This window comes from Nycticebus coucang, chromosome 1, assembly GCF_027406575.1.
Source record: "Nycticebus coucang isolate mNycCou1 chromosome 1, mNycCou1.pri, whole genome shotgun sequence".
Classification (NCBI taxonomy): domain Eukaryota; kingdom Metazoa; phylum Chordata; class Mammalia; order Primates; family Lorisidae; genus Nycticebus; species Nycticebus coucang.
The window spans coordinates 14,588,787-15,550,486 of record NC_069780.1 but is presented as its reverse complement, the minus strand read 5'-3'; the positions used below and the strand labels follow the sequence as shown (position 1 = coordinate 15,550,486).

The window sequence follows — 961,700 nt, the reverse complement described above, 5'->3', positions numbered from 1 at the left end:
GTTTTGCTGAGAGGGACATGGTAACGTCATTTTACTGCTCTACTAGAAAATGCAACTGTGGAGGGGCAGAGAGGGCTTTGAATGGGTGACAGGTGCTTATACAGCCATGGTTGGTCTGGCAAGCATTGTTTCCCAACTTCCAAACAGCAGGAAGGATTCCTCTAATAGCCATACAGCAGTTATGGTTATAGAGATTCAGGGCAGAGGACAGAGTCAGTCAAGGCACGTCTGGTAAAATGCCATCTCGCCGTTTTTCCCCTGTAAGAGCACAGGAGACCCATATCTAAGGATCTGGCAAGGTAGCAGGGGGCTTGAGACGGGCACTTTCTGGGGCAGCTTCAGAGTTCCTATGTCAAACATCTCACGAAGCACAACTGAACAGTGCAGAGAAGAACTGAAAGAAGCAGTTCAAAGGGTCTGGGTGATTCTACTATGTTTCAGAAACTACGCAGATCTATTGGCGCAAATAGCACAGACACAGTATTTCTTTAAATTTTAATAACTCATATATATTTATATATATTTATACTTCTGCTTCTCTTCATTTCTTCAGCAAAAAGGGAAATAAAAATATTGATCTAGAAAATAAGCTGATGATAACACAATGCCAAAAATAGCTCATGTTAAGTGCAAGAGGTGAAGCTTGAAAGCAAGCTGAATTGCAACAACATACGGATTTAACCTTTTAAATACAAGACTTGCAATAAAATAATTCTTGCAATAAGCTTCTCATTTTTAGTTAACTTTTTAAAAACTACTCTCTATACACATCTCCAGTTGTAACACTTGACAGTAGCATGATGGGGCATGATATAACTTTGGTACACATTGCAGATAAGGATGATTCATGTTTCTGTAACTGATAGGCCTTCACCAATAAGAGCTCTGTACAGCCAGGTGACCAGCCACCTGGTCCCACGTGACACCCCACCAGAATCCCAGCGTTCTTCCCAAAGCCATGGGAGACAGCCGGGGGGAGCGGGCTCACTGGATCCATATCGTGTTCCCTCTCTCGGTTCTCCTGGGCTCCACTGTCAGCTCCCCAAACGTGGAGAAGAACTGCTCCATTTCCTTCTGCAGCATGTCGTTTCTTTTCTCTGCATCTTCTTTTGCGCGCTCAGCATTTCGCATTTTGATTTCTATCATCGTAAACTTCTTCCTCTCTTGATCTAGTTCATCGTGGAGGCTCATCATTTCTGTTTCCAAAGTCAAGTTTCGTTGTTCTAAGCTAAAAGGATGGGGAGGAGGGTAAGAGATAGAGTGATTTTATTGACTTGAATGCAAGAGGGAAGCAAACATTTTCTAAACTCTCTACAGTGCTTAGGAACTTGGAATAAAGCACTTTACAACAGTACGTCCGACTATTTGATTTGTGTGAAAGCTACCATTTTGGTAATTAGGCCCCAAACCTTCTCGGGAAGCCCGAGTCATTCTTTAATCGTGAATGAACAAAGGGGGCGCCAGAAGCCAGAGACCCATGCCCCCATGCCCTGCAGCACAGAAGGGGAGCAGCAGGAGGCAGCCCAACCCAGAAAGCTGAACATCACATGTAAACTTGACCTTACTAGATGAAAGGGGGAAAGTCTTATAAAGTTAGAAGAAACAGGGCAACCTCATTTGTTTTCTATCAAAGGAAAAATACTGATAGAGAAATGACATTGTTGGCATAAGTCCACTGTCAAGAGCAGGCTTTTCTGGAATAGATAGAATCTCAGAACTAAAAATAGATCTACCATTTGACCCTGCAATCTTGCTACTGGGGGTTTGCCCAAAGGAAAAAAAAGACATTTTATCATAAAGACACCTGCATTCAAATATTTACACTAGCACAATTCATAATCACAAAGTCATGGAAACAACCCAGGTGCCTTTCATGAGAGGATTAATAAATTGTGGCAAATATATGCTATGAAATAGTACTCAGTCATAAAAGAGATAGCAATCTTATATCTATTTTAATAACTTGGATGGAACTGGAGACCCTTCTCCTAAATGAAGTATCACAAGAGTAGAAAAATAAACATCACATGTACTGTGGACTAAATGGGAGTGGGTAGAGCTGCACCTTAATGCTCAGGTGAAAAGAATGCAGTCAAGGTCGAGTTTGGGGGAGGAGGAGGGGGGGGATGGGGAAATTCCCACATACTGGGTATACGGCACAATTCCTGGGCCAAGGACACAACTACAACTCAGACTTTAACCTTACAAAAGCAAGCCATGTAACAAAATCACATGTACCCCGTCTTATAAAAGAGTACCAAAAGTATCCAGCTAACATTGGCAAAAGAAGTAAAGATTACTGTATTATATAAGCACTCCAAATGATATTTTGCAAAAAATGGAGCCTGTCCAAGTAGCCAACTGTTCCCAACTCTCACAGCTTTCTAAGTCACTAGTGTATCTTAGGATATAGGTGCTTTATAACACTATAAATTGATAGCTATATTCTTCTGGATAATTGTAGAGTTATAAGTAGCTTCTTTTAAAAGAGGTGTGTGTTTTTTTCATAACCACAAAGATAAAAAATATATACACATTGTTCAAATAAAGGAGTACTAAATGCTTATTTATTATAACATGTACTTTGGTAACAACTTGCTTTTTTATTTCTTCTATGCTAAGATAAAGTCCCATGGGGCTCATTCAGGATACCATAAAATTAAAATCTGAAAGGTTAAGGTGGGAGTAGCTCTCAGAAATCTGACTATTTTCATAAAAATTTTAAAATCTCAATCATTTTCATGTTTTGACAAAATGTGCCCCATATGTTGATATTTCACTCAAGTAATGATACTTTAAAATGAATCTAAACTCCCTTTGGAAGGAACTAGAACTTTTTTTTTTTTTGCAGTTTTTTGGCCGGGGCTGGGTTTGAACGCACCTCCCCTGGCATATGGGGCTGGCATCCTACTCCGTTGAGCCACAGGTGCCACCCAGGAACTAGAACTTAACATGCTTATCCCTACAGAGTTTAGAAGGCTATTTGAAACCTATATTTACATTTTTATAAGAGTCTGGTACTGTGCTGGTTGGCACCTAGAATTATTCTAGAACATATTCTCTTTGTTTCCTAAACCATTTCAGAGCCAAAACTATTGGAAGAAACTGAATCTTAAATACTAGAAAGAAAACTCTCACAAAACAGTAGTATTGATACATTTTATGTACCAGGAACTTGCATGAAACTTCCAGGAATCTAAAGGACCGAATTAAATATGAAGGACTCCTCCCTAATACAAACACATAAAAATGCTGGAAAAATATATGAGAAATATATTTTAAGAATATTTAATTAAGGTTAATACAAATAAAATAAAGTAGCTTTAGGTATCAGAATCAAGGAATAAACTGAAATATGAAAATAGTCAGCAGAAGCACACCAGGGTAGATGGCCCCGAGGCTGGGGACAGAAGCAGGGGTCTCTAGGATAAGAGAGGCAGAAAAGTACAAGTGATTCATCTGAGTCTTAAAACATCAAGTGTCCTTATAACATGACTAAAAAGTCTGTAGTCATAGGGTTGGGGAAGTGGCAGAACTGAATCAGCAGAAGAGAGACTGTAAACCACAAAACAGGCCTGAGAAAAATTACCCAGAAAACCTCATAAAATGATAATGGTAAAAATTTAATGTGCAAAGGAGAAGTTAGCAGAGACAGAGGACAGATTAGGAAGGTTCAATATGTTTCATTGAGGGTTCTAGAAAGGAAAGATTGAGAGAGTGAAGAAGAAGAAATAGACAAAAAGGGTGATAGATAAAAATGTTCCAGAATTGAAAAAATACATTTTTGGATCAAATAATAAAATGAAGTTTAAAGGTTAAAGGATGGAAAAGATATATTAGGAAGTTACTGATCAAAAGAAAGATGGTATAGTGATATTAATATCAGAAAAAACTAAACTTTCAGGAAAAAAACATTACTATAATTCAGATGACCATTACTTAGTAATAAAAAGAACAATCCATTAGAGAGATAGAAATAATTCTGTGCTCTTATTCAACTACCAGCAAAGCCTCAAGTTATTCAATAAAATATAACATAATTATAAGAAGCAGTAGATAAGCCTAGAATAATGTTAGGAGATTTTAGAATATTTTCCCCAAATTGTAGATCAATGTGATAAAATTCAGGAGGATGGCAGAATATTTGAACCATTTGATCAACAGACTTATCTGTTGGTTGCATATAAAATCCCAACCTCAAAATAAGATAATAATTTTAGTAGGCCAAATAAATGGTATTATAGAAATGAATTTCTCTGACCACAATACAAATTTGTTAAGAAAATAAAGTTAGAAACCAATTTGGAGAGGCAAAGAAAGAACACCTCTTTTATGGTTATAAACTAAAGAACATATATCTCATTGACTGGTAATTCAACAAAGTAAAATATTATTTATCATCCATCTATCTATCTATCTATTTATCTATCTATCATCTGTCTATCCATCCATTCATTCTTAATACTTGTGGGGTAGAGTTAAAAAGGAATTTAAAGAAAAATGTGTAAGTCTAAAGAGGAATGACCAGAAATTACCTAAATAAACACTTGTATTTCTTGTCTTTGTATTAAACCTCTTGTATTTCTGAGCTTTGGCCAGTGGCACTCCCCTACCCTCCCCCTCTGCAGACCTCTCTCTTGGCCTAACATGAGGATAAGAACACTACAGCGAAATGGCCCACTGAGACGACACTCTATTGGAAAGTTCTTTTATTTTTATCAAAGTCTTTCAAACACTTGATAGATCTCAAGTCATACGTACAGCACCAATATCCTCAGAAATGAATATATACATCTGCAGCAGGAGAGGGGTAACTTTTTTCTCTCCTCCTCCTCGGAGTTTAACATGTTATCTCCTGCCTCCAAAGATAAGGTTCCCAAGTGCTAAGTGCATATTTATCATCACGCATTGGCAGCAGTTCAGAATTCCACTAGCTATTGATTCCAAAAACTACATTCAGCAAGAAGAGTCGCCTTTTAAGGTGATGACCTGAATTTGTTCTTATTTAAACCTCCTGCCACTCAGCATTAGTGAAACCACGTTTCCATTCAGTGAAACTTACTACAAATACTTTCCAGGGAGGTTAACTGCTCAATTTCATTTCTAAGTAGTGTTTCTGTTTGTATTTACTTTGCCACAGCTTCTGAAAGTATGCTACCTTTGGCTTGATAATTTATCAATAGACAGGAAGTATAGTAAGCTAATGCAAAGCCAGCTTTATATATATAAACAGAAACCGTGGAGATTGAACTCTGGAAAAAGTTGAATCAGGACAATCTGTCGAGGCTCCTCGTAAATCACGCAGCGCGAGGTCCCCCATATCACATGACTTGACTGGGACAAAGACCAGGACAGGGGCTGCTTCCACCCTGGCCATCTTATGAGAAGATGCAGAATGATAAAAGTAAGGTTTTAACGTGGCTGATTCTTTATAAATCATATTCTTCGTTCCCCAGATAGGCTCCAGTTTCCCTATGTGAATACACTCCATGTTACCTTCTTCTCAGAAACCTCCTTTGAGTCCGTTCTCAGAGTAAAAGTCAAAGCTGAAATGACCCCAAGTCCCCATGTCACCTGGTACCCCTCCCCTCTCTGAGCTCATCTGAATCCTTAGGGCCTGGAACTGAGCCTGGCGGAGAGAAGATACTCTCTGAGCATTCAAGGATGCATTCAAGGTTTGAGAGAACCAAAAGTGAGGGTCTGTTTACTTCTACAACTTTTTTCTTTTTGCCTTAATTCCATCCTTTTTTAATCAGTGAAAACTAACAGGGTCCTTCTGCCCATCCATTTCCTCACTTCTCCTGTCCTTCCAGCCCTTTCATAAAAATCTACATATTTAATGACAACCGAAGATAACATTATTGGGTACCTATTCTTTGCCAGGGACAGTTCTCAAACACTTCTTATGTGCCCTTGAGGTAGATACTACCAGTATTTAAATTTTTCACATTGGAAAACTGAAGCTTACAGAGATTGAGCTAACTTCCCCAAAGTCCCACAGTACACGAGTGGTGAAGGGAAGACTTGAACTTGGTTGTCTCTGACTTTGGAGCTGGCGTGTTTAACCCTGTGTGTGATCCCGTCCCAAAGGAGGAGGAGGCTACTGCGCCCTGTCTGGCAGTTACGACCTCCAGATTTTCCTCACCTCTTTATCCTGGACTCGTACTCTATCTTCTGTTTGGTCATTTCCTGTTTCAGGCTGGAAACAAGACTGTGCAGTGCACTGTGGTTGCTGGTGTTGTTGCCAACAAATGTCTCACTGTTGTCACTGCTGCTGGTGGCACGACTACTCCGACCTCCCACACTCCTACGGTCACTTTTGTTTTCATAGTCCCCAGGGTGGGAAAGGTCATCCTGCGGAGGCCCATCCAAAACAGGGTCCTCGAAGTTCCCACCATAAAAGTCTTGCTCTGGGCAGGTGGTGGTGGAAGAGCGGCAAGAGTTGGAGTTCTCAGGGAGGGAGATTTCACAGGAGGAGGTGGACCAGGTGGCACTGTCCACACTCTGTTTGTCATCAAGGTTCATCATGGAGAACTGCTGATGGACATTGTCATAGGTGGAAAGTCTATTGTGCTGGCCCGACTCTCCAGACTGCTCTTTCTGCTTGTTATCCCTTAGGGTCACATAGCCATTTGGCAGCCAGGTCATGCTTCGACCATGACCTGGGTTCCCCAGAGTGTCAGTGTTCAAAACACCCACACGCGTTGTTCCATTCTGTACACTGTGGGTGCCCATTTTGGTACCAGACCCCTTCAGTGAAGAGGTCCTTCTGGCCTGTAAGCTCCCATTGGGGGTGGTTTGGGTTTTCTCAAAACCTTCTGCGTTACTGCTGCTGAATGACCCATTGGTGACTATCCCACTACCCTTATTGAAGGCTGGGTTCTTTTTGACCATGAGTGGGGGACTCCTAGAGACATCCAGCTTGTGAACACTGTTCCTTGGGCTGCTGGTTTTGCTGCTTGATAGAGCTGTGGGTGAACCATTGTCCATGCTGCTTCTCTGAGGTGACTCGGACTTATCCCATGAGCACCTCCTACCAGGGCTGTCCTTGGTATTGTTGTTCTCCTTGTTCTGTAACTGGCCCATCGTGGTTTTCTTTTGAATTTCATTGTTGTTACTCACTCCATCTTGGGACTTGCCCTGTAGTTCTGCATCTTTAGGGAAGAGGCGATCATGTTTGCTGATCATCACTGACATCAACTGCTGGACCACCACGGTGCCTAGAATTGCACAGAAAGCAAAGTAGTGTGACTGAGACAGTTTTGATTGATTTCCTATTTTGGGTATGACTCTTAAAAAACATTTAGGTGAACATTCATCATTATCGTTAGCATTGCCAAACTGTATTCTTAAAGATAACAGGAATAGAAGCTAAAATTTCTCAAACATCTATTCTATGCCACAGAACTGTGCCAAGCATTTTCCTTTTGCAGTTTACTTGGATTTTGAAAGAAATATATGCATATATACTGTCATTATCACTGTATTATAATAAAGTAACTTGACTAAGGTCACAATGTTATTAAGGGGCAACCCTAGAGTTATCTAGTTCTAGGACCAGACTCTCAAGCATTATACAACATTTATTATAAGTTTGACACATAAGTATGAGAAATCTTTCTTAGGAGGAGGTCACTGTAACCTTTCATTTGACAATCACCTCAAACCATCAAGATACATCAGTGGCACCTTTAAAAAAGACACCATACAGGCTGTGTATGACAAATACAGCAAGGCAACAAAGTTCCATATGACTTCCACTCCTCACTGAAAAGCATCGGGACATTTTAAGTGAGATTAGCCAGAATGATGGAGTGTGGACCTACAAAAATCCTCTGCCATAAAAGCAACTAGTCAAAATTTTCAGAATCAACATTTTTAGAACTCTGAAAACTAGCTAATGGCTTGAAGCAATCCACAGAATATTTATTCAAGAAAATGGCTGCTCTCAGTAAGAGCAGTGAATTTTGCAGTGTATTAACCTGTCCTAGGCTCATTCTCCTCTTCTCACATTGCAGTAAACTTGACAAACAAAAGCTCACAATCACAGTGAAAATCAGCACTCTTTCAGCCACTGGAATGGGCAGAGCAGGGTTAGAACTCCTTCACAATTCAATTTTCAAACAATTATCATGATTTGACTTGCTCAGTATGAACAGTTTTTTCCCCCAGGGCCATTTGTTAAAAAACAATGAGCAGCACTTATACTTAATATCATCAATGCCCAAAACAATGGATAACAGTTGGGATGAACAATAGGCTAACCAAAATCTGGGTGATGAGATTTCCAAAGAAATGCTCTGATATATTCCTGGGAATCTAGAAGACAACATTTACATTTAGGATTGTGTGTATACTCAGGAGTGTGTATGTGCTCCGGAAAGAACTGAGAAGTCCCTAAGTTCTCACCTGTGCTAAACTTAAGGCTTTGCACAAGCAAAAACTAAAGTTTAAGAAAGAGCTGTAAACTGCCTGGCAGTTTACAGGTTAGCTGAGGGTTAAAGGTTTGGCTCTACATATACACAAAGCCACTTGGTTAAGACTGGAAGACTTACTGGCATTAGGCACTTTAGGAAATCTCTAGCTAATCATTAGTTGGTCATGAGGTAGACCAAACAAAAACTTGAATGACCACACATAAATAAAAATAAACACTTTATAGAATTTGTTCAGAAACTAAACAAAACCACATAGAAAACACAAACCCTAAGAAGGAGGTGGGGACGAGGGAGGAGAATCTGAAATGCATAGTTTCTACATATCATTAAAAATTTTTGTTTCTAGTCCTTACCCTAAACATTGCTATTGTTGTTAAAATTTAAGACTTTTTAATTTTGTGAAGGCAAAAAGTGGAAACCTAATAAACACATATATATGTAAAAAAAAAAAAAAAAAGTGCAGCTTTCAACCAAAATTACCAGACATGAAAAGTATAAGGTAAGTACAGCTCCCCTATACAGGCAAAACTGACTCTGAAGAAGCCTAGACATTGTACTCACTAGTAAGAGGTTAAAATCAGCTATTTTAAATGTGTCCAGGTAACTAAAAGGAAATCACGTCTAAAAAAAAAACAAAGTGAGAACAATGTCTCACCAAATAGAGACTAGCAATAAAAAGACAGAAAGTATAAAAAATAATCAAACATATTCTTGAGTTGAATAACAATAACTGAAATGAAAAATTCAGTAGAGGGGATCAAGAGCAGATTTGATCAGAGAGATCAAAGAATCTTTTGATTAGGGTCAATTATGGTTACAAAGGAAGAAGCATTAACAGAGCCTCAGAAATCTGTGGGGTACCATGAAGCATACTGGCATAAGGATAATGGTAGTCCCAAAAGGAGAGGAGAAAGAGAAATGAACAGAAAGAATATCTGAAGAAAGACAGGTGGTAACTGGAAACTTTCAGTTGATCAAATACCTGAAAAACATCCAGGAAGCTCAACAAATTCCAAGCAAAGTAAATGTAAAGAGATCTACGGCTAGATACATTGTAGCCAAATTGCTTAAGCAGAAGACAAAGAGAGTATCTTAAAAGCATTAAGAGAAAAGTGACTCATGTACCAGGGACACTCAATAAGGCTAACGGCCTATTTCTCATCAGAAACCAGGAAGGCTAGAAAGCAATGCAATGAAGTTTTCAAAATTTAAAATATGGAGGAGAAATTGAGAAATTCTCAGAAAAACCAAAACCAAGATAATTTGTCTGACTGTTCTATAAGAACTATAAAAGCTTTGGGGAATTTTTTTTTTTTTTTGCTGGGGCTAGGTTTGAACCCGCCACCTCCAGCATATGGGACCGGCACCTTACTCCTTGAGCCACAGGCACCACCTACTTCAGGGAATTTTAAACAAAGAAGACCTTCAAGAAAGAAAACGATTCTTTTACACAGATGAAAATACTATGATTCCTATTTGATTCTCATATTTTTACTATTCACTGTAAAATATGTATTATAAATCTATGTTTTGGGTAGTTCCAAACAATAAAAGTAACTCAGATAATAGCAAAGAGAAAAACTGAACTACTATGTAAAGCAGCAATTCAAAAACTCAAGTGATTTATCAGCTTTGATGGCATATCAACTAAAATCTCAAAATATATTCATGTATTCCTTTTTGATATAATAAGTGGGGCTCCCATCCTGTAAAACGGGCTGTAACAAGTAGGCTTCTATCCCCAACTTGGGGCCTCCAATCCAATAAGAATGTTATTCAGTATTAATTTTATTGAAGTATCTGCAATAAAGCAGAATGAGTTAATGAAAACTTTACTCATCTTTCCTTTGACTTGAACTATCGCAATTTGTTAAATGTGTCTATATGCTGACAAGTGATCCTAAGAATAGCCCTTGATAAATAAATACAGGGAATAAACTTAAATTTTAATTAGTAAATGTACTTTCTTTATAAAATACTTAAACATGAGGCCTGGCAAAGAAGATGATGAGGAGGGCTTTTGGCAATGTGGACTTCCACGCAAACAGCTACTTGTTGACAGGCCATCAGGGAGTAGTGTGAGGTCACTTTCTAACATCAGGCAGCATCATATAATTCAAAATCAAATTTTGAATAAGAAAAATATTATATTTACCTATCTTCTACATACTATTTCTGTGATGAAACAAAACTTATAATATATGTAGATCAAGTATCTGCATGTGCCAGGTCTTCTATCAGAAGAATGTTGCCTAAATTTCAATGTTCATACAAACTAGCTGGAGATCCTGTTAAAAGGCAGATTCTAATTCAGTAGGAATTAGGTGGAACACGAGATTCTGGATTTCTAACCAGGTTCCAAATGATACCAACAATAACAGAGTAGTAGCGCTGTCATCATCTGGAAATTTCAAATTTTCAGTACGCACTGCAGACAGAAATCAGAATTTGCATCTTAACAATATCCCAACATGATTCCTATATGTGTGTTAGAGTTTGAAAAACACTGTGGTTGATGAAAATATCTCAATATCTCACTTATATCTTCCAAATTAAGTTTCTCAGAATTCTAAAAGACAGGACCTAACAGTTTTTCAGATGAGAAAATTAAACATCAGAAAGGTTAAGTTGTTCGTTCAGGCCGTACAGAGGATGCGACTGGAGTGAAATTGATTACTCAGTCTTCTTCTTTCCCATTATATATTTGCCCACCTATATTTCAGCTGCTGGAATTTAAAATTGTAGTAGTAATAAGTAAACTTGGGATAGGAAACTAAGAAAAAGACTGGTCTATGAATCATCACCAGCTATTACAGAGTGGTGGCAGAAAAAACTGAATGAAATTAATTGTACCATGTATCCGACTTTTCTCTTTCAGTAGCCTCTAAATTTGTCATCCTATCTTCAATGTATGAATCAGTGAATCTAATAAAAATATTTCAAAGCAGTTAAGATAACACTCTCATTATTATGTACTATGTTTGCAAACACTCTGTACTATTTGCCCAAATGACAGACATGTATTTTCAAAGGTTTGTGGCTTCCATTAATATATGATTCTGCCTAGTATTCTGGGAAAATGGACCTTTTTCCCCCATCGCTGGACTATTAACATTTGATGCATCATTACTTCCCATCATAGCTATGGACTGTGTGGGGGCATTTAATTAATTGAAGAGTGACATCCCCAGGTTCTCCACAAGTTTGTGAACAGCCATGCCAAAGTGTACCTCCACAATTACACAGTGAGTGCCAGGGCTCTAGAGATTTAGAACTGTCTTTCTAGTATCTTGGCAAAATTTGATTTCATCTAGTTTCTGGGATAATAAATGGCAATCATCCCTTGTAAAGGGACTTCCCTTGAATTTTTATAGCCATTTAGGAGACTAGCATGGTAGTAATGATGATATGTATACTCATTATCATTTTTTTTCTTTTTTATTCCCTCTCTCTGTCATTTTCTTTCTTAGAATGCCAGTGAAGAACATTAAGCCCAAACAATGAGGTCAGAGTGGTTATAATCACCCAACCGTTCAGAGATCCAAGTGGATACTGGAGCCTCATCGTGCTAATGACCCAGCAATTCCTCCCTGGCTCATATACATTTACACAGTCGGATCCAAATATTATATTATAGGCACTTTTCTTTATAAGCATTGGCTAAGAATTCAATTATTCTTTAAAGATACTTAAGTCTTTAAAAATATGATATCAGTTCCCTCCGTCTAGGACTGGACATGGACTCTATTTTCTGGACCTAAGCAGGCTCGTAAACAATTTTGATCAATGTTCTATCTAGGCTACCACTCCTCAGGGAGGGTGGAACATCCAAAACATGACCACATTCCTGCACAATGGCAGTTTTAAACATTAACTTCTGCCCACAGGCCTTTGGTGCCAATGGCTGTGACATATTTTAGACATACGTTCCATTTCCCCAAATCCCCCTGCCTGCAGAAAAGGAGAGGTGATTAGAAAATGTAAATAAACCCCTAGATGAGGGCCAAAAGCAGCAACCTACTTGGGCCCCCTCTGCAGCACCGGAGGTTCTCTTTTTTTCTTTCCTTTATCTATAAAAAAAAAAAAAATTCTTTTGCTTACTCATGGTTTGTGAATTCATTCTTTGATTCCTGAGACTTAGGACCCAGAAATTCCAGTAACGATAATATATAAATGTGTGTATACACATACACACGTATACACATATATGAGCAGTGTTCTACGCAATATAACTTCAATTTGGAATTTTTGGAATGAATAACCCTGTATATATGTGCATATGTCATCCTGCATGTCTGAAGATAAACGTAAGCTATGTGAGTTTTGACAAGTGTATACGGTCCTGAAAATATTACGTAATAATAATCTGGAGAAGTTCCCTTGTGCCCCTTTGAAGTCAATCACCTATACCCACCTCTGGCATGGCCTCCACTGATTACCTTTATGTCTCTGTAGTTCTGCCTTTTCTAGAATGTTGTATAAATGAAATTATACAGTGTGTAGCCTTTTATGACTAGGTCTTTTTCACTTAGCATAGTATTTTTTATATTTATCCACATTGTTACATGTATCAGTAGTTCATTCTTTTCATGTCTGAGTAGCATTCTATTCTACAAATGTGCCAGATTTATTTATCTGTTCACTAGTTGATGGAGAATTGGTCTGTTTTCAGTTTGGGGCTATGAATAAAGGAGATAGGATGACGAGACAAGTCTTGAGTATACATAAGAAGTTGGACAATGACATTCATGAACTCATCCTAGAAAAAGTGCTACATACATCATTGCTGAACATCACTAAGGTCACCTTTGAGGTATTTCCTTAGGGAAGCTAGGCACCAATGCCAAAACGTAGTCTATCCTTCAAAGCAATTTTGGAAGTCTTCTTCTGGAATGGTCATCAGAACAAGGAGGAAGCAATGGGGCTCTGATGGCCTGAACACACCCAATCCCTGATGTACCCACAGGTATTCACTGCAAATGCAAAGGGCTAATTTATGAACAGTGGGTAAAATTGGGAAGGATTATACCTAGTCCAACAGAGGCCCCAATAGAGATGGCCAGTGGTACAGCCTGAAGGAGGTAGAGTCGTCCAGCCCCTAAGAACTGTCAACACTGACAAGCCAGAACTGTCTGTAGACAGGGCTCCATGTGGAGGGGAAACTGCTGAGTGAGGAATCCAAATTATGCAGGGTAGGACACTAGAGATTAAAGAAATGGAAGGACTAGTTAAAACCAAGGAGGGACAGGAAGCCAGGACATCTCCGAGAGCAAGACACCATAGTTTTGAGTCCTCTGTGAAAAGGCAGATTGAGATCTGTAGGTCAGAAAAGCTCCCCTGAATGGATGTCTTACACACACATGGCTTTGTGACAACATGACATTTGGAAAATTCACTGAGAGTTATCCCAGTCTTCCAAATGACACATTAATTCTATGGTGTCAAAGATATGTTCATTAATATCTACACTGATCTCACCAGAAAAGTGGTTAAGAATTAGGAAGCTGTCAAGCTTAAGGTGTTGAATACAACGTGTTTACATGCAAGTCCAAATTTTATCAACAGCAACCACTTCTGACAACGGTATTTCTTGAAGTGAAACTTTAATTTAGTTCATTTTTAGTGTCTGCTAAATACTCAAGTCCGACTGACCATAGTTTGTCAGTTGTTCTTTCAATTAAAAATGGAATTTTTAATAAGCAGCAAGTATACTTGCAACTCAGATAATAACAAAAATCTTCCCTATTATATTCCTAAATGATCAGTTAGTCTCACTGTGCAGAAAACAATGGCGCTATTAATGGGCACAGGTAAGAAAGGTGTCCAAGCACCGAGGTGTGCTGGTTATACACAGAAGATGTAGTTCATGGAGAAAAATAATACAAAATGTAGTTCATGAAAAAAAATAATTCCGTAAAAAAAAAAAAAAAAAAAAAATTCCGTTTTGTAATTCAGAAAAAAAGAATTCCTTCATGTTTCAATGCACAAATAAATAAGCAACACTCTTCTATAAAGGATCAAATTTCTTTACCTTTTGAAATCAGTCATATAAAATCAAAATTAATGCATAGATATTAACTTAAAATTCAAATGCTATTAAAGTTCTATAGGACTTATAAAATGATCTCAATTTATCTCACTTCTTGAAAAACATTTTCAGATGATTTGTGGAAGTTCCACTTATTCCTGTGATGCTACCGGGGAGGCATTTAGTAAATTTTGTTTTTCTTAAAGACAAGATTTTACATTTGAAGAACTTGAGTTACTAAATGTAATTGGCACAGATTCAGTTACGTCCTTGATTTTTTCAGAGTAGAATAGATTCTAGCCAATCTATAATCAACCTAGAATCAACCTGTTGATTCATCTTTTTATGAGGATATAAAATAATTATTTACTTACCCTCCATGATAGTCAAAGGATCTTCCACTTTGGGTCGCAGAATATTAGGACCAAAGACCGTTGCCAAGTTCTGCACGCTCATTTTGTTGACTCCCGAATAGGACTGCACTTCATCCAAGAACCTGTTAGGTGTAAGCATATAATCGAAACTCAAATTTGTCAGTGGTGGAAAGTAGATCACTGGGGAGTTTATAAACTGGAGTATGTTCAAAAATGATTATGGGGACAAAATTATTTGTATAGTCAAGCATCTTTCAGTGAAATGTAAAAAAAAACATATTGCAATTTAAAAAGGATCAAACTTCAGGGCTCTTATAAAAATCCTGTTCCAGCCTGGCTTGGTTTCCTCTGTCAAGCAAAGAAACAAGGGTGTTTGGACAATACTATCATAGACTCAAGAGTCAAGAATGTGGATTCCCTTCTAATCCTTAAAATATTAAATTTATAGACATATTCAATTAGGGAACAGTATATAAGATCACTAGTACAATCCTTTATTTTCGAGAGGAGGAATCCATTCTGTTTGTGCAGTAATTTGTGAGCTTCCAATTTATATAGTTAAAAATGTGATCAAACATAATGGAAATTAAAATATTTCTACTGATAGAAAAAATTACAAGCATAAACTGTTTCAATTTATTAGATGCTAAAGACTAACAGGCGTAAAATAGCAGGAGAGATTGCTTTTGTAATCTTTCAGCCTTTTTTCATTCCCCACCTCCTCTTCCTTTCTATAAGAGCCTCTATTATTTATTGCTTACTAATGACGCCAATGAGATAAAATGATGGAAAACAGAAGTCATATATTCAAATGGTACTATTATGTGTCAGTCGTGGCGCTAATTTATTAAATTCTCAAAGGATCTCTGTGACATAGGTACTACTATTGCCTCCATTTTACAGATGAGACTCCTGAGGCACTAGAGAAGTTTAGGATCTTTTCAAAGGACACAGAGTTAATAAGTGGCAGAACTCAGGTTTAAACCCCGTCAGTCTGGCCATTAACTATGATTCTACACCAGGGCTTTTAAAAACGATGCCCATTTCCAGATGCTGAATACTGTTATGTAACCTCAAATATAGTAACACTGAAACAAAAAGTCAGAAACTATAATTTGTTATTTGAAATACCTGAAGTTAAAAGTTTGCTTAAGTTTTTGGAGAGAAGTTAAATATTTCTTTTGTAGATGCAAAGACTTGAAATATACTTCTCACACAAGCCTTTTAAGGCCTTTTACTTAAGGGGAACGTAACCTTTTTCTTTAATAATTTCAAAATCTTGGGATTAAAGCCTTATTTATGTATAAGTCTATTCTGACAGTTACACAATCTCTTGCTTTTTCAAACACGAGAACTCAAGGTCTTATGTCCTTCTAAGTATAACCATCACCAAAAAAACTTACGGTGGGAGGTTTTAGAATTCCCACTCAGCCACTTTGACAATGAACTCTACCATGTCCTGCATTAGTCTTAACTTCATAGTTCCTAGTTTGCTCACCACTTACCTAATCATGACACCAAAAGCCTACATAAATATAATGCACTGTACTGAGTTAAAAATTTCAATTTTATTTTAGAATAGACTGGAAAGTTATCATTTACGAAACCTTGACGTGACTTGTACTGCCAATTCGCAACCTCTATTTAAATCCAGTGTAAGTTTCAATTTTACATCTTTGGTTTCTCAAACAGGGGCACAGACCTGGCACATCCCTTCCCAGGTCTTGAGGTACATATGGGAACTGACAGAGAGCTTTATCAAGGCACAGGTATTGTTTCAACATGATTCAATTACCAATGTCTTTCCCTGAGTCTTAGGTGAGAGAGAAATGGAAATAATATTTATTAAACACTTACTATATACTAATCATTTAAAAATACAATTCCGTTTTTAAAACAACTATGTGAAATATGTGTTTTCACTGCCATTTCACCTGTTAGGGCCCTGAGACTCAGAAAGAATACAATTAAGCAATTTTAGTGCTTGGAGAACTGTTTAAGGTCATCTTGTCCAACCTGTGAATTTTATAGAGGCCAATAGCAGAGCTCAGAGCAAGTAAGTGATTTTACACATTGTTAAACATAAATTAGTGTCAGGCTAAATACAATCTTGTTTTGTTTAGTTCTGTCTGGGTACATTTCTTACCTGCAAATGTACTTGAGGAGGTTGTAATTGACCACTGGCAAACTCTTCACCTGCTTTGCTAATTCCTTAACACCCTGAGGACAAAGAAGAAAATAAATGTTATTTTTCTGTGTGTTGGCCTTGGAATTAAGGCAAGTGGGAAATGGCCATATAGTTTTTTTGTGAATTAGTTTCACATACTGTCCTGTCATTAACACACACCACCATCATTGTGAGCATTTAAGAACACTTAGAAAGATATTCAAGCATTTTAAATATCTCCCTAAGTACTATTTATAGACAAACAGATTTAAGTGAAGTTGTTTATCATTTTTAACTTTCGACTGACAAAGGAAGATAGACTCATTTATAATAACGTAATTTGAAATAGGAAATTAGTCGTGATGTGGCAGGGGTCTCTCCCATTTTTAGTATGCCCAGAACTCAGAAAAACATTTGTCTATTGACAAATGAGTCCCTCAAGATTACTCATGTCTAGGATCTATCGTTTAAGGAAGGAGGATGGTTGGAAAGCCTGATCTTTCTGAAAATTTCACAAGGGACTAATCTCTGCAGTTCTTCTCATTGTAGAACTCCCTTTAAGATGTAAATGTCTCCCAAAGGCCATTTGGTCTCTGTAAATGTCCAAATAATAAATATTTTAGGCTTTCTGGGACATATAGTCTCTGTCTCTGACATACACTCACCTCTTCCATTGTCATGCAAAAGTAACCACAGGCGATATTAGGTAACAAAAGGAGTAAGGTTTCATTTACAAACATAAGCAGCATTTTAGACATGAGTGCTAAAAACATCTAGCAGCAGAAAGAATGGTCTTTCAACAAATGACACTGGGACAACTGGTTATCTACATGCAAAGTAATGAAGTGGGTCCCTTCATACAATAAACAACAGTGAACTCAGATCACAGATCTACGTGTAAGAGTTGAAGATATAAAAGCTTGAGAAGAGGGCGGCGCCTGTGGCTCAGTGAGCAGGGCGCCGGCCCCATATACTGAGGATGGCGGGTTCAAACCCAGCCCGGGCCAAACTGCAACAAAAAAATCGCCGGGCGTTGTGGCGGGCGCCTGTAGTCCCAGCTACTTGGGAGGCTAAGGCAGGAGAATCGCCTAAGCCCAGGAGTTGGAGGTTGCTGTGAGCTGTGTGACGCCACAACACTCTACCGAGGGCAATAAAGTGAAACTCTGTCTCTACAAAAAAAAAAAAAAAAAAAAAGCTTGAGAAGAAAATATAGAAATGTTGTGCTTCACAGGACAACCACAGGAAAATGAAAAGACAACCTGCAGAATGGGAACAAATATTTGCAAATCATAAATCTGATAAAGGACTTGTAAGTAAACTATATGAACTCTTTTAACTCATTTATAGGATGACACGCCAATTAAAATGGGAAATGAACTTAATTGATATTTTCCAAAGAAAATACACTAATAGTCCAAAGTGTATGAAAAGACATTCATTGTTCACTATCAGGGAAACGGCATTCAATCTCAATTATATATCACTCCACACACACTGGGGTGGCTACGATTAAAAAAAAATAGATAACAAGTGCTGGCAAAGATATGAAGAAATTGGAGCCTGTCCACATTGCTGGTAGAAGTTAAAAAATGATGGAACCTTTCTGGAAATACTGAGTTACATATGGCTTAGTATAATTAAACTCTACCTTTTAGGTATATGTGCAAGAAAAATAAAAACATACGTTCATGCACAAGTTTGTGCATGGTTATTCATAACAGCATCGTTAATAAAGCAAACAATGGAAACGAAACAATTGTTCTGTTTGATTAATGAAATATCATTTGGAAATAAAAGGAATGAAATAATGATACTTGGTACAACATGGAAGAATCTTGAAAACAGTGAAAGAAGTCACTCACAAAAATATATGCATTAAATGATTCCATTTATATGAAATGGATCAGCAAACTACAGGGTCAGGAAACAGAATAGTAGCTGCCAAGAGCTAGGCAAAGAGGAACCCAACAGAGGTCTGGATTTGTTTTGAGGTAATGAAAATGTTACAATTATTCTGATATTAGATTTCGGTGAACTTTCAGAAAAACTAAAAAGTACCAAGCTATATACTCTAAATGAGTGATTATACGGTATATAAATTATATCTCAAAAAAGTTCTTTGAAAAACAGACTGTAGGTAGGATTTGGTACCCGGGTCATTGTTGGAGGTCATTTGAGGGGGTCACACAATGAAAAGGAGATGATGAAGCAAGGCACCCACTTTTTATGTAACGTGAGGCACCACATTCAGCCACTCGGAGGGAAGTGACAAAAGGGGCTGATTGCATGTACTCCACCATATTCTTCTTTTCAATCAAAGAGGGGATCAAAAACAGGACTTGAGGTGTGTATGGAAAGTCAAGTCGTGTGTGATGCCAATCCACAGGACAGTGGAAAACAGGACAGAGCAAAAGGAAATTTACAAATTAAAGACTAAGAACACTGGCAAAAAACTCAACCAAAAGCACATTTGGAAAGACATTCAGCCACTTACTGCTTCTTCTTCCTTGCTGAGCAGTTTGGCACATGACAGGAAATCTTCATACTTCGCATAAGGAATAACTGGCTCTGGAAGTTCTCGGAGATACAACTTAAGAAGCGACGCCACTGTGTGTACATCCGTGTTGCTGTGGAGACAGAAGCGTGAAGATATTCTTTAGAGCGAACTTTGTACAATGTTATTTATTTTTTTCATCAAATATACATCTAAGAGACAGAATTCTATCCAAGCTGGTGACTGAGTTAGTCAATCCAGTTTCCAGGGAGCACCCGTGTCACACCTGTTAAATAGACCAGCACAGGTGGGGGGAGAAGGGCATAGACAAATACTGAGTCCTCAATGTGGTTTTAAAGTATTTTTCTTTTGTGTGTACTTGATGGTAAGCAAAATGTTAACTTTGGAGAACAACAAGAATATATCAGACCTTAATACATACGGTAATGCAATTTCAAAAAATACCAAATCTACATATCTGCATGGATATGGGCATTCAGTGTTGGAATTAATGACTTCTGAATCTTTACTTTATCTCTCAATGTTGGACTCATTTCTGAGAAGACAGGTGACTGGTTACAGATCCTTGTAGCTTACTAGGACAGCCTGCAACTTTTAAAGCAAAGCTTATTTTGAAGATGATTGATTCTCAACATAATAGCTTGTCTAAAATTCTAAGATAGTTGGGAGTCCTTAGAGTCTTCTAGAAAATAAACAATGAAAACTTAACACATTTTCATACAACTTGCATTATTTATTTTTATCCTCTGCTGAACATCAGAGTGGCAGGATAAATGACTGAAATATGTGTTTACATTTTGTTCTCCGTATTCCCTTACTCCCTGTTTATCCAAGAAGCTGCACAGTAAAGACAAGAAGAGCGTTCTCAGGGGGGAGATTTTGTTTTTGTATTTCAACGGAGAAGAAACAGAAGCCTGAAAGGTCTTTGAATTCCCATGAATCAGGAGGAGTGCTGCTAAGCAAGTTAGGGAATTCTTTAAGTGGTGAGACCACACACCTCATTCCCCTGCGGCTTGAGGTGACACGTCCTCAGAAATGTATGTCTTGAGACGTTAGGATGCAGGTCTTCCCGCATCAGTGAATATTTTGTCATTTCAATGGTGGCATGGAATATAATTTACAAAATTATGTGAACTTAGACAATGGACTTCTCAGTTCTCAATCTGGGGCTCACAGGTTGATTTCATTGAGTGCTTACTGCACACAAACTCTGTACCAGGAATTACAGAAAATACAGGAGCTTGAACCTGTGCAGTTGTAAAAAGAAATATATTATTACAGCCTGTTCAAAACTTGTAATCTAGTAGGGGCAGCAGAAATTAAGCTGATAATAATTGATACAAGCCTGTAATTACAAAGTGTGGTGAATGGTAATAAGGAAAATTATTGAACGGTATCTAATTCTGAGAGGACTAATCTAGGGTTTGGAGGGCTTTGCTGTGGAAATGATGCTTTTGCCCAAATCTGAAAGGTATATAAGGGCAGAAGAAGGCATTTATAATTAAAGCAAGGGAGGAAAACAGAGCCTAACACAAGAGGAGACCTTGTGTCCTGAAGAACTGACAAGCAGAGTGAGAGTAAATATGGTCTGAGCAGTAGGCAACATCCTCACGGATCCTAAAAATTCATCAACTTCTGGGCAAGGGCTGAGGTTTTCCATTCTGACACTGGAGTCCAGAACAGGCATATTGTCAGCTATTTTGTAGACACTAAAATGATAGAGGTGAACTGATAGAACTTATTTTAACTAATTAAACATATTCTTTGATAATTAAATAGTTTTTCTTTTTAAAGTTCTGAACTAATAGACAATATATGAACACAGAAGAGGTCTTCTTAAAGTCTCATAAAGGAAAGAACAATCATGTTTTCAAGACATTTTGAAAACTGCAACCAATGTCAATTCCTAAAAATAATTTCTATTTTTTTTAAAGATGTATCTAAAATATAGTCCCATGCTAAGACAATAGAGACACTAGTTTTTTCTTTTTGTTGTTTGATTGTTTGTTTTCTGGTAAATCAGTTTATTTCACACATATCCGACCCTTTTTGTTTTGCTTGCTTTAAGGTAAAGTATCTGATCCTTGAAGGCACAGGCACTAGTAGTAACAAAACCATAGCTTGGGGTAGACGTGTGGTGCAAATATTCCAACAGTTTCCACCTTTTGAGCCCACTCTAATCCAATCCACCCCTACGACTGGGGTGGGTTTGTTTGTCTTCACAGTCAACAACAATTCTGTTAGTTATAAGTAACTACAGAGAAAGAAGAATATGAAAATAAAATGTAAAATAAATAAGTGTATATTTCAATATACACAGTAGGTTATGTATGTGTATAATTTGTAGGGCTATCTACATAGGAAATATCAACTTTTATGAATAAGTGCATTAAATAAATGAGACAATAAGAAACATATTTAACAGAAAATCTGCTTTAGAGTTTCATGGGTGAACTATTCCTTACAGTCTCCCCAAGAGAGTGTTTTTCAGGTAACTGGCTTACTTCCCATATTATTTCGCTTATGAAGAGAAGCTTTTCACGAGCTGTAGTACTGAGAACGTTTGAACACTAGATGGCGGGATTGCAAAGTTAGACAATGGGACACAAAAATTGTGAAGGATGAGGGCTGCAGAATCATTCTTCCTTTACCAGCAATGTTCTTAGCACCAAAGCTGCTGTAATGTTCCAGGAATAGAAATATTTGAGCTATGAATCAAGGTAAGAAAGATGGAGTGAGATGATTATTTTATTCCTTCCCCGAGGTAGTAAGCACATTAACTTTCTAGCATTGTAGTATATAAGCACACAGTTAATTTTATGGAAATAATGAAGAAAAAAAATGACCAAATAGATTTTCTTTCTTTTTTTTTTCCCAATTAACAAAGCTTATTAAATTTTGCTTAAAGGCTAAATCTTAAAAACGGTATTAGTCCTTTTGGGGGCTTTATCGGGCTTTGACTGGCATTCTCATTTTTGGCTTTGTCCTTTTCCCTTGTATGGAAGAAAACAATCCCTTCAGGACAGACCCCAACATGTTTTCTCAGTTCTGATTCACCTCAAGAGGCTCAGTTTGTCCTAATTGCCAATAAGCTACTTATCTCAATGGGGAAGGCTATTGTTTCTCTGAAAATCTCTGTATTTACTCTACAAAATAACAATCTTATGAATCTAACTCCTGGTGTCTCTTATAGAAGAGATACTACTTTTTAAAATGAATGTCTCTTTCAATATGTGCAACCAATTAATTAGATACCAATATCTAATACAATAGTATCAACTGCCCAAACTACCTAGAAGAACTCTCTTTGCCTCAGAATAAGTCATATCTCTCAGTCTTCAACAAAGTGAAGTAAATTGACTGAATTGTGGCAAAAGTCTATGCATAGTGGAGGAAAAAAATCCCTCAGATGGTTAACAGGTAATAGCAACACTCTACACACACGAGGCTCTCACCGCAGGCCATTTGGGGGTACCTGAATAGGAAACTGCATGACAAGAATTCCTTTTGGCTAATCACTGAGCTATGAGGTGCTTTAGAGTCATGTTCTTTTGGTAAAAATGGCCCAAGGAAGCCTCCGTAGGAATTCCCAACTCAGTATGTAAACAAACTGAAAGCCTAATTTAGGAACAAATAGTTGAGCCTCAGCCAATCACAGACTGCTCAAATTACGTCCAAATGAGACAGATCCAAGCTTAACCAATTGAGCTATCTCTGATATCTCCCTTCCATTTTCCATACAATACTTCCTGTTTTCTGACCTTCAGTAGAACCTGCACACTGGTAGGATAGAGCATTCTGAACCATTTTGGATCCAGACTGCTGTCCAATTCTAGAATTACAAATAAAATAAAGTCAACGAAAATCTGCAAAATTAGATTGTGGCAATTTTATCTTTTGACAGGTAGAATTCAAAAATATTGGCCAATGTAATGTGATTATACAAATTCAAGTCTCTTTCACTTACCTGTTGATGGAATCTTTTCAAAACTTAACATCAATAACCATGAACATTTTATTCAGTGTAGAAAAAAGGCAGAGAGAGACAGACCCAAAGATCTTGAAAGAGCTATCAGCCTAGGTGGAGGAGTTCCGTAGCACATCCCTTAAATGATCAGCATACGGGTTTTGTTTTCAGCTTATATTGTACTTGGACTTTACTTCTAAATCCTATTTTCTCCTATGTAATGATTTTTTATTTCAAACTTAAAGGAAGAGGTCTGCCTTTATTTTATATTCTCATGGGTCTTCTTTTGATAATTCTGGGATCCACCATTCACTCTCCAAGTAGTTCCTGAATGCCCGTGATGTGTGCAGCCCATCCTATATGCTCTGTGAAACAGAAATGACAAACATAGGCCCCTATTTCCTCCTTTGTATGAAAAGAAAAACACAGGCCTTTTTTTCCTCCTTTAAAACTATATCTCTAACTGACCACCATTGACACTTTTCCATTCCATTCCTCATTTTTTTTTTTTTGCTTCCTAATACTTTCCATGATATTCAAACTGACGAGTCCCTACGAACTATGTGATCTTAAGAATATTCTTTATACTTTCTGAAGTTAGCTGTCCTACTTATAATCTACATATAAGATAGGCCTCCTCCTAATCTGAATAGAAATAAGAGAGTCTCACAAGGATCCCTCCTTGCTCCTCCTCTAACCCCCATCCTCCTTTCTTAATAAACATACTCACGCACACTGATAAAGCCAAATGCCACCATGATTACAAGTCTAATACCACACAGACAAAACCTTGTGATGTTTAAGCCTCAAAATTAGAAATGGGAATTTCTCACATACTATGCACAGAACACAATATAATCCCTTGATTTAGCTGAGTAGAATGAATTTTCAATGCACCCACAGGAAGTTATTAAAGATATTGTGAACTTATCTACAAGAAGCACAATGAGAAGACTTAAAATTCACTTAGAAATAAAAAACAATAACGTCATATCCATCAGACACCCATGAGAACATATATGAGACTGAAAACATTCAGCAGTTCTACTAAGATGAAGACTGCCACCAAACTATCTTGCTTCTGCGATATTTTCTGTGTCCATTGAGTTCACCAAGACACAGAAAAGCAAATCCAAAGGTGTTAAGCAACTCCAAGCCACACTAAACATCTCTTTAAAAATTTTGGTTCTGTCCAAGCTTAATTTTTTTACGTGTCTATCAAAACCGGCACAGTTTTTGGTAATGACATTTAAATTTGGTTAAACTGTTATAGCTTATTGAAAAGTTACATGAGTGTCACCACTGAATTATATACAAAACCAAAAAGACTATTTCTCCTCCAGGCAAAGTCGTGGACTACATTGAACTAGTACTTGTCCCAATACAGTTCTCATGATTTACAAGTAGTGATGGCAGAAACTGCATGATGACTCCAGCTATGGACTGACTTGCCCTCTCCTCTAGCCTTTCACTGAAGCTCTATCTTCTAATGTGATGGTATTTGAAGATGAGGCCTTTGGATGGTAACTTGAGGAAGATGAGGTCATGAGGGTAGGGACCTGGTCCGATGGGATTTGTACCCTTATAAAAAGAAACACTGAAAAGCTTGCTCTCTCTCCTTTTCTTTGTACATGTGCTGTTTGAGAAGACAGTCATCTGTAAGCTACAAAGAAAGCCTTTACCAGAACCTGACCAGGCTTCACCCTGAACAGTGAGATGAGAAATTTCTGTTATTTAAGTTACTAGTCTGTTGCATTTTGTTATGGCAGTTTCAGCTAACTAACGCAACTCCCAAATCTACATTTGATGAGCTTGCCTGCAAAATTTCTTAATCATCAGTACTGTCTGAGTGCTAGGTAATTAAATCTTAGCAGAAAACCAGAAACATGCTTTCTGTTAGTGTGAATCTGTGGAAACATTGTCCACATAAATTAGCCTGATATAAATAAACGAATTCTCTATCTTGGTTGTACACTGAAAGTATCTAGTAAGCTTTTCAAAATATCAACAATTTGATTTTATACATTTTGATATAATTAACCTGGGTTGAAACTTGGGCATTGAGTTTTTATTCCCAGGTGAAGCCAAGGTTAAGAAACGCTGAATGGTGCATGCATCTGCAGAAGAAAACTTCCAAAGAAAAGAGCAAGTTCCTATGTGTAATTGTCACAAGTTAAAATCTGAACACTTTAACCGCCCATGGGATGTTATTTGATGTATTACTTTTTGAAGTTGAATTGAATTACAGTAGCACGGTGTGGTATGACGTTCACTCAAAAGGTGGCACTAATCAAATGAGTGCTACCATCACTATGCACAGGCACAAACAAAATAGTCTTTTCTCTTAAAATGCGTATATATATTTTTGGCACCCTCTGTGTGGGGTGTATGTGTGTATTTGGGTCATCATGAAATTTTGAGATATAAAATATGCACAGACAGAAACAAATTAAGCCCTGCCAGCAAGACTGATAAACCAAGCAAGTTTAAACTTGCACAAGTGAATCAGACAGGATACTGCTGACTACATTTCTTGGAAGTTAAATAATGGACCATAAAAACCTTGATAGTATCCATGCACAGTAGAACTTTCAGAGCTGACCATCTCCCTACACTGACCATCTCCTCAAGTTGACCTAATTTTCATAGATCAGACATTCACCACATGTATGTATCAGTGTGGTAGGCACAGTTCCTTATGTTGACCAGTTTCTTCCAGTCCCTTGGGTGGTGACTTACAGAGGTTCTACTGTATGTATATTTTTATAAATGTGTCCCCAACAATGATGCTATTATATGTGATCCATTTCTTTCCTTCCATAATCATCACAGGTGTAGAAAAAGGTGATTATCTAATTCTGGGAAGACTAGTGAAAAACACAAACATTCTGTTCCAGAAAATTTATTTTCTTTTGATAAAACCAATAAAGTATAAAACAAACTTTTGTGCCTTACGCTAGAGACAAGTAAATAGAGGCCTAGGTTGAATCTTCAATTCACAGTGCCAGAGGAAAATTAAAAGGATTGAGCCAATGTAATGAGTTACACCAAAATCATTCAAGTCTGTGCAAAACTCATCCCTTTTATGAATAGTTAATAGTCTTTTATTCCCACATGAAAAAAAATAAATATATATCAATGTATAATATATAAACATATATATTTTTGAGACAGAGTCTCATTCCATCACTCTGGGTAGAGTGCCATGATGTCATCAAAGCTCACAACAACCTCAAAATCTTGGGCTCATGAGTTCCTCTTGCCTTGGCCTCCAGAATGACTGGGACTACAGAGATGCACCACCATGCCTGACTAGTGTTTCTATTTTTAGTAGACATGAGGTCTTGTTCTTGTTCAAACTAGTCTTGAACTCCTGAGATCAAATAATCCACCCACATCAACATCCCAGAGTGTTAGGATTACGGGTATAGGCATGGCCACCATACCCAGCCCAACATGATGGTATTCTCAAAGTATTCTCAAGTTGTGGCCTCAATAATACTGTTGTGGTTTATTAATATGTACGCATAAATAAAGAGAGAAGGAAAAAAGCTTTAAAAGAGTCTAATTATGTTTTTATTGTGGCTTTCAAATTAAAATGCTGTAATGCTCTTTTTAGAAGGGCTACTCTATCATCCATATATATAAATGTTTACTATATCAGTGTTTTCTATTGGACCATTTTTAAAGAAGGATCAGAGTAAAGAAAAAGTGATGAACCAATTTTTTTTTTTTTGAGAAGAAGCAAGCTTTTTGTTTTGTTTTTTGTTTGCTTTGATGTTATTATTTTGTTATAAATCATAATATAGTTTGTTTGGGGGTAATGATGCATCCATATTCATGAGAACATTTCAGAGGTAGAAAAAAAATAGTGGTACTGGTCCTAATTTAGAACTGTGACATTTATGAAAGTATAAAACCATCAATAAGATTATGACTTACTTTGCAGGCATTTTGTCTTAGTTGACAAAAATGACATTCTCACGGAATTTTAGAAGTTATTTTGAAACATGGTAATTTTTAAGTAGAAGAAAAGAAATAATAAAAATCAGAGACAAAATAAATAAAATTCAAACAAAAAATAAATACATCGAGATTAACAAAACAAAAAGCTGCTTTTGAAAAGATAAACAAAATCGACATACCTTCAGTCAGACTAAGAAAAAAGGAGAGAAGACCCAAATAAATAAAAGCAGAGTTGAAAAAAGAGACATTATAATTGACACTGCAGAAATTCAAAGTATCATTAGTGACCACAGCGAGCAACTGGAAATTCCAATACCCTGGAAAACCTAGAAGGTATGGATGAATTCCTAGACACATACAATCTACCAAGACTCAACCAGGGAGAAATGCAAAACCTGAATAAGGCAATAAAAGGTAATGAGGTAGTATCAATAATTATCTTGATTTGATTAATTTACATTGTATGCCTATATGTAACTATTATGCACCCACAATAATGAAAAATAAAAAAAGGTTATCAAATCTTGTCATAACATCATACCTCTAAGAACTGCATTTAAAAATAGGAACATTAGGCAGCGCCTGTGGCTCAGTGAGTAGGGCGCAGACCCCATATACTGAGAGTGGAAGGTTCGAACCTGGTCCTGCCGAACTGCAACAACAAAAAATAGCCGGGCCTTGTGGCAGGTGCCTGTAGTCCCAGCTACTCGGGAGGCTGAGGCAAGAGAATAGCCTAAGCCCAAGAGCTGAAGGTTGCTGTGAGCTGTGATGGCACAACACTCTACCGAGGGTGACAAAGTAAGACTAAAAAAAAAAAAGGAACATTAAGAGTTACCACAGCAAATAGTTGTTCAGGCTTCAGTGAGCTGGATCCTCTCTTGACTTCAGGGAATCATTTAGGGTGCTGAAAACAGGTAGCCAGTGAACCACCTACACATTCAGGGTTTGCCTTAGGCAAACTTTTAGACCTCTGCTCTTGACTTTCCCACCCTTTAGAGATGCAAACTTCTCCCTTTCACTAATTAATCTACATGCCCTCAAACTACCACTTGCTTTTTTCATTTTCTTCCATCAAGCCCTGCCCTTACATCTTTTATTCACACTGTGATACTAAGGTTCCATAATACTAAGGTTCCATAATTGTAGTAACTATACACATGGCTATTGAACTCTCCACCATTTAAGTTTTACATGGTTCAAAGCATAAAGGTACAGGGATGTACCATTCAGGTGTCCTGAAATTTCATGCTTTTTTCAGCAGATAGAAAATACTGCATTTTACACATCAAATCTATATCTGAGAAAACAATTTCTCTTTCACAGTACCATGGGACATGCTGGGCTAGTGAAAACTAATGTGTTGCTCCCAATACCATGAGGCTGAGTCTCCTTCTCCTTGTTTCTTATGAGAGAATGGAGGAACATCGCTTCTAATGAGCAATGCTCCTCTACCCCACACTCTTGTAGCCAATAGTCCAGCTAGAATTTCCCAAGTTATGCTTTTACGACCATGCATATAAGAATTATCTAGGGATTTGTTTAAAATGCAGATTATGTCAGCTGTGGTGGGAGCACTCTGGGAGGCCAAGGCAGGTGGATTACTTGAGCCCAGGAGTTGGAAGAACAGCCTGAGCAAGGCTGAGACCCCATCTCTACTAAAAATAAAAAACTAACCAGGTCTTGTGGTGGGGCCTGTAGTCCCAGCTACTTGGGAGGCTGAGGCAGGAGGATCTCTTGAGCCTAAGAGTTTGAGGTTGCTGTGAGCTACGATGCCATGCACCTCTATCCAGGGTGACAGATTGAGACTCTGTCTCAAAAAAAAAGATAAAATAAAATAAAATGAAATATGCAGATTAGTTGGCATTTCCCAACCTTTTATATCAGAGTAAGAGTGGTAAAATCTGGGTATCTGTACCTTAAGATATTCCTTTAATTCATTCTTATGTAAACTAATATTTGAGAATCTCTACTGTGTTCATAGAACTCCCAGCTTTCAAGTTCATTTTTCATAACTTAGATCAGTAATACCCAAAGCTAGATTGGTTCCCAGAGGATTAAATTAAAATACATTTGGCTCTTCTGTCTTCTAAACTTGAGACTTTTATTTTTATTTTTTCATTTTATCTCTGTAGATCTGCAGTTTGTTTGGTCACCAAAACAAATTTAAAAAATAAATGAAAAGGAGGGGGGAGAAGGAGGGCCTGGGGAAGCCAAACCGAGTGTGTGTGTGGGCAGCTGGGGTACCTCCGACAGCACCTGTTTTATGGGATTCTTGGACAGAATGTGCAAAATCCCAGGCTTCCTGAAGCCACTGTCCTTGCTCTTGACCACTGTGTTGTAAGTGCATAGTTATTCTGTTGCCCAGCAATCAAGGCTCTGACCATAACACCCACACTGCCATTCTTGACCCTACCTTCCCAACTCTTCCAAGATGTGTCTACTCTGAACAGCTGATACCATCTGGAAAGCTTTGGAAACAAAATAACTCTGAGTTTCTAGTCAGATTTTACACATTTTATACTTCATTTCTGTGTCCCTAAAAGTGAGAATCTTAAGATTTAATTGTTATATTTTAATTTATTTTCATTCTCAAGTATTTACTGTTCTGCCCGCTGTGGGTCTCCCCCATATCCAGCTATGACCGGCTTCTTGTCAAGTCTAAACTTAAACTTACGTCTCCAGGAGGCAGATGTGTATCTTCTCCACTCCACTCAGTAACGCATTACTGTTCACAGGTCACGGTCACTGCTCTTCGAGATTATTTATATATGTACTGTGTGGTGTTTATCTGCCCACTATTGGTAATCCCTAGAACATTGTCTTACACAGAGGAAACCCATGAGAATTATTCATTGAATGAATGAATGAGGTAGATTGTTTCCAAAGATGATTGTTAATAATTTCTCCCGTACCTGCATATCCATGCCTCTACTTATATCAAGAAAAAGAGTTGATTTTCTATCCCTTTTAATCTGAGCTGACCCTGTGATTTTTCCTTTGACTAATAGCTGCCCATGGTTGTAAAGCTGTGCCAATCCTGGGCTTAGCCTTCGATGGGTCTTCCGCTCTTGCTATCTTTGAGTCGAGAGTTGCAACAAATAACTAAAGCAGCGGTTCTCAACTTGTAGGTCGCGACCCCTTTGTAACAATGAAAATACATCCTGCATATCAGATATTTACATTACGATTCCTAATATTAGCAAAATTACAATTATGAAGTAGCAACGAAAATAATTTTATGGTTGGGGGTCACCACACCATGAGGAACTGTATTGAAGGGTCGCGGCATTAGGAAGCATTAGGAAGGTTGAGACCCACTGAACTAAAGGAAGAAGTTCTGAAGGATACAAGACTACAAGTGAGAGTCTCAATCAGCCACCAGCTATTCTAGCCAGTCCAGCTTGGGAACCAGACTTGTGAGCACATCTCCTGTGGACCCCACAGTCAATGAGATAAAGCCTCTCTGCGAAACACTGACCAGAGGCAGAGTCTGAACAAGTTGTAAACCAAAGAGTTTGATGTGGTTTGCTGTGCAGCAATAGATACCTAAAATAATCATTGGTATAAGAAATTGGATGCTACTGCACCAAAAATCTAAAATATATGGTGTTGGTATTGGAAGTAGGAAGAGCCTTGACAGCCAGGGAGGAAACGATTACTAAGAGGTAGAAGAGTGAAGAAACTGCTACTGGATGCTACAGAAAGGTAAATCTGTGCCAAACAGTGCTGGAAAAATTAACATGAGTATCAGCTGCAGTAACTTGGAACACGAAAAAACATTCCTGATGAACCTGTGGCCCTGCGTAAGGTTTTCAGGCCAAATGTTGATTGCACTGAATTGACATCTTTTATTTGTATGTGATAAGCTAGGACAAAGAACAGATGAACTGAAGGAATTGTTCCATTTTGAAGAAGAATTTAGAGAAATTACAACAGTCCTAGGACAGAATTTCTAGCTGGTAAGAAATAGCCATTTTGTTTTTAAAGGTAAAATCCAGGGTGCTGCCAGTAAAATATTAAAGTTAAAAACCAAGTGATGGGCATGACCAGAAAACCCCTTGTTAAGAATTCTGAAAGCATTGAGGTTTCTCCATACTTCCTTCCAGAAAGGTTGGACTAGTTTGCAGTCCCACCAGCAGTGTAGAAGTGTTCCCTTCTCTCCACATCCACACCAGCATCTGCAGTTTTGAGATTTTGTGATGTGGGCCATTCTCACTGGGGTTAGATGATATCTCAGGGTGGTTTTGATTTGCATTTCTCTGATAGGGATGATGAACATTTTTTCATATGTTTGTTAGCCATTCGTCTGTCATCTTTAGAGAAGGTTCTATTCATGTCTCTTGCCCATTGATATATAGGATTGTTGGCTTTTTTCATGTGGATTAATTTGAGTTCTCTATAGATCCTAGTTATCAAGCTTTTGTCTGATTCAAAATATGCAAATATCCTTTCCCATTGTGTAGGAAAAAAATCCTTTTATCATAAGGACACTTATACTAGACTGTTTATTGCAGCTCAATTTACAATTGCCAAAATGTGGAAACAGCCTAAATGCCCACCAACCCAGGAATGGATTAACAAGCTGTGGTATATGTATACCATGGAATACTATTCAGCTATTTAAAAAAATGGAGACTTTACATCCTTCGTATTAACCTGGATGGAAGTGGAAGACATTATTCTTAGTAAAGCATCACAAGAATGGAGAAGCATGAATCCTATGTACTCAATTTTGATATGAGGACAATTAATGACAATTAAGGTAATGGGGAACAGAAAGGAAAAGCAGAGAGAGGGAAGGAGGGAGAGGGGTGGGGCCTTGGTTTGTGCCACACCTTCTGGGGGCAAGACATGATTGCAAGAGGGACTTTACCTAACAAATGCAATCAGTGTAACCTGGCTTATTGTACCCTCAATGAATCCCCAACAATAAAATAAAAAAAAGAGGGACAAAAAAAAAAAAAAAAGAATTCTGAAAGCAACTCACAGTCTTTGGCCATAGAATCTCCTGTTACATTTTCTTCAGTTGTTTATTGATGCATTTTACACACGCAAAAAGCATACATTTTACAAACATGATAATTAGGATCACATTTATACAAAGACTGGGCACTATTTCACTGTCAGTTATTAACTTGATTTGGAGATAATTGGGCACATCTGTTCTTATAGAAATCCTAAACATAAAACAGCCCTCCATTCCCATGTCTCAGCAAAGATATGTTTTAAGAACCAAATTGGAAATACCTATGGAAAAATAAACTTAATAAATATGCTTTGTTATAATCTCATCTGTACATGAGGGCTTTCCAGAAAATATCCATGGCTGTATATTTAGGCTATATATAAATATTTCAAAAGGGCCCTGAAACTTATTATTGTCTCATGAAGTTCATTGTACATGGTTCTATTTATCCCATAACACAAAATTACATTAGGAGAATCCTAATGATAAATTTATTTCTAATTTTGGTATTAAAAATGCACATTTTTCCCAGATAAATCATTTTTTACATGTTGTGGATAGGTCTGAACTATATTACTGCTTACCTGGTTTTTCTTTTTCAAACTATAGGATAAGACACGCTTCTCCAGAGCGGATGGCTCCCTTACCAAAAAGTATCCCTGCAGTCTTGAAATCTGTTCTCTGGTCCTAGTTTTAATTCATTTCTTTACCTCTATATTTAATTTCTTTATCTCAGAGAGAATCTATAAGTTGTTATAACCTGTTTGTAATACTTTTTGTAAAAGGGAAGAGTTTTAATAAATTGATTGATCCTGATTTATTTTTCCATTTGTCATTATGTAATTAGAATTTTTCTAAAATTTCAAGAACTATAATATTTTGTTTTATGAACATAGCACTGTTTAATTAATCATGCTCACTACTGGAGATAATGGATTGGTATTGTTTTTTACTATTATAAAAATTATAATAACTTTGTACTTAAGTTTTTCTCCATACATCCTTTTTTTTGGGGGGGGGGATTAGAATTTCTTGCTTAAAGCCTTAAATCCATTACCACATTGCTTTAGAAAGACTGTAACAATTTGTACTCTCACTGTTTAAGGGTGCCACTTAAACATACCTTGCCAGCAATGAGCATGGTCATTATTCAAGACATTGTTAATATGACTAATAAAAGGGCACTACATGATTTAATACACATATTTTTATTACTAGTAAGAGCCCACATTCTCAATGGCATCTTTTTATTTCATATCATCTTTACAAGTACCTTTATGCCTACCTGTTAGTAGAATTGTTCTACTGTTAGTAGAATAATAATTCTACCTGTTAGTAGAATTAGCTAATTCTACACTTAAAGAGAAATAACACTTACTAGGTAGGTACCATGGTCTGAATGTTTGTGACCCCCAAACTTCTATGTTGAAGGCTGATCACCAATGTGATCCTATGTGGAATGGGGGGAGGGAGGTCTTTGGGAGGTGATTAGATCATGTGGGCTATGCCCTTACGAAAGAGACCCCAAGGAACTACCTTGTCCCTTCAACCATCTGAGAAGACAGAGGGAAGGTGCCACATCTGACCAGAGAACAAGCCCTCCATAGACATGGTTCTGCTGGTGCCTTGATCTTGGTCTTTCCAGCCTCCAGAACTGTGAGAAATAAGTTTTTGCTGTTCATAGGCCACCCAGTTTATGGGATTTTGTCATAGCAGCCCAAATGGACTGAGAGAGTAGACAATTTTAAATTTTCAAGTATCAAGATGATTCTTACACACAAAGTCCAATGCCAAGAATCTCTTCTATGTAAATAATCCAAAAATAGAACATATTTATACAAATGTCTATCTACTACAATGGTATTTGCAATAGTGAAAAAGTCATAATATAAATGTCTGACAATATTGAAATGATCATGAATAATATGCCTACTGAGTGAAATAGTAGATATTAAAAATGGTGCTTATAGAAATTGTTGATGATAAAATGTTAAGTTAAAATATGTAAAATTATTAATGATAAAATGTTAAGTTAAAATACGTTGAAATATAAGGACATTTTCAACTATTATATAGAAAAATTTCTACTATATAGTGTTTAATAATGTTAAGAATAAAAGTTTTTTGTGCTAAATTTTTTAAAGTAAAGAGGAAGAAATAATTGACAAAATTAACTGTGATGAACTCTTAACTATGGACTAGAGTTATCAATCTTTTTTATTTTCTTCTCTGAAAACTTCCACTAATTTTTGAGTATCACCATGGCACACTTCTCCTTGTTGCCCTGAAAATTTATTCTAGATTGAGGTAGAGCTATATTTTAAAATGTAATGCTTTTATTATTATCAAAACAGTTATTTTTTTATTGGGGATTCATTGAGGGTACAAGGTATGTCACACACTGAGACCCCATCCCCCCCTTAAAAACAGTTATTTTTAATGACATGGCCAATATCCCAACTTCTATTTATCAATACTTTTAATATCCCTCAACTGAAAGGATTCAAGAAACAAGAGAAGATTCCCATTTTACCAGCTCACTTCTTTCAGTGCAAAAGTTTAATATGGTTTTAATTCAGTACCACAGGAAAAGAAGAAATAAGAATGTTTTGTGTTTTTTTTGTAGAGACAGAGTCTCACTTTATGGCCCTCGGTAGAGTGCCATGGCCTCACACAGCTCACAGCAACCTCCAACTCTTGGGCTTAAGCGATTCTCTTGCCTCAGCCTCCCGAGTAGCTGGGACTACAGGCGCCCGCCACAACGCCCGGCTATTTTTTGGTTGCAGTTCAGCCGGGGCTGGGTTTGAACCCGCCACCCTCGGTATATGGGGCCGGCGCCTTACCGACTGAGCCACAGGCACCGCCCGAAATAGGAATGTTTTAAGATGAAAAAAAACTATGGAAGACAAAGATATCTAAAGTGCCAAGTTTTTGACTTTGCAGCCTAATAAAAACAATCCAAACTTATGTGAACAAATAATCCATGTTCAATCTAAAATGTCACCACATCAATCCAGGCTGTGCCACCTTACCTCCCTGCGTCCTGTCAGGTCACTGCTTCTCTCAATGAAGATGGCTAATAAAATTGGACATGTACCTGTCGAATGAGGGCTTCTCTCCACAGTCGAAGGCATCCTGCAGCTCCTTCACAAGATTAGCCTGGCCGGGCAGTCGAAAGAGACCCTCTTCTTTCAGCCCCCTCTGTCGGATGAAGTCCACGCATTGCTCCACTAACATCGGAGCCGGACGGGTCCCATATCTCTTCTCGTAATGGACAGTGTCTTCCAGTTTCTGTCCGAAAATGCCTGGAAAAATAAAGGATTAAAGTCAATTTCAGAACTTTATCTCATCCCACCTTGTTGTGTTCTTTAAAACTCATTATAACAGAAAAACAAAGATAGGAATGCTAACAAGGCCTTAACATTTGGTATTTTGCAATATTATAGAATCATATCCATTGTATACATTTCTTCACACGATAGGCGTTTACCTTGCGCTGTCCCTTTCCCCTGTATTCTATGTTTTGCCCAAAACCAAAAGAGAAATACTGAGCTTGAGATATCCACCTTGAAATTAGAAACATTATAATAAGTGTAAGGAGTTTAGGGTTTTCATTTTTTTTTTTTTTTCCCTTCTGGGAAAGCAATTATTTTCAAAACCTTAAAAGCAAAAAGATTCCAGAGACAATAGTTCAATTCTACTTTTGTTACAGTTTTATATTTAGCTCTAATTTGCATTTAGTTTAAATTCTGTTCATTTCTTTTCCCCTTTTGTTTTCAATCAAATTGTGATGCTATCTATGATTGTAATCAAGATTATAAAGCAGAAAAAGAAAGCCTGAATTTTCTTCCGTATAAAATCCTTCAGATAATAATTGTTCTCTAAAACCTGAAGCCATTAACTTATTTGGAAGGGAAAAGTTAAAATTACAAAGCAGTGCATGCTAAAAACTAAAAGTGGAGAGCTGGGGTCACGGTGGTCTGCATTGGAAGAGAGAGTATTTTATGATGTACATTCTCTAGAATTGGGGGCACATGTAGCAATAGAAAGCAAGTCAAATTTTAGTTTTATTAATGATTTTAAAATACCTATCAACCACATATCCCTTGGTTTGGTATAAGGGGCTGAACACCACCTGTATTCCATCTTTGGTACCCCATGGATTAAAAGACAACTCTTCTAAAATATACTATTAAGTGGTAGCTTGGCAAAAACGATGAGAAAAGGGGAAAAAAAACAGCTAATGCGAATATGATGCCAATGTTACCAGATGGAATGAATATCACTAAATGTTTTAATGGTCTGATGAGTTTCATTAAAGGGGAAGAAAAATAAGCATGTTCCATGTTGAAATTATGTAAGACTCCAGAATGTTTGGCAAATTATTTAACAGCCATTAAGTTAAGGATTTGATAATAACAACAGATGCTTTGCCTTCCCACCTGTAAAATTATTTATGAATTCAGTAGTGCAAAACCATCACATCACATGCAATAAAGACTTGCTACCAAAGAGAATGTTCTTAGCCCAGGGAGAAAGGAGAATAGCACCTAATAAAACTATTCTACACCTGGTATCAAACCTAGCACTAATGGAGTTCATATTTTTTAAGGAAATACAGTTGAGTGACCTACTATCAATATACAAGTGCAGAGAAAAAAAGATTAGAAAATGGCATTTTCTAAGGGCAGTGAAGATTAGAGAAGTTAACACATCTATTTAGCTTTGTTTGTAGACTTTAAATCCTGAGTTCTTTGATAATGGTGTATCAAACATTATTAGCTAACTCAGCAGACATTCATGCATCTATTTTCTCTTGGCATCTCTGGTTTATAATTCAGAAAATTAAATACTTTTCCCACTTCCCTTGCAGTGGGGTGGCCGTATGACATAGCTCTGGCCAAGAAGTCTTCTGGAACCTTTAGGAAGACTTGATTTCTTGATGAAAGAAAAGACAGCTGCAATCATAAACCGCTCCTTTTTCCAGTCTTAAAACATAGGAATGATGTTGGTCCTGATAATAGTCATTTTTTGACCATTAGGCAGCAATGACAAGAGAAGATCTAAAAGATGAACAAACGTGCTGAGGCTGAGATCCTCGAACTAATACTGATCCGATGCCAGCAGAACCTTTATTGAGCTGGTTTTCAATGTCAGAAAAATACGTTGACGTGTGTTTAAGCTACTGTTAGTTGGGTTTTCTGTTACTTGTAGCAAAATAACATTGTAACCCATTCAGTAGTGATAATGATTTTGAAGATATTCTAGTATTTTAACAGTTAGGCCGAAAACGGGTTATGATTGAAAATTATCGACTCCTTTTCTGTGGAATTCTTTGAAAACAAACATGATATTTGCCTGTGATGTTTGGATTCTATCCTGTCAAAATTACGTAAATAGTCTTTCAAAAGGCAGTTATAAAAATAATAGATGGACATTTGAGAATAAATGTTATTGTGATCTGTGATTTTTCACTTTAGGTTTTTGCTTTGGATTGATAAATTCATTACCTAACTGCTCTCTCTAAATCCAGAGAAAAATCTACTGAAGATATTCCAATTCAACTTCTATGTCTGCTACAAATGATACAAGTGACAATCCAACTTCCAAGATTTGGTTTTATACAATAATGGAAAGCAGTCAAACCTTTTTTCTTATAATTCTTAGGATTTCTTTTTTGCCAACAACTCAAGAATGTGGTGAAGGAATGGATGTGTTAAGATGTTGACTCTGGTTCCCTATTTATTTTCTTGCACAGGCAGTCTTGCTTCCTAAGTAAATTCTTTTTTTTTTTTTTTTTTTGTAGAGACAGAGTCTCACTTTATGGCCCTCGGTAGAGTGCTGTGGCCTCACACAGCTCACAGCAACCTCCAACTCCTGGGCTGAGGCGATTCTCTTGCCTCAGCCTCCCGAGCAGCTGGGACTACAGGCGCCCGCCACAACGCCCGGCTAAGTAAATTCTTATCATAAGCAAAAATCTCTAATTTATTAAGTGTACAGTGTACATTAAATCTCTGACAAATGGGCGGCGCCTGTGGCTCAGTGAGTAGGGCGCCAGCCCCATATGCCGAGGGTGGCGGGTTCAAACCCAGCCCCGGCCAAACTGCAACAAAAAAATAGCCGGGCGTTGTGGCGGGCGCTTGTAGTCCCAGCTACTCGGGAGGCTGAGGCAAGAGAATTGCGTAAGCCCAAGAGTTAGAGGTTGCTGTGAGCCATGTGACACCACGGCACCCTACCTGAGCGTGGTACAGTGAGACTCCGTCTCTACAAAAAAAAAAAAAAAAAAAAAATCTCTGACAAATATTTTTTCATCTTTATAAGAAATATATAAAGTAGCTATCACTCTCCCTATTTATAACTGAGGAAACTGATTAAACAATCTGTCTAAGGTTAGTTAAATAAAGCAGATTAATTCACCTTTAAAATCTTTGCTCATTCTTGAATTAAAAAAAATTACTTTGTCATTTAATCTTAATTATCATGAGGCCTCCTCATTTCCTAGTTATTCAAAATATGAGTAAATTCTAAAACTGAGTAAAATAATGTATACTTTTTGTGCTTTAAAACATGACAACAGGTAAGCATGCTTACATGGGTAGGTGTATTACAAGCAGTTTAGCTGCTCATTTAAAACTCACAGCACCCTGGCAGGTAGGGCCACCACTACTCCCATTTTAGTGATGAGGAGCTCAAAGAACAGATATGCTACGTAACTTGCTGCATGTCACACAGGTATGTAAATGGTGGAGTAAGATCTGTTCATGCCTGAGGGATTTCATAGCCACTCTGTATCAATGACACAGCACTGTAGTAATGTATATAATGGCTAAAAATGGTTATGGAGAAAGACACATAACCATTTGTCTAACACATACTACTTGTTAGCTTTCTGACCTCCATTCCTCCCATCACACTAGATGGGGTGATGTATGAGAGAAAATTTAAGTTGGGGGGATGTCAGAAGAAAAAGGAGAAGAGAAAACTCTGGCACTTCCAGGAAGCAATGATGACCCCCCCCCCAATAATTCCCTTGATGTAAAGATGTCTGTTTAGCAACCCAACATGTAAGAAAGTCAAAGTGTGTACACAATATGTAAAAATGATTAGAAATTCCTGTGGAAAATGAGTTTTCTGCTGTGGAACTGGTCTTGCAAAGAATTAGTAAAGAATTATAACAGATGCATACTCCTGCTTCTATAGCATGGAAAACAGAGTGTGCCAAATGTCCCAGGCTTACCATGCAGGTGTGGATTAACCTCCCACGTAAGAAAACTCTTTGTAAGGGAAGTAATTGATAGGGGGAAAATTATTTAAAAAGAAATCATTTATTTGAAATTGTCTTGGAGGAAGCAGGGAGACTTTGAATAGCAAAATTAACAAAAAACCCACAAAGGTCATAGGCTACCCCCAACCAGCAGCATGAAGAGAGAACATACTGATGAGTAGATTATTAACAAGAATATTCCCTGGGGTGTGGGTTGTGTAAACAGTCCCAGCTATGTCCATTTAAATTCCCAGAATTTCTAGGTGACAAGGGTATTTCATGCTTACTTCCTCTGAAAGTACATGGACGGTGTCATAAAACATTCCCCAGGGCGTGACTTCTCACTGGACCAGTAAGTAAATCACACAGGTGGATTTATTACACCTGTAGGAGGCTGTTCCAAGTGGAGGGAGTGAGAGAGACAGTGCACATCCTCAGGGTTGCTGAGGGTTCTCCTTTACACGTGATTTGTACGTTCAACAGCTAGAGGCTGCCTGTGCAGGGAGTGAGTGTAATTAGATAAAATACACTCAAATTCTATTTTTCCTAAAAGTGAATAAACAAATGCTAAGCCAAACCTGCGTGGACTCTATGGCCTATAACTATTTGTTCTCTTTGCTTCTTGGTTCCCAGTTAAGTGTAACTCTGGTTCCATTTCACTATTTTCTCTCCACTTGTTAACTTTTTGAAATTTGACCTCTGACCTAGTCATTCCATTAAAATGGGTTTTTCTACAGTCAACAGCTTCCTAGTTGCCAAATCATGAGCAGGCACATTTTTTGGTATTAATTTATGCCTCACTCCCTTTACAACCATTAGTCTCATTCTCTTCCTGACACCGCCCATGGCACTGATTCTTGTCTCTCTGAATGCCCTTCCCAATCTCTTTCTAGACTCTGCTGCCTACCACGCCCTTCCCATGAGTTCTGTGGCAATCGGGGTTCTGTCCTCAGTCCTATTTTTACTTTACTTGATTCAGTTTCTGTGCCGGACTCTTTCTGATCTCACTGCGTCTCAATCGTTCTCAGATTTAAATCTCAATCTGGGCGATTGCTAACACCCAGCACTGGCTTTCCAAGTGCCTATTAGACTCCTCAACATGGAGACTCAAAGCATCCCCAGACTCGCAATGTCTAAAACTAGCAATGTCTTCTTTTCTGCAAAGTCTGTTCTACCTCCTAAAATCCTGGTTTGGTTATCAGTACCAGCTGACGCCCTCCATCGCTGAAGTGCCATCAGGGAGTCAGACTACATTCCTCCGTTCTTCATGCCACTCACTCACTGACCACAACGGTCCCCTGGAAACCCCTCGCCACTACATTAGATCACATCCTCACTATTTTCTTTCATGACTTTTGAAAGAGCAGCGTTCCTAATCCAGGCAAGAAAGAGCAGCGTTCCTAATCCAGGCAAGTGTCGCCATGGTGATCTTCATAATATTTCAATTGCACACACCACTCTTCTGCTTCCTGTCCTCCAATGCTGCCCTCCAGCCTGTCTTGGCAACTAAACTCCTTTTCATGAAATAAAGTCCCCAAAGTCTGACCTCTGCCTCTTCACGCACCATCCAACCAACAAATCCACTCTTGTTTCTGCTACTATCTCATAAACGACTTGCTCCCAAACTACATTGAACTGGGTATTATTTCCTAAACATCATATGACTTCCCATGTCTCCAGGCCTCCTTCCAGAAAATAGGGCCTGCCTTCATAAGTCAGCCCGAGAAACCATATCCTGTAGATTCAACTTGTCTCCTGTGTGAAGTCTTCATGACAGTCCCTCCATATCAGCCCTAGACCTGAAGCTTGGTACATTTTTATCTTTGATTCCTTAACAGTTTGCTTTGTAATTATTCATTTAGATGCCTATCTGTACTACAGCAGTCCTTTACTAGTCAAAAAACGACTGTACTTTTATTTATGATGATCATTATAAATAATAATGGGAAACAGATGCATATTATAAATCTAGCCTATGAACTTCAGACAGGTTTAGGTGAATTTCTCTAAGTCCCACAGACCCAAGGACTAAATTAGGGTTGGTCCCAGGTGTAAAGGACTTTAAAGCTCACGCTCTATTCTACCACAGGCAAGCCCTCTTGTTTATATCCCTGGGAATTATATCAAGATGAGTGAGGCAGGAGTGCTCCACAAACATCTATGTAATAAATTCATGCATAAAAACAAAACATTTCCCTGATCATAGAAAATAAATGAATAATTCCACAGGAGAAATTTGCTTTGAATTGTCCTTCTGCTGGCTGCAACTCTGCCAACAGGATAACTCCTGGTGTCACCCGAATTGTAAGAATTTTCAATTAAAAATGAACAGTCACATATGGCAAATGAACAAATCAAAATACAGGGTGGCCATAAGGTTCCTGTGTGGCCACCTGTAGAAAACATCCAGGTTAGTATAGATCTAAGAAACAAAGCCAGCCAAAGCTGACTTCAGTCTATCACCAGCTTTCCAAGTAGCCAAAAAATCATTACATGCATAGTAGCTTCTTTTTGGAAAAATAAAATTCTGTAAATGTGATTACAATATATGCAATATACAATGAATTTTAAAGAGAATGTTGGTCTTATATATTATTGCTCTATAAACATTCCATTCCTATTCATTATTGCCTATAGTCTAGCAGGAGAAGATAGAAATACTGTACTTCACTAGTTTGTAACTAGTTTAGAATCTCCAATTGGATACATCTATCACCATTATCCACTTGGGGAAGAAATATCTACATGCATGTACCTGTGTATAAAGCACTTCAAGGTGACTGTGCAGGTGTGCTTTCCAGGAGGCAGCACGCATAAAACATAAGGACTGTAGAGTAAGGAGCATAACTGGGGGACAGAGAAGGCTCGAGGATGAAATGAAAGCCAGTGGTGCCGTGAAGGGAGGGTAAAGTTTGGGTACACAATGGAGAAGACAGCTCCACAGCAGAGGGGGCAGAGCAACCACAAGCAAAGAGGCAGTGCAGGACATGTGTCTAGGGAGGAAGAATGGCAGAGTCTTGGGTATTAGGGGCTTTATCCTTAGGGAATATTTGGAATTGGTTGGAGGGCTTTACACAACACAGGGCTTCTTTCCATGGGCAACAGGAGCTCATATAAAGTTTTTGAATGTGGAATGTTGCTAAACAGTACTGTTTCTGTTCTGGGAAATGCTCTATAAGACAGGTTGTGTATTTTAGAAATTTGTGATGAGTGTTTGAGGTGAACAGAGGTGAGGCTGCCTTGAATAGCCACTACTTAGGTTAAAGTAAATTTCATGCATGAAGCAATTAAGAGCACAGAGAACTAAGGGCAGAAAAATGGAAACATAGCTGAAAGTATATGAAGAAGTAAGAAGCAATGGATCATGACTAATAAGGGGTTGCTGTGTAGGGAAAGCCCCTCGCGAATCCATGATGACTTATCTCCAAGAAAAGTGCAACTCCGAAAAGAAAAGAAAAGAAAAAGTCAGCTTAAAAATTGCCTTTGGTATCCTGGAATCCCAACCATCAGGCCGTCTAGCCTATGACCACCAGAACCATGTCCTCAGATCCAACGCGTTACACATTGCCAGGAAACCAAAGGATCAGTTATGTGCCTGATATCAGTCACACACAGGTAAAACAAAGGTGTAGTTTCATAATTAACAGGGTAAAGAATTCGTTGTAATCTTTATAGTACCAGCACTTGCACCCTAAGCTCCACAATCCCCAGCTTCCTGCCTAAGGGAAGTTTCTTGGTTCCTAGATTTTTAAAACACTGGGAAAACATTTTCAGTGACCTTAATTAGTACCTCAAAGCAAGGGAGATAAAGAGGGCAGTAAAGGACAGCAGAGGTCTGGGAGAGAAAGGCACCTTGACAGGCAGGTGAGTGTTAGGCACACAGCATGCAAGCTCTCATACCACCAGTCCTCTGGAAACTTCTACTCAGCTCCACTTGGTTCCGATGGCACTTCCAACACTGCTAGAGACAAACCCAGCGTGGCCCCTCTGCTGTTGGCCTACTTATGACAACAGTAAAAAATATGCTTCACATCAGCGGTTTTTACTTCTGGGCATTCTTCCTGGCTTCACACATTCTCCTTCTTGCTTTCCTTGAAATGACCTAAGCCGGTGCTCACCGACAGGCGTGGGAAGGCAGAAACCCAGGTCCCCACTTCTTGAAACACTGGAGCGCCCAGGAGATTAAATAAAGTACAGAAACCCCTTCCTCTGGAGGTGGTATGGTTTGGGAACCCCACACTGAGAGAGAAGCTCATTCTTTTCAGGGGCAGACCTTCAGTAGAGACACACAGCCCCAGTGCTGAGTGCAGCCTGCAGCAGGCAGCTGCAGAGTGGGGCCGCACGGCCCCTGTGCTCCAGGGCCCCACTGCAGACCTGCAGTCACATCACCAGCGCACAGGACAGCCTGGTGTGCAGCCGGCAGAGAAGAGGGAAGGGGACCCAAAGCTGCTGAATGCCTGCTGCACCTCCTCTCCTTTCTGGATCTGACAGAAGCCGGCATACAGCCGTGGAAGTGAAAAATCTCTTAATCCTCGATGCCAACACTGAGCATTCCTCAAACTACTAGGGCTTTGCAGAGAAAAAGACAATTTAAAAATAGCCCCAAGGAGAAGATAGATGGAAGTTATTCCCTACCCCTGGGGTTGCCATTTGCCAGCATGCAGGAATTTTCTCCCCAGGCACTGCCCCCCACCCCTTGGTATTTAAGGAGAAAGGGAAGAAGGTCAGGAAGGGCAGCCTGTCCTGGGACAGAGTCCTGCAGAGGTGCTTGACTCCACTGTTGCAGGGGGGAAGGTGGAAAAAGTAAAAATCACATTCTTGTCTTTCAAAGATGAATTCACAATCCCCCACATCTCATGTTACAAATGAACAGCAAGAACCCTGAAAAGTAGCATTTGTTTAGGAACAATTTTATTGCAGAGGGGTGGGGGAACAGAAGAAGGAAATGTTCTTTAAGGAATTAGTCCCTGAGCCCTTTTCAGTTTCTGCCATTGTCAATTTCTTTACCCACAATGCAGTTCTTCAGTATTTACAAAGTCCCTATAGATCAGTAAAAATGAGGCATGTAATCCATCTCTTATTTAATACTCTTTGCGGTTACGATAGGAATGTAAATTAATACATGATTGATTTGCTGATAACACATGACAATGGTCATAGCCAGGTCTTAACTACTCAAAGGGAACAAGGAACAAGGGTTTTCTTCAAAAAGTTTCCACAACATTTTGTGATTTTTTATTTTTCTTATTTTCCTTTCTTCCCATTTTTTTTTTTTTTTGTTACTAAATAAGAAAGGTTAATTAATAGGTGGCAGATCACAGAAAAAAGGGATCCCGGACCAGGCCTAGATGTCATTTCACTCATCTTCTAGTTATAATTACTTAATTTCTATTTAAACAGTCATTCCACTTAATTGTTCTTATTGTAAAGCAAAAAATATTTTGATACATAAACCTTTTCTCAAAACACTTCATTTTACTATGCTGTGTCCTTTATCACCTTCAAAGTAAACACATTGGGAAACGTCTTAGCTCTGTGTATTGATGATAAACTGTTAACCTTTTTTCTACCTTCTGTTCCCGACAGTTCTTATTTTTGGCCCCTTTCCATGCTATGTTATGACACATGTGGAAAGTCAAGGTGACTCCTACTTCTAGCATCACAGACAGCCAGAGCCAGAACCATGATGGGACTACAGACAGGCATGTGCCCAGGACCCACTTCAAGGGGTCGGAACATGCCTGCTAGATCCGGTCAGGGAAGGGCCCAGGAAGGGCCTGGGAAAGCGCTGGCCCCCTCCTCTGAGGACGGTCAGCCTGGCGCACCTGGCTCCCATCTGTCAAGGTGAGACCTGTAAGACCACCATCCTCTGAGCCCCATCTACTCGGCCTATGCACAGACAATAACGAACAGGTAAAAATGAACCTTGCAAAGTAAGTACAGACAAGCAAGTCACTCTTGTACAGTCCTAAACTCGGGGTTTCCAGACTCCCAGTTTATCTGATCTGAGCATAAACTGCTCTTAAACCACTGGAGATATATCTATATTTATAAAAAGGACATTACTGCAATCTACCTACCTTTCCGAAAACTAAAACACCGTTTGATTCTTCTGTATGTAGTTTTAGGGATGAAAGGAGTCGAGGCTAAGGCACCTGAGGGGCGGCCCCCCGCACTGCGGTCTTCGGGCTTCATACAGGCCCCAAGTTTGGAGCCGGCTCTGGCTTCCTTTAAAACCTGCCTCTGAGCAGAGCCCCACGGCCACCGCGTCTCATGCTTGTTAAAATGTTAGGCTGGAAGTGCTGATTCCTACAACGCCAAGGTTTTGACCCTCCAGGTCCTGGCTTAGGGATAAGTTACCACCTCTTATTTATTCCTTTTTGGCAAAAAAAAAAAAAAAAAAAAAAGGCCCCACAACACTTTGCTTTCCTCTTGCCTAGTCCTGGGAGTTTTTGAGGTTTTTAAGTTTCTGAAGACCTTCGAAAATATCACAGGAAAACTGCAGCTAGCAAGCTACATCTCCCAAACAGCAGGAATTGGCTTTTGTATTATTATCGTTATTAAGACAATAACAGCTTCTTCTCAGCTGGACAGAGATTCGTCTGGAAAGGTCAGCACATAGCCCTACGCAAGAGGAAGGAGGAACAGTGACAGAAAAGGTTCCTGAGGAATGCGTCGAGGCTGCCCTTGCCGGCTGCTTCCATCTGAGCACGGGGGAGGCGCACAGCGGCAGCTTCTCCAGAAAGCATTGCACAGCCGGATCGATTTCTCTTCAAGGACTCCCCCGCTCCTTGTACTGCACTCCTCATCCTTTGATGTTCTCGGCGGGCTCTTCCCTTTCCCAGGCTGTCTTCAAACTCCCTAGGGAACCACGGCGTCAGGCCAGTGGAGCGCGCGTTCCAGGAGAGGCCGCGGGCGCGCGGGGAGGCGCCTCTCCCGGGCTCTGCCTCCCGGTTCTCACCGAGCGCTGGGCGGGGAGCTGGCGGGGCTGCGGCTGCTGCTCACCGAGGCCGTGGCTGCCGCCGCCTCCGGGGCCGCCGGTCACGGGCAGCAGGTGCAGTCACAATAGTCTGCGGGGAGGGGGGAGCGGCCCCTCTGCGGGGCCAACGCGCTGCCGTTTCTTTTGACTTTGCGGTGACTTCCCAGCTCTTTCCTTGCGTAGCACGTTTATGGCTGGCTCAGCCCCTTCAGAAATCACAGGCACCAAACCTCCCCAGGGGGTAAACATTCTGCCCCCCCCCATACCTGCACTTACTCTCTTCCTATACATTTACTGTTTTCCCCAGATCCTTTAGAAACTGAATCCATTTGTGACAGTTAATGTGCTTATCTTCAAAACGTATTTATATTTTGCATCTATGTGTGTGTATGTGTATCTCTATAAAATAGAAACATAATTTTAAACGCAGTGGCAAACAGCCTGCAGGTGTAAGGCAAACCACGTGCGTGACCTTGGTGGGGCGCGCGTGTGTTTACGTGCGGGTACATTTCTCTGGTTACGTTTGCAAACCGATTCTGCTTTCAGCGTTCTCCCATAATGTTGCCTGTGCCCTATCCACCCCACCAACCCTCTCAGTCCGGCTCACTGAACAATGTGCTTGCTGGGTTAATCATTCACCCACCTGGCTGCTCCATGAACAGATTTGGAATGCTAGTGCTTTAACCCCAACTGACCCCAGGCCTCAGCAGGAGCTACACAGAACCAGGAGGGGTGTACAAGGTCCTCCCTTAAAAACATCTTTAACTAGCACGCCTAGATAGGTAATGTTTTATTGCTGAAAGGTTATTATTAATTAATTTTGCCTTACAGTTCAATTTTTTGTTTTACTTTCTGTGTCACAGCATGCTACTAAAATAATAAAGGCAGAGCCAGTGCTGAGCTCAGAAGCACTTTACCCAGCTGAATAATTCACTGACCTGGGTGCTGGTGTGCAGGGAACACTTGTCATTACAGGATTTTGGTGTTGGGAAGTTAGAATGGTTTTGTCCAGTTTTCTTATGGGAAGTACAACTACACGTTCTGGGTTGAACCCCGTTGGTCTGTGTCTAAGGCAAGACCTCATTGCCTCTTAGTTAACCTGTTTGTCCATATGCCAGTCATTCCTCATAAGGGCTATTCACAAATTGTATTTTTACTGCCTTGCTGGGTCGCTGAACCAACTCTCTTCATTAGAAGACAGAAACACCTGAACCTGATTGTGTGAGTAGCTGAAGTTAAGCCAAGCACTCAGATCTAAAGAACAATTCCTGAATAATCATCCTTCTCAGATCCTTGGCTAGACACTTACATAAATCTTGCTTCAAAAACATATGAAAAATAACCCAGAGTAAAAATAAACAAAAAAGGAAGGAAGAAAGGAAAGATGGAAAGAAGGAAGGAAGACTAAACTTTTCCTCCGTGAAATAAATGTTTTGAAATCTGAATTTGGGGGTTTGACTTGTAAGCAGGAACCCAGGGTATCTCTCACGATTAAGAGGGAAGTAACTGTTTATGGTTGGCTTAAGCAGATAATACGAAGTCAAGATGTCCAGATTCAATACTGAACTTTGTATTAGGCTAAGGAGATAGAAAGGAATGTCTACTTTTCACATTTCCATAGGTTCCCTACCGCCATTTGAATATTTGTTATAATCCACTTTAGTAAAAGAAAAGACATTTAATTCCAAAGCCCTACCTTTCATGACTTTCATTTAACAGTTTTTAATTTCTAGAAGACTGAAGAGCTAGCGAGCTCCTCAGGTGTCCCCTATATTTTAATCAAACGTTCATTATTGTGACGGCAGAGAGGGAATATTCTGCATATATGTGCAACCTGAGCAAGGATGAGCGTACGTGCCACATGAAGAACTGCAGTGTTTTTTGTTTTTTTTTTTTTTGAGACCTTAACTTATCTTTTTTTTTTTTTATTGTTGGGGATTCATTGAGGGTACAATAAGCCAGTTACACTGATTGCAATTGTTAGGTAAAGTCCCTCTTGCAATCATGTCTTGCCCCCATAAAGTGTGACACACACTAAGGCCCCACCCTCCTAACACAGATTATGAAATTGATACAATGAAATGCCATCTTTATAACGGATACATTCAAAATACATCGGAAGGTGGTACGCTTTAATTGATAAATCAGGGCGATGAATCACCTTCTCTTCTAAATGTCTTTACAGATGCCATCTAATCAAGTGGCTTTTATTTAGGATTAATAAGGTCTGGATTCCATAACTAAGATAGGAAGAGAAAATGCATTTGCTCAGGAAAGGCAGTTATGGCAATTCAGATTTTATTTAAACAGACTTACTGAGATATCACTCAGAATCTAAACTCACCCGTTTAAAGTGTACAATTCAATGGCTTTTTGTTATATTCAAATAAGTACAATCATCATCAGTCAATTCGTGTACATTTTTATCTTCTCCAAAAGAAATCCCCTACCTTTTGGCTATCACTCTGCTGTCCCCTCATCCTCCCACCCCAGCCCTGAGTAACCACTAATCTACTTTCTGTCTCTACAGATTTCTCTATTCTACACTTTCTTATGAATGGAATCATAATATGTGATCCATTGTAACTGGCTTCTTCCACTTCGCATAATGCTGTCAGCTTCATTCACGTTGCGGCACATACGGTCCTTCACCCCTGTTTATGGCTGAGTAATAATCCATTCTACGGACATACCACATTCCGTTCACCCATCTATCTGTTGATGGACATTTGAGTTGTTTCTTTTTTTTATTTCACTTGCTTTATAGTGTCAATTCAGCTATTTTTGAAGGACTCAAAATATTATATACATTTTAATTTTTGTTTGTTTAAAACCTTTACTTTTCTTATAAGGAAGACCATATTGTCAAGAAGGCGTAGACTGACAATCATACGTTACTGCACAGTAGATGTGACAGACTGCCTCACTGAGCTGTAACACAGGGGGAAGATAAGGGGTTCTTCCTGGTTCTGGTACTCACACTGCAACACTTAGTAAATTTTTCTTTCTCCCTGTGTCTTAATGATTCAATCCACAAAATGGGGGAGAGGGTAAATTACAATGGTAGTTTAAAAATATTCCCAATCAGTGGAAAACTTATTTCCCATGAATTGTTAAGAGGAATCTTAATATACAGTATAAGTAAAAAGGGTTTTCAGTAATATACATTTATTACTTACAACTAAAATTTATAACATATCTTTAATATTCAATCAATAAGCATTGAATTCACACATATTAATAGAAACATTTGAAGCCCTTGATTATAGGTGACAGTGGCGATCTTTTATACAGGCCAACATCCAGTTGAGTAATGCATTCCATATTAACTTAAAAAAATTCTGATAATTAAATTTCTTCAATTAAAGGGGAATATTTTAAAAGCTTGCCTTGCAATCTCATAACACTCTCCCATTAGACAATGAAGTAAGGAGATGTATTCTTTGAAGCATTATTTCTATAAAGAGTGCTACATACTAAAATCCATCTCTTTAAAAGTAAATATGAGTCCAGTGTTTGTAAAATCCTTGAAGTACATCTCATGGGATAAAGTATACAGACTCATTGCTAGAATGTCCCTTCCAGATTCATGAAGTTGAAGATTCACATTTACAACTTGCCCAGGGCTGAGATGTCTGAACTGGTGGCTCTGCCTATGGCCACTGATTTGGAGAAGCTAATTGGATCTTAATTCATTTTTCTTGAGGAAATAATAGAAGAAGAGGAAAGTGAGGGAAAAAACACACTTGATGGAAATAATTTCTCAACAACAATACTTTTTTTTAGCAGACATTAAGGAGTCTCCTGAACTCAAGAGACCCAGAAATCTATGACAGAGGAGAGAAGAGGGGTTTTATAATCAACAGGGACTTTGAAAAGATACATCTTTAGGTCTCCCCCAAATCCCTGACCTTGGAAGTTCTGGCAAACCTCTACAGACTGAGTATGTGTCTCTCAAGTACGGTAGTCCCCCTGATGCACAGGGAACATGTTCCAAGACCCCCGGGGGATCCCTGAAGCCTCGGGTAGTATTGAAGCTTACATATACTATGTTTTTCCTGTACATGCACACCTATGATAAAGTTTAATTTATAAATTAAGCTTGCTAAGAGATTCACTCAGACCACAGTTGCCTGGGGTAACTAAAACCATGGATAAGGAAGGAATCCTTACTGTCGAAATATAAGGAATCTCCTGGTAAGGCACTGACTGAAGTGGGGATCTCAGCCTCTGGGGCATTTTTTAATAAACAGTTTACATAGTAGCTAACTCGCCATTTAAAATTACGGATAGGGTATGTGGTCATCCAAACTAGAACACTGTGAGAATCAAAGGTAGCATAATCAATAATTAGCCTGGAACAACAGCGGGAAACCAGAGTGTTACCAGGTAAACTGAAATAAATAGTCACTTTACTTATTCATTTATTTTAGATGCTACTAAAAACCAATTTTACAAACATGTATCTAGAAAAATATCTAGTAAATCTAGTAAAATATCAGTATGTCTTCGGTGAATTTTTACTATTTTAATTTTAACCTAGCTTTTTAAACTAAGCTTTCAAAATTATTCTAAAAAGTAAAATGGTTGGTTAGCCTAAGAAGCTATCTGATACATTTATGGGAAAAAAACTCATTTTCTCAGTTCAGGTGCTGACGGTACATAAAAGAGTATATAAAATAAATATGAGAATTATAATTGGCTTATGAAATGTGAATTTGATTTAATAAAATTTATTTTCACTATACCAACATAAAACATTTAGGCTTTACATTTCTGGAAATACACTTTGGTTGTAGGTAAATATTATTGGGCCCTTAATCTTTGGTTCCATTTACTAAAATTTTTCTTTAAATGACTTTTCTGTTTATATTATTCTATTATATTTCTTAATAGACCAAGACCCTACTTTTGTCTTTTCATCCTCTGTTTAATTCTATTCTTTTTAGATTATTCTTAATCTGGTACATTCTTGACACAATATTAATTAACTACACTATTTAATAATTTACTATCAAATCTATACACTCATAACTGATCCAAAACATTTTTTTTTTTTTTTTTACTCCAATAATCATTCACTACTCAGCCAGAGGTTTGGTGTTCCTCTTTGATACTACTGAAGATCTGGGGGAGGGGATCCCTTCCAGAGCTACTAGCCAATTTTTTTTTTGCTTCATTTCTAGATGTTCTTAATTAATCTGCATGTATAGTATGCTGCCTGACAGTTTACTAACTGTTGTTAGTAAAATGGAAAAATCCAAAACTACAAGAAAAACATCATGCATTTTTATAATTCAACATATTCATGGAAGAAGCATGGTTATTAATAAAATGGGATCTCAATTAAACTTAGATACGTGTCTAACAACAATGTTGGACAATTTACTATTTATTTTAACAATCATCCTTTCAGCATAGGAGGCAATATAAGTAACATCAGCTGGGGGAAAAGGATGAACAGGTTTGGTAAAATATACTCACCTCCTCCGAAAGGTCCCCATATGACCCGGCGGATGGACTTCACCCAGTCTTCCATATCATTCTGGGTGCTCGCCATGAGGAGGTAGCTCTCATGATTAGCTGTCATCCGATCTCGATCGCCGCCTGTATAAACACAGTAACACATTTAGCCTAAGATTCATCCAAAGAGTCTTCATCGTCGCCTCCAAGGGAATCCCCAAAACACAGACTGTGCCTAATGCACCCACCCCTAGGTTCTACTCAATGAATTGGAAATATTTACCATCATTTCTAAATGAAGAAAAAAAATCTGCTTAAAAAGGAAAGGCTCTGATATTTCCAAGAGAAAGCTGGAGAACAGATATCATTCCTCAAACAAAGCCTGGGTTTTTTGTCCTAGCAACATCTACTGGCCCTGCATTAACTCATAATCCAGTCTATTCACATGGAGCTGCTGAATAGGGAGAAATAGCAGAAACAAAATGCAAGACGGAGAAGGCGGAAAAGTGTTCCCCACAGCTCGGGTTTTCATCTGAACAAGCCCTGAACGGTCTGAGCATGGCTTCCTGCACACACAGCAAAGCCACCAGGACGTCATGGCTGAGTGTGGGAGTTCTAGGGAACACTAAAGAACCACATGCAACACTTTCCAGTCAGAGTTCCTCATCTGTGCCTCTGATTTGGAAGAGAAAACTACAGGAGGGCAAACAGAGAGCAGGGAGGGACGATGACACATGCCTGGCCGGCCACAAAGGCCAAGTCTGCAGCCCAGACGGCCCAGGCACAGGAGATGAGCTTTGGAAACCTGGCGGTGTCTCCATGCTAAACACTGACGGTTTCTCTAATGCTTTTTTCCCAAAGAACAAGTCATACACTTTAAAACCTTTATAATCTCTAATATTAACTTGGAAGTGCTGGACTTCCAAAGCATATAATTTAATTTCTTAGAAGTCTTTGACAGTGCATTTGAGTTTCCCTGGTGATTTCACTTTCCCACTTGCAAAACAAGGATAACAATATCTGACCTTGAAACAGGTCTCAAGGCAGGGTTTTGTTATTCCTTTTATGTTTAAAAGAGTATTCCTGAAGACAAGTAGCAGCAACTTCACTTTTTGCCTTATTTGAAAATGATTAGTTTTGCTCGCAGAAGAAATAATTAAGAAAATGGTATAGTACGTATTTAACTACTATAAATTATACTATAAACTACTACATATATAAATTCTGATAATAGGCTAATGCATTTTATACTTATTTATAAGGTGCTCAAATATCCATCAACATTTAATTTTCATTAAGTGTTGTAAACTTGATGCCTTGGGTTGAATTAATTCATATCCAAGTGTTTCGTTTGATTAAGACATTGTTTGTGTGTTGTAAGTAGATCTAAATACATTTATGAGGAGTTTGTAGGATCTAATTTAAAGCTGACATCATCACTGTCCATTTTTCACACTCAGTTTAATTCACACATAGCTCTGAAGCTATACACATTGGAGTTTGCAATCTCTGCATTCTATGTAAATGTCTTAGGTCAGGAAGGACAACTATTTTATCAATGATATAAATGTATGGAACAGGTGAAAGGTCAGAGAAGTGCAATAACTTTAAGTCATCTAGTTGAGCATCTAGAATTGGTGCTTTACATTTTAAAACAATTAGATGAGAGTGGGGGAGGAGGGTCAAAAGATCACATCAAATAGATTGCCTAATGTTGACAAACCTCTTCAATAAACAAAACTAGCTTTTTTTAGTTATGGAAAGCATTTCACTATTGAGGAAACAATAACACCTGCAGGTCTACCTAAGATCAGTCATCACTTTAAGCAACTTGTATCTAAAAAAGCTTAAGTTTAGGAGTCAAAGGAACCAGGGGAGAATCACAATTCTATCTTATATTAGCTGCTTTGACTTCTAGGGAATTATATGACTTTTGGAAGCTAAGGCTCATTAATCATATACATAGTCAATTTTTGTGAGCATTAAAAAAAATAGAGTAGGTAAAAATACAAGTATTGGGCGGCGCCTGTGGCTTAATGGAGTAGGGTGCTGGCCCCATATGCCGGAGGTGGTGGGTTCAAACCCAGCCCCGGCCAAAAAACTGCAAAAAAAAAAAAAAAAAAACGAGTATTGCATTAGGCAAAAATAGAATCTTCGTAAATATTAATTCCATCTCATTTATCTGCCTCCCATTCTTAGGAATACAGAAAAGACACATTACATTAAATTGACCTCAGAGATATTATGTCTAATAAATGCTTGGGAACAATTAGTCAATAGTAACAGAAATTTAAAAAAATGTTATTGTCCTTTGATATATATGCATAATACTGTACGTTAGAATATACACTGCACATGAGTATACACACACACCACACAACATGCATACACATAGCCGTGTGACTTGTATAAACAGCAGAAGTAACTAAACGGCAAAATAAAAAGATCCTTCCTTTGGCATGGCACAGTACTAAAAATTAATTATATCTTCCAATCCACTTATGACACAGTGCTGAGCAAAGAAATTATCACTTTGAAATCAGAATATAATAATTGTTGTCCTTGCCTGAAAGATAGCTAGCAATTCAGACAGCAATATCCTGCCGTGTCACTCCCAGGCCTCCAATGAGAGGGAGTGACAGCCATGACAGTCTGCGGCAAAGCAAAAAGAGAATGATAAGCACATCGGCCATTATCCCCTGGCTTTTCCTCTGCTTCTTCATCTCTGCCGACGGCACTGTGCGTCTGACCCTGAGTCTCATTTAGACTGCCAATCACAGCCATGAAATCACGGCCGTGAACTTCACCCACACGGACAGGTCTTGGTTTCTCAGTTAGTAGCAAGAGAAGAGGGAAAGATTTAGAAAAACATTTTCTATGAGTCTTGGTGGAAATACAGATCATTAAGAGTGTGACTAAAACAATTATATAGATTTAGATAGATATCAACTAGATCCTCTGTATTAAAAACAGGTGATTTCTAACTGAAAATGTCATCTATTCTAATGCATAACCTCTCAGTGCTAACAGCCTGGAACTGTGCCTCGCAATTGAAGGAGCTCAAAAATAGAAAAGTATGATTTGATAAATGAGTAAATTCAGAATTTTGGCTTTCAACCATGCAGATCAATTTTAACTCTCTTTGTTAGCCCTTCATGGGACTTAATGCCCCATTTAACCATTTTCAAATCAAAAATTCTTTCAAAAGGTGAAATTTTAGAAAGCAATGTTGAGATCTAGCTGCCACTGGGCTGAGAATTTCAGAGTCATTGTCAGTCCATATATAATACAAGCATGTGTGTATTAGATCATATTATACTATACATATCAGTAAACATCTATGTTCTTCATTTCTGCTTGAACTTAAGTATCTATGCAGTTTATTTTTTATATAGTACTTTAAATTGTAGTGTAGTTAGTACATTTTAAAGGTCGCACACAATGCGCTGGTAAGTTTTATACAACTTTTAAACATTAAATTCTGATGATAGCAATGCTTTAGTGCTACTGTTAACGCTTCAAGCGTTTACAATTTTGTTAACTAAGTAGTTCACATCATTGAATTTTACTTATTTATATGTAATTATAAGTATTTGTACATTTCATTGAGATCTGCACAATTGCATTTGCTATGAATTTTGCTTTACTAGAAATGAAAGAGATTCCATGAAATAAATGCTTGATGTAATAAATTTTTGCAAAAATGAAAAGTTAAAGTAAGAAAAGCTTAACGCATTTAATAGACTAAGAGATGCTTGATCGAAGTATATAGTGTTAAAAATATCTATATAAAGAAAAGGAACAGTTAATTCCCTCCCCAAATTTAAATATCCATTAACCATATGAAAACTTTAACACTCCTAATAAATTATAAAATAATAAATCAAAAGATGACATTTTGATTCAACGATTTGCAAAAAATTCTTACTTTCTAAGAGAAATATTGGAAATGGCATACCAAGGAATACATGCTCATCGCTTATAGGAGAATGGATAATACTCCTTATAACTTGCCTGTCAAACAGGATTTTGAAGTTTATTATTATGAGTTTTTATTACCCAAAAGTAAATACATACATTTTATATAGGTTATGATCTCAATTTTTATGTTGGTAAAAAGTCAGAAAAATAAGATACTAGATTGAAATATGTGATGATTTTAACAAGCGTTATCTCTAAATTCTGGGATTGGGAATTTTTTTTCTCTCCTCCTGTACTTTTCTGTATTTTTCAGATGTCCAATCATGTGTTGTTTCATAAACACCTATTATTCCAGATGCTCGACTATGTATCATTTTGTTATCAGGAAAAGGTAATTACTATAAAAAACAAATGATAAGAATAGATATATTTTTTGAGACAGAGTCTCACTATGTCATTCTTGGTAGAGTGCTGTGGCATCACAGCTCACAGCAACCTCCAACTCTTGGGCATAAGCAATTCTCTTGCTTCAGCCTCCCAAGTAGCTGAGACTACAGGCACCCCCCACAACACCTGGCTATTTTGTTGTTGTAGTTGTCATTGTTGTTTGGCAGGCCCAGCCTGGGCTCTAACCCACCACCTTTGGTGTATGTGGCTGGTGTCCTAGCTGCTGAGCTCCAGGCGCCAAGCCAAATGATAGGAATTTTAAGGTCATGAAGGCACTAAATAATAAAATGCCGAAGCGAGCTAGGAGATAATTATCACTAGCCTTACTCAGTGCTGCTGAAGATTGCTTACTCTGAATTCTCATTAATTTACCTACAACCTCTTCTCTTTCCTCAGACACTGATCACCAAGTGCATTCTGAAGGGGAGATTTGGGACAGGTGACCTGCCTTGCTCAAAGTGCAGACTACCCCACGTAACTAGGACCTTCTCTGTAACAACAGGGACTGTTACTATGATGTGTACTACTATTCTAAATATTATACCTTAGGAAACAATTTTATGAAACTTGCTATGTGGAAAAGTCTAAAAACAGTCACCAAAGTAGACTTTCGCTATTTTTTTTTTGTGAGGAAAATAATTCTAAGTTGTCAATAAAATTGTGAATGAACCAAAAAGAAGAACAATTTCTCAGACATGATGTATTTACGTGTGCATCATACCCAGTTAACAAACGTTTAAAGATATATGGTGAATTATTTGTTTATATTTAAATTTAAAACAAGCTATACAAAGGAAACTTCAGTCACATACATCAGAGTTAGTTTCCAAGGCATGTTCACAGTATAATCCTCGGGGTATTTCTGTGAGCACCTCAGCTGCTATTAATAATTTCAAGAGTGAAATGTTTCCTCATTCCCAATTGCAAATCAGGTCACACCAGACTATTGTACTATCCATTTTATTACAGGTTACAGAAAAGTATTTTAATGGTCTAAGTAAATAATTTTCAACCATATAACTGCAAGCTGTTAGTTTTCTTTTAAGCTTTAATTTGCTTCTTTATTGGTAGTAAAATCCTAATGACAAATTGCAAGATTTGAAGTAAATTCTAAAGTATATCAACGGAAAATCACTGGAAGAGAAAAATATTTCTTCTCTTTGATGGAGACTGACATTTGGGAAACAACCAAAGTTATGTGAAGCACAAACAATACCTGATAGGCTGCTGTGGATATTGCCACTTCTTACTGGACAACAACAACGCTAAGAAAATAGCGTGTAATTCACAAAATAAAGGCAGAGAACAAATGAGCCTCACATTCAATATTATGTTTTCATCGATAGATATTTTGTTATCAGAAAATTGAGTTTTGATATGATTTTCTAATTGATTTTTCCCAAGTATTGTCCCCCAAAGATTAATCTCAAAAATATCAGAAGTACATTTTATCAACAAAAAGTTATGCTAAATAAATAATAATAATGAAATAGTCAAATATTTTAAAATCCCTAAACCATAAAATGAGAATTAATTAAGGTTCCAGTGGCAATAACTATAGTTCCATTTGTAGTCAGTACCACAGAACAAACATAACCAAATGTTACCTTGCACTGTCATAAAATTAACTTTATAATACATTTTAAAATTTTGACATTTTATAATAGTATTTTACGTATTTCTTATACCACCTACTAGGTCATAACCTTTTGTAAGAAGGAATCATTATTATACAGGTAGCTTCTGTTCAAGCTCCAAGTGTCTGTAAATGAATACTTGTCAACCAATTACAGCTTGATTGGCATTTAGTAATTATGATAGGTTGCTAAGAATGAAGTTCAGAAATGATTTGTTGAAGTCTGTCTCCTTGGCTACAGATGTGGAAGGAACTGACTTGAAATTTCTATATTGTACAAGGTATTTTCCAACTTGGCTCTTCTCAAATATGAGTATAAAAATGTTGGAATGTGAACATTAGCGCAAAAGTGCTGCCTTGATCACATTGCAACTACAAGTATGTGCTTACAAAAAAGTATTGAAAAGTGGGTAAGAGCTGGGTCATGGAGACCAGACTCTCTGTGTTCAAAATAATCATTTACTAGCTGTGCAATCCATCATCTTTAACTGAGTGTAAAGGTAACACCTTCATCGTAGCATTATTATGAATTAATTAAACGAACAATACCATAAAATACTTTGAACAGTGCTTGGGATATAGGATTCTCTGCTATTGTTATTATTGGCATGTGTAATAATTTCGATATGAAATTTTTTCAATTGTTTATAAATTGAATCCTTTAAAATGCAGCTTACTTGAGGACAAATATTATCCTGAATATATTTGTAAAGAAAAATCCTTTAATGAGAAAGCAATTGCTGATTTATTTTTCAAGAAAATAATAATTTTCGTATGTGTCATGTTTTCACAAGTGAAACTGTATTATGTTCACTTTTCAAGTGATTAATAAAAATTTAAAAATCTCAAATAGGTTGTTTATATTTCCACTAATTTTCATATTTCTTGGACTCATTCTTTCAAAAAACCTGCTATTTGTAGTGAGAATGTCAAAGATAAGAATGATGCAATTTATTGTGTTTTGAATATCTGTTTCCTGATTGTACTGGGATGTCAAAAAAGATATCAATTTAAATCCAACAATATATTTTGACTTTCACTTTTGTCAGAAGTTCAGAATTTAGTCACTTCCTCCCCAGCATCTAATTAGATTTTCATGATTGAAACTTCTGAAAAATAAAGATAAAACATTTTGTTGGCAGAGCCAAAGTTTCTAGAATTTATGCCTGCATCTAATTTAGCTTCATTCAGGTTAGAAGAGCAATAAATTCAAAATGTCTGATTGATATTATTAATAGATAATGGTAAGTACAACGGATGGCAGTTATACTATATATTCAGATCAATATTACTCCAACAGGAATGATAGAGACCAGTGTCACAAGAGAAAGCAAATCCTCATGCAATCATCTATGATTTGTAGCAAATAGAATACCATTCATAGTCAAAGAAGCAAGGTAAGGAGTTTGTTGACTTGTATCAATGTAAAATTAAAACATTTTTCTATCAAGAGGCCCCTTAATTACAAATGATGACTTATTAAGGAAAATTGGTGAGACATATAGGAATTCCTAATGGTCTTGGAAGTTAAAAATAAGAAACTCCCAAGAACTTGACAATGAGAGAAATGCTCCTTCATAGGAAGAAGTGTGGATTTCTACTGAACTTTATACTCCCCATAAACATGGTGATAAAACCTCCATTGCAATGTTTGTCAAAGTGTGATGAAAGCTTTAGTGTTATATATCAGAGAGGACAGAAACCAGCCTTCTGGAACTCACTAGAAATGGGAATTCTTGTTCCCCAGACTAATTAAATTGAAATTCAAGGGGACCCAGCAATCGGAGCTTTGCCTCTCAGGTGATTCTCATGCATCATGCAGTTTGAGAACCAGTATTAGTGTAAAAGAATTTGCTGTTGCACATAGAGGCTATGCATTTTAGAATCCATGTATTTCAACCACCCTCATCCTATTAGCATGTATCCATCTTATTCTTTCAGTGACAGCCATTCAGCCAGAAAGTACTAAACTGGAAAGCTATGGATCATATAACTTATCTAATTGCTTATTTGCATTGCAAATGATTAACACTGGGCAACTAGTTTTGCAAGGACATGCCATTCAAGTCGGGATTAGTGGGTCTGGCAAATTTCTGAGCCTCCTGCCTTAAAGATACCTTATTTTTAACAAGGCAAACTTTAAGGTGTTTCTTTTTGCATTTGAATGCAGAATCTTATATCTCTTTCCTCGATGCCCAGAGTTTGATTTGTTAAACAGAACATTGAATTTGGAGAGATATGCCACTTTCAAAGCTCTAGATTAAAATGTTGAAATCCATTCTTAAAATTCCCTCACATCTCAACTTTATTAGTTTTTGAATGTTATAAATCTGCAAGATTAGTAATATCAGTTGGGAACTGCAGGATGATCTACAGTTTACAAATTACTTTCATACCAATTGGTTCCCCCATTTAGTTTTTACAGTAACCCTGGGAGGCAAAGCCAAACATTCATTCATTTATTCAACATCGTAACTGAACACCTGTTGTGCCTGTCACTACTCTAGGTCCTGTGGACACAGCGGTGAACACGAGTTCAGAGGCGAGATCTGGACTGAACACCTGGACTTGGAAGTGACCGTTGTAATGACATTTAAAGACAGAGACATGAATGTTGTCCCCAGGGAATACTGTAGCTAAGATGAAGAAAATTTTAGTAAGGTAAGAAGAAAAATGGGACAGCCTGGTGGAAAAGTGTTAAGAGTGTCAAATGCTTTTGAGAAGTCCAGAAAAAATGAGGACAGAGGACAGACAAGCAGGTGAGGGGAAATGGAGCGTGTAGAAATGGGGTTTAGGCCTCACGAGAGCACTTTCACTCCTCCAGAGCAGTACAAATGGACTTCTGAGTGGAATGTACTCAAAAGATTACGGAGTGGAGCAAACAGAAAAGGGAATTCCAGTATAACGGAGCAGAGAAATGAGGAGATTAATGGTTGGGTGGGGTGGGGGTGAGTTGTGAGAAGGGGGTTGAAGATGAGGAATATCACACCATGTTTCTATGTTTATGGGAATCATTGACTGGAGAGGGCAAAACACCGGTAATGTGTAAGAAAGAAGGTTTCCAGACTCATCTATATTTCTTCAAAGCTATGCACAAAATTTCTCACTCTCCTCAGAATCTTTAACAAGGTTTGACAATGAATATAATTGTAACAATCTCACCCCAAAGTGTTCTGCTTTAAAAATGTATAAGATATCTAGTAAGAGAATCATTGAAGGAAACTCAAATAGCATTGAGCAATTGTTTCTTCACGGCTCTGCCTGGGAGCAAAATAAAGAAGGAAAGAGGTTAAATTCCTAAATCACGTTTAAAGTTAAATTTTACTATTTTTATTTAAATATAATTGAATTGGGACAATCTTCTTGATAAAGTATCTCTTCGTGTTAATTGCTACAAACACTAATGATCCAGTTTTACATGGAAGCACTTTAGAGAAGGTGTTTGGGTATATATGAAAGAACTGATATTTTAAAGCAAAATACTATGATAAATAATTCAAAATTAAACTATCACAATGAGCAAAAGGCCAGTGATTATTATAATAGTATAAAATTAAGAAAAATTATGATTTCAGTCTCAATTTTGTTCTCTTAAGTGATTAAAATTAGCTTTGCAATCAGAACAGCTTAATTATCTGTTCTTGCTTTGTTCCCCATAGTATATGTCTGGATTTTTTAGATTTCATGAGCTCTGGTGTCTATGTTTGGGAGGCCAGGGTGTAGCATCTGTCTTAAGGGGTCTGGAATGTGAACACAGCCATTTACCAAAAAAGCACACTGCCTAACAGTGCCCATAACATAGTATGTTGCAAATCTAATGTGCAGACAAATACGGCATTGGGGGATTGTTATCACTTATATTGGTAAAGGAACTTGGGGATGTTTTCCTATCTCATTCGATAGAAACATATTTCAAACTAACTCTATGATTTCATCAGACGTGAGCTATTCCCTCAATGTCCGTTGAAAACACTGTGACCCTGTTAATTCTTCGACCTACGAATGGAGTTAGGCGTCTCACTCAATGTCTCATTGTACTGCGCGTAATTCCAATGACCTACCTGAGTCCTGGGGCTACAAGGTCACATGTTGTTCCCAAACTGATCACAGACGTGCCTCTAAAGGATTCTATTCTGTATCTTCTTCTTCATACAAATGCTTGTGTACTAATTTTAGTCCAGCAAACAGGTAAAAACTTGAAATCCATCCTTAAAAGTACAACTTCCACTGACTATTGTCCGGTGGTAGGGAACAAATTTATGGTGTCATAAGTTTAAAAATTATAAAAACTGAAAAACTATTTTAAAAGAACAATTATAAAGCTGAAAAGTCTTAAAATATTTCAGGAACTCCTTTCTACCTCGCAAAATAATATGCAACTACTTCCGAACCCTTAAAAAAAATAGTGACTGTCTACCAAAGTAAAGCGAAGCATCTGCTTGGGGCAACAAGCTCTTCAAAGCTTTCATAATGGTCTCGTTAAAAATGTGGTATAATCTTTAAAAAAGTCACCTAGCTTTTACCCAAACTTCAGAAAATCTAAACCAAAGCTTCTTAAATTTAAAGAGAAACAAAGGCCTTTCACACTGCATTTATTTATTTATTTATTTTTGTCTAGTACAAATAACAAATTCTTAGAATTCCTAAAGCTCCACAATTTTCTAGATACCTGCAGTAAATTAAAATTTGGTCTTTCCTGCTGACAGATTGATGCTATGTGTCTCATAATTTTAAATTGAAAAGCCATCAGTCAATTCAACCCAGCCTGCCATCATTAGTGAACATATAATGGACACCCATGGATTTATGGAGTAGTGTTAGACTTCAGTAAACCAGTCACAATTTGGGGGCATCTTATCTGATTAATATATAAGTGCCAAGCTAAATTCACTAACTTCTGAATACAGATGGACAGTTTGACAGGCATTATTGCTGCAATAAAGGCATGATTCCTTAGATAAAATTCTCATCACCAAATGAGAAGTAATCGAATATTTTCTTCAAATACAATGTACGAAAGCCACCAAAGAGGTTAATACATGCAAATAGGTGCTATTTTCCTGATCTGATCTGGGGACAGGGAAGGGGACATGCATCTATATATACGCCCATACCACAATATTAAAAAAAAAAAAGACAATTCACAGAAAGCCAGATATTTCAGATATTTACTGAAAAAGAATGTTTTGTCATTGAAAGCAAGATTAAGTCAAGGCTGCTGAACTTCGCCTTGGAGGAAACCACAAACACTGCAAAGTCAGGAAACTCAGTTTCTAAGGACAGAAAGGCCTGAGCCTACTCAGAAGACCTGGAGGAGGCAGACAGAAAAATCCTTTAACCCAGAAACCATCTCTGGTAGTACAATTGTATGGATATTTACTGACAGCACTTCTTTTTTTTTTTTTTTTATTAAATCATAGCTGTGTACATTAATATGATCATGGGGCACCATACACTTGGTTCATAGATCGTTTGACACATTTTCATCACGCTAGTTAACATAGCTTTCATAGCATTTTCTTAGTTATTTTGCTAAGACCTTTACATTCCACATTTACTAGGGACAGCACTTCTTGAACTTGAAGAATGATACGGTTCTGTTCCTTACTTGCTGTTCTTGAATACACCCACAAGCTTGAACTAAAATAGTTTATGGAAACCTATTTAGGAAAAATCTCTTGATGGTTTATAATATACTTAGCACTGAATTTAATCTGTATTCATAAGTATTTTCTAAAACATTATCAAAGGGGGCTTTTTATCAGCTAAAGCCCCCTCAATATTACCTGTATTTATTCCCCTGACTCCCTCGTTCTGGGCTTTGTCTAATGGATTCCTCTGTACCTTGATCAAAAGTTGCTACTCCTTTTTACGAGAGGTTTCCACACAGCATTCTGCTTCAGAGTCTCACTAAGAAATCCTCTTAGATTAAAAAACCTCCTTTACTATTATTGGAGCAATTATTATTTTATTTTACAATCATTTGTGATTCCCCTACACCCCACTCACGCTTTTGTAAGTAATTCCTTTGTATAGAAACTCCTCTGCAAATGATCCTACTTGGAGTATGTCACGTGGTTCAGTTGTTTGGGTAAGGGATACAAACGTCTCTTTCAAATTTCAACATGTTCATCATTCCTCAAAGCCTAGATAGCTAGCAACTTCAGTGCCAGGGAAGAGCATCATCATCTTACTAGTTTAATGCTAGACTTTCTTAAATTTCATATACTTTCAGGACTTCCAAGGCTGTGGAGAGTATGGAAATAATTTATATTTTCTATTTACCAGGGCGTTAGGATATTATGAAGGAGATAAACCATGAAATGAGGAAAAATGATCAAGCAAATAGGAGCTGAAGATAGTCAGGAACAATCATTTGTGATACAGAGAGTCTGAAGTATCCTTTGTTAAGAATGCAAGAAATAAAGGGTGACTTATGCCATCAGGGAGGGCATACTGAAAGCAAAGGCCCTTGGAAAGTGTTTTGATAAGTAGTCCCAAAGTTGAAGTGGTGGTGTACTTGGGGCTCGGTGCACTGGGGACCTGGCTCAGAGGTCTCTTTTGCATTGAGGTCTCTTTTTGTGTATTGAGTTGGTTTTCATCTGCTCTGGATTTCTTCCTGCTTACATCAAAGCGTGCTGAGAGGTATCCCTCATCCCCAGCCCCACCAAAAGAATTTTCTTTCTCTCCTTTCCCCTGAGCCTTCCTTTGCTCTCCTGTACATTGCCACTTTCCCCAAACTCATTGTTGACAAATAACTGCTCCATTTTTACAGGATCCCTGAGATACAGCAGTAAGACAGTAAGGAAGCAGCACTTTAGATGAGTTCATTTTGAGCAACACTGTATGGCAGGCAATGAGCTAATTAAGAGTATACATCCATAACTCTTACTAAATAACAGTATGCATCCATAACTCTTAATTAGTTCATTGCCTGCCATACAGCGTTGCTGGAACAGATTCTTCTTAGTAAAGTATCTTAAAAATGGAAAAAAAGTATCCAATGTACTCAATACTATTATGAAACCAATATATAAAGACACACTCATACAAATGATAAAACACAAATATAGTCTAGTAAGGGGGAGGAATGAGGATGGAGGGGGAGGGGAAGAGGAAGAGGAAGGATGATTGGTGGGAGAAGGAAGGGCATTTGGTAGGATCTCACCTTACGTGCACAATGCAAGGGTATATTTCAAAATAACTGAGAGTAAATTTTAAGGGTCTTGCCATAAAAAAAAAAAAGTGTGAGTGAGGTGATGGTGATGTTAATCAGTTTGATTTAAGCATTTCACATTGTAAATTACATTATACCCCATAAATGTATACAGTTGTGATTTTAATTAAAAATGAATTTGAAACATGAGAACAAAAGAGTATGGATGCCATGGTGATGAAGACACAATTCTTGTCCACAAATAGTTTGCTGTCTACTGGGGGAAATAAACAAGTATATGAATCTCTAATTTCCAATTCCAGTAAGTTGAGGGCTATTCTGGGTAAGTGCAGCATTACACACACAGACACAAACACATGGAAACAGATGCTCACACACATGCACATCTTTGCTAGTAATCATGTGTCAGGAATTCATTTGAAGACGGGCTAACTGAAGACAGAAAATGTACAATGTTGAAATCATTCAAGAAACCAATTTCAAAAAGAGGACAAAGTGTGTGATCACTGATAAAGATCAAGGTAATACTGCTTTTCATCAAGGCATGTCTACTTAGGTTTCATAAAGTGGCCGAGTTGAAAAAATATATTTAAATTTTAAATAAATGTAAAATTTTTAATAAAATGAACCATTTTTTTTGCTATCCATTCTTAGGTTGCAGCTATGGGAATGGCAAAGGATGGGTTGGCCACAGGAGGGCTTTTCTTTCTATTGGGACCTAGGAAGATATTAACACCAAGACACCAATTTGTATTAACAAATACAAAGGGAGAAAGTAGCAACTTGAAAGTCCAATATGGGATCTCAGGTTTCAGTCAAGGCGGAGTCTTTATATCAAAACTGGGTATCTGAGATATGGGAGCAAGCAAGATTTCATGCAAATCAGATTGAATTTTCTACTGGTTTTGCTTCTAATGAAAAGGAATCAGTCAGTTCCTTTCATATTCAGTCTCCATTTTTTAACAACATGTGCTCTCCTTCTAGAACTTAAACTTTTTCCCTTTTCAAAATAGAAGTAATGAAAATGGGCCTGATGTGGTGGCTCACACCTGTAATCCTAGGACTCTGTGAGGCCCAGGTGAGAGGATAACTTGAGATCAAGAGCTTGAGATCAGCTTGAGCAAGAGCAAGACCCTATCTCTACAAAGAAACAGAAAAATTAGCTGGGTGTGGTGGCATGTACCTGTAGTCACACCTACTCAGGAGGCTGAGAAAGGAGGATCACGGGAGCCCAGGAGTTTGAGGTTGCTGTGAGCTATGATGATGCCAAAAAAAGAAGAAAATATTTTCATGATTTATAAAGAATAGAGTATGTAAGCTGAATGAGCCTTATACATGGACATGAGCTCTTGTTTAAATACAGAAGATCACTATTTTTTCCCTCTTATCCCTCTTTTCATGATGGAATTTTGGCCATGAATCAATCTATTATTGTTTCCAATGACACTGACAACTGTAATGACCAACATCTCATGCACTAAAAACATGTCAAAAACTAGTAATGATGAAACTTGGAGACCTATTATTTACTTACTTGAAATATGGGGTCCATATAGTGGCTTTTTTCCACTATAACTTTTTTAATCTTTTGGTTTTTAGCTTATGCTAGTTTGTGGAACCAAGGCTAATCATACAACAGTTAAGGAGTATCTAAATACTCAGTAATTGAAATAACTAATTTTTAATAGCCTATGCAAGAAACAAGTTAATATAGAAATCCACAAAAAACAGAGTATCAAAATAAAGGTAGGCTCACCATTACTGATTTTTTTCTTTGGCTTTTAGCTCCAACATTACTGCACTTATCCTGGCCCTGTTAGTTTGAATATTACCACCCCAACCAGCCATTTCTGTGCCCCATATCTGCCAAGTGAACACATCACCCCCTGCCAGATGACAAGGTGTTATCTGACGACAGGCAACAACCGGGAGTGACGTGAGCAGCTTCCGTAGAGTGATGGGTTTTATTAGCCCCAGAAAATCTATAATGTGTATTTTGTATGGTGCATGGCTGCCATAATTCTGAAATATTTGTGGTCAGTTTTCGTTATCTTTCATTGGAAGAGTGGAAATGAAAAAAAAAAAGAACTGCCTGCATATTCTTTCTATATCATGAGGATCCTGTGTGTAATAACCCAGCTCTTCCACTAAGCATTGTCTGCGGCCTCCAGCATCCGGTTAAATATAGCTTAGCAGTGACCTCAGTGCCAAGACCAAATGAGCTGATGGCTTTATTTTGGCTCCTTCTTGGCAGATGTCCAGGGTATAAATTGGTACCCAAGTGACAGGGCCATGAAACCAACCGAGGTGAATCCAATGTGAAAAATAACCCATGGACACAATTTCAGGTCATCTACCTACTTGATGCCAGGCACATGAAGGTTTCCTTTGCTGTGCTTCCCTATGTATGCAGTTGGGAGGGAACCAACTGCTTCTGACAGTCCTGCTGTCATTACAATGTCTCACAATTTGAGGTAAGGGGCTCTGTGCATGCATTAGGAAGAAGACACAAAAACAAGATCATGTGCAGTGTGAGCTCAGGGAGCAGATGCTTCTTCGGGGGATACACAAGCCAGAGGCCCCATTTTTCAGTTACTCGTGAACATTTCCAGCGAGGCTTACCAAGTGAACTGCACGGTGGTATTTTCTAGAGGGAAGAAAGAATAGGAACAAAAGGGGGAGAGATGGATAAAGGAAGAAAAATGGGGAATGTGAGTAGATGGTGTGACTATAGCTGCAGAATGTAGAAGTTAATTATCAACTTTTTTTAATTACTCTAAAGGACAGGTTGCCTTTTCTGTAGGAGTAAGATGGGGAGGGAATCTCTTCTACGTAAATGAGATAATGTAGATAATGTGCCTCGTTTAGTGACTCGCCCCTAGGACCCCCAAAATGACAGCAAATCACCCTCACCCTTCTTTCTTTTCTTTTCAGTAAGGTAAAACTACTGATGCTTTGCCTTCCTTTAAAAAAAAGGAAAAAAAGAAAAACAAAAAAACAAAGAAACTCCACCACCACATTTGTAGTCCTAGAAAACTGCATTCTCTCTTAGAATTGTGACCTTTATCAATCTCCATACCCAGAACTGTTCTAATATTTTTTCTCAACAGAAGGAAGAAGCAAATTAAATATAATTCGAACTGCTTCAGGCATATTAAATTAAATAAAAGGGCAAGTAACTAATATTGAAAAGCCTTCTGTCCCCTGAGCATAATTTTAGGTTTGGTTCTACAATTATAGGCAACAATCAAGCTTTTGTAATTTGCTTTCTCCACCTTTGTTTTTTTTTTTTTTTGGTTTTGTGATGCAAAAAGATCACATCCTAACAAAATGCATTTACTTGTGAATTTTAATCATTTTAATTCAGCGGATATTTAATAATAATGTGACAAGAACACTTCTAATAACTCAGCTTCACAGAATATTATTACTTTTAGGGAACTGCCAACTAAATTACTGAAATGAATCACTTATTTTGAAAATTTTGGCTTTCTTGCAAATTATTTAATGCAAGGAATATATAAACTACAGAAAAGTAGTATGAATCTTTAGTAGTTCATTTTTGGATGCCATGTTAGGCAACAGAAATATTTTATTCATAGATGTAAACAAAGAAAAATAAAACTCAATTTTGGAAAGTTGCATGATTTCAAAGGCATTACAGTGCATTAAAATCAGTACTAATGTAAATAATTTAAATCTTGCCGAACTTTACTTAGTAGCAATATCGAAGGACATTTTGGGGAAAATATGTTTCTTGGTCTAGTTAGAGATGCCATGTGAAAAAAAAAAGTTATCCAGAATCAAATATAACTGAAAAATTATAGGTTATAACAAGTTAAATATTAAGACTCTGCCAGACTTCTCAGAGTTTTAAAATTTAGAAATATTCTATAAAATTCCAAGAAGAAACAATATACACAGGATCTTTTATGTATTTCACAAGGAAAACTTTTCTTTGCAAATCATCTCAATAGACTTGTGTTATGTGGAATAGACTGTGGGAAACACTGATTTTTATGCCAGTCACTGTACTCTGATGCCCAGAGTACAAATAAAAATCAACTGGGGGAAGGCTGTAAACAATCGGGGGGTCCCTGGGTACAATTCAGATTAAGTGATCCCAAATCTCTAAGGGCACAGCTTAGAAAGTCTCATTATTTATTTATTTTATTATTATAATTATTATTATTATTTTTGCAGTTTTTGGCCCGGGCCTGGTTTGAACCCACCACCTCTGGCATATGGGGCCTGCTCCCTACTCCTTTGAGCCACAGGCGCTGCCCTCAAATTCACATTTTTTAAAAAGCTCTACTGTCATTTTAAGTTTTAAATGCTTTTATTTTTTTTTTTTTTTTTTTTTTTTTTTTGTAGAGACAGAGTCTCACTTTATGGCCCTCGGTAGAGTGCCGTGGCCTCACACGGCTCACAGCAACCTCCAACTCCTGGGCTTATGCGATTCTCTTGCCTCAGCCTCCCGAGCAGCTGGGACTACAGGCGCCCGCCACAACGCCCGGCTATTTTTTTGGTTGCAGTTTGGCCGGGGCCGGGTTTGAACCCGCCACCCTCGGTATATGGGGCCAGCGCCTTACCGACTGAGCCACAGGCGCCGCCCGTTTGTTTTGTTTTTTAAAGAATACTTTAAACTACAAACAGTTTTAAGTTTTAAAGTTGTCCATTGTGGCAGGTTTGTACAACTAACATTGGAAATGTTAAAGTATTTCTTTATACGCTTAATTCAGTATAATTTTTATAGTGATCAAACTAAGCCATCGATGTCATTACATTCTGGGAAGAAAATACCAAAGTATGCCTGCTGAATAATATGAGAACTCTGGAGAGAACACTCTTAAGGTTTTTTAAGAAAAGCAAAAAAAAAAAATTAAGATGTCAGTTTTAAGTCATAACAGCTAAGCTTCAGTAAAATAAAATCTAATGCAAATCAATGCTCTTAGCATTGCCACTGGTCCAGCTATATATCACAAATATAAGATAAAATATCCTATATTTTGAAATATTTTCATATTTTAGATGTTTTGACTAAAGATCAAAGTGTTCACTTAAGTAGAAAAATTCTTCGACTTTGCTCTCTTCTCATGATGGAGTATAGAAGTGTATAAAATTTATCATTTGAGAAGAAATTAAACACAGTTAATTTGAGCTTGTCAATACTTCAGAAGGAGAAATGTCTTCCAGTAAATCCTCAGTTTCGTCCTAATTTATTTCTACAGCATACGCGAAAAATAACCTATTTTTTTGGGAAAATACATAAAGAAAACTAGAGTGTGGGTGAGAACTGTTAAACCCTTGACCAAACTCCAGAACAGTTTCATCTAGAACAGTGGTTCTCAACCAGTGGGTTGCGACCCCTTTTTAACAGGAAAAATACATTGCGGCATTAGGAAGGTTGAGAACCACTGATCTAGAAAGTTTTAAGTTTTCACCAAATTTTAAAACTCTGGTCACACCATGTGGCTTTGCTTGCCTTCTGTTTTAGACAGTACTGGAAGGCTCTTGATCCAGCCCAAGGCGAACATGTCACAATAAGGACAAGCCATAATTACCCAGACCACGATTACCAGACAATGAAAGTTTTATTTTCTTCTCTCAGTCAACCTTAAAAACGAGTGGGCAGTTAAAAGCTGGAAGGTCATTTGAGATGGAGAACTATGGTCTTGTATCAATTTACATTGAAATTGAGAAATATGAAGGCACTGGGTCCACTCAAAGTGGCGATTTGGAAACAAAACTTCCTGGGAAAGAAAATATCTAAATTAGACAAACCTGTAGGCTATAGTTAACCCTGTGCCCTGAGTTTTACTGAAATTTTAAACATCCTCAGGGGTCTCTACCACAATGGCAATGCCATTCAATGGCATATTAAATTATCCCTGAAGAATAAGGTTCAGTCAATACAGTCCAAATCCCGTTTATAGTTTGGTATATAGATGGCCAAGTAAAGCTACCAGAAACACTTACTTTCTATTTGGCAAGTGAATTATTCATGGGATGCAAGCTAAATATTCTTAGAGGATCAGTAAGTACTACAATAAAGATAGTAAAGCACTTGGTAAGTTATGTGGCTGAAGAGGTTCCCCGTGTATAATTTCAAGTTCTTTGATGAGTAAATAAAATGTAACTCTCAAAAGGTAAAGTATAACCTAACATTTATTGACCCACTCAAGTTCTTAAAATGTTGTTATGTCTAAGATTATTAAGAGTCCTACAGCTCTAGTATATGGTAGGTAATTGTAATGTAAGGAATAACATTTCTTAGAGTTTTAAAGCTCCTATCAATTATTTTTTGTTTCTTTGGCTTCCATAATGGATCTGGACAGGAAAAAAAAGTCACCATAACTTTCTTTACTACTTCTCCTTCAGTACAAGGGACTTTCAGCCAGTTAGGAGGAAGGCAGGTCTCTATAACATATAAATTTTGATTAGTTTACAACTCAGGTTAGTAAATCATTTATTTTTCTTATTTTCTAATATATTTTAATCCCCCCAAAGCATGACCTTCTTAGAAGAAGTGAAGTAAGATAACTGTTTCTGAAAAGATTCTTTTTGGCCAAAAGGAAATAAGGGGATTGCTTTAGAAAATTAAGGTACACATAAATAAAAAAGGGTTAGCCTTGCCCTTCAGAACATGGACGCTTTTGCAATGGAGAGGGCATATTGTGAATGTAAACAAAAGAGAAAAGTGATCTTTATTGAACACTCGCAATATGCCAAGCGTTTCCTCCTCTTAACTATTCAGGATGGATCTGGCAGTGTTGGCCAATCACTTAATCTGGGGAGGACCAGAATACACAGCAAGTGCGAGTACCATGAATTTACATGAAAAGCTAAGTAATGTGCAGGATTTAAAGCTGCCTTTCCTGTGGGTCATTTTTAATACCTATACTTTCTTCAGATAGAAGAGTGTTCTTGAGACGCTCCAAAGTCAAGGGATTCTCCCAGAAACTAGAAATATTGAGACTGGGTTTCCAGGGCTGATGCCTTTCTATTAAACAAAATCAATTTTCCAGATTCCACTCCTATTTAAACTCCATACTAGTGATTGTGCACTTGCAATGGCAGAAAAGACCAAGTTCCTTTAGAAAGTCAAACTCGTATAATCTCTAGGATACCCTCACGGCCACACAAGTGAAGCCATCCTGATCATTACATCTGGACTGGCAGATGTTCAATTAATTGGGTCCACTTAACAGTGTGGTTAAAGTGTGGAACTATGAAGTGACACACACATAATGTAGATATTTTATATCCATTTAAAACATTGAAAAACATATGCATTGGCCAATTTTGATGTGAGACCAAGCTCTTTGAGTCACTCTCATAATTTATCACCTGTAATCTCCTAACAATAATAACAATAAAAAAAAGACATCCATAAAGTAAGGTGAGCTCAGAGCCCTTCTATATGGCTCTGATTTGTTTCTAAAGTCAAGTTTATTGAGGTATTATTTTTAATTCAATAGTTACTGTTGCTTGCCCACACCTAATTTAATACTTCTTTTATGTCAGTCCCGTGTAGCAAAGCATCAAACTAGTTTTCATTGAAACATTAATATTTGCTTTGCATCCTTATTTGAACCCTTCATGCTTTGTATACAACAGAATATTAGTATTTATAAAGTGAGTTTTTCAATTTTCCCAAGGGTATTAAAGAAAGTGAATACTTCAGATCAAATTAAAAGTAGGAATTGCTAGTGTATACAGATTTAGCCAACGTTTTTGACTGAATAACATTTTACAGTTCTTTTTTTTTTTTTTTTATCAGTTTCTGGCTGGGACTGGGTTTGAACCTGCCACCTCCAGTATATGGGGACAGTGCCCTACTCCTTTGAGCCACAGGCACCGCCCCATTTTACAGTTCTTAAAATGCTGATGTACCTTGTATATAACTCAAGGGGAGTATAATATCATACATTTACCAAGTTTATTTCCTTTGGCAACTCATTATTTTCTGGATTGCCTACTCACATCTTTATTAACAAAAAATAATTAAAGCATACAAAAAATTGACTGTGGAGAGAAGGGGGAAGTCCTTAGCTGACAGCAAATTATACTTCTGTGACTGAGAGAAAAGAAGGAAAGGACAAGTGTTGTAAAGCAGTGGTTCTCAACCTTCCTTAGGCCATGACCCTTTAATATAGTTCCTCATGTTGTGGTGACTCCTAACCATACTAGCAACGAAAATAATTTTATGGTTGGGGGTCACCACAACATGAGGAACTGTATTAAAGAGTCGCAGCATTGGGGAGGTTGAGAACCACTGTTGTAAAGGGACACATCGGGTATTCAGAGTGGTTGAGTTGGAGAAGCCAAAAGAAAATCGGACCTGAAAAAAATTAAGTTGTGCAACCTCCCTTGACATGTGTTGTTATATTAATTTCTCCCATTACCATAAAGAATCTGTCATCATATGGAAAAGAAAGAAATATTTGTAATAAGAACATGTAAATATATAAATTGGCAGGCAGACATTGTCAAACATCTGTTATGAATAACTATATCAAATTTTTCATTCAATCATTTCTGTGATTACTTCAATTTTACTTTGCACCACAGGCTAACAGCGTAAGCATTTTAATACACACATTCTTTTTGGTCTTCTGGTTTCTTTAGTCATTTTAATGTTAATCACTTTGATACTGTAGAACCCAGTAGATATTACTCCACTAATATCCTTATGATCTTATTCTATGAGTATCTTTATCATATGAGGTTCATCACAATTTTTGTATCATCTTGATGAATACAAACTACTTTCGAATGGCATTATATATTACAGTGAAGATACTACAATATCCATGGACATTTGTGGATTTTAAGCAGCATTGGAAAGAAGTTAGACTTAAACATGTATGGATTGGTGTAGATTTAATTTACTGGGAGTTGACCATATGGAATCTCAGAACACATTTTGTTTCCAGAGCTTATTTTTTTGGCTACATAGTATCAATCCCATTTCTTTATCACTGAATTCAATGTTAATTTCTATTACCTATTACAATAATTTCTCTATCTTATTTTTCCTTGGTAATTTTATTTCTGCATAATAGAAATATCACACAATAAGAAAGGAAAATAAGTAGTGACCTCTGGAAGTATGTGAATAAAGTAACAGTAGCACCTGGAAGATCCTGCTAGACATTGCTTGCAGCACAAAGTCATTTACTGATTAACTGACCTTGTCCTGAAAGCAAGAGAGGTAAAATTTTATAAGATTTTGTTCCCTTTTTGTTTGAACCCTATAAATGCATTTTGAGCTACCTATCTCATGGAGATCTTTTTATTTCCCCACAGAGATTTTTCTTCATAAAATAGAGATTTCCCCAAAGTAAGCAGAGCAGTTTGTATCTTAAACATATTACTGATAAGCTTATGTTCTTAAAATTCCCAGAAAATGTATCTGATTAATTTTTTTTAAAGGTAGGATTTAACATAGTTATACCTTTAGCTGTTAGAAAACACATACATGTATTAAATCCCACAACTCTGAACGAAATAACTCTTTACGTTTGGATGTTTGTATTTTCTTCAGAGAAATTGTAAACCAAAAAGATCCCAGTGCTGCCAGCTATTTTACTATCGTGGTTCAATAGTTTGTTGAAAGTATGTCAGTCTTTATTCATGTTAGAGCCTGACATTCTTTCCTTTTTTAAATTGTAAAGAAAATGTACCCTATACTAACTCTGTTCAGACTGGGCACCTCATCAGTCTGGCCTGAAGTCCTCTCAAATTGATGAAGTGTGGATCCAAATCCATGCGTGAGAGGATGTGTGAGCCGCATTTAGGCACGGAGTTGCTAGTGAGCTATCCAAAGAGCAGAAGAAGAAAACACTGTGGTTGGTATGCAAGAGACTCACATCCAAGTTTTATCCCCTAGTCCTGTTTCCAGCATTTGCATACTGCTGGAAGTTGCTGAAATGCCTTTGAACTTAACTTCTCCATGTGTGAGATGCAGATGGTTCTTTTTCTACTGGCTATTCTTCAAACAAGAAGGTAAGAGTTGGCTTAATGACAACAATAAGGCATTTCAAGGGAGCTAGTAACAATTTAACATATTAGAAGCAGTTTCTTTCTGAGACTTTTCCTAATACCCCATGACACACACAGACACAAAATAAGAGAAAAGTCCTTACCGAAAGAATGTCGAGGTAAATTCCTCCAGGACACATGTTGGAGCCCCGCTGTGTCCTTGCCCTTCACTCAGACCACAGTGACACAACTACAGATGTCTGCTCACACACCACACGTACCTCTCCTTACCCCTCCAGCCAGAACGTTCCCTTCCTTCCCTCACTTGACTCTGTTTTTACAGTGTCTGCTCACCCAATCGAAAAATGAAAGGAGGGAAATTGGAAAAACACAGGAAGAATCAGTAAACAATGGGAACAGCCAGAAATAAAGACTAAGGAAGATAAGAGAAAGGATAAGACAGAGAGAAAGAAATCAAGGAGTCTGAAAGGCAGGAAGAGGAGAGACGGGGCACAGAAAAGAGGAGGTGCGGCCTCTGTGCTAACCTGGGTTGACAGCCATATTGATGCTCTGTGAATTTTTCTTTTCTTGGCCAGGGTTGGGTTTGAACCTGCCACCTCTGGCATATGGGGCCGGCGCCCTACTCCTTTGAGCCACAGGCGCCGCCCCCTCTGTGAATTTTTTGTGTCCATTTCTTACATATTTGAATAGTTGTAAATTATCTGACTTGGACCAGAAAGTTAGCTGCTTCTTTTTACTAAGGAATAATAACAATAACAAAAATTCCTTGGTTAATCTCTTAGGGGTCACATTTATCACTCTGATTAATAATCTCCATGTGAAGGAAATTTAGCACATTTATATTCTTTTCAAACAGGGAAGAAACAGGGAAAGCCAAACGCAATCCCTTTGTGTGCAGGGTGTGGAGTGATTTTTTTCCCTCACATTTGCCTTTTGAATAAGTATTTCCTTGCAGTGGGTGGTGCCTCTGCGTGACCGGTCAGTGTTCACAGCAGTGTTCACATGGCAATGGCTGGGATTGATCTGATGTGTCATCTTGCAGCCCTTTTGAAGGAAGACTCATTCCGTAGGAAAGACAGTGAGACGTCCCAGCCTGCCCGTGGGAATGGGGAACTGCTGAGAAGGAAAGAAGGCTTGCCTGGCCACCGGGTGCAACGTCTTTCATTCACATGGTCCTCAGTGGGGTGGACACGCAATGCCCAGGGTGAAAGGGTTGCAATAAAGACAGGATGGATTCAAAGAGAAATTTTTAACTAAGCTCCATGAAAACTGTAGACTTCAAAGACCTACAGTTTATAGCCAGTGCTCATGGGGTGCAAAGTATTTGCTCTACTAATAGACCATGATGGGTCATGTGAAGAACATAATGCCTTGAGTAGCAATCCAGAACAATTTCTATTCAGTAGAGAAATGGACAGAACATCACTTTTATATGACATTCAGCAGAAATTTCCAGAGCAGAAGCAATGATGGTTGTACATCTGGGATTTGAGAGGACAATTGAAGAGCCAGCTTGAAATACCACTGGGCATGCGCAGCAGAGGGAGGCAGTAAAGAGGCGAAAAATGTCTTGGGATCCAGATTCAGCCCCCTCTCTCCCAAATAAACAAACACATGTTTTTTGCTATGCAAATGAAACGTCAACAGGGATCCATCACCCTCTTCTAAACACAGCACATTCTACTTGGGAGCCACTTCTGCAAAGAAATTCTACAGCAACACAAGTAGAGTCTTGAGGAGGTTGGAATTCCCAGCAGAGGGTGCGTGCTCCGGGAGAGGTGAGCCTCAAAACGAGAGAAATGCTATTTTCTTGATAGGAGATGGCTACAAGGGAAATAGATGGCTGCTTTTCACGACTGGGAGAATGTTTTTTTGAAAACACACATGTAGCTATAAGAAAGTGATTAAGAACAAATAATAAACATAAACTTCACAGACTGCAAAATGGTGTTAGCTACCGAAAACCAACAAAAACACTTCTTTGGCAATTGCATCATTTCATTAAAACTTAGAAATTTGACTTAAATACCCCACCAAATATTCTATTTGTTTAGCTAAACCTGTTGTTAACAGGTATGTGTTTACTTAGGAGTGGGGGCCCTTTCTAGTCTTGTGGTTTTATTTCAATAACGTAATTATTCCTACGCATTAAGTCACAGAAGCCATTAACTTTACTGCAAAGCAGCCTCTACCCTGGAATTAACACAACTGATCATCAACGACTGTGAGATCAATAAACAACTTCTGAAAGAAAGAAATGACCTATAAATCTTTTAGACAGGTTTTGGGATCTGTCATTAAATTTCCATACGATCAGGCAAGCAGTCTAGAAACAATATCAAAATGCTAAGAAATAACATGTGAAAGGTCTTACTGAATCTGCATTTTTCCTCCTTTCTCTTCTATGTTCCAGTTGAACAAAGCTCACTCCAAAAACTCTTCAGACCCTGAATCACCTCTGATTACCGAAAAGTCAGAGAACAAAATCAGACTGGATTTATGCCAATGTATTCAAAATCAGAAATATGAATTCTACCCGAAAGCATGATTAATGTAGATCATTTCACATCTATAGTTGCAAAATACCAGAACTCTCACCTCCAAAAGAGATTTTCTCAGGAAAACAAACACCAAAGATGCATGGAGCGAATTCCACGTTCAGTGATACCTGTGTCATTCATGAGTGCCTGAGGCGGCAGCCCAGGTCAATCCGTGTTGGGATAAATGCCGTGAACATGAGAAAACGGTCATAGCAGAGACACAGTCCCACGGGCTGTCCCAGCTCTGTTCTAAGCTTTGTGTAAAATTCCCTTTGGCTAGCTACCTAAAGGATTCTCCCCTATATTTTGATTCCTTTAGTGATTCTCTGTTTTGTCTCCTCCCTGCTAAATGTTTTAATGAACAATTCCAAGTCTGGTCATTAGTTGTCATTAAATTCCTAAGTGATTTATATTACCTAGAGTTGACAAAGGAAAATCAACAAATTTTCCACCGCCGATGGTGTCTGACCTGGGTGAGCATGCTGTGCCTTCAAAGACCAAAGGAAGAATTAAGTCGCAGAGGAGGAGAAGGAAAGGATTGGACGATAGTGGAATTCTTTTCTTGGATGCCTCCCCATTTCTCTGGCTGTTTTTTCCTCACTCTTCCCATTTGTCCCATCCACCTCTACTTTCTCCAGGAACAGTGACCCTCTTCTTGTGTGAACCCCTTTCTGAGGAATCTCATTTGCTCCTATAAGCCTGGCCATTACCCTGGTGTGATGGCTCCTAATTTGACACCTTGACCCCTCAATCCCTCTTGCCATCTAGATGTACTACGTTAACTTCAAACACGGAAGATCCCCAAATAAGAATCACCATTTTTACCCCAAAATCTGCATTTTCACTTGTCCTTTTTTTTTTTTTTTGAGACAGTCTCATTATATCACCTTGGGTAGAGTGCCAGGGCATCACAGCTCACAGCAACCTCAAACTCTTGGGCTTAAGCAATTCTCTTGCCTCAGCCTCCCATGTAGCTGCAACTACAGGCACTGGCCAACAATGCCCGGCTATTTTTTTGTTGCAGTTGTCATTGTTGTTTAGCTGGCCCAGGCTGCGTTTGAACCTGTCAGCTTTGGTGTATGCGCCTGGCGCTGTAACCACTGCACTACGTATGGATGCCGAGCTTTCACTTGTCCTTTTAAATCTTGTTTGGAAGTTACTCTAGTAAATCTAGAGTGACTGTAGAAATCTTAACTTCCTCCTGGGGTCCCCAGACCTAATCTGTCACCTAGGCCTATCCATGTTACCTCTGCAGTCTCTCTCCTGTTCACGCCTCCTCAAACTGACCTGCACTGCCTTAGATCAGGCCATCGTTATCTCTTACCCAGATCACCCCAGCTGCCTCCCCGCGGTGCCCTGCCTCTGACATCTTCCATCGGAAATTACACTGATCCCACATATACTTGTCAAAGTCATATTTATTGGTATCTACCCAGCTCCAGGAATTTAGAAATAAATAAAACAAAGTCTCTGTCCTAATTGATTTGATTTGCTATTGTCAAAGATTAAATTTGATAATTTTTCTGCTTAAAAATATTTGATAGCAATTCATCATCAAAGAATAAGATTCTCAGTTCCAGTGGCACACAAAGCCCTTTACAAACCCAGCTTTGAAGGTATTTCCAGTCCTATTATCAATGGCAACCTCACTTTCTCACCCTGATTTATAGGCAGTCTATTTCAGCTGCCATTGCCAGAACATGTTTTATTTATATATTCCCTCCTGCTCTTCTTCATTTCCTTGTAAAATTTCTTTTTTTTTCCTTGTAAAATTTCTATTTGCCTTAAGACATAGCTTGAGATGTTCACTTTCTGCCAAGTTTTCCTCACTGTCCTAGCCATGCTGAATTATTCTTCTGGCCGTCGGCTCCTGCTTCTATCACCATATTCACAGACTATTACAATTCTTTGCTTGCTTCTTGTTTTCCTACCAGGCTGTCGGTTCCTTAATTGTAAGAATAATGACACAGTCATCTCTGTATCCCCAGCTCCAAGCAAAAATTCTGCCACCATATGAACTCAGTATGGATTTGTGTAGTCAAGAAAAAAGGAAAAAGAGATAAAGAAAAGAAGGAACAGGAAGTCTTCGGGGTTGAAAGTATTGGTAATAAAAATGTTCACGATCTCAGTAAATGCTAAGGATTAGGGGTCATTGTTAACTGACCACTAAGAGGAAACACAGGGGTCCTCAAGTGACCTTTCACCGGGCCGGTGATTCATTTGCTTAGGGGTGGCTTCCCACAGCAGGGAATCTTGCCTTTTCTACAGTCCTGACAACACTAAGCAAAAGAAACTATAAGGACATATATCACTCACTAGAAAAATGAAAATTGCAACCTCCCTTTCAGCACATGGCTTTAGAAATAAGAGAAAAAAGAGGAGGAGATCCGAGGAGGAGGAGGAGAAGGAGGGAGAAAGGAGGAGGAGAAAAAGAGGCAATAAAAAAAGAATAAAATGGCAATAAAAGTCTCGGAGGGTCAGTATAAGAGTCTGTCAACACTAGAGGATTTACGGACAGATGAGGTGTTTGGCGGGGTTAAGAAATATTGTGCGGCCGCTGCTCCTGCTACTATCAGCTGTAAATGATAGAAATAGCGGGAAGCATGGCATTATTTATTGAAGAGGGCATTTTTACTGCAGTGTGAACTTCAAGAGTATTAATGTCCAGGGCTTTAGCAAATGAGCGACTCGGTGTTTTTTCTCTCGGCCTTCTATCCGTTTTGCTCTGTAAACACCAGTGGACAAGCAACTAAAGAGTCACAGGAAGAAGATGTGTGGCCATCCAAGTTCCTCTGACGTTTCAAACCCAGAACCACCTGTGTACTGTTATACACGGCCAAGCCTCACAGACCCAGAATAAAAGGTGTTTTGGTTTTAATTTCATGACGTCTTCTATTAAAAAAGAAATAATGAAAGCTCATTTATATTGAGGATTCTCCCTAAATACATGATTTTATCTACAGATATTAACACTAATCACAATTTCTCTAATTAGAAAGGCTTATAAAATTATAGCTTATCCGCATTTAACAGACAGGTGACACTTGCAGTAAATAAAAGAATCCCACCTGTCTCCATCTTGCAGGTTACTGCTGATGTAAACACCTTCCAGCAGGAATGGAACCTAAGCTCCTGAAAGTGTTACTCTATGTCTGGGCAGAATTTACACTTGGTTTAATTAAAAGGTTTGACATTTTATTGGATGAATGGGACAGTCATCCTCTTGAAATGATTGCCAGTAAGTTTAAAAGAGAGTTTTAATTTTTTTTTTTTTCTTTTTATAGAGACAGAGTCTCTCACTGTACCGCCTTCGGGTAGAGTGCCGTGGCATCACACAGCTCACAGCAACCTCTAACTCTTGGGCTTACGCGATTCTCCTGCCTCAGCCTCTCGAACAGCTGGGACTACAGGCGCCCGCCACAACGCCCGGCTATTGAGAGTTTTAATTTTTTTGACTGATGAAACAATTGCTGCTCTGAGCAATTAGTTCAATGCAATAAAATTCCACTGAAGCTGTAAAAATCACTCCTGTACAGATGGAACTTTCTTATAGCAGGAGTTACTGAAAACATGACAAAGAAATTCTAAGGAGGCCTCAGAAGTATAAGGTCACCAAAAGAAAAATTCATTTTATTATATTCAGGGGGGAACAATTTGAAAACACTATGCCAATTTTAAAATTAAGAACAAGATGCATAACTTTTTTCTACATGAAATAATAAAACATGGGTAGCTTATCTTGTGGCGATATAAAGAAGAGGTGAAAGATGGGAATAGTAGAAAGTAGCGAGACTAGGTAGATGGTTTACGTGAAGAAAGTGGGGGTTGGTGCTTCCACTGGGCCCCAGATAAAATCAAATACTAAAAATCTGTAGAAAAGAGAATATCTCATAAATGAAGCACCATTCATAAGAGTTAACATGCATTATGTGATCCACAGAAGACAATCATTTCTATATGACACAGGATAGTCTTTCTTTGCAAAATCTGATATTTGTCAATTACTTAAATGGCAAGATATATTCTGTTCTCTCTTACTGGTAAAATATATCCAATGAGAAATAAATATTGGTAATCAATTACAAAACATTTTGAAACAGAATTATCTTATGTATGATCTTACTGTTGAAAGAACAGACCATCTTCAGATCCTTCCTCCAATAGTTAAAATCGAAATTCACCTAAGCATCCACTTAGGAAACTTGAAGTAGGACGTGGCAGAGGAAAAGATGGAAATGTCAGCGGAGAAACTTTTTTGTGTTAAGGCAATTTAGCATTTTTAACTTAAAGGCACTTAAAATAATGCTGCATTCTTACAACTGTAAGCATAAAGCACATAGAAATAGACTATATTGCCATGGCCTGGTGTTTTGGAGATCGTCTTCTAACCTACACAGTAGTAAGATATTTGTTCGACCTCTTTCTTAGCCTCTCACAGCGTATTCTATTTCTCTATTACTTTAAGAATGGATTTGATTTGATGTCTATAGGTTTATTAAATTTCGGCATACCTGTTTTAACTCTAAACAAACATACTTAAAATATCATTAATGAACCTTGGATCAGAGAAACATTTTGCAGGTCTTGAACTAAAGAATCTTAGCATTCTAATCAGCATAACTAACTAAACATTAAAGCCTTCCTTTTTAAATTAAGAGGTGCTACATGGACACTTGATAATATTAATGAAAATCAGTTATCTGAAATCATCACCTTTCATCACACTGGTTACTGTGCCAAGACACTTACATTCCTCATTTACCAAGTTTCACATGTACCCTTATAAGATGTGTCAAACGGTCTGTGAAGCTAGTGAATGATGCCCCATGATCATATCAATGTACACAGCTATGATTTAATAAAAAAAAATAAAAATTAAAAAAAAAACAAAAAACAAAATCATCACCATAGCAAACAAATCAATTTGCAACATTCTGTCCTCTTCTAGTCCTTAGTCCTTTTCATATACAGATATGACAAATGAATTTTTTCTTTTTTTTGAGACAGAATCTCACTATGTCGCTCTGGGTAGAGTGCTGTGGCGTCACAGCAACCTCAAACTCCTGGGCTCAAATGATTCTCTTGTCTCAATGCCTGGCTATGTTTTTGTTGTTGTATTTGTAGTTGTCATTGTTGTTTAGCAGGCCTGGGCCGGGTTTGAACCCGCCAGCCCCAGTGCATGTGGCTGGCACCCTAACCACTGAGCTATGGGTGCCGAGGTGACAAATGATTTCTTGAATAATGAATGGTATCAGAATATGCTCTTGATATTTTAAAAATTGCAAGGAAATGATAAATGCTTGAGGTGATGAACACCCCAACTACTCTTATTTGATTAATATGCACTGTATGCCTGTATAAAAACATCATATGAACTCTATAAATACACATAACTATTATGTACCCATAATAACTAAAAATAAAAAGTTTTTTGAAATTGCATTTGCCAAACACATATAATTATTTAAGTAAGTGTATTATTAACACTGATACCAATGTTAGTATCTGGTTAATGGTAAGATCAAAGCAAAAGAAAAATCTCAACAGTTTACATATAATGAAACCTATTTTTATCTCTGTAATGACCCATAATAAATTCTACGTCAGAATAAATATACTTCCCACATGAATCACCCCTTGTTTAAACATTATCTTAAATCAGGATATAAATGAGCTATTATCTTTATATTTGTGTGATGTATAGGTTAATTTAGGCTTCTTAATTTGTAAATCTTAGAGGAAAAATGGATATGACGGAGGCTCAATATTTTGGTTGCTTTATGACATTATTTCAATGTATAATATATTCAATTTAAAATCAAAGAAGCTATTCATCTAATACTTTCGAAGTTCTAGGAATGTGTCATTTTTAATGTGCCATTTAGAAAATAAACATCAAATGGCTTTCATTCCCTCTCTCTCTATCAGTTTAGGTGGTATAAACTCAAGACTCTTTATGCAGTAATTCAGAAATAGCACAAAGTCTCCCTCTAACATGACAAGGCTTAACAAGTTCAGGATCATCTTCTGGTGCACAGATGGTTCATCTATGAACTACTCGCTTTTATGTGGTTATGAGAATGTTAATCTGGAGTCAAGATAAAGATGGAAAATGGACAGTATACTGTACCCATGGGGCAGCTCACTGTTGTACATAAACCAGTTCAGCCACTCAAGTTATACGTTCTATTCCACTTGTTAAAATTGTTGCATGATTGTCTTGTGAATTTTATATATTACAGAGAATAACTTATGTTGTCAGGTAATAGACATTGATAATAATTAAACTTTTACTAAACACATGGTTTGCTAAAGATTATCTTGGGCTCTTAGATAATGAATTACTTCTGAGTTCAGCCATTGCTAAATTAAAGATAAATCTGAACGTGATGCCTTAAAGATGTTTTGAAATAGCATAAGATGCTATTTCAAAATTCTCTCTATCACTAGAATAGTGATGTTATGACTTTGATTAATGTTTATCTTTCATATATCAGAAACAAGTGCAACAATAAAATTGATGACACTTCAATTCAAATGTCACTGTGTGGGACTGCTATTCTAGACAGCTCAAAACTAATCCAGATTCTGACTTTTTTTAGTTATAAAAGATAATCAATAAAATATTGACCAAAATTATCATTTACCTCTAACTCCAGCTTCAATAATTGAATTAAAAGTTCAGATATTAAGAGAAAGGATTGTTGTACTAGCCATAACAACACATGGCTTTAGTTTTCCATATGAGTTCACACATGAGACCTTAGCAAATAAACGAAACTCTGAAAAGAACTACTGTTTTCCTAACTTGCTAGAGATAACTCGAAAAATATAAATACACATAAAAAATTCAGTGCTGCTATTTATTTAAAAATACAAGGCATATAGTATACGATCAAATATCTCTTTTATACTTCAAATTCTTAAATTTCAGAGACACTGAATTATCTTTCAAAATGATAACCTTATTTACAAACAAAGCATACAGTCACACAGGTATAAAGATAATAGCTCATTTGTATCTTGATATAAGATAATATTTAAACAAGGGTGACTGACATGGGCTATATATTGCATTCTCTGAGAAAACGGATAAAACTCCTCAACTAAGTACTAATAGATATTCACAGGTTTCAGTAGAAAGTGTGCTATGAAGTAGAACTTAGAAAATTGGCCCTTAGTTGAAAAGCACAATTGAAAAATAGTACACATATTTAAAAACCTATAAGTAGACACCATATTTCCAGAAGCAAATACAACCCTAAATTAGGATATCTACATAGATTAAAAGGCTAGGTAGGTATCATGTTTTAAAAAACTACAATCAAGCCCATACACACAAATAGTAAACTTTCCAAAAAGGGATCATGATGAATCCACTATGTACCAAAAAGATTCCTAGAATGTTTCCCTAAACATGCATTAGCCAATAATGAATAAATCTGAACACTAGGGAAAGGCTATTTGCCTTAAATTGGAAAAGTACTCTTTAGTCTCAAATTTCCTCCTATTTGCTTCTATATGCTGATTTTCTGATCCCTCTTGGAATTTCTTTGCATTTCCTAATAGACATAAAACATCTTCATAATTTAAAAAATTCATATACAATCCTGTAGAATGTGGCAAACTCCAGAGATTACATTTATACACACCATCTATTTGTGGAATGTAGCAGATACTAAATTGTCATAATAAGAGTTAAAATAATTTTAGCTGGTGTAAAAATTTCTTTCTGCATTCAACCCCCTAATTCCAACCCAAAGAGTTATTAAAGCTGCTGAGTATTTCTGGAAGTAAGGGAAAAAATATACCAATAACTTTACCTTCCATGTTTTCTAGAAGAAAGCCAAACATTCCACAACTTGATAGTTTCAGACTCAATCTTCCTTGATTCTAGGTGTGTTTGCTGGAAGTGGGAAAGAGGCTGGTGGAGGTTAGTTCACAGGCCCCAGAGGAAAGCCAACCAGACTGGTGGCTTGAGGCCCTCACACCCACCTTTCCTTTTATCAGGGCAGGGTGAGAGACCAGTGATCACCCATAATACTTCTGTAACTCCCCCTTAACAAATGTTTAGAAAGCCAGTCTTGACAGAAACTGATTACAGGGATAAAAAATCACACCCCCTTGTCCCCTCGCAACAAAGGGCTAAACAATGAGATTAAAAGACAGGCTTTGAAGTGGTTTACTGTCCCCTTAATCTTTAAAGTCAAAGTAGGCAACAAGTTTTTTCCCTCATTAACTTCGGCATCTTATTTAAAAGGACTGGAGTCTTATAAGATCAGATAGTTCCTAAAGGTTTGAGCAAAAATTCTTTGAAAAACAGGTTATATTAAATAAATTGGAATTACCAATTCACTAAGTAATGCTTGTAGCAGTTGACAGAGTTCATGAAACGTGCACCATGTACAGTGTTATCATCAGTTACGATTTAACCAACAGATTCTTACACAAAACTTAAGTACTTTTTACTGTTTGTGAGAACACATGTTATAAATAGAGCTTTCATACATTTGCCCACAAATCACTACGGAGCTTTAAGTGGACAATTTTTTTTTTGTTGTGGTTTAAATTTCTAGTTTATATGTAAAGAAATTGAGGCACATTTTCACTAAATATGCATGAAAATCTATAGGTCAACACATAAGGAAACCAGAACAATCAGCCTGAGTGTATTTGACAATCACAAAAGATTGAAATGGAGGAAAGGGTAAGAATTGCACGGCTGCTCAGTTTGTGCTACATTTTTTGTGTGTTTGTTTGTGTGTCTGAACTTTTCTCTCTGTGCGCATATCCTTTCTCTAGATACTCTCCCCTCCCAGTCATGGTTCTTCCCTTTCCCTGGACATAGTTTGCTCAGGCTTTGCCACTGGCCCTCTCTGTGTATTGGCGTATTATCTTTGCTGCCCCAGTGTAACGCCCCAGCACATGTATCCTGGTACCTGCGCCACCAGAACCAGATGATTCTTTGGCTCCTAAATAAGTCCGCTGTTTGTCTTTCGTTCTTTGCTCCTGGCATTCTTCCTAGCTGCAACAGTCTCCTAATATAGCACCCTCAGCCTAAGTCGCATATCAAAATCATTAAGAAAGGAAAGGAACTACAATATATTGTATTTTACAAGCAACTCAGATGATCCAGTTGATTCCAACTTTCATCCAGGGTTAAAACTTACAAAAACCTATCACTATTCTCCCCACCTATTCAAGCTCTGTTGACAGATTCTTTAAGTCAGAGCTTTCATACACTTGGCCTCAAATCACCGTGGACAAAGATTATCTTTTGGTTTAAATCTCTACTTTATAGGTAAAGAAATTGAGGCATAGCACGTTTTTCACTAAACATGAAAAACTGTCCCCTTAATCTTTAAAGTCAAAGTAGGCAACAAGTTTTGCCTAGTAGGCATGAACATCTATAGGCCAACGCATAAGGAAATCAGAACCCTTCCATATTTTGATGCCCTCTTTTTGCAAATTTCCAATGATCCGTACCAAATCTTTCAATATAGTTAGATTTCTCCTACCTTTCCTGCTCAATGATAAGCTTAGAAGAGGACAGGTTGGGCAACTGCCCTCATTGCCCTGCCTTTAAATCCCTTTGTTCCCTGAAACTATCTCTGCTGACATGCTCAACCCAGACCAGTCAAACACAGAGCAGTGAGCACTGAAATGTCCCCAGTGTCTTTTCTCACCCGTCTGGGTCAGTCCAGCAGCATCTTTCTCCCTCTCCCAGATCGCAGCTCCAGGGCAATAAACTGTGTACTGGGTAGTCCCAAGCTGTCCCTTGCCCAACACACTGGTCTCCAATCTGCTCTGGGCAAATTCTGCCTAGTTCCAGTTTGGGTCTCCCCGCACACTCTAGTTTTACTGTGGGATCTCAATTGAATCACTTTGGTTTGGATAATCATACATAAACACCAGTACTGTCCCTGTCCCTTTACATTCTCTGTTGCTACGCCTAAGAGGAACTCCCTACGTTGTTTTATAAAACCCTTTGCTAAATGTTCCCTGAATCTCTTGGCCATGTGGACTCTGTCCTGGGGTGGACTTTCTAAGCTGGTGATCAGCTGGGCAGCCTGCCTCCAGGCCTGTGTGCCAGGAGTTATTCCAGGTCCCATATCTAACCTCACTTACCCAATGTGTTTTGGCTTTCAGATTTTGCCAGGCGTTTAACTTGAGCCTGAACATAGATAGAAACTACATCTTCCTTAACCCTTGTTGTGACATTGCACAAAATGCCTGGCACACAATAAGGGCTCAAACTACGCTGTGTACATTTTTTTAAAGGATAAAAAAGATAACCTTACACATTTTTTGAATTACAGTTTCCTTCTTTAAGATTTCTTTCCTTCCTCTTCCTGTTCCAGTTCAAATTTTTCAAAATTAAGAATAAAAAAAAAAATAGAAGAACCATTAGAATAGAAGAAGAACCACAAAGATGATTGTGTTCATCTTCCTCATTTTGTGGAGCAGAAACCAGAGGACCAAAAGGACCGAATAACTGGCCATGGTCCTGCAACAGGTCAGTAGCAAAACTGGAAAGTAGATCTCTTAACTTCTAATGCTGTTGTCTTAACGTTGTCTAAGAGGGTCTTCAACTGAACACAGAATCATAGAATGAATGGAAAAGGGAAGAAAAATGCTGATTACGCACCTCTCAGAGACTAAAACTTCATTTATATTATGTCTTCTAATTCTCACAGTAACCAAAACTATGATAGTGATAATGGTTACACATTTTAAAGGAGAGGAAACTGAGAATGAATAAACTTAAATTTTGTTCCTAAACTTACACACCTAACAAATCATACACACAGATTAGGGATCCAAATCTGTTTAGGTCCAAAGAGCATGGCTTCTCCACTGCTAACCCAATTACAGAGCTGGAAAGACAGTAACTGCATTTATACAAGCCCTGAAATAGGCACTTCCAATTTTTAATCCCCCCCTCCCCAATTCCCAAGGCCAATGTAAAAAGTTTCTTTTAACAAAGGATTTTCTTTTACCAAAGGATCAGGTGACATTACTGGATGAGTCCCTAGGAGACACTGTTCAAGTTTTTTACTCCCTGTGAATAACCTCCAATTTACTTTATCCACAGCAATGTCACTAATTTATTATTTATGCATTAATCATTTATTTTTATGTTTTCCTCACTAGATATAAAATCCACTAGAGAGGGGACTGTGGGGAGCAAAGGGGCCGCAGGTGGGTGTTGGTTCCCATTGTATCATCTGCAGAGCCTGAAGGCAGAGCTTCCAGGAGAGGATGGGCAGCTGGAGTTGCAGCCGATTCCAGGGCCCTTAGGATACCCAGATCTGTGGTTTGTTTTCCAAGTGGTAAATACAAGCTTGGCCTTTGGAAGGCGGGACAAGTTATTGACTTGCATCGTTAGGTCTGATCTGACCCAATTGACAATTTCTTGACATGACCATCTGTCTGGGAAATGAGGTAGTCTAAAAATGTTAAATCAAAGTTTCAGAAAGAAACATTTCATCAGTTTTAAATGGCAGTCCATTCCAAGCAGCTTCATGAAACCGCTGCTCCTTCCTGCTCGGGATGTCAATCACCCCTTTGTCCAGCGTTTCGGCACTGGACATGCCACTTGCCTGTGGGTCCGTGGCTGTCCTGGTGAGCAGACAGACTGTCAAGGTATCACAATGATTGCAGTCCAGTAATCCTTATTTTACCTAATAATGGTCCCAGAGAGGTGGCAATTTGGACATGCCACAGAGAAGCTTAAAGTGCTTCCTTTAAGTCGAAAGGTGGATGTTCTCACTCTTGACTTAATAGGGAAAGAAAAAAAAAAACACATGCCGAGGTTGCTAAGATCTGTGGTGAGAATGAATCTTCTATCTGTGAATTTAGGAAGGAAAATTCGTGTTAGTTTTACTGTTGCACCTCAGACTGTAAAAGTGACAGCCACGGTATATGATAAGTGCTTAGTAAAGATGGAAAAGGCATTAAATTTGTGGGTGGAAGACATGAACAGAAAACGTTTCAGTTGACAGCAATATATTTCTACCAGAAAGCACTGAGCCTAAGGGAGGGAAGGGAGGCCCTGAAATTAGTGACACCTAGTCATTTTTTGCAAGTAAGGGCTGGTTACACAGATTCAGGAATACAGGTCAATAGTAGCCTAACGCTATGTCACAAAGCCTACTTCATTCGTCTGGCTCCGTCTCATCACGGAGGCACCGTATCACCTCTCAGCATCAGTGGAAGAAAGGTGAGTGTCATAGAGGATGAAATGTTGAGACAGAGAAATATGCTCACATAATTTTTCTTAAAGTATATTATGATTGTTCTGCTTTATTATTCTTTATTATTAATCTATTACTGTGCCTGATTTATGAATTAAACTCTATCATAGGTATGTATGCATAGGAAAAACAGTATATATAAGTCCTGATACTAAATATGGCTTTAGGTGTCTGTTGGGGGTCTTGAACTGTATCCCCGTGGAGAAGAAGGGGAGCCCACTCTATAAACCTGCTTCCCCAACAAATCATTTAGTTATGCATGTGCTTTACAGTTTTGGTTAGTATTCTTAGCACAAATACCATTTTATGTCATTTTTGTCAATTGCTGCTATAATTATAATTAATGTTTGTATTTGAAGAAAACCATCATTATTTTGCACGATTCATCGTTTCGCAAGATAAAAAGCATAATTTCATCTAAGCAATGCCACTCAGGACTTTAAGGGGATAGAAAAGCAGCAAAACAATTGTTGCCCTGGAAGTCTGTATTTTGTTTTCACTTTCGAAAGTGATGTTAATTTCCCTAATGTGATCTGTAAAGTAAAATTTTCCAGGTCAACATCACTTAATTGCATTTATATATAAGAAATATACAATATAACAGCTAGGTGGTGATTACAGCAAATCTTCAGACCACATAAAGGTGGGCAAAGTGTTGTACAGAAATGAACTGTATTTTATTCAAAAAAAAAAAAAAACCCAAAGAGTAATTTTCACAAATCATACAGTATACCTGATACGTTCATGGAAGGTGATTTTGCTGAATAGAAGTACATAGAACAAAATCATGATGGTGAAATTTCATGCAAAAAAAGGGCAAATAAGATATTTTCCTTCTTAATTCACATAGTATGTACCCGCAAATATGTATATTGTATATATACACAAGCTTAATACAGTATATTCTATTACTTAATGTTCTCTCTCAAAGTAAGATTCCAGCTCCCTCTTGCGCAGGCTTTGCAATATTTCAATGGGCGTGGAAACGTTTGGTAGTGTACTTGGCTCAGTTGCTCAGTGGAGATTGACTATCGTGTCAACTTTTCATTCCACGTTTTTACAAAGTTCCTTCAAAGCCTTCACAAAGGTGACATCTTAAATCACACAGCTTGGACAAAGGAGAAAAATTCAAGGTTGTTGAGAAAATGGCCATAATGTGAGAGAAAAGTTATACAGGAGATGGGGGGGAAACTTTACAATTGCTATTTTATTAACCGCTTAAGGGACATAACTGGAGGAGCTTCAAGAATAGCAAGGTGCTCTAAGATGACAGATATTTTAGACAATGAAACAAATGGATCATGCAAGGGGTAGCTCTTTAAAAATGTTTTAGTAAGTTGTGGTCTGTTAGGCTAAGGTAGTTTTTGTTATTATTTTGATTGTTGCTTAGAAATAACGTTAATTTTCTTTCCCATTGTGTTTTTGATGCTTTAAGATTCTTTTAAAAGATCATTTTGAAGCATTTTAAGTTGGAAGCTGAATATAGTGTGTAATACACTGGTGTGAATATTCTTTAATAAAGATTTCAGGAAGACTTGGTATCTAATTATTTAAAAAATGTAGCATTACAGCTGTACAACTCACATTTGTGTATACTATAGAAGGTATAGTTAGCCAATTTTTAAAAAATTAAAATTAATGTCAATTGTTATTACTACTGATATCTTTCAAGATAGAAAAGAAAACTTCTTTGGTAAATCTCCTATTGATAAACAATAGTAATAGTAATTCACGGTAATTAACCTACATCAATTGATGAAAGTCAATCCAGGCTCAAATAACATTTTTAGGTGATCTTGAAGTGGCATTAAACTATATGTGTGTGTGCACGTGTGTATGTGTGTTTGTACATAGACACAGAGGGTACCAAAATGTATTTTGTGTTATATTTTAATAAAGCATTATAATTTTTTTTCACTGTTTAAGGAATTTTTACTAAAGCAAGAATTTTATAATCCAAATTACATTTCGTTGCTCAGTTATCAACTCTGTTACTTAAAACAGAACTGACATTCTGAGCTATTCCACAGTAAAGAATTACAAAATTAAAGAAAGGAATGCTTGAAATTTTTGTACTTTGCCGAAAATTCTTTTTCCCAGGGTCTATAAAACATTCATTTGTTTTGATATTTTACTATTTTTTTTTTTAAATCAGTAAGTAATCTAGGACTAGCATTTTATCTGCTAGACCTGGCATTTGCTTGGTACATAAGGTTCAAAGTTTCCTTTCTTTTTTTGATTTATTTTATATTTTGCAATTTCTTTTTTCCACAATATTTAAGTTTTTCGATGTTTAGATATTTTTCTTCGGTGAAGCACAAGTTTCTTTTCGTGGTCCCTGATCAATTTTGAACAGTTGGAATACCAGTGGCACTGTTAACTGCTTTCTGGGCAGCCTCTTTAGCTGGGTGGGCTGGTAGTACAGCTACTGCTTCATCAACCTTAGAACGGAGAGACTCTGGAGATTCAAGCATATGAAGAAGTTCTGAATTATCAATCTCCAACAACATGCCAGTGATTTTACCAGCAAGAGTAGGGCGCATGGCTTGAATATGAGGAAATAGCCGTTCACCCAACATTTGCTTTTGCTCTTGAGGGGGGGGCAACACGGAAGCAGTCAAGTTCCTGACCTTGTACATGAACAGCAGGCTGTTGCATTAAGATGTTGCTGAGGATTGTGGACTCCGGCAGCGTATTTGTACTGTGGAATGGTGTGAATAGCAGGAGTAGCTGCAGCAGCAGCAGCCGCAGGACGTGGACCCACTGTCTGTGTTGATGTGTCAGCAGGACGCTGTGTTGACATGACTCGTGGAACCTGTGAAGAAGCTGGTCTCATAGTACTGAGTGGTGGTCTAGGAGCGGCTGGGCAGATAGCACCTGGCATAGTTTGGAATGGATGAGGTCTGGCACCCTGAGCAGGCCAGCGAGGACTTGGTCTGAGTTGAGCAATTTGGCTAGGAGGATAGTATGCAGCACAGTTCTGAGTCTGTGGGATAGCTGCCATGGAGTAACCTGAAGGAGGTGCTGGCTGGTAGGGGTTGATTACGGGATTGGGCACAGCTCGTACACTTGCCATTCTCTGCATATACTGGTTAGTGAGGTGAGCCTGGCGCTCTTCTTTGCACTGTGCTAAAGCTACACACGATGGCTTGGTGGCCACGATTCTACCGTTCATTTCTGTAACTGCTTTAGTGGCTTCTTCTGGGGAGGAGAAACATACAAAACCAAAGCCTTTGCTGCGACCACCCTCCATCATAACCTTTGCATGAGTGATTGTACCAAATGGAGAAAACTCTTTCTGGAGACGTTCATCATCAATACCATCATCAAGATTTTTCACATAAAGGTTAACACCCTGGCATCTTGCTGGTGATCCTATCTTGCTTCATCGGTTCAAATTTGCACTTAAGTTCTGTCTGAGGTTCCACTTTTTTCTGAGCTTGACCAACAGATTTGTTTTCCATTGAGCTCTTTTCCATTCATCTCATCCACAGCTTTCTGTGCATCTTTCGAAGTTTACAAATCCAAATCCTTCGGATTTTCCACTTTCATCGGTCATTACTTTCATACTTAAGGCAGGTCCAAACTTGCCAAAGAGATCCTTAAGGAGCTCATCATCCTAAAGTATTATAATTTTAATACATTTTTTCCTTTATTAAAATGTGTATACTTTTTTTGATACTCTTTATATATGATCTTATAATCATGGTTTTAATATCATGTCCTAAAGACTTGGTATTTCTGATCACACACGATCTATTTGTTTCATTACCTAAAATATCTGTTATCATAGAGCACCTGGCTATTCTTGAAGTTCCTTCAGTTAGTTACATGTTCTGAAAATTTTCTATAATCACTACCTCATTGTATAATAAATGTATTATATACGAGCATCTCTCTCTCTCTCTATATATATATATGCATAACTAAAAGCTAAAATAAGCTTCTTTTTTTTTTTTTTTTTTTTTGTAGAGACAGAGTCTCACTTTATGGCCCTCGGTAGAGTGCCGTGGCATCACACAGCTCACAGCAACCTCCAACTCCTGGGCTTAAGCGATTCTCTTGCCTCAGCCTCCCGAGTAGCTGGGACTACAGGCGCCCGCCACAATGCCCGGCTATTTTTTGGTTGCAGTTTGGCCAGGGCCAGGTTTGAACCCATCACCCTCGGTATATGGGGCCGGCGCCTTACCGACTGAGCCACAGGTGCTGCCCTAAAATAAGCTTCTTTCAGCACTTGTTGAAATAACAAGCTTGTTAGATACAAGGAACATTCAGCTAGATATTGAAAACATATCAATATTTTTTTCTTTCATTATGAGAGCATTCCATGTTCCATTTTAAATAGCTGCAAAGTATAGGGCTACTTCTTAAACCATCTTAATAATAAATAAAGAGTACCAAACTCTGAGGTATTCACTAAGTTGATACTTAATAATGTAATTCTCAATTTTTGGAACTGCATGTTCTATATATTACCTTCTGTTCATGAACCATAATCTTTCTTTTACATAAATTAACTTAACTCCATATGATTGGGCAAGTTTGATAAGTTTTCTTGAACAGTTTGTAAAACACTAGTAGGCCTTTATTAAATACAAAACTATTTAAACAATTTGTCCCTACTTTATTATATTTTAAATAGGCAAAAATGTGCTATTATATTCTTACATTTTTATTTCAAAGTAATGCTTCAAAATGAATAATTATACTCACCATTCATTTTTGCTTTTTCTATACTACCCTGTACAGAATAAAAAAATACACAGTGGGAACGACAATTAATGTTATTTCTAAGCAAACAAAATAATAATGAAAAACTATTAGTTGGAGGCTAATAGAATACAACTTACTAAAAACATTTTTAAAGAGTAACACAGATGGTAAAGAAGAAAAAAAAAAAAAAGAGTAACACAGACATAAGAAAACAAAAAGAGGATAGCCAGATAGATGCGTAGATAGACAGAGATAAATATAGCCAGGATAGAGAAATGACATCTATCACTGAAGATGTACATGACAGCCCAATGTAATGATAATGTAGAAGAGGACAAAATATCCAGTATCAAAAAACCAAAAAGTCAACCTCAGTCTGTTATCTTTTTATCGATACAAGAAAGGTCCAAAGAACACTGGTACAGTAGACCAATAGTAAATAGCTATTTTTTTAAGTAGTGCCAGAAGACCTATAAACCACGCTTATTATGAAGTGTTAAAACAGGGCACTGATTGGAAGACCCTGCAACGTGGTTGAAGGCCAAGTAGGACTGACGCTCTATGTGTTCCGCGGCCTTAGGGCCCATCGTCTCCATAGAGGGGCGTGCTCAGCAGAGCAGTGAGTAAGATACTCCACTGGGCACTGGAAGAAAGTGTGATTTTATATTATTTTCATGGAAGAGATACAATACTATAAATGTTTAAAATGTGACTGGCACTTAAACTGCGTGCGTACATCAGATAGTCAGGTTTGGCTTCTTGAGGATGGAGGCCCTGGAGGGAAAAGTAGAACTTTCCTAAAGCAAAGGACCTTACAATTTTATTTGTGCTTTGAGCTTATTGAATACATATCTGTGGGCACCTGATTTATGTCTGTCCATAAAGAAATGCATTATAACATTCAATTTTAAGAAAGTAGCCCTCATGTAAGGGACAAATGGTATAAAGATTCCATCCAAAATATTAGAGGTAAAGATGGTGCTGCTAATTCAAGCCCAAGCTAATGCCATGTGGTAGATTACGAGATAATCTATCAGGCCTATCCGTCAAAAAAATGTTGTGAAAAATAATATCATGTATTAAATGTATCTCTTTTTTTTAAATTATCAGAATTTTTCCCCTACTACTCACAACTAAAATTACCATTTTAAAAATACAATCTCTTCTGTTCCATGTTTCTTCACATGATCTTCCACACGGTGCCTGATAAAGAGGGGGATGGGCTCAGTACGTGTATCAGTCACTTGGGTTCACTCGTGAATTTTCCCCAGATGTTAATGTTTTGAAGCAGTCATGGACAAGCTTTCTCACAATCAAGGAGAAAGCTTAGCAATATTCGAAAACCTTAAGAATGAAGCTGAAAATTTATAAAAGTGCCTTTTTGTGTGTTTGTTTTTGCAGCAGTGGCTATTTAGGAATTTTGAGAATCACTCAGCTTTCTAACAGGTTAAGCTACAGGGGACTTGTAGAAATTGCAAAGACATGCCCCCCTCACTGAAAACAATGAGTTAATGAAGTGAGCACCTGGGATCAGATTTTAAATTCTGATGGAAGCTGTGTCTATTCGGAGCAGAGTGCCTTCCACACCTCCATATCCAAGGACATGTGTATATACGCCCAGGATTCAAGGCTGCAAAAGACTGGCTGACGATTATGCAAGATGCCAGTGCCCACTGAGATTTAACTGCTAATATTTGCTTAGATTGTCTTAATTCTACGGGAAAACTTAAGCCCTAATATTTTTATTAACTAATTTTTCAAGATACAGAGTTTTTCAGGAAGCCATCCATAGCATAACAGCACAAGTCCCTAATTTAATTAGCCAGTCTTACAAAGTATGTTTTGCATGACATATAATAAACACAAATTAATAAAACATATACAAAAGACATATTTTTATTGGGGTGCATGGTAAATTTGTGGATTTTTAATTGAAAAGGATCAATTAAAAATCACAATTAAAAATGTTTTGAGGTCTCTAGTCTGATCTATATTAATCTGAGGGGAAAGGAGTGAATAGAAGCCGACATCAACCTCAGTGTGGAAAATTAAAGTGAGGAACTCTCAGAGGGTCAGGGGACAGAAACACAAGATGGACCTACTGAAATGGGAATGCGTGAAATGATGTCTCTCGAAATGGGATGCCTGGAAATAAAAGCCAGGCAGACCTCAGCCGTGCAGCAGGATGGGGCTGCTCATTCTGAACATTGTGAACACCCCAGCAATACTTATCATGTTACATCTAGTCAGTTTTCCTGCCTGCCAGTATGAGCTTCTGGGATGGGGTGCCATGTCTTAATCAGCTTTGTAAATCCTCTGCACTTGGCCAAAGCCCCTGTATGCAGTAAACAATCCTGAGCATTTGCTGAATGACAAAAAGTGACTTATGACAAAAGATGTCAGCTCACTTGGAAAGGAAACAGAAAGAAAAGCAAGAAAAGAGAGAAGAGAATTAGCACTCACCAAGAGGCCATGACGTGTCAGAAGGAGAGCCAGGCACTTAACTACTCTGAATTATTCTGACAGCTGCCCTATGTGGTACATACTCCCATTTACAGAGAGAAAGCTAAAGTTAGGAAAAATTGATTTAGTCATCCAAAATTAACACAGCTAGCAAGTAGCTAGGCTACAATTACAAATCTCTTCTAACCTGAACGTTCATATTCTGGGCTTTTTCTTGCTGCCAGTAAAGAGGAGAAATTTGTGGAGGGTAGCTACAATCGTACGCTGACTTTTTGTGCATATTACTGATGCCAGCCACAGGATTCTTCAGTGTCAGCAATATTACGGTTAACTATGACTCCCCATTAGGAAGAAAAATTGGTCGTTAATAACTTATTTCTTGCCTTATAGTTAAATTTCAATGGATTCATTTTAGATTAAGATATATCTTAGAATCTAGAGTAATTTCTGAATGTATTTATTGATTAATTTTTGTCTCCTTAATATAAAGAACGTGTATAAGACTTATGGGATTAAAATGCACTTGGGTAAGATACAAAGTTTCCTAAGTTCAAGGTCACTAGACTATAATCAAAATACAACCTGTCAGATAAAGACAAATAGCCACTGCCTGTTGGAAGTATGTGAGTAAATAATTCATGAATATTTTTATAGTTCTTTCCGTGGGTACTTTGGTAATTTAGAATTAATATGTGGTGCACACTAGATCTTGCTTAAATGTCTAATTTAAAGAGCAAATACACTTTAAAAAATGTTGGCTATAGTCATTATTTTTTAATGAAAACAGTTTCTTCTTATCCTTAGCATACTGATGTCATCCAATAATTAGGAGTCTTTAGGAGAGGAAAACACACCGATAATATAATGTGGCTCTTTGTTGGTGAGAAGAAGGGTCAAAGCGCCTTCAAAGGGGAACTGATTATGAAACAAACAGAGCTTAAGCTTCAAGGCCCTTCGGTTGCCTGGGCTTCTTGGTCCTAGAGGCGCTATGTGAATGTGCTCACCGTCACATATTTTAGCCACAGTCTAGTAAGCTTGGGTGTTCCATTCCAATTTACCAATCATCACATTTTTTCTTGGGTCAGGTAAATCTCACTGTTAGTATTTTGGTATCCAGATAATAGGAAATTGCATTGGGGATACATTTCAGAAATGTATATTTCTGAAAAGAAATATACAGTACATACCTAATGTAAGGAAAGGCTGAATGATCTTTTTAATTCTTTTTGTAGAATGTGACATTATAAAACAGTTGTCAAAGAGTTGATCAAAGAGTAGGTAGCCATTTAAGATAGGAAAGAAGGTGCACTGGGCATTTTATAAATAACACTCTGCTATAGTTCTGGATTTTGTAACATCTGTGGGTATTTGCCAGGTTTCATAAATTTTTAATTTGTTGTGAAAAATTTTTTATTCTAAAGCAATAGTTGATTTTTTATTTGTAATGTTGTATTCTTTCTCCTACATAAGACTCCTAGATTATACAAGCTTTAGGCCTCTCCAAACCTAGAGCCTTCCTACCTGTGGAGAGTAATATAACACACCTGTATGGGTTAAAACCCACATTCTTTATAATAGATAAGAAAATCCATACCCTTTCTCCCAACCTGAAATTATTGAAGAGATCCTATTCAAGGAGAGAATAAATGAGGATAACCTGTTTAATCCCATATCTACTTGGTAATACCATCTCTTATTTCTTTCTTTCTTTTTTTTTTTTACCATCTCTTATTTCAACATTACCTTGGTCAGCAAACAGAATACAATTGTACCACTTAGTGGGTACTATTCAGTACGAGGAAACTGAAGTAAGCTGAAGGAAATAGTAAACAATAAAACAGAATACATTGCTACCTTTATAGCAAAGGAGGTATTATTCCTTTCTTGCCTACCCCAACCTCCACTTCCTGATATGCCTGAAAAATTTTTCCTCTGTACATATAAAACATCAAATGAAAGAAATCTAAAGTCTTCATGAAAAATCATGTCTTATTAAACAGTATAGCAGGGTTTAAATATTCTCGGAGCACTATATAAGACTTATAGACAACTGTCCCCATGCACAAAACACCTGCCATCTCCAAGCACTTGTATGTTCATATCACCCTCTAATAAATAAGTTATGGAAAAGACGAGTCTCCGCTAATCAGTGGATGTAATTCTAAAAAGATAAACCCATCAGCACGGAGGCATTGTGAACAGTCAGGGCGATACACAGCCAGGTGCACAGATCAGAGCTCTCCCAGATAAGTGATGAAAGGTCAGCCGAGCACACCGAGCTTATGTTTCTTCCTTGAAAGCAAAACTAACAACTGAGGTCAATCTGCTTCATAGCCCTGCCTAATGAATGGGTTCTCCTGCTTAAATTCCACCTTTGAAAGAAAACATAGCATAGGCATATAACAAGATTTTGTAATAAGAAAGGTAGTGGTTTCCTATCTCTAGACACAATCGGTTGGCAATTTTAAGGTTAGGGAAAGAGAAAAAAAGGTAAATTACATATAGCATATGATTATATAAATAGTGAGGGCACTTCCACTGCTCTCCTGTAATACTGATATTACTGCTAATGATAGTGATAGCTAATTGCTAATATTTATTAACTATTTTCTGTGTGTTATCCAGGAAGAGCTTTACTTGTGTTAACTCAACCCACACACCTTAGTTATTTATCATGTTATTGTCAGCCCCATTTTACAGATGATGAAATTAAGGTAAGAAATGTCAAGAAACTAGTCACAAGCACAAAGCCACAGTACTGGTAGAGAAGGGATTTAAATCCAGGAAGTTCGAGCTGGAACATATTCTTCTTAGTAAAGTGTCTCAAGAATGGAAGAAAAAGTACCCAATGTACTCACCCTTATTATGAAACTAATTTAGGACTTTCACATGAAAGCTATAATCCAGTTACAACCTAAGAATAGGGGGAAGGGGGAAAGGGAGGGGAAGGAGGGGGGAGGTAGGTGAAGGGAGGAGGATTGATGGGATTACACCTGTGGTGCATCTTACAAGGGTATATGTGAATCTTAGTAAATGTGGAATGTAAAGGTCTTAGCAAAATAACTAAGAAAATGCCAGGAAGGCTATGTTAACTAGTGTGATGAAAATGTGTCAAACAGTCTATGAACCAAGTGTAAGGTGTGCCCCATGATCATACTAATGTACACAGCTATGATTTAATAAAAAAAATAAAATAAAATTGGATTTTCTTTGAAAAAAAAAAAAATAAAGCCAGGCAGTGCGGATCCCACCCTTCACTTTTAAGCCACATGTGTATCATAAGCCGACCCCAGGACTGTTCTAAAGAATTCCAGTTGCAAATTATCTACCCTGATTCCTTGAATCCTTAATAAAAATTCCCTGCCTCAACAACTGTTCTATATTGATCTGGATAAGGGCATAGGAGACAACACATAACTGTTTGTTGCTCAAACTGTTTCAGCTTCATCTATTGGGCTGACGACTGTGTGATTCTTGCCTCGGTCCTACAATCAGACATTCCTGCAAGAAGCCCTGACCCAGTTTTTTGGAGAGGGGTATCAGAAACCAAGATCTGGGTGCTCAGTGTAAGGCTGAGTTTTTAAAAATGTATTCTTTAGAATTTTTCATTGTCTTTCTTAACATTAAAGGTAAGTGCTATTTCAGCTCTGCACAGCTAACACACCTCCCACAGAAATTACTTCCTTTCCTTCCCTTTTAGGATTCCTATTTCATAATGGTCTCTGTTTTCTTTTTTCCTCATGGTTTATGGAAGAAATGAAGATGCCATACAGCTCGGGTTTTCTGATTACAAGAATATCAAGATTAAGACAAATCACAACATAAAAAACCAACTTCTTCCTGCCCATCTAAAGTTTAATCACCCTTTCCATGGCCATGCCAGGCTGTACATGTCCAGGTAGAATGTCACCTTTGGGAAGAAACTGTCTTCTGCTCCCACATATCCAAATATTGGACACACACACACACACACACACACACTCACTATCATAAGGCAGTAACAACTTAGATGGTCTAAAGTCTTATGTTTAATTTCTTTGTAATGCTTTTGGACCATCTAGCATATTATTGCCTGTTAATAGTATTGAGGCTTGAAAGTTGAGTATAAAAAGGTTTCTAAAAAAGAAGAGGAGGCAAAACTTCTAGGCACTATCTTATTTTCATATTTGCCTCTAAAAAAACTCATTTATTGAGCAAGATCAATGATCTGTACTATTTTGAGAAAAAGAGCATGTCGCAGAAAAGTAAAAGAGATTAAAAAAACCAAAATCATGTTTATTATTGCTTATTCCCAGACCAACTATAGTTCTGGCACCATTTTCCACCCCTGGCAGACTACAAAGCCAAATATTTTCAACATTAGTTATGTGGCTAATGGACATAATTCTGATGTTCTTTGAATTCTTACATTGGGTTTCCATGCAGTAAAATCCATGAAAATAAGGCCCCACTCTTATCATACATGTTGAAGATGAAGCACACGACATATAAATAGCCCAGAGGAACCAGCAAACTCCATCCCGTCAATTCTGCATCATAGTCCTAGACGGCACGGGCCGTCTTGCGAGGCTTGGACCGTAATTGGGCACCTTTGCTTACAGGGCCATGACCCCACATGAGGGGGGAGATGGACGTGATACATGGAATTATTCTCTCAGGACGGCAGAGTTTATCCATTTCAGATGCAGTCACATTCTCAAGATGTTATAATGCGTTATTTATTTTTAAGACATTTTAGTGAAAAATTTCAGCCAGAGCTATTCTATTTCTATAACACAGAATAAGGAAAATCAAACAAAGAAGAAAATTCCATAAATTCCCCTCCCCGACTGGCCTGGATTTCTGGACACTTCTTACCGCTTTTATTCGCTGCAGATGAGCCTGGCTCGTGGAGACACCTCTGAAAGATTCTTTCTTCTCTCTCATACTATCATCTAATTCTCCTTAGAGTTCAGATAATTGCCTGTCCATCCTACATTTGGCCTCAAGATCTTGGTATGATGTCTTTGCCAAGCCAGATGAGATTAATTCTGTTTTTCTTAGAACGTACTGAATTCAAGATAAATCCATACAAACTCTTATATGGTTAATTCAATTCTCTTACATGACTGTACTGTTTTCTTTGGCAGGACTATACTAAAGTCCTCTTGAAAGTTCCTGACCACTATTTGAATTTTTATTCAAGGACTAATAAGCTGTTTCCTCACAGATGTCCCCCTCATCCCCCAAGTGCATCACATACACTCAATATGACAACGTGAGGTTTTTATTTAATTAATGCTAACAATTATTGAAGTCCAGGAATACACAGGGTACTTTTCTAGGCATTGAGAAAGCAAAATAATAGAAGACAAACTCGTGATAATGAGTAGTAGCCCTGAGGAGCATAATCGGTGTTCTAAAGCAGTGCTTCTTCATTTAATACTCACTTCATTTAATACTCACTTCATTTAATACTCACTTCATTTAATACTCACTGAGCCCCAGCTATCACCAGGCACAAGGCTAAGTGCTGGAATACAAAGAAAACAAGTAGATTTTACCCTTGACTTTATTGAGCTTGCATTCTAGTATCAAATAATTAAATAAATGATATATAATTAGAGATTGCGGTAGGTGCCACAAAGGAAATAAACAGGGCTCTGGGACGGAAAATAATGGACTGGGAGCTTTCCCTATTTAGGGTAGTTAGTGAGGGTCTCTCAGGTTTCAGCTGAGATCTGAGAAGGAAGGAGTCCTCCAGCCAAGAAAAATAGGCCTATGGGGAGGAAAAGGCACTAGCACAGTAAAGGGCTCAAGTCAAAAAAAATCCTGGGGTTGGTGTAGGAATCCCTGGAGGCCAGTGTGGTCATCCATAATATGACGCAGGGAGAGAGGTCCAGGATGAGGTTAGAGACAGACCGTGTCATGCTGTGTCCACAGCTGGAGTAAGCAATGCACACAACTCCAAGCAGGGAAGGGACAGGGTCTGATTTGTGTTTGTTTGTTGTATCAATGGCTGCTGTGTTATGAGGAATGTATTTGAGTGAGAGAGAGAGACATTTCAGGAGACTACTGCAATTCTCCAAATATGGTGGCTTGTGCCACAGCGATACCAATAAACAGAAAGAAAAGTTGAAAGATGTGAGATAAATTTTGGGAGTAGAACTGATTGGACTTGTGAATAAATTGAATATGAGGGATGAAGAAAAGATGGGACTTATCAAGTATTGGATGGATGGTGTTACCACTTACTGAGACAGAAAAGGCAGCAAAGTGTTCTTGGTGTTCGGGGAATGCACACCAAGTTGCACTTTGGAGCACTTAGGCTGCAGGCACATGTTGGCCATGAGTTGGATATCTGAGTCTGCAAGGGAAAGGGCTGGGGCAGGCATTCACAACAGAAGGTAAGCCCTCACAGAGGAGCTGAAACTCTTCCCGGGTGTTCCAGGAAGAGGAGGACTAAGAGAATTAGAGAAAGGAGAGAAGGACTCCAGGTACTTAGAATGATGAACCTACCGAATTGTGGAAATATGAATAATAAGCTTGGCTGTAATAGAGATTTCTCCTAGGCATGTATTGAAAGAAAAAATGTTAGTGGTATAAGGGTCACATTGAGTCAATTTTTAAATTCAAGTTTATGAGTTTTTTTTTCCTTTAAATTTAGGAAGCCATTGGTGTAACTGAGGACAGATGAGGAGAGGGGGCCTTGTGTCAGAGATGTGTGTTATCAGAACGACTATGTATAAGGACTGGAGGGAGGAAAACCTTAGCCTAACGTGGGGATGTTCCAGGGCATCATTTCAGTAATAATGGTGTGAATGGATGAATGTTTGAGTTAACAAAGTTGTCACAGAATACAAAGGAAGAGAAGAATAAAGTGACATAAAAAAGAAAACATCAAAAATGTTTGGTGCTTGAGATGCAGGGGAAGGAATGGGAGGGAATAATTTGGCAAGTGTCACTCATACGTCTTGTCTTCCTTTACCATATAGGCAGTTGGACAATTAAGTTTTCAAACTCATCCTTGAAAAAGTGCTCATACCATATTGCTGAACATCACTACGATCACAGAAGACCAAGGGCCATGAGTACTTTGAGGGCGACCACAGAGATATTCAGCCATGAGGTAAGTAGCACGTTTTCCAGGATGAGTCTGCAAACTTAATTGCCAGACATCGTACACCAGTAACATGGCTGAGCCGTGCACACCATGTGAGTCTTGCTTCATGCCTCGTTTCCTCCAGAATGGCAGGCACGGATCCACACAGCAATCATGGTAGACACAAAGGCAAAGCTGGGGACTGCCGGGTCAAAGAAGTTCCCCATAGAAATAAGGAGCGATGAAGGGTAAGACACTTCTGCAAAGCCTGTGCTTTGACCAACGAAATAAAAGCGCGATAAAAGGAGTCACACAGCTTGCCCAGCAGGTGTATAGCATTGACTCTTTGGTTTGCCTCATTAGGCCTTCTCTTATAAGGTAAGAGGATGATCACCATCCTAACAAACATCATAAAGTGTACAAAATAAACAAGCAATGGGAAAGACAAAATCACCAGCAAGATCTGGCTGGACGGGGCAGGTTAATAGTTGCTTCATGTTTAATTTTGGCATATGTTTGTTCTTGTCATGTTGTTAAAACAGTATCTGACCTTATGTAATGATTCTTTTCCTTTCTGTGCCCTGGTTTTATCACATATATAAGGAAATCATCTGATCTAGGGGAGTGGGAGAGACTGTGTGTGTGTGTGTGTGCGTGCGCACACGCGCGTGGAATCATGAAGGGTATTCTTTTATTTATTTATTTATTTATTTATTTATTTTTATTGTTGGGGATTCATTGAGGGTACAATAAGCCAGTTACACTGATTACAATTGTTAGGTAAAGTCCCTCTTGCAATCATGTCTTGCCCCCATAAAGTGTGACACACACTATGAAGGGTATTCTTATAAGGAACTGAGAAAATATAGACCAATAACACAGATAAAGCACTGATAAAAAGAGAATCTGAGAAATCCTGAATTAAACACAATGCATTCCCCCAAAGCATTTTATTCAAAATATCAGTAAGAAAATATTTGATAATATTAAGAAGCAACCCACTCATAAACATGATGAGGAAGAAGTGTGACCCTCATGATTCACTCTGATAACTAATGAAAAGATAAGACGGTTGCCAGCAATTGCCTTCCGCAGTGCCACCTTCATTCCACGGTGATGGACAAATGATTTTGTGCTGCACCCAGGGTACACGATTAAGTCCTCTCCTAATCATTCATCACTTTATGGCTGTCTTGTCCTCAAGAACTTTATTTTTAATGCATACTTTCCTTCAGTAATTGGTGCTTCATTCAAAGCGAAGCCATCTATTCTAAGCTAGCCTTGGGTTTCACAGAGACACAGGCAGTAAAAGCTTCTGGCCCTTCCCAACTATCACGCTGGTGATTCCTCCATAATGAAGGCTGCAATAAATGGCCGAAGGGCTCTCCCTGGCTAAGGAGGCTGATAGGTCTAATATTAAACCCTAATGAAAAGATGTCACAGAAATACCGTGTGTACTTAATATTTAGTCTTTGGAGAGTCTATCTCTGTAATTTGCGGTTCCTCTTGGCATCGTCCGTGTTTTATCCGGCTTATAAATCCATGGGCCTTCTCGGGGCTTCATATTTCAACAAGTCACCCTGCTTCCTCCATCTCTCCACACACTTGCTTTTTATATTCTCCATAAATAGTACCTCGCCGCGTAATTCATCTTCCATGCCTCATTCATTCTAAATATAAGCGTCTTGGCTCTGTTTCTGCCATATTAAAATACTTCCCATGGCAAGCTCATGTTTAAAAAGAAAATCAATTGTTCTGATTCATTGGACGTAAGCTTCTGGGTGTTTTTATAATTTATCGTTCATTCTCAGGTCAATATGATACCAACATTAAATATTAAAGGCTGCTCAGGGCAAAATCCTTATCACAAAGCTTTGCCCTGTTAATATCAGGAAGAATGCTTGAATTTCTTTTAAATGCTAGCTCTAAGACATGATTTACCGTTTTGAAATAGCGGTAAAGGATACGCGCCACCCTGGAGACTCAATGATAACTGCAGGAGTTCGGAGGGAAAGGTTGTCATCTGTCGCTATCATTTTGCCTCATTAGCAGGCTTTGGCTCTTAAGTGAAACTTAGGCTTGGAGCTCCAGACCACATAAGGTTGGAAGAATCTGTCAGTAAAAACAGTCCATGCACCTAAACTCTGATGGTGGTGACAGCCCCAAAACATCCCTCTCCACCTTAGCTCTGTCTATAAGCACCGGCTTGTAGATAAGCACAGACCTAAGTCTCACTTTAAAAATCTGAAGAAAAAAGACACATGTGGTTTAGTTATGAGGGAAAATTCAGCAGTTGTCCGCAAAGATCACTGTGAATCTAAGCAACTGAGGCTTCTTACCAAAATATGGTGGCACTCCTGGAGGATGTTATTTCTTTTTTCAACGTTTCAGATTGGGTACAAACGATTAGTAACATTGTTTGCATTTGTTCAGTTCAGTTCAAGTTGTAGTTGAGCCCTTCAGCTACGTTGTGCCTATTAGGTGAGACCTTAAAAATCCTCCTTCCTCTTCCATCTCCCAGCACCTCTCGCCCCTCCCCCTACTTGATATAGTTGTGTTTTTCTCTCATGTGGGTGTGTGATTGTTCATCCACTGGCTTCATATTAGTACCAAGTACACTGGATACTTACTTCTCCATTCTTGTGATACTTTACTGAGGAGAATGTTTTCCAAATCCATCCAGGTAAATACAAAAGATATCAAGTCTCCAGCTTGTTTATGGCTACATAGTGTTCCATATCATACATATACCACAATTTACTAACACATTTGTGACTTGATGGGCACTTGAGGATGTTATTTTCACATGCCAAGATTTTTCTATCACCATTTTCTATCTTTTCTCCATAAGCGAACATCATTTAAGTAGATCTGTTTAAATTAGTGGGGCGTGTCATATACAATTAACATCTAATAAATGTTTCTTGAATGTTACATGAATGAACAACATATTGAAGAAAGGCATGTGTCTGTTTTATTAATATTTATTCTCTATTTCTTTTTCACAACTCGTATAGTAAGGAAGAACTTATTTTGGGGTAGGTGTTAAAGAAAAGTTTAAGAGTAGTATTTGTCCCACTTAAAGTTCTTGATTATAAGCCAAAGAGATTTTAAAAATGGCAACTTAAGCAAGAGAATTGTTAGATTATGTCATGGGCTCAGAATTAAAAGAAGGCTCCAGACCAGACTTCAAAACTTCAGAAGATTAGAAAAGTACTAATAATTAAAAATAAAAAGCCAGAATCCAGAAGCCAAATAACCAGTCTACCACAATAATGAGCCGACACCTGTTGGTTCCCTTGTAGCCATTGTTGAAGTGCAGCTCCCAAGCTTTCTTTTTATTCTTATCTTACAACTAGCAGGGACCACTGAATTGGTCAAAATAAACCCATGTGCCTGTCTTTTGTCTTTACCGTCTCTCTTGGGCTGAAGGAGCAAGGATCTAGTGATTTTTGCTTCTTTAAAAGGAGGTACAAGGGGTGGCACCTGTGGCTCAAAGGAGTAGGGGGCTGGCCCCATATACCAGAGGTGGAGGGTTCAAACCCGGCCATGGCCAAAAACTGCAAAAATAAATAAATAATGATAATAAAAATAAAAATAAGGGCGGTGCCTGTATCTCAGTCGGTAGGGTGCTGGCCCCATATACCAAGGGTGGCGGGTTCAAACCTGGCCCCGGCCAAATTGCAACCAAAAAATAGCCCGGTGTTGTGGCGGGCGCCTGTAGTCCCAGCTACTCGGGAGGCTGAGGCAAGAGAATCGCTTAAGCCCAGGAGTTGGAGGTTGCTGTGAGCTGGGTGAGGCCACGGCACTCTACCGAGGGCCATAAAGTGAGACTCTGTCTCTACAAAAAAAAATAATAAAAATAAATAAATAAATAAAAATAAAAATAAATAAAAAATATAAAGAGGTAAGAGGTACAACATGGAATTTTTCTATCATCACATAGTAAGAACTTCCTTTCTTTCTCTGTTTCCTTTATTTTTTTTGATGCAGAGTCTCACTTTGTCACCCTTGGTAGAGTACCATAGCCTTACAGCTCACAGCAACTTCAAACTCTTGGGCTCAAGTAATTCTCATGCCTCAGCCTCCAGGGTAGATGTGATTACAGGCACCTGCCACAATGTCCAGCTATTTTTTTTTTTTTTTTTTAAGAGAAGGTGTCTTGCTCTTGCTCAGACTGGTTTTGAACTCCTCAGCTCAAGCAATCCACCCACCCTCAGCCTTCCAGAGTGCTAAGATTACAGACATGAGCCACAGCAGCACCTGCCCAGGAATTTTCTTGTCACCCAAACTGCACAGAGATCCTTTGGGGATCCATTGGGGAATAGTAAATAGATACAGGCAAACAAAAAAAATTATATCTGTATATATAAAATAATCAAGCTCAATGATTCAATTGAATAAGAAACCTGTATTTTCTTATTCTTCAATCAATCAACTAGGAGTCAGAAAAGGTATGTATTTGATATATTGTTATGTTTCAGAGAAGGGTTTTATTTGGATACTCTTTTCCTAGGAATCTCACTTGCTATATTATGCATTTACTTCTGTATGCATGATAAGCTTTCTTTCTTGTAGTTTATAAAATGTAAATAAATATTTATGAAAGCACCCGTGTTCTGTTTTCCTCATAGTCTTGAAACACCTAGGAAGTTTGTGCTTGCTAATAGTTTGGCTCATTACCGTGAGCAGTAAGTTTGTAAAGAGCAGAGACTTTGCTTTGTTGATGTCTGAATCTTTAATGTCTAGAACAGAGCTAAGCACAAATGTGTAGTAAGTCCTTGTTGAATGCTGATTTCTTAAAGGTGTATATTCCCAGATGCTCATAGAGACATTGCTTCCAACGGCAACAACAAAAATCATATCAATGTATCCCCCAATGAGAAAATAAGGAATACATTTTGCTTTATGTCCTAGATCTATGAGATGTGTATGGTATGTTAGGTTAAAGAAAGTGAGCTGCCAAAGAAGTAAAATATATTCATATTTTGTCAAAATATTATGTGCATACCTAAAAGTAGTTATGGAACAATGTACTAAGATGTTAAGAGAGTTTATAACTAAGGGAAAGTCTGGAAAGGAAGAACTACAAAAGTACTTTTACTTTTTATTTTAAATAACTTCCTTTTAAAAACTCTCTTATTACATAATTGTAACATGTGTATTGTTCAAAGCAAGAAAGTTGTGATAAGGAAAACCAAAGTTTTAAAATAATGTATGTACTTTCAGATCTTCATCTCTGTAATTTTTTTTTGATAAAATGAGAACATTCTATATTTACAAATTTTCTGATAAATGATATACATTTTCATCCCATAAAATACATAAATTGATAATTTAGAACTCATCAAAATTAAAACTTTATTTTTAGAAAGACACTGTTAAGGGCGGTGCCTGTGGCTCAGAGGAGTAGGGTACCGACCCCATATGCCGGAGGTGGCAGGTTCAAACTCAACCCCGGCCAAAAAAACTGCAAAAAAAAAAAAAGACACTATTAAGTAAACAAAAAATCAAGTTCCATATTGGGAGAAAATACTTGCAATATATATACCTATCTGGCAAAGGACTTCTACCCCATTATATATAAGGTACCCTTATAAGTACTCTTGCCACAAAATAATAGGAAGATAACATGCCCTTTAAAAGAGATGGGCAAAGTCTTTGAACACTTGACAAAAGAAAATATATGAAAGCCCAAAATGTTCCTAAACAGGTATCTACATCATTAGTCAAGCAAATGAAACCCACCATGAAATACCACCAGGCCCTCATTAGAATAGCTAAAATTACAGAGATTGACAATAACAAGTGGTGTCAAGGTTGTAAAGCTACTGGGACTCTTATACACACCAGTGAGTATTTAACATGGTACAAATTATTTGGAAAACAGATGGTCATTTCCTCATAAAGTTGAACACTCAGTCTGCACATGAATGTTCATAGCAGCCTTATTCATAATAGCCCAAACTTTTCAATTAAAATTATTATTATTATATTATCTTGAGGCAGTGTCCCAAACTGTCACCTGAGCAGAGTGCCATGACGTCATCATAGCTCACAGCAACTTCCAGCTCTTGGACTTAAGTGATCTTCTTGCCTCAGTTTTTTTATTATGAGTGGAGATGGGGTCTCGCTCTTGCTCAGGCTGGTTTTGAACTCGTGAGCTCAAGCAATCTACCTACCTCAGCCTCCCAGAGTGTAGGATTATAGGTGTGAGCCACTGAGTCTGGCCCTCAGTTAAAATTTTTTAAAACATGTTAAAAGTCAAAGGAGACAATCTACAACATCCAGAGGCCTACACCCAAAACCTGGCTAAGGGACGTCTCAGCATCCTGCACTGATGCAAGGGAATGCAAATATCTGGGGAGTCTCAGATGCTTTCTTTACAGACCATTAGCTTGTCTGTGAAATTAAGCTGAGACCTTTTGGTTCTCTATTTAATTACTCTTACTCTACTTTTTCCTGTCTACTCCATTTCTATTCGGTTCCAGCATTTTAAATTTAGACTTTATGTAGTTTAGGGAAGAAAAGCTTGGATGTAGAATTTGAAGAATTTGTTTGCCTGTTGGCTCAGCAGCGGTTCTCAAATTGTGGGTCATAACCCCTTTGGGGGTCGAACAACCCTTTCACCGGGGTCGCCTAAGACCATCCTGCTTATCAGATATTTACATTATGATTCATAACAGTAGCAAAATTACAGTTATGAAGTAGCAACGAAAATAATTTTATGGGTGGGGTGTCACCACAACATGAGGAACTGTATTAAAGGTTCACAGCATTAGGAAGGTTGAGAACCACTGGCTTAGAGTTTCTCCTATACACACAAATAATGTCTAACCATATTGGGCTAGTCATTTAATCCCAACCAACTTACAGGGTTATTGTGACTATTAAATGAGAAAACTAGATTCCAAAATGGAATGTGTTCCGCTAATACTCAGTATTAGCTGCAGTTTTCAGGAGTGATGGTGGCAGGTTTGACAGCTAGTCACACAAAGAGATGACACCTGGTCACTTGGGACTTCTTCAAACAAAGTGGACATAAACTTAGGGCCCTGAAAAGTAACAAGGGCCTGTAAATAGCCCTTTATTTTTAGGACAACTTCAGCACCAAGTGTAGTTTTCTTTTGGAAATGCTGCCGGTAAGGTGCTGGGACTAATGACAGACATAGTTGTGTATCTATTCCTCTAGTATGAGGTCATCCATGAAAATACCACATCAAGTGGCAGTGCTCCAGGGGTCAAGAGGGCCACATGAGATGTCTCAGTTCACGACCAGCTGGGAGTGCACACCAGTTCCACTCGAGGCCTGGCCTGACGTAGGAGACACAGTCACTACACTGTGAGGCCTCTGGGCCTTTTGGAATAAAGGAAGGGAGAGGAATGAAGGGAGCAAGGGAGAGATTTAGGAAATTTTGGAACTTTCCATAAGGAGCTTCAGGATGTAGTGATATTGATTTATAACCCATTTAATTTATAAATATGATAGGAAAGGAGGGAAAGGGGAATAAATAACCGTTTCAGAAAACAAGTAGATAATTTACTAGTCTTAGAACTTGGCTCCTTACCATTTTCTTTCTGTGAATTTACAGTGTCTGACAATCCAACAGCATCATTAGCTAAAAAAGGCTTTGAGCCTGAATGTCGTCAGGTAAGACTTCATTCTGCTGATGGAGATTGATTTTCTAATGCCTCGATCCCATTAGTTCAAAATATTTTCTTCCAAGTATATTTAAAATGTTGCATAGTTATAATTAAAATTATATATAGCCTCTGAGATTTCTATTCATATGCATGAAATTTTTGTAGCAGTCATCATTTCATGTAGTTGTTCCCCTTTAATACAGGGAATTTAAAGACATGAGTTTAAATACACAGTAAAGGTACTTTATATCTCATATGATAAAATTTACAAATGAGAGACGGTTCTTTTTGTCAGCTAATATATTTCTTCTTTTTTTCATTGTTAAATCATATTGCAATTTATGCAATCAAGAAGTGCAATGTGCTGGTTTCATATACAATCGGAAATATTCTCATCAAACTGTACAATGTAGCCTTCATGGCATTTTTCTTAGTTATTGTATGTAGATACTTGTATTCTGCATTTAGTAAGTTTCACCTGTACCCATTCTAAGATGCACCCTAGGTGTGGCCCCGCCCACTACCCTCCCTCTACCCTAACCTCCCCCCTTCCTTCCCCTTTCTTGGCCCTTTCCCCATATTCTTGTGCTATAGTTGGGTTATAGCCTTCATGTGAAAGCCATAAATTAGTTTCATAGTAGGGTTGAGTATATTGGATACTTTTTCTTCCATTCCTGAGATAATTTGCTAAGAAGAATATGTTCCAGCTCCATCCATGTAAACATGAAAAAGGTAAAGTCTCCATCTTTCTTTAAGGCTGCACAATATTCCATGGTATACATGCACCACAATTTGCTAGTCCATTCATGGGTTGATGGGCACTTGGGCTTCTTCCAAGACTTAGCAATTATGAATTGGGCTGCAATAAACATTCTGGTACAGATGTCTTTGTTATACTGTGATTTTTGGTCTTCTGGGTATAAACCTAGTAAAGGAATTATAGGACAGAATGGCAGGTCTATTTTTAGATCTCTAAGTGTTCTCCAAACATCCTTCCAAAAGGAACGTATTAGTGTGCATTCCCACCAGCAGTGTAGAAGTGTTCCCTTTTCTCCACATCCACACCAACATCTCTGGTTTTGGGATTTTGTTATGTGAGCTACTCTTGCTAGAGTTATCTCAAAGTAGTTTTGATTTGCATTTCTCTGATGATTAAGGATGATGAGCCTTTTTTCATGTGTCTGTAGATCATACATCTGTCTTCTTTAGAGAAGTTTCACTTCAAGTCCTTTGCCCACCCTGAGATGGGATCACTTGTTCTTTTCTTACTAATACGTTTGAATTCTCTGGTTATTAAACCTTTATCAGAGGTATAACCTGCAAATATTTTCTCCCATTCTGAGGGCTGTCTGCTTGATTTACTTACTATGTTATTGGCTGTGCAGAAGCTTTTTAGTTTGATCAGGTCCCGGTAATGTATTTTTAATACTGCTTCAATTGCCTGGGGAGTCCTCCTCTAAAAAATTCAACCAGGCCGATTCCTTCAAGAGTTTTCCCTGCACTTTCTTCAAGCATTTTTATCATTTCACATCTTAAGTTTAAATCTTTTATCCAGTGAGAATCTGTCTTAGTTAATGGTGAAAGGTGTGGGTCCAGTTTCAGTCTTTTACAGATCGCCAGCCAGTTCACCCAGCACCATTTGTTAAATAGGGAATCTTTTCCCCACTGAATGTTTTTAATTGGCTTGTCAAAGATCAAATAATGGTAAGTAGCTGGGTTCATCTCTTGGTTCTCTATTCTGTTCCAGACATCTACTTCTCTGTTTTTGTGCCAGGACCATGCTGTTTTGATCACTAGTGATTTATAGTACAGTCTCAGGTCTGGTAGTGTAATTCCTCCTGCTTTGTTTTTATTTCTGAGTAATGTCTTGGTTATTCAAGTTTTTTTCTGATTCCATATAAAACGAAGTATTATTTTTTCAAGATCTTTAAAATATGACAATGGAGCTATAATAGGAATTGCATTAAAATTATATATTGCTTTGGGTAGTATAGACATTTTAACAATGTTGATTCTTCCCAGCCATGAGCATGGTATGTTTTTCCATTTGTTAACATCTTCAGCTATTTCTTTTGTTAAAGTTTCATAGTTCTCTTTATAGAGATCTTTCATGTCCTTTGTTAGGTATACTCCCAAATATTTCATCTTCAGCTACTGTGAAAGGAATAGAATCCTTGACTGTTTTTTCGGCTTGGTGATTGTTGGTATATATAAAGGCTACAGATTTATGGGTGTTGATTTTGTAGCCTGAGACATTGCTGTATTCCTTGATCACTTCTAAAAGTTTATAGTAGAATCCCTAGTGTTTTCCAGGTATACGATCATATCATCTGCGAAGAGTGAAAGTTTAATCTCTTCTGACCCAATGTGGGTACCCTTGATCGCCTTTTCTTCCCTAATTGCAATGGCTAAAACTTCCATTACAATGTTAAAGAGCAATGGAGACAATGGGCAACCTTGCCTGTTCCTGATCTAAGTGTAAATGATTTCAATTTAACTCTATTCAATACGATATTGGCTGTGGGTTTGCTGTAGATGGCCTCTATTAGTTTAAGAAATGTCCCTTCTATACCAATTTTCTTAAGTGTTCTGATCATGAAGGGATCCTGGATATTATCGAAAGCTTTTTCTGTGTCAATTGAGAGAATCATATGGTCTTTATTTTTTAGTTTGTTTATGTGCTGAATTACATTTATAGATTTATGTATATTTAACCAGCCTTGAGACCCTGGGATAAATCCCGCTTGGTCATGGTGTATAATTTTTTTGATGTGTTGTTGGATTCTGTTTGTTAGGATCTTATTGAGTATTTTAGCATCAATATTCTTTAGTGATATTGGTCTATAATTTTCTTTTCTTGTTGGGGCCTTCCCTGGTTTAGGGATCAAGGTGATGTTTGCTTGGTAGAATGTGTTGGGTAGTATTCCTTCTTTTTCTATATTTTGGAAGAGGTTTAATAATATAGGTACTAGTTCTTCTTTAAAGGTTTGGTAGAATTCTGATGTAAAGCCATCTGGTCCTGGGCTTTTCCTTTTTAGGGAGATTTTGTATAGTTGATGCTATTTGAGAACTTGATTTAGGCCTATTCAACATTTCCACTTCATTCTGGCTAAGTCTTGGTAGGTGGTATACTTCCAAGTATTGGTCAATTTCTTTCAGATTTCATATTTCTGAGAGTACGGTTTCTTGTAATGTTCATTAAGGATTGTTTGAATTTCTGAGGGGTCTGTTGTTATTTCATCTTTACCATTTCTGATTGATGAAATTAGAGATTTTACTTTTTCCTGGTTAGGTTGGCCAAAGGTTTATCTATTTTATTGATCTTTTCAAAAAACCAACTTTTGGATTTATTGATCTGTTGTAGAATTCTTTTGTTTTCAATTTCATTTAACTGTGCTCTGATTTTGGTTATTTCTTCTCCTCTGCTGGATTTGGGGTTAGAATGTTCTTCCTTCTCCAGTTGCTTGAGATGTCCCATTAAATTATTAACTTCCTCTCTTTTCGTTTTCTTGAGGAAGCCTTACAGTGCTATAAATTTCCCTCTTAGGATTGCCTTTGCAGTATCCCAAAGGTTCTGATAATTCATGTCTTCATTGTTGTTTTGTTCCAAAAATTTGGTGATTTCCTTCTTAATCTCATCTATAACCCATCTATTCTTCTGCATAAGGTTACTTAGCTTCCATGTTTTTGTATGGGTATGCAGATTCCTGTTGTTATTGAGTACAACTTTTATTCTGTGATGGTCTGAGAAGATGCAAGGAATAATTTCCATTTTTTAAAATTTGCTGAGGTTAGATTTGTGGCCTAGGATGTGGTCAATTTTGGAGTATGTTCCGTGGGCTGATGAGAAGAATGTGTATTCAGTTTTGTTGGGATGAAATGTTCTGTAGATGTCTGTTAAGTCCAGATGTTGAATGGTTAAGTTTAAATCTAAAATTTCTTTGCTTAGCTTCTTTTTGGAAGATCTATCCAGCACTGCTAAAGGGGTGTTAAAATCTCCAACTACAGGGTATATCTCTGACGCAGGTTTAATAACCTTTGAATCCACAGAGAACTCAAACGCATCAGCAAGAAAAAAACAAGGGATGCCATCGCAGGCTGGGCAAGGGATTTGAAGAGAAACTTCTCTGAAGAAGACAGGCGCATGGCCTTCAGACATATGAAAAAATGCTCATCATCTTTAATCATAAGAGAAATGCAAATCAAAACTACTTTGAGATATCATCTAACTCCAGTGAGACTAGCCTATATCACAAAATCTCAAGACCAGAGATGTTGGCATGGATGTGGAGAAAAGGGAACACTTCTGCACTGCTGGTGGGAATGCAAATTAATACATTCCTTTTGGAAAGATATATAGAGAACACTCAGAGATCTAAAAATAGATCTGCCATTCAATCCTGTAATTCCTCTGCTGGGCATATACCCAGAAGACCAAAAATCACAACATAACAAAGATATTTGTACCAGAATGTTTATTGCAGCCCAATTCATAATAGCTAAGTCATGGAAAAAGCCCAAGTGCCCATCGATCCACAAATGGATTAATAAATTGTGGTGTATGTATACCATGGAATATTATGCAGCCTTAAAGAAAGATGGAGACTTTACCTCTTTCATGTTTACATGGATGGAGGTGGAACATATTCTTCTTAGTAAAGTATCTCAAGAGTGGAAGAAAATGTACCCAATGTACTCAGCCCTACTATGAAACCAATTTGGGGCTCTCACACAAAAGCTATATCCCAGTTACAACCTAACAATAGGGGGAAGTGGGAAAGGGAGGGGAGGGAGGGAGGTGGTGGGTAGAGGGAGGGGGATTGGTGGGATCATACCTGTGGTGCATCTTACAGGGGTATTTGCAAAACTTGGTAAATGTAGGATGTAAATGTTTTGGCACAGTAACTGAGATAATGCCAGGAAGGCTATGTTAACCATTGTGATGAAAATGTGTCAAATGGTCTATGAAGCGAGTGTATGATGCCCCATGATCATATCAATGTATACAGTTATGATTTAAGAAAAAAATAAAATATTAAAAAAACAATCTCCAGCTACTATGGAACTGGAGGAAATCAAATTGCTCATGTCTGTTAGAGTTTCTCTTATAAATTGAGGTGCATTCTGATTGGGTGCATAAATATTAATAATTGAAATCTCATCATATTGAGTATTACCTTTAATAAATATGAAGTGTCCATCCTTATCCTTCCTTATTTTGGTTGGTTTAAAGCCTATTGCATCTGTGAGTAGGATTGCAATGCCTGCTTTTTTCTGCTTTCCGTTTGCCTGGAATATAGATGACCATCCCTTCACCTTGAGTCTATATTTGTCTTTTAATGTAAGATGAGATTCTTGTATGTAGCAGATATCTGGCTTGAGTTTTTGTATCCAGTCAGCCAACCTGTGCCTCCTTAGAGGATAATTTAAACCATTCACATTAATTGAGAAGATTAATAAGCCTTTCGAGAGTCTAGTGGACATTTTTAAGCCTTTCGTGACTGTGGAAGTTGGAATTTGATCAAAATTTTCTGGGTGGGTTTACTTTTGTGGTGGAAGATTGCACTGGTCTTTATGGAGGATAGTTCTGAGAATATTCTGGAGAGCTGGTTTAGTTATGGCAAATTTCTTCAACATGTGAATGTCATTGAAGTATTTAATTTCTCCATCATAAATGAAACTCAGTTTAGCTGGGTACAGGATCCTGGGTTGAAAGTTATTTTGTTTTAGGGGATTAAAAGTCGATGACCATCCTCTTCTAGCTTAAAAGGTTTCAGCAGAGAGATCTGTAGTTATTCTAATATTCCTCCCCTTGTAGGTGATGGTTTTCTTTTGTCTGGCAGCTTTCAGAATTTTCTCCTTCATATTAACTTTAGTGAAATTGATTATGATGTGTCTGGGGGATGTCTTATTCAGGTTGAGTCATGCTGGAGTCCTGAAACCGTCTACTATCTGAATTTCAGAATCTCTTGGCAAGTCTGGAAAGTTCTCTTTCATAATCTCATGGAGAAGAGACTCTGTGCCTTGTGAAGATACTTCATCACTTTCGGGGATCCCTACAAGATGAATATTGGTTTTCTTCAAGTTATCCCAGTGCTCTCTGAGAAAGTGATCTGTTTTTGCCCTCCATTTATCTTCCTCCTTGGGAGTTTGGGAGCATTTGAAAACTTTGTCTTCAATGTCAGAAATCCTTTCTTCTGCTTGCTCCATTCTGTTATTGTGGGATTCTACTTGTTTCTCAGATGTTTGAGGGCTGCAACTTCTTGTCTCAATGTGTTAAAATCTTTGGTCATTTGGTCTTTGAATTTGTTGAATTCTTGAGATATCTTTTGTGTTACTGCTTGGAATTCTAATTCAATCTTATTTGCTATCCAGATTCTGAATTCGATCTGACATCTCAGCTGTTTGTGCATGGGATCTTGTGCTGTGTCTACCCCATTGATTCTTGGGGGAGTCAATCTACTCTGATTATTCATATTGCCAGAGATTTTCCATTGATTTTGCCTCATGATTGTTTTTCACCATTGCCTCAGCTGTCCTCAGTGTTGGGGAGGTGTCTCTCCAAGATTAGACCCCAGCGGGATCACTCTATTGTTGCTGGATCTTTGTAGGGAGTGACCCTGTGTATCTCCTCTGGGGCTAGAGTTCTGGTTGTGGGAGCAGCTCTGGAGTGTGACACACCTGGATCCAGCAACAAGGTGGGGGGTGGTGCACATGGTTCTGGGAGTGCCTGGCACCCAGTGACTTTGGCACAGAGAGCTCAAGGCTCCAGCAGTCTCTGGCCAGGAGAAGGGCTCCATGCAGAGGCAGGGAGGGCTCCAGGCAGGCACGCAGCTACCGGAGTACCTGGCCAGATGAGGGGCCGGTGTGGAGGCAGGGAGAGTAGAGGAGGGAGGACGCGGGGTTGCGCGGCTCCTAGAGTTCCTGGTCAGGGCTTGTGGATGCCCAGTGGGCCCGGGTGGGTCGCAGCATAGCTCTTACCCAGGTCTGGGCACGCGGCAATCGTGAGTTGCGTCCAGCTCTTAGGGAGGTCCAGGCGGGTGGTGGGGGCGGGGGGGAAGGGGATTGCAGGTCACGGGGCAGCTGTTTCGGAGGTCTGGGTGGGTGCCTCTCATGGATTACAGGGCAGCTCTTCTGGAGGTCTGGGCGGGTGCCAATTGTGGGTCCCAGTGCAGCTCTTCTGGAGGTCTGGGCGGGTGGCAATCACGGGTCACAGCACAGCTCTTCTGGAGGTCTGGGCGGGTGCAGATGGCAGGTAGCGGTGCAGCTCTTCAGCTAATATATTTCTGAATTTGTTTACAGAAATAGCAGATTTGCCTCATTGTAGAGGTGTGGGGAAATGGGAGAGAAGTTCTAGAACACAGATTAGACTATGAGCTCTCATTTATTAGTCTGTGTTAGTCTGCATTACACAGGCTGAGACTCACTGGCTATGAGTTTAATTCACCTGGAAAGCAAACATCATTCTTTTGTAGCATCGGGACACAGTAAACTGCTAAACTCACAACCTGGGGGATGGGTGACAGTGTCCTTGGCAGTGTTACCCTCCAAATGCCACTGCATCCTAACACCTAATCTCTACCGTTGCGGCAAGATGATTACACATTTGGCCACTGAGACTATGTGGGCCCTGATCATTGATCTGCCCCACTCCCCAGAGGTCTAGGCAAACTGGTCTGCCTGCAGATCCTCAGCAGGCCAGGCACGTCCACTTCTAAACCTTTATGTCTGTGGTTTTCTCTGCCTGCAAAGCTCATTGCAGAATGGACTCCCTTAGGCCTTTGCTTAAAATTTACATCAGAGGAGTCTGTTTTGATCATCCTGCATAAAATAGTAGCTTCCTTCACACACTTTTTTTCTGTCTCCTTTACTCTGCTGTATCTGTTTTTACAAGCCCTACTGCCTGAAATATTTTACATTTACTTTATTAAGCATCGTTAATACATACATTACACTGGCATTAAATTATTCTGCCTAGCATGTAAGGTTATTGAAGGCAAGGGCTTTATCAGTTTAATTCACTGCTATATTCCCAGAACTGAGAATAATACCTATCACATGATACAGATCAACAGATATTTGTTAAATGAACCAAAACAAAAAAGTGAACCAAGCAAATTTTCTGGCAGTTAAAAAAAAATCAAAGGATATTTTAAACCTTCTTATTAGAGACCCATTGCAAAACATGAAGTGAACAGGAAAATCTAGGTACTGAGTATTAGACTGTCACAAAAATCTACCAGTTTGAATTCTTTGCACATACTGCAGAAAGTTTTAGTAAAACTATGTTGTCCAGAAATTCCCATCATAGTCCATAAAAACTCTATTCCCTTGAAATTCCCCCCCTCGTTTATAGCGCTAACTGGTACCCAAAGGCTCTGAGAGGAACATGGGCATTTAGATGGCATTGGCTAAAGTATAGTTTCCCCTTTGTAAGAGTTGAACTATAAGCTGGCAGTGAAATTACACATCTTGCTCTGATATCTCATTCTTGAACATAAATAATGAATAATTCCAAAGTTGGTCCATGACTACAGAGAAAATACCATATACCTATACTACAGAAAATAAGTGGCAAATCTGTTTCCTGATTGCTTTCCTAATTAAGAAGCCTATAATCAATTTTTTAAGATCCCTATGGCATGGTGGTGACAACAGTATTGTAATCCTGACAAATTATCTTTCCCCAGAGTTGAGAGAAACTTGGTTAATAACCACTACACAGCGTCTGAAAATGACCCCATTATCATTAGGTGGGATTAATCGATTGTTTTGTAGTTATTCCAATAAGAAATTTACAGTGTTGACTTCAGAAATACACTTCCCTAATCCTGATTGATGCGTCAGTTCTGTTGGGTTATTTGACTTACTTTACAGCAATTGCTGTAAAGATATTAAAGTAGTATCTCTCACAAAACTGTCTTTAATCAAAAAATCTAACGTATAGAATACAGAACTCCCAAGTTCTTTACCACAATGAAAACAGCAATGGCTGAAGATAAGATGTCTGTGAAGAGGCAGCTGTTTTCTTTTTTTGCCTTACAGCCACATTGATAACACCACTATTAAAAATGACATAATAAATAGAAAGATTATGGTTTTCCTTTAATTACCAATAATTCTTTAATCCTCTTAGTAGCTAAATAAACTGTTCTCTAGATTTTCTAGTAACTTTGAAATTTTTACTATTTAGAAAAAGTGAATCCTAGTGTAATCCCCTCGATACCCACCAATAGTAGCTATTACTCTTTTAGTTTTCTTAGCTCTAGTAACAAGGTGGAAGTTTCCAATCCACAATTTAGAATACATTTTTTTTTTTTTTTTTGTAGAGACACAGTCTCACTTTATGGCCCTCAGTAGAGTGCCATGGCTTCAAACAGCTCACAGAAACCTCCAACTCCTAGGCTTAAGCGATTCTCTTGCCTCATTTTTAATTTAACGTACACAGTTGTGTTGATTACTTATTTCTGAGCAAATGGCGGAGGTGATGATTAATAACACTGGTAGTCTTAAGTGTGTGTAAGCAAAATTTGTACTAAAAGAAGGACTATAAGGCAGAGAAAAATCTTTGGAGAGCTGACACACACCCTGTATTTAAATCCCACACTGCACAGATATACAAAAATGATCTCATGTATCTATAGATTGGGAGTAAAACAGACTTAAGTTAGAACAGGGCTCACCTCCTCACTAGCTATGTGATTCTGTACAAGCTGTTTAATCTCGATTGGTCTCTGTTTTATAATCTTTAAAATAGGACTACAGCAACTACATCCAGGATTGTTGTGAATAAGATCCTTTAAGTAAAGACATACCACAAAACTGGTTGTCAACTTTGTGTGTGTAATTGTTGCTATATATATTGGGTAAAATCATAATTACAGTTGAAAATTATTATATTGCTGAAGATAAATTTTCCAAGAAAATTAAAATAGTGCTTCTTTATTGTTCAGACACTGTTCAGGGTCTGACTAGGAAAAGGAGGGAAAAACATACTGTCTACAGTGACAGATGCTGCCTTATTGCTGCAAGGTTAACGCTGGAGGGCTAAGTCCTTAAAAGTAAAAAACAGCGCTGAAACAACTGATACCAGACTAGTATTTTCCAACCTCTCACTCAGTGATACCCCAGGGAAACTGCTGCCATGGAAAAGGACATTTGTGAGGATGAATTTGCCTTGGTTCCACTGACCCCACTCCAGTCCCCAACACCCATGCCTCACATACCTCCACCTGCAATACCTTATCTCTCCTAAGATACCTGTGGTTATCATTGCCCTACATTACAATTGGACCAAAAAATGAACTCAAAAAAAAAAAAAAAAAAAGAAGAAGAAGAAGAATGAGGTACACCAAGAATTTCATGATATTGAATACAATTTCCTAGACTTTCACCACCAAGTAAATTATCTGAACAGAAAGTATAGGTATCATTGCAATTTGCATGGGACATATTCAAATCATTATTTAGGAAGGGTGCAATCTATTCTTTGATCTACTGCCTTGGGTAAATACAGAATTTGACCACTTTTTTAGTTATGAAAACAAGATTTATTATGTGTTTGAGGGTATGTACGGGTACTAACACTTGCTGACACTGGTGAATAGAAGGTAGAGCAGGAATGTTTTCATTTAATTCTCCAATCTCAGAACATCACCACAAAGCAGTCAAAATTGATACTCTGTAATTTAGGTAGGAAGTTGTAGACATCCTCTCAACAGACGCATGTATTTATTATGGCTTATCAATCACATGAGTGCTGGAAGACGCTGAGTGCTGGAAGACGCTGTGGAGGGCGGTTCAGCCAGGGACCTGGCCCTCCACTAGGAGATTCTACTGGACAGTCCACATATATTTATTGTTGGGTGCCAGTGTTTTCTCATTAAGTTTTCTTCCTTTTAAAATCCTAAATCCACTTTTTAAAAATTTCCTTGGTATGTTATGCTGTATAACAATTTGTTAATAATACCAATACTACTAATAATAGCAATGACAATAAAGACTTTGAATAATCTAGTCTAGGGAGGAGCTTATAAGCACTGAAGTTATCTCATTTAATCTTTAGATAAGGAAAGTAAGCATTTAGCGTCCATTGTTATATTTTCATAAGCAACAAAACGCTAAAAACATGTAATTAAGTTATGTTTTAGAAATTTGTGTCATATTGTATTTAATCTATATTCCATGAAAATATGTCTCAGTCATAAAATTTTATACATTTAGCTAAACATAATTAATTCTCTATATCTTTGGGATCCTGTCAACATCAATAATATATTGTGAAGAAAATAACATATGGCCAGTGGTTTTACAATATTTTATTATATAGTTAATGGTTTCAATTTCCAACAAGTTTTCCAATTTTTATTTATTTTTCTGCAAATAAATGGATGGCTTAGGTATTTCATAGCACTCATTTTTGATGAAATTATATTTTCACAATGGTAAAATATAATTTCCCAATGGTACAATATGATTTTATGTGATACTGATTTATTGACACATTGCAATCTTCACAACTTAATACAATATACTTTCATAGACATTTATTAGAGGTGTCATTAGGCTTGAGTAATATGAGAGAAAGTTATTTGAAGATCAAATCCCTACAAGAGCTACAGACCTTTCATATAAATTAATCTCCCTATCCCTGTAGCACATCTTAATGTGCTAAGTTCAATAAAGACATACCTTATGAGCATACACAGCCCTCTGCTCCACCCTGCCACTCCCCCCACCTCATTTCTTCTCTAGGAACACAAAACAATGTAGAAATACTTGTACTCTGAAAATAATTGAATTTCACTCTAAGAACAGTTGTGTATTTTTCAGTCCAATAACATTGCAATATTTCCTGTTATATTTAATCTATTAATTCTGCAGACTAAAGGAATAAAGCTTTTTAAGGAAAATTTCCTCCCACTATTGAAGAAAATCACAGATAAGAAGTTGATAACTAAGAATCAACTTTTAAATGAGTAAACGTTCTATAAAATGTCTACCCAGTAATATATACAAATGTATATTTGTAAGCAATTATTTTCAAATATAAAATCATTTATAAAAGCTTTGATTTCTTTTCTTATTTTTATAAAGATTCTAAATTCATATTTATTCCATCAGTTGGAATAAATGGTTAAGCAGTATTGGTGTTCATTGGTTTTATATAATAGCTGTCTTATACAATAGCTAAGAAAAGTGAATATTATTCAGAGAATAATTAGAAACCAAATTTTCCTTCTGATCTGTAGTAAGTTAAAAAACATAAATTCCAAATTTATGAATTATGATCAAATTTTTCTTATCATACATTTCCTTTGCCTGCTATTAATCTTGAGTTTGGATATTGGGCCTGTCACTTACCAGATGGTTAATCTTTCCTTATTTGTAAATCACAGATAATTAAAGAACTTAAAACTAGAATGCGGGTCTCCTGGCTCATGGTCCAGTTTTTCATTCTGTTCATTTATTTTTGTGTTATCAGACATATAGAGGCAATAAAAGAACTATCTAAGGATGCGGCATTTTGACCACAGTATTATCCTAAGTAGAAATCAATCTAATCTTTTAAAAACATAGAGGCAACCATTATAATAGAACTTGTATATTCTAAAATAATATGGAAATAGTGACTTCATATAACTTTTTTGGTTTTTACTACTAACTCCAGCTGGTCCATGGTACCTGCAGCATCAACAGTGGTCAGCGGTACAGCCTTGCAATCAGCATCTCATTACTACCTGTGGCTTCCTGGCCAGGTAATGTGGGTCATTACAAAAGGTTTGAGATACACAAAAATCAAGAAATGTAAAATCTGCACAGACTTACATACTTGACCTCGGTAAGCCACAGTCTCCTACATCTACATCAGGCTATTGACATCACCCTACCATCAATATGGGAGGATCAAATGACACAACTTCCACGATGCTCTTGGCACAGAACAGCCATTCAGTCAATCTGAGCTCCCTTCCTCTTCCCCTCATGCCAGCTGGCTGGCAGACCACTTGAAACAAAAAAAGGAAGCTATGTTCTCCTTTTTCCAGACAGCTGGTAATCCAGACATCACAGGCGTTCTACAATGTTGACTAATGTTTGCCACAGCTGACGTGTTTATAATATGCCCTTCCCGTTCCCCCAATGGGCTGAATTCATGACCATGAGATAATTGTTTTCTTTATTGCTCTGCATTTTATGAGACCAGATTGAAGTAATGTGGCAGTTTTGTGATGTTTGCTACACTCCGTGGACCTTGAGGACTTCATTTATTGTCTTGTAATAACAATAATAAAACTGTTTTACACTGTTCAGTCCTCACCACAGTCCTGTGTTGCTTATGTACTACTCCTTTCTGTTTGTAGATGAGGCCAGTAGGTAAGACAGAGTCAGTAATTTGGCCGGCCACACCTGGGTAGAAAGCGGCAGAGTCAGGATTTCAATCACAGAATGAAAGAGAAAGCCCACCTGACACATAAAGTGAACACAGGCCTTACCCAGCCATCTCCCTTCCTCTGCACTCACGTGAAGGGTCAGGGGGTGCCCCAGGATACATCATCCAACACTGGATTATATTCATTATGCATTTATTTTTTAAAAAATCTTGAAATTCTCTCTTGAGTAGTAAATATACACCCCTTTTCATATCGCTCAAGTACAGCACATAGAAATTACAAGTTCAACAGGCAACATCTCTTTTAGTATATCTAAAATACTCAACAGCTTGAAAGGTATATACTTTCTCTCTTTTGTCTCTCTTACCTAAGGAGAATGTTCCAAGTAAGCGCGCTTGTGTGTGCTTACAACAGTGCCTGGTACTTACTGAGAGCTGTATTTATTTATTTTTGCTGTTGGTATTTTAATTTTCAAAACTACTTGCCTAACTGACACTTCTCAGACCAATCGTACAGACTGCAGTGAGCATTCTGCTGATGCCTCGGTCTGTACAATACTGCTGAATAAATATATTCCCCAAATGTGTTTAATGCACAGGTGCACTTGGGTGAGGCAAGAGGAATGAATACTCAGCCCTGTTTCAACTAGACAAAATTGGATTTTACTGGCTTTATGTATTTTGGACCCGTTTGCCCAATTTCACTTGAAGAAAAGATTCTATTAAAAGCAAACAAAAATAAACAGACAAGCAAAACTAGCGCTATAGTAAAAGGCAATGATAATGCTGATGGATTTCTGAAGCATACGCAGGTTTATGCGAGCCAGGAACTATTCTAACTAATTTTTCACTATTATCCTAGGACATAAGTTCTATTATTCCCATTTCAAAGATGAGGAAACTAAAGAGATTGAATGACTTTTTCCAGGGCTCAGTGGAGAATCAAGCTGGAACCAGTGGCAAGACAGTCCAGCTCCTAAACCTGGGCTCTGCAGCTTCTGGATGGTGAAGAAAGTTCCTCTTAACACATTTCAGATATTTTCCAGTCACTATCTATGAGATCTAAACTTGAATCAGAAAAATCAATTTAAGCTTTCTTGCCTAACAATATGACCTGAAAGTCATCTGCCCAATAGATAAACAAAATAGAATTATAAAAAGTGACTCTGAAAAAGTCTCAACGCAGCTAACCAGAAACAGCCTGCTGAGCAGTTATTATAGATCCCGTTCATGAAATGATAATAGAGCAAAAGTAAAAAAATAAAATAGCATTCTTAGTGGCTTCTCCACTAGGTGCTGTAGCAGTTGCTTTAATGTCTCCATTTGTATGGTCTTTGTGTCACTTCAGTGGCCAAATCCAAACAAAAAAGACGAAAGTTGAAGAAGACATCTGCAATGATCATCAGTGTCACATTTTATAAATTGATCAATGCCGTCTAACTGCCTACCTGGCAGACCACTCATCAGCTCGCACCCTTCAGTTAAGGGACTTGGGTACACAGATGATTTCGTGTTGATCAGGGAATGCCAAGGCAACCGAAGGGCTATTACCATCAAGCTATGTCACAATGTCATGATACTAAATAAAATTAATTTGATTTATGAAAGTTCTAGTTCAACAATGTTGACCCACCCCAGGTAGGCAGGTCTTTGCCTCTGTAAGTCTTCACACTTCACAGGCTTCCTCTCAATATACAGCACTAAGCTATCAAGGCCACGCCTGGCAAACACTCCAAACCTTGGATCCTCAGCAGTTAGAAGCGAGAAACAAAGCATCAGGAACCAATAGTATGGACTGAGACGTGATGCCTGTGGGACAGGCCTACTATGTGACACCTGTGGGACAGGTCTACTACAGAGCTCCGCACACAAGGCCACCTGGTTCCCAGGCCCTGTGTGGCTCCGGGCCTGTGTTCTCTCGGAAACTTGTCTTTTCTTCATAGCTTTTACGTGCACAAGCTCAGCAATGAAAGAAATGCATTTGAAATGCAGATAAGAAAAATGATTCTTATGTCCCTTGGGTAATTACGAACTTGGCACTCTTAATTTTTTTTAAATCAAAGTTTACTTAAGTTTATTCTACCCTTTTTTAAAATTCTGTTCTCTCCAACTACAAACAGACCACTGAGTTTCTTAAGAGAGGCACCTTGTAGCTTCCAAGTTAACTCCAATTAAAAGCATTTATATTGCATCTGCTTGATCAAAAGAGTGAAATTATTTTATTCTTAAAAGTTTTAGATTGAGATGAGATATGAGTACGTGGCATGCTTTGTCCACAGTGACAAAGAGGCATCATGTGAACATAACAACTGTTATCAGGATTCAAGCTTGGGTAAATACAAAGTCAGACAATTAAGTTCATGAACTTGTCCTAGAAAAAGTGCTACATGCCTCCTTGCTGAATGTCACTACAGTCGCCCTTGAACTACTTCTGCTGACAGCTATGTGTGGATGCCAGTGCACAGTCCACCCTTTAAAGCACTTTTTCTAGGATGTCATATGATAACAGCTCTGATGCCAATCCTTAAAAAGAGTTCTGAAATTGCTTTGAAGGAGACAGTAGTGAAATTCAGCAATGACGTTTGTAGCACTTTTTCTAGGATGAGTTCATGAACTTAATTGTCTGACCTAGTAACATTAGTAAAAGGTAAGAAAATGGAGCATTAAGGGCGGCATCTGTGGCTCAAAGAAGTAGGGTGCTGGCCCCATATACCGAAGGTGATGGGTTCAAACCCAGCCCCGGCCAAAAGCTGCAAAAAAAAAAAAAAAATAATAATAATAATAATAAAATAAAAATAAAAATAAAAATAAAAACAAGAAAATGGAGCATTAAAAAGTCTCTATCCGGGCGGCGCCTGTGGCTCAGTCAGTAAGGCGCCGGCCCCATATACTGAGGGTGGCGGGTTCAAACCCAGCCCCGGTTTAACTGCAACCAAAAAATAGCCGGGCGTTGTGGCGGGCGCCTGTAGTCCCAGCTACTCAGGAGGCTGAGGCAGGAGAATCGCTTGTGCCCAGGAGTTGGAGGTTGCTGTGAGCTGTATGATGCCACGGCACTCTACCGAGGGCCATAAAGTGAAACTCTGTCTCTAAAAAAAAAAAGTCTCTATCCTCTGATATGTAAATTTTAATCAATATATACACTTTCCTCTTTGAGAAAGGTACTTTGAAGCCAGGACTATGTTAAGCAATACATATTTATAAACTATTACTTTTTTAAAGATAATTTATTAAAATTATTTTGTTTTTTTTCTGTTTTATTATGATTCTCAAAAGCTACACTTTTGGTTCACAGCAATTGTTTCCCCTTCCCTCTCTGGAATGACGCAGGTGGCAAACATGATTAGGCCCCATCTGAGGTGGTTAGTTATTCCTGAGAACGTCATGAGCAACCTCAGGTTGGGACAACCGCCTTACAACTTTTATTAGAACCTAGCATAGATTGGCCAGAGTAATGACAACAAGTAAAGGTAAGCTTAGTGTCGCCGGAGCTGGAAGCGAGGAGAGGAAGAACAGGCAATGCCCACGTTGGGTCCTCCACGTGCATAAAGGGGGGAGCACGTTCAGTGGGGCAGGGTGAGGGGACAGAAGGAGTTGTGGGGGGAAGATGGGGTGTGGGAATTGTTTCCTGGAAATGTGTCTCAAATATATCACTTAAAGGATGCAGTTTCAGAAACAAGGGGGAAGGGTGGGACATCTCCAGTATTAACTGTCTGTGCAATAGAAGAGTTTTAAAAACACATTTGAAAGCCGTTATTTTGGTCTCTGAAAGATATATGTGGAGTGACTACATGTCCCTCTGGAGAGGCGATGTCCATAGTGGTCGTGCGCATAGGCTCTGAAATCAGATTTGAAATTCGACTCTGCTTGGTGCTGCAATCTATTTAATCTCTCTCTCTTAACTTCCTCCTCCAGTTGCCCCATGTCACTTGCATTAAAAGTGCTTAAGTCTGTAAAGCACTTAGGAGAGTGGCTGGCACACAGGATCAAAACGTGTTCTCTATTCTTTGTAGACATTACATGAACCCAATAAAGAATGTTAGCAAAAAGGAGGATCCAAATAGTTAATGCCACTGCTAGTGTTAGAGCAGGAGACTGAGAGACAGGGCAGAGACTGGACACAGGGGCTTGAAGATCAGGTGCGGGTGTTAAAATAACTCTCATGCAGCCGCTAACTAGCCAGGCTGATGACCACAGTTGAGAAGTGGCTTCCACCAGGTTTTGAGCTGTCTCTGCCTCCCTTTATAAACCTTGGCTAATCATAATATCATTTACCTTGAGGTTTTAAAATTGTTCTGCCATTGAAATCACCATGACAGTTCTGAGACAACCATATAAAGTATGAAAATGAGAGGCAAACCAATTCTAGAAATTACTACCCAAATTCTTAGTAAAAGCCAACCCCTGGGCCTTGAATTTTCCCCCCTTAATTAGTAAAACTACAAAAGATCTAAAGCCATGTCAGCCCAGGGCAGCTACTCTTTTTCCAAGCCTGTCCGCTCTCTTCTGCTCATAATAAAAAGCTGTCACTTGCTTGGCTTATGTGATGCATCCTGAATTCTTTTCTCATGGATCATCAAGAGCTTGGAATAACCTCTAGTTGAAGTCCAGTGCATTTTTAAAGCATGTTTTTACTACTTAATACATAGATAAAGCCAGCAGATCAGAAATAATCACATGTAGGTCTTGAAAGAAAATGGTACAAAGATGATCAAGAGTTCTCTAGTGTCCAGTTACAAAGGTTCATCTGTGGATAATCAATAACACAGATGATCCACAACACAGCAGTTTAATAGAGTCAGAATGCAGCCATGTTGTATACTTTATGATACTCTGGATTTTTAAGGGAACAGACTCCTCTGGAGTGAATTTTACTTCTGTGAATAATCATGCGTCACTTCAAGTCCCTATCGCCATGAGAACTGTGACCTCAGCGTTCTCTTGGGAAGCTACATTTGTTCCCTTGCTATTATAAGCATTTGCCCACTACGACATTAGGGCAAAGTTTAGTTCTGCCTCTTTTATTTTAAAGTTTTCTCTTTCCATTTGCCTTCGTGTAATGTACACCCTACAACCACAAAGTCTGGATAAATTACGTTTGTAGAGAAGCACAAAGACAGGAAAGGTGGGAATTAGTCGAGCTAGAGGGCAACGCATGTTAACAATCCCTTAAAAATCAGGTTATAAACTCAAATGGCTTTTCTCTATTACTGGGGAAAGTTTTTTTTCCCTTGATGAACCTTATTCCAGAATCAAATCATATGATTGAGTTAGCAACACGGACTTAAATTGTAGATCAGATTGGCAGAAAATAAACATCCACAGGCAAGGCCAAGTGCAGGAAAAGAACGTGAGCTACCTCTGCACATCTGAGGACCCACCGAGTTCACTCCAGAGAGACTATCTGCAGAAAGAAGAATGTGTGTTCTGGTGTGTGCAACTTAGTTACAACAGCTTTAGGAAAGTAATAACAGATATTATATTAACGATCTTCCCTGACACTTGGTGCACCACTGAACTTGGTACAATGTGAGGACTATGAAGACAACATCCCATAAACAGCTGAAGTCACAGCACAAAGGCGTAGGTCATGTTCTTCAGGTTTGCCTAAGATGAAAGCTTGGCTCCACCCTACTGTCACTGCAGTTGTCAATGACGACACTGCCAAATTTGAATCCTATAATTCATTCAAAATTGATCTTGTCTACAAATCCTCACTCATTCCGTCTCCTCATGCCCAACGCACTTTATCAGCAGCCATGCCAATTGCTTTTATTTTTAGAAACATTTCCTACACTGAATGAAAGTTTAAAAAAGAAACTTTAATAATTAAGTTTTAATAATTAAGTTTGTGATGAATACAGCCAGAGAAAAACAAACACACAAAGATTTACATGTGAGAGTGTAAGCAAGGAGGTACACGAATTTCACTCACTAGCTATGAGATGGATTGCTACAAACCAGAATCACAGCAAACGTATGTCAAATATGCTCCTCATTGAAAATAGCATATGTCTTACAAGGTATTTGCTTTCACTTTAAAAGAGTAAAAGACTTCCTTATGAGATCCATGGAAGTCAAGGTGTGAAGTTTTTGATTTTTGATGCTTAACCATTACGCTCCATTGGAATGTGGTTCATCCTATTATTTTTTTGTGCTCTTAACGTTATTAACTGGGGAATCACTTTCTTGGGAGTGTTTCAAAAATGTTCAAGTGTTTGGGTTTTCAAGTAAATGGAGAAGTTACTGGCATTTTATGGCAAGGTTTGGGGAAACAAAATATCCTGCAAAACAGAGGGCTATAAATATTTGTCATTTACCAAATGCCAAAAGCTACTCCAGGGTGAGGGTCTCATTTCATCTTGACATTTAAGATTAATGGTCTTTGCAGTTTGGACCCTCCATACACCCTTTGACTTCTAGGAACCATGCTGACTTTACAGAGCTCCTTCTCTATGAAGTGACAGGTGTGTTCATTTCCGTTGCTTGTCCAAAGAACACCGGTTTCTCTCTTTCCTTTAAGACAGTGATAAAGAACTGTGTGATCAACATGCCTGTTCTTCTTGGTTCAATGTCTTATTTAAAAGTGGGGAAGAGAGTTGAATGTTATAGATTCATCCAACCAATACAAAGTCCTTCAGAAGGAAATCTTGGAGGTATTTCAAATATTCTTTTACTCAATCTTCCTTCACCCTTACTGTTCCCATCTCTTTATTTCCTTTACCCGTTTGCTTATCAAACATGAACAAACATCTGCTGTGAGTAAAATATTGTGTTAGGCCCCAAGGAAGGGGCCTCCCATTGTGTATCACACACAATCGTAATGCCATCTCTATTCTGTGATAGTCAAATTGATGTTATTTTATTTGTTGTTCATTTGCTTCTTATTCTCTCAATAACATGCCCTCAACTCTTCCTTCCTCTTGAGCTAGAAAAACCCTCTCCTCCGCAAAATCACTGTCATCCTATTTGCTAAATGGAAGTATTTAGCATTTTGATTATTAGCATTTTGATTATTTCTCCTGCTATAGAGAAATCCACATGTACATATTTTATCACTAAAACTAACAACATGCTATTTATGTTATTATTCTATAATAATATTATAGAAGTGAAAACTGAGGCTTAAAAAGGTTAAATAACTTGTCCATCATCAAAAAACTTGTTCACGAAATTTAAAACAGGTCTAGCCAATCTGAGAACCTGTGTTTTTAACTCCCACAAAATATCTCTGATAGTTAAAATCACCTTTGTGAGACTTCCAGCAAACTTTAGATGCACTACTTAAAAAGTTAGCATAGACACATTTGGCCTTCACTCTCAGCACCTGGATGAAATTAATCATGATTGTTTTAGCAAACTGATCATACTTTCCAAGTTTCTATTAATAATGAAGTTTCAGAGTTTAAAAACTTTCTGGGTTTCTTAGCTAATACAGATCCACAAAGCAGAAATTCCAAATATAACTGGGTAGTCCTCTGTGATTTTTCAATGCCTGCAGGCTTTTGAAGTTCTGTAGATTTGCCTTAATCTGTTGCTAGAACACTGCACATTGCTCTAAACAACCTGCCAGTCTGAGAAACTTAGCGTGAATGACACACGTGTTTCTTTTATCTAGGTCAGAGGACAGTGTGAACTGGTAAGGGAGTTTATGGGAGGTGAGGAATTCTGGGATAAAGAAATTAACTGGAGGAAGTGAAAAAGAAAAAAAGAACTCAGAGACCCTAAAGACAACCTTTCAACTGAAGCCCTCTCGTTCTCCACCAACGCACACACACAGCTGCTGGAATCAGTTCAGTCTAGTCTGATAGCAACTCAGAAGGGCCAGGACACAGTTGACAGTGTGTCACACCACGATCACACTAGTGGAAATCACAGAAACCCACAGATAACAGAGAGAGCAATGCCACTTGAAGCCTTTGGAATCAGGAAAGTTGAGAGTAAGACATTGGTCTACATTTTTCTCTTAACACTTGTCCGAGCCAAAAACATAGGGATAGGCTTTGTTAGTAAAAAAGAAATGAGTGATTTGCATTTAGACGTCTTTGCTTTCCTTCTTCTTAGAAGCTTAGAAGTTTGAAAGACATAGAGAATGCTGGGGAGATGGTACATGTGGCACCTTCCTTCTGCTACGGTAACTGCTGTGATTGCCACCCCAACGCAGGTCCCCTCAAGAGGCAGGGTGCCATTTCTGCCTTGCTCATAACTGCTTAGTGACACGGTAGGTATAGCATCTACCCTGGACAGTGCACACAGCAGAGCCTTCTAGCATGCTGATGCATACCATATTTTATCTCTAAACCTTCAGCTCTTTTGGAATTTATTTTGGTATCAGAGATAAATGGTTTTTTTCTAAATAGCAACCTAGTTGTGCTTATACCCAACACCTCTTATTGACTCACTCATTCCCCATTGTTTTGAAGTTCCACATTTATTATACATGACATTCCAGTGGGAAATTTTAATAACCTGAAAGGAGAAACTAAATAGGGAAAGTAAAAAATAAATCCAGTTTATCCACTGAAACACCATAGATGCACGCTCTCTCTCCTTTCTTTTAAAAAAAAAAAATATATATATGGAAAGGAGAAATACAAGGGGAAAAGCCATTTCTTTTTATTTTTTTTTTACATCTTTCCTTTTATTATGGGCTGTTTTCAGCAGATGTAATCTATTCTTAAGTTAATTATTCTATTCTGTTTAAAAGTTCTTTGATACCTGTGTACAATGTTGCTTACTGGAGAAGTAGGGACAGTCTGAATGACAATTTTGCCAGTTCAGCTGAAAACTGAATTGCTACTCCATTTACATATTTTATGTTTGCCTGTGAAGCCTTTTAAGTGATACGAGATTCAGCTTTTGTTTGAGCAAAATAATGATCATATTTTACTATTGTTTTCTGAATTTCTTTATTAGGAAAATAAAACTAAAAAAAAAATAAAGGCCCTCAGGGAATTTGTAGAAAATTCTGCCAATAAGTTTGGTTGATGTATTCATTTATTTGTTCATTTAACAATTATTTATTGAATAACTATGAAGACAATTTCAACCAAAGGTGAATGGTGAACCTGCAAAGAGATAATTCCTTTAATACTCCTGACCTAATTTAGGGTTTTACTAGCACTCTAATGTGGAAGCACTGATTGTTAGTCGTTAAGTCAAACAATACAGAGTTGTACAGGGAAAGTAAATGTACCAAATTCATTCAGTAGGGCAGATTTGTTTCTTTTCAACTCTTTTTTTTTTGGCTTAAATGTAGAAAACAAAACAAATTTAAAAAATCTTTCTGGCGTTTACTAAGAGAGGTATTTGAACAGAAGGGGGACATTTAGTTTCAAGGAAGTGTTGTCCATAATGGACTAACCAGATGAATAGCACCTTTGGGAAACTGATGCTAAGTAGTATTCCTATTTGGGTGTGTTGATCTGTATTCATTATGCCTTTTTATTTTCTGTATTTCTAATGCTTTGACATCTGGAGCCTTGAGACCTTGAAGACACTGCCATCCTAGGGCTAGCCAACACCAAGAGATAGTGACCAACTTGGGAGAGTGCCTTTCATACAGAAACCAACTAGCCCAGAGCACATTTCCCAGCCACCTCCTCCATCAGACTCTCAGGCTCTGGGCCTCGCACCATCCACCTACCTACTTACCTCAGGGGCCTAGTTCTAAAAAACTAGGGATAGGGTCTATACCCCAGAGCCCACTGGGATCACTCAGCCAGGCAAACTTCAGCCTGCTTACTCTGCCTTGTGGTTCCATCAGGTGGAGACCACAGAAGGCTCTGGCCCATGTTTTTCTCTGGTTCCTCTGCTTCCTGACTGACCCTGATGGTTCCCTACATGGCCCTGCAAGACCTGGGCTGCCCCTCTCTTCTTGGGAACTTGGGAGTGACGGTCTTTTCAATGGCAATCTCTCCTGACCTACTGGGCTCACCATACCTGAATAATAACAAAACCTATATTTTTAAACATAGTTCTTATGTGAACTTTGACAGAAAAGGAGACATTTCTTTCTAGATATAAAATAATCCTTCCAAACACATTGGCATGTTCTGATATAACTTATCAGACAAATAAAATTCCATTCTATAAAAGAAAAAGGGTTGGAGAAAGGATAGCCTATGATGTTTTATACTTTATAATCAAAATATTTAAAGTATGCTGATTTTTAAAATATTCCACTACATAAATGTCTTAATTTATTGATTTTAATATATCAGATTAGAGTTCTTGGAAATTCTCTTCAAGGTTTAATATGCCTATATCAGGAAATGTTGTGATAATTTCTTTTTGATGGTTCCTTGCCCATTAGAAATAGTTGGAAGTTGTAATGACATTTGATTATTTATATGGATATTAATAAGAATTTGGGGGCTAGTAAAATATAAAGAGTTTATATTTAGTTGTTTATTAGCATTTTTAAAATGTTATTTGTTGTGTATGGTGACAGGGTAGCTACTAAGGGGAATCTGAGTACACAGTGGGATCGGGTTCAAAGCTATCCATAGTAGAAATAACATAAATGTTTAAAAAACAGGAATTGTATTGGCAGTACTAATATGTATTTGATATAACAACTTTGGTGGGTATCTCCTATAGCAACCAGACTCTATCCATTCTATTTCTGTATAAACATTCTAGGTTCAAGATAAATTGAACAGACTTGCCAGAAATGGTTATAGTCCATGTCTCCAAGGAAGAACCACCTGTAGCCGTCTGCTCCCATTCCAGCTTCTAGGCCTGTGCAGCCTGGGGCCCCACTAAGGAGCCCAACGTCTGTCAGAACACCGTGGCCTCAGAGGAACATCTCCAGAGGAATCATCATATCACACACCCTGCCCTCCATGTTTCTTCTCTCCAAACAACCTAGGCCTATTTTAAGGAATCTAGAAGAAATAGTTAAATGTTCTGAGAATGCTCCTTACTTTGTCCGAGTTTATACGACTTTGGGAAGAGTTAGTAGGCAAAGTAGACCTCAGGGGCTAAGGTAAAGAGACGTAAAAGCTACTGGTGGTGCTTTACACCACCCCTGGATACTACAAATCGTATTTCATCTCAATTTAACAAAACTCTTTGTAAAAGTATGGCTATGTCAGTATGCGTAAACAATTGTTGATGTAGATTTCCAAGCTTAGCTAGACTAGAAGGACAAAAAACATGAGGAGCAGAAATGGGAGGCACAGGAGACTCAGCCATGGCTTCCCTGGTAGCCACTTATCCATCCTTCCTACTAAAATGCCCCCTTGTTCCACTCAGAGAGTGAGCAGTCATCTCCTGATTCAGAGTGGGTAGGTCTTTCCCCAGTCCACAGAGATAAATCATAACTGCTGTCTTAACGGAGATTAAAGATTGAGTGTCGGTTAAAAGAAAGGTGTAGTAATTGGAACTTGGCAAGTTTAAAGTCCCAGAATAAAAAAGTGTAAGGCTGAAAACAGGAAGAGGGGCAGAAAGGATACGAAGTGTTAAGAAGTTGAAATATTTCAGAAAATTAGCGATATTTATCAAATATATAAGGAAAGGCTAATCTTTTCCCCTTAACGCAGAGGCCTTCATTGCAGAGAAGTAAATGTGTTTGAACAGACTGTCATGCTCTTTCAGGTCAGTCCCTATAATCTCTAAACCTTCTTAAACCTCTTTGCATGTTGCGGTGAGCTAGTTATCTAAAGAGTAAACACAGACACTCTTCTTGGCTTTTCTTCACTGTTTACATTGATTATGGTTCATCAAATAGGACATTAACTTTCCAGTCTTTTTGCATGGAAGATGACCAGGGGTGCACACAGATGCCACATCTGAATATGCTGGACTATAAACGTCATGGAGATAGGAACAGTCTCGTGTTTGTCACACAGTGAATCGCCGTCTTTCCATCCTGGTGATTAAGTCATGTTAATCACTTTTAAAGAAGTAGCCAGATTTACATCATGGCAGGACGATTTAGTACGTTTCTCATATGGAAATGTGGCTTATTGATCCTTTGTACACCTCGAGTTCCACATCTTTGAACTGTAACTATTGTTCTTACAGAGAAAGCATGGCTACATCACTTTCAGGTGTTTTTCTGCTGACATTCCACAGTTTTCTCACAGAGTCTGAAAGCAAAAAACTGTGAAGAGAGTGGACAAGGAACTTAGCAGTTAACATGGAGATAAAAAAGAGAGGACACTCCAGTTTAGAGTATTAGAATCTTCTTTTCACACTGAGATTCACTAGTGGGATGAATAATTTTGATATTGTATGTTACTTGTTGATTGCTTTGAATAACTTTATGTTCACTGACTTTGATTTTATCATTTTTAATATTTTTGTTCTCTGAATTTTAATAAAATTTATTCTACTTTATTAGTTTTCAAAGTCCGCTGCAAGGGAGACTGATTTTAAATAAAATTTTAAAATGCCCTTTCTTCTTTTAATTGTCTGCATCTCAGCAAGATAATTAAAGTTAATTAAGACCTACAAGGACATTAGCAGGTTGACAACATATTTTATTATGAGCTTTCATTCCTGGCTCCATGTCTGCTGAGTCTGAATTTCCTTAAGTATTCTACTGTTCTTTCATTAGACATAAAAATTTGAGCAGCTGGAGTACTTTTTAGTATTCTTTTTAAATTACTCATCATTTTAAAGTACCTTTCCTTCATTTTTACAATAGATAAATATTCTAGCTTTTTCTTACCTGACTTACATACAAAAAAATACCCATACCTTTCCCCTTTTAGAATATGTGTTTTATGAATACTAATCCCTGGATATATATTTACATACAACAAGACAATGTAAACATTGCTTCTATCTTTATATTTTTTATGAGTCTACTGAAGGAGCTGACATATAAAATTGGTTCATGATTAATGCCTGTTTACCCAAGAGCATGGTTTTGATTCCTGCTGCACATACTCATCGTGAATAAGGTACTGTGTCCCACACGCTTTCATCAGCTTACCCCGTAGTTTTTCTGTCTCTGTGTACACAGAATGTGAAGTTACCAAACTCGAATATGCTGATAACAAAGGCTTTGTAGGTTGATTAAATTAAATATTAGTACAGCAAGAGATAACAAGTATTATTTTGTTTTCTTTTGGTTCTCAAATAGACTTTAAAAAAATCTTTCTCTCTCTCTCACTTGCACACACACACACACAAGGGGCCAGGTAGAAGTTTTCATTCTGATAAGCAAATACACAGAAAACTCCCACTACTATTGTCATCAGCTCGGACCCCAAGGCATTCTATTCTCTCAAAAGTTTCAGCCACTAAAACATGGGTGAAGCAAAAAATACACCAAAGCAAATACTCAAGAAGATAGTAACTTATATTTATATCTGAAGTAGTTTCCATATGTCTCCATATTAGCTAGCACTAGAATTCTGTCTATAAAAACAGCTGTATTATTTGGCAGCAGAAATTAATGAAAGAATCCGAGAAAACAGGACTAGAATAATCACATTTCAGAGTGGAAGGACAGCACCATGTCCAATCTGTTGTGGCGATTTGGCCAGCCTGGGGAGCAGGATGGATCATGACAGAGAAGGAGGGAGCAAATAAAACCACACAGTCTACGTCCTGCATTTGCGCTGATATAAAAATATATCCAAATCATCAAACACAATCAACAGTGGTACCTAGTCTGTCTCCAAATTAAGGGAAAATCATCACCCCGCTCTCACCTGGCACAAACACACACTTCAGTGGTCAGGGACAGACGCAGGCTGCGCTTGCAGGCTGGGAGACAGGGCAGCTGCTCTGCCCTGAGCCGCTCAGGCACAGTCAGCCGACTCAGGAGCCACTGGGTGTGCTCACTGCAGTTTCTCCCATGACTCCATCACCCAGGAATGGAAACCACCGGCTGGCTCCCCAGCACGCGCAGCGCCCTAGCCACTGAGCCCAGGTGAAAATGCTGAGCCCTGCAAGGTCACGGCAAGGTGACCACAAGCAGAAGGGGGGTGTGGGGAAGAGGACGGCCTGTTAGGAAAAGACCCTAAAGTTCAGACACCTTGCTTTTCAAGAGATTCTGAACTCCATAAATCAGAGCTGGGACAGTAAGAGGTCACAGAAGCCCTAAATCTGAGAGCTCCGTACGGCAGCAAACCAATCAGCTAACTTGGGCATTTGCTCTGTCCCCTCTCATCCCGCCCCCCGCCTCTCTCTCTCTCTCTCTCTCTCACACACACACACACACACACACACAGAGGCATGTTCAGTGCAGCTATTCTAATCTCCCAAACATCCTTCTCAGGCCAAAAAGTTTGTGTTTACCTTTTCCCTGTAACAGGACTTAAAGAAGGGTCTTAGAAAATTGAAGTATTTGCCAAAATCAAAATTATTCTTTTAAGAGCAAAATGAGTTCTGGTCCATAAACTAACTCATGTTAATAAGGCCTTGCATTTTGTGTATACACCAGAATAACACAGCCAGCCCCCATATTTAAAAAAATAGTGAAGATGTATTTATTTCACAGCTGACTGATAGATCAATTACAATTTCTCATAAAATTCCTATCGTGTTTTTTTAAGATTAGTCTTGACTTAAGCACATTTTAATTTTTTTTTTTTTTTTTTTTTTAATTTTTTTATTAAATCATAAGTGTATACAATGATATGATTATGGGGCATCATACACTCACTTCATAAACCATTTGACACATTTTTATCCCAGTGGTTAACATAGCCTTTCCGGCGTTATCTCAGTTACTGTGCCAAAACATTTATATTCTACATTTACCAAGTTTCGCAAATACCCCTGTAATATGCACCACAGGTGTGATCCCACCGATTCCCCTCCCTCTACCCACCCCCCCCTTTCCCACTTCCCCCTATTGTTAAGTTGTAGTTGGGTTATAGCTTTCATGTGAGAGTCCCAAATTAGTTTCATAGTAGGGCTGTGTACATTGGATATTTTTTCTTCCATTCTTGGGATACTTTACTAAGAAGAATATGTTCCAGCTCCATCCATGTAAACATGAAAGAGGTAAAGTCTCCATCTTTCTTTAAGGCTGCATAGTATTCCATGGTATACATATACCACAATTTATTAATCCATTCGTGGATCGATGGGCACTTCGGCTTTTTCCATGACTTAGCAATTATGAATTGGGCTGCAATAAACATTCTGGTACAAATATCTTTGTTATGTTGTGATTTTTGGTCTTCTGGGTATATGCCCAGCAGAGGAATTACAGGATTGAATGGCAGATCTATTTTTAGATCTCTGAGTGTTCTCCATATATCCCTCCAAAAGGAATGTATTAATTTGCATTCCCACCAGCAGTGCAGAAGTGTTCCCTTTTCTCCGCATCCACGCCAACATCTCTGGTCTTGAGATTTTGTGATATAGGCTAGTCTCATTGGAGTTAGATGATATCTCAAAGTAGTTTTGATTTGCATTTCTCTGATGATTAAAGATGATGAGCATTTTTTCATATGTCTGAAGGCCGTGCGCCTGTCTTCTTCAGAGAAGTTTCTCTTCAAATCCCTTGCCCAGCCTGCGATGGGATCCCTTGTTTTTTTCTTGCTGATGCGTTTGAGTTCTCTGTGGATTCTGGTTATTAAACCTTTGTCAGAGTTATACCCTGCAAATATCTTCTCCCATTCTGAGGGCTGTCTGCTTGCTCTGCTTACTGTGTTCTTAGCTGTGCAGAAGCTTTTTAGTTTGATCAAGTCCCAGTAGTGTATTTTTGAAGCTGCTTCAATTGCCCGGGGGGTTCTCCTCATGAAATACTCACCCAGACCAATTTCTTCAAGGGTTTTCCCTGCATTCTCCTCTAGTATTTTTATAGTTTCATGTCTTAAGTTTAAATCTTTAATCCAATGAGAGTCTATCTTCGTTAATGGTGAAAGGTGTGGGTCTAATTTCAGTCTTCTGCAGGTTGCCAGCCAGTTCACCCAGCACCATTTGTTAAATAGGGAATCTTTTCCCCACTGAATGTTTTTAATTGGCTTGTCAAAAATCAAATAGCGGTAAGTAGCTGGATTCATCTCTTGGTTCTCTATTCTATTCCAGATATCTACTTCTCTGTTTTTGTGCCAATACCATGCTGTTTTGATCACTATCGATTTGTAGTAAAGTCTGAGGTCTGGTAGTGTGATTCCTCCTGTTTTGTTTTTATTTCTGAGTAATGTCTTGGCTATTCGAGGTTTTTTCTGATTCCATATAAAACGAAGTAATGTTTTTTCAAGATCTTTAAAATATGACAGTGGAGCTTTAATAGGGAGTGCGTTGAAAGTATATATTGCTTTGGGTAGTATGGACATTTTGATAATGTTGATTCTTCCTAGCCATGAGCATGGTATGTTTTTCCATTTGTTAACATTTTCAGCTATTTCTTTTCTTAGAGTTTCATAGTTCTCTTTATAGAGATCTTTCACGTCTTTTGTTAGGTAAATTCCCAAATATTTCATCTTCTTTGGCACTACTGTGAATGGGATAGAGTCCTTAACTGCTTTTTCAATTTGACTGTTGTTGGTGTATATAAAGGCTACCGATTTATGAATGTTGATTTTGTAACCTGAGACGCTGCTGTATTCCTTGATCACTTCTAGGAGTTTTGTAGTAGAGTCCCTAGTGTTTTCCAGATACACAATCATATCATCTGCGAAGAGCGAGAGTTTGATCTCTTCTGACCCTATATGGATACCCTTGATCGCCTTTTCTTCCCTAATTGCGGTGGCTAAAACTTCCATTACAATGTTGAAAAGCAATGGAGACAATGGGCAGCCTTGTCTGGTTCCTGATCTGAGTGGAAATGATTCCAATTTAACTCCATTCAATATGATATTGGCTGTGGGTTTGCTGTAGATAGCCTCTATCAGTTTAAGAAAAGTCCCTTCTAGGCCAATTTTCTTGAGTGTTCTGATCATGAAGGGATGCTGGATATTATCAAAAGCTTTTTCTGCATCAATTGAGAGAATCATATGGTCTTTGTTTTTTAATTTGTTTATGTGCTGAATTACATTTATAGATTTACGTATATTGAACCAGCCTTGAGACCCTGGGATAAAACCAACTTGGTCATGATGTATAATTTGTTTGATGTGTTGCTGGATTCTGTTTGTTAGGATCTTGTTGAATATTTTTGCATCTATATTCATTAGTGATATTGGTCTATAATTTTCTTTTCTTGTTGGGTCTTTTCCTGGTTTGGGGATCAGGGTGATATTTGCTTCATAGAACGTGTTGGGTAGTCTTCCTTCTTTTTCTACATTTTGGAACAGGTTGAGTAATATAGGTACTAATTCCTCTTTAAAGGTTTGGTAGAATTCTGACGTGAAACCATCTGGTCCCGGGCTTTTCTTTTTAGGGAGGTTTTGTATAGTTGATGCTATTTCTGAACTTGTTATGGGTCTGTTCAACATTTCCACTTGATTCTGGTTAAGTCTTGGAAGGTGGCGTGCTTCCAAGTACCGGTCTATTTCCTTCAGATTTTCATATTTCTGAGAATAAAGTTTCTTGTAATATTCATTAAGGATTTTTTGGATTTCTGATGAGTCTGTGGTTATTTTGTCTTTGTTGTTTCTGATTGATGATATTAGAGATTTTACTCTTTTTTTCCTGATTAGGTTGGCCAGAGGTTTATCTATTTTATTGACCTTTTCAAAAAACCAGCTTTTTGATTTATTGATCTGTTGTATTATTCTTTTGTTTTCAATTTCATTTAATTCTGCTCTAATTTTGGTTATTTCTTTTCTTCTACTGGGTTTGGGGTTGGAATGTTCTTCCTTTTCCAGTTGCGTGAGATGTCCCATTAAGTTGTTAACTTCCTCTCTTTCCGTTCTCTTGAGGAAGGCTTGCAGTGCTATAAATTTCCCTCTTAGAACTGCCTTTGCAGTGTCCCAGAGGTTCTGATAGCTTGTGTCTTCATTGTCATTTTGTTCCAAAAAATTGGTGATTTCTTTCTTAATCTCATCTCTGACCCAGCTATCATTCAGCATAAGGTTATTTAACTTCCATGTTTTTGTATGGGTATGCAGATTCCTGTTGTTACTCAATTCAAGTTTTATTCCATGATGGTCCGAGAAGATGCATGGAATAATTTCTATTCCTTTAAATTTACTGAGGTTAGACTTGTGACCTAAAATGTGATCAATTTTGGAGTAAGTTCCGTGGGCTGATGAGAAGTATGTGTATTCAGTTTTGTTGGGATGAAATGTTCTGTAGATGTCTGCTAAATCTAAATACTGGATGGTTAGGTTTAAATCTAAGATTTCTTTGCTCAGCTTCTTTCTGGAGGATCGATCCAACACTGCCAAGGGAGTGTTGAAATCTCCAACGATTATGGAGCTGGAGGAAATCAAGTTACTCATGTCTGTTAGAGTTTCTCTTATAAATTGAGGTGCATTCTGGTTGGGTGCATAGATATTAATAATTGAGATCTCGTCATATTGAGTATTACCCTTAACAAATATGAAGTGACCATTCTTGTCCTTCCTTACTTTTGATGGTTTAAAGCCTACTGTATCTGCAAATAAAATTGCAACACCTGCTTTTTTCTGATTACCATTTGCCTGAAATATGGATGACCATCCTTTCACCCTGAGTCTGTATTTGTCTTTTAAGTTGAGATGTGACTCTTGTATGCAACAAATATCTGGCTTAAGTTTTTGTATCCAGTCAGCTAACCTATGCCTCTTTAGAGGACAGTTTAAGCCATTCACATTGATGGAGAGTAAGGATAAGTCTGGTGGAATTTTGGGTATCGAGTTTTTCAAAGGTCCAGTGGACATTTTTAATCCTTTCGCCAGTGTGGAAGTTGGAGTTTGATCCGAAGTTTCTGAGTGAGTTTACTTTTGTGGTATAGGATTGGGTTGGTCATTGTGGAGGATAGGTCTGAGAACATCCTGAAGAGCTGGTTTACTTATGGCAAATTTTTTCAACATATGAATGTCATTGAAGTATTTAATTTCTCCATCATAGATGAAACTCAGTTTAGCTGGATACAAGATCCTGGGTTGAAAGTTTTTTTGCTTTAGGAGATTAAAAGTTGATGACCAGCCTCTTCTTGCTTGAAAAGTTTCAGCAGAGAGATCTGCAGTTATTCTAATATTCTTACCTTTGTACGTTATAGTTTTCTTTCGCCGGGCTGCTTTGAGAATCTTCTCTTTCATGTTAACTTTAGTGAAGCTAATTATGATATGTCTGGGAGATGTCTTTTTGGGGTTGAATCGTGCTGGGGTTCTGAAGCTGTCTGCTATCTGAATTTCAGATTCTCTAGGCATGTCTGGAAAATTTTCTTTCATAATTTCATGTAGAAGGGCCTCTGTGCCCTTGGCTGCCACATCATCAGCCTCCGAAATTCCTATAACCCTTATGTTATGTTTTTTCGAATTATCTGAGAGCTCTCTGAGTGAGTGATCCGTTTTTGCTCTCCATTTCTCTTCCTCTTTGAGAGATTGGGAGCGTTCGAAGACTTTATCTTCAATGTCAGAAATCCTTTCTTCTGCTTGCTCCATTCTGTTACTGAGGGATTCTACTGTATTTTTCATATCTTTGAGGGCTGTAAGTTCTTGTTTCAGTGTGTCTAAGTCTTTGGTGGTTTTGTCTTTAAATTCGTTAAATTCTTGAGACAACTTTTGAATTTCTCCTCGAATTCCTAATTCCATTTTATTAATCTTGTCTACAAACCAAATTCTGAATTCGACTTCTGACATCTCAGCCAGTTGTTTATGAATGGGATCTTCAATCACATCTGCCGTATCTTTTCTTGGGGGGGTTGATCTATTCTGGTTATTCATGTTACCAGAGTTTTTCCGCTGATTCCGCCCCATGGTTTACTCCCTTTGGTTTTTCCCCTGGGGTTTTATCGAGGGCCCGTATAGTGTTGTGGCCTGAGAAACTGGGGCCCTGTCTGGTGTGGTGGAGCAAAGTGGTTCTGTCTTGTTTTCAGCTGGTTTCTGTTCGATCCTATTGCAACTTCTACTCTGGCTTGAAGTCTCAGCTGTGTGAAAAAATCAGCAATTAAGTCACCCCGCCTGCCCACCTCTGGCCCCAGTTGGAAAAGGAGAATCAAACCTTCCTACAATCGCACACCCAGGGCACCACCTGAAAAGTCCTCAGTCTATTAGCCCAGTTCAAAAGGTCCGAATCAACTGTCTCAATCGGCACTTGTCTCAGGTGGAAGGGTTCAAGAGGTCTCTGGGAACTGGATCACAGGGGCCTGGTGACTCCTCTGAGACAGCTCACCCCAGTGCAGCGTGGAATCAGGAGGAACCACCCCGCAAACAGAGCAGTCTGGGAAGGTTGACGTCTCCTTCCCCACTTTGCCCCTCCGTCGGACCCAGTCACTGGTATCTCTGCAGATGGCTAACCCAGTTGCCTGCAGTGAACAGACACTCCAGGGGTTTGCACCTGCCTGAATCGCGAGGAAGTCTGCCAGGCCCCCGCAGACTGCCGCTATCTAGCAGGAGGAGATGGGGCCTGACATCTTTGAGTGTTTGATGCAGGTGATGGGAAGGAGGTGTTCACTCAGGCTTAGCCCCGTCCCTGATGGATGCTGCTAACAGAACAGAACAGAACAGACAACTTTGTGAGGTTCTGTCTCTGTTCCTGTCATCGCCTACAGGAGACGGGCTGTTTTGAGTTCAAACGTCTTTGCTGCTGGAGAATTGCGTCTGAACACCTCTCTGGGTCGGCCCCGCCCTGGAGGCTTCTGGGTTTGTGAGCCGTGACACCGGTGGCCTCCTCTGGTTGCCCAGGGAGACAGGGGGTGTGGCCTCAGAATATCCAGAAGTGAGCGTTCTGCCGTTAAAGAAAAAACGGCTGTTGATCTACCTCCAGGGAACTGCTGCTCTGGTGTGGGCACTCAGGCGACCCTTTTCTCCTCTGTCCCGCGCCCCAGAGTCAGCACTGAGCGGCTGCAGTTTGTGCTGGGTCCACACCCCTTAAGAGATCCCCCAAGAATCAGAACTCTTGGGGGATGGGCCCCCAGACCCGGATTGGGAGTGGGGCGGGGGGAAGCTAGAGTTTCATTCAGTTTCACGCAATACTACGGTCCGGGGAGGGCTCCTGCACTGCACCGCAGGGAAGTGCCGCCAAGGCTTGATTTCCCCTCAGCGGAGTGCCCTCTCCTTGCTCACGTGTCCCAGAGTCAGCGCTGACCTGACGCAGCTCAGGCACTGTGCACTCCCCTCGAGAAATCACCCAAGGAGCCGAACTCCGGAGGGATAGGCCCTCAGACCCCGAGTGAGAGTAGGGGCTCTCAGCTCTCAGCGGGGAGGCCAGAGTCTTATTCAGTCTTGTGCCCGGGGAGGGCTCCTGCACTGCACCGCAGGGAAGTGCCGCCAAGGCTTGATTTCCCCTCAGCGGAGTGCCCTCTCCTCGCTCACGTATCCCAGAGTCAGCGCTGACCTGACGCAGCTCAGGCACTGTGCACTCCCCTCGAGAAATCACCCAAGGAGCCGAACTCCTGGGGGATAGGCCCTCAGACCCCGAGTGAGAGTAGGGGTTCTCAGCTCTCAGCGGGGAGGCCAGAGTCTTATTCAGTCTTGGGCCCCGTATGCCCGGGGAGGGTTGGTGCACTGCACCGCAGGGAAGTGCCGCGAGGCGTGACTCCCCCTCAGCCCGGTGCCCTCTCCTCACTCGCGGGCCTCAGAGTCAATGCTACCAGTCGCAACTCGGGGACTGTCCACTCCCCTTGAGAAATCACCCAAGGATCCGAAGTCCTGGGGGACAGGCCTCCAGACCTCAGTGGGCGGGAGGGGAGCGCCGGGGATTCAGGGTTGCCGGCAAAGGATTCCCAAAGTTTTATTCAGCCCTATGTCCGGCAGGAGAACGCCACGGCACCCCAGTAGGGGAGGTAGGTCCAGTTTTTAGAAGGTCTTTCCCGTGGAGTGTAGTGGGAGGGCCTTTAATTTCTGCCCGCTTGTTAAATTGTGGGGCTCCAGAGCCGGTCTCATGGGGGAGGGGGACTCCCGTCCGCTTGGTGGTGGATTTTGTACCTTTTGTTTGCGTCCTTGTGATCACAACTTGCCTCAGCGGTGTTGATGTGCGTTCTTCAGCCTTCTCTCTTGGTGAGGCTCAAGTCCACCAGGATACTTACTAAATTCCTGTCCCTTAACTCTCCTTCTGGACGGGAGCCTTTGTTGAAAGCTGGCTTCAGTCCGCCATCTTGTCTCCCTCCACCTGATTTTCTTCGCACATTTTAATTTTTGAGGTCTTCTAGAAGGCATTTCTTGTCTAAAATATAATTCCTATGCCTGTATATATTCGAGATAGATATAAACATGTTTATAAATGTTTGCTTGAAGAATCTCTCAGTTTTTATTTCTCATATTCTAATGCTCTTCTCAGAAAGGGAGAGAAAATAATTTTTAAGCTTTCAGGTACCTTATGGAATGTTATTTCTTCTTAGTTATATATATTTTCTTATAGGCAGTAATTATTTACTGTATTTTAGATCAATCACGTGAACAAGAATTTTTTCTCCCCCTTTAGACACTTTTTCTTCCTCCTCCAACCACCACCATTCACTAACAATTTATCCAATCTCTCAGCCATCAGTTTTGTAATCTATAAAACAGAAATTTGTTGGGAGTATTTGCTTTGTGTACTTTCTTGGCCGATGGCGTGAGTGTGAAAGGGGACAAAGTGTAGCACAGCATCCTTTCCACATGCAGAGCGCTGGAAAAATGCACTGCGTTCCCTCCTCCCCGTGCCCAAGACAGTCCTGGGACTAGTGAATTACTTTATGTTTTCAGGGAGGTCTCCTTGAGCTTCAAGGAAAGTACTTGTTTCAAGTGGGCTATAAATAGAGTCCACGGTTTTATTGGACTGCTGTCCTCTCTGTGGCAGAGCTTGATGGCAGCCACCACATGGCCAGAGGCAGGCAGTTGTGAGCCACATGAGCTGTGTCTAGTTTCTGAGGCAGAAACAGACCTGTTAAAACTCGGATAGAAAATGTTCATGTCCACGGCTGGTCTCCTGTTCGCCCTGTGTCCGTCCTAGCGTACTCCTGTGTTTCAGGGGAAGGGGGTTAATGAAGGGGAAAGTTCACAGCTGAGTTAATTCAGTAACAAATGCATCTGGGCATTCATGCTAATTTCCCTACAATTACTTAAGCATTGTTGGGAGAGAGAAAGAGAGAGAGACAGGTGCAGAGAACACTAAGGAACTAATAATCTGACCACCTGTGTGATGAGACCTACAGGACTGGGTTTATTTTTAGAATAGTCCTATGTGGTAGCTGTTACTATTCTCATTTCATATATGAGAATAATTAGCTTGCACACAGTTAATAAGTCAGCAGTGGAGTTATAATTACGATGAAAGTTTACACGATCTAGTGTCCCTCATTCAGAGTAAATTAGTTAACTTGTAACTTTCTCATTAAGAGAAAGGAAACAATACTGGGTTATTATACAGTGAGAGTAGGGAAGGCAAGAATGCAAACGACCAAGGAAAGTTCTTGAGGGTATTTATCAGGCAAGTTAACTTTTGTATGAAGAGTCCAGAGATTCTTAGAAAAATATATTTTGATTTTTTTAAAAAAAGCTTTTTGATAATTGTCCCAATACTTCCTTTTTTTTTTTTTTTAAATTGGGTCCTGCCTGTCTTTGAATTGAAGAAGCAAGTTCAGAGGTCTTTATCTAAAAGTAGAATACGACTATTTTTCAACAAACACTTACTGCACTAGTTTATTGTATTTGCTTAAATTACCAGACCCTTTGGAATTCCCCTAAGAAAGCGAGGCAGTCCCTTGACCTTAGATGTAGCAGAAGGCTTTTTCAACATCCAACTGTAGTTTGGAATCTGGTATAATAATTTCTGAGGATGATAATAAAACAGCAGGTTCTTTCTACCAATTTTTTTTGGAAAGTAAAGAAGAAGCCTGAACTGCAGCCCTACCCTGCATATATTTCTGTTCTACCCTCGAAGTGTCCAAAGTGTTTAAAGGGTGTCTGTGAGTCAGCATCCCAGTTCATACCAAATCCTCAACGCAGGGCAAGATGTTCTTGCTTCTGTCCCCCTTTTCCTGATTTGGGGAATTTGCTTTTGAGAGTATCACTGTCTGCTTATACTTTGCCTCTGCTTTAAAAACTAACTCCCATCTGCAAAATATGCAAAATTTCCTCCTCATTTTCCTCAAATCTAGCCTTAGACAACTATACTTTTGACAGTCTTACCTATAGTATCAATTTGTTATTTTTGGGGATTTTTATTAAATAGAGAAATAATAATTTTTAACACCTGACCCACTAAACTAATAATAGTCAAAATAAATAGTGCCAAAAAAGAACAAGGACAGATACTTTTGTCTCAAATTGTCCCAAGCTAAATTCCAAATGAAAAACACAAAACACTACAGCATCCTAAGTAACCAGTCAATCCATATGAAAGAGGTCAGAAGCCGTAAGCTATTTGGTGTTTACCCGATTGCAACTTTAGCTTGAAATACTAGTTTCGAAGCTCACCACTACAACTCGCTTATTCCTGTGGCATAATATTTAGCCAAAGAGCAAGTTTTGATAAAAGTTAATAAATTATAAAGTCTATAGTGACATATGTGACACATGGCAAAGCGAAAAGGCTGCTTCCTTATTCCAAAACCAATTTCATTTCTCAATGACTAGAATGAGAAAACAACTACAATCAGAATGAATTCTTTTAAAACTCAGAAACTATTGCAGTGATATTTCAACAAAATAAAATCTACTGGCAAAGCTTTCATTAGTTCAGATATCTCAATTCAGAAATTTGAAAATAGAAACACAAGTTTTGGTACTTTCCTCAAATTATCAGGTTGCCCTACTAAGGTACTTTGTTTTCAAACACCACCCCTCGTATTTGCCTACCTGTAACGACCACCGCAGAAAATAAGAGCATATCCCTTCTTTTTTTTCCTTTCTTTGCCTCGGAACCTTCATTTTCTTCCCCTCTTGGACTTTGAAATCCTGATTTCAGAATCAAATACTGAAAAGAAACTTGTGATGTAGTTCAAAGGCATGAAGACGAAAACATCCCAAGAATGGGTCAACGTTCACAATCAGGGAAGGAAAGAAATGACACGTTCTGATTTTCCATTTGGTTCTGGCTACCTTGCCCAAGGAGGAGACTTTCCAGAGGTCCCCTAGTGGCAGATATTTCACCCAGATATTCATGGGGGTCTGGCCTGAAATGATTAGAATCTCCACTTGGGATGAAGCTGGACTCACAGATGAACCGGAAGGGTTTTTTTCTAACTAGAGAAGTAACGAGAGTGAGTTTTAATACATTGTTCCCCGATGTCCCTTCCACTGGACTCCTTTTCTTAGGCCTTAGAAACCACTCCACATGATTCCCAGGATCCCTGGAGAGCAAAAACTGTTGAGACCCTGAAAGTCATTTAGGCAAATTGAGAGTAAGCTTTTATGTTTCAACCTTTTCCTGTGGATGTTGAAAGACAATCTCTATGAAGTCTCTTCACCTATTATTCTAGAGAACGTGATATACAGTTAAAACTGTGAAACTGAGCAGTTCCTGACCAGTCATAATTTACTGTGTTTTTAAACATAATTTTGATTTTTGCTGGATGGTAACTTTTCTCTAGCTCAGAAAGATGTATCTCTTAATGCCTTTTCTACTCTAAGGAGTGAAGAATAACTGTTCTGGTTTTATTCAAAGCTTTCTGAAATAAATTTCAGAAAAAGAAAGAAATGAAACCCTGGAGATTATCCCTTTGTGAACACAGAGAAGGGAACTCCTTAAATCTATTTTAAAATGTACAATCAGGGTCATTGGATGTAATTGAAATCTTTGTAAAAATGCAGCCTTGTAGTATAATTGCTTCCCCCACACCCTCAGCAGGTGACTTGCAGGACGCTTTCAGGATCCGAGCAGCTGGAGCTGGGTGACAACAGCATCAGCTGCTGTCCCAGCAGGGACACATAGGAACGTGGCTGCTCTTGTTTCTACCAAGTGGATTCTTGAGGGTAAAACCTTCAAAAGCTTCAGTGTCAATCCTCCTAGCTCTTAAATATATATGGTATACCGTATTACAATCATAACTGAAATTAGAAGACTACGTTAGGACTTTTTAAAATGATACTTTATGATATGTTTCTGAGTAAAGCATCTTATAAAATAGTGGGTACGATATGATGTAAATTTTATGATATTAAATAGCATAGAATGGAAACTATGCATTTTTTTTTGTTGTTGTTGTTGAGACAGGGTCCCACCCTATGCCCCTGAGCAGAGTGCAGTGGGCGTGGTAGCTCACCACAACCTCAGACTCGGGCTGCGGGCACCCCGCTGCCTCAGCCTCCGGAAGCCGCTGGGATTACAGGCGCTGACCGTGGCGCCCGGCTGGGTTTTTCCATTTTTTTCACGAGTCGGGGTCTCACTGTCGCTCAGGCGAGTCTCGAACTCCTGAGCTCAAGCGATTCTCCCTCCTCAGCCTCCCACAGGGCTGGGATTACAGGCGTGAGCCACCGCGCCCGGCGGAAACTATGCATTTTAATGTTAATAGTTTTATCTCCAGGTAGTGAATTATAGCGAATTTATTTTCTTCTTGACCTTTTGGCATTTTCTAAATATTCTGCAATGCCCATTACTACAATACAGTTGAAAGAAAGAAAGAGAGGGAGGGAGAGGAAGAAGGAAAGAGGAAGAAAAGCAGGCAGAAGGGAAGGAGACTTTAGTTATGACGTGGGGATTATTTTTGAAGAAATGGTTTTTGGAAAAGCTAATTTGTCATGCTTATAATCTCTGCAAGTGGAAAAATTCAGTCTTCAGATACGTTACTGTCATTACTGTCACCATCTGCATTAAAAATATTTGTCAGCACATATAACAGAATTTTAGATGCTACAGTATAATAATGTAAGGAAAATACAGAGCAGTTGGGTCTCATTAATTTTTAGAATATAAAACAGAGACACAGAGAAAATGACAGCTGTGTGTGTGTAAGAATGAGTGTAAACTCAAATATAAGGAGACTAGATACGGTACAAATATAAATAGCATGCTATACATCCATGAATGCTACATAATCATAGCCTTGGGGTAACTGCTTACTTCTAAAAAGGGAATGGTGAACTAACAATGCATACATACTCGAGAAAATTTATTGTCTTCTAAAAAATGATGTTGTATTAGCACATATTTCAGGGAGATTGCTTCTGTAATGGCAACATAAATTTGTTTCCGGGTGAGCAGAGTGTGTAGAGGAGAGATTAGTTTGTCGCTATTACTTGAACCTTATTTGCACTTTTGTTTGTGATATTTGTATCTTTCTGACATAACTAGCAACTAGCTGGTAGTGAACTCAGGATAACAAAATAAATAAATAGAGAAACAAACACCAGCATGTTAACTAAATGGCAAACTTAGGTCCTTAATGTAAATATTTCTTGGAATTGAAGACTTGAGCACAAAAATCTTAGCCCCCTTAGTGCATCTGAACTCACCTTCAAATCCGTTCACCTGCTACTGGTTTGTTGAGATAACATTTCAGGCACTAAAAAATGGCAAGGGCAAATCTATATCGATTGAGAATTTTACTTTGCTAACTGTAATTTATAGCTATTGTAAGGACCAAGTTAACTCCATTTTGTTAAAACTAACTTCACCTTGTCCCTCAGTCTTCATTTTGCAGCTGCATACCAAAGGCGTTAGGCAACCTGCTCCCTCCCCCGCCCCCCGTCCTTGCCCATGATCCACACCCTTGCACAACGTCTGCTCCTAGGGATAACATATACTCATCCAGACACCCAAGGACAAGTGCTCAGTCCCCTAGACCCCCCCCCCCATCAACTTGCCCCAGCGGCTAACCTCACCCCCTCCCTTTTTTCCTTTCTGTACCCTTAAAAACCTCCCTTCTTTTCAAGATCGGGGCTTCTCTGCTCTCCTGCTGCGCCAGGACCAGAAAGCCCAGGCTCAAGCTTGTAAATAAACAACCTCTTGCTTTTGCATCGGACTTGGTCTTGGGGTGATTTTTGTGGGGAATCCCGCGACTTGGGGGGATGTTTCCTTTTTAAATTGAAAATAATTTTTTAAAGATGAATATAAATAGAATAAGCTTTCTTAGCTGGCCAATGCTATGTTTCAAAGGGATGAGATTTGCTCTTTTAATAAAAAGTCGATCTTTTGTTCTTCCAGAGGCTCATGAATATAAAAGTGTGAATGTCCAATAAATTCTCTTAAACAAAATAGTAAATACTTGGTTTGGTCTGTAACTAAACAAATGCATGTGTTTGCATTATTTCTTCTCTTTAACTGGGATAACGTTGTATTTCCAGTTATTTTGGGAAGCTGAATAACATGTGAATATGCTTAAATTTAATTTTATTTTTTGTCACCTGCAGTTGAGTGCCATGGCATCTTAGCTCACAGCAACCTCAAACTCTTAGTTTTAAGTGATTTTCTTGCTTCAGCCTGCAAGTAGCTGGGGACTCCAGGCACCTGCCACAACTCCTGACTATTTTTAGAGACAGGGTCTTGTCTGGGTAAGGCTGGTCTTGAACTTGTCAGCTCAGGCAATCCACTTGCCTTGGCATCCCAGAGTGCTAAGATTACAGGCATGAGCCACTGTACCCGACCTTAAATTTAACTTTTATGGAATGAGCTAATATTATTCTACTAAATCTCATCTTGGTTGGTAATAAAAGTAATTGAAAAAATAAAATTTATACATTTTAAATTATAATATTTTCTAATTTAAAATTGAAATTAATTTAGATTAATATCTAAATTATAACTAATTTATAATTTTAAATTACAAAAATAATAGTAAAAGATTTAATAGTGAAAGATTTGCTTTATGGATTATATTCTATCATGAAAAAAGACAACAGTAATTTTTAACTTAATCCACACAAAGGAATAATCACACCCTGTCTCCTGTTCAAAATTTAGGTATTATGAGAAAATGCTTCTGTTTAGATTTAAAGACCTTAATATTAAAGAAATTATACCTACAGCCTCGTCATCTCTGCAGTGAGTGTGCCCATCTTTCTATCTACAACATATACCTGAGTACATGTGAGTAGAGTTGTATACTGATAGATGTGTATATATTCTGATCTTTGTTCATGTACAGCTCTTACGTGCAAATCGTGCACATATACATTTTGGTTTACTATTTCATTTAGAATAGTAAACTTAGCTAAAGTAAACTTTAGCTTAGCGGTTAGGGCACCAGCCACACACACCAGGGCTGGCAGGTTCAAACTCCAGCCTGGGCCTGCTAAATAACAATGACAACTATGACAAAAAACAGCTGGGTGTTGTGGCAGATGCCTGTAATCCCAGCTACTTAGGAGGCTGAGGCGCAAGAGAATGGCTTAAGCCCATGAGTTTGAGGTTGCTGGGATCCTGTGATGCCATGGCACTCTGTGGAGGGTGACATAGTGAGATTTTATCTCAAAGAAAAAAAAAAAAAGAATATTTTATAAGTATTTTCACTTGTATTTCCAATCTTCAGATGAGATATTGTAAAGCATGTTGTAAATTATAAGATAGATAAAGAGTTATCACGTTGTTATATTCAATGCCTGCCTAGTACTTTTTGAATGTATATAATACAATGTCTTTATACATTTCCCTATTTGGGGACCCAACTTTAATCATTTCTAGTTTTTCTTTTTCTTTTTCCTTTTAGGAAAAGTATGTTATTATACCATTAAGAAGACTTTTTTCCTATAAATTCCTTTTCCAAAGCCTTCTTTTAGGACAAATTTGTAGAGAACTGATTACTGGGTCAAAAAGTCTGATTTGTACTGCGAGTATTGTCCAGGTAGAAAAAACTGGCTACATTAGTTTACATTTCTTTGTGAGATGGAGAATGAATATGTAAGCACATTTACAATTATTTGTTATAAATTCTGTCAGATACTATATATATACAATATAATAATTTCCATGTCCTACTGGTCCAAGTTTGTGCTAATTATATATTTATGCTTATTTTTATCCCTAAAATAGTGACTACCATTTATCCTCATGGAACAGATAGATCTTGATGCCAATGTTCTCATGAATGTCAATTTCATTTATACATGATGATAAGTTCTAAAGGACTACTTGTACATTCTAATTATTTACCAACACATATATGTCACCTTTTCGAAAAAACGCATTATAGTTTATTTGATAAATTATTTTATGTATGGATCCTTTGAAGGTTTCCAAGCACATCTTGTAATATAAACCGTTTTCTTTAAAAATTAATAATAGAAGACCACAGTCACTGTTTCCACGTTGAAATTCATAAATCATTTATTCAGTGTAGGAGGCATGTTAATATTATTTACATTTTACATTTTATACACATTAATAGTGATTAAAAATTGTTATTTTGATACTTGTTGCTCAGTATGCTCACCTTATCCTCATTATTTAAGCTAGAAAACCCAGACTACATTACCACAATGAAAAAAGGTTAGCAGTCACATGGAAACTTGCTATCCCAAGTTGCATTTAGTTTAACTATGTGAAAGAGCACTTTTGGGGAATTATTTTCAATGCTGGGCAAGATTTAAGTTCTATAAGCTTATAATAAAATATATAAAAAACAAGAATGCTAGCCTATTTTGAAGGACATGAAATCTGCCTATTGGGAGCAACTTTCTTAACACTTATATACATTTGAACACAGTATGTGTATATACATTTTTTTTATTTTATTTTTTACTCACTTTTCTACTTCCTACCATTGCAAATTTTGACAAGGGAAATTGGAGAAATAAGGAAAACCTGAATACCACTGAGAATCATCAGCAAAAAAGTGGAAAAAAAACAGTGGAATGGGAATGAGCTGGATTCTGCCACTTCCCACTCGAGCGATCTAGGAAAACACCTCCCTCTCTGTTTCAATTTCCTTCACTGTCAAATTAGATTCTACTCAGATGTTGGACATGGAAATGACATGTAAATGGAGAATCTACAGAGCTGCCAGTATATGAGAATCTCCACTAAATTTTGTGAATTTGGCATTACATTGAATTTTTGAAAATGAACTCTATAAATTTTACTACTAGGCAATTCTAAATAATAGCACACTATAAAGACAGACGGCCTTCAGCTCATACCAATATTTATTCATAAAGCAAAGGATAGAGGAATGATGCCTTAAATATGAATTCACAAGCATTTTCACACAGCTTTCACAGCCATACTACTTTTCCAAGTGGCTAATTTGTGGTCCTCATAATACATCTTCTGATAACTACCCCTCCATAAGCTCTGTGACATTGCCCATTAAAAAAAAAATCCTCTATAATGGCAAGCAATCTGTTGTGAAGAGAGTTGCTGTGACATCTTGCAGGAAAAGGGAAGACAGGAATAAACAAGTGGGCACAGGCAATTGTGGGGACAATAAACATCTCTGCTCACAACAGGGAATCGATAAATGTTAACTGGCTACAGAAGAAAACCAAAGGAAGAACAATTTCACTGGGGAGGAAAAACTCCCACCGCAGGGAAGAAACTTAAAAGTAGAGCCTCATTTCTTTCCAATGAAAAGATACATTGTCTAAGACCAGTTTTCAGTTTCTCACCAAAGTTCTGACTATTTTGGTCAGTAATATTAAAAGCAGAGAGACGCACTTAAAGGGACCAGTGGAGACAAATGGAGGCTCTTTTGATGATAAAGCCAGTCACTCCTGCTGTGATCTTGAACATCTTTCTTGATTTACACGGTCTCAAATTAGGCTACAATGGTCAAGAGAATAAAAAGAAGCTATGTGACATCAGCAGTTTTGAAAAGAAAAGCTTTGACTTTTTCATCACTTTCATGAAAGAAGAAAAAACTATTATGGACCAATAACTTAGTATAATTGTTCTCCTTGCATAGATAAGAGAAAGGAGGTTTATGAAAATTCAGTATCACTATCACAATATCGGTATAATCCAGTAAATGACCGCTATTGTAGTATTTTCTCAGCTCAATTCTAAAGAGGAACAGGGACTTGGATTTTAAAAGTCAAGATGGTGAGAATACCAGATACAGATCATGCTCACTTAAAAATTCCATCAAAACAAAGCGACAGAAACCAAAAACAGATCCTAACCCAGACCCCAGGATGTGAGGCACAGGGCTGAAATTCTGCATTAAATACCTCAGTAAAATTCTTTACCTTAAAAGGATTATTGTAACTGTACTCTTCATACTTGGTTTTTATAATATAACCAGATGTGAACTCTAAATCCTGACAAAATAAATTGAGTGATACATGACACTGTTCTACTATTATTTATCAAATAAACAGTAAGTTTTCATACATTGTACAATGTCTTCTAACTTGAATTCAGTACTTAATTTTCATTTATGGATACTATGGCCACAGAACACTGGATACCTATATGCAGAAAAACAAAATTGAACTCTTATCTCATACCATATACAAAATTCAACTCGAACTGGATTACGGATTTAAACATAAGGCTGGAAACAGTAAGACTACTAGAAAAAAACATAGAAAGGTTTTTGCCGTTGGTTTGGGCAATAATATTTTGGAGATAGCCTCCACAGCACAGTCAACAAAGGCAAAATAGACAAATGGGATTGCATCAAACTAAAATGTTTGTTTACAGCAAAGGAAACAGTCAACAGAGTGAAGAGATAAACTACAGAATAGGAGAAAATTTTCCAAAGCATTCATTTGACAAAGACTTATTACCCAAAATATATAAGAAACTCAACTCAATAGGAAGAAAACATGACCCAATTAACAGGTGGGCAAAGGGCCTGAAAAGACATTTCTCAAAAAAAGACATGCAGATGGCCAACAGATACATGAAAAGGTACTCAATATCACTAAAATTATCAGAGAAATACAAATCAAAACCAGACAAAAAAATAACAAATGTTGGGGAAGATGTGGAGAAAAGAGAAACTTCTATACTGAGATAATGTAAATTGGTATGGCCATTATAGAAACTAGCATGGAGGTTCTTACCAAAAACTAAAAATATAACTATCAAATGATCCAGCACCTCACTTCCAGGTATACTATAGCCAAAGGAAATGAAATCAGCATCTTGAAGAGACACTGGTATTTATTACAACATTATTACAATACCTAAGATGTGACATCAATCTTAGTGTTCACTGATGGGTGAATGTATAAAGAAAATGAGATAGACGTAAACATGCACAATGGAACAGTGTTCAGTCTTAAAAGGAAGGAAATTTTGTCACTTGTGACAATCTGAATGAAGCGGGAGGACATTATGCTGAGTAAAATAAAGCCAAACACAGGAAGGCAGACACTGCAGGATCTCACTAATACAAGGACAACCAGAAAACAGAGACTAGACTGGTGGTTTCCCAGGGCCGGGAGTGGGGAAAATGAGATCATGGTTAAAGGGGGCAAAGTATAAATTATTTTCTTTCTTTGGAAATTAATGGATGGTACAAAAAATAATCTTAAATTCAAGACGTCATTTGCAGAGTTATTGAAACCCCCAGAAACCTATGCTTGAAACGCACCTTATAAACAGTCAGATTTGGTTTGATTGGCTATTAGTGCCCAGTAATCACGCCTATGAAGGAGGTACAAGAGTGACTTTTTGGAAAGGTGACAAATTCTCACTTGCTTGGAGATCTGATACTTAATTGCAAACACACTTATTACAAAGGTAGAAAATACTAATCATGTCATCAGCTTTTATTTCTCTATACATATATATTGTTGACAGAAAAGTAATATGACCATATTTGGAAAAGATGCAAAAATTGATTTTGCATATAGCATATATATTAATTTTTCTTTGCACCTTCCTGATGATGAACTTATCCATAGAATAACAAACTATGTGAAGATTTTCTCCAATCTGCAAAACTTGCTTTTCATTGGGATTGAATCTCATCATCAAAATTTTCAATTTGTGCTCTATTATTGGTACAATAAAATGATAAACATTTAAATCATAGCATCAGAAAAGTGAAGTTTCAGGTAAAATCTACCTAGCAATTTGTTATGAGGATGAAGTAGCATGCATGTAAGAGGCAGTGGAGATGTGAGGTAACAGCAGCCCCTGTTTGCACCCCCCTCATCCCCTGGGCTGGGAAGCTCACTGCCCCGACTTAGACGCTGTTTCTATCTGAACTCATCAGAAGCTGAATTCGAAGTTCCAGGGTGAACTCATCCTTAGGATAAAACAGAGGGAGGAGCCATCTGCTAATGTTGAGGTAAGCTTTAAAATGTACATGATTTAAAAATTCTATTCAAATATTTCATAGCAATTTGACATCTTGAGACAAAGCTTTAGACTTACACTATTACATTTCTAGAGATCATTTCAAATGCTGCCATTTTTAATAGCTATTATAGTAAAATTCTCACTGAACACATGAAAATCATAGGACTTTAGCATGAGAAAAGATGCCAGTAGCTATGGAGTTCAAGTCTTTATCTTGTTATTAAATTAAAAATACTAATTGAATTATATTTTTCCTGTGAACTAGAGCTGACCCTGAACGTCTGAAGAGAAATCTTTCAGTCCTTTCATGCATATGAATATGTTTGCATAAATACTATATGTAAAGAGCTTTTAGTTCACTCATGAAAAGTTAAACCACCAAGTACATGTTTTGATTAATGGGCGTGGTGCCTTCATACTATCTCCTTTGTTTTAATAACTTTAATAACATTTGGCTGTTAGTGACAATTCCTCACATTTCTTGTGAGCATTTGTTGTGATCATTTTATAGCTCTAAAATTAAAAAAAGGAAATGAAACTGTAAAAATCTATTTTTGTTTGATTGTGGTTAGAAACGAAGTGTTGATTGATGTTAAGCCAGCTTGTGATAATTAAACAATTTAACTTTTCCACTAAAACTATTTATTATGTTCTGAAAGCAGGAGGCCAGTAGAATAGATGAGATAATAAAAGTTTTTCTCTATAATACCATTGCAAAATTCAGTGGTGCAAAGGAGGTCCAGAATATGAAACTGAGGCACCAAACATCTAGATGCTTACGTAAGACCACTCTGCCATGTTAAGTGGTAAAACCATACATAGTAATACAGGTGGTCTTCTCCAGAACCCCCGCTTCTGATGACTGCATTATGCTATATTAGGAAACATATTCATGCGTATACACTGTAATTTGCTTAAATTAAGATCAAGAACAAAATGGATAGTGTATTATTAGAACCATGGCCTTATGGGGCTTTACCATTACTCAAGACACTATCTCTGTTATTGCACATGTGAAACAGTACTAAGGTTAAGGGCATTTCTCAAAGTCACACAGCTTTTTTGAGCTGAAAATGAAAGATGAAGAAGATATTGTCTAATGGAATTGGTAGCTCACTGATATGAAAAGCAAGGCAGAAATATTTAACAAGGAAGCTTCAGTAATGTCTTCCATTTCTTGAGCACTGATTATGTTCCAATGACTTGAATCTATTTTTATTATCTCCCAACACCCCTGATAAAATCTCATTTTATAATTTTATGGTGGAATGTTACAAATGAGGAAAATTGAGTTTCAGGGTTTTAAGGGGCTTGCCCCAAATTACATGCCAGGCAGGTGATGAATCAGGATTTGACAATAAAAACGATGAGCTTCTAAATACACCTCTGGAGGACTTCGGTTTATATTTCCATGGTGGGGGTGGAATATAGGGAAATAAGTGCAAGAGGAATGAAGCCTTTAATTAGGCACACAGGTTCCTGGCTCCTGGCCATCTAGCCTTGGTATCTGCTCCCACCATGAATGGCTGATGCCCTTGTACCATGCATCACTCCTCTGATCCGGAACCTGTCCAATCCACTAAGCTTCCTTTATCTTCTAATATTGCCTCACTAGAATGTTCTGTGAGCCAGAAATTCACAAAACAGTAAAACGTGTTAGAACTAAGCACTAAAGGTCCTGAAGTAGATTCTATATCTGAAAAAAAACAAGGAGTAGGTGCTAATGAATGTTAAATAAACTTTTCATGTATAAACATATAATATTTAACTGCATCATAACATTTGGAACTAACTGTGTCTTGAAGAGAATCAAGTAATTTCCTGTCTTATCTAGAATACCTATTTGATTAATCGTATGAATAATTCATTTAATGACTCTTCCATTAATGCCTTGAAATATGAATGTCTACATAATGAAACAGATGTGTTTATTTTTTAAAAAATTATACAATAAAATTTTTATCCTTACCTCTATTCAACTGGAAGAGTTAATTTGTTTTTTAATTGAAACTCATTTTAGTGCCTAATACAGAAACCCAGAAATTGTTAACAAAGTTGACAAGGGTGGCTAGATACACATTAAGAAGTGTTTATGGTGGTGGGGTGGGGTGGCTCATGCCTGTAATTCTAGCACTATGGGAGGCCAGGGAGGGTGGATCATGTGAACTCAGGAGCTTATGATCAGTCTGAGCAATATCGAGACCCCTGTCTGTATTAAAAATAGGAAAACTAGCTGGGCATGGTAGTGGGCGCCTATAGTCCCAACTACTAAGGAGGCTGAGGCAAGAGAAGCATTTAAGCCCAAGAGTTTGAGGTTGCTGTGACCTATGACATCATGGCACTCTACCCAGGGTGATAGAGTGAGATTCTGTCTCAATAAACAAACAAATAAATGAATGAATAAATAAAGTTTATAGTGATGACTAGAGAAAATGTCTTTGATCCTGACTATATTTATATTAAGAGAAAATCTTTTTGTCCTTAACCAATTGACCCAGACGCTGGCACTTCTCTTTGTTTACCAAAACCTTCAACAGAGTATGGATAATGATTTTCTACACAAGTTTATAACAGCTACTTACCTTAAATCTTGTGAAAGTTGGGAGGAACTGTATAAATGATTCTCCAGCGCCCCTTTCTATGACCTCTGGGAAGACACAGTCTCCAGTTCATATGTAAAGAGCTTGGTTTTTTGTTCATAATCTTCTAGAATCCCTACCTTCTCTCATGAAAGAAAAGGTATATATTTTTTCTGTTTTAATGAGTTGCCACTTCTTTTGGGTCTTTTTCTTTCATAATTGAAGCAGATAATTACTACCACACGGACATTTAGATGGCAGAACAGGAATGTAAGTTACCATTTAAAATGTCAAAATAGGCCTGAAAGCGCTGTTACTCCAGGGCTAAGTTCCTTTCATTCTAGACTCTGGATAATCTCACTTGATCTTGATTCTCTCTGACGATTGTTAGAATACCATTTTTAAGAACAGAAGCAGAGAAGATATGGAGGGGAGGTAACACCTTAGAATGTCTAGAAATCCAGCTTTCAGATCACCGCTCCCTGGGACACAGGCTAAGGGAGGCTGGCAACTGTACTGATAGCATAATTCTTTCTTAATCTGAAGACATTGAAATAAAATATGTCTGCCTCAGACAAACAGAGAAGTATTGAAGAAAATAAATGACTTTCATTCACAAGGAACCAAAGAAAGGTTAAAGTTTCAGAATGATCAGAGCAGTTTAAATGAAGATAATTTACCAAGAAGTACGGCTGGGATTTGAAAAGGTAACACCTGCCTAGAAACTAAGTTAGAATGGCAAAGTCTAAGCCTGCCCACTTATAACCCCTAGGACAGTGGTTCTTGAACTCCCTAATGCTGCAGCTCTTTAATACGGTTTCTGTGGGTCGCAACCCACAGGTTGAGAACCGCTGCACTAGGACTTAACATTGAGAATACTGATTTATATTGATGCCTGCTACACAATTTTCTTAAAAGAACAACAATGAAATAAAAAGTAAATTTTCAGAATTGGGAGAAAAATATAGGAATATTTTTCCAATAACATCTGGTCTCTTTCATGACAAGAAGCACCAAGAAGCCATGACAAGTCAATAAAAATGTGTTTTGGGGTGAGTTAGCAGAAAAATTTCTTCCACTCCCAACAGGTCAACATTGTGTTTACAAAGGCTTAGGGAGGGGAACATTGTTTGGGGGAAAGGATAGATAGAGATAATGAGAGCTGCTTAGAGGGATAGAGACCAAAGTTGCTGACCTCAGGGTAGGAAAACATACTCTCCAAGACTGGGAAGTCATGGAAGCTTTGGCAGTTACCTGGATTGGTAGCTCTTGAAGGACTCCATGGAGATCACAGGACCTGAAGGAGAACTGTAGCTACCACGTCCCTGGAGGCAGCCTCTAAAGCCCTGGGCTCCAAGGTTGGATATAGGCCCAAAGCCCCAAGTGGTCTTGGCAAAAAACAGACACTCTGTGACCTGGGCATTAATCATTTCAGCCTGGTATGGGCTGAAGACCTGCAAATCCTTTCTATGAAACTGTAACACAACCCCAATTCTTCAGGGTGGGAAAAACAAGGCCAGGAGGGACCATAATGAGTGAGATTGAATTTTTACTGGTGACTGGATTTCAGGCTTTGATTTAAGATAATTAGACAAACAATGGAAGTGTTGGCATCAGATGAGTAGTGGGGAAAAACATTATACTGTTATAGGTACACAATTTTATAAATACAAAAGGTTTTCTAACTTAAGACACTACCATTAGTTGGAAATATCTTTGTGAAAATGGGTGCTTTTGATTTGGTTACAGAGGTAAATAGAGTCATTTTAGAACAATATAGGTCTTCCATTAAGTTATAAAGTGTATTACTTTTTTTGCTTTTTTCTTTATCATTGAAAAAATGCAAGGTTTATTCAGGTTAGTGTATTTCCCAGAATGGGGGGAAAAAGCCATATTTTTAGACAATAATAAGCTTTTTTCATAATTACCTAGTTTCTGAATTACATTACTATTCTCATTTTATTGTAGTTTGGCCAGGGCCCTACCCACTAAGCCATAGGGGCCTCCCCCCATCCTCATTTTACACATGGAAAATTAAAACTAGAAATTATTCAAGTGAATTTATGAAATGATAATAATTTATTGCGAGAACTAGTAAAAATGTTTCCTAACTCCCAATTTTGTGCTCATTTATCAGATCATGGAGGATTATGTAGCAACGTTCTCCTCCTAAATTCCTATTCCAACCCCAAATTAAAAAAATGATCATGTCATTGGGAACAACTGTTACCCAGCATGTCATGTCCATCTGTCATATTAGGACTATTTCCTAAAGCCCTGTCTTAGAAGTAGAACTTATAACTTTAGACCAAGTAATTCATAATTGTCAAATACTACTGCCAAGCCACATATTTTTCAGCAGTGACCCTGCTGCACAACTAAGGTACAGTGAACTTCAGTGCTAGAAAGCATTGCTTCCTTACTGAGAAGCGTGTGGTAGGAGTTCCTTAAATGTACCTGCTCTTAGACTCTATTTAGCCCCCCCTCCCTACCCCGTCCACACACACATCTCTCGGGCCTTAGATCAGTGGAAGCCAAGATTAGTGACTTGCAACTGATTTAATTTTTCACTCCTTTAGGTCAGGAGTGCAGACATACCATTGGGAACCATTAGACTGAACCAAATTGGAACAAGTTAAATTTTCTAAATTCAAAGTTCATGTTTCCTGAAAAACTTTAAAAACCTGGTATGAAAGGGATTCAATGCTGCAAATACAAGAAACAAGTAAAACAGTGTCTGAAGCAGAGACGCTTATCCCGGGATCCGCACCTGCTGGGAGTCTAGGAAGCTTTAATGAAAGCACATCCAAAATTCTGAGATAATGTTCACAAGTGAATTTTTCTAGGGAAACCATCTGACTTTGTATTAAACTCCCATAAACATTTGTTAGGAACAACAGCCAAGGGTTTAGATGCTGCTGGGTTCTGGATGACCTCTTCTTGAGGCTCAAAGTTGATCAACGCCATTCTTTGCGGAGCATGAAAAGTTAATGAGTGCTAATGGGGCTTTAGAGAAAGGGCAAAGGAAAAATCCAAAACTCAGATTAAATTTACATTTTAATGCTGCGGCACACCTGAGCAAATCACCAAGTCTTTGCTAATGAAAAAGAGCCCGGCCACATCAGCAGCATCATTTGTGATTAAGGCGAAATTTTAATATAATCCCTAATGAACACAGCTGAGGAGACAATTTTACATCTTTTCTATTCCAGCTGGTGCCATTTTATCAGAGTTTCACTCCTTGGTATATTCAGTTAATTAAAGTCCTTACTGTTTGTTAATGGCAGATTTGCGCAGCAAAAATGACTCTGGAACAGATGTTGGTAAATTTATCAAAGCGGCTGGATAATGGTCCTGACTGCGCTCTGAAGGACTATTTCATTTTCACCCACACTGACTCCTATAGGCTCTAAATATCACCTTTGCCTTTACTGCTTTTAAAAAGGAGGGATGGAAAGATTCTTGGTCAAAGTCATCTACTTTGAAAGGAAAAATCAGTAGCAAGGGCATTCCAGAGACAGTTTCAAATACAAAAGTATCACGATGATGTAGTTTTATGTGACTCCTTTATAAGCCTCACCACAGGCTCCCTAATCAACCTGCATTCATGTTTGCTATAAATTAGCAGCTCTAATAAACTTTTACCTCATACCTTTGTTCTTGTTTTGTCAGCATATACACACAACGAAAATGACAGCCTACTATAATCAAGATTAAAGGAAAATAAATAGTAAGAAGCCATTGATTAACACACACACATTTACAAAAAACAAACAAACAAAAAAAAAAAAACAGTTATAGTGGGGTACCTTGTCCTACCTCCAAAGCTCCATGGATGTTTGAACTGAAAATTGCAGTGCAGCTGGGAGTTCTGTGTGTGTTTGAATATTGCCTGTTCTTTGGCAATTTCAGAACACTACATATCTAATGACTGCAAGAAGAGAAAAACCCACGAAAAGGGTAGAATAGAAAGCTTTCATTGGAATAAAAGAAAATAAAATGTTTTGAAAAATATGAAGCCTTGTCAAATGAAACCTCTTTTTAAAATTAATTAATTGAGGTCTCTCAGAAATGCATCAATTTGCAATACAATATGAAAGGACAAACTCATCTGTATCTGCTCTACCAGTTTGATTTACATTTCTGAGCCGCCTGTCCCAAATCTATTTCTTTGAAATAAGCCACATTCATTCACTTACTGTTCGGTAGTATTGCTGTGCTCTCTTAAAAAGATAATAGTGCTCTGCTTTTTAGTGATTCATAAAAATCTTGTTTTATATATAAGATCAGATAATTACGTTCTCAAACCCATCCTAGAAAAAGTGCTCCCTACCCCGTTTCTGAATATTACTACGGTCACCTTCAAAGTACTCCCCGTGGGAAGATAAGACCAAAGCCAGCACCTAGTCCACCCTTCAAACCACTTTTTCCAGGATGAGTTTAACAACTTAATTGCCAGATCTTATGAGTGACAGTTCTGGCTGTCATGCCAGAAAAAGAGTTTCAAAATTACTCCGAAAGGTGGAGAAGGGGCTAGCATCAGTGCATAGCTTCCCAAGAGGAGTATTTTAAAGGTGACTAGAATGATATTCAGCAATGTGCTATGTAGCACTTGTTCTGTTTTTTATTTTTAATTTCAGATTAATATGAAGTACAAATGATTAGGTTACATTGTTTGTGTTTCTACGGTAAAGCTCAAGTTATAGCTGAGCCCTCCCGTTTGATCCAACAATCCTATTACCAGGTAGCACTTTTTCTAGGATGAGTTCATGAATTTAATTGTCCAACCTTGTAAAATTTTATACCTAAATTATACATAAAATACTGTATTTTGGTGTACATTTATTGCAGTGATTGTGACTGCTGATACAAGTATAGGACCTATTATAAAGATGAGAAAGAGCTGTAGCAAACAGACACTAAATTATTTTCCAAAGGTATGGGGCTGCACAACAATTGGACCTCTAGTTGCTTCTATACCAAGTTTTTCTGTCATAAAGCTCACCATAATGAATTTTATAAAACTTTAAAGATTTTCCTAAATCAAATAGTATATAGAGTTACATTCCATAAAATGTTGTCAAAATAATTTGTGCGTTTATAAAAATACTTTCTTCCTGGGATTGGAAATGGAGTGTTTTACATTTATTTCCAATGACAGTATGTTTCACAACCATTAGGCGCCTCGGACTCTAATAAAAATATGCAAACAGCCTTGGCACACTGTGTTCAAAGCTACTTTTTGTAAAGCTTACAGTAGGAGGCACAGTAAACTACACAGGAAAGAGGTGCAAACTGCCTCAACTTCAGTAACTAACCTGGGCCAATGACAGGGATATTGTGACGACATATTTAGAAGCAGAAGAATCCCAACATCTAAAAAGTTCTTAGGGCCAATTATGCTTCAAGCCACGAAACACAGGAAAATAGAGGCAAATACAATAGCCCTTGGAAGGGACCCATCTTAGACAATAAACAAGTTAAGTACTTTTTTAGTGAAGGAAAATATTACTAGTACGAAGCACACTTTTCAATAGAAATGAATTTCCTAATATTTAGAAAACTCTGGTACATTGAAACCCCTACCTCCACAGCAGGTACTATGTATTCCATCTCTATGAGAGGTACTTTGTATATTTGAACTCACACAAAGGCCTCAGTCAAGCAGAGAATCCAGACCTGGTGTGTTATCTGGGCCACGCTGAAGTTCAGCATGAATATAACTACAGAGTATGGTGTGAAGAACTCCATGCTGAACTTCTACTGTGTTTCGAAGATATATATATAATTTGTCTTCTTCTCTTTTTTTTTTTTTGGTTCTTGGCCGGGGCTGGGTTTGAACCCGCCACCTCTGGCATATGGGACCGGCACCCTACTCCTTGAGCCACAGCCGCCGCCCTGTATAATTTGTCTTCATCTTTGGGAATAATTTTTTTATAATTATTATCATTTTTCAAAGGTAAAAAAAAGAAAAAGATATTCACGGGTGTTAAGCAACTTCCTTAAGCTTTACTAAAGAGTCAGAAATTCCAAAGCAAGTCCATCCAACTTAGAACTCCTGAACCTTTTGGTTCCACTGCGCTGCCTACTGAGACTATCTTGACTTCTCATACAAATTATTCTTTAAATCGGATGTTAACTACTTTAAATCTGATTGTCTGGATTCCTTCCCTTTAAAACTGAAGTACTCTTATTCTTTTTTTTCTTTTTTTACATTTATAAGAAGGGCTTCGCTGGACAAGAGCCTGTTCAAATCTTAAGTTGAACACAAGTGTTTTCTCACATTAAGGGTAGCGCAGTTAGGTGGGGAGGAGTACCTAATAAGTTATTTCTTAAATCATAGCTCCTCTGGATTTAAAACAGAACTAGGGAATGAACGGGGAGACAACTATCTTTGCAGAGAAATTTTAAATAGGGGGTATTTATAAATATTATTTTAATTGATCTTCCCAACAACCCTTGGAGATGCCTCCTTGAGAGAGCTGTCTCATTTCCCAACGGGGAACCCAGGCGGTCCTTTTGTGTGAATTGGAGTTGCTGCCTACACAAGCACATGGCTGGATCCACGGGGAACAACTGCATGATTTTCAAATGATTTCTACGTACAGAGAAATGTAACAGTTCCAAAGGTTCTCTTTGTTTACTCCTAGTTTACTTAGAGAATATCAAGACATTTTTTCATCTGCTTAAAGGAAAGATCCTATAAACATCCATATTTCATCTTTTACTTAGAAAGAAAATTCCCCAGGGGAGAGCAATTATTTGACACATGGATGAGAAGCCTCACCGTATATAACTACACGGAAATCTTCTTATATAAATAATTAGAGCTAGACTCGATAATTTTTCAAACATTCAAAATATAGTTATTAATATTTTTCTCATTTAGCATTTCCCAATCATCTGACACAAAGCAATATTTGTGGGCACAGACTTTCCTCTTAATCTGGAGGGTATTACAACCAGAAGGTATGAGTAGAGAGTACAATAGAGGTTTAGAACATGTATCACCTGATTAGACTGCTATTTTTAATGCAATTTAAAACTGCTGTACTGAACAACAAAAAAAGAGAAAGAAAAAAATGAAAATCTATAAAATTGCAGATAAATAAAAGGGCCGAGACACAGCCATCCGTGTTTCCAAGTTGAGGCTGTACTTACTGTGCTCATCTAACAGCTTATGTCCTGTGGAAATTCTGTGTTATTTAACAAGGAAAAGGGATACTTTAATTTGAATAATTTCTTAATAGAAATTGTCTTTTTCCTTATTGAGAATTTTTAACCGGAAATACTAAGCAAACTGCAGATACTCATCTTGTGAGTATCACGGAAATAATCTGCCTGTGTCATAATGTTCTTGCATGACGTCTACGGGAAGTATTACAATTCTTTTTTTTTTTTTTTGTAGAGACAGAGTCTCACTTTATGGCCCTCGGTAGAGTGCCGTGGCCTCACACAGCTCACAGCAACCTCCAACTCCTGGGCTTAAGCGATTCTCCTGCCTCAGCCTCCCGAGTAGCTGGGACTACAGGCGCCCGCCACAACGCCCGGCTATTTTTTGGTTGCAGTTTGGCCGGGGCCAGGTTTGAACGCGCCACCCTTGGTATATGGGGCCGGCGCCTTACCGACTGAGCCACAGGCACCGCCCGTATTACAATTCTTTTAATACCTAACATTCAAAAGATTGTAAGTATTGTTTACATACTTTTTGTAAGTATTGTTTCAATGTAGCCCGTTTCAGCTGCAATTGTGACAGTTTTTTGATGTTACTTTATGAAACAACTAACACATATTCTGATAGTTACATTTTATCATTCAAAAGTTTCCTTTCAAACACATTTTTTCTTCTACCATCTGTCTCTTTTCTTCTTTCTCTTCTTCCTCCCCTTCCTGCCTTGTTTTTCTTCTCTCTCTCCTCCTCCTCCTTGTAATTCCTACCTATGTCCTGCAATGGTTCGAGATGTCACTTTTTACCATTTGGGATCTACTTCATTCACTCTGGAATCTCTCTTCTGCTTGGCTCTATCTGAACAATTCTACTGTCACGTTAGAGCAAAGAGCTGGTGGGAACTCAGCCCCCAAACACTAGCACAGTGGCTCTCAAACTTGATTTAATGTCATAGTAACACGGGGAACTTTCTGTTCACATTTCTAAAATTTTGAGATAATTTTAGAGTTATGGAGGAGCTGTAAGGTAGCACAACAGAGTTCTTGTGTGCCCCTCGGCTTCCCCTCATGTTAGTATTCCATATCACTTTTGTACACTTACCAAGATTAAGCCATGAGTCTTGTTATAATCGTATAAACGGTACCACAGAAATTATTCAGATTTGACCAGCTTTTTACCTTCCGTGTTCCAGGATCCAATCCAAGATCACACGTTGCATTTAGTTTTTATGTCTCATTAGTCTTCTCCAGCCTGTAATGATTTCTCTCTTTCCTTGTCTTTCATGCCTATGCCACTTTCAAGGATGAGTAGTGTGTGGTTTGGTAGAATGCCCCTACACTTGAGTTTTTGTGGTGCATTATTAGGAATGACGCAGAGGGGTGTGCTCTCTCCATGGATAACTCAAGAGGTGAATGATGTCAACATGTATTACTGATAATATTAATTTTGATCACTTGTCTAAGTGGTACTGCTAGGATTCTCCATTGTAAAGCTGGTACTTTTACCTTTATGGTTTCTAAATATTTGAGAGGATATACTTTCAGACTATGCAAATATGTTAATTCTTATTCAGACTATGTGCACCAATTTTAGCATTCATAGATTTTCCTGAAGGAATTATTATTGTAGTGTTCTTAGGGTAATTTCTATATTTCTTATTCTTCAGATATTAGTTAATTGGAATTTTCTGGAAGAAAGAGGCTTCACTTCTACCTCATTTTTGACATTCAGTAATTTAATATATCAGTATAGACTCATAGAATTTTATTTTACTTTTTAGGTTATAATCCAATACTTTATTTCTTTGCTTTTTAAGGTTGGTTTGTATGTCCTTCTACATGCCATGGTCTTTTTCATTTTTTTTAAAGTAAATTTTTATACTCTGACACACAAGATGGTCTAGGATTTCTTCCCTGAAAACAATGAACTCTGTGAGGAGCCCACTAAGTTATGCTTACTGAAAAATGAAAATAGACAAATAGGGTATATGTATACCATGGAATACTATTCAGCCATTAAAAAAATGGAGATTTTGTAGCATTTGTATTAACCTGGATGGAGGTGGAATACATTATTCTTGGTGCAGCATCACAGGAATGGAGAAGCTGGAATCCTACGCATTCAACTTTGATATGAGGACAATTAATGACAAGGTGGGGCATGGGGGAAGGGGAGAGCAGACAGAGAGAGAAGGAGGGAGGAGTGAGAGAAAGGAAAAGAAAATAGTGACTAATTCTCACATAAATTGGATTTAATTTTGACCAAAGTACATTACTTGAACATTAATTTTTAATTCAGCTTGTTAATGTTGTTTAGAATATTGCATCCTCATTTATAAGTGAAGTATGTTTGTAATTTCCCTTTACAATAACATATTTTTTCCAATTTTAATATCAGATGTATACAGATGAAGTAGAATAATTTTAAAGTATTTCTTTTTCTATTGTCTATAAGATTTGGCATGATCTGTTTTTTAAAATTATCTTTTATTTTTATTTATAAATATTGTCTATTTTTTGAGACTTTGGAAAAAATAATAATAATAAGTTAACTGATGACTCCATACTGAACCTCAGAGTCAAAGCATTCTATGATAGACATACTCTTATCTGACAATGTGAATGTTAGATTTTTTGCATTATTATTATTATTGCTCAATATTTTGTTGCAGCAATCATCTGATTTCTTTTCTGAATGTATTTATCTTTGTTCTTTATGAGGTTTTTGTTTCTAGTCCTTATCTTACACATTGTTATTGTTATTAAATTTTAAGCCTTTTTAATTTCGTGAAGGCAAAAAGTGGAAACCAAATAAACACATGTGTATGTATAGAGAAAAAAAAGAGAAAAGAAAATAGGCAAGTAGCCAATAAGCATATTAAAAAATGTTCATTGTCAATAATCATCAGGGAATAAATTAAAACCATGAGTATCACCTTATATCAGTTACAATGGCTTTTATTAAAAACTCAAAAAACAGTAGATGCTGGTGTGGATGTAGAGAGAAAGGAAAATTCTACACGGCTGGTGGGACTGCAAATTAATACAACCTCTATAGATTATATTATGGAGATTCCACAAAAAACTAAAAACAGACCTACCATTTAATCCAGCAATCCTATTCCTGGGTATTTACCCAAAGGAAAAGAAGTCTTTTATCAAAAAGACACCTGCATTCAAATGTTTATTGCAATAAAATGCACAATTGCAAAGATGTGGAATCAACCCTGGGGCTCAACAATTCAAGAGTGGATTAACAAAATGTGGTATAATATATCCCATAGTGTACTACTCAGCCATAAAAAGAAATGATATAACATCTTTGCAGCAATTTGGATGGAACTGGAGACCATTATACTACATGACCTGTCTAAAGAAGGGAAAAATACACCACATGTATCCCCTATTAAATTGGAACCAACCAATGAGCTCACACGTGCACAGAGGGAAGTAAAACTCAATGGAAATCAAGTGGGGGAGATAGCGTGAGAGAAGAGGGCCGGGCGAAAACCTAACAGGTACAATGACCACTATCTGGGTAATGGGCACCTTATAACCCTGACACAAGCATAAATGAAAGCAATCCGTGTAACCAAAAACAGTAGTACTCCCCTAATACTTGCAGAAGTACCACTGGCACCTTGCTAAACTCTCGCGACATAGAAGGTGCTCGAGAGACACCGCAGTCCAAAGGGCATTTTGCTTCCTGGGTCCTCCGCTGGCCTTGCAGGCTCCTGCAGCACATGGTTTCAGCAGCATCCAGCATCCAGCCCCTCCAGCATACACGTGGCGTCTGGAACTAAGCCAGGTAGCCAAGTACTCACAGCTTCGCAACATCAGCGTCTGCCACTGGCCAGAACAAATGGTGGCCAGCAGCTTCCTCCCTCTCCGCTTCCTACCTCCACGCCACTGGCAGTTTCAGGGCAGAGAGCCTCCAGGGAGACACCTCCCCATGAATTTTTCTGGTACACAGAAGGAAGACTTCCAGGAACTTCTATGGGCAGAAGGCCCCAGTGACATCTGGGCTGTCAGAGAGCAGGGCCATCCCTCCTACGGAGAGGGCTGACCGCAGCTGGGGGGTGGGCTCTGCTCTGGGGGCTCCGCCTCCCCTGCAGGGGTGCTGGCTGCTCCTGGCATCTGCCGCTCTATACTCTTTAGAATTCGTTTTACTTCTTACTAACCAATTCCTTGATGCTCCAATCCCCTGTTACAGTTAATAATTTTTGATACTAAACTTTCTCTGTTCAAATTACTATGTGGTTTCTTTCTCCTGATTGGGCCCAGATTGATACACTGTGCCGGAGGCTGAGCTTTACTTGGACTTCTCAATTTGACGATCTAATAAATTCCAGTTTTTTGCTGATGTTGGCTAGACCGAGTTTTTTATGACTGGAATTAGAAAAGTTCTGATACAACCAAGTTCTGTTATATTAATAGGAAGGCTAATATGGAGAAAATTATCTTACAAAACCCTATAAATGTGTTTTTTAATTTTTAAAAATTAAACTCTACTAACACAAATTAAAATGCTAGCAACCTTTTCTTTAGCCACCTAGGAATTGTATCATAGTGATAGCTTGGAATTTTCTCTAAATTATATAAATGTATAAAAGTAAATTATAAACAACTTTGATTTAAGAATTTATAAGGAGGGCCACGGTTCTTGCAGTAAACCTTACTACATCCTGGGAAGAACCTTTCTCCTAGGGAGTCCTAAGAATTCTCTGATGGTAAAACAGTGTAATCAGGTAAATCTTAAACAGTTAATGCACTTATATTGAACCAGAGACTCTCCAAGATGAACACATGTGAAAAGGTGAAGGCAAATTTAATGTAAGACACAGATATGGTAAGTTGAGTTTCCTTAAGAAAAAAAATGACAAATTATTTTTAGTTTTGGTTTTGTGGTTTTATTATTACTATATGTGTATATAGAAGTTTGTTCTTAGATGATTTGTTTTTACCATGCTACATTACTTAACATTTCTCCTATTTTAGGAATAGCCATAAATTATATTTTCAAATTAACAATGCAACATACACAAAATCTGGAAGGGTCCTCAAAGATACTGTCTAGGTTAGAAAATAACATAGACTCAAATAGGCTTATTTCAGATTCTGATTGCCAAAAAACAACCAACAAACAAAAAATAAAAGACTACTATAATTTGGACATAGACATTTAATAATTGTTACTTACACATTTCCAATTAAGATGACAACAAACAGAAATATTCTAGGTAAAATCTGCCATAAAGTCCGATGAAGAAATTGTTAAAGAGTTATTGACTAAAACCTGAACAAGCAGAGGGTCAAGGATGATTTGTCTGAATCTACAACCCGTAGTCTTTCCAACCAACCACACTGGTTTTCAGTGAGAGAACAGGATGGGAAGAGAAAAATAAAGCCAGCACAGGGAGAATGACGAGAAAAGATGTCTTGCCTTTGGGAAGTATCATGGATTCTTTTTAAGAACTTTGTATACATTTCTGTGTTGATGTCCACATCAATTCTGAGACAGATGCTAAAAATGCTAAAGTATGAAAAACTGTTACCCTGAATGGAGGAAATGCAATGGTCTGGGGTTATATTCTTCTGTTTAACCGGTAGGGCTTCCTTGCAGTGGAATACTACCTACTACCTTTGAAAAGGAGCTTCCGCTGATTCAGCACTGTTCCCCACTCAGTCTCACTCAGGCTGCTGTTTGAGGGGTAACCCCCGAGGTTATTTCGCTGTTATTTCATCAGCTGCAGACAACATAAACCCAAAGAGCAGAGCTGAAACAGAGCACTGCAGTGAGGACAGGCTCAGCGCTACTCAAAACAGCACACAATCCAGTTTTTCTAAGAAGGTCAGCATAGTGCTTAAATAAGAGAATTTGCAATAACACGTTGAAGATGAAAGCATATTTTAAAAGCATCATATACTACTGTTATAGTTAAGGATTATTCTTCCTAGCTTTGACTATATTGTTGACTTTATAACATTACAAAAAGGGTACTAAAAACATCAATGAAATAATCTTCAGGAGCAGATAATATGTCTATTTCAGGCTGGGCACTGTGGCTCACTCCTGTAATCCCAGCACTTGGAAGGCTGAGATGGGTAGATTACTTGAGCTCAGGAGTTCAAGGCTAGCCTGAACAAGAGTGAGACTCTGTCTCTAGAAATAGCTGGGCATTGTGTTGGGTGCCTGTAGTTTCAGCTACTGGGGATGCTGAGGCAAGGGGTTAGCTTGAGTCCAAGAGTTTGAAGTTGCTGTGAGCTACGATGCCATAGCGCTCTACCCAGGCCAACAGAGGGAGACACTGTCAAAAAAAAAAAAATCTCTATTTCACTTCACCACTTTATTATTTCAATAGAATTCAGGTATCTTCTCTACAGATGTAAACTGCATTGCAAGTATAAAGGCCTTACACAGCTACCCCCAGCATTCTCATCTCTCAAAAACAGCAGAAATTGTAACAGAAAACAGATATATCTGTTGAAAACATAGTACAAAGGATTTTCCTCCACAAAGTTCCAGAATGTATGGTTTTATGCTTTCTAGGATATATATTTAGATGGTTTGATTAAGATGCTGGATGTGCCTTTTACCCAAGCATGAGAAATACTGTTCTCTAGAAAAAATAGCAAGAGTTGTATAATAAATCCTTTCTAGTCATTGCTTATACTATTAAATAAATCACAGAAATTTTCTTCTCAGGTGGAAACCTCAATAAATCCTCTTATTCATAGCCCTATCATTTTGCTGTTTCCTTTTCTTATATTTTCTGGTTTACAGTGCATCATAAATTCATAATTTCTCAAAAAGAAGGCATTGATTGTTGTGCACATGTGTTTTAAGTAACACCTAGTGTGCCATAAATAATGGATAAATCCTGAAGACAACGCACTTAGGGGCTAGTCATAGTCTCTTTTCCATGTATATATAAGAGCATTCTGTTTTTGTGACAGGAAATACTCTATTCTCATTCCCTCACATATTTTATCTGAAATCTTAAAAAGGGTATATACAAATGTTTTAAAACTTTTAAGACATGTTTAAAAATAAAATGTGATGGCAGAATTTGCCAAGTGCCATAAATAGAACCAAAAGAGGAGGGATCATCTTATCCTTTGAGTATTCTGTGGGAAATGAGGTTTAAAACTTTTACTACCCCCACATTTATTTGCTGAAGTATGTTTTGGGGAATTTAGGAACCAATATTTAGAACCACCTCCAGAAATCCAAGCATACACCTTTAAGAAAAAATCTTTACGGACAGAAGATGAGCGATTCGGAGTAATGCTGCAAGTTTCTTGAAATACACATTTTAGAAATATTTCAGACTCAAATGTGGGTGTTAAACTTACTATCCAGTAAATTTAAAGCAAATAAATTCTGTACTATCCCATGTTCTTACAAGTGGAGGGTAATGAATGGGGCACAGCTGTAATGTTTATAACCTCCTGCTGACACCAGTGTCATTTTTAAAAAACTTAGGAGTGTTATATAATAGGAAGCTGAGTCTGTTTCTTTCATGTCTGTCAACTCTCTATCTATCTCATTGTCTCTAATTTATGATGCCAGAAAAAAATATTACCCTATTTCAACAAGAATTTCTTCAATAGTGAGAAACAATGGGGTCCCTGCATATGGTGACATTTTTGAGAATAATTAAATAATGACAAGGAGTTAAAACAAGAGCAAATATTAGTGGGTGGGTGCAATTTGCTGATGGACTTCAGTGGTGCATGACAAAGAGGCCTGACAGAGCTTCACATTGTGCTACAATAAATCAACTTGATGATCTTGGATTCTAAAACAGGAAATATCCTAGCTCACTGGGATGGGGCATTTCCTGAGAAAATAAAGCCAAATTAAAATAGTGAGTAGAGAGGGGGGATAATCAAGGAGAGAAATTGCTTGAGCTAGGGAAGGAGAGTTTTTTTAGAAAAGGAAAAGGAGGGGCCATAGGCTAGACTTCAGTTAAAAAAAAGTTGTTTTGAGGGTTCAGATAGATTTGGGGGATAATCGCAAGAAATGAATATTAAGAGATACTGTGATATGTCAAGTGTTGGAACATACTGAAATGAACTTCAATGACTTCATCGGATTTTTTTTTAAAAAAAAATTGTGGTTATTAGGCCATGTTTTTTAAAGCAATCTGTGCTATGAGTAAACTGTGTGGCCTGGCTTTTACACACATCACATACATTACTCCTCTGTCCTCTAAGACCCTGGTTTTAGAACCGTCCTTCAAGATCAACATATACTGAATTCTCTTACTCCGACAATCATGTTTTATCTGAAATATGTTTTTTTTTTTTTTTGCAGTTTTTGGCCAGGGCTGGGTTTGAACCTGCCACCTCTGGCATATGGGGCCTGTGCTCTACTCCTTTGAGCCACGGCACAGCCCTGAAATATGGTTTTTAAAATCTAAAGATTTTTATTGGAGTAGAACATTCTATTTTCCGATATTTGTATTTTTAATTATAAGATTGCTTCAAGTTCATTTACCAAAAAAAAAGCAGCTTGAAATGTTAAGAGGAAAAGTAGAATCTCCATCTCTTTTATTCCTGTTCTCAATTTTGACATGTCCTCATTACTGACAGCTTTGCTGTATTTTTCTGATTGTTACATATACATGAACATGCCTTTTTGAGTATCATTTTTTAGCTCCTTGTAACTCAAACCTGACCCTGCAATTGAACTAACAAGCACAATTCTTTTCTTTTCAGCAGGCTCTTGAGCTTCCTTAAGGAACAAACAATATGCAAATTACACGTTATTGATAACCTCCACCTCTTCCTGGGAAATACTCATTTTCTATCAAAACACTTGAAATGTTTTCTTCTCATAATGTTTGCATTTTGTACAAGGTATTCTAAATCATGCTGTACTAACAAAAAATTCCATAACAAAGACTGTTTCTGACTTGCCCAATGTGGGTGAGTAGGACCTCAACTCATCATAGTCACCCAAGCACCCCAATATGTGCTTTCTTGACCCCAGCACAGTGAGAAGGGCACTTGGGGGACCCCCCAACAGGGACACCCAACACTTCTACCTGGAAGCGAGAACATCACTTCTATTTGTCATTGGCCAAAGCAAGTTACACAACACCTAATTTCAAAGGAGAGGAGAACTGTAGTTCTCTTATGTTCCATAGAAGTGAAAATAGTTGGTGAACAAAATTCATGCCTATCTCAGGATGTTAACACATGTGATTTCTTTTCTGGGGGGCCACTTCTCAAATCTTATGCACTTATGGAGAGCAATATCTGGCATTCATGCCTCTTTCTTTACTGTTAAGTGTGCCTCCCACTCTAAATATGTTACAACAGCAAAATTTACAACAATGAACACACTGATGATAGGTCATTATGAAAATTTCAAAGGCTGCAGAGATTCTTAAAATATGGACATTTAGTTCTAATCCTACCTGCTTTTTCAGACAATTGCCCTTATACTTTATTCATAAAGTCTTTCCTTTCTATTTTTCCTTATTCCTTTGTGGGTTAAAGGGGTAAGCATACAACAGAATTTTGACCAGCACTGTTTTCTCAATATACTGCCTAAGCCTGCTATTCAATTCTTACAGACCTTAGTAATAACAAGTGTTTACTGACTAATGGTTAAATGCTTAATGTGTTTATTTTTAGACCAGGTTTTCATTTTTTCCAATGTAGTTCATGTAGAGCAAAATCATATGTGAAACAGTTACACTAAACTTGGCTGAAAACAAAGGCTATGACTACAGTGCCTGGAAGAATGCTTATTCAATATTCCCCAGACTAACATATTTCTTAGTAGAGACCAGAACATATACTGTAGCCATGGAAAATCTGGGGAAGTGGAGTGCTTGAAAATACCATTTATACTACATCAAACTGGAGCCTACTTCAGCAATGTATAATAAATCTCTCCCATATGTGATGACTACTTGTTGCCCAGCTTCCAATTCTAAAAGAGAGACTGTAAATATCCCAAACTCCTTTTTAACCACAACCAAGAGCATGCAGCTGTCTTAATATTTGTGGTTGAAAGAACAGTTCTTTAAAAAATTAGGAGAGAAAAAAAAATTAGGAGAGATATTTCACACTGGGAAGAGCAAAAGGATACAATCTTATATTTCAGGTATAAATTTGAAACATTTTCCTATCTCAGAATGGGTCTAAATTTCAGCCAAAAATAAATGGCTCTTAAAATTGCAGATACAGTAAAACTAAAGACAGCCAAAACACAGTCTTGAATTCTGAATTGTATCCTAAAATTTTCGATGTTATGGCCAAGGATGTAATTATGGGGACCATTTTCATAGCTTCAAGCGGAATGGGGCAAAAGGAATGGTTTGTGCTGCTATAGGAGCAGTAGAAGGCAGTCTGGGAGACGCAGCACGGCCAGTGAATTGTCGAATTTCCCAAGGCATTTAGATGATTTGAATCAGTGCTTCTCAGAGTGTGATCCTGGACCACCTGCTTATAATCACCTGGCGTTCTGTTAAAATGTAAATTCTGGGGCCTCATACCAGATTACCTGATGGGCATAGGCCCCAGAAATCTGCAATTTAAATTCTTCAGGTGATGTTTGCACCTAATTAAAAAAATATAATATGCATGTATTTATTGAGAGAGGAAAAGAGAAAAAGATATTTAAAATCAGGGCATTGGAAGACAGGCCAAAAACCTGGGCAATGAGTGATATAATATTCTAACTTAGATCTTAAAGCAAAGAGATCTAAGAATCTGGCAGTCTTAGAAGAGCTACTACAATACTCATGGTTGAACAGGGTATTTCAAGGGAATTCCGATAAATGCTTGACATTATCTCTCAGGGACGGCTGGTCATAATCTCCAGCAACAGTAACTACAGGAATGCAACAGAATGGTTGGCATTAACTTCCCGATTTTCCTAAGAACTTCCAGTAGCCTGGCAGGAACATCGAAAGCCCGAAAGACACCCAGGCCTGCAGAATACCTGGCTTTCTCTGACCTCCAGGGGTCACCTGTGGTCAGCTCCTCCCGCCTTTCTCTGACCTCCAGGGGTCACCTGTAATCAGATCCTCTAGTGTCTTTCGGTCCTCACTGTTCACTTAGTTTGGCCCCACACTCCACAGGATCATATTTTTAGTTCTTTCAAGTTGATTTTTTCTTTTTTCTTTTTTGGTGTCTGTCTTCTTAGTTCTTATCTTATATCTAATACTCATTTGCTCAATGAGCCTGTATCTTGCTTATCATTTCACTCTTAAAGAGTCCTCTCCCTGAACTCCAGCCAATATGCTAAGTGATTTCCCTAAAAAAAAAAAAAAAAAACGAAGAAGAAGAAAAACCTGTTTGGCCTGTTTAGCACTGCCTATTCTTTGATTTTTTCAGGGACTCCAGGCCATCTCTGGACACGCACTTCCTTGCCCCTTGATGTGTTCACCAACCCAGAAGTTCTTTAAGTCCCACTTTCTAGGGTTTTTGTAAATGTTCAGTTACATAGGCAGGATTGATTACATTATTTACCATTTGTCATTATCTAAACCAGTGGTTCTCAACCTTCCTAATGTCATGACACTTTAATACAGTTCCTCATGTTGTGACCCCCAACCATAAAATTATTTTCATAATTGTAATTTTTGCTACTGTTATGAATCGTAAGGTAAATATCTGATATTAGGTGACCCCCACGAGAGGGTCATTCGACCCCCAAAGGGGTCGTGACCCACAGGCTGATAACTGCTGATCTAAACCGTCAGCCTTTTTCTCCTCTTTGAACTTTCAGCCCCAACCCTCTAATCATGCCTGGGTCTTTCTGGAGACCAGACCTATGCTCATGCTATGTAGGGGCCCCAGTGACCAGTTATCTCTCTGATATGCAAAAGACACTTTTATGACTGCAGAGATTTCAAGAGTCTTAGGAGTTGTGTCTCAGGAATAGGAAACAACGACCAAAAACAGTATAATCTGCATAGTTTACCTTCACCCCTCCTTAAGTTGACCTAATTTTCATAGACGGGACGTGCACCACATGTACGTACCAGTACAGTAGGCCCAGCTCCTTATGGTGACCACCTCTGTATGTTGACCAATCTGTCACAGCCCCTTGAGTGGTTGACTTACAGCAGTTCTACTGTATATATGTCTTATGAGGTCACACCCTCAAGAAACCCTAAGTGCTTTTTCCCTTTCTGTCTCCATCCCTATGGAGCCCACAAATTGGAGCAGATGTTACTTTTTGGGCAGCTTAGCTATGCTTGTGAACTTGGGTAAAGATCACTCATTACCAGAATGGGTTTATTTACAAGGTGCTTTTAGCCAAGCAACAATCCTTTTACCAGTAATTTACCAAACTGTCAGCATTTGCTTTGTGTCACTTAAGATAACATTGGTAAGGAGTCAAAGATAATAATGTTTGTGATCCTTAGAGATCAGAATTTAGATGAAATGTCAACTAAGATCTGAAGCCCTATTAAGCTGTCTAGAGGGGAGATTCCTATGTAAGATTACTTTTTTCCTTCCTAATCCTCTCACCTCTATGCTCAGTACCTAATCAGGTCAAATCTTATGCTTTTTCTGGCCTTGAAATCCCTCCAACTTCAAAGAAAAACAAGTACACTTTAGACTTTTGATAAGATTATAAATCATTATTTCTACAGGATTAAAAAGCATTATTTCTAAAGCAGGGTTTTCTATAGCCAAATATACAGCTAAAAATAATTGGTTTAAGTTAAAATATGATTTATGCAGAAGGAATGGGTATTGGTTTACAAAAATAGGCATATATGATGTAACTTTCTTGTTCTTGTATACTGCCTTCCAGGTGGCTAAACTTAACCTTGGTTAATCTAAGGCCCCCGCTTTCCTTGGTATCACCTGATGTCAGGGACACACAGGGTTCTGTGTCTGGGGTGGGGAAGGGTGGGAATCTGATGCATGTTCACTATTCTCTGCACACACAGGTATCTCTGAGATTCTGGCTTCCTCAACCCGGCCTGTTCCTGGACCTAAGTCCACAGACCCTGTGATGGCTGTGGGCTTCCTTAGATCTGGCTCTCTCCTTGTTCCTTCTGTCCCCTTCCTGGCCATACTGAGGTCCTGGGGATACCTGGAAGGCTGTTTTAGGCATGTCTGCTTAGAAGCCCATTTCTAAGGATCTGCCACTATGCAGAACACTAAAAAACTATTTGAGTTTTGTAGTTTCCATGCACTCGACACAGAAAATGATTCACATATTCCTCCACTCTTAGATTTTCCCAGTCTTATCTGGATCCATTCTGACCCTGATGTACGCAGCTCACAGGTAGGTGATGTGGCAGAACATGGAACCTTAACTCAGAATCCCACCATCCCACAAGGAGCTGAGGTCTCTTCCTCTCCTTTGGCTCCACTACCATGAGAATCATTATCTGCTTTTAGGGATGGGATAAAGAGATCTGTTTTATTTGGTTGTTATCCTTGTTGTTATAGTTTAAACTTTGAACTCCAAGGCCTTACTGGGTTAGCTTTTTGAAACTCGAAGGCTGTTGTAAACAAAAATATCCAAAATACTTTTTCTGAATTATCCCTTTCCTTAGGCAATATGTGTCACGAAATAAATGGGATTTGAGCTAAGGAGGTAGGTCATGAGTTAACATCTCAAAATATTTCTCAAGCATCAGCATTTAGTCTAAGTCTCCATCATGTGAAGAGACTGCCGAGATGTCCACAAGTGGTGAAGAATCTAAGATAAACAATGTTTAATGAATCACCTGAATGGTCATTTGCTTTATTGTGAAATCTGAGTAACTATGAAATAAATTAAATAGACAGCAAAAGCCTGAAATATTTTACCCAAAGAAAGAAAAGGAAGCTCCTCTTGCCTATGCCTCTTAACCTCCCAGTTGACTACGCAAATGTCTACGGGGACAGGCTGGCCAAGCCTTCCACACACCGTCGTGTGGAAATGCCCCAGACAGGACGGGTGCTCCTTCGTCACATAAAGACTGGAGCAATACTGGACCCCCAAATTTGGAATTCCTGTGTCAAGTGCTGTGCTAAGCCCTAGGCATCCAAAGATGTAAGACAAAGCCCCCACCCTCAAATAGCTGACAGTCGAGCTGAACTAGGGAAATGGACCAGTCAGTAAGAAATTACAAAGCAAAGTGCTGGAAGTCACAGCACAGTGCTGTTGGAGCCCAACAGTAGGGATACAGCCAGTGAGAGCATCTCAGAAGAGGCAATGACTCCCATAAAGACAAGACCTAGGAACAGTCCCCTCCCCTGAACAACCACCTGCGTGTGGCACATAGCACAAAGGGGATATAACAGAGAAATGCTGAAGCCAGGTGTCTCTGCGAAAGTGGGCAGAGGTGGTGACCAACTTGAGGGGAAGGAGGGAGGGAAACATTAGACACTCACGCTTACCAAGCTAATGATCCCAGACCATTTCTCCCACTATCTGTATATGCGTGTGTTCACAAGAAACACAGTATTTCCTATCAGAAAACTACCATAACATAACACTAATACTTTGTGATCACACCTGTGGTGCATATTACAGGGGTATTTGCGAAACTTGGTAAATGTAGAATATAAATGTTTTGGCACAGTAACTGAGATAACGCCGGAAAGGCTATGTTAACCACTGGGATAAAAATGTGTCAAATGGTTTATGAAGTGAGTGTATGATGCCCCATAATCATATCATTGTATACACTTATGATTTAATAAAAAAATTAAAAAAAAAAAAAAATACTTTGTGAAAGGGACAAGTATATTTCTGACACCAAGATTGACTTGACTTTAAAGAATACTGTAGAGCATTGAGAGCTGCACTTCGGGATGATTCATAAATATTTCATTATTTTATTTTTTATGTATGCCACTATTTCCTATTTTAAGAGCTAAAGAAGTTCAAAGTCCAGAAAACATTGGCTACCCCCACCAAGAAGCAGCTCTTATGATGGAAAAAGAGGAGGGATCTCTAAGATACGCACTGGATTCCAACTATTCCTGCCGATGCTGTGTGATGGATGCTCAGGTTTACTTCTGCTGTGAGTTTGAGGCTATGTAATGCAATCAATATTGCAAGAAGTTGCCAGTATGACTGCAAGGGTTTTAAGAGGAAATGCATTCTAGACTTGTTATATGATTGTTGATAAGTTACTTAGTTTGGATTGTTCATTCAAAATGTGTGGGGGCTTAATTACAAGATCTGCAACTTCTTTATTGTATGATGCATGCAGCTTCTATTTATGCTTATGTAATTAATGAGCTGATTAAGGAAATGAAATAAGCCACGGAACCCTTTGATGTTAAGAAAGAGCCTAAGTCCTCTGCCAGAAATGACTGTAAGGAAAAGCAGTTTACCTACCCAAGAGCACAGGCGTATGTCTCTACGGAAAAATTAATGTATGACCCTAGGATAAAATTATAGCGAAATAATATTCTTAGCCTAAGACAGAAGACACTTAGTCAATACTCTGATGCATGTCTTCTTAAATTTGACTATGGCAATAATGGATTCTTAAATTCAGAACAAGGAAAATAGTGTGCAAATCAGACACCCTGGTGTCAAACAACTTGGGGTAGGATTCTGGTTACTCTCCTTGGTTGTTTTGTGACTCTAAGATTAAGTCATAAAAAATCAATGAAGAAAACTATACGTAAACATTGAATAAAGGTAAGTGTTTATTTGCATTATGTAGTTTATAATTTTTAAAAAGAAGAAACAGTTATTCTTTCATTTTTTTCCTTTCTTTAAAAAAATAGGAAGTGTATTTGTCTCTAAATAAAATATAAGACTCACTTACCTCTGTTTCATCACCACCTACAATTGAGCCAAGGTCATTGGCATGACCTGAATTTAACTCTAATGTTGATCTCTTCAAAAAACAAACTGAATTTAAAGAATAAATCACCCTCTTTAGGATAACTTAGAGACCATTTTTCAAAAAGTCCAGTAGAAATAAAATGTCTTTTGAGTGCTGAATGAACCTTGCATGGAAAATGCACAGCATGCTGTGGCTGGCACCTAGAAGGTTTTGATACCGGTTAACCACTATTGATACCGTGTGTCAAGTGAGAAAACTGAGGCCTAGTAAGGCTAAGTAAGTCATAGAGGATGACACGTGAAAATGCACCAACGCTGGCCTCAAATTCTGAAATGCAAGTCCATAGCCCTTGCTCTTGTCCATTGACTAAGAACTCACTGAAAAAATCTGGGGAATATCTCTATGTAGCTTTACCTACATGTCTTTCTCTGTCTAGACCTAGACAGATAGACAGACAGATAGGCAGACAGACAGATAATCATCTTTAAACTGCGAGATGTGCAGGAATGAATTGGGTGGGAAGAAGGACTGAAGAAGACACAGTGAGGAGACAGCAGCCTAACGAGAAAGAATTAAATTATTGGGGAGTGGGACACAATTATAAGAAGGACTCTACCTAAAAAATGCAAACATTATAACCGAATTCTTTGTGTCCTAACCTGAAACAATAAAAAAAAGGAAAGAAATAATTAAATTCTGAGCAAGACATTGACCATGGGGATAAAGAACAATAAAAAAAAAAAAAAGGCAAGAATATAGTTTCTAAAATTCTACAATAATTGGCACCTCGTTGTATAAAATGCAGAGGGGGAGATAAAAGATGAAGGGGCAGTGGGAGTGAAGGAGGGACATGGAGCACCAGGGCCCAGAGCCAGTGTTGTGTAAGAGACTCCAACCTGCTGGGCAATTGCCTGAGGCTCTGCAGGCTGAGTCAGGGGTGGAGACGCTGCTGAAGATGCTGAAACTGCTGCTGCAAGAGCTGTGCATCCAGACCTTTGTCACAACCCACACAAAGATCCAGATTGGGCTTTAAGTTGAAGCCATAGGATTGGATAAAATTTTCAGAAAAGAAATACCAAGGAAAAAACAAAACAAACACACTCAAGTCAAGAAGGTGGGAAGAAGAATGCAGCCCTCTAAAGAGAGGGAAGAAAAAGGAAGAGCTCTGGGCTAGCGCAAGATCCTGAACATCAGGAAACTGGACTCTTTCAAAAAGAGCTTGACAGTAAGCAGGATAAATGGCAGAAAGAGCAGATGCCGACATCGACAAAAGTCTGCTGGATGTACCCGTTAATTCAGCCATCATGAGCAGCATCTAAGAGGACAGGTCTATATTGTGGTAGAAATAAACACCAAACTGCAGAGGGGTGTGGAGTTAGAGGGAAGCAAGGAAGCACAGACAAAACATAAAATGCTTTCTTGGCACCAGGAAGAGAGAATGTGGTAAAAAATTGGGAGTGTATTTGTTTGTTTAGTGTAGCAGAGGCCTGAGCATCAGTTGTACACTGAGGAAAAGCAAAGGCACAAGTTAAAGGACAAAATTTAGGCAGCAAGTCTTGGTTCCATCTTCATAAATATTTTGTTTAAAAGTTCTATAAACACCAGTGGCCCAGGAAATGCTTTAGCAAGTACTCATTAACGAAATGACAGCTATTTTAGAATGTTCCCATAGCTATTACATGTTTATCACTCCTGGAGTATTAAAGACTCCTGGCAAGGGCTCATGACTGCTTCCTTTAGTATGAGAACCCTTCCATTCCCTGGGGGTTTTCAGAGAATCAGGCACATGGCTGATCTCTTACTCAGACAGAAGGAAATCACATGTTCGTTTCCTGTCTCTAAACACATTCTGTACCTCACCATTACCTTTATTGCTTAAATATAGAAATTAGACTGATAGTTTGGAAGCCAAGGCTCTAGTTGAGTAATATTTCTTGACTTAGTTCCCAACCCTGCAGAAAAAGGATGAAGATTTGTTTATTTCTAAGCCATTATAGTTGTAAAGTAATCAAATGAGCAAATATCACATAATATATAAGAATGCTGAGCCTAATTTCATTCACAAAAGAATGCCCTGAAAAAATGCAGATCCCCAACACTGGAAGACACAACCTGTCGTGTACAGTGGAGCCACAGAATGCAGCTATAAATGGTTTTCTCCCAAAAGTGGTCAAAATGATATACACAGAGTTCTCACAATACTTACAGCAAAATAAACAAAACCAAAAAAAGGGTAAAGGAAAACAATTGATAACGTTTCTTGTCCTCAACTCTACTTGGAGAATTATTATTGACTATAGACACCCAGTGTTTTTTCTTCCTGGCAATTTATAGCTCCAAGTCGTTGTTTGCTAAAGGCAATTTCATATTTGTCAAATGGCACTGCCTAATTAAGTGTTCGTGTTTTTTTAAGCATGACCCAGCAATAAACTGAGTAACTAATATTCAAGGAATAAAACAGGATGGAGAACACAGCAGTTTTGTCATCATTTTATTGGTGAATGCCCTTTTGCACTTAAGGTTGAAAAGTAATATTCACTCAACCAAACAGTTACCACATAAGGGTACAAAAAGAGTCTTATTCTTTGAACATATCACCTGTTCAATTGTTCAGAAGCACCAATTTAGTACATTAAACAAAAGCCGTTGTATAAGGAAATAAATGAGTCCGTTTATGCATCTTTTCTTTTCTGAGGTTGTAACTGAAAATGAACTGTGGATTTTTATAAGAAGCAATTATAAAAATCTCTCTCTTTTTTTTTTTTTTTTTTTTTTGCAGTTTTGACTGGGGCCAGGCTTGAACCCACCACCCCTGGTATATGGGGACGGCACCCTACTCCTTGAGCCACAGGCGCCACCCTCTCTGCTTCTCTTTAATAACTTTGGAAATCTCAATAGCTTCTCTCCCCGTCCACACCTATAGCGTTAAGATTGGCAGCTCCTTGGAAACTATAAATCTTGCACACTGAAATTTAGTTCATAAGGAATTGAATTTTGAGGCTTCTGGAGGATTCTTACAAGGTTGTGCTAAGAAGGACCTTATAAGGGGGTATCCGGGAACACTAACATTCCAGTAGTTTCTTCCCCTTTCAATTTAAAAATAAATTATCTTTCTAAACTTACGTCTTCCTAAGTATGTATTCAAAATGACATTGACTTTTCAGGAATTTGAAGTTGAGCTCTTATGGTACTAAAGTTCTCACTGTAAAATATATATCCTTTAATATGTTAAGTATCTTATTTAGGTATGAACATGGAAATTAAATTTCGATGAAAATGACTCACTCAGGTGAAGAAGAGTGTATTGCACTGTCTTAAAATAGTATATTTTCAATTCCAAAAGGCTGTGTTTCATCTGGAATAACATTTTATTTTAAAATGTCATGCTATTTAACTGAAAGATGTAGGGAGCAAAAATAAGCAAAATTTCTGGACAATTTTTACAGAAAGTTTCTAAATATATGAATACTCCAAATTCACTATTACAGACAAAAGGCTGTCCATCATTCATTGTTTAAAACAAAAGTTTGTCATATACACCACAAGATATTTCAACACTCAGGAAAAATTTCCACAGTGACCATGTAAAACTTGTATTTAAAAAAAATTAAACATAAAAGAGCCTCTAACACAATAAAGGCCTCACAATGTAATTCTGAATTAAGTTGTATGGTCAGGTAATTAACAAAAGACTCTCTAATTAAAGTTGGGATTTAGAATTGCTCTGGACTCAGTTTGTAGCTTACTGTATCTATCTAATATATCCAGTTTTAATGACTACAACTGGATTAATTATAAAAGTGGAATTAATAAAAATGAATACCATCATTATCAAGATCATTGAGAAATTAATGATTCTTTTTACTCTGAAACACACAACATAAAAATACTAGAAGATAGGAAAATTCAGACCATCGTATGTTCTACTGCTAAATTCAATATACGTGATTTATCAAAGAACTTGCAAGTAAGTTACAATGCAGTTCCAGAAATCAAAAAATCATTGAGAAAATTAGCCTTGCCTTATTCATTTTAGAGCATAATCACATAAAAGAACTGCACAAACTAGAAGATGAATTTTTTTCCTTTTCTCTCTTTCTGTAAAGCATTATTATGCTATTTTCCCAGCTTTGTATGCATGTGAACAACACGTGTGTGAATGGGGCTAAAACAAAATACTTACACTTGATTAACATTAGATCTGCCACTTGAGATTTGGTTAGTCACTGATTCCTTGACACATACCTCCAGTAACTTTATAAAAAGAAGAACAAACAGCACTTTCTGTTTAAGATGCAGTAACCCATTACTTATTCCAGAATCACTTCCATGGCAACCTCTACTACAGAACACAACTAGCAACTTGGACACAAGTCATAACTCTCCTGAATGCCCAAAATAGATGCTGCTGCGTCCGTGCCCTTTGGCAGATGGACCTTTCTCACTAGAGAATCTCTTGGGCCCTTGGATAACTGATTGTCTCTTATTCCACATATAATGTTTTAAAAATCTGTTTTTTTTTCTTGTTCACAGAACAAAAAAAAAGTAATTATAAAGGGGTGCTTCAGCTTAAAGAGAATGACTAGAGATATGCAAACCACCTACATCAATAAATTAGAGAAGTCGCTCTTCTCTGACAGAGAAGGTAGACACAGAGAAAAATGATGTCCTATAAGACAATTCAAGAATTCAAAACAAAGAGGCGATTCTATGACCTGAGAAGTAATAGCTTTACACACCACAGGGTAGAACCCCAAAGTCTGACTGCATTTCAGAGTAATCCTGTAGTGTATATCCATGGTGACAATGCCGAGTAATTCTCAAAACTGAACTGCATTTGGTATCCCCCCCATAGAGATCACAGTATACAGTGGATCTCAGTACAAGAATTATCCAGAAATAACTAAATTCCTTCAAAACCTTTTGGAGTTTCCCGTGGTAGATTTGTAAAGCAGCTCTCTGGAATATTTACATACGTTGAAGCCCTTCATTATCTCTACTGTGTGTTTACTGGACAGCACCAAAAATCACAGATGAGCTGGCCAGGCCCCTGGGGAACAGGCACCCCTCGCATGACAGGTTCACCCCGGGTCCTTTCTGCCCACTTCACTAACTCTCGTGCTCTGGCAGCCCCTCGCTCAGGGCCTTAAAATCTTACTGTACACATCACTCTTTTAAGGAACGTTACTCTTTTAAGGTGAATGAGCTAAACTAGGATAAACTTCATTTAAACAAAAAGCAGGTTTACCATTTTTTTTAAATAAATGAGCAGGAGGGGAAGGAAGGATTAAAACAAACGGTTAGATATAGATGCAAACTGTATATTTTCCAAGCCAGATCTGCCAAGCTGTGAGGAGGGTGGTGGGGCTCTGCTGACTGAGTTGAAGTGCCTGGACTTGCCCTGTTGGGGTCTGCTGGTTGGACTGGCCCTACATTGGGTCTGCCCTTGAAGATGGAGATGCATTTACCTTCCTCTCTCCCCTCAGTCAAGAACATTCTGCACATTCTGTAATGTTAAAGCATTTCCCTCTTTATCCAACACAAACACTAAAACGTGAAAACCACACACAACAAGAGACAACCAAGAAACAGAGGTAAACTAAACTTTAAGATAAAAACACCACCACCACCACCATTTGGTTCCTGAAAACAAAACAAAACACAATCTTAATAGCTTCAAATAGCAACAGCAAACAAAAATAGGGCTAAAAAGCTAAACATGTTATAAAGAGTACATTTTCTCTCAAAACAGAGGTGAAGAGGGAGGACAAAAAAAGGTCAAATGACCATGGAACACTTGTCCCCAAAACAAATGAACCCTGAAGATTTCAGTAAGTGAAAAACAGTACCTTATAAGTAACTGGTCTTGGCTACGCACAGCTGTTCCCAGTGCCGACTCCCGTTTAACTATCTACTGCCTTTAGTTTAAAGTTAATTCTGTTGGCAAAAAAGTACAGAGCTTGTCTGGAAAATGCTGTTTGGACATAAATGATTCCCTTCCAAGTGATAGGAGCTACGTTTAAGTTTTCTTGTAGAGAAGGATCTAAATCCTTCCTGCCGCTAATTTTCGTTCTCCTTCCTCTCAGACTTAGTCAGTATCCTCCTATCCCATATATTGAAGAGAGAGACAGGAGGGGGTGGGGGGGGAGACAGCGCACCGAGGAAATATACCTTAAATAATGTAGTATTTGAGCATTTAGAAAAAATACTCAGAAAAAAAATCAAACACACGCACAGACACAAAGAAGAAATAAGAACTGTAGAAAACTCATCAGGACCTTAAATATAGTTTAACCCAATACCCTCATTTTATAGATGAAGAAACTGAAACCCAGAGAAAATATGATTTCCATCAAGTCATTTACACAGCTGGCTAGTGCCACAGTGAATAGATAACTAGTGCCTTTTCCACTGAACTGGCAGACCTGAGAAGAAATGGCTTGCCTTTCTTTCCCTCACATCCTTGTGTCAAATTCAAAGGATTTGGCAGGGAGCAGTAACATAATTAGGATGTGAGAACTATCTCACAGAAAATACTTCCCTTGGGTCCCAAATCCTTAATATTTTAAGTTTTCCTATAAGGCGGTATTCCTGTGTATACTTTCCTTTGCCAATTTTCCTGAATATTTTTATGATTCAGGAGTTGCCATTCTTCAGGGGATGCTAACATCCATTAGTCCTTGCGGAGGAGGCATGAGGGATGCCTGAGGGAGGGATGGCATGGTGACAGGTGTCAGAGTAAGTCTTCTACCCAGCATCACTGGCACCATTACATGGCCCTTGAACTAGAAATCTCCACTTCCAAGTTGCCAAAATGTTTTATTTTTTCACCACACACGTAAGTTAATTTTTTGACTATTGATTACACACACACTCTGTTAAATAAAATAGAGAAGCAACAGAATACTTTTTATCTGGTATCTTTCACCTATTTTCCACTTAGACACGAATTAGTTCCTTGTAATTGATGTGATGATGTCCGTATAATTTAAGATCTTTTTCCCTTCTGAAATGTATTCATTCATTAACTCATTTACTTATTTAACAAGTATTTATCAAGCATTTATAAAATCTATCTCAATTCTTTCCGTGGGAGGGGTGGGGGGCAGTAAGTAAAAAGCAATAGCTTCTTTAGAAAAGTGGGTGATGTTCAAACAAAATCAAAGGGTTTGGATGGGAAGGAAGGCCAATTTTCTATAGCTATTTTTGTACCCAATCTCACACCTCAAACACGCGTCCCTAATTTATTTACATACTAGCCAATGATTTGGCCCAATCTCAACAACATCTTGCCTAGGTCAGACGAGCCAAAATACGAAGTGGCTCCACCTGAAATCACTTGGGTCACTACTAATCTTCCTATTTGATCTGGCTCCTTAAATATTAAAGCAAAATCTACTTCACACCCTGCAATTCAAAGACACGATGAGCAAATGCTCAGCTCATTCAAAACCCATTTTCAAATTGTGACCCATTCTTTAACTCAGAAACCAACTATTTGGTTTCGATATTTCTCATGTACTTTTAAGATATCTCTTCTTCTCCTGGTCTTTGGCAGAAAGCAATGCACTTCAGACCAGACATATCTTCCAAAATGTGGAGAAATTAATGGGTATGATATCAATTTTCCAACCCTGACAAGTGACTAAATTTTAGAAAATGAAACTTTATGCTTTTTCAGACAACAGCAAGAACCTATTCTCTGCTTATTTTCAATGAATTGTGTCTAGTTGAGCTCTGTGCAAAGGGTAAGTCCCAAAGACATCAACATGCATATTTACAGATAGCACTCATGTGTCATTGGACACACAGACACGTATTACTTAAGTTTGCTAAAAAATATTCCCTATTTTCTTTCTACTTCTTACGCTTTATATTTGATGTTGACCATTTTGTCTTTAGTCTATTAGAAGGAGCAGGAAGGAAATATGAGTAAAACTCATGTGTGTATTAATGACTGCCATGAGAATCACAATGAGACAGCAATTACTGCCTTAAATCAATGACTAATATGAAAACACTCTGGGAGATAAACAGGCCGTGAGGAGACGTGGAAATGCACGTGGAGGGGGTTAGGATGATTCAGCACAGCTGAGTGGCTGCAGGAAGGACAGAGGTGTGAAGAGAAGTCACAGGCAAGCAGACTGTTTAGAGCAGGAGTGGGCTGAGCCACAGACAATAGATTACAGGGATTTCATTCAGCAACCAGAGTCTGTCAAAATAAGTTAAGCAAAGAGGGAACTAGCAATTTTCCCGAGCAGTGCCAAGTCACAGGAAATAGGCCTTCAGACCTAGTTTGTAATCCCATGGCATGGTTTCCTCTACCCCTTGGAAAGGAAGCATGTGCAGCCAATATATGAATTCAACACAAATCTAAAATAGTCCAACATTTCACAACCACTTTCTTTTCTTTTTCTTTTTTTTACAACCATTTTCAAAAATTTTTGTTCCTCTATATTTAGGTCCTTTGGATAAGCTCCCTGCTGCCCTGCTCTGGGAATGCTCTGAATTTCAGAAGCCGAGAGCAGTCGAGGGGGGAAGAGTTGACTGTGCACTGAAGGCTGGCCCTGGTGTTGAATTTCTCTGGTGGGAGACAGTACTCCGAGCAGAGGTGAACTCCAGGGCAGGCAGTATTAACACAGGCAAGGCCGTGGGGATCCTCTGACTCTTCACCTCCTCCTCTCAGTTTTCGGGTTTATAGTAACTCTAGAAGGCTTTTACTGGAGAATCCCAGAGAGCTCTGTGGGGATAGCACCAAAGGGTGGTGACTGCACCAACAGCCACTGGAGTACAATATTCTATGCTTGGGAGGAGATTGCAAGCATGGAAGTTTTGAACAGTTCCAAGGAACTGATACATATAAAATCTTAAACCAAATCAAGCCTGTGCTTACTTTGCGGCCCATCTCTCTCCTCCCAGGACATTCCCTTTGCGGCAGCCAGGAGGCATCATTCCTCTGTTCATTCCCACTACATTTCTCACCTGTCCCATGGTTCCCCTGCTTTGCACCACCCAGTGGTTTCCTATCATCACTCTACTTCCTTCCCTCAGCTGGTCTTCGCTTATTCTCTTGCTTCGTATCATCCAATGCTCTCTATCCTTGCTCCATCCTTGCAATAGTTCCCATTGCTCTCAGTATAAATCCAAATGCCTCCTGGGTACTAAGCGATTTAGCTACCGTTTATCTTTCTAACTAAATTTCCTAACCTGCTATTTCATCGTCTAGAATGTTGCGTCCCTCCCTCATATTTTCACCTGACTCTCTTTCTCAAAGGCTACCTCCTCAGGAAAAAGATTCCCTGACCACTCTAGATAACCATTCTCTCACCCCCTTGTACTGTCTACCTCATGTTCCTGTTTTAATTTCCATGCGCTCTCTACTATACAAAATTATCGTTTGTTGTTTTTTATTTATCCATTCATTTGAATGGCTGTCAATTGAAATATGCATATTGTACCTTTTCTAGAAAAAATTTTATCAATTAGAAATATATCAGGAGATATAAATAAGATCAGGAACGTAAACTTTAGGCTTTTAAAATCACATTATTCTTGATGTTCAGAACAGAATCTAGTATAAAATAGGCAATGGATGGATATTTCTTCAATGAATTAATTATATTTCCTGAAAGAGCTGCTACTCTTAAGTCCATAAACATTTAACATAAGTACATAAGGATGAAGGCAAAGACTAATACTTTTTTGCAATTGACTTAACATTGCAAATTTCCCTCTGGTTTAGTTGCTAGCAATCACAGGACACAAGCAGAGACCCCCAGCTGGGCTCTAGTAGTTGTATCTATATAACTCGAAGTGTTTGAACTTTATTAACCCAAAGGCCAGGCATGTTTTTGACTTGCCAGAATATCCTCTATGGATGTGTGCTCCTGGGTATGTGATTACATTTGCTAGCGGTCTTCAGAGCCTCCAATGTCTTCTTCATTTCCTGAAACTCTAGTTTCTCTTATTGAAACAGCAGATATCCTAGAGCTAATTCTGTCCTTTCCAGGTGGTTTTAAGAAGCTGCCCTCACCTGCCAACTCTTCAGGAGTAAAAGCTAAATCTTTGCACTTGCAACATATGTTTTCTAAATGAAAAGAGGGATACCAAATAATTTTGGAGAAGTGAGCTCGCAGGTGATTTAATCTCCCACCTCTCCACCTCTGACCGTGAGATCTCTGCTCTCCAGTGAGCTGTAAATTAGATTTCTCTCCTGTCTCCTGTCCTACTGCTCCCTAATTATCTGTTCTAGCGAGTCAGCCTCTCTGGGTCCTGGAGCTCAAGACGCAGTGTGGGAAAGTATGACTGACTCAGAACACTCCAGGTCTAGCCACATCAGACAGGTGACTGTGCGACGGCAAGACAGAGAAATGAGGATTCTTTGTGAGAAAGAAAATGGCTTTCTCACGAGTGCCACAGTAACCCTGCTCCCTGGACACCCAGGGGGAGGAAATTCCTTGCCTGGGAGCACTGGTGTCACTCAGAGGAAAAGGACTTTACTTAAAGTCATGAAAACAAAAATTACTCTTTTCTTACGGTATTGACTGTATATTAATCTAAGTACACAAAAGGCATTTTTTTAGTCAATGCATCAAGCTACAAATATTTATGGAGTGCCTCTATGGACAAGGCCATGTGCTCAGTTGTGAAATTTGTGTAATTGTTTTTTGTTATCTCATGCACGATAATATTTGTTTATCCAGAATACAGATCTCCTCAGGAAAATACGGCAAAATTTCCTTCCTGTCTTAAATTTATAGAAGCCCCTATCTAATGATTCCATTTAACGTGCTTGGATACAAAGAAAGAGGCAAAATTCTTCCTCAGAAAACTTACTTCTTGGAGGTGGGAGATGTTTACAGACTTTTGCAGAAATAAGCTCTGGGTTACTGGAAACTATCAAAGTCGCATGGAAGTAACCAAAGAAGGTTTCCTTGAGATGAAATCAAAATGCAGTCTGAATGCAGAGGAGAAAGGGAAGATTAACATTCCTGATAGGAGACAGGGCACACTTGGGTCACTTCAAGTAGTTCTCCAGAGCTGGAATGCAGAACCAAAGACTGACAGGGAAAGTATGCAGAAGGGAATCCAGGTGCCCAAGAGGCTGGTTTTTATCCAGAAGGCAATGGGTAGCCGTGGAAGGATTTTAAATAGGAGATATTAAATGGGGGATATTTTGTTTTTAGAATGCTATGTGGAGAGAGAATTCAGGGGCAGGTGGTCAGAAGGACTACTTAGGACTTTTCTACGCTCAAAGAAGACATCGTGATAGTTTGAAATTAGGCAGGAGGAACAGAGAGATAGAGATGATTTCCGAAGATACTTTAAAATGTCCACAGGTAGGAAAATGTGAGAAAGGCAAACTTACTTTCAAAATAGCTATTAAAATTATTACAGAATGTATCCAGTATTAGAACTGGATGAAACTAGTATTTGGTACATCTTAAGAGACGTTTTTCATGAATTCTCTATTTATACTTGAGGGAAATGAGACATATAACTTGAAAGAGTGAAGGCAAAATTGGAATTCATGCTCATCTGCCTGCAAAGTTCATATTCTTCACACTCAATTGCCTGTGTCTTTGAGGGCCGCATATGTTTTGGAGATGTTTTAAAACTCAGACAGTGGGTGATGAGACTTGAAGACATTGTTGGGAATATAATTTGGCAATATCTTAAGGGATTTTGTTGGCAGAACTGTTAAGGTTTCCGAGGCATCAGCATGTTCAGATTTGGGAGTCAATACACAAACAATTGTATTTCCATGGTTTCTATGAAACTACGTGGTTAGCTACCCTACAAAACACAAATCCTTCATCAAATTCCTCTTGATAATCTAATTATTGTTAAGCCTGGAGGACTATTCATACACTATACTAGGCCAGTCAGTGGAAACCAGAATGAAAGTGGACTTGGCAGATACTCTAGTTCAATCAAGTCAAATATTGAGTTTTGAGTTACATGGAGTTTGAAGGATAATACAATTTCAATGAATTCAAGAAGGCAGGAGGTAAAACTGTGACATTGAAAAAAGAAAGGGGCAGACACAGCTCAACCAGGAGAAAATGCTGAGATTTGCCTTAAAGTTGGAGAAGGAACATTCCTTCTGTCACATGTTTTATACTCATTATGGATGGGATAACACTACACTGTCCACACATTGGCTCTTTGAGAAGAAAAAGAGGAACTATTGTTAATTCAATTAGATTGCAGATAAAAAGCATGATTCTTACAGGTAAACATGGATGTATGTCACCTTACTTATGAAGACTGGTGTTAATGCTGACCTTCAAATGATGACAGCATCAAGAATGAGGTCATAGTCTTAGAGTAACTAACTCCTAAAGTAAGATAAGACATGAAAAGTTGAGGATTCTTATATAACATGAACAAGGGGCTCAATACTCAATAAAAAAGGTCATAGCAATGGAATGACAGTAGAACCTTTACAAGTTGACCACCCAGGGGACTGTAACAAACACAGGGAGGTGGTCAACATAAGGAACCAGGCTTAGTTCCTAAGTCATGCTAAGTATCACTGTACTGATATGTCCATCTGGCATATGTCTGGTCTATGAAAATTAGGTCAACTTAAGGGGGTAGTCAGTGTAGAGAAGTGGTCAGCTATGGAGATTCCTCTGTATGTGTGATATTATATTAATTATTTCAGTCTATAGTTCATTTCATTGAAAAATTATACTGATCAATAAAAAATGATGATGCTTCTTTATTATTAAATAGTCACAGGTAACAGGTTTTGATGGTTAATTTGATGTGTCAACTTGACAGGGCTAAGGGATGCTCAGGGTAGCTTGTAAATCATTATTTTGGGTTAGTTGGTGACAGTGTCTCCAGAAGAGATTATCCTTAGAATTAGTAGACTGAGTAACAGATGTACAGCGTCCAGTCTCCCATATAAAATAATGCAGATGCATAAACAATTTGCCTATAAAATTAAAAGATGTTGTACCACATGGGTATCCCCCAAGCTATTTTTTTTTTTTTTTTTTTTTTGTAGAGACAGAGTCTCACTTTATGGCCCTCGGTAGAGTGCTGTGGCATCACACAGCTCACAGCAACCTCCAACTCCTGGGCTTAAGCGATTCTCTTGCCTCAGCCTCCCGAGTAGCTGAGACTACAGGCGCCCGCCACAACACCCGGCTATTTTTTGGTTGCAGTTTGGCCGGGGCCGGGTTTGAACCCGCCACCCTCGGTATATGGGGCCGGCGCCTTACTGGCTGAGCCACAGGCGCCGCCCCCCCCAAGCTATTTTAATTATTGAAAAATAAACACAGGTTTTATATCTTCACTACATTTAATGTAAGCATTAGTGAGTCAATGTTAATAAACACAAACTGAATCAGATCTCAATCCACTCTCATGCTGCATTATTTCTGAGGTGAGGACATTCTTCCATACATGGCAAGCTTCCTCACGAGGCTAGACAAAAGGGAGAATGGACACAGCATGGAAAGCAAAGGGATTCCCAGGGCAGACAGGAGAAATTAGCCCAAATTAATTAGGATTCCAACCCCGGTACTGTCAGTAACTAGCAGTGTGACCTTGGACAAAACAGTCCACTTCCCAGGAGCTTAGTGTTCTCCGATATAAAATAGGGAGATTTAGTAAGATTATTCTGAAGTTCCTTTCAGATGTGGATTATCTGAGATAATTATTTCCCATATGTTTTAAATTTGCTTAAGGTTTATTTATCTCTGAGAATTGGGAGGCTATCTGTTGTATCATAAAGAAATTAAAACATCTAGTTTTTGATAAAAATAACTCTAATGGTAACAATAATAATGATTTTTAAGACTCCCAAGAATACAAACATAGGCAATAAGAAGACATTTAATTTTTTTAGTATATAATGGGAAGACTATTAGAATTTTCCTAGGGGAAAAAAAGCACCAGATATAAAATGTCAAACCACATTGTATTTAATAATTTTTAAATATTAAGCTTATCTGGGCTTCCCAAACACACTGAGGATGAAGCTTACTGAATTTATACAGAGGAAAGACGATGTAAAGTTAATTCCCTAAACAGTCATTTTCACAGTAAGAGTGAATTTGCAAGACAGAATGTTCAAAATAAATACAGAAGGCACCTCAACTACTTGTCTGTCTTCCTGGTCCGTATTCTTTGAAAGTTTCTAGACACACAAGCATGGTATGAAAATAAATTGCCCATTAGCGCTGGGCTATTAAACCAACCCCCAAGTTTCAATACAACGAAATATAAGGAAGCTGGAATTTCTCTTTCTTCATATTATTTTGATTCCTTTTCAACCCAGAAGTAACATACATAAGTATGTAAGTACATAATGTAACATTTAAAATTCCTACCCTCTAAAACCCCTATAATACTACTCTTAAGGATTGGCCACTATCAATAGTTTACCATGCATCCATCCAGACAGCTACCTATCTCTACCCATATAAGTGCATACTTATGCACATACAGATGTGTATCCAAAAACTCACTTGTGAAAAATGATCTTCCTCTATTTCAACTTTTGCCAGTTATTCAATCTGTTGACTATCAGAGATAAGCAAACAAATGAAACAATAAATGTGTCTTCTTTTCCCATTGTAAAATCTCTCTCCTTCATCCTTAAACCATTTGACTTCATATACGATTTATCAAGTGGCTAAGAAGAGTAGGTGCAGTGGCATCTTACAGGGAGTCAAGTGCAGCAAAATGAGTACCTAATAAAAGTTTACTGATTTGAATGAATGGACAATCACAGCAATGACCCTGATCTCATCAACGCAGGAGAAGCTGACAGCTAATAATTACATGTGAATTGCCTTTCCTGACATTCATTCATCACTCTTTTTGTCAAGTGTTCAAGAAATACCACTTAATCATTGATTTTCAAAGGATATGACTATTTTGGACATGAATACTGCATTTTTCATCATTATATGATGATGAAACAATAAATAGTCTAACTTGAAAAGATCTCCCTCTTTCACTGCAAATTGGGCTCTGCAGGCTCATTGTGTTAATCAATGCTTCGTAGGGTCTATTAATGTCAGTATTTTTATTGAATTTACAATGCCTGATATTAAGAAACACTAATCTGTTTTCTGCCAGTATGATGCTTAGCTTCAGTCAGAGACCATAGAGGGAAGAAGGAAAGTTTTTCCTTCCCTCTACCAGTGAACTCACCTTCAGTTGTGTCTTTCTTGATTCTAATTTATTTGTTAGATTTATAAAGAGAATTCCGCAGTGTTTCCTCAATTCAGAGCTTTTTTCTTCTGTTTTATCACTCTATCTTTGAGCTCATGAACACTCACTCTATGCTTTCCTTAAATTCTTATACTACATATAATACATAGCTCTGGGTACTTATGAAAGACTTTAGATGTACACATCGCTTTTATTCAATCTTAGATTATTTTTAAAAATGTATTTGCCAGGTTACTCATATCTGTTTTCATCTCCTTTATTTTCAACTATTTCTTTCTTATTGTTAACATTCTGCTATAGCACGTTTTCCAGCTGTCATGCCAATTCATTTCACTTTGCTCATAGTTAACACAGCAGCCACATCTAAACAGCCCATTTTCTCTGAAACTAAGGGTGACTCTCTTGACACCCTTCCCACCCTGTAAGAGAACTGTTTATCTTTTCTTCAAACCAAAGATGATTCTGCAGAAGTTGGTATATTTCTTTGGCTGTATGCTCAGACTATCTTGAGATTTTTCAAACCGAGAGCAATTCTTTTTCTCAACAGCCATTTCCAAAAGGCTGTTATAAACAAATGTTAGTGATGCAAGCATTGTAGCATTATATATACAAACACATACCATATTCCCAAGTTCACACATTAAAGGATCATTTGCCAGACAGAAACAAGGATAACAGAGTTTAACTCCAACCAAAAATGTCATAGTTTGGTAAGAGCCTCTCTTTCTCTTTATAATCATACTTGACACTTGTTAACAACAGCTAGCAAAAATATACTATTACTCTGACAAAAATATGCTCCTGAAACATAAAAACAGATGTTTTCTTAAATAACTTCTCTCTCTCTCTCTCTCATTGATATGCCAAACAGGTGTCACTTTTCTTCTTCCTCCCTCCTAGGTACTCAGGTTGGTTTTGTTGTTGTTCTCAGGATGCTTTGTTCAAGTTTTCATTGCTTTTGGTCATATAAACAAGTCTTCTTTTTCTTCCACAAGAGCTCCATAAACCAAGCTGTAATCTTAGGGTATGTGAGAAAGGTAATGAAGTTTTCACATATGGATGTGGGAGGTATATGTGTGTCTCTATCTGTGTGTATATATGTGCAGTATGGTCACATAGCACATACATAATAAACAGTGCATCTAAAATATAAAAATTGGTCAGTTGGGAGCAGTGAAACTTAGAGAAAAATTTAAGTTTATTGAAAACCAAAACATTAAAATTTTATCACCTGAGGACTTGATCTAGTAAGGGTAAATGCATACCATTTACAACCACAATCATATGTTCTGATAAAATGCAATTAGGTGATTTTGTCATTGGGTGAACTTACACAAACCTACATGGTATATAACCTAGTCCACACCTAGGCTACATGGTATAGCCTATTGTTCCAAAGCTATTAACCTATACAGCTTGTTACTGTGCCAAATACCATAGGCAATTTTAAGGCACTATTAAGTACTTGTATATCTAAACATACCTAAACACAGAAAAATATAGTACTATAATCTCACGGGACCACCATCTTGAATTTGGTTCATGATTGACCAAAATATCATTATGTGGCATGTGACTGTATTGTCAAACACTAAAATTATGAGAAATATTTTGTTTGACTTTCAGAAGCAATGAAAGGTAGGTGGACCCAGTGTATGAGGTCTGACAAGTTTGTGAATTTGCCACCATGCACTTAAATTGGCAGCACTGTACAAACAACTCAGTAAGGTTTCATAATCTGGACATATCTGTGTCTCACAGTTGAACTCAGTGATGTATGGTGTTATCTTGCTGAGTGATGTTCCTTATTGTTGTTAATGTGTTTTTATGTGCTGTTGCAAGGATGTCGGGGCCTAAATTAGAGCAATGAACAAACATTAAATTTCTTGTTAAACTTGGCAAGAGGGGAAGTTAAATCAGAGACATGTTAGTCCAAGTTTATGGGGATAATGCCATGAAGAAAATGGCAGTGTACAAATGGATTAAAGATTTTTGAGGGGAGAGAATGTGTCATGGATAAAGAGAGGCCAGGGAAGCCAGTAATGAGCAGAACTGATGAAACATTGTGAAAATTGGCTTAATTATTGGTCAACATAGTCAGCTGACTGTGAGAAGCATAGCAGACCAAATAAATATTGATAGAGAAACAGTTAGAAAAATCTTAACTGAAAATCTTGACAAACAATTCATGGCTCTTGCATCACAACAAAGCACAGCTCACACAGCACTGTCTGTGAGGGAGTTTTTAGCCAATAAATAAATAACTATATTGGAACACCCTCCACTTACCTGATCTGGCCCCCAGTGACTTTTTTCTTCACATGAAGATAAAGGAAATATTGAAGGGAGGACAATTTGATGACATTCAGAACATCTCGGGTCATATGAAGACAGCTCTGACGGCCATTCCAAAAAAAGAGTTCCAAAATTGCTTTAAAGAATGTACTAGGCACTGGGATTAGTGCATGGTCTCCCTAGGGGAGTACTTCAAAGGTGACTGTAGTGACATTCAGCATTATTTCTAAGATGAGTTTGTGAATTAATTATCAGATCTTATAATTTACTATTCTAAAGCTAGAGCTAATAAATGACCCTGGTGATTTATGTCTAGTGGGAAGTACTTGGCAAAAAAGGGAAATTGTTTACTTTCTTTTATTTATGCCTTTATCTCAGATGTTTCTTCTATTTTTCACACTCCATGGTTTTGTTTCTTTATTTTTTTCCAAAAATTCTTTTTCTTCTTTTGTAGATTCACAGTCTTACTGTGTTTCCCTCTAGAGTGGAATGGTATGATCATAGTTCACTGTAGCCTCAACCTCCTGGACTCAAACAGTCCTCCCACCTCAGCCTCCTGAGTAGCTAGGACTACAGGCTCACACCACTATGCCTGGCTAATTATTTTTTACTTTTTGTGGAGATGAAGTCTCACTAAGTTGCCCAAACTAGTCTCAGGGGATCCTGACCTCTTGACCTCAGGGGATCCTCCCACTTAAGCTTCACAAAGTGCTAGAATTACAGGCCATGAGCCACCATGCCCATCCTTTGTTTTTTATTGTTCACTATCTTTAGTCTCCAAGGAACAAATGTACATTCTGCCAACAGACATGGTGCCATGTTAGTTTTTAACATGCATAAGAATCACACAGGGACCTACTTTTAAAAAGTAGATTATGATTCTGGCTCTGGGATGGAATAGATATCTAAGAATGTGAATTTCTAAACAAATTCTTAGCTGATGCTGCTAGTCAAAGGCCTACATCTTGAGTGATAAGGATATAAGCACTGCAGACCTAAAAAATAGTTAGTTCAAATTTAAGGACCTAGAAGTGCTGGGATGGCCAAGGAATAGGAGTTCTTTCAGTATGTTAAATCATACTCCAGACTTCTACCCCAGTACAGAAAATTCCAAACTCTTCTTCTAACATTTTCATTATTCTCTCCTTCCCTATCTTTGTTTCTGTCTATTTCTCTGATTCCTATCCCCCATATCCATTTCCTTCTTCTATATGTAAAAGGACAACTGAATCACAATATTCAGGATTAGAAAATAAGGATGGTATTCTGATGACTTTTCTTCCCTGGGCTTTAAATATTTTGATCTTGCATCATCTTGTTGTTAATACTTTTGGTTGAAAACAGATTGTGAAGTACAAAAATGTCTGACTAATGGTAAACTGCAGTGTGTAAACAGTTTTAATGAGTGCACAACATAATTCATAAGGGTTGAAATAAAATAAATTCATACTGGCAAAGGAAAAAAAAAATACACAAAAGCAAGCACCACCCAAAATTTAAAAAAAAAAAAAAGTACTGCAATGAAACACAAATTTATTTCTGCTCTGCTCTCAGCTTTCAGCACTGAAGAACTGTGCTGTATGTTGGATTTTATAATTTAAAATGAATGTCTATGACAGATTTAAAACAAATGGTTTTCCATCTGAGGAGCTGGTTTCCCTCTTTGAAACCTAGAATTAGAGAGTAGTTCTTATGTGACAAGCATCCATCTTCATGACCTTAACTATCTTCCCTAGTTATTTTATTGTTTTTTGTCCTTCTGAAACTGAAAATTACTATTAATTTTTTTATTTAATTATATTATTTCCTAATATATCAGAAGCTTTCTCCTAAAGAGTAGCATATACTCATAGCCCTTTGATTTTTAAACTACTACTGTGCTTGGAAACCTAAAAGAATATATAAATATTTTTTCATGCTGAAGAATTTTTCCATCTCTCAAAATATCTTTTTTATGCATTAGCCTTAATCACTCAATCCATTTTTTCTAGTGCTTAGATGCTAGACATTAATTATTCACTCTGAATCCACAGATATCACTTATATGTTCTAAAATTACTTCAGAAAGCAATCAAAACAAAAGAAAACCTTTTAATTCCACTCACAGATGTATTATTAAATTCCACTGACTCCACAATCCAAGCCACATGTCATAAATGGTATTATTCTCAAGTTAGGCTCACCAAATTAAGTTAAAGTGCACAATTTTATTGCTTAAGGTTGCTTTGGTATTTGTGGTCTTTTCTGGTTCCTTACAAAGTGTGGAACTATTTTTCCTAGATCTGTGAAAAATAACATTGGTATTTTAATGGGTATTGCATTGAATCTGCAGATCATACTGGGTAGTATGGATATTTTAACGGTGTTGATTCCTCTGATTCATGACCATGATATGTTTTTCCATCTGTTTACGTCCTGTGCAATTTCCTTCCTTGGTGTTATGTAGTTCTATTTCTAGTTATCTTTCACCTCCTTAGTTAAATATATTCCTATGCATTTTATTTTATGAGTCTTTGATTTAATTGAGGAGGCATCACTTGGAGAGACTTTATGCTATACTGAAATCTACAGTAATCAAAACAGCATGGTACTGGTACAAAAACAGACATAGACTTATGGATCAAAACAGAGAACCCAGATATAAAGACATCCTCAGATGGCTATCTGATCTTTGACAAAGAGAAAAAAACCTACACTGGGGAAAAGAATCCCTATTCAATAAGGTGCTGGGAAAATTAGACAGCCAGGTGTAGAAGACTGAAACAGAACCTGCACCTCTCACTGCCCACATGTCACTTTATGACGAATAAGACTTTAACACATGAAACTATAAGAATTCTAAAAGAAAATGTTGGGAAAATCTTATAGATATTGGCTTTAACGAAGAATTATGAAAAAGACACCAAAGGCAATCACAGCAACAATTAACAAATGGTATTTGATTAAACTAAAAAGCTTCTGTACAGCCAAAGAAACAATCAGAAAACGAATAGACGGCCTATGGAGTAGGAGAGAATATTTGCATGCTATGTACATCTGATAAAGGATTGATACCAGAATCTGTACAGAACTAAAACAAATCAATAAGAAAACACTGAACAATTCCATTAGAAAGGGGACAAAAAACAAGAACCTGAGCTTTTCAAAAGAAGACAGACTATGGGCCAATAAACATGGGATAAAATGTTCAACATCTTTAAGTATCAGAGAAATGCAAATCGAAACCACAAAGAGATATCATCTAACTCTGTGAGAATGGATTTTATCAAAAAGTACCCTTCTTTCCACATCCATGCCAGGACCTGTTGTTTTAGGACTTATAATTGAGCTATTTGTATTCTCAAATACTTTTGTTGGGACTGCAAAATAGCACAACCTCTGTGGAAAACCATATGATGACCTCAGAGAACTTACTATACCTACCATTTGATTCAGAAATCCAACTTCTGGGTATATACCCAAAGGAAAAAGGTCATTGTATAGAAAGGACACTCGGATTCAAATGTTAATAGTAGTACAACTCACAATCGCAAAGACTTGGAAACAACCTGAGTGCCCACCAATACAGGAATGGAGTAATAAAATGTTGGTATTATGCATATTATAGAATGCTACTGAGCCATGAAAAAGGAGACTAATACTATTTGTAAATAACTTGGATGGAAATGGAGACCATTCTTCTTAGTGAAGTACTGCAAGAATGGAAAAGCAAAGTCCACTACGAAGTTGGAACTAATTGATCAACATCCATGTGCACAGATGGTTGTAAAACTCAACGGAAACCAAGCAGGTGACAGGAGTGTATTCACACCTAATGGGTACAATGCACACTGTTTTGGACACAGGCATACCAATAACTTTGACTCAAACTGTTCATGTAATGAAAATGACTGTATCCCCACATTATTCTGAAAAAAAAAAAAAAAAAGCAAAATTTTAACCAATGGCTACCTTTCACTAAACACCTCTTTTCCTAGTGTATATGGTGTAATTAACTTAGGGGCTGGCTTTCATTTAAATATTAGCTTCAAGAATTAAAACTTCAGGTTTGATTTTTATGTTAAGGCATTTATTCAAAAGGCAAAACAAATGTTCTTTTTCTATTGCATGGAAGGATATACAGATAAATGAGTCAAAAGTAAGACAATTTGGGCCAATAGTCAAAATTTCTAGGTCTTCTCCATGGTAACATATTCCTTTCACAGGGCCATGAGTAAGTGTGCTCATTTGTTTAAACATAAACACATGTAGAAGTATAAGCTTTTAAACTGGAAAACGCTAATGAGGCATGGTATAACGAGAGATCCTTGAGAATCACAATAACTGAAAAGAATATCTACTTATGCCATACCAAAATTGCTAATATAAAATGCCTCTATCCTTACGAGCACTCAGAAAACATTTTTTCACTTAAAACTCTTTTGTTCACAGAAACAGAGCAAAAGTAGGAAAATGTCCTTGGTTTCTCCTCGGTGTTTGCTGCTGGTTAAAAAAAAAAAAAAATACACCCACAAGATTTAAAAGAAAAACAATTACTTTGGGGGCTTGGATAAAAGGGGAAGAAAAGTACCTCCTTTTTCTGTAAACAACTCAACACTAACGAAATCTTAGATCTTGCTTCTCAATCAATACCAAGCTCAGTAGTTAAAAGAGCTGCATCAGACCTGTGTTTTATCTGGTTAATGATATCAATAAAGGTTATCTCTACAAAGAATGAAAAGGTCACTGAACAAATTGCAGTGACTCCATCACATTATTGTTGCTTGGGAATGCATTTTATTGATTGTTTAAGTATTCCTGGGTAGAATCTCCTTCCTAAGAGGAAGGAGAACAGCAGTACAATACTGCCACACTGAAGCAGATGGACAAGGTCTTCAGCATAGCTCTTTATGATAATGATTTAAAAATAAAGTGTGAAGCAGCAAAAAATAAAGAAAAATTGGAGAAATGAAAATTTGGCTTTTAGATTACTTAGCGTTAAAAAAAAAACTGTAAATAAACTCTTCAAGAAATGTTCAATGTTGCTAGTAAACTCCCTGGGACTCAGCATAACATGTAGTGCTACATTCTATAGACATATTTTTTTTTAATTTGCAAATATGCTTCCTTACAGATCGTAAAGTATATTAGGAGAGACAGAAAATTAACATCAAAAATAAAATGTGATATGTATACTGATATGGAAAATATAAGATGCTGACTACTGGATTTTATGGACAATACTAGCAAAAATATCAAGCCTGTTTATTGCTGTTTTTGCATTTTGTAAAAACCTGTAGTGCAGAATACTCTAGTTCTCTTATTTTGCCTGGTAAGAGAGCATACATTTGTAATTACTTAGGTAGAATTTACTAAGTATGTCACAGACTGCTGGAAAATTAAAGATTGTCACTCCGCTAAAGAAATATTTCAGGAGAGTAAAAGAGAAGTATTTAAAACATGTTCACCCCTACAGTGCATCTTAAAAGGGTACATGTGAAACATACTAAATGTAGAATATAAATGTCTTAATACAATAACTAAGAAAATGCCACAAAGGCTATGTTAACCAGTTTGATGAAAATATTTCAAATTGGATATAAAACCAGCACATTGTACCCCATGACTGCATTAATGTACAACAGCTATGATTTAATTTAAAAAAAAAAAAAATGTTCACGCTTCAAAAATAAATAATAGCATTGTCCATAGCTCAGTGGGTAGGGTGTCAGCCACACATACCAAGGCTAGCAGGTTCTAACCCAGCCCAGGCTAGCTAAAATCAACAGCGACAACTGCAACAAAAAAAAAATAGCTGAGTGTTGTGGAGGGCACCTGTAGTTCCAGCTACTTGGGAGGCTGAGGCAAGAGAATTGCTTAAGCCTAAGAGTTTGCAGTTGCTGTGAACTGTGACGCCACAATACTCTACCAATGGCATAGTGAGACTCTGTCTCAAAAAAAATAAATAAAAAATAAAATAAAATAAAATAAAATGAATGAATAAAGAGACAAACCAATAAATAAACGAATATGAAATTTTGAACACTTCCCTTTGCCTCTTGGAGGCTCCAGGCTCCTTAATGCTCTTTCTGGTTAGTGGTTTTATTTGGAACCTCACATCCAAGCCTCTCCCTTAATCCACCCCATCTATTCTCTTGCCATTGGTAGGTGTACCCTGCCTAATAGGCTTCAGGTATTCCAGTGGCACAGCAGTACCAGGCTGGATCTAATGGTTTCTCTGCAAGTTGCCAAACTAATGTGATAAATCACCTGAAAAATTAAAGAAAGAGCTGTTTTTGTAAGGGGCCCAGCCATTCTGGGCCATGATTTGCATCATTCTTGCAAATAATGTTAAATGGGATACAATTCTGGTTTGCTGCATTAGTTTCCCTTTAGCGGAACATATTCTTCTTAGTAAAGTATCTCAAGAATGGAAGAAAAAGTATCCTTGGGCGGCGCCTGTGGCTCAAGGAGTAGGGCGCCGGTCCCATATGCCGGAGGTGGCAGGTTCAAACCTAGCCCTGGCCAAAAAAAAAAAAAAAAAAAGATAAAAAAAAAAAGAATGGAAGAAAAAGTATCCAATGTACTCAGTACTATTATGAAACCAATATGTAATCACCCACACTTTCATATGAAAGATAAAACACAACTATAGTCCAGGATGAAGGAGGGAAGAGGAGGGGGAGGGAAGGGAAGAAGGTGGGTGGAAGGAGGGTAATTGGTGGGACCTCACCTATGGTGTATATTGCAAGAGTACGTGTCAAATCTATTAAGAGTAGAGTATAAGTCTTAACACAATAATTAAGTAAGTGAGGTGAAGGCTATGTTAACCAGTTTGATGTAAGCTTTCCAAATTGTATATAAAATCAGCACATTGTACCACATAAATGCATTAATGTATATAATTATGATTTAATTTAAAAAATATAAGAAAGTAATGTCCTGGCCATCGTAGCAGAATATGAGTGATTTATCACAAATGATTGACATGTTGTCTACTTTTTCAAAGTTAAATTAAAAACATCAAATCATTCCACTTGGATTATTAGCTTCCTGTAACTACAAAATATGACAGCATGGCAGTGGATATACAGGGTGGCCTTAAGTTCATGTGCAATTTAAAATAGTGTGCGATTTAAAATTGCACATAAACTTTATGGCCACCCTGTATATTCAAAATACTGATATGTTTGGAAGATGGAAAAATGGTAATTAAAAATATTTTATTTTAAGTATTAATAGGAAAGTGGTCAGTTCCCAAGAAGACAAACTATTATATCATTAAACATGGACTTGAAAAAAAATCATAGATTCTCCAAGTTTTATACTCTGTCACTTTGTTTTTACTTTTTTTAAATTAAATCATAGACACATAGTTCATGTATACATTAATGCATTTATGGGGTACAATGTGCTGATTTCACATAGAATTAGGAATGCTTACATCACACTGGTTAAATATATACCTCATCTCGTTTACTTAATTATTGTGTTAAGACGCTTATACTCTATACTAATAGATCCGACATGTACCCTTAAAGATGATGATGATACCCTCGGATCTATTAGTATAGAGTATAAACATCTTAACACAATAATTAAGTGTGATCTATTAAAAATTAATAATTAAGTGTGATCTATCTAATAGGTGTGATCACACAATAATTAAGTGTGATCTATCTAAATAGGTGTGATCCCACCATTCACCCTTCCTCGATCTGACCTCCCCCTTACCTCCCATACCATCCTTTTCCCTCCTTCATCTTGGGCCATAGTTGTGATCTATTCTTCATATGAAAGTGCGAGTGATTGTAAATTAGTTTCATAATAGTACTGAGTAAATGGGATATTTTTTCTTCCATTCTTGAGATACTTTACTAAGTAGGATATGTTCCAGCTCCATCCATGTAAACATAAAAGAGGTAAAGCCTCCATCTTTTTTAAGGCTGTATAATATTCCATAGTGTGTGTGTGTGTATATGTGTGTGTATATATATATATATATATATATATATATATATCACAATTTATTAATCCATTCATGGGTTGATGGGCACTTGGGCTTCTTCCATGACTTGGCTATTATGAATTGAGCTGTAATAAACAATCTGGTGCAAATATCTTTGTTATAAAATTATTTTTGTTCTTTTGTATATACACCTACCCTGTTTTTCCGAAAATAAGACATCCTCTGAAAATAAGACCTACTTACAGGAAAGATACGACATCCCCTGAAAATAAGACCTAGCGCATCTTTGGGAACACACCTTAAAATAAGACATGTCTTATTTTTGGGGAAACAGGGTATTAGAGGAATTGCAAGATCGAACAGCAGGTCTACTTTTAGATCCCTGAGTATTCTCCTTACTTCTTTTAAAAAGGAATGTATTAGCTTGCCCTCCCAACTAGCAGTGCAGAAGTGTTCCCCTTTCTCCACATCCATGCTAACAACTGTAGTTTTGGGATTTTGTTATCTGAGCCACTCTTACTGGAGTTAGATGATATCTCAAAGTGGTTTTGATTTGCATTTCTCTGATGATTAAAGATGATGATGATAGGTGCCATGTGCCTATCATCTTCAGAGAAGCTTATGTTCAAGTCCCTTGCTCACAATGAAATGGGATTACTTGTTCTTTTCTTATTAATAAGTTTGAGTTCTCTGTGCATTCTGGTTATCAACCCTTTGTTGGAAGCATACGCTGCAAATATCCTCTCTCATTCTGAGGGCTGTCTGCTTGCTTTACTTACTGTGTTCTTGGCTGTGCAGAAGCTTCTTAGTTTGATCAGATCCCAGTAATGCATTTTTGGTGTTGCTTCAATTTGCCAGAAGGTCTTGCAAATAAGATTAACAGAATGGAGGTAAAGTTGGAATTAGAAATTCAAGGAGCAATTCAAAAGTTGTATCAAGAATTCAATGCATTCAATGACAAAATCACCAAAGATTTTGACACATTGAGGCAAGAACTTTTAGCCCTCAAAGATAGGGGAAATATAGTAGAATCCCTCAGTAACAGAATGGAGCAGGCAGAAGAAAGGATCTGACATTGAAGACAAAGCTTTTGAATGCTCCCAAATGCTCCAAGAGAAAGAGAAATGGAGAGCAAAAACAGATCATTCCTGAGAGGATTGTGGGACCACCCCAAAAGAGCAAACATTCGCCTTATAGGAATCCCTGAAGGAGAAGAGGATGGTCCAAGAAGCACAGATACTCTACTCCAAGAGACAATTGAGGAAAACTTCCCAAGCATGGCAAGAGATACTGAAATTCAGATAGCAGACAGTTTCAGAACCCCAGCATGACTCAACCCAAATAAAGTATCTTCTAGACACATTGTAATTAACTTTGCCAAAGTTAGTATGAAGGAGAAATCCTGCAAGCCGCCAGATGTAAGAAAATCATAATCTACAAAGGGAAGAATATTAGAATGACTGCAGAGCTCTCTGCTGAAACTTTTCAAGTCACAAGAGGATGGTCATTGACCTGCAATCTCCTATTTTTACTTTGTTAAAAAGCATTTCTGAATTTGTTGCTCTTCACATTATACTAGCTCCACAGTGACACAGAGTAACTCTCTTTATTTTGGGCGCATATGATTTTTTGCATCAGTGTAATGGGAAATGGCTTCCCTCCTTTCTGGTGGGCCGTCTGTTGGAGAAGCTTTTGGCCATCATGGAAGGCAGTGGGGACTGGAAATTCAAGCTTCAGAGTCAGGTAGACTTGGAAGAATCTCAGCTTATTCATTGGGCAAATTTTGTACAGGGGGTAAAAATTTTACATGACCTTGGGCAAATTTTTTAACATTTTGTTCCCCCTAGGTCTTCTAATTTTTAAAATAGAGATAATATCCATCTCCCTGATTTAATCAATAATTTAGACAAAATATGCAAGTTGCAGAACACAGTCACCTTTTTTTTTTTTTTGTAGAGACAGAGTCTTACTTTATGGCCCTTGGTAGAGTGCCGTGGCCTGACACAGCTCACAGCAACCTCCAACTTCTGGGCTTAAGCGATTCTCTTGCCTCAGCCTCCCGAGTAGCTGGGACTACAGGCGCCCGCCACAACGCTCGGCTATTTTTTTTGGTTGCAGTTTGGCCGGGGCCGGGTTTGAACCCGCCACCCTCGGTATATGGGGCCGGCGCCTTACCGACTGAGCCACAGGCGCTGCCCACACAGTCACCTTTTTAAAAAGCCACAGTTTTATTAATAATATTGTTAATTTATGATAGATTCAGTACAGAATAGCTCAAGAAAATTGGAAGGCTGGCAGAGGCCAGATGTTTCCTCTCTCCTAGATTCCCTTTTGACTGATTTCATTTCTTCTCATTCGCTAAAAGGGATAATTTTCTGGACAGAAGAAAAATTAAATGTTAATGTGTAAATGATACAGCACTTTACAGTTTTGGTTTTCGTTAATTAAAGTGAATCAAATTTCTTAATGATATGAATAATCATTCTGCATTATAGTTTAGTATTTGAAAACTCTTATGAGTAAATCATTCTTTCTTAAATAGTGTTCTCTATTCACCTACAACCGTATGACACCTCACATGAAAAACTGAGCTTAAACAGAATAACCAAAGACATGTCCACTGCTGGGATGTATTTATAATTGCCAGTGGTGCAATTTTACCATGGACACTGGCCAACTGGCTGAGTTCTTGAAAAGACAATATAAAGGCTGTGAGACATAAACAGGAACTTTGGGGAAGAAACAAAATAGCACTGTTGATCATAATACAGCCGTTACTATGGACTCAGTGCTCCTTCTCCCTGAAAACACCTTCAAACCATTTGCTGATTTGCTGAAAGTCATGCTCTCCCCAGCGAGGAAAAACAAAACAAAACAAAACAAAAACAGCATCTAGGAGGTTCAAACCTTAGCAGTGCTAAGGTGAAGTCACCTCCCTGCCAGCCCCTTGAGGTGTCCTCTGCTGCTGAAACTCTCACCTTCCTTACCTCCCACACAGAGAATAAACAACATATATTTTTGGCATTTTTTTTTTATTAACCTGAAACTCCACCCTACTGTCATGCTGTGTTCATTTTCATTTGACTTGTGCCTCAAGACCATGTTACCTTCGTTTCCTTAAAACAAACAAACAAAAAAATCCTTTCTCAGTCTATCCAAGTTTCCAATATATTTTTCTGGGGTTTCCTTGGAGCCCCTTCTCTCAGTTTTTTCTTTCCCCTTCCCTTGATTGCAACTTCCAGGTTGGAGGAACCTACAGGAGAATCCACTCACATGGACAAAAGTAAAGATTCCTACGCTCTGCCCAGGGGGCTCTCGCAGGCAGAAGAAAGAGAGCAAGAGAACAGTGGTAGCTAAGAATGGGAGAAGAGGGCACGCTCAGTTCCTCAGCGCCCCCGCAAGGCCTGGAGAAATCTCCCTAGAAGGATCACGGCCTTACTGGTGAGATTGGAGTGCATATTTCTTTAATTATGAAAAACACGTGGAATAACAAGAGAGAAACAAATCCAGCTATCTCCAAGCTTTTGTTATCTGAAGCAGTATTTGGGGAGGTAATTGTGGCTGGTACACCACCATAAAAGAATGAGAACTTATCCCTCCTACAGTAATCAGACTCATGCTTTCCTCATTACCATGTTTCATTTTTCCTGATGACAGTGTAATGCCTACGGGGGCCTCATTACTATTTTCCATATTTTTGCTTTGAATTATTGAGAAGGTCTAGTAAGACTGATCCATGATGGAAAACAGGCAGAGGCAGGTAGTTGAGAAATGTTTTTCACAGAGCAATTGGAACATAACAGATATGCATCTGTTAATATTGGAAAGCAGAAAATATGCATGAGGCGCAGTTGGCCTGTTCAATTTGTTAACTATGTGGGGCAGGTCCAATGTCTCCTGAATGCGATTTCTAAGAATGGCCAAAGTGATGGGCTTGAACTCTTCCACACTCTGTTCTTCTGGGCACTGGGGACTTCTGTTCTTCTTGCCTCTCATTATCATAGCAATTAACAGTCCAAACAACATCATATGGCAATGATTTAATTGGCTTCAGGTCTTGTTCCAAAGGTAAGCGTCACAGGCTTGTTGGTCCTATTCCCTACTTTTCCTGTTTGGAAGCAGATTACTCAAATGGCTAAAATAAAATGTCATTTCTGTTGCCAGATGGGAAACGTAATCCAACACTTAGAGGAAAACTTATGTAGAAAATTCTAAGTTTCTTAAATCTGGCATATAAAAGTCCATTGCAATAAAAAAGAATGGCACTTCATACGGTTGGAATATTTCAAATAAGGGACAGAAAGCAAAATTCCTAAGTTGGTCAGTCATAAAATATTTTCAAAACTTCGATGTGTAATACTAGAGTAAATCTCAGGCTAATCAGCATATAGGGAGCTTTGGATACCATTTTATCAGTATTACAGAATATTAAAATAATGTAATCTTGAACCAGTTAAAGTTGACTTGACTTCAGTTAGTCCAAAGATTGAATTTTGGTTTTTATTATTTGGAATTGAAATCAGATGCCTCCTATTGAAATAACACTATGGTATTTAAATCCAAAAATAAATTGAATTAAATATGTTAACATATAATTCAGTAAGTTCAATTTTTTAATAATTTAATGTTTAATTTAATAATTAAACATTTTAACATTTTACTTTTAATAATGTTTAAGAATTTAATGTTTAAATGACACCAAAACCCCACTGTTATCTGTAATATTTAGGAGCTCTCAGTGAACAAGATACATTTTCCTCTTTAACTCTTCCTGTCTCCATTCCTGCATCAACTACTGAACCTTGAAAATGGAAATAGATTGATTGCCTTTGTCCATATCCTAGCTGGTTGCAACACTTAAGGTTTTGAAGAGAAACCTTTCCTTTGATTCCAAGAATTGATAAAGCATGTTTTAAAATGTTCACATTAACAACCAGCTTCTTCCTTCTTTAATGTGTATTTCACTTCTTCCCACTGTCTCACATTCCTATTGCTCCTGCCCGGGTCACAGATACTCCCTGAGACCCAGGGAATTCCATCCACTTCCTAATCTGTTTTTGCCTCCAATCTCAGCCCCAGTCCTGCAGGCAGAGAACTATCATCAAGTGCAATTCTGGTCATGCAGCTCTGTTCAGACACCTGCCAAAAATGACCAGCAGATCAATTTCAAACTCCTTAACACCCTGCATAAAGCCTTTTATAACCTGACTTTAACCTTTTCGCCAATATTAGAGCAATCAGTCTGTTTTCACCAGTCAAGATAGGATTGATTATTCTGTTCCCTGTTGCTAAAAAGTTATTTCTATAACTTTGCTTATAAAAATCCTACTCATATTTTGAAAACTGGCTCAAAGGCCATTTTCTCCATTATACCCACCCCACTTCTCTGGGAGAAAATAATTTTCCCTCTCTCTGGGTTCCACTAACATTTGGTTATATGTTTTTCTTACAGTCCTTCTTAAATCCTTCCTCCTAAAGTTATTAGTATATAATTTTACCTTTTGTGATTCTAATATTAGAATTCCCTATATGATACATAGAGAAAAACTGAGGTTGAGATTAATATTTTTCTAGCAGTATTTAGGCTAAAAGCAAGAGTATGTTATAGTCATCCTCCTTGGGCCTTTGATAGTGAATTTTGGTATTAAAGTGCAGGTTTTTTTCTGTTAATTGTAAATTAGGTTGTATACTTCATGTTGTCCTGTTACATATTCAAAGAAATACATAACAAAGGAAAAGATAATACAATAATGTTCATAACATTGTGAACCAGCAACACCTAAGCTTCTCTGTTCCTCAAAGGGTCCAGGGGTGACCCGTGCACCATTTTCCTTGGCAGCCCATAGTGTTCCGTGTTTCTTGCCTTTGATGCTCTCAGCGTGGTGCATGACGATTCAAACCACTGTTCCCTTCTGTCTCCATTGTGCCCTGGCAACCTTCCACCCAATAACATCTCATTAAGTGGACATCTCTCACCGTCCCCAGTGTGCCACACGCAATGAGGTGTCAGGCTCCTCTCTCCCAGCACGAAACTGCAGAACAAGACACAACCCCCTGCCTAAATTTCCTCGGGTGACTGTATCAGAAGACAGTGTGACCGATGACATTCCTGCAGACAGACAACCCACACAGAGTGGGAGGACTCGAGCTCTTCAGGCGCTGGGGATGAGCGTCCCTCATCACCCCCACTGTCTTCACGCCAACCCCTTGTCTATTAGACAGGCCTCACTGCTGTTTGCTGTGTCCTGTGGCCGCCTGCTCCAACATCTGCTTACACCCAGCTTGATTCCTGGCACGGGCACACAGGATGGGTCCCTCTGAGCACCCTCACCCGTGCAGGCGGACAGGTGTCTGCAGGCAGCGTGGCTCGTGAGTTCCACTGCGCGACAGACTGCTTTCATAACACGGGTGGGGTTACATTTGTCTTTCATTGAAATTTTGCTGAAACATACATACTCCCATGCACAGAGTACTGATGCCATAGTATTTTTAACTGAAGTAACAGGAAGGAAACTTTGAAAAGGCATTAGGCTGTTTTTATTTTTCAAAGCACATAATACATTCCAGTAAATTCCTAAATTGGTTCCAATGACCCCTTGCTGCCCTCTAGTGAGCGTCTGCTGTGTCCTCTAACATTCCAATCTGGAAAAAACGCAGACCTGGGGGAAAGGAGATGATGGTTCAACCCAAATGTGTCATGATTGATTCATTCTAGGCTCTGAAAGGTTATTTTAGCTGGAGAAATGCTGAGTTCCAAAAATTTCCAGACAAATGTGCCGCTTTGGTCCGAAAATAAACACAAACACACACACACAAAAAAACCTTTGAAATATAGTTAACATTTCTGAGGGCCCCACTAATACCCTGAAATGAATTCACTCCTTCACCATTGCTATAAAATTAGAGCCAGTTCAGCCACCGAGCAGAGCATTTCCTTCTATCCTAGTCGCAATTCCAACCCCTGCGGCCAAGATGGGGCTTTGGAATTCTATTGCAGTTCAATAAGCCAGCTCCTGGGCCCCAGGGGTCATCAAAATACGCTCAACTGCACAAGCTAAAATGCCTGGCCAGACCAAGCAAACGGACAAATGGTAGCAAAAGGTTTGGTACTAATTTAGGTGTGATTTATGAGAATTTTTCTCTCTAAACGGTATGAAGACTTTCTCAACTCAAAAGGTATTGAAAACTTTCAAGTCATAAAAAAAAAAAAGATAACCAAGAAAGAGCTCATTCAGAACCAGAGATATTTGTTCAAACCCTCTTATTTTTTACTACAAAAGTCTTTTTCTTACGATTTTTGGAAAAGAAGAACTAGATTCTATTCTGAAGGTTCTTTTCCAATGACTATAAGAGAATAGTAGTTACTAAACACTAAATTATATCATAATCAGAAAGTTTAGTGATTTGGAATTTCAGTGTTCTGAATTCAGGTATAAAACGTCAATGTTCTAATTTTTAAAAGGTAGATGTGGATAACGATGTCCAGTTCTTAAAAATACATGTTTTTTTGACTAACTGTATAGAACGCCTTACGTATGTGCAATTATTTTGTATGTACCTGGAACTTTTAGTTTAATCAGTTTATTTATTAGCTATTACGGAAAAAGTTCATGGATGTGGCTATACTGTGTCATCAGTTATCCATCATTATCTTGAACATCATTACATTTTTTAGAGGTTTATCTTTTACTAAAAGGGGCCGTGACCACTACTCAACCCAGTGTTTCCAATCACAACCAATATGAGAGAATGGGGGCTTCCCACAGGACTAAGCTCCCCTCCCCAGGTCAGTAGCTGAAGCAGTGACGCCACAGCAAAGAATATTTTCACTTTCCAATAAAGTTAAGGAAAAAAGCATGCCATTCAATCATGGAAGAATTCAGGGTTGTGAAAGCAACGTATTGCTGTTATTTCGTGTATTGCGCTATGTAAACTACCACACAAACTTGGATATGCTACATTTTGATGTCTAACATCAGACACACTTCAAAATACATTTCACTGAGATAAGGAATGGACTTTTCCACCACAATCGACCTCCACATAGTTATTAGGCTCCTGCACAGTAACCAAGTTAGCATAAAGAGAGAACTGTCCCCGTAAGGGCATTTAGGTAATAAACAAGAAACAAGAGTTATATTTTATGATTCTAGGAAAAATACATAATAAACAGCCTCATGGAAAATTGCAGTGGGAGAATTACCTCCCAGTATTTTCCTGTCCAAATTTATGCAATGTGTTCCTTTGTTTATTTGTTCAGAACCTATATAGTGTTTCTGACTCAGAGACGATCTTTGTCCTCAGAAAAATTACAGAACTTAAAATAGAGGCATTCCATACCAAGCCCTTACATTTGACTAGCACTTTATAGCTACAGAGATTCTTCACACAAGTCATCTGATCTGATTCTTGCAACCACCATGGGGAGCAGCAGACAGGACAGAAATAATCATCCCAGTTTTATCAACTTGTAAACAGAAGAACCAAAAAAATTAAGTGACTGGCTCAGTGTCGCATGATTAACAAATGCTTTAGCCAGGGCTAAATTCAGGTCTTCTGTTCTAAGTTCATGCCCTTTCCAGTATTTCTGGCTGTTTGCAGCATTTGGCAGACTTTAAAGTTTTTGCCAATTGTTTTTCTTTGCCTTGTAAATTCTCAGGAGTCAAACATAGACATTACCTTTTCACTGGGAGTTAAAATTTCATGTCTATCCACCTGGGAAGTACTAAATTCTTCATGAATTCACCAAATTTTAATTGGGACTTTTAAAATTGTGTCATCTGCCATATGTGTCTTGCTCTTTCCTCTGAGGACTATTCAATCTGCGCTTTCCCTAAGAAGATGCTGAGAACCTAAGTATCACTGAAGTTATTCTGAAAAGGACATGCATGAGAAAAAAATCTGCTGTGTTCTGTCAATGAAATTGATAATATGAGAGTTCAGTACGTAGAAGACATAGCGGCCTTCTCATAGTCATTGCAGCACCATTCACAGTAGCCACGGTAAGAAATCAGCTCACGTGTTCATCAGTGAATGAAATGCTTAAAGAAAATGTCGTGGATACGCACAATGGAATATTATTCAGACATAAAAAATAAAATCCCATGATTTGCAGGAACCTGGATGGAACCAGAGGTCATGATATTAAGTCAAATAAACCAGCCACGGAAAGAGAGATATTTCACGTTCTCATTCATACGTGAGAGCTTAAAAAGAGAGGACCTCATGGAGACGGAGGGTGGAATGGTGGTTACCAGAGGCTGGGAAGACAAGCAGAGTGTGCGGAGTAAAGAAAAGTTGTATAAAACAATAGCTAGATAGAAGTTCTAGTACTCAGTAGTGCAGTCAGGAAACTGTAGTTAACAACAATGTATTGGGTATTTCAAAATTGTCAGTAAGGAAGAATTGCAACGTTCCTAACACAAGAAGAGATAAATGTCTGAGGTGACAGACATCCCAATTACCCCAAATTCATCATAGCACATTGTGCACAGGTATCAAAATACCACATATACTCCAAAAATATATGTAACTATTATATATCAATAGAATTCAATTAAATATATTTTAATAAGAAAGATTGCATAATAAGCACAATTCTTTTTTTTTATTAAATCATAGCTGTGTACATGAATGCAATCATGGGGTCCAATTTCTGGTTTTATATACCATTTGAAATACTTTCATCAAACTGGTTAACATAGCCTTCACGGCATTTTCTTAGTTATTGTGTTCAGACATTTATACTCTACAGTTAGTAAATTCAACATGTACCCTTGTCAAATGCACCGTAGGTGTGGTCCCACCAATTACTATCTCCCCACCCATCCTCCCCCCTCCCCTCTCTCTCCTGTTTCCCCTTCTTCTTGGGCTATAGTTGAGTTATAGCTTTCATATGAATGCTATAAATTGGTTTCATAGTAGGGTTGAGTACATTGGATACTTTTTCTTCCATTCCTGAGATACTTTGCTAAGAAGAATATGTTTCAGCTCCATCCATGTAAACATGAAAGAGGTAAAGTCTCCATCTTTCTTTAAGGCTGCATAATATTCCATGGTGTACATGTACCACAATTTGCCAGTCCATTCATGGGTCGATGGGCACTTGGGCTTCTTCCATGATTTAGCAATTATGAATTGGGCTGCAATAAACATTCTGGTGCAAATATCTTTGTTATAAAGTGATTTTTGGTCTTCTGGACATAGACCTAGTAGAGGAACTGAAAGATCAAATGACAGGTCTATTTTTAGATCCCTAAGTGATCTCCAAACATCTTTCCCAAAGGAACATATTAGTTTGCATTCCCACCAGCAGTGCAGTGCTTCTTGGCAGTTTATTAATTTCTGTTTTTATGGTCCTGTTCATGTACTTTATCCTGTCCAAGCTTTGAACCCTGTAAGTTACATATAGTGTCCAGGTGATACCCAAAGCTTTAGCTATTATTTGCACTATTTTTGTTATAAATGCTAGCCCATTGTCAAATTTAAACCAGACTGGCAGCCTAAACCATGGGACAATTTCTCTGGGCAATTCTTTTACTACTTTAGGAGTTCTTTTTATCCTGGTAGGGAAGGCTTTTATCTATTCCAAGTCTGATAGACCATCACCAGCAAGTACTTGTTCCCTCTAAACCTGGGCATTTCAGAAAAGTCTACCTGGAAGTTCTCGAAAGGCGTTGCTCCATACAATTGGATTCCTGGGGGCACCATCAGTCCTTGGTATGCGTTGAACTGGTTGCAGGTGACACACTGTAAACTGACAATGTTGGCCAGGGCTTCCAGGTGGGAGATGTAGAAGTACCAGCCCAGCATCTTTATTAAATACTCCTGTCACCACGGTGGCTCCGAGAACCTGGGGGACTGCCACTTGTCCACCTGGCATCTTTATCCATTCTCTCTCCATTTCCTGGCTCCTCTGTTTCCTTCTCTTCCTGGGAGTAGATAGGTGAGAGCTCCAGAATTCATGGGATGAGGGGAGCCACTCGTGACACCTGGTACGGTTTGGATGCAGCCCTTTTTGCCTCAGTACTGACCCATTTCTAAAAAACATTATTGCTTGGATAGAAGAATGACCATTGAACTATAAATAAGCCAGAAAAGGGAACATTCCCCTTTTTGGAATCAGTTTAACAGACAAGTATTTAAGGAAGTCCTCAGCCAGTAAATAAAGGCTTTCAAATTGCTCTACTTGAAATTCTAGCTTCCAAGCATTATTCTGAAACACACGCCATTTCCAAGGCTAGTTTGCTACCCTCACATTAAGAGAGAGGTTTCTTAGCAATTGGAGCCAAGGCAGGTCCTTTTATAGTTTGATCTGTGCATGCGGCTTTGAAATGAAGGCCCTGTAAAATGACGGCCGAGCTATCTGAGATCTGTAAATGCATATTTGAGTCCCAGCCCCTTCCTAAAGTGTACGTCCTCTGGAAAGCAGTGACATTTCTAATGGTCCCACTATGTTCATAACTTGGAATAAGAAATATAGAAAATACAACCCCACAGTTATTGAAACAAGTTCCTATCTCTGTATACAACTTAAATCTGTGTTTTTCATTCTGTAATGGGCTTCCTAATCAGTGAAACAATAGCTTCGAAAGACACTTTCTCTTCTACACCAATGACAGAGGACACATTATCTCTTCACTCTCTCATCCTTTTGTTACCATTTAAAAAACCTTTCCTAAATAAAACATCGACTAGATCACTAAAAACGGTTCAGTTCCTGTTCCTGAAAAAGAGTATTTTAGTCAGTGCTGTGAAAATACACACTGTCTCCTTCCTGGTAATACAAATCTTCTATCATCCTGAAATTCTGATGGTGCTTGGTAGCAAGTATCTCTAGTGGCACATCAATATAGAGAATTGTAAATCAAACTTAACATTTGTTTAGGGCCTCCTTTGTGCCAGGTAAGGTGTTAGGCACATTACACATATTCCTCTCTTGTAACACATGTAAGTACAATGTCTCTCTTCTCATCATAAGAAAATGATGTGCCTTCTGAGTGAAGATTTTTTTAAAAGGGAGTAATGCTTCCTGGTAGGCATAGAATGTTTTGCAAGTGCTGGATAATAATATACAGACAAGTTGTACTGCTCATCCACTGGGCTCCCTGATCGAGCCTCAAACAGGACTTCTCTAGCCACTGTGGTGACAGACTTTAAGACCCTTCCCTACACCACTGGTCTGTAAAGGAGAAGTGAGCACTGACTGGGTGACTAAAGCAGCTCGGGCGCTTTAGTCCAAACATGTGTTAAGGCTTGTATGGTTGTGGCCCAGAGAGGCACAGTCTTCCTTGCCATATCCCGGTAGTTTGGAGATACAGAACATCAAAGTGAGGTTCGGTTTACTCAAGCAAGAATTCAAAGTCAAATACCGTGCTAGGGAGGGGCGTGAACATTATCTCATTTGATTTTTAGAGTACATATTATTTTTATTCATTATTTAAGTCAAACTAGATCATGTAATGATTTACCTAAGGCCATTTAGAGCCGACTAGGAGTCCAGGTCCATCGTTTCTCCTGTCTCCTATTCAGCTGCCCGATTCCTACAATGGTGCCTGGGTGTCAGGAGGAGTGGGAAGGTGGCTGCCTGGGAACATTCCTTAACAGAAACACGAGTTTGTTAATAGACAACCATAATTGTTTTCTATTATGATAACAATCCACATAGTTTTCTCATTTTATCCAGCAGAGCTTAGCATCCAAGACATTTCCTGGTCTGTTTCAACAGCTGTTAGAAATCAAAAACAAACAAACAAACAAAGTTGAGCTGGTTCTAACTGGGTTATAGCTTTCATAGAAAGCCATAAATTAGTTTCACAGTAGGGCTGATACTTTTTCTTCCATTCTTGAGATACTTTACTAAGAAGAATATGTTCTAGCTCCATCCATGTAAACATGAAAGAGGTAAAGCCTCCATCTTTCTTTAAGGCGACCAGGAAGGCTATGTTAACCAGTGTGATGAAAATATGTCAAACTGTTTATAAAACCAGTGTAAGGTGCCCCATGATCGCATTAATGTACACAGCTATGATTTAATAATAATAATAAAAAAAAGTTGAGATGAGAGCATTGGAGAGAAATTTGGCCAGTTATGTTACACTGTAGAAAACTGCCAATATTTGATCCAATTGGCTCCACAAACCCCAGAATTTCTTATGTATATCCTAATATATAAATTTAATACATATACACATAATACATGAGCTAGTTACTGTGCCAAGATATATTTATGAAAGATTGCACTTTTGTTTGCAATAGCAAAGGATGTAAACCTAAATATCTATTAAGAGCTAGATAAAAAAATTATTATCTTGCATCTACACAATGGAAGACTATAACCATTAAAATGAATAAAGTACATTGGATACTTTTTCTTCCATTCTTGAGATACTTTACTAAGAAGAGTATGTTCCAGCTCCATGAAACCAATATATACTCACCCACATTTTCATACGAATGACAAAACACAACTATAGTCCAGAATGAAGGAGAGATGAGGAGGGAGAGGAGGTGGGGGGAGGCCGGGAGGAGGGAGGATAATTGGTGGGACCTCACCTATTGTGCACAATGCAAGAGTACATGTCAAAACTATTAAGAGTAGAGTCTAAATGTCTTAACATAACAAATAAGTAAGTGAGGTGAAAGGTATGTTAACCGGTTTGATGTAAGCATTCCAAATTGTATATAAAATCAGCACGTTGTACCCCATAAATGCATTAATAAAAAAATAAATGATTGTTATTAAGAAAAAATAAAATTAATAAAGTAAACCTATATATGCTTATATAAAAAGCTATCTAAAATAAATTTAATGGAAAAAACAGGATACAGGAGGGCGGTGCCTGTGGCTCAAGGACTAGGGTGCCAGCCCCATATACTGGAGGAGGCAGGTTCAAACCCAGCCCTGACAAAAAACTGCAAAAAAAAAAAAAAAAAAAAAAAAAAAAAAGCATATATAACAAGAACAATATATACAATAAATCACAAGTGAATGTGTATAAAGGAATCATATTTATATACAAATAAACACATAATAATATTTGCACACACACGTATGTGTATATAAATCCAAGCAGGAAGATTAATGATTTGAAGTTGATAACTCAGTAAAAACTTATGTTTTCATGTATTCTCTTGTATTATTTGATCTCTTAATGATTTTTGTAGTATTTTTTTCAATGATCATAAAAGGGGAAGCAAATACCCTTTGAAAGCCACAACAAAACTGTGTAGAAAAAAAGAGAGGTCTCTGAGACTTCTGCCCTGCAGTGGGAGAGGAAAGGAGAAAAATTGTAAGTGGAAGAAACAAGGAGTGGAGACAGAAAGTGATGAGAGAAGCCAAGTTAACGTCTGGGTGGAAGTCATGCTAAAATTAAGAATCTAGCATGGCAAGGTCACAGGCCGTTTTGATCCTCTCCATGTCCTGGGTCTCCACTGCTCCATGCTGGAGGGCCTTTGTCCTGGCTATAGAACCACAGCAGGTGAATTGAAATTTAGTAATGCCTGATTTCACTGTCCCACAAAAGAGACTGTCTGATCACTCATGTTTCAATCCTCTGATTTATGTTAGTGGAAAGAAAACATTGTACTTCTCACTGGCAGACTCTTACATATTAACTGGTAGTTTATATATTTGCTTATTTTTTTTTTGTTTTCTCAGAAGTTCCAGAAGAGTTGAGACTTCATCTAGCTTAACACTCTCTCCTTAGTGTCTAGAACAGTGCCAGGCACATACCAGAGAGAGATGGATGTGTCTGTGTGTGGTCAGGGATGGATCCGCAGATAAGACAGGGATCTTAGCCTGCTGCCGCTGCTGCCTCAGAGACCACAGAAAGGAAGCTCTGAACGCACCTTTCCTGAAAACTCACAGTACAGACTATAACTAAAACTACATTTCTGGGGAACATAGTTTTCAAATAACAATAATAAAGAATGGATAATCTGACAAGATTATAGGAAAATAGAGTAGTTTTGAAAAATCTTTAGTGTGTGGTTCCCAGATTTCGATAGCAATTAGTGACAGCGGTTCAGACACATAGTGGGCCAGTCAGCTCCTTGTTTACACCCTTGTTTTCCCTTTTTGGGGTAGGATGGAATGAGACTCTTCCAAGGACATAACAATGTGGTATGACATCACCGGCACAGGAAATATTTTCTGAATTTCAAACAATAACTAGCAAGCAACAATTTGAACGTAAAACTTCGGAAAACTAGAAGCTGCTTATAGAGCAAGAATTAAAAGAATCCCTGAAATCTATACTTAGAAAATGATGCAAAAACATACTAGGTCTATGTTCCTGCTGCAAGTCCCTATCCCAGCACCACAGCTATTTAACCACCATCAAGCATTTCCTTCATGTTGGGCTGCAGTCCTTTTCCTGCAGATTTGGGATAGGTGCTAAGAGAAAGCTACTCAGTAATTCCACGTGACTAGAGGTGTAGCATCTTTAGAGCTGTGTTCTGTCACATCAAAGGGCAGAAAGTCAGCCTAATGAAAGAGAAGGATGATATGGCTATGCTGGGATACATGAGGACAAGAGCTAGAAATAAATACGAGGTTTGGCAATTAAGTTTGCAAACTTGCCACCTTGAACAGCTGTGCTCTTAGCATGTGGAAGTGTCTTCTGAGCAGCATTCATTATTGTTGCTGTGTGTTTTTGTGTAAACACAACAGAGCATGAATTAGAGCAACAAACAAACATTAAATTTTGTGTTGAACTTGGAAAGAGAGGAAATGAAATCAGGGACATGTTAGTCCAAGTTTATAGAGATAATTCCATGAAGAAAAAGGCAGTGTACAAATGGATTAAGTGTTTACTGAGGAGAGAGCAAGTATCACTCATGAAAGGAGGTCAGAACTGATGAAAATATTGCAAAACTTCATCAAATTGTGCTATGAGGAGCACAGCAGACCAAGTAACATTGATAGAGAAACAGTTAGAAAAATCATAACTGAAAATTTGGGCATGAGAAAGGTGTGTGCAGAGATGGTCTTAGAGGAGTTCACAGATAGACAAAAGCAAAAGAGGGTCAACAGAGACCGTTTGGAGAGGTAAGATGATGTGATGTTTTGGGCTGTGTTATCACTAGTAACGAAACATGGATGTTTCAATATGACCTTGAAACAACATGTCAAAGCGCACAATGGAAGTCAGACAATTCTCCAAGACCAAAAAGTTCCATCAGTCCAAATCAAGGGTCAAAATGATGTTGCTAACTTTTTTTGATATCAGAAGGATTATTCATTATGAATTTGTACCAATTGGACAGTTAGCCAAGTTTACTACTGGGAAGCGCTGAAAAGGCTAGATGAAAAAGTTAAATGAAAATGACCTATACTTTTGACCAACAACTCATGGCTGCTACATCACAACAATGCACCAGCTCACACAGCACTGTCTGTGAGAGAGGTTTCAGCCGATAAACAAATAAATGTATTGGAACATCCTCACCACTTAGCAGATCTGGTCCCCAATGACTTTCTCTTTCCCTGAAGATAAGGGAAGTATTGAAAGGAAGACATTTTGATGACATTCAGGACATCATGGATAATATACTGACAGCTCTGATGGTCATTCTAGAAAAAGAGCTCCAAAATTGCTTTGAAGGGTGGACTAGGCCCTGGCATTGGGCATTTGAAGCTGATCATAATGATATTCAGCAAAGAGGTGTGTAACACTTTTTCTAGGATGAGTCCGTTAACTTAATTGTCCAACTTCAGACTACTTGGGAGACTCTCAATTGAAGTATTCTTGCTTATTTCAAGACTTATCATCAAGTTGTACTTGAGTTCTGGGGAAAAGCCTTGGAATTCTTATATTATTTATCTATTTGTAATATTCTTGCCTCTTGTTTAAACTAAGATGAGTTGCATTCTGCTACTTAGAACCAACTTCCTTATGAAGGTTAAGAGTTGAATACTTGATCTCTCCATAACCCACATATGAACATTAGCAACTTTTCATAAATGCCACTTACAATAGTAATATAAAAGCAAATGCTTATTTAGGATTTATATAGTTGCCATTTAATTTTTACAACTGAGCCACAGAGAGCTTTAGTACCTGCCAAAGCTCCACAATAGAAGACAATACACAGTTATGAACCCATTAAGAATAAAACCCATCTGATTCTACTCTTAAGCAGCAGGCAATAGTGCCCTTTTGCATCATATTTGGGAGATAAAAGGTATTTCTTTCTCTAGACATTTTAATTTTTATGTAAGTCTTTTCCCAAAGTTGCCATATATTGCATCACCTGACTGTCAGTTTCTTACTGTCTCTGACACGCCTCTATTATACAATTGTAAAAATACCTGCATTTCATTTAAACATCCACATTTTTAGACATTCATTTCGTCGGGCACACATGTTGTTTCTAATTTTTCGTTTTGTTATCAGGAACGATTGATTTTAATCTGTAAGTGCTTCCTCTATTACAAATAAAGAAGTGTCTCTGTGTTTCAGTCTTGAGCACATTCACCAGTTTTTACAGACAGAACGGCCTTTCTGGCACTTGCTCAAGCATGTAAATGGCTGGTTTTAAATGGACCCTAACCTGCAAGGAAGACCTCAAATGTGGGTCTTTCTTTAATCCCAGCACAGCATGGGTATGAGAAAAGGAGTTACGCATTTCTACTGGATCACAGAATAAATATCTTTTAATAATTACATATACTGTACACCAGCAGAAACAAAACTCATGTAACTCTCTTGGTGTATTTTACTTTTATAGCTGGGAATCATGCCTAGAGGTGGGGGGAGGCCCAGGTTGCCTACTGGTTTTACAGATGTCAACGCCAGACACATCTGAGGTCTTCTTTCAGGTTAGGGTTCATTTATATGCTTGGGCAAGTGCCTGCCCTGTAGGGATCCTGTAGAGGGCAGTATTGCTGTGTATTTTGTACATACTGACTAAAACTATTTTCACACAATCCAGGCAGGAATGGAAATAGGCTATGAGGTTAAAAGTCTAGTTGGTTTTTAAAGGATACCTGGTTTATTACTCTTATTTTTAAATTCACTCACAATATTTTAATACATTCCCCCGCACCAATCCTTTTCATTTATTCACAGCACCATTTGTATAGACTGCTCTATCTTAAGGATTATATTCTTTAAAACTTAAAAATTATTCTACTTCTGGCACTATAAGACATTCCACTCTGGGTTATTTTAATGTCACATTGTAGGTGGTTTTCTTTTTTGTATTTGTGTGTTTTCTTTTATGTTTGGTACTTTTCTGCAAAATAGAAATTTTTTAAAATCTGCCACGATTGCCTCTCAAACAAGGTATTTCAAAAGCTATAATGGATTCTTTCTACTATGGAAATATTTTAATATTGCCACATCTTTAGACATAATTAAAATCCAAACTGATAAGAGATTTTAAAAGCCAAAAATGAACGAGTTTATATCAAATAGATTTGCTCACGTTGCTCTAGGCATTTCCTTAAAAGTAAAAGAAAAAATGTTTCTAATGCTATTCATAATGGTTTTAAATAAAAGAAAGAAATAGCTACACTTATATGCACTTGTACTGACTGGTAATGAGGAGCAAGCTATGGCTAGTCACACACAAACAAGGACCCTGAAGTCCTGTATCCATGGTTTCTCATTAAAACAAGCCAATCAAACAACCCAAGTGTCTCCACTATCCAGGCGTGTTGTTAGGGGACACACAGAGATATAAAATGTACCCTCTGTCTGCAAGGAACTCACAATGTATTGCGAGGTTAGGATATGAAATGAATGTAAAAAGAGGGCTGAATTTTACAGAGAAAAAATAATCAAATACAAGAGCTATTACAAAATAAAAAAAGCATCTCTTGAAATTAAGTGGTTCAGGGATTGGTTATCGTGAGGTGTACTGGAGAAAGGATTGAATATAAAAGATGGATAAATTTGTAAAGAAACAGAAAATGAGGAGCACAATCATTCATGAAGAATCAATCATGAACTCAAAAGAAGGAGGCCTCCATCGCATGACTCTAATACATGCATCCCTAAATGATCCTCAACAGAACAGCAGATCTCCAGCCCAGCCTTCCCATTGCAGGAAATCAGGCTTCCCATCACCAGGGAAGGATTTATCCCTGATTCCCTGCCTCTCCTTCCCACCTGAGAAAAGTACACAGTGAAAAACCTTGCGTTAATGTACACAGCTATGATTTAATTAAAAAAAAAAGAAAGAAAGGAAATAAAAACCAGGTATCTACATTCTGGCTTTCCCTATCTTGCCTTTAACTAACCTGGAAATCTCTAGAACTGCAAGAGATCAAAACAACCCAACAAAAAGGACTTGACTTTAACCTACATGCAAGTGCCTTTAACACATAACAGTGTTCATTTGCCAACATGCCCTTTTCTCAGTAGACTAGATAATCAGTCTGCAAGGGAGGAGACTGGGTTTGAAATCACAATATCCAGCATCCTACTGTGGAACCAGGCTCAGCATTAGGATGACCTGCAGAACCTGAAAAGGTACAGATTCTGTCCTCTAATGCAACCCAACCAGTGGGAACTCTACCTCCAACACACTCCTCTAGGACTCTGCTTCACACAAAGAGCATTTTTTTTTATGTTTCATATTTAACTTTGGTACTCTGTGCCTGATCAGATTATCAGAAGATTGTTCATGAGGGCAGGGACTATTTTTCACTCACTTTCTACGTTCTTCACACTGGGTAGTGTGCAAGCAGGGACAGGAGACATCACTGTCGAATTTATAAGCTTCTCCCGTTTCACCTTTGCCTGGGCAGCAATTTATCCATAGCTGAGGATGACAAGCACTTTAAATACAAAAGCATCTTGCTTTAACCTCACATTCATATTTAAACATTGCTTAAAATTAACAGTGGAGATTAATGGGATTAGATTAAGGGCCATAAGGCTTCTGAAAATGGAGGGCACATTTGGACTTGTTTAGCTTCATGATGGTGCCTTGCATATGATATTCTGTACCACCTGGCTAATTCTCTCTAATTACCAGGGTACCTATTAAGAATTCTCTGAAATAGGGCTTAATAAATGGTATGCATGGAGAAAGATATATATATATATATATATATTTTTTTTTTTTTTTTTTTTTTTGCAGTTTTCGGCTGGGGCTGGGTTTGTTTGAACCTGCCACTTCTGGCATATGGGACCAGCGCCCTACTCCTTTGAGCCACAGGTGCCGCCTGAGAAAGATATATTTTTAAAAGATGTGAGAACCATTAAAAAGAAAAAAAGCAGCACTAAAGAATGGAAAATATCTCTGAACCCATATGAAAGATGTTTCAACACACACATGACCCTTTTGTTACCAGTTGTTCTGGAAACCTGTCAGTCAGGAACAGCTACGCGCAAATGCACAAATGCACGGTTTGCCGCCAAATACGTATAGTGGGTGGAGGGTTTAGGAGAAACCTCAGTGTATCTGTATCTCAGCCTCAAACAATCTCTCACTCTCTCTGTCTTGGGGATAACATTGGGATAACATGTAATAACCGGTATGTTACAGATACATTCTCATTAGATCTTTGCTCTCAGAGTACTAATTTTTTACTCTCATATAGGAAATTCTATTCACTCATTTTGTGATTTTGGCCTTATATCTTTCTTGCACATATAGAGTAAAGGCATGTCCAAAATTAAAAACAGAATTATGAAAATTCATCTATTTAGGGGCCATGGGATTTGAAGTCAAGCGAAAAAACTATTCCCAGCAACATAAGCCAGATCCCTTGCCTTTCCAGGATGGAAGCTTAATGCCAGATATGTTTTAACTGTGGTATTACCGGTAACGTACTCTGGGGTCTTACAAAATGAAAAGCATTTTCCAAGTGGAAATGGCTTCTAGTTTTTTTCCCATGAATACTTGGACATAGTTGAATTCATATGTGATAATCAAAACAAACACAATGTAACCACTGGAAACAGATACGTGTACAAATGGATGAATGAATTCCTTGAAAGAGATGCTTTTCTTTCTTTTTTTATTTGTTTATTTGTTTATTTTATTTTTTTTATTAAATCATAGCTGTGTACATTAGTATGATCATGGGGCACCATACACTTGGTTCATAGACCGTTTGACACATTTTCATCACACTAGTTAACATAGCCTTCCTGGCATTTTCTTAGTTATTTTGCTAAGACCTTTTACATTCCACATTTACTAAGATTCACATATTACCCTAGGACCTTCACATGAAAGGTAAAACCCAGTTACAACCTAAGAATAGGGAGATGGGGGAAAGGGAGGGGAGGGAGGAGGGAGGTGGGTGGAGAAAGAGATGCTTTTCTTAAAAAAATTCATTGAGGATGAAAACCACCTAACAAACAATTCAGTGCCTCTTAGGACCTACCATAAGTACCTCCTGGGATTTAAGGGCTAGAAAAGATCCCAGAAATTACATAATCAATTAGTTTTCAGCCTTGATGTCATGTTGTTATGTTATGAGCTATGTCGTAGCCTAGTCATTGCTAATTAATGATAATTAAAGTAGTGACATTTGTACGAGATTGTCATCGTTTATGATTAAAGTTGATTTAAAGTTACTTTCACTCAAGTTTGGGGGTGAATGAGGGAACCAGGGGATAATTACAGTCTTTGAGATCTTGTGCTAAATTATAGCAACTCTCATCTGGCAAAAGTAGCAGAAGGAAAAAAGATTGAGAACCTCTACTCCAGTGTAGCAGTAAGGCTTCTTTTCTCTGTGTGTTTTATTTCTCTGGCTCCTTCAAATGCTTGAGCTGGAGTCCCTTTCTCTCAATTTCACCTCCAAAGTCCCAGAGTCCTGCTGTATCTTCTTCACGGCATAGATACATTCTAGCTCCCATTTTAAGCTTCATGTTTTTGGGGTGGACAGGTTTGTTGTTGTTTGTTTAGTCAGGTAGCCATATATGCCAATTTCAATGGCATTGTTTTCTTTTTGCTTTAAATTATGCTCCAGTGGATGTGAATTGTAAAAGCATTTATCGTTGCTTAGAGATTCAGATTCTTTGCTTTTAACTGAGATCCTTTCCATCATTTTAAATAGTTTAGATGGCACATGTGAAATTTTAAGCATTACTTGCCCACAAAATAGCTACATTTTAACGAGTTTACACAATACAGTCAAGGTCACGAAAATCATTATCTGTTGCTTATAATCTACGTGCGAAGTGGCACTGAGATGTAATGAAAGTGAAGACATTGTTGTTGCTCCCTAAGAAATGCATCAGCTAGCCAGTGCTACTAAGAAATGACCTGGAAACAATCAAAATGAAGAATATACAAACACTAGATAAAAGCACAGATTCTGGATTCACACAAATCACGAAACAGGCTTATCACCAACCTCAGTCTCCACATCTACAAGTTGGACCTAATCAAAGAACACACCCTAATGACAGAATTGTGAAAATTTACCTAGTACCTTCTTGCCTGCTGTAGATATCAATACATTAACTCAATATGAACTGAAACTTATACTACCTGTATTAATCTATATACCTACATATATGGTACACACACATGTTCTTCCCCTCGCCTGTGCTTAAATAGTAATTTGGTGATTCTGCTGTGCACTCCATTCAGGAATGCAGGTCACCTGTTCCATTCAAATAGTGAATCTTGAGCTTCACAAAAGCTTTACGAAAACCCATTCTTTTTCTTAATTGTCCTCTTCTCCCAGTCCCTTCTGCTCTTCCTCCTTTCCTCCCACTTTCCATGTTTCATGATAAGAAAAAGATATCATCGATTTCTCAGCTCAGCGACTGCCTATCTTCTTTGGAGAAGACAGACTTTTGGACCAGCTACCAGTTACTCCTCAAAGGTTGAGGACAGCTGCCAACTCTGCGCCCCAAACAGTGGCAGACGGCATCTTCCCCACGGACCTTCATAGAGTCACAGGCGTCTGGCCTGGGTGAATGTTCCAGCTCCTCCATGGCCGCTCTATTCCAGTCCACTCCATTTTTCCTTCCCTCTCCAAGGCTGGCAAACAGAACACAGGCTTTTAATCACTGTCACTCTTTCCGTAATCCCTTCAACAGAGAAGAGAGTTTCTAAAGAGTAGATCTTTTTATCTGGTTTGGCCTTTGAACTACATAATGGGAGCACATGGAGTCCTGTCAGCCACCCTGTGACATGTGACTACAACACAAAACATCAAGGAAATGCCTGCAAAGACACTGTTTCCTCAGGAATCTTTTTTTTCCTCTCCTATACTTATGGAACAGAGCTGTGATTGTGTACCATTCTGCACCCTAATATCAGTGGACTCCGAAACAAATTTAGTTTCCCTCTCAACTCTGAGCCAGTTTCCACACTGTTGCCCTCCCTCCAGTGCAAAAGAAAACGGCTCACATCCAGGTAACTGAGATAGTGAGTTCTTCTGCTCACTATGCTTACAATTAACCACCAGCTACGTGGCAGTCCTGCCTGCCCCCAAGCCATGCACATGCCCAGTTGCACCAAAGTGAGTCTAAAAAATAAGGAATACAACAGTCATCCTCAGAACGCAAGAAGTTTTCACATTTAATGATACCACTCTCAAACTATTTACATCAAAAGATGTTTCTGAAAATGAAAACAAAAGCCCTGTTTATCTTTTAAACCTCTCCCTATTCTTTGCTGAATCTGCATCATTTCATAAGAGATCACCACAGACAGGCTCTAAGACGTTCCCATCTTTTCCCTAATGAGAGGCATTCCAGGACCATCTCCAGTGAGATCCTGACAATAAAGCCTTCGTGGTCTTTTCCTGTTACCTCATGTCTAGAGGGGCATAACTCTCCACCTCTCTGGTGCTGAGGGTAGGAAAAAACCTTCCTGTCTTGGTTTTTCAGCTCTTTCTGAAAGAATATCAAGATGGTGATGTAAAAAGGACCCTGCCTCTTTCATTTTACTAGCTGGTGAAGCTTATTTCTTTGGAAATAAACATAATAGTAGCCCCTTCCTCACAGCATTGTTAGTTAAAGAATCCAAGAATAAGGAACAGAAGAAATTCTCAGAGACTTACCTGTTCCTGTTACTCTTTTGTGTCTAGGTGACCTGTGTTTCTGGGATAGTGTAGGACTATGGAGAAGCTTCTAGAGGGTAGCACTGTGTTCTAAAATTTCCTCTGAACTGATGGGGACAGGTAGTGAGGTAGAGGTCTGTTTTATAGAGTAAGCCATAGGTTGAAAAAACATGCCAAGAATGACACCGTCTTTCACTCAGTAGGACAGAAGATGAGAGATGAGAAAGAAGGATGATAAGAATGTAGGCTTCATATTGATTAATATTTTATTATGCCAACCATGAGCTACCACATATAATGGTGAATAAAACAGATAAAAAGCAGTTAATTTACAATCAAAGTTCTGTGATAGATTTGAACAAATGATTGATAAAGAATATCAGATTGAGGTAGTTACTTGCAATAGGCTGGTGTCCTCTGAGAAAACATTTAAATTGATATTTGAATGATTAGAAATAACCAGAGAAAAAGAGACATGAGCATTAAAAGGAGGGAGTCCAAAATGCACAAAAGTCTTCCATCTGGAAAGTCTTGGGACACTCATGAACTGCAGAGCAAGCCAGTGCGGCTGGACCATGGACAGCAGGAGGCGATGGGACAATGGGATCTCCCAGGCTGTGAATTTGGATCATATGCCACATGTGGTGGGAAGCTGCTAAAGGCTCCACATAGCCAATGACGGGGTTTAGTTCATTTTAAAATTATCTTTCTAGAATTTCAGAGGAAAATGAATTTCAGAAGGGTAAAGTGAAGAAATCTATGAGAGAAATGATGTGGCTTTACATGAAAAGGAAGAAATAAGAAATGGAGAAAAAAAAAAAAACAGAGTGGAGGTATTGAGTGTCCATAAAGTTTTATGTGCAATTAAAAATAGTGTGCAATTTAAAGCTGCACATGAACTTTATGGACACCCTGTATATTTCAGAAGCAGAATCCGCATCATAGGTTAATGCATTGAATGTTAAGTATGAGCAAGCCAGGATGCAAGGATGATGCTCTGAGTTACATCAAGCCCTGAGATCTTTATTTAATTAAGCGCACACTGGCCACCTGGAGAAGGAAATGTGTAGAGGAGGTTTGGGCAGACTCAACTGATCAAGGTCTGGAGCAGCAGGGAGGCAGGCAGGAGAAGAGCCAGGTTCTCCTGCCTAAACTCGGAACAGAGCAGTGGCCACAGGAAGAAAATCAGTCAACACAGCAAGTCACACGCAGCTTAGTCTCTAAATGCCCCTTTTGAGTGCGGCCATTTGGAATTCTTCTATGGGGAGAGACCTAATTTACTGGCAGTGAGCTTTTACCCAGTACATGGACATTTTGTCTACACTCTACCCAACCAATAGTCCCTGTACCTTAACACCCTGAGTCAGATCATCTTGTGAAGATCACCAGCACTCCCTCAGGGCACGGAGGAGGAGATGCTTGGGCCAGGCTCTGAACCATGGCTGCAGCCCGGGTTCCTGCCTGGGTCCCATACGCCTATAGTACAGCGTGCAGCTACACTTTGTGACCGAGGAGCAGCTCTTTGGGCCAGGGCAGTTCTGTTTGCCCAACCTATAAACTCCGCGGCTAGAGGTGTACCCGGGCATGGCAGGGGAGGAAGCGGACTTCACGGTGACTGATGGAACAATAATTTCATGATTTCAATATAGCTTTCCAAGAAGACGTTTAATGAAACTGAACTGAGACTTTCACGGGACTATTGAGGGCGGAGACAAGATGGCTGACTGAAGCCGCTTTCCACAGAAGCTCCCGTCCAGAAGGAGACTTAAAGGACAGAAATTTAGCAAGTAACCTGGTGGATTAGAGCTGCACCAAGAAAGAAGGTTGAAGAACACACATCAACCCAGCTGAGGTCAGCTGCGACCCCAAGGATACAAACAAAAGCTGAGACTTCAACCCAGAGTAACTGTTTCACTAGGGTCAGACAGAGACCAGCTGAAAACAAGACAGAACCACTTAGCCCCACCACACCAAACAGGTCCCCAGTTTCTCAGGCCATAGCACTGTACAGGTCCTCGACAAAGCTCCAGGGGAAAAATCAAACGGTATAAAACAATCATGGGGCGAAATCAGCAGAAAAACTCTGGTAACATGAATAACCAGAATAGATCAACCCCTCCAAGAAAAGATATGGCAGATGTAACTGAAGATCCCATTCATAAACAGCTGGCTGAGATGTCAGAAATCGAATTCAGAATTTGGACTGCAAACAAGATTAATACAATGGAGGAAAATTTGGAATTAGAAATTCGAGGAGAAATTCAAAAGTTGTTTCAAGAATTTAACGAATTTAAAGACAAAACCACCAAAGATTTTGACACACTGAAGCAAGAATTTGCAACCCTCAAAGATCTGAAAAATACAGTAGAATCCCTCAGTAACAGAGTGGATCAAGCAGAAGAAAGGATTTCTGACATTGAAGACAAAGCCTTTGAACGCTCCCAAACTCTCAAAGCAAAAATGGATCATTCTCTCAGAGAGCTCTGGGATAATTCAAAGAAGGCTAATATCTGCCTCATTGGAATACCTGAAAGTGATGAAGCAGCCTCACAAGGCACAGAGGCCCTTCTCCATGAAATTATGAAAGAGAATTTTCCAGACATGCCAAGAGATTCTGAAATTCAGATAGCAGACAGTTTCAGAACCCCACACGACTCAACCTGAATAAGATATCCCCCAGGCATATCATAATTAACTTCACTAAAGTTAATATGAAGGAGAAAATTCTGAAAACAGCCAGATGTAAGAAATCCATTACCTACAAAGGGAAGAATATTAGAATGACTGTAGATCTCTCTGCTGAAACTTTTCAAGCCAGAAGAGGGTGGTCATCAACTTTTATCTCCTAAAGCAAAATAACTTTCAACCCCGGATCCTGCATCCAGCTAAACTCATTTTAATTAATGATGGAGAAATTAAATACTTTAATGACATTCATATGTTGAAGAAATTTGCCATAATCAAACCAGCTCTTCAGGATATTCTCAGAGCTATCCTCCATAATGACCAGCCCAATCCTCTACCACAAAAGTAAACTCACTCAGAAACTTTTGATCAAACTCCAACTTCCACAGTGGAGAAAGGATTAAAAATGTCTACTGGCCTTTCGAAAAACTCGATAACCAAAATTTTACCAGACTTATCAATATTCTCCATTAATGTCCTCTAAAGAGTCACAGATTAGCTGACTGGATAAAAAAACTCAGGCCAGATATTTGCTGCATACAGGAGTCACATCTTACCTTAAAAGATAAATATAGACTCAGGGTGAAAGGATGGTTGTCCATATTTCAGGCAAATGGCAATCAGAAAAAAGCAGGTGTTGCAATTCTATTTGCAGATACAATAGGCTTTCAACCAACAAAAGTAAGGATGGATAAGAATGGTCACTTCATATTTGTTAAGGGTAATACTCAATATGATGAGATTTCAATTATTAATATTTATGCACCAAACCAGAATGCACCTCTATTTATAAGAGAAACTCTAACAGACATGAGCAACTTGATTTCCTCCAGCTTCATAATAGTCGGAGATTTCAACACTCCTCTGGCAGTGTTGGATAGATCCTCCAATAAGAAGCTGAGCAAAGAAATTTTAGATTTAAACCTAACCATCCAACATTTGGATTTAGCAGACATCTACAGGGCATTTCATCCCAACAAAACTGAATACACATACTTCTCATCAGCCCACGGAACATACTCTAAAATCGATCACATCTTAGGTCACAAGTCTAACCTCAGTAAATTTAATGAAATAGAAATTATTCCTTGCATCTTCTCAGACCACCATGGAATAAAAGTTGAACTCAGTAACAACAGGAATCTGCATACTCATACAAAAACATGGAAGTTACATAACCTTATGCTGAATGATAGCTGGGTCAGAGATGCGATTAAGAAGGAAATCGCCAAACTTTTGGAACAAAACAACAATGAAGACACAAATTATCAGAACCTCTGGGATACTGCAAAGGCAGTCCTAAGAGGGAAATTTATAGCACTGCAAGCCTTCCTCAAGAGAACAGAAAGAAAGGAAGTTAACAACTTAATGGGACATCTCAAGCAACTGGAAAAGGAAGAACATTCCAACCCCAAACCCAGTAGAAGAAAAGAAATAACCAAAATTAGAGCAGAATTAAATGAAATTGAAAACAAAAGAATTATACGACAGATCAATAAATCAAAATGTTGTTTTTTTGAAAAGGTCAATAAAATAAACAAACCTTTGGCTAACCTAACCAGAAAAAAAAAGAGTAAAATCTCTAATCTCCTCAATCAGAAACAACAAAGACGGAATAACAACAGACTCCTCAGAAATTCAAAAAACCTTAATGAATATTACAAGAAACTTTATTCTCAGAAATATGAAAATCTGAAGGAAATTGACTAATACTTGGAAGCACGTCACCTTCTAAGACTTAGCCAGAATGAAGTGGAAATGTTGAACAGGCCCATATCAAGATCTGAAATAGCATCAACCATACAAAATCCCTCTAAAAAGAAAAGCCCAGGACCAGATGGCTTCACATCAGAATTCTACCAAACCTTTAAAGAGGAACTCAACCTGTTCCAAAATGTAGAAAAAGAAGGAAGACTACCCAACATGTTCTATGAAGCAAACATCACCCTGATCCCCAAACCAGGAAAAGACCCAACAAGAAAAGAAAATTATAGACCAATATCACTAATGAATATAGATGCAAAAATACTCAACAAGATCCTAACAAACAGAATCCAGCAACACATCAAACAAATTATACATCATGACCAGTCGGTTTTATCCCAGGATCTCAAGGCTGGTTCAATATACATAAATCTATAAATGTAATCCAGCACATAAACAAACTAAAAAACAAAGACCACATGATTCTCTCAATTGATGCAGAAAAAGCTTTTGATAATATCCAGCATCCCTTCATGATCAGAACACTTAAGAAAATTGGTAAAAAAGGGACATTTCTTAAACTGATAGAGGCCATCTACAGCAAACCCACAGCCAATATCATATCGAATGGAGTTAAATTGAAATCATTTCCACTCACATCAGGAACCAGACAAGGCTGCCCATTGTCACCCCTGCTCTTTAACATTGTAATGGAAGTTTTAGCCATCGCAATTAGGGAAGAAAAGGCGATCAAGGGTATCCATATAGGGTCAGAAGTGATCAAAGTTTCACTCTTCACAGATGATATGATTGTATATCTGGAAAACACCAGGGGATTCTACTATAAAACTCTTAGAAGTGATCAAGGAATAGAGCAGCATCTCAGGTTACAGAATCAACATTCATAAATCGGTAGCCTTTATATATACCAACAATAGTCAAGCTGAAAAAACAGTTAAGGCCTCTATTACATTCACAGTAGTGCCAAAGAAGATGAAATATTTGAGAGTTTATCTAACAAAGGATGAGAAAGATCTCTATAAAGAGAACTATGAAACTCTAAGAAAAGAAATAGCTGAAAATGTTAACAAATGGAAAAACATACCATGCTCATGGCTGGGAAGAATCAACATTGTTAAAATGTCCATACTACCCAAAGCAAATATAATTTTAATGCAATCCCTATAAAAGCTCCACTGTCATACTTTAAAGATCTTGAAAAAAAAATACTTTGTTTTATATGGAATCAGAAAAAAACTCAAATAGCCAAGACATTACTCAGAAATAAAAACAAAGCAGGAGGAATCACGCTACCAGACCTCAGACTATACTATAAATTGATAGTGATCAAAACAGCATAGTACTGGCACAAAAACAGAGAAGTAGATGTCTGGAACAGGATAGACAACCAAGAAATGAATCCAGCTACTTACTGTTATTTGATCTTTGATAAGCCAATTAAAAACATTCAGTGGGGAAAGATTCCCTATTTAACAAATGGTGCTGGGTGAAGTGGCTGGCAACCTGCAGAAGACTGAAACTGGACCCACATCTTTCACCATTAACTAAGATAGACTCTCACTGGATTAAAGATTTAAACATAAGACATGAAACTATAAAAATACTAGAAGAGAGAGCAGGGAAAACCCTTGAAGAAATCGGTCTGTGTGAGTATTTTATGAGGAGGGGACCCCCTGGGCAACTGAATCAGCTTCAAAAATACACTACTGGGATCTGATTAAACTAAAAAGCTTCTGCACAGCCAAGAACACAGTAAGTAAAGCAAGCAAACAGCCCTCAGAATGGGAGAAGATATTTGCAGGTTATGTCTCCGACAAAGGTTTAATAACCAGAATCCACAGAGAACTCAAACATATAAGCAAGAAAAGAACAAGTGATCCCATCGCAGGCTGGGCAAGGGACTTGAAGAGAAACTTCTCTGAAGAAGACAGGTGCATGGCCTACAGACATATGAAAAAATGCTCATCATCTTTAATCATCAGAGAAATGCAAATCAAAACAGCTTTGAGATATCATCTAACTCCAGTAAGATTAGCCCATATCACAAAATCCCAAGACCAGAGATGTTGGCCTGGATGTGGAGAAAAGGGAACACTTCTACACTGCTGGTGGGAATGCAAATTAATACTTTCCTTTTGGAAAGATGTTTGGAGAAACAATTAGAGATCTAAAAATAGATCTGCCATTCAATCCTATAACTCTTCTACTAGGCATATACCCAGAAGACCAAATATCACATCATAACAAAGATATTTGTACCAGAATGTTTATTGCAGCCCAATTTATAATTGCTAAGTCATGGAAAAAGCCCAAGTGCCCATCGATCCATGAATGGATCAATAAATTGTGGTATACGTACACCATGGAATATTATGCAGCCTTAAAGAAAGATGGAGACTTTACCTCTTTCATGTTTACATGGATGGAGGTGGAACATATTCTTCTTAGTAAAGTATCTCAAGAATGGAAGAAAAAGTATCCAATGTACTCAGCCCTGTTATGAAACTAATTTATGGCTTTCACATGAAAGCTATAACCCAGTTATAACCTAAGAATAGGGGGAAGGGGGAAAGGGGGTGAGGGAGGGGGGAGAATGGACGGAGGGAGAGTGATTGGTGGGATTACACCTGTGGTGCATCTTACAAGGGTACATGTGAAACTTAGTAAATGTAGAATATAAATGTCTTAACACAATAACTAAGTAAATGCCAGAAAGGCTATGTTAACCAGTGTGATGAAAATGTGTCAAACGGTCTATAAAACCAGTGTATGGGGCCCCATGATCGCATTAATGTACGCAGCTATGATTTAATAATAATAAAAAAATAAAATAAATGTCCCTTTTATTCTCAGGCCCTCAATCACATCACAAGGCAATCTGGTGTCCCCAGGCTAAGGCTTGGGTATCCTCCCTGGGGCTAAAGTAAAGAGCAGGTGGCAGAACAGAGAATTATTAAAAGTTAAAGAATGAGTCTTTTTTAAGGAACACACCAGGTCTTGCGTCAAGTGCAGCTGACTCAACCCTAGGAGGGAAAATAACCTCAAAACTTCACATATAAAAAATGACGACAGGATAACCTAAGAGGAAAAAAATGACTGTATTCAACACATGGTGCTGGGACAACCAGATATCCAAGTGCAGAAGAATTGAAGCTGGACGCCTTCCTCACACCATACACAAAAAATAAACTCACAGTGAGTCACGGACATAAATGTAAAACTCTGAGACAAAAACATGGGAATAAACCTTCATGAGCTTGATTTAGGCTACACCATCTTAGATATGATACAAAATGATCAAGAAAAAAACACAGACAAATTGTATTTCATCAAAATACATAAACTATACTAGGAAGACAGTAGTCCTGCTACTTAAACGGACCAAATCAAGAAAATTTAATATTGATGTAATTAAAGAGAATATAAAAGAGGGAGAAGACTGCTCAACTAGGAATTTGGGAATTTATGTGACGTTGGCCCTGATAACCTCTCTGTGATCCTTGTCCTTCACTTGTAAAATGAACAATATTATCTTTGAGGTTCCTTGCAGTTTCTACAAAATCGGAAAAAAGGCATTTACTAATTTATATTTTCATATACTTTTAAATTTATTTAGGAGGTATAAGTGTTGCTTTAGTACATGGATATATACAGCAGTGAGGTATGGGCCTTGGTGTATCCATCACCCAAATAGTGCAAATTGCATTCAACAGGTAAATTTTCATCCCTCAGGCTGCTCCCACCCTCCCACATTTGCAGTCTCCAAAGTCTATGATTCCACTCTATATGATCATGCATACCCACATTTTAGCTCCCACTTACAAGTGAGAACATTTTCCATTCCTGAATTACTTCACTTAGGATAATGGCCTCCAGTTCCATCCAAGTGGCCGCAAAAGACATTTCATTCTTTTTTTTTTTTTTATGCCTGATTAGAATTCCCTGGTACATATATATACACGTGCACCCCCTCCCACACACACACACACACACTTTTTTTTTATCCACTTATCAGTTGGTGGTATATTTTCATGTATTGTACAATGTTCTTTTTGCTTTAATTTCAGATTCAAATTGATTTCTTCAAAAGTCATTCATGTTCAGAATAGACTGATAAAGAGGCTAATAGCAAATCACACAAACACTAGTGAACACAGTCTCTTAATGAACTTAAATCTGTCATCTGGGGAATATAAATAAAGCCACAACCATCCCTCCCTTCATTATAAAAACACTTTAAAACAGTCTGGAGTCCACATGAATGAACAAAACTTACAAAGCCTTGAACAACAAAGGCTCTTACTAATCTGGATTCCAAATCCCTCATAATTGGAAATAGTATGTAAGTTTTCCTACTGCAGTTTTATCCACATCTAAAAATACAGATGTTCATCTCTCATTGAGGATTTTGGTCTATAATGTCTGCAATGTGATCCAGAAGAATGAAGCTGGACGCCTTCCTTACACCACACATAAAATATATGTGACAACTATTAAGAAAGCCCCAAAAGCTATTCCTTCTTGGTAGTTTTAATGTAATAGAAAACTTTAACCGTAATTTGGAACATGCTTTGAGTTTAAATAGTCTTTTCAAATACAGAATATAGTGTTCACATTATAAAGAAACTTATTAATTTTAATTCTTGTTGAGATGCTGAGAAAATAATTATATCCCCAATTTGATTTCGTTATTTGCAGTTAAAGATAAACTCTGATTTTCTTAGGTGAATCTTACAGTCCTATTTAAAAGCAATTTTCGGTATCTATTTAACTAAGGAATCCTAAAAATTTATTTAGCTGAGAAGGTCTGGCTCTAATTGCTAATTGCCTGAGAGATAATATTGTGCTTGCTGGAGCTCCAGCCCAGCTTGGCAGCCACGTTATTCTCTTGGAGATCAGTCTCCTACAGATGGAAGTCCAGCAGTAAGTGTGAGCCATGTCCTCCTACCATTGCAGACCCTTAAAGATGACCTTTAAAGTATAATTTCTTCACATTGTTGGTGGGTGCCAAGATTCTATGCTTTTTCACATTTTCAAGTAAGTAAGTTGAAGGTGAGTATGAATTTGAAAATGCCATGGAAGGTAGTGTATGTAAAAGCTTCAAAATTCTAATAGGTGGGAAAGTGCCATATTATCATCTCCTTGCTGCTCCCAATTATTTTCAGCAGCAAGAGCCTGGCCATATTGCACTTGGAAGGGGATGGTATTTTCAGCCTTGGTTAATATACTGAGCCATTGTGCCTGGCTTTTTCTGTGTAATTAAGTCAGTGACCATTAGGTAGAACATGCAACTAGTCCGTTATTTCCCATGGATAATTAGCTCCATCAGTAGCCTCAGTAATGGCCTTGAGGTTTTGTGCTCCAGACAACAAGTGAAATGGCACTGCTGTCTGCCAGGAAGTGCAGGAGGGGACATTCACCTCAAAGGAAGTATCAATCAGACCCGCTAGGGTTAACGACGACTTGCTAAGCAGAATGGGTGAATTTAACCTTGGGTACCATTTCAAACCAAAGAAAGGAGTTATTTATGGCTTAGGCCTGTAGCTCCAACAATTCAAGAAAGAAGAGAACATAGTCACTCAAAACCAACCCTTTTTTAACACCACCACACAGATCATCTTATTCTTTTCCTGTGGTATACTTTCACATCAATTGGTTTTCACATATCAGCCAGGAAAAAAACAATAGGGAAGGATATAACTACAACTTATCATTGGATTTAAATACATTGGAAATAATGAGGTGTCCATTAAAGAACGGTGAGTTGAAGACAAGTTAGAGACACATCTGATGATAGACTAGTGCAGTGGTTCTCAACCTTCCTAATGCCCCGACCCTTTAATATAGTTCCCGTGGGTCGCACCCCACAGGTTGAAAACCGCTGGACTAGTGGGATAATTTATACCAATTTATACAGATCACAATCCTCTTTGGGGTGATACCAGTCTGTGGACATTCACATATACTGTCTCATCTGGTAATTTTATGGGATAGTGTTCATTTTACTGGTGAGGAAATGAATGTCATAGGAGGTAGAGGGCTTAAGAGATATAGCAGAACAAGAGTTGCTTCTCTATTGTCTACTAATTCTGTAAGTGCTGAATTGATTAAAAAATGGACTTGATCGGTGTTTCCCAGGGTGTTCAGTGGAACTCTCAGTGATGATCTTTGGGATAATAAACAATGGCTTCTCAAGGATAAGAACTTGGTTCATGATACCTGGCTGATTTCTTTCTAAATGTCTGATAAATGAAACTTTAACTTTGTGTTGAATTATAGAATTAATGTAGCACTCAAGGTTGGAATCCCATTACCCATTTCTATATTATACTGACTTCTTATGTTTATTTATTTCCTTCCTGCCTTCCTTCATTCAACAAATATTTGTTAAATGATTACAACATGCCAGGCAGTTTATGCTAGAAATAAGATGATGAGCAAAACAGAATATTGATTCTCATGAAAGTTACACTCTTGTTGTGGAGATGGCCATTATTTATATAGGAAAAATGGCAAGAAGCACAGATCCTGGGCCTTCAAAGTAGGCTAAGATATGCTGGGATCAGACATAGGTTTCCCTAAAGAAGCAGCAATTGAGGTACCATCTGAGGGATAAGTAGGAATTATCATCTGGGATGTCAGGGATCCATCTAAGGGATAAATAGGATGTAGGACTGATGGGGAGAAACCAATCTACAAAGAAGGAACAGCCTATGTAAAGGTTGCACACCCAGCATGATACACATGACCTTTGGGAAAATAAAAGAACAGCAGTGTGGTTAGAGTTCAGAAAGGAATGGAGAAGAGCAAAATACTTTCCAGGTAGTCTATATAGGTCTCAGGGGCTGTGATAAAACTTTTAAAAATAAGAGGTGTCTTCATCAGATATGAACATCAAAAATGTCACTCTGCATACGAGAATTCTCTGTATTTTCTGCATAACTGTTGTAATACAAGGAAGGAGGACCAACGGGCTGATATGAGTAGTTTTGTGTATTCAGTATTGGGAAATTAGGGAAATACCCATAACAGCATGTTAACAATAAGGTTATGTGTGGGGGAGAGGGTTATCAAAAATAAAATACAAAATAAATCCACTACTTAAATAATAATTGATTCATATCCATTATATTTAATGTGGAATGAGTTATTGGCCTTTCAGTGAAAGAGCCCCTTGTGACAAATCACAGCCCAGAGCTTAGAGCCAAATAGCCCCCAAGCACAGTTGTGTCATTATCTCCACTGTGATTCCTGCAGCAAGTGACACATCGGAGATGACTCATGAGAAAGACAACATGACTGGTACTGAAGAAACGAACCCTGAGTAATGTCGGGCCCTGCACTGATTTCCCGGAAGCCTTCCTGGCCTGTCCTGATACCCCTTTCCTCTCTTCCCCTGAAGGACAAGGTGGTAATTCACTACAGAGGCCTGGGCAACTGAACACGATATACCACAGCTCCCCGCGATGCCTGGCCCTGACCAGACACAAGGTAGTAATATTGAAAGCACGAGTGTTCCACTTTTAGAAGGAAGTTTCATTTCCAAATAAAATTAGACTTGATTTAAAAGGAATAAGATTAAAAAAAAAAAAAAAACAAAGATAGTAACAACAACACAAAGGCTAAAAGTCCAATCTATTTCCTTTAGTGAAACAAAGCAAAACGCTAGGAATAAAATTAACAAGGATTCTAAATCTAAGGTCAATTTTCAGAAAAGAGTAGCTAGATATTAAATATTTGTTCTTTCCCTGGGCATCCGCCATTTTCATTTCACATGTTGTTTGTTAATAATTTGGGTTTGCTAAATCTTTCAGCTTTTTCACAATTTATGGAAGAAGTAGCTGGGGATCTGGATTGTGTTGTGGTGCATATACAGCATCTTTGATGGAGCTCAAACACTCCATGACAAACTCCATTAACCATGTATGAATCTAAGAAATGGTTAATGCGGGCGGCACCTGTGGCTCAGTGAGTAGGGCGCCAGCCCCATATGCCCAGCCCCGGCCAAACTGCAACAAAAAAATAGCCGGGCGTTGTGGCGGGCGCCTGTAGTCCCAGCTGCTCGGGAGGCTGAGGCAAGAGAATCGCGTAAGCCCAGGAGTTAAGAGGTTGCTGTGAGCCGTGTGAGGCCATGGCACTCTACCCGAGGGCGGTACAGTGAGACTCTGTCTCTACAAAAAAAAAAAAAAAAGAAATGGTTAATGCAATTTGACTACAGTATACAAGTTTGAATTTGGGTCTATTACTCCTATGTTTGGAATATAACCTTTGGTTAGGATTTGGCTGTGTATTTTCACAAATTTAGCTGATTACCTGTGTGACAGCAGCCTGATGTCTGAATGGCTACTAGGTTCCCTGAGAGAGAGAGGAGAAAGGCCTTGTGAAAAAGAGAAGCCTCTAGGTGACTAGTTAGGTCTCATTCTTTCTTATTTCAATAATGGGCTGAGTTATGTTTACCCATACATATGTGGAAGTCCTTATGCCTATTTCTCCAGAATGGGACCCTTCTTGGACAGGGTCTTAACAGAGATAATTAAGTTAAAATGAGGTCATGAGGGTGGGCTCTAATCACTATGAGTGGTTTATATAAAGAAAGATCACAACACAGAAGGATGCAGAGGGAAGAGCAGATGAAGACATAGGGAGAAGGTGGCCACTTCCAAGCCAAGAAGAAAGACCTCAGAAAAACGCAGCCCTGTAGACACCTTGACCTTGGACTTCTAACCTACAGAACTCTAAGAAAACAAATTCTTGCTGTTTAAGCCACTCAGGCTGTAGTACTTTGTTACAGCAGTTCTAGAAAACTAATAAACACTCTAAAGTAGTGGTTCTCAACCTTCCAATGCCTCCTAATGCTGTGACCCTTTAATACAGTTCCTCCTCTTGTGGTGACCCCCAACCATAAAATTATTTTCATTGCCACTTCATAACTGTAATTTTGCTACTGTTATGAATCATAATGTAAATATCTGATGTGCAGGATGTATTTTCATTGCTACAAAGGGGTCACAACCCACAGGTTGAGAACTGCTGCTCTAGAGACTATTATTACCTGCTCCCCTTTCTTGTCACAGACAAACAAAATGCTATTTAGTAGTGCTAACCAAGTAGAAGTTCATGGGAAAACTTCACTTCACCGTAACAGTCCAGTGACTGGCCTAGAGAGTCGGTGAGGCCTGCTGGATGCACAGACAGTTGCTGCAACTTGAATACAGTACATGAGTTCACATTTAGGTTTATTACTTTTATGTTTGAAATACAAGCTTTTGATTAGGATTTAGCTGTGTATTTTCACAAAATCAGCTTATTGCCTGTGTGCTAGCAGCCTGGTGTCTGAACGTCTATTTGTTTCCCTAAGACCCAGGACTGCTCCAAGCTGGCTCTATAAAAGGGATGACCAAACAGCCATTTCCCCTGGAAAGCCTGAATCAGCAGGACACACTTGTGAGTTACACCACCTGTCCTTTGAGCATACCCGCTTCTTACTGTAACCTCCCTTTCAGGTACAAGGGGCACTTGTGCTGTTCCTTTCTTGTCTCAGAACCTCCTTCATGCCTTTGCAAATATTTTTTCACCCTGAAATTCTTAACTCCATAATTATCTAATCAAAATCCTGTCATTTCTTTAAATTCCGGCCACGGACTCCCTGGGAAGACTTTCCTGATTACTCTAGTACACACTGACATTGTTTCCTAAATTCCTACAACCTTTACAATCCCATGTAAGACAGCTGAGTCTCTGGGTCACCACTTGTTTATACATGGCTGTATCCAATGGCTCCAAAATGTCTCTTACTTTTTCACTAAGCTTTACCCTGGGTCAGGCAGAGTGCTGAGAGCTCCTCCCAATTTTATCTCCTTCCATCCTCACCATAACATAATGAGGGAATGTGCACATTTCACATTTCCTAAGAGAAAACTGCGCTTTTGAGAACCTAAGCAACTGGTTCAAAGGACAGAGCTGGGATTTAATCCATGTCCTGTCCGATGGAGAACTCTCCGCTCTCTCTCCCCTGCCTTTGCTGGCCTCCAGGGCGTCTTTGACAGATTTCCTTTCACCCTCATTTTAGCCTAGCATGCTTCCCTGAGGTGTCTCTCCTCCTGTAATAGAAGACAGTCTCTCCTCTTTCTCTATTCTAACATATGTAAAACAAACAGCTTTGTATTTGCAAAGCATTTAGCAATGTACTTGAGTATCCTTGGGGTTTTATACATTTTAGATGGCTTTACCTCAAGGTGCCAGTTTTCTCATTTAGGGTGTAGAGATTGCAGCAGGTGGGACCATTTTTGGAGAATCCAAGACCTCTCGGGAATGTCTAATGGAGGCCTCTGTAGGACTGAAGTAATGGGGCTGTGAAGATGGACAGTTTTTAAGAAATGCAGCATTCAAAATGTAGACAGGACCAAAAGAGCCCTCAGTATAACAGGCAATAAAGATAGCACGCATTTTAAAGCTAGGAAATCTGACGGGCCCAGGGATATGTTGTTGGGCTGTAGGTGGTCCTTAGGGCTTTACTTTTTGAAACACTCACGATATCTTCATCTCAGTTTCTATTACAAAAAGAAAAGATAAAGGAGCAAGCCTTTCTTGGTTCCCTGGGAGCTGGCACAGGACCCAGGGACATGGCAGCTTTATCTTTGCTGAGAGCTTCCTTCCCACTCTATTATCAGCAGCCATGGGGCTGCACACTCGTTTTCCTCCTCCAATGTGCCTTATCCTATGAAGTATGACTTCCTTTCCTCATCCCCACATAATTCCTAACACACTGGTTGTTCTCTCCACCAGCCATCAACTCACCTGAACACACTCTTTTCCTAATTCGAGGAGGCCCTACCACAAGACTGCTGGGGGGAAAAACTATTTGTAATAACACCAACAGCCTGAGAAAGCATAATGAAACCTGCCGCCAAGAACAAAGTGGGGGGCAAAAGTAAACTCACTCAGAAACTTCGGATCAAACTCCAATTTCCACACTGGCGAAAGGATTAAAAATGCCCACTGGACTTTTGAAAAACTCGATACCCAAAACTTCACCAGACTTATCAATATTCTCCATTAATGTAAACGGCTTAAACTGTCCTCTAAAGAGGCATAGGTTAGCTGACTGGATACAAAAACTCAGGCCAGATATCTGTTGCATACAAGAGTCACATCTTAACCTAAAAGACAAATACAGACTCAGGGTGAAAGAATGGTCATCCATATTTCAGGCAAATGGTAATCAGAAAAAAGCAGGTGTTGCAATTTTATTTGCAGATACAATAGGCTTTAAAACAACAAAAGTAAGGAAGGACAAGAATGGGCACTTCATATTTGTTAAGGGTAATACTCAATATGATGAGATCTCAATTATTAATATCTATGCACCCAACCAGAATGCACCTCAATTTATAAGAGAAACTCTAACACACATGAGCAACTTGATTTCCTCCAGCTCCATAATCGTCGGAGATTTCAACACTCCTCTGGCAGTGTTGGATCGATCCTCCAACAAGAAGCTGAGCAAAGAAATCTTAGATTTAAACCTAACCATCCAACATTTGGATTTAGCAGACATCTACAGAACATTTCATCCCAACAAAACTGAATACACATACTTCTCACCAGCCCCTGGAACTTACTCCAAAATCGATCACATCTTAGGTCACAAGTCTAACCTCAGTAAATTAAAAGGAATAGAAATTATTCCATGCATCTTCTTGGACCACCATGGAATAAAACTTGAGCTGAGTAACAACAGGAATCTGCATACTCATACAAAAACATGGAAGTTAAATAACCTTATGCTGAATGATAGCTGGGTCACAGATGAGATTAAGAAAGAAATCGCCTTGGGCAGCGCCTGTGGCTCAGTCGGTAAGGCGCCGGCCCCATATACCGAGGGTGGCGGGTTCAAACCCGGCCCCGGCTGAACTGCAAACCAAAAAATAGCTGGGCATTGTGGTGGGCGCCTGTAGTCCCAGCTACTTGGGAGGCTGAGGCAAGAGAATCACTTCAGCCCAGGAGTTGGAGGTTGCTGTGAGCTGTGTGATGCCATGGCACTCTACTGAGGGCGATAAAGTGAGACTCTGTCTCTACAAAAAAAAAAAAAAAAGAAAGAAATCGCCAATTTCTTGGAACAAAACAACAGTGAAGACACGAACTATCAGAACCTCTGGGACACTGCAAAGGCAGTTCTAAGAGGGAAATTTATAGCACTGCAAGCCTTCCTCAAGAGAACGGAAAGAGAGGAAGTTAACAACTTAATGGGACATCTCAAGCAACTGGAAAAGGAAGAATATTCCAACCCCAAACCCAGTAGAAGAAAAGAAATAACCAGAATTAGAGCAGAATTAAATGAAATTGAAAACAAAAGAATAATACAACAGATCAATAAATCAAAAAGCTGGTTTTTCGAAAAGGTCAATAAAATAGATAAACCTTTGGTCAACCTAATCAGGAAAAAAAAGAGTAAAATCTCTAATCTCATCATCAGAAACAACAAAGACGAAATAACAACAGACTCCTCAGAAATCCAAAAAATCCTTAATGAATATTACAAGAAACTTTATTCTCAGAAATATGAAAATCTGAAGGAAATTGACCAATAATTGGAAGCACGTCACCTTCCAAGACTTAGCCAGAATCAAATTGAAATGTTGAACAGGCCCATATCAAGTTCGGAAATAGCATCAACCATACAAAACCTCCCTAAAAAGAAAAGCCTGGGACCAGATGGTTTCACGTCTGAATTCTACCAAACCTTTAAAGAGGAATTAGTACCTATATTACTTAACCTGTTCCAAAGGTATAAAAAGAAGGAAGACTACACAACACGTTCTATGAAGCAAACATCATCCTGATCCCCAAACCAGGGAAAGACCCAACAAGAAAAGAAAATTATAGACCGATATCACTAATGAATATAGATGCAAAAATACTCAACAAGATCCTAACAAACAGAATCCAGCAACACATCAAACAAATTATACATCATGACCAGTCAGTTTTATCCCAGGATCTCAAGGCTGGTTCAATATACATAAATCTATAAATGTAATCCAGCACATAAACAAACTAAAAAACAAAGACCATATGATTCTCTCAATCGATGCAGAAAAAGCTTTTGATAATATCCAGTATCCCTTCATGATCAGAACACTTAATAAAATTGGTATAGAAGGGACATTTCTTAAACTGAAAGAGACCATCTACAGCAAACCCACAGCCAATATCATATTGAATGGAGTTAAATTGGAATCATTTCCACTCAGATCAGGAACCAGACAAGGCTGCCCATTGTTTCCATTGCTTTTCAACATTGTAATGGAAGTTTTAGCCATCACAATTAGGGAAGAAAAGGCGATCAAGGGTATCCATATTGGGTCAGAAGAGATCAAACTTTCACTCTTCGCGGATGATATGATAGTACTAGGGACTCTACTACAAAACTCTTAGAAGTGATCAAGGAATACAGCAGCGTCTCAGGTTACAAAATCAACATTCCTAGATCGGTAGCCTTTATATATACCAACAACAGTCAAGTTGAAAAAACAGTTAAGGACTCTATCCCATTCACAGTAGTGCCAAAGAAGATGAAATATTTGGGAGTTTATCTAACAAAGGACGTGAAAGATCTCTATAAAGAGAACTATGAAACTCTAAGAAAAGAAATAGCTGAAAATATTAACAAATGGAAAAACATACCATGCTCATGGTTGGGAAGAATCAACATAGTTAAAATGTCTATACTACCCAAAGCAATATATAATTTCAATGCAATCCCTATTAAAGCTCCACTGTCATACTTTAAAGATCTGGAAAAAACAATACTTTGTTTTATATGGAATCAGAAAAAACCTCGAAGAGCCAAGACATTACTCAGAAATAAAAACAAAGCAGGAGGAATTACGCTACCAGACCTCAGACTATACTACAAATCAATAGTGATCAAAACAGCATGGTATTGTCACAAAAACAGAGAGGTAGATGTCTGGAATAGAATAGAGAATCAAGAGATGAATCCAGCTACTTACTGTTATTTAATCTTTGACAAGCCAATTAAAAACATTCAGTGGGGAAAAGATTCCCTATTTAACAAATGATGCTGGGTGAACTGGCTGGCAATCTGTAAAAGACTGAAAGTGGACCCACACCTTTCACCATTAACTAAGATAGACTTTCACTGGATCAAAGATTTAAACTTAAGACATGAAACTATAAAAATACTAGAGGAGAGGGCAGGGAAAACCCTTGAAGAAATCGGGATGGGTGAGTATTTTATGAGGAGGACCCCCTGGGCAATTGAAGCAGCTTCAAAAATACACTACTAGGACTTGATCAAACTAAAAAGCTTCTGCACAGCCAAGAACACAGTAAGTAATGCAAGCAAACAGCCCTCAGAATGGGAGAAGATATTTGCAGGTTATGTCTCCGACAAAGGTTTAATAACCAGAATCCACAGAGAACTCAATCGCATTAGCAAGAATAGAACAAGGGATCCCATCGCAGGCTGGGCAAGGGATTTGAAGAGAAACTTCTCTGAAGAAGACAGGCGTGCGGCCTTCAGACATATGAAAAAATGCTCATCATCTTTAATCATCAGAGAAATGCAAATCAAAACTACTTTGAGATACCATCTAACTCCAGTGAGACTAGCCTATATCACAAAATCCCAAGACCAGAGATGTTGGCGTGGATGTGGAGAAAAGGGAACACTTTTGCACTGCTGGTGGGAATGCAAATTAATACATTCCTTTTGGAAAGAGATATGGAGAACACTTAGAGATCTAAAAATAGATCTGCCATTCAATCCTGTAATTCCTCTACTGGGCATATACCCAGAAGATCAAAAAGCACATCATAACAAAGATATTTGTACCAGAATGTTTATTGCAGCTCAATTCATAATTGCTAAGTCATGGAAGAAGCCCAAGTGCCCACTGATCCACGAATGGATTAATAAATTGTGGTACATGTACACCATGGAATATTATTCAGCCTTAAAGAAAGATGGAGACTTTACCTCTTTCATGTTTACATGGATGGAGCTGGAACATATTCTTCTTAGTAAAGTATCTCAAGAATGGAAGAAAAAGTACCCAATGTACTCAGCCCTACTATGAGACTAATTTAGGGTTTTCACATGAAAGCTATAACCCAGTTACAACCTAAGAATAGGGGGAAGGGGGAAAGGGAGGGGAGGGCGGGGGGAGGTGGGTAGAGGGAAGGGGATTGGTGGGATTACACCAGCGGTGCATCTTACAAGGGTATACGTGAAACTTGGTAAATGGTCTGTGAAGCTAGTGAATGATGTCCCATGATCATATCAATGTACACAGCTATGATTTAATAATAAAAAAAAAAGAACAATGTGGGGGGATCCCACATATTCTGGCAAGTCACTGTTCATAGATGGCTTCTGTCATCACAGTAATGACAGTACTACTGGCTGTAGCATTAATGAAGTCCCCAAGGATGAGGCAATGGGGACTGCCTTTTGAAGAGTACAGAGTCGGAGAAGTTAATGAACTTCTCTGGTCTCCAGTCCTGGGGAAAGGCATGATAGACAGTCAGGTTAGATAATTCAAGGCTGGATAGTCATTCTAATTTTGACTAAACCCATGCAGTCACTCCACAGAAGATAAAGCTGCGATGTAGTTCATTTACTAATTCAATAAACATGCATAGACTACAAGACGGCACTCTGCTGGGCGTTAGGGATCTAAGGTGTCTGTTCTCAGGAGCTTCCAACTAACGGAGAAGAAAAAGAATACAGACAACGTGAGGAATGCAGAGTTTACTGATGTTTAAACCCATAATCTCATTTTTCTTTCCCTCCTTTTTTCTCTTAACTCTTGAATATTTAGCTCCTATGAGATCTTGATAATAAATACGTCCCTATTCTTACTGGTATCAGAAGGCTGTCACGTGGGGGTTCTGTGTGTTCACATGAGTGTGAAGCCTGGGTTTAGCTCTTATTAAAATGTGAATTAAAACCTGACATATAACAAAACGAGGACCTGAAATATGTAAAAAATATATATGAATATTATAGGAGCGTTTCTCATGCTGGTGCTAAAAGAAAACTGGTGGTGTTAGGGGCAGGAAGATGTTGACTGATCCCTGGTGGGGGAAATAAACTAGCCCTCTGAGAAGATAAGCCTAAGTTTGTTTGCTTTATTTATACACAATGTATTGTCATTTTTTGTGAAATACTTAGAGCTTTAAGATGATAATGTACGTTGTAAAAAGAGTTTAGAAAATACTTCAAACTTATTTGATCTTGCAAAGGATGCTTCTATCTCAGAATATTTATGAATAGCTCCTGAACTTGTGTGGAGTCAACGAAGTATGGGAAATGTTTTTCATGCTAGGCACACTCAATCTCCTATTAATAGTATTCATAAAGTCACTCAAGGGATTTCATTTCTGGTCAGAACCTAGAATTCTAAATGAGTTAAGACAATGTTTCGAAGAGAGAATTTCTGTTTAAGTCACTAACACTTTTTCGGATCATCATGATTTTAGAGAAAAAAAAGTGTGTGTGTGTATTATTCAGAGATGGAACTTCTAAATAAAAATGTTGGCAAATAGTTCCTGAATCATGATTCTGAGGCAGTGGGTAATGCCATGGCCTGGGGAGCCAGGCTGTCTCAGAGGTCTAATTCTGGCTCTTGTGGCACCAGTGGGGATTAGTGATTTATATTAGTATCTGCAGTCTCCTTTTCATAGGTTTGCTTTTAAATCTAGCCCTGGGGTCAGCAAGCTATGGCCCATGAGCCAAATCAGGCCCACTGTCTAAGTTTTATATAGTTTAATCATTAAAAAAATCAAAAGAAGAATAATTTTCTTGATATTTGAAAATTATGTGACATTGACATTTCAGTCTCTATAAATTAAGTTTTATTGGCATATAGCCATACCCATTTGCTTAAACTACCACAGTAGAGTTGAGCAGTTGTAACCCTATGGCCTAAAAAGCCTAAAATATTTACTCTTCAGTCCTTTGCAGAATAGGCTTGCTGGCCCCTGATCTAGCATATAATGATGGTGAATGGATCAACCTGTGTACAGCCACAGTAAGAAAACACTTCTCATACAAACAGTGTACATCACATCAGAGGACCATACGCTGACACTTTCAGTCGTTCCATAAATGCCCCAAAATGCCTGTTGGTTGAAATGGCATTAGTCAGAATTTCAAAGGATTAAAAACATTTTAAAAATGCTCTTGGTACCATGTCAATCACTTTATTCAAGTGTAAATTTTAAAGTATTTTACGTAGGAAGCAAAAATTCTAAAACCTTTTTTAAAATAAAAGAATACATAGTAGCTAAAACATGCTGATTTTTACCAATGCAGTTATTTAACTCATGCTCAGAACTACTTGTGTATATAGAGCTGTATTTTCACACTATAAATAACTCCTACTCACATTATCTAAATGATTTGCACACATTAAAATTAAGCCAAAAAACAAAAAAAAACCAACAACCCCCCCAAAAAAGTCAGGGCTGCCTACAGACTTACGCAGACAAAAAAAGAGATCGTCACAGCTGACTGCATGGATTTTTCCTCACGTACTAAAACAAAATGGGAAGAAAGGTTAAAATAAAGGGAATGTAGAATTGAATGGCTGAACAGCATATTTACCTGTGAACAAAGAAAATGACCAATTTTTATGCTAAAGTGCCATTATAATATCCCTATATTTTCATATGAAGTAGATGCTAACTGCTGGCTTACAGTTTTAAATGTTAAGAATTTTAAATCCAATGACATTGTATGTTCAACTCAGAGTCACAAATGCAGACAAGGATGGTAAACTTTCTTTCCGTGTGTGACTTCATGATCTCAAAAAGTAAAATTTTTTTTCTGTCCCAGACACCCATGAATATCTTTCAGAACAATTTATGTCTCAGTTGGCCTATTACACAAAACAGCTGTGTGGACCATCTAAGTAGATTCAAGTTCTGATACATGAAACATTTTACAGCCTCCAGACCCAGGAAATGTTCTATCCAGGAAAAGTTCTTTGGTAAATGCATGAAATAGGTCTGTGGAATTACACAATCACAGAAGCAGGAGAAAGAACAACGGAATCAGAGAGGCCAAAGTCTAAAACTAATAAGCATGCCGGGTAATTTCAAATAACAGAGCCTAATTTGTCATGTTGATGCCCGCGGGTACATGGATGAAGTACACGGAAGTACAGGAACACGGAGATGAACACATAAACACAGAGGCAGAGACGGACATGGACGAAGAAACATAATTAAGTCTGGTCCAAAATAAACCATTATCTTAATCTATGGGCCATGACTGTGTGGTAGGGAGTCTGTGTAGCTTTTGAAGGCGTGTGCAATTTTGGTTAAGTATATGTGTTTTTCTGGCAAAGAGATCTTTAAATCATTAATTAGATGCCTTAAGCATCCATGTCCTCTAACTTCTCACTTAACTGCTAGGAAATACTTCTGGAAAATAATTGGAATGGAAATTTTGCAGAAGGAATATATAATTGAGCCTCCTGAAAATAATTAGCATAGGCATGGCTAGAGGGGAGGAAAATAACACCTTGATCTTTTCTGCAGGGCTGAATTTTATTTCTAGGCAGAGGAAAATCAATTTGTCCCTCAAAATTTCTCTTATTCTCTCTGTTTCCATAGCTACCTCTTCATTTCTCATCTTCTTTTCTTCCCTGCTTACCTCTTTTTTTCTTTCCCTGGGTAAGAGACAGGCTAGAAAGCCTCCCTAGTCTTAGTTATATTGATTTTGGGCACTGGACCAGATGGGGCTTTGAGGGCCTGGAATATTGACAATTGCTCTTGAAACTCAGAATAAGAATTTTCCTGGATGAGGGACTGTGTCCCAGCATATGATTAATATCAGGTGTGTTGGTTGGTAGCTAGAGAGTAAGTGGTAACTTGGCTGGTATGCGGCGGGAGTTTGTGAAGACGCTGAGAACAATTTCAGCAACGTGTGTCCTGTTAGGAACAGAACTGGACCCCAGACTATGACGGTTTTCTGCTGGAAAAACACTGCACATGCAGAATCCTCCCCTGCTACGGTTATTCACACGTAAGTAAGACCCCCACTGCCAAGGGTGATTTTCCGCACGCTTTTTTCATGACGGTTTAGTTTAGCCACAGAACATGCTTTCTAAAGAATTGCAAGGGGCATCTTTAATCAGTGCCTATTTGCATTCTATGTATTTTATTATTCACAATTGCAAATAAGTGAAAATGTCTACTCCTACCTCAAGCACTGAAGCTTTCATCTTTAGTGGACAAGCTGAAAAAAGATATCACTGTATCCATTTCAGTTAAAAAATAAGAACTTCATATATTCATATTCATACTCTTAAAATAGGCTCTAACCTCTAATACTCTAATAGCCCATTTTTAGGTCATATATATATTTTATTTTAACCTCCTGGTACACTACCTGCAAATGAGTGATGTATAATTATATATGTGTATATGTTATGTGTATATAAATATATACACACATTACAAACACAGCTACAGCATTAGCTTTTCAACCTTGATCAAATTAATTCTCTTTGCCTCAGATTCTTAATCTATAGAATGGATAGCACAGGGATAATGATACTGCCTGCCTCACAGAGGTGTTATGAGAATTAAATTAAGGAATACACACACGAAATACTGCCTGGCAAAGGGAGCTCTACAGACTGATGTGCACGTGGCCCCTCATGGAAATTGTGCCCCACAGCAATGGGGAGCTGATTCTCCTGAGTTTATCTGTCTCCCCCTCTCTCAGTTAGTGACTCCCTGATGCCAGGAAACAAAGGCCCAGCCGCGCAGTTTGGAGCAACCTTGAGGGACATCCCAGCCTCAGTGTCCCCCATCAGGTCGGCTCAGACCTCAGTCACCATGGCATTCACGATGGGCAGCTTCTCTGGCCCCACTGAAACTTCCCCTCTCCCTCACAGACGAAAGATCTCCAGAAAGCATGCCCTCATGAGCCTTCTAACACAGCTCTCCAGCAGGGTATGTTCCTTAGGTACTCAATCTAAAATTATAGATGGACAGAAATAAAGAGTTTCGTCCTCACTCTTCTGGAATTGCTGCTAAGATCCGAACCCCTCAAAGAAGGGCTAAAAATCCGCATTTGAAGTTGAAAAGCCCAATGACAGTTATGCCTCACCACTTACCTTCAGGGCCTACTTAGAGAAAGCATTTCAGAGAAAAACAAAACTGCCTCTGACTATTACAAGAAAAAGACTAGAAAAGAGGAAGTGTCTCTTGGAGACAGAAATGTTCAAGATAAACACTGCTTTTTTGTGTATGGGGGGGGGGACTAGGATTTCTCCCCCCAGCAAAACAAGCCGGGCAAGTACAAGTGCATTGTCTGTAAAATTTGATGTACGCTGCAACGGGCACCGCTCCTCCTCTAAGTGGGGGACTTGTCTTTGCTTCGAAGCTTGGCAGGCCACTGACTTTGCTGAGGAGTAAGCTGATGGCCCACAGAGAGAAGGGCAGGACGAGGGAGCCAGCAACAGTGAAGCAGTCTGCATTTATTTCCTTTGCAAGGCAACCCAGGGCACATGAGTTTCCTGATTACTGAATTGCCTTTGAGCCCTTTGGTTGTATCCCATTCAACGGGACCATCCCCAAGCTGGGACATTCCTACCATGTGAAGTGGGTTTCCAATTTCAGGGACACTGAAAAATCCACAAAGGTACCTCCTTAAAGAGCCAGCCCTTGGAGAGGAACACATGTATAAATGCCCAGTCAGCTTGAAAGGGCTACATTCCAGCAACAGCATCTGCGAAGGAAGACTTCTGCCTGCTTCCATCCTTCTCTGGGGGTCTTCATCGGAGAGGGAGGCAGAGAAGTGGGAAAGGAAAGCTTGCAAGGAGTCTCCCTCCACATCGGCCACTACAGCCACAAAGAGGGCTTCGCTGGATCAGGGGAAGGAAAAGTCCAACTAAAGGGGAAAGAGGCCTCAACAGAGCAAAGTGGGGCAGTTTCACAGGATCGAGATTCTTCCATGAACCGGGCAAACACACGCAGCCAATAAGTATTTGTTTAGTACCATGGTGTTACTGTACCAGGTGTGGAGGGTATAGTAACCAGAAACAAATACGTGGCTCCTTATTACAATGTTTGGAGTGACAATCGTCCTGTCTCTTCTTGCCAGGCTCTGTCTCTGTATCTTTTTTCTTTTTTTTGCTGTCAGAGACTGTTCCCCTAAGAACGTTAAAGCATCATGATTCTGTTAATCACTCTGTTCATCTTTTTTAACATCACAAGGAAAACTTGACCAGAACACATTTTGAGAAGCAAAGAGGCTAACCGCATTTTCTTCCTTTAAGGATTGTATATTACAGAGCCGCCAACATTCCTTTCTCAACTGCATTTCCCAAAAGCTTAGCACTTGGCCATAAAAGTTCACTCCAGCCTAAAATTTGGCATGTGTGACACAGAAGTCTTCAAATTTGCCAATTTGGCTGACATCTTTTTGAATAGCAAGTAGGGAAATAGGAAAAAAATTGGAGTGAAATGCTATAAATCATACCATTATTTGGAGAGATTATTCATTTCATGGGATAATGAAGCTACAAGAAATTAAGCCCAAAATATGTTTGATTTTTTTTTAGATCAGTTTTTACAAAAGCCTAAAATCTAGAGATATGATACTATATAAAAAATGTAAATAAGTAATATAAAGATCTGAGATTCTCAATTCTGTTCATTATTGTTTTTCCATAATTTCACATGATTATTCCTTTGTTTTATAAGATACTTGAGATTAAAAAGAAAGCAAAAACAAAACAAAAAATTCCCACCTATGTTTAGATATATATGAATAAAGGATAAAGATATAAAGCATTCTAGATGACCTGTATCCTTAGATACACACACACAGATGTATATGTGTTCATATAACACTAGACTAAAAGTCTGCCTAGAAAATATCCAGCCATGTAATCTGAACAATAGAGATACACGTGGTTGGACACTTTCCCGGCAGCTCTCAGATATGGATGAGAGCTTACTGGAGACTTTTTGAAAGCATTATGGGTAGATGAGATTAAGAAATGTAATCTTCTATTGATTGATATATTTTAGGTAGTTAAGCTTGAGGTACTTTCCCACAAAGACAGAGACTTCTTGGATCTGTAAGCATCATTTTTATGATAGGATTTAAGAAGTGGCAGTTACCAGAACTCCACAGAGAAAGTCAGTGCAAAGTAAGTGTGCTGTGATGGTCTGCTGCCAGACAGGTCCGTAGATAATTCTCTACAAGGCACAACCATATTTCTGCAATCCTTCCTGCCTCCTATGAGATCCGCATAAGAAGAAGCAGCTATAATCTCCTAGAGTCCCTGTTAAACTGTTACACAATTGGGAAAACTGGAAAATATTATCTGGTCATTTCCACTTGCAAATATAAACCAAGTGTCATGCTATCCCTAAACAATTCTGATTTTGAAAAAACAATGATGAAAATCATGTGCTCCAGATCACCACATGATTATACAAGTTCAGAAAAGCATTTGCCTGGAGCTGCCATCCTGATGTCAGGGACACACCAACTTGGCCCCAGAGACCAAGATTAATGACCTAAACACTGAATTCTCAATCTAGTCATGTGTATTTTCCCAGCTCTCTCTACAAACAAGTTTTTAGCCTATTTCTTTTCACACTTCCTGAGAAAATTCAGAATTATAAAATCTAATTTAGAAGTGACTATGTAAGTTACACACTTATTAATAATTCAGGGAGCATCCTTTCAAATAAACTATGGGCATACTGCGCTTACCTCCAAAATTACAGAAGCAAGTTTAAATTTCTTTCAAAACGATTTTTTTGAAAAGGCAACCTTCAGATTCCACCTTACATACTTTTTTTTTTTTTTTTGTGGTTTTTTGGCCGGGGCTTGGTTTGAACCCACCACCTCCGGCATGTGGGACTGGCGCCCTGCTCCTTGAGCCACAGGCACCACCTTACATACTTTTAAACTTCTTAAACTTTACTCATCAAAAGCCATTATGTCATATGCAGTGCATACGAGATGTCTGCCCTAGAACAGAGGCACGTTGGAGAAGAGGTTTCATCCATTCAAGCTGGTCTTGAATACACAGCTCTCCCTAAAACAGCATTGACAATATCCATCCATATTACATCAGAACTTCTTCACCAAAAGATGCAATCTCTTCGCAGCTAGCTGACTGAATGAAAACGGAGACTTCCAGTATTCCTGGAGATAAAGAGTTATATTCATCCGTTTAAAATCACGCTATATACGATCCAGGATGCACTGATGTTTGGATGTTTGAGAATAAATAGGAAAAGAAATTTCCTCTACTGAGACTTCAAAGACTTTGCAACATCTGGAATCTGATTTTATACAGGGTATTCCAGTGAGAAGTAAGAATAAAAGGGTTTTAATGGGGCAAACAAGATTCAGGTTTCTTTCAATATGTTCTCCCTGGGGGGAAACAAATAACACAGTGCATCTGACTAACCTTTCTGCACTTCAGCTGCATTAATTAACATTTAGTCATGGATTCCATCGTGAGCCAGATGAACTCAGTGCTACAGCTGCTTTCATTGAAGGGAAAAAATATGAGTTCACATTTCAGATTCCCAGCATTTGTAAATCTGAGAAAAATGTATGTTATTGACTGCCTTTGTGCCAGCATTATTGATAAGAATGAGCTATGATTTAATAAAAATAAAATACAGAAAAATAAAGAAATACATAGTACTCTCTTGCTCAAATAAATTCACACCCACCCTATTCTATGATTAAATCAATATCAATATTACATAAACTGGGTCGGCCAGAGCCAATTCTATAAAAATCACATTCTTACCTCCCTTTTTCTTATATCAAAGGATAAGAAAAGGCTGAAGAACTGATCAAAGAAGTAGATCACTGCCTTGGAGAAACTGTTGCTGGGTTAGTAAAAAATTTAAGTCAAGATCAGGTACAATAAGAATGGTACAGATGACGGGAAAAATGAACAGCTGTTGGTAAGTTTCACTGCAGAGTCTGACGACGTGGCACAGCCACACTCAACTGCACAAGCCAAACATGTGGAAGTAGTTGTTTGGGAGCAAAGTTGAGGTACAGAACTGTAATACTTGGCAAGCCATTGAAAGAGGGCATTTGTTTTGTTTTTCTGTCAATGGACCCTTTAAGAGGCAGGTTTGTGAAAAAATGTCAGTGCCTGAGCTGGGAAGAGCATTCTACCTATAACATCTAGTCACATTTTGTGTCACAAGACCATTGTAAAATCAAATTTTTCTCTAATAGTCTCTTACAAATTCTACGTCATGACTTCCCGTCAACTCTGGAGTCTTGTGGACGAATGGAAATCCAACAGCCGTGTGGTCATGCGTACACGAGCATTCACTTATACCAGCGTACATACCAGGAGTCACTATCTGTGTAAATGCTAACTAAATTTGATAGTTGCCTTCTTGAATTATTGTTCTCAGCCATGACTCAAGAAGAATGAACTAGGTCTAATCTGTCTTTACTTTTACCAACATGGAGTTGACAATAAAATATCCTACCTGGAACGACTTCAAAAAGGAATTTCCCTGGGTTTTCTTCATTGCAGGGATGTTCAAGGACTTTATTTCCAGGCAGAAAAATAGTGCCCTGTGAACACAAATGGGCAAATCATCCACATTATCAGATAGCAAACCTCACAGATCATCACTATCATCATCATCATCATCATCATCGTGAATACCCAAGGTATGTCTGTAATCCGGCATTTGCATCAGACTCCTTTATGTTCCCAATAATCAAAAATCATGTACCAGAATCATATTTATTCAATCCTGAACAAATATTTATTGAGCATCTCATATACCTAAAACACTACATTAGCTGCTAGATTTTTTTTAAGTACCATTTCTAAAAATACATTTGGTGTGTTAGAAATTTTACTGAGAATTCTAACAACATCATATTTAGTTACTAGAGTAACTTTATGAGGTAGGTATTATTTCTCCCACTTTATAGCTGTGAAAATAAGGCAGTGACATTAATTAAATGTTCAGCAAAGTTGTGATGAGATTTCTCTTGGTTATCCATTTTCTTCTCTACATGTTGGATTTCTCTCCTTTTAGTGAAACATTGACGCTACTACTAAAACATATTTAGGTCTATCCCATTAAAAAATTACTTTAACTCCACCTTCCCTTTCAGCTATCCTCTTTTCATTTTCCTTGGCTAGCAAAGAGTTGTCTACACTGAATCTGTTTCCTTACACGTGTCCCGCTACTGCCTGGTTTATGTACCCAGAATTCTACTTTCATGACTCTCACAGTCTGCGTGCTTGAAATGAGCAACTCCAATTAACTTGACCTTCCAGAAGCATTCATCACTATTGACTACTCTTTCTTGAAGCACTTCTTTGAGTTCTTGGTTTTCTCCAGGTTTTTGCCTCACTTCTCTGATTGCTGAGTCTCTTTTGCTGACTCTAATCGATCTTTAAATATTTGAGTTTTTCCAAGATTTAACCAACGATTCCCTCTATTCTGGCTCTTTTTCCAGCCCATGACTTCAGTAACCAATTACAAGACAATGACTATCAAATCAGTGTTTCTAACCCAAGGTTCTCTGAGCTCCAGACTTTTACATCCAAGAGCTTATTTGACATTCCTACTAAGATATCTCAAAGACATACTAAACTCAACTTAGTGAAATCAAAATACAAGTAAATCTGGTCCTTAGTCTGCATTCTCTAACTCAGTGACTGGCGCCATCTTCCATACAGTTGCAAAAATCGGAAATGCAGGAATCATTATCTCTGTTACATGCATATTTCTCCTGTTACTACCCTCTAGTTAAAAAGCAACCATTATTTCTTGCCTGGAATGTTTCAAATGCTCTTTCACTGAATTCTCCAGAAAAACCTTAGAATATGTCAACCCATTTTTTTTTTCTTTACAGCACTCAGAGTAATCTTCAGAAACAGAAATTTGCATTGCAACTTTCCTATTTAAAAAAAAAATCTGTGACAGCTTTCATTTTTTTCTAGGATAAAGGTCTGGGTGGTCTAGCACCATTCATATCTCTAACCTATTTTTTCCATTGTTACATTTTTGTTGCTTTCTGTGGCTTTGTATTGTCTAGCAAATTGCCCTTCTATAAAGGGCATCCTGCTCCTATCTAACGCAGGACAACATTATTTCCCTGGTTATTTTATACCATTCTTACGAATGACTACATCTAAGATATACTTGCATAAATTCCTGAATTTATCCAGGAATGATGTACCACTGTACATAATTATGTTTTTTGTAAGGTTATTTGATTAATGTATATCTCCCTCATTAATTCATAAGGAAACAAAGATAATATGTGTTTTGATATTTTATTTACCACCAACGTCTAACATTTTTTCTGGCATATAATTAATGCTAAAAATGTATATTTTTTGAGTGAATGAGTACTATTAGTGCTGGAAAGACAGCATGCAAAACCAAGCAAGCTGGAGTCAAAACCCAGGCTTTTGCCTACAATATTGCACATTTTTTTTCACACCTCAAAACAATATGTATTTAGCTAATATAGTTTACCATTCATTGAACATCCTACCTGGTTTGGCACAGAAAATTATAGTTATCAACTAGTTCCCCCCTTCTGGGCTTACAGACATAAAGCAAGGTATTCCCTAGCTAAAACCTAAGGAATTACAGGTTAGAAGTATCCCTCTCACTCCACATTTTCCCAAGTCAGGTGATGGAGGTACTCCTTGGTTTTTCTCCTCCAAGAAATACATTTTTCTGATGTTCATCATATCTAGATTCCTCTGGCCTATGAATCCCATTTTGTTCATTGGTATCTTAATAATAATTGTTTTTAATTTACTAAATACTTTGAAGATTTTCATCATAATTAAGACCTTTTATTACCCCCAGAGGCTTAATCTCTATGGTTTTTATATTAAGTGGTAAAATCAATGGCTTCCATTAAGATTTTATTCTATTTACTGAAAGGACTTTGTGAAGTAATTTCAAATTATGATTTATTTTAGAACGCAGCATCTAACCTTCCAGATATACATCAGATATACATAGTATTCACATGTTTGTGTGACTCCTGTTTAATTCTATACCTTCGGGCTCTACTTAAGATCTTAAACTGTATGTGTGCCATATAAGTTGAATTCAAGTCTCTCTCCTGCATAAACAAAGCCTTGATGAAATCCCAGATGACCTCAGTTGGTAATTAAAAGACACCAGGTCATGCTGCCCTTTGCTGTCTTTTTATATATGTGAAAAAGCTGCTTCTACCTAAAGTTATCGTTTTCATTTTCAAATCTGACATTATACAAGTTTTATATTTTGACAGTTTTCCAAACAAGCTGTGATGTAAAAATAATAGTTTAAACATCCATAGATGAGTTTAAGGCAGGATATACTGTAACAGACAAACATGTACTGTGGTCAATTTGATAAGTCATTCAATACAGTAAAGTAAAATCATTTAATGGAAACAACTATCTTGATCGCCTTGCATAGAAATTATGTAAAGTCCACAACTAAGGGAAATGTCTTAATTGTGATAGTTATTTTCAAAGTACTTAGCAATGTCAGAAAATGCAGGTAAACAAGCAGAAACCTCTAATGTACCCACTGCAGTTAACCCATATGAATACTTCATCTATCTGTTCATATATTTACATATTTTTGTATATGAACAAATAACATATATAAAAATATGTAAACTAATTTTTATAAAAATAGTAATCAAAATAAAAAGGCAACTTCAAAATTTAAGAGTCATATATTTTTATTGTGCCCATGTAATAGTCTACATCATCTTTAAAAGTCGAATTGAATAATACTTGCTTGAATAGTCATACTTTTACATCTTCTATTGCTGTAAAGTGTTTATGCATTTTTCTAATGTTACTGCAAAGACTTTTAATGAACATTCATGGAGCTAAGTCTTTGAGCTCTCTTTCTTACCCTATTCCTTTAGAGCAAATAACCTAGGAGAGGAATTAGTCCTCTAGAATCATGCACTGTTCAATGAATTTGTTTAATTCTTAGAGAGTTGCTATACACTAGCCAACTGAAGAAGCAACTGACTAATAAGGAAGTATTAATTGGAGTGCCCTCTCTAACTTAGAAGTAATTTATCGACATCCACCATGCCAGCTACACACTAGCTGTCCAGAAAGTATCCAGCGGTCTATGTCTCTATTTTTCATAGTAATGGCTGAATACTTTCCAGACAGCCCTAGTAATTTCTATAATTATCTCAGGTGATATGAGGTATGTGAAAGAAATAAACTCTTCCTCTCAACACAAGAATAACACGGTGCATAACTGTACAACAAGTAAGTGCCAAAGTATGTAGAAAAACAAGTAAATGCAATAAAAGTTTAGGAAAAGTATCATAAGGCCAAGCTGGTTAGTTAGGAAAGATAATATAAAGCAAATGGTTGTTAAAGGAAGATAGGTTTTTAAGATTTAATGAGCTAGGAGAAATCTTTCAAAGTGCAGGAAATAACATCAACAAAATCAGAAATTAGAGCCATATGTGCAGAGCACACTAGAATAAGCTAAAGATCCATGTGGAGAAATAATTAGGAAGTGCAGATTGTGGGTTACATATGTTGAGGATGTGCTCTGGGAAATCTAAGCCGAGGCGGGAGATGTTGCACTTGATACCCGTAACAACCGAGAGCCAGTACGTGTTCCCCAGCAAAGCAGATGGAGATTTAAGAACCCCAGACTCCTAACAGTTTGTTGTCATAAAGCAATTAATTTGACACAAGATGGTAAAGTCAAGACTTACACAAAGACGCCAGCAGTAGAAATGGCATGCACTTGCATTTGAGATGGATTAGTGGGGACATAGTTTTAAGAAAAATAAACAGGTCATAGGTTAAATAGGAAAAAAAGAAGAGGAGTAAAAAATGGACTTTAGTTTTTCCCTTTTTATCTAGGAAAAAGGTGATGCCTCTTGTTAGACATGGGAGTCAGGAAGATTCAAGCTCTGCTAGGCCCATAGACTAAGCCCAAAGTAAGCAACATTTGTGCATTTTCTGTAAGCCCAAAGTGGGTGATGTTTGTTCATTTTCTGTTTATACCTATGCTGGACATCTTCTCTTTGTTCCTGCAGACCTCTCCACCCCTCACTCTACTCTGTACCCTAAGAGAGTCATCTCTATGAATCACACAAACCGGGCTCACTTGATCTCTGTCTTCAAGTTGGGTTTGTGAGGGCACAATAAGAAGCCAGAAGACTACCCAAAAGGTACTTCAAAATACTTATTTCCCTGTCTCCCTCTATGCTAGGCAGCAACCTGGTTGTAGTTGCGCCAGGTCCCATCTCAGTCTACACACCTGAAGTTACAGGCTTCCCCATGTTCCAGTACAACCGAGTGGTAATGGGTTCTGCCGTATTTTCCAACCCAGAGTGTTGCCCCAGCCACTGCTTTTCATTAACCCTCCCAAAGTTTAATAAATGGTTTCTTTCTCACACACTCTTCAATGATCCTTCTAGGGTGCAGCTTTTAATTTCTTGCTAGAATACTAAGTGACAAAAGAGCCAGGGTGCAAATGTCGTAAGTTTTCTGAGTAAGGGCATGATCACTGCATGATGTGTGCTTCATTGCAGATTTCAGAAGATAAGAAAGAAGGAAGTCTATCTGCTCTTTTAGATACGAGGTCAGCACATTTGGCAGTATTTATATAACAATAATCAATCAGCATACTCATGGAATTATACTTATTTTTATTCCTGATAGGGAATATCTTTTTTATATCAAATCTTTAAAACTTCAACATAGCTTACTAGAATAAACAAAATCTTTTATAGTTTGACAACTAAGAGTCAGCAAAAGCCACATAATTCAGAACCACACCAGAAGTTTCCTTTCAGCTAAAACTGCTATAAAAAAGAAAGTTCATCTCTAGTTAGTATTTAAACCACAGGAGATTGAGGTAAGGTTGGAGACTGTTGAAAAGAGACATGCAGATCTTGTTCTCTGGAATTTGGCTTACAAAAAGCATTTTTATGCAGTTTTAGAAATACAATGATGTGGTCTTTTTTCTAGCATAAAAATGATCACAAGAAACAAGGCAAATTTTCAGTTTGACAGGATATGTGTATTTTGAGGAGACTACACAGAGTTTTGAAAATGAGATAAAGGTGAAATAAATATTATTCAACAGTTTTTATTAAACTGCTGTAAGTTCATTCGATTTTGTTCGTTCAACAAATGAATGAACTAATTCATTCAACAAATATTTATTAAACCACACCTAGGCCCTTTCTGGGGCACAGGGAGTATAATGATGAGAAAGGCCAATAAAGTCTTTGTACTCCTGTACCTAAGAGTTACTTGGAGAAGGCAGAAAGTTCAAAAAAGTATTACATACGAAGCCCCATTATGAAAGGAAACAGGATACTGTACACTTACGAAAGATATTAATTGTATCCACAAGTGTTCTGGCTGCCGACAATCTCCTGATAACAATGAAGTTTGTGGGTAAGTATATCTGTTCTGGAGTCAACCCCCCTAGCATAGGGTTCCCATTCTCACACCTGTCAGCCATGGTACTTCAGGCAAAATACTATTTCTTAGGTTTTTTTCATCCTTAAAATGGGATGAAAATACAATCTACTTCATCACGTTATTACAAACTAATACAGCGAAGTTTGTAGAAAAATGCCTGGTAAACAGTATTTATTATTTTAATATTTAATTTTTTTTCTAATATCCCAGAAGCCTCAAAGGCATTTGGGGTTCACATTTTGCTAATCCCCCAATACAAAAATGATTGTAATAAAGGTTCAATATATATGTGCTATTAATACATATAGCTGAGTAATGCAAAGATAAACTAGAATACTTAAAGCCAGTTTTCACTATCATGTTTGCAAAGCTGGACTAACCAAAAGAAGTAAATCTCTGCTTAGCAATCATCATAATAAATAGCACAGCATTTGATGCTGATATGGATGATTGCTAACATTTCTTGACTATTACTTTGTTAAACACTTTGCTAAACCAATGACCAAGGGACACGAGTACTTCTGATTTTATAAATGAGAAATATAAAGCTCTAGCAGAACCAGGCTGAGACTCTGGCACAGTGGATTCCTAATACATATTTTCTGAACAAAAAAAAGTGAAGGAATGAACACAAGTTGCTTTAAGGATTTTACCTTTAGTTACTAACTCAATTTATGTTCCTATGTCTAATAAGTGGCTGCTATTAAATAAATCTAAAGAAGTTCTACAGATAACTTCTATAGTTATCAAGCTTCTTCTTATCACTGGTCTCTGTGGAAGCATAACCATCTCATTCTAGCTACACTGGGGTCACTTCTGTTTGTCAATATGTTTTGATTCATTGCAGAATGGAGAAATTCCTTGATTGAGGTAGTAAAAGGGGAGATAGTTTGGAAATGAGATAAAGAAAGACCTTATACTTCTAAAGCTAAAATTCTAGAATCACAGTCTCAAAATTGGTAGAGGCCTAGAGTTACTTTTCTCAACATTTATCTCGTAGATGAATTCCTCTGCAATCCTACAGGCATTCAGTATTGGTCTAAACATCTCACTGCCTTTCTTAAGGTATCCTTTGTCATTTTTGAAAGACTAAAATTAGGAGAAAAATATAAACCAGATGTTGGCACAAAACCCATCCACTAACCATTTCCACTCCACGTTCTTCCATTTGGAGTGAAATCCCTTTCCCACCCTGAATGGTAATGACGGACATCTACTGAGGTTACGTGAACCAGCACTGTCCAGTTACAGAAGTTAATGCTGAAGAATGCATAAGCTGAGTTGCACGTAGCTGGTGCAGTGCAGAGATTTGATACGATTCTGGAAAGTCCCAGCACCACTTCCTCAACCGGATAACAGAAATCCACAGAATGATATGTTGGCTCACTCGGTCTTTTACTCAAAAACATAGATTTAGTATGCATTGTGTGTTGAGGATGCCAAAATGCTTAGGGAAAAGTAGAAATGTTAATATCTAGGTCAGGTTAGAGATAATTTTTATTATGCAAAATTTCTCTATTTAAAAACTTTCTTTAAAAACAATGAGCACTTGTTACTTGTGTACTGAAAATATATATGTATTTTTTTTTTGATTTTTTTTTTTGTAGAGAGAGAGTCTCACTTTATGGCCCTCGGTAGAGTGCCGTGGCCTCACACAGCTCACAGCAACCTCCAACTCCTGGGCTTAAGCGATTCTCTTGCCTCTGCCTCCCAAGTAGCTGGGACTACAGGCGCCCGCCACAACGCCCGGCTATTTTTTTTGGTTGCAGTTTGGCCGGGGCCGGGTTTGAACCCGCCACCCTCGGTATATGGGGCCGGCGCCCTACGGACTGAGCCACAGGCGCCGCCCTATATGTATGTTTTTAAATGACAGGAAAAAGCAGGGTTGGATGAAGGACTTCTGGAACCTTAACTTTAGGTTTCTGTCTTGCAGTAAGCAGTATGTGAGACAGTCCTAGAAAATGTCTAAACACAAGATAATTTACTAATTATCACCTTTAGTCACCCAAGGCATCAGGTTCTAATCCCTAGAAACTGTAAATGCTCCTTTTCAGGAAAAAGGGACTGTTCAGATGTGATCAATTAAGGAATGTGACGAATTATTCTGGATCTTCTGGGTAAACTCTAAATCTAATCCCAAATGCCCTTACAGCAGACAACCACAAGAAGCTGGGAGAGGAAAGGGAAAGATTTTCCCTCAGAGCCTTGGAAGAGATTCTGGCCTTTCTTAACACCTTGATTTTGGACTTTGAACCGTGTGAAAATAAATTTCTTTTGTTTTAAGCCACCAAGTTTGTGGTAATCTTTTGCAGCAGCTTAGAGACACTAAAATATAAAGAGCCTTTGAAACAAATCTTCCAAAGATTCCCTGGAGAGCAGCCTGTAAACAGCAGAGGTTTTAAAATTAGGCTTCCCTAAATTCTCGAAGACTGGTAAATGTTGCCTACTTTTTAATGAGCCAGTCATTTGGGGGAGAAGAATCCACAGTGTGCAAGGCATTCAGAGAGGTGCCAGCCAAAGGAAGTCCCTTCTTACCCACCCCTCTCTCTCAACAGAGAAAACTATTAAACCATTCTCACATTCATGTCCTTGAACCAGAGGGCGTCTGTGGCAACGTCAAGAGTCCTTATTAGGAGAGAACCGATCTTGACTGCTAATCCTTCTCCTATTTATTAGGACCTTGTATTCAGTGTCCATGAATACATGTGATTTTACAACTTCTGTTATTTCTCAACTAGGGAAAAAAATGTTAGCTCCTCAGGGTGTGGTTAATGTCAAAGGTGTGAAGTAAAGTCTATGGCAATAGGAGAAAAAGGAAAAAAGAAGGGGAGGGAGGTTGGGAGCACCATCATTTTATTATGAAACAGAAATGTGAAGAACAAAACAGTTATTACTATGTAGTATTCATTACAGAAAAATGTAAGACCCTAAAGAGAAGGGTCCAATAAGCCATTATCAATGGACTGGAAAATTGATGAGAAAATAGTCTCACATAAGCTCTTATTTTAATTAACTAATAAGCCCTTTGTGTGTTTAAAAAATTAGAAGGAATGGACCTAAAATTAACCTCGGAAGAAACAATATAATAGCAAAGCTTATACCAAAATAATCTGACATGCTAAATAGAATGATCTTGCTAATTTTTTCATAACTAAGTAAAATTATTTTATAATTAAATAACTTTCCACATAATTGAATCTTGAAATTGGAAAGGTTAAAAGAGAGTTAAATACATTTTCGATGTGAAGAAAGAAACTTAGGACTTAATCACCCAGATGCTTTTCACACTCTGAATTGATGTTTCTAAAAATCAATTCATTTCTCAGTGTATCGTTTTCCCTATAGAAATCTTTTCGCCTCCTTAGTTCAATCTATGCCTAGGTGTTATATTTTCTTTGTTTCTACTGTGAAAGGTATTGCATCTTTGATTTGATACTTAGCTTGACTGCTGTTGGCACATGTGAAAGCTACTGATTTGTGTACATTGACTTTGTAACCTGCATTTATTTATCTATCCCAAGAGTCTCTTGGTTGAGTTTTCCTTTGGGTTTTTCCAGATGTAAGATCATATCATCAGCAAAGAGTGATAGTTTGATCTCGTCTTTCTCTTGCTCAATTGTTGTAACAAGGACTCCCAGGACTGAATTGAATAGAAGTGGTGAAAAGTGGGCAACCTGTCTAGTTCCAGTTATAAGTGGAAATGCTTTCAATTTTTCCCCATTCAGTGTGACACAGGATATAGGATTGTTGTATACGACCTTTATAATTTGCAGTATGTCCCAGTTTTGTTGGGTTTTCTTATCAAGAAAGGGTGCTGAATTTTGTCAAGTGCTTTTTCTGGGTTGATTGAAAGGATCATACAGATTTTGTTTTTCTTCTATTTATGTGGTGGGTTACACTCATAGGTTTGCATATATTGAACTAACCCTGCATCTCTGGGATAAAGGACACTTGGTTGTGGTGATTTTTTTTTTGAGGTGCTGCTGAATTGGGATTGCTAAAATTTTATTGAAAATTTTTGCATCTATATTCATAAGAAATATTAATCTGCAATTTTTTTTTTAGTTGTGTCCTTTCCTGACTTTGGTATCAAGGTAATATTGGCTTCAGAGAATGAGTTGGGGGTTGAGGAATTTCTTTTCTTCTCAGTGTTATGGAATAATTTCTGCAGTATACATACAACTTCCTCTTTGTAGGTTTGGCAAAATTCAGGTGCAAAACCATCTGGCCCAGGACTTTCTTTCATTGGAAGATTTTTTTGATACTGCTTCAGTATTGTTGCTTGATACTGGTATGTTTAGGACTTCTATTTCTTCCTGACTGAGCCTCCAGAGGTTGTGTGTTTCCAAGAATTTATCTATTACTTCCACATTTTCAAGTATAGGCAAAGAAATTTCTATGGAATTCTAGGGTGATGTTTTATATATGCAGGATATGAGTTGTGACTTCTCTTTAATTTTTAATTGAGTTTGTTAGACTTTTTCTTTTCTGCTTTGAGTTAATCAGGTAAGAAGCTTTTCAATTTTGTTTATCTTTTCAAAGAACCAATTTTTTATTCATTAATCTTCTGGATAGTTATTTTGTTTCCAATTTCATTTAGTTCTGCTTAGATCTTGGTTATTTCTTTTTTTTATTTCAGATTGATATGGGGGTACAAATGATTAGGTTCTATTGGTTTGTGTTTCTAAGGTAAAGTTCAAGTTGTAGTTGAGCCCCCATCCAGGTGTGCTGTATACCCTTACATTGTGCATACTAGGTGAGAGCTTACCCATTTGAATATACTTGTGTTTTTCTCTCCTATGGGAGTGTAGGTGCTTTTCTATTAGTTTCATATTAGTATTGAGTACATGAGATACTTGCTTTTCCAATCCTGTGAAATTTTTCTTCTGCTGTGTTTGGGTTGATTTGCTCTTCCCTTTCCAATTCCTTGAGATGATTCATTACATTGTTGACTTGCGATCTTTCTCTGTCTTTTGGATGTGGGTGTTCAAGGCTATGAGTTTTCCTCTTAGGATAGTTTTGGATATATCCCACAGATTTAGATACCTTGTGTATCTATTATTATTTTGTTTTTTGATTTCCATCTTAATCTCTTCATTGACTCCACTATCATTCAGCAGTGGGTTGTTTAGTTTCCAGAAGTCTGTGTAGGGAGGAGCGTTTCTGTTGGCATTGATTTCTGCTTTTATTTCATTGTGGTTGAGAAGATACATAGTATAATTTGTATTATTATTTTTTTTTAATATTTTGGGCCATGTTTTTGTGGCCTAGGATGTGATCTATCTTAGTTAATGTTCCACCTGCTGATGAGAAGAATGTATATTCAGTCCTTTGGGGGTATAATGCTCTGTAAAGGTCCATTAGGCCCATTTGTTCAAGAGTTCTGTTTATGTCCATTGTTTCTTTTTTTATTTTCTGTTTAGAGGATCTGTACAGTTCCATGAGTGGGGTACTGAAGTCTCTGGCAATTAAGGTGCTGCTGTTTATTATTTTGTTTAGTTTGAGTAAGGTTTAGTTTAAGAATCTGGGTGTTCCAGGGTTGAGTGCATAAATATTTATGATTGTTATATATTCTTGTTGGATTGTTTCCTTCACCATTATATAGTGACCATCTTTGTCTTTCTTCTTTTGTTGAAATTGCAAAGGATATAAACAGATGGAAAAACATATAATACTCATGGGTCAGTAGAGTCAACATCGTTAAAATAGCTATACTACCCAAAGTGATTTAAATATTCAACATAATGCCCATTATAATTCTTATGTCATTTTTGGAAGATATAGGAAAAAACAGTTCTATGCTTCTTATGGAACCAGAAAAGATCCTGAATAGCTAATGCAAGCTTATATAATACGAAAAAATAAGAAGACATCACTCTACCAGATTTCAAACTATAATACAAGGCTATAGTATCCAAAATAGCCTTAAAAAGCACAAAAGCAGACACACAGACCTATGGATCAGAATTGAAATCCCAGAGATAAACCATCTTCATTATCTCATCTGATCTTTGATAAAGCAGACAAAAATACAGAATATGGTAAAGAATCCCTAATCAATAAATTCTGCTGGGGAAATTGAATAGCCACATGTAAAAGACAGAACCAGGATCTGTATCTCTCGACGCTGATAATATTTAATTCATGTATAAGAGTCTTAAACCTAAGACATGAAACTATAATAATTTTAGAAGATAATGTTAAAAAACTCTTACAGATATCAGCCTAGGGAAAGAATTTATGAAGAAGACCTCGAAAGCAATTGCAGCAACAACACAAACAAACAAAAGGGACCAGATCAAATAAAAAAGTTTCTGCATCCTCAAGGACACAATTAATAGAGTAAATAAACAACCTACAGAATGGGCAATATATTTTTATGCTGTACATCTGACAAAGGGCTGGCAAACTTGGCAAGAGTAGCCTCCATGGAGTGCTGGGAAGGCAAGCCCAAATCCAGGGTGGCAGAAAGAATCATCTCAGATGGAAAGTGGAGACACTTATTATCCATAACTCTAAAAATACGTTTTGATGCGAAGGGGATCAGATAAAAGGGTTAGTAGCTAAAGAAGGATCCAGAGGCACAGTGCTTGTGTTTTGTTTTATTTTGTTTTAGGAGAGGATATAATGGATTATATTTATTTGATGCTGAGAATAGTTTAGTAAAAAGAGCAACAATAATGCAGGAATAATTATTTGAGAACTCTATATAATTTTTCCACTGGACTTTCTAAGCCAGTTCTAGGAATTCCTTATACTTGTGAGGGTCTATTTCTAAGCTCTTTATTTTGTACAATTGTTCAACTTGTCTATCCCTGAACCATTACTAGACTATAAATGCCCTAATTATTACATGTTCTTATAATTATTATTACATATCCTTGTTTTGTTCTTTTCATCAGAAATATCCTATTTTTGGTCCTTTCCATTTCCATATAAAGTAAGAACCTATTTGTCAACACTTCCCTCCAAGATAACCTGATGGAATATTTATTGGCACTGCATTGAATCTATAGATCAATTTCCTTTCCTACAATATTAAACCTCCTATATAGTAATAGACTCTTCATAGGGTTAAGACTTATAATTGATAAACAATCTATTTCTATTAATTTAGGGTCTTTTCATGTCTTTAACAAATAATTATAATTAGTATATTTTTGGATACATACATGCATATGTATGCAGTATATACAAATTCGCATATATATACTCAAATTTGTATTTATATATACATATATATTTATATATATTTACATACATTTTATAGTGTATATTTTAATACACTATATCTTGAAAGCTTTTTAGAGTGGTATTAAAATGGCTTTAACTATTTACTGCTAGTGAATACACATGTATATAGATTTTATTTACAACAATCTTTCTACTCTTTGGTCAATGAAATATTTTGTAGACACAGATGATGTCTGTAATTAATACCAGTTGTGTATATTCCTGTCCAATCCCTACACATTTTCTCTCTTTTGTTCATCAATGTGTGCTGACAGGACCCATTAATAAAATACTGAATTGATGATAGTAAATTTTCTTTCTTTCTTTTTTTTTTTTTTGTAGAGACAGAGTCTCTTTATGGCCCTTGGTAGAGTGCCGTGGCCTCACACAGCTCACAGCAATCTCCAACTCCTGGGCTTAAGGGATTCTCTTGCCTCAGCCTCCTGAGTAGCTGGGACTACAGGCACCCGCCACAATGCCCGGCTATTTTTTGGTTGCAGTTTGGCCGGGGCCAGGTTTGAACCCACCACCCTCGGTACATGGGGCCGGCGCCCTACCGACTGAGCCACAGGCGCCGCCCACTTTCTTTTTTTTTTACAGTTTTTGACCAGGGCCAGGTTTGAACCCACCACCTCTGGTGTATGGGGCTGGCGCCTTACTCCTTTGAGCCACATGTTCATTAGAGTTTCTTTTCTGAAGGATATAACTTAGGTCCCACACGGATTTCCAAAGGGCAGAAACTATATTGTAAATATAGTTAACTTAGTTCTAATATTAAAGGATATTAATAAGGGCAGAAACTATATTGTAAATATTCTTAACTTAGTTCTAATATTGAAGGATATGCTTTCAATATGTCATTATTAATTATGATAATGGCTAGAGGGTTTTATAAGACACTGTATTCTTTATCATTTTTAGGGGTCCACCTTCTAGTCCTTGTTTATTAAGAATTTTTTGTCTTAATATCATGAATGAATATTATTTTATACAAAACCCTTTGTTTTGTATCTGTGGAGGTAATCATACGATGTTTCTCTTATAACCTGTTATATTAAAAATTATCCTTAAATCTTCAGTGAGGCAGAGCCTATCCTGTGTTCCTGCCCTACATTTCCTTCCTGGGACACTGTAAGATTTCCTTTTTCAGCCACTTTTGTATGTAGGTGCAATCCTACGACTGAGTTCTGTACTAAGAAAGATAGGCAGGTAATGCTCCTGAAGGCAGGTGAGCCCTCAGAATGTCATAATTTCTGAAAACCTCAAGAAGAGAGCTATATTTTATTTTTCTATCCCCAGTTGTTAGGAAGGTACCAGGAAGATAGAGGGTACAGATAAAATTTTATTGAATGGCTGATTGAATGAAGCCACCTAATCTTTTGGTAGGGTTCAGTATCTATAATATAGAAATAATTGTAATACAGTACATGCTTAGCTAGCACAGACTGATCAGGACATTAAAATTAAATATGATGTGGAATTTATATACTATAAGACCCTATAGAAAAGGTAATTTTATTTTGTTCTTTTATTCTCCCAAGAGAATCATTTTTGTCTAATAATAATAGATATTGAAAGCTAAAATTGGCTTTCCCAGGTGAACTGAACTCTCTTTTATCAGAAGAATTCAAATAAGACCTAAAAAAACAAACAAAAAACCCTGGTGGGGTTTTCAGGAAGGAGAGTCGGGAGAGTGTGCCCTTTCACTTCCTGACATGTGCCATCCGAATTTAAGGCACGTGATATAAGAAAGCAAGAAAGCGAATATGTTAAGGGTCCATTCAAATTGTTTTTAGTAGACTAATATAGCACAGTAGATAAGAGGATAGGCTTGACATTCTGACAAACTCATTTTAAACTCTGACTTTCCCATCTTAAATATATGACTTTGACAACATTTTTCATAAACATTTTGTTTCTTCATTAGTAAAATGTATCTAAAAAATAAAAGAGGATCATTTTGAGGTTTAAATAAAATAATGTGTGTGAAAGTGCTTACTTAGCGTAGTTAGGGGTAAGTAAATAATGGCCATTATTAACACCATTTTTCTTTTAAGTCTAGTTCAGTAAGTCATTGGTACAGAACAGAGTTTTAGCACTCCATAAATATTATCCATTATTATCATTATTGATATTTACAGTCTAAGTATTTCAATATATGTTGGAAAAGTGATCACAATATGCATATATAGTGTTACTCAAAGTAACTTATGCTGAATAAGGGGAATAAATGAGGCCTGAGAAAGATACTGTTTGACATATCTGTGAGTTTTCAGGTTCATCTTGCAGGGAGCTTTTCTTTGACAAATTAGGAAATGAAAACCAGCAAGACTCCGCCTGAGAGCTAGTGAGAGTGCTGAACGGCAATTTCTTCAGCTCCCTCAGATCGCTATGTCCCCTACGAATAACAGGCAGGTGGTGATCACACAAAAAGAAGTCTATTATTTCTTTTCCTTTCTAAAAAAGAAATATGCAATTAACAAGTAATTTAGGACATAAACCAGACACTCTGTGAGTACTCGGAACTCAGGGTACAATAGTCCTCCCGGCCTGCTTTTCACTCCAGGTTAAGATAATCAACTTTCATTCTTGTGCCAAAGACATCAGTGACCTATTTTTTTGGATAGGACAATAAATGTTCCAACTTTAATAATGTTCATTAGAGTTTCTTTTCTGAAGGATATAACTTAGGTCCCACACGGATTTCCAAAGGGCAGAAACTATTTTGAACCATTTCTATTTCTAATGAAAAATAAAAAATACCTGCAGGGATCACTGCTTGTTCCCTATTGGTTCATCCTGCACTTTCTGAGGATCTAAAATCTACAATAAAAATCAAATTGTGTTTTATGATTATTACAACCATCAAAGTGTTAATGAAAAAATATTATTGGAAATATTTTGCTAGACATGGTGAAAATGAAAATTAAATTACTATCTCTTAAATAATCAAAATAAAATACTAATTCAGGAAGCACAAAGAAGAGTTCTAAATTTCTCTAATGAGAAACATAAAGCACAAAAAGATCCTCTATATTTCTGGATTTTTACCCCAAACACTGATAAAAATATTTTCTTGCATGGGTGTACAGCAATGATACTAGGAAAGAAATACTATAAACAAAATAAGATGTTCAATAATATATCTCAAAAATATATCTTCTTTTTGAAGAGCATGTATTTCAGTGAAATGTGTTTTGTGTCTAGTGAAAATCTATTTTGACTAGATTTTTAAAGTATATTAATGATTGTTAGTCAAAGAAGACTTGATTTAAAAGTGGGCTCTATGCTAAAATTCTTTATTATGACATGATTTTAGTAAGCAAGTGGAATTTGACATTAGTTGTTATTCTTACCTAGTGTTTTCACTTTATATTCAGTCTTTTTTGTTTAATAATCAAAATACACTTTACTTGCCTTTAAAATATTGACTGCCCAGTGATTCAATGGATACACGGATTTGAGGTCCATCAAGGAAAAAGAACATGAATTTCTTTAATGACTTTATAGCCGCACATCACACAGATGTAAAGCTGGAAAGTGGTTTGCAGTTGCTCGTCCGTCTTTCTACAAAACATCACGTTCTATGTTCATCTACCTTCTATTGAACTCATCAGTGAAAAGGACTTTACTATCTTTTGAGGAAGTTCATTTCATAGGGTACCTTCTCATCCTTTCCAAATTCTGTTTCATTCCAAACTGAAGTCTTGTTTTTGAGAGTCTCTGTGCCTCCTCCCCCACAGCCATTGGGTGAGAATATCCTCTGGCTCCTGACATCTCTGAACATAGCTACTATGTCCACACTGAAGTCTTCTCTCCTTCCCTTCTTTATATTTTGTTCATCCGTCCAGAAAAATTGTCTCCACTCACTTAATCGCCCAGGTATTCCTTTCTAAATCCATGACTGTTTGTCACCAGGTCATGTCAAATAGAGGGTAAGAGGATGAATTCGAGGGTCAGACTATCTTTATTCACAGATAAGCTCTTCCCTTTGTTAGGCACAATTTGGGGCAAATTCCTGGCCTTCTTTTTGCCTCATTTTCTTCATTTGTAAGATACAGATAATCCTTCGAAGAGACTCATATGTCTGTTGACAGCTGAGTATAATACCTGCCCATTGTAAATACACCAAAAAAATGTTGATTTCTAAAAATATTGGACTATAACCTACTATATCTAGAAAATGTGATTTAATCAAAAAGGTCTAAATTTTACTAACATTGCCAGGTGCCTGATTACATGGCTGCTGCTCATAGCTCATGTGGTCACTTTTCATATGAAACTATATATGCATGCAAGTGATAGTTTTATTTATTTATTTATTTTTTACGTTTTTGCAGTTTTTGGCCAGGGCCGGGTTTGAACCCACCACCTCCAGTATATTGGTCCAGCACCCTACTCCTTTCCGTCACAGGCGCCACCCCGCAAGTGATAGTTTTATATTCATTCAAGTGATTATTTAACCTAAGTGCCTTTATTTCTTTTCATATTATATTCTTTATTAATTTTTCTTGTTGAGTCAAGAAATTAAATTTTGGGCTAAAGTATAGTTTCTGTCACTTATGTAAATTCCTATAGCTCACAAAGAATTTTAAAATAAATTTTACTTAAACTTGGTGTAAAACTCATGTTTTACTACATTTACAATTTATACTTGTATTATTTTATATCCTTTAATTTGGGCTATATCTTACACACGATGGCAGATTGTCATTTAAATTAGTGTGTTATTCTCCTTAGTAATACTTAAAATAACTGTATGTCTTACAGTTGATGTGATCTCATGTTGATTAAATACAGTTTAAAGCGATAACTAGGTATATTAATCATATGAAAGCAACTCAATCTAAAGCAAACTCTTCTCTTCTACATCTTTCTAAGTAACTGCATTCTTCTTACATTTACCCACCCTCTGAACTTTTAAAATTTATTGGTTATCTCCCCTTGTCAATCAATCAAGTTACTTTATGATTCTTCCTTACTTTTCTTTTTATTTTAAATATTTTATCTAGCACTCTGGGAAACCAAGGCAGGAGGATTGCTTGAGCTCAGGAATTTGAGACCAGCTGAGAAAGAATGAGACCCCCATCTCTACTAAAAAATGAAAACATAGCTTGTTCATACTTTCAAAATATTTACTAAGCCCTACTGTATGCCAGATAAAGTATTGAAGATAATACTGCCTAACATACAAAGGACAAAATAAAAGGTAACAAACATAAAGCAGATCTTGTCCGTAGGGTTTAACTGATAATGAGTAGAGACATAAATATATCATATAATGTCACGTCTAAAGTTCCAAATATAACAATATTTTTAAATAACTGAAGACAAAACTGGAGTATTATAGTGTTTAGTCTCCGTACAGGTCACAGCATATGACCTTCTACACAGTAAATATACAGTACACTCCCAACCTGTTAATGGTCCATTTGGCAAATGTTCCATTTAGCTACCACCCACCTTCACCTATCACTGCCTTATTTTCTCTTATTTTTCTTACAGCCTCATTTCCAAAGCTATGTTATAAAGTAATTTCCTCACAGTCATCAATAAATTTTAACTCCTAAATAAGGGTTTTGATGCTACCAATTTAGCATATTCTCATAAGTGTTTTTTACAACCCGAACTTGGTAAAAGTCTCATATTTTATTATTTATAATTTGTATTTTTCTCTTTCTAAGGAGAAGGAGAAGTGCTTTTACTGAATCAAAGGCTGGAAGCTACAACAGTGGAAAGAAGATATTTTAAAATTCAGCATTAAAAACTTACATTCAGATATATCTGTAGTGGGTTTACTAATTATCACCGACAAACTGAAACAACCTAAGTGCCCTCCAGCCAATGAATGGATAAACTACGGTGCAGCCACATAATTAAATACTACTCAGCATTAAGAAAGCAAATAGCTACTGGTAATACACAGTAGTATGAGTGAATTTCAGGTGCATTATCTTTGATGAAAGACACCGGCCTCAAAGGCAATATCGTTTATGAATTGCCTATATATGACATGCTGGACAATACAAAACTATAGAGATATAAAAAAAATCCCTGTTGTTACCAGGGAAGGAGTGGGGAGGGGAATGACTGAATATGAAGGCTTACAGGGGGCTTTGAGAATCCGGTGACATAACTGTCTTAAAACTGGATTGTGGTGGCCATTACCTGACTGTATGTAAATTATACCTTCATAAACCCGCCTTTTAAAAAGTGCCATGTGATTGATGGTCTGGGGAGTTGGGTGATGTTTCAGTCTGTTCAGTTATTATAAAAAATACCATAGACATAGTGTCTTTTCATAACAAATTTATTTCTCATCGTTCTGGAGGCTGGGAAGTATAAGAGTGAGGTGCCAGCGGGTTCAGTGTCCGGCGAGGGCTGTCTTTCTGGATGGCGGTCTCACATGGCAGTAGGGAAAAAGGGTCTCTCTGGGGCCTCTTTTATAAGGGCACAAATCTTGTTCTTAAGGGCATAACCTTTATGACCTAGTCACCCACTCTCTAATACTACCATCTTCGGGTCAGGATTTCAACATGTGAATTTGGAGTGTGGGACACACACATTAGAATATAGCAAAGTGCTCCCGGTGCTGCCAGCTCCATCAGACTGCAATACTTTATCCCGGCTCATCTGCCGTCTCATCCCACCTGCCCTGAACACTGTCTCCAGGTATCCTCTGCACACATCGCCCCGGGCAGGCTGATCGACTCTCTGCCTGTGAACCAACCCTGTGTATTTCTCCAAACAGAAGTACCCAAGTCCTGTTTTCCTCTTGATTCCCATCTGCAGTATGTTCAAAGTGGAGTCATGTGCGTGATACATTTGTAAAAGCCTCTCCATGGTACCTGTCATGCTCCAGGCACAGAAGAGAGTGATGCCTTTCACATCTGTAGAATGAGTAGCTGAATAAATGGGTAAAAAGTGACTTGAATGAATTTCTTACATAATGATGGTCTTGGTGACCAGGCACCTTTTATTTTAATTATTCTACTTCCACTGCCTTGATAGGACCTGTCTTCAACCTAACTTAAAAATCAAATTTCCTTCTTTACCATCTTCCTTTTTTAATAAAGAGTGACCCAGATGTCTAAGTTATAATCTTGCTAGGATCCTTAACTTCTTCTTTATTCAGTTTTCTCTTTCCTGTCCCGATACACAGGCTTCTCTTCTCTAATCCTTCCCACGTGTGACCTCTCCATTCAGAGTGACATCGGTGAGTCTCACTGGCAGCTTCTGACATACAGCTCTGTCCACCTCTGCTCATGCTCACCTGCCTAGAAGGTCTCCTTCATCACTGTTTTCAGCACATCTTCACTTTTTTAAAAATACATTTTATTGTTTGAGATTCATTGAGGGTACAAAGAATTAGATTACATTGATTCCATTTGTTAGATAAAGTCCCTCTTATAATTGTGTCCTGCTCCGAAGAGGTGTGCCATACACCATGACCTCCCCATGTCCCTCTCCCCTCCCCTCTCCCTCATTCCCCTACTCCACCCCTTGTATTAGCTCATCTACTACCTTCATGTTAGAATTGAGTACACTGGATTCTTGCTTGTCCATTCTCGTGACGCTTTACTAAGAAGAATATGTTCCACCTCCATCCAGGTTAATGCAAAAGTCTCCATCTCTTTGAATGGCTGAATAGTATTCCATGGTATACATATAGCACAGCTTGTTAATCCATTCCTGGGTTGGTAGGCATTTAGGCTGTTTCCACATTGTAAATTGTAAATTGAGCTGCAATAAACATTTTAGTGCAAATGTATTTATGATAAAAGGATTTTTTTTTCCTTTTGGGTAGATGCCTAGTAATGAGATTGAAGGATCAAATGGGAGATCTAACTTGAGTTCTTTGAGGATTCTCCAAACTTTCTTGCAAAAAGGTTGTAGTAGTCTGCAGTCCCACCAGCAATGTAAAAGTGTTCCCTTCGCTCCACATTCACACCAGCATCTGCAGTTTTGAGACTGTGATATGGGCCATTCTCACAGGGGTTAGATGATATCTCAGGATGATTTTAATTTGCATTTCTCTAACAATTAGGAATAATGAGCATTTTTTTTCATATGTTTGTTAGCCATTTGTCTGTCTTCTTTAGAGAAGGTTCTATTCATCTCTCTTGCCCATTGATATAAGAGATTGTTGGCTTTTTTCATGTTGATTAATTTGAGTTCTTAGTAGATCCTAGTTATCAAGCTTTTGTCCGATTAAAGTATGCAAATGTCCTTTCCCATTGTGCAGGTTGTCTATTAGCTTTGGTTGTTATCTCCATAGCTGTACAGAAGGTTTTCAGTCTAACTAAATCCCATTTGTTTATTTTTTTGTTGTAATTGCCATGGAAGTCTTCTTCATTAAGTCTTTCCCCAGGCCGATATCTTAAAGTTTTCCCCACACTATATTCCAGGATTTTTATTGTTTCATGCCTTAGATTTAAATCTTTTATCCATCTTGAGTCAATTTTTTAAGTGGTGAGAAGTATGGGTCCAGTTTCAGTCTTTTTACATGTGGTTTTCTAGTTCTCCTGACACCATTTATTGAACAGGGATTCTTTTCCCCAGTGTATATTCTCATTTGGTTTGTCAAACATCAGGTGGGCGTAAGATGTTAGTTTCATCTCATGGCTTCCTAGTTGGTTCCAAATGTCAATATCTCTGTTTTTGTGCCAATACCATGCCATTTTGATCACTCTGGTCTTGTAGTATAGCCTAAAGTCTGGTAGGGAGTTAATCCTGGCTTTGCTTTTATTACTGAGAATTACCTTGGTTCTGTAGGGATTTTTCTGCTTCGGCTCTGCAGGGATTTTATGCTTCCATACAAAACGAAGAATCATTTTTTCCAAATCTTGAAAGTATGATGATGGTATTTTAATGGGGATTGAATTGAATCTGTAGATTGCTTTGGGAAGTATACACATTTTGACAATGTTGATTCTTCCCAGCCACGAGCATGTTATGTTCTTCCATTAGTTAATGTCTTCTGCTATTTCTTTTCTTAGGGTTTCGTAATTTTCTTTGTAGAGGTCCTTCATCTCTTTTGTTAGGTATATTCCTAGGTATTTCAGGAGACTTACTGTATTTTTTGATGTCTACATGGAGTCTTGGGGTTGAGTCTTTGGGGTTCTCTAAGTATAAGATCATATTGTTGGCAAAGAATGAGAGTTTGCCTCCTCTGCCCTCATTTGGATGCCCTTTATTTCCTTCTCTTTCCTGATTGTATTGGCTAGAACTTCCTGCCCTATGTTGAATAGTAGTGATAATAGAGGACAACCTTGTCTGGTTCCGGTTCTAAGTGGAAAAGCTTTCAGTTTTACTCCATTTAGTATAATATTAGCTGTGGGATTTGTCATAGATGGCTTCAATCAGTTTAAAAAATGTGCCACCTATGCCTACATTCTTCAGTGTTCTAATTAGAAAAGGATGCTTAATTTCATTGAATGTTTTTTCTGCATCTATTGAAAGGATCATATGGTCTTTGTTTTAGCTTCTGTTGATATGGTGAATTACATTTATGGACTTGCATATGTTAAACCAACCTTGCATCTCTGGGATGAAACTTGCTTGATTATGATGAATGATTTTTTTTTAATGTGCAGCTGTAATCTATTGGCTCGGACTTTATTGAGAATTTTTGCATCTATATTCATTAGTGAAATGGTCTGAAGATCTCCCTTTTTAGTTGGGTCTTTTCCTAGTTTTGGTATCAGGGTGATGTTTGCTTTATGGAATGTGTTGGGGAAGATTCCTTTCTTCTCAATTTTTTTGGAATAATTTCTGTAGTATGAGTATAAGCTCTTCTTTGAAGGTTTGACAGAATTCTCGTGTGAAGCCATCTGAACCAGGGCACTTTTTTGTTGGGAGATTTTTTATTGTCACATCTTCACTTTTTAGCCAGAAAGCTTGCTTTTAGGGTTACTTATATAATACAACAAGTTAAATTTTCTGTTTATGCTTACTCACAGGGTGTGAATGAATCTGGGTGTGTGTGGGATTGTAGATACTAGATCTTCAATACAAAAATGTGAAAACCAACGTCAATCAAAGTAAGCAATATCTATATTTTCACAATAGTAAAAGGTAAGGTCAAAAAAGAAAAAAAAACCAAAGGTTATAAAATAGCTATTTTATAATAGACTATCTATAATAGATAGTCTATCTATAATAGTTGATATCTATTTACTATGGTGCTAAAATGTAACCTAAAAATCATTTTAAGGTATGCATCACTCTAATTTTAGGAAAATTGCACCTATATAAATATAATTACATTTGCTTCTCTTAGCCACAGAAAACAGAGTAGATATTTTTTGAAAATCTGTTTCACTTCTACATTTTGTTCTGCCTTTCCACCAAAACATAAGAGTATACTTCCCTTTTTAACTTCCTCCCCTTCCTTATCTTATCTATATATTTACATATACTACAGTCATAAAGAGAGAAGCTTTATTACATATGGGTGTGTATATTCGATATGTTATAACCAGAAAGAAAGGGAAAAAGAAAACATTCACAGGCTGACCAGAATGAAATAGAGATGAAATAACCTTTCAGAAGGAAAAACATGTATCATGGGGTTGGTGGGCTTTTGGGTAGTCATCTTTAGAGTGAGGAACTGAGTCCAAATTTCTAGTTATTTTTTTCTTTCAGACAAGATATGAAGGACGTGTGATCTGACCACACTGCAGATGGTTTAGATGATCAGCATTCAAAAAGGGATTTTATTGAATCCATTTGCCATATGTTCTCATTCAGCCAGAGCCTCTATTTCATTATACAAATACATATAGTACACACACGTTTATGTACGTATCTCGGTGTCATTAATCTATAGTTTGTGCTTATGCGAGCATTTGCCAGGTTCCTGGACATCTGCAGGACCACCCAAGCAATTCTAAATCTTAAAAATAAAAAATTGGAATCAACCCAAATCTGGCCAGATAAGACATGAAATATAAGGATAGACTTTAATTTTTATGATAGCTGTTCAAAATTCTTGCTTTTTTTTTTTGTTATTTATTTTATAGTAGGATGCAATAGTAAATGCATAAGGCACAGCTGTTTTGAAAGATGCAAACAACAAAAACAATAATAAAAAGGTTGTAGGGGCCTATTAGACATTGAATACAAAAGATAGACAATATGGTCAGGAGGTTAAAGAGTGTTTAAGCCTGGTGGGACTGTATGCAAGAAAAAATATAGGTAACTGATAGAAGCAGATAAAAAAGGACGTGGTTACTGTTTAATCTCCTCTTACATAAAATCTTACTTTAAAAAATTTATAATTATCATGACAGATGAATGAAACATGCAAAAGTTCCTCTCTTTATTTCTTACAGTGAAATATTTCTTCAAGGTTAGCTTATTAATTAATTTGGGGGGGACCTTCAAAGAATAAAATATTGTAAATAATGTCTGCATCCAAAAATATATAACAATATGAAATAAAAAGAGATAAATATTTTATTTTCTTGTGCCTACTGGAACAGAGAATTTAATAAACATACCTTCTATGTCTCAAAAACAGTGTGAATTTCCATTTTCCCCCCCCATGGTGGTAACTTAAATGTGGAAGGTTTACTTCACATCAAACGCAGAATAATAAAAGGTTTTTGGTTTTCTTTTTTAGTGGAATCAGTGTAAGTTTACATTGCAAATCAGACTCTTATCCTTAATTTGATATTCTTATAGACTATTTCCCCCTGGATATCTGACTAATAAACATAAACAGATCTAAACTCTTGATCTTACCTCCCCAACCATTGTCACTACCACCAACTAACCTGCTTCCCCTGTAACTTTTTCTATGTCGATTGATGACAATTTTGTCTTTCAGGATGTTCAGCCAGAAATCTTGAAGTTCCTTCTCTCTTGAATGCCGCCTTTTATGCCACACCTTTGCATGAGCAACTCCTCTTGGTGTTATGTTCAAAGTAGTTCCACAATTGGCCACTTAACCATACCTACTTTACGATCACTTTAGAAAAATAAAAATCATTTCTAGGTCTGAATTTTAAACTCCCAATTCATTTTGCATAAGCCAGTGTTTTCTTAAAATTATCAATTTTTGGTGGATAAAGATATCCTTTTCATCTTGCTAACTTAATAGTTTTGTTTTTATTCTTTCAATAATACTTATTAAGTGCCTGCTTTGGGCCAGGTGCTATTCTGTACCTATGCCTAGTTACTTGGGATATATCAGTGAATGAAGTCAAGATCCAAGTCCTAGAAGATGTTACACTTTATGAGACAGACAATAAACAACACACAAAAGAAGGATATGAGGTAGTATCTCAGATGGTAATGACTATCAAGAAAAGACAAACAGAGTAGAATAAGTCCGATCAGGAATTATGGGATGTGGGGAAGGTATCAGGTGACAATACTAAATAGTGTGGTTAGGATATGCCACTTTGCAAAGTAAGATTTTTAATAGTTATTTGTCAGCCTTACTCCTTTCTGCTTATCTAGAAAGAGGATTAACAAAGAAATGCCAAGAATAAAATGACATATTCTGCTGTAGACTCTGATTCGCTTCGTTCTCCACACCAAAGGATCTTGTTCAAAAAAGGGAAAGCAACATATGGATGGGACAAGGAGTCCCATTACATTTATTACGTTTATTGACAATGAGTATTATTGAGTTGTGAGCTAAGTTGAAAGAATTTGATGTCACTGAGCCATTTTCAGCAAACTAAAGATCTTTAGTGTAAAATCTAAAATGTATAAAAAGGCACTCAACTTACCTTAAAGTAACACAAAATCATTACAGGAATCACAAGTGGAAACAAAAATACGTTGACAACAGGAAGGAGAGAAACCATGAGTCTGAAATGATTGAGATAAACCATTCTGCTCACTGGTTGTGGATTTCTCCAATACACATCTACCTTTCCCTCATTCTAATGGTAATAATATTATATATTTTCTTCCTATGACGTAAGTCACCAATCTGAATATTAGATAGTAATAAAAGCTGATGGTGACGCAGAAGAAATAAGCAAGCCCAATAAGTATTTGCTTTTAGATATTTAAAAATAAGGCATTTTGGAACTTGATTTCAATAAAAAGTGTTTTGTCTCCAGATGAGACCTGGTACTCCCAACAGTTCACATATTTTATAAAATCTGGAAAAGTTAGCTTATCTCCCAATACTACGTTACTTTTTATTTGTGTATAACTAAACATAGATAAGAAGGAATATGCCTTAAATTATTTGTAACATTGTCAATATATATATTCTTTCAGGAAATTAAATTCAAGTTGTACCATATCAGTACATCTCCTGTATAGAATTGTATTTGCTTCTGAGTGCCATATGTATTAGGGATGAGAGTAGGTTAAACACTGCACAGTATATTATACTAATTAATTTGCTCCCTTTCAAATCCAGCTGATTAAGAGGAAATTAAATGAATTTGCGCTAATGAATATTAACTAACAGTGGTTAATTTGCAAACATTCATCTCTAATTTATTTTACTTACTACTGTTATAACTCATCAAATGATTTGGGAGTGATTTACTTGGCTTCAGAGTTTAACAGATTAATTTCAATATTTCAGGGTCAGTGACAATCAAATTGAGGTACAAATCGTCACTAATAATCACACTTGCTATGACAATGGGATTTTCAGCTCAGAATAAAAGGTTGCCAGTTTATAGACACCTCACACAAGAATTTAATTTTTTTCCACATTTCCGGTACAATTGAACAGTCTGATTATACTAAGTTTCAATTTTTAATCTCTCTCAAGTAGACAAATGAGCCAGAAATTAGCTAAACCCTTTCTATACCCATGCAATGGACAAACATCTTAGGTGAACTTCACCTTTACTAGAGCTCTAGTAAAATATGGACCATGGACTTTAGACACGGCGGACAACTTGCACAGTCATGAACACCATCATTTGCTTTTTTATGTAGAGATGGAAAATGCAGGAACCAAAACATTCTTTTGCTTTACTTTCCATTAAGAACTTCCAGTAGAAAGGAAGTGTGGGGTTTGAATTCTTTACCAAATTCCGAAATGAAAAACCTGAAGGTTTGGGCTAAGACATGCCTTGAAGTATCATGCATAGCATTTTACCTTCGTTTTCACTGTCGTCTCAGCTGCCGCATTTGTGTGTAATTATTCCCTTTCATACTTATATAAAACCAGATTCCTCAGTGTATCATATGTGGGGCTGATCTGCTACTTGGATTTTATTTAAGCCAAGAATCATAACTGAACAAAAATAACAAGATGAGGATCCATCCACAAAATTAAGAAAGGAAAGAAAACTCATTAATATTTAATGTACTTGTCAACATGCTCTTTCTTTGTAGCTTGAAAGCTAACCTGAAAATATATACAGTTATGTAAATAGATGTATGTGTGCACATATGTATTTGTCATGTAAAACACACAGACACACGGAGTGTGAGGGACACAGGGAAAGAAAGAGACATACACAGTTTCTTCCAAGGCAAGACATTTTTTTGCCACATATGCCCCAGTACAAATATTTTATAGAGTCACAGATTTTTATATAGTACAAATATTTTATATTTCATGGATTACGAAAATCAATACTACCAGTACTACTAATAATCTATAATAACAATATTAAAACTTTCATTCATTCATTCACTCAGAAAGTAATTAAATTGCTCTGAGTGCCTAGAACACCATGATGAATAAGACAGGGAACGCACCTATTCCTCTAAATCTTATTCTTGGCCTATGATAAGTGGTGAGTTTCCAACATGTGCCATTGCCAGCCTGATTCCAAATCCCCCATTCTTCCAGCACCATCTGGTTGATCTCCAAGTCCCTCCTGCCTTAGCATCCAGTGAGTCCTTCCAACTGGAGCAGCCCATAGTTTCCCAGAATTTAAAGGAAAACAAATGTATAAATGAAGAGATAAACCAAGTACAAACTCAGTCTAATCTGTTTTCCAAACTAAACTCTCTCTGCAAAACTTCAAAACTTCTGACTGATTTCTCCTAAACAAAAATGTCTAGAAGTTGATATGTGTACGGTCCTTACCCTTCCATCCCCGGTCAATGCCGGCCAGCGGAGCGCCTGCTGGAGAGACAGAGGTTAATGGGAATATGTGTCCATTGGGCAAGGGCTCTTTTACTTGCTTTCTAGCAGAAGCCTTCCTGAAAGTATTTTTAATCACTATATCTGTCGGCTAAATGTCAGAAGCAGAGAAAACCTATTAACTAAAACATTATAGTCATTGTGATTAAAAATCTTATGCTTTTCTATTGAAGTATTTTTTCCTCTAGTGAAGACTTTTAATTTATGATCCTAAGAAATAAATGTATGTTCATATTTCACAAGTATATTTGCATTTCGCAAGTTTTTTTTTTTTATTCAATAAGCAATCAAACTTAGGGACTTGTTTAATGCAAGCAGGGCATTCCTCACAAAGAGAAAGCGTCTTTCTCTCACAGCCCTATAGCTTACAAATATTGCTACAAGGTATTCTGAATACCCTTTCCAATATCAGACCTCCCTGGAATTTAATTTAGAAGATTTCATTAAAAGTCACATTGATACAAATAGTTACCAAGGGCTCAATTTTCTTGTTAAACACCTCTTTGCCATAATTTACTTGGAAAGAATACAAATACAGTTTCTGAGTTTATGTCTAGTTGTTACCTTGATAAGGTTTGGTAATAGAGTGTATTAACACACTAAGTATAATATGTTCAGATTATAACCCCATGGTGCCATTTTCTCCAGATTCGTTTTTTTCTTTATAGTATTATGTGGTATATTAAATACGAGTGTAAAGTCATTGACACTCTTCCCATCAAGATAGGGGGTGTTTCACTTTGCCCTTAAATAGGGATAGGCTCTGAGATAGCTCTGAATCTGTACCAATTTCTGTATCTCTCTTGGGACCCTCTCTGGGAGTCCCGATCCTCCAGGGAAAATTACCAGCTCTCCTGGGAAAGCTATGCTGAATAGAACACGTGCAGGTGCTCTGATCAACAGTTGAGACAGAGTCCAGTTATATGCACCAAAACACCAGACGTGTGAGTGAAATTGTCTTAGACCCTCCAAGACCAGACCCCACCCACCAATGAATCCATTATCAGTTCACCGAGTGACCTCAGTTGCTGCCAGTTGGAGTAGCATTGCTCCGTCAAACTCTGCTTCTATTTTTCACCCAGAAAATTGTGAGATATAATAAAGCAACTGTTGTTTTAAGCCTCTGCATTTGGGGCTATTTTGCTATGAAGTAATATATTAACAGAGACTTAAAGCAGGACCAGCTATTGTAACCAAAACCTAAAACAGGTAGCACTGACTTTGGGACCAAGTGGTTAGTAGAAAGACGAAAAGGCTTTGAGGAGACTTCTGTGGAGGGCAGTGGACAGCAAGGAAATCAGAGCTGGTGTAAAGACGATCTCAGTTACATGGTGGCAGAGTGTGTGTTTAGCAGTACTGCAATGCTGACAAATGGAAACATATACCTAATAAACCAGGCGGTTGGCTATGATTTTCAAGCAGAGTATTGAATGTGGCACCTGTTTTCTTTTATTTGCATAAGATAATGTATCAGTAGAAAAAGATAAAAAGATAAGCTGAAAAGGAAATGCTGAAAACAAAAATTTAGAGTAAATATGAAAGGCAAGACACAAGTCTCATAATAAAACTGTTCTCTGATCTTCAGTTTCTCTGAACAACAAAAAATCACAAAATAAGAAATTACCTCGGGTAAAATAGCATATCCAGGACACTGCCAGTCAAGCAGAACACATCCGAAGATTGTAGCTGTAAGCTGTCCTCCTGAGACCTCACAGAGCTTTGAGTGTGTGCCCAGTGGAGCTTGTGAGAATCACAAGGATGTGACTCTCAGACCCTCTCTTCTTAAGAATACAGGCTCTGGGGTGGCACCTGTGGCTCAAAGGAGTAGAGCACTGGCCCCATATGCTGGAGGTAGCGGGTTCAAACCCAGCCCTGGCCAAAAACTGCCAAAAAAAGAATACAGGCTCTAAGACTCTCAAGGATTTTCTTTTTAGATGTTATCAACCCCCTCCAAAAACAGTCTTCTAAGAAACTTCAGAGTGTTATCTTAAGCATTCTGACTTTTAATCAAAAGTACATAGAAGGACCTACCTCAGAAAGAAATGTAAGTAGGGCTTTTGTTTAAGAGTTGATTTGTGATATGCTAGACTGGAGATCCACAGAGTTTTAAAAGAAATTATATCAGTTTGGACAGAAAGGGATAGCTAGCAGCACCAAGTGAAATGAGACCAGGCCATTTCTCATTTCAAAAAATGAATGAATCAGAAGCAATGCTATAAAGATATTACATAATATGGCATCTTTGTCTGTGGAGGAAATAAAAATTAAAATATACTATGTTTCATCACTAATCCTCAGGGAAATATAAACCAAACAATGAAATATTACCTCCCAACTATTAGGGGGAGCACCACCAAAATTAAAAAAATATAAACTAACAAGTGTTGTCAAGGATGAGGAGAAACTGGAAACTTTGTGCACTATTGGTGGAATATAAAATGGTAGCAGTTATAGAAACGGTTTGGAGGTTCCTTGAAAAATTAAAAACAGAACTACATTTGATCTAGGGATCACACTTCTGGGGATTTACCCAACCAATTTGAAGGCAGGATTTTCAAGAGATGTTTATATTCTCATTTTTACTATAGATATATGTGTAACAGCTATCAGGTAGAAACAACCTAAATGTCCATCAGCAGATGAATGGATAAATGAAATGTAGTGTGTACATGTAATATAGTATTATTCAGTCTTTAAAAAGAAGGAAACTCCTATGATACAATATGAATGAACCTAGGAACCATGCGAAGTGAACTAAGCCAGCCACAGAGGACAAATGCTGTGGAGTTTCACTCACAGGAGGTAACGAAAGTGGTCAAACTCAGAGACTCGGAAAGTAGAACTGTGGTTACCCGGGGCTGGGAGGTGAAAGGCAGAGATGCTATTCAATGGCTAGAAATTTTAGCCATGGAAATGAGAAAGTTCTAGACATCTGCTGTGCAACAGTACGTATATAGTTAGTAATGCAGCACCGTACATTTAAAAATTTCTTAAGAGGGTAGATCTCATGTTATGCAGCTTTTATCCAATAAAATAAACAATGAAAATACAGTATATTTTAAAATCACAAAGTGCGACGAGTTTAGAAGTTAAAATAATCTAGGGCAGCTAATCTAGCAGAAGCCGTGTTTTTATCACAAGTTAGCTCAAATACTTTTTTAAATAAGTAGGTGAGTTAGTAGTGAAATGGGCCATGAAACAATTAGAAGATAATGGTCAAAATCTTTGTAGAGACCCAAGTATAAAGAAGGGTTTATAAGAGTAGTTTTCTTGGCAGCGCCTGTGGCTCAAAGGAGTAGGGCGCCGGCCCCATATGCTGGAGGTGGTGGGTTCAAACCCAGGCCCAGCCAAAAACTGCAAAAAAAAAAAAAAGGGAGTAGTTTTCTCTGTATTGATAGCTGTGTTTACCTTTGTGAACAAGGACAGAATGTCATCATACCGTACTATTTCAATGTGCAAGGAAATTTAGGGAAGCCTGTGCTGGTGGATGGGAAGGTTGCTGGTGGAAATAATACATGTTTTTCCCTGCCATGTTTCTCAGAATACCCCAGGTCATCTGTAAGAACTGCCTTTTTTATTGCAGAATCTCAGCGCCACTTATTTACCACTTTCTCTCTCTCTTTTCGCATACACACACTCACCTCAACACACACAGAAGCACATACACACAAACACATGCAGAAATACACACACCCTAACACACACGCACACAGGGTTGGAGAAAAGGAATGAGGGCGGTGGGGAGTAGAGGGTTTGGTTCAGGTCAAGATTAGGACTCCTATCGAAGGATCATCATAGGCATGGAAATCTATAATTTTCCTTTATTTCTTAGAATGTACAAGGCAGACTAGGGAGAAACATCACTTCTGGCAACAGGAGATTTGTAAGCAAACATGTATTATGTGTCTTTGAAAGCGCATATTATATTGGAACAGCATGCAATACATTAGCTACCCTAGTGAAAGTCAGAAATAATACCACTCCTCAGAGGAAAGTTCTCTCTGCACTGACTCCTCTACTTAAAGTCCATTTCCGTTAAGATAACCAGTTGTGGTTTTCATAGTGCCTGCTTCCGCAGGTCTGTCAAGAGGAAGTGAACGTGCTTTGCAAGCAAGGTTCAAAGAGCTGCACAAAGTGCAGAATTATCTTTCTCTTGATTATTTAACCCCGATGTTTCACATTCCTTGAAGGCAGATCCCTGAATTCTCTCTCTGGATAGCTAAACGAATGAGTCTGCATTTCCACATCATTTCTCTTCTTGCTGACTCCCCAAACAATCTGTGTGGCCTGCACATTGCCCGTGTGAGAGGGCTGCGGGGGCTGGGAGAGTCAGGACGCTGCCTTTGCATTCCCTCGGGTAATTCTATAGGGCTGTATGGTGAAACTTCATGCTCTGTTCTGCAAAAAGGCACAAGTCTGGGACAACCCAAACCACCAGCTGTTCTCATCCAAGTAAGATACTATAAGTTTCTCTGGTGACAGAGTAGATGGCAAACTATTTTTAAATTAGAGCGCTCTGTTGGCATAACTGTGAGACCACCCAATATAAACAATCAAGGATGCTTGTCTGTAGCTTATTTTGATTTCTGTATTTTTTTTTTTTACCTTTAAAAGTACTTTTTAAAAAATTTTAATGTAGTGGCAGTGAATCGCTGCTACCATTACTCACAGGATATCCTCCAGATGAACTTGGTCAAACCTTCCAGAAATAGGTCTTATTTTAGGGGAGAGTGTAACACAGAGTTTAAGGGCCTAGATTTGAATCAAATGGACTGATTTGAATTAGGCTGTAGACTAGGTCTTGGCCTTGGGCAAGTGTCTTAACTTTGCCCGAATTTCTTCATCTATAAAGTAGGATAACAGTAGTACCTTTATTCTAGGGGTATTTAAAGAACTAAAATGTACAGGGTGTCCATAAAATCCATGTGAAATTACATGAACTTTATGGACACCCTGTGTACTCCATATAAATTATTTTGAACAGAACCCAGCACATAGTAAGGGCTCAATAAATCTTAGCTATAATATTTATTTTATTTTTCTTTACCCTTTATAAGAAAGCACATTGCTATTGAATTGAATGTGCCATGAAGATCAAAATAAACAATATGAATAATAGATACGGGTTAACAGGGCTGCTCTATACTTTTACCCAGTGTGGACAGTTCAATTTTCTACATGAAGGCCCTGTAAGAACTGTTACCTGTTGTTGTTTTCCATGTAGGGCCTGAATACACAGATTTTTCTGAATCATCACATTTAATGTTTTCTACATATAAATTCTCTGGCCTCTTTCCTAGAAAAATAGGGCACTCTCCTGGAATGAGTCTTCAAATTTCCAGATGCATTCACAGAACTCAATGTGGTGATTGTCTCCTATTGACAAGACAGGACTGGTTCCAACGTTCCAAACAGGAAGGAGCCCTGGGAGGGCAGTGGAGAGCTGGATGTCACATGAGTTTGCAAAGGCTTTTTTGAACTTACATCATGTTTAATTGTATCAAATGATGTTCATTATGTGGTTAGGTTTGTGGTGCTCCTTGGAGGAAGGACTATGGAGAAAAATTACTGGCATCAGAAACAAAACCAGAAATCTGTTCATTTGAGACCTCAAATTAGACCTGAGTCACGGCACTGTCCAGTTGCTCATGCTGGAGTCAGCTGGACTGGTTTGCTTATTATAGCACAATACATACATTCTTATTTAATCTTATTGTTTCATTAAAAAAAAATTGGGAAGGGACATGCTCAGAAAGCAAGACTTGATAAGAGTTACAAGATCATTTTAGTTTCAAGTCTTAAGATTGAAGTAGGAGTTTGCATGTTTGAAGGCTAGCTGTTGAATTTAGAGAAAATTCTATAATAATTCTAATGTAAAAGCCCTGATGTATTCATGCAAGATGAATTCTTAGATTCCAGGACCATCCTTTAAATAAGATGTGCTCTAAAAATCTTCTCTGTAATATTTGTCACTTTATCTTTAGAAAATAATTAGGGAAATAAGAAGGGAGGCTTATCACAGAGATTTTTTTGTTCTTCTTAGAGGGGACTGTTAGGCTGCAGGGAGCCTGTGTTACTCATAATGCAGGGATTTCATGATATATGTGGTGTGATGTAATCCATTAAAGTGGGAAACGACGGGAAGACAGCCATGCCCATGGACCTGGCTTCAGAATATTTCAGTTTTTCTTTTTTATTTCACTTCTGCTACTTACTATCTGTGAGACCCTGAGTGAGTCACTTTACCTCTCTGAATATCAATTTTACTCTGAGACATGTAAAGACATTTATTCACACACTCAGATGCTATGTGAGTCTACAGCGGGAGTAGGAGGTTGCATGTTGAAATAAAGAATCCACAGCCCCTTTGTCTCTGGGTGCCATCAAAATTTAAATGAGAGAAGATATATGAAACTTCTTTGGTACATTTTGACTCTCAGGGTCAATTTAGTGGCATTTCCAGATCTGTAGGTCACTTTGCAAGTATCGCATTCCGTGAAAGGTCAATTAAACATTGAGTGACAGGGCTTTTTAAAAACTTTTCTTACTACCGTTCCATTTCAGCTAAATTTGATGATTTTTTGTTTTAAAATGAGAATTGTTCAAGGACATAAAGAAAAGCCTCTGGATTTTGGTATTTTTTTTTTGTCAATGGGATTATTTAAACAGAGGGCAGAAAGTCACTTGGTACTGATCACACCAATCAGACTCACAGTGTTAAAGGTAGCTATGACTGGATACTACCAGCATTGATGGTGTCATTTTCCAGAGCTTCCTTACTGTCTGACCGCTAGGCCACATTTTGGCCCTAGAGGGACACATTCATCTCCTTAAAGGAGTGTAGGAGGAGAGAGGAAAAACTCCAAATCCATGGCAAAGAAGTTCAAAAGCTTCAGACCACAAATAAGACAGAAAGCCCCATAGGATAGAACTGAAATATTTCCTCTCATCTACACTTTATTTATATTTTCAAATTCATTAAAAGGGAATATAACTTTAGAAGGCAGGTGGGGGAGAGGAGAATCAAAGAAAATAAGCCAAAGAGACAGACACTGCTGAGACTCTCAGATGAAGCCTCTGTATTCAACCACCTCTGAGCACGGTTCTTCAGGTGCGTTCGTCAGGAAAGCAAGTGGTAGCATTTCCCACTCCATAGCAGTGTGGGGGAGGACTGGCAGAGCAGGGAATTGCAGGGAGCATGGAGGGGCAGTTAAATCCTCATGTGTCCCAAAGGAAGGCACTAGAATTAGCTGAGAGCAGAGAGGGAGTGATAGTTGGGTATAATCAACTATAACCATTGAAAAATCAATGGATGAGGGCCAGAGACCAGTGAGACCAGGACCGTCATCTTAGCAGATACAAACAGGCACAGGTGATTTTTCTAAAGAAATAACTTATGGTGGTTGCTAAAGAAAACCAGAATATTTTACTCCATAATATACTTTTTTGCCTTGAGAAGACGGTTCAGAGGGCCTGCAAACAAAAGTATCCCCGCAAAACTCTCTTTTGTGAAGGAGATACACATCTGTAGAGGAAATAAAGTGGAGTAGACAGACACAAACAGGGTTTCTCTGAAGCCTTCCCTGTCCCAATCTAGGGAAGATTAAGAATCACAAAATCCCAAAACCAGAGACGTTGGCGTGGATGTGGAGAAAAGGGAACACTTCTACACTGCTGGTAAACTAATACATTCTTTTTGGAAAGATGTTTGGAGAACATTTGGGGATCTAGAAATAGATCTGCCATTTGATTCTACAATCCTTCTACTAGGTATATATCCAGAAAACCAAAAATCACATTATAACAAAGATATTTGTACCAGAATGTTCATTGCAGCCCAATTCATAATAGCCAAGTCATGGAAGAAGCCCAAGTGCCCATCAATCCACAAATGGATTAATAAATTGTGGTATATGTACACCATGGAATATTATGCAGCCTTTTAAAAGATGGAGACTTTACCTCTTTCATGTTTACATGGATGGAGCTGGAACATATTCTTCTTAGTAAAGTATCTCAAGAATGGAAGAAAAAGCATCCAATGTACTCAGCCCTACTATGAAACCAAGCTAGAACCCAATCATAGCCCAAGAATACGGGGAAAGGGGATAGGGAGGGGAGGGGATTGGGGAGGATGAGTGGAGGGAGGGTAATCGGTGGGACCACACCTACGGTGCATCTTACAAGGGTTCATGTGAAACTTACTAAATGTAGAATACAAATGTCTTAACACAATAACTAAGAAAATGCCTGAAGTCTATGTTAACCTGTTTGATGAAAATATTTCCAATTGTATATAAAACCAGTACATTGTACCCCATGATTGCATTAATGTACACAGGTATGATTTAATAAAAAATAAAATAAAAAAATAAAAACAGAAAATTGAACCTTTAAAGGTCTGACAGAAATACTCCCCATCTATTCTCTCCTTGGTCTGCTGTCTATGAAGTTTCATCTTCATAGTAGTAAGACTGGCTTGGCTGTCCAGGTTTCTCCTCCTCCCCGCTCCTATAACCTAACGTGTCTGACTACCACCATCTGTTTGCCCACTCTCCAAGTCCCCCTTTCATTCTGTAACAACCTCAGGATAGTGGATCACATCAACCATCTCACTTTTCTTTGAGTTCTTTTATCACTCCTGTGCATGCTAATAAGTTTATAACCTTTACCTGCCTTTTGTCTGTTGGGTTTTTTGTTTGTTTGTTTTGTTTTTGTTTTAGTTTTGCTTTTTCCCTTGACTCTCCATGGGGTGAAGAAAAAGTTATTTTCTATCCCCTGTTACGCCAACACAAACAACTGGCTTCCTCTGCAGATGCTACAGTGTAGTGGGCCCCGGAAGGTGTGCCCCGGAAGGTGATGCCCTTATGGAGATGAGCAAGGAAGATCTGTTTTGCTCATAAATCTGAAAATGACCAGGAATTGTCTGAATCATACTTCTATCATCAGTTAGTACAGGAATGGTCAAATCGATATGAATTATATAAAAATGTAGTTTTATTTTGCACTGTCTTTGTATTCTGGTAAGTTGATACTTATTTTATGGTTCAGTTTGATCCTGACTCTATAGAATTATAGTCTGAACAGGTGAGTGTAAGCATTCCAGTATTAATTACACTTCTCCAAATGCCTTTGTTACCGGTGGTAGTTTTAATGTTTTGTTTGTCTGAATATCATCACATACTCCTTTTAAACTCTTCTGGAAAGTACTATAAAAGAAAACCAATTTGGTCACTGAACCCAGAACTCTTGTTGATAATGTTGAACTTTGGTATTGCTTTTTATATGCAAATACCCTTTAATTTGTTTTTCAAAAAGGTAAATTAGGACATTAAAATAGGTAAAGAAAAGACAGTCTACAAAATGGATAATCAATACATACTACCAACAGTTGATTCATGTTCATTTTTCCTTTTTTCTTTTTATTGGTTTGGGGTTTTTTGAGACAGACTCTCTCTGTTGCCCTGGGTAGAGTGCAGTGGCATTGTCATAGCTCACAGCAACCTCAAACTCCTGGGTTCAAGTGATCCTTTTATCTCAGCCTCTCATGTAGCTGGGACTGCAGGTGCCCGCTACCACATCCAGCTAAAATATACATATTTTTAAGAGTGCGGTGGCGTCATAGGTCACAGCAACCTCCAGATCTTGGGCTTAGGCAATTCTCTTGCCTCAGCCTCCCGAGTCCAGCTAATTTTTAAAATTATTTGTAGAGACAGTGTCTCCACCTTATAGCCTCAAGTGATCCTCCTGCTTCAGCCTCCCAAAGTGCTAAGATTATAGGTGTGAACCTTTGCATTTGGTCCTGATGTTCATTTTTCTGACACTTGATGTTAAGAGTTTTGCTGACTTAAACAGACTACATGTGTACCCCAAGGCATTACTTGTTATTGGCCCCCAAACCTGGACTTCATTCCTCTTATAAGATCAGTATGAAAATAACTGAAAAAACGATCAAGGGTATTTTACCATTCAAATATTATCAGAGGACTCATAACAGTTCACGGCTAAACACTTACTTTGTTACCCAGAGCAACTGCAGCAGCAGTGAATACAACCTCAGTGGCCTGCCAGCTCCAAAGGCTATCCGGAAAATTTATTCTGAACACAAAATGCGCTCCTTAAGCCCACTGTTCCCTGCTGTCACTGTAAGGGTAGTAGGGAGGTACAGGCTGTGTGTCCAACTAGGTTGGGTGGCAAACTTAAATCCCTTCCTCCCCCAAACATGCAGGGAAGATGTGGGTTGTCTGCCAAGGTCAGGACTACAAGATAAAATCTCTGTATATAAATATGCTTACAATAAAAATGGCAGATTAAAAGGTCGTCAAAATGTTTTGAGGAGGGAGAAGAAGCCGAAGCAGAAGGAAAAGCAGCGACTCCCACGTGTGCGTGTGTAACTAACGACCTCTATGCAACCAGCGCCCCTGGATCCCAGGGACATCCATGCTGCTTCGGGGCAGCGCTTCGTGTAATAAATCCTGCACACGACCATTGCACCCTCTGAACCGAGTGCCCCGCTCTGCCCTGGTGTGTCCTTCCACCCTGTGTGACCACGGCCTCCCTTCTGCTGGCTTCAGGGAGGCAGTGGCTCTGTTTGCTGCTTTTGTGTGCCGCTGCTTTTCAAGTCCCGCTGGCACCTGTGTCATTTAATGACATTGGAATATGCGAATCCTTTCCTCAGCTGTGCTACTGCTCTTCAAAACAACTACTTCCTTTAACAGAAGTGAAGGGCAGTGCGTTTGGAGAGTGAGAATTGCTCTCTTTGTCACAGCAAGACGTTCAAAAGATGAGCAGGCCTTGCTCAGCCCCTCCGGCTCTGCACCCGTCTTCGCAGAAGCCTCTTCCTTGCTCTCTACAACTGTAGACCTAGGATGTGCCTCACGCATTTCAACAGTGGGGCCTCCGGAGCCACCAGATAACAGCCAGAGAACCGAGACAAACAGCTAGGTTTCTCCCATCCTTATACACTGCTCTTTTCCTGTTTTCCTGGAGCTCTGAGTCTCCTCTTGTCCCTAGAACTCAAACTCCAAAGGAGCTGCAGAGGTGAATACGATTTCTGGAGAAGCCTGCTGAACAGGTGCTGCCAAATTAAAAGATCACCGTCGCCCCATTTAGAGAGTTTGGTGAAACGATCTCTCCGAGTCCCTGGAACACACACAGCAGCGCAAAGCAAAATGTCAGCATTAATGGGAGACGGCTTTTTGTTGAAAGCAGAACCGTTCATTAAAACCTTAAACAGGTGGCAGGTTTGGCAGCCCACTGTGTGTATGCTACAGACAGATTTATTATGCCTTTCATTTTTAAAATATTTATGCAGAAACAGACTCAGGGAGATAAATTATCTTGTTCACAAGAGCATTCTGTGATAACTGCCATATCAATCAAATTATGCAATGAAAACTTACCGTCAATTTTATTATCATCATCAATTATTTATAACTTAGGAAAGTCTTTCCATTACCTCTCTGTTTAATTTCGGTGTCTTCCGATGAACAATGGAAGACAGAGCCAGGAAATGGGGACCATACACAAGCTGTCATTCCAGCAGCTGAGTTTCAGGGTAGGAGTCAGATGTGCATTTTAAAGCAAACATAATAACCTGTGAATAGCACTGGCTCTAACCATCCCTGGCGATGACTCTGGGTTAATCGGAGCCTGCAAATATCAGATGAATGTCCAAACACTGAGGTAGATTTGTTTTGTCAAATGAGTTGAGCCGCAGGCCAACTGAAGCCCAACACGATGGCCAATAAAGCAAAGGACACACTTCAATCACCACTGCGTCCTTCACATGACCACAGTGACTCCAGACGCTTCATGTAATTATGGTTCAAGAGCTGGAACTTTCTGCTGGTGGAGCCCCCATCTCATGAAGGCTGGTCTCACCAACTCTAAATATTACAAGAAATGTTTGGCTGGAAGGATAACCGGAAATGGTTCTCTCATCATGAGGTCCTTCCTGGGACTGGTCAGGTTCTTCTGGATAGGGCAGGACACAAGGTTTTTATAAGCATTAGCCATTATGCCATTCTGCTAGCTACTTTCTAGTCATTCTAACCTTCTAAGGCCACTTTCCCCAACTGCAGAGTACAGCCTGTATCTCCTTACATGATCAGAAGCACACTTTCTGATAGAAAGTACTCAGGGAAGACTAGAAAGGGCAGATGATACCTCTTGAATACCATAGACACTTGCCTGACTTCCGCCAGGGGAACCTTGATTACATCCACTGTAGTCACAGCTAAGTATCTCAGGGACACATGAATCTTGGTATTTTTTTCAACTAGCTTCCCCCTTATACAATTTCCCTCATCTGTCACTACATGCAATCTTTCCATTTTTACTACTGCCAGGGAAGAAGACTTACCAACCTTTATGTGAGGTTTTTTTTTTCCTCACCAGAGCTGCCCTCTCCTTCTTTATTATAAACTACATCACTATCTTTCTTCAGAATACTGCCAAAGAATAAACTTCAGGAAGAAGTTTTAGTTTTACCCTCTGATTACATATTGTCATGGTTGCCATCTTAGCACCTGTGAATCGACCTGTCCAGCTCTAATTGCCCAGATGTAATTGTCTGCGGCTATTTCGAGCTCTGTTTTTGTCTCCAACATCCAAAAGGACTTCTCAAATAATACCAAAAAGCTGACCACAGGCAGATTTGTCAGGTCAATTCAAGATAGTAAGAATCATGGAATGCAAATAATTAGTTCAAGGCTTATGGGATTAATTTTGGAATATCCTAAATGAAAATATTATGCAGACTGACACATTCTTACATGACAAAGAAAGGTGCCACTCTAACTCATGGACGGTTACTTTCTCCTGTGTTAGACTGAGTTCTAATCCTTGCTGTTTCTCTGGTTACTAACTATGTGATGGGGTAGGTCCCTTGTGGTCATACAAGTGGGTCAGCTTCTTAATCTGTAAGATGTAGAAAACAACATTTGCTGTGGCAACTACAAAGAGATGGTGACTTAGATAAGGTACATATCCATTTACTAATGTATCAAATATAAAGGGCAATTTAATATTATTGTTATCATATATCAAAGGTATTTTGTATTATTCTGAGATAAGTGATGACATAATTCATACATTCTCCTTAAAAAGATGAGTATATCTTTGACAGCAGAAGATAAATAAATAGTCTAATAGTAAGAGGGACTATTCAGCAAGATGGGTTGAATTTGCTTCTTTAATCTTTTTTAACTAGTCTGGCAGTAAGAGATATAAACACCATTATTTCTTCTATGACAATAATTCTCAAAATGTGATCCCTGATGCTGTGACATCAATAGCATCCAGGAGAGCTGTGAGAAATACAGATTACTGGGTCCCACCCAGGACCTACCGAACCAGCCCTCCAGGTGGTTCTGATGAATGGTAAAGATTGAGAACCACTGCCTGGAACAGTATACTGGGGTTTAGTCCCACATGCCACTAATTTGTTGGGTCAGTCTAGAGCTCAGGCTAGGATATGACATCATGAGATTTTGCATATTATTAATCACACCACTTTATCCCAGATGCTTCATTGGTGCAGATTTCTTATGATGTTATTTCCATTAAATATAAGCTATGCAACAAAATATATAATTTTGTAAACCTTTCTTTGTAGGTCTTTTTCCTATAAGTAAATGCACATGTTTCAGAAAAAAGTGCTTTGCCAGAAAATCAGATTTGGAGGTTCCCAAAATACAACTCTACAGTTATAAGGGGAAAGGCTCTGACTTTTTGTGACTGAATGCAGTAACCAGATTTTAGCCATCCCATCTCAGAATGCCGCCAGGAAAGTCATGCTTAGCTGTCCTCACTGGTAAAGTAAAATAGTGATATTAGAATGATCTCTAAGCTCTTTTCCAGCCATCCGGATCTAAATCTGAGACTTCTCTTTCACTTTTCACTCACATCCTGACACTTACATGTGTAGAATAGAGCAGGTGGTATAAAGGAAAGGCCAGAGAGAAAATCTGAATGAGAAACGGAGGAATAAAAAACAGTACATAGACAATTTTATTTTCAAACCATGAAGTGTTTGAAATGATATCATAAAAGTAACTAAAATTTAGCCGTCCAGTGAATATGTAAGAGTTTCAATTATACAATAAACTGTGTTCATCTTTTAAAAGACACCTGTATATATGTGAGTGCAGATGTTTTGAGAACTTCCTGTGCTTTGAAGAAAAGAGGCAGAGAACTATCCCAAACAAAGGCAGCCCGAGGGTAGAGCTGCATGAAAGTATCTTCGAATTCAGACCACTGAAGAGAGATGCCCTTGACCACAGGGAAGGGCTGGGAGCAGCTCAGCTGCTATAGATTTTGTACAAGCTCATCCTTACCTTGCTACGGAAAGCCTTTTCTCCTGCTGTATCTTTCAAAAGGGTGCCACGTCCACTGGCTAGCTTTCTAAAGGTCAAATGCACACTTCTCTAAGTTCAGAAAAAAAGAACTGAGTTGAATATGTACAGAATATCCAGCGCTCTCGGAGAAGGGATGCCGTGCATTCAATGTATTACTAAAGATATTGTGCTATTACACCATCGTGGTGGCAGAACATCAGACTAACAGACATGAAGAAAGTAAGGAGTCAGCACTGCAGATACTTAATCACAAAAAGAAAGACAGCCAGCCTTTGAGAATACATGAATCAGTGTTTTTCATGTCTTTTTTCCAAGTATTTTCAAATAAATTTACACCTCCTCCTCCCCCCCCAACCCCTGTCCTCATCCTGATTGATACTCGGCATCGAATGTTTCCTAACATGGAGAAACCCACACAGCTGGCTTCTCCCTGTACCATCAGTACCAAACTGGAACCAGGAATACCCCTGGCTTTTTTGTTTGGCAATGAAACCTGCTGCTACACCAGAGCAGTTGCTGCCACGCTTTGCCTGCTGGTACAGAGGAGTAACCAAGCTGGCCGTGGGACAGTTCTGCCTTCACTCGACAACCAGGATTAATGCATGCAACTCCAACCAAAGGTGGGCTGGGTAGCAAGAGGGTACTCAGATACTCCATTGTGACATCTGCGTGTTACATATCCTGTGTCTTGACTGGGAACAGAGTTAAGAAGTCCTAAAGAGTTGAGAAACCATTTGTACGCTCCCAAAGGACAGCTGGACTAATAGGAAACATGAGTTCAAAGGAAATTCGTAAGTAAGAGAGGTTTGTAGTCAGATATTGAAAGGCCTCATCTGGCCACAACATGGGTTGATTAAACGTCTTCCCCCCGGTTCAATCCACCTCCACTCAGATTTGCTCCCATTACTCCTTCTCGATGGACACGACTAAGCATTTTTAAGAGAAATTCAATCCACATGGTCTCTGATTCATCTGTACACATAAAGCACAACAGAAGGACTCTGGATGTGCAAAGTTTTCTGAGCCTATTTCCTCTTTAGAAACAGAAAATTGTTCTGTGTTCATATTCAGCTCATTTGTCTCTCCATGCATTAAGGTTTCACTCGAAAGCTTGGGGCCCCCCGGGACGGAATACATTGAAATTTAATTCCGCTCCTCAAATGGAGAAAAAGCACCCACTCACTTCAGACCCTGGGTCCTTTGAGGTTTTCCCACTTGGAGATTTTTCTGAATCTGTTCAGTGGTGCATTTGTAGCACACTGCTTTTTAGCAGAGGGATTGTTAGCAGGTGTCTGTTTTTGCGGGCGATCCTAGCCTTCTCAACTATACTTTCCCAATCTCAGAAGTCAATGTAAAAAAAGTTCTACAGAAAGCTCTGCTCTCAAGCACATAAATATACTAGGCACATCGAGGTGTTTTTGGAGACTCCAGAGGAAAAAGATGTGTATTCTTAACAGAAATGGAAGCCCTGTACTCACAGCTCAGAGATGAAAGGTTGTAGCAAAAGCCCCTCTGTACTTAACCTATTGGCTTCCTCACCCACAATCTTCGTTAACTCACCTCTATTCACTCACGCTTCCTTTACTTTACACACACATCTATTTTTGCATTCGAAAAATATTTATTTCACTGCCTACTTTCAGTCAATTATGGGAATATGGAAATTTAATTTTAGTTTTGATTTATTGGAAGGAAAAGATTCTAACAAATGTAATAGGATGATTTCTATAATGGATGTATGAACAAAATATAGAGGAAATACAGGGGGGAAAGACAACAGAGTTCTTGCTAGAAGTGTGGAAAGGCTTAGAGCAAGGAAATCTTTCCAGCTTTTTCAAGGTGGATGATTCAAGATAAGGGCAGACTAGGTAATATGGAGTGTAAAGGCACCGGGGCATAAAAGAAAAATGTGTTTCCCAGACTGAACAGAGTTCAATATTGATGAAGTAAAAATACAAAGTGTCGTTTGTCATCTGAGAATGGCCAAGGTAGGAGCCCAGTAATGAAGGGCTCTGGATGTCACACAAAGCAATGTAGATTTTATTTTGTAGCATAGTTGTTCTTAACTGAGTTGTGCCCATTGGAATGATCTAATCCAGTGGTTCTCAACCTTCTTACTGCTGCGGCCCTTTAATACAGTTCCTGTGGGTCACGACCCACAGGTTGAGAACCACTGATCTAATTCTTTTTTTTTTCCAAGCACATACCTGGGCCCCACCCAACTCAAGGGATTTCAATTTTATAAGTCTTGGGTAGAGACTTGCAACAATATTTTCTTAAACATTCATGGTCCATGTCCCTTTTTAAGAACTGCTTTAGGCTCGTAAGGACCACTGAAGTATTCTAAGCATAGAAAAGCCATAATCAGCTCAACTCCTGGTAGGTTCCTTTGCGGGAAATGTGAAGAAAATTTTGTAAGTAATAAAAGTACCGGAAGTGGTTTAAGAGGCAGCACAAATTTTCTGGCAAGAACAAATGGAATCCTAAGTCAGACCATGTTGAGGCAAGGCAAGTTGAGTTAGAAAGAGATAATAGAAAGTAGGTTAAAAAAAAACAACAAAAAAACTGGTAACCTAAAATTCTGCCCCTTCCCTCTTTTCTAGTTTGGTGACACCATTGTCCAAGAGACAGGAGAAGAAGAGAGAGGAGAGAAGAAAGTAGAGTTCAAGTTCTCATCTGTTTAGTTGATTGGGTTCAGGATATAAATTATGTAGGAGACTGAGAAGGTATTAATTTCATATGCCCTAGAGGTTTCTCTTCTGTTTGCTGCACTGGTGGTTTGACAGTGGTTTTATTTGAATTGGCTAATGCAGCACTTATTAAGATTTCACAGTTCCATACACTATGGGAAAGCTGCAAGTCTAACAATTTATTTCAAGTAAATGGCAAACATAGTTGCTCTGCCCTCCCCTAAAGACTGGGAAGATGTGAAGCGGGCAATCTCAGAGAATTTTCCTCACCTCCCAATTTTCTTTCCTCTTTTTGCTGGCACCACTGGGCACTGTGGCCCATATTCAGCTTCTTTTTGCAGCCAAACAAGCCTTGGCAGTTTATTGGACAGAAAAATGGCAAAGTAAAATACTATTGAAGTAGGAAAAAACCTTCTTGAGGTAGAATCAGAGGTTGCAGCCACCCCAGCCCACAGCCTTGCTCTCCTCCCCCACTTTTCTTTTTAATTTCAAATTAATATGAGGATATGAGTTTTTAAGTTACATTTACATTGTTCTCACTTACAAGGTAAAGTTCAAGTTGTAGAAGAGCCCCTCACCCAGGGACCATGCTGAACAACCTCGTATTATGCATATTAGGTGAGATCCCACCAAATGTCCTCCCGTCTCCAACCAATTGCTCTCCCCCTTCCCCTCTCCCGCCTCACCCCTTCCCTTTGCTAGATTACTTTGTGTTTATTGTTCACATAAGTGTGTAATTGTTTATATATTTGTTTCATATTACTATTGAGTACATAAGATTTTTTTTTTCCATTCTTGAGATACTTTACTAAGAAGAATGCGTTTCAACTCCATCCAGGTAAACACAAAAGATGTAAAGTCTCCATATTTTTTATGGCTGAATAGTGTTCCATACGTATACTAATCCACTCATGGGTTGATGGGCATTTGGGTTGCTTCCATGACTTAGCAATCATAAATTGGACTGCAGGGGCTTGGCGCCTATAGCTCAGTGAGTAGGGCACCAGCCATATAAACTGAAGGTGGCAGGTTCGAGCCCAGCCAGGACCTGCTAAACAACGAAAACTGCAACCAAAAAATAGCTGGGTGTTGTGGCGGGTGCCTGTAGTCCCAACTACTTGGGAGGCTGAGGCAAGAGAATAGCTTAAGCCCAAGAGTTTGAGGTTACTGTGAGCTGTGATGCCATGGCACTCTACCAAGGGCAACATAGCGAGACTGTCTAAAAATAAATAAATAAAAATAAAGAAATTGGATTGCAGAAAATAGTCTGGTGCAAATGTCTCTGTGGTCAAATGATTTTTGTTCTTCTGGAACAAATATATATATATATTATTTTATTTTATATATTTTTTTTATTTTATATATATATCGTATATATACATACGATAGTAATTTATTTCTAGTAATGGGATTGCGGGATCAAATGGAAGGTTAACTTTCAGTTCTTTGAGAATTCTCCATACGTCTTCCCATAAAGGTATTAGTTTGCAATCCCACCCGCAGTGCAGAAATGTCCCCTCTCTCCATATCCCATCAGCGTCTGCAGTTTGGGGACTTTGTGATGTGGGCTAATATCACTGGAGTTAGGTATGTCACAGAGTGGTTTTGATTTCCATTTCTCTGATTATTAAACACGATGAGCATTTTTTTCATGTGTTTTTGGCCATTAAACTGCCATCTTCAGAGAAATTTCTGTTCAAATCTTTTTCCCACGTAGAAATGGGGTTGTTTGCTCTTTTCTTATTGATTAATTTGGGTTCTCTATAAATTCTAATTATCAGACCTTGTCAGGTTCATAACATGCAGAAATCTTCTCTCATTCTGAAAGCTATATGCTTTGTTTGTGGTAGCCTTAGCTGCACAGAAGCTTTTTAGCTTGATCAAATCCCAGCTATTTATTTTTGGTGTTACTACAATTGCCAGAGAGCTCTTCCTCATAAAATATTTTCCCAGGCCAGTATGTCAAGCCTTTTCCCCACACTGTCTGCTATAATTTTTACTGTTTCATGTCATAAATTAAAATCTTTTATACAGCGAGAATCAATTTTTGTCAATAGTGAGAAATGTGGGTCCAGCTTCAGTCTTCTACATGTGGCTAGCCAGTTCTCTCAGCACCATTTGTTTAATAGGGATTCTCTTCCCCAGTGCATGCTTTTGTTAGGCTTATCAAAGATCAAATGATTATATATGGCTGGTTCATCTCTAGATTCTCTATTCTATTCCATAGACCTACATCTCTATTTTTGTGCCAGTACCATGCTATTTTGATCACTATAGACTTGTAGTAAAACCTGAAGTCTACTCATGTGATGCCTGCAGATTTGTTTTTATTTCTAAGAATTTTATTGTCTATTCAGGTTTTTTTCTGGTTTCATATAAAGTGAAGTACTATTTTTCCAAGTTCTTTAAAGTATGACATTGGTGCTTTGATGGGGATTGTATTAAATCTGTAGATTTCTTTGGGTAATATGGATATTTTAACAATGTTAACTCTTCCCAACCACAACCATGGTATGTTCTTCCATTTGTTAACAACATCTGCTATTTCTTTTCTCAGGGTTTCATAGTTCTCATTATAGAGATCTTTCATATCCTTTGTTAGATATATTCCCAGGTATTTCATCTTCTTTGGCACTACTGTAGAAGGAATAGAGCCCTCGCCATCTCAATCAGGCAAGAGAAGGAAATCAAGGGACTTCAGATGGGGACAGAGGAGGTCAACCTCTTGTTCTTTGTGGATGACATGATCTTATACCTGGAAAACCCCCGAGACTCAACTACAAAGCTATCAGAAGTGATGGAAGAATACAGCAGTGCCTTGGGATACAAAATCAATACCCACAAATCAGTAGCCTTCATATATGCTGACAATAGGCAAGCTGAGAATAAAATCTCCACCCACTTTTCTTAGCTTTCTTCTGGAGTTAATGCTGAGCTGCTGGGGCTGGTACTGAAGCCCAGATGACACATGTTCCTAAGTGGAGTATTTAGGCTCCCAACATGGTGGCTTTATTTTTCTTGAACTATTGCAAACATGTATACCTTTTATTTGGCTTTCTTAACAAAATCCCTGTGTGGACAAGTAGATGTCCTAAATTATCTTCCTATAATTATCTTCTTTGAAAAGTTCATTCCACTGAAATATATATGGGAATGAAACTTCTCTCATGTTTCACATAGACGTCTGTGTTTTACATGTTTGAAAGTACAGGGCTAAGGCAGTCTACCTTTTTACCTATTTATCCATTTTTTAAACAAATTGTATATATACAAGTATATTTGTGTGTTTGTGTACACATGTATTATGTGTCTACACACACACTTATATTTATTGATAGTAATTTATTCTTCATTTTCTTTTCAACTGCACTTCCTGCTATTGAACACTGTCTCTGTGTTTTACTTCCAAACATGATGACCAGTAAAAAGTGACTGCTCTAGAGAAGTTAGAATGGACCTATTCACCTACTGTCATATCCCATTCACCAAATTATGTGTGCTATGATTTATTTTAAAACAGGTGTGTTGCCACAATGTGTTCAAAATATGTTCCTGACACCTAATCCATTCTTGTGGAGCAGTGCAGAGTCATACTGGCATCATGCTGCGTCTCTAAACAACTTGCCTCCAGAGGGAAGACTGAAGTTTGAGGCAGTTGCTCCCTTGGCACCAGTGTAACAGGTGAATTTTGAAAGCTCAGCATTCCTGAATTTTTCCACCCAACAGTGAATAAGGAGCACAGTCACTGAGCTAAAAGCTCTGACCCCCCTTACCCCCCCCCCAAGGATACTGGAGCAATTCCTACCCCTCAGTGATGAGATGGAAACTCAGAGAATCACAAGAAAGCCACAAAATAGAAAGGTTAGAAATCCTACCTGTTGCCCTAGATTCTAAAATCCACCCACTTATAGCACTGACCTGGGTTCAGACTGCCCTCTCCTTGATCACTGGCCTGGCGACGGGCCTCCTTTACTTGGCCTTCTACCTTCCTGCTTTTCTCCAAACCTAGAGCCAGAGCAATGCCTCTGATGTGCACACCCAGCATTTTAGTTTACAGCTTATAACCCTTCTGTGATCCCCTGTGGTCCTCTGGATCAAGTTCCACCTCTTTAAAGTAGACTGACTGACAAGGTCCCTCCTGAAGAAACTACCTTCCTACACTTTTATCTCCTAAGCCCCTCCTCTCATATTCAGGCAGAGCATGATATTTGAAATCCCAGGATCTTTGTAAGGAAAGTACCCCCTTCTCTTTTTTTTTTTTTTCTTTCTTTTTTTTTTTATTGTTGGGGATTCATTGAGGGTACAATAAGCTCTTTGTCTAGCTAGAGTAGACATCTTTTGCTGTCAGAGTAGAGGTTATTTCTTCTATCAAGGTGTCCCACCAGCCATTCTCTGTGCTGCCACACAACCTGTGCTTGTTGGTATTTATGTTAAAACTTTGAAAATGCACCATAATCATCCATCAGCTTTCCGTGCTCACTTTCATTTTCCCAACCAGTTCCTTGTGGGTCAAATCTGTTTTATTTTCCTAGTAGCCCTTGCAGCTAGCTTGGTGCCTGCACACAGTATGTTCTCAATTTCTAGCTAATAAACAGGTAGATAATAAAAGAAACAAAATTGTTCACTATTTTCTGTTTTGCTTTAATGGTCTTTAATCTGATGACAGAGAAAATTACAAAGTATAAGTCTGGTGAAAGCCCATGAGCAAAGCATCAGGGTAAAGCAGCTAAAACCCTGAGAAGATGGGTCAAGTGTGGTTTCATGAGCAACTCACAGTCTAGCTCTGGTTCCTTCTCACCATCAGGCTAACTTTCAGAGAGTACCACAAAGCTGGGGCACTCTGGGGAACTCAAAAAGAATCTCAATCAACACTTAAGTAAGTGAGTAATTTTTCCATATTTAAAAAAAAGTTAAGATTTATATTACTCAATCACTTAATAAAAATGTTGTATTTGTTTATCTACCCTTGCTACAGATAATTGTTTTGTGTTCCAGGCTCTTTAACCTCAGTTTAAGTGTATATCCTTTTCCTTGTTTCTTGACATAGATGAGAAAAAATGGCAAATAAACAATTGTTATAAACCTCAAGAGTCTCAGACAAATCAATGGGTAATTTAAGGAACTCTTCTCTCAAATAGATTTTTACTTGGCTTTTATAAAAACCTTTGATTCTTTGTGACAGTAGTTAATAAAAACACAAATATTTATTAGTTTAAGGATGTGCTGAATTGTAGTTTGTGGATATTAGAGGAAGGACAGAGAATAAATGATAAAGTTAGGCAGATCCTATACATTTGATAAATTAAGTCAAACTTTAATGTATCTTGAAGCTTTTGAAAATTGGCAAATCTGGAACAACAAAATAATTAAGGACCATATGATAACAAACACACTGTAATAAATATGAATCTATCAGCTATTTCCTTTTCAACACCTAGGGGAAGAAATAAACCAAAAGAATACTAGAAATTGGGTTCCCCTGCTCTTTCTGTGGCTCCTTGGATTCATCCCCCAATTACTCCATTTCAGTTAACTAAGCTACTTTCTCTGTTTGCTGATTATTAACCAGTCAGAATCTGTGTTTTGTATGTCTGATAGTAATTGTTGACACATTCAATTTCAGAAGGGAAAACACTCACACATCTATTTTGTTAGAAAACACGTTTATAGCAAAATCTGAGTATGTTCCTGGTGACTTTTCTAGGTTTGTAATGTACATCAATCATCCTTCCAATATTCCTGATCAAATGTCTAGATTTAGATTTCTTAGGAAGAAATAAGAAAACAGAAGCCACGTGTATCAGAGCATTTGTCTGTGACTGTTTCTGAAGTTTTAATGAAAGGAGTATAAGTGAAGATGAACCGAAACTCTCAGAATACCAAGGGGGCTAGATATTGAAACTCTAAAAGTAACAGAAAGTTATATTTACCAGCAGCTCTCTGAAGAATCCCTGTCTACAGATCTTCTTTTAAATTAATTCAGCCAAGTCTTCCCGTCTCCTTGAGTCTTACTATTCGACTGCTGCAGCCCTGAACATCTGGGTTATTGAGACCAGCAGCCAAACTGACCCTTCTGACTGTTTAGAAGGGTCAGTTATCCTTCTAACCCTTATCCTTACATGGAAGATACATTTTGAAGCTACTTTAGAACCAGTATTTTAAGAAAAAAAAAACTTTGAATTTTGGAAATAAAATTTGATAAATACTGAGCAGCGTTAACTAACTAGTGATAATTAATTCAGTCCTTAGCGTGTACATTTTCCTTGCTTTCTGGCTGGCAGGCAGGACTAATGTATTTACTGATTATCTTCCTCCCCTATAAGAGGGAATGTGTGTAGGGAGGGAAAGAGAGAGGCAGTCACAACTTAGAAGTTAATTAAGAAACCCAACTTAAGGCACTCAACTGCAAAGTTAAAAGACTTTTAAACCTTAGGTTAAGCACATTCCATTTTCCCCCCACATAACCCGCCAAGCTTGGCTGAGAAGTAATAAGACCAAGTCCCCTAGCAACACGTCACACTGCTCTGGGAGCTAAATGTTCAGCTGCAAGCATTCTGGATTTAAAGGGACCTATTTAGAGAACTAATGGAAAGAAAGCCACTGTTTTTAGGGACGGCCTCATAAGGACATTGTAAGCTATTAGAAATGCCACCTAGAGAATGCATGGTCTGTAGTGCCAGTCCTGGATTCAAAATAGCAAGAGAATGAAAAGGGGAAAGACTTCTGACATAATCTGTCCTTTCCCAGATGACTTGAGTCTTCTTCTAGTGTGAGGATTTCCTCTTCCTAAAAATCAGACTGAGCAAGGAGGTAAAAGAACTATAATATAGTAGGAAACATATTAATTCTAACCTTGGTCGTTCTTTAGTCATATAATGTGTTTATCAGATGAGGAGACAGAATTTTCTATTTCTATGACTTGAATTACACCTTTTCAAATAATGTAACTGAACTAGGGTGGAGGACATTAACACAGACTCCGTCTTCCTGCTTTTTCTTACATATGTGAAACTCTGGACCCTGTGTGAATACTTCAGCACTGTTGACATTTGGGGGCAGATGATCCTTGTTGTAGAGAACTGTCCTGTATGCATAGAGGGATATTAACAACACCACCGGCTTCTGTCCACTGGGCACCCGTGGTGTCCTCCCGAGCTGTGACAACCCAGGCCTTGTCTCCAGATACTGTTAAATCTTCCCTGGGAGAAAAAATAACCCCCATTAATGAACCACCTGCTCTTGCTCACATCCCACATGAATCTCTCAGCAAATCCTACTGGCTCTGCATCAGAACATACTGAAAATACAAGCACTTCTCACACCTTGACCAAGCTGCTATCATCCAAACCAGATTACTTCAAGAACCCCCAACTTCTCACTTACTTCTGCCCTCAGCAACCTGAATTCTATTCCTAACACATCAGCCGAACATACTATTACAGTGTCACAAACTTCTCTGCACAAAACCTTCCAAAGGATTTTATCTCACAAGGTTAAAAGTCAAAGTTCTTACAATGGCTGATGAAGGCATCTGTGATGCCATTTCATTCTACTCCAATCCCAAGGCCTCCTTGTTCCCCCTGGTGTGCTTCAGACAAGCTCCTGCCTCAGGGCCTTGGTACCTGCTGCCTTTGCTGACTGGAAGGCTCACTCCCTTAAGTCTTGCCTCAAATGTCACCCCCTCATTGACTCTGTCCCTAGACAACTGTGTTTAAAATGGCACTTTCCCCCACCCCCAATCTCCATATCTTTCCCTGGTTTATTTTTCTCCAACTTACTTATCATCTCATTCAATCATTTACTTATTTTGGTCTAGTTCTTGGCACATTATATTGAATGATTCTCAACAAAAATTATTTCAGTGAATGACCTCTCCAGGATTATTTTTGGGACTCTCAAGATGACCTTTTGGGGCTTTGCAAAATGACTTTATTTACCTTTGGTTCTTTTATTTGGGAAAATGTAAATATTTTATCTTATTAGTATATTGTATTTTCAAACTTTTGAAACTATTTTGAGGTTTCAAGTAACTTTTCTTATAGTGTCCCTAAATTAGACAGAGTGTTACAAATTATCATCTTAACACTCACAGAAGTACAAGAAAATTCTGTATTTTCTTATCATCTTTTAAGTAAAATTAAAGAATTATTTGACAAAAATTCATCTAGGCATAATGGAACCTTAAAAAATTGTGGACATAATCTAGAGCTCTGACATTTTATTACTTTATCCAACCTATATCAATTTTAAACTCAACTATACGCAAAGGGTAATATTCGATTTGTCAAATAATTCCTCTATCCCCCATTTTTTTGGTCTGCACAACCCCAGTTGACTGCAGTGCTAATGAGACTCATCTAACTTAGGCCAATTCCCTCCCTGTTAATTCTTTTTGTAAATCAAAATAACCTCCAAGAAAATGCCCTGTATTTTCTTGAATGTTAAGTATACTTGAGAATAGTTTACTTTTTCATTTAGTTTATCTATTAAGGAATTTATTTTTAATTAATTATGCCCCTTCTTTTCCTTTGTGGATGTTGAATAAGAGAGGCTGGAGGGCCTGAATTTCTTAGCTGACTGCTTGGGTAGGGTGAGCTTGTCTTTCCTAAGCATGCTTCCAACACTGTACCCACATGGCCTGCTGAAAGGAGCTCTAAGATTCAGGCAGCCGTAGAGAAAACATGGCTTCAGTGATTCCCCACGGCCCATCAGGTGACTACACTGTGTAAGAAAACGCTAATATTGATGACTATGAAGGTGGCCCTGGGAAAAACACTCTTATAGTACTGGACTTCATTCAGTCTTATATAATAAGATATTTTTATATTCAGATGCAATACAAAGCAAGCATTTTTTGAGCACTTACTGTGTATTTGATCCTATAATCAGAGAAGAATTTTAGTAAAGATTTAGATGTCAAATTATATTCATAAAATGGTTTCTACTTTATCCCACAAACAAGGTAATAATGTCAGTTTTCCATCAGAGCAATTTTCTAACAAAAGTTAGCAACAACAACAAAAAAATCTTTCCAAGAAGCCTTTTTAATTGGTTTCAATATCAAGAATTCTGTGAGTGCCAAATTTGTTTCAGCATTTCCCATCTAATATATTTCAAAGACTAATCAACTATGTGTTCCTTTAAATTTAACAATTTTGCATTGCTTACTGAAAAAAAAAAGAAGAATGGCAGGAGGGAGGTCCCAGAGTCCCAATATGATGGCTTTAACTGGTGTCATTATTGAAAATGTAGTTTATAGACACTCCACAAAAGATCAGTGGAGAGGGAAGAAGTTTATTCCTTCTTTCATAAGAGATATTCAAAAAATCTTGACAAATGACCAATGAAAATGCAATTGTAAATGAAGAATAATTGGAGCTGTGACATTTCATAAAATTTCTACTGTGTAGTTATTATCCACTCCTACAGTATTTGCACATTGCCAACCAAATGAGAATTTTATTCCCTTGCAAAAGTACCTGGAAGATGAAGTCATTAATTTGCCTAATACTCTGTCTGCATAGGAGAGCAAGCTGACACAGTTTTCTAAAGTCCCTTCCATACCCCTTTAGAGACAGATTAAAAGTTTCATTGCTGACAAGATATTAAAGATTTTATGTTAATTTCACCACACAAGTTCTGAGAAGGGTTAAAAGAGAAAGGTTTTGCTCCTTTCCTTGGGAAAAATACCCTTCTTACATCTCATGAAACTAAAAAGGAACAACGTAGACCTTTTAGAATACATTGCCTTTCATCCAAGGGTTTCAGGGCACTCGACAGATAGCACATTATTAAAACACAGTTGTGAATAGGCTCCAAGAAATGCTTCTCCCAATTTTACAGCCACATAAGTTGAGAGATGGAGAAATTTTGCTACAGCCCAGAAAGGAAAAATTAAAAGGCTAAGAAGAAAACATAATCTAGCAATTCTCATGTCTAAGAGTAATGAGAATAAAATAAAAACAAGATAAACAGGTTTTCCTTGTTAACATTCAATAGAAAGTGGTTCCATAATACCATTTTAATGATAGCTTTCTACTGTTTATGTACTTTTTGATGTTAACTCTATTTTTTCACTATCTACATAAGCTGCTGAAAACTTTTCTATCAATCCACACTCCTCTGGCCAAGAATAGTCTTAGGAATTCTGAAAGGAGAAAGGTCACCAGTACGGTCAGTGAAGCCACTACAGGGTGAAACTCAGATCATAACCACGGTGAAACATGGCCATTATCATCATGCTTACATTCTTAACAAGTTGATTACTTAAAAATAAACTTTATTAACTTACTCACGTGAGATACACTGATTCTAAAATGCTATCATATTTGAATTTAAAATATTTTACTTTATTTTTCAGGTCTTTTATATGTCAAAGAATTTTAAAATTAAAATATTTCAAGCAAAAATAAGAATTCTCACTTTCTTAAAATGTCAGTTAAAGCGTCACATTTTACTTTCAAATTCAGTGGCACAAATTGTTTCTTATTTTAATTTTGTAAGTTTTTAAATATATTTCTGAATTGTCTTTTTAAAGAAAAGTTGGTAGTTCTGGGTTTATAGCTAACACCTTCTTTTACTAAAAGTAAATAATTTACAAAAATATACTTTGACCTAAGAATATGGGGTTACAAATTACCATACATGTTGGCATAGCTGTAGACAAATTTTAAAACTGCAATTTGTAACTTGAACTTGTTCGGCAGTTAAGGAAGCAGCATTTTTATTCTATTGCAAACAACCCAACAAAAGGTAACTTATCAGCTGTTGGGTAAAACTGCTCTATTTTATCCTGATAAAAAAACTTCAAATAGGGCAGCAGCTGTGGCTCAAAGGAGTAGGGTGCCAGTCCCATATACCGGAGGTGGTGGGTTCAAAAACAGCCCCTGCCAAAAAAAACTGCAAAAAAAAAAACTTAAAAATTTTTTTTCAAATATACAGTACATTTACTCTTTCAGGGCACCATCTAAGCAAACTTTTATTTTAAAACTGAAGTGTCTATGACCAAGAATTATGCTTAAGTATTTCCTTTGGCAGTTACTAAACCAGATAAGTTGCTAAAATTAATAAGAATTAAAATTCCATTCAGCTCATTTCATATAAAAAGTATTTTCCAGCAGCGAAGTCCCATAGAACACTACTCAATAATAATACTGAGATATTATAATTTGCATAATACAGGTAAATGCTCACCAGGTACAAGAGCATTCACGGAAAATAGTTATGGAACTGAGGGCATTTACCAGCATATGTGCCTGAGTGGAGACAGCATTGGCCAAAGGTCATATAAGTAGCCTTGTTCAGATACTACGTTGGAGCAGAGACTGTCAGATACTCACACAAGCCTTCACAGAGCTACCAAAAGGTTGTATTTTTATCTTTAGTGAAAAATATCCAAACTATAAGAAATATTTGAAAATAAGAATTTTAAGTTACAAACTCTTTTGTGGCAATAAATGAGAGGAAAAACTTTAAAAATATTATATAGAACAATAGCTAAGTTTGTATATATTGAATTTATTTACTATCTACTCTGCATGAAGTACAGTTCATACAAGTTTTTCTAATATTCAAACTTGTATCTGCTAATCCTCAGTTACTAATTCTAAGAACTATACAAAGCACACACATACATGTACCCCTATTTATATCCTGTTATGTCTGTGTTGTAATTCTGACTACAGGATAATGTATCTTTTTGAAATGTTAGTACCTATAATAAGATTCTGTAGCCAAGCGCTTCCCGACCCTCCCATTCCCATTCTGTGGGATACGTGAATAGGTGTCCATCGAGTACATAAATGGGTTCAGATTTTCTATTTTCAAAATATAAATAAAATATTTGCTTTTTTCATGAGTGCATACTATGTAATATCACGTGTAAGTAAGATCATTGGATGTAGCATGAGAGAGACTTCTCTCTAACTGATCGTGGTCATGGTTTTCTCATATATAAAATGGGGTAAGAAGATCTACATTGAAGGACTGTTTTATCCATCCTAAAAAAAAAAAAAATGTGTTATGCATTGAATTTTGTCCACCCCAAATTTATATGTTGAAACCCTAACCCGCAATGTGACTGTATTTGGATATTGAACTTTTAAGGAGGCATTTAAGGCTAAGTGGGGTCATATGTATAGGGCCTGAGTACAATATGACTTTGTGTTTATAAAGATGCTGGGAATGTGTCCACAGAGAAAAGCCACATGAGGACAGTGACAAGGCAGCCATCTGTAAACGAAGGAAAGAGGCCTTAGAAGGACCCGACCCTGCCAGCACCTTGACTTTGGACTTCCAGCATCCAGAATTATGAAAAATAAATGTCTGCTGTTTGAACCATGGAGTCTGTAAGATTTTGCTAGCAGACTAGTGCAATATGTTTAAATGACTAGCACATGTTCTACATACTCTAGTACCAAAAATACTAGATCTACATCTATTATATTATAACTATTATTCTTAATAAAATAAGGAATGGGAGGACGTGTACAAAGCCAGTTACAGCAGTGGAAGCAGAGGTAGTGAGAATAAGATGGGGTCCGTCAGGCTGGGGCAGACAGGAGGCACTGCTGGTCTGGTCGCCTCCTGTCTCTCTGCTGTTTCGTAAATTTAGCTCCTACTCTAAAGATGTCCACGTTTGAATTAGAAATGTTATAACAGATTGTCACTGAGTTGTGCTGGTTATTATTTAAAATAATGGTTATTGTAATAACTTTTGAATTGGAAATGTAGTAACAGATTGTCACTGAGTTGTACTGATCATCATTTAAAATAAGGGTTACTATGATCTTTACTGTGAACCATTATGTATAAACTATAATTTTAGAAGTGGAAAAACAGAACAGTATCGGAAAGACTAGTCTTGTGGTTCTCCAGAATCCTGGCCTTCGGGCAAATGAAGTTTGATGGACCTATACCCATCTCTGCATTTTGGCTGACAGTGACAGATGGCTGGACCCTCTTGGCCTGGTAACAGCAAAAGTGTCCAACAGAAGATTCTGCCATGATGGAAAGAGTCTATAACCTGTGCTGCCCAATAGGGTAGCCATAAGGCACGTGTGGCCATTGAGTATTTGAAACTTGTCTAGTGCAACTGGAGAACTGGATTCCTATTTTAATTTAATTTAAATAACTACATATAGCTGGTGGGTACTATATTAGATGGTACAAGTCTAGCACATTTACAGCCTAGTCAAGCTATTTTCATCATGTTTCGTTTTTTTATTGCATAATACAATTGAGAAAGACTAATTAGAATAAAAAAATTCTTCAATGACTATCATTAGTCATAATCAGAAAATATAAAATAACCTCCCCATGCAGAACAATGATGTATTCTTATTTCATTCCATTTCTGTGTAATAAAAGATCAGAGCGATTTTTCAATATCAGATTCTTCCTTGTCATTTGGACATAACTAACCTTGTCTTGAAGTTTCAGGTTTATCATTATAAAATATCTTTTGGGAAAAGATTATTTTACTAACATACATTAACTAACAGATTTGTGTGTCTCAAGAGCTCTTGCCATCTTGAAGCAAAATAAAAATTCAAGGAAAAACAACCCTGAAACATAAAGTAACAAGGAAAATAACTCTTATGGCCAACCCCCCAAAAGAGACAAAAATCTTTGATTAAAATCATCACATAAACATTTTGGTTCTTTCAAAGTTCCTCCCTTAGCCAGCTAGCCCATGCAATCCAGTGATTTGTGTGACAATTACCTTCGGTCATGGAAGCGCACCATAAATGCCACCCTTAGTTGCCACTGCTCCCGGATCTACAGAAACTGTATCCAGGAAACATCTTACTTTTCCTTGTATTATATTATTGATTGGAGGAAAGGGGACTTATCACTCATGTCTGTAAGTATTGGTTCTAGAAGGACTCAGACAGTTCTTACTACACAGTGTAAAATTTCTTCTTTATTTCCCTCATCCTTAAAACTTCTGCAGATGTGAGAACAAGTCAGTTTTGCTACCCTGTTAAAATGTTTGTCTTAATCAAAATTCTAGGAACAAATCACACATAAAACAGGTATGCTAATATTAATGTCCCATAACTTATGTTCTAGTAATGGGTTTACTTCTCAAGGAATTCCCTTTTTTTTTTTTTTTTTTTCTGAGACAGAGTCTCACTACGTCTTTACCCTTGGTAGAGTCCTGTGGCTTCACAGCTCACAACAATCTCAAACTCTTGGGCTTAGTGATTCTCTTGCCTCAGCCTCCCAAGGAGCTGGGACTACAGGCGCCCGCCACATGCCTGGCTATTTTTTTTTTTTGTTGTTGTTGTTGTTGTTATTTAAGCAGGCCCAGGCCAGGTTTGAACCTGCCAGCTGGAATTTCATTAACAAATGGAGTTTCATACTCTGAATTGTACCCTATTTCATAGGCTGAATCAGTAAAGTAACATCGTGGAACAACAACATAAAGGAAATACTCCTAATAGTTAACACTATTTTCGTGTAAGTGGTGTCATCACTATTACTTTTGCCGAAGTAATATTTCACTGAAGGTATCACAGCGTGAACAAGTCACAATCATCTAGTCACCCATCAACTTATTATTAAATGAGTATTAAATGTAGTGAACTTTTCAACATCTGTAACATGAACATCTGTCATCATGGTTTTTTTTTTTTTATTGTAATACAGCATTCAGCATAAAGTCATGTTTTGCTTTAACACTGAAAAATACTTGTTGAAGTGGGCAAGGAATACAAAAGGTTAGCTTCATCACTATTTTAAAATTCTTAAATATAAACTGTGCTAAGAAATAAACTTCCTGAGAAAAACCTTAAATCGTTCACTAGAAGAATTTTTTGAGTGATTTTCCTATCTCTAAGCCCAGCTGTTCATATTGTATCTAGTTTTGAAAGATCAAAACAATCCTTTAAAAAATCAGACCTTCTTTAGTATGTACTGATTTCTCATTAATCTTAGAGCACTATCAGTAACAGAAAATCATTAATTTAATCAAATGTATGTCCTTGATGGGGAATACACCCGCATGTAGTCAACAAATTATAAAATTATAAGGATGAAAAATAACGTAAGATCGCTTAGGAGCTAAGCTCAACTACGTGTTACTGTGTTCACAGTTTAAAGACTAGAAACGGCATTCAAAATAAAACATTGGTAATCATGAGGAATTTTTAAAGGCACTTTTAAAATTGTTAAATATTGTTTTCATAACTATTAAAAAGTAAACTGAATTCCCAATGGCATGATTTTTCCATTCAGGTGAACATTGTAAAGGACATTTTGAGAAAACCCTGAGAGTTTGTTTGATCTCTGTGTGTCCCTTCTGTCTAATATCCTAACGCAGCCCCACAGGGGGCCTGCCACAAACCCATCTACATCATCTACATTGTTTCTAGCCCCAAATCTATGCTACCTATCAAGCCACTTCTTTGCTTAAAACCCTTGAATATCTTTCCACTGTATTTAAAGAAGACTCAAACTCCTTCCAGACACAGACAGACCCAATATGACCTCAGGCCTGTCTGTCTCTCTGTTCTCCTTTCCTGCCCCTCTACCTCTTGGTCACTAAGCTCCAACTTCACTAAGCTTTTGACACCTCAGGGCCTTTACCTACCCTGTCCCTTTTACCTGGAACTTTTTCCCACACAGGCTTTCTTGAAAGGGCAGCTTGAGCTTATCCTTTGGGTTGCCAATGGCCACTCTAGCTAAAGTCAGTCCAAAGAAGTAGGTTAGCCTAGAACCACATGCTTCTTAAGTGGATTCTCTAAGGAAATGCATAGCTGCAGGCTAATTGCCAATACCCAATTTGTACCTGAGTAAGGAGCCAGATCTGGGAATACCTATGTCTGCTAGCAGAAAGGACCTCCTTGAGGACGGGGTCCATTACTGTTTTCAGTATTCAGCTTCTCAGTTGAGTCCTACCTCTTTCTTGACATCTTCTCTGACACGTGGCTTGCCTCCTTAGCTAGCTTATAAATATATAAAGTGAAGGGACTACTGTTTACCATTGTCTATTTCCATAATGCATGCTGGATAGCATAACAGCAATTATTATATCACTGTATTATAATAACAGCAAGGTCTTATACAGGAGCCAAAACTCTTCCACGTATTTGATGTCTATTAACTCATTAAATGATAGGAGAATTAGTTACACAAACTCATTAAGACAAGCATTTTCATTATCCTCTTTGTATAAATAAAAAAATTGGTAGCTCAGAGAGATCAGTGGTCAAGGTCATTTGACTCGTGGTGAAGCTAGGTCTCAAGCCCAAGCAGTCTGCTATTCACAACAATGCTAAATAAACACTCAGTCTGGAAAGAATGAAATAATTTATGATAATTTATTTGAGGCAATAATCATTTCTTCTGTTAATTTTGTATACACATCATTAGACTGATTTTTCTAAGACTTTGCCTGAAATCTGGCTTCTCAGATCTAAAATCTGTCATAACTTTTGCTTTGTTGGTAGTAACATTTCTTTTTTTTTTTTTTTTTGTAACTAAAAGAGAGATTTCTTTTTTTTTATTGTTGGGGATTCATTGAGGGTACAATAAGCCAGGTTACAATGATTGCAATTGTTAGGTAAAGTCCCTCTTGCAATCATGTCTTGCCCCCATAAAGTGTGACACACACCAAGGCCCCACCCCCCTCCCTCCTTCCCTCTTTCTGTTTCCCCCCCCATAACCATAATTGTCATTAATTGTCCTCATATCAAAATTGAGTACATAGGATTCATGCTTCTCCATTCTTGTGATGCTTTACTAAGAATAATGTCTTCCACGTCCATCCAGGTTAATACGAAGGATGTAAAGTCTCCATTTTTTTTAATGGCTGAATAGTATTCCATGGTATACATATACCACAGCTCGTTAATCCATTCCTGGGTTGAAGGGCATTTAGGCTGTTTCCACATTTTGGCGATTGTAAATTGAGCTGCAATAAACAGTCTAGTGCAAGTGTCCTTATGATAAAAGGATTTCTTTCCTTCTGGGTAGATGCCCAGTAATGGGATTGCAGGATCAAATGGGAGGTCTAGCTTGAGTGCTTGAGGTTTCTCCATACTTCCTTCCAGAAAGGTTGTACTAGTTTGCAATCCCACCAGCAGTGTAAAAGTGTTCCTTTCTCTCCACATCCACGCCAGCATCTGCAGTTTTGAGATTTTGTGATGTGGGCCATTCTCACTGGGGTTAGATGATATCGCAGGGTTGTTTTGATTTGCATTTCTCTAATATATAGAGATGATGAACATTTTTTCATGTTTGTTAGCCATTCATCTGTCATCTTTAGAGAAAGTTCTATTCATGTCTCTTGCCCATTGATATAAGGGATTGTTGGCTTTTTTCATGTGGATTAATTTGAGTTCTCTATAGATCCTAGTTATCAAGCTTTTGTCTGATTGAAAATATGCAAATATCCTTTCCCATTGTGTAGGTTGTCTCTTTGCTTTGGTTATTGTCTCCTTAGCTGTACAGAAGCTTTTCAGTTTAATGAAGTCCCATTTGTTTATTTTTGTTGTTGTTGCAATTGCCATGGCAGTCTTCTTCATGAAGTCTTTCCTCAGGCCAATATCTTCCAGTGTTTTTCCTATGCTTTCTTGGAGGATTTTTATTGTTTCATGCCTTAAGTTTAAGTCCTTTATCCATCTTGAATCAATTTTTGTGAGTGGGGAAAGGTGTGGGTCCAGTTTTAGTCTTTTACATGTAGACATCCAGTTCTCCCAACACCATTTATTGAATAGGGAGTCTTTCCCCCAAGGTATATTCTTGTTTGGTTTATCAAAGATTAGGTGGTTGTAAAATGTTAGTTTCATTTCTTGGTTTTCAATTCAATTCCAAGTGTCTATGTCTCTGTTTTTGTGCCAGTACCATGCTGTCTTGAGCACTATGGCTTTGTAGTACAGACTAAAATCTGGTATGCTGATGCCCCCAGCTTTATTTTTGTTACAGAGAACTGCCTTAGCTATACGGGGTTTTTTCTGGTTCCATACAAAACGCAGAATCATTTTTTCCAAATCTTGAAAGTACGATGTTGGTATTTTGATAGGAATGGCATTGAATAGGTAGATTGTTTTGGGAAGTATAGACATTTTAACAATGTTGATTCTTCCCATCCATGAGCATGGTATGTTCTTCCATTTGTTAATATCCTCTGCTATTTCCTTTCTGAGGATTTCATTGTTTCTTAAGGCTCAATTTAGGGAGAAAAATATGGATTCTTTTATCCCAAATCACTGCTGGATAGTATTTATGCAATTACTATATACTTCTTATATTGGCACTGCATATATGAAAAGTATGATGTACTTTGTATAAGTAAGAACCACAGGGGTTAGTGTGGCATGAAGAATTCAAAGTTTGGACCCAGAAAGTCCGGGTCTATGTCCTCATTTCTCCATCGCTACCTACATGACCTCAATGGCTGCCTTGATATCCTCACGCCTCAATAATTTTTTCATCTGTAAAAAGAGGAAAATAATGCCCAACAATTAAAGGCATTATGAAGCTTAATAAATACCAAAAATACAGGAAAATTATTAAGTAGTAACACCGAGCACATGCAGGATTTCCCATGGGACCGAGCTGTGGTCCACACTTACTTTTCTGCTACTCCAGTGAATGATAAGCAAACGAGGAAGATGAGCATTTATTTCTGGTTTTATTAAACTGATTTAGTTTCACAATTAACAAATAGCAAATTTCGAGAATAAGTCTCAACAGCTGTATGGATCAGACATGTTGACAGACCATGAAATGAGTCAATGGCTTCTTAATGGTGAATGAAAGGAACTGTTTATCCAGTGACAAGCACTTTATAAGATTTGAAATGCTGGAGGGATACCAAGTCACTTAGCCAGAGGAATGTGGTAGTGGCATAAACAGTGCTTAAGTCTGAGTTGGTTTGTGCCATTTATAGCTCTGAAAATCTCATCTCACTACTGAACACCCCTGACATTGCTTCTTTAGTGCCGCAATGGATACACACATCACCCCTTATAAATATTAAATGGGATAGTGTATTTACCATGCTTAACATGCTGAGTGTAACATGTGCCTGGTTTAAATGCCGACTCTGACATGTGAACTGAGACAGCTAAAAACCGGGATTCAGCTACTGAACTATAAGCATTCTGTAACTAAGGAATTGGATTGTTCTCAGTAGGTAGAGGCATAGTCAGGGACTAAATGTTCAGTAAATACTGTGGAATTAAAGTTCATCACACAGAAAGGCCTTTCTATGACGCCAGCCAATTACCTATTTCCCCTGTAGCCATTTTTGGCATTTTGCTCTCAGAAATAGAATACAAACTTTAATACATACATTCACACACGAGTGCATGCATACTCACACACATACACATTTACAAATGCAATTTAACCTCGAATTCTCAAAGTACATATGTGATGTGATGGCAAAGTAAACTCCTTTTAGGAAGATTAATTTCTTTTCTTTTTTTTTTTATCGTTGGGGATTCACTGAGGATACAAGAAACCAGGTTACACTGATTGCATTTGTTAGGTAAAGTCCCTCTTACAATTGTGTCTTGCCCCCAAAAGTTGTGGCACACACCAAGATCTCACCCCCCTCCCTCCTTCCCTCCAGGAAGATTAATTTCTAATATGTAATTGTTTTAAATGCAAAGTTGTTTTTTTTTTTTTGACACAGAGTCTTGCTCTGCTGCTCAGGCTAGAGTGCAGGGCATCATCATAGCTCACTGCAACCTCAAACTCCTAGGCTTAAGTAATCCTCCTACCTCAGCCTCCTGAGTACCTGGCACCATGGGCACATTCCACCATTCCTGGCTAATTTTTCTAATTTTGTAGAGATGGGGTACTGTTTGTGTTCAGGCTGGTCTTAAACTCCTGGCCTGAAGCAATCCCCTAAGTTTGACCGTGACTGCCAGGATTACAGGTTGAGCCACTATACTTGGTCACAAAGTTCTTAATAAATTCTATTTTAGGGTATTTAACTGGGACTATTGTGTTTTATATAAGGGGATTAAATGGGAGACATTGGGAAGCTCCCCAAGGAGCTTAATAATACTTAAGTTACGGTAGGCAAATATGACATTTCCACAAAGAAAAATAAAGTTAATTTTTTAAAGCAACTAAAGTATAATAGGCCAATAGGAATTTCATAAACTGAGACATTTTTTATTTCTTTCTACATACATCACAAACTATCTCCTGACTGGAAAAAAAAGTTCTATTAAAAACTTACAGGAAATAACAGTTTTCACTTGTGTGAAATATTTAGTTAGATGATCTCTGATAATAAATGGAAATGTTGTATCTTTGACCTTGATCACTTTAGGGTTGTCTTTTCCATCATCCACTGGTGTTGCATGGGGTGAAGCTAGTGAACCTACTTGCAAAACTTCAGTGTATGATACATATTTAAATATCTCTGTCATCTGTGTTCTTAACAAACATGCACCACAATTTTTTTATATCTGTAAATCTTTCCATTTGTTCTCAAACTAGTTTGATGTAAGTGATGTGCCTAACCACCTCAAATTCAGTGCAAAATGTATTAAAATAATTTTTATAACTATAATTCACTATCTAAGAATAATATTTACTATTCAGTAAAATGTCAGAGTAGCAAAGATAAAGAAAATACTTCATCTCAGGACTTGTTGGCAGAACTTCTGTAAGAAACAACTAATGAAAATTACCTCGCCTATCTCCCAACAGGGCATGGGATCAGCAGTTCCTACCTTTAGGACAACTGGGTTGAGGTTTTGGTTCTGCTGATAATCTGTAAATGCAAACTAATTGCTTCCAATAAGGATGAACAAGTCAGCATGAAGCATGTTTGGTTGACTACCCTAGCTGACTTACCTACGTATTATGCACTTCCTCAATCAAAATACTCAAACAACAGTTACTTTTTTAAGAATGGAGCAAGTAGAAAAATAAAAGTCCTTCCCTTTTCTTCTTTCTTTCTTTTTTTTTTTTTTAAGACAGAGTTTCACTCCGTCACCCGGGGTAGAATGCCATGGTGTCATCATAGCTCACAGTAACCTCAAACTCTTGGGCTTAAGCAATCCTCTTGCCTCAGTTTCTATTTTTAATAGAGATGGAGCTCTACTTTTGCTCAGGCTGATCTCACACTCCTGAGTTCAAGCAATCCACCCTCCTCGGCCTCCCAGAGTGTTAGGAGTACAGCATGAGCCACCCGCTTGACCTTCCTTCCCTTCTAAAGCTTACATTCTAGATGTGGAAAGCAGACATGAAAAAATAAGGAAAATATAGTATAGCAAAAGACAGAAAGTTCCATGGCCAAAAAATAAGCAAAAGTGGACAAGGAATGTAGTTACGGGAAGAGTTATAATTTTTAAAAGACTGCTCTGATCATATTCACTAAGATGACATTCCAGCAGAGACAATGCATCACCAAGGTAACAACACCACTGTCATAGTAGAGAAACCTCTTATTATGAACTGCAGTATAGTTACTATGATTATAACTCAATTTTACATTGATTCTTATCTTTATTCTTTGAGGTATTAACTTATTAATATTATTATGTAAAAACATATATATGACAAGTGTTTAAATAACCTGTTCAACATCAATTCCAGGTCATCTGAATCCCAGAACTGCACATTTGTTAGTCTCAGGACACCGAGGTATTAGGTGCCAAACCAGCTGAATGATCCCAAAAGGAAAGACCGAGAAATGTTAGACAATTTTGCCTAATACGCTATTTTGCTATGACTGCTATCATATTATGCAAAATAGACATACTTCACAAAATATTCATCATAACAATCAAATCCAATTCCAGTTATATCTTACCCTGCAAACCAACTTTGGGCCTCTAGACGTTAACTGGATTGCATGTCTTTCCCCTTCATCTACTAGAAAATGTCCTCAAATTTAAGGTTTGATCTCTAATCCTACCACCACCTGACTCCTTCCCAGTTCTTCAATTCCAATTAGAATTAATCTCTCCCATCTTTATACTTTCAACCCAATTGTTTGACTTACCTGATGCTTATGTATGTTTCCTGCTAAGTTAGAATATTGACGTGGATGGTCAATGTCTTTTTCAAGCTCTCATGCCTCATTAAGGTGAACACTAGACTTTACTAATGGGATATTCTTAACAAATGTTGGTTGAATTGAAACCAAAATCATATTTAAGGTGAACTCTTTAAAAAATATAGCAAACACCATCATTTCCCCAACTAGACTCTAAACTACACTAGGGCCAGATTACTATACTTAGTTACCTTGTATTCTTTTCAGATATTAACTCAGTAAGCACAGGAGAGAAATACATCAGAAAGTACAGAAATTTCATATTTAATTATTATAAACTAGTCAAATGGCAGCATTTAGACTTCGTTTATAAAATGCAGGCCTACAAATACAATCTATCCCTGGCATGGTGCCTCTTCGAAAGAAAAAAATGACTGTTAACCTAAAGAGAAAAACAGATTGTGGCTCTAAGATGAACTAACGTAGAAAATAATGCTATAGACTTCTTCCAAATTCCTATTAGGAAAAAGATGGTGAAATTGAACAAAATGTAGGTAGTTACAATGTGTTGTGTTTTTTACATTTGAATGACTTTGCATAAACTCAGTGGAAGCCTTGGAAAATATCTGAGTCATGCAATAGAACTAAGATCTATGATGTGACATATATTGGATCAATAATCAAGCATTAAGATGTTCTTCTATTATATGGGTTCATAATACATTTTTTCTTTTTTTTATTATTAAATAATAACTGTATACATTGATATGATCATGGGGCATCATACACTCGCTTCATAAACCATTTGACACATTTTTATCACAGTGGTTAACATAGCCTTTCCGGCGTTATCTCAGTTACTGTGCCAAAACATTTACATTCTACATTTACCAAGTTTCGCAAATACCCCTGTAATATGCACCACAGGTGTGATCCCACCGATCCCCCTCCCTCTACCCACCCACCCCTTTCCCACTTCCCCCTATTGTTAAGTTGTAGCTGGGTTATACCTTTCATGTGAGAGTCCCAAATTAGTTTCATAGTAGGGCTGTGTACATTGGGTACTTTTTCTTCCATTCTTGGGATACTTTACTAAGAAGAATATGTTCCAGCTCCATCCATGTAAACATGAAAGAGGTAAAGTCTCCATCATTCTTTAAGGCTGCATAGTATTCCATGGTATACATATACCACAATTTATTAATCCATTCGTGGATCGATGGGCACTTGGGCTTTTTCCATGACTTAGCTATTATGAATTGGGCTGCAATAAACATTCTGGTACAAATATCTTTGTTATGTTGTGATTTTTGGTCTTCTGGGTATATGCCCAGCAGAGGAATTACAGGATTGAATGGCAGATCTATTTTTAGATCTCTGAGTGTTCTCCATATATCTTTCCAAAAGGAATGTATTAATTTGCATTCCCACCAGCAGTGCAGAAGTGTTCCCTTTTCTCCGCATCCACGTCAACATCTCTGGTCTTGAGATTTTGTGATATAGGCTAGTCTCATTGGAGTTAGATGATATCTCAAAGTAGTTTTGATTTGCATTTCTCTGATGATTAAAGATGATGAGCATTTTTTCATATGTCTGAAGGCCGTGCGTCTGTCTTCTTCAGAGAAGTTTCTCTTCAAATCCCTTGCCCAGCCTGCGATGGGATCCCTTGTTTTTTTCTTCTTCTTGCTGATGCGTTTGAGTTCTCTGTGGATTCTGGTTATTAAACCTTTGTCAGAGATATACCCTGTAAGTATCTTCTCCCATTCTGAGGGCTGTCTGCTTGCTCTGCTTACTGTGTTCTTAGCTGTGCAGAAGCTTTTTAGTTTGATCAAGTCCCAGTAGTGTATTTTTAAAGCTGCTTCAATTGCCCGGGGGGTTCTCCTCATGAAATACTCACCCAGACCAATTTCTTCAAGGGTTTTCCCTGCATTCTCCTCTAGTATTTTTATAGTTTCATGTCTTAAGTTTAAATCTTTAATCCAATGAGAGTCTATCTTAGTAATGGTGAAAGGTGTGGGTCCAATTTCAGTCTTCTGCAGGTTGCCAGCCAGTTCACCCAGCACCATTTGTTAAATAGGGAATCTTTTCCCCACTGAATGTTTTTAATTGGCTTGTCAAAAATCAAATAGCGGTAAGTAGCTGGATTCATCTCTTGGTTCTCTATTCTGTTCCAGATATCTACTTCTCTGTTTTTGTGCCAATACCATGCTGTTTTGATCACTATCGATTTGTAGTAAAGTCTGAGGTCTGGTAGTGTGATTCCTCCTGTTTTGTTTTTATTTCTGAGTAATGTCTTGGCTATTCGAGGTTTTTTTCTGATTCCATACAAAACGAAGTAAAGTTTTTTCAAGATCTTTAAAATATGACAGTGGAGCTTTAATAGGGAGTGCGTTGAAATTATATATTGCTTTGGGTAGTATGGACATTTTGATAATGTTGATTCTTCCCAGCCATAAGCATGGTATGTTTTTCCATTTGTTAACATTTTCAGCTATTTCTTTTCTTAGAGTTTCATAGTTCTCTTTATAGAGATCTTTCACGTCTTTTGTTAGGTAAATTCCCAAATATTTCATCTTCTTTGGCACTACTGTGAATGGGATAGAGTCCTTAACTGCTTTTTCAATTTGACTGTTGTTGGTGTATATAAAGGCTACCGATTTATGAATGTTGATTTTGTAACCTGAGACGCTGCTGTATTCCTTGATCACTTCTAGGAGTTTTGTAGTAGAGTCCCTAGTGTTTTCCAGATACACAATCATATCATCTGCGAAGAGCGAGAGTTTGATCTCTTCTGACCCTATATGGATACCCTTGATCGCCTTTTCTTCCCTAATTGCGGTGGCTAAAACTTCCATTACAATGTTGAAAAGCAATGGAGACAATGGGCAGCCTTGTCTGGTTCCTGATCTGAGTGGAAATGATTCCAATTTAACTCCATTCAATATGATATTGGCTGTGGGTTTGCTGTAGATAGCCTCTATCAGTTTAAGAAAAGTCCCTTCTAGACCAATTTTCTTGAGTGTTCTGATCATGAAGGGATGCTGGATATTATCAAAAGCTTTTTCTGCATCAATTGAGAGAATCATATGGTCTTTGTTTTTTAATTTGTTTATGTGCTGAATTACATTTATAGATTTACGTATATTGAACCAGCCTTGAGACCCTAGGATAAAACCAACTTGGTCATGATGTATAATTTGTTTGATGTGTTGCTGGATTCTGTTTGTTAGGATCTTGTTGAATATTTTTGCATCTATATTCATTAGTGATATGGGTCTATAATTTTCTTTTCTTGTTGGGTCTTTTCCTGGTTTGGGGATCAGGGTGATGTTTGCTTTATAGAACGTGTTGGGTAGTCTTCCTTCTTTTTCTACATTTTGGAACAGGTTGAGTAATATAGGTACTAATTCCTCTTTAAAGGTTTGGTAGAATTCTGACGTGAAACCATCTGGTCCAGGGCTTTTCTTTTTAGGGAGGTTTTGTATAGTTGATGCTATTTCTGAACTTGATATGGGTCTGTTTAACATTTCCACTTGATTCTGGTTAAGTCTTGGAAGGTGGCGTGCTTCCAAGTATCGGTCTATTTCCTTCAGATTTTCATATTTCTGAGAATAAAGTTTCTTGTAATATTGATTAAGGATTTTTTGGATTTCTGATGAGTCTGTGGTTATTTCGTCTTTGTTGTTTCTGATTGATGATATTAGAGATTTTACTCTTTTTTTCCTGATTAGGTTGGCCAAAGGTTTATCTATTTTATTGACCTTTTCAAAAAACCAGCTTTTTGATTTATTGATCTGTTGTATTATTCTTTTGTTTTCAATTTCATTTAATTATGCTCTAATTTTGGTTATTTCTTTTCTTCTACTGAGTTTGGGGTTGGAATGTTCTTCCTTTTCCAGTTGCGTGAGATGTCCCATTAAGTTGTTAACTTCCTCTCTTTCCGTTCTCTTGAGGAAGGCTTGCAGTGCTATAAATTTCCCTCTTAGAACTGCCTTTGCAGTGTCCCAGAGGTTCTGATAGTTTGAGTCTTCATTGTCGTTTTGTTCCAAAAAATTGGCGATTTCTTTCTTAATCTCATCTCTGACCCAGCTATCATTCAGCATAAGGTTATTTAACTTCCATGTTTTTGTATGGGTATGCAGATTCCTGTTGTTACTCAATTCAAGTTTTATTCCATGATGGTCCGAGAAGATGCATGGAATAATTTCTATTCCTTTAAATTTACTGAGGTTAGACTTGTGACCTAAAATGTGGTCAATTTTGGAGTAAGTTCCGTGGGCTGATGAGAAGTATGTGTATTCAGTTTTGTTGGGATGAAATGTTCTGTAGATGTCTGCTAAATCTAAATATTGGATGGTTAGGTTTAAATCTAAGATTTCTTTGCTCAGCTTCTTGCTGGAGGATTGATCCAACACTGCCAAGGGAGTGTTGAAATCTCCGACGATTATGGAGCTGGAGGAAATCAAGTTACTCATGTCTGTTAGAGTTTCTCTTATAAATTGAGGTGCATTCTGGTTGGGTGCATAGATATTAATAATTGAGATCTCATCATATTGAGTATTACCCTTAACAAATATGAAGTGACCATTCTTGTCCTTCCTTACTTTTGATGGTTTAAAGTCTACTGTATCTGCAAATAAAATTGCAACACCTGCTTTTTTCTGATTACCATTTGCCTGAAATATGGATGACCATCCTTTCACCCTGAGTCTGTATTTGTCTTTTAAGTTGAGATGTGACTCTTGTATGCAACAAATATCTGGCTTGAGTTTTTGTATCCAGTCAGCTAACCTATGCCTCTTTAGAGGACAGTTTAAGCCATTCACATTGATGGAGAGTATTGATAAGTCTGGTGGAATTTTGGGTATCGAGTTTTTCAAAGGTCCAGTGGACATTTTTAATCCTTTCGCCAGTGTGGAAGTTGGAGTTTGATCCGAAGTTTCTGAGTGAGTTTACTTTTGTGGTATAGGATTGGGTTGGTCATTGTGGAGGACAGGTCTGAGAACATCCTGAAGAGCTGGTTTACTTATGGCAAATTTTTTCAACATATGAATGTCATTGAAGTATTTAATTTCTCCATCATAGATGAAACTCAGTTTAGCTGGATACAAGATCCTGGGTTGAAAATTTTTTTGCTTGAGGAGATTAAAAGTTGATGACCAGCCTCTTCTGGCTTGACAAGTTTCAGCAGAGAGATCTGCAGTTATTCTAATATTCTTATCTTTGTACGTTATAGTTTTCTTTCGCCGGGCTGCTTTGAGAATCTTCTCTTTCATGTTAACTTTAGTGAAGCTAATTATGATATGTCTGGGGGATGACTTTTTGGGGTTGAATCGTGCTGGGGTTCTGAAGCTGTCTGCTATCTGAATTTCAGATTCTCTAGGCATATCTGGAAAATTTTCTTTCATAATTTCATGCAGAAGGGCCTCTGTGCCCTCGGAGGCGACTTCATCGTTCTCAGAAATTCCTATAATCCTTATGTTGCTTTTTTTCGAATTATCTGAGAGTTCTCTGAGTGAGTGATCCATTTTTGCTCTCCATTTCTCTTCCTCTTTGAGAGATTGGGAGCGTTCTAAGACTTTATCTTCAATGTCAGAAATCCTTTCTTCTGCTTGCTCCATTCTGTTACTGAGGGATTCTACTGTATTTTTCATATCTTTGAGGGCTGTAAGTTCTTGCTTCAGTGTGTCTAAGTTTTTGGTGGTTTTGTCTTTAAATTCGTTAAATTCTTGAGACAATTTTTGAATTTCTCCTCGAATTCCTAATTCCATTTTATTAATCTTGTCTGCAATCCAAATTCTGAATTCGATTTCTGACATCTCAGCCAGTTGTTTATGAATGGGATCTTCAATCACATCTGCCGTATCTTTTCTTGGGGGGGTTGATCTATTCTGGTTATTCATGTTACCAGAGTTTTTCCGCTGATTCCACCCCATGGTTATTTTACTCCCTTTGGTTTTTCCCCTGGGGTTTTATCGAGGGCCCGTACAGTGTTGTGGCCTGAGAAACTGGGGCCCTGTCTGGTGTGGTGGAGCAAAGTGGTTCTGTCTTGTTTTCAGCTGGTTTCTGTTCGATCCTATTGCAACTTCTACTCTGGCTTGAAGTCTCAGCTGTGTGGAAAAATCAGCAATTAAGTCACCCTGCCTGCCCACCTCTGGCCCCAGTTGGAAAAGGAGAATCAAACCTTCCTACAATTGCACACCCAGGGCACCGCCTGAAAAGTCCTCAGTCTATTAGCCCAGTTCAAAAGGTCCAAATCAACTATCTCAATCGGCACTTGTCTCGGATGGGAGAGTTCAAGAGGTCTCTGGGAACTGGATCACAGGGGCCTGGTAACTCCTTTGACACGGCTCACCCCAGTGCAGCGTGGAGTCAGGAGGAGCCACCCAGCAAACAGAGCAGTCTAGGAAGGTTGACGTCTCCTTCCCCCCTTTGCCCCTCCGTCGGACCCAGTCACTTTTATCTCTGCAGATGGCTAACCCAATTGCCTGCAGTGAACAGACACTCCAGGAGTTTGCACCTGCCTGAATCGCAAGGAAGTCTGCCAGGCCCCCGCAGACTGCCGCTATCTAGCAGGAGGAGATGGGCCCTGACATCTTTGAGTGTTTGATGCAGGTGATGGGAAGGAGGTGTTCACTCAGGCTTAGCCCCGTCCCTGATGGATGCTGCTAACAGAACAGAACAGAACAGACAACTTTGCGGGGTTCTGTCTCTGTTCCTGTTGAAATCGCCTACAGAAGACAGGCTGTTTTGAGTTTCCCGGGTTTGTGAGCAGTGTCAGGAAATCCCCCGCTCACCAGTGGCCTCCTCTGGTTGCCCAGGGAGACAGGGGGTGTGGCCTCAGAATATCCAGAAGTGAGCGTTCTGCCGTTAAAGAAAAAACGGCTGTTGATCTACCTCCAGGGAACTGCTGCTCTGGTGTGGGCACTCAGCCGACCCTTTTCTCCTCTGTCTCGTGCCCCAGAGTCAGCACTGAGCAGCCGCAGTTTGTGCTGGGTCCACACCCCTCAAGAGATCCCCCAAGAATCAGAACTCTTGGGGGATGGGCCCCCAAACCCCGATTGGGAGTGGGGGGGGAAAGCTAGAGTTTCATTCAGTTTTACGCAACACTACGGCCCGGGGAGGGCTCCTGCACTGCACCGCAGGGAAGTGCCACCAAGGCTTGATTTCCCCTCAGCAGCGTGCCCTCTCCTCGCTCACGTGTCCCAGAGTCAGCGATGACCTTATGCAGCTCAGGCACTGTGCACTCCCCTCGAGAAATCACCCAAGGATCCGAACTCCTGGGGGATGGGCCCTGAGACCCCGAGTGAGAGTAGGGGCTCTCAGCTCTCAGCGGGGAAGCTAGAGTCTTATTCAGTCTTGTGCCCCATAATGTTGCCCGGGGAGGGTTGGTGCACTGCACCACAGGGAAGTGCCGCGAGGCGTGACTCCCCCTCAGCCCGGTGCCCTCTCCTCGCTCGCGCGCCTCAGAGTCAATGCTGACCAGTCGCAACTCGGGGACTGTCCACTCCCCTTGAGAAATCACCCAAGGATCCGAACTCCTGGGGGACAGGCCTCCGACCTCAGTGGGTGGGAGGGGAGCACCGGAAGGGTTGCAGGCGAAGGATTCCCAAAGTTTTATTCAGTTTTATGCCTGGCAGGAGAACACCACGACACCCCAGTAGGGGAGGTAGGTCCAGTTTTAGAAGGTCTCTCCCGTGGAGTGTAGTGGGAGAGCCTTTAATTTCTGCCCGCTTGTTTAATTGTGGGGCTCTTGAGCCGGTCTCATGGGGGAGGGGGACTCCCGTCTGCTTGGTGGTAGATTTTGTACATTTTGTTTGCGTCCTTGTGATCACAACTTGCCTCAGCGGTGTTGATGTGTGTTCTTCAACCTTCTCTCTTGGTGAGGCTCAAGTCCACCAGGATACTTGCTAAATTCCTGTCCCTTAACTCTCCTTCTGGATGGGAGCCTCTGTTGAAAGCTGGCTTCAGTCCGCCATCTTGTCTCCCTCCTCCTCATAATACATTTTGAATTAGGCTGATCATTTCAATTGCATTTAAAATCTACTGTATATAAATTCTTCAAAAAACTCTAAACTGGATGATTAGTTTCTTCTTTTGGGTCTCTAAATACACTTTATAGAGAATGTTTTTATGAGAAATGCTTATTGGCAGTCAAATTTTCTTTCCAACATGTACTTCTTTTCAGGGTCAAAATGAAATGTACTAAGCAAGGCACTAAGCCCCAGGCAGAGCATTCAGGTTTGATGTCTACTTCCCAGTGGTGAGTAGCATACGCACCCACTTTTTACCAAGCCACTACTACCTCACACAAAGACTTCCTGCTCAGATAAGATTTCCAAGTAAGATAAATCTTCATATTTTTCTAACTGCAGTATTATTTCTTTCTAGCCCAAAACATCCTCCCTGCTCCTCTTGATTATCATGTAGATTTTATCATTTTTAGCTACAAAGCAATAGAGTAAGTATTGCATCCAATAATAATTTTTTAATTCAAAGAGCCTAAAACAAGAGACAGAGAGAGAATCTAGGAACAAATACCATTACCAAAATCACCTTCAGTCCTATTTACCCAGAAAATTTACACTAAAATTTACACTGCAGTGTTTGAATTAAATATGGCAATGAAAAAAGCATGAAAACAATTTTGTTATATAGAAATTTTGATTAGGCATTTCTTTTAAATGACAAACTTGCTCCTTGTTATTAAACTGGGATTTTTATCTTAAGCTACAATCCGAAAGAAAACAAGCACTACAGTGTTAAAATAAACAGATGTTCACTGATCATAACCAAAATTTGTCCAAGAGAAATATGTTCAGATGCGACGTTATTATCTAGGCTACTCTTTTACTTCTAATGGTGGATTTTTTTTTTTTTTAAGTAACAGAGCACTTTCATGACTATCATTATGAGACCCAATCTTTACAGAAAGTGTAAGAAATGAGTAACTCGTTCCTTTAACACCGTCTGTGTTTTTCCAAACAGTAATAGCACATAAGGTCCTATTTATCAAACTGAACCCTGACAATTTAATGAGATTTTGCCAGATCTTGCAACATCTATATATAATTATCATAAAACTAAAATGAATACCACATACAGGAGGACCACAGTATTTCTTCAAAGAAAAGTTAACTTACAAAAGAACAAGTGTGCATATATGTTATTTAAAAGCTTATATTGTTTATCTATGAGATTCCATACACGTGTTATTATCATTCATTAGTATTTCTTGAGCTCCATCTTATCCTTGAAATCCCAACAATTATTTTAATATCAAATAAGGATCAATATAAGAACCAATTTTATTAGCTTCATCACCTAGAATGATGTCTAGAGAATAAATTTCCTATAGAAATGAGTTATATGTTTGATAAATGATCCTTTAAATAAACACACCATCATCATCATTATCAGAGAACTATATGCTTTTAGAGTGAGAAGAGGTCAGATGTAAGCTGATATTATCCTTTTTTTCCCCAAATACAGTCATTAAATGACTTGTTCAACCCCATGCAGCTAATTAGTGAGGAAGTCATACTTAGATCTCAGTCTTAAACTTAATATAATTTTACTTCATTTTATTAAATATAGTTAAGTATAATTTTATTTTATTAAATATAGTTAACTTCTTCCAAGGTAATAATCATATTAATAACTGCTGATCATCAAGTAATTCTTATGAGTGAATCCCTATTTTAAGATCTCACTCATTTTATCTTCACAAAACAAATGTTAGGTAAATATTCTGTTTTACAGATGAGGAAAGTGAAACAGCAAAGTTTTTTTTTTTTTTTTTTTATAGAGACAGAGTTTCACTTTGTCGCCCTGGGTAGGGTGCTATGGTGTCACACAGATCAAAGCAACCTCCAACTCCTGGGCTTAGGAGATTCTCTTGCCTCAGCCTCCCGAGTAGCTGGGACTACAGGCACCTGCCACAATGCCCAGCCATTTTTCCTTTTTTGTTGCAGTTTGGCCGGGGTCGGGTTCCAACCCGCCACCCTTGGTATATGGGGCTGGTGCCCTACCCACTGAGCCACCACCTGACAGCAAAGGTGTTTTTTAGGTTAATTGCCCTTCGCATAACTTGTAAGACCAGTGTGAGGTGACACTATTTCTACGGAAGATAGGGTTGTAATTGAATTAGAAGATACCCATTTGGTGTCTGCTACAGAACTGAATGCTGGCCTGGTCACATTTGGTCACAAAAGTCTTCTGTGTTGATTGTGTAGTGCAGTGAAAGAAAAGGGGAAAAAAAGCACTTTCAATGTGTTTTCTCTACTAAAAAATTAAGTCATCAGCACGCACACACAAACATATAAAATTAAAATCGTGAGCTTGGGTAGCAATAAACACTGAGAATGAACAAAGAATGAAAGAGTGCCAAAGGCTTATTTACAAGTTCCTCAAATATTATGTTACAGGAGGTTCAACAGGTTGAGGAAAAAAGGGAAAATTAGCAAAGGAGTGTCAGAGAAATGAGAGAGGAAAACCAAGAGATTATATGACCTGAACATCAAGATATGAAAACATATCAAGAATAAGAAATTTATCAATTGTGTCAAATTCTGCTCACAGTTCTAGTAATATGAGGAATGAAAAATTTCTATAGGAATTAGCATCAGGGAGGAACCGGTCACCTTGACCATCAGTAGAATGATAACATGTAGAGATGAGAAAAAGTAGATTCTAGTAGTAAGTATTATGTTCTAATTATTCTCATTACTAATAATAATTTGTATTTCTCCTTACCAGTTTTTGGACTTACAGAGGAAAAGATCATACCTAATTTATGTTAGTATTCTTTGGACCTCATAAACAGTTTCTGATCAATATTGAATGTTCAATATCTTTTGTTCAATTGATAAATAAAAATATTTATATGTAAGATAGTTCATTTTAATTTTAAATCAATATAAAAGTACATATAGTTTGGTTACACTGTTTGCATTTGTTAGGTAAAGTCAAAGTTGTGATTGAGCTCTTCACCCAAGAGGTGTGCCCTATACCCCTACATTGTACCCATTAGGTGAGAGTTTACCACACCCTCCCTCCATCCTCCCTCTTGCATTTAAATGTGTTTTTCTCTCAGCCTGAACAGAACCTTCTCCCAAGAAGACAGATGAATGGCTAACAAACACATGAAAAAAAATCTCATAGCCCCTAATCATCAGGGAAATGCATATCAAAACCACCTTGAGATATCACCTAACCCCAGCAAGAATAGCTCACATCACAAAGTCCCCAAACTGCAGATGATGGCATGGGTGCAAAGAAAATGGAACATTTTTACACAGCTGGGGCGATTGCAAACTAATACAGGCTTTTTGGAAAGAAGTCTGGAGAATCTGCAAAGAGCTAAAAATCGACCTTCCATTTGATCCCACAATCCCATTACTAGGTATCTACACAGAAGAAAAAAAAGAGATGATTTTACCACAAAGACTTTTGCACTCAAATGCTTACAGCAGTTCAATTCATAATCATAAAGATGCAAGACATAGTTTTTTCTTTGGTGTAACTTAACAGACATCTGAGAGAAACAGAAGTCTTGTTAAGACCAAACTGTTACAGCTGTTCAGAAAAAAGAATAATCTTTGATGCTGATGGTCAATTAAAGTATAACAGGATTTGAGTAGGACCTTAGAGATCTATGCCGATGTAGACATAAGTCCTGCTCACTCTCAAAGACTGTTTGTACCATCACTTTACACTTAATGACAATAATACCTCTTTATTATTTATTTTTTTCATTATTTTATTTTTATTTTTATTTATCTATTTATTTATTTTTATTTATTTATTTATTTATTTTTTCACCATACTTGGACTTCACTGCTTTTTATTTTTTATTTATTTATTTATTTTTTATTAAATCATAGCTGTGTACATTAATGCAATCATGGGGCACCATACACTGGGTATTTGTTTGTTTGTTTGTTCGTTTGTTTGTTTTTTGCAGTTTTGGCCGGGGCTTGGTATGAACCCGCCACCTCTGGCATATGGGGTCAGCGCTCTACTCCTTTGACATATTTTTCATCACACTGGTTAATATAGCCTTCCTGGCATTTTTTTTAGTTATTGTGTTGAGACATGTACATTCTACATTTAATAAGTTTCACAGGTACCCTTGTAACATGCACCATAGGTGTGGTCCCACCAATATACCCTCCTTCCATCCATCCTCGCCCCACCCAACCCCTTCCTCTCCCTCTTCCCCATATTCTTAGATTATAATTGGGTTATAGCTTTCATATGAAACCCAATTTTCATATGAAAGCTATAACTTTGTTTCATAGTAGGGCTGAGTACATTGGATATTTTTTCTTACATTCTTGAGATACTTTACTAAGAAGAATATGTTCCAGCTCCATCCATGTAAACATGAAAGAGGTAAAGATGTTTGGAGAACACTTAGAGATCTAAAAATAGATCTGCCATTCGATCCTACAATTCCTCTACTAGGTATATACCCAGAAGACCAAAAATCACATCATAACAAAGATATTTGCACCAGATTGTCTCTTGCAGCCCAATTCATAATTGCTAAGTCATGGAAAAAGCCCAAGTGCCCATTGATTCATGAATGGATTAATAAATTGTGGTATATGTACACCATGGAATATTATGCAGCCTTAAAGAAAGATGGAGACTTTATTTTTTTTTTTAAAGAACCAGAGGCAGTGGAAGAGGAGACAAAGGAAAGAAAAAAGAGGAAGAAGAGAAAGAGGAAAAAGAAGGAGGAGGAGAAGGAGAAGAACTAGTAGTAGGTGTATATCAACTTACTTTGTCAAGATTTTGTTTTCTTCATGAAAATGCAATGTAGTCCAGGATGTAGCAGAAATCAAAAAGACAAGTAAGACTGACCTTCACCTCTTAGTTTTACCTCAACAACCAGATATGGAATATGTTCTGGGATGAAATGTGTTCCACTCAAAACTAATTTTATCTCAAAGTCCTAACTCCCAGAACCTCAGAATGTGATAATATTTGGAGATAGGGTCTTCACAGAGATGATTAAGTGAAAGCAAGGTCATAAGATGGGCCTTCATCCATGATGAATATCATCTTTATGAGAAGACGCAATCAGGACTCGGAGACAGAGGGAAAACACCAGAAGGAGGTCCAAGGAGAGGAAGTCCCCTAGAAGCCAAGGAGAAACGCACACAGCAGATTTTCTTTCCTATCTCTTAAAGGGAATCAGCCCTGACAACCTTGATCTTGGACGTCTCATCTTCATAACTGTGAGAAAATTAATTTCTATTGTTTAAACCACACAGTCTGTGGTACTTCCTTACAGCATCTTTTGCAAACTAACACAGAATATAAGCTAAAATGTTTCGTGTTTTCCATTAATCTGCAATGAAATGATGTAGAAAATGGGAAGAGTCCCCGAGAGCACGGATGGTAAACTAGGAATTTATTAAATTTCTTTTGAGTTTGAGTTTGTCAAGTGATTTGTTTGCTTGAGTGCTGCATTATTAATTAAGCTTGTATCCAACTATAGGAACAAAAATGCTGTCTATAATTTAATCAATATAAATAATCTTTACGGTATCCTTCAAATGTTATGCTGCTCTATTTAATTTAGTGCCAAATAATTAAATCCTGGCTATATTTACCATCCAAAGAGATAAATGCATTCATAGATGTAGTGACAGAATTAAAAGAGGTGACAATCCCATATTAAATAATCATTAGTCTTTTAATTTAGTCAAAGAAAGAACTAATCACTAGTAGATTATAAATTCTCTGAGGGCAAAGACCCATTGATTTTGAAAAGTAGTATGAAACCTAAGATGGTCAACAAAATGTTTGTTAAGCAAACATAAAAGTACACAATAAAAACTCTTACAGTCAATATTAAAATCTTAAGGTAGGATGTTTTGAATTACAGGCATTCATACTATTTGGGTATGGCCAAACCAACAGATGAAGTGATGACTGCCACTGAAAAGACAGTTTGTCATACTCACCGATACCAATAGGAGGGGGTAGGCCAGGCCACAAGGGACCACTGAGGAAGGCTGGGGTTGGTCAGGAGACAGAGGGACTGGGATGGAGACAGCAGGTAGAACTGTGGGCAAGAGTCTCTACTGTGATTTCCACAGGAAGGAATGAGAGGGGAAGGAAAAATAGATTTAGAATTCATTAGTTTGAGTAATTTCAGCGGGTTCTGGGACACGGTTCTATCACTGGTAGTCTGGTACCTGGCCCTGGGATAATGACCCAAGAGGATAAGCACCAGATAAAGGAGGTGGTTGAGGGTGGGGACTCTGGAACGGTTTGTTTGCATTTGAAAGGCATGTTCCAGGGCAGTCCCCTTCTGTCCTTGGGGACTGGCTCACCCAGGGAGGTGCTGACCCTTCAGGAGCTGTAAGGCATCTGATGTGAAACCATCAGAAAACAAAATTAAAAGACCTGGTCAATACACACAAATTGTTTTATTTTCTAGTATTTTACCATTTTAGACTAACAAACGGAGCAGTATTTCTGATTTATTTCAGACCCTGACCAAGGTATATTAGCCACATTTTACCTTTTTTTATTTTTTCTTTTTATTAAATCATAGCTGTGTACATTAATGCAATCATGGGGCACCATATACTAGTTTTATAGACCGTTTGACACATTTTCATCACACTGGTTAACATAGCCTTCATGGCATTTTCTTAGTTATTGAGTTAAGACATTTATATTCTACATTTACTAAGTTTCACATGTACCCTTGTAAGATGCACCACAGGTGTAATCCCACCAATCACCCTCCCTCCGCCCATCCTCACCTCTCCCCACCCTCCCTCTCCCCCTTCCCCATATTCTTAGGTTACACTGGGTTATAGCTTTCATATGAAGGCTATAAATTAGTTTCATAGTAGGGCTGAGTACATTGGATACTTTTTCTTTCATTCTTGAGATACTTTACTAAGAAGAATATGTTCCAGCTCCATCCATGTAAACATGAAAGAGGTAAAGTCTCCATCTTTCTTTAAGGCTGCATAATATTCCAAGGTGTACATATACCACAATTTATTAATCCATTTGTGGATCGATGGGCACTTGGGCTTTTTCCATGACTTAGCAATTATGAATTGGGCTGCAATAGACATTCTGGTACAAATATCTTTGTTATGATGTGATTTTTGGTCTTCTGGGTATATGCCTAGTAGAGGAATTATAGGATTGAATGGTATATCTATTTTTAGATCTCTAAGTGTTCTCCAAGCATCTTTCCAAACGGAATGTATTCGTTTGCATTCCCACCAGCAGTGTAGAAGTGTTCCCTTTTCTCCACATCCATGCCAACATTTCTGGTCTTGAAATTTTGTGATATGGGCTAATTTTACTGCAGTTAGATGATAATCTCAAAGTAGTTTTGATTTGCATTTCTCCGATGATTAAGGATGATGAGCGTTCTTTCATATGTGTGTAGGCCATGCACCTGTCTTCTTCAGAGAAGTTTCTCTTCAAGTCCCTTGCCCAGCCTGCAATGGGATCACTTGTTCTTGTCTTGCTTATACGTTTGACTTCTCTGTGGATTCTGGTTATTAAACCTTTGTCGGAGACATAACCTGAAAATATCTTCTCCCATTCTGAGGGCTGTTTGCTTGATTTACTTAGTATGTTCTTGGCTGTGCAGAAGCTTTTTAGTTTGATCAGGTCCCAGTAGTGTATTTTTGAAGCTGCTTCAATTGCCCAGGGGGTGCTCCTCCTAAAATACTTGCCCAGACCGATTTCTTCAAGGGTTTTCCCTGCACTCTCTTCTAGTATTTTTATAGTTTCATGTCTTAAGTTTAAATTTTTAATCCAGTGAGAGTCTATCTTAGTTAATGGTGAAAGGTGTGTGTCCAGTTTCAGTTCTTCTACTGAAGACTGAAAGGTTGCCAGCCAGTTCACCCAGCACCATTTGTTAAATAGGGAATCTTTTCCCCACTGAATGTTTTTAATTGGCTTGTCAAAGATCAAATAACTGTAAGTAACTGGGTTCATCTCTTGGTTCTCTATTCTGTTCCATACATCTACCTCTCAGTTTTTGTGCCGGTACCATGCTGTTTTGATCACTATTGATTTATAGTATAGTCTGAGGTCTGGTAGCACAATTCCTCCTGCTTTGTTTTTATTTCTGAGTAATGTCTTGGCTATTCAAGGTTTTTTCTGGTTCCATATAAAACGAAGTATTATTTTTTCAAGATCTTTAAAGTATGATAGTGGAGCTTTAATAGGGATTGCATTAAAATTGTATATTGCTTTGGGTAGTACGGACATTTTAACAATGTTGATTCTTCCCAGCCATGAGCATGCTATGTTTTTCCATTTGTTAACATTTTCAGCTATTTCTTTTCTTAGAGTTTCATAATTCCTTTTATAGAGATCTTTTACGTCCTTTGTTAGATAAACTCCCAAATATTTCATCTTCTTTGGCACTACTGTGAATGGAATAGAGTCCTTAACTGTTTTTCAGCTTGACTATTATTGGTATATATAAAGGCTACTGATTTATGAATGTTGATTTTGTAACCTGAGATGCTGCTGTATTCCTTGATCACTTCTAAGAGTTTTGTAGTAGAATCCCTGGTGTTTTCCAGGTATACAATTATATCATCTCCGAAGAGCAAAAGTTTGATCTCTTCTAACCCTATATGGATACCCTTGATCGCCTTTTCTTCCCTAATTGTGGGAAATGTAAAACTTCCATTACAATGTTAAAGAATAGTAGAGACAATGGGCAGCCTTGTCTGGTTCCTGATCTGAGTGGAAATGATTTCTATTTAACTCCATTCAATACGATATTCACTGTGGGTTTTTTTGTAGATGGCCTCTATCAGTTTAAGAAATATCCCTTCTATACCAATTTTCTTAAGTGTTCTGATCATGAAGGAATGCTGGATATTATCAAAAGCTTTTTCTGCATCAACTGAGAGAATCATATGTTCTTTGTTTTTTGTTTATGTGCTGAATTATACTTATAGATTTACGTATATTGAACCAGCCTTGAGACTCTGGGATAAAACCAACTTGGTCATGATGTATAATTTGTTTGATGTGTTGCTGGATTCTGTTTGTTAGGATCTCGTTGAATATTTTTGCAAATATATTCATTAGTGATATTGGTCTATAATTTTCTTTTCTTGTTGGGTCTTTTCCTGGTTTGGGGATCAGGTTGATGTTTGCTTCATAGAACTTACCTGAGGTGCCTCTGCTTCCATAGCCCCTGGGTGATGTTTAAAAACTAATGTAATGCTCGGGCTAACACTTGCTACTTGTATACAGGCTCAGAAAATGCACTGAGATTCTAGAATTTACTGAAATAGAAACTAGTACTTAATTATCAGTAGTCAAATTCTATTGAAGCTACAGAGTGAGAAATAGGTTATAACTAGACTGTGATTAAGGATAACAGTGGATGTATCTTTTTCTCAATTCCATGGGCTACATTCCCCCTTTCTGGATGACCCTGGGACAATTTGGGAAATAATCAATAAGATTAGAAATTCACAGCATTGAATCACAAAAATAGGTGCCTATTTCATTATATATATATTAGAAGCAACTATCTAAAAACATTCTTTTTACTTTCACTCTTTAGCTCCATGACCATGTAAAGTAACAGAAGACCTAAGGAAGCAGTGGTATTAAGTGTCTGAAAGTTAGCACCACGGGAATGTGTCAATGCCTAAAGAAGTGAGGCAAAAGCCTTTAACTTACCAAGATTTGGATCACTAGTCTCTCCTTAAGAGAATTATTATCTTCAAAACTTCATTTACAAAAAAAGAGTTTTCAATGGTAAAAATTAAAGGGCCAGAGGATGCCCATATCTGCCTATGATCCTATTCTCTACTAAGTAAATGTAAACTAAACTTCAAATTAAAGGGAAAAAAAGCTTCCAGATCCAGCTTGACAAGGTGCCCCCACATTGTGGAGGTGCACACACATACCCAGACGCAACATCAGAATTCATTTTAATAGGAGAGAGAGGGAATGGATCAAGAATACACAATCATGAGGTTTTCTCTATATCTAAAATAAACCACTATCATTTATAGGATCTCTTTCTGTAATCCTTGGAGGGTTTTGGAAAAGTCACATGTCAGTTGAATAATGCATCCCTTTAGTCTTTCAAGTAATGCCAAAGTTGTTAAGCAAGAAGAAGATTAAATCACACCAGGCTCTTCTCTAAATTCACTAGAACAGCTGAACTAAAACCACTAAGTCAGGCAGAATCTCACTCAGAAGAATCTGTATCATGTAACACATACAAGTCTAATGAGTATCATTTTTCATTTTTGAGACAGAATCTTACTCTGTCACCCTGGGTAGAGTCCTGTAGCATCACAACTCACAGCAACCTCTCTGGCTCAAGTGATCCTCCTGCCTCAGCCTCCCAGGTAGCTGGGATTATAGGCACCTGCCACAACGCCTGGCTATTTTTAGTAGAGACGCAGTCTCACTCTTGCTCAGGCTGGTCTGGAACTCCTGAGCGCAAGCAAACCTTGGCCTCCCAGAGTGCTAGGATTACAGATGTGAGCCATCATGCCAAGCCTAATAAGTATCCTTAAATATAGTATTTGGATCTAAGATAAAGTACCAGAAGACTGGAGTCAAATTATTTCTCTAGCTATCAGCACACCAGTCCTTCTTAAATCAGGGCAAAGCTGTAGTCATGGACATACCAGACCATCATGATAGGTGGGATGGGGGTGGGGATGAGGCAAGTTATTACAAAGCTCTGCCACACCCCTGGACTACCTTCATGCTGGCTACTGAGGATACAGACTGGGACAAAATGTGGTGTGACTAAGGTGGTGAATGGTTTGAGAGAAGCTTCTGCTCAGGAGATTAAGCATAGGGAGCCTAGATTGTATAAGGTCTAAGAATAAAAATGCAAACCGTAATCCTGGTTCTTAGCAATTGTCTCCCATGTTAATGAATGTTCTCTTTTTTAAAGAACAACCTCAAATATCTCTTTGATCTAAATTAGCTCTGTCCAACAGAAATATGATGTAAGCCAAATATTTAATTTAAAATTATCTATTAGCTACACCAATAAGAGTAAAAAGAAACAGATAAAATTAATTTTTAACAATACATTTTATTTAATTCAATAGATCCAAAACATTCTCATTTCAACATGATTTTATGTTAAAAATACTAATGAGATATATTACATTCTTTCTTCGTACGAAGTTTTTGAAATCGAGTATCTTTTACTTGTAGAGCATGTCTCAATTCAAAGTATGTGGTCACATTTCGAGTCCTAATTAGTTATGTGTGGCTAAAAGCTACAACATCCAGATGTTGAAATCTATTATTGAGGAAAACTTAGAAGACAAATACTGTATATATTTAGAAAAACAGTGCAGCTGAATGAATATGTAGTAATATATCAATTAACCTAAAATTTCTATTCTTTCTTATCTCCTCCAACCTCTTTATTTGCTGCCAAAATTTGGAAATATAGAGATCAGAAATTTGACATAAAAGATCTCTGGACTATAACGTTGGCTTTAACATTGACTCAGATCAGTTTCTTTGGATTTGAACTATAATTTAAGTTACATCCACACTATCTAGAGAGATGATCCAGGGAAACTCACCTCAGTTTTAGATACCTTATGAGTGTATAGAAATTCACAGTTATATCCTAACGACTGTACAGAACTTCTATGTAACACTGGCTATCTTTGCAACCCAATATTTAATTTTTCCAGTTGCACTTGACTCCAGATTCAATATTGTTTATATATCTAACTGAGCAGGATGCTAGTTAGATATGCTCATGAATCTGACATTTTGGGGGCCTTATAAGAATATGATGCATTTATTCCTTATTCAAAAAGTTATCTACTAAATGCAAGACAGTGGGAGTATAAATTGTGCCTCTAGGAGATTACGGTTTGGTTTGTAGAAATATAACACATCAAATTAGTGGATATGATTAGTGCAAAAAGTGGTATTAAAAAGAGAGAGAGATGAATTGGACTTGGATTTGTCAGGAAAGACTTCATGGAAATTCAAACTTGCAAAGGGTCATAAGGATGGGGAGTTTAGATTGGCAATTCCAAAAGAGAGGAATAAAATCGAGTCTCTCCATTTCATTTCCAGAGGGTAGTGATAAGAATGGTCCAATTTAATTAGCAATGTGTTGTCAATGGTTAAAAGTGATAGCCAGCATTATTGTGTGTGTGACAGAGAGAAAAAAGGAGACAGAGACAGAGAAAGGGACAAAGACAGAGAGAGAAAGTGACAGAGACAGTGAGATTCACAACAAGCCCCCTATGAGATAAGTCCTATCAATATTCCTGTTTTATAGGTAAGGAAACTGAAATGCTTAGAGGTTAAATAACAACGGTCTACAGAGCAGGAAGATACATGATGATTTGGACTTGGGTACTCTGAATTTGAAGTAATAGTAGAATATTCAAGTGTTAGGGGACTGGGTAATAAGAACATCCACATACGGTTGGAACTAGGTGCATTATCATGGGAAGTTCACTCAATTCACTGTAGGAAAACGTCTAAAGAGAAGAATGGTGAAAGCCAAACTTATGCCCTGGGAGATAATCAAAGTTGGAGAAATAATCTGAGAAAACAGTAAAGAGAGATGATGCATGAAAAAACCAAGAAAGTGCAACATTGTGGAAGGCAAGGAAAGAAGAGCGATGGGCAGTCATGTAGAGTGACGTAGGAAGATCAAGGAGAATAAGGTAAGAAAGACCCATGGAAACTGCTTAGAAGAAAATGTGTACAAAGGTTTACTTTTTTCCATGAAATTTTGAAACTTTGAGCTAGTCTGCTTCTAGAACAAATACAATGGCAATATTTAAAGGAAAACTTTTTAGTGAGCTCTTGTCTTAAGCAGGTATCTTATTAGTACCTATAAAAAGGTGCAAAATGAATATGGACTTAGAAAAATCCCATGACAAAATTTGTTTTAAAAAGCAGAAATCTGATTTAAAACAAAGTTAACACTCTGTGCTCTCAAACTGGGCTGCTTTGGATCTCCTGAAGGATTTGCAATGAAGGCCACACCATTTTGTTGTCTAGTAGTCAATTGACCACCCAAGCAAAGGACTGTAACAAACTGGTCAAGATGTGGAGGTGGTAAATACAAGGAACTAGGCCTACTGTACTGCTATGCACATGTGGTGCGTGGCCAGTCTATGAAAATTAGTCAACTTAAGGAGGTGGTCAATGCAGGGAGGTGGTCAACGACAGACGTTCTATTGTATTTTTGTTTCCTTTAGATGCTAAAGGAAGATTGAGGAAAATAAAGTAAGTAAAACCTATGGAATCTATTTGGAAGGATATGGGAATTCAACAGAATTTGAAGGTATTTTTCAGGGCAGTAAAATACGACAGGCAAAGAAAATGAGCCTCAGATACTCTGGTGGGGGACAACAAAGGAGAGAAGTGTAATAAAAGCCAAAGAAATAGCAACACTCCTACGAGCTTTCACTCACAAACTAGTTCACCAGACAATGATCTGGCGTTGGGAAAAGTATACATTTTAAGCTAGAAAAATCATCTTCCACAGTGAAGAACCAATAAGTTGGCTTTGGAAATGGAAGAGGGTGAAAGGTGCCTTGAAATGAAGAGAGATCCAATGATAAACAAATACACTGATTGCTGAATACTGGACAGGTTTCATTGTGGTTTGACACCGTGTACTTTATAGTAGGTAAAGTCTTCATGGTTCTCCATTTACCCCAAAATGTTCTGAATCCAAAGGAGAAATGGAAGAAGTATCTGGTGATTTATTTTTTTTTCTCTTTTTTCTTTTTTTATTGTTAAATCATAGCTGTGTACATTAGTGCAATTACCTGTACCCATTCTAAGACGTACCATAGATGTGGCCCCACCCATTACCTTCCTCCCACCAAAACCTCCCCCCTCCCTTCCCCTTCCTTGGCCCTTTCCCCATAGTCTTATGCTTTAGTTGGGTTATAGTCTTCATGTGAAAGCTATAATTTAGCTTCATAATAGGGCTGAGTACATTGGATACTTTTTCTTTTTTTTTTTTTTCTTTTTTTTTTAATTTTTTTATTAAATCATAACTGTATACAATGATATGATTATGGGGCATCATACACTCACTTCATAAACCATTTGACACATTTTTATCACAGTGGTTAACATAGCCTTTCCAGCGTTATCTCAGTTACTGTGCCAAAACATTTACATTCTACATTTACCAAGTTTCGCAAATACCCCTGTAATATGCACCACAGGTGTGATCCCACTGATTCCCCTCCCTCTACCCACTCCCCCCCCTTTCCCACTTCCCCCTATTGTTAAGTTGTAGCTGGGTTATAGCTTTCATGTGAGAGTCCCAAATTAGTTTCATAGTAGGGCTGTGTACATTGGGTATTTTTTCTTCCATTCTTGGGATACTTTACTAAGAAGAATATGTTCCAGCTCCATCCATGTAAACATGAAAGAGGTAAAGTCTCCATCTTTCTTTAAGGCTGCATAGTATTCCATGGTATACATGTACCACAATTTGCTAGTCCATTCGTGGGTTGATGGGCACTTGGGCTTCTTCCATGAGTTAGCAATTATGAATTGGGCTGCAATAAACATTCTGGTACAGATGTCTTTGTATATTGTGACTTTTGGTCTTCTGGGTATAAACCTAGTAAAGGAATTATAGGATCGAATGGCAGGTCTATTTTGAGGTCTCTAAGTATTCTCCAAACATCCTTCCAGAAGGAACATATTAGTGGGCATTCCCACCAGCAGTGTAGAAATGTGCCCTTTCCTCCACATCCACACCAACATTTCTGGTTTTGGGATTTTGTTATGTGGGCTACTCTTACTGGGGTTAGGTGATATCTCAGAGTAGTTTTGATTTGCATTTCTCTGATGATTAAGGATGCTGAGCTTTTTTTCATGTGTTTGTAGATTGTGCGTTGGTCTTCTTTAGAGAAGTTTCTCTTCAGACACGAGATGGTGTCACGTGTTCTTTTCTTGTTAATACGTTTGAGTTCTCTGTGGATTCTGGTTATTAGACCTTTATCGGAGGTATAACCTGCAAATATTTTCTCCCATTCTGAGGGCTGTCTGCTTGCTTTGCTCACTATGTTCTTGGCTGTGCAGAAGCTTTTTAGTTTGATCAGGCCCAGTAGTGTATTTTTGATACTGCTTCAATTGCCTGGGGAGTCCTCCTCATAAAATATTCACCCAGGCCGATTCCTTCAAGAGTTTTTCCTGCACTTTCTTCAAGTATTTTTATAGTTTCATGTCTTAAGTTTAAATCTTTTATCTAGTGAGAGTCTATCTTAGTTAATGGTGAAAGGTGTGGGTCCAGTTTCAATCTTCTACAGGTTGCCAGCCAGTTTACCCAGCACCATTTGTTAAAAAAATAGAAATTATTCCTTGCATCTTCTCAGACCATCATGGAATAAAAGTTGAACTAAATAACAACAGGAACCTGCATACCCATACAAAAACATGGAAGCTAAACAACCTTATGCTGAAGGATACATGGGTTATAGATGAGATTAAGAAGGAAATCACCATATTTTTGGAACAAAACAACAATCAAGACACAAATTACCAGAACCTCTGGGATACTGCAAAGGCAGTCCTAAGAGGGAAATTTATAGTACTGCAAGCCTTCCTCAAGAAAACGGAAAGAGAGGAAGTCAATAACTTAATGGAACATCTCAAGCAACTGGAGAAAGAAGAACACTTCAACCCCAAATGCAGTAGAAGAAAAGAAATAACCAAAATCATAGCAGAATTAAATGAAATTGAAAACAAAAGAATTATACAACAGATCAATAAATCCAAAAGTTGGTTTTTTGAAAAGATCAATAAAATAGATAAACCTTTGGCCAACCTAACCAGGAAACAAAGAGTAAAATCTCTAATTTCATCAATCAGAAATGGTAATGATGAAATAACAACAGACCCCTCAGAAATTCAAAAAATCCTTAACAAATACTACAAGAAACTCTACTCTCACAAATATGAAAATCTGAAAGAAATCGACCAATACCTGGAAGCATGCCACCTACCAAGACTTAGCCAGAATGAAGTGGAAATGTTGAACAGGCCTATATCAACTTCTGAAATAGCATAAACTATATAAAATCTCCCTAAAAAGAAAAGCCCAGGACCAGATGGCTTTATGTCAGAATTCTACCAAACATTTAAAGAAGAACTAGTACCTAAACTACTAAACCTCTTCCAAAATATAGAAAAAGAAGGAATATTACCTAGCACATTCTACGAAGCAAACATCACCTTGATCCCCAAACCAGGGTAAGCCCAACAAGAAAAGAAAATTACAGACCAATATCACTAATGAATATAGATGCTAAAATACTCAGTAAGATCCTAACAAACAGAATCCAACAACACATCAAAAAAATTATACACCATGACCAAGTCGGATTTATCCCAGGGTCTCAAGGCTGGTTCAATATACGTAAATCTATAAATGTAATTCAACACATAACCAAACTTAAAAATAAAGACCATATGATTCTTTCAATTGATGCAGAAAAAGCTTTTAATAATATCCAGCATCCCTTCATGATCAGAGCACTTAAGAAAATTGGTATAGAAGGGACATTTCTTAAACTAATAGAGGCCATCTACAGCAAACCCACAGCCAATATCGGATTGAATGGAGTTAAATTGAAATCGTTTCCACTTAGATCAGGAACCAGGCAAGGTTGCCCATTGTCTCCATTGCTCTTTAACATTGTCATGGAAGTTTTAGCCATTGCAATTAGGGAAGAAAAGGTGATCAAGGGTATCCACATAGGGTCAGAAGAGATCAAACTTTCACTCTTCACAGATGATATGATCGTATTTCTAGAAAACACTAGGGATTCTACTACAAAACTTTTAGACGTGATCAAGGAATATAGCAAAGTCTCAGGCTACAAAATCAACACCCATAAATCTGTATCCTATATATATACCAACAATAACCAAGCCGAACAAACAGTTAAGGACTCTATTTCTTTCACAGTAGTGCCAAAGAAGATGAAATATTTGGGAGTATACCTAACAAAGGACGTGAAAGATCTCTACAAAGAGAACTATGAAACTCTATGAAAAGAAATAGCTGAAGATGTTAACAGATGGAAAAACATACCATGCTCATGGCTGGGAAGAATCAACATTGTTAAAATATCCATACTGCCCAAAGCAATATATAATTTTAATGCAATTCTATTAAAGCTCCATTGTCATACTTTAAAGATCTTGAAAAAATAATACTTCGTTTTATATGGAATCAGCAAAAACCTCGAATAGCCAAAACATTACTGAGCAATAAAAACAAAGCAGGAGGAATCACGCTACCAGACCTGAGACTGTACTATAAATCGATAGTGATCAAAACAGCATGGTACTGGCACAAAAGCAGAGAAGTAGATGTCTGGAACAGAATAGAGAACCAAGAGATGGATCCAGCTACTTACCGTTATTTGATCTTTGACAAGCCAATTAAAAACATTCAGTGGGGAAGAATCTGGTGATTTAGAAGGATGTTAGTTAAGTGTAGTTTATGTGAAAAAACGTTCATGAAAGAAAAATCAGACACTGCTCTGCGTAGCAGGACAACATATAGCTGACAACAAATGATGATTTGAAAGACTATTTTTAAACTAAATGTAGGTGGGATTCTCCACCTGATCTGAGGGTGTATACACCTAAATATTCAGGGATGTCTGGCTAGCCCTTTAGGTTGGATAAAGCGTGGGTTATATCTATTGGAAGGATAAAGAACGAGGAAGAAATGAAAAAGAATTAATCATAAGAAAAAAGAATATCTTTTCTTAAAAAAATAAAGTAGACAAGCATCAAAGGGTAGTAATAATTTTAAATACCTTAAGGGTCTGTCACTGAAGAAGGGCTTTGGTCCATCCATTCAAACCTGAGATATGAGGCAAAGGGAGAGGTGAGAGGGAACGTAAAGGACTTGGCGTCAGAGGAAGTCTCATCGACAACAGGAGCATCTTAGGAACAGAGGTTAAATCCAACACTGCTGGGGATCAGAAGTGATATTTTTTGCTAAAGCAAGAAGGAATAGCATTTTTTATATGTATCTGAAAGGATGAAAGCAGAGAGGAACGCAAGGGCAGAAGAAATGAATATCTTCTCTGGAGACCCACAGGCCACACCTTACTGAACACACAGTAGGCCTCTCCTGAGAAAGGCCACCGATATTTGGACAATTGGAAAATGCTCAAGTTCCTAAAAATGAAGAGAAAGCTGACCCAGAAAATCCAAATATTTTTGGTTATCATGATTTTTAACTTGCTTCCACGGTAAAATTAAAAATGGTGTAGATAAGGATTACTAGTGATAAGTAGAGTCAGAAAAAGATTATTAAATGGAGTCACTCTATGGAACATATAGCATCTCGAGCTCATAAATTCTTGAAGCAAAAATGCTAATACTAACTTAGGATATCGTTTTATTTCCCTGTCGCATATTATACACATCAATATATAATTCTCATTGCTTGAAAGGGGGCCAAACTATTTGTGTGAGGTTTTTTTTTACCCTTTAGTTACATTAGATTGCTAATCACTACTTGCAAAACATCAGTTGCCTAATTGCATTTGAGTATAATGTCAAGCCATTTAAATAGAAGAAATTATGAAAACTGTAATCAGTATCTTCGGAAGGGGGAGTACTCCTGCAGCATGTGGCTGGGGGAAACAATCAAGGACATATGTAGGTTGAAAATCAAAGCAATATTTACTTGGAAAAAGAAAAGCAGGCTGGTTCGTGTTGTTCTACACACAGCAGAGGCATCAGCCTGTGCAGCCCACCTAAAACCCAGAGCTTCCCTTTGAGAGGAGAATACAGGCTCCCAAAACATTTTAGGACACATAAAGGAATTGTACCTATTCTGAAAGTATCTCTTTTGAAATATCAGTTCATAATTGGTAATTAAAGTGAACAAAAACTAAAGTCTTAATATAAAATTGTCTTCTAGTTTCCTTGATCTTGGTGGGTGGGAAGGGTATAAGGTAAAAGCTAAGGTACCCAAGGATGGTAAACATCACTCTGTCAAAGAATTTCTTGGCAAGAAATTGTGTATTTTACATACGGCAAAACAAATTGAGAGGTCAGTTCAAGGAACAATCTTCATTAAAATTTTACAACTTGCAGATGCCTGGAATTAAAAGAAACTGCCCAATTTAAACACATGATAGTGCAGCTCTCCACTAATGGAAGATACTGAATAAATACTTGATGAGCAAAAGGGTAGACTCCGTGCTGTTGTCAAAAATCATTTGCATTAGGTAACTTTCTAACTATCCTGATATAATCCAGGAAAGTAAAATGCCACACAAAGCACAGGCCTTCTTTATGTGTAATTTATAATTAGACTAACAGATAATAATGTAAAAGATACACATCAAGAAGGAAAGAGGGTCAGAGAGACAGCTGGAGATACCAGACAGTGAGAAAAGCAAAGGAAAACACAGACAGCCATCCAGATAAACTGTTAACAAGAGAGATGCCAAGATTTCCATACAGGCAGCCTGGTAACACTATAAGTACACATATACTAAGCATTTTAATAGCTGGGCTTCGCCAGGAGCTAGACAACAGTGTGCTCATTATTATTTTTCCCTTGAGGCAACATACATATAAAAGAAAAAAAATGTTATCCATTGGAAGAAAACCCAAAGGAAACAAAGATTTAATGAGCCTAATATATTCTAAGTAAATAATACTGTTCCTGGGGTAATTAGCATCCTAGAACATCTGTTATCTCACAAGGGAAAACAAAATCTAATTTTAACTTCTGATATTCTAAAACATTTATATATAAACCTGTAAATGACACCCTCATCCCATGAAGAAACAGACAGCACAAGATAATTGCAATTGCAAAGCTAAATGGAACTTGGAGAGGCAAGCATTTTATCAGACCTGTCATTAGATATTAATTAGCTATTAGTTCATGCAGGTGTGGAGACTAGGTTGCCTATTTATTAACAGAAAATCAAATTTTAAATCTCCACTGTTCATACGTAATATGAAAGGCTTAACCCATACAGAGGCCATGAGGATATTTTTTGTATTTACTTTAAAATCTGTATAATCTATTTTATATTCTGTTATTATGTCAAATCATGTGAAATGGGGTTCTGAAGCCTTATCCCACAATAATTCTTGTGAAATGGGGTTCTGAAGCCTTGTCCCACAAAAATGCCTCCTTCTCCAATCACATCTCTTAATTCTTTTACCAACAGAACAAAGGTAGTTCTTGGGAGCAACATATGTTCCCAGTTTCCAAGTTATGTGACACACAGCTTAGAACAAGAAGAATTTTCTCTCAAGGAAGATCAGGCTTGATGAGTGGTAGAAACTGCTAGTAGTCTATCAATATATATTTCTCAATTTTTAAACCGTAAGATAAGCCAACTTTTATATGCACACAAGGCTATATAAGAGATCAGAGAGCACGTGGTAAGTAAACAAAAATAGATGAATCCTAAGCTGAAAAAGTTCAGGAAAGGAATAGAAGAAAAAAATGAAAACACCAGAGAAAGACAAAATTAGAAAGAGTTAAGTGAGCTGGAAAAGGATAGATATGGAAATCAGACAAAGGAAAACACTGTATTTTAAAATATAAGTCCAAGGAAAGTTCCATAAACAAAGGAAGAATTGGATCTCTGAGTACAAAAGATACTTTCAGAATTGTTTCATGCTAAGATGTATCCCAGCAGTTACATTATTTTATATTTTTGTAAATAAAAAATTCTTTCAACAGTCCGGCAGAAAAGTGAAATCATTTTTAAGGGGTCAAAATCAGTCTAACCTTAGTTTATCTCAATATTCAACATAGGAAGATAGTAAAAAAAATGGTAACAAAGACCTCTACATAAAAGAAGACACAAAAATTTCCATTCACTGAAACTGTTCTTCGCTAGAATAAGTGCTTAAACAAACAAAATCAATGAATATTATTATGAGATCCCATTGAAGAAGTGACTTAAGTAATAATTTTTGCCAAATGGGAAAATATGGAAAAATTATAGCAAATGATTACAAGTAAACAATGAATCTATTTGATTAAAACATATGTGGGGATTAAGGTTATAGAACTTTATACAAATGCTATACATCCTGACAATGCTAACAAAATGGATAAGAAATAAACAGAGAAGCTGGAGAAGTTTTAAGAGTTAAATTTACTTTTCTCTTAGAGCTTGTTGAACAAATATGTAATTCAATGATGACTAATTGGAGAAGTTTAAGTTTATTTAACAACATAAATATACACATTAAAATAATCCAATATTATCAACTAAATTGGGTGTAGAAAGGAAGAGTAGTGAGAGATGTGGGCTAACAAGCACCACTTCTTTTAGAGAGTAAATAGATACTGTGTAAACAAGACAGAATTAAAGATTTTATATAAATTTCTAGCATAAAAATACCTCTTTGAGTAAAATTTTCCATATTAGCAGAAGAAATACACACAAAACAAGGGGAACACAAATGCATTCAGCAAAATATTGAAAAATATATTCCATACAAATTTAAGGTATATTGTAAAAGAACGTGACAGATTTACCACCTCAATCATATTATATTGTAAATGGATTAAACTCAATTATTATATATTTAAAAGCAAACAAATTGGAAAATCAAGTCAAACTCAATATATGTTTTGAAAAACACTCAAAAATTAGCTACGTGAAGCCTAAATATATTTCAAAAGAGTAAATTCAACACAAACAATACTTTCTGATAACCATGTGATAACACCAGAAGTTAAGAAGAAAATGAGAAAAAAAAGCCCAAAAATTAGAAACTAGAAATAAATTAACTTTTTGTTCAAAATTCCACAAATAAAAGATAAAACTGAAACACAAATTTTTGAGTATGTAGAAAAATATCACTTTTAAAAGCTTTAGCTAGCAAAACTCATGGGAGATCCTGAACAGAAACTGGAAGGATATTATTACCTAAAATACTCATTTTGAGCTAATGAAATTAAAATAAATAAATACATATAAAGAACTTTGGAAAAGAACGTCATAAAACCCAGGGAAAGCCAAATTGAGGAACTAATAAAAATATGAGCTAGAATAAATAAATCAGAAAAACAGAAAATCTATTAGAAATCACTATTGAAAATGCCAATAAAACAATAAATCATTAGCTAAAGTCAAAATGAAATTATTCATAAATCACTTTGTAAAAACACATTTCAAAACATGGATTAGGTGATTAATAAGATATTATAATTTATTAACCATCACCAGAAAGGATACAAAATCAAAACTACTCAATTTATACAGGAAATATGCTATTCCGAAAGTAGTACTTTGTGGCTATACAGGGAATTCTACCAAGCCTTCAAAGACCAGATTGATTTCAATGTTCTTTAAAGTATTCTAGAGTACTAGTTTTCAAACTTTAGCATAAATAAAAATCATTTGAAGAGACTATTTAAAAAACACAGATTAGTGATCTCAGCCCTAGAAATTCCAATACAGTAGGTTTCGAATCAAGTCATAAATTAGTATTTCGAACAAGTTTCTAGAGCAGTGGCTCTCGACAGGTATACATGTTGCCCACCAGGGGACATTTGCCAATGTCTGGAGACTTTTTTTTTAAAATCCTAGCAACTTCATAGTGGGTCCCAATGGCATCTAAAAGTAAAAGGCCAGAGACTTTGCTAAACATCCATGAACAGAACAGACTCCCCCACAACAAAGAATTATGCAGCCTAAAATGTTAATAGTGTTGAAGTTCTAGTGACACTGATTCTGCTGGTCTCCAGAATCCGATCTGAGTAGCACTGAACAGGAGTTGGGAAATTTTTCCCTAATGAGTTAGCAAATATTTTGAGCTTATAGGTCACATACAGTCTCTGTTGCATATTCTTTATTTTTACAACTGTTAAAAATATACAAACCATTCTTAGCTACTAGCCTTACCAAAACAGATCCTATACTGAATAATAGGAATACAAATTTGCCATGGAATAAAAATAAAAATTCTCTAAGAGCATAATAAAATACATCTTTCTTAGTCTTAAAACTAATCATCAAAATTAATGACAAATTCTAGAATAATTTGGAATAATTAAAGAATAATAATAATAAATAAGGAATAATCAAAGAATATTCACTTTAACTACTATACTATGATGGGTTCACACTTTTTTGTATTGATACCCAATGTAATTATACAAAATATTAATCTTCTAAAGGTTGTCAAGCAGAAGTACTGTAAAAACTAGCTAGATGATCAACAACATATCTATTTTTGACTTTTCTTGGGTACATATATTAATAACATTTCCCAATACACAGGGCCATGTTACTGAGTTTTATAAGCAGAGCATGGGCAGAAGACGTTAGGTACGCCAATTTGAAGTCTGTCTGATAAAGAAATTCCAAGTGATCCAAGTGAGGCTGGTTCCTTTTTATCATGCCTGCCAGCTGGATACTGAGAATAAACTGGAGAACTCTGAGGGCCTAGAACAGGAATTGGCAAACTACGTCTTATGGCCCAAACCTGCCCCATAGTCTACTGTAAATTAGGTTTTTCTACACAAAGCCATGTTTATTATTCATTTACAGATTGCCTGACCAATTTTCAAATTACACTGGTTGTGCAAGTACAGTAAAAACTGTGTAGTTGGAAAAACATTAAAACCTGAAAAAATTAATATTTTTCCCTGCACTGAAATAACATTTGACAACTTTTACACCAAGATGACAAAAATAGAAGACAGAAGAAAGCTATACCCCTTAATTACTTCTTTAATAAGCAAGGAGTAATTATGATAGGCATCCCTCCATCATAATGTATTGGATATATTACGAAATGAAACTTTATTTTTAAAGCCACTGAGATTTAGTGTTTATTTCAGCAGTTACTTAGTACTGATACATTAGGAAGGTAAAAATTATGAGCAGAGATGATTGACAGCCTGTAATATCCAAGAGAAACAATACAAAAAAAAAAACTGTGAAAAATTAAAAGAGAATATATTAAGGTTTCTGGGCACAAAATTAGTTACAAGAACCAATAGCATCTCTCCATATATAAATAATTGACAGTAATCGTTAAGAAAAAAAAGACCCTACCTCCAAAAAACTGCAACAAAACTGACAAATACCTAAAGCAAATTTAAAATGAAATCAATAACATCTATATGTAAAAACTTTAAAATATTAAGTGGCAATACCAAAAGAGACTGGAACATATCATATCTTGATTAGAATACTTAAATTATAAAGATATTAATTTCTACTAAATTAATCCTGAATTTTAATTTCTTTCCAATAAAAAGAGTAATGGATTTTGTTTCCTAACTAGACAAGCTAATGTTAAACCTTATTCAGAAATATCAACACGTAAATGTAACCAGAATTTATACCTCACTCCTTACATCAAAATAAATGCAAAATAGATCAAGGAATTTAAAGTGAAAAAAGAAAACATAAAAGAACTAAAAGAAAAAAAAATTAGAGAGAGACTTGTTTAAATGATCTTAGCATGTGGAAGACCTTCCTAAGAATGATTCAAAACCCAGAAATCCATTAAAAAAATAAAATATTTAAAATATTAAAATTTCAACTTTGTAAAACCCCACCAATGTCCATTCCTCTTTTTTCAAATATGTGTGTGTGTGTACATATACATGTGGGTGTGATAAATAGTATAAGTCCTGTGTGTGTGTGTGTGTGTGTGTGTATACATATACATGTGGGTGTGATAAATAGTATAAGTCCTGTCAAAGAAAAACAACAAGCTGGAAAAAGGATTAGCAATGTGCATCACAGACAAAGGCTACGTTTTTAATATGTTTAAAAGCTCCTAGAAACCAATAAGACTAATATTCTCTAGAAAGCTCATCCAACCTATAAACACAGAAAAATATACTTAATATTACTTATAATAATGAAATGTAAAATATCCTTTCACCAGATTATCAAAAATCAAAAAGTTTTATAATGTACTACAATGTCAAAATGTACAATGTTAAAAAGGGTATGAATGAAAATATATTCATCTAGTTGGCACCCATGGACTCAGGCGTCAGGCTGGCTCCTGGAGACACAGGCTCCAAGACCCCTCCACACAGCCAGCCTCTACATCAGCCCACTTGAAGATTCCAGCTGCAAGCCCGTCACAGATTCCAACAGTTGGCCTGAACAATATTTCTAGATGAGTAGACTGGTAAAGGGGTTTTCCCTCTAAAAGCTATCTGTAAAGACTGAGAAACGCAGCTACTTTCTTCAAATTCACAGACACCACAGGGGTCATGGATAATCATGGAAATATGACACCTTTAAACAAAATAAAATAAAATAAAGGAACCGTCACCAACCCTAAAGAAATGAAAATACACAAATTGTCTGACAAGGAATTCAAAATAGTAGTCATAAAAATGGTCAGTGAGCTACAAGGGAAATGCACATACCAGGAAAATAACATGTGAACAAGGTGAAAACTTCAACAAAACAGAAACCAAAAAGAAGAACCTTGTGCGCTGTTGGTGGGAATGTAAATTAGCACAGCCATTAAGGAAAAGAGTATGAAGGTTCCTCAAAAACTAAAAATAGAACTATCATATGACCCAGCAATCCCTCTGCTGGATACATACCCAAAGGAAACGAAATGAGTATCTAAGAGATATCTGTCCTCCCATGTTCACTGCAGCATTCTTCTCAAGGCCAAGATATGGAATCAATCTAAGTGTCCACCAACAGAATGAATAAAGAAAACAGGGTGAATATATGCAATGGAAAATTATTCAGAGTTAAAAAGAAAGAAGTCCTGACATTTGCCACAATGTGGATGAACCTGGAGATCATTATACAAGTGAAATAAGCCAAGTACAGCAGAACCTATGCTCAGTTATATACATGAAGTATAGAAGCTGAAGTGATGGAAGTAGACAGGAGCTGCCAAGGGTTGGGTGATGAGGGAAATGAGGAAATGTTGTTCAAAGGGAACAAAATTTCACTTAGACAGAATAAGTGAGATCTGGAGATCTAATGTGCAACATGGTGACTGCAGTTAATGATACCATATCTTATATTTGAAACCTGCTTGCTGAGTAAGTAGATTTTAAATGTTCTCAGCAAACACACACACACACACAAAACCTAAACTATGTGAGGTGACAGATGTATTAATTAGTTTTATAGGGGTAATCATTTCATAATGGATATATATACATATCAAAATATCACAATGTACACCTTCAATATATACAATTTTTACTTCTCATCTACACAGCAATAAAATGGGGGGAAAGGATTCTCTTAGAAATTGCCAGTGGCAGTGTGAATGAGTAAAATTGCCACAGGAGACAATTTAGAAATATCTACCACAATTAAAAATTACTTTTCACTCTTAGGAATTTATCTCATTGATATGTTACACATCATCTGTCATAGCAGAATATTGAAAAATTTAAATGCCCTCCATAGATGCTAATTAAATAAATTAGGGCACATTGATCCATATATATAAAATATATACATATATACACATACACATATATAAATACAAATATGCAAATATACAAATTCAAAGACTTTCTTTACTGGAAATTAAACAATGAAGATTAAAATCTTTATAAAAAACAAGAAAAATACATGTCCATATTTGAATATGCACTGAAATCTCTAGAAGGATATGAAGAAAAGTAGTCACAGGGTTTATTACTAGGAGGGCAACTGGTGGCTGAAGAACACAGGTAGGAGGGATATATTTCACTGCATACTCCATTAAACATTTAAAATGTTACTTAAAAATGTTAAATATATCTACGTTCTTACATATTTATAAATATATCTGTGTATCTATATATAGATTTGCATATGAATATATAGATATGTTTGCCATCTCTATAACCCACATATGGGTTTATACATGGATTAAAATATTTTAACGTTTAGATATATTTAATAGTTATAAATATATATTTAACATAGATAATTAACATGGATATATAAATACTAAACAGACACATAAGAAGGGTTGTGCTTTCCTACCACTCATTGGCTCTGTAAATAAATGCAAAGGTTTATCTCTTATAATCTGGGATTTAGAGAAAAAAAGTCTCTACAAGAGAGCAAAGATTCAAATACACAAAGGAAAGAGCCTTTGGAGAACGAGGATTAAAGAACAAAAATACATACATGGAAAAATACAAACTAATATCTAATATAAAACCTATTTTTCTAGACATCATATTACAGTTTACACAAAGTCATGACCAACAAGAGAAATATATTCAAATACAGAGAGGCCTTGATACACTAGAAATGTCTCAAATATTATAACATTATAAATAACACACTCAATAAGATTACCAAACTCTTACTGCTAATGTTTTCTCTCAAAGGTCAGACGTTGCACAAACAAAGGAAAGCTAGAATTGACAAATTGTTTGCAATCATAGACTATGCTTTACTTAACTGCCTGTCAGTCATTTTGATCACAATATTTACTACTTGGAAATTCCAAGAAAGCTACTGAACAGATAACTCCAAATCCTTTATTTTAAATATACTTCTGAAGTCCTGGATTAATATAGTTTCAGGCCTTTGGTTTTCTGCCTGGAAAATGAAATGAAGAAACCAATGATGCAGAAAAGGCATAAAGGTCTGTTTATTAAAACTCTAATATTTTCCAGGTGCCTAATTGGGTTTGAGGCAGATACAGTAGAATCTCCATAAGTTGATCACCCAAGGGACTGTAAGAAACAGGTCAACATCTCTGGTCTTGAGATTTTGTGATATAGGCTAGTCTCATTGGAGTTAGATGATATCTCAAAGTAGTTTTGATTTGCATTTCTCTGATGATTAAAGATGATGAGCATTTTTTCATATGTCTGAAGGCCTTGCGCCTGTCTTCTTCAGAGAAGTTTCTCTTCAAATCCCTTGCCCAGCCTGTGATGGGATCCCTTGTTTTTTTCTTGCTGATGCGTTTGAGTTTCTGTGGATTCTGGTTATTAAACCCTTGTCAGAGATATACCCTGTAAGTATCTTCTCCCATTCTGAGGGCTGTCTGCTTGCTCTGCTTACTGTGTTCTTAGCTGTGCAGAAGCTTTTTAGTTTGATCAAGTCCCAGTAGTGTATTTTTGAAGCTGATGTTGGCGTGGATGCGGAGAAAAGGGAACACTTCTGCACTGCTGGTGGGAATGCAAATTAATACATTCCTTTTGGAAAGATATATGGAGAACACTCAGAGATCTAAAAATAGATCTGCCATTCAATCCTGTAATTCCTCTGCTGGGCATATACCCAGAAGACCAAAAATCACAACACAACAAAGATATTTGTACCAGAATGTTTATTGCAGCCCAATTCATAATAGCTAAGTCATGGAAAAAGCCCAAGTGCCCATCAATCCACAAATGGATTAATAAATTGTGGTATATGTATACCATGGAATACTATGCAGCCTTAAAGAAAGAGGGAGACTTTACCTCTTTCATGTTTACATGGATGGAGCTGGAACATATTCTTCTTAGTAAAGTATCCCAAGAATGGAAGAAAAAATACCCAATGTACACAGCCCTACTATGAAACTAATTTGAGACTCTCACATGAAAGCTATAACCCAGCTACAACTTAACAATAGGAGGAAGTGGGAAGGGGGGGTGGGTAGAGGGAGGGGGATCGGTGGGATCACACCTGTGGTGCATCTTACAGGGGTATTTGCGAAACTTGGTAAATGTAGAATGTAAATGTTTTGGCACAGTAACTGAGATAACGCCAGAAAGGCTATGTTAACCACTGTGATAAAAATGTGTCAAATGGTTTATGAAACGAGTGTATGATGCCCCATGATCATATCAATGTATACAGTTATGATTTAATAAAAAAAAAAAAGAAAGAAACAGGTCAACATACAGAGGTAGTCAATACAAGGAACTGTACTACTACTGTTCAGATGTGGTGCATATCCGGTCTACGAAAATTAGGTCAACTTATGGAGGCAGTCAGTGTAGGGAGATGGTCAGTATGGGTGTCCTACTGTAATTAAAATATGTGCCCTTTCAGCATCAGAGAACTACAAATACACAAAGAAGCTAAACTTTGTTCAAAACCAGCCACAGGTGCCATCTTGTAATAAACACAATAATATTTATATTCAGTGGTTAACACCTGAGCTAATCCGAAATCCTAGCACAGCCAGGGCCAACTGAATTTTGATTTCCTGTTTTCAAGGAAAGAATTCATTTAGGTTTTTACTCAGCAGTTTACTAGACCACGTACCTTTCACACTGATCAGTTCTGCAGCACGTGAATTCACTCTCAAAGACCCACACATACTGTGCTATGTTAAATAACCTCTTCCCCCAGAACAAGTGCGACCACATACAGCCTACAGTCAGTCAATCTAATCACGTGCCTCCTAATAATTGTCTATGAATAGTTGATGCTCCAGTTCCATAAACAAGTCTTATACCTTCCTTTCTCCAACATGTTTCCTCCCCCACCCCCACCCCCCAGAATGACTAATTATTGCCTTCCCTATCAAAATTCTATCATCTTCCCTCTGTGGGATCTTGTGATCAAAATATCTGAAGTGACAGCACTCTTTGTAACCACACAATTTTATTGGTCATTCTATTATAAGAAAGCATAGACTTTTTAAAAAATCAAAAAAAGTAAAGAAGCATAGATAGCTTCCTAACATATTTTTTTACTTCCAAATATTACGGGGATGCAAATGTTTTAGCTCACATGTACCATCATTTATATTCATTCTTATTTTACTTTTCCTATTATAGTTCCCTTGAGTAAGGGATCACACATTATTAAACTCCGTATCCCCTACGAATACTTAATTTTTTAATTTAAAGTAGCTCAACTCTTGGTGGAAGATTTTCTGCATCCATATAAATCATGTCATAGTTCTAGCTGATTACTAATTAAGATGGTTAAAATCACAGAGCTGAGTTCAGCAGTCTTTTAGATCCAACCTAATCAATGAGAGAAAATATGGTTAATAATTTAAAATATTTTTAATATCTTCCTTTAGGACTCTAGATTTGTTAAAACTTTTAAAAGATAACAAATGTAAGGTTTAAACTAGTCATTGTGTAGGATATCATGTTGTTTTCTGTATCCCTGGGGCAATTCCTCCAGACGTGAAACCTGACCTCTTTCCCTGCTAAGCAATGCATATTTTAGACATTTATTATAATTTAATTCTCACAACCTCAGGAGACAGGCACCCTTTGTACACATAAGGAAACTGAACATAGAGAAGTTACAGACATGTACAAAGTCACACAGCAAGTCAGTGAGACAAATAAGATGCCGTCTCCCTATCTTTCATTACTTTTTTTCAGTGGAGTAAAGAAAAGACTTAGGTATAAGATTAACTTCCATTTTCTTCCTTTTTTTAAGGCAGGTTCTTGCCCAGGCTAACGTGCAATGGCACATAACTAACTCTCTGCAACCTCGAATTCCTGGGTTCAAGCGATTCTCCTGCCTTGGCTTCCTGAGACAGCAAGACAACAGGTGCACACCATCACACCAAGCCAGTGTGGGAACTGTTTTACAAATGGTGACAACAGTTATTTACTGATTTGCCTCAGTTTCATTATTATAATACAATGGTATTTTTTTGCCATCGAGGGTTTCTAAAGGAAAGGGTTGCATGCTTCTGAACAAAATTAGAGAATGAAAATCCAGACTTCTTATTCTAACTGTAAGCTCGGTCCATTGGTCCTTTCCATCTTCACCTTCTTTTGCTTTTCTTATCCAGTGAGGATAAGCTGGTTATAAAGGACACAAGCAAGACATACTGATTGGTGCTTTTTTAAATTCTATGGCACATGTTTAATTTTTTACATTAAAATGTGGGGAAATTATAATAGAAAACATGGCATTTAGAAGAAACAGTATATATGTGGAGACCTAAAGATCTGAATGCCGTTTCTGGATTTGCTATTTACTCAAATAATTAGTTAACTCTCCTGAGTCTTAGCTTTCTTGTTTGTAAAATGAAGAGAATAATATACATCTCACGGCAGAGATGCGAGGATGACACGAGAGATCAAATATGTAAACCGCCTTTTTCAAGGCCAGCACATAGAAGACAATCCATACATTAAGACAGTCTTATTGCCTGAAGAGGATTGTATTACTTTCCCTGATTCCTTACTCTCTCAACGTACATTGTTGATGCCGTGAGACTTTGAGTACGTCCTCCTGTCTCTTGACCTTACACCAATGGGATGTTAGCAGGCCTGATCTAGAGGGTTGACATGTGTTTATATTTCCCTCATGGGCTTCTACAATTACCATGAGAATAGCAAGCCCCAAGTAGCTCAGGGTCCACGGTAGTGAAAAGCCAAGGGGAACAGGCTTGGCCTCAACCTGCAGCTTATGGTCCGGTCCAGCCAGGCCCAGCCAGTCTTCATCAGTGAAAGTCCAATTTAAATCAAGAATTAATTTTGATTGTTATAAGACACTGAGTTTTGTGGTGGTTTTTATGCACTACTGTTGCAGAAGTGATAAAGAAACTGGGGCAGATAATTGATGTACTGCTATGCCAAAAACCTAATACAGGTAGCACTGCTTTTGGATCAGGTGGTAAATGACAATGAAACTGTTACGTGAGGCTAGAAAAATAAGGATACGTTTTATGTAGTAGTAGAAAAAAATGTTGCCTGTGATTATTTGGAGACATAAAATCTACCTAATGAACTTGTGAATTAAGGCAAGCAGGTTTCTGGCTTGTGTATTTAAAAAAAAAAAAAAAGATCCAGTAGGCTTCTGCTAATTAGATTTGGTAAGGTTCTACAAAAAACACATAAGCTCAGCCAAGAGCTGAATGGCGTGCAAACAGAATCCAGAAAATCTGGGCTTTGCTGGGCAAAAAAATAAAATTGTTTCTCAGTTCTAGTCTTGCCAGTCAGTAAAGAATCATCAAATTAGGGATTTACCTGAGGGAAAAATATCAAACCATGTATACATAGTATACATATGTAATTATCTACCACAATGACTCACACCTAGGAGGAGTTTAACACATTTAAGATATGCCCTCATATTATGTAACAGGACCGGTGTCATGTAGCAGATTACATATCAGTTAAAATTAATGAATTAGATCCTAAATGCATCAACCTGGATAAAATTCAACAATATAATGCTGAGTGACAAAAGTAAATGGCAAAAGACATCCTAAACTATGATATTTATTAAACTTTCAAAACAAACTTGGTACTCGTTGCTTATGGATATACATGCATGTAAAAATGTGCTAAGGCAAACATTACACACACCAACTTCAGAATAGTAGTTAATTCTAACATGAAAAGGAAGGGAAGGGATGAGGCTTTAGCTGTACCTGAAACATTTTATTGCTTTACAAAAATACCATATAAAAATATTAATATTTTATAATGTTTATTGTGGTTAATGTTTATTAACCACAAAATGTTAATATTGTTAAATATTAACCTAGATGGTAGGTTCATGGACATCTTTGAAACTGTTTGACTTTTCTACATTTTTTAAATATTCATTATTATTTATAGCTTTCCTATGAAAAGGGAAAGCTTTCATATGAAAGCTTTCCTATGAAAGCTATAAATTAGTTTCATAGTAAGGCTGAGTACATTGGATACTTTTTCTTCCGTTCTTGAGATACTTTGCTAAGAAGAATATGTTCCAGCTCCATCCATGCAAACATGAAAGAGGCAAAGTCCCCATCTTTCTTTAAGTCTGCATAATATTCCATGGTGTATATATACAATTTATTGATCCATTCGTGGGTAGATGGGCACTTGGGCTTCTTCCATGACTTAGAAATTATGAATTAGGCTGCAATAAACATTCTGGTACAAATATCTTTGTCATAGTGTGATTTTTGGTCTTCTGGATATAGACCTAGTAGAGGAATTGTAGGATCAAATGGCAGGTTTATTTTTAGTTCTCTAAGTCGGGAGGGGAGGGAGAAGGATAGGTAGAGGGAGGGTAATTGGCGGGACCACACCTACAGCGCATCTTACAAGGGTACATGTGAAATTTACTAAATGTAGAATATAAATGTCTTAACACAATAACTAAGAAAATGCCATGAAGGCTATGTTAACCAATTTGATGAAAATATTTCCAATTGTATATAAAACCACCACATTGTATCCCATAACTGCATTAATGTACACAGCTATGATTTAACAAAATAAATAAATATATAAATATTCATAATTAAAACTAAGAATAATACCAAGTGGAAAAGAACAAAAAGCTTTCCTTTTAATGCACAGCTTCATGCTAGGTACTCTTGGGTGAAAAGAAGATAATATTTAAATACTAAATCATATATTTTGCTTCTTGGATCATTTTGCTGTACAGTGGTCTTAAATGTATGTGTGTAATATAGTGAAAGAGAGCTGGGTTGATCCATGTATTTGCCTGACCAGCCACCAAAAAAGAAAAATAACTCTAATTATTTACACAGTTATTTGTTAAAGAGTTCCTCGCCAGTGCACGCAATCAATTACAACATGCCCACTCTTAACTATAACAGAACCTGGAGAAAAGCACAGGTGAGGCGGGCGATTGTAATTAAATATCTGGATGAAGAAGGAAAATGCATGTCTGTCACATAAATCCAGGCAGGAGTTTGAAAACAAGCAAGTTGTATTCACATTTTTCCTGCTTTTCCTGTCAAGTTTCAACACATATGCAGTATTTTATCCTGTTTGCCACAGATTCAAAGGATCCTCTTAATTTTCCATCACACTCTGAGTTTTCTGCAAAACACTCATGTCCCAGAATTATTTTCCTTAGGAGGGTTCATTGTAAAAGGAAGGGCTTGGGTCACGGTTATAGGGGGAGGTGGTGGGGACGGGGGCTACTAAAACTGCTCAGATAATGAGTTACTACTGATTTCTGTAGTACTGACCAATAGATCCAAATTTTTCTATAAGCTGAACATCTTTTAAAGGAAAGGAGCTAAACATGATTTCTAATGCCCTAAAAATGCACACAAGTTTTAGAGCTATCATTTTCCTTGGGTGGATAATAGTCTGGGGAGCCAGTGGAAAGGCGTGCTTTATTACTATGCACTGACTGTCGTTTACCCAGCACTATGACAAATGTGTTCCATAGATATTAGTTTATCCATACAAAAGCTTTAGATTAGTCTTTTTTATTTGAAAATTTATTGTCCAAGTTCCTACACTCGCTAGGTCACATTGGAAAGGAAAGCCTGTTCTAATACAAAATATTCACTTATACACTGAACTATAACGTCGGCCTTCCTTCAATTATTCTCCTCAGCTGAACATGTAGCAGAAGCATATAACTGCAATTATGACTTGTTTTATATTGGATTAAATACATTTATTTGTATAACTCTATAATTTCGGGTAAATTCCAAAACAACTTGTGTTCTATTATTTACTATAACATCTAAGTTCTTGTCCATCTCTAAAAATAGCCAGGCATTGTGGTGGGCGCCTGTAGCTCCACCTACTTGGGAGGCTGAGCAAGAGAATCACTTGAGCCCAAGAATTTGAGGTTGCTGTGACGCCACAGCACTTTACCAAGGGTTACAAAGTGAGACTGTGTCTCAAAAAAAAAAAAAAGTGGTTAAGTAACAAGTTGAAGGTCATACAGGTAGTAGGTGAAGAGCCAGGGTTTAAACCTAGGCAACCTGGCTCCAGAGTCCATCTCTTGACACTGGGCCATCTTTCTAACTAAAGAAAATCCTCAGTTTTGATGGTATTAATGGCTTCATATTAAAAACATTAATTGGGTACTATTGATCAGGCACTATATTAAGCATGGGACCACAGAGATGAACGCTATTGCTTATACATAAATTATAAACACAGTAAGGTCTCCCTGAGAGAAGGCGATCCTGTCAGCCTGGGAACTATCTGGCTGCTGCTCTAACCGTAACCCTCCACTATTGCCTCTACTGACAAGAATAGAGATGCATTAGGTACTTAGCATCCTTTAAATCTGATACTGACGTGTCTTATGTGTGTCCTACAGTGTTACTTATCACAACAGCCTCCTTCCCCACCTGTTTTGTTCTTTCTCTCCCTTCCTCTCTTCTTCCTTCCTCCTTTAATTCAATTCATATTTTTAAGTGTCCCCTTGAACAAGATGCTTTCCATTCATTCATTTCAAACAACACAACAGACTCTATGTTAAAGGTAATAGGAGTCTTAAGTAGACTCTATCTGTGAAGACTTCAGAAATTTTCATGCCATCCTCCGCTTTCCCCCGCCTCTGGCATATTTTATAGCTTCCAGTTTATATCTGCAGACCAACAGACAGGAAGAGGCTCACCTGTGTAAACATCAAGCCCCAGAGACTTTGGTTGGTCCAGAGCCAGCACCAGGCCTCAGACACCTCACATTCTGTCTCATTGGAGCCCCAGGAACACCTGAGGGAAAGCCCGGGACTAAGGGACTGAACTCGCAAAATTTGGCACAGTGTAGCTCCAGCTCCAGCACCTGGGCTAAATGAGGAAGCATCAAAATTAATGTGTGACAGTTTTCAGAAACTTTTCTTTTCCTTCCTTATAATTTAAAATTCATCCCAGAGTGGCTACAGCTATGACGCATGTGCATATAGACAAACCAACGGAGAAATATCTGGAAAAGATTAAAATAGAATTTATGAATGATATGAGGGAAGGGATACAGAAGTGATTGCTGCATAACATTTTAGTGACATTGGGTGGCCTGATACCAGTGAACCATCAGATTGTCTTCTTTTTCTTTGTCTCGCTCTCTCTGTTTTTTTTTTTTTTTTTTGGTCAATTCTTAATTTTATGGAAACTCTTTATGGCTTCAATAAAATAGACTTGTAGGGATTTGATGTGGAACACACAGCTGTCTGGAGGAATGTTGTAATCTATATTTTATCAATTCCACTTAGGCAGAATGGAAATTATCTGACCATTCTGGCCCTAAGAGATACTCTACTATTCTCATCCCATCTATTTATAATGTCTAATTCATGTCCAAAGAGAGAATGACCTCAGCGAGAGGGATGTCAACTCAGGCGTTCTCTTACCAAAGGCAAATAAAACTCCAGAGAACTACAGACACGCTTCTACATTTGCAAAGCCAAAACTACTTCTAACAACCCAGGAAGGAAGGAATTTATCATTGCTATTTCTAATATCCTTTAATAAGAAGGTATTTGTCATTGCTATTTCTCATATCCTTCAATACTTTTCTTGAGTGTCAGCTGATCAGTGTTTCTCTGTATTTGTTCATAAAACAAAAATTATCTCCCCTCTGCCCTCCAGCCCTTCTTATCCCTCTACTGGTTGAAATGTTCACCACAGCACTTAGCTCTATCTAGCACAGAATGTATTTATGTATTTACATAATATCAGTCTTACTTAACTAGAGTAAGAAGAGTGACCTCATTTTGTTCTTGGTCTATCCCTAGGGCTCGGTATAGTGATATCAGGTAGTTTGTACTTAGTCAATACTTGTCGAGTAACTAAATGACAGGTAAATGGGTGAATATAAATACTCACAAGAATGAAACTGGTTCAAGGCATAAAGCTAATTGGTGGCAGAACCTAGACTCACACTTGGATCTTAAAAAGTCTTCCTCTTGGACGGCGCCTGTGGCTCAGTTGGTAGGGCGCCGGCCCCATATACCGAGGGTGGCGGGTTCAAACCCCGCCCCACCCAAACTGCAACCAAAAAATAGCGGGGCGTTGTGGTGGGCGCCTGTAGTCCCAGCTGCTCGGGAGGCTGAGGCAAGAGAATCGCTTAAGCCCAGGAGTTGGAGGTTGCTGTGAGCTGTGTGATGCCATGGCACTCTACTGAGGGCCATAAAGTGAGACTCTGTCTCTACAAAAATAAAAAATAAAAAAAAGTCTTCCTCTTATCATTTTTCTATAAAAATTCTAAATGCTCCTTTAGGTCTGGAGCACCAAGGACTGAAGCTATCATATAAGATGTTTGGCACACAGTAGGTACTTGACAAATTTTGTTGCATCTGAATCTGAATAACTGAGACTACTATTCAGCACATAAATGTTACCATTTTCCACTTGCCTGAAAGAACTCGAGTGAGAGGAGGGAAAATGCAGATGGTTCCTGAGGAGGTTCTAAGGAAATCTGCAAAGATTCGCTACTTTAAATTAATAAAATATAATTCTTGAATGAATCTGTCCCAATCCCCATACACATTTTTATTTATTTATTTATTTTTTAATTTTCCTTTTTTTTTTTTTTTTTCCGTAGAGACAGAGTCTCACGGTACCGCCCTCCGGTAGAGTGCCGTGGCCTCACACAGCTCACAGCAACCTCTAACTCCTGGGCTTACGTGTGAGCTGTAAGAGTTGCCTCAGCCTCCCGAGCAGCTGGGACTACAGGCGCCCGCCACAATGCCCGGCTATTTTTTTGTTGCAGTTTGGCCGGGGCTGGGTTTGAACCCGCCACCCTCGGCATATGGGGCCAGCGCCCCACTCACTGAGCCACAGGCGCCACCCCTCATACACATTTTAATTACTGCACACACCTCCAACCCTATCCTCCCTCTTAACTTTTTCAGGGTGAGATTTATTTTTTGTTGATGCTAAACTTAGGACATGCTCTTTGTAGAAATTTAGAAATGCACAGAAAAACAGAAGAAAACTGAAATCTCTGGTATGTGATTTTACTGATTAGAAAAAGCATAGCTATAAACATACCTATGTATATCTTCTAATTTCCACTAAATGCATATATGTAATATATTTTAAATATTTGGGATTTTAGTGTACATACTATACAGCACTGCCTTTTAAAAATCTAACAATAACTCATAGGCATTTTCCATTTTCATTGAATATTCTTTTTTTTTTTGGTAGAGACAGAGTTTCACTTTATGGCCCTCGGTAGAGTGCCGTGGCATCACACAGCTCACAGCAACCTCCAACTCCTGGGCTTAGGCGATTCTCCTGCCTCAGCCTCCCGAGTAGCTGGGACTACAGGCGCCCACCACAACGCCCGGCTATTTTTTGTTGTTGTTGCAGTTTTGGCCGGGGCTGGGTTTGAACCCGCCACCCTCGGCATATGGGGCCAGCGCCCTGCTCACTGAGCCACAGATATTCTTACAACATGACTTTAAATGACTACGTAACAACTCTTGTATGAATGCAACATAATTTGTTTCTCCAAATATGGAGACATTTTCTTGTTCCTGATTATTTGCATATAAACAAAATCATATAAATGTCATGTAAGAAGATATTTGTAAACTTCTCTATTTCCTTATAACAAATGTCCTTTTGTGGAATTGTTAGGTCAAAGAGTACAGATAGTTTAAACTTTTGAGGTACATAGTGGGCCTTCCATCTGGAATGATTATATTAGATTAAACTCTCTTTAACAATATGTTTCCCTGAAATCGTGACAATGTATTATATGTATATGTGTATATATATATATATATATATACACATATATGTGTATCTTTTCTAACTTGATAATAAAAATCATCTCTCACTTTTTGTAACTTTATTTTGTGATAAAACAATATGAAATGATGGGTTACAAAAACCGTGGAAAATCTAGACATGAAGAAGAATAAAATAAAAATCGCTCATACTGTAATACACACAAAAAGCACTGTTAAAGCTTCAGAGTGAATACCTTCAGCTTTGATTCTTTGTTTATATGTGTAAATCCTCATAGTCATACATCTAAATACAATTAAAAATTTTAAGTGAAATTATACATATATATTTTAAATATATGTATATATTTATAAATTATAAATATATTTACAAATATCAGGAACATTTTCCCCTTCTTAGTTATCCATGTGCTATTTATTGTTCCAATATACAGATAAAATTTATCTCACTAAGTCACCTATTGCTGGTTAGGAACAGTGATTCCTATTATGTCACTTCAAATTTATTTATTATTAATAAAAGAAATTTTCAAATGTTTATGGACCCTGGGTAATTCTTTAGTGATTTGTCTCATCCAGATTTTTTTGAAAGATAAAACCATAGTTTTCTTCCAAGTATTAGGCATCTGGAGGTGTCTATGGCAGGCAGGGTGAATAACAAGGCAAGGAGGCGCATCTCATTTCAACACGAGAGGGCAACATCCTTGGCCATAGACATCCCTGTTCAAAGCCTCTCATTCAGGCAGAGTGAGTTATCCAAGCCTATTATTGGAAAACAGGAAATCTCTAGTTCCAGGTCAGTTTTGACATCATCAGATTTTGCAGTCTAAGGCAACGTCTTGTTCTACAAAGTGCCTTTTGCTCAAAGAATGTGATACTAACCTCCCTTATCTGGAGCTGCACAGACGCATACCACCTTTTCAGACTCCTTAAAAATGCTGGGGAAGGTGAATAAGTATCCTTTTTGCTCAATGTACTCAGGCAATAAGAAGAGATGCTTTATACTGTTGAAATGAAAGTCTAAACTTTGAAGATAAAACTTGTATCAGTACTTAACAGATTCAGAGAGACTAGTCAATCATCCTCTAACAACTAAACCTTGTAAAACAAAAATTGCTCCTCTTACAGTGTTCTGTTTCCAAGAGGGCAGGACCCACAGTCTTCTGGTCACACTGGCTACAAACCCCATTTCATACTCACCCGGTCTAATCCATCCTTGGATGTGTTTGTTGCCTTTGATTCTTTCCATAGTACTGAGTCGATCCACTTTTTGTCATCTCAGACTGTTCACCTCTTTGGTTTAACACAGCTCCCCCATTTCCAGGCTTCTGCAACCTTCCCCAATATTTTCATAGCCTCCTTATAAGCTCCTCTCCATCTGCAGACAGGCCAGGCTGTGTTTAGAGTCTCCTGCCACAGGACCTTCTTACACACGGGTCCCTCTGCTTGAACACTCCCCACTGCTGCCACAGTTCACCTGTCACCCCAGCTGCCCAAGTTTACAGCCTATTCACTGACACTGAGCCCAAATATCCTTCCCTTAATGAACACGTCCTCAACTTCCCAGGCCAGCTCAGGCCAGATTCTCTACTCAGCGTAATCTCAGCCTCAGGACTTTCTCTGTCTTAGCACAGCTGCCTTCCACAACCAGATACTTATTTATATCTATTTCCAACACCAAATTACCAGCCCTGTTAGTGCAGTGCAGATACACTAATGAGCCGCTGTGTATCCACAGCACATGGAACTTTGCCAGAAATATGAGGAAACTGAAATTTATACATGAATGAATGAATGCCTACGACTTTTGCTCCCTTATTCACATCAAGTTTCCTTATATATGTCACACTCTCACTGTACTACTGATGACTGCTTTGGTTTCAGTTTCACCACTGTCTGAGAACTCAGAGGTCAACTAACATTCTGACCATCTGAAAGGCCTTAACTGATTTCCTTTCTCTTATTCAGAAACATGCATGTGTATGTTTTAAACATGCATACATATGTAACTATGGATTAAAAATAAAGATATTTATGAACAGTATTTAAATGATCTTTACAAAGATGCTTTGAAAAATATAAGGAAGATTTTTATATCTAAAATATTGTTAAAGGATAAAGTTACGAAGCTAAGATATGGAGGAAGGTATCAGGGATGATAAGTGATTAAACCTAAGCTATGACTTTCAGCAGCAAATAGGCACCCACCCAAAGGAAGAACAGTCCCTACACAGAGAGTTTCCAAGGTCAAACACTTCCTCATGCACTTAAGTATTCAGCACTTGAAATAAATAACCTTTATCAAAGACAATTTATCGTGTGATTTTCTTATCCTCCAAATTAATAGGGGATGGAAGGGTATGCTAATTAAGTAAAATTGTAATTTTAGTTTCTTCTGAAAATGGAAAGCCTGAGTTTGTTTCCAAACTGACTAATTGAGTTTATTTCCTCACAGCATCAGGAGGTAGAACAAAATTAATGGGCTAGTACATTTTAAAAATCAGCATTTTTTTGCTTACAAATGTCACCGAAGGTAGGTTTTGATTAGCTTGAAATATAAAATAATCACTAACACATGAGACATTAAAATAGAAGGGGTTTGATGCAGTGGAGTAATAATGATTGATCAATGATAATTTTCTCAATGTCCTTTTGAAATGAACATTTCAAGTTTTCTGTCTACCATTCAATTATGAGACCTAATCTGAAAGTGCCTTTCATCAAGAACTGAGGAATTTGGATGAGGACACCAAGAGAAAAACATCCCAAACTTGCCATGGCAGGAAGAGAGAGACCACTGTTTGACTCCCAACCCAGTTGAATTAAAACCACTGAGAATTTAGTATGAGACAAACATCACGCAATGTCAGACTTATTTGTGTACTACTGTTCTACATGCTTTCCTTCTTCATCTCTTTTTTTTTTTTTTTTTTTTGTAGAGACAGAGTCTCACTGTACCGCCCTCGGGTAGAGTGCCGTGGCCTCACACGGCTCACAGCAACCTCTAACTCCTGGGCTTACGCGATCCTCTTGCCTCAGCCTCCCGAGCAGCTGGGACTACAGGTGCCCGCCACAACGCCTGGCTATTTTTTGTTGCAGTTTGGCCGGGGCTGGGTTTGAACCCGCCACCCTCAGCATATGGGGCTGCCACCCTACTCACTGAACCACAGGTGCCGCCCCATTCTTCATCTCTTAATTTAGAATCAGATAAATATAATAATTTGAACATAGAAAGTATGTGAGCTGCCTGACTGAAAATGATGGTACTGTGATGAACGGCGGGCAAGGGATAACAAATTCATTACATTTTTGTGTGAAAATAGGTCTACTGAGCAGTAGTGACAGTGCTACAGCTTCTTCCCCAAATAGGATTATGTTTTATTGATTTTTTCCAATTAGTCAACTTGTCTGAGTAAAACAAAATAGTTGGTGGGAGAGCGATTAATCACTCTGTGAGCCTTGAAGTCACCTTGTCTCTCCTGCCACCCAAATCTGCCCTTGAACTTCAGTGTTTTATTTTCAGAAATGTGGAGATTCATTACATTACAAACTGTGTGGTCCTTTGCTTCTTTGATTATCACATCTTGCCTAGGAAATTACGTGAGATATATTTTTCTCTTGAAATGCTACTTCCTTTTTCATGTTCCATGCAGAGTTTTATCTGTACCATGGTTTACTTTGATCAATTAAACAACAAAAAAAAAAAGACGAAACTCTGGAAATGACAAGATAAACATCCCTCTAACTGCTCTACCACACAAAAAGACTCTGGCTGTCTTCCCAAAGTCTTTGAAAAATCCCAAGCCTTTGAGCGCTATTAACTGAACCTTGCTCTCTCTCCTTCCTATGCAAGTAATAATTCTAATGGCTGCAGTTGAACCAATTTTGCCTCCTAGGAACTTTCTAAGCTCTCCTCTTGGGAAACTGGATTTGTATACTAATATTTTGTTGCCAGCAAAGGAGAGCTTACTGGATGTTTATGGTCTGTTGATTTCTCATAGCTTTAGAGGATCTGTGAACTCTTGAAATGGCTTTTCCAAATGGTCATAAGAAAAAAATTATTTCCGTTTCTATTTAGCTTCTTGATAAGATATACTACAAAATATTTCAATTAATTGATTTAACGTGTTTAAATAAATCAGTCCACATAGAAAATGCCAAAATTCAGTATTTTCTGGCTCAAAACCCAAGTATTTTCAACCTTATCAGTTGCATACTATGAAAACAACTCTATACTACAGTGATTTTCAAGTGGGTAAATATGGAACTGTCCAGAGAGATTTTTGGTTAGTACAAGTGGGTTTGTTATAGCATATAATGGGTAGAGGGCAGGGATCCTGCCAGTGACCTCCACTGCTCAAGACAGACACACAACAAGGAATTGCCAAGACTTTGTCAAAAATGCTGAGACTAAAAAGCCTTCTTTAATATAAATTAAGTTAAAGAAGAGGTTTAAATAGAAGTTGTTCCATATAATAATAAGCAAATAGTTTTCTACTGACTGGATTTTGATATATTAGAAATAGCGAGGTTTATTTCCACACGTTCATTCATTCATTCAGTAAATATTTCTTGAGCACCTATTAAGCACTAAGCAATGTAAGTTCCTAGGGATATAACTTTGCACAGAACAGGTATAAGCTCCCTTCTATGGCAGTTGCATTTCAATTGAAAGATGGAAAGCAGTACAATAATAAAAATATAAACTAGTGAGTGGCAACAAGATACTCTTTAAGAATGTTAAGAAGAATGAATAAAATTAAAATATTCAACATGTCATTAAAATACTTCAGTGTTTGAACAAAATGAGTATAGCTTTTTGTGCTACAAAAGCCACCCTAAGATCATATTTGAATTTTATTCATCCCTTACCAATTATCTTTATGGAAAAGAAAATCTGATTTAAAAATCCATTTTTTACATTCTTTTAGCAAAAGATGACCAGAATGCAAAATTCAAAAGCTTTTTCAAGGCATGCATCAATTTGAATACATTGCCCTGGAAATGTTTTTGAAAACGTTTTTGTGGGAGTTGCTAACAGAGCTGAATAAGTACAGTGTATTCTGTGTGCCTTGGACAGCATATTGATGGAAGCCACATCATGAAATAGAAGCAGGGCAAGGTCTTCAAGTGAGTAGCTTAGCACAGAAATGCTTGGACTATGAAAATACTTTGCCATATGTGATTTAGCCACCCTGTAGGATTTTAGCTTTCCAAAAGAAGATGTGATTTCTCTAAGGCACTATAATACAAACCTTATTCTATAGAAAAATTGAATAGCTTCTAGATCTTTTTCTTTGGTAGATGAAGGCCTCATCTTCTTTCTCCTCACCTGGAGAACACAATGGGCTTTATAACAGGTATCCCAGCTCTTTTCATGCTTTACTGAAGCCCATTTCTCTGCAATATACACAGTGAATTATTTAAATATAAATCAGATCGTATCACTCCCTTTCATAAAACTCTTCAATACAATTTTCCACTATCTGCTAGGGGGAAAATATCCTTAATAAGGACCTGAATTATCTGGCCCTTGCCTGTAGCTGCCAACTCTTCTCCAGCTCCTCTCACTGCAGTGAATCTGCTATAGACACACTGACCTCCTTTTGGTGCCCATACACAAGAACCTCTTTTCTATCCCAAGGCCTTTGCACCTGTTGCCCCCTTCTCCAACCCTGGACCTCTGTGTCTGGAGGAAATCTACCACCCCATTCCCTAATTCTCTATGTCAGCGCACACTGTTTTATTTCTTTTCAAAGGATGGCTTTTCAAGTATATGGCTTGTAACTATATACTTATTTGTGAAATGCTATGTTGGCCTCCTTTATGTTTTTATACCCCCCGCCAGCTCCCTCTTCTAATCATCTCTCCACAGAAAGATGCTGATCCCCTCCTCTGTATACTCCACCCTCTTCCTCTCTGCTAGAGGCCCAGTAAACCATGTAGTGTATTATCCAAAGAGGCAGTCACTGGCCCTAAGTGCCTATTGAGCACTTGAAAAGAGACTCATTGAATTGAGCTTTGCTTTAAGTATAGAATACACACAGATTTTTAAGTTGGTACAGAAAGAAAATGTAATATATCTCAATAAGAATTTTTATGTTGATTACCTATTGAAATTATAGTATTTTGGATATATTGAGTTAAGCAAAATATATTAATAAAATTAATTTTACCTATTCATTTTATTCTTCTCAGGCTCCTGGAAACTACGTTGTGTATATATATATATATATATATATATATATATATATATATATATATACATACATATATATATCAGACAGCTCAATGTACATTTTGTTTTTGTTTGCAATTAATCATTTGCCTTGAAAAATATGGTAAAAAATAATTCCTAAAATTCCTTCAAATTTTAATATCTAAGTTCCTGTAAGTCTTAGATCATATAACCCTATTGAAACTGTATGGCAGCCAACACTACCATTCAATCTCAAGGAATCATCACATATGGGTAGTACAATGATGAGCTACTGAGAAAGATTAAACTATAGTTTGGCCAAGAAATTGAAACATACACACACACACATACTCATAGGTCTGCCAGAAAACACTCATGTGATTTGGGACAGAATTATTTATCTTTTTGAACCTCAGTTTCCTTATAAAGGAACTGACAGAGGGGTGTTAAGAGAAATGAAAATTAGCCACCTTAAATCTGATATGTCTAAATATAAATAATTAGAATGGTCTATAATTATAATATTTATATATTCTATATATAGAATGTGAGAGTAGATCATAATTAAGCCTAATAAATTCAGACTCTTGTGATATCTCACGATTTTGCATCCTTTTGTTAATGAGACAGAACACAGCTAAGATTTAACTTCATTTTTTAAAAGAAATAAAGGTGCTTCTAAAATAAAAAAAGATGAATTTACATCAAATCCATCTTTTGAGAAATCATGCAGTTTCTGTATTTCTTGCTTTATACTGTGGCGACATAATGAATCAGACTTCTTGTGGTATACTAGACTTTAACGTATCCATCCTTTAGGATAGTTTGAAATAAATCTCTAAGTTAAAATGAAGGATGAAAGGTGCTTTTGATAATAACCCAAATGTCATCTCAATGGTGACAGTATCATAGCCTGTCATAATCACAGGTTTACAAATCCTCAGATATCTTCACTGATATATTTACCGGGGAATTTGCTTTTATTTTCATCTGTTACATCCCACTTACTATAGGCTAGCTGAAACAATATTCTAAAAGTTAATTTCATATATTCTTTAAGGTTTTCAACTTTTCAACCTGTTGAGGCAACCATTCCAAATGGAAATGATTGAATCATTTATGATAGAAGCTATAACAGATAAAATATCACATTAAATATTAAGCAAACACGTATGAAGTATCTTCCACATACCAGCGTCTACACAGAGAAAGGCATGGTGCCTGCCACAAAGGAGCACAAAGTTTATGTTTTCCAAGAGATTCCATATAAAATATCTTGTAAGACCTTTCTGGTACTCACATGACAGAGGATAAAAGACCAAAACAGAGACAGAATTCGGGGACAGGTAATGTTTTTCTTTGCACCTTATTCCCTGCTGATTGCAGCAATTTCTAACTGCTTCCCCACTTACTCCCTCCATGTACCACTTTACTAAAGAGCTTGGTTTTCTCCAGTAACCTAGTAACTCTAAACATATATTTAGTTATTGGCCTATTGACACATTGGAAAGGTATTCGGTGATATCTGATTAAGAGGAGGAGAATTGGGGTGGCACCTGTGGCTCAGTGGGTTGGGTGCCGGCCCCATATACTGAGGGTGGTGGGTTCAAACCTGGCCCCAGCCAAACTGCAAAAAAAAAAAAGAGGAGACTTAGTTTTTCTAACTCCCTTTAAATGAAAAAAGAAAAATCAATAAACGTATCTTTTATGTTTCTAATTAGAAATTAATGCCAATAAAATGTTATATCTTAAGACTGGTAAAAGAATATTATTTCCTAAGCTTGATTTCTAGCATGCAATTTATTCATGGAAGGAAGATGTATCTACCAAAAAATATACGTTCAAATGCTAACGGTAACAATGAAAAGTTAATTCTTTGCTATGAAGAAAAAACTGAGTACAATGCATGAGTCTGCTAGCCATTGTTCCTTTAACGTGGATATCTTTTTTCATATAAATGATGGGTTTATATATTGCGAAAGTAATTTTATTTCAAAAGTTACTTAAAATTAAAATACCTAATTATAATACCCAATTAAAGAACAGAATAAAAGATAAACATCTTGAATATGTCAAAAGCAGTCATGGTAAACTTGACATTGGATTCCACAGTCCATACTACTAACCATGTAACTTCTTTTTCATTTTTTTTCTCCCTCAGAACACTTAGGGCAAATGATGGATACTATGTTGAATTGATTTACATATAAATTTCATTCCATTCGTATTTCAGAAGACTACTAAGGATTTCAGCCTTTGAATTTACCATTTTCTGGTTGTCTCAAAACTGAGACAAGTAAGATTACGGGAGGAAAATGCAGATAGGATTTGAACAGCCTTCCCCATAGCCACAGGCATCTTAAGCTAAACCATAAAAGAGAATCGCTGAACCCCGGAAAAGGCTCCATATCTTTGCTCTTCTCTTAGCTCATCTACTACTTACCCAGATATCACTAGGACAGCAATATTTTCTATGGAAGACAACGCCAGACTGGCAAATGCCCACACATAACTTGATTTTGAACAACAGCTGTATCATGAGGCTCAGGACCTTGATGACTGACCTCTTTGGCTGCCCACTCTCTACTTGGTGTTTGACCTTCAATGCTGGCACGAATTGTAAAAGCACAAAAGACAGCCAAGTATGTAAGTATCAGAACCCTTGATATAAAACAGAACTTACAAAACAACATCACAGTTTTCTTCAAAGAAAATTAAAGTGCATTTCTAGGAATTATTTGCTTTCTACTAATCACATCCCATTTTCTCTATACCCCCAGAAAGCTTTGCTGGGTCACCAGTGATAATATAAGGAAAGTTGAGTTTTCATTGCAAAGTTATATTGACTTTTAACTTGGGAAGTGCCGTCATCTCCCTGATGGAAAAGGTCACACATATACTAGGCACTGGCAAGCAGAACAAGTGAGGGAAGGGGACAGGGTCTGTCCTTATCAATAAATCAGGCCGAGGCACCTTTTATGCTGTCTTTCAGATCATCATTGCTAGGATAACCCCAACATTCTGCTAATGACTATAGTATGACCAATCAAATTAAGCCAGTCACACAGTGATTCTCTAGCATTCATTACCAGACCCCTGGGGAAGTGAATATAGTTCATATCATTCATGTTGGTTGAATTCTCATGGTTGCACCAGTCTTTGAAATGTTTCTGCTTCCATCACTTCGGTCTCTCTGAAACCATCTCGCGAGGCTCATGTTCATTTCCCCTCTCTTGTCTGACCCTCTTTCATTAATTTGTATCTTTGCATCCATCCTGGTTATTCAACAGCAACTTTCCAGTGTGCTCCCCAAAGTCTTTTTTCATAATTCCACAGAAAAAAAGGACAAAACTGATTTTCTAATTCAGCAGAAGTATTTTGCATTTGTAAGCAAATACTACCACTGAAATGCAGTGAGAAAGTTAAATCATGAATCCCCATCCAAGTTGGCTTGGCTTAGTTCTTTAAAGGAAATGTGCCACCTTGCCTCACTCCCGTGAGATAATGATAAACACCCTGACTTGTTTACAGTTGAGTGCTTTAGGTCATCACTTCTAGGTACAAAATGAACTGGGCACAGAAAAAACAGAATGTCCCTTGAGTTTGCGACGAGATGCTCATCTCTGGAGAGCTCTTTTGCTATTTCATCTCTGAATGGAAAGGAACTTCTCAAGGCCTTATATGTTCCATCATCCTGATAAAGGAGTTAGTTTCTTGTCATGTTTGGGTTATTAGTTTAATATATATTGAATTATTGGATTAGAAGGACGTTTTGACCTTCACAAAGTCTTCTCAATTCACAAGCCACATTATTTCTCTAAGCCTAGAGAAAAATGAGGTGGGCTGTGGTGAGCACGGAGGCAAAGGACAGATTACGGAGAAAGGAAGAGAGCGCCGCTGTTCTATCGGACGGTAGACAGGCTCACAGTGTGTGTTGCCTGGGTCTCCTCTACCCCAACTTACTCTACTAAATGGCCTCTACTTCTCTTCATGTGGACAACTTTAAGATTAAATTTTGAGCTCCTCTTAGTCCCTTTTTCACATCTTGTATATAGTCAGAGGAATTTTAAGCAATATATATTTTCATGTTATTTTCTTTTTAAATTTAGACACATTGGGAATGGGCTGGCAAAAGAATATAGGTGACTTTTGTGAAGCTACAAAAGACTCCTTGTGCCACACGCTGTAGAGAGAATGGGCCACTATTACTGTCTGACGAGCTCTTGGTGTTTTCATTCTTGGATTCAGAAGAGACGGAAGCAAATAGAAGTTCCTTTCCTTTCATGGTGATTAGGGAGCCAATTCAGTGGCAATGGACTCTAACACAGTACTAGCAGAGAGCATCCTCTCCACCTCCAACTTTAACCCATGTTTGTGGACGCCTGGAATGCTGTGTTGAGATGGATTGCAAAGATCTTTGCTAGTGGGGAAGGAGTGCTGAGATGGAGTAGGCGGGTCGGCTTAGGAGGGAAGGGGCAGCAGGAGCCACGTCCGACAAACCCACCTAAGGTCAAGGTTAGATTATGTGTTAGGCCAGAGGTTTTTACACTTGCTTCTTCTTCTGCCACATAATTGGTAGTTAAAGTAATAATAACACAAGATTGTTATTAGTGGTGGTGGTGGTGGCTGCTTGGGAATGTATGTCAGTATTATTATCAAACATTTACTGACTATTTTCTGTCTCCCAGATACCATGCTAAGTATCCTACATGTAGCAAGCAGTTCATTTAATGCTCATAAGAATCCTTTGACACACTTGTGACTTAAAATTGATTCTCAGAACGTTAGCTGCAATTCCATCCCTTTCCTTTCCAAAGAAGGAAACGTTAGCATGCAAGTGACTATTATGCGGTAATCCTGAACCCCTGCAAATTATAAAAATAAATCTTTCTCAACCTTTAATATTTTTCCTAATGACTTGTGACTCTCTGTGCCTTGTGACTAATGAGTAATTATGACATGAGAGCATGTTGACGCTGAAGCTGAGCAATCCAGTGTTGTATTTCACCTTCTTGTTTCCCAGACTCACTACCTAATTCCAAACTGGATGTCATGAAAATATGTATTTTTCATAAAAATGGAAAGCAAATGAGAATTGGTAGAAGTTCAATTACCAATCTCCCAATACTGCTAGAAAACAATCAATTCAAAATGCAGATCTTATAGTTAATGGTGCTGCATAGGAAAGGTGTTAAAAACCATTTTTGGCCATCCTTCCATTTTGCAAATGTGAAAATGAAGACCAATGGTTTTCATATTTGTCTATTTTTAGACAATGGTTAAATGGTTTTATTTGTCTATTTTTAATTTGTTCTACTACACATTTCTAAGAATGATGGCAAATTTGTTTTAAACAGTAAGAATGTTTATGTTAAATTTTAAGTAAATGTATCTTTAAGTCCACTTAAAAGTTCACTGATGGGCTTGGCGCCTGTAGTACAGTGGTTATGGCATCAGCCACATACACCGAGGCTGGCAGGTTTGAACCCAGCCCAGGTCAGCTAAACAACAATGACAACTGCAACAACAACAAAAAATAGCCAGGAATTGTGGCAGGCACCTGTAGTCCCAGCTACTTGGGAGGCTGAGGCAAGAGAATTGCTTGAGCCCAAGAGTTTGAGGTTGCTGTGAGCTGTGACGCCACAGCACTCTTATCGAGGGTGACATAGTGAGACTCTGTCTCCAAAAAAAAAAGTTCACTTATTGATAAAATTTTTAGTAAGTTTCCAGAAATGAAATCAGATCTAGTAAGTTCTTTAGGAAGACAAGCATTGTAGACAACAGGTACACGAATGTTTATTTTAAATAAAGATTAAAGAAAGGAAGCAAGAGAGGAAGGGAGGAAGAAAGGAAGTTAGTTTTCCCATTACAAACAAATTAAAATCTCATTTATATTAAATAATCATTTTCTAAACATTAGCATCTTGGCATTGCCAATTCACTGTCTTGCAATTGCACATTAAGGGCTACTTTCAGAGCTTCCCTTCTAATACAAGAGATAATCTAAATTAACACGTAAAATGCACATGATAGTAATTAGTCAGACACAAAATGTGACAGAGTATGAAAATTTACAAAAAGGGCTTTGAAGAATATCAGACCTAACTTCCAGAATTGCAATTAAGAGGGAAACGTGTAAAATAAAAATCCACATTCTATTTTTTTAACTCTTGAATCTACGTTGAAAGCATTAAAATATAAAATTTTATATTTATTTATATAAATATATTTTTTATTTATATAAATATATTTTATATTTATAAAATATAAAATTTTATATATATTTAGCAAAGTACTTTGATACTGAATACTCCAGCCAGAGATCTCTCTAGCTATACCCCCAGAAGAATAATTAATCTCAGAAGAAAGGATCAAAGAATAGCTTGATATTGGGAAGCAAAGGAAACGAAAGATGCATTTCTGACTGGAGGTATCAGAAGATGTTAACAGGAACCAGAATCATTATCTAGGAAGTTTCAGACATGATCCCAAAATGGTCATTATCATGATTATGTGATTAAAAAGATGTTCTTAAAATATGAAACATAAAAAATAAAAGTTGCCTTCCCGGGCAAGCTTAACAGTGTTACCATTTCCTAGCCTCTCCAATGCATTTTGTATTTGTTTTTGGTTTGTGTGTGTGTCAGAAAACTATAAGAAGATGTGCAATGTTAATAAAAGATATGTTTCAAAGATAATCAAAACTTTAAACTAGAAACAATGTTAGCTATCATGACCCAATGCAATCTTCTATTTTGTTTTAAGATAAAGATAAAGATAATCCTTTAAATGAGGATCCAGAGTCATTACTGGCAAGTTTCATTTTATTTATTTATTTATTTATTTTGCAGTTTTTGGCCAGGGCTGGGTTTGAACCCACCACCTCCAGCATATGGGGCCAGTGCCCTACTCCTTTGAGCCACAGGTGCCACCCAACTGGTAAGTTTTAGATGGCAGAGTTAGGACTGAAATCTGCAGCTAGGATGCCAACCCCTGCTAGATCACAATTCCACTAGTTATCAGACATAATTTATTTAACATGTAAAGGCCCAAGAAGCTTCACTCTGCTGAACTAAAGGAGGTGGTGGAATTCACAGAAATTCTCTTCATTATATGCCAATGTCTCTGAAGCCCAGTACAATTTCCTGTATAAAGTCGTCTTTCGCTGCAAGCTTCACCTTGCAGATGATTTACCCTTAAGAATATCACTTGATGGCCTGGAGAGGGATGACAACTTCTTATGCCTCTCCATTTTGAATCAGTTCAACATTAGATTAGAAACTTCATGAGTCCAAATGAGTGGCTAGCTATTCAGGACAAAATCTTCAGCAATCACTACTGTTACACACCTTCCCAGGGATATTAGGAACTTTGCACTCATAACATAGAAGGTTAACATTTCTGTAGCATCAGAAATGACATAAAGATTTTAATTACTCATTTAAAACTATCTCAGAAGCAAAAGTATAGAGCCATGGTCTTGAATAGTGCATACTCCCCTATAATGAATTTCTTATCATCACTGCACTTTGAAGAATCAGCTGTTCACCTTGAACACCCACTTAAAATTCTTCTCAGTCAATAGGCACGAATTGAGTACATGCTGTGTGATAGCGCTGTGCTCTATGCACTGTACAGGTCACAGTAAGGTGGGAGAGATGACAGTAACTCCACATTACAAGTGCTATCAAACAGACATTTATAGGACTCTATGGGAAGTGATAAGATAAAGGTGCTAATTTCCAGCCCCATCACCCAGGCTAGGAGGAGAATGAAGAAGGGAAGCGTGGAAGAGCGGAGGGACAGGAAGCATGTTTTTATTTGCTCTTTAAAAAAAAAAAACCAAAAAAACCCAAAAAGCTGTTACATTAAAAGGTGGCACAGGCATTTAGCAAGCCTGTAAGATTACCATCATCCAGTGATAGTGCCACCATCACTATAGGATTAAAAAGCCACAAGAAGCTTTCGTGTATAGTCCCATGTGAGCACGTATATCACCGAGGCTCCAGCTGGTGGAGAAAAGCAACCCTGTCTGTTTGTTGGGCTGCAGGCGTGTCCAAGATCACGTCAGGAAAGACTGAGAAATCCCTCACTGATGAAGTTACCAGTGTCCAGGCCTGTCTTCCCAGCACTCTTGGCCCAGGACAGCCTTACTTCTCCTCACTTGATATCTTCCTCACTCTTTAGATCCTGGGTGAAGTGTAACCATCCCTTCCTTATCTAAACAGATGCACCCACCATCACTACCACCACTGAATCATTCCTGTTTGTCTTCATAGCACCTTCCTTTTCTTGTTAAATGGCAATCTCGCCCATCAGAATTGAGCTTCTCAAGCAGAGACTTGTTTCACATCAAGCACAATATCTGGCACCTATCGTGTGTATAAATCTATTCATGATTAAATAGAGAAGGAAGGAAAGATGGGAAGAATGGAGAGGAAAAGAAGACTTGGTTTTATTAATTCTGAGAGATCAATGGAACTGTACTTATTTCATCTGTTAAAATGCAATTTCATTATGTCACTATTTGTCAAATTTTACTAATAAGTATGCTTTTGAAGGAAAACCTTCTCACCAGCTCTTAAGGTAAACTTAAAATATTTTTATGATAATGAAATAATGTATCAACATAAAACCCATACCAATTTACAAGCCTATAACTAAAAAAATAAAATGAAATAAAATTTAAATTATCAACATTCATGTGATCTGCTAAATGATGTTTTTTTTTAAATGATTGTCATCACACCATAAATTACCCACTGATTACTACAACACGGGGGCATCTGATGTCACAATTTTCCTGACACGTATCTCTATGTCAGCTCTAGGACCCCTCTGTTCAGACAGTACTATATGGTGAATTCATTTTACCTTCACTTAAAGGGAATGTAACATTTTCTGAATTAATTATACCTCAGTTCTTCTATTGGGTCAATTAAGAAATATCACTTGGGGGTTAATGTGGCAAGAGAGACAGACAAAAGTGTAACTATTAAAAACATGAATAACATAAATAGTTTAAAAATTGCTATGAGCACCTTAACAAATTCTGATAAAGAAGTCTCCAATCTCCCATCTTGAGAAAAAAAAGCATCCTGGATTGTGGCCTGGTTCTTGGGCTTCATTCCTATAGTGGAAGACCTAGATTTGAAACTCTCTTCAAAATACGAGCACTTTTCAGTTATTTTGTTTATCTAAGCAACCCTCAACTTGATTACGAATAATAATCCCTGCATAAAACATGTACCATTTTCTGACTCTCATTTTCCTCTTGTACCATATGATGGATTTGGAACTGTTGGTATCCAAACTCCATTCAGTTTGAGATATAGGGATTGGCATGCTAATAAAATGGTGTTATAATTGAATGTCTAAGACTTTCAATCAGCAAATCACCTGTCACTATGAAACTGTATATAAACAAGACCCCAACACTTTATTATTGATTCAGGTTTGGGCCCAAAGTTCCTGAATAGATCACTAGTAAGACCACTAGTGATCTTCCTGACAAAGGAAGACCCCTTTTCCCTATACGGGCTAAGTGTAAGTGGCCCTGGACCACAGCATCTTGCTTCCTCTATTCATTCCAGACCCAAATGCAAGCCTCAGTTCTAGTCCTTATCACTCCACTGGGATGCCTCACCCAGAAGCTGATCTAAATTAGTATGAGCAAGGATGTGTGTCTGTGTGTGTGTGTGTCTGTGTGTGTGTGTCTGTGTGTGTGAGAGAGAGAGCTAGAGAGAGCTGGAGAGAGTAAGAGAGTAAGAGCCTTCCTCTGGGCCATCCCAGAGAAGGGCCAGTGGCCCCCAATCAGTTGCTGAGAGATAGAATGAAGGGAGTAAAAACGAGCGAGATCTCAGATACAGAAAGAGACATGGAAGTCAGAGAGATTCAGAGTCAGAAATTGTCTCTTCACAAAGGGATCAGACCCAAATCTTTTATATGTTGGGCCAAGACTAGATGCAAAGGATAAAGAGATAATGGGATCCCTTCCCTTCCCTTCCCTTCCCTCTCTTTGTGAAAAGAGGGAAAAAGAGGCTAAAGTGTGGGCATGCTCTGATTGCACTCCTAAAGTATCACCGTAAACCATCACTAACACAATGGCCAGGAACAGAGCCCCACGGCCCACCCTGCCCAAGTAGAAACTCTGGCTCCTGGGGATGAAAGAAGGGAAAGGGAAGGGAAAGGGAATATCTTTAATCTATTCAATTCCATGAAATAATAAAAACTACTCATTCATGGTCAGAAATGGGTAAATTATCCTCCAACATCATCACACCAGCAGGTATGCAAGCCTCAGCCTCCGTGTCTTCTAAATTCATACCCATAAAATGGAAATACACTTTAAAAGAAGGCTGCTGCTGTGGATTCTTCTAGGCTTCTTGCTAAGACTCCACCCAGAGATACCTTTGAGAGGAATCCACAAAAGTAGTGAAGAGGTGGGTCTGAGAGCCACACTTTCCCCAGGTCTCTGTCCCCTGGTCAAGAAGACAAATTGGCCATGGCAAATTTCCTAATTAGGAAATCCCATTTTATGGCATTAAGTCACAGTCATTAGCCATTGCTCTGTGACAGAAACAGCATAAATCACATTCACTTTTGCCCATGAATCCTCTTCATTGCAGGAGTTCATCAAGGCAGCCATAAACAAAGCTCAGCTTTTATGTGAGGTGGTGTTGATGGATCCGAGCAGTGTAAAGTGAAGCAAGCTGAGGTGGGCACCACCTGCCAATTCCTACAGAGCTCGTCGAGGTTTGTTTCACGGACAACTGCAAAAGGTGAGCCTTAGGTAGAGAGAGATGCACCTTAGCAGGCTCTGCGTCCCATCTTGAACACACTCCTTGGGTATACTTTCCAAACAGCCAAGAATGGTCTAAGGAAAGGCCAAAACTGCCTTCCAGAATCTCTCAGCAGAAACTGAGTTATTCACATAATTCCAAGAACCCCCAGGATGTGTCTAAATTGTCATCATTTCAGAAAACTTCACAGTTCTTCAGCCAGAACATAGCAAGCTCTATTCCTATATATTAAACCAGCTATCAAATTTATTCTTTTTTCTCTTCTATTTGATAAATGAATCTACTCAAAAACCTTTTAACACTAGTTGGCTCGTGCCCACCTCCATAGAACATTTCATTTTTCTTTCCTGGCTTTCTTCTTATGTTATTTTTTCCCACTGTTGAGCCCAGTTTTGCTAATTGCTAACCTTGGGATATAGATTTTTTTTTAACCCTCGAGTCTAGTCTCCCAATCTACAAAAAAGTCTAAAGCATCAAGTGTTACTGTGAACATAATGGAATAATAGTTTAAATGGAGTACGGAGCACATAAAACATAACAGTTCATAATAAACATTTACTCCCCTGTGTCTGACTGGAAAGTCATCGTGGAGTGAAGCATTACCTCTTAAAATGGGTCTTCAATTTTTATTAGATGGGACAATTTTTAATTGCCACTCTAAGGAAGTATATTGAGTTAGTTATATTCTAAAGTAAGAAATCTTATTGTTATTTTAATATCTCAGACCAGTGCTATTGCTAGTATTTCTCACAAGAGAAAATCTGACAGATACCAAGACCGGAAGCCTAGGGAAGTATCAACTGCGTGGCCTGCCACACTGTGGAAGTCCTCCGGGTAACCCTGCACAACCCTGTTTCCCAAGTCAGAATATAAGTAAAAAGAACAGGTCAGAAACCAAAATGCAATTTCTATTGAAGCAGCTGGGGAGAGGCATATAAACGTGAAAAGACAACAAATTTTGCTTTCATAATTTATTTTTGGATCAAATCAAATTATGAGATTCAAAATATCTTAAAATAATGTTGAAACATTTCAATTCAGGCTTTTTAATTCAAGGCTATTTTCCCTCAGAAATAGTAAGTGTGTAATACCAACAGTTGAAAGATTAATACCAAATATTTAAATCAATCCCTATAGTAAACTTTCTGGATAGTGACACAAAGACCATCTCAATCTCTGCAGGCACACCTCAGTACCCATAATTTGCTGAAAAATAAATTTATAGATAACAATTTCAACCAGTACACTACCGCCTAATGTTTTAAAATCCAGCCAGGTTTTCTATCGCCTGAGTTTTACATCTTACAGTTTTGGATGGAAAGGGCAACCTCTTTGTATCTTTCAAATATTCTCAAGTAATTTTAAAGAGTAAAAAAAAGATAATGAACGCTGTCTTTTTATCACAATTGCAGGTTAAAAGGTGATAAAGAAGCAGTTTTGAAAACATGAACTATTTTATTGTTGGATTGAGGGTACAAAGAATTCGGTTACACTGATTGCATTTGTTAGGTAAAGTCCGTCTTCTAATTATGTTCCATCTTGAAGAAGTGTGCCATACACCAGGACACCCCACCCCCTACTCCCCTCTCCTCACTTCCTTATTCCCCTCCCCCCTTATATTAGCTCATCTACTGCCTTCATATTAGAATTGAGTACATTGGATTAGTGCTGCTTCTCCATTCTTGTGATGCTTTACTAAAAAGAATGTCTTCTAATTCCATCCAGGTTAATATAAAAGATGTAAAGTCTCACCACAAATTATTTTAGATAACAAATTCATTTGTGTCAATATTTGTTACAATGATGAAAATTATTTTTTCCAAAGATTTGTGCTTAAATATTCCAAAGAAAATGTGGAACATTTATGAAACCTTTGTATAGGTTGAAAATGAAAATATTGCTCATTTACCCCCACGAGACGCTAAAGGTACTGTCTCTTTCCAAAATAACTATGGACACTGTGATGCAAATGTGATAGGCAACTGCAGGGATATGGGAAATAGTTAAAAGTATTAGCTCACTGAAATAAATATGATAGCTTAACTTGTAAGAAGCAGGACATTTGCAGGTCTAAGCAAAATTTATAGAAATCTGGGATTGAAAAGCAACTCTGCTGCAACTTGAACTTTACCTTGGAAATGAAAATAATGTAACCTAAACATTTGTAGCCTCATATTAGTCTGGAATTGAGAGAGAGAGAGATAGAGGGAAAGAAAGAAAGAAAAAGCAAGGAAGGAAGGAGAGAGAGAGAGAGGGAAAGAAAAAAGAAAGGAAGAAAGGAGAGAAGGAAGGAAGGGAGGGAGGGAGGGAAGGAAGGAAGGGAGGGAGGGAGGGAGGGACAGACGGACTAGTGTAAGATAGCATCTCATTCATGAAAAAATAAAGTTCATAATTCAGGAGTGCCATTGGCTCCTGAACTACAACACGCATTATATATAAAAACAAATAAACACAAATTGACATGTAGGAAATCTCCTTTAAAATCTAGAAAAAATATAAGTATTAAATCTTTGCATAAAAAATAAAACAGGAAAAAGTTTCAAAATAGATACAATAACGTGGTACTACAAATCTGTCTGAAAATTGTTATTAGAATCTTACTGCCGATGTTTTCTGCCTTCCCTAGAGAAGGTTATGAATGCTAAATAACACCATTAAACTAGAGCTACACTGTTTTACTCAAATAATCAGTGCATGCTTCGAGCCAGGGCAGCACCGAGCATATTCAACCCTAAGTAGAATCTAGGTCACTGAGTTCTTATCTAAAGATTCAGTTCTTTATCCTACATCCGTGTTTAAATTTCCCAAGATTGTCCACAAGGTAGACCAATTAGGAGATGTGCATCCATTTATCTGCACTAATTTTTTTCTAAATGTTAGTGAGGAATAATGTATCATTTAATCATGTGTGATCCCACAGCTAGAAAAAATATGGTTAAGTAGGAATCCAGGCTCACCAAGATGACATAAGGATTCTGCTAATTAATGAAGCTGATTCTATTAAGCTCTTCTAGTGACTATGACCCTAATAGGAACAATATGTCAAAAGAGCAAAAATTACTTTGTCATAAGCTTAAATACATGTAACATTAATGATAAATTTTACTACTTTAATATTTTAAGATATTAAATATCATATATGTGTATGGCAAGGTACCTGGCTCCTAAATGGAATAAAATATAGTTTCACCTTAACAATTAGACACATGAAAAGATGTTAACAACTGTAGAATAATTACTTAATGAAAGAATGGTAGTCCCACTTATCTGGGTGAATAAAATGTATGTACATTTGATTTATGAGCTGTAGTTTTAAAAATGCAAAAGTATGATGTAAGTTTTTGTAATAGGATGGTAAGCAGGATTTATCCTATTGTGCTGGATAAGTTTTTGGAATCTAAAAGCAAAAATAAAGAGGTGCTAAGTGCCGTACAATTCTAGGGGACAACAGAATAGAATCCAACCCAGTCAGATGCCCCTGTGGCCAGAACCACCATGTGCCCTCTCCCTTCCTGCTAAGGGAAAAAAAGTTAGAGTAGAAACCATTACTGCCTCAAGTCAAGGGCCATGGAACTCTGGGGCAGTCACAGGCAAATGGGAAGACTGGTAACTCAGGCCTGTCTGTTCTGTGCTTAAACTGCTCTACACCTATCCTAAGTATCCTGAGCCTACAATGCTACACTTGTCATGGCAACCAAGCACGGTTTTCTAACGAGTTCATATGAGATCATGGAAGGTGAGTCCCCTGGTGATGACACTCTAGCAGCAAGCATCTGTGGGGTTCACTTCCCATTCCAAGAGCTGAAAGGTGAAAAAAGAGGACAAGATACAGCCTCTTCTCCACCATCAGCAGTGCAGATGCTCATCAATAGCCACGAATTATCAGAAAAGCAGGTGTAATCAACATGTTGTAGAGCCCTACAGAGATGGGCTCTGAGGCAAGATGCTTCTGCTGTTCCCCTCACCGCTCCTCAGTATCAGTCTTTAAAGTGAGGAACGATTTGCAAACCCATGATATTCTTTCTCTCTCTCTCTCTCTCTCTCTCACTCTCTTTCTCTCTCTCTCTCTCTCTCACACACACACACACACACATACACACACACAAGGTGTAGAGACACACAGATGAGATTTAATTCAAATGTCTTCAGTTTTAAATCAAATTGAAATTTAAAAATGACTAGCACAGTTCCTCAAAAGGTTAAACATTCAGATACTGTTGGACTCCACAACTCGACTCCTAAGTGTATACTCAAGAGAAATGAAAACATCTGGCCACCCAAAACCTTGTACATGAAATTTCAGAGCAGTATTATGCATAATAAACAAAACTGTAAAAGAACAACAAATGTCCATTGACTGACAAACAGATGAAGAGAGCGTGTGCTTGTAGTCAACAGGACACCACTGGGCAGAACAGAACCCAGGCACTGAGATGTGCTAAAGCGCGGGGAACCTTGAAAACGCTACGTTAACGGAAAGAAACCAAATGCAGAGAGTGAGAATAATTAATTTTCTTTACATCTGGAGTTGCTCCCTTGTGCATAAAAAGTGATCAAAACATTTTAAAATTATAATTTATGTACTTTACCACTGATAGTCACTGAAGAAGTAAATGTAAGGCAATAGCTCTAAAAAACAGAGAAGCAGCTGGGTATTAGCTGGGTAAAGCTAAAGGGGGAGCACAGGAAGATGGAGTACCCAGAAGAAACTTAGAACGAATAACAAATGATTGGGGAAGTTCTCATTTATCAAGAGGAGAAAGGTGACCTTTTAAAACACATTGCTGCAAACACCAAAAATGTAAATATTCAAATTGCATTTTCTCCCGTTCCTTTTATCCTCCCTAAATTCTCCTCTTAACTAGTTGGGACAATGGAAAATTGCCTAAGTCTGTGTAAATGAGATAGTCCACGTATGGACTATATGGTTCAATATATTTAATTGCATCCCAAATACAAAAGCCTTCAGTCAATATGAGTAAACCTCAGAGTTGAACTCAAGGGATTTAAGTCCAGCAGTTCTCCCTCCAAATTAGTCAAGAGGAAGAGATACTGTACATGGAACCAGAAATCCAGGGGAGCCTGTTTCTGGGGTAGCCAGTTTCACAAGGAGAACCTTTCAGTCTCCTTAGCTGTCACCATCACCATTTTGATAAGCTCTGAAAGAGCCCAAATTTAAACAAAGAGAAGAAGCCTACCACAAAGGTGAGCGCTGTTTTTCTGAGAATCTTTCCACGTGGGTACAAAGTCTGACATCACAGGTCACAAGTGAAATAAGCTATCTTTTGCTCTAACATTAGCAAGACCAATAACAAGAACATTCTTGTAAATCTTACATACCCTGATCATCCATTATTCTATTCATTATGCAATTAATAATATATATATTATAGATGCTAATGTTCAAACTGCGCTGATAGTGTATCCTTGATGGTCACAGATACTAGAAATGAATGATGATGATGATGACAGTCATCAATAACTAATATTTGTTAAGTGTTTAGTATGCAGGACTGTGTGAGCATTCTCAAAATATCACTTCATATAATGTGAACAGCTAATCCGTGAGATTAATGTTATTACGACTCATATTTTACAGATGAGAATAGTGACTGTTAGTAACTCAGTCAAGGTCTGAACACAGGCGGTCTGATTCCAGAAAATGGACGTAACACAACTGGGCTCAGCTGCTTCTCAGAGAAATGCTCATACCAGACAAAACCAATTCTATGGAATATTAAGAGCACAAAACTTGCCTCACACACTGCCCATCAACCTCTTTTTGTCCAAGACACCTTCTGCCCTTTTCTAGCCAGAAATCCCCGCCAGCGGCAAAGGATTTTCTTGGCTCTTCTCCCCACATCAGCAGTGACCTGAGGAGCTCTTCCCCGATTCCTGCTTGCACAGTGACGGATGATGAAGGCCAGGTGCTTCTCTGCAGCGTACTTGCTTTTTCACAATTTTTCCAGAGATTATTATTATAACATAGTCTATTATGGGAGTTGCAGGACTGTTGTAGGTCTTTACGGATATGTTAGGCATTTGGGGCTCCTTCACCATGTACTTACTATACATAGAGTCAGCCCTCTTTTAACTGTCTCAGTTTATATCTAATACACTAAGAAAACAGGCACATTAAAAACCGGATAAGGTCTTAAGATAAGAGCTACTATAAAATCTTTAACACTGCTTACTGGACTTGCACGCTTGTCTTTTTTTTCTCAGTATGAAAATACTTGAGCATTATCAATTTGCCAACAATTGACTAAAGGGCCATGGGCTATGTGTTTTCTTCATAATATATACCACCCCGACAGCCATACGTACTATACATCACGTTTATATTTTCTAGAGTATAATTTAAGACCTGTAGGCACATTAGAAATCTATAAATACATGTAAACTTAAAGCAATAACCAAATGAATGAGTGAATAGTATGACTATTTGAAAAAATAAATTCTCTTTAGTCATACTAATAATATAAAATTAGCTAACATCTATTTTATGCTTATTATCTGCCACTGCTCTCTAAAGTAGTTTATATAAGTTATCTCATGTAATCTTCATAATAATGTTATGAGGTATTTACTATTCGGATCTCATTGAACAAATACAGTTGAAGCTTAAACTAGCTAACTCATTTGCCCAATTGTATCTTTTTTTTTTGCAGTTTTTGGCCAGGGCTGGGTTTGTACCCACCACCTCCGGCATATGGGGCCGGCACCTACTCCTTTGAGCCACAGGCGCCACCCATGCCCAATTGTATCTTAATGAGTAACTAAATGAGTCAAGATTCAATCCAATTTCACTCAAAAGTGTCTTTAATCTGAAAAAAAATAGTATTATGCCTATATCACTTTATAGAGTAAACAGCAAATGCCCAATTGTATCTTAATTAGTAACTAAATGAGTCAAGATTCAATCCAATTTCACTCAAAAGTGTCTTTAATCTGAAAAAAAATAGTATTATGCCTATATCACTTTATAGAGGTAAACAACAAAAATTATTTAACCAATAAGAATAAAATAACATTTTATATTTATACTTTGTATCGCCTGGTATAATCATTTCTAGGAAAAGCTCTAAATGTTTAGTAAAGCTGTAAAATTTCTCAAAGTGTATGATGACACACAATACTATCTTCTGTGCTTTTAAAATACCAAAAGATTTGTATCCTACATACAAAGTCAGTTTTAGATTTGATGATGAAATATCCAAGTTCCAATGTTTCTAATATTATTTTAATTACTTCACTGGAGCTTTGGTTTCTTCTGGCTCATATATTTTAACAGAGGACAGAAACTTAGAGATGTCTAGATTTCATTAACTAATGAGTTTCATTAAATATATAAAATTAGAGCCTACCCTTAAATCGGCAATCAATTCTTGCCCAGTTAGTCAGCCCTCAGGTTCTAATTCCCTCAAAACTGCTTTGTTCTCTAAGTTAAAAAAAAAGTCCATTGTGATCTAATGTAATGTTGGCTACATCATGGACAGAAAAAACCCACCCCATACAACTGGATCGATATCTGTTGTAGAAAGTCTAGACTAGATTAATTGGGTTGGTGCCTATTTGAATTCCAGTCATTTTTATCAGGAGTCTCAGACTGGCTTCTAAAAATCAGTCGTCTCTTGTGTCAAATTCTAGCATGTGGGTACATGAAACGTGTTCACCAGGATGTCGAACTTGAGGCCCAGCTTTTAGTGAAGTATAATATGCTTCATGATGGAAGTAAAACAGATGGGTCCAGAAAAGCATTAGGATCTATCACTGGAATTATTTAACAAACCCTGCATGACTTATTGTTTTTCAGATAACTGTAATATTTATACTTCCTCTCTGAATCAGTTACTACCTCCATGTTACAATATTGAAAATTCAGTCCACAGTCATGTATCATGATCAGTGATGAAAAATGACAGAAAAGATATTGTCACGAATCAGTTTAAATCTGTTTTAAAACATAATACCTATTCAAAAAGTGGCAGGGGTGCCCAGTATAGGGGAAAAATTCTTTTTTATGGATTCTTCTGTACAGTATGATTTTTAATTTTTCCCTCCATATGTGAATGTGACTTTATTTGTAAAATAAAAAATTAAAATAGAAAAATTCACTTAAAAATGGAAAAGTAATAACACTATAAAACTTTTAGAGTAGAGACCTATGAATGCCAACAATTATTAATATATTAATTTATTGTCACAATTACAATTACCTACATTATTCAATTTTCTGTGTTTTTTTCATAGAAACAATCAAAATTAACTTTATTTTTTATATCTGTTCTGAATAAAATCTGTATCTATAAAAGTGCAAACAATTAACTTTATTTTTTATATCTTTTCTGAATAAAATCTGTATCTACAAAAGTGCAAAACAATTGTAGCCAATGTTTTCTACAGAAAGTTTTGTCCTAGACGAACTAATGGTTTTCTTTCTTCCCACTTTTTAAAACTTAAAATGTATTAAGAATACTTAGCATGATTTATTTTAAATATGAAAAAGTTATATTTTGAGTCGGACTCTAATATACTGTCAGGAACCTTGGCTAAGGGCTGGATAATTTTTGTTTACAAATCAGGTACTATCCCCACAGAAAGAACTGAGAGACACTTTTGCCTTTTCCCCAAAATGAAAATATAAGAAAAGTGGCAGAAACTTTCTAAGTCCTCAAAGTTCTGCATGTTGTTGAATATTTGGAAGACAAGGTGCAATCTGAATAAGAACATGAAAAGTCAATATTAAGTTCAGATAATTAAGGACATTGTAGAATAGAGCAGAGAATTAAAAGTGCCAGGCTCTAGGGACAGAGTAATCTGGACAAAAGCCAAGAATCACTGCTGACCATGAATACTGAAAACAGTACTCACTAAACACAGCACACTGTCCCAACCCTAAGTCATATGTTAGCAGTGATAAGATTAAGGCAAGACAGAAGTGCAGTAAACGGGACTTAGATGAGGATTTTGAAGTAGTCCTCGTCAATATATAGGAAGATCAAGGCCATTCTTCTGTTGGAGGTACTGAGGTTGAAAATAAGCAACTAAGATGAGGGTTAATGAGAGAGCAAAAGACCCAGCAGAAGGATCACGGAGCTGAGTTTTAGCTCCTCACAGGCCACTCATTAACACTGTCCCTTTGATCACTACATGCATACACACAGTCACATACATGTACTTATAAACACGCACACTATTCAACTACAAAACCATGGCTCTTCTGACAATCAAATTTTTTTCCAACGTTAACATTTGTGAAGATGCTTAATTATTCTTTATGCAGGTGCTTAGTTCAGTAAATGTTATTCTATAAAGTATCACTACAGGGTTTATTTGAAGTGCATTAAACGCATTAAATTTTTTTTAAACAGCATTATGATTTTGATATATGAAGTTAAGAATAACCACTTCTACTCACAGTGCCTGGCCCCGGACCTGTCACTGCATGGCTGTAGATGTCATTTCCTGACTCACTCACTAACCCATCTGAAACAAGAATCTACTAATTGAAATTAATTTGTCGATTCATAGGACAATAGAGGGTGTCTTAAAATTACTAAATGTCCTCTCATACAGAAATTGCCAGTTTTTTCTTTTTTTTTTTTCTTTCTTTTTTGCAGTTTTTGGCCGGGGCTGTGTTTGAACCTGCCACCTCCAGCATATGGGGTTGGCACCCTACTCCTTTGAGCCACAGGTGCCGCCCAGAAATTGCCAGTTTTTAATCTGATTTTGTGTGATGTGTTTAAACAATTAGTGTAAAAGATTCAAATTAAAAAGAATGATGTTAAAATTTCTAGTATTTGAATCACAGTGAAAGGTGATTTTAAAAAATGATAACTCAAATTTATTTACCCCAAATTTTAACTCCTTTATTAATAGCAACTCTTTAACAATATGTAGAAAGAAAGATTCAAAACCTTTTTTGAGAGGATGGCAATGGTCTATGTTTGGTTTGTAAAAGAATTAGTGTCTTATTATCAATACAACTCTATTTTGTTCATTGTAGTTGCTGAAAGTAGCATACTAATAGAAAAATGCTATTTGTCTTAGAAATATTACAAATTAAAATTTTTTTCATTTTGAAATAGACTCTTGTTTGAATTAATCATAATTTTTTGCCTTTTTATTTATATTTCTAATTTTTTATCAAAATAACTACATCGTATCAAATACTGCTTGTGAAAGATCATACGGAAGAGTATAGCCCAAACAATATGATTATATTCTTTTCAGATAGTTTCAGATGAGCTCCTCACACTGGGATTCACGTATACATTTCTGACATCTGCGTACTCTAAAATTTGAGAAACTGTGGCCTCAGGCTTAATTCACCATATCTTACCTTCAATACTGGAAGATATTCTGAACTCACGGAAGAGTCGCATTTGTTTGGTCTGCTTTCAATTCTCTGTACTCACGTAGCTCCTGAATCCTGTTTCTCCCCTAAGGCCTGCTGAGGTCCTGCATCATGCTTAATTAATCATTTAATTTGTACCCATTCTGGTTACCAATCTAGTCCATGCCAGAATAGGAGCCTGTGAGGTCAAACATTGAATTTTATTCATATTTCTATTTTATTCAATGTGTTCCTTCGTATCAAAGTCCCCATATTATATCTTCCTATTCTACATTTTTTCATATTAACCTGATCCCTTTCTCTATGTTTACTAAAAATGGTTTTATGTTCAAGATAATACCTTACCTATTACATAGTATAAACATGACGTGATGAGAGAAGCACCAGAGAGGGTAAGATGAGAGACAAAGACCCTCCAACTTTGCCTCTGATCTTTATATGATTTTATGATCTTGGTCATGCCACTTCATAACTCTAAGTAACAATTTCTTCATCTGTAATAATAATTCCCATAATTCCCACTAGTTTGCAATGACTAATGAAATAATTAGATATGAAAATGCCCTGCAAATTCCATGATACCAAAGTCTTGGGCTGAAGAGGAAATAGCTTCAAGAACATACTGTTATGGCTGTTTATATAAATTAATCTAAAGTGTTTCTTCTCTTATTTCTTTGTCCTAGAGATGCACATGAAGGAAAAACACAGAGGTGATGTGCCTCCTTTCATCAACTGATAAGCAATGAGCCCAGCTGAGAAAGCTGTTGCAGCTACAAAAATGCAGATGGAGATTTTTCTTCTCTCTCATTGCAGCCTTGGGACTTGTGGCTGAGAATGGAAGTAAATAAACAAATAAAGAAGTGCTAAGGAACCACAAAGAAACAGAGACCATTCCCAGAGGAATACATTACATATGCAGGTTGGATGCATCAATGTTGCTCAGTTTAGCATTCATGTCTGTATTTTATGTACGTTAAGGTGGAGGGAAGCCTCAGAGAATTGACACTGAAGATGTCTCAGAAATTACTGAAAGCTGTGATTATACTCCTAATTCAAATCTGTGCTTTCATTTTATTCCCAAGGAAAAGAAAAATGTTTTGGCCACAATCTATCCTCCAGCAGATGTCCATTAACAATTTCTCACAAAGTTAGCCAGAGGGACTCATTCTGTTCTAGTTTAGCAAAGGCTACAGTTAATATAAGACAAGTATAATCTGCCTCTTGGCCTCAGTTAGCAAGTTCATCATCTCCACATCAAAGCCAACAATAGGAAAAGTGTGAAAGATACCTACAAACCGAAGGAGACCAAGGACTTCCCTTTGACCTCAGTCTCCATCAGTTTCTAGCAACTTCCTCTCCTCCTTGGATCTCTCCACCCCACAGTGCTTCTCATTTTCTCCTACTCACCAAGGGCTTGGTTTCATCTTCATCTTTGAAATAATGCAGCTGATCCCCCTTGAGCACAAACCAGCGGGTATGCCAAGTCTTGACAAAGCCTCCTTGCTTTCTCAGCCACCCACACTTGATGGCATTTTGCCTCCCTTGGCTTTGCTGGGAGCTCTCCCTGGAGTCATTGTTCTCCTCCATTATCAAACAGAAGGACTTTCCTAGTTAGCAAACAGAAAAAGAAATAATAAGGTGCTCTGTTATACTCAGTTCCCTCCCTCTTAAGCCACTTTTATCCTTTAAAGGGGTGGGGGGAACATGGGATCAGGGGTGGAAAATGTTTATTAACTCACTGGTCAAATTTCTAGATGCAAACCACAAACCTGCCCAGAGGAAACTTGGAGAGAACTTGTTGTACCTCCTGCCCTCTTAAACGAGCTCAGCAGCTGGGGGATAATAACTCTTTTTTCCTAAGTTGAACTAAAGAATGGGAAAGCTCTAGAGGTAATGAGTTAAGAAGAAATTTTTTTCAAACAAACTAAAACAACCAACAAAAACATAATTCTCAAGAATACTTCCTCCCTTCCTCCGTGTCCACTGTGCACTGACTGGGACGCTGCCCTGCTGCCTGCGGTTACCTGAGCAAGCCTCAGCCTGACACATGTTCTAGTTTAACAGGACTTGGTGGAAGACATTTGTTTTACATATGTGAACATTTCTCAAGATGTCTCTACCCTCCTTCCCTCAGAGCATCCCCCTGAGAGCTTCTTGGCTGGTTAGGATTTAGTAAAGCTGAAAAAGTTTAGGAAAAAACAAACAAAAATAAACCCTGTTTGGCCAGCTGAGTTTTCTTTTTTCTACATTCACCTTCAATCTCCAGGAGGGAGTGGTGTGCCCCAAGCCATGACATGATGAGAAACATTATTTATTTATTTATTTATTTATTTATTTATTTATTTATTTATTGTTGTGGATTCATTGAGGGTACAATAAGCCAGGTTACACTGATTGCAATTGTTAGGTAAAGTCCCTCTTGCAATCATGTGCTGCCCCCATAAAGTGTGACACACACCAAGGCCCCACCCCCCTCCCTCCTTCCCTCTTTCTGTTTCCCCCCCTCATAACCTTAATTGTCATTAATTGTCCTCATATCAAAATTGAGTACATAGGATTCATGCTTCTCCATTCTTGTGATGCTTTACTAAGAATAATGTCTTCCACTTCCATCCAGGTTAATACAAAGGATGTAAAGTCTCCATTTTTTTTAATGGCTGAATAGTATTTCATGGTATACATATACCACAGCTTGGTAATCCATTCCTGGGTTGGTGGGCATTTAGGCTGTTTCCACATTTTGGCGATTGTAAATTGAGCTGCAATAAACAGTCTAGTACAAGTGTCCTTACGATAAAAGGATTTTTTTCCTTCTGGGTAGATGCCCATTAATGGGATTGCAGGATCAAATGGGAGGTCTAGCTTGAGTGCTTTGAGGTTTCTCCATACTTCTTTCCAGAAAGGTTGTACTAGTTTGCAGTCCCACCAGCAGTGTAAAAGTGTTCCCTTCTCTCCACATGCACGCCAGCATCTGCAGTTTTGAGATTTTGTGATGTGGGCCATTCTCACTGGGGTTAGATGATATCTCAGGGTTGTTTTGATTTGCGTTTCTCTAATATATAGAGATGATGAATATTTTTTCATGTGTTTGTTAGTCATTCATCTGTCATCTTTAGAGAAAGTTCTATTCATGTCTCTTGCCCATTGATATATGGGAATGACAAGAAACATTTTAAGGTTATGTGTGAAGGAGTACAAGGCCGTGCACCCACACACGGAGCAAGAGAACACAGAAAAGATGAATCAGCAGGTGAAATGCTAAACCCCCCAGTAAGAACATGGGAGGGGGATTTCTGGGAGAGCCAGGGACGGGACACAGGGTTAAGAATTAAGAAGAATTTTCCTATCCCAAAAACTTCTTGCAAATTCTTTAATGAGAATATAAAGCTACAGATCAACTAACAAAACATAGACAACCCCTCCTCAGGCACATGCATGCACAGAGCCCCTACTTTACTATTTCTGACTGATTTCAGAAGACAAGCTTTCTGTCTGGTCTTTATTTTAACAACTAATTTTTCAATCAATTTGCTTGTACATGATTCTACTTAAAATTCCATGGAGTTCCAGTGCAGGCCACATGGGGCCAGGCAGCCATCTCTGTGCCCCAACGGCCCCCAGCCGGACTACCCAGAGGGGCTGGCTCTCCCTAAGGAGAAGGGCAAACGAGGAAAGCCAACAGCTGTCCCTTCCCAGATCCACAGGGTTCCTGCTCCTCTTCTGGACCTCTAGAGAATTTCAAGGCAATCTTGGAAGCAGTATTTCAGCATGTCCAAAGACAACTTCATACCTATACGACATAATAGAAAAGGTCAGAAAATACTAAGCAAATAGAAGTGTAGAGTGTATTACTAAGCAAGATGAACATCTCTGGAAGCAGCTGTGGAAGCCCTAGTTCTGCAGATGTATCTAATGACTTCAAGGAACTTTGGACAAAACTCAAAGAGTATCATGGTAAAGAAGTAAAGGTTTATAAGTGAAGGTAAGCAAACTGAAAAAGGAATGAATTTTAGATGCACAAAGACTAGATAAGTTCTTCACCAAAAATCAACAGCTGAGAGAGCAACAGAAAGTTCTTTATGAAACTATTCAAGTTTTAGAAGATCATTTAAGAGCAGGATCATGTGATTGCCGTGCAGCAACTGAAGAACTTATGTGGAGAAAACAGCAAGAGTTTGAAAACATCCAGAATCTTAAACTTATTACAGAGCTTATGAATGAAAAGAATACACTACAGAAAGAAAATAAAAGGCTTTCTGAGCAATTATAGCAGAAAATTAAGAATGATCAACAGTCTCACACAACTGATCTTGAACATGAGGAAAATGTTATTCCAGATTCACCAATAACATCCTTCTCGTTTTTTTGGCAGTACCTGGGTACAAAGAAAGGAGAACCTCCGTGTATGATACATAGAACAAATGCATACTAAATCGGAGCACTCTGCGTGTGCAAATGAACTGAGAAAAGTTTCCAAGGCATCAACTCGTCCACAACATAACTCTAATGAAAATGAAATTCTAGTAACTGACACTTGTGATCAAAGTTGACCTCCAACAGCTAAAACACATGGGGCAAGCAGTTATCCTACTGATAAGTCACCTTTCAATTCAGCTGTAGTTGTTGCTGAAACACATGGGCTTAGAGTTCAAGAAAAATCTAAATGTCAAAGTCCCATGAGCCCTCTGGGCGATGACCTCTACTACTGTTGGTAAGATCACAAGAAACGGCCTTTTGAGGAATCTACAAGAAATATTGAAGATAGTTTAAGATTTTCATATTCTACTTCAAAATTTCCTCTTCAAGAATTGACTACTCGGGTGTCATCTCCTATATATTTAGAGCTACCTCTAAGGTGAAAAGTAGTTTAGGTTTGTATACAAGTTTGTCACACACACACCCCTTCTCTTTTAGAAACTGGGAAGAAAAAATGTCTGAAAACTGCATATTTTACCAACACTTCTATTTCTAGATCAGAGAAAGCTAGATCAAAATCTGATGATAGTAAGTACCCCTTTCACACGTCATAGTCTTGGGTCTGATGTGAACAGATCATTAGCCAGTCATCTTCTAATAAATAAAAATATGAGCAAACCAACAGATGGATGGGGGTACTGTTCACAGTGAAGATGCTACAACTGGTAAACATTTGGAGGCCCTGAAATAGTTGGGAGGCAGAACGTCCAAAAGGAAGAAAACTGAAGAAGACATAAGCTGCCTCCAAGCCTCTTTTGACAAAGAAAATGCTTTTCCTTTTCCAATGGATGATCAATTTTCCATGAATGGGGACTGCATAATGAATAAACCTCTGGATCTGTCTGATCAACTTTCAGCTGTTCAGTGTCAAGGAAAAGCCAAGGAAGTGAGACTTCTAAAAACAGACTTAGGCAAGTGACTCTTTATGAGACTTGGAAGCCCACTGCCAGAGGTTCTTCCTCAAGTTGTAAGGCCTTGAGTGGGACCTGCATGTTCTCCAGTGATTCCCCAGAGGAGTCCCAAATGTAGGAGTGCCTCATCCTCCAGCCTGTTAGTAAATTCATTCCAGACAATAAACCACCATTACAAATAAAAGAAGAAAATCCTGTCTTCACATCCCTCTACATCCATGTGAAAGCTTGGAGACAGAGAATCTTTTTGATGACATGAAGGGTACTGGTTCTTATGAGCCAATAAAAATAAAAACCAGGATGTGAACTCACATCAGTTCTTCATTTAAATCCATGTTGAATTGCTAAAGCAAAGTCTCTACAAAATGCCCAAGATACATCCTTTGAAAATATCCAGTGGAATATAGATCTAGGAGCAGAACTTTCTCAGTATAAAATGGGTATTACTGTAACAAATGCAAAGGATGGCAGTCAGTCAAGATTCAGAGAAGCGACAGTGGACAAGGACTGTACATTTGTTAGTGAAGCAACAGCAGAAGGGAGAGACAAGTCCGAATGAAGAAAGGAAAATGAATGATAGCTTGGAAAATACGTTTGATCAGTCAACACATGAAGAATATGAATCCTGTTTTTTGAGAAGATAACGTCCAGCAGAAAGCATTTGTGGAGCCATATTTTAAACATGATGAAAGAGAGACTAGCTTACAACATTTTCCTCATATTGAGGTGGTTCATAAAAAAGAGGACAGAAGAAAATTGCTTGGGCACAAATGTAAGGAATGTGAAATTTATTATGCAGCTATGCCAGCAGAAGAAAGGGAAAAGAAGTTGGCTTCCTGTTCAAGACACCGATTCCTCTACATTCCACCCAACACAGTGGAGAATTTGGGAGAAGTTGGTTTTCCTTCCACTTAGACTTACAGGCAGAGATGTTGCATTAAGGAAGATCTTGAGCCTTGTCCTAGTCCAAAAAGACAGAAGAAGAACGCAGAAGACATAAGTGTTGAAGCAAAAATAGGATAGAAGACAGTTTTCTCCTTTGTAGTTTTTATAGTTGAAGTTGGTACTAACCACTGATTTTTTGATCTTCTGTAAATTGATTTATAAATCAGTTTTCCATTGAAAAGGTTTCTAAATGGTATTTGCCCATCACACAACTATTTAAAATGTGGATGTGTTTGATGTATTTCTTGCTTTTGTGCCTGTGAAACAATAAGGTGCTTTCATTTTGCACTCTAACTTAAGAGTTATTTACTTGATTTGTTGATACCTACTACGGTTTTGAAAACTAAAAAAGAAAATTCCATGAAGTTTTGATTGTCAGCCCTTCATTAGTTGTTTCTTCCTTGAAGGTCAAACCTTTCCTTATTGGGCCTTGAGGTCTTTGAATTTCGTCCTGCCATCCCAGTTGCAGAGAGGAGGCAACCGTCTTCTCAGCAGAATTACCTCTTTCATGCATGCGAGTCTGTCATCATCCTTGCTTTAATATTCATCTCTTTAAACTACTTTTAAGCTTTAAGTAGGTCACTTTACTATTATCTGTTTCCTTCAGTATCCATACTTTTTCCTTTTCTTACTGGAATGCCCTTCTAATTATTAGGCTCCCCATCTTTTGATACAAAATCTCTTGAGACTTTCTTTGCCCCATGGGGCATTCCCATGGCAATCACTACTTATAACTGATTACTGCAGAAAACATTTTCCCTCACGTGTGTGCCTGTGTGTATGCCCCATGATTCAGGTTTGTTATGCCCTTAGGGCAGGACCTTTCATCTCTTTTCTCTAAATGAGTGGAGTATAAATGAATGTTATAATATAATTTAGATAAGTATGCTTATGTAGACCACCCAAAATAATCTCCCTCATCCTGTTCCCTGGTATTTAAATTGTTCAAATCTACATGACTTTTTATTTTATTACTGCCTATTTATTCTTTGACCAAACGACTTATAAAATTAAATAAGATCTTAAACATGCCCACACAAACAAGCATACTTGAATCTAGAACGTATTGCAAGACAAATTCTTTCGGGATCTTCTTTTTTTTTAATCTTTCCTCTCAAATGTATGTTTTCTATTAAGTTATTAATTTTAAAAAATTTCCTCTAAAATGAATCAAGGTAATTAGTAACTTATGGTCAATAATACAAAAAATATAAGCAGCAAAATTCCCCTTCTGTCTACCATGAAAGCCTTAGTGAAAGACGTGTGTACATTAGAACGTGGTTTATGATCCTTCTTCCATGTGTTGCTTCTAAGTCTGGCTGAATCAACTGACAGCAATGTCCACCAAACTAGCTCTAATGGCTACATTTTCACAACTCCAGAAAAATCAGAGCATGCTTTAATAACACTAGTTATAACAATTTATTAAAACAGAGCTGAAAACAGATTTATCACATATCTAAAAGATTGCCGCAACTATTCTTGGATCAGTAAAACTAAATTTTACTAAAATAACCATAATTTTTCTAAAGAAGTCTTGATTCTGGAGAAATTAAATGGTTCAAATTCCACCCTTTATCTTTAAATTGTGGCTGCTGAACCAGATCATTTCTAACTAGGGTCCCTGAAAGACTCTGAAATCTATCACCTCTGTAAGACTTCAAATATCCTTAACACTCAGTACAATGTCAGGCATACAGTAAAACTCAATCAATGTTTGATGAATTAATCAATGTTGCAGTAGGTTTCATGCTGGGTGTCTAAAGTGAACATGAACTCCCTCTGAAACTTAATCCTCCCTCAAACTTGATCTTAGTAAAGAACACCATGATATACTCAAGCAGATAACAACAACAACAACAATAACAAAAAACCATAGGAAAGTGCTCATTTGATTCTTAACTCTCCCTCACCCTGAATATCAAATCAACCCACAAGATAATCCATCCAAAACATATCTCAAATCTGTCCAGTTGGTTTCATCTCCATCGTGACCCTCAGTGTACCATTATCCTTTGTAAATACACAGGCACACGCTCACACACACTTCATTCTCCAAAAGCAACCAAAGTGAGCTTTAAAAATTCAAATCAGATAATGACTCTCTACACTTGAACAAAAATTTGGCTTTCCATTGTACTTATTTCAAAATCCAGAGTCTCACCATGGGCAGTAAAGTTCTGAATCACCTGGCACCTGTTTACCACTCTAACCTAATCTCAGCCCACTGCCTCCCCAATCCCACAGGCCTGGCCCAGCCCACCATCACACACACACATCCCTAACAGAATCTTTCTCCTTTCAGCTCTGGAAATACCCAAGCTTCTTCTAATCTGGAGTCTAGATACTTACTGTTCTTTTCCTAGAATATTCTGCCTCAGGCTCTTCTTATAGTTAATCCCTTTTCTTCTAAGTTTCAGCTTAAAAATATATCTCCTCCTCGGATTTGTCTTCCCTAAACATCCGGTAAACTGATCTGTCTCTTGTTATTCTCTCACCCCACCATGAGACCTTAACTTTCATGAGGTCAAGGACATGATTTTCCTACTATAAATGCCTTTAGCAATGTTTACTTAGTACTCAGCCAACATTGGTTGAATCAACAAATAAAGCTGTGTAACAATCACAATAGAAATTCCTACAAAGAATGTTTTGAAGTGTTACTTTTAATTTCCATTTATTGCCTTAAAGAAGATTGTGTACTTGAAGAACCTGAATTATTTCCTTTGACAGAGGAGACTTCAATTAGCATGAAAATCATTTTTAAAACAATATCAAAATCATCACACTTGAATGAACCTGAAACTGCGCTTTGTGGCTATATATATAATTTACATTTTTCAGCCTTTGCAGGAAATACACATAACCAATTATGGTTTAGACTAAGAAAAATATAGTTTATTCACTCAAATTCTCAGAGAATGATCTCACTGAATCTCTACCAGGAAAATACTTTCACAGAAGTCAAGCCTTGGTAGCTGGGTAGGACATATAATTACAAAATAGAGCTATCAATGTTATTAGCAAATCAACAGAACAATAATGTAAATACACAGTTACTCCAAACTAAAACAAAAACAGAATTGAGAAATAACTGTCTTCTCATCAATCTTAGGAAGAAGCCTTAATGAAAACTACTGTACCATGCCCTAACTAGAGCGTTCCCAACATTTAACGGGCTTGTAGTTTTGAATTATTTCCCAAAGGTAAAAATTGATTTCTACATCTACTCATATGTTCCTCTTTTGAAACCAGATGGACTAAGAACACAACAGTATAACACGGTACAATCAGAGATTGACTTAATGCTCCTAAAGGAATTTTCTAAAAGTCAGAGAGCACACACATAGGTATTTAGACAGGTGACCTCATTTCAACAAAGAGCACACAGACATGCATAGAAACAATGATGTGTATAAATAGAATGCCATACGGCATAAAGGTGCAGCATATTTCACAGTACCTTAGTCCTGTGTTCAGCAAACAAGGGAGAATGGGATAGAAGGAATGAGCTAGGGCCAAAGAAAAGGGGGAGAGGAAACAAATAGCACAGGCCCTTCCCCCACAGTGCCTACGCCCTACACAATGAATGTTGCTGCCGCAGCAAGGGGGAAGGGGCAGAAATGCATCCCCCACCTCCTGGGCCTCTGGTGGGGCGTGTGAGTAGCTCACTGTGCAAACGTGATCCCGTATTTTGAGTACAAACAAATTACTCCAGTCATTCAATCAAAAAAAGAAAATAATCACCTTTTCTATTGCTAGAGGCAAAAAAAGCCTGAAACAAAACTGGCAATTTTGGTAAAATGCTGCAATTTATGGGGCTTTCAAGAGTAATTCTGTACGCACCCAATTGTCACCTTTTGTGTTGATATTAGAACCTAACTCCTCTGAAAGATGCTATTTCACTGCACACAGCATATAACTAAAGAGAGCCAATATTTATTCTGCTCTTTCTTCTAAGCAAAACACTTTTTTTACAGCTATGGCTAACATGCTGGTTTGTCAAGCAGTGGGACATTTGATTGAGCCGTGTGTCTACATGCCAGCATACGTGCTTTCCCTACATAATGGCTCACTGTACAAAAATGTACATAAGGAATGGGACAGGATGTGCATGTGTACACGTGTGTACATGCATGTGCATACATGTTACGGGCGCACATGCCTATGTGCAGGTGGATGGGGGTGTGGGTACACCTAAATTGTGTGTGTTCTGTCCAGAGAAGAAAATCCTGAAAGCCAAAATATCTTGGTGGGAAAGGATAGGGTCTCACTCTGTTGCCTGCGGTAGATGAGTAGCTGGCACCACCATGCCCAGCTAATTTTTTTTTTTATAGAGATGGGGTGACTTGGCTGGTCTTGAGCTCCTGGATTCATGTGATCCTCTTGCCTCAGCCTCTCAAAGTGCTAGGGTCACAGGCATAAGCCACCACACATTGTACTTTTTTAACTGTAGACTAAGTACTATGGCTCTGGAAGCCATGTAAGCCTATGCCTGGAAAACTGAATTCTTTGATTAAGCAAAGAACATACAAGAGTTTTACCATACAGTGTTCACTAAACAACCTGACTGTGCTATTATTACAATCTATAAATTATAGATTTATTTGTATTATTTCCCAGAACATTTCTTTAATAACTATAACTGTGTATCCAGTTTGGAACTTAAAATCTTTTAATAATGGAAACATTTAAATGATTTCAGGATAAAATAACATGACAAGTATTATTTCACATGAGTCATTCATACCTCACTTGATTTAAACTGCCTAGCTTTCTACTTTGGCTCAGCTGTGAACATTAAATGCGAATAGAATATTGAATCCCATCAATTCTCTCCATCTCCATCCTCCAACTCCACCTTCTGGATTCTCCCTGATAAGTCCATCTCTCCTAACCCTCACTACCTAGAGCAGAAGTTGGTGACCCATATGGAATCATCTTACCTGTTTTTATAGACTGAATGTTTCTATGCCTACCAAATGTATATGTTGAAGCCCTAAACCCATGCTGATAGTATCTGGAGATGGTGCCTTTGGGAGGTAATTAAGATTAGACGAGATCATGAGGGTGCAGCCCTGATCTGATGAGATTAGTTCCCTTAAAAGTGGAGATGCCAGAGAACTTAGTGTCTCTTTTTCTATACCTGCACAAAAAAAGAGGTCGTGTGAGCACACAGCAATATGGTGGCCACCCACAAGCCAAGAGAAGAAGATTCAGAATGAATTCACCTTTCCAGCTCCTTGATATTGGACTTCCCAGCCTCCAGAACTGTGAGAAATGAATATCTATTCTTTAAGCCATCCAGTCTATGGTATTCTGCTATGTAGCCTGAGCACAATAAGACACCTGCAAACGTACCCACCCACCACAGTGTCTGAAGGCTGGCTGGAGGACTGTCCTCCCTGGAAGGGGGTCTTCTGGGAGACTCCCTTACACCAGTGCCTCCCACAGACATTAGCCAATGATTGACTGCAAGAGAGTTACAAAAGGCAGTCTCTGTGGCTTATGGGAAACTAACTTTGTGTTACAATTTGTGCTTCAGAGCTTCCCCAGTTAATTAGACAAAAGCTAATTTGTCCTTAACCTTATTCTCCTGTCCCAGCCTCCTCCTCTAACTCCTAATAAATTACTAAAGCAACAATTCATACATTGAGCTCCATCATCTGGCCTTACACTATCCCACATTACAATTGCCTCATCTTGCCTCACCCTCACTTCTTTTCCTAATCTCACCTCTAGTAACAATAATTCAACACTGAATTGACTGTGAAAGAATGGTGAGGCCTTAGTGAGGCCTACTGTTGGCTTCATGTTTCTGCCCACTTTCCACGTCCCCATCAGACTCTTCCTAATGCTCAACTTCTCAGGTCTGGGGAAGCCAGGAACACAATGAGGGTGAATTTGTCAGCATAATCTCCTAGTTTAGGTAAGGTTGGCTGAGGAGGGATACTATGAGGGAGTGGAGATATGAATGGTAGGAACACAAGTAGAAAATGCAAGCCCAGGTGGTGGTAGAGAAGAGCGATAAGAGGAGAGGAAACCGTATTTCCATCATGGAAGTCTAAACTTCCATGTTCTGCCTGTGTCAGATATTATGTGGCTATGTAACTCAGCCCCAAATAAAATCACATAACACGCGCACACACACATTCACAGGAAGATAAGTGTAATAGGAGAGAGAAATACCTTTAGAATTTACTGAGTACATACTCTGCACAAACCCCTGTAAAAATCCAGGCCTGCCATACCTCTTTCCTTGATTACTATAATAACCTCTGTTCACTCCATGATTCCATTCCAGGTTCTTTCTATAGCAGCAGAATTTTCTTTGAAAATGTCCATCAGAGGCTGAGCATAGTAGGTGATGCCTGTAATCCTACCACCCTGGTCAGCCAAGGCGGGTGGATTGCCCTGAGCTCACAGGTTCAAGACCAGCCTGAGCAAAAGCAAGACCCCTGTCTCTAAAAATAGGTGGGTGTTGTGGCAGGCACCTGTAGTCGCAGCTACTTGAGAGGCTGACATAAGAGAATCACTTGAGCCCAAGAGTTGGAGGTTGTTGTGAGCTATGACGCACAGCACTCTACCAAGGGTGAGAAAGTGAGACTCTGTCTCAAAAAAAAAAAAGAAAAGAAAAGAAAAAAGAAAATGTCAATCAGGTCATGTTACTACTATGCTAAAACTCTCCAACAATTAACCACCACTCCAGTGGTGCAATAGGTTAGCATGTGGTACTTATACGATTAACCACCACTTACACTCAGAGTTTCAGAATTAAATCCAACTTATTTGTCACGTCCTAGAAAGTTCAAGATGATCCCTGCCTACCATTCCCAGAAGGCTGCCCTCACATCTTTCAATGGCCAACTTGCCATTATTTGAGTCTCTGTTCAAATGCCACCTTATCACAGAAGCTCCCTATAGCCACCCTGCTAGTGCCATCATCTTCCCTCATCACACTCTTCAATGTCTGTCACACTACGCTGTTGCTTTCCACAGCACACAGGAATCTCTGTTTTGTTTTGTTTGTTTTTCATTTGTTTATGTCTCTCCCTTTGATAGATTGATGCACAGTTATGTGTTAAATGTGTGAACACCTCCTAAGGCATAAAACTATCCAAAGCATAAAACCATAAAATGTTAAAAATAGATCACACTAAAGATCGACACAAGATCTTGGATAGTTAGAAGGATTTATAGAAGGCTTTGCAAAAAAAAAAAAAAATACATAACAAAAAAATTTTTAAGAATTAGCTCTTAGTAGCTTGCTGTAACCACTAACCGAAGAAAACTGATGAGTGAAAAAAGCATTTCACTTTTTTCACCCCCCGCTCTGCACCATACCACCTCTTTTCCTGAAGACTAAATCAAACAGTAGTGCCTAAAACAGAATCAGTGCCCTAGGTCCAATATCACAAAAAATTGAATGGAGGTTGTTTTAGCACTGAGATAAAGTCCAGAAGCCTCGATCTGTTTGGAGGAAGCTTTTGAATTTCTTAAGTACCTTGAAAGATCCATGGATGTTCCTACTTGGTTTTCCCAGGGCGTTGAACTTCATGGTCAACTTCTACTCATCCTTCAGGCTTGTACAATGGCTTCGCTGGTGCCTCTGCTACCCCTACTCTGGAGGCTCCCCATGCATGTGTCCCCGTGTCATCCTGGCAGAATCTTCACTACATGTAGGCTGCATGTTTATCTATTTTCTGTTTGCCACACCATCACTCCTTGAGAGTATGGACCTCCTTTCTAACACAATAACTGGCATATAGTGAATACTCAACAATTCGCTAAGTTAATGGTAAATGAATGAATAAATGAGTAAATGCTTCAGTCTTTCTATTTCAGCCTTTGGGGTCTACTAGCATTAACCTCAGACAACTGGGTGAGGTAGCTTTGGGAGTCTGAGATGGGAGGATTGTTTGAGATCAGGAATTAGAGATAAGCTTGGATAACAAGTGAGATCCTGTCTCCACACAAAAATAAAATAAATAAATAATCTGGGCATGGTGGCACATGCCTGAAGTCATGGCTATTTGGAAGGCTAAGGCAGGATGATTGATTGAACCCAAGAGTTAGAGGCTGCTATGATCTATAATTGTGGCAATGCACCCCGGCCTGGACAACAAAGCAAGACTCTGTCTCTAAAAAAGAGAAAAATCTAAGAATTGACCCCACATGCCTCAAAAATCCCTAGAGTACCATGCGAAAATCCTAAAACTGTTGCCATTACTAGATACCACGTGAAGACATCATGCCAAATTCGTCCATCTAAATCCAACCCAAATTTAGTGGCTTAATGCCACCAAAGGTCAGGGGCTGACCTTCAGAAACTGTTAACCCAGTGGTTCTCAACCTTCCTAATGCCACAATCCTTTAATACAGTTCCTCATGCTGTAGTGACCCCCCACCCATAAACTTATTTTTGTTGCTACTTCATAACTGTAATTTTGCTACTGTTATGAATTGTAATGTAAACATCTGATAAGCAGGACAGTCTTAGGCAACCCCTGTGAAAGGGTCATTCGATCCCCAAAGGGGTCATGACCCATAGGTAGAGAACTGCTGCATTAAGCAAAGTAAATTGCCACTTGTCTCACTGGACTCTACCCTTACTCATGGTCTGAGCTAAAAATTTTTTTTAAATTTCTTTTTTAAAACAAATAGCAAAATGTGAAGAAAAACAATGAGAACTGAATAAAGTATAAAGTTATAAATACAAAGTTGAAAATAGTCACCAGAATGACCTATGTGGAAGAACTTCAAAAGTGGTAATTTTGTAAATGTACAGTTATTCTCTGGAGGAAACTTCAGAAAATTCCATTGTTTGATTAAATTGTCCAAAACATCAGAAAATAGACAATAGTAGAAAACTATGTGTATGTTGGCCTGGATCATCAAGCTACATTTTACATTTTAAGCTTCAATATTTCCATATTCATTTAATAAGAAATCAGGATGACTTAATAGAATGAATCATTAAAAAAGAAACTTCTAAGAATTCACTTTGTTTTTATCATCTGTTTAATGCTTCTTTCTTTATAGAGACATTCTTTTCCCTCTTAAGAAGGTTTTAATTCAAGTAGAGAGATAATATTTTAATATTTTAATATTTACTTAGAAGTGTTCCTCATCATCACAAAACTATCTGAAGGATAAGTAAAAAGGAAAACCATTAGAATTCCCAATGCTGGAACATAAGTAGAAACAAAAATAAAATCAAAACAAATACTATACCATTGATTGAGATTAGCAAAGAATTGACAGATACATGGCAATCACCATATTGTTGCAGACTCAAGGCAGACATTATTAGCCGATCACCTAGATAGACCCCTCTTAACAGAGCAGTCTAGGCAATCACCACCAGTCCCGTGTGAAAAGGAGAGGAAGCCCCTTTGTTACTTCAATTCTATAAGCAAACCAAGAACCAAAGATATACATCACATATCAAATAGAAATTCAAGTGTTCTCCCAAAATGAATTCTATTCAAAATGAGAAAAGAAGAGAAAATCAACTTCTTTTAATGGAAAGAATTATTAGTTTTATGAAAACTCAAAGTTACAACTATCGCTGGGTCATATGGCCCCAGGGAAACAAAGAAAACAAACCTGAAACAGGGAAAGGGGAATAGGAGTTAGATGTCCCTTATTCTATATTAATTGAGACTAGATCTTCAGAGTAGGATCAGATGCTTTACTTATAAAGAACTCCATTTCTAAGCTTTTATGTGTCTCTTCCCTGTCCCATCCATTAGTAAAATTTTGTTTTTCAAGGATGTCTCAAAGAAAAGAGTCTTGGAGTCAGAGGGCTGGGGCAATGTGGCCCAGGATACAAAATATTGATTAGACAGGAGGAGTATGTTAGAGGTCTGAGGTATAACAAGGTGACTATAACAATGAAAATTGCTAAGATAGTAGATTTTAAGTCTTCTCAACACAACCATAAGTATGTGAGGTAATAATATATGTTAGTTAGCTCAACGCAGCCCAGGATGTATACTTATTTCAAGACATTTTATATACAATAAATATACACAAGTTTTAATTGTCAATTAAAATTAATTTCATAAAGAGGATTTCCACACCGAATCTGAAAAGTAAATGGGATACCTAGAAAGACAGCTTAGGCTCAGCAGGGAGAGCCTGTCTCAGCTGGTCTTCCTCTCATTATGGTGGAAATAACCTCTGTGCCTATCATTTATAGGGCCCCTATAGCCCTATCCCCAACGGCCATATTTTTAAGCTTAGATAAAAGCTTTTCTGAAACACTACTTTTAATATCAGTGAGTTCTTTAGTGAGTCCAACCTAGGAAAACCAAATGTTGTCAATTACATTATCATTTCAAGCCCCTCTAGGGAGCCAGCTTTTTATTCCACCACACTTCAAAGAGAATACTTTATAAGTAGGCAACTTTGAGAGAAATAGTCATTTGTCAGTGAACTCTCAGGGTTTTCTGCTCTAAATGAAAGCCCTCAGTTACTTAATGATTTCTAATGAGGTCTACTTCTTCTTTGACAATTAATCCTGTGGGTTGAAGATCATCAAACTTGCTTTCAAAGCCCAGGAAAATTACAAAGCTCTTTAAGTGGATAAATCTTGTCCTAATCACTGAACCACAGTTGCTCTCCCACTGGTTTTATTATATTGGTACTGACAATAGAAGTTTCCATTGGAAATCTCAGGAAGGTGAGAGAAGATTTTGTCAAGGTGAAAGTAACGGCATCATTCCCATTGTGGTGGATTTTAAAGTGTTAAACTGTGATCTTTCATGAGGTGAAATTATTCTCCTATCATTTGAACACATATTAATTAGTACTTCAAAATATCTGATTAATTCACACTTTAGTGTTAAATAAGCTAAATAAAACATGGCTTTCCTGCACCTGCATACATTTAATTAGCAGTTCAGTGAAAGATAAATCTTATACATGGAAAAAATTTGTAAAAATAGGAAGCTTGATGGGACATATGTCATTTGGAGTACCCAAGAGCCTATCTCTAAGGAACTCTCCTCCCTCACGCCATGTTCTAGTTGGTGCCACCATCCCACTGCTAAAGAGATAGGCCTGGACTTGGTTACTCACAGGATCTGAGCTCCTTAGCAATAGTGACTGGCCAAAAAAATGCACTTGTGACTTACGTAGTGCCAAGCTTAGACTGCTGAGAGGATGAGCATCTGAGGTTGGCAGCAGCCACCTTCTCTGCCCCACAGAACAAAGCTACCTGCAAAGTGAAGCTATGCAGAGAAAAGCAGATAGGAGAGAGGAATGGGAGAGAGCCCAGGAATATTCATCTCAGCTCTAGCTCCCAAAGTCCTGGTCCTTGTGTGTCTTCCTTTGATCCTCTGAAATACATCTTATTCTTCCCAGCAAGGTGAACAAATAAATTTCTTTCACTTAATATGATATGAGCCGGTTCTAATCATGTGCTATACAAAAGAGTCTTTATTAATACTGACTTGAGAAAAAAAACCTTCTTTAAATATGATCTATGTTTAAAACACATAAAGCTTCTTCTACATTGTATCATACACAAAAATTAATTCAAGATGTATATTAAACCTAAATTTAAAAGGTAAGCCTGGAAGAAACAAAGAGAACAAATTTGTAATCTGCAAGAAGGAAGTGATTTATTCAGAAAGGATAAAGAAAGTAATAACACACAAAAAAGCATAATGTAGTCTTCATTAAAAGTCACAATCTCTGCTCACCAAAAGATATCATTTAGAAATTAAATAGGCAAGGGAGGTGGAGCAAGATGGCGGCCGAGTAACAGCTTCCTTGAATTTGGGCACCGTGAGTCTGTGGAGCTAGAACTCCAGGCATCTCTGGCTGGTGGGATCTGCCTATCATCACCCCTGTGAGGAATACAGGGAGTCAGCGAGAGACTTCTGGACCCCAAGAGGAGGACTAAAACAGTGGAAAAACGGCAAGTGGTCGCGTGTGTTCAATCCCTCTAAACCCACCCGCAACTGTAAGTTCAGTAGCAGCGAGACTGCAAACCAGAAAGGCCTTACCTGTGAACTGTTTTGGTGTCTTTGGACGTGGCACTCAGTTGAACTGCCCTGGGGAGAGCCTGAGCGGGAGTGCAGAGAACTTTGGCCGCTGTCTAGGGCCCCAGTCTGAGCTGCTGAGCCAGACGGAGCTAATGGTGTTTGGCTGTGGGTCACAGGGAGCCATTGTGAGCGATCTGCCCCTCAGGGTCACAGAGCTAGAATTGGGTGGGAGCTGCTAACCCAGCGACCCAGTAGCCTAAGGGTGGGGTCTGAGCCTCCTTGCAGCCCTAACCCTCAGGGGTAGAGTGAGACCGGTTTTGGCACACAGGGTAAGTGGATAGCCACTTCAGCAGTGATTCCAGCGACAAGCACTTTCCTGGGAAAGCTTCTGCTCAGCAAGTTTACAAGTAAATGCCTTGTAAGTGGGCTGAAGAGAGATATAGGGTGTCTACCTGCTGGGGTTTGAGAAATCAGCAGCCTCCAGTTGTATCAGAACTGTGATTAACATCTCATACCCCAGAAGACCACGTGTTGTCCAGACAATATTCAATAACATACATACTGCTTTGTTTTTGGTTGTGTTTTTTTTTGGTTTGGTTGTTTTTTTTTAGTTTATTTTGATGTTGTTGATGTTGTTTTGTTTTTTAATTTCAACCTTTTCCATACAGATGCTTTTTCTTTCTCAATTTTTCTAGTTTAATTATAATTTCCCATTGCTGCCTTTTTCAACAACTAGAACTTCATTTCTGCTAGTGTTTCTACTGCTATTATTTGGTTTTTCACCCAATTTTACCCATAAAGTTTTCTGTTTGCTTGTTTTGGTTTGATTTGTAGCATTTTTGTCTTTCCTTTCTACTTGGTCGAGGTGGGGTACTGTGTCTGATCAGGTTAGCAAAAAGCTGCTGACCTCAAGGGAACCACCCAACTGGGCACCCCCAGAAGGTGGGGTTTTTTTAAGGTTGTGTCAAAGTACCCTACTGTACGCCTATATTGTTCTGTCTCCCTATTTCTGTGCCTCTCTTCTTTTTTTTTTCAATTTGAAAGCAGTCACTGTTTATTAACTGACCAGATTACAAAAACAATCAGGGCAGATACCTTAGTTCATTCTTCTAATAAGCCTATTGATTTGATCTTCCCTATTACCAGCATCTCCACCTTCTACAAAGTGGGTTGTTTTTTTCTTCATCCCTCCCCGTGGAGATGATAACTTAAAGGGCCACAAGAAGTTATTTGCTTCTTTGAAGCGTTTTCCAACAGTATAGATCTCATGAATCAGATCCTCCATGCAGATGATGCCATATTTACCAAGAGATCGTGCAATCAAACTGTTATCAGTCAACGCAATTCGTTTCTTATTGATTTTGCCATAACCACGCTTGTAGATTAGCTCATTTACTGACTTCAGATTTGGGTACCCCCATGCAATATACGGTTCTACAATCCTCAGCATGTTAATGGAAGCCTTGTTCAGCTTAACAAAAGTTCCATTGAAGATCTGGCGAAGGCGAAGAAGCTGCAACACTTTTCGGACCTTTGGACTCGCACCATTGATACCTCTGATCCTGATGACAAATGCCAATTTTGGTTCTGCAGGTACATAGAAGTTGCCAGCTTTTCTTGCCATCCTAGCCATCCGAACCTCAGTTCTGTACATCTGCCTATATTCTTTATGATAATGCTTAGCTTTTTCATAGATAACCTTCCTCCTTGCCTTTCGAAGCATCTTTTGGGCACACTTCTTTCTCAGACGCTTGATCTTCAGCTCTGCAAAATTCTTTCGCTTTTTCTTAAGGGTTTCTGGCACAACAGGAACCTTCTTTTTATTCTCTTCAACAGCCGCCATGGTTCCAGCTGGAAAAAGAGGAAGTGCCTCTCTTCTTTTTGTCAATATTCCTTTTACGCACCCCCTCTCCTTTCTCTATTTTTCTTTTTTTTTCTTATCACGTGGTCTTCCTTTCTTTCATCCCTTTTTTACTCTTCAACCTTCTCACCCTTCTGGTCCCGTAACCCTTAGTCCACAGGCACGAGAACTTAAAGAGCAAGAGGAAGTGAAAGGAAAATTAGGGCAAGGAAACAGATAAAAGAAATCACTCATGAGGAAGAATCAGCAGAAAACTCCAGGCAACATGAAGAACCAGTCCAGAACAACCCCACCAAGGGACCATGAGGTAGCTACTGCAAGAGGATTCCACCTATAAAGAAATGTTAGGAATGACAGAAAGGGAATTTAGAATACACATGTTGAAAACAATGAAACAAATGATGGAAACAATGAAGGAAACTGCTAATAAAGTGGAAAATAACCAAAAGGAAATCCAAACACAGAATGAAATAAGAGATGAACGATATGAAGAATATAAAAAGGATATAGCAGAGCTGAAGGAACTGAAACAGTCAATTAGGGAACTTAAAGATGCAATGGAAAGTATCAGCAACAGGTTAGACCATGCAGAAGAAAGAATTTCAGAGGTAGAAGACAAAGTTTTTGAGATAACTCAGATAGTAAAAGAGGCAGAAAAGAAGAGAGAGAAAGCAGAACGTTCACTGTCAGAATTATGGGACTTTATGAAGCGTTCCAACATACGAGTTATAGGAATTCCAGAAGGGGAAGAAGCATGCCCCAGAGGAATGGAAGCCATACTAGAGAATATTATAAAAGAAAATTTCCTAAATATCACCAAAGATTCTGACACACTACTTTCAGAGGGATATCGGATCCCAGGTCACCTCAACTCTAACCGAGCTTCTCCAAGACACATTGTGATGAACCTGTCCAAAGTCAAGACAAAAGAAAAGATTCTGCAAGCTGCCAGGAGTAAGCGCCAGTTGACCTACAGGGGCAAATCCATCAAAGTGACTGCAGACTTCTCTAATGAAACTTTCCAAGGAAGAACACAATGGTCATCTAGCTTTAATCTACTTAAACAGAACAATTTCCAACCCAGAATTCTGTACCCTGCTAAGCTAAGCTTAAAAATTGACAGAGAAATCAAATCATTTACGGATATAAAAACATTGAGGAAATTCGCCACAACAAGACCAGCTCTACAGGAAATACTTCAACCTGTTCTGCACACTGACCACCACAATGGATCAGCAGCAAAGTAACAACTCAGAAATTAAAGGACAGAACCTAACCTCCACACTGATGCAAAAGATAAAACTAAGCAATGGACTCTCACCAAATAAGATGAATAGATACTACCACACTTATCAATTATCTCAATAAATGTTAATGGCTTGACTTCCCCACAGAAGAGACATAGATTGGCTGACTGGATTAAAAAACACAAGCCATCCATTTGCTGTCTGCAAGAAACATACCTGGCTTCAAAAGACAAATTAAAGCTCTGAGTCAAGGGTTGGAAGACAATTTTTCAGGCAAATGGAATTCAGAAGAAAAGAGGACTTGCAATCTTATTTTCAGATACATGTGGATTTAAAGCAACTAAAGTCAAAAAAGACAAAGATGGTCACTTTATATTGGTCAAGGGAAAAATTCAACAAGAAGACATTTCAATTCTAAATATTTATGCACCCAATTTAAATGCTCCCAGATTCTTGAAACAGACCATACTCAGTCTGAGCAATATGGTATCTAATAATACCATAATAACAGGGGACTTTAACACTCCTCTTACAGAGCTGGACAGATCCTCTAAACAGAAATTAAACAAAGATATAAGAGATTTAAATGAGACCCTAGAACAACTGTGCTTGATAGACGTATATAATAGAACACTCCACCCCAAAGATAAAGAATATACATTCCTCTCATCACCGCATGGGACATTCTCCAAAATTGATCATATCCTGGGACACAAAACAAATATCAACAGAATCAAAAGAATTGAAATTTTACCTTGTATCTTCTCAGACCATAAGGCACTAAAGGTGGCACTCAACTCTAACAAAAACGCTCGACCCCACACAAAGTCATGGAAATTAAACAATCTTCTGTTGAATAACAGATGGGTGAAGGAAGAAATAAAACAGGAAATCATTAACTTCCTTGAGCATAACAACAATGAAGACACAAGCTACCAAAACCTGTGGGAGGGCGGCGCCTGTGGCTCAGTCGGTAAGGCGCTGGCCCCATATACCAAGGGTGGCGGGTTCGAGCGCGCCCCGGCCAAACTGCAACCAAAAAATAGCCGGGCGTTGTGCCGGGCGCCTGTAGTCCCAGCTACTCGGGAGGCTGAGGCAAGAGAATCGCTTAAGCCCAGGAGTTGGAGGTTGCTGTGAGCTGTGTGAGGCCACGGCACTCTACAGAGGGCCAAAAAGTGAGACTCTGTCTCTACAAAAAAAAAAAAAAAAACCTGTGGGATACTGCAAAAGCAGTTTTGAGAGGAAAATTCATTGCTTTAGATGCCTACATTCGAAAAACAGAAAGAGAGCGCATCAACAATCTCACAAGAGATCTTATGGAACTGGAAAAAGAAGAACAATCTAAGCCTAAACTCAGTAGAAGAAAAGAAATATCCAAAATCAAATCAGAGATCAATGAAATTGAAAACACAAGAATCATTCAGAAAATTAATGAAACAAGGAGTTGGTTTTTTGAAAAAATAAATAAAATAGATAAACCATTGGCCAGACTAATGAGAAATAGAAAAGTAAAATCTCTAGTAACCTCAATCAGAAATGATAAACGGGAAATAATGACTGATCCCACAGAGATACAAGAGATCATCTCTGAATACTACCAGAAACTCTATGTTCACAAATTTGACAATGTGAAGGAAATGAATCAATATTTGGAATCACACCCTCTCCCTAGACGCAGCCAGGAAGAAATAGAGCTCCTGAACAGACCAATTACAAGCACTGAGATCAAAGAAACAATAAAAAAGCTTCCAACCAAAAAATGCCCTGGTCCAGATGGCTTCACTCCAGAATTCTATCAAAACTTCAAGGAAGAGCTTATTCCTGTACTGCAGAAATTATTCCAAAAAATTGAGGAAGAAGGAATCTTCCCCAACACATTCTATGAAGCAAACATTACCCTGATACCAAAACCAGGAAAAGACCCAAACAAAAAGGAGAATTTCAGACCATCTCACTCATGAATATAGATGGAAAAATTCTCAACAAAATCCTAGCCAATAGATTACAGCTTATCATCAAAAAAGTCATTCATCATGATCAAGTAGGCTTCATCCCAGGGATGCAAGGCTGGTTTAACATACGCAAGTCCATAAACGTTATCCACCATATTAACAGAGGCAAAAATAAAGATCACATGATCCTCTCAATAGATGCAGAAAAAGCATTTGATAAAATCCAGCATCCTTTTCTAATTAGAACACTGAAGAGTATAGGCATAGGTGGCACATTTCTAAAACTGATTGAAGCTATCTATGACAAACCCACAGCCAAGATTTTACTGAATGGAGTAAAACTGAAAGCTTTTCCTCTTAGAACTGGAACCAGACAAGGTTGTCCTCTGTCACCTTTACTATTCAACGTAGTGCTGGAAGTTCTAGCCAATACAATTAGGCAAGACAAGGAAATAAAGGGAATCCAAATGGGAGCAGAGGAGGTCAAACTCTCCCTCTTTGCTGATGACATGATCTTATACTTACAGAACCCCAAAGACTCAACCACAAGACTCCTAGAAGTCATCCAAAAATACAGTAATGTTTCAGGATATAAAATCAATGTCCACAAGTCAGTAGCCTTTCTATACATCAATAACAGTCAAGATGAGAAGCTAATTAAGGACACAACTCCCTTCACTATAGTTTCAAAGAAAATGAAATACCTAGGAATATACCTAACGAAGGAGGTGAAGGACCTCTATAAAGAAAACTATGAAATCCTCAGAAAGGAAATAGCAGAGGATATTAACAAATGGAAGAACATACCATGCTCATGGACGGGAAGAATCAACATTGTTAAAATGTCTATACTTCCCAAAGCAATCTACCTATTCAATGCCATTCCTATCAAAATACCAACATCGTACTTTCAAGATTTGGAAAAAATGATTCTGCGTTTTGTATGGAACCGGAAAAAACCCCGTATAGCTAAGGCAGTTCTTAGTAATAAAAATAAAGCTGGGGGCATCAGCATACCAGATTTTAGTGTGTACTACAAAGTCATAGTGCTCAAGACAGCATGGTACTGGCACAAAAACAGAGACATAGACACTTGGAATCGAATTGAAAAGCAAGAAATGAAACTAACATCTTACAACCACCTAATCTTTGATAAACCAAACAAGAACTTACCTTGGGGGAAAGACTCCCTATTCAATAAATGGTGTTGGGAGAACTGGATGTCTACATGTAAAAGACTAAAACTGGACCCACACCTTTCCCCACTCACAAAAATTGATTCAAAATGGATAAAGGACTTAAATTTAAGGCATGAAACAATAAAAATCCTCAAAGAAAGCAGAGGAAAAACACTGGAAGATATTGGCCTGGGGAAAGACTTCATGAAGAAGACTGCCATGGCAATTGCAACAACAACAAAAATAAATAAATGGGACTTCATTAAACTGAAAAGCTTCTGTACAGCTAAGGAGACAATAACCAAAGCAAAGAGACAACCTACACAATGGGAAAGGATATTTGCGTATTTTCAATCAGACAAAAGCTTGATAACTAGGATCTATAGAGAACTCAAATTAATCCACATGAAAAAAGCCAACAATCCCATATATCAATGGGCGAGAGACATGAATAGAACCTTCTCTAAAGATGACAGACGAATGGCTAACAAACACATGAGAAAATGTTCATCATCTCTATATATTAGAGAAATGCAAATCAAAACAACCCTGAGACATCATCTAACCCCAGTGAGAATGGCCCACATCACAAAAATCTCAAAACTGCAGATGCTGGCGTGCATGTGGAGAGAAGGGAACACTTTTGCACTGCTGGTGGGACTGCAAACTAGTACAACCTTTCTGGAAGGAAGTATGGAGAAACCTCAAAGCACTCAACCTAGACCTCCCATTTGATCCTGCAATCCCATTACTGGGCATCTACCCAGAAGGAAAAAAATCCTTTTATCATAAGGACACTTGTACTAGACTGTTTATTGCAGCTCAATTTACAATCGCCAAAATGTGGAAACAGCCTAAATGCCCTTCAACCCAGGAATGGATTAACGAGCTGTGGTATATGTATACCATGGAATACTATTCAGCCATTAAAAAAAATGGAGACTTTACATCCTTTGTATTAACCTGGATGGAAGTGGAAGACATTATTCTTAGGAAAGCATCACAAGAATGGAGAAGCATGAATCCTATGTACTCAATTTTGATACGAGGACAATTAATGACAATTAAGGTTATGGGGGGGAAGCAGAAAGAGGGATGGAGAGAGGGGGGTGGGGCCTTGGTGTGTGTCACACTTTATTGGGGCAGGACATGATTGCAAGAGGGACTTTACCTAACAAATGCAATCAGTGTAACCTGGCTTATTGTACCCTCAATGAATCCCCAACAATAAAAAAAAAAAAAAGAAATTACATAGGCAAGAGCGGCACCTCTGGCTCAAAGGAGTAGGGTGCTGGCCCCATATACCAGAGGTGGCGGGTTCAAACCCAGCCCCGGCCAAAAACAAAAACTGCAAAAACAAACAAACAAACAAAAAAATCTTAACCCTCAATGAATCCCCAACAATACAAAAAAAGAAAGAAAGAAATTATATATGCAAGACAGAGATTGTTGAGAAATAGTTTCAGAGCATAAATCTATCAAAATACTTATATCCATGGCATTGAAAGTTCTACAACTTATAATAAAAAGACAACTTAGAAAATGGAAGATTTTAAAGAGCATTTCACAAAAGAAGATACACAAATGTTCAATAATCTCTTGAAAAAGTCTTAGCATCATTAGACATCAGAGAAAAACATGAAAACCACAATGAGGTACTGTCACAACACATTTGAATGGTTAGAATTTTTTTTATTTTGTAGAGACAGAGTCTCACTTTATGGCCCTCGGTAGAGTGCCATGGCCTCACACAGCTCACAGCAACCTCCAACTCCTGGGCTTAAGCGATTCTCTTGCCTCAGCCTCCCGAGTAGCTGGGACTACAGGCATCCGCCACAAGGCCCGGCTATTTTTTGGTTGCAGTTTGGGCGGGGCCGGGTTTGAACCCGCCACCGTCGGTATATGGGGCCGGCGCCTTACCGACTGAGCCATAGGCACTGCCCGAATGGTTAGAATTTTAAAAGACGGACAATACCAAATGTTGGTGAGGGCACGAAACAACTTTTCATACGTTCCTGGTGGAAATGTAAATGGTACAACCACGTTGATAAAAGGTTTGTCAATTTCTTATAAAATTAAACATATTCCTGCCTATGACTTAGCAATTTTAATCCTTCATGTTAAACCAAGAAAAATGGAACCCATATATTATCAAGACTTGCATAAAAATGTTATAGTAATTTTACTCATATTAGCTCCAAACTTGAAATAACTAAAAAGATACCCATCAACAAGTGAATAAACAAACTGCACCATAATCATACAGTGGAAAACTTCTTAGCAATCAAAAGAAACAAACGATAAATATAATATCATGGATAAATCCCATAGGCATTAAAATGAGTGAAAGAAGCCAGATCCAAAATTCCATTTATATGAAATTTCAGAGCAGACAAAACTAGCCTACAGTGATAGTGATAGCTATAAAAAAAAAATGGCTATTCTTGAGGAGGTAGATATTGAGGAGAAAGGGGGACCAAGAATGTTATAAAGTGATGGAAATATTTTGTATCTTGAAGATACACGAGATACATGGGTATAGACATTTGCCTAAACTCATAAACTTTACTCTTAAGAACCGTACAAAAATTATGTTGCTCTAGCATATTTCATTCTAAAACAACCTATTAATATTGAGTTCTTGTTAGTAGGTTTGCTTTTATTACTATGATATGGGGTAGCAATTCTGAAATTGTCTTCTGTTATCAAATAAAGTTAGCAAATAAACACATAATATGAACATCAAGGAAGCCAGGCTTCTTACTGCTGGAAAAGGGAACGATAAATGTAAACAAGGGGAGACAATGCATTGTTGGGTTTGAGAAGGAAATTGGAGGTGTCAGTATCAACTCATGGTTTTTCATAGATTGACACATAAATATAGGAACAGACACAGACATATACTTACTAATGCTCCTTGCTGAGAGGACCTAGAAGGAAAGATATACCCGAAGCAATGAGTGTCTTAATCTTGACTTCTAAATACTATCATTCACTTCTCAATGGAATCATGCTACCTGGATAAAAAGGTGAGTCCAGGGCTTGGACAAAGAAGGCACAAAATGATCCCACAACACTGTGCTAGCAAATCAGGAAAGACTCAAGAATGACAGTGAAATATAAAAAAATAAAAAACACAATACACTATTTTTTAAAACGAAAACAATGCTTACATACACAAATCTGTTATATAGGGAATATTAACAATTATCTTCTCTTAAGTATTGCCATAAAGTTTCTTTATTTCTAAGCAGATGTAAAAAATAATAGCATTTTCCTTCTAATCTTAAAATTGCAAAATTCTAGTTATTAAAATGACAGTATCATTTAGCCTTGTATATATTGATAATGTGAAACCAAATTAAAAAGTTAAAGAGTTGCTGCATATTTAAAAAAAAAAAACTAGCATGAAATGACTTTCACTGGCTAAATCTGGGCCAATCGAACATATAAATAAATAATAATGGTAATGGATGGTACTGATAGAGTAAAGCAATACATGAGTTTGATTAAATAAATAAATAAAAGATGGGGAAAATGATTCCTTTCAAAAAAAGTCACTGTTAAATATGGAAGGAATAATGAAGTTACAAATTAGTAATGGATACAGAATTGGTCAGTAAAAGTTTGATGGGAAATGTTATTTATATAATCTCAAAATGAATCTCCACAAATTAATAATTACATGAATAACAGTACATGGGTAAAACAGTAACTTTACTATACAGAAACCTGGCAGACATAACGTGACCAAAGCATACAGTGCCATTATTGGAATACACTGACATCGTGGACCTCCTGAGGCGATGTGCTGAGAAGGACATAATGTCACTTCTATCGTATTCTTGCCAAAATGCGTGTCCTTTAATCCAGGGGGATCATTAGATAAATCCAAACTGAGACACATACTACAAAATAACTGTCTGTACTTTCTAAAACTCTCAAGGTCAAGAAAGACAGAGAAAGGTGAGAGATGAGAGATTGTTCCAGATGAAAATATGCTAAAGAGAAGAATGGAACACAATGCCTGACCCTGACTTCCGTTCTGAGCCAGAAAGAAAATGGCAAAGAGGATGCTATTGGGAAAATTGATAAAATTTGAATATAAATTATAAAATAGATAATATTATATTAATGTTGCATTTTCTTTACTAGATCATTTGATAACTGCAGTTATGCCAAAGAGCATACCTGTTCTTAGCCTCTCATAAATTCCATGTACTGATAAAACCCTTAAAAACCGTGATGCTCCTTCTGTATATAGGATGCAAGAGGCTAAAGTGATGGACTCGGGAGATAAACCTTGCATGTACTGGAGAGGGGACATGAATGACATTTTCTTTTTACTCTGGATCCTGAAATGTTTTTTGCTTTTCCCATCAAACTACACTGCTCGCCCTTCAACCATCAACACTGCAGTAACTTTCACTTCCCTAGGAACAAATAAAGGCATAAGGAAACAGAGAGTGGGCACTTGAATATTTATTATATCATAGCTTCACAAAGTGACAAAAATGTACATGACAAAAAGACCATTGAGGAAATATTCTAACAGTATTTTCTTTTCATAGAGCTGCTTTAGGATTTTGAGAACTTAAACATAAAGACATTCCACAAAGGGTCACTTATCAAAAATCCAGTATTAGCACACTTTAAACTAAAACCTTAGAGAGAAAATAAAAATAAAACACATTTTAAGGACTGTATGGAAAAAAGCCTGCTTACTAACACTGTTATGAAATGTAAGACTCACATCAAACAAATATGAAGTCTAGTGATGTTTCATATAACAGGTAGCCAATTCCAACTAATTACGGAAGAAAAATCATACTATCAAAATTATCATAAATATTCAGGCTTGATTTGAGATTCAGAAGCCATTGAGAACCTTTTAATAATATAAAATAAGTTAGCAATACTTTTATCACTATAAAGTGTCATAACCCAGATGCAATGATCTGTTTCCCTTTCTGAACTGTATCAGCCACCGATGATACCATTCTTCCTGCTCCCATAGCTAGAACATCCCTTTAGTCTTCCTTCCCATTCCTCCATCCTACTCAGCTTTGTCCTCTTCTCGATGCCACCCCCTTGCTTCACATAGCTGTTAACTCCCAACACGTATTTCATATAGTCCAAAACCTTCAACAGCTGCCAAATGCACAGCCTATCATGTTCGAAATTCGTCGTATTTGAAGATGTCATAATTTGGCCCAATGTGCCTCTGTCATGTATTGCTCATGACCCCCAGTAAGCACCCTCTGAAGCATTCATCCAAACCTGTCCACTGCATTTCACCCAGACATCTACAGCTCATTCTTACCTCTTCCTTCTTCGAACTTACTACAGTAAACTCATCAGCAAAATAAGTCACCATCATCATCATCGTTATTATCAAGAGCAAATGTAAAACATGACTTACTATGTACCAGGCAGCGCTGTGCTTTATGAATTTCAACTCATATAATCCTCACAATAACCTTGTGAAACAGATGGCTGTTAATATTGCCCTTACTTTACAGAGGGTCAAAGAAGTCAAGTGCCTCATACAAGTTCATGCAGCTCTTAAATAATGGAGCCAGAATTCAAACCAAGCAATTGGGTTCCAAATTAACAAATTAATACAATGTATTCATTGTCAGAAATATAATTAGTCATTAATTATTTCATATATACTACTTTCATCTCTTTAATAAAATAATAATGTTACAGTGAATATTTTATTTCTTTGAGGGGTCCCTCTTAACACTGGACATAGAGTCAGCCCCAAGTACAAATGTATGTAAGAGATAACATGTCATTTAAATATTTAATCTGAAAAAAGTAAATATGAAAGGCAAAAATTCAAGCATTATGATTTGTCAAAATGTGCAAAAATAGATTTCCTACCCCAAAAAGTCATTTGAAACAGATCTGGCATATGGCAAAAGAACTGAGAAGATAGAAGATAGAGAACTGAGAAGAACTGAGAAGAGCTAAGAAGAACTGAGAAGATACAAGATAGAGAACCGAGAAGAGCTGAGAAGATAGAAGATAGAGAACTGAGAAGAGCTGAGAAGATAGAAGATAGAGAACTGAGAAGAGCTGAGAAGAACTGAGAAGATAGAAGATAGAGAACTGAGAAGAGCTGAGAAGATAGAAGATAGAGAACTGAGAAGAGCTGAGAAGAACTGAGAAGATAGAAGATAGAGAACTGAGAAGAGCTGAGAAGATAGAAGATAGAGAACTGAGAAGAGCTGAGAAGAACTGAGAAGATAGAAGATAGAGAACTGAGAAGAGCTGAGAAGATAGAAGATAGAGAACTGAGAAGAGCTGAGAAGATAGAAGATAGAGAACTGAGAAGAGCTGAGAAGATAGAAGACAGAGAACTGAGAAGAGCTGAGAAGATAGAAGATAGAGAACTGAGAAGAGCTGAGAAGATAGAAGATAGAAGGTAGAAAACTGAGAAGAGCTGAGAAGATAGAAGATAGAGAACTGAGAAGAGCTGAGAAGATAGAAGATAGAGAACTGAGAAGAGCTGAGAAGATAGAAGATAGAGAACTGAGAAGAGCTGAGAAGATAGAAGATAGAGAACTGAGAAGAGCTGAGAAGATAGAAGATAGAGAACTGAGAAGAGCTGAGAAGATAGAAGATAGAGAACTGAGAAGAGCTGAGAAGATAGAAGGTAGAGAACTGAGAAGAGCTGAGAAGATAGAAGACAGAGAACTGAGAAGAGCTGAGAAGATAGAAGATAGAGAACTGAGAAGAGCTGAGAAGATAGAAGATAGAGAACTGAGAAGAGCTGAGAAGACAGAAGATAGAAGGTAGAGAACTGAGAAGAGCTGAGAAGAACTGAGAAGGTAGCATTCACACCGGCATGAATGCTTCAGGGGGTGCTTACTGGGAGTCATGAGCCATACATGAGAGAGACCAGAGTGTGCATTGGGAGGTAACACCACAGCTTTCTGCTTGGGACAAAGACCAGATTCCAAAATTGTCTTTGAAGCTATATTTGCCAGACATGCACATGTACTAAAATTATAGGTCTCGCCCTGGCTAAGGCTGGTCTCTAACTTGTGAGCTCAAGTAATCCACTGGCCATGGCCTCCCAAGTGCTGGGATTATAGGCATGGGCCACCATGCCTGGCCATTGGAGCTAACAATGAATTTGTGAAATAATATGTATGAATCTCAAAAACACTACATTAAGTTAAAGAAGCCAAACACGAAAGCATATAGACTGTTGTCAAGAATTTTGAATCTGAGAGTTTACTTAATATGCAAGTTAATAAAGTTCATTAGATGCTAGCAGAAGACACAGATTCTTGGGTCAAGAAACAAAGGACTCTGTGACTCATATCAAGGGGGATCAGCTAGACTATCACACCGGCATAAATACTCGTTCGTATTACAGGCGAGAAATCTGGAGTTATGGCAACCTATGTCTATTATAATGGACAGTAGGCCTGATTAATCTTTGCACCAGAGGGACACAATAATTTTAGTAAGCTGCAAAACATACCTGCCCTTTTCCCAGGACTAAGAAATTTTTAGTTGCTAAGGCTATTCACTATACAAACACTGTGAAAAATAGTTCTAACCAAAGCAGTCAGTGGCCCTGCTCATACAACAGGCAGAATCATGTAAGACTCACAGAGCATTGTTTCCTAATAACTATATGTTCTCATTCATATGACATTCTGAAACAGGCAAAACTAGTCTATAATGGGAAAAAATCAGAATAATTGCATGGAGGCAGAGTGACTACAAAGAGTCATAAGGGAAATTTCTGGATGAAAGAAATATTTTATATTTTGTACAGGGTCATAGTTACAAGGTTATATAGATGTTTGTCAAAATTCGTCAAACTGTACACTTGAAAATGTACATAAATTATACAGGTATATAAAAAGAAAAATGTGCCACTCATAACTCCTAGATTATGACTACCTCAAAGGCAAGGATTTTGTCATATTCATCTATCTTGTGAATATAGAGAAGAAATTACCCAATTTGAGTTTTCTTAGGTACTCACCAGACCGGTCACACTAATATATCAATAATGTATAAAATGAGCCTCCGAAAATGTTTTGCCCTGTGTTTATTTGAAATGACATTCTATTAGGTCTTTTACATTTTTATTTGATTGTGTGTATGTATATATCAAGGATCTGTAACAAATTTCTATTTTAAATAATAAATTATTTTGACGCAGGCTAATCTCAACAATGTCAACAATACATCAGACCTGGGCTTTCTTTGAATAAGTTTGAATGACTATTTCTAAGCTTCCCAACTCCTAACATGCAAACCACTCTGTAGGGGCAAAACTGCAATAATCAAAATATTTCACCTCAGTGTTACACTGGCTGCTAATGGCCAGACAGTACTGCAGTTATAGCAAAGCATACTCAGGGATGCCAGAAGTTCATCACAATCCTTAAGAAAGTTGTCTATAATTTTGTGAATGCTTACAGGTAAACATAGGCAAAAGAAGAATTTAAAAATGCAAATAAGCAATACATTTTCCAGATACCAGAAAGCATCTTGCTCTTACCCTACAGAATACTTACAAAATTCTGCAGCAGACAATGATTCCTCCCAGGAATCTGCTATTTCTGTATGGATTTTTAAACATGCATTCTGTTTTTGATCACATCTCTTCTTACAAGTATTCTGTCTTTCTACTGCTTAAAATATAGACTTTCTTCCTTGGACCAGAGTCAATAATCAAAATAGGAAAAGAAAGAATGTTTTGAGTATAAATGGCTGAGCCCAAGAGGGTTGGCCTTGCATCAATAGTCAATGTGCTTTTCTCTAATTGTGTCTTAAGCCTGAACCTTATCTTACCAACCAGATGGAAACCTTCTCTAGGTCAAGGATTATGTCTTATAATTCCTCATGCACAGCCCAGAATTGAACAGAAGCAGGTGCTCAATGTGTGAGTGTCCACTGATGAAATCTGAAGGATAAAGAGACTATTTTTCAAAATGGTAGAATACAGAGCATCTAATATAGTGTAGTACTCAGCAGAGATGACTTTCATGCTCTAGATTATTTCCTCTTTGGGCAAATTGAAATAATGATGAGGATCTTTCTACGAAATGTGCTTGGAATCCCCAGATCTCCCACACTGTTCATCGTAGAAATGCAATACATTCTTGTGACTTTGCCTATTAATTTTTGATAAAGCACTGTATTAAATTCATTATGATCTGAAATATCGCTAAGATATATTTCTATTACTACATATCAATAAATATTCGTACACATAGAGGTCAGAGTGTGTGTGTGTGTTTACGTTACAAAAGGCACTATCCTTCGAATCACTCAAATGGTAATTTATAATTGACGATTTTACCAAAGGCAATTCTTCCTCACTCTTCCCCCATTTTCCTCAAAACCTATAGTTAAGTTCATGAACTTTATCTCTTATATAGAAAGATTGCTTGTCATAGACACTATTCACATATTTAGCAAAACTGTAATTTTTGGCCTGTGGACACCAAGATTCCTTTCTAATTAGAGTCTCCTCACATTGTGCTTACTGATCAAATCACTCAAACAGGCATTTATTGTAACTAGATAGATGTATTGGTTTGAGTTTGAAGAGTAATACAAAGAAATATAACTTTTGGGGGGAAAGACTTGAAAGTAAAATATAAGCAACTATTCAGGATAACTGGTAAAGAGAATAAAAATAGTATATTTTAATCACAATTGCAATATACTTTCAGTGATATCTAATTACTTCTAATTAGATAGAAGATTCTTCTAATTAGAGGAAGAAAAAAGAAAAAGAATCCACAGACAACATACACCATCTATACTTGGTATGTTTGTATAGCCTAATCCTCATGCTTCTACTAGGGATGGAAATATTGAAATCCTGCCCATCTAGAGCTAAGATTTCTGTCTGGGCACTTGGGTCATCAGGAAACAGCAACTATGCTCCCAGGCAGGGCAAAGCAGCTGCTGGCCCCCTGAGGTTTGTATTCATGACACCATATTTCTTTATTCTAGAGCAACTGCCACGAATATGGTTTTGTATTCATCGGTGTGGTCTTTCTACTAATAATGGAGTAGATCCTAAACTCTCTGAGTATCACCACATCCTCCTTTGTACTGGAGTAAGCGTTATATCACTTCAACTGAAGCAGCACCTGCCACATAAAAGGCCGTCAGTAAACACTGTCAAATTTGTGGAATGAAGAGAGGTAAACCCAAGTCACAGCATACCCATCACAATCGACATAGGAGACACAGATGGCCAGCAAATGGGGCAACTAAAGTAGAGCCCTCCTGCTTTTGATGTTCCAAGAGATTTTGAGAATGACAGCAACTAAACTAAACGAGAAATGAAAAAAGAAATAAAAGAATGTGGGCAAGTGAGTATAGTCTAGCAAGATTCCAAGAAAATCAGTGTGAAGAAAGTAATGCCACAGCTTACAGGTTATATGTATGCCTGAAAGTGTGTAAGTGAGAGAGAGAGAAACACAGTCACATACATACATACACATACATAATGTGTGAAAATACACAGACCCAACTGGAGATGCTTTGTGTAAACTCCAGCTCAGTCTCTGGGGGGAGAAGAAGGGAGAGAGGAGGTTGTGAAGACTTGGATGGAGGCAGGAAGAGCGATGTGATCTTGCTTGGAACTAATTATTCGCCACAATGAAATCAAATCCCTGTTTCTGAGTTTTTTATAGATTCCTTTGTTTCAACCATCACTAGGATTGACAAAAGAGGTGACCTGGGGACTCACTTCTGTCTCTAAATCTCCCTCGAGCACTTCCTAACTTCCATTCAATTTGTGTGTTGCCAATAACATGGTAATTGACAGCTTTTACATTAGTAAATATTTACCATCTATATCTGATCACTACATTTAATTAGTAATGTTATATTTATTAAATTGAATGTGTTCTCTTAATATATAAATAGACTACTTTGTGTCTGGCTTGCAATGGTGGAATAATTGTAGAGACAATGAACATTTCTACCTCAGCTTTTTTTTTTTTTCGCTTTCTTCTTTTTAACAACAAAAAAAAACAGATATTTACCAGCTATTAAATGCTACTAAAAAAGGAAAATAATACATCTCTGTGTCTCTAAACAGCCATCTATCAGTGTCTAAACTTGAAGATTTTATAATTATATTTTGCAATTCACATGGAAATTATATATTTGAAGTTTGAGTTCTACTATGTGTGTTTCAGATCCTTTAACTCCCTGTATTGAGGGACATTCAACTGAATACACAGATTTAGGAAGGCTGTTTTCTGTGACTTAGAAATATGATCAACAGAAGCCCAGCAGATCTTAGCTAGGTGTGTTTCGAATTTGGGGATAACAAGCACGTAGTGTTCCCTTGTTTGGTCACTTTTACCTGCTGCCCTGAGGCCGCTGCCAGTGACTGGAGTCACTGCCAGTGAGAGGAGTCTGAAGGATGGTCCTGCTGAGGCAACATCTGCCTCAAATAGACAACTAGAGGCTCTATGCAAATAATCTTATGCACAGGTAAGAACTGGGACAATATTGGGGCTAACTGCCATACTCCAATTCACTCACTGATCCTGGGTTCTAAGACTTTTCCTTCATTTTTCTTATCCTCTTTCTTTTAACCAATACCAACATTTCCATTCCTATTAATTCACCAAGTACCATCCCCCTTACAACCAACAGACCAACAGCCTCCACTGTGACCAGGCAGACCTGTGACCACAATACTTCTTTGGTCACTACCAGGCACATCTCCTCTGCTAGAGGAAGTGGTGAGAGACCCAACCCTGGTGGTCCAGCAAGCAGATCTGTGGGAGAATCTCAGTCCAGCCACCTGCTAGTTCTTCAGTCCTAAGAAGGTCATTTCCAATCCCTCAGTTAGTAAAACCAACCTTGTGCATTTCATGAGCTTTACATAAAACAGGTGGATCAAGGTACTCAAGAATTCTGGGCCTTTCACAAGTCCTCCAAATTTACTTTTGCTTACGGTAATGCTTTTCATTTTTATATCTGATAATATAGATACAGGTATATAGTTACAGATATATAGCTATAGATATAAAATGAAGTCAGTATGGATATAGGGCAGATGTAAATATAGATATAAATTTAGGTATCTCCTCTGCTATAATGTACATTCTTCACAAACTTCCCTAGACTAGTTCCACCCACATCAGATCATTCCACTCAGTCATTACCTCATCCAAGACTTGCGAATTTCTCATTCCTTAACCACTGGGTTCTCACACAGAGGTTCAGCCAAACCTAATGCTGAGCTGAGAAAAAAACATTTTCACTACAGTTATAATGTTCCTATAAATACTCTATTTCCTTGGGGAAAAAAAAAACAACATAAGTTAGTTATTGTTTTTAATCCTTCTAAGCGTTTTAGATTAGTGCTTATTTTATGTATTTTAGTATGGTTAGCAGTGACTTACTGCATTTGAATGTAATGGATACTAATTTCATATTTACAATAATATATAGTCACATAATTATATCCATTACAACATGAAATCTGCTCTTGACTTTTTTTGTAGTCGACAGCTGAGAGATATATTTCAAATTATATAAACAATACTCTAGAATCTAAAACTACCAGTTATAAGAGAAGATACTTATTACTCATGCTAAATGCTTTAGACTATAAAGTTAATTAACCACTAAAAACTATATTGCCAAAGGTGTGGAACACAAGCGACTTCATTTTAGAGAACATTTTCATACAAATGTTGGTGAATACATGTCAAATAAAATAGACTATTAAGAAAATACAAATTTACCGAAAGAATAGTTTACATTTAAGCTCACAAGTAAAAATAATTAAAAGAAAAATGTTGGAAAGATATTGGACATGTTTCACCAGCATATACTTACTTGGCTTGAAAACTAGGAAATTTCTTTATCAACAGAATTAACAACATCAACAAAAAGGTAGGGAAATGTCCCATCTTCCAAGATAGTGTTCTAGAGTTTATATGGAGGTTTTTTGATTCATAGGAAACATTTCACTGTAGGATTAACACTGTAAACCTGCACATTTACATAATGAGCAAGTCAGATGCTTGTGCTTTTAAACTCTCCACTAAACATTCCTACTATATATTTTATATAAAATCAAACATTCTAGGCTCTCATAATCTCTCATATGCTCAAAGTGAAACACACAGTCATGTCGTCCTTGAGGGTGACTTTGTTCCAGGTGTTACGGTCTTCAGCAGGGAGGTTTCCTCTCCCAAGTCAGCACAGTTTGCTGACAGAATTGGCTTTGCCTGTTGAGAGCGGCCACTGAGCAGTGAATAGAATGAACTCAGCAGCTCCGAAGCTTTCCATCACTGAAAAAAGCAGTGGACAATAAAAAAATAGCACTGTACACCGAGGATCTGGAAAGGCTTCCTGGCAGGGACAGGACTAGAAGAGGCGTAGCACAGAGTTTGTTTTCACACAGCAAGATCATGAAATGGCAGGATGCTTGTGAAAACTAAGAAGCTAAGAAATAACTATGGTCAGATGCTAAGTGATGCTCTATTGTTCACTGTACAATACACGGTATTTGCGGTTTCTTCTTTTAAAGATCACAAAACATATTTTAGATGGTATTAAATATTACATAGTCTTACATGGAGAGACTAAATTCTGCAGGGTCAAATTATAAAGAATGATTGCCTTATAATATCTAGTTTACTCTCCAATTGTTCCAGGCATTCTTTATTTGAAGAGAATTATACAGAGTCTAGACAGAGACATAATCATAAACACAGATAATCTTCAGAAATTAATCATACAATCCTCAGTATGTGTATCTGTGTTAATTATTTTCCATTTGCCATCAAAATCCCTCATGCCTGTAGGATCATTCCCCACTTTACCCTGTCCTGATAAAAATTCATTCCTTAAATCTCTTCAGTTGAGCCATCTGGAGTGATTCCATTTTCCTGCCAGGACTCTAAGTAAAACACTATCAGTGACAACGAGACAAAATAGGAACCAATGAAATGTCCTGTCACCTATTTCTATAGTTTTAGAAATGTATTATCTCCCTGATTACTGCGCATGACTGAGTTGCTGCTGTAAGTTGATTAACATTTGTGCTTTGTTTTCTATTTGTTCTTGGCACTATTTATTATTCATAAGTTTTATCTGACCTTCAATTTTATGCGTAGGCAGTATAGCTTGATATTCCCTACAAGGCCTAGAACTCTACAGTTAATGGGCAATAAATACAAAAAGAGCCATGGGAATTGATCACTGAGATAGCCATGGGAAGTGAACGCACTTTGAAATAAGAAGCGTGCAGAAGTCCTCAGACAGGTACCTCTTAACCTTGTGTAAGTGACTTCGTATAATTACACCCGGTAGCTTCTGACTCCTCATTTGTTAAAGGGAGGAAACAAAAACATTTTATAAGATGATGTGATAGCAAAAATAAAACATGAATACGGTTATTTTAATAAAGTACAAGGTGATGTACTTAGCCTAGTTTATTTTTATATTTAAACCAAAGATCATTGAAATGCCAGTATTAAGCATTGAAATAACCAGTATTAAGAATTTAATAAAACATAAATATGTTGCAAGGCCAGAAATAACACGTTAAGTACTGAAATACCTATGTTTTCCTACAGTGATCATTCTAAAATCAGAATGGTGTGGAGAAACTGGAAATTAAGGTCATCCTCTGCAGGCCACTTGTGAGTATGAACATACTTTTCATCCCTGCAATACACTCAACCCGTCAGTCCTACGCCTAGAAAACTCCAGTTCTTCTATGTTGTCCATCTCCTCAGTGACCTAACAAACATCCAGTGAGGTTTCCTGTGTTCCAGACACTGTTCTCAGTGCCGAGGACAAGGCAGTGACAAAACACCATCGACGTATCTCGGCATCAATGACGTCTTCCTCATCATTTGCATGCAATTCTTTTGTTGAAGTTCTCCTTTCATCTTCCTCTCTTGGTTCTATGTGCTTGACCCTTTAGGGCAGGCCAACTGTTGGACTCGTGGGCCCTGCTCAAAGAACGGGCACACAGGGTCCCACAGATACGCTTCAGACATACATCACCAGTGAATGGAGTCAGAATGTTACACAGGAAGGAGTATAAACCATCTGGCCACGTTATTTGTGTTTCTAGAAAATTAATGAATACCAAACTGCATAAGAGCAATTCTTCAAACCCCACATTACCTTGATTATGGAAAATAATTCCTGCACATTATGCAAATAAAAAACCCAAAGCCTAACATTCATTTGCTCATTAGCTATTTCTTTGGACAACATCTGTTAAGGAGCTATGCTCGGTCTCAGTTTTTAGAATGTGTTTCCAGGAATCTCTGCATAATTAAACGTATAAAATAATATTATTCAGAGAGAAAAATCTATATTTTCTGAGTGATTCATGGCTCTACTCTTGCACTAGGGAGTATTAAAAAATGTGAGACATAAGTTCCAGTTATGGAGAGCTCACCATCTGTTTGGGGACAGAGATTATAATGTATGGTTCAATCAGCAAAGCCAGTGTGAAATACGTGAGGATTATATTTTCCCAATACAGTGTTAGTTGGGTGCTTACTGGAAAATCATAGTGCAGAAATGCATTCCAGAACCTCCGTCCTGCAAAATGAAGGTATTAAAAATGTATATAACTTTGTTATGAAAGATAGAGCACAACTATAGCCCAGGATGAAGGAGAGAAATGGAGTGGGAAGGGAGGGGAGGGCAGAGGTTTGACAGAGAGAGGGTAAAAGGCGGTACCACACCTACGGAGCATATTGCAAGGGTACAAGTCAAATCTGTCAAGTGTAGAACATAAATGTCTTAACACAATAATCAAGTAAATGAGGCAAAAGCTATGTTGATTGGTTTGATGTCAGATTGGATAAAAAAATCAACACATTGTACCCCACATATGCATAAATGTGTTCATGATCTGTGTGTATATGACTTAGTAAAAAAAAAGGTAATAGACAGAAATTATGCATTGTGCCCTTGGAGACTTCTTAAGCAGTGAGTACTTTGAACTAATGAAAGGGGTGAAGAAAATACTGTTATAATAGGGAAATATCACCATGAAACAGTCAAGATCAAATATCCACATAGGAAAAGGTCTGATAATAAGGTCGTACGCTCATTGTGAGGATGAGGAAGCTTATCACAATTCTCAGCTGTTTGGAAAATGAAGTATACATTTGTGAATTTTGCAGGCTTTGCATCTAAAGCTCTGTTCATATTTTTAGATCCATTAGACCTCTAATTTTTTTTCCAGTAATAATGAAAAATATCTTAGAAATGTTCATTTGTTCATCAGGTTTGGAGGAATACATGACATTTCACTATTTTTTTAATTTAAATCAAATTCCTTTCATAAAGACATTGAAAGGTAATTCTTTCCCTGTAGATTCATTGAGGGTAAGATCCACCTCATCACATATCCATACAGTCAATAAATAACAGCTGGATGTCACCCTAGGACCTGACAGTGGGAATGGACTTAGCAAACTTTCAAAAGAAATAATATAAAACAAAAAGAGGTTTATTTTTGAAAATAGCACAGTATTCACATGGTTCTATCAGAAATAAATAAATTAGCCTCCCAGTCAAGTAGGTGGTTCATTAGTTGCTCTGGCAGAAATTATTCAAATGGGATACCTAAAGTATTATAAGCCAGTAAAATGATTTGGAAGAAAATACTTTCAGCATTCTATCCTCATAGGTAAGGTTATTGCCTAAAGAAGGTTAGCAAAAAAGTGACATTGGCAAGATGAACCATAAGCAAATGTATACATTTTAAATTGACCAACTATTTTCAAATTGCACACGAACTTTATGGACACCCTGTATTTTGGATGCACAATTCAGGAAAATTATCTTTTTAGAGTCTGTTAATCGTTATGATAGTAGGTCTCAATGAAGAGTTATTTTGCTCCACCTCTTACCCACTAGGATATATTTGCAATAAATGGAGCTATTTCTAGCTGTCCCACTGGGGGGGCTGCTCCTGGCATCTCGTGAAGATGGCAGGGACCCTGCTGAACATCCTGCAAGGCACAGGTCTGCCTCCCACAACAAAGGATTACTGGACCCAAAACATCAATAATGCTGATGCTGAGAAAGCCTAGTTCAGACTGTCTAAATGGTGACGGAAAGTTGAAGCAAGACTGACCCACAGAATTTCAGGCCAACTGTACTTCATTAGGTTCTCTGATAGTTTTCACCCACATTTTATCCTCAATCAGCAACAATCTTACACTTAAAACCACAGTATTCAACCCAACTAGGCAAGTCTTTTCATAATCCAAATGAAGTGAAAAAATCATTATAAAGAAACAAGTGCTTGATGAAATCAGACTTAGGACCAGCATGCCACAAAATTATCACAACGTCCTTGTCAAAAGCTCAGAGTCTCTTTCTGGGAGCAAATCTGAGTTCCAATAGAATTCTTGGTGACAATAAAATCATTTTGTATCACACATGCACATACCTTTAAAATATCTGCACCTCAGATGTACCACAATGACTACTACATTCTATGCACAAGATGGACTTTGCCCCTCTGACATACTTAGCTGAAGAGTAGCCGAGGTGTGTCACGTATTTGACTCCAAGACTGAGATTTGCCTCTACCTTTGATAGGCCTGAAAAGCCAAGCAGCAAGCAAATACTATCATAGTTATAATCAACCAGAATGAATAGCTCTTTGTTACTCCCTGTGCAGAAGATGTGACATAGACACAGCTCATGCTTAATTACAACAATCTAGGACTCGTGAATATGCAAAAGAAAGACAAGCACTAGTCATCGGTTTGAATGTTATTTAACAAACACATAGTGCTTACTAGTGCACAGATCTGTTATAAGAGGTTTGAAAATATTGACTCAATCTTCATGACAATCCAATTAATTAGATTCCACTATCAGCCCAATATTTACAGATGAGGAAACTGAGATAACAGAAAAGTTAATTCTCACACTCTGCCATCAGAACCTAATTACATCTTCTCTAAATTAGGGTTACAATTTCCAACTGATCTTCTCCCCCACCCCATTTTCTTCCTCCAATCCATATTCTACACTGATTCCAGAATCATTTTTCTGTACCTATCTAGTCATTAATTTCTCTTCTTAAAATTTCTAACAGCTTCTGATTTCTCACTGGGTTATTACAATTAAAAGCAAGAAATATTGTCTTTATAGTAAGAACAGCTAGCCTTTTTTCCTTTTCATACCTTCTGTGTATAAAGCCTTACAGTAAGCACTTCACGTGCATTCTGTTATTTAAGCCTGTTGCTGTGCTGTGGAATTGTGATGTGGAACACAGGCTCTACCACATCTGACCCAACTCTGTATCTTTTTTCCCTGCTTCCACATCTTCGTATGTATGGACTGATCACTTCCCTTATGACTTTCTCCTGCTTTCCTGTATAGCCCGACTCTTCAGCCCTCTCAGAGCAAAGTGCACTATTCCCTGTCTTTACAACGCACCTCAAACATAACACCAGTACCCTAACCCTGACCATGTCTCATTATAATCCATCGTTTATATGCCTGTCTCCAGTAACAGTTTCGGAGAAATGGATTCCAGATGCACTTACATTCCTGGCACACAAAAGGTACTAAACAAATTTACCGAATATATGTCTCTAGAAATCCTGGGAAGAAATTGAATGTTTGTTGTCATTACTGAGTAGCAGAAAAATTTGTATCTATTTCTTTGATCAAACCAGAAGATTATGTGCAAAATTGCACAATGTGCAAAATGAGGCAAAATTTCAGAAGTCATTTAAAATGTGGAAGGGAAAAAATACTTGGAGAGTTTGAGAGAGATTATTTCTATGTTCAAAGTGATGTCTGGGAAATAGGATAGGAACGAGTGCAGAAAGGAAAGTAAGTATTCAGTTGACCTCTCTTGGACAAATGGAAGAGAATTAAGGTATAACAGAGGGAGGGATATGGCTCAACATTCTCAAGTAAAACTTTCCATACCCAAGGGCAGTGCCTGTGGCTCAAATGAGTAGGGCGCTGGCCCCATATGCCAGAGGTGGTGGGTTCAAACCCAGCCCCGGCCAAAAACTGCAAAAAAAAACAAAAAAAACTTTACATACCCAAAATAAAGATTTCTAAGTGGATGAGCCTGGCAATGGAGAAACATTAAGAAGTAGTTGGAAGTGATCTGACTGTACCCAAATTTCTGTAACTCTTTTATGGAACTCTTAGGACTCAAAACTTTCAATTTTGCTTTCTAATTATTAACATGGGTGCCTTATCTTCCAAAACAGAAAATATTCCATTGATGATAATATTTTCAACTCTGATTATGTGACTGACACATATTTAATGTCCAAAATAGGTTTGATAATCAAATAAAAATCATGATTAAGCTTACAAAGAAGTAGGGAGAATATTCAGCTATACAGAATGTAAGAAATGAAAACTTAGTTTTTATTCTAAATTATGGTGTATTATGAATAAGATACTGCCTCAGAAAATGCAGCATTGTCCTCTGAATGATTCCTGCTTCAGCTTTTCCTGCAATAATGTAACTTGATATTTGTATCAGACCTTTCCCTGGAGTTCAGAGTACCTATAAACATTTCATTGATTTATCCTGTGTCCTTTGAGAGAATCAAGTGTACAGAATATTGCTGGTTCATAATAGACAAAGAAGTGAGTGAACTTTAATTAAGATGCAAGAAAAAAATTATTGTTTGAACGTGTAAGAAATAAGTTACATAACAAATGTACAGATCATGTATAATACTCCTAAAAGTAAAATACTGACACAACGTAATGGGACTATTTCCTTGGTATATATTTAATATTAAAAAGCTGAACATTGTTTATCTTTAGAGATGATAGGATTTTCTCCGCATGTACATATTCAGAATAAGAGACTCATAAATTGATTACTGACACTCAGGTGTTTGAAGTGGTATTTGCTTTCAGAATTTCGGTGGCTATTTAAAGCAATCTCCAAGAGAATCCCATTTCCAAGAAAGAGATGCAATAAAAATGAGTTCAATAATAATGACAACTATTTGTCATTATATAAATAGGGAAAATGATCTTGCTAAACTGTCCTTCTCTCTGAATATAGGCAGAACCCCTGTAGTCTTAATAAAGGCTCCAAGATAGGCCCTATAACACACCTTCAGTGTATAACACCTAAAATTATTAAGGTTTCCCCAGGCGACTATTTTTTATCTCAAAATCTGATTTGAAGTAAGCTATATTGAGGTGTAAAAACTTATTTCATGCTCTGCCCAGTCAAGTTAGTGTTCACCAAGACAGGTATCTGAACAAACTCCCGAATTCATTAGATCTATAATCTCTACTTCAAGGGAGGGAAATGAAACAAAAGGATTAGGAACATATACCTCTAAGAACAGGCCCTTGGGGTGAGCAGGTTTTTTCATGCAAAAAAACTGATTTTTTTCTAACATAAAGGACAAGCACAAAATAAATGGGTGACCTTAGAAAACACCAGTGTGGGGCACATCCACCAGCTCTCTCCAAGGACTCTTAAGTTGTGGCTCATTTCGTAGCTGATGGGCTGATGGGCTAACAATAAAATGTTAACCGAGATGCTCTTTTCTAGGAATGGCGACAGGTCTGTAATGAGGACGCCAAGATGCACCATCTGTTCCTCTGGAACAAAGAAGACTGATTTGAGTTTCACGAGCTAAAACCATGGAAAGAACTAAGGGCACTAGGTGACACACAGTTAAGTACTCCGTAATTACCATGGCTTCTTTATGGAATTTTGTTGACTCCAAAGCAGTAAGTTCTAAAGATTTAGCCTAGGGTTTTATGTGAGAAATGACGACCTTACATGCCAATTAAAAAAAAAAAAAGTAGGTAAGATGAAGGGCTCAACTACAACTTGAACTTGACCCTAAGAAATGCAAACAACGTAACCTAATCATTTGTACCCTCATATTAATCTGAAATTTAAAAAAGAAAGAAAAACTCTAAAAAAAGTTAAGCAGAGTTGTATAAGCTGCCTTTTTCTTTAATGAAATGGCTAAAACTCCTCATTTTCTGAGATAAGTCCTCGTGGAGAGAGTAAAGAACACAGAAAGCTTGAGTCAAACAAAGGTGATGTAGATGAAATGTGGAAAGGATATAAATGTATAAGAGGAACCCAAACGTGAGCTAGGTAAAAAGAAAATGCTCATAATACAGGGACATGGAATATGTGAAACTATTGATAAAAATATGGCTATACTGAAAAAGTCCAATTAGGTTGTGAATATTGTATAAGCAGCTTTGCAGTCTGGCATCAAAGAGGCATTAAACAGTATTGATGTTAATAAAAGAGTGGATATAATTTAGCTACAGATGAAACTGTATCACACTATGCCGGGCTCTAGCTAAAAGGCTAAGAAATCCTACAGGGTTGCTTCAGCACAAAATAGGAGTGTAAAACCACCTTAAAAGAACCCCAAGGTAAGCAAAATAAATTGATAGAGGCAGGCAATCCATGAAGTATCTCCTAGCTTCCTTCACTTCATCTCCGACACATTTACTGGGTTTTAACCTGCTGCCCAACATGTTTTATATGTCTATAAGATAGTTGGTCTATATTACAGAGCCTTACGATTTGCCCATTGAAAGTACCATCTAGACCACCATCTGTAGTAATTCAGGGAGCTCACTCCACAGGGGCATCTGGTGGACAGAGCCAGGGGAGGTGAAACCTAGCCCGTGCTCTGGGCATGCCCAGTGAGCCTGTGAACTTCTATGAATTTTTAAATTAACTAATAGTTACTCATAGTGATTCCAGTATAGGCTTTGGACTACATCATATTTAGAATTAAATCCTAACTCCATCTCTTACTGTAAGTGTGGCCTTGTCCAAGAGACTTATCCTCTCTAACCTGTCATCCATGTGTAAACAGAAATGGAAATGGTATCACGTACATTCAAAGGCTGTTGTCAGAAGTAGAGATTTTGAAAGGCCCTCATTTAAGAGGTCAGCATTACATTTTCAGATGTTTAATACGTGATATCTATTATTAACCATACAGGTCCGTGATAGAAGGTTTATTTAACTAATTTCCTATCCATTAAATAGCAAAAAAAAAAAAAATCATATACAGTATATACTCAATATTTACTTACTGAAGGCTAATAGTAGAAGCAATGTTATTGCTAATTATTATTGCAAGTAATTATTAAAGAATAATAGTTATGCCAAGAACATGGCTATATTCAATAGTATTGAATGTTAAGAGCATGTGAGGAATTTGACAAAAACTTAGCCAACATTATAATTCAATGGTCCAGAAAGGGGGGGAGGGGGTCAGAATTCTATAGCAAAATTTTCCAGGTAATTGTGACATAGGTGAACCATACGTTGTAAAACTCTGCTACACGGAAAGAACACTGCTGTCATCAAATTAGCTTATGAGCAATAACTGATGAAACACCACATTTCCAGATGACTGGCTAGATCTGCAAATGATCTGCAAATGTAATCCATGGACACAGAACTGGGTTGTCCACCAGTACCACTATATGGGAATGGCCCCACTCATAGAAGGACCAATCCCATCACAGTGCAGGTTTAGAGTCAGCAAGAAATAATTGATAAGCCTGTTTCCTACAATATTCTTATTCTGTTGTAAAGAAGTCAACAGAATCTATGTTTTAAAACATTTTGTCTTCTCTTCTTTTTTTTTTCCAGGTTCATAACTTATTATACAAATTGAGTATCACATGCGGAGGTGACATTAGCTTCTCCAGGCATGGGAACCTAACAGAAGAAGCACAGTTTAGAATCCAGCTATGTTGCTTTCACAGCTGAAGCTTTTTTAGATCTTAACTTGAAGTATAAGATTATCAAAGCAACACAATTCATCTGTGAGACCGTAAGTGTTGAAATACTTTTTAATACCAGTGAACTAGAATTGGGCATCACTTTCTGGACCTGCCATGATTCCAATCTCATCAAAGCCACAAATCCCACAACCAGTGCCCCTCAACGTTCGCAGCCACCTCTTGGTCCAGCTGGAAAAAGCCCTTCCTCCTATTTTGTCTTATTTTCTTACCAAGAAACTTTCCTTCACAAGAGAGAAAAATAAACTTTCTTTCTGCCAACTCATCACTAAGGCATTTATTTATTTGTAAGCTAAATGACCCTGTTGCTAACTATATTTACATATTATAGGCTAGGATTCTACTCAGAAATTTAACACACTCCTTTCAACACACTAAAAACCACTAAAATAACATTTTCAATTTTATGTCTTCAGTTTGTCCCAAATGATGCAATTATCTTTGGCTAAGTGTAAAACTTTGGTAATTATGATATTTTTCTCAATTTACCCTCAAGGTAAAAAGGTATTTCTGAGATGTTTTTATTTTGTTTGTTTTTTTAAAGCCACTTTTGGATCCTGAAAGATAAAGAGAAGACAATCTCATAGACCAGACAGATAACAAACAATAAGCTAATTTTGGTATGAAAAGGTCCCCACTTTAAAAGGTAAAGCACATCAGTGGCATCGACAGTCCTGGCATAATTTCCAAATCTGAAGTGAGATAGCGGACAGGATAATAGGACTTTGGAGATCCTAGTCCTTATTTTCAGTCTTCAGTTTAGTACTATATTAAGTCACAATAAGGGAAGCACCACAAACATGAGCTCAAGCCCCAGCCCATTATGTCATCAGAGTTACAGAGGAATGTGTGACTCCACTGGGCAGTCTGAGCCACATACTCATCACAAGTTAAGGAAAGGAGGAACTGAAGTGTACAGGTCTCATTGACTTATAGGAAAGGTCTCATTGGTGCAAAAGAGGCTGTCAACGGCACAAATAACAAATATTTATATTTGTTTAATGAGTGCTTATGTTTCTCCCCTCCAGAGTGGCTACCCTAATCATGCTTTGATTAAGTCATATTTAAAATTGATTTATGTTCTTTGAGACTCATCAGTGGACAGCACTGAGGTGGCGCTCTGGGGCACACGTGGCTGCAAGCCGTAACTGCGAGTCAACATTTTAAAATGGGAAATCTGGGAGTCATTTTCAGTACTCATGTAATTCAGTTCTCAAAGAAACTTCCAGTGACAATCTATTATTTTCACCTCGGTACTCGGATGGTATTAGATGACACAAGGGGAAGTGCTAGACGTGGAGTAAGCATCTTTAAATAGCAGAGGCCTTCCTTACTATCTGAGAAAAGAATGTGCTCTCCATTTCTGTACAGGCCTCTGTCCTCCGTAGTGAATAGCTGACATTGTCTGAATGCATCGGATAGCAGCCGACCATGTCAAAGACTGGCAGAGCCACCAGGGAGTGTACCAGCCGCCCAAGGGCCAAATGACCAGCTTATCTGGCACGTGGTCACGTGCCGAGGAGCTATTTACACACACATAGCAGACAGAACGGATATGAAACAGCCGATTGCTAGAACAAGCAAGGGCAACGGCAGGACAAGGCGAGTGAAGACGAGGGTCCCACCCCCTCTAAGCCGGCCTCACGGGGAGAGAAATGCCATGTTATTGTACAGCTCACTGACTTTATATGACGTGGACAAACAGAGACGAGCTCCGGCGGCAGCAAGCACAGAGCCAGCCATGAACTGCGAGGCATCGAGTATGTCACTTAAGCTCTCTGTCAGCTTCCACTTTTAAAAATGCTTGGATAGCACCAATAGCCTAGTTACGTTGCTGTGGCAGCATTTATAGATAAGGTTTGTTAAATACCCACAAGAGTATCTGACCAAATAGCGGAGGGGGAAAGAGCAGAATAAGCAGTAAGAACACATTGCCTGTGGCCATGGTCACCACAGTCACCACTCCCAGCATGACTACAACTGCGACCAGCACCAGCACTTCTCGCTGTCTGATGCCGGGGCTGCCAAAACATGTGTGCCCATGTTAAGAGATCTTGTTGAAAGTAAAATAGGTCATTCCCAAAAGAGTGTACACCTAAGATAGGTGACATGGATGTGCACAGCCTGTCTGGGTACACGTGACCAACAAGGGCACCTTCACTTCAACTTCACAAAGTCACACATAGACGACATCGCTTCAAAGGGGTAGACATTTGAGGGGGGCACCCTCTTTGTACGGAGAGTGTATGATAATCATTGCCTGTAGCAAGTTCGGTATCTGCTAATTTAAGTTTCATCAACTGAGTCAAAAATCAAAACCAAAAGCCCCTGGATGTGCAGATGGACTGGGCCAAATTTGTTGGGGGGTTGTCTCATTAATGCGTTCATTTAAAGGATCTTTACAATGGCCTTGAACAAACCAAAGTTCAATTAAGCACCTTTGTTTTCTTTTCCAGGTTTAGCCCCTAGATACTAGTAAATATGATGCTCTTACTTTATTCTATTTTCCAGAAGAGTTCATAAAAAGCTTATTTTTCCAGAATCCAAACAAAAATTGAATTGAAAGCCAACACTGATACACATTGAGATACATACTATTTCCTGGTTGTTTTAAACATCTCAGAAATTCAACAAGATAAGTATCAAACATTTCAATGATTTAAAAAATGAGACCAACTTGATAGCTCCAGCTTTTCCACTGACATTCTTTTTTATTTTTTTGCTCTTTTGCCTGGGTTACAATACCACACCTGGCTAATTTCTTTATTTTTTATAGACACAGGGGTCTTGCTATGTTGCCCACGCTGGTCTTATACTCCTGGCCTCAAGTGATTCTCCCATCCTGGCCTCCCAAAATACTAGGATTATAGGCATGAGCCACTGCACCTGGCCTCCACTGACATTCTGACATAAACTGCTTCTCGCTAACATAACAGCTTGTCATTATCTTTGGTTCATGATCTTCACTGTCAATAATAAATGATAATCATATCCACCTCTTCGATAGCTAGAAATATCTCTAGTGAGGCAGTTACTATGAAGTTTTCTTTGAGACTGTGAAACTCAGGAAAAATGTGTACTATCCCCCTCACAGAATTTTAAACAGATGAAAACTAATTAAAATTAATATCAAGGTAGTTTTAATTAACTAAATAGGTGATACATTAAGATCCACAGAGATACTAAAAGGAGAGAAGTGACTCAAAGGATGAAAATATCACATAGAAGAGCACATGTGGGGGTGACATGTGATGACAATTGTGAGCGGTTGTTGCAAGGTTTCCAGAGGGAGGGTTGCCTGTGTGGCCTTGAGAAGGAGGGTAGGAAGATGGGATGAACTAGAGTGTGGAAAGTAGATAGATGTAGCAATGTCTGGGTGAAGGAGTCAAGGGATGGGGTAAATGATAAAATCTAATATATAAGCTAATCAAATCGTTAAATATACATGTGTGTATATATACATACAATCACTTCAAGTGGTTCTTAAGATCATCTGGGCTGCACCTTGCCCTCTCTTTACTTGATAGCTTCTCTTAGTCACTAACTTGCAATATCTTGTCTCAACAAGAATTAGAAGCCTTCAAAGATTAGTATTGGGACAGGGGATTAATGAGCAGAGTGTGCACCTAGAAAATGGAATAACAGCATTGTTACCGATCAGTGACACAGCATGTTACTTCAAGAGTCGATGTATTGAGGCTATGATCAAAGGACTTGGGGAAAAGACCATTTAACTAAGCATGTTGCACATTCCTTGTTGAATGAGGCTTTCCCTTCCCCTCTCCAATCCTTACTATGACATCATGACCTACTTTGTTGAAAAAAAGCTCCTGTCACATTATCACCCTGCCCAAATATTTAGTTGCTCCTGATTCTACTGCCCTAACCACCTCTTCTAATCTCTTTCCCATTCCCCCAACATATTTTTTATTTCTGCAATCCTCATCTACCTCAATGTTTCCTAAGTACACTACACATCGTCCCTGTCTTCATTGGTCAAATCATTCTTTTTCATAAAAAGTTACCTTTCCCACATATTCACCCATCAGAATTTAATCAATGCTAGCTCACTTCTGCATTCTCAAGATTTCCTGCACCAAGCATTTATACACATTCAACTAAATACGCTCTGGATCAACACCAATAGAAGTGGTCACTGCAAAGATGGCAGCAGAACAAAGGTTCTGCACATCACAGGTAGAAGACAAGAGCTCCCCGTGGCGCATGTAAGAAGGTGGAGTGCACAGAGCTAGTCAGGAAATGTCCTTCCCCCCTCACTGCCCACAGCTGCAAACATTTATTATTGATTAGATACCCGCTGAGCTCTTAGCGCTACGTAGGCCTCACTGAGGGCCACGCCACAGACTGGCGTACTTACAGGGAGCGTATCTATCCTATGCCCAACCTCTTCATTAAGGACTCTCCAACATTGAATGAAATCAAAAGAGAGGTTCAATTTGGGTAACTGCTGTGTTCCCTGAGAAAATGCAACTGTAAAGTAAGAAGTCCATTGGTGTCTCCTTGTGACCGACTTGCAGCCCTCCTCCACCTCCTGAGGACCTGGATTCATGGGCCATTTCAGAAGTCCCTGATGACCTTTTCGCCTTTTGCATCACCAAACTGAATAAATCTCACATGCTTTCCTACATCTAGTGTGGAAATTAAAGCCTCTTTTCATACTCTATTCGCCTTCCGCATCTTGTGTGTGGTGAGAGTGAGGCCAGGGATGCTTGTGAAGCAACAACTCAGCGAGGATAAAGGAAAGGCAGCCAACAGTTTCACTGTATTGGGTATGTTTTTAAATCCTCACCAAAGATTGAAAAGATGGGGGGTGGGGGGTGCATAATCACATGAATAGAAGAATTTCAAAGTTGGCCAGTGCAACCCATCATCTATACAGAAATATTTTTGCAAGATGTAATGTGGCAAATGATGCCAGAGAACATAAGAAAACCAGCCACATACAGGGGAGGCTCTCAGGTGGGCAGAGAGCTTTCTCTTCCATTTCTCTTTTGCAATCAGTAAGACGAAGTGGTGGCCAGGCCCCGCGAAGAACTGAGTGAGGATGAGAAGAAAAACCAACTAATACACGGCATAGTGGCTGAACCCCACAGGCAGCTGACACAAAGCATATTCCTCCGGAAACAAACCCCCTCTGATCCACAAAAGTCCAGCTGCAGCTTTCTAAGGTCTCCGGGCCGACTCGGAAGAACTGAGAAAAGCAATTTCAATAACGGACTTTATAATTTACTCGAGCTCTCATTTATGCGTATAAAACTTATCGCTTTAAAAAATTATAAACTATCTCACTCAATCCCAAGCCCCAAAATAATAATTAATAAAAAGATTATTTCTTTGCTCACTTGCTTGTCAAATGACAAAGTGAGCATAGGCATGCTGTTAGAGTCAGGTGTCGTGAGAAGGGGATGAGCTACGTGGGGAAAGCCAGACAGTGCTGCATTCCAAATCAGCTTAACCTCCCTGAGCCTTTGTTTCTTTCCTTGGTAAGTTGGGTCATAAGTAGGTAAAAAGTAAGGATACAGAGCAATGGCACCTGGCTGGCGTTCAGCACGGAAATACCTGGCACTAAAAGGAAATTAAGGAACAAAGCACACTCATTATCCCCAAGGTCTTTATAAAAGACATACAAAACAAATAGTGGATACAGTTTATAAAACATCATCTAACTAGAAAAATCCTTGGGAACAAGTCATTTGTCACAGTCAATTTTACGGGTTAGCTAAGGACTAAATGACTCTATGAACCAATTCTTTCTCATAATTAATTATTTTAGTTGGAAACGTTTCTAAAAACACCTTATATATTTATTTGGTTCTTCCCCTTGACATACTGATATCATTTAATCTTTTAACAATAACTCCTCAATTGCTTTATGGATATTAGTTTAGGGCACTTTGAAGTCTGTTTGTGATAAATTTAATGGCCTTAGATTGCTATAATTTTGAGGACTTCTGTGTGATATTTTTAGAAAGTCTCTTGGCCTTTCAGGAAATGTCACTTCAAGCTGTCAATGTGCTATGACATCACCTCTGCCTTCTTACTTGCCGCCTCAAACTCACAATAGACCAGGGAAGAAGAGCACAAGGCAAGTTAGAACTGTTCTTATGTTTTGAATAAATATTATGTGTTCTCATAAAATTGTAAATATAGGTCAAGCCTATGAATAAGAAAAAAATTTAGAAATGACTAATGAAATAAGAAAAGTGGAGTCACAGTATTTCAACCTCAAAGATAAAAATATTAGCCTGACAAAAATAGACAAATAACATTAAAAATTTAATAAACTGGGAAGCATTGCAAGAATCATGACTGATAAATGATTTATATATATATATATATATTTTTTTTTTTTTTTTGTAGAGACAGAGTCTCACTGTACCGCCCTTGGGTAGAGTGCCGTGGTGTCACACGGCTCACAGCAACCTCTAACTCTTGGGCTTACGCGATTCTCTTGCCTCAGCCTCCCGAGCAGCTGGGACTACAGGCGCCCGCCACAACGCCCGGCTATTTTTTGGTTGCAGTTTGGCCGGGGCTGGGTTTGAACCCGCCACCCTCAGCATATGGGGCCGGCGCCCTACTCACTGAGCCACAGGCGCCGCCCAATGATTAATATTTTTATATGCAAGTTCATATAAATTAATAATGAAACACTAAAATAAAAGGCACCATGAAAAAGCAAGTCACAAAAGAAGAAATTACAGTGAAGGAGCAAACGAGGAAATTTTTTAGCAACTGAAGAAATGTAAATTGGTCAGCGTTTTGGCTATTAAGTAATAATTTTTTAATTTAATTTTTAATTTTTAAATTTTGTGATGGATATCATATCAGTTGTTCCATTTTCAAAAACAATTCAGTAATCAGCATCAGAAGTCATATACATATTAGTAGTATTTTTTTTTTCTTTTTGTAGAGACAGAGTCTCACTGTACCGCCCTTGGGTAGAGTGCCGTGGCGTCACACGGCTCACAGCAACCTCTAACTCTTGGGCTTACGCGATTCTCCTGACTCAGCCTCCCGAGTAGCTGGGACTACAGGCACCCGCCACAACGCCCAGCTATTTTTTGTTGTTGTTGTTGTTGTTGTTGCAGTTTGGCGGGGGCTGGGTTTGAACCCGCCACCCTCGGCATATGGGGCCGGCGCCCTACTCACTGAGCCACAGGCGCCGCCCCTATTAGTAGTAGTATTATTTATTTATTTATTAATAGTATTTGGAAAAACATAAGCAAAGATAACATGATAATGTATTTGTTTGTTGTTAAAATTCAGGGAGAGAGTAGCCTACTTGTCTCAAAACAAAGACTAGGCAAAGAAAACTATTTCATTGACACCAGTGTAGTTATGGGGGTGGGGGTGAGCTAAAGCTGCCATATCTACAGGTTTAATATCCTATTAAACTTCTATGTTAAAACAGTGAACTGCTGACACAGGTATAGACCAACCAAGAAACAGAGGGGGAAATCCAGAAATGGACCCAGTCCCACAGAAACTTGTTACATGAGAAAAGTGCAGTCTCACGTCACTGGAGAGAGAGGATAGACTCAAAAAGCTCAATTTAGGGAAACTGGAAAGTCAGTTGGAAAAAAACACAAAAGTGTATCCATAGCTTACACCATATAGGAGAATAAACTCTAAATGAAAAATATATCTAAATTAAAAAATAAAATAAAATCATGTAAGTCCTAGAAGAAAACTAAGTCACAGGAAAGCCCTTATAATTACGGTTTACAATTCAGATCCAAGAAAAGATTGACAAATTACATACCATAAAAATAAGGGGGGAGTACTTCTGCACAGCTAAATGAATTAAAAGAAAAATAAGCCAAATCACTAATAACAGAGAAAATATCCGCAATGTGTATCCAAACGTAAGACTCAATCTTTAACACTTTAACATTTTAATATTTCATAAATTGAGGAATGATAAAACTAAAATTATAATAGAAAAATGATAAAATATAAAGTTTACCAGAAAAAAGCGATATAAAAATTTCCTGGCCCTTAAACATAAGAAGAGATAGAACTCTCAAAATAAGAGAATTTAAAACTACAACTATGGTAAGTCCCCAATTAACATAGTTAATAGGTTTTGCAGATCACTTAAAACGAAATCAGTTTACCACAGGCTAATTGATCTACACAGGAGTTAAGTTCCTAAGGCATATTTCTTGTTACAAAAACATGACTAAACTTCTAAATAAAGACTAAATCTTTTTTTTTCAGGATTTTTTTTTAATTATTAAATCATAGCTGTGTACATTAATGCAATCCTGGGGCACCATACACTGGTTTTATAGACCATTTGACATATTTTTCATCACACTAGTTAATATAGCCTTCCTGGCATTTTCTTAGTTATTATGTTGAGACATTTACATTCTACATTTAGTAAGTTTCACATGTACCCTTGTAAGATGCACCATAAGTGTGGTCCCACCAATTACCCTCCCTCTCTCCATCCTCTCCCTTCCCTCCCCTCCCTCCCCTCCCTCTCAACACTAAGCATTCAATTAAATGTAAGCTGTACATACATTTAAAAAAAAGTTAAAAAAAAAACAAAACAAAAAACAAGCAAGAGAGTTACTTACACAATTATTCCGGGTCAGGGTCACAGGTGGCCAGAGCCCACGCCAGCACTCAGGATGCAAGGCAGGAACCAGTCCTAACAGACGCCACTCCACCAAAGGCACAGTAACACACACACACACAAACACACACACTCTCACAGTCAATTCAGACATGCCCGTTCACCCAACTTGTGCATCTTTAGGATGTGGGAGGAAATCACACCCGGGAAAACCATGCACACACGGGGAAAAATGCAAACTCCACACAGACAGTGGCCTGGTGGAGAATTTTATTTTCCCATCAGCCTAAAAATACAATGTCGAATGAAACAAAGTTATTCTAGGACCTGCTGTACATTATTTACTAACAATAGAATAGGTGAACAATGTGATAAGGAACCAACATGACAAAAGGCAAGTTATATGTGTACAGAATTATGCTGAAAGGGAGGAATTTGCTTCCTCAGAGACTGAAAGTTCCAGAAATTACATTTAAGTGGGTCATTCCACAAAGGCTTTCAACGCAATTGGCAGAAAGATAATTTGCAGGGACAGAAAATAGGAATGCAGATCTTTCACAAGAGAACAAACTGCGGGTACCGGTGACCTACACATGCTCAGACCCCTGCTGTGCAGATCTCAAGCAGAGCAAGGGGAGATGGTTGCAACTATGACTTAGATCAAACCCGTCAGGACAACTACCAAAACTGCAGGCAAACCAGAGTCAGGGCATCTGAAAAGAGTGGAGAAGAGACTCCAGCACAAGGGAAAACACTTGTGGAAAATTCTCAAGGCACAATATCTGACACATTGGCAATTATTAATTTAATTTAATTAATTTATTTCATTTAATTAATTTAATTTAATTTTTAATAAATTTTAATAAATATTATATTATTAAATAAATTTAATACATTTTATATTATATTTATTTAATTTAATTAATTTAATTAATTTAATACTCCAAATATCACTGTTTTGGGCAAGTCTCCTTTGCTAGGTAGAGCTTAATGACACAGTCACACCCACTGGCTAAAATGTAAGAGTTCTACTGAGCTGAGCTTAGCAGGCCCCAATGATGGACTTGATCAGACTTGTGCTAAGAGCAGGGAACTTGTACTTTCTGCTGATTAGGCTACAGGAATTTAAAGCTCTTCCTACAGAAAGGTTCCTTGCTAGTGGAGAATGTAGTCTTAGGGAAAGAAGCTACCATTCAAGAAAAGAAAATGAATGGAGAGAAGGTTGATAACGATCAGTTCCCAGTTCTAGTCCTCCATAAAATCACCCACCAGCCAATCCTTCCCATTGTTTGCTATGTGCTGATAAATTTCTATTTGTATTATGACTACTTCAAATTTGATTTTTATCTTTAGTAGTCAAGGAACCTTGACTAAGAGACCAGATATATATGTACAGTCTAGTGTCCACTCCCCCCTAAAAATACAAGGGAGTTTATAAAAGAAAAAGGCACTAATTCTAAATAAGGAATGTTTATTGTATTTTATTTTTTATTTATTTATGCATTTTTTGAGACAGAGTCTCACTATGTCACCCTCGGTAGAGTGCTGTGGCATCACAGCTCACAGCAACCTCCAACTCTTGGGCTTAAGCGATTGATTCTCTTGCCTCAGCCTCCCAAGTAGCTGGGACTACAGGCGCCCCCACAATGCCAGCTATTTTTTTGTTGCAGTTGTCATTGTTGTTTAGCAGGCCCAGGCTGGGTTCAAACCCATTTGCCTCAATGCATGTGGCCGGCACCGTAACCACTATGCTACGGGCACCGAGACTAAATGAGGAATGTTTAGGCAGCTGTTCTCAAGAGCCCTGAAAATTACACACAAAAAAATTCCTTCTCCCTAATTGTGGTGTGCCTATGACTTCCCATTGTTTTTATAAGTGGGATAACAATGATGGTTATCAGACAAGAAAGGGAGTACTAGTGCCCCAGGGATCAGAAAAGACACTGATGTAAGAATCTCCACGTGGCTGAACATGGCAGCAAATGAGAAGATTCGCACGTCCTCCAGGGCCAGATGTGGAGCTCGGACACTCTGGGTTCTGTTTCATCCTCATTCTGGGTGTCTGCTGAAGGGTTGGCAGCAGAGCTGAAGTGACAGCTCCAAATAAACTACTTCCCTAATTTTCCTTTGGAACTAGATGGCAAATTCTCTGTGGAATTTGAGGTGTTCCCCTGGATGAGTGAAGGTCCAGTAACTTTCCTTTCTCTCCTTCTGGTGTTTAGCCAGAGAGAACACCTGAGATCCACCAAGCAGAGACAAATGGCCTTGCGTCTAAGGGTCTGGACAGGCCCCCCATGGCCAAGCACATCTGTCAAAATGGGCCACATATCTTATCAGGAGAATGAAGGCATTCACATCCTTTTGGGGGTCTCTGTTGAAGTGTGAACAACAGAGGGGAGGAAGGACTGAGCCTAATTAGCCTCTAATTCACTGGAGTTTCTTTGTAACAATGGAAACAATTCAAGTTTTCTCTGCCCCCATTTCTTATGGATCATAGAATGGCATATCATTCGATATCAAATAGTCTTAGTTTTGTATTTGTTAAATATAAATTAAATTAGCTTTAAAAGAGAAAAAGAAACTTTTTGTGACAGAGTTATGGGAAAACGACTTGGGCCCCCAACTTTAATCACATTCATTAGTCACCATCCATTCCTCTAAGTGCTCTAGATCCAAAGGCCTGGAAAATTAAATATTCCTTAGACTACAGCTGGTAAGCCTTTATAAAACACAGTCACCTCACCCATAGCTGAGTGCTCCCTAACAGCTTTCTCAAGACCTATGACAGTGATTTTCAACCAATGAGCCATGGCCCACTGGCGTGTCATGAGAAGATCTTAGGTGTGCTGTGAAAAATTGTAAAGATCGTGAATTAAATTATTTTTGGAAGAAAGTTGAAAAACACTGATCTGTGGTCCATAAATTTTAGAATGGCCCTGAGTGACTAAAATTTAACATTTAATGAGCAACGATAGCAGGCCAGGTACTGAGCTTGGGCGTCTCCAACTATAGCAGCAATAAAAATAACAATCTAAATAAGAACTAAATAAATGGCTATTATCTACTTGTACTTACTATGTGCCAGGCATTTTGCCAAGCATTATGTCATTTAATCCTCACAGGACTATAAGGCAGAAACTGTAATTATCTACATGTTACAAGAGAAGCTTAGTGAGATTAATTTGCTGAAGGTCACACAGTTACTTGGAGGGGGAAATGAGACTTGAACTCACATTGCCTACAATGGGTTGAACTGGGCGCTCTCAAATAAGATAGAGTGAAGTTCTAACCTGCTACCTCAGAACATCACCCTATTTGGAAATAAGCTTGTTGTAGACGTAATTAGTTAAGATGAGGCCATAAGGAGCAGGTCGGCTTCTAATCCAGCATGAGCGAGGTCCTCAGAGGCAGGAAGCCGCGTGGAGACAGAGGAACACACGGGAACAGTGCTGTGACGAGGAAGGCGCAGGGAAGAGTTCAACGCGTAGAAACCAAGGATGCCGAGGGTGGCCAGCAAAGCCGCAGAGTCAGGAGGGAAAGACGGGGCCCGCAGGCTGCAGCGGGCGCCTGAATGCTGCCAGCACCTGCATTTGGGGCTTCTCACCTCCCAAACTCTGAGACAGGGAATTTCTATTGTTCTAAATCATCCAGTTTGTGGAACCTTGTCCCGGCAGCCCCTGAAAACTAAGCCAGTGCCCAACTCCAACACAACGTGTCAACAGCACAGTTCAAAGTCTTTCCCAGATGATTAGAGGAACATCTAATTACCCCCAAACACATAATGTTTTAGTTTTATTACATTCCAGTTACACAAAGATCCTCATAAGACAGATACTTTCAAAAATCAGAATTCTTTTTGTCTGCCTCAGCTGTGGTAAATACAACTTCTGTAGTTATTTTTAAATGTTTTATAAAATAGCTTAAGTCTATATCCTTTTAAATTACTGGGATTGCCAATATTTATCCTGAAGCATTTTTCATCTTCAAAAAGGATTCTGTGTATTTTGTGGGTGGCTGCTAGACTGTCTTCCGTGAAGTATCACACTGTAAGAAACAGATTAGTACTGGGGTGGGCAACAAGGCAAGTCTACACAGTACACAGGCTTACGGAGCCAGCGCTGTGCTAGGGCAGCGGCAGGGGTTCAAACGAGGCAAGTCTACACAGTACGCAGGCTTACGGAGCCGGCGCTGTGCTAGGGCAGAGGCAGGGGTTCAAACGAGGCAAGTCTACACAGTACGCAGGCTTACGCAGCCGGCGCTGTGCTAAGGCAGAGGCAGGGGTTCAAACGAGACAAGTCTACACAGTACGCAGGCTTACGGAGCCGGCGCTGTGCTAGGGCAGCGGCAGGGGTTCAAATGAGGCAAGTCTACACAGTACGCAGGCTTACGGAGCCGGCGCTGTGCTAGGGCAGCGGCAGGGGTTCAAACTAGACAAGTCTACACAGTACGCAGGCTTACGGAGCCGGCGCTGTGCTAGGGCAGAGGCAGGGGTTCAAACGAGGCAAGTCTACACAGTACGCAGGCTTACGGAGCCGGCGCTGTGCTAAGGCAGAGGCAGGGGTTCAAACGAGACAAGTCTACACAGTACGCAGGCTTACGGAGCCGGCGCTGTGCTAGGGCAGAGGCAGGGGTTCAAACGAGACAAGTCTACACAGTACGCAGGCTTACGGAGCCGGCGCTGTGCTAGGGCAGAGGCAGGGGTTCAAACGAGGCAAGTCTACACAGTACGCAGGCTTACGGAGCCGGCGCTGTGCTAAGGCAGCGGCAGGGGTTCAAAGGAGACAAGTCTACACAGTGCGCAGGCTTACGGAGCCGGAGCCGGCGCTGTGCTAGGGCAGCGGCAGGGGTTCAAACGAGACAAGTCTACACAGTACGCAGGCTTACGGAGCCGGCGCTGTGCTAGGGCAGAGGCAGGGGTTCAAACCAGGCAAGTCTACACAGTACGCAGGCTTACGGAGCCGGCTCTGTGCTAGGGCAGCGGCAGGGGTTCAAACGAGGCAAGTCTACACAGTACGCAGGCTTACGGAGCCGGCGCTGTGCTAGGGCAGCGGCAGGGGTTCAAACGAGGCAAGTCTACACAGTACGCAGGCTTACGGAGCCGGCGCTGTGCTAGGGCAGAGGCAGGGGTTCAAACGAGGCAAGTCTACACAGTACGCAGGCTTACGCAGCCGGCGCTGTGCTAGGGCAGAGGCAGGGGTTCAAACGAGGCAAGTCTACACAGTACGCAGGCTTACGCAGCCGGCGCTGTGCTAGGGCAGAGGCAGGGGTTCAAACGAGACAAGTCTACACAGTACGCAGGCTTACGCAGCCGGCGCCGTGCTAGGGCAGCGGCAGGGGTTCAAAGGAGACAAGTCTACACAGTGCGCAGGCTTACGGAGCCGGAGCCGTGCTAGGGCAGCAGCAGGGGTTCTCCTCTCTAAAGAAAGGAATGGCAGTAAACATAGACTTGGTGAGTGGGGGGGAATGTTGAAGACATGTTGTCATGAAGATGAGAAAGCGAGCATAGTCCTAAAGGGCACAGCTGGGTGAGGAGAGCAGAGGAGGGGAAAAAATGAGTCTGGAGAGAAATGGAGACTTGTGGAGAGTCTGGGAGGGGCAAGGGAGGGAGAGAAGGTAGAGGAGACAGGGAGAGAAAGAGGAGAAAAAGAGAGAGGGAGGGGGAAGAGAAAGGGAGACAAGGAAAGAGAGGGAGAGAGAGAGAGAGAAATAGGAGAGAAGGAAAGAGGAGGAAAAAGAGAGAGAGAGGGAAAGAGGGAGAGAAAGAGGAGAGAGGAGAAGAGAAAGGGAGAGAAGGAAAGAGGGAGGAGGAGTGATAGAATGAGAGAAAGGGAGAGAAGGAAAGGAAGAAAAAGAGAGAATGGGAGAGAAGGAAAGAGGGAGAAGGAAAGAAGAAGAGAGAGGGAAAGGGCGAGAAAAAGGGAGAGAGAAAGGGAGATAAGGAAAGAGGAAGAAGGAGTGAAAGAGAGAGAGAGGGAAAGAAGAAAGGTGGGAGGGATGGGAGAAAGATAAAGGGGGGCAGAGAGATGGGCAGCGCCTGTGGCTCAAAGGGGTAGGGCGCTGGTCCCATATGCCGGAGGTGGCGGGTTCAAACCCAGCCCCGGCCAAAAACCACAAAAAAAAAAAAAAAAAAAGGGGGGGGGCAGAGAGAGAGAGAGCAACAAAGAGGAAGTGAGAGAGAGAGAGGGAAAGAGAAAGAGGGAGTGAAAGTGAGGACAGAAGAGAGAGTGGGGCTGGAGACGCGCTGACTGTGTGTGAAGGTGGACGTTTGCCCCCCCCCACCATCTGCACTGTAGACATCTTCAGTCTTGGTGCAAGTGAAACAAAATGAAATAAGACACAGTCCACGGCACATTTTCACCCATCAAAAACCCAGAGGAGGGAAATACTCATAAAACTGCCAAAGTTTTTTCATCTTGACAAAGTCTTTTCTCTGAAACAAAAGAGCAGTGTGTACTATCACTTCCTGTTGAAGAGTCCCTTTCAAGGGCCGCCCATCACACACGGTATTTGATCACCATCAAAGCCTCAGCTCCCCAGTGCCAAGAGCCGAGTGTGCTGTGGTTTGATCTTTGAGAAAGATTTCTGGCTGGTAAAGATCAAGGGCCATCCATATGGAGGCACATCTTGTCACCACTCTCTCTGTGCTGTTAGGGCGTCACGTTTATTAATGAGCAGGGCTTTCCGGTAATGTGCACAATTACAGCAGCCCATAACACAAAGCAGCATTCAAAAATGTCATATATTTAATTTATAACTCTATAGAACCATGCTATATTTATTATATATTATAAATATAAATATGTTCGTAATTAGACATCCCATGAGAAAATTCAGAGTTCAAAGTAAAGCCATCCTTTAATACAATCAAACCAGGAGAAACACCATGAAAAAGCGAAACGAAAATCCGCAGTACTAAAGGAGCAGATCCCAAACCAGATCCTGACTGTGTTTTGAGAATAAACATGCTACCAGGTTAGCACAGACGAGCATTCCAATTACACATGGCAGAGAGGCCTCTGCAGAGAGAAATTGTTCTTCAGGTATCACTTGAAATCTCTGCGCTAGAAAATGTTTACATATTGTATACGTCGAGAATTTTGTTTCTACAATACACCACATACGTTTTCAAAGGTAAATGCTCTTTTATAATCTAGATAGACATCCCTTTTCTTTGAAATTTTGGCTCTTTTAAAATTCAATGAAGATATTTCCAGTTAGTACACATAGATAATGCTAGAAAGTAACATTTTAAGTGGTAAATCCATTGCTTAGCACAGCAGTTCTCAACCCCTAGGTTGAGACCCCTTTGTAACAATGAAAATACATTGCGGCATTGGGAAGGTTGAGAATCACTGGCTTAGCAGCTTGAAAGTTCTTTAAAACACCAGGCAATAGAATGATGACTTACACAGGGAGACTGGAGGAAGGTTCATGGAAGCCAGGACTGGAGCCAGGCCTGGCAAACAAGGCTCAGACAACAGGAGAACGAGGGCTGCCACCCAGGAAAAGCCCTAGGAATGGAAGGAAGCTTGGTATGTGGAGGGGAAGACAGCAGAAAGACCAGCCTACAGCGAAGAACATACAGAGAAAGAAGGCTACCTGGGTCAGTTTGCCTGGTAAGTCACAGCAAGAGGGACACCAAAGTAAATTCATGGAAAGAGAAGAAATTAGAAGCAAGCAGCTTTATAAAGACTAAATTAGTTAGAGGGATTGGACTGCAGCAAAAGCCAAATGCAGTTAGAATAAACTGCTCACAGAACAGTGATAATCCAGGCATCAAATGGTGAGGACCTGGGGAAGGGCCATAGCAGTGGGAATGGAAGGAAGGAATATTGCACAAGCATTATCAGAGCTTAGAGATAGGGTGCTGGAGTTTAGTCTGTAGGATCTGCATTCTATATCTCTTTCGGCTGGCGATGACAAAATTTTTCTAAGTCTTTCAGCCTCAGGTCAAATACTTAGGCATCAGGCACAGAAATAATTTTTTAAAGCTATGTATTAGCAATGAAAGATCACCACTGTAACCTGCAAAATGAACCACTCAATTTTGCAAATTTTTCTCTCTAGAGTGTTTTCTTAAAACGTTGGCATTTTTGAAATTTAAAACTTAACAGAAAAGTATGTACTATGTTCTCTGATAATTTTCCATTCATGACCGCCAAATTATTTTCTTAGAGTATTTTTATGTCAGTATTTCAGAAAATGTTTTCAGGTTTTTCCTATCAGCTTTATGTTAGAGGAACACATAAGCAACATGAAGGTGTATTTTAATAGAGGTATGTTTTCTAGACAGTGGAAAAAAATCAGTCCTGAGGCCTTACCTCTGAAAACTTCAAAAATCTGAATTAATGCTAAGGACCAAAGAATTAGCAAAACCATTAATGGTGCTGAAAAGGCACAAGAGATGTAAAAATGTCCACAGACTCGTAGGCCAATCAACTTTATCCATGAGGAAGAGATTAAGCGTCTCCTCAAAGTTTAATCATATTTTAGATACTTTTTTTTAACAATGTCTGCATTTTCAGGCAGATAAAAAAATAGAAATATAGAGAGTGGCAAGGGTAGGGGATTCCCTTTTACCTGTTTGATTCATTTATTAAACAACTATTTATCGAATATTTCTATACATGATGACAATTACAAAGATAAATAAGAACCTGCCCCTAGCTAATAGTGAAATCTTAGATTTACACAGTACATCAGAGCGTCTCACGTCCTTTCACCTAAACATGCAAAAATCTTCCATAACCCTGCGAAGAATTTAGGAGTCATATCACTATATTTGGGTCAGAAAACAGAACCACTGTGCCATAAGTCCTCTGCTGCCCATCTCTCATAATGCCCATGCTCATCACCACCCATCGTTAATCTCTTTCTGCTGACGAGAATATTGTCATTTAGATAATTGTGACACTCACAGATATGTACTGAATACCTACGACAATCCAGGCACCCAAGACTTGGGACAGGTAAGATGAAATAAACAAAATCATTGTCCTTAAAATGTCCACATGTCAAGGAGTGAGAAAAGAAGTAAAGAGAAAACTGATCAGGAAGAAGGCCGATCACGACAGGAGGCCCAGCAAGTAAATGGGAGCATCCTCCCCAGCCCGTAAAAATCCCACCATCCAAGCCATCCAGCTTTCTCCTAAATCTCTGAACAATTTGAATCCACAAATTTACTCCTTTCTTATAAATGCTGTTTTATATTTCCAGTTTTCACATAGGCATATCATACCTACTCTACCATAGTTTTAAGCTCCATATGGGCAAAGAAAAAGTCTTACAGGCTCCCATATTCTACTCTGAAGCCATAAGCATTCCACATCTGAGACAATGATTCATACATAGTTATGGTTTGATCTCTTTACATCATGTGACATAAATATAGCAACATACGTTGCTTAGTCTTTACTAACATAAATCTGTTTAAAAGTTATAAGGAGGAAATCTGGAACAAGAAAAATATTTTAATATACATTTATTCAGGCCTCACTCTAAATTAGGGATGTCCAACCTTTTCTTTTCTCTGCTGCATATTGGAAGAGTAAGAGTTATCTTGAGCCACATGTTAAATACATAAATACTAATGAAAGCCAGTTAGCATTAAAAAGGTCCTGGAGTCCTTTTTGTTATATCTTACACCACAGATAAGCAAAATAAAGTCCTCACAAAATCAGGTTGGATGCCCTTGCAAATATTTCTAGTTGTTTTAATGAGTCAATACCTATTAAGTTAGAATTACTTCTATTTGGTTAGTAACCTACTTTCTCCATGATAAGAGAGAATTTTTTCTCATAGCATAAAAAAACCTATTGTCATCACCCAAAAAATATATATTTGTTCTCTTTTACGGCTATGGTATTAGATGAAAACCGTAGAACACTAAACTGCTCAGTACCCAACGATACGGAAACTGAGAGCTGTCATAAACATCAACCAGCACTGTCCCATAGGAGTATAATGGAAGCCACGCTCAAGATTTTCTGCTATAAACAACATTAAAAAAGTACAAAGAAATAGGTAATCTTATAAATGTATTTTAAACCAAACATATTCAAAAAGATGTCATTTCAACATATAAACAATATTTAAAAATTGAGATATTTTATAATCTTTCATACTAATTCTTTAAATCTAGTGTATATTTTGGAGTGTTTCTTGTTGTTGTTTTTTTTTTGTGGGGGGGGTGTTTGTTTTTTTGAGACAGAGTTTTGTACTGTTGCCCAGGCTAGAGTATAGTGGCATGATCATAGCTCACTGTCATCTCATACTCCTGGGCTCAAGGGATCCTCCTGCCTTAGCCTCCTGAGTAGCTGGGACTACAGGTGCAAGCCACAATACCTGGCTAATTCATTTTTGTACAGTCAGGGTCTCACTATGTTGCCCAGACTAGTCTTGAACGCGTTGCCTCAAGTGACCCTCCTGTTTTGGCCTCCTAAAGTGCTGGGATCATGCCTGATGGCTCACACCTGTAATCCCAGCACTCTGTGTATTTCTTACTTAATAACACATCTCAATTTGAATACTAAATTGTTATTGCAAATACTTGATTGATATTGCATTAGATTCCTTAAAACCTACCATTGTTTGATTGTGGAACCAGCTTTGTTACAAAATCAAAGCTTACACTTTTTCCAATAATTGAAAAAATGTATAGATTTTTAAATTTAAATATGAATTAATTAAAAGTAGATAACTCAAGTTAAAAACTCAGCCCCTCAGTCATGCTGGCCCCTTGCTCCTGTACCCCACTTTGAGCCCATGAGCATTCTGCATCTGAGAAGATGGTTCATGATATTATCGTGGGATTTAGTCATTGCTCAGCCAACACACTGCACAGCACAGACCTAGATATCTCAATTCAAATTTCTCTTCAGCAATCATCTTTAAGCCAAATGTTTCTTTGTCTTATTCTGGTTTATACTCTGTTGTTTAATAGGACCCCCTTTAAGGGGTGATAATGGGACACAATCACAGTAGCTGAGACTCTAGGAGGCCAATCCTGGCTCCAAACACAGGTGCAGGCGAGGCAGGGGCTCGCTTCATTTGGACCCCCTGAGAAAGCTCTGAATTTTTCATGGCATCAAATATTTATTCCCTGAGTCATCAGCATAGACAGAAGGAAAGAGGAAATGAAAGGCTGTTTATAATATTCTAGTTTTCCAGATACTTCTCTCCCACCTAAAGCTATCTGAGCACTTGTTAATGGTAGTACATGTCTTCTGAATGATTCTAAAGCAAGGCATTTCATTAATATTGAATTAAAATATGCATTTTAATTATAAAACTATGGGCTTGAGAGTCTAACAGGCACACTGAACATAACCTATCACTGATGGCCGTTTTAGACTAGTTGACTTAAAAGGCTACACATTCATTTCCGCAACGCTGTCATAACCCAAATACACGTTGATATGTTTTTCAACGGTTGGTACATAGTCTTAGCCCTAACTTACGTTAGAATTCATTCTGAGCAAGGTCTAGTAAGTAATAACACCTTAGTAGAAACAACTAAATAGATAACAACAGAGTGATTATGAATAGGAATAAGCTCTGGGATAAGGGTGAGGTGCTTAGCTGGAAGGTTTCTTCTCTGATTTCATGAATGTCACCAGTTAATGTGATAAAACCATTATCTGTCTAATGGAAAAAAATTTAAAAACAAGTGTATGGTAATATTTGAAAACAGTAAGTTCTTCATTTGTTCCTCTGCTCTTAGAGGCACCTGTCATCTTCTTAGAAATGTAGATAGGTCTTATGGCTACTGATAGCTACATTTGATTTTTTTTTTTTTTTTTATAAAAGGGCCATATAAAGTGGTGGAATTTTTAGTAAACTTCAACTTCACAACTTGAAAAATTTGTTAGAATGTAGATTCCCAGGACCTATTCCCAAAGATTCTAATTTTGCTCTAGGCTTTAGAGGGGGAAGCTAGGGTAAGAGGCCGGTGGATTTCCCCACTTGGGGCAGGGGGGTGAGTCTCTTCAGCATGAGGCTGAGCCCAGAAACAAGACACAGAGTCACTCTATTCTGGGCTCTCTTCCTTTTCCCATTAACATAAATGAAAAAATTTGAATACCAAAGTAAGCAGGTCACAGAAAAAATAACCATTTGGATTGCTCTTAAAGGAGCGACCCATTAAACAACAAAGAATAAACCAGACTAAGACAAAAAACATTGCACTTAATTGATTATTGCAGTCTACTCTTGGGTGAAAGGAGCAGAGGGTATCTGCAAAACTGGAGTGAGGCCTGGCCCAGTTTACAAGGGTGCATGCCACATCACAATTTGGTGATAAAAGCCAATGCAGGTATTAAAGACGGCCATTGTTTTACCATGTCCTTAGTTCCCCTGCAGTAAGTGTCTGGATGAGATTCAAGATATTAGACACCTTTGACACATTAACACTGATTCTTTGCAAACAAGTATTTTGTTTTCTCACAAAAATCCTCTTGTTTCTATAACCAGAGAAAAGAAAATAAATTATTAGCCTTCATCATGGATTGTGAGTTTATTTTACTTGGATAAAGGACTGTGCACTTTTTATGAACCAACTTAAGAGAAAAAGAACTCAACCAGAACTACCTCTTGTTTCATTTAGAGTAGAAATTGAAAAGAGGGAGAAGGAAATTAAACAGAGGCAGACCCCAAACTGGCAAATCTGTGGTGTGTCTGGAGACTGTTACGACAATATAACTAAAAAGTTAGGACGTGGTGTTGCATTTCTTAGCATAGAGGCTCTTACTTTACAGATACATATTTTTCATGTTGACAATGAGTAGCAGTGGACAAGATAACAACATATTTTGTATTTATATAGCTATTTCAAAAGTGATTTATCTCCTACAATTAATCATTACAGCGTAATTAATCATTACATACTCTGAGGAATAAGTATTCTTTTCCAGATGCTGAAGTTAAAACATACAGAAGTTATTTCCCCAACATTACACATGTGACTTCGACAGAATAGATACACGAAACCATATTTCTAGGCATCCCAAAAGCACAGGATTTAATTCTCTGATTGGGCTAGTCAAGAATGGATGCAGCTGGGTAGGACTTAGTCACTAACATCTGTGACTAATAAGCTCAGTTAGGTAGGGTCTTTCCAGCCTGCCTTCTCCCTTACTTCCTTCTGTTAATTACTCACCACATTTAATCACTTTAACCCTTTCATAGTCCCTGACTCCCCTCGTTCCCCTTCACCATCAGTGTCCAAACGCGCACTAACCTTCCAGACATTTGCCCGACATCTAACGTTCTCATCATAGCCCTGCTTCACGCACATGGGTTCTCTCTGCCGGAAATTCCTTCCTTCCTTCTTTCCTTGTCCTGGTGTAACCTTCACAAAGCAACTCCCCTCTTTGTCCGCCCATAAATTTCATACTTATTTCTCAATATTTTGTAGGCAGGACCTTTCTCAGGAAGGGCAAACTTTCTCCAAAAGGCATTTGGGTAATAACAATCTCCCAGAAGGCTTTTGACCTTTCACCACGATAAGAGTGCTAGTGTCTAGAGCTAGGAATCTGCAAAACTAATGTGAAAATATGGCACAAACTAGGAACCAAGGAACTAGGAAAAGACTGTGCTTTTTTATTATTACAACTCAGCACACCCTCGAGCTTCTCGTGTGTTAGGCTCGACATTGCCGCGTGGCCATTTTTATTAGCACATTATTGAACCTTATTGTTGTGATTGAAACCTGCCTGATAGGACATGAAATACGTGTGAGGTTAAAAGGTGATCAGTAAATCTGCAAAAGATTAAAATCTCAAAAGTCAGAGGAGAAATATACTTCTTCAAAGAAGGAGTTCTTTGCTTTTGGTTATGAAAAACAAACAAATAAACCTTCCCACCATAGCAGGGATTCCTGTGCACAAATCAACAGTAACTGCGATGGACCTGTCCCTGCTGTCGGTGGCCCTGTCACATGGTCAGACTCACAACTGTTCCCATTGTACAACTGCTAAACCAGAGAGGCATGTGCGACCAAAGCTCTCCTATATTTCTGCAGGCAAAGGATGACAACTCCACATCAATGGCTCTCATTAAGCCTCAGTAAACAAACACCTGTGGCATCTTCTGTCTCATGGTTCCCAGTAACTCTAAACAGGCACTCTTCATAAGCCAAGAGTTACAAAAATGTTGGCATCTACATAAAAGAAAACAGAACTCTGTAACCACCAACTATGACTAATGGTGGAAAACACATTCACTAAAAGAAAGAGTTCATTATGCTACTTAAGATAAAAATATCAAAATCTCACAAGAAAACCAGTCAATACTGCGTAAGTTCCTAAGGGTTTGGAAATTACCAGTTCATAATGAGACAAAAATGTATATGATATACATATTACACAGTAAGTAAATTAAAAGATTAAAATTTTCTTTTACTCTTCAAGAGAAATAATGTTGATGGGGACAAATTGCTGAGGGGAGGCACCTGAGCCCCCGATCACTTCACTGCTATGAAGACAAGACATGGGAGCCAACCTGAGGGGCCTCCAGTGCTCACACGGGACTATCTGAGCAATAAAACAAGTGTCAGTTGCAATTGTTCATAACTCATAGAACAAGGCAACCACCATGAGCCCATATGATATAAATAAAAGATTAGAAGTAAATAAAGAGGAGGGAGGGAAAGCTGTTTCTTACCGAACAATTTTAACTAAAAAAACAAAGTAGGAGAAATGATGAAAATAAAAAGTCCCCGTTTGGCAAAACCACACTGACAACTGAGTGCTAGAATTCACGGTTCAAGGTATGATGAAAAGTGCTAGAATTCTCAGTTCCCTTAATAGTGTCTCTCTATAGGACACCTATTAATTACAGAAAGGAAACTAGCAACTTTACAGTAGAAAAACCTGGCAGAATTCAACTGAGGACTGCTATGAACATCACTGGTATTTACACAAACAGACATCACATGCCTCCTGGTAAGGTCAACTGAGAAGGGCACCACGTCACTTCTGGGGTCCTCCCGCCAGAAACTCACAACCGAAATGTGATCATCAGAAAACCCAAAGGGAGAAAGAAATATTCTCCAAAGAAACTGGAGAGACGTTCTCCAAAGGAACTGGTCACTACTCTTCAAAAGTGCTAAGATCTCATAAGACAAAGAAATACTAACAAACTGCCCCAGACGGGAGGAGACGAAGAGATGTGGGCACAATGTACTGTGTAATGTCTGCTTATATCCTGGTGTGGGAAAAGGCTACTGGTGGGACAACTGACAAAATTTGAATAGTAACAACATACAATAGTAATTCATCAAATATAATTTCCTGGGTTTTGCATCTTTAAGATGTGAACATTTAGAAAAGGTAATAGGAAATAAATTTTGCAAATTTTTTATGCCTCAAATTACATTAAAACAAAATGTTAAAAAATAAAATATTGAATGGTGACCCTCTCCAATAGATTTACTCAGTAACAGTAACTAACATTTGCAGGATGGAATGCTTTTAGTTGTGTTATCTCATTTGACCATTATCCCCATTTTACAAAATATTTTAAGTGGCTTGGCAGGCTAGTGAATGTCACAACAGAACTGTGATTCTTAAACAGAGTTTTAAAAAAGTGCCTATTACTGGTGTAATATTTACCAAATCAGCTCCTTATCTGGTTTTACATTTCTGTAAAATCTTTATGAGCATAGGAGTAGAAAGGAGAAGTTAATAATTATACAACAATTTGTTCAAGCAGTTTTGGACAATTAAAGAGGAATAATTTAGTCCATAGCTTTGTAGGTTCCTGAAGGAACAAAAATAATGACCAGTTCAGTACATCCTGGAGAAATGTGTAACTGAAAAAGAAAGAGGGCCCATACACTATGACCAATAATTATGAGAAGGAATAAGGGAATAAAAAGATCATAAGAAAGTTTAGCAGGAAACTGATACAACAAGGTTATAGGTAAAACAAAGATAGTGCAAAGGAAGGATGGAAGGAAAAAAAGATGTGAAAGAAGGAAGGAAAAACAGGAGAGGGAAGCAGGGAAGGAGAGAGAGACTTTAGTGAAAATCAAAATGGAAGAAAGCAAAAAGAAAGGAAAGGACCGGTCAGGAAAAGAATAGGAAGGAACAAGATGATTAACTAAAAAGAGGAAAGGGCCTTGGTTCAGAATAGAAGCAAACGAGCTATTGATGTGGTCCCTAACTCACACCTGTCACCTGCTCAGTACAGTTTCAAATTTATTAGAATTCAGAACAGGAAGCAGCTGAAACTTCCAAGGGACCTTGAGGCTAATTCCATGAGATGGCCTTGCAGATATCCAGAGACATTGAAGGGTCTCATCAGAGGACCACGGACGCGTGGTTAACATTGTATTCTAACCAAGGCCCTCCTTGAACTAAGAAACCGCTGTAGACAAAGACGAAAGCCCAGATGAAAAACACAATTCCAAGTCCCCAACAAAGACCTAGTCCACACTGAACCCCTCTCGAGATTCCTCCCACAGCCTCTTTGCTCTGGTTTCCACGTAGCCACCTGTGTGTCAACAAGCCTGGAAGTCACGTCGTGGTCATTTCTAGATAACACTCTGCTGAGAGAAAGCCTTGCTGATTTATTAATAAAAACAAGGGAGAAAGTCACAGGACAGCAATGGCAATTAAGAGCAGAAAAGACTCGTTTCCATTACTTATATTTTTAATCATAATTTCTGAATTTGCTATTTAAGTTCATACACAAAAATTCACAGAGTAAATAAGAGAAAAGAAAAACTTGTATTTTCCTAAACACTCAGCTTCAATGGGAGAAGGAACCACATTCGCCATCAATGAGCTAAAAAATAACTTTATAACCTAAAACCTATCATTCACTATAAGAAGGTTATCAACTTAAAATTAGTCATTATACATTTATTTATCACACTTACTTTTATGTAATGCATCGCAAGGCTTTTAGTATCATGCCTGATTTAATTAAAACTTGCAAGAGGATAAAATTAAGATAATAAGATGATTGATCAAGCAAAAGTACTCTATTTTGTACTAACTCTGGTAAGTACTAGTCACAGGTGAAAGAAAAAAGTCAGTCTTGCTTGAATCACAGGACAGTGTTAAACTAAGGAAATCTATGAAGAAAAGGCAAATTGGAATTTGCAGAAAGAAGCATTCTATTGGGCTAAAACATAAAGATTTAAAAATCTGAGATTCCTAAAACTATATTTACTGGGTGCTCTCTGTGGGGAAAAAAGTATCGATAAATTATACAATTATGATACCATTTATAATGTCATTTATACAGGCTGTTTGGGGGGGGAGGGAGCTTTTTCAAAAAAGCTATCACATACTAGTTAGTGGCCACTAGTTTACCACCAACAGAAAGGACTACGTTCGTAGATCTGATTCATTCTACTAGGAACTGAGAATAAGGAAGAGCTCCCTGGAAGCAGCCAGTCAAAATATCTACAACTGAATTGTTTATGTTCTGTACAGTCATGAGGTAATCGTGCTGCTCTGCCTCCTGCTAAAATCAATTGTAACACAAAACTCAATCTCTCAAAAAGGGGTCAGGTAGCCTGGTTCATGTGTAAACACATTCTACAGAGAACTATCCAGAAATTTAACAATGGAATAGCAGGAAACTGCAAGGTAAAAGAACTAACAACTCAAGAAGAGGCATCTAATATCTACGTTTCAAATCAGAGCTCAAATTTAAACTAAAAATTTAACCTTCACTGCCTGCATCCTAGTCTGTAAACATGGTCTGGTTACAATTTATGGGTCACAATTTGTAGCAAGAATCAATCTCCAATTTTATAACCAGTCAGTAGATCTGTTTCCTGACAACCTTGACAAAATGTATCAACAAGTATAATTCAGCATCTCCCAGACAAATGTGAAATATCACCAGTGATTTCATCGCATTCCACCTTAACACAGTGTATGTGTGTGAATTTAGTCTCCCGTTCTCCCTCCGACTCTCTCCCCCTCCAGCCCATGGTAATATGACCTTTACATACCACTTACTCTTTCTGAATTATTTTAGCATTTCACATTAGTAATACAGCTCATAAATGATATCATGCACTAATTGCTCGGCATTTCCACCAAATAGTTCAATATAATTTTATTTTACTTAATGATCAGTTCTAAGAGACGAAGAAAATATTTATCACATCAATTAACAGAAAATAGCAGTAAGAAACAAGCCACTGTTATTAGTGCTATACATCTGGCCCAAGTGTTATTTTCTAAATAAACAAGTATGAACCCTCATGTGCCTTTAGCGTCCTACTCTTGCTTGACGTTATCAGAAACACAGTCCCAGATGTGACACCACTGAGCCACGTGCAAATACCTGAAGGAAGTCTAAGCATTTAGCCTTCTCTCTTTTGAGACATAGAAATAACCCCGTGTTTCTGAGAGTGCATTCTACCCTTCTCAAATCTGCCTGCACACGTTAGTACGTGGAGCAGCATGCCCGGGCTCCGCACCGCTCAGCTGCACAAAGGGCTCACCTCGCTCAAGATGGAAGCCTGTCTCACCCCGCTGAGCCACGAGCTGCACAGCCACCTTGCTCTATTTTTCTCTCCTGTTTTAGAAAGGAGGCCCTCTGAGTATTCAAACCCCAGTCTCAGGCTCATGGCAGGGAAGCTAAGGATACTCCCTGGAATGTTCCACAAATCAAACAACCGAGGATGGGATTGCAAACAGAGAGATAATAAAAGCACTGCACAGAAAGAACTCTGCTTGTTTCTGAAATTGACACAGCAGTCACCCTGAGCAAAATCTTCCCCTCCTCCTCCGTTCTCTCACCTTCCAGGATTAGCTGGGCTGGTCAAAGCAGGACTTAAGGGGGATAACCAGTTATTTTGTGTTTCTGTTTTTGTTTTCTGCATTCAATCTCTTATGTGTTAAATAACATCAGACTTACTTATTTCCTTGTTTTTCAGGAATATGAAAAGCATAAAATAAGAGAACACGCACAATTATGGTGTGCTTTGAAGACTGAACTGAATGAAAATTTACAGCATACTGAGGATAGTCCATTTCTATTAAATCACCTCAATGTAGTTAAAATGATTACAAGGAATGCCAAAGGAATTAGATTAAAAACGTAACTTTAAACAGAAAGTATTGCAAGTTTCACCTTGATATTAATGTGGAAATTTTTTCAGCTGCCTTTAGCATGAATCTAAGCTCCACAAAAAACATGATTTTAAAGAAGTTAGTTACGGATTCACTAGCTCTTTTCTCAGCCAAAATTTCTCATGTAAATAATAGAACACATAAAATGACGAGTAACTCTTACTCATTTTGCCAAACATGGTACTTCACTAGTACCTTCCGGTTGCAAGGTAAAGGAGGTGATTTACTGTATGCACTGGATTTCTCAGGAGAGCGGTGAGGTCTGATTCTCCCAGGGTGAGACAGGGTCCAGAGGCAGGCCAGTCACCCAACCTCAGGAGCCCCGTCTGCTTGCTCCTCACTGTGTGGCCCAGGGCACATCCCCTAAATCTCTACAGACACCTCCATGCTGGAAGATCTGCGGAGTGATGGTAATAGCTGTTTTCTAAGCTTGTGTCTGAAGTCCGAAAAATTCATTCATTCTCAGGGGACTGTAGCACAGTCTGAGGTGGGGCTATTGCGTAGGCCTGGTATAGATGATGAAAATAAAAGATGATCTGAAAGACTTTTAAAATTTTTAATTCTGTAATTCCAACCTTCTTTTCCAATCTAAATTTTCTCCAAATGTATAGCAGAAGAGAGGCTACACATTTCGATTATACCTTGCTTTTTCCGGTTTCCTACAGATGTGTTAACCCCCACTCAAAAGAGGGGGAAAGTTGCAGTTTCCTTTCCCCACTGGAAAGCACCAAGCTGGCTTTGGTTTGCTAGGCAACGGTTCTGTCCACACAATACCCTTCAGACCCAGAGTATCTAAGAGCTGAACAGAAGCAGTAGTTTAAAATACACACAAGCAACCCAGCAAAGCACGGACCTGACGACGAGAGGAGGGACATGGAAGAGAGACAAGAATTTTAAGAAAATGATCCTGTGATTTAAGCGATTCTAAGGTAAATTTGAAAACACAACAATGGTTCTTCAAAGGCCCTGAGTGAGTCATTCTCGCTGAAAGATCGCTATCCTTAGGTTGACCTGGAAGCGTGTCAGAGGCCAGAGGAGGGCAGGAAGGACTCATGTCACTCATCGTGTCTAGCTCTGTTAAGGAAGTGGCATTTATCACAGAGCATCCAATACACACGTACATACATCTAACGCTTTAATTGTAACATTTATTTGAACACAAGCAATGTCCTGTTGCATCGAATGAAAACCTCTGTAAGCCATTTTATTGAAACTATGACTGTCATCCGGAAACTTGTAACTTCTGGTCAAGGGAGCTTTTCCTAATAGCCTTCGGGTTCTGTCTGTTCACTAACAGAGCCAGGATAGTCGCTGCTTTTTCTACTGCACAGTCAATACACAGTGCAGAGACCTAAAGGCTGCTCTCTCCCTTGCATCATAAACACCAGTTGTCATCTAAGAATAGAATATTGTTTGCATTTGGGTTACTAGAATGGCAGAAAATATAGGACCTCATTTCCAATTTCCCAAATGATTTTTATAAATTATAGAGTTAAAACTCAATCTTTTAACTTTGTTAGCCAGTTTCCTGGTGGGGATGTTCTTGGCACTGGGGGAAGGGGCCTCTTTGCAGTGAGGGCCCAGCACACACACACATTGCAGGATATAGGGTATTCTTGACCCCAGGCCACTAAATGCCAGGAGCTCCGCCCAATCATTTCGATGACCAAAACCACCCTCAGACATTTTCAAATTCTTTTTATGAGGGTATCACATATCCCCCAAACCCACAGTTGATGAAAACTAACCCATTGCCACGTGAGATCTGTCAAGGAAAGGTCATGATGTACTCTGTCACATTACTATATGCTTTCCAGATACTCACTCCCCTATAAAATCAAATGTCCATTTTTCTGAGCCCTGGCGAAGACATATACATAGCCACATTCTTATAAAAATTGCTCAGAAGGAACACACTACCATTTAGCAATGCATATTTTTAATGCTGGAACAACTTAGAAAGTGTTTATTCTTACTTCCTCATTCTACAGATAGGAGACTAAAGTCCAGAAAAACTAAGTAATATGCCTAGTTCACAGATGATAATTAATACCAAAAACAGGATCAGAGTTACAGTCTCCCAGCTCTTTTCCCAAGTCCTTCTCACTCTTCTCCAACTACTGAATGCAGAAGAAAGGAGCACCTTTGAAAACATCTCTCAAGCTACTGCTGAAATATCAAATTTTATCTCTGGTGAGCCAGAAGGTAGACTCTCTTACCCCTCAAACTTGTTTTTCCTGATACTTTTGTCCTTAAAAATATTTTCACACACCACCAAGTGTGTGTAAAAGTTAACATATAAATACCTATTGAAAAGCTGCTTTTTAAAAATCCAAGGTAACCTAGATGCTGTGTTTCAAACAGGATACTTTGAAGTCTTAAAGGAAACACACCCACCAACCATAAACTAAACCCAATGGTAAATGATACTACACGCAGAAAAGGCAGATGAATGCAACATTACCAGCTCTCTCACTAAAGTAATGACATACAATCAATAAATATCTTTAAAGGTCCTCAGTATATAAATTTATGTCATTTACATTTTTAATCACAAAATGTTTTTTTATCATCAATATTATCATAGCATTAACTAAATTGCCTATTTCCTATCTACGAGTGTGTTTCAAAATAAATGTCAATGAATAAAATATTGAGTGCAGTTTTTTATAGCTTTCTAATTTAACTTCTAATTTTACAGCTGTTCAGATAGTTCCAATATTATTAAAATGTCTCAAACTAGATACAGTTTATAGATATTCAGGTCTCAGGGCTATACACAAAGAATGTTCAAGTTTTATCCCATAGTTCCAGAAGAAAGTATAGAATCTATCAGTGTCCTTCTACCTATAAACTAACTGACTTCTGTTGGACTCACCCACCTGCACTGTGAGCAGCTGGCGCAGAAAAACAAGGACAAGCCACGCCACAAAATCAAAGCCACACAAACACGGGCAGGATCCGTGGAGAACGGAAATCTTCAGTCTATACAATAACAACCAGTACTTTAAGTCCCCCTTAAGTATTTAGATATAAATCTCACTTAAGTATCTAGTTTTTTATAATTTCCAAACGCCACCTTTGAATAAACAAGTGGTCCTGAAATTTTAGTGTGTATCAGAATCACCAGGGAGCTTTATAAAACCTGCCCCAGGAGGGGCCCAGTCATTTGAATTTTTCAGATGGAACTGATGCCACTGGTCCTCTACCACACATGACAACTGCTACCTTAAAGATTTTAAAAAATATTTACGTGTTGACAGTTATCAATAATCAGATATATAACTGACATTTTCAGAATAATCATTTCTACTCACTGTGGGTATACGGAATGCACACATACACAAAACTGAAATTAAAAGATCAAAAATATTAATATTGAGTACAATATTAAAAAGACTGTAGTAGATGAATAACTATATGCCCACACAAGAGAAAAACACATTTAAATTCAAGAAGTGGAGAGGGCTGTGATAAGCTCTCACCTACTAGGTACAACACAGGGATACAGGGCGCACCTCCTGGGTGAAGGGCTCAGCTGCAACTTGGACTTTACCTAACAACTGCAAACAATGTAATCTAATTGCATGTGCCCTTATATTAATCTCAACTTTAAAAAAAAAAAAGAAAAGATCAAACAGGTCAGGTGCAGTGGCCTGTAAGCCTAGGACTCTGCCGCACCCCCGGCATCAAGCCGTGGCGGGATGGCTCTGTCCGCGTTGTAAAAACTGTGGTAAGGCGGTGAGTGCTCCCCGGAGCGTTGCCCCCGGTCCCCCTGGCCTGCAACAGCAGCGCATAAGTTGCCTAGCATGCCTTTTAGTGAACGTAAGAATTCATGAGGTGCGGCATAAAGGCCTGAATAACCTTTACCCTGAAACCTGTTTGAAACTTGTTTGTTGAGTTGAATGGTTAATTGTTGCTTGAATGTCCTCAGAAACTAAGAATAAACATAATGACTTACTAATCCATGACTTCATCTATACAATGGAGACTAAATGTCTCCAAGGGAACACGTTCCCACCATAAAGGTCAGTTAATTGAAACAATGTATCAAGAGAATGCAGGGATGATAAGTTAAGATGTTCCTACCAGATACCCGCTCCCTCCGGTCTCTTATCTCTACCTTATGTCCCTTTGAAACTGTTTCTTTGAAATAAGTTTTCTATGAAATTGCTTTCTCTATAATTTTGTCACTATACACTTAAAACATATACATAATTCACTATCAATTCACTAACAACATAAAAATCATAATCAAATATAAAAATATAAAAATACAAAATGTGAACAAAGCAGTTTTACAAAGAAAGAAGGTTTAAACATAGATAAAGAGAAGTAAAAGAGTAACTGCTGATAAGCAGCAGTCCTTTGTTCCCCCTTACGGGCAGAAACATTGTCTAAGAAAAGACAGTTGACTACTCCCATCTACAAAACTCGATAAGAACTTTGTAAGCATCAGCAAGTCATAAAAATATCTTTTGTAGTTTGTAAGACATTGTCAAAAATGTATAAATACCATGCCTAAAAATCAGTAAAGTACAACTGCTTTCTTCACCATCCTTGGTGTGTGGCAGTTTGTCATTTTCCTGCGTCGCCCTTTCAATCAACCTGAGCCGTTCTCGCCCTGAAAGCCCTCGGACTGAGACTCATTCGACTGGCGGTCCGCGGCAGCTGGCGCCTCGAACAGGGACCTGAAGGACAGGTGATCTTTCTTTTTTTTTCTTTCCTCTCTTTTTCAGATTGAAGGCGACTCTCACCAGGGAGCTGCAGTCCCGCCGGTAAAGGCTGACCGGTTAAGTGTGAGTAATCCGCAGGACAACATGGGGCATACATTGGGTAAGGAAGAACACATGCTCAGTGTCATGATACAGCGTTTGTTAGAGAAAAATGGTTTTCATGTGTCTCTCAAACGGTTGGAGGAGCTTATGCATTTCATAAAGTTGGTTAGTCCTTGGTTTCTGGAGGAAGGCTCTCTCTCTCTCTCCGACTGGAAGAGAGTGGGACGCGAAATGCGGAAATACATGCAAGAACATGGAGAGAAGGTCTTGCCCCCTCAGGCTTTTCCTTTATGGTTACAAGTTAGAGAACTTTTAGCTGACAATACCTTTTTAGAAGCATTTATAAGAGAAACTGATTCGGAGGTTGGTGATCCTGAATCTAAAGGGGCACCGATTCCTGATGAGGTTCCCCCCGAGGTTCTTAAAGATCCTGAACCGGTACCAAACACTGAGAGCGTTGTCCCTTCGGCTCCAACGCTCAAAGACATTCTACCACCACTCCCACCGGTTGATAATTCTTCAGACAGTGACGAGTGGGATGTGGTCGATGAATTTACTAAACCAGATGAGAGGGACAGAATGAATGATTTTATTCACCCCCGCCGAGCTTACCCGGCTGTTCGTGTCCCAAAAGTCACATCTAAGACAACCTCACAAGCTCCGCTTCCCCGCGTACCTCCTTGTCTCCCTCCGCCGCCCGCGGGCTTTCAAGCGGCGGTGCGAGAAGCCCGTCAGCAGGGAGATTTTACATTTGCTTTCCCGGTACGCTTTCCCACTGAGGATAGGGCACCACCCATCTGGGAACCTCTGTCGTTAAAGACGCTTAAAGAACTGCAACAGGCTGTCCGTACATCGGGAGCTTCTGCCCCTTATACCTTACAAATTGTGGAATCAATTAGCAGTCAATGGCTTACCCCGTATGATTGGCAGCAAACGGCCAAAGCCACGCTTTCCCCAGGTGATTATATTTTATGGAGAACAGAGTATGAAGATAGATGTAGAGAAAGTATTAATCAACATGTAGGAAGAAAAGCACAGCCCACGCTGTCCATGCTTCTAGGGACAGATGAATTTGCTTCTTTTGAAAATCAAATTAAACTACCCCGACAATTTTTAGAGATAGTCAGCCATAATGCAGTCTCCGCTTGGCGAAAAATACCTCCTCCGGGAACCAAGGGCACAACTTTAGCAGGCATAAAACAGGGTATGGAAGAGTCCTATCCTGACTTTATTTCTCGCCTGGAAGAAGCTATTAATAGAATGCTTCCACCATCAGAGGGCACAGAATTATTACTCAAGCAATTGGCTTGGGAAAATGCAAATACGCTGTGTCAGGACTTAATACGTCCACTCAGGAAAACAGGTACCTTACAAGATTATATTAAAGCATGCATGGATGCCTCACCAGCAATTGTCCAGGGAATGGCGTTTGCTGCAGCTATGCGGGGTCAAAAATTTAGTTCATATGTTAAAGGTGCTTTTGATAGAGACCCCAGTAATACATGTTTTGGGTGTAATCCCCCACATGACTTGCCCACTTGTTATAACTGTGGGAAGCCAGGTCATATACAGAAGGATTGTAAGAAATCCACCGGTGCTAATAATAATAATAATAAGTCCCGTGGATTACCCCCGGGACCATGCCCTCGTTGTAAGAAGGGCAGGCACTGGAAAAATGAATGTAAATCTAAATTTCATAAAGATGGAACCCCCTTGTCAGACAAGGGTGCTAACTTTATTGATACCAACCAGACAAAAAACTAGATAAGGGGCGTTCTCCTAGCCCCGACTCCAAGGGAGAGTCTCCTGCTCCTACCGCAGTACGACCTAAGTTAGAGCCCACATCTACTATTAATTGTATACCACCTGAATGGACAATTCATGATCTCCCACGTGGGACTCCTGGCAGTGCAGGCTTAGACCTTGCCAGTTCTAAAGATATAATCATATCCAAACATGATGGTGTTGTGTTAGTTCCCACAGGAATAAAAGGAAAGTTATTACCAGGTACTGTTGGTGTTATATTGGGACGAAGTTCCAATTACACCAAACATTTTGAAGTTGTTCCAGGAGTAATCGATTCTGATACTGAAAATACAATTAAAGTCATGGTAAAGTCTCTAGTAGAAACTACACAAATTCATAAGGGACAAAGAATTGCTCAATTACTATTGTTGCCATATATACCACTCCCCACTTATCACTTACATGATGCCAGGGGAGAGGGACAGTTTGGATTTACTGATAAAGATTGTGTGGCTCTTATACATGATTTATATGATAGACCGATGTTAAAAATGAAAATAGAAGGCAGGCCCATTAAGGGCCTGATGGACACAGGCGCTGATGTAACCTGCATTGCTGCCTCCGACTGGCCGAGATCCTGGCCGGTTCATCGAACTGGGTCTTCTTTAGTTGGTCTCGGTTCTGTTTCTGGTGTCATGCGTAGTACATCTCATTTGTTATGTGAATATAAGGACAAGAAAATTTACTTTCAACCTTATGTGTTACCCTCTCTACCCTATACTTTATGGGGACGAGATCTTTTACATGTCCTAGACATGAAACTAGTTACAGGTGATCAACTTAACGATCAGTGTTTTTCATAGGGGCCACTGCAGAAAACTATGCCTGTAAAATAAAATGGTTAACAGATGTTCCTGTGTGGGTTAGTCAGTGGCCCCTGACAACAGAAAAGTTACAGGCATTACAAATTTTAGTACAAGAACAATTAGATAAAGGTCACTTAGAAGAATCCACTAGTCCGTGGAATACTCCTGTGTTTGTTATTAAGAAAAAATCTGGTAAATGGAGACTTTTACAAGATTTAAGAGCAGTAAATGCCATTATGGAAGACATGGGCTCCCTTCAACCTGGGCTTCCGTCTCCTGTAGCAGTACCAGAACAATGGTCACTTATAATTATAGATCTGCAAGACTGCTTTTTTACTATTAATTTACATCCTGAGGACTGTCCTCGTTTTGCTTTCAGTGTTCCTTCTCTAAACTTACAGGAACCGTTTAAAAGATATCAGTGGAAAACTTTACCACAGGGCATGAAAAACAGCCCTACCTTATGCCAAAAATTTGTGGCGGCTGCATTAGCAGCACTGAGAAAACAATTTCCTAGTGCTTACATAATTCATTATATGGATGATATCTTGCTAGCTCATCCTGAGCTGCCAAAAGTACAGCTAATGCTAGAAAAGGCTATAGAACAATTAACTAAATTTGGCTTAGTCATTGCCCCAGAGAAAATTCAGAGAGATAAACCATTAAGTTATCTGGGACAATGGATTCACTCTGACTATATTGCACCTCAAAAGGTGCAAATAAGGAGAAATAAATTACAAACTCTTAATGATTATCAAAAATTACTGGGAGAAATAAATTGGATTCGACCTTTTCTGAAGATTACTACGGGAACCCTTAGTCCTTTGTTTACTATCTTACAGGGAGACTCTAATCCCCGTTCCCCTAGACATTTAACTCCAGAAGCCTTGCAGGCTTTACAAGTTGTTGAACAGGCTTTAACTCAAGCTAGGGTTAAACAAATTAATTATCAAAACCCATGGTCTTTACTCATTTTTTCTACTGAGTATACTCCTACAGCTTGCCTATGGCAGGAAGGTATTTTAGAATGGATTCATTTACCACATGTTCAGACAAAGATTGTTGCTGATTATCCATACCTGGTGTCTTTATTAATTGATAAAGGAAGAAAAAGATCACGGGAATTATTTGGTAAAGATCCTCATGTAATTGTAACTGCTCTTTTAACAGGAACCTCAACTATTCTACCTTTATTAAAGAAACTACAAACTTTAATTCAGCAAAGGAATAATCAATTTTATATTGGTCACATAAGAGGACATACTAACTTACCTGGCCCTTTGGCCCAAGGAAATGCCACTGCAGATTTATTAACACGTACTATAGTGGCATCAGTGGCCGAAGCTGAAGAAAGCCACGCCTTACATCACCAAAATGCTAACGCATTAAGAAAAATGTTTCAAATTACTAGAGAACAGGCAAGACAAATAGTCTTAAAGTGTAAATCCTGTCCTGTTACTCATCATCCTTTAAAATTTGGTGTTAATCCTCGGGGTTTACGCCCCAACGTATTATGGCAAATGGATGTAACACATGTGTCTAGTTTTGGAAAATTACAATATGTACATGTTACTGTTGATACTTTTTCTCATTTTATCTGTGCTTCTGCAAGATCTGGCGAGGCCTACAAAGATGTTGTACAACACCTGTTTTACTGCTTTCAGCAGCTAGGTGTCCCTCTTCAACTAAAAACAGACAATGCTCCAGCTTATACCTCTCGAGCATTTGAACAATTTTGTATACAGTGGAAAATTGCTCATTCTACGGGGATCCCTTATAATCCTCAGGGTCAGGCAATTGTTGAAAGAACTAATCAAATATTAAAATTACAAATTGAACGCCTACAAAAAGCTCATAAATATTTTTCTCCTCATCATATTTTAACCCATGCTTTATTCGTCCTAAATCACCTTAATGTAAACTCCAATAATTTAACCCCTGCTCTCTCCCATTGGCAGCCACAATCGGCTGCCACCCTTCCTAAAGTTCTTTGGAAAGATTTATTATCGGGCCAATGGAAAGGCCCTGATGTATTGTTAACCTCCGGACGAGGCTATGCTTGCATATTTCCACAGGATGCCGACTCTCCCGTCTGGATTCCAGACCGGCTCATCAAACCTGCTCCTCCAGAGACCCCGGCGCAGAAGACAACGCCTGCGGCGGATGAAGATCCTGTCTGCACAGATGAAGACGACTGTGAAAGTTTCACCGAAACCCTCAAAAATCACATGGACACGGATCCGCACCCTGGTGAAACAAGCTAAACAACTTCTCATATCTCAAAACAACCCTCTAACTCCAACAATGTACTTTATTGCCTTTTTATCATTAATTTCTACTCCTACGGTAGAAACTGCAGCTTATTGGTCTTATGTTCCTAACCCTCCATTGTTACATCCTGTAGGCTGGCTAGATACAGACCCCATAAAAATTCTTTCTAATGATTCAATCCGCTTAGGAGGTTTAACTGACTCAGACTCTAGACATCATGCCGCAGCCTTAATTAACTTTACCGGCAAAGCCGATTCACTACCTATTTGTTTTACTTTAAAAGGCAAAACGCCTCCTTTTTGTTTACCTACTAGCTACAGGGTATTTTTAACTGATGCTCCAGATCCTCATGATGCAAATAGACGTTATGTTTGGGAATATGAGTTACAAACTATTGGAAGTCCTAATTATAATGAAACCTGTTTATCTGTTAACTCATTACCTCTCCCTAACTGTAAAGAAAAATATAGAAATAAAAATCAATTCTGGGAATCATCATTAACTAAAACACCTACTTGGCTTTCCTGTGGATTCCCAAATGCTGCCAACAAGCATTCTCCTATAAATTCAAACACAGTCATCTGGGATTATTCTCCTACTTCTTGTTTTGATCATAATAAATATTTCTCGAACCAATTAGATAAATTTCATCAGTATCAGTGGTCTGGTACTCCCCAACCAATACGACGATGGTTCACACCTGGTCTAGTTGAGCCCATATGGGTAGCTCAAGACAAAAATAAAACTCAAATACACTATGATTTATTTAGACTTGTTGCTGCATCCAACTTAATTTTAGAAAAGAAACCTAATATGCCAAAACCAAATGCAATGTCAGTAAGAACTTGTGTTGGATATCCATATGCTCTACTTTTAGCTCCAAATAAGTATCTAACTATTACACAATCTAAAAATTCTTATCATATTTCTTGTACCGCTTGTAAAGTTACAAATTGTCTTACTTCTACTGATTTATTCAATGAACGCTTGTTTAATTCTGTTTTAATTGTTAAAAAACCCTCTTATGTACTATTACCTGTTGATTTACAAGATGATCCTTGGTATGATAATTCTGCTTTACAAGTTTTACATACTGTTAATCAGTTAATTCGACCTAAGAGGTTTGTAGCTGCTTTAATTCTCGGTATTTTAGCTTTAATTTCTATAGTCACAACATTTGCGGTAGCCACTACTGCTTTGGTTCAAGAAGTTCACACAGCTCACTTTGTTAATTCTCTCAGCAGCAACATAACTCTAGCTTTAATGACTCAAGCCAGCATAGATAATAAACTTGAAGCAAAACTTAACATCCTAGAAGAAGTAGTTTTAGCCTTAGGACAAGATATAAAGTTTATACAACATAAACTTCAAACCAGATGTCATTCTGCCTTTCCTGCTATTTGTGTAACTCCTTTACCTTATAATATGTCCACTTCCTGGGACAAAACTAAAGCTCATCTACAGGGTGTCTGGAAGGACAATGATATTACACATGATTTACATACTCTTCAAAAAGATATCACTGCCATCAGTGAAGCTCATTTACCTAGCACTTCTCTTGATTCACTGGCTCAATCCCTCTCTGACAATCTTAAATCTTTAAATCCTGTGTCCTGGATTCAGTACATTGTGTTTATTGTCATTATTGGATGCTTGATATTCTGTGTTGTTTTACTGTTACCTTGTCTCCTTCGTTGTGTCTTTTCCTCCTTAAAGGCTGTTCGCCAAGACCTCTTTGAGCTACGTTTCATTAACAAAAAAGGGGGAAATGCCGCACCCCCGGCATCAAGCCGTGGCGGGATGGCTCTGTCCGCGTTGTAAAAACTGTGGTAAGGCGGTGAGTGCTCCCCGGAGCGTTGCCCCCGGTCCCCCTGGCCTGCAACAGCAGCGCATAAGTTGCCTAGCATGCCTTTTAGTGAACGTAAGAATTCATGAGGTGCGGCATAAAGGCCTGAATAACCTTTACCCTGAAACCTGTTTGAAACTTGTTTGTTGAGTTGAATGGTTAATTGTTGCTTGAATGTCCTCAGAAACTAAGAATAAACATAATGACTTACTAATCCATGACTTCATCTATACAATGGAGACTAAATGTCTCCAAGGGAACACGTTCCCACCATAAAGGTCAGTTAATTGAAACAATGTATCAAGAGAATGCAGGGATGATAAGTTAAGATGTTCCTACCAGATACCCGCTCCCTCCGGTCTCTTATCTCTACCTTATGTCCCTTTGAAACTGTTTCTTTGAAATAAGTTTTCTATGAAATTGCTTTCTCTATAATTTTGTCACTATACACTTAAAACATATACATAATTCACTATCAATTCACTAACAACATAAAAATCATAATCAAATATAAAAATATAAAAATACAAAATGTGAACAAAGCAGTTTTACAAAGAAAGAAGGTTTAAACATAGATAAAGAGAAGTAAAAGAGTAACTGCTGATAAGCAGCAGTCCTTTGTTCCCCCTTACGGGCAGAAACATTGTCTAAGAAAAGACAGTTGACTACTCCCATCTACAAAACTCGATAAGAACTTTGTAAGCATCAGCAAGTCATAAAAATATCTTTTGTAGTTTGTAAGACATTGTCAAAAATGTATAAATACCATGCCTAAAAATCAGTAAAGTACAACTGCTTTCTTCATCATCCTTGGTGTGTGGCAGTTTGTCATTTTCCTGCGTCGCCCTTTCAATCAACCTGAGCCGTTCTCACCCTGAAAGCCCTCGGACTGAGACTCATTCGACTGGCGGTCCGCGGCAGGACTCTGGAAGGTAGAGATAGGAAGATTGCTTGAGCTTAGGCCTACTCAAAAACTAGACCCATGTCTACCAAAAAATAGAAAAATTATCCAGTGTTTTGTGGCACGTCTGTAGTCCCAGCTACTCAGGAGGCTGAGGCAGGAGCATATCTAGAACCCAGGAGTTTGAGGTTGCTGGGAGCTAGGCTGACACCACAGCTAGCCGGGAGTGAGCCAGGTTGTAACACAGGTCTAATTCCAGAACACCCCAGGGAAGGTTGATCCCTTAAAGTGAGATATTTTCATTTGAACCCTAGATCTGCCACATAGTGGTTATGTGATTTTTGGCAAGTTTCTAAGCCTCTCTAGGTTTCAGTTCCCCCATCTATTAATATAAAGAGATAATAATAACGCCTGTGTAGAAGCTGTGAGGGTTAAATGAAATAACCCCTGACAAGTGCTGGGCACAGCTAGCACATAGTAAGGCTTACACAGCTCTTACCTATTAATAGACAGAGATGAAATGCTTAACCGCCACTTCAAACTTTGCCTCCTTTCCCTTGGCTTTTAGTTCCTGACACTGTCTCTGGCTTTGCCTTCTCCTCTGATTTCTTGGCTCCTGACACGTGTTACCTGGTGACCTCACCTTTGCCCCTGCCCCATTCTTCCTCCCTCGGCAGCTTGGCCTGTTGTGTGGGGTTCTCAGAGCTCGTCACCAAATCTTGTGCCCTCTCAGGCCTCCAGGCACCAAAGACCAACCTCCGCTTTGGAACCTGCCTATTTGACCTAATCCCATAGATTCAGAAAATTTATTCTATGATAAAAGTGTGAGTTGTCACCAAAAATGAAGACTCCAATCATCAAATCAGAAATGTAAAAAAGTAGAGATCTTCTACCCAGGACACTTCTATAAAAGTGTCTTTCTATAAAACCATCAATGTTTCACTGGGCCACTCTGCAATTACAGTTATACAATACTGGGATGTAAAATACAACGTACTATTCTGAAGCTAATAGTCACACGGCTTAATCCTAGGTGGATGCAATCAGGTTGCAAGATAACCTCAGGCTCTTTTGATTCTCCTTGATTATCTTATTTTGCTGGAAGTTCTTTCATAGGAGAAATTTTTAAACCAGATATTCCCAAGCAAATGAAACCATTGAAGATGACCCCTCAAGAAAGCTGTAGAATTCTCTTCTTTGGGTATCTTTACAAGCAGGAGTGCATGCGCTCCCGCAGTTCCTCTGAGAAACACTCCTTCCTGGAGAAAGACTGGCTTTAAAATCCTGTTCCTTGCTGCTTGTTTCAATTCTGTGTCCCCATGGAGTAGTGGCCACCACTAACTCAACTTTTCTTCCCTTCTTGGTTGCTAACCCCAGAGCAATCAATACTTTCTACTCTATTTCAGCTTTCCCAAGTTGGGTCACTAGTCCTAAAAATGTGCCACCTGCCTCCTCCTCTTCCCTCCACCTCCATCCTCTGCTCATGGGGCATGGGGCCCATGTCTAGAAATTAAGTAATGGGTATAGGTTTGGAACCTCTGTGGATCATACTTTTCCTGTTCACCTCTCACCAGAAAATAAAGTCTGGGCAGGCTGATCACTATAGATTGATTCAGTTACTGGCCTTTGGTGCACAGAGTCTCTTCTCTCACCAGGGAACCTTGATAATGGCGACCCACCCCAGGGTTCACTAGCACAAGAGTGCTATCCTCTGAAAGCCTGCAAGAGAATCAACAATGTCGGTTCATGCTGAGACCCAGGTCTGCACTACATACCAAACCCATGAAGTACGTAGTTTATGCATTCTAAAATCTATAACCCAAAAGCACCAAGAGGAAGGGCACATAGTAAAAACTACAGGGTACATGGATTCATGTAGGTGTGGTTTTAATTCTCAAGTCTACGCTACCATCAATGACTTTTCTTTACCTCTCTGAGCCTAAACGTCCTGATACAATGGGAATAATAAAATATAAAGATATAAAATAGATTATTTCTAGAATTACTAATTCTAATTACTTCTAAAATTAGAAGTAACGTTTAGAAAAACATCTTGTGGAATACTTGGTACTTAGCAAGCACTTATTGCATTAGCATGACTATCATTATTAGAGTCTGGGAGACTCAAAGAGAGAGAAAAACCTTGTAATGAAATGAAAGCTATTTTCCCTCTTTGGGGAACTTGAAAAATTACCACATTTTCTGAAGGTTCAATGTGATGGTCAGAAAACAGCCCTATGTACAGTGCCCTAATTTTTAATTTATAGATAGATTTCATTTGTAAGGAAAAAAAAAAAAGGTTTTCTCCTTCATTTTGCAGAGATTTCCCAGAAGAAACTCTTCCATATATGATATTTGTGACACATATAATGAAAATAACTCACATTTGGCTTTATGCATCTGCTTCCAAAGTTACTAAAACTTTGATTTTTTTCCTTCTAATAATTATAAGAGATGTAACCTTTGAGAGAGAGATCATTTTATCTATCTGGAAGTATAAAAGCAGTACCTGGCATGTTTCAAGGAACCACAAAAATGATCTGGAAAAAAACATTGCTTCCAAAATTCTAAACGAAATGAGATGGAGGGAGGGTGAATGGTGGGATCACACCTATGGTGCATAATGCAAGGGTATATATCGGATCTATTAATATAGAGCATAAATGTCTTAATACAATAACTAAGTAAACGAGATGAGGTATATATTAACCAGTGTGATGTTAGCGTTCCTAATTCTATATGAAATCAACACATTGTACCCCATAAATGCATTAATGTATACATGATCTATGTGTTTATGATTTAATAAAAAAAAAAGAAATACACACCATAGAAATTTATAAATATTTAACTAAATGTCTAAACAGGGTAAAAAAAAATACAAAGTGAAGTCATTCAACCTATTCCACAATGAATTTAACAAAACTAAGCTTAGTTAAAAGGTGTGGGTACCATAATGTAGTAAAAACAAGGATAAGAAGATGTAAAGCTTGGTGTAAGGAAACCTTGACTAGGGTACAATTGGACATCAAATTTAGTTATGAGCTTCTTGGGTGACAATTCGGAATGAGAAGCCTGGGGATTTGTTAGCCTCTCCTCTAACCACCACAAATACTAGTGATCAGAGGGACACACTTTTCAAAACTCCCAGTAGTAAAGGCAAAGATGAACTTATCACGGAGATCTTTATATAAAGAATATTAAAATACATAAAATTCCAAGACATTTTCTATGCAGTCCATCTCTCTGATATTGAAACTCATTTTTAAAAAGTATCATATTAAAAGCATAGTATAATGAAGGCATTTTAACAAAAAGGAAAAGTTGTTGTGATTAGGGGAGGTAAATGTCTGGTCATATAATCTGATTAGAAAATTTAGAGAAATTAGTGATTAAACTATTGCACTCAAATATCAATGCTTATTCTCCCATGCCTCTCAGACATGCTGGATAAGAAGCAACTTGAGCTCGCAGTCTCCGGCTGGCATCTGAGACACAACGTTTTATAAATTTTTTATTGAAATACGCAAATGGCAGATACGCAAGTAACAACGGAAACATTGCTCTGAGAATGAAACGAGCCCATTTGTACTTTGACCAAACGAAGCGTGACTATCATCGTATATGTCAGGCAGCCAAAGTGTCTGTAGAAAAAGACTAATGTTTGCACAAAGAAATTTTGGGTTTGTCTCCGTTCTCAAAGGAGATGAAATGAAAGTCGATTTAATAAAGAATCAGTAACATAAAAGAACATTTCCTCCTCTCCATTCACCTTCATATTCTCCTTTAATTAAGTCTAACTTCCCTCAAGCACCTCTATCAAGATAATTACTAAATAGCCAAAATTAGTGTTTCTATTTTGCTTAATTAATTAAGACTATTATTGTCCATTCCACAAGTAGGTTCTTCCCATTTAACTTCATTATTAGCCTTCACAGCCAAGTCTAAGACCTCCCCCCATCCCCACTGGGATGTCAGAGATTACAGATTTTACAGTATAACATAAAAAACAACTGTGGGAAGTGTGTATCTATTATAACTGTTTCTGTTCTCTTTAAGCCCAAGTGTTACTTTGTGATTTCCAGAAGAGAATGATGATTCCATGGTATTTTTTGTTTTGTTCTGCTTACGCTTTAACCCACTTCGGCTGGAGGTTAAATTTTTTTTAATTTTTTTGCACTAAATTCATATCTGTTACCCAGAAAAATTCAAGGAACAAGAATTTGAAGAGAAAACAAATTTATTATATTCCATTATTGAGTTCGTTGGTGTTCCAATAATGGAACGTTAGACAAATCCATTGCTACATTGTACCTCATGTGTAAAATCATGTTTCTTATCTCAGGAGGTAGTGACACCTGCTATTCAGTATGGTAAGTCAACAGAACACCTCACATGCAAGGCAACATCACATTTTTCACATCAAAAAATGGTATTCTTGTGACATTCAGCACACTCAGTTTGTATTCCCTGTTTGACTGTCACATGCTCATGCCATCATAATGTGAGTCAATGTTCCACTTCTGAGAAGGTCTTCTTCTTCAGCCAGGCTCTGGAGGATGACCAGAGGTCTCCAGATAATGGCATACCATATATTGACAAAACTCCAGAAGATTAAATGGCTCCTCATCGTATGTTTTATGCAGTTGCCAAGCATTTTGTAAGATCAATTCAAAACAAAACAAGAGGGCTTGACTATCATTTCTTTCCACGTATTGATGCCCGATATTTACCAATGTTGTCATCAGCTCTGTTTACGTCTCCCATGAAATGGTTACACACTTTGATTGTGCTTGGCTGCTGAACTTGCATCTTCTTTTTCAGCTTCTGGAAATAATGATTGACAAGACACAGGGGATTGATACCAGCACCAGACAAACCAACAGTGACACCACCATTATCATTCCCTCTGCAGACAGTATTGCCTTTGCCATCAACTCAATAATCGAATGTGCCCCATTCTTCATTCTTCAGAGCCACATCTGATTCCTGTGGAGCATTGTCAGTGTGGTCCTTTGTCACTGCACCTGTTGCCTGATGTCCCACTGAACTGAGCTTATCCAGAAGTGTGATACTGGTGAAAAGTTACTGAATACAAAGTGGTGTTGTCTGAGCTGTGCCTCTAAAAGTGCCTCACTAAACTGAGGACAAGTGATGCACCGACACCACATTCTTCGGGTTTAGTATTTGGGTTTTTACCTGATACTGCTGGAACCAGCTAATGTAGCCCAGACATGCTGCACCACACTCAAACTGACAGCCAGACCAAATGGGCTTTCCTTGAATAAATTGTTTGCACCAGTGATGACCAAATAAGGAACCATGCGTTCATCAAAGCTGAAATTTGTTTCATTTGGAAGAAATTTCATACATCTCTCATGGAGTGTGCTTATAAGAGGTTGTAACTTGGAAAACTGGTCCATTGGGCCCAAATTTACATTGTCAGAAACATGCAGATTAGAAAGTACAAATTCATAGCAGTCACGTCTAGTGGCCACATAACAAGCACATTATGCATGTCTGTTCCCTGTTCTCAGGACGTACGCCTTCTAGGAATTGCGAGAGAACCACTCAGGAAAATAATTCCCAGAAAACATTTGAACTCGGGGCCAGTCAAGCCCAGATTCACTCCCTTGGAGTAGGAGTTGGAGTAGGTGACAATGAGTTCAACGACCTCGTCATCAAGGAAAAGTCCGAGAGCTTCTGTGGGAGTCCTCATTTTGGTGAATAAATCATTTGGTGCTTCTGAGACTCCACCTGCTACGGGCTGTGCAGTTAGGGCAGCTTTTCCCATTTGTGAACAAGGTTGGTCACTTTCTTTGTCTTTGGTGGAGGCAGTGGCTACACAATAGACATAGGTGGACCTCCATCCTTGAGAGAGTCATCTCCAGGGTCATATGAGGAACCTTATCAGTCAGACTCAGCACCACAGCCGTCTTGAATAAGACACCCAGGTGCAACTACAAAGAACCCGGCAGATGATTTATTGCTCCATCCCGTCCATCTCTGGAGTCCTCATCAGACACAGGTGCCGTAGCTTTTCCAGGTGGTTGTGTCACTGTTGCACTTGCTTCTATGCTGTCACCTGTCTCCAGCAGGTCGGTGATTTCATGGGAATGTAGAGTTTGAGGCATCTTGAAACTTGTAAAGTGATTTCAACTAAAAAAAAAGGAAAAAAAAATATATGAAAGTCTTGTCCAGTGCTCCAAAAATAACAAATAAGGCAATAGCCACTTCTGTATTTTCTTTTTACCCACAATAGCATAAAAGGTAGAAAACTAATAGAAAAAAAAAATTACTACTATAAGATGTAGTACAGTAAAATTGTATTTACCTGTCTTTGGATGGGATCTTCAAAACTTCCAAAAATTCACATCTCTTTTTGACAAGCTCTGAGCACTCCAGTGTCTGCAGCAGTGACTACTCTGTACACCATGTGACAACGTGGCAGATGTGTGAAAAATCATTGAGCAACAGAATATGAATAACTCCAATGTCACCACTGTTCTGATAATGGATCTTGAGGCACAAGAGAGTTAAAATCACAAAACACACACTATTTCTTTTATTGTAGAAATTTAATAGGCATGTGTGTGCTGGCCTGGAAAATGAATTATGTTTTGTAGCATTATTACATTTGGAAAATTAATTCTGGGTCCAAACAGATATTTTTCATATGAGCTTATGGGATATATTTATATAGATTTTTATTTTATGTGCTCTATTCACAACTTTACTTGATCACTTATTAAAGAAACATTAATAGATGTCTACTATATTTCAGACATTGAGCTGGGCACTTAAATTCAGGTGTTTCCCCAACCACCAATCTGTCCATTGAAGATTCACACTAGATAAGGTGTTGGGAAGGCACAACAAAAATGATTTAAAAAAATTATTAAAAGTATGTTCACAATGTCAAGGAAGCAGATGAGATGAAATGATTAGTTCTTCTTTCATGAAACTGGCTAAATTTTCCCAAAGAATGAAAATTGCACTTGAAGTGGGCCATGGAGGATCAGGAGGGACTTTCCAGGCAGAAGGCATCCTTGGAGAGGGAATCCACAGACAAGAGATGGAGTGTGAACAGGAAGGAGTCTGTGTGCAGAAGAGAAAGCTAAAAAGAAATGGCTGGCAGAAGAGCTTTCAGACAATATACCGAGGAGGTTAGGGTTAGTACTGTACCTCACTGGGACCCAACAAGGGTTTGTGAACAAGGAACTTACACAATCAGATCTTCACATTATAAAGATCAATCGGGCAATGTCACAGTGGAGTGTAGACGCTGCTTAAAAGCACACAAGGAAACATTAAACTCTGAAAACTGAATCTCCTTTGATTCCTCATCACAATAAGTCTTGCATTTCCAAATGTGCTTTTACTTATCTGCTGAAACCATAACAACCTTGAAAAGTTTAAGTTCAGGGAGGGGAATTGAAGATGGCGGCCGAGTAACAGCTTCCTTGCATCTGGGCACCGAGAGTATGGGGAGATAGGACTCCAGGCATCTCTGGCTGGTGGGATCTGCTTATCATCACCCCTGAGAGGATACAGGGACTCAGCGAGAGACTTCTGGACCCCAAGAGGAGGACTAAAACAGTGGAAAAACGGCAAGTGGTCGCATGTGTTCAATCCGTCTAAACCCGCCTGCAACTGTAAGTTCAGTAGCAGTGAGACTGCAAACCAGAAAGGCCTTACCTGTGAACTGTTTTGGTGTCTTTGGACTTGGCACTCAGTTGAACTGCCTTGGGGAGAGCCTGAGCGGGAGTGCGGAGAACTTTGGCCATTGTCTAGAGCCCCAGTCTGAGCCGCTGAACCAGACGGAGCTAATAGTGCTTGGCTGTGGGTCACAGGGAGCCATTGTGAGCGATCTGCCCCGGCAAGCTCCGCCCTCAGGGTCACAGAGCTAGAATCGGGTGGGAGCTGGTAACCCAGCGACCAAGTAGCCTAAGGGTGGGGTCTGAGCTGCTTTGCAGCCCTAACCCTCAGGGGCAGAGTGAGACCGGTTTTGGCACACTGGGTAAGTGGATAGCCACTTCAGCAGTGATTCCAGCGATAAGCACTTTCCTGGGAAAGCTCCTGCTCAGCAAGTTTACACGTTCAAAGTGCCTTTTAAGTGGACTGAAGAGAGAATTAGGGTGTCTACCTGCTGGGGTTTGAGAAATCAGCAGCATCCAGTCGTATCAGAACTGTCATTAACATCTCATACCCCAGAAGACCACGTGTTGCCCAGACAATATTCAACAACATATACATACTGGTTTGTTTTTGGTTGTGTTTTTTTTTTTTGGTTTGGTTGTTTTTTTTTTTTATTATGATGTTGTTGATGTTGTTTTGTTTTTTAATTTTAACCTTTTCCATACAGAGCCTTTTTCTTTCTCAATTTTTCTACTTTAATTATAATTTCCCATTGCTGCCTTTTTCAACAACTAGAATTTCATTTTTGCTAGTGTTTCTACTGCTTTCATTTGGTTTTTCACCCAATTTTATCCCATAAAGTTTTCTTTTTGCTTGTTTTGGTTTGATTTATAGCATTTTTGTCTTTCCTCTCTACTTGGTGGAGGTGGGGTACTGTGTCTGATCAGGTTAGCAAAGAGCTGCTGACCTCAAGGGAACCACCCAACTGGGCACCCCCAGAAGGTGGGGTTTTTTTAAGGTTGTGTCAAAGTACGCTACTGTACACCTATACTGCTCTGTCTCCCTCTTTCTGTGCCTCTCTTCTTTTTGTCAATATTCCCTTTACCCACCCCCTCTCCTTTCTCTATTTTTCTTTTTTTTTTTTTTTATCACTCGGTCCTCCTTTCTTTCATCACTTTTTTGCTCTTCAACCTTCTCGCCCTTCTGGTCCTGTACCAAAAGGACTCATCTAACCCTTAGTCCACAGGCACGAGAACTTAAAGAGCAAGAGGAAGGGAAAGGAAAATTAGGGCAAGAAAACAGATAAAAGAAATCACTCATGAGGAAGAATCAGCAGAAAACTCCAGGCAACGTGAAGAACCAGTCCAGAACAACCCCGTCAAGGGACCATGAGGTAGCTACTGCAGAGGATTCCACCTATAAAGAAATGTTAGGAATGACAGAAAGGGAATTTAGAATACACATGTTGAAAACAATGAAACAAATGATGGAAACAATGAAGGAAACTGCTAATAAAGTGGAAAATAACCAAAAGGAAATCCAAACACAGAATCAAATAAGAGATGAACGATATGAAGAATATAAAAAGGATATAGCAGAGCTGAAGGAACTGAAACAGTCAATTAGGGAACTTAAAGATGCAATGGAAAGTATCAGCAACAGGTTAGACCATGCAGAAAAAAGAATTTCAGAGGTAGAAGACAAAGTTCTTGAGATAACTCAGATAGTAAAAGAGGCAGAAAAGAAGAGAGAGAAAGCAGAATGTTCACTGTCAGAATTATGGGACTTTATGAAGCATTCCAACATACGAGTTATAGGAATTCCAGAAGGGGAAGAAGAATGCCCCAGAGGAATGGAAGCCATACTAGAGAATATTATAAAAGAAAATTTCCCAAATATCACCAAAGATTCTGACACACTGCTTTCAGAGGGATAGCGGACCCCAGGTCGCCTCAACTCTAACCGAGCTTCTCTAAGACACATTGTGATGAACCTGTCCAAAGTCAAGACAAAAGAAAATATTCTGCAAGCTGCCAGGAGTAAGCGCCAGTTGACCTACAGGGGCAAATCCATCAGAGTGACTGCAGACTTCTCTAACGAAACTTTCCAAGCAAGAAGACAATGGTCATCTACCTTTAATCTACTTAAACAGAACAATTTCCAGCCCAGAATTCTGTACCCTGCTAAGCTAAGCTTAAAAATTGACGGAGAATTCAAATCATTTACGGATATACAAACATCGAGGAAATTCGCCACAACAAGACCAGCTCCAGAGGAAATACTTCAACCTGTTCTGCACACTGACCACCACAATGGATCAGCAGCAAAGTAAGAACTCAGAAATTAAAGGACAGAACCTAACCTCCACACTGATGCAAAAGATAAAACTAAGCAATGGACTCTCACAAAATAAGATGAATTATCAATTATCTCAATAAATGTTAATGGCTTGAATTCCCCACTGAAGAGACATAGATTGGCTGACTGGATTAAAATACACAAGCCAATCTTTCTGTCTGCAAGAAACACACCTGGCTTCAAAAGACAAATTAAAGCTCCGAGTCAAGGGTTGGAAGACAATTTTTCAGGCAAATGGAATTCAGAAGAAAAGAGGAGTTGCAATCTTATTTTCAGATACATGTGGATTTAAAGCAACTAAAGTCAAAAGACAAAGATGGTCACTTTTTACTGGTCAAGGGAAAAATACAACAAGAAGACATTTCAATTCTAAATATTTATGCACCCAATTTAAATGCTCCCAGATTCTTGAAACAGACCTTACTCAGTCTGAGCAATATGGTATCTGATAATACCATAATAACAGGGGACTTTAACACTCCTCTTACAGAGCTGGACAGATCCTCTAAACAGAAATTAAACAAAGATATAAGAGATTTAAATGAGACCCTAGAACAACTGTGCTTGATGGACGCATATAGAACACTCCAACCCAAAGATAAAGAATATACATTCTTCTCATCACCCCATGGTACATTCTCCAAAATTGATCATATCCTGGGACACAAAACAAATATCAACAGAATCAAAAGAATTGAAATTTTACCTTGTATCTTCTCAGACCATAAGGCACTAAAGGTGGCACTCAACTCTAACAAAAACGCTCAACCCTACCCAAAGGCATGGAAATTAAACAATCTTCTGTTGAATAACAGATGGGTGCAGGAAGAAATCAAACAGGAAATCATTAACTTCCTTGAGCATAACAACAATGAAGACACAAGCTACCAAAACCTGTGGGATACTGCAAAAGCAGTTTTGAGAGGAAAATTCATCGCTTTAGATGCCTACATTCGAAAAACAGAAAGAGAGCACATCAACAATCTCACAAGAGATCTTATGGAATTGGAAAAAGAAGAACAATCTAAGCCTAAACTCAGTAGAAGAAAAGAAATATCCAAAATCAAATCAGAGATAAATGAAATTGAAAACAAAAGAATCATTCAGAAAATTAATGAAGCAAGGAGTTGGTTTTTTGAAAAAATAAATAAAATAGATAAACCATTGGCCAGACTAACGAGGAATAGAAAAGTAAAATCTCTAGTAACCTCAATCAGAAATGATAAAGGGGAAATAACAACTGATCCCACAGAGAAACAAGAGATCATCTCTGAATACTACCAGAAACTCTATGCCCAGAAATTTGACAACGTGAAGGAAATGGATCAATATTTGGAATCACACCCTCTCCCTAGACTCAGTCAGGAAGAAATAGAGCTCCTGAACAGACCAATTTCAAGCACTGAGATCAAAGAAACAATAAAAAAACTTGCAACCAAAAAATGCCATGGTCCAGATGGCTTCACTCCAGAATTCTATCAAACCTTCAAGGAAGAGCTTATTCCTGTACTGCAGAAATTATTCCAAAAAATTGAGGAAGAAGGAATCTTCCCCAACAAATTCTATGAAGCAACATCAACCTGATACCAAAACCAGGAAAAGACCCAAACAAAAAGGAAAATTTCAGACCAATCTCACTCATGAATATACATGCAAAAATTCTCAACAAAATCCTAGCCAATAGATTACAGCTTATCATCAAAAAAGTCATTCATCATGATCAAGTAGGCTTCATCCCAGGGATGCAAGGTTGGTTTAACATACGCAAGTCCATAAATGTTATCCACCATATTAACAGAGGCAAAAATCAAGATCACATGATCCTCTCAATAGATGCAGAAAAAGAATTTGATAAAATCCAATATCCTTTTCTAATTAGAACACTGAAGAGTATAGGCATAGGTGGCACATTTCTAAAACTGATTGAACCTATCTATGACAAACCCACAGCTAGTATTTTACTCAATGGAGTAAAACTGAAAGCTTTTCCTCTTAGAACTGGAACCAGACAAGGTTGTCCTCTGTCACCTTTACTATTCGACATGGTGCTGGAAGTTCTAGCCAATACAATTAGGCAAGACAAGGAAATAAAGGGAATCCAAATGGGAGCAGAGGAGGTCAAACTCTCCCTCTTTGCCGACGACATGATCTTAGAGAACACCAAAGACTCAACCACAACACTCCTAGAAGTCATCAAAAAATACAGTAATGTTTCCGGATATAAAATCAATGTCCACAAGTCAATAGCACAAGTCAATAGCCTTTGTATACACCAATAACAGTCAAGATGAGAAGCTAATTAAGGACACAACTCCCTTCCCTGTAGTCTCAAAGAAAATGAAATACCTAGGAATATACCTAACGAAGGAGGTAAAGGACCTCTATAAAGAAAATTATGAAATCCTCAGAAAGGAAATAGCAGAGGATATTAACAAATGGAAGAACATACCATGCTCATGGACGGGAAGAATCAACATTGTTAAAATGTCTATACTTCCCAAAGCAATCTACCTATTCAATGCCATTCCTATCAAAATACCAACATCGTATTTTCAAGATTTGGAGAAAATGATTCTGCGTTTTGTATGGAACCAGAAAAAAACCCCGTATAGCTAAGGCAGTTCTTAGTAATAAAAATAAAGCTGGGGGCATCAGCATACCAGATTTTAGTCTGTACTACAAAGCCATAGTGCTCAAGACAGCATGGTACTGGCACAAAAACAGAGACATAGACACTTGGAATCGAATTGAAAACCAAGAAATGAAACGAACATCTTACAACCACCTTATCTTCGATAAACCAAACAAGAACATACCTTGGGGGAAAGACTCCCTATTCAATAAATGGTGTTGGGAGAACTGGATGTCTACATGTAAAAGACTGAAACTGGACCCACACCTTTCCCCACTCACAAAAATTGATTCAAGATGGATAAAGGACTTACATTTAAGGCATGAAACAATAAAAATCCTCCAAGAAAGCATAGGAAAAACACTGGAAGATATTGGCCTGGGGAAAGACTTCATGAAGAAGACTGCCATGGCAATTGGAACAACAACAAAAATAAACAAATGGGACTTCATGAAACTGAAAAGCTTCTGTACAGCTAAGGAGACAATAACCAAAGCAAAGAGACAACCTACACAATGGGAAAGGATATTTGCATATTTTCAATCAGACAAAAGCTTGATAACTAGGATCTATAGAGAACTCAAATTAATCCACATGAAAAAAGCCAACAATCCCATATATCAATGGGCAAGAGACATGAATAGAGCTTTCTCTAAAGATGACAGACGAATGGCTAACAAACACATGAAAAAATGTTCATCATCTCTATATATTAGAGAAATGCAAATCAAAACAACCCTGAGATATCATGTAACCCCGGTGAGAATGGCCCACATCACAAAATCTCAAAACTGCAGATGCTGCCATGGATGTGGAAAGAAGGGAACACTTTTACACTGCTGGTGGGACTGCAAACTAGTACAACCTTTCTGGAAGGAAGTATGGAGAAACCTCAAAGCACTCAAGCTAGACCTCCCATTTGATCCTGCAATCCCATTACTGGGCATCTACCCAGAAGGAAAGAAATCCTTTTATCATAAGGACACTTGTACTAGACTGTTTATTGCAGCTCAATTTACAATCGCCAAAATGTGGAAACAGCCTAAATGCTCACCAACCCAGGAATGGATTAACAAGCTGTGGTATATGTATACCATGGAATACTATTCAGCCATTAAGAAAAATGGAGACTTCACATCCTTCATATTAACCTGGATGGAAGTAGAAGACATTATTCTTAGTAAAGCATCACAAGAATGGAGAAGCATGAATCCTATGTACTCAATTTTGATATGAGGACAATTAATGACAATTAAGGTTTTGGGGGGGGAAGCAGAAAGTCTTTCTGGAGGGAGGGGGGTGGGGCCTTGGTGTGTGTCACACTTTATGGGGGCAAGACATGATTGCAAGAGGGACTTTACCTAACAATTGCAATCAACCTGGCTTATTGTACCCTCAATGAATCCCCAACAAGAAAAAAAAAAAAAAAACAAAAAAAACAAAAGTTTAAGTTCATACAGCAAAGACAGACAGGTTACCATTGTGAGACTGGGTAGAGGCTCTGACTCATCCCATGAAGAGCATTAACTTCATGGCTAAGTTGATCACTGAGGATTTTATTTTTAAATATCCATCTTCATCCGGTAGATATCTTAGTCCTTTAGCCATGGCTGTAAGCATAAACAGGCATTTTTCCATTTTAAAATCTCTTTTGTGTTTTCCACAGTGAAATTTGATCCGTGCAGGATGAATGCCTCAGGCTCTTATCATCAACCTCTTCCACACTCACACGTGACCAGGTGGGTGGTGGTGCCTTCTTAATGGACTCCAGGCTGCACCTCTACCCACCTCCCTCATTTTGTCTTTCTTAAAGCACTCACCTTTAGGAAAAATCAAAACATGCCACAAATAAGGAATCAGGAAAAAGAACCCTTTGCCGATCAGAAAATACCAGTACCACAGGACAATAAGTACAGAACACTAAGAGGGTGCTGCAGCCAGCACCACACACATCACGAACAGGAAACAAAGCCTGGCCTGAACTTTACAGCAGCACTGCCTGCTTTCAGCCCTAAGAAACCAACCCCGACACTCTTCAATGGGCCAGTAGGTCACAGAGATACTGTTAAGGGCACTGTTGGTAAACAGCAAGGACGCTTTGGCTAAGACAGCCAAGTAATCAGATTCAAACTACTCATCACCACCTGCTGCACATTCCTGCCTCTTCCTGCCCCACCCCCACCCTTCACTCTGGAGAGTCCAAGACCACACAGGAAATAGAACATGACCCATGAAAGCCATTGCTACGCTGGGCAAAAGCTGAAAGGATTTCGCTGGAGATCTCAGCCAAGAACGCTTTTACACTTACATCTATGTTCTTGTTTGGAAGGGTACATTGCTATTTGTTCTGTGGTGGATTTTTTTGTTGCTGTTGAGAACTTAATTCTTTCCCACTTACTATCAGATTTTTATTTTCAGAAAAGTTCAGATTCACAGTACGTAGAACCCAAAAGAAAATGACAGAGAAACCCCCATCATCTCAAATCCAGACCCCTAAAATGAAGTAATAAAATCAAGTAATACAGCTGGACGCCAAGGTCAGTCTTAGCTTCAACAGCCTCTTACATGCAGAAGGAATGACAGATTCTCCTTCCTGGTGTTATACTAGTTGTATATTCCTTCCATATACCTTAAACTAAATTTCAGATCTGAAAAATCCAGATTATCCCTTAGTCCTACTTAAAGATCTTCCACCAAGAACACATCCCCTGTGAGTGGTCAGAAGGTGTTATTTTAGAGTTTTGTCAATGTCTCAGTCTCCCAAGAAGTCTAAGGTGAAATCTCTGACAATTCATTAATGGCTCTAGAAAGAATATATGACGGGTACTTAGGGAAGATAAACAGGGGAGTTTTATTACGGGGCTCTCTTAGAAACTGAAATACACCCAAAGAAGAAGTATTAAGAAATTTGAAAGGGGGAGCAAAATACTGACAAGTTTGATTGGACTTTACACTTCTCTTCTGGCTCCTTCTAATGTATTGGTTTCATCTGTTCTAAGTTGTATGATGCCCAGTTCAAAACCAACATCCATTCTTGCCCTTAAGTTTTGAGTTTTAATTAGAATCAGTGGACAGATTGTTTGTATTTAGTCTATCTGTCCATGTTCTTCTCAGTAATTGAGTAAAGCTCTTAAATTCTACTGCAAATACCCTTGGATTTCAATTATTTTTTCTTACGTAGTAGACACAGCAACACATATTGTTTCACTTACAAACAGTCCCTTAATAACTTCTATATTTTAAATATCCAGCACGATTTATTTAATTCCTCTTTTTAGAAAGAGATGAAACAATGATGTCTTGGAAGGTTAAAAGAAAAAGAGTAACATAAAATAACATGTTACAGAAACCAAAATTACTTGGAGATAATGTCTAATTCAAATGAATTAAAAATAGAGACTCAAGGAAGTCTGGGCTTCCTATTACAAGTTGATACTGAAAACCTAATATCACTAACAAGTAAGGAGAGTAATGTTACCACCTTTCTACTTGGGTACTTGTAAAAGAAATGCATTCTAAAGTATTTTTTAAAAAATGAGAATATATTACATATTTATTCTTAAGAGAGTGTAGATACTTCCTCAAAACGTTACTCTTTTCAAAAGGAAAAAAAAAAACTAGACAAAACCTTTTGAAGGGGTTAAAATTACCAGATTCCTTAATATCTTTGTTTACAAAAAGAGAAAATATTTATGATTAAAACTATCTCCGTGTGCCTGCCATCCAGGAAACTCTTACAACAGTGGAAATAGAAATGGGGGGGGAGGGTGCAAGCTAGATAATAATAGAGGAAATTATGGCACAGAGTTTTTATTAATGCCATCTATTTTTAAAGCCAGAAACACTCTCCCAACACACACACACACACACACACACACACACACACACACACACACACACACACACACACACACACACACACACACACACACAGTTCCTGCGCTCCCCCACCCCGCCCCCGGAGCCCGCTCCCCGGCGCAGCTGCGTCTGACTCCCCGGCGGGGACTCCGCGCGCTCCCCACCGACCCATCACCTACCCTGCTGCGAGCGCACGACGAGCCCCGGACGAAGGACGAGACGAAATGAGCGGAGAACCAGGGGCAGGGAGGCGCCTCTACTTCCCACGGCCACCGCGGAGCCCCATTCCCCCGGGCGCTCCCGGCGCTGGTTTCGGGGGGACCTCGCGGCCGCCGACAGAGCCGCGGCGGGGACTCTCCCCGGGCGCGCGCTCCTGTCCCCGCCGCAGCCTTGACAGCTCCGCTCCCCTCCTGGCCCCTCCTGGCCCCTCCGGAGCCCCGCTGGCTGCCACCCGGGGCTGGGCTGAGTTGCCACATGCACTTGAGAAATCCTAGCAGTTGCGCAAAGAGTCCCAGAAGTTAGAAAGAGTGACGGGGAGTGAATGTGTAAATATACAGTACAGGAGGCTGAACAACTGAGCCGGGCCGGCCCTCGGACGCAGCCGGGGTTTCAGATTTCATTTGGCAACTGCCAGCTTCGCAGGACTCTGGCGGCGCTACCGAGTAGGTGGAGGTGGCGGGGGTGGAGGACCAGCCTTCCCCACCCCTACCACCCCCCCGCCTCTCCCACACCTACCACCCCGCGCCTCCCCCACCCTCACCCGCCCCATCCTCCGCCCCTACCCCCAGCCCCACCTGCACCTGGGTTACTGGGAGCCTGTGCGCCGCCGCCAACGACCAGACGGAACCGCCCCGCCTGGTTCCTCCGCAGGTGACATCGCTCGTGTAATTTCACATGCATCCCTGATACGTGCAGGTCACAGATCTAAGGCCGTGAGTGGAAGAAGGATACGGAATACAGGTCTTCTGCCCTCAACAAGCTCTGGGTAGACCTCCACACACACTCTTAAATCTTATTTCTCCAATCAGAATGACCCGGGTCCTTATTCCTAGAAATGCATATTTAGCTGAATGCCCTCTAGTTAGAGCATTAGAGAAATCCCAAGTATAATTACCTCTTTATCGTGATTTAAGAGCTCTCAGAATTACACAGTATGAAGGAAAGGACGAAGAGTAAACATTTTGCTAGTGCAGGCCCCTCTTCCAACCATCACCAAAACCCCAACAAACAAACAAACGAACAAACAACTATTTCAAACCGAAATCGTTAATTACAGTTCCAGTTCTGGTTACCTGGCATACCAAGTCAAATGATCGCAAAAGCCTTGAAAAGATTTCTCAGAAATCACCACCAGATCTTTTTAATACACAAAATCAGTGTCTTCACTAGGGATCTCCAGCGATATGGAAAAGAGAACACACGTCCACGTTTAGAGACACCAAAAATAAAAGGCTGAATGGAGACACGCTGTGTTTTTTCTTTTTATCCTCTTTCTCCAGATCCTTGGAGAAACCCGTCTACTCCATTTCAGACAGAGGTCCTACTAGAAAATTGCTTTTTCTGGCTAGAGAATTCTCAGTGCTTTAATGAATCAAATTAAGGTCTGTGGTGTGTGAGTGGTGTTTGCCCCATTTCCTTTTTAAAAAAATGTGTATGGAATTCTCAGCCAGAAGCAATGTGGCTTATTTTCTAACTGATGGGAATAAGTTACCTTCACCAATTCACATGGCCTTGTGTGTTCTAGCAGCACCCTGGCAGGTGACCACTGATGGGCCGTTTTAGATGAAAGCTGGAGAACAATGAAAGTAACTAGCATGAAATCTGCATCAGCTTGATAGGCTCTAGCAGGAGTCCTCAAACTTTTTAAACAGTGGTCTAGTTCACTGTCCCTTAGATAGTTGGAGGGCCGGACTAAAGTTTAAAAAAAAAAAAAAAACTATGAAAAAATTCCTATGCACACTGCACATATCTTATTTTGAAGTAAAAAAATAAAACGGGAACAAATACAATCACACTGCCTCATGTGGCCCGCAGGATGCAGTTTGAGGAACCCTGCAGCCTCCAGAAGATAAGTGTCAATAGGTGTGATTCAAGATTGTAATATTTAATAAAAGGAACCTATCATAACAGTAATGTATTTCAGAATCTAACAAATATTACCATATCAATTTAGACTCAAAGTGATGCAAAATTGAACTCAGTGCTATTGCTGGGTAGTCCCTGGTCCAAAAGATTGACTCACTTCTAGGGCACGCCCCACCCTGTATCCGTGTCATCTTGGAGCTCTGTCTACACCCTTTCCATCACTAGCACTTCACTGTGATGTGGGCAATCGATTACCTTAAGGTAGAAAGTAAGGTGGGGAAGGTTATCATATGGAGATTAGGCAATTGAAGGGGTGGGCGAGGAGTTATATTCACCAACACAAACTCCCTCTTTCCCTCCTGTTCTGCAGGAAGAGAAAGGCCATTGCATTCCATTCCTAGAAGCTCCTTAGGGATTTAGCAAAGACTCTGTCATGAAAGTATAACCTGAACTGGAAAATGCCTATGTTACTCTTCTCTTACTCATAGATTCTTTGGGACTAGGAGACTTGCCTCATCAGTACAAAAGACAGGCAAGGCAATATTGCCAAAATCCTAACATTTCCAGCAGACTTAACCAACAGTGCAGAATTTGTGTGGGTACTGGGATAAGCCAAGATCTGATTTCAAGAATCAGATTGTAATACTTCAAGGACCAGTGGGATTCCAGAGACCTAGAAATCTAATAGGAGGATGAGGGAAGAAGATAATGACCTCACTACACTTGGACAAGTGATTTGAGTTTCAGTATTGCCAGAGTCAAAGACAAGAAAACCATCCATAGACAAAGCCCCCAACCAGGAGCATTTCTAGGCCATTCTTTTTTCGTTTTTTTCTTGTTTGTTTAGAGAAAGAGTTTCTCTCTCTGTCTCCCAGGCTAGAGGAGTGACATGATCATAGCCTACTGCAGCCTTGAACTCTCAAACTAGTAGGCTCAAGATATCTTCCTGCCTCAGCCTCCTGATTAGGTGGGACTACAGGAGCACACCACCATGCCTGTGTTTCTTTTAATTTTCACATTTGGAGATATAGGGTCTCACTATGTTGCTCTGGCTGGTCTCAAACTTCTGGCCTCAAGCAGTTCTCCCACCTCAGGCTCTGAAAGTGCTGGGATTACAGGCATGAGCCACTTTACCCGACCCGGATTTTTAAAGTTGGAATTTAGTAAAAGGAACTTCAGCAAGAGTTTATACAAATGCTTTATTTAGTATTTCAAATGTATGGGTAAAATGTCACTATTAAACAAGTATAGATTTAAAATGTATTTTTCTAAGATAAAAATTAAAGTTTTCCACCAGATTCCTTGCCAAATTCTTTGAAGACCTTAGCACAAAATAAATCATTGTCATATAGCCCAATTGTCCATTAATATCAGAGACTGGGGCTCTTTAATTATGTTTTCTTTTAGAAAAACATAAATTCCTAAGAGGGCAAAAAACACAGTAACAAAACTGAATAGTCAAGAATTGCCAAAATTCTAACATTTCCAACAGACTCTTACCAACAATGCTGAATTTGTGTTGGTACTGGGATAAGCCAAGATCTGATTTCGAGAATAAGAGAGAAGGCTTTGCTTTAAAGCATGTCTGTTTCTAAACTTCTGTTTTTGTTTTTTCTTTTTGTTTCCTGGTGGAAGCTCCTTGTCTACAAAGTCTAGCTTTGTCTTAGCTAAATAAGGTGAAAAGAGATTGAGGGCGTTTTGGGCCCACCATCCTCAGACCTTTTAGATCACGTGATTCAGGGAATGCATGTGTATTACTGCTGTTAAAATGGTGGGCAGAACCAGTCCAGCTAAATACCATAAGAAAGATAATTAAGGAGAGAAAGAGCAAAAGAAAGAATAACAGAAGAATCTGCTATGGCTGTGGATTCCTTCCTGCCTCTATAATTCCACCCCTGCCTGCTATCAGTGAACACCTTTAAAAATGAACCACACTGGGGGTGGCGCCTGTGGCTCAAAGGAGTAGGGCACCAGCCTCATATACCAGAAGTGGCAGGTTCAAACCCAGCCCTGGCCAAAAACTGCAAAAAAAAAAAAAAGAACCACTTTGTGGGCCCGTTCAGATTCTGAGAGAGCATGGTATCGGACATCATGTACTCTAATGAAATGAATGTTAGTTTTGGTGACATGGTGACAGCCCAAGTCACACTCTATCATCCTCCAGATGCCCACAAAATCCATAATTAATTAGTTTTCAAGATAGTTTCTTGATTTTTTTGTGTAATTACAAAATTAGCTCAATTCATGAACGATACTACAGAGAAGTATAAAAGAAGAAACTAAAACATTTCCAGGATCTCCCCATTAAAGGCATATTTTTAACATTTTGAATGTCTAATATTTCACCTCTGTGTACGTGCCTTTCCTGTACAATGATTACTACCCAGAGCAAGATCTTTTTTGCCTAACCCCAAATTCAAACCACAGTTTTCCAATTAGTATGGTTTTCTTAGATGCTATTGAAACCTTGATTCAGGAGTTTACCAGCTTCTGTTAAAGAACTACACTCTCCCTTTCAGCATAAGCAAATTTCCTCTAATCAGCTACCAGGAGAAGTTTCTGCTTTGTACCTGCAGTGGTTATTGCTAAATCTTTCGCTGTTCTAGAATTTTCATGTGCTTGCTGACTCATAATTCCTCTCAGGCAGCCTTTAACGTCCTGTCATTCGCATTTTAGCTGGCTGCATCCTCTGTTTTTTCTTTGCTCACCCATGAGTTCAGGCACAAGCACACATGCACACACATGCACCCCCATACACCATGCACATTCTTAACACACGTGCACACACACCCCCATACACCATGCACATTCTTAGCTCACGTGCACACAAACACACCTATGAACCATGAACATTCTTAGCACACACGACACACCCCCGTACACCATGGACATTCTTAGCACACGTGCACACACACACCCCCATACACCATGCACATTCTTAGCACACATGCACACACACATCCATACAACATGCACATTCTTAGCACACGTGCACACACACCCCCATACACCATGCACATTCTTAGCACACGTGCACACACACAGCCCCATGCACCATGCACATTCTTAGCACACGTGCACACACACACATACCCCATGAACCATGAACATTCTTAGCACACACGCACACACCCCCGTACACCATGCACATTCTTAGCACACGTGCACACACACACACCCGTACACCATGCACATTCTTAGCACACATGCACACACACACATACCCATGAACCATGAACATTCTTAGCACACACGCACACACCCCCGTACACCATGCACATTTTTAGCACACGTGCACGCACACACACCCGTACACCATGCACATTCTTAGCACACGTGCACGCACACACACCCGTACACCATGCACATTCTTAGCACACGTGCACACACACACACCCGTACACCATGCACATTCTTAGCACACGTGCACGCACACACACCCGTACACCATGCACATTCTTAGCACACGTGCACGCACACACACCCGTACACCATGCACATTCTTAGCACACGTGCACGCACACACACCCGTACACCATGCACATTCTTAGCACACGTGCACGCACACACACCCGTACACCATGCACATTCTTAGCACACGTGCACGCACACACACCCGTACACCATGCACATTCTTAGCACACGTGCACACACATGCACCCCCATACACCATGCACATTCATAGCACATGGACACACCCAGAAAGTGAGATATTTCTACAGACATGAAACTGTCCATGTGTGAACTCAGCTCTTAAAATAACACTGGCATGATATACATCATATTTAGAAATTTAATTTCATTTGAATAACTAGCAACAAGATGGGATTACTCTCAACACACAAGGCTTTTTGTAGATTTCAAGCTCATTCTCATCTGGGAATCTTCTCATTAAGCTTATACATGGTTATTTTGTAGAAAATTAAATATTTCCATGGAAACAGTACCACTCTTTTCCCAAGAATTATTTATTTATAGTCTACTTCAATTACATGTGTGACTTTAAAATAGTTTTCTATTGTCTTATACTCAAGCAGATAGAAAGTATGTTATCAATAAATGCTTCACATTCACAATTCATATGTCTAATTACAGTGTCATGTATCGTCCAAGCTTTCTGATCTGTGTAGGCCATTCTCATTTCATCCTGTTTTCGTCATATTCCAAGCACTTAAAATAATGGCTATGTTTTATTTTTGCTTCCACTTCTCGTCCTCATCTGTTTTAGCTAGTCTCAACTAATATGAAAATTAAAGAAAAGGAAGAACTTTTTACATCCTTATGGATTTTTACTCCAGTCAAGATACAAATCTAAGCTGTTAAAATTGCTAATGGGCCAGACACTAGGTATAACTGATTTGATCCCAGGCTGGATCAAATGTTATTTTCCTGCTTTGACTTGTTGACGTGGGACTTCTGTGATGAGCTCATTCCTTCACATCATCTAAAACCAACTGGATTATCAAGGACACCAAAATGTTTTGTTATTATAGAATGCAGTCATAACCATAATTTTGTAAGTTATCTCTCATTAAAATGTGTAAAAGAATCAACATAACTCATTCAAACACACTAATATTAATAATAAAATAATACAAATACTCCTTACAGTTATTAAAGTACCTTCCTATATGTGATGCCTTTTCATTGCAGAAACTCTATGAAAAATCTATCATTGTATTAAATTTTGCAAAAGAGCAAACAGAAACCTTGTATATGTGTTACTTACAATCACATAAACTAAGATATGATGGAGCTAAGGCTTGACTCTACACTAATGCAAGAAAAATTGAAATTGTAAGCTATGTTGTTAAGATACAGAAAAGATACACGGAGAATGGTGATGTACGGAGTAGAGCTGGGGACTAGTTTCTCAATATTTGTAAAATTACCAAACACAAAAATTTTGGAAAATCAATAAAAATTATGTGATTTTTGAAAGATTTGCAACGCAAACAAGAGGATATTCCAAGAAGATAACCAAAGGGCAATTCAAGATATGGGCTATAAAGTAGACCCCCATCCCCCCAAAAGGACTACAAAGTTATGTGTCTTTCTCTTTTTTTTTCTTTTCTCAAGTTCATGTTTGAAAACAGTAGCAAGCGAGTTTTGTGAAGGCTTACTTTGCAAGATTGGAGAGGTTAGGCTAGGGTGTGAGATCAGAATAAACTGGGATTCAGGCTGAGGAGGACAAATAGTAGATTTTCTAAATGCTAAGCAATTCATCCTGATGTCTTTAAAGGAAAAATTTCTTCTCTGTGTGCTTTATTCAGGAAAGAAAATAGGTTTCTAGGGCGGCGCTTGTGGCTCAAAGGAATAGGGCACCGGCCCCATATGCCAGACGTGGTAGGTTCAAACTCAGCCCTGGCCAAAAACCTCAAAAAAAAAAAAAGAAAGAAAAAGAAAATAGGATTCTAAATGATGATGATGGGGAATAGTCCCAAGATATGAAAATTTAGGCACTATTCAACCTAAAACACAGCCCACATTTTCAAGAACAGCACTTTTAAATAGGACAGTTGATGATTGCTGTCAAATGTCTTCTGACCCAAACGTAGGGAAATGATTCCATGTTCATCAAGAAAGGGGATTGCAAAAAACAAGCAGAAGGCAGAGAACAAGATTACCCTTTGGGGAGCCCAATTAACTCATTTAACATCCATCTAGAAAAAGCCTCTCCTGCCTGGGTTGATCGGGGTGGTGCTGCTCAGCCTCTGCAGAAGCAATCAGCAGCCAGAACAGACAGGTTCAATCCCTGCTGTAGCCTTCAGGCCCAGTCCTGGGGCAGGCTAAAGTCACCCTGTAAGAGTGTAGACAGTGACACTGAGACCTGTGGCAGGACGATACCAGCAACTCCCAGGGAGCAGAGACATAAGCTTCTCAGTGTCCTGCGAGGGAAAGGGAAGGGGCTTAGTGCGATGAAGATTTCTACCAGTCCTGCTAGTTGGCAACTTGGAGCTTAACGTCTAGAGCGTAGACTTTAACCAGTATACAAACATTTATTGTTAATATAAATTTTACCCAAATCCCTGACTCAAATACACCCTAAGGAATTAAAAGTACAGAGGGGAGGTAGTTAAACCCAATAATGGTAGTTTTGTGAAGAAGAAGAATATAGGAGAAATGAGCAAATTTAAGAAAGGAGTTGATTGTCATGTACATAGGAGATGCCTCCTTTACACAGCACAGATGGTTTAACATCTCTGAAATGCGAAGCCCTGGGCTGACTGGGAAGAATCCAAATCCGTGCCATTCAATCACTACGAGTGGGGGAACTCAGTAAAAAGGTTTAGAGTGGATATTTTCATTTTCCTCTAAAGTAATACAAAAATGATGCTACGATGTGAACATTCATTCTTGGCTAAGATGTAGTCTCTCACAGTTCCTGGCATTCTCACAAGCACACATAGACTGATTTTCATATGGTAATGTTATATCATTATTTTAGATAGACTCTAGCCCAGATTTTAACCAATGTGTAAAGATACTTTCACATATTTTACATTTTTGCTCATTTGTTCTTTAAATGCTCAACACATTGCTATAAAGATCAGAAACAATGGGCATGTTAACATGAAAACATTCCATGTGGGTTTTTCTTAGCATTCATGGCAAAGAATCTCTGGTTTTGAGCTGTACAATAATGGAAAAATGCACTATTTATAAATAATGATGGAAATTTAACGATAGTATCAAATACTTTGAAAATCAGGTGATTATCAGAAACATTGAAATAATATCTGGATTAGCCAAACACAGCAGCAAAAACACAACCTTTTGCTTTAATCAATAATTGTGTATGAAATTCTAAAATAATATACATTTGTGTTGAAGATTCTCATACTTATTTCAGTCAAAAGATGAAAAGTCAGAAAATTTGTAATTTATAAGCTTAAAAGTGATTTTTAACCAAAAAGTTACTTTCTACCCTCTTTTTGCCTTTTGGGGGAATCACTATAAACAATTTCAATTGTATTGGGTCTTTATAAAATTAATTTTATAAAATACATATTTAAACTTAAGCTTCCTACAATTTATAAAATAACTTATTAGTGTCTTATAATGTGCCCCATTGGAGTTTTAAAAAAATATTTGGATTGAAATGGCTACTTAAATTTTTCACACACAGATTATATTAATTTAGAATTTTTGAAACTAGGAATTAACATTATTATTTACATGTAAAGAAAAGACATTGATAGAAAAGTTGTTCTTTAGTTTTATTAAAGAAAAATGCTACTTTGGAACTAATATGCTATACTTAGCTTTGTCCATGTTCAGTATCTTTTAATAGATTATCATATTTAGAGGTTATTATGCAAGCAAAATAATCTCTAAACCATAAAGTCCAATAGGCCAAAAATTGAATTCTGTTAATATGATTATATTATTTATTGAACCATGTTATTCTCATGTTAGCTATATAAGTATTGGTTACATTCCTAAAATATAGTTATGTATAACCTATATAGATAAACCCATTGATAGGAAAAATATTTCACTCACATTTTATCAATATAGATTAGTGGCCTATGATTGCATTTTTAATTTAATATCTATCGAGATCCCCTGTTGAAAATAGCTCTTTCCAGGGTGAAGCTCACTGTCCTCAAGTACAGACTAATAGTCCATGAACACTTAGCTTTGTATCAACCTAGGAAACTGTGACAGATTTATGTAGTAACTCCTTATTATTCTGCTAAGGAGTGTTAATAACTCAACTTGTGGATATTTATTTATCCAAATTTGGTGTGTTTTTTGAGCAGTCATTAAGTTTTAAAATAAAAAATGAATTATTTATTTAAAAGGCTACAAGGAGAAGATTAATATATGATCTATATTGAGTGATATTTACATCATTGGTCATTCCTAAGCTCAATAAAGTAGGATTTATTTACTATATGGAGTACTTTTGAATTATTTATTAGATAAAATATCAATATTCAGAATTCAAGGAAAAGAATAAGTATCCCACTTCATTCTTCCTTTGATTTTTTTTTTGTGTGTGTGTTTTGATTACAAGTAAAAATATATAAAAATAAAAGTTTGTGGTAAGTTACAAGAAAATGTATAGAAAGAGCATGGAGTTGCCAGATATGTTGACATCTACACCAGCGTAGATTTCTTATTTTCTAACTATCTGCTCAAGCAGACATCCCAAGGAGAAGTTGTGTACAGGAACCTTTGCTTTTCCCCTTCAAATTTCTATTACCAGCTGCCTTACCCTGGGGAGACAAAGAAGGGAGCGTATAATAACACAACAGCTTTGTCTGAGACCCAAAACGCCACGGGCTCAAGCAAAAATTCACTAATATTGCCCCATGTATGTAGAAGTTGTGATGGAATGCAAACTATGACTGACTTCATAGAATTTTAGTGTCATTATGCCTGTTATTAATTAATAGCACACCAAAAATACAACTATTTATGCGTGAAGGGACTTTTAAATATTTTGGCACTGAGTTCCCGAGAGTTGGGAAAGACTGTGGGCTTTAGATATCCCCTCTCCCTTAGCGGCGCCTTGAGCAGGTGGAAGGTGCTGCAGGGAGGGAGCACACGCCGTGGGTGTAACTACTCGTCAGTAGATTGCACAGCACTTACCACAGAAATCTTTGCAGAACAGTCAGGGTCACAGCAATTTCTAGAGACCACAGCCTAAATATTCTGCTACTACAGTTTTACCAACAAAGACACAAGAGAAGGTGTACCACTAATTCCTTATAAAAACCACTGAGTTTGTTTCAAACTAATTTAACTATCATCACTACCTTTAATAGTCCTCATTGAAATGACTGTCATGAGTCTATTTAGATAGTTCCACTATAATTCAGTTTTTAATTAACTTGATCATTATTTTTAACCACGCTAACAGACAAGCTACAACCTTACCCTAATCTTGGCCCTCTCAGCACAGAATTTACAAATTTAAAACATTTTCTTTCTCTCTTTTTAAAATTGCTCTAGTGGTACTGAGCAAATTACTAAAATCAAGTAATTCCTGTTCTCATCAATGAGTATCTCATTATCAACCTTCAGTATGTTTATGTTCCAAGGTGCTTTAAACTGCCCTCCTGCCTAATCACTAGCTTCCTATCACAGTACAGGGCTATGGCGTGAATGGTGTGTTCATTAACGTTTGCCTATTATAAGTACAAGGGACTCAAACATTTGATAATACATTCATGGTCCTGCCAGGCATTTGAGATTCTTTGGAGAGAATAAGGATTGTTTAAAAAAAGAATTGCGCAAATCTCATAATCCAATGTATAATACAATTTGGACATTACTATTAACATTATGATTTTGGGAGACCCACAAATTTACACATATCAGAATATGCATAGGTGATTCACTTGATGGAGTTGTTAAGGGCAAGGCATAAAACCCTGCAAAAATCTCATCAATGCTAAGTGACTTCTTAGAAATGGCTGATAGACAGCCTCCCACTTATCCTACAAACTCCATGAATGTGCCCTGGTAAACTGTCTTCCGTACTCATTTTTTGTTAGTTTTTGGCAATGGTTTCTTCAGTACTCTATTCCTCCTTCTCTGGCTTATGTGCATATACATATATACAGATACATATTCACATGCGTGTACCTATATTCTATGTATATTTTAATAATGAATTCAGTCTTGTTTGTTTGTTTTTTAACCAGCATTCTCCCCATCAGAGATTTCCTTGTGTCCCTTGTCTGTCCATTCATTTCACAGTTGTCCTCTGCAGCAGGGAGTCATGAGTGTCATGATGGTCCCTTACAGGATTATTTTAAACAAAAAATGAATTATTACATGTTAGCGGAGAAGCACAGTGCCTGACATATGGAACACACTTAGTGAATACAGACTCTTATTATCCCAACCATTCAAACAAGGGCAGCCTCCATAAAGTGTTTGTTATTGTTACAATATTTAATCATAGAAAACATTCAACTCGTTGATCTCCTAAATGCACTCTGAGATCTTGACTTTCCTGGGGCCCCTGGAAAGATGTTACAGAACCAAAATAGCACGGATCCTATAAAGACCATGGTGTTCAATACAGTCAATATGAACATTTCCGGAGAATGCTAAAAAGGACAGAGATTTCAAACACAAAAATTAGGAAGATATTCTCTGGGAAGCTGACAAATTCAGTTAGGTATCAATTCCATCTAACCAAATGGTGATTGAATTTTCTATCCTATCCCTGGAATTCTTCAACTTTCCTTTTTATCTTCTCTCCGCCACTCCTCCCTGTTTTCCATACTAGTCTGAAATAACTCAGGGTAGGTTTTACAGAGCTAGGGAAGGGTCGCTGGGGACAGACAGGAAAAGCGATGGCAGTTCTCGTCCACATAGCCCTGTCCCATCACCTCTCTTCTCCTTCTTCCCCTCTCAGAGGCTCCGCCTGCTCTAGGACAGAACGCCTAGGATGGCTTTCTTGATAAAAACTGACTCTGCCTTCTCTCCTCAGTGCCATCTCCCAAGTGCCTAAATCCTGGTGTGAATGATGGGAAGGAACCTAACTCCTAGCCCGAGGGTCTAATTTCAGAGGTGAGACCCATTGATTTAGGACTAACACACAGATTCTTCCCTGAGAACAAACACTGGCACTTCCAGAATTAGATGTGAAAAGTGATTTTCCCTTGGCTCTTTCCTTTTTTTTTTTCCTCAAAAAGCTTTGGACTAACTTCAGACACAAGGTAAAGGCCCAAGCTGCAGAGACTTGGTTTGGTCCTAGTCAACATGGGAGAAGGTCAATCCTGGCTGAAAGGAGAAGGCTCCTAGTGGGCAGAAATCAGAGGAAAAACTCATGAGAGAGCAGAAAAAACAGGTAGGAAGGACACCCAGAATGGAGCAGCGTCTGTGAAGGTTTACATTGTCCCCCGTGGTTCCAGATCCTCATTTTCCCAGGTGGGGTCTTCAGTTCAACACATAGTAGTCCCAGGAACAGAGGGGAAGCAGCCCCCCAAGGCACATCGTAGCAGCAGGTTGTACGTTCCTAATAATTTGGATGTGTTTTTTCATATAAATATTGCTCACACGGTGGATAGATCCTAGAACACTTCTTTCTGTGAAATGGAATTATAGGTAATAGGATACTGCCCTCAAAACATTAAACAATGCCTTTTAACTTCTAGGGTTCCCCTTGCCATGGGCCTCTAATCTATGAGTTCATTTGTCTCAGGCCAGGAGTGGTACACGGGAAACAAAGAAAAACCACCATCAAAAACTAGGTTCAAAAGCCCATGATTCAGGATAAAAGAAAGGCTGGTATACACAGGCAATAGAGTTGACAAGAATCGTTATGATTTAGAAATGGCTTTTCACTCTGATCTGGAGAGAATTTCCCAACAAGGAGAAGCAGAAGAGATGAAGAAGTTGTGAGAAAGAGGAGGATAGACGGAGGGGTGAGACATAGAGTGACATAGACTTGAGCAAAGTCATTGTCCTGAGATGGCCACGCCTATACTAAGTGTGTGTGTCCACCACTCCCACACAGGAGCACCACGAACACCGAGGCTGTCAACAGTCCAGTCTTGCCAAAACAGCAATGGATGCTGTGTGTTCAGAGAAGTCATTCTAGTTCCTCCCTTTCAGGCCTAGGAAAAAACCTTCCTTTGACGTCCCCTCACCCTCTAATCCATCCAGCAGAAAACCGACCAACTCCTCAAGACTTTGCTCAGTTATGTGACTTTATGGTATACCTTCCATATGGAAAACCTCCTTTCAACCCTAACTTTGAAAATAGGCAATAGAGGCGATACTGAAAAAGCAAAAATCTTGTCCCAGAAAACTAAAGGTGCTTGGTGGGTAGGAGAGAATGCCCTTCTGAATGCATAAATCATTATGTTTTGGACACCTTAATAAGTACAATCAGACACTGTGGCCCTGTTAAGAGGTTTATTTCACTCTAAGATGCCAAAGCATTTAAGAGACGGAGGTGATGGAATTTGTGTATAGAGCAGTGCTAGTATAAAGAAAGAAGGGTCTGGTTAGAGAAGATAAGAGTTACTAACATCTATTAAAGACCTAATGTGGTCTAAGTATTGTGCTAGTCTCTTTGTGTATATCATCTCACTTGATTCTTTCTCCAACTGTCTGAAGTCTGGAAGAAACTGAAATTCAGAGAGATTATGGTGCGTGATACATCCAGAGTTTCCTAGGAAGTGAGCTACAGTTCTAGGATGAGAATATGAGTCTAACACCCACGACGGTGCTTTTTCCTCTCGTCCGTGTTCTCTTCCAATTTCTACAAATCTAATTAGAAACAGCCATTAACAACACAACATCTCCCCAGCCTGAAATCCGGCTGTCATGGATGCCAACCACACCGTACTTTGTTTCCAGTTTCTTCAGAAACCCCTTAAGCACTATTCCTCAATTCCCAATAATAACCAAATCGGTAATGTTTTTGTATGGCAATCAGTCTTTTCAAACCAAGAGAAAGCACACCTCATTTCAAAATTTCAAAATAGGCATATAAAGACTGAAATGCTGAATCTGATGAAACGCTATAGAGAAAACTGAAGCAAGGCAGCTACACCACAGGGAGAGACCAGTTTTACAAGGATGTTCTTGGAGACGATGCGTTAATTGCAGACAGACCATTTTGTCATTGAATCCCTTGAAAAGCAACTTGCTCTGCACACTTGTGAGTGACAGCAGGCAGGGATAGGGAACTGAGGCCTCCTAATTTCAAGATTGTTCTTTTTTAAGCACCAAAGGAGGCAAAATTTTTTTTTAAAAAGCTTCATCATTCTCTGCTGTACCCCCTTCAATAAAAGAATTAGTCACGTAAAATTTGGATTCAGTCAAAAGGCTACACTTAAGGACCAAGAAGGCCCATGTTTTCTTATGGCTGCAAGTTCCCTCCTCCTGGTGGGGCTTTAAGACCAAGAAGTTGTCTCTATGTGAATAAGAAAAGTGGATAGCAAGTGAGTCCAAGTTCAAATAGGCAAATTTCCAAGAGCTGACAAGCAGCAAGAAACTCAAAGTCCCAGTAACAATAAGCACCCAGGAGATCCTTACGAGTTCACTTAGCAGCCAGAAGCATGTGGCCAAAGGAACAAGGAAGGGTCAGCTGCCAAGGTCGTGCCTTCCTGTGACACGGCAGGGAGGGGAAGCAGAAGTGCTGTCTACTATGGGGAAACTCTCCCAAATGGAGAAGCTTGCTCTGTCCCTTTGTTTCCCCCTGAAACTCTCAGTGTGAATCTCCTACCTGGAGGCTGAATCCTTAAGAGGAGAAGACCATTACGGTAGAGATCATTTATAACCCGAAGTGGGACAATGATCTTGCAGCCTGTAAGGAAAAATGGCTTAGTATCTACTGGTGTTGTGAACAGCCAATAAAAGTGTTTTCAATGAAGGCTAGGCTACTTGTTCCAATATTCTAGCATCATTATTCGCATATTCAAACTTCAATAAACAGACGTTAACGCTATATAGTGCATATTTTTGTAGTGAATCCTAATGTAGACTTCTGGACCCATCCAACATCTTTTTGTTTTTTTTTTTGGCAAGTTATTTGGAGACACAGGACTCAAAACCTAATCCAGGAAGTGATAAAATCTTATTTAATGCTGACTGTCACACTATACTATCATATTGTAAATTAGTTGTAAAAGTGGGCAATACCTTTCAAAGGGAAATTTGAAGGGAATTTCCTTTGTGAGTGTGACTCCTGCAGAGACCTAAAATAAGAAAATACTTGATTTTACCAGTTCTTGTCAGTTCTTGAGTGAATTAATACTGTTCACATTGATAGGATCTAAAAGGCTAGAAATCAAGATGGACCATTTCATGGCCAAAGGGCAGGTAGGAAGTGAGATAAAGAGAAACTAGCAAAGGTGGCTGGGAAAGTGTTCCAGCCAAAAGGAGGTTTTAGGGTAAAGGTTGCTCTAGGCTGTGGAGATTTCAGCTTGGATTATGTCTTTTTTCCCCCTGGTATCCTTAGAATGGGAAAGTTTTACTTTTTCAAGGGACCCATCAAAAGAAAGGAAATAATTGTCTTTGAACTACAATGTGTCATACAAGCCCCTCAAAGCACTCATGTTCTGAAACACTCTTTTGCCCTCTCCTCACATCGCTGTCACTGCCACTGGTAACCCAAGCATGTGGGAAGCAATAGGATTTGTTGCTATTGTTCATTAACATCTATATTACCTGCTCTTTAATGACTTAATGACATATCTACTTCTACTATGCTAAAGTAAATTTGAGAAGTGATTTTTGTTGTATGCTTGGCCTGGAGAAAACAGAAAGTGACACAGAATAAAGTGGCCAGAAGCAATGTACAAGAAGACAACTTCAATTAAGAAAAGGCCAGAGTCTGATTGAATTGTGGTCCCTCTGCTAAAGCCTCTTCTCCTGGGAGCATTCCTCTGTGCCATGTAACAGAAGGGACCGGTGTGGTTTTTTTTTTTAAAAAAGGCCAGTCTATTCATGTAAATTTAACTTTTATCTTAACAAGAATAAAATAAGCACCCTTAAACTAGGAACATTGACATATTTGTCCCATAAGCCTTCATCTGCTGACCATGATTATGAGCACATGCAGTTATGGTGCCTTATGAGCTAATATTAATTTGTTGGCTGACTGATGTCATGTGTCAGTGGATGAGAGTGAACCAGTAGGAGAGAGGGATATCTAATTCTTGTGACACTGTGGGAAGTACATGGGACCTGAAGAGTTAATGCATACCATAATGAGAAATGTGACCAAAAAAGGCAGCATAGAAATACAGGTGGGAGGAGGTCACTAAGTGTTTAGCTGGTGACCCTCAGAAGGGAAGGACCAGAATGGAACACATTTTCTCCCTCGGTATTAAAAGAGCTCCTTCCTTCTTGGAGAAAGAGACCATTTGGAACTGTTTAAGGTTCAGAGTTCAGGAGTCTGGGCCAAGTTGTCAGATGATAGGGAAGCCGGGGGTGGAGGAACAGACAAAACGGACTCACCCAGGAGGGCCAGGGCAGGCTCACACTGGAGCAAGTCAGACTGCTGGGAATTTGGCAAAGTCAGAGTTCAGGAACCAAAGTTGAGTAATAAGAAGCAAGTAGAAAGCCAAAAGCCAACACTGAACAAACAATGTCATGTGGTAGAATGGAGTCATTATTTTTTGTGAGATGTTGACTATGAATATAAAGTCAATGATTAATATGTTTTGAAATAAAAATCTTGTCATTTAAAAAAAATTTTTAAGGTGGTCACAGTTTCCTAGAGACTACCCCTAAGAACTATCCCAGCCAGTGATGGAGAATTCTTTGTCTACCGCCTGCTCCCCACTTCCTTGGTGTTTATCTTGACTATGGCTCTGTTCTTACTCTGGATACCAACATCACTCTTTATGAGTTCAACATCAGGGGGGAAAGTATGTATAACATACAATTCTTTTGTCTTCTATATCAGAAACATAGAATTACAATCTCTTGAAAGTCCTAAGATCATTTTTCCCTAAAATGATGGTTCTGAAATTCCCTGTTACGTTTTGTGTCATGATTAGGAATTCAAATATTCTGAACTTTAAAGGTCATTAACATGTACTTGACCATGTTTACTATAGATAATTTCACTCTCATTCTAGAACAAAATATATGGGAATACAAAAAATAGTATGCAAAGTAGGATGTTAATAGATGATGGTTTTAAAGGTTTTTGGTTAATCAAGTAGCAGAGATTATTTACAGTTGACATAGGTTGAAGATACCACATTAATGTGCCCTATTTCCTGTCAGTCACAGTGATGACTGTGTAAGGCCTGACTTGTGCCTTCAGTGGCTGATGAGGGGCTGTGTCCAAATTCAAGTTCTCAGTCCAACTTGTGATTCTTTAGGCATCAAAGTAGCAACTGATCATATTAAAACAAAAAAGAACCAAGTTACTTATATACTAATGACAAAATATGCCCGAGAAGATATGGAAGATCTAATAAATTACAAAACAGATAAAGATATCACATGAAATTAATAAAATAAGGAATTCTAGGTAATTGCTGAACCTTACAGCATTCAGTATCAACTAATAACAAAAAGTTACTACATAAGGAATAACGTATGTTTATTATATAAAATAATGATTCTATTTCAGGAAAATGAATACCCAAACCAATGTGACACTCCATTTTCCAATTACTATTTTAATATCTAAGTAAATAGAGGACAATATTAGTATATACTGATTCAGAGAGAACATAGGAACAGGAAATATGTATGTTAATTAAAATCAGTTGTCTGTGGTGGTTGGAATTTACAGAGCCAGGATGACTCTGACTGTGCTGTCACTATGTTGAACTTTGGAATTTCTGTTCCTAGCACTCAGTCACACCTGGGTCCACTGCAATTCACACCTTCCTCTTTTTGACTTTGCTTAGCAATCACTGTCTAGAAATAGATATACCTATACGGTGTATATATAAAAAAACAAATTTTCTCTCTAAGGAATTTTTGCCAGGAAGGCTATGTTAACCAGTGTGATGAAAATGTGTCAAACGGTCTATGAAACAAGTGTATGGTGCTCCATGATCACATTAATGTACACAGCTATAATTTAATTTAAAAAAATGATAAAAAAAGAAAATCTTTTTTATATATAACACACATTTTCTTTCTAAGATGAGAGCCAGTATGTGGAGAAAGATCATTGAAAGCATTCACCCTGATTCGGACTGTTTGGGGAAACCTGATATTTAGAAAGAATATTATGTCATTACTCACCAAAAAAGGTCTGTCCAGTTGTATTTCTATTCTGTCACCCATTCCCTAATACTTCCATTTACCTTCTTGGCAAAAGGGAGGCCTGGGAAGCCAGCATCCCCGACAGAAGGCTTCTTTCATCTTATAGATCAGTGATTTTCACTCGGTGTGCCTCGGCACACTGCAGTGCCGTGACAGTATCTTAGGTGTGCCATGAAAATTTTTAAAGATCATTAATTAAATTATTTTTGAAAGAAGTTCAAGGCACAATAAATAGATTCTTCTTTTTACTCTTTTTTTTTTAATCAACATAATTTAAGTGTACTGCGGAAGTTCAACTATAGGTTCAAGTGTTCTGTGAGACAAAACATTTGAAAAATACTTCTCTAGATCAAGGGCACAAGACTTCTGAACATATCTCAGACTATAGCTCACAAATAAGTATGTCCTGTTTATTCCTTTCTAAATGGAGCAGTTTACTGGACTAAGAAAAATTATAGAATATAGGATGCCATCCAAAGCTATAAATTAAAACATGTTTAAAGTGTGGGATTTCAGTTTTCTTTCAGGCCTGTGAGTTGGAACAGTAGTATTTTGAATATTTATTCAAAATGCATGAATAGGAGGCCCTCTCTGACCATGGTAAATACCTCTCTGACAGGTAAATACTAATGCCCTCTTGGGAGGTTTTGGGGAAAGAAATGCCCTGTTCCCTATTTTCTTAGAGTTCTAAAGATCATCAACCAAATTTCAAACATAGAAAAGGCCCTTCTCTAGCATGAAAGTTTATACTATGTTCCTGATCATTCACCAAGAGCCTTAGTAAGTATTATTTAACATGGAATATTTACTTGAATATTTCTCTACCTGCAGAAGACCAGAAGTGGAGAGCGAAGAGATGTGAGGAAGGGGGAAGGAAGAGGGGATAAGCGAATTAGGGAAAGTCTGAGAAAAGCTATTGAGAAAGGTACAAGCAAAAGAAAAAGCTAACCGCCTTATTTTATTGATATGATTTTAAAAAATAAAATGTATTCTGAATAGTAGTACTGCACCAGATAATAATTTGTGCTTGTAACATTAAAAACATAGGCATCAAAGGAAAAAATATCGAGTATTAGTTTCTTTCAAAAAGTCAAAAAACATTCCTCAAAATGCATAAAATGGGCAAGGGATAAGAAAGAAATATGTCCCGAGGGTTCGGAAAATGATCTAATGTTAAGCTCATGACGACTGAATAAATAAATAAGATGTCATGAGACCTCTCAGCCAGAGTTCACTCTGTTATGCTCTGCCTGTTCTTCTCTAAGCTGAGACAAGCAATCTTGCCCCATTTTAGTTCCCTCATTCTAAAATTAAAAATTAGAATACTAGGTTCCTCTTGGTTCTGAAACTTTTCAGGGGCAAGAAATAATTTCGTTTCTGGCAGCCCATTTCACTATAAAGTTATTTCTTACTATGTTGCAACTTTCAGTTAAAGAGATCAGAAACAGGACAGAGCAAAAACCTATCTGAGTCCTAGCCTAATACTGTAAGCATCTCTATGAAAGAAGCCTAGGTCTAGCTAATTCTTTCAACTGACATTTCCAGTCAAGTAGCTCCTTACCAAATATATATAGACGGCCTAAAAATGGCTCCCCAAAGACATATGTAACATTACCAAGGAAAGAGAAAATAAAATGATAACATTTATATAAGCCCTTAAAAATCATAGGAAGAGGAGAAAGCAAAAGCCATTCAGGAGAGAAAAAGTAAGATGAAGATGTTATGTGTCTGAGACTCCTATGCACAATCATGGCACTGAGTTATTCCTTGAGATCACACTGGCCCTTTCTTCTCAGGAAGCGGGGGAAGGATCGGCTATATCTGTCTGATAAACCAGCTGCCCTGGTAAGTAAATATTACAGAAGTTTCTTCTGAAGAATGAGGGTTTACTCCCTCCCCACCATAGAAATCTAAAACTTAAAACTTGAAAACAGCAACAAATTGCCCAAACATAACTTAAACCGCCAGTAGAAAAACATAAGAAAGTGAGTAAATTGAGACTAACTCAGTGTAATAAGAACAACTCCACAAACACCACTGACGCAGGTCGGGTCTGAAGGACAAGCACATATTTTCTCTCAAAAGTCAGTGAAGAGTTGGAACTTGTTTAATAAAGAGAACTTTACTTGACAAGGAAAACTGAAACAAAGCCAAGGAATGTTTAAACAGGTTCAAATGTTCAGGTTCTGCAGACAGCCAGGCAGGTTGAAGGAAAATCACCCAACTGAGGGGCTGCACCTTCCTGACGAGGGGGGCACCAGGTATTCACAGAGATATTGTGTATACATAAGGACAAAAGGGGTGGGAGAAGAAAAGCAGATCTGAGAATCTAAAATTATCACCGAAAGGACAAAAGGGGTGGGAGAAGAAAAGCAGATCTGAGAATCTAAAATTATCACCGAAGGAAGAGAAGGGCAAACCTGGGGAAATGTAAGTCAATATGACTGATACGGAGAGCTCATTTTTTAAACATCTTAAGATGAGTCTCTTGCTTGGGAAGCCAAGTGCGAAGAGTTGTTATTAAAAGAAGTCAGCCTCCAAAGGAGAATCAGAAAATGGAGAGAAAAGCCTTCGGTGTCATTAATCCTGAGTGTCTGTTCTGATTGCCTGAATGACCAAAAGTGGGTCTGGAAGACATTATGGTTTTACAGCTCTGTTCCCAACTCCTTCTGAAAACAATTTTCCATCTATACAGCTATTAACCCATCTCCTCTCTTTAGGAATAGAAATGAGACAGAGCACAGATGTATTCCTTCTAGGAATACGTGGGGGAGGAAGGCAGGAACCCCTCCCCTAAAGGGGCCACCCAGAGATGTGTGATTTGCTTATAAAGAGACACCCTCTTGGGATGGGGATGGTAGAAGCCTTTTCCTACTGAGACGAGGGAACCCTGACAATTTACCGTGTGTGCATCACCATCATTTCTCTGCCCCCTTTCTGCCTGCGGGCAGCCAGAGCTCCCAGTCTGCTGGGGCTCCAAGTGTATTCCATGGAATGATGGTGTCACCGTAAAAACACTAAGCCACTGAAAGTCAACATCCCATCTTGAGGTTATGCCCACCACTTTTATCATGATGGATGATAAAATAAAAGCAACCATTGAGTGAAATAGTAATATATTTGAGCAAGGGGAGAAAATTGCAACCTGGAGTGATTTTGACTGCAGGAATAAACATTTCAGGTCTGTTAAAATGTAAATGTGGTAATGCTGACAGACGAAAGAATGTTAGAGAATTCGGGGCAATTAAGTTGTAAGATTGGCATCTGATCTGTATTTCAGGATTCCCAGGCCCTTTGCTCAGCTATCTGTATCCACCGTCCAGAGGGCAATCTTCACCTACCTGTCAGGTTTTACCCTGAAAAGACACTGGGAAAACAGAAACATGAGCAGAATATCTGTACAGCCCTCTTTCCTTTCATAGATTGGTGAGGGAAAGTGGCTGATTTAGCATTTGCTGAGATACTAACAATATCCCCTTGATCCTCGAGGTCACAGAGCTGGTTTAATAGCATACCTAAGAAGGCAGATTTTCTTTTCTAAAATACTTTGGACCAGCAGGCCCACAGACTCATTAATCTGTGAATGCTGTTGCTCTGGGAGAGTTTTAGATTCTTGTTAAATTTCCTAACGCCTACTCCAGACAATCCCCCCTGAATCAAGGTCAGTGGGACACTCCACATGATTTTTATTCTAACTGGAGTGTTTTCACTGTGTTCCTCTAGGTTTTCCTCCCAGTAGAATCTGCAGTCCCCTAGGCAAATAGATACATAAGCGGAAGCCTTTACTAGTCTCCCAGACACGCTGAGACACGACCTGAATCCCAGTGTAAACAGCACTATTTAGTCTCTGGCTGGAGCTTCTGAACTTTTGTGTATTTATTATATCGTGTGAAATACATCACTATTTAAAGACTTGGCCTTAGTAAAAAACAGGCTATGGTCCAGCTTTTGTGGGGCTATAATTATCTTCCCAAAATGATGGTAATCTCTCAAAGCATTTGAACATCATTTTAATTTAATTGACTTTTAAGTAAATATATATTGTATAGAAATTAAAGAAAAAATGGAACTTATTTTAAAACAAAGTTCCTTTTTCTCCCATTGAGAATTGTATTGATTTAATGCATACAACAGGCCAGGCACTAGATGGAGTATTTCTCAAGATTTTGTCACATAACCCTCAGGCAGAGCCTGTGAGGTAGGTTCTTATTTCCACATGGAAGAGGCTCGAACTGAGGCTCAGCATGGTTAAGCAACTCTCCCAACTCTCAGTTGTTCATCGCAGAAAATTTGGAAGCTCTCAAAGGGGAAAAAAATGGAATCCATCCTAAATCCTACTTCCTAAGCTCAACTACTATGAACACCATTATGCATTTATTTATCTACAAATGTACACTTACAGAATCAACTTGTTAATTAACTATCTTTCCCTCAATAATATATTTGAGTGGTCAAAATCATTCTAATTAGTATATTTACAGTAGCCTATTTGGAGACATTTTGGATAATCACAGAATTTGTAGAAGTCAAAGGAGGAGGGCATTCTAGTTCTGTATCTACCTAATCCTGTGATATACTTGAAACTGTTCAGCTTTGACAGATGAATTCTCTTTCTAACTTGATGTGGACCTCTGGTCGAATCCTTAACCTTCTAAACTATATTCCCTTACCTATAAACAGATTATTATTTACCCTTCCCATTTATTAAAGGGGTTAGAGATAATCCTTGCAGAACCCCTACCTGATTACCAAGCAATATCACGTACATTCTGACTGACCTTGCCTCTCTGGACCTATGCTTTTTATGTAAAAGAAGAGAGTTTTATTAACTGATCACCACATAATAATTAGTTGATCATTGTAGATCTGAGACTGTGATTTTAATATCCTATTTAGTTTAGAAATATTTTAACCCAGTCTAATAAAGTTGAAGTAAAACTTAGAAAGATTTCTCCACGGATGGTTGGGTACAACCAGTTCCTCTAATGCTCTCTGATCATGCCTCCCTGATACCCCACTACCATTTATGGCTGGGTCTAGGAATCAGTGGTGAACTGCTGACCACATTGTGAAGTGGCCTGTTGTATTGGTCTGAGCATCTGCCAAGCTAGGATGCATCAAAGTACATATCACAGGTCACGTGGTACATACAATACTTACAGAAGCAACACTTTCAAATGACTTACGATAATGGATTCAAGATTATCTGTCTTGCTAAGATATCCAACTGACTTCTCTTTCATTGTGATATGCTGCTGTAGTTACAAAGAAAGGGATGGAGCTAAACTGTGTATTGGGGATGTATCTGTACTGCCCAGACTTCACTTCATCCTGAATATCCCATCTATGGGATAAGGTTTGACATGTCAAGTTCATCTTTCACATGGAATTGGCATAGAGAAAAGACAGAAAACTGGTAGGTGAAAGCACTATACTTAGATAAAATAGCTTCATTCTGTTCCTTGGCTAGCGACCTCACCTATCCAAGCAGTTTCAGCTTCTTTGGGACAGTCCTAACGTTGCTATTTAAAGACTATAAACAGATCACCATGAATCTGTTCCCCGTAATAAGAAACTCTCAGGAATCCTGGCTTAGCACAGTGCTTTGTTCCTAGATGAAAAACAGGATATTTATATTTGTAGTTCTGAACTCAAGATGTATTTAGCTGTTTGGCATCTTACTAAATTTCAATAAAACACTTGCATATGTGCTAACATTTTGAATGGAAAATAGTGCAAACTTCAAATAGTGGGCTATAGGAGATCACGGTTTTCAGACACCTGCAGATGATAAAGATGAGGAAGTAAAATAATTAAAAATGCTTATTCTTGAAAATTTGTAATCTTTCTGGTACTGAGGTTTGAGAACCAAAAAATGATCAAAATACCAGTATTCCCTGATGCAGACCAGCAAATTTTATCGGTGAAGGGACTCGTTGATGACAGGGAAGAGGTGGGCTTTCTGAAAGTCTTTGTTGAGGCAGCACATGAAGAGAGTTTGTAATGACGGCAGTCTGCAGCTGAGGGGAGTGCGCACGCCCTCACTCACACCTGCAGTTTGTTTCCTGTGACCCCGGAAGAAAGTTCCAGCCCAATTTAATGAAATCATCCTCCATGCCAGAAGAATGTGTTTGCAAGGCTGATGAAAATCTGATGGGCTTTCTGCCTGGGAAGATTGTAAGGAAATGGACAAATGTTTTCCACTATGATTATCAAATCAACAAAGCTCTAACTTTGTTTAACAGAGAAGGAATCCACAGAATATTGACACAATTGGTGATTTGTAGGATATTGCATTAAATCCATTATCTTTCAAGATAAGTACCTCAAAAGAACACCACACTCTCTGTACGAACTGAAAGGTATCGTGGAAGAGCAATAATGTCCTTGTGTCGTACCAGTGCCTTCTTTTTATATGAGTTTCTGTGTTTTGTTAAGTCTAAATCTAATCCATGCCATTTTGTTTTCCTATTTTTTTCTCATCATGAGTTTGATTGTAGGAAAAATTGTGAATGGACCAAATTTTATTCACAGCTGTTCTCTCTCCTCATTCTATTTTCTAGTACCACTTGTGTATTCACGTGTTTAGCAGAGATTTCCTGAATAACTTTTCTGTTGCACTGGGGGATGCACAAAAATTTTACCATTTGTTGCATATCCTCAAAGAGTTTATACTCCATACTATCTCCTTTGAAAGTGCTCCTCTTATTGACATATCAATGCATTTTGCTCTCAGACTACCAAATATTTCTCACTGAAGTATCCCTGGGATTACATGGTTCAAATGCTGGTGAATGATGATGGCACAGTGGCACATTGCAGTCTGAGTGGCTTTTGAGCACCAGTAGGTGCTCAGTAAGTAATATATTTGTCTCACCTCCTTTGATATTAAAGATGTCAACCTTAGGAGGGACCCATTGAGTGGTCATTTTCATCTTATTCAAAAGAAAGAAACTATTAACAAGGAATGGCAAATGATGAGGATAATGCTTTGGACAAGTGACAACAGCTCCTAAATTAAACGTTCTGGGTGCCTTTCCCAGGTCCCTTTCCCACCCAGCGTACCCATTCTCCAGCTGCACGAGTCTGGCTGCTGAGGTTCACATGTAAGGTAATTAGCCTTCCCCCTGCCCAAACTCCATCAACTCTTAATACCCATTAGAATCATCAAGGGAAGATTTTTAAAATCTAAAGGCCTGGAGCCCATGCCAAGCTGCTTAAACCCAAGCCTGGGGGAAGGAGGAGACCTGAGTAGTCATGTTTTAAAGCTCTTAATGTTTGTAATATGTCACTAAGTTGAGAAACACCCAATTAATTAATGTGGCCAAATCTCCCCAGCAGCTGTGTCCTGGAGCGACATCTCCATCCAGGCCTCCTGGGCCTTGCTGGACCTTCTTCTACTTTACCAAAGGTTCTGAATCTTAACTGGTATTTAGAGGAAAGAATGTGAAGGTGGACTCTTTTCATTCTACTGGAAGGCAAAAGATATAATATATATTACATATGTATACACATGTATATATATTATATATGTATATATTACATATTATATGTGTGTGTATATATATATATACACCCATACACACAGGGTGTCCATAAAGTTCATGTACAATTCAGTATAGTTTAACATAGTAAATTGCAGATGAACTTTATGGACGCCCTCTATATAAATCTCCAAACATCTTTGGATTTGAATCAGTTTTCACAAAAGTTTTTAGATGGGTAAACCAATTAAGGATGTGTAAATGAAATTTCTTTTTCAAACATAAATGAGGTTAGAATTAACAAACTTCTTGGCCATGAATTTTTAAAAATTGGCTCTTTTCCCAAGTGTTTATAAAACACAGCAGTTTGAGTTTATTTAGCCTAAAATGTGTTCCCATCAATACAACTCACAAAAATAGCACTAAATTTTCAGAGGACAACAGCACAGAAAAGAAGGGCGTCTCATAAGTGACAAAAGATTTTATCTGAGTTGCAGGGCCAGCAATTAGATATTTGACCTCTTTTTCCTGTGACACAAAATTTTTTTGAATTTATGTATATCAAGCTTAGTTTATAGAGACATTTTCACTGATCACATAGAAGCTGATGGCAGGAAATTCAGTGTGAAAAACAATGTTTGTAAAGTGAGATGTGGAATTGCATGTGGTCTAGTGGCTGTTGGTTATGAAGGAAAGTACTACCAAATCCAAAAAGGGGGGGGGACCAGATATGTAGCAGCACCCCTCGCCCCCTACCATAAGAATGTGACCTTTTGTAACTGTCCTAGGAAATAGCCCCAAGCTGAAGCAGATAACTGGTAACTGGTTCTGAAAGAAAAAAGCTAAGCAAATGTTTAACTGCTGATCTTGTCTTAAGACAGAGGAGTAATGAACCAGAGTTCTTCTTATCTGGAAAAGCCCCTATGTCTGCTACCCCTCCCTAAAGCCCCTGCTATGTCTCCTACCCCTCCCTAAAGCCCCTGCTATGTTTGCTACCCCTCCCTACTTTATGGTTTTTGCCTTTATAAACTTGTAAAACCTGCTGTTCAGGGCTTGACTCCTCAGCTCCTAAAAGAGTTGTGAGTCAAGCCCCAGCATGCTGGAATAAAATCCTCTTGCTATTTGCATCAAGCGCCGTCTCTTGCGGTTGATTGGGGTCGTCAGAGCTCAGGGCAGAGTGGGGGGTCCTGCCCCAAGTCTTTCAGTTAGAGAAAGAGGATTGGATGGTGTTTAACTGAACTCTGAGGGCCTGAGAGAACTGGAAACAAGAGCATTGTTTTTGTCAGCTATAGGGCTGGCTTCCTGCTAGAAGCTGAATGTACCTTGGATCTTACACCTGCTTAATTGGCTGAGGCTCAGCCAATATCTACTAGTCTGCAGTGTCTAAGATCAGGGTTTCTTAAATATTTTTGTGGGGTGGATTTCTTGGAAGTCTGGTGAAGCATGTACACTTCTCAGATTCTTCAGGATTATAAAGGAAACCAATTGTATTGACAAATAGTCTAACTCAAATTCTCACTATGAAAAATCACCTGTGAAATGTAATCATGGTGTTCATTGTGCTGGAAACTGCCACAACCTGAAAGTCCTCCCTTAGGTTTATGAGAACCTCTTTAGGTTCTGAGGTCATGATCTGAATTGCTGTGGAAAATTTCCAAAAAGGGAAAGCAGACCCCTGGTGGGCTCAGTTACTCCCAGAAATGAGGGACAGCTCTACTGCCAAAGACTCTCTAGGAACCCAGACTGAAGAAACGGCAACTCTGTCATCCTTACTTAGCACATAGCTTCCAGGTTTGCTTTGGTAGTTGCCGTGATGCAGAGGAACAGGCAAGAAGCTAAGGGGAACACAGGGGCCGTGTTTTAGGCACAAGACCTGATGGGACATGCTCACCTTTGTTCGTCCCATCGCAGGCACATTGCTACACGGCCGTGTAGCTACCAGGGAGAACGGGAAACCTAAGTTCTATCTTGGCAGCTGAGCACCCAACTAAAACTCCTTTGCTAAAGAAAACGAGGAGAACAAATCTGGTGACAATTGTCAGCCTGCTACCAGCTGGAGCTACATCTTTCTTCACATCTTCTATTTTCAATTTACAGAAGATGCAGGAGTAGCCTTTATGAAAATGCAGCAGCTCAGCCTGGCCTAAGTCACAACCTTCCATCTGGGGGGTTTCACTGTAGTTGGTATTGTATGTAAATCATTTTTTTTAGTGTTTAGACTTTTTGAAAAAAAGTTTCAATTATAATAATTTACATACAAAATATAGAGGAATTTTAGACTTTGATTTTTGCCATATGCTCAGAAATGTCCCTACATTTCAAATTTTCATTTTCAATAATTATGTAGAATTAGGAGTAGATTGGGTCCTAGAATTACACATATAACATGTTTTAAGTTATAAAAATATACTAACCATGACTACAAAGAAATGTTTGTGTTCCAGTTTTTGAGTTAGATTCAATACATACATTATTGTCCCTCCACCTTTCAAAGCAGGCGCAATTCATCCAGTTTTGCAGGTCAGAACATTTAGGTACAGAAAGTTTAGATAACTTGGCCAAGTTCCTAGAGGCTCAAAGAAGGATTTGAAACCAAATCTGTCTGATTCTGAGGCATTTTCTATTCATCAACTCACTTAATCCTCATAACAATCCTTTAAAGTAGGCAGCTGGTCTTTGCTTCATCTGATAGAATATAAAAGTAGAGCTCAGAAAGGGCAAGTGGCTTGCCAAAGAAACACATTTGGAAAGTAATAAAGAGAGCATCTGATTCTAAAAAAAAATCTGTGCTTCCTCAATTTAACTGTCGTTGAATTAAAGTTGCTCTGCATTTACAATCCACCGACCAAGTTCAACCAACATAACAGGCATCATCATGCATTTGAGCAATCTTGGGCAAGCTACCTGATTTCACAATATTCCAGGAATGATAATAGCCATTTCCAAGTGCTATCGTAGTACTCAAATAAAATGAATTTGCATAAAAGGCATGGAAGGAACATATCACAGTAGGCGTTCACTCTGTAATTTTTAGCCCTTTCTCTCTGACCCTGAATTTAGATGGGGCTTTAAAGAGCCATATTTACATCTGTATTTACAAACATTTACAAATAGAAACATGGAATAAAAACTGGAGCTCTCCAAAATAAGTCTTAATTAGCAGGACTGCTCAATTATAAAGATTAAGGGTATTGGGTGGTGCCTGTGGCTCAGTGAATAGAGCACTGGCCCATATACCGAGGGTGGCGGGTTTGAACCCAGCCCTGGCCTAAGTGCCAAAAAAAATAGCTGGGTATTGTGGTGGGCACCTGTGGTCCCAGCTACTCAGGAGGCTGAGGCAAGAGAATCGCTTAAGCCCAAGCACTGGACGTTGCTGTGAGCTGTGATGCCACAGCACTCTACTGAGGGCAACAAAGTGAGATTCTGTCTCTAAAAAAAAGGATTAAGGTCATTGCAGAAGTCAATCTGAAGCCAGACACAAGAAGGTATTTCTTTACATATTTACTTGTTAGTTACAAAATGTAATTTGTCATTTACTCATATGTCCAGGAGAAAGCTGGGGCACAGGAGTGTGTCCATTCTCTTCAGGAGTTGTCTAACATCACCTGCTCATCTGACTGTCTTCCGGCCCCTTGTGATTAATCCTTACATTTAACGAAATTCAAAGATTTAGGAAATTCTCTCTCTACATCCTCCTTACTCATTAGCACTAATAATATACTAGATTTCCTTCTGTTCATCTCTGAATTTATTTGCTTTATACTATTGAATCTTATAATTTCAAGAAAATAGTTACTCTTTTGCCATACCACGTGAGTGATGGAGCCAATAATATTGATTAGTAGTTATAGTAGTGACATTTATTTAGCAGTTTTAGGCACATTTTGTCTAGTTCTTTACATTTCTATACCAATGCTATTATAGTTCCTATAGGTAGGTACTATTGGTATCTCCAATTTGCTCTTGGAAAAATGAAGTACAGAGAGATTATGAAACTTTTCTGGGGTCCCACTGAGGATAAAGGATGGAAGATATTTTACCCTTTGCAGGGTAAAATAGCCTGGTAGCCTCTCTGCAAGCTGCAGTAGTCTTCCTTGTTAAAGGGGAAAAGGCTTCAGTCAGTTCAAGGAACTCTTTTTACTGTTTCTCTATGGCAGAGGATTAATATATTGATATAGCTATATTCTTTTTAAATGTTCTTATATTAGAAGGTCAAATTGATTTATTTGCAAAATTATTTAGGATGTTAAAAATATGACAAATATTTACAAGCCTATATACTTTTCATTCTCTCTCTCTTTATTATGATGCAAATTAAACTTTGGTTTTCTTTGTTGGCAAATTGTGACTGTCAAGAATTAGAATCTCTCATTTGTTGGAATAAGCAAGCCTGGCTTGACAATGATGAGTCTGTGAATTCTGACAGTTTTAGAAAGCAAATATTAATAATTACATAAGAAGTTCCCTGCCAGTGATTTGATAGAGAGTAATTTAACTTTAATAATGCGTAAGTAGAGAGGTTAAATTTTTTGAAACCTGTAACTCAGTGTATTGTTCTTGCTTCACGTCTACTCTATCAAAGCCGTGGCTGCACAAATCATCTCAGAGTCAGGTTTTTATTTGTCTATTGGTTTGCCTAAGGCCTTATGGTCATCCCACCTTCTCTCAGCTGGGCAGCACACTGAAATCTCAGTAAGTAGGTGATTCAAATATTTAGGATCCTGCCAAGAGTACCCAGATGGCCTTCCAAGCAATGCCTTCACAATGTAGAGGAGAGGTGCCTTTTTTTTTCCTTCCAGTTGTTCAAGCTTTGTTACTGCCACTGTCTTGTAACCTGAGAATTCCCAAATCCAGACAAACAACGCTGCTTTGCGTTTTGCCCAAGTGGTTTACTCAAAAGTCATCTAGCAATAGACTCCTTTAAGGAACCCTTAGTTTTAAAGTAGGACATGACATAGGTTTAATGTGAACACATCTAATTAACATATTTGGGGGGCTTATCATATGTATGACTCGGATCTAAGTATTTTGCAAATTTTATTTCATTTAATCTTCCCAACAACCTCATGAGACATGTGCTATTATTATCATTAATAGTTTCGGTTTACAAGTGAAAAAGAGTTGAAGAGACTTGTCCAGTTTCATACCATGTAAGTGACTGGAGACCAACAGTAGGCATTTTCTGTTTGTTCCAGGAAGAGTTATTTCTTCAGTGACAGTTTCTAACTCTCAGTCTTTAGTTTAGCCTCGGTATAAAAGGGCCTCCAGATTATGTGACATTATATACAAAACAATTAATTTCAATCTCTGGGCAACTTAACTGTCTTCTTAAAACATTAAATGTCATTTAGTGGGAGAAATGGGGAGAAATAAAAACCATCTCAACATTTCATCTATTTTAACCAGACCCTCCAGTAAAAACTTAAAATGTGACATGAAGGACTTTTTTATTTTTCAGTTTTCAAAATCTTTTGCTTTCCACCTGACACCAAAAAATGGAATGTTACATCCTGTATATAATGGAAAATTTATAGAAGCCACAGTTCTTCCTGGTAGAAATGGTTTTCTGAAAATACCAAGGCAGAAATCATGGTTCCCTGCGGAAGCACTCACTAGAAGAACTCTCCAGATAGGTAGGCGAGCCCTTCACTCCTTCCATCTAAATCCATTTTCATGTCTCAGCATGCCTAGAAATCTGAACTCAGCTTCACTGTTCAACAAAATGGTATAAAACTTTGGCTCTTCATTTAAAATGTTTCACCAGAGACTCTACAAGGTCGATATGATGAAAGTATTCAGCTTTCACTGTGGCTCACGGTCAATTAAAGTCAGTGTGTTTTTATGAGCCTGGCTAAAAAAGGTTTTTGTGCTTATGAATTTGTTTTGCAAAGGCTCAGAAATTATACCCCTTGCTTTAAGTTGCCTCAGGGCACAGATACACATAAAACTTCATTAATTAAAATGGTAAACCACTTATGTCATAAACAAAGAGCTGGTAGTTACAGGGACTATAGCTAAGAAATCAGGGTCTCCACGCTGGGCTCAATTTTTCAGAAGGAAGTGCAGTTTTTTAGAAGTTTTTACTCCAGATTCCCAAAGAGGATTTTTGGAGAAGATATGAAAAAGTAGGGATGAACAGGAGCACATTATGTAGCCACAAGTCCAAGCCCTTTCAACACTGAAATCTATAGACAAACTTGGACTCTGGACAATAGAAGCAGTTACAGTTTCTTTGAGCTTAAGCCTACAAATCCCTAAATTGCTCAATCTTCTGAGTCTTTGTAGGGGGGATCTGGACTACGGATAGAAATTTGGGAGTGACTGATGGTATGTGGAACTGGCCTAGATCACCTACAAAGGATCCGAGAAAGGAGGAGAGGTGATGACAAAGGGAACCAATGGAATTATCATAACATATTCATATGGTATCTATTCATATTAAATAAACTCCAGATATAATTATTCACATTCTCTAAAGCAACCCACTTATCTTCAAAATGAAGATATTGGGTATAACAGCATCTTTTCAAAATAATTTGTAGTTTCATTAAATTTATTCTTCAAATGAGTTTGAATGCATTGATGACCATGCTGATGTTCACAGCAGGAAAAAGCCCTGAGAAGTTCAAAAACATCTACAGTTCTTATTCCAAATAAACATGCTAATTGCTTAATTTACGTGCTTCACAGACTGGTCCTGGAAAACAGAAGAGTTAGTGTTAATTATGTATATTTTTTCCATTTAACAAATAGGCTTGAATCCTATCAACCCTATTTTCCACAAAGTTCAGCTTCTGCTCCCATCTGAAGTTAATAACTAACATTTAGTCCTTTCAATTAAAACACAAAGAGAAAAACAAAATCTTAAATGCCTTTTATTTTTACTATTTTGTAAGTCATTAGGCAACATTGTGTCTTATTTTCAAAATGTTAATGAAACTGGAATCTGTGTCTAAAAACCACACTGGCTGATTTTCTTTTCTTAATGCTGTTTGAAAATTTATTTCCCCTCCCACTGGACCTCAGTGGCCTACAAATTATTGTCAATTTTGCATTCAAAATATCTCCTGATCCTTCTTCTCCTTTTTATCCCTACTGCTATGACCTTAGTTTTTAATACATTTTTTATTTTTGTTGATGTATAATTCATAAGCAATAACATGCTCCGGTCCTAAGTCTACATTTTGATGAATTTTGATGTATGTGAATCCCTTAATCACTAACCCAGTCAACAGACAGTATCTCTTCTAGCCCTTTCCAGGTAATCTTACCTGGCTCTCATTCTTGAAATAACCACTATTTAGATTTTTCTCACCATGGATTAGTTTCACCTATTTTAGAACTTCAACAAAATCTAACTATAATAGTATTTATTGCTTCTGATGTCTTACACTTGGCATAATATTTCTGAGGTTCACCTATGTTCTGATAGTGTTGGTCATGTCTTCCTCTATACTAGTAAATAGTATTCCACTGTATGTAAATACCACAGTTAGTTCATCCATCCTCCCATTGATGAACACTTAACATTTTTTTTTTTTTTTGGTTTGGACCAATGATAAGTGAAGTTTCTATAAATATCTGAGTGAAATTGCTTGGCTATAACTTCGTTTTAAGCCCTCAGTCATTGTTAACTTGGATTATAGAGTCTCCTAAATCGTATCACTATTTCATTCATCTCCCACCCTAGGGTAGACAGAATACTGTCCCTGGAAAAATATCCATGTCCTAATCTCCAGATTCTGTGAATGTGTTACCTGACACAGCAAAAGGAACTTTGCAGATGTAATTAAGGATCTTAATCCTTGTTCTGGATTATTCAAGTGGGCCCCATGTAATCACACAGGTCCGTATAAGAGGAAGTTATAAGGGTCAGAGAGAGAGAGATTTGAAGATGCTGTGGTATTGGCTTCGAAGCTGGAGGAAACTGGAAAAGACATGGAGCCAATTATTTCCTAGAGCCTCCAGGCCAAACCCAGTTCTGAGAACATTGTGATCTGAAGACTTCTGATCTCCAGAACTGCAAGGTAATAGATTTCTGTTTTTTAAGCCACTAAGTTTGTGGTAATTGTTACAGAAGTAATAGGAAATGAATTCACACTCTCCAAACCCTTCCAATTTGTACCTTTCTGCCATCAGAAAGATCATTTTAACTTGAAAATTGGATTTTCTCAATTCCTTGCTGACATACTTTCTCCAGTATTAAATCAGTATTCTTCCATGTTACGTAACAGCCCTCCCTCTCAGTCCTACCTGCTATCCAGACCCACTGGCCTCTGCTCTCCCAGAGAGTATTCTGTTTCTTATTTAACACACTATTCTTGATTCTCCCGTATTCCATACACTTTCCAGGATCTGTGACTTCTTCCTCAAGGGCTCTTCCCCTAATTATTTAGCAGGCAAATGTTTATTTATTCTTAAAGTTTTAAATGTATTATTAACTCTTCTGCAAAGCCTTCTCTTCAAGGCTTCTCTCCACACTCTCTTTTTGAAGATCCCATAAAACCCCTATGATCTCCTTTGTTGTAGTTTATTATAATTATTCCCTTATAAATATAATTCCAACTAGTGTGTGAGCTTCCTGAGGGCAAGGATCATGTCTTTTCACTGGTAAACTCTCACTGCCTACTATATCGTTAGTATTCAATCAGAGTTATTAAATGCATTAATGAATATATAACTTAATATTTTTGCAATCATTTTTTCAGTTAGCACTTACATACATTATAATGATTCTAAATCTTGCAAATAATCTCATACATCATTTTATTTTTCTTTAATGTATTCTTACACATTTAAAGATAATTAATAGGGTGGTGCCTGTGGCTCAGTGGGTAGGGCGCTGGCCCCATATACCAAGGGTGGTGGGTTCTAACCCAGCCCCGGCCAAACTGCAGCAAAAAAATAGCCAGACATTGTGGCAGGCACCTGTATTCCCAGCTACTCAGGAGGCTGAGGCAAGAGAATCACCTAAGCTCAGGAGTTGGAGGTTGCTGTGAGCTGTGATGCTGCAGCACTCTACTGAGGGTTATAAAGTGACAATCCATCTCAAAAACAAACAAACAAACAAAAAAAAAAGAAATAGAGATAATTATAATAATCAGTGAAATGCTAATAAAAGAAATATCCCTTCCTGTGCAAAGAAGTAGATTCTTAAGTGCTTTGGACCATAACTTTAAAATAAAAGCATCTCTTTTAAGTAAAAAACATACCAACATACAGCATGTCCATAAAGTTCGTCTGCAATTAGAATTAGAATTGCACATGAACTTTATGGCCACCTCCTTTCATTGTTTTCATAGTACACTTTCATCCATACACTTTGTGCTATGACCTATAAGCTTCTGAGGCTTACTCTACAATCATGAATATTCATGTAACGTCTTTTAGGAGGAACCATTAGATAAAATCACTTCTAGTTCTAATAATAATTTTGATTCCATAAATAATCCCTTATGACCCCAATAAGTAAGAGCCGTATTTTCCCAGAGTTGACATGATGAAACCTTTCTGCCTATGATGAAACATCCCGAGCCAAGTCCTCTTTTTGAGGTTTGTTAAGAAGTGACAGGGGTGAGAAGTGGGCTCGAGTATCATTTGTTCACCGTATGCATGACAGCAAACACAGTGCCTGACACGCATAAATTTATTGAATTAATAAATGAAAGAATTATGTCAATTGCCTTGATGCAAGATTAGAGAGAGAATTCTAAGGATGTTACTGAGCTGGAATTAATTTTCAGTGGACACGATAATTAAAATTATTGTGTTTAGGGTTCATTTCTAAGCACAATTTACTCCTAGGCAGTCATGCCTGACCTTCTTTTTTCTTCCTATATTTCTTTCATTGTTTGAAAATCCCAGTGAAGTTTGTTATTTTTAGCCAGTTGTGTGTTGTGCGCGTGCTCTCAACAGTTTCTCCACATTAATTCCTACTGAGTCTGCTGTGTGCATTTCATCTTGATGCCCATGGTTTGTTTTCTCTCCCAAGACAGCCCTGACATTTCTCTGTCTGTATCTGGGAAGCTGGGAGAACACGAGGACAATGAACTCCTGAACTTGGTCACATACAGCAGAGTCCTGCTGGTGGCACCTGAAGACAGAGGCCTTCAGAGAGTGGGTAAAACTACACGCCATTTGAGCCTATTCATGCCAAACATCTGAAATGTCAACACACCAAATTTGGGGGGTTTTGTTTTGTTTTTAATAATCCCATGCTGAATATCTCCGTGGAAGAAACCTCCTTTGGGGCCCAGGCAAAATAAGGTATTCTTTTTTTTTTTTTTTTTTTGTAGAGACAGAGTCTCACTTTACCGCCTTCAGTAGAGTGCCATGATGTCACAAGACTCACAGCAACCTCTAGCTCTTGGGCTTCCGCGATTCTCCTGCCTCAGCCTCCCAAGCAGCTGGGATTACAGGCGCCTGCCACAACGCCCGGCTATTTTTTGGTTGCAGTTCAGCCGGGGCTGGGTTTGAACCCGCCACCCTCGGTATATGGGGCCAGCGCCCTACTCATTGAGCCACAGGCGCCACCCAAGGTATTCTTTTAAAATGCTAATTTCTTTATAAGGGTTTTAATCTAGTACTAACACATGTATTTGGAAGATAGTTAATAAATAAGTTAAAGTGTTTAATAGAAAAAAAATAGCACATGACTTATAAAATTATAATTGGTATCCGAATGAGCATCTGTTTGTAGCTGAGACTCCTAGTCACCTGTTCCAGTCCACTGGTGCCATGGTGAGAAAGCTTGGATATCCTCATAGCAGAATATACTGATTGGCACATCCTTTTATCCTCTGTGTCAACAGGAGTCCCTCAATAACACAGCACAGCTCAGGGCACCGTGTGTACTCCCCACTGATAAGCTACTTTACCTGCAGACATTTTAATAAATAATACAGGATGAAGATGACAATTCAAATTAATTTTTAAAATGTGGATGCCACTGGGAGCTCCAGGCCTGGAAGTGCCCAAGACCCCTCAGAGCACACCCAAGACTCTGCTCCCAGTTTGCCGGGATTGCTGGAAGAATCACGGAGGAAAGGACAAGTGTCCTCCCACCTTTTCCATAGGCCAGAGTTTCCTGGATATTAATAAAATGAAACAAAATGTTATTCCTTCTTTCTGCATTCAAAAAGTTCTTACATTAGAGAGAATTTTCTACATCCACTTTATCATTTAAATTCCATAAAGCCTTTGAATAACAGACTCCAAAAGTTATGCACTTGCCAAATTTGCCTATTTCTAAATGGCTACAACTTTATCCGTTTCCGATCCTGGAGTCTTCCTCACTCTCCTGACACAGTTCTTTATTTATCTTGTTTGGAATCCCCAAGTCAAAAACAGACCCAGCCCCAAGTCCAGGTATCAAGACTTCCTTCGTTTTTCTATCTGGAAAGGGCTCACGTGTAAAAAACGTGCTCACAGAGGAAGCATCTGCCCCTGCCCAGCCCCCTTCCATTCTCCCCTGCCCCATCTCACTGCAGCCCTTCACTTCTCCTTTCCAGACCTGTGAGTGACCAGGGGCAATGAACCCAGACTGACTCAAACATATTCCTCAGCCCCTCGAGTCCACAACCTGTTCCCAGCTCTCCTACATCATAAACACCAATCATCACACTTCTAACTTCCTGAAGTAAAGAATATATGTATATTTCATTTAATCCATCTCTTTTCTTACAACTTCTCTCAGGAGTGATTCACTGAAAATACAAATCAAACCACTGTCTTGCTTAAAACCAACCACCTCCAAGAATATGTAGAATTCGATCCAGATTCCTTCCCACGGACTCTATCACAGGGCTCTGCCCCCTCTGGTGCCTCAGCCCCTGCCTCTCTACCAGCTCATGTGCACATTCATGTTCATAAACACATGTGTACTCCTCACACGAGCAGCTTCTTCCATCTTTCAGAGCTTAGCTTCTTAACATTACTACTCAGAGAACACTGTGGCAGCAGGAAAAATAGTGTCCCCAAGGTGGGTGTAACCTCCACAACCTGTGAATATGTTTGGTTCCGTGGCAACGGGGAATTATGGCTACAGATAGATTCAGATTGCTAACTGGCTGGCTTTAAACAAGGAGACTGTCTTGTGTTATCATGATGTTCCCAATGAAATCACCAGAGTCCTTAGAAGTGGAAGGGAAAGTGATGGAAGAGAGAACCAGAAAAATGGCAGCATGAAGAGACCTCCGCTTCCTGAAAGACGGAGGAACAGAGCCAGGAGCTAAGGAATGTGATTGACTGGAAGCTGGAAAGAGCAAGAAAGTAGATTCTCTCCCGAGAGCCTCCAAAAGGAAGACAGTCCTGCTGGCACCTTGGATCTATCTCAGTGAGATTCATTTTGTAATTCTGAACTACAGAACTGTCAGATACAATAAGTTTATGTTGTTTTACTTTGTTGCTGAAGCAACAGGAAACTAACAGGTAGACCTTCTCACTATATAGGGGCCTCTCCTGTTATTGGCCAGATTTGATTTGTACAATAAATCCTTATTGGGCCGTTTTCATGTATCAAATGCTGTTCTTACTTCTATAGGTAGAATCAGAGAACAAAATAGACAGAGATCCCATCCCTTGTTTTGCTTTCAAGCTAGTCCATATTTGGTAACTTCATTGCAATTTGGGGGGTCTTTGTATAATATTTTGCTTACTCTTTATACATGTTGATTCATGGATTTTTGGTTAATAATACACAGAAACAGAGGTAACCAGAGAACAGAAATAGCAAGGAGAATTTCTAGGGAATACGCGTCAGAAGACTCTTCATTATCTTCACCCTGATCTGGGTTTTTTAAATGTAATATTTTTCTTCCTTGGCATTTTTGTCTGGGGATTTCATTTTTGTTTCTGTTGTTTTGCTTGACTTCCCCATGAGAAATTCCAGGTCTATCTAGTTCATCATTATGCAAACCTAATAAAGTATCTGTCACATAATGTGTTCAATAAATATTTATTGAATCAATAAAGTGAATGACTCAGATAACGAAGAGCCTTCTGACCATGCTTATTCCTAGAAATTCCCCTTACTATTTATTCTGTCTGCTTCCCTTTGTTTCTGTGTATTTATTAATCAAAGACTCGTGGATCAACCTGTGTAAAGAAACTGTGATCCCAAAAATCTTAGTCGTAAAGATTGGTGTGTTTAATCCCCAAATGTCTGTGACACATGCTCTTGTATCTTGTATCTCCCGACTGACGGCTCCTAGAGGAAAGAAACCATGTTTTTTTTTCCTTAATTGCCTTTTTGATCCCAACAGTGGACATTGTGTCTAGAACACTAAATGTCTGATTGTTGAATGTAGAAACAAACAATAAATGTATATACTTCAGATTATAAATGTTCATAAACTGAGGCTTGATAGGACTTTTGAGTCTCCTCCTACTCAGAGGATGCACAGCAAACTTGACTGGGTGCACTTAGCAGGATCCTCCCCGGAAGTAAGTGCACATTTGCCCAGTGGTGTCTGGGTTTTGTTTAGGTGACAGGCTTGGTGAATACATGGAGCAATTTATCATATTTATATATGAGGAAACAGCAGTTTGAGTCAAATATTTATTGAGAGTCATTTAGGTTGATGTCCTGAGAATTAGCTCAGCCTATAGAATATTTCACCCCGATGCTAGGGGCACTTAGGTAGAGTGGGGGGACTAAAGGGTAGTCCTGATAGAAGGTGAGGGGTAGAAAGCAATGATTAAGACAAAGAGAATGAGATAAGACAGAAACTAATAGCTCAGTTTAAAAATCCCCCCAAGTGATAAAGAATGGGTGTCTTCTTATAAGTGCACGTCCTATGAGGATACATTCAAGAAAGATTGCTTTAAAATGAAAATCAGTGTTTTTGCATATGAATAATGTATTTTTAGTCTTTCCTAATCCTTCACATGTTTACTTTTCATTTTAAAGGCTGGAATAATATAATGATTGAAAAAAATCGAGTACTTCATGGGCTATTGTTTCCCTTTATTAAACTTGCACAGTTTATTCCTGCTGTGTTCTGAGAATACTATTCCCTTACTTCACCTCTATTCATCTTGTTCAAAAAAAAATTTTTCAACTTGCAATAAATTTTCTGTTCCCTTTTAGAAAACGTTTAACCCATCTCAAACATTAACATGGGCATACTAATTATAATAAAAATCTCAAGTTTGAAATTTTCTCCAACTCATCTGTCCCAACACTTACTTTTCCGTGTTACAATGTGGTAACTACACTAGGGTTGCAATGCCTCTGTCAGCTTAAGGATCCAACACTTCAAAACCTTTATCCAAAGCAAATAAAAATTAAGAGGCAAAGTTTAGCATTAATTTTTCCAAGAATAAAGATGATACGCTGAATTCAAGAAGCATGGCTTTTTTTTAGCAGACCAAGTGATGCTTTGCGACAATGCCTTGCAAGTGATATTGGTGGATGTCTGAAGATATTTGTTTTCCAAGAAGCTAAACTATAACAAGGATGCCAATTCTTTCTCTTAACTCATATACCTCATTTAAGCTCTTGATCTTCAACAGGCTCGGGCAATAGTTTGAGGATAAATTTAGCTTCAGACTTCTCCGTTAAGAAAAATCCATCCTTGCTAAGTAGTATGGCAGTGAATAGTGATGACTGCAGGGAACAAAAGGAATGATTACTTAGCACGGCAGGTCCTGTTAGTGCTCACATCCCTGAGTGACAAGGAAAAGCTGTGACAAAGGAGGATGCTAGAGACCCTGCAGTCTACTCACAGATGCCTCAGGTTCTTGCTGAGAACAGCCTGATCCAAAGTCCTCCTGTGTCAAAAAGCCCTTCTTCTCCATTGCAAGTTCACATTTCTGAAAATGTTATTGCTTTGCTTACTAAATATGTTTCTAAAGGAGTATATGTGTATAAAATATTAAATGTGTCTTTAATATTTAATATTTGTATAATAATATTAAAACATATTTTTTCTTTTCTGGACATCTGAGTGTGCAGAATCTAATTCTCAGAGGGAAGGATTACTAAACTCTGGAAGCTGACGGTTACACAAATCAGAGAGTTGCGGTAGAGAGTAATGAGCTGATGGTGCAGGGAGCTCGCTGACTACGGCGCAGCCCTAATGGTGCCAAGGTCACTGCCCCACTTTCATGGAGCTATTTAATGTCACACAGGGGAAGAGGTTGCTAATTAAGGAAACTTTGGCCCCGACATCGAAATGTCTGCTGTTGGTCAGAAATGAGACAGCGTGAACATTTTAATGAGTCTCTCGTAATCCCAACTGGAAAAAACAATTCAATGGCACTACTGAAAATCAATAGGATTATTTTTTCCAGATAATACACAAAGTTAGGAAAGCTGCTTTATAAAGAAAACATTAACACATGTTAACTGAAGAAATAATGAGGTTTATAATTGGAAAGGAGAGATTTATTTCTCACAAAGGGTTGCTGGCCATTCCAGTAAGCTGGAAAGCAGGGTCCCCAGCCGCAAGCCAGGAATGGGTACTTCCAGCAGAGACAATGGGAACAGGAATTTATACTGAGTGGGATGGCCAAATATACATACTTAACAAGCTGAAATAAGAGTCACAAATATTTATGAAGAGAGAAACATGAGTCTGCTCAGTGGAGCTTTCTGTCCATCAGGCTGCTGGTGAGGGGGTGGGGGGTAAGACTCCCCACCTCCAGTCATGACTGCAAACACACGTGTAAAGTCATTCTGGGTCTCCTTGGTCCATTCAGTCAGGGGGCTTAATATTTTATTTTAGTTCCCACAAGCCAACCAAGCTCACCATGTGAACCAGTAAGGAGATTAAAAACAAAATTCTTAAAGAGTATGGCCTTCAATCCAAGTTATGACACATGTTAACTACCTATCATTGTGTAAGTTATTAAAAATTTTCTCAGTCTTAATTTCTCCATGTGGTAAATTTGCCCCACCTCCTACGTGTGAATCTATTATATATCTGTGTGTGTGTGGACAGATCAGTTGGCAGATACACATGGACATAATCCACCTTGACAGTCAAAATGAAACGTCCTGAGGAAAGTTCCACCTGTCCTCAAGGCTCAGCTTTGTTCCTGTCTTCAGGCTTTATGGACCATCACTGTACTCTCAGAGTAAATTAAACAATTTGCTTAAATTAGTTCAATTTAGGTTTCTGTCACTTGCCGTCAAAGGAGGTCTAGTACGACATTATACCAGTGCTCTTCCAGACAGAACAGAGGAGGACCCAACGTAAATAAGAAAAATACAGAGGGAAATGAAAGTCAGTGAAAACCAATGTGGATGGGGGAAGGGCCAAAATCTACCTAATAGGTACAGCAAACACTATTTAGGAGATATGCACATAGCTATCAGGACATAAGCATGACAAAGGCAATCCATGCAACCTAACAAATCTGTACCCCCTTCATTTTTTGAAACAAACAAAACAATAAGTTTTGGTCATAAAGCAGAAGAAAGCCTAATTTATAAAACAATTGGGAAAGCAACCAAGGTGTCCTCCAGTAGGTGAATGGGCAAACTGTAGTATGTACATATAACAGAATATTACTTAGCAAGAAAGAGAAATGAGCTATCATGAAAAGCCATGGAAGACTCTGAAGTGCATAAGTGAAACAAGCCAATCTGAAAAGGAAGGCTACATACTGTGTGATTCCAATTACATGATATTCTGAAAAAGGTAAAAATACGACGATAGTAAAAAAGATGAGTGGTGGCTGCGGATTAGAGGGAAGGAGAGATCAGGCTGAGAACAGAGGATTTTTAGGACAGTAAAACTACTCTGTATACTACTGTAATGTGGATAACCAGTCATTATAAATTTGTCCCATCCCATAGAATGTACAGCTCAATGTAAACTATGGGCTTACTGGCCGATCAATTATAAAAACTGTATTGTGCTAATGCAAAATGTTAATAATAGTTAAAACTGGGAGTGGGTCGGGGAGTTTATGGGAACTGTACTTTTCACTTGCTTTTTCTGTGAGTCTAAAACTGTTTAAAAATAAACATATTCACCGTCAAATCAGTCTGTTACTCTGGAAACAAATTTTAAAAGACCACTTCATGTGTTGTCAATGACAAAAGTTTCTGTTTTATTCATTGTCATTGCCATCAGGACACAGTTAGCATCTCACAAGCTTTGTTTTCTACTTGGCATCTGAGAGAGTGTTCGTACCTCGTGGGAGGTATTCAATAAATATTTGATAAATGGCAGATGGATGAACAAATATTACTAACATATTTTCTATAGGCTCAAACGTAACCTTCAATGATTAAAAATTAGAATAACTTTCTTTTTCAGTTAACTCTTACTTTCTCCTGCCTTCATCTATAAGCCATTCAGATGGCGAGCACAATATTTCCTACGTGTCTAAACATAAAATTAAGTGGATTATGACCTACAATTTTGGTTCAGGAATCAAATAAGCAAAAACAAAAACCCAAACCTGTTTCTAATTTCATTTAAAATGTTTCTGTTTCCCTTTCATTTAAAATTTGGTCTCCTGGCGGCAAATAGTAGTTAAATTCAACCCCCTCCTCTTCATCCCCTTTCCCTTCAAGTGATTTGCATCACTAAAGGGCTTTGGAATCATCCTGGTGCTGTGAGGGAGAATTGTCTAGGCTGGGTGCTGGCGTCTGCCCTCACTGAGCCACACTGTGGCTTAGCTGTGCTCAATGTATGTGAGGAAAAGAGAGACACGATTCCAGTACGTGTTCTTGCTTTTTCTCTAAAGCTCATGTGGCATAGGAATGCTTCCAAAGGAAATATAAACCCTACCTCAGAATGCCTTGCTGATTACTGAGATGTGGCAGAGGCAACCACATCATATCTCTTTTGTTCTGCCCATTAAGAGAATTTTTAAAGAATTTATAAATCTTATAGAAAACTGAATTTAGACAGGAAAATACAGAAAATAATTCAGAAAGCTGTGTGAGGATCCAACGAGATGACCATCTGCAAACCAATAAGAAACTAATTCTGCCAATACCTTGAACTTGATCTAGCCTCTGGAACTGTCAGAAAATAAATTTGTTGTCTAAAATAGTTTGTGGTGTTTTGTTATGGCAGCCCTAAACAAATACACATATAAAGAGATTTTCTACTAAAAGTAGACAGAGGGAACAAAGCCATAAGTTATAAACATGCTTCGGGAAGATATGTCAGCAATCTGGATGGGCGAGGAACAGCAGGAGACGGACTAGGAGCTGATAAGAGGCAGCCCTGGTAAAGAACTAATATCCCACAGGAGCAATCAGTAATCCAGTTTAGTGTATCCAAATGTGGGTCCAGCAGACTCACTCGGGGTGAGAAGGTCTGGTCTGAAATGTTGGAGCCTCTGCATATGCACAGACACCATCATGGCATTAGGAGTCAGGTGGATTGGGGTCCTATTTATGATGCTAAGTTGATACCGAGGAGACGTATTTATCTGTGAGTAGGGAGAGAAAGTCCCGTTTCTTGAAAAAGAGGATGTGAAAAGCAAGTGGCTAGGGAGAAGATAACAAGTTCCAGCCAAGCTGCCCAGTTAGAGGTAGGTAGTTGAATCTTGTATGAAAACCAGAAGGCTCAGCCACACACTCAGCACAGCAGAGTCAGCCCAGCTGAGAGATGGTGATGGGAAATCTGCTCTCCCGCAGGAAGGGCAAGCTGATTGACCCACTGGCGCATGACTCACTCTATGACGCCACCTCCTGGTAGAAGGTGGAGGAGGTTAACATGCTGCCTGCATTTATCCAAGGACCTGGGCTGAGCTAAGGCTGCAGGAGTTGTCAATGCTCTTCGCATAAAAGATGGTAGCAATGTCAGTTGGACCGGTACAGTCATATTATGGGAACAAGTTATCCAGAATGAGAAACTGCATTAGCCTCTTCAAATTGTCCTTTTTACATCCTGAAAAGGGATTTAAAGTGTTACCCCACATTTCTGCATTCTTTATACTCAGCTATCTAAAGCAACCGAACCCAGATTGCTATTTACAAATCAGTATGTCAAGCTTTACCCTTGGACTAGGTATGCCACTAAAAACATGTGTGTGAGGAAAAGAAAGGAGCAATTCAAAGAAATGTTCTTGCTTTTTCTCTAAAGCTTGTGTGGCATAGCAATACTTAAAAAAAAAAAAAAAACACACACAAATATGACCTCAGAAAGCCTTGATGATTATTGAGACATGGCAGAGGCAATCACATCGTATCTATTGAGCTGTGCCATTATTAAGAGAATTAAAGAATTTATAAACCTTATTGAAAATTGAATTTAGATGGGAAAATATTGTCCTAATACATTAGCAGAGTTCTAATATTATAATGCTACCTAGTATACAGCCCCCAAATCTCGGTGACATACACACAGATATTTACTTCTCCCTTGGGGGTTTGCAAGTTGGCCAGGATGGGTCTGCTTCAGGCTGCAGGTCAAGTTCAAGTTCGAGTCTGTTCTACATGCCTCTTGTCCTGGGTCTGGTAGCTTCCCAGAGCACAGTCTTCACATCAAGATGACGGAAGGACAAGAAACCACACCTAACCACGTTCACACATTTGGAACCTCCACTCATGTAACGTCTGCTAACATTTCATCAGCCAAACCCAGGCTCATCACCAAATCTGAAGTCAGCGGGGTGGAGATGTACACTCTGCCTACTCTACTGGGAGATAATGCAAAGCCTGTCAATGTATAGTTGAATTATAAGGTGAGCATGAAGTTGGGGAACAATAATCCCTTTAGCTATGGGATCTTCAAGAGTACTGGAAATTGTTAGTGAATTTCATACCTCATGACTCTAGTTGTAGGAACTTTGGCAAATACGTGACTTCTACAAACAGGGATCTGTGCCTGCTAGCTAAGTCTGTCTTTATAATGGGGTATATAATTCATCAAATGGAATATATCTAAATTCTTTGTCATTTAAGTGACTGAACTAGTATATAAAATGATTCCTTTGACTTTTATGAGTTTTTATGGAATTTAGAAAAGCAATCATCTATGTCAACCGCACATTTAAGGTATCACCAGTCAGTCAATGTAACACAGAACAGAAATTCACAAAACTATCTTTATAGGCTTACCAGTGATTTTCAACCCGTATGCCATGAGAGGATCTCAGGTATGCTGCAAAAACTTTTGAAGATTATGAATTAAATTATTTTTGAAAGACGTTCAAAGCACAGTAAGTATATTCTTTTTCTTACTTTTTTTGATCAGCATAATTTAAGTGTGCAGTGGAAATTTCACTAACTATAGGTTCGAGTGTGCCATGAGATTAAGGTTGAAAAATGCTGTTCTAGGCCATGGCGAAATTTGCTTTGACAAGAGATCAGAACAGAAAGAGATTGCAGGTACAAAAGCAGTGGCACAGAGAATCTAAGGCTGAGACGGTAGAGATACTGAGGTGGTTCTGCGTTAAGGACGGTCTCTGAGCTACTTCCAAATCAGAGCTTCCTACGAGCTCACACAGCACTCTCCACTAAAAGGCAGATGCTTCACTGTAAAGAAATAGGAGGTATCAGAGCATTCTGTCCACTGCTTTTGATTTTTGTTTTTCTGAATGATGTTTTTTGCCTAGCTAGTTGTCTGGTGCAGAAGCCCTCTAATTAAAAACAATCTTGGACCAGGCCAGCCTATGACCATTCTCATGGTCAGTCTTTACAACTGGACCAATTTCCTAACACATGCAAAACCACATTTCATCCAGAGACTGATGAAAATCAAGATATCAGAATATATTTTAAAGTAAAATAAAAATTAAAAATACTAGAAATTGCTCAATCTTTTAGAAGTTAGGGCATTTTCAATTTGTACATTTGAGTGGGCAGCATCATAACAGGACAGGAACACAGACACCTGCCCTTCCCGGGAATGCAAGTGCCTCGGGAATCTGCTTTCTAACCGTGTGCCAGCTCAATCTCACCATTTGTATTCTTCTTGAGAATATATTACTATTTTTTATTTCTTTTTAGTTCTTGCTATTGCATAATGTACAGACTGTGGGATATTCCATGGAGTAGTTTAAAACAATAAAACCCCACCTTTTTGAAAGCCCCTTAACAGACTAATCCATTATGATGTAAGTTTAGACTTAAATAGGGAGTTCAGATTATGCCTCTTCCATATTCCTCCTGAGAATCCTGAGTTAAAAGCAGTGTAGGCAGACTAGTTGTAATGTAAATATATAATTCCTGCATAGTGACTTACGGGAGTCACAGACTCCACTGAGATAAACCAAATTTTGAAGAATCACTACATTCATAGAGTCAAAGACACAAGGAAAAAAACCTCCATTTTTTCACCATATATAAACACAGACAGTCCCCAGTTCACAGTGTTTTGGCCTTATGATGATATTTTCGGCTATGTATGTTAATAGTGAGTAGCCGCGCAGCCATTCCGTTTTCCACTTTCAGTACAGCATTCAATAAATTACACGACATATTCAACACTTCACTATAGCATGGGCTTTGTGCTGGATGATTTTGCCAAACTGTAGGCTAATGTAAGTGTTCTGAACATTTCCAGTAGGCTCAGCTAAGCTATGATATTCAGTAGGTTAAGTGAATTAAATGCATTTTGAATGTAAAGGTGTTTTCTGCTTATGGTGGCTTCCTCGGCGCACAGCCCCATCATAAGTGGATAAGGATCTATGCAGCAGAACTGCGTCTAGCAGAGGTGGGGACCATGGCACAGAAGGGCTCCTGATCCACAGCCTTTGGGGAGCTGAGCCCCGCAGGAGAGGAGGGTGCCCCTCTCTCACTTCTGATTTCTTTTCCCTTTCTGTGGCATCACTCTCTCTCCCCCCAACTTCCCACTGCCCTTCCTCCAGCAAGCTCCAATTCTCCTACTGAAATTTTCTCCTTTCTTTTACTTTTCCCGCAACAGCAGGCATCTGACTTGCTAATTGAGATTTGTACAGCATTGAAAGAAGAGTAGTTTGTGATACTAGAGCCTTTTCTTTCCTTCTTCTTTCTTGGCTGATAAAACAGCCCTAGTGCTTGTTAGCCGCTCCCTCCACCGCGCCCCCCTTCTGCGCTTTCTTTCCTCCCGCCCCGGCGCGGCCTTCGCTTTCTTCTCTCGCTTGTCTCCAGCCGCCCTTCGGCTCTCAGCTCCTCTCCTGCTCTTTACTTCTCTCATTTTCACTCCACCCTCTCGTGTGCCTGATTACTTTCATTAGAATCAGCAACTTACAGCTGTGAAGGAATCCGACTGTCCAGTCAGAAGCATTTATTTATTTTACAGATAAGGAAACTCAGGTCCAGAGAGACTGTCACTCCCAACATCACCTGGCTTGTTCCCGGACTCAGAACCAGAAGGTGAAATTTCAGATAGGCGGAATTACAGCTCCTTCTCGGTCCAGGATGACAAACAGAATTGCTACACCCGAGTGTCCACCTCTTTTGTTATTCTCTTACAGCTTCTACATATTGGCAAGTGAATGTGATACTGCTCAGCTTCAAATGTGACGCAAGTTCAAAATATTTCTACCTATTCCAAACCCAAATCAAATAATATCACAAGTCACCAAAATTTACCCCCAATGCCCACCCTTAACCTACCACTCCCATATGTGCTGTGTCTGGCCTCAGAGGCCCTGGTCAGGCTACTTTCTAGGTGCAGGACCACTCCCGCCCAGGGTGCTCCGAAGTGCAAGGAATGAAATCACTAAGTGCCCAAGGGTTAGGCACAGCTGGTGACTAACCCAGAACCACGCATTAGGAAGCCTGCAGTGAGCAAGCCCGGCTATTTGAGAGTGTGGCTCACATCTGGTTGGGCTGTATCCTGTCCGACCTGTAAGCTTTCACATCCTTGCTGTGGTTGCTCTTACTGCTGGGTTTTGCGTGTTTGTTTATTGGCATGCTTGCTGCTTGCTTTTTAAATCTCAGAGATCGATCAGAGCAGGTTTTCTGATATAAAATTAGAGCCAAAAATATCCCCTGAGTTTCCTTCCACTGCACAGGTTGCACTTTTCATATTTTCTACTTTTAATAATCAAAAGAAAGAATGATGAGAGCTAACATTCGCTAAGGGCTTGCTGGGAGGCACTGTGCTCACTCAGTCTGCACAGGGATTACCTGATTTCCTCCTCCTAGAAATTCCACCAATTAGGTACTATCACCAGTGATGCAGTACGGCTCAAACAACTAGCATCGTTGGAGGTGGCCAGGCGGTGGACTTCAGAGCTGGCGTTCCTGAGGTACTTCCGTGAAGGAGTGGATATGACCACGGAAGCTAGTTTCAATTCCGTTCATCCCTTGCACCTGGCAGTTCAGGCTTTGTAGTGGCTTTCTTGTGTTCCTTCCCAGCACCCACTTTCGAGCCACACCTGAACCCCAGCAATGACATCATTTAAAAACAACAAAAAAGGATTGTCATTTTTCCTGTTTAGCCTTGTTAATCCAATATGGAATTAGCCCAGCAAGTGTAACTCAAAATCTGCTCAGCCATTTATGCTATTGGCAAAGAACAGAGGACTTACTCCTGAACTCATCATTTTCTAATTTGCATTTCATCTCATACCGTTGATTTATTAAACAGGTCATTTGTAACTCATCCTTGTCAAACAGATTAAATTTAGCTGGTCTCATACAAAGGCATAAATTGCTTTCAAAATTTCCAAATTTCGACACTCAAACAAAAGCTTTTTTTTTTTTTTTTTTGCAATCCAACAAAGCCTCATCTAATACAAAAACTGGGAGCCTTTCCATAGATGTTCATTTTTATGCACAGATTTTTAAAACTAAAACAGAAATTCACAAGCCAGCATTTGCTTCTTAGACTATACATCATCTCCTTTTGCAAATTATGGCTGTCACCTTTCTAAAAGGAAATCTGTAATTTAGAATTAAACCTTTGAAAATAGTGCCAGGTAACACTCTAGAACAAGTGCTGGTGGCTGATGCTCAATAGTTCCTAATTGCAAGTGGCACATGCAGGAGAATCGATCAGCGTTAAGCCCTTCCAAGCTCAAAACACTTAAAGACAACAGAGGAATTTATTCATGACATTTCTTCCCGAATCTGCATTATTTGCAAAAGATTTTGCTTTCTCACCCTGATCATTTTTATTCTGAAAAGGGAAGGAAAAGAACAGAAAAAACATATTTGCAAGGATAATGCTTCCTTCCGACTGAAAATTGTATTCCATTCCCATATTTCCTCTGAGACCTGACTACTTAAAGTTCTCCAGTAACTTCTACATCTATAGTTTATCCCTCTCCACAGGTTTCTATTTTTTAATTAATTTGAACATGTCCATCTCTCCTTTTTTGTTTAAAAAAAACTAAAATTCTTTTCAACCCTGCTTTTCTTCACATTAGTTTTAGAAAGGCAATGTATTCTTGCTGTTCCCATTTCCCCTAACCATTCTTTAACATATTCTCTCATCCCTTCATTCATTAATTCAAAAAATAGTTCTTAATTATGTGCTATACAGAAAGCCTTGTATTAAGTGCTGTTGGAAAATATATGTGTATAAATGATCGGGTCCTTTGTTTGTCTTATTATCTACTTGCCACAAAAAGTGATTAAATAAAATTAAATCATTATAATTTTTAATAATTGATGACATGTAATTTCTCCCAGAAGCATGTTTTAAGGTTCTTTAAAGCTGTGCTTCAACTTATAATGGAGGAACTTCAGGCACAAGGAAGGAATGTGTTTTGAGAGGGACCACGGCTTCCGCCTGTGCAGGCACTGCGTGGGAGGCTGGAGAGGAGGCCAAGCAGCCAGTGAGTTACATAGAGGTGATTAAAAAGGGAGACAGGGAATAGATGAAAGCAGATTTCTTCTGGGGGCAATTAAGCCCTCCAGGAAACATTTGGCAATGTCTGGAGACATCTTTGGTTGTCAGACAGGGTGGACGGTGCTACCGGCATCTAGTGGGTAGAGGGCAGGGATGTTGTTCAACTAGTCAGTCCTGCAAGGCACAGACAACGCCCACAACAAAAATTATCCTGCCCCAAATGTCAGTGCTGTTGAGGCTGAGAAGCCTTGTGTTGGAGAAGTGAGTTTGACTGCTTTTTTCCTTCTTTGCATGCCATGGCAGTGATGGCCAGGTAGCAACCTTGAAGGGCTGGGGCGGGCCAGCAGGAGTCATACACCAGTCTTATACCATTCTGCCAGGCTTCCAGGAACAGCGTAACGCTTCCCATAAAAAGGATGCGGCGTGAGAACAGAGAGAAGGGGCGAGAGCAGCGGTGTCTCGGAGAGGGCACGGAACAGCTTGTTCTCAGAGAGCTAACTTGAATCCAGGCTCACATTTTTACAAGACTTGATGATATGAGCAAGTCACAAGACTGTCACTAACTTAGTGTCCTCATCTATGAAAATAATTTGAGAGGGTGGTTAAAGACCAGAACAGACAACAACCAAAATGTGACCCACATGTGCCAACAATGACCCGGCTCACGTCTAAGGAGCTCTTACCGTCTGTCGAATATTGTTCTAAACACTTTGTATCTATTAACCCCTTCGTCCCTCATCATCGAAGGTGGGGTAGGTAGAGGTGCTGCCTCCATTTCATCAGGTAAGCAAAGCCAGCCTCAGACGTGTTAAGCAACTCTCTCAAGGTTGAACGACACAGCCCACATGCTCTCACTGAGCTATTCAGAAGTGTTGGTTGATCAGTGACCTCAGACACTAAAGATGATGAAGTAGGAGGTGGGCTATTTAGTCAACAAGTAACTCCTAAATGTCTACCATGTGCTGGTCACTAGAGGGGGAGGAATGAGTGTCTTAGCCTGTGCTGCCACAACAAAACAGCGAGACTGGGTAATTTATAAAGAACAGACGTATTTTGTTATAGTTCTAGAGGAAGGGGAGTCCAAGATCAAGGTGCTGGCAGGTCTGGTTGTCTGATGAGGGCCTCCCCCTGCTTCCAAGGGGGCGCTTTCCTGCTGCACCCTCGGGAGGAGAGGAACACTCTGTCCTCACACAGCAGAAGACTGAAGAGCAAGTGACTCACACGATGCAAAGCCTCTTTTATAAAAGCCTCAATCTCATTCACAAGGGAAGGAGCCTTTATGACCTAACGACCTTTTCAAGATCCTACCTCTTAATACCATCACATTGGACATTAAGTTTCAAAATCTGAATTTTGGAGGAGATGCAGGCATACCTCAGAGATGTTGCAGGTTTGGTTCCAGATCACCACAATAAAGAGACTAACACATTGTGAAATGAGACTATCACAATGAAATAACTCATTTATATATGTGTGTGTGTATACATGTATATACCAAATACATTTAAATATACATATAACCAGATACACTTGGTTTCCCAGTGAATGCAAAAGTTATGTTTGCACTATAGTCTTTGAAGTGTGTAACAGCCTTATATCTATAAAAAGTACATATTTTAATTTAAAAATACTTTATTGCTAAAAATTGCTAAAGATCATCTAACACAGAGTCACAAAATTAGCACATGCTGTTAAAAAAATGGTGCCAATAGGCTTTTGCTCAACACAACGTTGTTACAAACCTTCATTTTATAAAAAATTCAATCTCCGCAAAGCGCAATAAAGCAGAGTGCAGTGAAATGAAGTATGCTGCACATTCAAACCATAGCGATGAGCAAATGGTGATGCCTACCCATGTGGAACTCACAACATCAGTTAGCATCTCAAAAGAAAAGCTTGTTAAAAATGTGAATACTGGCTCGTGTCCGTGGCTCAAGCGGCTAAGGCGCCAGCCACATGCACCTGAGCTGGTGGGTTCGAATCCAGCCGGGGCCCACCAAACAACAATGACGACTGCCACCAAAAAATAGCCGGGTGTTGTGGCAGGCGCCTGTAGTCCCAGCTACTTGGGAGGCGGAGGCAGGAGAATCACTTGAGCCCAGGAGTTGGAGGTTGCTGTGAGCTGTGATGCCACAGCACTCTACCCAGGGCGACAGCTTGAGGCTCTGTCTCAAAAAAAAAAGTGAATACTCAGGTTCATCCCTGAAAGTCCAGTTTGGTTGATCTGTAGCAGAGCTCAGCATTCCTCCTTGCGTTTCTAATATGATGTACACCAAGTATCGGATGCTAATGGTCTGATGACAGCTCTTTGCAGAATAATTGATCAAGCTCCAGTTTTATAATGTGTGCCTCTGGGTTGAAAGGGGACCACCACATGAGTTCATTACAGCTCAATACCCCCTGTGGGAAAGCAATTCAACATATATGCCACATGCTAGACAGCTGACTCACTGAGGGCAGGGAGTGCTTTACCAAGAGAAATTAACTCCTAACAAGAGACCAGTTAGCAGTCAAGAATACTCAAAGCTCTTTCCAAAGGTGGAGGGGGGGCTTTTTGTTTTTTTTTGAGAAGAGTCTCACTATGTCGTCCTCTGTAGAGTGCTGTTGCGTCACAACTCACAGCAACCTCAAAGTCTTGGGTTTAAACAATTCTCTTGCCTTAGCCTCCCAAGTAGCTGGGACTACAGGCACCCCCACAATGCCTGGCTATTTTTTGTTGCAGCTGTCATTGTTGTATATCTGTCCCAGGCCATGTTCGAACCTGCAACCCTCAGTGTATGTGGCTGGCACCACAACCACTTTGCTATGGATGCCAAACCCAAAGGGAGGCCTTTTGATAGTCACTTAAAAGCTGCCCACTAGTCAATTCCTCTTAAGGCCACACAGGGCCTTGACTTATTGTGGAGTGGTCTAACTCAGAGTCAAGAAAATCTGACTTTAATGGGGAGCAAGAAACTCAAAAGTTTTAGTTCTCCCCAGTAGCTCCCAATTTAATTTAAATGTCTGCCTGTCCCCATATGCACATATACTAAAAATGGGTGACAACCAAAATTTTACACGCACAGTTACCTAAACAATAAAATGGTAATGTCTGTTTATATTTAAAACTATAATATAACTACAGTTAGAATCCTCATGCATCTCAATATACACACTGTCCAACAGAAACGTTCAAAGCGAGCACCCTAGATCTCTGATTATACACTGATGTTGAAGAGACAGCCTAGCCAGAAGATCAGAAGACCTGGGTTCTAGGCCTAACTAGCTGCAGAGGTTATGAAATTCACTTAGTTGCCAGGACTACCTAATTCCTATATGGAAATAGAAGACCATTCAACATGATATAGAATAGTACTTTCCAATTTCTATTCACAGACATACACGCAATATGAAATTTAGTGAGTCAAGAATTGAAAAGAGAATAAGAATATGCTCTTTTATAGCAACTGTAAGAATTTTAGTTATTTTTGTGTGCATTTGTGTGAAACTTTTGTTTCAAATATACCTATGTAGATACCAGAGCCATGATGTAATGTCTTATTGTAGTTTTTAGTCAATGCAGTTGGAAAACCACTGATTTAGAAGACCCTTCCAACTCCAAGGTTCTCTAATTCTGTGATTTCATCTCACCTGTAATTGACCTTGTGAATTACCACATGATGCTAACTAATCCACATTTGTTCCTGCTTTGCCACAGCTGTAAGCACCAGATGTGTCCATTATCAGCATATTCTATAGAATATTTATGCTTCCAGAAAGTCACTGCCCAATCTCCCGTGGCCTCCTCTCTTGTGAGCTGATTCTGGTATTTTCCACTGGCCAATAGAGCTAAGATAAAATTGGATTATATAGTTACAGCTATTTTCTCTAAAATGATAGAAGAAAATTTTAATAAGGCAAAAAAAAAAAAAAACATCATACCAACCACTCCTATAGAAAGAGAAAATATAAAAACCCACCTGAGACATGATCTCAGAAAATTGACGGGTATATAATTAAACCATGATGTTTGGAGGAGTCAGAATAAAGAGCACAATAAAACAAGGATAAACTAAAACCCTGGAGAAACCATAAGCAAGAGTTTCCCAGGCTCTTACTCCTGAAATTCCTCATACCCCATTTTGACAATTCTGTTATAACCACTTTAATCTCTAGGAGTGATTAAGTTAGGGACATTATTGTGTATCTTGAGATTTGTAAGACACCCTTGTGGTGACAGTGAGTTTTTAGTATGTGGTGTGTTGGGGATTTATCCACCCCTTCCCTTCATTTTCATTTTCTCAAAAGTGTATCTGAATCATGTGAAGGAACTTTTCAGTTGCACTGTCCACCCAGAGATTCTCAAAATCAGAGCATTTATACACTTACTTTTTCACACCTGGGGGTCATCCCAGATGAGTAGTGTACAGTTGTGACTAGAATTTTTGAGTAACGGCACAACTTTGCAAAACAACCCACCCCCCAATATCTCATTGGTTTACATGGATGCTGAAGAGACACTGAAGTACGGTCATATACAAACATACATAGGAAACTAAGGACATAGGCAAAGAAGGACTAACAAAAGTCAAATTTCAAGTAAAGTCAGCAAGAACTTGTGTGAGACTAAACCTTAAGGGAAAGGTAGAAGGTTGAAGAGAAAGAGAATTTGCAGAGTTTGAGGGTCAGTGAGAAAATGTAGTTTCAGATACATACACAGCTAATAATGGAGTATTTTCCCTCCTAAACTCTAGGTTAGTTTATCTCTACCCCAAAACAAAAAGAGCCATTTTTGCAAACTTAAGGAACTATCTCACTACTTAGCACCTGGAGGTCTAAGTTACCTTACTAAGGAATCCCATAACTGGTCATATTCTAGAGGAGGAATGCCATTCCCCTGTCCACTTTGTAGCAGACTGGGAAGGATGAAAATACTGGTGACTTGAGCCAGCAGCTGGGCTGCCCACTCTAGCAATGAATCCTACTCAGTAGAGGTAAGGGGTAAAGCCCTGCCTAGCACACAGCAATAGATGTGCACCTGTGGTTAAATGGCACCAATGATCGCAGATCCCTAGACACGGGAGTGGAAGCAAGGACAGTGGTGCCACCAGACCCTAAATCAAAGGATTGTATGTTGTGTGTCTCTGTATGCTGAAACACACCAGTGAAGGCCTCCAGCAGTGTAGCATCAGAAGCAGAAGCGGCAAAAAGGAGACCTAATTTGTGGGTGCATGGAAAATATCCTTTAGGAGTCTCAGATGTACAGAGGTAGAACTTTGCAGGCTCAGAGTGGCTGGTGTATAGTGCAAACTTTTATCCAGTGAAGTTTGGGTTCAACTGTTATTAGGACATAATCGCAAACTTCTGAGACCTATAGATATTTGTATAACATACCAAGTGAATAACTTCATTTTAAACAATCCAAATGCAATGACTAAAGCCATTCTGAAACGAGTGTATTAAACACTCATGGTTGGGGAGGCGCCTGTGGCTCAAGGAGTAGGGCGCCGGTCCTATATGCCGGAGGTGGTGGGTTCAAACCCATCCCCGGCCAAAAAAAAAAAAACAAAACCATTCATGGTTCATCTTTGCCAGAAGAATAATCACAAAGAAGCATCACCCCTGTTCACAAAAACAAACAATCAGAACAATAACAACATCCATGTGGGTGATATTTATCAGTCATCTACAGAGCACGCTGCACTGTGCCAGGTGTTGGGAGAGCAGCAGAAGTTTACCAGTTAGACTTAGATGCTGTCTAATACCTCCTGATCTATCTGACTCAGATCCCTATGAGAGTTAAAAAAGGACAGAAGTTTACAGTGAATATGGTAAGAACAGGGATTTTTCTCTATACTTAACAAAGGTGAAAATAATTGATTATCTCAATTAGCTTTTCTGGGAGCTCAGAAATATTAAGCAAAATTATCATTGATTAATCCTGAAACGTTCACCTTGTGAACCTCAAAATGGAATTTAATTTCCTAATTCTTGTAAAATATCAATTCTAGACTGAGTCCTTCATTTAGTTAGAAAGTATTGAACCTAGTGCTACCTCAGGCACTTTGGGCATTGCACTGTGCATTGCTAAGGATAAAAAACGGGGCTAAAAGGTAATTCTTTGACAATTTAAAGTTTGCCTGGGAAGGAAAAATATATAAAATGAAGCACATGAAAATTATAATGAATCTAGAATCCTGTATTTTCTCTTCCTAAGGAAGATCTAAATAATCCAACAAACACTTGATTCTCACATAGCATTATGTGAGTAAGCATTCTTGAAGGAATTATTTGATATATACTGGAACATAAAAAGATAAATAGATGATTGATATGAACAGTGCCCATGACAGAGGAAGAATTCTTCTTCAACAAATGCACTAGAACTTCACAAGTTGACCACACAGGGGTCAACACACAAACTGGTCAACACATGGAGGTGGTCAACGTAAGGAACTAAGCCTACTGTACTGACCCGCACATGTGGTGCATGTCTGGTCTATGAAAATTAAGTCAACTTGAGGAGGTGGTCAGTGTAAGGAGGTGGTCAACTATGGAGGCTCTGCTGTACTTTTAACATTTGCTGATTTTTGTAGTTCAAATTCAATAATCTACACATGATCTTTTTTTTTTTTTTTTTTTTTTGTAGAGACAGAGTCTCACTTTATGGCCCTCAGTAGAGTGCCGTGGCCTCACACAGCTCACAGCAACCTCCAACTCCTGGGCTTAAGCGATTCCCTTGCCTCAGCCTCCCGAGCAGATGGGACTACTGCACTTACTGTATTTTTATCTTCTAGTGCCATGGTTTACTCTGCAAGTCCAGTCAAGTGACTTTTTGCATGCTTTTTAGCAAGCAATGAACCAAGGATAGTAACATTTTATAATCTTTTCACTGAGCAATACTCATGGGCAACACAGCTTGAGACTAATTTAGCAAGTTAGTCAACAGTTTCATTGGATTCAAAGTCTGCCAGGATCTGTCCTTTCAGAGTTGTGTTGCATAGCATGGGTGGGCATCAGTACACTGACTCATCAAAATGCCCCTGTTCTTTGAATCTGGGCAAGATCGCCATGATCATATTTTTAAGTATAACACAACCTGCACAAATTATTTGCGTTTAACTTAGGAAGTTTGGGCTTGATAATGGGGGTAGGATGTTGTGCTGGACATCTTTTTCCCCTTGGTCCTCACCCCCTAGCCTTCTCCACTCTGGAACACTGACTGCAGGGGCTGTCCTGGGACATACCTTTCCCTCTGGCCTTCAGTGAGGCAGCCAGTGGCATGGAGCAGAGGCGACAGCGGGATCACAGGCAGGGAGGAGAGTCCACTCGAGCATTGATCACGTCTTTCCTTCCTCCTGGTCACCTCAAGTTCGACTTTCTTCCGAAGGCCATCTCTCTCCATATGGCACTCATTTGCTTTCTCTCACGCGCGCGCTACAGTTTCAGTAGGCTAGCAGGAATAATGAATCTCTGATATAACTACCTATGTACAGACATACCTCGGAGATATTATGGTTAAGTTGCAAGCCCCTGTAACAAAGCAAATATTTTGACGAAGTGAGTCATGAACTTTTTGGTTTCCCAGTGCATGGGATAATTTTGTTTGCACTATACCATGGTCTATTAAGTGTGCAACAGCATTATGTCTAAAGAAAAACCCGAGGTACATACAATGTACCTTAAATACTTTATTGCTAAAAAAAAATACTAATGATCACCTAAAGCTTCTTCACAAGCAAAAAGGTATTTGCTCATGAAGGGTTTCTCCTCGACGTTGATGGCTACAGGCTGATCAGAGTGATGACGCTGAAGATTAAAGAGGCTCCTGTAACTTTTTATAATAGCGTGTGGTGCTGTTTGATGGCAGAAATCCTTTCAGAATGGGAGTCAACCTTTCAAACTCTGCCTGTGCTTTATCAATGAAGCTTATGTAGAATTCTAAGTCCTTTGCTAGTATTTCACACTAGCTTTACCGGAGTGTATTCCATCTTGCAAACTACTCTTTTGCTTATCCATAAGAAGTAATTCCTCATTCATCCAGGTTTTTACCGTGAGATTGCAGTCATCCAGTCACATCTCAAGGCTCCACTTTTAATTCTAGCTCTCTTGCTATTTGCACCACATCCGCAGTGACTTTCTCCACTGAAGCCTTGAATCCCTCAAAGTCTCCCATGAGGGTTAGAATCGACTTCTTCCAAACTCCTGTTAACGTTGATATTTTTACTTCCTCCCGTGAACAATGAATATTCTAAATGGCATCTAGAATGATGAATCCTTTGTAGAAGGTTCTCAATTATTTTGCTTATATCCATGAGAGGAATCAGTATCTATGGCAGCTATAGCCTTATGAAATGTATTTCCTTTTTTTTTTTTTTTTCTTTTTTTTTATTGTTGGGGATTCATTGAGGGTACAATAAGCCAGTTACACTGATTGCAATTCTTAGGTAAAGTCCCTCTTGCAATCATGTCTTGCCCCCATAAAGTGTGACACACACTAAGGCCCCATCCCCCTCCCTCCCTCCCTCTTTCTGCTTCCCCCCCCATAACCTTAATTGTCATTAATTGTCCTCATATCAAGATTGAGTACATAGGATTCATGCTTCTCCATTCTTGTGATGCTTTACTAAGAATAATGTCTTCCACTTCCATCCAGGTTAATACGAAGGATGTAAAGTCTCCATTTTTTTTAATGGCTGAATAGTATTTCATGGTATACATATACCACAGCTTGTTAATCCATTCCTGGGTTGGTGGGCATTTAGGCTGTTTCCACATTTTGGCGATTGTAAATTGAGCTGCAATAAACAGTCTAGTACAAGTGTCCTTATGATAAAAGGATTTTTTTCCTTCTGGGTAGATGCCCAGTAATGGGATTGCAGGATCGAATGGGAGGTCTAGGTTGAGTGCTTTGAGGTTTCTCCATACTTCTTTCCAGAAAGGTTGTACTAGTTTGCAGTCCCACCAGCAGTGTAAAAGTGTTCCCTTCTCTCCACATCCACGCCAGCATCTGCAGTTTTGAGATTTTGTGATGTGGGCCATTCTCACTGGGGTTAGATGATATCTCAGGGATGTTTTGATTTGCATTTCTCTAATATATAGAGATGATGAACATTTTTTCATGTGTTTGTTAGCCATTCATCTGTCATCTTTAGAGAAAGTTCTATTCATGTCTCTTGCCCATTGATATAAGGGATTGTTGGCTTTTTTCATGTGGATTAATTTGAGTTATCTATAGATCCTGGTTATCAAGCTTTTGTCTGATTGAAAATATGCAAATATCCTTTCCTATTGTGTGGGTTGTCTCTTTGCTTTGGATATCGTCACCTTAGCTGTACAGAAGCTTTTCAGTTTAATGAAGTCCCATTTGTTTATTTTTGTTGTTGTTGCAATTGCCATGGCAGTCTTCTTCATGAAGTCTTCCCCCAGGCCAATATCTTCCAGTGTTTTTCCTATGCTTTCTTTAAGGATTTTTATTGTTTCGTGCCTTAAATTTAAGTCTTTTATCCATCTTGAATCAATTTTTTGAGTGGGGAAAGGTGTGGGTCCAGTTTCAGTCTTTTACGCGCAGACATCCAATTCTCCCAACACCATTTATTGAATAGGGAGTCTTTCCCCCAAGGTAAGTTCTTGTTTGGTTTATCGAAGATTAGGTGGTTGTAAGATGTTAGTTTCATTTCTTGGTGTTCAATTTGATTCCAAGTGTCTATGTCTCTGTTTTTGTGCCAGTACCATGCTGTCTTGAGCACTATGGCTTTGTAGTACAGACTAAAATCTGGTATGCTGATGCCCCCAGCTTTATTTTTGTTACTATGAACTGCCTTAGCTATACGGGGTTTTTTCCGGTTCCATACAAAATGCAGAATCATTTTTTCCAAATCTTGAAAGTACGATGTAGGTACTTTGATAGGAATGGCATTGAATAGGTAGATTGCTTTGGGAAGTATAGACATTTTAACAATGTTGATTCTTCCAAGCCATGAGCATGGTATGTTCTTCCATTTGTTAATATCCTCTGCTATTTCCTTTCTGAGGAGTTCATAGTTTTCTTTATAGAGGTCCTTCACCTCCTTCGTTAGGTATATTCCTAGGTATTTCATTTTCTTTGAAACTATGGTGAAGGGAGTTGTGTCCTTAATTAGCTTCTCATCTTGACTGTTATTGGTGTATACAAAGGCTACTGACTTGTGGACATTGATTTTATATCCTGAAACATTACTGTATTTTTTGATGACTTCTAGGAATCTTGTGGTTGAGTCTTTGGGGTTCTCTAAGTATAAGATCATGTCGTCAGCAAAGAGGGAGAGTTTGACCTCCTCTGCTCCCATTTGGATTCCCTTTATTTCCTTGTCTTGCCTAATTGTATTGGCTAGAACTTCCAGCACTACGTTGAATAGTAAAGGTGACAGAGGACAACCTTGTCTGGTTCCAGTTCTAAGAGGAAAAGCTTTCAGTTTTACTCCATTCAGTAAAATCTTGGCTGTGGGTTTGTCATAGATAGCTTCAATCAGTTTTAGAAATGTGCCACCTATGCCTATACTCTTCAGTGTTCTAATTAGAAAAGGATGCTGGATTTTATCAAATGCTTTTTCTGCATCTATTGAGAGGATCATGTGATCTTTATTTTTGCCTCTGTTAATATGGTGGATAACGTTTATGGACTTGCGTATGTTAAACCAGCCTTGCATCCCTGGGATGAAGCCTACTTGATCATGATGAATGACTTTTTTGATGATAAGCTGTAATCTATTGGCTAGGATTTTGTTGAGAATTTTTGCATCTATATTCATGAGTGAGATTGGTCTGAAATTCTCCTTTTTGTTTGGGTCTTTTCCTGGTTTTGGTATCAGGGTGATGTTTGCTTCATAGAATGTGTTGGGGAAGATTCCTTCTTCCTCAGTTTTTTGGAATAATTTCTGTAGTACAGGAATAAGCCCTTCCTTGAAGGTTTGATAGAATTCTGGAGTGAAGCCATCTGGACCAGGGCATTTTTTAGTTGGAAGCTTTTTTATTGTTTCTTTGATCTCAGTGCTTGAAATTGGTCTGTTCAGGAGGTCTATTTCTTCCTGGCTAAGTCTAGGGAGAGGATGTGATTCCAAATATTGATCCATTTCCTTCACATTGTCAAATTTCTGGGCATACAGTTTCTGGTAGTATTCAGAGATGATCTCTTGTATCTCTGTGGGATCAGTTGTTATTTCCCCTTTATCATTTCTCATTGAGGTTACTAGAGATTTTACTTTTCTATTCCTCGTTAGTCTGGCCAATGGTTTATCTATTTTATTTATTTTTTCAAAAAACCAACTCCTTGTTTCATTAATTTTCTGAATGATTCTTTTGTTTTCAATTTCATTGATCTCTGATTTGATTTTGGAGATTTCTTTTCTTCTACTGAGTTTAGGCTTAGATTGTTCTTCTTTTTCCAATTCCATAAGGTCTCTTGTGAGATTGTTGATGTGCTCTCTGTCTGTTTTTCGAATGTAGGCATCTAAAGCGATGAATTTTCCTCTCAAAACTGATTTTGCAGTATCCCACAGGTTTTGGTAGCTTGTGTCTTCATTGTTGTTATGCTCAAGGTAGTTAATGATTTCCTGTTTGATTTCTTCCTGCACCCATCTGTTATTCAACAGAAGATTGTTTAATTTCCATGCCTTTGGGTGGGGTCGAGCATTTTTGTTAGAGTTGAGTTCCACCTTTAGTGCCTTATGGTCTGAAAAGATACAAGGTAAAATTTCAATTCTTTTGATTCTGTTGATATTTGTTTTGTGTCCCAGGATATGATCAATTTTGGAGAATGTTCCATGGGGTGATGAGAAGAATGTATATTCTTTATCTTTGGGGTGGAGTGTTCTATATGCGTCTATCAAGCATAATTGTTCTAGGGTCTCATTTAAATCTCTTATATCTTTGTTTAATTTCTGTTTAGAGGATCTGTCCAGCTCTGTAAGAGGAGTGTTAAAGTCCCCTGTTATTATGGTATTATCAGATACCATATTGCTCAGACTGAGTAAGGTCTGTTTCAAGAATCTGGGAGCATTTAAATTTGGTGCATAGATATTTAGAATTGAAATGTCTTCTTGTTGTAGTTTTCCCTTGACCAATATAAAGTGACCATCTTTGTCTTTTTTGACTTTAGTTGCTTTAAATCCACATGTATCTGAAAATAAGATTGCAACTCCTCTTTTCTTCTGAATTCCATTTGCCTGAAAAATTGTCTTCCAACCCTTGACTCGGAGCTTTAATTTGTCTTTTGAAGCCAGGTGTGTTTCTTGCAGACAGCAAATGGATGGCTTGTGTTTTTTAATCCAGTCAGCCAATCTATGTCTCTTCAGTGGGGAATTCAAGCCATTAACATTTATGGAGATAATTGATAAGTGTGGTAGTATTCTATTTGTCTTATTTGGTGAGAGTCCATTGCTTAGTTTTATCTTTTGCATCAGTGTGGAGGTTAGGTTCTGTCCTTTGATTTCTGAGTTCTTACTTTGCTGCTGATCCATTGTGGTGGTCAGTGTGCAGAACAAGTTGAAGTATTTCCTGTAGAGCTGGTCTTGTTGTGGCGAATTTCCTCAATGTTTGTATATCCATAAATGATTTGATTTCTCCATCAATTTTGAAGCTTAGCTTAGCAGGGTACAGAATTCTGGGCTGGAAATTGTTCTGTTTAAGTAGATTAAAGGTAGATGACCATTGTCTTCTTGCTTGGAAAGTTTCATTAGAGACGTCTGAGGTCACTCTGATGGATTTGCCCCTGTAGGTCAACTGGCACTTACTCCTGGCAGCTTGCAGAATCTTTTCTTTTGTCTTGACTTTGGACAGGTTCATCAAAATGTGTCTTGGAGAAGCTCAGTTAGAGTTGAGGCGACCTGGGGTCCGATATCCCTCTGAAAGCAGTGTGTCAGAATCTTTGGTGATGTTTGGGAAATTTTCTTTTATAATATTCTCTAGTATGGCTTCCATTCCTCTGGGGCATTCTTCTTCCCCTTCTGGAATTCCTATAACTCGTATGTTGGAACGCTTCATAAAGTCCCATAATTCTGACAGTGAACCTTCTGCTTTCTCTCTCTTCTTTTCTGCCTCTTTTACTATCTGAGTTATCTCAAAAACTTTGTCTTCTACCTCTGAAATTCTTTCTTCTGCATGGTCTAACCTGTTGCTGATACTTTCCATTGCATCTTTAAGTTCCCTGATTGTTTCATTTCCTTCAGCTCTGCTATATCCTTTTTATATTCTTCATATCGTTCATCTCTGATTTGATTCTGTTTTTGGATTTCCTTTTGGTTATTTTCCACTTTATTAGCAGTTTCCTTCATTGTTTCCATCATTTCTTTCATTGTTTTCAACATGTGTATTCTAAATTCCCTTTCTGTCATTCCTAACATTTCTGTATAGGTGGAATCCTCTGCAGTAGCTACCTCATGGTCCCTTGGCGGGGTTGTTCTGGACTGGTTCTTCATGTTGCCTGGAGTTTTCTGCTGAATCTTCCTCATGAGTGTTTTCTCTGGAGTCCCATCTCCCCAGACTCACGGTGCCCATATGCAAGGAAGCTGTTACTCGGCTGCCATCTTGCTCCGCCCCTCCGACTGGAGCGTTTTCAATCTCACCTTTAATATCCTGTGAACTGTTTTGGTGTCTTTGGACTTGGCACTCAGCTGAACTGCCTTGGGGAGAGCCTGAGCGGGAGTGCGGAGAACTTTGGCCTTTGTCTAGGGCCCCAGTCTGAGCCGCTGAGCCAGACGGAGCTAATAGTGTTTGGCTCTGGGTCACAGGCAGACATTGTGAGCGGTGAAATGTATTTCTTAAGTAATAAGGTTTGGAAGGAAAAATTGCTCCTTGATCCACAGTCTGCAAAATGGATATTGTGTTGTCACATATGAAAACCACATAATCTCCTTGTACTCATTTTTTTTTTTTGTAGAGACAGAGTCTCACTTTACTGCCCTCAGTAGAGTGCCATGGCATCACATAGCTCACAGCAACCTCCAACTCCTGGGCTTAAGCGATTCTCTTGCCTCAGCCTCCCGAGTAGCTGGGACTACAGGCGCCTGCCACAATGCCTGGCTATTTTTTGGTTGCAGTTCAGCCGGGGCCGGGTTTGAACCTGCCACCCTCAGTATATGGGGCCGGCGCCTTACCAACTGAGCCACAGGCGCTGCCTCTCCTTGTACTTCTTTATCAGACCTTTTAGATGGCCAGGAGCACTGACCATGAACAGTAATATTTTGAAAGAAACACCCTTTTTTCCCTTGACTGGCAGTTCTCAGTATTGGAATTACAATATTTAGTAAACCATGCTGTAAACAGATGTGCTGTCTTCCACATAAATGCTGTTCCATTTATAAAACACAGAATAGATTTACCAGAATTATTAAAGCCCTTAGGATTTTTAGAATGGCAAATAAGTATTAGGTTCAATTTTATTTATTTATTTTTAATTTTTTTTTATTAAATCATAGCTGTGTACATTGATATGATCATGGGGCATCATTCACTAAGTATTAGGTTCAATTTTAAAACACCAACTGCATTAGCCCTTAAGAAGAGAGTCAGCCTGTCCTTTGAAACTTTGAAGCCAGACACTGACTTCTCTCCAGCTATAAAAGTCCTAGATGGCATCTCCATCCAACAGAAGGATATTTCATCTACATTGAAAATCTGACGTTTAGCCCAGCACCTCATCAGTGAGCTTAGCTGGAGCTTCTAGCTCTGTAGATCTGTAGCTTCTATTATACATCAGTGCTTGCTGCTTCACCTAGTACTTTTGTGCTATGGAAGTGGCTTCTTTCCTTAAACCTCATGAACCAACCTCTCCTAGCTTCCAACTTTGCTTCTGCAGCTGTCTCTCCTCTCTCAGCCTTCATAGAATTTGAGAGAGGTAGGGCCTTGCCCTGGCTTAGGTTTTGGCTTAAGGGAATGTTGTAGCTGGTTTGATCTTTCACTCTTTTAGCTTTTCCACTTTCTTGTCATTGTGCATTCGCTGGAGTAGCACTTGCAATTTCCCTCCAGAACTTTTCCTTTGGATTTATAACTTGCCTGTTTGTTAACACTAGAAGCCTAACTTTCCACTCATCTTGGCTCTCGACATGCTTTCCTCCCTAAGCTTAATTATTTCTAGATTCGATTTGATGTGAGACCTGTGGGATTCTTCCTTTCACTTGAACACTGAAAGGACCTTACTGGGTAATCCATTGGCCTAATCCCCATATTGCTGTGCCCCTGGGAATAGGGAGGCTGGAAGAAAGGGAGAGAGACGCATGAATGGTTGGTCAGTGAAGCAATCACAATACACACATTTAAGTTCTCCATCTTCTATGGGGACATGAACTGTCCCCATAGAAGATGGAGTGGGGACAGTGCCCTAAAATATTCGTGATTAATATTCAAAGAACACCAAAGATCACCGAATACAGACCACCAGAGCAAATATAATAATAATGAAAAAGTTTGAATTTTCGTGAAAATTACCAACATGTGATACAGAGACACAAGGTGAGCACATGCCGTTGGAATTTTGGTGCTAATCGACTTATTTGCTGGTGCAATAAAGCAAAGTATAGTGAAATGAAGAAGGCCTCTACCTCACTCCCCCTGGGTCCTTTATCTAAGTTCACTCTCAGGTCCCTACTAAGTTCAGCCCACATTTTTACAAATAATACCTTTACTACGTTCCCCTTATGTTACCCAACAGTGATACATGTGACTTTGCCAGGCACCTGTGTCTGCTCTGGAACATCAGCAGTATTTCCCAAAGGATGTTCTTGAGATAGAAAAAAAAGGTCACTATGTTAAATTAGTTTCACTGGCTGGATTAAGCAAAATTAAATTAGATTTTTATTCTTGCATTTTACAGGTTTTAGAGGTGTTAACATTTGGTGAGACTCTAAAAGAGGAAAAAATTGTGAGTGGCATTTTCTAAATTTCATTTTTCCTCCAGAGCAGCTTCTAATACACCAAAAACAGATGAAGGTATATTGAACCAGCCTTGAGACCCTGAGATAAAACCCACTTGGTCATGGTGTATAATTTGTTTGATGTGTTGCTGGATTCCATTGGCTAGGATCTTATTGAATAGTCTTGCATCAATATTCATTAGAGATATTGGTCTATAATTTTCTTTTCTTTTGGGGTCTTTTCCTGGTTTGGGGATCAGGGTGATATTTGCTTCATATAATATGATGGGAAGTATTCCTTCTTTTTCTATGTTTCAGAAAAGTTTGAGTAATATAGGTACTAGGTCCTCTTTAAAGGTTTGGTAGAATTCTGACGTGAAGACATCTGGTCCTGGGCTTTTCTTTTTAGGGAGATTTCATATAGTTGATGCTATTTCAGAACTTGATATAGGCCTGTTCAACATTTACACTTCTTTATGGCTAATTCTAGGAAGGTGGCATGCTTCCAGGTATTGGTCTATTTCCTTCAGATTTTCATATTTCTGAGAATAGAGGGGTTTTTTGTATTTTTCATTAAGGATTTTTTGAATTTCTGAGGAGTCTGTTGTTATTTCGTCTTTACCATTTCTGATTGATGAAATTAGAGATTTTACTCTTTTTTTTCCTTGTTAGGTTAGCCAAAGGTTTATCTATTTTATTAACCTTTTCAAAAAACCAACTTTTGATTCATTGATCTGTTATATAATTCTTTTGTTTTCAATTTCATTTAATTCCCAAAACTACAGATGTTGGCGTGGATGTGGAGAAAAGGAAACACTTCTGCACTGCTGGCGGGAATGCAAGCTAATACATTCCTTTTGGGAAGAAGTTTGGAGAACATTCAGGGATCTAAAAGTAGACCTGCCATTTGATCCTTCAATTCGTCTACTAGGAGTATATCCAAAAGAGCAAAAATCACTTTGCAACAAAGATATTTGCACCAGATTATTCATTGCAGCTCAATTCATAATTGCCAAGTCACGGAAGAAATTGCCCAAGTGTCCATGGACCCATGAATGGATTAATAAATTGTGGTATATGTATACCATGGAATACTATGCAGCCTTTAAAAAGATGGAGGCTTTACCTCCTTTATGTTTACATGGATAGAGCTGGAACATATTCTTCTTAGTAAAGTATCTCAAGAATGGAAGAAAAAGTATCCAATGTACTCAGTACTTTTATAAAACCAATTTATAATTACTCACACATTTTTATGAAAGATAGATCACAACTATAGCCCAGGATAAAGGAGAAAAGTGGAGGGGGATGGAAGGGGAGGGGAGAGGTTTGATAGAGGGAGGGGAAACGGTGGGACCACACCTATGGAGCATATTGCAAGAGTACAAGTCAAATCTGTCAAAGTATAGAACATAAATGTCTAACACAATAATTAAGTAAGTGAGGTGAAAGCTATATTAATTGGTTTGAGGTAAGCATTCCAAATTGTATAAAAAATCAACACATTGTACCCCACAAATGTATTCATGATCTATGTGTATATGACTTAATAAAAGGGGAAAAAAAAGAACAGATGAATGTAGGACTTGAGGAAAATGATGATGCGTGCTACTAAAGATGAGACAGAAAGCTTTGGTGGAAGTAGAAGCTGTGAGAGACCCTGGGCTCCGAGCCTGTGCTGGTTGAAATACCTCAGATAGGACCCTGGGAATTTTCCCAGGAGGCTGAGCTATGCCTGCCAGCACAGTGAAGAACTCTGGCTGTTGGACTCAGCTAATTGGTATTTCTTCTGCGTCCTCCCTGGTGAGGGTTTCTGTTGCTGGCTGTCACTTCTCATTACAGTTCCTCACGGCTGTTCATTACTCTCTTCTCTCTCTTGGCCATATTGCATTTGCAATGAAACTAGCCAGTTTGTCTTTCTGAAATGAACTACAGATATTTCAAAATAGCCCTTCATGAAGCTTTTCAGTGTTTACCCAGTCATTTCTCCAGGGCTTCTGAGCTTTGGTGTGAATAAGAACTGGGTCTATTATTATATGCTAATGAGATAGTACTTTTCCTTTTAGTCATGAAATGATCTCAAAAATATTATGGATCATCTTAATTGTTTTGGATTTATCAGCCTTTTTGCTTATTTTCTTTCTCATTGTGGTTTTGGAAATTTAATAAGGCCTGGCAACTGAGGGTCAGATAACCACCCCATGGTATGTGCTACTTTTATTTTGCTCATTCTGTTTCACTCAATTCGGTTCTTTTTATTAATATACTACTCTCTTTCAAAACATGTTGACACTCCATTAATTTGAATAGCTAGCATTAAGCACTCTCAGCATTCAATGGTTTATTTCTCCATTCTTAGATTATATATCTAGTTACAAAGAATATACAACTTTATAGCTTGAAATCTACACACAGCAATAACCACCTGACTTCTTGCTTACATGTCTCTTAATCCCATACTGTAGGAGTCTAAATCTCAAAAAGTGATCCAGTCCAGGCCTATTTGCAGGAACAGTCCTTGACTAAAACAGTGTGGGGTCAGAGGCTCTCCTCTGATTCCACACTAATCCCGAGCCCCAGGTGTAATACTTACATTCTTGCCTTATTCTTCCCCAGAGGCTGCTTGCCCCCTCCTCTGACTGAAATGACTAAGCCTCTGTCTTACAAGGAAGTACATAGTACAGCCTTATCTTGGAGATCTGTCTTGTAGGACAGCGATAAAGGTGAAAGCCTTAGTCTAACTGCTTGGGTTTAAGTTCCTGCTCCCACAATTGCTAGATTTCTGTGCCCCAGTTTTCTCATTTGCCTGATGGAATTAGAAGGTTTCCACCCTATATGGTTGCTATGAGAATGATACAAATCATTACTAAGTGACTAGATCATTGGTTATTATCTTAGGTCCTTTGAGATAAGAATTGTCTTTTTTTCTCCATCAGTGGGAATTCCAGTAGTCGTCAGAATACAACTCAAAATATTCAAGGAACTTGAATGATTCAAGAAATGTATAGACATGTGGACAGGGCTCAAAGAGTCACTAAGGGATTTCGAAGCACCTGAACGTTAGAAACAGTGGGAAGCCATTAACTCTAGTCTTGAGACCCTGGGATCTGGTAACTGGTGCTGTGGAAGAGAGGCCAGCTATTAGGAGCTGGAGCTGCTCTTACTTGAGGAATGAATCACTGCCACAAACATGGCCAAAACTGGGCATGAGCAAGAAATTCCTTACTCCCCTAGCCCCCTTCAGTCACTAGTGGTGCCTCCAAATGGAAGCCAGCTGGCAAGGGATTCGAAGCTTTCTGGTGTGTAGGGCTAACTAGACCTCTCAGGGCAGATGGAGAGGCCAAAAAGGATTCCAGATGGACCTCAGGCCAAGGCCAACCGGAAAGTAACCAGGAAGCCAGTCCTGAAGCAGTTTTTCCTCTCATCCATTTCTTATGCTAGAGTTATAGCTGTCGTACCTACAGATCCTCAGATATCTCTCTCGATCCTGAATCTGTCCTCCTGAAACTGAGCCCTCAGGTCTTCAGATCCTGCCTATTCTAATCAGACTGTGTTCTTTGACTCTCAAACCTCGGTTCTAAGGGAAAAACTTTGTTCAATAGGCTATCTTCTGCATGACTGTTATTTTTGATAATCTTAACAGCCAATTTCTGCACAAATGATCAGCTAAGCTGTAAAACTTGTCCAAACTGCCCACTAAGACTGTTGAAGTAGCAGATGGTAACATTTTTCTCTCTGTTGGTTGTGGTCACAAGGGCAGGGTGGCAGTGTGGTAGAGGTACTGGAAAGGGTAAAAATAGATACCAAGAAATGGAAAGTAGAATAATAAACTGTTGAGAAATAAGTACCCCTGAGTGTCTTGTATGTCTGCATGTCTTAAAAGCAAAGGCACTGATTGGCCTTTGTTCCATTCTATGTTAAGAGTGTTTGTATAGTGAACCTTGGATTACAGAAAGTGTTTTCCTCCAAAATAGAGGCTAGGCTTGCCTACTGACCCTTATAAAGGTTCCTATTCCCTAAGTTCACATTCCTTTTCTGTAATTCAATCCCTGTGTGTGTGGGGGTGGGGAGGGGGGGGTCAGATGGTTCTCTTCACATCACCTTGTGGCAACTAGGACTCAGAAAATATGAAAAAGATGCTTATTAGCTACTTACAGATATTGGCTTTAATAACTGTGTAAAAAATTGGGTAACAAACTGTGCTTTGTCTCTAACCAAGAGGTTTGTATCTTCTACCAACATACTGTGTTCTAAATGTATTCCCCAAAAATTCATACTTTGAAGCCCTAATCCTCAGTGTAATGGTATTTGGAGGTGCAGCCTTTGGCAGACAATTAAGTTTAGATTAGGTCACGAGGATAGAGACCTCATGATAGGATTGGTGTCTGCTACAGTTTGAATGTGTCCTATAAATAGCATATGCTGGAAACATAATCCCAAGGCAACAGTGTTGGGAGGTAGGACCTAGTAGGAAGTGTTCAGGTCATCCTGATGAATGCATCGGATAGCGTCATCCTTGTGAATGGATTAGCAGGAAGTGTTTAGGTCATGAGAACGTCATCCTTGTGAATGGATTAGTACAAACTGCAAAGGGCTGAGACTGCAAATTTGATACATATCTTGCTCTCTGTTGCCATCTTTGCTCTTTTGCCATGGGATACCATAGCAAGAAAGCCCTTGCCAGATGCTGACCCCTCAATCTTGGACTTCCCACCCTCCAGAACCATAAGCCAATAAATTTCTAGTTTTTATAAATCACCAAGTCTTTAGTATTCTGTTATAGTATCAAAAGAACAGAGCTTTATCCATATTCTCTAATAAATGAATAACAGAGCTCTTTCTCTCCACATGTGAAGATACAGAAAGGAGGTGTCAATATCTTGATCATTGACTTCCCAGCCTCCAAAACTGTGAAAAAGACATTTCTATCGTTTGAGCCACCCAGTCTATAGTATCTTGTTATAGCATCCCCAGAAATTAAGACAAACCTCAATAAAAGGTTACCTTGTCAGGCTGCAAGTAGGGTAAAATCTCATAATCTTTACCACTCTTGACTTAAACTTCTAAGTAGTGTATTAGTATAATACATATTATACATATAATGCATAATCTTTACCATTCTTGAGATTACTTCTAAGTAGTAGTGTATTAGTATAAACTCCTTTGGATAACAGTTTGTATGGGAGCCACGGCAATGGGGGCACTATCTATTGCGAAAGATATTATTGATAATTTCCAACTTTTTTCAGTTCCCACTGTGACATAAACTCAATTTTTTTGAAAGATACGAAATATCTTTATTTAAATGGTATAAAAGCCCATGTGAAGTCTGAGATTACTTGACCCTTGAGAAATAACACATCAGCTTTACACACTACAGCATTTCTGGTAGGCTGAGGAGAAGCCCCAACCCTGAGACGCATACTTGCACAAACATACACACACGCATATTCATGCACATACACAGACACACAAACATGTGCCATACACACACATATGCATTCACATACACAGTCCAGAAAATGAGATTATGTTCTGGAATTAGTTATCCAAGGATATAATTTATGTTTAAAAAACATATTAGCATCAAAGAGTAGCAGCAGATGTGGCATATCTCTCAGCAAAATTTCCCTGCCGATGAGAAGCCCTAATAGGAAACACAAGCTATGAGGGTCATATTCATGCAAAGAATGGCTCGTTGGGTCCAGAACACGCAATTCCTACAGTGCTACCACCCTTTTATTCTTCTGACTCATACATGTATCACCATTTTAAAAGCATTTGGAACAAAAAAACTAACCCTTTGTACCCTAAGTAATGTTTAAAAACATCAGGCTTTGCGAGTCCTGAACTGAAATTGGATTCAGCAAAGCTTCAACTTGATACTGGGTGAATGGTTGGTGTGAGTGTGCCAAGAAATAAGATCTCAGCTCCAGCTTTCTAGGTGAGCCCATTCTCTCACAGTCACCCTGGTATAAAAAAAATTACTGAAGACACAAGATTTAGAATGTTTCAGACAAATTAACAATTGCCTTAAAATCTAAATCAACAATGAAAACTTGAGTAGAAAGAGTAAAAGGCAAACTTATCAACAAAACCTACAATAACTTTTGAAAGATAGTATAAAAAGATATGGATAGAAACAAGAGAAAGTTAAAAATGGTGGTGGGGGGAATGAAGTTAAAAGGTAGAATATCTTTTAGAATTCTCTTTGCTTGTTTGTTTGTATGTAAGCAGAGTTATCATATGTTTAAATGATTCATTATAAAATGTTTTTTCAAGCCTCATGGTAACGTCAAATCAAAAAACCTACAACAGAGACACAAAAAGTTAAAAGTAAGACATTAAAACACACTACCAGAGAAAATCATTCTTAACAAAGAAAGATAGGAAGGAAGGGAGAGAGGAACACAAAACAACAAGAAATCAAATAATAGCCTGGCAACAGTGAGTCCTTACCCATCGATAACAACCCCGAATGGGAATAGACTAAACTTTGCAGTCAAAAGACACAGAGCAGCTGAATGGATAAAAAACTAAGTGTTAGCTATATATTGTCTGCAAGAAACCCACTTCTCCTATAAAGACACACATAGGCTAAAATTAAAGGGATAGAAAAACATAGTGCAAATAGAAAGCAAAAAAGAATGGGAGTAGGTATACTTCTATCACATAAAATAAACTCCAAGACAAAAACTGCAAAAAAAGAGAAACAATGTCCTTATATAATGATAAAGGGTCAATTTAGCAAGAGAATGTAACAATTCTCAATATGTCTGCACCCAACACTGGAGCATTCAAATACACACAGCAAATATTATCAGAGCAAAAGAAAGAGACAGGCCCTAAGACTATAATCATTGGCGACATCAACAATCCACTTTCAGCATTAGACAGATCAACCAGACAGAAAATTGACAGAAAACATTAGACTTAATCTGTACTATAGACCAAATGGACCTAACAGATGTTTATTTATAGAATGTTTCATCCAACAGCTGCAGAATGCACATTTTTCTCCTCAGCTCATGGATCATTCTCCAAGACAGACCATATGTTAGACAGAAAACTAGTCTCAAAAAACTTTTAAAAAATTGAAATCATACTAAACATTTTGTCTGGCCACAATGGAATAAAACAAGAAAGCAATAATAAGAAGAACATTAGAAATTAGTTAAATACATGGAAATTAAATAATATACTCCTGAGTTACCAGTATGTCAAAGAAGAGATTGAGAAGAAAACTAAAAAATTTCTCAAAATGAATAAAAATGAAAATGTACCATATCAAAACCTATGGAGTACAGTAAAAGCAGTAATAACAATAAAGTTTATAGCAGTAAATGCTTACATCAAAAAAGCAAAAGAACTTTCAAGAAACAACCTAACAATGTATCTCAAAGAACTAGAAAAAAGAGCAAACTATACTTAAGGTTAGTAGAAGAAAAGAAATAATAAAGATCAGAGCAGAAATAAATGTAATTTGAACCATAAAAACAATACAAATGATGAACCAAACAAAAAAAAAATTGAAGTTTTTAAAAGGTAAAAAAAATCAGTACACCTTCAACTAGTTTAATTAAGAAAAAAAAAAAAGAAGACCCAAATAAATAAAATGAGAGATGATAAGGAGGTGTTACAATTGATACTGTAGAAATCTAAAGGCTCAATAGTGCTTACTATGAGCAACTATATTCCAATACACTGGAAAACCTAGAATAAAGGTTTATAGCTCTTACTGCTATATTCTTTCCTATTATTATTATTTTTACTGTATCCCATAAGTTTTGATATGGTGTGTTTTCATTTTTATTTGTTTCATGAAATTTTTTAGTTTCCTTCCTAATCTCTTCATTGACATACCGATAATTCCTAGACACATACAACCTACCAAGACTGAACTAGGAAGAAATGCAAAACCTGAACAAGCCAATAACAAATAAAAAGATAGAAGCAGTAATAAAAAGTCTGCCATCAAAGAAAAGTGCAGAACCTGATGGCTTCACCACTGAAATCTACCAAGCATTCCAGACAGAACTAATGCCAATCCTATTTAAACTATTTTTTTAAAAATTGAGGAATTAGGGGGCGGTGCCTGTGGCTCAGTGAGTAGGGCGCCGGCCCCATATGCCGAGGGTGGCGGGTTCAAGCCCAGCCCCGGCCAAACTGCAACCAAAAATAGCCGGGCGTTGTGGCGGGAGCCTGTAGTCCCAGCTGCTTGGGAGGCTGAGGCAAGAGAATCGCGTAAGCCCAAGAGTTAGAGGTTACTGTGAGCTGTGTCAAGCCACGGCACTCTACCGAGGGCGGTACAGTGAAACTCTGTCTCTACAAAAAAAAAAAAAATTGAGGAATTAGGAATACTCCTATACTCATTCCATGAAGCATGTATTTCCTGATAGCAAAATCCAGAAAACTATAGACCAATATTCCTGATGAATGTACATGAAAAGTCCTCTGTAAAATACCGTAAAAAACTGAATTCAGCAATACATTAAAAAGAGTTTCATTATGACAAGTGGGATTCACCCCAGGCACGCAAGGATGATTCAACACACACAAATCAATCAATGTGATACATTATACCAATAAGAAGAAGGAGAAAAAACATATCATCATTTCAATTGATGCTGACAAAGCATTTGATAAAATTCAACATCACTTCATGATAAATACTCTCAAAAAACTGGAAATAGAAGAAATTTTTCCTAACACCATGAAAACTATATATGACAGACCCACAGCTGAATGACTATATATGACAGACTCCATACTGAGTAGGGACAATTGAAAGTCTTTCCTCTAAAATCTGGCACAAGACAAGGATGCCCACTTTCATCACTGTTATTTACCATAGTACTGTAAGTTCCACCTAGAGCAATCAGACAAGAGAAAGAAATATAAGGCAATCAACTTGAAAAGGAAGAAGTTAAATTATTCTTGTTTGCAGATGGTATAATCTTATATCTAAAGAAACCTAAAGACTCCACACAAAAACTGTCAAGATGGTTAAACAAATTCAGTAAAGTGGTAGTTAACAAAATCAACATACAAAAATCCATAGCATTTGTATATGACAATAATAAACATCCCCCCCAAAACTAAGAAAGTAATCCTATTTATAACAACTACAATAAAATAAAATTCCTAAGGAATAAGCTTAACCAAGGAAGTGAAAGATCTTGATGATGCAAACTATAAAACATTGATGGGCGGCACCTGTGGCTCAGTGAGTAGGGTGCTGGCCCTATATACCGAGGGTGATGAGTTCAAACCCTGCCCCAGCCAAACTGCAACAAAAAAATAGCCGGGCGTTGTGGCGGGTGCCTGTAGTCCCAGCTACTTGGGAGGCTGAGGCAAGAGAATCTCCTAAACCCAGGAGTTGGAGGTTGCTGTGAGCTGTGATGTCATAGCACTCTACTGAGGGCGATAAAGTGAAACTCTGTCTCAAAATAAATAAATAAATAAATAAATAAAATAAAAAACATTGATGAAAGCAATTGCAGAGGATGCACAAAAATGCAAATACATCCCATGCTTGTGGATTGGAAGAACCAATATTGTTAAATTATCTACAATACATAAAGCAATCTATAAGTTTAATGCAATCCCCATCAAAATACAAATGGCATTCTTCACACAAATAGAAAAAATAACCTTAAAGTTTATATGGAACTACAAAAGTCCCAAAATAGCCACAGCTGCCATCCTGAACAAAAAGAATAGGACTGGAGGAATTATATTACATGATTTCAACTACTACAGAGTTGTAGTAACCAAAACCAGCATGGTACTGGCATAAAAATAAATATGTAGAATGGAATAGAATACAAAACTCATAAATAAATCTACACATAGGTAGTAACCTTATCTTTGACAAAAGTGCCAAGAATCTACAGTGGGGAAAGGACAGTCTTTTTAGTAAATGGTGCTGGGAAAACTTGATATTCATTTGCAGAAGAAAGAAACTAGACTCTCACATCCCCCAATATACAAAAATAAGCAAATCAAAATGGATCAAAGGTGTAAATCTGAGACATGAAACAATGAAATTATCAAAAGATGACATTGGAGAAATGCTTTAGGACATTGGTCTGGGCAAAGACTTCTTTTTTTTTTATTTTTATAATAAGTGATTCAGTTTCCTTACTATTGTATTACATTATAGTATTATCAGTGAAAAAATATTTTTATCAGTGAGAAATTGTACAGGATGAAGAGCAATTCCTTAATAAATATCATTGCTCTAACACATTCACCTCTTTAATACTTGAGTAATATCCCCCAAACAGGCAACCAAAACAAAATTGGACAAATGGGTTCACATCAAGTTAAAAAGTTTCTGCACAGTAGAGAAAACAATCAACAAAGTGAAGAGAAACAACCCACAGAATGGGAGAAGATGTTTGCAAACTACCTGTCTAACGAAAGATTAATAATTAGAATACATAAAGACCTTCCACAACTCAAAAGGGGAAAAATATCAAATAATCTGTTTAAAAATGGATAATGAATCTCAACAGACATTTTTCAAAACAAGGCATACAAATGGCCAAAAAGCATATGAAGAAATACTCAATGTTCTTTTTTTTTTTTTTTTTTTTTCAGTTTTTGGCTGGGGCTGGGTTTGAACCCGCCACCTCCAGCATATGGGGCTGGCGCCCTACCCCTTTGAGCCACAGGCGCCGCCCCATGTTCTTAATCATCGGAGAAATGGAAATCAAAACTACAATGAGAACTCATCAGTTAAAATGGCTTTCGTCAAACAGATAGGGGATAAAGAATGCTGGCAAGAATGTGGAGAAAGGGAAACCCTGGTACACTGCTGGTGGGAAGGTAAATTAGCACAACCACTATGAAGAACAATATGAAGGTTCCTCAAAAACTAAAAATAGTTCCAGCAGTCTAGCTTCTGGTTTATATATGAAGAAGGGGAATTCAATATATCAAAAAGACAGCTGCAGTCCCATGTCTATTGCAGCACTGTTCACTGTTAGCAAGATTTGGAATCACCTAAGTGTCCATTGATGGATAGACGGATAAAGAAACTGTGGTACATACATGCAATGGAATATTAGCCACAAAAAAGAATGAAATCTTGCCATTAGCAATGACACAGATGGAACTGGAGAATCTTATGTTAAGGAAAATAAGCCAAGCACATAATGACAAATCTCATGCATTTTCACTCATATGTGGGAGTTTAATGTTAAAAAGTTAATCTCATGGTGTGGCACCTGTGACTCAAAGGAGTAGGGCGCTGGTCCCATATGCTGGAGGTGGTGGGTTCAAGCCCAGCCCCAGCCAAAAACTGCAAACAAACAAACAAACAAAAAATTAATCTCATGGCGACAGAGAGTAGAATGATGGCTACCAAAAGCTGGGAAGGGTAGTAGGTATGGGGCCATCAAGGAGAAATGGCTAATGGGTGCAAAAATATAATTAGATCATTAGATAAAAATGAATAATATTTGATAGCCCTGAAAAGTGACTGTAGTCAACAATAAGTTAGAATATACTTCAAAGTAACTAAAAGAGTGACATTTGAATGTTCCTAATGCAAAGAAATGATATATGCCTCTGGTGATGAATATACCAATTACCCTGATTTGATTCATTCACCTTGTGTGCCTGTATCAAAACATCACATGAATCCTATAAAAATATATTAATACAACTATTATGTACCCATAATAATTAAAAATTAAAAAAGAAGACACATAGGAGTCTTAGAAATAGAATCTTTCATTTCTACTACCTTAATAAAAATCCATAAGTCTTGAGTACATGTGGTTCATATGGATACAAAAGTCAATGAAAATAAAGTACATGGGAGGGGGAGAAAGAGATTCCCACCCAACAGGACATCACATGGGCACATTGAATATTTTCTGGGTGAAGGGCACTTCCATAACTTTGCCTAAAAACTTCCAAAAGCAAACTATGTAACAAGATGTGCGTACCCCCATAATATTCTGAAATTTTTTAAAAAAAAGTTAAGTCACCTATTTTTCTGCACTTTTTCCTCCTTTAACACAAATGACTAATTCAGGTGAACTGCTCATCACATTTTAATGAACATCCATGTTTATTAGGTCCAGGCCATGTACAGTTTCCAGGTAAGGAGGTCACCTCCAGGCATAGCTTTCCTACAAAATTCTGACACATGTCCAGCCAGACAGGCCCATTTCCTTGCCTGCGTGGTGCAAGTTGTCCCGTCCTAAAGACAGTAATTGCAATTTCTCTTTCACCACAAATAACCTTGAGAGACTTTACAAGTTAACTATCACTAAAGATGTAAGAAATGATAGTTGATTTTGAAGCTAGACTCTTCCAGCTGATTTACATTTTGGAAGCCATTTATCATCTGAGTAGGGGTTTCTTAGGTGAGAAGTTTCTGTTTATTCTTTTTTAGATAGTGGAAATGCCAGTATTCATAAAACAGATGTCTTCAAAGCAGTGCCTGTGCGCTTAAATACAAACAGGAAATTAGTCATTTGTAAAGCAGATTTACATATTTCTCTGATGGGCTGCAAGACTCTTATTTTGAGTACTAATTCATGTTTTAATATGGCTTAATACATTTCTAGTGGCTCTTGAATTAGCTTTTCAGCCAACCATCATAGACTATTTTTGGCTCATTGAACTATTAATTTCAAGTACAAAACAAAATCCTATGAGAGAATGGATAAAAAATTTGTCCTTTAAGTTACACAAAGAAGCAAAAATTCCCTCCAGGAAATTAATACGCTAATTATAAACTTTCTGGTTAAGAAAGTCTTGAAAAGCTTTGTCTCTTTTATGAAGTCAAAAGTCTTTGGTTTGGCTCCATTGAATTTTTCCCATTTAGAACATATGGGAATATTCCCAAAACAACAGAGCAGCTGGTCCTTTCAAAATCAGAAAAAAAAAATAATTTTTTTTTTCTGATCCTATTAACACTATAGAAAAAGGAATCCACACTGCTGGCAAAACAGCTGCTCTTATTTCTGAAGGATTTGGCAATAAGCTAAGGCAACATGTTTTCCTGCTTAAATTACAGTTTTGGAAAAGAAAAAGATCAATCATTGTTCATAAATTGAGTTGTAATAATATCAGTTCCCTTCTTCAACTCAGTCCATTTAGAATGCTTCCAAATATTGAGAGGATTATCACACAACCCAAATGCTCACATTTTGACTGACTTTCTCAATTTAAATATAAACAGTTGGCATCTTATAATAGGCACAGGTTTTCTGGAAGTTACTACACTGTACTGTATTTTCTCCCAATATTTTTGGTTGCACGTGGTAAGACAGCAACAAATGTTAATAATGAAGAAAGAAGAGACAATTTAACAAATTGCAAAAGTATGCTCAGAGTTTAGACAACATCTTAAATCATACTGAATGTGGCAGCAGGGCTGAATTTAATATCCTGGTCCAGGCTCTCTTGGTCTAATGGACATAGGATCCTACCAAAACTTAAATGTTCTCTTAACAACTCTCAACTTTTCTGCATGAAAATGATAAACTTTCTTATATACAAAATTCAAAATTAAATCTATACAAGTGTTCTTCTACCCTATATTTTTGGGAAAGACAGGAACTTCTTAGCAGAGATAACTGAAGGTTGAAAGGAAAATTGCTTCCCTGGATTCAAAAAGATTAATTGTAAGAAAAGCTACACAACTATGTGATTTAGAATATATTTAATGATTCATCAATAAAGGATATCAGTTGTCAATCCCCATTCCTGGCAAGACTAGAGCACCATGACAGTTTGATACGGCTGCCTAATTGATGTGGTCTGTAGGGCATCAAAATGTTTGCCACTACACGTTCCAATTTCCACATCAAATTCACTAGTCATTGCTTTGGCAACAAAATGGAGGCAATTTTCTTTGTTGAGCCTCTTAATTGATATCATCTTCCAGTGGAATAACTAACTACTTTTAAGCTCCTCTTATGTGCCAAAAGTTGAGCTCAATATTTTACAGACATTATTTACCTTAATCCTTGCAATATACATATGGCATTGGTGAAATTTCTTCATTTTACAAACGTACTAGTAGCAAGTTTAATATTACCTGTCATTTATTTAATGATGTTTGGCATGGACACTAGTATACAGTAAATCTTCACTTACCTAACATCTCTGATAGGTTCTTGGAAACTGTGACCTTAAGCAAAATGACATACAATGAAAACAATTTTACAATAGGCTAATGGATATAAATGAGAGTTGAGTTACTACAGCATATTTCTGGTCACAAATTATATCACCAGATTTCTTAATAAAGACCAAAATGCTATTAATATTAAACATTGAAATAAATGTGAGGTATATCTACACTTAAGAAAGATTAATAAAAACAAATAAAATAATCATCCAATTTTTGTTGAACCAGTGAGTGATGGATGAAAGTCATAGTGATGTGGGGGGGTTCAATCAAGGAGTAAGTGTTTGCATAGCAAAAATTGTCCGAAACCCCTCTTCCCACTGCACAGTTCAAAAACAATCTCCAATATGGAGGGCTTGCTAAGCACTTTCACGTGTGCTGTTTATTGTCAGTGTCTGCATGATTACTGTCTATGAAGTTTTATTGGACAATAATTTGTACTCACTCAATTTCCAACCTGCTTACTAAAAATCGGGGTGAGGGTGGCCAGAGACTATCCCTGTGGCTAGGGTGAAGGCAGGGACCCTCCCCAGAAGAAGCCATGCCATCACAGGGCACTCACACACACCTGTGCTCTATCGCACTGGGACATCTATATCCACCAATTAACCTGACTCGCACAGCTTTGGAGCCTGGTGAAAACCCAGGCAGACATGGGGAGAAGGTGCAGCCTCCACACAGACAGTGGCCTCCCTCTGGCTAGGGAGTGGATTTTTTTTCTCATCAACATTATGTATCATAATGAAATGACATTATTCAAGAACATACCTTTGATGTTCAGCTTTATTTTTTTCTCAAAAGTGGTTATTAACAACTAAAGTCCCTGATTAGGAAAACATACACTAGAGTTAGTCAGTGTTTTGAGAGACTGATCAAAATCTACAATCCAGGGGCTAATAGTCTAAATTTTCATTTATCTTTATCTCTGAATGAAACCAAAGCTTTTCTTAATTAACACAACAAAGGATTACATTAACCAAAGAATTACAAGTCATTAAACTGGTTTTGGTCAGGTCACAAGACTGTTACATAAGTTGTCCAAAATGGATTTGAACAGGTAATTCTACCTTGAAGGCCCTCATCTCAATTAGTACTTTTAATGCATTCTGATCTTATCTTCCATCAACATAGAACTGTGTATTAGTTTAGGTGAACCTTGATTGTTAGGTGAATGATATACAAAAAGAAAAGGGGGACAAGGGGAAAGGCAAGCATCCCTCCCCCAAGACTGCCATATATTCCATGCCACCACACAATCCTTATCAGGGAAAATCAAGGTCCAAGGCCCCCTCCACCATCCCACCCTTGGCATCTGAATTGTCTGCTAAGGCTACCATAACAAAACCCACAGAGTGAGTGGCTCACACAACAGAAATTTACTTTCCCCCAGTTCTGGAGACTGAAAGTCCAAGACTGAGATGTCATCAGATTTAGTGTCCCCAGAGGACTCTCTCCTCAGCTGGCATGTGACTGCCTCCCACTGCGTCCTCACATGGCCTTTCTTCTGTGCACATACATCACTAGAGTCTCTCTTGCTCCCCCATCTTCTCTTTTTATGAGAACACAGTTAGATTGGATTAGGGCCCAGCCTAACAGCCTCATTTTAACTTATCTCCTCTACAGCCCTCTTTTGAACACTGTCACATTCTGAGGTACTAAGGCTTGAACATATGAATTCAGGGGGGACACAATTCAGTCTGTAACAGCGTCTAATCCCAGATCCAGGATACACTGTTGTTCTTTATTCTCCATCAATATTTTTTGCTCCCTTGGTTTACATCTTTGGCATGTCTCACCCACCCGTATAATAGTCTTCCCAGATCTTGTCTCACACATGTTCAAAGGGTTTTTATACCAGTGTGCTTCTGGTTTTTGAACAAACCTCTTTTTTAAGAATGTATTTCCAATATATAGGCAGACATTTATATGAATAAATATTTTAGGACTTTTATCAATGTATTAAATATTTTTGAACCTTAATTCTTGGCTTAATAGGATGACCAATGTGATTCTCTTTATTACCTCTCACCTCCAAAGCCTGAGAATCGCTGCTAAAGGACACCCATGTCTAGCTTTCTATAAAAAGCTGCTAAATCATTTATAAGAATTTGCTAAGTAAGAGATGGTAAAACCTATTCATGACGAATCACTCTCACCTCCAGTTCCAGAAAGGCTGGAATCCCTCCGGAGTCTGCAGAGCACTGTGGAGCACACCCACTCTTCCAGGGGGTGGTGCATTCCCACGATCCAAGCCAACTGAGAGGAGCTTTAAGGATATACCAGTTAGACAGCTTAACAAGTGTTCCTGGAGCTTGGAGAGCTTAAAGACTAGTATGAGATGCTGAAGTCAGATGTCCCAAGATAGTAGAGGAGTGAAGAGAAAAAGTATGTTTGTAAAGGGAGGGGAGAGAGAGAATGTTAGAATGAGCTAGAATAGAGGGGACCGTCCTGGGAGAGATCTACATTTTCACTGACTGTGGGGCTGAAAAGAAATAGACATGGGAACTGGACAAGAGGAAGCTTGTCTAGAGGCCTCCCGAAAGGGTCTCCACCAAAAAGGGCTAAAATAAAGCAGCAGAGGGGTAGATTTCTGGGAATATGAAAGGTTACGGAAGGGTGCAGTAATGGCCTGAAAGAGGAAAAAGAGATGTTGCTCACTCCATTTTCATGGGGTGGGAACTTCAGTTGCAGGTCCAGAGAGGATGAATTTCCAAGAAAATCTCAAGAGCCCCTCAAGACAACACGAAGCCTTCTGAGGGGATTCTTCTCCAGTATTTCTTTCAGTTAATTAAAGAAAAAAAAAGCTTTTTTGCCTCTGAATTGTCAGCTCTTTTTAAGCAATTTTATCCAGCAAGATATCACTGAGGACAAAGACTTGTTTTCAGACTCACTGTCTGTGCTGTGAGATGATTTATTTTAACCCATGATATGATATTAGCAGGTTGTTATTCATAATGACATTGATTAATATGCTTCTGCTCCTGGCAGACTCAAAGCACCAGCCTGTTTCTCGTGGCCTCTTCCCCCAGCTTCCTTTCACCTAGGAAGTCCCAACACATAGTGTTATTACAAACACCCAATGTAGAGTTACTTCAGCCTCTGTAAGATTGTAGTAATCACAAGTCTTTGCCACTCAGTGAATGGAAGATGTCACTTCAAAACATTTGTAGATTGTTTTAGCCATTTATCTAGAACAGCAGTTCTCAACCTATAGGTTGTGACCCCTTTGTAACAATACAATACATCCTGCATATCAGATATTTACATTATGATTCATAACAGTAGCAAAAATACAGTTATGAAGTAGCAACAAAAATAATTTTATGTATTATTTTTTCCACATCATTAGAGTATGACAATGGAGCTTTAATTGGGATTGCATTAAAATTGTATATTGCTTTAGGTAGTATAGACATTTTGACAGTGTTGATTTTCCCAGCCATGACCATGGTATGTTTTTACATTTGTTAACATCTTCAGCTATTTCTTTTCTTAAAGTTTCATAGTTCTCTTTATAGAGATCTTTCACGTTCTTTGTGAGATAAACTCCCAAATATTTCATTTTCTTTGGCGCTACTGTAAATGGAATAGAGTCCTTGATTGTTTTTTCAGCGTGGCTATTGTTAGTATATATAAAGGCTACAGATTTATGGGTGTTGATTTTGTATCCTGAGACATCGCTTTATATGGAATCAGAAAAAATCTCAAATAGCCAAGACATTACTCAGAAATAAAAACAAAGTGGGAGGAATCATGCTACCAGACCTCAGACTATACTATAAATCGATAGTGATCAAAACAGCATGGTACTGGCACAAAAACAGAGAGGCAGATATATGGAACAGAATAGAGAACCAGGAAATGAACACAGCTACTTACCATTATTTGATATTTGACAAGCCAATTAAAAACATTGAATGTGAAAAGATTCCCTATTTAACAAATGATGCTGGGTGAACTGCCTAGTGACCTGTAGAAGACTGAAACTAGACCCAGACCTTTCACCTTTAACTAAGATAGACTCTCACTGGATTAAAGATTTAAACTTAAGACATGAAACTATAAAAATAGTAGAAGAAAGTGCAGGGAAAACTCTTGAAGGAATTGGCCTGGGCCAATATTTCTTGAGGAGGACCCCCCAGGCAATTGAAGCTGCATCAAAAATACACTACTGGTACCTGATGAAACTAAAAAGTTTCTGCACAGCAAGAACATAGTAAGTAGAGCAAACAGACAGCCCTCAGAATGGGAGAAGATATTCGCAGGTTATGTCTTCGACAACGGTTTAATAATCAGAATCCACAGTGAACTCAAACGTATAAGCAAGAAAAGAACAAGTGATCCCATCTCAGGCTGGGCGAGGAACTTGAAGAGAAACTTCTCTGAAGAAGACAGGCGCACAGCCTACAGACACATGAAAAAATGCTCATCATCCTTAACCATCAGAGAAATGCAAATCGAAACTACTTTGAGATATCATCTAACTCCAGTAAGATTAGCCCACATCACAAAATCCCAAAACCAGAGATGTTGGTGCAGATGTGGAGAAAAGGGAACACTTCTGCACTGCTGGTGGGAATGCAAACTAATACAGTCCTTTTGGAAAGATGTTTGGAGAATACTTAGAGATCTAAAAATAGATCTGCCATTCGATCCTATAATTCCTCTACTAGGTATATATCCAGAAGACCAAAAATCACACTATAACAAAGATATTTGTATCAGAATGTTTATTGCAGCCCAATTCATAATTGCTAAGTCATGAAAAAAACCCAAGTGCCCATCGACTAATGAATGGATTAATAAATTGTGGTATTTGTACAACATGGAATATTATGCAGCCTTAAAGAAAGATGGAGACATTACCTCCTTCATGTTTACATGGATGGAGCTGGAAAATATTCTTCTTAGCAAGGCATCCAAGGAATGGAAGAAAAAGTACCCAATGTGCTCAGCCCTAATATGAAACTAATTTATAGCTTTCATACAAAGGCTATAACCCAATCTCAGTACAAGAATGTGGGGAAGGGGGCAAGGAGGAGGAAGGGAGGGGGAGGTAGGGTGGAGGGAGGGTGATTGGTGGGTCCACACCTAGGGTGCATCTTGGAAGGGTGCAGGTGAAGTTTACTAAGTGTAGAGCATAAGGGTTTGAACACAGTAATTAAGAAAATGCCATAAAGGCTATGTTAACCAGTTTGGTGAAAATATTTCAGACTGTATATGGAATGAGTACATTGTACCTCATGATTGCATTATTGTACACAGCTATGATTTAATAAAAAAATGAAAAAAAATAATTTTATGGTTGTGTGTCACCATAACATGAGGAATGATATTAAAGGGTTGCAGCATTAGGAGGCATTAGGAAGTTTGAGAACCACTGATCTAGACTAAGAGGCAGTTCTGTAGGCTCTTGGTGATACAACTGAAAAGAAAAATGAATTTTATTATCAAAGAGTTGATAAAGTCCAACATCTCGTTGGGGAGAAGAACAGGCTAGATTAAATGACTTCAACGAACACTGACCTCTTCTTTCTAAAGACAGGCTCTGGTGTGCTTCCCAGGATAACCAAATTTCTTTTCATGAATCAAATACACATCACTTAAATATTAATAATTTTTTTTCAATCTTACTACAATTATAAGCAAAAAGAATGATGCAAATATAATGGATAATTTTGTACAATGTGCAAAAATTTTTAATTAATTTTAATTTTTAATGATATCAAAGTACAAAGAAGGAATTCCTTTAAAATATAGTTGTTCAGAGTAGAAATTTTTAAACATTTGACATCAAGAGATTTAAACACTCTTTAACTCAAGAACTGTACTTCTCAAGATGGCTGACTGGAGCCAGCTTTCCACAGAGGCTCCCATCCAGAAGGAGAGTTAAAGGACAGAAATTTAGCAAGTAGGCCAGTGTATTGGAGCTGAGCCAAGAGAGAAGGTTGAAGAATGCACATCAACTCTGCTGAGGTGAGCTGTAACCCCAAGGATACAAACAAAAGGTACAAAATCCATCGCCAAGTGGATGTGAGTCCCCTCCTCCATGAGAATGGCTCACAGTACTCTATACAAACAAGCAAGCAGAGTTCAAAGTTCCATTTTATCCCACAGGAGAGACCCTCTAAAAACTGGACCTCCTTCCCCTACTAGGGTGCCACGGCACTCTCCTGCCAGGCATAAAACTGTGTAAAACTGTATATATTGTCTACCTGCAATTCTGAACTCCCAGCACTCCCCTCCACTCTCACCCCGAGGTCTGGAAGCTTGTCCCCCATGGAGTCCAGATTCTTGGGTATTTTCTTGAGAGATGTGGTCAGAGCATGGACTGCTGCTGGTCATTCCTGATTCTGTGGCATGGGAGTAAGGAGAGGATTGTCAGCTGAGAGGGAACCATACAGGAGCAGTGGTGCCCCAAGGCACAGAGCAGCAGCTGCAGTGGCAACAATAGGGCTCACACCCCTGGATATTCTGGAGTCACACCCACTGTCTCTCTGGGCAACCAGAGGAGGCTGGTCATCTTCTCTGGTGGCAGCCACTGGTGGAACAGATCTGGGACATAAATGCAGGCCCCATGAGTAAAGAGTATGCCTGAGGTGGTACTGGCCTGGGTGGAGTGCAGGGACTAGAATACGTGCACAGAGATGGCAACTCACAGGATGGGGCTGTCCCAGAGGATCGCTTTACTGAGGACAAGCCCAGCCCTCAGAGCATCATAGCTGAGACAAAAGGCAGGGAGGCAGAGGCTGGAATGGACAGCTGAGTCTGAGCACAACTGGCCCGCCCCAAATTCAGACAGCAGCCCAGACTGGGCAGCGGCACAGACGGGGGCTGAGTCGCAGTTTCTGCAAAGTTGTACTGTTCTGTCAGCAACATCACTCAGGGGTGGGGCTGGAACTGAGTGAACTGCCCCAGCCTCCATTAAGCACCCAGGGTTGTCAGGCCTCACCTCACCCTGCTGGATAGTGGCAGAGAGCAGCGGTCTAGCTGAGGAGACATAGATCTCCCTGTGACTCAGGCAGGTGCAAACCACTGGGGCATCTGCTCATTGGAGGGAACTGGTTAACAGCCCTGCAGGGTTACCAGTGACCGGGTTTGACAGAGGTGCAAGGTGGGGAAAAAGGCATCAACCTTCCCAGACTAATTTATTTGTTGGGTGGGTCCTTTTGACCTCACGGAGCACTGGAGCGAGTCATACTAGAGCAGCTACAGACCCCTGCTATCTGATTGCTGGAGACCTTTTGAACTCTCCCACCTAAGAATGGCACTGACTGAGACAATTGATTTGGACCTCTTGAACTGGGCCAATCACCCAAGGACTATCCAAGTGGTACCCTGGGTATGTGGTTGTGGGAAGGTTTGATTTTCCTTTTCCAACTGTTGCTTGTGGGGAGCGGGGTGACTTAATTGCTCTTATTTCTCCAGAGCTGAGAATTCAACCCAGAGTAACTGATTCCCTAGGGTAAGACAGAGACCAGCTGAAAATAAGACAGAGCCACTTAGCCCCACCACACCAAGCAGGTTGCCAGTTTCTCAGGCTATAGCGCTGTACCGGTCCTTGGCAAAGCTCAAGGGGGATAGGTACAGATGTCAGTCCCAGCATTTGGCCAAAGGGCTGGTTAATCACTACTCCTGGAGCCCCCCAACCCAACTTCTCTTTATCTGCTCATCTAGTCAAATGGTGTAAAATAATCATGGGGCAGAATCAGCAGAAAAACTCTGGTAACAGGAATAACCAGAGTAGATCACCCCCCCCCGCCAAAGATTTGGTGGACACAACTGAAGATCCCATTCATAAAAAGATGGCTGAGATGTCAGAAATTGAATTCAGAATTTAGATTGCAAACAAGATTAGTAGAATAGAGGAAACGTTGGAAGTAGAAAGTGAAGGAGCATTTAAGAATTCAACAAACTCAAACACAAAATCAAAGATTTTGACACCTTGAGACAAGAATTTGCAGCCCTCAAAGATCTGAAAAATACAGTAGAATTCCTCAGTAACAGAATGGAGCAACCAGAAGAAAGGATTTCTTATGTTGAAGACAAAGCTTTTGAATGCTCCAAAACTCTCAAAGAGGAAGACAAAGGGAGAACAAAAATGGGTCATTCTCTCAGAGAGCTCTGGGATAAATTGAAGAAAACTAATATTTGCCTCATTGGAATCCCTGAAGGCGAAGAAATGGCTTCACAAGGCACAGAGCCTCTTTTTCATGAAATTATGAAAGAGAACTTTAAAGACATGCCAAGAGATTCTGAAATTCAGATAGCAAACAGTTTCAGAACCCGGCAAGACTCAACCCGAATAAGACATCCCCCAGGGACATCATAATTCACTTCACTAAAGTTAATATGAAGGAGAAAATTCTGAAAGCAGCCAGATGAAAGAAAACCATAACCTACAAGGGGAAGAATATTAGAATGGCTACAGATCTCTCCTGAAATCTTTCAAGCCAGAGAGGGTGGTCATCTACTTTTAATCTAAAACAAAATAACTTTCAACCCAGGATCCTGTATCCAGCTAAATTGAATTTCATTTAAGATGTAGAAATTAAATATTTTAATGACATTCATATGCTGAAGAAATTTGCCATAACCAAACCAGCACTCCAGGATATTCTCTGACCTATCTCCATAATGACCAGCGCAATCCTCCACCACAAAACTAAAATCACTCAGAAACTTTTGATCAAATTCCATCTTCCACAGTGTTGAAAAGATTAAAAATGTCCACTGGACTTTCAAAAAACTCGATACCCAAAATTCTACCAGGCTTATCAATATTCTCCACTAATGTGAATGGCTTAAATTGTCCTTTAAACAGGCACAGGTTGGCTGACTGGATACAAAAACTCAGGCCAGTAAGCTGCTGAGTACAAGAATTTCATCTTATATAAAAAGATAAATATAGACTCAGGGTGAAAGAATGGTCATCTATATTCCAGGCAAATGGAAATCAGAAAAAAGCAGGTGTTGCAATTCTATTCATAGATACAATAGGCTTGAAAACAACAAAAGTATGGAAGGACAAGAATGGTCACCTCATATTTTTTAAGGGAAATACTCAATATGATGAGATTGCAATTATTAATCTTTATGCACCCAACCAAAATACGCCTCAATTTATAAGAGAAACTCTAACAGACACGAGCAACTTGATTTCCTCCAGCTCCATTATAGTTGGAGATTTTAATACTCCTTTGGCAGTATTGGATAGATCCTCCAATAAGAAGTTGAGCAAAGAAATTTTAGATATAAAAATAACCATTCAACATTTGGATTTAACAGACATCTACAAAACATTTTATCCCAACAAAACTGAATATACATTCTTCTCATCAGCCCATGAAACATACTCCAAAATCAATCACATCTTAGGTCACAAGTCTAACCTCAGTAAATTTAAAGGAATAGAAATTATTCCTTGCATCTTGTTGGACCACCATGCAATAAAAGATGAACTCAGCAACAACAAGAATCTGCATACTCATACAAAAACATGGAAGTTAAATAACCTTATGCTGAATTATAGCTGGGTCATAGATGAGATTAAGAAGGAAACTGACAAATTTTGGGGACAAAAAGACAATGAAGACACGAATTATCAGAACCTCTGGATACTGCAAAGGCAATTTTAAGAGGGGAATTTATACCCCTGCAAGCCTTCCTCAAGGGAACAGAAAGAGAGGAAGTCGGCTTGGCACCTGTGGCTCAAGTGGCTAAGGTGCCAGCCACATACACCTGAGCTGGCGGGTTCAAATCCACCCTGGGCCCGCCAAACAACAATGATGGCTGCAACCAAAAAATAGCCAGGCATTGTGGTGGGTGCCTGTAGTCCCAGCTACTTGGGAAGCTGAGGCAAGAGAATCACTTTAACCCAAGAGTTGGAGGTTGCTGTGAGCTGTGACCATTGCACTCTACCCAGGTCAACAGCTTGAGGCTCTGTCTCAAAAAAAAAAAAAAAGAGAGGCACATCTCAAGCAACTGGAAAAGGAAGAACATTCCAACCCCAAACCCAGTAGAAGAAAATAAATAACCAAAATTAGAGCAGAATTAAATGAAATTGTAAACAAAAGAATTATACAACAGATCAATAAATCAAAAAGTTGGTTTTTGAAAAGCTCAATAAAACAGATAAAACTTTGTCTAACCTAACCAGGAAAAAAAGCATAAAATCTCTAATTTCATCAATAAGAAATGACAAAGATGAAATACCAACAGACTCCTCAGAAATTCAAAAAATTCTTAGTGAATATTACCCGAAACTTTATTATCAGAATTACGATAATCTGGAGGAAATTGACCTATACTTGGAAGCACGCCACCTTGCAAGACTTAGCCGGAATTAAGTGGAAATATTGAACAGGCTTATATCAAGTTTTGAAATAGCATCAACCATACAAAATCTCCCTACAAGGAAAAGCCCGGGACCAGATGGCTTCACATAAGAATTCTACCAAAGCTTTAAAGAGGAACTAGTACCTATATTACTCAACCTTTTCCAAAATATAGAAAAAGAAGGAATACTATCCAATACATTCCATGAAGCAAACATCACCTTGATCCCTAAACCAGGAAAAGACCCAACAAGAAAAGAAAATTAGGTGGAGGAGACAAGATGGCTGACTGAAGCCAGCTTTCCACAGAGGCTCCCGTTCAGAAGGAGAGTTAAAGGACAAAAATTCAGCAAGTAACCTGGTGGATTTGAGCTGCACTAAGACAGAAGGTTGTAGAACACACGTCAACCCCGCTGAGGCGAGCTGCGACCACAAGGATACAAACAAAAGGTACAAAATCCATCATCAAGCGGACGGGAGTCCCCTCCCCCATGACAAAGGCTCAGAGTGCCCCACAAACAACCAGGCAGAGTTCGAAGGTCCTCCCACTACACTCCATGGGAGAGACCCTCTAAAAACTGGATCTACCTCGCCTACTGAGGTGCCATGGTGTCCCCCTGCCAGGCATAAAACTGTATAAACTGTATATGGTCTCTACCTGGAATTCTGAGCTCCCAGCGCTCTCCTTTGCTCACACTGGGGTCTGGAGGCCAGTCCCGGTCGGTCGGCGGAGAGGGGACTGCACCAGAGTGGCAGTTCCCTGAGGCACAGTGCGACAGCCGTCTTTTGGTGATAATACAGCCAGGCATAAAACTGTGTAAAGCTGTGTGTGTTCTCTGCTCGCAACCCCAGGCTTCCAGCGCTCCCCGCGCTCCCCTCTGCTCTCACTCCAAGGTCTGGAGGCCAGTCCCCCAGGGGTCCAGACTCTTGGGCGATTACTCGAGGGGTGTAGACAGTGCTGGGCTGCAGCCTGTCGGTGCAGACTCTGGGGTACGGAGCAGAGAGAGGATGATTGGCCGGAGGGGAGCTACACTGGAGCAATGGTTGCCTGAGCCATAAGGCAGCAGCCCTCTTTTGCTAGCAATACGGCTCACTACAGAATATTCTGAAGCCACACCCCCTGTCTCCCTGGGCAACCAGAGACTCTGAGTTTGCCTGAGGCAACATAAACTTGCAAACCAGGGAAACTCCCAGGGCGGGGCTGACCCAGAGGTCTGCTTTACTAAACCGAAGACGTACCTGGCCCTCAGGGGATTGTCAGCCTATAGACAATACAAGAGCAAAGACAAGCTGATTTGGAACTCAATTCAGCTTCTCTTCTGCAGTGGAAACGCAGAGTTGTTCTGTTCTGTTCTGTCATTAACATTAATCAGGGATGAGACTGGACCTGAGTGAAAACCCCTCAACCTTCATCTAGTGCCCGAGGTTGTCAGGCCTCACCTCCTCCTGCTGGAGAGAGGCAGAGCGCAGCGGCCTGGCAGACTTCCTTGTGATTCAGGCAGGTACAAACTCCTGGAGTACCGATTCACTACAGGCAACTGGGTCAGCCAACTGCAGGGCTATCACTGACTGCGTGTGAAGTGGTGCAAGGTGGGGAAGGACGCAGCAACCTTCCCAGACTGATTTATAGGCTGGGTGGCTCCTCCTGACTCCACACATCACTGGAGCAAGCCATACCAGAGTAGTCACCAGACCCCTGTGATCCAGTTCCCAGAGACCTCTTAAACTCTCTCACCCGAGACAGGTGCAGACTGAGACAATTGATTTGGACATTTTTGAACTAAACCAATCACCTGACGACAAATCAGGTGGTGCCCTAGGTGCACGGTGGTAGGAAGGTTTGATTTTTCTTTTCCAATTGTTTGCCGGTGGGGGGCGGGGTGACTTAATTGCTCATATTTCTCCACAGCTGAGACTTCAATCCAAAGTATCTGTTTCACTAGGGTGGAACAGAAACCAGCTAAAAACAAGGCAGAACCATTTAGCCCCACCACACCAGACAGGGCCCCAGTTTCTCAGGCCACAACACTGTATGGGCCCTCGACAAAGCCCCAGGGGAAAAAATCAGAGGGAGTAAAACAACCATGGGGCGGAATCAGCGGAAAAAGTCTGGTAACATGAATAACCAGAATAGATCAACCTCCCCAAGGAAAGACATGGCAGATGCAATTGAAGATCCCATTCATAAACAACTGGCTGAGATGTCAGAAATCGAATTCAGAATTTGGATTGCAGACAAGATTAACAAAGTGGAATTAGGAATTCGAGGAGAAATTCAAAAGTTGTCTCAAGAATTTAACGAATTTAAAGACAAAACCACCAAAGACTTAGACACACTGAAGGAAGAATTTACAGCCCTCAAAGACATGAAAAATACAGTAGAATCCCTCAGTAACGGAATGGAGCAAGCAAAAGAAAGGATTGACATCGAAGATAAAGCCTTTGAACGCTCCCAAACTCTCAAAGAGGAAGAGAAATGGAGAGCAAAAACGGATCACTCACTCAGAGAGCTCTGGGATAATTCAAAGAAGGCGAATATCCAAATCATAGGGGTTCCAGAAACAGATGAAGTGGCCTCGCTGGGCACAAAGGCCCTTCTGCATGAAATTATGAAAGAGAATTTTCCAGACATGCCTAGAGATTCTCAAATTCAGATAGCGGACAGCTTCAGAACTCCAGCATGACTCAGCCCCAATAAGACATCGCCAAGGCATATCATAATTAACTTCACTAAAGTTAATATGAAGGAGAAAATCCTCAAAGCTACTAGGAGAAAGAAAACATTTACCTTCAAAGTCAAGAATATTAGAATGACTGCAGATCTCTCTGCTGAAACTTTTCAAGCCAGAAGAGGGTGGTCACCGACTTTTAATCTCCTAAAGCAAAATAACTTTCAACCCTGGATCTTGTATCCAGCTAAACTGAGTTTCATTTATGATGGAGAAATTAAATACTTTAATGACATTCATTTGTTGAAGAAATTTGCCATAACCAAACTAGCTCTTCAGGATACTCTCAGACCTACCCTCCATAATGACCAACCCAATCCTATACCACAAAAGTAAACTCACTCAGAAACTTCGGATTAAACTCCAATTTCCACACTGGCGAAAGGATTAAAAATGGCCACTGGACTTCTGAAAAACTCGATACCCAAAACTTCACCAGACTTATCAATATTCTCTATTAATGTGAACGGCTTAAACTGTCCTCTAAAGAGGCATAGGTTAGCTGACTGGATACAAAAACTCAGGCCAGATATCTGTTGCATACAAGAGTCACATCTTAACTAAAAGACAAATAGAGACTCAGGGTGAAAGGATGGTCGTCCATATTTCAGGCAAATGGTAATCAGAAAAAAGCAGGTGTTGCAATTTTATTTGCAGATACAATAGGCTTTAAACCAACAAAAGTAAGGAAGGACAAGAACGGTCACTTCATATTTGTTAAGGGTAATACTCACTATGATGAGATCTCAATTATTAATATCTATGCACCCAACCAGAATGCACCTCAATTTATAAGAGAAACTCTAAAAGACATGAGCAACTTCATTTCCTCCAGCTCCATAATTGTCGGAGATTTCAACACTCCTTTGGCAGTGTTGGATCGATCCTCCAACAAGAAGCTGAGCAAGAAATCTTAGATTCAAACCTAACCATCCAACATTTGGATTTAGCAGACCTCTACAGAACATTTCATCCCAACAAAACTGAATACACATACTTCTCATCAGCTCATGGAACTTACTCCAAAATCGATCACATCTTAGGTCACAAGTCCAACCTCAGTAAATTTAAAGGAATAGAAATTATTCCATGCATCTTCTCGGACCACCATGGAATAAAACTTGAGCTGAGTAACAACAGGAATCTGCATCGTATACAAAAACATGGAAGCTAAATAACCTTATGCTGAATGATAGCTGGGTCAAAGATGAGATTGAGAATGAAATCACCAATTTGGGGGAACAAAACAACAATGAAGACACAAACTATCAGGAACTCTGGGACACCGCAAAGGCAGTTCTAAGAGGGAAATTTATAACACTGCAAGCCTTCCTCAAGAGAACGGAAAGAGAGGAAGTTAACAACTTAATGGGACATCTCAAGCAACTGGAAAAGGAAGAATATTCCAACCCCAAACCCAGTAGAAGAAAAGAAATAACCAAAATTAGAGCAGAATTAAATGAAATTGAAAACAAAAGAATAGTACAACAGATCAATACATCAAAAAGCTGGTTTTTTGAAAAGGTCAATAAAATAGATAAACTTTTGGCCAACCTAATCAGGAAAAAAAGAGTAAAATCTCTAATCTCATCAATCAGAAACAACAAAGACGAAATAACAACAGACTCCTCAGAAATCAAAAAAATTCGTAATGAATATTACAAGAAAATTTATTCTCAGAAATATGAAAATCTGAAGGAAATTGACCAATACTTGGAAGCACATCACCTTCCAAGACTTAGCCAGAATCAATTGGAAATGTTGAACAGGCCCATATCAAGTTCGGAAATAGAATCAACCATACAAAACCTCCCTAAAAAGAAAAGCCCAGGACCAGATGGCTTCACGTCTGAATTCTACCAAACCTTTAAAGAGGAATTAGTACCTATATTACTTAACCTGTTCCAAAAGGTAGAAAAAGAAGGAAGACTACCCAACACATTCTATGAAGCAAACATCACCCTGATCCCCAAACCAGGGAAAGACCCAACAAGAAAAGAAAATTATAGACCGATATCACTAATGAATATAGATGCAAAAATATTCAACAAAATCCTAACAAACAGAATCCAGCAACACATCAAACAAATTATACATCATGACCAAGTCGGTTTTATCCCAGGATCTCAAGGCTGGTTCAATATACGTAAATCGGTAAATGTAATCCAGCACATAAACAAATTAAAAAACAAAGACCATATGGTTCTCTCAATCGATGCAGAAAAAGCTTTTGATAATATCCAGCATCCCTTCATGATAAGAACACTTAAGAAAATTGGTATAGAAGGGACATTTCTTAAACTGATAGAGACCATCTGCAGCAAACCCACAGCCAATATCATACTGAATGGAGTTAAATTGGAATCATTTCCACTCAGACCAGGAACCAGACAAGGCTGCCCATTGTCTACATTGCTTTTTAACATTGTAATGGAAGTTTTAGCCACTGCAACTAGGGAAGAAAAGGTGATCAAGGGTATCCATATAGGGTCAGAAGTGATCCAACTTTCACTCTTCGTGGCTGATATGATTGTATATCTGGAAAACACTAGGGACTCTACCACAAAACTCTTAGAAGTGATCAAGGAATACAGCAGCGTCTCAGGTTACAAAATCAACATTCATAAATCAGTAGCCTTTATATATACCAACAACAGTCAAGTTGAAAAAATAGTTAAGGACTCTATCCCATTCACAGTAGTGCCAAAGAAGATGAAATATTTGGAATTTATCTAACAAAGGACATGAAAGATCTCTATAAAGAGAACTATGAAACTCTAAGAAAAGAAATAGCTGAAAATGTTAACAAATGGAAAAACATACCATGCTCATGGCTGGGAAGAATCAACATAGTTAAAATGTCATACTACCCAAAGCAATATATAATTTCAATGCAATCCCTATAAAAGCTCCACTGTCATACTTTAAAGATCTGGAAAAAACAATATTTCATTTTATATGGAATCAGAAAAAAACTCAAATAGCCAAGACATTACTCAGAAATAAAAACAAAGCAGGAGGAATTACGCTACCAGACCTCAGACTATACTACAAATCAATAGTGACCAAAACAGCATGGTATCGGCACAAAAACAGAGAGGTAGATGTCTGGAATAGAATAGAGAATTAAGAGATGAATCCAGCTACTTACCGTTATTTAATCTTTGACAAGCCAATTAGAAACATTCAGTGGGGAATAGATTCCCTATTTAACAAATGGTGCTGGGTGAACTGGCTGGCAACCTGTAAAAGACTGAAAGTGGACCCACACCTTTCACCATTTACTAAGATAGACTCTCACTGGATCAAAGATTTAAACTTCAGACATGAAACTATAAAAATACTGGAGGAGAGTGCAGGGAAAACCCTTGAAGAAATCGGGATGGGAGAGTATTTTATGAGGAGGACCCCCCCAGGGAATTGAAGCAGCTTCAAAAATACACTACTGGGACTTGATCAAACTAAAAAGCTTCTGCACAGCCAAGAACACAGTAAGTAAAGCAAGCAAACAGCCCTCAGAATGGGAGAAGATATTTGCAGGTTATGTCTCCAACAAAGGTTTAATAACCAGAATCCACAGAGAACTCAAACGCATTAGCAAGAATAGAACAAGGGATCCCATAGCAGGCTGGGCAATGGATTTGAAGAGAAAATTCTCTGAAGAAGACAGGAATGCAGACTTCAGTCATATGAAAAAATGCTCATCATCTTTAATCATCAGAGAAATGCAAATCAAAACTACTTTGAGATACCATCTAACTCCAGTGAGACTAGCCTATATCACAAAATCCCAAGACCAGAGATGTTGGCGCCGATATGGAGAAAAGGGAACACTTCTGCACTGCTGGTGGGAATGCAAATTAATACATTCCTTTTGGAAAGAGATATGGAGAACACTTAGAGATCTAAAAATAGATCTGCCATTCAATCCTGTAATTCCTCTACTGGGCATATACCCAGAAGACCAAAAATCATGTCATAACAAAGATATTTGTACCAGAATGTTTATTGCAGCCCAATTCATAATTGCTAAGTCATGGAAGAAGCCCAAGTGCCCATCGATCCACGAATGGATTAATAAATTGTGGTATATGTACACCATGGAATATTATGCAGCCTTAAAGAAAGATGGAGACTTTACCTCTTTCATGTTTACATGGATGGAGCTGGAACATATTCTTCTTAGTAAAGTATCTCAAGAATGGAAGAGAAAGTACCCAATGTACTCAGCCCTACTATGAGACTAATTTAAGGTTTTGACATGAAAGCTATAACCCAATTACAACCTAAGAATAGGGGGAAGGGGGAAAGGGAGGGGAAGGAAGGGGGAGGTGGGTAGAGGGAAGGGGATTGGTGGGATTACACCAGCGGTGCATCTTACAAGGGTATATGTGAAACTTGGTAAACGGTCTGTGAAGCTAGTGAATGATGTCCCATGATCGCATCAATGCACACAGCTATGATTTAATAAAAAAAAAAAGGAAAAGAAAATTATAGACCAAGATAACTAATAAATATTGATGCCAAAATATTCAACAAGGTCCTAACAAACAAAATCCAGCAACACAGGCAGCGGAGACAAGATGGCTCACTGAAGCCAGCTTTCCACAGAGGCTCCCATCCAGAAGGAGTTTTAAAGGACAGAAATTTAGCAAGTAACCTGGTGGATTACAGCTGCACCAAGAGAGAAGGTTGAAGAATGCACATCAACCCCGCTGAGGCGAGCTGAGGTGAGCTGCAGCCCCAAGGATACAAACTAAAGGTACAAAATCCATCACCAAGTGGACAGGAGTCCCCTCCCCCATAAGAATGGCTCGGAGTGCCCCACAAACAAACAAGTAGAGATCAAAGGTCCTCCCACTACACTCCACAGGAGAGACCCTCTAAAAACTGGACCTACTTCCCCTACTAGGGTGCCATGTTGTTCTCTTGCCAGGCATAAAACTGTATAAAACAGTATATATTCTCTACCAGCAACTCTGAGCTCCCAGCACTCCCCTCCAGTCTCACTCTGAGGTATGGAGGCCTGTTCATCAGGAGTCCAGATTCTTGGGTGATTTCTTGAGGGGTGTGGACAGGGCCTAAACTGCACCTGGTCAGTGCTGACTCTGAGGCATGGGAGTAAGGACAGGATGGTCGGCTGAGAGGGAACCACACCGGAGCAGTGGCGCCCCGAGGAGCAGAGCGGTAGCCGTCTTTTGGCAACAATAGGGTTTACTCACAGATATTCTGAAGCCATACCCCCTGTCTTCCTGGGCAACCAGATGAGGCTGGGCTTCTACTCAGGTGGCAACCAACACAGAACAGATCTGGGAGGGAAACACGGTCCCCGTGAGTAAAGGGTTTGCCTTAGGTGGTACCGGCCTAGGTGGAGCACGGGGACTTGAAATGCACGTGCAGAGCCAGGAAGTTCCCAGGGTGGGGCTGACCCAGAGGACCACTTTACTGAGCCTAAGACGCACCTGGCCCTCAGGGGATCGTCAGCATATAGACAAAGGAAGAAAGAGGCTAGAACTGACAGGTAACTGAATACCAACCTGCAGGAGCAAAGATAGGGCCTGAGGCGCAGTCTCTGGGAACTCAAAACAGCTTCTCTTCTGCAGGGGAATTTAGCAGGGACAGAAACAAATTCCCGCAAAGTTGGTCTGTTCTTTTCTGTCAGTAACATCAATCAGGGGTGGAGCTGGAACTGAGTGAACACCCCCCAGCCTCCATCAAGCGCCGGAGATTGTCAGGCCTCACCTCCCCCTGCTAGATAGAGGCAGAGCGCAGCGGCCTGGCCGAGCAGAAATAGATTTCCTTGTGATTCAGGCAGGTGCAAACCCCTGGTGTATCTGTTCACTACTAGGTCAAAGCCCTGTGGGACTATCAGTGACTGGGTGTGACAGAGGTACAAGGTGGGGAAGGAGGCATCAATCTTCCCAGACTGATCTATTTCCTGGGTGGGTCCTCCTGACTCCACAGAGCACTGGAGCAAGCCTTATCTGAGTAGTCACCAGACCCCTGCGATCCAGTTGCCAGAGACCTTTTTAACTCTCCCACCTGAGACAGGTGCTGACTAAGACAATTGATTTGAACCTTTTGAACTCAGACAATCGCCCAAGGAATATTCAGGTGGTGCCCTGGGTGTGTGGTTGTAGGAAGGGGTGATTTTCCTTTTCCAATTGTTGCCTGTGGGGGGTGGGGTGAATAAATTGCTGGTATTACTCCACAGCTGACACTTCAACCCAGAGTAACTGTTTCACTAGGGTCGAACAGAGACCAGCTGAAAACAAGACAGAACCACTTAGCCCCACCACACCAAACAGGTCCCCAGTTTCTCAGGCCATAGCACTGTATGGGTCCTCAACAAAGCTCCAAGTGAAAAATCAAATGGTGTAAAATAATCATGGGGTGAATTCAGTGGAAAAACTCTGGTAACCTGAATAACCAGTAGATAAACCAGTAGATCAACACCCCCCCCCAAGGAAACATATGGTAGATGTAACTGAAGATCTCTTTCAGTTCTGGTCGAGATGTCAGAAATCGAATTCAGAATATTGATTGCAAACAAGATTAATAGAATGGAGGAAAATTTGGCATTAGATATTCAAAGAGCAATTCAAAAGTCGGAATTAGAAATTCGAGGAGAAATTCAAAAGTTGTTCAAGAATTTAACAAATTTAAAGACAAAACCACCAAAGATTTTGACGCACTGAAGCAAGAATTTGCAGCCCTCAAAGATCTGAAAAATACTGTAGAATCCCTTAGTAATAAAGTGGAGCAAGCAGAAGAAAGGATTTCTGACATTGAAGACAAAGCCTTTGAACGCTCTAAAATCTCCATAAAAAGAAAAGCCCGGGAGCAGATGGCTTTACATCACAATTCTACCAAACCTTTAAGAAGGAACTAGTACCTATATTACTCAATCTGTTCCAAAATGTAAGAAATGAAGGAAGACTACCCAATACGTTCTCTGAAGCAAACATCACTCTGATTCCCAAACCAGGAAAAGACCCAACAAGAAAAGAAAATTATAGACTAATATCACTAAGGAATATAGATCCAAAATATTCAACAAGATCCTAACAAACAGAATCCAGTAACACATCAAACAAATTATACATCATGAGCAAGTTGGTTTTATCCCAGGGTCTCAAGGCTGGTTCAATATACATAAATCTATAAGTATAATTCTGTACATAAAGAAATTAAAAAACAAAGACCAGGGGCGGCGCCTGTGGCTCAGTCGGTAAGGCGCCGGCCCCATATACCGAGGGTGGCGGGTTCAAACCCGGCCCCAGCCAAACTGCAACCAAAAAATAGCTGGGTGTTGTGGCGGGCGCCTGTAGTCCCAGCTACTCAGGAGGCTGAGGCAAGAGAATCGCTTAAGCCCAAGAGTTGGAGGTTGCTGTGAGCTGTGTGAGGCCACGGCACTCTACCGAGGGTGGTACAGTGAGACTCTGTCTCTACAAAAAAAAAAAAACAAAGACCATATGATTCTCTCAATTGATACAGAAAAAGCTTTTGATAATATCCAGCATCCCTTCATGATAAGAACACTTAAGAAAATTGGTATAGAAGGGACATTTCTTAAACTGATAGAGGCCATCTATAGCAAACCCACAGCCAATATCATATTGAATGGAGTTAAATTGAAATCATTTCCACTCAGATCAGGAACCAGACAAGGCTGCCCATTGTCTCCACTGCTCTTTAACACTGTAATGGAAGTTTTAGCCATCACAATTAGGGAAGAAATGGTGATCAAGGGTATCCACATAGGGTCAGAACAGATCAAACTTTCACTCTTCGCAGATGATATGATTGTATATCTGGAAAATACAAGGGATTCTACTACAAAATCAAAGAATACAGCAGCGTCTCAGGTTACAAAATCAACATTCATAAATTGGTAGCCTTTATACATACCAACAATAGTCAAGCTGAAAAAACAGTTAAGGAATCTATTCCATTCACAGTAGTGCCAAAGAAGATGAAATATTTGGGAGTTTATCTAACAAAGGACGTGAAAGATCTCTATAAAGAGAACTATGAAACTCTAATAAAAGAAATAGCTGAAAATGTTAACAAATGGAAAAACATACCAAGCTCATGGCTGGGAAGAATCAACATTGTTGTTAAAATGTCCACAGTACCCAAAGTAATATACAGTTTTAATGTAATCCCTATTAAAGCTCCACTGTCATACTTTAAAGATCTTGAAAAAATAATACTTCATTTTATATGGAATCAGAAAAAAACTCAAATAGCCAAGACATTACTCAGAAATAAAAACAAAGCAGGAGGAATCATGCTACCAGTCCTTAGACTATACTATAAATTAACAGTGATCAAAACAGCATGGTACTGGCACAAAAACAGAGAAGTAGATGTCTGCAAAAGTAGATGTCTGAATAGAGAACCAAGAGATGAACCCAACTACTTACCGTTATTTGATCTTTGACAAGTCAATTAAAAACATTCAGTGGGAAAAACATTCCCTATTTAACAAATGATGCTGGGTCAACTGGTTGGCAACATGTAAAAGACTGAAACTGGACCCACACCTCTCACCATTAACTATCTTAAGATAGACACTCACTGGATTAAAGATTTAAACTTAAGACATGAAACTATAAAAGTACTAGAAGAGAGTGCAGGGAAACCCTTGAAGAAATCGGTCTGGGCGAGTATTTCATGAGGAGGACCCCCTGGGCAATTGAAGCAGCTTCAAAAATACACTACTGGGACCTGATCAAACTAAAAAGCTTCTGCACAGCCAAGAACACAGTAAGTAAAGCAAGCAAACAGCCCTCAGAATGAGAGAAGATATTTGCAGGTTATGTCTCCGACAAAGGTTTAATAACCAGAATCCACAGAGAACTCAAACGTATAAGCAAGAAAAGAACAAGTGATCCCATCGCAGGCTGGGCAAGGGACTTGAAGAGAAACTTCTCTGAAGAAGACAGGCGCATGGCCTACAGACATATGAAAAAATGTTCATCATCTTTAATCATCAGAGAAATGCAAATCAAAACTACTTTGAGATATCTAACTGCAGTAATGTTAGCCCATATCACAAAATCCCAAGACCAGAGATGCTGGCGTGGATGTAGAGAAAAGGGAACACTTTTGCACTGCTGGTGGGAATGCAAATTAATACATTCCTTTTGGAAAGATGTTTAGAGAACACTTAGAGATCTAAAAATAGATCTGCCATTCAATCCTATAATTCCTCTATTATGTATATATACCCAGAAGACCAAAAATCACATTATAACAAAGATATTTGTACCAGAATGTTTATTGAAGCCCAATTCATAATTGCTAAGTCATGGAAAAAGCCCAAGTGCCCATCGATCCACGAATGGATTAATAAATTGTGGTATATGTATACCATGGAATATTATGCAGCCTTAAAGAAAGACGGAGACTTTACCTTTTTCATGTTTACATGGATGGAGCTGGAACATATTCTTCTTAGTAAAGTATCTCAAGAATGGAAGAAAAAGTATCCAATGTACTCAGCCCTACTCTGAAACTAATTTATGGCTTTCACATGAAAGCTATAACCCAGTTATAACCTAAGAATATGGGGAAGGCGGAGAGGGAGGGGGGAAGATGGGTGGAGGAAGGGTGATTGGTGGGATTACACCTACGGTGCATCTTACAAGGGTACATGTGAAACTTAGTAAATGTAGAATATAAATGTCTTAACACAATAACTAAGAAAATGCCAGGAAGGCTATAGCTAATCAGTGTGATGAAAATGTGTCAAACACATTATACACTGTACACATTTATACACTGTATAAAACCAGTGTATGGTGCATCATGATTGCATTAATGTACACAGCTATGATTTAATAATAAAAAATAAATAAAATAAAAAGAAGAAGAAAATTTTGGTGAGAATGAAATATTTTTGGAGTTGCATCACCAGAGGGAGTAAACTGAAAAGATGGGAGGGAGGTTGAGGTCAGAGTGTGGCACACTGTTTCAGTAGAAGAGTGAGGGCTACTTGTAATTACAGAGTCTATTGCAATCCTACCTAAAGCACAATTGTAAAACATCTGTGAGCCTCAACAGGGTCCACAAGGAGCTTTTCCAGAAATTGCGAATCAACAAGTAGAAAATTTTATAGAAATTTGACAGTGCCATGACACCCAAGTATTTGATCAATAGGTCAGCATTATTTTTGATCTACATTTGATTTTTAAATAAAATAAAATTTACTTTTATTTTCTTAAAGTATCAGTTTATAGTAGGTTAAAAATTACAAAACAACAAAAATAATATAAAAAGGGGATTTCATATTTTCTAGACAGTCTGGGAAAATTAGTCATTAACTTTTTTGTTTCTGGACCTCTTCACACTATGAAAAATGATTGATGACAAAATTATTTTTATGTAGTTTATATCTCTTTATATCTACCATATTAAAATTAAAACTGATAATGTATAAAATGTTTATTAATTTATTAAAATAATAAGAAAGCTATTAAAGGTCAACATAGCATATTTTAATGAAAAATAACTATGTTTACCAAAACAAAAAAATTAGTAAGAAAAGTGGTAATTTTTTTATTTTTTTTGCAGTTTTTGGCTGGGGCTGAGTTTGAACCAGCCACCTCCAGCATACAGAGCCAGCGCCCTACTCCTTTGAGCCACAGGCACCACCCAAAAGTGGTCATTTTTCCCCACATTTTTGGACCTCTCTGGTCTGGGTGAGTAGAAGTTAGCTAGATTCTCTTACCAGCTTCTGTAGTCGCTCTGCTGTGACACTGCATGTCATGTAACCTCTAGAAAACACACTATACTTGGGATAGGATGAGAGAGAAGACGGTAAGTAACATCTTAGTGGTCTTATCAAAAATGGATTTTACCCCACGGGCCCTCTGACGTGTCTCAGAAGCCCGGGTACGCTGGAACATACTTTAAGAACTGCCTGTCTCGGATATGAACAACGGAGTAGGTGCCAAAGGCAGAATGTAGGACAGAAGCATCAGGAGAGAGAAATCTGAGAAACCGAGAGGCCAGAGAGTGGGAAATCACCAACAGCTAGGGAAGGAATTGTGTTGGCGGCAACAGTCTTCAGGGTACGAAGAGAAACAAAGGGAAAGGTGCGGGCCAGGCCTTACATGAGCAGGAAGTTACAGAGTCTACCTTTGAAATTTGTAAAACTGAAACAAAACCATTACAAGGAGTGTTCAGCTTAATAAAAATCAGGAAAAGTAGTTAATTCAACTCTTTACAGAGCATTAAATATGATCATGCCAGTAGAGTTGTAGAGATTGAAATGCTTGATTTTCTCCTTTTTTTTATTTTATTTTATTTTTTTTATTTTCTCCTTGGTATGATTTCTGCTCATTTATTTTTAATGGATAGTGATTAATTGCAGTGACTTTATTACCAGTAGATTTGGAATGATGCTAGCTGGTAATGGTTTTCACTTTTTTGACACTCTACAACAGACCAATAAAATAGGCATTACAATCCTTCAAGAAACAGTCAATAGTTGATAAAACCCAGACAGTGATTGAGAGGCCAGGTTTTATTCTCTGCCAGCTATTAGTAGCAAAGGTCAAAAAAGAACTATAAGCCAACTGAAACTTCAGATGGACTGACATCTCTCATCTTCAGACAAATGAGACCTCATGCTCCCAGAATGTGCAGATCTGGAATCAAAGTGACTTCTTTGGCTTAGCTACAGAAATAGAGGATTGGGGTTTCACATAGACTTAAATGCCATACTTAGGAAGGTTTTCAAGTAAATTGTATCTGAATTCCAGACTTAAATTAAAAGGCAATTTCCCCCCAAAAAAATAATAAAAAGACTATTATGGATATCTATCAAAAAAAGGCAATTTTACATGTTCAGTTTTAGCATTTCTAAAAATATCATAGCATTTCATAAAAATATGAAAAGTGGAGGGGTAGGACAACAGAACAGATTCCAAGGACCCCTTGGTTTCACTGATAAAAACATTTAACAGAATAGGAATGATCTGTCAAGGTGACATTCACATTCCCAGAGTAATTAATTTTCATTCCCATCATTGAGCATGAAGAATTACAAAGTACATGAAGCAGAGAATTATAAATGTCCCCGGATAAAAAACAAGAAGCACTTGACAGTATTGGTATTATTTAACACTCACTGGCCACCAGAAATCGTCAGGGCATCATCCAGAACAATGTAGTTATATGCCACAAGTCTCGTCAACGGCTGTGGTGAGAAGGAGCTCTTAGGGTTCAGCGGTAACACTATCTTTCAATCTGGATTAAACAACAATTTACATTCAGGTGATTGTTTAGGAATACTTTGCTACACTATTTCACCAGATACACCACTGCCATAAAACAAACTTAGCGATCAAAAATGCTTGACTGATTATATGCCCATTAAGGATATCTTCACTTTGATTCATGGTACACACATTCTGTGTGCTGGAAAAAGAAGAGCTCAAATCACAATTTACAGATGTACAAGCCAGTTTACTGGCTCTTCTCCCCCACTGCAGACTTTTAAAGGTGGGCAAAAAAGGCATTTTTAAAATTAAAAGAACTAGCAGAAAAGAAATTAAATGTGTAAATGTAGGTGAAGAAATCAAAGGATGTTTATTCTTATGAAATTCCCATTCCTTCCACACCCATCCATACCCCCACTGTGCTGGCCATGTTGACTCTTCCTTTCCTGGCAAAGCCAAGAATAGTAGAACAAGGTGTCTGCACTGGTGTCCAGCCTGCAGCCCTTGGCAAATGTGGGAATGGGAAAAGCACAAGTTAGAGAGTTTAGCAGAAGGGAGATCAAGTGATGGCGCACCAAAAATAAAGAAAATTCGGTAATTAAACATAGCTGGAAGTAGGATACACTATTTTAGCCAAAGAGAGAGAAATGGTATATGCTTAAAATTCTTTTCTAGAATTCTGGAGAGACACAGAGAATTCCAAATGTGTCATTTCTATGGGTTCATGGAATCACTGAGGGGGAGTGGGGAATTTTATTAATGCTGCCTCTTTCTCCAAACATGTCTCAGCCAAAATATAGCTATTGGCACCCCAACACCATCTAGACAGGTGAGCCCCTTTTAGATCATGCTTTAAAGGGAGCAAACCAAAACCCTTCAGCCATTAAACTCTTCTTCCTATGTAATATCTGGTTTTTATGCATAATCCTAATAGTATTTTCTTATTGATCATTCTTAACTCCTAAGATGAAGTTTCACAACTGAATTACTGATTAAAAAGTCACTTCGAGAAGGGAACATACTGTTTTTGTAAAATGGCCAATCACTGAAAATAAGTCTATTCACATTACTTTCAGTTCTGCTTTGGTAGAGGTCTAACTGTGGAACGATTTGCATATATACATAGATTTTCTTCTATAATGTTTAATCCCATTTAATGTGTGTTTAGGTCAATGACAGTTATTAATTGTGCATGTACAAGGTCATTTGGTGTATTTCATTTAAATCAAGTTCAAAATTATATAGATTCAGTTCATACTCTGAATATAGTTAAATGATGGCATTTTAGATGGCGGTAGTAATAAGTAAACTAGCCCAAGTTTAATTTTTTTTTCAGAGCTATAGACAAAATACTCTGTCAAAAGGAACCCAAAAAAGTGATGACAAGGAAGTAATAGGTTAAACGAAAAGATGACTACTCAAGACAACCACTTTCAGCAAATTATTACATTTAGATAACTTCTATTTAAACAGGTGGCTTCTTTCTTTCTTTTTTTTTTTGTGGAAGAAAAACTTTAATAACTGCTGTTGCAAAAAACATCTGTATGAAGTAGAAATTGTCCCAGTAATATTAGTAGAGAATAAGTTCTAGAAAGTGGAGGTAACTGGATGTAAAATTCTGGCAGCAATTTAAAAGAACAGTCCTAGATGGCTAGGCTGAGGCCAACACCTGAGGACAAAAGCCTTGTCTGTGGGGAATTTTGGAGGATACCTGGAGAAATATTACACTGTGCAGAAACCAAACTGAATTGTTTTCCCAAGTGTTGTAAAGTTTCATATAGTAAAAGTTTTTTCTACATGCACTTCATTTTCACAGCAAGAGTGGCATAGAATACCTAAACACAGAAGATGGCATTCATGCAAGATATCTAAGTCTTTGATATAATAATGCATACAATTCAAAATGATTACACTATCATCACATCTAGGGCTTTCTGCAACTACAAGGTGGTGGTTATGGAAAGCATGGCCCCCAGTATTACCATCTAGAAAGCAGCCACCACCTTCTACATGTGTTCTCTTTTTGCGTTTCTTCATTTTTCTTAATCAACTCTGCTGTCGTTGCTGCTTCTTAGCAAAACTGGTAAAAACAAAATTGTAATCGTTGAACATAGCACTCTGACAATCAAGACGTTGAAAGCCTTCAATCTTCTGGGGTGAAGAAAGCACTGTGCGACACTTAGAACTCTGATTAACAAACAAGGTGGTCACAAATTTTCCTGGCTTGAAGACTTCCACAACTTTCCTGATCAGGTCATCATAGGAGGTCTGACTTAAGTTTGTTTCAAAGCTAACATAAGAAAATTCTGGTTCTGGAGTGATGTGAATAGTCCAATAAGTTCCAGCCGATTTCATTCCATTCATTGAATACCCACAAGGATTGAACAATGTGGCATCAATGACAGAGCCTGGTATCAGGTCACGAATTCCACTCTCACGAGTGACATCCTTTGCAGTAACACCATCTTTCATGCAGAACTGGTCCATAACTGCTGGGTCAAGCTCACTCATCAGAATTCCCAGGGTTTGATCTGGCTGATTACTCGACTCTCTGGGAAATCCAGAGTATGTAAGTACCAACAGTCAGAATTCATACGTCCCATACAATATGCTGCTCCATTTGGGAAAATTGCATTTAGAAATTCTATTTCTTCCTGGAAATTCCTGTGTGGGTACCCTTGGTGAGAAGGCTTCATGAAATTCTTATGAGAATAAAAGAAGCTTTGAATTGAGTCAAACCCACTGTAATCCCTAGCAAGCTTCAACAGGGGAACCAGTGCTTTCAGCAAGAGGGTGGTACCACAGGTCTTCAAAATGAAACGTCTCTTGGAGACGAACATGCTACTCTCACTGAGTACATAAGCTTCCTGCTTGTCAGGTTTTGTCACACTTACGATTGAACATTGCACATCCTTCAAAAGTATGTCCCACTCAGATCTTGGGATAGTGCGAAGATCCCCAGATCCTTGGTTTGCGTCAGGTTGCTGCCAGGAGAACCAAACCTCCAGCAGCTTCTCCGCCCTTCGAAAAAATGTGCAGCTTCCATCACCATGAGACTTGCGAACAGCCAACAACCACAGAAAATCAACTAAATGAAACCTCTTCTCCCGCCGCTGCCGCTGCAGATTATTCCAGCTGTGTTACTAAAGTTGAGGTTCCTTTTTTTGCTACAATTTATATTAACTTTTTAAAAAAAAAAGGACTAATAAAATTTCCCCGGCTTCTTTTTGTGAGTCTGTTGGAAATAGAGGCAGATACAGTTCTGTCTCTTGTAGTCGGCTGCTTCCCCATTAGAGAGTAGAGCGAGCGCTAGCTGATGTTGCCGGCCATACTGTGTAAGCCCAGGTGGCTTATTTCTAAAACAGATTACTTGATGTTACAGTTAAGGAAGAGGACAAAGCAGAGAGCACTTCAGCCATGGTCAGCCAGAATGCCTTTCTAGTCAGCTAGAAAGCTCTCAACATGGCAGAAATAATGAGTTGTGTGGCTTTTCGAAATTTTTTGAAAACATATTCACATCTGTTATCCCATTTCCATCTTAGCACCATTCTATGCAGTCAGTACAATACATCCTTTAATCTAATTTGATAGAAACACATTGAGTCAAAGATTCGTTTGGAGCCACAGCTTAGCAAAAAAAATCAAAAGTAAGAAATTAGCTCTCCTGGTAGCTTGACGTGAGAGATTGGGGTAAGATCACCGGTGATCACCAGCAACATGAGGACCAATGTGCTCACCACTCTAGGGCAGAAGTCATCAGCTCAGCACTACTGACATCTTGGGCCACAGAGTTCTTTACTTTGAAGGGCTGTCCTATGCATTGTGGGATGTTTATAGCATCTCTGTCATCTACCAGCTCGATGTCTCAGTAGACAATGTGCCCAGATATTGCCAAATATCCGCTATGGGAACAAAATTACACCCAGTTGAAAACCACTGATCTAGGAACAATTTCAAAGAAGTTTCATGACTGCCTTGCTCTCAACAGCCAGGGATGCTGAATGATTTGGAGATTTTTGTGCTCTCAGTACAAGACAGAGTCTGCAGGAGGTTGCCTTTAATGCAAAGTTTTTGAAGCATCAGTCTTTCCTTTACCCTTTTCCTTTCATTTCAGGAACAAGGAACTCCAAGTCCCTTAGTATAAAGTAATTGATACCCAGATAGTTGAAGAATCCTCTTCTACCTGAGAATGTTGAGCCAGTGGTCTTGCAGTCTGAGTACTAAAACTCAGGACAGCTGTGAGTGATTTAGTGGTTGTGTCCTCACAAAAGGAGCACCTCGCTGAGGCTGCAAACAGTACTGCAAAGTCCTCCAAAATCAAGGTGTGAGACCTGGCTCAGTTCTACATCTTTCAGGGAAAAAAATAATAGTCCCAATTCACTTCAAGGCACCATTTGGGCTAGTAGTGCTACTGCAACATGGTCAAAGTATAGGGAAAAGATGGAATAAGAAATGAGGATTCCAGGATAATGTCAATGTTCCCTTCATCTGGAATGGGTAACACCACAGATCCCGTGGTCTCTCTGGTGAAGTCAGCCTCAGATGCAGCCACCCTTTATATAGGTCATGTGCTGGGCATCAGGACTCACGGCAGAAAGAGGCTGTCTGACAAACTAACGTGGGTGAAGGGGTTTGAATGAATGACCCCAGTATAGAAAGAATCACAAGGGGTGCCCCCCTCAAAGGAAGTATTTGAAGAACTAACAAATAGATAGCAGATAAAAATGGGATAGAAACATTACCTACACTGACAGCCAACTCACCATACACAGCCTTATGAGGAAATATCTTCATCCATCTCTTTCCTGCCCCCAAACTAAAGATTACACTTGACAGGGAATAAGAAGAGGAGTGTAGGAAGGCCTCTTCACTCCAAGATACTGGACCTATAGGGTCCACCTGTGCTGAGGCCACAAAGCATTTTGAATTAAATATAAGATAGCAAATAAACAGACTACATTTCAAACCTAGGGTAAGACTGTTTAAATAGTTAAATGCAACTGAAAATGGTAGTAATGCTATTACAATTACTAATACTACTAGTAATTTGGACAGAACGCTGTTCTTAGCCATTCTGGAAAAATTAAACCATTTCATGTTTATGTCTCAGGGATTGAGTTGCTAAAACCAAACAATTACACTGATAAAAGAATTCTTAAACATATGAATTTTTGTCTTCTTAAGAAACTGATTTTTCTTTCTGTTCCCATTTTTACTCTCAATGACCTAAATATGCACCTAAAATATACAAAGAAGCATTTTACTTAATGCTGAAAGGCTGTGTGTTCCCTGCAGCGATTTTAAATGGTGAGTATTAATGCTTATTTCAGACTTTGAGGGGTGAAGGGTGGTAATATATTTTGTTATTAGGGTAAGGTAACCAACTCTTTAATAATATAATAATTATTCAAATTATAATTATACTTAAGCTTCATCCTGGAATAATAATAATTAGGCATTTCTTTAAAATTCACCTTCATGTTTTAGGTCTGCGTGTTTTTTACACATGGCAAATCAATCCAGATTTAAAAACTTGTTTCCAAAGGGCTCTTCCATGGTGAAAAACAGGAAAATAGGAACTCTCGTGACACATATTTTTCTCTTCTTTAATGAGGTGAGGCCTTAGCAGCCACCTGACAGAGAAGTTCATTCCTTAGGCAACTTCAGCTGCTCTCTAATTCCCTGTAATTCTGCCTCAGAAAGAGCCCTAACAACCAGCATTGAAACTATCAGCATTTTATTCATTTGCCTCTCCCTCCCTGCTATTGCCACAACCAATGACAGGTGTTTGCCATACAGAGAGGACAGTTTTCCTAATTTTGGGAAAATTCTTGACATCTTAAGAATCTAAAGCAGTGGTTCTCAACCTGTGGGTCGCGACCTACAGGAACTTTATTAAAGGTTCCTTTAGATTCTAAAAGAACATGGAAATCAAGAGTTTTATTTCTTTTGCCTCTGAGCTTATATACTTAGTTTTAAAGGGCCAGAGACAAAGGTACTTACCAGACTGAGTGAAAAGAAAACAGGATCTTAGGGGGTTCAGTCAAAGACTTGGAGGGTATGAACAACAGAGTAGGGTCTTTCTCAGCAGGATCTTAGGGGGTTCAGTCAAACAGGATCTTAGGGGGTTCAGTCAAAGACTTGGAGGGTATGAACAACAGAGTAGGGTCTTTCTCAGCCCCCAGAAACATGTCTCCCTTCTCATCCAGGGCTCCCCAATCACTGTACATCTGTTTCTCCACAAAGACATATACCGAGTTACCACTACTTATTACTAGTAGTATTACCTACTTCTCTATTCTTATCTGGGGGAATCATATTCTGCTACTTGCCCATGCAATGTTCTTTCTTTAGGAAGAGAGTCTCAACATTGTTTGAAGTAGCTAGAAGCTCGCCTGAAAAACGTTTCCCAGTATTCCTTGTACATTATGTGATTAAGTTCTGACCAATAAGATACAATCATAAGTTGCAAAGTGGCACTTTTTATTTTTTTTTTTTTGAGACATAATCTCACTTTGTCACCCCCGGTAGAGTGCCATGGCACATAGCTCACAGCAACCTCAGACTCTTAGACTCAAGCGATCCTCTTGCCTCAGCCTCCCTAGTTCCTGGGACTATAGGTGCCTGCCACAATGCCCAGCTATTTTTAGAGATGGGGTCTGCTGTAGCGCAGGCTGGTCTCGAACTCCTGAGCTCAGGCAATCCGCCTGCCTCGGACTCCCAGAGTGCTAGGATTATGGGTGTGAGCCACTGAGCTTGGCCTGGCACTTCTTTTTTGAGACAGATTCTCACAGTTACCAGGGTAGGGTATGGTGGAGACAGCCTAGCTCACAGCAACCTTAAAGTACTGGACTCAAGCAATCCTCCTGCCTCAGCCTCCCCAGTAGCTGGGACAACAGGCGCCCACATTGCCCAGCTAATTTTTCCATTTTTAGTAGAGACAGGGTCTCTTCTTTTGCTCAGGCTAGTCTCAAACTCCTGAGCTCAAGTGATCCTTCCACCTTGGCCTCCCAGAGTGCTAGGAATTACAGGCATGAGCCACCATGCTCAGCTCTTTCCTGCTTCTTAAAGCTTCAGCAACAATATTGGATAATCAGTGACTTTGAGGATAGGAGACGGTATTAATGATTAAAAGACAGACAGAGTAAAAGGATGGGTTCCTGAAAACCATAGAATTATATCAGTCCCAGCTGCTAACATTTTATGCATATTTACTTAACTGCTTTTATGAATTTTCTGTTATATACAACTGAGCCTAATTATAACTGTTATTGAAGGAATAAAGGAAATTTCACCTGTCCCCAAATATAGCAACCTTCCATACTGATTATTTTATTATTTACTTATTTTTCTGGAGGTGGGGTGTCACTCTCTCACCGAGGCTAGGGTGCAGTGGCATAATCATCACTCACCACAACCTCCAACTCCTGGGCTCAAGCAATTCTCCTGCCTCAACCTCCCTAGTAGCTGGAGAACTACAGGAAAAGCCACCATAAGCCTGACCTGATTATTTTAAATTAAAGGCCAGTAAAGCTAGAAGAGGCTTTATTCTGATATTCTCTTATCTACCTTAAGATTTGACCAAAGAAAACACAATTTCCCTCCATGAAATCTCATTATCTGTCACAGAAAAGAAGACTGAGAAATGTAACCTCACCTAGATGAATTTTCTCACAAGATAATGTCTGCCTGTTGGGCTTATTCAAATTCCAAAGAAAATAATTTACAAGTTAATGGCTGTCTCCTGGGTCCATTTATTCTCCTCAATAATCATTTACTACCCCTCAAAAGAATTGCCTACATTTCCTATCCCCCCATGAAAAAAGCATCTGTACTTCATTAAGTTATTGGGTAATTACACTCTGTGATCCCCTGTCCTGCACATTAAATAAATTCTGTATGCCTTTTTCTCCTATTAATCTGTCTTTTGTCAATTCAATTTCAGTGAACTTTCAAAGTGTGGAAAGGAATCTTTCCCCTTTCCACTGCAATACCAAAAAAAAAAAAAAAATTAGAGAAAAAAAGCATGGATTAAAACACAACAGCAACTGTTCAAAGGTGTCCAGGGCAAGTCAAACAAGATGGGACCAAGAAACCATCACACCCAGAGGAAAAGAGGGAGACAGGACCACTACTGTAAACTGGCATCCTGGCTTGGGCCTTGAGATGGAAAAGCTCATTAGTGGCAAAATGGACAAAATCCAAATAAGGTCTATAGTTTAATTGATTCATTATACCAATATTGATGTCTTAGTTTTTAAGATGTTAACAGTGGGGAAGTTGGGTGAAGGGTACATGGGACCTCTCTTTCACTATCCTTTCAACATTTCCATAAATCTAAAAATGATTCAAAAATAGAAAGAATTTTAAGAAGTACACAGTTGAGATATATAGGGGGCGGAGTAAAGATGGCTGACTGAAGCCAGCTTTCCACAGAGGCTCCCATCCAGAAGGAAAGTTAAAGGACAAAAATTTAACAAGTAACCTGGTGGATTAGAGCTGCACCAAGAGAGAAGGTTGAAGAATGCACATCAACCCTGCTGAGGCAAGCTGCAACCACAAGGATACAAACGAAAGGTACAAAATCCATTGCCAAGTGGATGGGAGTCCCTCCCCTATGAGAACGGCTCATACTACTCCATACTAACAGGCGAGCAGAGTTCAAAAGTCCTCACATTATATCCCACTGGAGAGACCCTATAGAAACTGGACCTACTTCCCCTACTAGGGTGCCATGGTGTTCTCCTGCCAGGCATAAAATTGTATAAAACTGTATATATTCTCTACCTGCAATTCTGAGCTCCCAGCACTCCCCTCCACTCTCACTCTGAGGTCTGGAAGCCTGTACCCCAGGAGTCCAGACTCTTGGGTATTTTCTCGAGAGGTGTGGACAGGGCATGGACTGCTGCTGGTCAGTGCTGATTCTGTGACATGGGAGTAAGGAGAGGATGGTCATCTGAGAGAGAACTATACAGGAGTGGTGGTGCCCCAAGGCACAGAGCAGTAGCCGTTTTTGGCAACAATAGGGCTCACCCCTGGATATTCCGGAGTCACACCCCTCCATCTCTCTGGACAACCAGAGGAGGCCAGGCATCTTCTCTGGTGGCAGCCACTGGCAGAACAGATGTGGGGTGGAAATGCAGGCCCTGTGAGTAAAGGGTTAGCCTGAGGCAGTATCGGCCTGGGCAGAGCGCAGGGACTAGAATACGCAAGCGCAGAGCCGGCAGATTCCCAGGGAGGGGCTGACCCAGAGGACCCCTTTACTGAGCCTAAGACACACCCAGCCCACAGGGAATCATTAGCCGAGACAAAGGAGGGCAGGCAGAGGCTGAACTGACAGCTAACTGTGCTGCTGGCAGCTGAGACTGGGCAGCAGCACAGACAGGGCCGGAGGGGCAGGCTCTGTAAACTCTAACGGCATCTCTTCTGCAGGGGAATATAGCTGGGACAGAAAGAAATTCTGCGAAGCTGTTCTATTCTGTCAGTAACATCAATCAGGGGTGAGGCTAGAACTGGGTCAACAGCCCCAGTCTCCATTAAGCACCCGAGGTTGTCAGGCCTTACCTCTCCCTGCCAGATAGTGGCAGAGAGCAGTGGCCTGGCTGAGGAGACATAGAGCTCTCTGTGATTCACACAGGTGCAAACTCCTGGAGTATTTGCCCATTGGAAGCAACTGGGTCACAGCCCTGCGGGGATATCAGGGACTGAGTATGACAGAGGTACAAGGCGGGGAAGGAGGCATCAACCTTCCCAGACTAATCTATTTGCTGGGTGGGTCATCCTGACCTCACAGAGCACTAGACGAGTCATATTTGAGTTGTCAGCAGGCCCCTGCCATCTAGTTACGAGAGACTTTTTAACTCTCCCACCTGAGACAGGACCTGACTGAGACAATTGATTTGGACCTCTTGAACTGGTCCAATTGCCCAAGGACTATCGAAGTGGTACCCTGGGTATGTGGTTGTAGGAAGGTTTGATTTTCCTTTTCAAATTGTTCCCTGTGGCAGGGTGACTTAGTTGCTGGTATTTTTCAACAACTGAGAATTCAACCCAGAGTAACTGATTTACTAGGGCAGAACGCTGACCAGCTAAAAACAAGACAGAGCCAATTAGCCCCACCACACCAAGGAGGTCCCCAGTTTCTCAGGCCACAGCACTGTACAGGTCCTTGGCAAAGCTCCATAGGAAAAGGTACGGACTCCAGTCCCAGCTTTTGGGCAAAGGAGTGGTTAATCACTACTCCAGGAGCCCCCAACCCAACTTCTCTTTATCTGCTCATCTAGTAAAATGGTGTAAAATAATCCTGGGGCGGAATCAGCAGAAAAACTCCAGTAACGTGAATAACCAGAGTAGATCAGTCCCAACCAAAGGAAGATATGGCAGATGCAACTGAAGATCCCATTCATAAACAGATGGCCAAGATGTCAGAAATTGAATTCAGAATTTGAATTGCAAACAAGATTAATAGAATGGGGGGGAAAGTTGGAAAGAGAAATTCCAGGAGCAATTTAAAAGTTATCTCAAGAATTCAACGAATTTAAAGACAAATCACCAAAGATTTTGATACATTGAGACAAGAATTTGCAGTCCTCAAAGATCTGAAAAATACAGTAGAATCCCTCAGTAACAGAGTGAAGCAAGCAGAAGAAAGGGTTTCTGACATGGAAGACAAAGCTTTTGAACGCTCCCAAACTCTCAAAGAGGAAGAGAAATGGAGAGCAAAAACGGATTATTCTCTCAGAGAGCTTTGGGATAATTCAAAGAAAGCTAATATCTGCCTCATAGGAATCCCTGAAAGCGATTAAGAGGCTTTGTAAGGCACAGAGGTTTGTCTCCATGAAATTATGAAAAAGAATTTTCCAGACACACCAAGAGATTCTGAAATTCAGATAGCAGACAGTTTCAGAAGTCCAGCATGACTCAACCCAACTTACACATCCCCCAGGCACATCATAATCAACTTCACTAAAGTTAATATGAAGGAGAAAATTCTGAAAGCAGCCAGACATAAGAAAACCATTACCTACAAAGGGAAGAATATTAGAATGACTGCAGATCTCTCTGCTGAAACCCTTCAAGCCAGAAGAGGGTGGTCATCAACTTTTAATCTCCTAAAACAAAATAACTTTCAACCCAGGATCCTGTATCCAGCTAAACTGAGTTTCATTTATGATGGAGAAATTAAATACTTTAACGATATTCACACGTTGAAGAAATTTGTCATAACTAAACCAGCTCTTCAGGATATTTTCATACCTATCCTCCATAAGGTCCAGCACAATACCCCTTCACAAAAGTAAACTCACTCAGAAACTTTTGATCAAACTCCAACTTCCACAGTGGCAAAAGGATTAAAAATGTCCACTGGACTTTCAAAAAACTTGATACCCAAAATTTTATCAGGCTTATCAATATTCTCCATCAATGTGAATGGCTTAAACTGTCCTCTACAGAGGCACAAGTTGGCTGACTGGATACAAAAACTCAGGCCAGATATCTGCTGCATACAAGAATCTCATCTTACCTTCAAAGATAAATATAGACTCTCAGGGTGAAGTGATGCTCATCTATATTACAGGCAAATGGAAATCAGAAAAAAGCAGGTGTTTCAATTCTATTTGCAGATACAATAGGCTTTTAACCAAAAAAAGTAAGGAAGGATAAGAACGGTCACTTTATATATGTTAAAGGTAATACACAATATGATGAGATTTCAATTATTAATATTTATGCACCCAACCAAAATGTGCCTCAATTTATAAGAAAAACTCTAACAGACATGAGTAACATGATTTCCTCCAGCTCCATAATAGTTAGAGATTTTAACACTCCTTTGGCAGTGTTGGATCAATCCTCCAATAAGAAGCTCAGCAAAAAAATTTTAGATTTAAACTAACCATCCAATATTTGGATTTAACAGACATCTACGAACACTTCATCCCATCAAAACAGAATACACATACTTCTCATCAGCCCACGGAACATATTCCAAAATCAATCACATCTTAGGTCAAAAGTCTAACGTCAGTAAATTTAAAGAAATAGAAAGCATTGCATGCATCTTCTCCAACCACCATGCAATAAGAGTTGAACTCAGTAAGAACAGGAATCTGCATACTTATACAAAAACATGGAAGTTAAATAACCTTATGCTGAATGATAGCTGGGTCAGAGATGAGATTAACAAGGAAACTGACAAATTTTTGGAACAAAACAACAATGAAGACATGAATTATCAGAACCTCTGGGATACCGCAAAGGCAGTCCTAAGAGGGAAATTTATAGCACTGCAAGCCTTCCTCAAGAGAATGGAAAGACAGAAAGTTAACAACTTAATGGGACATCTCAAGCAACTGGAAAAGGAAGAACATTCCAACGCCAAACCCAGTAGAAGAAAAGAAACAACCAAAATTAGAGCATAATTAAATGACATTAAAAACAAAAGAATTATACAACAGATCAATAAATCAAAAAGTTGGTTTTTTGAAAAAGTCAATAAAATAGATAAACCTTTGGCTAACCTAACCAGGAAAGAAAGAGTAAAATCTCTAATCTCATTAATCAGAAATGACAAAGACGAAATAACAACAGACTCCTCAGAAATTCAAAAAATCCTTAATGAATATTACAAGAAACCTTATTCTCAAAAATATGAAAATCTGAAGGAAATTGACCAATACTTGGGAGCACATCACCTTCCAAGACTTAGCCAGAATCAAGTGAAAATGTTGGACAAGCCCATATCAACTTCTGAAATAGCATCAACCATACAAAATCTCACTAAAAAGAAAAGCCCAGGACCAGATGGCTTCACGTCAAAATTCTACCAAACCTTTAAAGAGGTTCCAGATCAGGAACCAGGAACCTATATTACTCAACCTGTTCCTAAATGTAGAAAAAGAAGGAAGACTACCCAAAACGTTCTAAAACAGGTTCTACTAAACCTGTTCCAAAATGTAGAAAAAGAAGGAAGAATACACAAAACGTTCTTTGAAGCAAACATCACCCTGATCCCCAAACCAGGAAAAGGCCCAACAAGAAAAGAAAAAATAGACCAATATCACTAATGAATATACATGCAAAAATATCCAAGAAGATCCTAACAAACTGAATCCAGCAATACATCAAACAAATTATACATCAGGACCAAGTCGGTTTTATCCCAGGGTCTCAAGGATGGTTCAATATATGTAAATCTATAAGTATAATTCAGCACATAAACAAATTAAAAACCAAAGACCATATGATTCTCTCAATTGATGTAGAAAAAGCTTTTGATAATATCCAGCATCCCTTCATTATCAGAACACTTAAGAAAATTGGTATAGAAGGGACATTTCTTAAATGGATAGAGGCCATCTATAGCAAACCCACAGCCCATATAGTATTGAATGGAGTTAAATTGAAATCATTTCAACTCAAATCAGGAACCAGACAAGGCTGCCCCTTGTCTCCACTGCTCTTTAACATTGTAATGAAAGATTTAGCCATTAAAATTAGGGAAGAATAGGCGATCAGGCGTATCCATACAGGGTCAGAAGAGATCAAACTTTTGCTCTTTGCAGATGATATGATTGTATATCTGGAAAACACCAGGGATTCTACCACAAAACTCTTAGCGGTGATCAAGGAATACAACAGAGTCTCAGGTTACAAAATCAACATTCATAAATCAGTAGCTTTTATATATACCAACAATAGTCAAGTTGAAAAAACAGTGAAGGACTCTATTCTGTTCACAGTAGTGCCAAAGAAGATGAAATATTTGGGAGTTTATCTAACAAAGGACGTAAAAGATCTCTATATAGAAACTATGAAACTCTAAGAAAAGAAATAGCTGAAAATGTTAACGTATGGAAAAACATAGCATGCTCATGGCTGGGAAGAATCAACATTGTTAAAATGTCCATACTACCCAAAGCAATATACAATTTTAATGCAATCCCTATTAAAGCTCCACTGTCATACTTTAAAGATCTTGAAAAAATAATACTTTGTTTTATATGGAATCAGAAAAAACTCAAATAGCCAAGACATTATTCAGAAATAAAAACAAAGCAGGAGGAATCATGTTACCTGACCTCAGACTATACTATAAATCGATAGTGATCAAAACAGCATGGTATTGGCACAAAAACAGAGAAGTAGATGTCTGGAACAGAATAGAGGACCAAGAGATGAGTCTAGCTACTTACCGTTATTTGATCTTTGACAAGCCAATTAAAATCATTCAGTGGGGAAAAGATTCCCTATTAACAAATGGTGCTGGGTGAACTGGCTGGCAACCTGTAGAAGACTGAAACTGGACCCACACCTCACACCATTAACTAAGATAGACTCTCACTGGATTAAAGATTTAAACGTAAGACATGAAACTATAAAAATACTAGAAGAGAGTGTAGGGAAAACCCTTGAAGAAATCGGTCTGGGCAAGTGTTTCATGAGGAGGACCCCCTGGGCAATTGAAGCAGCTTCAAAAATACACTACTGGGACCTGATCAAACTAAAAAGCTTCTGCACAGCCAAGAACACAATAAATAAAACAATCAGACAGTCCTCAGAATGGGAGAAGATATTTGCAGGTTGTGTCTATGACAAAGATTTAATAACCAGAATCCACAGAGAACTCAAATGTATAAGCAAGAAAAGAATAAGTGATCCCATCTCAGGCTAGGCCAGGGACTTGAACAGAAACTTCTCTGAAGAATACAGGCACATGGCCTACAGTCATATGAAAAAGTGCTCAACATCTTTAATCATCAGAGAAATGCGAATCAAAACTACCTTGAGACACCATCTAACTCCAGTAAGATTAGCCCAAATCCAAAGTCCCAAGAGCAGAGATGTTGGCATGGATGTGGAGAAAAGGGATCACTTCTACACTGCTGGTGGGAATGCAAATTAATACATTCCTTTTGGAAAGATGTTTAGAGAACACTTAGAGATCTAAAAATAGATCTGCCATTCAATTCTATAATTCCTCTACTAGGTATATACCCAGAAGACCAAAAATCACATTATAACAAAGATATTTGTACCAAAATGTTTATTGCAGCCCAATTCATAATTGCTAAGTCATGGAAAAGCCCAAGTGCCCACTGATCCATGAACGGATTAATAAATTGTGGTATATGTACACCATGGAATATTATGCAGCCTTAAAGAAAGATGGAGACTTTACCTTTTTCATGTTTACATGGATGGAGCTGGAACATATTCTTCTTAGTAAAGTATCTCAAGAATGGAAGAAAAAGTATCCAATGTACTCAGCCCTACTATGAAACTAATTTATGGCTTTCACATGAAAGCTATAACCCAGTTATAACCTAAGAATATGGGGAAGGGGGAGAAGGATGTGAGGGAGGGGGGGATGGGCAGAGGGAGGGTGATTGGTGGGATTACACCTGTGGTGCATCTTACAAGGGTACATGTGAAACTTAGTAACTGTAGAATGTAAATGTCTTAACGCATAACTAAGAAAGTGCCAGGAAGGTTATGTTAACCAGTGTGATGAAAATGTGTCAAACTGTTTATAAAACCAGTGTAGCATGTCCCATGACCACATTACTGTACACAGCTATGATTTAATAATAATAATAATAAATTTGTGAAATTAAATTACAAAAAAATAGAAATATTTGGGAGTTATCTAACAAAGGACGTGAAAGATCTCTATAAAGAGAACTATGAAACACTAAGAAAAGAAATAGCTGTAGATGTTAACAAATGGAATAACATACCATGCTCCTGGCTGGGAAGAATCAACATTGTTAAAATGTCTATACTACCCAAAGCAATATACAATTTTAATGCAATCCCTATTAAAGCTCCACTGTCATACTTTAAAGATCTTGAAAAATGGGCCTGTGGCTCAGTGAGTAGGGCACCGGCCCCATATACCGAGGGTGGCGGGTTCAAACCCAGCCCTGGCCAAATTGCAACAAAAAAATAGCCGGGCGTTGTGGCGGTTCCTGTAGTCCCAGCTACTCAGGATGCTGAGGCAGGAGAATCACCTAAGCCCAGGAGTTGGAGGTTGCTGTGAGCTGTGTGATGCCACGGCACTCTACCAAGGGCAATAAAGTGAAACTCTGTCTCTACATAAAAAAAAAAAAAAAATCTTGAAAAAATAATACTTCATTTTATATAGAATCAGAAAAACCTCAAATAGCCAAGACATTACTCAGAAATAAAAACAAAGCAAGAGGAATCATGCTACCAGACCTCAGACTATACTTCAAATCTATAGTGATCAAAATAGTATGGTACTGGCACAAAAGCATAGAGGTGGACATATAGAATAGAATAGAGAACCAAGAGATGAACCCAGCTACTTACCGTTATTTGATCTTTGACAAACCAATTAAAAACATTCAGTGAGGAAAAGATTCCCTATTTAACAAATGGTGCTGGGTGTACTGGCTGGCGATGTGTAGAAGACTGAAACCGGACCAACACCTTTCACCATTAACTAAGATAGACTCTCACTGGGTTAAAGATTTAAACTTAAGACATGAACTATAAAAATACTAGAAGAAAGTTCAGGGAAATCTCTTGAAGAAATCGGCCTGGGTGAATATTTTATGAGGAAAAATTTTTAATTTTTACAAAGTTTTAATAACCAGAATCCATAGAGAACTCAAACATGTTAGCAAGAAAAGAACAAGTGATCCCATCTCAGGCTAGGCAAGGGACTTGAGGAGAAACTTCTCTGAAGATGACAGGCACACGGCCTACAGACATATGAAAAAATGCTCATCATCCTTAATCATCAGAGAAATGCAATTCAAAACTACTTTGAGATATCATCTAACTCCAGTAAGATTAGCCCATATCAAAATCCCAAGACCAGAGAGGTTGGCCTGGATGTGGACAAAAGGTAACACTTCTACACTGCTGGTGGGAATGCAAACTAATATGTTCCTTTTGGAAAGATGTTTGGAGAACATTTAGAGATGTAAAAATCAACCTGCCATTCGATCCTACAATTCCTCTACTAGGTATATACCCAGGAGACCAAAAATCACATTATAACTAAGATATTTTTACCTGAATGTTTCTTGCAGCCCAATTCATAATTGCTAAGTCATGGAAAAAGCCCAAGCGCCCATCGATCCACAAATGAATTAATAAACTGTGGAATATGTACACCATGGAATATTATGCAGCCCTAAAGAAAGATGGAGACTTTACCTCTTTCATGTTTACATTGATGGAGCTGGAACTTATTCTTCTTAGTAAAGTATCTCAAGAATGGAATAAAAAATATGCAATGTACTCAGCCCTACTATGAAGCTAATTTGTGGGTTTCATATGAAAGCTATAACGCAGTTATAACCTAAGAATATGGGTAAGGGGGAGAGGAAGTGTAGGGAGGGGGGAGGATGGGTAGAAGGAGGGTGATTGGTGGGATCACACCTACAGTGCATCTTACAAGGGTACATGTGAAACTTACTGGATGTAGACTGTAAACTTCTCAACACAATAACTAAGAAAATGCCAGGAAGGCTATGTTAACCAGTGTGATGAAAATGTGTCAAATGGTATATAAAAGCAGTGTGTGGTACCCCATGATTGCATTAATGTTCACAGCTATGATTTAATAATAAATAAACAAACTAACAAACATTAAAGAACTACACAGTTATAGTGAACTCTCAATCATAAGAAGCAAATCAATAGATTAATAGGTCAAACATGGTAAAAAAGAACAATGACAGTGTTAGGGAGGGGGGAAGAAATAGAAGCTGATGGCCCTACTTATAAGATTAAGGTTGCAGTGAGCTACAATGATGCCTCGCACTCTAGCTTGGGTGGCAGAGTGAAACCCTATCTCAAAAATAAGTAAATAAATATCTCCTTTCACTAAATTGTAAATCTTTCGAGGAAAAGATGATCTTTTTAACTCATTTTGACATGTGGTTCTAACCTTTATCCTGACAAATAGTCAGCATTTAATTGATGTTTAGTGAAAAAAATAAATAGAAAGAAAAAGGCATGTTTTCTCTATGAGTTGAATGAAAATAGTGAAAAGAAGAATCCACGAATTCAGAGTTTCCTGAATTTGTTCCCTTCTCCAAGAAGCCTGGCTCCATCATTATTAACCCTGTGTCTCTTGATACTTGTTCTTCCCTTGTCCTTTCCCTTGAAAACCCAGCTCTGAACTAATCTATGGACTTAACTTCTTTCTTCGTATTCATGTTTTTAAAAACTAGCCAGACCACAATTCTGACAATATGGGAAAGATGAATCAATCTCTAAAGCAGTTCCCTTTTTTCAGGGGCACAAAACAGATCTTTTGTTAACTTGTAGTATTCCGACTGTAGTCATTATGAGATGCATGTAATGCCTTTGCCTGGATTGCCTTGCACCCCTCATCTTCATCTAGTCTTCTTGGCCTTAGACTCAGTACAGTCTCACCACCTCCAAAAAGTTTGGCTTGATTTCTCCACCCATGTTAGACGCCTTGCCTCTGGGTTTACATGACAGACTGAATAAAATGTAAACCCCTAAAAGCATGATTTTGTGTCGCTTTACCTACTACAGTGTCCGGCACATACATATTTAACAAGGATTATAAAAGAATGGAAGAATAAAAGGAAAGAAGGAAGAGAGGGAGGGAGGGAGGGAGGGAGGGAAGAAAGAAAGGAAGGAACTGAAGGAAAGGAAGGAAAGGAAGGAAAGGAAGGAAGGAAGAAGGAAGGAGGCAGCTGGACAATTTCTCAGAAAACAAATTCAAAAATACTTTTTTTTCAAGGCCTATCCCAAACCTCATCCTGCGTCTCAGTTTGCTGCTGACCTCCTGTCCGCACTGCTCTTCCTACTCCTTGATTTCTTCTGCTATGTTCCAAAGAACAACTTACTGAAGGACGTGTACATGGATGAGATATACAAAACCATAAAAGCCAGAACCATTGGCGCCCTTCGTTAGTAATATGCTTGTGGACATACACTGTTTTCATTCACCCTCGGTTTGCTTCACCCTGCCTTTCTCTGTGAATCTGGTAGTGACACCCTGGGACTGAGCCAGAGGTTTATTTGAGAGATGCTTCATTTCCACACCTAAGATCATCTCTCCTTATTGATCTCTAATTAGAACATCCCCAGAAGCATGAATGACTTGATAGTCTTCTGTCAATGTAATCCCAACACCATTAGACACATTACGGGTTGACTCCAGTTCTCTGATGCTTAGAAGTCTCAGTACAGGATCAGTGGAGGTGACAGCTATCAGAGTCCAGGGTGTCCATTCTTTCCTTTCACACAGTCTTCTGGAACCCACCTCTAAATTGCCCAGCTAAGTTTTGCCTCTGAGTGTATACACTTGATAGAATTCCTGGTAACCAGGTCTTCAGGACATGCTTGTTTTTCAGCTTAGATGCTCAAGTTTGTCCCATTGTCCCACTGAAATCCTGGAAAGATGTTTAGAGCAATAGACATTTTTATGAAGGTGTCCTTGGTGAAGAGGTGCTTGATTTTTTATGTCAAAATAAAAGTTGAAAGTTAAAAGCCTTCAAACTGCTGCAGCTCCAACTCTTCTTACAGTGTATAGGAGTTCATTGTTAATATATGTGAGACGCACACAGAAACAAATGCACGTAAATGAAAACTCACTTAGCATTCACTCGACATTTCCTTTCAGGAAGATTATTAATAGGAACAATATAGTCTAGTGACAAGACAATTAGTTTAGTGGTTGTTCAATTAATAGTTGTCTTGCTATAGAAAATTTAACTTCAGTCACAATTTAAACTTCTTTTTGTTATGCTATTACTCATGATTCTAAATTGTCTTGGGGAGGGGAGGAGGGAGGGCGAGTGGAGGGAGGGTATTTGGAGGGATCTCACCTAATGTGCACAACGCAAGGGTACATTTCAAAACAACTAAGAGTATATTATAAATGTCTTACCACAAAAAATAAGTAAGTGAGGTGATGTCTCTGTTAATCAGTTTGATTTAAAGATTCCACATTGTATATCAAATCATCACATTGTACCCCATAAATATATACAGTTATGATTTAATAAAAATTAAATTAAAAAAATAAAAAAAGAAGCAAATTCTATCTATGAATAAATGCTTAGTAATGATTTTAGGGGAAAAAAGGCACATTAAATAATCAATCGATCAATCAATTTGTCTCCAAGCTGATATTTGTGGACATTCAAGTGAAAATGTCCTATAAATAATTGGAATGAGAATTAGAACATAGTTAAGAGGTCAAGACCAGAGAAATGGACTGGGAAGTCATTCACAGCGGTGCTAATTCAGCAAAAGGATTGATTATAGAGAACAAGAAGACAGAACCTTTCCTATTGACAAAAAAGAATAAACACAACAGGAAACAACTTCCTAAGGAGGAAGATCTTTGGAGAACAAGCCAGTGTGCTGTCATTAAGACTAAAAGGCATGTTTTCTCTTCCATGTATCACCATCAGCTCCTGACACATTCCGTTCTCTGTAAATATTATTTACATGGTGAGTGCAGTTCTTTGTAAATATTCAATGACTGAAGAACAGGAGGTTAAGCTGGACATTTCAGCTGAAGTACATTCCAAATGGAGGTGCTAACTAAAGACAAAAATTAAGTTTAAACATTATGATGTTTGAAAGCAACAGAAGTTTACTTCTCCCTCATGTAAAACCCCCAAATCAATTTTTCTCTGAGAAATATTGGCTCAGGAACTCAAATTCTTTTTATTTCAAGGCCCTGCCGTCTTCCACCTGGCCTCCCAGATACTGGCTCATCTGGCTGTGCTTATCAGCATTAAGCTACCAAAATGGGAAAGGGGCAGATTTCATCCTCCTCAGGCTCTGTTGACAAGAACCAGTCGCAAACCCAGCTAGGTGTAAGAGGACTTGGGAAATACTGCCCCTGGCTGAGCGTTTCATTCAGACAAATGCAGCCTAAGGGAACTTCTCTGCTGGATAATTAATCATCTCTAAAACTTATAGAATCTCTATTTTGTTTTGTTTTGTTTCATGTTAGAAGAATTAACTTGGTGTAAAGTGTTATCGGAGGAGATGAAAGAAGAGATGTGATAGAGTCAAGTGCAGACTTTAAGTGAGACCTACATTCTGAGATAAGCCACACCAATGAAATGGCATCATATCAAACAGTTTCCTAGTCTTCTCTTACTGAGTTAGTGACCCTGATACTATCAATGGAAATGAAATAAATGCTTCAGCTTTTGGAGGAGAATTAACACTTTCCATTTATTATGGCTATTAACCTGCTGTGAGTGGTTATTCTCTTGCAATGGGGCAGGAATGCTCACAGCAAGGAGCAGAGGGCTAATTACAGGTCTACGGTGCAAACATTTTGCCCTTTGGGCATAGTGAAAGTGTCAGAAATGGGGCACTATTAATACAATGAACAGAGCACCTTGCTACAGGCACGCCTGTTTTAGTGAAGGTTTGTGGCAACCTTGTATCAAATAAGGCCATTTCTCCATCAGCGTGTGCCGACTTTGTGGTTTCTGTGTCATATTTTGATAATCTTCCCAATATTTCAAACTATTCCCTTTCTGCTAGGGTGATCTATAATCAGTGATCTTTGATGTTTCTATTGTAATTGTTTTGGGGTGCCAAGAAATACACTGACATAAGACAGCAAGTTTAACTGGTAAATGACACGTGTGTTCTGATTGCTCCCTGGACTGGCCTTTCTCCCATTCCTCTCTCCTCAGGCCTCCCTAGTGCACCAGAAACAACAGTATCAAAATTAGGCCAATTAATAGCCTTACAATGGTTTCTGTTCAAGTGAAAGAAAAAGTCATACATCTCTCACTTTATATAAATAGCTAGAAATGATTAAGCTTAGTTAGCAAGCCATGTCCAAAGCCATGACAGGCCAAAGATAGGCCTCTTGTACCAACCAATTAGCCAAGTTGGGAATGCAAAGGAAAAGTTCTTGAAGGAAATTAGAAGTGCAACACCAGTGAGCACATGAATGATAAGAAAATGAACCAGCCTTATTGCTGATGTGGAGATTGTTTTAGTGACCTGAATGGAAGATGAAACCAACATTCCCTTACACCAAAGCCTAAGCCAGAGCAAGGCCCTAACTGTACTTAATTGAGGAAGGCTGAGAGAGGTGAGGAAGCTGCAGAAGAAAAGTTGGAAGCTAGTAGAGGTTGGTTTGTGAGTTTAAGGAAAGAAGCCACCTCCATCACATCTAAGTCAAGGTGAAGCAGCAAGTGCTGCTGGGGAAGCTCCAGGAAGTACCCAGTAGCTCTAGCTAAGATCGCTGATGAGGGGGACTACACTGAGCAACAGATTTTCAGTACAGACACAGCTGTCTTCTGCTGGGAGAATATACCATCTAGGACTTTTACAGCTACAGGAGAGAAGAAGTTAGTGCCTGACTTCTGAGCTTCAGAAGACAGGCTGACTTTCTTGTTAGGAGCTAATGCAGTTGGTGACTTAGAGGTGGAGTCCGTGCTCACTTCACATTATAAAATCCTAAAGGCCTCAAGAACTATGCTAAATCTACTCTGCCTGTGCTCCATAATTGGAACAACTAAGCCTGGATGACAATACATCTGTCTATATGTGTTTCCTAACACATCGTACACGCACTGTTGAAACTGCTCAGGAGCAAAGCAAGATTTCATTCAAACTATCACTACTCACTGACTGTGTTTCTGGTCACCCAAGACACTAACAGGTATGTACAAGGAGATAAATGTTGTTTTCATGCCTGATAAGACCACATCCATTCTGCAGCCTATGGATTAAAGAGTACTTTTAACTCTCAAGTCTGATTATTTAAGAAATATATTTGGTAAGGCTACAGCTGCCATAGTGATTCCTATGTTAGATCAGGGCAAAGTAAAGTGAAAACCTTCTGTAAAGGATTTGCCATTCTAGATGCCATTAAGAACATTTGTGATTTATGGAAGGAGATCAAAACACCAAGATTAATGGGAGTTTTGAAGAGGATGATTCCCACCCTCCCACTGATGACTTTGAGGGGTTCAAAATTCAGTGCAGCAAGCAACTGCAGATGTGGTAGAAATTGGAAGAGAACTAGAATTAGAAGTGGAGGCTCAATATGTAGCTGAGTTGATGCTGCCTCATGGTAAGGAGCTGCTTCATATGGATAAACAAAGAAAGTGGTTTCTTGAGGAGGAAACTACTCCTGGTGAAAATACTGTGAACATTACTGAAATGACAACAAGGGATACAGATAAGTAAATAAACTCAGCTGATAAAGCAGCAGCAGGATTTGAGAGCATTGTCTCCAATTTTGAAAGAAGTTTTACACTAAGTACAATTCTATCAGACAGCATTACATGTTGCAGAGAAATGTTTTGTGAAAGAGTCAATCAATGCAGCAAACTTCATTGTCTTATTGTAAAAATCTTGCCACAGCCACCCCAACCTTTGCAACTATCACCCTGACCAGTCAGCAGCCATTAACATTGAGGCAAGATGTTCTGTTAGTAAGATTACAACTTGCAGAAGACTTAGATGATTATTAGCACTTTTTAGCAAAGAAGTATTTTTAATTTATTAATTCTTTCTTTAGAAATAATGTAATTGCATACTTAGCACATTATACTACAGTGAAAACATAACTTTTATATGTGTTGAGGAACTAAAAAATGTTTTTTGTGTATTCACTTCATTGCAGTAGTAGTCTGTAACTCACCCCACAACATCTCCAAGGTATGCCTGTACTTTTAAAAATCTTCCAACTCTATAGTAAAGTGAAGCTTATTCAACGTAAGCAAACTAAACCTAATGTTCTCTCTGTTTGGATTAAATCTACTATACCGTTCATCAGAAGTTAAGGGTCAATGCCCCTGAAATCTAATAATTATATTTTAATAAGGCCACCGTCCCCAAATCCAGCAGGGGAAGGGGATTCCCTAGACCATAAGGCACTGTGTTCTAGGTGCCACCCAAGATGACCGAAAGATGGCTGGACTCAAAAAGCCACTCTGCAACTAAACACCACAGAAGAAGAAGGATGTGTTTACTTCCTTAAACAAAAGGAGAAGCAAGAGGGTTTAACAGCAGAAGCTTTTAATGATTGTCTTGGCATTTAGTCAAAATTTTCAATGAAATTTAGTGAAATTTTTAACAAAATTTAGGAATTTTAGAAATAAGAAATTAAATTCAGAAAAGCTCAATGAAACAGAGGTAAAGTTATTTTTCATCAAATGCCAAGCAATAAATTTCAATTTAAAACAAAATTTAATGAGGTGGAGCAAGATGGCAGCCTAGTAACAGCTTCCCTGAAACTGGGCACGGTGAGTCTGGGGAGATAAGACTCCAGGCATCTCTGGCTGGTGGGATCTGCCTATAATCATCCATTTGAGGATACAGGGAGTCAGCAAGGGACTTCTGGACCCCAAGAGGAGGACAAAAACAGTGGAAAACTGACAAGTGGCTGCGTGTGTTCAATCGACCTAACCCCGCCAGCAGCCATAAGTACAAGCAACAGTGAGACTGCAAACTGGAAAGGTCTTACCTGTTAAGCGTTTTGGTGTTTTTGGACTTGGCACTCAGTTGAACTGCCTTGGGGAGAGCTTGAGCAGGAGTGCGGAGAACTCTGGGCATTGTCTAGGGCTCCAGACTGAGCCGCTGAGTCAGACGGAGCTAATAGTGTTCGGATGTGGGCCGCAGGGAGCCATTGTGAGAGAACTGCCCCGGCAAGCTCTGCTGTCAGGGTTGCAGAGCAAGGATTGGGCAGGAGCTAGTAACCTAAGACTGAGCAGCCTAAAGGCAGGGACTGAGCTGCTTTACAGCCTTAACCCTCAGAGGCAGACTGAGATGGGTTTTGGCACACTGGAGCCTCGGGCTGTTGCCCTGGGTAGATTGCCATGGTGTCACAGCTCGTAGCAACCGCAAACTCCTGGGCTTGTCACCGCCCAGACTTCCATAAGAGCTGCGCTGCGACCACCTAACCGCGCCCCATGCCCACCGTGCCTTCGCATGCCCTGACCAGGAACTGCAAGAGCCGCGCAACACTGCGTCCTCCCTCCGGTACCCTCCCTGCCTCCACACTGGCCCGCTCATCTGGCCAGGGACTCTGGTAGTCGGGTGCCCTCCGGGGCCCTCCCTGCCTCTGCGCAGAGCCCTTCTTCTGGCCAGAGACTGCTGGAGCCTTGGGCTCTCTGTGCCAAAGTCACTGGACCCAAGGCACTCCCAGAACCGTGTGCACCACCTCCCACCCTGTTGATGGATCTGGGTGTGTCACACTTCAGAGCTGCTTCCACAACCAGAACTCCCTGGCTGGGGCAGCCCCAGAGGAATTGCACAGGGTCACTCCCTACAAAGATCCAGCAACAATAGAGTGATCCCGCTGGGGTATGATCTTGGAGAGATACTTCCTCAACTCTGAGGATGGCCAGAGGCAATGGTGAAAAACAATCATGAGGCAAAATCAACAGAAAAACTCTGGCAATATGAATAATCAGAGTAGATCAACTCCCCCAAGGATCAATGGGGCAGACACAGCACAAGAGCCTAAGCTGAGAGGTCAGAAATTGAATTCAGAATCTGGATAGCAAATAAGATCAAATTAGAATTCCAAGCAGTAACCCAAAAGATATCTAAAGAATTTAATGAATTCAAAAACCAAATGACCAAAGATTTTGACACATTGAGACAAGAAGTTGCAGCCCTCAAAGATCTGAGAAACACAATAGAAACCCTCAGTAACAGAATGGAACAAGCAGAACAAAGGATTTCTGACATTGAAGAAAAAGTTTTCGAACGCTCCCAAACTCTCAAAGAGGAAGAGAAATGGAGGGAAAAACAGATCACTCTCTCAGAGAGCTCTGGGATAATTCAAAGAAAACGAACATTCGTCTTACAGGGATCCCCAAAAGCGATGAAGTGGCTTCACAAGGCACAGAGTCTCTTTTCCATGAGATTATGAAGGAGAACTTTCCAGACATGCCAAGAGATTCTGAAATTCAGATAGCAGACAGTTGCAGAACTCCAGCATGACTCAACCCAAATAAGACATCCCCCAGACACATCATAATCAATTTCACTAAAGTCAATATGAAGGAGAAAATTCTGAAAGCAGCCAGACGAAAGAAAACCATCACCTACAAGGGCAAGAATGTTAGAATAACTGGAGATTTCTCTGCTGAAACCTTTTTAGCTATAGAGGACGGTTATCAACTTTTAATCTCCTAAAACAAAATAACTTTCGACGCAGGATCCTGTACCCAGTTAAATTGAGTTTCATTTATGACAGAGAAATTAAATACTTCAATGACATTCACATGTTGAAGAAATTTGCCATAACTAAACCAGCTCTCCAGGATATTCTCAGACCTATCCTCCATGAAGACCAGCATAATCCTCCACCACAAAAGTAAACCCACCCAGAAAATTTTGATCAAATTCCACCTTCTACAGTCGCAAAAGGATTTAAAATGTCCACTGGACTCTCAAAAGTCTTATCAATATTCTCAATTAATGTGAATGGTTTAAATTGTCCTCTAAAGAGGCACAGGTTGGCTGACTGGATACATAAACTCAAGCCAGATATCTGCTGCATAAAACAATCTCATCTTACATTAAAAGACAAATATAGACTCAGGGTGAAGGGATGGCCATCTATATTCCAAGCAGATGGAATACAGAAAAAAGCAGGCGTTGCAATCCTATTTGCAGATGCAATAGGCTTTAAACCAACCAAAATAAGGAAGGATAAGTATGGACACTTCACATTTGTTAAAGGTAATACTAAATATGATGAGATTTCAATTACCAATATTTATGCACCCAACAGAACGCACCTCATTTTATAAGAGAATCTCTAACAGACATGAGAACTTGATTTCCTCAAGTTCCATAGTAGTTGGAGATTTTAACGCCCCTTTAGCAGTGCTGGATAGATCCTCAAAAAGAAGCTAATCAAAGAAATTTTAAATTTAAACTTAACCATTCACCATCTGGACACAACAGACATATACAGAACATTTCATCCCAACAAAACTGAATACATATTCTTCTCATCAGCCCACAGAACATACTCCAAAATCAACCACCTCCTAGGCCACAAATCTAACCTCAGCAAATTAAAAAAAATAGAAATTATTCCTTGCATCTTCTTAGACCATCATGTAATAAAAGTTGAACTCAATAACAACAGGAACCTGCATACCCATACAAAAACATGGAAGCTAAATAACCTTATGCTGAAGGATAGATGGGTTATAGATGAAATTAAGAAGGAAATCAGAAAATTTTTGGAACAAAACAACAATCAAGACACGAATTACCAGAACCTCTGGGATACTGCAAAGGCAGTCCTAAGAGGGAAATTTATAGCATTGCAAGCCTTCCTCAAGAAAACGGAAAGAGAGGAAGTTAATAACTTAATGGGACATCTGAAGCAACTGGAGAATGAAGAACACTCCAACCCCAAACCCAGCAGAAGAAAAGAAATAACCAAAATCAGAGCAGAATTAAATGAAATTGAAAACAAAAGAACTATACAACAGATCAATAAATCAAAAAGTTGGTTTTTTGAAAAGATCAATAAAATAGATAAACCTTTGGCCAACCTAACCAGGAAAAAAAGAGTAAAACCACTAATTTTATCAATCAGAAATGGTAATGATGAAATAACAACAAACCCCTTTGAAATTAAAAAAATCCTTAATGAATACTACAAGAAACTCTACTCTCAGAAATATGAAAATCTGAAAGAAATTGACCATTACCTGGAAGTTCGCGACCTACTAAGACTTAGCCAAAATGAAGTGGAAATGTTGAACAGGCCTATATCAAGTTCTGAAATAGCATCAACTATATAAAATCTCCCTAAAACGAAAAGCCCAGGACCAGATGGCTTTATGTCAGAATTCTACCAAACCTTTAAAGAATTAGTACCTATATTACTAAACCTCTTCCAAAATACAGAAAAAGAAGGAATATTACCCAACAAATTCTACAAAGCAAACATCACCTTGATCCCCAAACTGGGGAAAGACCCAACAAGAAAAGAAAATTATAGACCAATAGCACTAATGAATACTGATGCAAAAATACTCAATAAGATCCTAACAAACAGAATCCAACAACACATAAAAAAAATTATACACCATGACCAAGTCGGATTTATCCCAGGGTCTCAAGGCTGGTTCAATATATGTAAATCTATAAATGTAATTCAGCACATAAACAAATTAAAAAATAAGGAACATATGATTCTTTCAATTGATGCAGAAAAAGCTTTTGATAATATCCAGCATCCCTTCATCATCAGAACACTTAAGAAAATTGGTATAGAAGGGACATTTCTTAAACTAATAGAGGCCATCTACAGCAAACCCACAGCCAATATCGTATTGAATGGAGTTAAATTGAAATCATTTCCATTTAGATAAGGAACCAGGCAAGATTGCCCATTGTCTCCATTGCTCTTTAACATTGTAATGGAAGTTTTAGCCATTGCAATTAGGGAAGAAAAGGCAATCAAGGGTATCCACATAGGGTCAGAAAAGATCAAACTTTCACTCTTTGCAGGTGATATGATCGTTTATCTGGAAAACACTAGGGATTCTACTACAAAACTTTTACAAGTGATCAAGGAATACAGCAATGTCTCAGGCTTCAAAATCACCACCCATAAATCTGTATCCTTTATATATACCAACAATAACCAAGACGAAAAAACAGTCAAGGACTCTATTTCTTTCACAGTAGTGCCAAACAAGATGAAATATTTGGAAGTATACCTAAAAAAGGACATGAAAGAACTCTACAAAGAGAACTATGAAACTTTAAGAAAAGAAATAGCTGAAGATGTTAACAAATGGAAAAACATACCATGCTCATGACTGGGAAGAATCAACATTGTTAAAATATCTATACTACCCAAAGCAATATATAATTTTAATGCAATTCCTATTAAAGCTCCACGGCCATACTTTAAAGATCTTGAAAAAATAATACTTCATTTTATATGGAATCAGAAAAAACCTCGAATAGCCAAAACATTACTCAGCAACAAAAACACAGCAGGAGGAATCATGCTACCAGACCTGAGACTGTACTATAAATCGATAGTGATCAAAACAGCATGGTACTGGCACAAAAACAGAGAAGTAGATGTCTGCAACAGAATAGAGAACCAAGAGATGAACCCAGCTACTTACTGTTATTCGATCTTTGACAAGTCAATTAAAAACATTCAGTGGGGAAAACATTCCCTATTTAACAAATGGTGCTGGGTGAACTGGCTGGCAACCTGTAGAAGATTGAAACTGGACCCACACTTTTCACCATTAACTAAGATAGACTCTCACTGGATAAAAGATTTAAACTTAAGACATGAAACTATAAAAATACTAGAAGAGAGTGCAGGGAAAACTCTTGAAGAAATCAGTCTGGGAGAATATTTTATGAGGAGGACACCGGGGCAATTGAAGCAGTTTCCAAAATACACTACTGGGACCTGATCAAACTAAAAAGCTTCTACACAGCCAAGAACACAGTAAGTAAAGCAAGCAGACAGCCCTCAGAATGAGAGAAGATATTTGCAGGTTATGTCTCTGACAAAGGTTTAATACCAGAATCCACAGAGAACTCAAACGTATAAGCAAGCAAAGAACAAGTGATCCCCTTGCAAGGGACTTGAAAAGAAACTTCTCTGAAGAAGACAGGTGCACGACCTACAGACATATGAAAAAATGCTCATCATCTTTAATCATCAGAGAAATGCAAATCAAAACTACTTTGAGATACCATCTAACTCCAGTAAGATTAGCCCATATCACAAAATCCCAAGAGATGTTGGCGTGGATGTGGAGAAAAGGGAACACTTCTACACTGCTGGTGGGAATGCAAATTAATACATTCCTTTTGGAAAGATGTTTGGAGAACACTTAGAGATCTAAAAATAGATCTGCCATTCAATCCTATAATTCCTCTACTGGGCATATACCCAGAAGACCAAAAATCACATCATAACAAAAATATGTGTACTAGAATGTTCATTGCAGCCCAATTCATAATTGCTAAGTCATGGAAAAAGCCCAAGTGCCCATCGATCCACAAATGGATTAATAAATTGTGGTATATGTACACCATGGAATATTATGCAACCTTAAAGAAAGATGGAGACTTGACCTCTTTCATGTTTACATGGATGGAGCTGGAACATATTCTTCATAGTAAAGTATCTCAAGAATGGAAGAAAAAGTATCCAATGTACTCAGCCCTACTATGAAACTAATTTATGGCTTTCACATGAAAGCTATAACCCAGTTGTAACGCAAGAATAGGGGGAAGGGGGAGAGGGAGGAGAGGGAGCAGGGAGGCTGGGTGGAGTGTCGGTGATTGGTGGGATTATACCTGCGGTGCATCTTACAAGGGTACATGTGAAACTTAGTAAATGTAGAATATAATTGTCTTAATACAATAACTAAGAAAATGCTAGGAAAGCAATGTTAACCAGTGTGATGAAAATGTGTCAAACTGTTTATAAAACCAGTGTATGGTGCCCCATGATCGCATTAATGTACACAGCTATGATTTAATATTAATAAAAAAAATTAAAAAATAATCAATATCCACAAAAATGAAAACAGGAAGGGGGGGGAGGGAGGCTGAGGGAGGGTGATTGGTGGGATTACTCCTGCGGTGCATCTTACAAGGGTATATGTGAAACTTAGTAAATGTAGAATGTAAATGTCTTAACACAGTCACTAAGAAAATGCCAGGAAGGCTATGTTAACCAGTGTAATGAAAATGTGTCAAACGGTCTATAAAACCAGTGTATGGTGCCCCATGATCGCATTAATGTACACAGTTATGATTTAATAATAAATAAATAAATAAAACTAATCTGACCAAGAAAAAAAAAAAAGAAAGAAAGATGGAGACTTTACCTCTTTCATGTTTACATGGATGGAGCTGGAACATATTCTTCTTAGCAAAGTATCTCAGGAATGGAAGAAAAAGTATCCAATGTACTCAGCCCTACTATGAAGCTAAATTATAGCTTTCACATGAAGACTATAACCCAACTATAGCACAAGACTATGAGGAAAGGGCCAAGGAAGGGGAAGGGAGGAGGGAGGGTAATGAGTGGGGCCACACTATGGTGCATCTTAGAATGGGTACAGGCAAAACTTACTAAAGGCAGAATACAAATGTCTACATATAATAACTAAGAAAATGCCATGAAGGCTACGTTGAACAGTTTGATGAGAATATTTCAGATTGTATATGAAACCAGCACATTGTACCCCTTGATTGCACTTATGTACACAGCTATGATTTAATAATAAAAAAAACAAAGTTAAACACACACACACACGCACACACACAAAAAGACAGTTTTTGTTGATAGAATTAGTAGAGACTTTTATAATAAAACAGTTCAATTCTTACAAGGATATGCTTCATTGTATGTAAAGTGGTATAGGTTTCTGGAAAGAAAAAAGTAACATGGCTTTTTAAAACATTTGTATTCATTGATCAGGTAAATGTACTTTATTTCAAAAAAAAAAAAAACAAGAAATGTACATGTCTTATATATATGAGTGTTTTAAATAGAATTATGAAAAAAGTATTATAGGCATATAAAAATTGGAATAAAAGTTTCAATGGGTTATTAATAGGTGTTATTATAAATGCATTTCTTTTTTTATACTTTAAATACTTTGTGGGCCACTGGATATCTGTTGAAACTACTCAGCTCTGCTCTTATAGCCTGAAAGTAGCTGTAGACAATATATAAATGAATATGCATGGCTATGTTCCAATAACACTTTATTATAAAAGCAAAAAAAAAAAATAAAAGAAAATCTGATAGAACTGAATAAATAAGAAGATGGAAGTAGTCTTTAATGAATGACACAATGTTTATTCTGGAAAGAAATGTTGCCATGTGGTCATCAAGACTGTGAGATGAGGACAATGATGATATAACAGCAGAACCACACATAAACGTCTAGTCAGTAACTTGTTTCTACGCGTGTAGTACAGAAGTTTTGTTTTTCAATTAGATCCCTCCCAAAACCTCTGATAAAAGTCAACATTTAATGTAGTGTCCACTAGTGCATTCTACAGGGATTTAGGTAGAGACAAAAAAAACTGAAACAGCAAGCACTTGATATATAACAGTTTTGTCCTTTGTTCTGTTGTAGCTTAGTAATGCGGTATTGGACATAAATCTGCTTTTCTTTGAAAGGGTTGCACTACAACCATCAACAACCAGCTCAACAGATTCAGTATTTGCACTTGGCAAACAACTTAGCTTCACCATTTGCTGTACCATTGAACAATTACTTAACCTCCTTTATGCTTCAGTTTTCACTCTGCTAATAATCCTACTTTATAGGATCTTTAAAAGGTTTATGGAAAATAAAACATATAAGGCACTAGCCAATACAATAGGTCATAGTCAACATAGTACAATTAATTGTTCTTACTGCTGTATCTGTTGAGATCCAGGCACTGTGCTTCATACTATCTAAAAGTACCACCTGCTATTAGTCTTTAAGGACAGAGAATATGAAGCTAAATGCATAACCTCCATAGCCGGCCAACCACCCTTCCTTGACCTCCTCCTTAAGTTGACCTCCTTTTCACAGACCAGACATGCACCACATGTATGTATCACGGCTCTTCATGGTGACCACCTCCGTGTGTTGACTAGTTTGTTACTGGCCCTTGGAGAACTGATAGAGGTTCTACTGTAATTGCTTCTGTAAAAACCTGTGAAATTTCACATCCCCTAGGTAAACTTCCTAAGTAATTTCTAAAAATAGAGTTAGCTATGGCCTATCTAAAATTATAGCCCATCATGACCAATGTTGCTAGCCAATACTTAAAATCTTAACAGTTAAAGAATATTTTGCTTGCTCTGTGATAAGAATGGGGAGTAGCAACTGATCCTAAAATTCACCCAGTTAGCTCTAGCCGGCTGTAATAAATTAGTTAAAATGTTGTTGGATGTTTTCATCATTTTTTTCATTTGTCCTACTATACTATAAGGCCGTAATCTACTGACTTTGGAGCTTTGTGGACCTCCGAAATTTTGCTGTGTAAATTTAGAACAATATTTTCCCTGTTTTGCCTTATACCACTGACAGTAACTTGTCATTAGACCACTTGGCAACCACTGTTCCATGGACTGATACTAAAACCACAACCATACTGATCATGTGATAAACCTGAAAACATTCTAGGAATAAGGCCTTAGTCATCAGATAACAAATGGCAGAAATTCAAAACTTCAATTAAGCCCACAGACCAAAAAGTCTGACTATACCTTTCTTAGCCTTTGGTCTCAAAAAGGTAACTAACATTAACCAAGGGACAAACTACAAATTCTTAATAGTTCTTTTAACACTGTACCAACCTTCTAGCAGCCCACCCTTACCCTTTTATTCCAGGAAGAGCCATATATATTAATTTTTTTAAAGGACATGGGTTTCTAATGAATATCTAGTTTGGGAGGCAGATATTCTGGGTCATTTGGAAAACACAAGAAGAGATATTTTCAGAGCCTTTCAAGCAGTGCCTCTGATTTCTACCCCAGTTAGCATTGCTAGTTCTGAGTTTGATTCATGAACCATGGGGACCTGATATAGGTGAACATCCTTCAAACACAAGCACACAGATGATCCACATTAATCATGAAATGTAAACTTAAGTAGAAAAGGCCAGTCAAGAGGCAAGAATTCAGCATCTTTCTCAACCCTAGCAAGATCCTAACTGTCCAGGAACAATACAAGCATAAAGAATCCAGGGCAGGCCGGGTGCAGTGACTCGTGCCTGTAATCCTAGTGCTCTGGGAGGCCGAGGTTAGAAGATCCCTTGAGCCTGGGAGTTTGAGGTTGCTGTGAGCTAGGCTAACACCAGAGTACCCTAGCCTGAAGCAACAGAGTGAGATTATGTCTCACACACACACAAAAGAATCCAGGGCAAAAATAATAATAATAATCTTATCAAAAATATTATACCATTTTCTATTTTAGATAGAGAAAAAATGCGTATCTGGGTGGGTGCGTGTGCGTGCGTGCGGGCCTCTCCTTGTCTGTCTCCCAACCCGCTACCCTGCATGCACTACCTACTCAGCTACACACTGTTAGATCTGTTGGCAAGTCCCCAGGTTCTGTGTCCGTTCCATAAAACTCTTAGGAAAAGTGATTTTGCCATTTTTGAATTAATGTGTAGGTATTCACAATGCAGGTCAATTCTTATTTTCAAAAAAAAAAAAAAAGCTTAATTATGAGGAATTGTATCATCTAATTAATTACAACCTGAACTCCACTAATTCATTAATTCTATGTGTGCATAGCTCTTCACTCTATTTTAGCCTAAGGGTTAGAAAGAAATGAAGCAAATACTGAAATAGCTGATCTCAGGTTTCACTGACCTGACAGTATCATGACGAGAGCCCCATTCCTAAGTTACCTGTGTCTAAATCCCCTACACTCTGCATAATTTCCAAAGAAAATAGCCAACCAATCATAACCATATCCACACATAATAAGAAAATGTAAAGTCTGTAACACAAAGTGTGTAATATCTGCAATCATTTCAACTATTGTATTTCTGAGACACAGCGAATTGTATTTTGTTGTGAAAAGCATACGTGTTATATTTATTTCAATCTGAGGCAATTGAATTAAGTATTCTTGGTTTTGTGGTTCCTTTTAGAAGCTTTGTTTAAAATGATCCTTTCTGAATTTTTAACATACCAGGAATTGGAAGTGTGTGAAACAAAGTAAAAACAGAAAGGGGAGACTCCACGTGGAACAAAACACACTGCAAGGGAAATTTGCTAAATCAAAGGAGATGAAAGGCAGTGATGAGTGGAAAGGAAATGGGGTCAGTTTACATTACTGAGCTGTGCACCAGGCATGAACTTAGCGTCTTCCAAGCTATTTCATTTAATTCTCCAAAATACTGTGGGCATGATTGTCCACATTTCACATATGAGGAAATGGATTCAAAGAGCCAAGTTCACACAGTAAGTCGTCGAGGAGTTTTGAACCTAGATTTTTGTGTACCTTTTACAATGCATACATGACTTAGTCCAGTATACTTAGGGCCACTCACAATGTCAATAAATTTTCTCCTTTGACCTTTCTACATCTCCAGGTATCTTTCATGGTACATCTGAAAAATTTAATGAACATTTGCTTGATGCCCCCAGTCTCTGGTTTTCTCTTCCTTTTGAAATCCTGTAGCATTCATTCACTCCACCACTTATGCAACCTACTTTGTGCGGTACCTGCTTCACTAGTCAACTATGACTTATCTTCTGATTCACTTATGCACTTGCTCTTAATTTATGCCCATATTTTAAAGATCTTTGGGGTTCATCATTGTATGGGGTGGCAAAATGAATTTCTTCTTCTTTACCAAGTTGACTGTTAACTAGGGTGTCATGTTGACAAATTTGCAAAGCCTGTTTCCTGTCTGAGTGAAAAGCAGTCCTTTAAGAGATCAGTGATGATGTTCTGCGTGGCAGAGGGGGATGGAAGCACAGAGGGTAGAAGAGCCGTGCGTGTTTGCTGAGTCATGCGTGCATTGCCAGGGGACATCATGTGCATCTTGGATCTACATTTTCCATGCAACTAATTCATGTAAGTAAAGATCAACAATTTGTCTAAAGTGTACATTAAAATGATAAGACTTAAATTAAGTGATTTCTTTGGATTCTGGTTAAATATGCAGAGGAAATTAAGCTTTTTTGTTTTTCCTAACAACTGTTGTTTTCAAATAATCCCTGTGTTTGACCCTCAAGTGAGTGAGAGTGAGTTAGCTGACTATCCAGTCCAGATTAAAATTTAGTCTAATCTGCAGAGGGTTCATTTTCTCAGGATAAAAGTCCTCTGTGTCTCCAGTCTTCTCCTCCTCCCTTTAATTTTCTCTCTAAGGAATTTGCCAGAGTAAGAAGGGTAGAGTGCGCTGCATGTGTGTCCTGTGGGCACTGCTGTCCTTATGTTATTTGGTGGAAATGACTTAATGCTAATCCTGAGATATAGGCACCCTGTTGTCCAATATTCTATAAGACAATGGCATTTGTTGAGCTGATCACCAGAAGCTGTGCTGGCTGCCTCTTTGCAGCTCAGAACTAGTGATTCATGATTGTACTTTTGGTTCTAGAAAAGCTCACAGGGAGCATCTCCTGTTTCCCTATTACCAACTCAGCCTGCTTTCAGCTCTCGCTGGCTGTGGACTCCTCAGGCTGAGTCCTCTTCCTTCTGGCCCCTCATCAAGCATGTGCTCTTGGGATCCCCTTCCTTTCCCTTTGCAATGTATCCTGGCTCTCATCTCAGGAAATATAAACTTCAAGGTATCCATCTGATCAATGATTATAATCAATCCATCACCAACTTTAACAAACAAATACTGGATCAATAGCTCTATCATTAGTGAGCTGCCTAAATTCATGAGCTTACCAGTTTAACCCTGACCAAGGTCCTGCAAGGAACCTGGGACACAGACATGTAAAAGTTTTGGTATCTTTGCTTCTCTCCAACCTTCCTCATACAGATCCCTGGACCAGCCTTGGTGGGGACATTGCTCTTATATTCACCGCTTGTAAAGAAGGCATGTCACAGGAAGAAAAGGCATCTTCTTTACCCTGTTGGATAAAACAATAAATTGAGTCCTTCAAATCTAGCTAAAGGAGGGAATGAAAGAATTTAAACAAACCTCTTTCAAGGCTATGCTGAGATTTGTAAGTCTACTGTGTGACATTACTTTATTTTCATGTCAGAAGCTGAATATTAACTAAGTCTTTCTCTTCATACTCTACATTGTCAGTTACAATACAGTCCTGGCAATGTTGACCTTTGGGAATCTAGGGAAAAGGTCTCGTGCTCAGACAGACAAAAGGGAAAAGTTCATTAAGAATTTCAAACTAGAAGGTGGAGACAAGATGGCTGACGGAGGCCAGCTTTCCACAGAGGCTCCTGTCCAGAAGGAGAGTTAAAGGACAGAAATTTAGAAAGTAACCTGGTGGATTTGAGCTGCACCAAGAGAGAAGGTTGAAGAATGCACATCAACCCTGCTGAGGTGAGCTACAACCCCAAGGATACAAACAAAAGGTATAAAATCCATCACCAAGAGGATGGGAGTCCCCTTCCCCATGAGAACGGCTCGGAGTGCCCCACAAACAAATGAGCAGAGTTCAAAGATCCTCCCATTACACTCCATGGGAGAAACCCTCTAAAAACTGGACCTACCTCCCCTACTAGGGTGCCATGGCGTTCTCCTGCCAGGAATAAAACTGTATATATGCTGTACCTGCAACTCTGAGCTCCCAGCACTTCCCTCCACTCTCTGAATTCTGGTGGCCTGTCCCCCAGGAGTCCAGATTCTTGGGTGATTTCTTGAGGGGTGTGGATAGAGACTAAACTGCAGCTGGTCAGTACTGACTCTGGGGCATGGGAGTGAGGAGAGGACGGTCAGCTGAGAGGGAACACACTGGAGCAGCGGTGCACCAAGGCACAGAGCAGTATCCATCTTTTGGCAACAATAGGGCTCACTCCACATATTCTGAAGCCACACCCCCTTCCTCCCTGGGCAATCAGAGGAGGCCGGGCATCTACTCAGGTGGCAACCACCACGGAACAGATCTGGGACGGAAACGCAGGCCCTGTGAGTAAAGGGTTTGCCTGAGGCGGTACCGGCCTGGGTGGACCGTGGGGACTAGAAATGCACATGCAGAGCCGGGAAGTTCCCAGGGCGGGGCTGAAGAAGAGGACCACTTTAGTGAGCCTAAGATGCACCCGGCCCTCAGAGGATCATCAGCCTATGGACAAAGGAAGAAAGGAAGCCAGAACTGACAGGTAACCAAATACAAACCTGCAGAAGCAAAGACAGGGCCTGAGGCGCAGTCTCTGGGAACTCAAAACAGCTTCTCTTCTGCAGGGGAATTTAGCAGGGACAGAAACAAATTCCCGCAAAGTTGGTCTGTTCTGTTCTGTCAGGAACATCAATCAGGGGTGGGGCTGGAACTGAGTGAACACCCCCCAGCCTCCATCAAGCACCCAAGGTTGTCAGGCCTCACCTCCCCCTACTGGATAGAGGCAGAGCGCAGTGGCCTGGCTGAGCAGAAATAGATTTCCTTGTGATTCAGGCAGGTGCAACCCCCTCGAGTATCTGTTCACTATAGGCAACTGGGTCAAAGTCCTGCGGGACTATCAGTGACTGGGTGTGACAAAGGTGCAAGGTGGGGAAGGAGGCATCAACCTTCCCAGACTGATCTATTTGCTGGGTGGGTCCTCCTGACTCCACGGAGCACTGGAGCAAGCCATATCTGAGTAGTCACCAGACCCCTGAGATCCAGTTGCCAGAGATCTTTTAAATTCTCCCACCTGAGACAGGGACTGACTGAAACAATTGATTTGGACCTTTTGAAATGAGCCAATCGCCTGAGGACTATTCAGGTGGTGCCCTGGGTGTGTGGTTGTAGGAAGGGGTGATTTTCCTTTTCCAATTGTTGCCTGTGGGGGGCGGGGTGACTTAATTGTTGGTATTTCTCCACAGCTGAGACTTCAACCCAGAGTAACTGTTTCACTAGGGTCAGACAGAGACCAGCTGAAAACAAGACAGAACCACTTAGCCCCACCACACCAAACAGGTCCCCAGTATCTCAGGCCATAGCACTGTACAGGTCCTCAACAAAGCTCCAGGGGAAAAATCAAATGGTATAAAACCATCATGGGGCGGAATCAGTGGAAAAACTCTGGTAACATGAATAACCAGAATAGATCAACGCACCAAAGGAAAGATATGGCAGATGTAACCAAAGATCTCATTCATAAACAGCTGGCCAAGATGTCAGAAATTAAATTCAGAATTTGGATTGCAAATGATTAAAAAATGGAGAAAAATTTGGAATTAGAAATTCGAGTAGCAATTCAAAAGTCAGAGTTAGAAATTTGAAGAGAAATTCAATAGTAGTCTTGAAAATTTAATGAATTTAAAGACAAAACCACCACAGATTTTGATGCACTGAACCAAGAATTTGCAGTCCTCAAAGATATAAAAAATACAGTAGAATCCTTCAGTAACAGAGTGAAGCAAGCAGAAGAAAGGATTTCTAACATTAAAGACAAAGCATTTGAACGCTCCCAAACTCTCAAAGATGAAGAGAAATGGAGAGAAAAATCCGTACATTCTCTCAGAGAGCTCAGGGGTAATTCGAAGAAGGCTAATTAATATCCATCTCATTGGAATCCCTGAAAGTGATGAAGTGGCCTCACAAGGCACAGAGACCCTTCTCCATGAAATTATGAAAGAGAATTTTCCAGAAATGCCAAGAGATTCTGAAATTCAGATAGCAGACAGTTTCATAATACCAGCACAACTCAATCCCAGTAGGACATCCCCCAGGCATATAATAATTAACTTCACTAAAGGTAATATGAAGGAGAAAATTCTCAAAGCAGCCATACATAAGAAATCCATTACCTACAAAGGGAAGAATATTAGAATGACTGCAGATGTCTCTGCTGAAACATTTCAAGCCAGAAGACGATTGTCATTGACTTTTAATCTCCTAAAGCAAAATAACATTCAACCCCAGATCCTATATCCAGCTAAAATGAGTTTCAATTATGATGGAGAAATTAAATACTTTAATGACATTCATATGTTGAAGAAATTTGCCATAACCAAACCAGCTCTTCAGGATATTCTCAGACCTATCCTCTATAATGACCAGCCCAATCCTCTACCACAAAAGGAAACTCAATCAGAAACTTTTGATCAAACTCCAACTTCCACAGTGGCTAAAGCATTAAAAATGTCCACTGGACTTTCGAAAAACTTGATACCCAAAATTTTACCAGACTTATCAATATTCTCCATTAATGTTCATGGCTTAAACTGTCCTCTAAAGAGGCAAAGGTTAGCTGACTGGATACAAAAACTCAGATCAGATATTTGCTGCACACAAGATTCACATCTTACCTTAAAAGACAAAATAGACTCAGGGTGAAAGGATGGTCATCCATATTTCAGGCAAATGGTAATCAGAAAAAAGCAGGTATTCCAATTTTATTTGCAGATACAATAGGCTTTAAAACAACAAAAGTAAGGAAAGATAAGAATGGTCACATCATATTAGTTTGGGGTAATATTCAATATAATTAGATTTCAATTATTAATATCTATGCACCCAACCAGAATGCACCTCAATTTATAAAAGAAACTCGAACAGACATGAGCAACTTGATTTCCTCCAGTTCCATTACAGTCGGAGATTTCAACACTCCTTTGGCAGTGTTGGATCGATCCTCCAATAAGAAGCTGAGCAAAGAAATTTTAGATTTAAACCTAACCATCCAACATTTGGATTTAGCAGACATCTACAGAACATTTCATCCCAACAAAACTGAATACACATACTTCTCATCAGCCCACGAAACATACTCCAAAATCGATCACATCTTAGGTCACAAGTCTAACCTCAGTAAATTTAAAGGAATAGAAATTATTCCTTGCATCTTCTCAGACCACCATGCAATAAAAGTTGAACTCAGTAATAACAGGAATCTGTATACTCATGCAAAAACATGGAAGTTAAATAACCTTATGCTGAATGATAGCTGGGTCAGAGATGACATTCAGAAAGAAATTGCCTCATTTTTGGAACAAAACGACAATGAAGACATGAATTATCAGAAAGTCTGGGATACCGCAAAGGCAGTCCTAAGAGGGAATTTAAAGCACTGCAAGCCTTCCTCAAGAGAACGGAAAGAGAGGAAGTTAACATAATGGGAGATCTCAAGCAACTGGAAAAGGAAGAACATTCCAACCCCAAACCCAGTAGAAGAAAAGAAATAACCAAAATTAGAGCAGAATTAAATGAAATTTAAAACAAAAAGAATTATACAACAGATCAAAAAATCAAAAAGTTGGTTTTTTGAAAAGGTCTATAAAATAGATAAACCTTTGGCTAACCTAACTAGGAAAAAAAGAGTAAAATCTCTAATCTCATCAATCAGAAATGACAAATATGAAATAACAACAGACTCCTCAGAAATTCAAAAAATCCTTAATGAATATTACAAGAAACTTTATGCTCAAAAATATGAAAATCTGAAGGAAATTGACCAATACTTGGAAGCATGTCACCTTCCAAGACTTAGCCAGAATCAAGTGGAAATGTTGAACACGCCCATATCAAGTTCCGAAATAGCATCAATCATACAAAATCTCAGTAAAAGAAAAGCCCAGGACCAGATGGCTTCACGTCAGAATTCTACCAAACCTTTAAAGAGGAATTAGTACCTATATTACTCAACCTGTTCCAAAATGTAGAAAAAGAAAGAAGACTACCCAACACGTTCTATGAAGCAAACATCACCCTGATCCCCAAACCAGGAAAAGACCCAACAAGAAAAGAAAATTAAAGACCCATAGCACTAATGATTATAGATGCAAAAATATTCAACAAGATCCTAACAAACTGAATCCAGCAACACATCAAACAAATTATACATCATGACCAAGTTGGTTTTATTCCAGGGTCTCAGGGCTGGTATAATATCCATAAATCAATAAGTATAATTCAGCACATAAAAAAATTAAAAACCAAAGATCATATGATTCTCTAAATTGATGCAGAAAAAGCTTTTGATACTATACAGCATCCCTTCATGATCAGAACACTTAAGAAAATTGGTATAGAAGGGACATTTCTTAAACTGATAGAGGCCATCTACAGCAAACCCACAGCCAATATCGTAGTGATTGGAGTTAAATTGAAATCATTTCCACTCAGATAAGGAACCAGACAAGGCTGCCCATTGTCTTTACTGTTCTTTAACATTGTAATGGAAGTATTAGCCATTGCAAGTAGGGAAGAAAAGGAGATAAAGGGTATCCATATAGGGTCAGAAGAGATCAAACATTCGCTCTTCGCAGGTGATTGATTGTGTATCTGGAATACACCAGGGATTCTACTACAAAAACTCTTAGAAATGATCAAGGAATACAGCAGCGTCTCAGGTTACAAAATCAACATTCATAAATCAGTAGCCTTTATATATACCAACAATAGTCAAGCTGAAAAAAACAGTTAAGGACTCTATTCCTTTTACAGTAGTGCCAAAGAAGATGAAATATTTGGGAGTTTATCTAACAAAGGACGTGAAAGATCTCTATAAAGAGAACTATGAAACTCTAAGAAAAGAAATAGCTGAAAATGTTAACAAATGGAAAAACATAACATGCTCATGGCTGGGAAGAATCAACATTGTTAAAATGTCCATACTACCCAAAGCAATACACAATTTTAATGCAATCCCTATTAAAGCTCCACGGCCATACTTTAAAGATCTTGAAGAAATAATAATTTGTTTTATATGGAATTAGAAAAAACCTCAAATAGCCAAGACATTACTCAGAAATAAAAACAAAGCAGGAGGAATCATGCTACCAGACCTCAGACTATACTATAAATTGATAGTGATCAAAACAGCATGGTACTGGCACAAAAACAGAGAAGTAGATGTCTGCAACAGAATAGAGAACCAAGAGATGAACCCAGCTACTTACCGTTATTTGATCTTTGACAAGCCAATTAAAAACATTCAGTGGGGAAAACATTCCCTATTTAACAAATGGTGCTGGGTGAACTGGCTGGCAACCTGTAGAAGACTGAAGCTGGACCCACACTTTTCACCATTAACTAAGATAGACTCTCACTGGATAAAAGATTTAAACTTAAGACATGAAATTATAAAAAATACTAGAAGAGAGTGCAGGGAAACCCTTGAAGAAATCGGTCTGGGCGAGTATTTTATGAGGAGGACTCCCCAGGCAATCAAAGAAGCTTCAAAAATACACTACTGGGACCTGATCAAACTAAAAAGCTTCTGCACAGCCAAGAACACAGTAAGTAAAGCAAGCTAACAGCCCTCAGAAAGGGAGAAGATATTTGCAGGTTATGTCTTCGACAAAGGTTTAATAACCAGAATCCACAAAGAACTCAAACGTATAAGCAAGAAAAGAACAAGTGATCCCATCGCAGGCTGGGCAAGGGACTTGAAGAGAAACTTCTCTGAAGAAGACAGGCACATGGCCTACAGACATATGGAAAAATGCTCATCATCTTTAATCATCAGAGAAATGCAAATCAAAAGTACTTAGAGATATCATCTAACTCCAGTAAGATTAGCCCATATCCCAAAATCCCAAGACCAGAGATGTTAGCGTGGATGTGGAGAAAAGGGAACACTTCTACACTGCTGGTGGGAATGCAAATTAATACATTCCTTTTGGAATGATGTTTGGAGAACACTTAGAGATCTAAAAATAGATCTGCCATTCAATTCTATAATTCCTCTACTAGGTATATACCCAGAACAAAAATCACACCATAACAAAGATATTTGTACCAGAATGTTTATGCAGCCCAATTCATAATTGCTAAGTCATGGCAAAAGCCCAAGTGCCCATCAATCCACGAATGGATTAATAAATTGTGGTATATGTACACCATGGAATATTATGCAGCCTTAAAGAACGATGGAGACTTTACCTTTTTCATGTTTACATGGATGGAGCTGGAACATATTCTTCTTAGTAAAGTATCTCAAGAATGGAAGAAAAAGTATCCAATGTACTCAGCCCTACTATGAAACTAATTTATGGCTTTCACATGAAAGCTATAACCCAGTTATAACCTAAGAATAGGGGGAAAGGGTAAAAGGAGGGGAGGGAGGGGAGAGGTGGGCAGAGGGAGGGTGATAGGTGGGATTACACCTGTGGTGCATCTTACAAGGGTATATGTGAAACTTAGTAAATGCAGAATGTAAATGTCTTAACCCAATAACTAAGAAAATGCCAGGAAGGCTATGTTAACTGGTGTGATGAAAATGTATCAAACGGTCTATAAAACCATTGTATGGTGTCCCATGATCGCAAAAAAAAAAAAGAATTTCAAACTATATTCCCATTATATTTCAGTGTCACAATACACAAAATGAATCATAGCTGATACACTCTGTTTACTAGGGACCCAAAGTCAACAGATTAAAGATTTAAACTTAAGACATGAAACTATAAAAATACTAGAAGAGAGTGCAGGGGAAACCCTTGATCAAAGTCAACTGATTCACTAAAAATCAGTCTATTTCAGTAATTTATGCTTACAGGCTAAACTCTAACTTTGAGCAATTATTCCATAATTGCATGTTATAGTCATGGGAAGGAATAAACAAAAATAGTGTGGGAGAATATTATGAATTCTCATCATTATTCAACAACATGGTTGTGAAATATATATCCTCATGATATTGGTCATCAGTATCAACTTCATAATATTTAATTGAATGGATTTAAATTTTGACATCTCGAGCCCATAAAATAAAATGGTGTCATTCCTTCTAAGGTCCTGGTGGCCTTCGTTCTCCCCTCCATTCCTAATTTAGGTCTACTGTTAAAATTACACAAAATTTTGCTGTATAGATCCAAATAAATGTGTGTTTTTCTGGATTTTATTCATGTACTATTTCTGATGGTAGAAGAAACAGTGGTTAAATAAGCCTAACTAAATATATAAAGTATAAAAACACTTTTTTCATTTTGAACATGATATTTGGATTTTTAGGTAAATAAATAGCCAGTTCTTAACAGATCCCAGCCATGTTTCTAGCATTGTCTTTTGACTAAACTAGTTATGGATTCTGTGACTGTCCAAATGATGAATAGATGTCTATTTATTGCTCCTTTCAAATAAGTTGGCACATACTGCCCCTCAGTTAGAAAAAAATACCCAGAGCTTTATTCATTTATGCAGTGTTTCATTCATTCCATCCCAAGAGTGCAGGTTCAGACACTGTGCTTAACTCAATTGGTTTTAAAAAACAACAAAAAGTAGGACACTGGAATTCTACCTATGACCACGGCAAAGTAAAATGGACTCGCCTCTCACAGCAAACAAACCAGAAAACTCAACAAAATACATTTTAATACTGTGTCCAGACATTAGACCCCAGGTAGCATAGGATGCTGGTGCCTGGGAAAAAGAAAGTAAATGAAGTGGTCCCTACTGTCTTCCCAACTTTCTACTCAAGGCACCATCCAGGCCACGGTACAAGAAAGGGAACTCAAAGGACAGCACAGACATCTCACTGAGCTAAGAAGACAGAGCTGAGCGCAGTGGCTGGGATTTGAAGAGCAAAGTCGTAGAGAGGAACCCACTACAGAGAGAATGAGCTCTAGGAATACACATAGAGACCTCTTTCCTCTTTTGCTCAATACAAAGCCCTGATGCATAGGGTAGTACTCCACCAGTCTGCACAAACAAACTCGGAGCTAAAATTTTAACAAAAATTTCCATCGAGTGGGAGACATTCGAGTTTTGACTAATCAAACAGTAGCGTCCTCATTGAACACCAGGCAGTCAGCAGAAATTCCAGAAGGAATATGCCTGAATGGAAGGTCTCAACTAGGCATCGATTAAATGGTACTCCAAACTCAAAAGCCAGCATTAATAAATTAACAAAACCAGAAAAAGACATTATGCAAAAATAAAATTTCAGATTATTAAGTCTCAAGAACATATATAACTTTTCAAAATATATACAAATAAAATTATAATCATAGAAAGAATAAAATCATGAATAAATAGTTAATTCCAAAAATCTCAGTTTGAGTTAACATTGGAAAATTAATTGATGTAATTCATTATATTAGGAGGAAAAAATAATATTGAAAAATGGGCAAACATGAATGACCAAGAAGCATTTGAAAATATTATCAGTATTCGCCCAAAAAAAATGAAGCCATGTTTTCAGACAGACTCACATACACATCCTCATAGCAGCTTTATTTGTAATAGTGAACTTGAAATAACCTAAATATCCATAAATAGGTAAATGGGTAACAAATGTTTGTTATGTACATAAAGTGGAATATTACCGAACAATAAGTAGGGACAAACTATTTATTCATACAATAGGGATGAATCTCAAAAATGTTATGCTGAATAAAAAAGCTAGACACAAATGCATAAGCATTCTCTGGTTCCAGCTAAAGAGAATTCTGGAAAAGGCAAATATAATTTATAGTGATTAGTTATCACCAGTTGCCTAGAGCAAAAGGTAGAAGTGTGATGGAAAAGGAACATGAGAGAAAGCTTTAGAGTGATATAAATGTTTTCTATGTCAATTGTGGTGATAGTTACACAAATTTACGCATTTTAAACCCAGCCAGCTATGATTTTAAAGTGACTGAGTTTCACCCTGCATGTAACACCTTGAAAAAGTTGATGAAAAAATTGGAGTGAAAAAGTAATTCACGAATTATCTTTTCTTTTGCATTTTTCCAACTCATATTCTGCATCCAAAAAATTAGATATTTGCTTAACCTTCAGTGTGATACCCCAATAGTCTATAATTCATTGAAGTATCTGCTCAAGGCTCTATTAACTCCTGAAAGATAGTTCCTTTAAATCTTTGCTCTATGTGTCTATAAGCTCTAGATAATTGAATGATGTCTGCTGAAAGGGTCAGCAGCTTCTAGACTGCATTGGAACTGTTTTAAAATTAGGACACAGGCATTATCAAATGAGAGACCAGAGATCAGATTGTAACTGAGACGTAGCCACCTGGTCTACTACACAGTAATGGACAAAGAACCACTTAGGATACAATGCAGGAAAGTGATTTGACACAGTTAAAATGTGAAAAATGGAGACAAGATAGAAACATTCCAAGTCTGACTCTCTATTCCTGAAACGAACTGAAACTTATAACTGCACCATGGCAAAAATGTTTATGTGATTCTCACTGACCACTGCTTGCTGGAATCAAATACTACAAGCAGAAGTGTCAGGATTATGGTACAATAGTCAGTAGGAAGGAGATGAATCATCATCTCTCTGGTGTTACAGTTCTAAAATACTTGACAAATGTATATAAGCAGGACTTTCTCCTTCTAGGGAAAAAATTAATGTTTTAAAGTAAAAAAAAAAAGTAAATAATTTCCTTGAATGTATCTGAACTTATTTAACATAATTTGGTAAAATCATTTCTCTTAGTATCGAGAAGAGAAAAAAAATCAATATTTGCAAATGTGTTAAAAATGATCTTAAGTGATCTTTTTAAAATACATTGTACAGAAAACATTCTATCATTCTTTCTGGCATTTTAAATATGAAAAATATTTCACAAGCATGGATACCTTAAATGCTAGAGAGACATTATAGGGAAAATACAACGTATTTCTCTACATTCAGAGTTTTCTTCCTAAAACATGAATCCTTTTATGTGATAATATGCTTCTGTGGCCTTCCTATTGCCTAGTGGATAATGTGCTTAAGTTCCAAATCCCTTGATGCAGCTAAACATGGCCATTTACACACTCACGCCATCCTACCTGACATATGCGTTTTCCATTAACGTTCTGTCCCCACTTGCCCTAAAAACTGGACCAGTCCTCATTTCACAAATTGTCAGTGTTCTTTGCCCCTCTCTCATTTGTACATCCCCTTCCCTCTTTCCTCTACTCCTTACGTGGGTCACAGGCCTGGCTCCAACACTGTCTCCCCATGACACCTGGACACGCTGCTATGTTCTCATGGTACCCAGCAGAGAGCCCTTTTTGCAGTGTGCATCACAAAGATGCTGTTCATCTGTATGCCAGCCTCCCTGACTGCAGTAGAAAATAATATTCCCAAGGCCAGAACAATATTCTATTAATCCCTGTTAGTTTGTTTCCTAAGTATTACATTTCCCATTCCCTGAGTGAACATTACGAATAGCAGGAACACAGCAAAAGTCTGCTGGATGTTACTGGTCTTCGGTTTGTGTTTGTTGTTTTCAGTGATGGTGAAGTTCTCTTGGTTATGTTCATTTATTTCTTTTTCTTTTCTTTTTTTTTCTTTTGTTTCTTCCTGTCTGACCTTGTTCATTCCTCTTGAGTGTGCTGTTCTGATAAAATATGCTTAATTCCTCATGGGGCCATTTAATTCTCCTGAGGAGTAAAAAACAATCCTTACTTGCAAAGCAGTGAAAGAGAAGGTTGGGTCATCACCACCATTGAAAAACTCTTCCAAGTGCTGGTTTTTGAGAGACAGTCAATATGATGTAAAGACAATATATCATGTAAAAAAGGCTAAGCTCACAAGGTCACCAATCACTTAGACTATGTCTCAGATTTGCAGCCCACATCTGCCCCTAGATTCTAACTAGATCTTACTGACAGGTTATGTTTATAATTTTATTGACTAACATAATTATAAATTTCAAAACCCTGTAGTAGAAATCATTACTCTGGAAGTTCAAGGCAGGATATGATTTCAGAATTTCGTAAATCTACTTAGTACCCAAACAACCAAGTCAATTTGGTCAAAAAATCAGTTAAAAAATAATCAAGCTGAGTATTAACACTGCTAACTCTCCTACTCAGGTACTCAATAGGCATTGAATTATCTAATTTTCAAACACAGAGACTGGTGTCTCTAGGCCAGATGCAAAGCTTGAGCACAGTGTGCTGAATCCTCATGCCAGCTTCTTCCTGTGTGTACGGTGACAACTAGAGAATGACTCTGTCCTGGGGAACATAACCTGGTAGAGAGCTAAGCTACAGTCCAACATTATACCTAGCCATTTATATACAAAACTAGCAGAAAAGGCCTTTTAATTGTATATGGAACCTTCAGGACATCACACTACAGGCTCTTCAGACAGAAAAGATTCTCATGATTCTCTCACTTTAACAAAGGCTTCGATAGCACCAACTCTAGGCAACACTCTGAGTGAATTACAAATATTAATTCTTCTATTCCTCTTAGCAAAACCTCATGAGAGGGGCAGCGCCTGTGGCTCAGTTGCTAGGGCGCCGGTCCCATATACCCAGGGTGGCGGGTTCAAACCCGGCCCCGGCCAAACTGCAACCAAAAAAATAGCCAGGCGTTGTGGCGGGCGCCTGTAGTCCCAGCTACTTGGGGGGCTGAGGCAAGAGAATCGCTTAAGCCCAGGAGTTGGAGGTTGCTGTGAGCTGGGTGAGGCCACGGCACTCTACCGAGGGCCATAAAGTGAGACTCTGTCTCTACAAAAAAAAAAAAAAAAAAAAAAAACCTCATGAGAGGACTATTATTAGTCATTTTATGGGTAAATGTGAGGCTAAATTAGTTGTCCAAAGACTTACAGCTAATAAGTAACTGATCCAGGTTTTAAATCCAAGGAGTCTGGCTCCATGGTCCACAAGCCTAACCTTCTAACCTCTTTTCAGCACTGCCTTTCCCAGGATTCTCAAAATTATCAGAGCAGGGCCAAGAGATCTAGACGCATCTCTCCACAGTTTCTACGAGGGAGGAGATTTAGCTACAACCAAAACCATATATCCAAGAGTTGGTGAGGAAAACACCACTGATGCTACAAGGTCACCACACACTTGCACAAACGTGTTTATTTTTCAGTTGGGATTCATATTCAGCCCTATCAATTTTTTTTTTTTTGTATAAGGGTAACTTGTAAGGTTACAATGATAATTACAGTCACATAAAATTGACACAACCACAATTGATTCTTTAAGTTCAAATTTTTAGAATATAGATGTGTCTCTTCTCAGAATTTTCTTATTTTAAATTCACAGGTGTTTGAGTTATCACAAACCTCTACTTATGACTTCAAATTACCTCTTCCTTTTTAATATTATCACGCAAATTTTGCAAAAAAACCAGTTCTTGTGCCTTATATGTATTATTTAACTTCAAAGAACTGTTAGGAAGAAAGATTTTCTTTAACTACTACCTGTCCTAAAAATCAGTGTCAGTTGCAGCCTAATGAAAAATTTCAAATGGGTCTCGTTCAATAAAATGGTAACAATGGGTGGATGAGAGAAGAACTGAGCCTATTTGATGAGGCTGGATTTCACAAAACAATCCGTAGTTTTTATATGAGTCTTCAGAAACTGAACAGTCTATATCTGTAGAAATATTTGTGAAGAAACATTGAAATTTGTCTTTAAGCTGAATATTCAGACATTTCTAAAAAACAAGTAAATTCAAAGCAGAAAATCACGCTGTTGGGTATAGTCAGTCTTCCACTTCCAAAAAAGAACTTCAGTGAGCCAAAAAGTATTCGAAGACTGGAATGGGGTCTAGATTCTGGTTTTGGTTTCTGGAGGGTCATTAGAAAAACAAGAGCCTGTAGTAAAAGGTCTGTTGTCTATTCCTGACTCCAGCAACTTCACCTTGACTCACGGAAACTGGTAGAAACGTATGTGAATACCTCTAACTTCGAATTATGAAGAAAGGCAAAAAAGGAAGATTTTACTGAGCACTAAAACCTATTTCCAAGAATAATTATCCAAAATGATACAATTTGTCTAATAAGATAAAGTGTTAAACTTGCATATAAATACAAATGACAAATTTTATAAGTACATGTACATAATATTAAAAGAAATATTGTTAACCAATGTAAATGGAAAATACTTCCCATGTTTGGGAATAATGATGGGTGTTCTCAAGTAGAGGAAGGGCTGTTACTGGGAGAAGAATTAGACCTATTCCGCAGAGCTTCATGAGGCAGAACTCGGGTCAAAGAGTAAGTGTTAAAAGGAAGCAAACTGCATCCTTGTGAAGAGAAGAACCTTCTAAAATATGGAGCATAATATAATTTTTCTCTAAGAACTTTCTATCATCTCTATTATAGTTTTCCTCTTCCTGACTCATCTAGTAACCTCCTTATTGTTTCCTAATGCCTGAACTTCCTATAACCTAATCTGACAATGCAAAAAAAAAATAAATAAACAAATTTTCACACTCTATTGCTAATACAAATGTATTGTAAATAAGCAAGAAGTGTTTCTGGTTAAAACAAAGGCATGATTTATTTTATGGCAGTTTTTGTAATAAATGTCATATGTAATTATTTAACGCATAGTCTTTTTGAGAAAATATAAAGCAATATGCATCTATTACAGGTATGTGATAGATTTTCTTAATTGATAATGATACTTTTCATTCCGTGGCAGCCGCCATCAATGTAAGACTTTTGTAAATAACCAAAAAACATATCTCTGATCAGTCTCCTTAGGAACGAAGCAACATATACTGCTAACAACCATCTTTTCTGATAATTTTACTATAGCAGAGACATAGCCATGCTTATATCAAAGTGTACAGAAAAGCAGCAGACCAGAAAACCAAAGTGAATTAAAAATATTACCAAGTAAGGGAACAGCCCTCTAAACAGCCACCAACACCCCTGACCTTCTCTCCTGTCTGCTTAGGATGCAGAAACCCCTTCTACTACATGGAAAGATGAAATTGTGAAATCACCGATTAATGTCTGTTTTTCTTTAGGAGGAATGACAGGTTCTCTGCAAGTGAATGTGTGAAAAAGGAACATGAACAAGACACACTGTCTGTCCATCTCAGGTTGAACCCCCAGGCTCTGGAGATTTGATCTGATTAATTCAGCAGGCCACTTTCCCCTCTGAGGCCTGAAGAGTTATAAAGCAGCCTTCAAACATCCCACTCTGCACCACAGATCTATGCACGCAGGATGAGTCAGAGAGCGTCCCGTCTGAAAAAGACTGACCGCTGGAAAGAGCAGTAGTTCAGGTTCCCAGCTCCACGGGAGATTCCTGCAGGTGCTGAACCAGAGAACTGGCCTGCTTCCTTACAATTCGCCCATGCTCGTTGGAGGCTAGTGTCAGCGATGGGTGAGGAGTGAGGTGAGGCACAAGCTCCATTTTTGTACCTGAGCACAGGCACACAGGCTTTAACCCCTCACAGAACCAATCCTTCATAAAAAACAGTTTGACAAACACTGGCTAGTCATACATGCCCACATGTGCACACCACACACAAACATATCTAAGAGTGCAAATAAACTGCCTGATATGCAGAGTAGAATACATATAAGGCACAAGGACTATTTTTGCACAATTTGTGTGATAATATTGAAAAGGAAGGGGTTGCTGGAAGTCAGAAGTAGAGGTCTGTGATAACTCAAATACCTGTGAATTCAAAATGATTTAAAAAGTACTGAGAAAAGACACATCCGTATTCTACAAATTGGAACTTAAAGAATCAATTGGATTGAGTCAATTTTATGTGACTGTAAAAAAGACTATTCATTAAATAATTACATATAACACACAAATCTAATAACGAATGCTGAATTATAAGGACCAGGTAAAAAGTGGAAATGAATGTGTGTCAAAGCTGAATCATAAACATTTACCAGAATGGCTTAAAAAGTGTGTATTCCCGGAGCCAGGATGTCAGAAATCTTTCTTGAGGAAAAAAAGTACAAAGTTCAGGCAAATATTTATGCCCCAGAATTTTTTATTGCAGTGTTATTTATAATAGTAAAACAAAAAAAGTAGAGGCGATATAAATTCCAACAACAGGGGAGTCAAATAAATTATGATATGCCCATTTGTTCAGATTATTACTCAATGATTAAAAATTATGTGTCCTATGAACATATAATCTGGAGAGACACAGAGTTGAGAATTGTGCTGTCTGATTTCTACATGGAAACAGGCTGAGCAGAAACATACCAAATGTTAAAGCATTTATTTCTAAAAAATGAGATAATGGATAAATGTTATTTTCTTCCTTATACTTTCTGGTATTGATAAAATTTTCCACAATAAACATACATTTCTTTTATTAACAGGAAATAAACAAGAATTTCTTTCTTACAAAACTGTCAGCAAGAGCTTCCTAGAGTCCTAGAAGTCTACAGCTTTTCAGGCCATAACATTCTGCTTCTCTAATGACATTTTCCCTAAATTTAATTAGTAATTGTGGAAACGAAAAACAAAACAGAGGAATGTACCCTTTTCAAACACCTTGCTTTTAAAGGGAGTTTTGATTGTCATAACAACACAGGGGCATTTGCCCATTTAGGAGAAACTTTCTCTCCAGAGCCATAGACAGGTGACCCGGGCCTTTCCCTCTGGGCTGCCAGGCTTTGTCTCACTCCTGGCAAGATGTCAATCAAGCTCCAGATGAACTTGATAACACTGAATCTAAAGTGAACATTATCTGTTGACCTTTCCAGCTTTGGGAATGTCGGGTGTTCTGAGAATTAAGAGCAACACATTGCTAGGCACTGGGGTCTCAGATGTGTGACTTCACTAAGCTGCCTGTGGCTAGAAATCAAACTCTGCAAAGGAGGAAGAGACATCTGAACTAAAACCACTTTGCAGTCAGTTTATGCACAACCATTCGGATTAACATGCATTTATAAATATTAGGGCAATTAGTAAACAGGCTGAACCGTCATCTACCTGCCACTGTTTCTTCCCTTCAACCCTCCTGTGAACTGTAATACAATTATTGTGTGATTGTGGATATGTTTGAAATGAAAAGTTATGAGTAACTTATGTAAAGTTCCATCTCCTTTAGCTTTACCAGTTCCAAAAAATATTCATTTCTAAAATGATTTGAGGGTCTACTAGGTGGGTAACAGGACATGCTAAATGGCACCAAGGAGACAGAGCCCCACAGTAGAGAAACAACCAAATTCTTTTGGCCAAAAGCACCACACAAAAGCCTCAGTTCTAAATGCACGAGTCTGCAGCAATGCTTTCCTCCACACCTTCCTCATTATGATTTTCAGCAAATATCCTGTCTCATCAAAAATGAGTGGTGAAAGAAAGGAATCATTTTAGGACTTATGCATAAGATTTCAAAAATGACTGTGAGAGAGAGAGAGAGAGGGGAAAACCCCATATGAAGATGAAGAGTTTAGACAAATCATTCACTGTAATTTTTAAAAATCCAAACAGTGCAATATCTCTTTTAAGATGGCAAGTTATAAAAAGATATGGTAAAAAAAAGCTAGGAATAAAACAACTAAGCATAGTAAAATTAAAAAACACTAAACATAAAAATGTTGCATAAATTAAAATAATAATTAGGCCAGGCACACTGACTCATACCTGTAATCTTCGTGCTTTGGGAGGACTGCTGGAGGTCTGTACTTCAAGACCAGCCTAAGCACAGCAAGACCCTCTCTCTACAAAAAAAATAGAAAAAATTAGCCAGGCACACACCTGTAGTCCCAGCAACTTGAGAAGTTAATGCAGGAGGATCACTTGAGCACAGGAGTTTGAGGTTGCAGTGAGCTATGATGATGCCACTGTATTCTAGCCCCAGCAACACAGCAAGACCGTGTCTCCAAAAAAACACCATAATTATTATTATTATGAGAACAATAGATCAGAGAGATAAAGTGGTCTGATATATAATATGTTGGTAGTACAGAAACCATAACCAATAGAATAGGAAGATTACCAAATTAAAAATTGAACCTTTAGATTGAATGGGATCATCATGTACCAAGAAAAGAAAGTGTACAGTTTTCAAAATTGAAATGGGTTTCTGAGAATTTTGACATAAAAATTTGTTACAAAGTTGGCAACTCCTTATTCTCAGATATATTTAGAGAAAGGCACAAAACTACAAATACTTTTATTTACTTTTATTTATTTATTCATTTATTTATTTATTTATTTGTATTGTTTCGGGTTAATTTGAGGATACAGAGAGTTAGGTTTTAATGTTTGCATTTATTAGGTATAGTCCTTCTTATAATTGTGTCCTGCCTCTGAGAGGTGTGCCATATACCCTAACATTGTGCCACTAAATGGGAGCACACCCATCTCCCTCCTCACTCCCCTCTCTCTGCTCCCTCATTCACTAAAGTTTTTTTTTTTTTTTCCAATCATAAGGGATTCAAGTAGAAAAGGGAAGGTATATATAAGCCTAAGCAAGAAAGTAGGAGAAGGTATAAATCTGACGATTTATTTTTTGACCCTTTGTGGCACTGTCTAAAGTAGAAAATATGTAATTAAATATAAACAAACAAATAAGTGAGTGCTCTAAACTTCATATTTTTCTTTAGCTTTAGACACTTAAAGACCCAAACAGTCTCTCTTGTGGAAGAGAAACATTTATCTTGATTTTTGCTTCAAATTATTCAGCAATTCCTTTAAGTTTCAGTAGATTTTATTGCTATTAAATTTAATTATAATTAAATTTAATATTTATAAGTTAAGCATACAGTGTAATACATTTATTTTTCTAAAATCACTTTTTAAAAATTTATCTATGTATGTGCATAGACTGATGTTTAAAATGATGTTATCAATTCTTGATTTTTGCTGACGGTAAAATTTAAGTATGTTCTTTTTTATTCTTTACACTTTCTTCTTAACACTTCTATACCTTTCTGTATTGTTTGAATTTTTATATAGTTTATTAAAATTGTATAATTATATATTAATGAATAAATAATAATGAGCCTGGGTACCTGAAAGTCTGGCTCTCTGTTTGTTTTTTCTTTTTTTTAATTATTAATTTATTTATTGGGCTGTCTGTTTTAATGATTCAAATGGGATTTGAAATGTTTTCCCTGGGAAAAATAAATAATTTGCTTGTGTTTGATGTGTCCAGTTTGAGGGTCCCATCACTGTCTGCTGGCAGGCGTCATGATCATAGGGGGTCCTGAGGGTTCTACACAAAAAATATCCCTTAAGGATTGCATCAGATGAGAGATGTGACAATAAGGTCACTCGAGAGTCTCTTGAACTGTCAACATAAGGATTAAAAACATTTGTGGCATTAAAGGGTTTTATGATAATCCTTTCTTGTACTCACTTATATAGGACTCTGAGGCATATTGGATAATTGTTTCTTAAGCTATTTCTAGTCAGGGATCTGAAGCTACCCTGGATATGTCACACATTAATCTATCCTACAGCAAAAGACTGCAGGCACAAGTTTAAAAATCAGCGAATCGGCTTAAGCCCAAGAGTTTAAAGTTGCTGTGAGCTGTGACGCCACAGCACTCTACCAAGGCAACATAGTGAGACTCTGTCTCAAAAATAAAAAATAAAAAAGAAGATTCTGGCTCGGGAGGCAGAGCAAGATGGCAGCCGAGATGGCAGCCGAGTAACAGCTTCCTTGCATCTGGGCACCGTGAGTCTGGGGATATAGGACTCCAGGCAACTCTGGCTGGTGGGATCTGCCTATCATCAGCCCTGAGAGGATACAGGGAGTCAGCGAGAGACTTCTGGACCCCAAGAGGAGGACTAAAACAGTGGAAAACCGGCAAGTGGTCGCGTGTGTTCAATCCGTCTAAACCCGCCTGCAACTGTAAGTTCAGTAGCAGCGAGACTGCAAACCAGAAAGGCCTTACCTGTGAACTGTTTTCGTGTCTTTGGACTTGGCACTCAGCTGAACTGCCTTGGGGAGAGCCTGAGTGGGAGTGCGGAGAACTTTGGCCGTTGTCTAGGGCCCCAGTCTGAGCCGCTGAGCCAGACGGAGCTAATAGTGTTTGGCTCTGGGTCACAGGCAGACATTGTGAGCGATCTGCCCCGGCAAGCTCCGCCCTCAGGGTCGCAGAGCTAGAACTGGGTGGGAACTGGTAACCCAGCGACCAAGTAGCCTAAGGGCGAGGTCTGAGCCGCCTTGCAGCCCTAACCCTCGGGGGCAGAGAGAGACCAGTTTTGACACACAGGGTAAGTGGATAACCACTTCAGCAGTGATTCCAGCGACAAGCACTTCCCTGAGAAAGCTTCTGCTCAGTAAGTGAACAAGTTCAAAGTGCCTTTTAAGTGGGCTGAAGAGAGATTTAGGGTGTCTACCTGCTGGGGTTTGAGAAACTAGCAGCCTCCAGTCGTATCAGAACTGTGATTAACATCTCATACCCCAGAAGACCACGTGTTGCCCAGACAATATTCAATAACATATACATACTGCTTTGTTTTTGGTTGTGTCTTTTTTTTTTTTTTTTGGTTTGGTTGTTTTTTTTGTTTATTTTGATGTTGGGGATTGTTGTTTTGTTTTTTAAGTTCAACCTTTTCCATACAGATCCTTTTTCTTTCTCAATTTTTCTAGTTTAATTATAATTTCCCATTGCTGCCTATTTCAATAATTAGAACTTCATTTTTGTTAGTGTTTCTACCGCTATTATTTGGTTTTTCCAGCCAATTTTATACCGCAAAGTTTTCTGTTTGCTTGTTTTGTTTTGATTTATAGCATTTTTGTCTTTCCTCTCTACTTGGTGGAGGTGGGGTACTGTGTCTGATCAGGTTAGCAAAGAGCTGCTGACCTCAAGGGAACCACCCAAGTGGGCACCCCCAAAAGGCGGTTTTTTTTTTTAAGGTTGTATCAAAGTACCCTACTGTACACCTATATTGCTCTGTCTCCCTCTTTCTGTGCCTCTCTTCTTTTTGTCAATATTCCTTTTACCCACCCCTCTCCTTTCTCTATTTTTCTTTTTTTTTCTTATCACTCGGTCCTCCTTTCTTTCATCCGTTTTTTGCGCCTCAACCTTCTCACCCTTCTGGTCCTGTAACCCTTAGTCCACAGGCACGAGAACTTAAAGAGCAAGAGGAAGTGAAAGGAAAATTAGGGCAAGGAAACAGATAAAAGAAATCACTCATGAGGAAGAATCAGCAGAAAACTCCAGGCAACATGAAGAACCACTCCAGAACAACCTCGCCAAGGGACCATGAGGTAGCTACTGCAGAGGATTCCACCTATACAGAAATGTTAGGAATGACAGAAAGGGAATTTAGAATACAAATGTTGAAAACAATGAAAGAAATGATGGAAACAATGAAGGAAACTGCTAATAAAGTGGAAAGTAACCAAAAGGAAATCCAAAAACAGAATCAAATCAGAGATGAACGATATGAAGAATATAAAAAGGATATAGCAGAGGTGAAGGAAATGAAACAGTCAATCAGGGAACTTAAAGCTGCAATGGAAAATATCAGCAACAGGTTAGACCATGCAGAAGAAAGAATTTCAGAGGTAGAAGACAAAGTTTTTGAGATAACTCAGATAGTAAAAGAGGCAGAAAAGAAGAGAGAGAAACCAGAACGTTCCCTGTCAGAATTATGGGACTTTATGAAGCGTTCCAACATACGAGTTATAGGAATTCCAGAAGGGGAAGAAGAATGCCCCAGAGGAATGGCAGTCATACTAGAGAATATTATAAAAGAAAATTTCCCAAACATCACCAAAGATTCTGACACACTGCTTTCAGAGGGATATCGGACCCCAGGTCGCCTCAACTCTAACCGAGCTTCTCCAAGACACATTGTGATGAACCTGTCCAAAGTCAAGACAAAAGAAAAGATTCTGCAAGCTGCCAGGAGTAAGCGCCAGTTGACCTACAGGGGCAAATTCATCAGAATGACCGCAGACTTCTCTAATGAAACTTTCCAAGCAAGAAGACAATGGTCAGCTACCTTTAATCTACTTAAACAGAACAATTTCCAGCCCAGAATTCTGTACCCTGCTAAGCTAAGCTTCAAAATTGATGGAGAAATCAAATCATTTACGGATATACAAACATTGAGGAAATTCGCCAAAACAAGACCAGCTCTACAGGAAATACTTCAACCTGTTCTGCACACTGACCACCACAATGGATCAGCAGCAAAGTAAGAACTCAGAAACTAAAGGACAGAACCAAACCTCCACACTGATGCAAAAGATAAAACTAAGCAATGGACTCTCACAAAATAAGATGAATAGAATACTACCACACTTATCAATTATCTCAATAAATGTTAATGGCTTGAATTCCCCACAGAAGAGACATAGATTGGTTGACTGGATTAAAAAACACAAGCCATCCATTTGCTGTCTGCAAGAAACACACCTGGCTTCAAAAGACAAATTAAAGCTCCAAGTCAAGGGTTGGAAGACAATTTTTCAGGCAAATGGAATTCAGAAGAAAAGAGGAGTTGCAATCTTATTTTCAGATACATGTGGATTTAAAGCAACTAAAATCAAAAAAGACAAAGATGGTCACTTTATATTGGTCAAGGGAAAAATACAACAAGAAGACATTTCAATTCTAAATATCTATGCACCCAATTTAAATGCTCCCAGATTCTTGAAACAGACCTTAATCAGTCTGAGCAATATGATATCTGATAATACCATCATAACAGGGGACCTTAACACTCCTCTTACAGAGCTGGACAGATCCTCTAAACAGAAATTAAACAAGGATATAAGAGACTTAAATGAGACCCTAGAACAACTGTGCTTGATAGACGCATATAGAACACTCCATCCCAAAGATAAAGAATATACATTCTTCTCATCACCCCATGGAACATTCTCCAAAATTGATCATATCCTGGGACACAAAACAAATATCAACAGAATCAAAAGAATTGAAATTTTACCTTGTATCTTCTCAGACCATAAGGCACTAAAGGTGGAACTCAACTCTAACAAAAATGCTCGACCCCACCCAAAGGCATGGAAACTAAACAATCTTCTGTTGAATAACAGATGGGTGAAGGAAGAAATAAAACAGGAAATCATTAACTTCCTTGAGCATAACAACATTGAAGACACAAGCTACTAAAACCTGTGGGATACTGCAAAAGCAGATTTGAGAGGAAAATTCATCGCTTTAGATGCCTACATTCGAAAAACAGAAAGAGAGCACATCAACAATCTCACAAGAGATCTTATGGAATTGGAAAAAGAAGAACAATCTAAGCCTAAACTCAGTAGAAGAAAAGAAATATCCAAAATCAAATCAGAGATCAATGAAATTGAAAACAAAAGAATCATTCGGAAAATTAATGAAACAAGGAGTTGGTTTTTTGAAAAAATAAATAAAATAGATAAACCATTGGCCAGACTAACGAGGAATAGAAAAGTAAAATCTCTAGTAACCTCAATCAGAAATGATAAAGGGGAAATAACAACTGATCCCACAGAGATACAAGAGATCATCTCTGAATACTACCAGAAACTCTATGCCCAGAAATTTGACAATGTGAAAGAAATGGATCAATATTGGGAATCATACCCTCTCCCTAGACTCAGCCAGGAAGAAATAGAGCTCCTGAACAGACCAATTTCAAGCACTGAGATCAAAGAAACAATAAAAAAGCTTCCAACCAAAAAATGCCCTGGTCCAGATGGCTTCACTCCAGAATTCTATCAAAACTTCAAGGAAGAGCTTATTCCTGTACTGCAGAAATTATTCCAAAAAATTGAGGAAGAAGGAATCTTCCCCAACACATTCTATGAAGCAAACATCACCCTGATACCAAAACCAGGAAAAGACCCAAACAAAAAAGGGAATTTCAGACCAATCTCACTCATGAACATAGATGCAAAAATTCTCAACAAAATCCTAGCCAATAGATTATAGCTTATCATCAAAAAAGTCATTCATCATGATCAAGTAGGCTTCATCCCAGGGATGCAAGGCTGGTTTAACATACGCAAGTCTATAAACGTTATCCACCATATTAACAGAGGCAAAAATAAAGATCACATGATCCTCTCAATAGATGCAGAAAAAGCATTTGATAAAATCCAGCATCCTTTTCTAATTAGAACACTGAAGAGTATAGGCATAGGTGGCACATTTCTTAAACTGATTGAAGCTATCTATGACAAACCCACAGCCAATATTTTACTGAATGGAGTAAAATTGAAAGCTTTTCCCCTTAGAACTGGAACCAGACAAGGTTGTCCTCTGTCACCTTTACTATTCAACGTAGTGCTGGAAGTTCTAGCCAATACAATTAGGCAAGACAAGGAAATAAAGGGAATCCAAATGGAGGCAGAGGAGGTCAAACTCTCCCTCTTTGCTGACGACATGATCTTATACTTACAGAACCCCAAAGACTCAACCACAAGACTCCTAGAAGTCATCAAAAAATACAGTAATGTTTCAGGATATAAAATCAATGTCCACAAGTCAGTAGCCTTTGTGTACACCAATAACAGTCAAGATGAGAAGCTAATTAAGGACACAACTCCCTTCACCATAGTTTCAAAGAAAATGAAATACCTAGGAATATACCTAACAAAGGAGGTGAAGGACCTCTATAAAGAAAACTATGAAATCCTCAGAAAGGAAATAGCAGAGGATATTAACAAATGGAAGAACATACCATGCTCATGGATGGGAAGAATCAACATTGTTAAAATGTCTATACTTCCCAAAGCAATCTACCTATTCAATGCCATTCCTATCAAAATACCAACATCGTACTTTCAAGATTTGGAAAAAATGATTCTGCGTTGTGTATGGAACCAGAAAAAAAACCCGTATAGCTAAGGCAGTTCTCTGTAACAAAAATAAAGCTGGGGGCATCAGCATACCATATTTTAGTCTGTACTACAAAGCCATAGTGCTCAAGACAGCATGGTACTGGCACAAAAACAGAGACATAGACACTTGGAATCGAACTGAAAACCAAGAAATGAAACTAACATTTTATAACCACCTAATATTTGATAAACCAAACAAGAACATACCTTGGGGAAAAGACTCCCTATTCAATAAATGGTGTTGGGAGAACTGGATGTCTACATGTAAAAGACTGAAACTGGACCCACACCTTTCCCCACTCACAAAAATTGATTCAAGATGGATAAAGGACTTAAACTTAAGGCATGAAACAATAAAAATCCTCCAAGAAAGCACAGGACAAACACTGGAAGATATTGGCCTGGGGAAAGACTTCATGAAGAAGACTGCCATGGCAATTGCAACAACAACAAAAATAAACAAATGGGACTTCATTAAACTGAAAAGCTTCTGTACAGCTAAGGAGACAATAACCAAAGCAAAGAGACAACCTACACAATGGGAAAGGATATTTGCATATTTTCAATCAGACAAAAGCTTGATAACTAGGATGTATAGAGAACTGAAATTAATCCACATGAAAAAAGCCAACGATCCCTTATATCAATGGGCAAGAGATATGAATAGAACCTTCTCTAAAGACGACAGATGAATGGCTAACAAACACATGAAAAAATGTTCATCATCTCTATATATTAGAGAAATGCAAATCAAAACAACCCTGAGATATCATCTAACCCCAGTGAGAATGGCCCACATCACAAAATCTCAAAACTGCAGATGCTGGTGTGGATGTGGAGAGAAGGGAACACTTTTACACTGCTGGTGGGACTGCAAACTAGTACAACCTTTCTGGAAGGAAGTATGGAGAAACCTCAAAGCACTCAAGCTAGACCTCCCATTTGATCCTGCAATCCCATTACTGGGCATCTACCCAGAAGGAAAGAAATCCTTTTATCATAAGGACACTTGTACTAGACTGTTTATTGCAGCTCAATATACAATCGCCAAAATGTGGAAACAGCCTAAATGCCCACCAACCCAGGAATGGATTACCAAGCTGTGGTATATGTATACCATGGAATACTATTCAGCCATTAAAAAAAATGGAGACTTTACATCCTTCGTATTAACCTGGATGGACGTGGAAGACATTATTCTTAGTTAAGCATCACAAGAATGGAGAAGCATGAATCCTATGTACTCAATTTTGATATGAGGACAGTTAATGACAATTATGGTTATTGGGGCGAAAAAGAAAGAGGGAAGGAGGGAGGTGGGTGGGGCCTTGGTGTGTGTCACACTTTATGGGGGCAAGACATGATTGCAAGAGGGACTTTACCTAACAATTGCAATCAGTGTAACCTGGCTTATTGTACCCTCAATGAATCCCCAACAATAAAAAAATAAAATAAAATAAAAAATTAAAAAAAAAAAATCAGCAGATCGATTGCCATAAACCTATGGTTATATTCCAAAAGCCTAAATAAGAATGGCTACAGAAGAGATAGGTTCTTGAGAGGTCTGAAAGTTAAGTTCATGCATTCATCCCAGAAAAAGTGCTACATACCTCATTGCTGAATAGAATATCACTATGGGCACCTTGTGAATCTATGGACCAACACCAGCACCTAGTCTGCCCTTCAAAGCAATTTTGGAACTTGTTTTCTAGAATGGCCATCAAAGCTGTAATTCTACTACCCTTGATCTCCTGAATGTCATCAAAACGTCTTCCTTTAAATATTTCCTTTATCTTTGGGTAAAGAAAAAAGCTATTGGGGGCTAGATCAAGTAAGTAGGGAGGGTGTTCCAATACAGTTATTGGTTTACTAGCTAAAAACTCCCTCACAGACAGGGATGTGTGAGCTGGTGCACTGTCAAGATGCAAGAGTTGTTGGCCAAGATTTTTAGTTAAGATTGTCCTAAGTTTTCTCTATCCATGTTTACTTGATCTGCTATGCTTTCCACAGTCAACCAATAATTTTGATGCATAATTCAATGAATTTTTGCAATATTTTCATCAGTGCTGCTACTAGACCCTCTGACCTCTCTTCATCAGAGGTCTCCTCTCAGAAAAATATTTAATCTATTTGTACAGTGTCATTTTCTTCATGGCATTATCCCCACAAACTTGGACTAACAGCTCCCTAATTTCATTTCCACTCTTGCCAAGTTTAACAAAAAATTTATGAATGTTTGTTTGTTGCTCTAATTCAAACTCGAACATTCTCACACAGCACACAAAAACACACAACAATAATGAAGGCCACCCAGTAAGAGACCACCACACATCAACACAAACAAAACTGTGAGATGCTGCTATATCGCGATTATGAAACCTTACCAAGTAGTTTGTACAGTGTTGTCAACATAAGCTCATGATGGCAGGTTTGTGAACTTGACTGTCAGAGCTCATATGTTGGAAGAGGTACTTTTACCTATTACTTGTTTGTAAGTGCAAGTCATGCATCACTTGGATGTTTGTAATTCAGGGACTTACTGACATAAGTTTTCATCTCTGTTCTCTTCCCCAAACCTCATTATCATTGATCCTCTACATTATACTATTCCAGAATGAGCTTTCCAAGTTATATCTGTTTCTCTTACCTCTATTCTTAAGAATCTTTACTAAGTACTTATTGCCTTTCCTACACAACCTAAATCCCACTGTCATTACATTCTGACCCCTGCCTCCCTACGTAAACTAGTTTAGAGGGGAATGACCTTTCTCACCAGGAGGTCATACGAAGAGGGACTCTTCCTCAGTACAGACCTACATGTTCTCCATATTTTATTCAATCCCCAGAGAGATAGAGATTTCATTGGTAAATTTGCAAATAAGCTGGAATAAGCAGGACGAGCACCATTTCTTCTTCCTTTACTGGGAGTGTCCCACCTTTTGGTTTCTCTGAGCCACATTGGAATAGTAAGAGTCATTTTGAGCTACACATCAAATACACAAACACTAACAAAAGATGATGAGCAAAATAAAGGTCCCTGAATAATTTTCATGAAGTCCAACACCACAGATAAGCAAAAACATACTCACATAATCTGCATGTAGCCCCCTGGCTGCAGGTTGGCCACTCCTGCTGGAAAGTGACCTGCTCCGGAACAGCATTTCTGTCCTTCTGCGGAGTTTTTGTCTGCTATGCTCTTTCCCTCTTTCACTGGACCACGAAATCTGATCTGTGGTGGGCTTCAGAATTATCAAGCTCATTTTGTTACCAAACCACATGCTCAATCTGGTCTCTTTTGGTAAGAAAAGAAATTTTTTACTGCCATTTGCTACCTTTTATTTTATTTCTTAACTACCTTTTCAGGAACCAGGTGGAAGGGAAGGGTGCTATTTGCTGGATGCCTCCTCAAAGTCCCAATGAAAGCTCACATTTCACTGAGTGATTACCCTTTGCTAAATACTGCAGTGCTGAGTGACACAGCGCTCCTGGGTCACACCGTCAGTGATCACAGAGCTCCACCCCTCCATGGCCTCCACCATTTGGCCCTTCACCCATGTGGTTCCTCAACCTCCTCCCCTCCCCATGACCTCTGAAACAAGAAGGGAATTTTCAAAACTTTAATTTGCAAAATAATAATGCAATAGAAATGTTAGGATTAATCAAGAAACAGAACTGGCAAACTGTTTCTCATCTGCTGAATGTCCATGAAATGTCAAGTAATATTTGACTGTCATACATACTCTTTTACACACTCTGCCCAAATAGGGGGAATATGAGTGATGCCAAGGTTCCGTGCTGACGTTTCTAGCTTGGAGACAGAGGATTAGGTTACAGAAAAGGGAGGATGAGTTACTCTGGGAAATGTTTAATCCTGCTTGGCAAATAAGGAGTATGTCCAATCTTTCAGAGTTGTTTTCCTCTGGTGTACAATTTTAGGCCCTCAGTACAGATAAATTATATTTCATCATAGTAAAATCCAATTAGAACTTGACCCCTGGTAATACAACCTTACATGTTTCTTTTGAATTGTTCCTTCAAAGGACCTAATCCCTCCCTAAACAAATTATAGGAACATACTTTCCAAAAGAGTAAACCACTGGAATTCCTTTTGAAAAAGAACTTCATAAGAGGCTTTACTTATTATTTATTATCCCTTAATGAAAATTTGCAGAGAGATTACAGGGAAGGGGGGAGTTATGTTGGCCTGCTTTGATTAAGAGTAACTGTCTTATATTATTATTACCCTTTGCTCCCATAAAAAGAATGTCATTGCATCTCTACACGACCAGTGCCTGAAGTTCAGTTTCTTGTAGGCCTTCCCTAGAATCTCATATGATATCATATTGCCCTTTTTTCTGCTTTTTAGCCCTACTTTTTTCTGTTATGTTTCTGATATAAGATTGGTGACAAAAAACAAATTCTTCTATTTTCTCTAAAGAAAAAAATGCCATTAATTAATATATTATTTATAGAGCAATAAACCTAGACTCAAATAAGAATAAAGTTAAAGAATTTAATTTTTTTGCCTCTTTTACATTTTTGAAGCAATATTAAGTATTAAAAAAATGAGAATGTAATAAATAAATTTAAAGAGAATAATAAAATGAAAATTATAAATGTGTGTCACTAAAAATAAAACATTAAGTTTTATTATATTAATTGTCTAAAGGTTTTAGATGTGTCAGAGATTTTTGATTTCTGATAACAGTAAAAACCCAAATAAAAGATTTATGTTTAATAACTTTGTGCAAACTAAAACTTAACATTCTGATTTCATGGATTTAGTTTAAAACATTTACAGAGGAAATTTATAGGCATATAAACCAGCCAAATAATTTCTGAATGCTAATAAATGAGACAAACCTTTTCCAAGGAAAGATAGTTTCAAAATCAAATCATAATTCCATTTTATTTAATTTTTTTCCATTAAAAATGAAATTAGTAGCTATTGTCAAATTAGTAGCCAGCATGCCAAAATTTCAACTTAATCTGAAAGCACCACCTTCTGAAGAAATATCTCTCTCTGACATGAACACAAAGTTAATTAAACAAACAGCCTGCCTAAATGACCTGTGGTTGTAAGTACAGAAGTGCTGTCAACTGTAAACCTGGTAGAAGAACTTTGCCTCGAGAAAACAAATCAAAACCAAAATAAGATTAACCTAAACTATACTTGATTGGCTCAGTAAACATGTAAATTGAGTACCTCCAACGCATCAAGGATTCTTCTAGGTGTTGAGAGTACGGCTGGGACCCAAACTTACAAAGATGTCTGCAAAGAGCTCACATTCTAACAAGTGATCACACAAAAAGTAAAGCTGATACGTGTAAATGCAACTAAGTTATTTTTTAAAAGGTTTCTATGTCTAGGTAAATACTGGTAATCTCTATTTTTTCATTTATTCATTCAACAAAAATGAATATGTTTTAAGATCCTAGTACTAGATCTTAAAATTTAGAATAGAATCTACAATTATATAGTTGCAGTAGTAAATTATGTTACTGATGGGTGCCTGTAGTCCCAGCTACTTGGGAGGCTGAGACAAGAAAATTGCTTAAGCCTAAGAGTTTGAGGTTGCTGGGAGCTATAGCACTCTACCAAGGGCAATGTAGTGAGACTCTGTCTCCCCTCCCCACCCCCAAAGAAAAGGAAAGAAAGAAAGAAATGTAACTGACTTCAAGCTGGGCTTATCTCACAATTCTCCTTTATCAATGCCTTCAAAAGGCTTAACTGTCCTACCCAGGGATTTCAAATACGGAGCAGCTCTACTACTACTATTCTTTTCTCCTTTGACCCTAACAAAAATCACTAACTGATGGAGCTGCAGAGCCAAGTGGCTCACGCCTGTAATCTTAGTACTCTGGGAGGACGACGTAGGTGGACTGCCTGACCTCAGGAGTTTGAGACCAGCCTGAGCAAGAGAGGCAAGAGAGAGACTATGTTGCTAAAAAAAAAAAAATACCAGGCATTGTGGCAGATGCCTATAGTCCCAGCTATGCAGGTGGCTGAGGCAAGAAAATCACTTGAGCCCAAGAGTTTGAGGTTGCCATGAGCTATGATGCTGTGGCACTCAACCCCAGAGCAACCGAATAAAGAGAGCCTCAAAATTCTGCTAAGTTAACCCTTCAGCTTTTCACAATCAATCCTATAACTGGCAATAAGGCAAAATCTATTTGCTATTTTTTGTTGAGCCTCGATTTCAAAATCCACAGTTGATTTCAGAATGGTAAGCATATTATTCAGGAAATGGTAAACTACTATAATAACAAGTTGTATTACTCGAGGTAAGCTAACCACTATAAATAAATACAGACCTAAAATTTCCTTGGCTTAACACCATAAAAATTAATTTTTCTTTTGCATCACAATTCCAAGGAGCTTGCCATGGGGTTCAGTGCAAGGTACAGAGCTGTATCCTATGCAGTTACTCAAGGACTCAGTATTCATTTAATCCAGTGTCTCCACCATCCCCTGTGGCCTTGAAGTCTTCCACTGAATTCTCCTTCAAGAGCGATGTGAATGGAGAAAGAGTGTAAAGAATGGCAAAATGACTTTATGCATCAGGACTGTAGGTGGCATATATGTATCTATACATACACATACACACACACACACATATGTATATATATATTTCAGCCACAATGCTAGTGGTCAGAATTTAATCATATGCCCATGTTCCCAAACTGCAAGGAAGGCTGGAAAATAAAATCTATCTCTATTTCCAAGAGAGAAATGAAATGAGATTTGAAGAATACAGAGCGTATCTCTACCAGAGATAGGATGATGATGCATTTTGTAAATGTGAACTTCATTGACTACAAATAAATAATTCTCAGCGTATAACACCCAGCCACTTAATGATATTTTGAATTTATTATTAATGACTAATATCTCTAAATCTGTATAAGATTGTCCATTGTCACTCAAATGTTATTATTATTTGGACCAATAGTTACTGTTTGCAGTTTTATTATAGTTATGATATTTAGGGTATAAACAGTGTACATGTTTATTTTTGTTATATTTGCCTATATTAACCTCCTGAAGTTTGTAGTCCATGCAAATCTAGGCCTAAGTTGTAAGAATGCTGGATAGTTTCAAGGCCAACTTGGGTCTTCTAATTCAAATGGGACAGGGAGTCTGAGTTGATATTTTATTTCTAGGACCAGTTGGGCCTGTCCACCAGTAAGTAGACTTCTCAATATCCCAAAATATTATTTCTCAATTTTCTCAAAAATCACCTAGAATTTTTCAGAGGCACCAAAATGCTATCCAGTGACATTAAATTCTAGGGTAAGACGGTTACCACACATTTATTTCACAGAACCAATTTACTTCCGGTGGACATAAATCGCCTACATCTAAAAAACAAACAATAATAGCAATAAAAACTCTGATTTTGATATTCCATAATGAAATAAAGTATTTTCAAGCTGGTAAGAATTCAGGAAAAGATCAACTGTAGTATGTGCATTCTGGAATCTACAGACAGCGTTTGTCCATTCTAACTCTTAGTGTAGCCTGTAATCAATTATTAGAAATAAGGCCTTGAAGAGTGGGGAGAGCCAAATACTGCTGCCTTCTGTCCAGCCCTGGAAATCACTCTTTGATCAATGTTTTGTCACTCGACTTGTTGGGTCTGGCTATTAAGCAAAAACAAATTGATTGAAGTTGCTGGGCAAGAAGTGGGAAAATTGATTGGCTCAGCGTGAGTGAGATGCAGGAAGAAAGGACCAGCAGGAGGAAGCGTGTGTGAGACAACCTGCTTTATAAACCCCCTGTGAAACATTACCATAGCCAGTCCCAAGAGGAGAAAAGTAGCTGATGGAAAATCATTCCAGCCATCACAAGGACCCTGGGGAATAATAATTTTCAGATTAAAAACATCGCTGGTTTTTGTTTTGCATTTGCATTGGAAAAACCTTGTTTTAAAGACTACAATAAAAGGCCTTACGTCATAAACCACACTTTCAATTAAGGGTTTAGAAAGCTGGTAGGGAGGTAAAGTATGCCAATTTAAAAAAAAACAAATTTTATTCAGTCTCAACATTCCATCATGATTGCATGTTATTATATATTCTAAAATTTAATTCAAAAAATGAAACTCTTTATTCCCAGAGAAATAATAAAAGGAATGTTGCATATACTTGCAAATATTACATTCCCTGATAAAATATGTAATTCTTAAAATTTGGGTTTTATTTAATTTGAAGGACAATTATTCTTGAATTAACATTTATGCAAAGTAGCAAGCCCACATAATTCAATCCAATCCCCTCATCTTAAAGATAAAAAACAGAGGAGGAGTTACAGGTATTCCCAAAGCCATAAAGTGAAGTAATGCAACTGAAACTCCAGAATCCAAATCCACAGTTCTTACCACTGAAAATAATTAGCTCAAATGAAATTTGTTTTTTAATTAAATCATAGCTGTGTACATCAATATGATCATGGGGCACCATACACTTGTTTCATGGAATAGCAAATGAAATTTTTGAAAGTGTTGCCTGTGTCTGTAGTGAGCAGGTGATGACTACTAATTATAATTTTATACATTTTAATTTTCACATTATTTATATTTAATTACATTTTAGATATGAACTGTAAAAACAAGCATACAATACAAAATGAATACATTCATTAAATCTTCTCCACCACAGTTTTAAATATAATTGCCTAGACACCTCTGAAAATAATGGAATGGATCATTTTACTACAGAAAGATGAGACAGTTTAATAATAAAGTGCAGGGTTCTTTTACCCCATTCTCAGAATTCAGAGATATGATTCCAAGAGTCTCGAATGGTGGTACTCAGCATAAATAGTTATCAGCTACCATCAGGGCTTAAAGGGAAAATCAATATCACAGTTCCTAAAATGAGAGAAACTAAGATTAGTCCTATAAAATAAATCAACCTCTATGCCGCGGAAGTGAATTATCAATCAAGGACACAACACATTTTCAGGAATAAATCTGTACACAATGTAATGATATCACAGAATAGCCTCTGAAGTAGTAACATGAGAAACACACAGAATTAACAATTTAGCAAACCTGAATGGTATTTTAAAAATTGTGCTCCTTACCTTTAAGGAGCTCATAGTCTAATTGAGAGAGGAATATATTTGAAATAGTAACAAATACTACTACTTTCTTCCTTTCCTGGTATTTCTTGGGGTTTTTTGTTTGTTTGCTTGTTTTGTTTGTTGTTGTTGTTGTTGTTGTTGTTGTTGTTGTGTGAGACAGAGTCTCACTCTGTTGTTGTGGCACCATAGTTCACAGCATCCTCAAACTCTTGGGCTTGAGCAATCCTCCTGCCTCAGCCTCCCAAGTAGCTGGGACAACAGGCATGCATCTCCATGCCTGGCTAGTTTTTTCTATTTTTTAGTAGCGACAGGGTCTCACTCTTGCTCAAGCTGGTCTCGAACTCCTGAGCTTAAGCAATCCACCTGCCTCAGCCTCTCAGAGTTCCAGGATTACAGGCATGAGCCACCATGCCCAGCCCATTCCTGGTTTTTCTGTCTCTCCCCTCCATTTATACAATAATCTGATCTTATACAAGCGTCAAAGAACTTAATTACCGTAGAAAATATCGATGTTTTCAAAAGCCTAACTTCTCAGCGAATTCAGGGTAAAGAAACCCAATGAGTCAGAACTAAATTTCCTCACCCCAAGACAGAACTAACATTCTTCAAGGTCCAAGGAGGTGACAATGAACAAACAGGAAGGGAGAAATCAGTTGGGGGTTAGTGGAGATGAGAGATCTTGTAGAGGTGAGCATGAGGTAACCAGACCTCAGGGATCCTGCTAAATGGAGAAGAATTAGCCTCCTTGACAAGCTCCAGTTTAGATTACATTCATCTACAGCAGCGGTCCTCAACCTGTGGGTTGTGACCCACAGGAACTGTATTAAAGGGCTGCGGCATTAGGAAGGTTGAGAATCACTGACCTACCAGCCTATCTGGTAGCCTTAGAGGGCAGCTACATGCTACTATGAGGGTTGTGGACTCCACAATCATAGTGGTGTACTATTCATGTAAGTTACAATATGAAGAGCACCTCCTGGGATTGGGCCACCAGATGCAATGAACATAGAAGCCTCAGGGAAGCCAGTGTAGCCTTGGAAGATTGCCTACTCTTTATCCATGGTGCCTTGTCTCTGCTTAGAAGTCCTCTCATCTAGATTTCCGTTGACATCTGGTGTACATTTTCTTTGCAGCAACCAGCAAAACCTCACCCATGACCATCCAGTAGTCTGTACCCCAAAACATTACTTGACCCACCATCCGAATTACCTTCCACAATCTTCAAAGATACACAACACAGTTATAAAATTCCATGATACTGTTATAGAAATAAAACAAGATATATAGAAATGCATAGAAAGGAACTTTATCCTGTAATAGTGATAAAATATTAGGGAAATTTTTAAGAGAAATTATTGTCTGAGTTGAGTTTTTAATCCTGAAGATGTTTTACAGCTTGCCAACATTTTACTACAATAATATAATACATAAAGACACTGTTGATTGCACTTCTCGGAAGTGAAACACCGGATCATAAAACAACCTTTCTCAAAAATTTTGTAGTGACCCATGTAATAGTTGTCTCTTTTTCATGTGCCAAACATCATCCTAAATATTTTAGAAAATAATACCATGGGATAGTAATACATCATTAAAGACAAAAGCACAAGCAGTAATTACTTAGCAGTAATCGCAAGCAGTAAAATAAAGTTTCTGGGGTCAGATTGCCTGGGTTTGTTTCCTGGCATCCATTTCTTAACAGCTCTGAATTCTTAGGCAAATTTCATATTCCATATACTTCAGTTTTCTCATCCATAAAATGTAATGATATGAGATATAAAGACACAGATTAAACTGCTATGTCTGAGATTAAAAACACATCCAATAAGATAAACAAAAAAATTAGACATTGCAGAAAGCAAGATTAGTAAACACAAAGACACAGCAATAGAAGCTACAAAAAAAAGAAAAAGAATAAGAGAGAAAAAGACATTGAAAATAAATGAACATGGTTTGTTGCCTATAGCTCAGCGGCGAGGGCGCCAGCCACATACACCAGAGCTGGCGGGTTTGAATCCAACCCGGGCCAACTACAACCAAAAAATAGCCGGGCGTTGTGGCAGGCACCTGTAGTCCCAGCTACTTGGGAGGCTAAGGCAAGAGAATAGCTTAAGCCCAAGAGTTTGAGGTTGCTGTGAGCTGTGACGCCACAGCACTTTACTGAGGGTGACATAGTGAGACTCTGTCTCAAAAAAAATGATAATAATAAAAATAAAGAAAGAAAGAAAATAAATGAACAGAGCATCAGTGAACTGTGAGAAAATGTCAAACAAGCTAGTATATATGTAATCAGAGTCCTTGAAGGAAATAGGTAGGGGGATAGGAAAAATTTTTGAAGAAATAATGACTGAAAATTTTCTAATTTGATGAAAATTGTAAGTCCATAGATTCAAGGAGCTCAAGCACACACACACAAATAAAGACAGCTACACTGAGGCGCATCAAACTCAAACTGCTAGTAACAATGATGAAAAACAAGGTATTAAAAGTCTGAGAAAAAAGATAATATGTACAAAAGAAAAAATTAAAGGAAGAAGAAAGAGGAGGAGGAGAAAATAATGAGTATTCATGGGAAGCATATAGAGAAATGTCAAACTGTGCACACACTGTATGTAAGAATGTAAAATAGTGTAATCACCATGAAACACAATATAGAGGTCCCTCATAAAATTAAAAATAAAATCACCTCATGATCCAGCAATTCCACTCCTCATCCAAATAATCCAAAGCAAATCTCAAAGAAGGATTTGCCCACCCATGTTTATAGGCACATTATTCATAATAGCCAAAGACACTAGGAAACCACCCTAGTGTCTACGGACAGACAAAGAAAATGTACTCTATGTGTGCAATGGAATATCACTCAAGGAAATTATGCTAAGTAAAATAAGCCATTCACAAAAGATCAAATACTGTATGATTTCACTTATATGAGATAATGAAATTTATGGAGACAGAGTAGAATAACGATTGCCAGGAGCTTGGACAGGGAGTGGAATGGAGAGTCAGTTTATGAAGGGGATAGAGTTTCAGCTGAGGAAGATAAAGTGCTCTGGATGTGGATAGTGGTGATGGTTGCATAACAATGTGAATGTATTTAATGCCACAGAACTATGCACTTTAAAATGGTCGATTTTATGTTACATATATTCAAACACAATTAGGTCAGGACCAGGGCAAGAATGACTACTTTTCAAAATCATATTGAAGGTCCTAGACTATCCAGCAAGGCAAGAAAAATAAATAAAAGTCATCCAGAATAAAAAGTAGGAAGTGAAGGACCCTTATTTGAAGGCTATTTAATGTCTTTGTAGAATCTAAAGGCAACCCAGTAGAACTAGTTGGCAAGTTTAGCAAGAATGAAGGGCATAAAAATATCAATCTACAAAGAACAATAAGTAATGTTTTTTAAATACAACTTGACATCAAAATACAAGAAGTGCTTTAAGGCTGCATAATATTCCATGGTGTACATATGCCACAATTTATTGATCCATTCATGGGTCGATGGGCACTTGGGCTTCTTCCATGACTTAGCATTTATGAATTGGGCTGCAAAAAACATTATGGTATATATATCTTTGTTACAATGTGATTTTTGGTCTTCTGGATATATACCTTTTAGAGGAATCGTAGGATTGAATGACAAGTCTACTTTCAGATCTCTAGGTGTTAACCTTAAAGAAAGATGGAGACTTTACCTCTTACATGTTTACATGGATGGAACTGGAATATATTCTTCTTAGCGAAATATCTCCAGAATGGAAGAAAAAGTATCCAATATACCCAGTCTTAGTATGAAACCAATTAAAGCTTTCTTACGAAAGCTATAACCCAATTATAGCCCAAGCAGAAGGGGGAAGGGGAGAAGGAAGGGAGGGGAGGTAGGGAGGCTTGGTGGAGGGAGAGTAATTGGTGGGACCACACCTACCGTGCATCTTACAAGGGTACATGTGAAATTTACTAGATGTAGAATATAAATGTCTTAACACAATAACTAAGAAAACTGCTATGTCAACCAGTTTGATGAAAACATTTCAAATTGTATATAAAACCAGCACATTGTACCCCATGATTGTATTAGTGTACACAGCTATGATTTAATAATATATATATATATATATGAAGCGCTTAGGAATAAATCTTTTAAAAAATATGTAAGACTTGCATGCTGCAAACATTGCTAGGAGAAATTAAAGAAGAGCTAAACAAATGAGGAAAACTTACCATGTTCATGGAATAAAAGATCAATATTGATAAGATGTCAATTCTCTCCAAATGTTTTATAGTTTCAATGTAATACCAATCAAAATCATGGCATGCCTTTTCTGGAAAGATTGATAAGCTGATATTAAAGTTCATGTGCAAATGCTAAGGACCTAAATTAGCCAGAGCACTTTTGAAAAAGAAAAATGAAGTTGGAGGACTTAGATTTTAGTATTAGGACTTAGTATTTTCATAAAGGCAAAGTAATAGAGATAGGGTAGTGCTGGGAGCAAAACAATAAACTTTGCTCAATTTATCACTCCATGGAAAGTCGGAGCAAGATGGCAGCCGAGTAACAGCTTCCTTGCATCTGGGCACCGTGAGTGTGGAGAGATAGGACTCCAGGCATCTCTGGCTGGTGGGATCTGCCTATCATCACCCCTGAGAGGATACAGGGAGTCAGCGAGAGATTTCTGGACCCCAAGAGGAGGACTAAAACAGTGGAAAACCAGCAAGTGGTCGCGTGTGTTCAATCTGTCTAAACTCGCCCGCAACTGTAAGTTCAGTAGCAGCGAGACAGCAAACCAGAAAGGCCTTACCTGTGTGAACTGTTGTGGTGTCTTTGGACTTGGCACTCAGCTGAACTGCCTTGGGGAGAGCCTGAGCGGAGTGCAGAGAACTTTGGCCTTTGTCTAGGGCCCCAGTCTGAGCTGCTGAGCCAGATGGAGCTAATAGTGTTTGGCTCTGGGTCACAGGCAGCCATCGTGAGCGATCTGCCCTGGCAAGCTCCGCCCTCAGGGTCGCAGAGCTGGAATTGGGTGGGAACTGGTAACCCAGTGACCAAGTAGCCTAAGGGCGGGGTCTGAGCCGCCTTGCAGCCCTAACCCTCGGGGGCAGAGGGAGACCAGTTTTGGCACACAGGGTTAAGTGGATAGCCACTTCAGCAGTGATTCCAGCGACAAGCACTTCCCTGGGAAAGCTTCTGCTCAGCAAGTGAACAACTTCAAAGTGCCTTTTAAGTGGGCTGAAGAGAGATTTAGGGTGTCTACCTGCTGGGGTTTGAGAAACTAGCAGCCTCCAGTCGTATCAGAACTGTGATTAACATCTCATACCCCAGAAGACCACGTGTTGCCCAGACAATATTCAATAACATATACACACTGCTTTGTTCTTGGTTGTGGGTTTTTTTTGTTTTTGTTTTTGTTTTCTTCGGTTTGGTTGTTTTTCTTGTTTATTTTAATGTTGTAGATTGTTGTTTTGTTTTTTAAGTTCAACCTTTTCCATACAGATCCTTTTTCTTTCTCAATTTTGCTAGTTTAATTATAATTTCCCATTGCTGCCTATTTCAATAATGAACTTCATTTTTGTTAGTGTTTCTACCGCTATTATTTGGTTTTCCACCCAATTTTATCCCGTAAAGTTTTCTGTTTGTTGTTTTGGTTTGATTTATAGCATTTTTGTCTTTCCTCTCTACTTGGTGGAGGTGGGGTATTGTGTCTGATCAGGTTAGCAAAGAGCTGCTGACCTCAAGGGAACCACCCAACTGGGCACCCCGAGAAGGTGTTTTTTTTTTTAAGGTTATATCAAAGTACCCTACTGTACACCTATATTGCTCTGTCTCCCTCTTTCTGTGCCTCTCTTCTTTTTGTCAATATTCCTTTTACCCACCCCCGCTACTTTCTCTATTTTTCTTTTTTTTCCCTTATCACTCGGTCCTCCTTTCTTTCATCCCTTTTTTGCTCTTCAACCTTCTCACCCTTCTGGTCCTGTAACCCTTAGTCCACAGGCACGAGAACTTAAAGAGCAAGAGGAAGTGAAAGGAAAATTAGGGCAAGGAAACAGATAAAAGAAATCACCCATGAGGAAGAATCAGCAGAAAACTCCAGGCAACATGAAGAACCAGTCCAGAACAACCCTGCCAAGGGACCATGAGGTAGCTACTGCAGAGGATTCCACCTATACAGAAGTGTTAGGAATGACAGAAAGGGAATTTAGAATACACATGTTGCAAACAATGAAAGAAATCATGGCAACAATGAAGGAAACTACAAATAAAGGGGAAAAATAACCAAAAGGAAATTCAAAAACAGAATCAAATAAGAGATGAACGATATGAAGAATATAAAAAGGATATTGCAGAGCTGAAGGAACTGAAACAGTCAATTAGGGAACTTAAAGATGCAATGGAAAGTATCAGCAATAGGTTAGACCATGCAGAAGAAAGAATTTCAGAGGGAGAAGACAAAGTTTTTGAGATAATTCAGATAGTAAAAGAGGCAGAAAAGAAGAGAGAGAAACCAGAACGTTCACTGTCAGAATTATGGGACTTTATGAAGCGTTTCAACATATGAGTTATAGTAATCCCAGAAGGGGAAGAAGAATGCCCCAGAGGAATGGAAGCCATACTAGAGAATATTATAAAAGAAAATTTCCCAAATATCACCAAAGATTCTGACACACTGCTTTCAGAGGGATATCGGACCCCAGGTCGCCTCAACTCTAACCGAGCTTCTCCAAGACACATTGTGATGAACCTGTCCAAAGTCAAGACAAAAGAAAAGATTCTGCAAGCTGCCAGGAGTAAGCGCCAGTTGACCTACAGGGGCAAATCCATCAGAGTGACCGCAGACTTCTCTAATGAAACTTTCCAGGCAAGAAGACAATGGTCATCTACCTTTAATCTACTTAAACAGAACAATTTCCAGCCCAGAATTCTGTACCCTGCTAAGCTAAGCTTCAAAATTGACGGAGAATTCAAATCATTTACGGATATACAAACATTGAGGAAATTCGCCACAACAAGACCAGCTCTACAGGAAATACTTCAACCTGTTCTGCACACTGACCACCACAATGGATCAGCAGCAAAGTAAGAACTCAGAAATTAAAGGACAGAACCTAACCTCCACACTGATGCAAAAGATAAAACTAAGCAATGGACTCTCACAAAATAAGACGAATAGAATAGTACCACACTTATCAATTATCTCAATAAATGTTAATGGCTTGAATTCCCCACTGAAGAGACATAGGTTGGCTGACTGGATTAAACACACAACCATCCATTTGCTGTCTGCAAGAAAAACACTTGGCTTCAAAAGACAAATTAAAGCTCCGAGTCAAGGGTTGGAAGACAATTTTTCAGGCAAATGGAATTCAGAAGAAAAGAGGAGTTGCAATCTTATTTTCAGATACATGTGGATTTAAAGCAACTAAAGTTAAAAAAGACAAAGACAGTCACTTTATATTGGTCAAGGGATAAATACAACAAGAAGACATTTCAATTCTAAATATCTATGCACCCAATTTAAATGCTCCCAGATTCTTGAAACAGACCTTACTCAGTCTGAGCAATATGATATCTGATAATACCATAATAACAGGGGACCTTAACACTCCTCTTACGGAGCTGGACAGATCCTCTAAACAGAAATTAAACAAGGATATAAGAGACTTAAATGAGACCCTAGAACAACTGTGCTTGATAGACGCATATAGAACACTCCACCCCAAAGATAAAGAGTATACATTCTTCTCAGCACCCCAGGGAACATTCTCCAAAATTGATCATATCCTGGGACACAAAACAAATATCAACAAAATCAAAAGAATTGAAAATTTACCTTGTATCTTCTCAGACCATAAGGCACTAAAGGTGGAACTCAACTCTAACAAAAATGCTCGACCCCACCCAAAGACATGGAAATTAAACAATCTTCTGTTGAATAACAGATAGGTGCAGGAAGAAATAAAACAGGAAATCATTAACTTCCTTGAGCATAACAACAATGAAGACACAAGCTACCAAAACCTGTGGGATACTGCAAAAGCAGTTTTGAGAGGAAAATTCATTGCTTTAGATGCCTACATTTGAAAAACAGAAAGAGAGCACATCAACAATCTCACAAGAGATCTTATGGAATTGGAATAAGAAGAACAATCTAAGCCTAAACTCAGTAGAAGAAAAGAAATCTCCAAAACCAAATCAGAGATCAATGAAATTGAAAACAAAAGAATTATTCAGAAAATTAATGAAACAAGGAGTTGGTTTTTTGAAAAAATTAATAAAATAGATAAACCATTGGCCAGACTAACGAGGAATAGAAAAGTAAAATCTCTAGTAACCTCAATCAGAAATGATAAAGGGGAAATAACAACTGATCCCACAGAGATACAAGAGATCATCTCTGAATACTACCAGAAACTCTATGCCCAGAAATTTGACAATGTGAAAGAAATGGATCAATATTGGGAATCACACCCTCTCCCTAGACTCAGCCAGGAAGAAATAGAGCTCCTGAACAGACCAATTTCAAGCACTGAGATCAAAGAAACAATAAAAAAGCTTCCAACCAAAAAATGCCCTGGTCCAGATGGCTTCACACCAGAATTCTATCAAACCTTCAAGGAAGAGCTTATTCCTGTACTGCAGAAATTATTCCAAAAAATTGAGGAAGAAGGAATCTTCCCCAACACATTCTATGAAGCAAACATCACCCCGATACCAAAACCAGGAAAAGACCCAAACAAAAAGGAGAATTCCAGACCAATCTTACTCATGAATATAGACGCAAAAATTCTCAACAAAATCCTAGCCAATAGATTACAGCTTATCATCAAAAAAGTCATTCATCATGATCAAGTAGGCTTTATCCCAGGGATGCAAGGCTGGTTTAATATACGCAAGTCCATAAACATTATCCACCATATTAACAGAGGCAAAAATAAAGATCACATGATCCTCTCAATAGATGCAGAAAAAGCATTTGATAAAATCCAGCATCCTTTTCTAATCAGAACATTGAAGAGTATAGTCATAGGTGGCACATTTCGAAAACTGATTGAAGCTATCTATGACAAACCCACAGCCAATATTTTACTGAATGGAGTAAAACTGAAAGCTTTTCCCCTGAGAACTGGAACCAGACAAGGTTGTCCTCTGTCACCTTTACTATTCAACGTAGTGCTGGAAGTTCTAGCCAATACAATTAGACAAGACAAGGAAATAAAGGGAATCCAAATGGGAGCAGAGGAGGTCAAACTCTCCCTCTTTGCTGATGACATGATCTTATACTTACAGAACCCCAAAGACTCAACCACAAGACTCCTAGAAGTCATCAAAAAATACAGTAATGTTTCAGGATATAAAATCAATGTCCACAAGTCAGTAGCCTTTGTGTACACCAATAACAGTCAAGATGAGAAGCTAATTAAGGACACAACTCCCTTCACCATAGTTTCAAAGAAAATGAAATACCTAGTAATATACCTAACGAAGGAGGTGAAGGACCTCTATAAAGAAAACTATGAAATCCTCAGAAAGGAAATAGCAGAGGATATTAACAAATGGAAGAACATACCATGCTCATGGACGGGAAGAATCAACATTGTTAAAATGTCTATACTTCCCAAAGCAATCTACCTATTCAATGCCATTCCTATCAAATACCAACATCGTACTTTCAAGATTTGGAAAAAATGATTCTGCGTTTTGTATGGAACCGGAAAAAAACCCGTATAGCTAAGGCAGTTCTCTGTAACAAAAATAAAGCTGGGGGCATCAGCATACCAGATTTTAGTCTGTACTACAAAGCCATAGTGCTCAAGACAGCATGGTACTGGCACAAAAACAGAGACATAGACACTTGGAATCGAATTAAAAACCAAGAAATGAAAGTAACATCTTACAACCACCTAATCTTTGATAAACCAAACAAGAACATACCTTGGGGGAAAGACTCCCTATTCAATAAATGGTGTTGGGAGAACTGGATGTCTACATGTAAAAGACTGAAACTGGACCCACACCTTTCCCCACTCACAAAAATTGATTCAAGATGGATAAAGGACTTAAATTTAAGGCATGAAACAATAAAAATCCTCACAGAAAGCATAGGAAAAACACTGGAAGATATTGGCCTGGGGAAAGACTTCATGAAGAAGACTGCCATGGCAATTGCAACAACAACAAAAATAAACAAATGGGACTTCATTAAACTGAAAAGCTTCTGTACAGCTAAGGACACAATAACCAAAGCAAGGAGACAGCCTACACAATGGGAAAGGATATTTGCATATTTTCAATCAGACAAAAGCTTGATAACTAGGATCTATAGAGAACTCAAATTAATCCACATGAAAAAAGCCAACAATCCCATATATCAATGGGCAAGAGACATGAACAGAACTTTCTCTAAAGACGACAGACGAATGGCTAACAAACACATGAAAAAATGTTCATCATCTCTATATATTAGAGAAATGCAAATCAAAACAACCCTGAGGTATCATCTAACCCCAGTGAGAATGGCCCACATCACAAAATCTCAAAACTGCAGATGCTGGCGTGGATGTGGAGAGAAGGGAACACTTTTACACTGCTGGTGGGATTGCAAACTAGTACAACCTTTCTGGAAGGAAGTATGGAGAAACCTCAAAGCACTCAAGCTAGACCTCCCATTTGATCCTGCAATCCCATTACTGGGCATCTACCCAGAAGGAAAGAAATCCTTTTATCATAAGGACACTTGTACTAGACTGTTTATAGCAGCTCAACATACAATCGCCAAAATGTGGAAACAGCCTCAATGCCCACCAACCCAGGAATGGATTACCAAGCTGTGGTATATGTATACCATGGAATACTATTCAGCCATTAAAAATAATGGAGACTTTACATCCTTCGTATTAACCTGGATGGACGTGGAAGACATTATTCTTAGTAAAGCATCACAAGAATGGAGAAGCTTGAATCCTATGTACTCAATTTTGATATGAGGTCATTTAATGACAATTATGGTTATGGGGGGGGAAACAGAAAGAGGGAAGGAGGGAGGTGGGTGGGGCCTTGGTGTGTTTCACACTTTATGGGGGAAAGACATGATTGCAAGAGGGACTTTACCTAACAATTGCAATCAGTGTAACCTGGCTTATTGTACCCTCAATGAATCCCCAACAATAAAAAGAAAAAAAAAATATATCACTCCATGTACAAAATTAATCTAAAATGTATCAGAAACATAAATGTAAAGCCTAGAAGTTACAAGACTTCCAGAAGAAAACATAGGAGCAAATATTTGTGACCCTTAATTGAGCAAAACATTCTTAGATATGACATAAGTAGCATAATCTAAAAAACAAAAAATATTTAATAAATTGAACTTTATTTAAGAAAGTCTGCTTTGCAGAATATACTATACAGAAAATGAAAAGACAACCCAAACTGGGGAAAAAAATTATTTGCTAACCACGTATCTAGTTGAAAACATACCTAGAATATATAAAGAACCCTCAAAACACAGTTTAAGAAAACAGTCTATAAAAAAATGAGCAATGATATGAACAAGTACTTCACCAATAAAGAGATACAAATTATTTTCAAAAAGCTACATGGAAGGATATTAGTTATTCAGTAGAGAAATACAAATTAATAACACAATGAAGTCACTACACACCTATTAAAGTGATTAAAAATAAAAACACTTGAAGTGGAAGACATTATTCTTAGTAAAGCATCACAAGAATGGAGAAGGATGAATCCTATGTACTCAATTTTGATATGAGGACGATTAATAACAATTAAGGTTATGGGGGAGGGAAGCAGAAAGAGGGACGGAGGGAGGGGGGTGGGGCCTTGGTGTGTGTCACATTTTATGGGGGCAAGACATGATTGCAAGAGGGACTTTATCTAACAATTGCAATCAGTGTAACCTGGCTTATTGTACCCTCAATGAATCCCCAACAATAAAAAAATAAAAAAATAAATGCAAAGGAAAAAAAATAAAACACTTGGAATATCAAAGGTGGGCAAGATGTTGCACAGCTACAACTCTTCTACGCTATTGGTGAGAATACTAAAAAGAAAATTATGTATACACGTGTGTCTCCTTACATAGTTGTCACATATGTAGAATGAGGACCTCTACCTTGGAACTTGAGAAAAAAAATCCTTGTAGGCCCCCCATTGTGTAACATCATCATGATGGCTTAGAAAGGCAGGAAGAAACAGACTTATTCTTCACAGGGGACCCAAATACAAGGACTTTTTCTCAAGTCACAAATTAAAGGTCCTCATGTGACAACTACATAAGGAAACACACATATATACAAGTTTTCTTTTTGAATCAACTAGCTGTTAGAAAGGTCACATAATGCCAGGATAAGTATATTGAGTCTTCATTAACTACAAAGATTTATTCATGTTAGATCGTGGAAAATTAAACACATTCTACTGGACCTGGCCTGCCACTCATTCTGCTCCTGTTATGGGAGTTCTTGGGCAGCTGGGGCTGCAGAGGGCAAAGGTGTCAACAATTCGCATAGTGTATTAAGTATGTGATAACAGAATTATAGGGCAACTTTAATTTTTTATACCAAATGTCCTCAAAAGGTGCAGGATTGAAAGGGAAAGTGCATTTAATGTGCTCCATGGGGAAATACACATTACAGAGCATCAGAAAATTCCCCTATTTAAAGTGAAGAGAACTCAAAAAAGGGACTTAAAGGGACTCAAAATACTGCAGTGGTGTTACCTCTGGGGAGCAGAAGGAGGAGATAAGGGATGAAAAGGGGACGCGAGGTTTACTTCTTGGTCTGGTTCTTTAACATACTCTTAGAAATTGTCCAGTGCGCATGTCACATTTTGAAGAGAAAACTAAATTATAAAAATTTTTAAATGCAGTGCAGCTCTGTCTGGCACTTTAATTGCTTGGCCCAGGTCTATCCAGAACAGATCTGCTACCAAGGCTCCCCTCTTCAGAGCAAAATAATTATTTTTTTATCTGTTTCTTCGTTGTTGTTGTTACTACTACCCTATTTCCCCGAAAATAAGATATCCTCCAAAAATAAGACCTACTTACAGGAAAGATAAGACGTCCCCTGAAAATAAGACCTAGCGCATCTTTGGAAGCACACCTTAAAATAAGACACTGTCTTATTTTCGGGGAAACAGGGTACCTCTATAAATTCTATTTGACATATTAAATGTGTGTATTATTTTCAGAGATATTTGGGGAATGGTGGCTAGCAGTTCTGTAATTAGGAATAGTGGTAAGATACAAACTACTAATGCTTACATGTTACCCCCTCCCAGCTATAGCAATTTTTGGAAACATAGGTTGATCCAGTATTTCCTTATTTTCATCTTGTAATTTGAGTGCTATCTTCATCCTTTTTTATAGTTGTGGCTAATTTACATTCACTTGGCATCTTTTAAAACTTTTCATTATATACAGTATTAATTTAATTGATTTCCATAGTGAAACAAAATGTGCCTTGTTATCCATCTTCAGAGTGTTATTGAAAGATATTTTTCTTTGTCACTTAATAACTTTGTATTCTATTTTAAAAGCTTCCAAACTGTTGGTAGGTATCCATTATCAGATCAAATACCACTTACTTCAAATTATTCAGTTATACTAACTAAAGGATCGTATAAGTGTTCTTTGTATTTTCCTGATAAAATCTACTACGGAAAAAGAAAACCGCTTAATGAGAATGCTTAGTTTATCCTTATGCACTACAGGAAAGCAGTACTTGCGATTGTTAGTCATTCTATTTTTCTAAAAGAGGGATGAAGTTAAAAGTAGTATGTGTGAATTATTCTTAGAAACCTGCATACATCAGAGTGTATACATAATAATGCTATTATCTCCTCTACAGTACCTATGAACTCTTTTAATAATAAGATGTTACTTTCCCTTAGAAGGTAATCAAAAAGGCCCTTGTATACAAATTAAATGGTCAATGGCTAAAATCCTGGGAACCATTATTGTACTAAATCTATTACCCATTAGTGTGAATGCCTGATTTCAAATCCAGTCTTTACCACTAACTCTGCAACTTTGAACAATAAATATAATCTCAATAATGTTCAGTTTTATCTATAAAATGGGGACAGTAATTCATGAAAATAGGCTTCTTGTAAGGTTTAAATTAAATTACATGCATAAAGTGGCTGGTATATGGTAATTATTCAACTGATGCTCTTACTTTGCCCTTCAGAGTTATGAGCGTGCCACCCAGCTCACCTAGTATTTTTTAAAAGGAAGGAGTTGATACTTTCCTTTTTGCTACTGTGCAGTCTTACCAAATTAGTTTGATTTAATGGATCATTACTAGACCTGGAATATATGAATACATACATACAGTTTTGCATTCAATAACTTGAGTCTTACACATTCTATTATTGGAAACATACAATTTGGGAACATTAGCCTCATAAATACATATACAATTTCCCAAGGAGCAGCTGTACCATATTAGCTACATAATGTGATTTTCTGTGTTTAAAATTACAGATTTTAAGTTATGCTATCACTTCCATCAGATAAAACTTCTAAGACACAGAAAACCATTCAAGATCATTTGAGCACACTGAGGCACCATAGTAATAATTTTATAGAATTAATACAGAGAAATGGCACCCTGATCATTTAGAGATTTTCATATCTGGGTGAAAACAGACCCTAAGTGATTAACTAGAAGCCAGAAGAACCCTTTCATAAAGGTTTTCTACCAACCAATTTTGCCTAAACATATCCAATAATCAAAAATAAACTTTATTGATACTAAAGAGAAATAGGCACAGATATTCACCAGCCTTAAAAAAATTATAAAAATCATGCCATTATTCAATCAACAAACATTTATTAATTGCTTACCATTATCAAGTTTTGAGGACTATAGACAGAAAGATATAGCCAGACATGGTGTTGTGGGCCTGTAGTCCCAGCTACTCGGGAGGGTGCAGCAGAAGGAGCCCTTGAGCCCAGGAGTTCAAGATGAATCTGGGCAAGATAGCAAAACCCCAACCTTGCCTCAAAAAATATTTTTTAAAAAAGACATACCATTGTTTCCAAAGAATCCACTTCCAAGTGACTAAAGCTATCAAACACATAAGCAGATGATTATGGTAGAGAGTAAGATGTTGGGATGAGGAAGGCACTAGATAGTTGGGTAAGAGGTGCACCAGGTCCTGACGGTCAGTATGAGGAAGTCTCTGGGGACTTAGTCCATAAGGAGGAGGAGGAATTAGCAAGCCTGGATGCAAGGAAAGAGCCATCTAGGCAGACACTTTCAAGACCTTGCCTAAAAAAAGAAAAAAAAAAAAAAGAAAAATGGCTTCTGGATAAAATGCTAATGAACTATTTGAAAATCTGCCTTGTTGACATTAACAAGGGAGACATAAAATAAAACACAATTTCTTTGGCATCTGATGGACTATTCCCCTACCTTCTTAAAACTGTAAATATGAGCTACTGGAATACTGACTGAAAATGTCACCACATGCAAATCAATGTTTATTAATCCAAAATTGTCAGGTAGCGTATTTTAAAGAGCTGTATTAGCAACCACCAACAACCAATAGACAAGCAAAATTGGAAGAGTCACTTCACACAGAGTAGAGCTTGCAGTGTGCTAACTAAAGAAAGAGCATGCATCCAAATTAACTCATTATCAGGAACCGAGCAGCTGCCAGATTGCTACGAAGAAATGAAGAGCTTATTGAAATATAAAGCTCGAGAGAAAAGAATTGGACAAGTGGTGAAAAGCACACGAATATTCTTCCAAAAAGGATTCCAAAACACATCAGTCGGCATTGCTGAATTTAAAAGAATATTACTTCTCTCAATATGGGAAGTCCCTATGTTAAAATGGAGATCCAGTTTTTACTTACTGTTTTTTATATTCAATAACTTGGGCTTTATGTACATTATATACTTTATATACTGGATACATTTTAAACTCAGAATGTCAGCCTTTATAGAAGACTAAATTAACATGGGTGTTTTAAGATCCCTTAGCCACAGACAATTGTGTTTATCAAATGAAGAATCATGTCAGTAGGGGAAAATCTGAAATGTTTCCACACTTCTAAGAAGTCACCACTTGAACTCGCCCAATAAATTTCAGTCTCAAGAAAATGTATGTTGATGTGATGCTCCCAATTCCTAATACTGGCAGACTCCGTCACCCACAAATCTCATTAATTAAAATCACAATTTGCTTTAAGCAACCAGATCAATGAACACACCCTGCATCACTTTATCATACTTCATGCTACATATTTTGAGTGTGTTTTTCCATGTCAACTTTACATATTTATCTTCAATATACAAGTACTCATTATTTGCCACCGTGCAGGAAAAAACTCTACCATAGAATCTAATATTTCTCCAAATGTTTCCCCCAAATGTATTTCCATTCTAAAAGCCCAAAGCATTTAAAAAATAATTTATGTTTACATTGGCTTGAGTGGAAGAATATATTACTAGTGAAATTTTTTTATGAAAAGGGTAATAATCACATGGTGAAAAATTAGCCTTTTTGCTAAACTAAAGTCATGATTCTGGAAATGCATGCTGAAACAAGGGCATGGTTTCTCTTTCCTTTGCAATGCCCCACAACACCTGGTAGAATGTCAAGCAAATAGCAAATGATCTATAATCATTAATAGTCTCTTGGGAGGATGCTTCAAGGTGGCTGACTAGAGGGACCTACACCCACCTCCTCCATAAAGAAAAAGCAAAAAGTAAGTAAGTAATCATACTTCAAATAGAGGATCCAAGAGAAAACATTGAAATACAGCAGGGAAGTGTCAGGAAATACCAAAGGGGCTGAAGGAGAAGGAAGTGAGGCAGGTACCCGTCCAGGATTAGCTGGGAGTCTGGGGAGCCTCCAGTGTGGGAAAAGTCACTCAGACGTGACCCTCCATCAGAACAGCAGGTTTCTCAGCAAAACCTTACGGATCAGGAGAGGCTAGGATGATAGTCAACATGATCATAGAAAAAATGGCAGCCAAAAATACAATACACTGGGAAGCTATCCTTCAAAAATTAAGAAATATTCTTTACTAAACAAGCAAAAACCTTGAAGACTATGATAATACATTATAAATAAGATTATTTGTTCTCAGCCATACACTACAAATAAAAGAACTTCATCCTTTCTCCCCCTTCTCATGTCTACTTTTATTTACAATGAAGAGTCATTCGGGAGGTTTAATCCGAAAAAATGCATGAACAGAATTATGTTCCATAAAATCACTTTGAAAGGGTGGTTCTAATTAGTCTTAATAAGCACTTCTTTTCCACGCTCTCATTGTCCCATGACCAGATTTGCTAGCAACTTCAGGGAAAACAAAACTCAAATCCTTAAAATATGGATGTTTTCTCTCCAAATCTTGAGTTCTTTTTTGCTATTTGAAGATGCTTTACCCAAAATTACATGCTTCTAGCATTTTCAATAACATCAGAAGAAACTCTCTCTTCCTGGAAAAATGGAGTACCAGGGGATGGATTTGCCATCCTTTCTTAGAAAAATAAATAAATAAAAATTTAGTAAACAAAATGTTGATATGGAAGTTAGATAATGAAAAACAGATTACTGAGACAGGAAAGAAAGTGAGCCTACAAATGCCCTGGCTTAATGCCTAACGAGAGTTTTACAGCCTGTGATTCAGGCAAAAAAGAATCTACATTTGAGAGATTCACAGTAAGATGTTTCCAGTAGTCCAGACAGACCAAAGCAGCTAGAGTTCACAGGAGAGAAAAGAAAGTAAAGAGCTTCAGAAAGAGGGGAGTACCAAGGTCTGAGGGAGGTCCCTCCCAAGTCTTCAGGGGCTTGAGTGAGAGGAATCTGCCTGAGGCCAAGAAAAAAAAAATCTAAACAGATTAGGTGGGGAAATTTTTCTGTATTCACAGAGAACCATGAACAGTTAGTTCCTGGGTCCACAAGCCAGAGTAGAAAACTTCATAATTCATAAGACATTGAGTATAGTACTCAAAAAGGTTTTGCCTCAAAGGTAGAGAAAAAAATTAGCCCTGGATATATGACTCTAATCCCACTTAACCAAGCCAAGCTGTTTCCAAGTAACTGAACTGCATCCCACCTTAAAACTCAAGAGTAATTTTAGGAATACAAATATGTCTAACACCCAAGAAGGTAAAATTCACCATGTATGGTATCCAATAAAACACTAACAAGCATAGGAAGAAGTAAATTTCACCCATAATGAGAAGGAAAAAATGCAATCAGCTGGAATTGACCTAGAAATTACAGAGATGACAGAATCGGTAGATGAAAACAATAAGACAGTTGTTTTAACTGCATTCCATATGTTCAAGAAGCTAGAAAAACAACTGAGCATATTAATTAGAGATGCAGAAGATATAAAAATCTACCCAAATTAAACTTCCATAGGAGGGGAGACAAGATGGCGGACTGAAGCCAGCTTTCAACAGAGGCTCCCGTCCAGAAGGAGAGTTAAGGCACAGGAATTTAGTAAGTATCCTGGTGGACTTGAGCCTCACCAAGAGAGAAGGTTGAAGAACGCACATCAACACCGCTGAGGCAAGCTGTGATTACAAGGACGCAAACAAAAGAACGCTCACTTCTGGATATTCTGAGGCCACACCCCCTGTCTCCCTGGGCAACCAGAGGAGGCCACCGGTGAGCGGGGGATTTCCTGACACCGCTCACAAACCCGGGAAGCTTCCAGGGCGGGGCCGACCCAGAGAGGTGTTCGGACGCAAATCTCCAGCAGCAAAGACGTTTGAACTCAAAACAGCCTGTCTTCTGTAGGCGATTTCGACAGGAACAGAGAAAGAACCCCGCAAAGTTGTCTGATCTGTTAGCAGCATCCATCAGGGACGGGGGTAAGCCTGAGTGAACACCTCCTTCCCATCACCTGCATCAAACACTCAAAGATGTCAGGCCCCATCTCCTCCTGCTAGATAGCGGCAGTCTGCGGGGGCCTGGCAGACTTCCTTGCGATTCAGGCAGGTACAAACCCCTGGAGCGTCTGTTCACTGCAGGCAACTGGGTTAGCCATCTGCAGAGATACCAGTGACTGGGTCCGATGGAGGGGCAAAGTGGGGAAGGAAACGTCAACCTTCCTAGACTGCTCTGTTTGCTGGGTGGCTCCTCCTGACTCCATGCTGCACTGGGGTGAGCCGTGTCAGAGGAGTCACCAGGCCCCTGTGATCCAGTTCCCAGAGACCTCTTGAACTCTCCCACCCGAGACAAGTGCCGATTGAGACAGTTGATTTGGACCTTTTGAACTGGGCTAATAGACTGAGGACTTTTCAGGCAGTGCCCTGGGTGTGCGATTGTAGGAAGGTTTGATTCTCCTTTTCCAACTGGGGCCAGAGGCGGGCAGGCGGGGTGACTTAATTGCTGATTTTTCCACACAGCTGAGATTTCAAGCCAGAGTAGAAGTTGCAATAGGATCGAACAGAAACCAGCTGAAAGCAAGACAGAACCACTTTGCTCCACCACACCAGACAGGGCCTCAGTTTCTCAGGCCACAACACTGTACGGGCCCTCGATAAAACCCCAGGGGAAAAACCAAAGGAAGTAAAATAACCATGGGGCGGAATCAGCGGAAAAACTCTGGTAACATGAATAACCAGAATAGATCAACACCCCCAAGAAAAGATATGGCAGATGTGATTGAAGATCCCATTCATAAACAACTGGCTGAGATGTCAGAAATCGAATTCAGAATTTGGATTGCAGACAAGATTAATAAAATGGAATTAGGAATTCGAGGAGAAATTCAAAAATTGTCTCAAGAATTTAACGAATTTAAAGACAAAACCACCAAAGACTTAGACACACTGAAGCAAGAACCTACAGCCCTCAAAGATATGAAAAATACAGTAGAATCCCTCAGTAACAGAATGGAGCAAGCAGAAGAAAGGATTTCTGACATTGAAGATAAAGTCTTCGAACGCTCCCAATCTCTCAAAGAGGAAGAGAAATGGAGAGCAAAAACGGATCACTCACTCAGAGAACTCTCAGATAATTCGAAAAAAAGCAACATAAGGATTATAGGAATTTCTGAGAACGATGAAGTCGCCTCCGAGGGCACAGAGGCCCTTCTGCATGAAATTATGAAAGAAAATTTTCCAGACATGCCTAGAGAATCTGAAATTCAGATAGCAGACAGCTTCAGAACCCCAGCACGATTCAACCCCAATAAGTCATCCCCCAGACATATCATAATTAGTTTCACTAAAGTTAACATGAAAGAGAAGATTCTCAAAGCAGCCTGGCGAAAGAAAACTATAACGTACAAAGGTAAGAATATTAGAATAACTGCAGATCTCTCTGCTGAAACTTGTCAAGCCAGAAGAGGCTGGTCATCAACTTTTAATCTCCTAAAGCAAAAAAACTTTCAACCCAGGATCTTGTATCCAGCTAAACTGAGTTTCATCTATGATGGAGAAATTAAATACTTCAATGACATTCATATGTTGAAAAAATTTGCCGTAAGTAAACCAGCTCTTCAGGATGTTCTCAGACCTATCCTCCACAATGAGAAACCCAATCCTATACCACAAAAGTAAACTCACTCAGAAACTTCGGATCAAACTCCAACTTCCACACTGGCGAAAGGATTAAAAATGGCCACTGGACCTTTGAAAAACTCGATACCCAAAATTCCACCAGACTTATCAATACTCTCCATCAATGTGAATGGCTTAAACTGTCCTCTAAAGAGGCATAGGTTAGCTGACTGGATACAAAAACTCAAGCCAGATATTTGTTGCATACAAGAGTCACATCTCAACTTAAAAGACAAATACAGACCCAGGGTGAAAGGATGGTCATCCATATTTCAGGCAAATGGTAATCAGAAAAAAGCAGGTGTTGCAATTTTATTTGCAGATACAGTAGGCTTTAAATCATCAAAAGTAAGGAAGGACAAGAATGGTCACTTCATATTTGTTAAGGGTAATACTCAATATGATGAGATCTCAATTATTAATGTTTATGCACCCAACCAGAATGCACCTCAATTTATAAGAGAAACTCTAACAGACATGAGTAACTTGATTTCCTCCAGCTCCATAATCGTTGGAGATTTCAACACTCCCTTGGCAGTGTTGGATCGATCCTCCAGAAAGAAGCTGAGCAAAGAAATCTTAGATTTAAACCTAACCATCCAATATTTAGATTTAGCAGACATCTACAGAACATTTCATCCCAACAAAACTGAATACACATACTTCTCATCAGCCCATGGAACTTACTCCAAAATTGACCATATTTTAGGTCACAAGTCTAACCTCAGTAAATTTAAAGGAATAGAAATTATTCCATGCATCTTCTCGGACCATCATGGAATAAAACTTGAATTGAGTAACAACAGGAATCTGCATACTCATACAAAAACATGGAAGTTAAATAACCTTATGCTGAATGATAGCTGGGTCAGAGATGAGATTAAGAAAGAAATCGCCAATTTTTTGGAACAAAATGACAATGAAGACACAAACTATCAGAACCTCTGGGACACCGCAAAGGCAGTTCTAAGAGGGAAATTTATAGCACTGCAAGCCTTCCTCAAGAGAAGGGAAAGAGAGGAAGTTAACAACTTAATGGGACATCTCACGCAACTGGAAAAGGAAGAACATTCCAACCCCAAACCCAGTAGAAGAAAAGAAATAACCAAAATTAGAGCAGAATTAAATGAAATTGAAAACAAAAGAATAATACAACAGATCAATAAATCAAAAAGCTGGTTTTTTGAAAAGGTCAATAAAATAGATAAACCTCTGGCCAACCTAATCAGGAAAAAAAAGAGTAAAATCTCTGATATCATCAATCAGAAACAACAAAGACGAAATAACCACAGACTCATCAGAAATCCAAAAAATCCTTAATGAATATTACAAGAAACTTTATTCTCAGAAATATGAAAATCTGAAGGAAATAGACCGATACTTGGAAGCGCGCCACCTTCCAAGACTTAACCAGAATCAAGTGGAAATGTTGAACAGACCGATATCAAGTTCAGAAATAGCATCAACTATACAAAACCTCCCTAAAAAGAAAAGCCCGGGACCAGATGGTTTCACGTCAGAATTCTACCAAACCTTTAAAAAGGAAACCAACACGTTGTATGAAGCAAACATCACCCTGATCCCCAAACCAGGAAAAGACCCAACAAGAAAAGAAAATTATAGACCAATATCACTAATGAATATAGATGCAAAAATATTCAACAAGATCCTAACAAACAGAATCCAGCAACACATCAAACAAATTATACATCATGACCAAGTTGGTTTTATCCTAGGGTCTCAAGGCTGGTTCAATATACATAAATCTATAAATGTAATTCAGCACATAAACAAATTAAAAAACAAAGACCATATGATTCTCTCAATTGATGCAGAAAAAGCTTTTGATAATATCCAGCATCCCTTCATGATCAGAACACTCAAGAAAATTGGTCTAGAAGGGACTTTTCTTAAACTGATAGAGGCTATCTACAGCAAACCCACAGCCAATATCATATTGAATGGAGTTAAATTGGAATCATTTCCACTCAGATCAGGAACCAGACAAGGCAGCCCATTGTCTCCATTGCTTTTCAACATTGTAATGGAAGTTTTAGCCACTGCAATTAGGGAAGAAAAGGCGATCAAGGGTATCCATATAGGGTCAGAAGAGATCAAACTCTCACTCTTCGCAGATGATATGATTGTGTATCTGGAAAACACTAGGGACTCTACTACAAAACTCCTAGAAGTGATCAAGGAATACAGCAGCGTCTCAGGTTACAAAATCAACATTCATAAATCGGTAGCCTTTATATACACCAACAACAGTCAAATTGAAAAAGCAGTTAAGGACTCTATCCCATTCACAGTAGTGCCAAAGAAGATGAAATATTTGGGAATTTACCTAACAAAAGACGTGAAAGATCTCTATAAAGAGAACTATGAAACTCTAAGAAAAGAAATAGCTGAAAATGTTAACAAATGGAAAAACATTCCATGCTCATGGCTGGGAAGAATCAACATTATCAAAATGTCCATACTACCCAAAGCAATATATAATTTCAACGCACTCCCTATTAAAGCTCCACTGTCATATTTTAAAGATCTTGAAAAAACATTACTTCGTTTTATATGGAATCAGAAAAAACCTCGAATAGCCAAGACCTTACTCAGAAATAAAAACAAAACAGGAGGAATCACACTACCAGACCTCAGACTTTACTACAAATCGATAGTGATCAAAACAGCATGGTATTGGCACAAAAACAGAGAAGTAGATATCTGGAACAGAATAGAGAACCAAGAGATGAATCCAGCTACTTACCGCTATTTGATTTTTGACAAGCCGATTAAAAACATTCAGTGGGGAAAAGATTCCCTATTTAACAAATGGTGCTGGGTGAACTGGCTGGCAACCTGCAGAAGACTGAAATTGGACCCACACCTTTCACCATTAACTAAGATAGACTCTCATTGGATTAAAGATTTAAACTTAAGACATGAAACTATAAAAATACTAGAGGAGAATGCAGGGAAAACCCTTGAAGAAATTGGTCTGGGTGAGTATTTCATGAGGAGAACCCCCCGGGCAATTGAAGCAGCTTCAAAAATACACTACTGGGACTTGATCAAACTAAAAAGCTTCTGCACAGCTAAGAACACAGTAAGCAGAGCAAGCAGACAGCCCTCAGAATGGGAGAAGATATTTGCAGGGTATATCTCTGACAAAGGTTTAATAACCAGAATCCACAGAGAACTCAAACGCATCAGCAAGAAAAAAACAAGGGATCCCATCGCAGGCTGGGCAAGGGATTTGAAGAGAAACTTCTCTGAAGAAGACAGGCGCAAGGCCTTCAGACATATGAAAAAATGCTCATCATCTTTAATCATCAGAGAAATGCAAATCAAAACTACTTTGAGATATCATCTAACTCCAATGAGACTAGCCTATATCACAAAATCTCAAGACCAGAGATGTTGGCGTGGATGCGGAGAAAAGGGAACACTTCTGCACTGCTGGTGGGAATGCAAATTAATACATTCCTTTTGGAAAGATATATGGAGAACACTCAGAGATCTAAAAATAGATCTGCCATTCAATCCTGTAATTCCTCTGCTGGGCATATACCCAGAAGACCAAAAATCACAACATAACAAAGATATTTGTACCAGAATGTTTATTGCAGCCCAATTCATAATTGCGAAGTCATGGAAAAAGCCCAAGTGCCCATCAATCCACGAATGGATTAATAAATTGTGGTATATGTATACCATGAAATACTATGCAGCCTTAAAGAAAGATGGAGACTTTACCTCTTTCATGTTTACATGGATGGAGCTGGAACATATTCTTCTTAGTAAAGTATCCCAAGAATGGAAGAAAAAGTACCCAATGTACACAGACCTACTATGAAACTAATTTGGGACTCTCACATGAAAGCTATAACCCAGCTACAACTTAACAATAGGGGGAAGTGGGAAAGGGGGAGGGAGTGGGTAGAGGGAGGGGGATCGGTGGGATCACACCTGTGGTGCATCTTACAGGGGTATTTGCGAAACTTGGTAAATGTAGAGCGTAAATGTTTTGGCACAGTAACTGAGATAACGCCGGAAAGGCTATGTTAACCACTGTGATAAAAATGTGTCAAATGGTTTATGAAGCGAGTGTATGATGCCCCATGATCATATCAATGTATACAGTTATGATTTAATAAAAAAAAAGAAGAATATTCAAAAATAAATAAATAAATAAAAAGAATGAGGTTGCACTGGAAAAAATAAATAAATAAATAAACTTCCATAGATGAAAACTACTGTCTGTGATGAAAAATACAGAAACCGCTGTAAATATACATACAAATATATTACAAGTGGAAAGGCCAACCATAATAAGCTATCACCTCAGACTTTTTAGATTGGCTATTATCAAAAAAGATGAAAGATAACACATTTTGATAAGAATACAGAGAAAAGAGGGCAGCACCTGTGGCTCATAGTAGTAGGGAGAGAGAGAGAGAAAGAAAGAAAGAAAAGAGAAAAGAAAACCCTTACGCACTGTTGGTAGTGTTGTGAATCGGTACAACCATTTTGGAAAGCAGTAGGGAGGTTCCTCACAGAACTGAAATCGAAAACTACCACCTGATCTCACAATCTCACTGCTGGGTATATAATTAAAGGAATTGAAATCAGTATGTCCCAGAAAGGTCTGCCCTTCCACATTCATTACAACATTATTCACAAAAACCAAGATATGTAAACAACCCCAAGTGTCCATCAATGGATGAATAGATTTTTTAAATATGGTACAGACACACAGTGCGATACTATTTGTCTTTTATAAAACAAGACATTGTGTCGCTTGTGACAACATGGATGAACCTAGAAGACATCATGTTTAGTACAATAGCCAGGTACAAAGAAACAAGTTCCATCGGACCTCACTTATACGTGGAATCTGAAAACATCCGACTCACAGCAGTACAGAGTAGACTGGAGGTTGCCAGAGCCTGGGAGGAAGGTGTACGGGGAAGAGGCGGATACTGGTCAGTGGGTATAAAGTTTGTTAGTGAAGAGGAATAAGTTCTGGTGTTTAACTGCACAACACAGAGACTGCAGTTAATGATAACATGCTGTGCATTTCAAAAATTTTAAATGTAGTAGTAGAAAATTTTAAATGTTCTCACCACAAGAAATGCTAAGTATTTGGGGTGACAGATATGTTAATCAGCCTGATTTGATTATTCCAAACATATACCTATATCGAAACATCAATTGTCCCCCCAAATAGATGCAATTATTATTTCTCAATTAAAATTAAAAATAAAACTTAAGGAAGTGAAAGAACCAATAATCACAGAAGAAATTTACACATTATCTTTTTTATAACTTTTTTGCCTGAATCAGGACATAATTTCTTAAAAAGTATATAACTTCAAAATTTCACAAAGAAGTAGGTTTTTACTTCAACCATTTCTTGTTTATTTTCAGTGTTTCAAATGCAAGGAAACAATAAAGGCAAATTTATCTAGTTTTCTTGTGATAGATCAGAAAATTAGGCATCAATTACTACACTATGAAAACTTTCAGCATGAGAATTTAGTGGAACAAAAAAAACTATTACCTATTCAGAGGTACAGCAATTATGACATTTGGCAGATTCTTTGTAAACAAAATGTGTACAAGTAAATTAATTTCCATTATCCATAAACATTGTGTAAAACTACACATTTCACTGTTTATCAACCTTGATTTGTAATTTTTATGCAAAGTATATTGATATACATAATCCTAAACTACTCAATTACAAATTGTTAGGTAGGCGAAGATATTAAATGTCATTGTAAAGGAAAACACAATTAACAATAATTTCTGCAACAAAAACTATTCAAGCTTATAACAAAGATGATATGAGAGAAGAGTACTCTTTTTGATCAAATATTGATGTATACAGATTTAGGATGACAGATTGACACATTAATAAATTAGAAATATGCATGTAATTCCATATAATTTCTATGCTACTTCTAAACTTGTTTCTTTACAAGGTTTTTAGCTCTGAACAAAATGCTTCCCCAAAGAAAAGGAAAGGAAGACCAGAGAGAGAGAGAAGGAGGGAGGGGGGTGGGGCCTTGGTGTGTGCCACACCTTTTGGGGGCAATACACGATTGTAAGAGGGACTTTACCTAACAAATGCAATCAGTGTAACCTGGTTTCTTGTATTGTCAATGAATCCCTAACAATAAAAAAAAAAAATGCTTTCCCAAAACCACTTGAATAATATTTTCTCCCTGTAATCACCATAATTTTGAGATATTTGGATACTTTTTAAAATAGAAAACTTAAGGTACCAATAAATTAAACCCCCTCATTTAAGGTCCCATGAAGAGTTAATTAGTTCATTCAGACAGTTATTTAAACATTTGTTTAAGAATACTGCATGCAAGGAACTCTGCTAGGAACTAGAAAATAATTGAATAAAACATCATTGACTTCCCAGTGGTTCATTTAGAAATAAAGTTCAATCTCATAGACATTTACATATTAGTCTTATGCTTAATACTTTGTGCTACTTTACATCACCTTCACAAAAAAAAAGCCGTACTTTTATTGTCTCCACTGGTAATCATAGCCAAACCTTATTATTCCCTTTTTAATCAAAGCTTTAATTTTTAAAGTTTAGATTTTAATGAAAGACATTCTTTTACTCCCCAGCTTTATTAAGTTATAATTAAGGTATTATTAACAAATAAGTATCATCAAAGTATAATTAACAAAGAAAAATTGCATGTATTTATGGGTTGATTTTGGCTGCTATAACGAAGTACCATGGACCGGGCATCTTATAAACAGCAGAAATTTATTTCCTGTAGTTCTGGAGGCTGGAAGTCCAACATCAGAGGCCAGCACACCTCTGTCTGGTGAGAAGCCACTTGTTGGGTCATGCATGCAATTTATAGTCGAGTCCTCATGTGATCAAAGGGTAAGGCAGCTCTCAGGGAACTAGTTACTGATCACCTCCCAAAGATACCATCTCTGAATACCATCACATTGGGGATTAGATCTTGACATGTGAAATTTCAGGGGATACAAACATTGAGACCAAACCAATATTTAAGATATACAATTGAATATTTTTATAAGTATCCATTGTGAAATTATGACACTGTGAAGTTACAGCATTGGGACATCACCATCTCTCCATTTCCCCACGTCCAAGTCCTTAGCAAATGACATTCCACTCTGCTTCTGTGAGTTTGAAATTTTTAGACCCTACATTTAAGCAAAACCATGCAGTACTTATTTGTCTTTCTGTGTCAGGTATAATTCACTTAGGATAATATCCTCTAGGTCCATCTACATTAATTACAAACTAAAATTATAACACTGGTTTCCATATTTGCCCATGTATTTGTCATTACTGGAGATCTTTCTGTCTTCATACAGTTTCCAATTAATGCCTAGCATCCTCCCATTTCAATCTCAAGGACTCTTACTGTGAAACTAAGAATTGGGTTTTGTTTTCTTTTAGATAAACAATATGAATGAACTTTTAGCTAGACTAACAACAACAAAACAGAGTAGTCTCAAGTAAATAAAATAAAAAATGACAGAGAAGACCTTACAACTGCCACCACAGAAATACAAAGGATCATAAGAGCCTGCTATGCATGTCTCCCCCTGGAATCTCTTCCCAGGTGTCTGCAGATCTGGGCCACACCTGCAGTTTTACAAGCAATACCAGCTGCTTTTCCCCACTTGAGATCTGAGTTCAGCAAGGCAGTGACCAGTCCATCAGGTAGTCCCCACACAGGCCAGAACTTCACAAATAAGGCGTTCTCTGAGCCCTGTGGTTCTGGGTAGGAAACCGGGGACTGGGTTGTCCCCTTCTTCCAACCCAGATGACACCGGGCTGAAGAGGAGATGGGGAAAGGGCAAGTAAAATCACAATGAAATTTCATACCATTATGAAGATTTTTTTTTTCTTGATGGGGCATGTTTGGTTGCCATTAAATTTTTCACTGTTTTCTCTCAACCTCATCTAAAGGTTAAATCGCCAGTTTCTGGGTGCTTTCTGATGTTTCCATGGGAAAACAAGGGCTCGGAACTTTCTACTTTATCATTTTGTTAATGTCCAACACATGTCTTTTTAAATACAACTTTAATCGTTACTCTCACTTTATGTAAACTGACCAAGAAATATTTTCTAACTGAAACATTTACAGGGAGTGAGATATACTTCTTTGTTTCTAAATCTCTTGCCAGGTTGCGAAAGCCATTAAATGCATCATGTCACTTTTCTGGAAGAGTCATTTACTCCGTTGCTATACTGAACTCTAATGAATTTTGTGACTCTCTAATTAGTTCTTAATCTAATTACAAAATCAACTCAAAGTGGCATGCCTAAAATAATATAAACAATCCACAACAACCAACCCTCTTATTTCTATTCTATATCTGGTAGAAGTTCTATCATTTTTCTTCAAAGGTTTGTAATTAACATCTGCTAGAAGGGTCCATCTGCTTATTTTGTTGCCTTTTCTATCACCCTTAGGCATTGCAATTTAAGCTAAACTTTACCTAAATAGGACATATTCTCTATGTTAATGTAATTTAACTTGAAAGAAATTGTTATCTAAATCATTTAGAATCTTTGTACTGACTATGGCTCTAGAGATTGTATAGCTCATTTCCTTCCTGGTGATGATATGGACATGATAGACTAGAATCAATGGTACTGAGCTTGTCGGTCATAAAGTTGTAATACAAGATGCCATTTTATTCACAGTCTCAGGCTCTTTTTGTTGTTTCACACCTTCTTTTATCTGTCTTACCAATTACGCTGATAAAAATTAAATTGAACTATATGGCCGAGTCATTTCACTGGTCATACAAAAATGTTTAACAATCAGAATTGCTGGAACTTTGTCCTGGAAGAGAGCCCTCTGGTTCCAGATCTTAGCTCTGTAGATAGATAGGAAGTGGCTGAGGAGTGGAGATAGCTGGGGATGGGGGATGCTGATCTGGATCAGAGCAATGGCTATTTACCAATAAATATAGTAGTATTTTTATTTTTAATAGCAAAACTACAGCAAAATGATGTTAATATAATATCAGGTCATTTCCTTATTTTCTTTGTCTCCCTGATGCTTCTAGATTTTCAAACCGTAGGATATGTTTGAATAAGTCCAATCTTTCCTGGAAAAAAAAAAATGTAAAATGATTTACCTAGCAACTTCTCCTGCTTTAGGGAGCTGATGGGCAACTGGTTGCCAGGCAACCACTAATTTCCTTCAAGCAACAACAGAAATGAACAGATCTTGTTTTTCTCAACAACAACACAAAAAACAAAGCCTTAGATCTGTAGAGAACTGACCAAAACCAGATATAGAGGCTCATATCGTGTCTTTTATGAATGCTGCTTATAATCAGATAACTAATACTTTTATTCTTATTTAAGGGTACAGAGTAAAAACTTGAAGAGAGCTCATCATATTGCAAATGAAAGAAACAACATTCAGGCAAACTACAAGGGATGGACAGTTAAAACAGCCTTCCTTTCCAATAGCTATGTGTTACTGCATTTCAATAGCTATGTGTTAGAAACACTGCACCATTCAAAGAAGAGCACCGCAGTGGTAAACCAGGGGTTATACTTCTGCAGGATAAATAAAACAAATCTTCCTTGAGCAGTAAGCAGTAGGTAAATTTTTTAATTTATTTCTGCATCAAAATAAACATAGATATAGCATTAAACAGAATTAAGTATCACAGTAAATATTTAGAAGCATGAGACAAAGAGACTTCATAATTGTGGAGTAGCAATTTGGATTATATTATAGTCAGTCTTCGACTCCCTAGCAATGGGAGCCATGCCACTTGACTTTTCATTACCATGGGATTTAGTAGCCTATTTTGATACAAAAACCACTCCCAAACTTTGCACTTTAAACACTTAGAGATCTAAAAATAGATCTGCCTTTCAATCCTATAATTCTTCTACTAGGTATATACCCAGAAGACCAAAAATCACATTATAACAGAGATATTTGTACCAGAATGTTTATTGCAGCCCAATTCATAATTGCGAAGTCATGGAAAAAGCCCAAGTGCCCATCGATCCACGAATGGATTAATAAATTGTGGTATATGTACACCATGGAATATTATGCAGCCTTAAAGAAAGATGGAGACTTTACCTCTTTCATGTTTACATGGATGGAGCTGGAACATATTCTTAGCAAAGTATCTCAAGAATAGAAGAAAAAGTATTCAACGTTCTCAGCCCTACTATGAAAGTAATTTATGGCTTTCACATGAAAGCTATAACCCAGTTATAACCTAAGAATATGGGGAAGGGAGAAAGGGAGGGAATGGAGGGGGGAGGATGGGCAGAGGGAGGGTGATTGGTGGGATTACACCTGCGGAGCATCTTACAAGGGTACATTGGTAGATGTAGAATATAAATGTCTTAACACAATAACTAAGAAAATGTTAGGAAGGCTGTTAACCAGTGTGATGAAAATGTGTCAAACTGTTTATAAAACCAGTGTATGGTGCCCCATGATCACGTTAATGTACACAGCTATGATTTAATAATAAAAAAATAAAAATAAGATAGCAATTGTGGCTTCTTACAATACTGCAGGTTGTCAATTTGAGTGGTTCTAGTCTTACCTGGAATCATGCCTGTATTTTCGGTCATCTGCCTGCTTGACTGAAACACGTCCAGTACTTCATGCTGCTGCCGACTGAGTCTCTTCCTCCAATAGGCTAGACTGGGTTCTCCTCAGGATGGTGGTTTCAAGGCTCCAATTGGTAAAGAATAGACACTACAAGATCTCTTAAGGTCTAAGCTCCAGTACTTGAATTATGTTGTTTCTGCCATATTCTATTACTCAAAGGCCAGCCCAGTTGCAAAGGATGTAGAAATAGATCCTGCCTCTTACTTAGAGAAGCAGCAAGGTCACAACACAAAAGTGCACGGACACAAACATATGTGATTCATTACAGTCGTTGCCATAACAATTTATCACCACAGGATTTCAGTGAATTAAGCAGACTCCAGTGAGCTGAGTGGCACAGCTTTACAAGTCCTTGGGAAGCAAAACCTTTCACCTAAGTAAAAAGAATACCGATTATGTGGCCAGAAGTAACCCTAAAGCCTGATTGTAGTCAGTTTAAGGAGAGGCCAACCCAGGAAAAGGTTGTTTTAGTAAAGATATTGCCTTTAATTAATCAAGATCAGAAAGAATGTGGATAGTTACCAAGCTAGTCTCTGAAAAGAATATTAAGTAGAAGGCAAAATCCCCAAGTCTAAGTGAACACCAAATCAGAACAACCAACGCCATGATGGGTAAAAGTGTCAAAGATTACGGAACATGTACAAGTTCCAATAAACATTATGTTTTATTCTTTGTCTATTTCTCCAAATTGATTAGAAATAATGTGTGTGTGTGTCTCTCTGTTGTGCTTTTATAGAAAGAGAGAAAAAGGGTGTGAGTAGCAGGTCATTTGTACTGCCCACTGTATAGTCAGACAAGGAAGAAGGACAGGAGACAGAATGGGCCAGAGCAGCTGGGAGTGTAAAGACACAGCATGGACCATTGGGCACCTGCTTCAGAAGCCAATGCAGAGCATCCTTCACTAAGGAGACTCATCAAACAAAACTTACCAACGTGTGCTTTTACGCCCTCTCTCACCAATCCTTCCTTCCTGCACCCCTCAGCGGAAGCTACAGCCTCAATTAAACCCTAATCTTCAGCATTCTGAAGACTAAGTAGGTAACTTTCAGAACTTCATTACTGGCTGATTAAATCCAAACATATACGCACAGAGAATAAGCCATGCAAATAAGAAAAGAACAGAGAAATCTGAGACAGGAAAATACATTAAATAAGAAGATAAATATTTTAAGTGTCAGTGGGGACATTAATGGAAGAATAAAAGGACATATTTTCCTAACCCCAAGGCCTCACAAGGCTTCATCTCATATACAGTTTATGGCTTTTCATTACAGTATTGGAATCTGTAAATCAAAACCAATAAAAGTTATTTGCTTTCTCTATTACCCCAGACAGTTTGGGGTATTACTGTGCCAGTTTGGCTACTTCTTCAAGTGGGGGAAACTGCACTTTCCTATAATTCTTCTCATGCAAAATAATGAAAAGAAGACAGACCAGGACAAGACAAGCTGATATCCTTTAAAATATATCATATTGAAACTCCTCTTTTGACATAATATCTTATTTATTAATATTTAATAACTTGCACAAAAAATTACCTTAACAGCCCTCAGAATGATATGTGCAAGTTAATTGACATGACTAGGGTATACATTGATCACAAAAACTTCATAGTAAGAGTCTGCTATATAAAACAGAGAGCTGTCATATTGTACAAAGTATTAGTCTGCTTTTATGAAAAATGCAAGCTTAGAAAATATGTTTTATAATAGGGATACATGAAAAGAAGTAAGCATATACGAAAATATTGTGCAGAATGGCTTGGCCTTGAGGTAAAAACTATTAGAGGTGAAAACTATTAGAAAAGAAACAAGATGAGAGGTTTGGATGCTTCTTAAAGAACACTGGATGATGAGCTGCAAAATAGAAAATCATTTAACGTGGAAACTGGCTGTGTATATATAGAAAACTAAACCTAAGAGATTCTTGATGCCCCACTCAGTTGAAGCCAAATGCTAACTGGTTCCTAGCCTCATTTGCCTCTTTCCATGTGGATCATTTTATTCTCCCTTGCAGTAGGAATTCTATCCATGTTTATCCACTGTTCATGATCAAGTTACAGTTTCACGGCTTCGAACCAAGTACCAAATCGTTCTTTTTTTTTTTTTTTTTTTTGGCCGGGGCCGGGTTTGAACCTGCCACCTCTGTATAGGGGGCTGGCGCCCTACTCCTTCAAGCCACAGGCACCACCCCAAATCGTTCTTGATAAAATGCACTGGAATGGCCATAGGTTGTGCTTCTTAACTCTCCCACACAGGCAGAGTAATCCACTGAGAGTCCCAGCTGCTGTGCTCTGACATCCATCGCCATAAGGATGCCAAGGTCACACTTCCCCAGGCCTGGTTGATCAGGCCCCCTCTTGTGAGAAATGAGAGGTGTTTGATTTTTGGCTCCTTCCTGAGAATTCCCAAACAGTCTTGCAAAACTTTGCTAGGTGGCAAGGCAGACTAAGGTGCTCCCTCCCAACCCTCCCCACCCTCCGCTTCACCGAGGGCCAGATCTGTATCCAGTCTGATCTCAGACTTATGCAGGTCCCTCCCCATTTTCTCTTAGCCATTTCTTCTAATGAAATTCTTAAATTTTTAATCCTGTCTTCATGTCTATCTCTTGGAGGTCTTGAACTACCTCATGCTCCATAGATGTGAAAAATAGATTACTACCTTCTTATTCTCTACATCCTTAGCAGCTCTTGTTATTGCCTGGATTTTCAATAAAAGCCATTTTAACTGGCTTTTATCTCATTGTAGTTTTGATTTGCATGTCTCTGATGACTATTTTTTCATATACCTGTTGTATATGTGTAACTTTTTAAAATAAATGTCTATTCAGATCCTTTGCCTATTTTTAATTGGATCACTTGATTGTTTTCCTATTGAGGAAATATATAAGGAGCACCTCATATATTATAGTTATTAATTTCTTATCAGATGAGTAGTCTGCAAATATTTTCTCCAATTCTGTAGGTTCTCTCTTCACTTCATTGATTGTTTCCTGTGCTATGATAAAGCTATTCAGCATGATGTGGTCCCATTTGTCCAATTTTGTTTTGGTTGCCTATGGTTTGAGATTATTTCGAGAAGTCCTTGCCGAGACCACTGTCCTGAAGCATTTCCCCAATGTTTCCTGTTAGTAGTTTCATTGTTTCAGGTCTTGATTTAAAGTTAGATCCATTTTTATTTGTTTTGTATATGGCCAGAGATTAAGGGTCTAGTTTTATTCTCTGCAATGGAGATCCAGTTTTCCCAGAATGACATATTGAAGAGACTGCTCTTTCCCCATTGTATGTTCTTGGCAACTTTGTTGAAGATAAGTTCACTACAGATGTGTGGATTTATTTCTGGATTCTCTGTTCCATTGAACCATGGGTCTTCTTTTATGGCTGTTCCATGCCAATTGGTCCCTGAGGAGCATATCATTTAATTTCCATGTGTTTATATAGCTTCCACTATTCCTCTTGTTATTGATTTCTACTTTTATTACATCATGGTAAAAAAAAAAATAGTACTTTAATATTGATATCTTTCTCTAGGTTTGGTAAGCTCTGTTATTATTTCTTTGAATAAACTTTCTACCCCAATCTTGCTCTCTTTACTTCTGCATTAAGGACAAGAACTAAGATTTTCCCTCTAAGGCTATTTTTTTTGGATCTTGTAGGCATGCTTCATTCATTTTATTATCTTTTCTCTTCTGACCATGTATTTTGAAATAGCTTGCCTTTGAGCTTGCTAATTCTTTCTTCTGCTGTTGAGAGACTTTGATCCATTCTCAGTTTCTCTATTGAATTCTTAAGCTCCAGGATTTCTATTTGATTTTTTAAAATTATTTCAATCTCTTTGCTAAATTTCTATGACAGGCTTCTAAATTCTTTCTCTATGTTGTCTTGAAGTTCACTGAGTAGGCATCCCCACTTGGGCTTGAACTGCAGTTTGAGCACTTATTAGCTATATAACCTGAGTGAGCTAGTTAAGAGTATCTTTTCTTATTTGTAACATAAGCATAATGACAGTGCCCCCATTGTTTGCCTAGGCTTAGTAAGTACCCATTAATTTTAGTTAAGTAAACTTTAAATTGCTTAGCAAGTGAGTTTGCAAAGAGCTGGGGGCCTGGAAGGGTCAGTATTAAAAAGTGAAAAGCACATTTTATTAAAGAAGCATCCTTTAAACCGAATGAAATTTCTTTGAAAAGCAAGCCTCTCTTCTGTTATAATGCAGTCCCACTGTGACTCTTAGTACCACATGGAAGGAACTGTGATGTTCCAAGGATTCCTTTCTCTCAGTCCTTGCTGTCCAGTTGCTGGAGTACTTACAGAGAATGTAGGAGGGCTAATTTGTCCAAAAAGCTTTGCTGCCGATTTTCTTAGATAGCTTGATTGGTACAGGTTGGCTGCTTAGAAAGTTATAGAGCAATAAAGAAACAGCTGTAACAGAGTGCTAAAGACTATCAATGCCCACAGAATGCAGAAGTTAAAGGCTATCAATGTCCACAGAATGCACAGGTTGTGGATCAAGCCAAGGGGCCACTAATGCACAAAGCTACCCCCACTAGGCTAAAGTCCCAGCCCCTGATCAGGCCTATGGAAAGACTGGTGATCCCATGTCCTGATGCGGAGGTGGGAAAACAGGGCCAGCAGCCAAACATCTACCACCTGATCTGTTATCTTCCCCTTGATTATGCCAGTGCAGGGGGTGGTTTTTCCCCAGCAGGAAATCTATTAACCTTACATCCAGGTTCCGTCTCCTGGAATCTGATGTTTGGTGCTGGTAGATCTCTGTTTGTTGCTTCACTGGGTAAGGGGAACAAGGGTGCCTACTCCTGGTACTGCTTCCATTTCTCTGAGTTCCTGTTAATCAACACATTCTGCAGAACTTGGGTTGTGTGTGCTGCCTGGCTATTTATCTTTATTAGAGCTTAAAGAGTCCTCTACTCTTCGGATAACTTTTCCTGCAATACGAGCTCTACAGTTAATTGGGCATTCCATTTGCAAATCATTAAAAAGGGCAAGCCTAACCTAGTGAAGAGAAAGTACGAAGTGGGTGACTGACAGTTTGCTGCACAGCTTTGCACAGGAGACTGTCTGATTAAATTCAGGAGCAAACACAAATGCCACTTTCCAATTACCAGCCTTGAGCTTTGGTTTGCACTGAACCATTTCCACCTCCTGTGTGTCTTCTCTCAATTGTCTTGTCTAAAGATATGATCATTAATTAGCTCTTTTTTCGCTATTTTTTATTAAGATAACCCATTTTAGCAGTACATGGCTAAACATTCCTTCCTATAACTGTGTGAAGAAAAAGAACTAGAAGGTTTTATAAGTTCATTTATAAATGTTAGCAATATCAATAAAAAATCTGGACACATAAGGCAATAGCTTGATTTGCACAGTATTTGGAAGTGGTCTAGATTATACCCAATGTAGTTTAATTGGGTATGCTCAAGAAATTACAAAAATTACCCTTATTGAGTTAACCTAAAGTCCTCATCTTTTATTTTCCCTACATATTACAGTAGTATCATAGTTAGATGGCTTTCACTCAAACTGGTCTATTTCTAGCTCCTCTTCCTAATTACTGGCATAATGATGTTCCTAAAATGTAAATATCATTTCTCTTCTTTGCAAAAAAGTCCCTTTGCTTATTCTTATAATTTTCACACTAGAGTTCAAAATCCTTCACTTACACACAAAGCCCTGTGTGACCCGGCACCTACCTACTTTCCCCATATCTCCTCTACATGATTTTTCCTAGTCCAACATCAACAGATTTATAATTCTTCAAACACATACAATGTTTCAGGCTTTACTGTACTCCAACGCTTTTTTTCTTCCTATTCTCAAGCTAATTCCGAGTCATCCTTTCAAAACTCAATTTAACGGCAGCTTACTGCTGGAACCATTCCAGAATTTTTCTTGCTCCCATCTGATTTATGTTCTCATTTGGTGTATCTTTATCATCAACTGTATTCCAGAGAAATTCACAAATCTACTTCCTCCCTCTACCATAAGCCCCTTTAGGCCTCAACTATGTCTGTCTCACTTCATCTCACCAGTGCCTAGAACAATGCCTGATGAACTCCTTATTCAATACAGAGCTAGTGTATGAATTGTTGAAAAAAGGTATACAATGCATGGGCCACATTCAGTAAAATACTGAATGCAAAGCATTCTCCACTCCAGGCAACTATTTATGAAAAATTTATCTCACAATTAAGGCTATGTTTATTTCTCCTAAGAGGTTACCAACTTTTAAAAGACATGTGAGAAGAATCTTTATCAAGATTTTAGAAAGGGTAGAGAAAGAAAGAAAAGATTTCAAATCACATATACATCAAGTCTGAAAAATTTAATACAGTAGCCCAAAGGGAAAAAGTGAATACACACAAAAATAATCAGACAGAATATTTTTTATAATAACGTTTTTATATATCTCTTTCTTCAGCCACACAAGCATACATATAACACTCAAGAGAATTAGAAACTTTGAATGAGAAAACATGAAAAATACAAGTTGCTACCCCATAGGATTAAAATATGCTCCCTGAAGAGAACTCATCAACCCACACATAATAAAATGATGAAACGGACATGTTCAAGCTCTTGGTATAAGTTTTAGAACTCACTAAGAAGTGCTAGTACTCCCATTGATTTCCCAATAATAAATAGAACCTCTAGGACATTTTCTCAACAAACAGCAGCATAAGTACATTTTACAAAGGGAGAGCTAGTAACCTTTATTTAGGTATATAAAGAAGTACTGAGATTTGGCTTACTACCTCAAGGGTAGCATAGGCAACAGGTGCCTCCCATAATAGCAGAATCATCTTATTTTTTGTGTGTATCCAGTTATTTAAATTAAGACATATGATTTACAGATAACTAACTTACTTTCACTTCATTCATTCATCAACTAGACAAAGATATTGCATTTGAAAGAAGCTATTTCAATGCATATTATGGTATTTTCCTTCTTTTTGGGGAGGGTACATTGTTTCAATCCAAAAATAGTATGATAGTTTAGCAAATAATATACATACGATGTTAGGAAAGAGAATACTATCATGTTTAATTCTGTTTCCTAGAGATGAATTATTATCCCAAATGTTCACTAGTAAGTTAACTTAAAATGTACTAAATATCAAGAGTGAAATGAATTTTATTATAATTTGGTGGCAAGAGCAGGAATCAATATTTCACCTCAAAAGCTAACCAAATATGACATACGTGGGAACTGCACTCTCCACTCATTTTTTGCTGTGAACTTAAAGCTGGTTTAAAAAAAAAAAGTCTAAAATAAAATAAAATAAATAAAATCTAGGACTCTCGAGTAAGATGGCGGCTAAGTAACAGCTTCCTTGCAACTGGGCACAGTGACTCCAGGCATCTCTGGCTGGTGGGATCTTCCCAGAAACATACCTTTGGGAACACAGGGAATCAGTGAGAGACTTCTGGACCCCATGAGGAGGACAAAAGCTGTGGAGAACTAGCAAGTGGTTGCATGTGTTCATTTGATCTAATCCCACCAGCAGCTGTAAGTACAGCAGCGTTGAGATTGCAAACTGGAAAGGCCTTACCTGTGAGTCGTTTTGTTTTTATTGGACTTGGCACTCAGTTGAACTACCTTGGGAGAACTTGGGCAAGAGTGTGGAGGACTTTAAGCACTGTCTAGGATGCCAGACTGAGCCGCTGAGCTGGAGGAAGCTAACAGTGTTCAGCTGTGGGGTGTGTGGGAGAACTTCTCCAGCAAGCTCTGCCCTCAGGGTTGCAGAGCAAGGATCGGGAGGGAGACCCTGGGTAAGTAATCTAGTGACTGAATAGCCTAAATGCAGGGCCTGGGGTGCCTCACAGACTTGGCCCTCAAGGGCATAGAGTAACACCGGTTTGGGCACACTGGGTAAGTGGACAGCCACTTCAGGAATGATCCCAGGGACAAGTGCTTTCCTGGGAATGCTTCTGCTTAGCCAAGGTTAGCAGTTTAAAGTGGCTTTTAAGTGGGTTGAAGAGAGATTTAGGTTCTCCACCCTCTGGGGTTTGAGAAATCAGCACAGGGCCTCCAGTATCCATCTTGTATAGCCACATCAGCATTGTGATTAACATCTCATACCCCAGAAGATCACCTATTGCCCAGAAAATATTCAGCAAGATATATACACTACTTTTTTTTTAATTTCAACATTTTTCCTATAGATTTTTCTTTTTTTCTTTCTTTTCTTTCATTTTTCTAGTTTAAATATAATTTTCCATTATTGCCTTCTTTAACAGTTAGAACTTCAGTTTTGCTAGTATTTCTACCCCTATTATTTGGTTTTTCTCCCAATTTTATCCCATAAAGTTTTCTGTTTCCTTGTTTTGCTTTGATTTATAGCATTTTTGTCTTTCCTCTCTACTTGGTGGAGGTGGGGTACTATGACTGAACAGGCTAGAAAGAGCTGCTGACCTCAAAAGAACCACACAACCTGGCACTCCCAGAGGTTAAGGGTTTTTAAGTTTGGGTTAAAGTACCCTACTGCACACCTATATTGCTCCTGTCTCCTTCAATCTGTGACTCTCTTCTTTTTGTGAATATTCCCTTTTACTCACCCCCTCTCCTTTCTCTTCTTTTTTTTTTTTGTTCTTTTTCCCCTTCTTCCTCTTCAATCTTCTCATCCTTCTGGTCCGGTACCAAAAGAACTCATTGAAACCCTAGTCCAAAGGCATGGTAACTTAAAGAGCAAGAAGAACTGAGAGGAAAATTAGGGCAAGGAAACAGATAAAAGAAAACACTATGAGGAAGAATCAGCAGAAAAATCCTGGCAACATGAAAAACCAGTCCAGAGCAACCCCCACAAGGGACCATAAAGTAGCTACTGCAGAGGATTCTACCTATAAAGAAATGTTAGAAATGACAGGAAGTGAATTTAGAATACAGACAATGAAAACAATGAAGGAAATGATGGAAACAATGAAGGAAACTGCCAATAAAGTGAAAAATAACCAAAAGGAAATCCAAAAACAGAATCAAATAAGAGATGAATGATATGAAGAATATAGAAAGGATATAGCAGAGTTGAAGGAACTGAAGCAGTAAATTAGGAAACTTAAAGATGCAATAGAAAGTATCAATGACAGATTACACCATGCAGAAGAAAGAATCTCAGAGGTAGAGGACGAAGCTCTTCAGATAACTCAGATAGTTAAAGAGGCAGAAAAGAAGAGAGAGAAAGCAGAACGTTCACTAACAGAATTACGGGACTTTATGAAGCATTCAAACACAAGTTATAGGTATCCCAGAATGGGAAGAGGAATGCCTCAGAGGAATGGAAGCCATACTAGAGAATATTATAAATGAAAATTTCCTAAATATCACCAAAGATTCTGACACACTTCTTTCAGAAAGATATCAGACCCCAGGTCACCTCAACTTTAACAGAACTTCTCCAAGACACGTTGTGATGAACCTGTCCAAAGTCAAGACAAAGAAAAGATTCTTCAACCTTCTAGGAGTAAGCACCAGTTGATCTACAGGAGCAAATCCATCAGGGTGACTGCAGACTTCTCTAATGAAACTTTTCAAGCCAGAAGACAATGGTCATCTACCTTTAATCTACTTAAACCGAAAAATTCCCAGCCCAGAATTCTATCTCCTGCTAAGCTAAGCTTTAAAATTGACAGAGAAATCAAATCATTTACAGATATACAAACATTGAGGAAATTCACCACAACAAGACCAGTACTAAAGGAAATATCTCAACCTGTTCTACACACTGACCATCACAATGGATTAATAGCAAAATAAGAACTCAGAAATTGAAGGACAGAACCTAATTTCCACAATGATGCAAAAGATAAAACTAAGCAATGGACTCTCACAAAATAAGATAAATAGAACACTACCATACTTATCAATTATCTCAATAAATGTTAATGGCTTGAATTCCCCACTGAAGAGGCATAGATTGGCTGACTGGATTAAAAAACCCAAGCCATCCATTCGCTGTCTGCAGGAAACACACCTAGCTTCAAAAGACAAATTAAAACTCTGAGTTAAGGGTTGGAAGACAATTTTTCAGGCAAACGGAATTCAGAAGAAAAGAGGAGTTGCAATCTTACTTTCAGATACATGTGGATTTAATGCAACTAAAATCAAGAAAGACAAAAACGGTCACTTTATTTTGGTCAAGGACAAATACAAGAAGCTGTTTCAATTCTAAATATTTATGCACCCAATTTAAATGCTCCCAGATTCTTGAAACAGACCTTACTCAGACTGAGCAATATGATATCCTATAATACCTAATAACAGGGGACTTTAACACTCCTCTTACAGAGCTGGATGGATACTCTAAACAGAAATTAAACAAAAATATAAGGGACTTAAAATGAGACCCTAGATCAACTGTGCTTGATAGACACATATAGAACACTCCATCCCAAAGATAAAGACTACATTCTTCTCATTGCCCCATAGAACATTATCCAAAATTGATCATATCCTAGGACACAAAACAAACCTCAACAGAATCAAAAGAATTGAAACTTTACCTTGTATCTTCTCAGACCACAAGGCACTAAAGGTGGAACTCAACTCCAAACACAAACGTTAAACCCCACACAAAGGCATCGAAATTAAACAACCTTCTGTTGAATGACAAACAGTTGAGTGCAGGAAGAAATAAAAGAGGAAATCATTAACTCCTTGAGCATAACAACAATGAAGACGCAAGCTACCAAAACCTGTGGGATACAGTAAAAGCAGTTCTGAGAGGAAAATTTATCGCTTTAGATGCCTACATTCGAAAAACAGAAACAGATCACATCAACAAACTCACAAGCCGTCTTATGGAATTGGAAGAAGAACAGTCTAAGCCTAAACCCAGTAGAAGAAAAGAAATGTCCAAAATTAAATCAGAGATAAATGAAATTGAAAACAAAAGAATCATTCAGAAAATTAATGAAACAAGGAGTTGGTTTTTTAAAAATAATAAATAAAATAGATAAACCTTTGGCCAGACTAACTAGAAATAGAAAAGTAAAATCTCTAGTAACCTCAATCAGAAACAATAAAGGGTAAATAACAACTGATGCCACAAAGATACAAGAGATCATCTCTGAATACTACAAGAAACTCTATGCCCAGAAATTTGAAAATGTGAAGGAAATGGATCAATATTTGGAATCATACCCTCTCCTAGACTTAGCCAGGAAGAAATAGAGCCCCTGAACAGACCAATTTCAAGCACTGAGATTAAAGAAACAATAAAAAAGCTTCCAACAAAAAAATGCCCTGGTCCAGATGGCTTCATGGCTTCACACCAGAATTCTATCAAAACTTCAAAGAAGAGTTTATTCCCATACTACAGAAATTATTCCAAAAAATTGAGAAAGAAGGAATCTTCCCCAACATGTTCTATGAAGCAAACAGCTTCCTGGTACCAAAACCAGGAAAAGACCCAACTGAAAAGGATAATTTCAGACCAATTTCACTCATGAATATAGATGCAAAAATTCTCAACAAAATCTTGGCCAATAGATTACAACTTATCATCAAAAAAGTCATACATCACGATCAAGTAGGTTTCATCCCCGGAATGCAAGCCTGGTTTAACATACACAAGTCCATAAACATTACCCATTGTATTAACAGAAGCAATTTCTGTTAAAGTCTTTGTTTTTGCTTATGTTAATACAATGGGTAATGTATGATCCTCTCAATAGATGCAGAATGTATGATCCTCTCAATACATGCAGAAAAAGCATTCGATAAAATCCAGCATCTTTTTCTAATTAGAACACTGAAGAGTATAGGCGTACATGGCACATTTCTTAAACTGATCAAAGGTATCTATGACAAACCCACAGCTAATATTTTACTGAATGAAGTAAAACTAAAAGCTTTTCCTCTTAGAACTAGAACCGGACAAGGTTGTCCTCTGTCAACTTTACTATTCAAAATAGTGCTGGAAGTTCTAGCCAACACAATTAGGCAAGACAAGGAAATAAAGGGCATCCAAATGGGAGCAGAGGAAGTCAAACTCTCCCTCTTTGCTGATGATATGATCTTATACTTAGGGAACCCCAAAGACTCAACTAGAAGACTCCTGGAAGTCATCAAAAAATACAGTAATGTCTCAGGATATAAAATCAATGTCCACAAGTCAGTAGCCTTTGTATACAGCAATATCAGTTAAGATGAAAGGCTAATTAAGGGCACAACTCCCTTCACCATAGCATCAAAGAAAATGAAATACCTAGGAACATACCTAGCAAAGGAGGTGAAGGATCTCTATAAAGAAAATTACGAAATCCTCAGAAAGGAAATAGCAGAGGATATTAAAAAATAGAAGAACATGCCATGCTCATGGCTGGGAAGAATCGACATTGTTAAAATGTCGATTCTTCCCAAAGCAATCTACCAATTCAGTGCCAACTCCCTATTAAAACATCAACATCATACTTCCAAGATTTGGAAAAAATGAGTCTATGTTTTGTATGGAACCAGAAAAAAAAACCTATATAGCTAAGGCAGTTCTTAGTAATAAAAAAAAAGCCAGGGGGCATCAGCATACCAGATTTTAGGCTGTACTACAAAGCCATAGTGGTCAAGACAGCATGGTACTGGCACAAAAATAGAGACATAGATTTTTGGAATTGAATAGAAAACCAGGAAATGAAACTAACATCTTACAACCACATAATCTTCAATAAACCAAACAAGAACATAACTTGGGGAAAGATTCCCTATTCAATAAATGGTGCTGGGAGAACTGGATATATACATGTAAAAGACTGAAACTGGACCCGCACCTTTCCCCACTCACAAAAATTGATTCAGGATGGATACAGGACTTGAATTTAAGCATGAAACAATAAAAATTCTCAAAGAAAGCATAGGAAGATATAGGCCTGGGGAAAGACTTCATGAAGAAGACTGCCATGGCAATTGCAACAACAACAAAAATAAACAAATGGGACTTAAACTGAAAAGCTTCTGTATAGCTAAGGAGACAAAACCCAAAGCAAATAGACAACCTACACAATGGGAAAGGATATTTGTATATTTTGAATCAGACAAAAGCTTGATAACTAGGATCTATAGAGAATTCAAATTAATCCACATGAAAAAAGCCAACAATCCCATATATCAAGGGGGCAAGAGAGATGAATAGAACCTTCTCTAAAGAAGACAGACAAATGGCTAACAAACATATGAAAAAATGCTCATCATTCCTAATTATTAGAGAAATGCAAATCAAAACCACCCTGAGATCACATCTAACCCCAGTGATCCTGGCCCACGTCACAAAATCTCAAAACTGCAGATGCTGGCGTGGATGTGGAGAGAAGGGAACACTTTTACACTGCTGGTGGGACTGCAAACTAATACAACCTTTTTGGGAGGAAGTATAGAGAACCCTCAAAGAACTCAAGCTAGACCTCCCATTTGATCCTGCAATCCCATTATTGGGCATCTACCCAAAAGGAAAAAAATCCTTTTATCATAAGGACACTTGCACTAGACTGTTTATCATAGCTCAATTTACAATGGCCAAAATGTGGAAATAGCCTAAATGTCCACCAACCCAGGAATGGATTAACAAGCTGTGGTATATGTATACCATGGAATACTATTCAGCCATTAAAAAAAAAATGGAGACTTCACATCCTTCGTATGAACCTGGATGGACGTGGAAGACATTATTCTTAGTAAAGCATCACAAGAATGGAGAAGCATGAATCCTATGTACTCAATTTTGATATGAGGACAATTAATGACAATTAAGATTATGAGGGGGAAGCAGAAAGAGGGACGGAGGGAGGGGGTGGGGCCTTGGTGTGTGTCACACTTTATGGGGGCAAGACATGATTGCAAGAGGGACTTTACCTAACAATTGCAATCAGTGTAACCTGGCTTATTGTACCCTCAATGAATCCACAACAATAAATAAAAAAAAAACAAGCTGTGGTATATGTACACCATGGAATACTATTCAGCCATTAAAAAAATGGAGAGTTTACAGCCTTTGTTTTAACCTGCATGGAAGTGGAACACATTATTCTTACTAAAGCATCACAGGAATGGAGAAGCATGAATCCTATGTACTCAATTTTGATATGAGGACAATTAATGACAATTAAGGTCACCATGGGGGTGGGGGAAGGAGAGAGCAGAGAGAGAAAGAAGGAGGGAGGGGTGGGGAAAGGAAGAACAGAGAGAAGGAAGGAGGGAGGGGGGTGGGGCCTTGGTGTGTGCACACCTTTTGGGGGCAAGACGCGATTGTAAGAGGGACTTTACCTAACAAATGCAATCAGTGTAACTGGTTTCTTGTACCCTCAATATATAAAAGAAATAAAAATCACATTTATACAAAAAATTAAAAAAATAAAATCTATTTAAAAAGTAAAGTTAGCCACATGTCAAGTTTTTTCTTTTTTTTTACATATTTTATTTTATTTTATTTTTATTAAATCATAAATGCATAGATCATGTATACATTAATGTATGCATGGGGTACAATGTGCTGATTTCATATAGAATTAGGAATGCTTACATCACACTGGTTAGTATATACCTCATCTTGTTTACTTAATTATTGTGTTAAGACATTTATTCTCTATACTTAATAAATCAGACAAGTACCCTTGCATTATGCACCATAGGTGTGATCCCACCATTCACCCTCCCTTGATCTGACCTCCCATGTCCCCTCCCAACCCCCCTGCCTCCCTCCTTCATCCTGGGCCATAACTGTGATCTATTCTTCATATGAAAGTGTGAGTGATGGTAAATTGGTTTCATAATAGTACTGAGTACATTGGGTATTTTTTCTTCCATTCATGAATACTTTAAATACTTTACTAAGTGGGATATGTTCCAGCTCCATCCATGTAAACATAAAAGAGGTAAAGTCTTCATCTTTTTTTAAGGCTGCATAATATTCCATGGTATATATATACCACAATTTATTAATCCATTCATGGGTCAATGGGCACTTGGGCTTCTTCAAAGACCGTATGATTCTCTCAATAGATGCAGAAAAAGCTTTTAACAATATCCAGCATCCTTTCATGATCAGAACACTTAAAAAAAATAGGTATAGAAGGGACTTTTCTTAAACTGATGGAGGTCATCTACAGCAAACCCACAGCCAATATCATAGTGAATGAAATAAAATTGAAAACATTTCTATTCAGATCAGGAACCAGGCAAGGTTGCCCATTGTCTCCACTGCTTTTTAACATTGTAATGGAAGTCTCAGCTATCACAATTAGGCAAGAGAAGGCAATCAAGTATATACAAATATGGTCAGAGGAGATCAAACTTTCACTCTTTGCAGATGATATGATTTTATACCTGGTAAACCCCAGGGACTCAACTACAAAACTCTTAAAAGTGATCAATAAATACAGTAGCATCTCAGGATATAAAGTCGATACTTGCAAATCAGTTGCTTTTATATATGACAATAATAGTCAAGCTGAAAAAATAGGCAAGGACTTTATTCCTTTCACAGTAGTGCCAAAGAAGATGAAATACTTGGGAATTTGCCTAATAAAGAACGTCAAATATCTCTATAAAGAGAATTATGAAACTCTGAGAAAAGAAATAGCTGAAGATGTTAGCAAATGGAAAAGCATACCATGCTCATGGCTGGGAAAAATCAACGTTGTTTAAATGTCCATATTACCCAAAGCAATTTTCAAATTTAATGCAATCCCTATCAAAGCACCACCATCATACTTTAAAGACCTGGAAAAATACTACTTCATTTTATATGGAACGAGAAAAAACCGTGAATAGCCAAGACATTACTCAGAAATAAAAACAAATCAGGAGGAATCACGCTACCAGACTTCGAACTATACTATAAATCTATAGTGATCCAAACAGCATGGTATTGGAACAAAAATAGAGAGGTAGATGTATGGAACACAATTGAGAACCAAGAGATAAACCCAGACATTTATCCTCATTTGATCTTTGATAAGCCCATCAAGATTCCTATTTAACAAATGGTGCTGGGAGAATTGGCTGGCAACTTATATAAGTTTTTCTTTATCAAAGTTACTTTGTGGAGTAGATAAAATGTTCTCTGACAATGCAAACAAATCCATAGAATGGCACAACTATTTATAATAATTCAGTTTCACCTCTCCCATCTGATGTCTTCGGACACTTCCTAAACTTCTTTGTAAAGAAAACAAAATGTTTTAAAATCACCTCTTACAAGAGAAATCAAGTTTTTTTTTTCTACATCAACAGATTCTCACTTCCAAAGAAGATCTCCACAAAATTAACACACACAAAAAAGCAAACAGCCAGCAGAGAGAAGCAGCACATACACAGATTTCCTCCAGTGTTGCTCACTATCAAAACACACGACAACCCTGTATCAGAGTGACAAGTGGCCCACGGTGGTAAAGCTCCACCGTGAGTAACCTTGTCAGAGTTGAAAGCCTCAGGTGATTTGCTCAAGGCCTTAGGAGCAGACTCGCACTGTGCGTCTTTGGTAGAGGGTGTGTCTGTCTGTGTGTGTATGTACATACGTGCCCGCATATGCATTTATCTAGGAGAGAGAGAACATCTGTCTGCTAGACAATCAATAGACATAATAAATTTAGGAATAAATTTATTCCTAAATAAATATCTACTCTGGAACTTTCTGGAACTTGAGGAGTGCCCCAGCTGACTGTGAACTCTTTAAGCTGTTATCCTACTCCAAGAAACTCAGATATAGAGAAATAACTGCTGGGAGAATCAAAACAGAAATAGGTTCTGGTATTAAACCAGCCCCGTAGTTAGAAGAGGAGGCTTCTTCAAGGGTGTTCAGAGAAGTTACTCTCACATATAAAGTTACTCTCACAATATATGGGCAAGTGGAGAGGACTCGTTCTGAGAGACCGAGTGATACCAATGGCTTTCCCTTGACCATGGATAAGTCCAGCTTTCCATATAGTTTAAATTTGCCACCATCTACATTGTAATTCAATATAGTTACCCACACATTTGAGCAAAATCTTAGGTACCCGCAGAGCTTTGTGTGATATTAGTGTGGAGCACCAATGCCTTTGTGGAGACGGCAGCGACTGCAGAGGTCACAGTATCTGGCAGGGCCAGAAGAGGGTCAGCAGGGAAGGAAGAGGGGGCGGCAAGGACAAACACATGACACCAACTAGCAGCGTCTGCTGAGCACCGTCCACACCAGACCGACCCTCCGCCCATGCATCCTTTGGCGGAGAAGTTTCAAAATACTGCAAAGCCAGGCCTCATTTTTCAGCTCATATTTTGACAAAAATGTGACTACTTTACGTGAAAGGGAGAAAAATAAAGTCTTGCCCTTGGCTTCCGCCCTCTAGGGAGAATGCAGCCAGCTGTGAGATCACTGCCACCAGGCTGGGCGCTGAAGTTCCAAAGAGAGCAGAAGGCCAAGAAAACACAGAGAAACAAACACAGCAGCCGCCCAGGATCTGCAGAGAAGACTGGAGAGAGTGGGGCATTTGTGGAAATCAATAGGTAAAGATTTTGTCTTTAAAAGAAATATGGAGCAAAATAAAGAACAAATTGATAAATAATAAGTCCTGTTAGGAATATGGCCGTGGCAGAGATTATATTCTACACTCACCACCAATATCCTTTTCTGTAAACAGCAGAAAAAGACAGCACGTCTTAGCCTCTGTTGGAGCAGACAGTAGCTGAGTTCTAGCCACAGAAGCATTGAGTGAGACCCCTGGAAGGCTGATTAAAGGTAGCTGCTGCCTTCTGCTGGGCGCAGTGGCTCATGCCTGTAATTCTAGCACTCTAGGAAGCTGAGGTGGGAGGATCACTTGAGTCCCAGAGTTAAAGACCAGCCTAAGCAAGAGTGACACCTGTCTCTACTAAAAATAGAAAAATTAGCCTGACAGGCTGGTAGTCCTAGTTACTCTAGAGACTGAGGCAGGAGGATCACTTGAACCCAGGAGTTTGAGGTTGCTGTGAGCTGGGCTGACACCAGGGCACTCTAGCCTGGGGCAACAGAGTGAGACTCTGCCTCAAATAAATAAATAAATAAATAGAAAGAAAAAAGGCATCTGCCTTGTTTGAAGGGAAAGTAACTCTTAACCTTCCTTTGCTTCTTCCTGTGGTCTGAAACTTAGACATGATGCCAAGAAGATTCGAAACCCTCTCAGACTGTGAGGGGATTTTGAAAATGGCAGCACATCCCAGGATGGAGGGGTAGAAATTGAAAAAATGCCTGAGTCCCTAGTGCCTCTGGAGCCACCAAACCTACTCTGCACCATCGACCTCTGGATTTCTTTACAACAGAGAAAAATAAAGATATATGTTATTTTAATAACTATCACTTTAGGTTTTCTATGATGTTCACCCAGGTTGAGGGAAAGAACAGTACAGACCAGAAAGGTAGCTGTTAACATGAGCATGCATTGTTATTACTGAGAGATATCTAAGGATATAATTCAAAACCCTCGTACATTTATACATAACATAAACATCTACTACATTGTATATAGTTTTCATTCCAGAACGTAAACTTTGTCATTCTTAACAAGTCCTTTTGTCATCTTTATAAAGTTTAGAGATAAAGAAACTTACCAGTAGTTACAGGAACTGGGGCTCTTGCCGCCTCACACTAGCATACACCTGGTGCCCGTGCTGAGCAGAAACGCCCCAGCAGCACTCCTCACACAACACAGGCATTTGCAGACTTATTCCTAAGTATAACACATGTTACCCAAGTACCATAGAAAACAATACAAAGTATAAAACATGGTCTATGCCCTTAACTTGCTTGCTTACATTAAATTACTTATTGGAATCCAGTGCACATAAGTTCATACTAGACACCAGAGACAGAGATTAATAAGAGATTCTCTGTACTCAAGGAACCTATAGTCCAGAAAGGGAAAAAGAACAATTAAACAGTGTCACAATAGGGCCAGCCCTCAGAGTTCATAGACAGAGAACTGATTAAGTCATGAGAGAGTAAAGACATGATCCCACAAAATGATGTATTAGAAAAACTCACTTAGCTCCCTAACCAAAGATAGGCAGTGGTGGTATTGGGACGACCCAGGCAGGGAGTCATGAGTAATGTGGGAAGGTTGGAGAGAGCCAAGTTCATGCAGGGTATAACTAGTTTGTTGAAAGACTGGCTTTTGATGGGACACACACGGGCAACATTATTTTTCTCCCCTCATGGAATTTACATGCTCTTTGGATCTCTGCCACCAGCCCCTTAATGTCATCCAGGGCCAATTCCATTACTTTTCAGTCATTTTAAGATCTAAAAAATGTTTCCATTTAAAAAACTGGAAGAGCGTAATTAGAATGTTCTTAACACAAAGAAAATGATAACTGTGTGAGGTGATGGATACCCCAATTACCCTGATTTGATTAATTCACACTATATGCCTATTTCAAAACATCACATGTACACTATAAAATATATACAACCCATAATATTTAAAAGGCAACTTTTTAAAAAAGTAAAACAAAATTCCAGGACATATAAATCTAAATTTTAGTCCCAGGCTCACAGCTTTAAATGACCTCAGTACTTGCACCATTTCCACATTTCTATCTCTAGACCCAACCTTCTCCTAAAACTCCTATTGCCTGTGGGGAATCTATGTTTGGATGTCTTATGGATATCTCAAAATAAACCTGCCCCAACCTGTTCCTCTTACAGTTCATTAGAATTTTAACCTTCTTTTTTTTTTTTGGCAGTTTTTTGGCCAGGGCTGGGTTTGAACCCACCACCTCCGGCATATGGGGCCGGTGCCCTACTCCTTTGAGCAACAGGATGAGAAGGTCCGGTGAGACAAAGAGAAAGTAATAGTCTTAGTTATGAAATTTTATTTTATTCTAATAAAGACAATATATGCCTGGTAAAAAAAATAAAAAATAAAAAAAAGGGCGGCGCCTATGGCTCAAGGAGTAGGGCGCCGGTCCCATATGCCGGAGGTGGCGGGTTCAAACCCAGTCTTGGCCAAAAAAAAGAACACACACACAAAAAAAAATTAATGACAATGACATGGTGGGAGTGGGGGAAGAGGAGAGCAGGAGAGAAAGAAAGAGAGAGGGGTTGGGGAAAAGAAGAGCAGAGAGAGAGAAGGAGGGAGAGGGTGGGGTCTTGGTGTGTGCCACACCTTTTGGGGGGGGGGAAATACGATTGTATGAGAGACTTTACTTAACAAATGCAATCAGTGTAACCAGGTTTCTTGTACCCTCAATGAATCCCCAACAATACAAAATAAATAAATAAATAAATAAATAAATGGGAGAAAAAAAAAAAGAATTTTAACCTTCTAGTTGCTGAGGACAAAATTCCCTGTCTCTCTTCCCCTGCCGCCTGGTCTAATCCCTCAGCGCGTCTGGTTGTTTTACTGGTTGGCAAACATGTCTCGTGTCTGGCGCTCTCATCACCTCATCCCTCCCAATGAACCCTCCTTTATTTTTTCCATAGCACACATCATCACCTTCTACATATTTATTTTTACTGTTTAACTTTGTTTATTACTTCTCCCCTATGTCCCTTGTACCTACAATAGTACCAAACATAAAGTAAATGCTTGATAAATGTTCATTTAAAAAATGAGTTAATCACATCTTATTCTCAATTTCTCTCCTCTCCCAAACTCTGGCCTCCCAGACCCGCAGGTAGGATGCTGGGCAGTTTATCCATTCCTCCTCTGTCTTCTCCCTGTCCCACCAGGCTTCTCTCCCAGGTAGTGAAAAAAAGGAGGGGGTTTTGTAAGACAGAAAACAGAGGTCTCCTTATTTTATCAGGCTGCTTGTGGTTCACTCTTGGCTGACTCCATTTGCATATCATGGTTTTATGAAGAATGTTCAAATGCTGGTGGTTTTAGGAGAATGTGAGAATGATCTTTAAAAACCTTCCCCATCCTCTGAATGAACATTTACTGACATTTATTTTATGTCTGGTACTGTTGTAGGTACGAGGGACATAGCAGCGAATAATACAAGGTTCTTTGCCTTTGTGGATCTTATAATCTAATAGGGGAGGAGAAACGAACAAAGTTACACAGTAAAAATAAATCAAATGTGCAGAAGGTGATGATGTATGCTATGGAAAAAAATAAAGTAGGAAAAGAGAGAGGACCTCTGGGGAGAGGTAAGGTGGTGAGAGTGCCAGACGTGAGACATGTTCCAACCAATAAAGACAACCAGACTGCCTGAGGGATTGGACTGGGGTATGAGATACAGGTAGAGACCACTGTAGAGTTTGGCACTCCCCTCTTTAAGCACTTCCAAGACAGCACGCTCCTTCCTTGATCTTCAGCAAACTCCCTAAAGCTCCCGCCACAGGAGCTGCTTTCCCACACAGGGCATACAGCTGGGTTCCCCCACCTCCCAGACTGGCCGCCCCTTCCATCACATCCCCTGGGCCCATCTGGGCCATGACAAGCGCTGCTGCTACCAGCCATTCCCATGTCTTCTTCACTTTGGTACTTGAGTCAGCTCCCTGACCTGCATATTCTCCAGGGTATGAAAATTTCCAGATCCCAAAGACTTTTCCAGAATTACTTCACCAGGCTGTACAATCCTAAGCTCAAGCTAGCATTTCAGTAGTACAATAAGCACCAGCAATGTTGTGAGATTTGGGGCTCCCCTGTTTAAGATGCCACCAATCTCTATGAGTAATAATCCTGATGACGCCCTTCAGGCATTCCCTCTTATTTCCATGGGGAGAGGAGAGCAACTACGGCCCATCTACCACGGGTTAATTCTCCTCCTTTCCAGTGAACTGTCTTAAATTCCTAATTTTTTGTGTACAGGCTAGAGGTGGTTATGAAAAATGATAGTCACAAACTCAGTTTGCTATGTTTTAGAAAGTTCTATATAAATATCTAGAAACTCTCGTTAGAAGTATTAAATAACTATCCTCTACCACTCTTAAGTTTAATGCTTTATCCAAAATTCTAAGACAACAGGAAAAGTCCCATCCTACATTTATGAACAAAGGCAATACCTGTGTTCAGCCCCATATGCCAGGAGCTTGATAGAGAAAATGGAGATTGATGAGATTAGAGATTTTACTCTTTTTTTCCTGATTAGGTTGGCCAAAGGTTTATCTATTTTATTGACCTTTTCAAAAAACCAGCTTTTTGATTTATTGATCTGTTGTATTATTCTTTTGTTTTCAATTTCATTTAATTCTGCTCTAATTTTGGTTATTTCTTTTCTTCTACTGGGTTTGGGGTTGGAATGTTCTTCCTTTTCCAGTTGCTTGAGATGTCCCATTAAGTTGTTAACTTCCTCTCTTTCCGTTCTCTTGAGGAAGGCTTGCACTGCTATAAATTTCCCTCTTAGAACTGCCTTTGCGGTGTCCCAGAGGTTCTGATAGTTCGTGTCTTCGCTGTTGTTTTGTTCCAAAAAAAGTGGCGTTTTCTTTCTTAATCTCATCTCTGACCCAGCTATCATTCAGCATAAGGTTTTTTAACTTCCATGTTTTTGTATGAGTATGCAGATTCCTGTTGTTACTCAGCTCAAGTTTTATTCCATGTTGGTCCAAGAAGATGCACAGAATAATTTCTATTCCTTTAAATTTATTGAGGTTAGACTTGTGACCTAAGATGTGATCGATTTTGGAGTAAGTTCCATGGGCTGATGAAAAGTATGTGTATTCAGTTTTGTTGGGATGAAATATTCTGTAGATGTCTGCTAAATCCAAATGTTGGATGGCTAGGTTTAAATCTAAGATTTCTTTGCTCAGCTTCTTATTGGAGGATTGATCCAACACTGCCAAAGGAGTGTTGAAATCTCCGACTATTATGGAGCTGGAGGAAATCAAGTTGCTCATGTCTGTTAGAGTTTCTCTTATAAATTGAGGTGCATTCTGATTGGGTGCATAGATATTAATAATTGAGATCTCATCATATTGAGTATTACCCTTAACAAATATGAAGTGACCATTCTTGTCCTTCCTTACTTTTGTTGTTTTAAAGCCTATTGTATCTGCAAATAAAATTGCAACACCTGTAAGTGTCTTGGCACAGTAACTGAGAGAATGCCAGGAAGGCTATGTTAAACAGTGTGATGAAAATGTGTCAAACAGTCTGTGAAGCTAGTGAATGATGCCCCATGATCGTATCAATGTACACAGCAGACTCAATCATATTAAAATCAAAGATATCAGTGCACAAAATCACAAAATAAAATAAAAGAAAAAGAAACAGAAAAAAAAGAAAACCTGATTTTTAAATATGTACTATTACACAGTAGAGTATCTCAGCATTTGGAAGCATGGCATAACTCACTGAGCTAATACTTTCCAAATGACTGAAGTGTGATATAGCAAAATCATAAGTGGGTAAAAAGCCACTCAAGTTTATTATTCTTTTTAAAGGAATAAATATGTAAATAAATATTTAAAAATTTTTCAGTTTTAATTTCTAAGATGGCAGATATTGACATATATAACCTGTATAAATAAAAGCTCCGTGGGGTCTCTATATTTCTTAATATTGTAAAGTGGTGGGATGGTGACATCTCTCTGCAAGGCTGGTGTGAAGGTTACACGGAATGAAACATGTAACGGGTAGAGCCTGAGACTCAACACACTTTATAGGCTTAATAATTATTCCTGGATCAAAGGCAAGGTCCTCGAAGAAGACGTTTAGCCCCCTCCCACCTTCTTCCTATTGTCTGAAAAGAAGAGAGCACAGCAAAGATGTGGCTTATGGCAAATCTCAGCACGTACTTGGAGCTGAGCTCTTTCTAAGGGCAGGTGAGGAGTGGGGGCAGAGAGGAACAGAGATAGCCCGAATGGTTCAGAATGTTGTCAGGCTTTCCTGAAAGGTTTAGTGTTCGCTTTGGAGGTGAGTTAGGGAGCAGACACACACACATCCCTGAACAAGACTCATGGTTTCCAAAAATAAGAGTTGCATTCTTTGTGTTACCCACAAAAATCCCCAAACAGAGACAAAGCCTCCTGTTTCCTTGTGTAGGTTCAGTGAAGGTGAATAGCTGAGGAGAATCCAGAGCAAGTGAGTAGCAGCAGCAGAACTCCAACTTGGGCCTCTCCCAGCATCACATCCTCTCCCTTATACTACAAGGCGTCAAATGACCCCCAGAGTGGGCCAGTTAGGGTCAGGATCAGGGTGAGGTGAGTCATGCATGTGAAGCATGGGGACCGCTCTTATGTAAAATTTTGATATTTTCTTCATCATTGATTTTTTCATTTATTCTGACTTTCAAAAATCATCACATTAAAATATTATCTTAAAAAATAAAAAAAAATAGAAAATGGAGAGTTCCTGGAGACAGAGAGGGATAGTTATGTAGCAGCTAAATCATAAACAATTTTGTTTACCACACTAGACAATTGGGGCTTTTTTCAAAAAAACATTTTGGAACCATTGAAAAGTGAAAAGGTCACATTTGCATTTTAGCAAATATCATTCTGGCTGCATGAGGAAGGACAGATTAAATGTGAGCAATTCTGGAATCCAACCAGTTAGAGAGAGCTATAGCCAGGGAAGAGATGGTCATCTCTCCAGAAGAGGGACTGAAGAGGTCAACAAGAGGCAAAGGCACACAGTCCACAGGGCAGCACTTCACGCTTGCATGTCGAGGAGGCAGTTGGTGTGGAAGATGGGACAGTCACAGATATGCCCCTCTTTGTGCCTGAACACCTGTTTGGACGGTGATAGTAGCTTTGAAAGAGAAATAAATGTGGTCTGAACAATGATAAATCCCAGCTATGAGAAGACCATGAGCAGAGCAGGGTGGTGAACAACATGCAGCAAAGAAGGGCACAGTCCCAACGCCCCCTCCAGAGGGAAGAAGACGCCCGGGGTCTTCTGTACACAGAAACGGCTTCACGAGGAACAGGGACTCGCCTGGCCTCTAAATCAGGAAGGAGGTCAACAGGCAGTGAGAAGGGACCCAGGCAGCGACGGTAGAAGAACAGCCCGCACTGAGCCACCGAAGTCCAGAACCAGAGAAGCCAGAGAGCTGATACCACACAAATTGGTGATGAGACTGGAATTAGCAAAGCTCAGAGCTGTAAAAGCAGATATATCTGGAATATACGAATGGAATATATCTGATGGCGTCTATTACAAGGAAGGACATTAGTGAACAATCAAGTAGGTGCAATCTACTAACTGGGAAAGGCTCTAAGGTTTTTAAAAAGGATATTCATGCCCAACTTATCTTCCATTATTTCTTCAAGGAAAATAGGAAGAAAGGAGGGAAAGAAGGAATACTCAGGTGAATAAATAAATAAGCATGAGGAAAGGAGGGGAAGCTATAGAAGTAACATATTTGGAAAATTTGGAAGGCTTAAATACCATGGCTTAAAAGATTGCTTTGAGAACGTAATGTGGATTTATGATATAAGGGATGTTTTATCATGAATGGAGAATGGGTTCAATGTCAAGGGGAAAAAACTGATAAATGAGCATACCTTTTTTAAAAATGTTGAAGTGATTAACAAATATTCACTTAATTTAATCTATTTCAAAACTGAGATGTTATTGCCAATAGTATGATGAGGAATCTGAATGTTGAAGACCAACAGAAAAATCTCTGATTTAATCTAAGGAATATCACATTAGCTATATAAATCAAATCGAGAACCTTTATGAGAAAGTAATTTTTAAAAATCCTTTAAAAATCTGAGATTATGACCTGTAAAACCTCTGGAATGTATTTACCTTCTAATGGCATGTAGAAGGCAAGGCTACTTCTCCTCATTCAACCAGGTTTTTTCTGACTTTTGTTTTAAGAACACTAACCTATGAAACTGTTAAAGAATACAAGCAATATATGAATCAGAATATGGCACTATGAACAGAGATATTTTATTTTCTCTTTTCCCTGTAAATTTTTCATTAATTCATTTAATAATAAAAATTAAAAGGTAACCCATTATCTATCACTAACGCCTTATAATGCATTTTCATATTGCCTAACAGTGCTTTCACTGGGAATCCAGACTATTCCATCAAAACAGAATAGTGAGGTCCATTATTCGTAGTAGAAGGGAAAGAAGAGTTTTGATATGTACTTACATAGTAACCACAGGAAGTCCAATTACCTAGACAATCAATTTCCAAGTTGGTTATCAGACCTTACTAGTACTATGAGTTTTTTGACAATCCAGGTTTTTAATGACTTTCATCTAAAGTTCCCTACAGGGCATTCCTGCTAATACAGCTAATCAAACTTGTTAGGCCTTAATGACAACTACACTTTGACAACAACATTGTGCTTTTGCTTATAGCCTCCATTTTATCTGAACTCACTAAAAATAATAATACAAAGTTAGGGGGAGACCAGTTGTACAAATGCTGTGGTGTATTTAGTGTATCTGAAGTTCCATTCTTTTGTATATTTGCTTTCTTGCTAAATAAATTTAGTCAACTCTACCACTTAGCCACATTGGACCATAGCTTTCCAATGTGAAAAGTATAGATAATTAATGGCACTGTGTGATGTTCCACAAGAATTGAAAATTCTATTAACAAAAATTCCAAAATATCTCCGAGGAACCTTTATCAAGATAGCAAATACCAATGAAAAGAAAGGACATGTGTCTTGCAATTTCAGTTAAAAAACATATCTTACATGATGGTTCAAAATATGTTCAAATCCAAACATAACAATGACAACAAAGTAGTGAAACCCTGTGAGGTATTATTGTAGCTATTTATTTCAGGGAGTAAGTAAGGGTATTAGATCCAGTTTCATCTTTCTTTTTTTTTTTTTTTTTTTTTATTGTTGGGGATTCATTGAGGGTACAATAAGCCAGGTTACACTGATTGCAATTGTTAGGTAAAGTCCCTCTTGCAATCATGTCTTGCCCCCATAAAGTGTGACACACACCAAGGCCCCACCCCCCTCCCTCTTGTTTTCATTTTTTGTACTGTAGAAAAGTTTCTTCTACATGACTTTCAAGTCATAAGGTTATCACCCAAAGTGCAAACTCAGCATCTAAAAAATCCCGTAACTCTGAAGAGAAAACTCTTTGTACTAGTTGAGCAGAGTTGTTTCTATCCAACCTCTCTCTGTTATATTTCTTCTCTCTCTCTGATTCTTAACATTTGCACACGCTGTTTAGTCATACATAGTATGTTTCTTTTTTAACTTTCCTGATGTTACGCACCATTTTAATAGCTTTAGCCATTTCATTGTTTTAAATGAGACTACACATTATACCCTGGGTTTATTCCGTATGTTTAATCTTTTCCCTATTTTCCTTGTAAAAATCTCAATTCCCGATACAAAACAAAAGGCACAGTGGAGACACGGGACACCCAACCCCGCTCACCACTGCCCCCTCTGGCTTGCCAAGAGTGTAGCAACAAGCAAGTGTAAGAGAAGATGGGAGTTGTACACACAGAAGCTTAGAAAGCACTTTCTCATTCAGTACCTGGTTTCAGCCGAAAAGCCACTCTGGGGAGTCGGGAGGATATATGTAACATTTCCATTTTACACATGGAAAAAGGGAGGTTTAGAGTAGTCCAGTAGCTTGCTCAGGTACCAAACCTTGGTAACCAATTAATTCAGGTGTTATCATGCCAAATTTATGTTCTTTTACTAAACTACAATGTTTTCCTAATTCATGTTATAAAATAAAGTATCTTAGCCTGGGATATGCAGCAATAGACTTGGGATGGGCCTTACAAGGAGGGTGAGGCAAGGAAAAGGAACAAGAATAATCCCAAGGTTTTTATCTAAGTAAGTTCTTCCTAACTGAAATGAGGAAAAACAAGAGAGCAGCAAGTGGTAACATAATAAACAATTCTATGTTTCATGTACAAATCATGGAGATTTATGTTATTATTTTGGATGTATATTGTTCATGATAATATGCAATTAATATGTATATGTTCATATATATATTATATACATTTGCATGTGTGTTTTTCTGGTTAAATTTCTAGAAATAAATTACAAGCTCAGAATTTATTAAAACTATATTTTGTGTTTGTTTTTGAGACAGAGTCTCATTTTGCCACCCCCGGTAGAGTGCCATGGCGTCATAGCTCACAGCAACCTCAAACTCTTGGGCTTAAGGGATTCTTTTGCCTCAGCCTCCCAAGTAGCTGGGACTACAGGTACCTGCCACAATGCCCAGCTATTTTCTGTTGCAGTTATCATTGTTGTTTAGCAGGCCCAGGCCAGACTCGAACCCGCCAGCTTCCATATATGTGACTGGTGCTGTAATCACTATGCTACGGGCACTGAGCCTATTAAAACCACATTAAAGTTTTTGAGACACAATGCCAAATTGACCCCTAGAAATAACAAAATCACTGTTCTCCTAGCAATGTATAAGAATGTCTATTTCTAAAAGAAATACATATTACATATTACTATTACATTGCATATTATTATTTTAATTTAAATCAGTTTGTTATTTTATTATTTTAAATTTATTTTTGTCTATAATATGAAATTTAATTGTTTATTTGGTATTTTTTGATTACTATACATACTGAACATCCCAGCTCTCAGAACATTTTTACTTATGTTTTTAATCACATTGTAATATTTTGTGTGTATATACATGAATTCCTTGTCCTTATATTTAGCATTTTTATACTATTAGGGTATTATTCCTATTAAATTGTAAGCTCTCTTTATATATTTGAAGTAATAATGCTTTGCTCACCCTTCTTCTCACAAAACAATGTAAGGTGATGATGTATAGGGATACTTATATCTGAAAAACATATATCAGTCACAGTTTTTCCTGCCATATATGCATCTCTCATGTAAATAGCTTCTTAGCTACTTTTAATAAATAGAAACATTTTTCAGAACAAATTTTATGTATAGAATTCCTCATAGAATATGATGGCATCATAAGTCCCAAACCCACTCCCCCACATTAAACTCACTAATTTAGCAACAATTCACAGACAATTTTTCTTTATGAGAAATTCAGAAATCAATTGAAAAGCACCTGCATCCTGGGCAAATGTGAAACCAAACTCATCAAAGCTGGTAGAAAGATTTGAGACACTCTCTTGCCAGAATCCTTACCCCTGACACAGTATTCTGTGGTTATTAAAAGACCTCCTAGCTCCTGGCTTCCCCCAGGGGAGGGAAAGGATTCTTTTTCATGGGTCCAGTGCCCCTTCTTTTCCAAGGGGTCTTCCCAGAGGGCTGGCTTTTGTTTTGGCAGTGTTGTCACTTAACAGAGAATGGAGAAGGGGACTTTGACTAGTAGACATCATATATCCTACCCCTTGCTCAGGACAAAGTAAGCAGATGGGAAATCCCAGCTCTGATATTCCCTAGAAAGGAAAAAAAGTTGATTTGTGCATCTAGCATCCCAACTTCTCAAGTGGCCCAAAGAAACTAGGATCTGACTTATCACCCATAGAGTATGTCTGGTACCATCTTTCCACCTAAGGGAGAAGGGGATGGTGCTTTTGGACTAGTACATGCCATAGTTACTCCCCTGGATCGGCACATAGCCTGCTTCTCCCTGGTGAAGGGAAGAGTTGGTAGAGCATCTCAAAATCTCTGGTCAGGCTGATGTGTAAACATTTTCTCCTATATGAGGCCAATCAGTGAAGTCTTAGAGAAAGGCCTGCTTTGTCTAATTCACAGACACCAACAAAGAAAGTTGGGGAAAATGAAGAATCAGGCAAAGATGGTCCAAAGGAACAAGCTAGACTCCAGAAATGAATCCTAATTAAACAGAATTGTATTATTTACCTGTCAGAGGACTCAAAATAATTACTACCAAAATGCAGTTAACAATGCACGAACAAAGTCAGACTTTCAAGAAACAGAGAAAATAAAGGTACCAAGTGGATGTAATGTAACTGAAAAACAACAATAACTAAAATGAGGACTTCATGAGAGAAGTTCAATGGCAGGACTCGATACAGCAGGAGAAAGAATCAGTAAAGTAGAAGACAAATCATTGTAAGGAATGTATTTAGAGAAGTAAAAAGAAAAGAGAATGAAAAAGAGTGAAGAAGGTGAAGGAACTTAAGAGACACCACCAAGCAGACCAACGTATGCACTGTGAGAGTATCAGTAGGAGAAGAGAGAGAAGGCCAGAAAGTCAATACCAGGAAATCATGACAGAAGTAGAAAATGTATTATAATCAATACTGCCATTAAAAAAAGGAATATCTCAAATAAATAACCTAAATCTGTATCTCAAGGACCTAGAAAGGAAGAATTAAAGCCCCAAATTGTCAGAAAAAAAGGAAATTAAAAATTTGAGCAGAAAAAAACAAGAAATAGAAAAACAATAAAAAAATTAATAAAATTAAGAGTATATTTTTCAAGCAGGTAAACAAAATTGACAAGCCATGAACTAAACTAAGAAAAACAAGAGGAGATGCAACTAAATAAAATAGGAAATAAAAGAGGAAACATGACAACTGATACCCAGAGTCAGAGAGAATTACAAGAGACCTCTATGGACAATTATACAACAGACTGGACAACCTAGAAGAAATGGATAAATTTGTAGAAACATGCAAACTAACACAACTAAATTATAAAGAAATCTAAATTCTAAGCAGACCTATAACAAATACAGAGAGTGAATCACTCATCAAAAATCTCCCAATAAAAGCTTAGGATCAAATGGTAAATGCTGATCAGCACAGGTCAATGCTACCAGATGTTAAAAGAAGAATAAATGCTAATCTTTCTCAAAAATTTCCAGAATATTAAAGAAGAGAAAACACTTTCAAACCCTGATAGTAAAGCCGTAGAAAGACACCACAAGAAAACTATGGTCCAATCAACATCCTCGGCAAACAAATTTTACATAGCTGTAAAAAAAAAAAAACTTAACAAAATACTAGCAAACAAAACCCAATAACACATTAAAAGGATCACACACCACAATAAAGTAGGATTAATCCCTGGGTTACCAGGATGCTTCCACATGTAAAACCCAATTAATGTGAGAAACCACATCAATAAAATAAAGGATAAAAGTCACATGATCATCTCAATACATACAGTAAAAGGATCTGACAAAATTCAACACACTTTCATGATAGAACTCTCAACAAACTAAGAATTGAAGAAAACTACTTCAACATGATAAAGGCCATAGACAAAAGCCCACAGCTAACATTACACTCAGCAGTGAAAAGCTGAAGTCTTTTCTTCTCCGATCAGGAACAGTGCCAGAGTGCCCATTCTCATCACTGCTCTTCAACATATTACCAAAAGTCCTAGGCAGAGCAATTAGAAAAGAACAAGAAATAAACGGCATCCAAATAAGAAAGAAGTAATTATCCATGTCTGCAGGTGAAATAATCTTATACATAGAAAGTCCTAAATATTCCATTTGTTAAAAGAAGTTAAAGCTAATGAACAAATTCAGTAAAGCTGCAGGATTCAAAATTAACATACAAAAATTGCGGTGTTTCTATACACTAACAATGAACTATCTGAAAAGAAATTTAGAAAAATAATCCCATTTACAATGGAATCCAAAAGAGCAATATACTTAAGGGTAAACTTAACTAGAGAAGTGAAAAGACTTTTATACTAAAAACTATAAAATATGGATAAAAGAAACTGAAGAAGATACGAGCAAATGAAAAGTAATCCCATGTTTATGAACTAGAAGACTTAATATTGTTAAAACGTTGGCTCGGTGCCTGTAGCTCATTGGCTAGGGTGCCAGCCACATATACCAGAGCTGTCAGGTTTGAATCCAGCTCAGGCCTGCCAAACAACAATGACAACTACAACAAAAAAAGCCAGGCATTGTGGCGGGTGCCTGTAGTCCCAGCTACTTGGGAGGCTGAGACAAGAGAATCGCTTAAGCCCAAGAGTTTGAGGTTGCTGTAAGCTGTGATGCCATGGCACTCTACTGAGGGCAACAAAGTGAAACTCTGTCTCAAAAAGAAAAAAAAAATCATTAAAATATCTATACTACCAAAAGCAATTTACAGATTCCTTGCAATCCCTCTCACAATCCCATGACATTTTTCACAGAGATAGAAAACAATTGTACAATTCACAGGGAACTATATAAGACCATAAACAGACAAAACATTCTCAAGAAAGAATAACAAAGCTGAAAGAAATCAAGATCACATTTCTTGATTTCAAAATGTTGCAAATCTGCTGTAATTAAAGCAGTACAATATTGGCATAGAGACAGACATCCAAACCAATGAAAGAGAATAGAGAGTCTAGAAATAAATCCACATGTGTGGTCAACTGGTCTTTGACCAGGGTACCAATAATATATATTAAAGAAAAGGATAATGGTGCTAGAAAAATTCTACCTCCCCATGCAGAAAGGATGATCTTGGACTCGTATACAACATACAAAAGACAACTCAAAATGGATTAGAGACTTAAACCTAAGACCATAAATTGTGGAACAAACTGAGGAAAAACCCCTGTGACATTGGTTTAGCAATGATTTTTGGATAGAAAACCAAGATCACAGGAAATAAAAACAAAAACAAGTGTGACTATATCAAAGTAATGAGCGTTTTCACAGCAAAAGAGCAATCAACAGAGTAAAAAGGTAACCTACAGGATGGGAGAACAATGCTAACATTTGTAAACAATGTATCTGGCAAGGGTTTATCTCAAGATAAATAAGGAGCCCCTACAACTTGATAGCAAAAACCTAATACCTAATTTAAAAAAAGAGCTAATGCGAATAAGGATTTTTTAATAGGTGACTTACAAATGGACAACAGATATACCAAAAGGTGCTTAACATCACTGATCACCAGAGAGGAGCAAATCAAAACCACAATGAAATATCATCTCACACCTGTCATGATGGCCGTTATTAAAAAAAAAGACAACTACCTTTGTTGAGGATGTGGAGAAAATGGCACCCTGCACACTGCTGGAGGCAATGCAAAATGCTGAAGCCATTATGGAAAACAATGAAAGTTCCTTAAACATTTAGCAATAGAACTTCCACAGGACCCAGAAATCCCATGTCTGGAAATCTATCCAAAAGGATTGAAATCCAGAACGGATTAGCACTCTCATGTTTGCTGTAGCCGATGGGCATTTAGGTTGTTTCTGCATCTTGGCTATCGTGATTTTGGCTATCACAAACCTAAATGCCCATCCCCGGATGAACAGATACACAAAATGTGGTGCCCACATACTCTGGGGCACTAGTCAGCCTTAAGAAAAGGAAAGAAATTTTGCAACAGGCATGAAGTGGATGAAAGAACACTATGCAAAGTGAAATAACTCAGGCACAGAAAGAAAAATGCTACCTGATCCCATTTATACAATATATCTAAAACACTAGTCAGATTCATGGAAGCAAAGGGTAGAAGGGTGGTTGCCAGGGTTGGGATAAGGGGAAATGGAACGTTACTAATCAACAGGCATGAAGTTTCACTTAAGCAAGATGAATAAGCTCTAGAGATCTGCTGTTCTGCTATAGAACATTGTAACTCTAGTCGACAATAATGTATTTCACGCTTAAAAGTGTGTTTAAAGAGTAGATTTCATGTTAGGTGTTCTTACCACAATAATAAAATAAAATAAAAAGAATTATTATAGCACCGAGAAGCCTCATAGATGTAAATATTCACAAACGAGGAAAATAATGTTGGAAGCTGTTAAATAGCTGATCTAAGATATACTAAGAAAATAAAATTTACCTAAAGGGAGAAAACATTCATAATCTTCCTATAGAACTGAATTAACTTTTCATTCACTCTGATGCCACATCCAGAGACTCTGACATTGTTCAGATTGCACAGCCGTGCTGGTGTAAAGCAGCCATAAAAGGTGTCGTACTGCATGAGTTTTTAGAACAGGAGGCTGCATGTGTAAATGAATTAAATATGGGAATCACTTTTAACCTGGAATGTATTTTTAAAATTTTTAGTAAAAAGAGTTATATGTGCCAACTATCCCTGTTAAAATGAGAGAACATAAAATCAGAAGAATTTCTTTTAAATGCTGAGAAATCTGGCAAAGATTCCTAGCAAGTCAAAACAAATGGATGTGAATATTGCCAATGATTCATAAATGGTAAAGGCTTGGGGGTATGATGCCAGATGGACAGATAAGTGGAAGGTACTCAAACTGGCAGGACTATAAATGATAATAGGCTGGATAATTGTGTCCAGAAGATAGTCTCTTGCTCCAGGATTGTGGATTGGTATATAACACTCCTCACATTTTGAAGGAGTCATCACTGGAGATAGGTACCATGGAGAAATCACACCATCTAAAACTTGGAGGAGGCACTAAGCCGCATGGAATAGCTAAAAATTAAAAAGGAAATCCTAACTAAAGGAAGGAAAAATGTATAAGAATATTTCTAAGGAAAACAATTTTCACCATACAAGTCAAAGTTTTCCAAAGACTTTCTTTAAAAAAAACTTAACAAATTGAATACAGAAATATACACAAATATTCACAATATATACAAATGTATGTAACATATACAGATACATTTTCTATATATTAATATATTTTTATATTCATCTATTTACATATTTGATATAAAATTATATGTCTGCATATTATTAAGAGATACACAAACATCATGACCAAGTGTGGTTTACTACAGTAATGTAGGATTGGTTTAACATGTGAAAAACAATCAATTGAATTCACCACATTATTGCGGTAAATGAGAAAATGTATGTGATCATCTCAACAGATGCAGAAATAGCATTTGACAAATTCAACAACCATTCATGATAAACACGGTCAGGATACTCATTCATCCTAAGATCAGAAACAAGGTTAAGGATATTCACTTTCTCCTCATTCAACACTGTACTAGAGTAAGAAGAGGGAAGAAAAAAGGCATGAAGATTTTAAAAAGAGAGAAAAATTAAAACTATATATAAAGACAATATAACTATTTACTGAGAGAATCCTAATGAATCTACTAAAAAAGCTATTAAAACTAATAGATGAATTGTTAAGGGTAAAGGATACAAAGTCAGTACATGAACTTTAATTTCATTTCAAAAAGCAATTGAATAATAAAATTTAAATAAGTTTACAATAGCATCAATACTAAAGGACGCATTTAATAAAAAGTATGTTAACACTTCTATATTGAAAACTGTAAAACATTCCTGAGAGAAATTAAAGAAAACCCAAATAAACAGAAAAATATAATATGTCCACGCATTAGGAAGCTCAGAATCGTTAAAATATTAATTCCCCTCCAGTATAAATTCAAGATGATTCCAGTCAAAATCCTAGAAGAATTTGTTGACAAATTGACAAGCTGATTCTAAAATATGTCTTAAAAGTGCAAAGAACATAGAAGAGCCAAATTTTTTTGAAAAAGTACATATTTGGAGGATTCACAGGACCAATTTTCAGAGTTGAGAACCAGGATCCAAATCTCACATTGCACACAAAACTTAATTTGAGTCAGGTTAAGATCAAAAGGTAAAAGATGGGTGCTATCGCCATTGGCTCTTCCAAATGTCTATCTAGACGCCATCACATGTTCTCTATTTTCTTCACATTGAGCATAAAATTATTGATCAGTTTTATTCTCCCCAGTGGTAATCTCATTCTAGTCCTTTCTCCTATAAATGACTTTGCCCTTTATTGATATTTTAGTTATTCCCTTGTTCCTGGTCCCATATTTGCTCTTACAGATAATCGCATGAATTGCATTTGGATTTCGTCAGTGTAAATGTCAGAAGATAACCTAAATTTCTAAGTTCTTGGAAGACACTTGAATGCCGTTCTTACACCCTAGCACCAAAAACAAAGCTTGCTTTTCTACACTCTATAAATTAACCACATATTTGTGCTTTGTCACTTTCTATGAACCCTGGTAAGTATTAGACTACAGATTCCCCCCAAAAAGGGGGGATTCAGGCTCTTTATAGGGATTAAACCACACACCACCTGCCACAGCCTGGTCACAAAAGCACCTTCCACCTTGGGTGATGGCTGCACCTGAATGCTCTACGTAACTGTGGGGTTGCAGCAGGAGGCTGGATATCACTGGATCTGAAAACAGTTTCCCTGTTAAGGAGCCTATAGTATGAGTATGTGTGGAAAGTCTTGAAATCATTTCTTCTTGAATAATATTACCTGGTTATGACGGGAAACTTTCACGCACCACTTACCAAATTGTGTTCACGTGGGCAGGCATTTATATTGTGCAACTTTAATCATCACTTCCTGGTTTGATGGCTCAGCAGCCAAGGTAATACACCTATAATCACAGCCTGATTGCACGACCTTTCTCTGCCTTCACAGCAGCGCTCTGCACCGATTTATCATTTCATTTTCAAAAAAGGGTCTCTGCTGTTTTGTTTTGATATGATGTTAAAAATCTGGCTATTTTCCACCAGATCAGGAGTAGATTTGAATTTTCCTTTCATAATAAATGATGGGACCCATCTTAAAAATATAAAAGAGCTTTTCTGCTGAAGGAATTATTGAAAAGTGAATGTTCCATTCTACAAAACTAGTTTGTAAGGTATATATTAAAGGGAATGACACTGGAAAGTAAAATGGTACAGGGCAGTTATTTGTGATTGCATTCAGGGATAATGTAGGGATTTCTGAGGGTCTTCCCAGGAATGGGAAGGGAGGAATTAGTGGATTTCTCTGGGTCTAGTGCAGTCCCCAATCCCACCATATCCCCACATCAACTAGGGAAGCTTTGTCTCCAGCTGTAGATTTACCTTAAGATGAATGAAGCTATGCTTCAGGGACCCTCACTTTTACAGACCCTTTTAAGACTCCTATAAAAGTGTTAACATGGTCATATGTTTTAAAAAGCTTTTCAAAAGGAAAAGGAAAAGATTAACCCTGATGAAAGGCCACTACCTCTTTCCCTTGTGAATCCCCCTCTATTGCATTCCCCTGCTGTCAGGTCGCACTGAAGCAGTTGTGGGCTATTTAAGGGGGGTGAGGTTAAGGAAAGCTTTGGGGATAGATGGGACATATACATGAACTTCACAGCCATGTTTGTGTACGGTTGAGCAGTTGCTGGTTATTCCACTGCAGGGCTGGGGTCCAGGAATGCTCCCATCACTGTGCCAGCTCACATAGTATCATGGCACAGGGCGTAGGGCCAGAGGTGGTATGGTAATAGGAACATTTCCTATGAAAGGCACCAATGTACAAAGCCAGACACTGGTTTGTGTAAAATTCTTCCAATTATAGGATGTGTAAAAATATAGGTCAGCCCTTCATTTCTCATCTATGCGCCCTCTAGAGTATAATCTCCACACTTGTACTGAGAGAAGGGGAGAGAGATAATCAATCAATTAACGAAGTAATAAAATACATACATATAAGATCAGATAGTGCTACTTCTACAAAAAAATAAAGGACATGTTACTAGACAAAGGGGTCTGGCTGTCTGTCTCTGTCCAGCCAAAGCAGAGATGGGGAATAGGTCTACCAAGCTTTATTATCTGAAGGGCAGCATTTCTGGAGAAGAGTCTCCAAGACTATTGTGCCTTTCCATTTCCAAAACTACAGTTCTGCGTATAAAAGTTCAAAGTAAAACTCATATTAACGCTTATCTTAAACAATTACCATTGTTTAACAATAGTAAACAATAATCAGCATAGCCCATGACCGATTTCAACATTTCCAATTCAAAAGTTAATCTCCTAAATCAATGTCCTAAACTACTCAAGGTACAAATCTTTAAGGTGGGAGCTAAATTTGGAAAACAACAAGAATGGAAGACCAGAGGTAAAAGTCACGCAGGACCTAAGCCAACCAGACCAACTGTGTTGTCTCGGCCCTGGCCTGATGACTCCATCTTACCCTCACTACCTGCACTCTCACAAGGAAGTGGGATAGTAAGGTTAAATTTTTAAACAGGATGGTCACGAAAACAAGTTGTCATTTGATCCACTATTCCATAACAATGATACAGAGTATGCCAAGTACCGATACTTATTAAGTGCCTACTATGGGTTAGGTACTAGTGATAAAACTGTGAACTATAAGCACATAATCTTTGCTCAGATGGAGCTTAGAGAACAGAGGGTTATTCAGCCGGAAAAGAATCATCTGGAACATGATGTATAACATGTTATGGTGGAGGGACATTTAAAGGACCACCTACCTAACTTAAAGGATGATGAAATTTTTTCTAATAGAAATAACTTTTATGCCAAAATCTAAAGTGTAAGGAGGAGTTATCAAAAGTAGAGAGAAAGAAGAAGATAATGAATTAATGATAAAACATACTTGGTAATATCATGCTATTTTTGCAGTCTCCCCTTTCAACACAAATGTATTGCTTTTTATTAAAAGACATAAAATAGATTGCATGGCTAGATTTGTTTCTCTTTAAATATGGCAGCAATCATATTTTTTCTTGCAAGAAGGAATTCAGGCACAAATGGCAGGTCCATCTTTGCGTGAATCTATCTACCCAGAGAGAGAACAAGGATGCGAGGGAGGGAGAGGGAGGGAATTAATTCACATGATTCCTCTTCCTTTTGTGCAGGATTTACCTCAAGGGAAAACAGCTAAGAAATCTCTGGTTGTGATCTATAATGCATTAGTAAACATTAAAAGTCAGGGCATGAAATTCTTGGGTAAAATATTCAGGTAATTTAATTGGTAGATACCAAAGATAAAAATAAATCCATTGGGAACTTTTATAGTCATTTGTCAATCTAGTCCAAATATGTTTTCTATCTTTCCTATTTACAAAATGTCTTGCCCCTCTAAAGAAAGGCATTTTAAAATAGTTTTTCAACAAAACTGGTTAAAAAAAATATTGACTTTTTTTATTCCAGAAAAAGTCAATATTTTTTAACCAGCTTTGTTTGCACATGTTCTGTCTATGAAGGCATTCCTAAGCCCCACCTTCATTTGGGCAGGGGCAGAAGCTCTGGATTGGAGGTGGAGCTTCAAAATGCCTTCCTGCGTAGAATATTATCTTTGCATAGCCACTGAATATACTGCAGATAGTGCTCTCACTATGTTTTATTTTAATTAGAGGTCCCCTGATTTACAGCTCATGAGCATTAATTGTTCAAACCCATCAGAGAGCTCTACAGAAAGAGAGTAATTGCCTTATGATCCATGTTCAGAGCTTATTAAAGAATTTATGCTCTGTATTATATAAGGGGTACAAGATCTGCCTGACTTTATAACATATTCTACATAGGATTTGGCAAGGGGAACACTAAAAAGTACATGGAAAATAAATTAACTATTTTTCCAAATCCAGATGTTTTTGTTCATAACATTTTGTATTTATCTTTATAACCATTATTATCTGTAAGAGGTCAAGTTAATTATAGGGCTACTAGGTCCGAAGGCCAAAGAACAGAAACTCAAACATAGATGCACACAAACACTCCCAAATAATTTTTGACAAAGGCACAAGACAATTCCATGAAGGACAGATCGCTGTTTTAACAAATGGCATTTCAAGATCTGGCTGTCATAAACACTAAGTAAACATTATAAATAAAATTTGACCCAAGTCTCAGCTACAGAGTGGGGGAGAAAAATTGCAAGCCACATATTTGATAAAATATTAGTGTCTACATATAAAGAATTCACAAAACTCAATGGACAAAAGACCTGAAGAGACATTTCAGTTTAGAGAGGGGCAAACATGCCCTGAGAAGATGCCCAGCATCCCCAGCTGGTACAGGAAATATCACTGTATGTCTATAAAAATGGTTACAATCAAAAGTAGTGACAACAGCAAACCGGGGTGAGAATGTGGAGAAATGGAATCACGGTGTGCTGCCAGCAGAGACACAAAGTCATTCAGACACCCTGGAAAACCATTTGGCAGCACGTTATATAAACTAAATAAGCAAGAAATAATACAACACAGTAATTGCACTCCTGGGCTTTTATCCTCGAAAAGCTAAAGCTTGTGTTTACATAAAAACCTGTATATGGGGGGGAGGAGACAAGATGGCTGACTGAAGCCAGCTTTCCACAGAGGCTTCCGTCCAGAAGGAGAGTTAAAGGACAAAAATTCAGCAAGTAACCTGGTAGATTTGAGCTGCACTAAGAGAGAAGGTTGAAGAACGCACATCAACCCCACTGAGGTGAGCTGCAACCACAAGGATACAAACAAAAGGTACAAAATCCATCACCAAGTGGACAGGAGTCCCCTCCCCCATGAGAACGGCTCAGAGTGCCCCACAAACAACCGGGCAGAGTTCAAAGGTCCTCCCACTACACTCCACGGGAGAGACCCTCTAAAAACTAGACCTACCTCCCCGACTAGGGTGCTATGATGTCCTCCTGCCAGGCATAAAACTATATAAACTGTATATAGTCTCTACCTGGAATTCTGAGCTCCCAGCACTCCCCTTCACTCACACTGAGGTCTGGAGGCCAGTCCCGGTCAGCGGAGAGGGGACCGCACCAGAGTGGCAGTTCCCTGAGGCACAGTGTGACAGCCCTCTTTTGGTGACGATATGGCCAGGCATAAAACTGTATAGAGCTGTGTGTTCTCTGCCGGCAACCCCAGGCTCCCAGTGCTCCCCACGCTCCCCTCTGCTCTTGCTCCAAGATCTGGAGGCCTGTCTCCCAGGGGTCCAGACTCTTGGGCGATTGCTCGAGGGGTGTAGACAGTGCTGGGCTGCAGCTGGTCGGTGCAGACTCTGGGGTACGAGAGCGGAGAGAGGACGGTTGGCCGGAAGGGAGCTACACCGGAGCAGCAGTTGCCTGAGCCATAAAACAGCAGCCCTCTTTTGCTAGCAATATGGCTCACTACCGAATATTCTGAAGCCACACCCCCTGTCACCCGGGACAACCAGAGACTCTGAGTTTGCCTGAGGCAACTCCAACTTGCAAACCAGGGAAACTCCCAAGGCGGGGCTGACCCAGAGGTCCACTTTACTAAACCTAAGACGCACCTGGCCCTCAGGGGATCGTCAGCCTATAGACAATACAAGAGCAAAGACAAGCTGATTGGGAACTCAATTCAGCTTCTCTTCTGCAGGGGAACTGCAGAGTTGTTCTGTTCTGTTCTGTCAGTAACATTAATCAGGGGCGAGACTGGACCTGAGTGAAAACCCCCCAACCTTCATCAAGTGCCTGAGGTTGTCAGGCCTCACCTCCTCCTGCTGGAGAGAGGCAGAGCGCAGCGGCCTGGCAGACTTCCTTGTGATTCAGGCAGGTGCAAACTCCTGGAGTACTGATTCACTACAGGCAACTGGGTCAGCCAACTGCAGGGCTATCAGGGACTGGGTGTGACAATGGTGCAAGGTGGGGAAGGAGGCAGCAACTTTCCCAGACTGATCTATTGGCTGGGTGGCTCCTCCTGACTCCACACAGCCCTGGAGCAAGCCACACCAGAGTAGTCACCAGACCCCTGTGATTCAGTTCCCAGAGACCTCTTAAACTCTCTCACCCGAGACAGGTTCAGACTGAGACAATTGATTTGGACCTTTTGAACTGAACCAATCACCTGAGGACAAATCAGGTGGTGCCCTGGGTGCACGGTGGTAGGAAGGTTTGCTTTTTCTTTTCCAATTGTTTGCCAGTGGGGGGTGGGGTGACTTAATTGCTGATATTTCTCCACAGCTGAGACTTCAATCCAGAGTATCTGTTTCACTAGGGTGGAAGAGAAACCAGCTGAAAACAAGACAGAACCACTTAGCCCCACCACACCAGACAGGGCCCCAGTTTCTCAGGCCACAACACTATACAGGCCCTCAACAAAGCCCCAGGGGAAAAAATCAAAAGGAGTAAAACAACCATGGGGTGGAATCAGCGGAAAACCTCTGGTAACATGAATAACCAGAATAGATCAACCCCCACAAGGAAAGATACTGGCTGAGATGTCACAAATCGAATTCAGAATTTGGATTGCAGACAAGATTAACAAAGTGGAATTAGGAATTCGAGGAGAAATTCAAAAGTTATCTCAAGAATTTAACAAATTTAAAGACAAAACCACCAAAGACTTAGACACACTGAAGCAAGAATTTGCAGCCCTCAAAGATACGAAAAATACAGTAGATTCCCTCAGCAACAGAATGCAGCAAGCAGAAGAGAGGATTTCTGACATTGAAGATAAAGCCTTTGAACGCTCCTAAACTCTCAAAGAGGAAGAGAAATGAAGAGCAAAAACGGATCATTCTCAAAGAGAGCTCTGGGATAATTCGAAGAAGGCAAATATCTGAATCATTGGAGTTCCAGAAACAGATGAAGTGGCCGCGCTGGGCACAGAGGCCCTTCTGCATGAAATTATGAAAGAGAATTTTCCAGACATGCCTAGAGATTCTGAAATTCAGATAGCGGACAGCTTCAGAACCCCAGCACGACTCAACCCCAATAAGACATCCCCAGGCATATCATAATTAACTTCACTAAAGTTAATATGAAGGAAAACATCCTCAAACCTACCAGGAGAAAGAAAACCATTACCCTCAAAGGGAAGAATATTAGAATGACTGCAGATCTCTCTACTGAAATTTTTCAAGCCAGAAGAGGGTGGTCACTGACTTTTAATCTCCTAAAGCAAAATAACTTTCAACCCCGGATCTTGTATGCAGATAAACTGAGTTTCATTTATGATGGAGAAATTAAATACTTTAATGACATTCATATGTTGAAGAAATTTGCCATAACAAAACCAGCTCTTCAGGATGTTCTCAGACCTGTCCTCCATAATGACCAACCCAATCCTATACCACAGAAGTCAAATCACTCAGAAACTTCGGATCGAACTCCAATTTCCACACTGGCAAAAGGATTAAAAATGCCCACTGGACTTTTGAAAAACTCAATACCCAAAACTTCACCAGACTTATCAATATTCTGCATTAATGTGAATGGCTTAAAATGTCCTCTAAAGAGGCATAGGTTAGCTGATTGGATACAAAAACTCAGGCCAGATATTTGTTGCATACAAGAGTCACATCCTAACTTAAAAGACAAATACAGACTCAGGGTGAAAGGATGGTTGTCCATATTTCAGGCAAATGGTAATCAGAAAAAAGCAGGTGTTGCAATTTTATTTGCAGATACAATAGGCTTTAAACCAACAAAAGTAAGGAAGGACAAGAATGGTCACTTCATATTTGTTAAGGGTAATACTCAATATGATGAGATCTCAATTATTAATATCTATGCACCCAACCAGAATGCACCTCAATTTATAACAGAAACTCTAACAGACATGAGCAACTTGATTACCTCCAGCTCCATAATCGTCAGAGATTTCAACATTCCTTTGGCAGTGTTGGATTGATCCTCCAACAAGAAGCTAAGCAAAGAAATCTTAGATTTAAACCTAACCATCCAACATTTGGATTTAGCAGACATCTACAGAACATTTCATCCCAACAAAACTTTTAATACACATACTTCTCATCAGCCCAAGGAACTTACTCCAAAATCGATCACATCTTAGGTCACAAGTCTAACCTCAGTAAATTTAAAGGAATAAAAATTAGTCCGTGCATCTTCTCAGACCACCATGGAATAAAACTTGAGCTGAGTAACAACAGGAATCTGCATACTCACACAAAAACATGGAAGTTAAATAACCTTATGCTGAATGATAGCTGGGTCAGAGATGAGATTAAGAAAGAAATCGCCAACTTTTTGGAACAAAACAACAATGAAGACATGAACTATCAGAACCTCTGGGACACCACAAAGGCAGTTCTAAGAGGGAAATTTATAGCACTGCAAGCCTTCCTCAAGAGAACGGAAAGGGAGGAAGTTAACAACTTAATGGGACATCTCAAGCAACTGAAAAAGGAAGAACATTCCAACCCCAAACCCAGTAGAAGAAAAGAAATAACCAAAATTAGAGTAGAATTAAATGAAATTGAAAACAAAAGAATAATACAACAGATCAATAAATCAAAAAGCTTGTTTTTTGAAAAGGTCAATAAAATAGATAAACCTTTGGCCAACCTAATCAGGAAAAAAAGAGTAAAATCTCTAATCTCATCAATCAGAAACAACAAAGATGAAATAACAACAGACTCCTCAGAAATCCAAAAAAATCCTTAATGAATATTACAAGAAATTTTATCCTCAGAAATATGAAAATCTGAAGGAAATTGACCAATACTTGGAACCACGTCACCTTCCAAGACTTAGCCAGAATCAAGTGGAAATGTTGAACAGGCCCGTATCAAGTTCAGAAATAGCATCAACCATACAAAACCTCCCTAAAAAGAAAAGCCCGGGACCAGATGGCTTCATGTCAGAATTCTACCAAACCTTTAAAGAGGAATTAGTACCAATATTACTCAACCTGTTCCAAAAGGTAGAAAAAGAAGGAAAACTACCCAACACGTTCTATGAAGCAAACATCACCCTGATCCCCAAACCAGGAAAAGACCCCCAAAAAAGGAAATTATAGACCCATATCACTAATGAATATAGATGCAAAAATATTCAACAAGATCCTAACAAACAGAATCCAGCAACACATCAAACAAATTATACATCATGACCAAGTCGGTTTTATCCTAGGGTCTCAAGCCTGGTTCAATATACGTAAATCTATAAATGTAATCCAGCACATAAACAAATTAAAAAACGAAGACCATATGATTCTCTCAATTGATGTAGAAAAAGCTTTTGATAATATCCAGTATCTCTTCATGATCAGAACACTTAAGAAAATCGGTATAGAAGGGACATTTCTTAAACTGATAGAGACCATCTACAGCAAACCCACAGCCAATATCATATTGAATGGAGTTAAATTGGAATCATTTCCACTCAGATCAGGAACCAGACAAGGCTGCCCATTGTCTCCATTGCTTTTTAACATTGTAATGGAAGTTTTAGCCACCACAATTAGGGAAGAAAAGGCGATCAAGGGTATCCATATAGGGTCAGAAGAGATCAAACTTTCGCTCTTCGTGGATGATATGATAGTATATCTGGAAAACACTAGGGACTCTACTACAAAACTCTTAGAAGTGATCAAGGAATACAGCAGTGTCTCAGGTTACAAAATCGACATTCATAAATCAGTAGCCTTTATATAGACCAACAAAAGTCAAGTTGAAAAAACAGTTAAGGACTCTATCCCATTCACAGTAGTGCCAAAGAAGATGAAATATTTGGGAATTTATCTAACAAAGGACATGAAAGATCTCTATAAAGAGAACTATGAAACTCTAAGAAAAGAAATAGCTGAAAATATTAACAAATGGAAAAACATACCATGCTCATGGCTGGGAAGAATCTAAATTGTTAAAATGTCCATACTACCCAAAGCAATATATAATTTCAATGTAATCCCTATTAAAGCTCCATTGTCATACTTTAAAGATCTTGAAAAAACAATACTTCGTTTCATATGGAATCAGAAAAAACCTCGAATACCAAGACATTACTCAGAAATAAAAACAAAGCAGGAGGAATTACACTACCAGACCTCAGACTATACTACAAATTGATAGTGATCAAAACAGCATGCTATTGGCACAAAAACAGAGAAGTAGATGTCTGGAACCCGAATAGAGAACCAAGAGATGAATCCCAGCTACTTACCATTATTTAATCTTTGACAAGTCAATTAAAAACATTCAGTGGGGAAAAGATTCCCTATTTAACAAATGGTGCTGGGTGAACTGGCTGGCAACTTGTAGAAGACTGAAACTGGACCCACACCTTTCACCATTAACTAAGATAGACTCTCACTGGATAAAAGATTTAAACTTAAGACATGAAACTATAAAAATACCAGAGGAGAGTGCAGGGAAAACCCTTGAAGAAATCAATCTGGTTGAGTATTGTATGAGGAGGACCCCCCGGGCAATTGAAGCAGCTTCAAAAATACACTACTGGGACTTGATCAAACTAAAAAGCTTCTGCACAACCAAGAACACAGTAAGTAAAGCAAGCAAACAGCCCTCAGAATGGGAGAAGATAGTTGCAGCTTATGTCTCCAACAAAGGTTTAATAACCAGAATCCACAGAGAACTCAAACGCATTAGCAAGAATAGAACAAGGATTCCCATCGCAGGCTGGGGCTAGGGATTTGAAGAGGAACTTCTCTGAAGAAGACAGGTGCGCAGCCTTCAGACATATGAAAAAATGCTCATCATCTTTAATCATCAGAGAAATGCAAATCAAAACTACTTTGAGATACCATCTAACTCCAGTGAGACTAGCCTATATCACAAAATCCCAAGACCAGAGATGGTGGCGCAGATGTGGAGAAAAGGGAACACTTTTGCACTGCTGGTGGGAATGCAAATTAATACATTCCTTTTGGAAAGAGATATGGAGAACACTTAGAGATCTAGAAATAGATCTGCCATTCAATCCTGTAATCCCTCTACTGGGCATATACCCAGAAGACCAAAAAGCACATCATAACAAAGATATTTGTACCAGAATGTTTATTGCAGCTCAATTCATAATTGCTAAGTCATGGAAGAAGCCCAAGTGCCCATCGATCCACGAATGGATTAATAAATTGTGATACATGTACACCATGGAATATTATGCAGCCTTAAAGAAAGATGGAGACTTTACCTCTTTCATGTTTACATGGATGGAGCTGGAACATATTCTTCTTAGTAAAGTATCTCAAGAATGGAAGAAAAAGTACCCAATGTACTCAGCCCTACTATGAAACTAATTTAGGGTTTTCACATGAAAGCTATAACCCAGTTACAACCTAAGAATAGGGAGAAGGGAGAAAGAGAGGGGAGGTAGGGGGGAGGTGGGTAGAGGGAAGGGGATTGGTGGGATTACACCAGTGGTGCATCTTACAAGGGTATATGTGAAACTTGGTAAACGGTCTGTGAAGCTAGTAAATGATGCCCCATGATCATATCAATGTACACAGCTATGATTTAATAAAAAAAAAATAAATAAAAATAAAACCTGCATATGAATGTTTATAGCAGCTTTATTTGTAATAGCCAAAAACTGGAGAAAACTCTAACGTCCTCCAATGGGTGGAGGGTTAAACAAACTGTGGTATGTGCATACTAGGGGATAAGACTCAGCAATAAAAAGAAACAATTGCTGACGAACACAACAAGCTGGATGACTCTCCAGAGAATTATGATGAATGGGGAAAAAATATTTGAAAAGGTTACACATGGTATGCTTCAAATTATATAACATTTTTGAAGTGACATAAAAAATTACAGGAACAATGGATAATAGGTTAGTGGTTGTCTGTGGTTAAGGAGGGGAGTAGAAGCTGGATGGACAGGAGTGTGGACATTAAAGGGCATATGAGGGAAGTTCTGCGTCTTCACTCTATGAATGTCAATATCATGTTAAAGATCTTACCATTGGAAAAAGGTACATGGGATCTTTCTGTATTATTTCCAAAGTAATTATAGTGTGAATCTATAATTATCTCAAAATAAAAAGCTTAATTAAAAACCATATGGATCTCTTGGATAAAAGGAAGAAATAAGAGGGCAAATATCTGTTCAATAAAGTGAGTGTTAGATAAAGGACAATTAGATAAATGGATCTCCACATTGATGTCATAGTTCATGTTGCTGAAATTCACTCTGGATTTTGGAACTCCATGGGAGATTTTTTTCTCTTTGGTATTCTTTATTGAGAATCATGAATCATCACCCCTATTATGAATAGAACATCATTCAGAGTATACAAAGCACTGAATTAGGAATAGTCACATTTCTGAAACTTAGAAGCCATAAATTTGAACCATTCACAATCTCCCTGAGTTTCAATTTCTCTAGCTATAAAATAAGGATTATGGTAGCCATGTGCGGTTCAAATGAGATAAGGTTCTCGAAAATGTTATGTAAACTGTGAAACTTCCTAATGGGAGTGATTTCTATATGGTCACCAGTAAACGTCACATAAGCCATAAATAATGGCTTTCTAGTTTGGCTCTGACAAGGCCAGAATAACTAACAGTTGGTTTTATTATCATATAAGGATGATGAGGCCAACAGATTAGGAAATGACTGATGTTGAAACAAGTGTTGTTCACAGTTCCTCAAGATAGGAGAGCACACCACAGGAAGGAGCCACCCGGTGAGCCCCAGGGTCAATCAGGAGGCAGGGGGAGCAAGGAGAAAGCACGGCAGGATCCTTTATCCCTGTTTCAGCCATAGAAACAGGCAAGACAGCACAAGCAGGCTTAGGAATGGGCTGGTTTGAATGATGTCAGCAGCCATCTGAGAACGTGACCCTGGGGTAAGGGATGGAGGGAGGTGGATGATGGTCCAGAGTATGAGAGCCCAGAAAAGGAGGTGGCTGAGGTACAGGCTCTGGATTGGTTGGCTTGCATATAAAGGCACTCTCCATGACAAATTGTTCATCATTTTTAGCAATTTGCTAGCCTGGGAGGGGCAGTTCTCTTCAGGGTCGGCAAGGCACAGGTTTCAAAGCATCAGAAATACAGAAACTATATTACGACGTGGTAAATGCAAAAAAAAAAAAAAAATGTTTTTAAGACATACATAAAATAAAAAGACATGATTTTATTTTTTTTGAGGGGGGGGATTCATTAAGGGTACAATAAGCCAGGTTACACTGATTGCATTTGTTAGGTAAAGTCCCTCTTGCAATGCATGTGCCCAAAGTTTACATAGCGGAGGTCTAAAATAATACTATATAAAAATTATGTGAAAGTAGTTACATCAATGCTGAAATATTTTGATAATCAAGAAAAAGTAAATGATCTTAAAACAAGAAGTTAAAGGTCTTCTCAATGGAAATCAAATTAGTGTAAATGGGCTATATTCTCACAAATACAAAATCATTCAATAGCGTTCCTGTTCGCGTAAGGCCTTGGCGTTTACCCTGGAATTCTAGTTATCCTTGCCATGCTCCTCTAGCTTTGACCAGTCTGACCTGAGTCTCCAGAGTTCCAGACACCAGACTGCCCACACCATGAAGTGCAGTTCCTGGGTTGTCTCCCATGTCCTTGATTTTGTCATAAGGAACCACAAAAACCTGGATTTCTCTCTGTTTATTCCTGACATCAGCAATTTAGATTGCCTTTTTTTATTTTTATTTTTTGGTCCCTCTTGCTAGATATTTGTCACTTTTATTGAATCAGATTTTAATTTCCTTCATTTGTCTCTATTTTTTCTAACTATTGTGGGGGTACACACATTTTGGTTACATAGTTTGCTTTTGTATATTTCAAGTCAAAGATATAGCAATATCAGCAATAAAAGTAAATAAATGGGACTTGATCAAACTGAAAAGTTTCTACACAGCCAAGGACATAATCAATAGAGCAGATAGGCAACCTACGGAATGGGAGAAAATGTTTGCATGTTCTACATCAGATTAAGGGGTGAAAACTAGAATCTACAAATAACTCACGCAAATCAGCAGGAAGGGATCAAACAACTCCATTAAAAAGTGGACAAGTATGAATCCCATGTACTCAATTTTGATTTGAAGACAATTAATGGCAATTAATGACATGGTGGGACATGGGGAAAGGGAAGAGCAGACAGAGAAGGGGGAAGGGCTGAGGGAAAGGAAAAGAAGAAAAAAAAAAGAACAAAAAAAAGAAAAGAAAACAGTGACTAATCTTCACATAAATTGGTTTTCATTTTGACCAAAGTATATTACTTAAGCATTAATTTTTAACTCAACATGTTAATATGTTGTTTAGGATGTTGTATTCTCATTGATAAGTGACATATGTTTGTAATTTCTCCTTTATAATAATGTGTTTTCTCCAACTTTAATATCAGGTCTATCCAGATCAAGTAGAATGATTTTGATGTATTTTTTCTTTTTCTATTGTCTACAAGATTTAGCATGATCTGTTTTTTGAAATTATCTTTTACTTTTATTTATAAATATCAGTAGTCTATTTTTCGATACTTAAAAAAATAATAAGAAGTTAACTGATGACTCCATACTGAATCTCAGAGTCAAAGCATTCTATAATAGACATACTCTTATTTGACAATGTGAATGTTACTTTCTTTACATTATTATTATTATTATTGCTTAATATTTCGATGTAGCAATTGTCTGATTCCTTTTCTGAATGTATTTATGTTCGGTCGTTCTTTACAAGGTTTTTGTTTCTAATCCTTATCTTTTTTTTATTTTTTTTTATTTTTGGGGATTCATTGAGGGTCTAATCCTTATCTTAAACATTGTTATCGTTATTAAATTTTAAGTCTTTTTAATTTTGTGAAGGTAAAAAAAAAGGAAACCTAATTAACACATGTTTATTTAAAAATTTTTTAAAAAGTGGACAAAGACATGAGCAGACACTTTTCAAATGAATATAGGTTTTCTACTCTTTTCAAATGAATATATGATTTCTACTCTTACTATTTTTTCTTCTACTTTCATTGGGCTTATTTTGCTCTTCTTTTTCTAGTTTTTTGAGCTGTGACCTTATATTATTGCTCTTCTTTTTCTAGTTTTTTGAGCTCTTCTTTTTCTAGTTTTTTGAGCTGTGACCTTATATTATTGATGTAATACTCCCCCCCCTTATATGCATTTAGCGCTGTTAATTTCCCTGTGAGCATTGCTTTAGCTCTGTCTCACAAGTTTTGATATATTTTATTTTCATTCATTACAATGTATTTTTAAATTATCTTGAGACTTCGTCTTCACTTATAGATTACATGTATTTAGAAATTTGTTGCTCATTTCCAAGTGCTTGGAGAATTTTCCACCATCTTTCTGTCATTTATTTCTAATTTGTTTCATGGTGTAATTGTTGAGTAGGTAAAAAGGAATATTTATAAAATATGTGTAGCAAATAAAGCATAACATAGGGAATTTAACATCACGGTGACATCGACCTATGCATTTCTACCCCTGTACTACCTTTAGAGGAAACACAATTTGAAATTTAAAAAAAAAAATATTCCACGTTTTTCCTTATCATTTACCACATTTGATACCCTTAAGAAATATGGAGTTTAACTTTAGCATATTCTAAATTTTACATAAATGTGTTCTCTAAGTATCGTGCTGTTTACCCACTTTGCTCATCACAGTCTTCCTAAGATCCGTCTGTGTTGCTGCTGCATCTCACTCACTTTTAGTGTTGGGGTGACCGTTTATGTACCTCTACCAGGATGTGGTGCCTATTCTGCCACTGCTGCTGGTGTGCGGGGAGGAACTCGTGTGTGTGCTCTGTTATAAACACACTGCCCTTCTGCTATGTGTCTGCTGAGCTCCTGTGTAAGAGCTTCTCAGATGCAGATGTGTGTAAACTAGGGCTGAACCTCTTCAGTTCTACAAGATAATGGCAAACTGCTTACTGGAGTGTTTGTAACAGTTTGCCCTCCCAGAAGCAGCAGGTAAAGATTCCAGCCATGTTTCTAGATCCTACTTTCACTTAGTTTGAAGGTATCTAATTTTCCATATTGCTAAAGACAACAGTCAATCAAATCTTAAGCTATCCGGTGTTTTTTTTTTCCTTAATTCTTCCCCATATCACTTCTAAAACAAAAAAAATAAGTATTCATTTTTTGAATGGACACATAATAGTGGTACACTTTTATGGGGTATACAGTGGTGTTGCAATACATACAATGTATAGTGAGCCGACCAGGGTAGTTAGCATATTCCTCAAGCCATCTCTTCAAGAAAGTTATAACATGAAAGGTAAAGGTAAAGATTTTTGGAACCAGATGACTCCAGAGTTCTGTGAAGATTGGATTAGTTAATGCATGTACATTCTGAGACAGGGACCTTGGACATAATAAGCAGAAAGTAAATGTCAGGTAATGTTGTTGCTGCTGTTATCTTGAATTATTTAGAGAAATCTGATACTACTTAGGTTTTAATGCATTATATTTTTGTGCATTTTTATATATTGCTCCCTTATACTTAAATGTCTTTCTCTCCTTTCTTCTGAATTTCATTGTTCAAGAGCAATCCTCAGAGACATGCTGAGTTCCCATCTAAGTTTATTTCCAGATCCCCTCACTACAATTTTATTTATTTTGCAGACATAATCTTTTACTTTTATTCCTTATCTCCTGGTCTTTAGTAGCCTTTTAACAAATGTTTGACGAGCAAATGAGCAAATAACTATGAATAATCTCGAACATCAGTAGTACCTGCTCACAAATATTTATTTAGCTTGACAAATTTAACTGTACTACAAAGTGTTAAAATTATACGCCATCGTGTTCTCCTAGCAGATTCTTATTAAAGGAATTCTACTTTTTGTAACATCCTACCATAAAAGAATCTTTAAACGTGACCTTTTTATCTGTGTGCAACCATAATAACCTTTTCTCCAACCAACCTTGTAAATTAATATCTTCTTTATTTTCCTCTCCTATGAGAATGTCACCCATACAGAACAACTGATTTAAAAAAAAAAAAATGCCCAGAGCACTGAAGCACAAAGTCATTTTATGGAATTCCTCTCTCCTGCTTAGTCTTTAAGTTGGTAAAAAATATTGAAGCCTCTGTTCTTTCTTTTTCCTTTAGATTTGAAGTGAAGAAATGGTTAGCTGCAGGAATGTTAATAGTTGCAAACCTTGTGCGAGGGATAAATGAAGTCTACTGCCTATTAACAGGAGCTCCTTCCACTACTTTCCTTCATGCAGACTTTGTGGGAACGACTCTCAGTCACACAGATAACTGCAATTTAAACTGTTACCTCTTATATGGTGTCAAATCTTCCTCCATGGCATTTCAGCCAAATTAGCCTGTTTTGACATTGCCATGGGGCAGTGAGGCCAAGCACATCAAAGTAGTTTTTCTCCTAAATGTAACTAGGTCCTTCAATGCTTCTTCACGTGATATAGAATTAAACTTCCCAGGTTGACTACTGCTAAGAATTGAATTCAACACCCTACATGTGATGTGAAAAGTTTACAATGAATTATCATCCATGCTTTTATTTTACAAACGTGTTCTACTTCCATGTTTCATTGTATATTCGTATTGTAGCATTAGAAATATATTTGATTGGGGGAACAGCTATGGAATACTATTGACAGATATCAAGTTTTTTCCACACATTTATTTTTTTTAAATTTCATCTCTTTAATTTTGTACCACCATTGCTGTTCAATAATGCAATTTTTTAATCACATTATTTCAACTAACAGAATCGTTAATCCACTTGCATTGGAGTCACCTGAAAATCTGATGACACGAGTTCTTTAAGGGGACGTCTGATAGACAATACCATTTGTCTGCTTAGAGCTTACTGCAATGTCTGATAACTTTCTTAGTAAGGTAACTCAAGAATGGAAGAAAAAGTATCCAATGTACTCAGCCCTACTCTGAAACTAATTTATGGCTTTCACATGAAAGCTATAACCCAGTTATAACCTAAGGATAGGTGGAAGGAGGTGAGGGAGGGGAGGGAGGGGGGAGGATGGGCGGAGGGAGGGTGATTGGTGGGATTACACCTGTGGTGCATCTTACAAGGGTACATGTGAAACTTAGTAAATGTAGAATATAAATGTCTTAACACAATAACTAAGAAAATGCCAGGAAGGCTATGTTAACCAGTGTGATGAAAATGTGTCAAACAGTCTATAAAACCAGTGTATGGTGCCCCATGATCACATTAATGTACACAGCTATGATTTAATAATAGAAAAAAATGAAATTAGACAGGGTTTCAGTATGAACCCACCAATCACTAGCTTTGTGACCCTGGATACTTTTAGCCTCTCCAGGTCTTTGCTTACACACAGGTCCATTGAAGATACTGCAGGTGTAAACGAGGTATTAATAATATATGCAAAGACACTTGTTATAGTGCTTGACATCTGATAGGTGTCCTGTGAATGTCAGCTCCATTCTGCTTCAGTCATTGACAGTGATAGAGGCATAAGGAAAATTGGCAGTGCTAGAGTAGGCGATTTAAACTGAAACGGAAACCAGAAAAAGCAGAATGAGCGTACCACGTTAATCTAACATGGATCAGGGTCAATTATTAACTTTCTACTGACTAAATAAAACATACCAAAGTTTTAAAAAACGTAACAACCAGACTGTATTTTCTAAAACAATAACAGAATTGGTATTTCTCAAACTAGAAGCTGCACAGGCATCACATTAAATTGGAAGAGACTTCCTCTCTAATGAGTGTTGCTGTTTGTTCTATGCTAATACGCATTTGGATGAAATCCTGGGTGCATATGGGCTGTTCGTCTATATCGCCAAAGACTGCACCTCTGCACTTCTGGGAGCTTCTTTTTTGTTTGTTTATTTTAGTTTAATCAATAAAGAAAAAGTTCAATTAATTGTACTATATGATATAATAAAAAATTCCTAGAAAAAGGAAAAAAATGTCTGCTAATAATAAGTATTCAATATAAATTGAATGAATTATTGGATGAACAATTATTCTTCAATATTAAAGTCAGTCAAAAGCCAAGATCATCTACTATCCTTACACATAATTCCTTTTCCCTATTTCCCTGCCTCATAAAACGACATAATCATCTCTTCCTACATCCAGATTCTAAACCCCGAAGTCATTTGACATTGCAGTGTTTTTCTCAGCCTCAGCATCCATCTGATTGTTCAACAACTCTTCATCCACTGTGTGGATTGCATCACTCTTGCCCTTTCCATTCTAAGGAGGGACGCTATTGCCATCTGTCATTAAGAAAAGTGGCATTAATAGCTTTTATTGCTAATGAGACACTTTCTCATAATATTACAGAGTCCCCATGATGAATTATGTCTTGAATTCCTGGATGCATGCTATTTGCAGAGCATTCCCTTTTCTTCCAGACAAACTACCACATCGGTGAATACATTTGCTCAAACAGCTGCCCTCGACAGCAGGAATCACACATGCCATCACAGCAGGGACCTGCCAAAAATTGACTGATAGTGTTCTATATTCAGGGAAAAAATCAAGAATTGTATATAAATACCCAAAACATTTATGCCTGTTTATCTATGCACACACCAAATGTCAGATATAGTCTGCATTTGTCAACTGAGAGTCAATTGGGCAAGGCACTGTGCTGTTTGCAAAGATGAATGAGGCATAATTCCTGCCCTCAAGTTCACAGTCTCAGGAGAAAGACAGACAGGGGGCAAAATCCAAGATATCTATAGTTATATAACTAGGTTCAAAGCGTAGAAAAATTTGTCCAAGTACCAAGACTTTGAGCATAACATTGTAGGAAAAGGTATAGGAAGGAAACTAAGATTCATCATCTTCCTCTTCTAGGTCATCAGGCTTTCTGATAAGTTTGTTCCTATTTATATGTAATAGTAAAATATTAATAACTAATGCTAAAGATGTCTTTTCTTTAAATTTCATTTCATATTTAATTTTTTTAATTTTAGATTAATATGCAGGTACAAATGTTTAGTTACATTGTTTACATTTCAAAGGTAAAGTTCAAGCTGTAATAAAGTATCTTGAGATACTTTACTAAGAAGAATGTGTTTCAACTCCATCCAGGTAAACACAAAAGTTGTAAAGTCTCCGCCTTTTCTGGTGGTTAAATAGTACTCCATGATATACATACACCACAGTTTGTAAATTCATTCATGAGTGGATGGGCACTTAGGTTGCTTCCACATGTTGGCAATTATGATATGAGCTGCAATAAACATTCTAGTGCAAATGTCCTTGTGGTAAGATGACTTTTCTTTTGGATAGAGACCTAGTAATGGGATTGCAGGATCAAATGGAAAGCTGGTTTTTAGTTCTTTGACAATTCTCTATACTTCTTTCCATAGAGGTTGTATTAGTTTGCAATCCTGCCATAATGCTAAAGATTTCTTGATGAATATAAAAGTAATGCTGAAATTTTCAGCAGGAAAACAATTGAAAAAATAGAATCAATAACTTCCAGTCAACATGGAAAAAGATTTCATCCCATCTCTGTTCCAAGCACATAGCAATGATAAATAAAATGTGGGAAGACAAAGCCAAAAAGACAGAGCTGGGGCAAGATGAACATTTGTTTTAACCTGGCCTCCTGAGTATGGTTAGGGCAAAGGCTTGCTAGTTTGTCAGGGAGTGCCATTTCATGGCACAGAAATAAAGAAAAAGAGGCATGAGCCTGAGAAGAAGGAAAAGGCAGTGCGAGATACCAACATGACTGATTGATCATCTCTGAAGCCTTTCTTCTGGGAAGCTGTGTAAATGACTTCCTCACCCATGGAGGAAAGAAAAAGAAATTTTTTTGCAAGCTCCCATCTCCCAGTGGGTAAAGCTTTACTACACAGGTCTTCTACCCTTCCCCTACCCACTCCTCTCACAAACTTCAGGTTGCACAGGCTTACCTGTCTGTCAAAAAAGAACCATGAGGCAGGAGGTAAGAGAGGGGATGGGAAGTGCTATTTGGTTGCATTTGTGTAAAAGACATTGGCTTCCCCAAAGTGAGTTGGTCAAATGCAGCAGTGGCTCTGGCTGAAATGGGTGGCCAGAGGTCCTAAAAACAAGTTATGACAAGTTTATGTCTGAAATGTCTAAGAAGTACCCAATAAAATTTCCATGCAGAGTAATGAGTAGATCTAAAGCCATAGACTACTGGGCTTGGCTCTGGAAGCAGATAGTGACCTCCAACGTAAGTGACAATGACAGTCTAAGCCATGAGATAGTGTGTTTGCCCTTAGGGAAAGGGACAAAGAAGGAAACGAGGAGAAATCAATCAGCAGAGACTTAGCAGTTACCACCATATTTTATTAATATTTCTTCAAAAGAACTAAGGCAAAAATGACAAAATACATTACAGTTGTATAAAATTAAACATTGGATACACAGATATTTTTAAATTATTCTCTTTTTTTCTTTTTTGTAGACACAGGGTCTATGTTGCCCAGGCAGAGTGCAGTGTCTATTCACAGATGTGTACTACAGCCTTGAACCTGGGCTCAATTGTTTCTCCTGCCTCATCCTTCCAAGTAGCTGGAACTATGGGCATGTGCCATCATACCCAGCTATATTATTATTTTTAGACTTTAGCATATTTAAAGGATAGCTTAATAAACAAAATTTAAGAAATTTAAAAGTGTATGCTCAATAAAATGATACTAATCATCTTAACAATAATTATTTCCATTTGGAATGTGTCACAGGTATTTACATCCTGAAATCACATGTTTTAGATGATGTTATTCTCTTATAGTTTATTTTTGTGAAACATCAGTATGATTTCAGGGACTATTTCTTGTTGATAAAAGCTCCAAAGGGAACAGAATACTTTTTTTTATTAATGCGATCATGGGGCACCATACACTGGTTTTATAAACAGTTTGACACATTTTCATCACACTCATTAACATAGCCTTCCTGGCATTTTCTTAGGTATTGTGTTAAGACAATTATATTCTACATTTACTAAGTTTCACATGTACCCTTATAAGATGCACCGCAGGTGTAATCCCACCAATCACTCTCCCTCTGCCCATCCTCCCCCTTCCCCATATTCTTAGATTATAACTGGGTTATAGCTTTCATGTGAAAGCCATAAATTAGTTTCATAGTAGGGCTGAGTACATTGGATACTTCTTCTTCCATTCTTGAGATACTTTACTAAGAAGAATATGTTCCAGCTCCATCCATGTAAACATGAAAGAGGTAAAGTCTCCATCTTTCTTTAAGGCTGCATAATATTCCATGGTATACATATACCACAATTTACTAATCCATTCATGGATCAATGGGCACTTGGCCTTTTCCATGACTTCGCAATTATGAATTGGGCTGCAATAAACATTCTGGTACAAATATCTTTGTTATAATGTGATTTTTGGTCTTCTGGGTATATACTTAGTAGAGCAATTATAGGATTGAATGGCAGATCTATTTTTATATCTCTAAGTGTTGTCCAAACATCTTTCCAAAAGGAATGTATTAATTCGCATTCCCACCAACAGTGTAGAAGTGTTCCCTTTTCTCCACATCCATGCCAACATCTCTGGTCTTGGGATTTAAGGTAAATCTTTAGGACATCATCAAAAGGATGATGCCTTTTGAAGGATGATGCCATGTGTCGATCTTATTATTCAGTCCCTCCTTTTACCTAGATGGTAAGTGGTTTGTTCTGTTTCTGCAATTGTTTAGTACAGAATGGAATGAGAAGTCAGGACACCAGTTACAGCTCTTTTCACTCTTTCCCAGAGTGTTTTGATGTCATTATATGTGGATATATACCTGTCATTATATATTACAGGTAAAAATGCCCCCCACCCAGCCTGATGCTCCTTCTCCTTTTATGCACTTCTATTGCATTTTTTAAATATTTAATTTGGTACAGTTTGGCTGTGGTCAGGTTTGAACCCGCCACCCTTGGTATATGGGGCCATCGCCCTACCCACTGAGCCACAGGCACCGCCCAAATATTTAATTTGGAAAGAAACTTTTTATATGAGACCCTTATTAGGAGGTCATAGAACTATTTTCTAGGAAAACACCCTCAATAGCATGCCTACCAAAAAGAGAATATATTGAATTTCAGATGGAGGGATTTCCTTTTTTTTTTTTTCTTTTCTGTTTTCTTACACTTTCTTTCATCTTTTTATTTTAATTTCAGAATATTAAGGGTACACATGTCTTGTTTACATACTTTATTTCTTGTATAAATCGAGTCTATGTTCTAAGTGTGCTCTTTACCTAGATGGTGTGCATGGCAAACAATAGGTGTGATTTACCCATATCCTCCTGCACGTCCCCCAACTTGATTTTCATTGAACTCTCCTTCCATATGTGCACTTAAGTGTTGATCGATTAGTCCCAAATTTGTATTGAGTACATGTGTTTGTTTCTCCATCCTTTGACATTTCACTTAGAAGAATGGTTTCTGGTTCTATTCAAGTTCCCACAAAAGTAGGGGGTGGGAGCTGCGATTGGCTTAACAAGAGACAGCTTTTGCCAGAGGCTCCAGTCCAAATTTAACTGAAGCAGGTTGTCACAAAAGATACTAGATTTTTTATGGCTCTGTAGTATTTCATAATATGCATGTACCAAATTTTATTAATCCATTCCTATATTCAGGGATACTTAAGTTGTTTCCACATTTTTTGCAATTGTGAATTATGCTGCTATAGACATTTGAGTGGATGTGCCCTTTTTATGAAAAGACCTTTTGGTATATACCCAGCAGTGGGATTGCTGGATCAAATGATAGGTCTTATGTTAAGTTCTTTGAGGTATCTCCATACAGTTTTCCATAGAGGTTGCACTAGTTTGCAGTCCCGCCAGTGGTGTATAAGAGCTCCTTTCTCTCTGCATCCACACCAGCATCTGTTGTTTTGAGACTTTTTAATACAAGCCATTCTCATCAGAGTTAGGTGATATCTCACTGCAGTTTTGATTTGCATTTCCCTAGCAGGGGTCCTCAAACTTTTTAAACAGGGCGCCAGTTCACTGTCCCTCAGAACACTGGAGGGCTGGACTATAGTTTATTAAAAAAATAAAAAAACTATGAACAAATTCCTACGCACACTGCACATATCTTATTTTGGAATTAAAAAACAAAATGTGAACAAATACAATCGCACCACTGCATGTGGCCCGCGGGCCATAGTTTGAGGACCCCTGCTCAGAATGATTAGAGACCTTAAGCATTTTTTCATGTGTTTGTTGACCATTAGTACACCTTCATTTGAAAAGTTTCTGTTCAGGTCTTTGCCCACATTTTAATGGGGCTTTTGGTTGTTTCTTGCTGATTTGCTTGAGTTCTTTGTAGATTCTGGTTTCCAATACTTTATCAGATGTACAGTGTGTAAATGTACTGAAACCTAAGTCAGAAAACCTAAGAATCCTAGATGAAACTTTTGGAAAAACTCTTATAGATATTGGCCTAAGCAAAGAATTCATGAACAAGGCCCCCAAAGCAATCACAGCAACAACAAAAATAAATAAATGGGACCCGATCAAATTAAAAAGCTTCTGCACAGCCAAGGACACACTCAAAAGAACCAATAGACAAGCCAGGGAACAGTAGAAAATATGCTATACTTTTGTGCTTCAATACCCTAAATCCACAGAGACCTAGTTTTTCCTTTACCCTCAACTGTACACCTTCAGAGAGAAATCGTCAGTTTTTCTTACCAATTCAAGAGCAATTAAATGTTTAAACATTACTATTGAACAGAATTCACAGTATATAGTGACCATTTAATCTGACCAATCTCCTTTTGACAACCCAAATAAGATTACCTTTCTCAGTAGAATACACATCGCACTCCCTCTAAGGTTGAAAAAATCAATCTCACTAATTTCTTCAGGCTTTTCACAACTAATCCTTGACCTGGTCTGAGGCAGGATTACTTTAAGCCTCTTTGACAACACGTAAAAAACCAGAACTGTAAATATAATTAGTGACTTCTTTCTATATTTTCTAGGAGACATTTCCTGCTCTCAAACATTGGGTAATGGAAACAATCAAAGGGAGAGGGAGGAATGAAAAAAAGAGGAAAACTGATACAATGAAGAAAAAGTACAAGGCTCATTATGGTGACTTTCAAGCTCTTTGCTAAAATAGTTAAGCAATAGCATACTGGAGTTATTTGGCACCAAGAGGAGATTGGTTTTCTTTTTATTTATTTATTTATTTATTTATTTTATTAAATCATAACTGTATACAATGATATGATTATGGGGCATCATACACTCACTTCATAAACCATTTGACACATTTTTATCACAGTGGTTAACATAGCCTTTCCGGCGTTATCTCAGTTACTGTGCCAAAACATTTACATTCTACATTTACCAAGTTTCGCAAATACCCCTGTAAGATGCACCACAGGTGTGATCCCACCGATTCCCCTCCCTCTACCGACCCCCCCTTTCCCACTTCCCCCTATTGTTAAGTTGTAGCTGGGTTATAGCTTTCATGTGAGAGTCCCAAATTAGTTTCATAGTAGGGCTGTGTACATTGGGTACTTTTTCTTCCATTCTTGGGATACTTTACTAAGAAGAATATGTTCCAGCTCCATCCATGTAAACATGAAAGAGGTAAAGTCTCCATCTTTCTTTAAGGCTGCATAGTATTCCATGGTATACATATACCACAATTTATTAATCCATTCGTGGATCGATGGGCAGTTGGGCTTTTTCCATGACTTAGCTATTATGAATTGGACTGCAATAAACATTCTGGTACAAATATCTTTGTTATGTTGTGATTTTTGGTCTTCTGGGTATATGCCCAGCAGAGGAATTACAGGATTGAATGGCAGATCTATTTTTAGATCTCTGAGTGTTCTCCATATATCTTTCCAAAAGGAATGTATTAATTTGCATTCCCACCAGCAGTGCAGAAGTGTTCCCTTTTCTCCACATCCACGCCAACATCTCTGGTCTTGAGATTTTGTGATATAGGCTAGTCTCATTGGAGTTAGATGATATCTCAGAGTAGTTTTAATTTGCATTTCTCTGATGATTAAAGATGATGAGCATTTTTTCATATGTCTGAAGGCCGTGCGCCTGTCTTCTTCAGAGAAGTTTCTCTTCAAATCCCTTGCCCAGCCTGCGATGGGATCCCTTGTTTTTTTCTTGCTGATGCGTTTGAGTTCTCTGTGGATTCTGGTTATTAAACCTTTGTCAGAGTTATACCCTGCAAATATCTTCTCCCATTCTGAGGGCTGTCTGCTTGCTCTGCTTACTGTGTTCTTAGCTGTGCAGAAGCTTTTTAGTTTGATCAAGTCCCAGTAGTGTATTTTTGAAGCTGCTTCAATTGCCCGGGGGGTTCTCCTCATGAAATACTCACCCAGACCAATTTCTTCAAGGGTTTTCCCTGCATTCTCCTCTAGTATTTTTATAGTTTCATGTCTTAAGTTTAAATCTTTAATCCAATGAGAGTCTATCTTAGTTAATGGTGAAAGGTGTGGGTCCAATTTCAGTCTTCTGCAGGTTGCCAGCCAGTTCACCCAGCACCATTTGTTAAATAGGGAATCTTTTCCCCACTGAATGTTTTTAATTGGCTTGTCAAAAATCAAATAGCGGTAAGTAGCTGGATTCATCTCTTGGTTCTCTATTCTATTCCAGATATCTACTTCTCTGTTTTTGTGCCAATACCATGCTGTTTTGATCACTATCGATTTGTAGTAAAGTCTGAGGTCTGGTAGTGTGATTCCTCCTGTTTTGTTTTTATTTCTGAGTAATGTCTTGGCTATTCGAGGTTTTTTCTGATTCCATATAAAACAAAGTAATGTTTTTTCAAGATCTTTAAAATATGACAGTGGAGCTTTAATAGGGAGTGCGTTGAAATTATATATTGCTTTGGGTAGTATGGACATTTTGATAATGTTGATTCTTCCTAGCCATGAGCATGGTATGTTTTTCCATTTGTTAACATTTTCAGCTATTTCTTTTCTTAGAGTTTCATAGTTCTCTTTATAGAGATATTTCACGTCCTTTGTTAGGTAAATTCCCAAATATTTCATCTTCTTTGTCACTACTGTGAATGGGATAGAGTCCTTAACTATTTTTTCAATTTGACTGTTGTTGGTGTATATAAAGGCTACCGATTTATGAATGTTGATTTTGTAACCTGAGACGCTGCTGTATTCCTTGATCACTTCTAGGAGTTTTGTAGTAGAGTCCCTAGTGTTTTCCAGATACACAATCATATCATCTGCGAAGAGCGAGAGTTTGATCTCTTCTGACCCTATATGGATACCCTTGATCGCCTTTTCTTCCCTAATTGCGGTGGCTAAAACTTCCATTACAATGTTGAAAAGCAATGGAGACAATGGGCAGCCTTGTCTGGTTCCTGATCTGAGTGGAAATGATTCCAATTTAACTCCATTCAATATGATATTGGCTGTGGGTTTGCTGTAGATAGCCTCTATCAGTTTAAGAAAAGTCCCTTCTAGACCAATTTTCTTGAGTGTTCTGATCATGAAGGGATGCTGGATATTATCAAAAGCTTTTTCTGCATCAATTGAGAGAATCATATGGTCTTTGTTTTTTAATTTGTTTATGTGCTGAATTACATTTATAGATTTACGTATATTGAACCAGCCTTGAGACCCTGGGATAAAACCAACTTGGTCATGATGTATAATTTGTTTGATGTGTTGTTGGATTCTGTTTGTTAGGATCTTGTTGAATATTTTTGCATCTATATTCATTAGTGATATTGGTCTATAATTTTCTTTTCTTGTTGGGTCTTTTCCTGGTTTGGGGATCAGGGTGATATTTGCTTCATAGAACGTGTTGGGTAGTCTTCCTTCTTTTTCTACATTTTGGAACAGGTTGAGTAATATAGGTACTAATTCCTCTTTAAAGGTTTGGTAGAATTCTGACGTGAAACCATCTGGTCCCGGGCTTTTCTTTTTAGGGAGGTTTTGTATAGTTGATGCAACTATAGTTCTGAACTTGATATGGGTCTGTTCAACATTTCCACTTGATTCTGGTTAAGTCTTGGAAGGTGGCGTGCTTCCAAGTATCGGTCTATTTCCTTCAGATTTTCATATTTCTGAGAATAAAGTTTCTTGTAATATTCATTAAGGATTTTTTGGATTTCTGATGAGTCTGTGGTTATTTCGTCTTTGTTGTTTCTGATTGATGATATTAGAGATTTTACTCTTTTTTTCCTGATTAGGTTGGCCAGAGGTTTATCTATTTTATTGACCTTTTCAAAAAACCAGCTTTTTGATTTATTGATCTGTTGTATTATTCTTTTGTTTTCAATTTCATTTAATTCTGCTCTAATTTTGGTTATTTCTTTTCTTCTACTGGGTTTGGGGTTGGAATGTTCTTCCTTTTCCAGTTGCGTGAGATGTCCCATTAAGTTGTTAACTTCCTCTCTTTCCGTTCTCTTGAGGAAGGCTTGCAGTGCTATAAATTTCCCTCTTAGAACTGCCTTTGCAGTGTCCCAGAGGTTCTGATAGCTTGTGTCTTCATTGTCATTTTGTTCCAAAAAATTGGTGATTTCTTTCTTAATCTCATCTCTGACCCAGCTATCATTCAGCATAAGGTTATTTAACTTCCATGTTTTTGTATGGGTATGCAGATTCCTGTTGTTACTCAATTCAAGTTTTATTCCATGATGGTCCGAGAAGATGCATGGAATAATTTCTATTCCTTTAAATTTACTGAGGTTAGCCTTGTGACCTAAAATGTGATCAATTTTGGAGTAAGTTCCATGGGCTGATGAGAAGTATGTGTATTCAGTTTTGTTGGGATGAAATGTTCTGTAGATGTCTGCTAAATCTAAATATTGGATGGTTAGGTTTAAATCTAAGATTTCTTTGCTCAGCTTCTTTCTGGAGGATCGATCCAACACTGCCAAGGGAGTGTTGAAATCTCCGATTATGGAGCTGGAGGAAATCAAGTTACTCATGTCTGTTAGAGTTTCTCTTATAAATTGAGGTGCATTCTGGTTGGGTGCATAGATATTAATAACTGAGATCTCGTCATATTGAGTATTACCCTTAACAAATATGAAGTGACCATTCTTGTCCTTCCTTACTTTTGATGGTTTAAAGCCTACTGTATCTGCAAATAAAATTGCAACACCTGCTTTTTTCTGATTACCATTTGCCTGAAATATGGATGACCATCCTTTCACCCTGAGTCTGTATTTGTCTTTTAAGTTGAGATGTGACTCTTGTATGCAACAAATATCTGGCTTGAGTTTTTGTATCCAGTCAGCTAACCTATGCCTCTTTAGAGGACAGTTTAAGCCATTCACATTGATGGAGAGTATTGATAAGTCTGGTGGAATTTTGGGTATCGAGTTTTTCAAAGGTCCAGTGGACATTTTTAATCCTTTCGCCAGTGTGGAAGTTGGAGTTTGATCCGAAGTTTCTGAGTGAGTTTACTTTTGTGGTATAGGATTGGGTTGGTCATTGTGGAGGATAGGTCTGAGAACATCCTGAAGAGCTGGTTTACTTACGGCAAATTTTTTCAACATATGAATGTCATTGAAGTATTTAATTTCTCCATCATAGATGAAACTCAGTTTAGCTGGATACAAGAGCCTGGGTTGAAAGTTATTTTGCTTTAGGAGATTAAAAGTTGATGACCAGCCTCTTCTTGCTTGAAAAGTTTCAGCAGAGAGATCTGCAGTTATTCTAATATTCTTACCTTTGTACGTTATAGTTTTCTTTCGCCGGGCTGCTTTGAGAATCTTCTCTTTCATGTTAACTTTAGTGAAGCTAATTATGATATGTCTGGGAGATGGCTTATTGGAGTTGAATCGTGCTGGGGTTCTGAAGCTGTCTGCTATCTGAATTTCAGATTCTCTAGGCATGTCTGGAAAATTTTCTTTCATAATTTCATGTAGAAGGGCCTCTGTGTCCTTGGCAGCCACTTCATCATTCTCCGAAATTCCTATAACCCTTATGTTGTTATTTTTCGAATTATCTGAGAGCTCTCTGAGTGAGTGATCCGTTTTTGCTCTCCATTTCTCTTCCTCTTTGAGAGATTGGGAGCATTCGAAGACTTTATCTTCAATGTCAGAAATCCTTTCTTCTGCTTGCTCCATTCTGTTACTGAGGGATTCTACTGTATTTTTCATATCTTTGAGGGCTGTAAGTTCTTGTTTCAGTGTGTCTAAGTCTTTGGTGGTTTTGTCTTTAAATTCGTTAAATTCTTGAGACAGTTTTTGAATTTCTCCTCGAATTCCTAATTCCATTTTATTAATCTTGTCTGCCAACCAAATTCTGAATTCGACTTCAGACATCTCAGCCAGTTGTTTATGAATGGGATCTTCAATCACATCTGCCGTATCTTTTCTTGGGGGGGTTGATCTATTCTGGTTATTCATGTTACCAGAGTTTTTCCGCTGATTCCGCCCCATGGTTTACTCCCTTTGCTTTTTCCCCTGGGGTTTTATCGAGGGCCCGTACAGTGTTGTGGCCTGAGAAACTGGGGCCCTGTCTGGTGTGGTGGAGCAAAGTGGTTCTGTCTTGTTTTCAGCTGGTTTCTGTTCGATCCTATTGCAACTTCTACTCTGGCTTGAAGTCTCAGCTGTGTGGAAAAATCAGCAATTAAGTCACCCCGCCTGCCCACCTCTGGCCCCAGTTGGAAAAGGAGAATCAAACCTTCCTACAATCGCACACCCAGGGCACCGCCTGAAGAGTCCTCAGTCTATTAGCCTAGTTCAAAAGGTCTGAATCAACTGTCTCAATCGGCACTTGTCTCGGGTGGAAGGGTTCAAGAGGTCTCTGGGAACTGGATCACAGGGGCCTGGTGACTCCTCTGACACAGCTCACCCCAGTGCAGCGTGGAGTCAGGAGGAGCCACCCAGCAAACAGAGCAGTCTGGGAAGGTTGACGTCTCCTTCCCCACTTTGCCCCTCCGTCGGACCCAGTCACTGGTATCTCTGCAGATGGCTAACCCAGTTGCCTGCAGTGAACAGACACTCCAGGGGTTTGCACCTGCCTGAATCACAAGGAAGTCTGGCAGGTCCCCGCAGACTGCCGCTATCTAGCAGGAGGAGATGGGGCCTGACATCTTTGAGTGTTTGATGCAGGTGGTGGGAAGGAGGTGTTCACTCAGGCTTAGCCCCGTCCCTGATGGATGCTGCTAACAGAACAGAACAGAACAGACAACTTTGTGAGGTTCTGTCTCTGTTCCTGTCGTCGCCTACAGGAGACGGGCTGTTTTGAGTTCAAACGTCTTTGCTGCTGGAGAATTGCGTCTGAACACCTCTCTGGGTCGGCCCCACCCTGGAGGCTTCCGGGTTTGTGAGCCTGTCACCGGTGGCCTCCTCTGGTTGCCCAGGGAGACAGGGGGTGTGGCCTCAGAATATCCAGAAGTGAGCGTTCTGCCGTTAAAGAAAAAACGGCTGTTGATCTACCTCCAGGGAACTGCTGCTCTGGTGTGGGCACTCAGGCGACCCTTTTCTCCTCTGTCCTGCGCCCCAGAGTCAGCACTGAGCGGCCGCAGTTTGTGCTGGGTCCATACCCCTTAAGAGATCCCCCAAGAATCAGAACTCTTGGGGGATGGGCCCCCAGACCCCGATTGGGAGTGGGGGTGGGAAGCTAGAGTTTCATTCAGTTTTACGCAATACTACGGTCCGGGGAGGGCTCCTGCACTGCACCGCAGGGAAGTGCCGCCAAGGCTTGATTTCCCCTCAGCAGAGTGCCCTCTCCTCGCTCACGTGTCCCAGAGTCAGCGCTGACCTGACGCAGCTCAGGCACTGTGCACTCCCCTCGAGAAATCACCCAAGGAGCCGAACTCCTGGGGGATATGCCCTCAGACCCCGAGTGAGAGTAGGGGTTCTCAGCTCTCAGCGGGGAGGCCAGAGTCTTATTCAGTCTTGGGCCCCGTATGCCCGGGGAGGGTTGGTGCACTGCACCGCAGGGAAGTGCCGCGAGGCGTGACTCCCCCTCAGCCCGGTGCCCTCTCCTCACTCGGCGCGCCTCAGAGTCAATGCTGACCAGTCGCAACTCGGGGACTGTCCACTCCCCTTGAGAAATCACCCAAGGATCCGAAGTCCTAGGGGACAGGCCTCCATCATTTATCATTTGGAGATAAATGATGCTCTCAGTGGGCGGGAGGGGAGTGCCGGGGATTCAGGGTTGCCAGCAAAGGATTCCCAAAGTTTTATTCAGCCCTATGTCTGGCAGGAGAACGCCACGGCACCCCAGTAGGGGAGGTAGGTCCAGTTTTTAGAAGGTCTCTCCCGTGGAGTGTAGTGGGAGGGCCTTTAATTTCTGCCCGCTTGTTCAATTGTGGGGCTCTAGAGCCGGTCTCATGGGGGAGGGGGACTCCCGTCCGCTTGGTGGTGGATTTTGTACCTTTTGTTTGCGTCCTTGTGATCACAACTTGCCTCAGCGGTGTTGATGTGCGTTCTTCAGCCTTCTCTCTTGGTGAGGCTCAAGTCCACCAGGATACTTACTAAATTCCTGTCCCTTAACTCTCCTTCTGGACGGGAGCCTTTGTTGAAAGCTGGCTTCAGTCCGCCATCTTGTCTCCCCCCTCCCAGGAGATTGGTTTTCAACACACTCTCCTCTTTACATCAAAATTATTTTCAGTAATAATCATGAAATGGAATGAGTAACAGCCAGAAAAGATATAAAGGCAATAAATTTTTTTACTAAATTTTGTGTATTGTATATATATATACATATACATATGTATGAGTTTCCTTTACAAAGTAAATTTTAATAAAATCCAACATCTAAACCTCTTAAATCATGCTGATGTAATGTTTTATTTTCTTGATTAATTTTTAAGCTCTAAAGGAGTTAACACATATAAAAAGAAAAGTAAAGTTCAATTTCAAAAACAGTATTTGAATTCAATGAAATCTTATATATAAGAAATTTTACTTACAAAACAAAAATACTACATCTTACATTCTGCATTGTTTCACTGTTTACACGGTAAACATAAATGAAAACTTCAAGACTTCAGATAGAATGACAAAAATGAAAAAACACAAGTTCTACTTCATGTCTGTACACTCACCGTGCAGCCCCTGTTTATTTTTAATATGTCAGGAATATGTATTATCGCAGGGGTTGGAGATAAATGATGCTCTAAGCAAGCTCAAAGGACCTTGAAGCTTTATAAACAAACTCTGGAAACGAGACACATTACTGATTTCATGTATGTCAGAGGCCAATCGTATAAATGAGAATAGTTTACAGAGAATGCAATGCCAAACACAATCTTTATTAAAGGGTAAATTAAAATGTGATAATTTGGAGTTTAGAATTTAGAACAAGTAAAGATTTTTTTTTTCAGGGAGGGAAGCATATTTTATCACTGACTTCGCTGAGAGTTACTGATGCATGGTGATAATTTGCAAACGTCAGTTCCCAGCTAGGTATATTGTTGTTTTTAACTGATTCTACACACCACGTACCCCCTTTTTTCCTGTTTTCATCTCCACTGTGCCCCATTTATTCTTGGTTCAACACTGCCAGTGAACAGATAGGTGGGTTGGGGGAAGTTGTTTTTTCTAGATATTAAAGAAAAATTAGTACTGTAATGGAGATCAGGTACCAATGGCTATTTTTTTTTTTTTTTTTTTTGCTCAATCCATCTTAATCTATTAAGTTTTAAGGGACACTGGAGGCAAATATATTGATTGGTTCAGATTTCTGAATGAGTAATATTAATATTAAATATGCTATTTTCATCTTGTCAATGTTGCCTTTTTTCCAAAGCTTTACAACAAACATCTCTTACTTTTATTGATATTAATTTAAGAAAAAAAAAACATGATTACAAATAAAATACGCCCAATCTGAACTGTCCATTCAGTTCAATCCCTACTCTCTTCCTTTCAACTTTTGGGGTGACAAGGCAGTGTTTCTTCTCACATAAAGACAGAAGGACTTCTCCCCATCACTGCATCCAGAACTCCCTGGAGTTCTCTGCACTTCCAAAAGCCACACTGCTGACTGTAGCCAGGAGACCTGAACTCCTTCCTTGATATAATATACATCACAATTTTTTCTTTATTATGAAAATACAGATATATTCAAATTAAAGTATACTGAAAAAAGAAATGTGAATGCAAATATAAATTGGGTACAGGAAAATCTTGTATAGGATTTCTGTTGCAAAAAAAAACATTTTTAATCTTAGTATCCTTTGGGAACATTTCTGAACTAAGTAACTCCCTGGGACAGGTATGAGTGGGACTAACAGAGAAACTGGATACTTAGAAGAGTATTCAAAGATGCGCCTGCTCTTTATTTCAGATAGACATCCTTTATAACAGCAACTTTCAACCTCGGATGCACATTGAAATCCCACAGAACCTTTAAAAAATACTGATGCCCAATCGTCTGATTCCTTTTCTGAATGTATTTATGTTCATTCATTCTTTACACGGTATTTGTTTCTAGTCCTTATCTTAAACATTTGTTATTGTTATTCAATTTTAAGCCTTTTTAATTTTGTGAAGACAGAAAGATAGAAACCTAATAAACACATGTTTACGTAAAAATAAATAAATACAGATCAGGTTGCAATTTTAAAAAAATAATAAATAAATAAAGCACCCTTAGTTGCTGGGGAAAAAAAATATATACTGATGCCCAGGTTCTCCCCTCAGAAATTCTCATTGAACTGGTTGAGGTGCAGATCAGCCACAGAAAATTTTAAACATCTCCTTGTTCCAACACGAACGTGCTGCCAACGTTAAGGACCAATACATTAGAAAATTGCTTCTCTGTTCTTGCTCTTAAATGGTCAGTACAAAATTTCTCTCTAGGAAAGACTGCAGCAAGCTAGAGCATACATATCAAACCTGCAAATTTTACTTAGATTATATTTTTGAAGATGATTAAGAAAGTTATTTTGACTGGTGGGACACCACACCTGCCATCAACCCTATGAATTACCCATGTAGAGAAGAAGTTTGAACTCAGGTAGGTCTTGACCCGAATTGTAACTGTTGTGACCATCATGGTGCATCACTCAAATTTCCCTTCAAGAGAACCTGCTCAGGAGCTCACAGCTGATGGGCAGACTCCTGCTCTCCACAATTCTGGATCCACCTTGGAACTTACAAAGTCCTTGCTTTCCTGGGGTGCCCCCAACCAATCACCGAGCATGGTGGGGCTATAGGACTGGGCCATTTCTACCCAGCGCAGGGATCCTCTACTGGGCTTCCTCTGCTCAGGGATTCCCAAGACACTGACTTGGCTGAGATTTATTAGAACTGCATACAGTCTCAAGCTCTTCCTACCAAGTCTTCCTTTTCTCTCCTTTCCCAGGGTCATACTGGCATCACGGTCCAAAGACTCTCTTGCTCCGTCCCCTTTTCTTTTTTGCAGGCCTTTCCCCCAATGAATCTCTTACCAATCTACTCCCATCTTTGCGTTCACTTATTAGAGCACTCAAATTGACATATGTTCTAACACCACTTGAAAGGGGGGTGGATAAAGATCTTTCATGAGCTTCAGTTTCTTCATATGTTAAAATGGAGAGAATAAAAACTATAAGGGATATTGTCAAGATTGAATGAGATATGTCATCAGTGAACAGAGTAACCAACTTTTTAGCATATAGAAAGAAGTTACTATACACCAATATCCCATCTCCGCTTTCCTGAACAAGTAAATTTCCCTTATGTCATTGAGCACAGTTTTACGCACTGTTGCTGTGCCTGGGCTAGAATGCATGACGGATGTGATGAAGGGTTTCTAAATGACAACAGAAGATACATTATCATATATGTATTTATTATTCACCTGGCCTGAAAGAGATGCAGAAAACAAAATCAAAATCCTTAGGGAAATGTTCTGTGTATTTCACATATTATACACATTTATTAAATATTACGAATGGAAATTTTTGACTGCTAAGCTTCCTCTTCAATGCAGAGCATAGAAAAACTAGGGTGCATGGGGGCGGCGCCTGTGGCTCAAGGAGTAGGGCGCTGGTCCCATATGCCAGAGGTGGCGGGTTCAAACCTAGCCCTGGCCAAAAACCAAAAAAAAAAAAAAAAAAAAGAAAAACTAGGGTGCAGGACTGCCACCAATTGATATCTCTGAGCCTAACTTAAGACCCCAGCAGGTTTCTGCCCATCTTCAAAAGCATGTATCCTTGACCAAGCATCGTGGCTCATGCCCTTAATCCTAGCTCTGGGAGGCCAAGGAAGGAGGACTGCTTGAGGTCAGGAGTTTGAGACCAGCCTGAACAAGAGCAAGACCCCTTCTCTACTGAAAATAGAAAAATTAGCCAGGCATCATAGTGGGCACCTGTAATCCTAGCTACTCAAGAGGCTGAGGCAAGAGGATCACTTGAGCTCAGGAGTTTGAGGTTGCAGTGAGCTATGATGATGCCACTGCACTCTGGTTTTCAAGACTCTGTCAAAATAAAAAAAAAAGCATATATCTTCAAGAAATCATTCACAGTTCATGCAAATCCACACAGGCTTGCTGCCCACAAAAACTTGCCAGCAGACATCTTGCAAGAATCTTGCAAATAAGGTATAAGCATTATCAGAAAAGTTTGGGGGGAGGGAGGGAGCAGGGTTTGAAACAAGGAGGATGACATGAACCAGCAACAAACCACCAGCACTGCAGAGGAGCCCTGGTCTTTATCAGGCTCAGCCTTGATGAGAGCCTTCACATGGAAATGAAGAATGACCAAGAGCTTCAAGGCAGATTACATGCTTATGATCGGCATTAAATATGACATTGGGAGATGTTGAAGAACTGTGACTACTATAGAAATTGATGAGAAACCTATGAAGAGATGCATAAATCAGTGAATCAGAATATTCCAAAGCTCTTTGTCCAAGGAGATGGTGTGGTCCTGGTTGCCCCTTCCTTGGTTGGCTGAGACAAGGAATTTAACCTGAAGGACACTTCGCACAATTGCCTTTTTAAATGTGCAGGACATTCAGAAATGGCCCATGGAGTCTTCCACTCCTAACATGACTTAATTTGTAGATAACTCACAACTTGTTAAGCTAAATGTCATTTTTATTTTTCTCCAACACTTTAAATGAATGTAACCAGCAGGGTGCAGAATTCTTTTTTCAGAAGTTAGTTTACTATATTATTCTTAGAGTTTCTGATATTTTTCTTTAAATTATGTTTTAAACAAAAGTTGGGGGAGGGAAGAAGAGAAATAGAGAATTATATTACTTATTGCTCCAAAATATAAATAAAAATGAAAAACTGACTTTTAAATCCAGTCAGCTCTTCTCTATTGCAGTATCTGTATTCCTTAAAATTTACCATGCTGTGTAAAAATGACACAGTAAAACTCCAGGGCTTATGAGAAAATGAGGTTAGAATCACAATGCTCAGAAACTTCATCAGTGAGGCCTCAGGAAAACAAGAGCTAATAAAAAATGGTAGCATTTTATACACACAAAATGGTTATGAAATACATAAATTCTATAATAATGATGGCACTTCACCTTGAAAAAGAACTGAAGTTTGAGAAAGAGTTACAGCTTATAAGTCTTATAAGGGATACCTGAAATGGATCTGGGTGTTCTAACACCAGATATAGGTGGTTGTGGCTAATACTACACATGGTGAGATGAAGCAAGGAATAGATATTTGAAATGTCTTTGTGTGTGTTTGTAAATTCCTATTCTGCATGCACCCAGGGTCTTTCTCAAACAAAACTGTATAGAAGGAAAGGCAAAATTTGTGTCATGTTCAAATTCTTTCCTAATATATCAACATGTTGCAACAATTTCAAGTTCTGCACTATAGCAGAACTTACTGAGTACTATAAGTCTCATAAGTAAATTTTCTTTTCACTGACAAGACTTAAGAGACTACATCATTGAACTAATCATTTAAACAAAATGGTGACATAACAAGTTTTTAATCAATCCTCTGGATAAAATTTATGTATACTAAATTTATATAGAACTAGAAGGATAGAGACGGACTGGAGATTTTTATTTATTTATTTTTATTATTAAATCATAGCTGTTTACATTAATGCGATCATGGGGCACCATACACTGGTTTTATAGACTGTTTGACACATTTTCATCACACTGGTTAACATAGCCTTCCATTTTCTTAGTTATTGTGTTAAGACATTTATATTCTGCATTTACTAAGTTTCACATGTACCCTTGTAAGATGCACCGCAGGTGTAAAGTACTGTTTTATTTTGTTGTTGTTGTTGAGACAGATTCTCACTCTGATGCCCCAAGTAGAATGCAGTGGGGTCATCATAGCTCACCTCAAACTCCTGGGTTCAAGTGATCCTCCTGCCTCACCCTCCCAGAGTGCTGGGTTTACAGGCATGAGCCCCCGCACATGGCCTGTTTTATCATTTTTAAGAGGCTATTACTGATCAAATAATTTTCTAACATTATAGACAAGAAAACAAAAAGAGAAATTAATTTCTCTTTCATTTCACAGTATACATATCTCATAATAAAATAATTTTCTTCTTGGAAGATGCCTGGAAGTGGGATTGCAGGATCAAATGGGAGGTCAAATTTGAGTTTCGTGAGGACTCTCCATAATTCCTTCCCATGGAATACTATTCAGCCATTCAAAAAGATGGAGGCAGGGTGGTGCCTGTGGCTCAAAGGAGTAGGGCACCGGCCCCACACACCGGAGGTGGCGGATTCAAACCCAGCCCCAGCCAAAAACTGCCAAAAAAATGATGGAGACTTGACATCTTTTGTATCAACCTGTTTGAAGTTGAAACGCATTCTTCTTAGTAAAGTATCACAAGAATGGAGAAGCAAAAATCCAATATACTCAATACTAATAGGAAGCCCACAGATGATCTAATACATGTCCACATAAGAGAAAAACTCAAATCAATTCAAGGCAGGGGGAGGAAGAATAAGGGAGTGGGGAGAGGGCAGGAGAGAGGGGAATGGATGTGCTCCCACTTAATGGGCACATGTTAGGGTGATGGCACACCTCTTGGGAGCAGGACACAATTATAAGAGATATTCTACCTAACAAATGCAAACATTGTAACCTGATTCTTTGTACCCTCAAATTAACTTGAAACAATTAAAAATAAAATAAAATAAATAAGTATATTAAAAATATATATGTATTTCTTTTCTTTCCTATCCAGAGTTGATGTTTTTAACATTTTTCTGTGGTCAGGTTTTCCACTTTGTCTATATCTCCTGCCCCAGTGGCTTGCATTGCACATGAATCTAGGCACTCACCAACTTCCAGCATTGATCATTCATAGAACCAACTGACTTCTGGTCCCACTTGGACATCCATTAAGTTAGTCATCACGGACTCTAAAGAGGACATTTGCCATATCAAGGCCTCTACTTCTTTAACAGAGAGCAGTCCTAGGTCTTATAGTTCCTACAAAACTGTTATGGTAGTAGCTATGGGGAGAAGCTATCAAAAATTATAATCCTTTTGCACAAAATACTGTATGGTAGCTAAAACTTTACCTTCATATGGTATGTTACAAGTTTGCCAGTTGCTTTCACAACTATTACCTCATTTAATTTAATGTAATTACATCTTCCTGTATCAATGCACACTGTGAATCATTTTCCTATTTATTCAAATTTTTTCCATCCATGTTATTTGAACTCTTTTCAGCCAACTTTTAGAAAATGAGACTTAACCAAGCATTTCCAGACAAGTGTTTTAACACTGAGTGTTTGAAGGGATCGGCGACAGCTGGCGTACATACAGCACGTGAGGAAACCCTCTGCAGAAGGATTGAAACTGATGATGCATCAGCCGAGCTGCTCAACTCATAAGTCCTCAGTCACTTAGAACACAGAAGCCTTTTGGGTCTAATTGTTTGGTTTGCTCTGATTTTTTCGTTCTGGAGAGTAAAACTGGTTTCAAAAACAGGCTATCAGAAGAGGCCACAGGGGAAAATCTGATCAAGTCTCATTAAGTCACTCCTCTGCTTTCCCTGGCAAGAGATTTGTCCACCTTCTTGTGCATAAAGGGGGACTGAGTTACCTGATCAGTAAGCTTCAGGAAAGAGCTGGACATGTGCCGCACCCCCGGTATCAAGCCGTGGCGGGATGGCTCTGTCCGCGTTGTAAAAACTGTGGTAAGGCGGTGAGTGCTCCCCGGAGCGTTGCCCCCGGTCCCCCTGGCCTGCAACAGCAGCGCATAAGTTGCCTAGCATGCCTTTTAGTGAGCGTAAGAATTCATGAGGTGCGGCATAAAGGCCTGAATAACCTTTACCCTGAAACCTGTTTGAAACTTGTTTGTTGAGTTGAATGGTTAATTGTTGCTTGAATGTCCTCAGAAACTAAGAATAAACATAATGACTTACTAATCCATGACTTCATCTATACAATGGAGACTAAATGTCTCCAAGGGAACACGTTCCCACCATAAAGGTCAGTTAATTGAAACAATGTATCAAGAGAATGCAGGGATGATAAGTTAAGATGTTCCTACCAGATACCCGCTCCCTCCGGTCTCTTATCTCTACCTTATGTCCCTTTGAAACTGTTTCTTTGAAATAAGCTTTCTATGGAATTGCTTTCTCTATAATTTTGTCACTATACACTTAAAACATATACATAATTCACTATCAATTCACTAACAACATAAAAATCATAATCAAATATAAAAATATAAAAATACAAAATGTGAACAAAACAGTTTTACAAAGAAAGAAGGTTTAAACATAGATAAAAAGAAGTAAAAGAGTAACTGCTGATAAGCAGCAGTCCTTTGTTCCCCCTTACGGGCAGAAACATTGTCTAAGAAAAGACAGTTGACTACTCCCATCTACAAAACTCGATAAGAACTTTGTAAGCATCAACAAGTCATAAAAATATCTTTTGTAGTTTGTAAGACATTGTCAAAAATGTATAAATACCATGCCTAAAAATCAGTAAAGTACAACTGCTTTCTTCATCATCCTTGGTGTGTGGCAGTTTGTCATTTTCCTGCGTCGCCCTTTCAATCAACCTGAGCCGTTCTCACCCTGAAAGCCCTCGGACTGAGACTCATTCGACTGGCGGTCCGCGGCAGCTGGCGCCTCGAACAGGGACCTGAAGGACAGGTGATCTTTCTTTTTCTTTCTTTCCTCTCTTTTTCAGATTGAAGGCGACTCTCACCAGGGAGCTGCAGTCCCGCCGGTAAAGGCTGACCGGTTAAGTGTGAGTAATCCGCAGGACAACATGGGGCATACATTGGGTAAGGAAGAACACATGCTCAGTGTCATGATACAGCGTTTATTAGAGAAAAATGGTTTTCATGTGTCTCTCAAACGGTTGGAGGAGCTTATACATTTCATAAAGTTGGTTAGTCCTTGGTTTCTGGAGGAAGGCTCTCTCTCTCTCTCCGACTGGAAGAGAGTGGGACGCGAAATGCGGAAATACATGCAAGAACATGGAGAGAAGGTCTTGCCCCCTCAGGCTTTTCCTTTATGGTTACAAGTTAGAGAACTTTTAGCTGACAATACCTTTTTAGAAGCATTTATAAGAGAAACTGATTCGGAGGTTGGTGATCCTGAATCTAAAGGGGCACCGATTCCTGATGAGGTTCCCCCCGAGGTTCTTAAAGATCCTGAACCGGTACCAAACACTGAGAGCGTTGTCCTTTCGGCTCCAACGCTCAAAGACATTCTACCACCACTCCCACCGGTTGATAATTCTTCAGACAGTGACGAGTGGGATGTGGTCGATGAATTTACTAAACCAGATGAGAGGGACAGAATGAATGATTTTATTCACCCCCGCCGAGCTCACCCGGCAGTTCGTGTCCCAAAAGTCACATCTAAGACAACCTCACAGGCCCCGCTTCCCCGTGTACCTCCTTGTCTCCCTCCGCCGCCCGCGGGCTTTCAAGCGGCGGTGCGAGAAGCCCGTCAGCAGGGAGATTTTACATTTGCTTTCCCGGTACGCTTTCCCACTGAGGATAGGGCACCACCCACCTGGGAACCTCTGTCGTTAAAAACGCTTAAAGAACTGCAACAGGCTGTCCGTACATCGGGAGCTTCTGCCCCTTATACCTTACAAATTGTGGAATCAATTAGCAGTCAATGGCTTACCCCGTATGATTGGCAACAAACGGCCAAAGCCACGCTTTCCCCAGGTGATTATATTTTATGGAGAACAGAGTATGAAGATAAATGTAGAGAAAGTATTAATCAGCATGTAGGAAGAAAAGCACAGCCCACGCTGTCCATGCTTCTAGGGACAGATGAATTTGCTTCTTTTGAAAATCAAATTAAACTACCCCGACAATTTTTAGAGATAGTCAGCCATAATGCAGTCTCCGCTTGGCGAAAAATACCTCCTCCGGGAACCAAGGGCACAACTTTAGCAGGCATAAAACAGGGTATGGAAGAGTCCTATCCTGACTTTATTTCTCGCCTGGAAGAAGCTATTAATAGAATGCTTCCACCATCAGAAGGCACAGAATTATTACTCAAGCAATTAGCTTGGGAAAATGCAAATACGCTGTGTCAGGACTTAATACGTCCACTCAGGAAAACAGGTACCTTACAAGATTATATTAAAGCATGCATGGATGCCTCACCAGCAATTGTCCAGGGAATGGCGTTTGCTGCAGCTATGCGGGGTCAAAAATTTAGTTCATATGTTAAAGGTGCTTTTGATAGAGACCCCAGTAATACATGTTTTGGGTGTAATCCCCCACATGACTTGCCCACTTGTTATAACTGTGGGAAGCCAGGTCATATACAGAAGGATTGTAAGAAATCCACCGGTGCTAATAATAATAATAATAAGTCCCGTGGATTACCCCCGGGACCATGCCCTCGTTGTAAGAAGGGCAGGCACTGGAAAAATGAATGTAAATCTAAATTTCATAAAGATGGAACCCCCTTGTCAGACAAGGGTGCTAACTTTATTGATACCAACCAGACAAAAAACTAGATAAGGGGCGTTCTCCTAGCCCCGACTCCAAGGGAGAGTCTCCTGCTCCTACCGCAGTACGACCTAAGTTAGAGCCCACATCTACTATTAATTGTATACCACCTGAATGGACAATTCATGATCTCCCACGTGGGACTCCTGGCAGTGCAGGCTTAGACCTTGCCAGTTCTAAAGATATAATCATATCCAAACATGATGGTGTTGTGTTAGTTCCCACAGGAATAAAAGGAAAGTTATTACCAGGTACTGTTGGTGTTATATTGGGACGAAGTTCCAATTACACCAAACATTTTGAAGTTGTTCCAGGAGTAATCGATTCTGATACTGAAAATACAATTAAAGTCATGGTAAAGTCTCTAGTAGAAACTACACAAATTCATAAGGGACAAAGAATTGCTCAGTTACTATTGTTGCCATATATACCACTCCCCACTTATCACTTACATGATGCCAGGGGAGAGGGACAGTTTAGATTTACTGATAAAGATTGTGTGGCTCTTATACATGATTTATATGATAGACCGATGTTAAAAATGAAAATAGAAGGCAGGCCCATTAAGGGCCTGATGGACACAGGCGCTGATGTAACCTGCATTGCTGCCTCCGACTGGCCGAGATCCTGGCCGGTTCATCGAACTGGGTCTTCTTTAGTTGGTCTCGGTTCTGTTTCTGGTGTCATGCGTAGTACATCTCATTTGTTATGTGAATATAAGGACAAGAAAATTTACTTTCAACCTTATGTGTTACCCTCTCTACCCTATACTTTATGGGGACGAGATCTTTTACATGTCCTAGACATGAAACTAGTCACAGGGGATCAACTGAACGATCAGTGTTTTTCATAGGGGCCACTGCAGAAAACTATGCCTGTAAGATAAAATGGTTAACAGATGTTCCTGTGTGGGTTAGTCAGTGGCCCCTAACAACAGAAAAGTTACAGGCATTACAAATTTTAGTACAAGAACAATTAGATAAAGGTCATTTAGAGGAATCCACTAGTCCATGGAACACTCCTGTGTTTGTCATTAAGAAAAAATCTGGCAAATGGAGACTTTTACAAGATTTAAGAGCAGTAAATGCCATTATGGAAGACATGGGCTCCCTTCAACCTGGGCTTCCGTCTCCTGTAGCAGTACCAGAACAATGGTCACTTATAATTATAGATCTACAAGACTGCTTTTTTACTATTAATTTACATCCTGAGGACTGTCCTCGTTTTGCTTTCAGTGTTCCTTCTCTAAACTTACAGGAACCGTTTAAAAGATATCAGTGGAAAACTTTACCACAGGGCATGAAAAACAGCCCTACCTTATGCCAAAAATTTGTGGTGGCTGCATTAGCAGCACTGAGAAAACAATTTCCTAGTGCTTACATAATTCATTATATGGATGATATCTTGCTAGCTCATCCTGAGCTGCCAAAAGTACAGCTAATGCTAGAAAAGGCTATAGAACAATTAACTAAATTTGGCTTAGTCATTGCCCCAGAGAAAATTCAGAGAGATAAACCATTAAGTTATCTGGGACAATGGATTCACTCTGACTATATTGCACCTCAAAAGGTGCAAATAAGGAGAGATAAATTACAAACTCTTAATGATTATCAAAAATTACTGGGAGAAATAAATTGGATTCGACCTTTTCTGAAGATTACTACGGGAACCCTTAGTCCTTTGTTTACTATCTTACAGGGAGACTCTAATCCCCGTTCCCCTAGACATTTAACTCCAGAAGCCTTGCAGGCTTTACAAGTTGTTGAACAGGCTTTAACTCAAGCTAGGGTTAAACAAATTAATTATCAAAACCCATGGTCTTTACTCATTTTTTCTACTGAGTATACTCCTACAGCTTGCCTATGGCAGGAAGGTATTTTAGAATGGATTCATTTACCACATGTTCAGACAAAGATTGTTACTGATTATCCATACCTGGTGTCTTTATTAATTGATAAAGGAAGAAAAAGATCACGGAAATTATTTGGTAAAGATCCTCATGTAATTGTAACTGCTTATAATAAAACTCAAGTGGAACAACTATTTCAAAATAATGATGATTGGGTATTGGCCTTACAAGGCTATGCAGGTCAAATCTTATACCATTATCCTAAACATCCTTTAATTGAATTTACAAAAACAGTTTCACTTATATTTCCTCTTATGTGTTCCAAACAGCCTCTGTCTGACGCAATAACCTTGTTCACAGATGGCTCCTCTACAGGTCGAGCTGTAGTTTTTAGCCCAGGCCTGTCTCCTCTTATTAAAGAGGTCACACAAGCCTCTGCCCAACAAACAGAATTATGGGCTCTAATCTCGGCCTTTAATAATTTCAAACAAAGGTTTAACTTGTACACAGATTCAAAATATATTGCTTCTCTTTTTCCAGCTCTTGAAACTGCTCTTTTAACAGGAACCTCAACTATTCTACCTTTATTAAAGAAACTACAAACTTTAATTCAGCAAAGGAATAATCAATTTTATATTGGTCACATAAGAGGACATACTAACTTACCTGGCCCTTTGGCCCAAGGAAATGCCACTGCAGATTTATTAACACGTACTATAGTGGCATCAGTGGCCGACGCTGAAGAAAGCCACGCCTTACATCACCAAAATGCTAACGCATTAAGAAAAATGTTTCAAATTACTAGAGAACAGGCAAGACAAATAGTCTTAAAGTGTAAATCCTGTCCTGTTACTCATCATCCTTTAAAATTTGGTGTTAATCCTCGGGGTTTACGCCCCAATGTATTATGGCAAATGGATGTAACACATGTGTCTAGTTTTGGAAAATTACAATATGTACATGTTACTGTTGATACTTTTTCTCATTTTATCTGTGCCTCTGCAAGACCTGGCGAGGCCTACAAAGATGTTGTACAACACCTATTTTACTGCTTTCAGCAGCTAGGTGTTCCTCATCAATTAAAAACAGACAATGCTCCAGCTTATACCTCTCGAGCATTTGAACAATTTTGTATACAGTGGAAAATTGCTCATTCTACGGGGATCCCTTATAATCCTCAGGGTCAGGCGATTGTTGAAAGAACTAATCAAATATTAAAATTACAAATTGAACGCCTTCAAAAAGCTCATAAATATTTCTCTCCTCATCATATTTTAACCCATGCTTTATTCGTCCTAAATCACCTTAATGTAAACTCCAACAATTTAACCCCTGCTCTCTCCCATTGGCAGCCACAATCGGCTGCCACCCTTCCTAAAGTTCTTTGGAAAGATTTATTATCGGGCCAATGGAAAGGCCCTGATGTATTGTTAACCTCCGGACGAGGCTATGCTTGCATATTTCCACAGGATGCCGACTCTCCCGTCTGGATTCCAGACCGGCTCATCAAACCGGCTCCTCCGGAGACCCCGGCGCAGAAGACAACGCCTGCGGCGGATGAAGATCCTATCTGCACAAATGAGGACGACTGTGGAAATTTCACCGAAACCCTCCAAGACCACGTGGACACAGATCCGTGCCCTGGTGAAACAAGCTAAACAACTTCTCATATCTCAAGGAAACCCTCTAACTCCTACAATGTACTTTCTTGCGTTTCTATCACTAATCTCTACTCCTAAGGTAGAAACTGCAGCTTATTGGTCTTATGTGCCTAATCCTCCTCTGCTACACCCTGTGGGCTGGCTAGATCCAGACCCCATAAAAATTCTTTCTAATGATTCTATCCGCTTAGGAGGTTTAACTGACTCAGAATCCAGACATCATGCTGCGGCTTTAATTAATTTCACTGGCAAAGCCGACTCCTTGCCTATTTGCTTTACTTTAAGAGGCAACACACCTCCTTTTTGTTTACCTACTAGCTACAGGGTATTTTTAACTGATGCTCCAGATCCTCATGATGCAAATAGACGTTATGTTTGGGAATATGAGTTACAAACTATTGGAAGTCCTAATTATAATGAAACCTGTTTATCTGTTAACTCATTACCTCTCCCTAACTGTAAAGAAAAATATAGAAATAAAAATCAATTCTGGGAATCATCATTAACTAAAACACCTACTTGGCTTTCCTGTGGATTCCCAAATGCTGCCAACAAGCATTCTCCTATAAATTCAAACACAGTCATCTGAGATTATTCTCCTACTTCTTGTTTTAATCATAATAAATATTTCTCGAACCAATTAGATAAATTTCATCAGTATCAGTGGTCTGGTACTCCCCAACCAATACGACGATGGTTCACACCTGGTCTAGTTGAGCCCATATGGGTAGCTCAAGACAAAAATAAAACTCAAATACACTATGATTTATTTAGACTTGTTACTGCATCCAACTTAATTTTAGAAAAGAAACCTAATATGCCAAAACCAAATGCAATGTCAGTAAGAACTTGTGTTGGATATCCATATGCTCTACTTTTAACTCCAAATAAGTATTTAACTATTACACAATCTAAAAACTCTTATCATATTTCTTGTACCGCTTGTAAAGTTACAAATTGTCTTACTTCTACTGATTTATTCAATGAACGCTTGTTTAATTCTGTTTTAATTGTTAAAAGACCCTCTTATGTACTATTACCTGTTGATTTACAAGATGATCCTTGGTATGATAATTCTGCTTTACAAATTTTACATACTGTTAATCAGTTAATTCGACCTAAGAGGTTTGTAGCTACTTTAATTCTCGGTATTTTAGCTTTAATTTCTATAGTCACAACATTTGCGGTAGCCACTACTGCTTTGGTTCAAGAAGTTCACACAGCTCACTTTGTTAATTCTCTCAGCAGCAACATAACTCTAGCTTTAATGACTCAAGCCAGCATAGATAATAAACTTGAAGCAAAACTTAACATCCTAGAAGAAGTAGTTTTAGCCTTAGGACAAGATATAAAGTTTATACAACATAAACTTCAAACCCGATGTCATTCTGCCTTTCCTGCTATTTGTGTAACTCCTTTACCTTATAATATGTCCACTTCCTGGGACAAAACTAAAGCTCATCTACAGGGTGTCTGGAAGGACAATGATATTACACATGATTTACATACTCTTCAAAAAGATATCACTGCCATCAGTGAAGCTCATTTACCTAGCACTTCTCTTGATTCACTGGCTCAATCCCTCTCTGACAATCTTAAATCTTTAAATCCTGTGTCCTGAATTCAGTACATTGTGTTTATTGTCATTATTGGATGCTTGATATTCTGTGTTGTTTTACTGTTACCTTGTCTCCTTCGTTGTGTCTTTTCCTCCTTAAAGGCTGTTCGCCAAGACCTCTTTGAGCTACGTTTCATTAACAAAAAAGGGGGAAATGCCGCACCCCCGGCATCAAGCCGTGGCGGGATGGCTCTGTCCGCGTTGTAAAAACTGTGGTAAGGCGGTGAGTGCTCCCCGGAGCGTTGCCCCCGGTCCCCCTGGCCTGCAACAGCAGCGCATAAGTTGCCTAGCATGCCTTTTAGTGAGCGTAAGAATTCATGAGGTGCGGCATAAAGGCCTGAATAACCTTTACCCTGAAACCTGTTTGAAACTTGTTTGTTGAGTTGAATGGTTAATTGTTGCTTGAATGTCCTCAGAAACTAAGAATAAACATAATGACTTACTAATCCATGACTTCATCTATACAATGGAGACTAAATGTCTCCAAGGGAACACGTTCCCACCATAAAGGTCAGTTAATTGAAACAATGTATCAAGAGAATGCAGGGATGATAAGTTAAGATGTTCCTACCAGATACCCGCTCCCTCCGGTCTCTTATCTCTACCTTATGTCCCTTTGAAACTGTTTCTTTGAAATAAGCTTTCTATGGAATTGCTTTCTCTATAATTTTGTCACTATACACTTAAAACATATACATAATTCACTATCAATTCACTAACAACATAAAAATCATAATCAAATATAAAAATATAAAAATACAAAATGTGAACAAAACAGTTTTACAAAGAAAGAAGGTTTAAACATAGATAAAAAGAAGTAAAAGAGTAACTGCTGATAAGCAGCAGTCCTTTGTTCCCCCTTACGGGCAGAAACATTGTCTAAGAAAAGACAGTTGACTACTCCCATCTACAAAACTCGATAAGAACTTTGTAAGCATCAACAAGTCATAAAAATATCTTTTGTAGTTTGTAAGACATTGTCAAAAATGTATAAATACCATGCCTAAAAATCAGTAAAGTACAACTGCTTTCTTCATCATCCTTGGTGTGTGGCAGTTTGTCATTTTCCTGCGTCGCCCTTTCAATCAACCTGAGCCGTTCTCACCCTGAAAGCCCTCGGACTGAGACTCATTCGACTGGCGGTCCGCGGCAGACATGAGTATCCCAGCTCCTTCTGCCCCCACCCTTATTATCCCGCTAATACAGAGTGCAGACATTCCATCCCTTACTGCAAGCCTCCTTAGAGGGCGGGGTGCTGCTGCTGCTTCTGCCTACAGATCGGAAGTTCAGTTCAGGAGAGTGTCAGGACATGGTGCCTCAAGCCAGCAGTGTTGAGAAATAGACAGAGAATGCAATTTGGGTAGCAAAAATAACACTGAATCTTGAGGGACCAAGTGAGGTCAGGCGGTGTCTGTTGTTGACCTTGGTGGTTTACAAGGTCTTGTATTGAACCCTACAACTGTTTTTCACAGCTGTGTGCTGTGCATATAACCAGTTCAGCTGAAACAGCAGCTTTAAACCTTGGGTTTTAAAGGCCTAGGTCACTAGGAGATTTTTAACTTGGTGAGGAGTGCAGGTTATGGTGGCTTGCCCACAGGTGTGTGGCTATTTTTATACACTGAGAGGCTGTGTTACCACAAGCAGAGCTTCCCTAACCAGCCTTAAGGAAAGCCGCATGGACCACAAAGACCTTTGGAAGCTGACTACTACATCATGACCTTGAACCACCATTGTGTGCAGACAGTAAGTGAGACAGATTTTGTTTATTTTATTATATTTCTAAACCAGTTTCATAGGCATAGTCTTTAAAATGCACAGGCACCTACAGACATATAAAAAAATGCTCATCATCCTTAATCATCAGAGAAATGCAAATCAAACTACTTTCAGATATCATCTAACTCTAGTAAGATTGGCCCATATCACAAAATCCCAAGACCAGAGATGTTGGCGCGGATGTGGAGAAAAGGGAACACTTCTACACTGCTGGTGGGAATGCAAACTAATACACTCCTTTTGGAAAGATGTTTGGAGAACACTTAGAGATCTAAAAATAGATCTGCCATTCAATCCTATAAGTCTTCTACTAGGTATATATCCAGAAGACCAAAAATCACATTATAACAAAGATATTTGTACCAAAATGTTTATTACAGCCCAATTCATAATTGCTAAGTCATGGAAAAAGCCCAAGTGCCCATCAATCCATGAATGGATTAATAAATTGTGGTATATGTACACCATAGAATATTATGCAGCCTTAAAGAAAGATGGAGACTTTACCTCTTTCATGTTTACATGGATGGAGCTGGAACATGTTGGCAAAGTATCTCAAGAATGGAGGAAAAAGTATCCAATGTACTCAGCCCTACTATGAAACTAATTTCTGGCTTTCACATGAAAGCTATAACCCAGTTATAACCTAAGAATAGGGGGAAGGGGAGAGGGAGGGGAGGGAGGGGGAGGATGGGCGGAGGGAGGGTGATTGGTGGGATTACACCTGCGGTGCATCTTATAAGGGTACATGTGAAACTTAGTAAATGTAGAATATAAATGTCTTAACACAATAACTAAGAAAATGCCAGAAAGGCTATGTTAACCAGTGTGATGAAAATGTGTCAAACAGTCTATAAAACCAGTGTATGGTGCCTCATGATCACATTAATGTACACAGCTATGATTTAATAAAAGAATAAAAATAAAAAAGAATAAAGTGCACAGGCATCTGTTATATGAGTGGTTCAGAGCATGTAAGTGTGAGATGCCAGCTTTAAATCCTTTGTGTCACATACACTGTCTTGAGGAACACAGGGAAATGCCTAGTCTCACTAAACCTCCCTGAGAATACAGGCTTCAAGAAATAGCAAAGACAGCACAAGTTCAGAAGTATACTGAACACGCAGATTCTCACACGAGTTCAGAGATCTGCGGAAGGTGTCTCTGGAGCTGGACTGAGTATGAGCTGGAGGAAGAGTTCTTAGGGCTAACCAATTTCAGAGCAAGAGCAGTGGACCCACCACTGTGGCACAGGACAGAGAGTAACAGGTCACTAGACAGAATCACACCACAACCCCATCAGGATGCCAAAACATGCAGCCCAAAGACATTCCAAATAAGAATTTAGAAACCCTTGCAAATCTCCGAGCTTACCCAGCACATCTCAAACGTCCCTCTGTTACTTTCCTTAAGTCTGGTAATTCCCTAGTGCAAAGGGAATATATTCCCTTTAAGGAAATATTATATATTTGAGAATATATATATATTTGAGATGGGATCTCCCTATGTTGCCCAGGCTGGTCTCAAATTCCTGCCCTCAAGAGATCCTCCCACTTCAGCCTCTCAAAGTGCCAGGATTATAGGCATGAACTACCACACTGGTCTAAAGGTAATGTCATTATAGGTGATTTCTCCCAATTCAGTTCAGGTTCTCAAGTAGTAGATTCTGAAAAACTGGCATAGATGGAGTGGCATCCTGACTAGACTAAAATCAAGACTGTTGGCCAGGAATGGTGGCTCATCCCTGTAATCTCAGCACCTAGGGAGGCTTATACAGGGAGTGAGGGGGGGACTTGAGGCCAGGAATTTGACATTAGCCTGGGTAATATGCAAGACTTTGTCAGTACAATGAGATATCTCACCCAGGTTAAAATGGCTTTTATCGAAAGGCTGCTAATAATGAACAGCAAAGATGTGAAGAAAGGGGCACCCTCTTAGGCTGTTGATGAGAATGTAAACTAGGCGAGCCACTGGGAAGAATACAATGGAGGTTCTTCAAAAACTTAAAGAAGAAACAAAAACTACCATATGACTCAGTAATCCCACTATAAAAATTTTTTTTAAATGAAAATAATTAGCCAGGCACGATGGTTGTGTACACCTTCAGTCCTAGCCACTTAGGAAACTGAGGCAGGAAGATCACTTAAGCATAAGAGTTCTAGGTTACAGTAAGCTATGCTCACACTACTGCACCTCAGCCTGGGTGACAGAGGGAGACTCTGTCTCTTAGAAAAAAAAAATCAAGACTGTGTATCCTATTCTCAAATCCTACTAGATCTATTCTAGAATCTTTGGCATCACAAAATACTGAGTTTAGGGAACACAAGTTCCCCTGGAAAAACTATTCTAGGGACTAGAGATTGTTTTTTCTAAATTTGGTGTGAGTGAGCCAGTGCCTTCATAATCTCATGAACCCATTTAGAAAATGAGGCACATCAGAAACTTGGCATTAAATTAATGCAGTTTCTGAAGCTATGGGGGAACTATACCCATTCCCCAAGAAATAACTCAGGCTACAGCTGCTGAAGGAAAATCATCCTCTCCAGCCATCAACAACTCTCTGCTGACACTGATCAGAATAAGAAGTTGGAGGGGATGATTTTTTTTTCACTAATTTTTTTTTTAAATCACAAAGAGAGAGAGGAGGGAAAGGAGGGGAAGGGGAGGAAGAAAGGGAATTAGCAAATTCTCAACTAATGGGTACAAGGTAAGGGTATACAGCACACCCCCTGGGTAGCTCAACTATAACTTGAACTTTACTTACCAAATGCAAAGAATATAACCTAATCATTTGTACCCTCATATTAATCTGTAATAAATTTTAAAAAAGAAAAAAATTGCAAAAGTGAAATAATTTGAGTCTGATTTTTAACTTACTTGAACTGCAACATTTAAGGAAATTTAAATTTGCTCTTTAATTTTTGTTGAGGAATTTAATAATGGGCAGAGATTTATAAATATAAATTTATATTTTAAACATAAATTTGGGACATCTAGTTTTTGGTATGTTATTATTGGAATAGCTTCAAGCTGCCATTAATATTTTTATTTTATTGTTGGGGATTCATTGAAGGTACAATAAGCCAGGTTACACTGATTGCGTTTGTTAGGTAAAGTCCCTCTTGCAATCCTGTCTTGCCCCCAAAAGGTGGGGTACACACCAAGGCCCCACCTCCATCCCTTCTTCCCTCTCTCTGCTCTTCCTTTCCCCACCTTCCTCCCTCCTTCTTTCTCTCTCTGCTTTCCCCTTCTCCCATCCCCACCGTGACCTTAATTGTCATTAATTGTCCTCATATCAAAATTGAGTACATAGGATTCATGGTTCTCCATTCTTGTGATACTTTACTAAGAATAATGTCTTCCACTTCCATCCAGGTTAATATGAAGGATGTAAAGTCTCCATTTCTTTAATGGCTGAATAGTATTCCATGGTATACATACACCACAGCTTGTTAATCCATTCCTGGGTTGGTGGGCAGTTAGGCTGTTTCCACGTTTTAAGCTGCCATTAATATTACTGTGAAATTTCTAATAAGCTTACACAATGTAGCTGGATATAATTTGGGTTGAGAATAGAAAGGGGAGAGGGTTGTAAGCTCTGGTATAGGCTGACTCTTTTAGATATCTCCAGGGGGGAAGATGCCTCTGTTACTGGTGGTCCTAGGCAGAGCCACCCAAAGTCAGACAGCAGCAGCAGGACAAACAAGCCTCATCATGACAGAACAAAGGTAGTGATAGCCTGTAGATTTTTCCCTTTTATTTTTTTTACTTTTGTATTTTTTTAATTTTTATTAATTTTTAATTAAAATCAGAACTGTATACATTAATGGTATATGATGTGATGATTTGATATACAATGTGGAATGCTTAAATCAAACTAATTAACATACCCATCACCTCATTTATTTTTTGTGGGGAAACATTTAAAATTTACTCTTAGTTACTTTGAAATATAGCCTTGCATTGTGCACATTGGGTAAGATCCCACCAAATGCTCTCCCTCCTCCCACCAATCACCCTCCCCCTTCATCTCCCCTCTCTTGCTAGACTACATGTGTGTTTTACCATTCATAAGTGTGTAAGTGTTTATATATTGGTTTCATAATTGTGTTGAGTACATAGGATATTTCTTTTATTTCCCATTCTTGAGATACTTTACTAAGAAGAATGTGTTCCAACAGCATCCAGGTAAACATAAAAGATGTAAAGTCTCCATCTTTTTAATGGCTGAATAGTATACCACAATACAATTCTTTTTAATGGCTGAAAGATGTAAAGTCTCCATCTTTTTAATGGCTGAAATAAAAACATATACCACAATACAATTCTTAGAAATAAAAACAAATCTGGAGATACCACGTTACCAGGCTTCAGGTTATACTACAAAGCTATAGTGATTTCCCCTTTTAGACAATAGCAATGACCTGTTTTCCACAGACTTAATGGTTAGGCTACACAAGGTAAGAAAATAAGCACCTCGAGAATATTCTGAAGGCTAGGCATAGGGACAGTTCTCCACCTCTTATCATTTTTCTGTAATGGAATTTTTCCAAGGTTTTTCTCCCTAGAAAAGTAAAGTCAGTTACCTGATGGATGAGTTTGGGAGAGGAAACAGCTCAGTTCCCCACCCCCACATTCCTGAGGAAGCCCAGTGAGCCTGAGAGGCTATGTGTGTCCACCAGGCCTGCAGGGTCACAGGGACAGACTCCCACCAAAAGGTGCCAAGTTGACTGTGGCAGAGCCTGTAGTTTGGTATCAGGATGCCCACTACTGCCACATCCCTAAGTCTCATCCTCCAATATTAAAACAACAAAGGTGACGTTTTGATCTCTTTAAACTTCATCTATCTTAATTCATACATATGTATAAGATTGGAACATACATACGAGGTCACACAATTAAGTTCAAAAACTCATCCTAGAAAAAGTGCTACATACCTCACTGCTGCATATCACCACGGTTGCCATATCACCAAGCCAAGGGGAGGACTTCGAAGGTGCCTGTAGGGATGTTCAGCAATGAAATGTGCAGCACTGGGCGGCGCCTGTGGCTCAACGGGTAGGGCGCCGGTCCCATATGCTGGAGGTGGCGGGTTCAAGCCCAGCCCCGGCCAAAAATAAAAAAAAAAAAAAAAAAGAAATGTGCAGCACTTTTTCTAGGATGAGTTTGTCGAATCTCATATGTTTGTGAGTGTGTTTGTGATCACCTTTGGCAAGGAAACCAGGGATGTCATTTAATGGACTTGAATAAGGATGGCCAAAGAAAAAGAAGACTCCCTAACAATAGTCAGCAAAGCAGGTCACTGAGGAAAGCTAACATTCAAGGTTTGGGAGCTACAGAGCTATGTGGAAAGGAGTTACTGCTTCCCTCAAGTTTCAAATGAGAAAATATAAGCAAAAAAGAAGAGCTCCAAGTTCAGTATTTCCAATTTCACATCCACTGAGGTTTTAAGTCTCTAAAGGGGACCTCAGGGAGTTATTTGAGCATCTGAGCTTACAGGGCCAAGAATATAATGTTCCATAAAGGAGGAATTAAATCACATAGAAGTTATGAAAAAATCAAAAGCAAAAACACAGCTGTAGGATGCTGGCAGTGATGGTCTATGTTCTATGTAGTAACACAGACTACCTTTTTCTACCTTCCTCATCATTATACATTGAGCCTCTCTTGCAGGTAAAAAAATTCAATACAGTCATTTGCAAGATAGTGACATACAGGCTTTTAAGTCAGAATGCTGAAGAAAATCAAGGAATGGGAAAACAAGTCAAATATTTTCCCAATATTAGTCAAGTAATCTCCTAAAGCCCATTTTGATGACCACGTTGCCATCAACCATGGCAACAGTTCCACTTGTGTTTGTAGATTAGGGCCCTTTTTTGTATGTCACTCCCAACAATTCTCTGATGTGAACAAAAGAGACACTATTCTTTTCTATAAAACAAAAACAAAAAACTAAAGCTTAGTTATATCCATGCTTTATCCGAGATAAAGCCATTAGCCAAACCAGGAATAGAAGATCAGAGCCAGAGTACTAAACCCTCCCCCATCTTCCTTCTAGTTAGTTATTTTCTGTAATCCTTGGTTTCATATAGCTGACAAGTTAAAATAGAGGTATTTTCTCAGTAAACACTCAGCCCAGACTTGATAATTCCCTTTCCAATCAACTGTATAAATTATATAGCCAACTATTTTGTGAGAGAATAGATTACTCTTTCTTTACTCCCCTAACAGGGACAGAGAGATAACCCCATTCAACTTTACTTCTATTCTTAAATGGAGGTAAGTAAAAAGAAAGACATGACCTACTACATTAATGAAAAAGATGGGTGGAAAAAATTTTTCATATTCTAGTACCATTCAAATGTTGCCAGTCTCGAATGTTCTGTATAGGATTTGTAGCATGGAATTGAAAAACATACCAAATAGCAAAAATAGTCAGAATACCCTGACCCCTCCTTCTCTCCCACTACCAATAGCTGCCCAACTTACAAAACCATTCCAAAAGGGAAACATACTAACAAAGCTACAAATGAAAGACTGGACTAACATTAAAAATTGAAGTAGGGGGTGGCGCTTGTGGCTCAAGGAGTAGGGCGCCAGTCCCATATGCTGGAGGTGGCTGGGTTCAAACCCAGCCCCGACCAAAAAAAAAAAAATTGAAGTAGGATAAGGCATAGAGTAAAAGGGTACTCTCTGGCTAACATCACCTCTTAAAGTTACAATCAAGCATATGTAAGTGTGTGGAGCAAGTATGCACACTCACACACACACACACACACACACACTCACACACAGTGAGCCAGTCGTAGGACCACATTCCTGTTTAATCTTTAAGCCCAACCTTGGCTACCGGGAACTCAAAACCCTTGAGGAGCTAGATTCTTCTAAATAATTTTGTCTAAAACTTCTTAGTTGTTCTTTTCATTAAGGCAAGACAAATTAGAAACCCTTTCTCCAAACTTTTATATTTGGGAAGTAATATGTAGAAGGGAAAAATGTTCCTCGGGAAGCTGTTCCTTTGATCAACAATGAGAATGCCCAGTTTTTGTACAGCTCCCTTCCCTTACAGAACTAGGATTCTTTAAGGTCTCTCCCTATATTTCTTCCTCCCACTTAACTGCTAACAATCTTCTTCCATCTCTGTCATTACCTCATGGCCAGCTGAAAAGACAATAGGTAATCCACAGAAATCTCTTGCGGACTGTGCTTCATCCTTAGAAAACTGGCTCCGCAAAGACACACTTGCCATGAAGCATAAGCTACAGGCTAAAGGCTGTTATTCATAATTGAGGTTGACACTTACAACCTCTCTCACTGGCATAACATTGACTTTCAACCCAGAGTCACAAAACTGAAGGTCACACACTTGGTTTATCTGCACCTCACATTAGTGAGCTTTGGATCACTGAAATATTATTTTTCAGAGGGCAAAAATAATACAAGAGGATCTTCGTTTTCACCAATGCTCATAATAAAAACAACCTAAACCAGAAGAAAATCATTACACCGAACTTAAGACAACAGATCTAGTAAAAACACAGCACACCAATTACAGCCGGCTTATCTCTCCTAAGAAAGTCACAGAGCCTCACAATTTTGTTTGGTAAGAAATATTCACAGCTTTTCCCTGACAGAATGAACATAAACCTTTACTGAGAGAAGAGACTAGGATTTTATTTGAATCAACTTTTGTGGCTTACCTAACTATTGCTGTTTACCAACATAAATGAGAAATGAATAAATTGTACCCAGATACTCACAGCAGAGATGGCAGTTCTAGCCCCTAACATCAGACGTCGCGGCTGCAGACTGAATGCCACTGTAAAGAAGTGCTTTTGTTTTTCTAACAAAGTAGCACCCCCTAGTGGCTTATCAGAAATTATTAAGGAGAACACGCTAAGCGTGTGACATAATTTGTTTACTATCAAACTACACAGTGTCAAAACACGCAAGTAAGAACAAAAGTTTGCTGTGGGCCCTACAGGGAGGGCATACAACCCCCTTCTGTGTGTCTCTAGGCACCATGGCTTGTGAAGGCAAAGATGTGTAAACCGCATTCTTATTTCACGTCTAGAGTGTGCCTCAGAGTGAAACATGTCCTTTCCTGGTAATAGTTTATTATTATTACTATTATTATTCTCATTATTATGTTATTACTAACCTCATAACTGCTATTAATATGAACAGGAAAGGTTTGATTTTGATAAAACAGTTACTGTACATTTACCATATGCCAGAAAATGTATTCATTGCTTCGCACACTTTACCCCCTTTAAAACTCTCTACAAATATACAACCTAGGCTTTATCCTCATCCCGTCTTACAGATGAAATAGTTGAGCCCAGTATATATGACATAAGTTGCCCAAGAGATGAAGGAAAAACTAAAAGCCAAAGCTCCCTTATAAGCTGGCAAGGACTCTCACAGCCCTGATTTCGGCAACCTCTGGGTAGGAGCTTTTCATGTGTATCTGGCCCCACCAAAGTGTAAATCAAAGGAATTGTTCAAAGACAGTGAAATTAAAATTGAAATTTTTATCTTAGATTTAATTAAAATTGTATTTTAAGTTTAGGTTAGAAACACAAGTAAATAAAAGTCAAATACAATTCTTGGATGGCAAAGCAATAATCCCTAGGAAGCCAGGTTAGTTCCTGCTGCATCAGCTCTTTAAAAAGATGGCAAGACTGGCTGAGTGAGGATATTTTATCAAAATAGAGAGAGGTAGATTTATTCAGTTACATGCTCAACATACACTTATTCAATGCTTCTAGTATTACCTCTACTGCTGGTTGTCAACGACCAAAGATCTTTGCACTAAGCAAGTGCTGTGTGCACATCAAGGAAACCCCCCACACACACCAGCTAAAAAACGTTTTTCATGAAGTTAAAATGTATGATTTTAAATTTTAAATTTAAAGTGTCATTTGCTTCACAGCAGATAAAACTCCTTTGGTATTTACATAAGGCTTGAAAAGCCTTACAGAAGCAAACAAGAGTATTTTTCTTTTCCTTACTGAATCTCTGTATTTCTTTTTTTTTTTTGTATTGTTATTTTTTTTTATTGTTGGGGATTCATTGAGGGTACAATAAGCCAGGTTACACTGATTGCAATTGTTAGGTAAAGTCCCTCTTGCAATCATGTCTTGCCCCATAAAGTGTGACACACACCAAGACCCCAACCTCCCTCCCTCCGTCCCTCTTTCTGCTTCCCCCCCATAACCTTAATTATCATTAATTGTCCTCATATCACAATTGAGTACATAGGATTCATGCTTCTCCATTCTTGTGATGCTTTACTAAGAATAATGTCTTCCACGTCCATCCAGGTTAATACGAAGGATGTAAAGTCTCCATTTTTTTTAATGGCTGAATAGTATTCCATGGTATACATATACCACAGCTTGTTAATCCATTCCTGGGTTGGTGGGCATTTAGGCTCTTTCCACATTTTGGCGATTGTAAATTGAGCTGCAATAAACAGTCTAGTACAAGTGTCCTTATGATAAAAGGATTTTTTTCCTTCTGGGTAGATGCCCAGTAATGGGATTGCAGGATTGAATGGGAGGTCTAGGTTGAGTGCTTTGAGGTTTCTCCATACTTCCTTCCAGAAAGGTTGTACTAGTTTGCAGTCCCACCAGCAGTGTAAAAGTGTTCCCTTCTCTCCACATCCACACCAGCATCTGCAGTTTTGAGATTTTGTGATGTGGGCCATTCTCACTGGGGTTAGATGATATCTCAGGGTGGTTGTGATTTGCATTTCTCTAATATATAGAGATGATGAACATTTTATCATGTGTTTGTTAGCCATTCGTCTGTCATCTTTAGAGAAAGTTCTATTCATGTCTCTTGCCCATTGATATATGGGATTGTTGGCTTTTTGCATGTGGATTAATTTGAGTTCTCTATAGATCCTAGTTATCAAGCTTTTGTCTGATTGAAAATATGCAAATATCCTTTCTCATTGTGTAGGTTCTCTCTTTGCTTTGGTTATTGTCTCCTTAGCTGTACAGAAGCTTTTCAGTTTAATGAAGTCCCATTTGTTTATTTTTGTTGTTGTTGCAATTGCCATGGCAGTCTTCTTCATGAAGTCTTTCCACAGGCCAATATCTTCCAGTGTTTTTCCTATGCTTTCTTTGAGGATTTTTATTGTTTCATGCCTTAAATGTAAGTCCTTTATCCATTTTGAATCAATTTTTGTGAGTGGGGAAAGGTGTGGGTCCATTTCAGTCTTTTACATGTAGACATCCAGTTCTCCCAACACCATTTATTGAGTAGGGAGTCTTTCCCCGAAGGTATGTTCTTGTTTGGTTTATCAATGATTAGGTGGTTGTAAGATGTTACTTTCATTTCTTGGTTTTCAATTCGATTCCAAGTGTCTATGTCTCTGTTTTTGTGCCAGTACCATGCTGTCTTGACCACTATGGCTTTGTACTACAGACTAAAATCTGGTATGCTGTTGCCCCCAGCTTTATTTTTATTACTAAGAACTGCCTTAGCTATACGGGGTTTTTTCCTGTTCCATACAAAATGCAGAATCATTTTTTCCAAATCTTGAAAGTACGATGTTGGTATTTTGATAGGAATGGCATTGAATAGGTAGATTGCTTTGGGAAGTATAGACATTTAAACAATGTTGATTCTTCCCGTCCATGAGCATGGTATGTACTTCCATTTGTTAATATCCTCTGCTATTTCCTTTCTGAGGATTTCATAGTTTTCTTTATAGAGGTCCTTCACCTCCTTTGTTAGGTATATTCCTAAGTATTTCATTTTCTTTGAAACTATGGTGAAGGGAGTTGTGTCCTTAATTAGCTTCTCATCTTCACTGTTATTGGCGTATACAAAGGCTACTGACTTGTGGACATTGATTTTATATCCTGAAAAATTACTGTATTTTTGGATGACTTCTAGGAGTCTTGTGGTTGAGGCTTTGGGGTTCTGTAAGTGTAAGATCAGGTCGTCAGCAAAGAGGGAGAGTTTGACCTTCTCTCTCCCATTTGGATTCCCTTTATTTCCTTGTCTTGCCTAATTGTATTGGCTAGAACTTCCAGCACTAGGTTGAATAGTAGAGGTGACAGAGGACAACCTTGTCTGGTTCCAGTTCTAAGAGGAAAAGCTTTGAGTTTTACTCCATTCAGTAAAATATTGGCTGTGGGTTTGTCATAGATAGCTTCAATCAGTTTTAGAAATGTGCCACCTATGCCTATGCTCTTCAGTGTTCTAATTAGAAAAGGATGCTGGATTTTATCAAATGCTTTTTCTGCATCTATTGAGAGGATCATGTGATCTTTATTTTTGCCCCTGTTAATATGGTGGATAACATTTATGGACTTGCATATGTTAAACCAGCCTTGCATCCCTGGGATGAAGCCTACTTGATCATGATGAATGACTTTTTTGATGATAAGCTATAATCTATTGGCTAGGATTTTGTTGAGAATTGTTGCATCTATATTCATGAGTGAGATTGGTCTGAAATTCTCCTTTTTGTTTGGGTCTTTTCCTGGTTTTGGTATCAGGTTGATGTTTGCTTCATAGAATGTGTTGGGGAAGATTCCTTCTTCCTCAATTTTTTGGAATAATTTCTGCAGTACAGGAATAAGCTCTTCCTTGAAGGTTTGATAGAATTCTAGTGTGAAGCCATCTGGACCAGGGCATTTTTTGGTTGGAAGATTTTTTTATTGTTTTTTTGATCTCAGTGCTTGAAATTGGTCTGTTCAGGAGCTCTATTTCTTCCTGGCAGAGTCTAGGGAGAGGGTGTGATTCCAAATATTGATCCATTTCTTTCACATTGTCAAATTTCTGGGCATAGAGTTTCTGGTAGTATTCAGAGATGATCTCTTGTATCTCTGTGGGATCAGTTGTTATTTCCCCTTTATCATTTCTCATTGAGGTTACCAGACATTTTACTTTTGTATTCCTTGTTAGTCTGGCCAATGGTTTATCTATTTTATTTATTTTTTCAAAAAACCAACTCCTTATTTCATTAATTTTCTGAATGATTCCTTTGTTTTCAATTTTATTGATCTCTGATTTGATTTTGGATATTTCTTTTCTTCTACTGAGTTTAGGCTTAGATTGTTCTTCTTTTTCCAATTCCATAAGATCACTTGTGAGATTGTTGATGTGCTCTCTTTCTGTTTTTCGAATGTAGGCATCTAAAGCGATAAATTTTCCTCTCAAAACTGCTTTTGTAGTATCCCACAGGTTTTGGTAGCTTGTGTCTTCATTGTTGTTATGCTCAAGGAAGTTAATGATTTCCTGTTTTATTTCTTCCTGCACCCATCTGTTATTCAACAGAAGATTGTTTAATTTCCATGCCCCTGTGTGGGGTCGAGAATTTTTGTTAGAGTTGAGTTCTACCTTTAGTGCCTTATGGTCTGAGAAGATACAAGGTAAAATTTCAATTCTTTTGATTCTGTTGATATTTGTTTTGTGTCCCAGGATATGATCAATTTTGGAGAGTGTTCCATGGGGTAATGAGAAGAATGTATATTCTTTATCTTTGGGGTGGAGTGTTCTATATGCATCTATCAAGCACAGTTGTTCTAGGGTCTCATTTAAATCTCTTATATCTTTGTTTAATTTCTGTTTAGAGGATCTGTCCAGCTCTGTAAGAGGAGTGTTAAAGTCCCCTGTTATGATGGTATTATCAGATACCATATTGCTCAGACTCAGTAAGGTCTGTTTCAAGAATCTGGGAGCATTTAACTATTTAAATGCATAAATATTTAGAATTGAAATGTCTTCTTGTTGTATTTTTCCCTTGACCATTATAAAGTGACCATCTTTGTCTTTTTTGACTTTAGTTGCTTTAAATCCACATGTATCTGAAAATAAGATTGCAACTCCTCTTTTCTTCTGAATTCCATTTGCCTGAAAAATTGTCTTCCAACCCTTGACTCAGAGCTTTAATTTGTCTTTGGAAGCCAGGTGTGTTTCTTGCAGACAGCAAATGGATGGCTTGTGTTTTTTAATCCAGTCAACCAATCTATGTCTCTTCAGTGGGGAATTCAAGCCATTAACATTTATTGAGATAATTGATAAGCGTGGTAGTATTCTATTCGTCTTATTTGGTGAGAGTCCATTGCTTAGTTTTATCTTTTGCATCAGTGTGGAGGTTAGGTTCTGTCCTTTAATTTCTGAGTTCTTACTTTGCTGCTGATCCATTGTGGTGGTCAGTGTGCAGAACAGGTTGATGTATTTCCTGTAGAGCTGGTCTTGTTGTGGCGAATTTCCTCAATGTTTGTATATCCATAAATGATTTCATTTCTCCATCAATTTTTAAGCTTAGCTTAGAAGGGTACGGAACTCTGGGCTGGAAATTGTTCTGTTTAAGTAGATTAAAGTAGATGACCATTGTCTTCTTGCTTGGAAAGTTTCATTAGAGAAGTCTGCGGTCACTCTGATGGATTTGCCCCTGTAGATCAACTGGCGCTTACTCCTGGCAGCTTGCAGAATCTTTTCTTTTGTCTTGACTTTGGACAGGTTCATCACAATGTGTCTTGGAGAAACTCGGTTAGAGTTGAGGTGACCTGGGGTCCAATATCCCTCTGAAAGCAGTGTGTCAGAATCTTTGGTGATATTTGGGAAATTTTCTTTTATAATATTCTCTAGTATGGCTTCCATTCCTCTGGGGCATTCTTCTTCCCCTTCTGGAATTCCTATAACTCGTATGTTAGAACGCTTCATAAAGTCCCATAATTCTGACAGTGAACGTTCTGCTTTCTCTCTCTTCTTTTCTGCCTCTTTTACTATCTGAGTTATCTCAAGAACTTTGTCTTCTACCTCTGAAATTCTTTCTTCTGCAAGGTCTAACCTGTTGCTGATACTTTCCATTGCATCTTTAAGTTCCCTAATTGACTGTTTCAGTTCCTTCATCTCTGCTATATCCTTTTTATATTCTTCATATCATTCATCTCTTATTTGATTCTGTTTTTGAATTTCCTTTTGGTTATTTTCCACTTTATTAGCAGTTTCCTTCATTGTTTCCATCATTTCTTTCATTGTTTTCAACATGTGTATTCTAAATCCCCTTTCTGTCATTCCTAACATTTCTGTATAGGTGGAATCCTCTGCAGTAGCTGCCTCATGGTCCCTTGGCAGGGTTGTTCTGGACTGGTTCTTCATGTTGCCTGGAGTTTTCTGCTGATTCTTCCTCATGAGTGATTTCTTTTATCTGTTTCCTTGCCCTAATTTTCCTTTGACTTCCTCTTGCTCTTTAAGTTCTTGTGCCTGTGGACTAAGGGTTACAGGACCAGAAGGGTGAGAAGGTTGAAGAGCAAAAAAGGAATGAAAGAAAGGAGGACCGAGTGATAAGAAAAAAAAAAAGAGAGAGAGAAGGAGAGGGGGTGGGTAAAAGGAATATTGACAAAAAGAAGAGAGGCACAGAAAGAGGGAGACAGAGCAATATAGGTGTACAGTAGGGTATTTTGACACAACCTTAAAAAAAAAACCCAACTTCTGGGGGTGCCCAGTTGGGTGGTTCCCTTGAGGTCAGCAGCTCTTTGCTAACCTGATCAGACACAGTACCCCACCTCCACCAAGTAGAGAGGAAAGACGAAAATGCTATAAATCAAACCAAAAGAAGCAAACAGAAAACTTTACAGGATAAAATTGGGTGAAAAACCAAATAATAGCGGTAGAAACACTAGCAAAAATGAAGTTCTAGTTATTGAAAAAGGCAGCAATGGGAAATTATAATTAAACTAGAAAAATTGAGAAAGAAAAAGGATCTGCATGGAAAAGGTTGAAATTAAAAACAAAACAATATCAAAATAAACAACAACAACAACAAAAGACACAACCGAAAACAAAGCAGTATGTATATGTTATTGAATATTGTCTGGGCAACACTTGGTCTTCTGGGGTATGAGATGTTAATCACAGTTCTGATACGACTGGAGGCTGCTGATTTCTCAAACCCCAGCAGGTGGACACCCTAAATCTCTCTTCAGCCCACTTAAAAGGCACTTTGAACTTGTAAACTTGCTGAGCAGAAGCTTTCCCAGGAAAGTGCTTGTCACTGGAATCACTGCTGAAGTGGCTATCCACTTACCCAGTGTGCGAAAACCGATCTCACTCTGCCCCTGAGGGTTAGGGCCACAGGGCGGCTCAGACCCCACCCTTAGGCTACTCGGTCGCTGGGTTACCAGCTCCCACCTGATTCTAGCTCTGCGACCCTGAGGGCGGAGCTTGCCGGGGCAGATCACTCACAATCGCTCCCTGTGACCCACAGCCAAACACTATTAGCTCCGTCTGGCTCAGCGCCTCAGACTGGAGCCCTAGACAATGGCCAAAGTTCTCCGCACTCCCGCTCAGGCTCTCCCCAAGGCAGTTCAACTGAGTGCCAAGTCCAAAGACACCAAAACAGTTCACAGGTAAGGCCTTTCCGGTTTGCAGTCTCGCTGCTACTGAACTTACAGTTGCAGGCGGGTTTAGATGGATTGAACACACACGACCACTTGCCATTTTTCCACTGTTTTAGTCCTCCTCTTGGGGTCCAGAAGTCTCCCGCTGACTCCCTGTATCCTCACAGGGGTGATGATAGGCAGATTCCACCAGCCAGAGATGCCTGGAGTCCTATCTCCCCAGACTCACGGTGCCCAGATGCAAGGAAGTTGTTACTCGGCCGCCATCTTGCTCTGCCTCCATCCAAAAGAGTATTTATTAAGCATCTACTAGGTTCTAGTTAGTAGTCTACACCCTTTCTGTGTGTCACAGAGCCTGCTGACCAGTCACCAAACTATGTAAGCACGTGGACTACATTTTGGGCCTACACTGTACTGGGATATGAAGATGTCACTGGATTCTTGTCATTAGAGGATGAGCAGAAGCAATGTGTAGCAATTACAGACCTAGACCATGAAAACCTCCCTTCTGAGATCTCTAAGTCCTTTGCCCTTTGGGATGACTGGAATGGAGGTGGCCCACAGGCAACCCTGGAAGTCATGCACTGCATATATTAGAGCCATGGGATGGAAGGAGGAGCCTGGGTCCTGACTCCTGAAGGTTGCTGAATTTGGAAGGATGGCTCCTAACAGTCAGGAGCATCTGTTTGCATGGATTATAAGTAAACATCCATGACCTGTGAGTAATCATATGGTCTTGTACTTGATTGCTGGTTATAACAGTGAGAATTACACCAACGCCGTTACCTCATTTAATCTTCACTGAAAACTTAGTAGTTTTTTTTTTTTTACTGCTACAATGTTTTTATTTTAAAATGAACCACAGTGAATGGATGTTATCCATATTGGTTTATTGTAGTTTTATCCCCCTTTTGCAGATGAAGAAAACCAAGATTCAAATATTTAATAACTAACCCAAGTGTTCATAACTGGTAGAATTCAAACTTGGGTCGACCCCAAGCTCTGTCACTCCAAAACACATGCTCTTTCCTCTTTTTTAAACTAGCAATCCATCCCACTGCTCTTAATAGCAATGAAACTGGCACGTTCCTTTGTATTAGCTTTGCTATGCTGCAGTAACAGCCTCCAAAATCCAAGCCTTTTACAATAATGGTAATAATTTATTTATCATTTATGCCTGTGCCAGCTTCTATTCACAACAATGTCTTCTTCATCCTGGTGCCCAAACTGAAGGAGCAGCCATGACCTTGATAAAGGAGGAGGATTGGGAGGAGCAGGAGGAAGGCAGCACTACATCACAGCTCTGACAGCCTCAGTCAGGAAGTAGTCTGTGTCACTCGCACTCACATTTCACTGTGCTAGCATCTGACCAAATCTCATATCATGGCTTTAGGAAGAAAACTTCTCTCATAGAAAAGTGGGAATAGGAATTCAGAAAAAGAATACATTCAACCATACCCTCACTCTTGGAAACTGAAAGTTAAGAGAAATGCTATAAGAAAGTTATAGAATTAAGAGAAAATAAATTATAATCAAATTATTAAAGAAAGATAATCAAGATATCACTGAGATGGTATGCCACCTTTGATCACCAACCAAAAAAAAATTTAATAAAGCTAATAATTAAATTTAAAAGTATAACCTGAATCCCACTTGAACAGGGCCTAGCTTTCTGAATACTCTGAATGAATATCTTAAAAACATGCACACACTTAGATATTTTAAACCACGGGTGTAGAATAACCCAATGTCAATACAGAGAGTATACTGTTGAATGCATAAGCCAAGAAAACCAACAATGTGTTTGGCAATTAAGAAATAGGGATGAGGGTGGGGACAAAGTAGAGAAAGTCCACAGCTTTGCTTATACAGACATAGACAAGACAGCGTTGGGTTAGTTCTGACAGATGATATTCCCTAGTCATTTTTTATCTCATATGTCTACCTATATAATGAAAGGATAGTATTTTATAGAAGTATGATCCATCTGTTTCAAGTTGCCTTTATTAAATCAGATGTATTGATCTAAATCTTTCATCTCAAATATTTGATCAAATTTGCAGGCAGTAATGGGCAGGCAAATGCAGAAGAGGGATTGTCCAATTCTGATTAACTCATCTCTGCTGCCTTATGAGACAAATTGGTGTGAACATTTCTACCTTCCCCAACATCATCTTACCTGTGCTTGTCACACTGAATATTTGATAAATGGATGAGCAAGTGAACGGAATGGGAATTCTCTGCTTCCCAGAATTATTTCCCTTATGCATGTAATACTCAGAAAGTTCCACAGTGAGATTCAACATCATATTCTTCTTTGAAACTCAGTAAAGAAGACCGAGATGACACATGGATGGTGAAAACAGCAGTGAGCCAAAACTAAACATCACCTTCTATTAACTGGGTGAAGATTAAAAATATTTAATAAATCAACCAATAAGAGAATAGTCAAATTGCTCTATAGTTCAATTTAGCTATCATTTGTGGATTAAGTGCAATTACATTTTTAATATTGGCATTCACGATTGGAATAAAGCTCCACGAGAACAAAGGCCATGTCTGTTTTTGTTGGAATATCCTTAGGACTTAACACAGAAGGTACCACAAAATAATAGTTCAGCAAGTATTTAAAAGGACGAATGAATGGAAGAATGATTTTACGCCCATCATAAATTATAAATTATCTTTGCTAATCTTTAGGATGCCCCATAGAGACTAGAAGGGTACAATGAGTTGCCTAAGTTTTCATGACTAATATGAGATAGAATCAATAGGTAGCAGGCAAATATATAATGTTTTCTGCCAAGAATATGTGCTTAGTTGACTCAATGATAGCAGTTTTTCTTGGTTGGTTAAGTTGGAAGGCAAAATAAAGAACACAAAACAGTGAATTTATTTATATAAAATGAAGATATTCAGTATCTTTTCCCATGGTGAACAATGGAAGCTGGTGAAGAGCAGCAAATGAGATTACAAATAATATTTTGAAGACTAAGAATATATGTAAAAGTAAAGGCAGCAAACAGAGGTTCTGGTAATGCCAGAAATAATGGGAATAAGAGAATTAATTTTTTATAGGAATAAGACTTTAGCCTAAAGAGGAATTGCACATGTCAACATGTCACAAGCACAAACCAACCTCCGCACACCATGTGGTGACAAGGTTAGGTCCTTGAGTTCTCATGCATCTAGAGCTGCGATTCTCCCATTGTATTATGTCATGTCCCTGGTTTGTGACACATTAGTGCAAGGGCTTAATAACTGCCTCAAAATGAAAATGAGGTAAATGAAAGAAAACATCAAATAATTGCTTTGCCTTTGCTCTGTAAACTGCTTTCTGGATTATCTAAATAGTCCATGAGAGATTGTTCTTCTTTATGGATAAATTTTAGCTTAAAAATACAGATGGCATGTTAGAATTAGAGAATAACTCTTTTGCAACCTAATGAAATAATCAGTGTAGGCAGTAACCATGCACAGCTACTAAAACCATTAGGTGAAGAACTGAGGGCGGGAAGTGATATTGGCTGGATCAGTCGACAGCATCTGAACTACTGATCATTCTTGACATCACAGCAGGACACAAGCAGATGTCATGAGCCTTCTGGTGTGATTCAGTGAGAAACAGGTAGCACCACTAATGAATTGTTCTTGCCCAACACAAACGTAAATCTGATCAAGGCTCTAGATCTAACTACTTTTTTAGGGAACAGTAAGGGGATGAGCCATGCTAACTGACACCTCCTGGGATACAGTCAGCTAAAACCAAGATGTAGGAAATTCTAAAAACAAATTATCTATTTTCTTTGATGAGTAAATGGTAAGGAAAACAAAAAATAAACAGAAAGGAAGAACTGTTGTTAAAAAATCTTAATGTACTCTTTAAGCAGATAGAGACACACCAAACGATGGGCACCATCTTTGAGATATGATTCACGATGATACCAACTGTAAACAGACATTTCTGTGATAATCAGAGAAATTTGGGTACCAAATGAATATTTACCAATATTAAGAAATGATCGCTATCTTGGGGGTATATTGATGTTGAAAAAGTCCTTTATTTTTCACAAAACGTACTAAATTTTAAAAGATGAATGAACATGCTCTCTGAGGTTTGCGTCAACATCCAGAGGGTAAGGGGAGTATAAAAAGTATAGTGGAAATAGAATTGGTCCTGTGTTGGTAATTGTTGAAACTGAGAGATCAGTTTTTCCTACTATTCTCTCTTCTGTTTTTATTTCAAATTCTCCATACAAATAATAGATCATCTGATAAAGTCATGAAGGACCTGATATCTCCATATCACAAATGGAACTACTTTCAATGAGTCATAAGAAGTGAGGTTTAACACTGTAACAACTAGTTAAGTGGCCATCCCTAGAAATCTAAGCTTAGATTCATACATGATCTAGCTAAGAAAGTAAAAAAGATTTCTTTCTGGGATAATGTTTTATTACTAAGCTACTCTCATCTGATACACTGGCTGATTCTGGTCTGGTGAAAACCTTTTTTTTTTTTTTAAATAGTCTCACTCTGTAACTCTGGGTGGACTGCTGTGGCATCATAGCTCACAGCAACCTCAAACTCCTGGGCTCACACGATCTTCTTGCCTCAGCTACCCCAGTAGCTGGAACTATAGGTGCCCGCCACAATTCTTGGCTATTTTTGGTAGAAAAAGTCTTGCTCTTCTTGCTCAGGCTGGTCTTGAACTCCTGAGTTGAAGGGACCCTTTCACCTTGTTTTCCCCGAGTACTAAGATTACAGGCATGAGCCACCACATCTGACCTTCCTTCCTAAGTCTCACTTTGATTGCCACCTTTCACATGCCTCTGGCTCTTGTCTATCATACTGGTTTTCCCTGTGATGAGAATATTCGGAGTTCCTACGTCAGGAATCTGTGTCTCCAGATAAGGGTAGCATTACCCCACTTGGATGGTCATTGCCTTGACCCACCTAACCTGCCTAAATATTGCTGGCCTCTGAGGCTCTCCACATTTCACCTGCCCTCCTATGGTCAGGATCACTTTCATTTTTTTCTGACTGCTGCTCTTTGCCTAGTTCTGCCATTTGCCCTGCTAATCCTTATCCTTAATGAGCCTTAGTGGTCAACTTTTCTCAGATCTATTAACCTGACATCCTCACACTTAAATGGCCTACATTTTGAAATACTGAGCAGAAGCACAGACAGATTCTACCTTTTAGAACAGTGAGGAAATAAAAAGGCTATCATGATCATGTTTCTCTTCTCAACAGCTGAAAAGCTGCCTCTTATGCTGGGGTTGAGTGGGAAAGCAACCATCCCCTCACCACAGACCCGTGACTGGTTGTCACCCTAACCCTGCACAACAGTCTGAAGCTATGCCCTACAGACCCATAGCAGCTACCTTAGCTCCATGGAGACTGGTGGGAGAACCTGGGAAGCATCTGGTGGTGTGGTTATGATGATTGACTCCAGACCAGGCAGGTTTGGCCAGTGCCATCTCACCCATCCTTCTGTGTATAGTTTCTATTGACTTCAAGGGGATCAATGTCAACAAAAAGATACCCCCAAAGCTTTAAACCTGCTTTTCTAAGAACATTTTTTTTAACATGACTGGCAATGTGCTTTAGTGGAAAAGCCCTTTTTACTCTAGGGAAAGGCAACAGTGCACCTGTTCACACTCTTTCTCTGCAACAGAGAGTATCAGGGAGATACTGCTCAGCCAGGCCAGAAGATACAGATAAACAGGGCTTCCTTCTGTGCAACTCTTGGAACAGACATACTTTTATTTTTTTCATTTGGCAAATATTTTAATGCTGTATATATCTGCAAATGGCCTTAGGGAGACAAATAATCCAGATGTCAGGGAGACAAATAATCCAGCTGTCAGGAAGACAAATAATCCAGATGTCAGGGGACAGATAGCATGGTATGCTCTACAATTAAAAAGGAAATCATAGCTCTAATTTCATAGAAAACTCACGTTTGAATATAATATTATGAGTAGCTGAATAATACCTGCCAGATTCAAGAATTCCCGGGCTGAGAGTCAAACAAGAGATGAAGTTGAAGAGGCCACAGGGATTGATCCTTCTAGGTTATGTCAACTGGTGTTTTTCTAGTTAGCGATATTTACAAAATAGGGTTGATGAACTGTCTTGGAAGAACTACTGACTGATGTCTATGTAATTTATAAGCACATATCACTTTTTTTTCCAAAGTCACACTAATATGAGGCGAGATCATTACTAAATAGTGAAAATACAATTAGAAATCTAAATATACTGTCTCTTGCTATCTGCTCCTAATATATAACTTTCAAAAGGTATTAATCCACAATAAGGAATTGCCTTTAAAAAAGAATTAATTCCACAGTTCCATTTGGAGATTGAGATTTGCTGTCAAAGCTTAGAATTTTCAATTTTCCTAATTCTGGACAAATGATATCTCATGAAAATTTGGCAAGAAAGTTAGAAAGCGATGAGGGATAAGTTCGATATTGATAATGAAGAGATTGGGTCTCTAGTGCTGGCCCAGCTATAAATCAGCATGAAACTAGACCAGCCAATATTTCTAAACCTCAGTTCCATTACATACTGGGTATACAATCAGAGATTTGTCGATTCTGCTTCCAAAATGACCTGCATGACTTTATAAACTAAAAACTTTGTAAAATTAGAAAATTCTGGTCTTAACAAAATTCAAAGCAGAAAGGTGACTTGCTATGAATGTGCCCCCCAAAGTTCATGTACTGGAAATTCAATCCTCAATGGAACAACATTGAGGGGCAGAACCTTTAAGGGGTGATCAAAGATGCGCTCAGCCCTCTCTTCTCCTCTTCTCTCCTTTTGCTGAGAAAAATGTCCTGGACTGACTGCTCTTGTTCCTCAATAGGAAGTTAACCTGCTTCATGTGTACAGAGGTTGAGCTAATCAAAGCCTTAGAAACGTTCCCAGAACATGCACCTGCTAATTGTCTAGTGAGAAGAGCACCCGGAGGTGCTACAATTTATAGAAATCCGTTCATAGGAGGAATATAATCTCTGGTTGAGACTTCCTCTTATAACGTTCTGTCTATCGTTTGGGTTTTGACATCATCTGTGGTGTCTTACATTGTATTATTTTTATCGTTTTCATATGATGAACTATAGCTGCTTTTCTCTTTATGATCCTTGGTTTCCTATCTTGTTCCCTGTCATGTTTACCATTTTCGTTAATACTTTCCTTTTAAAAAGTTAGATCATTGATCTGTCTGGAATTTGTACATGATATAAGGAAGGAATATAATTTTGTTTTCTTCCAGACTGACTCAATTAGGACAGCACCTTTATTAAATAAACCTGGATTGTGATTTTTTTTATTTGAATATAAAAAGTAAAAACACTACTAGAAATATTTTCTTTCTAATTTTTGTGTGATTAGTGCTGGATTGCGCCCTGGAATGACTGGTTAAGAGCTCCAAGTGCTCATGAGACTTATTTGACTTAACAATAAAATTATATCACAGGCTTAAATGATGATGACTTTATGTATCACAGTCTAAGATCCTTAAAGACAGAAATCATACCTTACACATTCTATATCTCAATTCACAGATTTTGCATATATTAAGTACTCAATAATACTTACCACTATGGTAATAGGTCATGTATACAATTTAACCAGAGAATAAAGGATACTTTAAAAAGAAAAGATTCTTGAACACAATAGCCTGGTCAGTAATAAAAACTCACTTTGCACGTTGTGATAACATGCCTACCAGTTACCCTCAAGAGAGAAATTTCTGTAGGTTTACTATGATTACAATATTTTGAAGAAAGGAAGCCACAACATAAATGAGCATGATAACAAATTAGGAGACAGTAAATGGTTGCAAACACTGTTGATTGTATACCCAACAGGCAGACCCCTTTCTTCCTTGATGGGAAACGCACTTTTGTTTATGTTTTCAGTCTTTTGTGCTGAGACAAAGTTAATTCCCAAAGGGTGAGTTATGGCTGATGTCAGCCCGTCACAGCATCTCATTCCCCGTGACAACTACTGCTTCAGGCATGGACATGTGACCCAATTCTAGTTCATAAAACCTACACATAAATCTGTGGGAGCATTTTTTTATTAGTATGTAATAGACATACATATTTTCAGGGTACATGTGATAATTTAATACTTTCATATAATTTGTAAAGATAAATCAGTGTAATTGAGGTATCCATCACCTTAAATATTTGTTTTTTATTTCTGCTAGAGATACTCAAATTATTACCTTCTTGTTATTTTCAAACATACAATACATTATTGTAAACATAGTCACACTACTATCAAACACTAGGTCTCATTTCTCCTATCAAATTGTATATTTGTAACCACTAATCATCCTCTCCCTTGGAATGGTTTTCTCTGATAATACCATAGAATACAAGAGAAAATAAGCTCCTCTTCTATTTTGCTGGTTGTTGCTGAGCTATCTTGCAATCACAAGAAGCTAAAAGATTAAGACCACTGTCGATCTAAATCAACAAGTCCCAGAACTTCCCCTAATTCTAAACTTGCCATTATCAAGGGACTTAAACCCCTTATCATTCAAGTGAAACATTCATAGGTGGGTTTTCCTTACTTACATTTGAAAGCACTTAAACTGCTATCATGATACAGTGAATAAGACCACAGACTTTGGATCTAATCCTAACTTTGCCACTTACTACTTTTTATATTGAATTAGAAATAAATTTCTGTTCCATTTCTTCTACCTGGTTCCATTCTCTGCAGCTGAAACTAATCCCAGTTGAGTAAATTCATCAATAAAACAGAGATTTACATACAAAAAATGATACATAAATACATTAAACATTGTATTTTTGTTCTAAAATAGAACTGGATGGTTCTCGAATAATCTGTAAAATGAAGGCCAAGAATGGACTTCTCTTTCATTGTAGGATTACTGATTAAAGGTTCACATCTACATAATTTGTCATCCAAGCTAAGACTTTTGAGAGTGAGAGAGATCGATAAAACAAAATAATAAGATAATCTCTTACTTGGGCGGCGCCTGTGGCTCAAGGAGTTGGGCGCCGGTCCCATATGCCGGAGGTGGTGGGTTCAAACCCAGCCCTGGCCAAAAACCACAAAAAAATAAAAATAAAAATAAAAGAAAATTCAAGAGACTGAAAAAAAAAAAAAAAAAGATAATCTCTTATATAAAAAGCTAGAAAATATATTGAAATTCTCATTGACTATCAAATGGCTCTGCCCCGGCGTGCGCTTGGGAGCTTGGCTACCAGGGCTGGTGAGGAGGTTTCACCATTAGCAGAGTACAAAGGGAGTGAAGGACTGGGCTGGACCCATCTGGAGTGACCCGGGCCGCTCAGGGGAGTGAGTGTGGCCGGCCAGGGTCTCTCCCGCTGCTGCGTGGCTGGGCCGGGTGCCGGAGTCTCGCTGGCTGCTCCCAGGACAGCACAGGCGGTCCTGAGGCACTGTCGGCAGTGCCTTATCAGCACTCAGCTGGGGTTGGGGTTTCAGGCCAGGGTACTAAGACCCGGGCTCTGTCCACCCAGGCTGGCTTCTCGGGCTCATCCCCAGGAAGTGTGCGGTGCACCAGGTAGTGGCCAAGAGCCTCCTGGCAGCTCCAACAGGCAAGTGGGACCTGGTGCTCTCCCCCACCCCCCAGCGGTCATCCTAGCTCCGGAACGTGGACACGTTTTCTTTCACTGGTTCATCTTCTGACAACATTCTCTTTAGCTGCCTACCACTTACAACTGATTTCCTGACCCAGAATGGATGATGGATAATTCTAACTGAAAACATGAATACCCTTTTTGAAGTTCCCATTGATTTGTTTTTGTCAGCTAACATACTGTAAATGGCAATGCTCTTTTCTGTTCTTGCAAAAATCTATATGGATGAAAGGCAACAATTCCAGAATGTACTTATCATTCCCCATTGAATAAGACAAGAGTTGATTTATGATGTCAAAATAACATGGGTGAAAGTGCTGATGATAGTAAATTTTTCCTCCATTTTTACTGGAGTTAATTTAGCTCTCACAATAATTTTTTCTTGATACTTATTATATTGATGATTTCTCTTTCTAAAAGGTAGGAAATTTTTGTTTGTCCCTCCTCCCCACTTTTTTTTTTTTAAACATTTTCATTGTTGTGTGTACCATTGAAATTCCCAATTCCCTCACTTGATTTCTTCCTGAGTGTCAGTTTGGTATCTCTGCTTGTTCAGTGAATGCATTGCTCATTAGTTAACCCTACTTCTTATATTCACTATAAAAAAAAAAAAAGAAAATATCCACTAATGAAAAAAGGATATAAAGAATTTTAAAAAGCCAATTTGTAAAAATAATCTGAATAAACCTTTTGAACAACTCAAGCATATTTTGTGACTTAAAAAAATTCTGGCATTAGAATAGCTACTTATGAGAGGGTGGAGACAAGATGGCTGACTGAAGCCAGATTTCCACAGAGGCTCCCATCCAGAAGGAGAGTTAAAGGACAGAAATTTAGCAGGTAACTTGGTGGATTAGAGCTGCACCAAGAGAGAAGGTTGAAGAACGCACATCAACTCCACTGAGGCGAGCTACAACCTCAAGGATACAAGCAAAAGGTACAAAATCCATCACCAGCAGAGTCCCTCCCCCATGAGAATGGCTTGGAGTGCCCCACAAACAAATGAGCAGAGTTCAAAGATCCTCCCACTACACTCCACGGGAGAGACCCTCTAAAAACTTGACCTACCTCCCCTACTAGGGTGCCACGGCATTCTCCTTCCAGGCATAAAACTGTATATATTTTCTACCTGCAACTCTGAGCTCCCAGCACTCCCCTCCAGTCTCACTCTGATGTCTGGAGGCCTGTCCCCCAGGAGTCCAGATTTTGGGGTGATTTCTCAAGGGGTATGGACAGGGCCTAGACTTCAGCTGGTCAGTGCTTATTCTGTGGCACGGGAGTGAGGAGAGGACAGTCGGCTGAGAGGGAACCACGGTGGAGCGGCAGTGTCCTGAGGCACAGAGCAGCAGCCGTTTTTGGCAACAATAGGGCTACCTCCCAGATATTCCGAAGCCAAACCCCCTGTCTGCCTGGGCAACCATAGGAGGCCAGGCATCTTTCAGGTGGCAACCACCAAAGAACAGATCTGGGATGGAAACGCAGGCCTCGTGAGTAAAGGGTTTGCCTGATGCGGTAGTACCCTAGGTAGAGCGCGGGGACTAGAAACACACACACAGAGCCAGGAAGTTCCCAGGGTGAGGCTGACCCAGAGGACCGCTTTACTGAGCCTAAGACGCACCCGGCCCTCAAGGGATCATCAGCATATAGAGAAAGGAAGGCAAGAGGCTAGAACTGACAGGTAACTGAATACAAACCTGCAGGAGCAAAGACAGCACCTGAGACACAGGCTCTGGGAACTCAAAACAGCTTCTCTTCTGCAGGGTAATTTAGCAGGGTCAGAAACAAAGTCCCGCAAAGTTGTTCTGTTCTCTTCTGTTAGCAACATCAATCAGGGGTGGGGCTGAAACAGAGTGAACACCCCCCCGCCTCATCAAGTGCACAAGGTTGTCAGGCCTCACCTCCCCCTGCTGGATAGAGGCAGAGCGCAGTGGCCTGGCTGAGCAAAAATAGATTTCCTTGTGATTCAGGCAGGTGCAAACACCTGGAGTATCTGTTCACTAAAAGCAACTGGGTCACAGCCCTACAGAGCTATCAGTCACAGGTGTGACAGAGGTGCAAGGTGGGGAAGGAGGCATCAACTTTCCCAGACTAATCTATTTGCTGGGTGGGTCCTCCAGACTCCATGGACCACCCGAGCAAGCCACATCTGAGTTTCACCAGACCCCTGCGATCTAGTTGCCAGAGACCTTTTAACTCTCCCACCTGAAACAGGTGCCGACTGAGACAATTGATTTGGACCTTTTGAATTGAGCCAATCACCCGAGGACAATTCAAGTGGTACCCGGGGTGTGTGGTTGTAGGAAGGTTTGATTTTCCTTTTCCAATTGTTACCTGTGGGGGGGGGTGTGACTTAATTGCTGGTATTTCTCCACAACTGAGACTTCAGAGTAACTATTTCACTAGGGTTGGACAGAGACCAGTTGAAAACAAGACAGAACCACTTAGTCCCACCACACAAACAGGTCCCCAGTTTCTCAGGCCATAGCACAGTATGGGTCCTCAACAAAGTTCCAGGGGAAAAATGAAATAGTGTAAAACAATCATGAGGTGGAATAAGCAGAAAAACACTGGTAACATGAATAACCAGAATAGATCAACCACCCCAAGGAAAGATATGGCAGATGTAACTGAAGATCCCATTCATAAACAGGTGGCCAAGATGTCAGAAATCGAATTCAGAATTTGGATTGCAAACAAGATTAATAGAATGGAGGAAAATTTGGAATTAGAAATTCGAGGAGCAATTCAAAGGTCGGAATTAGAAATTTGAGGAGAAATTTAAAAGTTGTCTCAAGAATTTAACAAATTAAAAGACAAACCACCAGAGATTTTGATGCACTGAAGTAAGAATTTATAGCCCTCAAAGGTCTGAAAAATACAGTAGAATCCCTCAGTGACACAGAGGGAAGCAAGCAGAAGAAAGGATTTCTGACATGGAAGACAAAGCCTTTGAACGCTCCCAAACTCCCAAAGAGGAAGAGAAATGGAGAGCAAAAACGAATCATTCTCTCAGAGAGCTCTGGGATAATTCAAAGAAGGCTAATATCCACCTCATTGGAATCCCTGAAAGTGATGAAGTGGTCTCGCAAGGCACAGAGGCTCTTCTCCATGAAATTATAAAAGAGAATTTTACAGACATGCCAAGAGATTCTGAAATTCAGATAGCAGACAGTTTCAGAACCCCAGCACGACTCATCCGGATAAGACATCCCCAGGCATATCATAATTAACTTCACTAAAGTTAATATGAAGGAGAAAATTCTCAAAGCAGCCAGACGGAAGAATCCATTACCTAGAAAGGGAAGAATATTAGAATGACTGCAGATCTCTCTGCTCAAACATTTTAAGCCAGAAGAGGGTGGTCATCAACTTTTAATCTCCTAAAACAAAATAACTTTCAACCCCAGATCCTGTATCCAGCTAAACTGAGTTTCATTTATGATGGAAAAATTAAATACTTTAATAACATTCATATGTTGAAGAAATTTGCCATAACCAAACCAGCTCTTCAGGATATTCTCAACCTATTCTCTATAATGACCAGCTCAATCCTCTACCATAAAAGTAAACTCACTCAGAAACTTTTGATCAAACTCCAACTTCCACAGTGCTGAAAGGATTAAAAAAGTCCACTGGACTTTCGAAAAACTCGATACCTAAAATATTACCAGACTTATCAATATTCTCCGTTAATGTGAATGGCTTAAACTGTCCTCTAAAGAGGCACAGGTAAGCTGACTGGATACAAAAACTCAAGCCCGATATTTGCTGCTTACAAGAGTCACATCTTACCTTAAAAGATAAATATAGACTCAGGGTGAAAGAATGGTCGTCAATATTTCAGGCAAATGGTAATCAGAAAAAAGCAGGTGTCGCAATTCTATTTGCAGACAATATAGGCTTTAAAGCAACAAAGGTAAGGAAGGGTAAGAATGGTCACTTCATATTTCTTAAGGGTAATACTAAATATGATGAGATTTCAATTATAAATATTTATGTACCCAACCAGAATGCACCTCAAATTATAAGAGAAACTCTAACACACATGAGCAACTTGATTTTCTCCAGCTCCATAATAGTCAGAGATTTCAACACTCCTTTGGCAGTATTGGATAGATCCTCCAATAAGAAGCTGAGCAAAAAAATTTTAGATTTAAACCTAACCATCCAACATTTGGATTTAGCAGACATCTACAGAACATTTCATCCCAACAAAACTGAATACACATACTTCTCATACTTCATGTACTGAACATACTCCAAAATCGATCACATCTTAAGTCACAAGTCTAACCTCAGTAAATTTAAAGGAATACAAATTATTCTGTGCATCTTTTCAGACCACCATGGAATAAAACTTGAGCTGAGTAACAACAGGAATCTGCATACTCATATAAAAACATGGAAGTTAAATAACCTTAGGCTGAATGATAGCTGGGTCAGAGATGAGATTAAGAAGGAAATTGCCAAATTTCTGGAACAAAACAACAATGAGACACAAATTATCAAAACCTCTGGGATACCGCAAAGGCAGTCCTAAGAGGGAAATTTATAGCACTGCAAGCCTTCCTCAAGAGAATGGAGAGGAAGTTAACAACTTAATGGGACATCTCAAGCAATTTGAAAAGGAAGAACATTCCAACCCCAGACCCAGTAGAAGAAAAGAAATAACCAAAATTAGAGCAGAATTAAATGAAATTGAAAACAAAAGAATTATACAACAGATCAATAAATCAAAACATTGGTTTTTTGAAAAGGTCAATAAAATAGATAAACCTTTGGCTAACCTAACCAGGAAAAAAAGAGTAAAATCTCTAATCTCATCTATCAAAAACGACAAAGATGAAATAACAACAGACTCCTCAGAAATACAAAAAATCCTTAATGAATGTTACAAGAAACTTCATTGTTAGAAATATGAAAATCTGAAGGAAATTGACCAATACTTGGAACCACGTCACCTTCCAAGACTTAGCCAGAATCAAGTGGAAATGTTGAACAGGCCCATATCAAGTTCTGAAATAGCATCAACCATACAAAACCTCCCTTAAAAGAAAAGCTCGGGACCAGATGGCTTCATGTCAGAATTCTACCAAACCTTTAAAGAGGAATTAGTACCTATATTACTCAACCTGTTCCAAAATGTAGAAAAAGAAGGAAGACTACCCAACACATTCAATGAAGCAAACATCACCAGGATCCCCAAACCAGGAAAAGACCCAACAAGAAAAGAAAATTATAGACCAATATCACTAATGAATATAGATGCAAAAATATTCAACAAGATCCTAACAAACAGAATCCAGCAACACATCAAACAAATTATACATCATGACCAAGTTGGTTTCATCCCAGGGTCTCAAGGCTGGTTCAATATACGTAAATCTATAAGTATAATTCAGCACACAAACAAATTAAAAAACAAAGAACATATGATTCTCTCAATTGATGCAGAAAAAGCTTTTGACAATATCTAGCATTCCTTCATGGTCAGAACACTTAAGAAAATTGGTATAGAAGGGACATTTCTTAAACTGATAGAGACCATCTACAGCAAACCCACAGCCAAAATCATATTGAATGGAGTTAAATTGAAATCATTTCCACTCAGATCAGGAACCAGACAAGGCTGCCATTATCTTCACTGCTCTTTAACATTGTAATGGAAGTTTTAGCCACCACAATGAGGGAAGAAAAGGCTATCAAGGGTATCCATATAGGGTCAGAAGAGAACACACTTTTGCTCTTCACAGACGATACGATTGTATATCTGGAAAACACCAGGGATTCTACTACAAAACTCTTAGAAGTGATCAAGGAATACAGCAGCGTCTCAGGTTACAAAATCAACATTCATAAATTGGTAGCCTTTATATATACCAACAGTAGTCAAGCTGAAAAAATAGTTAAGGACTCTATTCCTTTCACAGTAGTGCCAAAGAAGATGAAATATTTGGGAGTTTATCTAACAAAGGACGTGAAAGATCTCTATAAAGAGAACTATGAAACTCTAAGAAAAGAAATAGCTGAAAATGTTAACAAATGGAAAAACATACCATGCTCATGGCTGGGAAGAATCAACATTGTTAAAATGTCCATACTACCCAAAGCAATAAATAATTTTAATGCAATCCCTATTAAAGCTCCACTGTCATACTTTAAAGATTTTGAAAAAATAATACTTCATTTTATACGGAATCAGAAAAAACTTCAAATAGCCAAAACATTACTCAGAAATAAAAACAAAGCAGGAGGAATCACGCTACATGACCTCAGACTATACTATAAATTGATAGTGATCAAAACAGCATGGTACTGGCACAAAAACAGAGAAGTAGATGTCTGCAACAGAATAGAGAACTAAGAGATGAATCCAGCTACTTACTGTTTTTGAATCTTTGACAAGCCAATTAAAAACATTCAGTGGGGCCTTGGTGTGTGTCACACTTTATGGGGGCAAGACATGATTGCAAGAGGGACTTTACCTAACAATTGCAATCAGTGTTACCTGGCTTATTGTACCCTCAATGAATCCCCAACGATAAAAAAAAAAAAGATTTTCATAAAAAAAAAACATTCAGTGGAGAAAAGATTCCCTATTTAACAAATGGTGCTGGGTAAACTGGCTGGCAACCTGTAGAAGATTGAAACTGGACCCACGCCTTTCACCATTAACTAAGATAGACTCTCACTGGATCAAAGATTTAAACTTAAGACATGAAACTATAAAAATAACTTGAAGAAAGTGCAGGGAAAACTCTTGAAGGAATCGGCCTGGGTGAATATTTTATGAGGAGGAGTCCCCAGGCAATTGAAGCAGTATCAAAAATACACTACTGGGACCTAATCAAACTAAAAAGCTTCTGCACAGCCAAGAACACAGTAAGTAAAGCAAGCAAACAGCCCTCAGAATGGGGGAAGGTATTTGCACGTTCTGTCTCCAACAAAGGTTTAATAACTAGAATCCACAGAGAACTCAAACGTATAAGCAAGAAAAGAACAAGTGATCCCATCGCAGGCTGGGCAAGGGACTTGAAGATAAACTTCTCTAAAGAAGACAGGCGCGTGGCCTACAGACATATGAAAAAATGCTCATCATCTTTAATCATCAGAGAAATGCAAATCAAAACTACTTGAAGATATCATCTAACTCCAGTAAGGTTAGCCCATATCACAAAATCCTAAGACCAGAGATGTTGGAGTGGATGTGGAGAAAAGGGAACATTTCTACACTGCTGGTGGGAATGCAAACTAATACATTCCTTTTGGTAAGATGTTTGGAGAACACTTAGAGATCTAAAAATAGATCTGCCATTCAATCCTATAACTCCTCTACTAGGCATATACCCAGAAGACCAAAAATCACATCATAACAAAGATATTTGTACCAGAATGTTTACTGAAGCCCAATTCATAATTGCTAAGTCATGGAAAAAGCCCAAGTGCCCATCGATCCACAAATAGATTAATAAATTGTGGTATATGTACACCATGGAATATTATGCAGCCTTAAAGAAAGATGGAGACTTTACCTCTTTCATGTTTACATGGATGGAGCTGGAACATATTCTTGTTGGCAAAGTATCTCAAGAATGGAAAAATAAGTATCCAATGTACTCAGCCCTACTATGAAACTAATTTATGGCTTTCACATGAAAGCTATAACCCAGTTATAACCTAAGAATAGGGGGAAGGGGGAGACGGAGGGGAGGGAGAGGGGAGGAGGGACAGAGGGAGGGTTTTGGTGGGACTACACCTGTGGTGCATCTTACAAGGATACATGTGAAACTTATTAAATATGGAATATAAATGTCTTAACATAATAACTAAGAAAATGCCAGGAAGGCTATGTTAACCAGTGTGAAGAAATGTGTCTATAAAACCAGCGCATGGTGCCCCATCATTGCATTAATGTACACAACGATGATTTAACAATAAAAAAAAGAATAGCTAAAAAAAAAAAGGCTCCTTTTCAAACTTCTTCTCAAAATTAAAATTCTTGCTAGAAAATAAAATAGCCATGTATATTGAAACAAATGTTTAAAATCTCAATACTGATTATTTGACTATTTTAAAATAAAATAAGCAGAATGATTAAGTCGTCTCAGTATGCATTCACATAGTTGAATCAGTGTCTTAGCCCTATCAGTCTAATACTAAGTACTGAGTTACTGGGACTTTTCCAACTAATGTAGTATTTCTAATATGCCTTTACGGTTTGTCTGCTTTCTTCCCCCCCCCACCTTCAATTGTCTTTAGATTTTATAGTTGATAAATTTTAAAATATTGACACCTCCAATGAACTTTTCTGTAAGCATATTTTTTTACTGAAAAATATTCGTATTCTCTATAGCAGTGTTTTTCAACTTTTTTTTTTTCTCTCACAGCACATTTGAACCTATAAGTTAGACTTCTATGGCACACGTAAATTATGTTGATCCAAAAAAAGGTTAAAAAAGAATATACTTACTGTACTTTGAACTTCTTTTGAAAGTAATTTAATTAATGATCTTTAAAAATGTCCACGGCACCCTTATGATCCTCTCATGGCACCCCAGTGTGACACAGCGTATCGGTTGAAAATCGCTGCTCTAAGAGTAGTAATTTTCTTCACTTAGAAATTTATAAATATTTCAACCTAGTCTTTTCAGATTATTGTATTCTTGCCCAAATTTGAAATACATTTGTTCAGTAAATGTTTTTACAAAACAAAATTCATTCAAAAAGTCAGCTCTGTTCACTGCACATGCATCTCACACAACAGAGGCCATGGACGAAGTTCCCAGTACAAAACAGAGGGTCAGCCCAGCCTGGCTTATTTAACTGCAGTTATTAAAGATAATATTTTATTTCAGAAAAAATACTACATTGAATGGGATGCTAGATCATCAACTATATAGCAGAACATTTCCAGGCAATTTGGGATATACAATCACCCTACCTGTAATATGATGTCGATAATTTTCAGTTTGAGGCTTATTTTAAGAGTAAAAAATAAAATGCTTACTAAGTCTTCTGAGTGCATAAACTTCCTATGTTTTTTATTATTTTCCTCTTAATCTTTTAAGTCATTCCAATCTTTTACTAACTTAGCAAATTACATCTAGTGAAGTGTTCCCATAGTATTAACTTTACTTGTCATAGGAGCTACTATCTTATTCCACTCATGTTGGTTTTCATGATAATTAAGTAAAATACTTAATTTCAAAAAACAAGCATAACCAGCATACACAAGTTTGAAACAAATACAATTACTCTTGATCATTACCAAGAAATCAGAATAGCATAAGCACCCTCTTTGAGATGTAAAATATGAAATCACAACTTCAATTCTATCCTTCAAGAAGAGAATTTGTTTAAAGAAAAATTATGATACAATTACTGGCTTTTTTTGTGAAGTGAGGCAAATTGCCCACTTACATGTATCTACTGTACCTTGTGACATATAAAACTTCTCCCTGGCCTTGTTAGGCTTAAGTCAAAGATTTTTTCTTTTTTTTTTTTTGCAGTTTTTGGCCTGCACTGGATTTGAACCCGCCACCCTCAGTATATGGGGCCAGCACTCTACTCCTTGAGCCACAGGCACCGCCCTAAGTCAAAGATTCTAATTCAGATTGTGTTTTGCTATATTCTGCAAAGCTTCATGCTCCCAACATTTTCTAACACCAGATATCTAAGAAGAGAATTCTCAGCTATGTGTATTGTATTTTAAGGTATAAGTACTAAGTCCTATTCTTATATGTATTTTAAGATTTGAAAAATCACAGAAATTGCACAAACACATCAGCATGGCTAGAAAGGGGGGAAGGCACTAGTTCTGAACTTATGCTAACTGCTACTTACTCCTACTTACTTGGAATAATTTCTTTCCTGCTTTATCATGGATCTTACATTTCCCAGTCATATAAAAAAAAAAATCCATGAGCTTACATTAATATAAGTAAGTGATTGAAAAAAATAAGTAAATGATAGGCAGCACCTGAGACTCAAAGGAGTAGGGCGCCCGCCCCATATACCAGAGGTGGCGGGTTCAAACCCGGCCCCAGCCCAAAATAGCAAAAAAATAAAATAAAATAAATAAATAAATAAGGGAGAACAGACAAATTTCTCATGTGGAAAAAATTCAAATAATTTTTGCATTAACTCTCACTCTGTAATTGTGAATTGCAAGTAGCAACTTTCTCCAAAGCATATAACCCAGAAGCTTGCGGTGGAGAAACCTAAACATACCCCCTCAGCTAAAGGACCCCAGTCAACATCAACATTGGTAAGTCATGTTCACAGTAAGTGCCCTTAATAGGACGTGATGAAATGGTATTTTTAACTCTGTGATCCCCTTCCAAAGAAACCCATAACCCCAGTCTAATCTTATTCAAGAGTTTAGAAGTTTCAAATTTCAATGAGAACAAAGTTAGCTTTATAGTAACAATCTCTGCAGAGGTTTGCATGGTCATCCCACTGATCCGTTTATAATTCAGGAGATGAAGTATGAGTTAGACCATCACTTCTGACTCTAAATTTATTTTCTCCAGGATTGAAGCCAATAACTCAGGACAGATTCTAAACATTGTAGTATGAGAGCTTCTCATAGGAACGTGTTCAGTTTTAAATAACTGAGAAGGACTATTTGTGTCTGAGCATGTGTGTGTGTGTGTTGAATGAATCTCTTTTACTAGTTTCTAGATGGGAAGTCTCTGGAATAAATATGAGAGAGAAAGGGAATTCTGATAAAGATTTCTACTTCTACTAACTTTTCAAGGCTATGTTATAAGAGCCTAAAGCTTTTTGAGAGATTCATTATAATACTTGGTGATTTGCTATTGTGTTAGGTTTTTCCTTGGGGAAGAACGATAAAAATGAACAGTCCTTTCCCAGGTGGGAGTGATGATGGTAGTGGTGGGGGAGTGGTAATGATGATAACATCATGTTGTCAAACAGGGCTAAGCCAGTAATAATACAGTTTGGTGAAGAACCTTTCCTTCCCAAGATCTATACTAGGTATTATATATTTAGCTCCTCATTTAATAAACTTTTATGGAAAATATTATTATTTTCATCTTAACTGTAAGAAAAAGTGCAAGGTAATTGCTATATGACATACTAACAGACTTGAATATCTGAGTCTTTTCCACTAAGAATATTAGTTTGTTTTGGGCCAGGAGTGGTGGCTCAGGCCTGTAATCATAGCACTCTGGGAGGCCAAGGAGGGTGGATTGTTTGAGCTCAGGAGTTTGAGAGCAGCATGAGCAAGAGAAGGACCTGGTCTCTACTAAAAATGGAAAAAGTAGCCAGGTATGGTCCCTGCTACTTGGGGAAGCTGAGGCAAGAGAATTACTCAAACCCAAGAGTTTGAGGTTGCTGTGAGCTGTGACACCACTGCACTCTACCCTGGGTGACAGAGTGACACTATGTCTTAAAGTAAAAAAAAAAAAAAAAAAAGAATATTTGTTTATTTATTTATTTATTTATTTATTGGAGGCAGAGTCTCACTTTGTTGTCCTCAGTAGAGAGCCGTGGTGTCAAAGCTCATAGCAACCTCCAGCTCTTGGGCTTAAGTGATTCTCTTGCCTCAGCCTCCCAAGTAACATGGGTGGTACAGGTACATAGAATAAGTTGAATCCATGCATTAAAAAGCACTGTTCTTATTAAGTTGTTGGAGCAAGATTGAGGGAAATGTTTTTATGGCTCAGGTGATGTAGCTGCTAACTTTCAATAATAACCAAAAACACGGTTGCTAACCCACTCTCAATTGCCTCAAAAATTCTTTACTGGAAGTTATAAAGGAAAACCTGAATTGAAATCTCAAACATGAGTAAACCTCTCGTGTCATATCTGTTGCGAGAGTCAGACAAGCACACGGAATGATCGGGCTCTTTTCTTTGTTCCCAACCCTGACAGGGTCATTATGGACACCCTCAGTTTTAGGATGAATACATCAACTGGAGATTTCATAGTCGTCAAAGAATGAACTTAGCCAGAATTCATTAGACCTCAGGACTGTGATCACTCCAGCAAGAGTGATTAGTTTCTTGTATTATTTCATAAATAAAAACGAAGAAGTTATAAGAATCGACAATTGAGAACAGTCTCTGGATGAATAGAATGACATGAAATGAAGATCAGCCTGAAAAAAAGGACCACCAGCTGGAAAGAGACCAGAAAGACAATCACAAGATACAGGATGATGTTGTTATGGGTTATGAGTTGTGTCCTCTTTCACAGTTATGAATGAGAAACATTCTATATTTCTCAGTGGTTTCATCTTTTAAGTATATCAAACATATTGAACTTAGAATTTGCCCTATTCTTACAAGAATATATAAATGATGTAAGAAAAAGCTCTTCAAATGGCTGCCAAGCATCGAAAAATTTCTTCATGGTGTGTGGCACCTTTGGATAGGACGTGTTGCAGACTTTATCATTTTATGAAACTCATGCAGGGACTCTGATACCTACCTAAATTGTGCCTTGGCTATCACAGTAGACTTCTGTTAATTTATAGCATGTATTCCCAGTAGTAGTGTCTTAGTCTGTTTGTGCTGCTACAACAAAATGCCACAGTCTGGGTATCTCATGAACAGTAGCAACGTATTCCTCACAGTTTTGGAGGCTGGAGGTCTAATATCAAGGTATCAGCAGGTTGGTTGTCTGGTGAGGGCTGCTCTCTGCTTCCCAGGTGGTACCTTGAATCTGATAGGGGTGGCGCCACTAGCATTCAATAATAATAGAATAATAATGCTCTCCAGAAAGGGGGTACACTGTGTTCTCATAGAGCAGAAGTCAGAAAGGCAAAAGGACCAAATGCCTTTCATCCAGCCATTTTATAACAGCATTAGTCCATTCATGAGAGCAGAACCCTCATGACTTAACACCTTCCAAAAGGCCCTGTTGCTTTGGGAATTAAGTTCCAACACATGGATTTTAGGGGACACATTCAGTAACATGACAGTCACCATCCTAAGACTTTGTTCTGAATGTTCCAAAAACACTTTACATCCTTCGTATTAACCTGGATGGACGTGAAAGACATTATTCTTAGTAAAGCATCACAAGAATGGAGAAGCATGAATCCTATGTACTCAATTTTGATATGAGGACAATTAATGACAATTAAGGTTATGGGGGGGAAGCAGAAAGAGGAACGGAGGGAGGGGGGTGGGGCCTTGGTGTGTGTCACACTTTATGGGGGCAAGACATGATTGCAAGAGGGACTTTACCTAACAATTGCAATCAGTGTAACCTGGCTTATTGTACCCTCAATGAATCCCCAACAATAAAAAAAATAATAATAATAAAATAAATAAAATAAAATAAAATAAATAAAAAAGAAAAAAAAAGAACCTTCAACTTTGTCTTTTTGTTAAGAAAGGGGAATTGAAAAACACCAATTTAAGAATCATAGTCTTGATAGTAAGTAGAACATTTATTAAATCAGGTCTTTATTAAAGCTTTTTTAGAAGAGAGTGCTAAAATTTTTTTAAACAAAAACTAATATCTTATGGTAGATACCCCATCCACAGACCAAATAACTTTTGAGAGAGAATTTGGATTACAAGTGTTATCATCCTATTAATTTTCTTAAGTATGGTAGAAAAGGAAAATGGTAACATTTGTTAAGCATCTTCTAGGTACCAAAGAACGTTCATTATTTTTTCATTTAATGTTTTGAATGGCCCTGAGAACTATATATCATTCCAGTCATATTAAAAAGAGAAAAATTAAAATCTAGACAATAACTCACTCCAACCCACACCCCTAGAGCAAGACAAAGCCACAAATCTGAGTCAGTCTTTGACCTTTCTCCAATGTCCAGATGCTCTTGTAGAAGTAGTGCATTCCAGGAGCATGGGCTCTTCCCAGGGGAATGTCTTCCCATCCACTTCCTACTCACCTTTGCATGGTACTTTCCGAGAGACCTGAGGAGTTCATTTTAAGTAGCAACACTGATTTTGATAATTATAGTAATAATAGAAAATATTTGCTGTGCTTAACACATCTATTTTAAATAACTTGCTCAAGAGCCCACAGCTGTTAATTGGCAAAACCAGGATCTATCCCCAGGATAGGACTCCAGGGCCAGTGCTCTTAAATACTATGTGCTATTTTTGCAAGATCTGGATAACTCTGAATTTGAGAAAATACAAGTGTTCTAGAAGCTCCACTATGGTATTCTGGAGGCTGGATTCCTATTTTCTTATAAGGAAGCCCTACTAATTTAAGTGTGAAGCTGTCAAACATTCCCCAAAGTACTCAGATTTTTAAGGACCCATATTCCCACTGGCCTCTGACAGGACGTCTTTTCTGCTAGAAGAGTTATCTGTTCTTTTGGAATAAATGACTGATTTAGGGCAAGTTTAAGGGGCAGTGGAGGACAGGAGCAGGGAGAGACACCTGGCCTTGCAGGTCAGAGAAGAAAGCAAGACAGGTTGTCAAGGGAAAGTTTTTTGATAAAACAAAGAAGTCAAACCAAATTCTTCCTCACTTTATGTTAAAACAGTAGAGTCCAAGATGTCTTTTCTATTCCTGCTGCTCCAGTACAGAAGACAGTATTTCACCCAGCCTTGAAATACATTGTGTTTGTAACTTGGATTTGGAACTATTAACCATTACCAAAAACAAACGCACAAGACTGGCGGGTCAGAAGAAGTGCTATCAGACTCATAATTTAAAGAACACTGCAGCATAAAGACCACCCAAAGAGATCTCACTAAAGGCAATGTGGAGAAGCTGAGAGCTGGGCGTGTGTTCGTGTGTGCATGTGTGCGCACACCCACGTGAGCATGCACATGTGATTGTTGGGGGAGGGGCACTGTAAAAAAGGTTACTAGCATCCTACAATGTAGATGCGAGCAACCACTACAGTCACATTGCCTTTCAGCTGAAATTAGTACTTTGGTTCTCCTGAAGCACCAATCATGGAATAAACCAGCTACAAATTGCCCATAAATTCATAAGTATAAAATGCAAAGTCTTAAGAATGCATTTTTGGCCTCATTTCAATTAATGCTCAGACCTTCTATTAAAGTATAACTTTAAGTAGGGTAATAAATTACCAATTAGATCAGGAGGCTATGAACAAATTATCCTCTTATTACTTACTTTAAAAAAAAAAAAATCTTTTCCCTGTGATGCCAGTGTTACCCAAAAACTTTCACTATACTACACTCTAATCACGTGTGCCACATGTTAATTGTATTACAAAACTGTAATATGAATCACTGTGATGTGAATGGTTGCCCACAACTTAACTGTTGGGCATAGGAAGGTCACTGATGTAAAAAAAGCCAGAGAACTTGTGGTTTCTCTGTCCTCTTATGTGTCAGGTAAGATCGCCCTGTATCTGATCCAAAAAGAAACCCTGGGGGGTTTGGTAACCCAACCTGCTAGTAATAGTTGTGGTAGTAGTAGTATTGTCTAGTGTTTATTATAAAAGTACTGCATGTTCATGGCTAACCAAAACTCCAAACATATTTAAGGTATATGAAAGATACCCGTTCAACATTTTCCCATACTGCTGCCCATAGACAATCATGGGAACCAATTTTTTGCAGGTCCTACCAATTTTATATACAAATATACATAGATTTATTGGTTTTTTACACAAATTAAATTATGCACACACCATAGGTATTCTCTGCAACCCTTTATATAGATAGTAAAACACACACTTGGATTTCCATCTTTCTGGTTCCAAATAAGAACAACTATGATAACATCACAGTTTACAATATATGTAAATTCAGAGGCTAAGTCAGTCACATCTCCTTGCCAGTAAAATCTCACATTAATAATTTAGTTCAGGACTAGTCACTCTTTCTCCTTTTCTCTTATGTCATTGCTAACCATGTCTTCAGGTAGGTAATCTTCTGGACACTGATTATGACATTATAGTTAAACCCATTAAATTTGATTTTGTTTGATTTAACCTGTGCTAAGAGACGGGCCAAATTCTAGCCTGCTATCATTCTTTGGAGTGCTGGTTCTGCCATCCAACTGAGCACTCTCCCCCTAAGCTTCCAATCGCCCACAGGTATATGGTGCAGATTCTGGCCTGGTACATTTTGCTTATGTGGAAGGACAGGGTTTCCCAGAACATTAGAACCAAAATGCAGATATCATAAAAGTGGTACCTTACAAAGTGTGACTATAAATTAATCTGTTTGATATTGGTTATATAATATAATTAGAACACCTGTGCAGACTCACAAGATTTGTGCTTTTGAATGTATTTGTTCTTACATGTTTGCCTTAAAATTGTGCCAGTTAACTGAACACGTATGGCTTCATTTATTGATTTTCTAGTCAACGACATATCATTATTAAGAGACAATGTACTTGGTACTGTGCTAGTAACTGCAAAGTCTGATATTAAGTAAGTAAAAAATTAACAAATAAAAACAAGATCCTTGTTAGAGCCCAGCCAACGTGAGAACAAAGGCCATTAACATTTGGATTCAATTCAAGAGGAGAAATCAGACCACTGGCTGTGCGCTCAGAGCCACCAAGCATGGGACATTGCACACTGAGAGAGGAGGTAGAGTAGGGGAACATGGCAATGCAGGATTTAAGAGAAGGGCATTACAAGAGAGTCTCAATCAAAGAGATGAAGGCAGAAATGTGAAGTTAGGCAAGAACCAGGCTGTGAGAACTGGGTAGGGCAATCAGAGAGGGATCCCGGCAGAGGGATCCCGGCAGAATGTCTGAGCTATCTGAACGCCTATGATATAAACAACCAGGGCACCTAGTCTATCAAAACTGGTTGAGAAAAACAGCAGAGTATTTCAGGCAGCTAGCTCTTTAGTACCCCACATGATCCTGTAAGTTATATGAAACAATAAGGCTGAGTCTTACTCCAGGATGTGACCTCACGGTAGTATAAGCCTTGATTATACAGGAAATTCTGTAGGTTCTGAGAGTCCTAGCTTGTGAGCTTGTGTCGGCTGTAGGTTGACAAAAGGATCATTTGGTACAAACCTAAAAAAGCATCCTTTCAACTGAATCGTTCCTTATACATATGTAATTTTAACCAAATAGCCGAAATTAATTTTAATAACATTTTACTTAAACCTATTATCCAAAATTATCATCTAAACATAAAATCAATATCCAAAAAGACAATGAGATAGTTACAATTTTATCATAGGAAATCTTAAAATCTAGTATTTCTTACACTTAGAGCTAGTTGATTTGGACTGGGCAGATTTCAAGTGCTGGATAGCCACGTGGCCAGTGGGCATAGTGTGAGAGAGGAGCTCTGACTCAAATGTGTCTACTGTAGCCTGCATCTGGTAAGTTAGGAAACAGTAATGACAACAACTAACATTTGTAAATCACATTACAGTCTAAGGATGATTTCCTACTTTATCTCCTACAGTTCAAAAAAATAACCTGTGGGGTTGGCATGACAAATTTATCTCTAGTTGACACGTTAGAGAACTCAGTAACTCAAGTTCTTCATAACTTATATTCCTTACTAAACTTGAACCCAAGTATTCTATCCATAGCTTAGTCTTCCTCAGAGAGACTAAATGAATTGCAAGGACTACTCAGCAAGTCAGCTGTAGAATGTGAGTTAAAACCTGGGCCATTTTGCTCCCAAGCCAGTGCTCTCACTACTACGACCACACTGCAGAGCTGGCTACCAACACATACAAAATCGCTTAATCGCTTACAGCTCCCTTTCCCTGCAAGTGAAAGGTCTGAAAGTCTCTACCAATCGCATTACCAAACTTTGGGTTGTGCTTAATTGAACCACTGACCAAGGCCTACTCAAAAGAGTCATGTCATTCTTCAGCCCTGTTTTCTCATTCATGTGACACAATTATCACAGTGGTGCTTTAATGGATTCTTACTGGGTTGGTTTTTTTTTTTTTTTCTTTTAATAATGGCAAGAATTGGCTCCTGAAATTTGTAGATGAGACATTACAGACAAATTTCTGTAAGTATCCTTTTAAATAATATTTTTAAAACAATCAATGACAAAATTTTCTTCTATAGTTATACATTTGAATAAATATGTATTGTACATATTTTATTATTATCATTGTATTTAGAAGGAAACGCAGAAGATTTTTATTTTGGAATTGGGGGAATGAGGTGGTAGAGGCCAAGGAAAAGATGGAAAAAGGAGAGGAAAAACACAAAATAAAAAAGGAAAAAGAAACCCACCCAAACTGCATATATAATATGACTGTGCTTTTGTGAAATTAGTATGTTTCTATACACACACAAATACATGAAAATATGCATGTGTTCTTAGATGTATATGGAGAGGGATAGCTGCACACAAATATAAATTTTTTATTAAATCATGGGGTACCATGCGCTGGTTTTATATACCATTTGAAATATTTTCATCACACTGGTTAACATAGCCTTCCTGGCATTTTCTTAGTTATGATGTTAAGACATTTATATTACACATTTAGTAAGTTTCACATGTACCCTTGTAAGATGCACCACAGGTGTAATCCCACCAATTACCCTCTCTCCACCCATCCACCCCCCTCCCTCCCCTCCCTTTCCCCTTATTCTTAGGCTATAATTGGGTTATAGTCTTCATATGAAAGCTATAAATTAGTTTCATAGTAGGGCTGAGTACATTGGATACTTTTTCTTCCATTCTTGAGACACTTTGCTAAGAAGAATATGTTACAGCTCCCAAATATAAATTTTTTAAATGACACTTTAGAATCACATCATATGAACAGTGTATAGCCGAAAACTAGGTATCAGAATGATTAATTAGGTTCTTAAAGTTTGAAGCACTGCTACTTAATTTGATTATTAGAACTTCATATATATAAAATTTTAACATCTTCCACATCGTCAATGCTTATGCTGAGAAACAGAGTCTACTGAGATATCAGTCAGGCAAAAATAGTTATTGATTCCTCACTATGTGCTAATATTGGTGCTAAGGATACAAAAATAAACAAAACTAGTCCCTGTCCTCAAAGAATTTACATTCTAGTGTGGGAAATCAGACAGCAAACAAACAAAAAAGTAAGTATAATAATTTTAGGAACTTTAAGTTTGCTAATCAAATGGTGACAGTTTGGTCTAAGAGTACTAGAAATGAGGAGACACAGTCAGATTTGGGATTTAGAAACATAGGTGACTGGACTTGGTGGTGGTTTCAATGTAGGCAGTGAGAAAAAGAGTTTTAAGAATAACTTCCATGTTTTATACCTGAACAACTACTGGCTGGTACCATTTATTGATATATGAAAAGATTAAGAGGATAGTTAGGTTTTGTTTTTTGATTTTTTTTTTCTTTTTAGAAAATTAAGAGAAGCCATGTTAGATTAGAGACGCCCAGGTGGAAAATGTTAAGTAAGCAGCCGGACATATGATTCTGATGCCCAGGTATAAATAAAATATGGATGCCATCAGCATATAAATGGGACCAAACAGAATATCCTGAGAAAAGTATCAGAGGACTGAAAAAATAGTCTCTGGGGCACCCCAACATTTAGACATGTGCTAAAGAAATACAGCCGGCAAATGCAAGACCAATTTCAGCAAGTACTGAATCCGTTCGGACACAGCCGAGAGCGATAGAGGAAAGGCAAAGTGTGCGGCCAAAGATCCAGGCGGGGAGGAAGCGGCATGCTGCTCATGGATCACATCTATTTTCTCTTTGAAATATAAGAGCAAGCCATCGACTGAGAGAAAGAGGGAAAAGCCAGCGAGGGGAAGTTGTAAAACGGTTATCTAGGGAGGATGAAAGTGAATCTACCAGAAAACAGTAAAAGGATGTTGTGACGATGTTCAGGGCTTTTGAGATCTGGGGTCTTAAATCTGAAGCAAGGCCAGCTGGTGTCACAGCGGGATTGCTATCTGGCCATGCCCAGCTGCTCTGGGGTATGCAGACCCTTGGGCTTAAGCAAGGCTGAAGTTTGATCAGCTCCCTACAATGGAGAGAGAGAGGGTCAAGAGACTTGAGGATACTAGCAAGGGGGTGGTCATAGTGCCAAGACATCAGATCTAAGTTAGGGAGAAAGGGGAGTTAGGACATTAGGGCTTGTGAATGGCAAGAATGTGGTGGGGTCAGTAGAAAAGTCTTTCAGAGGTACTATGACTAAGGTGAGGGTATTAGAGTTAGGAACGGGCAGGCTGGGAGGCCAAGTCAGGGAGGAAATGAGCTTCTAGGGATGGTGCAGCTCTCAGGAACACCAGGTCTGGGTGTAACTGTGCATGAGGCGGGAAGGCCAGGCAAGATGGAGAGAAGAAAGAGACTGTTTGACCTAAGAAAGCCAAGCAACTGAGAGTTCAGCGTAGCAACCAGACAAGTGGAAGGGAGAAGGGAAGTGAACCGCTGCTAATTGTCCAGCCGTGAGGACAGTGGTGAGGATAGCGGCCAGGAGGGGCACAGTGCACCACGAGGTGGGGTCAGAGTGAAGCTGAAGTCATGAGTACAGAAGAATGAAGGGTTTAAAAGGAGATAGAGAGAGGGCGGCACCTTGTGGGTCAACAGAGTAGGGCGCCGGCCCCATATGCCGGAGGTGGAGGGTTCAAATCCAGCCCCAGCCAAAAATTGCAAAAAAAAGAGAGAGAGAGAGAGACAGAGGAAGGTTTGGCAGCAGCGAAGAAAGGTAAAGAGGGCATGTGTCCACCCACCTCCCAGCCCTGAAGGTGAAGCACGAGAGAAAGCACAGCTACTTGCCGGGTGGTGTGGGGAGGGACTGCAGAGGAAGTCGTGTCAGTAAAAGCTGGTGTCACTAGAACAAGAGTGAGACAGGAGCAGTCAGACAAGGGGTAGAGGATGTGAGTGGTTTGCTCGTGACAGGGCATGCGTTCCCAGGAGAAAAGTGGGAACAGAGAGAGGGAGGCCTTGGGATCAGATCGGGTATGTCCTGCGGTATAAAAGGAGAACTATCTTTGAATGATGGATAATCTGGGAGGCCCAGTCTTTTAACTATAAAATGAAAGGTAAACAGAGACATAAAACTTGTTGGAATTGATCCTGAGACTCTCGGAGCCCTCAACTCATGCTGTTGGGAAGAGCCACTGGCATCCCAGAGCGTTCAGGGGCTCCAGGTCCGCCCACAGGTGCAGACACCAAGTCAGGCTTCAGCTGCACTAACTGTCCTTTTCTGTTTGAATGTTTTGTTTTTTTCTTTCATCAAAAGGACTAAGGACTACGCTGAAAGCCATGTAGGGCTGAAAGCCTGAAATATAAAAAGCCCAGGCACTGTTGCTTTCTGAAAGTGTAAGTTGATGTGATCTGCATTTGCAGAAAGGAGAGAGGGGAAGGAGGAGGACGGAGAGGGGGGAAGAGGAGGGAAGAATGAGCCCTGCCACAGCACAGGGCTGTCCTCCTCCACTGGGAAGGCTGAGAACCCCGGCTGGAAGGTGACTAACTCCGGTACTTTCCTCAGTCTAACTGTTAGGGCCCATTTGCTGTTAAGTTCCTGCACTGTGATTACTGCTCATATCTATAGTCTTTAAATTCTCATAGACAAAAATAAATATTAAAAACTTGTTCATTTTGGGACTGAGAGGCAAAAAAAAAAAATCTATGACAAAGAAAAAGAGAACTAAATGAAGAGAAAGATACAGTAGGAATATTTTGATTAAGGAAATAATTTCCTGTAACAAAAATTAAATTAACTGTTAATTCTGAGTGTTTTAAGTGGCATGATGAGAGCTTCTATGTTTATGTCAAACAAATTACTTTTCCAAATGTAAAGGTCACTCATTTCAATAGCTGAATTTTCTTACTTTTCCAATTATCAGAGCAATGCATGTGGAAAATAAGAAATAATAAAGTCCCGTTACGGTAATTATATAACATATTATAGGAAACCCAAGAAGTAGTCTCTTGGGAAAGTCAATAAACAGGCCGCTTAATGAAATGAGTATGATACTTGTATTACTATCCAGGCAATATATTTTTTTTAATTTGGAAATTGGAAAATTAGCTCTAAAGACAGTTCATTTTTAAAAGATGACTTTACTCAACAATCACCAAATAATTAAATTTACAGTGAGACACGCTCATCCAAATGTTCTCAAAGCAGAGAAGTCCACCATCTGTCCTGCACACCATTTGGAATCGGAATGGCTATTTCAAAATCACAACGACCACAGACTTCCTGCCCCAGGCTGCCAGGCCCTCCTGCCTCCTCACTCTTGGAAGTGAGAGGCAGGCTGATGACCTTTGAGCTGGTTCCTCCATGAGTTGCAAAGAATCAGAATCCTTAATACAAGCAATAGATTGAGCCAAAGGATGCTCACATTTTAACACACATATCTAATTTCCCACCTAAGAACGTTAAATAAATTTTTGAGAACATATGTTCTCAAATGGTTAGTGCTAGAAATATTGTTCTCTTAGGGCATTAAGCCAAACACGTCTCTCAAAAGCCACATTTACAGTCAGTCAATGCCCAGTCTCGGGAAGCAAAACTTTGGAGTTCACAATCTTCTAAAGATCGATAAAAATCCAAGTAATTATGAAACTGTGATTACAATAAATCAAAGACATTTCTATTACCATATACAGCCTTAACTTGTCTGCAGGTGAGTCAACCTTATATATCTGGGTGAGAAAAATTGAATAGAACAGTGACTATGAATTGAATGTTGTAAGGACAGAACCACATTCCTACTATGGGAGGTAGATGGTATTTTAAGTTTTACTTTTTTATTTCAGATTAATATGAAGATACAAAGGAGTAGTTCACAATGTTTGCGTTTGTTAGGTAAGGTCCCCATTGTAGTTAGATACCTTCACCCAGGGGCATACTGTACACCCTTACGTTTTGCCCATTAGGTAAAAGCTCACCAATCCCCCTCATTCTTCCCCTCTCCCCTCTTCCCCTGCCCTCCCACAGAATTAAATTTAATTATGTCTTCCTCTCCTGTGGGTGTGTAATTGTTCATCTGTTGGTTTCATATTAGTATTGAGTACATTCGGTATTTGCTTTTCCATTCTTGTGATACTTTACTAAGGGGAACATTCTTCAATTCCATTCAGGTAAATACAAAAGATATAGTTTCCATCTTTTTTTATGGCTAATTTAGGCCTCCTAGGCATCAGAACTGCATTGAAAAGCCAGTCACTAGCACCCTCTCCGTCACAAGGCAGTCGGTAAGCGCTGGCTCAGTCTGCACCTCTTTCTCCTGTTCCCTGTCTCTCCATGACTGCATGACCACAACTCCTAAGTTTGCTGGAGCTCATAGGTCCAGTGCCTACAGCTGTTTATTTGAATCAAGTTCTCAGTATCTCAGGTCCAAATTCCAGGCTTAGCATTGGTCAGGTATTGACTGACAGTCCGCTCAGCCATGGCACGTGACTCAGAAGACTCCCTTCCAGGGATTAGAGGAAGCCGGAGGGCCTGCGGGTGCACACAGAGGGGAGCTGACAGCATCTTTACCACAAAGGTGCTCATTCCTTTCATGGTTTCACATGTTCCAGTGTTTGCACTTGGACAGTTCCCAGCACACCGCATTTCTCAGCCATTAGCCCAAGGGCGAGCACACAGTGTTAGCCAACGGTCATGGCATTGCCTTTGGTGAAATCTTCCTACATACTTCCTACTCACAGCAATGCAAGGTCCAATATCCGAAGGGTCTCAAGTCAGGCTTCTTAAAAGCAGAAAAATAAAAATCACATAGCTTTTTTGTATTGTTGTATGTACGCAGAATACAAACAAGCAAGTGTGTGTTTGGGAAGGCAGGGACTTCCTATAGTCTTGGTGTCTGACTCTTTTGGCTCAGCTCCAGCAGTCAGTTTTTCTTCTTCAAATACCAACATATTTTTCCACCTGACTTTTGTTTTCCTATCCCTCTCCGTCTCTTCTGTTCTTGGCGGTTCTAGAGCAAAGTCTTTTCTGATTTCTGGGTCTCCTTGAGCCCTTCTTCATTAGGGCCCAGAGCCACCCTCCCCCGCAGTGTCAATCAGCTTGCTCCCTTATTCATTACAGCTCTTAGTCACTGAGGGCAGTAAACATTTTTATTACCAACAATAATTCTGGGAGTAATTAAGCACCAGATTACTGATCTGGAGAGTAATTACAGGGAAATGCAAATTTTGTCTTTTAATTTATTGGTACTCATGTTATCAGGTCAACATCACCATAAATGGCTCTAAAAATATTTTGTTATAACGAATGTGAGCAACAATTCTACTCTTCCTCCTAAATATTTAAACAACAATGTCCTTTAGACTATAGGGTCAAAGGAGAGAATAACGAGGCAAAAGGTCCTTTTTTGTTCCTAAATAGACCCATAAATAGTAGATATTGTATCAAGAAATGGCAACTAAGAATGCAAGTTATTTCCATACATCAAAGAAACACTATTATATTCAGCACCTTAAATAGTAATGAATTAAAGTAAAACAGAGTTCATTTCTTTACGAACACTGTTCATTAATGGCTGCTTTGTACAGATCCTGTGTGGGACAATTAAAATTAAAATTGTATCCCTTGAACACTGCAGAGTCTAATGGAAAATGAAATGTCTAATAAAGAGAAATAATCACTTATAATTCTTAGGGATCTGGAATACATTCTATCACCTTTTAACCAGCTAAAAACATTGAGCCTTTTTCTACCCATATGATTAATAGTTTAGTTCACCTCATCCAAGTTGAAAATCATTTCAATCAGAATTTTAAACGTGCCATTCCACTATCTCCTAGCTTTCAATAAGAGGATGTGTGCAATTTTTAATCCTTGTCATTTTTTTCCTCTTGGAAGCTTTTGGGAATTTTTCTTTTACCCCCGTGTTCTAAAATTTCATGGCAATATACCCCAATTTTGATTCTTTTCTCATCTTTTGTTCTGTGGTTCCTATCAATCTGGTGATCCATACCCTTTAGGTCTGGAATATTTTCCTTACTTCTCTCTCCCTTCTGCTTTCTCTGTTTTCTTTCCTATGCACTCCATTGCCTGGACAAGGGACTTACTGCATGCACTGATTTTCTTATAATTTCTCTGCTATTTTTTAATCTCTTTGGTTGTTTTACTCATAAAAATTTCTCAAATATATCTTTTAAAAATTCTACTGGATGTGTAATTTCTCATCTCAGAATTTTTCTTTCTAGCAATTCTAGTTTGTTTATTGAATGTTCTTTTATTAGAGCATCCTATGTGGTTTCATTTGGGGGATTCTGTATTTAACCATGTATAATGTGTACCCACGTTTTTAGTCCAGACTTGCAGAAAAAAAAACTTTCATTTTCATTTTTTTAAGGAGGGCAGAAGTGGCCATCCAGTGGCCCCTCTCCTTGCAAGAGGCATGAGGCCCAGAGCCAGCCACTGCAGAGAAGCCGGAAGTGAGCCCAGGCAGCAGATGACCTGACCACCCAGCCTCCCCCAACTGTTCCCTCCCGGCCCATCCTCATCCCACATCCTCCTATTTCCTATTTCCACCCATGTATGTTGATGGGAACGTGACCATGGCCACCCCACTGAGAATCCCAATGGGATCATTTCCCAGGAAATTGGTGTGGGGGCCCACAGCTGCCCCTGCCTTGCCTGAGCTTCTAACACTAGGTCCCTGTCTCTGGCACATCTGGCCCCATTCTGGGGCCCCGTCCCAAGGAGGAGCCTTCCCTGATGACACCCCAGTGAAATACTCTGCATTTACATTTCTGGTTAGTGACTAGACCGTGACTTCCTTGAGCCATCCAGCCTTTGGGCACTTAGTAACATCAGAACGAATGATACCAGCCTTTCTCAAACTTGTAAGTCCTACGAATAACCCAGGGGACAGGGTAAAGTGAGACTCCTGAACCGCACTTATATATACTGAACCAACTCTCCAGGAAAAAGACCTGGGCATCCATTTCATTAACAAGCATCCAAGATGCTTCCTCTTACTGGGAAGTTTGGGAAATTATACCAACTCGACACCTACAGGATTTGAACAAGTCATAGGCTCACAATTACAATCTATGGGCTGAGGTATTCCCCAGCTTTTATGTTTTGCTGCAAAGTACCCCATCAGATAGAAACTTCATAGGTGTGAGGCCCAAGGTCACAACAGAGAGATATTAGTAGAAGTAGGTCTTAGAACCCAGGGCTTCAAGACCCCAGCTCAGGGATCTTCCTCCTCAATGCAGTCTCCCAGGTGCCTCAGAATGGGGCTAGCTGTGCCAGGAACAAGGTAGCCCAGAAAGGGCAGGGATCAGCCATTAGGAGCCTGAGCAGACAGGGCTAGCAGACCAGCTTCGTGTAAAATAAGCCCACTAGGGTTATCAGCAGAGCAGCCGTGAGCACGTTCCCACTGGTGGACATGGGTGAGAATAGGAAAGGAGAGGATGTAGGCATAAGGGTGGACTGGGAGGGGACAGTGGGGAAGGTCGGGAGAGCACGTCATCTGCACCACTGCCACCTGCTGCTCACTCCTGGCTTCTCCACAGCGGGCAGTTCCACGCCTCATAACTGTGAGAAAACGAGATAACTGCACAGCCACTTCCGCCCTCCTTTCGCCTTGACACTAACCATCACATTGCCGCCGGTGGCATGCCCACTTCCAGAATGGTGCGGCAGCGGTGTATGGGGCAGTCGGTCCAGCAGGTGGGAGGCACCTGCAGCTGTGGTTCCTGCCTGGCCATCAGGAGGGGTGTAACACAGAGGGGGCGTGATTGCTAGATTCCAGGGTATTATTTTGCATACTGATGTCATTCTTGCTATCTAGAATTACACTTTTACTGTGTAAGCGTAAATAAACTAATTAAAAACATTTATATATTGGCAGAAGGAGGGAGGGCAGGAAGCAGGATCTCACCTAATGTGAACGTTGCGAGGCTGTATAACACACCCCCGGGGTCAGGGGCTCATTCTACAAATGGAACTTTACCCTGGAAGTAAGAACAATATAATGTAAAAATTGTACCCTCATATTAATTTGAAAAAATAAAAAAACTCAAAATAATAATAATAATTAAAAATATTTATATAGATACAGAATTATCCAATTATCCACTGTCCCCTCCCAGTCCACCCTTACCAATCCATGTACAATGCACATCCCTATTTTTCCCTCAAAAATTTGGGCCAAAAAAGTATTCATTATATAAGGTAAAATATGGCATATTTTCCCATCTGTTCAGGTATAGTTATTATAATTTTCTTGTTTTACTTTGTTCTTTACATTTTTTATTTGCTCATTTTTCTTAATTTCTTCTTGTTTGGTTTGGCCTCTGCATGTTGCAAAGTTCCTTTTTATCCTTGACTGCTCACTTCCGGGGCGATGCGCTCCAAGGCTGAGTAGAGGCTCTGCGTGTAGGTAGGACATGCTGACTGCTACAGTCCTAGAGGATTTGATGAAGCCACTTCCCTGGGCCCCACAACTGTCAAAATCTATAGACACTTTCTCTTGGACTGGTGAATTTCACCCAAGTGCAACCCTCCTGTTCTTGCCTAACAGTCCGCCAGTATCATCAGAGGTGATTTATAAAGTGAGGGGAAGGGGACTTCACGGCACAATATGTAGACTTTCATAAAATATCTTTGTTTTCTGTATAGTTCCTCTGCTTTTAGTTGTGCCCAAGTTCAGAGTCTTCCTGGTTTAACTTCATCTGAAACTAAACTTCTAGCCTCCTACCATCATGTACCAGGGGTTCAGCAAACTGTGGGAGGGGATCAGAGGATCTGTTTTTATCTTTACATGGACTTTCAACTAAACCTTGTGCTTTCACAAGGACCCCTCTCCCTTTTTTCAGAAGTACATAATATTTCTGAGCCTTTCTAGGGCTCTGTGGCAGGCCTCAGCATACTTCTTTCTGGGTTTCTCTGATTACTGGCTCGGGTTTGAGATTCCCCTGGTCTTTTAAGTCTGCTACTGATCATCTATCTGGATAACAGATTAAAGACAGCTGTAATTTTTTTACCCTATTTGTTCCATTGAGGCTGCTACTTGACTAACAAAATATAGCAAACATGGAAGTATGCCAATTGTCAGAGCCAGGAATTCAGCGAGCGATGGCCTCTGTAACTTGTTTCTTGGACTCTCATTCTCAGAGCCCCAAGCTGCCGGGTATGCAGTCCAACCATCTTGTAAGAGAGGCAACGTGGTGAATCCCTGTCTGGGCCCAGACTTCTAGCTGTCCCTGCTATGGTGTGTGAGTAAAGCCATCCTGGATACACCAGGTCAGCCCAGCTGCCAGATGAATACCACTGAGTGGCCACAGTCAACACCATATGGAGTGAAAGAATCACCCACCATACCTCTGCCCAAATTTTTTGCCAAAAAATTGTGAGGTATCATAAAATAGTTGCTTTTTTAATTCATTAACTTTTGGGATAGTTAATTAAATAGCATTACATAACAACGTGCTTTCTCCCTTTTAAATTATATTGTCTATTTTCCCCCTGGTCTTTTATCACAATGGTCTTTCTTTTATTAGAGCTTATGACTTTTTTTTTAAATCTCTATATTATCAAGTTAGATGCTTTCCATGGAAGTAGTAGTGAATCCATGTACACTCTACATCGGGCTTAATGAGACATTGCCTCACTTATTCTTTAATCTCTTTCGCATTTTAAACTATAATTTATTGTTAGTATATTTCATTATTAGGTTTTGTTAGATTTTCAAAACCTCGGGGAAAACTTTTGATGGCATAAGCTATCTCTTCCATTCATTACAATTCTCAAACCAAAGTCATTGTGATAAAACAATACCGACACATTTGCAGTATTAATATTGAGCCATATTTCTAATAAAGTTAGCATTCATTATTCTTCCCAGAAAAGCTTATGACAGATAGCAGCAATGAAGTTAATACCACATGTCAACTCATTTTACAGAGCTAAAGATGCTGTCCTTTTTTGAAATCTAGTTAAGAGACAGTCTAATCTCATCTTCTAGTCCAATTTCTGACAGGATCCATTAGTACTCAGTAAAGACTGAACGGAGTTAATGCCTTTGGCATGTGTTAGCAGTCAGTAAGATCATTCATTAGTGCATGAAATATACCAGCATTACAAATAGATAGAGGAGCTACACAGTGCTTTAGCCCCGCCATCCTGCACACTGCCCCAAGCTATAATGCCCGGACCTAATTCAGGAGCACGGCCTTATGTGGGAATGCAATCAAAAAGGCACTCTAACTGATATTTCCTGGACGTGAGCCCTGCTACAGACGTGGATAAACAGCAATGACAGTGATTTAGGAATTTATATGTCAATAACTCCTCTACCATGAGCCTGATTATGATGGAGAATCCAGGAGTGGTGGAACTGGGAGGAATGATGTCTGTTTCTCAAGGTACGTGATCAATAGACCATAATTCATTCTCCTTTCTCCTGTCCCCCTATGGGATTATCTGATGACCACTGTACACAAGGCCAATTCAGAAGAAAGAAAAGCACGGTGGTTTCAGAGGGTGTGCTGTAGTCCAGCCCCGCTCACTTCGGTGTGCATCCAAGTCACCTGAGACTCTGCTACAATGCGGATGTGACTCAACAGGTCTTGCTGCACGCTGAGATTCCGCCTTCCTAACAAGATCCCAGTGCTGCAAAGGCTGCTGGGCCACAGAGCACACTCTGAGAAGTGAGACTATAGTTAGATATTGATATATCACTCGTCTTACATTGCATTGAGGGCTTATCCAACCTCCCTGCCACCGTGCATGACAGTGCCATACAAACCAAGACCTCAATAATGTTCATGAAACAAATTGGCAAGTTACCTAGGAAGAGAAAAATTATCTGATTGCATACATGTGGCTTCTTGAGGAAAGGCTAAGTATCTTTGAAATTCCATTTCCTATTATTTAAAAAAAAAAAAATGCCTCTATACCTGAAGCAACTCAATAAAATAATCACTGAGAACTACATTAGGGGCTTTGGGTAATACAAAATGGAAATTAGAGTCCCAGTTCTCTGAAGGCTTATAATCCAGTTAGGGAGAAAAGGTATTAGCTATGCAATATAGAATCTAAATATCAATTTTAAAATAATGTATTATAAGATCAATTGCCAAATGATTGTCGTAGAAATTTTGGACTATAAGTTTAGATAAGAAAGAAGTAAACTATGTAGACATCCAGTTCTCCCAACACCATTTATTGAATAGGGAATCTTTCCCCCAGGGTATGTTCTTGTTTGGTTTATCAAAGATTAGGTGGTTGTATGGAGAATCCTCAAAGCACTCAAGCTAGACCTCCCATTTGATCCTGCAATCCCATTACTGGGCATCTACCCAGAAGGAAAGAAATCCTTTTATCTTAAGGACACTTGTACTAGACTGTTTATTGCAGCTCAATTTACAGTCGCCAAAATGTGGAAACAGCCTAAATGCCCACCAACCCAGGAATGGATTAACAAGCTGTGGTATATGTATACCATGGAATACTATTCAGCCATTAAAAAAAATGGAGACTTTACATCCTTCGTATTAACCTGGATGGACGTGGAAGATATTATTCTTAGTAAAGCATCACAAGAATGGAGAAGCATGAATCCTATGTACTCAATTTTGATATGAGGACAATTAATGACAATTATGGTTATGGGGGGGGAAACAGAAAGAGGGAAGGAGGGAGGTGGGTGGGGCCTTGGTGTGTGTCACACTTTATGGGGGCAAGACATGATTGCAAGAGGGACTTTACCTAACAATTGCAATCAGTGTAACCTGGCTTTTTGTACCCTCAATGAATCCCCAACAATAAAAAAAAAAAAAAAAAAAGAAGTAAACTATGGCTAGGGAAGTCTGAAGGGTCTGGGAAAGAAGTACACAGATAGATAGATGACGGGCAGGCGACGGGAGAACCTTTGTCCAGGGCACAAGGTATTCGCATGATGCAGAGACAAGGGCGAACAGAATTTAACACAGTTTTATCCATTGGCTTGACCTGTGCTGCTGTAGGTCCATTTATCCTTTGCCAAGATCCTAGCATGGTTTATGCTCCTGTAAAAATAAGATGCTATAATGTCCTACTGTAACTATTATGCTTCCATTTTTATATCAAAAATGCCCTTGGTAATAAGAAAACAGGCAGGGTTATTTATCTCACAGGGCTTCTAAATTCAGTAGACAGCATTCTGCATTGCCCTTAAAATTAATCACATCCCAGAGTGCCTCGAAATGAACTTTAGCAAATAAGGCAACTGTGATAAAATTAGCATATGAGATTTAGAATATCTTTAAGGCTTCTATTTCCCCCATCTCAGCACTTCTTTCCTAAATGGGATTGTACATAACAGTAAGATCAGAGGTGAGGAATGGCAAGGAATGGCAGCCTTACTAAAAAGAAACAGAGACGTGACTTTTTGTCTTCTGGGACCAGGGTAACAATATTCAAACAAACAGTAAAGCGGCAGTAAGATTTGCAATAACGGTTTGGGGCAGGACGCCCAGGTTATCCACCAGCATCAGATTTTCTCTTCTTGGCAGTTTCATTACAGCAAGATGGAACCAATTTAAATGAAAATAAAGATGTAGTTCATATCAATCACAATCACTGCTGCCCAAACTTCTAAGACACCAGGACTAGGCAAATGAACAATCCAAAGGAGTGGCGACCCTGACCTTTCGGCACCTTTCCCATCCCCACGCCAATCTCTTCTCTCCTGCCCTCCACTGCAAGCACCTAACGGCCTCCAGCTGGCTTCCGCTATCAATGCCTTCCCTTCGGACAAGGTCTGCTGCCAGCTAATGATCTATCTGTATCTTCATGCTGTGCTTCTCAAGGCAGAAGCATGGAAAGTATGGTCCCCCCGCTGCGGAAACCTGTGTCAATGAACACACTGTGCCATCCACGCGTTTAGAAAGTCAGCTTCATTCACAGGAGAAGACGTTCATATCAAAACAAACACACAGGCAGGGTAGAATTTACATTTCTCTCTTCTCCACAAAGCAAAGCTTTTTACCTTTCTTCTGCATGAATACACCTGAGGATAAGACACATTTCCATGAGTAACACTTACAGTGCGGTTCTCAGTGGGATGTCAGAACAGCAGCAGATGGGCGATCACTCTCTGGGGAGGGGCCTCTCTGCTACTTCATCTGCACCTGCAGCTATTCACTTAGCTGAGAAACGTTTGAAGTCTGTTCTCTGTGAGTCAGGTGCGGTGTGATCATTAAGAAACTTACATTCTTGTATGTCTAACGTTGGGGATAGAAAAGATGAATGATCCATCAGAATGTAATATAACAGTCAAAATATACAGACATCTGAAAAGGCAGTAAAATGTGTCTTAAAAATCAACCAAAGCAGAGGCAGGAATGATTCAGATATTGAAATCAACAGAAAGATTCCCTTACAGGGTTTAGCCCTCACTGTGTCAACCCAGCCCTAAGGGAGCCCAGGAATAGGCCCCAGCCAGATTCCCTTTCTGGAATCTAAGGGCAGACAGTTCCAGAAACTGCACAGAAATCGCACAGAGTAAGGACTTCCGAGAAGTCACCAGGTTTGACAAGGATGAAGTTAATAATGACCATTATTATCCTAAATAATAGGATAATTAACATATTACTTAAGAATGCAGGTTAAAGGATTAACCAACTTTTGTAATGAGGGTCAAAAGTTTTTGTGCCAAAAAATGTCTTACTATAAATGTCTTTATTGTTACAAATAACCTCATCCTATTTTAAGGCCGCCATTTTTTCCTGTAAGATTAATTCAATCAGGCCTTTTCAGATAAGTTATTTGGGTGGGGCATGGCATACTCTCTGGGATCGTTTATTTAGAGTCTCCCTTTTCCCCTTGATCTAGATTTTTGGGAACCCTACTGACAATCTTGGTACCATTCAAGGGACATCTGACATGCTCCTGTCCTTGCTCTTGGAATCTTCATCATGTCCTCAAAACTCTGCCTCATTTCACACGATCCACTGCATCTCCTGCACTGCTATCTGATAAAATATGGTGTGTTTTTGACAGTATCCCTGGAATCTCTGGGCCCCAAGCACAGGCTACTCTAGAATTCCTTAGCCCCCTAAAAAGCCTAATAATGCAACGCTGCTTTCTCAGTAACATATGTAAGCAAGATCTTCATGCCTCGACACCTTCCTCACGCAGGTCGAATCTCCTGCCCTGACAATGCCATATTATTTTGGTACCATGCAGAAGAGAAGAAGGGTTTTTCTGGGATACACCCAGGAAAGGAAGAAATAAGACACTTATTTTAGCTTTTACTCTCTCTTTCTTGACCTAGTAACAGATGGTTTTCTACTTTCCCTTTTTTTTTTTGATGCTTTTAAAGTATAACTTTTTTTTAATTTGTTTTTTATTGTTAAATCATAGCTGTGTACATTTGTGCAATCAAGGGGTACAATGTGCTGGTTTCATATACAATCCAAAATATTCTCATCAAACTTACTTTCCCTTTTTATCTAATGAGAACTGACTTTATAACATTTCTTCTAAGAGGGGAAAATTGTCTGTGCAAAATATATAAACCAGACAAGTTCAAAAATGAATGGACACTCCTCCTCTCACTGGAGATAAAGGACAAAATGCTTCTACAACAGACATTCAATTACCAAGAAAAATGAGAATGTGAAATGGAATTTTTATTAAGTAATATTCTTTAGCCCTTGGAAAGCTTATGTGGGCAGGTCATATCCAGTTCTGATATAGACCCAAAACACAATAAAACAGACATCTGTGACTTCCCGTGGGTAGGAATGACTTCACTGGCAGTATGTGGACACTGCCATCCCCAAACTAACTGTGTAAAAGATAAAGAAGGCTTGAGGTTTCTTGACTCCTCTGTACTGGTGAATTTTAAATTCCCCATGGGTAATATTGGTCTCAAAACCACGTGGCACCTCCCTTAGTAACAAAAAAGGCATCAGGTAACTGCATGCTTGTGTGTGTGCCTTTCTGATGGACACAATTTGCATATGTTTACTATGCAGTCAACGTGAAAGTAACCTTAACCAATTTCCAGTTCCACCCTCCAGTCTTTGACTGAGACCAACCTCCTAGCCTTGGCTATCTCCTTCCTCCTCATCTCCTGCTCTTTTTTGTTGTCCTATTCCTAACCAAATGGTTAAAACAAAAGAAGTAACACTACCAAATGCTGATGAGGCTGTGGAAAACTGTATCACTCATCTCATCCTTTGCTGATGGGACTGAATGACACAACCACTCTGGAAGACAACACAGAAGTTTCTTTTAAAACTAAATGCTCTTCTGCTATACAACTAAACAATTACACTCTTGGGTATTTACATTCACACAAATACCTGTTCACAAATGTTAAATGCTTTGTTCATGATACCCAAAAGCTGTCACGAATCTCTACGTCCTTTGCAAAATGAATGATTCAACAAATTGCGGTACATCCACACCCTGGTACCCTACCTAGCAATAATAAGGCACAAACTATTAATAGACTCACCAGCCTGGATGAAAGAACCTCCAGAAAATAACACTGTGTGAGAAATGTCAATTCCACAGGCTATATGCTACCCTGTTTCCTCAAAAATAAGACATCCTCCAAAAATAAGACCTACTTACAGGAAAGATAAGACGTCCCCTGAAAATAAGACCTAGCGCATCTTTGGGAGCAAACCTTAAAATAAGACACTGTCTTATTTTTGGGGAAACAGGGTATATCTGCGGTTCTCAACCTGTGGATCGCAACCCACAGAAACTATATTAAAGGATTGCGGCATTAGGAAGGTTGAGAACCACTGTGCTATATGATTTCAACTACATAACATTCTGGAAGAGGTAAAACAATGGTGATTATAACAAGATCAATGGTTGCAGGGGTTGCTAGGGCAGGGCAGGGAGACGCAGAGTACAGGAGATGTGTAGGACAATGAGATAACTTTGCATGATACCTAATGTTGGATACATGTTGTTATACGTTTGTTAAAACCCACAGGATACACATCAAGAATGAGCTCCAGTGTAAACTATAGACTTTGGGTGATGGTGACATGTCAGCCTAGGTTCATGGGTTCACAGATTGCAACAAATATCCCACTGTGGTGGGGACATTTTGACAGTGGCAGAGGCTGCACCTGCAATCAGGCAGCAGACAGCTTTTGGGAACTGTCTGTACTTTCTGCTCAATGTTGCTATAAACCCAAAACACTCCATAAAAAGTTTTTAAAAGTTGGCGGCGCCCATAGCTCAGTCAGCAGGGCGCCGTCCATACACACTAAGGCTGGCGGGTTCAAACCCAGGCCACCCAAAACAATACCCTGTATACAGAAAAATACACACACAGATAGCACCCATGTAAGTACAAGTAAAACTGAGGAAATCGAATAGGTTTGGTGGATTGTATCAATGTCAATATCCTGCTTATTAATATCCTGCTACTGTATTAATACAATATCCTGCTACTGTATTAATACACTATCATCGTCACTATTGGGTGAAGCCAGGAAAAGCATACGAGAGATCACTCTGTGTTATTTATTACCACTGCATGTGAATCTATGATTTTCTCAATTTTTTAGAAGGTACTACCTTAAATTCTCCAGCAGAGTTTAATCAACTTAGAGATGTTTTTTGTGTATGGTGTGAGATAAGGGTCCAATTTTATGCTTCTGCATGTGGAAATCCAATTTTCCCAGCACCATTTATTGAAAAGATTGTTATTTCTCCATTGTGTGTCCTTTCCCTACTGTGTGCTCAAATGGCTGTAAATGCATGGATTTACATGCGTGCTCAAATGGCCTTAAATACATGGATTTACATGTGTGCTCAAATGGCCACAAATGCATGGATTTGTTTCTGGGCTCTCCATTGTCTTCCATTGGCCTATATGTCTCTTTTTATGCTAGTACCATACTGTTTTGATTACTATAGCTTTATGATATATTTTGAAATCAGTGTGATGTCTCCAGCTTTCTTCTTATGCAAGACTGCTTTGGCCATCTGGAGTCTTCTGTGGCTCCATGTAAATTTTAGGATTGCTTGTTTTTTATTTCTGTGAAAAGTACCATTGGAATTTTGATAGGAACTGCATTGAATCTGTAGATTGCTATTCTCCAGCAGGGTTTAAAAATGACAAGGAGAGCTTGCCATAGTCTTTTTTAATTTTACTATCTACAGTTAATGTTGAGCCTGCAGCTAAGGTGGATAGCATTTGAAAATGTGAAAATGAGATGCTTATACTCTTTGACATCAGAAAGCTATTCTAGTCCTGGAAGTTGCCTGGGGTCTGGGAGTTGCCTTACGCTGCCTAGTGAGGTCACACAGACCTGTTTTTGGAAAATCAAAAGGACCAAAATTCACAGTCAGGCCCTGCCAGTTTTCAGTGGCTCAAATGCTTTTTTGATGTCACTAAAACATCTGTGAAAACATTCCGCTGAAGTAGGTTGAAACAGCAAGTTATGTTACCAGAAAAAAAAAAAACATACTATGTAAAACTATACTGTAAAGACATAACCAGCCACCAACAATGGCATAAAGCATGGTACAAAGAGAATTAGAAAGACCTAGAAAGAGAATTTCTTTCTCTTCAGCACTGTAAGGGTATACTTCTGGCATTCTCTCAGAAATAAAAACAGAATCAGGCTGGATGCCTGGAAGGTAGTCAGTGTGCTGAAAACTGAATTTCATTTGAACCCTGAAATTGCATTTACTGCCTATAGTGTAAAATGCATAATGAATACTTCAGTGGGATCTAACTGATCTCATTTGACAAGAAATATCAGAATTTGATGCCAAAAAAAGGAAAATTTGAATACTAAGCTAAGAAACACCAGAGTCAGAGCATTAGTGAAAGGCCAGGTGTGGATCAAGGGAGAGAAATAAAATGAGAGGCTGATCCACTATGGCTTTGGATCTTTCTTATATTCTTTTCCTTTTTCCTTTTCTTTCTCCTTCTCCATCTCCTCTACTTCTTCTCTTCCTTAATGCTTAAGATTCCTCATTCAGCCAGATCTCCCAACTTTTATCTATCCGTTCCTCTTTGGCTTCAGACATGTCTATGTATTCTGACTGATTTGGAGGGAAGGAAAAGGAGGATGGAAAAGTAGAATCTATTTGCATTCAGGACTAAGAAGCAAGCCCCATGGAAATAAATATAACCACAGAATATAAATGATTTGGAACAACCCAAGGGCCCATCAACACATGAATAGATTAATAAATTATGGTATATGTATACCAAGGAGTACCATTCAGCCATACAAAAGATGTAAATCTAGTATCTTTTTATAACAACCTGGATGGAATTGGAGACCATTCTCCTAAATAAAGTATCACAAGAATGGAAAAGCAAACACCACATGTATTCAGTACTAAATTGGAACTAGTTGATCAATCCCCATATGTTCATGTGAAAGCAAACCTCAGTGAAATCCAAGTGAGGGTGAGGGGGAAACAGGGATGGGTAAACTCCCATCCAGTGGATACAGTGCACGGGGACATCACACTTTCTGTGTGAAGGAGACCTATAACTCTGACTCTAAATATACAAAAGCAAATTATGTAATCAAAACTCATGACTCCTATTATATTCTGAAATTTGAAAATAATGATTAAAAGAATAGAAATGATTTGGTTCAACAACAAAACCTTATTTGTGGGAAAGGAGAAAACATAAGCGTTTCTTACAGACCACTCCCTTGACGCTTGACTCATATCTCAGTCCTAGTTTTTTTCTTTTTGTTTGTTTGTTTTTGTGTATGTATGTGTAGTATTTTTATTTATTTATTTATTTATTTATTTTTGAGACAGAGCCTCAAGCTGTCGCCTTGGGTAGAGTGCTGTTGCATCACAGCTCACAGCAACCTCCAATTCCTGGGCTTAAGCGATTCTCCTGCCTCCGCCTCCCAAGTAGCTGGGACTACAGGTACCTGCCACAATACCCAGCTATTTTTTGGTTGCAGCCGTCATTGTTGTTTGGTGGGCCCCGGCTGGATTTGAACCCGCCAGCTCAGGTGTATGTGGCTGGCGCCTAAGCCACTTGAGCCACAGGTGCCAAGCCTGTGTAGTCTTTTTATATATGATCTTTTCTCTAAAACCACTAAAGTCAGGGCAGCACCATTTTGGTAGCCATAACTGACAAACAAACAAACAAGCAAACTACCAAAGTAGGAGAGAGACACTCTTCCCACCTCTTCTGGAGATATAACTCTTTGTAATAGAATGTACTTCTGTCATTCTGGTGAACTTTCTTAAGAATTAGAGGACAGAGGGCATGTGTTATTCACATTCATAACCTCAGCATGTAGAAAAACACTTGCCACATAAGAAGCACTCAAAAATGTTACGTGAATAAAATATAATGTGAGCATCGTATGGTCTGAATGCCCTCCCTGCAAAACTCTTATGTTAAAACCCTAACACCCAAAGTGATGACATTAGGCGATGAGCCTTCTGGGATATAATTAGGCCATGATCCTGCATACTCCCAAGGGAATTCACTCAGGCCTTCCCAGTATGTGAGGACACACAACACACCATCTGTGAACCAGGAAATGGGCCCTCACCAGACACCAAATCCCCTTGTGCCTTGATCTTGAACTTCCAGCCTCCAGACACGTGAGCAATAAATTCCTGTTGTTTATAAGCTCCCTGGTTTATGGTATTCTGTTATATTGGTCCAAATGCACTGAGATAATATCCTAGCCCACTTATAAATCATGCTTACATTTGACACCTTACTGGCAAATTATTACAAATAATGCCAAAATCATTTTTATAACTTCTTATTTCTCTCGTTGGGGTTGACTATCATATGTTAATCATTTAGATTTCTCTCACCTGTGCAAACTCTAGAGAAACATGAGCTGCAGTTGGTATAAATAGTGCAGTGGGTAAGAATGCTGACTCTGCAGTCACGATGTCTGGATTCCAGGCCCTGCTTTACCACTTACCAGTTGTTGACCTTAGCAGCCTAACTAATTATTCTATGTCTCTAGTAATTCATCTGTTATAGCCACCATCTACTTAAGTTTTATGAGTATCAAAGAAGATAATATTTATAAACCATTTTTTTATTGTTTGGGATTCAAACAATAAAGAGGGTACAAAGAATTAGTTACACTGATTGCATTTGTTAGATAAAGTCCCTCGTATAATTGTGTCACTCCCTATAAACTACTTTAAATAGTACCTCACATGTGATAAGAATTATATAAATGTTAGTTTTTAAAAAGTTGTCTTTTAGCTGGGCCTGTTGGTATATACTGTAGTCCTAGCTAGTCCCAGGGGATATAATTAAGAGGCTGAGGCAGGAGGATTGCTGGAGTCCAGAAGTTTAAGAGTACAATTGGTGGCTCAGCACCTGTAGTTCAGTGAGTAGGACACCGGCCACATACACCAAAGCTGGCGGGTCCAAGCCTAGCCCAGACCTGCTAAACAACAATGACAACTGCAACCAAAAAATAGCTGGGCCTTGTGGCAGGCGCCTGTAGTCCTATTACTGGGGAGGCTGAAGCAAGAGAATTGCTTAAGCCCAAGAGTTTGAGGTTGCTATGAGCTGTGATGCCCCAGTACTCTACCAAGGTGACATAGTGAGACTCTGTCTCAAAAAAAAAAAAAAAAAAGGAGTACAGTTGGCTGTGATCATGCCTGTGAATAGCCAATGAGTTACAGCCAGGGAAAAACTCTAATATGAAACAAGAATTTGACTTTTTTCAATGAAAATAATAAAAGTTGTTTTCTGAGACACCACCATCTATTAATCAGGCAAAAAGAATTTTTTGAGTATTTGTTATGAAAAAAATGTCATCAGTAGTCTACTAAATATCTCTACAAAAATATTCTATGGTATAGCCAGGCATTGTGGCAGGTGCCTGTAATCGTAGCTACTTGGGAGGCGGAGGCAAAAGAATCACTTAAGCCCAAGAGTTGGAGGTTGCTGTGAGCTGTGACATAGTGAGACTCTGTCTCAAAAAAAATATATGCTATGTTAGATGTAATATTTTAATTGGTAGGGCCTATGAAGAGCTGAGAGTAACTGAGTCCATGGTGGTGGGGATAAGTCACAAAACTATACTTCTCTTCTCCCTACTAATCCTCACTCAAAACCTTTAAAATAATATTTCTTCTTTCATCCAGACATGCTCTTTAAGACAGGTTGTTTCTCCTTGCCAAAGGGAAGAGGCATTATCTCTGGCAAAATGTAGAACAAAACATTCTGAAAAATCTTTCCAATACACTACGCAATATAATTTATAATAAAGATTCTTTTTTTTTTTTTTTATTGTTGGGGATTCACTGAGGGTACAATAAGCCAGGTTACACTGATTGCAATTGTTAGGTAAAGTCCCTCTTGCAATCATGTCTTGCCCCCATAAAGTGTGACACACAATAATAAAGATTCTTTTAAATATGTAGCTTAGAATCCAGAAAGGAAAGAAAATTCTCAGAGGCCACAAAATGAAAATGAATCAGGATTACAGTGTGATATGTTAGTACTCACATGATTCTGGCTCTGAGTGCATTTGTCAATTCCTTGAAGCCTTAAAATGTGAAGTTATATTGATTGAATTGGAAAGAAATTTGCCACAGGATAGCAACACATATTATAAAGCTAGCATAAATATGACTTGCAATGCTGTAAGGGTGGGCAAATAGACCAATAGAATAAAAAGAGTGTCCAGAACATAACAGATACACATATGAATATGTAATATATTGTTGGGGTCCTGCCCCGGCAGCAGGGTCCACTAAGACTGTGGAAACTGGAGGCAACCGACTGAAGAAATACAGAGTTAGAAACAATGATAAAGAAAGAGACATGAGACAGAGTAGAATTAAAAGTGGGAGCTCAAGGATCCATTGCCCATTTGTGGGATTCAGGCAATGCCCCAGAGTGTTTGCTACATTCTGCTTTTATTGAAGTCTATTTGGCCAGAGGGTAAGATGAGGGAGGGAACAAAGATGCCAGCAGTTTCTCTGATTGATCATATCAGCTCCTATTGTTATTATTACTAACCTTAAGGGTAGCCTTCAGAAATCTGAAATCTGAGCCTAGTATTGGGAGAACCTCCTGCTTGAGGTCACAACACAGATTTCTAGGGAGGTGTTAAACTCTGATAGTTCTCTATGGAGTAAAACCCCACTGAAGTTAATCTCCTCTGAGGAATAGGTGGGAGGGAGGCATTTTTCTCCCATTACCACCACAGAGGATCTTCCTCTGCAATAAGGGATATAAGCTCTTCTGCCCATATCTCAGGGTTCAAGCTACTCCCTTGATCTTTGCTCCAGGCAAATGTACATCTTCACAATGGGTACCTGCTTTGCCTATTTAATGCACAGGAAATGCCCTAGAACAGTGGTTCTCAACCTTCCTAATGCTGTGGCCCTTTAATACAGTTCCTGTGGGTCATGACCCACAGGTTGAGAACCGCTGCCCTAGAAGATGTTTCTTTTCTAGGACTTGCCACAGTCTCTTCTATGGCCATTATTTTCCTCAGAGGACTCACAAACCCAGCAGGGTGTTTATAAGCTGTATCCCCAACAGGCTAGAATTTCAGAAAAGGCAGGAAGCTTGCTAGCAATAGCTAGCTTAAATGTAAACTAGATGACTTTTCTTTGTTCTGACTCACTCAGCTTGCTTTTTAGTTCTCCTCTTTTTCTGGGGTGCTTTCCTTCGCCAAGAATGGGGTCTTTGGTCCACATTCTCCCGGCAGTAAATGATGGAGATGTCATTACACATTGTAGAAGAAGTTATTACAAATTGGGGGAAATGTGATATTTTATTTTTTACAAATTGTTTTGTTACAAATTGTAAATAAATGGTCTGGGATAATTGGATATCTCCATAAAAGAAAAAGTCTGCCTCCTGCCACATACTAATGTTATTTCTGAGCAACTTAAAGATCTTTGAAAAAAGTAAATGTAAAGATTTTAAAAGATTACATAGGAAAATATGCTCAAGACTGCAATATACAAAGACTGTATAAACAAAATACAACAATTATTAACCATAAAGGAAAGAATGATAAATTTAACTGCATTAAAGTTTAAAACTCTTCATTAAGAGACACCATAAAAAGAAGGGGAAATGGGCCACAAAGCGGCAAAAGACATTTGCAACACACATAATCAACAAAATACTGATATAGACACAAAGGATGCTATTTGTTCTCAGGCCCAGTAGCCAATGCCAGCAGTTTGGGAAGCTGAGATGGGAGGATTGCTTGAGACTGGGAGTTCAAGATGAACCTGGGCAACACAGTGAGACCCTCATATCTACAAAATACATGAATTTTTTTTTAACTAGCCAAGTATGGTGGTGTGCATCTGTAGTCCCAGGTTCTCAAGAGGCTGAGGCAGGATGCTCACTTGAGCCCAGGAATTCGAGCATGCAGGGGGCTATGATTGCATCACTGTATTTCAGCCTGGTTGACAGAGTAGGACCTGTCTCCAGAAAAGGAATGAATTTTTTAAAAACAATGCTATTAATTTATGTGAAAGAAACAAATTACCTAATAGAAGAAAAAACAGACTAAAGATATAAACACTTTAGGGGAAATAAAGATTTTTTATTGTATATATCTCTGAGATACGAAGTGATGTTCTGATGTACATTGTGGAATGATTAAATTAACATATCCATCTCCTCACATATTTATCATTTTTTGTGATGAGAAAATTTAAGATCCACTCTCTTAGTAAATTAAAACTACACAATACATTATAAATTATAGTCACCATGATGTGTCAGGTCTTCAGAATGTCATCATCCAGAATAAGTAAAACTTTGTACCATATTACCAATATCTTTCCAGTTCCCCACTCCCCAGACCCTAGCAACCTCCATTCCACTCTCTACTTCTACAAGCTCAGCCTTTTCATATTCTGCATATAAGTGACATTAAGCAGTATTTTTATTTCTGTGCCTGGCTTATTTCATTTAGTGTAATGTCCTCCAGGTAAAAAGAAATATCTTGTCAACCACTAAATATACGAAAGGAGGATCAACCTCACTAGGAGTCAGATAAATGCAAATTAAAACATATTGAGATACCACTGCATATCTACCAGATGGTCAAAAATAATATTAATACAAGCCAGACAATCTCAAGTGTTGATGAGAATATCAAGCAAAGAAAATCCTCATACATTATAGATGGCAAAGTCATTTTGGGGAAACAGTTTAGCCATAGTAAGGAAAGGGACAATGCACATACCCTGATGTAAGGGACAACTGAATTTTAGAAATCTTAATCTATTTAAGAAAAGGTAGGAAAAGAGAAAAGAACCATATAAAAAGGACAAATAAAATCTATAAAATAAGATAGAAGAATTAAAGTCAAAGATGTCATAAATTACCCATACATAATTGAAATGTAATTGTTTAAATATATCAATAAAGAAAGATTATCATGTTGGATTTTTTTAAGTGTTCAGCTATATGGTCTTTTAAAGCCATGTAATGATGACTATGAAGATATAAAATATATTAATATCAGACAAAAGTCAATTGTAAGGCAAAAAGAATGATCAAGATTTCCTACAAGATAAAAAAAATTATTTAAAAGGAACGCGTATCATGTGTGTCCTCCTAATAATATAGTTCCAATGGTAGAGAAGTCAGCTGTTCCTCCAACCAGGGCTGCAGTTAGACTCTTTCCCAGCTTCCCCCTTGGGGAGGGGAGGCCATTTGACTAGATCTCAGCAACAGATGGGGCTGAAAGTTGTGTGTTTCATTTCCACGTTCAGGGAATGGTCCTAATCACATATAATCATTTATTCAGTAACTCGTCTTTATCCAATAAGGACCATGATTACTAGAGATACTGAGGTATTACAACACAGTCCTAACCTTCAAAGGGTTTTCTGATTCTGGGGAGAAGGAGAGACAAGCCAGAATAGAGCAGCAGTAAGCGCTATAACACATTGGAAACACGTTCAAGGTACTATAGGAACCAGAGGAGTTACGTGCCAACTCTACCTAGGGAAATTGGGCCTGGCTTCACATCACAGAGCAACTGATATTTGAGCTAATGAATAAAAACAGAAAAAGTGAAGAGATGGAGACACCAACACATTTGGAAGCATGATGGTCTCCAGCTGCTTTGGAAAAGAGCAAGTAATTCAGCATGACCAGACCCCATGGCCAGGAGAAGAGGACCTGGTCTAGGGCAGTAGCAAAGAGGACGCAGAAAAGAGACTGGCCTGGCAGAATGGATGGAGTAAATGGGAACAAATGCCTTACTAGGAGTGAGAAAGAAGGTGGCACGGAGGATTACCCACAGGTAGACTGTGGGGGCATTATCTGAAACGGAGAGGAGCAAAGCAGGTCATAGGCAGTTGTGTTTGAATCTGTGAAGAAGGTTTTTAACTGAGCATTGCCTGGTCCCTGGAACAGAAGGTTAACTTAAGTTTGCCTGGAGAATGTCTCATTTGACCCTTGATGCTTAGAAGCCTGCAGTACCAGGAGAATTGAGGGTCTGTATCACAGGGAGAGCAAAATTGAAATTATTTGTCAAATATCTCCTTAGTAATCTAGAGAGCAGTCTGGGGTGGTGAAGCACTTCTGAATCTTTGCCACCAGATTCTCTTGGGGCAATAAATCTTTTGTAACAGATGAACAATCTGGGCCAAGGAAAAATAAAAAATAAAATTCATTTTGTGTTTGAATTATTTTCTTTTAAGACCCAGTAGAGCAGAACTGTCTATTATATGCAAAATATTAAGTTGTGTTTGGGCTCCATCCTTTCTGAAACCTTCCAAATCAAACCCGGGAGATATCCAAGCCATGATCCTCCTGCTTCTCAGCCCCTCTCATGGCCCATGTTCTTTTTAATTCAGGTACAAGTGCCAGAACTATTTCAGATGGAAGGAAAAAAAGAACAAGCCTAACAGGGTACTTAAGCCACAGCCCTGGCCACAGAGCAAGCTTGAGTTAGCACAGCAGAAACTGTTTGCGTGGATGTATCTGTACTTGTAATGAGTGAAATCTGGCCTGAAGTTTTCTTCCTTTAGCAAAAGATTCAGATATATTATATGAAAACTGAAATTGTCAAATCTGCTTGGTGAATAATACATGCTTGTCGGTTCTTTGCACCTTTTTTAGGAGGCGGGAAGATAAGGTACTATGTTCCCTGATATACTAAAAACTGCTAATGAAGGGGGGAAGCATGTTGCAAGATGTTCTCTGGGGTCAAATATCCTGATAAACTACCTAGTTATTTCTTGATATACAAAGAAAATCATGAATACATAGATATTAGCTATGTGATACTTATCAAGTATATTTACAGACAAAATAAAATATATTCGTGGAATATTGATCTGCCCAATGTGACTCAGTGATGCAATAAGGCTCACTTCCAACAAGCCTGGTTGGTTAAAATTCCCTGAATTTTAGAAATAGAAACACGAGCACTGTTTTCAGAAGTCCCTTGTGATGGATATTCTCATTTCCCCCTCCAGGCCCACTCTCCAGTTTCTCTGCCCTGCTCTCTGCCTGAGGAGTTGATCTGACCTCTAAGGACCACACCCCCAGGCTCCCTTGCCCTCTGGCTTCCGGTTGAGATCTCCCCAAGGGGGAGAAACATTGGAAACCAGACAGACCGTGAAAGGAAAGAAAAGGCAGAGTATTTACTCCTCTCCATCCCCAACACACATGCACACTCACACTCATGCACATGCACGCCCCACCCCCAACAGCAGCAGCAGGCAGGAGCCTCAGGTTTGTGGCAGCTGTATTTTTCTATTTATATCCACAGCTCCTTACAGAAGGTCCCAGCTCCCTGGCAAGTGGTAATAGATTCCCTCTGCGGAAAGTCCCAGGGTAGTTCCCTACCACTAGTTGATGCCCCTGGGTCCTTCCTGTAGGTCCTTCACTAAATTCTCTCCTGTGACCCAGCTGTTTGCCTTTGGTTTTCTGTTCAAATCTTGACCAACCAGACCTCTATGAAAATGCATGTCATGGATCTAAGAGAGGATAAACAGAATTTTTAAAAGTCAAGCAAGTTCTCCCATTAAATCCTAATCCCTCATTAATAAACAGAAATGGGTTTATTTCTTGGTTAGCCAGTATATGATAAGAACTCAACGTTCTGACTCAGAAAGGATGAGACAGAGAGTAGGTGTGTTTTGATGAATAAGTGTGGTGAGCACCCACAGGGTGGGCAGGTGGAAACAGCAGGTGCAGCAGCAGCTGCAAGGGGGGGACTTCCCGAAAGGGAATGAAGAAGGGACAGAACCATCTCTTTTGACTCTGAGAGGATACCAGGAAAGGAATTAAACCACTGCTTTGCAGTTTTGGTTGGGGGGCTGACCTCACTTACCCCTTTATTTTATTATTTTTTTTATTAAATCATAGCTGTGTACATTGATATGATCATGGGGCATCATACACTAGCTTCATAGACCGTTTGACACATTTTCATCACACTGGTTAACATAGCCTTCCTGGCATTTTCTCAGTTACTGTGCCAAGACATTTACATTCCACATTTACCAAGTTTCACATATACCCCTGTAAGATGCTCCGCAGGTGTAACCCTGACATTACTCAGAAATAAAAACAAAACAGGAGGAATCACGCTACCAGACCTCAGACTTTACTACAAATTGATAGTGATCAAAACAGCATGGTATTGAGAACAGCACAAAAACTGAGAAGTAGATGTCTGGAACAGAATAGAGAACCAAGAGATGAATCCAGCTACTTACCGTTATTTGATCTTTGACAAGCCAATTAAAAACATTCAGTGGGGAAAAGATTCCCTATTTAACAAATGGTGCTGGGTGAACTGGCTGGCAACCTGCAGAAGACTGGAATTGGACCCACACCTTTCACCATTAACTAAGATAGACTCTCATTGGATTAAAGATTTAAACTTAAGACATGAAACTATAAAAATACTAGAGGAGAGTGTAGGGAAAACCCTTGAAGAAATCAGTCTGGGCGAGTATTTTATGAGGAGGACCCCCCGGGCAATTGAAGCAGCTTCAAAAATACACTACTGGGACTTGATCAAACTCACTTACCCCTTCAATGGTCCCTAATGTTTTAACTCAACATCCAGTGATTTCCATTTAAACACACACACACCATTGTTTTCTTTATTATTTTTTAAATTTTTCTTAAACTAAGAGCTTATGCTTATTTCTGTTTAATTATATGTATTTCCTAAGTAAAGACCCAAACAAAACTCATTTTCTCCTAGTAAGACTTTCTAAGATTAATATTCCTGCACATAAAAATAAGGCAGTACCCAGCTGTTACACGTCTATCTGCAAACACTGTTGGCTTTCAACTTGCAACTCATGCCACCTAGTGGCACAATTTGGTCTTACAACTTGACAATACCAAGTATGATTTCAGCTCCAAAAACAACCAACAAGAAATTTGTGGTTTCCTATTTAAATCAATGAGTTTCAGGATATTTCTCACATTATGCCATCATAACATGTGGTAAAAAAAAAAGTCTTCCACATAGTATTACTGTATGAATATTTTTTAAATAACTAAAGCTAATTAAATAAATATTAAAACATAATTAGAACTCTGTCTTAGGACTCTGTCAACCATCTTTCTTCCCTTAAGGTAAGGGCCATCCAAGTAAATTGAAAGCAAACTTGTTTGAAAATTAGCATTAGGAGTTAATTAACCTGCTATTATTGAAGTTTTCCTAAAATAGTTCAGAACTCTACAGGTTTCCACACTGTTGTCATCCCCTTCTTATATCATATACTGCAAAAATATTTTTACATCTTATTCTTTAATTCCGAGAGAGAGAGTGAATACAATATCCCTCTTTTTATTTTCTCATGCACAATACTCTTTTGCATCCAACAAATACTTACTTTATGCAACGTACTATTCTAAGTATTGAATTAATTGGAGGGAAAAAAAAACAGACAAAATTCCTGCCTTCACTTAACTATCAATTCTATTCTTGAATACTCATAGAATTATATACTTGTATAGATGGGAAGATAATGTATCGATTGGCTCATTCGACCTACTTGTTTCATTTGTAGTTTATTACCTACAAAGAGAGATGCAGCTGGTAGGAACAGAAGTGCACAAAAGCCTATCTTAAATATTTACAAATTATTTCCAACGAAACCTGGTTCTTGTTATAAAAAAAAAAAATCCTATCGTCTCTCTGTACTACTCCCATCTGTCTTAGACACCTGCCTACCACCATTCTACGCCCTTCCTGGGATATTATTTTGCTTTCTTCATCTGTCCCCAACACAAGGGCCTTGTACTGAGAACCAACTTTCTTGACAAGGACCTTGATGCCCTTCTGGTTCCACTCAGTCCTCCTTCAGCTGCAGAGGAACTGCTTTATACCTGCTTTATACCTGCCTGTCACATAGGGCCCAAAGAATGGAGAAATACAGAGCAGAGAGGGTCTGACAATATTAGAGCCCAGGAATGACGCCTAACCAGACCTACATTCTCTGTTAATGATTAGGTTGGTCTAAATTGGGTTTTGATCACTAATACCTGAGCATAGAGCTTTAAGCCACACCCATATTTTTGGTTGTACATGCAAAACAAGAACCAATAAAATAAATCATATAAGCTGGCCAAATATGTATGAAGAGAAGCAAGAAGCTAAAGAAGGAGAGTTACAAAAATGAGATGGTGGTGTAAGACGTAAGATAATTGACAAAATCATATGTCCAAAAAGGTCGTGTGGTATGGAGATGAAAAACAAATTACTGGATTTGATAATAGAAGATAACAGGTGACTTCTGAGAGAAAAGAGTTGTGGCTATAAAAAAACAGTGTAAAAAACAAGTGGCAAGGGCGGTGCCTGTGGCTCAAAGGAGTAGGGTGCCAGCCCCATATGCCGGAGGTGATGGGTTCAAAAACCTAGCCCTGGCCAAAAACTGCAACAACAAACAACAACAAAAAAAAAAGTGACAAATGAAGACTTGGAAATTGCAAGTTTTGACTTCTTCAAGATATTGGGCAGTAATGAGCATGGGGCAGAGGGCCAGCACAATCACCTCAGAGAAAGAGTCAAGAGTTGGTGCGGGAAAGAGTAGAAAATAGTATAGTTGAGCTCAAGGGAAAGAGCTGTGGAGATTGGAAGGTAGGAAAGAGGGTTAAAAGAGTTAAGATGGCTTAGACTTAGAAAAGGTTTTAGAGTCCTCTTTCTCTGTTTGTTTGTTTGGGGTTTTTTTGTTTTCTTGAGACATAGTCTCACTTTGTCACCCTCAGTAGAGAGCTGTGATGTCATAGCTCACAGCAACCTCAAACTCTTTGGGCTTAAGTAATCCTCTTGCCTCAGTCTCCCAAGTAGCTGGGACTACAGGAATTCACCACAACACCTAGGTATTTTTATTTTTTTAAGAGACAGGGTCTCGCTTTGCTCAGGCTGGTCTCAAACTCCTGAGCTCAAGCGATCCACCAGCCTCAGCCTCCCAGAGTACTAGAATTAAGAATTAAATACAATTTAAAATTTAAAAAAAAAACTAGAGAACATGACGGAATTCACACCTAAGAGAGTCTATATTTTCAATGGAAACTGAAGAAAATGTTCTAAGAAGCATATTGGATAGATTGAGGGGTTCATGAATGCATAAAGATTTAAAGCACTTATCATGGAGAATGAAAGAGTCATTAGAAATAAAAAGAATACTATAATTACACATCAATGAATTCCAAAGAAATATTCTAATGAACCAAAACCCATTAGCGCAAAATCTAATTTCTTATTATATGACTAAAAAGAAGACCAGACTATGGACACAAAACAGTTGAACATAAGAACATGGAAAGAATCAACATTCAAACCATAATTAGCACAAAATCCATCCATATGCATTCATTCACTCCACAAGTTGTTACAAAGAGCAGGCATGTGCCAAGCACTGTTTTAGGCAACTGGGGATTCAGTAGAAAATAAATTATAAATGTCCCTATTCTCCTGGGGCTTACATTCTAGTGCAGGTGACAAATAAACACATAAGCAAATAATATGTAATGATACGTAGTGCAATGTCAGGGAATTGAAAGTTCTAGAGTTCTACAGGGAAAACTAAATCAGGATAAGATAGAAAAGGAAGGTCATTTAGCAAAGGTTGACAGAGACTTTCTCCAAGATGATAAGTGGATGATAAATGAATAGAAGCCTAAGTAAGGAAAGCAGTGACCCATGTGAAGATCTGTAAAATGAGGGCGGTGCCTGTGGCTCATTAGTAAGGCGCCGGCCCCATATACCAAGGGTGGCGGGTTCAAACCCGGCCCCAGCCAAACTGCAACAAAAAAATAGCCAGGCGTGGTGGCGGGTGCCTGTAGTCCCAGCTACTCCAGAGGCTGAGGCAAGAGAATCGCCTAAGTCCAGGAGTTGGAGATTGCTGTGAGCTGAGATGCCACAGCACTCTACTGAGGACGAAAAAGTAAGACTCTGTCTCTAAAAAAGAAAAAAAAAAAAGATCTGGAAAATGAGCAGTGTGGACAGAATGAACAGCAAATGCAAAAGTCCAGAAATAAGAATGGGCTTCACGTGTTTGAGAAGTAACTAGATTTTATGATTTCTAACGTTTGATTATGTATATTTAAGATGTACAACACAAGGTTATGTTATGCACATAGAAAATAAAAAATTACCATACGGAAGCAAATTACCATGCCACTAGAAAGTCATGGGGCTGGATCAGATTCAGAGACAAGGACAGGAGAGGAAACTGACAGCCCAGCCAGGTCATAAAGAGCCTGTGTGAGTGGAGTTTGGCTTCTACCTGGTATTTCATGTGCAGGGTCCAAACAGTAAAATGGCATGATAATGGCTTACCGGTCCAAAGGATTGAACTGCTGTGCATATGTGGGTGCAAAGGGTATATGGAAAATCTCTGTGCCTTCTGTCCAACTTTGCTCTGAACCTAAAACTGCTCTTTTAAAAAGTCTATTAAAAACATACATAAAACATAAATAAAGACATAATTAACATCCTAAAAAAAGTGGGTATCAAGGACATCACTAAGGAAATGGCTACAGAAACACGGGCAGAGCCAGAGGTTTGATAAGTGAGTGTGAGTCCAAGGTGGGTGCAGGAATGGAATTTATAAGGTATTTTCACATAGATGATATTTAAAACCACGGGACCGGATGAGAAAGTGTGGACAGAAAAGAAGAGGTCCGAGGCTGAGTCTGGGGTGTCTCATCATCTGAAAAGAAGGGCTGTGAGAAAAGTGTACTGAGAGTAACCAAGGACGAAACAGACGGGGAGGGCGAGACACGGCAAAATACTCAAGTGGCTGAGTATTTTCTCCCCCACTTAAGGAGTGGCCAGAGAAAACTAGGAGCCGACTTTATACATTATTTTAACTGTGTCACCACTGACAGGAAACTATTAGGAACTTGTCTATGACGACAGCAGTAAAAGTCCAAATGAATTATATGGCAAGGACTGACAGATAATTGATTTGTGTCAATTATGCCATTAAACACAGTTCTTTGCAGTTTCTTCTCTGTATTTGTTTGAAAAGTCCTCTTTCGTGCTACAACTACTTGATCATCACATATTGGTGGGTATTTGTATATGTCCTTATCACTATATGTGAAAACTTAAAACAAATCCTTTGCCTCTAGAAATAATGCACTCTCAAAAGTTATCTCGTGATATAAATAAATAGATCATCCACTCCAGGGGTCCTCAAACTGCAGCCCGCGGGCCACATGAGGCGTTGTGATTGTATTTGTTCCCATTTTGTTTTTTTACTTCAAAGTAAGATATGTGCAGTGTGCGTAGGAATTTGTTCATAGTTTGTTTGTTTGTTTTTTAACTATAGTCCGGCCCTCCAACGGTCAGAACAGTGAACTGGCTCCCTGTTTAAAAAGTTTGAGGACCCCTGCAAGTTTTCACTGGTTCTTCGTATGAAGCAAGATTACACATTTCCTTGCATTCAGCTTTCACAGGTAATTTCTTTTTTATCCCTTTGTCCGTGTATCGGTCAGGGTACCACAAAATGTCAGGGACTGGCTGGCTTTATAGCAGGTATTTATCTTTCAAAGTTCTGGAGGCTGAGGAGTTCAAGGTCAAGGTGTCAGCCAACCCAGTTCCTGGTGAGGGTTCTGGTTCCCTGGCTTCTTGCTGTGTCCTCACACAGCTGAGAGTGACAGGATACCCTCTCCAGTGTCACCTCTTACAGGAACATTGCTATCAAGTCATACTCCCACACTTCCGACCTCATTAACCTTGATCACTACTTTATTCCAAATATAATCACATTGTCTGACAGGCTTTCCAACATATAAATCTTAGAGGGACACAATTCAGTACCACGATTCAGTCTCAGTGATTGATGGAGGAAATTCAGTTGTGTACGTGGGTAGTACTTTGTGTATATGGCTCAGAAGGTCTATAATTCCTGGAGCTGAGGTTTTAAATTTGCTGATGCAAATGCCAGCAGAATTTATTATGTAACCACAGATGTACTGATCCACGACAGTAATTTTAATGTCATACAGAATTGAATGTGCACCTCATCAACTTTTTAGAAAAGAAGTTCAGGTCAGCCACAACAGGAGATAAGAAGACAGATAAGCGACACAGTAAATAAGCAAAAACTATGATTTTATTTAATAATTTTGAATCATTGCCCCTATGGAATTCTACCTCTTTTTGATAAAATGGCTAACCTTTTCAATAACACTATAAAAAAATTAGAAAGAGCGCTTATGTCAGAGTCATATTTTGAGCTTTCTCTGGTTCGCCCACAATCACAGCTGGCTCCTGGGGAGGGCTGGTTCCCACCTCGCACCCCAACCTGCTAGAATCAGCTCCAGCAGATGCCCCGAATGTGAATAGCAGATCTGAAAATGAACATGTCCAACTTATCACAAATACAAATTCATGAAATAGACAATACTCCCACAGACGCACAAAGGTAAACAGCAGAAGTGCTCAGCGAACCCACCCCGTTTGTCACTGCTTGGTTTTGAACCGTGGAATGGGACAAGGTGCTCCTGACAATTTTCGTTTTGCAAACATTTATTCCTTGATTTAATCCACCTTGACCACCATCACTCACTGATTCACCAAAAATTGGGTTAATGATTATCTCACTTGTTTTTACTAATATTTTTTAAATGTATGGATGGCTAACATTTATTTCACTGTTTAATATTAGAAGAGTCTGGGGTTTTTATTTTGAAATTTGGGGAAGTTTTTGTGACCAGAAATGTGTTGTAGGAACTTAATTCTCATTTATATCAATCAGCCTGGGGTAGAAATGGTTTCCTTGTATGTTGTTTTCCTTAAAATTACATACCATGGAATACTACTCAGCCATTAAAAAAGATAAAGACTTTATATCCTTTTTATTAACCTGGATGGAAGTGGAACACATTATTCTTAGTTAAACTTCGTAAGAATGGAGACGCATGAATCCTATGTACTCAATTTTGATATGAGGACAATTAATGACCTAGTACATGGTGGGAAGTGGGGGAAGGGGAGAGCAGAGAGAGGGAAGGAGGGAGGGGATGGGGACAGGAAGAGCAGAGAGGGAAGGAGGGAGGAGGTGTGACACACCTTTTGGGGGCAAGACACAATTATAAGAGGGACTTTACCTAACAAATGCAATCAGTGTAACCTGTTTTCTTGTTTGTACCCAACAATCAAAAAAAAAAAAAATTAAACAATTACAGTTTCCAAGAACCTATCAGGAACATTAAGTGAGGACCTATTGCCCTATTGACAAAATTTGACAAGTCCTAGTTTCCTAAAGTTTAGTTGCAATGCAGGCTCTGAAACTGCATTGGTGAATTTTTCAGATATTAAATTGCATTGGTTTGTCTTAAAACTGGATATTTTTAACACATGCACTATTTTATGATATCGTGTAGAGGTCATTTGGAAAGTATTACATCAATGAGTTATGTAGATCTTCCAAATATTGACCAAATTTTATTATAACAGAGAAATCACATTTGTTAATATCACTACTAATCCCATATGAAATATGGCTAAGTATCGGGAAGCCCTTAACCTCACAATGACAGAGTGACAGAATTTCTAAAATTCTGATTTTCATCTGAAAGGTCAAATTTTATCATTGACCATAAAATACCGCCAGCCGTCTTTCTTGAAATGACAGGCTCACTGTGCTGCTGAGAACAGGTATGCCAAACATTAATACATAATCTGAAAAACCATAGTTTTTTCTGTCTCTCAAGTAAAAATGATATTTCATTTAAAAAGAGGGGTATGGTGGGCTCACCTCAAAACAAGTGTGTTTCAGTACACAGCAGGGTGCTCTATGCTGGGTTTGTCATTTGTCATAATTAACATTGCAAAGATAAATGCTTGAGGGTTGAGATATTTTAAAAATCACTTTCATCACTTCATCAAGAACATTCGTAAGGGGAACACCTTTTTCTTTTACTATGAGTGTGTGGTGATGAAGAAGCTTAGGACTACTAGCACTGTTTTGTGCTTCTGCCTTGACTGATGCAAAGATGCTAGCTGTATTACTCACCCTTGCTTTGTACCATCATTGCAAATGTACTAAGAATACACCTTAGTATTCTCATGAAAATGCTTTTGACCTCAGAAACCTACACCCCCCAAAAAAAAAAAGATTCTTGATGACAGCAAAGGACATGGGAACCACTCTTGGAGAACTGCTGCTCTAGACCTACCTCTATGTTGCTCCTAGATTCTTTCTAAACTATTTCCTTCCTCCTGGTTGATTGTTCTCTATTACCTACAATACAAAACTCAAGTTTCCTATCCAGCTTTTAAAGGATACATCATACTCTGGCTCCAGTCTACCTTTCCAACATTGTCTCCCAGAATCCCTCCACAGTCACCAAATACTGCTCTGTAATCTGGTGCGAACTACTCCCTACATTTCCACTTTCCCCTAGCTCTGATATTGCACGCAGTATTTGCTTGTTAGTGAAACATCCTCACCTTTCCTTACTGGCCCAGAACAACAAATAGACGAGCATCACCTTCCTCAACAATGCCCTCTTTGTCACTCCTATCCACAGTGATTTGTCCCTTCTGTGTCGTCAACATTTGTGTTCTAAATCATTCCTTTCGCACTTCTTATCCTGCCTTTGTTGACAATATCCTTTGCACTATTTTTTTTTTTAACCAACTATCACAAGTTTTGTAGACTACTGCTTTGTCTCCTGATTCTCTAGGGCTGAGACCATGGGTTACAGATCTTTGTACACAGCACAATGGGAGAAACAGAAAGCCCAAAGTGGTTTTTTGATTGAAAAGTTGTGGTTGTCCTAGCTAGTCAGGCTGATAAAAGCCAGCCTTGACAGTCTAAGTAAGAACATGTGATCGAATCATTGATGAGTATCTTTTGAATTATAGAATGTTAAATGGAAAGAAAAAAATGAGCCATAAATTCCAGCCACAATTATTAGACTCTTTAAATATAAACAGTTTCTAGGACTATACTATTTGAGACATTTCTTAAGAACTGTAAGTTTCACAAGGAATATGCATACATTGATAAAATGTTTGACGACCAAATTCCTTTTGGTGATAATGCCCATTGTCCTAGTGCAATGAGTTCTGGTTTTGGCTTATGTACTATTAACTGGAGATTTTTTTACTAATCAGATGTTTAAGACTATGCTGTTTCTGGGAAAATTCTGACACCTTCAAGTCTCTCTGAGAGTTTATCATAGAAAAAATAAGCAAAAGCTCCAGTCATTGTAGGTGCTGAAATGGTTTGTCTTTATCCCTCTCTAAACAACAGGACTGTCTTATATTCAGCAAAAATGGTACTGTCGAGAGACCTTGAATTTCACAATAATTTGATGTTCTCATCAAGGTTACCAGACTGCACAATGAAAGGGTATTTTTAGTCATCAAAAAATGCTTTTAGCAAACCTAGTCTTTTTAAATGAGCAATGATAGGAGATAAACAGTTTCCAGGTGATTTAGTTTCTCAGAAGGTAGCATTAGAAAATCACCATGACAACTGTTTGTCATTCCCATCTCAGGTCTATCCTAAAGAATTCAAGATTCATTGTGTAGAAGAGTGAAAGGGTGTCGGGAAGGTGATGGGAGACAGGTATTGAGAAAAAGTCGGAAATACAGGCTTTTCATTTGTCTGAATGCGATTTAATTTTTGTGATAAAGTATATACCCACACCCATAAGCTCAGTATATGGTGACTATGAAACAGGCAGGACTTAGAGGCATTAGCAATACACTTCGTGCTTTTGGTCTCCTGTGTAAGAAGCATCTTACATGGACTTGAGTCTGCTCTTTTCTTAATGTCAAGATCAATTTGTGAGGATAGATTTTTCAATTAAATAAAAATATCCCATTTAGATATAATCATATACTTGTTGTTGTTTTTTTTCTTTTTTTTGGCCGGGGCTAGGTTTGAACCTGCCACCTCCAGCATATGGGACCGGCGCCCTACTCCTTGAGCCACAGGCTTTTAAAATATAGAAAAAATTAATACCACATAAATCTTGAGGAAATTATATTAATTTTAGCAAAACCACCTCTTGCTTATTAAAAATGCAGACTCCTAAGCACTGGGCTAAAATTAAAGAAACTGAATTTCTCCAAATGGGGCCTAAAATATGCATTTAACAAGTTCCAAAGGTGTATTACATGTATTCAAAAGTTTAAGAACAATTTTAATGACCATTTAACAATGTTTAACAATGATTTGTAACTACTATTTTAAGATCTTCAGCCCCACAAGGAGATTTTTCTTATTTTACCATTATAACATTTACATGAAAATTGATAATTCCAAAATAATGTGTTGTCTTAGCTAAATATTCTCACATGATCTTACTGTATTACAAACATTTTATAGCTCCCACAAAGGTCAAATTACAAGAGACCTTATAGCTGAATAATGAAACAAATATATTGCATATGAATCAGGGATACCTTTTCTCTAGTTGCTCTTTTATGTCACACAAAACACTGCCTAATTTTTTAGATGCTTCAAGTTTGTCACTAAACTTTCACAAAACAATGATAACTGTTGACACTCATGCTATCACTTGCTTGTAAAATGTTTTATTTTCCTGTTGAGATAATATTAAAACCTCTTAGTTAAAGAAATGAATTTAAAGCAATACATAAACTTAAGAGACTATTTTACTGTTAGGTATTATAAAAGTCCCAAGCAAATTCTGAAAGGTAGTACTGAATGTCAATAGGAAACAGGTTCTCTGTAACATCGATACATCACCACTGGAACACTGTATGTCACAAAGTAAAGAGAGAATTGTTCATGTGAGTTGTTCATGTAGCTGTCAAGTATAAACCTGGGTAATTGCAGCCTCTATAAACTGATCACTGGATGCAACTACCATTTATATCCCCAAACATGCTGGTTAACCAATACTCATTATGGCCTAACTTATAGCAACACAAGTAGTTGCATGGAGCTAGCAGGCCTATTACAGCAAAAATCAAAGACAAAGTAATCATCACAAGTAGAAAGAAAATATCAAACACTCCTGAAACCAAGTGAGATAGAGCAACTGGTCAAAACCCATGTAAATGGGTGGCACCAGGGAACGCTCCATTGTAGCAACTGTGGACTTTGTCAATCATCACTACTATGCTAAGATTACAAATCCAAACTCTGTCCTTAGGTATGATGATAAATAATGAACATAGCTCTCTAAAAACATAGGACCATTTTGAACATAGGTGTTATATGATGTACGAACTACTGTAGAACTGATGATGAATCTTAGCCAACCCACTGAGAGTTATGGGGTTTAATAAAATAAATTGAAAAACATTGTCACAGTTCCACCACTCAGAATGACTCTGACAAACACACGAAAAAGAATGCTCTTTGAACTAGGTTTGGAATCAAGTGTTCATCATACTTAAGGATATTGTCAAAGCTTGTAAATACTTGCACTTTTACTCAGAGATAACAGACTATTAAAATGTTGAAGGTCTTAAGAATCAAAAATAACAACCCACATTTACCTGATTAAGATTTTTATAAGGTATTGTTATTATTACTCTTACATAGATCTTCTGAAATCACTTTTACATACATTCTCTAATTTATCCTTAAAGACACGACACCATATGCTGGGCAGGGCTGTCCTGCCCTTGGTGCCCTGGCTCTGTCCAAACAGCAAAACCAAACTGGCATTAGGGGCGAAAATCCAGGGCTACCAAATCTGCTTAACAAGGTGCTTTGTATCAAAGAGGTCTAAGTCTTGACAAAAGATTCTGAAATAAGCCAGGGGGAAAGCTTAAACATCAGTTCTCTGGAGACTGCCTTAGTCTAATTAAAAGTGTGCCTTCAGAGTTGGGCTCACTTTCAAAACTGAAGAGACTTGGACCAACAGGAAAAGAATTCCTTTCCAGAGAAAGTCTTTTCTTTAGAATCTTTAGAAAAATTATACATTGGGCGAGACCACGGATCCAAGCTTACCTGTGTGCCAGAAAACACTGGGAAACCGCAGAGTCTTAAATAACTGTGCGTAGAGAACAATCATCTGGAGTACCTGCCCGCAGCCTTGGGGTCAAAACCTGACCTATGTCAGTCTTAAAGAACTGCGCATAGTGAACAATCATCTGGAGTACCTGCCCACAGCCTTGGGGTCAATGCCTGACCTATGTGCTGTCTTAGAAAACTGTACATAGTAAACAATCATCTGGAGTACCTGCCCACAGCCTTGGGGTCAACGCCTTGACCTGTGTACAGTCTTAAAGAACTGTACATAGTGAACAATCATCTGGAGTACCTGCCCGCAGCCTTGGGGTCAGTGACTGACCTGTGTACGGTCTTAGAGAACTGTACATAGTGAACAATCATCTGGAGTACCTGCCCGCAGCCTTGGGGTCAGTGACTGACCTGTGTACAGTCTTAGAGAACTGTACATAGTGAACAATCATCTGGAGTACCTGCCCGCAGCCTTGGAGGCAATGCCTTGACAGCTGGCACACTTTGCATAAGGAGCTCCCAGATACCATCTGCCAAGCACAAACTTTGAGAGAATTGCTGCTAGATGACAACTTGCTCATCCATCTTCCAGTCTGATAGAGGTCCTCAAACTTTTTTTTTTTTTTTTTTTTTTTGTAGAGACAGAGTTTCACTTTATTGCCCTCGGTAGAGTGCCGTGCCATCACACAGCTCACAGCAACCTCCAACTCCTGGGCTTAGGCGATTCTCCTGCCTCAGCCTCCCGAGTAGCTGGGACCACAGGCGCCCGCCACAATGCCCGGCTATTTTTTTGTTGCAGTTTTGGCCGGGGTCGGGTTTGAACCCGCCACCCTCGGTATATGGGGCCGGCGCCCTGCTCACTGAGCCACAGGCGCTGCCCAGGTCCTCAAACTTTTTAAACAGGGGGCCAGTTCACTGTCCCTCAGACCGTTGGAGGGCTGGACTATAGTTTAAAAAAAAAAAAAAAACTATGAACAAATTCCTATGCACACTGCACATATCTTATTTTGTAATAAAAAAACAAAACAGGAACAAATACAATCACACCACCTCAAGTGGCCCGTGGGCCGCAGTTTGACGACCCCTGTAAGAGGATCTAGATTTCCTGGTGAATCTCAAGATTCTGCCACTTTCGGAGAATCCCCTGGAAGGACCCCCCCCCAGAGATGTGTGTGCTAAAGGCAGGGAGGCTTTGTGAAATTATCTCAAGGAAAACAGAATGCTGAAAATTCAGACAACAAAGATTCAGGAGTGGTCGCACGGATTGATGGCGTGGAAAGGATTTAGGAAATCTGAAGAGCTACTAAAAGCGGGAGAGAAAGGCCAGGTCTCTCCAAAAGATAAGAAAGCAAAGCAGGCTCCAAAAGAAAAACCCAGGAAGAAAAAGAAGAGATGATTCTATAAATCAATGGGCTGAGGTAATGAACCCTAATGGATTAAGAAGGCAAGATGTCTGGGAATTAGTCTTACTACATTAAAACTATTCATAGAATTGTGTTTATGCATAAAAATAAGATATGTTTACTGAACTACTTACAGATAAAGTGATATGATACCTGGGAATTCCTTCAGTGTCATGAGGGGATGTGGGCATGGGGAGACGAATGAAACCAGATTGGCCATAAATTGGTATATATAGAAGAAAATGATAAGTATATGGATATTTATGAAACTATTCTACTTTTAGGCACAGCACCTGTAGCTCAAGCAGCTAAGGCGCCAGCCACATACATCAGAGATGGCGGGTTTGAATCCAGCCCGGGCCCACCAAACAACAATGACAACTGCAACCAAAAAATATCCAGGCGTTGTGGCAAGCACCTGTGGTCCCAGCTACTTGGAGGCTGAGGCAGGAGAATCGCTTAAGCCCAGGAGTTAGAGGTTGCTGTGAGCTGTGATGCCACAGCACTCTACCCAGGGTGGCAGCTTGAGGCTCTGTCTCAAAAAAAAAACAAAACTTTTCTACTTAAAAAAAAAAAAATAAGACACTATAGCAGTTAGATTGGAAAGGTGTTACTATTTCTACTTCTTTGAAACCAGCCTTATCGGAAGAAACTTTACAAAGGCTTTGTGTGAGTTTAACTTCAGTCAGTAGCAGAATTACAGATCCAATTCAGTCTGAAGATTCAAATTGTCTATATTCCAGATTTTCTACTCATGTTTCTAAACCAAAAGTTTTGGAGGAGTCATACAATTATAAGAATAATTAAGGGCATAACTCATATTAATAAATAAAACAAAATACATATTCAGTTAGTGGGGCTGCTCACTTATAAAACAATTTCTGGAGAATTCCTGTAAATAGTATTTTAAGAGAGAAAGGAAAGTACCTATGTTAACTGTGTCCCTAGTAGGTTGTTAGCACTTTTTTCTTTCTCCTAAATTAATTTTTCCATTAATTCTGCAAGGTAGGTACTGTTTCATAAATTTATATAAAATTTGACTCAGAGAGCTCTAAAAAGGACAAAATCCAGACTTTTTCCTATTGGTCTGGTGCTTCTCAAACTTAATCCCCATGGTCTCCTGATGGCAGAGGAGGGAGAACCTGGACCCAAGGTCCAGGGCTCTAACCACCCTTGCCATCCCACCATCACTAACTCCCGTGTCACACCCACACACAGCCTCGCTTACATTCCACAAGACACACTAGAGTCAGGCCCCTGGGCCATTGGAACACATCAGGTCCAGACTCACACAAGCCACTTCACAATTCTGGGCTTCTGATCTCCTGGCTCCTTCCACCCACTAAGGGCAGAAAGATTCCCTTCGCACACTTCATTCCTCAAAAACCTCTTGTTTCTCCCCCCAAACCCAACTTCAATGTCACCTTCTGAGTAAATCCATCTGCCTTTTTTGACTCCTATAGAAAATGACCTACACTTTGTTCATATAAACACATATACATACAAATGCACATATACATATATGTAAACAGTAACTACTTTTATCATGATTTAGTTATTTCCTATCATGTCACTGGATTTTTGAGCAGAGAGCTCTGTGATTCATTCTAGAATCTCTACTGCCTAGCACAGTTTACATTGTATTTTCTGTTTCTTTCTTTCTTTCTTTCCTTTCTTTCCTTCTTTCTTTCTTTCTTTTTTGAGACAGAGCCTCAAGCTGTTGCCCTGGGTAGAGTGCTGTGACATCACAGCTCACAGCAACCTCCAACTCCTGGGCTCAAGTGATTCTCCTGCCTCCGCCTCCCAAGTAGCTGGATCTACAGGTGCCCATCACAATGCTTGGCTATTTTTTGGTTGCAGCCATCATTGTTGTTTGGTGGGCCCAGACTGGATTCGAACCCACCAGCTCAGGTGCATGTGGCTGGCGCCTTAGCTGCTTGAGCCACAGGCACTGAGCCTAAGATACATTTTCAATGCATGTTTGTTGAATTAAGTATTAGCAGGTAAAACAGAAAGCCCTGTAACCACCAGGTTATTCGAATGCCAATGTTTCCAAAGTATTTCTGGATAAAGAATGAGTGAATAGTTAAAAGTAGCATATTTCATTATCCAGTGAAACATTCTTTCTAGGATCTTATTTTCTTAACCTATTTACTCTAATACTGATTAAACAGCTAACAGAAAAATTTCACACAGCCTAAATAACAAATTACCAACTAATACCATCCAAATTAAGAAGGCATAGGTGTTTCTAAAGAGAGAAGAGATAATCTAAGAACTGAAATGTTCCAAAATGCATAAATAACTGTTTGATTTTAACACTCAGAAAATCAGATATGACTACCCTATTTAATATTTTTATCTTGTTTCCATACAAATATATTTGAATAGTCTTACCCCAAAACCCATGAAAATTTTTATAAGGAGTTTTTAAAGTAGGTATTTTTAAAATTCTAAACATCAGTGAATATCTTTTACAAAGTTTTAACGAAACATACCAAGTCCAACTTCTATTAAAAGGAAGAAATAAATAGGCTGTACTGTCATCTTTTTACGCACTCATCTCTGCTAGCCTTAGGGAAATATACGTTTTCATGGAAATTATACACATTTCCAAAAACTGAAAAGCAGTGACAAGGTAACAAGATGAAAAAGCTGCTCTACTCTGCGGAAATCAAAGGCAGGTAAACGCACTTGAGCTTCTATAGTTCCATGATTTTGTCCAGCTAGGATTGTCATTCTAATGATTTCAACAATAACAACATTAACGATGTCACAAGAAGTGATACTCTTTGTGAAGTTTTGTTTTATTATGGGGCTGCCCACACTCCAAGAGCAACAAATAATCCCCTGACCACCCCTGAATGCAGTTGGTGAAGCAGCTGAGCACCACAGAGAGCCAGGGGGCTGGAAGCCTTCCTGTGGCCCTCTCGGTCACTTTCTCCACCATCAGTCCAAACATGAAGAAAAGAGCCAGTCTCTCGACAACAAAGCCCACAGGAAAAGATGCAAACTAGCCGAGGACATACATACTGCTTTCTGAGTGTGTGTGGCTGAAAGCTGTCAGCTGCCATCCCTGGCAGGAGGGCTTCCTTAAGGGCAGAGTGATGGGTCAACATTTTTGCCCTTAACTAACAAAACACAAAGCAGGGGAAAAAGAGGAAAAGCAGCTCCCTGGGGTTAGTTATACTAGAGATATCATCCAGTCTCCAATTTATAGAACTCTAAGCCCACCTGCTGATGCCCCTCTCTCCTTCCACAGAACAGAAAAGCAGCCAGTTGCAAGCCCTTACAGATGCCACCCCTGCCACCTTACAGCTAATCTGCTGTAGGTTGGCGAGAGACAGCGAAACAGGGTCAGCGTCTCCCTCCTCTCCTTCCTCAACAGACAGCATTCACGCTGATAATTAGTTGGTCCCCACTGGCTAGTCCAGCTGCAGCAACGGCTGCCTCCTCCTTCCCTTTCACATTTGCATCTGAATTGCCTTCATCTTTTTATTTTTTTATTAAATCATAACTGTACACATTAATGCATTTATGAGATACAATGTGCTGATTTTATATACAATTTGGAATACTTACATCAAACTGGTTAACATAGCCTTCACCTCACTCACGTAATTACTGTGTTAAGAGATTTATACTCAGCCCTTAATAGAGTTGACATGTACCCTTGATGAAACTACTCAAAGCTTTGTTTCACCTGACCTTCCACAAACAACATGCACTTCCCAATAATCAGTCAGGATCTATCATCTGTGTCTTCCTTGAAGGGTGCCTGAGTCCTGTTCACTTCTCCAAACAGATGCTGCAAAATTGACTAGGCTTTTGCTCTTCTATAAGCATGAATAACATGTAAAATACATACATATGTAGATGTGCATGTGTGTGTGTGTGTATGCGTATGATCTGATTGTATGTGCTTTTTCTTGGATAATTGCAAGCGGTTTGGTTGGTGATCATTTGGCTTTAAATGCTTTTATAAATAGCATTTTCTCATTTTGACTGAAGATGAGAATTTTAGTTCCATCTGTACAGTCGGCTCTTAAATTGCAGCATATTTATATGGTGAGGCTCGATAGCTGGGAATGTCAAAATGTAGGCTTCACTAACAAATGCAATTTGCCAAGTACGCTCAAAATATTTGAGACACTAAATTAGGCACTTCCTGCAGCCAGAAAAATGGCAGTTCCTTTCCTTATTGGGTTTATATTCTAACAGATATCACCATCTGCTATTTATTCTCCTTATTTTGAACATGGTATCACAGAGACACAACAAGTTTAAATGGATTTGTAAGACTTCATACATATTCCATCCAGGGAACTGGAAAATTTTTAGAGGAAGTGAGTCTTCTTTTTTAAAAAATTCACTTTTATTGAAAGACATTCTTTCACTCATGTTGGTTATTAAGGGCATAGACTCTCCCAATCAACCTGGGCAACACAGCAAGACCCATTTCTACAAAATATGGTAATAAAATCAGCTAGGTGTGACAGGGCATGCCTGTAGTCTCAGCTACTTGGGAGGCTGACATAGGAGGATTTCTTCATCCCAGGAGTTCAAGACTGCAGTGAGTTGTAATCACACTATTACTGCACTGGAGCCTGGTTGACAGAGTGAGAGAGTGAGACCTTGTCTTAAAAAAATAAATAAATAAATAAAACACAGACTCTGAATAGACTCTAAAGGCAGGCAGGCTGGATTCAAGTCTTACCTAGCTCTACCACTTGATGGCTGTGAAACTTAAGCACCCTCCTCAACTCTTAATTTCCTTATCCACACAGTGAAAATAACAGCCATATCTACTTCTCAGAGTTGTGGTGAAGGGTTAAATGAATGCACATATGTAAAGATCAAGGCCCACAGTAAATACCAAGGCAGCAGTAATCATTACCCAGGAGCCACATGCTGTAAACCCAGTGTTCAAGTCTATAGAGCCACCATTGTTAGGTCAGATTTGTATGTGACTCAGATCCCTAATGAACAACACATACATGGTAATAATGATAACAACAATAATACTATGATGGCTAATACGTGGTAATGATAATACAGTGTAGTATTATAATAATAATGACAATATTCCTGTATTGCAACAATAAGTTACAGAAACTGTCATGCTTTCTTTTAATTCAAACAAAAAGAACATTAAAACAAATTCATACCAAAAATCTAGATAAGAAATAGGAGAAATTTCGCAAAAGAATATTAAAGGTTGATACTCACCTAATACTACATCAATGGCTTCCTTGTTTGAAGGGGCATTTTGAGGCTGGAAGGTAGGTTAACATCAATCAGAGATGGTGATGGAGATGGTGGTGTGGAGGAGGGAGTGGGCACTGGAGAATCAGAATTTGATTCTGTTGCTGTAGGAGGGGAGTTAATCACTGATGTGGGTTTCTTGAAAAAAGTATCTAGAGTTATTTGCACAGCCTTTTTCTTTTTTTCATCGTGCGTGGCCTTGTGGCAGCCGAGGGTTGTCACTGACTGCACGGTCAACCTTTACAAACCACTCACATTAGGATCTTGCTTCTCAAGCTTAGCAAGTCCTATGGCAGTGAGATGAGAGGTTTTGGCTAATTCTTTTGTCATGAACTTTCCTGGCTCTGCATCTTCGATTCTTCATGTTTTTGTGTTTGTATCAGCTGCTTCTCTGTCTATCTATGAGACTAGACGCTGGCTTACAGGTGCTGTGCCAACAGACAGCTTAGCCCACACAAAGATTATGAGGAGAAAAAACTGGTTGCTGAATTATTAGTTTATTTAACTATAATTTGTCCACATGGGGAGGCTTGACAGCCACTTTGTAATCATAAAAAACCACGAGTTGCGTCATCCTTACCCCAGGGACTGCCTATATTTACAAAGACTTCCAATTATAATAACAAAGTTAAATTTAAATATTAAAAATGAGTACAGCCATATTTGCTGAGTACCAACTATGTCTTTACCCCCAGTTTTGTCAGTTGCCTATTCAATGTCTAATCACTGCTTCTTGCTTACCAACCTAATCCCTTTTTATTGTAGGGTTAGCAATATATCCAGATAAAAGGGCGGGGGGGAACCCATACATTTCCTGGACTCCTATTCTGATGGGGGATGCATGTGAAACAGTTCTGGCCAATGAGATCTAAATGGAAGTTTGCGGTTGAGACTTCTGAGAACTCTCCTTTAAAGGAGACAAATTCTACCAATAGGTGGAGTTTGCTTTTGTTTGTTGCTTTCTTCCTGCCTGGAGAGCAGATGCGATGGCTGGAGCCCCAGTAGCTACCAGATGACTATAGTGAAATGTGCACTCACTGGGTTCTAATTGCAAGGTGGACCTGCTGTACAGCCCTGGGCTACCTCATTTCCAATTGACTCCTCATTAGAAAGGAAAAGATAAATTCTTTATCATACTCAAACTATTCTTATTTGGGTTTCTGTACATGTAGCCAAATTCAATCGCTAAATATAAGTGGGTGGGGGAGGCAGATAGGCTGATCTCTCTGCAGGTGCCTCACCTCAATCCAGGGCAAAGCATACAGACATGCTATCCCTGGGGGCTCCTCAAGACCACCAAGGATGAAAGGAGCCCAGAGGTGCTCCAGACAGGGCAAAGATTTAAGACCATCCCTGCCTAGAGCATCAGCGGCAGGCAGGGCTATGCTCTTTGAATTACTGATTGGCAGCTATATCAAGGAAGCTGGAGGGCAGCGCCTGTGGCTCAGTCGGTAAGGCACCAGACCCCATATACCGAGGGTGGCGGGTTCAAACCCAGCCCCAGCCAAACTGCAACCAAAAAATAGCCGGGCGTTGTGGCAGGCGCCTGTAGTCCCAGCTGTTTGGGAGGCTGAGGCAGGAGAATCGCTTAAGCCCAGGAGTTGGAGGTTACTGTGAGCTGTGTGAGGCCACGGCACTCTACCGAGGGCCATAAAGTGAGACTCTGTCTCTACAAAAAAAAAAAAAAAAAAAGGAAGCTGGTTTGTCTGCCCTGAAGAGACTAAATTTGTTTTTCTCTCCCCCTTTCTAACTGCCATTATCAGCTGTTGTTGATAACTCCCTACCCTATGTTCCTGATTACCCAGCTATTGCCTTTTACCCAATATTCCTGGGGCCTTGAGATTCTTTTAAACCTATTTTGGCACCTTTGCATTTTACATATATGCCTTGTGTTAGAGATCAATAAAAGGTTTCTGAGAAGTGAGAGAGTAGCTGCATTGTCTCAATCTGCCTGTGGCATGTAAGTCAATATATGCCTCTCCAGGCCCCCCAGACTTTATACATTAAGTTGGAGGCAGTCTCATTATTTTCTCCCAGTGTTGTCTCCCCTGTTGATCTCCAACCAAGGTTGGGGCCCACAGCAAACCCCACAAGTGGGTGTCATTGTCCCCATGTACAGATAAAGTCAAGGAACATTCTGTGATGACACAGCTTGGAGATGACAGAAGTGGGCTTAGAACCCACGCATTCTGGGCCCAGAGCACACATACTCAACTATATACTATATACCTCTTATAAAAATACTAATAGGACTAGACTTGGGAACCAAAACCTGACTTTTTTTCCTATCTATGCACTCTCTTTTCTTGATCCTTTGGATAACCAGTACAATTCAGGACATAAAGTGCCAAGAACCTTGTGCTAAACACTGATATACCACACAGAGAAACCAGAGAAGATCCCTGTCCTCCTAGGACCTCCATCTGGGGGAGATGGAGATAAAAACATGAATAATTGCAATGTTATAAGTATAGTTATGTGGGTGATACCAGGTACCATGAGAAAACAAAGGGGAGCTACCCTAACCAGTTTTCTCTCCCTCTCCAAAAACATTCAGTTACTAATTGTCCAGATGTGTGGAAAAACTCCAGCAAAAGTGAACTTGAATAGTCTCTTCCAGGGGAGGAGGGCCAGCTAAACAACTTTCCCTGACATTATCTCAAATTAAGTCAGATTCCTCAGGCTTTTTCCACTCTCACCATGCATTCACTCTTCCTCCTACTTATAACTGTTTTTATTCTTGATGTACAGAGATGAGAAATATTTACCAGCTCTTTCACACATGATATTAAAGAGTGATGAGCCCTGCCCACATCTGTCCACAAGCGGTGTTACTATCTGCCCTCAGAAGCCATCCCTTCATCTTGCCTCTGCTCACTCCCATCACTCCAAGACAGAGTGGCAATCTGGAATAAGACATTGAGGGCCTTCTTTCAAATTTTCTGCTTCAGATTCAAGTGAAATACTTTCCTTCTCTGGATCCTGAAGCCTGTGTTTATCTTCTGAGCCCACCTCAGGTTTCAGGCATGATTCACACACCTGATATATAAAGACCTCCTTTCGTTAACCACTGTGTCAGGAACCAAATAAGATAGTAGACTAGTCTCTTTTCTCTCACTTTATGTCCTTCTTTCTCAATAGAGCAATTTATCTCATGAGATTCTAAAAGAGAAAGCCAGAATGATACTGCTGCATTTTGATTCTCTTTTACCTGGTTAGTCATCCATTCACCATCTGCCTTCTGAGTGTGAAATACAGAAATGTCATGCTGCTCATGGGAACATGAAGCCCCACTTTGGTGGTTTCTATCAGGGAGAAGAGCCAGCACGGAAACCTGAGACAGCATTCAGGTACTAGATGCAGCATAAATAACAACAATGAAAAAAGCAAATATTGATATTTTAATTGTCCTTAGTGTCTTAAGAGCATGGTACAGACTACATGAATAATGACCCCTTTTGCCTTCCAGTTTTTTGCATCAACAGACTTCTATGCCTATCTCACTGCTTCACACATTATCCTTGGTTATCCCATTTGTCACCATAATTATGTGACTTGAAGGGTAATAATCTGGTGAAATAAGGACTTGGAGTTCTCATCCTGACTAATCTAATAACTTCTGGTATGACCTTGCAGGAATTATCCAAGTGCCACATTCTCATCTTTAGAATGGCAATGACAACACCCTACCTCAGAGGTTTATATGAAAACAAGTATATTTTCAAATCATGATAAAATACTTTTCACAAAGAGCTTGGAAGCTGCATTATCCTTCTCAGACTTGTACGGCATTTCCAATTACAGGATGAGCCAGTCACTGATTAATCATTCCCAGAGCAGCAGTCCCTTCCTGTGAAGTGCAGCCATAGGGCAGAAGAGTGTCAAGATGAAATATGCATTGAAATAGCACTCTCACAACTTTAGATATCAAAAGATGCTGTTGGATCTTTTCATTGTTACAAAAAGCACCTAAGCTCTTTATGTCTTCATCGAAAACTGAATGTGGGGAAGCTTGATAAAGGAGGGTCAAAAAGGAGAACACAATTTCCATCATTTATTCTTTGATTGTTGAAGGAAAATCAGTCATAAGCATGATATTGAGGCTGCCATTTTCTACCATCTACCCAACTGTCTCGGTCTTGGATGTACCAAAGTTTAGCATGTTGGGGAGAACCTGAGATTGAGATGCCAAAATTGTGCTCATCAGAAGACTGAAGCTTTCAGTGGGAATTAAGATGAGAGAGAGGAGAGGTGACCTGGATGTCTGGGTGGCTAACATAAATAGCATAAATGGGATAATAGAGTTGTCCCGGTAGATACAAGACAGATGCTGAGAGGCTGCGAGTGTTGGTAGGTGAGGAAAGATTGATTTCTAGGGCCTCCTGATGATAAGACTGGAAAACTGATAAAATGGTCTTAGTCTAGTGCCACCCAGACCTCTCTTAGCCTTGGTCAGGAAAGGAGCAATTTTATTTTATTTTTTTATTAAATCATAGCTGTGTACAATAATGCAATCATGAGGTACAATGTGCTGGTTCCATATATAGTCTGAAATATTTTCACCAAACTGGTTAACATAGCCTTCATGGCATTTTCTTAATTATTGTGTTCAAGCCCTTATACTCTACACTTAGTAAACTTCACCTGCACCCTTCCAAAATGCAACCTAGGTGTGGACCTACCAATAACCCTCCCTCCACCCTTTTTCCTCCTCCCTTCCCCTCCCTTGCCCACTTCCCCAATCTCTTGTACTGAGATTGGGTTATAGCCTTCGTATGAAAGCTATGAATTAGTTTCATATTAGGGCTGAGTACATTGGGTACTTTTTCTTCCATTCTTGTGATACCTTGCTAAGAAGAATATTTTCCAGCTCTATCCATGTAAACATGAAAGAGGTAAAGTCTCCATCTTTCTTTATGGCTGCATAATATTCCATGGTGTACATATACCACAATTTATTAATCCATTCATGAACGATGGGCACTTGGGTTTTTTCCATGACTTAACAATTATGAATTGGGCTGCAATAAACATTCTGGTACAAATATCTTTGTTATAATGCGATTTTTGTTCTTCTGGATATATACCCAGTAGAGGAATTATAGGATCGAATGGCAGATCTATTTTTAGATCTCTAAGTATTCTCCAAACATCTTTCCAAAAGGAGGAAAGGAGCAATTTTAAGTGTATGTGACCCATTATGACCCCTGTTGATGGACTTAAGGATTTCTGGAGTAGCAGGTACCATACCAAGCTGCGTCAGTTCTCCCTCCTCCTCCCTGGCTTCATTGTCTAACCGAAGTAATGACTCTAACAAAAAGAATTTTCAGAGAGTTAAAATTGAAAGTTGATGTCATGGCATATCAGCAAGGATAAAAAGTTTAGACCAGAGAGGGCTGCCATGTATATCCCTCAATCTATTGTGATTGCCCACTTAACATTCCAGTAGAACAAACCCTGCCTCATCCTTCTCTAGAAAGTCTCTGTGAGGGCAGGTGCAGGGACCCATGCCTGTAATCCCAGCATTTGACAGGCCAAGGCAGGAGGATCATTTGAAGCCAGTAATTCCAGACCAGCCTGAGTAATACATCAATACCTCCTTTAGAAGGAAGGAAGGAAAGAAGGAAGGAAGGAAGGGAGGGAGGGAGGGAGGAAGCCAAGTTAGGGTGGCTTATGTCTATAGTCCCAGCTACTCAGGAGGCTCAGACAGGAGGATTGCTTCAACCCAGAAGTTAGAGGTTATGGTGAGCTATGACTGTAACACTGCATTCCAAACTGGGCAACAGAGCAAGATCCTATCTCAAAATAATAAAAAACAAAATAATATTGTCTCTAAGATCTCTTGCACTTTTCTCAATATACACAGATTTCACTTCTTCCTATTATTTCCTTATAATAACCATAGTAATACAATGCCGAAATTTATCTGGCCTACTACAAGATATATATAGGTATAGATATAGATGATATAGATAGATATAGATACATATTAATAATTACACAAGTAGTAATACAGATTTTCAGCTAACAGTTTCAATATAAATAAAAGTATTTTCTATAGTAACAATAAAAATTCAAAGGTACAAAAAGTTCACGAATCCTTGAAAGGTCTACCTAAAATCTTCAAAACTAAAATCCCCTTTCTTAGGACTAAAAAGTCTTCTAAAGTTGTTATTTACCCCATTTTATTCAAGGCAAATATGTTACTGAAAAAAATATTTCCTATCATATTCAGTTTGAGCTAAACTTCCTAAATTTGCTGACATTCAGTTGATTAAATTCTGAATAGTAAATTACTGACACAGCCACTGATAAGGAAGGCGAAAATGCAATTTGTGCTTCAAAACATAACCTTGGGTAACCTTATCCTTATCCAAGCTACTACTACTAGCTATATTCTGATTCAGATTTACCTGTATTCTCTTACAACAGTCATGCTGGGGGAGACTAAGCAGAAATATTGATCGCTCCTCCCAATATAGATGAGGTATGACAATTAAGTTTGCAAACTCATCCTGGAAAAAGCACTGCAAACCTCACTGCTGAATATCACTATGGTCACCTTCAAAGTACTGCCCTTGGGAAGCTGTGCACTGATCCCAGTGCCTAGTCCACCCTTCAAAGCAATTTTGGAACTATTTTTCTGGAATGACCATCAGAGCTATCTCATAAGCAGTCTGACAATTAAGGTTGTGAACTTGCCCCCATGTGCTTACGTTCACAGCCCTGTAGGAACAGCTCAGTAAGGTTTCACAACCTTAGTATATCACTGTGTGTCTTTCTACTTCTAGAATCCAAGCCATTCTTCCTAGAGCTGGCTCAGTTCTCCAGAGTCCTCAGCTACTTGAAAGGAGAACCTACTTCTCCCTCTGTGCCCTCTCATCCTTAAAATTCTTGGTACTTTGATTCCAACCTTTATCACCCTTGAACTTGTAGCATCCTGATATAGGTAAGTCATTCCCAACTCACAGCTGTGTTCATGTCGACGTGAGGCAGTGCCCTGCAGAACGGCATTCATTATTACTTTTGCCTGTTTTTGTGTGTTGTACGATAACAGCTCTGATGGTCATTCCAGAAAAAGAGTCCCAAAACTGCTTTGAGGGGTGGACTAAGTGCTGGTGTCAGTGTAGAGCTTCCCAAAGGGAGTACTTTGAAGGTGACCATAGTGGTATTCAGCAATGAGATACGTAGCACTGGATGAGTTCGCAAACTTAATTGTGAGATCTCATACTCATCTACCAAGACAAAATGACCTGGGGGACTCTATCAGTCAGTTGCCTAACAGACACTTAATAGCTCCCCCTAGAGTAGGTAGTGAAGAGAGCTTAACACATAGATAGTTCACAAAAGTATGGTCAGGACTAGGAGGAATCCATCAAGGAATAGTGAGCCACCCTGAGATGAACAACCGAGGGAAGCAGCTACGTCCCCAGGCCTGAAGAGTTAGCAAGAGGGAGCAGTTCCAAGAACCAGTGAACTGGTTAAGCTCAGCAGGAGCTGCCATCCTCCAGGGAGAAATTCAACCACTGCCCGTTCCTGGCTCAACAGGGAGGTTTCCACAGGAATGAATTCATCAGCTCCACCTCCGAGTCCTGCTGATGACTTCCATTGGCCAAAGACAACTGGAAGCCACAGGGCAAAGAAGCTTCTTGTTGCACACTCTGCAGAGGCGCAGAAGGGTAGAGACTGGGTCTGGACAGACAGACAGAGACTGCCCAGCACAGGCCCTGATGCTCTCGAGATATGTCCACAAAGCTTTAGGAGACAGAAATAGATGAAGGGTGATTACTGATAAAGCAGCATGGAATGAAAGGACCAGCTGAGTCCTGGAAGAGAGCATGCAAACATGTCCACATGCAGCCGCACCGCCTCCTCCCGTCTCTCCATCAGAGCCGCATCGTTGTCAGCAGACCTGAGACCAAGTAAGAGAAGTCCTGGAAGGGTATAGCATTAGGCTTCTCATGAGCATTCGGTGCCTTCAAAGTTTTGAAGAAAAAGATATTTTAACCTTATGTATATTGCCTAGCCAAATAACAAAACATGAGGACAAATATAGAAATTTTCGAACATGTAAGAACTATGAAAATTGACATGCCCTAAAGTCTTCCTTAGGTAGTTCTCTGAGGGCATCTTCCAACAGAACAAGGAAGAAGAAATGAACTGCTTGGAAAAAAGTGGTTAAAATAACTTCCAAGCCTGGAAAAAGTCAAGACTATAATAATTATAGATAAGAATGAGAGAGGATCATCACTCACCAGAGTCTAAAAGAAAAAAAAAAAAAAACATAAAAGAAAGGCAGCTTAAATTTGAAGCTAAATAAAGTGTGGAATATGTTGGAGTGAATGATAAAAAGCAAATTCTCTCAACCTTAATACTAGATTTACCTTCTCTAGCGTGACACTGGATCTTAACTGGGTACACTTAGAGAAGGAAGCGTAATTACAGTGTATTATTCAACTCACAGCTGTTAAAAATTTAGTATTTTTTAACAGCGGAAATACCATGAATGTTGTTTATTGACTTTCAATGTTACCAATGTATTATCTACAATTCATTCTAATCTGTACATTAGAATATAAATGTTATCAAATTAAAAATAAACATCCTTAAAGAAAATAAAATCAGAGATGATACTTAATGAGATGAAGAGGGAAAGAAAAGGTCTGAGAGTGAATAGTGGGAGTGATAGTGTCTTCACCTTTCAAGGTTCATACACAGAAAACCAAATATTTTCTTTAGTTGATAAAGGATTGGGTAATACTGTGAAGTTACAAGGTCACCAGTGGAGAACCTGGAAAAAGCAATGTTAGTATCAAAAGGAGGAGAGAGGGACTGTACATGCCATTGGTATGGTAGAAATACACTAAGTCAGCATTTATCTTAGAATAATGCCCATAAGAAAGAGGGATGGAGGGAGGGGGGTGGGGCCTTGGTGTGTGTCACACTTTCTGGGGGCAAGACATGATTGCAAGAGGGACTTTACCTAACAATTGCAATCAGTGTAACCTGGCTTATTGTACCCTCAATGAATCCCCAACAATAAAAAAAAAAAAAAAGAACAATGCCCATAAATAATGTTTAAATATAACCAGTGAAGAATTATTTGGCCCTGTGAGGAAAACTATCAGAAACGCTAAAATGAGAAATAGTGAAAAGAGATTGCCTCTGAGAGTGGCAGTCGGGTAGAGAGGGGGAAAGGGTCCAATAAGAAAGAGAAGGGCTCCTCTACGTAATGTGAACACAGAAAGTTAAACACAGTCCCAGCTGTCACAATGACAGACCGCACATACAACATGGGTCCCATAAAACTTAATGGAGCTGAAAAATTCCTGTCCCCTAGAGGTGTTATAGCCACCGTAACCATCCTGGGACAACATATTGCTCACAGGTTGGTGGTGGTGCCACTGTCAACAAACCTACTGTGCTCCCGGCAGATAAAGGCCAGCAGGTGTGAGGTCAGACAGTGCACAACAGTCAGTGATGATAATAACTATGTTACTGTTGATGTAATGACTACATTATACTTTTTATTATTAAAGTGTACTACTTCTAATTATTAAAAAAAAAAAAAAGTGAATTGTAAAACAGCCTCAGGCATGTCCTTCAGGAACTATTCCAGAAGAAGAGGCATTGCTGTCACAGGCTCAGGATGGTCGACATCACTGTCTGTCACCTCCACATCCTGTCCCACTGGAAGGTGCTCAGGGGCAGTAACACTCATGGAGCTGTCATCTCCTATGACAGCAATGCCTCTTCTCGACCATCCTGAGCCTGCTTTGGCTAACGTGTGCTTGTCTCTTAGTTTTCAACAAAAAAGTTTAAAAATCAAAAGAATAAAATTTTGAAAAATAAAAATGCTTATAGAATAAGGATATAAAGAAAAAATGTATTTGTATGGCTGTACAATGTGTTTGTGGTTTAAGCTAAGTGATATTACCAAAGAGTCAAAACGTTTAAAAAAACTTTTTCCAAAGTTTATAAAGTGAAAAAATTACAGTAAGCTAAGGTTAATTAATTACTGAAGAGAAATTATGTCTTGGAAGTGTAGTAGATCCTAAGTGTACAGAGTTTATAAAGGCGATAGTGGTGTACGGTAACCTGCTGGGCTTTCACATTCTATCACCAGCCACTCACTGACCCAGCAGAGCAACTTCCAGGCCTGCGAGGTCCATTCATAGTGAACACCCTGCACGGGTGCATGCAGTATCTTGTCTTTCCTACTGTAGTTTTAATGAGTCTTTTCTATATTTATAGAATACTTACTGTTGTGTTGCACTTGCCTACAGTATTCAGGACAGTAACATGCTATAGAGGTTTGCAGCCTGGGAGCAGTAGGCCACCCCATACAGCCCAGGTGTGCAGTAGGTCATCCCCTCCCAGTTAGCGTAGGCGCCTCTATGAGACACCAAACTATGCACCCTCAGAACGTGTTCCTGTTAAGTGACACGTGATTGTATAAAATGCTATTAACTCTAACATGAGATTGAAGTAACAAGATTGACTAGTAACAGCTAAAGAAAACTGAAGAAAATAGCAACCACTGACCAAAACAATAGCATTCTACTTCTGGAGCTGAAAGAGAATGCTTAGGGAAGGCGCCTGCTCCAGAGCTGAGATCCAGACTCTATAGGAGAGGGTAGAGCAGCAGCTCACTGGATGACAGAAAAGTCTCCATGGTGCCTTGCCAGCCAAATTTTCTAGAAATCTATCATCCAAAGAAGGCCAGAAAAACCACCTTCTGAGGTGCTAGGAAGCCATTCATAGGTAAACCACCTATAGGTGCACACACCTGAGAACTCGTGGCAATGCTGACAGAGGAGGTATCCAAGGAAACTGTTGGCCACCGGGTGTCGGCAAAGCCACGCCACCACAGCTGGAGTTGAAGGAGGCTGCCATATTGAACAGCACTGGGCTAGTCAGAAGCCATCTATGCTTCAGGAGCTACAGAAGGGCACTCAGAAACAAAGAAGAGAAAAGCACTCTTTCTCTAGTGTCCTTCCAGCACCTTCTACTGGGAAATTTTAACACCATACTCACTGCAGAAGGGAACTGCTTAAAGGATCCAAGTCCATTATTGCAGAACAGGCAATGAAGGGTACATTTGGAGCTAAGCAATAAATTGATACTACCACCTAGGAACTACTTCTCTTTATAAGCCATTATGGATAATTTGGTGCTTTTAAACATGTATATGTTTTATTTTAATAAAATGTGTAAGATTTTATTTTCTAAAATCCTATATCTCTAGTGTAATTCCCTGATTTTCAGGCCTATCTATTAAATATTTGCTCTTATATATACCATATATACCTTAAATTGATAAAGCATCCTCTTCCACCCCTCCCCTCCAAAAGCTTTTCCTCCTCTCTTATTTTATCTGGTGGCCCTACATCAGAAAGATGGGAATTAATTTAGATGCCCCCACACAGTCTCTCTCTCTCTCTCTCTCTCACACACACACACACACACACACACACACCTCCACACGCCACCCTTCCAACCAGTTTCTCCCTCTGTAAAATCATTCTCTGTTCTACAGCATTCCCTCCTTCGCTCTCCTGCTCCCTTACCTTAATCCCTCATTATCCTACTAGTCTCCGAAGCACTCTTGCTCACCACTTCCCAACACACCAATCATACTGCTTCCATGAGACTTTTTCTAAATTTAGATTTCATGCTCTCTCTCCATACTCCCTGAAATTCATCCATCCATCACCCTCTATTTCTTTCAGAATAACATTGAAATTCCCTAGCATGGCACATGAAGAAAGACCTCAGCATAACCCCAGATGTATTTTATGCTCCAGTCACACCAAATCGGAAGCATTTCTCCAACAGAACAAGATTTTATAATGGAAATCAGATATGATGCAATCATTTAATTATGAAACCTATTTTGCATTGGTAAACTGCTATTGATTACAAATCAGTCTCTATGGGGAATTAATAGCTCACCAGCAGAGGAGAAAAAAATAACTTACACAGACAAAGCAGGGAAAGAAACACGTGGCCGCTCTGAGCGCACAGCCGGATGCCCTGCCACTATCTTCATTTGGACTTCTCTCCTCGGACTCTCTTGTTTACCTTTGGCAGCCGTGATAAATGCAGCAAGCACAAGTGTAAGGTCAGGAATCAGCAGCAGAAGGAATTGAAGTGTGTGTGCCAGAGTAATGAGAAAATGTGTATGTACTTATTTTGTTTGCAATATAAAAATAACCTTAGGAAAAAACAGAGAATATCTTTATTATTGAAATCTCTGCTGCAAGAGGAACAAAGACTTCCTATTAAAATATTTTCTTTTAAAATGCTGTGAAGCTACGTTGAACAGTTTGATGAGAATATTTCAGATTGTATATGAAACCAGCACACTGTACCCCTTGATTGCACTAATGTACACAGCTATGATTTAACAATAAAATAAATTAATTAATATAAATAAATAAATAAATAAATAAAATATGTTCTTTTATTTCAGATTGATACATGGGCACAAATGATTACGTTACATTGTTTGCATCTGTTAGGTAAAGTCCAAGTTGTAGTTGAGCCCTTCACCAGGAGATGTGCCGTATACCCCTACATTATACCTATTAAAGCTCTCCAGCATCATCGTACCAATGTTTTTTCACTGAAGAATTATAGTGTGGAAAAATAATTGGAGGTTTCTTAGGAAAACAGGCAAACAGACTCTACTTCCTCTACTTCTAACTCTTGCTGATTGTCCTTGACTTAGCAGTGAATAAATACACATGGTTTTTCTGGTTCTCTCAGCTGAAATCTAGTACTCTTTATCCCAACTGCCATAATATTCTCTCCTTAAGCCTCGTACCTTACATAACAATTGTCAGTGTAATGCACTCTCCCTCGGGCCTCCTCAGAGAAGAACAGAGAGTAGAGGCTTCCTTTTATCTGTGTGTCAACATACCCATAGGTGATCTTCAGACATAATAATCACAACACATTTTGTTAAAAAGAACTAACAGATTTATTGTGCAATGATAGAATTGTTGATAGAATGTCCCGCTGATATTCTTGTTTATTTTGCAAATGGTAAGTGGTCCAGGAACCACTTCCTAAAAATTTTCTCAGAGGCTCCAAGTTTCTAAGCTATGACAGATAATGTGCCCCCCAGTATTCATTACTATTCCACGAGCACATTGGGGTAAAACACTTTGGAAAACTATTCTCTCCCTTTCACATTCAGGGTGCTGGACTACATTTAAACCGTTCATTATCCATCCCACCTGATAAAAAGGATTAGCTAGCACTGTCCACTAAAATCCAGTTTCTTGCCAAACTGGGAAGGCACTTAGAAATCAATAATTCATAAAAGATACTAATAATTCCAAATAAGCTTTTTCAGAATTGTGCCATTAGTGGAAGTCTCTGAAAAACATTTACGGTACTCACCTCTCCTGCACACGGCGAACGTCAAATCACCAACTGTGCATAGACATTTATTCATCTGCATTATTAAGATTTCTTAATTCATTTTATTATTTGTTATTTCAATAGATTTAGGAAGTAAGAGGTTCTTTTTCTGTTGTTGTTATATGGAAAAATTGTACGTTGAAGTCAGGGAGTTTAGTGTACCTGTCACCAAAATAATAAGCATTGTACCCAGTAAGTAATTTTTTTTTTAAAGTATTAAATGACATTCAAAAGTCTCTTTATTGTATTAAAAGGTTTGTTATACAAGACCCAGTAAGTAATTTTTTATCCCTCACTCCCCTCTGCTTTATTTCCAATGTCAACTGCACCACTTTATGATCTTATATGCATATATACATTACTAAGCTCCACTTTTGTTTTTACATTCCTGACATATTTTACTTAAGATAATGATCACCAATTGCATGCAAATTGCTGCAAAAGACATTTCATTCCTTTCTCTAGTTGAGTAGTGCTTCAACTAGCACTTCAAAGTAGTGCCATTTAGGTTGATTCCGTATCTTTGCAACTGTGAATTATGCCAGCGATAAACATTGGGGTGCAAGTGTCTTTTTGATCTTTTCCTGTGGGTAGATACTGAGTAGTGTTATTGCTGGATCAAATAGTACGTTTACTTTTAGTTCTTTTGTTTGTTTGTTTGTTTGTTTGTTTGTTTTGAGACAAGGTCTTGCTCTGTTGCCCCAGCTAGAGTGCCATAATTTACTGCTTTCTCATCATAGCTCACTGCACTTTCAAACTCCGGGGCTCAAGCGATCCTCCTGCCTCAGTTTTCTGAGCAGCTAAGACTACAGGTGTGAGCCACTATGCCCAGAATTTTTTTTTCTATTTATTATAGCAGCAAGATCTCGCTCTTGCTCAGGCTGGCCTCGAACTCCTGACCTCCAGCAATCCTCCCAGTTTAGTCTCCCGCAGTGCTAGAATGAGCCACTGAGCCTGGAATGATGACCGTGATTTCATGCTCATTGGCCATTGTGTGTCTTCTACATGTTTACATGATCTCACTGTGAGTGTCTCAAGCCAGCCAGCTTCAGAGGCTGAGCTTAAAGTTAACCTTCCCATGCAGGGTAGAAGTTTCTCCTTTCTATGAAATGCCAAGATTACAGAAATCAATAAAGACAGATGTTAGGTGCCTAGGGACTGGGGATAGGGATAAGTTTCTTTTTGAAGGGATAAAAATGTTCTGAACTTAGATTGTGAGGATAATTTCATGATTCTGTGAATATATTAAAAAATCATTGAATTGTGCTCTTTATTTGTTCTCTTCTTTTCTTTTCTTTTTTTTTGTAGTTTTTGGCCAGGGCTGGGTTTGAACCCACCACCTCCAGTATATGGGGCAGCGCCCTACTCCTTTGAGCCACAGGCGCCGCCCTGAATTGTGCTCTTTAAACATATGAATTTTATCTTATATGAATTATATTTCAATACAGATGTTTAAAAAAACTCAACATGGCTAAAACTGAATCCTTAATTTCTTACTCCCTCACAGCTATTCCTCTCCAAGTTTCCACCTAATTGTCTGGGCCAATAACATACAAGTCTTCCTTGATTGTTCTTTACATATGGGCGCCCACATCCAATGCATCTATAATCTGGTTGTCATTATCTCAAAACATATCCCAGTTCTGACCATCTCGCTCCTTCTCAGCTCCAGTCCAAGTCACCATTATCTGTATTCCAATGTCTCCGCTTCTATATCTACATCTATCAGTCTCCATAGTACATTTGGCTTACTTTTTTAAAAACTGTAAGTCAGACCACATGGTGCACTGCTTAAATCCCTCCAATAAATTGCACTTAAATAAAATTCAACCTCCTTTCCCTAGCCACAAGTTCCTTCAGAATCTACCTTCCTCAGCAAATCCACTGCGTCCCCTCTGAATGCTGACTTTTTCATCTTCCTTAAATAAGTCAAATTTGTTTTGGCCTCATGACCTTTGCACTTACTATTCCTTCTGATTCCCAGTACTGATCCACTTCATCCTTCAGGTCTTAGTTCAGAAGTACCTTCTAATATAGCCCCGCCTCTCAGCGGTGTGCTGATAATACTGCTATCATCTTTATAGCATTAGATTTGTCATTAGCTGAGATTATCTTAAGTATTTCTTGTCTTACTGTGGTAAAAAAAAATACACAACATAAAATTTACCATCTTAATCATTGTTAAGTGTACAGTAATGTTAACTCCATAAATTGTTATACAACTTATTTCTAGAACTTCTTCATCTTAAGAAACTGAAATTCTATCCCCTTTTCTTCCTCTTCCCACCCCTGTCAACAACTATTCTGCTCTCTGTTTTTAAGAGTTGTACTACTTTAGCTACCCCACCTAAGTGGAATTATGCAGTATTTGCCTTTTTTGTGGCTGGCTTCTTATTTCACTTAGCATAATGTCCTCAAGTTACACATTACACTCTATTATTTCTTTGTTTATCTAGTTACTGTCTGTCTTCTTGCTAGACTGTAAGTGTTATGAGAGCAGACCATTGCCTACCTTGTTTACCGCCGTATCCCCTGCACCTAAAATAGTTGAAGAATGTCCCGTAATGATGACAAGACTGGAAGGGAAACTCAGAGGATATGACTAAATATGAAGAAATTGCATTCCCCAAGAACAAAAACAGCAGGAATGTTGGCAAATATTTGGTATAGATATGGCCTATTTGTGGCATAAAGAGTTTGTGTCATTAAATCATAATGAGAGATTATTATAAAATAATTTGATATAGGCAGAAAGGGCCAAACTCTCATGATCATGAATAGCAGTCTGAGTTTCTAGATTTTACCCTAGAGGCAATGAAACAGTCCAAATTTGAATAAGCACATATTTCAATAAATATCATTTACTATATGTTACACACTTTTGCATACATTATTTCACTTAAAACTTAGCAACACCCCTTTATGCAACCTTCATTTTCTAGGCGAATGTTTCAAATAAACTATTAATTGGTGAGGACAATTCAGACTGGGCCAATAAGAGTAGAAATATTTAAACATTTATTTTTTAAGTATTTAATTTTTTACTTTTCAAAGGAAAAATAATAAGACAAAGTTACAGATTGTGAATAGAAAAAGAAAGAAGGAGGAAAATTATCCCAAAATGTTTGCAAAGATGTTTGGAGGAGGCACCCAGAAATACAGTTGATATGTCTAAATACAGTTGATATGGACAGTGCAAAGTTGGCTGGTGGAAGAGATTTGAGCAGAACCTAAGTAGAAAAGTCTTGTAGCTATTTTAAAATGTAGCACTGGAGTAGTTGCAAAAGAGCAAACTGATGATAAAGAAGGTGAGTCTTTTTTTGCTCAAACAATGATGTGCGTTTTTTGACTGAATATAAATTAGTGAATTAAGGGCTGGGCATGAATGGCTCACGCCTGTAATCCTAGCACTCTGGGAGGCTGAGGCGGGTGGATTGCCTGAGCTCACAGGCTAAGTAAGACCAGCCTGAGTAAGAGCAAGACCTCTTCTCCAAAAATAGAGACAGAAATTATGGCAGGTGCCTATAGTCCCACCTACTTGGGAGGCTGAGGCAAGAGAATCACTTGAGCCCAAGAGTTTGAGGTTGCTGTGAGCTGTGACACCCCAGCACTCTACCGAGGGCGACAAACTGAGACTCTGTCTCAATAAATATAAGCAAAACTTAAATATTGATTTGTTTTTGTTTGATTTTTCTAACAAAAGCAAACTTTACCATCCTCAAAACTGCTACCCAGGTGAGGGTTAACTTGAGGCTCAGCCTCTGAAGCTGGCTGGCCTAAGACACTCACAGAGGAGGGAGCTCACACAGAGAGGTCATGTAAGCATGTGGGAATGTATGCTCTAATATATATAAAATAATTGTTTTACAAAGCCGCACTCACCTCTTCATTCCAAAATTGCCTTTCAATTTCCCAAAACCAAACAAGTAAAGCAGAAGTGGTCAGGTGTCCCATAAGCTGCTCTGTTTCTGAAAGTTTCCATCATGTTTTGTTTTGTTTTTTTTTTTACAGTAGGCTTTTATTTTTACACCTATTGTTCCATGAATTCATGGGGAAAAGGTTCCAGTAGCTCAGGGAGGTGTCTTGCCATTGAATGTGACAAAGCTTTATATGACTATTATGCCGTGAATTCATGGGAATAGGTTCCAGCACCTTACATTACTGTTACATGGGGTCTCTTGATTCTCCTGTGTGCTGTGCTGTACACCTATTATGCCATGAGTTCATAGGGAATGGGTTCCAGGAGCTCAGACTCCTTTCCATTGGTTCTCACAGACTGGGCTTCTCTGGGTGGAGCAGGCTGGCGCTTCTGTTGAACCCAGGTACCTTTCTCTTTGGCTTCCTTCTTTTTCTGATCATTTTCCTTCATGCATTCAGGAAGCTATCTTGGCTTTTGGAGTGCTTAATGTGCCCAATACCAACATTAATCCTCTTGGTAAGAATCTTGCCCTCAACTTGTTTGTTTGCAATGCCAACAGCATGCTGAGTAACATTGTAAACTCTTCCAGTTTTGCCATGGTGACATTTTTGTGGCATGCCTTTCTGAACAGGACCCATTCCCTTGATGTCTACAATATCACCTTTCTTACAGATTCCCATATGTGTGGCCAAAGGAACAACTCCAAGTTTTCTAAAAGGCCTAGAGAACACATATCGGGTGCCTCTCCTCTTTCCCTTTGTGTTTGTCATTTTGGTGAATTACTGGAAGATGGCGTCTCCGGCCTCCATCTTGTTTCAAAGACTTTAGAACCTGGTCTCTCACCCCTTCTTATTCATGAGAGGGACTCACTTCCAACTCTCTTTGGAGGTGCTCTAAGCTTTTTCTGTGTTCTTAAATAAAATTTCTCTTTGTGACACTGAAAAAAAAAAGACTTTAGAACCTGAAGTCTAAAGTGTTATCTTTTTGTAGTTTCAAACTCCATTATTTTTCTTTTCTTCTCTTTTCCATATCTGTTACCCAAGGGATTTTATTTCAACCTTGCATTCATATTCAGTTAAATATTTCTTTTTCTTCATTATCATCTTTCACATTCTCATCCAGACATTACTGCAGAGAACTTGAGATTTCAAGAAAGCCGTCAAAAGACGTAACAACAGAGGATAAAGATAAAGCACGAGCTTTGTTGAAAGTGATTTCTCATTAGGTTTTTCTTAAACTTTGAGTTTAGCATGAACATATTTGAATACATTAAACTTTAATTTCTTTAATCTGTTCATCATTTGCCAGTATGATCAATGTGAGCACAGGCACACACACATACAATTTACATTTATTTATTCAACATGTATAATCCACTCCCTATGTACTAGACGCTGCACTATCTTTCCAGAAACCGTATTCTTCCTTGTATTAAAAGCCAATTTAAAGTTAGTCATCTTCTAACATTCCTTCATATTTTCTTCCTCAAACTAGTTTTGCTCCTAAAAATAGGGATACAAAGACATCGATCCTGCTATGACATCTAACGGGTTCTATTCAAACTTTCTTGTCTTATCAGAGCTATTTCCCTTCAAATGTTAAAAAGCTCCTACTCTGTGCCAGGTACTATGTCTAATGCAGATAAATTTCAAAGTATGCAACAGCTGAAAGCAGCTCTTTTCCCACAAGGCTTATAAGTGGGAGATATTGTAAACTGGCCCCAGTCGACTTTTCAGTCTTTATTTCTCCGCACACTCCTAAGCTCTCTATTCCTTCCCTATTGAACTATTTGGATTTAACTCACCCAAATTGAGACATTACACTTAACATAATATGTTCAACTTTCCCTAATCTTTGATTCAAATTTAATAATGTATTAATATCTAATAACTATCATGAACCTCAGGAAAATACAGAGTAATCATGGGACTGTGACTTTTGCATAGACATTTAAGCAAGGAAACTAAGTATTTCTTCTCAGTAAGGAAAAAAATAATAATTTTAATGATTTTTTTCAAATTATTTTCCAAAATATTTTAGGAACCAAACAGAACTCATACTTAACAATGAGTTCTAATGAATAGCATATAATTGGAATATAAATGTGGGGGACATATGTCCAGTATAATAATATTTTTATAACAGAGACAAATCTATTTAAACTAGAACAAGTAAATCATGCTAATATATTTAGGCAGAATAGCAATAGAATAGGACAACTGCATCCAGAATATGACGAATCCTGGGGCCATCACTTATCAGCAATATGAGTTCTGGAGCATTAATATCTCAAAGCCCCTGTTTCCTAATCTGTCAAGTATAGCTAGCCACAGAGTTTTTGTGAATGTTAAATAAAAGATTAACAATGAATAACACATAGATAGTACTCAATAACAATCTGCATACGATGGAGTAAGTATACAGCCATAAGAAGAGATAGAGACTTTACATCTTTTATGTTTACCTGGATGGAGTTGAAACACATTCTTCTTAGTAAAGTATATCAAGAATGGGAAAAAATATATCCAATGTACTCAATACTAATATGAAACCAATATATAAACAACTACATGCCCACATCAATGATAAAACATGGTCTAACAAGTGGGAAAAGAGAGGAGGGAAAGGGAAGGAAGATTGGCGGGTCTCACCTAACGTGCGCAGTGTGGGTTCAGCACCCACACGCACACACACACACACACGCAGACGCACACACACACACACACACATACACGCACACACACACACACACCGGGTGAAGGGCTCCACTACAACTTGACCTTTACTTTAGAATTGGAAACAATGTAACTTCATATTAATTTGAATTTAAAAAGTTATCAAATATTTTACTTTTATATCTTTGTAGGAGTATTTAAATGTAAGTTAACAAGATTTCTTTCTTTCAGTGAGATTGTTCCTTATGGGTGAGTAGTATCAAGTGTTCAAGGAAGGAAGGGAACAACAACGATAATGTTGAGCAATAGGGACTAACTTGTTTTTGTCTCTCTAAAAAAAAGTGGATACAATAGAAACTCTTGAGATCCCAAAGTCTTCACTGAGTATATGTGTATCTTACATACTAACTGGTGATTTTATCTCCAAATGCACTTGTGCCTTTGCCAGGTTTGCACTAGCCAGAAGGGCACCCAGTACAAGCATTGTGTTCCTTGGGAGGGTTTACTTGTGTCAACATACTTAATATTGTTCTTCAGACTACATCTAGAGTAAGGAAGGCCGGCCTCCAGTGAAAGAACCTCCTCCTGACCTTCTCACCTCCACACTTAGTCATCCCTCAGGAGGGCAGACTCCAGGGTACTGACGGGCCCTTCCCTCTAAACTTTATGCAGGGGTCCTCAAACTACAGCCCACGGGCCACATGAGGCAGTGTGATTTTATTTGTTCCCATTTGTTTTTTTAATTCAAAATAAGATATGTGCAGTGTGCATAGGAATCTGTTCATAGTTTTTTTTTTAAACTATAGTCCAGCCCTCCAACGGTGTGAGGGACAGTGAACTGGCCCCCTGTTTAAAAAGTTTGAGGACCTCGGGCGGCGCCTGTGGCTCAAGGAGTAGGGCGCCGGTCCCATATGCCGGAGGTGGCGGGTTCAAACCCAGCCCTGGCCAAAAAAACAAAAAGTTTGAGGACCTCTGCGAGAGTCTAAAGGCAAATGATCTACTAAGTCCATATGCCTCCCCACTTCTTCTTTTGCCTGTGAATAAGGCAAGTGTGACTTCCCATTGTATTAAAATAGTAAGACTCAAGACTGTGGTTTGCATTTGAGAGTGAAAACGGACAGAGTGGGCTTAATTTGAGGCTACATGATTGTACCTGGTATAAGAGTTCACCAAAAGGCCAGGTAAAAGTATTAATGGAATGGATAACATCACGATCAAATTAAAACAGCATTAAGGGGGTCTTTGCTAGGAGACATAAGTGCTTTAATCGCTCTCTCTCCTTTACAAAGTCACAAGGGAAGTATATGCACAAGATGATGAATCAGAGCAAAATCTCTCTTTATTACTGCTTAGGTCTTTACTCCACCCCCAATGTTAAACCGTAGTTTAGACTGAGACCATACGGGAAACTCATGTTCTACATGAGGTAGGCCTAAGAAGCCTTGCATTGGAAGGTCTGCTCTGTTTATTTCCACTCCAAAGCCAAGTTCAAATCTCAGATCTTATTCTGTCAATGCTCTAGAGCAAGGTTCTCAACCTGTTGGTTGTGACCCACAGGAACTGTATTAAAGGTTCGCAGCATTAGGAAGGTTGAGAACCACTGCTCTAGAGAAAGTTGAGGGAAGAGCACATATTATCCCATTTATGACCCTTCTGCTAGGGCTCCCCTCTTAGAAACATGACCCGGGTAATGTCTTAACAATCCCCATTCAACACCCCCACCTTATTGTGGTAGGACAGGGGAGAGTAGGTCAGCCAGTGGGAACCAGGAAAAAAAGAAAACACTCTTTCTTAAGGCCAGAAAAAAAGTTTTCTTATTAACTTAAAATGCTTAATAAAATAACATTCTGAAGATCTGCAAGTTTTCATGATCTATGAATTAATTTTAATGTTTATGATCACTGATTTACCAGGAAAATATGGAAAGATAATTATTTCTATATAGTTCTCAGATAGAAAGGCTCAGACTCCAGGAATGTTGATGTTAAGTATCAGTAAAAATGAAGCCCACTGGGCAGCGCCTGTGGCTCAAGAAGTAGGGTGCCGGCCCCATATACCAGGGGCGGCGGGTTCAGGCCCAGCCCTGGCCAAAACTGAGAAAAAAAAAAAAAAAATGGGGCGGTGCCTGTGGCTCAGGGAGTGGGGCGCCGGTCCCATATGCTAGAGGTGACAGGTTTAAACCCAGCCCCGGCCAAAAAAACACACACAAAAAAAAAAAAAAAAAATGAAGCCTACTTATTAAAGAAGTAATGGAAACCTCTCTATATCTATAGTCACAATGATCTCATGACATATTGCTCTACAATCTGTAGTTCAGATGTCAGAAATGAGTTTCAGCAGTTAATCGGTAGCCTTTTCCAAAGCAACACGTAGTATGGTTAGTGGGAAAAGGTGGATACAATCTTTCTCTTTAAAGACAGAGGAAGACCCAGTTCAGAAAAGGGCCTACACCCATCATAGGCATCTACAAATACTGGCATTTTTGCAATATATAGGGCCTAGGCTAAGTAAGAATTGGCTAATGCCATCATATAAATGTTTGTGTCCCCATTAAATTCATATGTCGAAATCCTAACTCCTAAAATGATGCTATTAGGAGGTGGGGCCTTTGGGAGGTGATTGGGTTATAGATAAGGTTGGTTCCTGCTATGATTTAGATGTTTTTGTCCTCTCTAAAAAATCACTTAAATATAATTCCCAAATGCAGCGGTGCTGATAGATAGAGCCATCTGGTGGGTATTTGGGTCATAAGGGCTCTGTTCTCATGAATGGGCTAATGCAGTTCATAAAAGGGCTTCATAAAGGGAAATTATGCCCTCTGCCTTCTGCCAGTTAATGATGCAGCAAGAAGATCCTCACCAGATTCTGGTGCCTAGACCTTGGACTTACTTCCCAGTCTCCAGAATTGTGAGAAAATAAATGTCTGTTCTTTATAAATTATCAGCTGTGGTATTCTGTTATAGCCACCCAAATAGACTAAGACAGTTCCTGATGAAAGAGGCCTGGGGAAGCCCATTTATCTCTTCTACCTTGTGAGCTAAAAGTCACCATCTATGAACAAGAAAGTGGACCCTTGCCAGAAAGTAAATCTGCTGCCATCTTGATCTTGGAATTTTTAGCCCCCAGAACTGTAAGAAATATATGTCTGTTGTTTATAAGCCATCTAGTTTATGGTATTTTGTTATAATAGCCTCAATGGACTAAAAGAGCTACTCAGATCTGAATTTCCTTTCCAAATACTCTCTCACATTCCTTTATAATATAGTTCTCCCTTAGGAGGTAGTTCGCCATGTCTAACACTTCACTGGACTACCAGGATAAACCATTACTTTTGTTTTGTTTTGTTTTTGTATGGTTTGGTTTGGTAAAGACAAGGCCTCATTGTTGCCCAGGTTGGTCTCAAACTCTGGCTTCACACTCCTTCCTTGGCCTTCCTCAGTGCTGGGATTACAAGTTGAGCCAACATGCCCAAGGTGAAGCTTAATAAAGTTCTTCCCATAATGTAACATTTTTTCACAAAGTTGTTTCAAAAATCTAATGATACTCTAATTTGATAATTGATACTTTCTGAAGGAAATGACAAGAATCAATATAATGTTAATTCATTCGACTAAAGAATGACCAATGGTAAAAATTAATCTTACTGGTTAAAATAGGAAGACAAAGCACAAAGTGTCTACTGCATACACTTTGGAAATCAGTAGTTGTCTATGAAGGAAGCTTAGGTCTTCAATTTCATCAGGACAATTATATTGAAATAAAAATAACTTTTCAAAAGGAATAAAAACACATGAAAGGTGTAAAGGATGATGCCCAGAGATGAGGCCACAGGGGAGATGTTCAGCCCAGGTTTACTGAAAGGGGAGGGGTGACCTTCTAGACAGAGCAAAGATGGTGCCTGCAGCTGAAGGCAGTTAGAGGCCCCTTTTAGGTGGTGCCTCAGAGCAGTGGTCCTCAAACTGCGGCCCACGGGCCACATGAATCGGTGTGATTGTATTTGTTCCCATTTTGTTTTTTTACTTCAAAATAAGATATGTGCAGTGTGCATAGGAATTTGTTCATAGTTTTTGTTTTTTTTTAACTATAGTCCGGCCCTCCAACGGTCTGAGGGACAGTGAATTGGGCCCCTGTTTAAAAAGTTTGAGGATGCCTGCCTTAGAGGGTGGGCAAATTCCACAGGCTTGCCTGCAAGGTTGGAGTCTTTTGGCAGAGAACTTCTCAGGGAGTGGGCTAGCCAGATCTTTGGTTTCTTTGTCTTAGGAGGAGATGAGAAGGAGGAAGAGGGGAAAAGGTTTGTGTGTGTCTGCATGAGGCCGCCCAACAACATGAACAAATATGATAGGTGTATATAGACAAAAAATGTTAACACTCTCTATTTCAGAACAGGGCAATGATAAATGAGAGGTTTGTGAAGTTGCTTTATAAAGTTCTAAATACCGTTAGCTACCTGCCTGGCACCTTAAAAGTGCTTGACAAAAGGTTTTTAATGAATGACTTCTAGTTAACGAAATAATTAGTTAAAATAAATAATAAATGCTAAGTGAACCAGGGGCATGAAAGATAAGAAGATACTGTACTAAAGAGTAATTTGTGAATGATTTTCTCAGGGTTTTTTTTGTTTGTTTGTTCATTTTGTTTTGTTTGAGAAAGAGTCTCACTTTGTCACCCTCATAGCTCAAAACAACCTGAAACTCTTGGGATCAAGTGATCCTCTTGCCTCAGCCTCCTAAGCAGCTGGGACTACAGGTGCCCGCCACAACACCCAGCTAGTTTTAGAGATGGAGGTCTCTCTCTTTCTCAGACTGGTCTCAAAATCCTGAACTCAAGCAATCCACCTGCCTCAGCCTCCTAGAGTATTAGTATTACAGGCATAAGCCACCGAGCCTGGTCTGATTTTCTCAGTTTTTGTGAAAGGAAGATCATGACTCCCATTCTAACTGATTTTCAACATGTCTCTCTTGACAACATTACTTTTATTCTTATAACGTCGTGACCCATGCAATTAAGTTAGAAAAGTCAAGAAGTTATATTAGCATTTTACATTGTGAAGAGGGATAAAACCTCATTCACTCCATTATTTAAGTCAGCATTAATATATCTCTTCCTTGAGTTTTTTCACTTGAGAATCTCAAGGCACTTTATAAATCTTCAGTGAGAAGTATCTCCCTCTCCACTTTAAATGGTAAGAAGCAGAGGCACCCCTAATTCCAATGAAATTTTTCCAGTGAACAAGACAGATTTTTGCTCTGAATTGAAACCTTTAAAACACAATTGCCCACAGCATTTCAATGAAACATTGCAAATAATGAACAGTTCTCCTTTCCAAGGCACACCAGGTGTCATTTCCCCCAACACTGTACCTCAGAGGACAGCAGTGTTAATGGAAAAAAACTCTGAACTCTGCAAAAATGATTTAGAGAGGTTAATTCTGAGACCAATGTGTGACTGGCCTAGAGCACATGGCCTCAAAAAGTCCTCAGAAAATGTGTCCAGGGTAGCTGGGTTACAGTTTGGCTTTATACATTCATGGAGACAGGAATTACATGTCAAGACCCTAGGTTAACATGGGGAGGAGGTGCATTAATTTGGCCCAAAAGGGGAGAGGGGTGGCTTACAGGTTATAGGTGAGTTTAAAGATTCTTTGATTCTTTGATTTATAATTGGTCAAAGAAATGGAGCTTAGTCTAAAGGTTTGGAATGTTTTAACTTAAGATAAGCATATGATAATCAAAGAGAAGCCAGCAACCAGTGTTTACTGAAACTCAAGTGATCCGTTAAGTAAACTGGTGGCCTGCAGGCATGGTCCAAGTGCTACCTTAACCTTAGCCTCAGGCTTAATAATGAGTTCCATATCCCCAAGAAGGAAGGGGGGGCATAAGGAGCCATGTCTGACCTCCCTTTTCATCTCCAGCAATCAGCTTTAGGATATTTTTGGAGTCCCTTTGCCCAAAAGGGGGTTCATTCTGTCTTAAGATTTTATTCTAATTCACAACAGACAGAACTTGCATAAAAGTCTTTGCAAAGCTTTGTGGTGGTTAAGGGCAAGGGCTATGAAGCCAGGCAGAGTTTAAATTGTGGGACCATTCTTATTACCTATGTTACATGGGCAAGCCATTGAACTTTGTAAGTCTTTCTATACAATGACTATAGGGATGCGGTCACTGTTGTCCTCAGTAACTGTCACACCCAAGGTGCTGCTGGACACACCTTGACGGAGCTGGGTGAGCCCGTGCGCTGCCATCTGGAGTTGTTTATTCATGTACAAAGCCTTCTGTTATAAAGTTAGGAAACTGAACGCTCCAAGGACCACGGTGCCAGTCAGGGACCCAGTACACCAAGAACCCTGAGTAACGCACTTAGTAAATAGTGACTCACTATAAATTTAGTGTAGAGTAGAAACACTTTGAAGATAAAAGCACTTTAACTTGGGGGGATATTGTGTAACCTATAAGGAGGCATCTGTTTAATGTATGCTATGATGAGTAACAACATTGCTGATGCTTGGTTTTACTGTGAGAATATAAAAGTAACAAAGAGAAATAGGAGAACAGAAGAGCTCTTTGAAGAGCTCTCCTCCCTGTTCTCTGGAGTTGCTGACTTTTCTGTAAATAAAAGTGGAACTGTTGATCTCTCATCTCTTCCCCCTTGATTGGTTTGGGTGACAGGGGGACAAACTCATTGGTCTATCAACAGCAGTAATTCTTCTCAGGGTCAATGTGGAGATATAGGATGTAAACCAAACAGCAGAGTGTCTGACACCCCTGGGCACTCAACATAGAATACCTATTGTCATCATTATCATCATCATTAGCCCTGAGTACCCATGCCAGTTAATTTTAAGTGTCGACTAGGAGGGTGTTTTTAGATGAGATTAACATTTAACTCTCTGACCTTGGAGTAAGCAGATTGCCCTCCATAATGTGGACAGGCCTAAATAGAACCAAAGGCCAGCTCTCTAAGAAAGAGGGAATTTTCTGGCAGACTGCCTTAAAACTTCATCTTGAGGCACCATCAACCACCCTGGGCCTCGAGCCTGCCTGCCCCAGCCTTGAACAGGAACATAAGTTCTTCTGGGACTCAAGCCTGCCAACCCACACTGCAGCCTCCATCATCACGTTATTATGCACGTTACACACATACATACACATATGCATATACACATAAGCTATCGGTTTTGTTTCTCTGGAGAACCCTAATACAGCACCATACACATATGTATTAACATAAGTGTGAGAACCTAGACTTTTATAATAGGTTTGCTCATATACCGTCGTGTACTAACGTCACCACATAGAGTATAAGATCCTTGAGGGCGAGGATCAGCCAACCTTAAGGTATTAGCCATGCAATAAATATTCAGCAAATGCTTAAAAAATAATTAACTGATCAATATGTTTTATCATAACTATGCAAATATTGTGAGCTTTTTAAAAGTGTATGTGAACAGACCATGCATGAGGCATAGCCTTTGGATTGGACAGTATTAAAAATGTGTTAAATACTAAGAAAATGCCCTGAAGGCTATGTTAACCAGTTTAATGAAAACAGTTCAAATTGTATATAAAACCAGCACATTGTACCCCATGATTGCATTAATGTACACAACTATGATTTAGTTAAAAAAAAAATGTTAAACAAAGAAATATTTACGTTACCAGATGGCTGAAAGTATAAATGAGCTGCCCCAAATGTCATCCTTGGGAACAGAATGTCCCAAAGGAACTGAAAGCTAGGGAACGGATGAATCACATCGGCTGTTGTCATGGATACTGTTCATCTTATCTGTGTGAACTTGAAAACTGAAAGCACTATTTGATAGAGTGGACAGCTACCTAATTGAGGCCTCATCTGTTACTAAAAGACCAAGCCCAACAGGGGCATCCTTAATGTTTAATGAGCCTCAAAGTGTAGTGGGCCTTGCGTGAGATGCTATTCTGCGAGCTGGCTGTTCTCTACTCTAGGTGCTCAGTAGAATCATCTGGATAATTTTAAAATATATATTCGATGGAATCCTATCCCCAGATATTCTGACTTGGGTGTCTAGGGTAGGCCCTGAGCATAGGTATTTTAAGAGGCTCCCGAGATTATGCTAATACTATACAGCTGGGTAAGGACTCTTGCTTGGTTCCTGTAGCCCGTGTAATGCCCAGGAGCACATTTCTCCCACATGAAACTCCTTCACACATTAACACACTATACAATCTTTCATATATAACTTAAATATTCAGAGAATATTTAGCTATCACAATTATGTGTCTTAATGCTATGTTCTTCTCTATCTTCTTATTACCTTAAACTCCTCATTTCCCCCTTCGGGGAGTGTGTCAAGTTGGGGTACAGGCAAATAGCAGATTTTGTTTTTGATGAGAAGTTGGAGGGGAGTTGAAGGTAACAGAAAGCAAGGTTTCTCTTAACTTGTGAATCTTAGGACACCCACATAAAATTAAGAAGACTAATGCAAGTCAGAAAAAATGAAGTGTTATGTATTTTTATGTGGTAAATTACTCCAAAATAAACCACTTTGTGAACACATAATGTTATAAAGCTCTGGAACATCTGCACTTGTAGGAATTTACCAAATTTTCAATTTCATTAACTATTTTAGCAACTCCATCGTGTCCCTGGAATGTGAAAATAAACTAAACTATGGAATACCATTCTGTTTTCTAGAGTGTACCAAAACTTATCAAAAGTAAGCAATCCCTTAGTATAGGATATATAGAAAATGAATGACAAATATAAATTTTCTAGATCAGAAATTTGAAAAGGTATGGCAACTGAAATACTTTTACTAGATACTATGATGCTTTGCTCCACAAATTAAATTTATGATTTTTGGGCAATGTGTGTGGTCAAAATGTGACAACTTGTTCCAAAGTAATTGTAATGAAATAAATAAATGTGTATCTGGCCAAGCTGCTAATGTCAAATGCTGCCTTAATTTAGGTCAAAGCATCACTGACCCCGTTTACCAAACTGCCCTGGGTGTGGCATCTTAACACAGCAACCCAAGCTCTGCACTTTGGGAGACTTCTTTTGTTTTGGTTTGGTTTTTTTAAGACAAGGTCTCACTCTGTTGCCCTGGGTAGGACTCCATGGCCTCATAGCTCACAGCAACCTGAGACTCTTGGGCTCAAGTGATCCTCTTGCCTCAGTCTCCGAAGTAGCTGGGACTATAGGCAGCTGCCACAATGCCCAGTTAGTTTTTCAATTTTTAATAGAGAAGGGTTCTTGCTCTTGCTCAGGCTGGTTTTGAACTCCTGAGTTCAAGGGATCTTTCCACCTTGGCCTCCCAGAGTGCTGCCAAGAGCCACTGAGCCCAGCCTCTAAATAGTTTTTTAAAAATATTTTCAAGAATGGAAGAAAAAGTATCCAATGTACTCAGCCCTACTATGAAACTAATTTATAGCTTTCATATGAAAGCTATAACCCAATTATAGCCTCAGAATATGGGGAAAGGGGAAAGGGAGAGGAGGGAAGGGGGAGGATGGGCAGAGGGAGGGTGATTGGTGAGATTAACACCTATGGTGCATCTTACAAGGGTTGAACATCTACATGTAGTTGAACATCTACATGTTCAACTTAGTAAATGTAGAATATAAATGTCTTAACACAATAACTAAGAAAATGTCAGGAGGGCTATGTTAACCAGTGTGATGAAAAATAAAACTAGCACATAGTACCCCATGATTGCATTAATGTACACAACTATGATTTAATAATATATATGTATTTCCTCTCTGTTGTCTTTGTGGTGGCATAGCTACATGCTTGTTCCATTCCACTCTCATTATTGATTATCTATTGATACATAACAAACCATGCTAAAATTCAGAGGCCTAAATAATGCCAGCAGGACTTGGCAATAATTTCTTGGATATGACACCAAAAGCACAGGCAAGAAGAAGAAAAAATAGGCGACTATGACGAAATTTAAAACTTGTCTGAAAGGACACAACAACAGAGAGAAAAGGCAACACATGGAATAGAAGAAAGTATTTGCAAATCTTCTCTCTATAAGGAGTTAATATCCAGAATATATGAAGAATTCCTGCAACTCGACAGCCACCCCCAGCTGTTTTCTCCCTGTACTCTACAACTCTTCTCTGTGAGCTTCTGTTTCATACATCAGATTGTACTGACCTTTCACAGCCTACACCTAATTTTTCTTACATGGCTCCAAATCCATGGCAAGGTCTTCTCTGCATGGATCTTCAGCTTCAACTCCACTGTTAATACTGCTTCTCTCTTGCCTCTCAGCTCATTTAAAAAAGAGTTAAGTACATGGTTAACTTAGATCATTATTTCGTGCAAAGCCATGCGTGTCACAGGTAACAGATAGTGTATTTGCTGCCATGCGTTCAAGTGCTTTTAATCAAATATCCTGATAAGGGCTCCTGAGCCAAGGGGGTAGAGTCATGTGATATGAAACATGGCTAATGTGGGTCATCCTTTTTGTGAGTATGAGATGAGGGCGTGAGTAGAGTTGTGCAAGGATTGTGAACGCAGCAGGCGCCATTCTTCATTTTCCTGGAATGAAGTGAGTGGAGCTCTTAATGGGGCTGAAAAAAATACTTGTCTACAGGTCCATTGCTTCCCAGGTTGTCAGTGTATGGAAGCTAGAACGGGTTTAATGGTGTCTCCCTTTTATACGTCCTTCCAAAAATGTATGTGGCCTTCCTATAACATTGTAACATTTTCTCCCTTTTTCCCCCTTCAGACTGCACTTAAAATCCACTTAATTCTATTTCCTCTAAATAAAAATCATAGTGTGATTTTCCCTGGACACTGCCGTCTAGTCCTGCCTGTCTAGTCCTTTCCCTGGACTAGTCCTGCCTGATCATGTTGGCAGTAATGAGCCAGCAGCACATATGGTTACTTTCCCTTCTGGCTGACAAAGACACTTTCCTTGACCAAACATTAGTCAGGTTTTCCAAACCCTCTGCTTGACTGGGCTTTGACCTTGGGCTTTAGTGTCTGTCCTGGTTGGGTCTGGAATGCTCAGTTTCAGCAACACTCTGATGAAGGTGGTTCAGAGAGAACCCCCTGCCCTCCATTTCTGGCTGTCTCTATTTGAGTAAATTTCTTGTCCCTCACCATCCCCAGATGATAACTGACCAACCTGGCCTGTCTTCAGCATGAATCCCCATGTGTTAGTTTAGCCAGAATCTCCCCCACCCTGCTTACACCAATCCCTAACCCCTAGTAATTTTCCACCCACTGACCCCACCTTGCTTCTTGACTGTAAACTCCACTTGCCCTTGTTGAATTCAGAATTGAACCTAGTTTTATACTCCTTTCCCCTATTACAATAGTTCCTGAAGGAAATCTGTTTTTATACTTCATTGTTAAGTTCTGGTTTTTCTTTGTCATGGTTTTATTTGACTTTATGCATTCCATTTTATTTCTCATTTTCACCTTTACCTATTCTCATTTGCAAGGTTGAACTCACACAACAGACTTCTGACAGAAAATTTTTAAACAGAGAAATTCTTTTTCTTTTAATTAATTTATTTTTATTGTTAAATCATAGCTGTGTACCTTAGTGCAATCAAGGGGTACAATGTGCGGGTTTCATATACAATCTGAAATATTCTCATCAAACTGTTCAACGTAGCCTTCATGGCATTTTCTTAGTTACTGTATGTAGGCATTTGTATTCTGCATTTAGTAAGTTTCGCTTGTACCCATTCTAAGATGCACTGTAGGTGTGGCCCCACCCATTACCCTCCCTCCACCAAAACCTCCTCTCTCCCTTCCCCTTCCTTGGCCCTTTCCCCATAGTCTTGTGCTATAGTTGGGTTATAGCCTTCATGTGAAAGCTATAATTTAGCTTCATAGTAGAGCTGAGTACATTGGATACTTTTTCTTCCATTCCTGAGATACTTTGCTAAGAAGAATATGTTCCAGCTCCATCCATGTAAACATGAAAGAGGTAAAGTCTCCACCTTTGTTTAAGGCTGCATAAAATTCCATGGTATACATGTACCACAATTTGCTAGTCCATTCGTGGGTCGATGGACACTTGGGCTTCTTCCATGACTTAGCGATTATGAATTGGGCTGCAATAAACATTCTGGTACAGATGTCTTTGTTATATTGTGACTTTTGGTCTTCTGGGTATAAACCTAGTAAAGGAATTATAGGATCGAATGGCAGGTCTATTTTTAGGTCTCTAAGTATTCTCCAAACATCCTTCCAGAAGGAACGTATCAGTGTGCATTCCCACCAGCAGTGTAGAAGTGTGCAAAAGGAGAAATTCTTAACAAGAGAAATGTTTTCTGTTGTAGATGAGATACGGAGGAGTAAGAAACCTCAAGAAGGACAGAAAAGCAAGAGAGGCATCAAACAGAGTCATGTCAATGAGAGTTCCAGACGTCCATCAAATATCACATGTGTGTGGTCTTAGAGTAAACTTAGAGTGCTCCAAGGTAGAACCAATGCCAGCTGGATCAACACGTCCACACTTGTAAGTATATAAGGAGGTATGATGGGTCTCATCCTTGCCCACATCTCTGTCTGTTTTCCCCTCGTGATAAAGGTAAATGAGTTTCCCAGGTATCCACACTGCCCCTCTCCATTTTCCCCACAGAAGCCAGAGTGATCATTGTAGAATTCATTAGATTATAGGTCTCCCCCTGCTTAAAACTCTCCAGTGGCTTCCAACTGCAATTAGAATATAAGATAAACTCCTTGCTGTCTCCGCAGGCCTTTGCCTATCTCTCCAACCTGACTTCGTATCATTCGCTCCCCTAACTCAGCCATAGCACCACTTTCTTAGATTTTTATACCCTTTGTTTTTCTTATTTTTAAATCTCAGCTTTCAGGCCGTTTTCTCACAAAGCTTCTCAGCCACTCTCTGTACTGGTAGCAGAATTTTTATAGCACTAACTTCTTCCAGATTATCACATATTTGTATGTTTTTTTGTTACTGTCTTCAACTATTAGCTCCAGACAGCCAAGACTTTACATCTTATATTATCACTCACTAGACAGTTACCTAGCATATCATAGGTCCCTATTAAGCATTTGGTGAATGTGCAAATAAGGAACGCCATCTTTCACAAAATCAAGGTTTCCACTGGAAAGTTCTTTCCCTTGGATGTGCAAACCTCTAACAACTCACAACAGCAGTACTGATGGATCTTTCTCACCCTCCAATGAGTTTTTAAGTTACAGTCACTCTAAGCAGCTTTAGAGAGCCCGACCCTTACTAATAAATAATGCCTTGTCTCAATAGAAGTCAGAGATTCCTCCTTTTGTATCTGCTATTATGCCCATATTTGTTCATTTTAAAGGCTAAGATGCAAATTTACCTCTTTAATTGGCCAACTCAGGTGGAACAGTAATGAAAACTGCAAACAAACATATAGTCAAGTAACCTAATTAAAGAGCCATGTTGACAGAAGCAACATAGGGAATCCACCAAGCATCACGCTGGCATGTTATTATAAAAAATGGAATTCCAAAATGATGTATCAATAATCAGTGGCCAAAGAATTTAAAGACGTCTATTAGTAGTATTTACCTAAAATATTTCAGGGGCCCAAAACTTTAGAAACAAATTTATTTGGAAGCCAGAGAAATTACAGAGGAAATTATGAGGGTCAGATATAGTTTCTAAATAACATTTTTAACATTCCTAATGTATGAGACAAACCAGCTAAGATGTAAGTAAAGGAAATGTACAAAACATTAGTTTCATATCTGACTTACATAATGGTATTTAAAATACTGTCTGACAGAAATGGTGGAATTTTAACATGCTCTAAAAGTAAATTTTATAGGTACAGCATCAAATTCTGCCAGCCATATCTTGCATATTTATGATAGAGAAATTCATTCTATTCTGTGCCCAAAAGGCTGACCTGCATTTTCTGCCTAACAACCTAATCTTCTCCATAGGAGATAAGAGGAATAAAAATTAGCACAGAGCATCTGTTCCCAACATTTGGAAGTCACGGCTTATTCTAGTGCTCAGCTGATTACAACTGAGATATTATAATGTGTGAACTTCCATCTTTCTCCTGTGATAAACTGCAAAATCAAAATTTCATGGGCAGTAAAAAAAAAAAAAGATAAAATCAACATAGGCAAGTATAAACATAAATAAGAAACACACATCAATGCGAGTAGTAATTCTACCTTGGGAGAGAAAATAACAACTACAGCGGAGATTCTAAAGTATGCATATTTTCATCTTTCTGTTCTGAGGAATTTCAAAACAAAAATTTTATAGTTAATGAGACAATGGTAAAATCAAAAATGTGCAAGTATAAAGATAATTCCAATGCGATTAATCTCAACTTAAGAGAGAAAAATACCAATTGTTACAATCTCTTTTCTGTGATTATGAGGTCAAAAAGTCATCTTTTTAGATTTTTTAGTACATGTTATGATCTCTTCGAAAACCACAATAAAATCGCCTCTGGTTGTCTCAGGCCAAAGCGAGAAGACATTATATTCATGGAAGCTTCCCAGGCTATTTACAGTCATTACGTGGTAAAAAGAATTTCTCCAGGCTACAGGAAGTAATCAAATACACAAAAAGAATATCTAAGATGATTTTTTTTTTTTTTTGTAGTTTTTGGCCCACCACCTCCCGTATATGGGGCCGGCGCCCTGCTCCTTTGAGCCACAGGCATCACCCATCTAAGGTTGATTTTATCCTCTGTGTCTCAAGCTGCACAAACAGTGTCCCATCTGCTACCTCCTTGTGGTTCTTCACCTTGATCCAGACTCAGATGCTCATTCGTTATCCTTCCAACAAATATTTACTGACTACTTACTAAGTTTAGGTACACAAGAGCAATGCCTTCATGGAGCTTACCTTCCAGAGGAGAGAGACAATGAACAAATAAGTACGTTACACATCATATTCCACATACGTATGTGTATTCCTGCAAGTGGGGAGAAGAAATCAAGTAAGAGACATGGGAGAGAGGCCACAGGGGACCAAAAAGCAATTTCAGATACGATGGCTGGAGGCAGCCCCACTGAGAGAGAGCTGTCTGAGTGTATCTGAGATGACAGGGGCTCCGGCTGCGTGCGTATCTGGGATAGGTGTGTTTCAGGCAGCGGTGAAAGCATGCCTGGACTGTTGCAGAAAAGCAAGCAGGTCACGATGACCAGATAGAGGGAGGGAGGAGGAGACTATCATAAAATGAGGTCACAGAGATTATGGGGCCCAGACAGGGGCGCTTGGAGTCCAGCAGCAAAGTGTATTGAGCAATTGGAGGGTTTTGAGCAGGTTCACATTAAAAATATTTAAAATTGCAACTCACTGCCTACCCCATATACACTCCAGATGCCTCTTACTCTGCACAATTTTATTCCACTGCACTTATCATCTTCTTAGATACTTTAACTTAACATTGTGCTTGTTATTTATTGTCTGTCTCCCCCAGTTACAACTTACACGAGAGTTGTGTCCTTATTTTCTTTCTATGTTGTTTCTTAGTGTGTCCCTGGTGCCCAGCACAAAATGGGCTTTGTAGAATAAATGATCTGACTTTTGTTTTATAAGGATAGTTCTGAGCAATGTTAAAGAGGAAGGGAGGATTTCGGCCATTTATGCATGGTAATGACTTCCCAGGAGCCAAGCTTAAAATATATATATATATATTCTAGCTGATGTATATATATATCAGCTAGAACTCTAAAAACAAAGCAGAAATATCAGATGCTACAAACCACAGGGGAGACAAAGCTTATAGTTTTGAATCCAGGTGGGATAACTGTATCCTTGAACAAAACCCCAACAATCTTCTAAACAAAACAGAATCCAGAATTACTGCAATAAATTATCTACAGGGTGTCCAGTTTTAGACAAAAATTAATAGACATGCAAAGAAATAGGGAAAATTATGTCCATACTCAGAGAAAAAAAGGCAGTCTATATAGAATCAAGATTCAAGCTTACTCTGAAATTCTACTCTTTGAACCACTCTAGTTTGGACTAGCTTAAAACTGCTTCACAAAACCAGTCATTTCTTAAACAACTATTTTTTCTTGCTATGAAGCTATTATTTATAGAACTGTATACTAATAATTTAATAATAATTAACTTATGCACCTACTACCGCTATCTTGTCATTACTTTTAGTGATGTTTTCCAGTTTCTTTTTTTTTTTTTTTTTTTTTTTGGCTGGGGCTAGGTTTGAACCCGCCACCCCTAGCATATGGGACTGGCGCCCTACTCCTTGAGCCACAGGCGCTGCCCAATGTTTTTAACATTTGGTTACCTGCCTTCCTGTGACAAATTCTTCTGACTATCTTCATTAAAGATACTATTCATTTTTGAGAAGAAAATATGATTTTTTGAAACATCCAAAGATCATCTAGATAAAAATCTGAGAAATAAAGTGAATAATCTAGATGAATAATAATAGTTCCGTATTTTTAAATTAACTATCTAAAACAGATCAATAATACATAACAGTTGGGTATATGACAGAGGCGGCAGTGTATCTCAAATGTAAAGGAACAATGTATCATTTCATAAGTTTAGTTAAAGCATCTCAGTAGTCCTTTCTTAAAAATTGGTATCTTATACCAAACCACAAACACACTCCACACTCCAAATATTCCAGATGGTACAGAACTTAAATGTAAAAATTGGAACCCTAAAATGATCAGAAGAAAAATATGTAAATATATACACAATCTTGTGAGTAGGTAGGCCTTTTGCAGCATGATATCAAAGTCATAAAGCATGAAGCAAAATTAACAGATTTAACAGTTAATTTTGAAGTACATAAAATACAAAAATTTCCTCTTGGGCTGTGCATGGTGGCTCACGCCTGTAATCCCAGCACTCTGGGAGGCCAAGGCAGGTGAATTACTTGAGTTCATGAGTTGGAAACCAGCCCAAACAACAGTGAGACCTTGTCTCCAAAACAATAGTGGGGTGTTATGTTGGGCACCTATAATTCCAGCTACTCGGGAGGCTGAGACAAGAAGATTGCTTAAGCCCAAGAGTTTGAGGTTGCTGTGAGCTATGACACCACAGCACTCTACCAAGGGCAACATAGTAAGGCTTATCTCCAAAAAAAGACTTTCCTCTTGGCCAGAAAATAATTGTATTAAAAGTCAAAAAACACGGGGAATTATTTGTAATTAATATGAAAAAGAGTCAATATTCTTAAAAGAGAAAAATTTATTATAAATCAATAAAAATATTAATACCCCCAAGAGATAACTAGTTAAAGGACACAAAGGAAGTAGTATAACCAGCCAAGAAACATCTGAAACAAAATTCAGTTTCACTAATAAGTAGAAAAATTTCTGTTAAAACAAATTGATAATTATTTTTTTCCCTATCAATTTGGCTAACTTTTTTATTTTTATTTTTTCATTTACATTTTTGCAGTAAGCTTTGTAGAGTATTGTCAGGGCCCAGGACCGGCCGGGTCTCTGGCCCAGCTTATCCATTGTCCTGACATGGACCACTGTACTATTTGCTCAGGAACAATTCCCCTTAGATTCCCAAGGGCTATTTGCCTTAGCAGAAGGGTGAGAGGAAACAATCTTAATAGGAGAATAAATCTTAGCAGTCTTCATAGAGAGACTCCGGGCAGACACCCTGCTAGCAGGAGAAGCAAAAGAGTCAGAGTGAATGAGTCCCTGAAAGAATGCCTGTTCCCTGACTGACTTCCCCTGCAGCTACTTAGAGCCGTGATCCCGTGGCTGTTGGCACCACAGGGGTAGAGACTGCCAAGCACTGATGTTCTGGTCTCTAGAGCTCTCGCATTAAGGAGAGCCGAATCCCTTCCCCATGCCCTTATCCCCAACGTGTCATATTACTGAGATGTTACAGGTGTTTCTTTTCTTTCTTTCTTTTTTTTATTAAATCATAGCTGTGTACATTAATGCAATCATGGGGTACAATGTGCTGGTTTTCTATACAATTTTAAATATTTTCATCAAACTGGTTAACATAGCCTTCATGGCATTTTCTTAGTTATTGTGTTAAGACATTTATATTCTAAATTACTCAGGCTTCTCTTTCCCATGTGCTATATGGTCTGCTACAGAGTATTTTTTTTTTTTAAGAGACAGAGTCTCATTTTGTCTCCCTGGGTGGAGTGTCATAGTGTCACAGCTCACAGCAACCTCAAACTCTTGGGCTCAAGCAATTCTCTTGCCTCAGTCTCCCAAGTAGCTGGGACTACAGGCACCCACCAAAACGTCCCACTATTTTTTTGTTGTAGTTGTCTTTGTTGTTTAGCAGGCCCCCGCAGGGTTTGAGGCTACCAGCCCCAGAGTATGTGGCCAGGGCTCTAACCACTAAACTATGGGTGCCAAGCCTGGCTAAGTTTTTTAATATATATTACATAGTGATCTAAGAATATAGAATTTATACCCCATATACATGCTAGTGAATGAAAATTAACACAGCCATTCTTGGGAAGATCTGTTGTGTTGATATTTTCATTTTTTTATTACTCTAATTACAGTGTGATTATACAGTACAGAACTGCCACTTTAGAGACATTTTGGTTGTGAGGTAAGAGATCATGATTACGTGGCCTACCTGGAGCAATAGCAATGGATATGAGAGGCAGGGATGCATCAGGGAGTTATTCAGACAATGGGAGCACTTGATAGAGTCATCAGGAAGTGGAGGGTAACAGAGTGGGAGGAGTCGGGAAGAGTTTACAGGTTTCTGGCTTAAATTTCAGGGTGGCTAGTGATACACTTTAATGAACCATAGGACCTTAGAAGAGAAAAGTGTCTATAAGGGAAGATGATGAGTTATTGTTGTACTCATGCCACCTGGAAGAAAAACTTGGACCCCACTTCAGGTATAAAACAGATGGTGATTTATTACACCTGTGCAGGTGGGTTGCCCAAAGGGCAAATGGCCCTGAAGAGGAGCAGGGTGATTTTTATACCCTTTTTGTGCTAGGTGGCAAGCCAAGCAAAAACAAAAGCAGAACATGGCAGTTAGCTCAGGGGCGGGGTTACAGTCAGGGGGGCTGCTTGGCCCCGGGAGTTACATCGTGTCAGCTGGCATGGGGACAAACTTGGCTTGGGAAATTTTGCTTGAGTAAGCTTTCCACCATTGTTTAGCCATTGCTAGGGGGTTGGGGTAAGTTTTACCATTGTTTTACCTGTTGCTAGGATTCTTGGGAACTCAGGGAACTTCCTTGTTCTATTCTGAAACCTATTTGAGGAATTAACCCAAGGGGATGTTTGAGATGTACGGGGACTCAGGCTGAGACAGTTAGGGGCCTTTGGGAGTCTTTTTGCTGAGTCTTACATTATCTTTAAGAATATGGAACTTTTAGCCGGGCGTTGTGGCGGGCGCCTGTAGTCCCAGCTACTCGGGAGGCTGAGGCAAGAGAATCGCTTAAGCCCAGGAGTTGGAGGTTGCTGTGAGCTGTGTGATGCCACGGCACTCTACCGAGGGCCATAAAGTGAGACTCTGTCTCTACAAAAAAAAAAAAAAAAAAGAATATGGAACTTTAAACTTTCTAAAGGAAAGGTAATGAATATCTGATATTTTGCAGTTTTAATTTTGTTTTTTTCTGTTTTGCTTTCAGCTACCTATTATCAATTTCCCCTTCCTTTTAACATCAGAATATTTTCCATTAAGGATGTACCTCTCCATCAATAGACGAATCCCATTAAGATTGTCAACAGAAACCTGCATCCCTTAATTATGAGGTGGCATATGACCCTAGCTAGGACAATCAGATGCTAGCTTACCTGAATACGAATCTTGAACAGAGACTAAACTTGAGTAGAGTCCTTACCATAAGGTAAATGCAGTGATTTCTCCTGTTAGCTCTTCCTTGCTCCCAAATTCTGTGAATCCTGATATCCCGCCCATAAATTTCCACTTGATGAAGTTAGCCATATTTGGTTTCTGTTGCTTGCAACCAAGAACCTAAATAATACAATATCCATATTTGGATATGAGCATTTGTAGTTCAGGAAGATGTTTGCCCAAATGATGGATTTAGCAAAAAGATGGTAATTGAGGGCATGGAGTGGATGAGATCATACAGGGAAAGCACACGAAAAGAACAGAAAAGCACACCTAGGTATGAGAGCTCAGGAATGTGCTTAGGGCCAAGCAGGTGAAGAGGAGCCAGCAGAATAAAGCTCCAAGAAACAGAGCCATAACAGAAAAATCAAGAGAGTGTGGTAACATAAAAGTCTAAGAAGCGGACAGGAATTAACAATGCATGTAAGTAAGCACTTTATAAAGGATGTTTATTGTAACATTGTAAGAGCAAACATTAGAAACAATCTAAATGTCCAGCTGAAATAATTTAGAGGATAGCCTAATTATGGAATTCTATGCCTGTCATTGAAAATGATGCTGTAAAAAGAATATTTGCCAGCATTCTTACTACGTAAACACTATGTAAACGTTACTTTGCAAAACTGAATATTCTCTGTTGGGTTCAAGTAAACAAGAAAAGTCCACTTGTTTTTCCCTTGGGAAATGTTATGATAAAATAAACATGGTCAATAATCTTAGTGAAAACTAAGTAAGGTGCCACATTTGTTTCTACAGTGCCATATTTAATAGAATCAATAAATAAGAATTTGTAACATACTTATTAGGTGTTTACCATTGTGCTGGGTCTCTGAGAGATACCAAGAAATACAAGATAAAGTCTGTTCGCTTACAAGAAAATAATGCAAACGCTTAGTAGTTAAAGAACTGAAGTTGTATCTTGAAAAATGACAACGAATGTTCAAAATGGATATGAGGTGACATGGTATTTCAGCAGACAGAATCACTTTTTCTAAGATCCAAGAAGAGAGAGAATATGGTGGGTTTAGAAAAATCCAAGTAATTTTTATATGACTAGAGCACAGGTGTGTTGGGGAGTAGCTACACATGGGAATGTGTTAGTTTGGGTCCCTAGAGAAATAGGTAGTAGGATAAGATTAGGTATGCAAGAGATTCATTGGGGTTGGGGAACTGTGGTGATGGACAAGGAGAGAGAGCTAGAGAAGATGAGAAGAGCCCTCGGAAGTAATGAGTTCTGACAGCTGTGAAGGAGGTGGAAGGAAGGCAGGAAGGCTGGGCAAGCAGAATCAGACTGCGGCTCTACGGAAGACTCAGCATGCCCACGGGGCGTCCACAAGTCAAAGTGGCTGTTAAAGGGTCCTCCATCTCTGTCTGGGCCTGTATTATTATCTCCACAATCAGACTGCGGCTCTATGGAAGACTCAGCATGCCGACGGGGCATCCACAAGTCAAAGTGGCTGTTAAAGGGTCCTCCATCTCTGTCTGGGCCTGTATTATTATCTCCACCATGCTTAGTCACTGGCTACTGTATCCTGTGGGCCTCAACATGAACACATATAGCGCCTAGAGTCATCAGTGACTTATACTCCACCCAGCAGGAGAGCTGACTGGTGCCTTGACATGGGCACACAGTCCCTGCCTTGCAACACACAGGTCTACTTCTCCACTCTGCTTTGTGAAGCCTTTTCTGGAGGGGGAGATTTGAAGGAAGACACTAGTGGGAAGATTGTTACTGCAATTAGTCTCTACCACCATTACTCCTCATCTACCCAGTTTAAATTTCCCTCACCCCCAGCTGTCACCTGAGCAGGTCCTGGTGACTCCCCAAAACCCTCATTCCTGAGGGGTCCAAACCATTGGCAATCAGACTCTTCTCAGGCTGGGGTTGTGGCTCTGTCCATTCACAGTTAATACAGAGTATTACAGTACCAAGAGTCACCCAAGCCGATCACGTGGGCTCCGTGCACATCCTTCCTGCCTCCATTGTATGAAAACAGTCCTACCTCATCCTGCTCATCTGGACTAGGCACCCCTGTCACGATAGTGCCTTCTTTCTTGCTGGTCTCATGACACAAGAAGTCAGTGCCTTTGTAGTATATTAAGACCATTGCTGAGTTACCTGAGAAGAGGATGTCCCTTTTGAGGACCAGGACCTGCGACCCTGCAAAACCCAATTATAAGGATTGGGAAGCCCCAAATCTCCTTTCTACCCTTTGGTTTCTGGCCCCATGTATTCTTTCCAGTAGACACACAGCAAAATAAAGAAGTCTCTTATTTGATATATATATGCTGCAACCTCAAAGAGGGTTCCCTACCCATTAAGAGTGTTTCCTCTAAGCTAGCAATTCATCTGTGCCTTAGAAAGCCCTGTCTGTGACTGTGAGGCTGGGTGCTTCTAAACATCATGGTCTGTCATACAACCAGTGGATCCCACGGTCAGCACCTTCTGCTCTGGTAAATGGGCCCCTGGTCAGCTGTATGTTGTGCGAGCTTCCATATCTGCCAAAAAAACATTCCACAGCTCTTGAATAGTGGCATTGACGAAGCTCTTCAGGGAGGAAAAGGCAAATGCATACAAAGAATAGATATCTAACACGGTGAAGAAAGACCAACGGAGCAGGGAAGGGGTGGCAGAAGTGGGCTCTGTCTTCTGGAAGCCTGAGACCCATCCTGTGACCACCAGTCCTACTGTCAGCCCTAGTGTGAAGAGGAGAGCCACCACTTCACTTACACCGAGCCAGTGCCCCTCTCGCCAGTGCGTTCCTGAAGACCTTGTGTGCAGAATGACCTCTGGGCTGATTATGGAACATAACCCTCTGTGTCCTGTAGGCTTGTGTAAGATGTCCACTGCTGCATGGTCACTTCCTGCAGCTCTGCTGTCCCTTCTTCTGCTGTCTCATGGTACAACTTGGGCATTTCCACCTTGTTTAGCCTTGACTGGTGCTTTCTCCAGGCTTCTAAAAGACAACCTAGTAAGGGGCTTTGCCCATCTTCCAGCATCTCTGCCAGTGTGTTAAATCTCATGTCTCAGACATAGCTCTTAAATCAATGAATTATTTCCTTATACAGTCTTACATTCCCATCACCTTAGTCAAGCAATATCCAATACCAGGGCCTCTCCCCTGGTTTCCGCTGGAAAATGGCATCTAGTTTCACAGCTCTTTTGGTTCATAATTTCTTTTTCCTTTGTCAAGCCTAGCATGAGAGTGTCTGTGCTGGGACTGAACACTCTCAGCCTGGTAACCAGGAGAGGACGTGGAGGCAGCTGTTTCTTGTGGGGGGATATCTTTGCCAACTTTTCCAGCACAGGGGAAGGGCTAGCTCTTACTATGGAAGGTAGACCATTTCTGATAGATGTGAAGGTTCCAGAAAATCTACAGAAACAGCACTGTCAGGGACATCTGTGCAAATGTCTTTGCTCCATTTTTCAGGGTCTCAATTTTCCCCAGCAAGGCCCTGACCTCAACATGACAGACCTGCCTTGGCCGAACATTTATTTAAATGTCTCTGAAGCTCTGTGACTCAAAATACAGGCATGCCTCACTCGACTGTACTTTTGTACCTACTGTGTTTTTCACAAACTGCAGTTTTGTGATGAGCCTGTGTTGAACAAGCCTAACTGAACCATTTTTTCAAGAGCATGTGATCACTTCATGTCTCTCTGTCACATTTTGGTAATTCTCACAGTATTTCATGTTTGCTCATTATTATTTTATCTGCTATGGAAATCTGTGATCAGTGATCTTTGATGCTACTATTGGAATTGTTTTGGGTGCCATGAACAACACACCCAGAAGACAGCAAACTTAACCCACAAATGTCTATGTTCTGACTGCTCCACTGACCAGCCCTCTGCCCAAGGCCCTACTCCTGAAACATAACAATATTAAAATCGGGCCAATTAACAACTCTTGAAAAGAAGAGTCACTCATACCTCACTTTAAATCAAAAGCTAGAAATGATGAAACTTAGCCAGGAAGGATGTCTGAAGCTTAGAGAGGGCAAAAGCCAGGCCTCTTGAGACAAACAGTAAAGTTGTGAATGCGAAGCAAAAGTTCTTGAGGCAAGTATTACACTGGCAAGTATTACAGTTCAAATGAAGAGGTCGGATTCAAAGAGCGTGCAGCAGAGTCGACTTATTTCAGAGAGAGAGATATCTCATGGAGAGCGCACTTTCCGTACTCACCAAAGGGGACCAAAGAGAGGGTTGCCAACGAAAGGTGGATAGTGCTGAGCATATGTCCTGATGTTTGCCCCGCCTCATTCTCAACCCTGGCCAATGGGGTCTGTTTATTTTCAATCCTCCTGACTATTGGTTGGTTTTTTCAACCCTCTGTCTGATTGGTTCTTGACCTTGAAGAAAGTCTGAGGTGAAGTCTTAAGACCAACCAGGAAGTCTAGAGCCAGCCACCCACATTTCCAGGCCTGCTACCTCTAAATCTATTCTGTAGCCCAGGAATCCAGAAGTAGTTTTGACTTTCAAGTCCCATTATTTAAGAAATACATTTTTTTTTTTTTTTGTAGAGACAGAGTCTTACTGTACCGCCCTCGGTAGAGTGCCGTGGCCTCACACAGCTCACAGCAACCTCCAACTCCCGGGCTTAAGCGATTCTCTTGCCTCAGCCTCCCGAGTAGCTGGGACTACAGGCGCCCGCCACAACACCCAGCTATTTTTTGTTGCAGTTCAGCCAGGGCCGGGTTTGAACCCTCCACTCTCGGTATATGGGGTCGGCGCCCTACCGACTGAGCCACAGGCGCCGCCCAAGAAATACATTTCTTAAGACTGTAGCTACCACAGATAGTGACTCCTCTGATGGATCTGGGATAGGTAAGTGGAAACCCTTCTGGAAAGGATTTGTCTTTCTGGACATCATCAAGAACACTTAGGATTCATGGGGGAATATTGAGTTCACAGTGGGTGGAAGTTGATTCCAACCCTCAAGGAAGACATTGAGGAGTTCAAGATTTCAGTAGAGAAACTAACTGCAGATGTGGTGGAAATAACTAGGAAGCTAGACGAGGAAGCTGAATATGTGGCTGAATTGCTACAATATCATGGCACAGGTTGAATACATGAGGAGCGGCTTCTCAAACATTAGCAAAGAAAGTTGTTTCTTGAGTTGAAAACTATTCCTAGTGAAGATGTTGTGAACAATGTTGAAATGTCAATGAAGGATTCAGAATATTTCGTCAACTTAGTTTATAAAGCAGAGGCAGGGTTTGAGAAGATTGACTCCAGTTTTGAAAAAATTCCACTGTGGATAAAATTGCATCAAACCGCATCACATGTTACAGAGAAATCTGTACTGAAAGGAAGGATCAAGCCCTCTGGCAAACTTCATTGTCATCTTACTTTAATAAATTGCCACAGGCACTACCCTGATCAGTCAGCAGCTATCAACATCCAGATGAGACCCACCACCAGCAAAAAAAAAAAAAAAAAAAAAATTACAACTCACTGAAGACTCAGATGGTTATTAGCTTTTTTAGCAATAAAGTATTTTAAAATATGAACATTTTTGACATAATGCTATTGCACAACTTAATAGACTGTGATATAGTGTAAACATAGCTTTTATGTGTACTGGGAAAGCCAGGAATTCAGGTAACTCACTTTATTGCTGCCATCGGACTCTAACCTGCAACATTTGTGAAGTATACCTGCATCAGATGCTCTACTGTGCTAGGTTTTGTTTGCACTTTCACTGCAAGCCTCTTTGTAAACTACAGAAGAAGCCCTCAGGCTTCTATACCTGGCCTTTAATTGCTTTTAATGGCCTTCTATTTCTCATTATCCCTCTACAAGATAGCAGCACAAATTTAATAGCCATCAGTCAGCTCTGCTGTTCTTGTAGGCACCGTTTCCCCCATATCTTTTTAAATTTTTTTTTAATGGACATTTTAATTCATTATGTCTGAGGTCAAATGAGATTCTGTGTTTCGTGTGTGTGTGTGTGTGTGTGTGTGTGTGTGTGTGTGTGTGTGTGTGTGTGTGTGTGTGTGTGTGGTTTTGGCCAGGGCTGGGCTTGAACCTGCCACCCCAGGCATATGGGCTTAGCGCCCTACTCCTTGAGCCACAGGCGCCACCCATCCCCCATATCTTTTATATGCCTAAATTATTGCATCTGTAAGGACGCTCCCTTCCCTTGGGCTGCTTTCCCCTCCCAGATTACCATTAGTGAAATCTTTAGCAGTTAGGCTGCCACCTAGTGCTGGAGACTCTATCTGGGACTCTCAGGGTCATGCTTCTCCCTGAAGGTCATGAGCCAACCAGTTCCCACACCCAGACTTCTCACTCCTTTCTTCAAACCATTCCTGGCACCACTTTTGTTAGCTTGAATCTCCATAAAGAAAATGACAAAACAGGATTAAATGTGCAGGACATTTACTAGGAGGAGGTCCCCATAAAACTCTCCTCCTTTTACAACAGGTATCAAGGAATGATCTCCAGACTTCTACCATGGGAGTTTTTGAGTGCAAAAACTCTCAATTTTGAGTATTCAAGTACAATAATTGGTGTAGATATCCAATAGCTACTAATAACTAACAAAACAACTAATCAGACAAAAGTCAGTGTTTTCTAAAGTGCATTACCTTAACTTTTTATTCAACTTTTAAACACTTTGTCTTAAAATATAATAAATAACTTATGAGGCTTTTTCCAAAAATTAAAGTAAAAGAATATGGCTTTACATTATGACAAAAATAATGTTCTCAACATTTAAATTAAAATTACAAATCTAATGAACTATAAAAATGTTGATGAATTAGTTCTGAACAAATCAATTATTTACATTATTTCTAAAAGTATTAGTTACAATTTAACAATTTTTTTTTTTTTTTTTAGATAGAGTCTCACACTGTTGCCCAGGCTAGAGTCCCATAGGGTCACTACAGCTCACAGCAACCCTGAACTCCTGGATTCAAGAAATCTGCCTGCCTCAGCTTCCTGACTAGCTGGGACCATAGACGTACCACGATGCCTGGATAATTTTTCTACTTTTTAGTAGAGAAGGGGTCTTGCTCTTACTCAGGCTGGTCTAAAACTCCAGACCTCAAGCAATCCTCCTTCCTTGGCCTCACGGAGTGCTAAGATTATAGGCATGTGCCACTGTACCTGGCCACTATTTAGCAATTTCTGCAATCTATTTACAAGCTCCTTGAGGGTAGAAATGATGTACAAGGTCAGACAATTAAGTTTGCAAACTCATCCTAGAAAAAGTTCTACATACCTCATTGCTGAATATCACTATGGTCACCTTCAACATACTCCCCTTGGGAAGCTGTGCACTGATGCTAGCACCTAGTCCACCCTTCAAAGAAGTTTTGGAGCTCTTTTTCTGGAATGACCATCAAAGCTGTTGTAGGGAGTCTGACAAATAAGTTTGGGAACTCATCCTAGAAAAAGTGCTACATATATCATAGTTGAATATCACTATGGTCACCAGATGGCCAAGGGGAGTACTTTATTTTGTTTATTTATTTTGTTTATTTTGAGACAAAGTCTCACTTTGTTGCCCTTGGTAGAATGCCATGGCATCATAGCTCACAGCAACCTCAAACTCTTGGGCTCAAAGGATCCTCTTGCCTCAGCCTCCTGAGCAGCTGGGACTACAGGCGCTAGCACCCCTGGCCAAGGAGAGTATTTTAAGGTGACTGTAGGTGGCTCACACCTATAATCCTAGTGCTCTGGGAGGCTGAGATTGGAGGATTGCTTGAGCTTAGGAGTTCGACGTCAGCCTGAGCAAGAGCGACTACTAAAAAGAGAAAAATTAACAGGGTGTTGTAGTGGGTACCTATAGTCCCAGCTACTTGGGAGGCTGAGGCCAGAGGATTGCTTGAACACAGGAGTTTGAGGTTGCTGTCACTCTAGCCTAGGTAACAAGTGACACTCTGTCTAAACAAAAAACAAAACAAAACAAACAAAAAAACAACATAGTAGTTGTTGTTAGTGATAGCCAGCAATGAGGTATGTAGCACTTTTCCTAAGATGAGTTCATTAGCTTAATTGTCCAACCTCATATTATCTTTGTATCCCCTCCATTTCCTAGCCAGGGTCTGGCAAGTAGTAGACAATTAATAATGCTGAAACAGCAGAGCGTGGTGGCACGGGGAGTATCTGTACTCCCAGTTGTACTCCCAGCTATACTCCCAGCTGTACTCCTATGGGAGACTGAGATGGGAGGATTGTTTGAGGCCAGGAGTTCAAGACTACCCTGGCAAGACCCTATCTCTAAAGAAAAATAAATGAACAAATAAATCATTTTTAAAATAATGTTGGAACAAATCGGAGATAATATTGACATTTAAATCTGAATGGTAGAAACAAGGGACATGAAATTGATAAGAGGAAGGAGGGAAGGAGATTTTTGAGGAGTCGGGCCATCCGTAACATCCATAATGGAAAGTCTGTAAAGAAAACATTATTCTCTAGCTACATATATCTTTATAACTTCACAAATTATTCTGTTAAGAAACATTTTGTTGGGGCAGTGCCTGTGGCTCAGTGAGTAGGGCGCCCATATACTGAGGGTGGCGGGTTCAAACCCAGCCCCGGCCAAACTGCAACCAAAACAAAAAAAATTAGCCAGGCCTTGTGGTGGGCGCCTATAGTCCCAGCTGTTCAGGAGGCTGAGGCAAGAGAATCACATAAGCCCAAGAGCTAGAGGTTGCTTTGAGTCCTGTGATGTCATGGCACTCTACCGAGGGCGGTAAAGTGAGACTCTGTCTCTACAAAAAAAAAAAAAAAAAAGAAAGAAAGAAACATTTTGTTCATGTTTTAGTGATTCTCTAAATTTGCTTTTACAGAACAGTGATGAGAGCTGAACAAGGGTATTGTGCTGCTAAAGTGGGATAATGATGGTCTTTTTCTAATTTACATAAAAATGTAATTCAATTACACAATTTTCTCACTTCAATCTTCCTGCCAAAAATTTATCTCAAGTGTTTTATGACTTTTCTACTAAAATTGCATAAAGTTTTTGTTTCTTATTACAATGTCTGAAAACAGTGAGCTCGACATACTAAATTGGCCTGTAGGACCATACCAGGAATTTAATATAAAGTAGCATCATGTTAATCATAATAAAAATGACAAAATAGGAATACAGAGATAACGAAGGCAGAAAGCAGCTATTTCTGGGACTGAGGAAGAGCGAACAATGAAGGAGCCAAGTAACACAGAAGAAATCCCCCATTTTCAACCAATGCGAGGTTCATGCCTTGTTGAGGGAGGTGTGCTTGCTACAAGAACACTCAGCCTGCCAACAGCATGGAACCTCGCCAGAGGTATTAGCTGGAGAAAGTTCATAGGAAGTGGCTCAGCTGGTGACCAACAAACTTCCTAAAGGGCTTGGGAAGCCTGATGCTGGCTGTCAAGGACCACTAAGGCAAGAGCAGCCATGGGAACTCTAACATGCAGATCCGCTGGCATCTTTGCCCAAGGAATCAGCAAACTTGACCGTCAAAAGCAGCCTTTTCTTCTGGCAGCAGCTTTGAAGTGACCTTCTAGCACCCTTTATTAATGCAGTACTAGCTGGAAATAGAGAGATATTTATAGGGTCTAGCTCTGGTATCACACTGCAGGGCAGAGAATGGTAGACCCAGGGCAATAAATTGATGAATGGCCTTTTGAGAAGGCCTATTTTAAACCAGAAGGTGCAAAATTCATTTAAGGACCTCAGGGAGCAGAAAGAGAGAAAGGCAGTTTTTCTATGGAGTAATTGAGTTTGACATACAATCAAAGAACCCTGCCTGGGAATTGGAAGAGGAAAGACACAGGTATTAAAAAGTGGTGACCAGAGATAGAGACACACAATGGTGTCAAATAGTAGCTCCAATTTAAAGTGCCACTGGTGGAAGTTCTGAAATGAGGATATTGATTTATAAATTTGGAGCTTCTCACTTGGGCAACTCTGGATAGATCATTCCAAGGCAAGAAGCAGATAATATTTAGTTGCTTAATGATGATTAATGATTATCACAGGCAACACAAGGTAATACAATCAGTGAATGCAAAACCTATAGTATTAATAGCTTGTTGTTGGTAGTGTTAGAGGCCAGGGACCAGCTGGGTCTGGGGACAGAGATTGGACAGGAAAGCAGTAGAGAAGGCATGTGGCTCTTGCTTGATTTCATTTTATATATTTAAGACAATAAGATTATCAGTTGTTAAATTTTAGTTGATATTTTAGGGGAATTACATATATCAGTTATCCACAGTGTTAAGGTGAAAGAGAAGCAAGCCTAACTCCATTTTTATATAATTCTCTTTCCTGAGAATCAGTGGAAAGGCAAACCAGGCCTGATTCCATTCTATTGTTTTGTTATGTTTTATTGCATTAAAAAAAAACAAAAAAAAACAGTTCCACTTGCCTCCCCACCCATTGCATGGTATTTTAAGTGTACCTGGTTAGAACTGTCAAAATTGTTAGTATTGTGTAGAAAGTCACTAACTACCTTTGTGACAACAACCCTCATGATTATGTTAAGGTGGTCTTCATGCCATCAGTATATGATATAGAAATGTTAACAGAGCAAATTTGACTCTACTTTACTGTTTACCCCTTCTGTTATATTCCATTACCTTCAAAACTGGTTCCTCTTATTTGCTGTCCCATTGTATAACTGTGAATGCAGTCAGCTAAAATTTTTAGTGATGTAGGTTCCTGACTGCACTCCTGATTATAACCTTGGTGATTATTGCTTTTTTGTGATCATGCTCTTTATGATCCCCATCTGCAAGTCCCCCTCCCTACACTACCTTAGGATGTTGTAGATTGTATTTGTTTGGTAAAAAAGAATTACTAAGTGCTCTCGTGATCATAGCATTGTAAACTGACTAAGCTGCATTATCCTCGTGATTTCCCCAACTACTGTTTTCTATGCTTTTTGTCCCCCTGGAAAAATTTTGCCTTATAAAAGTCATAGCCTCAGACAACTTAGTGCTGTACTCAGAAACCCCATGTTGGGACACTGAGGCAGTCACTGGCCAGCTCTTCAATAAAAGGACTCTTCCTTAATTCAACTTATCTGGTGGTCTCTGGTGGAGACTCCAGGGAATAACAATAGCATTCCACAAAATATGTGCTAATAAAGTTTGTTTCACCCCCTGAGCAAACTTATGACAGCCTGTTCCTAAGAGGATAGCCTCAGAGGTGGTGAATAGGCACACCTCTCCCTATCCCCACTTTGATAGGATGAGAAAACCAGCTTAAATTATGGTGCAAACTCCACCAATGGGAAAGACATTTCAATGATTAAACTCATTTCAATAGAAGTTGCAAGCGATATAAAACCATAATATTCACAATTCCCTAAACTTGATGCTGTTAAAATCTGAGTCACTCCTTTTGCACCTAACAAATAACTATGTATGCAGTTTTTAAGACTTAACTAATATATTTATTACATCAGGGGCAGAATTGTTACATGAAACTGTAGAGCATCATAGCTATTTTTAAAGTAATTTTTCCATAACTTAATTTTTATCATTTAAATTGTTTTATTCTTTTCTCTCACTGATCCATTTGTGTATGCCTAAAACATAACATGCTACTTCAGTTGAAAGACTCCAATTACTATCTTTGTTGCAGGGTTCATGCATACTACACATAACAATGTGTCTGGGTTAAACCAGGTATTCAGTTTTATAGTGTCTCATTATACATCATATCTGATTTCAATATCTATCATGCCTCCTCACCAATTTCCTTATTGACCTCACATTGAGGATTTTAAAAGCAAGCCAGATTCAAATTTACAAACACAGTAAAGCCTCCTTAGTTGATCAGCTCCCTACACTGACCACCTCCTTAACTTGACCTAATTTTCATAGACCAGACATGCACCACATGTATCTATCATGGCCCTGTACAGATGGCCCAGTTCCTTATGTTGACCACCTCTGATGTTGACCAATTTGTTACAGCACTTTAGGTGGTCAAATTATGGAGGTTCTACAGTATTTAGTATATCAGTGTTTTCAATAAATTAATAAAATATGAAGCCTATAATTTCTCATATGGCAATTTTTCAACTTCTCTGTCCTGATAAATTCTGCCCATTTTTTAAATAAATAAAAAAACAAATAATGATCAGATTTAAGTATCAGTAAAAATTGGACAAGTATATATTGCCTTTAGGTATAATGTGATCTGTATTGCACATGCAAACAGTCTTATCAAAAAAAAGGTGAATATGAATCTAATGAACGCTTTCAAGGGGGGTGGAGCCTTGGTATGTTGGTATGTGTCACACTTCATGGGGGCAAGACATGATTGCAAGAGGGACTTTGCCTAACAATTGCAATCAATGTAACCTGGCTTTTTGTACCCTCAATGAATCCCCAACAATAAAAAAAATAAATAAATGAAAGCTTTCAAGTCAACTTCTACTTTTAGAAATATAGGAAATCAAAGGCAAGTTAAACAATACTACAAGAAAACAATAAAATAAATGCAGAATGTTAGACATTCCTCAAGATAAATCACTCAGTTTTTTTCAATAAATCAATGGGGAGTAAAAAAAAAAAAGGCAGATGGGTACCTGTAGCCCAGATACTCTAGAGGCTGAGGCAGGAGGATCTCTTGAGCCCAGGAGTTTGAGGTTGCTGTGAGCTAGCCTGATGCCATGGTATTCTAGCCTGGAGCAACAGAGATAACAAAAAGAGAGTGATAGAGAGATGGAGATCAAATAATATAATAAATATGAATCTTGTATGCATCCTCATTTGAATAAACCTGCCATAAAAACACATTTATGATGCAATTATGGAAATTTAATTATGGATTACATTTTAAATGACATTAGGAAAATATATCAATTGCATTTGATAAGATAATAGCAGTATGTTTATGCAGAAGCAAATCCTTAATTTTTAGTGGTATATATTAAAGCCTCCATGGAGGGCGGCGCCTGTGGCTCAGTGAGTAGGGCGCTGGCCCCGTATGCCGAGGGTGGCGGGTTCGGAACCAGCCCCGGCCAAACTGCAACAGAAAAATAGCCCAGCGTTGTGGCAGGTGCCTGTAGTCCCAGCTGCTCGGGAGGCTGAGGCAAGAGAATCGCGTAAACCCAAGAGTTAGAGGTTGCTGTGAGCCGTGTGACGCCACGGCACTCTACCTGAGGGCGGTACAGTGAGACTCTGTCTCTACAAAAAAAAAAAAAAAAAAGCCTCCATGGATATAATGACTCAGTGTCAAGAATTTATCTTAAAAATACAGAACAGGAAACAAGGAAGGAAAGAAGAAACTGGTAAATAAAACAAGGCTAGCAAGTATTGATAACTGTTCAGTCTTAGTTCAAGCTGGCAATAAAGACGTGGCCATTCATTACACAACTCTCTCCCTTTGGGGGTAAGTTGAAAAAGTGTAAATTCTGTTTTCCTTATTTCATACCTAATTTGTGCTTTTGAAGTTTGATATAAGTAATGTGTTGAATATAGCTCAATTCTCCACTGAATATGGGTGAATATTAAAAGATTTTCAAATGCCAAGAACTTCTAAGAGCATAAAATTAGGAGCCTCTTGGAACAAAAGACAAAGAGTTGAATCTCATTTGGTAACATTCCCTGCACCTCTTCCTGCTTTGTCATGTAGTGGGTAAAGTGTGAAGGAAGTAATGAAAGAGGCAGCAGAATTCTAAAACACTGTAACTCTAGAGCAGTGTTCTCAACCTTCCTGATGCCCTGGCCCTTTCATACAGTTCCTGTGGGTCGCGACCCACAAGTTGAGAACCACTGCTCTAGTGCTTTTGTAGTCTGTATATAAGTTTCTATGTATTTATCAGGTCTGGCAAATTATAGCCCATGTGCCAAATCCAGCCTGCTGACATTTTTTTTGCATTAATAAAATCAAATCGTATGGGAACATAGCCACACTTGTTTCTTATGGTCTATGGCTGCTTTCAAAATACGGTGGCAGAGTTGAATAACCATGTCATATCAGTGAAAATTTTAAAAGAAAATACCTCTAATAAATGTATTTTTAAATTATATATATGTAAACAAGATATATTTAAAAGATGAAAGAGAATATTGAGAGAAAACTATTTAGTGAGCATACGAAATATTTTTTGCTCTTATTAGTTCTATTTGTCTGTTTGGGCTAGTATAACAAAATATCATAGACCAAATGGCTGTAAACAATAGAAATGTATACCTTCCAGTTCTAGAGTCTGGAAAGTCCACAATCAAGTCCACAATCAAGGTACCAGCAAACTCAGCATCTAATAAAGGCTCACTTCTGGGTTTAAATAAGAGACAAAAGAGCTCTCTGGGGCCTGTTTTATAAGGCCAATAATCCCATTAATGAAAGATTAACCTTCATGACATAACCACTTTCCAATGTCCACACCTCCTAACACCATAACATTGGGACGTAAGTTTCAATATGAATTGGGGGGGGGGGGCAAAAAAATTCAGTCTGTAGCACTCCTATTAATATTTTTAGAAAAAATCATGTGAATATTTTTATTCTTGAAAACACGACTCTAATACTTTATGATATAGTAATTTGACAATACAGATCTAGGTTTATTTCATTCAAATTTTTAGATTTAATAGTTTTTACTGAACAAACACCACCCCTAAAATATATATCTTAATGCAAAAAGTACATCATTAATTCTGAATTCTGCTTATTAAAACAAACTTCAGTTCAATCTACTGATTATGCAAAAAATTTTTGTTGAAATTTGGAGGGTAAATTTTGCTCTTCCATGTTCTTGATCAAAACAGCTTGAAAATTTATCAAAAATTAATTTTTATAACCAGAATCCACAGAGAACTCAGACATATTAGCAAGAAAAGAACAAGTGATTCCATTTCAGGGTGGGCAAAAGACTTGAAGAGAAACTTCTGTAAAGAAGACAGGCGCACGGCCTATAGACACATGAAAAAATGCTCATCATCCTTAATCATCAGAGAAATGCAAATCAAAACTACTTTGAGATATCACCTAACTCCCGTAAGATTAGCCCACATAACAAAATCCCAAAACCAGAGATGTTGGCATGGATGTGGAGAAAACGGCACACTTCTACACTGCTGGTGGGAATGCACACTAATTAGTTCCTTTCGGAAGGATGTTTGGAGAATACTTAGAGATCTAAAAATAGACCTGCTATTTGCCATTTAATCCTATAATTCCTTTACTAGGTTTATACCCAGAAGACCAAAAATCACAATATAGCAAAGACATCTGTACCAGAATGTTTATTGCAGCCCAATTCGTAATTGCTAAGTCATGGAAGAAGCCCAAGTGCCCATCATCCCACGAAAGGATTAACCAATTATGGTACATGTATCCCATGGAATATTATGCAGCCTTAAAGAAAGATGGAGACTTTACCTCGATCCTCATGTTTACATGGATCGAGCTGGAACATGTTCTTCTTAGTAAAGTATCTCAAGAATGGAAGAAAAAGTATCCAAGTACTCAGCCCTACTATGAAACTAATTTATGGCTTTCACATGAAAGCTATAACTCAGTTATAACCTAAGAATATGGGGAAGGGGGAGAGGGAGGGGCAGAAGGGAGAAGGTGGGCGGAGGGAGGGTGATTGGTGGGATTACACCTGCGGTGCATCTTATAAGGGTACATGTGAAACTTAGTAAATGTATAATGTAAATGTCTTAACACAATAACTAAGAAAATGCCAGGTAGACTATGTTAACCAGTGTGATGAAAATGTGTCAAACAGTCTATGGTGTATGGTGCTCCATGATCGCATTAATGTACACAGCTATGATTTAATAATAAAAAAATAATAAAATAAAATAAAATTCCAGACCAGGCAGTTTGGTTATATGCATCATTTTTCTAGAAAACACTGTTTTCATTAAAGTTACTTACTATTGAGAGATGCCTTTTCTGGTTCATTTTCTTTAGTGGCTTATACAAAAAGTAGTGCTCAGTAGACTTCATTATTGGAAAAGAATCCATCAGAGACCACAAACTTAGACCTTGGAGAAACACTGGTACTAGCATGGATAGCATGCCTGCCTATCCAGGAATCTCTGTATGTCATTTGTATATTAGGTGAGGACTAGTTCAGTTAGAAATGCATCACATACTCAGGAACTTAAGGCATCACTCCGACAATAGCCATCAGATGTGAATAAGCCAGGATTTCTTTGCACATTTGGTTTAAAAATAAGATAATTTAGAAATTCTACAATCTAAAGTAAATTTGCCTACTTTGGTTTTTGTACTAGATAACTAGATAGATAAATAGGATATAGAATATGGGCAGAATTCATAAGGAAATATAAATTCAACCTAAAACATATGCATAAATAAAGAAAAGTATAAAAGTAGCAATGAAGTATTCATTAAAAGATGGGTAATATAATCTATAAAACCTTGTAACTACGCACACACGAAGTGCTTATGACACAAGGTACTGAGAGTGAATGACCAAAAGAGGATTCCTCTATGGACCATTTGCATGGCAGAGCTCCCACACCTGCCCCCAGACACCTCCCTTACCAAACAGGGCAGGGAGCATGACCAGTTGCCACAAAGCAGTTTTTGATATTCAGGAGTTGGTCTATATCTTAAATATTAATAAATTTAATTGCTATGTTATTTTACATTTAAAAAATAAAAGGTTGGGCTTATAATCCTAGCACTCTGGAAGGCCAAGGCGGCTGGATTGCTTGAGCTCAGGAGTTCGAGACCAGCCTGTGCAAGGGTAGACCCTGTCTTTACTTAAAATAGAAAAACTAGTCGGGCATTGTGGTGGGCGTCTGTAATCCCAGCCATTCAGGAGGTTGAGCCAAGAGGATTACTTGAGCCCACGAGTTTGAAGTTGGTGTGAGTGATGGTGCCCTGGCACTCTCCTGAGGGTGACAAAGTGAGAGTTTGTCTCAAAAAAATAATAATAATAAATAATAAAAAAAGAAGTTATCATTTTTTCTCACATCTAGTGAGAATTTTTTATACACCTGCTGGTTCACATTAGAAACCATTGGAGTCTCATGAGCTTTTGGAGTAAAAAGAAAAAATAATGTAGGAAAGTTAAGTAACCTCTCTGAGCTCCATTTTGTTTATCTTTAAAATGGTAATTAAAATAATAATAATGCCATGCTGACAGATTTACTATGAATGTCAAATTGAAGATTATGTAAAAGCACATTGTAAAACATTATATAACTGTTAGTTAACAGAGTGTAATAAACATTTCAGTAGGAGTTACAAACCTGCAGGGTACTGAGTTGTAAGAGAGGAAAAGACTTATGGGAGATGATTTGCATAATGTTATTTATGTAAGAATTTTATTGTTTCTAAGACTTTTTAAAAAATTGACATTAAGATGTCCTGACATTATAATATCATGGAATGTCAAAAACTAATACATCTTCTCAAAGGAAGTTGCCATTATATATTCACATGACATATGTATAGGAGCAGAAAGAAGCAATAAATAAGAACACTGTCCACGTTCAAGTTTCAAAATATCTCCCCTTTGGAAACTCTGAGGGATCCATGGAGTACCTTTAATCATCCTTAGTCCCATCACTGCAGTTTAAGTCCGTTTAAGACATTAATTTAATGAGGTCACAACCCAATTAACTTGTTTGGGTAATGTAAAAAATAACCATCAACAATTTGACAGGCTGGCTGTGATGGCTCATGCCGGTAATCCTAGCACTCTGGGAGGCCGAGGCAAGTGGGTTGCTTGAGGCAGGAGTTTGAGATCAGCCTAAGCAAGAGCGAGACCCTGTCTCTACTAACAATAGAAAAACTACCAGACATGGTGGTGCACACCTGTAGTCCCAGCTACTCAGGAGGCTGAGGCACAAGGATTGATCAAGTGCAAGAGTTTGAGGTTGCTATGAGTGATGGTACCACAGCACTCTACCAAGGGCAACAAAGTGAGACTTCATCTCAAAATAAACCCCAACTTGGGCAGTGCCTGTGGTTCAGTGGGTAGGGCGCTGGTCCCATATACTGAGGGTGGTGGGTTCAAACCTGGTCCGGTTGAACTGCAACAACAACAACAACAAAATAGCCAGGCATTGTGGCAGGTGCCTGTAGTCCCAGCTACTCGGGGGCTGAGGCAAGAGAATCGCCTAAGCCCAGGAGTTGGAGGTTGCTGTGAGCTGTGTGATGCCACGGCACTCTGCCAAGGGCGATAGAATGAGACTCTGTCTCAGAAAAAAACAAAAACAAAAAACCCCAATTTGATAATTTTATTTTTCTATGTACATTGGATAATGTACACAAATTTGGTCCACAATTATCAAATTTAACATTGATAATCCCCAAGTTTAATATTTTATTTCTACTGCTCTTCTCTCAGTATCCCTACTAGAGTTTTTCTTCCATACTATAAAAATTAGTTATCATTCCTACATAGATTACTACCAAATATCTATTTATTTTTACTGATACATATTAGATGTACATACTTCAGGGTATATGTGATAATTTGAAACATTCATATAATCAAATCAGGGTAATTGAGACATCCATTACCTTGAATATTTATATTTTCATTACACTAGGAAGATTTGAATTATTCTCTTCTAGCTATTTTGAAATATATGATTGATTGTTGTTAACTGTAGTCACCCTATTGGTCCAATGAACACCAGATCTATAATTTCTTCTATTGAAGTGTATATCTACACTCATTAATCAACTTCTCTCTCTTTTTTCTATTTTTCTGAAACAGAGTCTTACTCTGTTGCCCAGGCTAGAGTGCTATGATGTCAGCCTAGCTCCCATCAACCTTAGACTCTTGGGTTCAAGTGATTCTCCTGCCTCAGCCTTCCCATAGCTGAGACTATAGGCATTGGCCATGCCTGCCTATTTTTTCTATTTTTAGTCGACACAGGGTCTCATTTTGGCCCAAGCTGATCTTGAACTCCTGAGCACAGCTATCCTCCCTCATCAGCCGCCCAGAGGGCTAGGATTATAGGCATGAGCCACCGTGTCAGGCCTAATCAACCTCTATTCACCTTTTCACTGCCCCTTATCCTTCCTGGCCTTCCAAATAATTACTTTTGATTAAATTTACTTTTTTTTTTTTTAAAGAGACAGAGTCTCACTTTGTCGCCCTTGGTAAAGTGCTATGGTGTCACAGCTCACAGCAACCTCCAACTCCTGGGCTTAGACAATTCTGTTGCCTCAGTCTTCTGAGTAGCTGGGACTACAGGCGTCCACCACAATGCCCAGCTATTTTTTTGTTGCAGTTTGGCCGGGGCCAGGCTTGAACCTACCAATGTCGGTATATGGGGCCAGCAACCTACTCACTGAGCCACAGGCGCCACCCTTAAATTTACTTCTTAAAATTTGGATCCCTCATCTTAATCTGTGTGTGAGTGTTTATATTCGTGTATTTCCAAATATCCTTAAAATCAAATATTTTATAATCTATTTCTAACCCCTCCAAACCCATCCACTCACCAGGCACCAGGTTCCTCTGATATTGGCAATAGAATTAACAGTGATTTTTTTATCCCGACTCTGAATGAGAAAGTCATCTTTCAGGCTGGGCGCAGTGGCTCATGCCTATAGTCCTAGCACTCTGGGAGGCTGCCTGTACTAAAAATAGAAAACAAACCCAGCCAGGCACAGTGGTGCATGCCTGTAATTCCAGGTACTTGGGAGGTTGAGGAAAGAGGATCGCTCGATCCCAAGAGTTTGAGGTTGCTGTGAGCTATGATGCCACAGCACTCTACCCAGGGTGACAGAGTGAGACTGTCTCAAAAAGAAAAAAAGCCATCTTTCATAAAGCTTTCCTTTGCTCTCCAAACCCCAAAATAACAAAAATCCCAGTGATTCTTCTTTAAAAACATAACTTCCATCATCCCTATGTTACTATTTTGGTGCTAGCACTCCAGTCCAGGCCTTTATTTCTTTATATTAAAGCCCCATCACTTATCTTTCCACCGGCAATCCCTTCCTAATTCCTGTGTTCTGCTCACAGAACTTATCCTCTTAAAGCGTGGTTTCTTCTATGTCATCCCTCTGTTACAAAATGTTCATACTTCCTACTATCTATAGATTAAATACACAAACTCCTAAACTAGGCATTCAATCTGGCATTCAAATTTGACCACATTTAACCTTTGCTAACACACACATTACAACATTTAACCAAGCTGGAGAAATGTCTTGATTCTAAATATATTATGCTCTTTCCTGCCTATGCTTTGCCATATCATAGACCGATGAAAATATCTTTTCTCTGCTTTGTTCTCAGCTCTTCCATCCATAAACACTCGTTTATTCACTAATTAAACATGTATTGAGAATCACCAATGTCCCAGGTCCTCTATAAGTAAACAAGCCATGATCCCTGACTTGATAATTTGGTGAGCTAAAAAGACAGAAAACAACTAAAGCCATATTCTGACAATGGAGCTGTAAGCAAAAGAAACACTGCCCACATAAAATCAGCTACTTGGTGCAATTTAATTCTATTTCTAAAGTTTGAGAGGAATGTGTCAAATTTTGGATTGGGAAAGCCCACTTTGCCCACCAGGAAGCCATAGCAAGGATGGGGAATATACATATAATTCAGAGAGGGAGTGAATAGAGTCAATCGGTCATAGCTGAGAGAAACCAGATGAATTTAAGGAAAGGCAGATTCCAGATCTTCATGTTTCAACCATTTTTAGAGTTTGTCTCCTATCTGTTCATGAAACAGCAAGTGATTTGCAGAGTGACGTGTCTGCCATGGGACTCCTGCCTCAGGCCCTGATGGAGCCCTGTGTCGACCGATCTTTCATGTGTTTACAGCCACTATAAGGAGATGGGGTTAAGATAAAAGAATGTTATTGATTCAATGAGCATTTTTCACTCTCTCTTTGACCAAGATGGTTATTTCAAAACAACAACAAAAACGGGTTGCGGATATTTTAATGGATGCTATAACCTAAGCAGCGTTTTGTAATTTAATCGATGGTGGTGATCTATCATTTGTTTCATTTGCATCCCTGTGGAAATGATCTAATAAGATAAAGTGTTTATTTTCTCAATTTGTCACGCATGAGTTTATCTGCTCCCTACCTATGCTCGTGGGATGTCACAATTCTCATTATTTTTTAAGTAGAGTCAGTAGCCCTTTTGTATTATGCAGAAGCAACCAATCAATAGAAAGGCAGTGCAAGAGGTTGAGAATAATAACAAAGGAGGAAATTGGAGATTGAGAAAAGATAAGAGAGGAGATGTTGATGCCTTGTAAGAGTAGGTGTTTTTGCAACATCCTCATGGAAGGAATAAGGAAAGCTGGGGAGAAGTAGAATGGGTCCTAAAAAAAGCAAGAACTGTTTAGATCTGGGAGCTAGATACTGAGATTTGTGTGAGAGAAAAATGTAGTAGGATCAGAGCTTTGACTAGACATCAAGGAGCAGAAGGAAGAATACAAGACCACCTGTAGGTGGCGGGAGTGGTGGGAGGGGAGGGAGCAGCTGATGAATAATCCTGTAAATGGGTGGGGAGTCATCCTCTGTCCGTGAGCTCTGAGCAGAGAAATAAGAATTCTATGTGCTCCCATCTGAACCAGCTAAGTAATTCTGTCTTTGGCGCTGCTGTGAGGAGCTCCCAGGAACCATACAGTGTATACAAAGAACCATAAATATTTAGTCTTTGCATCCCCAAGGAATCCATAGCTCAATTAGATAAACTTTTCATGTTTACGTGAGAAAGAAAATCTGTCAGTGCAGTTCATTATTCTCCCCCAGGTTCAAATTCATTTTGTGAAAGCTTCAATATACATTAATTTCTTTCTGCATTATTTGTTTATTTATTTATTTATTGAGACCGAGTCTCACTTTGTCACCCTTGGTAGAGTACGGTGGCGTCATAGCTCGCAGCAACCTCAAACTCTTGGGCTCAAGTGATCCTCCTGCCTCAGTTTCTCATTTTTAGTAGAGATGGGGTCTCACTCTTGCTCAGGCTGGTCTCTAACTGCTGAGGTCAAGTAATTCTCCCCTTCAGCCTCCCAGAGTGCTAGGATTACAGGGGTGAACCACCCCGCCCAGCCTCCGCTTAATTTTTAAAGACAGTTTTATCTCCATTTTAGATTGATGGGGTCTATCTTGGTGAGGATAATTAAAGAGAACTCAGTGACTAGGCATAGGTAAAGCAGGCAGCAGAGGAGATATTTTTGCAGCCACGTCTTGGGAGAGAGAAAGTCAAGAGAAAGTCAATGGGGGCTTCAGCAGTGCTCCCGTGGTAACACGTGAAGGAAGTGCACCCTGAACTCACAGTCTATAGATCTCATTACTCACACAGAACAAGAGTACTCTTTATGGAAAGGCGAAGACACTACAAATTGATTTACCATCTGAATATGTAAAAGGACACGTATCACTTAAATTAACATTACCTCAGGAGTATAATTTTTAACTCACAGTGTCTCTAAACCATATCATTTGACTCTGATTACAGAAAGTTTGCTCATTGTCAAAGAAACATGCATATGGCTTGGCGCCTGTGGCTCGAGCAGCTAAGGCACCAGCCACATACACCTGAGCTGGCGGGTTCGAATCCAGCCTGGGCACGCCAAACGACAATGACGGCTGCAACCAAAAAATAGCCGGGCGTTGTGGCGGGCGCCTGTGGTCCCAGCTACTTGGGAGGTGGAGGCAGGAGAATCACTTGAGCCCAGGAGTTGGAGGTTGCTGTGAGCTGTGATGCCATGGCACTCTACCCAGGGCGACAGCTTGAGACTCTGTCTCAAACAAACAAACAAACAAACCAAAAAAAAATGCATATATTCAGCCTTCCTTTCTTCATAATTGTCCCTGTTGCATCACCTATGTGAAATGCCCTCACTGCACTCATGAATGTCTCAAATTTCTGATTGAACCCATATCACCCCTCTTTATAAAGTGTTCCCTGCCACTCTAGAATAAAATGTCCTCATTTTCCATAAACATCTACTACATATTTTTATAATTCATTGAAAAAACAGTGTACCACTTTCAAATAGTTCATATACATATCATGAATTATTTATATTATGTTGTTCAATATTATGTTTGTCTCTCCAACCAGATTTTAAGATCCTTGAGGTCTATATAATTATTTTCATATACCACACCCCCTCACATAGTGGCATGCCTATTATTTACTTGTTCAATTACACAAAAATATAAACAATATATTGCATCCCTGCAATACAACCTAATGATGGTCCATTATTTTTTAAAATAAACTCTTAGGACAGATAGGTTAATTTCTTTTCTTTTTTGAAACAGAGTCTTATTATGTTGCCCTCGGGAGAGTGCTTTGGCATCTCAGCTCACAGAAACCTCATATTCTTGGGCTTAAGTGATTCTCTTGCCTCAACCTCCCAAGTAGCTGGGACTACAGGTACCCACCACAATGACCGGTTTTTTTTTTGTTGCAGTCGTCGTTGTTGTTCAGCTGGTCCGGCCGGTTTCAAACCCACCACCCTTGGTGCGTGTGGCTGGTGTCATAACCCGTGTGCTACAGGTGCTGAGCCAGGTAAGTTAATATTTCATTTCAATTTTTTGCATATCATCTGCATTCATGGGTTTGATTTCAGTTATGGTAGACTAGTAAAAATGGAACTTTCCAGTATTTCATTTTTATTTTCTAGAACAATTTGACATTGATAGTATTGACACTGTTATCAGTTTGTGAGTTCAGCAAACTCCTCCTTCAATTTCTTATCATAGGAGAAGCAGAGAAACAAAAATATCAAGTCCTTAATTCTGGTGTTCAGAGATCCAAGTATTTTGACAGGGCATATAAATAAGCATAATGGACTTCCTACCGCCAAAGTCCAAGCTTCTAAAGTGTATCCTGTCAGGACAGGTCCTCTCCCTGTTCCTTTCTCCCTGTCTTCTCTGTATCCTCTGTAGAGATGGAGAGGAAGTAAGTAGAGGCAACACTGGTGTAACACTTCAGAAGGAGCCAAATACTTCCCTACCCTTCCGTGTGGGCCCCTACTCTGACCCTATAGCTGCTAAAGGAGAGGATGGTGATTATCCCCCAGGAAATATCAGGGATCTGAAACGACAAGAGATCTGTGCTCAGATTCAGTTCTGGTTGATCCTGAAAGATGCTGAGTGCAAAAGAATTTCTCAACCCTACACACATATGGAATAGTTGAGTAAAACCTCTGCCCAATGTCTAGGAGGGCTGGAGTGACCCAGACTCACAGAAAGCCATTTTCACTCTATGCAGGCATGATGAAGCAGCAGAATGTCTTTCTTCCTGGAGTTGGAGTGCTGTGAAGTCTGCAAAGGTCTCACAGTTGAGAGAAGGAACTGGGCAGAGGATAGTGGACCATATGATTAGAAGCCACATCAGGCAACCTAGGACCTGCAGGTGGCACTGTGGAACAATGGCTATACTGGGGATGGTATCCCCCTGCAGATGCCAAGCTGCCTGCAAGGGAGAAGTCTGGATACAGCTCACTCACCAGACTGTGAATCTGCTTATTAAGCCCTTTGAGGCTAAGTGAGTGCTATGCCAAAGAAATGGGACAGGCAGGGAAGAAACAGTGAAGGGGGCATTACATCTGCCTGAAAATGACTATTTTTCTGCTGTAATGTGCACCTTGAAACAATGTGGTTATTTTCAATGTGGTTAGGTCAAACCACAGAAAACCCACATGAGATTTTCACTATGCCTGATAATGTGTAATAATACAGCTTGGGAATTTTGTAAACTCATAATGATACAGAAATTATCTGTTCCTTAAGAATTTACAGGTGTGGCTCATAAAGCTGTCTGGATCTTATACATTTGTTGGTTGGGGGAGATATTTTGGGTTTTTTTTTTTTTAAGCAAGTTTTTCCAGTTTCCTCCATGGCTATTGACATACTCAGGTTTCCAAATTCCTTTCGCATTAGTTTTGGGCTTCTTCACTTTCTTAGAAATTAGAACTATCCATTTCATTAACATTCACAAATTTTACACCACCCTGGTGCCATCAGGTAGCCTCAGTGGTAGAATCCCTAATACCTAAAGGTATATATTGATCTTTTGCTCTCCCTCTCCCCATTAACTTTGACAGAAATTCTTTACTTTCATTGGTCTTTAAAAAAGAAAGTAAAAAACAAAAACAAAAACAAATGTTGAATATAACAGCTAATAGTGCAAGTTCCAAAGTACAGATCACGGAATACTGACTATATTGGAATCTTGACTCAGTTCCCTACCTTGAGACTGTATAGTTCAGCAGTGCTGTTCTGGGCTGTTTGCAAGTCTTGAAGATATAGCTGATTCTCCAGCCCTTCCTATTCTGTTGTCAGTACCAACTTTGTCATATTAAATCCATTTCTATGTACAACAGTTAGAACACTGTGTTTTCTAAAGCAAATTGTTGTTGATTTTCCTATTTTCTAATTCATTAATATCTAATTTACCTTTATTCATTCATTTTCCCATATAGTTATCTATTTTTATTTTTCATGGTTCTTAGATAATTTAGTTTTTTCCCCTTCCTTTCTCTCTTCTTCTCCCCATTCCTCCCCATCTTCCTTTAGTACTTTTTTGTTAACAGTAAAAACATCAAACACTATGCCTGTTTCTCTGAGCTTTGGAACCAACCCATATTGATGTTAATATTTAAATAGTATATAAAGGCTGGGCACGGTGGTTCACGCCTCTAATCCCAGCACTGCGGGAGGCTGAAGTAGGTAGATTGCCTGAGCTCATGACTATGAGACCACCCTGAGCTAAAATAACACCCCATCTCTAAAAATAGCCAGGCGTTGTGGCGGGCACCTGTAGTCCCAGCTACTTGGGAGGCTGAAGCAAGAGTTAGAGGTTGCTGTGAGCTATGATGCCAGTGCACTCTACTATGGGCAATAAAGTGAGACTTTGTCTCAAAAAAACAAACAAACAAAAAAAAAAAACACGGCTCAGTGCCTGTGGTTCAAGCAGCTATGGCGCCAGCCACATATACCTGAGCTGGTGGGTTTGAATCCAGGCCAGGCCCTCCAAATAACAATGATGGCTGCAACCAAAAAATAGCCAGGTGCTGTGGCAAGTGCCTGTAGTCCCAGCTGCTTGGAAGGCAGAGGCAGGAGAATCACTAGAGCCCAGGAGTTGGAGGTTGCTGTGAGCTGTGATGCCACAGCACTCTACCCAGGACAACAGCTTGAGGCTCTGTCTCAAAAGAAAAAAAAATTTAAATGGTATATAATTGCCAGTTTCATTTCCTCTTTTTCACTTTTTATTTTTATGGGTACATAATAGCTGATATTTATAGGATACACATGATGTTTTGATATAGGCATATAATTCATCATAATCAAGTCAGGGTAATGGGGGTGTATATCACCTCAAGCATTTATCATTTCTTTGAGTTAAGAACATTCTAGTTCCACTCAGTTAAAGTATATGTAAATAATTTATTGCTCTCTATATATTCTTTGTAAGTAGAACATAAATTTTGATTGTAGACATACTTATTCAATAATTTATTTATCTTCTTTCTTTTTATTAAGAGCATGTATTATGCTTTTAATTCTATTAGTACAGGCATATCTAAGTTTAGGTAATATTGCAAATCTTTGTTGTCTTTCAACAATGTTCACAGCATCTTCACCAGGAACAGATTCCATTTCAAGAAACCACTTTCTTTGCTCATCCATAAAAACTAACTCTTCACCTCTTAAAGTTTACCACGAAATTACAGCAATTCAGCCCCATCTCAGGCTTCACTTCTAATTCTAAATCTCTTGCTCTCTGCATCGTGTTTGCAGTTACTCTCTCCGATGAAGTCTTATCTTCTCAAATTCATGTATGAAGGTTGGAATTAACCTCTTACAAACTCCTGTTAATGTTGATATTTTGACTTCCTCCCATACATCGTGAATTTTTTTTTTTTTTTGAGAGTCTCACATGTCACCCTCCATAGAGTGCTGTGGTGTCATAGCTCCCTGCAACCTCAAACTCTTGAGCTTAAGCGATTCTCTTGCCTCAGCCTCCCAAGTAGCTGGGACAATAGGCGTTTACCACAGCGCCCGGCTTTTTTGCTGCAGTTGTCATTGTCGTTTAGCAGGCCTGGACCAGGCTCGAACCCACAAGCCTCAGCGTATGTGACCGGTGCCCTACTCACAGAACTATGGGCTTCAAGTCAATCATGAATGTTCTTAATGGCATCTAGAATGGTGAATCCTTTCCAGAAGAGTCTCTATTTACTGTGTCCAGATCCATTAGATGAAATCACTATCTATGGCAGCTATGGCCTTACAAAATGTATTTCTTAAATAATAAGGTTTAACATTAAAATTATTCCTTGATTCATGGGCTATCGAGTGGATAGTGTATTAGCATGTACGAAAACAACATTAGTCTTCTTGCACCTCTCCATCAGAGGTTTTGGTGACTAGGTACATTCTCAATTAGCAGTAATATTTTGAAAGTGCTTTTTTCCCCTGAGCAGTAGGTCTCAACAATGAGCTTAAAATATTCAATAAATTACCCACGTGCTGTCATCAAGGCTTCGTTGTTCCATTTATAGAGCACAGGGAGAGTAGATTTAGCATAATTCTTGAGGGCCCTAGGGTTTTCAAACTGGCAAGTAAGCACTGGGTTCAACTTAAAGCAATGGCTGCATTGGCCTCCAACAAGAGCCAGCCTGTCCTTTGAAGCTTTGAAGCCAGGTATTGCTTTCCTCTCCCTTCCTAGTTGGCATCTCCTTCCAATGCAAAGCTGTTTCATCCACATTGAAAATCTGTTGTGTAGTGCAGCCACCTTCATCAGTGATCTTAGCTGGCTCTTCTGGATAACTTACTAGTTTTTACATTAGCACCTGCTGCTGCACTTCATGCTATGGAGATGGCTTATTACCTTAACCCCATGAAGCTGCCTCTACCATCCTCCAGCTTTTCTTCTGTAGCTTCCTTACCTCGCTCAGCCTTCATAGAATTGAAGAGAGCTACCAGGGCTTTGCTCTGGATTGGGCTTTGGCATAAGGGAATATTGTGACTGGTTTTATCTACCAAACTACTAAAATGGTCTCCACATAAACAGTGAAGGCTGTTGTGCTTTCTTATCTTTCACTGGAGTAGCATTTATAATTTCCTTCAAGAACGATTGCTTTGCTAACTGTTTGGCACAAAAGGCCTAGCTTTGGGCCTATCTGGGCTTTAAGCATGCCTTCTTCACTAAGTTTAATCATTTCTAACTTGATTTAAAGTGAGATATGTGTGAATCTTCCTTTTGTTTGAACATTTAGAAGCCACTGTAGGTTATTACTTTGGTATAATTTCAATATTGTTGCATCTCAAGGAATAGGGAGGCCCCATAAGAGGAAATACCCTGTGGGTGGGACAGACAGAACACATGAAGGCTGCTGTCTTCTGTGGGTGTGGCTCCTGGTGGCCCAAAACAATTACAATAGTAACATCAAAGATCATTCTTCGCAGATTGCCATAACAGATACAATAAGAATGAAAAACTTTGAAATATTGTGAGAATTAACAATATGACACAAAGATATGAAGTGAGCACATGCTATTGGAAAAATGTTACCAATAGACTTGCAGATGCAGGATTGTCACCAATCTCCAATTCATAAAAAACACGGTATCTGCACAATAGAATGAGGTCCACCTGTAATTCATTAAAGATTTATTTTAGGAAAAATTAGTTTTATGAACGTGATGCCCACTATTTAAAAATCTAAATAATTCCAAAAGTTCAAAGGAAATATGGAAGATCTATCCCAAACCTTGTTGTCCCAAAATAATCATCACTAAACTTTGGTTAGCAGAATTTCACTTCTCTGTATTCTGTTATGCAAATAGGTTTGAAAGATTTTTATTTTTCTTCTTTTGATAAATTATAGTCACTTAAAATTTAATTTAATAAAAGAAACTGAAGTGAAACTGAAAGAACTGGTGCGCTGTAAGGTAGTATTTCTTTACTACAAACAATAAGTTTCTAAAAATCTTCTTTAAAAAATATATTAAAAGGCTGGAATCATGACTTTTTGAACTGCATGTGCAGTGTTACACAGTATCTACAGCCTTTCGGCTATGGAGGACTGGGAGGTTTGTACACTTAGTTTTTCCCACCAGGTTCTCTCAGATTTATGTTACTAACATTATTACCTTTATAATGTCAGGATTAATAACATTTACATTTTATTCTGCAATCAAAATTCCTGACATGTTTTATGTTTGGCTTTATACAGAAAGGGATTCTGTTTTTATTATTAGTTCTTTTACCTTGACTTCTTCATTTTTGAGTTTATGTTTCTATAAATCTCTCAGGTGATTGAATTCCACTGACATTCTTTTTTTCAAGAAGTGCTTATGGGCAATGCATCCCTTGAGTTTCTGTACAATTGAGAACATGTGTCTTTGCCTTTAGAGTTGAAGGATAACTTGGCTAGTAATAAATTTTAAAGACACATTTTATTTCCCTCAGAACATTATAGACATTTGTCCTTTTTTCTAGCATTAAAGTGTTATTGTGAAGAACTCTACAGAAAATCTGAATATTTTACCTTGCTTCCTATTTGCTTTTCTGCATAAAATTTTCATAAAATTCTGTCTTTATTCCTAAAATTCAAAATTGTACGAGGATACATTTTGGTGTATATCCTTCTGTTTCAGTTATTCTCTCAGAGTTTGCTTTTTCAATCTGCAAATCTGGTCTTCATTTCCAGAATGTGTTTTCTAATTTATTTTTTAATTATTTAATTTATTTTCCTTCTCAGTTTATATTCCTTCCACAAATCTGTTTTATTGCATGCCTCTATAGCAGTTTATTTTTCCCACATCAAATCTGATTTTGTACATTACTATATTTTTTCATTTTGCAGTCTGATTTCTTTAGACTGTGCCTTCAGTTGTGTTTTCTTTTTATTTTTCTAACATGTTTGTAGTAACTAGTAGGTAATTGGGTATGAGGCTGAAAATGTGGGGAAAGGTCTGGGTTGGAGATATTAATTTATGTAATAAATGAGCATAAAGAAGTGAATTTATTAGAATTATTGGAAGACACAGTAGAATAAAGGTGTCACCTTAGACAGCAGTAGTGTGAGGCAGAGGGAAGCGATCTGGTAACAGAAATAAGAAAACTGAACAGGGCGGCGCCTGTGGCTCAAGGAGTAGGGCACCGGTCCCATATGCCGGAGGTGGCGGGTTCAAACCTAGCCCCAGCCAAAAAAAAAAAACTACAAAAAAAAAAAAAAAAAAGAAAACTGAACAGAGACTTTAAATCAGGAAAAGCAGTATCATAAACTAAGGGATGTGAGAATATCAGGAAAAAGAAGAATCAGCATTGCCAAAATAAGTATAGAGATCCTCTAGTATGAGACAGAAAATATTATTTTATATTGCATTAGGAGATTACTGATGACTTTGGAAGAGCAGAGTGATAAAGGTGGAAGCCAGTAACAGGTAATTTTAGAATGAATATTAGGTATCTGAGTGGAGAAATGGAGCATAAATGGGTCATTCTTGATAAGTTCAGAAGCAAAGAAATAGAAATTGGGAGATATATATATATTCTTCCATATTTTATAAATAGGTAGATACACAAGATTAAATTGCTTGGAATTTTAAACCAAAATTAATCACCACAGATATATTAAAATAGTGCAAAATCCAGGTATTTGTATTCAGTCTTTAATGTCAGGGCATGTGCGTTACTCTGAGTTTCTACAGAACATAGACAGTTATACATATATATACATAGAGAGACAGATAGAGATTGCTTTATTGTAAAGAATTGGCTTATGTGGTTCTGGAGGCTTAGAAATCCTAAGATCCTAGTTGGCAAGCTGGAGACCAAGGACAGTCAATGGTATTTTTCTAGTCTGAATCCAGTCTTACAGAAGGAAAAAACTAACGTCCCAGATTGAAGAGAGTCAGGCAGAAAGAACAAATTCTCCCTTACCTTTTTGTAGCATTCAGACCTTCAGCAGATTGGATGAGACTCACTCATATTGAAGAGGGACA

The 961,700-nt window shown here is 38.5% G+C and overlaps 1 protein-coding gene and 5 pseudogenes across 10 annotated transcripts; 2 read left to right on the top strand and 4 right to left on the bottom strand.

Annotated features, from left to right (window-relative positions):
- Nucleotides 1-484: 484 nt before the first annotated feature.
- Nucleotides 485-668,659, bottom strand: ARHGAP24 (Rho GTPase activating protein 24). 9 transcript variants are annotated; one of them, XM_053599789.1, is made up of 10 exons: nucleotides 668,645-668,659; nucleotides 405,886-406,085; nucleotides 263,420-263,507; nucleotides 52,149-52,271; nucleotides 35,519-35,726; nucleotides 19,502-19,634; nucleotides 16,987-17,060; nucleotides 14,841-14,962; nucleotides 6,146-7,220; nucleotides 485-1,228 (listed from the first exon to the last, which is right to left on the bottom strand). In XM_053599789.1, exons 2-10 carry the CDS (start codon nucleotides 406,063-406,065, stop codon nucleotides 985-987), a joined length of 2,247 nt encoding a protein of 748 aa, XP_053455764.1. In that variant the 5' UTR covers nucleotides 406,066-406,085; nucleotides 668,645-668,659; the 3' UTR covers nucleotides 485-984. The 9 variants fall into 9 exon arrangements, with proteins under 9 accessions (XP_053455764.1, XP_053455890.1, XP_053455693.1 ...); XM_053599915.1 differs by lacking the exon at nucleotides 668,645-668,659 and adding an exon at nucleotides 508,641-508,865; XM_053599718.1 differs by lacking the exon at nucleotides 668,645-668,659 and adding an exon at nucleotides 473,705-473,806.
- On the bottom strand, nucleotides 92,030-93,726 carry LOC128592458 (polyadenylate-binding protein 1-like; annotated as a pseudogene). Its single transcript, XR_008381884.1, has one exon. The product of XR_008381884.1 is annotated as a polyadenylate-binding protein 1-like (transcript).
- Nucleotides 408,339-410,888, top strand: LOC128587642 (DNA endonuclease RBBP8-like; annotated as a pseudogene).
- Nucleotides 451,732-451,960, bottom strand: LOC128592519 (ATP synthase membrane subunit K, mitochondrial-like; annotated as a pseudogene).
- LOC128592383 (S-adenosylmethionine decarboxylase proenzyme-like) lies at nucleotides 616,814-617,813 on the bottom strand (annotated as a pseudogene).
- A 117,612-nt stretch (nucleotides 668,660-786,271) lies between the features above and the next one.
- On the top strand, nucleotides 786,272-788,155 carry LOC128590056 (U6 snRNA-associated Sm-like protein LSm3; annotated as a pseudogene).
- The last annotated feature ends 173,545 nt before the right edge of the window (nucleotides 788,156-961,700 follow it).

Bases quoted from the DNA above. Each gene is read 5' to 3' on its own strand.
- ARHGAP24 (XM_053599718.1), bottom strand. From the start codon at position 473,726: ATGTCGGGCAAATGTCTGGAAG. The intron at 52,272-263,419 runs GTAGGATATTTT...GTGTTTATACAG, and splicing joins CCTTTTTGAAGTCGTTCCAG to GCGGCGATCGAGATCGGATG. The intron at 19,635-35,518 runs GTACATGTCCAA...CTGTCTCCACAG, and splicing joins GAGAAGCCCTCATTCGACAG to CAACACGGATGTACACACAG.